At 46.1% G+C, this 1,153,433-nt stretch overlaps 16 protein-coding genes, 1 non-coding gene, 3 pseudogenes and 8 gene segments (V, D, J or C); 18 read left to right on the top strand and 10 right to left on the bottom strand.

Moving 5' to 3' along the window:
* The first annotated feature begins 91,084 nt into the window (after window positions 1–91,084).
* LOC134410839 (peripheral-type benzodiazepine receptor-associated protein 1-like) lies at window positions 91,085–96,475 on the top strand. The gene has a single exon (XM_063144349.1). The coding sequence runs from the start codon at window positions 91,085–91,087 to the stop codon at window positions 96,284–96,286; it is 5,202 nt and encodes a 1,733-aa protein (XP_063000419.1). The 3' UTR covers window positions 96,287–96,475.
* An 11,531-nt stretch (window positions 96,476–108,006) lies between these two features.
* On the bottom strand, window positions 108,007–115,990 carry SPRING1 (SREBF pathway regulator in golgi 1). The gene is made up of 5 exons (XM_063144042.1): window positions 115,613–115,990; window positions 113,444–113,600; window positions 112,141–112,292; window positions 111,800–111,913; window positions 108,007–110,037 (listed from the first exon to the last, which is right to left on the bottom strand). Exons 1-5 carry the CDS (start codon window positions 115,721–115,723, stop codon window positions 109,954–109,956), a joined length of 618 nt encoding a protein of 205 aa, XP_063000112.1. The 5' UTR covers window positions 115,724–115,990; the 3' UTR covers window positions 108,007–109,953.
* Window positions 115,991–116,453: 463 nt separating this feature from the next.
* On the top strand, window positions 116,454–150,586 carry RNFT2 (ring finger protein, transmembrane 2). 2 transcript variants are annotated; one of them, XM_063143701.1, is made up of 10 exons: window positions 116,454–116,491; window positions 119,381–119,675; window positions 121,256–121,755; window positions 123,045–123,121; window positions 124,328–124,428; window positions 125,884–126,037; window positions 143,632–143,781; window positions 145,908–145,973; window positions 147,773–147,874; window positions 149,770–150,586. In XM_063143701.1, exons 2-10 carry the CDS (start codon window positions 119,593–119,595, stop codon window positions 149,902–149,904), a joined length of 1,368 nt encoding a protein of 455 aa, XP_062999771.1. In that variant the 5' UTR covers window positions 116,454–116,491; window positions 119,381–119,592; the 3' UTR covers window positions 149,905–150,586. The 2 variants fall into 2 exon arrangements, with proteins under 2 accessions (XP_062999771.1, XP_062999772.1); XM_063143702.1 differs by having other exon boundaries at window positions 116,460–116,491; window positions 119,618–119,675.
* On the bottom strand, window positions 148,373–148,836 carry LOC134410777 (trans-1,2-dihydrobenzene-1,2-diol dehydrogenase-like). Its single transcript, XM_063144299.1, has one exon. The coding sequence runs from the start codon at window positions 148,834–148,836 to the stop codon at window positions 148,438–148,440; it is 399 nt and encodes a 132-aa protein (XP_063000369.1). The 3' UTR covers window positions 148,373–148,437.
* Window positions 150,587–181,612: 31,026 nt separating the features above from the next.
* Window positions 181,613–281,135, top strand: FBXW8 (F-box and WD repeat domain containing 8). Its single transcript, XM_063144037.1, has 11 exons — window positions 181,613–181,991; window positions 188,983–189,087; window positions 200,315–200,479; window positions 203,418–203,506; window positions 230,313–230,470; window positions 242,834–243,030; window positions 243,143–243,352; window positions 257,879–258,006; window positions 273,782–273,955; window positions 278,652–278,768; window positions 280,017–281,135. The coding sequence occupies exons 1-11, from the start codon at window positions 181,644–181,646 to the stop codon at window positions 280,159–280,161; spliced, it is 1,836 nt and encodes a 611-aa protein (XP_063000107.1). The 5' UTR covers window positions 181,613–181,643; the 3' UTR covers window positions 280,162–281,135.
* Window positions 281,136–281,935: 800 nt separating this feature from the next.
* Window positions 281,936–325,394, bottom strand: TESC (tescalcin). The gene is made up of 8 exons (XM_063143743.1): window positions 325,070–325,394; window positions 296,617–296,686; window positions 290,470–290,550; window positions 288,594–288,733; window positions 286,777–286,838; window positions 286,569–286,676; window positions 285,816–285,863; window positions 281,936–282,254 (listed from the first exon to the last, which is right to left on the bottom strand). Exons 1-8 carry the CDS (start codon window positions 325,125–325,127, stop codon window positions 282,177–282,179), a joined length of 645 nt encoding a protein of 214 aa, XP_062999813.1. The 5' UTR covers window positions 325,128–325,394; the 3' UTR covers window positions 281,936–282,176.
* LOC134410914 (U2 spliceosomal RNA) lies at window positions 314,964–315,060 on the top strand (annotated as a pseudogene).
* Window positions 325,395–339,922: 14,528 nt separating the features above from the next.
* Window positions 339,923–372,776, bottom strand: FBXO21 (F-box protein 21). 2 transcript variants are annotated; one of them, XM_063143709.1, is made up of 13 exons: window positions 372,593–372,776; window positions 362,364–362,499; window positions 359,996–360,090; window positions 358,962–359,083; window positions 355,857–356,003; window positions 354,756–354,892; window positions 354,264–354,400; window positions 352,820–352,996; window positions 351,622–351,754; window positions 351,027–351,217; window positions 348,055–348,212; window positions 340,707–341,376; window positions 339,923–340,639 (listed from the first exon to the last, which is right to left on the bottom strand). In XM_063143709.1, exons 2-12 carry the CDS (start codon window positions 362,484–362,486, stop codon window positions 341,201–341,203), a joined length of 1,596 nt encoding a protein of 531 aa, XP_062999779.1. In that variant the 5' UTR covers window positions 362,487–362,499; window positions 372,593–372,776; the 3' UTR covers window positions 339,923–340,639; window positions 340,707–341,200. The 2 variants fall into 2 exon arrangements, with proteins under 2 accessions (XP_062999779.1, XP_062999778.1); XM_063143708.1 differs by lacking the exons at window positions 339,923–340,639; window positions 348,055–348,212 and having other exon boundaries at window positions 341,271–341,376; window positions 372,593–372,674.
* A 16,623-nt stretch (window positions 372,777–389,399) lies between these two features.
* NOS1 (nitric oxide synthase 1) lies at window positions 389,400–574,687 on the bottom strand. Of its 3 annotated transcripts, none has more exons than XM_063144248.1 (31): window positions 574,433–574,687; window positions 484,429–484,676; window positions 481,566–482,390; window positions 452,703–452,835; window positions 440,554–440,691; window positions 436,047–436,192; window positions 434,515–434,677; window positions 431,416–431,507; window positions 430,103–430,244; window positions 429,184–429,323; window positions 427,159–427,333; window positions 425,168–425,269; window positions 422,744–422,938; window positions 421,651–421,736; window positions 417,898–418,042; window positions 416,641–416,745; window positions 416,076–416,134; window positions 412,541–412,657; window positions 412,119–412,293; window positions 408,375–408,513; window positions 408,191–408,269; window positions 406,699–406,892; window positions 405,152–405,321; window positions 404,514–404,724; window positions 402,558–402,645; window positions 399,802–399,923; window positions 399,073–399,221; window positions 397,027–397,221; window positions 394,704–394,822; window positions 393,693–393,764; window positions 391,960–391,988 (listed from the first exon to the last, which is right to left on the bottom strand). In XM_063144248.1, exons 3-30 carry the CDS (start codon window positions 482,300–482,302, stop codon window positions 393,698–393,700), a joined length of 4,383 nt encoding a protein of 1,460 aa, XP_063000318.1. In that variant the 5' UTR covers window positions 482,303–482,390; window positions 484,429–484,676; window positions 574,433–574,687; the 3' UTR covers window positions 391,960–391,988; window positions 393,693–393,697. The 3 variants fall into 3 exon arrangements, with proteins under 3 accessions (XP_063000320.1, XP_063000318.1, XP_063000319.1); XM_063144249.1 differs by lacking the exon at window positions 574,433–574,687 and adding an exon at window positions 548,563–548,619; XM_063144250.1 differs by lacking the exons at window positions 391,960–391,988; window positions 393,693–393,764 and adding an exon at window positions 389,400–389,689.
* On the bottom strand, window positions 401,016–401,139 carry LOC134410912 (U1 spliceosomal RNA; annotated as a pseudogene).
* VSIG10 (V-set and immunoglobulin domain containing 10) lies at window positions 474,626–972,210 on the bottom strand. Of its 2 annotated transcripts, XR_010026288.1 has the most exons (10): window positions 972,085–972,210; window positions 964,027–964,311; window positions 958,733–959,038; window positions 954,607–954,882; window positions 954,155–954,448; window positions 951,370–951,480; window positions 948,796–948,808; window positions 946,190–946,323; window positions 942,098–943,467; window positions 474,626–474,638 (listed from the first exon to the last, which is right to left on the bottom strand). XR_010026288.1 is itself a non-coding variant. In XM_063144252.1 (9 exons), exons 1-9 carry the CDS (start codon window positions 972,149–972,151, stop codon window positions 943,397–943,399), a joined length of 1,557 nt encoding a protein of 518 aa, XP_063000322.1. In that variant the 5' UTR covers window positions 972,152–972,210; the 3' UTR covers window positions 940,850–943,396. The 2 variants fall into 2 exon arrangements, 1 of the variants encoding a protein (XP_063000322.1); XM_063144252.1 differs by lacking the exon at window positions 474,626–474,638 and having other exon boundaries at window positions 940,850–943,467.
* On the bottom strand, window positions 658,891–886,133 carry KSR2 (kinase suppressor of ras 2). The gene is made up of 19 exons (XM_063144251.1): window positions 885,987–886,133; window positions 853,164–853,304; window positions 847,261–847,411; window positions 819,335–819,842; window positions 773,369–773,550; window positions 752,691–752,760; window positions 747,850–747,933; window positions 745,769–745,836; window positions 740,480–740,604; window positions 730,893–731,061; window positions 724,164–724,205; window positions 722,824–722,890; window positions 711,648–711,696; window positions 709,909–710,270; window positions 684,006–684,102; window positions 678,296–678,429; window positions 666,075–666,206; window positions 660,866–660,995; window positions 658,891–659,028 (listed from the first exon to the last, which is right to left on the bottom strand). Exons 1-19 carry the CDS (start codon window positions 886,077–886,079, stop codon window positions 658,891–658,893), a joined length of 2,742 nt encoding a protein of 913 aa, XP_063000321.1. The 5' UTR covers window positions 886,080–886,133.
* Window positions 800,193–800,263, bottom strand: TRNAG-CCC (transfer RNA glycine (anticodon CCC)). Its single transcript has one exon. It is a non-coding gene; the product is annotated as a tRNA-Gly (tRNA).
* Window positions 899,581–920,337, top strand: RFC5 (replication factor C subunit 5). The gene is made up of 11 exons (XM_063143705.1): window positions 899,581–899,657; window positions 901,795–901,859; window positions 904,513–904,649; window positions 906,392–906,471; window positions 907,626–907,699; window positions 909,336–909,495; window positions 910,768–910,849; window positions 913,187–913,316; window positions 916,244–916,321; window positions 918,618–918,672; window positions 919,508–920,337. The coding sequence occupies exons 1-11, from the start codon at window positions 899,584–899,586 to the stop codon at window positions 919,602–919,604; spliced, it is 1,032 nt and encodes a 343-aa protein (XP_062999775.1). The 5' UTR covers window positions 899,581–899,583; the 3' UTR covers window positions 919,605–920,337.
* WSB2 (WD repeat and SOCS box containing 2) lies at window positions 922,468–937,598 on the bottom strand. The gene is made up of 9 exons (XM_063144253.1): window positions 937,475–937,598; window positions 933,550–933,721; window positions 932,568–932,800; window positions 930,195–930,329; window positions 929,126–929,226; window positions 928,013–928,185; window positions 927,597–927,710; window positions 926,057–926,164; window positions 922,468–924,024 (listed from the first exon to the last, which is right to left on the bottom strand). Exons 1-9 carry the CDS (start codon window positions 937,536–937,538, stop codon window positions 923,862–923,864), a joined length of 1,263 nt encoding a protein of 420 aa, XP_063000323.1. The 5' UTR covers window positions 937,539–937,598; the 3' UTR covers window positions 922,468–923,861.
* Window positions 972,211–978,698: 6,488 nt separating the features above from the next.
* Window positions 978,699–986,601, top strand: LOC134410471 (phosphatidylethanolamine-binding protein 1-like). The gene is made up of 4 exons (XM_063143749.1): window positions 978,699–978,879; window positions 983,966–984,075; window positions 985,086–985,186; window positions 985,867–986,601. The coding sequence occupies exons 1-4, from the start codon at window positions 978,745–978,747 to the stop codon at window positions 986,082–986,084; spliced, it is 564 nt and encodes a 187-aa protein (XP_062999819.1). The 5' UTR covers window positions 978,699–978,744; the 3' UTR covers window positions 986,085–986,601.
* A 6,505-nt stretch (window positions 986,602–993,106) lies between these two features.
* On the top strand, window positions 993,107–1,002,173 carry CHCHD10 (coiled-coil-helix-coiled-coil-helix domain containing 10). Its single transcript, XM_063144254.1, has 4 exons — window positions 993,107–993,294; window positions 997,765–997,990; window positions 999,936–1,000,086; window positions 1,001,885–1,002,173. The coding sequence occupies exons 1-4, from the start codon at window positions 993,248–993,250 to the stop codon at window positions 1,001,902–1,001,904; spliced, it is 444 nt and encodes a 147-aa protein (XP_063000324.1). The 5' UTR covers window positions 993,107–993,247; the 3' UTR covers window positions 1,001,905–1,002,173.
* Window positions 1,002,174–1,007,534: 5,361 nt separating this feature from the next.
* LOC134410837 (immunoglobulin lambda variable 8-61-like) lies at window positions 1,007,535–1,021,415 on the top strand. The segment is given in 2 exon segments: window positions 1,007,535–1,007,624; window positions 1,021,111–1,021,415. Coding segments are annotated over 2 exon segments (348 nt in total).
* On the top strand, window positions 1,017,050–1,018,432 carry LOC134410776 (immunoglobulin lambda variable 3-9-like). The segment is given in 3 exon segments: window positions 1,017,050–1,017,099; window positions 1,017,313–1,017,624; window positions 1,018,371–1,018,432. Coding segments are annotated over 3 exon segments (420 nt in total).
* An 8,157-nt stretch (window positions 1,021,416–1,029,572) lies between the features above and the next one.
* On the top strand, window positions 1,029,573–1,030,265 carry LOC134410836 (immunoglobulin lambda variable 2-18-like). The segment is given in 2 exon segments: window positions 1,029,573–1,029,726; window positions 1,029,868–1,030,265. Coding segments are annotated over 2 exon segments (441 nt in total).
* Window positions 1,030,266–1,032,522: 2,257 nt separating this feature from the next.
* LOC134410835 (immunoglobulin lambda variable 8-61-like) lies at window positions 1,032,523–1,033,184 on the top strand. The segment is given in 2 exon segments: window positions 1,032,523–1,032,597; window positions 1,032,736–1,033,184. Coding segments are annotated over 2 exon segments (492 nt in total).
* A 19,102-nt stretch (window positions 1,033,185–1,052,286) lies between these two features.
* Window positions 1,052,287–1,059,743, top strand: LOC134410834 (immunoglobulin lambda variable 8-61-like). The segment is given in 3 exon segments: window positions 1,052,287–1,052,361; window positions 1,052,500–1,052,829; window positions 1,059,682–1,059,743. Coding segments are annotated over 3 exon segments (435 nt in total).
* A 19,812-nt stretch (window positions 1,059,744–1,079,555) lies between these two features.
* Window positions 1,079,556–1,080,142, top strand: LOC134410833 (immunoglobulin lambda variable 2-18-like). The segment is given in 3 exon segments: window positions 1,079,556–1,079,622; window positions 1,079,730–1,080,059; window positions 1,080,111–1,080,142. Coding segments are annotated over 3 exon segments (405 nt in total).
* A 2,202-nt stretch (window positions 1,080,143–1,082,344) lies between these two features.
* On the top strand, window positions 1,082,345–1,086,684 carry LOC134410832 (immunoglobulin kappa light chain-like). The gene is made up of 5 exons (XM_063144344.1): window positions 1,082,345–1,082,387; window positions 1,082,519–1,082,772; window positions 1,085,176–1,085,242; window positions 1,085,375–1,085,704; window positions 1,086,659–1,086,684. Exons 1-5 carry the CDS (start codon window positions 1,082,345–1,082,347, stop codon window positions 1,086,682–1,086,684), a joined length of 720 nt encoding a protein of 239 aa, XP_063000414.1.
* Window positions 1,086,685–1,088,799: 2,115 nt separating this feature from the next.
* LOC134410831 (immunoglobulin lambda variable 2-11-like) lies at window positions 1,088,800–1,089,398 on the top strand. The segment is given in 3 exon segments: window positions 1,088,800–1,088,857; window positions 1,088,986–1,089,282; window positions 1,089,367–1,089,398. Coding segments are annotated over 3 exon segments (372 nt in total).
* Window positions 1,089,399–1,090,947: 1,549 nt separating this feature from the next.
* Window positions 1,090,948–1,091,582, top strand: LOC134410830 (immunoglobulin lambda variable 6-57-like). The segment is given in 2 exon segments: window positions 1,090,948–1,091,019; window positions 1,091,221–1,091,582. Coding segments are annotated over 2 exon segments (408 nt in total).
* A 4,740-nt stretch (window positions 1,091,583–1,096,322) lies between these two features.
* LOC134410723 (vacuolar protein sorting-associated protein 29-like) lies at window positions 1,096,323–1,100,188 on the top strand (the record flags this gene model as incomplete). The annotated part of the gene is made up of 3 exons (XM_063144191.1): window positions 1,096,323–1,096,529; window positions 1,097,409–1,097,644; window positions 1,100,071–1,100,188. Coding segments are annotated over 3 exons (561 nt in total), but the record flags the coding sequence as incomplete, so codon positions are not given.
* A 32,672-nt stretch (window positions 1,100,189–1,132,860) lies between these two features.
* LOC134410829 (uncharacterized) lies at window positions 1,132,861–1,141,121 on the top strand (annotated as a pseudogene).
* Window positions 1,141,122–1,153,433: the final 12,312 nt, after the last annotated feature.

Below are 1,153,433 nucleotides of genomic sequence, written 5' to 3'. Positions count from 1 at the left end.
ATTCAGAGCATTTCTATCCTGCTCTTCAGTCAAAAGTCCCCCAGAGCAAGCTCACAAATTAAAAATACATGTAAGGAAAGTGACTGTGGAGGAAGAAGGGGGGAAGTAGGATGATGGTTCAGTCGCCTAGAGGGAGAGGAATATACCCAATTATAAAACCATCCCATTATCCCCATAGTACTAAGCTTTCACGGTTGTTGTTGTTTTTGCTACCAGGTGACAGCGATCCTTTGCATACCAGGAAGTGAGTTTAAGGGGGGAAATGTAAAAAATCATAAAAAAATCAATGGATGACCCAATTCAATTCAAATTTGGTACTCTTAAAGCTCTCCCTAATATCTATTACTGTGCCAATTTTGGGGTCTTTATCTTTAAAGCTTACGCAGATGTAAGCATTTCTTGAAAATCCTGCTCCTGCGCCCCAGCGGCGGCTTGGAAGATACGCTCAAAATGTATTCACTAAATACCGCGAATCTTTTTGCTTTATTGCACAATTAAGGCAGGATGCATGGGAGTACTTCACAATCAAAGCAGATTATCAGGCGGAAAACTTCTGAGTCCTTTGCATGCAATTCACAGGGATTGCACAATATAACGCTGGTGTGTTAAAGCTCGTAATGAGCTTTTTGCTGCTGCCTCTGTTGTCCTCCTGGGGTGGACTGTTCCTCATTTCTTTCTTCTCTTCTGCAGTTTTTATTCTTTCCAATTCAAGACTGATGGTGCTTCTTCCCCCTGAGGGCAAGAGGTTTCCTCAGACACCCTTCTGGTGGCAGTTGGGGCAGGTAGGAGCCATCCCTGGGTGTTAGATGGTGGCAGCTCACCAAGCCTGGCAAGATGTTTCCTCAGATAGCCCTTTTGGTGGCAGTTGGGGAAGGGGGTTGGACTACATGATCTCCAGGGTCGCCTCCCACTTAAGACAAACCTCCTAACAGTAAGAGCTGTTTGACGGTGGAACAGACTGCCTGGAGAGATTTAAGCAAAAGCTGAGCAGGCATCTGTCAAGGATGCTGTAATTCACTGAGCTGTGGGTGGGACTAAATGACCTTCCAGACAGTGAAAGCTGGTTTCTCCGATGTCAGTGGGGCGGTGAAGCCACTCAGGGTTTCATTCCAAACTCTAAAGGAGCTATCCAAGTTGCAGGTGGCTCCTTTAGTGTTTTGACTGAAACTGGAGGGGATTTATTGCCCCATTGTAAATTGAACCACCAGCCTCCACTGCTTCCAACTCTAAAATTCGATGATTCTATGAATACTACAACAAGCAAGTAGAACAGATGAGTCTAGGGTGACCATATGAAGAAGATGACAAGGCTCCTGTATCTTTAACAGTTGTATTGAAAGGGGGATTTCAGCAGGTGTCATTTGTATATATGGAGAACCTGGTGAAATCCCCTCTTCATCACAACAGTTAAACGTGCAGGAGCTATACTAGAGTGACCAGATTTACAAGAGGGCAGGGCACCTGCAGCTTTAACTGTTGTGATGAAGAGGAAATTTCACCAGGTTCCCCATATATACAAATGACACCTGCTGAAATTTCCTTTTCAATACAACTGTTAAAGATACAGGAGCTCTGTCCTCCTTTTCATATGGTCACCCTACAGATGAGCCTTCAGGAATGTGTAACATGGTGGTTTGGGGGTGGAGTACGGGGAGAAAGCAGGTAGTAATGCTTGGTATGAAACCAGTGCAAAATGTTGAAATGAATCATAGAATCGCAGAGTTGGAAGGGGCCTACAAGGCCATCGAGTCCAACCCCCTGCTCAATGCAGGAATCCACCCTAAAGCATCCCTGACAGATGGCTGTCCAGCTGCCTCTTGAAGGCCTCTAGTGTGGGAGAGCCCTCAACCTCCCTAGGTAACTGGTTCCATTGTCGTACTGCTCTAACAGTCAGGAAGTTTTTCCTGATGTCCAGCTGGAATCCGGCTTCCTTTAACTTGAGCCTATTATTCCATGTCCTGCACTCTGGGAGGATCAAGAAGAGATTCTGGCCCTCCTCTGTGTGACAACCTTTTAGGTATTTGAAGAGTGCTATCATGTCTCCCCTCAATCTTCTCTTCTCCAGGCTAAACATGCCCAGTTCTTTCAGTCTCTCCTCATAGGGCTTTGTTTCCAGACCCCTGATCATCCTGGTTGCCCTCCTCTGAACACGCTCCAGCTTGTCTGCGTCCTTCTTGTATTGTGGAGCCCAGAACTGGACGCTATACTCTAGATGAGGCCTAACCAGGGCTGAATAGAGAGGAACCAGTACCTCACGCAATTTGGAAGTTATACTTCTGTTAATGCAGCCCAAAATAGCATTTGCCTTTCTTGCAGCCATATCGCACTGTTGGCTCATAGTCAGCTTGTGATCTACAACAATTCCAATACTTCTCATTTGTAATATTGCTGAGCCAAGTATCCCCCATTTTGTAACTGTGCATTTGGTTTCTGTTTCCTAGATGTAGAACTTCGCATTCATCCCTATTAAATTTCATTCTGTTGTTTTCAGCCCAGCACTCCAGCCTATCAAGATCACTTTGAAGTGATCTTGCATGCACTCTGCATGCACTTTGGACCCGTACAGATTCACAGCCGATGGCATCTTTCTATTTTTACTAGCTGTGTGTCCCTCCAGGTTTAACTCTCCCCCGCTCCCCAAGAACCCTATCTCTATGGTCAAAAGCAATGCAGTGGAGAAGAGGCCACTTAGGCGGAAGAAGATTGGGACACTGTTCAACAACCACATCTGCATTCCATTTGCTGTGGCTCAGAGGATGGGATTATCCTATGAGTCCAGTGCTCCATTACAGCTTTAAAAAAGCAATAATCCTACCTGAAATCCCAAAGGATTTTATAATTCTACATCAGGCCCTCCAGGTGGACGTCGGGCCTCTTGAGCCATGGTTACCTGGCATAAAACGAGTGATTATGATCTGGCCTGTGATGAGGAAAGTGCTTGACGAGAGCTCGTTTATTAAGAAGATATTGCTGGATGGGGATCAGGCTAAGAAAGGGAAACCGCATATATGTTCCCATTCATGAACATATTTTTGACCTTAGGAAGTCAAGCTAGCTTCCTCGTCCTCTTATGAAGCAGTACCTGGCAGATATAGTGCATGTGCTGCCTTCTCCTGGAAGGAGCCAATCAGGTAACACCTCGTACATGGCACATGTGGAACACAAAGCTTCAAGCACGAGGACTACAGAGTGAAAAACTGCCTGATAAATACTGGTGCAATTCACAGACGATTCAAATCCTCTTTGCGTTGGCATCAGGAGAACAATAAGGAAGCATCCTGCCATAGTGTAATGTATTTATTATATTTATAGTCCACCTTTTTCTCTAAGGGGCTTAATGCAATGCAAATGGTTTTATTCTCCCCATTTTATCCTCACAATAACCCTATCAGGTAGATTAAACTGAAAGATGGTGCCTAGCCGAAAGTCACTCGGTGAGTTTTGCGGCTGAGTGGGGATTGGAAGCTGTGTCTCTCCAGCCCCCACCCCTTTAATCAAGCCTTCTCTACCCTATTGGCCTCCGGATATGTTGAACAGCAACTCCCATGGGAATTGCAGTCCAGCACATCTGGAGGACACCAGGTTGGGGAAAGCTTCTTTAAACACTGCAACACACTGGCGGCTTTTCTGCACAAGCAATTTATTGCACGCTTGTGATTGGTCACTCACAGAAGTTAGCAGGACCTTTACATGACATTGTCAATCTCCAGGATGTCTCCTGTGCTTTCCCCACTTTATCCCACTTTCAAAAAGATTGGAGATAATGCGAATAGGGATGTTATTCTGATCTAACAGTTGTGTGAAATGCCGGCGTAGCGCTATAATAGCAGCACCATCTAATGGCTGTAAATTGAAACACACAGAACCTGCAAAGGAAGTACTTTCCTTGGTGTAAAGGAGCCTATCGTAATCCCACAAAAAAACCAAAAGCAGAAAGCCCAGGTAATAATGTGGGATTTTTGCTTAATATAGAGAAGCTCTGGTTCTGTATTGTAATAATAATTATTCATGAATGTATATAGGACTCTAATATAAATGGAGAGACCATATACATTGATGGATTTGCATGTGTGTTTGAACGCAGAAAGCTTCCTTCTGCCAGGTAAGGGTATTTGTCCATCTACTCTAGTAGTGTCTGCTCTGATTGGCAGCGGCTCTGTAGGGTCTTTCTCCAGTATTCCTTAACAGGAGATGTAAGGGACTGAACTTGAGACTTTATGCATGCAAAACACTGCTCTACCATTGAACCACGACCCCAATCCTTATGTAAACATTTGTAAACATTATACAAATAATAGATGATGATGATGATGATGATGATGATGATGATGATGATGACGACAGTGAAACACAGACTCCCAGGCTAAAAAGTGAAGGAACCAAGTTGACAGCACAAGTTGAAACCTAGCAGTTGGACATATTAAAAATCCTATTTGAGGAGTAGGGTGCCGGTAGGGCATCTGCACAAAGACACACACACACACACACACACACACACACACACACACACACACACACCAAAACCTGAAAATTTATGATGTAGGAAATCTTGGTACAGAAAAAGAAGGTAGGAATCTTGGGTGTTTAATATCCAGCATGGACTTTTATAATGTGTAAAGGCATATTTGAAGATTTCATTTGCCCCAGTCACCTGCAGACCATCATGTCTTTCTATTCCACAACTCCTTGGCCATAATTTCTCATTGCCCCCTTCCCCTCCCCCATAAGACTCCCGTCCCTTTAAATGGCTGTATGAGAGGCAGAAATTCCAACTTTCCCCAACATGGAGGGGCAGCGGTGGGGGGTGGGGGGGGGGCAGCCATACTCCCCACATTTCTCTTCCAGTCTCTTTCTTCTTTCCCCTCCTGCTCCAGAGGATGCTTTTTCTACCAGTGCTTTGGCATTCTTCTAAATCTTTATTAGCCTCTTGTAAAACAAATCTTATCTTGTAAAGTTTCCTGTGTAACTATTTGCCCAGTGTCTTAACAGGCTCCAATTCATGTGTATTTCCTAATTTAGCTGTTATTCACTCCAAGCCTTAGGAATGGGGTGGGTTTTAAATTTAAATAAATGCATTTCTGAGAGATTGTGGCCGGGGGGGGGGGGGATCCTGTGCAATAAGGCCTTGTGAGAAGAAATGCACACACACATTTTAGATCTGTACAGTACTCATAAATTGTCTTACCATACACAATCAAAGAACAACTGGTGGACTGCTTTCCTTATTTCTAAATCTGTATCTATACCTTAAATTAGCATATGCACATTTCATGCAAATTACTGTCCTATTTCGTCTTCTTTTTTGGTCATTGTATTTTCTCCACCCAAGGAATGAATGCCCTTGACTTCAAAGCCTGCCTGTGATGCTTCAAGTGGTGATAAACTTGGAGCAGTCAGATTTTGCTGGGATTACGAGAGAGAAGAAAAAGAATTAAAAGAGATATGGGATGAAGAAGAAAAGTTCCCACCAACTCTTTGGCGTGACACCGCAATTGTTCAGTTTCTATTAAACAAGACATGCAGAAAACTTAAGTTTTTCTTCTTTGCTTTCAGAACTTGGAAACAACATGCCAGGAATTTTGAGAATCATACATTTTGGGCCACAATGCCGCTATGCTCACATCGAGATTGGCCTTGATATGAAATCAGAATAAAGGGAAATAAAGACCCCATGCATATACAGCTAAAAGATAAACTGAATTCAGAGCATATAAAAACAGCAAGAGGTAATGCTGAAGGCCATACAAAACTCCACCACCTCCGTCCCATGAAAAGAACTGGCTGAATACCATCAACGAAAAGTTCTCTTTGATAGTAAAAACCTGCCTGTGTTCCTCAAGTGTTGATAAACTTGGAGCAGTGAGCTGTTTCTGGGATTGCAAAAGAGAAGAAAAGAATGCAAAGAGACATGGAATGGAGAAGAAAATTTCCCATCTTTCCAGCTTTCCTGTTCCGGCAAATAGAAAGTTCTTTCTCAGGCCTTCAAGCCTTCACAAGTCTCAACTTTAAAGGAGTGTAGGGGGGGAGGATTACAGAGAAAATCCTATTTTATTAGCCCTTGCTGCAACAGACAATTTCACATATTAGTCCTATGAAGAATTACGCTAAATGAAAGTATTTGCAGTTTAATTATTCAAGAAACAAGTAAAGACTTGAATTTCTTCTCCTTTCCCCCCTTTTCTTTTCTTTTTCTTTTTTTTTTTCCTTTCAAAGAGGACACCTCTGACGTGAAAAGGATGCCTGCTCATGCTCCAGCTACGGGCACGGATCCAACATTGACTGCTTTCTCTTGGGCTTCAGTGAAGTGAGCCTCCCAGGAGAAAGGAACAACATTTCTGTTTTATTTTGTTAAAAACAGAACGAGATTATATAGATATATGCTTTTCAAGACAAGGACTTTCCCACCCTCCCACCCCAAAGTAAATATTTTGGTGTTGTCAAGGCTTCTAGAATCAAGATAGAATCTGGAATAGTTGGGTTGAAGAACATATAAACATCAGAAGAGCCCTGCTGGATCAGACCAAGGGTCCATCTAGCCCAGCGTTCTGTTCACACAGAGGCCAACCAGCTGTCAACCAGGAACCCACAAGCAGGACATGAGTGCAGCAGCCCCTCCCACCCATGTTCCCCAGCAACTGGTGTACATAGATTTACTGCCTCTGATAACTGAAGTAGAACATAGCCTATTCATTACACCGTTGTTTAAGTGCATTGTTGCGTCCTCCCTTGCTACGTTACAAAATGCAACTTGAGCCCAGTCAATCGAAATACCTTTTCTTCTATCGTTTTACCCCGGCACACTCTTCTTTAGAACGTTCTTCATTAGCTCTGAAGTAAACCTCCTTCTTCCGGTGACTCTGAGCTAGACCTGCCGGGATAAGCCGGCAGGGAGGCGGGGCGACGCGTAGGGACGAGGGAAGCCCTGCAGCTACGTGCGCCCCGAAAGATAAGCGGTTTTTTAAAAAAATTAAGCCTCTGTCCCCTCTTTCACCGCCCTCCCTCCCCCTCCCCCCTCCCCCTCGTCGCGTTGTGCCAGCTCTCCCTCCCCTAGAAAAGCCCTCACTTGTCCTAATCAGGAAGCAAAGACCATGGTCACGAGACATGACTTTGAAAGACAGCACTGAATACAACGAAAGGTTGGGGCACATTGTGGCATTGAATACAACGAAAGGTTGGGGCACATTGTTAGTTTTAAAACGATTTTAACAGAAGGTGGAACGGTTTTAAAAGTCAGAAGAAACGTAACAACAACAGCATCACGTGACTGCTGACGTCATCTCTGCCAACTTGTTACGTTTCATCTAGACAAGTGTAGACGGGCTCTAGTAGCCAGGTATCTGGTTGTCCACTGTAGGGTATAAGGTGCTGGATAGTTCATCCAGCAGCGTTCTTCTTATGTTCTTAAAATAAGACAATGACCATAGCTAGACCTAAAGTTTATCCCTGGATCGTCCAGGGGGTCAAACCTGTTCATCTAGGTGACACACAGGGGATCCAGTGCTCAGGCAGGGGCGAACCCTGGATGATCCCAGGATAAACCTTAGGTCTAGCTGTGGCCAATGTTGTTGTACAATTCTTTCTTGAGATAAAACAGTGAAAATGAAAATGTATAGGGGTGTGCGCATGTGTGTGTGTGTGTGTTTTCAATGTTATATCAATGTTTTAACAGCAATAGCCTGTACTGGCTGAAGATGGCAGACATCTTCATCTGTCAGGGTAAGGTAAGATCCATGAATCTATTTTGCTGCCCCTACATGCACCAGCAAGTAGTGACAGGCTGCAGCTTCCCAGCACATGTACACAGAGGGGAACAGATGCGCTTGTGATCAGCACCCGTGACGACCGACATGTGACTGGCATGCTTTTCCCCCTCCACACAAGTGCCATTCCGCCTAGGAAATTGTCATGTTTGAAGTGGATCTGAGTTAGCCAAGGATTTAATTTGAGCAGGAACCTGCCAGAGGAAGGAAAACATTCCTGTGTAGCTCTGGATTATTTCCCTCCTCAGTTTTGCTGTTAAGCCCAGTCCCCCGTGTCCCCCCCCCCATGCACTCCCCCATTCCTCAATCCCCAAATGGTGCAAGTCGCCATTCTCTGCTTTCAACCTAGATTCCAGGTCCAGGTAACGGCTCCCGTCCAGGGAGCAGGATTAAAACACATTTATGGGCTGTGTTTAGTTGGGTTAGGAACAGGTCGCTAGTCTCTGCTGCTCAAAGAAATGGATTGTTACAAGTGCTGTTACATGACTCATCCTGGCCTCGTTCCTGCTCCTTACAACCCACAGTGTTTAAGCATTCCAGCCTCCCTGCCAACTTCCCTCATGCAAATACTTTTCTTTCTTTATGTCTGCCTCATTCCATCTGTTCCACGTGCTCCCTCCTTCTCCGCTCTGCATTCACTGGCATGGCGTACGCAAGAGGATGCCCCTGCCAAACTCTTTTTGCGTGCCAGTTGAGCGAGCTATTTGATTTGGGTGGATTCAAATGATCAAGGCTGAGAATCCATCTACCACCACCACCGCAAGGCAGCAGAAATCCAACCAGTGCAGCTTTCCCCACTACGATGTAAAGCTTTCAACTGGTGCAGCTTCCCCCAGTATGAAGATGAAGAAACACAGAAGAGGCAGCATTGCCCCAATATTAAAATGCAAAGTTTCAACAGGTGCAGTATTGTCCCAGTGCAGAAATGCAGGAACTCAACAGGTGCAGTTCTCAACACAAACTACACATTACAGATTCATGCTTTAAAAAGAAATAAATATTCACACTTTTTAACTTGTTTGTGCTTTCTAATATATTCGTGCTCCTCTTCCTCCTCTTCTTCTCCTTTTGTAAACTAACCTCAAATCATTTGAAATTGGCCACTTCATGTTTTAAGAAAAGTCAGCTATGGAGGGGTAAAGAGCTAGAACATGCAAACAGCACCTTCAAGACAAACAGCAGACAGGGATGGGGTGATTTTCAGCAGGGGGAAGTGGTATAGAATCTCCCAATTTGGATCAGCCCCTTGGAGCTGCATTTTCTTCAAAATAAAACTGGTAGGTTTAAGCACATTTTTTAGAACATGTGAATAAAGTTAACTTGCAATTTGGCCCATCAAGGTTGACTGAATCTGTCAATTTTGGTATCTCGTTATTTCAGCTGTAAGTTTATTTTGTCTCGTTTCTTCAACAGTTTGAGCCTGTTCAGAAGACACCTTGAACCCTGCTGGTTAAGGCTTAAGGTGTCCTGTGCAATGCGTTTTGCTAAACCCTGCTCACTCACTAACCACAGTTGGGCCGTCTGCAGCAGGGTTAGCGGCTCTAACCGTGGCTTAAAGTGTTGTGTGTGACAGCACGGCTTGTGGTAAACGCTAATCCCAGAGAACCACCATTTTGCTAACCACAGAGCCTGAAGTGTCGTCTGAACAGGCCCTTTGTGTTTTTATTTTTAAAAGTCAGCACGGAAATTCGTTCACATTTTTGTATGCCTTTATTCTAAAATACACATTTTGTACACATTTTTGCCAAACATATTCATTTTTGCAAGCAGTAATTTGACTAATATAATGCCTTTTTGTACACTACTTTCACTAATCTATGCATTTGTGTGCACACATTCCCCTAATATACGCTTTTTTTGAACGGTTTTATTAAAAAATTGGAGAACTACACCAAAACATTCAAAGAAACGCATCAAAATATAACTGCCCTTTGTATTGCTTCAAGAAGTGAAGATAAGAATGCAAACCAAACAAATGACTCCCCCAGGGCCGGTGCTACCATAGAGGCCACTCAGGCAGCTGCCTAGAGCGCCAAGCTAAGAGGGGCGCAGTGCAGCACTCACGCGCATTGGCTGTGAGCCGTCCAGGCCCAAGGATTCAGCTGGGCCTGGGTGGGCAAGTTGGCACCCCGTGCCTGCCCAGCTGAAGCGAAGCCAGAGACGCTGGGGTGGGGGGTGGGCGGCTCCACGTTTGGACTTCCAGAACGTGAATGGGGTGCATGGGGTCTTTGAGTGAATGCATGTGTTCATGCGTGTGTTTGTTTGGAGTGAGTGATGCTGAGTGTGTGTGTGTGTGTGTGTGCACGTGTGAGTTGGGGGGGATGATTTGGAGGTGATATTCCTATTAAATAATGCATTTTAGACCCATAGACGTTCCTTTCCAATTTGTTTGCTATATTTGGCATGACGTATTTCTTGCACTTTAAAATAAATTTAGCAGTTTCTTATTTTTACCAAGAAACATATGTTCTTAAAAATCAAAGTTGGCATTTTTTGGGGGGTGAAAGTAGCTCACCTTGCCGAGGGCGCAAAATAGTCTGGCACCGGCCCTGGACTCCCCCCTCCATTCACAAAACGACATATATCTTAGTGTGCATGCGTTTTCTGAGTAGAATGGTTGCTTGTTTGTACCATCCTGCCCTGAGAACCTTTGTTAGCAAACAGAGGTCACAGGCCAATATGAAAAGATCTCCACTGGCTATGAGTTTATTTTTGGGACACAATAGGGTGACCAACTGTCAGGATTTCCCCGGATTTGTCCTGGTTTTTGTTCTTTCCATGGTGTCAGGGGGGATTTTCTATAATTTTCAATAATGTCCTGGAATGACACACCTTCCTCTTTAAGGCTGCCATTAGCATGGCAGGAGGGAATGAAAAGCTTTCTTGAGGCACGTCATTCCCCCACCCCGAGCTCCAATTGAGGTCTTAAAGGGGAAAGTGGGTCATTCGTGGACATTATAGAAAAGGCCCCAATTGGAGTGGATGGTGGTGGTGCAGAATGAAATCCTTTCCCCTCCTCCACTCCAATCGGGTTCTTTAAGGTGGCGGGGGAATAACGTACTTTCTGCAGGACTCAGAAAGCTGCTTCCCCACACGCACACTAGGTGTCCTCTTTTTTGGTTTCCCAAATATGGTCACCCTAGGACACAATGCAAAAGTGTTGGTTTTCATCTTTTAAGCCTTAAACAGCTTGGGAGGATCAGGGTCCCTAAAATGATATCTTCTCCCACATGAATCTGCAAGATTATTAAAAGCAGCCTCAGAAGTCCTTCTCCTGGTACCCCTGCTGATAAAGGTAAGGCAGGTGGTGACCAGAAAAAAAAACATGCCCAAAATAGATTCAGGACCTTGGATAGCTCCTTTAGAATTCTGGCTGGTTCTGACTGAAATCCAGCATGGAATCACAGTCCCACCAAAATCAGAGCCACCAGCGTCTACTTGAATGGAGTATCTTGGGAAAGGGCATAGCTGGCTGGCTGGAATCATGAACCGGAGCACTCCATGCTGCAACATTTTGTTGCAGGCCCCATTTGGTTCATTGTATTTCTAAGCACATTTTTTTTCCTAAATCAGAAAGTCTGTTTTGCAATCTAAAAAAAAAAAAGCCAACCAGTGAGTTTCAGCAGGCATCCGTTTTATTTTGAACTATTTTATTTGACATACACTTCTTCATTTTAGGTTAATTCCCCCCCCCCCCCCGCCTTCGTGACCCTAGCTTGTTTTAAGCACTGGCATTTCATCAGGGACATACTAAGCAGGACGTCTCACTGTCTTGAACACTGGGAGGGTGGCAAGGAAGAACGCTGTTATTTGTGGATGAAATATTACCATCTGCAACATGCAGTAAACATGGAACAGACACAAATATTTCACAAACCTGCATGCCGCCATTTCTGCTTTCATGGGGTTAGAACAAAGCAATATATCACAGGCACCACTGCGGAGAAAAACAAGTTGAACACGTTCTTCATGACGAGTTTCTGTGCACATAAGAGAATACATATGCTTATAAATTTGGGATGATATATGATTAAATTGTGTGTGTGTGTGCACGCACGTGCGCACGTGCGCACGGACGTGAATAGCTGCAAATTAGTATAATATTAGTTAGGATTTTTTTTAAAAAAGAAAGAAATAGAATTTTCACAAGTCTTGCTAAATATGGAGTTGATGTCTGATTGCAGTCACATTTAGAAATAACCCCCTTTGACCTTTGCTATATGGCATTTTAGCAATGTTAAAGTTACTGCATATATATCATAGGTAGATTGGGGGTTTAAGAACAGGTCCATGTAGAAAAAAATCTGATCCAGGCGCTACAACCTTGATACACGCAGGAGTTGCTTACGCATCTGAAGAATCAGATGTGGGTATAGCCTAGAAAAGCTCACGCTACAATAAACTTGTTAGCCTTTTAAGGACTATTTGGTCTGGTACAGACATAACACTTGACCATGGTTAGTGCCTTAACCCCTAAAATTCCAAACATACAGGGAAATGATGCTTTAGCTTGGCAAGCTAAGTTCTACCTCTATGGAAGGCCATTCATAGAGGGACCTCAGGAAGATCTAGTTGTTCCTTTATAAAATGGAGAGGTACACAATTTTTGTGAACCACCCAGAGAACTTCGGCTATTGGGTGGTATAAAAATGTAATAAATAAATAAACGATGGTTTGCTCATTAGAGATATAACGCTTAACCCATTATATCTATAAAATTAGGTTATTATTATTATGTTTATTTGTATCCTGCCTTTTGCCCAATACTGGACCTCAAGGCGGCCTTACAAAATTTAAAACATGCATTTTAAACCTAGGAAAAGAAATATATTTAAAAAAAACAATATTAAATCATAAACGTTTAAAATACACGACAATATTACAAGTCCTTAACATAGATGGAGGACCAGATTATTCCCCAAAGGCCTGCTGGAACAAACAAGTTGTAGCCTGCTTCCGAAAGCACAACAAGGATGGAGCCAGCCTAGCTTCCCAGGGAAGAGAGTTCCAGAGCACCGGAGCAGCCACCGAGAAGGCCCTCTCCCATGTTCCCACCAAGCGTGCCTGTGAAGAAGGTGGGACTGAAAGAAGGGCTTCTCCAGAAGATCTCAAAGCACGGGCAGGCTCATAAGGAAGAATACGGTCTTTCAGATAACCTGGACCCAAGCCATATAGGGCTTTATAGGTCATAACCAGCACTTTGAATTGTGCTCGGAAACAGACTGGAAGCCAGTGGAGCTGTTTTAACAGGGGAGTTGTGTGCTCCCCTGTTAAAACATTCTATCTATACTGAACAAATCATGGTTAAGCAAATCAAGGTGTGTCAGCCCACTTTAAGCCTTGGTTTCATATCCTGATTGTGGCTAGTCCTTAAGAACGGTTAAGATGGACATCATGTTGCAGCCAGAGTGATGATTAGAGTGAGCATGCAACTCCCTTGGCTACTGGTCTGTTTCCAGACAGAATTAGAAGTGCTGGCTATGGTTTATAAAGCCCTATATGGCTTGGGACCTGGCTACCTGAAAGACCACCTTCTCCCATAAAAGCCTGCCTGCTCATTAAAATCTTCTGGAGAGGCGCTTCTTCTGAGACCGCCACCATCAGAGCAGTGTTTGACAGTGACACAAGACAGGTCCTTTTTGGTGGCTGCACCCAGGCTCCAGCAGGAAAAGACTGCTTTATTTAAGAAGGCCTTTGGCGTGTAGGTGGGTCTGTGGGTGGTGGGTTGTTTTTATTCTGTAATTGTTTTTATTGTAGTTTGACGTGTTTTATAGTTTTAATCTATTTTAAATTGTTTTTGTAAGCTGCCTAGTGCCATGTTTTGTTAGAAAGGCCAAGTATAAATAAAATAAAATAAAATAAAATAAAATAAAATAAATAACCCTTACTAATGGTTAAGGAAAATAAGACATGGGCCACAGCTAGACCTAAGGTTTATCCTGGGATCATCCAGGGTTCGCCCCTGCCTGAGCACTGGATCCCTTGTGTGTCACCTAGATGAACAGGTTTGGCCCCTGGACGATCCAGGGATAAACCTTAGGTCTAGCTATGGCCATGGTTAAAAGCTATGCCTATGCAGAGCATTTGCTGTTTTCACTACAAGTCTAATTGCCATACCAAGATCTCCCTATGAATTTAGCAAATAATGAACAAATTAGAAATCAGTTTGACCTTGACCTTCAATTTATAATGGGTAGAGCTGTCTGAGACAAAACCAGCTACACAGCCTTGGTGATTCAGAAGACTGGGAACCATGCTATAGTCACTTAAAAGCAAAAAACCGTATGGGAAAATTGTTGTCTGTAGCTGATCATGCAGTTAAGCCCAGTATTAATCACTTGCATAGAAGCACCTCTGTAAATAAAGGGAAAGCCATTATGGTGACCACAGGGAGGATAGAGATTTAACCTGAGGGGAATAAACCAGGATCAAAGAACAGCATATTTCGCTAAGCATTAGAAACTAAATATCCAAACAGGCCTAACTCACTTCAGCCCTTTGCAGACTTGGTTCTTTCCTTGTTTTTTTTTTGTTTTTTTGCAATAGGTATTTATTGTGATTCCTTATTCATGGTTGTTTATGGGTTCTTTAGATGATCTTGTGATCCTCCACTTTCAATCCTGTTTTTAAGAGCATTTTCCCAGTTTTTTTAGAGTGGGGAAAATTGGGTATTATTTCTGAAAGCTGAAGAAATGTAATTTTCTTATTTGTGTATTGGTGCTATTACGTTATAGCACAGCACCACCTAGAGGTTATGTAGAAGAAAAGCAGGGAAGGAAAAGCTCTTTTTGTAGAGCTCAGATCTCAATACTATGATGAAACCGAAAGTACATACAATGATTAAGAGCCTTGTGTAGAAAAGACTTTTTACTAAGGTCTTCTCTGTATAAATAGTGACAGACTAGTGTAGGCTAGTTAGTGTAAGGCAGGGCAGGGCACTTGTGGCCCTCCAGATGTTTTGCTCTGCATCTACCATGGTCCTTCACCATAAGCTATGCTGGCTTGTGCTTAGGAGAGTTTGTAGGTCAAAGAACCTTGGAGGATCACAAGTTGTTCACCTCATGGAGAGGCTAGATGTCAAGTCTAGCCCTGCTCTTCCTGTTTTGGGAGAAGGTGCATCAGGTAATAATTCAGAATCAGACTCTGAAGTAGAGGAGTCAGCACTAGACACAGGCCAGCCTGTACCAGTGGGGGAGAAAGCTCTCACGAGCTCTTCACCAGCTGAGAGTGAATTCTCTCTCCAGAGCTTATCTCTTCAAGGGCAAATTTTACACACTTAGTGGGAAACGATCATTCTTCTGGAGGAGTGGGAAAGGATCATTCATCTGGCTGATGCTGGGGTGCGCTGCAGGCTAAAATGCATGGAGCAAAAAGAAGGCGTGAGAAAGTCTGCCCGGCTTGCATTGCACCAGAACCCGCCTCCGATCCAGCCTCTCTGAAGTAACGGGCTTTGGGAAAAGGCTTTCTGTTCTCCTAGATAGGACAATTGTCTCACTTAGTTTTGCCTAGGGGGGAGTTTCCAAGAGGTTAGACTCTCTTCAGGTGGGAAGAGATGTTTATTGCTTAATAAAAGCTTTGTGGATTACTTAGCAGCCCTCGTCACTTGTCTCCCATCGAAAGCAGGAGTTTCCTGAGAAACACGACACTAGAAGTAGGGGAATGGTGGCTTACCACCACTGCCTCAAAACACACAGTGGCAAAATGAAGGAACGCCTCCTCCCATATGTACCTGCCCGGACCTTAAGATCATCTACAGGGGCCCTTCTCCGTGAGCCCCTGCAGAAGGAAGTGAGGCAGGTGGCTACTAGGAGGAGGGCCTTCTCCGCTGTGGCACCCTGGTTGTGGAATGAGCTCCCCAGAGAGGTCCGCCTGGCGCCTACACTGTACTCCTTTCGTCGCCAGCTGAAGACTTTTTTATTCTCTCGGTATTTTAACACTTAATTTTAACTTAAATTTAAATTTTACTGTTCTAACTCTGTATTTTAATCTTATATGAATTTTGTTGCATGGTTTTATCCTGGTTGTGCTTTTTATACTGTATTTTGTCATTGTGCTTTTAACTTGTTGGTTGTTTTATTATGGTTTTAACTTTTGTGAACCGCCCAAAGAGCTTCGGCTATTGGGCGGTATAAAAATGTAATAAATAATAAATAAATAAATAAATAAATAAATAAATAAAAATAGGTGAGCCTTGGACAGCAGTTTCAGATCACCTCCCCCTTATCACTTCACGCTGGACAAAATTTAGTATATTAATTAACTGATTAAACTCATTAGTTTAAACTCATTAAGCTGGGCTCCTTTAATTGAGTCGCAGCTGCATTTCAAATGGAGCACAAGGCCACCTCCGTGGCAAGAGATACCAGGACAGAACAGAACATTTGAGGGACCACTTGTCTAGCTATGAACCTGCCCAGATATTAAAATCTGCAGTAGAGGCCAGTTTGAGGGTGCAGAAGAGGCCAGTTTGTAGGGCACATGTGAAAGGGCACTCTCCCATTGCAGCCCACAAACTATGGAATGCACTCGGTATTGTAGTGGTAAATTTCAAAGTTCAGGAATGCAGCATGACGGTTCCCTTAGCCATGCCACCAAGGAGAGTCCAAAAATCCAAGCAGCTGCGTGATCCATATCTATATATGAACACACAGACATACACAGCAGCAGCGGTACATAGTATATTATCCAATTTATGAGGATCAGCATGATAGAATTATTTTGTAATGATCTCTCTGGTTAGAAAAGCAATTAGCAGAGGGGGGGAAACAGGCAAAGCAGAATGAGCATTTACCAGTCCTACATGCACACAGGTTATCTTATAATGAAGAATTGGTAAAATGATTTAACTCACAATATTCTTGCATACAAAATTCAGGTACAGCATAAAGTTTCAAAAAAGAGTTTTTTTCAGTCCATGTTGTGTTCCATTACACTGGCAGGAGCAAGAGAGCAAATACACATGCTCCCAGCAATGGTAGAAGATTGAGGGTGGGGGAGGGGGTGAGAAGAAAGGGGAGAGCAGAAGGAAGAAATCACAGGAAACTAAACATCTAGAAATCCTAATTCTAGCTGTGATCTAAATTCCCATACATTAACTATCTGCAGCTCCAGTAACTTGCAACTGAGTTTGCAATCTTTACGACACAGCGGACAGTAATAGTTAGTGAGCCGGCAAAGAGTGGCGGAGAGCGCTTTGTTCAAGATCCCCCCCCCACCCCGGAACATCTGAGCAGGGTAGCACATGACAGCAGCATCCTTGCTGATCGAAACATCTCGGGGTTTCAACCCCGTAAGCCGTGGCTCCACTGAAAGTACTCCCTCAAGAACTACAACTCTCCTGGCATTTAGAAAAGGTGTGAAGACGCATCTTTCCAATTCAGCTTTTTAAAAATAATAATAATTTGTAGCTCTGATATTTTCACTGTTTTTAATGTTCTTGTTTTTCTTGTTTTAAAATGGTATTTGTTCGTACGTTACCTTGACGGCTTTTTAGCAGACAAAGCGGTATATAAATGTAAATAAATAATAGTGAAATAATAAATAGAAGGGAGAAAGTGCTGCAGCCAGCACAAAGCGGGCGGTGGAGGTGGTGGCAGGACTGCTCACCATATGGTTCAGTCATTTTGAAAGCCTTCCTGACCCTTCTGGATTGGAATTTCTGACTCCACACTTGTTCTGCTTTGACTCAGGGTAGGAAACCATTTCCTGACCACATGTTTCTTTTTATAGACACCAAGTTTTATTGCCAGCTTCCTCTGGAGTTCAAGATTGTTCCTTGTAGCCTTTAAACCGTGCACCAATCGCAGCTTGCAAAGTGCGAGAGAAAGCGACCTGCACACCCTACAAGTTGCATAGGGAGGGCCTGATCTGGAAAGAAAACAAGGAGGGTAGAGTTTCACTCAGTGAATCTCCCACGGTCAACACAGGGCTTCGAAAGCAGCAGCTGCCTACTTTTTTTCCGCTTTGACTTGGACACCCTTTCACTGTTCACCGATACTGGTGATATTTTCCAGGAGTCTTGTAAGTTCTTGGTGCAATTCAAGGACCGGAACGGGAAAAAACAAATCCGAGGCTTAAGTGTAGTACAAATATAGACTAACTGTTTTAGCTGTTCAGGTAGTTTAATAAATTAGCACAAGCTTTTGTGTGTTACAACCCACTTTATCAGTGTTTTAATCTTTGTAAACCACCCAGAGAGCTTCGGCTATGGGGTGGTATGAATAATAATAATAATAATAATAATAATAATAAGAAGAAGAAGAAGAAGAAGAAGAAGAAGAAGAAGAAGAAGAAGAAGAAGAAGAAGAAGATGCTGTAAGTGGAACTGGGGGCTTTGAGTCTGGAAAGAAAGACAAGTAGATCTGCAGCAAGCATTTTATTCTCCTAAAGCATCAGTTACAAACCACAACGCTCACCAAGAGCCTTTATAATGTGTATAGAAACTATAGACCCTATTAAGTCACTGATTAACACAATCACATTTCTTTATCATCTCTTGTTCTGCAGTCTCACGTTTCAAATGAGCCTGATTTCAATTTCTTTAGAACTGCCACCCTGAGGTCTTTGATGGTATGTCCAGAGAGGTTAAAGTGTTCATTGACAGGTTTATTGGTGTTCCTATGCTTGATGTCTGATTTGTGCCTATTTAATCTTTGTCTTAACGATTGTCCTGATTGGCTGATGTAAGTGGCTTTTGGGCACTTGATGTAGGAGATCAAATACACAACATTTGATGATGTGCAGGTATATTCGCCCTGAGTGCAGTGAATAGTTTATTGGGTCCACTTATATTATCATTGGTGTTTATTAATGAGCACAGCTGGCATTTAGGTTTATTGAAACCTAGCTCTGAGTCCAATGCATTGAGTCCAGTGTATTGAGGCAGACACTGAAAAACATTTACTTCACATATTACGCTGGAATAAGACAGAACACCTGCATGATGCCACCTCTTATTTACTTCAAATCCTTCCACAAAACTCACCTTTTCCATAAAGATTTTGAGCTTCTCTACATGAGGGATTGATTGCACACTAATGATTGGTCACTCCTGGAAGTTTGCAGGTCCTTTAGATGACATCGTCAACCTTCAGGATGACTCCTGTGCTTTCCACTTTTATCCCACTTTCAAAAAGACCTGAGATAAGCTGCAATAACAGTTAATGGCACTACTACATCAGCAGTGTGCAATGCTGGCATTGCGCTATAATTCAGCCACTAGATGGTGCTGTTTCATTGAACATATAGAGCATTACCTAGAAGGGAAGATTTCAATTCTAAATTCTCTGTCTAAAGGAGCCCATCATAAACCTGGAAAGACTTCGAAAGAAGAAACCCCAGGTGCAGGATTTTTACTTAATATAGAGTAGCTCTTTGACTCCACCCTTAGGCTCCATGCACTCCTGCAACGAAGGCCATAACCAAGCCTGAGCACATGGAACTGAAACTATCGCATATGTTTACTCTTAACTTCACTTCCTTCCTATTCCTCTGTTGTTTCCCATGTCAAATGTTAGATTGTAAGCTCCCTGGGGCAGGTTCTGCTTCTCCATGCACACTGATGGTAATTATACTTGAAGACCAACAACCCGTTATGACAAAGAGCTTATATTTCTCAGTACCCTAAATGACTGTGCCCTAGAACAGTTGGTCATAGAACTAACCAAAGGGGAGGCAGCCCTGGATTAAAACCTAAGTGCTGCTGCCTAGGACCTAGTGTGAGATGTGAGCGTTGTTAAACCAGTTGGTTTGATCCAGCCCGGGTCTTTTTATGCTTTTAACCAATTCAATTATTTTTCATTGACCAATCACCCCACCTTCTAACCAATTAAGCAGTTCATTAAACAATTACATTGAAATGAAATCAAACGCATATTACCAAAAACGCCAATATCAGTGACATTTGAAAATACTGAAGTGGGCATAAGATTAATTCCATTCGAATTAATCACATTGGCTGCTCATTGTCAGAAGGGAAAGCCATGATAATGATGATGTCCCACACCAGAAGGCAAACAGCTTCCAAAAACCAAAACAGAGGAGAGTCCTTTGGCAGCCATTCAAATAGAGGACTATTCTCTGTAAAAGAGGACACCCTTGGCACCCGGGTTGTAGAAATGGAACATGATATCAGTGCATGCTATCGTGCAAAATGCAGCGGCCAGACTGATTTCGGGAACCAGAAGGTTTGACCACATAACTCCTGCTCTGGTCCGCTTGCACTGGCTGCCTGTATGTTTCCGAGCCCAATTCAAGGTGCTGGTTTTGACCTATAAAGCCTTACACGGCTTGGGACCACAATACCTGATGGAACGCCTCTCCTAACGTGAATATACCCGGTCACTACGTTCAACATCTAAGGTCCTCCTCCCGGTACCTACTCCGAGAGAGGCTCGGAGTGTGGCAACGAGGGACAGGGCCTTTTCAGTGGTGGCCCCCAGACTGTGGAATGATCTCCCTGATGAGGCTCGCCTGGCACCAACGCTGCTATCTTTCCGGCGCCAGGTTAAGACTTTCCTCTTTGCCCAGGCATATGGCGGCACATCCTAATTACCCACATGTTTAGTTTTTAATCGGTTTTTAATGCTTTATGTGTGTATGTTCTGTGTTTTAGAGTTTAAAATTTTGTATACTTGTTTTTACCTCAGTTTTTAGAATTTCTGTAAACCGCCCAGAGAGCCCTGGATATGGGAGTGGTATATAAGTGTAATAAATAAATGCTATTGAGGAGCTGAGCATCCTTTACCACTTAACATTTCCCCCCAGCATGCAGGACAGGTGATTGCTCTTGGTTAGCAGGCAGTTCCTATATCTAGATATTCACCCTATGCTACTGGTTACGTATCTCCATAAGATATGTAACCAATAAAAGCGTGGCCATTTTTAATCCATTTTATGCCTCGGCGTAAGTCTTGCTCTTGCATTCCAGGCATAAAACTATACCAGTTTTGCCAACTAACATTTGCATTTGTGTGTTAAAATTGGCCTTCACCACTTAATCAACTCAAGTTTTAGTAGATTAATCTGTTAAATGAGCACTGGCATCCTTAGCTACTTCATAAATCGCTAACACTCTTTCCTGAAGCTCCAAAATGTTTTGAGGAAGCCGCAATTTCCCACTTAAGACCATATCTTCTCCCGATAGCAACTCAGAGACTACATCACATTCTATGCTAAGAAAGCAGAAACTCCGTCTCCATCTGCATTCCTGGGCTCAGCATGAACTTTCGACCCCATTGTATATATACTCTAATTGCTGGAACCAGCAGGCTTAATTCCACGACCTACTTTCGAGGCCTTTTCGCTACTGTCGGGTGATACTGCGTGGCCTCGGTGAATTGGAGGATCTGCTGAAAACCCACATTTAAACTGCCGTGTAATGAAGTCAGGCATGTGTCCTCCATCCAAACCATTTCCTTAAAAATCGGACTAATATTCAAGCTGAATGGATGTTGGTAGGGAGGATCTTCCACCTCTCCTTCCCACTGGTCCCAGTCTTTCTTGCTGTGAGCCACAAAGGCTCTTGGCTAGTTTCAACCTCTCATCAATTGTGTCAAGGAATGTCATCTCCTGGGGTGAGGTGGGAGGGGAGAGAGATTTTGATTCTTCCACCAATGTTTGAATGGATCAATAGATCTGATTGCTGGAATTTGTTTGTTTGTTTGTTTATTGCACTTCTAAACCGCTCCCATAGCCAGGGCTCTCTGGGCGGTTTACAGAAATTCTAAAATTTAGATAAAAACAAGCATACAAAATTTAAAATTCTAAAACACAGAACATACACACATAAAACATTAAAAACCGTTAAAAAACTAAACATGTGGGTGATTAAGATGTGCCGCCATATGTCTGGGCAAAGAGGAAAGTCTTAACCTGGCGCCAGAAAGATAGCAGCGTTGGTGCCAGGCGAGCCTCGTCAGGGAGATCATTCCATAGTCTGGGGGCCACCACCGAAAAGGCCCTGTCCCTCGTTGCCACACTCCGAGCTTCTCTCGGAGTAGGCACCCAGAGGAGGACCTTAGATGTTGAACATAGTGACCGGGTATATTCACATCGGGAGAGGCGTTCCGTCAGGTATTGTGGTCCCAAGCCGTGTAAGGCTTTATAGGTCAAAACCAGCACCTTGAATTGGGCTCGGAAACATACAGGCAGCCAGTGCAAGCGGACCAGGAGCAGGTGTTATGTGGTCGAACCTTCTGGTTCCCGAAATCAATCTGGCCACTGCATTTTGCACGAACTGCAGCTTCCGAACCGTCTCGTTATCATGTTATCAAATGATCCACTGGTTCCATACGATCTATTTATTAATTAATTACAGTTTAGATGTAGGATCTGCCTTCCATTGACAGAATGGATTCACTCACAGCAGGTGGCTCTGCCTGCCCAATTTTTTTTGGGGGGGGAGGGAATTTCCTCTTCTCGCCTGCATCACAGCTCACCTTATTCAGTAGGGTCCTCTGGCCCTCTGGGAAGCAATTTAACTGGGCTGGAGGGGCTGCTGTGGGGAGGGAGGTGGGGGATGTCTGCTTCCACCAGCTCAGCTGCATGTGCCTAAATCTGGATTCAACCCTGTATTTATGATTCTAACTCTATGAGTTAGAACAGGGAGGGTCCATAGGTCAGTGGTAGAGCACATGTTTTGTATGCAGAAGGTCCCGGGTTCAATTCCCAGCATTTCCAGGTATGACCAGGAAAGAACCTTGCTGGTCTGATAATACTGGGCTGGATGGACCAATGGTCTGACTCTGTATAAGGCAGCTATTTATGTTCCCAACGGACTTTGCAGATAACATAGTCCAGGGATGCACAGACTTCAAGCTTGAGCAGTTGCATGTCTGTCTGTAGTTGCTGGGATCTGTGTGGGACTGCCTCTTGTGGTGAGCCACTGCACTGCAGCTGGCAGCCTTCTCAGCGAAACCCTTCCCACCCTAGACTGACTCCATCCACCCAAGCTGGTTATTGGATCCTTCTGGGCAGGATGGAGCCAGTTACAAGTGAGCAGGCAACAAGGTTTTTCTAAGCTGTTTCTGTATCCTGACCTCCAATTTGCTCCTTGGTTCTGCCTCCTGGTTTGTCCTCCCTTCCTAAATTGTAATTTGGTCCTGCTTATTGACTTGTCCCATGACTTCTGTTGCATCTCAGAATGCTGCCCACAGCTCACTTCCAACAAAGTATGACATCCGTTAAATAACCCTGACCCCACCGCAACAAAACCGCCATCTTGCCTGGACTGAGCTTCATTTTATTCATTCTCATCCAGTTCATTATCACGATCCTTTCCCAACTAGAGATGCCAAGGATTGGCTCTGGGGCCTTCTGAATGCTAATAAAGTGCTCTGTCACTGACAAGGGTCTCCCCTGGTTGAATGAAGAAAACTGAATCCAGAATACGAAGGGGTTGGGAAACACTTAGTGAGTCATAAAGAGATAATCCCTGTGGCTAAAAAGATGCTCTTCTTTCCCCATGGCCTTTAGATCTCCTAAATGCATTCTCTTCCCTCCTCTGCTTGATCCTCAACATTCTTCAGTGGATCAGGAGTCCAGTCTTAGAAGTTATTCTCGTTGGCCAGACGGCTGTGGTTTCTGGACCTTCTCCTCCTGTCTATGAACTGATCTCTCTTTCTGGCCCCAAACTAATTCAATTTTCCACAGGAATCAGGAGGTAGCATCACACTCCTTCTATCCTGTGCCCGTGAGCCCACAGAAAAGGGCTTCATGTAAGCTGGATGTCAAGACATTGGTCCGATTCTATCTGGAAAGAATATTTGAAAGACCAAAAGCTTGTTTGTGTCCTTCTGGAGAGTTCCTTGCAGGAAAAAAGCTCTCAGCCTCAACTATCTCCAGAAGGTTGAAAGAATATATTGTTCTGGCATGCCAAACCCTGGAAGGGTTGCTCCGGTGGGGGGGTGGGGGTGTCACAACACATTCACTTAAGGGAGCAGGCCACCACAGCTGCTTTTCAGGGTCAAGCATCTCTGGAGACGATCTGCAAGGCAGCTACATAGGCCTCTTTATATACATTTGCTAAGCAAAGTATGTTTCCTCCTTTGCACATGCAGATTTTGGCAGAGGAGAATCCATGTTGGCCAGTAGGTTCCACTGCAGAGTGGTGCTAGTCTGGAATTGCTTTTCTAAATCAAAAATGTTTGGAGATGCAAACATCTCCAATGTGAGGGGGGATTGAACCTCAGACCTCCTGGATGCAAAACATGTCTCCTACCACTGAACTGTCCCCCCCCCCCCCCCATATACCAAATCAAGTTACTTTCCTACCTACTGGGATAAAGACACACAGACATATACAGATCACATAATTTGGGTTACCTCTGTGTATGCATGTTAATTTAAAACACAAAAACAAACCAGAATGTATATGCTCCCTGACAGCAAAGCATTCTCTCATCGTATGTTCTGCATCTTTTGCTGATCAGATGAAACATCTAAGCCTCTGTGATGAAGTAGCTTATCCTGACCATCCCTTCCCCTTTCCTAAATGAAGTCCCCCTTTTCTCTTCTTGCTCGCAATCAGCGATAGGTATAAAAGATGCCAAACACCACTATCTCATATATACACAGTTAGTGTTTATCTGTGCCAGTGCTGAGAAGTGGCAAAATCCACCAGTGAAGGTAGTGGATTATTTCATGCTAAGACCCAGGCCAGATCTACACTAATGCTTTATAATGGTTCATAACAGTTTTGACGACTGTTTGGGCTCAGGACACATTATATATACCATTTTCAAAGTGTTATATCCTGCTTGGTGTAGATCAATGGCAGGTGATGAGGGCCACAGAAGCAAACTCTGTTTTATTCCTGTAACCACAGTGGTGATATGATTTAAGTTGTTTATTATTATTATTATTATTATTATTATTATTATTATTATTATTTATTTATTTATTTATATAGCACCATCAATGTACATGGTGCTGTACAGAGTAAAACAGTAAATAGCAAGACTCTGCCGCATAGGCTTACAATCTAATAAAATCATAGTAAAACAATAAGGAGGGGAAGAGAATGCAAACAGGCACAGGGTAGGGTAAGCAGGCACTGGGTAGGGTAAAACTAACAGTATAAAGTCTGCGCAACATCAAGTTTTAAAAGCTTTAGGAAAAAGAAAAGTTTTTAGTTGAGCTTTAAAAGCTGCGATTGAACTTGTAGTTCTCAAATTTTCTGGAAGAGCGTTCCAGGTGTAAGGGGCAGCAGAAGAAAATGGACGGAGCCGAGCAAGGGAAGTAGAGGCCCTTGAAGTTTGAAATGCAAAACTGGTCATGCACAGAGTGTTTTTGTTTTTGTAAATCCTGTGCATACAGCTGTTTGTGGGTGGATCTTTTCAGACAGTATAATAGAATGTGTACATTGGGTATGCAATTCGGGGAGTGGGGGCACATTCATAAGGGTTCATGTGTCACTGAATGGCATTTGCTGGTGGGGAGGACAAACAGCAGGAGAGGGCTATTGCCCCCACATTCTGCCGGCTTCAGGTTTAGGAGGGCCCTTGGGCAGGAAACTCTCAATAGGTCCCCGAAATCAGTAAGTCTATTTTTTCAGTACCATTGTCACCAGCTGCTAGAATGCCTCCTCCTCTTTCTCGTCATTGGGACCACTTGCTTGCATGACAGGCAGAGAGCCAGGAGCATGTAGGCGTGGCATCTGATGCTCCACCTTCTCATGAGAGTGAGAGGCAGGTGAGCCAGTGTGGTGTAGTGGCTAAAGTGTTGGACTGGGAGTCGGGAGATCCGGGTTCTAGTCCCCACTCGGCCATGGAAACCCACTGGGTGACTTTGGGCCAGTCACAGTCTCTCAGCCCAACCTACCTCACAGGGTTGTTGCTGTGAGGATAACATTGAGAGGAGGAGGATTATGTACGCCGCCTTGGGTTCCTTGGAGGAAAAAAGGTGGGATATACATGTAATAAATAAATAAAACATGCAGTCTGCAATGGAGAAGAGGAGGAGTACGTTCATGGGGCTCTTATCAGTCAGCCCCTGCTAGGGTTTGGGCCCCTGGCAGGTGCCCAACTATGCCTACCCTTAATGCTGGCTCTGCATCCTCATGTCCTGCTTGTGGACTTCCTGGATAGCCACTGTGGGACATAGGATGCTGAGCTAGATGAACCTTTGATCCAACCTTTGATCTTCTTCTGTTCTTACGTTTCTTTGCAGGGGCCTCCAAAGATCTCTATGAGTCCGAATGGTGCCATTTGGCTAGCTAGGCTGCCCTGATCTCCTTTAATTATTTCACAGCGTTTCTGTCTGCCATCAAGATAGGAAAAGGTTTTTGTTGTTGGTCTAATTCGCAGCACAGGTTTTAATTACTGACAGAGCAGCCTTCGCCCAGCAGCTTATCTGCATTACTGCTTCATGACAAGACTGTAAAACCAGAGATAAACCTGACTTTCCATCGCGGGAGGTCCCTCTGTCTTATCAGACGTTGGCTTCAATAATTAACAAGCAAGAAGAAATAAAACCAAACTTGTTTCAAAATCCTCTCCAGCGTACCCTCTCTTCACTGTGCAAAGGCAAAGCAGGACAGCTGTTTCCCCCCCCCCCCCGTTTGCTTATTTGTTTATGGCTGGACTTTACAAATGCCAGGGATCACAGGCAACCACCTTGGATAGCTCCTTTAGAGTTCCAACTACTTCCGACTGATACCTGGAGCAGACGCACCACCCCAGTGACACCAAAGCCACCAGCCTCCACTCTGTGTGTGTGTGTAAGATAAGAAAACTGCTTAGTAAAGCAGCTGAAGGCAACGCATTTTAATTTCCCCAGAATGGCTCTAGGTCCTGACATAGGGCCCAAAGACATTCTGGGGGAAATGAAGGTGGTGCGGGCTGCAGCTGTTTTGCTTAGCGCTTCTCTTATCAACGTGGCAGTGGCAGCAGGAGCTTAGACAAGTGGCAGTGGTCATTTCATCGCCTCTCTCAATCTGCTGCCTGAGGCAAGGGGCTCGCTGAGTCTCAGAGCAGGGCTGGCCAGATGACGTTGTTGCCCTGACAAAGATACTAACTGGAATACATTAGGTCATCTACGCCATCCCCCAGCATCTGCCACCTGAGGCAACTACTTCACTTTGCCTAAGTGGTAGGGCAGCCCTGAATGGATTATACTGAACCTATTTAAGCAGATGCTGGACAGCCACCTGATGGGTACTGTATGTAATTGCAAGAATCCTTCCTTGAACAGGGGGTTGCACTAGATGACCCCCAAGGTCCCTTCCAGCTTTAAAATTCTATGATTCCATGGTTGCCCTATATCTTCCTTATGGCTACATTCTCCTGGCATCCATCTGGCACAGCTCAGCCTACATCCAACTCTTTGGACAAGATCCTGCTGGAGCTTACTGCTTCAACAGGGCCAAGACTGAAATTGGCTCTGCTTCCTGGGCTGTCTTTTTGTCTATTCTTTAACGGATAATGTGTATCCAACCTAGCAAAACCTAGCCATTATGTTTTCTATGAAAAGGGGATGCTGCCATCTTCACAGAAGGAAGTTCCCCTACAGTGTGTTGAGCAGCTAAGGATGCAAATCCTATGCATGTTAAGAAAGAAACTAGGGATGTGCTCCGCTCCGATTAGGAGCGTAGAAGCAGTAGCGGATTGGCCTGCTCCGCCTTACCCAGAGGCGGAGTAGGAGCGGACCGCGGACCCCCTAGAAGCAAGGCGAAGAGAAGCGACCATTTTTCGGAGCTCCGAGTTCAGTCGGAGCGCTCCGGTCGCCATCTTGAAAACATTTCGCCATAGGATTGCATTGCGGCAAATAATCGCGCATAACTACGTTGTTTTTGAAGCTATCGTTCTGGAAATTCTTGTGCACAGAGAGTCGTGGATGGGGGTCATTTTGAGACCACTCTCACCTCTCTGCGTGCTGTGGTTCACGTGCAATATTTTTTTAAAAATCGGGGCAACCGCGGGGCTCAAACTGCGTTTCGGCTTTTCGCCCATAGGATTGCATTGAGGGAAAGAATCGGGGATAACTGGGGGGGGGTTTAAGCTATCGTTCTGAAAATTCTTGTGCACAGAGAGTCGTGGATGGGGGTCATTTTGAGACCACTCTCAACTTTCTGCGTGCTGTGGTTCACGTGCAATATTTTTTTAAAAATCGGGGCAACCGCAGGGCTCAAACGGCGTTTCGGCTTTTCGCCCATAGGATTGCATTGAGGGAAAGAATCGGGGATAACTGGGGGGGGGTTTAAGCTATCGTTCTGAAAATTCTTGTGCACAGAGAGTCGTGGATGGGGGTCATTTTGAGACCACTCTCAACTTTCTGCGTGCTGTGGTTCACGTGCAATATTTTTTTAAAAATCGGGGTTTGGGTTTTTTTTTATTATTATTATTATTTTTTTGGAAGCGATGACAGGCACATTCAACTCCCAATCCTGATGAGAATTCATCTCCTCAGAAAGCATCCTCCTCCAATCCCAGCGTTGGAGGGGGGACTAAGGCAGACCCACCCTGAGAACTTTCTGTTTTGTGTCTCTTTGTGGGTTGGCGTTCGTGGAGGGAACACTTACTTAGCTAGTGCTCCTGCTTTGGAGATAGATTAATTTAATATAGGTTTAGTTTGGCGCGTGTGTGTGTTTGTTTGCTTCTTTCTGACTTGTAGCTTAGTTTGCCCTGTGTTTTCCCCTTACTTTGATTTAATATAAACTTTATTTTTGAATTTTGGAGTGTGTGGTTGGGTTGGTTGCCCCCCCCCTTCCCTGTATTAAAGCCTGACTGTTCTGCTTTTGTGAAAGCTTTCTTTTGAAAGCATACACACACTTTTTGTCCCATTTCCCTACATTTATATTCTTAAACATATTTTATTATATTCTTTCACATAGTCCATTAGTATATATTCTCATACATATTATATTAGTATTCATATTTTGTTCTTCTTATAGTAGTGGTTGGTTCTTTTTCCCCCTCCCCTCTCTTAAATCCTGATTGTGTTTCCTTCTATCTTCTATATACCAAATATACCAAAAAAATTGGATTCTCTTTTTCTTCTCTGTGTAACTTCGACGGAGTGGGCTGCTTTTGTCAAGTTCAACAGGCAGCCACAGATTGAGCATTTTGGGGAAAGCATACGCACACCATTTCCCTATTCTTAAACATATTATTATTATATTCTTTGACATAGTCTTAGTAGTCTATTAGTATACATTCTCATACATATTAGTAGTAGTATTCATATTTTGTTCTTCTTATAGTAGTGGTTGTCCCATTTCTTGTCCCATTTCCCTACATTTATTAGTAATATTCTAAAACATATTATTATATTCTTGTAGATATTCTTAGTAGTATATTCTCATACATATTAGTAGTAGTATATTTTATTGTTCTTGTCCCATTTCCCTACATTTAAACATATTATATTCTTCTTATACATATTCTTAGTAGTACCTTATACATAGTATTAGTAGTATTAATATTTTGTTAGTCATCATGAAAAGAGAAAGCAGGCGTGCTGAAAGCAGCAAGGCTCAGTCTGCCAGCAGGGCTTCCTCTCCTCCTGTGAAACTCAAACGGGCAACTCCTTGGCTGACTGCTCCAAAACAGAAGCAGGACAAGCAGCAGGCAGAGCCACTCTCTTCTGCAACTTGTGCCCGGCGTTCTCTTTTTGAGGGTGGGAATGGGAAAAGTGCCCGTTTGCAAGAGGCACGTGGCAGCAGTGCCATTAGAGGAGGAGGAGTATCCCCAACTCCTTCATTCTCCTTTCAGCCCACGAGCCCGCTGATGGACCTAGACGAGGTCCTCAGCACAGTGGAGGGGGGGGAGGAGGAGGAGGCGGTGGGCCTCCAGGATGTGGGGGCTGAGGAGGAGCAGCAGCAGGCCGAGGCTCTCTCCCCAGTCTCATCCCACACCCCTGTTTCTGTGGCAACACCAGAGAGCTCAGGCGGGCAATTGGTGGTGTCACCACAGAAACGAAAGACAAGCATCGTGTGGGACCACTTTGAGTTGGGAGCGGATCCCCGCTTTGCTGTCTGTCGCCACTGCAAACTCAGCCTAAGCAGGGGTTCATCGACAGGGCATTATGGAACCAGCAGCATGAAGATGCATCTTCATAGGCAGCACCAGGCGATCTTGCTGGGGAAAGAGGCGGGCAAGGCGACTGGTTCCAGGGGAAAGCCGAAGGCTGCTGCTGGCACTGCCACTCTAAGCTCTCCATCTCCCATCCCCACAAGGGTTAGGCAGGCAACCCTGCAGGACATGGGGTGGGGGAAGTATTGACCCACAAGATGGCGTTTTCCAATGCCCACCCAGGGTGCTACTGTGTTGGGGCATCTGCCGGGACTGACTCCTCCCCAATACTAGATCTATGACATGTCACTCTGCCTGCCCCTCTGCTAGCCTGTCCTCCTCGGTGACCGACTCGCTGGGATGGTTTGCGTTTGCAATGCGTGACTAACTGCAATGCTGGCTTAGAAACCAGCCATCACTTCCTTGTGCCCCCAGAAATGCCCGCAGCCTGCCTGCCTGCCTGCCCGCCTCCCCCGGGGTGCTGCTGTGGTGGGGCATCTGCCAGGACTGACTCCTCGCCTACTCTGCCTGCCTCTCTGCCCGCCTGGTGCCTGGTTTGCTCCCAATCGTCCTCCTCTGTGCCCCTCAAGGCGTAACTGCTGGCTTAGAAAGAAACAACCAGCCATCTTTGCCTCACTTTGCGCCCACTTATGGGTTGGTTTGCTATGCGTTAGTGCTCAAGCCATCCTTGCGGCACTACAATGCATGCTGCCTGCCTGCTTTCCATTGATGGTGCTATATAAATAAATAATAATAATAATAATAATTCTCCCCTTCCCGCCTTGCAGCGATGGTGTATGTGTCTTGCTTTGACTAAGGGGAGAAGTCCTTCCTGCGCTCACTTAGACTTTATCAAATTCAATAATCCCTTTTTCAAATGTGCCAGAAGATTTAGGGTTATCTCGTGGCATGTTGGGATTGCCTTGGAACTGGCCCCATTGAGCTGTCTGCAATTGCAACTTTAAATCCCTGACATACTGGAGTGTTCAAATTTCAAAAGTTCCCCTAACATCAGGGGATGATGGGATTGCCTTGAAACTTGGTGTCCATGGGGACACATGGGTAAGCTGTCATGGGACCAAAGGATAGGTTTCTAACGTGCAAATTGACGTAGTTGTAGAATGGGACTTGATTTGGGGTGAGTTAAAAAGTTTAAGCCGCGCCAAAAATCAGGGGATGATGGGATTTGCTTGCAACTTGGCGTGCATGTGGACACATGGATAAGCTCTCCTGGTGCCGAGTTTGAGGTTTCTAACATGCAAATTGACGGAGCTATCCCAAGGGGTGTGAATGGGGTGCCCGATTTTCATAAATTCCCCAAAAATCAGGGGATGATGGGATTGCCTTGAAACTTGGCGTGCATGTGGACACGTGGATAAGCTATCATGGTGCTGAGTTTGAGGTTTCTAACGTGCAAATTGACGTAGTTGTAGAATGGGACAATTTGGGGTGAGTTAAGCCATGCCAAAAATCAGGGGATGATGGGATTTGCTTGCAACTTGGCGTGCATGTGGACACATGGATAAGCTCTCCTGGTGCCGAGTTTGAGGTTTCTAACATGCAAATTGACGGAGCTATCCCAAGGGGTGTGAATGGGGTGCCCGATTTTCATAAATTCCCCAAAAATCAGGGGATGATGGGATTGCCTTGAAACTTGGCGTGCATGTGGACACGTGGATAAGCTATCATGGTGCTGAGTTTGAGGTTTCTAACGTGCAAATTGACGGAGCTATCTAAAGGGGTGTGAATTAGGGTTATGGGAGGTGCGTTAGAGGGTAGAGCCGCGCCAAAAATCAGGGGATGATGGGATTTGCTTGCAACTTGGCGTGCATGTGGACACATGGATAAGCTGCCCTGGTGCCGAGTTTGAGGTTTGTAACATGCAAATTGACGGAGCTATCCCAAGGGGTGTGAATGGGGTGCCCGATTTTCAAAAATTCGCCAAAAATCAGGGGATGATGGGATTGCCTTGAAACTTGGCGTGTGTGTGTATACGCCCATGAGGTGTCATGGTGCCAAACGTGAGGTTTCTAACTTCAACGGAAAAAAAGTTGTTTACTTTTTTAGCTTTCAATGCAAGCCTATGGGGGGGCAAAAACGGAGCTCCGGATCCGATCCGGAGCTCCGGGCGGAGCGGAGCGGAAGTGGGCGGAGCGGGGGCGGGGCGGAGCGACCCGCTCCGAAAAATGGCGGATCTGCAAGTGAAGCGGAGCGGGGGGTCCGTGCACACCCCTAAAAGAAACAACTCCCAGCATTTCTGGCTGGGGTGGTGGTGCTGGGAGTTGTAGGATTTATTTCTGTCTAAACGTGCATTGGATTGCACCCTAAAGCACACAGGAAGCTGCCTATTGAGCCGTCTAGTACTGTCTACACTGATTATCAGTAGCTTTCCAGGGTTTCAGGCAGGATTCTTTCCTAGCCCTACCTGGAGATGCTGGGGAGTGAATCTGGAATCTTCTACATGCGAAGCAGGTGCTGTACCACTGAGCTACAACTCTTCCTCTGAATGCAGGAACATAGGAAGCTATCTTATACTGCATCACATTGTTGGTCCATCTAGCTGAGTATTGTCTAGGCAACAGCTGCTTGGGGTCTCAACCTCAGGGGTCTTTCCCAGCTCTACATGATGTCAAGAATGGAATCTGGGACCTTCTGCATCCAAAGCATGTGCTCTACCACTGAACTACACGCTCCAATACAGCATAGGAAGTCACCTTATACCAAGTCCACATCCCACCAATTCAACATATATGCTATGTTGGGACAAGGGAGAGGGCTTTCTCTGCGGTGGCACCCCGACTGTGGAATGCCCTCCCCTTGGAGGCCCGATGGGCGCCAACATTGATTGCATTTCGACGCCAGGTAAAAACGTGGCTTTTTAACAAAGCCTTTGATGGTTAAACTCACTGGCACATTGTTTTAACTGCTTTTAAATTATATATTGTTTTAACTTGGTTTGTTGTTTATTCGTTCAGTCGCTTCCGACTCTTTGTGACTTCATGGACCAGCCCACGCCAGAGCTTTCTGTCGGCCGCTGCCACCCCCAGCTCCCCCAAGGTCAAGTCCGTCACCTCCAGAATATCATCCCTCCATCTTGCCCTTGGTCGGCCCCTCTTCCTTTTGCCTTCCACTTTCCCTAGCATCAGCCTCTTCTCCAGGGTATCCTGTCTTCTCATTATGTGGCCAAAGTACTTCAGTTTTGCCTTTAATACCATTCCCTCAAGTGAGCAGTCTGGCTTTATTTCCTGGAGTATGGACTGGTTTGATCTTCTTGCAGTCCAAGGCACTCTCAGAATTTTCCTCCAACACCACAGTTCAAAAGCATCGATCTTCCTTCGCTCAGCCTTCCTTATGGTCCAGCTCTCGCAGCCATAGGTTACTACGGGGAATACCATTGCTTTAGCTATGCGGACCTTTGTTGTCAGTGTGGTGTCTCTGCTCTTAACTATTTTATCAAGATTTGTCATTGCATAACTTGGATCATGGTTTAATTTGCTTTTAACTGTGCATATTTATTGTTTTATACTGTATGTTTTTATCTGTACGCCACTCTGAGATCTTAATGATATAGGGCGGGATATAAATGTTTTAAATAAAATAAATAAATAAATAAGTCACACCATTGGCCTATCTAGCTCAGCCTTCCACAACTTGGTGCTCACAGAAAAAAGTCCAGTGGACTTGCTCTTCCTCTTCACCACTGCAACCTGCTTCTTCACTTGCCTCTCACTTTGGCCCAGAGAATGGCGGTGGTGAGAAGCAGATGCCGCTACCTGTTTGTTCACTGGCTCTCTGCCAGACAAGCGAGCAAGTAGTGCCAAGGATGAGAAAGAAGAGGATGAGGAGCAATAGCAGCTGTTGACAATGGTGCTGAGAAGGCAGACTCACCGAGGGAGGGGGCCCATGGAGGGTGTCTTGTCCAAAGCCAGCATTGAGTTACATTAAGGACTCATCATCTTTCAATGTAACTGTTCTTGTCCGTTCCTCTCTTTATTATCTTTTATGATGCTTCCTTTCCTTTCATTTCACTGGCCCCAGTGCAGAGCTCAGATTGCTAACAGCTGATTAAATGGCATAATTTCTATGCAATGATCCAGAGGCCTGGGGAACCAGGGAAGACAGAGAAACACGACCTGACCTGCTTAACCTTGTCTGACCCTCTCTAGCAGGCAGTCTGACCCAGCCTCCCTCCTTTTATTCTTGGTGACACTGTTTAATGGAATCCGCCAGAGAAAGGCAGCCGGGAGACAGTGGGGAGGGCAAATGCAGCCAGTCAATGTGCTCAAATGTCTCATTTCAGGGAAGTGTTTCTTTAGCTAAATGTTCTAACTCTCAGCAGTAGCAATTTCCACATTACTTGAAAGTTACTTTCCATGCAGGCATATAACCAGGAACTTGCAGGGAGGAGAGATAGAGGCATGGTGGTACAAGACAATGGCTGAGTCCACACAACATGCTACGCCATAATGGGTTGCTAACCATTATGCATCGTAGATTATACAAACAGCTCACTATGTTCATTCTGTAGCGTGGGTCCTCTGAGTGGGGTGTTTGGGCAGATTAACCAATCATGGGTGGTGGAAACATCCCACAGATGACACACGGACCCATCATGTGTTCCGCCAGAAAATAAACCATCATGGCTTAGCCTGTTGTGTGAACCCAGACTGGGTTTGCACAACATGCTAACCCACATTCTGTCATTGAGTGTGAGTTGTTGTTGAATCATGGGTTGTGTTGAACTGTGGGTTAGCATGCTGGCTGAACCCACGTAGGGGTGGCTTGTTAACCATTCAGTGTGGCTTATTTATCTTGAACAAGCCACCTTGAAAACCCATGTTTTGTTTTGGGGTTGTTCGGGGTGATTAACAAGCCACGTCGCTTGGGTTCAGCAAATGTCCTGGGATCAGACAACACGCTAACCCACAGTTCAACGGACAACCCACACTCAACCACTGAGTCTGTGGCCACAGCTAGACCTAAGGTTTCTCCTGGGATCATCCAGGGTTCGCCCCTGCCTGAGCACTGGATCCCCTGTGTGTCACCTAGACGAACAGGTTTGACCCCTGGACGATCCAGGGATAAACCTTAGGTCTAGCTATGGCCTATGTTAGTGTGTGGTGTGAACAGCCCCAAACAGCCATCATTCATCTTTAGTGATGTTTTATTTTCATTTTTGGTTTTACTCTGCTGACTTTGCTTGTTGCTTTGTGGTGTTAAGCTACATACCGCCAAGGTAGTCTTTGAATTTCTGGGCAGGATAGCAGATTATTTATATATATGTGGTACAAAGTGCAATGGGTCGATTACTCAATGAGCACTGCCACTGATTATTAGTTGGGAATCTGTTTTGCCTGGTGAGGGACATTTTAATCAAATGGCTAAAAATGAAAGGGGCTTTCAAGGCTAATTTGATTCTAGTGCTCTACTACTGCTGCTGATGTTGATGTTGATGATGATGATGATTACTAATGTAAAGCCCATGTCGCCAGGGGCACTAGCAGTCTTGCTCCTCTCATGCTTTTTTTGCCCTTCAGTCCCTTCACCACAGAGGGGCTCATGCATAATGCAAATATGGTTCATGCATAGTGAATCCCCCGTCTGAAATTTGCATGCAGTGCATCCCCTACCCTCTCCCTCGCATGCCCCAATTGGCCACCTCCGTTCCCTTCCCCTTCCCCCCTCCCCACTGGCAGTGACAGCCTAATCGCGCAGCTGTGCCTGGGGCTGGCCTTTGCGCCACACTGCTTGACCAAGCACAGCTGTCCGTCATCCCGCTAGCGGACGGGCTGCCCTGCCTGTTTGCCGCGGAGGAAATTAATTGCTATGAAAGCTTGAGCTTTGAACTTGTTCAAACTTTCAAAAAAAAAATATTCTGCATGTCTACAGTGCTCAAGCTTTATTTTAAAACAATAATGGGCCAACTCAGTCTGGTAGATCTCAAGTAATAAGCCTTGCATTACTGTATTCATATTTTATCCTACCCTTCCTTGAAAGAGCTCAGGGTGATGTGTATGATTCGCCTTCCTACTACATTCTATCCTCACACAATCCTGCGAGGTAGGCTAGTTTGATGATAACTTTTATCCACTGAACTTCATGGCTAAGTAAGGATTTGAACTCTGATCTCCTAAGTGTTTTGGTCTGCAAGGAGAATAGTAGTGGCGGGGGGGGGGGGCTCCCCATCAACTCATTCACATGCCCTTTAGCAATTTAAACCCTGCCTTCACTCATAGAATCATAGAATAGCAGAGTTGGAAGGGGCCTACAAGGCCATCAAGTCCAACCCTCTGCTCAGTGCAGGAATCCACCCTAAAGCATCCCTGACAGATGGTTGTCCAGCTGCCTCTTGAAGGCCTCTAGTGTGGGAGAGCCCACAACCTCCTTCCGCTACTCCTGCTTTAGGCATAACTGGGTCAGATCCATGTTTGAAAACATATGGCTTTCACTCACTTGTGCACTTTGGGGCCTTCTCTGCAATCCTGTACACATTTACGTACCTGGGAGTAAGTCCAAATAAACTCAGCAGAGCCTTGTTTGGGAAGTCATGTATAGGGTTGCACAGTAAGTCAACAACAGTTTGATCTGAAATTGTTTAAGTTTTCTGCTGATGATTTTATTCATGGCTGTTGTTCAAGTTTTAATAAAACATTGCCCTTATGCTAACATATTACCTTTATTTGTTTCTTGTAATATTTACAGGTACTCTTGAGGAAGGCATTTGTTGAAATAGGCTGGGCAATTCAATTAATTAATACCACCTCATTAATACCACCTGCTCGCCAAAGCTAATTTGCTACCCTTAGTACATAACATTGTTACTAAGCCAAAGTACATGTAACTGAAATATTATTAATGAATCTCATTTATATCCCATCATTCCTCCAAGGAGCTCAAGGCAGCCTACACAGTTTTCCCACCCTCATGTTATGCTCACAACAGCCCTGTGAGGTAGGTCAGCCTGAGAGACAGCGACTGGCCCAAGATCACCCAGCAAGCTTCATGGCTGAGTGAAGATTTGAACTTGGGTCTTCCCAGTTATAGGCCATTTCTGCACCAGCCTGGTGTAGTGGGAGAGAGGAGGGAGGATCTCGTGATATCCTGATCGCGAGATCCTCCCCTTAGTCTAAATGCAGGCGCGACATCCTGGGAAGAAGGAGGGTATCGCGCCCGCCATTTTTTTTTTTTAAGGAGCTGAGTGCACGTGTGCTCCAACCCTGACCCCGCTCCCCACCCACCCCTGATTCCTCCTGTCCTGGTTCGTTCCCTCTACTGATCCCCACTACTCACGGGGAGGAGGGAAGAAGCCGGGACGGGCAGCCACACCTCCCATGGGCTTGGAGCAATCCCAAGATTGCAGTAAGAACTGGACTTTCCAAAGGAGTACTTATCCCTGGGAAAACCCATTCTGGTACCTCCTTCCTCTCGGGAGTCCCTGTGCGTCATTTGGACGCACAGGGACTCAGCCATGACCAGCCTGCATTTTCAGGCTGGTGTAGAAACGGCCATAGTCCCACTGCCTTATCATGCTTTAATACCACCCCCACCCACCCCGTTATTTCTCTGGGTCTATTTTAGATTGTAAGTTCCATGGGGTAGGGAGGACGTAAGGATTTTGTATAATCCATTCCATCTGTATTTCACGGATTGTCAGGTGCCTTTTGTTCCATTGTCTGCTCATTGGTGGAATCGGATTGTTCTCAAATTTCCTGAATTTGTGTGAATTCGAACTTGCGAAAATGCACAAATCCCCCAAATGGTGCAAATCTCCTCCATGTGCATTTTCATGCTTTAGTGTATGGGGGAGGGATATGCATTTCCAGCCAATGGTGGGTTTTTAAACGTATTTTTATAAGAATTAGTGTGCATAAAATTCCGGAAAGAAGAAGCCTTATACCAAATTTAACCATTATCTCTAGTCCATCATTGTCTCTTCTGACTGGCAGTGGCTCCCAAAATCTAGAAAACATCTCTCTCAACACTGCCACTTGAGATTCCTTTTGGTTGGAACTGCTAGAGATTCAATCTGTGAAATTTTGCAGGCATATGCTTTGTCACTGACCTATAGGCCTTCCCTTGGGAGATGCAGGCTGTCTAGAACTGGCCTCCCGCTCCAAAGGCCTCCTTTGGGGAAGGGAACATAGAACACAGTTTCCAGTTTCAATCCCCAGGATCTCCAGTTAAAAAAGATCAGGGACTTGGTGACAGGAATAACCTCAGCCTGAGACCTTGGAGCGACACTTCCAGCAAGACTAGACAATGCCACGCTACATGGAGAAATAATCTGACCCAGTATAAGACATCTGGAAACAAAGCCCTATGAAGAGAGACTGAAAGAACTGGGCATGTTTAGCCTTGAGAAGAGAAGATTGAGGGGAGACATGAGAGCACTCTTCAAGGACTTGAAAGGTTGTCACACAGAGGAGGGCCAAGATCTCTTCTCGGTCCTCCCAGAGTGCAGGACACGGAATAATGGGCTCAAGTGACAGGAAGCCAGATTCCAGCTGGACATCAGGAAAAAACTTCCTGACTGTTAGAGCAGTACGACAATGGAACCAGTTACCTAGGGAGGTCGTGAGCTCTCCCACACTAGAGGCCTTCAGAGGCAGCTGGACAGCCATCTGTCAGGGATGCTTGAAGGTGGTTTCCTGCATTGAGCAGGGGGTTGGACTCGATGGCCTTATAGGCCCCTTCCAATTCTACTATTCTACGATTCTATGATCTTCTTGCTTGTTTTGCTTCCTTCCAACACATAATCCAAAAGAAAGTCCAAGATTTCATATGGGGGTAGAGGAGGCTTCAACTATTCCTATTTTCCATTGCCAGAAGTTCTTGGATAATCATGTTGTTGTTGTTTTTATTTTATTTTATTTTTAAAAAAAATTGCAGAGAGTTAGCTGGGCAGGCTGTTCTCTTGGAAGAGTGAGGTGAAATTAGCATTAATTGTGCTGCTGGAATTTAGCCAGCAGGTTGTCGGCACTCATTTCGTTCTCCGAATTGCCAGCTAAGAGCAGCTGCTGCTCCTGCTTTTCCCTGAACATTCCCCGCGTTCTTCTCCCATCTTCCCTTTCCTTGACATTCTTCGCTTTGTTCTTGACCTGTATGAAGTTATCTGGAGAACAACAAGGAGCGAAGAAAACACTTGCCCCTCCACAGTAAGGACTGTACCACTCCTGAAACTGGGCCAACCTTTGCCGACCGACTCAGTTACCGATCTTTCCATGCTGCGTCACCATTATTTATTTATTAATTTTTATTTTTCTACATGGCAATCCCATTTTTTTCAATCCCAAAGGGTTCCCAGAGCGGCTCACGAATCAAGAATTATTATTTTTAAACACACACACGCAATAAAACCACCACAAAGGATTATAATTATAAATTATTATAAACTGACAGAACAACAAAACCAGATGTGAAAACTGGGCCTAGTAGATTGAAACCAGTTGTTTAAATGACATCTAATAAGCCTGGGTAAATAAATGAAAAGGTCTTTCATGGAATCGTAGAATCGTAGAGTTAGAAGGGGCCTACAAGGCCATTGAGTCTTTATCTGATGTTGAAAAGATGATAAAATTAGTGCCCAGCAAACCACAACTGAAAGGAACCTACAAGAATATAGGAAAAGCCCTACTGTATTTGACCAAAGGCCTATCCAGTCTTGCATTCCATTCCCACAGTTGCGAACGAGATGCCCATGGGAAGTCTTATTTCTATTATCCTGACACGAGTATTTCCAGACACTAGGGGCAATAGAGAATGTCCTGTAGCTTGATCAGTTCCTATTTCCTGCTCACTCCTCTTCCTCTCCCTTCTGACCTCCTCTTGCCTTTATAGCTAGCACCATGCGGTCTCTCGGGGAAGAAAGCAGATAACCATAGCTCATGCTTTCACTTACTTACACTCACACACCCAGCGTTAGGAGGTACTTGTAGTTAAACAGTGTTAGATAGTATAAAAGCATTAATAAACTAAGTTGATTTAAAATTATTTTAAACTGGCCTTAACCTGCATTTATTGCATCCGATAGTAAATGCTGCGTTGCCATATTTTCTCTATATAAAGCAACTCTGCTATAAGTCACACCAGACTTTCCACCAGAAAGTGCACGAACAGGACGTGAGTGCAACAGCATCCTCCCACTCACGGTAGCTACTGGTATTCAGAGGCATATTGATGAGTAGACGTTGATAGCCTTATCCTCCGTCTCTGGGGTCACCACCTGCCTTGCCTCTGGGAGCAGCGAGACCCGCAGAAGGGCCTCTGGGGAAGAATCTACTATCTGGGCTATGTACACCAGTTGCTGGGGAACATGGTTGTGAGGATGCTGTTGCACTTGTATCCTGCTTGTGGGTTTCTTGTGGGCAGCTGGTTGGCCGCTGTGTGAACACAATGGTGGACTAGATGAACCCTTGGTCTGATCCAGCATGGCTCTCCTTATGTTCAGCGACCAGCATTCCTGACCATTGCCTATGGTGGCAGGGGATTTGGGGAGTTGAACATCTGGCAATCTACCTTCTTCCCACCCCTGTACTACCCCACTTCATGTAATATCAGCCCAGAAAGCAGGATTCCAATGCTACTGTTTTGGGGAGCAGAGAAGCAGGATTTATAGAAAAGTAAATTGGGGCAATTCTGTTCTGCACTAAACACAACAAAAGATGGGGGGCTAGGGCTTGGGGCACTGCCAGTTTACAGAGAGCCTGGTGCATCAGGATTTGTACAAGGAAGAAACATCCTCATTTTACCAGAGCTTAGGAATCTTGTTTAAACCTTAAGAAAAGATCAACTGGCAAAAAGAACCCGTTTTCCCTTAGCACAAAGCCGTGGAGGCTCAGTTCATAAAAAATATCTGGAGGGTTAGATGGCAGCGGCTCTGGAGCTCTCAAGAGAAAACGTTTTAAGCAAAACAAACACTGATTCCACACCCGGGGCTACACATTATCCTCAGCCCATTCATGGAATTGCTGCGGATGAATCAGGAAGCTCCGATTTGAGGCATTAGCCGAAATTCTGCAGACAAATGAAAGAGAAAATTGAGGAGGGGCCAAATACCTCTCAGTGGTTGAGCACCTGCTTTGCATGCAAATGGTGCCAGGTTGCATCTCCAGGTTGCATCTCCAGTTGCAAGGATCTCAAGTAGCTGAGTTGAGAGATACCTCCGCTTAAGACCTAGCCTCGTAGACAAGGAGTGTTGAACCTCTTTACGCCTGAGGGCCAAATACAATTTTGTAGAAGCTCTTGGGGGGGCGCATTCCAGTGGTGGGTGGAGCCAACACAAAAGGGGCAGGGTAAAAAGTATAGGGCCAAAAATACTAAAAAAAAACACACCAAAAACCTCCACCCACCCACCCAGCATATTTTATCTTAAAGCTCTGACTACCAGTAACTAAGGCCTCAGCTGGACGAGGGGGGTAGTGGGGCGACCATCACGCGATTTTATGATTGCGAAATCGTCGCCCTGGTTTACACATGGAGCACGACAGTGTGGCCGCCATTTTTTCGTTTTTTAACGGAAACGGAGTGCACAACCGCTCGTGTGCAAAATGGCGAGTTTTTATTTAAAAAAATAATTTCCCTGCTCCCCCCCACCCCGGCTGACCCTCGATGGGCACAGAGCTCCCCGGGTTACTCGCAAAGAGCCAGGACAAACCGTGACGCCCGCCCACATGTTCTGTGGTCTCGGAATCAGCCCGAGACCGTGGAAAAAGCAGGCTAGGAGTGTAGGCCGATATCCCCTCCCTGCTCCCGGGATCCCCTGTGCATCATGTGGACACACAGGGAGGATCCCGGGGCAATCCCCGGGATATCACCCCATCTACCTATGGCCTAAACCTTAGGAGAAGCATTTCAATCTTTTTGAATGAAGGGGGTAAAGCACAAAAGATGGGAAATAGCAGTGGATTGGCAGTTAGGAGGAAAGGGGGGGGTGGCCTTCCAAAGACCGCCAAAGTCCCATGGGCTTGAAGTTTCCCACCCATGGAGTAGACAATACAGGGTTAGATGAGCCCATGTTCTGATTCAGCCTAAAGAAACTTCCTCTGCTCATCTTCAACTTTGGGCCTGCTTACACGTTGCTCAGGCACGCAGGGTGCTCGTACCGTACAACGGTGTCTGATTGCATATCCGGTGCTTTTTCGCTTTGTTTTAAATTAACTCGACTTAAAGAGAAGCCCACAGTCCTGGGAGGAAAGGTATTATGACTAACAATTGACCAAGCAGTGGCCTCTGGGCTAGCTGCCAGAATTTTGTGTGTGAAAGCCCAGAATTAGAGGCTGTTTGCCAGCATTTTTATTTGAGTAAAGCCTCAAAGTGTTTGTTTTTTAAAGCAGAATCAGCATCATCATTTCCCCATAATAGCTATTCTTAGGAAACCCATACGTTTGCATGCAACATGAAGAATACAATCCTAAATCACACAACCAAGAGCCAGTGGGGCGTAGTGCTTAGAGTGTTGGACTGGGACTCGGGGGATCTGGGTTCTAGTCTCTAGTTAGCCATGAAACTCATGGCAACAAAGGTTCTCTAGAACAAAAGAGAAGGACCAGGTGAGGAGTGGGAGCACTTCTGCGTCTTCTCTGGGAGTTACAAGTTCTGGCAGGTCTTTGGGGGCTGTGGTCTCCTTGAGGTCCCCTTTGTACTTGAGGCTTCTACAGAATCCTGTTCTTCTCCAAATTGGAGGCCAGATCCAGATGGATCCTGGCATCACCTCCTGGTCCCAGGAACCCAAAAGTTCGAAATCAAGAGTTGACAACCCTAATAGGGAAATACGAGAAATGCACAAAGTGCTGTGTCTGGGAACCTATATAAAATGAGAACATGATTAACTTGGTTCTTGGTTTAATTTGTTTTTAACTGTGCATATTTATTGTTGTATACTGTATGCTTTTATCTGTACGCTGCCCTGAGATCTTAATGATATAGGGCGGGATACAAATGTTTTAAATAATAAACAAATAAATAATATAAGTAAAGTGCTTTGGGCAGTGGAAGTGCTATATAAATTCTAAGGATTATCCACGGAAAGACCTCAGGGTACTATATATGGTCACACGCAAAAAAAACCCAACAACCTTTATCCTCACAACAATCCTACAAGGTAGATTAGGCTGAGAAAGAGGGGAGGGGAGGGGAGAGCGAGTGAGCAACTGTTTTAAACTCATCTCTGAATCCCTATCTTATCAGTCCAGGGCCACAGCTAGACCTAAGGTTTATCCTGGGATCATCCAGGGGTCGCCCCTGCCTGAGCACTGGATCCCTAGATGAACAGGTTTGACCCCTGGACGATCCAGTGATAAACCTTAGGTCTAGCGATGGCCCAGGACTCTACACCTCTATACCGCACATTGACCCTGTTCAGACAACACGCTAAGCCACGGTGGTGATGCATTTTGAGCTAAACATTCTGGCTTAGCATGTTGTGTGAACCGTTCCTAACCATGGTGGCTACCTAACCATGGTTTAAACACACTCACTAACCATTTGCCGTAAAAGGGTTAGTGGCCTAACCATGGTTTGGTGTGTTGTTTGCACAGACCCATCGTAGTTGTGGTTGTTGTTGTTGCTGTTGTATCCACACTTCACCTCCCCCACCCCAAGCCCTCTCTCACACTGTACTAGAAGGCTTCCCCAACCATACAGAGCAGGTATCTGGAAGGTGCAACGGGCATATGGTGGAAGGGGAAATTGACAAAAGTCACTTCCTGTCTTAAATTGGCCGGAGCATCCTTGGAGCGGATGCTCCGCTCATGGGATGTTCCCATCAGCAGGAGCAAAGTCTGGAGCTAAGCCTTGATTGATTGATTATACAGAAAGATCGAGAACAATAACCAAGAGGTACTGGGAGCCCAGAGGCAAAAACAAGGCCACGCACATGAAAACCTTGACCTATACCTTGACCTCAGGCCTATCAGCACTTTGCCCTCAAGATTAACCTTCCTCTCCTTTCCCTGCAAGGTATTTTACTATACGCTTGTGAAATAAACATTAATTATTGAAACGAGAAATATGTCTTGGGGCTCAACAGCTAAGAGAGAAATTGCGCTGTCACAAAAGGTATGTTCTGAATAATTAATCAGTGCTATATTTAGCAAAGAGGAAACGGTCTAAATCCTAAATTAAACCACTGTGCATAAGTGTGTCTCTCATATATATCTATATATATATATATCTATATATAGATATATATATGTGATATACTAAAGGAGTCTTGGCTGGAATTTTAGGGAGCTGGCTTCAATCAAGCCAGAGAGAGAGAGAGAGAGAGACTAAACCATTTTCATGTTTAAGTCTATGGGGGAAATGCGCATTTTAAGCTGGTAGTGGTATTTTATTTTACGTATTTTTCTACAACTACATTTGCATATAATTTCCGAAAGCAAATAATGGTCCGCGAGTCCACGGAATGTGTGTGACACAGAACAAACAGGTCTGCTGTGGAATCCGCAGGTCAGACTCATAGAAATCCAAACTCATTTGATTCCCAGCCATCCCTACGCTCAAGTATGATGACATGCTGTCTGGTGGACCATACTGCTTTTCCCATTCTTAATGCATACCAGATATTACAGATTCTACTGTTATAACTTTAACATTTACAAGTGGGACCCCGCCCCCGAGTAGATAGGCAACATTCTGTGACACTGAGCATGCTCAGTCCTCGGTCGGCTGGGTGTGTTTCCACCCCTATTTTTAGCTACCTGAGGGGGTCTTTTTCTCAAGATGTCTTATACTTCTGCAAACTTTGGGGATACCTCCTTCTTATTTCTCAGTGGCCTGGTTTTGTCGGTGTAGCTGTTGGCACTCAGCACCTCTGATTGCTTTTAGAGGGAGTTCTGCGTTGCTATAAAAGATGCTCTGCGCTGTACAGAATGCAGAAGCAACCCATTCTCTTCTCGAGAGTGCAAATGAGACTCCTAATCTGGGGAATTTCTGAAAAAAAGAAAAAAAAAAGAACATGGCAAAAGGGGAACTATGAGATAATTCTATTCCTGAGAAATAAATTAGAAACATTTGGGAAACAGGGTGTGTAAGTTATTACAGCCTCAGGGCAGCAGGAAATTATGAGAATAATAATGTGTGTGTGGTGTTTTTGTCATTATTTACCTTGGCACTCTGGTGAGCTGTGTGTAGTTGCCAAGACAGCTTCTCTATCCCAACTTGCACAAACGACGTGCGCGCACATTCAGTTTCACCCACGCACAACGGAAACATGAATATGAGAGGTGGCATTTGGGTGAGCCCTGGTCAATTTCACGTCCCAGGATCACGTTCATACAAAAACTTACAGCATCTCATGGTTGTCTGGGAAGCAGCTCAGACTTTGGATCCAATCCCATAAACATCTGCTGAGTACTTTCACCTCCCAGCCCTTGGAATTCCACAGGCGCAACTTGGCATTTTCCATCAGCAGGCCCCAACGGGCTAGATTTTCAGTGCAGGAATGTTCAAAGTTATTGCTCTGATTCCGACACTTTCCAAGGTATTCTGGGTGGGGGAGGAGGACAGAAGAAGCAGAAAAGCCACCAGCTATGACGGAGCTTGGAACCTGGAGGAAATTCGGCTATGTTCAGACATAGATAATTTAAGCAGAGAAGTCCCGGTAGTAGTACACTCACCATGTCTTGTTCAGATGTACAATTTTATTTTAAGGATTGACCTCAGGAGATCCCCATTGTCCTAGTTTGCATCTGTACACATAGTTGATTTGCTGGCTTTCTGTGATGTCATGCGGACATGTATCTCTCCCTGTCTGGAACAGTTTCAAGAAGAAGAAGAAGAAGAAGAAGAAGAAGAAGAAGAAGAAGAAGAAGAAGAAGAAGAAGAAGAAGAAGAAGAAGAAGAAGGAGAAAGATTGTGTTCGCTATGATTATTTTTTAAGGGCAAAGATGGCTTTAAAAGGGATAAATTCCTGGAGGAGAAGACTATCAATGGCTGCTAGTCCTGATGGCTATGTGCTACCTCAAGTATCAGAGGCGGTAAGCTAATATACTCCAGTTGCTGAGAAACAAAGGTAGGAGGGTGCTGTTGACCAATGTCCTGCTTGTTGGTTCCTGTTTGGCCACTGTGGGAACAGAGTGCTAGAGTAGATGGACCCTTAGTCTGATCCAGCAGGGCTCTTCTTATGTTCTTATGGTGAACATGTAATTGAATGAACATACATCAGGGGGAGAATGTCTTTCAGCCCGAGGGCTAAATTCAATTTCAGAGAAGCTCTTGGGGGATGCAGTTTTTGTGAACTGCCCAGGGAGCTTCGGCTATTGGGCGGTATAAAAATGCAATAAATAAATAAATAAATAAATAAATAATTCCAGTAGTGGGTGGGGACAAAGTCAAGTGAATGTTTCTTTAAAAAATAATAATTCTCAGGAATAGAATTATTTCATAGTTCCTCTTTGGCCATGTTCTTTTTCTTTCCCTTTTTAAGAAATTGCCCAGATAAGGAGTCCCATTAGCGCTCTCAAGAAGGGAGTGGGTTACTTCTGCATGCTGTACAGCACAGAGCACCTTCCGTTAGCAATATAGAACTCTCTCGAACAGCAATCAGTGGTGCTGAATGCCAACAGCTGCATCAACAAAACAAGCCCATTGAGAAATAAGGAGGTATCCCCAAAGTTTGCAGAAGTATAAGACTTCTTGAGAAAAAGACCCCTTAGATAGCCCAAAATTGTGGGGGGGGGGCACACACAGCCGAATGGGGACTGAGCATATGTCACAAAATGCTGCTTATCTCCTCAGGGGCAGGGAATAGAATTGAGTATGGATGGCTATCTGGAAGCTTTAACAGAAGCACTCTGCACTGCAAGACTTTGTTGCAGGTCCCACTCGTAAATGTTCATGTTATAACAGTAGAATCTGTAATATCTGGTATGCATTAAGAGTGAGGAAAGCAGTGTGGTCCACCAGACAGCATGTCATTTGAGCGTAGGGATGGCTGGGAAACCCGCCATGGAATCAAGTGAGTTCGGATTTCTATGGATCTGACCCGCGGATTCCCTCTAACAGCTCAGTGTCAACAGCTACAAATCCCAAACTGGACCATTGAGATGCCACACCGACAAAGTAAAAAAACAAATAACAAATCAGAACAGTAGTAGCTATGACAATCACAGTATTGCAGTACCAATCAATAAATCTAATCACGATTCACTGGCCTCGTACACATCTTTTTCCTAGAGTCCACATACATAACAAACGTTTTTAAAAAAATCATCTTTAAAATTCACTTCCTGTCCCTCCTCTGAAGCAAACTGCCTCCCTCCTGATGCTGATTTGGAAAGACAAGGGGCCCATCAGCGCTGTGCTACGTGTGATTACAGTGTTTAGTTTGTCTCTCAAGCACTGCTAATGTAAGATTCTAGCGAAGAACTCTGTTGAATCCAGGCCAGATCTACACCATGCAGGGTATAACACTTTGAAAATGTTTTGAAAATTGTATATGGAGTGTGTCCTGGGCCCCAACAGTTGTCACTACTTTTATAAACCGTTTTAAAGTAGTAGTGTAGATCCTGCCCAAGTTGTCTTTAAAAAAAGGAAGACCCCCTTGATTAGCTGCTATAGCTGCCAGTGATATAATACTGAACATTTGAAAGCGTGAGTGTCTCATACAACTTGTTTTTAAATGAGTTGGAACATCAACAAAGCATCTGGCCATGTTGTGAGAGAGCTCAGGTGCTCCAGGTAACTCTTCGCCTACTGGTGGAGATTACACATTTGTCAAGGCAATGGCTTCCCTTCATAATGCAAAGGTGATAAAACCTTCAGATTGTGCCACTTCAAACTGCAGGTTGGGGTTCACATGACTGAATCCGTGCTCTATACAGAATAATTCTCTGTACTTACAAAGCTAAGCATTTCACATCTATTTTTCAACATGCACAACTCTTGGGGGAGGGAAGGTGGATTCAGTCACATGCCCATCTGCAATCTAAAGTGGTGCAACCCAGACACAGGATTTGTTTTTATTTTTTTACCACTCTAGTGAAAGAAGGCCTCCATCTTTGGGTTGCCACGGTGAATGTCAACCTTGGAAGTCTGCATCTCAGGCCCTTTCTTTCTACACCTAAGGGTTACCCCAGGAAAATGGAGGGATTGTCCTTGCCTGCTCCTGGGATCCCCTGTGTGTCATTTGGATGCACAGGGATGATCCTGGGATGATCCCGGGGTAATAACAAATAAATAAATAAATAAATAAATAAATAAATAAATAAATAAATAAATGGCAGGTGTAGAAACGGCCCCAGATAACCAGAGCGGACTGCATGCTCTCTTGGTAGAGGTGTGATGCTCCCATGCTTATCTAAGCAAGGCTCATGGGTGAGGAGTTGGGAAAGACTAAGGAGATCAAAGCACCTCTAAACGGGTTTTTCGCACAGGTAATCCTTCTGGGAAACCTGCATTGGCTTGTTAAAGCTGGGCCAGGTTAAGTTCTTTGAGCAGCAACAAGTAGTGGAAACAGTCCCCCTGACATATTATTTTCCCCTTGATTGCAATTCTTCAATTGTAAGAGAAGAAAAGAGGAAGAAAAAAAAGAAAGGGAGGGATGGCAGTTCTACGGATTGTGAAAGTCCGTAAACTTGTGTTTAGCATTAAATAATTATTCAATGATTTAAAAAGCCTGCTGGTTGAAGACCAGAGCTAAATTGATCTCCTGTTAGCTCAAGCACCACAAAGCCAGGAAGTTGGACAGTGAGGTTTTGTTTGTTTGTTTATTATTATTATTTCTTTTATTTATTTCATTTATATCTCACCTTTTTTCCTCCAAGGAACCTAAGGTGGCATACATAATCCTCCTCCTCTCCCATTTTATCCTCACAACAACAACCCTGTGAGGTAGGTTGGGCTGAGAGACTGTGACTGACCCGAAGTCACCCAGTGGGCTTCCATGGCCGAGTGGGGACTAGAACTCGGGTCTCCCAACTCCCAGTCCAACACCTTAGCCACTACACCACACTGGCTCATTGTACATATTGAGATACCAGATTAAAACCTTCCTCTTTAAATAGGTACATTTGATCTCTGATGTTTTGCTCATTATTAATTTTACTTCTGTGTTCTCAATGTTTAATATTGTGTTATTTTGATACTTTTATTTTGTGGGGTGTTTTTGTTATTTTATTGTTGTGTGGTTTTTTGAGCTTTTCTACTTTATTTATTTATTTAAAACATTTCTTGGCCACCTTTCAGGGCAGAAGCCATCACCAGGTGGATTACATGATGCTGTTAAGCACTGTATCTACTTCCAGTTTCATTGCAGAATTGAGATAGAGTTCTACACAAAGAAGTTTTCCTTTCTGCTTTTACTGTATAGCCCCTAGGTGGCACTGTGCTATAGCAGAATAGCATAAATACGCAAGTAGGTTCCCCCCCGCCCCCCCGCTTTTAGAAATAATACCCCATTTTCCTCACTGTAAGAAAGACAACAACCGGAAAGTGCTCTTAGAAAAACAGAAATGAAACTGGAGGAGCACATCATTGTCTAAAGAACCTGTAAACAACTGTGAGTAAGGAATCACAAGTGCACAATAAATGCTTCATGTAGAAAAGCTCTATGATTGCTCATCCTGAAGCCATTTGCCAGCTGGGCGGTAAATAGATCTAATCAATAAATACGTTTTTGTTTTGAATCTGGATCTTAGAAAAGTGTTTTTAAAGGCACAAATCAATTATTTGTTTGATTAGATATAAATGTGTGCAGGAATACATGGGGATGAGGTTTGGATTGCTCTATCGGAGAGGCCGGTAAGAAATAAATTATGATTATGATTATGATTATTAAGTTTTACTCAATGGCCATTCTTGAAATATCAGTTGTTGAAGCAGAGAAGAGTTCCTGTTGCCTCCAGGAGATGGCTGTGGACTCAGTAACTTCCATGACCCATAGCAAGGCCAGTTTTCTATCCTGCCACATCATCTAGGCTGCCTGTATCATATTACAGTAAGAGATGACAGATACTGGTAAAACCCAAAGCTTAATTTGGACTGACCAGACAGTAACGAACCCAACAAGGTAGTCTTGGAGCTGCTCAAGCTGTCAGGAGAATCCCTAGGAAGAAGACCTGAGCATCCTGGAATCCTAAACATTGTCAGTCCTTTTCTTTGCAGAATAAAAAGCCAGCATGGATCACTTTCTCAGGTAAGAAGTGCCCTCTTCACATTGTGCAAAAAAATAAATAAAATAAAAATCAATCACTGCTCTGCAGGGACTGCCAGCTGAGAACCATTCAAGGTAGATTCCCCCCCCCTGACAGGATTGGGGGGGGCTTTTGTTCTCCTTCTGTCACTTAACAACAGAGACATGCAAGGCTGGTTGTACAGTGACTCCTATAGAAGAGTCAGAATAGGGTGGGTTTGGGGGTGTGAATGATGGGGTTCTGAAAACTATTGCTGAAGACCCAGTTTTCTGAGATGAATTAAACACACTTGTTTTCCATATCTATATCCATGAACAATTATGATTCAGAAATTATCATTTGATTGTTTATAGTTCCTTACATAGCACCATCAAGGTACATGGCATTTTGCACAGTAAGAAATAGAAAGGGCTGTGCCTTGAGGAACAGGGGTACCCAGCCTTTCCAGCCCCAAGATATTTTTTTTTAAAAAAGTTAAGCGCTCAAAGCCTTGGACCTGCATAGATGAATCTGTCACTTTCAATTTATCCCACATTCACTTTTTTTAGAAGAAGAAATTACCCAATTTTGGTAAATTCATATTTTTAAAAAAACCAACGGAACTCAATTCCCACCCATCCCTAGATGGACATTTGGGGCTGATCCAGCAGGGCCCGTCTCAATCTCATGTTTTTAATCAAAGAGTCTGCAGAGACCGCTCTGTTCCTGATTATGTGCTCCAGAGCAGACTCCTCCTCCCACTAGGCAGCCTGTTCCTCTGGAGCTCTCCTGTCAAGAGCAGGCTCACTTCTTTCAAAGTGCCTTTCCTCGCTATTTGCCGCTAACTGCTCCCACCTATGCACAGCTGGCTTTTACGGCTTCCGCTGTGTTAATCAAATTTAGACTGTAAGCCCCTCCAGGGAGGCACCTGCCCAAACCTCTCTGTGTTTTGCAAAGTGCAGATTAAGGCAGATTGAAGTCTTCAAAAGATGGAGGCATAGTGTGTGTTTGCAGGGGACCTAAGTGAGGAAGCAGAACTTCTGAAGGCAAGGGAGGTAAAGAAAGAAAAAGGGAATAGGAAGGAAGAGTTAAAAAAAAACACCCAAAAATAATAAAGTGAAAGAACAAGAGAATAAAGAAAACTATGCCAAGAAAGATGGAGAAGGCCAAAGTAGTCTATGAAAATGCAGCATTAGCAAACAGTGTGATTTGACAAGTGTGAACAGGCCCTTGCCAGTGTGAAAAAAGCACTACATCTGGCAACATGACAAGTCTGCAAGCTACATTTCCCCTTTCCCCTGAGCACGGCAGGACTCCGGGCGTGAGCGAGTATTCCCTTGGACCTGCTTCTAAGCCAGTTAGGCTTTCAGGGAAGACATTTGAAAAGATGGATTGGGTAAAAAGCAGATCCAAGAGGAAAATTAATTAAAACTGCCTCCCCCATCCCAGATTAGCTCATTACAGAAAAAAACCCACTCACCCACCCACCCACACCCACACACACACACAGCAAGGAAGCTCATGTGCACCTGAACAGAGGATACCATTTAAAATTATTATTATTAATTATTATTATTATTATTCCACCTTTTTCCCAGTACTTAACAATATGGCATTTAATTCAGCTATTCCCAGAGGTATATTATTCTTACAAATATATAGTAAGGAGAATGCTCTTTTTTATGTATCCATTTGTTGGAGTGGGAGAACAAGGAGGATAGGAGAGATTGGCCCCGTTCACACAACACGCTAAACCATGCTGCTTAACTACAAAATGGTTAATGGAATTCATTAAGGTTAATGCATTCCCTCAACCATTTTGTGGTTAAGTAGCATGGTTTAGCATGTTGTCTGAATGGGGCCATATTCTCCTAATTCTTCTTGTAAGAAGAACAAGGCCCAGAGATTAGGGCTCTAATTTCAAGACATAGGCCTGGTTCAGAAAACACACCAAACCATGCTGCTTAACCACAAAATGGCTATGGGATGGTTTAGTGTGTTGTCTGAACCAGGCCTGTGGGCTGCACCAGAGCGCATTAGCAATACCACAATAGGGGCTAAAGTGCATCTTGACAAATTAAGTCACCATACTGGACACTAGTTTGGAGGGGAACCACAATTTGTAGTATGGACCTCTAATTCTAACTCAGAAAAAATAAACAAACAAGCCCGGCATAAGATGAACCAATATGCTAAACATTTCTAGACCATCTTCTAGAAATGAGTTAACTGCATGCTTTATATGGGTGACTTGACCTGAGTATATAGCTTGGCTCATGTTCTCAAGCTATCTGCTTAATAGTCACTACTTGCTGACTGTGGTTCAATTGTTGTCTGGATAGGCTTATTTTTCTTTCAATAATCCTGCACTTCACTAATGATTTGGAACCAGGCAAACCTCTTTGCAACAGCATATACCACAATTTTAAAAGTTAGCTACCCGCCAATATCTGATGGTGAGAGCACCCAGAGGAGGGCTTGAGCTGGACTTCTCAACCATTCTGAGCCAGCCTGTCGTGGGCATTCTTACAAAACGGTTGTCAGGGGGCAGAGTTTATGCATTCATAAAATAACTAGAGAGCAACAACAGGTCCTAAAACATAGAATATCCTTGACAAATATTTCAGTTGCTTGAACAGGAAAAGGCCCCTAAAGTTTTAAGTGAAAGAGAGAGATCTGGCCATGAAATCTTGGCTTTCACCAGCATTAAATGCCAGCACTTTACCAACCAACCTTTAAGAAATCATGAACTCAATAAAGCAGATTTATCATTTTGGAAGAAATGGTTTCCATGTTTTGTGTTTTCATTCCACACACTGCATCTTATACTGCTCAAAATGCTCTTTGTTTGGGACAACAAAAGTGGTGCCCTTGGCAACACTGTGATGTCACAGAAACAAAGAGAGTGAAGTCATAAATCGTTCAGGAAAAACCAAATCAAACCAAAAACAACCACAACACACAACCACAGGGATTGGTCTATTATGGAACTCTACATGCCTTTAAGGCCTTTGTGGGCAATCTGGCAATGTCTATTCTGTTATTCTGATGCCCCCATCCCACCCCCATCCAGATCTTCTCTTTTTTCTTGTTTTTTTGGGAGGTAAACATTAGAGCACAATGGAAAAATTTGTCCCAGGAATTTCCTACTGGTGGAAATCCAGGAAGCTGCAAATGCCAGCAATAACGCAAACAAAGCACGTTTCTCCCAGGACTACTTCAAGAAAGCATCTTAAATCCCCCTACTGTTGTGTTGGAAAATGACAGATATTTTGGAATGGTTACAAGCTCAATATTCAGAGGTCTAGATCTAAAATATGCTCACTTCCTCCCCTTTCTTCCAGATTATACACCAGGGGAGGAATCCTTCAGTATGGTGTGTTTGCATGTGTGCATATCAAAAATAGTTTCCCCCCCCCCCATCAACTCATTGCAAATGCACAATCAATTCCACGTATTCTATCCCATTCACACATCTTCCCTCTAAGCTGCCATTCTGTAGTAGACACCGTGCATTTTCTGAGCATTTAAGATGCAATATTTTGTACCTAGAAAAATAAAAAAGGTCATCTGCTCCTTGCCTGTTGTGGAATGTGTCACAGCGTCACAGAAACTTACTAGATACTCTTCAGTCTTTGTCCCCTGGCTCCCATCAGAGTGCTACACATAGCCCAACTCTGGAAACTATAAAATGATGATGTGCCAGGCAGGAGAGCATTTCAAAACCGAGAAGGCCCTGGCTTTCATATGTTCCTGCTGAATTTCAATTGGTTGTAGTGGGACATGTGATAGGACCTCAGATATTGACCCCAGCATATATGTGTGTGTGTGTGTGTGTGTGTGTGTGTGTGTGTGTGTACGTACATGCACTTTCTTTTCTGGGTGCACAAATCAAATTACCTTAGCGAAGCATTCTGATTTATTTAATGCAGAGGACACCACATCCTGAATTGACTCAGCATCATGTAAGTTAAGGAACTTACAGCAACCTACAGTGTTCAAGAGACAGGATACCAAACATTCTTCAAGGGAAGACCAATGTACCACACAGTGTAGTAGGCAAGCCCCAAGGCTACAAAGATATACGTATCCCTTCCCCCACCAGGTGCCCTCGAAATGTTTTGAACTTCAGTTCCCATCAGCCACAACCAGTATAGCTAATAGTCAGGAATTCTGGGAGTTGTAGTCCAAAACATCTGGAGAGCACCAGGTTGGGGAAGGCTGCTGTACAACATAAGTGCTTCAACTGCCCGTATCTACAATGGGAAGTTGTACTTACCTATTTCTTCGATTCTAAGACGCACTTTTTCCCCCATATAAACATCTCTAAAAATGGGGTGCGTCTTAGAATTGTGGGTGTGTCTTAGAGGTTTTTTTTCGGTGGTACTGAAATTAGTGTGCGTCTTACAATCGATGGTGTCTTACAATCGAAGAAATACGGTACTTATTCTCTGACATCTGCCCTGGGCGAAACAACATCGCCATTTTTGTTTCCTTTTGGGGAGCAACAATTCCATCAAATTCAATGAGATTTAACAGAAACTTAGAATGCCTTGAGTGGGGGCTGAGGGCTCCGAATTTGGTGGTGCTGTAAATCCATTCTGGGTTTCAGTCAAAACTAGCCAGAATTTTAAAGGAGCTATCCAAGGTGCTGAACGTTATCCCCAAAACACACCCAGCACCTTGGATAGCTCCTTTAAAATTCTGGCTGGTTCTGACTGAAATCCAGAATGGATTCACAGCCAATATATCCTCTGAACACTTCTGAGCAAATGTGCAGAGGAAAGTACCTGATACTGAATCAGATCCTTGTGCTGCTTTTAATGATGCTCTGGTTTTAAACGTTTGAATTAGTTGTGTGTATTTTATGGTGTTTTATTTGTGTTGTACACCTCCTCGATTCAGAGGGAGAAGTGGGTAACAAATAAATTTTATTATTATTATTATTATTATTATTATTATTATTATTATTATTATCGTTTCAATAATTTGTTTCAAAACTGCAACAGCTACTTCACGAAAAAAACAATTTAGTACATTTGTTCAAAACAGCAATTGACATGATGCCATCTGATACACACAAGATTGTTATTCATGCTGACAAAACGCCTGCTGGAGAACATGTGCGAAGATTCAATGCTCCAACTATAGACGAAGTGGCAATTGTTATAGTCAGAGATCAATCTTGACAGGACCTTTCAAAGGTGAAGATGTCCTCATTCCTCGCATTCCTATGATTCCAACAGATATGCCATTTCAATTTAAGAGATTGCAATTCCCAATTCGATTGGTGTTTGCAATCACCATCAACAAAGCTCAGGGCCAATCTTTAGAATTGTGCGGTTTAGATCTAGACACAGATTGCTTCTCACATGGACAATTATATGTTGCGTGTTCTAGAGTCGGCAAACCAGACAATCTCTATATCTACACAGACAATGGAACAACTAAAAATATTGTATATCCACAAGCATTGGGAAATTAAACATATTAGAAACATCCGCTTTGTCTTTTCTTTCTTTTCAATTTAACCAGACTGAGCCACAGCAACGCGTGGCAGGGTACAGCTAGTACATAATAAATATTTTAAAACTGTAAACTAAAATAATGAATACCAGTACATGAATATTAAACTGCCATGGCCTGGTCAGCCATTTTACATGCTATACTTGGTGAGGTTCATTTTGAACCACCAACATTTTATAAGACTATTACATAAATTACACTAATTCCAGGATAGAAACAGATCTGAGTAACAGCTGGATTTTATATTTCCAAAATAGGGGATTCAACATTTTCCCCTTTCTTATTCCAAATGACCTTAGGGGCAGTTCCAGGTAAAACCCTGTAACCATATCATCATCATCATCTTTATTATTTATTTATATAGCACCATCAATGGTGCAGAGCCTAATTTGAAGGACGACAGACACCCCTCCCCCACTTCATCTTGGGACTCTGAACATGCAGACACTGTGACTTCATTACCAAGTTAGGGTTCCTCCCCCTCCCAGTGCCCACCCCTTCTTGCCTGATAAAGAGATCTGGAGTTCTCAAAAGCTTGCACATTTTTGTGAATGTTTTGGTTGGCCTAAAGAAAATCTTACACTAATATAGATGTTAACACTTTTCCTAACGTTATCTTTCACCAACAGAACAAAATCCTCTTTGCTTATAAATCATTGCAGTATATATTACCACAAGGCAAATGAATATATATCAGCCAGAAAAGACCCCTGACTGATGTATAATAGTCAACATGGTGTGTGTGTGTGTGTGTAAATGACACTGAGGCCATAGCTAGACCTCAGGTTTATCCCTGGATCATCCAGAGGTCAAACCTGTTCATCTAGGTGACACACAGGGGATCCAGTGCACAGGCAGGGGTGAACCCTGGATGATCCCAGGATAACCCTTAGGTCTAGCTGTGGCCTGAGTGATCCTTGGCGTGAGAAAAGGGATGGCACGAAAGTGTTCCTCTTTGTATCTATGAAATATTAGATGGGTGTGTAGCTCAAGAGTAATGAAGAGAATAGTGCCCTGGCCTTCCTTACAGGATTGTTGTGAAGGACAACTGCACTAATGAGTGTGAAGGAACCTGCAATTTAGCCATACCTTTGAAATTAAGATGACTAGTTGGAGTAATCAGCTGTGACGCAGAAATGCCGAGCGGATCATGTTTCAGTAACAAACTGCCTACAGCGAACTAAACCTAGTCCAGCATCACGTGCATCTTTACTATCTAAAATCACTCTTGTTTTTGGATAAGAATTACACATCAGGGTGTTGCCACTGTATGCAGTGGATAATTACCAACGATGACCTAAGTCTACTATACGTACACATATACAACATATGTGGTCATGGTAACCACCACAGAAAATGCCTGTGTTTACGAGACGGTGATATAAATTTCCAGCCCATTATATAACATGACTTTATACAACACTGCCAGAGTTCATGAAGATTTTTTTCCACTCACCAATTGCAACATGTTTCTATAGTAACTGATGCATTTCAAAACGGGGCTGGAGGGGAGTCGGAGGCTTTTAAAAAGGAGGGAGAAAGAAAATGAGAGAGAAGTGAAAGCTAGGGACAATCTGTGGAAAGGTTTCTATTCTCAGTTGAGCCCAGTGTCTCTCAAAGTGGACTCTACCAGTGTGTGAGTGTTGGGGGGGGGGAGCCAGATGAGGGTACAAATTTGAATGTGCATGGTGGTCACAGGTGAAACCACCAAAAAAATTCAGAACTATGCTGGGTACCACCATAAAATGGCTGCTATGGGAGGTGTGGCTAGCAACAGAAGACCTACCCAAAAGACTGAGTACAAGGAAGTCTGAGGGTAAATGAATGGGACTTAAGTTAGTCATGATTAACAAGCCCAGTTCATTTCAATGGGTCTTCTCTAACTAGGACTTCTCACCTGAACCCTGACACACCAAACAACTCATTTGAACCCAAAGTTTTCAGCACCAACAGAAATCTGTTTCGCAGAAGGCAAATTTCTTTTTTCTCTCCCCACCCTCTGCCAGCCCCCTCATTTATTCGTTCCCATCCATCATTTATTGGTGAATAAGACTGTTGAAAAATGGATATCATTCATTATATTTTAGAATGATAAATTCTAAGATAATGTTCATCTGCATTCTCTCTGTTCGTTAATACGAAGTTGAGTTTTAAGAGGGAGTCCATCTTCCATTTGGTACTGCATCTGTGAGGGGGCTATTGGATGTTATGATGTGCAATATTGCTAAAAGCATTTTAATGCAAAGTAGCACTTTAATGTCTGAATACTTTAAAGTAATATAAGCTCTGCAACTGTTTTGTGTTAACAAAACAAACAAAAGGACTGTGAAAATATGCATTTTTTAGGTCGACTGACACAAACCAGTCTCCTGACTCTATCAAAAGGGTGATGCTGGCTAGAGTTACAATATGAAACTTTAGAGTACAAACAAAGGTCTTGAGGTCTTGGAAAACTAGGATGTGTTGGAGTCCCTCAACCTTTTCCAGTTCCATGAAATATTAGGAGGAAAAGCCTTGGAAGCCCTCATAAGTAATAGAGAAAATGGTTCTATGGCCTCTTTCTGCAGTAAGGAGACTAGGCCTTAACTAGACCTAAGGTTTATCCCAGGATCGTCTCTGGGTCATCCCTATTCATGTAAATGACACACAGGGGATCCCGGGAGCAGGCAGGGACGACCCCGGGACGATTCTGGGATAAACCTTAGGTCTAGCTAAGGCCTAACTCCTCTTCCAATGGCATAGGAAGTGGTGGGGGTTATTCTTATGTCAGAGAGGACTCATGTGTTGGTAGTGATATGCTTCCAAGAGTCTGCAGAACGAGGGAGAGTTGAGACCACGTGTCTGGAAAGGTGCTACTTTTCGTTTTCTCCAGATTTTCAGCAAATGGTGGTATTTTAAGGAAGGGAAAGATGTCTTGGATCCTTGTGTTGACATCTGTTGGGAACTTGATTGAGGATGTTATCAAGTTTCGAACTAAGAGCTTCATCCCATGTACCTGTTTCCCTCGAATTATCTCTACAGCACTAAGCTGTTGTTGTTGTTGCTTAATCACACCCCCAGCGGCAGCACTTTGCAAAGGGTTTGAAGGGGGGAAATGTAAAAAATATATAAAAAATCAACGGATGACCCAATCCGATTCAAATTTGGTATGCTTAAAGCTCTTCTTAATATCTACCACTGTGCCAATTTTGATGTCTTTATCTTTAAAGGTTATGCAGATGTAAGCATTTGTATAATTTTTCTCAAATCCTGCTCCTGCGCCCCAGTGGCTGCTCGGAAAACAACAAATGATACGCTCAAAAAGTAGTATCAAAATATTGCACTTCTTTTGGCTTTACAGCACATTTAAAGCAGGATGCATGGGAGTACTTCACAGTCAAAGCAGATTATAAGGTGGAAAACTTCTTTGCACGCAATTCACAGTGATTGCACAGTATAACCCTGGTGTGATAAAGCTCTAAATAAGCCTGCTTCATCAAAAAGGACACCATCAACATAGGATCTTGCTTCTTTAGTGAGGCCTGCAGGTCTGAGTCAATCGTGGCAGCATAAGACAATGGCACCTGCCATTGGAACCACAGCCCACTGTATGTCTAGCAGGAGTGGGTTGTTACTTTGCAAGTTGACACTTCACTTTGAAAGACTCAGATGAACTTCCTCTTGTCCTCAGGTAAGCAGTCAAGGAAAGAGGCAGTCTTTACCCAAATGGTAAAAAATGGTATCGAACCATGCAGGCCTAGTAGTTTGCTGTACTACCATGGATAATGCTGCACTGGAGTAGCAAATCTGTCCTATAGCATCCAGTTTACAACCTTCCCAACTGTCAGTGCAGTGTGGATCTTGCTCCAAGATTTGTCCTGCACTGAATAACTGCTTTCACATTTGAGGCTGGGTGCTGAAAGAAAAAGCTACAGCTTTCCTCCTATACCCCAAAAAAGATATTCCAGGCAGTGTAGATGATGGTTACTGTAAAGACCCCCAAGCCACCCGGAGCAACACCAGAAACATTGCGAGGATGACTGAAGTGGCCACCTCCAAATGGACAAAATCACAGACTGAATCTGTCATGAGTGCCAGCAGCTACCTGATATCAATGATTTTGCCATATGGATTATCCTGTTCTGCATACGGCCTGTTATTTTCCATGGGTGAGGTGAGGCTGGAGAATGGTCCTCTACTACTTGATTAGGTGGCAGTGAGGAAGGGGCTTACAAAGCCAGCAATGCCAGGTCAGATTGGTAACCGTCAGGTTCCTAAGAAAGCTGAATCACAGAGTTGTGTGCTATTTCCAGTATTCAAGGCAGTAAGCCTGTGTGCACCAGTTGCTGGGGAACATGGGTGGGAGGGTGCTGTTGCACCATGTCCTGCTTGTTCATCCCTGGTCGAAGGCTGGTTGGCCACTGTGGGAACAGAGTGCTGGACTAGATGGACCCTTGGTCTGATCCAGCAGGGCTCTTCTTATGTTCTTATGACTTCTCAAAGCCAGAATGATGCGCAGGACCACCCAGAGGGTTTATGGGGCATGGTGCTGGTGTGAACTTCCATCAAGAACGACATTGCTCAAAAGCTTGATCTCTCAGCCCTATGCTACAGTTTGCACAAGTTTGAAAAGACACATTCTTAGCAGTGGCAGTGCACTATGCAACACATCAGAACTATCCCAAGTTTTACTTATAATGTTTTGCAGCAGTTCCTATCTTTTGGTAAGCATTCTTTATTTTAGAATATTCATTATTTTTATCTTTAAAAATAATAAAGAAAAGTTATAAATAGGTATCCAGCTGACCTCTTACAGTTTACGGCTTTCTTTTTTTATTATTATTTATATAGAACTTATAGTGTTTACAGTATTGAAGTGCTAAGTGCTCAGTAACATTGACTCAAAGTAAAACTGTGTGTTCTGCTGATTTTTACCTAGTGCAAATGACCTCAAAGTAGACATTGAAAAAGAAACCTCCTGTAAGCTAATTGAGGAAAGATATTTTTTGTAGTTAGGATTCAAACAACCTGTAGAACCTTGAAAGAAAGGTCAGAGATCATAGAATCATAGAATAGCAGAGGTGGAAGGGGCCTACAAGGCCATCGAGTTCAACCCCCTGCTCAATGCAGGAATCCACCCTAAAGCATCCCTGACAGATGCTTGTCCAGCTGCCCCTTGAAGGCCTCTAGTGTGTGAGAGCCCACAACCTCCCTAGGTAACTGATTCCATTGTCGTACAGCTCTAACAGTCAGGAAGTTTTTCCTGATGTCCAGCTGGAATCTGGCTTCCTTGAACTTGATGCATGCTTTTTACCACCCTAGCTGACTTCAGACAGTACATTAAAAAAAAAAAAAAAAAAAACCAGCCACTGAGCTCAGCTTGGCGTCTCAAGCAAGCACCCAGCTCGCCCACCCATAAGGCCAGCCCTGAGAATGACGAGGTCACAGGCTGGTGAGTTATAGCCCTCAAGGCTATAAGAACACTCACCAAAGAATGCCCACAGGCAAAGCGATGCAGCAAAGAGCCCCACACACACACATTAAACTGAAGAAAGACCAAATTTAAAGCAGGGAGTGGAATAAAACAAAAAGATTACAACTCAGTGCAGATTCCTCAAGTAAGCTTCTCAATGATGCATTCGCGGTAGCAGTTGAAGAGAAACTGAGAAGGAAACTTCTCAGCTCTAGAACATTCTCGGCTGAAGCTCTGTGCAGTCACATAACCCATATGCATGATGCATAGAGGCCACACACACAAAAACTAGACTTGACATTAAATGTGTCTTTGCATTTAACGTGTGAGTTTTTAAAAATAGCAGCTGCAGGGGAGGCTCTGATAATTATTGGGATCACAGCTGGGTGGGAGGAGGAGCTTCATCCTTTTCTCTTCTGCTTCAGTCCTGACAAAAAAACACAATCCTCCGAAGCTGTTTTTTTTTGCCCTAGAAGGAAGCTGCTATTGAAGCTGCAATTTTCATCAGGACTGCATCAGTGAAAGAAAGAGTTAAACTTCTCCCTCTCTACCTGCTGTGATCCCAATAATTATCAGGTCTCCTACTTTTCCGCCCTGTGCTATATGCATTTTTTAAAAAAGTTCATGTCAAATGTAAAGACGCAATGAACATCACATCTCATTTGGCCCCAAGTCAGAGCAGCGGTCTCTAGGAGCCAGCTGCTTATATGCTTGATGGAGCTTACAGTTCAAATTGGAACTTGAGAGACTTGGTCCACAAACTAGCACAGCAGTCGCAGCCTAGATGTTGTTGTACTACAACTCCCATCACCTCAATCATTGGCCATACTGGGTGGAGCTGATGAGAGTTGTAATTCACCCTCTGGGAACCAAAGGTTGTGGAAGGCTAGACTAGCAGGTCCTAGCCATAGACTAACAAGGCCAAGAGAGCGAAAATCAGTCAGTTCTTCATCGTGGTCTCTATGCATCACACATATGACAGTGAGATGTAGGACAGGCTGGGATCTGCAACTTCTGTAGAGGAAGAAAAAGGGAGAAACTCATTTTTCCTCTCCCACCTCTCAGACAGCACCACAGAAGTCACCTGGTTTGAATGGAGGTGATTTAAAAGCCTACGTCAAAGGTGATCTCCTGAGGTTGATCATGAGCTTAAGAGTGTTTTGTGCAGGTGATGTATGTGTAGTGGCATAAGCATCCACTTCAGTTTCCCGGTCAATCACATCAGACTGTACATATCTTGCAAAAAGCTTCAACTGACTTTGACAAGTTCACCTGTATTGCTCATTCTTTTTGATTTTCTCTTCTCCTGCAGTACGTGGGAAAGATACTGCATGCATTTCAGATGGTCTGATGTTTTTTTAATCAAAAGGAAATTAAGGGAGAGGGAACAGTGTACATTCCTTCTGGGGAAAGAAGTCACCTCATTCCCATTCTTTCTTAAAATAGCCTGAAAGAAGTACAATATTTTCTTTACAATTCTGGGTCATCTTTGCCTTGGGATTATGGGAGCAGAGCTGAAAATCATTTTCCTCCAGGTTACTTACACACACCTTCTCCTGATATCTTGAAGTGGGTGCTTCTCAGTGCCATTTTAGCACCCTCTTTTGTGTGCATGTTTATTTATTAATTTTAAAGTACCTTCTGAGTAAATATGATTATTACAGGGCTATAAATCCTGAACTTTTTCTGGTCAGTTTCACAACTGGATAGGAAACATGACTGCTTGATTTTTCTAGTCTCCTGATTTTTCTAGTCAGTTTCACAACCAGGCTAGAAAACTGACACACATACCCATTCCCCTTTCTTCCCACATTTGAAGGGACCCCTTTGTTTGTTTACAAAGGTGTTTCTTCAATGGGAAAAGAGAAGGCAGCAGCTGAAATTGGCAAGATATGTATCAGTTTCATCACCATGTCTCCCTTTAAAAATAAATAAATAAAGAGATCTTGCACAATTTCAGTGTCCCAATTCCATCATAGTGATATTTCATTTTTAAAAAATGATCCTACATGTTTAATCTACATGTTTAATGCTAGGGAAAGTGGAAGGCAAAAGGAAGAGGGGCTGACCAAGGGCAGGATGGATGGATGATATTGTGGTGGTGACGGACTCAACCTTGGGGGAGCTGGGGGTGGCGACGGCTGACAGAAAGCTCTGGCGTGGGCTGGTCCATGAAGTCACGAAGAGTTGGAAGCGACTGAACGAATAAACACACACACATGTTTAATCAGAGATAAATGCCGCTGTGTTCTATTGCTTTGTAAGTTTGAAGAAGCCTTGGGAGAATGAAAAGAAATTGTTTTGAGGGACATGAAATGGCTCTGCAACTGGAAATACATGGTTAGTGATAGAGAAAAGAAGGGCATCACAAATTCACCATCCACCTTCCTGCAGGACAACTTCCTCCCCCCACCTCAATTCAACACTTTTCTGCACACACCTGCTAAAAAATTGCATAGCTGTTCCGCTCTTTCACACCTCACAAGATATTTTGTGATTAGAAAAAAAGATGGATGCAGCCATGGGAAAACACGTTGATTACATTTGGACCATGTTGTCATCTAGACCCCTGTAAAATTCCATGAATGGGACAGAGCACTTCCACAATAAGAGTATTGTCTGAAATCACCCCAGATCCTGGGCTAAATAGAATTTGGTCTGACCTTGCACAACTCTCATGGTGTGTATGGAGCTTGCTAACAGTATTGGGGGGGGGAGAGGGGGAGACTAGATGTCAGCTAAATATTGGTCAGTAGCAAGCAAATATGCCCCCATTCCTTTCAAGGGAATGAGCAGCTAGCAAGGCCTTAAAATTACATTTTTATGTTTACTAAATGGAAGAAGGCATCAGCTGAATTAAACATTTCAAATGTATTATCTGAGTCATTCTCACAACAGTCATCTTAGACAGGTCAGTTATTATTACCCCATATTGCAAGCGTGGAGAGCAAGGGAGAATTGAGAGACAGTAGTTCATGGCTGATTTGAAACTGCAGCCCAGACTTTATCCATTACTATATAGTAGCTTTCCCATAACCCAGGGGAGCCGATGTAGATATTTAGCACGGAAATATATACTAGGATCTGCTCTCTTCTTTTTTATTTGCATTTGCATTTGCATGTAACTTGATTAGATTTTTTAGGGGGGTAACATATTTGCTGTAACATATCTGTTACATATCAGTTGCTGTAACATATCTGGCTCAAATATGCAGATAAATAAAAATGAATTTGAAGAAAGAAAAATTAACGCATGCCTTTTTGGTTGTTTCAGCTCCAACTCAAGAAAATGTTGCTAAATAGGTCTTTACTGTATTGTATTGATTGTATTTTATTGCATGGTACTATTTGAACTGTTTTAATCCACCCAGAGAACATTAGTTATTAAGCAGATTAAAAATAGAATAAATAAGATCTGATGTACTCCCTCTGCTGGCTCTCAGACTACAAAGCGCAACAAATGATGCCAATTTAAGACTGTTAAAAGATGCTATTTGTTCCCTTAAGTCATACTGTGTCCAAAAACAAACCCCTGAATGTGATCTCTTTGTTAATGTATGTTGATTTATTGTTTTCTTTTAGATTCAGTTTTACCTTTGCATCCTGTTGATAACTTCAGTAAAAAGAACTATGGCATTTAGAAGGTTCCCGTTCTACAAATAAATGTTGTGCAGATTCTAGGTTTTATTGCAAATTTTGGGTTTGTGTTCATGTGTTCTAACATATGGCTGCTGAAGAAATTTCTTCTGATTCCACCTGAACTTTTGGAAGCAACTGTTAATATATTACTTCTAGAGCTTCACTACACCAACTATTTATTGCATGCTCGTGATTGGCCACTCACAAAAGTTTGTGGGTCCATTGCACAATGTTATCAGCATCCGGGGCTGCTCCCATGCCTTTTCAGGTTTACCACGCTTCAAAAAACACCAGAGATAATCAAGCATTAAAATAAAATGTGCACGAACAAATGTGCATAGTGCATAATGTCAGTGTAGCGTGATATTTCAGCCATTAGATTATTGTTGTTGTTGTTGTTGTTGTTGTTGTTGTTGTTATTATTATTATTATTATTATTATTATTATTATTTATATCCCACCTTTTGCCCAATACTGGGCCCCAAAGCGGCCTAGATAGTCTTGTTTAATGAAAAAACATAGGAGGAAATTTAAAAGGAAGTTTTCAATTCAAACCATATAGTCGCCCATGTCCACCTGCGTAATGGAGCTGATCACAATCCTGCAAAGAATACAGAAGCAGCAAGCCACAGTAAGGCAGAAAGATTTTCCTTTAATGTAGAAAAGCCCTTTATCTGCAAACTGCTTGTCATCTTTATGGTATTCACACTCACAACATGCTTGTAAGGTAGCTCACAGTAAATTTTATTTTACAGTTGGGGAACTGAGGCTGAGAAATAGTAGGTGTGATTGCCCAAGAGTTGACAACAAGTTTGTGGAAAAGCTGATACTTACTGATTCCAAATTTCCCCCTCTAGCCAAACTGCAGTAACAAAGTGGTTCATTCACTGCTGATGAGTTATTTGTTCCTTTTCATGTTTTGGCTGCATCTGCTTACAAAAATCCAGACATCTGTTTTTATTCTGTCTCCTCTCATTTAAAATTTAGTTCTTCTGATGCAGTCATTTTATACAGTGAAATCTCTTCCACAGAGACTTTATATTTCTGCGTAAGAACAACTAGGGTTTCTCCAAATACTGAGCTAAAATGACTCTTCAACACACTTTTGCAGTCCTGTTCAGAGCATAAAAGGAGCAGTCCTGTTTAGAACATAAGAGGAGTTGTGCTGCATCAGACCATAAGTCCATCTAGTCCAGTGTTCTGTTCACACAGTGGCCAACCAGCTGTTGACCAGGAACCCACAAGCAGGACACAAGTGCAACAACACCCCCCACCTATATTCCCCAGCAACTGGTATACATAGACTTACTGCCTCTGCTACTGGAAGTAGCACATAGCCATCAAGACTTGTAGCCATTAATAGTTTTCTCCTCCAGGAATTTGTCTAGCCCCCTTTGAAAGCCATACAAATTGGTGGCCATCACTACATCTTGTGGTAGCGAATTCCATAGCTTAATTATGCACTGTGTAAAGAAGGGCACAGTTCTTCGATACAGCATTGGTTTCACTATAAGCACTCCTTCAAATTTTCCTCTGCAGGGCACCAACTATTTGCAATGAATCCTGATTGCTTGCGCAATGTAACTAACCCCTTCCCACGTCATACCACAATTTAGTTCTAAAGTCACTATATGAGCAGAGGAAAAAGCAACTTAGAGAGAAAATCGTCACCTGACAGAGCAGTCAGCTGCGAAATCTATAGTTCCATCTAAGAATACAAGGCAACTCCAGATCACTTTCACTGAAGTGGTTTTAACTGGAAACAAATAAGAACAGAACATGTGCGGTCTTTTGGAAGAATTAAGTATTATTATTATTATATTATTATTATTATATTTATTTGTATCCCGCCTTTTGCCCAATGCTGGGCCTCAAGGCGGCCTTACAAAGTTTAAAATATACATGGGGGGGGGGGGAGGGAAACAAAACCATAAACAATTAAAAAATACACAACAAAATTATAAGACATTAACACAGATGGAGGGCTGGATTATTCTCCAAAGGCCTGCTTAAACAAAAAAGTTTTAGCCTGCTTCCGAAAGCCCATCAAGGAGGGAGCCAGCCTAGCTTCCCTGGGAAGAGAGTTCCAGAGCACTGGAGCAGCCACCGAGAAGGCCCTCTCCCATGTTCCCACCAACCGTGCCTGTGAAGAAGGTGGGACTGAAAGAACGGCTTCTGCAGAAGATCTCAAAGCACAGGCAGGCTCATAAGGGAGAGTATGGTCTTTCAAATAACCTGGACCCAAACCATATAGAGCTTTATAGGTCATAACCAGCACTAAGTAATCAGCTTTTCCCTTTTCTAACTTGAGACCAATCCTATCTATGTCAAACCATACCTGCAAGTGAGCGCTGTTCAAATTCTAAAAATGTTTCCACTGTTAGAGCAGTTTCACAGACTGAGGCATCGGACCATTGAAGGAGGCATGTAGAGCTAGGGCGAGGGAGGGCATAAGGGCTGAGAACAACTTCGGTGGATAGGTACAACAAAAGTGGATGATGACTGGGCGGCTGGATTGGAAGTGCTGCAGGTGGATTTTGCTCTAAGGCATGCCCTTCCAGGGATCGTAGGATTCCTCTGCCCATGCCATTTTTAGATTGTGATTTCTAATGTGCTTTTCTGAATTTTATTGCTACAGTTTTTATAATGCGTAAGCTGCCTTGGAGGCTTGATAATGGAAAGAGTGACATATTAAGGTTTAAAATACAAAAAATATATAATAGAGGAGAGATTTATCAATGGCTACTTGCCACGATAGTTAAGTGTAATCTCCATGTTCAGAGAGATTGTGATGCTCAGCTGAGTATCAGATTTGCTTTTCGTCCTGATTCTGACATTCCAAAAGGCATCTGGCAGCCTGCTCATGGAAACCAAGTCCAGGATAAGATGGACGTTTTATCTGATCTAGCAAAACAGTTATTACAGCATATCAGCCTACTGCAGATTTTGTTACTCCCAGCTCCATACAATTCCTACAACTCCCAGGATGCTGTGACTTCTAGGAGTTTTTTCTATCTAACTATACATAGGATTATCACACCCTAAATCATTTGGGAACATACTATATCTGCTATGTATATGAAGCTAATGATCTTTTGTAAACCACTTTGGGAGGGATTTTCCTTGAAGGTGATATAATAGTATTTAAAATAAAATAAAAATGTTTCCTCAGAAGTAAATTCCAATGATTCCAATGGGCCTTACTCCCAAGTATCATACCTTTTTTTATATTGCACATTGGCTCATACTTCCCTGAAGACCCAACCAGAGCTAGCCCAAAATATATTGAGGCTAGAATGCAAATAACACTCCCCCTTCCCCACTAAGGATAGACAAACCAGTTTATTTCTGCTCCACACTCAGTCATAAGTCCATTCTATCCAATTTCCACATAAGACTGCAATTGTGTTTTGTTTTTACAAATGCACAAAAATTCACATTTATTTTAATTTGCGATTTCCCCTAACATACTCAACTTTGTACAGAACATTCCCTAATATATGCAATGTTTGAGCCAAGAAATGCACCACAAAATTCAGAGTAGTGCACATTGGAAGGATAAATGTTTTCTTATCAACATATTATTCCGGAAAGTGTGAAGTAGGCTGGCTTGCTTTAAAATTAGAACCGAATGAAATTCTCCCCAACCCCACACCGTACACCTACCCCACTCATACACTCAGGTTACAACCCCATACATCAGGAGTAGGTTATGTGGTGCCTCTGAGCATCAGTGCATCCACAGACACCTTTCTTGGTGTCAGCTGAAGTGCCCTACCTTTCCCACATTTTTTTAAATTAAAAAATATTCTTACTGGAAGCTGGGATCACTTCAAAGCAAGGTACAAGCAGACCAGCCACAGCTCCCAGGGCAGCCATTTTGCAGTGTTGTCCAGGACAGTGTCTCAAATTGCCAAATGTGCCCATGGACCAAAAAAGGTTGCCTATCCGTACTATACACACTTCCATGGGAGTAAAATCCATTGAATTAGACACGCCTAGATAGCATTGTAATGAACCTGTGGCACTCAATCATACTCTTGCACACCTATTGTTCATTTCAACAGGACTCATGTGTTAGTTTCCAGTGAATTGTGGCCCATAGGACCAGATGTTTGCCCCACACTCTGCCACCCTTAATGTCCTTGATCATTTGCAGCCTCGCCTTGTTTTACCTGCTCTCTGGAACAGGGGTATGTAATCTGGTACCCTCCAGATATTTTGGACTACAACTCCCGTCAGCTCCAGCAGCAAGGCCAATAGTCAGGTATTATGGGAGTTGAAATCCAAAATATCTCAAGAACATTGTATTGCCTCTTCCTGTTCTAGAACTTACAAGCACTTTTTGTTGGAAGATGTTCCTGCACTCTTGAGAATCACTTCATGGATGTGTATTTTCTGAGATAGATAGAGCCTAGAACACTAGTCTTTAACTTTGTCAGATCCAGCCAAGACACACCTTTAACCACACTCCGTAACAAAGAAATAACTTAGGTGTATGTGTGTGTGTTTTGCCATATATGGCCTCTTCTATCTTCCGATCTCGTGCTCTATTGAGACCAGATGCAAAAGAAGAGAGCGCTCATCTCCTTTTTTGTATATATGGGGCCTTGATTTATGATCAGATTTTCTGAACAAAAAAAATGTGCAATTTGTTGGTCATTTCCTGTACATAATCGCAGCTTTTTCCATCAGGATTGCATTTCTTTTGCAGGAATGTCACATTTTCCAGCAGTGGATGAGGTAAGCTGATTATGTATAGCGATGTGGGTTCTTTTTTGGTAAATGTTGAATTGGAACATTTTCAGGGTAGGGGAATCTATGCAAATTAATTTAATTTGCATAGAAAATATTTGCCATATAGGTGCAGCCTATGCAAATTAGGTTTCTTTGCATAGGGTAATTTGCATGGGACAATTTTTTGTCCTAGAAAGTTATCTAACTTAGCACGTTTATTTTACTTGCATTTAGTAAATGGCTAGGCTAAAAAAATAAAAATACCCTATGTGATTTTTTTCATCCCAGTACTCCACAGGTACTTGACCTGAAATATTTGAGGGTGGAAATGAAAGCACAGAATTTTTTATTGGAGTACTTGTAAAAATGTAAAGACAATACATGTACTTCCCTTACATTCCTTAAATCTAAGAGGGAAAAAAACGTTCAGAAAACTGTTGACACACAAATACGTTTTAGCAAACCAAACTACTGTGCATGACATCCTGACGATCATGCATCTACAACTTGTAAATTGTCAAGGTTGCCCAATATTACTTTGCAGTTGGTTACTAATGGACTTTAGAAATAGGGGTGGAGGGTGGGGTTGGAATGTAGAAAAAGAAAACCCTGCAAAAAAATTCTGCCGATCACTGATAATGCACCTGGGAACGGATATCCTTTCGCCAGATGTTGTGCACATTTCTTTTATGATCACTATATGCACATATTTTATTGTTGTTGTTGCTGTTTATTTCTGCATTCTTCAATGAATGTCTCTCTTCCACCTTCTATTCTCAATTAATAACATTCACACAAACAGACCATATAGGAATCAAGAAAACTGACCTGTGAAAATCTACTGGGGGACGAGAGGCAAATCAGCTCAGAGGATGTCTGTCTTCCAGATCCCAAGTCCCCCACTTCAAAAGGGATCTGTCATCATTGAGGTGGAACGCCCCCTTGCCACTTAAAGGCTCACAGTGGGGTAGGAGGATGGGCTTTAATGATGTACTTCCTCTGAGCCCAGTTTTCCCTCCCCAATGAATTCTCATAAATCCTAATTTGTTAAACATTCCCAATTAGTGTGCAGTGTGTTATCTGGGAGCATTTGATACTGCAATATTGTCAGAGCTAAGCACATGTGAAGCTCTGGATGGAACAGAGGAAGCTACCTTATTTTGAGTCTGCCAGTTTATCCATCAAGCTCAGTATTGTCTATTCTGACTGAAAGCAATTCTCCAGAGTGTCAAGCAGAGGGTTTTTTCCCATCGCCTCCTACCTAACCCTTTTTAACTAGAGATATCTGAGAATCTGAGACTTTCTGCAGGCAAAGCACGTGCTACCACTGAGCTATGGTCCCTCCCAGCAGAAGTCCACTAAGAGCCCCGGGAAGGAGCAGGATATACATTTAATTTAATTCTGATTTTTAAAAAGAATTGCTGTTATGTATACTCTTCAATATTTACTTTTAAAAGAAAGAAGGGGAGTGTGGACTTGCCAATTTGACACATATTATTTCCTTAACATAGAAAAAAGAATGAAGGGTATTTTAAGGATTTCTTAAAAATCAGTTTCTGTTATTATTAAAAGAAGAAAAAGAAAGAAAGAAACCCAACTGATCAAGGGGGGATCTACACTACTGCTTTTAAAGCGCTTTAAAGCGCTTTGAAAATGTTTTGAATCCTGTATATGCAGTGTGTCCTGGGACCCAACAGTTGTCAAAACTGTTATAAAGCGCTTTAAAGCAGTAGTGTAGATCCCCCCCTGGCCCAAAATTCCAAAAGACAAACTGGAATGCTGAATCCCCCCACCCTCAATTGAATTGGTCCAAAATTTTAATTCAAGACTTGATCCTTTGTCTTTCTTGGACATGCTGCTCCTCACATTTATTTATTTATTTATTTATTTATTTATTTATTTATTTATTTTAATTCAAGAGCCAGGATTGTCTTAGTCTCCCACCCCTCTTTGCAAGTGCTCCTTGAATAGCAAGACAGCAGCTGAGTATAGCAAAGGTAGTTCTTCTCTCCATGCAGAGTACACTAGAAATCCATCACCTCCAGGGCCAAAGCAAGCCATTAGTTACTGAGAATACTCTCCAGAACCACTCCTCCTGGGACAAGCTGGGCTGTCTTCTTCTTCTTCTTCTTTTTTGAAGGGCAGTTTGGAGGATTCTTCCCCATTTGCTCTACATTCCCCTGGGCTCCCGAGCCTCATGTATTATAGAGTGAGGCTTAATGGTGGCTGTTGCACAGCATGGGTTGTTGACCCCTCTCAACACACAACCACCCCTTCACGGTTCTTTGTCTCAGCTCCTCATGCATGACAATTAGAGTCTTGATTTGATTTCTCTTCTAACTGCATGAACCCCATTAAAACCCAATTCAGCTGATTATCAACAGCTTTCCTTAAATGAAATGACTTGCTCCCCAGGGATTCTCCCGGAGCCAGGGATGACAAAATCTGTAGCAGGCTGATGTGCCGTAAGAACATCAGAATTGCTTTGCTAGATCAGATAAAACATCCATCTTATCCTGGACTTGGTTTCCAAGCATAGGCTGCCAGATGTCTTTTGGAATGTCAGAAGCAGGACAAAAAGCAAATCTGATACTCAGCTGATTTGCACCCATCATCACAGTCTCTCTGACCATGGAGATTACACTTAACTATCATGGCTAGTATCCACTGATAAATCTCTCCTCTATTTTTTTATTATTTATCTAGAACATTTATATCCCACTTTTTCCATTGCCAAGCCTCCAAGGCAGCTTATGAACTCTAAACACCATAGCAATAAAATCCAGATAAGTACTCCAGAAATCAAAACCTAAAAATGACATGGGCAGAGGAGTCCTACGATCCCTGGGAGGCCGTATGATATTGCAGATTCTCACACCTCTCCCGCAGATGTAGGCACAACTACAAGCACCGGAGCAGAAAATCCAAGCCAGAGAGGGGGAAGGTGAAATGTGGATCTGCTTGATCCATGGGTGTCCGCTTGATCCATTGTCATCTCCACCCACTGAGAAGTGAGGAAAGTAGACAGGTTAAGACTGGTCAATGAGGGGACTGGCCAACGAGTCCACATTACGCCAGTATTTTTCCAGCTGCACTGGCTGCCAATCCATGTTTGGTCACAATTCAAAGTGCTGGTATTAACATTCAAAGCCCTAGACAGCTTGGGGCTAGGTTATCTGAAGGATCACCTCCTCCCATATGTACCTGCCCAGACCCAAAAATATCTCAGGAGTCCTTCTCCACAAGCCCCTCCCAAAGTAAGAGAGGCGGGTGGCTATCAGGAGGAGGGCCTTTTCTCCTTTGGCACCCCAGCTGTGGAATGAGCTCCCTAGAGAGGTTTGCCTGGCACCTTTGTTTGTTTGTTTATTTATTTATTACATTTTTATACCGCCCAATAGCCGAAGCTCTCTGGGCGGTTCACAAAAATTAAAACCACAAAAAAAATCCAACAAGTTAAAAACACAATTACGAAATACAGTATAAAAAGCACAACCAGGATAAAACCACACAGCAAAATTGATATAAGATTAAAATACAGAGTTAAAACAGTAAAATTTAAATTTCAGTTAAAATTAAGTGTTAAAATACTGAGTGAATAAAAAGGTCTTCAGCTGGCGACGAAAGCAGTACAGTGTAGGCGCCAGGCGGACCTCTCTGGGGAGCTCGTTCCACAACCGGGGTGCCACAGCGGAGAAGGCCCTCCTCCTAGTAGCCACCTGCCTCACTTCCTTTGGCAGGGGCTCACGGAGAAGGGCCCCTGTAGATGATCTTAAGGTCCGGGTAGGTACATATGGGAGGAGGCGTTCCTTCAGCTAACCTGGCCCCAAACCGTTTAGGGCTTTAAATGTCAATACCAGCACTTTGAATTGGGCCCGGACCTGGACTGGCAGCCAATGAAGCTGGAAAAGGACTGGCGTAATGTGGTCTTGTCGGCCAGTCCCTGTTAGTAAACGGGCTGCCCTATTTTGGACCAGCTGAAGCTTCCGGACTGTTTTCAAAGGCAGCCTCACGTATAACGCATTGCAGTAATCCAAGCGAGAGGTTATCAGAGCATGGATCACTGTAGCTAGGCTCTCTCTGTCCAGATAAGGGTGTAGTTGGTATATCAACCTAAGCTGATATAAGGTGCTCTTTGCCACTGAGTTCACCTGTGCCTCAAGTGACAGTTCTGGATCCAAGAGCACCCCCAAACTACGGACCCGATCCTTTAGGGAGAGTGCAACCCCGTCCAGGACAGGGCAAACATCACCTTGCCAGACAGATGAACCACCCGCTAACAGTACCTCCGTCTTGTCTGGATGGAGTCTCAGTTTGTTAGCCCTCATCCAGTCCTCGGGCCTCAATAACTGAAACTCATCCAATAAAACTGAACCGGACGGTGCTCTTGTTGATTAACAGCTGGTTGTTTAACTCCAAGCAACCAGCTGTGAAAGTGTTAGCCACTGTGTGATCCGAATACTGGACCAGATGGACCTTTGGTCTCATCTCACATGGTTCTTCTGACGCTCTTCTGTTAATCATGAAGAATGCAATCAATTAGGATGAAGATTTTACAACCGTTGCTACATTTCCTCAAATGTACCACTAGATGCCATCCAGGAGGTTTAAAAACGGCCAAGGAAAGGGTGGTGGAAAGAGGAAGACAGACATTAGGGGCTGGCAGTGAAGAATGGAGATGCAGTAGAGGACAATCCGCTGGTGGTGGATTGGCAAGTATGCTCAGGGCTAAATAAAGCACTGATCTGGTTTACCCTGTGGGGAAGAAGATGCGAGGGAGACTGGAGCAGGCAGGGACCATCGGAGCCTGCTTCAGTTGGACCCCCCCCCAGGGCTAACATCTTCACCTTGTGGGGAAGAAGGAGCTGTTGGTTTGCCCCTCCATTGGGAGATGAGAGGACGGAGCAGGGCCTTCCCACCAGCCTAAGCAGTCCCCTTAATTTCTTTTTATTTTCTCCCTCTTCCCTCCCCATCCACTTTTCCTTGTGTGTCACGTCTTTTTTTAGAATGTAAGCCTGAGGGTAGGGACTGTCTTCTTTATTGATACATTGTAAGCCGCTCCGAGAGCCTTTTGGCTGAGGTGTGGGATAAAAATACTCTAAATAAATAAATAAATAAATGATCTGAGCTCTGTATCCTGCTTCCACTGCTGGGGTACAGACACAACCCTAGAAATCTGAAATAGTATGAAATAAAGAAAAACACAGGGCCCTTTACCTTGCGTATTGAGTGTTTTCCTCATCTCTGAGCTAATCTGAGCCCACCACCAGCCTGGATGCTTTCAGCTCTTTGGTAAACCTCATCCACTCTAATATTTTCCTACTGGAAATACTGCAGTCCACAGGAATGTTTAAGCAGCAGCTGCCAGGGGGAAGCATGCAAGCTAGTATCCAAAAATACACACCCCAGGGTGTGGTGGCAGAAGGAGAGAGTCTAAGCGACACGTGACATCAACTTTTGCTTCATGCCGAGTTGGGTGATAATACTCCCACCATACACTTTGTGCCTTAGGGCAGCAACACATTTTACAATCTCAGCTGAAAACACCGGTGTTACATTGTGGATATTACAAATAAGTGTACACTAATGGTCATGCATCTGATTGTGCCAGAGATTTCAGACGTGGATCTCTGTAAATGTACATGGAAAATTAAAGATGCATGTATACTCCTGTGTTATGTCTCTGTGTTATGTGATTGCTGCAGGAATCTCCAGTGTAACACCGGTGTTTCCCACAATAATCAAAATGTGTGTTAATCCCTTGTTAATCAAACTGTCCCAACTTTCTCCAGGGACCCAAGGCAAATTTCTCTGAGGGCCTTGCTAGACGAGGCCTTAGCGCGCCTTCAGACCCGGTTTCCCTGCTGTGCATCCAGATGACGCACAGGGGAATCCGGCGGCAGGCCGCAGTGAGGCCTCCTCCAACGCGCCATAAGCGAATTCGCTTATGGCGCACCTTTTCCCCAGCTCTGGCCTCAGGCCGGAGCTGGGGAACGTCTAGCGACTTCCGCGGCTTTTCGCGGCTACTCGCTTACTCACAAGTAGCCGCGAAAAGCCGCGGACCTGCCTGGCACAGCGCTCATACGAGCGCTGTGCCCATCGGCCCGGAGGGGGGGGGGAGAGAGGGGGGGAAGGATGGCAGGGTGGGTGGCAAGGGGGCAGGGCGGGTGTGATTGCGCTGCGCGCCGCCCGAGCAAGCAGGCGAGCAGCGCTTGCCCGGGCAATGCCGCCCCATGCCAGGCATTGCCACTCGCCTGCTTGCTCAGGCAGCGCGCAGCGCGATCGCACCCGCCCTGCCCCCTTGCCACCCACCCTGCCATCCTTCCCCCCCCTTAAAAAAAAACTCCTACAGTCTCCGGAGTCTTCGGGCCGCACCCAGCCCCTTTAAACAAACAAACAAACAAAATGGCGGATGCCACAGGGACCCAACGTCCCTGCGCGTCCGGCGTGTGGAAGCCTGGGGGAAGCCTAATGTTAGCGCGCCTTGGCCCCGCCTCCCTGCTGGTGTAAGCCGGCAGGTCTAGCAAGGCCCTGAGGCTCCTATGCAGTATCCTCGTATCATCTAGATATATATATTTAAAAGTTGGATTTGGAAAGAAGACTGAGGGGGAGGACATGTTCACATTCTTCAAATACCTGAAGGTATGGAGAAGGTGGACAGGGAGACATTTTTCTCCCTCTCCCGTAATACTAGAACCCAGCAGGGTGATCCTATGTAGCTGATTGGTGGGAGATTCAGGACAAAAAAAAAGGGATGAATTTAACACAGGAACAGAGTTAAACTATGGAATTTGTTAGCACAAGATGTGGTAACAGCCACCGATTTGGACGGCTTTAAAAGGTTGTTTGGATAAATTCCTAGAGCAGAAGGCTATCAGTGTCTACTAGCCCTGATGGTTGTGTGCTACCTCCATTATCCGAGGCAGTAAGCTTGCTGGGGAACATGGGCAGGAGGGTGCTGCTGCACTCATGTCTTGCTTGTGGGTTTTCCGTGGGCAGCTGGTTGACCACTGGGTGAACGGAATGCTGGACTAAATGGACCCTGAGTCTGATCCAGCACGGCTCTTGCGAAGGGCTGCCACACAGAAGATGGCAAAGGCTTGTTCTCTGCTACCCCAGAAAGCATGAGGGGATCTACACATCGTACTGAAGGCGCCTGCGTGCGCCTCCAGTGCGCCCCCAAAACGATTGTGTAGATCCTGCCTTCGAAGAGACGGAGGAAGAGGCGGAGGAGGAGGCGGCTGGGGAATCCGGCCACGTCCTTGCCGCCGCCGCCGCCCACCTCCCCGCTGGCCTCCTGCTGGCGCCTTCTTCTGCCGAGCTCTCCGACCCGGGTGGCTCTTTCCCCGGCAGCAGGAGGCCGGCGGGGAGGTGGGCGGCGGCGGCGGCAAGGACGTGGCCATATTCCCCAGCCGCCTCCTCCTCCACCTCTTCCTCCGTCTCTTCGAAGGCAGGATCTACACGATCGTTTTGGGGGTGCACTGGAGGCGCACGCAGGCGCCTTCAGTACGACGTGTAGATTTGCTTCATGACTTCATGTAATGTACTTCAGTCACAGAAGGGTGGAGTTTAACTGAACAATAGGAGAAACTTCATAATGAGAAGAGCAACAGTAATGAAAACAATTACCTGGGGGAGCAGGTGGACTCTTCTTGGCTGGAGGTCTTCAAGCAGAGACTGGGCAGCCATTTGCTGAGGATGCTCTAGCTTTGGATTCTCTTCATCAAACAGAGGTTGGCTTAGATGGCCTACAAGCCCCCCTCCAACCTGTGATCCTATGAGGCAAAAGCAAGAAAAAAAAAGATTCTGCCAGAGCATATTGACAAAATAGGTATTCACTTACTAAATATGTATCTAGTAAGAAGATATGCAATCCCAAGCAGAGATGACAGCACTAGAGGCAACAAGATAATAACCATATACAATCCTAAACACACTTATCATCATCAGCTTAATTTGTACGCCATTTTCCCACACAATGTACCGAAAACCACCTACAACAGAAGAACAAAAGCAAGAATGCATAACAATACATCAATTGCAGTAACACAGAATTACAATAAGATGCCAAACAATTCATTGAGGAAACATGAGGGGGCTACAAATTCAAGACAACATTGTCTGGATCCCCCATAAACTTGCGTGAATGAGGCAGTGCAATTGCACAACAAAAGCATTGTCTGGAACCACCCCAGCAGAGGCAAAAAAGGAGGCACACACAATTTTAAAATGAATAAATGAATTGACAGCACACTGCTAAAGGGGTGCCTATTTAATGCCAATGTTCTCTAGAAATCTGGAGAAAGATCAGGTGAGGCAGGATGGATCAGATGTTGCTTCAATGCTATCTGCTGAATACTATACTTGAACTCATCCAACAAATGGTTGGAAACAACCGTGCTACCTGCAGTCCAACAATTTTGAGAAAATACAGTCTCCTTCTCCTGTTTGCTGATCCCAATTGGGCCATCTGTCAAGTGGATGGCTTTCTCCCCAAGAAATGTTTTATTAAAAAAAAAAAAAAAAAATTCAAACCGAACAGCCGACTCTGTCATGTGTTCCTGTGTGTATGTATATATCTTGACCTTTATGAAAAAAGTCAATTTGTGTTCAGTCTGTTTTTCTGAACAGAAAAAATCTAAAATGCCTTCCAGTCATTCTGACACAAAATTCATAAACAAAACAATTCTGCATGTGATCTTTTCAAAAACCAGCAGTCCGCAGGGAGGGAGGTGGAAAAGAAGCTAGTGGAGACCGCCTATATTTTTGTCTTTTCATATTGCTTGTTTTAGACTGCACGGCCAGCCCTAACATTATTCATTTATTGTTTTACTCTGTACAGCACCACGTACATTGATGGCGCTATATAAATAATAATAATAATAATAATAATAATAATAATAATAATAATTCAAATATTTTAAAGCCGCTCTTCAACCAGGGCAGAGTACAAAAGCCTGACCAAAATTATTCACACGAGGCAGAATATACAATAACACAATAGGACAACAACATAATTACAATTGAGACTACATCCATTAAAATTCTGGCAGCTGCATTCTGCACTAGTTGAAGTTTCCAAATAATCTTCAAGGGCAGCCTCATATATGACACATTGCAGTAGTCTAATTGGTAGGTTACTATAGCATGGGTCACCAAGCCAGACTACCATTAAGCAGAGTGTAATATTTGTTTTCATTTACAGATTTACCGGCAAGGTCACCAGCAGCTGGATTTTGGGTGTCATGAAAGGACAGCAAATTGTTATTTAAATATAAAATCCAGCTGTTACTTAAAAACTGTCCCCATCCTTTTTGAGAAACAATATTGACATAATTAAAGAGACCAGCAAAGGAGGAGATCTCATCATGAACAAGGTGGAGGACTGCATACAGGAGAATTGACAGGTAAATCTCCAACAACACATTTTTACAGGGTCCATTGTGTAATACCAGAAAGGACTAGTCTAACTGATGGAGGAATTTCCTATAGATGTACAGGACCAAATCTACATACACACCTTATAAGCCTTGACCAGATGTCTTCTATCTGCTTCCAAAAATGCACAAACCAGGCTGCCCTAAAGGCTCCAGTGTTTTGGGAATCGGTAACCATCACAGCTGAAATATCTGGTTACATAGAGATTCTGCTACTGGACAGGATAGATGGATAGATGATAAATGATAGATAGATAGATAGATAGATAGATAGATAGATAGATAGATAGATATTATTGTTGTAATTTTACTACTAGGGAATAGGAGAGGTGCTTGTGGACTTTTCTGCCACAGGTGTCAAAATAACCTGACTAGCCTTGGGTACTATGCACCTTGACATGAGGATGGAGTGCCATTTCTTCCTCCATCTCAGGGAAGTCCTGGGGATGCCCTGCTCCAGAGGAATTTCAGTCCGGAGTTCTGTGGTTTTCTCATACAGAGATCCAGATAGTGTACAAACCTGGACTAGCTATTGGTAAATAAATACGAAATACTCTTGGAGGGTGAATTTCACAGAGATTGAACAAGCCTCTGCCTTTGAGTGATCGGTAATCAACGGGTTAGGTGTCCTTAGCGAAGAATTATCAGCTTTGCAAAGACCAGTTTGACTGCCCAAAACTATTGGGAGAATTTCCTGAACATCTTAAAAAGATTCCCCCACCCCGCCTTCTCTTTTACATGTTTCCTCAGGCATTTCTCCTTAAACAAGCATTTAACTGTGCTGTTCCTTCATTTTATTTATTGACTGTTGGTGTATGTGTTTATTGATGGGGGCGGGCGGCGGTTGCTGCTGCTTTTAACTTGTTAATGTGTCTTTATGATTAGTTACTGTTTTTATATTTTGTAAGCCGCCTTGAGTGACTCCATTTTTGGGAGGGGAAAAGTTTTTTTAAAAAAAACCTTCAATAAATAAATTCGGGGAAGGGCTTGGAATATCCCTGAGTGGGGCAGCAGTATTCCCTATGGTTTCAACCCCGGTTAATCCTGGAGGTGATTAACAAGCAGTCTCATGCTAGAGGTCTTATTTGTCAACTCCCTAAGTACCAGTCAATGTCCAAATCTCAGTTAAGATTTTTGGTGTTTAGAAAAGACTTTCTGACTGTTAATCAGCCTGGATTTTCTAGGTTGTATCCATGTATCAGATCATCAGAAAATCAGTTATTTGGATTTTATTACTTTAGGCTCTCATGAAAATGCTTTTACAGAATTAAGATTCAGTGTTATGCCTTCTGCTTTCTATGGCCACAGCTAGACCTAAAGTTTATCCTCGGATCATCCAGGGTTCGCCCCTGCCTGAGCACTGGATCCCCTGTGTGTCACCTAGATGACACCTAGAACAGGTTTGACCCCTGGACGATCCAGGGATAAACCTTAGTTCTAGCTATGGCCTTAGAAGGCTGTTATAAGAAATTATCAGTGGAACAGCATTCTTGTGTTTCGGAAAACTGTTACTGAGGATATTGCCTGTTGTGTTATTCAATATCCTCTTTATAAGGATCCACATGAAAAGTATTTGTCTGAATTTAAGATCAGGAAGAATTTTGTTACATCTAGTGCATTTGAATGTTTTCTATAGTTTGATAAATTGTTACTTTGCATGTTTTCTTATCTGCGCTTGCGGCCAGGAAATCGAGAGCTAAATTTGTTGCTCAACTCTGAATGTTCCTTGTCTTTGTTATGGCTCACAGCTAAACAATTAAATTATTACTACAGTCTCAGAGCAACGTATCTTATACAGATGTGTGAAAGGAACTGAAACCCTAAGCACTGCAACTCTGCCAACAGCTCACGCTACCAGAATTTTAAAAGGCATTCCAGAAAGTGAAGAGAGGGACAAAAGAGGGACAGAGATTTGTTGTAATAGGAGTGTAATTGGAGCCTGCCCCTGGAGAATATGACGTTCCTTCCACTTTGTATTCTTGTATATGCCTACAGAGCCATATATTGAAAAGGAACCTAAAGGGTTGTTTTTAGCAAAAGATACTGATTACTGAGGGAGGGGTTTATATCCCACTTCCAGAACTTTGGGGCAGAAAGCAAGAGTCCCACTCAGGAGAATGAACAGGAGGACACACACACACCCATGTCTATCAAGGTCGCATGAAGTCCTTATTCCTCTCTACTTGAAATTAGTGAGACCACACCTGGTGTATTGTGTACAGTTCTGGGCACCACATTTCCAGAAGGACATCGACAGGTGAGAACAGGTTCAGAGGAGGGTAATAAAGATAATAAAGGGACCTGAGGGCATGCCCTATGAAGACAAGCTGAAGGAACTTGGGATGTTCAAGTCTGGAGAAAAGAAGACTGAGGACAGACATGTTAGCAGTGTTCAGATATGTAAAAGGATGGTGCAGGGAAGATGGTCAAGAACTATTTTACATGGCAACAGAAATTAGGACCCAAAATAATGGGTATAAGTTACAGCTACCTTGATTCCGATTAATATAAGGAAAAATTTCCTGACGGTTAGATCTGTACAACAATGGAATAGTCTACCTATGGAGGTTGTGGGTCCTCCAATCTCTGGAGAGTTTTAAGAAGAGGCTGAACAACCACCTCTCATGGATAACTTAATTGGTTCTCCTGCACATTGCAGAGGGTTGGACTAGATAGTCCTTGTGGTCCCTTCCAAATCAACAGTTCTATCATTCTATGATTCAAACACAGCAGGGCTGCCTTACCCCCCATTTTGAAATAAGTATGGCAATATACATTACCATCTGGAGTCCCCCAGCCTCCCAAGACTATTGAGGCCGGGATCTAAAACTACCTAATTGCACCACTGCCCACTTCACACACTGCAAGGTTCAAACCACAGCAATTTCTGGCTTAAATTAAAGCACACCTCTGACAAGGAAAAAAATCACAATACAGGGGTGGCAGGGAAGGAGAGCCTGCCAAATCACAAGCATCTCTTTGTCGTACAAGACTCCATCGGTTGTCCATGTGCACGCGCACACACACACACATACTTCCCTCCTCTCCAAAAGGGTTGGCATGCCGCCACTTGGTTTCACACAAACTTTGGCTTAGAAATTTGGATGCATGCAAGCTGTCACTTGAAGCCAAGTTGCTGAGGATCTTGGAGAGCGAGAGCGGATTCCAAGGGCGAGCGCTTCGTCTCTGTTCCCAAAGCAGCCCTGGGCCAAAACAAAGCATGTCCGTGCCAGCTGTACCAACTTGTGCTGCTGCTGCAGCTTCTTCTGCCATGAACTTTACCTCCACATTTGCCAAAGCCTGTCAGGTCTCTTTGGAAAATGCCCCTCTTCAGGGGTGTGGCTAGGCACTTAAAAGATTCAGGGGACAGCCTAAACTCCGCATGTGCTGATTTATATTTAGATATGCAAATTTAGAAATGACAACTAGGTTTTATTTAAATTTCACAGGAGGCAAAGCCAGCCAATTAATTTCTCATCCAAATTATCTCAAATAAAATAAATTCATCAATTAATGTGCACTCTGATCCATCCCAAACCAATGCACCACCCCAGCTTAATTGTGATATTATTATTATTATTATTATTATTATTATTATTATTATTATTAATTTATATAGCACCATCAATGTACATGGTGCTGTACAGAGTAAAACAGTAAACAGCAGGGGAATATGTGTGCGTCTGGGGGGGGGGAGTTAACTCTTCCCCTCCCGGGTGCAATCCACTTTGAAAATTGTCTCCCCCTATAGTAATTAAGATGAGAAAACCTTCTATTGGCATTAAAGAACATGCAGGGCTCTGTAGAATATACTCAGAGCCCTGGGGGAATAGATTTAGGGTTGGGGCTGCATGAGCCCAGGTCTAGCTCTTCCCCAGATACCACTCCCTTCTTTTTACTTATGGGGCTAGGCAGAAACTTCCCACTCTAAAAAAGAGGTACCTAGAAAGGAAGCATCCTGCAGTCCTTGAAAGAATAAAGAGCATTTTCAGAATATATGATTTAAATGATCTAGCAAGGGGCATTCCTAGGGGATGATTACTTATGATTGCCCTGTTTGTAGTCCAGATGTCATTATTATTATTATTATTTATTTATTTATATAGCACCATCTATGTACATGGTGCTGTGCAGAGTAAAACAGTAAATAGCAAGACCCTGCCGCATAGGCTTACATGTCATCTGTGGTGGGTTCCTGCTCATGGTGAACCTGGAAATTTTGCACATCACTATTCAAGGCACACTGAAGGTTTTTGTATCCCTGGTAAAAATGTGAGATCACAAGCAAGGATTCAGCTACCCAGAGAAGCAACCACTTGCAGAGTGCTCCTGTGCACCCACACTGAGACAGTGTCATTCCAGGCATATTTCTTATGTAGTGACTTATTCCTGCAAGGCCTTCTGGACCTTCTTTCCTACAAGGTCAAGCCTATTTATAATCAAGTGGGTTTCACATCTTCAGAAAACTTGATTTCTCAGCAGCCTAAAAGTGCAATGCTGCTGGAAAGTTTCCCTTGGACATTTATTTTTAAAGAAGAGTTCTGTTGCATTGGCAAGCTTGCTTCCAATGTTACAGGTGGACTTAGTATCTGAAAAAAACATTGGTTCTTTCAACAGTGCAATGCTACTGGAGGGGGTGGTGAGCATTCCTCCGTAACACCACTGTTTTTAAAGAAGAGTTCTGTTGCACCAGAAAGCTCGCTTCCAGCATTTCAAAGACTGAACCTAGTTGTTCAAATAAAATATATCTCCCTCATACTATGAGCTGATGTGCCCCAATTCATGTTCCCTCCCCTACATCTCCCCTCCATTGCTGTCCAGATGTAGCATATAAATTGGGCAAATGTCCAGAAAATGCAGGCCACATCACATGGTTGATATCCCAGATAAAAACCAGGATCACATTGTGCAGTCTAGAAGGAAATCTACACAAGGCATTTATTGTGAGCACATGAACAGCCACTCATGGAAGTTTGTGGGTCCTGTACATGACATCATCACCCTCTAAAGCACCTCCTGCTCTTTACAACCTTTATTGCATTGTTTTTCATGATGATGAAAGTCCAGCATTTTCCCTCCTCCTGATATGAATGGGAAGTGTGCTGATGATATGGCTGGTTTTCGCAGATAATGGCACAATGTCATCTAATGGCTTCATAATGAAACATATAAAAATTTCCAACAAAATAAAAAAAATGTGGAAAGGAGCCAATCGTAATCCTGAAAGGAATCCGGAAGCAGAAGCCCCGGTATACTGTAAAATGTTCCATGTCTCTGCACGTTGTATTTTACACACATACACTCTATTCCCATGCATGGATGTCCGGTGATGTGTGCACCAGATGGATGGGGAGAGAAAGCACCTTTGCATGCCTCAATGCACATAAGGATTGACAGGCACTGATATGTTTCCCCATGAAATTCTGATCAACCACATGGTGAGCTGAATTCAATCACTGCAGCTGGCTTAAAGAGTGCTGCCCCCACTCCAGAAACATTCTACAGCAGACTCCACACATAGAACACAAGGTTTGAAATCAATAGGTCCTGAAAATAAGGTTTGAAATGAACAGGTCCTATTATTTTGCAGATGGGAGATTAAAGGTGGAACCCTATGCATGTTTAGACAGAAAAAAGTCCTATAAGTCCCACCATTCCACAGCCAGGACATTTTTCTATCTAAACATGCCTAGGATTGCACCCTAACAGACAGTAATTTGTCCAAGGCCACCCAAAGAGTCCATAGCAGAGGTAAACCTTGAGTAGGAGTTAGTGTGTGGGGGGGAATTACACATGCACACACAGACACACATATATACACATTGCATTTCATCTCAGGTCATGCTGCCTCTTTGAAAAAAACGACTGACAACCTCCTTCCTCTATAAAGGTCATTCATACTCTTACTGAATAAATACCAAGACAAACAGATCTAAACCTCCAGCTGGAAATGTTGCCAGTGGAAATAATGATTACAAAGGGGGAGAAAAAAGGGCCAACTCCAGAACTACTATTAAGCCTCTTAGCAGAACCTGAAAGAGAGAACAGAGTACATCATGTTTCACAGACACTCAAGCAGCAGTCTTTAATCTTCCACGGAGGGCTGACTTTAGGGAGCTGTTAATAACACACATAAGGAACATATCTCAAAAGGCTGCATATTCTTTTCGGAACAAGCACAATTTAACGACAGTGCTGAGGTGAACAGGCCAAGCGATTACACTCCTGAAGGTTGTGAGTTCAAATCTCCCTTGGAAGACATCTGCAACAGCGGGCATTTGGGCAGGTCTTTGGGGCACTTGTTCTGTGCATCCAAGCCCCCCCAAAAATAACTGTGACCTCTCTTCCAGACAGACTGCGAGCCCTTGAGGTGCCAAGAAAGGATAGGAAGTAGTGACCTTGACCAAAAGTCAGAAAGAAGCAGGTAGCAAGGGCAGGCCCTGCAGGATGTGGGAGAGAAGGATGTTGCTTCAGCAATGGTCTGAGCTTAACCGAGCACTAATACAGCAAAGTAGTCCGTTCAGTGCCCAAGTCTTGCTCTTAACTGCGGGCAGAACAAAAAGATACACAGGAGATGCAATTGTCTCCAAAATTCTCCTCAGGCTGTATAGCAGAGGGTACTTAACCCTTTCACCTTCCATCAAATGTCCACTCAAAATTGTCTCCTCAAACTTTTTCTCCTATTGGGGAAAAAATTACAGTGATCCTGGGTCTTTTCACCCCCAGACAGGAAAACAGCTGAGGGGGACGACAATTTTTAGCAAAGGCCTACACATTCCCTTTCCCTTAATGTTCATTCTTCCTCTCCCAGTGTTGTTTCCCCACCCCCCAAATAACTCCCGATCAGTTTCTGATGCTACGTTGTGCTAACAAGGAAAGTCTGGTATATTTTGTGAATGGTGGGATAAAGCTTAGTGCAATTGTGCAATTCTGCTATACCACAGCACCACCTAGTGCTTGGGTAATGGAACTCAAGGGAAGGAAGGGAAAGACACCCACCCAGGCTTAATCCTGCAAAGAATTCAGAAACAGAAGCCTTGGTAAAGTGACAGGTTAAAAGACTCAGGTAGAAAAGCCCTTAGTAGCCACACTGCCTTGCCCGCCTTCTCTGATAGTTTTGAAATCCAACCAGCACCCCATTTTCAACCCCGTCTTTCATCCAGAGTGGACAATTTCCCTACTCACAGCATATCCAACTTGTCTGGATTAAATCTCAGCTTGCTTGTCCTCATCCATCCCAAAATTACTTACAAACAACAGCTCAAGAGCCTCTCTGGGATCAGTACATGCAAATGTGAGGTAGAGCTAAATTACATCTACATCCTGGTGGTAATTCAGCCCAAACTGCCAGATGATTTCCCCCAAGCGGTTTCATATATATGTTGAAAAGCATGGGGGAGAAGATGAAATCTTGTGGCCAGAGGGTGGAATACAAGCCCCCAAGCCCCACATTCTGACACCACTCCTCCAGGAAGTGGTCAACTTGTTCATAAATGATCTGGAATTAGGAGTGAGCAGTGAAGTGGCCAAGTTTGCCGACGACACCAAATTATTTAAGGTTGTTAAAACACAAAGGGATTGTGAAGAACTCCAAAGGGATCTGTCCAAGCTGGGAGAGTGGGCATCCAAATGGCAGATGTGGTTCAATGTAAGCAAGTGTAAGGTGATGCATGTTGGGGGGAAGAAGAAAAAAAACCCAACTTCAAGTATAACCTAATGGGATCTGAGCTGGCGGTGACCGAACAAGAAAGAGATCTTTGGATTGTGGTGGACAGCTCGCTGAAAATGTCCACCCAGTGTGCAGCTGCTGTAAAGAAGGCAAACTCCATGTTAGGCATTATAAGAAAAGGAATTGAGAATAAAACGGCCAGTATCGTACTGCCCCTATACAAATCTATGGTGCGTCCACATTTAGAATACTGTGTACTGTTCTGGTCACCACACCTAAATAAAGGATATTATAGAGCTGGAAAAAGCGCAGAAAATGGCAACTAAAATGATTAAGGGGCTGGAGCATCTCCCCTATGAGGAAAGGTTACATCAACTGGGATTGTTTAGCTTGGAAAAATGGAGGCTAAGGGAAGACATGATAGAGGTGTACAAAATTATGCATGGTATAGAGAATGTGGCTAGGGAAACATTTTTCTCCCTATCTCAGAATACTAGAACCCGGGGTCATTCCATGAAGCTGATTGGTGGGAGATCCAGGACAAATAAAAAGACTTCTTCACACAGCGCATAATTAAATTATGGAACTCACTATCACAGGATGTAGTGATGGCCACAAAATTGGATGGCTTTAAAAGGGGGTTGGATAAATTCCTGGAGGAGAAGGCTATCAATGGCTACTAGCCCTGATGGTTGTGTGCTATCTCCAGTATTCGAGACAGTAAGCCTGTGTGCACCAGTTGCTGGGGAACATGGGTGGGAGGGTGCTGTTGCACCATGTCCTGCTTGTTCATCTTTGGCCAACGGCTGGTTGGCCACTGTGTGAACAGAGTGCTGGACTAGATGGACCCTTGGTCTGATCCAGTAGGGCTCTTCTTATGTTCTTAAGGATTGGAACCACCATAACACCAAGACTCCTAACTTGACCCAGATAAACAATCCAGCAGTCATTAGCAGCACTTTCTATTGGACTTGGAAACACATTGGTAGCCAGTGTTAAGTGGTGCAAGATTGGCAGAATATTTGTTAGCCAGCATCTTGCCACAACTAGCATAATGGCTGCCACATTTTTAACCATACCCAGTACTGCAATTGCGGTGAGAATTAGAAGGAACAGAAGCAGGAATGGGACTTCTATAGAACAGTGCTTTTAGAACTGAGGGCTGCATTTCAAATGCAGATTATTATAAAATGACATGAGTGGGAGCCGGGCAGAATGGTTCTGCTATTCAAAGAAAAAAACATCAGAAATCTTACCAGGTGGATGCAAGCAGTTGGGTGTGCTGGAAGTACCACTTGGGATCCCAGCTTGCATCAATAACCCTGGGGTGGGGGAAATAAAGGAAGAATATAATTACAGTTAGGCTGGGGGGGAAAGAATCTGTGAGACAGGGAGTGAGAGAAGAAGGCATCAGTGGCCGGATCAATTAAGGGCAGCTCCCAATTTGCATAATAATTCCATTATCTGCTAACAACAATGGACACCTAGGACATCTAATCGAGGGCTGTTATTTTAATTTAATGGGGGAAATCTAGTACAATTCCCTGAGTTTTTTCTTTCAATTAAATTAATGTGATGGGCTTTAATCGCTGTCTTAAGTACAGTGTGTGATTAACAGAACAGCTGCATAAATTATACACGTATATTTTATCAAAGCTCCGGCAAATGGACTTGCCCTGCAAAGCACCTTCTCCTTAGTGCTGACATCCAGTTATAATTCTATTTAAACAGAAACTCTAAGTTCAGAAGAGGCCAAAACACGTCCCCTTGGGAATTTCTCTTAATGCTTACTGGCTTTTCTCCAGGCACCTAAAGAGTCTTAAAGAAGAAGAGAGAGAGAGAGAAAAGGGGAGGGGACATTCCAAGGCATCGTGTGGTAAAGATGCTGTACTTCTACATACCTCTAATTGATCCTGTTGAGGGAAAGAGAAAAATAACCAGGTTTCCTATGTAAAGCCAAAAGGCATAAAAATCACCTTTTCTCCATCCTCACCCGGATTTCTGCAATCTCATTGAATGAAATTTTTATTGCTAAAAGCGATAAGCCATCACAGTTTAATGCAAAAAGGCATAAAAATAATCTTCTCTCTAACAAACCCCCCCCCCCGGATTTCTGCAATCTCAATTGAAAAAAATCAAATTTAACACTCCTGCATCTATCCCTGTGTCTGGATCAGGCCTCAGCCTAAGAGTGTTATCTAAAATATTATGGCTGCAACCTTCGCCTCGGGAGTCAGAGATGTTTCACCCTTTGGTCTGATTTTTGTTTTAGCACGGAAATAAATGATTAAATACCCATAAATCTACTTTCAACTGGAATTGTACATATTTATCCAAATACTTGGAAGGAATCCTAAGTGATTCAAACACATGCAGTTTCCATCAAGATGCACCAACATGAAGCTATAAGGCAGCAGTTTGCAAAAGGGGTGGGCGGGTTACTCTATAGTTCTTCTTTTCTTTAAATTTGACTCTTTGGGCAAGAATTCAGATATAAAATATAAAGAATATGCCATAAACATGTAGGATGAGAGGGTTTCCCAGCTGAAATGTGAACCACTCGTGCTGAGCCATCTTGCGGAAATACACTTACTGTAATGTTAGCAGGTCCAGAGTAGCGGTGTGGAGGCAATGCTAGCTGCTAACATTATATGGGAATGGAAAGTACCTTTATCTGTAATGGGGCGTGCATGGAATATTTAGAGGGTAAGGGCTTTTGTATAAATGAGGTCACACAAGTGCAGAAAAGTGAAAGGGACCGCAGGGAAAGTACTTGTCCACCCCATAAGTACAACACAGGGCCAGGATACTTGAGATCGTCTGATCCCCTACCGGCCTGCTCAGTTTCTGTGCTCATCAGGATCAAGATGTCAAAGGTTCAATCCATCACAGCTCGAAATAGGGTCTTTAATAATATAGCATGCATTCTCTGGAACTCCAACCACTACAAACTGGGCAAGCGTTAATACTTCTGGGCTTTCAGCACCTACTGAAAACATACCCTTTTCCAAAAGGCATTCCCAGGAAGGTAATCTTCTCCTCTGTTTGAAGACTTGATTTTGTAGATTGCTTAGAAATGTCTTTAATGCAATTCTTACATATGGTTAAATAAATACGTATTCCACACATATCCTGTCGCATACATTCCACATGAGTTGGCCTACTCAGTAGTTAGCACATGACAGTTGGCCCACCCATTGGGGCTCTCTACTAAGTGAGGAACATCAACATGGAAACAGTACGGCTTGTATGGTTTAATGCATTTATAACATGGCACAGGTGTAAGCATTTCATCCATGGCTGTCTGTGAAGGAAGGCCATATGGGATCACACCCTCTTGGAGTGGGTTCCCATGGCTGAAGTCAGCATTTCAAGAACTTCAGTCTCCTTGGATTGCAACAATGGGTGTTCTCCGTGGAACTGAAGGCATACAATGGCAGAGCAAGGATTTCCCAACAGTCCCCTTCCTAGGCAGATGAGGCAGTAGTCACAGCTGAAGTCTTGTCCATGTGCACTTTCCACAGATCCCACGATGTACAAGCACACGTCATGCGAATCGGCCCATTTTTATTTATTGACTTTTCTTTACGTTTTCAGTCGTAACAGTTCTCAAAGCCATTCACAGCGACGAATTCAGATATGTGGCCAAAGGATACTGCTTTCGCAATAATCCCAGGTCCTCGATATCTGATACCACACAACTTCCGCTCCCCTGAAAAAGGAGTGGTAGCAAAAGGAGGAGTACCTGCGGGCAGGTGTTCTTCAGACTCCTATCCCAGAAGCCACCAGGTGCCCTTCTTACTTATTTCTTGTGCTTCTGTACTGCTTAAGGTTGTATTTTATATATATATATTTATTTTTGCCAACCGCCCAGAGTTGTGACTATTGGGCATTATCAAAGTGTAAACTTGGTGTTTTAAATTTGTAATTTTGCATTGCTGCTGTTTTTATCTGGTTGAGCTTTTATATTGTATTTGATATTATGGTTTTATACTGTTGTTTTATACTTTGAATGATTTTAAATTTTTTGTGAACCGCCCAGAGAGCTCCGGCTATTGGGCGGTATAGAAATTTATTTATTTATTTATTTATTTATTTAAGGATTTTTATGCTGCCATTCAGCCAAAAAAGGCTCTCACGGCGGCTTACAAAAGTATTTCTTGACAGTCCCTGCCCACAGGCTTACAATCTAAAAGACATGACACAAAAGGAAAGGGGATTGGGAGGGAGGAGGAGGAGGAGGGGGAAAAGTAAAGCAAATTCAGGCACTACAATCTTAGTTGCAAAGTTCAGCAGTTACAGGTGACAGCAGGAGGGAGGTATAATTTAATATAAATTATAATAATTTCTAATATTATTAGAAATGTAATAAGTAAATAAATAATGAATAAATATAGTTTTTTTAAAAAAATAATAATCTTAAACAACGTACAGACAAAAAACATGTGGGCCTTTGTGAGGGACTAAGTAGGCCTTTAGCCTGATCCAGTTCGGTTCCTATGACGACGGGAGGGGAGGGGGGCAGGGAGGGTAGAACCGCCCGTGGATCCCACGGCGGGCGCGTGCGTGGACAATGGGTGGAGCGAGGGAGTGAGGGAGGGGGCGATCGAACGGAGGGGCTCCCAACGTTCCCTCGCGCGCGGGGGTGGCGGTTGGAAACCGTTAGCCCGCCCATTCTTCGCGCCCTTTTCGCTCGGCCTCCCGTTTTCTCCACAGGCCGCACTGCCTATAAAGCCTCGCTCCTCCATGACCAAAGACAGTCCCTCAGGTGGGGGGCCGCCTGCGGCCACCCCCCGCCTGTCACCACGCAAAGCCCCCTCCCAAGCCTCAGGTCCCGTTGGAGGAGGTGGCGGCAGCAGCAGCAGCTTGTGCCCGCCGCCGCCCCTCCACGAGGACCACCGGCGGGAGCTGGAGGCGCTGCGGGCGGAGCTGGACGCCGAGCGCCTGCGCTCTCAGGAGGCGCGGCGCCGCTTCGCCCTCGAAGCCCGGGAGCTCCGCGAGGCGGCCGAGCGCGACCGGCAGCTGCTGGCCGACCAGCTCCGCTCCAAATGGGAGCAGCAGCGGGCCCGCGAGGTCCACCTGCTGAAAGAGACCAGCCTGCGGCAGCGCGAGGCCGAGATCCGGCAGCTGCTGCGCTGGAAGGACGCGGAGCTGCGCGAGGCCCAGGAGCTGCTGCAGCGGGAGCGCGACGCCGCCATGCGGCAGGCGCGCGAGCTGCAGCGCCAGCTGGCCGAGGAGCTGGTGAGCCGCAGCGGCGGCAGAGGCGGCGGGCTGAGCAGCGAGAGCCGCGCCAAGCTGCAGGAGGTCTTGGGCAAGCTCCGCTGGGAGGTCGACGGCGACCAGGCCGCCCGCATCCGCCACCTAAAGGCCGAGCTCGAGCTGGAGCGGAGCCTCTTCCTGAAGTACATCCTGGAGCGCTTCGAGGGGGAACACGCCCCGCCTGGCTCTCCGCACAGGACGAGGCTGGTCTCCTCGCAGCCGCGCAAGCTGGCCAAGAGCAGACCTCGCTCCCTGGAAAGCCTCGTCGCCGCTTGCCCCCGAGAAGCCGGAGCAGCCTCCAAGTCCCGCTCGCTGGACAGCAGCCTCAGCAGATGCGAGTCTCCCCCGGACCATGCACCCCCGGAAGGAGGGAGCCCCAAGGACAGCGGCTGCTCACAGCAGCAGCAGCAGCCCGCGCCCCAGAAGGCTTTGGAAAAAGAGATGTGCTTGGAAGATGGAGCCAAGCGACAGGACTCTGTGGATGCGCCTCCGGAAGGGAAAGTCAGCGGCTGGGGGTCTGCAGGAGAAGGAGGGCCTCCAGCCGCCCAGCAGCAGCAGGACTGGCTGTCTAGCAGCAGTTACAACCAGCTAGTGAAGCAAAACACGGACCTGTTGAAAGCTCTGGTGGATCTAGAGCAGCGATGCACTCACCTCAAGGAAGAGAACACCTTGCTGAGGAAAGGTAGCTTCCCAGAGATGAAAGAGAAAGTGAAGCGGCTGAAGAGGAAGAATGGGGAGCTGACTGGCATTGCCAAGCGCCTGGAGGAAAGAGCCAAGAAACTCCAAGAGTCCAGCTTCAAAGTTGGCGGTACCCCAATACCGTTAACCCTGACTGGCTCGGATGCGGACCTGTACAAGACCACGTTTGCTCGGCAGCGGGCAAAAGACCTGAGTGAACAAGCCAGTGCCCTGCTAGCTAAGGATCAGCAAATAGAAGCCTTACAGAGGGAGTGTTGGGAGCTTCAGGCCAAACTAACTGCAGGCAAAGAGGGCACTTATTTTCTCAATATCAGTGATTTTGATCGCATGCTGCGAGAGTCTCAGAGAGAAGTGTTACGATTACAACGACAGATAATGCTTAAGAACCTGAGGGAATCTCTTCAGCCCTCCAAAAAGGGTTTAAATTATGCTTCTTCATTAGGTATGCAGGAAACCTCATCAACTATAGATACATGTTTAGACGGCTCATCTTTACCAAAGGATTTGCCAAAAAAATTGAGCGCACTGGTAAAAATTGTAGGATCAGAAGCACTGCCATTAGGAAATGGTTCTAAGAACAATGAAAAGAGCACTTTAAAAACAGATTCAGGTAGCGAGTATCACTTACAGATTTTGACAAAGAAGCTTGCTGAAAAATTCAAACTATTTGAAAACCTTAAACATGAAGTGGAGGAAAAACAGAAGAGATGTGATCATTTAGAATTGCAACTTAATGAAGTATTAAGTGAAAATGTCAGAATTGCCAAGGAGAACTCTCAACTCCATAAGAAAACTGAGAGGGCAGAAAAGATTGAAAATGAAAATGCAGAGATAAAGATGAAACTAATGCAGGCAACTGATGATCACAATTCTGCTGTTCAGTTCACTAAGGGACTTGAAATCAAAGTGGAAAATTTAGAACAAGCAATTAGGAACATGAAAGAGATAGCAGAAAGATGGCAACAGTTAGAATCTCAACATAAGGAAACTTTATTAGTGTTGCAAAAGAAAGAAGAAGAAATACAACACCTGAAGCTAATACAGGTGGAAATAAAAAGAGAACATGAAGAATCGGTACAGCTACTTGAATCTCAAGTGAGAGGGTTAGAAAATCAATATCATAGCCAGGCTGAACACTTTAACCTTCTATCTCAAGAACTTGAGCGATTACAAATTAAAAAATCTGGACTCTTGGAATCAGAATTATCACATTCAACATGCAATTCTACAGCAATAATCTGTCCAGAAAAACTGGAACAAGATACCCACCACAATTTCCACTACAGTAAGAACATCAATGATGAAGACACTGCATCCATAGATTCTGTTGGTTTGCTCAAAAAGGCTAAAGAATTAGTATCCCAATCAAAGTCATTTGGATCTGAATCCATACAGAGCAGGTCTAAATTTTGTCTTAATTCAGAAGAAGATACGGTAGATGAAATACCACTGGAGACAGATAACGTTTCTATAAATTTTCAGCCAGAAAATCAAGGTCCTTCGAAACTTCATGTCTTTTTAGCGCGATATAGTTATGATCCTTTTGATGGTCCTAATGAGAATCCTGAGTTGGAGCTTCCACTTACAGCTGGAGAATATGTTTATATCTTTGGAGAAATAGATGGGGATGGCTTCTATGAAGGGGAATTGATGGATGGCAGAAGAGGAAAGGTACCCTCAAATTTGGTAGAAGAAGTTTCTGGTAATGATCTAATAAGTTTTCTTCCTTCAGAGCCAAGTGACATTACATATAATTTATACCATGAAATAGGTTTGCCCTGCCAAAGTACTAGTAGTGAAGAAAAAAGTGACAGCCTGGATGAAGATATGAGTGTCAATCTGCAGTCTAACAGATTGGGGGGGAAACTATGCAATGATCAGACAGTAGTGCCTTATCCCCAGAATCTAACTCTTATTAAACAATTTGCTAGATCCATCATTATAAGCTGGGATCCACCACATATGGTAGATACCTGGGGAGAAGTGTATAGCTATAATATCTATGTCAATACATATTTATGTCACAATGTGAAGCACAGCAGTCAGATGAAAGCAATGATTGAGAACCTGGATTTACAGTTGCATTCTTATCGAATCTCAGTACAGAGTGTGACAGACAAAGGAAATTCCGATAAGATGCTATGTACTTTTCTTGCAGGAAATAGTTTCCATATTGCACCAACACTCCTGGAGCTTCAGAGCATCACTGCAACGTCAGCAAAAATCACTTGGTTGCCAAGCAACAGTAACTATGCCCATAAAGTGTATCTTAATGAGAAAGAATATAGTGTAATAAACACAGGGGTCTACTGGTGTACTATCCAAAACCTTAAACCCAGCAGCCAATATAGTGTAAAAGTAGAAACTCAGGCCTTTAACAAAGTGTTTGAGTTTCCTCAGGGTAATTTGGAGCAGATATCAACAGCAATTACATTTACTACACCATCAGCAGGACCACCTGATGCTCCCCTTGATGTCCAAGTGCAACCTAGTTCTTCCGGAGAGTTTCTTAATATTACTTGGTTACCAGTAACAATTGATGCAGTAGGATCATCCAATGGGGTAAAAGTAACTGGTTATGCGGTTTATATCAATGGACAGAAAGTAACAGAAATTATGTCGCCAGTATCTGGAAATGTATTATTACCAGTGTCTCAACTACATATGTTCCAAGAGTCTTGGAAGGTTTCTGTAAGAACTGTCTCTCCCTTTGGAGAGAGTGAGGATTCTGTGCCAACTTTAATTCCATCCAATCTGTTGAAAGTTCCTAGTTCTTTATTGTCAAATTCTGTTGCTTACGCCCAAGCTTCTGAGTTGACTTTCAAAGAATTCTTAGAGTCTGAAGATGGTCACATCCATACAACAACCAGTACATCTTCATCCATTTTTTCCCACATAGACACAGTCAATGCAGACACCAATTTCTCCATTCACTTCACTTCTAATTGCAAAGAGTCAGTAACTCCTAAAGTAGTGAATATTTCTCAGAATCATGTGTCCTCGTCTACACTGATAACTTCTCACAATACAAGAAATAAAGATGAGAGTGATTCTATTCTATGCACATCTGATGGGTCGCAATCTTCAGAACATGCTTTTCTTTCATTAATGAATGAACAATTAGCCAATTCTGAACCAACAACATTAAACTTATTTGCTGAAGATACTCCAAGGGAAATGTTAGAAGAGTGTTCTCAGCCAAACAATACTAAGAACAAGGTGCATGTACTGACCCAGAGTACTGATATGACTGCAAAATATTTATCGTTCCAACGCTATATTGAGAAATCTGAGGCAAACTGCTCAAGTCCTGAGCCCAGTGTTTCTTCTATAGAGCTTGAACTGGAGAAGGGCTGTAACAGAGACGCAGGAACCCATAACTCTCTTCAAGAAGAAATGGGTAGTTTCTTTGACAAAAAGCACTTGAAGCAGATTAAACTATTATGCAAAGAACTATCCAACCTTAGTGTGTCTAAACTTGAAAAAGATGGAGAGCAAATATTAAGAACTGACAGTTGGCAAACTCTTATTGGTGACCACAACCATATTTCTGATCTTTCAGATATCGAAGAAGAGGAGAACCAAGAGTATAAAACCAGTATTTATGGCCAGGAAGACTCTAGATCACAGGGGAGGGCGATATCTCCTGTAGAATTGGCAAAAGATACAAGTATAACCATGACTTTGAGAGCTGACCAAACAATGACACCTTTAGTGCCTATTTCAGATAGCTCCACAAGATTATTTGTAGCCCTTTATGACTATGATCCCATAACCATGTCGCCTAATTCTGATGGAGCTGAGAAAGAAATATCTTTTAAAGAGGGACAAATTCTAAAGGTGATTGGTGACAAAGTTGTCAATGGTTTTTACAGAGGTGAATGTGAAGGAAAGGAAGGATATATCCCATGCAATATGGTGTCTGAAATGTACATTGAAAGTAAGGAAGTGAAAGAGCATCTGTTAAAGAAAAGTTACATTGAAGATTAAGACTTATGAACAGGTTTGTATACAGAGTATAATAGATGGACAGTATAATAACAAAACAGATCTGCCCCCAAATGGTGACGAGATAATAAAACTGAACACTTTCTGTTTAAGGCAGCCTTCCCCAATCTGATGCCCTCCAGGTATTTTGGACTATAACCCCTAACGTCCCTCACCATCACCCATGCTGGCTGTGGCTGATGAGAGTTGAATTCCAAACAGCACCAGGTTGGGGTAGATTGATTTAACGGAAAGGATTGTTGAATGTGGGTATGGAAAATTAGCTTTTATGTAGAACAGGAGATACTATTATACTAAGGCATGCAGATAAGGATGAGACTCTATTCTGGCTAATTAAAAGGCATTGCACATTTTGGTTTTTCTGGAAGCTGTTCCTTCTTAATGAAAAAAAGATGGCTGGGCAGCATTTTGAAAAGTATTAAAGGAAAGTGAACAATAGGCATAGAAAAATTGTAATGTAGCATCTTTATTATTATTTTTCAGTAGAAAGATCAGCCATTAGCATAATATTTGTAAACCATCAAATCACTTGCAGTGCAGTCTTGCACAGAAGAATTTGCCGGGTGTGTTTTGTGAGTGTAAAGTTGACAATATCCCTGTTTATGATACAGCATCAGTGGACCGTAAGTTCCAAGCAATCAAACATCAGAGCAATCCTATGTGTGTTTACCTGAAAATAAGTCCCTCTTTGTTCATGGCAGGGGAGCCTTAGAATATGAATTTTATACCCCAAGTTAAAATACTGTCCTATTGACCTCAGTAGAACTTACTTCCATGTTGTAAGTATTCTGGGAGAAGTCTTATTTTTTGCATTAGACAGAGCCTTGGTTTTAGGCATGATCTTAATATCTGTTGATTGTAAATTGTGCTTCATTCATTGAAGACATGCACATAGCTCAAGTAGTAAATTTCCCCAAAATTTTGTTGCCTTAGGTTCATATCTATTTTAGTTCATGATTGGAAGAAAAATCTTGCCACTAATCCAATGAACCCTGTTGTGGATGACCTGAGCTATGACTGGAGTGAAGTCTGTTGGGAAAAGGGCAGAAGCAACTCTGAAACACATGTGCATCAATTTACACACTCCTCTGATTTCAAACTTCTAAGTTTTTTCTAGCTGAGACAGAATTCTTCCTCACAATATAGAAAACACTTTGAAGCTATCAGTACTTTTAATATTGTAGCGCGTGTTTCTTATTGTAGCTTTCTAACTTTAGATTGGAATGTTTAACTTGCACAGTTGTTGGTGGGAAAATTACTTGTTACCCTTGAAGGTAATGGAAGCTTTTCCGTGTAGAAGGTGTTTCTTGGTACTTGGTGATGCTTTTACTGTTTGTTCTAAGAACTTTGATTTAAGGGCATACACTCTAGAAGTATTTAGAAATAAACATGGTGATAAATTATATTAATGAGACATTTACGTGGAAAATACAAATTTGGGCCTAAAACCATCAAAGGTATGTTTTCAAAGAGGCACCAAACCTACAATGTATTGTGCACCAATTAATTTATTTTGTTGTATTTGTTCCAGGGAGTGTGAATACTTTGTTAACAATGGGTTTCTGATTTTCAGTGCAAAAGAACAGTAATGGGATGGGTTTTTTTCCCCTTTACAAAGCATAGTTTTAATTGATTTTATAATAATACAGATATAGTTGTTGACAGCCAATGAGAATTAGTTCCAGGGGTGTGCCTTAGTTTGCATTAAAATGGAAAGCTTGCATTTTGTCTTATTTGCATTTTCATTGCTGATTTATTTGTAATATAATCAATTTATCAAATGAGCAATATAATATTTTTCTTGTTACGGGAATTCACTTTATTCATATATATGACTTTCTGATGCTACTTAATTTTTGTGTAATTTAGGTTCTAACTACAGGATTGTGGAGAGTAGACTACTATTTGGATCAAAGCCATATTTAAAGTCAGCTTTGGAATCTACAATTTGAATACATTTCCTAATATTTGTACTAAACACCTTATTTATTAAAATATTTGTGAAATTTATATCTGCATCTTTTATGTTTTTTTAATAAGCTTGTAACTTTCAGTCATATAGGTCACTTGACTGCTCATTGTTTCAACTACGTCTCCATAATGCTTCTGTTAGTTAGACCCCATCTCATCCACATAGAACACACCTTTCACCCAGCAGCTTCTACCAGTGGCATGTGTGCATTATGCCATGTACCGTGAAGTATCTCAAGTCCTGTGACAAGGCACACACATAGTTAATGTGGTCTAATTAGCTAATAATGCAGCAATTATACTGTGTAGTCAGCAAATTATGTGGATAGTGGAATCTACAGATTCCAGGCAGGGAGTGTTCTGCCCCAATTATATTATGTTGTGTTGCCCTGTAGGCTTTGCATTTGTAATTGCTCTGGTTCCTCCTCTATGGATCTGCTAGCAATTTATCAGCCCTTGATGCCATGCTTTGAGTAGTTATCCCTACAAAGAATTTCTACCAGCTTTGCACCAGCATTCCCGTTTGGCAAAAACTTCCCTTGTGTCAGGTATTTTTTTGCGACTGCTCTGGATTGCAGCTGAAGACTTGGCTTTGCATTGTTTTTACCTCATCCAACCATTTCTTCTATATTTTATCCATCCAGCACATTCCTCCCTCATCCTTCTACTACGAAGTATTGATCCTGTATTTATTAATTACTTATTGTTTATCTTATGTTTCTAGAAAGATTTGAATTCTAGAGAAGTGGGCTGGATGGGAGTTTAATCATCCTGGAGACACACACAGCCCAATGTGTGTTGAGGCCAGAAGTGTGTTGAGGCCAGAATCCATGTCAGTAGCAGTTCAGCAAGCGAGGGGCAAGAGAAGAGTCAGCCCTGTCACTATGCTAGTTCTCAAGTAAACACCAAGTTCCCAGTGGAGCTCATGTACTCCCTGGAGATGCTAGGAATACATGTTCAAGCCTTTGATGGCGAAGTGCTTCTTTTAAACTTTCTTTGTATGCATGTTCCATGCAGCGGCATAGAAAGCTGCAGAAAGCCAATGATCTCATTACGCAACCTAGAGGAAATGAAAGCCTGGCTTTGAGACAACTGGGAGTGGTATGTGCATGTTACGAGATCTCCTATAAACCCCACAGGAGGTGGGGTTTGTGGCTTGGTTAGATCCTGAGGGCAGCCGGCAAGGTTTGGTGCAAGGAGGCTGCAGAGAGAGTCCACAGTTGCTGTCTGAGGCTGGCTGTTCAGAAAACAGGAAATCCCGGAATGTACCGATGACCCCATTACAGCGCCAAATGTTTTGGAACAAATTGTTCCTTCTGACTTGTGTGCCCCCCCCCCCACCCCCATGTCTATCCTGCCTCTCTCACACACATAGTTTATAAGCCACATCAACAGCGACACCTCCTGACTATGAGACATAATTGCACCCCAATAACTAACCCAGAAGCTATTAACAAAGATAGCTCCAGACATTTCACAGATCAAAATAGTGACACTTCTGTACTTGTCAGGGCTGGTGCCAGACTATTTTGCGCCCAAGGCAAGGTGAGCTACTTTCACCACCACCACCCAAAAATGCCAAGTTTGATTTTTAAGAACGTATGTTTCCTGGAAAAAAATAAGCACAAAACTTGAAACTGCTAAATTTATTTTAAAGTGCAAGAAATACGTCATGCCAATTATAGCAAACAAATTGGAAAGGAATGTCTATGGGTCTAAAATGTATTATTTAATAGGAATATCACCTCCAAATCATCCCCCCCAACTCGCACGCACACACACACTCAGCATCATTCACTCCAAACAAATACACGCATGAACACATGCATTCACTCAAAGACCCCATGCACCCATACATTCTCTCTCTCTCTCTCTATTCCGGGCGCGTTCCGGAAGTCCGAACATGGAGCCACCCCACCCCCACCCCAGCATCCCTGGCTTCATTTCGGCTGGGCAGGCGCGGGGCGCCATCTCGCCCGCCCAGGCCCAGCTGAATCCTTGGGCCGGGCCGGCTCACAGCCAACGCGCATGAGTGCTGTGCTGCGCTGTGCCCGGCGCCCCTCTTAGCTTGGCGCTCTAGGCAGCCGCCTGAGTGGCCTCTATGGTAGCACCGGCCCTGGTACTTGTAACACCCCTGTTTCATCATTTTCTCTGCAATAGCCTGTCCCAGCATACTCTTAATTACATGAAAATAAAGTATGTGTAACACCTCACAGTGATGAAAGTCCAACTCCATCGGCTGTGTTCTTTTACTCTTATCATGTGCAGTAATGATAAGAGTAAAAATGACTGGCTGAAGGGTGCAATCTTTAGCTTTGGCCTCAATGCACCCTCTGAGAAGGTAGGTGTTCTTTTCAACAGTCCATTGACATCTACAGAATCATCTGCAGTTCCACTAATAAAATTAAGGGTGTTTTTTTTCCAATGCCTGCTTATATCCTACTTTATTTATTACCACTGTATTATCATTGTTTTTGTATTGTATTGATTTGTTACTTTGTTAGCCACTTTTTAATGCCTTATGTAGGAAGGCAGGATATAAATCAGAGTAAATATCAGATATATATCTATATCTCCCAGTGCAATCCTATAGATACTTAGAAGTCTCATTATGCTCAATGGGACATGCTCATAATTTTCCTAAATGCTCTGTACAGCATGTAATCTGTTTCAGCCACAAGCTCTCAATGATTTCTATCTCTCTGCATCAACACCTTCTCTAGAAGCATCTGCAGATACTTCAGGGTGTTGTTGTTGTTTGTCAACATAATAGGGGCTCCTTGATCAGTCATTTTAGGTTTGCAAATTCTTAATCTGTGTTAGATTCAATGGTTGTGTTAGGTGGGGGTCTCAGTGGGAATTACTTCTGAGTAGACACGTTGCACCGTTAAGAGTGCTGTCAAGTTAGTTGTTAGCATTGCCATATTTCAGTTGATATCTGGGAGATGGAGAATTAATCATAGAATAATAGAGTTGGAAGGGGCCTATATGGCTGTTGAGTCCAATCCTGCTCACTGCAGGAATCTACATTAAAGCCTACCTGACAGATGGCTGTCCAGTTACATGTTGAATGCCCCTAGTGTGGGAGAGCCCACGACCTCCCTAGGTAACTGGTTCCATTGTCGTACTGCTCTTACAGCCAGGAAGTTTTTCCTGATGTCCAGCCGGAATCTGGCTTCCTGTAACTTGAGCCCATTATTCCATGTCCTGCCCTCTGGGATGATCTACAAAAGATTCTGGCCCTCCTCTGTGTACTTGAAGAGTGCTATCATGTCTCCCCTCCATCTTCTCTTCTCAAGGCTAAACGTGTCCAGTTGTTCCAGTCTCTCCTCATAGGGCTTTGTTTCCAGACACCTGATCATCCTCGTTGCCCTCCTTTGAACCCCCTCCAGCTTGTCTGTATCCTTCTTGAAGTGTGGTGCCCAGAACTGGACGCAATACTCGAGATGAGGCCTAACCAGTGCTGAATAGAGGGGAACCAGTACCTCATGTGATTTGGAAGCTATACTTGTATTAACACAGCTCAAAATAGCATATATATATATATATATATATATATATATATATATATATATATATATATATTTGCAGCCACATCATACTGTTGGCTCATATTCAGCTTGTGATCTACAACAATCCCAAGATCCTTCTCACTTGTAGTATTGCTGAGCCAAATGTCCCCCATCTTGTAACTGTGCATTTGGTTTTTTCCCATGACCCAGTCAAGACATCAGGAGCACAAAAGTAGCACCAGGAACACCTGGGATTGGGGAGAGGTTTGAGATAATAAAGAATAATACTTCTGAGCATGTATAAATTGCATTTCTCCCATCTCTGAATAACTATGCTACACACTCCACATATCTGAGATGAAGGGGCATGAGTAAAGAGTGCATGATCCCAGCAAGTATGAGACCATGTGCCTCTCATTTTGAAAGTAACAACTGATGAACTCCCCACCCCCGTCAAAAAAAGTTTAACATGGCATTGACATGAAAAACCAGCACCTGAGGACTTTTTACTATCCAAAAACATTGCAAGCTACTTGGAACAGGAGGGTGGGTGAAAAGAATCAACAACGTTGCCTAGCAAGACAAGTAGAATCTTGTTCCACACCCTACTTATTATGAGTTATGTTAATTCTCTCATTGGCAACCAGAATAAGCTACTCAAGAATCAGAGTTACCACCTAAATGTGATTCAAACACTGGCTTCATGGACCTACAGCCATAGAATTGTACTTTGTAAATCAAAGCAAGGGAAACGAGATCATTGGTTCTTAATCTTAGCTGTTAGTGCTGCAAGTGGATTACATGTAGGATTTATTCATAACTCCCATAATATTATAATGGTACTCTAAGCTTAGTGATGAATCTGAGTGAAACGTGCCAGAACTCTATTTGGGTATGTTCTCAAACTATCTTGAAGAGATGCTATTCTAGTAAAGATGAAAATTTGGTTCTAAATGGCCAGGAGTAGGAGTCAATTCACAGCTGGGTCCGATTCTGAATTACCTTGATGTATTCATTCCACTTTGTGACCTAGGCTCATGGGCACATGTAGGTGTGAGATTTAGTCAAGCTCCACAAGACAAATTATTTCAAGCAGGACACAAGGTAACATATGTAGCAATGTAGTTAAAGCACCCGTTCCTCTTGGTTTGTCAAGATAATACAGATTAGGCCTTTCCGTGCCACTGCAATTAACCTCCATCGCCATCCATTTTTCCTGGGTGGTGGTAGGAAGAGGGCTCTTGCTGACAACGGTTGATTAGCAGTCAGGTGGGCAATGGCATGGGACATTAATGAAATAACTTTGGCCAGTTAAGTGGCGGCATTTTGATTTATGGCAAAGCTCACTCAGCCTGGCCCTTGAGCGGAAGAAAAGATGCACAAAGGAAGGAAGGAAGGAAGGAAGGAAGGAAGGAAGGAAGGAAGGAAGGAAGGAAGGAAGAAAGACAGCATTTCAGCTAGCATTTAACAAGGCAGCTGTGTTTTTTTTAAAATTTAATTGAGAGGTCTTCCCAGAGAAGACCACAGCAACTATACAAAGTGCACGTCCAAAGACAAAGATTATTACATGCAAACCTCTGTCAAAAAACACCAGCATATTTTAGCTTAAAGCTCTTGTCAGTAACTGAGCCTTAGGAGAAGTGTTTAAACCTTTTTAGAATGGAAACAGAACTTCATGAAAGTCTGAAACCACCAAATGGTCAGCGGTTGGGGACGACGACGAGAAGGTTAGGTTGCAGGAAGGGAACAGGGGCCATTTGGGGAGCTCGTAGGGCCATTGGGACCCCAGGCTTGGGGTTCCTCACCCCTGGCCTACACTGTCCTTCCTGCAAAATCCCCAAGTCCATTTTAAATTACCTGGAAGAAGAACGTAAGAACTAACCTCATCTCAGGTGCACATGGACACAAAAGCAGCATGCAATGCACAACCTGCCATTTTACAGCTACCAGGGTTCATTTTGAACTGTTAATCATTAAATATAAAAATAACAGTGATACCCCTTCCCCACCCACCCCGGATGTGTTTACCCAAAAGTTTTCTTTTGAGTTTTCTTCTAAACCAGTAAAGCATTTAACATAGTCTTTCGGTTGGCCATAATCACTGTCACACACCCTTTAACCATCAGTACACTTTATAGAAAGCTGTTCTCTGCTCACTCAATGCTGTAGTCAGGTCTTTCGCAGCTGCCTCTGCTACATCCTGGTCTAAAATTACCTAGCTGCACCAGGGTTACAGGGTAGGTGATGTTTTAACCTCTTCCTTCACCTGTCCCCCCCAGCAATCCCAATGCACCTGTTTCTCTACTGTGCGTGGTCCTCAAAGGATACCCTGGTCACCAATGTGGTCTTCCATGCAAAAAACATTGGCCACCCCATCTGTATCTGTCATTCAGAGCAGCGATAATTTCAAAGTGCTGGTACTAACATTCAAAGCCCTAAACGGCTTGGGGCCAGGTTATTTGAAGGAACGCCTCCTCCCATATGTACCTGCCCGGAGCTTAAGATCATCCACAGGGGTCCTTCTCCGTGAGCCCCTGCCAAAGGAAGTGAGGCAGGTGGCTACTAGGAGGAGGGCCTTCTCTGCTGTGGCACCCCAGCTGTGGAATGAGCTCCCCAGAGATTCGCCTGGCGCCTACACTGTATTCCTTCCGTCCCCAGCTGAAGACCTTTTTATTTTCTCAGTATTTTAACACCTAATTTAACTTAAAATTTAAACTTGCTGTTTTAATTCCGTATTTTAACCTATATCAACTTCTGCTGTGTGGTTTTATCCCGGTTGTGCTTTTTATATTGTGTTTGTGTTTTCAGACTGTTGGTTGTTTTATTACGCTTTTCATGTTTTTAATTTTTGTGGAACGCCCAGAGAGCTCCGGCTGTTGGGTGGTATAAAAATGTAATAAATAAATTTGGATCAGCGTCCGCTTTCATCGTGAAACAACCTATCTCCCTCTTCTGGAGCATATTCTGCTGCCACTGAGAAAAGAAATGGGATTCTGGAAAGCTATCGGTTATCTGTAGTCATGGCCCATGGAGGCGTCATCTCGGCTGGGTTAACGGGGAAAAATCAACAGCTCCGTTTGATGAAGCGCTTGCCAGGCCCTTCTCACCTTGATGGGCCAGAGGGCAACGAAACGGAGCACAGCAGGGCAACTTCTCATCTGCCCTTCGTGATAAACAGCTTACTCTCCTTTGAAGGCCTGGCAGGCCCTTGCAAAGCTCCCATTGCCAAACCAATGGGATTTTTCTTTCTTTCTTTTGGAAGAGGGAACCAAATATCCCAGCTGCTCAAAATAGGAAGCAGTGGGATAAAAGGGGAGAAACCCGCAAAGGAACAGGGTCAGCTCTTGGCTTGTGAGGGCCCTGTGCTAGGCCTCTTCCTCTACTGGTTCACCAGGCCGTTTACCTGACAGCATTGGCCCATAGCAGTGGTCCAAACAGCCTCAAGGGTGTTTATGTGCATGTTACCATTTGCTTAGCATTGTGGGAAATTAAAATGGCAGCTAGACCCAACTGCCTAGAGCTACTCAGAGAGCGACTTAGGGACAGGTGTCAGGAAGGGCAGTCCAGCGCTAGGGTACTGGCAGCTGCCAAAGAACGCCAGCAGTGCCAATGAGAAACTCCATGCAGCCCAGGGGTGCAGATCCTGAGGCCAGATCTGGCCCTCTAGCATCCCCAGAAGACAGGGCTGGCATCAACAGTAGGCATGGTTGGGCACCTCCCAATGGCCCACACTCCAGTATGGGCCCACTGACAAGAACACCTTGATTTGCGTATCTTCTTCACCACTGCAACCCACTTGCTCATCAGCCTCTCGCTTTAGACGACATTATTATTATTATTATTATTATTATTATTATTATTATTATTATTATTTTGTATCCCGCCTTTTGCCCAATACTGCTGGGGATTGAACCCTAACCCACTAAATCCTGAAGAGCCATCCTCATCGCCCCTAAGAAATTTGATCCTGATGAAACAGTGGTCCTGTTCAGACAGCATGCTAAGCTATGATGGTTATGTGTTTTGAGCTAACCACGATGGTTTAGCGTGTCATGTGAACAGCGTTTTTCCTAACCATGGTCTAACCTTGCTTGCTAACCCCTTGCTGCAAAAGGGTTAGCAACACTAACCATAGCTTAGCGTATTGTCTAAACTGGCCCTGTATCTGGTTTATTTATTTATTTATTACATTTCTATACCGCCCAATTGCCGGACCTCTCTGGGTGGTTCACAATCAAAACCATTCAAAGTATAAAACAACAGTATAAAACCATAATATAAAATACCATATAAAAACTCTGGTTGCCCGTCAGTTAATAACAGAGGAAAGGCCATTACAATGTATCACCACTGTGGGGCAGCAGAGAAGCGGGAAGGATTGCAAATTGGAAGCAAATTCTACTTATTACAGCTATTTGTGTGAATAACCATCAGATTCATACGACACAAGCAGGGAACGAGAGAAAACTTATTGACAGAGGCTCACTTTCTCCAAAACTTAAGTGTTCAAGATGCTCTACCGTCTAATTTAAGACAGAATCCTGTCGGATCAGACCAAAGGCCCAACTAGCTCAGAAGTGCAGAGCCCCTTTCAGCTCTGAAATATATTTTTAAGAAGCTTTCGGGACCCATGATCTACTGAAGGCAAAAAGGGAGTAGTCCCATCATACTAAATTTGCCAGCATATTTTAGCTCTGAGGTCTTTACTGCCAGTAAGTAAGCCTTAAAAGCAGCATTTCAACCTTGAGAAGGGCTGGGGTACGGCACGAAAGCCACCAAATGTGAGACCAGGGAACGGGAGCGTGGCCGTCTGGGTAACTTGAGAGAGCCAGAATGGCACCACAGGAGGGCTGGATTTTTGCACCTCTGCTCTCACACCATTTCCTCAACGGCCAACCAAATACTCCAAAGATGTCCTGGATGGGGCGCATGAAGGCAATGGGGGCCATGCAACCCTAATGGGACCGGAGGTTTCCAAATCTCTCACCCAAACCCAAGAACTCACCTCAGGGTGGAGGAGACATCCTCCATGCACGGCTGTAGGATACCAAGAGGACCATAACTCTGGAAGGAATTCAGTACAGTGTACATGGAGAAGGAAGGAAGGAAGCACATGCTTCCTTTCCAGGGAGGCAGCCTGGAAAGGAAGTAAGAAAACCTATTCTCTCAAAGTGGAACCCTTTCAATGGAAGGCCCAACAAAGGGGCCAATCAGACCAGGAAGGCAGGGTGCTGGGACAACCCTGCTTATTGCCAGCCTTCCATCCAAGGGGCTGGGACCCTTGGCGTGTAGACTCGCCACCTTTTTCCAAACCAGTAGAGGGACTGGTTCATAGGCAGCTTTCACCAGGCCAGATGATTTGCCCATCTAGCCAAGGGGTCTCTAACATCATGCCCACAGACACCTCTCTTGGTGCTCTTGAAGCTCCTCCCCTCTGATTTTTATTTTTGGGGTGAAAGCACCCAAGACGCCCTCTCAAAATTGCACACCTGCTGACTGATCCCAAAAAAGTTGGGGACCCCTGATCCCTACTCTGAATGACAGCAGCTCTCCGGCAAAGGTCTTTCCTGTCTAGCTCTTTCCTATCTTTCCTCTCTCATCTCACACTATTGTCCCGCTCGTGCTCTTCGCTCCTCTGACACCATGTTTCTCGCCTGCCCAAGGGTCTCTACTTCCCTTGCTCAGCTTCGTCCATTTTCTTCGGCTGCCCCTTACGCCTGGAACGCTCTTCCAGAACATTTGAGAACTACAAGTTCAATCGCAGCTTTTAAAGCTCAGCTAAAAACTTTTCTTTTTCCTAAAGCTTTTAAAACTTGATTTTGCTCTGACTTTTATACTCCCTGTTTGGTGCATTCTCTTCCCCTCCTTATTGTTTTATTATGATTTTATTAGAATGTAAGCCTATGCGGCAGGGTCTAGCTATTATTGTTTTACTCTGTACAGCACCATGTACATTGATGGTGCTATATAAATAAATAAATAATAATGTCTTCTGCTACCTGATACTTCTAACTAGAGTTGCCAGTCCTTCAACCTGAGTCTTTCTGCATGTGAAGAATGCAGCTCACCTCTGAGCTAGGGTTGATCTTGATTCTCACCAGGGTTCTTTTTATCCTTTTCTGCCATTGTCCCCAAACTGGTGCTCTTCCCCAACCTGGAAATTTTGGATTTCAACTCCCATCAGCCTCTGCCAGCATGGCCAACAGACAGGAACTCTGGAAGGCTGACTCCCAGCATTCCAGACCATTGGCTAGGATGGCTCAGATTGATGGGAATTGAAGTCCAAAACATCAGAAGAGCTCAGGGTGAGGAAAGGGTAGTTTACCGCACACTAAGAAAAAACCTTCTCATTCAGAAAGCCCACCTCTGGTGTTTCCCCCACCAGCAACAGGGAGAACAGGTTTCCTTGTAATGATGCAGACCAAGAAGTTGAATTTGTTAAGCAGTGTATTATTTCATGCTGAGAAGTGGAAAAATCAATATCCTTCAGGCCTGAAGAGCTCTGTTCTCTGGCTGTTTCAGCCATGGCAAGTCATGACTGAGAACCAAGTAGATACAAACCAGCCTGCCTAGACCAAGAGGAGACAGCCTTGAAGGATGAGATCACTCCCTAACACACACACACACCTATTTAAAATCTCATGCGCATATTCTTTTTTCAGAACAATCTGGAGCAGGGCCGGCCCATTCATGAGGCAAGGGGAATGCCTCACCTTAGGCGGTGGTGCAGGAGGAGCGGCAAATTGTGTGCCCCTCCCTCCATCAGGAGGACCTGCCATACTCCTCATCCATCCACTCTTTGCTGCTGCCACTTCTCCCATTCACCTTCCGCCATCGTCGGCCGTTGTGAGGATGCTCTCAGAGCGAGTGGTGGGTGGCCAAGCTATCTGAAAAGACACATTGACTGCTTTTCCTGGCTCATGTGGTTCTTCAGAGAGCTTCGTTGCCCACTGCTCAAGATCTACCGGGGGGGGGGGTGTTTAGTGGTAGCAATGGCTAAGACTGGGAGACAGCTTGATTGATGGATGGGATGGGGCGTAGGAAGATGCAGATTGACACAGTGGCCATGGCAGAAGTTTGCACCAACACTGATCAGGCGCTGCTTTCAAAGAGATCACCGGAGAGACAACAAGGCTTCCATGACCAGCCCCAACCTAGCATTAAAGCACTCTTTGGCTAGAGAGAGATTTCATCAGCTAACCCGGCACCTGTGTCAGCCTGATAAAACAGGAGAGGCATTGTAAAATGTGGATGTATTTGTCTACCAATCTCCCTTTACCGGGATCAGCGAAGCATCGTGGGCCATTTACGGCCTGCCCCACAGGGCTGCCACTGCAGCACCACATCGAACTGAAAGCCGCAAGCACATGCTTTGTATGAACCAAGGGCATTTACAGACCAGGCCTTCTTGGGGCTTGCTCCTTCCTCCTCCACCCACCACGACCCACCATCAAATCACGCCAGCTCAATTTGTCTATTTGCAGAGAAGCTCTGTGAGATCTGAAAATGGGAGTGGGGGAGAGGAGGCACCAAATGCACTTTGCAGGCAAGCAAACAGGCAATCCTATCAAGGAACAGAGCCCAGGCAAGACAAGTAAAGCTTGGGGAAATTAATCCAAGTCTTCCATCTTAAGACCAATGTTGACGCCCTTCCGGAATCAATACATTTCGGGCCAGCACACCCCTCTCCGTATTATCCCAATAAATAATTCTTATTTACATAAAACAGCCTGCATTAAGGGCGCAGGATGTCTGCCCCCACCCAGGCGAGGCGCTTGGCATTCTTCTCCCATCGAATGGGCTTGCCATCGTCCTTCACGGTTTTGTCCGTCCATCCCCACCCCCAAAACGGCCACGAGCTACAAGGCTCTAAATTTCCAAGTACATATTTCAACATGGGTCTTGACTGACCGGACCCACGATGCAATGCCCGACACGGTCCTCCGACTCTGGCGGTGGGGAGGATTGGCATGGCTTTAGACGCCACGTTTCAACGGCAGGGAGGGAGCAACAGGCCAACGATTCAAGGGAGGCTCTTCCACGAGGTTATGGCGGATGCTGCGGTCCGAAATGCCTCCCCACCCCAATTAGGATGTTGTGAGGAAGGGAAGAGCAAGTCTTCAGCCTCTTTCTCATGGGTTGCTCCTGCTGGTTTCCTCGCCGGTTTCACATGGACAGGAGGTCCGGGGGGTACTCGCCGTAGCAATATTTTGCAATGGGGTTGCGATAAGTGTTTTCATGCTGCACGCTCTGGGCAGGGGAGAAAGACAGAGAAGGCCTCTTAGGGAAAACCAAGCACAGACAGAGAAAAGCTGATTGTCAGAGAAGCTATGGGGAGGGACTGTTGCTCAGCGGTAAAGCACTTGGCATGCCCACGGATCTCACGTCCACTCCCCAGCATCTGTGACCAGACGCAAGACACGACAGAGAAAACTCATCAACTTTAATAATTGTATAGAAGAGGGAACATTGAAATGCCCTCTACTACACCCAGTTAGAAAGACAGGTGTAAGGGAAATGCAGAGCAATCCTATGCAGGACTACTCAGAAACAAGTTACTATCACGTCCAATGGGATTTACACCCATGAAAGCATGCACAGGATTGGAGCTTTGTGTTCATCTTCTTCGACAAGTCACTTGTCGTTTGATGAGCCGTGCGCCCCATGGCAGCCATTTTAAGACCACTCACTCCACCCATGGCAGCCATTTTAAGACCACTCACTCTACCCATGGCAGCCATTTTAAGACCACTCACTCCACCCATGGCAGCCATTTTATTTATTCATTTATTCATTTATTACATTTTTATACCGCCCAATAGTCGAAGCTCTCTGGGCAGTTCACAAAAATTAAAACCATAATAAAACAACAGCCTAAAAACACAAATACAAAATACAGTATAAAAAGCACAACCAGGATAAAACCACGCAGTAAAAATTGCTATAAGATTAAAATACAGAGTTAGAACAGTAAAATTTAAATTTAAGTTAAAATTAAGTGTTAAAATACTGAGAGAATAAAAAGGTGTTCAGCTGGCATTGAAAGGAGTACAGTGTAGGTGCCAGGCGGACCTCTCTGGGGAGCTCGTTCCACAACCGGGGTGCCACAGCAGAGAAAGCCCTCCTCCTAGTAGCCACCTCCCTCACTTCCTTTGGCAGGGGCTCACAGAGAAGGGCCCCTGCAGATGATCTTAAGGTCCGGGCAGGTACATATGGGAGGAGGCGTTCCTTCAAATAACCTGTCCCCAAACCGTTTAGGGCTTTGAATGTCAATACTAGCACTTTGAATCGGGCCCGGACCTGAACTGGCAGCCAATGAAGTAGTAAAAGCACTGGCATGATGTGGTCTTACCAGCCAGTGAGTAAGACCACTCACGCCACCCATGGCAGCCATTTTGTGGTAGCGTTCATAGGAGTCTTCTAAATTTCAAAATGTGCCCACAAGCCTGCAAAGGTTACGGGAAACCTAGTATTTAATTTGAAATCAGGCCAGGGGGATTCATTCTCCCAGATTAGGAATGGGGTTGATAGATTTCATTTGGTCGAACTTTTTAAGCAAACCAACCTAATTTCCACTTCCGGGACTAATATGCTGATTGGGACTTAGTTATCCTTCAGGTTGTGCACTTCTCTGGATTTTGCAATGCAGATCTTGTTTTAAAAATGTGTATTGTATTAATGAATGAATTAACTTACATGGTTATACTGCCTATAATAGCCAAGCCTCTCTGGGCAATTCACAATCAAAACCATAATAATTAACTACTAGGGAACTTGCATACAAAAATGTGTATATTAGGAAAGGTTGTGTACAAAAAGGGCATATTTTTGTGTTGTTTTTTTTGGGGGGGGAATTGCAGATTGATGCAGGAGCTAAATAGAATGGACTTATGATGGAATCCATGAAAAACCAATACATACAGGAAAGAGACGGATTCGTCTTTGGGATGCCACAATGTTTAGAGCGATGTGCAGGCCAGAGTGGTGTCCCAAACCCCTAAATCCCCCCTACCTGTGATGAGGTCCTGCACTTGGCCAGGCACAACTCAAACTGATCTTCCACAGCCATGAAGAGGTTCCAGAAAGCTACGGCTGCTCGGTTCAGAAAATTTTCCAGGAGTCGTTGCTGGGGAGGGGGAAAAAAATCAGTGGAAACTCTTTGGAGGATGAACTAATTTTTGAATAAATGCTTTTAAGGGTGGAGAATTGGGGTGGAAAAAAAGAAAAGAAACCCAACCAAGGGGAAATGCATGAGGGTAAGGGGAGCAGGCATTTCTGCTAGGATTCGAGGACACACTGCAACATTTCGTTGCAGTTAGAGCTTGTTCGTTCCTGACACTGAGCCTTCCTTACCTTGTTGGGCTGCAGGCAGCAAGAAACGCAGGCCTCATACACGCTGCAACACCCGTTGCGCAGACAGGTCTCACAGCTGTACAACTTCGCGCTGGGCGCCTCAACGTTGCAACAGCCGTTTACCAGCAAGTCCTTCCTTTCGCAGATGTAACCTGCAAGAAAGAGACCACCGGCGATTTAACAGAAGAGGTGAGGAATCACTTGTTTCTCCAGATATTAGCCTTGTGTCTGTGTATTGGGGAGGGACGGGAAGGGCACTAAGATTTACTCACGAGAAGTACTGTGGTGTAGTGGTTTGAATGCTGGACTTGGGACTCCGGAGATCCAACTTCAAATCCCCACTCAAGCCATGATGCTCCCTGGGTAATGACACTACATCTCTTGTCTAACCTATTTACCCTAACTCCAAGGAGCTCAAGGCAGTGGAACTCATGGGGCCCCCCACAGTGTGTTAACCCAGGGGCCGTATGTGCTAACTTAATTAACAGCTTGTGGCCCATGGGCCGGAGGTTCCCCATCCCTGCTCTAGATCCATATCACACTACCTTTCCGCCCCCTTTTCTTAACAAGGATTCCTCGCCTCCCCCAATAGGTTGAGTTATTAAAATGTTTCATTCTACCAAATTTCTATGATCAATTTTGTATTGATTTTAGTTGTTTTAAATTTGTATATGTGTTTCTAAAAACTCTATTTTTTTATTGGAAAAGGTTTGGGCTTCACAGACAAACCAGCCCCATGACATATAGCCACAGTGCAGGAAAGTAAACACAGGCACTTAAATATCAGCAGAGACTATTCAAATCTCAGTACCTCTGTCCAAAATGGATCTGCCACTGAACTGCAGGCCTCTTTCCAACCAGCTCTGCTAAATGCAGTATTGAAAGTATTATGCTTTAACTTGGGTTACAGATGCACCCAGTATATACAACGTTTAAACAACAGGTCTTGAAGCAGTACAACAACTCCATGCATTACTTTTATATCCTCCCTCCCCACACCATTTCATCTCCACAACAACCCTGGGAGGTAGGCCAGGCTCAAAATGACCGGCTCAGCTCAGCTCAGCCAGTGAGCTTCACAGCTCAGCAGGGACTGGAAGCTGGATCAGCACCGTTCTATTTTGACACTCTAACCCAGCTGTCTCCAACCTGGTGTCCTCCAGATGTTTTGGGCCACAAACACCATAATCCCTGATCATTGCCCATGCCAGCTGGGGCTGATGGGAGTTGTAGTCCAAGAACACCAGGCTAGGGAAGGCTGCTTTAACTGCTACACCACACTGGCTTCAGAGGAGAGCTTTACCCAGCTCATCTGTGATCAGCAGCTTCCCCTGGACAGAATTCCGGCACTGGTTACTTGGCTGACTGCCATTTCCTGAGCTGAACTGGACTTTCCACGCGATTGGATGGTCTTCGTCTTGCACTTGGGGGAGATTTCGATCCTGTGGCGCCCGCTCTTCCTGAAACGAAACAGACAGCGGTGGAGTAATGCCACGGCTCAAAGGGATACAGCACCGAAACTTTTTGATTAGCAGGGACATTTTTACCAGACAAGGCAGGATATAAATGTCAGTAATAAATAAATACCTAGGTAAAAGATTCAGCTGCTAACAATTAACTGAAAGCTGCCACTCAGGAACATTGCTTCTTGTTTTATCCTTGGTGACACAGTATTTGTCTGTTTCCATCCAATATTATTATAAGTAACCTGTCTATATCACATACAGAGACACACACCAATATCAAAGAAACCTAAGAGCTCTGCTGGACCAGCAGATCAAGGGTCCAGCTAGTCCAGCCCTCTGTTCACACAGTGGCCAACCAGCTGCCCCAAAGCAAAATCCACCAGCACGAGTGCCACAGCACCCTCCCACCCATGCTCCCCAGCATACTGCCTCCAATACTGGAGGTAGCACATAGCCATCAGTAGCCATTAATTGCCTTCTCCTCCAGGAATTCATCGAACTCCCTTTTAAAGCCATTCAAATTGGTGGCCATCACTCCATCTTGTGGTAGTGAAGTCCATAGTTTAACTACGTGCTGTGTAAAGAAGGAATTCCCTTGTGTGATGAAAGGGATTCATAGAATCATAGAATCATAAAATAGCAGAGTTGGAAGGGGCCTACAAGGCCATCTAGTCCAACCCCCTGCTCAATGCAGGAATCCACCCTAAAGCATCCCTGACAGATGCTTGTCCAGCTGCCTCTTGGAGGCCTCTAGTGTGGGAGAGCCCACAACCTCCTACCAAACAGCTTTTATTTGGGATAATCAGATCTGTGCTTTGGGGTCAAAATTTTCCTAGTGCTTTACTTTCCCATTTCATTCATAACAAATTATTTATTTATTGCACTTACAGCCTGCCTTTTTTCCTCCAAGGAACCCAAGGCGACGTACATGATCTTCCTCCTCTCCATTTTATCCTCACAACGACCACCCTGTGAGGTAGGTTGGGCTGAGAGTCTGTGACTGGCCCAAAGTCACCCAGTGAGCTTCCATGGCTGAGTGGGGACTAGAACCAGGATCTCCTGATTCCTAGTCCAACACTCTAACCACTACACCACTTGGCTTTCATGAATATTTGCTAAATACAATATTAGTCAAACTTGGCCGTTTCAGAGTTGTAATTAATGTCTTCCAGATAATCATCCTTAGCAAGTATTTGAGAGAACACAAACACATACCTCACTGAAATACATATATGTCTCAGTATGAAATGTAGTCAATAAGTAATGACAGCAAAACTGAAGGTGCCCTGAGAACCTCAGTGAAAGAGAGTTGAACTCTGTTGAAACAGAAAATTGGTATATCATGGCCAGGGCATGCTGTGAGTTGCAGGCCTTTTTTCCTGTCTAAATATACGCAGGATTGTGCCTTAATAGCTTCAACGTGGCAGGCAATGAACCCAGTTCTATAGTTAGGAACAATTCAGAGTAATGGTTACACTATTACACCAGGCTACAGACCGGGTTCCAACAACACGCTAATCAACGGTTGTTTTCCATTTTGTTCCTATTACACACAGACACACGTTGATTAGCGTGTTGTCCGAACTCAGCCACTGACTCTCGGCCTAACCTACCTCACAGGGTTGTTGTGAGGATAAAATGGAGCAGAAGAGGAGGGGAACATATGCCATCTTGGGCTCCTTGGGAGGAAAATGCGGGATATAAATGTGACACAAGGGCCTCATCTACACCAAGCAGGATATTGCACTATGAAAGTGGCATGAAAGTGGTCTATGAAAGGCAGGAGCCACGCCAAGCAGGATATAGCGGCATGAAAGCGATATAGGGCATGTGTCAGTGGGCCTTAAACAGTGGTCAGTACACTTCAATACCGCCATAAAGCAATAGTGTGGCTCCTGCCTCTTATATACTGCATTCATACCGCTTCCACAGTGCAATATCCTTCTTGGTGTAGATGAGGCCATGAAGAAATACAAATAAATGACCTGCCTGAAGGTGCTACTGACCTGCTTGAAGGTGCTACTGAGGAAGTAGATGAGGGACAGCCCGAAAACGACTCCCAGGACCCAGCGCTTGCGGAGCAGCCTCCGCCACACCAGGGCGAACAGCTGCACCATGGAGGAGGAGGAGGAGGAGGAGGGCCCGCCTGCCGCTGCGACAATGAGAACGGGAAGAAGGCCGGAGCACGGTCTGCCTGGCGGATCGGGCCCTTCTCTGGCCTCGCTAGCCCATCTGGGGATCCGGGGAGGGGGGGTAAGAAGGGGAGACCCTCACCCCACCCCAGGGCTGGCCTCCACGGGGGATTCGCGCGGCTGACATGCCGAGAGAAGGGCTCACGTCAGGGGCTCGATCCCCAGCCGCATCTGCCTCCTCTCGTGTCAGATCCGAAGCAAGTCCGCTCTCTCCTTGCCTTCGCGGGACCCACGGCCGATCCGAATTGGGGTTGGGGGCTGGAGGGAGAAAACCCGATCCGGATTGGGGTTGGGGGCTAGAAGGAGAAAACTCGATCCGGATTGGGGTTGGAGGGAGAAAACCAGACCCGAATTGGGGTTGGGGGTGGAGGGAGAAAAGCCGATCCGGGTTGGGGTTTGGAGGGAGAAAAGCCGATCCGGATTAAGGAGGACGCGCCAATCCGAATTAAGGGGGGGGACGCCTCCCTCCGTGCAAAGCACCGCCGCTGCAATCGCAGCAGCCGCCCTTCCTCTTCGCTCCGGATCCACACCTGTCCAGGCCAAAAGGCAGCGAGAGGGTTACTTTGTGTCCAGTTGAGAACGCTCGGGAGGGGCGGAGTCGGAAGTCACGTGCTGCGCCGGGGCCGGAGGGGGAGGGGGAACAGAGAAGCCTAGTGGGGAGGGTCCTGGATCTGCCTGCTACCCCGGGACCAGGTAACCCTGATCACTGGGGGTGGGAGGCGCCGGGTGCCCTTTGCAATTCGCTTATAGTGGTGGTTTTATGGTAATTGGGAACACAAGGCAGAGCTCCCCCCCCCGCACCCCCGTTCCATCTTCATTGCAGAAAAAGCCAGGGCTAAGAAAGATGGGGCAGGGCCGCCTTGAGATAATCTGCCCCCCACCACGCACACTGTGAACCCCGAGACAGAGAGATCCTGCAATATACAATTCTGAAATCAAGGGCCTAGTTCTCATTGAGGTTTGGGCTGTGTCCCTTCAAGCTGTAGGTGGGGGCTTGTCCACTATTAGGGCAGGTGTTAAGAGTAGGCACGGTTGGGCAGTGGCTGAGGGCCCACAGACGAGAGCCCCTGGATTTGTTCCTCGTTTTCATCATTAGAACCGGTTTGTTCCCCTGATCCTATGTACCGGTATGTATTATATTTATATCCTGCCTTTTTTCCTCTTTAAGGAACTAAAGGCGGCGTGCGGAATCCTCCTCTCCATTTCTATCCTCCCAACAACAACCCTGTGAGGTAGGTTGGGCTGAGAGTCTGCGACTGGCCCAAAGTCACCCAGTGAGCTTCCATGGCTGAGTGGGGACTAGAACCCGGATCTCCTGACTCCTAGTCCGACACTCTAGCCGCTATACCACACTAGCTCCTTCCCTGTGAGAAAGTAGGGTTAAGAACCGTATGCATACTTTGATTTATTCTTGTTTTGAATGGAAAAATTCTGTACCACTGTGGATACATCTTGTGGAAATGTAGGATATAAAATAAGCAGTACAGGTAAAACTTGGCAAGGGTCAGACAGTGCATCCTGGAGGAGGGGGAGCCGGTGGAGGCTGGTGGCTTTGATGTCAGCGAGGCAGTGAATCTGCTCTGAGTTTTGGTCAGAACTCTAAAGGAGCTATCAAAGGTGCAAAGCAAAACCAGAGTTCTGACTGGTTCTGACCGAAACCCAGAGTAGATTCATGGCCCCACTGATATCAGAGCCACCAGCCTCTAATTCAGTTTGTCTAGAACAGCCTTCCTCAACCTGGGGCGCTCCAGATGTGTTGGACTACAACTCCCCGAATGCCCCAGCCAGCTGGCTGGGGCATTCTGGGAGATGCAGTCCAACACATCTGGAGTGCCCCAGGTTGAGGAAGGCTGGTCTAGAGGTTAGTGTGTGATTCCCTTGAAGAATCCTGTTGCAAAGCAAAACCAACCAAAAGGTTAAAGGAGAAAGCTCCTTTAGAGTTCTGACTGGTTCTGTCTGAAACCCAGAGCAGATTCATTGCCCTGCTGTCATTGGAGCCTTGAGTTCAGTTGGGCTAGAAGCAGGTGGTGTCAATTCATTTGGGCAAGAAGTATGTGTGTGGTTCCCTGAAAGAATCCTGGGGATTGTTTGTGAGAATGCTGAAAATACTTTGTTGGAGTGCCGTGTTCTTCATCAATAAACTACAGTTCCCAGGATTCCCTGGGGTTGAGTGGATAATTTTAGACAAGTCTAAGCCCATGACATAGAGTTATTCCATGGATATTTTTTGCTGTACATCTTGGTATGAAACTGTGCTGTATCAGATCAAAGGCGTATCTCGTCAAGTACCCTGTTTCCCACAGCGGCCAACATAACAGAGTGATATTACATTGTTACTTAGGGTGACCATATGAAAAGGAGGACCGGGCTCCTGTATCTTTAACAGTTGTATTGAAAGGGGAATTTCAACATGTGTTGTTGTTATGGATGCAGCACCTGGTGAAATTCCCTCTTCATCACAACGGTGAAAGCTGCAGGAGCCTTGCCCTCTTTAACTAGAGCGACCAGTTACAAAAGACGCCAGGGCTCCTGCAGCTTTCACCGTTGTGATGAAGAGGGAATTTCACCAGGTGCTGCATGCATATAAATGACACCTGCTGAAATTCCCCTTTTAATACAGCTATTAAAGATACAGGGGCACGGTCCTCCTTTCCATATGGTGGACATCAGGAAAAACGTCCTGACTGTTAGAGCAGTACGACAATGGAACCAGTTACCTAGGGAGGTTGTGGGCTCTCTCACACTAGAGGCCTTCAAAAGGCAGCTGGACAAGCATCTGTCGGGGATGCTTTAGGGTGGATTCCTGCATTGAGCAGGGGGTTGGACTTGATGGCCTTGTAGGCCCCTTCCAACTCTACTATTCTATGATTCTATGGTCACCCTATGTTATTCCCCAGCAACCAGTATATACTTCAAGCCCTCTAAGTTGGCAGCCATCAGTAGAACTTGTGGCAGGAACTTCCGCTAACTTCCAGAAATGTTGTTCCCTGCCTCAATCCAAAGGGAGAGGTGGGTAAGAAACAAATTTATTATTATTATTTATTAATAATAATAATATAAAAATAATCTGTTGGAGGGGTGCTTCCTTTTTGTACACCTTGCACCTCCCACCATTCAGTTTCATGCCCATGTTCTAGTATTGTGTGAGAGAGGGAGAGATTTGCCCTTTCCATTTTCTCTACACCATGCACAATTTCATACCCCTTCATCATGTCCTCTCCCCTAGCACTTATGAAGATGAATTCCCTATGCTGGAGCAAGCTGCACACCTCTAAGGATGCATGGCCAAGAGTGTACTGTATATTGAGAAGCCTGTTTGCTTTTCTGATTTGTTCTGTTTTTTCTGTGCCTCCTGCTACCCACCCACCATTCCCCCCCACTTTTCTATCTTTTCTTTCTTTCTTTTGGCCTTGCTATCTCTTCTCAGGAGTGAGAAATCTGAAAGCTTGAATCTCCAGTTGCAGCCAGCGTTTCTCCGTCACGTAACCAACGGCTCTCTTCCCCAATTCGTAAACTTCATGTGACCGTCAGCTTTTAATGTGGGTACTGCACAAAGAGAAAACCCTATTCCTGTCCTTCCAGGAGACCAGTTTTCTATTGGATGCTAACTCGTTCATGGTGGAACTTTGGAGCTCTGCTTCCCATCCATTGACATGTGGCAAGGTCTTGGGCCGGTCTTCCGAAAAGCATTCTGTGCACGATGTTACTGAGCGGATGGGTGTCTGCGCTGCCGTAACTCCTGTAGCCCTTGTCACTAGTCTCCAACGATCAGGCAGGGTTGATTGGCAACGTTAATGTTGAGCGTGTTGTGTTTTAAAGTGCTAAGGAAGATGCAGAGACGGCACAGCAGCATCACCGACAACCTTCCTCCCGAAAGGTAAGCGAGTCTCATTTAATGTAATGCAGGCTTGCATTTAAGTTCTTGCCCTAAGGAGAGGGCCTTTTCAGTGATAGCAACCAGGTTGTCAAATGCCTGCAGTTGTCTGCAGAGGACTAGCCTAGCAGCTTCTGCAGACAACTGCACGAATGTTATAAAGCCCTGAGGAAGAACGCAACCGCGTTCGAAACGCTTAGGAACCTGGCACTTTAATAAAACTTTTAATAATAATATTATTGTAAAAGATTACTTGGTTCCGCCCTTGCCTTTGGCTATTTTTTACTCCCCTATGGGGTTTTCCTTGCTTTTGCACTTGTCAAATGCCTGCACCAGAGAAGCTTGCCTGGCACATATGTTGTGACCTTTTTCAGTGGCAGGTGAAGACTTTAAAACAAAAAATCCTAGGCGTTTTAGTCTTTCTGTTTTGTTTGTAAGGGTGCAGTCCTGTGTCTGTTTAGATTTTTTACAAGTCCCAGCATTCTCCAGCCAACCATAGGGAATGCTGGGAACTGTAGGACTTTTGTTACCGGTAAACATATCTGGGATTGTACCTTTAATCTGTTGATGTGTTTTTAGATCCTTCCACTACTGATGGTTTTTTACTCCGTTTTTTTACACTGGTTTCATCCTGTTTTAAACTTTCAAACGTTTCGTGCAATGTTTTGTCATGCTGTTTGTTACGGTTTTAATTTTTGGTGAACCATGCAGAGAGCTTTATCTATTAGGAGATATAGAAATGAAATACTTACTTTATTTATTTGCTTATTGATTTATTTCACAACTCAACTGGTCATCATACGTAGGCGACCAGGACTTCCTCTGTCCTTCCTCTGCTAGCCTGCTTGGTTTCTGAGCTGGCCGCAAAAGAAGAAAAGCCCTTTCTGTTGTAACCAACACAGAAATGTAACAGGCATTATTCCCCCTCCCCAGGTCCTCTTGGTAGAAGACATATAACTGACCTGCTAGTAGCCCCTGTTTCCAGGGGACTGAGATCATACCCAACATGGTACTCTCTAGATGTGTTGGACTACAACTCCCATTACCCTTGCTTGGGATGATGGTAGTTCTAGCATAGCACTTTTGGATTGAGCCAGGTTGGGAAATGCTTGAGCTTTTAATGGTTAACACCATTTCCGGCTACCATAGTTTACAACACTAAATCTGTGGCAGCCCAGAGAGGAGGCCGGGTGGCTCGTGGGCTCGCGTGGAGGCCTTGGGTAACACCCACAGACAAGCGGCTGGCCATTGGGCCAAATCAGCCCGAAGTGGTTTGGCTACTTTGGGCCAGGATCAAAGCCGATTCGGTCCGAGGCGGGCCAAATTGGCCCGCTTTGACTTGGCTTCAGGATTGAGCTGAACACAGCCCTAGTTCTGCGCCTCTGCCTTATGGGTATATTTACTGACGTTTCTTTTACCTGGGCATGCTAGCATTTGCGATACTGCCTTCCTCCAGCCTTTGGCTGGGAAGGTTGAGGCAGGCTTTGTGTAAGGAAACTGATGAGCTGGGTGATAGGGGAGTAGATGCTTTCACCTTTGCCATCCATCGATTCCTTAACCCCCTTTGCGTCTGCGCACGCCAGGAGCCGGAGTCAAGTCATCACCTCCGAGACGAGCGTGGAAGAAGGTGGCGTTTTTGAAGGCCTCAAGTCAGAAGCTCCGCCTCCGCAGCAGCTTTTTTCAGGGCTGGGCGGCATCCCATCGGGACTCGGAGGCATCCCGTCGGGCGCCATCACGGCCACCCCTTTCCAGTCAAGTTTGGTGCTGGGGTCCTCGGCAGGAGGTGGCGAGGTGTTCATCCAGATGCCTGCCCCACGGGAGGAGGGAGCCAGCCGGACAGACGGAGGCCCATATCACCACCGGCAGCTGCCTCACCATTACCATCACAGCCACCAGCGCGGTTCCTCCCTGCTCCACATGGCTGGCGGTGACCGTCATGGACATCCTGAGGAGGGCCCGGAGGACCAGCCAGGGACTCCAGCTCCTGCCCTTTCAGAGCTGAAAGCTGTGATCTCCTGGCTGCAGAAGGGGCTCCCCTTCATCACGATTCTCTTGGCTAAAGTCTGCTTCCAGCACAAGCTTGGTAAGTCCCATGAGTTTAAGACTTTTTATTGCTATGCGGTATTGAAAGAAAAAACATTCTCCAGACCAGCACGCTGTCTCCAACAGGGGACAGACAAATGCTCTAAGGAAGGTTTGAACAAGGCCTGCGGTTTCCTCCCAGGCATTCTGGCACTTGGGATTTTATGATGCTGTACCCATTTGGCTGATGGTCCGTGGGCATAGCCAATCAGGGTTCCTTTATCCAACCATTTTAGGTCAGAGAGCCGGTTTACGCTGGGCCAAGCCGTATGAACCTGTCAGTGTGTGCAAGGTGAAATGTACTCCCCTTGGCAGATTGTACGGAGCACCTCCAGGATATTCCCCCAAGGAAGCTAGAGGTTGCCCTTTAATTTTAGAAGACATCACTCGCTTTATTTTAGAATGTGAAATCTACTCTGACATGAGGAAATTTTATATCCTTCATTTGAAAGGATATAAAAAGGATGCAAGGAAAAGCTGTGCCTTTAAAGCTGCAGGAGCTATACTACAGGACCAGATATAAAAGAGGGCAGGGCTCCTGCAGCTTTAACTGTTGTGATGAAGAGCGAATTTCCTGCATGCACACAAATGACACCTGCTGAAATTCCCTTTTTTTATACAGCTATTAAAGATACAGGAGCCCTGTCCTCTTTTCCATATGGTCACCCCGCTACTGGTCTGTTTCCCGACACAATTCATACTGCTGGTTCTGAACTATAAAGCCCTATATGGCTTGGGACCAGGCTTCCGGAAAGTCTGGCTTCTCCCGTTCGACCTTGCCCCTTTCTTATGATCTTCTGCAGAGGCCCTTCTTTTGACACAGCTGCCTTTAGAGGCACTTTTGGTGGCGACCTGAGATAGGGCCTTTTCGGTGGCTGCTCCCAGCCTTTGGAACTCCCAGGCTAGTTTTGCTCCCTTTTTGATGTTCTTCCACCAGCAGGCAAAGACCACTTGATTCAAGAAGGCCTTTAGCCTCTAAGTAGGTCTGTTGGTTTGGGTGCTGTTTTGAATAATATTATTTCTGTAATTGTTATGTTTTTGTTGCCTTTTAGTGTATTGTGTGTTAATCCATTTTAACTAACACTGTAAACTGCCTTGAGTACCATTTTTTTGTAGAAAGGCAGGGTACAAATAAAAGAAAATAATACATAAATGGCTCACTAATGGTACCATTTCACAGATGTGTAGAACTGAGGTCGAGGACTTGGATTCTTTGGTACCCAGGTACGCATGGGATGATGTGGTTGTTTCAGGTTTGTCTTACAGGTCTCCCTTCTCTCCTCCTCCTAGGAATTGCTCTGTGTATCGGCATGGCCAGCACTTTTGCATACGCAAACTCAACTCTCCGTGAACAAGTCTCCTTGAAGGTGCGTATAGAGCAGACATCTACAGACTGCCGGCAGTCATGTAGGCCATGGGGCTAAGAGGAGTTTTCTTCCTAAGATGGGGTGAAAATCAACAGATGTTTAGGAACCAAAAATAAGCATAGGTAGATTTATTTATTTACCAGTTGCTTCCCCGCAAACATAGTTTGCGGAGAAAAGTAAAATCTAATGGAAGGTTTAACAACATAAGGTGTACAGAGACATTTAAATGTTATTTTGTTGAATTTAACAGATGGAGTTTTCTTTTCTGAATGATAACTAAGCTTTGACTGGGTTACTTTTAACTGTAGGTGTCTCATAATCCATTAATGATTTATTTACAGGCTGTAGGTTACTGGCATATTTCTGTACTTTGGTCAGCATGTCTATTTATATCGGTGTCCAGAGACTTTTTTTGCGTTCATATTTCATTTTGCTCCAATTTGAAATTAATTATGTTTAATTATACTTGACCTTTTTTGTATTTAAAATAAAACTTTATGGTACGTAAAGTTTAGAGAAGCTAGCCTAATTCTTAAAACAAAAAATAAAAGCTTTACCGTCATAAATAAACACCTGAGTTGGAGTTATAGTGAAAACTGTTGCTATTTGTGGTATCTGTGTGTCAAGTTTTCCAATGAAGCATGTTTCATGAGAATAGGTCAATCGGAAGGCAGTCAAAAAGGGATGACCAACTTACCCCCCCCCCACTTGGAATTCTAGATAGATGATAAACTTCCATAGACATGAAGAGGACAAGTCCATATTCTGAGGAGGTTACAACCTAACTTTGAGTGCAGCGGGAGAGAAATAGAGGCAGGAGTAAACAAGCAGGGTCAGCAATTTACGGAATAATGGGCTCAAGTTACAGGAAGCTCAGTTCCGGCTGGACATCCAGAAAAACATCCTGACTGTTAGAGCAGTACGGCAATGGAACCAATGACCTAGGGAGGTTGTGGGCTCTCTCACATGAGAGGCATTCAAGATGCAGCTGGACAGCCATCTGTCAGTGATGCTTTAACGTATATTCCTGCATTGAAAAGGGGGTTGGACTTGATGACCTTATAAACCCCTTTCAGCTCTTCTATTCTATTATTCTATGATTTCTTTTCTTTTTTGAAAGCAAGCCACTAGCCCTCAAAGCTGCAAAGCTATGCTGAAATCTTAGAAGTCACAGGGTTCATGTGCTGGTCTTCCTTTCCTTCTCAGGAGAAGAGGTCAGTGCTGGTGGTATTCTGGATCCTGGCCTTCCTCGCAGGGAACACCCTGTACTTGCTCTATACTTTCAGCTCCCAGCAGTTGTACAACAGGTGAGCAAATGGCTTGTGTTCCTGGGAGAAACAGGCCGCTTACAATTTTCCTAACTGATTTTGCTTGTCGATTCCATGAACCTTCTTCTTTTTCATTCTCATCAATTCTGTTTTGTCTCCCATTTTGTTTTTGTTGTTGTTGTTCTGTTCTTTGTTTTTAGGATTTAATTTTACCCGTTCTGCTGTGCTCATATTGTGAGTATTTTAATTTGGGTTCTCCGCCCCCTCCCTTTCATTTTTATTTGTTTAACAAGATTGCCCATCGCTGCTTTCAGAGGAGCGTGGAAAAATATCCCGCAATGGCCCCATGTGGCACCGTGGATGGCACTTTAGAAGTTCTGTGGCTGGGATTGAGGCCTAGAGTGCAGACTTATTATGCATGATTAAACAGAAAAGAAGTTCTTGTTTTTTTCTGTCTAAACGTGCATAGGTTTGCAGCCTGACGTGCTTTGGGCTTCAGCGCCAAAGGGACTCAGCTACTGCTGGCCAAATCCCTGGCTTTGCCCAGCATCCCCGTGGGGGCGCTGCGCACTGTGCGAAGCAACGTGGCAGTGCTGGGGAAAGCATCTCTGTGCTAGCTGCGGGCAGTATCCAGTGGCGACATTCCGCAAACTCAATTAGCGGTAGCGAAGCTCCGTTGAATCTTTCTGTTTTGCAAGTGGCTGCCCATTGGCCTTGTGCGACCGCTTGCAAGCATTGTGCAACAGCGGGTTGTGCAAAATGATGCATTGCACACATGTAATGCAAAAGCGCTTGTGCAAGAGTTCACTGTTAATGGGATTCTTCTCATGTGCGGAGTTCCGAACCTAGTTTGCGCTAGCGCAACGTCGTTTGCGTTAGCGGAATGGCACAGCTGGATACTGCCCTGTGCACCCAGCCGCCCGCATTCCTAGTGTTATGATCCAGTCTCAGAGCATTGATAACAGGGGAAATTCCCCTTTGGGCATCTACCCCTCCTTGCAGGAATCCCCACTGGAATCCTCAGGGGGAAAACTCCACCAGTGGAGGCTGGTGGCTCCAATGTCAGTGGGGTGACCAGTCTGCTCCACATTTCAGTCAGAACTCTAAAGGAGCTATCCAATGGGCTTTGTCCCCAGGATAGTTCCTTTAGAGTTCTGACTGAAACCTGGCACGGATTCACCGCCCCACTGACATCGGAGCCCCCAGCCCCCACTGATCTATGGTTATCTCCAACCTGAAATCGGAGATTGGCTCTTCTGGCCTGGTTGGGAAACCCAGCAGGCCAGATTGGGTCCGTGGGCTGTGGAGCATGCACCCCTGACGTAGGTCCTTGGGTCCACCTCGAACCTGTTCCTTTTCTCAGAAGGAGCATCATGGCGCATTGATGGTACTGTGTGCCTTTTCTCTGTGGGGAGCCTCCAAGGCTTCAACGAAGTTTCTGGCCGTCGGCGCGCCCTTCGGCAACGTTCACCTCTTCCCTTCCTGCTTTCCCAGCCTTATCTTCCTGAAGCCTAACGTGGAGCAGATGGATTTCTTCGACCTGATGTGGATTGTGGGGATCACCGACTTCGTCCTCAAATACCTCACCATCGCTTTGAAGTGCCTGGTTGTCGCCCTGCCCAAAATCATCCTGGCTGTTAAATCCAAGGTAAAAGAGTTGCGATCTCGCTCTGGCAGTGACGGAACAACTCCCACACCACTTCTTCTCTCTTTCTTGTTTTTAAGGGCTGTAATTTCGATTTCCTTTTTTGTTTTAGCACATGAGGTGGGCGAAAGGAGCACCTCTGATGGTGCTGTGGAGGAGGATGGTGCTCAGCCCGTTGTGGAGAAACCTTTGTTCAGGATGGCACCTCTTTGACCCAGAGAGGGAGGGGATGAGAAGGAGAAGGAGAGGGTGCCACCATATTCATTTATCACATTTATATCCCACCTTTCTTTCCTCCAAGGAACCCAAGGCGGTATACATAATCCTCCTCCACCTCTCCATTTTATCCTCACAACAACAACCCTGTGAGGTGGGTTGGGCTGAGAGTCTGTGACTGGCCCAAAGTCACCCAGTGGGTTTCCATGGCCGAGTGGGGACTAGAACCCGGATCTCCTGACTCCCAGTCCAACACTCTAGCCACTACACCACGCTGGCTCTCACCATATGTCCCGTACAAGCATCTTGTAGATTATTTATTATGACATTGAATGGATGAATCTTTTATTTCCATCACAGACCAACATAACAAACAATAACAGCAATAAAAACATATTGGTAAAATACATAATAAAATCATTACATTGGACACAGCAGTCCCAACCAGAATCTAAAATATTATTATTCAATAAAACCGTTCAAGATCGATTTCCGTATGCTGGTCCGATGGTGGTGGGTTATTTCAATTTCAGCTGATTGTTCACAGCCAGTTACAGATTGATCATGACATTTATATCCCAGCTTTTTATGTTTTACAAGGATCCTAAGGCAGCTGACATAGTCCTCTCTGTTTTATCCTCACAAAAACCTTGTGAGGGAGGTCAGGCTGAGAGTCAAGGATTGGCCCAAAGTCAGCTTCCATGGCCAAGTGGGGACTAGGACCCAGATCTCCTGAGTCCCAGTCCAACCACTACATCACACCGCCTCACACCTAAAGGAAGGTTCTAATCCTTAGTGAACAGACCACCCTTCTCCTGTGTGCTAACAGACAAATGATAATGGTGTGAAAAAACTCCTGTTGATCTTATAACACATGCTTTTGAATATGTGGTCTACGGGAGGCTGTTACTTAGCAGGTCCCACTGAAAAAAAATCGAGAATTGCACAGTCACTGTTCATTTCAGGCTTAGTTCTTGCTGAGTTGGTCACCCTCTGTCTGTACCTAGGGAGGTTGTGGGCTCTCCCACACTAGAGGCCTTCAAGAGGCAGCTGGACAACCATCTGTCAGGGATGCTTTAGGGTGGATTCCTGCATTGAGCAGGGGGTTGGACTCGATGGCCTTGTAGGCCCCTTCCAACTCTGCTATTCTATGATTCTCTGGGCTATACCACTTTGGGCTAGGCAGGGAGGTCTCACATAATGGGATGCTCTTCTATACAAAAAATAATAGTAATAATAAATCCTTAACAAATAGAAAAGTAGCAGATACGTTTCTTCCCTGACGTACTGGTTTTTTGCCAGTTGAATTTATTTTTACCCCATTCCTCGATAGTTTTCCGAGAGGCTTAGAAAAGATACAGTAATGATAAAACACAATTACAAATAAAACGTGAGACTAGATGTGAAAAGGACAGTAAAACAGTATTTCAATTCAGTCACTCAATATTAAAGACTACTCCAATACAAAGTTTATCCATATTATGACCTCCTCCCAAAAGGAGGTGACTATTGGGCATTGTCAAAACATGTGAATAAAAGAAGCATTAGGTGTGTTACATCTCCAACAGTTATGCAAATTAGACAAGCCCTTATTTTAAAAAGCATTGTAGAGTCTAGTAAACCCGAAACAAGATTTCTTTGTGGAATAAGGCATAGAAGATCCATAGAAACTTTAGGTACAAAGGCTAAAACAAATATTTTTTGTGTGTAGCAGAGGGGTTGCAGGGCCATACTGTGGACCTCGGGGAGCGACCCTGACCTAAGTGTTACCCACTCCCATAGTAAACACGGGAGCCAGCATGGTGTAGTGGCTAAGGTGTCGGACTGGGAGTCAGGAGATCTGGGTTCTAGTCCCCACTCAGCCATGGAAACCCACTGGGTGACTTTGGGCCAGTCACAGACTCTCTCAGCCCAACCTACATCACAGGGTTGTTGTTGCGAGGATAAAATGGAGAGGAGGAGGATTATGTACGCTGACTTGGGTTCCTTAGAAGAAAAAAGATGGGCTATGAATGCAATAATAAATAAATAATAACTAAATTAAAGAAAGGACTTCTTCACACAGTGCAGAGTTAAATTATGGAATTCATGACAACAAGATGAAGTGATGGCCACCAGTTTGGATGGCTTTAAATTCTTGGAGGAGGCGGCTATCAATGGCTACTAGCCCTGATGGCTATGTGTTACCCCCAGTATCCGAGGCAAGTCAGCCTGTGTGCACCAGTTACTGGGGAACATGAGTGGGAGGGTGCTGTTGCACCGTGTCCTGCCTTGTAGGTCCCTGGTCAGCCCCTGTGTGAACAGAGTGCTGGACTAGATGGACCCTCGGTCTGATCCAGCAGGGCACTTACGTTCTTACCAGTGAGCCAGTCTGACTTGATCTAAAGCAGCTTCAGAGATCCACACATGTCAGTGAAATGCTGGGCACACAGAGGAACTTTTGGCTGACTTTAGAAGAAATGCGGGTGACCGCTTGGGCAAAACCCTTGCGGTCTTCTCCCACCCACCCCCTCCCCAGGCCTCCGCTTTCCCGCTTGCCTTTATTTCCCTCCTTCCCATTTGCGCCAAAGCCCTTCTCTGACGGAGATGGATGGGCTCGTCCGCGTCAAGCCCCCGCTCTCATTGTTCTCGCGCCCGTGCTGAAATTTCGAGCGGGGATCGGAAGCGATTCTAAATGGGGCTTGTGCAAGTAGGTGGGGCAGGGACGGTTTGTGCCCGTGTGCCGGGGCGCTCGGAAGGGCTGTTAATTTATCTCTGGCGGCGGTCCAACAATTTCCCTCTCCTCTGATGGTGATGATGATTATGATGATTTTATTTGGGGGAGATTAATGGGCTGGGGTCGCAGCGTCGTTCAGCTTTGCAGGGGAAGGGGAAGCAGCCTGACGTGCGAGCGAAGCGAATCGTCAGCCCAAGACAAATGGCCAAGCTGGATGAAGTTCACAGCCTTTGCTTGCTCGTCTAAGAGCTATCCCAGGTCCTCATTAATCCTTGTCCAAAAGAAGAAAGAGGCTCCGTCTGTATTTTCAACCACACCGGGAGGCTGGTAAGATTGCATCTGTCAGGGGCCCTCTAATGGTGCGCAGCACAGATGCCTCATTCTGAAAATAACTCTTTGTTGGGACGCTGAGCCATCTCGAGCCTTTCCAAACCTCCCCCCTCCCTTTTCGGGAGACCTTGCAAACAAAGCCCTCGTGGAGGCTCCGGGTGCAGAGCTGCAGGTGGCACCTTGCAACCCGCGTTGTGCTCGTGTGTCCTGCACTGAATTTGACCTTCCCGGGCGTTTTGGCTTTCTCTCTATATTTTTAAGTGTGTTTTTCTTTTCTTTTCTGAGCCTTGCAGTGGCTGAGCAAAGCCTGAAAACCCACAAGTCATGTCCAGCAGTGGACTTCTTGTGTGCAGATCTCCCTCCATGGAAACGGAGATCATCTATGTCAAGGGTGGGGAACCTTAAACCCATGGGGCAATTCTGGCCCACTTGGGCTCTCAGTTTGGCCCTCCGGGGGTCAGCAGATGGCTGCACCTTTTCTCTCAGCGCCAGCGGAGGCTGGTGATTCTGATTTCGGCAAGGCTGTGATTTCATTCTGGGTTTTCACTTCAAACCAGCCAGAACTCTAAAGGAGCTGTCCAAGGTGCTGAAACCAGGTTGGGGCTTCAGCTCCTTTAGAGTTCTGACTCAAACCCGGAGCAAATCATAGCCCCACTGAAATTGGAGCCACCAGCCTCCACTGCTTGCCGCTGCCTTCTTTCCCCCAGACTGCCAATTGTTCGCTGGTTTTCCGGGCCTTTGCACAGTGTTTCCCCCATTGTAAAGGTTGAAATGCCTCTCCTGAGCCCTAGTTCCTTAAACCATGGCTTTAACCACAGTGGTTAAGCCAGAAAGCTGGGCTGTGTTCAGAAGACACCTTAAACCACGGCTTTAACCATGGTGAATAAAGCAAGAAGCCTTATTCGCCATTGTTAAAGCCGTGGTTTAAGGTGTCTTCTGGACACGGCCTGGCTTTCTGGCGTAACCACTATGGTTAAAGCCATGGTTTAAGGTGTCTTCTGAACACAGCCTGGCGTTCTGGCTTAACCACTATTATTATTATTATTATTATTATTATTTATTTATATAGCACCATCAATGTACATGGTGCTGTACAGAGTAAAACAGTAAATAGCAAGACCCTGCCGCATAGGCTTACAATCTAATAAAATCATAGTAAAACAATAAGGAGGGGAAGAGAATGCAAACAGGTACAGGGTAGGGTAAGCAGGCACAGGGTAGGGAAAAACTAACAGTAGAAAGTAACAGTAGAAGTCTGCACAACATCAAGTTTTAAAAGCTTTAGGAAAAAGAAAAGTTTTTAGTTGAGCTTTAAAAGCTGTGGTTGAACTTGTAGTTCTCAAATGTTCTGGAAGAGCGTTCCAGGCGTAAGGGGCAGCAGACGAAAATGGACGAAGCCGAGCAAGGGAAGTAGAGGCCCTTGGGCAGGCGAGAAACATGGCATCAGAGGAGCGAAGAGCACGAGCGGGGCAATAGTGTGAGATGAGAGAGGAGAGATAGGAAGGAGCTAGACCGTGAAAAGCTTTGAAGGTTAACAGGAGAAGTTTATATTGGATTCTGAAGTGAATTGGAAGCCAATGAAGAGATTTCAGAAGCGGAGTAACATGGTCGGAGCGGCGTGCTAAGAAGATGATCTTTGCGGCAGAGTGGTGAACAGAAACCAACGGGCTGATGTGAGAAGAAGGAAGGCCAGAGAGAAGAAGGTTGCAGTAGTCCAACCGTGAAATAACCAGTGCATGAACAAGCGTCTTGGCAGAAGAGACAGACAAAAATGATCGAATCCTGGCAATATTATACAGGAAAAATCGACAAGATTTAGCTACTGCCTCAATATGAGGAATAAAGGAGAGCGAGGAGTCGAAGATAAAGCCAAGGCTACGAGCTTCCTTGACCGGAGTAAGCGTAATATCATTGACAGTAAGAGAGAATGAGAGATGAGGAGAAGGTTTAGGAGGAAAAACAAGCAATTCAGTCTTTGCCATGTTAAGCTTCAAGCGACGATGAAGCAGCCAAGCTGAGATATCTGAAAGACATGCCGAGATACGATCGTGAACATCAGGAGAAAGTTCCGGAGATGACAGATATAGTTGTGTATCATCGGCGTACAGATGATATTGGAGACCATGAGATTGAATAAGCTTGCCCAAGGGCAACATGTATAAGGAAAACAACAACGGGCCAAGCACCGAGCTTTGCGGAACCCCTACTGAAAGGGGAAAGGAGGAAGACGAGCTGCCATTAGTCAACACGCTGAAAGAGCGACCCGCTAGATAGGAGGCAAACCAGTTATAGACAGAGCCACAAAATCCAAGGTCATGAAGGGAATCTAAGAGAAGATCATGATCAACCGTGTCAAAGGCTGCAGTTAGATCAAGGAGAATAAGAACGGAATAATGGCCTTTAGACTTGGCAGTAAGGAGATCATTGGTGATCTTAGTAAGGGCTGTTTCGGTGGAATGCAGAGGACGGAATCCAGATTGAAATGGATCCAAAGCAGAGTTACTAGAAAGAAAGTCAAGACAGCGAGAGTAGACCGCACGCTCCAGGATCTTTGAAACAAACGGCAACAAAGAGACAGGTCGGTAGTTAGACAGAGATAGCCTATCAAGAGTAGGTTTCTTGAGAATGGGAGAGACTGTAGCATGTTTACTATGGTTAAAGCTGTGGTTTAAGGTGTCTTCTGAACACAGCTTGGCTTTCTGGTTTAACCACCATGGCTAAAGCCATGGTTTAAGGTGTCTTCTGAACACGGCCTGGCTTTCTGGCTTAACCACCTTGGTTAAAGCCGTGGTTTAAGGTGACTTCTGAACACAGCCTGGTTTTCTGGCTTAACCACCTTGGTTAAAGCCGTGGTTTAAGGTGTCTTCTGAACACAGCCTGGCTTTCTAGCGTAACCACCATGGTTAAAGCCATGGTTTAAGGTGTCTTCTGAACACGGCCTGGCTTTCTGGCTTAACCACCATGGTTAAAGCCATGGTTTAAGGTGTCTTCTGAACACAGCCTGGCTTTCTGGCTTAACCACCATGGTTAAAGCCATGGTTTAAGGTGTCTTCTGAACACGGCCTGGCTTTCTGGCTTAACCACCTTGGTTAAAGCCGTGGTTTAAGGTGACTTCTGAACACAGCCTGGTTTTCTGGCTTAACCACCTTGGTTAAAGCCGTGGTTTAAGGTGTCTTCTGAACACAGCCTGGCTTTCTGGCTTAACCACCATGGTTAAAGCCATGGTTTAAGGTGTCTTCTGAACACAGCCTGGCTTTCTAGCGTAACCACCATGGTTAAAGCCATGGTTTAAGGTGTCTTCTGAACACGGCCTGGCTTTCTGGCTTAACCACCGTGGTTAAAGCCGTGGTTTAAGGTGTCTTCTGAACACAGCCTGGCGTTCTGGCTTAACCACTATGGTTAAAGCTGTGGTTTAAGGTGTCTTCTGAACACAGCCTGGCTTTCTGGCTTAACCACCTTGGTTAAACCCGTGGTTTAAGGTGTCTTCTGAACACAGCCTGGTTTTCTGGCTTAACCACCATGGTTAAAGCCGTGGTTTAAGGTGTCTTTTGAACAGGGCCATTGTAGTAATCCAGCTTTGAGATTTCTAGCACCTGTACCTACATGAGTTTAGCAAGCACTCTCCGCAGCTTGCGTGCATGGGGGCCAGGGGGGGGAGAAGAAGAAGGAGTCAAGCGCCAGCCGGTCCCTAAATTTCCACCAAGAGTATTCCTGTTTGTTGCTCCCCTCCATCCTTTTTTTTTTTTTTTTTTTTACCTCCACACCCCTCAAGCTGTCGCTCCTTAGTAGAGTAAATGAGAATCTCCCGTTTGCCCCGTGGATAACAATGGGCTGTCTCCTGGAGCCACATGGCGTGGGCCGTTTTAATTTACTCTGATTCGTTTTCCATTGAACCAAATGGTAACTGCTTGTTGTTTGTTGTTAATGGAGGACGTTCCGCACACCGGAGGCGTCGCCAGGGCCCTCTTGAGGAAAGGCAGAGCGCAGCTGTTGATGCCAGTCCTGCAGCTCTGCTTTGCTTGGCATCCTTTGGGCTCTTCAGATCCCGGAAAACGGCAGCTTTGATGGACGGGGGTCACTCGCACCAGGAGTTGCGTAACCTACATGCCTCCACTCATGAGCGATCCTAAACAGGAGATTGTGTACACCAAGGGTCCCCACACTTTTGGGGTCAGTGGGCGCCTTTGCCGTTTTGGTGCTCTCACAAAATGGCTGACATTGGGGAGGGGATAACGCATTCATAAAACCATTGACGTGGGGGTCGTGATCAGGTGCAGAACCGACATTTCCTAGGAGGCAAAACCAATGAGACGAAAAGAAAAGTTGGCCAAGAACCTAAAGAGTTCGCTGCGTGTCCACCTATGGATGACCCTGTGCTCTGAATCCCTTAGTGGAGGAGGACCCAACCTTCTTGGGCACAGTTAGAATTTTAAGAGGGCGTTGTGGGTGCTCTCACAAAATGGCTGCCATGGTGGGCGTGGACAATGGCACACCATTTCCCAGAACTGGTGAGACTGAAAGAAAAGTCACTTGTCCAAGAACCTAAGCAAAAGGCAGAGGTGGGGGCTGACACAATGCCATGCATCGAGGCCATCGGGTCCAACCCCCTGCTCAGTGCAGCATCTCATGGCTGGTCATAGAATAGCAGAGTTGGAAGGGGCCTACAAGGCCTTCGAGTCCAACCCCCTGCTCAATGCAGGCCTTGGAGGGTTCCTAGGTAGCAGGCTAGTCCCCCCCCCAAATTATTGTTCTTTAAAAATAATAATTCAAAGCACCTTTAAAAATAAAATAAAAAATCGGGAAGGAGCCAGGAGCTGTGTTTGAAGGCACATGGGCAGCACTACACCATAAGCTTGATTTCCAAGCGACCGCAGAGAATATGAATTGGTCGGTGGGATTTCACTTATTGTCCAATCGATACGTATGCCTCACTCTCCAGGGTCCAGAGAGCATCACTGCGCTGGTCTGTTGCAGCACAAAGTTCAGAACCTAGTGCCACCTTAAAGATGTATCGTGGCAGGAACTTTAATGGACTTGAGCCAGGTTCGCTGGATGCACGGAGTGCCGTCCTTGTTAGGTAGGCTGCCTCTTCCCAGATCAGAGTATTTGCTCCTCTGGTTTAATTTTGTCTGCTCTGGCTGGCAGCAGCTCTCCAGAGTTCCTGGTTGAGCTCTCCTTTCACCTGGTGCATGATCTTTTTAACTAGAGATGCCCGGGCATTGAACCTGGGACGTCCTGCATGCTACATCCTGGGTAAGCATGCTTAGGGTCAAAGCCTTGGATTTCGTGTTATCCCTGAGACGTCGGATGATCATGCTGCTTGCCTAATTTTTCAGTTATGGGCAATTGGGGGCAGGGGACGATGGGCCCAAGGCAACCCAGTGAGCTTTTGGCTGCCTCAGGATCTGAACCCAACTCTCTCCAATTCCAGCGTCATCCATGCACCCTCTTGCTCGCTCTCCCCCTGCCCCCCAACTCAATTTGCTATATTCAATTTGAGGGAAGCTACGGATGTGTGTGTGCGCATTCCCATGATGGGCATGGCAGAAGTCAAAGGCGCGGGGCCAAAAATGCCAGCTTATATAGGGTGACCATATAAAAAGGAGGACCGGGCTTCAGTATCTTTCACAGTTGTATAGAAAAGGGAATTTCAGCAGGTGTCATTTGTAGGCACCTAGTGGAATTCCCTCTTCGTCACAACAGTTAAAGCTGCAGGAGCTTTGCCCTCTTTTGTATCTGGTCACAGGGCAGGGCTCCTGCAGCTTTAACTTTGTGATGAGGAGGGAATTTCACCAGGGGCTGCATGCATACAAATGACACCTGCTGAAATTCCCTCTTCTACACCACTGTTCAGGATACAGGAGCCCTGTCTTCTTTTCCATAGGGTCACCCTAAGCATATAAGGCCTCAAAGCTCTTACTGCCAGTAAGAGCTTTAGGGGAGGCATTTCAAGCTTTCGGGATGGGGAAAACGCTGCACCAAAGCTGTGAAGTCACCCAATGATCAGTGCTTAGGGTTAAAGTGGGTGGGGGTCAAGGAACGGGTGTGGCCATCTGAGAAATGCAGGAGGGGCAGGTTTAGCCCTGGGGCCTGAGCCTCCCCACTTCTACACTGGTGGCTGTGACTCAGTAGCTGCGGTGGATGCCGAACAGGCAGTACGACAATAGAACCAGTTACCTAGGGAGGTTGTGGGCTCTCCCACACTAGAGGCATTCAAGAGGCAGCTGGACAACCATCTGTCAGGGATGCTTTAGGGTGGGTTTCTGCATTGAGCAGGGGGCTGGACTCGATGGCCTTGTAGGCCCCTTCCAACTCTGCTATTCGATGGTTCTATGACCAGCCATGAGAGGCTGCACTGAGCAGGGGGTTGGACTCAATGGCCTTACGGGCCAACTCTACTATTCTATGATTCTTTGATCCAAGGGATGCTTTGAATCTGCAAACCCTGTGAGTCTTTGCTCGTTCAGCTTGCTTTCGCCAGGGAGGGGAGGGGAGCGTCCAGCCCACCCCCCACCTCAAAAAGCTGGTGACAGCCTCGTCATTTGCAAAGCGGCGACCCTCCCCCACGCGCTGTGGTTGTTCCAGCGTCTCCGTGCTAATCTGTTAAATGGCCTGCCTTTGGGATTTGCGATAGTTGCCATTACAGAAATGCTCTGTGATGCCCCCCTGGGATTTGAATGGAGGAGGAGGAGGGTCCGGGTCCTTGAGTAAGCGCTGGCGTGACCTCACTCCGCATCCCGAGGGATATGAGATCATGAGAATGCCAGAGCTCTCCGCGGGCTTCCATTTGTTCCGCGCGAAAGGACAGCCTGCCGAGTGATCTCATCCTGAGGGACCCAGGGGGGTGCGGGCAGCGCCTGCCGCTCTCCTCCTGGACCCTAACGTGCCAAGTCTCACCGGGTCTCTCCAGCAGCAAGGAAGCGGTGCTGGTGGTGAGTGCGTGAAACGGGCTTGGGTAAACAGGGTGCGTGTAGTGCAATTCTTGGTCTACCGGGTGTCTGTGCTTGAGCGATACACAAAACCCTTCTGATGAATGAATGTGCATCCCAGGGTTGCAAAGTGGGCAAAGTTCACCGTTTTATGCTGCCCATCATAGCGCATTCTCCATGCGCCTTGCCACTGGTGCTTGCGTGCATTCATGTGTCTACTCACTGATGCTTAGGTGCATTCCCCACGCACTGGTGCCTGAAGTATTTTCAATGCTCAAAAGCAGTATACAAATGCTAAGAGTTGTTATATTACTGAGACAGCGAGAAACTGGAGAATCATCGAATAGTAGAGTTGGAAGGGGTCTATAAGGCCATCGAGTCCAACCCCCTGCTCACAGTTGAACTGTCACAGTTGTTTATTATCTGCTGGGTAGCTTACAGGGTTGCCAACTTTATTTGCAGTGGGGCTCCTGTGCTTTTAACAGCGGCCCACCTGCCAGACTTTTAGCTGATGTAGTGGTCAGAGCAGGACCGGGAAGATGTGGGTTTGAATCTCAACTCAGCCTTCTAACTCAGCGGGTGATCTGGAGTCAATCTCAACCTAACCTATTTTACAGGGACGTTGAGACAATTAAAAAAGGGGGTAGGGGGAAACACCACCTTGAATTCCCTGGAGGAAGGCTGGGCAAAGAATATCAGGGCACAATCCTATTGGGATCCCTATCAGCCTGTGAACTTGGAGGATGACGGGGATCCCAGGCAAAGCGGGAGGAGAGGTGGAGGCAATACACGCCTCCGCACTCTACCCACTCTGTGTTTTAGCTGGACGGGCATTTTTGCCCATCTAGCTGAGGCATTGGGGAGAGCGAGAGGGAGGGAAGGAGGCTGGGGAGGCCTCTGCTTCCCCAGCTTCCCCAGTCTCCTTCCCTCCCCCAGTATGCCCCTTTTCTGTGTTTTCCAAAGTCGCTTTGGGGAGAGGCATCCAGCACTCTTCTCTCTTGTGCCAGCTGCGAGGGGATTGGGTGGGGATAACTTAAGAAGAGCCCTGCTGGATCAGACCAAGGGTCCGTCCAGTCCAGCACTCTGTTCACACAGTGGCCAACCAGCTGTCGACCATGGACCAACAAAGCAGGACATGGTGGAACAACACCCTCCCACCCATGTTCCGCAGCAACTGGTGCACACAGGCTTACTGACTCAGATACTGGAGGCAGCACATAGCCATCAGGGCTAGTAGCCTTAGATAGCCTCCTCCAGGAATTTATCCAACCCCCTTTTAAAATCATCCAAATTGGCAGCCATCACTACATCTTGTGGCAGTGAGTTCCATAGTTTAACTCTGTGAAGAAGTCCTTCCTTTTATTCTTCTAGAATGTCCCACCAATCAGGTTCATGGGTGCTGGGTTCTGTTATTACAGAAGAGAGAGAAAAAGTCTCCCTGTCCACATTCTCCACACGGTGCATTATTTTGTACACCTCTATCATGTCTCCCCTTAGCCTCCTTTTTCCCCAAGTTAAACATTCCTGGCTGTTGCAACCTTCTCTCATAGGGGAGATGCTCCACTGCCCTGACCATTTTATTTGCCCCTTCCTGTCTCTGACCTCGGATCCAGGAATCCAAACTATCCAACCCCACAGGCGCTGTCCAGGGGGCCATAGGATTACTCTCTAAATGTATGGTCCCATTTGTCATGTCCAGGCTGTGAGTGCTGTTGGTTGTGTAGCCAAACAGCACCCACACACAAGAGGGATGGTACGAACTGGTTTGTAGGAATCCCAAAGATTTTAGAAGTACATATTCAGAGGGAAAACAGACCCTAAAAAAAGTGGGTGGACCCAATGCAGATTGAGAATGCTCAGTGATTTGGAGAGAAGGGAATGAACTGGGCCAGAGCCCTAAATAGCAGCATTTCATACTGCAACATTTTGTTGCAGCTTTATTTATGTTTATTTAAAAAAGATTTCTAGGCCGCCTTTCAGGGCAGGAGCTAGGCTGCCCTTGTTTTCTCTGAGCCTCGGTCGTCTAAGGAACTTGCCGCCTTTCCACACAAACATCCTCTCTTTGTTCCTGCATGCTCTCTTCATTTCAGCGGTATAATTTAAGGCCCACGGAGAGTCATTTTCTTCTTGGTATCGTTAAACAATTGGGTGTCAGAAATCCTTGCCGGGTGGCTACAGATCGCCCAGAGATCTACCGGGAGGTCAGATCTGCCGTCCGCCCACCCCAGCAAAACAGAAGCACTAGGAAAAGAAGGCCAAGATTCTCTTAAGTGAGGCACGAGGATAAAATTAAGAGAGACAACATCTCCTAGGGATGGAAGTTGTGATGACTGTATTTTCAAGCTGTCCTTCCTGCCCCAGGGGTGCAGTTGGCCAGGAGGTAAACACTGATCAAAATTGCTTTGCAGGTCCCTCGGCGGTTTGCTCAGTTAAGCCGGGCTGTCTTGCGTGTAAGTGCACGAAAAAGGTTCTTGATCCTTTTCTAGAAAGAGTCTCAGCCGCCTGTCGTACTGCTCAGCTCTTTGGAGAAAGAGGATCCATTTCAAGCAAAACAAACATCCCTTGACCAAAACTGGGGGGGGGGGGGGGGGACACACACACACACACACAATTTCCCTTCCCCTAGTACAAAACATGATTTAAGGCTGCAATCCTATACCCCCTCACCTGAGAGTGTAATGGGACTTTTTAAATTTATTTTTATTTTTATTTAAGGATTTTTATGCCGCCATTCAGCCAAAAAAGGCTCTCACGGCAGCTTACAAAAGTATTTCTTGACAGTCCCTGCCCACAGGCTTACAATCTAAAAGACATGACACAAAAGGAAAGGGGATTGGGAGGGAGGAGGAGGAGAGGGAAAAGGAAAGCAAATTCAGGCACTACAATCTTAGTTGGAAAGTTCAGCAGTTACAGGGGACAGCAGGAGGGAGGGGGCTCTCAGCTGGAGCTGGACCCAGGCACGGTGGAGAGGTGCCTGGCTGCTGCTTCCTCCCTCTCTGGTGGCCTCTGCAGAGACAGTTGACAGCAGGAGGGAGGGGGCTCTCAGCTGGAGCTGGACCCAGGCACGGTGGAGAGGTGCCTGGCTGCTGCTTCCTCCCTCTCTGGTGGCCTCTGCAGAGACAGTTGACAGCAGGAGGGAGGGGGCTCTCAGCTGGAGCTGGACCCAGGCACGGTGGAGAGGTGCCTGGCTGCTGCTTCCTCCCTCTCTGGTGGCCTCTGCAGAGACAGTTGACAGCAGGAGGGAGGGGGCTCTCAGCTGGAGCTGGACCCAGGCACGGTGGAGAGGCGCCTGGCTGCTGCTTCCTCCCTCACTGGTGGCCTCTGCAGTGACAGTTGGTAGCAGGAGGGAGGGGGCTCTCAGCTGGAGCTGGACCCAGGCACGGTGGAGAGGTGCCTGGCTGCTGCTTCCTCCCTCACTGGTGGCCTCTGCAGTGACAGTTGGTAGCAGGAGGGAGGGGGCTCTCAGCTGGAGCTGGACCCAGGCACGGTGGAGAGGTGCCTGGCTGCTGCTTCCTCCCTCACTTTTGGCCTCTGCAGTGACAGTTGGTAGCAGGAGGGAGGGGGCTCTCAGCTGGAGCTGGACCCAGGCACGGTGGAGAGGGGCCTGGCTGCTGCTTCCTCCCTCACTGGTGGCCTCTGCAGTGACAGTTGACAGCAGGAGGGAGGGGGCTCTCAGCTAGAGCTGGACCCAGGCACGGTGGAGAGGTGCCTGGCTGCTGCTTCCTCCCTCTCTGGTGGCCTCTCCAGAGACAGTTGACAGCAGGAGGGAGGGGGGTTCTCAGCTGGAGCTGGACCCAGGCACGGTGGAGAGGGGCCTGGCTGCTGCTTCCTCCCTCACTGGTGGCCTCTGCAGAGACAGTTGACAGCAGGAGGGAGGGGGCTCTCAGCTGGAGCTGGACCCAGGCACGGTGGAGAGGTGCCTGGCTGCTGCTTCCTCCCTCACTGGTGGCCTCTGCAGAGACAGTTGACAGCAGGAGGGAGGGGGCTCTCAGCTGGAGCTGGACTCAGACACGGTGGAGAGGTGCCTGGCTGCTGCTTCATCCCCCACTGGTGGCCTCTCCAGAGAAGTTGACAGCAGGAGGGAGGGGGCTCTCAGCTGGAGCTGGACCCAGGCATGGTGGAGAGGTGCCTGGCTGCTGCTTCCTCCCTCACTGGTGGCCTCTGCAGAGACAGTTGACAGCAGGAGGGAGGGGGCTCTCAGCTGGAGCTGGACTCAGACACGGTGGAGAGGTGCCTGGCTGCTGCTTCCTCCCCCACTGGTGGCCTCTCCAGAGAAGTTGACAGCAGGAGGGAGGGGGCTCTCAGCTGGAGCTGGACCCAGGCATGGTGGAGAGGGGCCTGGCTGCTGCTTCCTCCCTCACTGGTGGCCTCTGCAGTGACAGTTGGTAGCAGGAGGGAGGGGGCTCTCAGCTGGAGCTGGACCCAGGCACGGTGGAGAGGGGCCTGGCTGCTGCTTCCTCCCTCACTGGTGGCCTCTGCAGTGACAGTTGACAGCAGGAGGGAGGGGGCTCTCAGCTAGAGCTGGACCCAGGCACGGTGGAGAGGCGCCTGGCTGCTGCTTCCTCCCTCACTGGTGGCCTCTGCAGTGACAGTTGGTAGCAGGAGGGAGGGGGCTCTCAGCTGGAGCTGGACCCAGGCACGGTGGAGAGGAGCCTGGCTGCTGCTTCCTCCCTCTCTGGTGGCCTCTCCAGAGACAGTTGACAGCAGGAGGGAGGGGGCTCTCAGCTGGAGCTGGACCCAGGCACGGTGGAGAGGTGCCTGGCTGCTGCTTCCTCCCTCTCTGGTGGCCTCTCCAGAGACAGTTGACAGCAGGAGGGAGGGGGCTCTCAGCTGGAGCTGGACTCAGGCACGGTGGAGAGGTGCCTGGCTGCTGCTTCCTCCCCCACTGGTGGCCTCTCCAGAGAAGTTGACAGCAGGAGGGAGGGGGCTCTCAGCTGGAGCTGGACCCAGGCATGGTGGAGAGGGGCCTGGCTGCTGCTTCCTCCCTCACTGGTGGCCTCTGCAGAGACAGTTGGCAGCAGGAGGGAGGGGGCTCTCAGCTGGAGCTGGACCCAGGCACGGTGGAGAGGTGCCTGGCTGCTGCTTCCTCCCTCACTGGTGGCCTCTGCAGTGACAGTTGGTAGCAGGAGGGAGGGGGCTCTCAGCTGGAGCTGGACTCAGACACGGTGGAGAGGTGCCTGGCTGCTGCTTCCTCCCCCACTGGTGGCCTCTGCAGAGACAGTTGACAGCAGGAGGGAGGGGGCTCTCAGCTGGAGCTGGACCCAGGCACGGTGGAGAGGTGCCTGGCTGCTGCTTCCTCCCTCACTGGTGGCCTCTGCAGAGACAGTTGGCAGCAGGAGGGAGGGGGCTCTCAGCTGGAGCTGGACCCAGGCATGGTGGAGAGGGGCCTGGCTGCTGCTTCCTCCCTCACTGGTGGCCTCTGCAGAGACAGTTGACAGCAGGAGGGAGGGGGCTCTCAGCTGGAGCTGGACTCAGACACGGTGGAGAGGTGCCTGGCTGCTGCTTCCTCCCCCACTGGTGGCCTCTCCAGAGAAGTTGACAGCAGGAGGGAGGGGGCTCTCAGCTGGAGCTGGACCCAGGCACGGTGGAGAGGTGCCTGGCTGCTGCTTCCTCCCTCACTGGTGGCCTTTTGAGTAGATGTGCATAGGATTGCACTGCAAATGTAGTCAAACACCGGATGAACTGGCAAATCTGTTAACATAGGAAGTGCCCTGCTGGATCAGACCGAGGGCCCATGTAGTCCAGCACTCTGTTCACACATTGGCCAACCTTCCATTGACCCACAAGCAGGACATGGTGCAACAGCGCCCTCCCACCCATGTTCCCCAGCAACTGATGCATATAGGCTTACTGCCTTTGAAACTGGAAGTAGCACATAGCCATTAAGGCTAATAGCCCTAAACAACTTGGGACCAGGATACCTGAGAGAGCACCTTCTCCCTTTACCTACCTGCCCGGTCACTGAGGTCATCAGTGGGCCTGCTCCTGGTGGTTTCACATGGACCTATGGACCTACTGGAGTTCCGCAGGAGAAGAGCCTTTATTGTGGTGGCCCCGGCTGTTTGGAACTCCCTGCCCCTGGAAGTCAGGCAAGTGCCAACGCTATGCTGCTTTCTGTGCCTCCTGAAAGCAGCTCTTTTCCAGGGAGCATTCCTGAACCAACCAGCCACTGTTTTGTTGGTATTCTGTTTTAAATTGAACAATTTTAATGTGTTGTTTTAATCTTTTAATGTCTTGTTCCTACATTTACCTGTCCAGAATCTGTTTTAGATACGCAGCGGTATATAAATATTGTAAATAAATAAGACGGTCCACGGGCAAAGCAGGGGCTGATCAAAACAAGTTTGGCATGAGCGTGATTATGCTGAGAAGGAAGGCCCACGTCCCATCATCTCTGCGCACCTTTCAATGAAGCCCCCTCCAGCTGTCTGGCAGGTGTGTGGCTTTGGTAGCAGCTGCAATGGCAGCAAGAAGGCACAGTAAACACACCCACTGGCCCCACGTCGCATGCCCACATTGAGTCTAGAGCAGACTCTGCTGTGGATTGATGGTTTGGTTCAAATGGAGGCGGCTTCCTGTGGTCCCTGTTTCAGATGCGATCTCCAAACGGAGCGTTTGCTGCACATCAACCAAAACACAGAGAGAAAGAGATGGATGGCGAGGAAGCAACGGCATGGATGGACATAGAGCAGCCTTCCTCAACCTGGGATGCTCCAGATGTGTTGGACTACAACTCCCAGAATGCCCCAGCCAGCTGGTTGGGGCATTCTGGGAGATGCAGTCCAACACATCTGGAGCGCCCCAGGTTGAGGAAGGCTGACATAGAGGGTGAGGCAGGATGGGTTGGATTGGGGTTGTGTGGCTGGTCTTATTAAAATTACAAGGATTTAAATTTAGGTGTTAAACAGCTGCTGCGAAACTGGACAGATTATTTATTATTATTTATTTATTACATTTATATCCCTGTCTTTCCCCCTCCAAGGAACCCAAGGCGGCGTACATAATCCTCCTCCTCTCCATTTTTAATCTTTTATTCCTGTATTCACTGCTCCAGAATCTATTTTAGATATGGAGCGGTATACAAATGTTGTAAATAAATATGTTACTCTTGCTCCTCTGCATTTTTATACATTTGCACTTTACACCTTGTATTTTTAAAAAAATATTCAGGTTCTTCACTTGCTGTGCCACTGATGTATTGTCTGTACTTTTATTTGGGGATGACTTGTAGGTCATATTTTGGATTCAACGATTCTCAGGTTCAATCCCCAGCATCTCCAAGTGGGCTGGGAAGGACTCCTGTCTAAAGATGTGGGGGGCTGTTGTCAGTGGGACTAAGTCCCTGGAGAATGGACACAGCAGGCCCCAAACGCTTGTGCCTTAGAGCCTCCTTTTGTGCCTTGCAGGGGAAGTTCTACCTGGTCATCGAAGAGTTGAGCCAGCTGTTCCGCTCCCTGGTCCCCATCCAGCTGTGGTACAAATACATTATGGGGGACGATCCATCCAGTAGCTATTTCCTGGGCGGGATTCTCCTGATTATGTACAGCCTCTGCAAAGTAAGTTGTCAGCCCGAGGTCCGGTTACACCATTTCTCTCGCAACTGGTTCTCCTTTGGAACGTTCAGACTTGTCGAACAGCACAGAATGCCGCTGCAGTCAGGATTACAGTGTAGCTTTCAAATCTTGTTGTTGTTATTAGATGTAAAATGAAGACTTCTGAGGCTGGTCCCTTGCAGAATCTGTGGGTTGGATGCAGAGAAATCTGAACTCCTTTGATTCCGTTGTGGATTTCTCCGATTTCCCTAGGTCTGGCCAGACAAAAGTGAGCTAACAGGGTGGTTCAGGGAGAGAAATAGTGAGGCTGGGGGCTGGGAGGAAGAAGGAAATACGAGGCAAAGGGGTAGAAGGGAGAGAAAGAGCAAAGCTAGAGGCAGTGAGCTAAAATGTGGCAGGAGGGGATAGAAATTTATTTATTTATTATTGCATTTATATCCCATCTTTTTTCCTGTAAGGAACCCAAGGCGCGACCTACATTTATTTATTTATTGCATTTCTATACCGCCCAATAGCCGGAGCTCTCTGGGCGGTTCACAAAAATTAAAACCATTCAAAGTATAAAACAACAGTATAAAACCATACTATAAAATACAATATACATAATCCTCCTCCTCCTCCTCTCCATTTCTATCCTCACAACAACAACCCTGTGAGGTAGGCTGGGCTGAGAGTCTGACTGGCCCTAAGTCACCCAGTGGGTTTCCATGGCTGGGTTGGGACTAGAACCCGGATCTCCCGACTCCCAGTCCAGCACTTTAGCCACTACACACCACAGTGAGCCCTAACATTTTCCAAGGGTTTTATTAAAATATTTTTTTGGCAGGGGCAGTGAGTGGAGAGCTTCAGTGATGCACTTGGAGGTGCCCGGGGGTACAACGTGGCGAAAACCTGGGGTATAGGTTAGCCTGCAGCTTTGCTCTTTCTCTCCTTTCTACCCCTTTGCCTCGTATTTCCTGAGATTCGTCAACTTAATAGTCTTTTAGCATTTAAGAAAGCGATAAAGACTGATCTCTTCAGGCAGGCCTATCCAGTGGAATTTTAGGATGCCTTTAGTATGCTTTTAAGCCTCGTGTGGCGCAGAGGGGTAAAGCAGCCGTTTCTGCAGCTGAAACTCTCCCCACGGCCTGAGTTCGATCCCAGCAGAAGCTGGTTCTCAGGCAGCCGGCTTGGATCGACTCAGCCTTCCATCCTCCCGAGGTCAGTAAAATGAGTACCCAGTTAGCTGAGGGAAAGGTAATCATGGCCGGGGAAGGCAACGGCAAACCACCCCGCTATAAGGCCTGCCAAGAAAACGCCAGCGAAAGACCCTCCAAGAGTTAGTCATGACTCGGTGCTTGCACGAGAGGTTCCTTTCCTTTCCTTTCCTTAGTATGCTTTTAGGGTGTTTTTAGGATGTTTTAACAATGTATACTATGTTTTTAATCAGTATTTTATACTTTCTGTCGTTCCCCGCCTTGATCCAAATGGAGAGGCGGGTAAGAAATATATTATTATTATTATTATTATTATTATTATTATTATTATTATTATTATTATTATTATTATTATTATTACATAGCCAGGAGATCAGGTGTGGCCCTTCAGATAGGAACATAGGAAACTGCCAAAGTTATTCCCCTTGTCCATCTAGCCCAGTAATGTCAACACTGACTGGCAGGGGCTCTGCAGGGTTTCAGGCAGGAGTTTCTCCTAACCCTATCTGGAGAGGCCAGGGATCGAACCTCTCTCATGTGCAACGTAGGGTCTTGACCACTAAGCCACGGCCCATCAAATGTTTTGGCCTACACCTTCTATCAACCTAGCCGGCCCAGCCCAAAGTGAGGGGGTCATGGGAGTTCTAGGCCAAACCATCCAGAGGGCCACAAGCCTCCCAGCCCTGCAGATTCACTGAGCAAACAATCCGACCTGCTTGAATAAGCCCCCTGTGTTCCGCCATGTGCAAACGTATCCCAGCTTACGCTGCACAAGGGGGCAACCTTTGCGGCCAATAGCGTTTTTACCAGCCGCACGAGAGGCTGAAATTCCACAAATTTCCTCTCGTTTCCAAGAAAACGATGCTCCTTTCCTTGAGGAGGCAGCACTAATGCGTCCCCGCCTACAAGGAACCTCTATGTCTTTTGTCCCAGTCTTTCGACATCTGTGGCCGCGTGGGAAGTGTGCGGAAGGCGTTGAAGGTCCTTTGCGCGCCTCAGGTGAGTAGGCCGCTGTTTCGCTTTCCTGTAATGGTAGGGATGGACGGAATCACCCGCCCCCGGCTTTGTCAGGTGCTCGCTGCCCTGCCGCCCGCCCGTGATTGCAGTGCCACACAAACTCCTCGTGAGACGAGGGTGGGAGAGGAGAAGAGAAATGTCAGTTGTGTGCTTCACAATTGAAGTAATACCTAATGGCTGGGTTCACACATCACACTAACCCATACTCAGTGGTTGAGTGCGGGTTGTTGTTGAACTATAGGTTGTTTGCTGAACTGTGAATTAGCGTGTTGTCTGAACCTAGGACGTTTTCCACAGGGTGGCTTGTTAACCATGAACAGTGGTTTATTTTTCTCAAACAAGCCACCTTGAGAACCCATGGTTTGTTGTTGAGTTGTTCAGGCTGGTTTACAAGCCACACTGCAGAAAACGTCCTGGGTTCGGACCACACACAAACCCACGGTTCAACAAACTGCCCACAAGAACCCACACTCAACCACTGAAGGTGTGTTGCGTGAACCCAGCCACAGCCATTGGAAGGTGAGTCCTCATAAGGCTATTCAGTCCAGGGTCTAAAACGAGCTAGCTACACTACTGCTCACATCAGAAGAGCGAGTTGAGGTTTGAACTGAGAAGTCCAGCAAAGCAGGCGTAACCCCTGAAAGTAGCCAAATTCTTCCAGAACATCTTTGCACCAAACTGGGTACCACGCAACTGCCAACAGGTCTTCAGCGCAGTGCCTGTTGGGTAACGTTTCCCTTTGACTCCTAGGGTGACCTAGGCAATGAAAGCCAGGGATCCTTTATGTTTTAGGACTAGAGCGGTGTAGAAAGGGCATTTTGAAAAGTGCAGCTTGTCACAAGCAGGGCCAACTCTCTGGGCCTGGAGCAAGAAACTCTCTGGGCCTGAACCTCCTGATGAGCACTGAGCACCTCTTTCATCATCCTAACCATGCCCTTCCTTAAATTACGAGGAACATCAGAGCACAGGAAGAGTCCAGCTGGATCACACTGAGGATCCATCTGGTCCAGCATTCTGTTCTCATGGTGGCCAATAGGCAGGACAAGAAATCCACAGACAGGACAAGAGTCTATGGTTGATGTTGCCCCACTTGCCTTTGACGCTGTCGTGTTCCTCAAAACCTCCTGCCTTCTTGGGAGATAATAATGAGGCCTGCTAAGTAATCCACACAGCTTTATTCAAGCAATAAACATCTCTTCCCACCTGAAGAGAGACTAATCTCTAGGAATTTTCCCTTAGGCAAAACTTTGCAAACTAAGCAAGACAATTGTTCTTTCAAAGCCCTTTCCCAAGACGCGTTAACTTCAGAGAGACTAGTTCTGAGGCAGCTTCTGACAAGACGCCAGCCAGGCTGATTTTCTGTCGCCTTCCTTTAGCCCCGCCTGTTTTAGTCTGCAGCGTACTCTAGGATCAGCCTACCTCTCCGTGCTGTCCCCCTTGGAAGAATATTGGCTTCCCACTGACTGTGTATTGTTTGCCCTTGACAAGATAAGCTCTGGAGAGGGTTCGCTTCCAGCTGGGGAAGAGCCCGTGAGAGCTTTCTCCCCCACTGGTACAGGTTGGCCTGTTTCTGGCGCTGACTCCTCTTCTTCAGAGTCTGATTCTGATTGATTACCTGAAACACCTTCTTCCAACCCAGGGGGAGCAGGGCTAGACATGACAGACCCTGGCAGTACTCAGTAGCCATCACCACTTGTAGCCTGTGGATTCATCTAATCCCCCTCTAAAATCTAAATCGCCGGTGAATTCCAGGACTTGACCACGCGTTTTCCCTTTGACAGAGCTACGGAGTCCGGGCGACGAATCAACAGTGCAGTGAGGCGGGGGACATCTGTGCCATCTGCCAGGCCAAATTCCGGGACCCCCTGGTCCTCTTGTGCCAGGTAAGCACCACTGATGGTTGTGTTTTGTTTTCAGAGCTCGGGCAGCGCGGACAAGCGGTTCGACTCACCCAGCCCGGGCTGGATGGACTCACCTCTGCCCTGTCCCTGCAGGCTCTCACCTGACGAGAGAGTCCAGCAGCCAACCATCCCCGTGGCGAGCTGACATTTGCGTAGGAACGGCAGCGCAGGGATTTCCGTAAAATCAATGTGGTGGAAGTGGCGGCAGCCAGGAAATCAGAAGACGTTTACTTCTTGGGAGGAGAGCAATGACAAACCTTGATAAAATAGTTAAGAGCAGAGACACCACACCGACAACAAAGGTCCGCAGAGTTAAAGCAATGGTATTCCCCGTAGTAACCTATGGCTGCGAGAGCTGGACCATAAGGAAAGCTGAGCGAAGGAAGATAGATGCTTCCCCCCCCCCACTGTTTGCAAAGGCTATTTTATTGACCATAGATTCCCCCACCCGCCCACCACATAGTTGAAGTCTGCCCATGTGAGCATTTTGGCTGAGTAAGGAATACAGGGACCCCGAGATTCAAGCAAAGAGAATCGGGAGGGTGTCATGCTTTGTCCTGAGGGTACAACACTCCCACCTGCCGGCGAGCTTCATCTAAGATGGAATTGACCAGCTCGCTGTCTGCATGAGTCAGGATAGGGCTTTCCTTCAAGCCTTTCAGGAGACATTGTCGGACATGTTCTGCTTCATATCGCAAGCCGGAGCTGTTGGTGAAGTGCAATTTCTGAGTTGGCGGAGGCAGGGGGAACTCTCCCTTCTGCCCATTGATCACCAGTTCTGTCGGGCACCAGAAGGGGGACGGAATCTCAATCATGCCCTTGGTGCCGTTAATACTTGCTCGATTGGGCATCCGGGCTGTCATGGTGCAGGTGAGGACAGCCTGGCGTTTACCTGAATAGTTCAGGATGATCGAAACCGTTTTGTCCACCCCTGGGTGCCTCATTGTCACAGTTCTGTTCTATGTAGGGTGACCATATTTTGAAAACCAAAAAGGAGGACCGAAGATAGATGCTTTTGAACTGTGGTGTTGGAGGAAAATGCTGAGAGTGCCTTGGACTGCAAGAAGATCCAACCAGTCCATACTCCAGGAAATAAAGCCAGGCTGCTCACTTGAGGGAATGGTATTAAAGGCAAAACTGACATACTTTGGCCACATAATGAGAAGACAGGACACCCTGGAGAAGAGGCTGATGCTAGGGAAAGTGGAAGGCAAAAGGAAGAGGGGCCGACCAAGGGCAAGATGGAGGGATGATATTCTGGAGGTGACGGACTTGACCTTGGGGGAGCTAGGGGTGGCGACAGCCGACAGAAAGCTCTGGCGTGGGCTGGTCCATGAAGTCACAAAGAGTCGGAAGCGACTGAACGAATAAACAACAACAAAAACCCAAAATGGCAGCTGACTAGGGAAATGGTCAGCTGCCGGATCTGCTTGGTGAGCAGGTCGGGGGTGGGATGAGCGGGGCCTGGTGGGGGTGCAGGGGTGTCCATTGGACTCCCGTACCCAGTTGGGCGCTCGTGTCATCCCTACTTTCAGCTGAGCTGGTGGAATGGCTGCCTTCCACTCTCATCCCCTTCTGTGTGGAGACACGTACAGAGAGCCAGTCTGGTGTAGTGGTTAGAGCATTGGACTGGGAGTTGGGAGATCCGGGTTCTAGTCCCCCCCCTTGGCCATGGAAACCCACTGGGTGACTTTGGGCCAGCCACAGACTCTCAGCCCAAGCTACCTCTCAGGGTTGCTGTTGTGAGGATAAAATGGAGAGGAGGAGGATTATGTATGCCGCTTTGGATTCCTTGCAGGAAAAAAGGCGGGATATAAATGCAATATTAAATGAAAAATTATCCAGAGGCCTGTCTTGTGTCCCTTCTGTCTGTACAGCACGTCTTTTGTGAAGAATGCCTCTGCCTTTGGTTTGATCGGGAGAAGAATTGCCCGCTCTGCCGCTCGGTGGCTGTGGAAACTCTTCGGTGTTGGAAGGACGGCACCACCTCCGCTCATTTCCAGGTGTATTAACGTCCAGGTTTTACAAAGCAATAGGACCTGCTTGGAAGAGTGAGGAGGGAGAAGGAGGAGCATTTCCCTGCCTACTTATCTGAAGTCACCGTAACTCCTTTCCCTTCTTCACAGGGCACGCCATTAACTGATGGAACTCCTTGCCACAGGATGTGACAATGGCCACTAACTTAGATGGCTTTAAAAGAGATTGGAGGAATTTCACAGTCTGTTCATGGCAACTAGTCATGATGGTGAAGTGGAACCTCCATGTTCAAAGGCAGTGTACCACCAAATATGAGCTGCTGAGCAGTGAAGGGGGGCAGGCAGTGATGGTAGAGGACCTCCTAGAAGTGCTTGGTTGGCTATTTTTGGACGAAATGGACTTGGTTCTGATCCAGCAGGGCCCTTCGTATATTATCAGAGAAATCAATATTTCTTATTGCGTGTGCCCAGATGAGCAGACTTTGGTGGATTTGCAGAAGGGCTGCTTGCAAATGATCCATCCGCCTGCCTGCGTGTTGATGGTGTTCACACATTCCCCTGTTGATGTGGTGCAGCCGTCTGAGAATACAGTATTGTATGCCAGAGTTTCATTTGCTGCCTATGTCGTGGTCCGCGCTTCCCTAAATGACTATTTGCTCTGCATTAATCAGTTGGGTGTGTTTTTGCTGCTGTTGTTTTAAATATCTATTTATTTTAACCAGTACTATTTCTGTAGAGCTCTCGCATCAACATTGAATGGAGCCTACTCCGTTGAACGAGGACACACCGGCTTTGTTCGCACATCACGCTAAGCCACACTGTGGTTTGTTGAAATCTGGCTTGTTGTGCCTGAACCTATCCCCACAAACAATTTATTTATTTATTTATTACATTTCTATACCGCCCAATAGCTGGAGCTCTCTGGGCGGTTCACAAAAATTAAAAACATTCAAAGTATAAAGCAACAGTATAAAACCATAATATAAAATACAATATAAAAGCTCAACCAGATAAAAACAGCAGCAATGCAAAATTACAACCTTAAAACACCAAGTTAAAATTTATTGATAGACTGTTAAAATGCTGGGAGAATAAAAAGGTCTTCACCTGGCGTCTAAAAGCATATAATGTAGGTGCCAAGTGAACCTCCTTAGGGAGCTCATTCCGCAGCCGGGGTGCCACAGCAGAGAAGGCCCTCCTCCTGGTAGCCACCTGCCTCACTTCCTTTGGCAGGGGTTCGCGGAGAAGGACCCCTGAGGATGACCTTAGGGTCCGGGAAGGTACATACGGGAGGAGGCATTCCTTCAGATAGCCTGGCCCCAAGCCATTTAAGGCGTTAAATGTTAATGCCAGCACTTTGAATTGGGCCATAGTTTGTTAACCAGCGATAAGCCGCAAACAGAACCCATGGTTTACTGTTGGCTTATGGTTTGTTGAAATCATGGCTTGTGATGTCTGAACCCAGGACTGTGGGTTATCTCCTTTGTGCTGCGGTCCACCCTGAAACAGAGGCACCAAGAAACAGCAGCCTGAGTATGAAACCGCTCTGGAGATCGGCAAAATGGGTGGGAGAGAAACAAAGCAGAAATAGGGAAAACAAGCCACATTCTGCAAAATGATTCATGGCTAAAGCAACTAACCATAGTTAACATAAACCATGGCTTAGCGTGATGTTTAAATGCAGCCACTGTATTACAAGCTATCCTTGTGTGTATCACAGCAGAAATGGTCTCTGTGTGTCTCCACATACTACTATACTAGCTGTGTTTAGATGCCGCACGCCTCTTCCTCCTCCATTGCATCACAGCTTCAGTGCAAAAATCCTGGCTTGCATGAAACCAGGGTTCCCCATTGTGTTTAAGTGATACAAAGCCAGAGTTTCTTGGTATGGATATTATGGGGGACTCTGGCATAGTGCAAGCCAGGTTCTTCACTCTGAAACCAGTGTATGGTAGGAGAAAGGTAAAGGTAAAGAAGGAATGGTGCTTGGCCACAGTCTCATAAACCATGGTTGGTTGGTTTATTTATTTATTATATTTATTATTTTATTTATGGGCAATCAACTGATTACCGCCATTGTCTATTATTTATCTAGCCCTTTTCTTTCCACAGTGCCTCTCCTTGTGGGGGGGAAATGTAATTCTATAAAAAGAAACCACACACACACACACTGGGTTTAGAATAAAGCATACAAATTGCAAACACGGATGCAAAATAAATAAATGGTAACAGTTTGTATCGTGTATTCCCAAGGCAGAAAGAGTGTCTGTTTCTGGGTTGGGGAACCCTGGGGGCCGCAAGCCAAATCCGGCCTGCGTGGGGTTCCTATCTGGCCCTCCAAGATTCCCCGGATGGCCACATCTCCTTTCCCCCAACCAACAATGATTTGATGGATTCCCGACTTTTGTGCAGTTTTCCCATTTCAAAAGGTTGAAATGCAGCAAGGGCTTTGAGCTACAAAAGGGCTGGCTTTTTTTGTGTGCGTGTTTTTGGCCACACCTCTTTGCCTTTGGCCACACCCACCACCGGAATGCGACTCCCAAGGGCTTCTCCGAAACTGAATACAGCCCTCGGATTGAAAGAAAGAGGTTCCCCCGTCCTTCTCCTCTGTCCTGGCTGCTCCTGGTTTGTATTTTTCATAGAATAGCAGAGTTGGAAGGGGCCTACAAGGCCATCGAGTCCAACCCCCTGCTCAATGCAGGAATCCACCCTAAAGCATCCCTGGCAGATGGTTGTCCAGCTGCCTCTTGAAGGTCTCTAGTGTGGGAGAGCCCACAACCTCCCTAGGTAACTGATTCCATTGTCGCACTGCTCTAACAGTCAGGAAGTTTTTCCTGATGTCCAGCTGGAATCTGGCTTCCTGTAACTTGAGTCCATTATTCTGTGTCCTGCACTCTGGGAGGATCGAGAAGAGATCCTGGCCCTCCTCTGTGTGACAACCTTTTAAGTATTTGAAGAGTGCTATCATGTCTCCCCTCAATCTTCTCTTCTCCAGGCTAAACATGCCCAGTTCTTTCAGTCTCTCTTCATAGGGCTTTGTTTCCAGACCCCTGATCATCCTGGTTGTCCTCCTCTGAACACGCTCCAGCTTGTCTGCGTCCCGACATTCTTTTAAATGCCGGGTTTCATATTACGTTTAGGCTTTCAAATCTAAATGCCAATGAAACCTGAGTTGCAAATTCTCTTCCTTTCTTGGAAGTGTTTAAAATGCCTAAATGACGTCCAAAAGATTCACGGTTCGAAGGGAAGAAGACAAATTGGAGACTTCCACCTGATTTTACCTTGCGTGACGTATCATTTCTCTGATGCAAAATGGCAGAGGGATTTTGTTTGGCATTGTCCCAGTGGAAGCTGGTGGCTCCAACTTTGGAGGGGTGGTGATTTCCTTCTGGGTTTTAGATGTTAATATATAATTTAATTTATATAGCGCTTTATTACAAAGCGCTGTACATAAAATAAAATAGGTCAGCAGTTTACAAAAATACAATAAACCTATTAGCCTTAACTGAATTAAAAGAATTTAACAAAGCTTAAAATGAAAACCCGTACAAACTCTATAATGGCCACCTCAAGGGCCATTGGCAGCCAGAACTCTAAAGGTGCTACTCAAAGTGCTGAACTCTAACCCCAAAATGGGTTCAGCACCTTGGATAGCACCTTCAGAGTTGTGGCTGGTTGTCACTAAAACCCAGAATGGAATCCGCCATCCCTCCGCTGCTGAATTGGCACATATTGCAGCTTCTCTGAAAGTCCTTGGTTGGGAGAGACAAGGAGGAAATATGGAGAAAAGTTGTTAACTGCTTCCTTCGCTGAGACGGGATATGCCTGAAATATACCTCCTAATCCAACAAAGGAAATCCGTGTATGTAAACCAGGGTACATGTGTGAACAGGGCTGGCGTGAGCATAGCGCTTTCTGGATTAGGTACTGCAGGAACAAAACTGGCTGTGGGATGTGTATTCCTGGGCATATGTGGTCTTTTGCGTGCACTGCCTTGTTTCCATTGAGACATTTATTGACACTGACATCCTCGGTAACATTTCTCACTAGCAAATAGCACACAACCGGCTTATTTTAGTTGCAACTGCTAAAATTAGTTTGGGGCTGCTTCCAGAAGCCAAATCCTATGTCCTCAGCCCCCTGCTGTGCCCAGTGGATCAGATGGTACCCTTTCCCCTCTAGCTATCACTTTATGTAGGTTTGGCTGCAGGCCTGCAGAACTCCTGGCCCTCTGAAGTTCCCCAGATTTCCCCAACCCCATCCAAAGGTTCAAAGGACCAGCTTTGGTTCTCCAAGGGAACAACAGAAGATTAGAAGGGCCAGATGTAGTAAATATTAAAAAGCAAGGGATAAGTTTCCAGGAAGTAGGGGCTTGGGCAGCGTCCTCACAGCAAAGATGAGTCGCTCAGACTGAGGAGCGAACTCTGAGGCTTTGGCTATATAGGGCCTGGTAGACAGGCATTGGCTCTTGGGGGTCAGCTGACAGGCCGGTATTGCAGCCTAGGTGGCGCCCTTGAAGCACACACAGTTTGCTTAACTTGCAGTGAAACTGGGTTGTTCAGGAGGAATTTGGTGTTGAGAAGACCCAGTTTCACACACACACACACACGTGTCCCTTACAGTAATGCAGAGCAGGTAGGCGGCATCCACACTGGACGCACATCCAATTTTTGAAGCCATTTCCAGATCTAGGAAGTGAAATGTTCACCCAAGTGTAGTGTAGTTCCATACATAAATCTTCTAATTGCACAGGGGCAGGTTGAGGGGAAGTTTGCAGTGACAAATTGAACATTTTGAAGAATGAACAACAGGCAGACAAACACACACAGGCAATTTGAATCCTTGTACTTAATTTTTTTTTTAATAAAGTCATTATAAATATGTACAAAGTCTCTGACATAGGAAAATCCTCTTACAAAAGGATGGGAGAAAGTCCCATCCGACTCTAAACAAAGGTTAAGAAGTGACTTCTGGAAGTTGTGGTTCCAAAAGATCTGGAGGACACCAGGTTGCCTGCCCCCTTAGATCAACTCCACATTTCTGATTACATCCATGGAAGCCACTTCTGTGTAGGGAGCGACACAAAAACCATGTGTAGATCACCATATTCCAAAGATAGCAGTTTGCACCATATTCCAAAGATAGCACCCGGAAGCTACAATTAACCATTGCTTTATTTATTTGAAATATATATTATATATCTATAGCATGCTTTTCCAGCATGTGTTCAAAACAGCTTAAAACCAGGGTAGTGAGAATCACAATAATGTAAAATCATGAAAACATTTTTTTTTAAAAAAGCATAAATAACGAGAAAGTAATCAAGCAGCCAGAAAACAGTGCTGTAAGGCAAAACCCCAAAGAGCTAATGAAATAGGAACCGAAGGGATTGCCTAATACTAGGTAAAATTATTTGTCCATCTAACCCAGTATTGCTTGCTCCAACTGGTAGTGGTTCTCTAGAGGGCTCAGCACAGTTTTTCCCCTCCTCTTGCTACCCAATCCTTTAACTGCAGATAACAGCCATTGAGTCTGTGATCTGCATGCAAAGCAGGTGATTTACTGCTAAGCTACAACACTCGCCCCGTTTTTTTACAGCCCTGCTGAAAGGCAAACGGAAAAAAAGCAATGGCTGGGGTCACACAACACGATAAGCCCCACTCAAGGTTGAGTACGGGTTGAACCGTGGGGTGGTTGTGTTGCCTGAACCCAGCTGTGCTAACAAACCATAGTTTGTTAAACCACAAACAACCCGTAATTCACAACCCAACAACAAACCATGGCTTCTCTTCATGGGTTGTTTGTGGTTAACAAACCATGGTTTGTTAGCACGGCTAGGTTCAGACAACCCAACAATGCACAGTTCATTGAAAACCCACTCTACTTTTAAAATAAATTTAAAGTTTAAATAAATCCTAGTAATTATTGCATATATAGAGATAAATGAACTTATACAAACTTTATGCAGATTTATGTCCTATAGGCCTGGGCTCCAAAACTTTTCAGAGCCGAACGACAGCCCTCGTGAGCAACAAGGCTATGAAATCTGTTGACTGGCTTATAGATTGTCAATTTATTTAAGTCTAACAATGGACGGTGAATTAGGGCTGTCAATCAATTAATCACCCAATCCTATGCACGTTTAGACAGAAAAAAAGTCTAAAAAGGACTCCCCTCTCCCGCCCCTGTCTATGCTGGCTGGAGATTGCTGAGAGTTGTAGGACTTTTTTCTGTCTAAACATGCATCCTAAATGTCTTTCAGCCAGTTAACGGGATTTATGAACTACACCTTAATATGGTATTTCATTGGGAGAGCCTTTCAGGGCTGATGCTTCAAGTCTTTTGTTTCTAGAAGAGACGTCAATTCATGCACTAACCTGTCAGTCTTGATGGGGCATATGTGTGTGCTTTGTGTTCAGGTCACACAAGAAAAGCACAGAATATTGAGAAATGGGAAAGGGCCGAAGTAGACATAGCACCATGGAATAGATTTTTAAAGATAAATAGCCTTCACGCACACCCCACGGCAGCCCTGATCCAGATCAGAAGCCCTGTGCCTGTTGTTTACCTTGGAAGGAATGCTCCCATTGGGTAAAATCGAACACAAGTCCTACTTAGACTAGATATACTGAAATGAAATGGAATAAAGTTAGTCATGGCTGACTTATGACCCATTCATTTCAATGGCTTTAAGTAGGACTTTTGTTGGATTTTATCCATTCACTCCAATGGAAGCTTCCCTTCCAATGCAGTGTAGATGAGTAAAGTCCCTCGGCGTTAGCATCCCACACTTGTTATTAACTTTAGAACATTTTGGGAATCAGCGTGGGGTTGAAGTCCAGGAACCCACAGCTCAAGGGTCTTCTAAAGGAGAGTGGTGGGTGATGAGGCCATCAGGGTGGCAGAAGCACACACCATTTTGTCCCTGTAGTCATGGCAGGGCTGTGAGTTAAGTGAGTTTCAAATGCAAAACTGCGCACGCTCAGAGAATTTTCTTCCCTTTTTTAAAAAAGTCAGGCTTGGTGAGCCATCTGGCTGTTGTTCTAACACATTAGGAACGTAGGCACCGTTTTAAAGCACAGAATGGTATTTGGATGGAGGTAAGAGAAATGTCAGTTGGGTGCTTTACAATTGAAGCCCTATACATGCCCGTTTAATGGCCCCCAATAAGACTTTTAAGCCCGGGGTCGAAAATTACCTAGCTGCACCCCACTGCTCGTAATTCCTAATTACAGAAATCAGAGTGTGCCTAGGTTGGCCCTAAGGACGGGCATTTTAAGAACCTAAGGAGAACCCTGCAGGATCGTACCAAAAGTCCATCTAGTCCAGCATTCAGTTTGCAGAGAGACGGGCAGATACATCTAGAAAGTCACAAGTAGGACATCAAGGCACCGCACCCCAAAAACGTGTGCGTGAGTAAAAAGAGAAAGAGAGGACGGTTATTCTCGTATTCAATGGTACACTCTCTTGGTCTTCTGTTTCCTTCCCTAATTCTATACATGCAGTATTCTGTACCGTATCAGTTAACTAATGTAGAAATTGCATTCGGAAGAATCACTGGTGCCTTTTTCTCCCCCCGCCCCCAAAACAAACAGCTAGCCTTCGCTATTCTATTTGAAAACATGTGGGCAAAACGCCTGTTCTCCACTTGGGCATATCCTCTCACATTTACTCTTCCACCTCAAATGCCCCTCTCCCGCTCTTACACAAAACTTACAAAATTCTGCACACATCCTGCCTCCACTTCCTGTCGTCAGCCCGAAGTCAAACTTTACAGTGTAAGCTCCTCGGGACATAGACCTGCCCTCCTGCACTCTGCCAAACGCAGCGCACGCCAAGGATGCTATATAAGCGGATAAATACAGCCCAGATCTGAAAAGTGGTCAATAGGACCACCTGTTTATCAAACAGCTCATGCTATGTCTCTCGCGTCCATTTGGGAGATGAATTTCAAAGTTGTGATTCCTTGTGGAATAGATTTCTTTAGAGGTTCATACAAAAGCCACTCTTATCTCTCCGGTGAACGTTCCAGCAAAATTAAGGGGAGACATTGTAGCTGTCTTCAGATATCTGGAGAGTTGTATTGATGCCCCAAAGGGCACAAGTAGAACTAATGTGTGGACATTGCAAGGAAGGAGATATCAGCTCAACATTAGGAGAAATTTCCTAACAGTGGGAGCTGTTCAGGAATGGAACCGATTGTCTCGACAGGTGGTGAGGTCTCCTTCACTGGAGGATTTAAGCAGAGGCTGGATGGCCATTTGCCAGGGATGCTATAGTTGCATCCTGCATTGTTGAGCTGGGGGTCAGACTAGATGGCCTTCATTGTCCCTTGCAACTCTACAATTCTATGAACCAAGGTGGAAATGCACTTCAACCTATGGATTGTGCAGGATTTAAATGCTGCAGACACTGAGAAGGGTTGGGCTTGATGTGCTCTGTTGCTTTAGTTCTTAATACGGTTTGTGATATAAACACCTACAGTTGATATAATTCACAAAGGGGGGTATTCTTTTTTCTTTACAAAGCTACTGCGAAGGGCTAATTTACGGTGCCCCAAGGGTAACAGAATTCTTGCTAACGAATCCAATTTTTGCAGAGCCCCACTTCACCTTTATTCCTTGAAAGTGCACCGCGTGTGACAGGAATACATTCCCAGATAAGCGAAAGGGCGACATCATGTCCATTTCACAATTTTCTCACTTGTATGTGTGCGTTCTGAGTTCGAATCACACCTCAGTAGCAATTTGGAAGCTAATTTCTTTTAAACACACACACACACACACACACACACACACGGCTGTGAAGACTCAACTATGACTGGAAACTATTCCTGCCCCACAGGTGTGTAGCGGCTTGTTGTGATTGCAAGGGCTGCTGGCAGAAGAGGAAAGGCACTCGGTGCATGCTCAGAGGCACTCTTGACAGCGTACAACTGAGCCTTGGTGCCATAAACAGATCTGAAAGCTAAATCTGAGCAAACCCCAATGCAAAAGTACCAGCTTGTTTAATGCAGAAACTCCAGAAATTCATTCTTAAGAATGACTGTAAACTCAGTTGGGGTTCAATCTAGCACAGGTGTGTATTTGTGTAGTTGCTGCTTTTGTGTAATTTGGAAAACAGTGCTTGGCAGTTGAACATCCAAGTAAATAGAGGCTAAAAGGGGGTGATTTCTTAAATCCTTGTTTCACTGAGCAGCGGCCTAGACTTTAAGTGCTTAGAGACCAAACTCTATAGTAACTAAAAGGGCCAGCTGTTTTTTTCACAGGTAATAATGGAATCTGCCTCTTCTTTTCCCCCAAATAACTGTGACCTTGATTAAACCGTAACTGTCAGCTCCGTACAGTGCTCTACTGAGAATGGCGATTCTTCTCCCTGTATAGGTCGCTCTGGTGCCAGGTGAAAGGGGGTCGCAGGAAGACCTCTCTCTTTGCAAGCCATAATCAAAAATCACGATTTCTACTTCGTATTCGTCCAGCTGAATAATTCAGCTGAGTCTCCCAGTTACGAAAGCGGACATCCTTCACCTGTAAGCATGCACCCAAGGAGAGAAAAAATTGCAGGAAAAGCCGCCATGGTTACCCCCAACTCCAAACACTACCTAGACGTTTTAAGAGTATGGCGGCCGCAATCCCGTGCATGCCGAGACAGAAAAAAAGGACTGCAACTCCTAGCATTCTCCAGCCAGCATGGAGGCTGGGGAATGCTGAAAGTTGTAGGACTTTCTCTCTCTTTCTAACCATGTATAGGACTGCCCCCTTAAGGAGGTAACTATTTCATGGTAACCAGATTTCAAGAAGCACCGTCAAATTCGTGCTTCACACAACGTACAGGCGAGGCTCCGTTAAAGCTATAAAATGGGCAGAAAGGCTGGAAATAACCAGGAAAGCTACCCTAGCCCTTCCATTCCTATAAATACGAATGACCAAAACACACGTCTCCCGGTTTCACGTGTTATTAAGACGGTTCACTTCTTTTTATTATTATTATTAGTATTTTAAAAAACAACAATGACGACAACATAGCACCACGGAGACACCTTGGCTCCAGGCAAATCTTAATTCGTAGCACCGGAGAACTAAAGGTATAGAGAAATCTCCTCTTGCCCTCCCGCCTAGACCATTCGACAGAGATATGTACACCCCACCCATATGTAAAGAGATATAGATACAGACACCAACGCAAGGCCGCATCTCTGCAGGGACTGCTAAAACCCCATCCCCGTGGCTGGCCTGGAGCCCAGCGACAGCAAGCGGGCCTTCTGTTTACGCCAAACGCGGCATGGCACCGCTGTGCTGTCGGAAAACGGGCAGCCGCATCCCTGCCGCCCAAGCGACGGCGAGGGACACTGGGAGCCCTAACTTGCGCGCCACGAATCTGCTGTACAAGGCATGCACGGATAGCCCGTGCTTGCACACGGAAAGGGTTACATTCCTTTTCCTCCTCTTCTTCCTCCGTTGCTGCTGCTTCTGTACAAAAGCGTGTTCACAACACACAAACACACACATGTGCGCTGGTTTCACCGTCGGGCTACACGGCAGTTCCCTCCGTCCACATTACTCAGATCTCAATCTTCTCTTTCTCTCGCTCACTCTCAGCATCCGCGATTGCCCTTCCATCTCGCTCTTCACGTCTACCGCTCAAGGACTGCAATCCTTCAGGGACAGGGGAATCTTCCCAAGGACCCAGAATCTTCCTTCAGCCTAACGAAAAGTTGCGGAGAGGGGCAGAGGGTGGGGGAAAAGAAGAAGACGTACTAATGATTACAATGCTCTTACACTGAAATGCTTATTGATCCGACGACTCAGGAGAAGGATATTGGGACCACTGATGCAGGGTCTGTTGATCAGGCCTACACCGTGCAGGATATTGCACTATGAAAGTGGTATGAAAGCAGTTTATAAAAGGCAGGACCCTCACCAAGCAGAGTACTGTGGTATGAAAGCGGTATATGGTATATGTCAATGGGCCCCAACAGTTGTCAGTGCACTTCAATACCGCTATAAAGCAATAGTGTGGCTCCTGCCTTTTATATACCACTTTCATACCACTTTCATAGTGCAATATCTTGCTTGGTGTAGATGAGGCCAGAGAACAAACCCTAAGCCACCAGTTTTCCATAGCTGTCCACCCAAATGTGATGACGCTCTAGGCCCTGAAATGTCCTTATCCAATACTATGATTAATTCTAATATTGATAACCTCCAGCTGATATCACAAAAGAATCAGAAAACAGTGGCGGCTGAAATTAACACCACAGCGGCCCCAGCATCAAATGACTCTCAAAGGGATAATTCGATTACAATGTGATCTAAATGTGGGCCAGATATACACCAAGCAGAACCTAACTCTATGAAAGCGGTTTGAATGGAATGTGTCGTGGGCCCCAACAGTTGTCAATGCACTTCCGTACCGTTATAAATCAGTAGTGTAGATCCTGCCTTGGTTTAGATTTGGTGGCTAAGATCCATACATATCAGCAAGCGAAAGTTTGGTTGATTATAGATATCACACAGTTGGTAGCTGTGTTATGGTGTCATGATAAACTATGGTTTATCGCAGGGGTGGGAAAGGCAGAGTTACTTACAGTAAGCACTTTAAACTGAAATATGCTGTTATTTTTTGTATCTTTGGCCTCACCCTCCTAGGCAAACCAGTTATATTTTTTTGTTTTTAAATCTTTCAATTTACAGATGTATTTATTTCTAAGGAGTCTCCCCAAATGTGCAGAAGCTGCTACCATCTTCTTGAGTGACTCCTCCCAAACTGATCGGCACTCAACCCCTAGAGTTCACAGTAGGAGGGAATACTGATATGAATGATCCCTCATTTATGTGGAAGGTTAATGTCATGGGCTGAGCCCATGGTTCCTTTAAGAGAACATTTTTTGCTTCATCCTAGGGAGGGGGAGAGGTGTGGGTTGCTATGGGGTTTCTATTGGTCTGGGTGGGTCTGGTGACAAGGGGGCCCAAGAAAGAAAGAAAAAGGTTGGGCACCCAAGGGTCTGGCCTCTTTCCTGTGGGTGTCAGGAGTCCAGTGTGTGTGTGGTGAGCCAGAGCATCCAGGCCGGGCCGGCTGGATGGCAGAAGCTCCGCGTGGCTGCTGAAGGGAGGAGTCTAGTTCGGCGTGAAGCTGAGTCGAAGTGAGCAACAAAGAGGTTGAGTCGCAGAGTTAAGTGTTTGCTATGTTTTAGATTAGGTTTGGGTACAAGTGGGCAAGGGACCTTGCCGGAGTTACGGCTGGTGGGTGGTTAAGTGAGTAGTGAGTGTGGATTCAATTGGCTTGAGCGTGTAAAGGGTGAGGGTGAGGTATTAGTCCCTGCTGTCCTGAGTGTGTTATTCCTTTGTCTGTGTTTTCCCCCCAAACCTCTTACATGTTTACCTTAATGTGTGGACCCTTACGGAAGTGTGTTGTGTGAAGAATAAAAGTGTTTGGTCCCTATCTCTGGAATGTGGTGTCGTTTCCTTGAGAACCTAGACTTCAAAGGGTTAAAAAGCGGCAGTGAAGGGGTGTGTGTCTGGGCTGGCTGAGTCAGGCCCCCCCTTCCTTGGCCGGGGAATCGCTGAGTCAAGCTGAGCGGTTCCACCACAGTTAATATTACAGCATTTTGTGGGGCTATTTGCTCAGGGAACTAGGGTGTTCCCGTGACTATGTAGAAACCGCCATCTCATTTTTGGGTGGTCCCAGCTGCTTCTGAAATGATAGGCACTCCACCACCACCGTTTGCAGTTAGAAGGAAAGAATGATTCTGAGAAAAAGTTAATATTGGAGTGTTTTGTGGCACTGGTTGCTCAGAGAACTTAGAGGACAGAAAGGTTCTCTCCTACTCAGCCATTATCATCATCATCATCATCATCATCATCATCATCATCATCATCATCATTATCCTGCCTTTTGCCCAATGCTGGGCCTCAAGGTGGTTTTACAAAATTAAAACATTTACAGTTAAAACCTATAAATCGAAATATACAAAAGTTAAAAATATAAATACACCTCGATATAAAACATTTAAAACATTTTAAATACATAATAATTAAAATACATAATGGAGGTTCAGACTATTTGCCAGAACAAAAACGGTTTTGCCTGCCTCTGAAAACACGTCACGGAGGGAGCCAGTCTAGCTTCCCTGCGAAGGGAGTGCCAGAGCCCGGGAGCAGCCACCAAGAAGGCCCTGTCCTGTGTTCCCACCAGGCATGCCTGTGATGGCGCTGGGACTGAGAGAAGGGCCTCCTAGAAGATCTCAGAGGACTGACCCAAGCTGTAGAGGGCTTTATAGGTGGTAACTAGCACTTTGAATTGTGCCCGGAAACAGAATGGAAGCCAGGGGAGAAGGAACAAACATTTACTCCTGCTGACAACTACTGCACAAGAGATCCCGTTTCTTTCCTATGTGCTGCGCTGTTTAGCATGTAAAAACACTGCCTACTGCTGACTCAGCTGGCCCAGATCCATCGCGAGGGCAAAAGCCTTCAGCCCTCGTCCGTATTTTGTTTCGTTTTTTGGACTTCTGCGCTGCCCAGCGTGAGATGCCTCCGGAAACGTTATCGGTCCAACTCTGAATGCAGATAATTAACTCCACTGAACATTTTGGCGGGGCTGCCCCGCGCCAGCTCAGCAGCTGATGGCAGGGGAAACGACTGGCAGCACCGATGGCATAAGACCAGGCTGGTGGTGGCGCTGGCAGGGAGAGGCAGGGTTTTAATTTAACACGCTGTGCCACGGCTAGGCTGAGAGAGCAAAATGCAATCGGCGCTGCGTGCCAGGCTGGCACGGCACAACCTGGCTGGGCCTTCCAAGGTGATGTCAGATTGCATATTTAACAGCTGCAATTCATGAAGTGCTCTCTCTCTCTCTCTCCCTCTCCCTCCCTCTCTCTCTCCCTCCTTCTCTCTCTCTCTCCCTCTCCCTCTCTCTCTCCCTCCCTCTCTCTCTCTCTCTCTCTCCCCCTCTCTCCCTCCTCTCTCTCTCTCTCTCTCTCTCTCTCTCTCTCTCTCTCCCTCTCCCTCTCCCTCTCTCTCTCCCTCTCTCTCTCTTTCAAAAACCAGTGACATGACGCACAAGCCCAGTGACACAAGTCAGTTAGCTTCTGCAGAGCGGGTAAACGCCAAACATTAAAGGCTCAGCGAGGAAGCAAGAGTGCACACGGCAACAATAAAAGAATCGGCGGATGCATGATTGTGCATTTGCGACAATCTTAAACACTCAAGCAAGGTATAGAACCATAGAATAGTAGAATAGGAAGGGGCCCATAAGGCCATCCAGTCCAACCCCCTGCTCAATGCAGGAACCCACCTTAAAGCATCCCAGACAGATGGCTGTCCAGCTGCCTCTTGAAGGCCTCTAGGGTGGGAGAGCCCACGACCTCCCTAGGTAATTGGTTTCATTGTCATACTGCTCTAACAGTCAGGAAGTTTTTCCCGATGTCCAACCGGAATCTAGCTTCCTGTAACTTGAGCCCGTTATTCCGCGTCCTGCACTCTGGGAGGATCGAGACAAGATCCTGGCCCTCCTCTGTGTGACAACCTGTCAAGTATTTGAAGAGTGATATCATGCTTCCTGGAAAAGAGCAGCCAAAGCTTCCTGGGTGGTTCAGAACGATTAAACACCCCCAAATATAACACAAAGTCTTTGGCTGGGTTCACACAAGACGCTAACCCACACGCAGTGGTTGAGCAGGGACTGTTGTTGATCCGTGGGTTTATCGTGCTGTCTGAACGCAGCGCATTTTCCGCAGGGTGGCCTGTTAACCATGCAGAGGGACTTGTTAACCACCCTGAACAATCCAACAATAAACCATGGGTTCTCAAGGTGGCTTGTTCAAGAAAAATCAGCCATACTGTGTGGTTAACAAGCCACCCTGAAGAAAATGTCCTGGGTTCAGACAATATGCTAACCCACGGTTAAACAAACAACCCATGGTTCAACAACAACAACACTCCAGCTGTGCCTAGGGTTGGGCTGCACATGACTCTTTTTTCCAACTGTTGTCTGGGTCTCTCACATTCCCTCCTTGGAGAGCCAACGTAGTGTAGCAGTTCAGGGCACTAGGCTAGGACAGCCTTCCTCAACCAGATGCACTGCAGATGGGTTGGACGGCAACTCACGCCATTCCAAGCAGGGGAGGCTCGGGTTCAAATCCCCCTTCAGCCACTGGGGGACTTTGCCCCAGCCTGAGCCAGACCACTGGTCTCTCTGTCTCTTGAATTCTTCAAGGTTTCAGGCAGGGCTCTTTCCCAACTCTACAACCTGAGGTTCTTTCAGCTGGGAACTGAACTCAAGATTGGCTACCAGGCCATGTTTAAGGTTTTGGTGCTACTGTACAAAGCCCTGGATAATTTGGGACCAGGATACCTGAGAGAGCACCTTCTCTTTTACCAACCTGCCCAGTCACTGAGGTCATCAGAGGGCATGGTTCCACATGGACCTATGGTCCGACTGGAGTCCACCAGGAGAAGAGCCTTTATTGTGGTGGCCCCTTCCCTTTGGAACTCCCTGCCCCTGGAGGTCAGGCAAGTGCCAACACTGTGCTGCTTCCAACGCCTCCTGAAAACCGCTCTTTTCCAGGAAGCATTCCTCAACTGACCACCCAATGTTTTTATTGGTATTCTGTTTTAAATAGAACAATTTTAATGTGTTGTTTTAATCTTTTAATGTCTTCTTCCTACATTTACCTGTCCAGAATCTGTTTTAGATACGCAGCGGTATATCAATATTGTAAATAAATAAGACGGTCCACGGGCAAAGCAGGGGCTGATCAAAACAAGTTTGGCATGAGTGTGATTATGCTGAGAAGGAAGGCCCACGTCCCATCATCTCTGCGCACCTTTCAATGAAGCCCCCTCCAGCTGTCTGGCAGGTGTGTGGCTTTGGTAGCAGCTGCAATGGCAGCAAGAAGGCACAGTAGACACACACACTGGCCCCACGTCGCATGCCCACATTGAGTCTAGAGCAGACTCTGCTGTGGATTGATGGTTTGGTTCAAATGGAGGCGGCTTCCTGTGGTCCCTGTTTCAGATGCGATCTCCAAACGGAGCGTTTGCTGCACATCAACCAAAACTGAGAGAGAAAGAGATGGATGGCGAGGAAGCAACGGCATGGATGGACATAGAGCAGCCTTCCTCAACCTGGGACGCTCCAGATGTGTTGGACTACAACTCCCAGAATGCCCCAGCCAGTATATTTATATACCGCTCCCCATTGAAAAATTTCGGAGCAGTGTACAAGATAAAATGAAAATAAAAACAGAATAAAACAATTAAAACAAATTTTAAAAGAAGTAAATACAGAGATTCAAGCTTGCGTATTAAGGAAAGGCTTCCTGGAATAAAGATGTTTTCAGAAGGCGCCGAAAGGAGTACAAGGTTGGAGCCTGCCTGACCTCCAGAGGCAGGGAATTCCATAGGAGGGGAGCCACCACACTGAAGGCTCTTCCCTTGGTGGACTTCAATTGGAGGATGGATCTATGTGGAACCACCAGGAGCAGGCTATCAATGGCTACTGGTCCTAATGGCTACATGCTAGCTGCAGTATCAGAGTCAATATGCCACTGCACACCCGTTTCTGGGGAACATGGGTGGTGGGAGGGTGCTGTTGTACTCATGTCCTGCTTATGTGGTTTCCTGTGGGCACCCAGACATCCAATGCATGAACAGAATGCTGGATGAATTGGACCCTTGGTCTGATCCAGCATGGCTCTCCTTATGTTCTCATGATTCATAAGCAGACTAGTAGAATATTTTGCAGCCTGATCGCTTCTGCTGGGCTTATTTATGAAGCTGCAGAACTAGGACTTGTCCACCAAGAGGTCGTTGAACAAAGATCCCCAGAGATCACAACCTGGGAGCCAGAGGGCCTCAAGGAACCGTGCCTGCGGGCCTCACACTCCCCATCATCTCCTAGGCAGGCAAGAGCTGGAGGGAACTAACAGAGAGAAGAAACCCAGGCTGAGAGCCATAAAAAGGCAGCATTTGGAATTGAAACCTTGCTAGAGTTGCTCTCCAGGGTCCTGAAAAGTTGGCCTTATCCATATGACTTGTGCTGCCTTCAGGTGCCCTGGGGTGCATGTGGGTTGGGGCTGGAGGGGCTTTTGCTCAAAGACAGAAATTAACAAAGGTAGCCCAGTTTACCAGAGCCAGTGTGGTGTAGTGGTTGGGGTGCTGTACTGGACCTAAGGAGACTTGGGTTCTAGTCCCCACTCTGCCGCCATCATCATCATCATCATCATCATTATTATTATTATTATTATCCCGCCTTTTGCCCAATGCTGGGCCTCAAGGCAGCCTTACAAAATTTAAAACATACATTGTGTGTGGGGGGGGAAACATAAACATTTAAAATACACAACAAAATTACAAGTCCTTAACATAGATGGAGGACCAGATTATTCCCCAAAGGCCTGCTGGAACAAAAAAGTTTTAGCCTGCTTCCCAAAGCCCATCAAGGAGGGAACCAGTTTAGCTTCCCCGGGAAGAGAGTTCCAAAGCACTGGAGCAGCCACCGAGAAGGCCCTGTCCTGCGTTCCCACCAAGCGCACCTGTGAAGATGGTGGGACTGAAAGAAGGGCTTCTCCAGAAGATCTCAAAGCACGGGCAGGCTCATAAGGGAGAATACGTTCTTTCAAATAACCTGGACCCGAGCCATATAGGGCTTTATAGGTCATAACCAGCACTTTGAATTGTGCCCGGAAACAGACTGGAAGCCAGTGGAGCTGAGTGGATGTCTTCGGGCCAGTCACTGCCTCTACCCGAAATTTTTCTATGGGGAGCGGTATATAAATATTCTAAATAAATAAATAAATAATACCCTAACCTACCACACAGGGTTGTTGTGAGGATAAAATAGAGAAGAGGAGGGCCGTGTTCATTGCCTTGGACTCCTTGGAGGAAACGCAGATATAAATGTAACATCATCATGATCATAAATATTATTAATAATGGGAGATTACTCCAGGGCCTCTTAATTCCTGGTGGACAAGGTGCTGCAGAATCCATCGCCCGCCCCCCCCCCTTATTATCTTTGTCGGGTTAAGGAACTGCGGGACAGCGTTCTGCAAAACTTGAAGCCAACCTCCCTCCTTTTCCTTCTAACAAGGGAGCATGTTTATTAAATCGCACATGAGATCAATCTCGGCTCCGTGGGAGTTACTCCTGGGAACGTATGGATAGGATTGCAGCCTTTTAAAGACACCTCTACTGAATTCCCAGTGAGCAGTGACGCTTTGAAATATTATTAGACTGGACGTAAGGAGCGGGGAGTGCTTTTCATTGTGATGTGCAATCATTCCCTTGCATCAACATGCGGTAAGCAAGCCTGAATAGAAGAACCGAAGAAGAGCCCTGCTAGATCAGACCAAAAACCAAAAGGCATGTGAGGAAAGACCACATCGTATTGGTTAATGGTTCTCCATATAATGTTTGCAAAAGTTTGACAGTCCCACTCTTGGTCTACGGAAGAGGAAAAATTGGAATATTACGTTGATGAAAAGATCCATCCTCTGGGAAGGAAGAACCCATTTAATGAAGTCTTTTTATAGAAACCAGTTGTTAGTTATCCAGTGTCAGAATCAATTTGGACCAAACGATTTAGCAGCAATAGATATGTTCATCTAATGGAAGGGAAGGATTCGACATAACTGGAGGATTATCCCATTTAAATTTTGTATACTCGTTTTAATCTTAATTTTAGAATTTCTGTAAACTGCCCAGGGAGCCCTGGCTATGGGGGCAGTATATAAGTGAAATAAATAAATAAATAAATAAATAAACGTTCCTTACAGTTACTGTACACTGCAAGGCAGATAAACGTTTTTTAATATGGTAAGCCGGCCTGAATCTAAGAAGATGTGAAGAGCCCTGCTGGATCAAACCAAAGAGCAGCATTTTGTTCCCATAGTGTCCGCACAAATGCCTGTGAGAAGCTCACAAGCAGGACTCCTGCCCTGCAATTGCACTCACGTTCACCAGCAAGTGGTATCCATAGACATGCTGCCTATGATACTGGAGGGAAGATACAGCCATCATGCCTAGTAGCTGTTGCTAGCCTTCCCTTCCCTGATGCATTAGGGGATTATCCTGCTCATTCTGCCCCTCCACTCACCCCCGGATGGGTAAGAGCTCAGTGGTAGAGCGTCTGCTTTGGATACATAAAGTCACAGGTTCAATCCCCGCACCAGGTAGCGCTTGAAAAACTCCTGGTTGAAATCCTGGAAAGCCGCTGCCAGTCAGTGTCGACAATACTAGCTTAGATGGACCAGGGGACTGAGTCAGTATAAGCTGGCTTCCTATCTTTTTCATTTTTATTTATTTTTATTATTGCATTTATATCCCGCCTTTTTTCCTCCAAGGAACCCAAGGCGGTGTACATAATCCTCCTCCGCCACTCCATTTTATCCTCACAACAACAACCCTGTGAGGTAGGTTGGGCTGAGAGTCTGTGACTGGCCCAAAGTCACCCAGTGGGTTCCCATGGCCGAGTGGGGACTATAACCCGGATCTCCCGACTCCCAGTCCGACACTTTAGCCACTACATCACACTGGCTCTATCTTCCAGAGAGATGCTAATTCTTTATGGCTGCCCTGTACTTTTCCAGCCAATCTTTGCATGTTTACTCAGAAGTAATACGAGTGCACAGGATACAATCCTATACATGCTTAGACAGAAAAAAAGCTCTAAAACTCCCAACATGGCTAGCTGGGGAATGCTGGGAGTTCAATCAATCAGTCTTTATTTACAGTCAACAGACCATTAACATACCATATGAACTATACGCGTATTAATAAAAATACATGTTAATAGAAAAAGAAGGATATAAAAGCTGTAAAACGCTAATACAAATGACCAAGCAATCGTGAGTGGTCTAGTGAAAACAGCCAGAGTCAGAAATTCGGCCACTTGCTCAGTAAAAGACTTATTGGTGCCCCTGGAGTAATAATCATAAGGGACTCAGGACAGCGACCGGGCCGGGGGGGGGGGGGGAGAGATGCCTAATAGGGCATATTTGGTCTTTCCTGGCCTCTTGGTAATAAAATCTGCAGTAGAAGAGAACATACAAAATGGATTCCACCTCAACATTATTACAGGGCAACAGTGTGGTGTAGTGGCTAAAGTGTTGGACCAGGAGTTGGGAGATCCAGGTTCTAATCCCCACTCGGCCATGGAAACCCACTGGGTGACTTTGGGCCAGTCTCAGCCCAACCTACCTCACAGGGTGGTTGTTGTGAGGATAAAATTTATTTATTATTTATTATTTATTTATTACATTTTTATACCGCCCAATAGCCAAAGCTCTCTGGGCGGTTCACAAAAATTAAAACTATAATAAAGCAACCAACAGGTTAAAAGCACAAATACAAAACACAGTATAAAAAGCACAACCAGGATAAAACCACGCAGCAAAATTGATATAAGATTAAAATACAGAGTTAGAACAGTAAAATTTAAATTTAAGTTAAAATTAAGTGTTAAAATACTGAGAGAATAAAAAGGTCTTCAGCTGGCAATGAAAAGAGTACAGTGTAGGCGCCAGGCGGACTTCTCTGGGGAGCTCATTCCACAGCCAGGGTGCCACAGTGGAGAAGGCCCTCCTCCTAGTAGCCACCTGCCTCACTTCCTTTGGCAGGGGCTCACAGAGAAGGGCCCCTTCTTAAGGTCCGGGCAGGTACATATGGGAGGAGGCGTTCCTTCAAATAACCTGGCCCCAAACCGTTTAGGGCTTTAAATGTCAATACCAGCACTTTGAAATCCATTTACTAAAATGGAGAGGAGGAGGATTATGTACGCTGCCTTGGGTTCCTTGGAGGAAAAAAGGCAGGATATAAATGCAATTAAAATAAATAAATAAATAAATAAATAAAACATTTATTTATTGGGATTTTGTTAAATCTGCCCTCTAATAGTTTGGAGGGGAAAACATTACGCCTTGCTAAGGAGAATGCCTTCCTATATTTGGGCGAATGCTGATAGTTGCAGGACTTTTTTCTTTCTTTCTAGACATGTAAAAGATTGCACCCTAGGGCTGTAATTCTGTGCTCACTTCACCAAGAGTAAGTCCCAATAAACACAGCAGGACTTACTTCTGAACAGACCTGGATTGGAGTGCACTGCAAAACTAGCTTCTTTAATGTAGCTATTAAAGCCCTATGAAGAGAGACTGAAAGAACTGGGCATGTTTAGCCTGGAGAAGAGAAGATGGAGGGGACACATGATAGCACTCTTCAAATAGTTAAAAGGTTGTCACACAGAGGAGGGCCAGGATCTCGTCTCGATCCTCCCAGAGTGCAGGACACGGAATAACAGGCTCAAGTTACAGGAAGCCAGATTCCGGCTGGACATCAGGAAAAACGTCCTGACTGTTAGAGCAGTATGACAATGGAACCAGTGACCTAGGGAGGTTGTGGGCTCTCCCACCCTAGAGGTATTCAAGAGGCAGCTGGACAACTATCTGTCAGGTATGCTTTAGGGTGGATTCCTGCCTTGAGCAGGGGGTTGGATTCGATGCCCTTATAAGCCCCTTCCAACTCTGCTATTCTATGATTCTATTTATTTACTGGTGTAAAATATTTACATGCTACCCTTCATCAACCAAATGAGCATTGAGCTTGATATGTAGGCAGTAATGGTCTGATTCTAAGGCCGTTTCATAGAAATATGAGTGAGCCTGTGTGTAATTATTTCACATGTTCCAGGAGTGACCCCCCAACATTCAGAAGAAGAGGTTCTGGAGCTTGCATTAAGTCTAAAATAGTAATTACAGGAACTGATGGCATACCACCTGTGCTCCTAATTCCTGCAGGGATCATACACCCAAGCAAACACCACAGTAGTTATTACTAGTAGTTATAACTGCTACGGGGCACTAGGAAGGTACTGCCATGACCAGAAAGCATTCACATCACCAGATGATGGAACAGCAAGGTCTTAGAATAAGGCCCCCAAAGTTTAAAGCCTACAATGTGCATTACTAGCCCACCGCCAGTGGCCACCTCCAGAGGGATCAGTCAGGTGACAAAAGGCGGCAATAGATTCCACCCGATCCTATAAAGCTGCTGGCTTAGAATAATAGAATTGTGGTGTGGGAAGGGACCACAAGGATAATCTAGTCCAACCCTCTGCAATGTGCAGGGAAACCCATTAAACCATCCATGAGAGATAGCTGCCCAGCCTCTTCTTAAAAACCTCTAGAGATGGAGAACCCACAAGAACTGACTACTTCATCGGATGCGGCTGGTTAAGAACCTAAGAAGAGCCCTGCTGGATCAGGCTGAGGGTCCATCTAGTCCATCACTTTGTTCCCACACTAGCCAACCAGCTGTCGACCAGGGACCGACAAGCAGGACATGGTGCAACAGCACCCTCCCACCCATATTCCCCAGCAACTAGTGCACACAGGCATACTGCCTCTGATACTGGATGTTGCACTTAGCCATCAGGACTAGTAGCCATTGACACCCTCCTCCTCCGGGAATTTGTCCAACCCCCTTTGGAAGCCATCCAAATTGGTGGCCATCACCACATCTTGTGGTAGTGAATTCCATAATTTAACTCTTTAATAATTTTTTGTCCTGGATCTCCCACCAATCAGCTTCATGGCATGACCCCCGGGTTCTAGTATTTTGAGGGCGGCCTTTTGTTGAAGCGTGTCCTGAGTATCCTGTGAGGAAAGCTTGCTGCTTTCTCCCCTAAGAAACCTTTCATGCTCCTGATGATGCGCCATGCCATACAAACAGGAGAGTGGGATGCTATTTGGATCAAGGCAGCCAAGAGGGACTTGAGCTGGAAAAGGTGTAGAACCGGCATCCAAGCAAACCGTTCTGGGGAAAAGCGATCCGATAAGGGGAAGCCATGCCTGGTTCCCACCGACACCAGCAGGAGCTTTAGTTCTCCACTGTGAGCTTTGCTTTTAGTGGATTAGATTATCTAACCCGGTATTGTCCACTCTAACGGCAGCCGCTCTCCAAGACCCGAGATACGGCCTCGGTTCCATCTCTACTGCCCAAGAAAGATCCTTTGAAGCGGAGAAGCCGGAGACTGAACCTCAGACCTCCCAAGCATGTACGCCACCACCAGGCAAAAACTCTTTGCCATCCATGCAAGCAGGGCATCTATGTGAACACTCTGCTTTAAAGGCAGCCCAAAGCAGGGAAAAGAAAACACACACACACACACGTCAAAACTTGATGTTGTGCAGACTTCTACTGTTACTTTCTACTGTTAGTTTTTCCCTACCCTGTGCCTGCTTACCCTACCCTGTACCTGTTTGCATTCTCTTCCCCTCCTTATTGTTTTACTATGATTTTATTAGATTGTAAGCCTATGCGGCAGGGTCTTGCTATTTACTGTTTTACTCTGTACAGCACCATGTACATTGATGGTGCTATATAAATAAATAATAATAATAATAATAATAATAATAATAATAATAATAATAAGTGGAAGCCGCCAGAAACAAGATGGTGGTGGCGATGGAAGCAGCAGGTAAAGAGACTGGTGGGGGGCTGGGAGGTGTGGCTCTGAAGCGCCGAGGCGGCCTGGAGCTTCGGAGCCAATTGGCTTCGGCTTCAGGGCCACCTCGGCCTTCGCCCGAATCACCTTGGATCCGGTTCGGAAGGGTCCGAATCACCCTGATCCGCTTCAGATTCAGGGTTTGGATCCGAGGAGGTACACAGCCTTAATCGCCTGCCTGTTTGCCCGCCTTTCTTTTGCACTTTAAAGTGGCCATAGAGGAGCATGGTTTTGATCAGATCAACACCGCTGGGGGAGGGGAGAAGTTAATTGTTTTTAAAACATTTATACATTGCCTTTTCTCCTAGGAGCTTGGGCCAGTTAATAAGAATACAACAACAACAATAATAATAATTTTAAAAACATCCTTTCAATGAACACTAAACATGAAATCACAAAAACACTGAATAACATGTTTAACTTTCCCCCAATCTAAATCCCATCCATCCCATCTCAAGTTACTATCAGGTCCTGAGACGTGGGTAAGAGAGAAGATGGGACCAGCATTGTGCTGATAGCTAGATAATTCCCCAACCGAAGATCTTCTGTTGGGAAATCCAGTAGCTTGGAAAAGGAGGTGGAATTTAGATTATGGAAAAAGCTCAGGAGGAAAGAGACGGACGCTTACCGCCGCTGCTCTGCTAAAAAAATAGGACCACGCCTGCACTTGCACACCCACCCGGTTTTTAAAGTAAAAACCAGACCACAGGAGATCCAGTCATGGACTTCCTCCTGTATTACATCTATTTTGGCCCTCACACCAAGAGGAAAGATGCTGCAGGTGTTGTTCCCTCCAGCTATTAACTCCCAGGGCTGTTGTACTGTTTTGTATTTCAGATACGGTATCTCTTAAGACAGTTGGTAGTCTTCAGGTGAAGGAGAATTCAAGCAGAGGTGAAATCACCAGGCTTCAACACATGATAGGAAGCTGCCTTATACCCTGTGTCTGACTCTTTGTCCTTCTGACCCAGTAGCGTCTACTATGACGGGTATCAGCAGTCCAGGTTCACAGATGGAGGAATGTATTTTCCATCATCTGCTACCTGGTCCTTCAGCAACCTGGGATTACCTGCATGTTACAACCGAGCTCCAGTCTCTGCCCACTGAGTTCCTCTCTCTAACAGTGGTCCGATAGTTTCTCTCTCACCCCACCCCCGGGACACGCATGTGCCTTAGCTCATGCAAACGTTCATGCATTTCTCATGTGATTTCTTTTTGGGACACATGGCATTATAGATGCTGATGGTGAGGATGACAGTCAGCACGGCGCTGGACGCCAAGAGACGCACCTGTCTGGGAGAGGTTGGGTACCACAGCCATCTCCCGCCCAGACGCCCTCCCACTCTGCTGACCGAGCCAACTGGGAATTTGCACTTTAAATGGGGCCTCCGCTGGCAGACAAGATCGCTGGAACCTTTCCCTGGCTGAGGGCGAGAAGCATCCAGCCATGCCAGTGACTGACAGCAAACCCTCACTTTCCTCTCTCTCTCTCTCTCTCTCATTTCTGGAAGTGCCATCCACACCAGGTTCATAGCTCAGTGGCACTGCACCTGCTTTGCATGCAGAAGGATCCAAGTTCGATCCCCGGCTTCTCCAGGTAGGGCTGGAAAAACCCTGAAACCTTGGAGAGACACTGCCAGTCAGTGTCGACAACACTGGGATAGATGGACCAAGATCCTGACTCAGTATGCAGCCTCAGTAGTTGCCACTGGTATTTTGTGGCTTAAAGTTGCCACCTGTTCTCTTTAAGACAGAAAGCAACGGACGGGAAGGCAGATCTCACAGGTGTTACCGTGCCACCAGTGGTGCTTCATGCCCAGCTTGGGATTCAGCTGTGTTTCTCTTGGGTGCCCAGGAGGCAGCTGATCTCCAAACCGTGCAAGGTATACTCATGTAACTTCAGATCACTGCTTCCCGACGAAGAAGTTGCAGCAAATACTTGCACACCGCTCATATGAATAAAGATATCAGAACAGCCCTCCTGAAGCAGACCACGGAGGGTCCATTTAGCCCAGCCTGATGTCTCCGGGCGCTACACAGGAACCTAGGAAGAACCATGCTAGATCAGACCAAAGCTCCATCCAGTCCTGCATCCGGGTGTCCGAAGCGGCCAGCCAGAAGTCCACGAGCAGGGCAGGATAGCAACCGCCCTATCCTGCTGTTGCTCAGCAGCAACTGGTACTTAGATATACCACCCGTCCGCAATGGATGTGTCATTTAGTCATCATGGCTGGTTAGCCACTGATAGACCTTTCTTCCATGAATTGGTCTAATTCCCTTTTCAAGCCATCTAAGCCAGTGGCCATGAAACATCTTGTGGCAAGGAGTTCCATCAGTTATTTATGCATTGCATGAAAAAAAAATGCATTTATTTTGGGGACTCATTATAAACTCACTCAGCAAGTGAGTCTTAAGTTTAAGAATCTTAAGTTTAAGTTATTACACCACCACCATTTCCATTTATTTCCTATGCTGAAGCTTCTTCAAACTTTTGATCAAATTCCAACCAAGCACAGTTGCCTATATCTTTTTCTGACTATTGTACACACAAAATAGCACACACTTGCACATGCTCCTTTTATATGTTGTATAAATGGTATTTTTACTTTTTCTTTCGGTATTCAGATCCTACGTAGGCTGTTTTACTGTAGATGTTCCATAAGCATATCAATCATAGACTAAAAATTATAATTAGTGAATTCCTTTATTTCTTTAGTGTGCTTGATTTATCATGATGTATCTTCCTCTTTTTATTGTCTTTATTATGTTAACTTTATTTCAAAATAAAATAAAATTTCATGGAAAAAATAAAATAGTATTTGTGCAGTGCTTTCAAGTGTTCAAGGAGCTTTGCATTCATGCTCTAGACATAATCCTTACCACAGTCCTAAACTAAGTCATTATATTATTATTATTATTTGCATTTGTATACCGCTCCATAGCTGATGCTCTCTGGCCAGTTTACAAAAGGTACTAAAGATGGAAGATCGGTTGGAGGGGGGAACCCAGACCGAGAAAGGGGCTTGTCAGAAAACCATCTAAAGAGCTCATGGCAAAGGTGAGATTTGAACTCAAAACTTCCAGGTTCACAGCTCAGTCCCTTAGCCTAACCCCGCGCCCTTGAGATGTGTGGGACTACAACTCCAACCATCCGCCCCAGCCAACGTGGGCATGATGGGAGTTGTAGTCCAACAGAACGGAAGGATTGGGGGAGGCTGTGGCAGCTGCTACGCCTACATCCACGAATGTGTAGCTAGATGGACAGAGTTCACACGCCACGCATCACCAGCACCGAAGAAGTGTGCACTGCTGTCACGTGTGAAGGGATGCACGTGTCCCTCGCTCGTTTCGTCCCGTATGAAGACGCAGCCCCGAGGGTCCCCTTTTTATGTCCAAACTACGAAAGGGGGCCCTTGAACCCCCACCCCCTTTCAAGCTGGAAGGATGGGAATCTGCGTAGCTTAGGCTGCGGGTGAGACCCCGGACCCCGTCCCCGGGAGCGGTAAGACCCCGACGGCGGCCCCCTCGCCAGACAGGCGCCCGGGCTCGCCCCCTCCCCCCCTCTCTCTCACCTGCCCCCGGTGCCGCTGACTCGCTCGGCCGCCCGTCGAGGCGCCGTCGCTTCGGCCGCCCTACATGCGCCCCCGGCGGCTCAGCCAGGCCAAGGCGGCCAGCAGCGCCAAGGAAGTGGCCAGGCCGGTGCCCGCCGACGCCCGCCGGCTCCGCGCCGCCGTCCGCGCTTGCAGCTCATCGCCGATCGCCTTCAGGCGCGCCGCGGTCAGCTGCGCCCCCGAGACGCGCGACCGGGCCGGGCTCTCCTCGCCCTCGCCGCCGCCGCCGCCGCCGCCGCTGCTGCACAAACACGCGGCCGGGGGGCGCCCGGGGAGGGAGCAGGGGCACATGGCGAGGCCCGGCGCCTCCGGCCAGCCCAGCGCCGCGCGCCAGCCTAGGGACGCCGCGACGCCCGTCGCCGCGCCGCGAGCTTCTCCGCCGCCGCCTCTGCCGCCTCCTCCTGCCGCCGCCGCCTCCTCCTGCTGCCGCCGCGGCTGTCAGTCTGGCGCGAAGCGTGCCGCGCTCGGGCGTCACATGCTGGCTGAGATCATCCTCCCCGACGGGGCGGCCGCAAGACGGCGGCGAGGGAGGGACGGAGGGAGGGAGCGAGAGAGAGAGAGAGGGGGGGGGCCTTAACCCTCTTCAGGCCGCCTGCCTTGCGCGCCCGCGTCGCCCTTCCTCGGCTGTTCTGTGCTCGCTTTCTTGCTTTCCCCCCTTCTTTCCATTTCTTGCTTTATCCCTCCTTCTCTATCTTTCCTTTCCTCTCCCCTCTCCCACTTCTCTCTCTCTCTGCCAACTCTTTCTTTCTTTCTTTCTTTCTTTCTTTCTTTCTTTCTCCCCATCATCTTCTTTTTCCTTCCTTCCTTTTCTCTCTTCCTTCCTTCCTCACCCAACTATTCCTTCCACTTCTTTCTTTTCTCTTTCCTTTTTTCCTTCCACTTCTTTCATTCTCTCTCTCTCTCTCTCTCTCTGCCAACTCTTTCTTTCTTTCCAGCTTCCTTCCTTCTCTTTCTTTCCAGCTTCCTTCCTTCTCTTTCTTTTTTTCTCTCCCCATCACCTTCCTTTCTTTCCTTCCTTCCTTTCTCTGTCTTCTTTCCCCTCTTCATTCTATCTATTTCTTTCTTGTCTGCCCTTCCTCCCACTTCTTTCTTTCCCTTGTTTGTCTTCCTTCTCTGTGTCTTTCTCCCTTTCCTTTCCTTTCTTTCCTTCCTTTCTGTTTTCTATCTCATTCTGTCTCCCAAATGTATTTATTAATTTATTTGTCTTTATGTCCGCCTTTCTTTTTTTTCTTCCTTCCTTCCACATGCATCTTCCTCTCTCTTCCCTTCTCTCATACTTTCATATGCTTCCTACATTCCAGTGGTCTGCATATCCTCGTGCTGATCCCTGATTAATATCTGTCCCTCTTTTGTGTCCATTTTGACTCTTTGGAAGAGTTGGAGAAACCTCCTTGAAAATGTTAGCAGCGTGCACACATGTGCATTAGAGCGCACAGATAGACTATGGAATTCACTGCCACAAGATGTAGTGATGGCCACCAATTTGGATGACTTTAAACGCTAGGTTTCAGTCACAACTAGCCAGAACTCTAAGGGTTGGAACTATTTCGGAGATGGGCTTCAGCACCTTGGATAGTTCCTTCAGAGTTCTGGCTAGTTGTGAATGAAACCCAGAATGGATTCACCGCCCCATTGAAATAGAAGCCACCAGCCTCCACTGGGAAGGAGGTATATTAGACGTGTGTGCATGAGTGAGTGTGCGTGCGTGAGTGTGTGTGTGTGAGAGAGAGAGAGAGAGAGAGAGAGTAGATCACCCAAAATGGGACCCACCAGCCTCCACTGCTCCTCTCTCATGGCTTTCATTTATAAATTGAGATGGTTGATATGTAGGGAGGTTGCCAGTGGTGTACTGGAGTGGGAACACGGGGCGCAGGGGGTGAAGGGAGGCAGCTCCGGGACTTAAGTCAGAGCCGGAGCCATGACTTCATCCACTGGAGTGCCAGAGTAATTGACAGGTCTTCCTTGCCCTTGCAACTGAATGGAGTGATAATGAGCCTTTCAGTGTTCACTGCTGCTTGTGACAGATTAGCATAGGAGGAAGTCAAAGGACAATCATCCCAAAGAGTCTGGATACTACTTTCCTTTTCTTTGATGGATTCCCACTTCAGGACAGCAGCTGAAAGGGCAGGCACTTCTTTGTACGATTGGTTTTATTTGTAATTAAGAGAAAAAGGTTGCATGAGAAGAAAAGTTCTGTTTGGGGCAGGTCCCTCTGCCCAAATTTCGGGGATCTCCCCTCCGCTCACTCCATTCAGCAGGTGTCTTTTGACTCTCTGTGTAGCATTTTCAGGGGGCTGGTGAAGGAGGCAGGGAAGACCAATTCAGCCAGCATAATTGATCCAGCTTAAATATTAAAGTTGGTCCAGTTTAAATATTAATTTCCTGCTTTATGATTCACACAATTAATAGTCACAATAATAATATCCAGAGCAGCTGCTGTGATTATGTATTGCGCCAAACACTTCAAAGGGTTGAATCCAATGGTGCCTGCCCACTAGTGAAAAAAAACGTCCATAGTGGAAATTGTGTTCCCAACAATGTGCAATAGGTAGATCCAATACTTCAGTTATACTTGCACAACAAAAAACAGTAATGACTCAACACACACACACATATTATGTTGGATTTGTCCCCAAAAGTCTTGCAGCAAGTTAAAGACTCACATATTTATTCTGGCATAATATATTTCCATGGACCAGGGTCCAGTTCACCTTCACATGCATGAAGAAAAATCAATCAATCAATGCAAGCAATGGGGCAGAGGAAAAGACAGGGATGAAAAAGATAGGATGCTGCATGAGAAGGCCAATGAGGAACATCCCTCTACAACAGAGGTGGGTGGGCAGAAGGTAGATCTCCAGATGTTTTAGACTTCATCCCCCAGAAGCCCCTGCGAACTAATGGCCAGGAATGCTGGGAGATGAAGTAAAAAAATATATCTTGAAATCTACTTTCTGCTCACACCCTGACTGAGAGATTCTGGTAGTTGTAATCCCACACATCTGGAGAGCACTTTGTTGGGGAAGGTTGCTCCAAGGCTTCAAACAAGCCTCTTTCCCATTCCTTACCTAGAGGTGCCAGGAACTGAACCTGGGACCTTCGACAGGCAAAGCAGGAACTCTAACCCATCTTTTATTGATTTATTTATTTATTGCACTTATATACCGCTCCCATAGCCAGAGCTCTCTGGGTGGTTTACAGAAATTCTAAAATTGAGATATTATTTATTTATTTATTTATATAGCACCATCAATGTACATGGTGCTGTACAGAGTAAAACAATAAAATAGCAAAACCCTGCCGCATAGGCTTACATTCTAATAAAATCATAATAAAACAATAAGAAGGGGAAGAGAATGCACCAAACAGGCACAGGGTAGAGTAAAACCAACAGTATAAAAGTCAGAACAAAATCAAGTTTTAAAAGCTTTAGAAAAAAGAAAAGTTTTTAGCTGAGCTTTAAAAACTGCAATTGAACTTGTAGTTCTCAAATGTTCTGGAAGAGCGTTCCAGGCGTAAGGGGCAGCAGAAGAAAATGGACGAAGCCGAGCAAGGGAAGTGGAGGTCCTTGGGCAGGCGAGAAGCATGGCATCAGAGGAGCGAAGAGCACGAGCGGGGCAATAGTGTGAGATGAGAGAGGAAAGATAGGAAGGAGCTAGACAGTGAAAAGCTTTCTAGGTCAACAGGAGAAGTTTATATTGGATTCTGGAGTGAATTGGGAGCCAATGAAGAGATTTCAGAAGTGGAGTAACATGGTCAGAGCGGCGAGCCAAGAAGATGATCTTAGCAGCAGAGTGGTGAACAGAAACCAACGAACTGATGTGAGAAGAAGGAAGGCCAGTGAGAAGGTTGCAGTAGTCCAACCGAGAAATAACCAATGCATGAACAAGAGTCTTGGCAGAAGAGACAGACAAAACAGATAAAAACAAGTATACAAAATTTAAAAATTTAAAACACAGAACACGCACACATAAAGCATTTAAAACCATTAAAAAACTAAACATTAAGATGTGCCACCATATGCCTGGGCAAAGAGGAAAGTCTTAACCTGGCGCCGGAAAGATAGCAGCGTTGGTGCCAGGCGAACCTCATCAGGGGGATCGTTCCACAGTCTGGGGGCCACCACCAAAAAGGCCCTGTCCCTTTTCCCAACCTGTTGCCAGGTGTGCAACTCCAAACAGCCCCAACCAGTATGGCCAATGGTCAGGAATGCTGGGAGTGGTAGTCCAACCTTCCTTTCTGTGGAAAGGGTTCAAAGAAACAACGAGCTCAGTATCCAAGTTCTGATTAAGGGTGCAATCCTATGCATATTTAGACCGGGGGGAGGGGGGAACGTCCTACAACTCCCAGCATTCCCCAGCTGGCTGGGGAATGCTGGGAGTTGTAGGACTTTTTCCCCCCCTTGTCTAAACCTGTATAGGATTATGCTTTGAGTTTCTTTCCCCCTCATGGCTGGCTGGAAGCAGGAGCCCAACACCTCTGCAATCCAACATCTTGGGGATTTCCGAACGGCCGCCGTCCACGCCGCGGGGGTGCTGCGCGCCTGGACTCGGCGGAACCTTCGAGCGGCGGCTTCCGTTTCCGCTCCGGCCGCCATGACGGACGGACCTGCGAACCGGAAGTGGCCGGACGGGTCCTCTCTCCTCCGTTCCGTCGGCTGCCATGGTGGAAGGAGCCGCGGAGCTGGAGCTTTTCCGCCGGCGCTGGCGGGCAGAGCTGACCCGGGGGTGCCGGAGGAGGAGCGGCCCGGGGGGCCGGAAGAGGCCGCGGGAGGCGGAGGGCGAAGCGCCGCAGCCTGTGCGAGGCTGGGGGGGCTGCGGCGGCATCCCTCGTTGGGAGGCGGAGGAGGAGGAGGAGGAAGAGCAGCAACAGCAGCAGCCTCCTCCGAGGGTCCCCCGCAGCCCCACCGCGTCAGGCCGCCCTCTTGGGCCTGGCTCCGCCACTGAGACTCCAGGAGGAGGAGGAGGAGGGGGAAAGGAAGACCTTCTGGGGCAGCTTATCCGGGACTTGGTATGGAAAAGGACTTTGTCTTTTTATTTATTTATTTACTTATTTATTGCATTTATATCCCACCTTTTTCCTCCAAGGAACCATACATAATCTTCCTCCTCTCCATTTCTATCCTCACAACAACAACCCTGTGAGGTAGGTTGGGCTGAGAGAGTCTGTGACTGGCCCAAAGTCACCCAGTGGGCTTCCATGGACACATGGGGACTAGAACTCGGATCTCCTGACTCCCAGTCCAACACTTTAGCCACTACGCCACACTGGTCTTTAGCCCCAGCATGTTTTCTCTACCTCTCAGGTTGCCCCCTTCCATAGCTAAGTGGTTAGAGCAGCCTCCCCCAATCTGGTGCCCTTCAGTTCTCTTGGACACAAGAACATAAGAAGAGCCCTGCCGGGTCAGACCGAGGGTCCATCTAGCCCAGCACACAGTGGCCAACCATCTGTTTGCCAGAACCCCACAAGCAGGACATGGTGCAACAGCACCCTCCCACCCATGTTCCCCATCAATTAGATACTGATACTGGAGGCTGCACTTAGCCATCAGGGCTAGTAGCCATTGGCAGCCTTCTCCTCCAGGGATTTATCCAACCCCCTCTTAAAGACATCCACATTGGTGCCCATCACTACATCTTGTGGTAGTGAGTTCCATAGTTTGCACTGTGTGAAGAAGTCCTTCCTTTTATCTTGTCCTGAATCTGCCACCAATCAGCTTCATGGGATGACCCCGTTGGGTTCTAGTATCATGGGAGAGGGAGAAGAAATGTCTTCCTATCCACATTCCCCACTTCATCTACAACTTCCAGCATACTCCAGCTAATCAAGGGATGTGGGGGACTTAAATCAGAATTTGAATACAGGGCCTAAAATTCTGTCAACTTAGAGCAGCTTTCTCCAAGGTGGTGCCCTCCAGGTGTGTTGTACTACAACTTCCATCATCCTGCAGCTAGCCAAGGTGTGTGTGTGTGTAGACTTAAATCAGAAGTTGAATACAATGCCTATTATATATTTGAACCCTTTCCAGAGATAGGAAGATGTAGTAGAAAGAATTAAATTCTGTCTAGCTAGATCAGCGTTGTCTTATTTGTGATAGTGCACTGTGTCTTGCTTGTTTCATACAGCATTTCCCCCCTTCTATTTGAGCAGTCCTCCCTCTTATTCTTTGGCCTGGTCCACATGTAATGACAAACCAGAGCATGGGTTGAATATAGGTTGCTATTGAATCTTGCATTGTTGAATCATGGCTTGTTGTTATGTGCAAACCCTGCACTACGGTTTAACTCTGGGTTGTTAACCACAAACAACCCAGGAAGAGTACCCATAGTTTGTAGCTGGGTTGTGAACTTTGGATTGTTTGTGGTTAACAACCCATAGTTAAACCATAGTGTAGGGTTTCCACATAATAATCTGTACTCAATCCATACTCTGGTTTGTCATTACGTGCAAAACTAAGTCCCTTGATCTGTGGTTCTTTGTTAAGGCTACACTGTACTTTTTTTATATGTTAAATGAAAAAAATTCTTCTTTGTGATAGTACGCTGTGTCTGAGGCTTGTTTCATACAATATTTCCCCCCTTCTATTTGAGTAGTCCTCCCTCTTATTCTTTGTCATGTAGACAAACAAATGGATATAGTTAATAGTAATCCCCATGTTGCAGTCACAGTGTTCCATCAGCTGTGATCATGAGAATTGAAATAGACTGTGTTTGTGACTGGCCAGTTTTAATTTTTTTATCATGCAAATCGGTTTGTTTGGGGGAAACACACACTATACGAATAAAATGATGGTACCTACTCTGCAATGAATTAGTTTTCATTTAGAGAAAGTTCTGTTTCATTTAAAAAAACAAAAGTGCCCGTACACCAGGTATGCAGAACCCCTTTCAGCCTCTGGGCTGAATTCCATTTCAGAAAAGATTTTGGGGGCTGCATTCTAGTGGTGGGCGGGCTTGAAGGTGGGAGGGCGTGGGTCAAAGGGAAAGTGTCACAGATACTACAGGTTCTGCTCCCTTCTAGTACACTGTGGCTCAGTTCAGACAACACGTTTATCTACGGTGGTTTAAGAACACGGTGGAGCTTTTACACCACCATTGAGAAACGTGTTGTCTAGAGGGAAAACACTCCACGCTGAATATCCACACTGTGCAGAGGAAAGTTCCTGCCCAACCGTTGTGTTATGTGGCGGGCTCTGGGAACTTCCCCGTTGCGTTGAGTGGACTTTCCCCACTGGCTACAGAGTTCCCTGGCATGAGCGGCGAAAGGATGGAGTGCCGCTCTAGGAGAGCTGCCAGGATCGGTTTCTTTGCAGCAATGGCTGATGGGATACCATCAGTACGATGAAGAGGAGGGAGGAGGAGCTGTCAATCAAACGTCGCAATAGAATTTACTCAACTCCACGGTAGCCCACCGTGGAGTTAGAACATGTTGTGTTGGGGGTATCCCCTAAAAACTCAAATGTTGAGTGGAGTTTTCACACGGCGTTAACTAACTGAGCAGTCCTGTGGAGGTTGCAGTGTGGGAGTCCTTGGTGGAGAAGCCACCACTTTCTAAGCCCTGCCAGGGCAGAAGATGGGAGGGGGCGGCCTTCTCCCCCCACCCCCCGCCTTATACTTGTAGTCTTTTACTTGTACTCATTTACTTACACTTATTTGTACTCCTCCCTTCTAAATTTCCCTCCCATTGATTTCAATGGGAGGGAAAAGAATCACAAGCTTCAGGTCTAGCATAGTTTTCCTCCCTTTTTAGCGTTGTGTTAGGAGGGCTTTGGATCCAGCGGATGCGACGACTCTTCTATCATAAAGATGTATATACTGTTCTTCAGCAATGCTTCCATTGCTAAGAATTGCAAGGAATTAAAAACTCCCATGTCCCCCCGTAGCTTGGTTAGTACAGAAAAACTTCGCAATTTATGCAAAGGTTAGAAGGAACTCGCTTCTCTCCCTTCTGGTTAATTACAATTTTTTCCCCCTTCTCTCTCTTTTTTTTAAAGCCTCAGATTAAATTCCTGATGGCAGTAAATTAATCCATTTACTGAGGTAGAGCTCCATTTGTGTAAATGTGTGTCTCCAAGGAGTGGGCGGCAGTGTTTGAGTTTTGGATTCTGTCCATCAGATGTTCAAGAAAAGCCGTAGCTAGTTTAGCAAGATGGAGTATTATTTTTTCAAAATGTGCTTTGTGAACTTTCTGATTATAGGTTATTTGGAACAGTCTGTAAAGGCAAAGAAAGGTATCACTAATAAGTTTCTTTCCCTCAATTGAAATTACTTGTGGCCTTGTCTGAGTGGGATGTGTGTTTAGCTGAGCCAGGCTAAAATTAGTTGAATCTTTTGTTCTATTTTGGCATCATGTGCTTTTTTGATCGTTTAGGTTTTAGTTTCTAGAGCCCCTGTGTTTGGGGGCTTGTTCTGGTTATACACTCTAGCAGTCAATGAACGTAGCTCATGTGTGAGAGAAACACTGTAGGTTATTCTGCCTCTGCCAGCACATGCAACAGATCTGGGTCATCCCACCTCTGTTTTTGTTTGAGGCTTGGATCTACCAAGCTCAGTGCCACAGTTTTGTAAAAGTTCTAAGATTACTGCAGACGCTGACTGCAGCCAGGAAATCAGAAGACGTTTACTTCTTGGGAGGAGAGCAATGACAAACCTTGATAAAATAGTTAAGAGCAGAGACACCACACTGACAACAAAGGTCCGCATAGTTAAAGCAATGGTATTCCCCGTAGTAACCTATGGCTGCGAGAGCTGGACCATAAGGAAAGCTGAGCGAAGGAAGATAGATGCTTTTGAACTGTGGTGTTGGAGGAAAATTCTGAGAGTGCCTTGGACTGCAAGAAGATCCAACCAGTCCATACTCCAGGAAATAAAGCCAGACTGCTCACTTGAGGGAATGGTATTAAAGGAAAAACTGACGTACTTTGGCCACATAATGAGAAGACAGGACACCCTGGAGAAGAGGCTGATGCTAGGGAAAGTGGAAGGCAAAAGGAAGAGGGGCCGACCAAGGGCAAGATGGAGGGATGATATTCTGGAGGTGACAGACTTGACCTTGGGGAAGCTGGGGGTGGCGACAGCCGACAGAAAGCTCTGGCGTGGGCTGGTCCATGAAGTCACAAAGAGTCGGAAACGACTGAACGAATAAACAACAACAAATTTAGACCTCACCATCGGGGAATGCTGTGGTGGAGCCAGTGTGGTGTAGTGGCTAAATTATTGGACTGGGAGTCGGGAGAGTCGGGTTCTAGTCCTCACTCGGCCATGGAAGCCCACTGGGTGACTTTGGGCCAGTCACAGACACTCAGCCCAACCTACCTCACAGGGTTGCTGTTGTGAGGATAAAATGGAGAGGAGGAGGATTATGTATGTCGCCTTGGGTTCCTTGGAGGAAAAAAGGTGGGATATAAATGTAATAATGATGATGATGCCTCAGCTATAAAACCTTTGCTGTTGATGTGCTACAGATAACTTAGGTTGGTAATCATGGGCAGTCAGGCTAGACAATAGGACTGGTGTCAAGGGTAGGCCTGGTTGGGCGCTAGCCAATAACCTACACCCTAGCAGGTGGCCACTAACAAGAAGCCCCTGAGGTGCTCCTCCTCTTCATTCTTACACCCTGGTTCACCTGCCTCTCACTGTGGTCTAGACAATGATGGAAGTGAGAAAGAGGAGCAGTAGACGCCAGGGTGGATTTGATTTAAATCAATTTGATTTAAATCATGATTTAAATCACTACTCAGAAAGTCTCGATTTAATCATGTGACTTCCCTCCCCCAAAAGTGCACTCTATTCATTGATTTTTAAAAAAACTTAGCACTTAAGACGTAAGGGGTTGATTCTGTGTACATAGATTTGCAAAGGAACAATGGGACTGTGATCTCTGCAGACACAAATTCACAGTTTTGAGAACTGTAAAACCAAGCAGCTGTGATAATATCTTCTAGACAGAAAAACTGCCCAATAATCTTACAGAAACCTCTGGAAGAGCATGACATTGTGAATGGATGAATGGAATTCATTTACCAAAAAATTTAAACATTGCATGAATATACAGCCTCATGCTGCATAATTAAAAACTAATCCTTATTTCATGATGAATAACCTTTGGAATATAATGTAACTTAAATAGAAAATTATCTTTAGATAGATTTTTCCTCAAAAAGCATTTTTTTTAAAAAAAAAATCCGATTTAAATTTTAAAAAATCGATTTTTAATATTTTTTTTAAAAAAAATCATTGATTTTTATCCACCCTGGTAAGCCAGCAAGGGGTAGCAGTAATGAGAAAGTAGTGGGACAGCAATAGCGGCTGGTGGCGGCGAGAACGTAGACGTATTGACGGAGGGGACCCTTTGAACCATAGAATCGTAAAAGAATAGAGTTGGAAGGGGCCTATAAGTCCTATAAGTCCAACCCCCTGCTCCATAATCCACTTTAAAGCATACCTGACAAATGGTTGTCCAGCTGCATCTTGAAGGCCTCTAGTGTGGGAGAGCCCACAACCTCCCTAGGTCATTGGTTCCATTGTTGTAACGTACCGCTCTAACAGTCAGGACGTTTTTCCTGATGTCCAGCCGGAATCTTCCCCAAGGACCCTCAAAACCTGGAATTGGTACTGCTAGGTAGATTTGTCTATGCGTGCATACACAAGTATATCTTGTAACTTTTGTGTGTGTGCAATACTTGCCTGTAGTGTTTAGTTACCCTCCTTTATTTTGTTTATTTATTTGTTTAATTTACATCCCACCTTTCTTCCAAAAGAGACACTCAAGGCTGCTAACTATAGTAAAATTCCAATAAAACAAATACTGTTAAAGTATAAAAACAGATTAAAACAGTTAAAACACATCAGTAAAAAGAAATAACATTCAACCAGTTCTAACCACGTTTGACAGCAACTCGACTTAAATGCCAAAGACAAGTCTGAACAGAAATATCTTTACCTGCCGGTGGAAGGACCATAGAGAAGGAGCCCACCTAACCTCCCACAGCAGGGAGTTCTGGGGTCTGGAGCAGCCACTGAGAAGGCCCCCTCTTATATCCGCACCAAATGTGCTTCTGACGGTTGCGGGACCTGGGATAAGGGCCTCCCTTGAAGATCTTAAAACTCAGACAGGCTAAAATCATCTCTCAAGTAGCCTGATCCCAAGTCGTATGGGGCTCTACAGGTAATACTTGAGGGAGTGCCTCTCCTCATATATGCCTGCCCGAGACTTGAGATCTATTGGAGGAGCCCTCCTCTGCATTCCATCAATGCAATGCATACGCTATGGTGGGACATAGGAGAGGGCTTTCTCTTTGGTGGCACCCCGACTGTGGAATGCCCTCCCCTTGGAGGCCCAACTGGTGCCAACGCTGGCTTTATTCCGGCACCAAGTAAAAACATGGCTTTTTAACAAAGCCTTTAATGGTTAAATTCACCTGGCTTGCACATTGTTTTTACTGCTTTTAAATTGTATACTGGTATTAACTTGATTAATGGTTTAATTTGTTTTTAGCTGTGTATATTTATTGTTTTATATTGTATGATTTTATCTGTATGCCACCCTGAGATCCTAGTGATATAGGTTTTAAATAAATAAATAAATACCATTGCTAAGGGCTCGATGGAGCATTGGCCTGACCCAACATGAAGAGAACACATCTTGTTTTAGTGGGAAAGCACCTGCTGCCTTTGTATGTGCAAGACCTCTCCATTTAAAATGGTCCAGTTGAAGGAAAGATCTTTATCTACCTGAACCTCTGTAGAACTACTGCCTGTCAGGAGTGAAACTATTGGACGAGGTCTGACCTGGTATAAGGCAGCTTCCTATGGCAATTCCCATATTTAGATTCCTTACTGGGATAAAGATGTTGGGATGGTTCATGTGTTCCCCAAGCATGAACAAACCAGTGACCTGCATTCATTCCTCCTCTCTTTAGTTCTCCTGTCTGGTGGATGGGAAATGAAACACGGTATTGCTAACAACTGCCTTCCCCTTCCCCTCTCTGACTTCTTTTCAGAATGAAATAAACGAAGTGCCTTTCTTTGACGTTCAGCTGCCTTACGAACTGGCTTTAAAAATCTTTCAATTCCTTGGCCGGACAGAGCTGGGCAGATGTGCGCAGGTAAGTTTTCAGCAATTTGTATGTTTGCTGTCCGCCTCTTACTGTTTCTGAATATATGGCCTGCAAGCAACTTCCATAGGAATTAACAGGTCTTGCTTCCCAGTAAATATATTTGGGATTGGCGTGTGTGACTAGGGATGTTTGAGAAATTAGTTCTCGTCGTTTCTGATCAGGATTTACCCGGTTTGTTCCTTTTGGACCAAACACAGACTCGGACATAAAATCATAGAATAGTGGAGTTGGAAGGGGCCTAAAAAGCCATCGAGTCAAACCCCCTGCTCAATGCAGGAATCTACCCTAAAGCATCCCTGACAGATGGTTGTCCAGCTGCCTCTTGAAGGCCTCTAGTATGGGAGAGCCCACAACCTCCTTAGGTAACTGGTTCCATTGTACTCCTCTAACAGTCAGGAAGTTTTTCCTGATGTCCAGCTGCAATCTGGCTTCCTTTAACTTGAGCCCGTTATTCCGTGTCCTGCACTCTGGGATGATCGAGAAGAGATCCTGGCCCTCCTCTGTGTGACAACCTTTTAAGTATTTGAAGAGTGCTATCATGTCTCTCCTCAATCTCCTCTTCTAAAGGCTAAACATGCCCAGTTCTTTCAGTCTCTCTTCATAGGGCTTTGTTTCCAGACCCCTGATCATCCTGGTTGCCCTCCTCTGAATGTAGTCCGTGTTTGAAGTCTGTACATTTCCGATCTTGCAGTGTGATTCTCGTACCCCCAAATATGTGCTCGACAGCATGCTTACATTTGAAAAATGTGCAGGGAAAAATGTGTAATTTGGAAAACCTGTATACATACGCTTTAATCAGTGGGAGAGGAATCCATGCATTTCAAAGATGCAGACAATTGATGCATACATTTGGAAATGTACGCACAAAAATACAGACAGTTTTTCATGAGGAAAGAGAAAACAAGTTTGAAATCTGTCGTCAGTCACTGGAGTTGAGTGATAAGCAACAGCTAGAGCTGGTCATTAAATAGTCCAAGGCAGCCTTCCTCAACCTGGGGCGCTCCAGATGTGTTGGACTGCATCTCCCAGAATGCCCCATTCTGGGAGTTGTAGTCCAACATAAGGACTTGTTGGAGAATAGTCGGAGCCGTTCTGGGTTCAAGAATAACTGGAAGCCAGGTCCGGGAGCTGGCAGGAATGTTTACTGCTATGGATGAGCATAGACAACAATTGCTTCCAGCACTTGAAGTAGGCTTGAGGCTTGTCTTTTATGCAGAGGCTGATGGATAAGTGAGGCCAGCTGGGTTGAGATGTTTTCTACTTAGCATGTGCTGGGGCCCCTCCCCAAACACTCCCAGGCTCAGCTGTTCTGTGTCTTCCTCCATCCCAAATGGAGGCACAACAACCTGAAACGCTCTCCAGTCGGAACGTGGTTCTAGGTGGAATTTGGAGAGATTCAGCAAGACGTGTGACATATCGCCTCCTGCTATAGGGGGCAGAATTGCCAAGGCCTGGTACAAGACTGTCCCAGCAGAGCCGTGATCTCTGTTGCGTCCTTTGAGAGAAAATAGTTGGGACATCAGGACAGAAATAAAGATGAAACATTTCTGGAAATGTTGAAACCATGGAGGTGGGGTGGGGGATGAAATTTGGAGGAAATTTGAAATACTTACTTTCTCATCAAAGCCAAACTTATTTAATATCAGGCCATCTTTTAGGGTAAAAACCCTTCCAAGGTGGCTAACATAAACAGAATCTTATGCATGCTTACTCAGAAGTAAGAGCCGCTTAGTTTAGTGGAACTTATTCCTGGGTATTATTATTATATTTATTTATATCCTATCTTTGGCCCAATGCTGGGCCCCAAGGCAGGTAGACACACATACGATTTCAGCCTTGAGAGTATTCATGTCTTACAATGAAATCCTGTGCATATCTCATGTTCCTGTAGTGCTAGATTTCCTGTACTAGGTAGCAATGCACTTGGCAGCCTCTAACAGCCTTATTTGTCTGCCCATGATTCTTCCCTTTTAATTTTTGGAAGTGCTTTATTATGCTCTTTCCTTGGCATTAGGCAAATGGGGGCTTCTGAAACCATTCTCGAGAAGCAATCCCTGGATATTTAGGAGGCAGCTGAGAGCAGAGCAAAGTTACGGGGCTTTACAAGGCTTTTGGAACGAGATGCCCAGCCAAAGCTTTTAGCCCTCGTCGAAAGTGATCAAGTAAAAAGCAAAGCCGTAAAAAGGGAAAACGTTTTCATTTTTCTCTTGGTGCTTTTGATTTTTGAATGATGGAGGACCTCTTCTGTTAAATCGAATGCCCTGCTGTCTTTTTCACTGCTGTTGTTTTAAGTGTGGTTGGGTTTTTTTTGTTTTGGTTTTTTTAAAATGTTAGTAAAGCACTTTGGGAGTTAGTGAAATTGCCCTGGTAGTAGAACTGGCATTGTGAGTGATGTGAGGGCCTTGAGAGAGAATCTATTTTTTTGTGAGTGTTTTCCAGTCAAATTCGTAACAGGTTGACAGCAGAAAAATAGCTTGACTGGTTTTGAGGGCATTGCTACACAGAATTGAAGGAGTATATTTTCACCATCACCCTCCTATAAGGGGTCTGCTCCCCTCTTTCCTCCTACCTGCACTGTTTTGTTTTCCCTTGGCTTTTATGAAAAGCTAAGATAGGGTGACCATATGGAAAGGAAGACAGGGCTCCTGTATTTTTAACAGTTGCATAGAAAAGGGAATTTCAGCAGGTGTCATTTGTATGCATGTAGCACCTGGTGAAATTCCCTCTTCATCACAACAGTTAAAGCTGCAGGAGTTATATTAGAGTGCCCAGATATAAAAGAGGGCAGGGCTCCTGTATCTGCTCATTCTAGTATAGCTCCTGCAGCTTTAACAGTTGTGATGAAGAAGGGATTTCACCAGGTGCTGCATGCATACAAATGGCTGAAATTCCCTTTTTTAAAGATACAGGAGCCCTGTCCTCCTTTCCATATGGTCACTCTAGCTAAGAGCCGTTTCTGTCATTTGGTGATTTCCCAGCTTTTGCTCAGTGTTTTTTCTATTGGAAAATATTGAAATACTTCTCCTGAAGCTTAGTTGCTGGCAATGAGAGCTGCAAGCTACAACTAACTTGACTCATGCAGACCAACTGCGTGTTAGTACTTTATTTTCGGGCTTTTCCACAGGCACCTAGAAAAGCCGAGCACGAGACCGACCGGGAGTCTGCTGACCCATGGTTCTTACCTGAGGCTTTTGCATGTGCCAGTGAGCCACCCGGCCTCCTCTCTGGGCTTCCCCCCAACCACTCCCCCTGCTCCCTCACAGCTGCTCCACCCTGCTCCCAGCTGTGTTTATATATCCTGTTGCTTAGCCACACAAAGTTCTTCTCATAGCTCAGAACCTCCAGTGTACAAAGTTCTTCTTATAGCTTGGAACCTCAAGTGTGTCATAGCTCAGAACCTTCATTTCATGCATTGCCACACATCGCCTTAGCGTTGGTGTTCTTTGTATTCTCATCCAACCCCTTTTATTTTTGGCTCCATCTAACACTGGAATGAGTACCCTTCCCCAAGCGTTTCTCCAAAATTGTGTTCGATCCTTGGGCTGAGAGTTATTCCCCACCCCCTCTGTTACACAGTGCCAGATCACATGCCCTGTGAATAACTAGCTGGGGGGCATCCCTTTCTTGAAACCGCTGCTCTAACTTCCAAGATTGGTTAGAGTCAATTCAGAATCCACTTCGGAATTCTTCAGTTCTAAGTCCACATAGGAATTCTTCCCAGGCCAGGAACCAAAGAGCTCCTTGGATTCAAAGTTTGATCCCTTTTGTGGTTCCTTAATTGGTGATTAGAGAAGCTTTCTGTACATAGTTGAAGTTTTAAAAATATAGTTCTGACTGGGAGCAGGATTTATTTATTTATTTATTAAATTTATATACTTCCCCATAGCTGAAGCTCTCTGGGCGGTTTACAAAAGTTAAAAACAGTGGACATTAAAAAAAAAGTATACAACATTTAAAACCATCAAAAAATATAAAATACAACAGTATAAAACAGTATCCATTTTAAACAACAACAGTTCTGGGGTCCATTAAAAAACAAACTTAGCATATATTGTTAAATGCTGTTAAATGCCTGGGAGAAGAGAAAGGTCTTAACCCGAAAAGATTACAATGTTGGCGCCTGGCAAGCCTCATTGGGGAGATCATTCCATAATTGGGGGGCCACCACTGAAAAGGCCCTCTGCCTTGTTGCCACCCTCCGGGTTTCCCTCGGAGTAGGCACTCGGAGGAGGACCTTAGATGTTGAGTGCAGTGTACGAGTAGGTTCATGTTGGGAGAGGCGTCCGTCAGGTATTGTGGTCCCAAGCCGTGCAAGGATGAATGCAGCAGGAGGGAGGGGAAAGGGTAAGGAATGTCACGCAGATGTAAACAAAAAAGCTAAATTGTCTGGAAGACATTGGTACAGTTCAGACAATGGTTCAGGAAGCTGGGAGCAAGTGTCAGGGCTGAATGCTCGTCCCTCTCCTGGTGTCTTATTTCTGGCCTGTATTAAGCCAGAATTCCCTGTTACTTCTGAACCATTGGGATTCTGGTGTAGTTACTCAACAAACCAGGATAATAAGCCTTGATTATATAATATATTCTTGGAACTGGGCAGTATCATTTTATGGTTGTGGTGGAGTTGTAATTTGAGAATTGCTGCCTAAGTAGTTCAACGTCACTACCCTGCAGTACAAAATGAGTGTGAAACCTTTCTAGTCCTTTAATTTGATTCAACTCATGCATATTCCTTTCTGTGATGGGTATGATTCCAGGTCTTAACGGTACCAAAGATGATAATCTGGTGAAATTGTAGACTTCCAGTGAGATGTTGCTGGCATTAGCTGACGATATCTGAGAGATGGTAAGAGTGGTGGACCTTCCCTTGTACCGAAGTCTTTGTTGGCATCTGTAGAACGGGAGGCTCTGTCAACAGATCAGAAGTAGGCTGTAAAGAAAGGGCTCACTGAATGGCAAACTGGATACCTGCCAATTCTTTTATTAATAAAAGAATTCTTCGGGCCTTTTGATATTCTGCAGGTATTGACAAAGACTTCAGTACAAGCACCTATTAAGATGTAAGGCTGCAATCTTATGCATATTTACTTGGAAGTAAGCCCCATTGAACTCTCAAAGGTTTAATTATCTGGATGCAAATCTATAAAACAGGGGTGCAGAAATTTGGGCCTTGGGGTGAAATCTAGCCATCCGGAATTCCTAGATGGACACACTCCTTCCCCCTAACTACAGATTGTTTGGCTTTGGTGCAGTTCCCCCACCCCCATTCTAGAAAGACTTACTGCTAAAGGCTGATGTACCTGTAATAAGAGCTTTAACCTAAAATATGCTGATGTATTGTTTTTTTGGCCTCACCTCCTTTTACCTTCAGTCCCTCCTACCAATGGAAAGACCCCCAAGAGCTTCACTGAAAAATCATTCATGTCTCAGGGCTCATCTAGACCAAGCAGACTATTCCACTATGAAAGCGGTATATGAAAGGCAGGAACCACACTACTGCTTTATAGCAGTATTGAAGTGCACTGACAACTGTTGGGGCCCATTGACACATACCATATACCGCTTTCATAGTGTTATATCCTGCTTGGTGTAGATGTGTCATGGGCCCCAACAGTTGTCAGTGCACTTCAGTACCACTGTAAAGCAGTAGTGAAGATCCTGCAGTGCACTTCAATACCGCTATAAAGCAGTCGTGTGGCTCCTGCCTTTTATATACCGTTTTCATAGTGGAATATTATTATTATTATTATTATTTATTTATATAGCACCATGTATGTACATGGTGCTGTACAGAGTAAAACAGTAAATAGCAAGACCCTGCCGCATAGGCTTACAATCTAATAAAATCATAGTAGAACAATAAGGAGGGGAAGAGAATGCAAACAGGCACAGGGTAGGGTAAACAGGCACAGGGTAGTGTAAAACTAACAGTATAAAGTCCGAACAACATCAAGTTTTAAAAGCTTTAGGAAAAAGAAAAGTTTTTAGCTGAGCTTTAAAAGCTGCGATTGAACTTGTAGTTCTCAAATGTTCTGGAAGAGCGTTCCAGGCGTAAGGGGCAGCAGAAGAAAATGGATGAAGCCGAGCAAGGGAAGTAGAGACCCTTGGGCAGGCGAGAAACATGGCATTAGAAGAGCGAAGAGCATGAGCGGGGCAATAGTGTGAGATGAGAGAGGAGAGATAGGAAGGAGCTAGACCGTGAAAAGCTTTGAAGGTCAACAGTAGAAGTTTATATTGGATTCTGAAGTGAATTGGAAGCCAATGAAGAGATTTCAGAAGTGGAGTAACATGGTCAGAGCGGCGAGCCAAGAAGATGATCTTCGCGGCAGAGTGGTGAACAGAAACCAACAGACTGATGTGAGAAGAAGGAAGGCCAGAGAGAAGAAGGTTGCAGTAGTCCAACCGAGAAATAACCAGTGCAGAATATCCTGCTTGGTCTAGTTGAGCCCTCAGGCTGAAAGAGGTTCAACCCTCTTTCTGCAAAAGTTCTAAATGTTAAACTGGACACCATTGCATGGGCCGTTTTTCTCATTCACACGGATCTTGGTGGTGGTGTTTTCCCCTTGTTTTTCTCATCATTGCATGGGCACCATTTGCTCAGGTCTCCTTGACCTAGAGAGATGTCTCCATGCTACCGCATTGCGAGCTTAGGAAAAGGAGCAAATAGGGAGGAAAAGATGGATGGGTAGGTAGATTCCATGGATTGTATTAGGAAAGCGTTAAGCAAATACAGAATCTGGTGAGGATGATGATGATGATGATGATGATGATAATAATAATAATAATAGTAATAAAAAAATTATTTATTTCTTACCCGCCTCTCCATTTGGATCAAGGCGGGGAACAACATTAGAACAGGAATCAATACATCTTAAAAATTCATGATTTAACATTGATCTGGATAGGCTTGCCGGAAAAGGCTAGTCTTTAAAGCTGCCTTAAAATCACAGAGAGTTAATTTTATGAATCTCCTCCGGCAGGCCATTCCACAAACTGGGGGCGACAGAAGGAAAGGTCCTCTGGGAAACTGATGTCAGCCTAGTTTTAGCTGACTGAAGTAAATTCACCCCAGAGGACCTGAGTGTGCGGGGCGGACTATATGGGAGAAGGCGATCCCGCAGGTAACCTGGACCCAAACCATTTAGGGCTTTAAAGGTAATGACCAACACTTTGTACTTTGCCCGAAAACTAATTGGCAGCCAGTGGAGTGATTTTAATGTTGGGGTAATGTGCTCACCCCTAGATGTACTAGTGACCAACCTGGCTGCCATATTTTGAACTAGTTGAAGTTTCCGAACTAGGTACAATGGTAGCCCTATGTAGAGCGCATTGCAGAAGTCAAGCCTTGAGGTTACCAGCACGTGCACTTCTGTCTTTAGGCCTGGGTCCAGACAACAGGATAACCAATGGTGGTTTAAGAAGTCGGCGGTTAGTTATTTAACCCATCATGGGTTATGGTGCTGTGTGGAGGGAGATTTTTAACCAACGGTGGGTTGGTTATTTGGCCGAAATAACCAACGCAGATAACCAATGCTGTGCAGAGTTGTCTATTTGAACCACCATTGGTTATCATGTTGTGTGAAGGGCACCATTGGCTATTTCGTCATCCACCATTGGTCATTTCATCAGCCACAGAGTCTCAAGGCAAGAGCGGTCAAGAGTGGCTGCTGCTCTAGTTCAGCTGGCAGGGTAGATTTTTGGCAGTAATGGCTGATGGGAAACTAGCAGGAAGACTAGAGGGGATTGGGGGATGAGTGAGTCAACTTAGCATGGACTAATAGTCAACTCAACACTGATCCTAGTCCACACCACGGTTGATTATTATCATTTTGTGGGGGGACTACCCCCTAGATGAACAACTGCCGAGGTGATTATTACCCCACCGTTGACTATCGTGTTGTCCTAACCCAGCCTGGCTGTGCATGTGGCTCTCCCAGTCAGCATCTTTTAGCGAGATCATCTAGGATCATAAGAAGCTGCTTAGAGTCAGACCATGGGTCCATCTAAACTCAGCATTATTGACACTGACTGGCTGACAGCCGCTCTCCGGGGTTCCAGACAGGAGTTTTTCCAGCCCTGCTTAGAGACACTGGGGATCGAATCTGGGACTTTCTGCATGCAAAGCCGCATGCTTTACCAGTGAGTAACGGGTCCTCTCCTCTGGTGTTAGGATTTCAGGGACTTGTGTTGTGATGAAGATGTAATGGTGCCTCCAGATGGAGGCCAAAAATGGGAGATAGTTCAAAGATAATGGGGAAGAGAAGGAGGAGAGCCAAATAATTCCCCCTACTTTCTCCCCACAGGCTTAGCCCCGGGAGGTGCTGCTGGTAAGCTTATGTTAGCAACCTGGAAAAATAACCCTTCCCATTGATTTTTGCTCCCCCACCCACAGACCCGGACACACATCTGAGCGGCTCCACTAAGCATTCATTAGCCTTCAGCGACTGGGTAGTGGTAGCAATAAAGCCATGGGCGAGATTCCCTTTTTTTGGGGGGGGGATTGGCGGGGGCTGTCTTTTAAATCTTTTGGCATTGAATTGCTCACCTGTACCCTTAACTCAAGCAGAGCTAGTAAATTTGAGCTTGAGCCAAATGCTGTTTGTATGTGTGTGTGTGTGTGTGTGTTAAATGGAGCCGCTCACGGTGGTGTTGTAAAGCAGAATGGTTGTGATGCTTTTTATTAGCGGTTTCTTGCAGCTGCTCCTCGCTCGACGGAGCTTTTACTAGGCTTGGCTGTGCCAGTTTCTGGTGCATTAATGGGGTGTCTCGGCTTACCGAATCTCTCCTTGGAAAAGGGAGGTTTATAAGCCAGCCAGGGCTAGAGGTAACCTGATTAAAATCACAGTGGGATTTAAACCAGCCCCATCTCTCCTGCAATGAATGTTGAATGAACATCCTGGGGCCCTTTTAAACATTTCGAGGAGTTTTCTTTCCTTTCCTTCTCTGACCAGTTGCCCTCCAGATGTGCTGGCCGTTCTAAGTGTGGATGATTGGAGTTTTTGTCCAAAACATATACAGGGCACCAGGCTGGAGAAGGCCGTTCTTAAAAGCACCACTTTCATTTCAATTTGGCAACGGCTCTGTGAATGTTTGTTATACGTTGGAAAGGCTTGGTTTTCTCTTCTCTTCCTTGTCTCCCCACTCCTTTTTAAAAATTTTATTTATTATATATTTATTTCAATTCTGTACCACCAAATAGCTGAAGCTGTCCAGGCAGTTTACAAAAAAGTAAAATCATAAAGTACAGTTCAATTATAAAAAATGGAAACTTAAACCACAATATAAAATAACAATATAAATATAAAAAGTACAACCAGAATAAAACCGAGCAGCAATGCAGAGATTTTGTAGATTTAAAATACAGATTTAAAATAGACGATTGCCCCGCTCGTGCTCTTCGCTCCTCTAATGCCATGTTTCTCACCTGCCCAAGGGTCTCTACTTCCCTTGCTCGGCTTCGTCCATTTTCTTCCGCTGCCCCTTACGCCTGGAACGCTGTTCCAGAACATTTGAGAACTACAAGTTCAATCGCAGCTTTTAAAGCACAGCTAAAAACTTTTCTTTTTCCTAAAGCTTTTAAAACTTGATTTTGTTCTGACTTTTATACTGTTAGTTTTACTCTACCCTGTGCCTGTTTGGTGCATTCTCTTCCCCTTCTTATTGTTTTATTATGATTTTATTAGAATGTAAGCCTATGCGGCAGGGTTTTGCTATTTTATTGTTTTACTCTGTACAGCACCATGTACATTGATGGTGCTATATAAATAAATAACAACAACAACAACAACTATAATAATAATAATAATTTATTTGTTACCCGCCCCTCCCTCTTCCTTTTTTGTTGCCCCGTCCTCAGTTCGTAGGTAGGCAAAGTTGCCAACTCTTTGTTGTGTTTACTTTTCTGTTTTGTTCAGAAACCTCACGATTCTCAATGGCGGTTTTAGAACTCCACGGTGGAATTTTTACACACTGTTGAGAAATGCGTTGTCTGGAGGGAAAATTCCACACAACGGCAGAGTATTTTTGGAAAATACTCCACGCGGAATATCCACGCTGCGCAGAGGAGAGTTTCTGCACAACTGTTGTGTTGCGTGTTGTGTGGCAGGTTCCGTGGGGTTTTCCGTTGAGTTGACTTTTCCCACTGGCTACAGAGTTCCCTGGCAAGAGCGGCAAAAGGAGGGAGTGCCGCTCTAGGAGAGCTGTCGGGATTGTTGGTGGTTTTTTTGCAGCAATGGCTGATGGGGTACCATTGGAAGGACAGGGGGAGGAGAGAGGGCAGACGAGCTGCCAATCAAACATCACAATGGCTTTTACTCAACTCCATGGGAGCCCACAGTTACACAATGGTGGAGTTAGAACATGTTGTGTACAGAGTACCCCCTACAAACTTAACCGTGGAGTAGAGTTTTCACACTGCGTTGACTGTGTTGCTTTTGGGGCAGGTGTTATTGGCAGTATGTGAAAAAGCTTTTTCTCCCCCCCAAAAAGGTATTTACTAGCAAACCTGAAGTGGAGGATGAAATTGACAAGGACATTGACAAGAGGGAAGTATTCCTATTCTAGGCTAAATAGTGGAGGGGCGCTCTTGCGCATTTGCATGGGACACTCCCCGGAATAATAATAAAAAAGCAAACACATTACTGCATTCATAAAGGTTCAGAAAATTCCATTTTGCAATGTGATGCAAGGTGGGGGAGTAGGTGTGGGAGTTTTCCTTGGTAGCTGGCAACCCCAGTGGACCAACTGTAGAATGTGCGCTGACATAGGAACCGAGGAAACGAAGAGCTCTGCTGCAAAGGTGCCTGGGATACACGCCGGGAGCTTGTGGGAGAGAATGAAGGGAAAGCCGCAAAGCACCCAATCATCTGTCAGACTAGCCAGAGAACAGCCATGGTGGCTTATTCTTAGGGTAGCGTAGCATGACATGCAAATTTGTCCAGTGCGTTTTGCTGGCTTTACTACTGCAGCTTTAAGATCAGGTTGTAAATTCTTCGCTTTTCAAGGGAGGGGAAAATTTAGGATTCAACTGGGCTAAAGCCTGGCTGTCATCTTACTTTTCCTTTGTCTGGTGCAGTAGAAGGTGCAAGAGAGAATCGCAAAGGTGCGTGCGGAACATAATATTACACGGTGCAGCAAAATCAATTTTCATTCCATGCATGAAGATGTTGGCTTTAAAATATGATGTGTTTCCACTCAGTGTTTATTTCGTTGACTTTAGGTGAGCAGGACCTGGAAGGTGCTTGCAGAAGACCAAGTCCTTTGGTTCCGCCTGTGCCAACACGAAGGTTACCTGCCTGATTGTCAAATCTCTGATTATCCCTCCTGGAAAGAGACACTCCGGGAATGCCGGGAGAAGGAGCAGGGTTTAAGAACCAACTGGAAGGTAACTGTATGGAATTCTTTTGGTGCTCGTCATAACTGAACCAAACTGGGAAGGGGCCATTCTGCTCCTGTTTGAAATGCTTAATCTTTGGATTGACTGTGTAGAGCATTAGTGGGGCGTTTGATGAGTGTCCAAATTATTGGTTTCAAGAGTGCTTCCTTTGAAGTCATCTCATGAAATCTGGCACTAGCCTCTGAAGCCACTTGGAACAGCGGTCCTCCAACTTTATGGATTGGTGGGCACATTTCGAGTTTTGAGAGTGTCTTGGGTGCTCTCACAAAATGGCTGTGATGGGGGCACTTGCCATAGTAGGTGTTGTGTGCTATAGCTGCTCAGGTGTCTTTAAGGAGATAAAAATAAGGAAAGTTTTTAGGTTAATCTACAAAGCTTTATTGCAAGTAATTAACACTTCTGTAACATCAACTAGGCACTTTTCTGGGAAAATTCTCTTTAGGCAACACTATGCAAACTAAGCAAAACAATTGGCTATTCAAAGGAAAGAAAAGGCTTTTCAAATGTCCCCAGCTTCAAGGTGGAGGATGCGTAGACAACTTCTCACGCAATCTCTCCGGCTGTCTCTTTGCTACTAATTTCGCTGAACGTTTTAACTTCTGGCGATTCCTAGCATCAAGTAATGTTTCTGAATGTTCACCCCTAGAAGTTGACTCCCTGTCCCCTGAGAGCATAGGATCTGGCCTTGAGGAGATAGACTCTGGAGGGGGCGCAGTCGCAGCTGGAGGCTCTCCCGTGTGAACTTCCTCCCCCACTGGCTCGGCATCTTCTGAATCAGAATCTGTTTCTGATTTATTACCTGCGTCACCTGTTCCCAACACAGGAGCAGTAGGGGTATACATGACAGTGGGCATGGCTGGCCATAAACAGTTATTTCCCAGAAGGTAATGTGATGAGACTAAAAGAAAAGAAACTTGCGCAAGAACATTTTATAAGGTCGAGGGGGGCGCCTGAGCTCCAAAACACAAAACCACGCTTTTGAACAGAAAGTCGGGAGATCCGGGTTCTAGTCCCCACTTGGCCATGGAAACCCACTGGGTGACTTTGGGCCATTCACAGTATGGCAGGTGCTAAGACAGGTGAGTGTGGACACATTGGTACCCAGCGACACCCCACTGGGGACCCCAGGCTTAGAACATTCTCACCTTCAAGCTGTCCAAGCTAATGATGGTGTTCATATTTGGACGCGTTGATATACCGAAAGCATTGAGTACACCTAAAAACAACAACAAGTAAAGTGTGAAAATGCCCAATCACTTAAGACTTCTCCTGGATTTCCCAACATGGGCTGCCTGAACCTCTAGTGCAGGCAATGTGGCCCTCTAGATGTTTTGACCTACACTGGCTATGCTGGCTGGGGCTGATGGGAGTTGTAGGCCAAAACTTCTGAAAGGCCACAAGTTGCTCTAGTGGATGCTTGCTGCCATTTTGGACACGCCTACAGAGAGGTGGCTTTCCCTGGTGGTTCTGTGGGGCAACATCCCCATGACGTTGGGCAGCATTGAATGTATGAAACTGCCTTATACTAAACCCCGTATCCTTGGTCTATCTTAGCTCAGTATTGCCTGCTCTGACTGGCGTTTGCTGGCCAGGGTTTCCAACAGAGGCCTTTCCCAGCTTCTGCTACCTCAACCCCACCAGAGATGCCTGGGATGGAACATAGGAATGCAAGAAGCTGCCTTATATGGAGTCAGACCATTGGTCTCCTAGCTTAGTATGACCGGTAGTTTGCCGTCCCTACCTGGAGATGCCAGGGATTGAACCTGGGCCCTCCTGCATGCAAAACAGATGCACCATCATTCAGCTACTTCATTTTCCCTGAATACAGGAACCTAAGAAATGTTGGCTTCTGCTGATTTCAGATCTTTGGTCCATCTTGCTGAGTATTGTCTACACTGACTAGCAGCAGTCCTCCACGGTTTCACTACAACTGTCCCACCAACTCCCAAAAGAAGATATTGTAGAGTTGAGAAAAGGGCTGAAAAGGACAACTAAAACGATCAAGGGGCTGGAGCAATTTCCCTTATTTTATATTTCAGGCTGTACCATATCGTTTTAACTTTTGTGAACTGCCCAGAAAGCTTCGGCTGTTGGGTGGTATAGAAATGAAATGAATTAATAGTAAAATAATCTGTTTAGCTTAGGAAAAGGCAATTAAGGGGAGACAGGACAGAGGTGTGCAAAATTATGTGTGGTGTGGTGTAGAGAAATACTAGAACTCCATGGGGTCGTCCATGGTGGGAGATTCAGGACAGATCAAAGGAAGGGCTTTTTCACACAGTGCATAGTTCAAACTATGGAATTCGCTACCACAAGGTGTAGTGATGGCCACCAACTTGGATGGCTTTGAAAGGGGGGTTAGATAAATTCCGGGATGAGAAGGCTATCAGTGTCTACTAGTCCTGATGGCTATGTGTTACCTCCTGGATCAGAGACAGTAGGCCTATGTACAATTGCTGGGGAACATGAGTGGGAGGATGCTATTGCAATCACGTCCTACTTACAGATTTCCCACAGGCAGCTGGTCGGCCACCGTGTGTACAGAGGCAGTAAGCCTGTGTGCACCTGTTGCTGGGGAACATGGGTGGGAGGGTGCTGTTACACCGTGTTCTGCTTTGTTGGTCCCTGGTCGACAGCTGCTTGGCCACTGTGTGAACAGAGTGCTGGACTAGATGGACCCTTGGTCTGATCCAGCAGGGCTCTTGTTATGTTCTTATGACTAGATGGACTCTTAGTTTGATCCAGCAGGGCTCTTACATTCGAACAGGGCGTTTTGCCCAACCCTACCTGGAGATGTTGGGGATTGAACCCGGGCCTTTTTGCGTACAAAGAGCTATGGCCCCTTCCAGTGAAGGGCAAGTAGAATTGCAAGGATTCCTGGGTGAGTACTTAGAACTAACGACATTTCCTACATCTTTCTGTGCAGAATCGCATTGGCGCTGTGAGCCAGCTGCAGTACGAACTTGGGAAAGTTCTGTGCGATGTGCATTCCTGTGACGGAGTGGTCATTGCTGGGTAAGCATACGGTAGTTTCGTCCTTTCTTTGCAGACCGAGCACTTCTCCTGTCTCCCGTTGACAGCGTAATTGGGTATTGTGATGGCTTGTGGCCCAGGCAGTAGAACTGAATTGACAGCCTAATTGAGGCTGCTTGGGGAAGTGAACTTTCCAGCCACAGTTCTGCATCAAGGTTTACAGCGAAATCAGAATAAACAAAATTCAGAGTAAAGGCAATGAGTCTTTCAGCGCCTTAAAGACTTGCACAGCTTTCCCCAACCTGCTGGGCTCTGGATGTCGGACTAGAATTCCCCTTATCCCCAGCCAGCGATGGTACTTGGCAGCTGAGGGTGATGGGTGTGGTACTCTAAGACCTCTGGAGGATTCCAGATCGGGGGAAAGGCTGTATTAGCAGATTAAGTTGGCTCTAGTCTATGGAAGCTAATGCTGCAATACAGATGCTAGTTTTTAAGACTTGGCTTGTGTTTGCTGTAATGGACCAGCGTGGCTACCGCTGTGAAAACAGATATAATACATTAAAATAAGTACTGAAAAGTACCCGTACCTCAAATGTTGTGTGTGTGTATGTGTGTGTGTTTGGTTGATGAGGATATACTTCATAATCAAAAGCCAGCCCAAACGAAAATGTTGCTGTGTTCATTTTGGCTTGCCTCCAGAGGAAATGTTCCATACATTTGCTGTGGTGTATCTGACCAGATCACAAGGCTTGTACGAGAAACAAATTGTTAGGTACGCAAGTCCTAATGTTCATAGCATGGCGTTTAACCACTGTGATTAAACAGATTGACATTGGAAGTTAATTACTTGAAGGATTTTGTTTGTATGTGGTGATTATGGTAGGAAATCCTTTACGGAGGTATGCTTTTTGCTGAAAGTGATGCTGTTCAGTGCAAGTTACCCTGAATTTCCCCGGGCAATGCTTCTTCTTTAGGGATGCCATTGGTGCAGTCATTACCAGGAGAACAGCTGAAGCTCTCTGGTCGGTTCACAAAAATTTAAACCATGAAGTACAAATTTAAAATTTGTATTTTAAATTTGTATTTTTGCATTGCTGCTATTTTTATCTTGGTTGTGCTTTTATATTGTATTTTCTATTACAGTTTCATACTGTTGTTTTATACTTGAATTGTCTTAATTTTGTAAACCGCCCAGAGAGCTTCGGCTATTGGGCGGTATGGAAATGCAATAAATAAATAAATAAAGTATAAAATATGGACACTTCTGAATCACAAGGTAAAGCAAAATATAAAAGTACAACCAGAATAAAACTGAGCAGTGATGCAGAGATTTAAAATACAGATTTCAAATACAGATTAAAAATCAGCAGAGTTAAAAGTCTAGGATTGTAAAATGCTAAAATACTGGGAGAATAAAAAAGTTTTCATTTGGTGCCAGAAAGAGGACAACGTTTGTGCCAGGCGAACCTCTGTAGGGAGCTCATTCCACAGCCGAGGTGCCACAGCAGAAAAGGCCCTCTTCCTGGTAGGTGGAAGAAAGAGAGGCGAGCTCTGGTGCTGTGTGTAAATAAACAATGAACGTTTCATTTTTGTATCGATGTAAAACGCTCGATGTTTCGGATTCAGAAGAACCCTTCCTCAGGAGCTAAAACAAATAGATTACAAAACCATTATTTAATATAAAAGAACAAGAACAACACCCAGACAAATATAATTGAAAATTTAGATACCTATAATAATACAGTTTTTCGTTCTAGCAGCTACAATACTATGCATATTTATCAGTCTTGGCTCCTACTGAGCAGATTCTTAACTAAAAAAACTTAATTAAAACTTTTAATTAAAACATGATAGCACTTTTCAAATACTTAAAAGGTTGTCACGCAGAGGAGGGCCAGGATCTCTTCTCGATCATCCCAGAGTGCAGGACATGGAATGGTAAATGTTGGTTGTTTTATTATGTTCTTCATGGTTTTAATTTTTGTGAACTGCCCGGAGAGCTTTGGCTATTGGGCGGTATAAAAATGTAATAAATAAATAAAGAAAGAAAGAAAGAAAGAAAAAAAGGGCTCAAGTTACAGGAAGCCAGATTGCGGCTGGACATTAGGAAAAACTTCCTGACTGTTAGAGCTGTACGACAATGGAACCAGTTACCTAAGAAGGTTGTGGGCTCTCCCACATTAGAGGCCTTCAAGAGGCATCTGGACAACCATCTGTCAGGGATGCTTTAGGGGGGGGGTTCTACATTGAGCAGGGGGTTGGACTCGATGGCCTTATTGGCCCCTTCCAACTCTGCTATTCTATGATTACATTCCCAGAGGCAGTCTAAGGCAAAAGGAAATAAGTGGAGTCCTTTTAGCAGACACAAGAACATAAATAAGACCCATTCTGAATCAGACCAAAGGTCCGTCTAATCAACCAGCTGCGTACAGCAAAGCCACAAGTTGATATAACTGCAATACCATCTTCCTGCCCATGTTCCCCAGCAACTGGGATGCATAGGCATACTGCCTCTGATACAGGAGGTAGCATAGCTCTACTATTCTATGATTCTATGACTCTGATATCTATGGAGCATCAGTTCTGTAGTATTGTAATCGTTAAGATTTTGGGTCCAGGCCCAAAGACTTTTTCCAAAATATATTGTGATATATTCCTCCACAAAAATGGGGGAAAGGGGCTACGAAAGACCAGTTTCAGCAGAAGTTTGGTCTTTCCGTTTGGAATCAGAAAGTCAGTTTACCGTGAGCTCAGCCTTTGAGAGAGAACGGTATAAAAATGGCAATGGAATGGCACCTTAGCGCCTTTGAAATTAGACAAGATCTATAAAATTGAAAATAGTAACTATTTGTACCGTGCTAAAAACGGAGCAGATTTCCCCCCTGATGTGGTGAATGTGTTGTAGTGTATTGGAAAATGATTACTCAGGCAATATCTTCCTTTACTACGGTTAATGTACCTATAGATCCTCTGTCGTCTTGATTTTTTTTTAACAGATATAGTCCCTTGAAAGAAATATGAGGTAGTGTTAAATGCACTAGTGTTTTCTAGACTGGTTTATGCTTGTTACTGTAAATGTAAAGAGATAACTTGGATATAAGAATCGCTGGGGAAACAATGGGATATTTTTTATTCATTAAATTGATGGATTTGAACATATTAATGAATTACGGAGCCCAGTAGTAGTTCCTATTAAAAAAACAAAACTTTTGGTCACTGGTTTATGACCTGGGCTTAGCACTTGCTCAGAGGTGTCCACGTCCTGCGATTCCACATCCGCCTTCTTGAACCACTACTTTGTGTCTGGCTCTGTTTGGTGGACCTTGTGTTTCTAGTGAAAAACAAAAGTTCGCCCACCCCTGCCTAAGAATGTTGTGGGATACCTTTGATAATGGAAAGTATCAAGATAATGGAAATTGCGTCAAGGGTTTGCTTGATGGGTGACTCAGCAGAGAAGGAGAGTAAGTCAGATTTGTCCCATCTTGTTTCGATGTCAACTTAATTTGCATCCAAGTACCTGTTCCGAACTGGATTGCTGAAAAGCCAGTAACTATAGCAGAACACAACTCAGCAGGACAGCAAGGGCGATTAAAAGGGAAACCAGGGCCTGAATCTCTGCTAGGAAGGTGAGCCTGAATTGTCTAAATGTTAGAACTGAAAGCAGTGGCCCAGTTTATGCAATCAAATAAGCCATTGTGGCTTCTTCTAGCCACCATTTTGTTAACTACTCACCCAAGCGCGGCTTGTCGTGTCATCCAAACCTTTGCAGCATGACTTGTTTGAGGAGGAAACAACCCTCAAATAACCTCTGGCGCGTTTCAGTTATTTGAGGGCTGTTTCCCCCTCAAACAAGCCATGCCTCTTGAGTGGCTTATTTGATTGTGTGAACCGGCCCATTTATTGATTCATGGAATGTGGATTTAAAATGTCTGTTTTTATATTGGAAATGGCTTCCATGAATCAGCTGTTGCTATTGTTTTAAAATATCGAAAATACCTAATTAAAATATCACTGCAATGTGTTATACGTGGGGCTGCCTTTGAAAACCGTCTGGAAACTTCAGCTGGTACAAAACAGGGCAGCAAGGTTATTAACAGGGACTGGCCAAAAAGACACCTTCACTGTCCGCCAGTCCAGGACCGGGCCTGTTTCAAAGTGCTGGTACTAACATTCAAAGCCTTAAATGGCTTGGGGCCAGGTTATCTGAAAGAGCGCCTCCTCCCATATGTACCTGCCCGGACCCTAAGATCATCTTCAGGGGTCCTTCTCTGTGAGCCCCTGCCAAAGGAAGTGAGGCAGGTGGCTACCAGGAGGAGGGTCTTTTCTGCTATGGCACCCTGGCTGTGGAATGAGCTCCCTAGAGAGGTTCGCCTGGCACAGACATTATACTCTTTTTGACTCAAGGTGAAAACCTTTTTTATTTCCCCAGTATTTTAACAGTTTACCATCTTAGTCGAACTTTGCTGTTTAAAATCTGTATTTTAAACCTGTATAAATCTGCATTGGTGCTTGGTTTTATCCTGGTTGTGCTTTTATATTGTGTTTTTATATTGTGGTTTACCTTGAAGTGTACTTGATGGTTTTAATTTCTGTGAACCACACAGTCAGGGATAAAGACAAAAGTGTCCCTAGAAAAACCTTTAGTCTCCACGACTTGTGGCAACTACAAAATCTGTAGATAGGAGTAGCAGAGGTTTCTACATGAAATGTTTCAGTAATGCATGGGTGTTGTTCCTGTTTTGTTATTTTTTTAAAAAAAAACCTGTATATTTTATTATAGCTCCTGATGAAGGACGATACGTCCGAAATGTTGAGCAGAGCATTTTTGGATTTAAAGAATAAAATAGTTTTTAACTATTTATCAAGCACCAGAGTTGATTTCTCTTTTTAGCATCTACGCTTATTGGGTGGTATAGAAATGCAGTAAATAAATAAATAGGTACTGGAATTATGTTGGTCTTTCAGTCACCTTAAAGGAAGCTCTAGTACGTACGTGTTTGAGACCTTTTCCCAGCACTTTTTGTGTTGTTGCTTTTGCAAGGCTGGCTACTGGAAAAAAAACCTCATCTTAACTCCATGGAATTTGTGATATGTATTTTTTCCTGTCGTGGGTCTACATGCCAGTGTGATGTGGTTAGAGTGTTAGACTGGGACTCAGGAGATCTGGGTTCAAGTCCCCACTCGACCATGAAGCAGACTGACTTTGGCCCCGTCACTGACTCGCAGCTTAACCTACCTCACAGGGCTGTTGTGAGGATAAAATGGAGAGAAGGAAGACCGTCGAAGCTGCTTTGGGCTATTTGGAGGAAGAAATGTGGTCTTTAAATGTCATAATAAAATGAATAAATAAATAAAAATGTGCATTTTGGATTGGAGTAATGTAATACTGATAGTTCTGTAAAATGAACCTGTTATTTAATAGAGATAAACTTATCGCGGTTTTTATTAGAATGCTTCTGGTTTTGGAAGTAACTTTAAACTAAGCTATACTCTGTGTCCTTTGTGCCTGTAATAGAGGGTTGTATCGTGTTGGTTCTACGTATCGCAGCTGTGTTTTCTGAGCTTCCAAAGAGAGAGATATTTCTTCACTCCCACGATGGCATGTCCTTTCTGTTTATCACCACAATTGCTTTATCTGCAATGCAGAGTTTAAAAGGTTCATTCCTGCAGGTCTTCTAGAACCGTGAACCTTATTAACCTTGTTTCATCGCTAAAAACAGTTGGGTTTTTCGAGAATGGATGTCCCCAGATGATCACTAATCTACTTACCCTGCCCCTGCCTGGTGCATAGTGTGTGTTTAAACATGGGCTAAAGCGTTCCCCCCCCCCCCCGTTTTTTCAGCCTCTCGCTCTTTCTGAAGCCACCACGCCGAGCGGCAAATAGAAGTGGTGATGTCATAGGAACTGTGAAATTGGTTCAGTCTTGTCATAAATCAATGTATGGCATTTTACAGCAACACTTCATTTTAATGATATGTTTTTGCAGAGTGGGATTAGAGTCAATTGTCCGTGTGTTTTTTTAAAAATCCCCTGTGCCATTAATGCCAGGTTCTTTGAGTGGCAGAAGGCTGCTTGAAATAAATTCACGGAGCAGTTCTTTTTTCCCTTTTTTTTTGCAGCATTGATTGTGTCTAGCTGAAAGCTAAGTTGGTATTGACTGTGCTCCTTTAAGGGACTTAATTTTTCTTCTTCTTCATCTGTAACCTCCATGTGCACCCTACTGCTGCCCTTCTTCGGGTATCTTTGGCAGAGGGACTCGTGGCATTTTCATGATCCCCGGGTGACGGATGTTTGTTGGGGAACGATGGATTTCTGAAAATGATGTTCATGTTAGTAGCACACACAGCTCAGCAACTGCCCTGCGGGTTACAAATATTTCCCTCCATTTGGAAGGTTCATTCTAACCAAACATCATTCCTAGCACTTTAACTGGGATACGTCCTATCAGAATTAAGTGTGATCATAGGACTTTCTCTCTTCCACAAAGCAAAACTACAGTAAACAGAACTAATGCATAGCAATAAGGTGATTGCAGAATGCAAATAAGTTACAAATTCCTCGAGCAAGCAGACGACAAGCAATGTCTCTTAAATCCAATCTTAATCTTGCATTTTTACAATCCTCTCCACGTTACCCTTATAATTTAGGTTAGGCTGAGAGTCAATCACTGGCCCAGAGTCGTCCAGTGAGCTTCAGGATGAGAGATTTGACCCTGGGTCTCCGTGGTCCCGGACAACACCACTCTAGCTTTCCATTTGGGCTCCAAATGTTGCTAGGTGGGATGCTGAGAAATGTGAATTCTTCTCACAGAATGACAGGGGCCCTGAATCTGGGACGAAAGGGAAATTTGAGCACAGGCAGCCTTAAAAAAGAAAAAAAGTTGGCTTGACAAGCTCCCTCTGTCCAATTTAGTTCTTTAACACAACCGTTGGAGGTACAATATTTATTTTATTTGTTGTTTATTCGTTCAGTCGTTTCCGACTCTTCGTGACTTCATGGACCAGCCCACGCCAGAGCTTTCTGTCGGCCGTCGCCACCCCCAGCTTCCCCAAGGTCAAGTCTGTCACCTCCAGAATATCATCCCTCCATCTTGCCCTTGGTCGGCCCCTCTTCCTTTTGCCTTCCACTTTCCCGAGCATCAGCCTCTTCTCCAGGGTATCCTGTCTTCTCATTATGTGGCCAAAGTACGTCAGTTTTGCCTTTAATACCATTCCCTCAAGTCAGCAGCCTGGCTTTATTTCCTGGAGTATGGACTGGTTGGATCTTCTTGCAGTCCAAGGCACTCTCAGCATTTTCCTCCAACACCACAGTTCAAAAGCATCTATCTTCCTTCGCTCAGCCTTCCTTATGGTCCAGCTCTCGCAGCCATAGGTTACTACGGGGAATACCATTGCTTTAACTATGCGGACCTTTGTTGTCAGTGTGGTGTCTCTGCTCTTAACTATTTTATCAAGATTTGTCATTGCTCTCCTCCCAAGAAGTAAACGACTTCTGATTTCCTGGCTGCAGTCAGCGTCTGCAGTAATCTTTGCGCCCAGAAATACAAAGTCTGTCACTGCCTCCACGTTTTCTCCCTCTATTTGCCAGTTATCAATCAAGCTGGTTGCCATAATTTTGGTTTTTTTGAGGTTTAACTGCAACCCGGCTTTTGCACTTTCTTCTTTCACCTTTGTCATAAGGCTCCGCAGCTCCTCCTCGCTTTCAGCCATCAAAGTGGTGTCATCTGCATATCTGAGGTTGTTAATGTTTCTTCCTGCGATTTTAACTCCAGCCTTGGATTCGTCAAGCCCAGCACGTCGCATGATGTGTTCTGCATACAAGTTAAATAGATAAGGTGAGAGTATACAACCCTGCCGTACTCCTTTCCCAATCTTAAACCAGTCCGTTGTTCCGTGGTCTGTTCTTACCGTTGCTACTTGTTCGTTATACAGATTCCTCAGGAGGCAGACAAGATGACTTGGTATCCCCATACCACTAAGAACTTGCCACAGTTTGTTATGATCCACACAGTCAAAGGCTTTAGAATAGTCGATAAAACAGAAATAGATGTTTTTCTGGAACTCCCTGGCTTTCTCCATTATCCAGCGGATATTGGCAATTTGGTCTCTAGTTCCTCTGCCTTTTCTAAACCCAGCTTGTACATCTGGCAATTCTCGCTCCATGAATTGCTGGAGTCTACCTTGCAGGATCTTGAGCATTACCTTGCTGGCATGTGAAATAAGTGCCACTGTCCGATAGTTGGAACATTCTTTCGTGTTTCCCTTTTTTGGTATTTTATTTACAATATTTATATGCCGCTCCATGTCCAAAAATGTCAGAGCAGTGAACAACAGATAGAAGAAAAGAAGAAAAACTCCATTTATTTTTAAAATGCTATTCTTAAAAGAAACAGAATTCTGATAAAATCCAAGTACTTGCAAAACTGCAACCGGTTACTCAAGGACAGCTTCCTGAAACAATAACGTTGTCAAGAGGCATCAGAAGCAACACAATGTTGATGCCTGCCTAATCTCCACAGGAAAGGGGCCACCACACTCAAGGCTCTTCTCCTGATAGACTCCAGGTGGGCCAGAGGCCCATGTGGATCCCCCAAGAGCATGCCCTCCCAACAACCTCAGTGAACGGGCAGGTTGTTAAGGGAGAAGGCGTTCTCTCAGGTATCCTGGTCCCAAGTTGTTTAGGGCTTTGTACACTAGTACCAAAACCTTAAACCTGGCCCTGTAGCGAATAGGCAGTCGGTGCAGTTCCCGCAGTAAAGGAGTTCAGTGCTGAAAAGGGGCATCTCCGGACAACAGCCGAGCTGCTGCGTTCTGCACTAGTATCCAGCAATGGCCAGCTAGATGCCTATAGAAAGCATAGAAGCAAAGCATGAAAGCCACAATCCCTGTCTGGTCCCCTGCAGTGCTCTAGTAGTAGGAACATTAGGAAGCTGCCTTCTACCATCTATTATTTTTATTTATTTATTTATTTATTATTTATATAGCACCAACAATGTACTTGGTGCTGTACAAAATATACAAATAAAACAGCGATACCCTGCCTAGCGGCTTACAACCTAAAATCACATTAAAACATACGAAGGGGGGGGGGAAGGGGTCCACAAAACAGAAATGAGAATAATCATAGTAATAAGAACAGTAAATCAAGCTAAAATACCAAAAGCTATTGAAAACAAATGAGTTTTCAAATGCGTTTTAAAATCGACAATGGAACTCGTGGTACGTAGTTGCTCTGGAAGAGCATTCCAAGCAAACGGGGCAGCCAGAGAGAATGGGCGAAGCCGGGCAAGAGAGATAGAGACCCTTGGGCGGGAGAGCAACATAACATCTGAAGAACGGAGGGTACGAGGGGGGTGGTAGAGCGAAATGAGAGAGGAAAGATAAAGAAGGTGCAAGAGCATGGCACGCTTTGAATATCAGCAAAAGAAGCTTATACTGAATTCTATATGGGATTGGAAGCCAATGAAGAGATTTCAACAAAGGAGAAACATGGTCAAAACGACGAGCCAAGAAAATAATCTTGGCTGCAGAATGGTGAAGAGAGACCAAAGAGGAGAGGTGAGCATAAGGAAGACCAGTCAAAGCCCTGTATTGTCTGTTCTGACTGGCAGCAGCTGTCCAGGGATATGGGCAGAGGTCTTTCCCGTCACTTGATCCTTTGTTTAACTGGATATGCCGCGGACTGAATTGGGGACTTTCTGCATTTGAACCATGGGCTACTCGTGAGATATGGCCTCCCACAGGTACACTACCTTCAGAGCTGGAGGTTCCCTTTAATAGCTAACCTAATAGGTATTGATAGATAGATCCTCCAGGAATTTGCCCACTTCCTTGGCTTTACTTACCTTTGGATATTTGTCCACCAAGACCTGTGAACTGCCCAGGGAGCATCAGCTATTGGGCAGTATAAAAATGCAATAAATAAATAATAAATAAATAAGACTTGTTCTTGCCAGGATTGCAGCTCTGTTGGCTTTAGGAATGAGAAATGTAGACTATATTTTAAAAAAATGACCTAATGAGGGATTATTTTAGCAGCAAGGGAAAAAGTGACTGCAAAGATATGCACGAGTTTAGAGAATCAGTAGTACTAATTTTAGAACTTCGTCCTGAGAGTGTAGGTCCCCCCAGGTGTATTACAAATGTAAGCTGCCTTGTTGACTTGACACACAACAAAACCGTCTGTAATGATGAGCATAAAGCACGCATGTATTGGATAGAGTTGCCTCGAGAAATGGCTCTCAGGACCAGGCACTTCTTTTAAAAAGGGGTCTTGCTGCTTGGGTCTCTTCCACACCATACTGATTGCATTCCCTACTGAACATACGAAGCCACCTTCTGAATTACTGGTCCAGCTGTGACTTAGCAGCTGCTCTCCAGGACCTTCGGTAGAGAGAAGTCTTGGTGCGCTCGCTAAGATCCTTTAAATTGAAGAGGGATGAGATGTGTTCTACTGCTGAGCTATGGGTCCTCCTGACGCTGTTTCTAATAATATTTTGAATAAAATAACTGTACCACAAGAGAGTTCCCACCTCTTGGTTACCATAAGAGTTTACCAATAAGTAAAGAGGGCAGGGGGAGAGAGAAGGAAGAAAGGAGAAGGGTATCTGTTGTTTTCAGGTGTCTAGAACTGTGGTGGGCAACCGCAGGAAGTCAAGGAACCTATATGCACCAGTTGCTGGGGAACATGGGTGGGAGGGTGCTGTTGCAGCATGTCCTGCTTTGTGGCTCCTGTAGAGGAAATCAAGCTGGGTGGTTCTTTTACCCATGCCCACAGGTATAGGAAAACGGCTCTATAAATCATTAGCTCTATAAATTATAAGTTCATGGCTTCCTGCGTAACCAAAGTATATTTTTAAGAATGCAACTACTTTCACAACTCAGAGCTGATGTTGAAATAATGTCACAAGACGGTGTCAACACTGGCAGTTTAGAGGGTAGAGTAAGATGTTTTCAAGGCAAGCTAACTGAAAAAGGAAGCAGATGGAGATTCGGTTGCTATAACTATTGCAATACCCATTTATGTATTGTTTTTCTAGTTAGAGAAGTACTTACACTCTGTACATGCCTAAATGCCTTGCTTCTCATTGGTTATTGTATTGCAGAACTGTATTATGATTGGTAGGAAGGTTCTGCCATTGTATCTGAGGGGAACTGACCCTATAAAAATGTTAGGAAAAGGAAAGGAACCTCTCATGCAAGCACAGAGTCATTACTGACTCTTGGAGGGACGCCAGCTTTCGCTGATGTTTTCTTGGCAGGCCTTATAGTGGGGTGGTTTGCCGTTGCCTTCCCCGGCCATTATTACCTTCCCCCCAGCTAACTGAGTACTCATTTTACCGACCTCGGGAGGATGGAAGGCTGAGTCGACCCGAGCCGGCTGCCTGAAACCAGCTTCCGCTGAGATCGAACTCAGGCCGTGGGGAGAGTTTCGGCTGCAGAAACTGCTGCTTTACCGCTCTGCGCCACACGAGGCTCTTTAAAAAAAATGTTAGCCTTTCTTGAAATTATTGGGCAGTTCCTCAGGTCTTCTGAGACTGTCACCTTGCAGCGCTGCTCGTAATAAACCTTCTAAAGTGAGAAAAATTGTGTCTTGAGAGTCTGTGACCACCACTCAGCGAACCACGGGGACCCGCCCTTTCGGGTCCCGCCACAGTCCCTAGTCGACAGCTGGTTGGACACTGTGTGGACAGGGTGCTGGACTAGATGGACCCTTGGTCTGATCCAGCAGGGCTCTTCTGATGTTCTTAGGTGCCATTTTTGCCCTCTGGCCATCTCCTGTGGGCTGCACTGGCTTGTGGGGGTGGAGGAGATTATGTATGTATGTATGTATGTATGTATTTATTTATTTAAGGATTTTTATGCCGCCATTCAGCCAAAAAAGGCTCTCATGGCGGCTTACAAAAGTATTTCTTGACAGTCCCTGCCCACAGGCTTACAATCTAAAAGACATGACACAAAAGGAAAGGGGATTGGGAGGGAGGAGGAGGAGGGGGGAAAGGAAAGCAAATTCAGGCACTACAATCTTAGTTGGAAAGTTCAGTAGTTACAGTTGGTAGCAGGAGGGAGGGGGCTCTCAGCTGGAGCTGGACCCAGGCACGGTGGAGAGGTGCCTGGCTGCTGCTTCCTCCCTCACTGGTGGCCTCTGCAGTGACAGTTGGTAGCAGGAGGGAGGGGGCTCTCAGCTGGAGCTGGACCCAGGCACGATGGAGAGGTGCCTGGCTGCTGCTTCCTCCCTCATGGTGGCCTCTGCAGTGACAGTTGGTAGCAGGAGGGAGGGGGCTCTCAGCTGGAGCTGGACCCAGGCACGGTGGAGAGGTGCCTGGCTGCTGCTTCCTCCCTCACTGGTGGCCTCTGCAGTGACAGTTGGTAGCAGGAGGGAGGGGGCTCTCAGCTGGAGCTGGACCCAGGCACGATGGAGAGGTGCCTGGCTGCTGCTTCCTCCCTCATGGTGGCCTCTGCAGTGACAGTTGGTAGCAGGAGGGAGGGGGCTCTCAGCTGGAGCTGGACCCAGGCACGGTGGAGAGGTGTATATAGGCACACACACATTTATAGATCATTGGTTTTCTGCTGAACTTTGATGCTAAACTGCTCCGTCGTGCTCAGGAGCACTAAAATGGACACATTTTGGTTGATTCCTCTTTTTTTTTGTTTTTAAGTTCATTTCGTGGGCAGTGGGGGCTGCATGTTGCCCATTCCTGCACTAGAGATTGCATGGCGGGGTGGTGGTGGTGGTGGTGGGCAGCTAAGGGAAAGTGAAACAGATCAACTCTCTGAAGGCAGTTCGCTCTTTTCAGCCAACCAAACTGAGTTACTTGCAGCAGGAGTGAATTTAGCCTCCCCAAATGGAGATAAAAGAGGAGCAACTTGAGTTCCCATCTGCAGATATATTTCTTTTCTTTTTTTTTTAATCTGCTGCTTGCTAATTGTCTACAGTCGCTAAGTGTCCTTGAGAAAGTCTCCATTTTGCAGCGCCGTATTGGCGTTTTCTAAGCCGTGGCGCGGGCGGGCGGCTGGGTGGGTGGAATGAGAGAGAAAGAGAGAGGTGGCTTTGCATTGTTTTGAAACGGCGGCGCACAGGCAGAAGCGGTACTGTCACTTTAAGCCGCTCGTCTCAGACACGTAACCATAGAAAGGCTGGGTTGTATACAGCATTGATTGGGGAGTGAGGTAACCACAAACATCGCAGTCTCAAATGAAAAGGAATCCAAGGTCTGACCCAGAAAACAAGCATCGTAACCGCTGCGCAAAGTGTTATTGATAAACACACGCCTGCCAGATTGAGTTCTCTGATGTCAGGCCATAAGCAGCAGAGAAAGGAGAGATGAGAGCTGGCTCTCTCAGCCCGCAGCTCAAGTTGCTATCAATCAATCTCTTCGGTTGGTTGAATGGGGAGCAGGGTAGAATCACAGATGAGATGAAACAGACATTCAAGGCTATTATTAATATTATTATTATTATTATTGCGCCCTCAATGCAATCCACCTTGCAACAGAGTGTTTATAATGCTGTTTCTTTTTTATGCATGTTAATTCAGTAAAACCTGAAATTGCCCATGGATTAGCATTGAGTCTGAGCTGTTGTTCCTCCCAGTGTTTTTTTGTGTTTTTTAAATGGGCTTATATTTTTAACATATTGAAGCAATCGAACTGGGAGGATGTCAGTGTCTCACATGTTGATCAGCTTGCTTCTATGTGCAACGCTGGGCGGTATCCAACTGCGTCATTCTGCGCGTGCGAATGATGTTGCCGTAGCGGAAGCTAAGTTCCGAACTGCGCGCAAGTGGAGAATCCGTCAACAGTTACGTTTGTGCAAGCGCCATTTGCACAACTGGTGCTGGTTGCGCAACTGGTTGTGCAAGTGTAATGCACAAGTGCTTGCACAGTGGAAAGATTTGTCGGAGCTCTGCTGGTGCTATTTGAGTTTGCGGAATGGCACCGCTGGACTCTGGCCAAAACTTAGAAGGTTTCATCCCATCTTTGGTTTGTATTATTATTATTATTATTATTATTATTATTATTATTATTATTATTATTTATTTATTTATTTATTTATATAGCACCATCAATGTACATGGTGCTGTACAGAGTAAAACAGTAAATAGCAAGACTCTGCTGCATAGGCTTACAATCTAATAAAATCATAGTAAAACAATAAGGAGGGGAAGAGAATGCAAACAGGCAAAGGGTAGGGTAAGCAGGCACAGGGTAGGGTAAAACTAACAGTATAAAGTCTGCACAACATCAAGTTTTAAAAGCTTTAGGAAAAAGAAAAGTTTTTAGTTGAGCTTTAAAAGCTGCGATTGAACTTGTAGTTCTCAAATGTTCTGGAAGAGCGTTCCAGGCGTAAGGGGCAGCGGAAGAAAATGGACGAAGCCGAGCAAGGGAAGTAGAGGCCCTTGGGCAGGTGAGAAACATGGCATCAGAGGAGCAAAGAGCATGAGCGGGGCAATAGTGTGAGATGAGAGAGGAGAGATAGGAAGGAGCTAGACCGTGAAAAGCTTTGAAGGTTAACAGGAGAAGTTTATATTGGATTCTGAAGTGAATTGGAAGTATATTGTATTGGAGTATATATTTCCCATGCCCATTCCCACATTAGAAATGACTCTTTTTTTAGTGCACTTCCATAAATAAGCTTGATTCCTCTCCGCGCGCCCCCTTCCCCGCTCAACCACACACACACACACACACACTCAACTTCTCATTGACAGGTCTCCTTTATCAGCAAGAAAATAAGCCCAGATGACCTCATCACCACTTCAGAGAGGTCAGGTTACAAAATGTAGGAGGGGATAGAATTGCCCGAAGTGGCAAGTGTATTAATTCCTTGCTGCCCTCATGAAGGGAGCTTGGCAGGTGAATCAGCCGACAGTAATGCAAGCTGTGCTCTTTGCTCCAGCTCCACTTCTTCTTTGCTTGGCCCGGCCATTGGTCAGCTGTTTGCATCCAGCATGCTCTCAGCATCATACATTATCCAGTTCCCCAAATCTACAATGGATCACTTCATAGGTTGACCCCAGATTTTGTTGCAGAATTGTACTCTGGGATGGGGGAGCGGCCGAGCGTTAGCATTTAAAGAGCTCCCCTACAGCAGCATCCTTCTCCAACCTGATCCCTTCCAGGTGTGTTTGACTATACGTTTCCCAGCTGGCCATGGTTTAGGACTGCTCCGTTGGCTCTGGTGGACCTACCAACATCCCTAGACCACTTTATTTATACACCTGTCTTTAGGCCATGGAAGCTCATGCTAAGATTTGTGGTGCTGCAGCTTATTCTGTTACTTGTCCAGGTGGTCTCTGCCCACTCTTTGCCGTATGACCTTCAATGATGGTTTTGTGTTCAGGTTCTGAGATGATCTGTTATAACAAATAGGTTTCCGCCTAATGGCTAACCTAAACAAGGGCCAGCTTCAAGGGTAGGCATGGCTGAGGGCCCATACCCAACAGGGCCCCACTGAAAATGGCCCCCTGGAATTGTTCCTCCTCTTCACCATTGCAGCCTGCTTGTTCACCTGTCTCTCACTTTGGCCCAGGCAATGGTAGTGATGAGAAGGAAGCCTAGTTTGCTCCCTGGCTTTCTTGTCTTCATCACGGCAATGATGAGGAAGTGGATGAAGAACAATTGCAGCTTGTGACAATGGTGGTGAGAAGGCATCGGTTAGGCCTCACCTTGAGTATTGCGTCCAGTTCTGGGCACCACACTTCAAGAAGGATGCGGACAAGCTGGAGCATGTTCAGAGGAAGGCAACTAGGATGATCAGGGGTCTGGAAAAGTCTTCCCTATGAGGAGAGACTGAAAAAACTGGGCATGTTTAGTCTGGAGAAGAGAAGATTGAGGGGAGAGATGATAGTACTCTTCAAATACTTGAAAGGTTGTCACACAGAGGAGGGTTAGGATCTCTTCTCGATCCTCCCAGAGTGCAGGACACGGAATAATGGGCGCAAGTTACAGGTAGCCAGATTCCAGCTGGACATCAAGAAAAACTTCCTGACTGTTAGAGCAGTATGACAATGGAACTGATGACCTAGGGAGGTTGTGGGCTCTTCAAAAGGCAGCGGGACAGCCATCTGTCATGTGTGCTTTAAAGTGGATTCCTGCATTGAGCAAAGGGTTGGACTCAATGGCCTGATAGGCTCCTTCCAACTCTACTACTCTATGATTCTATCTATGATTCTATGAAGGTAGATTCACTGATTGAGGGGATCTATTAAGGGTAACTTGCCCGAAGGCCCTCAAAAACCTGAAGCTAGTACTGACCTCAACCCAACTTTCCTGCAATTTTGAGTCATTGTTTCCTTTCCTGGACAGTTTCTCTCTTCCTGCTTCAGTCCTTTTAAACATTTCTGAATTGTTGTCTTCTATTCTTTCTGTCCACCCCAACTCCACCCTCAAGCTCCCTCTGATTTCCCCCCCCCCCTTGGTCACACCTACTAAGTTCCTTAAGTCCTGTGAGGTAGGATTCTCCTACAAGACCCCCCATCTATTCTGTTCTGATTAATCTTTTTCTCCCCCCCCCCCCGCACACTCCGGAAGGAGGCTGACAGGTATGGAAATCAAGGAGTTGCTCGCCAATGGCAGAAATTTTGACTTTATGGCTTGTCGGATCTTGGCTTTTCCAGCTGACAAGTGTCCAAAGTCCCATGTGCCTTCCCAGTCAACCAAGGAGCAACTAGCCTGTTTGCCCTGGGCAGAATATCCCCCCTGGTCTTCTGCCTGTAAGACGCTTTTTGTCGAAGGTAGTTCTTTGCCAGCACTGGTGCTGTGGACGGAAGGACCGAAGGCTCTTCTTAATGGCTTATTTTTGTGTGTGTTTGTCAGCTTGCCTGCGTAACTTGCAGTTTTACTTTGCACGAACGCTAATTAGACAGCCATCAACATTGGGGGCCAAAGGCTTTGCTAACAATGCAACAGTGATAGCTGAGTCTTTAATTGGCAGAGTATAATTGTCATTAGGCAATGATAAGGACATCTGGGGCTCTGGAGAGAGATTGATTTTGGCGTAGCTGCTCGCGGTTTCCACAGCTTTCCAGTGTAATCCCCCCCCCCCCCCGGTTCTTGTTTTGCTTTTGCTTTGTTTCGCTTTTTTGGGTATCCGGGAAGTTGCCAGCCTCTTCAGCACCTCTTTGCTGGGATAGCACCCAGCTCCTTTCCGCCTCTCTCAGAGCCTGCCTGGCTGCAGGGTGGCCTTTGTTTTGGCCCTCTTCCTTCCTCAAGTCTGTGAAATGGGCCGAAGGAATCATAGAATCATAGAATAGCAGAGTTGGAAGGGGCCTACAAGGCCATAGAGTCCAACCCCCTGCTCAATGCAGGAATCCACCCTAAAGCATCCCTGACAGATGGTTGTCCAGCTGCCTCTTGAAGTCCTCTAGTGTGGGAGAGCCCACAACCTCCCTAGGGAACTGATTCCATTGTCGTACTGCTCTAACAGTCAGGAAGTTTTTCCTGATGTCCAGCTGGAACCTGGCTTCCTTTAACTTGAGCCCGTTATTCCGTGTCCTGCACTCTGGGAGGATCGAGAAGAGATCCTGGCCCTCCTCTGTGTGTCCACCTTTTAAATATTTGAAGAGTGCTGCGGAAGCGGAGCCGTAAGATGTTGCTCGTAACCAGAGGCTGTGCCATGTCCCTTCAGAAGAGATCCGGAATTGTACCTCCTGCCATTTTCGATTTCATTTAAAAGCAGCCGTGTCCCTGGGAGCATTTTGGAGTGGATGGGGGCTGAGGTTATGCTCCCCACTTCCCCACTCTGACTAAAATAGGAAAGCACCCCCACACAGAGTGAAACATGGAGACTTCAGGAAGCTCTGATCCCAGATCTCCTGCATCGACCCTCTTCTGACAACACGCTAAGCAACGGTGGTTAAGCATTTTGAGCTAAACAGTATTATTTTATTTATTATTACATTTTTATACTGCCCATCGACCGAAGCTCTCTGGGCAGTGCACAACCCAAAACCATAAAATATAACAAGTACAAATTTAAAACATTAAAAAGTTAAAAAGGCAATATAAAACCAGCTACATTAAAAACCAGGGAAAGCCTGTGCAAAAAGGTATGTCTTCAGGAGGCATTTAAAAGATGCTACATTTCCCGCCTCCCAAACTGCACGAGGGAGGGTCTTCCAGTGGGTGGGTGCCACCACAGAGAAGGCCCGCCGCCAAGGTTCTTCATGGCGGAAATCTGTTCGTCTTGGAATGGCCAGTAGGGCCTCCTCTGAGAATCGTAGTTGTCGTCTGGGTGTATATAAGGAAAGGCGGTCTGCTAGGTGTCCTGGTCCCAAGTTGTTTAGGGCTTTGTAAACTTAACTCTCTCTCTCTCTCTCTCTCTCTCTCTGAATTTAAGACAGCTTTAAAGACTAGCTTTTTCCAGCAGGCCTACCCAGATGAATGTGAAACCAAGAATTTTTAAGATGTGTTGATTTGCTGTACTAATGTTGTTCCCCGCCTCGATCCAAAGGGAGAGGCGGGTAAGAAATAATTTTAATACTATTATTATTTGTAGGATAACAACATAACCTTAGTTTTTTTTTTTAAATTTTATTTATTAAACTCCATTTAACAAAACAGTTTTTAAAAAAGTTAAAAATATATATAAAAACTTACAAGTCAGACAGCGTTTCTAATAAATACAGAAACACGATTTCTGTAGTTGCCGAACCGAGCTTGTTTCCTTCAATTTACTGTGGTCAGAGGAAGATTTGTTAAACCAGAGTTGGATGCCACATCTGTACCATTGATGTAATTGAGAAAAGGAGACCATATTTCATTGAATGGGTCATAGCTAAGTTGGCCCGACGAGACTCTGCGATGGTAGGTTAATTTTTCAGAGCTTTTACTTACATAGGGCTTTTACTTACATATGTGGTGGGAGTGTAAGGCCCTGAAGCAGTTCTGGGAAACTATCTTCAATATAATTTCTAAGGCCACTGATCAGATAATCTTCCCAGAACCAAGCCTGGCCCTGCTGTCCCTGCCCAACGCTCTAAACCCCTCCCTTACCCATAAAGAATTGGTATTTATCCTCCTTACGGCAGCTCGTTTAGAAATCGCCGAACACTGGAAGGATCCGAAGGGCCCTACACTCACTGGATGGAAAGGGAAAGTGTGGGATATAGCCTGCTCTGAAAAAACAACATAACCTTAGTGTGTCATGTGAACCATGATTTAGCATGTCATGTGAACCATTCCTAACCACGGTGGCTTCATAACCATAGTTCCACCATGCTCACTAACCATTTGCGGCCTAACCATGGCTTAGCATGTTGTCTAAACAGGCCCAACATGTGTAGTTTGGCCCTAAGATGACAGTGACGCCTTTGTTAGAGAAGGATGTTGAATCCCAAAGAAACCAAGAAGCTGAATTGGGTATCTTTCTGGATGCCAAGAAGGTTGGGAAGTTCTTAAGGAAGAAGGCAGTGGGGTAAACAGTTTAGTTCCAGCGGTCCTGGCAGGGTCTCGTGTGCAGGGTCCTGGCTCCTCCCCAAGTCCTGCTTTGCATGCACGTACGACAGCAGAAAAACTGGAAGAGCCACATTAATGAATGAATGAATTAGATTTATATACCGCCCAATTGAAAAATGCCCTTGGGGTGATTTACGATCATAAACAGCTTAGGATCTGTGTCTCCTCTCTTCTCATATGTATCGGTTCAGACCCTTAAGTCATCTTTAGAGGTCTTCTTCCTGGTACACTCACTAAAGGAAGCTAGACGGGTGACTAAAAGAGAAGAGGGTCTTCTCAGTGGTGGCACTGCACTTATGGGATGAACTCCCTAAAGAGGTTCACCTGGCACCTACATAGTTTTCTTTCCAGTGCCGGGCAAAGATTTCTTTTCTCCCAGCTATTTTAGAGACCTGCTTCTAGATATATATTTTTAATGGCTGTTTTATTGATTCCTGTCCTGTTTGTTGCTTTGCATTGGCTGATACTTTATTCTTTTAAGCATTTGCATTGGATCTTATGTTTATAACCGTTTCTATGGCATTTTAGGCTTTTAAGTGTTTGTAGTCCTCCCCAAGAGCATTGGTCATTGGGTGGATTAGCAATATATTAAATAAATAAATGCAAAAAAAACCACACGAAATGATAAAATAACAACTGTAACAATAAATACAAAAATGAAAATATCAACATAATAAACTATTAAAACATTCAGTTTATTAAAGAACCAGCAGTAAAGTTAATAATTGAAGCATGAGATTAAAAATGAAATGCTTGCTAAAAGGTGAAGGTCTTAACCTGGCATCTAAATGCATACAGAGAGGCCGCCAGGTAGATCTCCCTGGGGAGGGCATTCCATACACAGGGCGAGGGCAGGGCATTCAGAGAAGACTCCTTCCCTTATAGCCATCCATTGCACCATTGTGGTGACGGTGGCAGCCGGAGAAGAGCCTCCAAGGATTATTTTAACAACCAGGCAGGAATCTGGACATGTTCTGGCTTTGGGCCATAGAAGCTTCTGCCGTCTTTGGATTGCTCTACCACCTTTCATTGTCGCATCAAGCATGGAGAATTGCAAGAGGATGTGAGAGCCAGTATGGTGTAGCGGTTGGACTGGAACTCGGGAGATCCGGGTTCTAGTCCCCTCGTCGGAAAAAGTAGGACATAAACGTAACTGATTTTTTCCCCCTGTGGAATTTCCTGCTCAAAGTGCTTCGATTAGCTTCTTCTTTACTTCCATTCTGCCAGCGGTCGAATGCTTTTCTTTTTTAATTGGATGCTTTAAAAAGGGGGTTGGATAAATTCCTGGAGGAGAAGTCTATCACTGGCTACTAGTCCTGATGGCTACGTGCCACCTCCAGTATCCGAGAAAGTAAGCCCGTATATACCAGTTGCTGGGGAACATGGATGGGTGGGTGCTCTTGCACTGTGTCTTGCTTGTGGGTTCTTGGTGGACAGCTGGTTGTCCACTGTGTGAACAGAATGCTGGACTAGATAGACCCTTGGTCTGACCCAGCAGGGCTCTTCTGATGTTCTTCTTACATTCAGCAAGCCCTTGATTTTGTTGCTATCTAAGTTATTATACATTTGCTTTGGCTCTCTGGAAACTTTTTGCTGCTTTTGTTTTTTTCATGTGTTTCTGTATTACCTCCATTTTCAATGGGATTTTGTGGTTGCCTTGTTCTGTTTTCAAATGATATTTGTTTTGCTTGTACTCTATCGTGAGCCGCTTTGCGAAGGCTTGGGCCTTGAAGAGCGGGAGAATAAGTGTCTATAAGGATTTAGAACAAAGAGGTATTCATGTTCCAATATTTGAGTACTTACAAATAAGGAATTGCATGAATAGAATTTCTACGGCCAATAACATGCATAGACCCTTAATTGAGTTTGAAAAAATTATAATAATTACTTGGGATTCATGAAAGAGATTGGTATCAAAAGGCCAGACCTTTCAAGAAGCAAGTACTAGTAGATAGGCAGGTCAGAGCCATTTTCATGAGCTGGAAAATACTGAAATGAGCGCCCATATTTGTCTCGTAGGTAATTCAATGTGTGTGGATGCGAAAGAGCATTTAATTCATCTTTACAAGACTGTAGGTGTAGGTTTAGCATATTTATGGTGAAATGTAGTTGTAACTTATTTTCAGATGAGAGAGAAATTTAATATTTACGATTTAAAAACAAATCCAATCCAATTTACATGTTTCAAAATATGCTTTAAAATATATGTATGTCAAAAATTGATTTTTAGCCACCCTGTCCCACAGTGATTTTGAAGCCCCTATTCAGGAGACAATCCTGCTCCTTCATGGAGGTGCTGGGACCCACTTAAGAGAAGTCACTCCCTGTCCTCTGAAGCAGGGATGGGGAGTCTTTTCTATACCAAGGGTCTCACTCATTTTCTGCACAGCCCTCTTGGTGCTGCTTGCCAGAGGTGGATGAGACCAAAAAGCATTGGGCGTAGGGTGGGGAAAACTAGAGGTGGGCGTGCGCAAAACAAAGATAGTAAATGTGACTTTGGCCCCACTTATCTCCTGTTCTCTCCCACTCCCCCTCTTCTCTTCTTCCCCTTCTCCCTCTCTTTTCCTACCCTCAGCCTTTATTTCCTTTATGTGCCCTGAGATAGGGGCTGCCTCATTCCCAGGACACAGAGAGGAATCTGGCAATGCAGGAAGGGACTGATTTATTCCGGCCAGATTGCTGCGGAAAAGCAATTTCATAAGGAGTACTCTGATGGATCAGACCGAGGGTGCTAGTCCAGCATCCAGTTCACACAGTGACCAACCAGCTGTTGACTTAGAGACCAACAAACCAGGACATGGTGCAAGAGCACCCTCCCACCCATGTTCCCCTGCAACTGGTGCACACAGGCTTACTTCCTCAGATATTGGAGGTAGCACATAGCAATCAGGGCTAACAACCATTGATTGCCTTCGCCTCCAGGAATTTATCCAACCCCCTTTTAAAGCCATCCCAATTGGTGGCCGTCATTGCATCTTGTGGAAGTGAATTCCATAATTTTACTCTGTGCTGTGTGAAGAAGTCCTTCCTTTTATTTGTCCTGAATCTCCCACCAATCAGCTACATGGGATATGATCCCACTGGGTTCTAGTATTATGAGAGAGGGAGAAAAAATAAGTGAGGGCGTGTGGCTGGGTGAGGAGAAGGGGTGACTGGACAGATAGCCTGCTGCCACGCCTCAGAGGCCCCTCACCATAGTGCTGCCCACCCCCCACCATTGCCCACCCCTGCCGAAGTCCCAGATCCGCCCATCAGCCACCAAAGCTTCCCAGCCATTGCCGCCTGCGCCCCTACCACCCCGCCTACCGCTGCCAAGGTTGACTGCCCATTCACTTGCCTGCCACGCTTGCTGCCACCGAAGCCCTGTTGCAGTGGCCTGGCACCTGCCCCCCACCCCCGTCCGCCCAACTGCTACCCACGGCGGCAAATCCCCCTCCTCATCTGGCCAACCCTGCTAAACAAGGTGCGGCGGCAGCCAGCCCAGCCCAGCGCAGGTCTTCGTGCAACTTTAAAAAGTTTATTTCGCTTATGTTTTGTGTAGCAGCGATCTGCACCAATTTGGCTTGCGGCGTTGGTCAGTGAGGACACTGGAGGAACTTAAAGACTATCCTGTGCTGCGATTGTGGTGTTTCCTCCCCGCCCCTCCACCTTCCCCAAGGCAGCATCTCATTTGTTCAGATTGCTGTAAGTTCTCAAAATGAAAGTTTAAAAAGAGAGAGAGAGAGAGAATTAAATGGGGCACTGTGGGGCCAGCAGGCTAGACCATGGCATTTCTTGGATGGGCAAAGAGGAGGTGGCAGCAGGTATACAGTAACAGCTGCTGCAGCTTCAGATTGGGGTTCCGGGACAGGAACGGGCTCTTCTGAGCCCTCGGCAGCGGCCTGCCCATGCTGAGCCCTGACTTGGGGGTGCTGAGGTTACCCACCACTGCTTTTAAGCCATTGCTTCCTCGTTCTCTTCTTAGTGGAAATCAGGAGAGAAAAATATACCTCCCTCTCTATTTCTTGATATCCTTTATGGCTGTCATCTTCCACACTCTTAACCACCTTCTCTCTAAAAAGTAAACATCCCTGGCTTTGTTCTCCTTTGGCCTTTTGTCATAATATTAGGATGCTCTGTAAACACCAAGAATCTTTTGGCACCTTCAACGACTAACAGATTAATTACGACATAAGCTTTCTTGGACAAGAGCCCACTAGGTCAGATGCATCAAGCGTTATCCGCAATTAATAAATCTGTATATAAAAAATGAGGGGTATTTTTTTTTGGGGGGGGGGAGGAAGTAAACAGTGGGCCCCAAGGTCATGAAATTCAGGTGTATATTGTAACATTAGTACAGTGGCTGTAGAAAACAGCGTTCATTGTCAATAGCAGTCTACATAATTTTGCTATGCCGATACATTGCCCAAACTGGGTGGTTCTGATTGTGTCCTAAGTTAATATAACCAAACTTGCCATTATATTCTAGCCCCGCCTTCTCCTTGCTAGTGACTTCCAGATGTTGAAGACTTCAACTCCCATCACACACATATCCCGGCAGCACTCATTAGCAATAGCAGTCTTATCTGGTGTTGCTATGCTCATACAACCCCCATACTGGGAGGTTCTGATTGAGTCCTAAGCTAACATAACTAAACTTGCCATCATATTCTAGCCCCATCTTCCTCTTGCAAGTGTCTTCCAGATGTTGAGGACTTCAACTCCCATCACACACATACCCTGGCAGCACTCATTAGCAATAGCTGTCTATATAATTTTGTTATGCAGATACATAGCCCATGCTGGGAGGTTCTGACTGAGTCCTAAGGTGTCATAATCAAACTTTCCATTATATTCTAGTCCTGTGCTCTCCAGATATTGTGGACTTCAACTCCCAATGTGTCAGCAATGCTGGGAATTTTAGTATAAAACATCTGGAAGGCACCAGGGCAGGATGGGCAGAACCTGCAGTGAAAGGTTGCAACGTGGGCTGAATGTTTTGGATGAAATTACCCTCTGTTCCCCACCATCACCACCCAAAGATTTCTTGTACTTCTTTGATCCTCTGGGTTCCCCAGAGTCTGCATTCCCTCTTGTCTACTTCCCTCTTGTCTACATAAAAACTGCCACTCTGAGAATGAATTCGGTGTTAATGTATGGGATGCACAGACTAACATCCATGAGTTGAGATTTCACTTCGTCGCTGCATGCTCTCAGGTGGGGGCAGGACTGCAGAATCCGCCTTTAAATAGCGAACGTTGCCAGAATAGGATGTGCTCCGTTCCGTTCCTTTCTACTCTAGATAAGGCCCTGGTTAGGCCTCATCTAGAGTATTGCGTCCAGTTCTGGGCTCCACAATTCAAGAAGGATGTAGACAAGCTGGAGCGTGTTCAGAGGAGGGCAACCAGGATGATCAGGGGTCTGGAAACAAAGCTCTATGAAGAGAGACTGAAAGAACTGGGGATGTTTAGCCTAGAGAAGAGAAGATTGAGGGGAGACATGATAGCACTCTTCAAATACTTAAAAGGTTGTCACACAGAGGAGGGCCAGGATCTTTTCTCGATCCTCCCAGAGTGCAGGACACGGAATAACGGGCTCAAGTTAAAGGAAGCCAGATTCCGGATGGACATCAGGAAAAACTTCCTGACTGTTAGAGCAGTACGACAATGGAATCAGTTACCTATGGAGGTTGTGGGCTCTCCCACACTAGAGTCTTTCAAGAGGCAGCTGGACAACCATCTGTCAGGGATGCTTTAGGGTGGATTCCTCCTGCATTGAGCAGGGGGTTGGACTCGATGGCCTTGTAGGCCCCTTCCAACTCTGCTATTCTATGATTCTATGATCACAGAGAGACGGGCCCGTGGAGGTAGTGGGAAAGAAGCGGGCGGTGTATTCCTGGGCACTATGAATCATGGGTGAACTGAAGAAAAGGAGAGCATGTCCTCCTGAGTTTCCTTGGCTGGTGCACCTCCTGCTGTTTTGGTTCGTTTGAGCGCAGCCGCTGGAACGAGTAAAGCAGGAGTGTCCAGCCTCTGCCAGCCCAAGGTCCAAATTCCATTTTGGGAGAGCTCTCGGGGCCCGCATCCCAGTGCTGGGTGGGGCCGAAGAAGAAGGAGCACCAGCATATTTTAGCTCAAAGTGGGCTTTTGCTAAGGCCGGAATAGAAGGTTCCGTTGCGGTTCTTTGGTGCTGGTTTTCTTGCCTTTTTTGATGCCTCCATTGCTGCAATGAACGTTCATGTTTCTGTTATTGTATATCGATGCAGGGTTTTATTGCTTGATGCACTTTTAATAGGATCACAAGTGGCCCCTTTGGTGTTAGCGGTGGGATACGTGAACTAGAGCAAAGTCATTTTACATGAAACAAATAGAGTTTGTTTGGTGAAACGGTTCTGGGTAGGGGTGTGCTCCGCTCTGTTACGGATCTCTGGATCCAAAGCAGAGCGGGCCGATCCGAACCTCCGAAGCCCGGTTCCGGAGCAAAGCGGAGGAGGTCTGGATAGGCTTGAAGCGGTTCGGGGGCCCTGTGCACAGCCCTAGTTCTGGGGCGAGAAACCTCTTTCAGCCTGAGGGATGGATTCAAGTTCGGTTAAGCTTTTTTGGGGGAAAGCTACGTTTCAGTGATGGGCGTGGCCAAAAGCAATGGGGTGCAGCCCCAAATACCAGCCTATTGTAGCTTAGAGCTGGTCCTTCCAGTAAGCCTTTGCCGGCGTTTCAACTATTGAGAATGTGGCGGGGGGGGGTGGGGGTGGAGGGCGGAAACAGCACAAAAATAGGAAGATGCCACCCAGACTTCGCGGGGGGAACCCTGGAGGGTCAGATTTGGACCTGAATTTCTGCACCCCAGGAGTAAAGCAAGAGAGTGCCCCCCTCATTTGCAAAGGGGCCGTGTTAGGGTGGCCACTTATAAATCAACCCCCCAAAGAGGGAAGGCATCACACACACACCCAAGGGAGGGCACAAAAGGACACCGATTTACATAGAACCTGCATATGCTAATTTATACCTGCAAATGCAAATTTAGAAATGTTTACGCTATGAAATAAATGAATAATTTAAATAGAAATGCAGGCGCATCTTGCCGCAGTGTGGAATTCTCTGAGCAGGTAACCTGTGTGCCTTTACTCCATCTGCCGTTGAGGGGCAGCTCCAAGCTCTTCGGTCCATATCTGTAAACCCGACTTGGCAGCCTTTCAAATAGAGGACGCCTTCAGAATAGAGGGCAGTCCTCCGGCCACCCTTCAAAGAGAGGATCGCCCTCTGTAAAGCAGGGCTCATGGCCATCCTACGCCTTATTCATGTCAGGGGGTGGAGAATGGTGGATAGAACCCAAATGTCTCCCTCCGCTTGTCTCCCGGCTTCCGTCGACTCCTGTGGCCTTTGGTACCAACGTTCTGCATCCCTCCTTCCCCAGGTACACGTCAGGGGACGTGAAGCTGTGGGACACCCGCACCTGGGACTACACAGCCCCCATCTTGGAAGCCGAGCACGGCTTGGCAGAGCCTGGCCCCCGGCCACACGCCTCCTTTGTGAGGATCAACAGCTCGCTGGCAGTGACGGCGTATGAGGATGGTAAGTTGACAGCAACTCTTTCCTAATAGTGTGTGTGTGTGTGTGTGTGTGTGTGTGTGTGTGTGAATGAGAGAGAGAGAGAGAGAGAGAGTGCATGTGTGTGTTTTCAAGCTTCTTGAAAACGCAGCAGCTGTGCCCAGCTTTGTGTGTATGCTTGTGAGAGCGTCTCTAATCCTCTCGGTACACACGCACACACACACGTGCGCTCACACTTGCTTTTATGTGGAATAGCTGGCCAATCACCCTGTGTGAATTAGGAGGCCTTGGATTGCGTTGCCCATTAAAACGGCTGTTTTAATTCCTCCTGGAGCCGCCGCTTGGGGGTAACGGTGCCAGCTTGCTACCCAGCCAAACCCGTCTTGAGAAAACAACTTGTTTCGGCCGGGTGTGGGTTCCCCCCTCCCTCCTTGAGATGCGCGGGAGGCAGGCTTGCAAGACAAAGAATAAACCGGATACTGTTTGATGAATGCAAATCCCACACCTTCTGTCTCTTCTCTTCTCCCTCCTCACCCCACCCCCCGCTTCCTGTGCCGTTCCCCGGCATGCAGAAAATATTCAGCAAAATCAAGGATGCAGATGCACGGAACTGCTTTGCTCGTGTGGATAGCAAGGGAAAAGTCTGGTCTGCAAAAGAGACGCGTGTGTCTGGCGTAGGAGCCGAGTCCTTTATTATCCAGGCGACACATAGACGACAAAAGAGCCCTGCCCTCTTTTGTGGAGTGATCAGATACAAAAGAGGGCAGGGCTCCTGCAGCCTTAACTGTTGTGTTGAAGAGGGAATTTCACCAGGGGCTGCATGCATACCAATGGCACCTGCTGAAATTCCCTTTTCTACCCAACTGTTAAAGATACAGGAGCCCTGTCCTCCTTTCCATATGGTCACCCTTGATAAGGCCCATGGGGAGAGGGGTTCCCCATCAGCCTTAGGCCCAGGTGGGGAAAATCCTTATGTCTGACCAGCAGCTGACTGGAGACAGGTGCTTTCCTCTGCTTAGCAGGGAAGGAGGCTCATTTTTCACCACTTAATAGGGGAAAGTACTGATTGGAGATAAGAGCTTTTCCCTCTGGGGCACGGGGGTGGTGTGGTGGGGGTGGCATAGGGAAGGAGCTGCTGAGTGATTCAGTTCTGCTTCCTTCTGAGCCTTGTCCTGCTTACTTCCAAGTAGACAGAGGCTTGCTCTTCTTACTTTTGAGTAGATGTGATGCTTGTGCTTATTTCTCAGTAGACCTGCAGAGCCTGGGCCTTTGGGATGCTGGTTGAAAGCGCTGCTGAGTGATTCAGGCCTACTTACTTCTGAGTAGACATGCCAAGGCTGGGCCTTTGGGATGCTGGTTGAAAGGGCTGCTGAGTGATTCAGGCTGACTTACTTCTGAGTAGACTTGCAGAGGCTTAGCCCTTGGGATGCTGTTTGAAAGCACTGCTGAGTGATTCAGGCCGACTTACTTCTGAGTCGACTTGCAGAGGCTTAGCCCTTGGGATGCTGTTTGAAAGCACTGCTGAGTGATTCAGGCCGACTTCTGAGTAGACTTGCAGAGGCTTAGCCCTTGGGATGCTGTTTGAAAGCACTGCTGAGTGATTCAGGCCAACTTACTTCTGAGTAGACTTGCAGAGGCTTAGCCCTTGGGATGCTGTTTGAAAGCACTGCTGAGTGATTCAGGCTGACTTACTTCTGAGTAGACTTGCAGAGGCCTGTCCTGTTTATTTGTGATTAGACATGCTGCTTCTCTTTACTTTTGAGTAGGAATGCTTCCTACTAGAAATTGGTAACAGTGGAATGGTGTGTGTGTGGGGGAGAGATTTTTCAGCCCTGCGCACTTTTGCCTTTGCCCACCGTCGGAGCGTGGCCACTGAGACCTTCTCCGAAATTAAATTTGGCCTTGGACCCAAAACAGGTTCATCACCTCGGCCTACGAAATAGGAAAATGACGCAAATGCGACAGAGGTATCCCGATGCCTTGAATCTATAAAAATACACTTCGCTCAGCACTTGTCTAGTGCCCGACAACACACCAAGACTGCTCCAGGGGAGAGCATTTTTGCAGGTGATTTCACCTATAATCTTCCCCATCCATTTCAGTGGAGAAAGTATCAATGCACAGGCACCCCTTGATTCTATATCCTCCATCGAAAGGAATGGAGGCATCCCCATGTGCAGGAACTCTGCACCGAGCAGCCCAGTTCACCTACAGTACTCTAAATTGGGAAGCTGGAATCCAGGGGCCGTAAAACATGCAATATTAGGGTGACCCTATGAAAAGGAGGGCTGGGTTCCTGTATTTGTTAACAGCTGAAAAGAAAAGGGGATTTCAGCAGGTGTCATTTGTATGCATGCAGCGCCTGGTGAAATTCTCTTTGCATCACAACAGTGAAAGCTGCAGGAGCCCTGCTTAGTGTGACCAGATACAAAAGAGGGCAGGGCTCCTGCAGCTTCCACTGTTGTGACGAGGACGGAATTTCACCAGGTTCTGCATGCATACCAATGACACCTGCTTGAATTCCCTTTTCTATCCAACTGTTAAAGATACAGGAGCCCTGTCCTCCTTTCCATGTGGTCACCCTCAATAAGGACCATGTGAGGGGGTTCCCCCATCAGCCTTAGGTCCTCTTCCCATGGGCCCACCCCCTTTCTGTATCAGCACCCTATGCGGTATCCTTCCATCCCCCATTAAAAAAATAAAGATACTTAAGAAGAACCCTCGGTGAATATATTAGCAGTGCAGCAGAAAATATCCAAAACAATTCTTGCTGACTATTTCCTAAGTGATTACAAGGCCTTTATTTAGTATGTTTTCTCGGCTGTCTCTCCCCCCCCTCTTTTTTTTTTTTTTTGCTTTCTGGGGTGTGTGTGACCAACGCAGAGAAGCCATCTGGTTGCATTAGCACCATCAGCCTCCTCTGTTGAATCCATCCTTAGCAAATTCGTTGACACAACACCGCTTCCTCCCCGTTCAGCAGAGCTCAAGCAGCGATGCCCTTGGCAACCAATCTCCATAGAGGAGCCGGCAGGCAGCTCCTGCTCCTTCAATGCCTGCCTCGTCGTCCTCACTGTCTCCGCCAGCTTAGCAAAGAGTCCCGTGGTTCAGCCCAGCAATTGCGTCCCTTGCTTCCACCCTGTACATGTAGCGCTGAAGATATATGATCGATAGTGCAGCCATGGCTCTGAACCTTTCGGGGAATCTGCATGCGATGGAGACGACCCTCCGTTCTCCCCCCCCCTCTCTTTTTGTGTGTGAGCAATCATTGTGTTTGGGGGGAAATCAGTCCTTGTAGCAGCAATTATAATGTTCCATCTGTGAACACAGCAGCTTACAGTAGGGCTGTGCACGGACCGCTTCGTGGCTCGATCTGGAACTTTCTGATCAGGCCCAAACTGCTTCGGGTCAATCCGACCCTCCTCTGCTCGGCGGAGCGAGATCCGGAGGGGCAGATTGAGATTTCCCCCCCTTCCCTACTTACTTGCCTCCGCGGTGGGCGGCAGAGGCAGGTAAGTGGGGAAGGGGGGACAAAATGGGGGCTGAATAAGCCCCCCTCCCCTCTGCCCCCTAACCTGGCTCCGCCACTGTCGCCACACAGACTGCAGTGGTGGAGCCAGGTAAGCCCCCTCCCCTCCACTTACCTGCCTCCGTCGTGGTCTGGTGCAGACTTCAACTGAGGCCCAGGCCTCAAAGCAGAAGCAGGCCTGCTTCCGCTTTGAGGCCTGGGCCTCAGTTGAAGACTGCACTGGACCGCGACGGAAACAGGTAAGCCTCCCCTCCCCCTGCTCCCTTACCTGGCTCTGCCACCGTCGCTGCATGGACTGTGGTGCTTGTGCCAGGTAAGCCCCCCCCCCTTACCTTCATTCAGAGCTGTGGATGGAGGCAAACCGCTTTGCCTCGATCCGCAGCTTCCCCGACCCGATTCGGATCCGCCTTTGGCGGAGGCGGATCGGTTCGCTCCGCTCCAGATTCGCGATCCGAATCGGAGCGGAGCACAGCCCTAGCTTACAGTGCATCATAAGCAAGAGGCAGGTCTCTGCCTGGAGGAACATACAATCTAAATTTCAGTAGTAGATGGCACAGCGTGGTGGGGTGGGGTGGGGTGGAGGAAAGGAATTTACTTAAGCGATTTTTATTCTTTCCTTCAAATATATATTTGGAGAGTCTGTAACTCCGGGGCGGAACACTGACCATTGCTATTGCATGCAGATGTTCTCTGGCATCTGCTAGAAAAACTCCTGCCTGAAACCCTGAAGAGCTGCTTCCGACCAGTGTTGACAATACTGGTCTAGATGGTCTGACTCAATATTAGGGGACTTCCTATCTGCCGGTGAGATGCGAATTCTTTATGGTTGCACTGTACTTTGCAGCCTAATCCTTGCACGAGACTGCAAGGCTAAGGGCGCAATCCTATGCGTGCTTAGACAGAAATAAGTTCCCTGAAGAGCTGTTGCCGACCAGTGTCGACAATACTGGGCTAGATGGATTAAGGGTCTGACAGTGTAAGGCATCTCCTTGTTTGTTTATTTATTACATTTTGATTCTGCTCAGTAGCTGAAGCTTCCTAGGTTCATGGATAAAGAGAGAGAGAGAGAGAGCGGCAAGGCAGCTGGACAAACACAAAATACAATTGATAAAAAGAGATCAGTGATAGAAATGAAATGAACAGGTTTTTTTTTTAAAAAAAAAAAACAGCAGAGAAAAGCAGCATAAGATTAAATCCATCAAGGATGAAGCATTCATTAAAATGTCTGGGAGAAAGAAGAGGGTTTTATTCTTTTTATGGGGAATGTTCATTGCACGTAAGCAGTAGAACACCTTTGCTTGTAGAAGGTCCAAGGTTCCATCCCTTGACATCCCCAGGTGCGACTGGGAAATCCTCATGTCTGAAATCCGGAATAGCCGTTCCCAGTCAGTGGATAAGGCTAAATGGGAGTTGTAGGCCAGACCAACTGGAGGTTGCCTACCCAGCGTACCAGTGTGTCTGAGGGCATACAATATAATCCCGTCAAATGGTTCCATGCTGTTACTAATTTTATATATCTGTTGCCAGGGCCAACCTTAAAATCTTCTTTCTTCCCTGAACAGTCCCAAACATGAGCCTTGTTCCTAGGGCAAGTGCTCCAAAGTTCTCATGATCTCAGTTGTCCCTTTCAATAGCTTTATGATCTCCTTCAAAGGATAAGGCAGTGTGCAAAAAATTCCAGGTCCCATCAGTTTACAAAAGGGATCTAAAAGACCTCAGCCCAGAAACTTGGAAAGCAGAGCAGATGATGTCCTGACTAGAACAGCCATGTGTTTTTCACAAGTGCCCAAACTATGAGAGAAAACGCTTGCGTTCCCTGTGACTCAACAAGTTAAGCGGTCCATTGTGGTCCGACTGAAGACAAGGAAGCTATGGATTCAGGTCTCTTCCGCCGCTCCATCCCTCCTTTGCTCTTGCAGAGAGAGTCGTGAGGGTCTGTGCTATTTGAACTCACATCTCCTTCCTAACTTCCTAGCCTCCCATCAGCTGCAGGCAGAGAGAAAGAGATGGGAACTCTACCGGGGCACACCGGCTCCTCCTTGCCTGCCTTCCGTCTACACCTGGGAGGCCAACAAAACTTGGCAGCCAAATCCACAGTTGTGATGCTCTGAATTCCAAGTGACCGGCGTCCTATTTCTTCTGCCTTGTTTCCCATTGTCAGCACTGGCAGCCTTCCAGGTTGATATTTTTTTGTTGTTTTTTTGCCACTAATTGCCTTCCACGTTGCCTTACCCGAAATGAATCAAATCAAAATGCTTTTCCTGGAGCATTAGAGAAAGCAGGGGAAGGGTTTCTGGGTAATGAGCAGATGCTGCTAATGCAGTGGCCGTCGGGGCCTTGCCAGGGCTCCATCTGCTCCATGCTTGCCTGGCTCTGGCACAGAGCCACAGCCTTGTTGGGGGTGGTGGAATGGGATGGGACTGTTTGCTTTAACCCGCTGCCCTCTCCGGTTCAGATTTACACCGCGGAAAGTTTTCATGACACAGCGGGAAAGGTGATGGGAAGCACACACCCCTCTTCATGGCTGCATCCGTTGGAACAGCAGTGGGGGTCCCACGCGTACGCTTGTAAATGTAGGGGGGTTAACATGGGAGTGGTAGTATCACAAAAGTAAACTCAGTGACTCCTTGAGCTCCTATGAGTCTACGTGTGACTGTGGGTGCGTGGATGAAATGGCACACCTGGTGACTCACAGGAGCTCATGGAGCTACTGTGTTTACTTTTAGGATGTGGCATAACTCAGTGGTACAACGCATGCTTTGCATGCAGAAAGTTCCTGGCATCCCCAGGGAGGCTGGAAAATTCCCTGCTTGAAATTCTGGAGAGCTGCTGCCAGTCAGTGTGTACAATACTAAGCTGGATGAACCAACGGTGTCACCTCAGTATAAGATAGCTTCATAAGAACATAAGAAGAGCCCGGCTGGATCGTACCAAGGGTCCATCTAGTCCAGCACTCTGTTCACGCAGTGGCTGATCAGCTCTTGACCAGGGACCCGCAAGCAGGACATGGCGCAACAGCACCCTCCCGCCCATGTTCCCCAGCAACTGGTGTCTGATACTGGAGGTAGCACATAGCCATCAGGACTAGTAGCCATGGATAGCCTTCGCATCCAGGAATTTATCCAACCCCCTTTTAAAGCCATCCAAATCGGTGGCCAACACTACATCTTGTGTTCCACTTTGGGAATGTTGTTGTTGTTGTTGTTGTTGTTGTTGTTATTATTATTATTATTATTATTATTATTATTATTATTATTATTATTATTTGTATCCTGCCTCTTGCCCAATACTGGGCCTCAAGGCGGCCTTACAAAATTTAAAACATAATACGTTTTAAAACCTATGAAAAGAAATATACAAAAGTTTAAATATATTACAATATTAAAACATTAAACATTTAAAATACATGACAATTTTACAAGTCCTTCGCATAGACGGAGGCCCAGACTATTCGCCAAAGGCCTGCCAGAAGAAAAAAGTTTTTGCCTGCTTCCGAAAGCCCATCAAGGAGGGAGCCAGCCTAGCTTCCCCGGGAAGAGAGTTCCAGAGCACTGGAGCAGCCACCGAGAAGGCCCTCTCCCGTGTTCCCACCAAGCGCGCCTGTGAAGATGGTGGGACTGAAAGAAGGCCTTCTACAGAAGACCTCAAAGCACGGGCAGGCTCATAAGGGAGAATACGGTCTTTCAGATAACCTGGACCTGAGCTGCATTTTAATGTAAATATTTATTTATTTGCAACATTTCCCCCTTTAGCCAGAAAGTCTCCCAGAATGGGGTACAGCCCCTGCTTACAATGTAAAAGGCACAACACAAAAGGAAAGAGCATTGGCAGCAAGGAGGAAAAAAAGCAATTCTGGGCATTAGATTCTTAGCCGCAAAGGTCAGCAGGTCATGGCATGGGATCTAAACACAGTAGAAGGGCTGCTGCTTCCATATACAACATTCCTTATACAACATTCCATATTGTAAGTTTCCGAGCCCAATTCAAGGTGCTGGTTTTGACCTATAAAGCCTTACACGGCTTGGGACCACAATACCTGACAGAACGCCTCTCCCGACGTGAATATCCCCGGTCACTACGTTCAACATCTAAGGTCCTCTTCTGGGTGCCTACTTCGAGAGAGGCTCGGAGTGTGGCAACGAGGGACAGGGCCTTTTCGGTGGTGGCCCCCAGACTATGGAATGATCTCCCTGACGAGGCTCGCCTGGCACCAACGCTGCTATCTTTCCGGTGCCAGGTTAAGACTTTCCTCTTTGCCCAGGCATATGGCGGCACATCTTAATCCCCCACATGTATAGTTTTTTAACGGTTTTTAATGCTTTATGTGTGTATGTTCTGTGTTTTAGAATTTTAAATTTTGTATACTCGTTTTTATCTTAATTTTAGAATTTCTGTAAACCGCCCAGAGAGCCCCGGCTATGGGAGCGGTATATAAGTGCAATAAATAAATAAATAAAATAAATATACATCAGTTGCTGGGGAACATGGGCAGGAGGGTGCTGTTGCACTCGTGTCCTGCTTTTGGCTTTCTGGTCAACAGCTGGTTGGCCCCTGTGTGAACAGAGTGCTGGACTAGATGGACCCTTGGTCTGATTCAGCACTATGCATGGTGTTCCCCCTCCCCAAATCTATCTCTGCAGCATCCCTGTGAGGTAGGTTGGGCAAAGAGACCAAGAGAGAGAGACCCAAGACCATCCTATGAGCTTTGTAGGCTAAACAGGAACTTGTACAGGTTTTAGGATGGCCTAAACACTACGAAACAAAGCTAAAATGTTGGCCAGGGTATAGAGTACACTCCTTTTGGAAGGAGGTTTGGACTTGAACGATTGACTTCGATTGGATAATGGAGAAAGCCAGGGAGTTCCAGAAAAACATCTATTTCTGTTTTAACGACTATTCTAAAGCCTTTGACTGTGTGGATCATAACAAACTGTGGCAAGTTCTTGGTGGTATGGGGATACCAAGTCATCTTGTCTGCCTCCTGAGGAATCTGTATAACGAACAAGTAGCAACGGTAAGAACAGACCACGGAACAACGGACTGGTTTAAGATTGGGAAAGGAGTACGGCACCTTACCTATTCAACTTGTACGCAGAACACATCATGCGACGTGCTGGGCTTGACGAATCCTAGGCTGGAGTTAAAATCGCAGGAAGATTACATTAACAATCTCCGATATGCAGATGACACCACTTTGATGGCTGAAAGCGAGGAGGAGCTGAGGAGCCTTATGACGAAGGTGAAAGAAGAAAGTGCAAAAGCTGGGTTGCAGTTAAACCTCAAAAAAACATAAACAAACCAAGATTATGGCAACCAGCTTGATTGATAACTGGCAAATAGAGGGAGAAAACATGGAGGCAGTGACAGACTTTGTATTTCTGGGCGCAAAGATTACTGCAGACGCTGACTGCAGCCAGGAAATCAGAAGACGTTTACTTCTTGGGAGGAGAGTAATGACAAACCTTGATAAAATAGTTAAGAGCAGAGACACCACACTGACAACAAAGGTCTGCATAGTTAAAGCAATGGTATTCCCCGTAGTAACCTATGGCTGCGAGAGCTGGACCATAAGGAAGGCTGAGCGAAGGAAGATAGATGCTTTTGAACTGTGGTGTTGGAGGAAAATTCTGAGAGTGCCTTGGACTGTAAGAAGATCCAACCAGTCCATACTCCAGGAAATAAAGCCAGACTGCTCACTTGAGGGAATGGTATTAAAGGCAAAACTGAAGTACTTTGGCCACATAATGAGAAGACAGGATACCCTGGAGAAGAGGCTGATGCTAGGGAAAGTGGAAGGCAAAAGGAAGAGGGGCCGACCAAGGGCAAGATGGATGGATGATATTCTGGAGGTGACGGACTTGACCTTGGGGGAGCTAGGGGTGGCAACGGCCGACAGAAAGCTCTGGCGTGGGCTGGTCCATGAAGTCACGAAGAGTCGGAAGCGACTGAACGAATAAACAAACAAACACTACGAAACAAAGCTAAAATGTTGGCCAGGGCATAGAGTCCACTCCTTTTGGAAGGAGGTTTGGACTTGAACGATTGACTTCCGCTGTGCTGTTAGGGCTGCATCTGATGTTCATTATAAAGGTGTTAACATGTTTTCATCGGGCTTTATTGTGGGCTGCTGTTTTTCTGTGTGTTTTGTTTTCTCTTCCCCCCCCCCACCAAAACCAGTTTAGCTGTTGTTTACCTTTCAAACAATCAGTGTTATTACCGTTATGCCTCAATGTACATTTGGAAAAATCGTACTCCGAGCGCCTTACGACCCCACGGGGGCAGTTTGTAGTCGGGACTTTTGCACTTTGATGGAAGCCTAATTGGAGTTTTGGCTCCGTGCGCGCAAAACGAGGTGGCTAATTGTTTAGGAAAATAGATTAATTTAAATATGCATCCCTAATAATCATAATAATAAACCAACATCCCCGAAATGGCTTTTGTGATGGTTTCTTCACCCCCGACGAGGAACATAAATATTCAGAGGGTGTGCCATTAGGCCGCTCTTGAGATTGCCAGCATTCTTTCACGGCGTGGGAGTGCTTCCCGGGCACTGAAATAATCTTTGCAGGAGTGCACATAAATATCCGTTTAAATTTGTTCGGATGCCGTTTCATTTCCATGCTCAGGCTTTGCTTCCTTTGGGATGTGAGAGCAGCATGTGCAACCTGACATGGTTGGCCTTTCATGGGGGCCTGGTAGGGGCTTCCCAAACTTTATGGGAATGGGTAACTCCCTATTTGCTCCTCCTGGCCAGGGAAATAGTGGTTCCGGCTCCAGTCTTGCTTGAACATCTGAACGGCTGTGGAGGAATACTATATAATGCTAATGCATATAATGCTAACCCATGGGTTATTTAACTCGTGGTTAACTCATATTTTGTTGCCCTACCCAGGGATTATCTGGCAGCTGATCAAACAAATGCGGAAAGAGAGACAGCTCTGGTGCTGGTAAAGACAATCTTTTCTTTAATAAATTCTTCCTTAATTAGCTCGGCACATTTTGGATTAAATCCTTCAGGAGCTGAAGGAAAACACAAGTTGTTAAAATAACAATATCTAAAAAGTTCTCAGCTTTTTCTTTCGGGCAGACCCTCCAAAAATGTCTCTCTCTGTGGTTTTAAGGACTTTTTTTTAGCTTATTAAAGAAGAATTTATTAAAGAAAAGATTGTTTTACCAGCACCAGAGCTTGTCTCTCTTTCCGCATCTGTATTGTGGTGCTTTTCCCTTCTTTTCTACACTTGAGATGATCTAACAAACCAAGTTCCCCCCCCCCTTTGTTTTGCTTCTCCTATGGCTGTTCCCTCCCTATGTCCCAAATGCCCTTGCAGTGCTGTAGTACTGCCATGTAGAGAGGCTGGCTTTTTGACTGCTCTTATGGGCCACCTCTGTAGCTCTGCAGAACAACCCATTGTTCTGGTTCACACATAACAACCACCCACGGTTTAAACAGTTCACAACCCAACAACAAACCGAGGGTGCGCTTTCTGAATTGCTTGTGGTTAGTGCGGCTGGGTTCACATATCACAACAACCCAGAATTCAACGACCTAAACCATGGGTTAATGTTATGTACAGACCCGGCCTAAGGCTGGCAATTGCATTCTGTAACTGGGCCTGTGAAGATGTTCTGCCTGGGAGTGGAAAGGTGCAGGAGAGGCAGCTGACGATCAGGACCATGGAGAGCTCCCTGTGTAGCAAGCTAAAAGGATAGGGTGGAAATGTGGGACTTGCAACTTAGGGACGCATGGAAAATTTGTTTCAGTTCGTTTAAGTTCAGAATTTACCGTGGGCTTACCTCCTGGACCCGAGCATGAGCGCAAAGTCAAAGCTTGTACATTCCCAACCTAGTGAGGCTGCTTGCAGGGGGAGGGAAAAATGCATTTTTTAAAAAAAATGCGTACATTAGGAAAAAAAAGACGCATAAAAATGTATACTTTTTCAAAAGCTCACATAAACATGCTATAATCAATAGGAGGAGATTGTGTACTTTTTAATTCACACCCAAGTACGAACCCAGATACTTTTTGATTTTCAACTCCTATAGCACCCCGTGGTATCCGTTGCACAAGCCGTCGCCCGTTATGCTTGGACAACCAGTTATATTTGGGCGGTGCATTAGGTTTGTGAAACTCATTGCACACAACTCTTGTGCAGCCAGGTTGCAGAGCGAGTTTGCACAAGAGCTCCGTGCAGCGGGTTTGCACAGCGAGTTGACAATGGGCTGCAGAAGTGTGATGCCCAATCACTTGCTCAGTTGTGATTGTGCAGATGTAACTTTAGTTGGATTCTTCTCTGGTGCGTAGTTCAGAACGTAGTTTCCGCTAGTGTTATTATTATTATTTATTTATATAGCACCATCAATGTACATGGTGCAACGTCATTTACGCTAACGGAGTGACACAGTTGGGTACAGGCCTGAGTGGGGAGGGGAGCAGGATGCAAGGGATGCAGCCTTAGGTATTCTTAAAATACTTCCTTTTGTACTTCTGAAACCTGAGCATGTTCATCCCTTTGTTTCTCGGTAGCCCTTTTCTGCCGTGAATCTTGGTGGCACTTGCCACCCAGCTAGGAAGAAATCCTGTCTCGAAGCCCGAAGAGCCGCTGACAGTCAGTGTCACCAGTACTACGTTAGATGCACCAGTGGTTTGACTCAGTATAAGGCAGCTTCTTATGTGTCCTCTCTAGAGAGATGGAAGCCTCACTGTTTGCTGGGGTTTCTCCTCTGCCCAAGCCTCTGGCTGGAGTACTTCACAAAAGACATCTTGCTTCGATGAAGTTGGCCCGACTGACTTTGGGGTAAAAGAAGCATGAATGAGATTCCCTTTCCCCTCTGATCTCCATTTTTTTGTCTTTCATCTGCAGGGTCAATCAAGGTTTGGAGCCTGATGGCGGGTTGTGAGCCAATCCATCGCTACCAGCACAATCAGAAGATACAAGCCCTGGCCCTTTCCACCGAAGGGGCAGCCATCGCGACGGCGTCCGCCTTCCAGGTCAAAGTGGAAAGCGCTAACGACAAGGGATACTGGGCGACGGCTGCGGAGTTTGAAATCCAGAAACTGGTGAGTCCCTCGAGTGTTCAGAACACTCTGAAGGTCAAGCTAGCAAAACAAGGGAGATGAGGCTGAAAACCTGGCTCCCTTGCAGCCTCTGAAACCCTCCGAACTCTTGCAGGTGGGCTCGCTCTGCCTGGTGCCCCGTGTGACGGGCTGCCCTGTGGCGGTAGCGACCGCGGAAGAGGTCGTTTACCTCTTGAAGGCGGGAGAGCCGGCCAAAGTCCTGCATTCTGTCTACGGCCAGCCTGTCACGTGCCTGGATGTCTCGGCCGGCGAGACGGCGTTTGGAGTGAAAGGATTCGGCTGGCTGATCAACGAGACCAACAAGGTATACCACTCCTCTGGTCCCATAAAGGGTTTAACATGGAGCCTCTTTTTAAGGCAACGGTGCAGAACCCCAGGGCCAAATCTGGCTCTCCAGGGGTCCCAGTCTGGCCACTCCCACTTCCCTTGGCCCCACCCCCTTTCTCTGACTGCTGATCGTTTAGCGGTTCAAGGCTTTTGTGTAGTTCTCCTACCCCCTCCTAAATGGTTGAAACGCCTCTTCTAAGGCTTACTTACTGGTGGTAAGAACTATAAGCAAAAACATGCTGGCATTTTGGCCCGGCCCACCGCTGAAATGCAGCCCCCAAGCGCTTCTCTGAAATAGAATTCAGCCCTTGGGATGAAAGAGGTTGCGCAGCCTGGTTCTAAAGGGTATCAATTGTTGTCAGTTCACGGTTGACTCTGTATTTTTTGAACCTCTTGTTTATTGCTTCTATAGCACTTTTGACAGTGCCAGCAATTTTCCATTTTTACTCTCCATCATCCTAACCTTCCCTGTTAGGGAGATCATTTCTACCTAATTGCTGGTACTGCCTGTCAAACCTGGCATCCTTAAAAAAAGCTCTGAAACAGCTCATAGAATCATAGAACCATAGAATAGCAGAGTTGGAAGGGGCCTACAAGGCCATCTAGTCCAAAGCCCTGCTCAATGCAGGAATCCACCCTAAAGCATCCCTGACAGATGGTTGTCCAGCTGCCTCTTGAATGCCTCTAGTGTGGGAGAGCCCACAACCTCCCTAGGTAACTGATTCTACCTTCGCACTGCTCTAACAGTCAGGAAGTTTTCCCTGATGTCCAGCCGGAATTTGGCTTCCTTTAACTTGAGCCTGTTATTCCATGTCCTGCACTCTGGGAGGATCGAGAAGAGATCCTGGCCCTCCTCTGTGTGACAACCTTTTAAGTATTTGAAGAGTGCTATCATGTCTCCCCTCAATCTTCTCTTCTCCAGGCTAAACATGCCCAGTTCTTTCAGTCTCTCTTCATAGGGCTTTGTTTCTAGACCCCTGATCATCCTGGTTGCCCTCCTCTGAACACGCTCCAGCTTGTCTGCATCCTTCTTGAATTGCGGAGCCCAGAACTGGACACAATACTCTAAATGAGGCCTAACCAGGGCCAAATAGAGAGGAACCAGTACCTCACGTGATTTGGAAGCTATACTTCTATTAATGCAGCCCAAAATAGCATTTGCCTTTCTTGCAGCCATATCGCACTCTTGGCTCATATTCAGCTTGCGATCTACTTGGTATGTAACCGCAGGGTGCTATTTGCGTGAGTGGCAAGCAATGCCTGTAAGGTTTAATTCACCCAAGGCTGCTCATGGATCTCGGAATTCAAATTGGGTGTTCACCTAGGGACAACTGCTACTCACCCCAGGTGAGCGGCAGATTGCGAAGATTGGAGTTGAGGGCGTAACTCCACTTTGCTGCAGCCTCCCAGATGCAGAAGCAGGATCTATTTGAGATGTACAGATAGATCTATTTAGCTTTCTACAGCATTTGCATTTCTTTTCAAATTCAAGTTCATTTTGTTTGGGACCAGGGTACCTAAAAGACTGCATTCTTCCATACAAGCTTGTCCAAGTTTTACGATTTTCTGTGGAGGCTTATCGCTCAGTCCTGCTGCTGTCAGATTCATGTTTGGTGGAGATGGGAGGACAGGGCCTTTTCAGTTGCTGCTCCCATGCTCTGGAACTTCCTGCTGAGAGAGATTATGCTGGTTGCTTCCTTGTTTTCCTTCCCTGGAAGTTAAAAACATTTATATCCAAGCATCCCTTTGGCATGTAAGCTGGTTTTTGCTGAAGCAGGTTCTTTTGGGTTGGATGCTGGATTTTTAAAAATGTTCTTAAATCTATTTTTATGATTGTTCTAAATAAGTTTATTTAAATCTTGGTTTCTTTACTTTTAGCCACCTTGAGTGCCATTTTTCTGGGTGGAAAGGCAGGGTCCAAATCAAATCAATAAATGATTAAATAAGTTTGTGGGTTTTTTTTTTTTTAAAATGTGCAAAAGTCTGTATGCATTTTCATATACACAAGAAAGAGTTGTGCACATTTTTGTACACAATTTCCCCAGTACATACAATTTTTGCAAGCGCTTTCCCCGAATAGATACCATTTTGTATGCTATTTCTGGACGTGTTTATTTCTGTACATATGTTTTTAACTGGAGCACCGTATCGCAGAATTGGGAGAAGGGCGAAACCCAAAGGATAGTTGCGTGCTGGTTTATGTAGTAGTTGAGGAAATGCGAATTTGGTTAGTTTGCTTTAAAAACATGAACCCAATTTCTCCCCATTCTTAGAGTCCATCTCGGGAGTAGGAGGAAGCCAGAAGGCTGACAAAAGAGGACACCTGTGGTTTAAGCCAATCGGCTCTTGTTAGCTGGTTCTCTTGACCCGGAAGGAGACCAGCCCACAAGGAAGGCGAATGAGCTAGGAAATTACTGTGGTTGAGGAGCCACATATAAAGGGCATAGGACGGAGAAGACCTAGTAGCAGGCAACAAGAGAGAGGGCCTTTTCAGTGGTGGCCCCCCAATTACGGAATGATTTCCCCGATGAGGCTCGCCTGGCGCCAACATTGTTATCTTTTCAGCGCCAGGTCAAGACTTTTCTCTTCTGCCAGGCATTTAACAGCATTTAACAATGCTAAGTGTTGTTGTTTTTTAACGGACCCCAGAACTGTTGTTTTTAAATGGATACCGTTGGTTTTATACTGTTTATGTTTTTGATGGTTTTAGATTTTGTATTCTTTTTAATGTTCACTGTTTTTAACTTTTGTGAACTGCCCAGAGAGCTTCGGCTATGGGGGTGGTATGTAAATGTAATAAATAAATAAAATAAATAGTAGGAGACAGCTCTATGGCCCAACGTAATTTCAGAGGGAGCTAATAGTCACGGAGAAATGACAATAATCTCCTTCATTCTTGCTGAATTTTTGTGAACTGCCCAGAGACCTTCAGCTATGGGGCAGTATAGGAATATAATAAATGAAATGAATAATCCCAGAGTTCTCCTAGGTCTGCCCCCACGCAAACACACCGCTGGCTTGTCCCTTTGGTAGAAGGAAAGGAGCAATTTGACATGTTACTTCAGGATTGCTAGCTGATATATGGGCCTCCTTTCCTCACGGAGGCAGAGCGCAGGGAGCCAGGCCTTTTCATGCAGCGGAAGGCCTCTAGGGGGAACTGTTTGCCTGTGTAGAGTAGACCGATGTCCCTTTCCCCACGAGAGAGCTCAAGCAACGAGATCTGGCAGGTTCCAGGTTGTGGAGCTGTATTCGAAATTGTTCAGCGTCTGGAGAAGTTCAGAAGCTAGCAATGAAAAACGTGAAATGCATGCTGTCTCTTTTGGTCCCCAAAGGATCCGCAAATGCCTCCCTCCTGCAATACACAGGGTGCCTCAAATGCGGAACTCGCATATAGCAGAGATTGTCGTTCATGTGACAGTTAAAGCTATATTTATTTGTCCAAACTTTGGGGCATATAGGCAAGTGTTTTTATCTGTTTTCTGGTGTTGCAGCGATGTTTTTATTGCATTTGATTGTGTGTTTGGAAGGAATTCAATTACTGTTTTTAAAGCTCAATTGAAAACTTTTCTTTTTTTCTACAGCTTTTAGAACTTGAACTTGTTCTTACTTTCTCACTGTTAGTTTTATTGTCCCCTGTGCCTATTTGGTGCATTCTCTTCCCTTTCTTACTGTTTTATTATGATTTTATTAGACGGTAAGCCTATGTGGCAGGGCGTTGCTGTTTTATTCTTTTACTATGTGCAGCACCATGTACATTGATGGTGCTATATTATTATTATTATTATTATTATTAATAATAATAATAATAATAATAATTTAGGGCTATGCTTTTAGGAGTGTTCACGTGTTGTATTGTTTTATATGGGTTGTTACGGTTCTGGGCCTCTTGTGAGGATGGGTGGAATATAAATAAATTAAAATTCACAGGTGACAAAATACGTGCATTTTAAAAGATTTCAACGGGGGAATTCAGTCACCATCTTCTTGGAATGTATCAGACATATATCTTTCAAGTACAGGTTAGTTTTTCTTACCCTATTTATTTATTTATTACATTGATATCCTGCTCTTTCTTCCTCTTGCAAGGAACCCAAGATAGCTTTCACGGTCTTCCTCCATATTATTTTCACAACAACCTTGTGAGGTAGGTTAGGCTAAAAGTCAGTGACTGGCCCAAAGTCACCCAGTCAGTTGCATGGCCCAGTGGGGTCTAGAACCCGGATCTCCCGAGTTCTATTCCATCCCTCTGCTCCAACCCGCCAGTCCTAAGGCACAAGTCACTTCTCTGACTAGTACCAAAGGTGCTCGTTACAGATTGGAATAGTTGCTATATCAGTGGAGTGAGAGTTGTACTGAAAGACTTGCTTTTGAAGTCCCATCTTTGAAGTCCTGAACAAGTCAGTTCATACCCCGCCCCCTCAACATCAGTTTTCTCAGCAATAATACCCCCCAACTAATTAGAGCCATGCATATACACATTATTTCTGCAGAAGCACCCAAAAAGCATTGGATGCAGAATTCAGCTTCCTGCAAGTCTTAGCTTTCATTTAAAGAACCCATGTTTCTAGTCCTTATGGCTGCAAATAGATCTTTGAAGGAGTGTTGGTTTGCCGAAATCTTAGAAGCCAGAGGAGTGGCTGAATGTGGTTTTCGCTGCCAGAGGTGGCATGTTTGCTTGAATAGATCCTTATCCTTTTCAGGACAAGTAATACCGGGAGGTGACGGTAGGAATAGCAAGGCAGTAAAATGAGCAGCACCAATGTAGACAAAATAAGAGAGAGTTCACAGAGTTACTCAGGGCGCAGAGTTCAGGTTTTCTAGCTGCAGAGTTTGGCTTGTCTGGATGCAGAATTTAAAACTTTGCCGAGTACTCAGAACCCCCGAAGGAAGTGACCTATTTTGCAGTCATATTTTCAGGGCAAGCAATAATGAGGATTGCAGAGGAAAGGAAATGCTGTCTCAGATAATCAGGAGTAGCCATATGATATGGTAGCGACAGCATCACGTTATTGTAGTTGTGTTCTTATGGCTAGTACAGCACCGAACAGAGGCACGCCCTCAGCGGCGTCGGGTATGTGCTGCGATGCCACAAGATGTAGTGATGGCCTCCAATTTGGATGGCTTTAAAAGGGGGTTGGATAAATTCCTGGAGGAGAAGGCTATCCATGGCTACTAGTCCTGATGGTTGTGTGCTCTCTCCAGTATCTGAGACAGTAAGCCTGTTGCTGGGGAACGTGGGTGGGAGGGTGCTGTTGCACCGTGTCCTGCTTTGTTGGAGGCGCCGGAAGCAGCATAGCGTTAGTGCTTGCCTGACCTCCAGGGGCAGGGAGTTCCAAAGAGAAAGGGCCACCACAATAGAGGCTCTTCTCCTGGTGGACTCCAATCAGGCCAAAGGTCTGTGTGGAACCACCACCAGCATGCCCTCCAATGACCTCAGTGACAGGGCAGGTTGGCAAGGGAGAAGATGCTCCCATTAGTATCCTGGTCCCAAGTTATTTAGGGCTTTGTACACAAGTACAAAAACTTTAAACCTGCCCCAGTAGCCAATAGGCAGCCAATGCAATTCCCTCAGCAAAGGAGTTATATGCTGAAAAGAGGCAGCTCCTGACAACAGCTGAGCTGCTGCGTTCTGCACTAGCTCCAGCTTCTGGAGCAGCCTTAAGGGCAGCCCCACATAGAGCTCATTGCAGTAATCCAGACTTGAGGTTACTAATGCTTATTTGAAAGACCGTATTCTCCTTTACGAGCCTGCCCGTGCTTTAAGATCTTCGGGAGAAGCCCTTCTTTCAGTCCCACCATCTTCACAGGCGCGCTTGGTGGGAACACGGGAGAGGGCCTTCTCGGTGGCTGCTCCAGTGCTCTGGAACTCTCTTCCCGGGGAAGCTAGGCTGGCTCCCTCCTTGATGGGCTTTCGGAAGCAGGCGAAAACTTTTTTGTTCCAGCAGGCCTTTGGAGAATAATCTGTTCCTCCATCTGTTATTATTTATCTCTCCTCTCTCATCTCTTCCTATCTCTCCTCTCTCATCTCACACTATTGCCCCACTCGTGCTCTTTGCTCCTTTGATGCCATGTTTCTCACCTGCCCAAGGGTCTCTCCTTCCCTTGCTCGGCTTCGTCCATTTTCTTCGGCTGCCCCTTACGCCTGGAACGCTCTTCCAGAACATTTGAGAACTACAAGTTCAACCGCAGCTTTTAAAGCTCAGCTAAAAACTTTTCTTTTTCCTATGGCTTTTAAAACTTGATTTTGTTCTGACTTTATACTGTTAGTTTTACCCTACCCAGTGCCTGTTTACCCTACCCTGTGCCTGTTTGCATTCTCTTCCCCTCCTTACTGTTTTATTATGATTTTCTTAGAATGTAAGCCTATGCGGCAGGGTCTTGCTATTTAGTATTTTACTCTGTACAGCACCATGTACATTGATGGTGCTAAATAAATTAATAATAATAATAATAATAATAATAATAATAATATAATAATAATAATAATAATAATAATAATAATAATTTATATAGCACCATCAGTGTACATGGTGCTGTACAGAGTAAAACAATAAAATAGCAAGACCCTGCCGCATAGGCTTACATTCTAATAAAATCATAATAAAACAATAAGGGGAAGAGAATGCAGCAAACAGGCACAGGGTTAGGGTTATGTTAATCTATGTTAATGTCTTATAATTTTGTTGTGTATTTTAAACATTTATGGTTTTGTTCCTCCCCCCCCCCATGTATGTTTTAAACTTTGTAAGGCCACCTTGAGGCGGGATACTAATACTAATACTAATAATGGCCATACCACTGTGGCCAAGCCATCCTTGTCCAGAAGAGGCCGTAGCTGGCGAGCCAGCCAAAGCTGGTTAGTTGCCTTTCTCTGCGCTTCTCTTCTGCCAGATGCAAACGAGACTTTGCTGACCCTTAACACAGCAATTCACTTTAGTGTTTCTCGCCTGTAGAATATGAGTATTAATTGTTTTTCCAGCTTTCGCGCATCACTGCAGGCCAGTTTCGAGTTGGAATCCTTAATTGTGTATGCATGGGTTTCCGCAGCGATTCTGCAATGGCCCCTGTTTAGCTGCTGTTTTCAGAAGGCTACATTTGGGGTGAATTTGGCTACATTTGGGGTGAATCAGGGTTGGGACCTTGGATGTGATTAAGAGCTACATTTACCCCTTGGATGTGATTAAGGGCTATATTTTGAGCATTGTCATGGGGCGTAGGAGGCAATCAACCCCTCCTCCTGAGACCCCATGGTACATCTAGTTCCTCCCTCATCCCAGGTCCTATTTTGTATCTGCCACCACCAATTGATGGATCTCAAGGTTTTCATTTTTTTAAAGTACTTCTCCTGAGCTTCGTCTGCCCACCTCTGCATCAGATTGCAGGTTCTACTTTGTTTTGTACTCAAACCCATCCCTCCTTCCCTGAGAACCACCCACCGAAGCATGGTGCAAAAGAAGTCTACGTAGAATGAAAGAATCCTGAGCCCAGGAATGTCTTTTGAAGACCAGAGCTGAAAAGGAGCTCACAGTCCTTGAAGACAAAAATCCACTCCTTCTCCCCAGATTTCTTTATTTCAGCAGCATAATTTAGGCCATCGGGGTGGGACTCGTTTTGTTGCTGCTGCTGCTTGGGACTTCAGAAATCCTTTGAAAATCTACTGCAAATCACCCGGCGATCTACCAGTCGATCTAGATCTACTGCCCCTGCTGCATTATTTGTGCCCCAACAAAAACCAGAACCCAGTGATCCACTGTAAGCTCCCGAATGCTGCTTCTATGTGTTCAGAGTGATTTCCTAATTTAGTTCTGAAATCTTTTGGCGTGTGCTTGACAGATGGTTCATGAGCAGCGCATCAGTGTGTATTCTAATCAGGGAGATGGGGCTGAAGTAGCCCAGACGGCTGGGATGTGTTTGACAAGGATGCTGGCATTGCCGCACCGGCTGACATCACGCCGGAAACTAATTACTAATGTCTATTATGATAATTATTCCCCAGACGTGAAGGGACTTTGCATTGGTTGATTACTCTGGTCAGAAGTCGATGATCTATCTCTAGATTGATATTGAAGATGTATCGGTGCCTTTTGGCCCTGTTTCGGAGGGATGGGACCCTCCACCCACTCGGCAATCATGTTTCATTTTGCGTTTCTGGGCCAAGATTCTGTACGCCATTGGCAGAAAAGATTGGCTGATCTGGAATACTAGTAGGTGCTGTGATTCTTCCATGTGACTGAAATTAGACAGGCCTTTTATTTTTATGTTGTTTTAGAGCTGATCAAAGAAAATTTTGTTGGCTGTATCTGCCTTTTTAACCAGTCTATTTAAATTACATTTTAAATACACTTGCAATGCTACCCAAACACCTATTGATGGGGTTTTGAGGATGGAAAAGCTTAATAACCAAAAGCTATCATGCATTGTTAGAAGAATCATATTACTATTTTATTCCCTATCACAGTAAAGCACCAGAACTAAAGTGTGGTGTAGTGGTTAGAGCGTTGGACTGGGACTCAGGAGACTCAGCTGTTGCTATTGTTTTAAAATATTTAATGGATCCTGGAAAAATATTGGTGTTTCAGTCACCTAAAAGGCAGTTGGTGTTTGAGATCTTTTTCAGGCTGTCTACTGAAAAAGAAACAAAACCTCATTTTAATTCCATGGAATTTGTGATATATATATTTTCCTGTTGAGGGTCTATATACCAATGTGGTGTAGTGGACTGGAGTTTTGGACTGGAACTTGGGAGATCCGGGTTCTAGTCCCCACAAGGCTATGATGCTCAGTGAATGACTTCAGGCCATTCACTAACTATCAGCCTAACCTCCCTCACAGGGTTGTTGTTGTGAGGATAAAACAGAGACTATCTAAGCTGCCTTGGGTTCTTTGCCAAGGGGGAAAAAGGTGGGATATAAATGTAATAATACATTTTAAAAAGCAGCCCCACAGGAATAAAGAAGTGCCCTTAATTTTCAGCCCGAATGATTAAAAATTACTCTCTGTGATTTAAAATTGGCAACCACCTTTCAGGAGTTCAGTTAACAATATCCTGTAAATGGGAAAAAGCACCATCCTTGGATGAATGGTTAATTAAAATATGGGATACAGTGTTTCTGGTAAAAATTGCAAACTTGATCAGAGTAAGGAGGGCAAACAGTTATATGATTCTTTTGTTAAAAAAAATGGATGTTTTCTAGTATGTACTGGTCCAATAAAGTGCTAATCCACATTCCCTATTAAGAATATTATGAGGTTGTATAGACTGTATTTCATATTTGACAAGTGGATACATTTCTTTTTCCTTCTAAAAATGGAATATATGAATGTTTTATCGTTTCCTATTTGTATGATCTAATACTTTTTTAAAAATGGCAGCCACCATTTAATCAACTAAACTTTGCTTTATTATTTATTTTTAGTACTTATATACTGCTTAATATAATAATATCTCCAAGGTTTTTTTTTTTTAGCTATTCACATTTTTTTTTTAAAAAAAGTCCTTGTTAACAATATAAGGGCTAGAAACTCTTGCCCTTTTTAAAAAAATGAGTTTTAGGTTCTTGGGAATCTGCAGGGTCTACTTCAAGCCTCTGGTACATTCACAGTGCTGCGCCTTCCCCAAACCTCCCCCTCGTTCCACATTCTTGCCTTGATGTCCATGAATCTAGCTTAAAACCATGATCTCAACGTGCCTATTAGTTATACTCTGACTTCACCAAAGCAAGTCGCTTTGCTCTACGTCTTGTTTTTCTACCTTTCCGCCTACCCTGTCCGAGGGACAGAACAACTGTCATGTTTGGCCTGTGGCCGAAGGATCCCTTTCCCTGTTTCTCTTTGTCCACAGGTTAAATGAGTTTGGTGTGACCTCCTTCCTGCCTCCAGGAGACATCTGTCTACCTCTCCACCTCGCCTGGTTTTGGCCGTCCTCCCCGCTTGGCAGTCTGGAGGCAGGGAAGGTCCAGGGGCAGAAACAGCAGGGCTTGCAGGTGCTTTGGCAGAGCGCAGCGCCGATGTCCGGGCTCCGTCTCCCCGTTCCGCGCCTGACTCTCCTTGGCAGTGACGGCTCCGAGCCGAACGCTTCGACTAGAACGCTTCGACTCCCTTCGAACGCAGGCTCGAAAGGGAAACGGAAACCGTGTTTTGTCTTGTTTTTACTTCGAAAGCGCCTCCGGTAATCTATATCGCAAGGCTTAGATCCTCAGGAAAAAAGTGGTTTTCATTTCTTTCGTTTGCACTGCGGAGCGTCCCCACGGTGGTGAAGATAGAAAATAGGCTGTTGCGTCTTGGAGCATTGTACCGATACGTTCGGCACCTGAGTGAGAACCATGTGTGCGTTTGTTTGCCAGTGGAAAGTCACCTTTGGGATAGCATGAAAGTCAATTTTCCCCATGATCCTAGATGAGGTAGCATTCCCTGTGCTATAATGCTGACTTCTCCCTGACAGGGAGCTACAAGATAGTCTGGCTGGCTGGTTGTCAAAAAATTACATCATATTGGAGTAAACTGCTTTTAAATCAAACATCCATTATTCATGCATATTAACTGCTTTATGTCCCCCCCCTTTTTTTATTCCACATACACCTCCCCTCCTAACATACTGCCTCTTCTTTATGGGTCTACACTTTTCTCAGCCCCCCCCCCCTTCTCCTTCTCTAGTCGATCTTCCAAATCTTAGCTCATCTATAAATGTATTATCAAACTAATATGCCGATCTGTGTGTGTGCTTTAGTGTGCATGTGCTAACCGTGCATTTGTTAATAGCCGAGGGTACGGGGCTGAGCTCCATATTTAGACTAGCCTAATGAAACTGTGCCTCCCATGCAGCTGTAAAATATAGAACTTTGACATTATGAATTAAATGTTTGAGAGAAGCCGTAGCTGTTGCTAGCATAGTGTGAACACTGAGAGTCAAGGCATCATTATGGCTTGGATGTTGCACTAGGACTGGCAAGACCTGGGTTCAAATCCCCACTCAGCCGTGAAGCTCACCTAGGACCAGTTGCTGTGACTAAGCTGAGCCTACCTCATAGGACTGTTGTGAGGACAAAATGGAGGGAGAGGAACCCTATCCATTGCTTTGAGCTCCTTAGAAGAAAGGCAGGATATAAATGTAATCAAATGTAATATAATAATGTGGGTAGCCCTTGACCTCTTAATTTCTCATGCTTCTGGGGTGGGCAGGTGTCATGAACCTGGACCCCAAACCATCAATCTCAAAGGATCGTGACCCCTTGTTCTCAGAAGAAGAGGCTTCAGAGTTAAAGGATCAGAAAGAGGACTCGGTAACATAAAATCATCACAGGTCTTATGCCTCACTAGGACCCAGTTCTCTAGAAAGGCCCCAGAGGTCAGCTTCCATGGATCCAGAGGAGTTTGGCATTACTGTCCTCAGACTCTGAGGACTTGGGCCATGAGGACACTAGCACACCACAACTATTCATTGCAGCCAGTGGTTGCTAAAACAGGCCAGTATGGAGGTGGGGCCAACTCAGTCCATATGGAGGCGGGGCCAACTAGCCTAAAGAAAACAAACTCCTATTTAAGGCTCAGTCTTGATCTGCTGCTTGTTGGAGCAACATACGGATAACCTTGTTTGGCTTCCAACCCCAGCATCACTTGGAGCTCTCCATGGTACTGATCTATTCTTGTCTTGCCTCCCTGTGAAACCTGACCTACCCAGACCCCTGCTAAAGATCTACCGTATTTCTTCGATTGTAAGACACCATCGATTGTAAGACGCTCACTAATTTCAGTACCACCAACAGAAAAAAAAAACCCTAAGACACACCCGCGATTCTAAGACGCACCCCATTTTTAGAGATGTTTATATGGGGGAAAAAGTGTGTCTTAGAATCGAAGAAATAGGGTAACCCACAGTAGAACACTGCAACCCAGGCTACTGCAATAGCTCTAGCTACAATTGAGGCAGGGTGGGGCATTGCAAGGACCTACGGCTATAAAAGTACAGCAGGCTGATTTAAATAAGTAGCATGCTTTCTGGCCTCTTGACAGGCAGCCAGCTGCATCCTGTGCTAATAAACCTATGTGCAATCCAAAGCTGATCACCAAGGCAGCCACCTGCCTGCTGATTCATTTTCAGGCCCAGTTCAAGTTGGTGACTTTGTTCTTTGATGTTCTCAACTGGGAGCATCTGTTCCCATACATATCCCACACATATCTTGAGATCCCCCCTAATGGAGCACGGATCTGGGATCCCTTTACTGGGTTCCCTTTTCCAAATTAGATTTTTAACCTTACCCTTGCTCCAAAGACTTTGGGATGCCGTAAGGGATGTGGTTATCCCCTGCAAGGTAGGCTAGCGCTGCGACAGCCTTGGTTACTGCCCATCGTTCCAGCTAGACATCAGAAAAAACTTCCTGACTGTTAGAGCAGCACGACAACAGAACCAATGGCCTAGGGAGGTCGTGGGCTCTCCCACATGAGAGGCATTCAAGAGGCAGCTGGACAGCCATCGGTCAGGGATGCTTTGAGGTGGATTCCTGCATTGAGCAGGGGGGTTGGACTCGATGGCCTTAGGGGCCCCTTCTTCTATGATTCCATGCGATTTCCAGATCTTGGCTACGAAAAAGTGCCTGAAAGGAGTTTGGATGACAGCACGTTGCTCGGTTTGCTATTTAACCCCTGAATGGAAGCCCATCCCTTCCCTTTTGCCTCCTGTGCGCCCCCCTCCCGCCCATTTGCCAGAGGCCAAAGGTCACAGTGCGCCCAGCGTTCGCTGTGAAAAGGTGGCATTAGACTAATGCATTGCCTGAACAAAAGAGAAAGCGAGGGGCATGAATAATTGATTTTGCTGTGCTGTAGCAACCAGAGAAAATGAAGTCCCATTTGCTCAGCCTTATTAAAAGAGTGAGCGAGGGGGTGAGCCGGTAAAGGTCGTTAAGGGACTTGTAACATGGAAAGAATCGCCTACGAAATGGATGCTGCATTCCCCCCCCTCCCCCTAATCTCTGAGGTCTTTAACTCAACGTCACGGTGAAGGCCGTCTTAAGGCGTTTTCGAGCATGTTGAATTATTCAGCGTTTGGGGAGAACTCTCTCAACTCGGGTCTGGGAACGGTTGATTTCCGAATGTTGCAAACCCTACATTGGGAGGCTTGGCTTTATTGGACATGTGCGTCTGGTAGAGACGGAGGCTGGCAAAGCCCACTGTTTGAAGGCTTCCCAGCTAACCTGCCTCCATCCCTGAGTTGCCGCTGCTGTTGTTTTCCAGCATTGAAGGGATCATAGAATCATAGAATAGCAGAGTTGGAAGGGGCCTACAAGGCCATCGAGTCCAACCCTCTGCTCAATGCAGGAAACCCTAACCCTAAAGCATCCCCGACAGATGCTTATCCAGCTGCCTCTTGAAGGCCTCTAGGGTGGGAGAGCCCACAACCTCCCTAGGTAACTGATTCCATTGTCGCACTGCTCTAACAGTCAGGACGTTTTTCCTGATGTCCAGCTAGAATCTGGCTTCCTGTAACTTGAGCCCGTAATTCCGTCTCCTTCACTCTGGGAGGATCGAGAAGAGATCCTGGCCCTCCTCTGTGTGACAACCTTTTAACTATTTGAAGAGTGCTATCGTGTCTCCCCTCCATCTTCTCTTCTCCAGGCTAAACATGCCCTGCTGTTTCAGTCTCTCTTCATGGGGCTTTGTTTCCAGGCCCCTGATCCTCCTGGTTGCCCTCCTCTGAACACGCTCCAGCTGGTCTGCATCCTTCTTGAAGTGTGGAGGCCAGAAAATGTCTACCCTAACACATCAAGATTCTAACCAATGGGGGATTTGGGGGCCACTTCACACACCTCCCCTGCAGGCCGCACTCGCTTGCACACGCCTCTCAAATAGACGAGCTGCTTAACTTCTTGTGGCTTGTTGTGTTTCACTCCCTTTCATTCCTTTAAAAACAACCACAAGAAGATGTGTTAGATAAATGTTCTTCGCCCTAGGGACAAGATCCAATCAGCCCCGAAGCACGACTTCACACTTCAGCGACAGAGGGTTCAAAAGCGCTTTATTGATTATAATCAAGATCTGAGTCTCTTCAAAGGCGAGCAGTCAGACAGAGAAGCAAGGAATTCAGTACAGCATTTGAAGCCTGCAAAGGGCAGTGCCCAGTAGCAGCATGAACCAATCAGAACGTAACACTGGAGCATAGCTAACCTTTGTTAAACAATCCCTTTGCTCTACTGTAAGCTAACTTTGCTCTGGAGCTGAGGCTCTTGTTTCTGTTAGATAAGACAGACACAAGGAGACACCCAAGGAGACACTCTCGCGTACGTGATGCCTGGTTTGCTGCTTAATGGCTGCTTCATCGTTTCCTTTTGAAAATGGAGGCACCTATGCTAACAGATGTACTGTGCCTGAATGAGGCTCTTCCACAGATAAGAGGCTGAGAGGCTGAGAGTGAGTTTTGTTTTTTTAAAAGGGCCGAAGAGGCAGTTGCTGTTATTTTGCTCTGACCGCTGCTCCTGGTTGACCGTGTGCATTTCTGTGGCGTTTCTTCTAGATCCTCCTCTACAACTTGGAAACGGGACAGTGCGTGACACAGCTGGGCAGCTCCTTGGGCGACTTCTCGTGCGTCAACCTGCGGGACAGCCCGCCTTCCACGCTGGTGGCTGGAAACAAAGACAGGAGGTAAGTCCAAGCAGGAGCGGCAGCCCACCTAGTGTGTTCAGGGACTGTTCCTCCATCGCAGCTTCTAGACCGGTTCTGGACCTGGAAATTGTGAGTTGAGTCCATTCAAACTTTGAGAACCAGAGTACTGGATAATGATTGGATGGTACACTGTGGCTGCGTTCAGACAACACGATAGTCAGCTCAATAATAAGCAACTCAACAGTTGTTTATCTAGGGCAGAGCTTTCCAAACTGTGTGTCGGGACCTTCTCTGCTGTGGCACCCCGGTTGTGGAATAAGCTCCCCAGAGAGGTCCACCTGGCGCCTACACTGCACTCCTTTCATCGCCAGCTGAAGACCTTTTTATTCACTCAGTATTTTAACACTTAATTTTAACTTAAATTTAAATTTTACAGTTTTAACTCTGTATTTTAATCTTATATCAATTTTGCTGCGTGGTTTTATCCTGGTGGTGCTTTTTATAGTGTATTTTGTGTTTGTGCTTTTAACCTGTTGGTTGTTTTATTACAGTTTTAATTTTTGTGAACTGCCCAGAGAGCTTCAGCTATTGGGCGGTATAAAAATGTAATAAATAAATAAATAAATTAGTGTGTCCGCTGCAGCGTGTAGGCATGTCACGCGGACGTAACGAGAAACCTCTGAGTCTATGTGAAATAAGCAATACCAACTTGCATGCATTTTTACACAGCAAAGGTGCCGATTAGTATGGTGCACTTGTATGTTCCCCTTCCGTCGTATCCATGTATGCACACCACGGTCGAGGGATCATACAGGTACTGCGCATGTGCAGTATGTGTAATCGGGTCGAATCAGCCGATCCCGCGTCACTTCCGGTGACGCGGCTGCACCTGAAGTGACGCATTCGAGAAATTCCATGGGTCCAGTTTTTCGATAGAATACCGTCTCAACCACCGCTCGATCGCAGCTCGACAAAATTGGTTCAATGTGAAAAGTCTTGGAAGTGTATGTTATTATCTTTCAAATCATATATTTTTAAAAATATAAATGAAAGGTTTTCATGAGATATGTTGTGTCCCCATACATTTCGTTATTACAATTTATGTATGTGTCCGTATCTCTTATAAGGGGTTAGTTTAACCTTCGGTTTGCTAGTAAAACTGAATGGAGACTGGAGCAGGCAGGCACCATCAGAGCCTGCTTCAGTTGGAACCCCCCCCCCCCCCCAGGGCTAACATCTTCACCTTGTGGGGAAGAAGGAGCTGTTGGTTTGCCCCTCCGTTGGGAGATGAGATGACGGAGCAGGGCCTTCCCACCAGCCTAAGCAGTCTCCTTAATTTCTTTTTATTTTCTCCCTCTTCCCTCCCCATCCACTTTTCCTTGTGTGTCATGTCTTTTTGTAGAATGTAAGCCTGAGGGTAGGGACTGTCTTCTTTATTGATACATTGTAAGCCGCTCCGAGAGCCTTTTGGCTGAGGTGCGGGATAAAAAATACTCTAAATAAATAAAATAATTACTGTGTCGCGAAATGATGCATGTCTAAAACGTGTGTCACCAACATGAAAAGTTTGGAAAGCTCTGATCTAGGGGATACTCCCCACACAACATGATAATAATCAACCGTGGTATGGATTAGGGTCAGCGTTAAGTTGACTCTCAGTCCACACTGAGTTGACTCACTCATCCCCTGCCCTCTCTCCCCTCTCAGTCTTCCCGCTAGTATCCCATCAGCCATTGCTGGCCAAAACCTATCCTGGCAACTGGACTAGAGCAGCAGCCACCGCTTTGACCGCTCTTGCCTTGAAACTCTGTGGCTGAGGAAATAACCAACGATGCCCTCCACACAACATGGAAACCAGTGGTGGTTCAAATAGCCAACTCTGCACAACATTGGTTATTTGCATTGGTTATTTCGGCCGAATAACCAACCGTCGGTTAGAAAACTCCCTCCCAACAACACGATAACCCATGGTAGGTTAAATAACCAACCCTCAACTATTTAAACCACCATTGGTTATCGTGTTGTTTGAACCCAGTCTCTGCTTTGCTTTTGCTTTTATAAACTTTTTAGCCGTTTGGTAGACAGCCCAAGCAAGACCTTTTGGAACGCCTTCCTCTTTCCCACCGACGCTCGCAAAATGAGTTTGGCATTTAAAAGCTCACTTCCTGAAACTGAAGGAGGAAAATAACCTAAGGGAGAAATTGCTCAAGCCAAAAGAGTCGTCCCCCACCCACCCCCGCCTCCGCCCAACAGTGACAAGAATGTACATTGGGACACTATAGTGTCCCTCAGGTGACAAAAAAGTGGGGTATTTTCATATGAATGGGTTCCAGATTCTATTTAGCTGATTAGCAGCCTTCTCTTTATCTCCTTGGCTTGGCCGGTCACATATTGTCAACCCCCAACCCATCCACCCCCTCTGCTCAGTGTCTGTTGGCAGACATGGAAGCGATCAGAGTCATCAGCATGAAAGGATTAAAGTGCTTTTAAAAAAAATCCTTTGAGTCCAATTTTTAGCTCAACCCCCCCCCTGTTTTTTTTTGGGGGGGGGTTGCGAGGGTGTTAATTATTGAAATGGTCCAACGCATTGTACCAAAAGGACAATGCACGATGGCAAAAGACGAGTCACTAATAGCTCCCCGTTTTCTCCCCCCTCTTGCGTGCTGACCTCCCAGAAGAGCTGGAAATGGGCGTTTGGTTGGATGGTGGAGTATAAGTTTGCGAGGTGTGTAGTTCAGACTTTCAAAATTCAGATCTTGCATCTGTCGGGGCAGCAGCTTGCAATAATAATATTTTTTTAAAAAATTGCACAGTTATTTCCTCTTTCAGCTAAGGTGCAATCTAAGAAAAATGCAAAAAAGACTCAGCAGAGAAAGCACGTAAGAGCAAGCATGGCTTCCCCCCCCCCCTTGTGATTTCACCCCTTTTCTATTTCTGCAAAAAGCAAGCGAGACTTACCTCTTCCTAGAAAGAGCAGCAGGGCAGTAGAATTTTAAAATCATAAAATAAAATAACTTCCCCCCCCACACACACACCATCCAGTTTGGATTCGTACCTATGAAGACCCCTTATCCTATTGACTGGTTAAGACCAGGAGATTGAGACAAAGACTGGGTTCAGACAACACGATAACCGACAGTGGTTTAAATAGTAGACGCTTGGTTATTTAACCCACCGTGGGTTATTGTGTTGTGTGGCTGGAGTTTTTTAACCAACGGTTGGTTATTTGTGCAGAGTTGGCTATTTGAACCACTGTTGGTTAGCGTGTTGTGCGGTAGGCTCCGTTGGTTATTTCGCCAACCACAGAGTCGCAAGGCAAGAGCAGTCAAAGCAGTGGCTGCCGCTCTAGTCCAGCTGACAAGATAGATTTTTGGCAGCAATGGCTGATGGGATACTAGTGGGAGGACTGGGGTGGGGGAGGAGTGAGTCAATAGTCAACTCAACACTGATCCTAATCCACACCATGGTTAATAATTACGTTGTGTGGGGCGTAGCCCTAGATGAACAACTGTTGAGGTGATTTTTGCTCCACCGTTGACTATCATGCTGTCTGAACGCAGCCAACCTCATAGAGTGTGCACCCCAAATAGCTAATAAAAAGTTGCACACTTTTTCTTTCCTTCCCACCCCTCCAAGCCAACAAAAAACACTCTGAAGAGCTATCCTAGTTTTTTCCCGTGGTTCTAGCTCTGAGAGGCAGCTGAGGCCTGATTCCTACACGCAGCAGAATGAGGTGTTGGAAAGGACTTGAGCCAGGAGATCTCATTGTTTCAATGTCCTGCCCCCTTCCCCATGTGAAAAAATCTATGTAAGTAGAACAGTAACATAGCAGGAGCCGGGCAAGCATCTTCTTGCTTGCCGTGCTAGCTTTCTACTTGCAGGGATTTATTTGTTTCTTTAGAGCTGAGATTCTACCCACCTGCAGTAATTCAATCCATTCGACCACCTTGCTTATTTTCTGGCATTGCACGTTTATTAGTTGCTCTTTAACTAAGTAAGCTCTCAAAGTAACATAGGAAAAGAAAATGTGAGCTAGGTTTATTCCTAGGGGTGGGCATCAATGCCAAGATTTAGTTTGGATCTTGATTCAGTGATTGGAAAACAGTCTGATTTGGCTCAGACTGATTCAGAGGCCACCTGATTCAACTCAAATCCAAATCTCAATTTGGAAATCCAAATCTTCATGCCTCCCATTGACTATCATTGGAAATCAACGAACATTTCCCCCCTCTTTGTCATAATTTTCTTAAACTTGCAGACCAAGTAGCCATTTATAGGAGGATTGAGCCTGCCAAATTTCAGATCAATCGGTACAGGGGTGGTTGTGCTATTTGCCTGCATATTGGTGTGTTTTTCCCCCCAAGGGAACTGCCAATAACTTTTTTATTTGTTGGCAAAATTGAATGAAATCCTCCCTCCCGATCTGAAGAGTGCCTTCCCTGTTTCCCATTACGTAGACTTTGGAAGTAGCCAGCAATCACTACAAAGCCTTTGTAGCATGCAGCCTGCCGGCTAGGGGTGGGCAATAATGCGATGTCCGGGCTCATCGAAGACCCCCGAATTCCTTCTCGAAACTCTATTCCCATCACTGGCATTCCTAGACACGAGTGTCTCTTTTTGCTTTTGCTTTTTTAAAATAATAAAAAAAATGTGCTATTTCGATCGGGGAAAATGTGCGTTTTTAAAACAGTGCACCCAAATGCCCAGTTTTCCCCACAGGCTAAAGTGTGAAAATGGGCATTCGGGGGGGAGAATGTGCACTTGCACAAGGGTGCGCTTTTGAACGCAACTTTGGGAAATTGTGAATTTGCACACCCGCTCGCAAGAATTGCATGCCTGCTTGCTTTCGTATTCGGGGTTGCAAACAGGACTTGTTCACATAGTTTGCAAATAGTTTCCCTTTCCAAGGCAATCAAACCTGCCAAGTTTCGGATGAATAGGTGGAGGCAGCTTTGTGCAAGAACAGCTTTTATAGTATGCAGGTTTCTTTTTCCCCCTTTTTTTTAAAGGAAGAGGAGGAGCTTCTCCCCTTATGTTCTTTGTGAACAATTGTTATGAAGATGACACACAGCAGAGAGATGGCCCTAGTTAAGAAACCTGCAAAATTTCAGAATGATAGGTGCAGAGGCTAGGAAGTTATGACCAATGAAAACTGTTTAAGACATTTTGGTTTCTTGCTCAGTCAGCAACAAAGTCACAGAAAGTGCAATGCTGGATGTAGAGTGGCAGAGGCAGAAGGACATGAACATCCAGCATTTTCCAAACAAGCCCGCAAGGCTACACTCTGCCAGGTCCCACAGACTCCACCAAACCTCTTTTAATGTTCCTGTCCGGGGAGACAGAACTAGCAAAATTTCCCTGAACGCTGGCCTTGCAATACATTACTTCAACAACCCTCCGAAGCCACGGGACCAGAGAGTCCTGGTAAAACCATTCACCATAAGTCCATCAGAAGAGCCCTGTTGGATCAGACCAAGGTTCCATCTAGTCCAGCACTCTGTTCACACAGACAAACCAGCCATCGGCCAGGGACCAACAAGCAGGACATGGGTGCCAGAGCACCATCCCACCCATGTTCCCCAGCAACTGGTGCCCACAGGCTTACTGCCTCGAATACTGGAGATAGCACACAACCATCAGGGCTAGTAGCCATGGATAGCCTTCGCCTCCAGGAATTTATCCAACCCCCTTTTGAAGCCATCCAAATTGGTGGCCATTACTACATTCTTGTGGTAGTGAGTTCCATAACTTAACTATGCACTGTGTGAAGCATCCTTCCGTTTATTTGTCCTGGATCTCCCACCACTCTGCTTCATGGCATAACCCCATTGGGTTCTAGTATTTTGAGAGAGGGAGAAAAATGTCTCCTGTCCACATTCTCCATACCAGGCATCATTTTGTACACCTCTATCATGTCTACCCTTAGCCTCCTAAACAATCCCAGTTGATGTAACCTCCCCTCGTAGGGGAGATGCTCCAGCCCCTTAATCATTTTAGTTGCTCTTTTCAGCACTTTTCCCAGCCTTTTTTCCATGATTAGAAGCTAGGGCTGCCAGTCACAAAATTATACACCCTCCTCTCCCTCCTGCCTCTTTCCACCTGGGTCTTTTCCTTCTATGGGAAGCTTGGAGAGAGATGTATCAATTTCTGTAGACACAGACTCTACCTGTCTCTGAATCTTTGAGTGTTCAGATTCTGATTCAGACACTCCTGAATCTGTCTTTATAAGCCCGATCTGTTTTTGGATTGGGGATTTGTCCAGATCTGATGCATACCTTTACTTATTACTAATAGTCATGTTAACTCATTTATTTATTTATTTATTTTATTCAAATTTATATGCCACTTTCCACACAGGTATCAAAGTGGAGAACCTAAAATACAATGGCATAAAAGCAACAGTCCATACAACAGTAGTAACAGCACCATGCAATTTCATCAACAATAAAACTGCACACTCTGTTGTGTGCTACAAACCATAGCTGTTTGGGGTCAGACATCAGGTAAAGCCTGTGTGAAGCGATGAGTCTTAAGAAGACGTCCGAACATCAGAACTGGGGTGGGGGCATCAATTGGTAAACCAAAACGTGGGTGGGTGCTGCAACGTCATGTGCTCTCTTGAAAGTGCTTCTTTTTAAAAAAAAATATATATATTATTAATTAAAATTACATACAACAAAATAAAATAGACAAACTTTCACAAAACAAACCACAAACAAAAAGGAAAGGAATAGACAAGAAAAAAAAATCTTAAACAATTTGCTATATATAATTAGTCTTCCCTTAAATATATAATATAAAAAGAAAAGGAATAAAATCCAACATGTAACTTCCCCTTTTGTGCTCCCCTACCCCAGGGCCGTCTATCTTTCTAACTTATCCTGTCATCCAAAATTGATATGATTCTTTTGGAGGTTTATACCCTTTCTTTTTTTTTTAAAAAAAAAAAAACATAGTCTATCAATGTCTTCCACTCATCTACAAAATCACTTCACTTCCCTAAACCTTTTTTTATTCTTAGGCTACAAGTCAATTTATCATTAATAGCTATCTCCCAGACTTCCTTATACCATTCCTCTAATTCATAATTTTTTGCTATCTTCCATTTCCTTGCTATTATTAACCTTGCGGCTGTTAAAAAAAATTGTAATCAAATCTTTATTCACTTGAGTACAGTTTACACCCTCGTATATTGATAACAGCGCTATATCCGGGGATTCCTCTAGCCTAATCCCTGTTATCTCTTTTATTTCTTTAAATACCATATGCAAGTGCTTCTGAGATGAACTTCCGGAGCATGTGGCACTGTCAGAATTTGTGTTGGACTACAATGCCCATAATCCTTGACCACTGGCCATGCTGGCTAGGGCTGATGGGAGTTGAAGTCCAACAATATCTGAAGGGCCATAGGTTCTTCCTACCCTGCTATTAACACTACGCCAATTAACAGGGCCGGCCCTACCATGGAGGTGTTAGGAAGCGGGCACAGCAGGTGGTGGAGTCTGGGAAGCGCAGCGCTCTCCCCTCCAAAGGGTCTGCCGCTTCTTGGTCCTGCTGGCAACCAGCATAGCCAGCCATCATCATCATCTATTTCTTACCCGCCTCTCCGGTCGGATCAACAACAAGCATAAAATACACAAAATACTGATTAAAAACATAGCAGACTCTGTTAAAAACATCCTAAAAGCATATTAAAAGCATCCTAAAATTCTACTGGATAGGCTTGCCAGAAGAGATCAGTCTTGATAGCTTTCTTGAACGCTAAAAGACTGTCAAGCTGACGAGTCTCCTCCAGCAGGCTATTCCACAGTCTGGGAGCAGCAGAAGAGAAGGTCCTCTGGGTAATGGTTGTCAGCCTAGTCTTCGCTGACTGAAGTAGATTCTTCCCAGAGGACCTGAGTGTGTGGGGCGGATTGTATGGGAGAAGGCGATCCCGCAGGTAGCCTGGACCCAAACCATGTAGGGCAGTGGTTCCCAAACTTTTTCAGGTAACCGCCCCCTTGGTTCCACAAACTCATGCCCAGTGCCCCCTGCGCACGGCCCCTTTAAATGGGAAGCACCCGCCGCACCGCAGGCTTGCTGAGGGAGGGAGGGAAAAGAGAGCGAACGCCTCTGTTTTGCAGCCAGCGTGGCGGAGCACACCAAGCTGGGTATGTCTCTTCATTAGCGTTTTGGTGCTTTTGAAACATTTCAATTCACCATTAAAAGGACTCTTCTTAAACAGTATTAATACATGTGTGGATTCTTCCCCTATATGGCTTGGGACCAAAGTACCTTCTCCCATAAAAATGTCCCTGGGTTTTAAGACCTTCTGGAGAGGCACTTCTCGGGAAAGACCACCCCAAGCGCCCCCCTGCCGCCCCCTTGCCTCTTAATGCCCCCCTATCAATCCCACTGCCCCCAAGGGGGCGGTACCACCCACTTTGGGAACCACTGATGTAGGGCTTTAAAGGTAATAACCAACACTTTATACTTCGCCCGGAAACTAATTGGCAGCCAGTGAAGACATTTTAAGACTGGTGTAATGTGATCACCCCTAGGTGTACCGGTGACCAACCTGGCTGCCATATTTTGAACTAGTTGAAGTTTCCGGACTAGGCACAAAGGTAGCCCTACGTAGAGCGCGTTGCAGAAGTCGAGCCTCGAAGTTACCAGCGCGTAAGTCGCCTTGCCTCCCGCAGATGCCCGCTCATGCACCTCCCAACACAGCTGGCCCCGCCCACTTGGCTGTTGGCCGGCCAACTTTTCCTGGCGTGGATACGCCCGCCCGCCTCGCTTCCCGTAAGGCGTTTCCGCCTTCAGGAGCCACGCGGTGCCTGTGTGAGGTCGGGTAAAGTGTCGCGAGACGTACTGGAAGTTCCGGGATTTCTCGGGATACTTTGCTGGACGTGCAGGCGCCATGTGACTCCTGAAGGCGGAAACACCTTCGGGGCAGATACGTACGCGGGCCAGGAAAAGTGAGCTAGCTGGCGGGCAGGCGCAGTGACCGGGTGGGAGGGAGGCGGCGGGTCCCAGCTTCAGTCGGCGACCTGCCTTCGGCCTGGCCTTCCAATTAATAAGGCATTTTTGACGGAAAGGGAGAAGCAGCCGAGATCCTCAAAACCCTGAATTCTACCCCTGCCTGCTAAACCGTACGCTGCGATCGCGGCGCCGCGGAGCAACAGACGCAGCGTCGGTAGCTGGAGCCCGGGAGATGAGGCTTGTAAGACTTTTTCAAAACAACTCGAAAGTGTGCTTTGTTTTCCCTGGGCACGCGTGCCTGGAAGCCAGGTCCTTGCTAATGAAACCACAAAGACTCAGCCAGGGCTCGGTAAATTGAAGGCTGCCTGATTATCATACGTGGCGCCGGCAGGCAGAGCGCCAGGCCGCGCGCTGTCAGGGACCGGGGTGGGGTGGGTGGGGGGCTTGGAAACGCTTCTGCTTTTGCCCGGTGCCGAGGTCTGCAGAGCCCCCCACCCCCTTTATCAGAGGAAAAGGGAGCCTGGCTTTGTTTACTCCATCTGTGGATGTTCTGACAAGCGACTCGGAGGTGTTGGGAGAGCCCCAACCCAAACATGCTCCTTCCCTGTTCCAGCCTGTCAGATGGATTCTGCCCGGTTGGAGACTTTGTCGTCCTTTTGTTTTAATTGTCGGAATAGAGTTATTCGCGGGCTCCCGTGGAGCGGTTTCATTAGAGGGAGGGTAAAGCGGGGGGAGAGGCTTTCTTCTTTTTCTTCTTCTTCTTTTGGAACAGCCTCCAGATCAGAGCAGGAATCTTGAACAATGGAAGTTTTGGCACAGTGAACCCTTCTCCTCGGTGGGCTGCAATCCACTTGGGCATTTGAGCTTCGTCAGTTCATCATTTCCCGAGGATTAGCTTCGATTTCTTTTCCAGCGGCCTCTGCAGTCGTTCCCGTTTTGACTCCCTGGGTTGTGTTTCCTTTTCGCGATCTGCTGTTTTAATCTCCTGCGTTCTGGATTATAAAACTTTTAAGCCTTTCCTCTTGTGCTTATGTGCTTGCAGGGTTGTGCTGTCTCTCTCTCTCTCTCTCTCTCTCTCTCTCTCTCTCTCTCTCTCTCTCTCTCTCACACACACACACACACACACACACACACACACAGGCTCTAGATCTTTCGGCCAGCAGGCCGATTTGGAATTCTGAAAGGATGTTGCGGGCGCTCTTAGAAGAAGAAAATAATAATAATAATAATAATAATAATAATAATAATAATAATAATAATAATAATAATTTGTATCCCGCCTTTTGTCCAATGCTGAGCCTCAAGGCGGCCTTACAAAGTTTAAAATATACATGGGGTGGGGGGAAGGAAACAAAACGTAAACATTGAAAATACACAACAAAATTATAAGACATTAACATAGATGGAGGGCCGGATTATTCTCCAAAGGCCTGCTGGAACAAAAAAGTTTTAGCCTGCTTCCGAAAGCCCATCAAGGAGGGAGCCAGCCTAGCTTCCCCGGGAAGAGAGTTCCAGAGCACCGGAGCAGCCACCGAGAAGGCCCTCTCCCGTGTTCCCACCAAGCGTGCCTGTGAAGATGGTGGGACTGAAAGAAGGGCTTCTCCAGAAGATCTCAAAGCACGGGCAGGCTCATAAGGGAGAGTACGTTCTTTCAAATAACCTGGACCCGAACCATATAGGGCTTTATAGGTCATAACCAGCACTTTGAATGACAGCCGTGGTAGGCACGGCTGGCGACTAAATGCATTTGGGCCCAGAAGGCAACTGGTGAGGCTAAAACCTAAGGTAGAGCCCAGGTAGAGTCTGAGCTACCTGTCCAAAACACAAAGGCCCTCTTTCGAACCCAAATAAAGATGGCGCTGGAGGGCAGCTCTTCACTTGCTGCAAATCACTCAGTTAAAAGAAAAAAAATTAGTTCGGAAAGGCCTTTAGAAACAAAATTTAAAAAAAATCAGAAGGGGCCGGAAGCCTTGGAGGCAGTAAGAGATATGTAGGTGGGCACGCTGGAGCCCATGAGCACCAGGTTGTGGACCCCAATGCTAGATTAAATTTTCCCCAACTTTCTCCAGATCAGCTCTGGTCAGCATGGCCATTGGTCATAAATTTTGGGAGTTGTTGTCCAAAATATCTCAAAGGCTCCATAGAACCATAGAACAGCAGAGTTGGAAGGGACCTACAAGGCCATCGAGTCCAACTCCCTGCTCAATGCAGGAATCCACCCTAAAGCATCCTTGACAGATGGTTGTCCAGCTGCCTCTTGAATGCCTCTAGTGTGGGAGAGCCCACCACCTCCCTAGGTAACTGGTTCCATTGTCGTACTGCTCTGACAGTCAAGAAGTTTTTCCTGATGTCCAGCTGGAATCTGGCTTCCTTTAACTTGAGCCCGTTGTTCTGTGTCCTGCACTCTGGGAGGATCAAGGAGAGATCCTGGCCCTCCTCTGTGTGACAACCTTTTAACTATTTGAAGAGCACTATCATGTCTCTCCTCAATCTTCTCTTCTCCAGGCTAAACATGCCCAGTACTTTCAGTCTCTCTTCATAGGGCTTTGTTTCCAGACCCCTGATCATCCTGGTTGCCCTCCTCTGAACACGCTCCAGCTTGTCTGCGTCCTTCTTGAATTGTGGAGCCCAGAACTGGATGCAATACTCTAGATGAGGCCTAACCAAGGCCGAATAGAGAGGAACCAGGACCTCATGTGATTTGGAAGCTATACTTCTATTAATGCAGCCCAAAATACCATTTGCCTTTCTTGCAGCCATCTCTCACTGTTGGCTCCTATTCAGCTTGTGATCTACAACAATTCCAAGATCCTTCTCGTTTGTAGTACTGCTGAGCCAAGTATCCCCCATCTTGTAACTGTGCCTTTGGTTTCTAATTCCTAGATGTAGAACTTGGCATTTATCCCTATTAAATTTCATTCTGTTGTTTTCAGCCCAGCACTCCAGCCTATCAAGATCACTTTGAAGTTTTGTTTCTGTCTTCCAGGGTATTAGCTATCCCACCTAATTTTGTGTCATCTGCAAATTTGATACGCGTTCCCTGCACCTCCTTGTCCCAAATCATTAATAAAAATGTTGAAGAGCAAGGTTGTTGAAGGTGGCTGTTGGCTGGTGCAGGTAAGAATGTAGGAAGGGCCTTGCAGGATCAGGCCAAAGGCCTATAGTCCAGCACTATGTTCCCTCAGTGGCCAACCAGCTGTTGACCAGGGTCCCACAAGCATGGCATGAGTGCACCAGCATTCTCTTTTTAATCAGCCAGATCATAACGGGCATGGCTAATTTACTAGCTAAAATTGTGCTTGATCCACATGATGACATGCCTCAGCCTCAGCGGTAGAGGCCGCATCCTGCTCTTCGTGATACATTTATAGCCTCTGCAGGCTCCTTGAGCCACTGAGCGTAATTTACAGAGACACTTGCTGTTCATCCTCACGGGGCACTCCGCTCTCGACGGAGTGCACTGCATGAAATCACGCATCGATTTCTCATTTTGATAAAGCCAACGCAGGCCCCCCAGCGGACGCCTCAATTGGCTTTTTGCAATGCAGGCATGCCTCGTTGCCAAGCCCAAGAGGTTAAAGGCTTGTGAGTCAGACCCTGAAATGATTGGGTTAGTCTTTGAGAGAGATTAACCATCTGGGCTCATGTTTCAGTGGCCGTCGGCTTAGGTGGTTTTAAAAGGGAACCACGCAAATTCACGCAGGAGTGGATCATTCTGTGGCTTTGAGACACAACAGCTAAATGTTCAGAACCTCCATATTCAGAGGCAGTGTAGCTCTGAGCTCAAGTTGCTGGAGAGCAGTGATGGGTAAGGATTACTGCCTTCATCTTTTCTTCCTGGGCTTCCAGGAAGCAACTGTCTTTGGGGAACAGGATAATGGGCCTTTGGACCGACCCAACTTCTTCTTCCCTTCACCATGAAAAAAATGTTTTATTTTGAAATAAAGCTAAAAATAAATAAAGGCAACAAAAAGAAGAATGCACACAATAATATAACAAGATCATAGAATCATAGAATAGCAGAGTTGGAAGGAGCCTACAAGGCCATCGAGTCCAACCCCCTGCTCAATGCAGGAATCCACCCTAAAGCATCCCTGACAGATGGTTGTCCAGCTGCCTCTTGAAGGCCTCTAGCGTGGGAGAGCCCACAACCTCCATAGGTAACTGATTCCGTTGTCGTACTGCTCTAACAGTCAGGAAGTTTTTCCTGATGTCCAGCTGGAATCTGGCTTCCTTTAACTTGAGCCCGTTATTCCGTGTCCTGCACTCTGGGAGGATCGAGAAGAGATCCTGGCCCTCCTCTGTGTGACAACCTTTCAAGTATTTGAAGAGTGCTATCATGTCTCCCCTCAATCTTCTTTTCTCCAGGTTAAACATGCCCAGTTCCTTCAGTCTCTCTTCATAGGGCTTTGTTTCCAGACCCCTGATCATCCTGGTTGCCCTCCTCTGAACACGTTCCAGCTTGTCTGCATCCTTCTTGAATTGTGGAGCCCAGAACTAAAGAAACAAAGAATTTCGCTAATTATAATCCTTAATCTGGCACTGTTATGCTTGTAGGACAGCTATAGTGAAACAACCTAAGTAGGGCTCACTATCTAATTTATTTATTATTTATTCACAATATTTATATACCGCTCCTTATCTAAATTAGATTCCGGAGTGGTGCACAAAGGAATAAAACAGCAGAAAATTAAAAACAGCAAATTAAAAATATTTTATTTTAAACAAAGGATCAATAAAAATAGTGGCTGGTCAATTGAAGAAGGCTTCCTGGGATAAGAGTTGTTTTTCAGGAGGCGCCGGAAGCAGCATAGCGTTGGCGCCTGCCTGACCTCCAGGGGCAGGGAGTTCCAAAGGGAAGGGGTCACCACACAAAACGCTCTTCTCCTGGTGGACTCCAATCCGGCCAAAGGTCCGGAGCATGCCTTCCAATGACCTCAGTGACTAATGCAGCGTTCCCTTGGAATTGAACCTGAGATTTTGCGCAGCTTGCTGGGGATTATGGGAATGGGAATCCAATACATCTGGAGGGTCGGCTGATCTAATGAAAGATGAAGATACAAGTTATATACCATATATAAGGAGAGTGTGCAAGTGTGTGTTGTTTTGTGTGTGCCTGGGTGTATACTAGTCAGAAAAAATATAGGCAACTGCACCCGGTTGGTATTCGATCAGACGTTTGAAGGCTTTCCAAATAGGAAATAAATGGAAACCATGATGCCATAATATCTTTTTTAAAAAATTACGGTTCCTTGTTTGCTGAATAAGCTTATACATAATCACAGCCTCCCATGTTTTATCAGCCCACTGCTCTTCAGAAACTGATGATCTAACATCTTACAGTCTTGGGTTTCCTCTAGTCGGAATATCTACACACCTTGCTGTTAGAAACTCTTCCGCTCACTTTAAGCTAAAGCTCCTGGCAAACCAAGCAATAAAAGTTGCATGGAGTGGCTGCACCCATCTCATGGAAAGCTGTCCTGGAAACCCGGATTTCACACTGCCTAGTCATTGTTGCATGAGTTTGTTGGTGAATTACTTTGCTGCATTGCCTTTTGAGTGCAGACGATGACTGGAACTCCTATAATACCAGTCAAAGTCATCCCTGTTGTTTGCTACTGACTTTATTCATGTCTTTTTAAAACAACAACAACCAGGGTGCGTTCTTAAGATACTTAATTATTATTATTTATTTATTTATTTATTTATATAGCGCCATCAATGTACATGGTGCTTTATATTTGACTCCTCGCTCTCCTTTATTCCTCATATTGAGGCAGTAGCTAAATCTTGTCGTTTTTTCCTGTATAATATTGCCAGGATTCGATCATTTTTGTCTGTCTCTTCTGCCAAGACGCTTGTTCATGCGCTGGTTATTTCACGGTTGGACTACTGCAACCTTCTTCTCTCTGGCCTTCCTTCTTCTCACATCAGTCCGTTGGTTTCTGTTCACCACTCTGCCGCAAAGATCATCTTCTTGGCTCGCCGCTCCAACCATGTTACTCCGCTTCTGAAATCTCTTCATTGGCTTCCAATTCACTTCAGAATCCAATATAAACTTCTCCTGTTAACCTTCAAAGCTTTTCACGGTCTAGCTCCTTCCTATCTCTCCTCTCTCATCTCACACTATTGCCCCGCTCGTGCTCTTCGCTCCTCTGATGCCCTGTTTCTCGCCTGCCCAAGGGTCTCTACTTCCCTTGCTCGGCTTCGTCCATTTTCTTCTGCTGCCCCTTACGCCTGGAACGCTCTTCCAGAACATTTGAGAACTACAAGTTCAACCGCAGCTTTTAAAGCTCAACTAAAAACTTTTCTTTTTCCTAAAGCTTTTAAAACTTGATGTTGTGCGGACTTTATACTGTTAGTTTTACACTACCCCGTGCCTGCTTACCCTACCCTGTGCCTGTTTGCATTCTCTTCCCCTCCTTATTGTTTTACTATGATTTTATTAGATTGTAAGCCTATGCGGCAGAGTCTTGCTATTTACTGTTTTACTCTGTACAGCACCATGTACATTGATGGTGCTATATAAATAAATAAATAAATAAATAAATAAATAATAATAATAATAATAATAATAACAACAACAGAGTAAAACAATAAAATATCATGTGTCATGTGTCAGGTGCATTCCTTTTTTAAGACCCACCTAAAAACGTGGTGCTCCACCTAGTGAGAGAGGGTGGCTATGACCCTGCTGTAGAACCCGAGATGTTTTCAGCGCAGTTCTAGGCAGGACTTGCCGTGTGACTTTGGGCGAGACTACAGCACGGTTACACGAGAGAAGCCGGTGCTGATAAAACCTGCCAGCCTGCATGCCACAAGGACTTACTCATGTCCCATTCTGGTCTTTTAGGGTGCGTGTATACGACCTCCGCTGCAGCAAACCCATCTGCTCGTTCTACGGCCACCAGCTCGGGGTCTCTGCCGTGCAGATGGACGACTGGAAGGTCGTCAGCGGAGGGGAAGAAGGGCTAGTCTGCGTGTGGGACCAGCGGATGGGCACCAAACTCTGGGAAATGCACGCCAGGTAAGGCCGCCTGCTCTCAGCCCATTTCCGGCTCTCCTATTCCTGAACTGTGTTGATGGTGGTTGATCAAGTTATTCGGTCCCATTGCCCCAATGTAACTAAACTTAGGCATTTGTAATGGGAATAACTAGTTATTATTATTTATTTATTTATTTATATAGCACCATCAATGTTCTCTTTTCTACTGCTGCATTTCCTTCCTTACCTTGGTGGTTTCCACTTTGTCGATTTTTAGAACAGGGGTGGGGAAGGTGTGTCCCTTCAGGAATTGCTGGGCTCCCATTTTCTAACAGCACCAGCCAGCATGGCCAATGATCAGTGATGGTTGGAGGGACCATCCCACAACATCTGGAGGGCAACAAGTTCCCCATCCGTTTTAGATCATAGTCTTCTTGATTTCTTATACTTTTCAAAGCTGTGGTGCAGAAGCTCAGGCCACGGGGCCACATTCGGCCCTCCGGGGGTCCCAATCCAGCCCATTTTTAGCAGCAAAACACTCATGGGACCAGGATACCTGAGAGAGCACCTTCTCCCTCATCAACCTGTCCGGTCACTGAAGTCGTTGGAGGGCATGCTGCTGGCGGTTTCACACGGACCTTTGGTCCGATTGAAGTCCACCAGGAGAAGAGCCTTTTGTGTGGTGGGCCCTTCTCTTTGGAACTCCCTGCCTCTGGAGGTCAGGCGGGCTCCAACACTAGGCTGCTTCCAGCACCTCCTGAAAGCAACTCTATTCCAGGAATAGCTTCCAAATCACGTGAGGTACTGGTTCCTCTCTATTCGGCCCTGGTTAGCCCTCATCTAGAGTATTGCGTCCAGTTCTGGGCTCCACAATTCAAGAAGGATGCAGACAAGCTGGAGCGTGTTCAGAGGAGGGCAACCAGGATGATCAGGGGTCTGGAAACAAAGCCCTATGAAGAGAGACTGAAAGAACTGGGCATGTTTAGCCTGGAGAAGAGAAGATGGAGGGGAGACATGAGAGCACTCTTCAAATACTTAAAAGGTTGTCACACAGAGGAGGGCCAGGATCTCTTCTCGGTCCTCCCAGAGTGCAGGACACGGAATAACGGGCTCAAGTTACAGGAAGCCAGATTCCGGCTGGACATCAGGAAAAACTTCCTGACTGTTAGAGCAGTGCGACGGTGGAATTAGTTACCTAGGGAGGTTGTGGGCTCTCCCACACTAGAGGCCTTCAAGAGGCAGCTGGACAGCCATCAGTCAGGGATGCTTTAGGGTGGATTCGTGCATTGAGCAGGGGGTTGGACTAGATGGCCTTGTAGGCCCCTTCCAACTCTGCTATTCTATGATTCTATGAAGCCTTCCTCAACCGACCAGCCACTGTTTTTACTGGTCCTTTGTTTTTAATGGAACAATTTTAATTTGCTGTTTATAATCTTCTTTCTTTTTACTGTTTTATCCCAATGTGCACCGCTCCAGAATCTATTTTAGATAGGGTATAAATGTTTTAAATTTAATAAATAATAAATGTATGGACTCTCTTCGACCTTTTTAGGCCAGGGGACCCACTTTACCCCAAAACGTTCGTATGCAGACCTTCTGCTTCATTTTTTTTTACCATATATTTTGTACGGCGGTAGTTCTGTCATTGCAACCCAGTCATGGGTCCTGAGCCACTGTTTGAAAACCAGTGCTAGAGACGCAGCCAACTCATCTGGAGGCCACCAGGTTGGAGGACGGCGCTGTAAATTAAGTTGCAGTTCTGCCTTGCTGTGCCTTTTCGTCGTCTTCCGGACTCTCTGGAGTCTGGTGCTATTTCAGCAACATGCCACTTGGTGGTGCTAAAGGCAGCATTTCTGGCATAGGAAGAATTCCCTGTCTTCCTCTACCCCCAGCGTGATGTGGTATAAATCTAGCCAGACCCGTTTAACTAAAAAGAAAGAGAAAGCGAGTGGAGATTGTCACACGCTTTAGTGGGTCAGAGAGAGAGTGAAAGAACAGCTTGTCAGGAAGGTGGAGTGAGGGAGGAAGCAGCAGCCAGGCACCTCTCCACCGTGCCTGGGTCCAGCTCCAGCTGAGAGCCCCCTCCCTCCTGCTGTCAACTGTCACTGCTGAACTTTCCAACTAAGATTGTAGTGCCTGAATTTGCTTTCCTTTCCCCCCTCCTCCTCCTCCCTCCCAATCCCCTTTCCTTTTGTGTCATGTCTTTTAGATTGTAAGCCCGTGGGCAGGGACTGTCAAGAAATACTTTTGTAAGCCGCCGTGAGAGCCTTTTTTGGCTGAATGGCGGCATAAAAATCCTTAAATAAATAAATTGATAAGGTCCCTGAATTTTAATGAGATGAAATTGATGGTGTCCCCATTCCCTTTTCTTTTATACCATCTTATTTATTTATTTATTACATTTCTAGGCTGCCCAGTAGTCAAAGTTCTTGGGGCAGTTCATATAAATTGAAATCCCTAATAACGCAACGGGATGAAACATAATATAAATCTTTAAAATGTTTAAAATGAAATACAACCAAAGTTAAAAAAAATAATGGTAGCCAGCAGCAGTGTGAAGTTCTGAAAACATAATAAGACATTTAAAAAACGAAGTTGAAGGACTAAAAAGCCTGGGAAAATAAAAAGGTCTCTCCCTGGCACCAAAAAGACAATGAAGGTACCAGGTGAGCCTGTCTGGCGAGTGCATTCCATAACCAGGGTGCCACTACTGAAAAGGCCCTGTCTCTTAAGAACATAAGAAGAGCTATGCTGGATCAGACAGAGGGTCCATCTAGTCCAGCACTCTGTTCACACAGTGGCCATCCATCTGTCGACCATGGAGCAACAAAGCAGGACATGGTGCAACAGAACCCTCCCACCCATGTTCCCCAGCAACTGGTGCACACAGGCTTACTGCCTCAGATACTGGAGGTAGCACATAGCCATCAGGGCTAGTAGCCATGGATAGCCTTCGCCTCCAGGAATTTGTCTAATCCTTTTTTAAAGCCATCCAAATTGGTGGCCATCACCACATCTTGTGGTAGCGAATTCCGTAGTTTAACGACGTGCTGTAGCCACCTTCCATACCCAACACCCCCTTTTGGACCCAATCCAACAGAATTAGAACAGCTGCAATAGAGTTCCCCCAAAGGCCAACCCTGCCAGGTGACCCAGAAGGATACCATGATCTATGGCAGGGGTGGGCAACTGGTGTCCCTCCAGAGGTTTGACCTTCAACTCCTTTGTTGCCTCTCCAGTGCCTGTGCTGGCTTGACTGATGGGAATTGTAGGCCAAAACATCTGGAGGGCCACAAGTTGCCCAGCCCTGATCTATAATATCAAAAGCTTCCAAAAGGTCCAAGAGAGTATTACATATCCTTCGTCTTATAATTTGTGTATTGAAATCTAGGATTATTTGTGTGTATGTTTCTTTTTGTAGGTTTGCTTTAATTTACTGTGCATTTGAACCAGCGGATGTTTTTTATAGTGGTTTTGTTGTTGTTGTTGAAAAGTAAAGAACTTGCACATGGCAGTTAGTCACTTTACACTTTGAGCCTAAGAACATCAGAAGAGCCCTGATGCTGGATCAGACCAAGGGTCCATCTAGTCCAGCACTCTGTTCACACAGTGGCCAACCAGCTGTTGACCAGGGACAAACAAAGTAGAGGTGTGACCATATCACACCAGTTTTAAAATCTCTGCACTGGCTGCCAGTTAGTTTCCGAGCGAAGTATAAAGTGTTGGTTATTACCTTTAAAGCCCTACATGGTTTGGGTCCAGGCTACCTGCGGGATCGCCTTCTCCCGTACAATCCGCCCTGCACACTCAGGTCCTCTGCGAGAAATCTACTTCAGCTAGCAAAAACTAGATTAACAACTGTTACCCAGAGGACCTTCTCTTCTGCTGCTCCCAGACTGTGGAATGGCCTGCCGGAGAACTTAACAGTCTACTAGCATTCAAGAACGCTATAAAGTCTGATCTCTTCCGGCAGGCCTATCCAGTGGAATTTTAAGATGTTTTTAGAATGTTTTTAGGATGTTTTTAACAATGTATATTAAGGCAAGGGCAAACCACCCCGCTACAAAGTCTGCCAAGAAAACGTCAGCGAAAGCAGGCATCCCTCTAGGAGTCAGTAATGGCTCAAGTGCTTTGCACGAGAGGTTCCTTTCCTTTCCTTATCATAGAATCATAGAATAGCAGAGTTGGAAGGGGCCTACAAGGCCATCGAGTCCAACCCCCTGCTCAGTGCAGGAATCCACCCTAAAGCAGCCCTGACAGATGCTTGTCCAGCTGCCTCTTGAATGCCTCTGGTGTGGGAGAGCCCACAACCTCCCTAGGTAACTGATTCCATTGTCGTACTGCTCTAACAGTCAGGAAGTTTTTCCTGATGTCTAGCTGGAATCTGGCTTCCTTTAACTTGAGCCCGTTATTCCGTGTCCTGCACTCTGGGAGGATCGAGAAGAGATCCTGGCCCTCCTCTGTGTGACAACCTTTCAAGTATCTGAAGAGTGCTCTCATGTCTCCCCTCCATCTTCTCTTCTCCAGGCTAAACATGCCCAGTTCTTTCAGTCTCTCTTCATCTTAATACTTTTATCGTATTTTATCATTTATTGTTGTTCCCTGCCACGATCAGAATGGAGAGGCGGGTAAGAAATTGTTGTTGTTGTTGTTGTTGTGCAACAGCATCCTCCCACCCATGTTCCCCAGCAACTGGTGCCCACCGCCACAGACAGAACTCCTGCTTCTTTTCTTCCAGGCACCCAGTCCGCCACATCTGGTTCAACGCCCACAGCCTCATCACCGCCAATATTCCTGATGAAAAAACGCCCCGGGGGGCCAGCATCATGGATGATGACTTGACGGCTCATCGAAGGTGAGGCCCCAACCCCGTGCAGTCGTTTTATTAAGGCAGGAAGCAGGCAGGGCCCAGGGAGTGGGGAGTGATGCAAAGTGGTGAGGAATGGGAAGAGGATGGTGCCTGTCTGTCTTTGTGGGGGAACACACACACACATACAGAAGGTCAATCCCCAGCGTCACTGTTTAGGAAATCCTGGAGCTTTGCTGCCTTTGAGAGTAGACTGTCCTAGGCTAAAAAGGACCAACGGTTTGCCTTGGTATAAGCCAGCCTCATATATTCAGGTGTAGCAGGGAAGGAGTCCGCTAAAAGCCAGTTACTTGAAATAGTCGGGAAAACTAGCAGGGTCCCCAAAGTTCATGATGATTTGCCTGGTTTGTAAATACCCAGCCAGTTCCGAATGGAGGCAAGGGAACTTTGCATGTCCCTTGGCAAAACAAACCCAGTGGGGACCATTCAGAAGACACCTTAAACCATGGCTTTAACCATGGTGGTTAAGCCAGAAAGCCAGGCCGTGTTCAGCAGACACCTTAAACCACGGGTTTAACCATGGTGAATAAGGGGTTATGCTTTATTCACTATGGTTAAAGCCATGGTTTAAGGTGTCTGCTGAACACAGCCTGGTTTTCTGGCTTAACCACCATGGTTAAAGCCATGGTTTAAGGTGTCTTCTGAACAGGGTCAGTGAAACCCGCATGGAGTGTCACGTTAGCTCTGTCACCAGAATCCCATCTAATTGGTAGAGGTCGTAGAGCTGCCTGGGACATGCTGGGTGCCTACAATAGCCTTCCTCTCTTTTGGGATGCTTTGCGCCTAGGAGCATGGAAAGCAGCCTTATACTGAGTCAGACCCTTGGTCCATCTAGCCCAGTATTATCAACACTGACGGACAGCAACGGTTCTCCAGGGTTTCAGGCAAGATTTTTTCCCCACCCTCTCTAGGGTTCAAACCTGGGACATTCTGTATGCAAAGCAGGTGGTCTTCCACTGCACTTTCTCATATTTTTTTTAGAGGGGATCTGAGATGCACAAAGTGAGAGCGATAGCTCATGTAGACGTCCCCTGGAGCTCCTCCTGGAAGCGGGGTCTTTCTCTGCGCACGTCTTTCCACCGTTTTTTTCACAGTGGTTTGGGGTGTGGGTTAGGGGGGTTTAATGGTTTTGGCCTGGGGTGTCTCAGGCTGTTGAGGGTTGAGTTCATTCAAAACCAAGAGGCATTGTTTGTTTGCTCTTCTGTCACCGCCCCCCCCCCCACACACTTTGCTCAGGTATCGAGGAATCATCTATGCATACGAGTTCTCCGTGGACCAGTTGACTGCGGAGAGCGTCCTCCCCATTTGCCGCTCCTCTTATAACGAAGTGACCGGTTACAACTACAACATCGGCCTGGCGGTCCCCTATGACAACCTCTAGCTGGATGGGGAACCAGCGGCGGCTGGTCAAGGCCAACCGATGTGGTTGGGGAAGGCCACAGGACGCCACCCAAGGGCTGCGGGGGCCTTGGGCCGCCACACTTGGAGGAGAAGGCAAGGGTGATGGGGATCCCACCCTGAGATTCCCCCTCGAATGCATCCTGATGGAGCCGGCCAGAGCAGGGGAATGGGAAGGAACCAGCCCAAGGCAGCGGGCGGCTACCAGTGCTATGCGGATATGGCACAACCGCGTCGGAGAAGAGGTGCTGGCCCCAGGTAGCCATGGCGGAAAGGAGGAGCAGCAGCAGCAGCGTCGGAAGGAAGTTGCCACGCAAGCAGTCAAGCAGGCGGCGAAGCCGTAACCTTTCCTCTCTAGCCCAGGGAAGTATCTTAAACTTAGTAATGATGGGGAAACCAGGCCAGAGACAGAACTGGATCTCCGGAAGATACGTGAAGATCACTTAAAACACAGACCCTTCAGGAGCGAGTGTACAACTTTCCCACGAAACTGCACCTGAAACATAGTTGTGAAGAATAAACTTTCCTTCTGGGTATGTTTGCAAGAAAGGCCATCTTTTGGGGGGCGGTGGGGGGGTGGGAAAAGGAAGCACCCTTGTTTCCATTGTCAGTAGCACTCTGCAACCTTCCATGTAGGAGATTGGTTGTCCCAGGATGTGAAAACTGCTGTGACACGGTAAGTCTTGGTTTTTATGGTCTTGCTTAGTAGTAGAAACCCAAAACATAGGGGAGTTTAAATTTTGGTTGCGGGAGGCATTTTTGGAAGCTGGAAAAGAAGAAACTGCACCCAGGGATGAGCCAGGTTGGTGTCGGTCACCGATTCTAGGGAGAGAACTTTTGCCAAGCCAACTTGGATCTTCAGTGACAGCGCTCATCTCAGTGGTGTACTTAGACTGAGTTTTTATGTTTATGTTGCTCTGTGATAGTTTTGAAAATGAAAATGATCCAAGGACTGTATCACTGTTTACTTGCTTTGACTATTATTTTATCGTGTATATGACTTTATATACCCATATATATCACATATGTATACACATATTATATACATACATACATAGGGTAGTATCTAAGCTTAGTTCTACAACGGCCCCGTTCAGAAGACACCTTAAACCACGGCTTTAACCATGGTGGTTAAGCCAGAAAGCCAGGATGTGTTCAGAAGACACCTTAAACCACAGCTTTAACTACGGTGGTTAAGCCAAAAAGCCTTATTTACCATGATAAAGCCATTGTTTAAGGTGTCTTCTGAACATGGCCCGGCTTTCTGGCTTAACCACCGTGGTTAAAGCCATGGTTTAAGGTGTCTTCTGAACAGGGCCATTGTCTTGACTAAACTTAAGTCCCATTCATTTCAGTTGGTCTACTCTACATAGGACTATCATTGGATACATGGGCCTGTGTGTGTATAAATAAATCCACATGTGTAGACACACACATATACACATATGTGTGAGATACTTATACATTAGAGTAAGTCCCATGTAGCTCAGTGGGGTTAATGTCTGAGTAGACGTGTATAAGAGTCCACTGTAAAGACTCTTATATAGGTCTACTTAAATATTTGTAATGGGTTAAGATTTCTGATAGATTAGGCACCCGTCTTACTTGTAAGGTGATGTATTTCTTTGGAACAGGAATGTCTGGTGCTGTTCAAGTTGGCTACCAGTTACCACAGAGTATTAGACTCAAGCAGGGCAACGAGGAGAAACAGGAGTGGAAGGTTCAAAATAGCAAGAATAACCATGCTCTTTACAGAATTAAAAACAGAACCTGCTTTTATTTATGAGTTGAGGTTTCATCTATAGGCAAATCAAGAGAGAATTTGTAAAGCGCGTCCAGATGTATCACCTCTGAGCATTGCCCCATGAGTGAAACAGGTCGCTCTGTTTCTCAGTAGGTCTGGGAGGCACAGCCCCACTTCTACCCGTATCAACCCCCTGACGTTTTGTCCTAGGTCTCTCCAAAGGCACCGGCGTCTCCATTCCAATTCCTCTTCGGTCAGTAGCAAATCGCAATGGGCTCCATGGTTAGGAAACGGACGTGCATCTTGGTCTCGATGTCTATTCCTTCCCATATCTGTCATTGAAGGGATCAAAAGCAGAGAAGGTTCAAGGACAGGGCCTAGACATGCAACCGATGGGCCCGCGGGGTTTTACAACTTTGCAAGACCGGGGGGGGGGGCTTCCTATGAGGTGAGCCAAACAGAGCTAGGTTGCAGATAATCTGCAGGCCTGATATATGCAATTTAGGTATGTAAGAGCACTTAAAACCATTGGGACTCGGCCATCTAGTCCTGTTCAACACAGGGAAAATAGAATTAGGAACATAGGATGCTGCCTTGCGTTGAGCCAGAGCCTTGGTTCATCCAGCCCAGTATTGTCGGCACTGACTGGCAGCAGCTCTCCAGGGTTTCAGGCAGGACTTTTTACAGCAGTGCAAGGCGGGTGAGCATTGAAGATGAGCACAGAAAGGGAGAGACGTCTCAAGATGCTGCGCAAAAGTTCATTGCACAAAATCCCGACGCGTTTCGGCCTCTTAAGCCCTTCTTCAAAGGGCTGTGCGAGTGCGTATATAAAAAGCAAGAATGAGACAACACAGAACTTAAAACCTTTTTCAGTTCCAAGTGCACATTGCAAGCACAGCCTGTACATACAAAATGACACAATAATAATAGAAAACTTTTCTTTTTTCTACTGCTTTTAGAACTTGACTTTGTTCTTACTTTTTCACACTGTTAGTTTTATTGTCTCCTGTGCCTATTTGATGCATCCTTTTCCCTTTCTTATTGTTTTATTATGATTTTATTATAACGTAATCCTATGTGGCAGGGCGTTGTTGCTTTATTCTTTTACTATGTACAGCACCATCTACATTGAGGGTGCTAAAATTATTATTATAATCATATTAATAATATAATAATATTAATTATTAATTAATTATTAATTATATTATTACTATAAATATTATAATTATAATTGTTATTATAAATAACAACAACAACAACAACAACATAATTTCAGTAAAACAGATAAAAAGTTTTATGGGGCACATTGCTTCTTCTTCTTCCTCTTCCTCTTCCTCTTCCTCTTATTATTATTATTAATTTATATAGCACCATCAATGTACATGGAGCTGTACAGAGTAAAACAATAAATAGCAAGACCCTGCCGCATAGGCTTACATTCTAATAAAATCATAATAAAACAATAAGGAGGGGAAGAGAAGGCACCAAACAGGCACAGGGTAGAGTAAAACTAACAGTATAAAAGAACAAAGTCAAGTTTTAAAAGCTTTAGGAAAAAGAAAAGTTTTTAGCTGAGCTTTAAAAGCTGCGATTGAACTTGTAGTTCTCAAATGTTCTGGTAGAGCGTTCCAGGCGTAAGGGGCAGCAGAGGAAAATGGACGAAGCGGAGCAAGAGAAGTAGAGCCCCTTGGGTGGGTAATAAACATGGCATCTGAGGAGTGAAGAGCATGAGCAGGGCAATAGTGTGAGATGAGGGAGAAAAGATAGGAAGGAGCTAGACAGTGAAAAGCTTTGTAGGTCAACAGGAGAAGTTTATACTTACTTGTTATAATGCCTACAGGAATAATTAACAACAAATTGTCTTGTAATGGCGACTAGATGAGATGTACTGAAGTCTATGTATTTTATATGCCGCTAGACAAGTTTTTTGCTTTGAGTTTCTTACAGGGGTTATCAGAACAGGGCAATTCCATCAAGGTCTACTCATATCTGGATGAAGCGACAAGGGATGTCTCAAAACTCCAGGGCAATAGCAGGAGTGGTAAGAGTTCCAGCTTCTCATTTAGCCCCTGTGGTGACAGTGGGTGCATTCGGACGACCCAATAGCCAACCTTGTGTTAATAGTACGCTCCACAGATGAACTATTAGCATGTCGGCTAGTAGTCAACCATGGAGTAGACTATTAACACATGTTCAGAAGACATCGTAAACCACGGTTTTAACCATGGCGGTTAAGCCAGAAAGCCGGGCTGTGTTCAGAAGACACCTTAAACCATGGCTTTAACCACGATGACTAAGATAAAAAGCCTTATTCACCATGGTTAAAGCCATGGTTTAAGGTGTCTTCTGAACGGGGCCACTGTTGAGTATTGCTCTCCGCCCTCCCCACAAAATGGCGGCGCTGGTTCCCGCTTTCCATATCTCCGTGGCGTCCCGATATGGAAAGCGGGAACCAGCACCGCCATTCGGTGGGGAGGGCGGAGAGGAGAGGAGCAAGACGCAGAAGAACAGCAGCAGGCAACCGTTGACTATTGTGTCGTCCGAACCCAGTCATTGTCTTTAATTTCAAAATCCACTCCATTTCTTTTCTCAACAGCTGCTTCTCAGCCTTGTAGTTAACTTTTCCCAGTGCCCATAAACTTAAAATCTGTTAAGAGGTCTTTCTTTCCCCCCAATATAACAAGTATGTAATATTTTAACTGTTTCATATTATTAAATACATGCACAGGCCTTATCTGGCCCATACAACTTTTTATGTGTTTTATGTTATTAGTTGCACAATAACAATGTTATTGTTACTGTAGTGCTTGCGGTGTACTCTTAGAATGGAAAAAGGTTTGAAGTTCTGTGTTGTCTCATTCTTGCTTAAAATATGTGTGCGCTTACAGCTCCCTGAAGAAGGGCTTAAAAAAAAGTAAGTGGTCGAAACGCGTCGGGCTTTTTGTACAATAAACTTTTCTTCCGCATCCTGCGACTTCTCTCCCTTGTAGGGCTTTTGACGGCCGTACTTGGCGATGCCGGGTATCGAACCTAGGCCGAATTGTCATTCAGTAACTCAGTCTTCCCCAACTTTGTGCCCTCCAGGTGTTTTGGATTTCAACTTCCTTCAGTGTAGTCCATGTTCAGGAATTATTGGAGTTGTCATCCAAAACATCTGAAGAGTACCACGTTGGAAAATGCCGGACTGATATCACAAGCTTTTAAAAGTAACTAAGTAGCTATTGTACTTTCCGACCCAGAGATAGGGAAGGTGTGACCGTGCAGATGTTGATGGACAACCAGTTCTAGCTGCAGCCCAACAACATCTGTAGGGACATCCATTCCCCCCCCCCCCAATAACCTCTCATTATTGCTTTTTTTTAATCCCACCCATTTCTTCACAACAATCTTAGGAGGTACTTGAGACTCAGGGAGAGTGAATAGCCCATGATTACCCAGTGGGCCCCCTGGCTGAATGGAACCTGGTTCTCTTCACTGCTAGCCCAACACTAACTACTACACCACACTCACTCTTGGCTTGTTTGGTAACTGTGTGTTAGAAAAGTCCTGAATTACTTGAATTATGTCTAGAATCATAGAATAGTAGAGTTTGAAGGGGTCTACAAGGCTGTCAAATCCAGCCCCCTACTCAGTGCAGGAATCCACATATAGAATCGTAGAATAGTTGAGTTGGAAGTAGAGTTTGAAATCTTTTCAAAGATTTTACGGCAGTGCTTTTGGAAATCACCGACACAGACACAAGGAGTGGAAAGCTGACTTCCTGTACCTGGACTGAGCTCTTGGCCCCACAACGGCAGGCCTGTCTTTGTGAATGCCACCCCATAGCCAGTGTGCCATCCCTTCCCCAGGTTCATTGCTACAACTAAGTGAAAACAACAAGAATCCATTCCAACCTTCAGGAAGTCTTCAAACGTGATTCCCTCGTATACTTGGTCTGGCTCCTGAAATCAGAGAAGGAAAAACATGACTTTGAGAGAGGAAACTCCTACAAAGAGAGGCGGTAGCGATGGTCTAACAAGGTATGGGGCTCAGATCCAGAAATCTTGTCCTAAACAGGCCTCGCGCCAAGCAGCCGTGTGAGGAATGTTGCGGCCTTGTTATTTATAAAGCTCCTCAAGTTTTCTGGGTGTCTTACTGGGTGACCACAATACCTGCCGAAATGCCTCTCCCAACGTGAATATACCTGGTCACTACGTTCAACATCTAAGGTCCTCCTCCGGGTGCCTACTCCGAGAGAGGCTCAGAGTGTGGCAACAAGGGACAGGGCCTTTTCGGTGGTGGCCCCCAGACTATGGAACGATCTCCCTGACGAGGTTCGCCTGGCACCAACGCTGCTATCTTTCCGGCGCCAGGTTAAGACTTTCCTCTTTGCCCAGGCATATGGTGGCGCATCTTAATCACCCACGTTTAGTTTTTTAACGGTTTTTAATGCTTTATGTGTGTATGTTCTGTGTTTTAGAATTTTAAATTTTGTATACTTGTTTTTATCTCAATTTTAGAATTTCTGTAAACCGCCCAGAGAGCCCTGGCTATGGGAGCGGTATATAAGTGTAATAAATAAATAAATAAATAAATATGTAAAAACAACAACAGCCCCCCTGGCTTGGGTACCACTGCCCACACCTTGAAGCTAAAGGTTGACCTACCATTTGTCCCACACAGATGCTGGCAGCCTCCATCATGGCTCCGTCTGCAATGGACCTCGCCGACTCCTTATCCAGGTGGGGGTTCCCTGAGAGCATTTCTTGTACCACCTGGCAGGGAGAAGGAAGTAAAACCCATTGATGCAACAGCAGCAGCAACGGGTCACACGGAGTGCAATTGGGGGAGCGGGAGGCCAAAACGATACGTTACATTCCTGTACTCCTGGAGAGTGATCTTCCCATCGCTGTCCGCATCGTACATGTGGAAGAGGACTAGGAGACACAAGGCAAAAATAAGAGAGTAGGGTCAGGCAGGGCGTCCTTTTCTTGGGACTAATGCTGCCGACAGCACAATCCTACCCGTGTAATCAGAAGTAAATTCTGTTGTGGCCAACGGGTCTTACTTCCGTAGTAAGGTTGTTTGCGGTTGCAGCCTAAGGCTATGCACATGCGTTCTTGGCTCACACACGCATGCGGGCAAACCTGCATTAAATATCTCCACTTCAACAATTCAGAAGAAGGGTCTCCGATTCCGCGTCACTTTAATTTCTGAAATTGTTGATTCTCAAAGCACACCCGTTAAATTTAAAGGGTTTACAGCACGATCCTATAATGTCCACTCAGAAGTAAGTTCCTTTAAGTTCAAAAGTGCTTACTCTCAGATTAGTATAGGATTGCAGCCTCGGACAAATCCATGGACAATAGGTCTACCCCAGCAGCTGACAGCCACAACAATACCTATGGTGAAGCCAGAGAGACCATTTCCTGTCTAGTTGAAATTGGAGAGGAATAAGACATCAGGAAAGAACGACAAATTTTGCACGCAAAGGCCAACATTATAACAATAAAATAGCTAAGCGTGCAAAACGAAAGCTGCAGGTAAACAGCAATTAGTGAACAGCAATTGAACCAGCTTCAAAATGATAAACAAGGGTTATAAGGACAGAGAAAACATTACAACCTCGCTACGGACTTGATAGTCTCAAATTTGCCGCTTTTAGCTGTTTTCTAAATGCTTTTCTTGTTATAGTGCTGACATTTGTGTGTAAGATTTGTAGTTCTTTCCTGGTCGCTTTTTTCTCTTTGGCCTTGATAAGAGCTCCGGGTTCAGCAGCAGCAGCATGCCTCTAAATACCCGGTGTTGGGAGGAGGCCAGTGGTGAGAGAGGCCTGTTGGCCCCATGCCCTGCCTTTGGGTTTTCCAGGGGCATCTCCTTGGCCATTGCAGGAAGCAGGATTCTGGACTAGATAGGTCCAGTAACCAAACCCTTCGTAACTTTCTTCATCAAGAAGAGCCCCTGGGAAGGACACGGTTGCAGAAAGTGCTTTGGCTTGAACATGGATCCCAGTTGCATCGCCATTCTGTAAACGTTTATCATAATAAATAAATACCATGACTGTTTCATTTGCTGATTGTGTATGGTTTTATTGCGATCTTGGATATTTCTGTTTGCTAGCTGCCTTGGGCATCTTTGTAATTAACAGGCAGGATAGAAGTATTTTAGCCGTTCACAACCTTCACTAATGGACCTTGCACTAAGGGGCTGCAACAGATGGAATGACTTAAAAATCAAAGGTAGAACAGGTTAAAGGCCAACTATTATATTTGGAGATGAGAGAACACCTACTTGAGCAGATGTGGGTGAAGAGGAGTGGATAACCTCAAGGTATACTTCTCTTTGCACATAGTTATTGGCTGGGTTCAATCAATCAATCAAATTTATTACAGCTAACAGCCAGCATGTCATTGGCTGGGTTCACACAACACAACAAGCCAGGATATAGGTTGAGTATGGGTTGTTTAATCGCGGGTATGAACCCAGACATGCTAACCATGGTTTGTTAGCCAACACAACAACCCATGGTTCAACAACAACTCATGGGTCAACCCATACTCTAGCTTGTTGTGTTGTATGAAGCATGTCAATGTCTTTAATGCAGGGCGTACGCCATGCAGGGTACCTAATGTACCCCAACCAGTCCCTCTCCCCCCACTCGCTGAAAACTATAGGTTTGATCCTCGACTTACATTTCAGCTTCTGTTTCCTGAAGCGATCTAGCTGCTCTTCATCCATGTTCATTTCAATTGGTCTGAAATTGGACATAACTGTCAGGAAGTCCTCGAAGTTGATCTCATCCACCAGCCCCTCGGATTCTTCTCGCAGGTTCCTGTAGACACAAGAGAATTTGCTACCACAGTTTCTACCCACATCAGCTACTGTCCCCCATAAGCCTAAAAAAGTGAGTTTGCAAAGAAAGTCTTACTTAAAAGCAGGAGAAAGGCTGCCATGTTTCACAGGAGGACATTCCACTCACGGTCTTTATTTATGGAAGTTTTTGTTCCACCTTTCGACAAATGCCCTCAAGAGAACTTATAAAGCAAATCTATCTAAATCTGCCATACATCACACATCTATGTGCTTTGTCTACCTTTCTGTTTAAAAGACAAACACACACATGCACGCACACACACACACACAAAGCAACTTAACTGTAAATACAGTAAAATATTTAAGCACTACAACACAGCAACCTTTGGGCCTGTTCAGACAATACACTAAGCCATGCTTCAGCCACTAATCCTTTTGCAGCAAATGGTTAGTGCTCGTGATTAAACCATGGTTGTGTAGCCACCATGGTCAGGAATGGTTCACACAACATATTAAGCGAAAATGTTTAGTTCAAAATGGTTAACCACCATGTATTGTCTGAACAGGTCCTATATAGGTATGGAATAATAATCTCCAGCTGCATTAAACAGGACAGGGCTGTGAGTTGGGGGAAATGCTAGAAGCAAAGAATTGTATTAATTTATATTTTTTGCAGTTTTCTGGATGCAACTCTACAGTATAGTAATTCTCTGTTCAAGGTAGTTCCAGCTCAGTTACAGCTTGCTTTTAAATTTTCAGAAGCGAGGGTCAGCCATCGCTATTTTTGTTCCAGAATGTTATGTGTTATCTGATACTTTGCAATACCTACCACTGACTGGTTCATTCAATCTCCATTTCCCTGATGGCCATGACATCTGGTTTAATTTTTGGACTTTTCTGTTCTTCTCCCATCTTTTTTTTTTAACCACTTTGCCTGTTGATGAAGAGTTCTGGAGAACTCAGAGGCTCACACAATATTCTGTGGTCTTTTAGTTGTTTCTAATTGTGGTATTCCCTAATTATGGATTTTGGATTGTGCCCCCCCCCCCAATGTACCAGCACAGTTAGTTTTATTAATGTTCCACATTGGAATCTCTAGCTTTTGAATTTGGGATGGGATGTATGGTGTAGAACAAGGGCCTCATATCAAAATAAAATAAAAAATAAATAGACAAAAACTGCAGCTCAGAACATTTAAAATACAGCTGAAAACTTATAAAAAGTCTTAGGCGATACCTAAGATAAGAAAGGTGTCAGTTGAAGAGCACCAAAGTTTGGGTGCAATTACATAAAGACACTAAACAACAAAATGTTGGACAACAAAATGTTTCTCTATTATAGGGCCTGTTCAGACAACCCGCTTAGCCATGGTTAGGCCGCTAAGACTTTTGCAGCAAGTGGTAAGTGAGCATATTTAAATCATGGTTATGCTGGACTAGATGGAGCCTCGGTCTGATCCAGCATGGCACTTCTTACATAGCCATCATGGTTAGGAATGGTTCACACAACACACTAAGTCATGGTTCACATGACAGGCTAAGCCATAATGTTTGGCTCAAAACACTTAGCCATCATGGTTCAGTGTGTTGTCTGAAAAGGGTCGCAGAAACATTTACAAACAAGTTTGTGAAATCCACACGTGACAAAGGTACATTTCAAAATGGCTCATGTATGTAGAAGCTGCTTTGGAGAGAGTAGCCGTTATTACTATAAAGGAGTCCCCCCCCCAAGGAGATGAATTTCCCACCACTTTACCTCTTGTCAAAAAAGGCTTTGATGATTTTGGATCTAATTGGATTGAATTCCAAGTCGGGGATACGATCAAAGTTCTCCTTGCTGTAGAGACAGAAAGCACAAGACAAAATGATGGGGTCATAGAGTTCAGTGGCAGAGTCTGTGATGTTTTGCGTTCAAAAGATCCCAGGCTCATGATCACTTTACACAAATCGGGCTTGTTCTCCGACCCATGCTAACACACATGGCCTACAGCTCATTATGTGCATTCTTAAATCCCTTCACTGGCTTCCTGTCTACTCCTGGTTCCTACACCATCAAAGGCCAACTGAAATGACCAAGGGGTTGAAGCAACTCCCCTATGAGAAAAGGTTACGACAGCTGGGGTTGTTTAGCTTAGAAAAAAAGTGTCCAGAATTTTGTGTGGTGTGGAGAATGTGGATAGGGTGACACGTTTCTCCCTCTCTCCAAATAATAAGAGTCCAACAGGGTCATCTCATGAAGCTAATTGGTGGGAGATTTAGGACAGATCAAATGAAGGACTAAATCACACAGTGCACAGCGCAAACTATGGCATTCACTGCCATTAGATTTCACGATGGCCACCCATTTGGATGGCTACTAGTCTTGATGGCTCTATGCTACCTCCAGTATCAGAGGCAGTATGCCTATGCATCCCCGTTGCTGGGGAACATGGGCAGGAAGATGGTATTGCAGTTATATCAACTTGTGGCTTTGCTGTACGCAGCTGGTTGATTAGATGGACCTTTGGTCTGATTCAGAATGGGTCTTATTTATGTTCTTACGTCTGCTGAAAGGACTCCACTTATTTCCTTTGGCCTTAGACTGCCTCTGGGAATGTAATCATAGAAGAGTAGAGTTGGAAGGGGCCTATAAGGCCATCAAGTCCAACCCCTTGCTCAATACAGGAATCCACCTTAAAGCATCCCTGACAGATGGCTCTCCAGCTGCCTCTTGAAGGCCTCTCATGTGGGAGAGCCCATGACCTCCCTAGGGCATTGGTTCCATTGTCGTACTGCAACCACCTCCTTTACCTCCCTCCACAATAGTCACACACACAACGCACACGCACACAAATATTGTCTTAGCGCTTCCAAACTTGTGGCAAAGTTTGATGCTAGTTTTGTACAGTTTTGTGCCACAAATCCTGAATTCTGCACCACTACCAAAATAATGAAAATGACATATCCTTAGGTGGAAGTTGGCTAAGGACAAAAATAAATAATTCCACCTTCTGACATCTCCGAATTTGTCCCAAAGTTTTGTGCTAGTTTTTGGTAGGTTCAGAGGAGTTAAGAGAGCATGGTTTGTTCATGTGTTTTTTTTTAAGTGCCCCTCGAGTTTCTGTAGCTTCTCTGGATTGGGGCCGAAATCTGGTCCGCAGCTTCTTACCCTCCGAGACTTGTCCGTGATGCCTGCAAGGTTCTTTTGCAAAAGCAGAGGATGTATCTGCTCAGTCGCCCTGGCAGCTTTAGCCTGATCACCTAGGCAAGGACAGGACAATGCAAAGGTGGCCCTCCCACCTGCCTCCCTGCAGGACGTCACATCTGTCACCTGGAAGCGATGCTCATTTGCCTTCGCTGTGACTCTGTGTGAATCTCCTCCAAGAAAGGTCAGCCAGCCGTTCCGCACGGCAGAGGGCAGCGGGCTGAGCAGGAGGGATAAACAAAACCCAGCAGGGGATATAAGCCTTGAAACCAGAAATCAAACTTATCATGACACAGACGCCGGGCACCACCATTTACAAAACAATTTCCACCCCTGCCTATGGAAGATTCCAAATGCAAAATGGATTCTTGCAACAACATGGTGCTGGCGATTTGGGCTGCAATTTGAAACCGTGTGTGTAGTCAACTGCAGAGCAGGGCTGCTGGATAGGGTGGCCACATAAAAAGGAGGACTGTATCTTTAACAGTTGTATTGAAAAGGGAATTTCAGCCGGTTGTCATTTGTATGCATGCAGCCCCTGGTGAAATTCCCTCTTCATCGCAACAGTTAAAGCTGCAGGAGCCCTGCACAGATACGAAAGAGGGCAGGGCTCCTGTGGCTTTAACTATTGCGATGAAGAGGGAATTTCACCAGGGGCTGCATGCATACAAATGACAACCGGCTGAAATTCCCTTTTCAATATAACTGTTGAAGATACAGGAGTCCTGTCCTCTTTTTTATATGGTCACCTTATTATTATTATTATTATTATTTATTTATTTATTTATTTATTTATTTATATAGCACCATTAATGTACATGGTGCTGTACAGAGTAAAACAATAAATAGCAAGACCCTGCCGCATAGGCTTACATTCTAATAAAATCATAATAAAGCAATAAGGAGGGGAAGAGAATGCACCAAACAGGCAGTATAAAAGTCAGAACAATTCAAGTTTTAAAAGCTTACCGTTGGACCTCTTTTAGTCCAAGAGCCATGTTCTATTTCAGAAAAGCTCTTTTGGGGGGAGGGGGAATTGTAGTGGTACACCGGGCCGGAGGCAAAAGGGATGAGCACTCTGCACGTAACCTTAACGCTCTTGCTGCATAACTAAGCCTTGGGAAACGCATTCCAACCTTTTAGAATGGTTGGTGGTGAACTGAACAAATGTCGTGAAATCACCCATCATCAGCAGTCAGAGGAAAGGGGCCATGTAAAGGGGGTGGGGGCATCTAGGGAACCCCAGATGGCAGGATTGGGACCCCAGGGCCTGAGGTTCCCCACCCCTGCGAGAGAGGAAGGGAGAGAGGGAGATCTATGGTTATTTTGGCGTTGCTTGTATACCATTGGCAATCCTGCAAACCTGATGGAATTTGACAGTGATTCTTGCAACTGGGTTTTGTGGAAAAGAACTCCAAATTGATCACTGGATTTCATGTTATTGTATTGCTATATTTTGATGTTTATGTGGGGGCGGGGAGATGTATGACTGAAGGTTTGGGGCATTCCTACCCACTATCTTTAGATTGTAAGCCTGTGGGCAGGGACTGTCAAGAAATACTTTTGTAAGCCGCCGTGAGAGCCTTCTTTGGCTGAATGGCGGCATAAAAATCCTTAAATAAATAAATAAATAAATAAATAAAATAAATCTTTACATTACGTTCAGTGATGGGCAAATCTCCCTCAGTTTCAACTCACTTTTTGTGGATGTTCCCTTGCAACACCTGCGGATGGGTTTGGGGAGAAGAACTTGAGTCTTTTCTGGTATCAGTCGTGCTAAATCACTATCCTTCTTTTGCCCCTGTTTTCATCTCCACCGGATAGCTTGGCAATAGGCATACAGCCCCCCCTTCGTTTGTTTTTAAAGGGACCTTAAAAACATTCTCTTAGGGTGCAATCTTATGCATGTTTAGACAGGAAAAAAAAGTCCTAGAACTCCCAGAATGCCCCAGTCAGCAAGACTAACTGGGGAAGGCTGGGAGTTGTAGAGAGTTTTCTCTCTGTGTAAACATGTATAAGATTGCATCCTGAGTTGGGGTTTAAACTGCTGCTTATTTGTAATTTGTAAAAAAAATGTAAACAACTTGTAATTTTTTGTAATTGGATTTTTTAAAAAAATACTTTATAGTTTTAATTATTTTATTTTTATTTATTTTATTTATTTTTGCATTCACATCCCACCTTTTTTCCTCCAAGGAACCCAAGGTGGCATACATAACCCTCCTCTCAATGTTATCCTCACAACAACCCTGTGAGGTAGGTTGGGCTGAGAGTCTGTGACTGGCCCAAAGTCATCTTTTGTAAGCCACCTTGGGAGAGATTTAACCTGAAAGACAGTATATAAGTAATTTATTTAGTTATTTATTTCATTTATATCTCACCATTTTTCCTCCTTAAGGAGCCCGAAGCGAAGTACATAATCCTCCTCCACCCCATGTTATCCTCACAACAACAACCCTGTGAAGTAGGTTGGGCTGAGATTCTGCGACTGGCCCAAAGTCACCCAGTGGGTTTCCATGGCTGAGCGGAAACTAGAACCCAGATCTCCCGACTCCCAGTTCAGCTCTCTAACCACTATACCACACTGGATCTGACTAAATGAATGAATGAATAAATGAATAAAATTTTGTAGGTGTGAGTCGCTCGAGTTACTTTCAACATGCAGGGCTCAGCCCCCTCCTCGAGATCTTGGAAAGCCAAACCTCAGAGTGGAGAGAGGATACATCATAGAATTAAAGAATTGGAAGGGAGCTTAGAGGCCCACCTAGTCCAACCACCCTATTCAGGGCCAGATCTGCAATGCGGAATCCAATTACAGCGTCCCTGAGGGATGCATGTTGGACTTCTGCCTTAAAAAATCTCCAGCAAAAGAGAGCCCATCACCTCCCGAGGCAGACTGGTCCACTGACCAACAGCTCATGCTGTTAGGAAGTTTCTCCTACCATCTCTAGGGTGCAGCCACCAAAATTCAGATCCCTGGAGGGTACTTCGGTGTTGTTATTTTTACTGAGATCTACCAATTGGAGCCTGGTGGGAAAGCACCCCTTTCCTCCCATGTTTACATCTGGGCCGGTGTTAAGGGTCAGCATGGTTGGGCATCTGCCAAGGGTCCCCACCCAAGTAGGGGCCCACAAACAAGAGTCCCTTGGAGTTGCTCCTCCTCTTCATCATTGCAACCTGCTTGTTCACCTGCCTCTCGCTCTGGTCCAGACAACAGCGGTGGTGGGAGGGAGAAGCAGGAGATGCCACGGCCTCCTTGCTCTCTGCTTGTCGAGCAAGGAAGTGGAGGTGAGGAGGAACAAGAGCAGTTGGTGACAATGGCAGTGAGAAGGTGGACCCAAGGACCCTCCCAAGAACTGGAGACGTCCTGGTTTACATGCATCTCTAGACTCCCCTGCATCGATTTTTCCAGGATTTTTTTTTGTGTGTGTCTGCACAGCTGGAATTCCATGCACAATTGGCTCTCTAGTCCAACACTGGATTGATAAGGAACAGCTGCTATGGCTTCAGCATAAGCTGGCAACAGGGAAGCCAACCTTCTCCTGACCGTGATGCCTCGACTCCGCTGTCAAAGCAGCACATTTTGAATGGATCAAGGGACTGAACTTTGACGATAACGATCAAGGTTTCCACAAAGAAACACATTGCCTGTGAGGACAAAATCTCATTAAGAGAGAGAGAGAGAGGGAGAGAACAGTGCAGGAGCAGCCAATTTATTAGCAAGCCATCATCTGGGTGGACAACCAGCTGCCCCAGCCCAGGAAGAAACCTCAGAGACAAAAACTGGATAGGGACCAGTCTCGACATTACACCCACATGTTAGAGCTGGAGGGGTGAAACCTGTGGCCCTCCAGATGTTCTCAGACTAACATTTCCCATCATCCCTGACCAATAGCCCCATAAGCTGTGGCTAATGTGAGTTGGGATCCAAGAATATCGGGAAGGTCACAGATTGCCCATGGGTTAGAGTGTCGATTAGAATTGGAGGGACCCAGGTTCACTGGGCGACTCATTATCTCTCAGGCCAGCCCACCTTATAATAGGAGTGCAGAACCTTAGTCTTGCGGGCCAAATCCGGCCCTCCAGGATTTCCCAGATGGCCACACCGCCTTTCCCTTTCCTGCTAAACGTTCTGTGGATTCCTGGCTTTTGTGCAGTTCTGTCTTCCATTCTAAAAACGGCATGCCTCTCCTAAGGCATAGAGGCTGGCAGAAAGACCTTCAAGCCAAATGATGCTTGCATTTTTGGCTCCTCCCCTTCTGCCTCTGGCCCCACCCACCCAGGGAATGCAGTACCTGAGAGCTGCTCTGAAATCGAATCCAGCCCTCAGGCTAAAAGGAGTAAAACATCGCTGCCATACCAGATCGTTGGGAGGATACAAAGGTAGAGGAAGCAGCTATGGCACCCTTTGCTTCTTGAAGGAAGGATGGGATGTAAATTCATTTAGGCCACAATCCTAAATGCATGTTTAGACGGGGGGGAAATCCTACCAATCCTAGCATCCCCCAGCCAGCCAACCCAGGACATTTCCCACAAAGTGGCTTGTTTTTCATACACCCTATGAAAAAAATTCCGGGTTCAGACAACCCGCTAACCTATGGTTCAACAAACAACCCACAGTTCAACAACAACCCATGCTCAACCACTGAGTGTAGGTTAGCGAGAACCCAGCCAATATACGCTCAGGATAATGAAGAAAAGGAATTGGAAATGCCGTACCGGATGGTTGGCTGGTCCCTGCTCAGCTGCTTGAATCTCCGGTGCAGATTCTCAATCTGATCAGAAGTAACTGCCAAGAAAAGACAGAGAAGCCGGTTGTCAGTGCCCTGGATGTTCTAGTATTGCTGTTGTTATTATTGTATTTAATATTTACAAAACAACAACATAAAGTTTCACACACAAAAAGTTCTTGCAATTATTACAAAAGCTTGACTATGTTTGCTATCAATTGGACAGTTTGTATAGGAACGTGTGCCATTGTGGTGTAGTGGCTCAAGTGTTGGACTGGGAGTTGGGAGATCCGGGTTCAAGTCCCCACTTGGCCTTGGACACCCAAGTCCCCACTTGGCCTTGGACATCCCCACTTGGCCTTGGACACTTGGCCTTGGACACCCCACTTGGCCTTGGCCTTGGACTGGGTGACTTTGGGCCAGTCGCAGACTCTCAGCCCAACCTACCTCACAGGGTTGTTGTTGTGAGGATAAAATGGAGAGGAGGAAGATTATGTATGCCACCTTGGTTTCCATGAACGAAAAAAGGCAGGATATAAATGCATCCTCCTCCTCCTCCTCCTAACTCCAGGATCAGAGGAGGTATGTCTATATACACCATAAGGAAATGGATGGGAGGGTGTTGTTGCACCCATGTCCTGCTTGTGGGTTTACTTTCAACAGCTGGTTGCCGCTGTGTGAACAGAGTGCTGGACTAGGTGGACCCTCAGTCTGATCCAGCAGGACTTTTCTGATGTTCTTACATGGTAATAGCCCATTCTGTGCCTCCAGAATGAACAGTGACCTACGGGTAAGAACAGTTGCTTCATTACTGACATACAATATGAAAGGGAACTATTTTTCAGTGAATAAATCCTTCTTAATTATGCCTCTTGAGACTCTCGTTTGTTGCATTATTAGTATGTCGGCCGCCACCAGATGTTTTCCATCCTACTGCAATCGCCATTGTAAGCTGGTCCCAATGATAGTCTAATAAGATCTTTTGGGTTGGAAGATGGAGTAATGCTAACTGCAGGCCCGGAACTATGGGGATCTCTAAACGAGCGATTTTTAGCATGCTCGTGACTAGCCACTCCGGGAAGTTTGCGGGTCAATTTCATGACATCATAAACAAACAGGACATCTCCCGCCCATTCCCCCAGCAATCCTGTGGGTTTTTTTAAAACACAGAGATTAATCCAGTATCTATTTATGATGGGTTTTTATTCCACCACTACAGGGCGCTGTTTCATTGCAACTTTTTCTTTTCGATGACATTCCCTTTTCAATTAAAAATCACCTGGTCACTATCGTCACTATCTGAAGGAGCCCATTTTGAATGCGAAAAGATCCCAGACTGTGGGCTTGTGATAAGAAAGCGGGGTGGTGGTGGTGTTCCCCCTAATGTAGGGAACCTCTATAACTTGATGAATAATAGCCGATAAAAGCTTGTACACAGGAGACCAATATGCACAGCACGCATGGTATAGCATCCAACGGGTATTAAAAGCTCTCCATCCCTTTGGAGAGAGGCTCTTGTGTCATATCTAGTGCCATTTAACCAGTGTGAGATGCCACCTGTGAATCACGTTCAGATCTGCTCCTCTTCCCCAGGCTGATACTGTTTTCATACGTGGTTTATGAACGATACCATTATTATTATTATTGTTGTTGTTGTTGTTGTTGTTGTTGTTGTTGTTGTTATTTATTTATTTATTTATATAGCACCATCAATGTACATGGTGCTGTACAGAGTAAAACAATAAATAGCAAGACCCTGCCGCATAGGCTTACATTCTAATAAAATCATAATAAAACAATAAGGAGGGGAAGAGAATGCACCAAACAGGCAGTATAAAAGTCAGAGCAAAATCAAGTTTTAAAAGCTTTAGGAAAAAGAAAAGTTTTTAGCTGAGCTTTAAAAGCTGCGATTGAACTTGTAGTTCTCAAATGTTCTGGAAGAGCGTTCCAGGCGTAAGGGGCAGCAGAAGAAAATGGACGAAGCCGAGCAAGGGAAGGAGAGACCCTTGGGCAGGCGAGAAACATGGCATCAGAGGAGTGAAGAGCACGAGCGGGGCAATAGTGTGAGATGAGAGAGGAAAGATAGGAAGGAGCTAGACAGTGAAAAGCTTTGTAGGTTGACAGGAGAAGTTTATATTGGATTCTGAAGTTGACCCACAACGTTTTCCTACCTGAAGAAGAGCAAGTGGTATCTCCCCTTATCCAACACGCAAAGTCAAGGGTCACAGTATCCAGGCTGGGCACCTGCTGAAGGCCCAGAACCTAACAGGGCCCCACTGACAAGATCCCCTAGAATTATTCCTCTTCTTCACTACTGCAACCTGCTTGTTCACCTGCCTCTTGCTATGGCCCAGGCAACGGTAGTGATGAGAAGGAGGACCAGTAGACATTCACTGCCCACTGGATCCCTGGCTCTCTGCCTGTCAAGGAACTAAGCAGCTGCAGTGATGAGAAAGAGGAGGAGGAGCTGGTGACCATGGGGGTGAGAAGATAGACTCACTGAAGGAGGGGGGCATTGAGGAGGTCTCGCTCAAGGCCCCGCCAAAAGCCTGTACACTTTTTAAAGCCAAGAACTGTATCGCAAAATTCAGAGAAGCGGAAAAACCAAAGGATAACCTTATTAATCCAAGAAGTGCAATTCTAGCCTTAAAAATGCAGACTGAACAAAATCCTTGAGCATCCCTGGTGGACATATGTGCAAATGACAGAGATACATCCAATCACCCAATCATGCTGGGAGTTAGAATTCAACACATCTAGGCAACGCCGGTCCAACCCTAGCTTTCCTTTTGCTTTATCTACTGGCAGTAGATGATTTTAAAAAATCTGACCTCGGGTCTGCATGTGAAAATTGGCACCTCTAGGGAGGTTTTCCAAATCCCCTTTCTGCCACCATATCCACAGCCGAATAACTCCCTGGCCATCTGCCTCCTTGTTTTCCCAGCCTCTTTCTCAGCACATAGGTTCTTTCTTTCCCTAGCGAACTTTTCACAGAAACAACGTCGCACAACTGAGAGTTAGAATGTCCCTGAGCATTCTCTGTGATGTCACAGCAGCTCAGCCAATGACAAGACGCAGATCGCAAGCAATCTCTTACAGCCCGACACCAAAAGAATGCGGTTGGCTTGCAATGAGGACGACTCGTGGTTCATTCATTCCATTTCGTGTATTTCTTTTAGAAAGAAGGAACCTGTCAAGAGATTGTTAGCACATCTCCTACATAACGTGTCATTTGGCCCTGATACAAAACGCTGGGAAGAAACAGTTTGTTCTGGAAAATCCGAAGCTGCTAATTTGCATTCCGGGGGAAGCTCTCAAGTTGGTGCCAATGGAGGACTTCCCTTGAAATGCAAATGGCAGCTCCAAAGTAGTGGTTTTTGCCTGGACTGTGATGGAGAAGGAAGACGAACACTCCTTTCTTGCCCATGCCCAGGATCCCAGAGGCTGCTCAAACTCTCTCTTGCTGCGGCTGCTGCTACTTACATAACAGAAGATGTGCATGTCAATTGCATTCATGAAATTGACATCATGTCTAATTTGGCCCTTTGTCTGGGCTGCAGCCAGGGGGAAAGGGCGGGATAGAGGGGCGCCTCTGGCCCACAGCCCTGACCTTCAACACTCTCAGTGTATACCAAGTTCCCCCAACTTGGTGCCCTCAAAATGTGTTGGAGTTCAACTCCCATTGTCCCCAGCCAGTATAACCAGGGACGATGGGACCTGTATTCCAACACATTTGGAAGGCACCAGGTTGGGGAAGACTGATGTGTATGTACACACACACACCCCTAGCATTTCTTGTACTACCTTTGAGTTAACTCAATCAGTGCCGAAACATATCCCCCCCTCTGACTGGAAAGCCGTGTCGACTGGTGCAATTCACCCTTGTCCTGCTGCAGTTCTCCAGATATAGATCTTACCTCTCTGAAGCTGCAATCAAGCTCTCTAGGGTTGAAAAACAAAAACAGGATTGAATGACTACTGGATGGAAAGGCTCATCAGAGCCGATGACAACGTGCCCTCGCTCAGGTGTCAATCTAGTCTCTTGGATTCTCTTTACTATATTGTTTAGAGTTATTGATTTCTGCCGGGGGTGGGTGAGTGGGTTGGGCTCCCTTTGCTCTGCTGTTAGCAAATTAGTGACACAAATGGGGCCTGCAACAAAATGTTGCAGCATGGAGTGTTCCGATTGAGCTGGCCACACCCCTTTTCAGAAGATTCGTTTCCATTCCCCATGTTTTCAGTATCTTCCCCTGTTCCCAATCACACAAAGCATTCTATGACCACCAGGCATGCTCAGTCTTCACTGGGCAGTTTTGGGGTTCCTCCTCCCCCCACCCCATAAAATTTTGTTACACTTCCGCAAGCAATGTAAATGTAACAATTAAATGTAATAATAATAACAACAAAATTCCTGGAGTTCCTCTCTGCCACCTGATACTTGTCTTCTCGTGCAACCAGGATGATCAGGGGTCTGGAAACAAAGCCCTATGAGTAGAGACTGAAAGAACTGGGCATGATTAGCCTGGAGAAGAGAAGATGGAGACGAGACATGATAGCACTCTTCAAATACCACCTTATCGGTGGTGGGCCCTGCCTTTGGAATGCTCTTGCCAAGGTCCTGCCTGGTTAAATGTATTTTTGGCCCCAGGTGAAACTCTTGTCAAGAGGGGAGACATGATAGCACTCTTCAAATACTTGAAAGGTTGTCACACAGAGGAGGTCCAGGATCTCTTCTCAATCATCCCAGAGTGCAGGACACGGAATAACGGGCTCAAGTGACAGGAAGCCAGATTGTGGCTGGACGTCAGGAAAAACTTCCTGACTTTTGGAGCAGTACGACAATGGAACCAATGACTTAGGGTGGTTGTGGGCTCTCCCACACTAGAGGCCTTCAAGAGGCAACTGGACAACCACCTGTCAGGTATGCTTTAAGGTGGATTTCTGCATTGAGCAGGGTGTTGGACTCGATGGCCTTGTAGGCCCCTTCCAACTCTGCTATTCTATGATTTTATGAAAGATGGTCAGGTGTCATTTTGGCTACATAAAGCTAGACATTCAGAGAATGCCATTAGCACAGATGATCACAGGATTGAAAAACGTCAAGTTGAACCTCCTAGCTGACAAAAGCCTAAATCCCCCTTCATTACAAATCCCAGCTCCCCCTCTCATCCTCAATTCTTGCTTCCAGACACAGCCTAATAAGCAAGAATGTACGAACAGCTCATTAAATGAATCCTGAGGTTGTGCTTGCATTCCTCCCTCTCTTTCTCTTGGTGTGTGTACAAGAAACACACACACACACACAGCCTGTTCGTTTTGGCCTCAGCTGATAAGGTGATAACTGCTTTGTCAATATTGGGGTGGATATTTACTAGGTTCTAACCTGTAACTGGTACAGGTCCAGCTAATACAGATGGGAGCGCCTGGTGATATCAAATTCCAAGAAAACACCCACCCACCTAGCGACACAAGGAGGCACTCAATCCTCCATCACTGCCATGGATTTAGTCCCAATGCCTTCTTCTAAGACTAGATAGGTTCTCAGGGCTCAGGAAAGAATGAAGGCTCAGTCAGATCAGTTTGTGACTAGGATGCTCACTGATGAATTCCCAAATAAGAAAGAAAGAAGAAAAGGACACGTATCACCAAAACCAGAGGACGGATTTGCATATAATTTGCTAATTTATAGGTGTAGAAGCAGATTTAGAAATAATTACTGTAATTTACACAGAAATCTCACCGTGGTGGGGAAGGTGGTGACCAGATGACTGCCCGTTTAGTCTGCTGTCCAGGTTCGGACTATTGCTGGGCAACATTTCTTAGAGGACTTTACATAAAGGACCAATAAAGGATGGCCCTCTGTAGGCCTTTCAACAGAGGACTGTCCTCTGTAGAAGAGGACACCTGGCCACCCTACGTCCTTCCCATCAACCACACACACACACACACACACACACACACACACACACACACACACACACACGTCCTCTTCAAGGCCAGCTAACAACCAATGATGTTTTCAGAGGATCAATGTGGCTCATGAGATAATGCCATCCTGTTGAGCACCCATCGTCCATCTACGGCAAAAAGCTATAAATGCGTTGCCACTCCCTATAACCCGAATAAACCACAAAGAAGCTTGCTTCAGGGCCAAATGAGACATTCCCCATTCGTTGGCCTTTGGTGTGTTGTTGCTATTCTTGTTTTGGTTAATAGAAGGCATGGAGGGGGGATCCAAACTGGGACTTGGATAGAGGGTAGCAGGGTTAAGAACACAAGAAGAGCCCTACTGGATCAGACCAAGGGTCCATCTAGTCCAGCACTCTGTTCCCACAGTGGCCAACCAGCTGTCGACGGGAAACCCACAAGCAGGACATCAGTGCAACAGCACCCTCCTCACACCCATGTCCCTGAGCAACTGGTGTACATAGGCATAGAGCCTCTAATACTGAAGGTAGCTCATGGCCACAAGGACTAGTAGCCTTCTCCTCCAGGAATTTGTTCAACCCCCTTTTAAAGCCATCTGAAGTGGTGGCCATCACTACTTCTTATGGAAGTGTGAAGAAGTCCTTCCTTTGATCTGTCCTGACTCTCCCAACAATCAACTTCATGGGGGGGGACCCCATTGGATAGCAGTATTAGGAGAAAAACGTCTCCCTGTCCACTTTATCCACATTGTACATAATTTTTTACACTTCTGGTTTCTCCTTACTTGCCTTTCATAGCTTACTTGTCTTTCATCCATTTGCTCCTTGGCTTCCAGGGGACAGTAAAGACCCTAAGTTCGCTGGAGCGTTTCTTTGTTTTGTTATTATGCTTTGCTTCTGCACCCAGGACACCCACACATACACACAGAGAGACCATAGGACCCTTTCAGAACACTGGAACCTCATTCGGTTACAGATGCTCCAAATTCCAACCCGCAACCTTTAAGCAGTAATGCTATTTTAAACACAATGCTAATTTGGCTACAGTTCCGTCGCTCCCGTTTTTCACAAAACCTGAAAAAACAATTCTCCGGCTTCTTGCTTCCCTGCGAGCGGCTGACTTTTGACATTCTCACTGGCTGACATCATTATTGTCATGGAAACTTAGGGACTAGCAAACCTTTAAACATCTGGAAGTTTAATTTAGTTTTCTTTCTATTTTGCTTTAAAAATAAATAAATCCTCTTATAAACTATCCTAACATCCTTAATACTACAAACAGGAAATCTGCACCTTGTCCTCTTCTGTGGTTTATTTCAAGGAGTGATGTCTCTGTGTGGGGGTGGGGAGGGGGGAATGGAATAGACAGGGTTGTGGGAGGCTGAACTCCGAGTGAATTTAGGTCAGTCGAGGCTGATGGCTCCAATTTCAGCGGGACTGTGAATCCATCTTGGATTTCAGTAAGAACCAGCCAGAACTCTAATGGAGGTCTCCAAAGTGCTGAAAGCCCCCAAATGGGCTCAGTACCCGAGACAGCTCTTTTAGAGTTCGGTCTAGTTCTGACTAAAACCTGGAATGGATTCACAGCCTCGTTGAAATGGGAGCCCCCCCCCCCCCCATCCTCCAATGATTTAGGTTCGGCTTTCTCTGAACCTCCACAAAGTGATACAGCTAATCGCTGGACTGTAGGACCAAAGTCCATGTCTCAAATAACAAGCCAGAATGTGACTGGTGTTAGATCTATGGTCAACAGGCCCCTAACGAGAGCAATGAGGATGATCAAGGGTCTGGAAACAAAGCCCTATGAGGAGAGAATGAAAGAACTGGGCATGTTTAGTCTGGAGAAGAGGAGACTGAGGGGAGACATGATAGCACTCTTCAAATGCTTGAAAGGTTGTCACACAGAGGAGGGCCAAGATCTCTTCCTGTTCCTCCCAGAGTGCAGGACACGGAATAATGGGCTCAATTGACAGTACACTACCCGTACACTGCGCTCAACATCTAAGGTCCTCCTCCAAGTGCCTACTCCGAGGGAAGCTCAGAGGATGGCAACAAGGGAGAGGGCCTTTTCGGTGGTGGCCCCCTGACTGTAGAATGATCTCCCCGATGAGGGTCGCCTGGCGCCAACGTTGTTATCTTTTCGGCGCCAGGTCAAGACTTTTCTCTTTTCCCAGGCATTTTAACAGCATTTAACATTATTTATTATTATTATTATTTATTTATATAGCACCATCAATGTACATGGTGCTGTACAGATAACACAGTAAATAGCAAGACCCTGCCGCATAGGCTTACAATCTTTTTTAATGGACCCCAGAATTGTTGTTTTTAAATGGATACTGTTGTTTTTATACTGTTTTTTATGTTTTGATGGTTTTAAAATTTTGTATACTTTTAATGTTTACTATTTTTAATTGTTGTAAACCTCCCAGAGAGCTTCGGCTGTGGGGCGGTATATAAATGTAATAAATAAGCCAGATTCCGGCTGGACATTAGGAAAAACATCCTGAATGTTAGAGCGGTATGACAATGGAACCAATGACCTAGGGAGATCGTGGGCTCTCCCACCCTAGAGGCCTTCAAGAGGCAGCTGGACAGCCATCTGTCAGTGATGCTTTAAGGTGGATTCCTTCAATGGGCAGGGGATTGGACTCGATGGCCTTGTAGGCCCCTTCCAACTCTACTAATCTATGATTCTATGAACCAGCACTTAAGGTGGCATAGGGATGCTGGAGCTTGCAGGGACTGACACTTCTCCCCTGCAACATCTTTTCTTCTTTTTTAAAAACAATTTTTTTTATGATCAGGGCTGGCCAGCTGACCATGTTAATGGCCATAGACGCCCATTTTATTTATTTTACTATTAATATAGAAAACCTTCTCTAATGCAAAATGGTGTTTATTCCTATGCATGTTTAGACAGAAAAAAAGTCCGAAAACTCCCTGCATTCCCCAGAATCCTACTCATGTTTATTCGAAAGTAGGGCCCAGGTAACCCGGTAGAGGCTTGTAGAATAACACCAGGAACATCTAACTCAAATAAGAACAGCTAGTTCAGAAACATGTAATACCTTACAATGGAATTAAAGAACAGTTCGTTCAGCAGCATGTAATTCCTTACAAAGAAGTTAAACTGTTCATTACAACACCTAAATAAATCATATTTTTAATTACCGCTTCATCTCACTTTCAAAGCATGCAGAGGGGGAATTTTCCAGGCTTACCTAAGTATAAGGCAACTGTGATCTTGGTGTGTGTGTGTGTGTGTGGATCTATGGGGTGGGATAATGAGTGGGGTCATTGGGGTAGGAAAGAGTTTAAGCTCTGCTGTTTGGAGGGATAAGCAGTTACCACTGATTTTTCTTTTAATGTCATAATTTTTCCTTCTGTGCTAAAGGGACGCTCTCCTGCTTTAAACGGAAATATTACAAATCATGAAAGCCTGGAGAATTTTTAAAAAAGATATCCATGGGGCAGGTCAGTGCTCTTGCAATCCCAGCTGGCCCCATATAAGAACATAAGAACAGCCCTGCTGGATCAGACCAAGGGTCCATCTAGTCAAACACTCAGTGGCCAACCGGCTGTTGACTAAGAACTCACAAGCAGGACACGGTGCAACAGCACTCTCCCACCCATGTCCCCCAGAAACTGGTGCATATAGGCTTATTGCCTCTGATCCTGGACGTAGCATAGAGCCATCAGGACTAGGAGGGGATCTACACGTCATACTGAAGGCGCTTGCGTGCGCCTCCAGTGCACCCCCAAAGCGATCGTGTAGATCCTGCCGAAGAGACGGAGGAAGAGGCGGAGGAGGAGGAGGCTGGGGAACCGGCTGCGTCCTTGTCGCCGTCGCCCTCCTGCTGCCGGGGTAAGAGCCACCCAGGTCAGAGAGCTCGGCTTCTGCGTCCGCTGAGCTCTCCGACCTGGGTGGCTCTTTCCCCGGCAGCAGGAGGCCGGCAGGGAGGCGGGCGGCGGCGGCGGCAAGGACGCGGCTGGATTCCCCAGCCGCCTCGTCCTCTGTCTCTTCGGCAGGATCTACACGATCGTTTTCGGGGCGCACTGGAGGCGCACGCAAGCACCTTCAGTACGACGTGTAGATCCCCTCCCGTAGCCATTGATAGCCTTCTCTTCCAGGAATTTATCCAAGCCCCTTTTCAAGCCATCCAAATGGGTGGCGTTCACTACATCTCGTGGTAGTGAATTCCACAGTTTAACTCTGCGCTGTGTGAAGAAGCCCTTCCTTTTATTTGTCCTGAATCTCCCACCCATCAGCTTCATGGGATGACCGCACTGAGTCCTAGTGTTCTGGGAGAGGGAGGAAAATGTCTCCCTATCCACATTCTCCACAACAGGCATAATTCTGTACACTAGGGTGACCCTTTGAAAAGGAGGACAGGGCTCCTGTACCTTTAACAGTTGTATTGAAAAGGAAATGTCAGCAGGTGTCATTTGTATATATGGGGAACCTGGGGAAATTTCACCTTCATCACAACAGTTAAAGCTGCAGGTGCCCTGGGGGGATTCCACACGTCGTACTGAGGGCGCTTCCATGCGCCCCCAGTGCGCACCCAAAGCGATCGTGTAGCTTTCTGTTTGAAGAGGAAGAGGTGTCCTTGCCACTGCCACCCACCTACCTCCTCGCCGGCCGGGTTGGAGAGCTCGGCCGAAGAAGGCAGGGTGGAGAGCTTCTCTCCACCCCGCCTTCTTCCGCCGAGCTCTCCAACCCGGCCGGCGAGGAGGTAGGTGGGTGGCAGTGGCAAGGACGCCTCTTCCTCGTCTCTTCCAGGCAAGCTACACGATCACTTTGGGTGCACACTGGTGGCGCATGGAAGCACCCTCAGTACGACGTGTGGAATCCCCCCTGGTCACTCTAGTATAGCTCTTGCAGCTTTAACTGCTGTGATGAAGAGGGAATTTCACCATATATACAAATGACACCTGCTGAAATTCCCTTTTCTATGCAACTGTTAAAGATACAAGAGCCCTGTCCTCCTTTTCATATGGTCACCCTACTGTACACCTCTATCATGTCTCCCCTTAGCCTCCTTTTTTCCATACTGAACAATCCCAGCTGTTGTAACCTTCCCTCCTAGGGGAGATGCGCCAGCCCCTTGATCACAAGGAAGAGGAGGATGAAGAGTAATAGCAGCTGGTAACAATAGCGGTGAGAAGGGAGATTCACCGAGGGAGGGGTCCCATGGAGGGTGTCTTCCCAAAGCCACCCCAAAGCCTAGAGCTACCTGTGATCTAGGGGAACCAATGCCCTGATCTCCTTGGAGAAAGGGTGGAAAGGAAAGCCATAAAAGGCGTTGTTTATGGCCTTTTAAATTTACTGCTCTTTTTAAAACGCAATGAATAACGTTGGGATGCAGGAGATGGATCTGGGGAATTGCTTCCCACCAGCGAGAACACAGCAGTCAGCCCCTGCTGCTTTCCTTCCTCCGTCTCTGCACAGCACCCCATCCTGCTTGGTCTTTCAACCATCTGCTTGTCATCCGGAGGAAGATGTGACAAGGCAGTGGGCAGAGCGCATGCTGAAACTGTTTGCTGTAGAGCAAAAAGGGGGCGGGATCTCCTGCAGCTCAAGGGTCCAATCGGAGAAGCTCTCTGGTGGTGGGTGGGGCCAAAATACCAGCGTATTTTAGAATGGGGAATGGACATGTGCAGAAAACAGTGGGGGCTGGTGACTCCTATTTTGGTGGGGATAAAATCCATTCTGTTTTTCACTCAGAACCAGACAGAGCTATCCAAGGTGCTCAACCCTAGCCCCCAAAATAGGTTCAGCAGCTTGGATAGCTCCTTTAGAGCTCTGGATGGTTCTGAGTGAAATCCACGGCCCCACCAAAATCGGAGCCACCAACCTCCACTGGCAAACCACTTCAAACAGCACCAAAGGATTGGCGTTGCAGGGAAAGTGTTGCAGACAGTAAAAGGCGGCTGGTGGCCATCAGGCAGGGTTAGACTGGAAATCCAACCGGAGGTTTTGTAGCCCTGCTGCAGAGAAAAGCATGTGGGCCGGATCTAAGAGGACACCCCCCCACACACACACGAATGAGCAATGGCCTGCCATTTAAGGAGCACTCATTCAAGGTAGCCAGAGTGCTGGTTCATGTGCTGAAGGCATCCATGTTGCATAAGGAACCAGGGTGGCTTAACGTCTCCATCACCGTTGTCATGCCCAGGTAGGGTGACCCTATGAAAAGGAGGACAGGGCTTCTGTATCTTTAACAGTTGTAGAAAAGGGGATTTCAGTGGGTGTCGTTTACATGCATGCAGCACCTGGTGAAATTCCCTCTTCATCGCAAGAGTTAAAGCCGCAGGAGCCCTGCCCTCTTTTGTATCTGTTCATGCTCAGCAAGGCTCCTGTGGCTTTAACTGTTGCAATGAAGAGGGAATTTCACCAGGTGCTGCATGCATACAAATGACACCTGCTGAATTTCCCTTTTCAGTACAACTGTTAAAGATACAGAAGCCCTGTCCTCCTTTTCATAGGGTCACCCTATGCCACAGGCTAGAGAAAATGCTGCAGAATTTGGTATTGGCCGTTTAATGGCAAGAATCTGGGGGTTATGGGGTATTCTTCGATTTTGTAAGAAGTTCCTAACCCCAATGGATATATATATATTATATTTTGCAGTGGGAAAGCATGACTTGAGATATATTTATGCTACTATAAAGGTGAGCTGAGCCACTGCTGTGCTCCTCATAGCAAGGTGTTGGGCGCAAAGTCACCCGTATCCTCCCTTCCTCTCTGCACAAGTTCTATAGATCTTTCTTTCCTCCTTCATCCCACCTTGGATCAGGCAACAAGGAAACGTCACACCTCCATCTTGGCAACCAGAGCTGGCTCCAGGTTTTCGAAGGCAGTCAAGGCAGTCTCCTTGGGGCCCCTAATTCCGGAAGTCTACCTTCGCACCACCACAGTCACCAGCTGTGATTGCTCCTCGCCTTCCTTCTCATGATGGCTGCCACTTGCTTGCCTGACAGGCAAAGAGCCCGGGAGCAAGGAGGCCGCGGCGTCTGCTCTGCTGCTCCCCCTTCTCACCACCACCGTTGTCTGGGTCAGAGCGAGAGGCAAGTGAGCAAGCAAATTGCAATGGTGAAGAGGAGGAACAGCCCGGGGGCTCTTGTCCGTGGGAGCCCAGCAGATGCCTGGCCATGCCGACCCTTGACACCGGCCCGGTTTCCTCTAATTTGTGAGAAAAGGCAGCCGGCCAAGTCTCTTCTGAACATGCAAAGCGCAGACACTTACAGCTGCAGCCAAACGGGCTCTTGACTTAACCCAAATTGCAAAGATGGTGTTTATATTCGCGACGGAATGTTTGGTCCCTCCGGATGATGGGGTTTGGAAAGCCAAGGCACGTCCCAACTGAAGCATTTCTGGGCTGCTGACATTTCAGTTCACGTGCCAAAGGATGCCTATAAATCCATACTCACTTAGCTGCAACCTAGCAATCACGTAGTTAACAATTAGGTAATGCAATACCTGTTAATTAGGCAGGGCAACTAATTGGCAGGCTAAAAGAACGCAAGAAGAACACGGGTCCATCAAAACCTGTCACTTGGGATCCTCAGCTTTCCACCTGGTCAGCCTCACCCCTTCATGCCCCGGGGACGAGAAGCCTTCTCCACGTCCGCCACCCTCTCCGCTCATCTGGTTTTGGAGATACAACATTGCTCCCCTGCACGCTTGCTTCTGTGCCCATGTGACGCCTGCTCAACTTGTACCACCGTAAAGCAACAGATTCCCCCCATAAATTCAGACGCCACCATTCCTCTCTTCCCGAAGAAACTTAACTTGTAAAGCAGGGTTGTGGAACCTGTGGCCCTTCAGATTTGACTACAAGCCCCATCATCCCTGATCATTGGCCATGCCGGCTGGGGTTGCTGGAAATTGGAGTCCAGCAGCATCTGGAGAGCCATCAGCTCTCTTAACAAGGCTATGACGATCATATAGTTGCTTGGAAATGGGTAACACAGGGCCAGCACCAGAAGGGTAGCGTTATTGGGCCCGTGCCAAGGCCCACGCTTCAGTAAGGGGACTCTGCTGCCACACCCTCGCACCTCCTGGTCCTGCAACTTTTGCCTCTTCACCTGCCCCTCTCAGAGTGAGCAGTGAAAGGAGCAAGGTGAAGGAGGAGAAGGCGACCAGTGGCTACTAGTCCTGATGGCTATGTGCTACCTCCAGTATCAGAGGCACCAGTTGCTGGGGAACATGGGCACTTGTGTCCTGCTTGTGGGTTTGTCCAGGTTGGCTGCTGTGTAAACAGAATGCTGGACTAGATGGACCCTTCTTACGTTCTTATGCTCTTAAGGAGAAATGAAGCCTTGTCTGACCACCCCCATCTCATCTTCTCCGACAGGTGGTGCCTAGAGGGAGAGGCAGGCACATGGAGCATGGCAAGACAGAGCAACAAGGTGGACGTGGCCTTGCTCAGGCGGGGATGCTTCACTGAGAAGATCTTGCTCAAGGATCGCCCAGAACCTTGAACCGTCAGTGCAAACAGCAGGAGTAATTGGAAAGAGGCACGGAGCAGCAATGAGGCCACACTCCATAACCTCGGGCAATCTCTACCAACCATTCCCTCAACGGACCTCTCGTATACATTTCTTGGCTTTTCTCTGCAGTCATGGGGGCTAGGAACTTAACAGAAAAGAAAGGCAGATATCCTGAAGACACCCATTTCTATGGCAGGGACCAGCTTCCATTCACAGAGGCAGATTTTTCTCCCCATATGGCCAGCAATTTCATGCAGACCTCTGTCTAATTTCAAAACTTCAGATCGTCGGCAAGTGTCCCTTGGTCCTGTGTATCCAAATAGTCCTGATTTATGTTTGTGAGATAGAGGTACATTATTCACATTTGGTGTGTGTGTGTATGTGTGTGTGGGGGGAGACGGGTTGGACAATACTCAAGGTATTAAAGTTACTACAGGTTATGAAACACAGTTAATTCCTAAACTGCTATTGTGGGGATTTAAAAAGGCCAGGGTCAGGAAGGAACATCCCGTAATGGCAACGTGCATGTCTCGTCTGGCAGGCCTAACCAGGAGAATTTTAAACCTAAGAAGTTTAAGATGTTGTGATTGTTATTTTAATATTGAATCGGTTTTACAAGCTCTTTTAACCAGTTTTATGTATTGTATTGTTGTATTCAATGTTGTTCCCTGCCTTCATCCAGAAGGAGAGGCAGGTAAGAATTATTATTATCATTATTACTACAATATTATTATTATTATTATTATTATTATTATTATTATTATTATTATTATTATTATTATTATTGGCAGCTCCTACGCATTGGCAAAGGCACAGAAATCACCACCCACAGCCACGTGGGTTCAATGGAGAAGGAAGATCTGGAACTTGATCCTGATGAATAGGAACCCAGTTCATACACAACTATGGAAAGGAAGAAACATCTCGAAGCAAACTTAACCACCCTGAACAAACCACGGGTTCTCAGGAAAAATAAGCCTCGCTGCACGCTTAACGAGACACCCCGTGGGAAACGCACTGCATTCAGACAACACAGTACCCTTCGGGACAACAACAAAGGACGGTTCAAGGACAACCACCCACACTCAAACACTGAGTGTGGGTTAGCAGGTTGTGTGAATCCAGCTAGGAAGTCTACCTTCTCGTTGCCATGGTCACCAGCTGTTCTTGCTCCTCATCCTCTTCCTCATCATGGGTACCGCTTTCTTGCTTGGCAGGCAGAGAACCAGGGAGCAAGGAGGCCGTGGTGTTTCCTTCTCCTCCTTCTCACCACCACTGTTCACTGGGCCAGAGAAAGAGGCAGGGGAACAAGCAGGTTGCATTGGTGAAGAGGAGCAGGCTTTTATCTCTGGGCCCCTACTGGGATGTGGGCCCTTGGAGGACCCCAACCATGTCAACCCCTGATGCCAGACCTCCTAACTATCGTCTGGGAAAGCTGGAACACTCCCTACTCAGTCCAGGTTAGTTTATGGAAGGAAGTCATTGGATTTTGACCAACAACAGCCTAAGAAAGAACTCGCTATTTAAAGTCCGTAGCTTTGTTTTGGCTTCTTTCTGAAGCGCTGCCATCACCTTGCCTCAGCAAATATGCTTCGTTCCCAGAGGAGAAAAGGATTAAAATAAACATCTTTTTTATCCCCCCAAAACGCTGAGCATGCCATCCTTTCAAAAGAAAAGGGTCAACCATGCGCCCAGATCAGTGTTTCAAGGCAGGGGTGGGAAGATGTCAGGGTTGCAGGATCGACTTTGTCCCCCCCCCCCCAAGACTCATCAACTGGAGCTGGGAGCAAAAGACGTACCCTTAAAATTAAAGAATTCAGAGCCCAAGAATGTGTTGTTGATTTGTACCTGAATTGAACAGCGTTCATGGTCCTCCCATGCAAACATCAGCTCCTGGTTACCCCCCATCCTTTCACCTTTCAGCAGTATAATTAGGGAAGGGGGAAATATTTTGTTGCTCATATTGTTATGCAATTGGAAGTAAAAAATCCCTGCTGATTTCCTACAAAGGACTCAGAGATCTACCCAAAACAACAAAGAGTCCTGCGGCACCTTAAAGACTAACAGCTTTATTCTGGGTAAATTTCTGTGGATGCTGTCCGTTTCATCAGATGCGTAGAGTGTTAACCTCAACTTGGCAGATTTGAGGTTAGCCTAGATCTGCCAATTTGAGGTCGACACTTTGCACATCTGATGAAGAGGACAGGGCCCATGAAAGTTTAAACCAGATTAGATCTGCTAGTCTTTAAACTGCCACAAGACACTGTTTGTTTTTGCTGCAACAGACTGGCCCCTTTCAGAAGACACCTTAAACCACAGCTTTAATAAGCCAGAAAACAGGACTGTGTTCAGAAGACACCTAAAACCACAGCTTTAACCATGGGGACGAAGGCAAAAAGTCTTATTCAACGTGGTTAAAGCCATGGTTTAAGGTGTCTTCAGAACATGGCCTGGCTTAACCACTATGCTTAAAGCCATGGTTTAAGGTGTCTTCAGAACATGGTCTGGCTTAACCACTGTGATTAAAGCCATGGTTTAAGGTGTCTTCAGAACATGGTCTGGCTTTCTGGCTTAACCACCATGGTTAAAGCCATGGTTTAAGGTGTCTTCTGAATGAGGCCACTAACAGATACTGGAGATCTACCAGTATATCTACCAATAATTCTACCCTACCTTCTGCCCACCCCTGTGCAGATCTTGGATCTCAATTCTGCGATGAAACCAAAAGGAAATACAGCGATTAACAGCCTTGGGTTGAAAAGCTCACCACTGCATGAGGAACGAGTTCATAATCTGCTCATAATCAGCTGCCAGCAGCTTCTAAACACTTTTGGTAGGCAACTCTATGAGTAACACATTGGCGGTAGTCCAACATGGACATTACCGAGGCACAGGTAACTGTGGCAAGATCTCCCTCCCGTCTCCACCCCCGTTCAGGAAAGTTTGCAAACTTTGTACCAACTGAAGCTTCTGAACTGTGCTTTCAGTCACAGATGCTGATGGGACCTCCATGAATAAAGCTGGACCTAAAGCAAAAGCGGGCAACTGGTTTGGCCTACAACATCTGGAAGGCCGCTAGTTAACCACCCCGATCTAAAGGGATCTCCCAGCTCGACAACTTACCCACAAGGTTTAAGAGTAACCACAGAAGAGCCCTGCTGGATCAGACCAAGGCTCCATCTAGTCCAGCACTCTGTTCACACAGTGGCCAAACAGACATGGTGCAATAGCACCCTCCCACCCATGTTCCCCAGCAACTGGTGCACACAGGCTTACTGCTTCTGCAAAAGATAGAACAAAACCTGGCCTAGCAAAATCTCCTTTGCACTCAAAATCATCTCCAATAATATCTCAGGTCAACTTCATCATAAGAACATAAGTGCCCTGCTGGATCAGACCAAGTGTCAATCTAGTCCAGCACTCTGTTCACACAGTGGACAACCAGCTGTTGGCCGGGGACCCACAAAGCAGGACATGGTGCAACAGCAGCCTCCTGCCCATGTTCCCCAGTATATAGGCATTGTGCCTCTGATACTGGGGGCACTGGGATGGCACAAAATAGAAAGATTTTGTCCCATCGGGTCCCCACATTGGTAATGTGTTTGCTTCACTAGTCCCTCCTTGAAATTCCACACAGGAGGACACTGACTTCGTTTACCAACCTTATCAACAATTAATTAATTTATTTTCCCCAAGAGAAAGAATTGTTTATGCTCCCCCCACCCCACCCTCACAGACATCCTTCTTTGGCTTTGAATTTGACTCCTGTGGAAATTGGATCACCAACAGGAAGGCAAATCTATTGAATTCATAATGAAATGGCATTTACACGACACAGGCCAGATCAATTTGTGCACAGCACTTTTTGCCAGCTGACGAAAGGAAAAACAACAACAATGCTATCAACCTCATCGCTTCTCGGCCTTTTGGCTAAGATCAAGTGTAGTATCAACCTCTCTTTCCCTCATTAAACAGGCGCTCACCTGCAAAAACAACCAGAACCCCAAAGCCGTTCACAGCTCAGGAATTACAGCGGAGAGTCTGGGTTGACACAAGATTCCTAATCCCTGACCAGAAACTGTATATAGAAGAGGGACAGAATTTAAAGGAACAATGGAATTTGCTACCACAAGACGTACTGGTGGCCACCAATTGGGGTGGTTTTAAAAAGGGGTGGATAAATTCCTGGAGGAGAAGGCTACCCATGGCTACTAGTCCTGATGGTGATGTGCTACCTCCGATATCCGAGGCAGTAAGCCTGTGTGCACCAGTTGCTGGGGAACATGGGTGGGAGGGTGCTGTTGCACCATGTCCTGCTTTATTGGTCCATGGTCAACAGCTGGTTGGCTACTGTGGCCACAGCTAGACCTAAGTTTTATCCTGGGATCATCCAGGGTTCGCTCCTGCCTGAGCACTGGATTCCCTGTGTGTTCACCTAGATCAGCCTTCCTCAACCTGGGGCGCTCCAGATGTGTTGGACTGCATCTCCCGGAATGCCCCAGCCAGCAGCTGGCTGGGGCATTCTGGGAGTTGTAGTCCAACACATCTGGAGCGCCCCAGGTTGAGGAAGGCTGACCTAGATGAACAGATTTGACCCCTGGACAATCCAGGGATAAACCTTAGGTCTACCTATGGCCTGTGTGAACAGAGTGCTGGACTAGATGGACCCTCAGTCTGATCCAGCATGGCGCTTCTTACGTTCTTAAGAGATAGGGCATTTTCAGTAGTGGCATCCTGGTTCTGGAATGCCCCAGTTTCTGGGGAACATGGGAGGTAGGGTATTGTTGCGCTCGTGTTCTCCATGGTTTCGCCATAACCAAAAAGATTATGAAAGAAAAAAGGATAGTGTAGAGTTGGAAGAAGGGCTGAAAGGAGCAACTCAGATGATCAAGGGGAGCAACTCCTCTATGCGGAAAGGTTACAATATCGGGAACGGTATAGCTTAGGAAAAAGGCGAGTAAAGGGACTTGCAGTAAATTGGCAGGAGTTTGTAGGGTGGGGTGGAAATTGAGAGATTCTGGTGGGAGGGTGGGCATTAAAAAGAAAGCGTCAGTAGGCAGTAGGAGTGGGGGAGGGAGGAAGAAGAAAGGGATAAGAAAAGTGGGAGATCAGGGAGGAAGGGGGAAAAGAAAAGTGGGAATTTAGGTGACGGGTAAAGAAAAGAAAAGTAGAAGTCCAGGCTAGGGGGAGAGGAGAATTGGGAGTCCGGGTGAAGAGGGGCAAGAAAATGTCAGTCCAGGCAAGGGGTGTGTGTGTGTGTGTGGGGAGAAAATGGGAGTCCAGGTGAGGGTGGGGGTGCAAGGGAAGTCAGAATCCTGGAAGAAGATACCTACAGGCCAAAATGACAAATGCTACCCTGGGTCTGGGGGGGGGGGGAGTTGCCCTGCGATGACATATCAGGAATGTAGAAGCGTTTGTGATGCACTGAATGGCGCTGGTGCGTTTGTGAATGAGAAGAGAAACCTTGACCGCTTGCTTCACAACTATACACGTGGCTGTCTAAAGGGAGGGCGGGGCGTGAGACCAGCAGTTGTGGGTCTAAACTTACCTAGCTCTACCACTGGCCAACGTGGAGTGCATGTAATAATAATAATAATAATAATAATAATAATAATAATAATAATATATTTCTTACCCGCCTCTCCGATTGTATCAAGGCAGGGAAGAACAGCAATAATAAAGTACTGATTAAAACATAGCATACACTGTTAAAAACATCCTAAAAGTGTCCTAAAAGCATCCTAAGAGTATCCTAAAATTCTACTGGATAGGCCTGCCGGAAGAGATCAGTCTAGATAGCTTTCTTGAACTCTAAAAGACTGTGTAACCACATCTCCCTCCCACATAGAACGTCCAATCTTATGTTTTGCTTTCTTCCTTTTCCCCAGTAGAATTGCATCAATCTTAAAAAATAAAGAACCTTGTGGCATCTTAAGGACTAAGAGATTTATTTTGGCATAAGCTTCCATGGACTAGAGCCTGCTTCATCAGATGTGCCAAGTACATTAGATTTATGCATCTATATCGAAGCAGTCTCTAATCCATGACAGCTGAGGCCAGAATGGAAAAAGCTTTTAAGTTCTACTGCGGCTGTTTGGTGCTGGTTATATCTTGCCTTCTTTGGGTGCCTCTGATGCTTTGAGAGAGCCCTATGGTGGCAGCGGTGGGATACATGAACGAGAACGAAGTATTTTTACACAAAACAAATAGGAGTTTGTTTGGAGAAGCAGTTAGAGCAGGTATGGGAAACGTCTTTCAGCCCCAGGGCTGAATTCAAGTTTGGATAAACTTGGTGTGTGTGTGTGTGTGTGTTCCAGTGGTGGGTGGGGCTTAAGCAAAAAGGGAGGGTTTCTAGTCCTGATGGCTAAGTGCAACCTCCATTATTAGAGGCAGTAAGCCTCTATACACCAGTTGCTGGGGAACATGGGTGGGAGGGTGCTGGTGCACCATGTCCTGCTTTGTTGGTCCCTGGTCAACAGCTGGTTGGCCACTGTGGGAACAGAGTGCTGGACTAGATGGACCCTTGGTCTGATCCAGCAGGGCTCTTCTCATGTTCTTTTCAAGCACCTGAGAATGTATTCCTTTAACTGTTTTGGGGCACATAAGTGCCTTCCCCTCTTGCGATGTCCTTGCAGCTAGAGTTAAAACAACGGACAGTCAGAACGTCTTGCTGCCCAAGGAATGAGCAGCCAGGAGGTGCAGAACTCCCTTCTACTACACCAGACTGGCTCTCCTCCTTGCCGCAGGAGGAGATGGAGCGATATTCTGTTTCCATTTGCGACCTGCCCCCTAATGACTTCAGGGCAGAGCAGGCAATAATTTAAAAGAAGCACTGATGAGATCTAAGGGGGAAAAAGACAGGCTCATGAAAGCGCCATCGTCTGCTCTCTCTCATACACACACACACACACACACACACACACACACACACACACGGGGCTGTTCTCGTAAATGGAAATTGCCTAAGCCATTAAAAAAGAAGAGCCAGTTTGACTTTTAAAGGCTGATAAGCTTCCACTTGCATGAACTCCTGGGAGGTCAAGCTCCTTTTACAGCTTTCCAAGATACCTAGGAGGAATGCGTTGCTGTTTTTTTCCTTCTTCTTCCCCTTATCTCCATTTTACAGAAGTGGAAAGACAAGTTGAGTCACTCACATATATTTCCCAATGTGGTTTGTCCGATAGATGTGTTGACAGGAAAAGCTCTGTTACGTTCCCCCCTTTTTGATAAGATGGTTCCTGTAAGGCAGCCCAGAATTACTGGGGTTGGCAAAACTAACCTATCCAAAAATACTCTCCATCCCCGCCCCCCCCCCCAATGACTGTCTCAGGCACAAATGCTAGCGTGACGAGAGCACGGCTGCAAATCAATTGTGATCAAAGCTTAAGTGGGCTCGAATCCCCTTTCATGGGATGCACCTATGCCCAGGGGTGTAGTCGTAAATGTTGAAGTGCGGACGCTCATTATGACAGTCCCCATAGCCACGCCCACAGGGGGAGGGGCCATAGCTCAGCGGTAGGGCACGGCCTCTACATGCAGAATCTTTCCTGAAGGAGATTCTCTGCCAGTCAGTGTCGACAACACTGGACTAGATAGACCAATGGTCTGAGTCAATATTAGGCATACGTGAGGCCAAATAAAATAAAATAAAATGCAAGGAGCTGTTCTGATCCATATCAACAAACCAGTTCTAGTATTTTTCATTTCTGCCAGAAGCAGGTCTCTTATGTAGCTAATAGGGCTGAACTGCCCATTCAAGTCCCAAATACTTTGCATTGCAACAGGAAACAATACATAGTTGACCGGGAATTTCATCCCACCCACCCCTTTCCCAGCTACTTTGAGAATTGCAGCTAAGTTCAGAAGGAGAGCAGGGAAGATGGAGGGTGTGTGTGACAGATGGCGCTGGCATCCCTGCTAATTGAAAAGCACCCGCGCAATGCTGTCAGCATCCCTGAAGCCCTGCCTCTGCTACCCCACAGCTGATGCAACTTTGTTAGTTATATTTGTTAGTCTTTAACATGGTTGTTTGTTTCCTGCAGAAAAGAGTTGCACAGTATGGGGGCTACCACCGAAAAGGACCAAGGAGAGACGTGTTCAAACATGATGAGGTTCAAAAAGATTTCAGAATAGTGTTGAGAGCAGTGCAGGGGTGGACAAGGGGTAAGCCAGGTTGAGCAGGATCGGCAAAAGGCCCGATGCCCTAGCTGTGCTACTCTTTCTGCTTTGCATAGAGTATCCAAGAAGATCAGATACAGGCCAGATCTACACCTTGAGCACCTTCAGATGGGGAAAAATCATGTTCCCTTACCTTAGCTCTGCTTCCTGCATCTCTTCCGCTTCTGCAATGAGCTGTAATTACACGAGGAAGAGAGCAGTGACCACGTGGCCTGTACAGCCTCAATGCAGTTGAATGGGACAGCGCCCTCTAGTGCACAGTTTATAGTGCAACTTTGCCTGCACACGGCAGGAAAACCGGACAAATACCGATTTATGCCAGAAGAGCTGGGTTTTCCAAGGTTTCATTTTTAGCGCTAGAATGGGAAAATGGAGTGGGAGATGTACAGGGGGCTTATGGCATCGTCGGAACAACCTGTGAACATCCGTGAGTGGTCAGTAACGAGTGTGCCATAAAACGCTCGTTTAAAGAAGCTCCTTTTGGCAAATCATTATGAATGTGGAATAAAAAGCAGGATATAACGCTATGAAAGCGGTATATGGAATGTGGGTTGTGCCTCAAGAGTTATCAGTACACTTCAATCCTGCTATAAAGTAGTAGTGTAGATTTAGCCACAGTCTAAGAAAATGTTCAGTTTGCATGTCCTGTCTTTTCTTAATTTGGGGAGGGGGGACTGAGGGTCCTGTGCCTGTGATCTCCCCAAATCCTGGAGCCAGGATGGGGGGTGGGTCATGTATGGAGAGGTCAGGAATACGATCAGTATGTTACAAATAAAAATAAATAAAACAAATCTACTGAAAGCAGCAAATCTAAAAAACAAAACAGCAACTGAGAAGAGAAGACAGATTTGATTTAAAGGTATTTACCTTTTCAGCTTATGGTTCACAGTGCTTTAAAAATCAAAATGAACATGGTACATTTTTTAAAAAAAATACCCTCCCCCACCCCCCTACACCCGGGCAAAAGGGTAATTAGATTCCCGAAAGACAACAGCATCACCAAGGAGCAACAGTACAACTAAGAACAAAAGCAGGCCAGGCAAACCGGTAATTAAATTCCCCAAAGCCAATGGAAAGAAAACGGTTTTCGCTCGGCTGCAGAAGGGTCATTAGGGAGGCGGCTGTTTGAACTTCCCTTGGAAAGTGAACTCCTAGAGTAGCCATGTTTGACGTATCTCGCAGCAAGACAAACACACCCTGCAGCAACACCTTAAAGACTGACGCTGCAACAATCCTAAATGCAAGAGGGAGTGCGCTACTTGTTGATAGCGAACCCATTCTCCAAGTGACAGTCCGTAGTTAGCCAAAACAGTGCACAAGAGGGAGGTTTGCAGAAGTGCAAAAATCCTGCTAGGAGATGGGAGACACCACCCCCAAAAAAACTCCCCGAGGAGGAGGGAGCTCAGTGGTCAGAGAATGCCAAGTATCTGTTGGGGAGGCGAATGGAAAATGGAATGGAATATCCCAGCACAGGGTGTGGCTGGCTGGCTGGCTGAAACCTTGAACAGGGGTGCTCTAAACATATTACTGCAGGCCAAGTATCTGTTGGGGAGGCAAATGGAAAATGGAATGGAATATCCTAGCACAGGGTGTGGCTAGCTGGCTGGCTGAAACCTTGAACAGGGGTGCTCTAAACACATTACTGCAGGCCAAGTATCTGTTGGGGAGGCGAATGGAAAATGGAATGGAATATTCCAGCAGAGGGTGTGGCTGGCTAAAACCTTGAACAGGGGTGCTCTAAACACATTACTGCAGGCCAAGTATCTGTTGGGGAGGCAAATGGAAAATGGAATGGAATATCCTAGCACAGGGTGTGGCTAGCTGGCTGGCTGAAACCTTGAACAGGGGTGCTCTAAACACATTACTGCAGGCCAAGTATCTGTTGGGGAGGCGAATGGAAAATGGAATGGAATATTCCAGCAGAGGGTGTGGCTGGCTGAAACCCTGAACAGGAGTACTCCAGACATATTACTGCAGGCAGGTCCCACTAGTTTAATGTGTTATTTTCTGCCCTTCAGCTCCAAGGCTTTAAGACCATGTGTGGTATAGTGATTAGAGTGTTGGTCTGGGAGTCGGGAGACCCAGGTTCTAGTCCCCACTCTGCCATGGAAGATCTAAGCGTGACTTGGAGCCAGTCACAGACTCTCAGCCCAACCTACCTCACAGGGTTGTTGTTGTGAGGAGAAAAATGGAAAGGAGGGGGATTATGTATGCTGCCTTGGGTTCCTTATGGAGGAAAAAAGGCAGGATCAAAATGCAATAAATGAATAAATAAAATAATTTTGACAAAAGAACAGAATGCTAACAACAACAAAACAAAAACACAATAAAATGAACTGAGCAGCATAATATATAATGAGGGGTGGGTGAATTGTTACATCAGTTAAAAACAAACCAAAATCATAGAATCATAGAATAGCAGAGTTGGAAGGGGCCTACAAGGCCATCGAGTCTAACCCTAAAGCATCCCTGACAGATGGTTGTCCAGCTGCCTCTTGAAGGCCTCTAGGGTGGGAGAGCCCACAACCTCCCTAGGTCATTGGTTCCATTGTCGTACTGCTCTAACAGTCAGGAAATTTGTCCTGATGTCCAGCCGGAATCTGGCTTCCTGTAACTTCAGCCCATTATTCCGTGTCCTGCACTCTGGGATGATCGAGAAGAGATCCTGGACCTCCTCTGAGTGACAACCTTTCAACTATTTGAAGAGTGCTATCATGCCTCCTCTCTCGACAATAAGAATTTCACCTGGGGCCAAAAATACATTTAACGGGGCAGGACCTTGGCGAGAGCATTCTAAAGGCAGGGGCCACCACCAATAAGGCCCTATTTCAGGCCATTACCTGCCTCACCTCTGACTGATAAACGCACCAAAGGAGGGTACTCAAAGCAGATCTCAGCATCTGGGCAGGCTGCGGTGGGGAAAGGCAGTCCTTCAGGTATACTGACCGTAAGCCATTGTGGAAGTATAAAAGGACGAAATGGCCTAAGTGTAGCCATCTTGGATGACTTACATATGTGACAAGGGGAAAGAATTGAAAGTCCTGATCAGTTATGGTTGAGTGAGAAACGCCTTATTAAGCACATTTTGACCAGAAACAATGGCTTGTAACTGTGATAACTGAAATGTATAAATACTTGCCTAAAAAGTTATACTGGCTGGAGATTGTTCAAGGACAGAGAACATTCCAACTGGCTGCTTCCCTTGCAATTGCAAGTAATAAAGTGTCTCTGACTTGCAACCTAAACCCAGATAGGAAGACTTGTTTTCTTTCCTTCCACATCATGTAGGGCTTTGAAGGTTAAAACAGGCACGTTGAATTGTGCCCAGAGCTGGTCTGGGAGCCGGGGCTGAAGACTGGCCAGGTGAGTTCCCTGGTGCCAGTCAGGTTATCTCCAGGGTTTCAGACAGGAGTCTTTCCTCGGGGTGCCTCAATCTGCCAGGGGTTGAAACAGGGACATCCCTGCATGCTAAGGTGTTCTCCCAGGGAGGTCAAGCCTTTTACCTGAACGCTCAGATACAAAGAGCTGTTTTATATCATTTCAGGCTAATGGGCCATCTGACTCAATGAGGTCGGCAAAATGCTGCCCTCCAGATGTTTTGGTCCACAAGTCCCATAATCCCCAATCATCCCCCATGCTGGCTGGGGCTAATGGGAGTTGTAGGCAAAACATCTGGACATATTACGAATTGCATCATAACTATATGCAAACCTAGTCGAATGCAAGCCATACATACTCCATAAAAAATCTGGCCTTTTCAGCATGAATCAGGGTGATTTATGGCTATTAGTGCTGTGCCAAAAATGTCCCCCTCTTTTTTTTAGCCGTTCTCATTCAATTTGATAGAAAAGAAATTCCTTTCTGAAAGAAATACAAAGGTGAAGAAATTGGGGTGGGGGCGTGGGAAAGTCTCACGGATTGGTTTCTGGATTCTTGGACGTGTCCTTCTTGGCTGAGGAGTATGAGTGACTCTCCAGTCTATCATTGTGCAATCATCTCTCCAGCAGCCGACAACCTCCTCAGCTTCCCACACTTTAAAGCCCAGGGAAAGACATCAGGCAGTAATGCCTCACTCACAGGGCTTCTTCGGATCAGGAAGTGCAGGCAGCCTGGGAGGCTGTAGAGCAATGGAGAGATGTGTAATAAAAAGGAAAACAAACACACACACACACACAGAGCACCATTGGTCACCTGGCAGTGATTACCTGAACTCAAAAACACCACTAAAAGAAATCCAAAATAAATTATGAAACGCCTTGAGAATGAGGCAGAAAAATGGAAGCCTCTTTCACAGGAGAAGAAAACATTCAGGCGTGAACTAGATCCATGAACCTACCCGTACACTACGCTCAACATCTAAGGTCCTCCTCCGAGTGCCTACTCCGAGGGAAGCTCAGAGGATGGCAACAAGGGAGAGGGCCTTTTCAGTGGTGGCTCCCCAATTATGGAACAATCTCCCCGATGAGGCTCGCCTGGTGCCAACTTTATCTTTTCAGCGCCAGGTCAAGACTTTTCTCTTCTCCCAGGTGTTTAACAGCATAGGCTGAGTTTTTAAACTGACCCCAGAATAGATGTTTTAAATGGATATTGTCTGTTTTTATGCTTTTTTAGTTTGCTTATTCTTGTTTTTAATGTTCAAAGTTTCAATCTTTGTAAACCGCCCAGAGAGCTTTGGCTATGGGGCGTTATATAAATGTAATAAATCATCATCATCATCCTGCGAACAGAGAAATCTGGGACTTGGGTCTACCACTTTGCCGTCTACCTCCAAGGCACTGATGAAGCAGGAACTATCCATAGTGTAGGATACCATACGCGTGTTGCCTAAATTACGCATCTGTTAAAGGTGTGGCGCTTGACAGCTGTAATTTCCCAACAACTTGGCGCTTGGGTGAACATGGAAAGCTCTTAATAAAACACGTCAAACCAAACTTTTTTGGTTTATCCGAGTTGGACCTGTTCAGGCTTCCAACGAGCCAGCCATGCCTCCTTTCAGGTACTCCATTCCGCCTTTCCCTCTCCCACGCTCCCCCCACCCCCAAACGATAACCTAGCATCGTGTGGCCGCTGAATGGGCTCATTCCTCACTCGGGTTCCTTTTGAAACCCTTTAGGGCAGCCTTCCTCAACCTGGGGCGCTCCAGATGTGTTGGACTGCATCTGGCTGGGGCATTCTGGGAGTTGTAGTCCAACACATCTGGAGCGCCCCAGGTTGAGGAAGGCTGCTTTAGGGTTTTCTAAATTGCTTCCGGCACCTCTGCAAAGCCTGGCGTTCCCCTGAGCCCGCCAACACCTCCCCTCTTTGGCGCACACAGCACCAATCGCCACGAAGATCACTCCTTGGGTTAGGAGTTTGGAATTAGCACATGGGACACCGATGCTGCAGTGGCAGCGCTGGAAAGGAAAAAAGTGGGTTAAAGACTTTGCACGCTTCCGATCCGCCCCGTAGCAAAGCCTGAACCGCACCGTCTGCTGACACAACAGCTCTGGGCGACAAGCGTTCTCGCTCGTTTGTAAACTTCCTTCCCACCCTGCTTTCTCCACCAGCTGGGCCAGAGCCTGTCAAATGTCATCACCGCTCGTGAACACCGCTGCCGATCTTTCAAAAGCTCCCATACATTGCGGAAAGAGAGAGAGAAAAAAAAAGCAGAATTGCTCAAGCAGTGAGAAAGCTGCATTCTTAAGCTGCCTTTCGGAGAGGCACCTGATGACCCCCCCACCCCAAAACTACTTAAAAAAAAAAGGGGCCAATGTTAGAAAGATTAAATGAAAGTAAAAAAAAATTTTTTTTGAAGGGCGTTGGAACGGGGGAGTGACGTGGGCAGCTTCATGTACTTACAGCCTGTCTTGTCGGCCAGCTCCTGGATTTCCTCCGACATGGAGTGGGAAGCACCCATCGCCCTTGCAAACTTGGGTGCAGCTTCTGCAAAAATCCAGCTCAGCCTTGACAGCTTAGAGTTGATGGACAGCTGAAGGGAGAGAGCAAGTGGAGGACCATGGACAGAGAGACCAGCACGGCCTGGAGCAGACAGCAGAGCTAATTGCAGGTGCCGGTTCAGCAGTATCAGCCAGACTTCTGTGCAGAGGCAGAGTTTAAATCTTGAGGAAGCATGAGCCACGAATTGTAATATACACAGACAGAGAGAGGAGAAAAGGCTCCCTCAGGGTCCAAGAGCCCTCTCCGTTCGCAGAAATGCCTAATTGAGGAAGCCATATTGATTTCGGATCATCATTAACGCAAACTAACAACTTGGGGATAGGATGTTTTCCGTTCGTTCTGCACGGTAAACTCCTGGGGCGGGGAGTGGTGGTGGTGGGCAGCCATAGTAACGAGAAAAACACCACACTGCCTTCAGGGCTGGGGGGAGAAGGCTGGGATGGGGGCGAGAACGGGATTACTACATGCATTTGTAGGCATAAAATGTTCTCCTTCAAACATTTTAAAGTAAGCAGAGCAAGGATAAATTGTCCAGCTGCACCCATTAATGCATAAAGTGCTAAATGTTACTCTCCGTTCTCTTCGACTGTTTGCGGATCCTTGTTCATTCGTAATCACATATGGATGCTGCCCAGGGCCGGCCCTGCCATGCAACCAGGTGAATTGTCCTACTTCAGGCGGCGTCATGGGGGGTGGGGGCGGAGGAGGAAACAGATGAAGGCAGGAATTGGTGACTGAATGGTGCAGTGTGGAGCCCTATAGCATGCGGGGGGGAAAGCTGGGGGGACAGTTGGACCCCTTTGAGCTCTCGGTGGCCACATTATTCTGTGCCCAGGTCACACGCCCAGCCCACCTCTTATTTCAAAGGGTGACCTTGGGGATGCCAGCCTAGGGAACGCATCCCTTCCATCTTGGGGTCAGTAAACGACTGCTCACTATTCTGGTTTGACCCTGGCTTGGCTCTGGGCTAATGCCATGCAGAATGTTGCAAGATTTTCCCCACCTTTGGAGGGATTAGAGAGAGAGAGAGAGTGCAGGACACGGAATAATGGGCTCAAGTTACAGAAAGCCAGATTCCGGCTGGACATCAGGAGAAACTTCCTGACTGTTAGAGCAGTACGACAATGGAACCAGTTACCTAGGGAGGTTGTGGGCTCTCCCACACTAGAGGCCTTCAAGAGGCAGCTGGACAACCATCTGTCAGGGATGCTTTAGGGTGGATTCCTGCACTGAGCAGGGGGTTGGACTCGATGGCCTTGTAGGCCCCTTCCAACTCTGCTATTCTATGATTCTATCAGAGAGAGAGAGAGAGAGAGAGAGAGAGAGAGAGAGAGAGAGAGAGAGAGAGAGAGAGAGGTTGTACACCCCAGGAAACAACAACTACAACAATGTCCGCCTGTAGATGAACACAACTGAATTTTGTATGCATATTAAACATTAATCTCTTTAAAAGCACCAAAGTTCAGCCCCAAGTAACAGACAGTGCCTACGTAGTGCAAATGGAAGAAGAAGAAAAAAGCCAACATGGGGACAATGATGGATAGTAAAGGGATTAATTAAAAAAAATGAACTGCAGCCGTGGGATCATGGTGGAACTTGTTTTCTTTCCCCCGCATCTGCTCCATCTCTCCCTATAATCCAAGGACAGTCCTGGTTTTTGTGGTACCATCATTCATAATCAGGGATGCAGTTCAGCCTGGACCGTGAGACCAACGTTAGGGTCCCCACAGCCCGGGGGTCCCCCAAATGACTTGTGTAAAGGAGGACTTTTGGTCAACCTACCCTCCGGATGTCTTGGCTTACACCTTCTATCATCCTTCACCGTTGGCTAGGGCTGATGGGGTTACTGTAGGCCAAAAGGTCTGGAAGACCACAAATTGATGGAAGGATGGTGCCTCCTTCCTTCGTCTCCAGACACTGGGCAGCCATCTGTTGGGAATGTTGTAGCCCAGAATTCCGTACACTGAGCAGATGGTTGGACTGGAAGGCAGGGGAGGGGAGCCTTTCTGGGGAGCACATGGGGGGCAGGGCCAAAGCAAAAAGTGGGCAGGGCTAACCTCTCTGACTCTCTCATTCATTCATTCATTCATTCAAAGTACATAGGAATTGACCCCGATGGGACGTGTTTTTCAAGTCTAATTCCTGGATGTGAAAGGGGCTGAGAAGGGAAAGGTGGACCAGGTGGGAAGGTCCCGTGGGCCACATCTGGCCCACGGGCCGGAGCTTCCACACCCAGTGTTCAGCCCTATGGGCAGTATCCAACGGTGACATTCTGCAAACTCAAATAGCACTAGCAGAGATCCACGGAACCTTTCTGCTGTGCATTAGGTTTGCACAACCGGTCGTGCGATCTGTTGTGCAACGGGTTACCCAAGCATAACGTACATTTGCTTGCGCACATGTAACGTTAGTTGGATTCTTCTGCCTTGCATAGTTCAGAACCTAGTTTCCGCTAGCGCAATGTCATTTGTGCTAACAGAATGATGCATTTGGATACTGCCCTGCGGTTCCATGGAGGGGTGAGCGTGTGTGTGGAGCTAGGTCAATGGATGAGAGCCATTGTGACTAGTGAGTGCTGCCAGATCAAAAGGACCCCAGACTTTGAGATTGATGAGGAAGGGCGTGGTTATGATGGTTGTATTGGGCCTGGGAGCCTGGCCCCGTGATAGAGTCCAGTGTGAAAGGAGCTAGAGTCGGGTTAAGGGCGTGACGTAACTCAGGGATGGGGAATGTGTGGCCATCTAGATGTTGGACAGCAACTTTCATCATCCCTCACCATTGGCTATGCTGGCAAATGATGATGGGTGTGGCAGTCCACAAAACATCTGGAGAACCACACAATCCCTACGCCTGGTGTAAGTCCGTTGAGAGAGAAGGTCAGTGCTGGGTTGGGTGGGTGGGTGGGTGGATGTCTCCTTCGTTTCGTCGCACCGTTGCTCCCTTCTTTCTGCACCTCCAGCATTTTCTTTTTTTCTTCCCAACTGCTGCTCTTGGAAGTACAATCACATTTTTTTTAGGAGAACCCTGAGAAGGAAGCAGACGAGCAAAACCCCACCAGTGCCAAGAAGACTTCCTTCGTGATTCATTCGTTGGCCGCATGCCTGGGCATCTAGAGTGAATTCTGGTACATACTGCGGCCGGCGCAGTTGTCTTAGAAACGCAACTTTGCAGCAGGGTGGCCCGGTGTCCTCGTTTGTGGAGGACGCTCCTCCACTTTGGAGAGCTGTCTGAAACAAGACTGGCTTGTTTCAGACAGGCTAAGAAGGGAGCAGGGAGGACTTGAAGTTGCCCATCCATAGTTAGCAGCGCCTGGACAGCAGACTGAGCAGCCAGGTACACGGGGCACCTAGTCAGGCTGGTCCAAGTCATTTTGCAGCCTGAAGCAGTGATTCCACATCTGGAATCCAGATGCGGACTGGTGGTTGAATCTTACTTCAACTCTGGTGTTGGGATAGCATCCTCCACCAGCAGGAGACTAGCTTTTGGGCCCACAGGGAAAGGTTACCTTAGGGGCTTGGGGGGAGTGATAGAAGGTGTCCACCTGCCCTCAACATCTGCCACCTGATCCCACTGTCTCACTCTGCCTGGCGATGCAGCGGGTCACCAACTTCCCCGCTATAGAGAAACAGATTGCATTTTCATTGAAATGGTAGCTGTTTTTCTTAACTGTGCCTATGAATTAGCATACACAAATGTGATGCAAATCTACCACCCTAGTGTTTACCTGCATGTGACAGAAGATGGAGCTACAGTCCCCTGTACTCATAGATGTAATGCCTTTGGACCGTAGGGGAGCAAGCTGAACCCTGAAGTAGAATAGCTTTACGAGCTCGGAGTAATGATGTTTTGAAACAGCGGTGCACAACCACAGCTCCCTCATACAAGTTGTGCGGCCCCCGGGATCCCTCACACTGCCGCTAAATTCCTCACTGGTCCTAGCATTTAAAGACTCGGCGCCCCTTTCAAAACACATAAATGTAATAATATTTATTTATTATATTTATTACATTTACATCCCACCTTTTTTCCTCCAAGGAACCCAAGGTGGCGTACATAACCCTCCTCTCCATTTTATCCTCACAAACAACAACCCTGTGAGGTAGGTTGGGCTGAGAAGTCTGTGACTGGCCCAAAGTCACCCGGTGAGCTTCCATGGCCGAGTGGAGACTAGAACCCGGATCTCCCAACTCCCAGTCCAACACCTTAGCCACTACGCCACACTGGCTTTGATTTTTATTTTTATCATACCATAGTTTTAAACTTTTCTATCATATGTTATCTTGTATGTTATGGTTTTCATTGATGTGAACCGCTCAGAGAGCTTTGGTTTGTGGGTGGTAGAAAAATGTAATACATATTGTTTTTATACTGTTGTTTTTATGTTTCTGATGGTTTTTAATGAATCCAAGGCTGGAGTTAAAATCGCAGGAAGAAACATTAACAATCTCCAATATGCAGATGACACCACTTTGATGGCTGAAACTGAGGAGGAGCTGAGGAGCCTTATGACGAAGGTGAAAGAAGAAAGTGCAAAAGCTGGGTTGCAGTTAAACCTCAAAAAAAACCAAGATTATGGCAACCAGCTTGATTGATAACTGGCAAATAGAGGGAGAAAATGTGGAGGCAGTGACAGACTTTGTATTTCTGGGCGCAAAGATTACTGCAGACGCTGACTGCAGCCAGGAAATCAGAAGACATGACAAATCTTGATAAAATAGCTAAGAGCAGAGACACCACCCTGACAACAAAGGTCCGCCTAGTTAAAGCAATGGTATTCCCCGTAGTAACCTATGGCTGCGAGAGCTGGACCATAAGGAAAGCTGAGGGAAGGAAGATAGATGCTTTTGAACTGTGGTGTTGGAGGAAAATGCTGAGAGTGCCTTGGACTGCAAGAAGATCCAACCAGTCCATACTCCAGGAAATAAAGCCAGGCTGCTCGCTTGAGGGAATGGTATTAAAGGCAAAACTGAAGTACTTTGGCCACATAATGAGAAGACAGGACACCCTGGAGAAGAGGCTGATGCTAGGGAAAGTGGAAGGCAAAAGGAAGAGGGGCCGACCAAGGGCAAGATGGGTGGATGATATTCTGGAGGTGACAGACTCGACCTTGGGGGAGCTGGGGGTGGCAGCGGCCGACAGAAAGCTCTGGCGTGGGCTGGTCCATGAAGTCACAAAGAGTCGGAAGCGACTGAACGAATAAACAACAAATACTTTTTTTAATGTTTACTGTTTTAAACTTTTGTAAAATGCCCAGAGAGCTTTGGCTATGGGGCAGTATATAAATGAAATAAATAAAGAAATACCTATATAAAAAGACAAATGTCCGACTACACCAGAAATGCAGAACCACATTCAACCCAACAGCCAAATTCCATTTCAGAGGGGTTCTTGGGGGAAGCAGGCGGTGAGGCCCAAGCTACCACCATACATCTGGAGGCTCACAGGTTCTTCAGCACTATGCATTAGTTCTGGGCCCAACCGGGGCCCGGTTCCATAATATTCCAAAGCAAACGCATGTTCGTACATTCAGTTTCTTGGAGGAAGGAGAGGAATCCAGTAATTCAATTTATATAAAATTGGATAGGGCTGCTGGAGCCAGTTCAAATTGCTGCAGGAGCCTGATCAGGTCCCCAGACTGGCGGCTGGCCACTTCAATCTAATCAATGAAAGTAACAACTCACAACAGACAATTGGGGGGGCCTTTAAGCGGCCCCATCTTTCTGCAGGGGAGAGATCCAACTGCCGGCATCTCGCAGCCCGTTTCAATATTCTCCGTTCGATTTGCACACGCGCCGCTCTGCTTTCCTCCTGTGGTCGCGTCTGTCCGAACGCGTCTCTTTTTAAAAGCTGCTGTGCTCGCAAAAACATCCCCCGGACATAGGTTTGCCATATTCTGAATCCACAAAACCGGGACATTTTTGGGGGGTGGGGGTGGGGGAGGCTAGGATTTTTTTTTAAAAAAACTGAGCAATATGTAAAGGTCTAGGGAAAGAAAAAATTCTATCTAAGCTTTAGTTATCTAACACTGCAATCCTGTGTGTGTCTATTCAGAAACAAAACCTATTAAGTTAAATAGGGCTTATTCCCAGGTAAGTATGCATAGGATTGCAGCCTAAAGCACTTAAGCACCTGCAAATAAATAATAGGCAAAGAACAGTTTAAGCAAGCAAACAGAAAAAATGACACTAAATTACATTTCTCCACTAGTTCTCAAAAGCTAGAGGAGACTTCAATATGGAGACTTACACTCCACTGAGCAGGCTCAAGGCACCATTTTGGAGGTTGGAATTTCTCCGGCCGGCTGGAACAGGAATCCGGGATTCTTGATTGACTGGCCGGGACATTTTGGAAATGCTTGGTAACCGTGACATTCCCGGTTTTCCAGGATGTATGGCAACCCTACCCGGACTAGCAAAGAGGGAAGGAACGCTACCATCCAAACGTGGTAATCTGCCTGAAAATAGAGCCCACCTGTCTGTACTTCTAAACATCACTGCGATAAAACAGATATTTGAAAAATAAAAACAAAGGCAACCTGTCTGAGACTCAGCCTTTTTGTGGTGGGTTGTCTAGGGGGTGTTTTGACAGGGGAGAAGCATGACGTGGTGTTCCTGTTTTGATCTGTCTGGACGTGCAAACTATCAGCATTTGCAGCTCAATGATGGCTCCTTCCCTTCCTGGAGTTCTCTTATCTTATCTTGCCACACACTTGTGGCATGCCATAGTTCCTCATGTTGTCCTCCTAATCAGCAAAACATTCCACTTCCCCGTCGAGCAGGAGGGTGAAAGTCGGGGTGGGGTGGGATGCGGGGAGAGAATGACCCACATGCCACTGGAGCCAAGACTATACATAGCTACAGCGCACGCACCCCCCCACAAAACCTCCCCCCATAAGCAGCACGTGCCTTTTCTCTCCAATCTCCTGTAAAGGATTACATTTCTTACAAAAAACGATCTTAAAATCAACATACAATAGAAGAAAGGCTACGCACAGAGGCAGGGCGGAATAGTAGTTAGAGATCTGGGTTCAAATCTCCACCAGGTAACATCTCTCACTCCCCCCTGCTCAGCCTAACCTACTCCACAGGGTTGTTGTGAAGGTGAAAACAAAGTGAGGGGAAGACCTCCAGCATCAGAGGCTGAAAGCCTATACACATCAGTTGCTGGGGAACATGGGTGGGAGGGTGCTGTTGCACCACGTCCTGCTTTCTTGGTCCCTGTTCGAGAACTGGTTGGCCTGTGTGAACAGAACGCTGGACTAGGTGGACCCTTGGCCTCATCCAGCATGAGAGTTCGTCTTATGCATAATGCCTTGATGTCCTTCAATTGTTCAGTACTATCTGGGCAATTTCACGCTGCATTTACACGGCATTTACATTGCCATACAGTTTCGTAAGCGAACAGCCTTTTGAGATGTTGGCTGCCTCCTTGGAGAGATGGGAGAAGGGTGGATCTGGAGCTGTCTGTTGGGAGGGTTTAAGCAAGATGCCTTCAGCCATGCTTAACCTACCTATTTGTAAATAAACACAAATATTACAGAAGGCCAAGAAGCCGCCTGTCACCTCTTCCCAAAGGGAATCAAACTTGGGTGAATCATATAATCATAGAATAGCAGAGTTGGAAGGGGCCTACAAGGCCATCGAGTCCAACCCCCTGCTCAATGCAGGAATCCATCCTAAAGCATCCCTGACAGATGCTTGTCCAGTTGCCTCTTGAAGGCCTCTAGTGTGGGAGAGCCCACAATCTCCCTAGGGAACTGATTCCATTGTTGCACTGCTCTAACAGTCAGGAAGTTTTTCATGATGTCCAGCTGGAATCTGGCTTCCTTTAACTTGAGCCCGTTATTCCGTGTCCTGCACTCTGGGAGGATCGAGAAGAGATCCTGGCCCTCCTCTGTGTGCCAACCTTTCAAGTATTTGAAGAGTGCTCTCATGTCTCCCCTCAATCTTCTCTTCTCCAGGCTAAACATGCCCAGTTCTTTCAGTCTCTCTTCATAAGGCTTTGTTTCCAGACCCCTGATCATCCTAGTTGCCCTCCTCTGAACACGCTCCAGCTTGTCTGCGTCCTTCTTGAATTGTGGAGCCCAGAACTGGACGCAATACTCTAGATGAGGCCTAACCAGGGCTGAATACGGCCCTGTTGCCCCAAAGCCCACCAAAACCCAGAGTCGGACTTTCACCGTGATGTCCCCTCCCTTCAAAAGACCATTAAGTCCAGGGTCAAATAATAAAAACACTGAAGGGACAATCCTACACATGTTTAGATGGGAAAATGTCCTACGATTTCCAGCCAGCATGGCTGGACAGGGAATACTGAGAGCTAAGGCCTTTTGGATCGTGTCCTGAGCCTTTGGCAATCCCCATCTCTTGCAGCAGCAAATTCCACAAGGTACCCTGCTTGGTGTGTGAATACGTAAACCTCATTGTTATTATTTCATTTGTCCTCAAATTATTGTCCCCGAGTGCTAAACCACACACTAAGTTGAATATGTACCATGCAGCTGATGCTCACACATCTGTTTACTTCTGTGTTTTTGATGGTTTTAAATTTTGTATACTTTTTAAAAAAATGTTTACTGTTTTTAACTTTTGTAAACTGCCCAGAGAGCTTCGGCTACGGGGCGGTATATAAATTTAATAGGTAAATAAAGTGTGCGGTGGCCAGTTCTGGATCGGGACCACCATGGCCGGGAAGGTGGAGAATTTAATTAATTTACTAGTCTTTCAACCACAAGAATCTTTGATGTTTTACCATAGGAAAACGAGTTCTTGGAAGGTAGAGCTTGAAGTTTACTGTTCACTCAAGCTCCAAAATACTGGCAAGTTGCAGCTGTTATGCGCCATGCCTCAGGCAATAGGGACATGTGTATCCTACCTTGTGGATATTCCTGCTTCATCACTACCTTGGAGATGGATGGCTGTCAATGGCAAAGTCCCAGATTTCTCTGTTTGCAAGAATTAGACACATGGACCTGGTTCACATCTAACACTAACCCATGGTTTATTTAACCCATGGGTTGTTGAATTCTGGGTTGTGATGTGAACGGAGCCATGCTTACAAACCATGTTTCGTTAACCACAAACAACTGAGAAACAGAACCCATGGTTTGTTGCTGGGTTGTGAAATCTCAGTTGTTAAACCATGGGTTGTTGTTGTGTTTATGGGTACTTTTGCCAGGATACAGGGACAGAGGGGAACAGCAGTATATGCCAGTACTACAGCACCACAAAGGCATTTGGGATACAGTGAGGGTGCGGGCAAAGGAGGAGGAAAACAAATAACACAGGAAACAGCAGTTTGTTCGACTGTCCGCCAGACAAACCCTGGCTGGGTTACAAACCATGGGTTAAACAAACCATGGATGAGTGTTCGGTGGGCAAACCAGGTCATGGAGTCTATACAACTGAAGCTACCATTCGCATTAGCTCTGTAGTCATGAGTTTTACTAGCTCATTATTAGCTCTTTCAGATCAAGCAGCTACAATTTTCCTGATTCAAGCTGTTTTGAAAGCTTCATAACGGCTTTCCAAAACCCATCTGCCAAGTCATGCACAACACACTCTTACCTAGAAACTCACAATTATGGAAAACTGTTATTTTATGAGCAAATGGAGACAGACGCTGGATGATTAACAAGCCCCCGGTAACCCACTGTCCATGAGAGAGATGCTCAAAAATGCTACCGATGAAACTAAGAAAATGCTCACAAACACTTCTGTTCCTTTACCAAGAGCCACAATGTTCTACTCCTCCATCAAGGCTCCACTCTACCAGGGTTGTCTTGAAATGACAGTGATCACATCAAAATAGGTTATTTTGATTCAATTATTCCGTGCCCCCCCCCCGCAAAACAAGTAAGAATGTCTTGCAAATCCCCAAAGATGCTTTCTTTGCCTGCTTCCCCAAAGGTCTGAGAGGTGCCCCATACTCCATGATGTTTTTTGGGGGCGTGGGGGGATTGGAGAGGTACAGCCCTACACATATCAATCAGAAGGGAGTTCAATGGGAGCTATTCCCAAACAAACACGCCAATGAATCAGCACAAGAAACCATTCCAGATGACCTCTCCTTCTAGCAAGGACTGGTACATTTTTCTTATTTAACTGTAAATTGCCACATATCTATTTCATTCAAGATCCTAAGGCAGCAGGTATAGATTGGGCTTTTACTACTGTGCAGATTTACTTAAAAGTTAACCAACCAATTAATTCACTCATCAGCAATTTAAAAAGGCAAATGATTAGTCATCTAAACATCCTGAGCCCTACTTGTGGGCCACTTTCAGAAACTGGATTACATTTGGTCTGATCCAGAGAGGCAAGCCTTATGAAGAATTAGCTATGTTTATGGTGGACAAATCTATCAGTAACCGTTAGCCATGATAATTAAGACTCCATGGTTAAAGGCAGTCTATCTGGGCACAATCAAGAACTCATGTTCTTTAAGTCCTTCATGGGGTCTTCATCGAGGAACCTAGCTGGCCAGTACTAGGATACTGGGGGAAAAAGGACCTTTGATATTCTCCTGTAGGCCTGCTCCTAAGTGCTTTAGGCTGTATTTAATGCAGACCTACCTGGGAGTAAGACCCATTGAACTCAATGAGAGTTGCTTCTGAGTAAATATACTTTTGCTCAGGCTGCATGTTAATTAACAGACCTACACAAAGTTTTTTTTAAAGCTTTCCTAAATTTAAAAACGCACATATATCCAACTTATTACTATTGTTACTACTATTGCTACCAGAAAGAGATTTACTGTTCCAATGTGTTTCAGACCTCACTGAGGTCTTCCTTCAGGGGAATTTACAAAACGATACAATACAAATATAGCTTCTGGATTTAAAAATGATTCTGTATTCTTTAATTCTATAATTGAATTCTTTAGAGTCATAGAATCATAGAATAGCAGAGTTGGAAGGGGCTTACAAGGCCATCGAGTCCAACCCCCTGCTCAATGCTAATTTCCATCTTGCCTAGAAAGAGTACTTTTTACAAAATGCCAGAAACAACCTCCTTATAAACTGTACGAAAAAGAAACATATATTTCATAACAGCATTCCCCAGAAATGAGGACTTACTCTGTAAAGCCCAACTGTGCTTGCTCTTCAGTCTCTGGTGCTATGATGAAACGAGGAAAACTCAAACTCAGGTGTGTTTGAGTCCTGATTGGAAACAGCTGTACTACAAAGTAGTGTTGCAAGGTTGAGAGTCTCATTAAGGCCGAACGGAATCATCATATTTAACCTTAAAATCCACCAGGCTTCTTTCTCCAAAAGAACCTTATCTCTCTGTTTATAACTTTTCTCTATTGCCCAGAAAGAAATTGTCTCTTACTCTAGGGCAGCCTTCCTCAACCTGGGGCGCTCCAGATGTGTTGGACTGCACCTCCCAGAATGCCCCAGCCACCTGGCTGGGGCATTCTGGGAGTTGTAGTCCAACACATCTGGAGCGCCCCAGGTTGAGGAAGGCTGCTCTAGGGGATTTATCTTTGCACTGCTGTATCTTCTGGCAGGCCTACCCAGTTGAATTTTAAGATGCCTTTTAATAATGTGCTGCTTTTAATAATGTATTAATTAGTTTTAAAGATTTTACTGGCCAGCGAGATCATATTACGCCAGTCCTTTTACAACTTCATTGGCTGCCAGTCCAGGTCCGGGCCCGATTCAAAGTGCTGGTATTGACATTTAAAGCCCTAAACGGTTTGGGGCCAGGTTATTTGAAGGAACGCCTCCTCCCATATGTACCTGCCCGGACCTTAAGATCATCTACAGGGGCCCTTCTCTGTGAGCCCCTGCCAAAGGAAGTGAGGCAGGTGGCTACTAGGAGGAGGGCCTTCTCCGCTGTGGCACCCCGGTTGTGGAATGAGCTCCCCAGAGAGGTCCGGCTGGCGCCTACACTGTACTCCTTTCTTCGCCAGCTGAAGACCTTTTTATTCTCCCAGTATTTTAACACTTAATTTGAACTTAAATTTAAATTTTACAGTTTTTACTCTGTATTTTAATTTTATATCAATTTTGCCGCATGGTTTTTATCCTGGTTGTGCTTTTTATATTGTATTGTGTATTTGTGCTTTTAACCTGTTGATTGTCTTGCTAAGATTTTAATTTTTGTGAACCGCACAGAGAGCTTCGGCTATTGGGCGGTATAGAAATGTAATAAATAAATAAATAAATAAATAAAATTTAATCAATTATATGTATTTTATGGTGTTTGCATAAGTGTTGTACCCCACCTCGATCCAGAGGAAGAGGCAGGTAACAAATAATAATAATAATAATAATAATAATAATAATAATAATTAGATGGTGCTCCCACATTTCAAAGTTTGATGTTATTAATATGCACTATTTTATGAGGTCTGAAACACGGCGGAACTGTAAACGTCTTTGGAATTTGTTTTGTCTACCCTCTTGCTTTTTGGTTACTTAAAACCTCTCACTATTGTGCATATTATATGGAAGGAAATACCAATTTGGAAACAACATCGTAAGATTCGTGGCTTGATTTGCATTTTGATCTCAGCCCCGTAACCGTCTTTCCGTGACATGGCGCAGTGCTGGAATAGACAGCAGTAATAACAAAGAAAACACTTCCGGGAACGTGTAAAGTACATTTCATTTTCGACAGAACGACCCCAAGCGGTTCCCAAACAGCTGGGAATAGGTAGTGAGTCTAAGAGGGTTAAGTGAGGGGGTTGAATCCCAGGCGAGCTTGAAGGCTACAACTTTTCCTTTTAAAAATAAACTTAACTATTGTGCATAAATTCAAAAACTACTGTATGAGAGGCAGCTTATACAGTACACTGCAATCACTTTTAATGCTCATAATTCACTATTACTCTGCAGTTGTTCCAGTTCTACAGACTGGTAAATTACAGCTTTCACATGACTTTAAAAGAAAATAAAGTTCCATTAACGTGTTCCACAGTCCCAGAATTCATTCTATCTAAAAACATATAAAATGCCCAAGGAGAGACACATGTTAGGTTGTAGGAACCCCTTCTGTAGCCCTGTCAGACTAGCTGAATAAATAACATGTAGTTCCAAACAGTCTGTAGAAGATATATAAATACAGTCTATAAGCCAATGAGGTTAAGATTTTATTCCAGAGATATCATCGTGACGGGGAGGGAAGGAAAGAGAACCCCACGCTTGAAACTCTCCTAAAAATAGCTCATTTTGTGATCAAAACTGCATATCGAATATTAGCTGTACAAATTCTATTGTTCTTTTTAAATATAACATTAGTTGAATATTTATATATATATATATTATATATATAGCACCTTTGATATGAAGGACACGTTCTAAGTGCTTTACATACATACAAACTACTGAGGACATCTCGGGAAGAGGTAAATACCACAGGCAAGCACCAGACTACCAACAGCACAGCTTTGGATCAAGGCCTCACGACTAGTGCTAACTTTAGGACTAAGACCCAATCAATGGCAGGAGTCCTAGCATGCTCAAGGAACCAACAGTAGGCGAAATGCTAATGTTTGAGGAAGATGCATTATTACCTTAGTAAGATAGTGACAGCTGCTTATATAGGACTATATACTGCTCAATTCCATATCCTTCCAAGATAGGTTTGGGTGACCCTATGGAAAGGAGGACAGGGCTCCTTTATCTTTAACAGTTGCATAGAAAAGGAGATTTCAGCAGGTGTCATTTGCATGCATGCAGCCCGTGGTGAAATCCCCTCTTCATCACAACAGTTAAAGCTGCAGGAGCCCTGCCCTCTTTTGTATCTGGTCATCCTAGTACAACTTCTCCAGCTTTAACTGTTGTGATGTAGAGGGGATTTCACCAGGGGCTGCATGCATACAAACGACACCTGCTGAAATCCCCTTTTCTATACAACTGTTAAAGATACAGGAGCCCTGTCCTCCTTTTCATACAGTCACAAACTGCATAGGATTTCAGACCTCCCATTCCGGCCTTTCGAATTCAGATTACGTTTACCGCACATGCTTTCAGCGTTTCCTCCCCCTCCACCAAAACACTTATTTTGTTGTCATTTGCATCATTAGCTTTCCTCTTGGTTTGCTTTCCCAGGGCAAATCAGACAGTTACATTGCTTGCTTCCCCATGTGAACCATCTCCTAGTACCCCAGAGGTGAGGGAACTCAGGCCCGCGGGCCAAATTCAGCTCTACTGGGGGCCCTCCACCATTCCCCAGATGGCCTCAGTTCCACCTTCTATCTCCCACCCGTTTGGGGATTCCCCCCTTTCTAAAAGATAGAGAGAGACTCTACTAAGGCGTAGTTGCTGTCAGCTGCTGTTGAGTTAAAATATGCTGGTATGATTGGCATTTTGCCCCTCCCCCCATTTTTCCCCTTTGGCTCCGCCCACCCCGGAATGCGGCCCCCGAGAGCTTCTCCAGAACTGAATCCGGAGGTTCCCCACCCCTGCAGTATATGCCGCAGTGTCGATGTGAATGTGGCCAATCACAGCCCTTGGCTGCAACTGTAGGGCTACTGCTTTCAGCTGATGTGGTCTCAGGTCAACAGCCGTGATTGGCCACATCTAAAGACGAAGTATGCATGCGCACTAACTCACAAGGAGGGCGACAGGACCTGTGGGAGGAAGGTCTTCGATACCTTAACCAACCCCCTCCAAGCCGTTCCAAGTCACCCCAGCAGATATGTCGAATTTCACAAGGAAATGTGCTCACTAACTATCATGAAAATACTGCATGCAAATCAACAGCGATCCTGGAAAGAATGATTTCACGGCTACTAACGGCGCCGTTCAAAGCTAAGATCATAAAAGTGTATCGTTTTATCCTTCACAACATGATAATTACAACTCGCCGGCGGTGCCGCTGAGCAGGTAATCCAGTAAGTATCAATTGCACTCTGCTTAGAGATGCCAATTTAAAAATTACACATTCTGCCCTTACAATAACATGTGTTTACGGTGTCTAGAAGGGCATGATCAGCCATGTCACCTTGCATGCCCAAGCTGCTATTTAAGCAGTTGGACTGCAAATCAACTAACCCAGATTTCATGAACACTCCCTGATAAACAAGGAGCTTCGGACGTTACACTTCCTGGGTTTTTCTCCAACTGGAAGCCTGCTGGAACTAGAGCAAACACGCGGTTTGTGTTTTAAGAAATGTGCTACTGAACGTCATAGCACAGGTGGACTCAGCGACAGGGGACCCTTGCCTCTACCTGAGCAGCCTCTTTGAGGTGCGGAATAAAAGACGGATACGCACATCCAACCTGATCACAGCAAATGTGGCATCCTCAGAAGGTCACCCTTGCTGCTGGCGGTGTGCGTGTGCGTGTATGGTGGAATGGGATTTATGAAGCCTGAAAGGAAAGGGAAGACTGATACAAACCTCCTATTTCATGCGACAATTAAGCTGTCTCTTTGAAATGGGAAGAGCTCCTCTCAACACATCCTCAAGATCTCTGGGCAAGGAAGTTTCTGTATCATTCCCAAGATACCGCCCAGAGAGCTTCGGCTACTGGGCGGTATAGAAATGTAATAAATAAATAAATAAAATAAAGATTCTGGCACTAAACTACTGGCTATAGCAAAGAGCATGGAAGGGGGGGGGGAATCGGACCAGGAAGAAGAAAGTAATGTTGTGTTATATCCAGGGGATCTTAAATTACTAAGTACAAAACTCAGACCTTTGAAATATTGCAAAGCCCTATCTACAAAATGTCAATATTTTCCATCTCCAGGCCATCAAAATCATAACCGAGTCAAGGAAAAGAGTGTCTGAAGTCCAGAAGTTGTAGAACGGACCAGGTCCTTCGTACAATGAAGTCATTTGAAACAACCGACGTTTCGCCTCGACAACTCGTGTGGCCCACGTTATTTCACTAGCGTTGGCACAGCATAATTGGGTGGTTACATAACACGAAACGCTTCACCGCTAGCCATCCAGCAAAACTCGGTTCTAGACAGGCCAGAGAACACTAGCTTCCTGACGATGCAATTCTCACAGCTGCTGGGTGATGTCATCTTTTGCCCTTGCAAAGAGGATTTTTTTTTTTTTTTAAAAAAAGGCTCATTCTTTGTTCTCGTACGTCTTTTGGACGGTCGTGCGTGTAAGCTCTAGATCCTCAGGGTATCGAATCTCCAACTCTGCGTTTGCTACGTAGTGAGTGCTAGCAAACTCGGCAAAGTAGCGGCCAATGTCTGGGTGAGAGATTTCATGAGGCTCCATGTTATACGCCAGGTTCTCTGAAAGAAGAAGAAAGAGCAAGTTACTAGAGCTGTGAAGTACCGGGAAGGAACAGTTTGGGTCTGTCGCTCTTCGGGGGAATTTGCTGTCATTTAGAGTCGTCGCCAGCTCCGGCGATAGGCCCCTCTATGTAACTCGGCTCCGTCAGTTTGCTAATGACCAATACACAAATCTACGTAATAAAACCCTGACTGGGATTGTTTAGCTTGGAGAAAAGGAGCCTAAGGGGAGACATGACAGAGGTGTACAAAATTATGCCTGGTATGGAGAATGTGGAGAGGGAGACATTTTTCTCCGTCTCTCAAAATACTAGAAACTGGGGTCATCCCATGAAACTGATTGGTGGGAGATCCAGGACAAATAAATGGAAGGGCTTCTTCACACAGTGCACAGTTAAATTATGGAACTCACTACCGCAAGATGTCGTGATGGCCACCAATCTGGATGTCTTTAAAAAGGGGTTGGATAAATTCCTGGAGGTGAAGGCTATCCATGGCTACTAGCCCTGATGGTTGTGTGCTGCCTCCAGTATTCGAGGCAGTAAGCCTGTGTGCACCAGTTGCTGGGGAACATGGACGGGAGGGTGCTGTTGCACCATGTCCTGCTTGTTCATCCCTGGCCGATGGTTGCTTGGCCACTGTGTGAACAGAGTGCTGGACTAGATGGACCCTTGGTCTGATCCAGCAGGGCTCTTCTTATGTTCTAGGAGACGTCTATACGCCAACACTTTGGTAGCTGATTCCCTCAAAACCCCACAGCAGCAGTTCTGTGAGGCAGAATTGATAAAAGTTACAGGGCTGGAGGGAGCGTGGGCAATCTGACCAGGAAAAACCACTGTGCCAGAGGCCATATGGCTTGTCAAGTTCGCCCCCTGCCCTGCATTCCAGTGCCTATCCTGCACTGGGATCCGCCGTTAGCAACGCCCACTTGCGTAACTTGAACCAAAGCCAACACTGACAGACGAAGAAGCAATGTGGTGACCTCGGAGCAATGGAAAAAGTCGTGGTAAAACAACACGGCAAAAAAGCGCCGTTTCAGAGGGGGAAGGCCAACGCAGCTGAGAGTTGCAAGCTGCGTCATACACACAACGCAGCACCGCTGTGCAGCTATGATGGGGTGTATAGACAAGCCGCTAGGCAAGGGCAGCTTCAGGGGAGCAGAGTTTTCAGCAGAGAGGTGGAGGACGGTGTGCGGGCGCTGATGTGCACACAGGCACTGGAAAAAGGCACAAATACAGAGCTTGTGAAAGACTGCACGGTGCCCAAATTATTTATTTATTACTTATTTTTATTTATTAAAACATTTGTATCCCGTCCTCTGTCACTAGGATCTACAGATAAAATCAAAACGATGTAAACATAGATAATATACATAGCTAAAAACGTATTTAATCACTGTGTTTCTGGCTGTCTGATTTGTGTTACGGTCAGACTGACCTCATGGGGTATATTAATTATACACCGGTGGCAAATGCCCTTAGACCCCGTCCCATCCCTAGAGATCTGAGTTTTTTAACTGACCCCAGAACAGTTGTTTTTAAATGGATATTGTCTGTTTTTGTTTGTATTTTATGCTTTTATATTTTGTATATTTATTTTTAATGTTCAGTTTTTAACTTTTGTAAACCGCCCAGAGAGCTTCAGCTATGGCGGTATACCAACTGTCTCTGCAGAGGCCACCAGTGAGGGAGGAAGCAGCAGCCAGGCACCTCTCCACCGTGCCTGGGTCCAGCTCCAGCTGAGAGCCCCCTCCCTCCTGCTACCAACTGTCTCTGCAGAGGCCACCAGTGAGGGAGGAAGCAGCAGCCAGGCACCTCTCCACCGTGCCTGGGTCCAGCTCCAGCTGAGAGCCCCCTCCCTCCTGCTGTCACCTGTAACTGCTGAACTTTCCAACTAAGATTGTAGTGCCTGAATTTGCTTTCCTTTCCCCCCTCCTCCTCCTCCCTCCCAATCCCCTTTCCTTTTGTGTCATGTCTTTTAGATTGTAAGCCTGTGGGCAGGGACTGTCAAGAAATACTTTTGTAAGCCGCCGTGAGAGCCTTTTTTTGGCTGAATGGCGGCATAAAAAGCCTTAAATAAAATAAATAAAATAAAATATATAAATGTAAATCATCATCATCATCATCATCATCAAATTAAAACCAGTAGAATTTTTAAAAAAGCAATAAAAAGAATTAAAGCTAGGTGTAACCATGGAGAACTCACTAGTCTTCAAAGGCCTTGATAAAAAGCCACGTTTTAAGTCGGCGCTGAAATTAAGCCAGTGCCGGCACCAGCCGGGCCTCCAAGGAAAGGGTCTTCCATAGCCGGGGGGCCACCACAGGGAAAGCCCTCTCCCATGTCCCACCATAATGTATGTCTCGCGTTGGTGGGATGCAGAGGAGGGCATCAGCCCCAAGGCCTTCACCCTATCATGTTTGATGCCACAGTTCCACTGAGCAGACCCATATCCTCAAGGTGCTCTATGGAGCCAGCAACAGCATAATGATCCAGTCCATCACCGGCTCCCCCTTTTAAAGATCCCTCTTTCATGAGCTCAGCCGGCTTCCTTAGCTAAGGAGGGCATTCTGATGCAACGTCGGAGGGACTTCTGTAACGCACGCTGGATTCTGAGCCTCGGAGGGCAAAGGTTTCAGACTGTGTGAGTCCGAACAAGAACGGGGGAAATGGCAGATAAGGGATTTGAGAGAAACACTTCCAGTAATGATTGAAGTTGTGGAACAGAGCGCCATCTACTGTAAGAAAGCAAAATGAATTGTGTCTAAGCACCCTTATTATTATTATTATTTATTTATTTATTTATATAGCACCATCAATGTACATGGTGCTGTACAGAGTAAAACAGTAAATAGCAAGACCCTGCCGCATAGGCTTACATTCTAATAAAATCATAATAAAACAATAAGGAGGGGAAGAGAATGCAAACAGGCACAGGGTAGGGTAAACAGGCACTGGGTAGGGTAAAACTAACAGTATAAAGTCAGAACAAAATCAAGTTTTAAAAGCTTTAGGAAAAAGAAAAGTTTTTAGCTGAGCTTTAAAAGCTTTAAAACCAGTGCCCTCCAGATATTTTTCTGACCACTGGCTGGTACGGAAGTTGAAATCCAAGCCAGCACCAAGTTCAGAAAGCTCTGTGTGTGTGTGTGTGTGTGTGTGTGTGTGTGTGTGTGTGTGTGTGTGTAAAGACAGCTTGGAGAGCATTCTGTGCCTAACTTTCCTAATGTGGAATGGGTGTTCCTGGCACTGGGAGGAAGCCATCGGCTAGAGCGTCTTGCCGGTGTACCAGCCTTCTCACTACCCAGGTACTTTGGATTAATTTGTGGAGCTCATCTCCACAAATGAGTGCTGAAATCTCTTGCCATGGCCTGCCGACTATGGGCCAAAGCTGGCTTTCAAAACCTCCCGAAAAATGCGAGGATAAAACTGACTGGCTAAAAACTTATCAAACTAAAAGCGAACTGCAAACTGCAGAGCTCAGAGGGGAAGCAACCTCCCTCGTCGCCATCTTGCCGTAACACCAATGGGCCGAAGAGACCGATTTTCAAATCCTTGCTTGCTGTCCCTTTGCCATGGTCCTCCACTCCTCTGAAAGAGTGGATGGTTCCTTGCCCAGCCATGTAGGTCCTTAAATATTTCAGCAAGCGCCGACCACACCTTTTCAAGCCTACCTTGGCAATCAGAAGTACTGAGAACCAGAACCTCCTCAAGCTGAACGCTTGACTCTGTCAGGCAGCACCATACTCTGCAGCTTTTCTGCACTTCCAGGCCTGTTTCTGAAGACGCAGGTCTGCAGCTTGGGTGTACTTCTGGATTCAGCCCTGAGCCTGGATGCCCAGGTTTCGGCGGTGGCCAGGAGTTCATTTGCACAGTTAAAGCTAGTGGGCCAGCTGCGCCCGTTCCTAGAGATGTCGGACCTGGCCACGGTGACACATGCCTTAGTTACATCCCGATTGGATTACTGTAACGCGCTCTACGTGGGGCTGCCTTTGAAGAGTGTTCGTAAACTCCACCAGGTTCAAAGAGCTGCAGCCAGATTGCTTGACTGGGGCTGGTTACAGGGAGCAGACGACAACTCCCCTGTTAAAACAGCTCCACTGGCTTCCAGTCTGTTTCCGGGCACAATTCAAAGTGCTGGTTATGACCTATAAAGCTCTATATGGTTCGGGTCCAGGTTATTTGAAAGACCGTATTCTCCCTTATGAGCCTGCCCGTGCTTTGAGATCTTCTGGAGAGGCCCTTCTTTCAGTCCCACCTTCTTCACAGGCACGTTTGGTGGGAACATGGGAGAGGGCCTTCTCGGTGGCTGCTCCGGTGCTCTGGAACTCTCTTCCCGGGGAAGCTAGGCTGGCTCCCTCCTTGATGGGCTTTCGGAAGCAGGCTAAAACTTTTTTGTTCCAGCAGGCCTTTGGAGAATAATCCGGCCCTCCATCTATGTTAATGTCTTATAATTTTGTTGTGTATTTTTTAATTGTTTATGGTTTTGTTTCCCTCCCACCCATGTATATTTTAAACTTTGTAAGGCCGCCTTGAGGCCCAGCATTGGGCAAAAGGCGGGATACAAATAATAATAATAATAATAATAATAATAATAATAATAATAATAATAATAATAATAATAATTCCGTTCTGACTCTGGCTTATTCCTTGGCTCCAACTTCTGGCTTGCTTCTTGGTTCTAATGCCTGCTTTGTTCCGCAGCTCTGACTCCCTGGCTTGCTCTTTAATTCTAATTCTCCGGGTTCCAGATCTTGGCCCCTGGCTTATGTCGGATCATAGAAGAGTTGGAAGGGTCGTATAAGGCCATCGAGTCCAACCCCCTTCTCTATGCAGGAATCTACCTTAAAGCATCCCTGATATTGGCTGTCCAGCTGCATCATAAATGCCTCTGGTGTGGGAGAGCCCACTACCTCCCTAGGTCATTCGTTCCATTGTCGTACTGCTCTAACAGTCAGGATGTTTTTCCTGGTGTCCAGCTGGAATCTGGCTTCCTGTAACTTGAGCCCGTTATTCCTTGTGTCCTGTGCTCTGGGATGATTGAGAAGAGAAGAGAACCTGGCCCTCTTCTGTGTGACAACGTTTCAAGTCTCCCCTCAATCTTCTCTTCTCCAGGCTAAACATGCCCAGTTCTTTAGTCTCTGCCTACAGCTCGTGCCTGACAGGTAGTACATGGGTTTGAGCATAATATGTCGATAAACCTCTTTGCTCTTAATTAGGGGTGTAAAACATGCTTCCCCCAAGCTTTCTGGCAGCCCCCAGTGTCTGTTGCCAACCCCAAAAGAAGGGGTGAGGGAGGGGGAAAAAATAACCTGTTCCAGGAACAGGCTCTACGGTTCCTCCCTATTCCTCCCTCTTTTTCAGCAATCAGATTAGGGTGGCTGGGGAAGGCAGGGGGCTTCAACACCTTGATGCTGCGACATGAAACAGATGCTCTTGCTGCCAGACCAAGATCTGTTGCTGCTCGGGTGTGTGCAAGCACTGCGCGAATGTGTGTGCTCACGCACACATGTGCAGCCCCTGCTGGCCCAGCAGACACCCCATGTGTCCTTCGGTTGTGCCTCCCTGCTCTTAAGGGTGAGTCAGTGCTGAGGAACAAAGACGGAGTTAGAGCCAAGAAGCAAGCCGGCAGTTGGAGCTGAGGAATGGACTGGAGTCAGAATGGGAGGAAATGCATGCAGAAGCACGTCAGAGCCAGGGAGATGTTACAGCTCGGGTGGGATCCCAGCCCTAGCAGGCATTGGGCCCCATTCAGAAGACACCTTAAACCATGGCTTTAACCATGGTGGTTAAGCCAGAAAGCCAGGCCGTGTTCAGAAGACACCTTAAACCATGGCTTTAACCATGGTGGTTAAGCCAGAAAGCCAGGCTGTGTTCAGAAGACACCTTAAACCACGGCTTTAACCATGGTGGTTACGCCAGAAAGCCAGGCTGTGTTCAGAAGACACCTTAAACCATGGCTTTAACCATGGTGGTTAAGCTAGAAAGCCAGGCTGTGTTCAGAAGACACCTTAACCCATGGCTTTAACCATGGTGAGTAAGGGTTTATGCTTTAACACTGTGGTTAAAGCTGTGGTTTAAGGTGTCTTCTGAACACAGCCTGGCTTTCTGGCTTAACCACTGTGATTAAAGCCATGGTTTAAAGTGTCTTCTGAACGGGGCCCAACTCTTATCGCCTTTGCCTGTCTAGGAGGGCAGGATCAGTCCAGTGCCTGGGAATAAATACTTCCTTGGCAAGACAGAAGCTGTGACCCGCAGTTCCATGACTCAACACGCAATGTAGCCACCCACAGGTCCAAAATAACCTTATTGCTCCTGACAATAGGTTAGTCAAGGGCATATATCAGAGTCAGTGCGGCGTAGGGGTTAGAGTGTTGGGCTGGGAGTCGGGAGATCCGGGTTCTAGTCCCCACTCAGCCATGGAAGCTCACTGGGGGACTTTGGGCCAGTCACAGGCTCTCAGCCCAACCTACCTCACAGGGTTGTTGTGAGGCTAAAAATGGAGAGGAGGAGGATCATGTAAGCCGCCTTGGGTTCCTCGGAGGAAAAAAGGCAGGATATAAATGTAATAAATGAAGTATTTACACAGCTGAACTAGCAGGCACTGCAAAGCTGGGTTTGCATCCCGTATAGGGGCTGTATACATTTCCACGAATGAGTAGGACCAACGCGCTCCCTGCCTACCTTGGGCAGCATATCGGCATGACCCGTCCTCCACCAGCACATTGTAGAAGGGCTGGTGGGGACCATGCGGCAAGCTGTGGACGTTCATGTTGCGGATCCACTCGTGCCCCATCATGCACGCTGGGTCCCAGCCGTAGATCACACAGTTATAGCCGTATCTACATGGAAAAAAACAGGGGGGGAAAGGAACACACAGCTCGATCAATGGTAGAAGTGGAAGCAATCTGGCAGGTTGGGGCGATCGAGAGGTGAGAATACTGAGAAAACAAGGCCAGAAGCCTTGAGACGCCTCCTCTGCACGTGGTTTGGTTCTTGCAAGTGAACTGCATGGATATTGGAATAATGTATGTGCTTGAGTACCCAGCTAGCTGGGGGAAAGGTAATAATGGCCGGGGAAGGCAACGGCAAACCACCCCGCTATAAGACCTGCCAAGAAAACGTCAGCGAAAGCTGGCGTCCCTCCAATGACTCAGTGCTTGCACGAGAGGTTCCTTTCCTTTCCTTTCCTTCCTTGAATGTGCTGTAATTCTAAAACTGTTACGCTTAATTGGAATTTCTAACTGTCAAGACCACTTGATACAGTAGAAGACAAATAAGCTAGCTTGATCAGGAGGACTGACCACAGTCTGACATTGCCAGAAGAGTTAAGGGCCCTCTGTTGATCAGGTATAATGAAGAAGTTTTCTTTGGTCTGTCTTTGTTTTGCTTTAGAACTTTGCTAACTGCTAATTGGTTAAGATGCTGCTATGTATAAATACATATGCTTTTCACACGGCCAGTTGAGACGTTCTTTGTCTGTAGGACTTTCTCCATACAGGTGCCTTAAAACCAACGTGGACTTTTATCTTTCACAATACTGATGACCGAATAGTGATGTGGAAGCTGAGACTGCTGCTTCAGGGCATTTTCTCTCTCTGCATGTCTACACCGGCCTTACCCCCTGGGATCATTTCGGGATCGTCCCTGTGCATCCAAATGACACACAGGGGATCCTGGGATAATCCTTAGGTGTAGAAAGGCGCTCTCTCTCTCTCTTCAATGAATCTCTATCCATGCATTTCAACTCAGGGGCGTTTTCTCAACGACGGAGAAAAATGGAGTCGCCACCAAATGCATTGAACCCTTTTTTTGAGGCATTCCCCCTCCCACCCCCGTCTTCTTCCAAAGAGGTTTACAACTTCCGTAGGAATCTGGCAATTCAGACCCATTCGCTTCCCAAAACGCCTGCTCCTGGAGGAGGTGAAAACTACAAGAGCTGTTTTGTTGATAAAGATCATCACGGTGGCCTGAACTTTTGGACTCTCCGTGGGTGTCTGGCCTGCACTTCAACATTTACCACCCCACCAGTGTGCTTGCATTTATTTATTTTTTATTTTAACTTACAGGGAGATTACAAAATAATAATCTAAGGGAGCATCTCTAGGCACCAGCAGTCTGGCGTGGACTGTACCACACTGTCACCTTGTCCTTCTGCGTGGGTCGACCGTGCCACAGATTGGAACTCTGCATCGTGCCCAAACCGACTAAGAATAATCTTGTCAACACAGAAATGGAATAGTGTTCCGAGAGAGCTATTTTAACCCTGTCCTTATGGTGAGCAGATGGGTAAAATGCTTCCCCTCCCCACCCCACAGTTAGCTACTTGTATAACATTTCCTTCACAACAAAGGATGTTCATCCCCTTGGAGTTGAGTGATGCTTGCTTCATCTGAATCTGAGCGTTTGGGGGAGTTGTTTGTAGGCCTGAGCAAACTTTTGAACATTTGGCCTGGATTTTCGGGGAGAAGCAGGGAGAACCAGAGAGGTCCGCCTGGCGCCTACACTGTACTCCTTTCGTCGCCAGCTGAAGACCTTTTTATTCTCTCAGTATTTTAACACTGAATTTGAACTTAAATTTAAATTTTACTGTTTTAACTCTGTATTTTAATTTTATATCAATTTTGCCGCGTGGTTTTTATCCTGGTTGTGCTTTTTATACTGTATTTTGCATTTGTGCTTTTAACCTGTGGGTTGTTTTATTATGGTTTTAATTTTTGTGAACCGCCCAGAGAGCTTCGGCTATTGGGCGGTATAAAAATGTAATAAATAAAAAAGGAAGGAAAGGAACCTCTCATGCAAGCACTGAGTCATGACTGACTCTTGGAGGGATGCCAGCTTTCGCTGACGTTTTCTTGGCAGGCCTTATAGCAGGGTGGTTTGCCGTTGCCTTCCCCGGCCGTGATTACCTTTCCCCCAGCTAGTTGGGTACTCATTTTACCAACCTCGGGAGGATGGAAGGCTGAGTCGACCCGAGCCGGCTGCCGCTGGGATCGAACTCAGGCCGTGGGGAGAGTTTCAGCTGCAGAAACTGCTGCTTTACCGCTCTGCGCCACATGAGGCTCTAATAAATAAATAAATAAATGAATGAATAAATTTGGGAGCAAAAGACCCTCGGTTCTTTCATTTGTTCTTTAGACTCGCTGGACTCTTACTCCTCCTCCTGTTTCTCATCATTGCAACCACTTGGTTGACAAGAAGACACCCAGTGAGCAAGGAGGCAGGAGCATCTACTGCTCTTCTTTCTCACCACCAGCACCGTTGTCTAGGCCAGAGCAAGGGGCAGGTGAACAGGCAGGTTGCAAGGGGGCAGAGGAGGAACAAACCCAGGGGGCTCTTGCCAGGGGTGGGCCCTCGGCAGGTGCCCGACTACGCCCACCCTTGATGCACGCTCTGCCCTTGCAGATCCAAAGGGAAGGGTGGCTGTCATTTTTCTCCCCAAATGCTTTGTTCTAAGGCAGCCTTCCTCAACCTGGGGCGCTCCAGATGTGTTGCACTGCATCTCCCAGAATGCCCCAGCCAGCAGAGCATCCAAGGTTCTGCATCCAATTTAGACATTCAAGGAACCACCTGAGGCTGCAGGCATCTAGGGCTGAAGCACACCTGAGCCGCACAAAAATCCTGGAGAGGGAGCGGTTAAAGATGGGACCATTCACCTCTTGTGTTCCATAATCAGTCCAACGGAAAAGCAGACGTCTTTGTGCTTCTCCTCGGAGTGGAGCTTCACGTCAGGCCCGGCTTCCTCCTTCCGGCGCTCAATGTGTTCTAGCGTATGCTGAACTAAATAGCCCACTGCGCCGTGCTGGGAGGGGTCCAGTGCTTGAATGTGCTGCAAGATGTCCAGAACCTTTCAACAAAGAAGCAAAAATAATGGACCGTTATTCCACCTATTTCCCTGGCAAGGGTATTCAGGAGATACAGGGGCCACCACCAAAAAGGCCCTGCTTTTGCTGATGGATGAGAGAACAGGGCCTCTGACACTTATCTTAAGGCTCAGATAGAAATATATGAATTTAGGCAGTACTTTCTGATAAAGGAAGTGTTAAGCTGATAGCATTGTTGGTAAGGATGTAGAAAGGACAAGTTTAGGATGGCTTTAGCTTCACACGGGAAAACGAAGGGGGCAGCGGAAGGAGAGACTGAAAGTCCTTTAGGGCGAAGAGACTAGCCCATCTGCTTTCATGCAACACAGTCCCTCGTGGCCCTTGCTATGAAGTCTACATAAAACGAAGCCATACAAGTCAAAGTTACCTTCTCTGGCCAGATTCCCAGGTGGAAATAGAGTCTAGCTTGGAGCATTAGATGCTGCACGTTGTCTGGATACATGGCCAGATACAGATCCAAGGAGTCTCTCAGGAGCTGGTAGGACTGATCCGTGCTTTCGCTAGCAAACAGAAACATTCAAGCTAAGGTTATACCTTATATATGAGTGTTTGCAGTCATCATCGTAACACCGCCGAGGTGCCACCTTGCAGTTTCAACATGTGTGGTGGACAAGAACTCCATTATGTTAAGGAGTTAAATACACCTGGGGTGTTCTGTATATAGGCAGGAAAGAACTGGGCATGTTTAGTCTGGAGAAGAGAAGATTGAGTGGAGACACGAGAGCACTCTTCAATTACTTGAAAGGTTGTCTCACACACAGGAGGGCCAGGATCTCTTCTCGATCCTCCCAGAGTGCAGGACACGGAATAACGGGCTCAAGTTACAGGAAGCCAGATTCCGGCTGGACATCAGGAAAAACGTCCTGGCTGTTAGAGCAGTACGACAATGGAACCAGTTACCTAGGGAGGTTGTGGGCTCTCCCACACTTGAGGCCTTCAAGGGGCAGCTGGACAACCATCTGTCAGGTATGCTTTAAGGTAGATTCCTGCAATGAGCAGGAGGTTGGACTCAATGGCCTTGTAGGCCTCTTCAAACACTACTATTCTATGATTCTATGAACAAATAATAACAACAACCTGGAAATTGTATATCCCAGGGCTCCTTGTAGCTAGGATCCTGCTGAGCATAGCATCTAGGATGCTGTCAAGGCTACAGGGACAAAAGGAAGCGTCTAAGAAAGTTGGGGTATTTTACAGTTTGAAGGTGGGGAGAACAGTGCAGTTTGCAAAGTTCAATTCCAACTCAAGCTAAGAGGAGTTCACCTATCATTAGTGGTTTTCCTTCAGGCCTGGGAACCAGTGAAGGTGGGGAAAAGTGTGGTCCATCTTTGCGTGCCCTCAGAGGTTTTTATATGTTCTAAATTGCAATCGTTACAACAACCCTGTGAGGTAGAGCAGTATTATTATACCCCCATTTTGCCGGTGGAGGGAGAAGCGTAAATGAGCATGGCTTGCTTTGGGCTGCCAAACGGTGCTCATGAAACTGACAAGGTTTGAAACACAAACGTCACAGTTTGTAGATCAGTCTTGTCGTCCGAATTTGAGATCCCGGGTGACGCTCTTACCGCTTCCCGATGTTTAGCAAGTTCCCCACCATGCGCTGCAGAACTTCCTTTGCCGTCGCCACGCCATAAAATTCCTCCGTCACGTGGTGCCCTATCAGGTATTCGCATTCTTTCACCGTGAGCTGCTTCCCCTTCCCGAAAGCGTCGATGTAGACGTAGTCAAAGATGTTTGTACTTCTGAAGAAAATGCCAAGGAAGGGGGAAGCTCAGCGCCAGCCAGCCAGCCTTCCCCCGGCCTTAACGCGCTTCCCGTTCTAGACGGAACGAAGCGTCCTTTTACACGTAGCAAAGGGGGTTGTAACTCATGGCAGTGGGCGTGCCGACCTTGACGTGGACGGGGGAGTGTGCCAATGTGGCTAGATAAAGAGAGGTGGGAGAGGAGGCTGGGCTTTAAGATGGTGCAGGGAACGGGTGCACATTTTGCAGGACAGGAAAGGGGGAAACTTAACGCCAAGTCACACATTGGCTCAGTTCAGACAACGCGTTTCTCAACAGTGGTTTTAGAACTCCACGGTGGAGTTTTTTTTTTTTTTAGAAAACACTCCATGCGAGAATATCTACACTGTGCAGAGGAGAGTTTTTGCACAACCGTTGTGTGGAGGGCTCCGTGGAGTTTCCTGTTACGTTAAGTGGACTTTTCCCCACTGGCGACAGAGATCTCTGGCAAATAGCACGTGCTGCTATTTGCTCTGGGATGGGGGGACAGGGGCGTGAGGGGAGAAATACAGGCATGATGACGCAGGTGCCTGTATCTTGCTCTCATGGAGCAAAGACTCACAAGCCCCGCCCTCTGATGAAACTCTGCCTTACGGAATCCGTTCCTTTGTGGAGTCCTTCAGGACTCTGGACAACCCCCAGGCCCACCCTAACGCCGCCTAGGAGCTTCAATGTCCACTTCGTAGAACGAGAGAGCCCTTCGTACGCAAGCGTCAGCCTCTAGTAGTGATTTTTGTTCACATAAGAATGAAATGACACCGTGTAGATCTAAAACCATGAGGAGTCCAGAGGGGTCTATGAGCAAAGGCCGTTTCACCCTCTGGAAAGCCGCTACCATTCATTGCAGACAGCTGCACTCCCAACCCTCTTGAGACACCGATGGAGCCCTCCGGGAATAAATTTATAACCTTTCGTTCGCGCGCTGGCCAGCTCTGACCGTTAATGGGATCGTATTGCCCTGTTATTGATGACTGACTTCAATGTGGCGAGCGGCAGGGCTTTCTAATTGAAGGCAACCATTTTTCTTTTGTAGCTGAAATACACACACACACACTCACTCACCTTACCATTACTTCATCGTTTGGCAACTCTTAGCTAGCAAGCAGCAACGCAGGGATGCTTAAACATCTCGTCGCCGGAGAGAGTTGCCCCTCTGGCTCCCCAGCCAGCTCAGAAAACAGCTTTCCCGGTGAAAGAACAGGAGCCAAGTGGAATTGAAAGAGCTTACCCCTCCGTCCTTTGGCACCATCGGAGCAGAAAGTGACTGGGAAAGTTAACCGGCTCAAGCCGAACACCCAGCTGCCTGGCAATGGTCAAATAAAGCACAGACAAGCTGATTGGGATTCCTGTCCTGTGGATCAAAACCTGGAGGGGAAAAAAACGAGAACAACAATGAGAAGCTTATAAATGGTAGGCCCTTTGATTTCGGATTATGTATTTGGTGGTTACAGAGGGTTTTTTTTTTTTCCAAGAAGAGGGGGAGATTGGTTTACGGTCTAGCAGTACAAAAAATCCCTTTGTTCTTAAGAAGAGGGCTACAATAGGCCCGAGAAGGCCGCTAGCAAACGTGGGGAAAGTTATCCTACCACCATAGAGAACAATCTCTCCAGGACAGTGGCCCAAACTGGCACACGCTGCGTATTTATACGCAAAACTGAAAAACGAGTTTACGGGCAGCTCACTTCTCCAGTTGGATTTACGCCGGCGAGGTGAGCTTTACCTGGCGGATGTATGAATTCAGGGAGTTGTAGTAATCCGCCTCGTTGCCTTTGTATTTTAGTTGCTCATAGAGGACGTAGTTCAAGGCGTCGAGGACCTGCCTCTGCAGATCCACCTGAGAGACGATGGAGGCCTCTCCTGAAACGCGACGACAAGTTTATGATGACTTATTCATGTGCAATATCTATATACCGCTCCCCATTCAAGAAACTCGGAGCGGTGGACAAATCAAATAAAAATTTAAAAAATCGAATAAAATAATAAAAAATAACAGTGAAGTAAGTTGATGTTAAAAAATCTCTTCCTTCATTCCTTTGGACCATTCTCTCCCCCGTGCACCCTTCCCTGGGCCCTCCTTTCCCCCCTTTTTCTGCTCCCCTGCTTCTTCTACCTCTTCTTCCTGATGCCTTTCTGCCTGCCCAGCCAAACTGTGCCAGAAGCTTCATTTCCCACCCACCCTGCTGCCCCAGTCCCCTTAGATCAGCCTTCCTCAACCTGGGGCGCTCCAGATGTGTTGGACTACAACTCCCAGAATGCCCCAGCCAGCTGGCTGGGGCATTCTGGGAGATGCAGTCCAACACATCTGGAGCGCCCCAGGTTGAGGAAGGCTGCCTTAGATCATTACCTATTGCAGATGTAGTCACCCATCCTGCTGCAGGCCGAAGCCTTTCCAGCTGAGCAAATGTGACATGACACATTTGAGGGCAAACTGCCATCTTGGCCCTGTGGGGAAGAAGAAGGACCGAGGGGACAGGAGCAGGCAGAAGTAACATCAGGGCCTGCTCCTACTGGACTCTCTCTCTCTCTCTCTCTCTCTCTCTCTCTCTCTCTCTCCTCCCTCCCTCCCTCCTTGACTTCTTTTCCTTGTGTGTCATGTCTTTATTAGATTGTAAGCCTGAGGGCAGGGACTGTCTTTTTTGCTAAGTGTAAGCCGCTCCGAGAGCCTTTTTTGGCTGAGGAGCGGGGTATAAGTATGATAAATAAAAATAAATAATAAAAATGACATTCACCCTATACAAGCTGTGGACACCTTTATGGCGCTCGTCTCCCAGAGTAGCAGCATCGGCAGAGAAAAGGCTGAGGAAAAGGAAGTAGTTTTTACCTGCTTTGGGGGCCACGCTCGGATGCCTGGAGTTTTTGGATTTTAGGAATTTACGAACTTTGGCAACGATATCATCGATCTGGGCCTGGACACCCTCTAGGCAGATGTCTGACAACGGGTTACAATACTGGTCAATCAGTACAGCCCCTAGAAAAAGCCAGAAGAGACCCAGAAGATGGGCCTTTTAAAAAAAAGTCATAGCCATTAATAGAACTATTCACTTCCCACGAAAGAAATATCTATGTTACTGATTTTGTGATACATGACACATGGATTCACGTTGTAAATTTTCCTCTTTTCCCATCGTGAACCCTCAAAGGACGCGCAGTTCTCCCTCCTTCTCCTGCTCGCTCTGAGTCATCTCTCCATTCCAAATTCATAGTCTTCTATGGGAGTCTCCCAGTTTTTAATACCTCTGCACCGCTTTTTCTAATTCATGGGGCTGTCTATATGTATTCTTCGTCGGGCTACACGACGGTGCTGCGTCGGTTACACGACGCAGCAGCCAAGTTGCAGCCACTGCAGAGCATTTCCCTGAAGCTGCGCATTAAAGAAGTTGGGGACTTAGCCAGACTTTTCCCTTTCAAGCGAGGTCACCATGGCCCTTCCGCCATGTGACCTCGCTCCAGTGTCAAGCTGGGGGTGTTCCTGGGCAGATGACGACTGCTGATTGGTCGCCAGAAGCCAGGCAGAGGGCAGGGGGAGGGCCTGGTGAGCCAAATACCTGCCGGAAAGCCCACGCTGCCTCTTGCAATTGGGATTATCTGCTGCCACCCCGCAACAGCGAAACTGCGGGGTTTAGTGGCAAACGGTAGCAATGCAGCGCTGTGAAGGCAAACTCCATTTCTCCCATTTCCCCAACGCTATTTCTTCAAGATCTCACTCAAACGATGGTTTTACAACATCCCCTCTAGCAGCAAACTTGGCTGATTGAGTGTCTAGCAGATCTGAAGTGAAATTGGGCCCACCAGAGATAAGGTAGTGGTTCCTGAGTACTTCAGAGCTCTCTTTAGGTCCACAGAATATGTAAAATTGAAAAGTGGAGAAGAAAATTTAAATGCACACACACACACCTCACCCAAGGAAAAAAAAAAGTCCTGAGAAGGACCTGTGAGTTTCTAGGATGAACAGAATATTGAGATACCAGTTGAGGAGGAAAAAAAAAGTGGAGGATGATGAAGAAGAGGGAATTAGCCTCTTTAAGGCTCCAAGAGCTTGGAATCGGGAATGCGTGCAATGAAGCAAAAGAGCTCTTTTCCCTGCATTACACAAGGATCTTTCAAGGAGGAAGGAAAGGAAAAAACAACATCCGTTTTCCTTTCCCACTCTCCAGAACCTCTCTCTCTCTCTTTCTCTCTCTCGGACCAAAGCTAAATGAGATCTTTCTCAGCGTTGCAACCTAAGTTCCTCTAAGTGCCAAGAAAGTGGCATTTGCAAAGCATGTGCTCAAACACTGAGCTATGAGCCTTCCGTTTGTGACAATGCCTGGGGTCCTAGCGCTAACAATCGGAAGGCGTGTGCAGCCATTCCCTCTTTCCTTACTGGAAAGATTTCGCGAGGCAATAATAATAATAAAAAGATGGAAGACGCTGTTGGAAAACATGGTTGGGGACGTGAGTGAAAGACATCACCATCCGGGTTCCTGTAAAATTCCCTGAATCAGGCAGGGCGATGGCACAACAGGAGCCTCACCTGGACGCACTTCCTATCTACTAAGAGCCCACTGTGTTCAACAGCGAATGGAAGACAGCACGGCTGAATCAGCCACCTTGCCTTGAAAATCTGCATTGAAGAGTAGGGATACTGAAACTAATAAACAAGAGCGCTCAAGAGGGATGCAGTCCCTCCCATGGAATTAAAAGCAGTTGAACCGGACAAGGTAAGGAAAGGAGAAACTTCTTGCTTGCGTAAGTTGGGTGAACAATATGGTCAAGTACATTGGCAGCTAAAGCCTATGGTGGAGGTGAAGCGGGGCAGTGAGGCTTCGATGGAGGGGCAACCAATCCTTCCTGAGGTCTTCTGGCTCGCTGCAGCAGGGGTGGGTGTGCTGGATTTCTTTGCTCCACCCCCATTAATCCCCCTTTCTCCCCCCACCCCATTGCAGTCAACGGGAGGGAAATGGTGCAACTGAGAGCTCCTTTTGACAGCATGTCGGGTGAATGAGGGGTTTTCAGATCCTGCGGACCTAGTTACTTGAAGGACCGCCTTCACCCATATCAGCCTGCCTGCACTTTAAGATCATAAAGAGAGGCTCTTCCCATTTCCCCACCTGTGAGAGTGGGGGACAGGGCCTTTTCTGCAGTGGCCCCAAACCTCTGGAGCAAACTTCCACCAGAGGTCCGCCATGCACCATCCTTGCAGGCTTTCCAGAAGGGCTTAAAAACATTTTATTTTACTGTGGCCTTCCCGTGGGGCATACTGTCATTGCTGCTATTCTCGTTCCTGCTGGTTTTATTGGTTTAATTGCTATTTTATTGTCAACATGTTTTTATTGCTTTCAATGTCGTCTTATTTTATTGCTTTTAATATTTTAGGTATTTTATTGTCATAAGCCACCTTGTGAGGGCCTCTGCCCTGAAAGGTGGCCAAGAAATGTTTTAAATGAATGAATGAATGAATAAAAATGAACTCCCTGACCGGCCCCATTCTCCACACCACCGGGACATCTATGCCTTCCCGTGGATGGACTCAAGGGACCTTCCTTTCCACCGGCGGAGAGGCACTTACACTGCATCCAGCAGCCCTTCCGCTTTTGGCTGGCTTTAAGATTGCACCCTGAGCCTGTACTGCATTAGAGACAATTAAAAGACAATGGGAAGGAAAAGCAAATAGATAAGTGTGCTTTGCTAAAGCCCTTCACACCCAGATAAAACATAGACGGCATGAATTTCAGAAACGATATTTGAGAAGAGAGAGGGAGCAACTTTTTTTTTAATGAATGCACACTAGAAGCCAATTTACTGATCAATTGTTGTTGAAATGGGCTTTGCTTGCCCCTTCTATTAATGAAGTTGAGATCCAAAGATGAGACTCTCTGCAGGGATCACGGATGCACCTTAGAAACAGATTATCATTGCTTGTTATCGCCCTCAAGCCTCTACTAACCTTCCAAAAAGGACTGTTCCTCAGCTGGGCGCTGAAGATACGCCTTCAGTTTCTTTAAAATGTTTTGTTGCCGCAGGAAGTAAAGGATTTTCTTTGCATAGTACTTCCACGTCAGGCCTTTCCTGCAGAGTGAAGGAAACCGTTGTGGTGAACGAACTCAGAGAAGAATCCCGGAAGAATGGGAAGCGATAGACCATGAATACACAGAGGAAGTGGGAAGCGATAGACCATGAATACACAGAGGAAGTCTTGCATCACGTTTATGAGAGATTAGTCAAACATATCACAGGAGGGCAATGAGGCACCCAAAAGACAAAGTGGGATCTTATTAAAATAGTTCGGATTTTCCAGTTGATTAGGAAGACAATTTTGTCACTCGAACACGATTTCGTCTATGGGACAAAAAGCTTACAGAGAACTACAATGTAGTTCAAATAACCTCATAGCGGTTCACCCCCGCCCCAGGTTAATAATTTCACGAATCCTTTAGCATACACAAAAACAGCCAGAATATGAAAGAGATAGATCTAGCATGCAGTAAGGAATAAAGGGTGAACTCGAGCTACTGCTTTGTGTAAAGGAACTGCCCACGTGAGCATTATGAAAAAGAGGACAGATAAGAGAAAGGACTTCTTCAAACAGTGCAGAGTAAACTATGGAATTCGCTCCCACAAGATGGAGTGATGGCCACCAATCTGGATATCTTTAAAAGGGGGTTGGATCAATTCCTGGAGGAGAAGGCTACCCATGGCTACTAGTCCTGATGTATAGGTATCAGAGACAGTAAGCCTATATACATCAGTTGCTGGGGAACATGGGTAGGAGGGTGCTGTTGCACTGTGTCTTGCTTGTGGGTCTCTAGTCAACAGCTGGTTGGCGACTGTGTGAACATTGTGCTGGACGACATGGGCCCTTGGTCTGATCCAGCAAGGCTCTTCTGATGTTCTTACAATCTGGGTGTTTTGCCCGCATTGAAAATTCAATGAAATGTACATTCCGATCTCCCGTTCCTAGATCTTTAGATTCAGGCTCACCTTCCTTCCATATTAAGGATGGACATGAGTTCATCCTCAAAGAACTGGCTTGGACACGCGAGAGTTTCAATATCACTGAAGCCATCACATGGCACCTAGCAAAAGATCACAATATTACCATGCTGCTGAGGAGTTTTCCCATAACAAACTGGGAAATTTTCAAACACAGTTTTGTACTCAGGGCGACAAAAGACTCACACGGGAAACAGAATGACCACACAGTGTTAAGCATCATCACTGAGGTCAAATAAAGCCAGTGGAGAGTTTGACACATGCCACAAAAATTGTGGGTAAGGGGATGCAGTCTTGTTTATTTTTTTTTAACCTTGCCGAAACTGTTTGTAAAAGCATCTCTCCTTTTGACATGCATGTTATCAAAGGGCAGCAGCAAAAGTTCAGTACATGGATATCAACATTCTTTCAACAGAACAGTACAAAGTGATCTTCACCAAGGGAATACCTCTAAGAACCAAAGTTACACTTAATATCAGCCGTATTATAAAAAGTAGCCTGTTATCCACAGGTGCGTTTACATGAGTAGAAAGTATTTCCGCTCACACAAGAAGGACATTTTCTAGTCAACTCCCTCCTGCAGGAGTCTCCCCACCCTGCTGTTCTTTTCTGGAGGGTTCCCCAATCCTCAAGGGCAGATTTTCGGAGAGTGCCTGGAAATCACAGGAGGAAGGGGGAGGCGGGGAAGCCCCATTTCACGAATAGAGCCTAGGCTCTCAGCCAGCGTTCTCCCTATGCGATCGTCCAAATCCAGTCAAAGTCTTTGAAGAATAGCTCCGAAACAGACATTATTTAAAGTACATAAACATAATCAAATCGCCAAACGGACAGTAGTCTGTATTATATAACGCTACATCATTTTTGGTATTATGTTAATACTCTATGTGTTCTTAGAGATATCCTCTGACGGGTAGCACAACAGCTCAACAAGGATCAGGGCCCAGGACTACATCTAATGGAAAGAAAGTGTAATGGAAGTGTCCAAAGGAATAGGCAGGGGTGGGCAAAAGGAAGACAACGCCTTCTCCCACATGTTCCTTCCCAACTGCTAAGATAACCTTCGGAGGCTGTTCTCTGGGTGCCGCCGCCCACAATGGCGCAAAAGGTAGCAACAAGAGGAAGGTGCCTTGTCTGCGGTGGCCCCTTTCCATCTGTGAAATGCCCTTCCCAGGGAGAACCACCTAGCATCCCCACTGTATACATTTAGATGACCTTACTCTTCTATCACACATTTAATCTTTGATATGTTGCTTCGATTACTGACTTCACTGCTGTCTCTTTAATATTTTTAATATCTTTAATGTGCTAATATTTTCTTATGTTGTTGATAGTTTCAATGTTTTATTTATTGTTTTGGTTATAATTTTGTTTTTTGTTTTTTTCTATGATTGTAAACTGCCCCCAAGGCATTGGCCAGTTGGGTGGTATATAAATTCATAATAAATGATAGCTACAGAAGATGACATACACAGGCTCAGTTCAGACAACACGTTCCTGCACAATCGTTGTGTTGTGCAGAAGGCTCTCTATTGCGTTGCGTTGACTTTTCCCAGTGGCTACAGAGTTCCCTGGCAACAGGGACCAAAGGAGCGAGTACCACTCTAGGAGAGCTGCTGGGATTGGTGGTTTTTTTTGCAGCAATGGCTGCTGGGATACCATCAGGAGGACTGGGGTCAGAGAGAGGGTGGAGGAACTGCAATCAAATGTTGCAATGGATTTTACTCAAGTCCACGGTAGCCCACTGTCACACAATGTGTAGGGAGTGTGAACAAGCTGTGGAGCGTGTTCAGAGGAGGGCAAAGAGGATGATCAGGGGTCTGGAAACAAAGCCCCATGAAGAGAGATTGAAACAACTGGGCATGTTTAGCCTGGAGAAGAGGAGATTGAGGGGAGACATGATAGCACTTTTCAAATACTTGAAAGGTTGTCACACAGAGGAGGGCCAGGATCTCTTCTCGATCCTCCCAGAGTGCAGGACGCGGAATAATGGGCTCAAGTTACAGGAAGCCAGAATCCGGCTGGACATCAGGAAAAATGTCCTGACTGTTAAGAGCAGTACGACAATGGAACCAGTTACCTAGGGAGGTTGTGGGCTCTCCCACACTAGAGGCATTCAAGAGGCAACTGGACAACCATCTGTCAGGGATGCTTTACGGTGGATTCCTGCATCAAGGGGGGGGGAGGGTGTGTGTTGGACTCGATGGCCTTATAGGCCCCTTCCAACTCTACTATTCTATGATTCTATGATTATCTCCTAAAAACTCAACGGTTGAGTGAAGATTTCACACTGCGCTGACTAGCGTATTGTCGGAACTGAGCCACAGAGTTACTTTCAGGACAAACAAAGAAACCTTACATGCTCTGAAAAGAATCTTTTGGAGAACGATGCTACGATTCTTTGAGCTTCCAAGCCAGCTTTATGCCGTTCTTTGCATTCATCTAGCCAATTCACGCTATCTGTCTGGCTATAGTATTTCATTAGCGACGGCCACCTATGTAAGAGACAGACAAATAAAAACAGAGTCATTGACATTTCGAGTCGTCATGCGGTAGTTTAAAATATGAACGAGCTGCTCGTGCCCAGCCTGGAGAAACCTAGTGCTCTGCGAGCAACCCCCAGCCCCCTCCCCAAAAAGCTTTGTTCGCTTCCCTATCTAATTACTTTTAGATCTGCTGCAGAGAGATAACAATAGAAGGGCTCATTTGTAAAGGGAAAACAGCAAAAAATAAGATAGGTAAAGTTTTCAAAGCTCGCTGCTGATCGCAAACAAATGACTTCGTAGGGAAGCATTCATCTTCCACTCAGCTCAGCAAAGCTATTATTTTCAGAAACCAAACCAGCAACAGAGCCACCGTGGCCTTTCAGATTACAGATCTCTTCTAATTAGATAAAACAGCTTGAAGGCAAGACTTTGGTAGAGTCAGGTTTGAGAATATTCACTCACAGCTTCCTTTTTCTTCTATGGGGGGGGGGGAAGGGTATTCATCCAAAATGCAGCAATGCCTTAACCTCATAAAAAGGACAGGTTGAAAAAAAAAGAAAGAAAAGAAAAAGGCTTGCTGTGATCCAGATTCCCACAGACCAGGAACTTTCAAATTACTTCTTTAAGAAGAGCCGAGGGATAAATTGGCACATTTCCCAAGCATTCCCATTGTCCTAGAAAAGAAAGAGGAAGCTGAATGGCAACTCAGCATCTCCTGTTCAAGAGACTCTTTGAAGGCACCTGAGCTCTGATGCTCAGATTCCCCCCACCTGGGGCAAATACTGGGGGCAATTCTATGTGGAGAGCTGCCCACAAAACTACACCGAAAGAAAAACAGATGCCTACTTTGAGTTCCATCTGAATATTAGAGCATCCACAGGGCTTTTGATTTTGTTTCGCAATGGTGACCCTGGATAAGGGGAAGCAGAAATCAAATTATGAAGGGAAAAATGGCCTCTCCACATCCTATGGACTACAACTTCCATCAGCCCTAGCCAACATGGCCCATGGGCAGGGACGATGGGGACTGCAGTCCAAAACATCTGAAGGGTACCGTGTTGGAGAAAGCTGGTCTATGTCGATTGACAGCAGTAGATTTCAGGCAGAGGTCCTCCCTGGCCATACCTGGAGATGTTGGGGGATTGAAGCTGAGGATTCTGCATGCACAGCCTGAACTAGATGCCCTGAGGCCTTAGTGGCATATGGCATAGACTCCCTTTCCCACTTTGCACACAAGTATCACGAGAAGGGCTGTTGTTTTTAACATTGTTCTCTGCTTTGAGAAGTCGGTGCTTTGAGAGCAAATTATACGTTCTCAGGCAAGCGAGACACCTGCCTCTCGGCCAAACTTAGGGTAGGGGCGTGTGGTTCCAGTGCATACGCCCTGTCCCTTCTGCTGCCAGATAATATTCTAAGTTGGCCAGTGCTGAGAGTTGGTAAGACAGAAGAATTAGCCTCAAAGGACACATGACCTGGGGTGGCTTGCCCCATAGCGCCCCCATTCTTGCTACAAGCTTATGGGGGGGGGGGGAGAACGGAAACAGCTGAGGATCTCGCATTCATTCTTGCCAGGAAATATAGGAGATTGGCTATTTGCTCTCCATTCCCCATGTGTATTGGGCATAGGAGAAATACGCCAACAGCTGCTCCCTATGTTTGATTTCTTGAAAGGGGGGTGGGGAGAAGGGGAGGTGGAGACCCAAACCATCCAAAAGCGGCAGTAATTCTGGACTACTACCTGCTGTGTCCCTGGTGCCTTGGAAGCGTTTGTGACACTGTGGATTAATGGGTGCACCTGTCCATCTATTCAAATGAATGAAGGTTTTCTGGAAATAAATCGCGGCATAATATGGCTGTGAGATGTGAAACCTATTGGAGGGCACCCGAGCCAACCTGCACACTTTTCCTCACTTAGCAACCCCCCCCCTCCCAAATTTAAATAACGGGATTCACCAGAAGGTATGGATCTAGACCTCGTTTGTCAGCTTTTGAACAACAACCATCTAAATATTTGAAGGTTACAAATCCATGCAGGGGTTAGTACAGGATCAGAGTCTGTTCATGAAAACAACAGTTTTGGTTTGTGGATCACTTATGAGGTATTTCACACATTACTTGGTAACAAACCTGCATTTAAAAAGCTGCTCTGTGCTGTGTGCGTGAGAGAGAGAGAGTGTGTGTTTGTGTGTGAGAAAGAAAAAAGGGAAGAGAGAAAGGAGTAACTACCTTTAGAACAATGCCTACCAACAATTTTTTAAAGTTCTTTCACTAAAAATAATCAACAATTAAAATAAATAAATAAATCTGCTGCCCAGTGAATTGGGGGCACTTTTTTTGCACAAAGGATTTTTTAAAATAATGGATGGATTATGCACTATAGGTATGCAAACAAGGATTTGCGTGAGAAAACCAAGGTGTCCCAAGGGCAGATCGTGGGATATAGTGCTCTGCTTGCAAGAAAATCAGCCGCAAATTTTTAATGTATTAACTTACACTGATTTTTATCTTATGATGTGAAGTAGAATATACGTAACTTAAATGAATGAATAAAAGTGTGTAGGGTGTGTGTGTGGCTGAGTTGGACTGGGCTCTCAGCAGGAGCAAAAAATGTGGGCCAAGCCACACTGTATCGGCTTATAATTATCACCATCATCATTTATATGCTGCTTTTCCCCCAATACTGGGACTCAAGGTGGCTTTACAGAATTAAAACATATAAGTAAGAATATACACAAGTTAAAAATATAATTAAATCTGCTGTAATACTAAAACATTTAAAATACAAACAACATTTTTTTAAAAATCCATATGCATAAACAGAGGTCCAAATTATTCCCCAAAGGCCTGCTGGAACAGAAAAGGTTTTTGCCTGCTTCTGGAAATACAGCAAGGAGGGAGCCAGTCTAGCTTCCCTGGGAAGGGAGTTCCACAGGTCAGAAGCAGCCATCGAGCAGCCCGCGTTCCCACCAGTTGTGCCTGTGATGGTGGTGTGACCAAGAGAAGGGACTCCCCTGAAGATCTCTGGGTACCAGCAGGCTCGTAAAGGAGATAACCAGTGTGGCCAAGGTGGCTAAGGTGGCTACTAGGAGGAGGGCCTTCTCCACTGTGGCACCCTGGCTGTGGAATGAGCTCCCCAGAGAGGTCCACCTGGCGCCTACACTGTACTCCTTTCGTCACCAGCTGAAGACCTTTTTATTCTCTCAGTATTTTAACACTTAATTTTAACTTAAATTTAAATTTTACTGTTCTAATTCTGTATTTTAATCTTATATCAATTTCTGCTGCGTGGTTTTATCCTGGTTGTGCTTTTTATACTGTATTTTGTATTTGTGTTTTTAGACTGTTGGTTGTTTTATTGTGGTTTTCATTTTTGTGAACCGCCCAGAGAGCTTCGGCTATTGGGCGGTATAAAAATGTAATAAATAAATAAATAAATAAATAAATAAATAGGTGTTTGACTGGGAGTTGGGAGATCCAGGTTCTAGTCCCCACTCGGCCATGGAACCCCCCCTGGGTGACTTTGGACCAGTCACAGACTCTCAGCCCAACCTACCTCACAGGGTTGTTGTTGTGAGAGTAAAATGTAGAGGAGGATGAGAATTGTGTACACCGCCTTGGGTTCCTTGGAGGAAAAAAGGCAGGTTATAAATGAAATAAATAAATAACCTGGACCCAAGCCAAAGAGGGCTTTATAGGTTATAACCAGCACTTTGCATTTATGGAAGAAGTTCAGCCACACTTAGCTAAGGACATAAATAATGCCACATCTAATTTGGCCCTGTGCCAGAAGAAATGTGCCATAGCTGTGGTGCATCACATCACACAACTTCACATCAATGCGAATTGCAATCACACCAGTGTTGCGAACAAACACAACGGCATGGCTTCAGGGTGCCAATTTGTGAACATAACTTGGACATATATATGTGTGTCGCTATCAGAGAGCAAAGCACAACTTGCAGGCATTCATTTGCTCACTCCCTTGCACACATGCAGAGACTACATGAGAACTGGACAGATATATGTAGATTTCTGTTCTTGGCCTGGCTTTGAGAACAGGCGAAGTTCATGCGCTGCCTGGCTTCGTCCATGTCTTGGCAAAAGAAGACAAGTTTTGTCACTCTTTCTAACTGCCAGTTGGCCTGTAAAATCCAGACTGAACAGTTCAAAGGAAGAGAATATTCTCTCCGCACCTGCGAAAGAGCCGGGTGAACAATGGATGGTTCACCAGTTCAGCAAGCTATAACTCTGGGTCGCCTTCCAGGCCGCGTCTGCAATTCAGAGTTCGGTTTTAGCGTGTCGGCAGCCAAGTTGGATCTTTAAAAGATTCGGATCCAACTGCGAGAGCCGCTGTGGGCTGGTGATAATAGAGGCCTGTGTTCCAAACGTGGCCATTTCTTTGATCGCCGGACTTTTTTTGGCAGAAGTTGAGATATTGACCCCGTAACTCTGGGCCAGAGTCCATCTTGAGTAATTACATCTGAGTGCCTTAAAATCCCCACTGCAATTTCAGTTGGAGGAGTTATTCTTTTTACTCACTGCCCTAAAATAAACAGTTGCCGTAATAATGTAACACAGTGCGGCCGTGTTCCAGTGGAAAGATCATGTTTGCCAGGTTGGGATTTGCCTGTTAAATTCATCTACCACGGTAGGGAACAGCATGAAACAGTGATGAAAGCAGGCAGGTACTGAGTACTAGTATCAGTTTTAGTAGTGGAATAATGTAGTACTAAGAGCATTTTTTTTAAAAAAAACTGTCTTTGTTATCTTCAAACTGTGTGAATGGCAGCAAAATATGAGGTTCAACATAAGCACACGCAAAGTGATGCAACACCTCCAAATGTACATACAACTTTACATATAAACTGAGAGTCTCTCAACTGGTGGTGACTAATTATGAAATAGATCTTGGGGTCATAGTGGGGCAGAACATTTTCCAAAATGGATTTTTTCCCCCAGTGATTTATTTTTCAGGGGAAAATTTTCCATTTCAGAAGTTCATTAGTAACAATGAATGGATGGCAAATACAACATCAGGCAAGCGTGGCCGTTTTGAAGTTGTAATTAATGTTTTTCAGGTGATTATCCCTAGTAAGTATGTGGGGGAATACATATATATCCATAAAATACATATATGACTTAGTGTGAAATGGAATTAATAAGTAATAACAGCAAACCTGAAGGAGCCCCAACAACTATAGTGGAAGAAGTAGATGAGTGTTTTGTCCGCATATCATGCACAGTTCTTTGCATTGCTAAAATTAATTAGTGCAGCGTTCCCCAACCTGGTGCCCTCCAGATGTAAGGGACTACAACTCCCAGCATTCCTTGTCAGCCATGACGAAGGCTGAATTTATCAATCCTTTTTAGTAACCTTGTTCCTTTCTTACTTTCGAACAATGTTAGGGAAGTAAATGCTATCGCCTTCAATTTTTTTTACAAGTATTTCAATAAAAAATGTCTACATAATTTAGCATTTAAATCACATTAAGTATGCTTTCATTTCCCTCCTCAAATATTTCAGGTCAAATGGAGTATTGGGATAAAAAATTAACATGGGTTTGTTTGTTTTTAGCTTTGTGGTTTATTTCACTTGTATTTAGTAAACATGCTTCATTTCATCACTTTCCAGTGATTTTCCAGTACAAACTGAAAATGTTCAGACGCAAACTGAAAATGTTCAGACGCAAACCGAACATTTTCCGAAGCAAATAATTCTATGCAGATTAACCTCATTGGAAAACGTTCCCGAAAACCCACATGACTGTGGATAGCTCGGTTAGAGAGCAATCCTATGGTCCCTGGGCATCGGTTAATTTGGATTCCCTATTCTGAGTTCGAATGCAGCGCTCTGACCAGGGAAGGGACTGTTAGTCATCCAGCCACCATCTCCCGCCCACATATGGCGTGAAGAGAACCGTGCCGGCTGCTTCTCTTGAGGTTGGAAACCCAACCGCGGAGAGGGGGGAAACGGGGTGTTCCAGTGAATAGGGCGGGGAGGAGACGGAGAGGCCAGGATATGAATTATCCTGAGCCTCCTCCGGCCTCCTTCCCATCCCTTGCAAAGTTCATAAACAAAGAAAAGAGGACAGGAGGTAAAAATGGCCTCCGCTGCTACTCCCGCCTTGACGGCTTCAGTCTGGCAGGGCATAAGAATCTCAGAAGCCTCCCAGCTTGGTACCCCCGAACAGCGAAGGCGCAGTCCATGGGCTTGTGCCTTTTAAAGTGTCAACCCAGTGTGCGGTTCACCTAAGGAGCGCTTGCAGGAGAATAGTACTCCCATTAGACCAGAGTTCTTAAAATTCGTCTCTTCATACAGGCGCCAGCTGCTACTTTACAGAGCTCTACAGAGAGCTTCAGCTATTGGGCGGTATAAAAATGTAATAAATAAATAAATAACTACTTTGCTGATTAATTTGTACTGGGTTGTCTTTATTGTTATATTTATTGCAGTTTTTATGCCACTGTATTTTATATTCATCGCTTTGATACCTGGGTGGAAAGCGGTATATAAAACTGAATAATAAAAACATAAATAATAAATACATAAAGGGCTTATTAGAAAAGGGATTGAAAATAAAGACACCCGTTATTGTAACGGCTTTTGCAGCTCTGTCTGGAATATCATGGGGTAGTTCTGGTCATTCGATCTCTAAAAGGATTTTGTAGAGCTGGGAATGGGAGAAACTAAAGCGTTTGGGGCGTTTCGTTTATTTATTTATCACCTGACAGAAATGTCACCCAAGGTGGTTAAATGATAGTTATATTTCAAAAAAAAGAGAACAATAAAAACAATTACCAGCACAATTAAAACCCAGCAATAAACAACAGCGGCCAACCAGATTAGAATGCCTTTCTACAGCATCCTAGTTTAAAATGGCCTGCTTGAATAAGAACATCTTTACCTTCCGGTGGGAAACAAAGAGGAAACCAGTACAGCCTCCCTATTACTTTTATAAACTGCCCAGAGAGAGTTGGCTATGGGGCGGTATATAAATGTAAGAAATAATAATAATAACAATAACAATAATAATGATTATTACTGACGCTACACTGCTCCTGGACCTGAAAATGTCTGCAGTTAGTTAAAACTCCTCCGAGGCCTGAGGTTGCTCCCCACACTCCGTTGCTACTTAAGCTGTTCTGAGCCTGAAACTGCAGCCCCCACCCCTATGACTGCACTCTGGTCATGTTCAGAGGCACGATTTTCCTGATATTACTACTGCTGCTGCTTCATATGCTCCAGGACCTGAAAACCTTAGCAGCGTAGTCTGCTTTTATGGCCTAGAGTCTCGGTTCAGAAAGAATCTTTACTGCTATAGCATGTGCCGTCCTCTTAGCACTCTAACCATGCTTAGAGGTACTGTCTTTCCCAACATTGATACTACTGCACTTTCATGTGCTCCAGGATCTGAAAAAGCTAGCATTGGCTGAAGATTCCTTCTGCGCCCCGGAATTCAGCTCCTCCTCCTCTTCCTCCTACACTCCACCCATGCACAGAGGTACTACTTTCCTGATGCTGCTACTGCTGCTTCAGGTGCTTCAAGACCTGAAAGCTTTAGCAGTGACCGAAAATGCAGTCTCTCCCACCTATTCCCCCGCTGGACTCTGTGGTGCTCAGAGGCACTACCTCCCTAACATCACTATATTGCTGCTTCATGATCTGGAAACCTTAGCAAGGACTGAACACTCCTATTCCTCCCCTGCACTCTGCCTGTGCTCAGAGGCACTTTCTCCCCAACATCACCACTGCTGCTGCTGCATGCATCCCAGGACCACAAAATTTTAGTGATAACTGAAAACTCCCTCCTCTACCACTGCTGCATGCGCTCCAGGGCTTCAATTTTTTTTAGCAATGACCAAAACCACCCACCTTCCTTCTGCCCGTGCTCAGAGGCACTATCTCCCTAACGCTACCACGGCTGCATGTGCTCCAGGGCCTCAATTTTTTTTAGCAACGACCAAAACCACCCACCTTCCTTCTATTTATTTATTTATTACATTTCTATACCGCCCAATAGCCGGAGCTCTGTGGGCGGTTCACAAAAATTAAAAACATTCAAAGTATAAAGCAACAGTATAAAATGTCCAAAACCACCATCCCTACCTTCTATAACCCTCGCGCACTCTGCCCGTGCTCAGAGGCACTATCTCCCTAACGATACCACGGCTGCATGCGCTCCAGGGCCTCCATTTTTTTTTAGCAATGACCATTTTTAGCAAACACCATCCCTTCCTTCCATCCCCACCTGCACTCTGCCCGTGCTCAGAGACACTACCTATCCTAACATCACCGCTGCGCTCCAGGACCTGAAAAGCAACGACCGAGAACGCCGCCTCTTCCTCCTCCTCCTCTTCCCCCCGCGCACACTCTGCCCGTGCTCAGAGGCACTATCTCCCTAACGCTACCACGGCTGCATGCGCTCCAGGGCCTCCATTTTTTTTTTTTTTTAGCAATGACCATTTTTAGCAAACACCATCCCTTCCTTCCATCCCCACCTGCACTCTGCCCGTGCTCAGAGGCACTATCTCCCTAACGCTACCACGGCTGCATGCGCTCCAGAGCCTCCATTTTTTTTTAGCAATGACCATTTTTAGCAAACACTATCCCTTCCTTCCATCCCCACCTGCACTCTGCCCGTGCTCAGAGACACTACCTATCCTAACATCACCGCTGCGCTCCAGGACCTGAAAAGCAACGACCGAGAACGCCGCCTCTTCCTCCTCCTCCTCCTCCTCTTCCCCCCGCGCACACTCTGCCCAAGCTCAGAGCCACTATCTCCCTAACGCTACCACGGCTACATGCGCTCCAGGGCCTCCATTTTTTTTTAGCAATGACCATTTTTAGCAAACACTATCCCTTCCTTCCATCCCCACCTGCACTCTGCCCGTGCTCAGAGGCACTATCTCCCTAACGCTACCACGGCTGCATGCGCTCCAGGGCCTCCATTTTTTTTTTTAGCAATGACCATTTTTAGCAAACACCATCCCTTCCTTCCATCCCCACCTGCACTCTGCCCGTGCTCAGAGACACTACCTATCCTAACATCACCGCTGCGCTCCAGGACCTGAAAAACAACGACCGAGAACGCCGCCTCCTCCTCCTCTCCCCCCCCCGCGCACACTCTGCCCGTGCTCAGAGGCACTATCTCCCTAACGCTACCACAGCTGCATGCGCTCCAGGGCCTCCATTTTTTTTTAGCAATGACCATTTTTAGCAAACACTATCCCTTCCTTCCATCCCCACCTGCACTCTGCCCGTGCTCAGAGACACTACCTATCCTAACATCACCGCTGCGCTCCAGGACCTGAAAAGCAACGACCGAGAACGCCGCCTCTTCCTCCTCCTCCTCCTCCTCTTCCCCCCGCGCACACTCTGCCCAAGCTCAGAGCCACTATCTCCCTAACGCTACCACGGCTACATGCGCTCCAGGGCCTCCATTTTTTTTTAGCAATGACCATTTTTAGCAAACACTATCCCTTCCTTCCATCCCCACCTGCACTCTGCCCGTGCTCAGAGGCACTATCTCCCTAACGCTACCACGGCTGCATGCGCTCCAGGGCCTCCATTTTTTTTTTTAGCAATGACCATTTTTAGCAAACACCATCCCTTCCTTCCATCCCCACCTGCACTCTGCCCGTGCTCAGAGACACTACCTATCCTAACATCACCGCTGCGCTCCAGGACCTGAAAAACAACGACCGAGAACGCCGCCTCCTCCTCCTCTCCCCCCCCGCGCACACTCTGCCCGTGCTCAGAGGCACTATCTCCCTAACGCTACCACAGCTGCATGCGCTCCAGGGCCTCCATTTTTTTTTTTTAGCAATGACCATTTTTAGCAAACACCATCCCTTCCTTCCATCCCCACCTGCACTCTGCCCGTGCTCAGAGACACTACCTATCCTAACATCACCGCTGCGCTCCAGGACCTGAAAAGCAACGACCGAGAACGCCGCCTCTTCCTCCTCCTCCTCCTCCTCCTCCTCCCCCCCGCGCACACTCTGCCCATGCTCAGAGGCCCTGCCTGCGCCCAACCACTCCCGCGGCCTCTGCTTCCTCCCCGGCCGGCCCAGCCCCGCAGGCCACCCCGAGCCCTCCCACCTGAGTCGGAACTGCTCCCGCCAGACCTTCCCGCGGGGCTGACAGGCCTCCCTCAGGCGGCGGCAGGTGCGGGCGAGGCGGCCCACGTCGGCGGCGCTCAGCGAGCCGCAGCACAGGATGAGCTCCAGCAGCTCCCCCGGCAGCTCCGTCAGGCTGAGAGGGGCCGGGGCCGCCCGCTCGGCCTCCGGGCCGGGCTCCGTCTCCGCCGGCGGCGGCGGCGGCTCCTTCTCCTCCGCTCCGGACGCCGAAGACGACGACGACGACGACGGCGCCGCCATCTTGTGCAGCCGAGTGACCTCCGAGGGAGCGTCTCCAAAGAGTCAAACCCTCGCGTCAGGCGGAGAAGGAGAAGGAATAGAAGCCGCCCCGCAGGGAGCATCTGCAAATTGCCTTCCTCGCAGAGAGGCGCAAGGACACCACTATTATTATTTTTTATTAAAAAAATAGTTTTAATATGACATTTATATCCCGCTTCCCCCCACCCCTTGCAAGGAGCCCCCAAGCTGTGTGGCCCTGGATATTAGCCCCAAGGTCCAGGGCCGCACAGTACCATCCCAAGAGCCAGTGTGGGGAAGTGGTTAGAGTGTTGTTTTGCTGGGACTCGGAAGATCCACATTCCTGTGGAGGCTGGCTGTGATTTTATTCTGGGTTTCAGTCAGATCCAGCCAGAACTCCAAAGTTGTCCAAGGGGCTGAACCCATTTGGGGGACAGGTTTCAGCACCTTGGATAGCTGGACAACCATCTGTCAGGCATGCTTTAATGTGGATTCCTGCATTGAGCAGGGGGTTGGACTCAATGGCCTTAGAGGCACCTTCCAATTCTACTGTTCTACGATTCTATGACCCGTGTGCCTGCCTGTTCAGTCTTAGGGTTCATCATCTTTAAATGCTTCATATAGGACAGCCCTTTGAAGAGGTTACATGGCGACGTTTTCACCGAGCTGTCCACCACTAGCGCTCCAAGATCCTTTTTCAGGTCAGTCACTGCCAGCTCAAACTCTACTAACATATATGCGAAGTTAGGCTATGTACCTGGCTTTGCCGTGCATGCTGATTTCCTAATCAGTTTGACCTGAAACCCATTCTTCTGATGGGCGGTCTTTATTTGTTGAATGTACCAGTTGCGTACTTATACCTTTATACTAGAAACCCAGGTTGCCTGAAGTCCCAATGAATTCTTCCAGGGTTTTCCAGATTACCACACCCCTTTGCCCTTTCTCCAACCACTGATTGCTTCCTTACTTTTCTGCAGTCTTACCTCCATTCTAAAAGTTTAAAATACCTCTCTTAAGTCTCATTTACTGCCAGCAAGAATCATAGAATAAGAGAATCGTAGAGATGGAAGGGGCCTATAAGGCCATTAAGTCCAACCCCCTGCTCAATGCAGGAATCCTCCTTAAAGCATCCCCGACTGATGGCTGTCCAGCTGCCTCTTGAAAGCTTCCAGTGTGGGAGAGACCACCACCTTCCTAGGTCAGTGGTTCCATTGCCGTACTGCTCTAACAGTCAGGAAGTTTTTCCTGGTACCCAGCCAGAATCCGGCTTCCTGTAATTTGAGCCCATTACTCCGTGTCCTGCACTCTGAGATGATCGAGAAGAGAGCTTTAAGCTAAACTAGGTTTGTATTTTTGGCTCCTCCCATGCTGCCTTTAGCCCCACCCACCACTGCCCCTAAGAGCTTCTCTGAAATGGAATTCAGCTCTCGGGCTGAAAGAGGTTCAAGACCCCTGATTTAAGCCATCATAGAGCTTCTGGTTTTTATTTTTAAATCTCAGGATAGGAACATAGGAAATTGCCTGATATGGAGCTGGGCCATTACTTCATCCATGGACAGTAGTGTCAACACTTACTGGCTGTAACTCTCTGGGGTTTCAAGCAGGATTCTTACTGGGGATTGGACCTGGAACTTCTAGCATGCAAGTGTTCTGTGCCCAAGGTGCAGCTCCTTCACTGCATTTCTTTTTAAACTGAAAAACTGCTCCGGGGAGAGGATAGAGAATGCTTCATGATGTCACAGGCTGCCAGCCAATCAGAGCTTCTACACGACTCCTGCTACTCGAAACTGACGCATGGGTTTACACAACACGCTAACCCACCCGTTGTGGGTTGCTGGTGAACCATGGCTTGTTGTGTTTGAACACAGCACATTTTCTGCAGGGTGGGTTATCATGTTGACTAAATGCAGCACTTTCCCCCCGCAGGGTGGGTTATTATCATGTTGTCTGAACACAGCGCATTTTCCATGGGGTTGATCTCAAGGTGGCTTGTTCAAGAAAAATAAATCTACTGCATGGTTAACAAGCCCCCCTGTGAAAAACGCACTGCGTTCAGACAGCATGATAACCCACCCTGCGGAAAATGTGCTGCGTTCAGACAACACGTTAACCTACCTTGCGAAAAACACGCTGCATTCAGATGACACAATAACCCATTGCGGGTTAACGCGTTGTGTGAACACAGCCAGCCTGACTCCACCCTGAAATTCATCCTTAGATATTTGCGTGCATGACAAACAGTGTTACAGAAGACATTTTCTTTCTGCCAAGCTTAAAACATCTTGCTACGAGGATGTATTTTCAAATGGGTGCAGTTTTTCTATGCCAACACTTGAATGATTTAATTGATGTATTGCACTTGTTGGTTTTAATTTTTTAAAAAAATTTATTTTAAAAGAAAGTGTGTTTTTGATCTGGAAGTTGCTTTGAAGATCAAAAAGTGGGTATAATTTTTTTGGCAAAATTTGGCAAATTTTGTAATGCGAACGGGGTGTGTCTTTACATTAAAGGGAAATCATATGCTTCCCCGGGCCGTTTGTGCTTCCTGCTTTTTTGCGCGATTGTTATGGGCTGTGTTACATGGACAGAGACCACGTGGTTTGAATTGAATACCTCCCCTTTAAGCATGCTCGGTTCACTTCCATTGTGACAGCGCCATCTAGTGGTGGAAAATTCCGCTTTTTCAGATATCACGACCTTAAACGTGGTTCTTTTCATGACAGAATTCCCAATGGATGCCTGGGAGACTTCCTGGTTGTTCATGACATCATTTATAAAACACATGCAAACTTTCATGAGTGGCCAATCGTGAGTGTGCAATGAATCACTCATTTAGTGGAGCCCAGGGTCTTAATTGCCCATTTGAGACCAAGCCACTCCAAAACACTTTGCATTACAACAGGGAACAGAGCACAGGGGAAGAGACTAAACACCACTACCCTTGTCGCTGAGCTTCTCTACATGAGTGATTTATTGTACACCCACGATTAGCCACTCATGGAAGTTTGCAGGTGCTTTACACGATGCTGTCAACCTCCAGGACATCTCCCATGCTTTCTCCCAGTAATCTTGCTTTAAAAAAATGGAAAATAATGCAGCATTTAAAATAATTTCGGGATTAATTCTTCCACTAGATGGTGCAGTTCCATTGAATTTTATGAAGCATTAGCCAGAGGGGAAGTTTTCAATTACAAATCATGTGGTCGTACTTGCTTGCAGTCTAAAGGAGCCCATAGTGAACAGGCAGGATTTTTTCTGGCCCTACCTGGAAATGTCAGGGATTGAATTTGGGACTATTTGCATGCAAAGCAGGTGTGCTACCACTGAGCTATTGACCCTCCCTGCAAACATTATTTTCCCTGAAGATGGATGGTAAACTGAGTGATGATTGCTGCTTTAACATTTGAATGTAAAACTTTCATTCAGCCCCTACTGGTCTGAGTAGAAGAGTGTTTCACAGCTTCTACTCAACCTATTTGCATAGGTCTTGAGTCCTGTTTTGGATCCATGCTGAAGCAGACATTTGAAATTTTATAAACCTGCCCCTGAAGAAGACTATCCAGCTGACGCACATTTGGTGAACAACAACATCAAATTCAACAGATTGCCCTTATAATTTGAGCCTTTCTATATGAGACATTTATTGTGCGCTTGTGATTCCTCACACATTGTAGTTTGCAGATGCTTTACTCACATCGTCATCCTTCAGGGGCTTTCTTGTGCTTTGCAACCATCACAGCATTGTTGTTGTTTATCTCCTTATGAAAAAAGTCTGGTATTTTTGTGACTGGCAGCATGAAACCGTGATGTGTTTGCACAATTCCACTATAACACAGTACCACCTAGTGGTTGTGTAATGGAACATATAGAAAGGTGGAGAAAGAAAACAGTGGGGGGAAATGTGAAATGGAGCCAATCTTAACCCCACAAAGAAACCAGGAGCAGAAGCCTCGGTAAAATGGCTGGTTAAAAGCTTGATGTAGAAAAGCTGTGTAAAGTGTATAACTGGTTTGCAATATATTTTGTCTCCCTTCTAACCGGTATATATTATTTATTTATTTATTTATTTATTTATTACATTTTTATACCGCCCAATAGCCGAAGCTCTCTGGGCGGTTATTGTGAACTTGGTTCAATTTCTGCTCACCAGTTGACTTATACCTGCACCCGTTGTTGTGCATTTTAAGCGATGTGTTATAAATCGTATGATTGATACTTGTGTGTAAAATTTGCAATTCCTTTCTGAACGTTTATTTCTCTTCCGTATCATAAGAGTAACAATTACACTGTCATGTCTAACCCTACTGCCTCAGTTTCGGGAGAAGGGGCTTCAGGTAATCAATCAGAATCAGATTCAGAACTAGAATCACTACTTTCAACATCTAAGGTCCTCCTCCGGGTGCCTACTCTGAGAGAGGCTTGGAGTGTGGCAACGAGGGACAGGGCCTTTTCGGTGGTGGCCCCCAGACTATGGAACGATCTCTCTGACAAGGCTCGTCTGGCGCCAACGCGGCTATCTTTCCGGCGCCAGGTTAAGACTTTCCTCTTTGCCCAGGCATATAGCAGCACATCTTAATTACCCACATGTTTAGTTTTTAACGGCTTTTAATGCTTTGTGTATGTTCTGTGTTTTAGAATTTAAAATTTTGTATACTCGTTTTTATCTTAATTTTTTAGAATTTCTGTAAACTGCCCAGAGAGCCCTGGCTATGGGGGTGGTATATAAGTGTAATAATAAATAAATAAATAAGTCACAGCACCTGACACCAGCCAGGCTGTACCAGTGTGGGAAGAAGCTCTCATGGGAGATTCCTTAGCTGGAAATCAGCCCACTCCAGAGCTTATCTCCTCAAGGCCAAATTCTACAACCTCAGAGGGAAACGAGGGAGCTTCTGGGGGTGAGTATTCTGAAACACTAACTGATGCTAGAATCCACAGGAAGCTCAAACACACAGCGCGTAAAGAGGCCGTAAGAAAGTTGGATAGATTACGCCAGAAACTACCACCATACCAGGCACCTTGAAGTTACAGACATTTGAGAAGTAACTCCTCCTCTCTCTTCTTGAATGACAATTGTCTTGCTTAGTTTGCATAGTAAAAGAGGTAGACTCTATTCAGGTTAAAAAGATGTTCCTTGCTTAATAAAGACTTTGTGGATTTACTTAGCAAGCCTCATCATTTGCCTCCCATTGAAAGTAGGAGGGCTTGGGAGGGACACGACATAATATACCAAGGCAGGCAGAGTCTAAAAGAACAAGGCAGAAGAACACGATGGATTCAATTCACTTTTTTAATTCATTGCAATGCGAACAGGCATAAGTATTTATTTTATTTTTATTCCATAAAATCAGAAGATCCGAACTATACAGAAAGGAGGTGCATGCTTTAGAATAGTGTGGATACCTTGCAAACAAGAGCAGGAGTCAGTCCATGAGAGCAGGCGCACTGAGCATGTTGTACAATTGTTGGAGCCGTGGCAGCGTTGAGACCTCATCGGTCAAGGAACGCAAAAATGTTTCCGACTGCTTAAAGCACGGATATGATTCAAATACAACCCCGCCTGAACTCTCAAAAGAAACACACATTTGTGCAGTCTTTTTAGACGTTACAAAACGAATCGCACTGCTCATCCACACCAGGAAATGCAATGGTGGTTTGTTCATCCGCTTTTGGTTGATGGCAGTGACTAAAATAAATAAACCAATACAAAGAAGGCACAGTGACACAAGGGTGAGCCAAACTGGGGTGAAGAGGAGGACAGTAAGGCTAGGAAAATGGTCTCGTCAAAAGGGAAGAATCCACAGGCTATCAGATGCATGGGAGACCTGTGAACGTTCAAAGTGGCGCTCACCCACAATTGGGCCATTGCCCTACACAGGCAAACAACATATACATACATATTCAATCCACAACACCGTCAGAGCGATTTGATTTAAGCTGATCTGCTGAAGCCAATGGGAAGGACTAGAAGTGTGAGTTTGCGCAACAAATGTACCTGGTTGTCTTTATCTAATAAGCTGCAGGTTTCTGTTTAATTACACACCCTCTTTGCACAGCAACTGGTGGATGGTTTATTACAATCACTGCACTGTAATATTAGTTTTCCACCACTAGGTGTTGCTATAGCGTTCTCTGCACAGCTAAGAAGCACCATAGCAGCACTTTGTGACAAAACATAAGCATGAACTCCTAGAATAAAGATGCCTCTTCAACACATTCATTGTCTGTGGTATGGAGGGGGAAACCACTGCTATGAGAAGAGACTGCACTTCCTTTTATACAAATAAAGTGTGTGTGTGTGTGTGTGTGTGTGTGTGTGTGTGTGTGTGTGTGTAACTAGAATAGTATAGCTACACAAGATGCCTTTCACTGAAATGGGACTATCCTGGAGTGTTTTTTTTTTTTTTTTAAGGGAGGCGGGAATACAAGAGGCAAAACCGATGAGGTCTAATTGTAATGTAGTAAATACTTTCTACTGCATTTTGATGATCTGCGTCAGGGGAATGTGTTCAACAGGGAAACAGTTACTAAGTTGTTGCATCTCCTTCTAGTATTCCATAGATGAAAGAGATGGTAACATGTCACCACCGATGTAACGGCACGTTTTGAAGTACAGGTGCTCATCATGACCATCTCCATAGCCCCCTGCCCCAAGGAAAATCCAAAACTCCAGGCAGCTCTACAACAAACCAATGAACTAGTTCTAGTAGTTTTCATCTCCACCAGGAGGAGGCCTTTGTAAAGCTAAGAGGTCTTAGTTGACCATTCAGGACCAAGTCGCCCTAAGATGCTCTTTGCATGACAATAGGGGACAATATATTGTTGATGGGAATATTTATTCCCCACTAGCTATTGTAACGGTTGCAGCTATGATGTAAGAGTCCCTGTTAATCAAAACAGAGCCAACACTGCATCTCAAGAGCCCTGGTTCTGTTTCACCGGTGGAACCCTGGTTCACATTATTATTTTTAACATCATCATCATCATCATCTAATTTGCAAGAGAATGGTAACAACAACAGACAACAAAAAATAAAAAGAAATAAAAAATAAAAAATGGGGAATTCGTATCACGAAACATATCAATATACAGTAATAATTAACATGCCCCTTTGTTAATCATGACTTATTTGGCTGGTTCTTGCCCTCTCACCTAGCAATGCTGCATCCCTGGGTAGTTCCCGTGATGTCTGGACCTACAATTGCAGGTTATTGAGGAGGAAGCAACACAGGGTTATAACCAGTGAAGGATGGTGGCTCACACGTTGTGGGGCAGTGAATCTGCTCCGGGTTTCAGTCAGAATGAGTCAGAACCCTCAGTTCAGCACAATGGATACTTCCTGACCAGTTCTGATTGAGTTCAGACTGGTCCCGATATAAACTCAGAACGGATTCCCCGACCCACTGACATGGGAGTCACCAACCTCCACTGGTTACGCTGCAAGAACAACCCATGGGTTATAACTCTGGGTTGTTTGTCCCTCAACAACACAGAGTTCTGTGTTCGGATATCCCTGAGAGCAACCCAGGGATGCAGCTTTATTGCATAAGCACACCAGAAGAGGGTGACCCAACATGTTCACTCCTTCTCACTCTGAAACAACACACGGTTAACAAATCATAGGATTTTTTGAATAGCACAAATAGGGTATCCATGATATGTCCCCAAGCATTGAGTCATGTTATTTAATAACATAAAGTGGTAATCCTATGCATGTTTAGATTGGGGGGGGGGGGAAAGTCCTACAACTTCCAGCATTCCTTGGCCAGCCATGGGAATCGTAGGACTTTTTTTTCCTTCTAAAGATGCATAGGATTGCACCCTAAATGAACAATCTATTTTGAACATTGAAATGAAATTACAGCTGGCCTTCACAGGTTTTGCCTGTTGCAATTTTCTTGGCCCTGGATTGACGGCGCTGGATTGCTGCCGTGTCTAAAGAAACACCACGCTTTCTCTGCTGCGGGGTAGCGGAGGCTAATCCCGACGCAGAGGGAGGGTGCGGGCTTTCCAGCGGCCATTTGGCTCACGAGGACCACCCCCTGCCCGGGCGGATGGCAAACAATCAGGTGTTGCCATCCACCCAGGAACGCCTCTGCTGCGATACCGGAGCGAAGTTAGATGGCAGATGTGCTGTATTCAACTCACTCCAGCAAATCTGCATCTTGCTGGCTGGCAATAATGTATTTACTACTGCTCTGGTTGCAAAATTCGCCTTGGCTGCAAGTAAGTTGAGGCCAAGGCATCGAGACCATCTACAAGTATTGTAAGGAGAAGCTGGAGATTTTGCCTTCATTAACTGTGTTGTTCTAGTACCCCACTGTGGAGCTCTTAATTTATGTAAATGTGCTTTTGTATTTTTATACTCTTGTATTTTTGTTTAGCTTTTTTATTGTATTTTATGTTAAGTTTCTGTTGGAAGATAAGTCCTCAAGAGTAACTTTGGCTGTTGCTAAATTTCTTACAGTGGCGGCCAGGATTAGAGCTCTGTGTATTAGACGAAAGTTGATATTAGCTCTAACTGTATGATTTCATGTTTGATTCTTGTTTTTTCATGGATCTATGGATCTCAATAAAGAAGTATGGTATTTTAAATTATGTGTTTTCATTCCATTTACATACAGCTCATCTTTTTACTTGTATTTTATTTTTCTAACTACATTAAATTGTGATGGCTTATCGCTTTTAGCAATAAATATTTCATTCATTCATTTATTCATTCATTCATCTGGCTCCAGTGAAAAAGTTGGGCAAGTCCCCGACTTTTTAAAACCACAGCCCTGTGATGGCTGATCTCTTCCGGCAGGCCTATCCAGTGGAATTTTAAGATTTTTAAAAAAATGTTTTTAGGATGTTTTTTAGGATGTTTTTAACAATGTATATTATATTTTAATTGAGTATTCTGTATTTTATCGTTTGTTGTTGTTCCCTGCCTCGATCAAAATAGAGAGGCGGGAAAGAAATATTATTATTATTATTATTATTATTATTATTATTATTATTATTATTACGGTGGCTGCCGCATCATATAACCAACGCAATGCCACCACGGGGCTTTCAAAGCATCTAAGTAACCCCCCTGCCTTTTTTTGGCTGCTGACTTTTTCAACCACGCAAAAGAATAACAATCCATATTTGAACATAGAATCATAGAATCATAGAACAGCAGAGTTGGAAGGGGCCTACAAGGCCATCGAGTCCAACCCCCTGCTCAATGCAGGAATCCACCCTAAAGCATCCCTGACAGATGCTTGTCCAGCTGCCTCTTGAATGCCTCTAGTGTGGGAGAGCCCACAACCTCCCTAGGTAACTGATTCCACCGTCGCACTGCTCTAACAGTCAGGAAGTTTTTCCTGATGTCCAGCCGGAATCTGGCTTCCTTTAACTTGAGCCCGTTATTCCGTGTCCTGCACTCTGGGATGATGGAGAAGAGATCCTGGCCCTCCTCTGTGTGACAACCTTTCAAGCATTTGAAGAGTGCTCTCATGTCTCCCCTCAATCTTCTCTTCTCCAGGCTAAACATGCCCAGTTCTTTCAGTCTCTCTTCATAGGGCTTTGTTTCTAGACCTCTGATCATCCTGGTTGCCCCCTTCTGAACATGCTCCAGCTTGTCTGCGTCCTTCTTGAATTGTGGAGCCCAGAACTGGACACAATACTCTAGATGAGGCCTAACCAGGGCCGAATAGAGAGGAACCAAGACCTCACATGATTTGGAAGCTATACTTCTATTAATGCAGCCCAGATCAGTCAACACATAGATAAGGTCAACACACACACACACACACACACACACACACGCATAATCTTTGGTTAAACTCACAATGAACTGCACTCCAGACATCCACGTGACTGCTTAAAAGGGCAAAACCCTCTCTGAGCAGTGGCACGTGCACGCGGGAAAATTCTGACGACTAATCCGATGTGCTAAATGATGTGACGCTATCACAGTGTGCCGGTTTTATTTTTTTGCAAGGCGACAGGCTGCATTTGTCCTTTGATCGCAAAGGCGTGATGCGATCAGGACTTACGATATCTTCGGGAATGCATAAAGTTTGGATTGGAACTAGAATGTGGGGCTTTCTGCTCACGCTCCTCCTCCTCCTCCCGTTTCTCACGTTGTCCCAGGCAGTGGTCTCTCTGCCGGTCGGGCAAAGAGGTGGTAGCCAGGATGAGAAACAGAAGGAGCCAGAGCAGATGATGATAATGGTGGTGAGGAGCTAGACTCACTGGGGGAGGAGACCCATTGAAGGTATCTTGCCCAAGGTTCTCAAGAACTTGGAGCTGGCACTGGTGGTAGGGATTTGTGACTCTCCGTTCCCCAACACACACAGGGGCTGTCTTTCTTATTTGCCCCACTGTGGCTGCACGGTGGTGCTGCGTCGGTTATAGGATGCAGCTGCCAACTCGCAATCTCCGCAGGGGGCCCTCCCCGAAGCTGCAAATTTTAAAAGTCAGCGACTTACCCCTGACTTTTTGCTTTGAAGTGAGGTCACCACGATCCTTCTACGGTGTGACTTCACTTTGGCATTGAGCTGGGGGCGTTCTGGGGTGGATGGCGACCGCAGATAGGTCGCCAGAAGTGTGGGGAGGCCAGGCAAGGGTCAGGCTCGGCGAGTCTGGTGGCCGCCGGAAAGCTTGTGCTCCCCGCTGCCGTGGGGATTTCCCGTCCCTGCTCGGCAGGAGCGATACTGTGTGGTTTCAAGAGGAAGGAATGGCAAAGTGGTGCCGTGCAGACTCACCCCACGTACGGAGACACACAGAGGAAGTCACAATCAGAGCTGGCTAGGTAGGGCCGGCCCTAGGACAAATAGATCAGTTTGCTGCCCACTCTCCTAGTCCGTTTTGCAGAAGCACCCGGAGGAATTTATGAGGCCTCATGCAGGGGTGATGTCCATCGAGATGTACATTGATGGTGCTATATAAATAAATAAATAATAATAATAGTAATAATAATAGTTCAAAACCTTGATCTGTCTGCCATCATGCGCAAGCCAATGTTCAAAAAGCCACCTTCTGAGCACCGGCAGCACACTATGCAACACAGCAGAACTATCACAGTTTTTACAATATTTTGTTTTGTTTTGTCGGAGTTCCTCTCTTTTGCATTCTTTATTTTAGAATAGATCCATTTTTTAAAAAAATCTTTCCAAAGAATAAAGAAAAGCTAATAAAGAAAAGGTATCCAGCTGACCTCTCCCAGATTTATTTTATTATTATTATTATTATTTATAGAGCGCATTTAGGGTTTACAGTAGGGCTGTGCTCCGCTCCGTTTCGGGTTGTGGAAGCGGGAGCGGAGCGGCCCGATTCGCCTCCGCCAAAGGCGGATCCTAATCGGGTCGGGGGAGCTGCGGATCAAGGCGAAGCGGTTCGCCTCCATCTGGAGCTCTGAACGTAGGTAAGTGTGGGGGGAGGGGGGCTCACCTGGCACCGGCACCGCAGTCCGTGCAGCGATGGTGGTGGAGCCAGGTAAGGGGGCAGGGGGAAGGGGGGCTTATTCGGCCCCCATTTTGTCCCCCCTTCCCCACTTACCTGCCTCCGCCGCCCGCTGCGGAGGCAAGTAAGTGTGTGTGGGGAATCTCGATCCGTCCCTCTATGCGGTATATTAGATCTCGCTCCGCAGAGCGGGGGAGGGTCAGATCCGGAAGTTCTGGATCAGGCCATGAAGCAGTTCAGGGCAGGGGGGGGGGGTCTGTGCACAACCCTACTTTACCGTATTTGAAGGGCTCGGCAACGTTGCCTCAAGGTAAAGCTGTGTTCGGTCGATGTTTACTGAGCGCAAACGACATCCAAATGGAAATAGAAAGTGAAATATACTTTGATGCTAATTGAAGATCATTGCTTTAGCTACCACCCAAACAACCTGCAGAACCATGAAAGGCCACAGATGCACACTTTTTGCCACCCTAGCTGACCGCAGGCAGTACCTTTGAAAATTACAGCCACTGAACTCAACTTGACACTCCCCTTCAATTCAATTTGGTGTCGCCCTGGGCGACCACCCAGCTAGCCAACCTATAAAGATAGGAAGTCCCCATACTTAGTGCCTGCTCTTCTTGTACTACAATATAGAGGAGGGGGGAACAAAGATCAAGAAGAGCCACCCCCCACCCTCTAACACACACCTAAGCTGCCAGGCCAGCTCCAGGCCCAATTCAAAATGCTGGTATTAACATTCAAAGCCCTAAATGGCTGGGGGTCATGTTATCTGAAGGGACGCCTCCTCTCGTATGTACCTGCCTGGACCCTAAGATCATCTTCAGGGGTCCTTCTCCGTGAGCCCCTGCCAAAGGAAGTGAGGCAGGTGGCTACCAGGAGGAGGGCCTTCTCTGCTGTGGCACCCCAGCTGTGGAATGAGCTCCCTAGAGAGGTTCACCTGGCACAGACATTATACTCTTTTTGATGCCAGGCGAAGACCTTTTTATTTCTCCAGTATTTTAACAGTTTACCGTCTTAGTCTTTTAACTTTGCCGTTTTAAATCTGTATATTAGATCTGTATTAATCTCTGCATCGCTGCTTGGTTTGATCCTGGTTGGGCTTTTATATTTTACTGGTTTTTATCTTGTGGTTTGTTTTATACCTTGAATTGTACTTGATGGTTTTAATTTTTGTGAATCGCCCAGAGAGCAATAAATAATTGTGGATACTTGGGGAGCGACCTCTCGCCTCTTAACCCTTTAAGAGGACAATAAACACATTCTCTCTTTCTCTCCTTTTTCCCTTCTAGAGGAAAATTGCTCCCAAATTGGCACCGATGGAAGGTTTGCCCAGCCTACGCTTAATTGCCACGTGGATAGTGGTGGATTTAGGGTGTGTGTGTTACAGCATCTGCAGCAATAACCCCCTTTCCAGAAATCCCCTTCCTGCATACCAATTAATCACCATTTGCACAGCACTAAAGGAACGTTTTTTTCCTAAACTTAATTGCCACGTGGAAGTCAATTTTCATAGGCTATAGTCCATCAAGGGGTGGGGTGGAGTTTGCTACCATCAAGACAGATTAAATGGGATCATCTTTGTTTTTAAAATGCCTGTTGTGACCCTAACAAAATTACGAGCCAACAACAGTAAGTTTCATCAAAAGCACACACCTTAACAGCTGAAAATATGTAACATTTCAGGGCTTTGCAGTGCACATTCTTTACAGAGTCAGGTTTCAGGAGGGCTCAAATCATCTAGAATAGATTCATAACGTAGTGAAATCATTTTGGGGGTGGGGGAGAATCACTGAAAAGATACGGAGGAGTGCCAAATCTGTTGTAAACCATACATGGGAGGAAAAAAAGCCTTTTCTTTAGATTTTACTTATGGATATCATTCAAAGAGGCTTAGCTTTGATCAGTCTTCTGCATATTATACACAAATTATTTCCTCATTTAGTCTGCTGTCACTGATCAGCCATCAATCATCTCTCTTTTGAGGTAACATTCTGTAAAACAATACCACTCCCACCTTGTCAGCAAAGTTCCTTCCAAATGTGTGGGTCTTAAATGGTGTGTATGTGTGTGTTCTGGACCATATGGAAGGATTTTTTTGAACCTATGACCCTAGTAAAATTAGCAGTCATGATGACCACAATAATCAATAGTTTTCCAATCCCCCCCAAAAAACACCTTAATTGTGTAAAATCGAAAAAGCCCAAAAGTACATGTAATACATGTGAGCAAAATGTGATTAAACAAGCAAACAAACCCTTGATAAATGCAATGTATTCGAAGTAAAATAACTCCGATATATGGAAATGAAAAATAACTTGATTTAATGACAATAATTTTTATTATGTTGGTATGTTGCTATCATATCTACATTCACAAATGCACAAAACCAACCAAGTTAAGTACAAAGTTTTCTCAAAAGCATCTCAACTCATTCAAAGCATTTAAGTGTTTAATCATAAAACTCATTGGCCTGGTTCACATGTAAGGACAGGTCAGAGTATGGATTGAGTATGGGTTGTCGCTCAATCATGGGTAGTTACGTGTGAATCCTGCAATATGGTTTAACTATGGGCTGTTAACCATGAAGAGAAGAGAACCCATTTTTTGTTGTTGTATTGTGAACCACAATTAAGCCATAATGGCCCTGTTCAGAAGACACCTTAAACCACGGTGGTTAAGGCTTTAACCACAATGGTTAAGGCTTTTGGTTAACACGAAAAAAGCCTTAACCACCGTGGTTTAAGGTGTCTTCTGAACAGGGCCAATACAGGGATCACACGTAACAACTCATGATTCAACAACCACAGCTCATGATTCAACAACCACAGCTCATGATTCAATCCGTACTCTGGGTTGTCGTTATGTGCGAACCAGGTTAGTGTCATCATTTTCTTCTTCAAGAATAGATTCAAAGTAATCTTCATTTTCATAAGCCTGCTCGCCACCATATCATACATAACATATAGCCGTACAGTTTGGGCTTCTTCTTCCTTTTTTGGGGTGTTTTTGCACAATTAAGGTTTTTTCTTTCTTTTTGTGCAACCTACTTACCAGTGACAGCCATTATGCCTAATAATTTTAATAGGGTCATGAGCTGTCAGGAAAAGGCTCCCAACCACGCAATTTTTGGATCCATGACCCATGGACTGTCAGTGGGGCTCACAGTGCATGGGATGGGAGGGTCAGCCCTTCCTGCCCCACCTCTGATCCTTCTGGGAAAAACATTTATTTATTTAAAATACTTTTTAGGCCATGTTTCAGGGCAGAATCCCTCCCAAAGCAAGCTTAGGAGGAGAAAACAACAGCCCTTTCCATTGGCAGCAATGACCACTCAGGGTTCTGGAAACCGACCTGTGCCTTGGGAAATAGAACAGTGGGCAATTGTACATCTTATGCAGAGCAAACCTGGATGTGTTGCCGAATATATGCCCCGCAGGGAGCTGGAGCCAATTGTGACTCCCTGGCAAGCATACCTGTACGACACGTATTTTTGTCAATTCTACACGGTGTATTTAAAGTGCACCCTTAAATCCTCATAGGCATCGACCTACAAAGTATGTAGTGTGTAAAGTATGTAGTGTGGTTTGTAGCATCCGAAGTATCCTAGTGTGCGAAGTATGTTGTGTATGAAGCGGCCTCAAAGTAGAGCTGGGTGGAGGAGTACAGTTACTAGAGGCATGGGGAATCCACCGAAAGGGCAGATCATGTGTATGTAGTGTACGTATCTAGTGTGCAAAATTGGTAGTGTGCGAGGTTTGGATTGTATGAAGCAACTAGTGTGCAAAGTTTGTGGTGTGTGAATTCATCAGTTCCCTAGGGAGGTGGTGGGCTCTCCCACACCAGAGGCCTTCAAGAGGCAGCTGGACAACCATCTGTCAGGGATGCTTTAGGGTGGATTCCTGCATTGAGCAGGGGGTTGGACTCGAAGGCCTTGTAGGCCCCTTCCGGCTCTGCTATTCTATGATTCTATGATTCAGAGCTAGGTTGAGGAGTAGAGTTATTGGAGGCAAAATGTGTAGTGTGAGAAGTTCGTAGTGTGTGAGGATTGGACTGTATGAAGCATCTAGTGTGCAAAGTTTGTGGTGTGTGAAATACCGAGTGTGCGAAGTATGTAGTGTGTGAAATAGGCCCCAAAGCAGAGCTAGGTTGAGGAGTAGAGTTACTGGAGGCCTGGGAAACACCCGAAAGGGCAGATCATGATTAGGTAGTGTGTGACATTTGTAGCGTGCAAAGGATGTAGCGTGTGAAGTATGTAGCATGCAAAGTATCTGATGTGTGACGTGCCCCCAAAGCAGGGCTAGGTTGAAGAATAGAGTTACTGGAGGCCTGAGAAGCCACCAGGAGGGCAGATCATGAGTCCAACATGCCTTTCTTTGGGCCCTTAGTCTGGGCCGCCATAGAGGTGGCCCTTTGGCCCCTTCCTTGGTCTGGCCAAGGAGGACCAACGCAATAAGCCCCATCCTGTGAAGTTCATCGAACAAAATCTTCTGACTCTGAAACACTTTAATTCTTGGCAACATTTCACACACGCACCCCCGCCATCGCCCCTGAAAGCAGCCTGTGGGTTCAAAGCCCGCCCAGCTGCTTCCTGCCTTTTGCAATCGTAGGATCGGTTGCTCAGACACACTGCAGAGGGCTGAGAACTCAGCAGATACAGGGGGAGGAGAATGGGGGAGTCCATTACGTTAAGACAGTGCAAACAGAACGCAGCATGCTGATGAGGGTGAGAACGTTACCTGTCCAACAGAAACCAGCCCCCCATCCTGTAGAGGGCTGAGAAGCGACACGAGGGTAAAGTCACCAGAGCAGCTGTCCACCACCTCCGCACCGCCAGGTTGCAGAGAACAGAAGTGAACCGGGGAAGGGGGGAGCGAAACGTGACCCACCGCTCGAAGCAAATCATGCCGGCCAGAGGTTTCGGCAAACGGGACGGCGATTCCACGTTTTCTCTGCTGCTTGCTCAACAGAAACTTGGCCGTGACTCTCAAAGCCTGCCCCCTCCCCCCGGAACACCAGAAGACGCAGATGATGGTCACAGCAATGGTGATTTCATGCAGCCACCCCCACCGAACAACAACGACACCCCCCCGGCCTTGTCGTTAACAAGAGGAGGAAGAACGCAGCGGGTTTGCGTGTGTTTGTAAGAGCCGCGGCGGGTTGTTAAAAGCCATCACGCTTCAGCAGGGGGGAAGGGTTGGCTTCAGAGAAGGGCACACAGAGAGATAAGAGAAACTCCCACAAGATGCAAGGAGTGAGGAAGAAAGATCATCATCATCAGCGTCTTCATCTCCTCCGTCGTCTTCTGCGCGCCAGCCAACGCGCACCCCTTCAGGACACAACAGGACGAGACACAGTGGAGCGTTTGCCGTGGGCCGTCAAGTCCCTGGAGAAAAGGAGCGGATGTGGAGGTGTCAGTACAGGATCCAGCCCTTCTCGGGCTGGAACAGTGCAGCAGGAGGTGCTGCGTCTGGGGCCAGGCTTGGGATCCCATCGTGGGCAACACAGTCAAGGTTAGGAACAAAACACCCTGCAAGAAAGCCAACGGTTAGGGCCGATTTCGTACATGCATTGCAAAGTGCTTTTAAGCATCCCTGGTGCGCTACCAGCCTTCCCAAGTTAAAAGCTTCCAAGTCGTGGGTCTTCAAGAGGCAGCTGGACAGCCATCTGTCAGGGATGCTTTAAGGTGGGTTCCTGCATTGAGCAGGGGGTTGGACTCGATGGCCTTAGAGGCCCCTTCCAACTCTGCTATTCTATGATTCTATGAAATGTCACCATCCCTTAACTGGACAGAGATAGCCTAGCTGCAGTTATCCATGCTCTGATAACCTCTCGTTTGGATTACTGCAATGCGTTATACGTGGGGCTGCTTTTGAAAACGGTCCGGAAGCTTCAGCTGGTACAAAACAGGGCAGCACATTTACTAACAGGGACTGGCCGACGAGACCACATTACGCCAGTCCTTTTCCAGCTTCATTGGCTGCCAGTCCAGGTCTGGGCCCGATTCAAAGTGCTGGTATTAACATTTAAAGCCCTAAACGGCTTGGGGCCAGGTTATCTGAAGGAACGCCTCCTCCCATATGTACCTGCCTGGACCCTAAGGTCATCCTCAGGGGTCCTTCTCCGCAAGCCCCTGCCAAAGGAAGTGAGGCAGGTGGCTACCAGGAGGAGGGCCTTCTCTGCTGTGGCACCCCGGCTGTGGAATGAGCTCCCTAAGGAGGTTCGCTTGGCACCTACATTATATGCTTTTAGACGCCAGGTGAAGACCTTTTTATTCTCCCAGCATTTTAACAGTCTATAAATAAATTTTAATTTGGTGGTTTAAATTTGTAATTTTGCATTGCTGCTGTTTTTATCTGGTTGAGCTTTTATATTGTATTTTGTACTATGGTTTTATACTGTTGTTTTATACTTTGAATGTTTTTAATTTTTGTGAACCGCCCAGAGAGCTCCGGCTATTGGGCGGTATAGAAATGTAATAAATAAATAAATAAATAAATAAATAAATAAATAAATCCCATCCCTCAGTTCGTTGGGCAGTGGACATGGCTGGCTCAGGGCATTTGGGTGTCCTGTCCCACTCCATGTCCGACAGCTCAATAGACTGGAAGTTGAATTGAGGGATGTCGCAAGCGCCTGATTGGCCTGACGAATACCCAGCAGCGTCCGCCTTTGTCCAGAGCCTCCGCTGCTGCACAGAATGGAGGCTCCAGAAATTACCCCCATTGCATAAATGGGCAGCTGTAAAGGATCAACTTATGCAAGATTAAAGGCGTGGATGTAAAAAAGGACCTTTGTGGCCACCATTTACACAAAACAGGAAACATGTAATTTCTGGAGCCTCCGTTGCGCACGGCAACGGAGGCTCCGGACAAGAGTGGATGGGCTTGCAACTTCGTCAGATGCTTGCTGAACCTCAAAAAACCCTGAGCAGCACCACAAATGGGGATGGACAGCAGCAATGGCTTGGTTGGGGTCAAACAAGCCGGACGTGTGTGAGCCTGTCCATCCCTATTTGAGTCTTTCTTTAACACTGGTAACAGGACAGCATCAGGGGGTTGGACACGATGGCCTTATAGGCCCCTTCCAACTCTACTATTCTATGGTTCTATGATCTTCCGTTGCACCTGGATGGTTTCTGAAGGGGTGCAAAGCAGGCTGCATGGCTTACAGCTCTCACCTCTAGCACTTTGCTGCCACCTCCCGGCAACCGCCGCCTGAGGTTGCCTGGTTTTGCTTAACGGTAGGGCTGGGCCTGGCAGTTGACAACACACACCTTTGCCTGTCCCGACGCTGGGCCATTCTACTCTGTGACTAGGCTGGGACGCAGACCCATAATGCAGCACAGAACTCTGCATTTCTGCATCCCCTGCCACCTGCCCCTGTGCACCTAGCAACGTGAAGCAACTGCCTTGTATAGGAGTCAAGCATCCATGTCAGTTTTACCTGTGAGTTCCACCTCCAATACAAGGGGAGCATTTTTTGGGTGTGTGTGTGTGTCAATTTCACTCAAATCAGTTTCATCTTGCATCAAAGCATTCTTGTCAATTTCATCTATCAGTTTCACCTCAATGTGGGAGGCCGGAGTGGGGTGGGGGGGTTGTCCATTTCTTTTCTTTTACAAATTAAAACTATTACCACGCGCTCCAGTATTGGTGTAGACCCATGGGTTTTTAAACAAGCATCTTAAAAGAGATTTGGAGATGGGAACATGGTGAGAAGCAGGGGAAAGGAGAACTTGTAGATTTTCAACTATGTTATCACTTGTGGGTAAAAAGAGGTAGGTGTGTGTGTGTCTGTCCGTCCGTCCATCCACCCATCATCTGTGGTGGCAAGAAGTGTGTTTGCATCTTTATGTTTGGTGCACCAGCTGTGACTCTCCCCGAACTGGTCTGACTTTATCCATTACTTGGTTGCATCAAGTTTTGACTACTGCATTATGCTCTACATGGAGCTAGCCCTGGAGAGTGTTTGGAAGCTTCAATTGGTAACAAATGTGGCAGCTAGGCTACCAATGGGTATTGGGACCATATTATACCTGCCTTGGAAGACGGGTTGCTAATTGCTTTCCAGATGCAAGTCAAGGTGTTCGTTTTAAGCTTTAAAGCCCTAAATGTCTTAGGACCTGGATCTCTAAGGAATGGCCTACCTTGCTATGAACCTGCAGGATACAGCTTTTTAATTTAACTCTTTAAAATGTGTCATTTTGGATGATGTTTATACTGTTTTTAATGTTCTTGTTTTTATTGTTGCAAGGTTTTATTGTTTTAAACAGAGGGAAGATAAGGATGGCTTCTCTCTATGCTACCTCCAGTTTCAAAGGCAGTAAGCCAGTGTGCACCAGTTACTGGGGAACATGGGTGAGAGGGTGGTGTTGCACCATGTCCTGCTTTGTTGGTCCCTGGTCGACAGCTGGTTGGCCAATGTGTGAACAGAATGCTAGACTAGGTGGACTCTTGGTCTGATTTAGAAGGGCTCTTCTTATGTTCTAAAATTATTGTATACACCTTGATGGTTTTATAAATGTTGAAAATAAAATAAATAAGAAGTGTGTGAGAGAGATCTGTCTGTCTGTCTATTGGTTTCAGTGGTAGAGCCCTGCTTTCAATGGAGATGGTCCCAGGTTCAATTCCCGGTATCTCCAAGTAGTCTAGAAAATTTCCTGCCTGAAATCCTGGAGAGTTGCTGCCAGTCAGTGTTGACAATACTGGGTTAGATAGGAGGGTCTGGGTCGGTATACAGCAGCTTCCTATCTATCTAATTTAGGGTGTGTGTGTGTGTGTGTGTGAAATATCTGCAAAAAGTCAACATCACCACAAACTTGGGCTGCTGTTGGTGCTGTCATGTCTTTCCCTTTGCCGAACTTTGCAACAAGGTGGGTTCTGGATCTGGATTTTGGGGACTGCTAGTTCAGGAAGAAGCAATTCTAGCTAGGCAGGCTACCTTGAATGGCAGGAATGGTTTCTGGGCTGCAGATGGCAGTGTTGGGTTGGAATTAGATGTCAGTTTTTTTCGCAGGGATGTGTGAGTTATTTGCTCCATGAACTTTTTTTTAAAAGGGATTTACCCAACTTGCACTTCCCAGAAGGCAGGAAACTGCAAAACGTTTGGTGGTTTGGGAGAAGGGGCGGGTCTAAGGGAAGAGGCGTGTCCCTCTGAAGGATCCCGGAGGGCCAGGTCGAGACCCCGGCATGGACAGACTTGCCCCCAGGACTGAGGTTCTCCATCCTTGTCCACCGCCCTGATATTTTTTGATGAAGCATTGGAGGTTACATAGCAGCAACTTCCGCGCCGAGTGCTGATCCAGGATAGAAGAGACCGATGCTCAAATCTCCGTGAAGCCCGAGGGGGCGACCTTGGGTCAGCGACCACCTCTCAGACTAACGTACCTCACTCACAGGGTTGCTGGGAAGATCAAAGAGGGTGGGGGAAGTGGGCCATTTATACCCTGTCCCGTCATCCTTGGAGGAAGGAAGAGTGAAATATAAATATAATAAATAAATACAGCACTGGAGGCTGTTGGCTCCGACATCAGTGGGGAAGTGAATCCGCTCCGGGTCTCAGTCAGAAGCAGCCAGAACTCTAAAGGAGCACCTTCAATAGCTCCTTTAGTGTCCTGACTGGTTCTGACAGTAAGCCGGATCCGATTCACTGTCCCACTGACGTCGGAGCCAACAGCCTCCGCTGTCATAAAACTGTCATACGCTGGAAGGCGCGTTCTGTTCCATGATTGGGCACTCAAATCCGCTTGGACGGTTGCCCAGTGTGAGGAAGCCACCGAACTGCTGGGGGCTGTTTCTCAGCGAAGCATCCCATAGGCCCTGTACTGGCTCCGCCCACCGAGGCAGGAAGGGAGTATAACAAAACTTCCTGTTCCATCGAGTCTCTCTTGAGTCTTCCCGGACTCCTGCGTTCTTTCTTTGGACTTGCTCTTTGCTCTCGCCTCCTGGTTTATTTGTTTTGGTTCTGTTTTACTCGTTGGCCTTGACTCCTGGCTTTATCCCGTGGCTCCTGGCTCGCCACAGAGTGCTGCCCATGGCACAGCTCTGCTACTGGGGTGTCAACTCAGCAGTGGTTGTTTTTCACCCCCATCCCTGTTCCTTGAGCACATTTGACTAGAAATGCCGGGAACTGAACCAGGAGGGCTTCTGCACGCGACACCATATGCCTTACCGTTGCGCTCTGTTGCAAGAGAGGGATGTGAAAAGCCAACGAGATTCCGTAAAGCTCCCCTCCCACGCTTCGCAGGAAACTCAAAAGGACGGCGTCAGGCTTTGCCACCGCTCCATCTGAGCAACAACAGGGATTGTGTTTTCCGGCCCACGCGTTTGGAGGAGACAAAAGCACCCGTTAAAAGCAGGGTGGGGTGGGGCGGGGGAGAGGCCAGCAAGCCAACTCACTCATCCGTGTCTTTCTTGCTCTCCTCGATGTGCGCAATCGACTCGGATCGGAGGCGGTTCGTCACTTCGTACGTGCGCAGCGTGACTCCAAATATATCTTCGTGGTACCGGTTGTCATCCTGCAAAGGGGGGATGCGGTCAGAGGGCGGGTGGAGAGAAGCGCGAGGCAGAAAAAGCATGCACGGTTCATTTCTTGGAAAGGGGGGCATTTTTCTCCCTTTTTCAGAATACTAGAACCCAGTGGGGTCATCCCATGAAGCTGATGGATGGGAGATTTTGGATGGATAAAAGGAAGGACTTCCTCACACAGCACAGAGTTAAAATATGGAATTCACTACCCCAAGAAGTAGTGATGGCCACCTATTTGGATAGGTTTAAAAGGGAGTTGGATATATTTCTGGAGGAGAAGGCTATTAACGGCTACTAATCTTGATGGAACCTCCAGTATCCGAGGCAGTAAGCCTATATACAGCAGTTGCTGGGGAACATGGGTGGAAGGGTGCTGTTGCACCGTGTCCTGCTTGTGGGTCCCTGGTCAACAGCCGGTTGGCCACTGATCCAGCATGGGTCGTCTTATGTTTTTATATTCCTGCAGAGCAGAGGCAGAGGAGACTCTAGGTCCGGGGTGGTGGACCACTTTCTGCCTGTTTCAGAGAAGATGTGGGCAAGGCCAAAAGCAGAAGGGGCGGGGCCAAAATACCAGCATATTTTAGCGTCAAGCTCTTACTGCCAGTAATTAAGCCTTGGGAGAGGCAGTTCAACCCTTTAGAACGGTGGTGGTGGTGGTTGTAGGAAAACCACTAAAAGATCTTCAAAGAGGGAAAATGCGGGGAGGCGGGTTAAGGTCACCTCAGGAATCCTAGGGCAGTAGATCTGGATCTCAGGAAAGGTGGATCAGATCCCTTGTCCTGAGGTTCTCCATTCCTGGTCCAGATGACCAGGAGATGCTCAGGCTTGAAATAAATGCACGTTCTGCCCCTGTTGACACTTGGCTCTGTTTTGCTCCATTTGCTCTGCCGCAGTCTCATGCTTCAAATGTCAGATCATAGAAACATATAGAAACATAGAATAGTAGAGTTGGAAGGGGCCTACAAGGCCATCGAGTCCAACCCCCTGCTCAATGCAGGAATCCACCCTAAAGCATACCTGGCAGGTGGTTGTCCAGCTACCTCTTGAAGGCCTCTAGTGTGGGAGAGCCTATAACCTCCCTAGTAACTGGTTCCATTGTCGTACTGCTCTAACAGTCAGGAAGTTTTTCCTGATGTCCAGCCGGAATCTGGCTTCCCGTAACTTGAGCCCGTTATTCCGTGTCCTGCACTCTGGGATGGTCAAGAAGAGATCCTGGTCCTCCTCTGTGTGACAACCTTTCAAGTATTTGAAGAGTGCTATCATGTCTCCCCTCAATCTTCTGTTCTCCAGGCTAAACATGCCCGGTTCTTTCAGTCTCTCCTCATAGGGCTTTGTTTCCAGAACCCTGATCATCCTGGTTGCCCTCCTCTGAACACGCTCTAGCTTGTCTGCGTCCTTCTTGATGGATTGGTAAGCTCCTCGGGGCAGGGACCTGTCTTCCAAACCAACCATGCACGCAGATGCCAGGGACGTTGTGATGGGGTCCTCAGCCGATCAGTGGTGGCTGCTGGCTCCGATTTGGATGGGGCTGCGATGCCATTCTAGGTTTCGGTCCGAAGCAGCCAGAACTCTAAAGGAGCTATCTAAGGTGCTGAAGGCATTTTGGGGAGAGGATTCAGCACCTTGGACATCTCCTCTAGAGTTCTGTCTGGTTCTGACTAAAACCCAGAATGGAATCACATCCCTGCCCAAATTGGAGCCACCAGCCTCCACTGCAGCCGATGAGGCCCCACCTGATACCAGCCCTGGCAGGTCCAACTGATACGGTAGACTAGGGGTGTAGAACTTCAGGTCCGGGGTGGGGTTGGGGCAAATCCGCCCCTCTAAGGCTATCCAGATGGCACTGCCTGCTCCTCACGATTGAATTCCCAACTTTTATGTATTCCCCCACCCCTCTAAATGGGTGAAATGCTTTTTTTTAGGCTTAGTTACCGGAAGCAAGAGCTTTAAAGCTGCAACATGCTAGTATTTTGGGAACGGGCCAGAAAACTTTGCCTATTGGGCGACATAGAAATGAAATGAAATAAATACATTCGTTTTTGGCCAAGCCTCTTTTGCCATGGAAAATGGACTCCGAAAGCTACTCCGAAATGGAGTCAGCCCCTCGGGTGGAAAGGGCCGCAACGCCCCTGCTGGAGAGCACACGGAACAGGACACTGGCTGCCCCGTGGCATGCTGGGAAACGGCTGCTCACCCGTAGCTTGCTAATGAAAGCGCTGGCCTCTTCGGACGCCAGCTTGCCCTGCTGCCTGGCGATGCTCTGGATGGTCTTCAGGACGTCTCCGGCCATGGTCACGTCGCCGCAGACGTAGACGTGTCCGCCCTGGTCCTTCAAGGCTTTGTAGACTGACCCAGCCAGCTGCTCCTGCAGGATGTCCTGCACGTATTTCTGTTAAAAAAAAAGGAGGGGGGAGGCAAAGGATACAGCTTAAGGATACTCTTGCATGTTGGGGAAAGAAGTTCTTGGCTTGGCCATAAAGCACCTCCTTCAGCCCACGTACTGGAGAAACGTACAGGTCTTTGTTTCACTTGGAGAGGCTGTCCCTATCAAGGAAGGAAGGAGAAGAGGAAGGGGGACCAGTGGAGGCTGGTGGCACCGATTTCAGTGGGGCTGTGTATTTATTTATTATTGCATTTATATCCCGCCTTTTTTCCTCCAAGGAACCCAAGGCAGCGTACATAATCCTCTTCCTCCTTTCCATTTTATCCTCACAACCACCATCCTGTGAGCTAGGCTGGGCTGAGAGTCTGTGACTGGCCCAAAGTCACCCAGTGGGTTTCCATGGCCGACTGGCGACTAGAACCCGGATCTCCCGACTCCCAGTCCAACACTTTAGCCACTACACCACACTGGCTCTCACACGTAAATGCTCTGGGTTTCAGTCAGAAATACTCAGAACTCTAAAGGAGCTGCCCAAAGAGCTGAAACCTATCCCCAAAATGGGTTCGGACCCCTGGACAGCTTCTTTAGAGTTTTGACTGCTTCGGACTAAAACCCAGAAGCAGAATCACAGCCCCACTGAAGGCAGAGCCACCAGCCTCCAGTGAGGGTGACCAACCGGGAGACCGGACATCATGTGGCCGCCGGCGAAGATTTATCTTGCCCTGTATTTTGCAGGGCTGAGATGAGAGTTCAATTTTTTTTTTTTTTTTTTTTTGGCAAGGCCAGTTTCAGGCTCCCCAAATGGGAAGGCAGGGGGTGATTTCAGGAGGGCCCTGAAATTTGTCAAGAACTTCTCAGGAGTGGGGCATCCGCTGTAATATCGAATGACAAGACTTTCTCTCCCTCGCTTCTTCAAAGGAACTCTTTTGAAGTGTTATTTTTTGCAGCCAGTGTCCTATCTAACCCTACTGCCCCTGCTTTGGGAGAAGGTGTTTCAGGTAATCAATCAGAATGAGAATCAGAACTAGAGGAAGCGGCGCCAGACACCAGACAGCCTGTACCAGTGGGGGAGGAAGCTCTCACAGGCGATTCCCCAGCTGGGAGTCAGCCCTCTCCAGAGCTTACCTCCTCAAGGCCAAATCCTACACACTCGGTGGGAAGTGAGCTTTCTTTTGGAGGAGAGCGTCCTGACAAACTAGCTGATGCTAGGGTCCGCTGGAAGCTCAAATGCACGGAGCGGAAGGAAGGCATGAGAAAGTCGGTCCGACTAGGATTGCGCCAGAACCTGCCTCCACACCAGGCTCTCTGAAGTTATGGGCATTTAGGAAGAGGCTTCCTATTCTTCTTGAGCGGACAATTGTCTCGCTTAATTTGCACAGTTTTGCCTAGGGGGACGTTTCCAAGAGGTCAGACTCTCTTCAGGTAGAAGAGATGTTTGTTGCTTAATAAAAGCTTTGTGGATTACTTAGAAAGCCTCGTCATTTGCCTCCCATCGAAAGCAGGAGTTTTTTGAGAAACACGACAGCTGCAAGCGGTGGTGGCATTAGCAGTACAACTCTTCTCAGCGGCTTCCGTTTCCTCTGCACCTCCAGTGACCATGTAATGTTGTCAAGTCATGATACAGCAACACTCCCAAGCGACTTCTGGGAGCAGTGGAATGGTGGCCCAGAATGTCAACTATGCATCCCCATCCAAAACATTATGGGAGAGCCACAACCTAATTACTCAGTGGGGAGGAAGGTAGGGAACTCTGCACATGATCAAAGGTATCTTCTTCATCCAGGCCTGGCAAGTTCAGTATTCTCCTCTATGGTCATCAGCAAAAATTTGTTCTCTGCACATGTGGGGTGGGGTTACCTTTGGTTTGTCCGGCTCGCGGGAGTAGGCTGTGAACAGCTCTTTGAAGATGCCTTTGCTTTTAGCCAGCAAGGTCTCCTCTCTGTAAATGTGGTCAATTTTGGACTGCCGGCAGCCAAAGACCAGCGTCATGGGGCACGGCTTCAGCCCTAGGGGAAGGAAGAAGGAGAGTGGGACATCATCGTCACCATCGTCATCATCATCATCATCATCATCATCATCATCTCATTTCTACACCACTCCATATCCAAAGCTCTCTGGGCGGTTTACAACAGATGAATGTGCCTTCATCATTAACGATGGGGCAATGTTCCCCACTGAACTTGAAGGCAGGAGGTGCAGAGGAGGCTGCAGGAGACACAGTTCTCACCTTGGACACCTTGCTGCTGCCTCCCAGCGTCTGCCGCCTGAGTCAAGTGCCTCACCCTGCCTAAAGGTAGGGCCGGCCCTGGGTGTGGGCCTTGGCAGGTGCCCAACAACCCTGATCCCTGATGTTGGTCCTGCATAAGGCTGTGGCGATAAAAGCCACTAGGCCCAAAAGAGAAGAAACCACGTCTCCTTCTATGGAAGCCACCCAGCAGCTCTATGGGCAGAGCTTTTCGCAAACCATCCCCAAAGTTCTGAGCGTTGAAGCCTACGTCCCGTCCCCCATGCACACAAAAGCATAAAGAGTCCGGTATTCCTGCACATGGGAGGCAAGGAAGCTCATAGACGACAGGCTGGGCCCACCTTTGTGTTTGACGTCGAAAAGCCGCTGCTGCCAGAAGCTCCGGAAAGGAGCGATACCTGTCCCAGGGCCAATCAGGATGCAGGGAACCTGTGGCTCTTGAGGCATGTGGAATCCAGGAGCCCTGGAGGAACAAAAGAGAGAGGTGTGTCATGATCCTTTTCCAGCCAGTCCTTCTCCAGCTTCATTGGCTGCCAGTCCAGGTCCAGGCCGAATTCAAAGTGCTGGTATTAACATTTAAAGCCCTAAACGGCTTGGGGCCAGGCTATCTGAAGGAACGCCTCCTCCCGTATGTACCTGCCCGGACCTAAGGTCATCCTCAGGGGTCCTTCTCCGTGAACCCCTGCCAAAGGAAGTGAGGCAGGTGGCTACCAGGAGCAGGGCCTTCTCTGCTGTGGCACCCCGGCTGTGGAATAAGCTCCCTAAGGAGGTTCACCTGGCACCTACATGATATGCTTTTAGATGCCAGGTGAAGACCTTTTTATTCTCCCAGCATTTTAACAGTCTATAAATAAATCTTAACTTGGTGTTTTAAGTTTGTAATTTTGCATTGTTGCTGTTTTTATCTGGTTGAGCTTTTATATTGTATTTTATATGATGGTTTTATACTGTTGTTTTATACTTTGAATGGTTTTAATTTTTGTGAACCGCCCAGAGAGCTCCGGCTATTGGGCGATATAGAAATGTAATAAATAAATAAATAAATTATAAATAAATGATCACGCAAGCAGGTTCACCTCCAGGTTATTCCACGGTGCTCAATGCCACCGGCAGACTCTTGGAATGGAGGAACGGTGCTTCCGTTCCCATTTCTGTGAAGGTAAAAGCAAAACGGCGCTTCCGTTCTCATAGTCCAGGGGTCCAGAAACTCAGGCTCAGGGGCTAAATCTGGACCCCAGGAAGCCCCAATCCTTTTTCCCCCTGTCCAGCAATGATGTCCTGGCTTTTGTGCAGTTTCACCCTCATTCTAAAAGACTGAAACACCTCTTCTAAGGCTCAGTTACTGACAGCAAGAGCCTTAAGCTCAAATATGCTAGAATGCAGCCCTCGAGGGCTTCTCTGCAATGGAATTTGGCCCACGGGTGAAAAGGGCTTCAACGCCCCCATTGTAACCTCCAGATTCAACATTGCCACGGTTATGATCCACGAGGTAGTTAAAGCAGAGTCATTGGCCCATGTGCAGTTTCTCAGAGGTGTCTTCAATGGAACTTAGGATACGTAGGATGGCAACCACAAATTATGCAGTCGAGTTTCCCTGCGTTTGGGGAAATCGCAGGGGTCAGCCCCACCCTGGGAAAACCTCCTTCATGATCAACGTGTCTCCCCTGCCAGGTAAGTAGGATGGCAACCTGATTTGGTTCTACGGGCCAGCAGGATCAAAGCTGTCAGCGTTTGTCGGCTGAGAGCGGAGATTTATGACTGTTCTTATCAATGTGGAGACAGAGACAGAAAAATTGCAGCTGGAAATTCTTGGTAGCCTGGGACACCGACAGTGTTGAATAACTCAGTCGCTGAGTAGGGCTTTAGAGACGGCAGAGTTGGGGTTGCAGTCCAAAGGGTTAAGGTTCACCAGAGAGTCCAGCCACACAGAGAACTGGATGGGTAGAATTCTGGGGTTTGTGTCTTCCCTGGGCTTCTCTGGACTGCTTAGCCCTTAACAACTTCTTTACACAGTGCATCATTAAATTATGGAATGCACTACCAATTTAAGAACATAAGAAGAGCCCTTATGCTGGATCAGACCAAGGGTCCATCTAGTCCAGCACTCTGTCCACACAGTGGCCAACCAGTCATCGGCCAGGGATGAACAAGCAGGACATGGTGCAACAGCACCCTCCCACCCATGTTCCCCAGCAACTGGTGCCCACAGGCTTACTGCCTCGAATACTGGACACAGCACACAACCATCAGGGCTAGTAGCCATGGATAGCCTTCGCCTCCAGGAATTTATCCAACCCCCTTTTTTAAAGCCATGGATGGATCAATTCCTGGAGGAGAAGGCTACCAAGGGCTACTAGCCCTGATGGCTATGTGCTACCTCCAGTTTCAGAGGCAGTATGTCTATGTGCACCAGTTGCTGGGGAACATGGGTGGGAGGGTGCTGTTGCACCATGTCCTGCTTTGTTGGTCCCTGGTCAACAGCCGGTTGGCCACTGTGTGAACAGAATGCTGGACTACATGGACCCTTGTTCTGATCCAGCCTCAGGGCTCTTCTCATGTTCTTATGACACCATGCGCTGGCCCATTAGCCCCATAGCTTTCGAGCTCTGGCAGCCTGCTGATGCTGATCCCTCACTTTCCTGAGCCTGCTCTCAGTTGGGGTTGGGGGTGCTTCTTGATCCCCTTCATGATTGTCCTTGCCTGCCCCCTGAAAGTAAGGGGTGTGGCCCTACTGTGCTGCTCTCCCACACTAGGGGCATTCAAGAGGCAGCTGGACAACCATCTGTCAGGGATGCTTTAGGGTGGATTCCTGCATTGAGTGGGGGGTTGGACTTGATGGCCTTTTAGGCCCCTTCCACCTCTGCTATTCTATGATTCTATGATTCTAGTCCCTTCCCCAGGATCCGCTGGTGCCTGCCCCTCCCCTTCATCCTCTGATGATGAGGGACTCTGGGAGAGGCATGACAAAAGCCAGGAATAAAAGGACCTCGCTTCGTGGCTGATCACAGATACTTGGAAATGTACAATGGGTACACACTACAACAGAAGACCACGTTTTCCAGTTTGGCCCTCACATCTCTGGCTTCCCCCATCTTACCCTCTGACAAAACATGGCACCACTTCATCCGCCTGTATCCGGTTGAACCAGGAGGAGCAAACTCCGTGGTGTATCGGCCCTTCCCCATCTAGGAGACCGCAGAGACGAGAGTGGTTAACACGCAGAGTGGAAACAACTACTTGCAAATATTTAATATTGGCCATGGGAGGTAAAACAAACAAACATATTCGCCACTCAAATTAATTCCAAAACCCAAATTCGCCTGATTTATTGAGTGCTTTAGACACTGACATCTCTCGACGGTGCAGACATTGCGGGCATGAAAAATGAAATCTCATAAGCGGTCGCCTGTCAAATACTAAGTGCCATTGCATGCCGCTGGTCAAATTATCTGAGGTTCTGGCTACTATCGCATGCCAGTCATAAAGTACCTTCAGTTGTCATCAATTGTAACATAAAACACAAAGATAAAATGAAAAGGCCTTTGCCTGAAGCGTAGTGATATATGGATTTTGTAAAATCCATTCCATCTGTGTTTCATGGATTAACAGATGCCTCTGATCCTGTCCACCGCCACCCTCATTTCCAGAATTTGCACACATTTGTGCAAATTTGCACGGGCACATATCACCCCCCCAAATGCACATTTTCATGCTTTAGCGTATGGGGGAAGTGTGTATTTTCACCTGGTTTTTTTTAAAAAATATTTTACATATTCTCTGTATAGATTGACAGTACAACATTGGAAGGATAAATGCTTATGGATTGAAGGCTGAACAACATTTGAACAGGTGGCATATAGACGTCACCTGTGAATGGATACTGAATCGAATATTTGGTCTGCTTTTGTTGAAGTTTAAGTATAGTTCTCCGAACCCTGTATTTTCAGGCAGGTGTATATAAATCATTTCATATGTATGCATTGCAGTTGATATATTCACATCTATATAGCCCATTTTCTTTCTTTCCCCCCCTTTCATTCTCTTTTTCTTTTTTTTCCTGTTGAAATTGTGTAATAAATAACAAGTAAAAACACACACAAATAAACCAAAACGTTGTCTGTTTTGACTATGCTCTCATCTTTGGACCTGAGTGCAGAACCCTCCCAAGGCCTGACATAAGGGACAGGGGCTTCCTGGCAAAATTATGCCCATTGCCATGACTCTGGAAACCAGCAGGGACTCAGACATGGATACAGCAGGTGAGGAACCAGCAGTGCTGATGGAGGAGGCATCAGACCTGAGCATCATTGCAGAACCAGAGACTCCACCCTGAAAATCCGGGAGCTTGTTGATGGATTTGGATGGGTTTCCCTGACATCCCTGTCCGAGAGGGGTGGGTGGGTGGGTGGTCCAGATGCCAAGGCTACAGTGCGGTCCCGGACCTTGTCAGAGCAAGCTGCTCATTAGGAGATGTCCTTGCTCCACCATGTCCCTTAGAACTAGAATAGGACACCTGTGATGCAAATCTGAGAGCCAGGCTCCTGGAAATAATTGTGTTGCTCAACAGCAACTCTGGAAAGCAGAGGTGCACAAGCCAGGGCTTGGGGGCCACATCCAGCCCACCCAGGGGCCCCACAGTTGGCCACTCCCCCTGGCCCCATGCCTCTCCCCCCAATCACGGTTCTCAGCTTGTGTGCAGTTCCCCCCCCCCCCGCATTCTAAACAGTTGAATGGCGAGTTACCGTAAGGGTGAATTACTGGCAGCCAAAACTTTTAAGCTTACATATGCTGGGTATATTTAGCTCTGCCCCTTTTTGCCTTAGGCCCTGCCCATCACTGGAATGCAGCCACGGAGAGCTTCTCTAAAACGAAATCTGGTCCTGAAGCTGAAAGAGGTTCCCCACTTTTGCTGGAAGGGATGGATGGCGTGCGAGAGGGACTAGTATAAAGCCAAGGTGGTTTGGCCCAAGTTGCGGTGGTCTTGACTTTTTTGGATTTGGGCTCGGATCAGTCCCTGCGCCCAGCTTCCAAGCCCATCTGCAAGGTAGTTTACCTCTGGTGCGGTAGGAGACCACGGCCACTGTGAGGTGGACCTCGTTGGGGTACATGTCAGGGGAGGAGCTGATGGAGTAGTAGCGAGGCTGGAGCGACGGGAGCTGGGTCAAGAGGAGGGTGGAAGGCATCTGCACCGACGGGAACTCTTCCAGTACTTCGACCATGGTGGGGTTCTTGGACCATTTCCACTCCTCGTATTCCTGCAGGCCCTGGACAAGAGAGGAGGTGCATTTGCAGCTTAGGTTCCATCCACAGCTGTATGTGTGCTTCTCCTGGACGTGGAACGCACGTGGTGAAAGCAGTGGGGGGTGGCAGGCATAAGAACAGTGCCACCACCAGGGTTTGGAGGGCCTTTGGGCAAGACACCCTCCAATGGGCCCATTGCTTCAGTGCGGCCACCTTCTCACCACCATTGTCCCCAGCTGCTATCGCTCCTCCTCCTCCAAGTCCCATACAGATATCCAAAGGACCCTGGGGGAGGCAGATCTTTTTGCCACTCCCCGTACAGTGTGTGCTGGAAGGTGGCTAGTCGCCCGCAGCCACCTTGCCCACGTCAGAAAGGTGTGGAGCAGGAGGAAGGCGACACGTCCATGAACACCCCGTCACACACGCCCACCCCTTCCTGACTCTGTTTACCTTGCTAAGAACTTGGAGCTGCTTCTTATCCTTCTCACCGGTGGCCAGTAAGGCAAACTGCTGCAGCAGGATCGGAGTGGGGGGAGTGGTGATGTCCAGGTAATATTTGAACGCCTGGAAGATGGTACAGGGTGGAATTCGGTTCTCATCCGTCCAGTTGCTGATGACACCTGCCGGGACAGAAGCAGCTTCATCCTCAACGTCCCATCAGCATGAGTAACAGTCAAGGTGGTTACTTGGGGAGGGGAGGAGAACAGGGCTATTGCCTTGGGAGATCCAGAAAAGTCTGGTTGTTCCCCACTGAGGGCCACCCACACCTCTGTGCCACCCACAGAGCTGTCATGCCCAGAATGAGAGATTGATCAGCCAGGCTCTTGGATAGTGGGCCAGGCCCTAAAGCCATCATTTGTAGGTTTCTCCCTTGAAGCAAGCCTCGTGTGGCGCAGAGTGGTCAGCGGCAGTTACTGCAGCTGAAACTCTCCCCACGGCCTGAGTTCGATCCCAGCGGAAGCTGGTTCTCAGGCAGCTGGCTCAGGTCGACTCAGCCTTCCATTTTGTCCTATCCATCTGACATTTGGCAGGCCTGAGCAGGATATACACTACTGCTTTAAAACGGTTTATAACAGTAGTGTTGGGGCCCAGGACACACTCCATATACAGTTTTCAAACCGTTTTCAACGTGTCATATCCTACTTGGTGTAGATCTGGCCTTGATGATCCAGGTGTGTGTGTGTGTGTGTGTGTGTGTAGTAGTAGTAGTAGCATGCTTGCAAATTTCACATGAGTTATATGAAAAACATCAAAGTTGCAGGCACCAGAAAACTGGCTGGGAATAATAATAATAATAATAATAATAATAATAATAATAATAATAATAATAAGTGACCCTATGAAAAGGAGGACAGGGCTCCTGTATCTTTAACAGTTGTATTGAAAAGGGAATTTCAGCAGGTGTCATTTGTATATATGGAGAACTTGGGGAAATTTCCTCTTCGTCACAACAGTTAAAGCTGCAGGTGCCCTGCCCTCTTTTAAATCTGGTCACTCTAGTATAGCTCCTGCAGCTTTAACTTTGGTGAATTTCACCAGGTTCTCCATCGAGGTGGGGTACAACACAAATGCAAACACCATAAAATACATATAATTGATTAAGATATTTAACACAAATACATTATTAAAAGCAGCACATCATTAAAAGGCATCTTAAAATTCAACTGGATAGGCCTGCCAGAAGAGATCAGTCTTTACGGCTTCAATTTTTCCATTGATTTCCATCGAAATCAATAGTAAAAATGAGAAAAAAGTAAACGAATAACAAATAGAAAAACTGAAACAAACGTAATTCATATGTTTCTTTCAGTAAAGAAAGGTGGTGAACCTTAAAGAAAGAAAAAAAAGGTAATGGATGGAAAAAAGAAATTACAATGTTTCCCTTTGGCACACCTAAATAAATATAATTAAAATCACAAGGCATCTCGTGATGGCGCCTGCACAGGGAAACCGACCCAGACTGTCAGGTGAAATTAAAAATGGCCACTGTGCGTTACCTAAAGCTGTGCTTCTCTCCTCCAAGAGCTCCACTTTCACCAGTTGATTGGTGGGCGGTGCATCTTCCAGGCGCTCAATCAAGGCATTGACCAGGTCTTCGTGGTTGCCCGGGAACACGCCCAAGTGGTCCCCAGGTAGGTAATGCAGTTCCTGGTGCCCATTAGTGTGAAGCCGGAGGAAGATTGTGGAGCGGCTGAAGTGAGGGGAAGGTTTAGAACACGCCATCCTTTCCGCACAACATTTCCAGTTACTGAAACATCTTATGCTAGCAGGACCAGCAGTTATCACGTGATCTCTAGCGTTGCCCTCTAACACCATCTTTATTCAGGTTCACCTCTGTCTTGTTGTTCGATTCTTGGACAAGTCATTTTTCTTTTGGTCCCACTGTTTCGTTTATGGCAGTGGTTCTCAACCTTCCTAATGCCGCGACCCTTTAATACAGTTCCTCATGTTGTGGTGACCCCCAACCATAAAATTATTTTCGGTGCTTCTTCATAACTGTAATTTTGCTACTGTTATGAATCGTAATGTCAATATCTGATATGCAGGATGTATTTTCATTGTTACAATTTGAACATAATTAAAGCATAGTGATTAATCACAAAAGCAATATGTAATTATATATTGTGAAATGTTTATTTCTAATTACAAATAAATGACCATCAGAAACGTGTGTTTTCCGATGGTCTTAGGCGACCCCTGAGAAAGGGTCGTTCGACCCCCAAAGGGGTCGCGACTCACAGGTTGAGAACCGCTGGTTTATGGGAAATGACTGTTTATGTCCAGCCATGCCCCCTATGGCAGCTCTTTCATGAAGGGGCAAGCCCCATCCTCCCCGACGGCAGCCATTTTGTGAGAGCACCCACAACACTCGCTCAAAATTTCAAATGTGCCCAGCGACACAAAAAGGTTGGGTGTGTGTGTGCTGACAATGCATAGCCTGGGATACATATTTATGGGTGCCTGAGAAATATATCAGGTGGGTCATGTGTAATAAAGAAATCATCAACATGCTCTCATTCTGGTGTTACTCCCCCTGTTTGAAACAGGGCTAGACGGAGACTGGGCCTAACTGAGCAGGGCTCTTCTTAAAGCTGTTACGTTGGCCAGTTTTATAGGGCATGTCCCCACTGGGCCACATGAGAGCCTCGTGTGGCGCAGAGTGGTCAGCGGCAGTTACTGCAGCCGAAACTCTCCCCACGGCCTGAGTTCGATCCCAGCGGAAGCTGGTTCTCAGGCAGCCGGCTCAGGTTGACTCAGCCTTCCATCCTTCCGAGGTCGGTAAAATGAGTACCCAGCTAGCTGGGGGAAAGGTAACGGCGACTGGGGAAGGCAACGGCAAACCACCCCACTACAAAGTCTGCCAAGAAAACGTCAGCGAACGCAGGCGTCCCTCTGTGAGTCCGCAATGACTCAAGTGCTTTGCACGAGAGGTTCCTTTCCCTTTCCTTTCCCCCACTGGGTGCAAAATGGCTGGTCTGCACTTCCTACCTGGATTTCGGGCTTTGTAGGTTTTGACGTGTTAGAAGCCGGGCTGCAGAGACTCGCTTTTTGTGGATGCTGTACAATCCTGAGAACGAAAGAGAGACCGTAAGAAATGGAGGCACGGTGGGCCACAGGCAGGTTCTATTCAAACTGATGGAGGAAGAGGGAAGGGCTGGACAACTGAGCCCACCTTGCGTTAGTTCAGGGGCTTCGGCCACGTAAGTCAGCCGGAACTTGCTCCTCTTCCAGCTCCGGTCATTGCTGATGAGGGAGTTGTTGGCCTTCTCGATGTTGACGTCATCGCCGACACAGAACACGTCACACGCTGCCTGCAGGACACACCAGGCACTCAAGACAAAGCGAAAAATAAAGATGTCCTGGCAGTATTCCTCCCCTCCTGCCTCCCAAAAGGTGTGTGGACGTGAGATTGGGAAAACAACAGGAAGCACAGTGCAAGAGCTGAAGCCAGACATGGAACAGGTATAAGCGTGTGGACAAATCACTCGATTTCTGATCAGTGTCACGTTTACATGTGTTCACCCCTACATCAGCTCCATCCAGTTTCTTTACTCTTCTGAGAGTTTTTTCTTCTTCTTAAATCAATGCAATGGTTAATAGTAGGGAAACACAAGTCCTAGGAAAGGTTGAAGGAACTTAAGAAGAGCTCTGCTGGAACAGACCGAGGGTCCATCTAGTCCAGCACTCTGTTCACACAGTGGCCCACCAGCTGTCGACTAGGGACCAACAAAGCAGGACATGGTGCAACAGCACCCTCCCACCCATATTCCCCAGCAACTGGCGCACACAGGCTTACTGGAGGTAGCACAAAGCCATCAGCGCTAGTAGCCATTGGTAGCCTTCTCCTCCAGGGATTTATCCAACCCCCTTTGAAAGCCATCCAAATTGGTGGCCATCACTACATCTTGTGGTAGTGAGTTCCATAATTTAACTATGTGCTGTGTGAAGCATCCTTCCTTTTATTTGTCCTGAATCTCCCACCCATCAGCTTCATGGGATGACCCCATTGGGTTCTAGTATTTTGAGAAAGGGAGAAAAATGTATCCCTATCCACGTTCTCCACACCATGCATAATTTTCTACACCTCTATCATGTCTCCCCTTAGCCTCCTTTTTTCCAAGCTAAACAATGGCAGCTGTTGTAATCTTCCCGCATAGGGAATGGTCCCCTCTTCAAATATCAAAAGGGCTGTCACCTAGAAATAGTGACATCTGAGAGATCTGGTTTTTTGGGGGGTAGTGTTCAATGGGTTTTCCCAGGCTCAAACACCATGGTTTTGTTTCGGATACTAATGTGTTCCCCCACTTGATATGCAGCAAGCTGGGCCAATTTGCATATTTTCCGGGATTTTTTTGCAATTGGGGGGGGAGGGGAAGGTTCTGCAATCTTTGCAAATTCCTGAGCAAGTTCTGCGAATTATACTCAAATTTGCGCAAATTACACAAATGGACTGTCGAATTTGCCCCATTTGGGCAAATCCAGCTGTAATTTGCCCATATTGCTCAGAAATCTGTGCAAATTGCAGAACATTCCACCCCCCAAAAAAGTTCCTGGAGAATGAGGAAAAGTTTGGCTCACAGACACAAAATAAGTTGTTCATGCTGCGGAACTCCATCGAGCCAAAAAAGAACTGGATTTCCCAGCAATGGACATCCCTACCTAGAAGACGGCAAAGGTTTGTTGTCAGCTGTTGACCTAAGGGAAGACCTAGATCTCATGGGCTGAATTTAGAGGGGTGAAGATTTCCATTGAGCATTAGCAGAACTAAGTTTGACAATGGGATCAATTATCTAGAGCAGGGATTGGGCAACTTGTGGCTGCCCAGATGTTTTGGCCTACAACTCCCATTAGCCCAAGCCAGCATAGCCATTGATGAGGCAACATGGGAGTTGTAGGCCAGAACATCTGGTGAGCCACATGTCACCCCGTTCTTGACCTAGAGCAAAGGTGGGGAGCCTCTTTTAGCCCAAGGGCCAAATTCAATTTGAGATAAGCTCTTGGGGGACACATTTCAGTGGTGGGCAGAGTCAAAAGCAAAGCGAGTCGGCCAAAAGTATGAGAAATGCCAGCGTGTTGTAGCTTAAAGCTCTTACTGCCAGTGAAGAGGGCATGGCTATCTAGGGAAAGTCAAAGGGCCAAATTAGAAGCTCAGGAGGGCCAGATCTGGCCCCTAGGCTTGAGGTTCCACACCCTTGACCTATAGGAGTGGAAGGTCTCCGCTGGAGGTCTTCAAACAATGATAGTCTACTGCCAGATTTCCTACACCAGCAGAAGGTTGGACTAAATGGCCTCTCTGGCCCTCCTCCAACTCTATGATGCTATCCATTTTCTCTCAAGATATACATTTCTTGATGTATTTTCTCTCAAAACACACATTTTACTATACGTAAAAATTGAGACTTGCACTGGAGAAATCTGGTCCTCTTTGGACTCAATGGGTTTCCCCACAGCCTGCAGCTCGGCTTGCAGCTGGGGGATCTTTCTCGAAATCTGCCTTTCCTCCCCTCTCCTCATCAAAGTCGTCATTTACACAAATTTCACTTGCAATTTGTACAAGCTGGGCATATCTGCGGTTGCCGTTTGTGCAAATGAAGGGCGAAATCTTGCGTCCTCTAGGCATGCGCTTCATGACACACACAGTGATGGTGCAAAGCTGTGCACCCCTTGATGTTACACGTGCTGGTGCTGCTCATGCAGAATATGTCGATAACAGATTGTGTGATAGTGACGTTTTTCTAGCACCTCTTTCACCCAAACAACAAACTCCTTCTTGGCTCTTAAAAATTACAGCAGGAAGACAGATTGTATTATAAACTAAATGATTAATGCAGCACGTGGAATAAAGACCTAGCTAGAGTAATCTGGAGGGGGTTGAATTTAGGCAGCAATTGTTGGTATGGGAATGAGAGCGAAATTGGGGATAGCTAACGGGTCTTAAATCACCGAATAGTAGAGTTGGAAGGGGCCTATAAGGACATCAAGTCCAACCCCCTGCTCAATGCAGGAATCCACCTTAAAGCATCCCTGACAGATGGTTGTCCAGCTGCCTCTTGAATGTCTCTAGTGTGGGAGAGCCCACAACCTCCCTAGGTAACTGATTCCATTGTCGTACTGATCTAACAGTCAGGAAGTTTTTCCTGATGTCTAGCTGGAATCTGGCTTCCTTTAACTTGAGCCCATTATTCCGTGTCTTGCACTCTGGGATGATTGAGAAGAGATCCTGGCCCTCCTCTGTGTAACAACCTTTCAAGTATTTGAAGAGTGCTATCATGTCTCCCCTCCATCTTCTCTTCTCCAGGCTAAACATGCCCAGTTCTTTCAGTCTCTCTTCATAGGGCTTTGTTTCCAGATCCCTGATCATCCTGGTTGCCCTCCTCTGAACACGCTCCAGCTTGTCTGCGTCCTTCTTGTATTGTGGAGCCCAGAACTGGACGCAATACTCTAGATGAGGCCTAACCAGGGCCGAACAGAGAGGAACCAGTACCTCACGCGATGCAGTACTGATGAGTGTGGTGCCCAGAAGTGTCCATTCAAAACCAGGCCACCCCAGACAATTTTGCATGGCGTAGGATACAACACACTGCTTCTAGGAAAAAATCATTTCCCTCCCCTGTTAATAAAAAAGTTCCGGGGTTCTGCCCCTTTGAACCCTTCCTCCACTACACCACTGGTCTCTATGCTTAGGTCCAAGCTGTATTAGTCCTTTCAGCACCCTTCAATGGGGTGTGGGTGTCTCTAGTGCCCGTCTTAGGTATATTCATGCCTTCTGGAATCCTCCAATTGAAGCAACCATTTTGCAATGGTTCGTGTTAAGGCCTGTGCGGTGGCCGAAATACCCTTCACGTGGCTGGGATACCTTTGTTGCTTGAGCTCCCCACTTCTCCCCCAAAAGGAAAAAAAAATGGAAGCAGGCTACCTTGAAGACTTTCTTGGCCCACGTCCGGAACGATTCCTCCTGTCCACACAGCTCATCCCCCTCACCCATCCTCAGGATGCGTTCCCCTCCCAGCTCTTCCAAGAGCGTGTCCACGGCGCGGGCAAAGGCGCAGAAGTGGGGGTACGCCCGCGAGCCGAGGCCAAAGACCGAGAATCTGCAAGCAAGCAGGCAGACACAGTGATAGCCGCGAGTGGCTAGCGGCGACCGAGCAGAGCCGACAGACGGTCCCGTTCTCTCACCCCAGCAGAAGGCGGAAAGCGGGAAGAGAGATGTGGGCCTCGCCAGGGTCAGGGCGAGATCAACTCGTCGGGCAGCCCATGCCAAGGGGACGGCAGGTTTGTTGCTTGAGATCCGCACATGCCCTGTGTCACCTCTGCCCAGCCTTGGTCTCCACTGCTCACCTGACATTGGCCAGAGGGCCGGTACTCTCAAAGTTGTCCCTGGCTTCAGGGCCGTCGGTGGAGGACTTCCGAGCGTCCGAATACGAGGAGACACTGTTGAAGCGCACTTTGTAGCTCCTGCAAAAGAGGGTCGAGGGACAGCTAGAACCTCCAGGAGGGAGAAGGGAACATGATGTGTGTGTGTCTGCTCAGCTCTTTAAGAAAAGAGAGAGACTGGCTCTGGTGCTATGTAGGAAAAAGAATCTTTTATGTTTGCTCCTGATGAAGGATCTTTGCATCCGAAACGTCGAGCTTTTTGAACCTTTTTGAAGTAAAGATCTTATTTTTCGACAATACCATAAAAGGTTCTTTTTCCTACACAGCACCAGAGCCAGTCTCTCTCTTTTCATGCCACACAATGGTGCTTTTTCTGCATTTTTTTCTCATCAGCTCTTTAAGAACCAGGAGCAGATGTAAACAAGAGGCAGGATTGGAACTCCGAACTACTACTATCATCATCTCTTTTTGCGCTCATGGTATTATTATTAATAATAATATTAAAAAAACTGTGTTTGTGAGAGGTTCTGGGTGGTATCGAATGTTAGCCCTACTTATAGACTCATTGAAACGAATGGGATTTAAGTTAGTCATGCTTAACTTACATCCCATTAATTTTAATAGCTCTACTCTGAGCAGGACTAACATTCGATACAGCCCTTTTAGTTTGAGTAGGATGGTGGCAGTGGAAGTATTGGAGTATTGACCTAAATTTATTTAGGCTGCAATCCACCTACCGGGAAATAATCACCATTGAGTTCAATGGGACTTGCTTCCAAGTAGAAACGCATAGGATTGCTCTGTTATTAATTCAATACATTTCTATCTCACCTTTTGGTTGAAAGCCCCCCAAAGCCTGGTGATGGTAATTGAGATACAAACTCATCATAGATAGTATATTAAATAAAGTGGTGGTTTTTTTTTAAAAAAAAGTGCACATATCTCAGCACAGTCAGATAAGCTACTCAAAAAGAAAGACAGCACACCAATCCAATCCAATCCAATCCAATCCAAGATGACAGCTGGCGAAGCATCACGGCTACCTGACTGATCTACAAATCAGGAAGTCTCAAAAATTCAAATCTGCCATGTAATTTGCTAACACATTCTCAGCCTCAGTTTCCCCATTTGCAATATGGGTGCTAGCAATGCTGATTTTATGGGGTTGTAGTAAGAACTACAGCTAGATAATGGTTGTAAAGCACCTTGAAGACTTTAACAACAACAACAACAGAAACAATCCGTTTAAGAGTACTTGGAGTACTTGGGGTCAGCTTCGGCTGATTTGCCAGCTACGGCTTTTCCTGGACAGGGACAACCTAGCCACAGTAGTGTATGCACTGGTAACTTCCCAATTAGACTACTGCAATGCACTCTATGTGGGGCTGCCCTTGAAGGTGATGTGGAAGTTGCAGCTAGTGCAAAATGCAGCAGTTGGACTGCTGGAGGGTACATCTTACAGAAACCACATAACACTGGTCTTAATGGAACTGCACTGGCTGCCTATACACTTCCGGTCGGAATTCAAGATGTTGGTAATGATGTTTAAAGCCCTAAACGGCTTGGGACCTCGATACTTGAGAAAGCGCCTCTCCTTATATATGCCTGCCCGAGACCTTAGATCTGTTGGAGGAGCCCTTCTCCGCATCCCACCAATGCAACATATACACTATGATGGGACAAGGGAGAGGGCCTTCTCTGCTGTGGCACCCCGACTGTGGAATGCCCGCCCCTTGGAGGCCCGATGGGCCCCAACATTGATTGCATTTCGACGCCAAGTAAAAACATAGCTTTTAAACAAAGCCTTTGATGGTTAAGCTCACTGGCACATTGTTTTAACTGCTTTTACTGCTTTAAAATTATATATTGTTTTAACTTGGATCATGGTTTAATTTGTTTTTAACTGTGCATATTTATTGTTTTATACTGTATATTTTATCTGTATGCCGCTTTGAGATCTTAATGATGTAGGGAGGGATATAAATGTTTTAAATAAATAAATAAATAAATAAATAAATAAGAGCCAGCGAGGACCAATGTTTCCACTATCTAGGTCCCACCACAGAAAAGACTCTGTCCCACAGAGGCCAGTCCCAACCCTAGGGAGAGTGAGAAGGCTGTCTGAGGCTTTTAAATAATGGTTGCATCATCATCATCATGGTATTTTTACCCCCAGAAAGAGACATTTGTGGGTTTAAAAATACCTCTACTCACATTGTCTTTGCCCTGATCACAATTGGAGCCCCCTCTCTTATTCCTGGGGCTGTTTTATAGCTTTTCCTTTTTTAAAGCCAGAAGTTCCAATCACACATTTTCTACATCACATCACACATCTGTTTTGAATGCCCAAGACCCTGGTCAAATGCCAACAGAAATGCAGTGGAAGTCTGGCATCTAGTGGTTGCTTAGTATCATTGCTATGTTTAAGAAACCAAGGCGCCATAGTAGGAAAAGAAGAGAGAGGAGAAGCTGAGGGTCAAATTACAACATACATTATATACATAACAGACTCTCTGGGCTCCTCTACATGAGTGATTTATTGCACACTTGTGACTGGACACTCACAAAAGTTTGTGGGTCTTTTACACGATGTCGTGAACGACCAGGATGTCTCCTGTGGCATCCGTTGGAAATTCTGCCATGAAAAGAACCACTTTTAAAGTGGTTACATTTGAAAAAAAAAGTGGGATTTTCCACCACTAGATGGGGCTGTTCCAATGGAAGTTCGAAATCACATGGTCACCCCTCTCAATTCATGTAATGCAACTCATAACAATCACGCCAAAAAGCAGGAAGCACAAACGTCCTGGGTAAGCAATGCGATTTCCTTTTAATGTAAAGATATCCCGCCCCTTTCTTTCTTACTCACAAGTGAATGCATAGGCCCCAATCCAAATTGAGACCACCATGCTCAAGTAGGGGAGGTTTAAACTCCACCCCCCTCCGCGAGCTGCTTATTTTCCAAAATCCCTCAGCCCATCCGTACAGGGGCTTAAAAAAAGAAGGGAAAATGCTCCAATTGGCTTCAGTGAAGACATCTCTCTCTTTCTCTCTCTCTCTCAGCCCCTGTCTGTTGGGAAGCAGGGATTTTGAAAACAAGTGGCTGGTAGGATAGAACATATTTACTGTCTTGAGCTCTTTGGATGAAGGCCAGGATAAACATGATAGCAGTGACAATAAGAGAAGCCATCAACAGTTTTTGGAATTTAGGACAGCTACTCCTATAATCCAAAACAGAAACAGCTTCCCTAGAACAGGAAGGTACTGTCTGTGCTCAGGGGCCCAGTACACTACTGCATCTCGCAGGAGTGCAGAACTTCAGGAGGAGGGGGGTCCCAATCCGGTCTTCTCGAGCCAGAGACATCCTGCCACGGGAATCAGCTCTCCTCTGGAACAAGCTGGGTTTTCTTACAGAGCCCTTGCAAACTGGTATGTATGGCAGAAGCAAGAATATGTAGAAGTGGATGCTCTAGAAAATGGTGCTGGTCTCAGCCCTTACCTGCTCTCTTCCAGGCTAGAGTTGGGATTCCTCATTTCCATCAGAGCACAGCCAAATTTCTGGGTTCCAAGGAAAAAGAAAAGGGAAGAAAAAACAGGGACATCAAACACCATTAAATCTGGAAAAAAATATTCATGGAAAACAGATCTATAATTGTGGTGGGAGAAGACCCCCTTCCCCTCTGAATGATTCAACTCTAATTTGGGTCTTTGTGTCATTTCTCCCCGCCCCCAGGTTCCAGATTTGAAGGGGTGCTCTGCTGGGCTTCCTCCAGCAAGGTGGCAGTTTTCCCGGCAGTGCTGGGGGGGACGGGTCTAGCCATCACTACATCTTGTGGTAGTGAGTTCCATAGTTTAACTCTGTGCTGTGTGAAGAAGTCCTTCTTTAATTTGTCCTGAATCTCCCATCAGCTTCATGGGATGATGACCCCATTGGGTTCTAGTATTTGGAGAGAGGGAGAAAAATGTCTCCCTATTCACATTCTCCACACCATGCAGGGCAGGGACTGGTTCAGGCTGCTGCATGCGCAGTCCTGGGCTGCATGACCAAGAGCATTCTTCCCTACCTCCCCATTCTCAGGCGGGTCTCCGTTGCCGAAGGTGCTCGTCACCACCAGTACAAGGGTTTCGTGTTCCAGGTGGACAGTGTCATACTCATCCATGGACATCACCTGGTGGGGAGAAGAGACTGCTGAGAGGGCTTCCAACAGCAATTCAGAATGGCGTCTTCAAACGCTGCACATGCTTGCGCATGCATGGATATGTGCGTACATGCGCCTGATAGTCTCAGAGTTTGCTTCTAGCTTCCGACTGGGAGCGTTGCTAGGCATTAAAAAGAGTCAGGTGCCCAGGCCCACTGGACATTAACGTGCATAAAATTTATATATGCAAATTTATATCTACATAGGCAAATTTAGAAAGAATGGCTAGGATTTATTTAAATTTCACAGAAGGCAGTCCAAATCATCCCCAAGAAAACATTCCCTTTTTGCTGTGCTTTGGGCAGTCTACCAGGCTTTTTTTTAAAAAAAACATTTTTAAAGCACTCTTTTTTTAACAAACAAAACAAAACACACACACACACCCCTTTAAAAAAAGTACATTTGCAAATGTATATTTATCCAATTATCTTTTGCTGTATGAACAAAGCAAAACATAAGCAGGATTTGTTTTTTGTATGAACAATTGCAAAACTGTTCCAGTTAAGACTTGGGCGAGGAAGGGGTCAGTGACGTCACAGGCAGTAGCCAATTGGTGCCTTCTGCAAAGAGGCGGAGCCATCCCATCCCACACCTTTCAAAGTTTGATCTTAAAGGGGAAATGAACCATTTGTATTAAACGTGATAAGGGCCATTTCAAACTCGCTCAGCTGCTCTATAAATATTATATGCTTTCAGAAAGACAAAGCCATTCAAGTCCAGCTCCTTGTGCATGTGGGAATTGGAGGTTGCTGGATCCCCCACACTAGGGTGACCATATGAAAAGGAGGAAAGGGCTCCTGTATCTTTAACAGTTGTATTGAAAAGGAAATTCCAGCAGGTGTCATTTGTATATATGGAGGACCTGGTGAAATTCCCTCTTCATCACAACAGTTAAAGCTGCAGGTGCCCTGCCCTCTTTTAAATATGGTCACTCTAGTATAGCTCCTGCAGCTTTAGCTGTGGTGATGAAGAGGGAACTTCACCAGGTTCTCCATATATACAAATGACACCTGCTGAAATTCCCTTTCCTATGCAACTGTTAAAGATACAGGAGCCTTGTCCTCCTTTTAATATGGTCACCCTACCCCACACCACTGCTGAAAAGAAGAGCCAGGATCCTACCTTGGCATCAAAGGCATGCTTGAAGATTTCGCACAAAGTTTTTGCATAGACCTGGGACTTCCCTGTTTCTGTGGCGTACAGGATGGTGGCTTTGACCCTCTTTGCCATGGCTTGCCCCATCAGCTTGGCAGAGAACTTCACAGCTCTTAAGGGAAAAGGAAAAAATGTTTTATTTAATCAATCAATCAATCAATCAATTTATGCCTGGCCTTTCCACCAGAAAAAAAGGCAGCCAAGACAGCTAACAATAAGAACCATGATAAAAATAAAAACTTACTTAAAACAATCATGAAAACAAATGCATTAAAAACATAATTAAAAAAAGAAACCATAATTAAAGAAATAAAAACAGCACCTGACCCAATAGAACCCATTTCAGCTGCAGACCAGCATAAGGCCAAAGGCCTGCTTGAGTAAAAACATACTAGAGTGATCAGATACAAAAGAGGGCAGGGCTCCTGCAACTTTAACTGTTGTGATGAAGAGGGAGTTTCACCACATGCCACATGCTTAAATCCCCTTTTCTATACAACTGTTAAATATACAGGAGCCCTGTCCTCCTTTCCATATGGTCACCCTACCATTGGGGGTACCTTGACCATGCGGCCTCAAAAACCTGGCGTTATAAGGCAGCTCAGGTACGCATGAGAATGCCACTGCTTTCTCCTGATTTAGGGAGCCACTGATGCTTACATTCTATTTTTTTCTTTACATAAGAAAAAAGGACATTAGTTGAACATAAAGAAGAACCACAACAGCTCATCAAGGACAAAAGCAGAGGCAGACAGCTAAAAAAAAAAGAAGTGGATTCAGCATCCCTTACCTACAGCTTAAACTCTAGAGAACGGAGCAGAAGAGTAAAAAGGTAATTCCAGGGAAAGGATAATGACTGTAGCTTCTCGTAAAGCTTTTACAGTGATTGAGAAGTGCTGTTAAACCCACCGGAAGGACATCGGTAAATGTAACTCAACTGGGTCAAGGGATGGGTTGGATAATCTTCGATAAATGAAAATGGTTTTAATTTTATTTTATGTTTTCAGGCTGGGAGGCTATTCCATTTGACTTTGGACTGATTACCAGCCAGGGCTGGCTCAAGGCTTAGTTTGCTGCTCTGCATGAATTCATGTTGCTGCTGTCCTGCCTCTCGTTTTATTATTATTTATTTATATAGCACCATCAATGTACATGGTGCTGTACAGAGTAAAACAGTAAATAGCAAGACTCTGCCGCATAGGCTTACAATCCATATGTTCTTGTGTTTCTTCCTCACATGATTTCTCCCCGGCGGTTCCATACAATGGAGTAGAATAAAGGGAAGGGACTCTTCTAACGTATGGAACTGAATTCTGTACATTCAACTTGGACAGAACGAGGGGGGAAAAGGTGGCAGGTTGCAATTAGGAACGTGCAAGTGTGATCTGAAACAAAGGGTAAAATCCAGCATAAGCCCTACTCAGAGTAGACCCACTGAAATGAATCCAATGGGGCTGCTCTGTTCATTTCAATGCATCTACTCTAAATAGGACTTACGCTGGATTTTACCCAAAATATTGCAGTGTATCCTCACTTTCTAACAGGAGTGTCCTTGCTCGTGGTTCCAAACAGCCAGCCACACTGACTTCCAATATACTCCGTTCCTTTGATCTCCCACACCTCCGCCCCCAATTCTCCATTTCCCTTTTACACTTAACACTCAGTGACAACTGAACATGCCCCATCCCATTTTGTTTGGTAGGTTTTGGCCACCTGGAGTTGTTTTTCATAGACTGTTTTTGGATACTTCTGTGAACCTTGGGTTTTCCTGTGGCGGGCTGATATTCCTGTCTTGTTTTTCAATGGCTTTGGTTTGACTCCATTTCTATCGGCACTCACCACCTGAATTTGCTACTGGAGGGAGTGCTGTGTATTATTATTATTATTATTATTTATTTATTTATTTATTTAGCACCAACAATGTACTTGGTGCTGTACAAAATATACAAATAAAGCAGCGATACCCTGCCTAGCGGCTTACAACCTAAAATCACATTAAAACATACGAAGGGGGAAAGGGGTCCACAAAACAGATAAAGAGAATAATCATAGTAATAAGAACAGTAAATCAAGCTAAAATACCAAAAGCTATTGAAAACAAATGAGTTTTCAAACGCGTTTTAAAATCGACAATGGAACTCGTGGTACGTAGTTGCTCTGGAAGAGCATTCCAAGCAAACGGGGCAGCCAGAGAGAATGGGCGAAGCCGGGCAAGAGAGAGAGAGACTCTTGGACGAGAGAAGCAACATAACATTTGAAGAACGGAGGGGACGAGGGGGACGGTAGAGCGAAATGAGAGAGGAAAGATAAGAAGGTGCGAGAGCATGGCACGCTTTGAATGTCAGCAAAAGAAGCTTTTGCTGTGTATGTATTAGATGATTATTCTCTCCCTCAGATCATGTTATTTCCAGGGGACCAGGGGGACTGCAACCCTGTCACAGAGAATTGTCACGTGTTAAAAGGAAGCCATGCTCCAGAGGGAACAGAGTGGAGAGCGTGTCCCATTAGCCTGCAGGCTCATGCATGATTTGACAAACCAGGGTTTGGAGGACCATCTGAACTGAGCCAGTGAAACAGACAGCTGTCAAGATGGTTCAAAGTCCTCTCCCCAAAGGATCTTTGATTGGCACTTCCTGCTTCAAATGACACCGCTGCTGCTCCCTTCGAGGCCAAGTGATGCCATCTGAGAGCCAGCGTGGTGTAGTGGTGAGAGAGTTGGACTGGAAGTCGGGAGATCCGGGTTCTAGTCCCCACTTGGCCATGATGCTCACTGGGTGACTTTGGGCCAGACACCGACTCTCAGTCTAACCCACCTCACAGGGTTGTTGTTGTGAGGATAAAATGAAGAGGAGGAGGATTATGCAAGCCTCCTTTGTTGCAAGAGAAAAAAAGGCAGGATATAAATGTAAATAATAATAATAATAATAATAATAATAATAATAATAATAATAATAATAATAATAAAATAATTCCACACCAACATCCAGAAAGCTGTCATACTTAAAACATGCTCAATAATAGTCAGGAAATGTCTGAATCAGTAAAAGACGGCATGACTTGGCAAAGCCCATCATATCCATCCAGAAAAATCACCACCAACGAGAGAAGAGAGGTGATGATGATAATTATAACCATAAATAAAATAATATGTATTTTAAATCTGTACTAATTTCTGCATTGCTGCCTGGTTTCATCCTGGTTGTGTTTTCATATTGCATTTTATACTGAGCTTTTATACTGTTTGTTTTAGATTTTGAATGGTTTTTATGGTTTTAATTTTTGTAAACCGCCCAGAGAGCTTCGGTATAAAAATACAATAAATGAAATAATAAAATAATGATGTATTACATGTACATTCCACCTTTTTCCTCCTCCAAGGAAACCAATAATAATAATAATAATAATAATAATAATAATAATAATAATAATGACGGAAGATGCAGAGTTTACTGTTCCTTCCTGCTCCTGTCATTGCTGACTCACCTGCAGGGCAGGTAAACAGGCAACAACAGCAAAAAGGAAGAGCAACAGGGTCCGGCATCTTGAGAGGTTGGTGTGGGCCCCCTACTGGACTGTGGACCTAGGTAGATGCCCGACAGTGCTGACCTGACACCAGCTTTGAGCTGCCGGAAGCCCCAAGCTGGTGCTCCACACGGCTCCCTCCCCTGCACCCTGATCCAGACCGTCCACTGGTTCCTCCACACCCCATTCCATACTCACTTCGCTAACTTCTTAAAGCCGATGGCTCTCTTCTTGGTGGGGGTGCCGTTGAGGCCCTTCCAGATATGCGTGTTCCAAGGATCAGGCTGGGAAAAGAAGAGAACCCCGGTTGAAAGAGAAGACTGGTTCAAGGTCAAACGAAAGGGTCTCTCATGCCCAAAGCCATCAATAGGATTGCACCCTAAATAAACATGTTTCAGCTCTGGAACATTCCCAACATTTGCCAGGGACTGACCCAATGTAATTGACAACTGCAATTGGGGAGGGGGCGTAGCGTGGTGGCAGAGAAGTCCCTGCTTCGCATGCACAAGGCCCCAGGTTCCGTTCCTGGCATCTCCTGGTAGGGCTGGAAAACTCCCGCCTGAAAACCCAGAGAGGCGTTGCTGCCAGTCAGCGTCTGCAACACTGGGCTAGAGGGATCGAGGGTCTGACTCAGTATAAGGCAGCTTCCTACATTCCTACGCTCCACATATGAATGTTGATATTCATCAAAGCTTATGATATTGAATGTTGATTTTCATCAAAGCTTCTCACACCATGCCTTGATATCCATGGTACAACGCATCAGGCTTGCAAGCGAGAGAACTTTAAATTCACTTGAATCACGCCGGTGTAAGTAAATGCATCTTGATGCCCCCAGAAAAGTATGTCTGAACTTGTTGAGGGACAGGTCTTCTTGGCTGAAAGGATGCAACCTTTCATCCTGGGTGCTTTGCAGCCACCTCCATGTAGGGCAACGATTTCCAACCTCCATATGTGTTGGACTACAACTTTTATGATTCCAATCCATCTCCCATCCTGGCAAGAGCTGATGGGAGACAGAAACCCAAAACACCTGGAGGCTACAAGATAGTGGAAATCTGGTGTAGGAAATGCAAATCGGGCTTGGGGTACAACCTACACCTACCAAGAGGTTCCCAGCATTAAACAACGCAGATCTGCAGGGAATATAGGCAGGGCTTGCCTTAAGAAGGCCACCATCACCATGGGTGAGCCACAGGGGCTCCATCCATGCTAGGTGGTCGTCTTCGTTCTGTGGTCCCCACCTATATTCCTCAGGCTGAACCTGAGCTGCAGTGGAAGCGACCGGCACCTGGTACTCAAAGGAAGGTGTGAGCCTGTAGTTGAGCATTTCCTGGTGGAAGACGGGGGTGATGCTTCCAGACATCGGCGGGACGATCCAGACCCAATCGGCAGGGCAACCCCCCCGGCAGCGGTACTCGTTCTCCATGTGTTTGATGAAGGACTCTGTGGCCGAGTGATGGTCCACGATGGTCACCTTGTCACTCTGTAGAGGAGAGAGAAGCATGGGTTCGTATTTGGCCCTCTAGGGGTCCTAAAAGGTTCTGCCCCCTCCCCTCCCCTGCCCCACCTTCTAGAATTTGTAAGTCTGAAGTGTTTAGAATGTCTTGGGAGTGGGAGGAGTGATATATAAGGGAATGACTGAGGAGATTGTGAACTCTCTCTGTGTTAGCTCTGTACGTTAGCTCCTGGTGTGTAGAGTACCTGGGTTCTGGAGAATTTGAGGTTCAGTGTAGAGAGTGGTGTCTTTTGAGAGTGGTGTGCAGATAGTCCGTTGGAGTGTATTAATCAATACTGATAATAAAGAAAGTTCAAGAGTGAATGTGTGAGAGAAAGGAAAGCGTGTATGAGAAGAGTGGAAAGATTGGATGAGAGGTTTTAAAAAGGTTTTTTTTAAAACTCTTTTATTATGAAACAAAGCTTGTGAACTTTTAAAATAAAATGTTAATCAGTTTCTTTTAACTACCACAAAAAATCCCATGTGTCTGGCAATTATCATCTGCAGTTATTTACATTTAACACCCACTCTGACAATAATTCACCTCAGTACATATAATTCATAGTGCTTTAATTTATTACTAAAATCCTTCCAATTTAACCCCTTTCTCCACATAGTTTGGAGAAAGGCGGTGGTTGTCCCTCGCCTCAGGCTCCTATTTCAGTATGGCAGTCAGAACTCTAAAGGAGCTATCCAAGGTGCTGAACCCATAGAGTTCTGGCTGAAAGACATTTGGCTGCTTGAGGTCAATGAGGTCATCACATGGGAAGCTCGAGATGGATCCACACAGTCCTACGGCCCAACTGGAGTCCACCCAGAGAAGAGCCTTCAGTGTGGTGGCTCCCTTTTTGTACAATTCCCTGCCTCTGGTGGTCAGCCAAGCACTAGTGTAGGCTGGTGGCTCCAATTCCAGTGGGGCTCTAAATCCATTCTGGGTTTCGGTCAGAACCAGCAAGAAGTCTGATGGAGCTATCCAACATGCTGAACTTATTTTGGGATCAGTTTCAGCACCTTGGATAGCTCCTTTGGTGTTCTGGCTGGTTTTGATTGAAGCTCAGAATGGATTCACAGCCCCACCGAAATCAGAGCCACCAGCCCCCACTGGCAGGGTCCACGATTGTGTTGTTTTCGGTGCCTGCTGAAAAGATCTATTTCAAGTAGCCTTCCTTGACTGACCAGTCATGCTTTTTTTTTAATTGGCATTCTATTTTATTTTTATTTATTTAATACGGTTTCAAATTTTTAAAATCTTTTATTGATCATTGCTCCGGAATCTGTTTAGATGTGGATCGGTATATAAATGTTGTAAATAAAATAAATACAAATTTCTAGGATGTTGCTGTAAGCTTCTGTAAGCATGCCTTTACCTTTGCAAAATAGCATAAAAATAAACTGCTGACACTATTACCATCTATGATGCAGGTGAATGTAAGTCCACTAAAATTACCTAAATCAGTGGTTCCCAAACTTTCTCAGGTCACCGCCCCCTTGGTTCCACAAACTCATGCCCAGCGCCCCCTACCCTACACTATAAAAATCATTATTCAGAATAGCGGTTTTCAATGACCCACTAAGGAAGATAATAACAATAAAATTCAAAACAGTAACAATTAATTGAATATTTATTCAAAATCCAATTGCATTTTTTTAGTTTATTCAATTAAACATAATTGATGAACTTGATCCAGTGATATCATCTTTTCAAAGTCTGTTAGTCATTTAGCAAGAATATTAGATATCACATTTAGTAACTAGGGTAGAGGACCTCACTATTCTGTAAATTCCTAATGTGATGGATGGGCTTGATGAAGTGATACCAGTTTCCCAATGTCTGGTTTAAAGTCACTTAACCTGAGTCTTAAATCACCATATTTAGTAATCTGGAGTCGATTTCTTTGCTTGGAGAGAAGTAGGCAGACCACACCAAAACCACATTCCACCAAATATGATGTTGGAAACGCAACCAGGGGCTTCTGAACCACTCTCCATAGTGCAGGATAGCGATCAGAAATGTCCTTCTGTCACCAAAACTCCTGGTATGGAAAAGACCACCTCGAGAGTCCCCCTGTAACCCCCTTCTCCCTAACCCCCCCGTGCAATCCTACCACCCCCAAGGGGGCGGTACCGCCCACTTTGGGAACCACTGACCTAAATGCACCAATGTTGTCCAAATACGAACGAACAGACATTGCTTGCTACAGAACGGTTTCTTGGTACCTGGAAGCTGTACAGGACAGCAATGTTGATCTCCACCAGTGCCTGGTCCTTCCAGAGCGAGGAGGTCTTTCGCATGTCCAGGTTCATCTTCTTGGCAACTTCCTGGAGGTCAGTAAATAACCATGAAGGTCAGTAAATCACCAGGCATGAAATGAATCTCCAGCCGAATTCAGAATGGGATGAATAGCCTGGATTGGAAACCAAGGCCTTTGCATGCCAGTATCTTGGAAAACTCAAAGATCAATATACAAATTTTGAGAACACCAATGCAATTTAAATTGCCACGGTTATGCGATGTAACTCTGCTTTTCATGGATTGTCAGGCTTATTTCATTCCATGATGTGCTCATTGATGAAATTGTGTGGGGTTTTTTTTTAAAACCCCCCACAGAATTTCATTTTAGCTGCGCTAATGTGCAGTCTCACAAATCCACATTAGCACTAATGCAATGATGCGCATTCACACTAATGTGAATTAGCACAACACCCCCTGCCGAAGTGAAAACCTGGTCCGCAAATCAGCAGAACCCACATGACTTGGAAAAAGCCATCCAGTGTGGAATTCGCAAGTCAAATTCTTAGAAATCCAAACTCATTTGGATCAGTTGTAGCATCAGTTGTAGCTCCGAAGCATCACCCACAATGGCAGTGTGGTATAGTGGCTAGAGTGTTGGACTGGGAGTCGGGAGATCCGGGTTCTAGTCCCCACTTGGCCGTGGAAACCCACTGGGTGACTTTGGGCCAGTCACAGACTCTCAGCCTAACCCACCTCACAGGGTTGTTGTTGTGAGGATGAAATGGAGAGGATTATTACGTAAGCCGCCTTCCGTTCCTTGGAGGAAAAAAGGCGGGATATAAATGCAGAGACAGCCTGCATATAAGCCTCTGTTATATAAATAACAGATATATAAATAACAGAGATATTATATAATATATCTATCTATCTATCTATCTATCTATCTATCTATCTATCTATCTATCTATCTAATATATATATTAGAGATATTATATAAATAACAGAGATAGCCTAGCTACAGTTATCCATACTCTGATAACCTCTCGTTTGGATTACTGCAATGCATTATACGTGGGGCTGCCTTTGAAAATGGTCCGGAAGCTTCAGCTGGTACAAAACAGGGCAGCCCGTTTACTAACAGGGACTGGCTGGAGAGATCACATTACGCCAGTCCTTTTCCAGCTTCACTGGCTGCCAGTCCAGGTCCGGGCCCGATTCAAAGTGCTGGTATTAACATTTAAAGCCCTAAACGGTTTGGGGCCAGGTTATTTGAAGGAACGCCTCCTCCCATATGTAGTTGCCCAGACCTTAAGATCATCTACAGGGGCCCTTCTCCGTGAGCCCCTGCCAAAGGAAGTGAGGCAGGTGGCTACTAGGAGGAGGGCTTTCTCCGCTGTGGCACCCTGGTTGTGGAATGAGCTCCCCAGAGAGGTCCGCCTGATGCCTACACTGTTCTGCTTTCGTCGCCAGCTGAAGACCTTTTTATTCTCTCAGTATTTTAACACTTAATTTTAACTTCAATTTAAATTTTACTGTTCTAACTCTGTATTTTAATCTTATATCAACTTTGCTGCGTGGTTTTATCCTGGTTGTGCTTTTTATACTGTATTTTGTAATTGTGCTTTTAACCTGTTGGTTGTTTTATTGTGGTTTTAATTCTTGTGAACCGCCCAGAGAGCTTCGGCTATTGGGCGGTATAAAAATGTAATAAATAAATAAATAATAAAATAAAATAAAAGATAGGTTTAAAGCTACAACATAGAGAGTGATGAACAAGGGAGTCCTGAATGGAATTTCACCTGTCATGAGCCTTCTATACGCTCTTAGTCAGTCCATTCTCACGCACCCTTTCTCCCCCTTCTGCAAAATGGGTGAAATAGGACTGACCTACCTTACAGGGCTGTTGTAAAGATGACAACAATATAAACGTATGTGAAGTGGTTTGAACAGTCAAAACCAGCACGCGGGTTACTACCTCCAGGATGTTGTAGCGAGAGTTGTCGCAGTAGTCACGGACGCCAATCTCGGTCCCCATGTACCAGCCGCTGAAGGGACAAGCCGAGAACTCCAAGCCTCCGACTTCAAGGAGCATGTTCGAAACTGCCGGCAACCCGTACCACTGCAGCTCCAGTTCTTTAAACCAGGCAAACCTGCAAAGGATAGGAAGAGCCAAGACAATCTGAACTTTTGCTTTTAAACCTATCTACTGCTTTTAGTTCGGTAATGATTTCATACATTTTTTAGCGGTGTGTATTGATTGTTTTACGTCGCTCTGATTTTATCTGTACGCCGCCCCGAGATCCTAGCGACAAAGGTTTTAATAAATAAAAATAGGAGAGCTGTATCCTTGCAGTGGAAAGAAATGTCTGAGTGTGGATCTCCCTGGAGGCCATCTAGTCTGACCCCTCCCCCTGCTGTATTGACGTTGGATTGGCAAGCTAAATACCCATTCCAGAGCTACCAGCAGGACACAGCTCATGTAGCACAGCCCCTGGTCCTTTCACGCTTTGGCTCCTGGGATGTAGATACCAGCTGTCAAAGGGTCTCAAGAGGAGGGGTGCAGAACCCTTTTTCAGCCTGATGGGGAAGCTCTCGGGGGCCACTTTCCAGCATTGGGAGGGGCAAAAGGCGAAGGGGCGGGGCCAGACAAACCTGCATACTTTAGCTTGAAGTTCTTACAGCCTTAGGAGTGGGACCTTTGAGAATTGGGGGAAAGACTGCACGAAAGCACCAAGGATTGGTGGCTAGGCAAAAGAGGGTGGGGATGGGGGAAGGGGGCGTGGCCACTGGGGGAACCCTGGAGGGCCGGATCGGGATCCTTGGGACCACAATACCTGATGGAACGCCTCTCCCGACGTGAATATACCCGGTCACTATGTTCAACATCTAAGGTCCTCCTCCGGGTGCCTACTCCCAGAGAGGCTCGGAGTGTGGCAACGAGGGATAGGGCCTTTTCGGTGGTGGCCCCCAGACTATGGAGTGATCTCCCTGACGAGGCTCGCCTGGCACCAACGCTGTCATCTTTCCGGCGCCAGGTTAAGACTTTCCTCTTTGCCCAGGCATATGGCGGCACATCTTAATCACCCACATGTTTAGTTTTTTAACGGTTTTTAATGCTTTATGTGTGTATGTTCTGTGTTTTAGAGTTTTAAATTTTGTATACTTGTTTTTACCTCAATTTTAGAATTTCTGTAAACCGCCCAGAGAGCCCTGGCTATGGGAGTGGTATATAAGTGTAATAAATAAATAAATAAATAAATAAATCCTCAGGTTGGCCAGATATGGCCCCTGCACCTGGGTCCTGCACCTCTGCTTTCTGGAGTCGCTGTTTAACAACACAACGACACGCACAAAGACGGCACAAAAGCTGGGATACCACCAAACGGTCATGCTTGGGGGACAGGAGTGTGCCCTTCCAGGGAACTCTAGGAGGGCTGGATGTGTGGCCCCGGGGCCTGTGTTCTGCACCCCTGGTCTAAATCATCCACAAGGATCCTGTTCATATAGTGCATCACTTCCGTTTTTAAAAGCAGCGGCAGGGGAAACCGGCATTGGCGAGGGTTTGACAACTCACAAAGAGAGAAAGGTTTTCTACACATGCCCAGAGGCACTCACGACGACTTCTCACACCAAGGCTGGCCGATGAGCTAGCAGCTTCCGCCAAAGCCCTTCTCAGGCATGGAGAGGCCGCCATGCCTGTATCAGCTGTTTTGTGGAGCAACTTCAACTGATTGATAGCCCAGGGTTGCAGGAAGAGCCTCTTTTTCACCCCCACCACTGCTACCTGATCCATTGAACTAGAGATCCTGGGGAATGAACCTCCGATTGTCTGCTCCCAAAACATGTGCTCTGCGATTAAGCTATGGCATCTCCCCATGCACATGCAATGAGGTAGTGTGCGTGCAGCACAAGCCCTACCCGGGGTGCGCCATGGTCATCGCTCACTCTGAAAAGGCTGAGGGCACCTTCACACTCCAATAAGGCTGATCTTTGGACTTACTTGGGGTGCCGGATGGGAACTTCCAGCACCAGCTCGGGTGGGATTTCAAAAAGCTCGGGGTCGTTGCCGTTGGCTTGGAGGAGGAGTGGCAGGACGTCGAAGCGGCCCCTGGGCGGTTTCCACCCTTGCTGTGCGCAGATCTACATCCAAAAGAGAGAGCACAGCCCAGTGACTGTCCATGTGACAGAAAAGCACCATTTTTGGTAGAAAGATGGGGCACAAATCGAATGAATGACACAGACTGATTGGAGTCCACCAGGGGAAGAGCCTTCAGTGTGGTGGCCCCCCTCCTATGGAATTCCCTGCCTCTGGAAGTTAGACAGGCACCAACTTTATATTCCTCCCAGCGCCTCCTGAAAACGTTGTTGTTCCAGGAAGCCTTCCCTTAATGACCAGATACGAAACGCAAATAACAAGCAGTGAAGTTGAAAATAGTTGTTCTAAGGTCATTTCAGATATTATTCCTTTCATTCTAGACATTTCAATGTTGTTCTGATTCCAAAATTTTGCAGATATTTCCGGTTAAACTGAGAAGTTGGGATTTTGGCAGCCGTGTTGACTTTTTACAGTTCCCACTTTCTCAGCATCGAAGGGTCACCGTATGTTGGTTTGAATACACCAAACGGTGTGTCATTTAACGCTCTACAACCAACACAGCCGAACTCAGAACAAATTTTGTCCAGAGTTTCTGCAGTTGCTCCGAATAAACTTCAGTGGGCCGCCATTTTGTAATCTTTCAACTGAGGCTTCTGAAAAGCTTTGGAAGAAGTGCCAGGCCTGACGTTGGCTTGCCCTCGAAATGTCATCAAAAACCGGTCATACAATTATGTGGCGTGAGCTATCTGACTAACAAGGGGCACATTTTCGCAATGGCTTAAAGAACAGAGGAGAGAGGAGTCCCTCGTTTTCATGCACTGACCTCCGTAAGTTCGATGTTGGCCGGGTCTCCCAGGATGGTGCCGTCCGGCTGCTTGTAGCCAGCGTACCGGATGAGCTGGGAATTCCAGACCCGGAAGTCATGTTTGCCATCTGTCCTCTGGGGGAATATGGTGATGGCGGACCTAAAAAAGAAGAAGGCTGATGTTGGTGATGTCCCCAGGGAGAGGTTTCATCTCTCTAATGAATGTAATATGCCAAGGGTTTAAGATGGCTTCTCTGTCAAAGAGTGGCCACATGGGGCTATATGCCAGATTTGCATTCCTTTATGGTGGACATCATGTCCTAGCAGACAAAGGGAAAAACTTTCGACCAATAGAGCATCCAATGTAACCTATGACTCGTTGAGATTGTGCACCTTAACTTGAAAATTGAATGTAACTTAACTTGCTAATCCAGAACTGACCAATAGAAGGGTTAGAAAGAGATTAACACCCTCTTGTAGTCAGGGCCTATGTATACTGTGAGATTCCTTTGTTCTGGGTGCCTCCATCTTGTGGAACCGGAGAGCACCCCCATACTGCAGTATCGGAAGTAAATGGATTAAGTGTATTCTCCAGCCTCGTGTGTTTGATTGGCTATTAACGCGCTGGGGAAGCGGGCCTTTAAATCCCTGGTTAAGGGACAACATCGGCACTTCACGGAGACAGCGAGGAGGGGAAAATGTCACCTTGGCGCTCCTAGGTAGCTTTTGGCAGCGCCCTGCCCGGAGCCACCAATTTTGAAATGTGGACTCTACAGAGATTTGGGGAGCCCTGTTCTCTAAGCTACTCAGGCAATGTATGTTACAGATCTGGTGCTTTACCAAAGCCAAGATTATGCTCCCTTTATACAAATCGATGGTGCAATCGGAACAGCTCTGGTTGCCGCGCCTAAGAAAGGACATTGTCGGGTTGGAAAAATGGAAGAAAAGGGCCGCTAAAATGATCAAGGGGCTGGAGAAACTTCGCCCGTGAGGGAAACTTACAAAATCTGGGATTGTTTAGCCTGGGGAAAAAGGTGAGTAAGGTTAGAGGTGTACAAATGATAGAGGTGTACAAAATAATGCCTGGTGTGGAGCTGGTATTCCGTGGCCATCGGATAGGGCCCTCCAGTTGCAACTCTGCTTTCTCCTCTCTCTGAGGCAATATGGTGTCAGGAAGCGTCACCACGCTATGTGACTGCAGCAGTGCAGTTAAGGTTGGACTTCTGGGCCCCCAAATCACAAGCCACCATTGGCCACGATTCTCTGTAGGCACAAAGTAGCACCCCTGTATTGAACACTGAGACACAGACGAGCATACATATACCATGTACCTGAGGTTCCCTTTGTTAGTGGCATATTTTATGTGGTTGCAAATATAGTTGAACATCCCGTGGGCGGTGGTGCAGTCCCGAGCATCAAACACCTGAAAAAATTTGAAAGGCAGTGGCATCAGGAGGAGGGCTACAGGTTCGGGGTTATGGGGAACAAGTCCTATGGTGAACTGGTGAAAGTACCTGGTCTGTTTCACCTGGAGAAGAGAGGGGGACATGATAGCATCCTTCAAATACGTGACGGGCTGCCACGTGTCCAATGCTGCCTCAGAGGATATAATGGGCTTAAGTTACCGGGGTTGGTTGGTTTTGGTTGTACTTTAGAAGAAACATCTCAAGCAACTCAACAATGAAATTGATTACTTGGAAGCTGGGGGGGTCCCTCATTGGGAGGTCTTCAAGTACAGGTTGGACAGCCATTTGTTGTAGACTCTCTAACTCTGGATTTCCTGCTGGGGGCTTAAATGGATGACTAACAACTCCCCCTTCCCCTTTTCTAAGGGAATAATCGTCCCTCCGTTTCCTCTTAGGTTAAGGTGAAATAATTTATTTCCTTAAAATATTTTTATTCTGCACCTCAGCCAAAAGAAAGTCCCAGAGCAGCTTTCAAACAATAAATTAAATAAGCCAGCCCCACCTGTGGGCTTAGAGATGGCACACAAGGAAAAAGACACAGCACAGAAAAAGGACACGGCACACAAGGAAAAAGCAATGGGGAGGGAAGAGGAAAGAATGAAGTAAACAGGATCTTGAATAGGGCGCCACTGTGGGCTGCGTATAGTCAAGTTAGAGGGAGGCAGATGTAACATTCTAAGAGCAAAGACAGATATGCTTCTGGTAAAAGTATAATCTGTGTTAGTAAGTGTGAACACATGGTCAGTGCCCTGAAAATAAAGGCTTCAGGATGTGGGACTGGGGTTCAGGGCTCACTCCAGCTTTGAGGAGGCCTTTGGGAGAGGAATCTCTGGTCGGCCTCTGAATACACCCCTGTATGACGGCAGTGCCGTTCAAATGAGCTACTGTTCTAAATGTCCCACAATGCCCTGTTGAGCCCCTGTCAGTCTGAGGGCCAAACTCCATTGCATTCCAGGAGTGGTGGAGCCAAAGGCAGAAAGACAGGACCAAAAATACTCCCAATATCAGCTCATTTTAGTTTAAAGGTAAAGTAACTGAGCTTTAGGAGAGACATGTCCACTTTTTAGAATGGGAGGAAAAAGGCAGAAAAGCTGGAGAAGCACAGGACAATGGTTGAGGGAAGGGGCCTGGCAAAAACCTCAGAGGGCCAGATAAGGACCCCAGGCAGGCCAGTTTTGGCCCACGGGCCTACGTTCTGCAGCCCTGTCCTAAAGTGTCCAGCTGCCTGGGCCCAACAGCACCTCCACCTCTCCAAGGCTCAGGCTTACTGGGCAGCAGTGGCGGCCATTTTAGACTGCCCACAATGCTCTAGAGAAACAATACACCAGGGCATTGTGGGTAGGGATGGGAGAGCAGGTGGCTACTAGGAGGAGGGCTTTCTCCGCTGTGGAACAAGCTCCCCAGAGAGGTCCGCCTGGCGCCTACACTGTACTCCTTTCATCGCCAGTTGAAGACCTTTTTATTCTCTTAGTATTTTAACACTTAATTTTAACTTAAATTTAAATTTCACTGTTCTAACTCTGTATTTTAATCTTATATCATTTTTTTGCTGCGTGGTTTTTATCCTGGTGGTGCTTTTTATACTGTATTTTGTATTTGTGTTTTTAACCTGTTGGTTGTTTTATTATGGTTTTAATTTTTGTGAACCGCCCAGAGAGCTTCGGCTATTGGGCGGTATAAAAATGTAGGAAGGAAAGGAAAGGAACCTCTCGTGCCAGCATTGAGTCATTACTGACTCTTGGAGGGACGTCAGCTTTCGCGGACGTTTTCTTGGCAGGCCTTATAGCGGGGTGGTTTGCCGTTGCCTTCCCCGGCCGTTATTACCTTTCCCCCAGCTATCTGGGTACTCATTTTACCAACCTCGGGAGGATGGAAGGCTGAGTCGACCTGAGCCGGCTGCCTGAAACCAGCTTCCGCTGGGATCGAACTCAGGCCGTGGGGAGAGTTTCAGCTGCAGAAACTGCTGCTTTACCGCTCTGCGCCACACAAGGCTCTTACATAAAAATGTAATAAATAAATAAATAAATAAATAAATAAATAAGAGCCAGTAATTGCATAGCTTCTCCCAAAGTCATGTCAAAGCTCAGTTTTGGCTCGCTCCCATTTTTGATCTTTTTCAGCACATTTGAACGGGAAAAGCGCGCCTTTCGAATGGGAACGGTGCATTCCGAATGGGAAAAGTGTGCATATTTTTTTCAAAAGCGGGCACTTTCCCTACATTAAAAAAAAGTGCATTTCAAAGTGCACATTTCTTTAAAAAAATAAACAGAACACCACGCATTTTTAAACGTGTTTGCCAATTTGGGAATTTGAGAGCATTTCTCCCAAGTAAAGGTGCTCCCGCTCATGTTCATATTTGGGACTGTGAACAGGACACGATTGCATGATTTGCGAACAGAAACAAAGTTTTCATAGCTCCCTAATTTTGGATAATTATCATGGCAGGTGATTTGCAGCTGCCCATCACACGCTATGGAACGGCTGCCTGCTACGGCCGTTAGTAAGCACACGAGGGTGGAGACTATTATCTACTGAGGGGGGGGGCAACAGAGGGTCCTTTGTTGCCCCCCCCTTGCATATCGGGAGCTGGCCCTGCAAAGAAGCCCTGAAGGAACCTTACAATACGAGTTAAGAGCTAACGATTACGGCTTTGTATGCACAATCTCCGAAAGTGTTTAACTAAAGATTAACATTTGTACAGAAAGCACGGTTTCAAGAACAACCCTCCTCCCACCTCTGCATTTTATGAAAAGAAAACTTATAGGACGTGTTCCTTGCAAAATCCGGAACTTTTGAAACCCTCCGGTTTTAATCCTGCGTCCTCAAACCCTCCAGGGCAAACTTCCATCTGAATCGGCAGCCTCCCTATGGCCTTGTAGCTCTGAGCCATCGGAAAGAATCTTTTCCAGGGGTGTCTCTCCCACAGGCTCCCTGCAGGGGTGCCCTGGGCAGCTGATGCCTCACCTGTAGCTTGGACCACTGAATCCTGCCCACGCAGCGGGCGGCGTTGCGCCAGGCGTGCTTGGCACCGTAGATCAGCTCCGTATCGCGCAGCTGGTAGGTGTCTGTCGCCTCGATCTCCTTGGTCACCTCTTCCAGCCGCTCTGTGTGTGCCTTGGAGCCAAACCTGCCAGAGTGGAGAAAGGAGTATGCAGCTGTCATCACCATCACGTGGGGCAAAGCTGTGTCGTGTTACACGCAAGTATACCGACGCACGCATGGACATGCATGGACATAGACACTGCAACGGTCACGAACGGATGAGGGACAGCGGTGCCAAACTTGGCTGTTTTAAAATCTCTTCACTGGCTGCCAATTAGTTTCCGGGCGAAGTATAAAGTGTTGGTTACCACCTTTAAAGCCCTGCATGGTTTGGGTCCAGCCTACCTGCGATATCGCCCTCTCCCGTACAATCCGCCCCGCACACTCAGGTCCTCTGGGAAGAATTTACTCCAGCCAACAAAAACAAGGCTGACAACTATTACCCAGAGGACCTTTTCTTCTGCCGCTCACAGTTTGTGGAATGGCTTGCCGGGAGAGATTCGACAACTTAACAGTCTTCCGGAATTTAAGAAAGCCATGAAGACTGGTCTCTTCCGGCGTGCCTACCCAGTCGAATTTGAAGATGCCTTTTAATAATGTGCTGCTTTTAATAATGTATTAGTTTTAAATTTTTTAATTAGTTACATGTATTTTGTGGTGTTTGTATTTGTGTTGTACCCCGCCTCGATCCAGAGGGAGAGGCGGGTAACAAATAAATTTATTATTATTATTATTATTATTATTATTATTATTATTATTATTATTATTATTATTCGGAATAACTGGCAACACATGTTGCCTGCTCTAGTACAGAACCTCAAGTCCAGGGGTCCCAATCCGGCCCTCAGGAAGTCCCTGGAAGGCAACCCGCCTTCACGTTTGGTGGTTCCCCAGCCTTTGTAAAGTCCCCACCCCCCATTTTAAGAAGTTGAAATGCCACTCCGAAGTGATTGGCAGCGAGAGATTTAAGATAAAATAGACTGACATTTTGGTTGTTTAAGCCCTGCCCCTTTTTACCTTTGGTCCCTCCCATTTGTCTGTGGCCACACCCCCTTTTGCCATTGGCTCCACCCAGCACTGGAATGCAGCACCCTGAGAGTTTCTTCGTAATGACAATCGACTCTCAGGCCAGTAGAGGCTGGTGGCTCTAATGTCAGTGGGGCAGTGCATCCGCTCTGGGTTTCAGTCAGAACTCGAAAGGAGCTATCCAAGGTGTGAAGCACCTTGAATAGCTCCTTTCGAGTTCTGACTGAAACCCAGAGCAGATTTATTGCCCCACTGATACTGGAACACCAGCCTCACCTGCCTTGTGCTGAAAGAGGACCTTTTTACCACCCCCTGCTGCAGTTATATTAAAGCCAGTTCCGCTGGCAAGAATCTAGACCATTCCTGGGGCAAAACTGTCTAAGCCCTGCCAACTGCAGAGGCCCAGCCATTTCATGCACAAGACTTGCCTCTTGATGGAGGAATAGTACTGATCAATGAATTCTTTCGCCAGCGGGAGCAGCTGCTCCTTCGTCCGGACTTCCTCTGGCTTTCGGACATGCTGGGAAGGCATCATGATGGAGCCCATGCAGACCTGCTCGCTGCAGGGTGTCACCTGAAAGACACGTCAGAAGAGCACTTGGTACATAGCCTCATTACCTGCTGGGCGGATCTGCAGAGAAAGACTATGCCATGGTAAACGGGAAGAGATTCAATGCGCCATGTCCTATCTCCCAGACTCTGGTTCAATATCCTGGTTAGGCAGTAGAGACCGTAGAGCTGTTACTGTAGTTTATTAAACTGCCGTTTGCCATTACATCTACACTGGGAAGCCAGGTGTCATGGTTCCTTCCATGACCTGGACTCCCTGAACAACTCTTTAAGAATCTGTGGGCTTTGCTAGACCTACCTGTTAATCCAGTGGGGAGTAGGGGTGAGCCCGTGCTGCAGCTAGCGCGGGCCGTCGCCCCAGTCTACACATGACACTCAATGGGGTAAGGGAAAGCCCTGTCGCGTTGGCCATTTTTTTAAAACTTAAAGGGGCCATGTGTGCAGGAGCGCACCAATGACAAGGTAGGTCTATTTTTTTTAATAAAAAAGGGTTCCCCGCTCCCCCTGCCCCGATTTTCCCCCCGCCATGTCCTATGCCCCCCTGTCCACCATGTCCGATCCCCCGCCTGCCCCCTCCGGCCACGATCTCCCTCCCTGGCTCCGCTCTCCCGCCGGGTCTGCTCCTTCCCCCCAGCCCCCATCTCTGCCCCCCAACCCGATGGGCACAGCACTCCTATGGAGCGCTGTTCCCAGTGCGCGGCTTCTCCCAGCTACTCGCGAGTAAGCCGCATAGCCGGGAAAAGCCATGGAACCGACTAGACCTTCCGCAGCCCCAGGCTGAGCCCCGGGCTGCAGAAATACCGGGCCACAACCAGTGCTGGTTATCCCAGGCCACGGTAGGGTTTAGCCCGGGCTGACCCCGGGATCCCCTGTGCATCATCTGGACACACAGGGGTGAGCCCGGGTATCAGCCTGGGCTAAACCCTCGTCTAGCAATGGCCTGTGTCTCCTTAAGAGTCCCACCTTCCTTCTTTTTACCTTCCCCTTTCCCAGTAATGTGCGGTTAGGCTGAAGACGTGGAGTGAGTAACGCTCTAGACACTTGTGGCTTAACACAACAGTTTACTAGTAAAGTAAAACAAGCAACTTAAAACTCAAGGTATTTATTCAATGGAGCTGAGTGATACGAACGCATTAAAAAGAAATAAGAGTTGCAAAAATGCAGGTTCTTTTACCCTAAGCTGCTTCTTTCTGCTCCTCCCATAAACTCTGATCTTGCCCTGGCCCTGGTCAGGTCTGGATCCTGGCTGGCTCTCTCACTCTTTTATATCCCCTTTCCCCAAAACAGAGAGTCAAGTTCCCACTTTGAGGAAATGAAACTTTACTGGAGAAATGAAACTTAACCAGGGAAGGAATCTTAACTGGAGAAATGAAACTTAACCAGGGAAGGAACCTTAACTGGAGAAATGAAACTTAACCAGGGAAGGAATCTTAACTGGAGAAATGAAACTTAACCAGGGAAGGAATCTTAACTGGAGAAATGAAACTTAACCAGGGAAGGAATCTTAACTGGAGAAATGAAACTTAACCAGGGAAGGAATCTTAACTGGAGAAATGAAACTTAACCAGGGAAGGAACCTTAACTGGAGAAATGAAACTTAACCAGGGAAGGAATCTTAACTGGAGAAATGAAACTTAACCAGGGAAGGAATCTTAACTGGAGAAATGAAACTTAACCAGGGAAGGAATCTTAACTGGAGAAATGAAACTTAACCAGGGAAGGAACCTTAACTGGAGAAATGAAACTACTCTTCTCAGGGATATCCCACCCACCCCCAGCCACAGGAAACTCCAGGCTTCTAAGACCTGCCTCTATTACCTTGCCCCCGTAGGGCTCAAACCTTCACACAGGGTTTACCCAGGTTGGGTGAATGGGAAACTGTGGTTTAATAAATCACAGGAGGGGCACTGAAGCTAGGTGCATGAAGTGAGGGAGTGTGAGGATGGGCCATAGGGGTTTATGAGACTGAGGCCACAGCTAGACCTAAGGTTTATCCTGGGATCATCCAGGGTTCGCCCCTGCCTGAGCACTGGATCCCCTGTGTGTCACCTAGATGAACAGGTTTGACCCCTGGACGATCCAGGGATAAACCTTAGGTCTAGCTATAGACTGAGATAATTATGGCATGAGTGAGCCGGAACTGAGTGGATTCCAAAGTGGACACCAAAGTCTAGACTCCAATAAGTATCTAAGTACATAAGACAAGTCTGGTTGAATCAGACCTAAGCTCTATCTAGGCCACCATCCTCTCTGCCACAGTGGCTAACCAGATCCCTACTGGAAGCCCACGAGCAGGACATGAGTGCCACACCCCCTCTCACCTATGTTCCCCTGCAACTGGTGCACATAGGCGCATACTGCCTCTGAACTGGACGTAGCATAGAGCCATCAGGACTAGAAGCCATTGATAGTCCATATTCTCCATGGATTTGGCTAATCCCCTTTTAAAACTCTCTAATTCCATGCAGCTAGGTTTGTGGCCATCAGCGCATCCTGTGTGAACAAATTCCAAAGTTTAATGATGCACTTATGTGAAGAAGGGCTTCCTTTTATCACTCCTGAATCACCCACCCTTCAGATTCACAGAGATAATTCTAGAGTCCACACTGTGCATAATTTTATGCACCTCTGTCATGTCCCTCCTCACTTGTCTTTTTCTTCTTCTTCTTCTAAATTAAGAAGGCCCAAATCTTATAACCTTTCCTCATAGGGGAATTGCTCCAGGTCCTTCACCATTTGGGATGCCTTTCTGTGCACCTTCCCCTCCTGCCAGCGTTTCAAGATCCTTCTTTGAGATGTGGTGACTAGAACTGTACACAGTACGCCAGATGTGGTCACACCCTAGATTTGTGTAAAGACATATCGGCAGTTTTGTTTTCAAGCCCTTTCTTAACATTTTCTAGCGCAGAATTTGCCTTTTTCGCAGCTGCTGCACCCTGGGTTGGTGCTTTCACAAATCTATTTGCTGCGCCCCCTATTTTCATTTTTTTTAAAAAAAGAAGAAAAGAACCTCCTTCATGTTAAATAAAAAGACGCCTTTAACATCATGTTTAGCTTGGGCCTATGCTCCTCAGTTCATTCATGCCTTTCCTCAACCTTACTGATATTCTACCAATCAATGCCACACGTGCGCTTCTGTGCATTGATTCAACTGCAAAAGAGCTGTCTTTTGCAACAGCGGTATCAAGATGTTTTGTGCATGAACTGCTTTTATAAGAGCATAGACAGTATCAGCAAAACACAGTACAAAGAGAACCCCGGTGCAAATTATATAGACATTTCCATTGAAACGACTCTTTCACAGGGATTGATCAATGCACGCCGTTACATCGGTAATGTGTGCTGCATGTGCGTGGGAAGAGATGGAAACAAATTTAAGAGGACTCAATGCTCCTGCAAAGACAGATGCTCCAATTCCACAATTGCATTTCAGAAATTCTGCTACTCAAACCAGATGTCAGGGGGGGTAGAACGCTTCACAAGCCCATGAAACAATAAAAGAAAGTGAATAGGGGAAAGCCATTCACTCCTTACTCTCAGGGTGGTGGCAGAGCCTGATTCCAAGCAATGGAAGGCAGCTGGATAATTTCCCACTTTTAATTTCCCACAATACCCCTGGGCCTGGCATCATCCTGGGGCATTGTGGGAAAGGATAGCTAGACCAGGCCTGGCCCACAGGTCTCTCTTGCCATTCTTGGCAGTAAAATGACAATAAGGATTAAAGGTGCAATCCTATGCATGTTTAGACAGAAAAAAGTCCTACATGTCCCAAATGCCCCAACTAGCCTTGCTAGTACAAAGCCCTAAACAACTTGGGACCAGAATACCTGAGAGAGCGCCTTCTCCCCTACCAACCTGCCTGGTCACTGAGGTCATCCGAGGGCTTGCTCCTGGTGTTTCCACATAGATCCATGCTCTGATTAGAGTCCACCAGGGGAAGAGCCTTCAGCGTGGTGGCTCCCCTCCTGTGGAATTCCCTGCCTCTGGAGGGCAGGCAGGTGCCAACTTTGTACTCCTTTCGGCGCCTCCTGAAAACATCATTATTCCAGGAAGCCTTTCTTTAATGTCCAGCCAGGAGTCACTGTATTTGCTTCTTTTATGATCTATTTTTAAGTGTTTTATTCTGTTTTTATTTTCATTTTATCTTGTACACCGCTCTGAAATTTTCAGTAGGGAGCGGTATATAAATATTGTAAATAATAATAATAATAAACATGCATAAGAACACACCTTAAATCACTAACAATTTCCTGCCCTTCCATCGCCCTGAAAATCAGCTGCCTGAGAAGCATTACCGGAATGCGAACCTGGGATGTGGCGAAATGCATGTGGAAAACGCCGGCCCGGTCCTGCCATTTCACTCACCATGGTACTCGTCAGATGCAAAGTGTCGTTGAGCACGGAGCCTGTCTCCCAGTTCCTCACTTTGGCAAAGCGTGGGCACTTCGAAGGGCTTCCGTTCACCAAATTCTTGGTCGGCGATTGCCGGTCTGAGGACGGCAGCTAGGTGGGTGGGGTTGAAAGGGGACACTGTATTAGACGGCTGCATTCCCACAAGTTAGAAAGAAGCTACAGAGGATCGATGGCGTCACTTAAGTTCTGAAGTTCCACTGAGCACAAAGCATTCAGCATTCCTACAATGTCATTTTTATATTTCCCAAATTTGAAGACTTTAAGACTGCAGAGATTAGCTTGAAAGCGGGGGTATAAATGTTTCCTGGAAGAGCTAGAGATGGAAGGGAACCACAGCTCAGTGAGACCATGCACTGCTTTGCACACAGAAGGTTGTATCTCCATCTTAGGTACGTAAGATGGACCTAGCTTTTACTGCTTTTAAATTATATATTGTTTTAACTTGGTTCATGGTTTAATTTGTTTTTAACTGTGCATATTTATTGTTTTATACTGTATGCTTTTATCTGTACTCCGCTCTGAGATCTTAATGATATAGGGCGGGATATAAACATATAAACAAAGCCCTATGAAGAGAGACTGAAAGAACTGGGCATGTTTAGCCTGGAGAAGAGAAGATGGAGGGGAAACATGATAGCACTCTTCAAATACTTAAAAGGTTGTCACACAGAGGAGGGCCAGGATCACTTCTCGATCCTCCCAGAGTGCAGGACACGGAATAACGGGCTCAAGTTAAAGAAAACCAGATTCCAGCTGGACATCAGGAAAAAATTCCTGACTGTTAGAGCAGTACGACAATGGAATCAGTTACCTAGGGAGGTTGTGGGCTCTCTCACACCAGAGGCCTTCAAGAGGCAGATGGACAAGCATCTGTCAGGGATGCTTTAGGGTGGATACCTGCATTGAGCAGGGGGTTGGACTCGATGGCCTTGTAGGCCCCTTCCAACTCTGCTATTCTATGATTCTATAAATAAATAAATAAATAAATAAATAAATAAATGTATAAATAAGGACATAAGAAGAGCCATTCTGGATCAGGCAATGGTCCAACATTCTGTTCACACAGCAGCCAACCAGCTGCCCGTGGGAAAAGTACCAGGGGCTTAGAAAGACTGTTGTCCGTCAGAATAGCTCTGCCTTCTCCCACTTGATGCCCTTCCGTTACAACGGTACAGCTCAGGATGAGCAGATTTTGTAAAATCCGTTCATCTATATTTCGAGGATTGTCAGGTGTCTTTCAGTCCGCCGTTGGTCATTGATGGAATCCGTCGATGGCCATTAACGGAATTGGATTTTTGTCAGTTTCCTGAATTTGTACAAATCCCCCCTTGCGCAAATGCGCAAATCCCCCCAATGCACATTGGCATGCTTTAACCTATGGGCAGATTTTAAAATAACTTGAATGTATTTTTCTGCAACTAAATTTGCGTGAAATTCTGAAAAGTGAAAAAACAAAACAGAACAATAAAAGTCTAAACTCATTTGATTCCATTGCGGCTACAACTTGGCAATCTTTGACAGTGGACTGAATGGTCCTATGAGGGACCCCTTTTTATGTTGCCCTGTTGGGTTCCTTCAGTTGTGCAGCACACAGCTAACACTCCTTCCTCGTCTCCACTGCCATTCCATGCTTTACAACTGCTTCAACATTCCTGATATGTTAGAGCAAAACAAATTTAAAAAGAGAGTCAGTGTGGACTAGTGGCTAAAGTGTTGGACTGGGAGTCGAGAGATCTGGGTTCTAGTCTCCACTCTGCCATGGAAACCCACTGGGTGACTTTGGGCCAGTCACAGACTCTCAGCCCAACCCACCTCACAGGGTTGTTGTTTTGAGGATAAAGTGGAAAGTTGCAGGATTATGTATGCAGCCTTGGGTTCCTTGGAGGAAAAAAGGCAGGCTATAAATGCAATAATAAATAAATAAATAACCACCACCACCAAATGTTTTGCCAACCCTGATAAAAGAAGACATACTCTGAGCATGCACAGTGTTTGCATTAAACTTGCTTAAATCCAAGCAGAAGGTCCCAGATTTGATCCCCTGCACCTCCAGTTAAAAGGATAATACTGCAGGTGAAGGAGAACGACTCTCTCTGCCTGTGACCCTGGAGAGACATTTCCAGCCAAAGTAGACCTTACTGGGCAAGATGGAGCTGGTATAAGGCAGCTTCCGCTTTAGCGGAGGGCCCGTAGCTCAGTGGTAGAGTGCCTACTTTGCAAGCAGAAGGACCAAGGTTCGATTCCAGACATGCACAGTTTAAAGGATCAGGTAGGTGATTGGAAAGGCATCTGCATGAGGCACTGGAGAGCAACAGACCATCAGAAGAGATAGATAAATCATCTGGTGATTTCCAAATCACGTGAGGTCCTGGTTCCTCTCTATTCGGCCCTGGTTAGGCCTCATCTAGAGTATTGCGTCCAGTTCTGGGCTCCACAATTCAAGAAGGATGCAGACAAGCTGGAGCGTGTTCAGAGGAGGGCAACCAGGAGGATCAGGGGTCTGGAAACAAAGCCCTATGAAGAGAGACTGAAAGAACTGAGCATGTTTAGCCTGGAGAAGAGAAGATTGAGGGGAGACATGAGAGCACTCTTCAAATACTTAAAAGGTTGTCACACAGAGGAGGGCCAGGATCTCTTCTCGATCCTCCCAGAGTGCAGGACACGGAATAATGGGCTCAACTTAAAGGAAGCCAGATTCCAGCTAGACATTAGGAAAAACTTCCTGACTGTTAGAGCAGTACGACAATAGAATCAGTTACCTAGGGAGGTTGTGAGCTCTCCCACGCTAGAGGCCTTCAAGAGGCAGCTGGACATCCATCTGTCAGGGATGCTTTAGGGTGGATTCCTGCATTGAGCAGGGGGTTGGACTCGATGGCCTTGTAGGCCCCTTCCAACTCTGCTCTTCGATGATTCTATGATTCTGGTCTTGTAGAACTGGCAGGATTCTAAGTCCTCCTACTGAAATGTGAAGCAGCAGACACTTGCTGTGCAATCCAGGAAGATGTTAGTCAGTAAAAAACATCACCACCTCTTCACACCTGAAGCACCTGTGAAGGCTTGGAGCTGTCCTCTAAGCCTAATTAGCCAAACAAAGCAATCCTATCAACGAAATGGAGGGTTTCCTGCCGTGGCCAACAGGCTTTTACTGGACTCCTCCTTCAGGGAGGGTCCTCTTGACCCAACTTCTGATGCGGCGCAGCCCGTCTCTGGGACTATCTCCCACCTCCTCTCAACTCTGCCTGCTTGACCCTGTGGCAGACTGTCAATTCCGGTGCTCCCTCCCGCTCCAACAAAGGCTGAGTTCCCAAGATGGAGGGAAGGGGACTGGGAAGACAGCCTCTGAACCTGGACCTCCTGTTCTATAAGCTCTTGGAAAGATTCCTCCTTTACTCCTGGAGAGTCTTGGGGAATTTCCTCCTGGACTCTCTGAGCTTCTTCTAGCTCTGCCTCCAAGTCTGACTCGGAATCAGAAACCAAACCAGGGAGCCTGGGCCCCGTCTTGACAAGATCGCATCTTAGTAGGTTCCTATTGGGTCCCAATTAACCTGTTCCTTGTCTCCTGACACCGCAGTAGGTGATGGCTGGGTCTCAGGGTCTACAACAGGCCTGGGGAGTGGGCAGCACTCCAGATGTTTTTGGACTGCAACCCCCATCATTCCTTACCCTTGGCTATCCTAGCTGGGTCTGATAGGAGTTGTAGTCCACAAACATCTAGAGGGCTAAGCGTTCCCACCCCTGGTCTACAACATGCACACACCTAGAATTGCACTCCAATTCTGAAACTCACAATTAGAAATCATATGGAGCTTGTTCATTTCGCTTTTGTGTTTTGTTTTGGTAACAGCAGTGTTTCTACCCTTAAGATCACTTGGACAGTCTAGGAACATAAGAAGAGCCCTGCTGGACCAGACCAAGGGTCCATCCAGTCCAGGACACACTGGCCAACCAGCTGCCAACCAGAGACCTACAAGGAGGACACGGTGCAACAGCACCCTCCCACCCAGATCTCATCTGAAAGGAAGGATCCTCAGGGTAAAAGGAATCAAAGCTTTTTTTTTTAATCTCCCCATTGTTGGTAGCATTAGTACTTTGAAAATCCTTATTCCTTAAGGGAGGCTTTTTCTTCACCCCATGGATTTGATCCTCTGGGGTTAGCAACTCTAAGGGTGGAGGTGGGAGAAATGGGAGTTCAGAGGCAGAGGAGTATGTGGAACAACGCGGTTAAGGAAAGGAGGATAAAAAGAAGAAGAAAGCTGGCAATTCCGGGGAGGGGACTAGTTTAATAGCAGCTTAAAAAGAAGGAAAGATTTTAGCAGCCCTGACATGGAAAGAAATTAAGCCCTCAATGCAAATGGCTATAAAGTTGCTTACAGGAGCAGAGCAGGGAACGTGGAAGTGCAACTCAGGTGAGATGGTCCAATGTGCCAAGGGACCTTCTATAAAGTCCGAGAGAGGCTGTTCTCAACCTGGTACCCTCCATATGCGTTGGATTATGGGGTGGCCACGTGTCCTCTTTTACAGTCCTCTATTTAAAGCGCTGCCAGAAGACTGCCCTCTATTTCGAAGGAATCTTCTATTTCAGCGGTGCAGACCCTCTCTCAGCCCAAGGGCAACATTCCATTTTGGAGAAACTCTCAGGGTTTCAGTGGTGGGAGGGGCCGCACGCAGGCAAAAGGGGGTGGAGCCAACCCCCCCCCCCAGCACATTTTAGCTTAAGGCTCTTGCTGCCAGTAACTAAGCTTTAGAACAGGTGTTTCATCTGTTTAGGATTCGGGGGAAACGGTGCAAAAGCCGGGAAATCATCTATTTTAGTTATTTACTTGAAACATTTCTTGGCCGCCTTTCAGGGCGGAAGCGCCCCCCCCCACACCCATTCATCTTAAACACAAAGTAGCTCTGGAATCCTTGTGGGTAATTAAAATGGTGGGTGGCTCAGAGCTGTTGCCAGTGTGAATAATCCATAGCAGGCAACATCCACATTCACTCACCCATCCCGCTGCAGTCCGAAGCCTTTCCGGCTGAGCAAATGTGGATGGAATCGCGTCGGCCTGATGTTGCCTGCTATGGAATATTCACACCAGCCATGGGGATGCCTGCCAGGAGGACCTGGTGGTGAAGAAGGGGGGGGGGGGCTTCTAGAGGGTACATGCTGCAGGGGGACAGGATGGATTCTCCCCAAACCTGACCTTATTGCTTTGAATTCATGGTCTTGTTTTGTGGTTCCGTTGCAGTTCTTTTGTAGTTCTCTTGTGTATTTCTGATTGTATAGTTTTCGCAAGCCACTTTTGGCAGATTGCGATAGAAAAGCAAGATCCAAATGAATAAATAACAAGGGTTATTTATAAATAGGCCACTGGGATTTTGCATGAGGACATCCTGCTTTGGAGATACAGGCGGAGAGGGGGGTGGGGGTGGAGAGATAAAGAAAGAAAGAAAAAAGGAGTAAGGAAGGAAGGAAGGAAGGAAGAACGGCAAGATGCACATTAATAAATAAATAAATAAATAACCACAGGGTTATTTATAAATAGCCCACTGGGATTTTGCATGAGAATATTCTGCTTTGGAGATAGGTAAATAGATGATAGGTAGACAGGTAGGTAGGTAACATTCTCCCTCCCACCATGTGTACACAGAACTGCAGCCAATCACACAGTGTTCTCTCTGGACACTGTGTTCCAGAGACAGGCGCCATTTCTCTGTTGCGTGGTCCGCCCGGCAATCCATTCCAACTTCCCGTGCACGAGACGAGAAAAGCATCCTGTAGGGATGGATTAATGTTTGGCTTCTCTCACGTTCTCGTTTTTCCCATCTTAAGTTTATTTCATCCCATTTCCGCATCAATTTACGACTTCTTAAAAAAAAAAAAAAAAACTGCCCAAAAATTCATATGCATTTTTGTGTGTGCATTTTCCTAATATGTGCAGATGTGTACACGTTTGCCTAATGTACACATTTGCGTACGCGTCTTGTTTAATATATGCATTTTTGTATGCACTTGCCTAATATTTTGTGCAAGCCCTTTCCCCCAATATCATGTTTTGTGCATTTTTCACACATTTTGGTATACACTTTCCCCAAATACGTGCATTTTACATGCACTTTCTCCTAACATACACAGTCATGTACACATTTTATTTATTTTTGTTTCGAAAAACTGCATAAGAACATAAGAAGAGCCCTACTAGATCAGACCGAGTCCATCTAGTCCAGCACTCTGTTCTCACAGTGGCCAACCAGCCATTGGCTAGGGATGAACAAGCAGGACATGGTGCAACAGCACCCTCCCACCCATGTTCCCCAGCAACTGGTGTATACAGGCTTACTGCCTCTGATACTGGAGGTAGCACATAACCACCAGAGTTAGTAGCCATGGATAGCCTTCTCCTCCAGGAATTGATCCAACCCCCTTTTAAAGCCATCCAAATTGGTGACCACCACTACATCTTGTGGTAGTGAATTCCATAGTTTAACTCTGCACTGTGTGAAGAAGTCCCTTCTTTTCTCTGTCCGGAATCTCCTACCCATCAGCTTCATGGGATGACCCTCATTGGGTTCTAGAATTATGGGAGAGGGATAAAAAATCTCACCCTATCCACCTTCTCCACACCATGCATAATTCTGAACACCTCTATCATGTCTCCCTTTTGCCTCCTTTTCTCCAAGCTGAACAACCCCAGCTGTTGTGCGAATACTGATGGATAGCTGCATTCCAGTTCCTATACCGAATATAGAAGCATGAATTCTTTTTCAAATGCGAACCAAACACATTTTTGCCCCCACCCTGGTGGGTTTCCGAGTTTGCTATGATCAAAACCACTGCTTTGTTGTTAAACCTAACAAAGAGCTTCAAGTTGCAGGCTGATGTTCCCCATGTGAACTTTTCCCCTCAAGGGTGGAGAAGCCAGACTCCCCCCCCTCCTAAAACATTGTTTTAGGCTTTTTCACGGTTTTTTCTGATCTTTATATAGTGCAGCTTGGCACAGACACGGGTTTCCACGTGAGCTGCTGGTCCAGCAAGAGAAATGTCTGCATCCAGAGAGCGGCCTTGCAGAGCACAGGAATCAAGGAGGAGTTTAAAAGAAGAAGAGAACAAAAGGTAAAGCAAGTTAAGGACTTGCAAAGTCAAAAGGATTTTCTAGAGGAGGAAAGATGCTAGTTTCTTGCAACTAAACAAAAAAACACCAAGAGTGTCTTGGCACTTTAAAGACTTGAGACTCAGATCCGGGATCTGCCTTCGTCCAGATCCACTTCCCTTGAGAGGAAGAGCTCACAGAAAGTCTCTCCACTTCTGCCAGTTCAGCTGATGCAGCTTAGGGACGCATGAGAATGTCATTTTTGCTGGCAAAACATGCCAGCACGCCCCATTCGATGCCCTGAACGCTAGCGCGAGCTGAAACTTTTTGCAAATTGTTAATTTTTTTTTTTTGCAAATTGTGTTTGTCTCATTCTCAGTTCGATTTGTGAAAATGTCCTAAATTGTCCAAATTACTTCAGTAGATTAACACTGCCCTGAAGAAATATGCGCAAATTTTGAAAAATTTGAGCAAATTTTGGGAGGTTGCACAAATCCTTAACTACAGTTACCTGATTCATGCAAAACTCCCATTCAGTCACTGCTCAATTTGTGCAAAACTCCCATTAAGAACTTAAGTAGAGCCCAAATGGATCAGGCCAAGGGTCCATCTTGTCCAGCACTCTGGTCACACAGTGACCAGCCAGCCAGCGGCCAGGGATGAACAAACAGGATATGGTACAACAGCACCCTCCCACCCATGTTCCCCAGCAACTGGTGCACACAGGCTTATTGCCTCAAATACTGGAGGTAGCACACAACCATCAGGGCTAGTAGCCATGGACAGCCTTCGCCTCCAGGAATTTATCCAACCCCCTTTTAAAGCCATTCAAATTGGTGGCCATTACTACATTCTTGTGGTAGTGAGTTCCATAACTTAACTATGTGCTGTGTTAAGAAGTACTTCCTTTTATTTGTCCTGGATCACCCACCAACTAGCTTCATGGGTTGTCCCCTGGTTCTGGTATTTTGAGAGAGGGAGAAAAATATCTCCCTATCCACATTCTCCACACCATGCATCATTTTGTACACCTCTATCATGTCTCCCCTTAGCCTCCTTTTTTCCAAGCTAAACAATCCCGGCTCTTGTAAAATGCCCTCATACGGAAGGTTTACATTCACGTAAAGCGAGCGGCGATTGCAAATGCGAAAGGGAATTGTGATCTCGAACACTGCTTGTTCACCCATCCCTTCCAGTTTAAATCTGGATTGCACCCATTACAGGTTTGTTATGCCATATTGAAACCCCCGGGCTCATTGAAGGAAGCTAAGTGGTGGAAGACTCAGGAGAGATAACAGGAAGTGTGACTTCACACAGTGCATCATCTAATGATGGAATTCGCTACCACAAGGTGTAATCGTGGCCACGGATTTAGATGGCTTTAAAAGTGGGTTAGACAAATTCATCAAAGAAAAGGTTGTCAATGACTACCTGTCCTAATCTTTATGTTCTGTCTCCAGTATCAGAGGCGGTATGACTGTGTGCACCAGTTGCTGGGGAACATGGGTGGGAGGATTCTACTCATGTCCAACTTGGGAGCTTTGGCCTTATCTAGCATGGCTCTTATATTCGACAGCAGAGGTGGATAGAAGGTAGTTCATAGAATCATAGAATAGCAGAGTTGGAAGGGGCCTACAAGGCCATCGAGTCCAACCCCCTGCTCAATGAAGGAATCCACCCTAAAGTATCCCTGACAGATGGCTGTCCAGCTGCCTCTTGAAGGTCTCTAGTGTGGGAGAGCCCACAACCTCCCTAGGGAACTGGTTCCATTGTCGTACTGCTCTAACAGTCAGGAAGTTTTTCCTGATGTCCAGCTGGAATCTGGCTTCCTTTAACTTGAGCCCATTATTCCGTGTCCTGCACTCTGGGAGGATGAAGAAGGGATCCTGGCCCTCCTCTGTGTGACAACCTTTCAAGTATTTGAAGAGTGCTATCATGTCTCCCCTCCATCTTATCTTCTCCAGGCTAAACATGCCCAGTTCTTTCAGTCTCTCTTCATAGGGCTTTGTTTCCAGATCCCTGATCATCCTGGTTGCCCTCCTCTGAACACGCTCCAGCTTGTCTGCGTCCTTCTTGAATTACGGAGCCCAGAACTGGATGCAATACTCTAGATGAGGCCTAACCAGGGCCGAATAGAGAGGAACCAGTACCTCACGTGATTTGGAAGCTATACTTCTATTAATGCAGCCCCAAATAGCATTTGCCTTTCTTGCAGCCATACCGCACTACTGGCTCATATTCAGCTTGTGATCTGCAACAATTCCAAGATCCTTCTCGTTTGTAGTATTGCTGAGCCAAGTATCCCCCATCTTGTAACTGTGCCTTTGGTTTCTAATTCCTAGATGTAGAACTTGGCATTTATCCCTATTAAATTTCATTCTGTTGTTTTCAGCCCAGCACTCCAGCCTATCAAGATCACTTTGAAGTTTGTTTCTGTCTTCCAGGGTATTAGCTATCCCACCCAATTTTGTGTCATCTGCAAATTTGATAAGCGTTCCCTGCATCTCCAGACATCTCCAGATATCTGGAAATTTCAACTCACAGAAGCCCTTGCCAGTAGGGCCACTGGTGAGGAATTCTGGGAGTTGAAGTACAAAATGTCTGGAGATCTACTTTTGGCCCACCCCAGCTATAAAGTGCTTCAGCAACTTCCTGAGTCAAGGAGTAGGCTGCCTCCTGTATCTTCCTCCATGAGAACTGGATGTTCTGCAAAAAGGGTGTGATGGATTACACGGAAAACCTGCTTCCCCCCCACCTCGTTCCCAATTTGACCTTGTTATTTTTAGTGGCTGTTTTTAGGCGTTCTCACCCAAGGTAAACTAGATGGATTAGTTTCTACCTTGTTTCTATCTCTTTTGTAGCCACGTAGCTATTGCACCCACATCTTGCCTGTGGGCTTCCTATAGCCACCACGTTAGCCACTTGTGGGAAACTGGAGATCAAGCAAGAGACGCCTTTGGTCTGATCCGGCATGGCTCTTCTTGTATTCTTACAGTCTTGTAAATCAGGGTTTCATAGGGTGACCATATGGAAAGGAGGACAGGGTGTCCTGTATCTTTAACTGTTACATAGAAAAAGGAATTTCAGTAGGTGTTATTTGTATGCATGCAGCACATGGTGAAATTCCTTCTCCATCACAACAGTTAAAGCTGCAGGAGCCTTGCCCTCTTTTGTATCTGGTCAGAAAACTCTTTCAGCCCGAGGGGAAAATGCCACTTTGGAGAAGCTCTTGATGGACACATTCCAGTGGTGCGTGGGGGTCAAAGGTAAAAGTCAGTGGGCCCCCCAAAGGCCCCAATACTAGCATAATTTAGCTTAAAGCTCTTTCTGCCCATAACGAAGGCTCAGGATGGGGGCATTTCAACCTTTTAGGCTAGAGGAAAATGGCACCAAAGGTAGGAAGGCACCGAATGATCTGTGATGGGGAAAAGGTCTGGGCTGGGGGAAGGGTGTGTGTCCATCTGGATCAGGATTACAGGCAGGCTGGACTTGGCCCATGGGTCTACGGTTCCAGACCCCTGCCATAGAGTGTCACTGTGTGCAATTCAAAATGGCGGCATGCAGGCCCAGCAGCGCAGCATCTAGCTGCGGGTTGGGGTCAGTGCTGTTGGGCCCTGCTGGAGCTCTGAGGGCTGATTGGTTGCCCAAGAGGGCTGGGCACCAACGCCAGGACTGCTACACTGATCTATACATGCAGCAGAATGAGGTAATACATTTCTGAGGAAATAGAATGCCGCCTTTCCTCAGGCAAGTGCCCAACAGCTGTCCGCACCTCTCCAAGGCTCAGGCTTACTGAGCAGCAGTGGCGGCCATTTTAAATTCCCCACAATGCTCTAGAGCAACGATACACCAGGGAATTGTGGGTAGGGATGGGAGAGCACTGACAACATCCCTGTCCATTGAGGATAGGGCTGTTGTAAACGCTCCACTGTTTCTTCGGAGGCCCAGGCAACGTGGAGAATCTCGCGTGCATCTTACAGCTTTGCTTTAAAGCAGTTGTGAGTGCTCCGGTAAATGGCTGGGTGGGAACAAATAGGATCAGAGTCGTGGCATGTGTATGGAGGGGTTTTAAATACCCCCCTCCACCCAGCACAATCCTGGAAAAAACCCTTCCTCCCACAGCTGCTATTCTTCCTCGTAGGGAAGCTCTCGATGGTGCCAAGATGAGGATTTCTAACTCAGAACACAGCTATGAATTCCAAAACGCTTCTGAACCGTCGTTCCAGCTCTGACCACAGGGGGCACTGCTGTACTCTGCACTACGTGGCATCGAGGCGTACAATAGAAACTAATCCATCACAACCACACATACAATAAGGGCTGTATACCTTGTGTGGGAACGCCTCAAGGAACAGCCACCAAATGGAAACAAGAGCAGATTGGAAGAGGAAGAGAGAGAGAGAAAGAGAGAGAGAGAGAGAGAGAGAGAGAAAGGGCTTTTCTGCGTAATCCATCACACGCTTTTTGCACAGCACACAGTTCCCAGGGAAGAAGATGCATGGATCAGCCTAGTGTTTGACTCAGGAAGTCAACATCAGAACATCACAAGAGCTCCTCTGGATCTGACCAAGGGTCCATCTAGTCCAGCGTTGTGTTCACACAGTGGCCAAGCCAACTCTGGGGCCATTCCCAGTTCAGTGGCTCTGTGGGAGGATGCTATGCCCCCAAATAGCATCCTTCCACGGGCATCGTTGCAGGAAGAAAGGGCTGTCCTTTAGCAAAGAGGACTAAAGGGGACTCAGGGACAATCCTTAGGGTTTTTCCCCCCCTCTGCCCTCCCTGTTCCCTTTTCCTCATGTGTTGTATCTTTTTAGATTGTAAGCCAGTAGGCATGGACTGCGTTGTTTTACTGGATGCTTGTAATCCGCTCTGGGAACCTTTCTGGATGAGGAGCGGAATCAAAATACTTCAATATGTGGCTGAAATGCTTGTGGGCTGTTTGACAAGTAACACATTAAGTCCAGTTGTGCACTGTCTGAGAAGAGGGTCACACGTCCTCCCACCCACCCACCTCTTCGCATCATCTACCTGGCCCTTTTCCGAAGGGGTGTTGCTCACGACGGCGGGGGCATCGGTCTTCCCCCACAGATCACTGAAGATTCGGTCGTTCTCCATTCCTGCTGGCAAAGATTTCGGCGACTTCCGGTCCACTTCCCGGACACTGGAGGAGGTGGAAAAAACACAACAACTAATCAATCAAACGATAGCTAGCCTCTATGCAAGCAGAGGTCATCAAGAGATCACTGAGCAGGGAAAGCCAAAAAAATTGCTGCGGTTATTGTTCCTCATTGGAAGGCCCTCGTGCGTTTAGGAGAGATCATTCCAACAGACCTCCCCTCCTGGATCTAATTACAAAACGGGGTTCCTCAACCTATTTGGGTCAGTTGGCACATTTGGAATTGCAAGGCAGCGTCGTGGGTGCTGTCACAAAATGGCTACGACGAGGAGCTTGCCCGTTCCCAAAAGGGCGGCCAGGGCGGGTCAGAAAACGCTCATTTCCCCCCCAGAAGGCAAACTGGTGAGGCCCAAAGAGAAGCAACTGGCCCTAGAACTTACGTTCAAGACCAAGGTGAGGATCTGAGCTCCAAAGCGCAAAACCACTCTTTTGAACGCAAATAAAGATGGGCACTGGAGGGCAGCCTTTTGCTTTGCAGCGTGCTGGCCTCCCAGTTTTTTTTTTTTTTAATTATTATTTTTTAAAAGAAAATCTGTAAAAAATAAAACAAAAATCAGGAAAGGCAGGTGGGCTCCAAGACAAGTGTCCGTGGGAACATTGGTAGGAACCACTTTGGAGACCCCAGAACTACAACCACAGTAATCTTCACCCAGCTTTGCATATGGATTCCATGTTTGCATGTGCACAGAACAGCCTTGGCAATCACGACATGCAACACGCGACCTTCCCCACATGTTCCGTGGAGGCAGCAGATCTGTGAGAACCTCCACAGAAGGGAGATGCCTGTGCCAGGCTATTCCTTTGCCAGGCACCATGCTCTGCCCTGCCCTGACCACAATCCATCCATCCATCCATCCATCCATCCATCCATCCATCCATCCGAACACAGGAATCTGCCTTATACTGAGTCAGACCCTTGGTCCATCTATCCCAGTGTTGTTGACACTGACTGGCAGCAGCTCTCCAGGGTTTCAGCCAGGAGTCTTTCCCTGTTTGAGATGGTGATGATCCAACCTTCTGCGTGCAAAGCATGTGCCTCTACCACTGGGTTTTGGCCCCACCTATGCAACCGCGAGCAAGATACACAGCACCGTGGGACACAGGCCGTACAGGCCACACTTCCCCTCTGAAAGTTCCTTCCAATCGTCTTTCTTCCTATTCAAGATCGGGGCAGATCTGCCCTGGATCTTTGATCAAAACTAACCTGGTTTTGAGGTCCGGAACATCAAGAAGGAGCAGGTGTCCTGCAGAGGTCTTAGCTTGCTGGGATCCCTCAGCCAACCAAAAGGAGTCCAAAGCTTTTTAAAAACATGAATTCACTTTAGGGTAGGGGTGGGATGAAAAACCAGGGAGGAGGCTTGGCCCAACGGCAAGCCAACAGCCATGAATCACCATGAGCTAAAACAATGGGAATTTCATAACACAAACATAAATCCTAAAGGAAAAAGAAAATACCAGGAAGTGAAAACCCTTGAAATAATAATTATTTGGGGATGAGGCGGAGCTGTAAATTCACGGGTTCTAAAGAGCAGGAGATATGAACGGCGGGTAGCGCAACTGCATAGATTCTTTCAGCAGCCTGATAAGCCAACAGGTCTTCTTGGCTTTTCTGGGCCGTCGGCAGCAAGGAAGGATGAACTGATCTGTCCATTTCAGTTTCTAATTTTTCCAACCTTCCGTTCGTTACATCCCGTTTTGGCATCACTTTGCAATTTATTCATTTTTTTACGCTGTCATGGAAAATGCGCTTTAATCCACCATTTTCACCGATACGCATTATTCTTTACGTTACGTTCTCTGATGCACACATTTTGTGTGTGTGTGCACTTTCCCCAAACGTAAGTATTTTTGTGTGCATTTTCTGGTTGGAGAACTGCACACGGAAAAGTGTGAATATCGAAGTATAACACCCTAGCACACGCCCAAAAGGTTTGCTAAACAAACCCTGGTTATATGGCCCCAATAGATGCCACTTGCAAAGAAATAACTATCATACAGCAAAAAATAAAAATAAAAATTGAGTGATGAATCCTCACCCCCACCAAAACACGTCCCCGTTGCTATTTTTCCCAAACTGGTTTTAGCTGGAGAAGGGAATCGTTGCAAACCAGCAAGTGTGGGATGGGTTCAGCCCCTTCCCTTTCCCCCGCCACACCATCACTTTAAATCACCCCAAACTGCCTTTGACCTGCTATGCCTGAAGACGCAGGTCTTGTGGCCACTGGCCCTGGGTGTCAGATCCTGACCTCCCAGTACTGAGGCTCAAGTTTCCGTAAAGCTTTCCTTGCCTTAATTTCAATAACTGGCTTTCAGCCTTTACAGTCACGATAACGATCAGCAGAGAACAGATTCCAAGGTAGTTCTTCAACCAGGATCAGTTGAAGGCTTAAACGGACTCGGGTCCAGCATGCAGAAGAAGTCCAAACGAGTGTATAGTTCCATCAAAGAAGCAAGACGAGGATGCTTTTCAGGTTAGAAATCCCTGGCCATTTATTTATTTATTGAATTTATATACCACCCCATAGCCGAAGCTCTCTGGGTGGTTTTGGAGTTGTAGTCCAAAATATCTGGACCAGGTTGCTCATCCCTGGTGTAGATCTTGGCTGAGATAGATGGATGGGTGGTCTGACTTAGTAGAAAGCCACATCCTATGTTTCCATGCGAAGGAGCTAGTACTTTTACTCTCCTCCTGCACATGAAAAATTGAGGCATAGGGCAGTGGCACGTTTGTGGTCACCCACTGAGTTGCTGGACACAGATTATTGGATTAATTGGACCTTTGCTGTGAGTCAACGGGGGGAAATTTCATGTTTTAACGCCGTCTCCACATGTGATTGGACTACAGCTCCCAACATCCTGACTGACTGGGGATTAGTGGAATTTTAAGATGCTTTTAAAATATTTTTAGGATGTTTTTAACAATGTATATTATGTTTTAATTGAGTATTCTGTATTTTATCGTTTGTTGTTGTTCCCTGCCTCGATCAGAATGGAGAGGCGGGTAAGAAATAACAACAACAACAACAACAACAACAACAATAATAATAATGGGACTTGCAATCCAAGACTATCTGGGGACCCCAAGGTTGGGAAACACCGCAAAGGTGCTGCTGGGGCAGGACCCTGGAGCAGAAGTTCAGAACTTACTCAGCAGAAGGAGCAGGAGGGTCCCTCCATCACGGCAGGGTTCATTTATTTATCATATTTATACCCTGCTTCTCAGCCAAAAAAGGCTCTCGGAGCGGCTTACAATCAGCACAAAAGACAGTCCCTGCCCTTAGGCTTACAGTCTAATAAAGACATGACACACAAGGAAAAGGAGTCCAGGAGGGAAGAGGGAAAGAAAGAGAGAGAGAGAGAGATTAAGTGGACCGGCAACAGGGCTGATGGGATTGTCCTGCTTCTCAAGGAGGGGATTTTAACTGGAGAAGGCCCTGATGTTTCCTCTGCCTGCTCCTGTCCCCTTGCTCTTTCTTCCTCTTTTTGGGTTGTGCCCATGGCCATCCAAAGAGGAGGGCAGTCCTCCCATGAAACCATTAAACCCAGAGTCTACAATGACCAAACTCCATGTCACTCATGGGTCGTGATGTCACATGCACTCAGTGGCGCCGCTAGGACCAAAACCACGGGGTTGGCGTGGTTTGGTCGTGGCTGGACGGTTAAAAACGTAATTTGAGTGGCGCTGAACTAATCAGATGTTGCCTTGAGCGGGGGGGGGGGGGGCGCAGGGAGCGGGTGCAGCTAATGAGGGCGTTGGGGCACCGAGATCAATGCAGAAATGGGAAATACCAGAATTTTGAGCGGACACGTGAGAAGGAGACACGGGCCAGAAGAAGACTCACCTGCTCATGCCTCCCTAGATCTGGAAGACAGAGATGCTTACAATTGTAACAGCTAGGAAAAGAGCTGCCGGAACTTCAAACAGTGCTGCTAGCCACATCCTAGGATCAGCCGGCGGCTATATTGCCCTGGCTACCCGCTTGGCTTGGCTGAGGACAGTTGCAGCTGCTAGCAGGCACACCGAAAACATGACCCAAACCAGCTCTTAAGTTCCCATTTTGGCAATACTGCAGTGTGTGGAATATTGCCAGAATGCTTCCATGCAGTGCACCCCTCCGGTATTTTCTCAACCTCCCCTTCCAGAAGATTGGGGAACTGGTAGAAACCACGTTCCAGGTATGTGATAGAACAAGACTCCCAAACCTGCCGGAGGTTACACTTCTAACTGAACGGCTTATCTTCCGTCTTTTAAAAAGAGGAAATGGCCTCGTTCTTTTATGTTTTTAATGCTTTTATGTTGCTATAAAATGGCCTTGATCAGATAGTGTGTGTGTGTGTGTGTGTGTGTGTGTGTGTGTGTGTAAAAGGAAAGCAGAACTCCACCCACAGTTAAAACTCTAGCCAAGGACAACACACCCCAGACTTAAGATAACTGCACAATAATGGTTCCACACTGTGTCGGTAACAGCATGAGAACATGGGAGTCCGTGTGACCAAGAACAGCTGAAGCAAGACGCGCTTTCCGCAAACAGGGGAGTTTTCAAGTCTTGGCTGGAAGCGGACACTCACCAGGGGCACTTGTGGGACATGTGAAACATTCACAGTGCTACTGAGCACGTGCAAGACATGGCACTCTCAGCGCACTGAAGGACTCTAATGAATTCTGCAGACGTCACAGGGATTCGGAAGGAGGGGGGTAGGAAAAAAAGGACGCACCTCCAGGGAAATCAATGGGTTGGATCCACACTTGGAGAAATAACTTAAGTATGACTTTAAGTATGACTTAAGCCTGGATACAACCCAAAGTCTGAATCCAGATCCAACCTAGGGTGACATTATGAAAAGGAGGACCTCTACATCTTTAACAATTGTATAGAAAGGGAAATTCAGCAGGTGTCATTGGTATGCATGCAGCACCTGGTGAAATCCTTTTCATCACAACAGTTAAAGCTGCAGGAGTCCTGCCCTCTTTTGTGTCTGGTCACTCTAGTATGTCTCCTGCAGCTTTATCTGTTGTGATAAAGAGGGGATTTCACCAGGTGCTGCATGCATACAAATGGCACCTGCTGAAATTCCCTTTTCTATAGAACTGTTAACAATACAGGAGCCCTGTCCTCCTTTTCATATGGTCACCCTAATCCAATCCAAAGGTGTTTCTGTGTGTATACACCCACCCAATGAAATGTTAGGAAAGCCAAAAAGAAAAGTGAATGCACATGTCTACACATCATCCATTGAGGACAAACCATAAAAGGAAGCCTTACGCATAAATTTGCCTTTACTCCAAGTCAAACTATGCATCTACCGTGATCAGTCCTGGTTTGCTCAGGGCGTAGGCAGAGGCCTTTCCTGCCCTAAACCGAGTTCCTTTAACTTCAGGTATGGGATTCCTGGACCTGGGACCCTTAGCCTGAAGGGTGCCTCAGAGCGGTACTAGCCAAGGCTGGCAAGCGAGTCCTAACTCAGTGATGTGTAAGTGGCAGTTAGGGTAGCCACTTACACATCACTATAAAAAGAGGAAATGCATCACTAAAAAAAAGAGGACAAAGGAGGACACAGATTTGCAGATGCTGATTTTATATGTATAGTCGAGAAGGTAAGAAGAGCCACGCTGCATCAGACTAAGGGTCCATCTAGTCCAGGATTCTGTCCACACAGTGGCCAAACAACTCCACAAACAGAACACGAGTGCAACACCACCCTCCTACCCATGTTCCCCAGCAAGTGCATGCATAAGATTACTGCCTCTACTACTGGAGGTAGCACATAGCCGTCAGGACTGGAAGCTGTCTCCTCCAGGAATTTATCTAGCCCCCTTTTAATTGAATTGATGCACATTTAAAAATAATTGCTGTCCTTTACATTGAAATACATCTCACCAGGGTGGGGAAGACTGTGGGCTCATAGTGGATGGCTAACTTCAAGGCCCCTGCCTGTTCTCCCTCCTTATGATTCTGAGGCCCCATTCAGAAGACCCCTTAAGCCATGGCTTTAAGCACGGTGGTTAAGCCAGAAAGCCAGGCTGTGTTCAGAAGACACCTTAAACCACGGCTTTAACCACGGTGAATAAGGCTTTTCGCTTTATTCACCATGGTTAAAGCCGTGGTTTAAGGTGTCTTCTGAATGGGGCCTGTGTCTTTAAATGAGATTTGGACTGGAGAGTCCTTCAAATAGAGAACTGTCCACAGACACCTCTTCAATTAGAGGGTTGTCGTCTGTTAAATAGGGGACCTGGCCACCTTACTGGCTGCAGCTTTTCAGGCTCAGGCTGGACTCTTTCCTAACCCTACCTGGAGACGTCATGGATTGAATCCGGGATGCTCGGCGTGCAAAGCATATGTTCTAGGCCCCCCATGCTCTCTTCCCTAAACACTTTGCAAATAGCAGGGAGCAATATCTATGCTCACGTAAACAAACATAGGCAGGAACACGGAAATCCCAGAGGGTTAGAAAGCCAGCGGCAGCATCTAGCTCAGAGATCCGGCAGCGGGCAGGGGCGGGGGGAGGCTTAGCCATAGATTAATCTCCCTTTTCCAATGAGCCTGCCTAGAAAATAGCTGAGAGCACAACGCTTTCCGTGCTTTGTGTGGGAAAAGGTGCCAGCAAAAGGCTATTGTTCGAGTCGGTGCGTAGGAGCTGCAACCAACCTTGTGCAACGCAAGCCAACAAAAGTCCATTTTTTTGCACTGTTTGGATCAGCCACAAAACCTGCATTTAAATGCCCCTCATCAGGGCTGGCTGTGGGGAGGGTGTGGGGTTTCTTGGAGAAGATGCCCTTAGCGGGGCTCCCTTTCTGGTTAAGTTCTTCTCGCCGTCATCGCCGTCCTCCCCCTCCTCCCCCCCATTGTCACTACCAGTAGTGTAATAGTCAATATCACAACATTTTATCCTCACAACAACCACCCTGTGAGGGAGGCTGGGCTGAGAGTCTGTGACTGGCCCAAAGTCACCCAGTGGGCTTCCATGGCTGACTGGGGATTAGAACCCGGATCTCTCGACTCCCAGTCCAACACTTTAGCCGCTACACCACACCATTTTGCATCAGGGCTCCACACCCATGAGCCACTGTTTTGCACCTAGCGCCACTGCATGGGCCCCGGGAGCTCTAGTAATAAACATAGCAGGTCCCATGAACCTGAGGTCTGTGCCTCTTCTCCCCCTCCTCCCCCTCCTCCCCTCCCCCTCCCCCTCATTTTATCCTCACAACAACAACCCTGTGAGGTAGGTTAGGCTGAGTCAGTGACTGGTCCAAAGTCACCCAGTGAGCTTCCATGGCCGAGTGGGGACTAGAACCCGGATCTCCTGACTCCCAGTCCAACACTTTAGCCACTACACCACACTGGTGTATCCATATCAACAAAACGGTTCTAGCAGTTTTCCTCTGCACCAGCAGCAGATCTTTTGCAAATCTAATGGGTCTTAGATGCCCATTCAAGACACAGCAAAATCCTTTGCCTTACAGCCCTGCTGGATCAGACCAAGGGTCCATCTAGTCCAGCATTCTGTTCACACAGTGGCCCCCCAGCTGGCCACAGGAGAGCCACAAGCAGGACATGAGTGCAACAGCACTCTCCCGCCCATGTTCCCCACCAATCGGTGCACACAGGTGTCCATATCGTCTCAGTGTCAGGCACTGAGTTTCTTTTCAACAGTAGGCCTCGTAAAGGTAGCGGTTTGTGTTCCCTCCAAAAGTCCTGCGAGGACAAGTACATTCCCAATGTACTGAATGAGAAAAGAAGCTGATGTAATCTGAAGGCCTGGGGTGGCGGTGGGGAAATACGATTACTAGCCGTTTGCACGGTCTTAATGGAGAAATGCCACAAAAGCATGAAAAGGTGATCTGGGGTCTTAAGAGGTGGCACTTGGTGCAGGTCACGGCACTCCCTCCTCCAGCACAGCCGATAGTTAATCGACGCAAGTTTGAAATGTACCAAGCGGAAAGGACAAACGCTTCCTACGCGAGAACACGAGACCATCATGTGGAAAGATAAGGAGCTGGTGGAGCCGGCAGGAGGGAAGGGACTTTTCAGGGAAACCAGTTATCAGCAAACTAACCAAGGAGGACGTACTTGGTGAGGCCTTATTCAGATGTAGCTTGTTTCAAAGGAAGGAAGGAAGGAAGGAAGGAAGGAAGGAAGGAAGGAAGGAAGGGATTTAGAGAGGACAACATGTAATGAGGATTCAAAAGCTCAGAATGTTCTCGGCTTCGTTTCACAAAGTTCTAGGTAGTTCCTGCACCCTCTGTCCCTTCCATGATTCCTATTCTGGAGTACTGATTTACATACGCTATGACTGGGTTTGCATAACATGCTAACCCCCACAGTGGTTGAGTGTGGGTTGTTGAACCGTGGCTTGTTTGTTGAGCTGTGGATTAGCGTGTTGTCCTAACCCTGAACGTTTTCCACAGGGTGGCTTGTTAATCATGCAGTGTGGCTAATTTTTCTCGAACAAGCCACCTTGAAACCCATGGTTTGTTGTTGGGCTGTTCAGGGTGGTTACAAGCCACCCCGCGGAAAATGTCCTGGGTTCTGACAACAAGCTAACCCATGGTTCAACAACAAACTACACTTAGCCATTGAGTGTGGGCTAGCACGTTGTGTGAATCCTTCGTAATTGTCAGTGAACCCTGAGTAATTGCCAGAGGCTGTTCACACAACATGCTAATCCACACTCAGTGGTTGAGTGTGGGTTGATGTTGAACCATAGGTTAGCGTGTTGCCTGAACCCAGAACATTTTCTGCAGGGTGGTTTGTTAACCATGCAGGGTGGCTTATTTTACTTGAACAAGCTACCATGAGTTCTCATGGTTAACAAGTCTCCCTGTGGAAAATGTCCTGGGTTCAGACATCACGCTATCCCACAGTTCAACAACCACTGAGTGTAGCTGAGCATGTTGTATGAGCAGCCCCAGAACTTCCCCTTATACCAGGGGTGGGCAACGTGTGGCCCACCATCACCCCTAGCCAGCAAAGCCAACGGTGAGGGATTGTGGGAGTTGTAGGTCAAACACCTGGAGGCTCACAAGTTGCCCACCTCTGACTTCGTACCTTACGGCCACCAACTAATTAAGTGAAGCCTGGCTACCTGCTAAATCAGGAGAGGCCAGAAGCTAGATTTGCATCTACTGGTAGATCTCTGGGGGATTTGCAGTAGACTGGTAAGGATTTCCGAGTCCCAGTTATTTAATAGTAGCAGCAACAGAAGGGTTCAACCCTCCCTAAGTTATATTGCTGAAATATAAAAAAGTGTGGAATAACAAGAAATGTAGAAGTACAAAACAACATTAGAAGAGACGTAACGGATCATTCTGTTCACACAGTGGCTAACCAGAACCCACAAGTAGGTCATGAGTGCAACGTCACCTTCCTGCCCATGTTCCCCAGCAACCGGTTGTAAACAGGCATACTAGCCTCTGATACTAGTAGCCCTCGATAACCTTCTCTTCCGTAAATTTGTCCAACCCTCTTTGGAATCCATCCTAGTTGATGGGCCTTCACTACCCTGGCTGGCTGGGGCTGATGGGACTTCTAGCCTCTCAGCTCTGTAAGGTGCAATGCGGGTGATGGGTGGCGTGCGCACAGCCGTCATCTCCTGCCAATGAAAGCATCTCCCACAATGGAGAGCGCCTGTCCTGTCTTGTGTATGCTCGTGTTTCTAGGCACTGTTCTTTCTCTATTTGAGCCTTCCAGATTTCCATGCTATTTATTCGTGTGTGTGTGTGTGTGTGTGTGTGTGTGTGTGTGTGTCCCCCTAAGGGAGTTGACTTCCATCCCCAGCTGATGTGTTTCCTTCCTACCCCCACCCTACACCCCAGGGAGTGAATCATCCTGAACTCTTCGCCATCGCAATGGATGATGCTCAGTCTGCCTCAAGACACTGAGAGCCTGGAGTTGAACAACCCATTCAGAGGTGGGGAGGAAACCAACCAGCCAACCAACAAATAAACAAAGTGCTACAGAACCCTTGTGCCACATCACAAGGCAAGCACAACGTGGCACAACAATCGAAACCTCCGTTACAGTTCGCCGCTGGAAGAAAACCAGCACATCAGCGGGAAGGCTAAGCCAGAAACCTTTGCCAAAGAGGTTTTGATGAAACTAGGGGAAAATTAGCTACATGGGATGCTACTTTTATACAGACCATCGGCCTATTTAGCACAGCGTTGTCTAGAGTGACCATATGGAAAGGAGGACCGGGCTCCTGTATCTTTAACAGTTGTGTAGAAAGGGGATTTTCAGCAAGTGCCATTCGTAGGCATGCAGCACCTGGTGAAATTCCACTCTTCATCACAACCGTGAAAGCTGCAGGAGCCCTGCCCTCTTTACCGGATATATATGGCCCTCCTTTTCATATGGTCACCCTAGTGTTGTCAGCACTGACTGGCAGCAGTCCCTTCAGGGTTTTCGGACAGGTGCCTTCCTTAGCCCTACTTGGAGAGGCCGGACATTGAACCTGGGATGTTCTGCGGATGCAAAAGGTGCTTTACTGCTAAGCGACAGCCCTTCCTCCATTCAAACAGGAGATCTGCCCTGTGAGATCAGAAGCAGTCGAGTTTTATGGCCAAAGCACACCACAAAAACACAAGACGCCCATTTGGCTTTGAAGCCAAAATGTCAAGGCGGAGGGTAGATCTTTGGCAGATGAGAAGGGATGCCAGGAGAGTAACTCATAGTAGACCATAAGGGGCTATTAGAAGCTTTGGTCAAGAGGCTGGGTGTAACCCTGGTGGCTGAATGGTTCTTCTCTTTCCTGGGGAGGGCATTTCCTTAGTGGGGCGGCTACCCACCCAATCTAGTGGTGTAGTGGTAAATTTTGAAGTCCAGATGCTCATCATGACACTCCCCTTTCCCTCCTCTCTGAGGTCGATTCTCCAACCTTGGAGGGGCAGGTGACAATGTTCTGTCCATGCTGGCAGAGGGGTTTCAGGGGCATTGGATGTCCAAATTTCCTTTCCAAGGTCCTGGTCGACAGCTGGTTGGCTGCTGTGTGAACAGAATGTTGGGCTAGATGGACCCTTAATTTGACCCAGCATGGCTCTTCTTAGGTTCTGATGAGGTTGGAGCACCGTCTCCAACCTCGGAGGGGGGAATCCGAGCCATCCTATGGTCCCTGGGATGCTCACCCAGGGACCATAGGATTGCTCTCTAAGCCAAGCAAAAAAACCTTTCCACTGGCACCAATGGACATTCAGGTCTCTGCGGAATAGATCTGGGCCCCTGGAAAATAGATCCAGGGGTGGTGCCCTGTTGTCCCAGGCCTAGCGATGCCCCTGAGTGTCAACAATGTTGAGCTAGATGGACCAATGATCTGACTCAGTATAACGTAGATTCCTACATTCCTGTATTAACCTGTATTTTCTAACTGAGCACTTGCTCACCTTGAAAAAACACCTGGTTTCCTTTTTTAGGAAGCAGCCTTGCATCAATTTGGTCCATCTAGCTCAGTATTTTCCATTCTGGCAACAGCTCTCGAGGACTTCAGGCAGCAACCCTTCTCAGCCCTGCCTGAAGATGTTGGAGATTAAATCTGTGACCTCCTATGTGCAAAATATGCACTTCCTATCTCTCCTCTCTCATCTCACACTATTGCCCTGCTCGTGCTCTTCGCTCCTCTGATGCCATGTTTCTCGCCCGCCCAAGGGTCTCTACTTCCCTTGCTCGGCTTCGTCCATTTTCTTCTGCTGCCCCTTATGCCTGGAACGCGCTACCAGAACATTTGAGAACTACAAGTTCAACCGCAGCTTTTAAAGCTCAGCTAAAAACTTTTCTTTTTCCTAAAGCTTTTAAAACTTGATTTTGTTCTGACTTCATACTGTTAGTTTTACCCTACCCAGTGCCTGTTTACCCTACCCTGTGCCTGTTTGCTTTCTCTTCCCCTCCTTATTGCTTTACTATGATTTTATTAGAATGTAAGCCTATGCGGCAGGGTCTTGCTATTTACTGTTTTACTCTGTACAGCACCATGTACATTGATGGTGCTATATAAATAAATAAATAAATAAATAAATAAATAATAATAATAATAATAGGTCATGGCTTGAAGGCACATGAGACAATCACCCCGCTGAAGCTAAGCAGGTCTGGATCTGGTCCATGCTTGGAGGGGAGACCACCTGGAAATTGCCTTTAGCCACCCTGAGTTCCATGATGGAAGAAAGGTGGGATAGAAATGTAATAACTAAGAACGTAAGAAGAGCCCTGCTGGATCAGACCAAGGGTCCATCTAGTCCAGCACTCTGTTCACACAGTGGTCAACCAGTTGTTCTGACACTATGTGATGAATTCCTTAAGAACGTAAGAAGAGCCCTACTGGATCAGACCAAGGGGCCATCTAGTCCAGCACTCTGTTCACACAGTGGTCAACCAGTTGTTCTGACACTATGTGATGAATTCCTTAAGAACATAAGAAGAGCCCTACTGGATCAGACCAAGGGGCCATCTAGTCCAGCACTCTGTTCACACAGTGGTCAACCAGTTGTTCTGACACTATGTGATGAATTCCTTAAGAACGTAAGAAGAGCCCTACTGGATCAGACCAAGGGGCCATCTAGTCCAGCACTCTGTTCACACAGTGGTCAACCAGTTGTTCTGACACTATGTGATGAATTCCTTAAGAACGTAAGAAGAGCCCTGCTGGATCAGACCAAGGGTCCATCTAGTCCAGCACTCTGTTCACACAGTGGCCAACCAGCCAAACAAGCAGGACATGGTGCAACACCACTGGGCTATGACGGCCCCTCGTACATAAATACAGCAACATCCACCTGATGTATTATTGTATTGCATCGTTTTACTACTTTTCTAACCAAGTTTTATTTATGATTGTAAGCTGCCTTGAGTGCCATTTTTCCTGGTAGAAAGGAGGGCTATAAAACAAATCCTTCAATCAGTAAAATGAACGGGCCTCCAGAGTCACAAGGGAAACGCGGAAGCACATCTAGACCGAGTTGCTGAAAGCTGGTAAAGGAGATAGGACGTGACAACCATCTTTAGGCAGGGGGCAAGAATAGAACAAGGTTAGTGTACACTGGATGAGCCATGCTCTATTTTTACCCAATAGCTAGCGGGGGTGAACCGTCTCCCCAATGCCTCCTGGGGGGTAAAAAGAAAAGCATCTCTTTTCATCTTATCAATTGTCTAGGGTGCATTTCGATTCGTACCATTAAGGGCCCATTTAGCCGCTCACAGAAGGTTTTCAGCCCCGTCACTATCCCTCCCTACTTAAGGTATTTGGAGACTGTATATCAACAGATTGCCGCTTGCTTTTTGTCTTGATGGGATCAATGCCAATATTACTTCCTTAGTAACTAAATACCTAAGCATTGTTGTTAATGCTTGGCAATTAGAATTGCTATTGCATGTTATAACTGTCTCTATGTGTGCCTGCCTTTATGTCTGTCTGTCTATCTCTATTTCTCTGTGCCTCTGTCTCTGTGTCTGTCAATGTCGGTTAAATCCCCGCGACCCATGCAAAATGCAGCTACTACCTTTTCTCTAGCATTTTGTGCAATGGCTTCCTCAGTTGGCACTAACAGCTGGAAATGAATGGCTTCAGCGAGCCTTGATGGCTAGTGGCTAGTATCTATCGGACGCTCCCCACCTGCTTGAGAGAAACAGCTCGGCAGGCGAAATATTGCCCGTGAAGGAGGCAGAAATGATGAAGTTGGCTAGCAAACGCAGAGCAGGCGAGCACCCAGACACACAGCGCTAATTTTCTAAAGCAGCATCAATCCCCAATCCCCCACTCAGCCCCAAAGCAGATTATACATCCTTGGAGGCTCCAAAATGATTGTTGATTACAGTTTGCCCCCCAACTTCTCTCAAGAGAGAACAGCTTTAACTCAGCGGTAGAGCATACACTTTGCATGGGAAAAAAAAAGTTCCCAGGTTCAATACCTGACATCTCCAGGTGAGGCACAAAAAGACTTCTTCTTGAGACCCTGTAGACCTGCTACCTGGCAGTACTCAGTTAAACGGACCAATATCTCTGTATTTCTATTTCTCTGTGTCTCTGTCGGTTAAATCCCCACAGCCTGTGCAAAACGAAACGACTACTTTTCTTCCAGCATTTTACACAACGTTGGTACAAGGTTGCTTCCTATGTTCCTATGTACAGGGTTCTCTCTCCTCCCACCCCTTTTCGATCATCACAACAACCCTGTGAGGTAGGCTAGGCTGAAACAGAACAACTTGCCCAGTAGACTTCGTGGTAAATGGCGATTCGAAGCGATGACCACAACCCCAGTCCATCACTTTGACCCCAGGGGGCCGGCAACAGGATGCCCTCCGGATGTTTTGGGCCACAGCTCCCATCCTCCCCAACTCTTGGCCATGATAGCTGGGGTTGATGAGACTTGCAGTCAAAAACATCTGGGAGGGGGCACCTGGTTACCTATCTCTGCTCTAACCCCTAAGCCACACCTGCTCTCCTTTCCTGCCCATCAGCGGTACCATTTCTGTCCCCTCTTCTGCCTCCATTGCACCTGGCCATCTTTGGGCAACCCTGAGAGCTGTTTGGTTTGTTCCAGCGAGGCAGAAAGGTTTCCAACTTGTTCAGTGCAGGAAGCAGTTCCATGCCAGGACTGGCACGGATCGTATTCCCCTCTGCCAGCCGCTAAAGCGGAAAGCAAAGAACAACCAGGGTGGTTTCTGAACATTTGGCTGTAATAACCTTGCTGTTGGGGAAACCTCCTTCTCAGCAGCTGGAGAAGGGAGGGAGGGAGAAATTGAGATAAGAGGGTAACTTTGCATTGATCATGTGCCAGCATTGTGTCCCTGGATACGACCGAACGGATCAGGAAACAGGTAAGGGGGGCAGCTTTCCAAACTGTGCACTTGCAAAAGACATCTTATTCCTCCATACTTTCCCCCAACCAAACACAGGCCTAATCTACACTGAGTGGGATATTGCACTATGAAAGTGGTATGAAAGTGATACATGGTATGTGCCAATGGGTCCCAACAGATGTCAGTACTCTTCGATATTGCTATAAAGTAGTAGTGCGGCTCCTGCCTCTTATATACTGCTTCCATGCCACAATATTCTGCTTGGTGTAGATGAGGCCACAGCCTTCCTTGTGACCCTCCAGAGCTACGGCCTCTGTCTTTCTCTTACACTTTCTATCAGCATTGCGGCAAAGCAATGAAGCACTTCGTGGCACCTCAAAGATTAATATTATTATTTACTTGACTGCTTGACTCACGCAGACCACCTACGCGCTAGTACTTTATCACTCAGTATACTTTTCCGGAAAAGCCAGGCGGGAGGCCGACCGGAAGTCCATTGAACAGTTCCGTCCCAGCCACTCTGTCCCACTCCCTCCCAGTCACTCCCCCGGCCAGGGCCGGCGCTACCATTAGGCCAACTAGGCAGCCGCCTAGGGCGCAGACCTCAGAGGGGTGCAGTACTGGCCTTTAAGAGTCACAGTTTTATACAAATTAGCAGTTTTAAGGGAAAAAAACATAATTAAAGGAAAATGTAATAGTTCAGATAATACTTTGGCCACATAATGAGAAGGCAGGACACCCTGGAGAAGAGGCTGATGCTAGGGAAAGTGGAAGGCAAAAGGAAGAGGGGCCGACCAAGGGCAAGATGGAGGGATGATATTCTGGAGGTGACAGACTTGACCTTGGGGGAGCTGGGGGTGGCGACAGCTGACAGAAAGCTCTGGCGTGGGCTGGTCCATGAAGTCACAAAGAGTCGGAAGCGACTGAACGAATAAACAACAACAACATAATAGTTCAGAAACTCTTCTGGAATCGAAAGTTGGCAATTTTTGGGTGTGGTTGTGTGTGCAAGTAGCTTGCTTTGCCTAGGGCACAAAATAGTCTGGCACCGGCACTCCCCCCTGCTCCCTCCCAACCGCTTCTCTCCCCGCTGACCTGCGGGACTTACCTGAGGCCCCCAGCAAACCGCTTCAGCAATGAGATGTTTCAATGCCACTGCTCCCCCCCAGCCGCTCCCCCCCACTCCCAATCTTGTTTATATAGCCTGTTGCTTAGCAACACAAAGTTCTTCTCATAGCTCGGACCTTCCAGCACGTCATAGCTCGGTACCTCCATAACTCGGAACCTCCAGTGTGCCACGCATCGCGTTAAGAGTTTTAAACACAGAGTTTTTATTTACAATCTTGATATAGTGCTCTACATCTAAGCCAATTCCGGAAGGGCGAACCATAAAAAATAACAAGTATAAAACACTGTATTAAAAGGTTTAACAACAGCAACAGTAGCAACAACAACACAGAACACCAATAAAAAAATAAACACGGCATATGCTTTTGCGGCCTGCCGTCTGCTTCCATCAACAAAAGCTTATGCCTGTTGGCCTTTAAGGTGTCACAAGGTTCTCTGGGGTTTGTAGGCCACCAAGTCCAACTCCCTGCTCTATGAAGTAAATCTAGAGCAGCCCACTCTATCAAGTGCAAGGAGTATTCTCGGGGCTTAAAGGTATATATGCACATGGTGTGCAGCGGGGGGGGGGGGGGCAGGGATTGTGAACAATGAGGTCAAAAGGGAATGGAAGGCAGAGAACACAGACAGTGACAACCATATTATTTACAGTGGCCATTCACAAAACACTTATCCCTTTGTCCCAATTGAAGCCATAAGAGGTTGAATCAGGTTAAATTAGATGACATGTTCAACATGTAGCATCTAGCAGAGCCTAGGGTGACCATATGGAAAGGAGGACAGGGCTCCTGTATCTTTAACAGTTGCATAGAAAAGGGAATTTCAGCCAGTGTCATCTGTATATATGGAGAACCTGGTGAAATTTCCTCTTCATCACACCAGTAAAAGCTGCCTTCTTTAAATCTGGTCACTCTAGTATACCTCCTGCAGCTTTAACTGTTGTGATGAAGAGGGAATTTCACCAGGTGCTGCATGCATACAAATGACATCCGCTGAAATTCCCTCTTCTATGCAACTGTTAAAGAAACAGGAGCTCTGTCCTACTTTTCATATGGTCACCCTACTACCTCCCCCCTGCAACCCCATTTAACTTTACTGCAAGTACACAGGGCACCGATCTGGATGGGGACCACTGCATGTAGGTAGGTAAGTGGATGCAGTTCTTATTCAGCTTATTCCCACCCCTATAAATTCACACCCACGCAGGGGCTAAATAAAATGGACCCCCATCCACTGGCACTCAGAAGAGGAGGAGGTGTTAAAAAGTTCAATTGAAGGTCAGGGGAAGAGGGGGGAAAATCAACTTAGAAAATAGAAACATAGGGCCTTGCTAGACAACAGATTAGCCTGGTGCGAGGCCCAGGCTCGTCCCTGTGCGTCCAGATGATGCACAGGGGATCCCGGGCTCAGGCAGGGGTCAAACCTCCCTGGCCCCAAAGTAACTGGTACCGCTTGTGGCCCGGTATTTCCCGCGGTCTCGGACTGAGCCCCAGATCGCAGGTGTGTAGCCCGTTCCACCACTTTTCACGGCTACCGCATTTACTTGTGAGTAGCTGGGAAAAATGGCAGATGACACGCAGCGCTCCGCAGGAGCACTGCGGCCATCAGGGCAGGGTGGGGAGATGAGGGGGAATTGGAGCCAGGGGGGATTGGGGGGGGGAACAGAGCCAGGGGGGATGGGGGGGAAATGGAGCTGGGGGGGATGGGGGCGAGACAGAGCCGGGGGGGGGAATTGGAGATCGCGGTTGGGGGGGTATCGGAGATTGTAGTTGGGGGGGAATCGGAGATCGCGGTTGGGGGGGGAATCGCGGCCAGGGTGGGGAAATCGGGGGCAGGGGGGAGCAGGGAACCCTTTTTTAAAAACAACAACGCCTACCTTAGTCGCTGGTGTGCTCCTGCACACCCAGTCCTTTTAAGATATTAAACAAAATGGCCGACGCAACAGGGCTTTCCTTTACCCTGTCGTGTTGGATGTGTGGGTAGGAGCGACAGCCCGCGCTACTTCTAGCACGGGCTGGCCCCTCCACACACCCGGATTTTCAGGTCGGTCTAGCAAGCCCCTTAGTTTGCAGACATGAACAAGAAACTACGCTCTTGATTGGTTGGAGTTGGGTGGGGGGAAAGTAATTTTAAGAGATACAAGCCTAAGGGGAGGAAAACACACATGTTCCTTATGTAACTTGGAGCACTGGTGGCATATGATCTGAGAATGGAATTTATATATCCAGACAACCCAACTGTGGTCGTACCGACGGCTGAAACAATGTGGTGCTCAGGATTGCCTGTTTTGTGTATGTTGCGTAGCAAACAGAAGATGCCTGATCGAGGCTCCTTGGGTGTGCCCTGGCAGTTTTGGTCTGGCACATCTATAGGGAACAATCAAGCCCTAAAATACATCCGTATTTGTTCAGACCCATCAGACAGAAACTCACAATTTATGGTTTTACAATAGGCATTTCTCAAACTATAGTACCCACCCAAGGAAGTGAACATCACGGACTGACAAGGAACCCAGAGATAATTTACAACAGGAGAGATCTAGAAGAGAAAAATGGCAGAACACCATTCAAACATAGCATCCGTGAGCCACAACCCATCCTGGACAATAACATTTCACTCTCGCAGGCCTTGGGTGGTAGGCGTGTACGTGCTTACAAACAGCTACCCAACTAGCCATAGGAAGCCGCATAACAAGGATATAAGGACAAAGACCGGACCCTGCTACAAATCCAGATTCCCCACAACTTCTTGACAGCTAAAAGACTGATATTACAATGGAATGTTCACCTACTAGAATGCAATGGGTTGAGGACCTAACAATGCCATGAACATTTGAACAGGTGGTATATTGGTGCCATTTGCAAATGGATATATATATTATATATATATATATATACACACATACACACTTGGTTGGCTTTTGTTGAAGTTCATGCATAAACTTTTCTCTTTCTAGGAAGCTGTATTTTCATATATCTATATCTAGCTCTACAAATTTCATATATATATCAATTGAAACTGATACATTTAAATTATGTAGTTATATGGGGTGACCATATGAAAAGGAGGACAGGGCTCCTATATCTTTAACAGTTGCATAGAAAAGGGAATTTCAGCAGGTGTCATTTGTATATATGGAGAACCTGGTGAAATTCCGTCTTCATCACAACGGTTAAAGGTGCAGGAGCTATACTAGAGTGACCAGATTTAAAAGAGGGCAGGGCACCTGCAGCTTTAACTGTTGTGATGAAGAGGAAATTTCACCAGGTTTCCCATATATACAAATGACACCTGCTGAAATTCCCTTTTCAATACCACTGTTAAAGATATAGGCGCCCTGTGCTCCTCTTCAATATTACCCACAATGGATGAATGGCTGGTGAAGATGTTGGAGTTTGTGGAGATGGCAAACTTACGTCAATAATTAAGAGAAAAGTCAACAACTAGGTTTATAATCGAATGGAAACCGCTTACAGACTTTTTGCGGGAACTAGGAAAAAATGATTTGTTTATCTGTGGATTCAACGAACAAGAAGAAAACTTTAAGATAATGGAAAGAGGAGAATTTTCTTTTTTTCTGTAATTACAGAGTAAGAGCAAACATTGTTACACATTTTTGCTGTGGAGAAAATCGGAAGTCCATTTTAATTTTGTATGTTTTAATTTTGTATGGGTTTTTTTATTTGTTGATGTTCTTGTGGTGTTTGTTGTGTTTTTAAACAATACAATGTTTAAACTGTAGGAATATGAAAGCAGTTGTAAAGCTCAGAATGGTGACGACGGAGAGAACCTGTAACCTTGCAACTGCAATACACATGGTCGTCTAAAGGCTCCTCCAGTAAGATCATTGTGCAGGGGATCTAAAATTACCTACTGCCAGCAAACCTTCTCCAAATAGATTACTTTTGCTATCAGTTTCACATTCCACACCAAGTTCTCTCCTTCCATTCACACTTCTTATGTGGACGTAGGGATGCCCAGATTTGGTGAAATCCCTCTTGTGCGTGCCTCACGGATTATGTCATTCGTTCCAGCATCCGCTCACAGGTGGATTCGAATCCCCCCCCCCGTTATGCAAAAAAATGCAGAAATAATCCCATAAGAAAGTTTGCAAGAATTTACATTATTTATGTCAGTAAGTAACATTTAATGTATTCCATTCAACTTTTCCCTGCGTATATTTTCCAGCATGGCATGTGTCTCAGGAGAAACTTGCATATTTTCCTGCTAATAAATTTGTATACATTTTGGGAAAGTAAAAAAAAAGTCTGGAAGTTGTAGGGGGAGGACCAGAGCAAATTTTAGAGGTTGAAGTCTTAGAACTCCGAACTCATTTTAGTCCATCTCGAATTTCTCCACCATCTTTATGTGGAAGTTTATGCGGTTAAGCGGGAATTTCGAGGCAGTGCAGAAAACCTGCGGAATGTGATGTCAGCTGCAGAACTTAAACTCCTTGAGAACTTCAGTTCTCATCATCATTTTTTTTTAAAAAGGAAGACAACGCATTTCTAGACCTTAAGCTTGCATTGCAGTGGAATGTATGAGACTGCCCAGTGAAATTTTGGAAGCCAGAGAAATTGGCTGAATAAAGTGTTTCGCTACAAGCGGGATCTTTTTAAAGAATGTTGTGAAAATGCCTTAGCCCTGTCCGCCCCTCTTTGATCCTTTGACAACCAGATAAATGAATGTAAAGCCATAAATGTTGCAGAATACATTATGCAAAACAAGAGATGTGCGTTTGCATAATTTATGCAGATTGTAGAAACCAGCTTTTTACATTGCCAAATCCGGGTTTCCTTTGGTGCGGGATTTTCTCTTTCTGCGCACCTGAGCAACCCTGTCCTGATGGAACTCACGATTTAGCTAGGGTGGCCATATTTGGGAAACCAAAAAAGAGGACACCTAGTGTGTGTGTGGGGAAGCAGCTTTCTGAGTCCTGCAGAAAGTACGTTATTCCCCCGCCACCTTAAAGAACCTGATTGGAGTGGAGGAGGGGAAAGGATTTCATTCTGCAACACCACCATCCACTCCAATTGGGGCCTTTTCTATAATGTCCACGAATGACCCACTTTCCCCTTTAAGACCTCAATTGGAGCTCGGGGTGGGGGAATGACGTGCCTCAAGAAAGCATGTCATTCCCTCCTGCCATGCTAATGGCAGCCTTAAAGAGGAAGGTGTGTCATTCCAGGACATTATTGAAAATTATAGAAAATCCCCCCTGACACCATGGAAAGAACAAAAACCAGGACAAATCCGGGGAAATCCTGACAGTTGGTCACCCTAGATTTAGCCTTGGATGACCTATTCAGAAGGTCGGCCCTCTCCTCCGAAGACACTCTCCCCCCACTATCCTATTTTGCCTGCAGAAGGCACCACTCAACCGACTCACGAGATCAGAGAATAAACCCGCTGGGGCAGAAGCAACGACCATTGCTAAGGCTTCCCCTTTACACAACCCTCTTGCTAGCTTGGGTGCCAAAGCCGCTTACTGCGCCTGAAGTGTAGAGGGAATTATTACGAGCAGCTTTGATCACATCCCCTTGTCATTCCGTTCTGGAGAAAAGCAGCAGCAGCAGAAGAAAAAGGAAAGGGAAAGATAAGCCTGTCAGCATTTTGAGACAGGCACCAAAGACAATTTAAGAAGCTGGGGGAGGAAAAAACACACACCACACCTTCATCAATGAATTAAGGTTTCATTAACGCCCAGGTATATTGCTGTAACTGAGATTTTCCTTCACTTGAAAGAAAAATTCCTGGCATTAGAGCTGCATGCATTAATTAATCGGAGTCATTAGTTAACTGCTGCTTTAATTGCAGATTTTTTGTTCGAAAAGCATGCCAGGAAAACGAGGCAAGTCACCAATCATCAGGAACTGACTCCCTTTTGTTTTGAGCAAAGAAATGTTGAGCTCTCAAACAACCTCGCTGTCATGTTTCTCAGAAAACTCCTGCTTTTGATGGGAGGCAAATGACGAGGCCTGCTAAGTAATCCACAAAGCTTTTATTAAGCAACGAATGTCTCTTCTACCTGAAGAGAGTCTAACCTCTTGGAAATGTCCCCCTAGGCAAAACTATGCAAACTAAGCAAACAACTGTCCGCTCAAGAAGAATAGGAAGCCACTTCCCAAACGCCTGTAACTTCAGACAGCCTGGTGCGGAAGCAGGTTCTGGTGTAATCGAACTGACTTTCTCACACCTTCCTTCCGCCCCGTGTGTTTGAGCTTCCAGCGGGTGCTAGCATCAGCTAGCTCACCTCTGGAAGAAACCTCACTTCCCATTGAGTGTATAGGATTTGGCCTTGAGGAGATAAGCTCTGGAGAGGGCTGACTCCCAACTGGGGAATCGCCCGTGAGAGCTTACTCCCCCACTGGTACAAGCTGGCTGGTGTCTGGTGCTGCGTCTTCTAGTTCTGAATCTGATTCTGATTGATTACCTGAAGCATCTTCTCCCAAAACAGGGGCAGTAGGGTAAGACATGACACTCACCATCACAGCAAATATGAAAAACGTAACTAGCAGATATGTATTATTTGTGTTATTCCCACGAACTTGATTATTTGGATCATTAGGTACTTATGGTGTGATATTAGTTTTGCTGATGTGATTATATTTTACTTTATATACCCTCCTTATTGCTTTATTATGATTTTATTAGAATGTAAGCCTATGCGGCAGGGTCTTGCTATTTATTGTTTTACTCTGTACAGCACCATGTACATTGATGGTGCTATATAAATAAGTAATAATAAATAAAATAATAATATTATATTATAACTAGGGGTATGCGATCTGCAACATGTAAGTACAGTAGAATAGGTTTGGCTTTTTTGTGTGGGTTTTTTTTGTGTAAGAAGGTACGCAAAACCTGTTGGATGTTTTTTGTGGTTTTAATTTTTGTGAACCGCCCAGAGAGCTTCGGCTATTGGGCGGTATAAAAATGTAATAAATAAATAAATAATGGTAGTTACTTGAATATTACAAACTTTTAAAAAAGTTTTTTTGCATTCTTCTAGATGTTTTCATCTTTTTGAACTAGAACAATTTGTTCACGTTTGAAGGTGAGTTAAGGATATGACATACTGTAGGTAAATGTAATATGTTATATTATCAAATTATAAAACAAATAATATAAAATATAAAATACAATAAGATAAAACATGCTGGGAGTTGAAGGGCATTTTAGAATGAATGGTTTATTACTGTCACAGACCAGTACAAGTTTTTGTACAAAAGAAAGATACAACTGATTAAAGGTAGTTAGATAAAAAAAAACTTTAAAAAAATAATAATGGGGCCAACAGAACTTTCCCCCCTAGTTTGCACTGAAATAAGAAAGAAACTTGCAACCATCTCAGTGATAGCTAGAGGGGGCTTTATCCTGGGGTGATCCCTGGGATCATCCCTGTGCATCCACATGACGCACAGGGGATCCTGGGATCAGGGAGGGATGATCCCTCCCTTTCCCCGATATCTTGCCTTCCACTTTGGCCCCTGTTTTTCTATGGTCCCGGGCTGAGCCCGAGACCACGGAACGTGTGGCCGCGGGCCGCGGGTTGACTCAGCTCTGTGCAATTCCTCGCGAGTAGCCAGGAGCCTCGCACAGGGCACAGCACTCCTCAGGAGCACTGCGCCCATTGGGGGTAGTGGGGGGGGGTAGTGGGAAAAGTAATTTAAATTTTAAAAATACTTATCGTTTGTGCACGAGCGTTCGTGCGCTGCTGCCCCTTTAAGTTTTAAAAAATGGCAGGCGCGACGCCTCTCCTTCTGAGGTCGTCGCGCATCACATGTAAACAGAGGAGGGATCTCGCAATAAACACAACACGAGATATTCCCTCCTCCGTCGCGGGCTAACCGGTAGGTCTAGCTAAGGCCAGGATGAACAGAATATCACCAGCTCTTCAGAACGTCAATAGGACTTTTTTCTGTTTAAACATACGTAGGATTATGTCCTAAAGGACCTCCACGTAAGACCAGTGATTAAAATGAGTTATGTGTGCTCCTGTTTCCTTATGTTTTTTTATATATTCCCAACTCAGTCATCCACTTTTTGTGCAGTAGCCTTGATCTGCGCTGTGTGATCGAGCGTTGGATGGCAATCAGGACTCACTGTTGCTTCTGTCCAAATTAATGGTGAATTTGAAAGTCATGGGGAAACTGGGAGGATGGATTATTATTATTAATTTATTTGTTACCCGCCTCTCCCTCTGGATTGAGGCGGGATACAACACAAATAAAAACACCATAAAATACATACAACTAGTTCAAACGTTTAAAACCAGTGCATCAGTAAAAGCAGCTCACCATTTAAAAAGGCATCTTAAAATTCAACTGGGTTGAATGCCAGAAGAGATCAGTCTTTAGCGCTTTCTTAAATTCTGGAAGACTGTTACGTTGACGAATCTCTCCCAGCAAGCCATTCCACAAACTGGGAGTGGCAAAAGAAAAGGTCCTCTGGGTAATGGTTGTCAGTCTAGTCTTTGCTGACTGAAGTAGATTCTTCCCAGAGGACCTGAGTGTGCGGGGCGGATTGTACGGGAGAAGGCCATCCATCCCACAGGTAGTCTGGACCCAAACCATGTAGGGCTTTAAAGGTGATAACCAACACTTTATACTTCGCCTGGGAACTAATTGGCAGCCAGTGAAGAGATTTTAAGACTGGTGTAATGTGATCACCCCTAGGTGTACCGGTGACCAACCTGGCTGCCATATTTTGAACTAGTTGGAGTTTCCGATCTAGGCACAAAGGTAGCCCTATGAAGAGCGCATTGCAGAAGTCGAGCCTCGAAGTTACCAGCACGTGCACTACCGTCTTAAGGTCTTCCAACTCTAGGAAGGGGCGCAGCTGGCGTATCAGCCGAAGCAGATAGTAGGCACTATGCCATTACCCCAAATGCATTACCCCAAACTCCACCCCACAGGTCATCACAAAATGATGTCCTCTACAAGTATATCCAAAGCTTCAGCTAGTGATGGGGGGCAGGGGGACAAATGTACATTCACCTAATTTTGCACTTTCAAACCGCTACGTGAACCAAATGTCAGTTCTTCCTTCAGAATTCGCACCGCTCCAAATTTTGCACTGGAGTTTTCCAATCAAAAACTGGGTACAAAAATGCATATATTAGGGGAAATAACATTAAAAATGCACAGTATTAGGAACATGGCTGGCAAAAAACGTGTCTATTAGGCCAAAATACATGCATTAGGAGAAATGTGCAGAAAAAATGCTCCTGGATTTTCCTACCCATTTTTTTAAAATAAAAAAGTTCTCAACGTTCAGGATGAACCAACCAGGGGGAAAAAGAGAAACCAACGGAGAGAAACCAACACTGAGAGATTTGTCTATTGGTGGCTTCAGTGGGACTAATTTTCTTGCATTACATTTTGCAGACTAGATTTGAGCCAGAGCTACTAAAAACGCACATAAAAACCTCATCATGATGGACATTAAATTAAGTGGCCACTTCTGCAAGGAACCGTGATGCAGGGCACAAACGCGGTCTCGAATTCCTACTGCCCCTGCAAGTAAAAAAGCGGTATTTTACTGGTGATGTTTTTAATTCAAATCCAGCAGTTCAAAAACCCTTAGGCCTAGTGATACTTCTACAGAGGTCTGATCCAAGTAATCTTTCCACGGGATTCCTATAGCAAGGACTATACAAAATGTAGACAGTTACTCGCTTCTGTCCCTTTGGTCACATATACACACAGCTCTTTTTTGACTGTTTGTTTGATTAGGACATTATTGCACCCAGATGGGACACAAATGTTTCGAAAAGACAATAGCATTCATTTAATATCCACTTTTACAGGAACTGAAACTGGATGAGGTTATATTCTAGGGACATAGGAAAATCCCTCATAGCAAGCTTAATACCAAGCTAGTCTGGTCTGGTCTACAAAAGGGTCAGGTAATCTGGTGCCCTCTAGATGTTTTGGATGACCACTCCAAAAATTCCCAAACATTGGTCATATTGGTTTGTGCTTATGCAAGTTGTAGTCCCAAACATCTAGATGGCACCATATTGAGGAAGGTTGGTCTATGCTGATTGTCAGCATTTCTCCCAGGCCTTAGACAGGAGTCATTCCTGGCCCTACCAGAAGATACCGAGCATCATAAAATCATAGAATAGTAGAGTTGGAAGGGGCCTATAAGGCCATTGAGTCCAACCATCTGCTCAGTGCAGGAATCCATCTTAAAGCATCCCTGACAGATGGTTGTCCAGCTGCCTCTTGAAGGCCTCTAGTGTGGGAGAGCCCACCACCTCCCTAAGTAACTGGTTCTATTGTCGTACTGCTCTAACCGTCAGGAGGTTTTTCCTGATGTCCAGCTGGAATCTGGCTTCCTGTCACTTGAGCCCATTATTCCGTGTCCTGCACTCTGGGATGATGGAGAAGAGATCCTGGCCCTCCTCTGTGTGGCAACCTGTCAAGTATTGGACTGAACCTACAACCATTTGCATGCAAAGCATGAGCTCTACTACTGAGCTATAGGCCTTCCCCAGAACACAGGTAAATAAGTGAGACCCTTGGTCCATCTACCTCATATCTGAGTGAGGATGTCACGAGTGCCTGACTGGATCTGTGAATCTGATGGACTTCCTCACCCCTGCCCCCTTGGACCGTGTTTATTGAGTGCCGCACGATCCAGGAGGGCCTCGCAGTTGCCCACTCCTCAATGCGAGCTGCCATTTTTTACACAAAATGGGCGCTCTGCAATTCTCATATATTTAATGTTGCGCAAAATGGCGGCCGTAAAGGGCTATTCCTGCAACCGTAGAGGTGTAAAGGAGCCCTCTACACCTCCAGTGTTGCAGAACTGGCCCCCGTAAACGGCTGCTGCTTTGCACAATATCAAACATACGAAAATGATGGAGCCCCCATCTTGGGTAAAAATGGCGGCTGGCGTCAAGGAGCAGGCAGCTGCAGGGCGCTCTTGGTCCACTTGGCGAGTGGGTGGGTATGGCAGCAATGACTATGTGAGCGCCCGCCAGCTCAGGTGAGTCCGTCCATCCCTATCTCTGAGTCTACTGCCTGGGAGAGAATTCTCAGAGCTTCAGCTAAGGTTCTTTCTCAGCCCTACCTGGAGATACTGGGGATTGAACCTTCAGCATGCAAAGCAGGTGTTCTACCAGGGAGCTACAGCTTCTCCCAGGCTTCATTCCAAAGCCTAAGAGAAGCCATCTTAGAAGCCAGGCCTGTCACGTTCAAAGCAGGACTGTGTACGTGACACAAGGTCACCACCCAGTTTGGCAGGCCTATTGTCCTTTAGACGTGACCTCTTTCTCCTCCTTGGATATCGCCTCCAAAACTGTAATTAAACTTCAGGCTCAGAGAGGAGGGAATCAGCGAAAGGCTTTTGGCAGCCTGCTTAAACCAGAAAGAAGAAGAATTGTCAGCCAGTTCACTCCCAAACTCACACCTTCTAAGCCATTTCACAGCTTCATCTCAGTTCTGACGGGCCACCAGAGAGAGGATTTGTGCTGTTGTTTATTAATGATTTACACTCTCTTTCCCAACCACCGATTATGAAGGGTTTTTGTGCAGTTCTATCTGCTGTTCTGAAAGGTTGAAACGCCTCTCCTAAGTTTTAGTGACTGGCAGTAAAAGCTTTAAGCTAAAAGATGCTGTTGTTTTTTGAGATTTGGGGCCTGCCCCGTTCGGCTTTCACCGTGATCACCCTGATCACAGTGTCCCCAGCCTGATCATCAGGCTGGGGACACTGGGAGTTGTATTCCAACACATCTGGAGGGCTCCAGGTTGCAGAAGGCTAATTTAATCTGAGAACTCAAAAAGTGTGTGTGTGTGTGTATAGATAGATAGATAGATAGATAATTTATTTACTTTTTACATTGATATCCCACCTTTTTTCCTCCAAGGAACCCAAGGCGGCGTACATAGTCCTCCTTCTCTCCACTTTATCCTCACAACAACAACAACCCTGCGAGGTAGGTTGGGCTACGAGTCTGCGACTGGCCCAAAGTCACCCAGTGGGCTTCCATGGCCGAGTGGGGACTAGAACCCAGATCTCCCGATTCCCAGTCCGACACCTTAGCCACTACACCGCACTGGCTCTCCATATATATGGATATACACACACTACACACGCACACACAAGCCAACATACACAGCCATAGAATTGAAATATACATGCACAACATAATCGAAAATCTTCTAATACACTTTAAAATTGTGATTAGCTTTGCATTTGATTTAAATGAATCAATTACTACCAATATTTTTTAAAAAATAGTAATTAAATCTGTCAATAGCCCTATTACTACCATTGACTTGGCTTCTTTCTAAAGGACCAAGAAAAACAGGGGTTCTGGGCTCAACCCCCAGTTCAGCTCACTTTCAGTAGCCGCTTCGAAAAGTGGCATCACCCCGTTACAAAGCTGGTGAGTGTTACTGTGGGGAGACCGTGGGCACCGACAAGATAATTCGATGGAGAAGCCTTTCCAGTGACTGCGGTGTACCGACCTCCTCTCATGCAAGCACTGAGTCATTACTGACTCTTGGAGGGACGCCAGCTTTCGCTGACGTTTTCTTGGCAGGCCTTATAGTGGGGTGGTTTGCCGTTGCCTTCCCCGGCCGTTATTACCTTTCCCCCAGCTAACTGGGTACTCATTTTACCAACCTCGGGAGGATGGAAGGCTGAGTCAACCCGAGCTGGCTTCCTGAAACCAGCTTCCGCTGGGATCAAACTCAGGCCGTGGGGAGAGTTTCAGCTGCAGAAACTGCTGCTTTACCACTCTGCGCCACACATCGCATCAAAAGCAGAAATGACACGCAGGGGACCTACCTGTCCACTTGCACCTCGACGTCTCTCATTTCCATCTTGGATTGCGCGTCTCCATTGAGTTCCTTGCTGTTGCTCTTCAGAAGATCCAGAACCGGCTCGATCTCTTTCAGCAGTTCGCTGTTTTCGAGACTGCCGTTAAGGCAATGATCAGAAACCTCCTCGTTTCCTTTCAGAGAGTCCCCGGCCACAGTGCTGGCAACCACGCCGTTGACGTGCACCAAAGTCTCGTCCCCCCGCCCATTCACCCAGGCGCACCGAGAGCTGACGGAACCACCCATCACGTGGTCTGCCCCTTGACGTTTGTCTTTGGCGTGGAGGCTGGGGTCGGGAGTCAGGTCGACCGTGGTCGGAGTCACACACAGGGGCCTGGTGACCCGGATGGTCTTCGGCGTCCCGTCGCCAGTGAAGGTCGTCTCCAGGTGAGTGGTGAAGCCCTCTGGGCCTCTCAAGATGAGGACCACGTAGGTCTCCGAGGTGATGCTCCTGAGGACCTCCAGAGCAGTGTCATAGTTCATATCCACCAGGGGCCTTCCATTGACGGCGAGGATAATGTCTCCCGTCTGAATAAGGCCACTTTGTTCAGCTGCCCCTCCGCGGATCAAGTCAGAGATGATCACCGGCGGCTTGTTGACACGTTCCTTCACCAGGAACCCGAGTCCCCCAACCTTGCGCTTGAAGAGTTTCACCGAGATGACGTTGGGCTGAATCTGCTGGACACTGAACACATTCTCTTCCATTGTAGTCCCTAAATCTACCAGCCCCGTCACCAAGAGCTAGCGGCACACGGACAATTCCCTAGGTTGGCTTGCAGCGGGTCTCCAGCCTCTATAGAAAGGGAGAGAGAGAAAGGAGGAATGAAGCTTTATCTCCATTTGCAAGCACTACACAGGGGGAAGCCGTGGTGCAGCTAGGTAATTTTAGGCCCTGGACCGACCATGGGCGTTGCTATGTGTGGACCCAAGGGGCCTGGGCCTGAATCTTTTCTCCAGGGCCTGGATTGATTCCCCAAAGATCTGGATGTCCATTCATGCCTATGGAAGATTTCTTTCTTAGCTCATGCAGGGGGTGATTTTCAAGGGGGATTGCAGCTTCCATGGGGGAGGTTTAACCCTTCCCTCACCACATGCTGGAATACGTGCCTATTCAGTTTAGAAAGAGAACTTCCATTGGTATAAACGGAAGCGTCTCTTCAATGCTTAATTGCAGGAGGTGGGGAAATTTCCTCCCAGGTGGAAAAAGGAAAGAGGTAGAGAAAAGAGACAGTGAAACACAGCAAAATTAATTGTAATCAACGAGGAACTACTGATTTGGGATGGTCTGGGGTGGGTTGAGAATTAATGGAAGGATTTATTTTATTTGGAGTGATTTCAATGAAAATTGGCTGGCTTTGTCTTCTATGAAATGGAAATCAATCCAAGTATTCCCCCCCCTATATCTGCATATATATGCAAATATGTTATGCATATGAACAATTTATGCAAATCTGTGTCATATGGGCCTGTGCCCCAAATCCTTTAAGGGACTAGCAATGCTCCTGCTCTGGAATTAATATAACTAAAGGGGTGATGGTGGTGGGCTTTCAGTGCCCATGTGTATCACTTCAGTTGTAGAATGCACAATTTCTTCCCCTTCTCCCTCACCACCATTTCATGCTTTACAACCGTACAACTGCTTCTACATTCCTGATACGTTAGATGGAACATAACCACAATAACACCTGCTTTCCAACCCAGATCAATGAGCAAGTGTGGTCTTGCGTTTTGAATTCACTTTTGGGTGCAATGCTATGCATGTTTAGATAGAAAAAAAGTCCCACAACGCCAAGCATTCCCCAGTCAGCATGCTGGGAGTTGTAGGACTTTCCCACCCCCTGTCTAAACCTGCATAGGACTGCACCCTTAAAAGCACAGAGCACCGTCACAACTACAGGAATAAAATGGAGTTTGAAATTGCTCTGGTTCAAAATGTATTTATTAGAGAATGAGCAACATTTTATTGTAGAAATGAAAAATATATTTTCAAAAGCAAAAACAATAAAATGAGCACCTGTAAGTACATGCATGGTCAGCCAGTAGCCCCTGAGTATAAAACGTTTTTAAAAATAAGGAAGGAAGGAAGATACAGGCCATGGCTAGACCAGGCCTATGTCCCGGGATCATCCCTGTGCATCCAAATGACACACAGCGGAACCTGGAAGCAGGCAGGAACGACCCTTCCATTGGCCTGGGATAATCCTTAGGTCTAGCTACGGCCACAGTGACCTGCATTATCCAACCATTAATTTTAACTTTGCTGTTTTAAATTTGTATTTTAAATTTGTATTTCTGCACTGCTGCTGAGTTTGTCCTGGTTGTGCTTTTATATTGTATTTTATGTTATGGTTTTATACTGTTGTTTTATACTTTGAATGGTCTTAATTTTTGTGAACTGCCCAGAGAGCTTTGGCTATTGGGCGGTATAGAAGTGCAATAAATAGAATCATAGAATAGCAGAGTTGGAAGGGGCCTACAAGGCCATCGAGTCCAACCCCCTGCTCAATGCAGGAATCCACCCTAAAGCATTCCTGACAGATGGTTGTCCAGCTGCCTCTTGAATGCCTCTAGTGTGGGAGAGCTCACAACCTCCCTAGGTAACTGATTCCATTGTTGTACTGCTCTAACAGTCAGGAAGTTTTTCCTGATGTCCAGCTGGAATCTGGCTTCCTTTAACTTGAGCCCATTATTCCGTGTCCTGCACTATGGGATAGATAAATAACTGCTCCCATCACCTGTCACCCTATGTTCCTATGGGTGGGCATTTGGGGAGGGGCTTGACTTGCCTAGGACCAGCCCTATCTACTTACAGCACTGGGAGAGGGAATCACCTATTTCACACGCTTCACACCTTGAACAAGTGCGCTGCTTCTGCCGGTCACACATCAGTCGCTGGGCATCCGTTCCAGTCTTGTATCATGATCTGGCCAAGCTCCGGAATGCAACGAAGGTACGTGGAAGGCCAAGTGGGAAAAAAACCATGGACAGAACCTGACATCTCCCAGCTGAACAGATTAATCAGGTGTTTGCTGAAGGCGCTCCTGGGGTCTGGAAGAGGCTCCCTTCACATCTTCTTTACCTATAAAGAGGAGGAGGGGGGAGAATGAAAAATAAAGCTATCAGGTTGGACAGAGCAAACTATTGCTTCTGTTAGAGACCTGCAAGAGTTGCAGGCAACCAACGAGCCATCGCAGTGTAGCAGCTACAGTGTGAGACTAGGGGTGGGTAGATTCGCATTCAAATCTCCACTCAGCCATGAAGCATCCTGGGACCAGGCGCTATCTCCCAGCGAAGACAATACAACAACCGGGAAATGCTGACTGGTGATAATTTAAAAAAATGTATACAAAAATATCCGATAATAGAATTTTAGCTGTGCAAGGTACAAAGGTATATTAAAACAACAGAGTATTGTGGTGTAACGTATGTAAAATACCAGAAGTAACCAGTACCAAGGAAAATCAAAGCCAAACGCGTTTCGACGCAACAACTGGGGTCGCACAACACGGTAGCCCACGCTCAGTGATTGAGTGTGGGTTGTGGTTAAACGGTGGGTTGTTTCTTGAACCGTGGGTTAGCGTGTCGTGTGAACCCAGGATATTTTCGGCAAGGTGGCTTATCAGTCAGTCGTGTGGTTGGCAGGGTAAGAAGGCACCACTGCGAAGGGGCGGATTGAGAGACTAGCTCTGGTGCCGATAAAAATGATGGAAATCTTTAATCATTCTTGTCTGTGTCTCTCAATCCGCGCCAGCTTATTAGTCAGGTGTTGTGGGTTATTTTTCTTGAACAAACTTGTTGGGTTGTTCGGGTTGGTTAAAACGACGGATGGGTGATTTCCCAGTTGTTGCACAGCTCCCCCCGCCCCCGTATTCTAAAAAGTGCAAATGCTTCTCCTAAGGCTTAGCTACCAGCAGTAAAGAGCTTTAAGCTAAAACATGCTGATATTTTTGTCCTACCCATCACTGAAATGCACGCACACACACACCCGGAGCATCTCGCTGAAAGAGGTTCCCCATGCCTGATCTAAAATAAAAGACTTTTGAACTTTGGAAATCTGTGTAAAGGATTTTTGCTCCCATGCAAATGTCTATAAATTGGCAATCAAAAGAAAACTCGGATTTATTAAACCAGTTTTAACTAGGTGATGTCTCTACTGTTTATGCGATTCCTTTGTACGACCATTCGGCGCACACAAAAAACGCTCGGCAACTCCTGGCTCTGCATTGTGTGGGGCTATGCTTATCAGCATGCGGATTTGCAGACCTCCAACGACAACAAAAATCTCTCCTTTCCCTCTTTGCTGCTTTCCTAGAAGTCAAGCGGCTTCTCTTTCCCCTTTCTTCTAACGATCAGCCGAAGCGAGTGACAACAGAAACAATGAATTGTAACCTCTTTTGAGCTGTCACTGACTTCAGTGATTCTGCCGGCTCATTATAAATAAAGGGGAGGGGGAGGGCTTGCTTGGGGGTGGGGGGTGGGGGAAAGGGGGAGGGAGAAGAAGCACCAGCAAAGCTGGTGAAGTTGTCAAGATCTGTAGAACTGGATTTGTCATCACATGTTGAAGAGCAAAGAGAAAAGCTCTTTTTACCTCTCCGGGCAAAAAATAAGTGTCAAGACAGGCGCCGTGGGAGCCCAGTGATGGGGAAACGGGCTCAGTTCTACCATCGTCTGTGCACCGTCCAGCGATTGGGCAGGAGGCAGGGTGGGGGAAAAAAAAATCAATTTCAGCCTCAGTTTTCCCATCTGTACAATAGGTTCAATGACTTAACTCGCATTGGGATCGAGATGGAAACGAGACACTTTGTATGTAAAATATATAATCTTATGGTGGTGGCAAATGAAAATTCAGCAATGGTTGTCCCTGGAAGTGCATGGTGCAGGGTGTTTAAAAACCTGAGTAAGCACTGAACTCCTGGGAATGTCTCACTGCCTGGGCAAGTAGAGAGGGTGTAACAGTGCCCTAATCTGTGCCACGGAAGCAGCACAAGGCCCAAGGAAATGTCGGATTACATGTCAAGGTGGGTAACCCTGCTATTACCACTAGTTACTCAGTACGAACATTTAGCACTTAACACAGCAATTTCCAGACATTAACTAATTAAATCAATTGGGAGAAGCAGAGCCCACGTAACGTGTGTGTGTGTGTGTGGAGGATACAGCCATGGGGGAAAAGATCCTGAGTTCTCTACAATGCCCATGATGACCCCTCCAGGATAACACTCACTTCCAAGTAAGTACACTTAGGCCGTTGCTAGACCTACCTGATAATCTGGTGGTGGGGAGGGGCCAGCACGTGCTAGAAGTAGTGCGGGCTGTCGCTCCAATCCACACGTCAGACACGACGGGCTGCAGGAAAGCCCCGTCGCGTCCGCCATTTTGTTTGTCACGTTAAAGGGCCAGGTGCGCAGGAGCGCACCAGCGGCAAAGGGAAGTGGTATTATTATTCTCCCCGTTCCCCACCCCTGCTCCAACCTCTCCCCTTGGCTCTGATATCCCTGGCTCCGATTGCCCTGGCCTGATGGTCGCAGTGCTCCTGTGGAGCGCTGCACCCCGTCCGCCGCTTTTCCCAGCTACTCACGAGTAATTGCGGTAGCCAGGAAAAGCGGCGGACCAGTCTACACACTCACGGTCTTGGGCTCAGCCCGAGACCGCGGGAAATACCGGGCTACAACTGTAGCCAAATACCCCGGGGCAAGGGAGGGTTACCCCTGCCTGACCCCGGGATCCCCTGTGTGTGATTCACCCTGGGCTAAACCCTGGTCTTGCAACAGCCTTAGGCTTGCAGCTATATCATCACTAAGCAGGCATCCTGAATGAGCAAGCCCCCTACGGCAGCCATTTTGTGAGAGCACCCACGACACTCCATCAAATTTCCAAATGTGCCCACTGACCCAAAATTTCTGGGACCTCTGGTTTAGGCCACGGGGCAGAAATGAATTTCCAAACCCAAAACACATTAGCGCAAGCAGATCCTTCCTGGACCATTCTAAAAGTTGACACCCAAACTTCTATAACCCTAGTCCCTGAGCCTTGTGCAGTTCCTAGCCAAGTCAGTGTGCCCCTTTCCAAAACTTCACCCTCTTCATAAGAACATCAGAAGAGCCCTGCTGGATCAGACCAAGGGTCCATCTAGTCCAGCATTCTGTTCACACAGTGGTCAACCAGCTATCGACCAGGGATCCACAAGCAGGACACAGTGCAACAGCACCCTCCCACCCATGTTCCCCAGCAACTGGTGTATATAGGCTTACTGCCTTTGATACTGGAGGTAACCTTCAAGCTAGTCCTCACTTTGCTGTTTCACTTTCTTTCCACTTTTTGGCTGCCTTCCCATTTCATACCTGCATCTCTTCCCCTGCATCAAGAACAGCTATGCCAATTTGTCACAAGAGCTGAACCCCCCCCAAAATCAAGCCTGTGAGCTCCCCCACCCCCCATCCCCGCTTGGTACCAGCCTTGATAACGCGCCAGGAGGTATCATTACCAATGGTTCAGTCGAAGAGGCAGGAGGCAGTGCGTGGGATGCCAGCCACAACAGGGATGCCAGTCACAAATCAAGAATGTCGCTTGTCAACACCGTGGTCATTAGGTTGTTTTGCCAGACATGCAGCCCCATTAGAGACCATCACATGTCAGTTCACAGGTACTCCTTCTGCCCCCCACCCAAGAAGATGTCGGGAGGTAGATGTGAGCCTTGCAGCTTTTCCAGCCGAGCAAAAAACTCTCTGAGGGCAAAGCCTGGAGGAACAGCTCTCTGCTTCTCCGAAGGCACGGCGCGATCTAGTTTCTTGGCTTCGTACACGTAGCCGTTTCCTGACAAGAGTTAAGACGACTACTGGTGTCAGTTGTACAGAAGCTAAGCATATTGGCAACAAGTGTGAGCATTAGTTAATAAAATCCTTGGGTGGGTGGAGGGTTCTCTCTTGTTCTTGAGATTTATTTGGTATATTATTATTTATTTATTTATTTATTTATTACATTTTTATACCGCCCAATAGCCGAAGCTCTCTGGGCGGTTCATTATTATTATTATTATTATTATTATTATTATTATTATTCAAGCTTAAAGATTTGGTAAATAAGGAAAGACTCCGGTTTTATCTGATCGTTGCTGCTAGAGTAGTATAATGCAAAATGTTGCAAATTTTATTTTTGTTTTTATTACCTTTATATCCTGCTTCCCCCCCCCTCAAGCAAACCAAGAGACTGAGGCCGTAGCTAGACCTAAGGTTTATCCCTGGATCGTCCAGGGGTCAAACCTGTTCATCTAGGTGACACACAGGGGATCCAGTGCTCAGGCAGGGGCGAACCCGGGATGATCCTGGGAGAAACCTTAGGTCTAGCTACAGCCTGAGGCTAGATTGACACTGCTGCTTTATAGCGGTATTGAAGTGCACTGATGATGATGATATTTATTTGTATCCCGCCTTTTGCCCAATACTGGGCCTCAAGGCGGTCTTACAAAGTTTAAAACATACATTGTAAAACCTAGGAACCTTGTGTTTTTAACTTGTTGGTTGTTTTATGATGGTTTTAATTTTTGTGAACCGCCCAGAGAGCTTCGGCTATTGGGCGGTATAAAAATGTAATAAATAAATAAATAAATAAATAAAAAATAGGAAATGTAAAAAAAACCCAAACCGTTTAAAATACACAACAAAATTATAAGTCATTAACATAGATGGAGGACCAAATTGCTCTCCAAAGGCCTGTTGGAACAAACAAGTTTTTGCCTGCTTCCGAAAGCCCATCAAGGAGGGAGCCAGCCTAGCTTCCCCGGGAAGAGAGTTCCAGAGCACCGGAGCAGCCAACGAGAAGGCCCTCTGCCATGTTCCCACCAAGCGCGCCTGTGAAGATGGTGGGACTGAAAGAAGGGCTTCTCCAGAAGTTCTCAAAGCATGGGCAGGCTCGTAAGGGAGAATACGTTCTTTCAAATAACTTGGACCCGAGCCATATAGGGCTTTATAGGTCATAACCAGCACTTTGAATGTGCTGTTGGGGCACATTACACATTCTATATACTGCTTTCATAGCGTCATTTCATACTTTTTATTCCATTTTCTCCAAAATATCGCAACAAATGCTACAGTGTGTCCTACGAGGTATAAATGCACAAGAGGGATACAGCGCTATTACGATGGGATTGTAACGATTTGACACAAGGTGTTGAACTGGCCTTACACAACATGATCCTTTTATTTTCACAACAACCCTGTGAGGTAAGACAGGCTGAGAGTTTTATGGCTGAGTGGGGACTAGAACCCAGATCTCCTGAGTCCCAGTCCAACACTCTAACCACTATACTTTCCATATAACTGTATCCCAAGAATTAGAGAATGATACATTAAGTTACAGGGTTTTGCAGTTCTAAATAAATTAGCTTGGATTATTAGAACTAGCCAAGGAAGGAGGTCTCATGCTAGGTTTGAGCAACTTGGAAACAGTTTTAATGATTTTGGAACAATCAACACATTTACAATGATTGGTAGAAAATTTCTTTGTTGATATAAGAGGAAACGGTGGTATAATTGGACTGTTTAACATACAGCTGTTGTTGTTGACGATCTTTCTTCCTTTAGATATTTATGCTGCTTCTGTTTTGTTTAATGATTGCTTCTAATTCAGTCTGAATGCCTCTGTGGCAGAGAAGTGGCATTAAATAAATAAAAAGATAAAGAGTGATATTTTGTTGAATGTTTTCTCCTCTACTCATAAGTGGATCTGGGTCCAGTACAGGGTTAAGCAAACTTTTTGGGCCACAGGGACATCTGGCAATTTGGAAAACTCTCCTGGGCACTACTTCAAAATGGCGACTATGGGGAACATAGGAAAGGACAAATTGCCTGCCCCCCCAAAAGGAATAGAAGATTGTGAGTAGAATCCAACTAAAATCCTATTCAGAGTAAACCCATTGAAATTAATGGGATTCCAATGCAGAAAAGCATGAACACAATTCATTAACATTCTCAAAGCCGGTGTAGTGGTTAGAGTGTTGGACTGGGACTCAGGAGATCCGGTTTCTAGGCCCCACTCAGCCATGATGGCTGGGGTTTATGGGATCTGTAGTCCAAAACACCCTTAGTGCGCAAAGTTGCCCAGCCCTGACCTACTGAGCTCATGGCACAGGTCAGATTAGAATGGGGGATTTTCCAATTGGTTGCACAATGCACATGTCTTTTTGCTACTCTGCTGCCACGGCTCTCGAGAGCTGCAAATTTGTAACCCCCAATTCAAATCCCAGGACGTGCGCAAATGGATCGAGTGGCCTTGAGCAAAGAGGACTGTCCTCAGCCGACTTTCTGGAAGATCCCAGCCATTCAATATCTGTTTGGGGCATCACTAGATGACGATTAGGGGGAAGGGTGGCATGATTAGGGTGACCATATGAAAAGGAGGACCGGGCTCCTGTATCTTTAACAGTTGCATAGAAAAGGGAATTTCAGCAGGTGACATTTGTATATATGGAGAACCTGGTGAAATCCCCTCTTCATCACAACAGTTAAAGGTGCAGGAGCTATAATAGAGTGACCAGATTTAAAAGAGGGCAGGACACATGCAGCTTTAAACTGTTGTGATGAAGAGGGAATTTCACCAGGTTCCCCATATATACAAATGACACCTGCTGAAATTTCCTTTTCAATACAACTGTTAAAGATACAGGAGCCCTGTCCTCCTTTTCATAGGGTCACCCTAGGCATAAGCGAGGATGGTCGGGCACCTGTTGAGGCCTCGCATCCCAGCAGGGCCCCCGAGTTCTTCCTCCTCTTTACCATTGCAACCTGCTTGTTCATCTGCCTCTTACCATGGCTCAGACATCGATGGTGGTAAGAAGGAGGAACAGGAGAAGACGCGGCCTACTCACTCCCTGGCTCTCTGCCTGTCGAGCAAGCAAGTGGTACCCACGATGAGAAAGAGGGCGAGGACCAATGGCAGCTGGTGGCAATGGCAGTGAGAAGATAAACTCACCGAGGGAGGGAGGTCCATTGAAGGTGCCTTGCTCCCTTATAACACCTGAAGCCGGTGTTATAAGGGAGCATTTGAGTAACTAATTAGAAGAATATTATTATCACCTTCCCTTACATTGGTAGAACTCAGTTGCAGATGAGCCTGAATGAAAAACAGCCATCAAGCTGCTTTGATGGGTGATGTCTCCATTAACATATGAAAGCAGCAGCAGTCAGTAGCTCACACTTTAAAAACAAACCAAAACCCTGCTGACAGTTTCCAGAAAGAACTGACACTCCTAACTATAGAGACTGGTTGATGCTCCTGGAGGCGACAGGGTTGGTGATCGCTCCATGACGGTTCAACGCAAAACATAGCTGCAGCCGTGTAAACCACGGCACCACCTAGGAGGCCCATTTTCAGAGAGCTTGCACCAAGGGCAATTGAGGCGATTCTACCCAAGTAGGCATCTGTCATTGACATGATGGTGGATAATGTCATTATACTGTTTAGTCACTAGGTGGCACTAGACTTAGTTGTATCTGGGTGGAGTAAGGAGCCTCCTATGTAAGGTGGCCGAGTGTCACACTTCATACAGGGCAGTCCTCTACTTGAAGGGCTGGTGGGGGTGGGGGTCCTCTGTTACAAAGTGACCTTTCTTTGAAGGGTTGTCCAATCAAAGTCCAGTTCAAGGATTAACCCCCCCCCCCATGCATCAGAATGGACAAAAGGAACACAAAAGAAGGATCTCCACCCTGTGGTCAGAATATAAAAGGAGAGTCAAACAAAGATTCTATTGTGGTGTAAATGCCACTGCAATCTCATCTGTATTGTTGCAAATCATCTATTTTAGAGGAATAATCAAGGTGAGCATAACCAAGGTGTAACTAAGTATGACACTATAATTAACACCGAAATACACATCCAAGTTGTAACATGCATATACAGTAATACATATAGTTGAATACGTTAATATAACAAAAGTCACAAATTACATGTACTGGTCTAATGCATGAATACCACACATAACATAATACGACAGAATAATGCATGTAAACTCAGACAACAAAACGATATATCATATGTTAATCGATATAAGTGCCTCATAGAATCATAGAATAGTAGAGTTGGAAGGGGCCTACAAGGCCATCGAGTCCAACCCCCTGCTCAATGCAGAAATCCACCCTAAAGCATCCCTGACAGATGCTTGTCCAGCTGCCTCTTGAAGGCCTCTAGTGTGGGAGAGCCCACAACCTCCCTAGGTAACTGATTCTATTGTTGTACTGCTCTAACAGTCAGGAAGTTTTTCCTGATGTCCAGCTGGAATCTGGCTTCCTGAAACTTCAGCCCATTATTCCGTGTCCTGCACTCTGGGAGGATCGAGAAGAGATTCTGGCCCTCCTCTGTGTGACAACCTTTTAAGTATTTGAAGAGTGCTCTCATGTCTCCCCTCAATTTCCTCTTCTCCAGGCTAAACATGCCCAGTTCTTTCAGTCTCTCTTCATAGGGCTTTGTTTCCAGACCCCTGATCATCCTGGCTGCCCTCCTCTGAACACGGGTTTGCCTCTGAGCCAAACCCACAAGGTAATCCAAGTATCAGCATTCAGGTTATTCACTCTTATGCCCGTCCACAGTTAAGCACCTGGGCTGTAGACTGAACACGCCAGATACTTGGGGCTAAAACTCCCAGCATTCTTGGTCATTAGCCCTGCTGGCTACATCTGATGGAAAGCAAACTGCAAAATGTAAGAGAAGGCTGCAGTAGATCCTCTCTGGTTCAATATATATCCCAGCGTCTGTAGTTAAGTGAAATGGCAGGTTGTGACCTTGGTGTTCATCACTATAAGTTTACATCAGGGGTGCAGAACCTCATCTGGCCTCTCTGGGGTCCTAATCCGCCTCTCCAGCTTTCCTCAAAAGGCCAATCCACCCCTTTTCCTGGCTGGACCGCCTTTTCCCCAACCATAAATTGTTTGGTGGCTTTCCAAGTTTGCACGGTTTTTTCCTCTGGGAAAAAAGTGTGAGAAACAAACCTTTTTTAGATGGCAGTTTGAAGAAATAAAAACATGCCTCTATTATAACAAAAATATGGAGGTCTAAACTCGGTTTGTCTGGGTCTAACAATCAGATTGTTGAAGCAGCAAATTTAATTTCTGACCTTTTGGTGGAAGAAGAATGACCAGCTATGTCCCACAGTAAGTAGCTGTCGTAAAGCAGATTGGCTACTAATGGGACATCATTTTGCAGTGTGGAGTACAGAATTTCAGGATGATTCTAGCCACTTCATAAGAACGTAAGAAGCACCACAAGTTCTTACAAGAGAGGGAGAAAAATGTCTCCCTGTCCACATTCTCTCCACACCATGCATAATTTTGTATACCTCTATCATGTCTCCCCTCAGCCTCCTTTTTTCCAAGCTAAACAATCCCAGTTGACGTAACCTTCCCTCGTAGGGGAGATGCTCCAGCCCCTTGATAATTTTAGTTGCCCTTCTCTGAACTTTTTTCAGCTCTATAATATCCTTTTTTAGGTGTGGTGACCACTCTACACAGTATTCCAAGGCCATAGATAGACCTAAGGTTTATCCCTGGATCGTCCAGGGGTCAAACCTGTTCATCTAGATGACACACAGTGCTCAGGCAGGGGTGAACCCTGGATGATCCCAGGAGAATAATAGAAGAATCATAGAATAGCAGAGTTGGAAGGAGCCTACAAGGCCATCGAGTCCAACCCCCTGCTCAATGCAGAAACCCACCCTAAAGCATCCCTGCAGATGGTTGTCCAGCTGCCTCTTGAAGGCCTCTAGTGTGGGAGAGCCCACAACCTCCCTAGGTAACTGATTCCATTGTCATGTTCCATTAGGTCTTGCTGTGGCCCCAGTGTGGTCACATCATCGATTTGTATAAAGGCAGTACAATACTGGCCATTTTATTCTCAATTCCTTTTCTTAGAATACCTGACCTGGAGTTTGCCTTCCTTACAGTGGCCGCACACTGGGTGGATGTTTTCATGGGGCTTCTCCACCACTCACTTCGTTCTATTCCCCATTGCCCCTATTTTCTGGGTCCCTCCCCAGCCAAACACTCACATTCTCTGCCCACGGACTACATTAAGCGCCTCGCTGGGCATTTCTGGGGTCCCTCCATTCATGTTTTTTTCCTTTCTTTTCAAAATCTAAGCCTCCTCATACTTCCCTTTTCCGTGGGTGGTACTGTTTTGGCTACCCAAGCAACGGCACGCTCAACCTGAACATAGGAAGTAGAGGGAATAAGTGGGACCTGTAACAAAACGTTGCATTGCGGAGTGCTCCTTTTCAGGATACTCCCTTACATCTCCCCTCCTCACCCATCAATCAGCATTCTATGACTGTGAAGCACACTCATGTCTTCATCGGGCTCTCTTGGGGGTTGTACGGCGCTGGAGAAATCTGCAATGAATCCAACCGGCAGATTTTGCAGCGGATCCACTTTTCCCAATTTGCACGGATTCCATGAACTTGCGGGGATTTTTCTTCCTCTTTCACTTTAAGGAATTTTGCACAAATTTAGTCATGGGCAAATATGTAAAAATTAGTGGCCCTCCTCCTTGCCATATGGTCACGCTATTCGCCTTGGCAAACTGCTTGTCCACCTGCCTCTCGCTCTGGCCCAGACAATGGTGCAGGAGCCCTGCCCTCTTTTGTATCTGGTCAAGAGGGCAGGGCTCCTGCAGCTTTAACCACTGTGATGGAGAGGGAATTCCACCAAGTGCTGCATGCATACAAAGACCACCTGTGGAAATTCCTTTTTCTCTACAACTGTTAAAGACACAGGAGCCCTGCCCTCCTTTCAAGAGAGTCACCCTATTGGTGAAGAGGAAAAGCAAGTCCAGGGCAGTTTGTCGGTGGACTCCTGCTGCCCCAGGGGGCCTCGGCAACTGCCCGGCCATGCCGACCCTTGATGCGAGACCCATCTACTGCTCAGCGTCGGAGGCAGAGAAACAGCAGCCCTCTGAAACCTGCTGCGAGGGATAATTGCTTAGTGATAAGGTCACCCCAGCACACTGCCGAATGAAACCGTGTTCAACCATTAGAACATAAAAAATGATCCCCACGGGCTAGGGCGGAACAGAGGCCATTTTGTCCCCAGCCTGCAACACCAGAGGCGTACAGCCGTTTCCTTCCGGACCTGAAAAAAGTCAGATCTGCAAAGCAGAAACTAAAATTTGATAGAGAGGGAAGCAAAGTGTGCAGGGGAGAGAGAGTGCACTTGAGTACAAAAGGGCGGTGTGTGTGTGTGTAGAAATTGATTCCACATGCCACAGCTGAACAGGTTGTTCCCAGGCCTGACAGACTGAACTGCTGGGAGAGAACCACAGCGAGGGGAGAATGCATTGTTGGGACAGCTGGGCAATGGCAGAGTTTGCTCAACGACAGATCACAGTGATCGGGAGACGCGGGGTTGGCGTCAGGATCTGGCATCCTTGGGCAGTTGCTGTGGTGCACCTTGGCAGGGGGACCTGTGGGGACCTGTTGGGACCCTGCTTCTAAGAAAAATTCTTGCCCAGGGCTCCAAGCAGGACTCAGCCTCTGGACGAGCCACCGTTTCAAGCTCCAGTCTTATGTCAAGGGCGTCAGTGGTGCAGCTAAGTAGTTTCAGAACCAGGAACTCTTGGCCTTGGGAGGTGGGGTGGCTTTAGACTGCGGTGTTCAGAGGAGGGCAACCAGGGCGATCAGGGGGTCTGTAAACAAAGCCCTATGAAGAGAGACTGAAAGAACCGGGCATGTTTAGCCTGGAGAAGAGAAGATTGAGGGGAGACATGATAGCACTCTTCATATACTTGAAAGGTTGTCACACAGAGGAGGGCCAGGATCTCTTCTCGATCCTCCCAGAGTGCAGGACACGGAATAACGGGCTCAAGTTAAAGGAAGCCACATTCTGGCTGGACATCAGGAAAAACTTCCTGACTGTTAGAGCAGTATGACAATGGAACCAATGACCTAGGGAGGTTGTGGGCTCTCCCACACTAGAGGCATTTAAGAGGCAGCTGGACAGCCATCTGTCAGGGATGCTTTAGGGTGGATTCCTGCATTGAGAAGGGGTTGGACCCGATGGCCTTATGGGCCCCTTCCAACTCTACTGTTCTATGATTCTATAATTAGCTGCATTGCACAGTTGCACTGCTCCCAGTTCACTGGCAGCCCAAAGAAAAACTAGCCCTGCCCGGTTTCTCACCCTGGGGGGGAAAAATAAGCGGATGGATTTCAGAAGCCAAAGCCAAGCCGAGGGAAGCATTTAGCAAGCGGCTGACGTGGGTTTGGCGCTAGCAAAGTGCTCAAGTCTGGGCTCTGCCAGTTTCAGCAGCAGGAATTTCCAAGAGGAGACAAAGGGAGGGCTTTGCCAAAGCAAAGGATGGGCGTGAGCGGGAAAGACGAAAGCTCGCTCGAAGGCAGGTTTACAGCGTTTACAGCGTTCATTTAGCTCCGTTTCTGCTTTGAACAGCCCAGTGAGTCTGCACCAAGAGAGGCACAGATCTCCGGTTCTTGGGACCTGCTCTGTTCATTACTAGAACTTCCGGGGCCCATGCAGTGGAGCTAGGTGAAAAACGGTGGCTGATGGTTGTGGACCCTGATGCAAAACGGTGTGGTGTCGTGGCTAAAGTGTTGGACTGGGAGTCAGGAGATCCGGGTTCTAATCCCCAGTTGGCCATGGAGACCCACTGGGTGACTCTGGGCCAATCACAGACTCAGAAAGCTGCTTCCCCACACACACACTAGGTGTCCTCTTTTTTGGTTTCCCAAATATGGTCACCCTAAACAACAATAATATCTAAATTTTATTGTATATCTAAAGAGAGACTGAAACAACTGGGCATGTTTAGCCTGGAGAAGAGAAGATTGAGGGGAGACATGAGAGCACTCTTCAAATACTTAAAAGGTTGTCACACAGAGGAGGGCCAGGATCTCTTCTCGATCCTCCCAGAGTGCAGGACACGGAATAACGGGCTCAAGTTAAAGGAAGCCAGATTCCAGCTGGACATCAGGAAAAACTTCCTGACTGTTAGAGCAGTACGACAATGGAACCAGTTGCTTGGTGAGGTTGTGGGCTCTCCCACACTAGAGGCCTTCAAGAGGCAGCTGGACAACCATCTGTGAGGGATGCTTTAGGGTGGATTCCTGCATTGAGCAGGGGGTTGGACTCAATGGCCTTGTAGGCCCCTTCCAACTCTGCTATTCTATGATTCTATATCTGCCTCTATATCAGTGGTTCCCAAACTTTTTCAGGTAACCACCCCCTTGGTTCCACAAACTCATGCCCAGCGCCCCCTACCCTACACTATAAAAATCATTATTCAGAATAGCGGTTTTCAATGACCCACTAAGGAAGATAATAACAATAAAATTCAAAACAGTAACAATTAATGAAATATTTATTCCAAAGCACCCGCCACAGGCTTGCCGAGGGAGGGAAAAGAGAGCAAACGCCTCTGTTTTGAAGCCGGCGCGGCGGGGCACACCAAGCAGGGTATGTCTCTTCATTAGTGTTTTCGTGCTTTTGAAATATTTCAATTCACTGTTAAAAGGACTCTTCTTAAATAGTATTAATAAATGTGTGGATTCTTCCCCTATATGGCTTAGGACCAAACTACCTTCTCTCATAAAAGTATCCCTGGGTTTTAAGACCTTCTGGAGAGGCGCTTCTCAGAAAAGACCACCTCGAGCGCCCCCTGCTGCTTCCTTACCTCTTAACGCCCCCCTATGCAATCCCACCGCCCCCAAGGGGGCAATACCGCCCACTTTGGGAACCACTGCTCTATATGTATAAATTAGCACATGTGAATTAGTGTCATCTCCACTCATTTTTCTTCTTTTGGTGAACCATTTCCTCTTTTTGGGAGATTTGCTCGTGGCCACCCTAGGCCTTATCCAGGCGCCCTCCCTCTCCCAGGGCCACCCCGCAGCGCTGAGCAGAGCGCACTCCGCACCCACCCGCAGGAACAGCCTTCCCCCAAAGTCAATCGCCTCTCCTTCCCCATCCGTCTTGTCTAGTTTAATGGCATTCATTTTTACGAGCCAGATTTAAAACGCTCACTATTGTCTCGCTTAATCAGTTTTCGCGGGATTTATGCCGTTCGACAAAGAGCCCCCGAGGCTGATGGATTTATGCCGGTTAAATATATTTATTTTACAAGCCCAGTGGATCCGGCGAAGGGCGACGGGACGCAAAAGGAGGCGCAGCTCGCTGAAAATGGAGCATCAGGGTGACTCACTGCCAGTCAGTTGTCCTCCTGACAGCTTGGGTTTAAAAACCAAGGGGGAGGATGCCTCATAGAAGCGTTGCTGCTTTGTCAACGGTGCTGGTGCTTCTAAACCCGCACATACACAACACCAACCACCAAGATCCTTTCCTGACTGTGGCCAAAAAAGCTGGAGTTTGTTGGTGCATTGCTTATCAGCCATGGTAATAAACTGGTGAATGAATAGGCCATGTCTAGGTCAGCTAATTTTCTTCACTGTTCGATAAAGCCAGCTTCTCCCTTTATAGTTTCAGTAATGCAAAAGGTGGTCATCACTCCAGCTTCCCCCCAACAATTAAGGGACTGCATAAAATCTACGGATATAAAATTTCTCCAGGTTTACCCACCAGCCCCCCCAAAGAGAAGCATTTCAACATTTCCTGAGCTTGCATCATAGAATCACAGAATAGTGGAGTTGGAAGGAGCCTATAATGCAGGAATCCACCTTAAAGCATCCCTGACAGATGGCTGTCCAGCTGCCTCTTGAAGGCCTCTAGTGTGGGAGAGCCCATAACCTCCCTAGGTCATTGGTTCCGTTGTCGCACTGCTCTAACAGTCAGGAAGTTTTTCCTGATGACCAGCTGGAAACTGGCTTCCTGTAACTTCAGCCCACTATTCCGTGTCCTGCACTATGGGAGGATCGAGAAGAGATCCTGACCCTCCTCTGTGTGACAACCTTTCAAGTCCTTGAAGAGAGCTGTCATGTCTCCCCTCAGTCTTCTCTTCTCAACGCTAAACATGCCCAGTTCTTTCAGTCTCTCCTCATAGGGCTTTGTTTCCCTGATCATCCTCATTGCCCTTCTCTGAACCCCCTCCAGCTTGTCTGCATCCTTCTTGAAGTGTGGTGCCCAGAACTGGACGCAGTACCCAAGATGAGGCCTAAACAGTGCCAAGTATTGCTGCTTTTAGAAGCTCTTCAGCGGTGAGAATCTTGTGGCCCTCCAAATGCTTTGGCCTACAATTCTCATCAACCCTATAGCCACCATAGCCAATGATGAAGGATCACAGGAACATATGGAACATATGAAGCTGCCTTATCCTCAATCAGACCCGTGGTCCATCTTGCCCAGTATTGTCGACACGGACTGGCAGCAATGACTCTCCAGGGTTTCAGGTAGGATTTTTTCCTTGCTCTACCCATAGAAGCTGGGGATCAAACCTGGGACCTTCTGCATGCCAAGCATGTGCTCTATCACGCTGAGCTATGGTCCGACCCTTTGAGTGGTTGGCCAAAACATCTGGAGGGCCACAAGTCGCCCTGATTTAAGATGACCTGAAATGTCAGCCATGAAGCAGAGTCTGGTGTTTGGCCATGGAAGCTTGAGAGCACGTTTAAACAACAACATCAACAATAACATATGCAAGGTTCTAGTTCTCATTGTATTTGCAGAGGAACCTCCTGATTAATATCCCATCAGCATATTTTGCTCAATGAGAAGAAACTTATCATAGAAGCATAGAATAGCAGAGTTGGAAGGGACCTACAAGGCCATCGAGTCCAACCCCCTGCTCAATGCAGGAATCCACCCTAAAACATCCCTGACAGATGACTGTCCAGCTGCCTCTTGAAGGCCTCTAGTGTGGGAGAGACCACAACCTCCCTAGGTAACTGATTCCATTGTCATACTGCTCTAACAGTCAGGAAGTTTTTCCTGATGTCCAGCCAGAATCTGGCTTCCTGTCACTTCAGCCCGTTGTTCCGTGTCCTGCACTCTGGGAGGATCGAGAAGAGATCCTGGCCCTCCTCTGTGTGACAACTTTTCAAGTATTTGAAGAGTGCTCTCATGTCTCCCCTCAATCTTATCTTCTCCAGGCTAAACATGCCCAGTTGTTTCAGTCTCTCTTCATAGGGCTTTGTTTCCAGACCCCTGATCATCCTGGTTATCTAAGTAAACACCTTTTGACCTGGACACCCATATTCCTAATCCCACAGGTGTGCAAAGGCAGAAATAGTGTAGCTGTGAAGAACATAAGAAGAGCCATGTTGGCTCAGACCAAGGTCCATCTGCCCCAGCATTCTGTTCACACAGACACGCTAAGCTGCAGTGGTGAATCATTTTGAGCTAAAAAATATGGCTTTGCATCTCATGAAACATGACTTAGTGTGTCTTGTGAACCGTTCCTAACCCTGGTGGCTACATAACCATGGTTTAAACATGCCCACTAACCATTTGCTGCACAATGGTTAGAGGGCAAACCTTGGTTTAGCGTGTTGTCTGAACAGGCTCACAGCGGTAAACTAGCTGCCTGTGGGAACCCACATGCAGTACAAGAGTGCAACAGCACCTCCCCACCCATGTTCCCCAGCAACTGGTGTGCATAGCCATATTGCCTCTAGCCATCAGGACTAACCATCAACTATAGCCTTATCCTCCCAAGAACATATTTAATACCCTTTTAAAGCCATCCAAGTTGGTGACCACCATTACTATGCAAGAAAAAAAATCAATTCATCATAACAGAAATACTTTGAGTACTTCATAATTAGTACTTACTGTATGTTTAGTTTTGGTTTTAAAGATTTTAACTGCTGAGCTTTTGATTTTATTATGTATTTTCATTATTGATTTTGTAAACTGCCTAGAGATATTTTATTGGATTTGGGTAAATGGTATATAAATTGATGATGATGATATAATAATAATAAATTTCAGAGACATACTCCAAGATGGAGCTCAGGCATTGAATGGAAGGTCTGAGGCTCAGCTTTCAGGATCAAAGCAAGCCTTGCTACCATTACTTCTCAAACCTGGTCCCTTCTAGAACAGCTGGATACAGAACATCAAACCCACAGGGGAGAAATTAAGAAAGGGTGCCCACTTCCTGGCTTGCTAAGGAATGGCCTTCCAAATCACTACAGAAGGACCGGCTGGGAACGTTTTTATACGAGACCTGAAAATGCCTTTCTCCTGCAAAGTGTTCCACAGTTAGATATGGTACAGTGTAGTGGACAAGAACTCCTTTTTGAACAGGATGTACATTCTAGCTCATTTATCTTTCTCCCTCCCACTTGCCACCCCCATTCATTTGCAGATGAGGGAAAACGCAAAAGTGTTTTAATGTGACTGGGGCATCAGATTACACAAATGTGCAATGCACAGAGGAAAGGGTGCTTCCAGATCAGGTTTTTTTATTGTGCAATCGCCCTGCCTCATTCACGGAACTTTGAAAGAGAGCTTGTGGCGGGTCCAGACACTGTCATCTTCAATTTGTAGCCCTCCTGTGCTGGTGGTGGGGTGGAAGCTTTGGGGGGGGGGGGGGAGAAACATTTTTGTTGGATTGAGACGATCGGAGGCAGGGTGAAAATTGAATAATATTTTATTTGTGTTAATTGGAATGAGAAAACAATTCACTAGCTTTGCCTCCTGTGAAATTTAAATCAACTCTAGTTATTATTTCTGCATTTGTGTAGCTAACTATAAATCAACCTATGCAATTTTTATGCACAGGTGTGCCCCACAGGCCTAAGACCCTAATCTTTTAAGTGCCCAGCAACGCTCCTGTGAAGTGGACCATCTGCAAGCCAGTTAAACCAAGGCTCCTGAGTTCAAGTTGGCCCAATTCATCTCAAAACAGCCATTAAAGCAATCTGGATTAAAGTAAGTCACATTACACTAGCTTGTGGATTTCAGCTTTAAAAAACGGAACAGCCTCGGGAGATTCATTAAGCCTAGTTGTCAATAGACCAACATTTGTCTGTGCAGAAGCCGGAGTCGTTCTTCCGATAACTTTTCATGTCAGCATATCCAAAATAAAGACTTCTCTTTCACCCAGATACAAAGACGTATTCAGAACCCAGGTTCCCCAAACATCTTGCATCTCAAAACTGTCAACAGCTGTCCGTGTGCAGATTGCCAAAACTGAATTTTAGAACTTTGCAAAGAGCTACGCTGATCAATTTCGCTTTCACGGACAACGAAAAATGGCTTTCGAGAGTCCAAGGACATGGGCATACTTTAATAAGGCAATTGCTGCTTCCATTCTACTCATTCGAAGAGAATGTTAGGGGCACCAGAAGTCTAATACCAAAAACAGTTTTCATTAAATAGTCAATTTCAGCCCTCGCAAAGCAAAATTAATGTTCTTGTTAGAGTTGGACCCAGCCATATAAATTTGATCGAGATCAATTTACAGAGCCAAATGGAGCTCAATTGGTGGTCCCCAATTTGACAAATAGGATGAAGGGAGACATGACACTGGTTCTGCCCAAAAGAATCTCAGCCCCCAAAGCACAACAGAAGCAGATGGAAAGAAATAAATGAGAAAAATGTCACTTGAGAGATAGCTTTGAAATCCAATCATGGCGGAAGACAAGAAACATGCCCTTATTTAATAAGACAACGTTACAGCAAAGTTGGGTCAAGTTAGAAGCAGTAACGCTCACAGAAGAAACTTCCAGGGTTCCGGGGGACCGGCTGAGTGTTACGTTTCAGAGAAACCCACATTCTTTCTGTTGCCAATCCCCAGGAAATGTACTGGCTAAATGTTCCTAATATAAAGCATTCAAGACAAAAGGAGGCCAATTAAGACGTAAATTGGTAATAAACCTCATTGTTCATAAAGAATGACTCAGAGCTATTCAGAAATCCTGGTGAAATAGTATCAGATTGCAGGCATAGATGACTGATTATTGGGACCCATGGGCAGGGCCTTAGCAGGATGGAATCACTTCAAGATACTTGCTTTCGTAACCTAGCGGCCATTGACATTCCACCAGGATATTACTTTTCATGGGCTGGTATCACATCCCCAATCAACACCACTGTCAGTCCCTAAGGGAAGATGAATGAACCTCTAACTCACCACTGCCCTGGATCATATATGGGGAATCAAGTTGTATGTGCTTCGCATTAAGGTATCCTATTGCACCAACTCTTTGCTTGGCAGATTGCGAGAACAGCTAACCCATTTTTTTTTAAAAAAAAAGTTGCTGAGTTACGATGCACCACTAACTGTCAAACACGCCATATACATGTCAGAGGATTATTTGTCACGTGCCATAATTGGGCAACCTGAGCTTGTAAACTGGCAACGGGCTTAGCAGCCATCAATAAAGTAAGGAACTGTTCCGACAAGTCTGCCCAAACTGACTGAAACACAATGCGTTACAAGGAAGAAAGAAATGAAGGAAGAAAGAAAAGGTCAAGGACAGGAAAGGTAGAGTGACCATATGGAAAGGAGGACAGGGCTCAAAAGAGGGCAGGGCTCCTGCATCTTTAACTGTTGTGATGAAGAGGGAATTTCACCAGGTGCTGCATGCATACAAATGACACCTGCTGAAATTATCTTTTTTACACAACTGTTAAAGATACAGGAGCCCTGTCCTCCTTTTCATATGGTCATCCTATACATGGTGGCTTGTTAACTACCCAGTGTGGTTTATTCTTCTTGAACAAGCCATGTAGAGAATCCATGGTTTGTTGCTGGGTTGTTCAGGGTGGTTAACAAGCGAAACACCTTGGTTAAGAAGCCAGCCTGAGGAAAATGTCCTGGGTTCAGACAACACATTTACCCATGGTCCAAAGAAAGAACCCATTGTCCAACAACAACCCACACTCAACCACTAGGTGTGGGTTAGCGTGTTGTGTGAACAGCCCCAGTTTAAGGCAGCTTCCTCTGTTCCTAGCACTGTGGTGGGGATGTTCTCATCAGGAAGAGGAAGATCTCCTCAGAGGTATTCCATGCCCAATCCCAGAATTAGTAACTTAATGTTTTACAAGTACATGAAAATGTCTAGTGCTCTTTTTTTTAGAAAGATGTAAAAGATGATGCATAAGTTTCCAGAAAAGTTGACAACATATCCATTTATTTATACATGCGCAAGTGACGCCTATATAAACACCCGTTCAAATGTTGATAGCATTGTTAGGTCTTCATTCCATTGCATTATGGGAGGTGAACATTTATCCTTCCAATGCTGTAATATCAGTCTTTTGGCTGTCATAAAGGCTTGGAAAATCCATTGGCGCTAACCATATGTTAACTCCCAAGAAACCGGTGATGCATAGGCTGTGTCAAAGACTTAAGGCTAAAGTACACGCTACATTAAATAGGCAATACCCAGCTGATGTTCTTCTTTTCTTTTAAGCCCAAAGTAAGCCTGTGGGGTCCCAATCTCGATCCTGACCTCCACATAGAGAAAGTGTGTTAAACATTCCAACTCGGCCGTTTTAAAATTTAAATCTGACACACATTCCAAACACCGGGGGCTAAAGGAAATAGAGGGGGGGGACACACCATCCATTGATGCCATGAACATGCAGGGGGGATTTAAAGGGGAAAGGTCCCTGGCCGGCGTATCAGATGGATGATCCACACAGCACATCAGCAGGGAACTGGCGTTACTGGACCTGTTCAGAAGATACCTTAAACCCTGCTGGTTAAGGCTTTTGGTTAAGTAGGGTGACCATATGGAAAGGAGGACAGGGCTCCTGTATCTTTAACAGTTGTAAAGAAAAGGGGATTTCAGCAGGTGTTGTTTGTATGCATGCAGCACCTGGTGAAAGTCCTTCTTCATTACAACAGTTAAAGCTGCAGGAGCCCTTCCTCTTGACCAGATTCAAAAGAGGGTAGGGCTCCTGCAGCTTTAACTGCAGCTTTCATCAATATAAACAGCACCTGCTGAAATTCCCCTTTATAGACAACTGTTAAAGCTACAGGAGCCCTGTCCTCTTTTTCATATGGTCACCCTAAGTTAAGCAGCAGGGTTTAAGGTATCTTGTGCGATGCATTTTGCTAAACCCTGATCACTCAGTAACCAGTTAAGTTAGTAGCTCTAACTGTGGCTTAAAGTGTTGTGTGACACAGCACGGCTTGTGGTTAGTGGTAACACCAGAGAACCATAGTTTTGCTAACCACAGAGCCTGAAGTGTTGTCTTAACAGGCCCACTGTACGTGGGCATCTCCTATTGGGGAGAGGATATGGGGCACATCTCCCCCCATGAAAGGAAGGCAAAGGACGAGCAAAACACTCTCATTGGTCACTTGGTTTTATTGATATTTTTGTTTGCTGGCTGCTTTTATATGATTTTATGCAACACTGCTTTTATTCTGTGAGATTTTTTGTCTGGTATTTTCGTTTTTCCATTCCTATCGTAAGCTGCCTGGTGAGGACATGGTCCTGAAAGATGGGCTAGAAATATATGGAATAGAATCTTTCAGCCCAACTTGGTTCGATTGAAACCTTCATGGCGGCACTGTAAAAGAAAACGCTCTTGCGCTCCCTCATGTGCTCAAAGGAATCAGTTTGAAACAGAGCATGCAAGAGAATGCAAAGGGTTGTTTGGTTTTATGGGACCTCAGCAAAGATTTTAAATTGAACTGCGTTCAAATTAAAGATCTCTTAGAGGATTGCCTTCAGGTTTTCTGGCCAACGAGTGCAAAAGTGCTGGACACGTTCTGGAGTTCAATTTTTTAAAAATAAAAAAAATTGTGACGGTTTCATCAAATCTGATTGAGAACACAAGCTTAGACAACTTAGATTTTTTGCTATCCATGTGTGTTGCTCCCTGCCTGAATCCCATACACACAAAAATCTGGCTACTGGCTTGTACGAAGCGATTTCTCCTTGCAAGCGCAATTTCTATAACCCTTCCCCAATTACTGAATCCCCAGTCCCAGAAATTCGACAGGTCTCCAGCGCTCCTCACCGTCGGCTATGCTGGCTAGCTCTGATAATAGGCTGTAAATTGGACACCCCTGCATGGAAAGAACAGGCAGAGAATAGCCAGGATGTTCACATCATGCTGCAGCTTTCACAGCAGTCAACCAGGGATGGAAGTCTCCTTGCCGGTCATTTCCTAGCTAGACAAATACATCTCCCAAATTCACACTCAGCCACGACAGGTCTGGCTGGCACACAGGAGCAACCACTTCAGGCATGCAGCTGGAAGAAATCACTTCGATTCAACGAAGACACCAGCTTGTGGGCAGAACTATTTTTAGGACCCTGTGTGCTTGTTGACAGCCCCCTACGAGAGCCCTGGTAATCCACATCTGCTGGATTCAATGCATGGATGCAGGAAGCACGGTGGTGCGGCTGATGTTGTGGCTATGCCTTTTCATTAAAAAAGAGAGAGGGAGAGGGTGAGAGATTCCCCCTCCCTTGCTTCATATAGTACATGAATTGAACAATATGTGGTGAATTCGGGAGAAGGAGGTCCTGCCAACAAGCAAGCAGAGCTAAATATAGTTGTTTTCAACCAGACGAGTTGGCCAGATTTGCTAAATTCCCATAGATGCTCAGCATATAGTCTGAAAGGGAAATATTGTGTAAGAATATACTTACAAAAGAAGGTGTGTGTGTGTGTGTGTGTGTGTGTGTGTGTGTGAGAGAGAGAGAGAGAGAGAGAGAGAGAGAGAGAGAGAGAGAGAGAGAGAGAGAATTCAAACTGATCTTCACTCAGGATGTTGATCCACTAGAATGCGTTCCTGGTAGGGCTGTGCACCCACCCCCCCTATCCACTTTGGAGGCCTGTTCGGAGCCCCCGAAGCAGCCCCAGTTCGGCTCGGGGGTGCTTCGGGGGTTTCCCAACCCACCTCAGCACCAAAGCCGAGGCGAAATTCGGGCCCTCCAAGGCGACTCCCCTTCCCCACTTACCTGGTGCCTCCACCTTCGCCTCTACCCCAGAGGAGGTGAGGCAGCAAGTAAGGGACCCACCAAGGGCCGGCTCTGAAGCACTGAGGTGGCCCAAAGCTTTGGAGCCAATTGGTTTTGGGCCGCCTTGGGCTTCGCCAGAATGGCCTCAGCTCGGATTTGGGGCCTCGGTCTGAGGCGGAGCACAGCCCTAGTTCCTAGTCATGCGTAGATTGCAAAAAGTCTATAGCCATTTCCAGCTATGAGAAGTGTTCCTGGTACCATTCCATCCCCAATCCAAGGCCACAGCTAGACCTAAGGTTTATCCTGGGATCATCCAGGGTTCACCCCTGCCTGAGCACTGGATCTCCTGTGTGTCACCTAGAGGAACAGGTTTGACCCCTGGATGACCCAGGGATAAACCTTAGGTCTAGCTATGGCCCAAGAAAATAATGCAGGATGCAAACGTTAAACCAACTTTTAAGAGGGGAACTCACGCTTGTCATTGCTGCGCTCCTTGAAACTCCGAAAACCCACCACCACCCTGAATCCAGCTGGTATTGCATGATCTCGACAGACAGCCAAGTTCACAACCATATACTGATAGGATCACTTGATTACTCAGTCCTGAATTGTGTGGCTTAACTAGGGTGATCATATGAAAAGGAGGACAGGGCTCCTGTATCTTTAACAGCAGGTGTCATTTGTATATATGGGGAACCTGGTGAAATTTCCTCTTCATCACCACAGTTAAAGCTGCAGGTGCCCTGCCCTCTTTTAAATCTAATCACTCTAATATAGCTCCTGCAGCTTTAGCTGCTGTGATGAAGAGGGAATTTCACCAGGTTCTCCATATAAACAAATGACACCTGCTGAAATTCCCTTTTCTATGCAACTGTTAAAGATACAGGAGCCCTGTCCTCCTTTTCATCGGGTCACCCTAACTTAACTCGACTGGAAAGTATTATATCAGAGGCCCAGTGCTACAGCTAGGGTGGAAGTCTGCCCTCTTCCAAATGACCACCCAGAGAACGGCAGCTGATGCAAATTCCATGTTATTCCTGTGATCATAATGATGCTGTGATCATAATGACTGCACATGGTCACCCTATTAAAATAATAATAAAATAATTATTTATTTAATTATTGTACTTCCGGGCGAAGTACAAAGTGTTTGTTATTACCTTTAAAGCCCTACATGGTTTGGGTCCAGGTTACCTGTGGGATCGCCTTCTCCTGTACAATCTGCCCCGCACACTCAGGTCCTCTGGGAAGAATCCACTTCAGCTAGCAAAAACTAGATTAACAACTGTTACCCAGAGGACCTTCTCTTCTGCTGCTCCCAGACTGTGGAATGGCCTGCCGGAGGAGATTCGTCAACTTGACAGTCTTTTAGAATTTAAAAAAGCAATAAAGACTGATCTATTCCGGCAGGCCTATCCAGTGAAATTTTAGAATGTTTTCAGGATGTTTTAATCATGTATGGTATGTCTTAATTCGTTTTAATGTGTATTTTATCTCATGTTTTTATACTGTTTGTTTTACACTTTGAATTGTTTTAGTTTTTGTGAACCGCCCAGGGAGCTTCGGCTATTGGGCGGTATAAAAATGCAATAAATAATAATAATAATAATAATAATAATAATAAAAATAATAATAATAGCCGCAACAGCCACAGCTTAATGATAGGTTTGGCAAACTCTCTAACATATAAGGAGTGTAAAAGCAGCTGTAAAACACAGAGACGGTGGATGGTAGGGAAAGAAAAATGTTCACCGTGTGTTTCACAACTGAAGCCTCCCATAAGAACATTAAGTCCACGGTCTAAAATTACCTAGCGGCACCACTGCAGAAGCTGGGTGAAGCAATAGAAAACTTCTCTCTGCAGTGTTTCAAACTGAGACAGCTCAGCAAGGAGCTACGTGATGTGCCTGCAAAGTTGCGTGTCCCAAACATGTGCCTTCCCTTTCAATGTGCGTGCAGGTGGACTTTGTAGGGGACATCAAAGGCAAGGGATGTCGCCTGACCCTAACTACGCCTGCTTATTCCTCTGCATATTTCTTATCTGGAGGTTTATCTCCATAGATGGGTGAAGTCCACCCATCCAGATGGGTGAATTCAGCACCAGATTTGGGAACAAGCCAAGAAAGCCATGGCTTAGGGCCTCATGTTATGAGGGGTCCTTTAAATAATGTGGCAATGAAATGGCACTGGCTTAAATACGTTGGAAAGTCTGGTGTGACTTATAGCACAGTTGTGTTATATACAGAAAGTGTGGCAATGCAGTATTTAGTATTGCAGGCCATAAGCGCAAGTAAAGCTAGTTTAAAAGTTGAAATCAACTTACTTTATTAGTCTGTTTATACACCTCTTCAGAGAAGGCTATCTAATACTGTTTCATTGCAACCACACCCTAACGCTGGGTGGTAACTTTTGAGTACTATTCCTATTATAATCTAATACAATCGCCCTTCTTTTTTATGGTATGGGACCTCTGAATCTTGATATGGCTTAGGGCCTCAGCATGTCTTAATCCAGCCCTGGGTGAAATCCAGTTTCAAAGTCTCAGGGGGTTGGGGATGTAGGTAGGGTAGCATTGAAAGTTTGGGAAGGGATAAGCACCCCTCCCACTTGCCGGTTCTCTCTTGCCTTCCCACTTCTTTACCCCTAAATTAATGTAAGGAGGCAATCACAGCATTGGGAACAAAACCGGCGCCAGAAGAAGGCATCCTTGGGCATATGCCGGGACCCACTGTTGTGGTTCTCAGAAAACTCCTGCTTTTGCTGGGAGGCCAATGACGAGGCTTGCTAAGTAATCCTGAAGAGACTCTAACCTCTTGGAAACATCCTCCTAGGCAAAACTATGCAAACTAAGGAAGACAATTGTCCGTTCAAGAGGAATAGGAAGCCACTTCCCAAACGTCCATAACTTCAGAGAGCCTGGTGCAGAGTCAGGTTCTGGTGTAATCAAACCGACTTTCTCATGCCTTCCTTTCGCCCCGTGCATTTGAGCTTGACACAGACCCTAGCATCAGCTAGCTTGTCAGGACGCTCACCTCCAGAAGAAACCTCAATTCCCACCGAGTGTGTAGGATTTGGCCTTGAGGAGATGAGCTCTGGAGAGGGCTGACTCCCAGCTGGGGAATCGCCCGTGAGAGCTTCCTCCCCCACTGGTACAGGCTGGCTGGTGTCTGGCGCTGCGTCTTCTAGTTCTGAATCTGATTCTGATTGATTACCTGAAACATCTTCTCCCAAAACAGGGGCAGTAGGGTTAGACATGACACCCACATCCCTGCACAGCGGCCCACTGCCATTCTCTGGAGTTCCTTCTCTTCCTTCTTGCTATGGTTGCTGCTTACCTGCACTCTGAGAATGCCAGCAACGACATGAGCGAAGAGATGGAACCTCTTCCATCGACACACACACAATACTTTTTGTTTTTTAAAAAAGGAACAGGGTTCTGATGAAACTGAGTTCTGGTAAAACGAAGTTTTCAGGAGGCGCCGGAACCAACAAAACGTTGGTGCCTGCCTGACCTCCGAAAGCAGGGAGTTCCGAAGAGAAGGGGCCACCACAGTGAAGGCCCGTCTCCTGGCAGACTCCAATCGGACCATAGGTCCATGTGGAACCACCACCACCACCACCACAACAACCAACCAACCCACACAAACCCCAACCCACTTGGAACCAGTGGCGTTTCAGAACTCCTTCTCCACTTGCAAGCTGCAGTTCTATTTTCATTCGCGTAAGGTCACAAAATAGGTACGTGGTAACTAACCTAAGAAGGTTGCTTCTGTTCTTAATGAGATTCAGGCTTCAGCCTTTGAAAAATCACACAGAACTCGGCAGTCTGGATTCTTTGGCCTACAGGAGAGTCCCAGCCCTCCCAGAGTCGTCTTTCCCTTCAAATTTGAAGGCACGGCTGCTGCACCTGTATTGCACAATGGCTAAGAAAAGCTATTTAAGATCCTGCCACACCCCAGTCATTCTGGGCAGAAGCCAGGCGCAAGGTGGGGTATGCATGTGCATGACAGACAGAGAGACTGGGCAGAGTAGAACCATTTCCTTAAAGAGCTGCAGGCTGATTCCCCCACCCCCTCTCCAGTTCCTTCTCCCTTTCTGTCTGTCACTCATTCACTAGAAATGGGCAGACAATTTTGGTTTCTCTCAGTTTTCCCATATTGGGTTCATCTTCAACTTTGAGAATTTCTATAGTCTTAACTTCAGTTTCATTCCAAACTCTGAGAATTAATTTTTTTAAAAATGCATGAAAACTCAATTTTTCCTGATGTACATTTTGCCTAATATATGTATTTTCGTGCACACATCTGCCTAATATACAGTTTCACCTGAAGCAATTTCCCTAATATACTGCATTTTTAACTTTATTTCATAGAATCATAGAATAATGGAATAATAGAGTTGGAAGGGGCCTATAAGGCTATCGAGTCCAACCCCCTGCTCAGCGCAGGAATCCACCCTAAAGCATCCCTGACAGATGGTTGTCCAGCTGCCTCTTGAATGCCCCTAGTGTGGGAGAGCCCACAACCTCCCGAGGTAACTGGTTCCATTGTCGTACTGCTCTAACAGTCAGGAAGTTTTTCCTGATGTCCAGCCAGAATCTGACTTCCTGTAACTTGAGCCCGTTATTTCGTGTCCTGCACTCTGGGATTTCCCCTAATCGATGCATATTTTGATTGGAGAACTCCACTGCAAAATTCGGTCAAGTGTGAATTCCAAACGATAATTGAATTTCGGTACATACAGCGGTATGAAATTGTGAAATTAGGGACATTCGCATTAAAATGAGGCCCATTTGCATTAAAATGAACGAATCCACACACACACACACACACACCCCATCCCTATCCCTGATACATCACTTTCAGGAGGTGGGCAAGTCATTTTTTAAAATCTCTGAAGGTCTGAAATTGCAAGCAATAACTTAGACTGAATTCCAAAGTAGAGATGATTATGATGATTTTGCCTGTAAATGTCTGTATGCATTGAATTGCACGGCCAAAGCATATTGACAGTCTGGGAACTGAAGAACCTGTTTGAAGGTGAGTTGTGAATTAGAAACAGCTGCAAGTTCTCTTTTAAGAGGAACCTGATGAGAAGAGGCTCCAGGAAAAAAGAGGCAAATGGCAAAACCTGCAGAGAACATATCAAGAAATTTGAGGGTATTTCCTTAGAACAAAAATCGTAGATATCATGGAGACAACACACCACTAATGGCTAGGTGGGAAAGTGGAGAAAATGGCTAGGTGGGAAGGTTAAACCTCCCCTACCCCCACACAGTGGTCCCAATCCAGATTGCCACCCCCCATGCATTTACACTAAGGTAAACCAAATGGCGAGGATCATCAGCCACCAACTCAGGTTCTGCATTCCACACAGCATGTAATTTAGCCCTCTCAGTCACGCTCCAAGCCTGACCCCCTGCCTCCCAAGGGAAAACATCACTGCAGGGGAAAACCAACCTCCTCCTTGCTGTAAAGAACATTTAGCTCCAGTTGACAGCGGCCCTGGGACTGCAGAGCTGAAGGACAGCACATTCAGGCCTCAGCCACCAACTCAGAGACCAAGGATGCTGCACTCCTTGCCTCCAAGGAAGAACATAACAGGTACGGGAAAACCAACCTGACCCCCTGTATCAGCCAGAAAGGGAGATGCTGCAGGGAGCTTGCTTGTCCCTCATAGTCCCTGCCAGAAAAAACAACCACAAGAACTTTGCAACTACGAACTAGTACAATTTTTCCTCCTCCTTCTCTGTCCCTTTTCCTTCTGTGTCGTGTCATTCAGATACTAATTCTGATGGCAGGGACTGTCTTATTATTCATCTTTGGAAGCTGCTCTGGGAGTCTTTTGTTTGGTTGAAATCCAGGGTAAAACTGCCAACAGCAGCAAGACTGACCCCCTAAAGAAAACGTACATGTATCCCCCCCACCCCCCGCTGTGGGACAAATAGCAGCAAAAGGATGAGATTGGGGAAAACAGTGCAAGGGGAAAGAGATAAATGCTGCCTTGCCCAGCACTGCTGCTCCAATCAAAACTGAAGTCTTGCAAAAATAAAACTATCAGGAGATCTGATCACATAGGGTGACCGTATGGAAAAGAGGACAGGGCTCCTTATCTTTAACAGTTGCATAGAAAAGAGAAATTCAGCAGGTGTTATTTGTAGGCATGCAGCGCCTGGTGAAATTCCCTCTTCACCACAACAGTTAAACCCTGGCCTCTTTTGTGTCTGGTCACTTTAGCTAAAGAGGGCAGGGCTCTTGCAGCTTTAACTGTTGTGACCAAGAGGGGATTTCACCAGGGGCTGCATGCATACAAATGCGCCTGTAACTGGGCACAACACTCCATGAACCTAACAGTGGGCCCACAAAACCCTATGGTCAACTTTCCCAACCTGACAGCCTCTAGATGTATTGGACTACAATTCCCATCACCCCAGACAATGGCCACAGTGGCTAGGGATGATGGAGGTGGTAATCCAGCATGTCTGGAGGGTGTCAAATTGAGAAAGGCTGCACAAGTGTGAACTTGCACAAATCACACCACACTGGCAACAATAGCTAAAGCAATAGTATTCCCCGTAGTAACCTATGGCTGCGAGAGCTGGACCATAAGGAAAGCTGAGCGAAAGAAGATAGATGCTTTTGAACTGTGGTGTTGGAGGAAAATTCTGAGAGTGCCGTGGACTGCAAGAAGATCAAACCAGTCCATACTCCAGGAAATACTCCAGGAAATAAAGCCAAACTGCTCACTTGAGGGAATGGTATTAAAGGCAAAACTGAAGTACTTTGGCCACATAATGAGAAGACAGGACACCCTGGAGAAGAGGCTGATGCTAGGGAAAGTGGAAGGCAAAAGGAAGAGGGGCCGACCAAGGGCAAGATGGATGGATGATATTCTGGAGGTGACAGACTTGACCTTGGGGGAGCCAGGGGTGACGACGGCCAACAGAAAGCTCTGGCGTGGGCTGGTCCATGAAGTCACGAAGAGTCGGAAGCGACTGAACGAATAAACAACAACAACAACAACCCCAATAAAAATAAAAACAGTTTGCAAGTGGGTGGAATCTACATGACTTGGAAAACAACGGCTCACTGTGGGAAAGTAGCCATAGAGGCATCAAATACAGTCGGCTCCAGGTTTCTGAGGTCCCTCAGGCAAGAGACCCTCAATGGGTGAGTCTCCCTTCCCATTTCCATTGTTACCAGCTGTGATTGCTCCTCATCCACTTCCTCATCACGGGTACCGCTTGCTTGCTTGCTTGGCAGGCAGCAAGCCAGAGAGCAAGGAGGCCATGGCATCTGCTTCTTCTCCTGTCCACCACTGTTGTCTGGGCCAGAGCGAGAGGCAGGTGGACAAGCAGGTTGCAATGATGAAGAGGAGGAGCAACTCCAGGGGGCTCCTGTCACTGGGCCCTCCTCAAGCATAGGGCCTTGACCATGCCGGCCCATGACGCCAGCCCTGAACAAATGTCGGGTGCCAATCAGATCATCGACTCATACGAGCCAGGTGGAGATGACCTCACCGGAGGAAATGAAGCAACGTCAAGAGCCTGCCTTGATCTTTTCTCAGCCTTCTGCAACTACCCGTAACACTTCCTGGTTTTATTTATTTATTTGATCTACTACTCTTGAAAATAAACTGAGAAACAGTTTACAAATAAAATGCAAATGCAAAACAACACTAATCCAACAATACTATGAAAACCCTAAAAAAAAAAAAGTGCAAATGGCTCAGGGAGAATAATCCTTCAAATGGTAACTTATGTGTTAGAGAGAATGGGATGGAGTTACTCTCATTCAAGAGGCAATCACGATTAGGTATCTACACAGATGAAGCTACCGCATAGCAAGATTGAAAGCAGCCAACGCGGCTACATGGTACTAGATCACCTGAAACGACGTCAAGGATGCTTTGTTGCCGGAACATTAAGAACACTGTGCTGTGCAGGTTTACTCAGAAGGAGACCCCACTGTATTCAATAGAGGTTACTCCCAGGCAAGAATCCAAAGGATTGTTAGCTTTACTGCATTGTAACTTGTATCTGTAAACAAATGGGAGATGCTGTATTTTCTAGAGATGGAACTACCTTAGATTTCTCAGTGATGCTACCCATTGTAAAACTGTGCCTTGAAATAAGTGTGTGTGTTTGTGTGTGTGAGAGAGAGAATAGAAGAGACAGACTGAAATGCTCCTCTACTGTTTTCTATATCTTCTCTCTCACCCCCCACAAAAAAACCCAACCTGTTTCAGATACTTAATTGTTTACATTCAATCCCTGAGTCAATTGTCAAAGGCTATGTTGGCTCAGTTTCCACTGTAGGTCAACTTGGGTGTTTATGAATGATGTAAGCTGACCACCTTCATGCATTGAGAAAATAGGGCATTTCCTACTGAGCCCTGTAGCTTTGCAACCTTGTTATGAGCCAGTTCACCTATTTTGCTCTCCTTGGTCGTGGGATCCTGTGGGTAATCATGACATGGAATCGATTGACCACAGATACAGGCAGGATCTGTTCCCCGGGATCATAGTGGAGAGGTGTGGGTGGGTAAAGGGAGGCAGCCATTCCCATAATCCTGGGGGCATTATCTCCTTGTGCGACTTCTCTGGTTCTTTTGATGCCTTGGCTGTGTGAATACACCCCACCCACCCCAGGATAGTGGTTCTGTTTATTATTTCACTACACATAAAGACAGCGTCGCACACAGAGACTATGTCGAACCCTTTAAGGGCCACTGCACATTTTGCATTTCAAGAACGAGGTGCGATTCTGAGCAGTTTCCCTGGGACATTTGTCTGGCTCTAATCAATGGGCTTACTTCTCAGCAAATGTGTTTCACGACTGAGATGGGAGTGTTCAAAGGCTTCCTCGCTGCCTTGCTTTTGACAGATCATCTCAAACACTGGTCCCCACGGTTCTTCTGCGGCCAAACCTCTATGAAGGGCCGCATTTGCTTTGCAGGTTTAACACGTCCATCGAGGTTAAAATGCGTAGAAACCACAGTAGGCTTTTTTCCCCCTGTGTGCTTCTGAGCACAGGAGATCTACGAGCAGCACTTAAAATCAACCTTTTCATTTGGTAGGAGATGAACAGATGGGTTGTGGAGGGGGTTGAGGGAGAAGAGTGTGAGAAAAGTAATAGGCAGATTTAGGGTTTTTGGGTGTTTTGTTTTGTTTTAATTTGCACCTAGATTGCAATTCGCAGAAATTCTGCTTTCTAGATCTCATGAGGTTTTGGTTCCCCCTCTTTATATAGGCAAGCTACCAAGGAATCAACCCATCCTACTTTTGGGGTTTGGAACCCAAACCTGGCACTGTTCCCCAAATCATACTACTTGGGTGGGGTGAAGTGGGGTTAGTGTTTCAAGTTTAATCTTCCCAATCTAATTAAATCCCTTCTGGCAGAGACTGTATTATTTAACTGGTTGTATGTAAACTGACCAGTTCCCAAAGCTTAGCCAACTTTTTTGGCTGAAGAGTGGGAGTAAAAATAATCCAACTAAATACATTACTAATAAACAAATCCCCTGACCTCCAAAAGCTACAGTAAGGCAGTAATATTTTACTTACTTACGTGGGCGTAAGCTCCATTAAACTCAATGGGGCTTGCGTCTGAGGAGACATGCACAAGATCGTGTTGTCAGGTACATCCTAAAACACACTTAGAAGGGGGTATGCCCCATTAGACAAAGTGAGTTGGACCCAGATTTAGCCATCCTTAGAGTAAACCCATTTAAAGCAATGGGACAAGTTCATCATGGTTAACTTTAAGACCATTGGAATCAACGGGACTTTTCTCAGTATGACTAAACTGGGATCCAACCCCATGAAAATCCCTTCTGAGTAAACATGCATAGGACTGTTTGTGTGTGGGGAGAGATAAACCTGTACATAGCTTCAGAATGAACAACTCCTAGAACTGCTGTGAGGGTTTAGAAATGCCAGCTTTGGTCGATGGACAAGACAGAATTTAAGGAGATCAGACTGTTGTTCTGATGCAGTAGAGGCTGGTGGCTTCGATGTCAGTGGGACGGTGAATCCGATCCGGGTTTGAATAAGAACCGCTCAGAGCTCTAAAGGAGCTACCCAAGGAGTGAAGCATGGCTGCCTTTGCAAACTCCTTTAGAGTTCTGACTGAAACCCAAAGCGGAGTGGGTTGACATGGGAGCCACCAGCCTACACTGTTCTGATGGAATCCACCCGGCTTACCCGCAGGTCAATGGGGATAGGAGTGCAGGCTTAGTCAACAGGGAGAAGCAGTAAACCTCTGAGCACAGCGCAAAATCTTCTCCGAGTTTAGAAGCGCCTACGGGGATGGGCGGATCAGGAACTGTCCGAGGTGCTGATCCCGGCTGGAGGTGTGGAATATTCCCCGGAGGAAAATGGAAAGTGTCTAGCTAGAATTTAAAAAAACCACCTAGAGAAGCCTCCCTCAGCTTGGTGCCCTCCAAATTTTGGGGACCACAACCCCCAGGATTTCTAACTATGGCTACACTGGTTGGGGCATATGGGTGTTGAAGTCCAAAACATCAGGAGGACACCAGGTTAGGGGGGGCAACCCTCTGCCCACCTTCTGTGTTTCCCCAGTCTTGTTCCTGCCTATGTTGTCACCCAGACTGCCCACGCGCTCTAGCTTAACCGGTGGCTGCCCAGGCAAACAGGCAGCCTGCATTCAATGCCTAGAGGAGGAAGCTTCACCTCCAGAGCCAGAAGACTGGCCAAAGGAGGAAGATGGGAGTGGGGTGGCGGGGTGGTGAGGTGCATGGGAAGGTGGGGAAAGAAAGAAAACGTCCAGTTGTCAAAATCAGGAGTCTGTGCGAAGAACGGAGGGACTCCAGACATGAGGCAAGAGAACCCGTTCAGGGGCTACAACAGTGGAGGCTGGTGGCTCCAATATTGTGTGTGTGTGTGTGTGTGTGTGAGAGAGAGAGAGAGAGAGAGAGAGAGAGAGAGAGAGAATCTGCTCTGGTTTTGTCAGAACCAGCGCGAACACGGAAGGAGCTATCCAAGCTACTGAACACAGTTTGGGGAGTAGGGGCAGATTCCGACTGAAAGCCACTGCCCCACCACGACCAGAGCCACCAGACTCCAGCGGACGAAATCAGGGTCTGAATTTCTCCAGACCCTGTCGGTCAAACCTCATGCCCCTTTCGCGGGGTTTGACTTCAGGAGTCCTAGAGGTTAACAAACAGCCGCCTTTGTTGCCACACCCAGGCCACCCGCTCCCACTTCATCCCAACCAAAGCATTAGGCTCACGGAAGAGAGAAATGCTTTCTAGTCACCCTGAACACACAACACCTCGGATCATGGTCGCGCTGGTCAACCACCCCCTTTGACATTGACCGAGACAGGTGCGTGCTGAACCCACGCCGCTCTTTCAGGAAAACACTAGCCCTCTTGGGCCTGGGTTCAAATCCTGATTAGCCGGACTGATCGAAGTCCTGACCAGCAACTCCCTTTCAACCTCGGTTCCCGTTGGCAAAACGGGAAGAGGAAGAAAACTCATAAAATGCTATCAGTAAAGGCGAACCAGAAATGATGCTTTCTGGAAATTCTAATTTAGGTGCAACGCACCCACCCCCGCAATCCCAAAAACCCAATCTACCTTTTCTTTCTCCCCTTTCTTCTGCACGCTTTTCCTTTGTTTTGTTCCCCCCCTCTCTCACTCCCCCCCCCCCCTCCAACCTTTCATCTCTTACCAGATGGAAAGGTTAATTTATGGAGACTAATTCCGTCTGGTTCTCGAACAGCTTTTCCCCCACGTGAAAAGGGAGAAGCAGATGTACGGATACGGTCGTAGGTTCTAGAAAGATGGACCTCCCCACACACCTTTCGGGGTAGAAGGGAGCAAAATGGAGAGACCTGTCAAACCGACCGGGGGGGGGGGCATTACACTAACACACACATACACCCAAAGGCAGCTACCCCATTTGCTATCCTATGTTCAGCAGTGCACAGGGAACATATTTATTTGTTCATTACATTTTGAGACCGCCCATAAGAAAAGTTCTCTGGACGGATTACGCGACAGAGCCTGGGAAAGGCAAGGCAGGGGTTAATGCGAACCCCGGGACCTTCTTTCAGCCGCGGGTCTCTCGACCAGAGAACAAGTGCCTCTGAGAAGTTAGCTGGTGAGTGGAGAAGAGAATAGAGCCAGTGGGTGCAGACGGAGGAGTTGCAATGAGTTCTCCCAAGTAAGCGGACATAGCAGAGATTTTCTGTTATGCATCCCACCCGGGAAGAGAGAGAGAGAGAGAGAGGGAGGGAGGAGTGGTTGAGAAGAGGACGAATCTCGCCCTGAGTAAGCTTCGGAGTTCCACAGAACTCAACGCCGCAAGCATCCAGCCAAAACCCCGTCGGCTTCCCACGCGGGCTGCGCGGGCTCCCGCGCGTGTGACTGTGCTGCAGGATGGGGGAAGCGAGCAGTGGAGGCTGGTGGGAGTGAAGAACCAAGCCAGAACTCGAAAGGAGCGATCCAAGGCGGCGAACACTACCCCCGAAATAGGTTCAGTACTTTGGATAGCTCCTTTAGGGGTCTGGCTGGTCTGGATTAGGACCCGGGATGGATTCACAGCCCCGCCAAGACCGGCGGCACCAGCTCCCGCTGGAAGCAAGGCTCGCCGGCAGAGGGCTGCTCGCTCCGGGTTCGGGCTCCGCTTCCAGCCAAGTTTGCAAAACCCCGGAGCGGCCGGAATCGCTGCGAATCTGTCTAGAGTGGACGCAAATTCCGAAGGACATCGGTCCTGCGTGTGTGTGAGACACACACACACACACACACAGAGAGAGAGAGAGAGAGAGAGAGAGAGAGAGGGCTGACTGCTACCTGTCGCCACTAATCTCCCAGAACTGCCCTCGCCCCGGGCTTCCCCCGCAGCTAACAATTCTCCGGCGTCCAGCGATTTCCCCTCAAAGCCCTTCCACAGCCCCCCGGACGGTCTTTCTCTCGTTCCGTCGTTCTCCCACGGCTCCCTCCCCACCACCCAAGGAGGCGCTGGAAAGTTCACACGAACAGCGCGATCCTGTCCGTGTCTACACGGAAAGGAGCCCCATTGACTTCAATGGCAACGACTCCGAAGTATAGGAATGCAGCTTAAAAAAAACCCAACCGTGCCCCCCCCCCCCCAGCGACCCAACCCGCGTCACCCCACTCGTTTGGTAAAAGGTTCCGCCTAATACGAACCGAAGCTGGGTCCCAAATCCTGCCCCTCCCCGGTCCCTCAAACCACCAAGAACAACACCCCCACCCCACCCACGCTTGGGCTCAGTCCTAAGCCGTAGTCCGCCGCCTCTGAGCACGTGCAGAGCGCTGGCTGGGATCTCGAACCCCAAAGGAGGCCGTGCGGTGGGTGAGGGGAAGGGGCTGGAATGGGGTTGAGCGTCCGCACGTTCACGTTCACACACACACACACACAAACACACACACACACACACACAGACACGCACGAAAATGAAAAGCGTGAATCCGGAGCAAGTTACTCCGGGGCAGGGAGCGCGCCGGACTGGGGCACTCACCTGGGGCCGGGCGGCCGTCGAAACCCTTCCGGAGCGTCTCACTTCGGGGCGGCGGCGGCGGCGGCTGCTAGTGCAGCCAGACTTTCAGGTCGACCCGCCCCTTCGCGGGTGCAGCCGCGCGTCTTCGCCTCCGCTGCCCGCCCCGGGGAGCGGCAGCGCTGTGGCTGCTGCTTCTTTTTTAGAAGGGGGAGGAAAAAAAAAAACCCCGGAGTGGGGATGGGGATGGAGGGGCGGCGGCGGCGGCGGGGAGCCCGACCGGCCGGTGGGCTAGCTGAGCCGCGCTGCCTTGCGCCGCGCTCGCCGCGTCGCCTTTATGCGCTCTGCGCTGAACCGAATTAAGCCCGAGGGCGAGCCAGGGAAAAAAACGCATTTATATAAGCGCGTCAGCTCCACGCCCCGGGAAGAGGAATTCGAATCAACGACACCCCTCCTCTCTGCAGGCTAGGCAGGGCTTCCTCTCTCTCTCTCTCTCTCTCTCTCTCTCTCTCTCTCTCTCTCTCTCTCTCTCTCTCCCCCCCGCACCAAAACATCAAAGCCCCCGGAGCTGTTGGCGACTACTGCGACGCCAACCAAAGCCCAACCTGCTTACCTGGGAGGAAGCCCCCCCCCCGCCTCCGCCACCCCACCCCCCTTGAACAAAGTGGGACTTTCTTCTGAGTATCGGAGCCTTGCATCGTGCCATAACGCTGCAATCTTTTGCATGCTTACCGGGGAGTAGGCAAATACACCCCCCCACCGCCACAACTAAAGAATGTGGTACTTTGTTCCCTGGGATCGTGTCGTGAGGCTGCGATCTTCTGCGGGCTTACTTGGGAGTAAACTCCCCCCCTCCAATGAAACGAAGTGGGACTTTCTTCTAAACTCCCCCCCCCCTCCAATGAAACAAAGTGGGACTTTATTCTGCGTGAAATGGGTTAGGAACCTGCTATAAAGCTGCAATCTTATGCATGCGGTCCTGCAGGGGAGGCTGGTGGCTCTGAGGTCAGTGGGGCAATAAATCTGCCGTGGGTTCCAGACAAAACTCTAAAGGAGCTATCCGCGGTGCTGAACCCACAATAGAGTTCAGTGCCTTGGGTAGCTCCCCTAGAGTCCTAGTGGATTTTGATTGAAACCCAAAGCAGGTTCACCTCCCCACTGACCTCAGAGCCACCAGCTGGGAGCAAGCCGGGCAAGCCATTAAACAAAGTGGGGTTTTCTTTGGAGTAAACAGATGAAGGATCCTGCCATAAAGCTGCACTCTTGTGTATACTGAAGTGTATCCTCTGGGAACAGGGTGGGATTGTCTTCAATGTAAGCATACACAGGGGTGACCTATAAGGCTGCAGGCTTAAATAGGGCCTCTCCAAGAGTAACCCGCCCCCAGTGAACAGAATCAGAGTTCTGAATCCACATGCCTGGAATTGTGCTGTAAGGCTGCAGTCTTATACACACTTACCTGGCAGTAAATCCCATTGAACTCACTAGGTCGGTTTGGGGGTAAATTTGTATAAACACTTGCTGCATCGGGCATACGGATTGTTTAGGTAGATACCCCCTCAGCTAGATTTACTCGGAAATAAATGCCACCAAGTTCAATGGGGCTTACTCCTACGTTAGCATGCATAAAAGCGGAGCTGGAGAAGGATTTAGGTGCTTTTTAGTCCAGATTAAAGCTGCAATCCCATGGCTTTTATGTGGGAGTAAAGCCCCATTGAATTTAGTGGGATTTACTTCTGGGTAAATAAGCCAAGGCTCAGGGCGTAACGGCTGCATTGACATTTATAATCACCACTGCGGATGAGAACACCCATTGGAAGAGAAAAGCAGGAAGCTGAGAAGTGCTAGGAAATTTAGGGTGGTGTTTGCATCCAAAAGGAAATTCTTCAGTTTACCTCCCCGAGTTGATTGTGACTCATTAAAGACAGCCCCAGAACCATCCAGGTCCCCTCCAAATGCCCCTTTGAAGGGACAATCCTAACTAAGGCTAGAATGTGTGGGGCAGGGCTCCACCCTACAACTACGGTCCAATTTAAAAAAATACAACTTCAAACACTGGAACACCTGAACCACATAACTCACCCCACTCCCAAATGTAGTCATTTCTCTGTATGATTGTCATCTTCTCCCAGGACAACCTACATGAGAGTTAGCTCATTTTCAGCTTGCAACAATCCTGCGAGGTAGGATAGGCTGAGAGAGAGAGAGAGAGAGAGAGAGAGAGAGAGAGAGAGAGAGAGAGAATGGGGTGGGGGATCTTGATGGTGACCAGACCCCAGTTGCTACCCTCTTATCGCTCTTCTGCTCTAAGGAACCTGTTGAAAGCAATGGACTCTCCATTCATTCAAACGGGGCATTACACTTTGTGTGTGTTTGTGTACCACTATGTCCCACCCACCTTAGTGGGCACATTATAGCCACAGGGGTAGCAAGCGCATGATTTTTTAAAACCACTTCAAAAATAAATAAAAAAATGCCCCCAAAACATGTTTTAAATTATAGCGCTACTGCAAAGCTATTTCAGCAACTGAAAAGACATTTAAACCAGAAAACCAAAGCAAATGGGGAACGATAAATGAAAAGGGTCATGAAACGGCTCCAAATGGAAGGATCAGAAAGGCATTATTGTTATTATACATTTTAATTGGTGCTGAATCACATTCTAGTACTATTCTGTGTTTTTGTTTTTGTTTTAAAAAATAATGCTAAATATCTGTATAGTGCCTTCAAGTGTTCAAAGTGTGTCAAGGTGCACAGGGGTGGGCAGAAAGCAGATCTCCAGATGTTTTGAGAGGCTACTTCCAGCATCCCTTGACCATTGGCCATGTTGGCAGGGCTTCTGAGAGCGGACGTCCAAAACAACTGGAGATCTACCTTCTACCCACCTCTGATGTAAGATGAATCAAAAGCATTTCTTCTCATATTAAATAGGGAACGAGACAGACAGTCGCTTGCCTACAGTAGAGATGGGCAGAGACTTGAGGTTCATGGGAATCCAGACTAGCTCCAGGTTTTTGAAGGCCCCTTGGACAAGACACCTTCAATGACTCCCCTCCTTCGGTGAGTCCCTTCTCTCACTGCCGTTCCCATCCACTGCTCTTGCGCCTCCTCTTCCTCTGTCCCATCATTGCTACTGCTTGCTTCCTTGACAGCCAGGGAGCTAGCAAGCAAGCAGAGAATAGCACCCCCTGTTCCTCCTTCTCACCAGCACCGTTGTCTGGGCCGGGCAGGCGAACAAGCAGGTTGCAATGGAGAAGAGGAGCAGCAATGTGGAGGAGCTTTCATCAGTGGGCCCCTGCTTTGGTGTGGGCCCTCGACAGGTGCCCGACCATTGCCCACCCTTGACCATGGCGCTGTGTGGGGATCGTAAGCAGGCATGGAACTGAGGAACAAGGTGCCCCTGAGTGCACCGCCTGTGAATTTGTTTGGAGCTTGCAAACATATCCTTCCACACATAATTCTACTCCTGTTCTCTTCCCTGCTCCTAAGCTTTCTTGATTTCTGCAGCCTAATTCAGGTGTTGCTGCTGATGGGGAGACTTTTAGTGGTTCCTATTGTTAAGTGACAGACTTTGTATTTCTGGGCGCAAAGATTACTGCAGATGCTGACTGCAGCCAGGAAATCAGAAGACGTTTACTTCTTGGGAGGAGAGCAATGACAAACCTTGATAAAATAGTTAAGAGCAGAGACACCACACTGACAACAAAGGTCCGCATAGTTAAAGCAATGGTATTCCCCGTAGTAACCTATGGCTGCGAGAGCTGGACCATAAGGAAGGCTGAGCGAAGGAAGATAGATGCTTTTGAAAATTCTGAGAGTGCCTTGGACTGCAAGAAGATCCAACCAGTCCAGACTCCAGGAAATAAAGCCAGACTGCTCACTTGAGGGAATGGTATTAAAGGCAAAACTGAAGTACTTTGGCCACATAATGAGAAGACAGGATACCCTGGAGAAGAGGCTGATGCTAGGGAAAGTGGAAGGCAAAAGGAAGAGGGGCCAACCAAGGGCAAGATGGGTGGATGATATTCTGGAGGTGACAGACTTGACCTTGGGGGAGCTAGGGGTGGCGACAGCCGACAGAAAGCTCTGGCGTGGGCTGGTCCATGCAGTCACGAAGAGTCGGAAGCGACTGAACGAATAAACAACAAATTGTTAAGCCAGTGGGAACCAAAAAACCTGCTCTGATGTACTCCAGACCACCCAGAGATGCACCTTCTGCAAGCTCACGACAGAGGTGAGGTTTCAACAGGGACTACCTGACTAATAGCTCAGATGTTTAGCCACTAGTCCACATTAGGGTTTTTTTAAAGGCAAAAACAAAGCAAATTAAATGATTGATTAAACAAAACAAGGTGCTCAAATGGTGCTGATCTGACAGGCAGGAGTCAAGGTGTGCCCAAGTATAGACACATAGGCATGGGTTCAACTGCCCAAAGCATCATTGCACCTATCATGCCCACACCCCATTAAAAATAATTGACAACACCTCGAAGAATAGCGTGAAGGCAATCTACACTTCTGGAGACTGCACGGCCATTGCGCACTTTCCGGAACAGTTGGGTATTCTGCCATCTGGAAACGGATTTCAGAAGCACAGGATGAACACAGAAGGAGAGTGATTTGATGGCAGTCATGTAAACGCCCCATAAGAAGTGACTGAACACAACAGAGCCAACCCAGAGTAAGCACCGAATGCGGAAACACCCCAGGAGGCCTTCCCCGACCAAGTCAAACTGTCTAATCACAGAGGCCATTGCTTTATTACAGTGGTGCGGAACCACTTTTGGCCCGGGGGCCAAAAGCCATCAGAGAAACTCTCGGGGGCCTCAGTCCAGTGCTGGGCCAGGCAGAAAGCAATGGGGGGGGGGAGACTGTGTGTGGTGGGGAGAAATACAAAAAACACAGGCAAAGAACACCAGCCTCTTTTAGCTTAAGCCTCTCGCTTGCAGTACCTAGGGTTTGAGGAGAGACATTTACCGTATTTCTTCGATTGCAAGACGCCATCGATTGTAAGACGCACACGAATTTCAGTACCACCAACAGAAAAAAAGCTTTGATTCTAAGAATAATAATCGCACCGCGATTCTAAGACGCACCCCGTTTTTAGAGATGTTTATATGGGGAAAAGTGCATCTTAGAATCAAAGAAATACAGTAGATGTTTTAGAATTGGGGGAAAACTGTACAAAAGCAAGGACTCAGTGAACCACTAGAGGGCTGGAGGCAGGAGGAGTTGGTGGTGGCCCCCTGGAGAACCCCAGGGGTCCAGCTTGGAGGTCCCAGGCCTGAGTTCTGGTCTGCTACATCACCGTATCGGACCACTCTTAACCCCACTCCCTCTGCAAATGCCTTCTGCACCTAAGAAAGGCCATCGTTTTAAGACAGCTTGATGAGGAGTATCCAAGAGGCCTGTTCAGACAACATGCTAAGCTATGGTTAGGCTACTAGCCCTTTCACTTAAACCGTGGTTATGTAGTCACCATGGTTAAGAATGTAGCCAGCATGGGAAGTCATGGTTCACACGACATGCTAAGCCATAACGTTTAGCTCAAAATGCTTAACCATCGTGGCTTAGCGTGTTGTCTGAACAGGGTCAATCTCTCCTCTTAAAATAATGTGAATGTATGTGCAAAGGAGTCTCAGGCCAGATCGATGCTTGGGGCGTGTGTGCTATTTTATCTTTACCCCCTCCTTTGCCCGTACCTTCTTAAGAGTCACATTTGACATCATCCCTCAAGTCTTTGTAATTGTTCTTCATCTCCATGGCAACACATTGCACACACACACACACACACACACACACACACACACACACACATACATACAGATATATATACACAAAGTCTGTTCTTGATCAAGAGTTCTCTTTTTCACCTGATCAAAAAGAGAAAAGGAAAGGGAAGGGAAAAAAAAGAACTGGGAAGGAGGAAGACGGAACACAGAGGGAGTGTTCTTGGTTTTAGGAAATGCAATTCAGCTGCTTTGAGGCCAAGTCGCAGATGCTCAGTTAAAGACGGACAACATCCAGAAGGTTCGCCCCCAAAGACAACAGAATCATAAGAATATAAGGATATAAGAAGCGCCCTGCTGCATCTACGCCAGCATTTTGTTCAACCAGCTGCTGGTGGAGAACGTACAAGCAGGACACGAATGCAATAGCACCCTCCTACCCATGCTCCCCAGCAATTGGTGTACATAGGCTCACTGCGTCTGATACTGGACGCAGCATAGAACCACCAGGACTAGAAGCCATTGATATTCTTCTCCTCCTCCGGGGATTTATCCCATCCCCTTTGAAAGCCATCCGAATTGGTGCCCACCACTACATCCTGTGGAAGTGACTGCCATATTTTAAGCTACGTTCTTTCCGTGTGGAGAAGTCCTTCCTTTTGTCTGCCCTGCGTCCCCTGCCTATCAGCTTCATGGGATAACCCTGGGATCTAGTCTTTGGAGAGAGAGGACTAGGAGAAATCAGAAATATCAGCTGCTTTCTGCATACTCTAGAACCAGTTTTGGGTCTGAACACAGGAAGCTGCTTTATTCTGAGTCAGACCCTTGGTCCATCTAGTCCAGTATTGTCGACACTGACTGGCAGCAGCTATCTAGGGTTTCAGGCAGGATTCTTTCCTCACCCTACCTGGAGTTCTCAGGGACTGAACCCAGAACCTTCCACATGCAAAGCACGGGCTCTACCACTGAGCCATGGACTCTCCTTACTTAGATGGACCAATTATATTGTGATGCAGCTTCCTATGTTCCTAAACTGAAAGAGACTGAAAGAACTGGGCATGTTTAGCCTGGAGAAGAGAAGATGGAGGGGAGGCATGATAGCACTCTTCAAATACTTAAAAGGTTGTCCCACAGAGGAGGGCCAGGATCTCTTCTCGATCCTCCCAGAGTGCAGGACACGGAATAACGGGCTCAAGTTAAAGGAAGCCAGATTCCAGCTGGACATCAGGAAAAACTTCCTGACTGTTAGAGCAGTACGACAATGGAATCAGTTACCTACGGAGGTTGTGGGCTTTCCCACGCTAGAGGCATTCAAGAGGCAGCTGAACAACCACCTGTCAGGGATGCTTTAAGGTGGATTCCTGCATTGAGCAGGGGGTTGGACTCGATGGCCTTGTAGGCCCCTTCCAACTCTGCTATTCTATGATTCTATGTTCCTAAACCCTTTGGGGGAAAGACCCCAAGCTCAGTCCCAGCACTAGCAGAAACAGGTTTTGGAACTGAGCTCTGGTGAATCTTGGCTCAAAGGAGCAATACAAGAAGCTGCTATATGCAGAGTCGGACCATGGGTCCACCTAGCTTAGTGTTGCAACACTGACTTTCAGCGGCTCTCCAGGATTTCAGGCTGCAGTTTTACCTGTCCTACCTGGCAATGCTGGGGAATCGAACCTGGGACCTTCTGCCTGCCATGCAAGGCTCCACCATTGAGGTATGGCCTCTCCTACATTTATTTATTTAGAATATTTATATATACCACTCCCCATTGGAAAATTTCAGAGCGGTGTACAAGGTAAAATGAAAATAAAAACAGAATAAAACAGTTAAAACAAAATTTAAAAAGAAGCAAAAACAGAAATCCAAGGCTGCATGTTAAAGGAAGGCTTCTTGGAATAAAGATGTTTTCAGGAGGCGCTGAAAGGAGTACAAGGTTGGCGCCTGCCTGACCTCTAGGGGCAGGGAATTCCACAGGAGGGGGGCCACCACGCTGAAGGCTCTTCCCCTGGTGGATTCCAATCAGAGGATGGATCTATGTGGAACCACCAGGAGCAGGCCCTTGGATGACCTCAGTGACCGGGCAGGTTGGTAAGGGAGAAGGCGCTCTCTTCATGTACATGTACATGAAGAGAAAGATGCTTCTGAACAAGTATCGCTCCCTCACTCCTGAGCAATCACAAGTAACTGTCTCACCTATACACATCTGGGAGTGAAGGGGTTAAATCAACCAGGTACACAGCTCAGCTCGGTCCAGTGCATAGGAGTTAAATCCAATCCAATTCAAAAGGAACTTGCTCCAACCTAAGGATAGGATTGGGCAGGGTTGTTTTTGTTTTTTTAAAGAATTATTAGATTTATATCCCACCTCATAGAAGGAACCCAAAGCAACTTACATGATCGTCCTAACCTCCATGTTATCCTCACAACAACCCCGTGAGGTAGATTAGGCTGAAAGTCAGTGACAGGCCCAAAGTCACCCAATCTGAATCCAGCTGCAATAGGAAAGGAAAGGAACCTCTTGAGCAAGCACTGAGTCATTACTGACTCTTGGAGGGACGCCAGCTTTCGCTGATGTTTTCTTGGCAGGCCTTATAGCAGCGGGGTGGTTTGCCGTTGCCTTCCCCGGCCATTATTACCTTTCCCCCAGCTAGCTGGGTACTCATTTTACCGACCTCGGGAGGATGGAAGGCTGAGTCGACCCGAGCCGGCTGCCTGAGAACCAGCTTCCACTGGGATCGAACTCAGGCCGTGGGGAGAGTTTCAGCTGCAGAAACTGCTGCTTTACCACTCTGCGCCACACGAGGCTCGACACGGAAGAAGAGAATGTAAAATAAAATAAGGAAGGCACTTGACGTTCCTTCTTATTTTGAAAGGGCTGCGTGAGCACTCCTGTGCTCAAGTTACACAAAACTGTTCTCAAGGCAATGTGCAAACTGGAATAACTGGGTGTGTAGGATGTAAAGCTCACAATTTGTTAACCAGGAGCAAACCACAGTTAACAACACAACAACAAAACACAGGTTCTCTTCAAGTGTTGTTAATAAACCATGGCTTGTTTGCGCCGCTGGGTTCAGGGAACACGGCAACCCACAGTTCAACAACAACCCACAGTTCGACGACAGTCTGCACTCAACTCATACTCAACCCTTGAGTGTGGGTTTTCATGTTGTCTGAACCCACCAACTCATCCTTGCGGCCTTAGGTTCGAGGCCCTGCATGAATGAAAGATCCCGTTCAATAAAGAAAGAAAAGGAAGCAAAAAAAGAGAGAAAGCAATGAAGCAAAACCAGTAGAAGAATGCCGAAGGGCCCAGTGCTCTTCCTCTCCCTGGCCTGCCTGGGACATCCAGATGTTATACATCATCCCTGGCTAATGAAAACCTAATTATCCCCCCATTTGGATGCAGAGAGAACTAATTCAATAGAAAGGCATCTGCTTCTAACATGTCCCGGCAGGAGAGCCTGCATGCAAGATCAGAGACATGTTTGTACATAGAGGGCTCAAGATTGCCTCCCTGCCAGCAGCATAATGTGTGTGTGTCTATGTGGGGAGTAAGGGAGTGAACCAGCCTAAACCAGTAGGCAAGACACTGAGCACTGGGAAACAATGGAAAGCATCTACTTCCCAGACCACCCTTCCTCAAAGTCTCAAACTCACCGGGTACTTGCCGATGTAAGCAATCGGCAGGGCCGGCCCTACCATGAGGCAGAGTGAGGCAGTGGCCTCAGGTGGTGTGGCAAGTACCACACTAGTACTACAATAATGGAAAGTTGGGAAGGAGGAGGATGGACATGGGGTGGGGGGACAGTTAATAGGTGGATAGAAAAGGGGATGGTGTTAAGCCTGGTCCTGTGGAAAGGATGCTGTGTTGGTGACTGGGACAGTGAAAGTGCAGGATTCAGAGACAATGACCTTGGGCAGAATGGCTGTGAGGAGCAGGTCGATTGGGAGGCCTGCAGCTAAAGAATGAGGCAGAGAAAGACACAGATCACTGGCTTCTCTCCACTTCAAGAAGGACGCAGACAAGCTAGAGCGTGTTCAGAGGAGGGCAACGAAGATGATCAGGGGTCTGGAAACAAAGCCCTATGAGGAGAGACTGAAAGAACTGGGCCTGTTTAGCCTGGAGAAGAGAAGATGGAGGGGAGACACGAGAGCACTCTGTAAATGCTTGAAAGGGTGTCACATAGAGGAGGGCCAGGATGTCTTCTCCATCCTCCCAGAGTGCAGGACACAGAAGAATGGCCTCAAGTTACAGGAAGCCAGATTTCGGCTGGACATCAGGAAAAAGCATCCCCCGCTGAACCTGAAGGCAACAGGGTAGCTTAGGGAGCATAGGGCAGGCGTGAGGCACACAGCTCTCTTCTCCAACATCTTGCTGCCACCTCCCAGCATGTACCGTCTGACGTGACTGCTTCAGCCTGACTAACAGTAGAGCTGGCCCTGAGTTGAAGGCCAGTCATCAAGGCTAGCATCTTGTCTCACACAGGGGTCAGCCAGATGACCCTGGGAAGACCACAGGTTGGACCAGAAGATGACAGACCTTTCCTACTGTTGCCCTCCCTCCCTCCCACCGCTGTTCAAAGGCATCCTGCCTTTCAGCATGGAAGTTCTATAGAGCCATTGTGACGAAACTCCCATGAATTTACCTAGTCCCCTTTCAAAGCCACCTGAAACAGTGGCCATCAACATATCCTGTGGCTGTGAATCCCATAAAGTGTAAAAAGAAATAAGAAAGAAGTCTAATGAAGCCTGATAACAATTCATCATTGGCACAGTTTGGAGTTTAGGGTGAAGATCTTTTTATGATGCGGGGGAAGACCTCAGAGCTGAGGGCCTTATCTCACCCTCCTATGGGCCAAATCTGGCTATTTGGGTTTCCCCAGATGACCACGCCTGCTCTCCCTGCCTCCCCATGCATTTGATGGTTTCCTGGTGTGAAGGTCTGAGGCCTGCAGAGGCAAGGTAACAGAGTCAGGTTTAGAGACCTGGGGTTTTTCTGTTGGAAGGGGTTATCTCTGCGAGGAGTAGTTTCATTTCTCCAGTCAAGATTCATTCCCCTCCAGTTCAGTTTCATTTCTTCAAAGTTGGAACAGTTTTTTAGGAAGAGTGTATAGAAGAGTGAGAGAGCCAGCCGAACGACAGCCAGAGAAAGACCAGACCATAAGGAAGGAGCAGAAAGATGCAGCTGAAGAAGTTCTGCAACTTCTTTGTGGGAATGTCATGACGCCTGGAGTCTTTGCAGACAGCAAACTGTCTGGAGATAAAAGGCAGAGGTGACAAACTCCTTATCTCCCTATTGTTAATTGTCTAAAAGCAGTGCGTCATGTTTTGACTTCCAGCTTAATCCGGGGAACAAACAGGGTAAGAGAGCTAGTTAGCAAACACCGTTAATGAGAAACGTTAATCTCCTCAAACCTGACAATGGACATTGACTCACCCAGGGAGGAGGGAAGAAATGAGGGAGCACAAAATAGGTATATAAACTCTTGATGTATTCTTAATAAACATGATTTTACCAATCATCACTTCGGCCTCTTGCATTGGTGTGGGAGATCCCTACACTTCTTTGAATGCCTTTTGTATCACTCAGCTCTATTGACTAAATACTTTTATTGTAATTTGGTTGTTTTAATTCACTAGTAAACCATTGTGTTAAGACCGTTGTGTCACTCACTCCACATCTACAGCCTAAACCCCATGTTACTGGGAAGGGGAAGATAAAAAGAAGGAAGGTAGGACTCTTTAGGAGGCAGAGATCCTTAAGGAGTTGTTCAGGGGGTCCAGGTCATAGGAAGGATCCCTGACCCTACCATTCAGTATTAGAGGTCAGTATTTTCAAGCAAACAAATCAAACTGAAGCACCAAACGTTCTCCTAATAGCAGCTACACCCTACTGTGCTCCCCTTTGGTCTAGTAACAGAGGCGGCTGCTATAATCCCAAGACTTGGGTCACTCACTGTTATCTAGAAACCAACATTAAGAAACAATTTTCAAAGTGGCAAAACAATGATGGACGATCATCTATATCGGCTTGATGTAATTTAAAATGTGAGGAATAGACAACAAGGCGGACAGCTACTGTGTAATTCTAAATAACTGTAATGCCACGGAATAATGTGTTTAACTGCATCGTAAAGTTAAGAAAAGGCCCATGTTATACAATATTAACGAAATCAGGAAAACAAACAAGAAAACAGGCAGTTTAAAGTCTAAGACAATCTCAAATTGAAATCAGTATATGGTAATCCTTGTTTTTCATGGCGTCTCCCCCACAACAGTGGTTTCATTTCCCCCTTCTCTCTAGGAAAAGATCTATAAAGATGCTTTTAAAGAAGCCAATTACTGATACAGTTAATCAAAAGAACCTCAGGAACTGAACAGTGGAATACCGAGAAACTGAAAACTGGGATGGCTTATACAAGGCATTTTGCTGTACTTAGAGAAATAGCACTACAAGGGGGAAATTGCAAGAATTGTCATGGGATTCTTGGATTTGTCCAGTTGCCCATTCTAATGGTAGCGCTAGAGGTTGTTTCCTTTGAAAATAATATACCCTTGAGAAGTTCAGTCTAGTGGAATTGGGTCAGCCTTGTCAAATCCTTTGCAACTCCAAGTCCCAAGACAACTATGCAACATTTAGCTGATTTAAAAAATAAATAAATCATCTCATCCTTCTTCCAAGTAGCCCAGTGCAGAGAGTATGGTTCCTCTGTACTTTTATCCTCACAACTGTTCTATGGGGTAGGTTAGGTTGAGAGATAGTAGCTGACCCAACGTCAACCAGTAAGCTTTATAGCTGAGCAGCAATTTGAAGCTAGCCCCTGTCAAAAGCTAGCTTTGGTCACCAGCTCCAGTCTCCCTTGTTCTGAACATTTAAAAGCCCACAGCTTATATTTGGCAAACTCAGGTGTTTCAATACACATTGGGCCCAAGTTAAGCAAACATATTATATGATATGATATTTTATTTATTTATTTACTGCATTTCGAATCTGCCCAATAAATAATATTCTCTGGATGGATTACAAAGAGGTAAAAACAACAACAATTGAAATGCCATAGAACAGTTAAAAAAATATAAAACACAATTCAATTCATTCTAAATATTTGGATCGTTTTTCTGTGAATGGGTCCACCTGGTCTGATTCAAAAAGAGTACACTTTCTGTTCACATGCAACAGCAAGACTGTGATATTGGCTGTATATCAGTGGTTCTCAACCTTCCTAATGCCGCAACCCTTTAATACAGTTCCTCATGTTGTGGTGACCCCCAACCATAAAATTATTTTCGTTCTTCTCTGCACGATCCATTGTCATGGGATGGTTTGCTAATGAAAATAATACATAACGATAGCTTTAATAATACAAAAGATGATACATGACATAGTTCAGTCAATACTGTTTCCTAAGACCATCGGAAATATGTGTTTTCCAATGGTCTTAGGCGACCCCTGTGAAAGGGTCATTCGACCCCCAAAGGGGTCCCGACCCACAGGTTGAGAACCGCTGCTGTATATGATAACGCCAGCAAGATTGCTATACGCACAGAACTGGAAGAATGGAACAATACCAACAACGGAAGAATGGATGTTGAAGATGTTGGAACTTGCAGAGATGGCAAACCTTTAAAGTGATAATGAGAGAAAACAACTATGTTTATGTTGGAATGGAAACCTTTGATAGCACATCTGAAAGAGACAGAGAAAAATGTCACAAACAAAAAAATTTGTTTGGGAATTTTAGTATTAAGATGGGGAAAGAGAGGAAAGAAGCATAACTCTGTGAATCCAATGTATAAGACTCAGGCCTTAGCTAGACCTAAGGTTTATCCCAGGATCGTCCCGGGGTCATCCCTGTTCATGTAAATGACACACAGGGGATCCGGGGATCAGGCAGGAACGACCCTGGGACAATCCTGGGATAAAGCTTAGGTCTAGCTAAGGCCTCAGATAAATTATAAGAAAAACTGAATCGGATTGATATGTAAATGGGAATTAATAAATTAGTGGGCATTTTTGGCATGAAGAGGGCAAAAAAAAAAGTACTTTAACTTCACCTTAAATGCTTTTAGTGTAATTGTAGTTGTTATATGTATACCTTTGTTTGTATGTATTATATGTGATGTCTGTCTATGTGCGGTTGGAAAAAATAAAAAACTTAAAACCGAAAAGACTGTCCTATTGACATTGGCCAACTTCGCTCTTGCAGCTCAAACGTATTACAGCAAATTTTTTGACCTTGTATGTATGATTTGCTTGGTATTGTTTTTATTGTGCTTGTTGTAACCATGGGTTGGAACAACAAAGCTTTATTACTACTACTACTACTACTACAATACAAATATTTAAAGCGATAACGCTTTTGTCAGCATCATACCAGTCATGGCTTGCATTATGTTAGTCATATCTCTCCGTTTTCTCCTAAGGAATTTTCATCTCCAGGCATTCCAAACTGCCAGTCATGGTATGCATTTAACAGTCAGCTAGTAATGAGGGCAGAAGCCAAAACGTTTCACTCAATATCTGTTGTTAATCTTTCTATCTTTCACACAAATACATACCCCCCCCCACATCTACCTATCTAAATATAGATATGAAAATACAGCATTTTAAAAAGAGTGAATTATGTATAAACTTCAACAAAGGCAGACCAAATATCCATCTACGTATCCATTCACAAGTACCATCTCTATACCACCCATTCAAATGTTTATAGCATTGTTAGGTTCTCAATCCGTTGCATTATAGGAGAGGGACGTTTATCCTTCCAGTGTTGTAATATCAGTCTTTAATCTATCAAAAAGTGGGGAATCCATTTATGCTGGCTGTGCATTAACTTTCAGGAAGTGGGAAAATAATTTAAGAGGACATCAGTAAATATTAAAGAGTTTTCCAATATAAAGTTTATCCATATAATAACCTTCTCCCCAAAGAAAGCAATTATTGGGCATTGCCAAACATATGATTAAAAGAAGTATTACCCGTATTATACCTCCAGCAATTAGCCAACTTAGATAAACCTTATTAAAGAGGCGACATGGCATCCAATAGACAGTTACATCAGTTTTGCTCAAGACGACGTAACCTGAGATCCATAGATGCTTCAGATACAGAAGCTTGAAGCGGCATTCCATTAATTAGGGAAAACGGGACAGTCCAATTCCCTGTTCCAATCCTGCTTTAGACCCTGTGCATCAGATCTACTTATTGATAGTAAGTACTTATAAACAGTAAGACCAACCAGGATACCATTTAAATTTTCCTTCCCAGGCACCAAAAGCTTTCAGACGAGCCCTGAAGGGCATGATCCGATCACAGTCACCTATATATCCTGCAAGCAGCTATATAAAATTACATTTACTATTTCCACAAGTACTCAACAGAATTGCCATTGGCACACTTTTTTCCTGTGTAAACCAAGCAGGCATCATTCTTCCACTCCTGTCTCTCTGGCAACGTTAGCCCTTCAAAACAAAACCCTTCTATCTATCCAAAGCCTGGCCTCATCCACACAGGGTAACAGCAGAAAAACTGCAAATAGAGTCAAAGCAGCCAAAGGCGACCAGAGCTGGGAACCGAAGCAGGAGAAAAAGAGGGGTGCCTGCATTGGTTTGGGCTAGGCCCTTTCTCTCAATCAGGGGTACAGACTCTCTTTCAGCCCTCAGGCTGGATTTGGGTAAGTACCTACCTTCTATAGGGTGACCATATGGAAAGGAGGACAGGGCTCCTGTATCTTTAACAGTTGTATAGAAAAGGGAATTCCGGCAGGTGTCATTTGTTAAAGTTAAAGCTGCAGGAGCCCTGTCTTCCTGACCAGATACCAAAGAGGGCAGGGCTCCTCCAGCTTTAACAGTTGTGAGGAAGAGTGAATTTCACGAGGTGGTGCAGGCATATAAATGACACCTGCTGAAATTCCCTTTTCAATACAACTGTTAAAGATTCAGGAGACCTGTCCTCCTTTTCATATGGTCACCCTACCTTCTAGTAAGGCCAAAAGCAAAAGGGGGCACCCCAAAGGAAAAGCAGTGGGGTCAAAACGACCAGCATCTTTTAGTGTAAAGCTCTAACTGCCAGTAATTGAGCCTCAGGGGAGGCATTCCTGTCTTTTAGAATTGGGAGAAAAAGTTTTGAAAAAAGCCCGGAAGCCATCCATGCATCAGTGATTGGAGGAGAGAGGGTAGGTCTCTCTGTTGAACGCTGGGGAGCTGGATTGGGACCCCAGGCAGGCCAAATTTGGCCCCTGGGGCCAAGATTCTGCATCCTTACTTTAGACCAGCTGAATAATCCCTAGACTCCTTACAGCCACCCTGATTCCAGTGGAGGCTGGGGTTTCCAATGTCGGTGGGGCTGTGAATTCGCTCTGGCTTTCAGTCAGAGTCAACCAGAACTCTAGGACCTTGGACAGTTCCTTTAGTTTTCTGACTGGTTCTGATTGAAACTCAGCAGCCCACTGGCATCGGAGGCACCAGCCTCCACTGCCTGAATGATCCCTGTTTTGGACTTCAGAAAAGGGTGCACTGCGTATGTACCGTATGGAAGCCTACAAAGCATGGCTGTTTTGTAGTGTCTGGTCATAAAATGTGCTTCCTTTTTACTCTGTCTAGAAAATGAAAACTTCTGTTTGGGCTTTGATACTGGCACTGCATGGGCTAGCTGAACCCGAACTAAAATAGATTCCCTCCCTGTGATACGCATGTTATCGTCCAGACAGAAAGACCATGATCTTCCTCTCCCCTCCCATATATAATTTATTTATTGCATTTCTATGCGGCCCAATAGCTGAAGCACTCTGGGCAGTTTGTAAACATCAAAACCATGAAAACCATTCAAAATTTAAAACCAACGACAGTATAAAAACCTCGCCTAAAATGCAAGATAAAACCACAACCAGGATAAAACTGAGCAGCAATGCAGAAATTAATACAGATTGGGGTGTGTGTGTGTGTGTGTGTGAGAGAGAGAGAGAGAGAGAGAGAGAGAGAGAGAGAGGGAGGGAGGGAGGGAGGGAGGGAGGGTTGAATTTTGTTTTTTTCACTGGGCTCCATTCACCAACACACACCACAGCACTGGGTTAGCACAGGTAAGACCCTGCCCTTAGCAGAGAGGATTTCTATGGCCTCCCCTGGGCTTTTGCAAAGCTTTCAGATCCTCCAGAAGCCTTCTGCTCAGGCCTGGATCAAACCAAGCCCGTGGCATGAATTCCCGGAGCTGCGGCAGCAGCCGTGGCTTTTTGGAGGTACTTAACTGCTCACATAGAAACTCCCAGAGCATCGCCGAGGGATTACAACGCTGGGGAGTGAGGAGAGAGAAAAAAGGCTCAACGTATTTATACTAAATGCTCCCGAGCCCATGTAAACCGTCTGCACACACACCAGATGAGAGTAGGTGGCCTGGCACAGAGACGGATTGGAATTGGGACCGACGCCAGAGCGGGTTGTTTGCTTGCTGGGCTCCAATTTAGGAAGAGGAAGCCTTGTGTCTATTCAATGCCTGGCCTAGAGATGGCAGTGATCCTTCATGCTGTACCCGTACCCGGTTACTTTTACTGATCTTTACGGTAGGAGCACAGAGGCGAATGTTTGAGCTGGTTTCAAAGCGGCAGGGTAGTAAACACAAGAAGTATGTGTGTGCCTGTACCTAGGGGGAAACAGACCAATTTCCTTCTCTCCCAGGCTTAATCTCTCACCTCAGCTTTACCCTGTGCTATCCTCGTATCCCCCAGATACGAGGGTAGCCTAACAAAAGCTCTGTTTGTTTAAATCTGCTCCTAATTTTAGCCTGGCTGCTGGACTTATGAATTTGGCCGCAGCCCTGGGTTGGGGAAACCCAGATTTCCGTCAGGTTGTGTGCGTCTCTCTGTGCCTGTGGGGGATGTGCGGACATGCATAGCTGTGTCTGTGTGCATCTGTCTCCCTGTGTTTGCATTTCCACCATAAATTGCAAATCTGGGATGGGATGCTTTACCACTCTTGCCCTTTCGCCCAGCCTGCCATGTCCTTCTCCCAAGCCAGATTCCCTCTAGCGAATGGAAGGGCAGAGGGACTCAGGCTGTATCCTTGGCATCTTCAGGTAGGGCTGGGGGTGGTGGGATGGGACCCTCACTGGAACCCCAGAGACACACTGCCAGCCAATGCAGGCATCGAATGAGCTAGATGGACTAGTGGTCAGATCTCTATGGTCCAATGCCTTGGGATGGGCTGTCCTCAGAAGGAAAAAGAAAAACAGAAGAGACGACGAAGGTGCTATGGAGAGGGAGGGAGTGATGGAGTGTGTGATAGTGCAGGTCCCACTGATACACCCTGTATAAAGGGTGAACTACGTATGGCCCATGGGCCTCAAGCAGCCCCACAGTCGCCCAATACTGTTCTCTCTCTCTCTCTCTCTCTCTCTCTCACACACACACACACACACACATTTTGACCGTCTCAGTGCTCTGTAGGTACTATAGAGCATAAAAAGAGTTAAAATTACCTTGCAAACAAGGCAATTTTGACCCTTTTGCCTCTTCAAAGACACTACAGATGACATTCCCCCCCCAGCAGTGTGGGAGGGAAGAGCAGTGGCCGGGGGGGGGGGAGGGGTGGCCGGGGGGGGAGGGGCAAAGTTTCCTACCCCCGGACTAAATACTGAACTTTCAGCCTCCCTAAGGGGGTTCCAGGCAAATTGTTACTGTGCTACATGCTAACTTATTTCTTATGGAATAGGCTTTCATAGGTGATAGCCTACTTCACCGGATGGACAAAGTGAAGGGAAAAGTTGTCCATTGAGGGATAGGAAAATTCCACATCCCTATCCTCCTCAGCATTTAATCATGACTCCTAGGAAATTCTGTCTGTCTATATGTCCTTGCAAGGAGCCGAGGGCTGCTAACACCCCGTATAAATCAATACAACACAGGGACGCCATTAAAACCGTAATTGAAAAATTACAAATACACAATAAAACACAATGAAACCATCACCAGAAGACCAGAAAACACGTCGCCGAAGTTGGTCTTTAACTGGCATCTAAATGACAATAGTGTGTGGGACTGTTGAATCTCCATGGCAAGAGAGTTCTAGAGTTGAAGAGCCACCACCGAGAAAGCCATGCCATGTGTTGTAGGCCCCCAGGCCACATTCCTGAAATATCCCTGTCCAGTGCACCAATTTCAATGCTGGTGTAATATGTTCACATCTTGCTACCCCTGTCAGCACTATCCATCTAATCTATCTCAATTTAGGAGATTAGCAGCCTACTTTCTTGTTCCTAAAAAGAAACCCACTCAAGGCAGCTACCAATATTATTAAAAACACACACACTATTAAAACCGACAAAACCCTCTCCAGTTCAGGTCCAGGTTATCTGAAAGACCGTATTCTCCCTTACGAGTCTGCCTGTCCTCAAGATCTTCAGGGGAGGCCCTTCTCTCGGTTCCACCACCATCACAGGCCCGGCTGGTGGGAACATGGGAGAGGGCCTCCTTGGTGGCTGCCCCAGGGCTCTGGAACTCCCTTCCCATGGAAGCTAGACTGGCTCCCTCTCTGGTGTGCTTCCGGAAGCAGGTTAAAACTTTTTTGTTGCAGCTGGCCTTTGGGGATTAATGTACTGTTTATAAATTGGATTTTTTTAAACACATCGTTTTAACTGTTTTAATAGTTTTACTGCTTTTAAATTATATATGGTTTTAACTTGGTTTATGGTTTAATCTGTTTTTAGCTGCATATATTTACTGTTTTATACTTCATGCTTTTATCTGTACGCCGCCCAGAGATCTTATTGATATAGGGCGGGATATAAATGTTTTAAATAAAATAAAATAAATAAATAAAAACATATTTTAAATGTTTTAAATGTTTTAATATTTTAGCTTGTTTAATTATTGTTTTAATTTTTTGGTATATTTCCATTTGATTTAATTGTGCACATGCTAACAGGTCTCGATGCAAACTTTGAAGCAACGGCTACAATTTAAATGGGAACACAAGACATCGCAGTATAGAGGGGAAGAGGGTGACCGCATGACGTGTGTCCCGCTGGTCAGTCTGCAATCTGGTTGCTAAGCGTTGACAGGCAACTTCAAGGCTCTCGCTCACTCTTTTTATGGCTCTCTGGGCAGTATCCAACTGTGTCGTTCCAGTAGCACAAACGATGCTGAGCTAGCGGAATCTAGGTTCCGAACTAGGCGCAAGAGGAGAATCCCAAGTCCCGTTGGCACAAGCAGAGCCGCGCAAGCGCGGTTGGGCAAGTGATCATTCAAGCGGGGTCACGCGGGGGTGTTGAACTGCTTTTGTCCAGAGGGCCGAATTCCATTACAGAGGAGCCCTCAGAGGAGCCCATCATTGTAGTGGTGGGGGAGGCCAAAGACCAAAGCGGCAGAACCAAAAATGCCAGCACAATTAACTTAAAGCTAGGGTGACCGTATGGAAAGGAGGACCAGGCTCCTGTATCTTTAACAGTTGCGTAGAAAAGGGAATTTCAGCAGGTGTCATTTGCATGCATGCAGCGGCACCTGGTGAAATTCCCTCTTCGTTACAATGGTTAAAGTTGCAGAAGCCCTGCCCTCTTGATCATATACATATGTTCCTCTTTTTCATATGGTCACCCTGCTTAAAGCCCTTACTGTGAGTAACTAACATGCAAATAAGCTGGAATGTGTTCAGAGGAGGGCAACGAGGATGATCAGGGGTCTGGAAACAAACCCTATGAGGAGAGACTGAAAGAACTGGGCATGTTTAGCCTGGAGAAGAGGAGATTGAGGGGAGACATGACAGCACTCTTCAAATACTTAAAAGGTTGCCACACAGAGGAGGACCAGGTTCTCTTCTCAATCATCCCAGAGTGCAGGACATGGAGTAATGGGCTCAAGTTACAGGAAGCCAGATTCCGGCTGGACATCACGAAAAACGTCCTTACTGTCAGAGCAGTAAGACAGTGGAACCAATTACCTAGGGAGGTTGTGGGCTCTCCCACATGAGAGTCTTTGAAGAGGCAGCTAGACTGTCAGGGATGCATTAAACTGGATTCCTTCATTGAGCATGGGGTTGGACTTGATGGCCTTATAGGCCCCTTCCAACATTTCAACCTTTCAGAATGGGGGGAAAAAACTGCAGAAAAGCCGAGAAACCCCCCAAACGATTAGTCAGGGGAAAGGGGGTGGGGCTAAAGGAAAGGAGGTGTGGCCATCTGGGCACCTGATGTTCTGCACCTCTGCTGTGATGAGACACCCCCTCCCCTGATCATTCGATTCTAGCTGTTCTAAAAACACTGTGAAAAGGGGGTTAACCATTTACCGAGGTTAACTGGTTCCCTGTTCCAATAAGGTTTTCAACGGACTTCACAGAGCTAAAAAGAACCGAGAAGTTATTGCCCACAACCCAGGATGAAAACTTTTATATTGCAGTGATGGGAATGACTCACGCACACAGCAGCACGAGGCTAATGCGCCCACCCCCTCCAAATTAACTTCACTGAAATACAAATAATGAAAAAAATTGAATCCTAAGAGGAGCTCCCCACTTAACCCGCTTCTGCAGACAAATGGCTCCGTTCATTGGAAGATTGTCAGCCGGTAGATTTATTGCCGAAATGATTTTAATGGGATATTGAACAAGCGCTTGTAACATAAAGTATTGTAATAACAGCACTTCCGGGAGAGGAGATGGAATCTCTCTTTGGGCATGCAAGCAAGATTGTTAAATTTAATTTAGGGTTTATTAGATGTTCATTAATTTGCCTGTCACCAAACCACTCCTCCTGGAGAGACCTTGCTATTGCTTCTGGAAAAAAAATAAAAAATAAAAAAGTAACTCCTGCTCTTGTTCAGCTTTGAGCACAAGAGTGAACCCCTGGATTTTGTAACAGGGTCAAGAATAAAAAGAAGGCCCTTATTCCTTTAAAGGTATTTGCAAACAAGGGGCTTCCAATCTTAGGATCGTTTTGGAAAGGTACATAGGAAGCTGCTTCATCATAAACGTAGAATCATAAAATATTAGAGTTGGTAGGGGCCTACAAGGCCATCGAGTCCAACCCCCTGTTCAATGCAGGAATCCACCCTAAAGCATTCCTGACAGATGGTTGTCCAGCTGCCTCTTGAAGGCCTCTCCTGTGGGAGAGCCCACAACCTCCCTAGGTAACTAGTTCCATTGTCGTACTGCTCTAATGTTTAGGAAGTTTTTCCTGATGTCCAGCCGGAATCTGGCTTCCTGTAACTTCAGCCCGTTATTCCGTGTCCTGCACTCTGGGAGGATCGAGAAGAGATTCTGGCCCTCCTCTGTGTGACAACTTTTCAAGGACTTGAAGTGAATCAGACCATTGGTCCATTTAGCTCAGTATTGTTGACGTGAGGAGTGCAGAACCTCTTGCAGTCTAGGGGCAAAAATTCCATTGTGGAGAAGCTCTCGGGAAATGCATTTCAGTGATGCACAGGGACAGTTTGGTCTAAGTTGTGTTTCTTGTAATTTGAACTTGTTGGTTGGAGTCCTAGCCTCTGGAACAACTGAAAACGAATATGCCCCATCATCTATGGGACAACCACCTTCAAATGTTTGAAGGTGGCTAACATCTCACCTCCAAATAATCTCTTCTTCAGGTTTTTCCAGAGCCAGTGTGGTGTAGTGGCTAAAGTGTTGGGCAGAGTCGGGAGATCCGGGTTCTAGTCCCCACTCAGCCATGGAAACCCACTGGGTGACTTTGGGCCAGTCACAGACTCTCAGCCCATCCTACCTCACAGGGTTGTTGTTGTGAGGATAAAATGGAGAGGAGGATTACGTATGCTGCCTTGGGTTCCATGGAGGGGAAAAGGCGGGATATACATGCAATCAATAGCTAAATAAAAAAATAAACCCAACTCCTACAAATTTCCCTTAGATCACTCCAAGCGCCCCTCACCATCCTTGTCACTCTCTTCTGGACACACTACAAATTCATAATCATGCAGAAACTGCAGCGCCCAGAACTGGAGACACTACTCCAGGTAGGATCTGATTGAAACAGGACAGAATGGCTCCATTACTTCTTGCAACCTGGACACTGTACTTATTTTGATGCATCCTAGAAAAACATTAGCCTTACACTACTGACTCGTGTTTACCTTGTGGTCTATTAACCACCCCCCTAAATTCCCCCCCCCCCACGTGTGCTGCTGCCAACCACATGTCAACTGTCCTGTATTTTTGCCCCCGGTTCTTCCTCCCTACCTGCAGAACTTCACATTCATTTCCGCTGAAATTAATTTTGTTAGTTTTGGCCCAGTTTCTGCATCCTGTCAAGATCATCTTGAATCCTGTTTCTGTCTTGGCTAGCCCTCTTGTTCACTATAATCTGCAAACTTGATGAGCATCTGCTGTACTCCATTCAATAAAGGCTAGTGTAAAGCCCATGTTGCTTGCCTCAATAAATAAATTTAGTCAATTTATTTATTGACTAAATATGTTTATTTTAGGGCTGTGCACAGCCCCCCCCCCCGATTTGATTCAGAAGCTGATTTAGAGGTTCCAAATTGGCCCTAATTTGACTCACGGTGCGTTGGGTCTGCACTGACCTGCTTCAGATCAGGATCTGAAGCGAGATCTGGACACCCAAAATAGTTGGCGATGTGGCTTCCACTGTAGTTTGAGACCTTAGACCTAGGAAACCTGAGAGCCCCTATCTTTGTTGAAAATGGCGACTGCCGGGTGGCTCAATTAAGTCCCTTGGGCAGGCGAGTGGTTGGGAGCAGTGGCTTCCCATCATGCAAGTTGGGTTGAGGCAGCCTGAAAAGCTTCAAACCACATTGGTCTGATCTGTTCCTGAATCCGATTCGGGCTGAGGTAGGCTGAATCAGCCTGCCTCAACTCAGATTCGCGGTTCGAGCCCAAAGCAATGCATGGACCTAATTTATTTGTGATGTGGTTGTTTTAATATGCTAATAAACTTATGTTAACCCTAAAGTGACTGGAGTGTCACTCACCCCACGTCTACAGCCTAAACCCGACACAAAATCTGCATGTGTGAATTGATTTCTATATGTGCAGATTTAGTAAAAACTACTAGGATTTGTTTTAAATTTCACAGGAGGCAAAGCTGGTCAACTAGATTTTTGTGGTTTTAATTTTTGTGAACCGCCCAGAGAGCTTCGGCTATTGGGCAGTATAAAAATGTAATAAATAAATAAATAAACTGGAGAACTCCGGGGGGCAGATTGGGAGGGCCAGATTTGGTCTCTGCACCTGTGGTTTGACACCCCTGCTATAAGCGATAGTATTTCATAAGGGCCAGAAGATTCTGTATGTCATTTCAGATTCTAGGATTCTTCTCCAATGATTCAAAACTTTGGGGTTTGAGCATCCCTTTTCCCTCTCTTACATCGCCTCGTCAACTCCACCTGCCAAGATTCGTACTGAGCAGTACAAGCCGAGGAGAAAGAAAGAAATAGGGCAGCCCCTCCAGAACTGACATTCAAGGAAAGTAACTATTGTGCGGCTTGGGAGGAAGAAAAGGAAGAGACATTCAAGATGTATGTTTTCTCTGTCATTCTGCATTTCTCGGATACTGGCAGAAACGTACCTTTGCAGAAGGAAAGACACACTGAAATGGCTTTGCAAGAGATTATTACATAAGGAGCTAGCGCAAGAGAAGGTAACATGGTGCCTGTAGACACCAATACACCCATGGACCCCTTTCCTGGAACCCACCCTTCCCACTTTTTAATAAATACATAAATAAATTAAAATCACTTCTTTGTTTTAACCAGCATCTGGGATTGCTGTGAAATCAGCTTCTATTGCTGCTGAAAACTGTGGCTCCAAAAGAGTTGTTTAGTATGTTGGTGCTCAGACCCCACCCCTGCCTTGCCCTCAGTATTTTGGGCAAATAGCTGACTTGTCCTTTGCCACACCTCCCACGGCAGCCATTTTGTGGCAGTGCCCAGGACAGATTATCAAATTGCCAAAAGAGCTCACAGCCCTCTCCCTGAGCTTGCAGAAGGATTCTCTCTGAAATGAAAGCCTCATTTCTCCAGATGTTCAAGTTTTGGTCTTCTCTTGCCTTCTTTGGGATGTATTGGATATGTAGTATTGGATATGTAGAGTCATAAAATTTCTAGAGCTGGAAAGAACCTTGGAGATAATTTAGTCCAACCCACTGCTTCTGTATAGGGTGACCATATGGAAAGGAGGACAGGACTCCTGTATCTTTAACAGTTGTATTGAAAAGGGAATTTCAGCAGGTGTCATTTGTATATGTGGAGAACCTGGTGAAATTCCCTCTTCATCACAACAGTTAAAGCTGCAGGAGCTATACTAGAGTGACCAGATTTAAAAGAGGGCAGGGCACCTGCATCTTTAACTGTTGTGATGAAGCGGAAATTTCGCCAGGTTCCCCATATATACAAAGGACACCTGCTGAAATTCCCTTTCCTATGCAATTGTTAAAGATACAGGAGCCCTGTCCTCCTTTTCATAGGGTCACCCTACTTCTGCACCTTCAACAGCTCCTTCAGAGTTCTACCTGGACCTGGAGCAGATTCAATGCCCCACTGGCTCTTACTGTTAGGAAAAGCAAAAAGAATCAATCCCCATCACAACTATTTTCCTGCCCCGAAAGACATCCAAGTGCCCCACAACAATTACTTCTGTCATTCATTCCTAAAAGCAGCCAGGGAGTCCTAAACCTGGGAAATTTTAACAGCTGTGAAGCATAAACAGCCCAGAGGAAGCCAAAACACTTTACCTTTGAGTAAGAACCACTTCAGATGCAGAGCTAACATCCACGGCCATAAAACGAATAAATAAAACCCAAAAGTTAAGCAGGGAAGAAAAGCGGACGAGGAGCTAGGACAGAAGGCGGGGTTAGCTCTCACCGAAAGGGGAAATGGTACGGCACACTCACTTACGTCAAGTAAATGAAGATAATCTCAGAGCTGCAGAGCAAACCAAGTGAGCAAAACCTGTCTATCGGGTCTTGCAAACCCCATGCTTAAGACTAGAGATGTAAAATTTCTGGAAATTTTGGATCGGGTGGGGGGACATTTTCCCTAATTTATTTTGGGGGGGGGAATTTGGGGGGGGGAATGAAAAACAAACAATACTTAGTTATGGAATGTAAATAAGGAATTGAAGGAATTCTAAAGCTAGGGTGACCATATGAAAAGGAGGACAGGGCTCCTGTATCTTTAACAGTTGCATAGAAAAGGGGATTTCAGCAGGTGTCATTTGTATATATGGAGAACCTGGTGAAATCCCCTCTTCATCACAACAGTTAAAGCTGCAGGAGCTATACTAGAGTGACCAGATTTAAAAGAGGGCAGGGCCCCTGCAGCTTTAACTGTGGTGATGAAGAGGAAATTTCACCAGATTCCAAATGGCACCTGCTGAAATTTCCTTTTCAATACAACTGTTAAAGATAGAGGAGCCCTGTCCTCCTTTTCATATGGTCATCCTATTAAAGCTGTTAAATTTTTCAGAAAAAACCCTAAAATGACTCTTGGGAAAAAGTGAAATAAAAAAACAACCTCTGTCCCCCACAAAAAAAGTTTCTGTCTTTTCCCCCAAGCCTTCACAGATCTACTTAAGGCATTCAAATACCGACACCGACACTTACACACTTACTCAAAGCTGTGAACACAATCAGATGGGGCTGCTATTAGGAAGTGGGAAGGCAACCTTTGGGCCCCATTTGGGAATTTGAGAAACTGGCTCATTTCAGACAACATGTTTCTCATTGGTGGTTTTAGAACTCCATGGTGGAGTTTTTATTTCTTTATTATTTATTTATTAATTACATTTCTCTACCACCCAATAGCCGGAGCTCTCTGGGCGGTTCACAAAAATTAAAAACATTCAAAGTTTTTGATTTTTTACACCATCGTTGAGAAATGTGTTGTCTGGCGGGAAAACTCCACCCCACGTTTTTTTTAAAAAAAACACTCCACACTGAGAATCCGTGCTGTGCAGAGGAGAGTTCCTGCACAACCGTTGTGTTGCATGTTGTATGGAGGGCTCCATGGAGTTTTGCGTTGCATTATGTTGACTTTTCCCACTGGCTACAGAGTTCGCTGGCAAGAGTGGCGAAAGGAGCGAGTGTCGCTCTAGGAGAGCCGCCGGGATTTCCCCCCCAGCAATGGCTGATGGGATACCATTGGGAGGACAGAGGGTGGAGGAACTGCCAATCAAACATCATGGTGGATTTTACTCAACTCCACGGGAGCCCACAGTCACACAATGGTGGAGTTAGAACGTGTTGTGTGGGGAGTACCTCCTAAAAACTCGACTGTTGAGTGGAGTTTTCACACTGCGTTGACTAACGTGTCGTCTGAACTGAGCCACTGTCTTGGGCACAGCCATAAAATGGCTGCCATGACTGGACATGGATAGTCCCGAAGGCCAAATAACCTGCCCAGAGTCATTCATGGGAAATTAAGATGGCAGCAGCTACAGATTCCCACATCACTTTGAAGCAATCCCATTTGCCAATGAGAAAACTGTGTGTGTGTGTGTGTGTGTGTGTGTGTGTGTGTGTGTGTATGAAATAAACATTGGGAGGACATGGGGATCTCCTGTTATTCGGGATAGATAAATCTGTCAGTTTCACTTTCTTCCAAATTCATTTTTTTAAAAATCTCAAGTTCTTTCCATCCCATTTATGAAGAAATTTGCACATTTTTGTAAGTTCTCATCAAGCAACGAACCGAATGCCGTATTTGCCCATCTGCGCTGGACCAATGCAACAGGTTTTGCAATTCCCAGCATAGCAATGGATGCCTGCCACAGAGCTGTTAAAGACGAAAAGGCTGTGAGAAAGAAAAAGAGGTGGCAACCCATACACACGGGTGAAAATACAGGGATTCGAAGTCAGGCCCTCTGCCTGGAGGGACACACATCTGTCAAGTTTCGCTTTCTCCCACCTGGGACTTTCTGCATGCAAAATAGGGGCTTTACCAATGAGCTGCGGCCTCCTTTGACCTACATGCAAGTTTCACTAACCTTCAACGGACTGTATAATACGCACGTCCGCAGCTCTGCATCAACAACCACCCGCTCCGTTTCCTCCCGTCCCTTCATAGATCATCAACCTGCCCTCATGGCAATGCATTCGGAAGAGCCTGGTGACAGAGGTGGTGGAGAATAAAAGCCCCAAATGAATTTGCCAGGAACTGAGGCCGCCCTTTTAGCAAAAGGTCAAAAACACTGCGCTGGAAAGCTATGAACAGGCTTTGGAGAGCTCCAGAGAGAAACCGTGCCCTTGGTACAGACTGGGTCTCCTGGATCAGGTTTCAAATCACACAAAACACTCAGAGGCAGCATCTGCAACGCCTTGGTGCGAGGGAAGCCAAATCTTCGGTCGCTTTCCCATGCAAGGGTTGGATTGCCTTTGAGTCTCTCCTGTGCGATTAATGTGAACAGTTTGACTTTACAGGAAATGGGAGGTAGGCATTTGTAACGCAAATGAACATTCTGGCCAATATACTTTTAAAACCCACACACATTCATATTTTTTTGATTTAGATTCTGCCTTTCCTCACAAAGAGACCATATAGAACAATCTATATAAAACCTAAGAGCGTAAGAAGAGGCCTGCTGGATCAGACCAAGGGTCCATCTAGTCCAGCACTCTGTTCACACAGGGGCCAACCAGCAGTCGACCAGGGAACCACCAGAAGGGCACAGGTGCAACAGCACCCTCCAGCCCATGCTCCCCAGCAACTGGTGTACATAGGCCTGCTGCCTCTGATGCTGGAGGTAACACACAGCCAACAGGACTAATAGCCATTGATAGCTTTCTCCTCCAGGAATGTATCCAACTTCCTTTTAAAGCCATCGCTACAACTTGTGTCACTACTGCTCCAGGAATTTACATCACATATAGACAACATTAAAATCACAAATAATACAATAAACCCATCATCTGTTTCAACTGAAAAATAAAACGAATTAAGAGCTTTCCTTTACCCTCAAAGCCTGCACAATTAAAGAGCACTTTAACTACCATCAAAATGACAGCCGTGTGGGGGAACAGCGAAATTTCTACCAGAAGAGAGTTCCAGGGCTGGGATGCCCCCACCAAAAAGGCCATGCCACGTGTGGGAGCCCCAAAGGCCACAGACCTCAAAAGTACCACAGGCAAAGCCTTTTGGCTGATCTTGAACCCCATGATGGTCTGCATTACAAACAGATCGAAGCAAGAACTGCTATGGTCTGTTCCAGTTTACCTTTCCTTATGTTCTTATTTAAATTATAATAATTCTTTTTAAATATACATCTATACTTACAAGTTATGATGTGCAATTTTTATGCAAACATGTATCATTTTTCTTTGGGGTGATACAGTTCTTTTTTTGTTGGGGGGGGGGTGATGCAAAAGTGGCTAGCCTAGATTCAATTGGCCCATGGGGAATATAGCCAGCTCTGGCTCTGGCTTCCCTGTAAATCTGTTCACTACTTTGGACTCTCTTTAGATGTGAAGCGGTACATTGATCTTGTAAATAAATAAATAACCTGCAAGATGGTCAACATTATATTGGCCTTAGGGTCAAAATGCTTCAATGCTTTGTTCTTGTTTTGTCTATCAGTAAGCAATGGCTATAAGCATCTCATTAGCTGTAAAATATCTCACTGATTGTAAAACATCTCACTGATTGTAAAACAAGAATACGTCTGGGGAGAAGGTGGTAAACACAGGTTACTGAGAGAACAACAGCTCGTAAATATGCTGGTGGATAAAGCTACTGGATATTGAGTATCTGCTTCAGACTTCCGGAACAGATACAACTTCTCATTGAGGTGGCAAATTTAGGTCTATGTAAAGTGCATCATAAAATTCAACGTAAAAACATCCTAAAAAACATTCTAAAAACATCTTAAAATTCCACTGGATAGGCCTGCCGGAAGAGATCAGTCTTGATAGCTTTCTTGAATGCTCGTAGACTGTTAAGTTGACAAGTCTCCTCCAGCAGGCCATTCCACAGTCTGGGAGCAGCAGAAGAGAAGGTCCTCTGGGTAACAGTTGTTAATCTAGTTTTTGCTAGCTGAAGTAGATTCTTCCCAGAGGACCTGAGTGTGCTGGGCGGATTTTACGGGAGAAGGTGATCCCGCAGGTAGCCTGGACCCAAACCATGTAGGGCTTTAAAGGTGATAACCAACACTTTAAACTTTGCTTGGAAGTATATGATTGATTCGGAAGATATGTTCCAAGCACATCTTCATAGCCATGAAGGCTAGAACCTTGATTATTTTAAATTACGTATTTATTACATTTTTATACCGCCTAATAGCCGAAATGCTGCATTTAAACTACAAAATGCATCATGATATACAGTATAAAATTTAAAAAATAAAGTTGCAGCTTCCTAGGTTCTAAGCATATCTTCATAGCCATGAAGGCTAGAACCTTGACTTTTTTTTAAAAAAAGAAAAAAGTTACAGCTTTGATTGCCTGACAAATAGGCTAGACAAATAGGCTGCCTTGATACAGAACTGCTTTCTCTGTTCCTATGTAACTATGATCTCCGTGTACTGGTGGCCCACCAGGGCTTATGGCTAGGAATCATTCCGTCACAACCCAAGAAGGCAAATAAACAACGCATAAAGGAATCAACGCAGCAGAGACCCCAGGCCGAGGACCAAGAGGCATCGTGGGCCCCGTCAGAAAACGCTCTGCCCCTCACGCCGCGATTTGCGCTAAGCGAGTCGCGGCGGTCAGAGCCACGCAGAAGCGCCTTTGATCCTAGATGCGATTGAGACTGACAACCCTTCAGAGACAGCGTTCTTTTCTCTGCATATTCCCAATGGCCAAGAGCATTTAGTCTGGCCGGGAAAGGGAAATTACATTACAGAATTACGGTTCATTTGCTGCGTCCCACTGGAAGTTCTGCAATAATCACCGGCCTCCTAACGCTATTAGCCAAGCATCTGAATTTTATGATTTCAGAGCGGTCGTCTCCCACTGCCTCCCCTCCCTTCTTGCACCAGGCTGGAGAGACAAAAACTGCAGAATCCTCAAGAGCAGAGGTCAAGTAAGGCAAGGGGTGATAAGGAGCAGAGGGAAACCTGCACTCTCTAATGCGCCAACTTCGGCACAACTGCTTTGGCTGGCGGACGGATGTCTTGTGCAGGGACAATTCCCCATTTGTTATCAAATACTCCCATGCTGTAAGAGGGCTGCTCTTTTGGAAGACACTGGGCACGGCTAGACGAGGGGGGTGGAGGGGGATGATCTCACGATACGATGATCGCGAGATCCTCCTCCTCAGTCTACACGGGGCACGCGACGTCCCGGAAGGAAGGGGATGTCGCGCCCGCCATTTTGTTTTTGTTTTTTATTCAAAGAAGAGCGCAGGAACACTCCTGCGCAAAAGTAAGTATTTTTAAAAAGAAAATACCTCTCCCCCCCCACCCCACCCCCGATGGGAGCTCTGTGCCCCATGCCCGGTTCCCGGTTCCTTGCGGTTACTCGCGAGGAGCCAGGACAAAACTGGGACAGCCAGCCACATGTCCCGCGGTCTCGGGAACGGCCTGAGACAGCAGGAAAAGTTGGGATGTAAGGGTAGGGCGATATCCCAGAGAAATGGAGGATCATCCCTCCCTGCTCCCGGGATCCCCTGTGAATCATGTGGATGCACAGGGACGATCCTGGGATATCGCCCTGTCTAGACATGCCCACTGTTGCATGCAGCGGGAAGAAAGCATGGCCAAGGTTAATTCCTAGAGAACCACCGGCTCAGTTCACACAACACTTTTCTCTACCCAGTGGGAAAACTCCACTCAACGGTGGAGTTTGTAAGGGGTACTCACCACCCAACATGTTCCAACTCCACCGCTTTGTGGGTTTGGCCTCCTGTGGAGTGGAGTAAAAGTCAATGCAGTGTTTGATTGAAAGTTCCTCTGTCCTCTCTCCTCCCAACGGTATCCCATCAGCCACTGCTGCAAAAACAACAATCCCAGTGGCTCTCCTAGAGCGGTGCTCCCGCCTTTCACCGCTCTTGCCAAGGAACTCTATGGCCACTGGGAAACTCCATTCCACTCAACAGGAAACACGCAACACAGCAGTTGTGCAGGAACTCTGATCTGCGCAGCATGGAGATTCAGGGTGGAGTGTTTTCCAAAAAAAAAAAAAACCCACCCACTCCACCGTGGGTTGGAATTTTCCCTCCAGACAACACTTTTCTCAACGGTGGTGTAACAACTGGAGTTGTTACACCACCATTGAGAAAACTCTTGTGTGAACTGAGCCACTGTTTAGTGGAGTTTTTCTTTTTTTTCCAGATGGCGACAAGTGAAGTGGGAGCATGATTCGGCTAAAATTGAAGGGTGTCAATTTCACTGACCCCTTTATTCTCCCCTGATTTAGTCACTGGGGGACACGAGGGCTTTAGTGAACGTTGATATGACTATGCCAAGCACATGTGACCCTGTTTCTGCCTCCAAAATGTTGATGAGCTTAAGGCGTTGCCAGAACCTAGAGGCTTAGACAAGGAGTGACAACATCCTTTTTAAAGTGTCACATGTGTGCATGCACACAGTGTGTGTGGGGGGGGTGACTCTGATGTCAGCAGGGCTATGATTCCGCTCCTGGTTTCCGTCAGATCTTTAAAGGAGCTATGACGGATTCTGACTCAAACCGAGAGCAGAATCACCGACCCACTGACATCGTAGCCACCAGCCTCCACTACACAAATACTCACTTAATTCCCTTCGCATACAAGACATGCATGAATTCTCTCTCGGTTATCACCTTTTCTACTCACAATGTCTTTCGCTTCCTCTGAATGTGGCTTTGCCTCTATTGTGTGAGCAGAACCATCCCTGGCTTCCACATCTTTCTTTGTTTCCGACACCTTTTTATCAGCATGTTATTCGTCCCTTTCAAAAGCTAAAAAAAAAAGCAAGCAAGCAAACAAACTCAGACTATTCAAGTCTCTTCCCAGGGGAGCTTTTTCCTAGCCCTTAATCATGCTGATCACCCTTGGCCAAGCCGGGTCTTGTCACCTAACATCTCCTCGCATGCTAATAATGAAGGTCAGTTGGTGGGGACAATCACAGACATTTCCCTTTTCGGGTGGGGTGGAATTCCCTCCTTATCAACCCCTAAGCCAACATGCTCTGACAGAATTCATCAGCTCGCAGGCTGACACAGGACAATGAATTAGTCTCTGGAAATGGAGGGGGAAGAGCTGGTACAAAACAGGGCAGCCTGTTTACTAACAGGGACTGGCCGGCGAGTTCACATTACGCCAGTCCTTTTACAACTTCATTGGCTGCCAGTCCAGGTCTGGGCCCGATTCAAAGTGCTGGTATTAACATTTAAAGCCCTAAACGGTTTGGGGCCAGGTTATTTGAAGGAACGCCTCCTCCCATATGTACCTGCCCGGACCTTAAGATCATCTACAGGGGCCCTTCTCCGTGAGTCCCTGCCAAAGGAAGTGAGGCAGGTGGCTACTAGGAGCAGGGCCTTCTCAGCTGTGGCACCCCGGTTGTGGAATAACCTCCCCAGAGAGGTCCGCCTGGCGCCTACACTGTACTCCTTTCGTCGCCAGCTGAAGACCTTTTTATTCTCTCAGTATTTTAACACTTAATTTTAACTTAAATTTAAATTTTACTGTTCTAACTCTGTATTTTAATCTTATATCAATTTTGCTGCGTGGTTTTTATCCTGGTTGTGCTTTTTACACTGTATTTTGCAATTGTGCTTTTAACCTGTTGGTTGTTTTATGATGGTTTTAATTTTTGTGAACCGCCCAGAGAGCTTCGGCTACTGGGCGGTATAAAAATGTCATAAATAAATAAATAAATAAATATAAATAAATAAATAATTAAGAGCCAATTCCTATACCTATATGTTAAAGCTCCATTGACTGCATGTGGAAGAGGAAGAGCCCTGAACATCGCTGAGGAATGGATCTTGATTCCTGGATTCATTAAAAACTTAAGAAGAGATTGTGCTGGGATCATGTGACGCCTTTACTGTATCTGCTGCAGTGGCTGTCAGAGGGAATCTACACGTCGTACTGAAGGCGCCTGCGTGCGCCTCCAGTGCCGCCTTTTCCTCCTCTTCGCCCTCCGCTGCCAGCAACCGTTTGCCTCTCCAAGGAGCGCGCAGGGGAGATCCCCAGCCACACCAAGTGGCTGCGTGGAAGGGGGTGGCATAGGAAGCAGGCTGGAGACACACATGCGCGCGTGCACACACACACACACACACACACACACAGAGACACACGCGCAGACATCCGGGCTCTTTGCACATGCCTCTTCCTCCCCCCGCTCTTTGCTACCCGGATCTACACAAAGAGTTTCGGGTGGCTCTTACCCCAGCAGCAGGAGGGTGGCGGGGATGCGGCGGCGGCAAGGACGCGGCCAGTTCCCCAGCCTCCTCCTCCTCCGCCTCTTCCTCCGTCTCTTCTTTCTCCATCTACACCAGTGGTTCTCAACCTTCCTAATGCCGCGACCCTTTAATACAGTTCCTCATGTTGTGGTGACCCCCAACCATAAAATTATTTTCGTTCTTCTCTACACGATCCATTGTCATGGGATGGTTTGCTAATGAAAATAATACATAACAATAGCTTTAATAATACAAAAGATGATACATGACATAGTTCAGTCAATACAGTTTCCTAAGACCATCGGAAATATGTGTTTTCCGATGGTCTTAGGCGACCCCTGTGAAAGGGTCATTCGACCCCCAAAGGGGTCCCGACCCACAGGTTGAGAACCGCTGATCTACACCATCGTTTTGAGGGCGGACTGGAGGCGCATGCAGGCGCCTTCAGTACGACGTGTAGATTCCCTCTCAGTTCATCTCTGAGTGCAATCCAAGATGCTGCATACAGCCCTAAATGGCTTGGGACCAAGCTAATTGAAGTGCAGTCTCTTCCCATGTAAATCTGCCCATCCTTTAAGATCACCTGTGCGGTCCTCTTGTGCGCAACATTGCCTTCTATGTAGTGTGGCCAGTGTCCTATTTCTAGTCCTCTATTTGAAGGCAGTCCTCTCTTTGGAAGGCTGTCCGGTCCAAGTGCATTTTTAAAGAGGAAGAATTTTAAGAAGGGACAGTAGGAGCCTGAAAGAGATTTAATAGCCTGGTCATAGACGATGGTCTTTACAGGGGGGAAAGTACGCAGTTCATTCCAGGAAGTCTTTCTGTCTGCTTTCCCAAGCTGACAAGTTTTGCTTTTGATATGAATCCAACATTCAATTCACCTATCTATTAAATATAACTATTCTACCCATTGCCCAAACTGCCATGCAGCTCTGCTTCTGAGGATACCGATATGATATTTCTATCAACAATTTAATGTTTTAAAAAACACCCCACCCCCCAAAAGCCACACTACATCATTTATAACTGGAAGGAAAGGTCATCTTTAAATATTTCTCATTCCTTATTGCAGTGACATATGAGTTCCAAAATTGCTCTCAAAAAGAAAACAAGTGTGCTCTTCAATCTCAGCCCCGCTGATTAAAATTTGCCTTGTTGATTAGTCAACTAAGGAAGCAGCATTCAAAACTTTTGACCACCGGGGAAGACAGTAACATGCCTGCCAAGGACCCCTCCCGCAGTCATCTACAAACAGAACTTTTGGACCATGTGGGGGGGGCACACATGCAATTCTCCTGGGCTGCCGTGGGCCTCACCATCACCCTCATGACCTGAGAGTAGGAACAGAAATCAATGCCGGAGCAATTCAGAGAAGCTTTTCAGGGGTCAATTCACAGGCTATTCCACCTTCAGCCTGGATCAACAGGGAGCGATACACAAGACAAATCTGCAAGCAGTAACTGGGGGTGGGCATCTTTGTTTGTTTTGGGATAATAATTTATTTTTCCAGTATATACATATAAACAAATGCTCATAAATAAATACATGTTCATTATACATTAACCCTTTTTTTTACCACCCAAAGTTATAAACATAATTACTTTTCATTTCAGGTTTCATCTTTTATCCCTTTTATTCCATTCCCTCCCTATTCCCTCTCCCCTGCCTGGTACATTTCTCATAAATTGTCCCATTTCTTTTTCTGGGATGTTATATCACTTCTGTTTATCTCTTCATTATTTTTATAGTTATTTTCTAACATTACTTCCTTTCAGGAGTCCCAGAGCGTCCTATAGGCTTCTGCCAGGGTTGTTCTGTTCATTTCTTTCTTCATATATTCTATATATATTTTGCCAATCTCTCTTAAAGTTATCTTTTTGTTTTATTCCTCTTTGTAATTGTAATGTCTGTGTCAATTTTTCACTAATTGCTATTTCCCAAATTTCCCTTTTCCATATAGCTACTGTCAGCATCTTTGCTGTTTTCCAGTTCCTTGCTATTAATTGCCTTGCAGCTGTCAGCATATATCCAATTAACGGTTTTTCTTTTATCTCTTTATTTTCTTTGACAAAGATATTCAATAATGCCAATTCTGGCTTTTTATATATATTTTTGAGCAGTATTTTTTTTTCAATTTCTCTAAAGACCCTGTCCCAAAATTTATTTACTTTCCCACAGTCCCACCACATATGTATTTGAGTTCCATTATCCTTACATCCTCTCCAGCAAGAGGGTATCAAAGTCTTGTTAATTTTTGCCAGCCTAACCGGTATCCAATACTTTGGTCCTCCAGATGCTTGCGGCTACAGCTTCGATTGCTGATGGTCAAGGTTGATGGTCCAAAACATCTGGAGGGCCTTATTTATTTGCCAGTAAACATCCTAGAAGAAAGTTGGCCATGGGGGCACTCCTGGATAATATCAGGAATGGGCGAATGAAAAATGTTTGGGATGGCTAAGATTCTCCAAAAGACATCTCTCTGCCCATCTCATGCCCAATTCCTGTTTGTGACAGCCCTGCAAGAACTGGAAAATTGTGCAAATTGAATTCAAATGTGAAGTGTGAATGAGCAGAGTTTTCAGCCTGCAGGAGAAATTTGTGCAAAACTGAACTGGGGAAAGTTGTGAAAATCTAATGGGAGGGGATGTCTGGCAATGTGTGACATTTCAGCTGACATGAAGTTTGGAGTTTCAAATAGGGCACACTCACATGCTTTGCGAGCAAAAACAAAATTATCGTGTATCCCTAGATAATATAGCAAGAAATTAAGATATGGCATAGAGCCTCCACTTTAATGCCAGATCCATGTAAATACAGAAAAAGAATGCTTTGGCAGCACTAAAGAGCACTAATGTGGAAGCAAACCATGAGGCAGCTGCACCAACCAACTTTCACCAGAACTGATCATAGAATCATAGAATAGTAGAGTTGGAAGGGGCCTACAAGGCCATCGAGTCCAACCCCCTGCTCAGTGCAGGAATCCACCCTAAAGCATCCCTGACAGATGACTGTCCAGCTGCCTCTTGAAGGCCTCTAGTGTGGGAGAGACCACAACCTCCGTAGGTAACTGATTCCATTGTCGTACTGCTCTAACAGTCAGGAAGTTTTTCCTGATGTCCAGCTGGAATCTGGCTTCCTTTAACTTGAGCCCGTTATTCCGTGTCCTGCACTCTGGGAGGATGGAGAAGAGATCCTGACCCTCCTCTGTGTGACAACCTTTAAGTATTTGAAGAGTGCTATCATGTCTCCCCTCAGTCTTCTCCTCCAGGCTAAACTTGCCCAATTCTTTCAGTCTCACCTCAAAGGGCTTGGTTTCCAGACCCCTGATCATCCTCAATATCAACCGCAACTGTGGCCTGTCCACATGTTCCATAAAAAAAATCCTACAAAGAAGGATATTCTACAGCCTCTAAGGGATGGACTAGAACAAGTGGTAGGGAATCCATGACCTTTCAAATGATATTGAACTCAAACTCTCATCAGCCCCAAACAGCATGACCAATGGTCAAGGATGATGGGAGTTGTAGTCCAACATAATCTGAAGGGTCACAGATTCCTTGGGTTTCCAGCTCCTTTCCTAGGTCCTTCCCCCCACCCCCAACCCAGGTGAGGAGATGGAAGAAAGTTGGGTGTTTTGTTGCTAGTTTGAGTTTTTTTCTTTTTTCTTTTCTTTTTCCTATTTTTTTGGTTTCAAAAGAGAGTCTGCCTCATCTCATGGCTTGAATATGCCTGCTGTTTTGATTCTCTTCCCTGGGAAATTGGATTTATCGTTTCAGTGGCCTAATCCCATTGTGTCCAATCCGGCTTCCCTTTAATTTATGGCTGCGGGTTGGTATTAATTGATGGACTGCAGAGGTTTCGAGAGGGACTAAATTGCTTTAAAAATAGCAAAACAAGGAGGGACGGATGGAAGGAGCTGAGCTGAGGAGCAGCAGCAGCTGTCCAGCCGAATCACCTAAGTTAAAGCCACTTCCCTGGAGGAATTTGGGGACCTGTAATTACTTTGGCTACCATCAGTCTAGAAAGCATCCCTGGCGGACTCTTGTGGGTAAACCAGCCATGAAAGAGTACGGGCCAGTCAATGACGGGGAAACAATGTCTGTGTCTACACCTGGGGTCTCCACTAATCATAGAATTATAAAATAGCAGAGTTGGAAGGGGCCTACAAGGCCATCGACTCCAAACCCCTTCTCAATGCAGGAATGTGCCCATGGATTCCACTCCTGTCCCCCACCAGGATCCCTGCCCTTCCTGATTTAAATGTTGCATCTTAAGACTTTTAAAATTAGGATCATAGAATCATAGAATAGTAGAGATGGAAGGGGCCTACAAGGCCATCGAGTCCAACCCCCTGCTCAATGCAGGAATCCACCCTAAAGCATCCCTGACAGATGGCTGTCCAGCTGCCTCTTGAAGGCCTCTAGTGTGGGAGCCCACAACCTCCCTAGGTCACTGGTTCCATTGTTGTACTGCTCTAACAGTCAAGAAGTTTTTCCTGGTGTTATTATTATTTTTCCTGATGTTATTATTATTACTATTTTAACTGGGAAGTTGCCACACTGCAAAACAAAATGCTGCCCACCCCCCCAAGCATCCTCTTTATTTGGATCCCAAAGAGTGTTTTTAATCTCACCAGTTTGCCTACAGGAAATGTTTTGTGGCCAGCCAGGCCCACCATGGCAGCCATTGTATGAGTTCAGCATTCCCCCATGGCAGCCATTTTGTGAGAGTGCCCATGACCCACCCTCAAAATTCCAAGTGTGCTCCCCGCTGCCAAAATGTTGAGGACCCCTTCAGTATGTGGCCTTAATCCTTCCCTTATGCCTTCATTTTCTGGATTGTCTCTCCTTGCCCAATACTGCCAAGGCAATACCATAGCAGAATCTGCAGAATCTCAAACATCTGCAGAATCAGGGACTGGCATTGCCAAGGAGCTCCTAGCAACCAGAGCATCATATGAAAAAGAGTAGTCTAAATCCCAAGTCCTCTACTGGTAAACCTAGCACATTGTGCCTGCGTTTGCGATAGAGAACAGCTGAGCCTGACAGAGTTTGGGGAGGAGCCCTTCACAATAACTAGCCGCAACACATAGAAGGAGCACAATATAAGGCGATCCTTAGATGCTGGGGATTTGCTGGAAGCAATTGTCTTGTTTGGTGCTCTGTTCCAGTCGCTTATCTGCCAGCTCCTTGACTGTCCCTGGAAAGACCTCAACTATTCTTCTGCGCGTTCCTGAAACCTTGGGTCCCGATGGCTACTTTTGGTATACTGACCTTGGACTGTTAATTGATGATTCTAACCACTGCTTATCTTGCAACTCCTGTGATTTACGACACTGAGCCATCTCCTTGCTGTGCTAGGTTTCTACTCAGAGACAGATTCCCACTCACACCAGTGTAGGGAAGCATTTTTCTTTTTAATGGGATCCACCCCCTCTCATAAGAACATAGAAGAGCCCTGCTGGATCAGACCAAGGGTCCTTCTAGTCCAGCATTCTGTTTACACAGTGGCCAACCAGCCGTCGACCCACAAGAAGGACACAGTGCAACAGCACCCTCCCACCATGTTCCCCAGCAACTGGTCCACACAGACTTACTGCATTGGATACTAGAGGTAGCACATAAACATCAGGACCAGTAGCCATTGATAGCCTTCTCCTCCAGGAATTTATCCAACCCCCTTTTAAAGCCATCCAAATTGGTGGCCATCACGACATCTTGTGTTAGCGAATTCCAAAATTCAACTCTACGCTGGGTGAAGAAGTCCTTCCTTTTCTCTGTCCTGATTCTCCCACCAATCAACTTCATGGGATGACCCCACAGGGTTCTAGTCTTATGAGAGAGGGAGAAAAATGTCTCCCTAGCCATATTCCCCAAGCTTACAGCCTCACTCTGTCGCCTCAGGACTCATTCTTCTATATGTATAGACCAAGCAGGCGCAGGCAGAGAGAAGCAAGGAACAGGGAGAACGAGGACTCCAGAAGGTCGTGAGCAAGACAGAGGTCCCTAAACCAGGCAATTGTAGAGGCAAAAGTCGTGAGCCTATCCCGAAGTGTATTTCTACCCAGTCTAGATTTGAGAGTAGGGGTTGTCCAATTGCTTGTTTATTCGTTCAGTCGTTTCCGACTCTTCGTGACTTCATGGAACAGCCCACGCCAGAGCTTTCTGTCGGCCGTCGCCACCCCCAGCTCCCCCAAGGTCAAGTCTGTCACCTCCAGAATATCATCCCTCCATCTTGCCCTTGGTCGGCCCCTCTTCCTTTTGCCTTCCACTTTCTCTAGCATCAGTATCTTCTCCAGGGTATCCTGTCTTCTCATTATGTGGCCAAACTACATCAGTTTTGCCTTTAATACCATTCCCTCAAGTGAGCAGTTTGGCTTTATTTCCTGGAGTATGGACTGGTTTGATCATCTTGCAGTCCACGGCACTCTCAGAATTTTCCTCCAACACCACAGTTCAAAAGCATCTATCTTCCTTCGCTCCGCTTTCCTTATGGTCCAGCTCTCATAGCCATAGGTTACTACGGGAAATACCATTGCTTTAACTATGCGGACCTTTGTTGTCAGTGTGGTGTCTCTGCTCTTAACTATTTTATCAAGATTTGTCATTGCTCTCCTCCCAAGAAGTAAACGTCTTCTGATTTCCTGGCTGCAGTCAGCGTCTGCAGTAATCTTTGCGCCCAGAAATACAAAGTCTGTCACTGCCTCCACATTTTCTCCCTCTATCTGCCAGTTATCAATCAAGCTGGTTGCCATAATCTTGGTTTTTTTGAGGTTTAACTGCAACCCCGCTTTTGCACTTTCTTCTTTCACCTTCGTCATAAGGCTCCTCAGCTCCTCCTCACTTTCAGCCATCAAAGTGGTGTCATCTGCATATCTGAGATTGTTAATGTTTCTTCCTGCGATTTTAACTCCAGCCTTGGATTCGTCAAGCCCAGCATGTCGCATGATGTGTTCTGCATACAAGTTGAATAGGTAAGGTGAGAATATACAACCCTGCCGATAGCTTGTTTTGAAGAAGGCGGGGGAGAGAGCTTCTTCCGCTCTCTCCTCCGCCTTCTTCTGCTGAGCTATCGGTCCCGGGCAGGGAGCAGGAAGCTGGGTAGCGGCGGTGGCAGCGCCAGCGCCGAGGACGTCTCATCATAGTTTCTTTTACAGGCAAGTCACATGATTGTCCTCAGAGTGCACTGGGGTCGAATAGATGCGCTCTGGGGATGACGTGCGGAAGGGCCCCAGGTGAATTGTGAAGCTGCTGCTCAGTCTGCTGTCCAGATGCTCACTGTGGAAGGGGAATTTCAAACCCTCCCCCTGTCCTCTCTCTACTTATGACCAGGGGAGGGTGGCGGCTTCAATGTCTGTATGGCAGTGAATCCGCTCCAGGTTTCAGTCAGAACCAGCCAAAGCACTACAGGAGCACCATGGATAGCTCCTTTGGAGTCCTGACTGGTTCTGACTGAAACCTGGAGCGGATTTACCACCCCAGTGAGGTTAGAGCCACCAGGCCCCACTGCTTATGCCTTTCAAACTGATGTGGACTGGACAGCCCTACAAATAGAGGACCGTCCTCTGGCAGCCGTTTAAAAAGAGGACTTCCCCTTCTTAAAGTAGGACAGATGGACACCTTACCTGAGACATCTGGTGCCACCTGAGAGTTTATTGGCCAACACACACACTCCCTCAAAGTGTTTCAGCATTTATTTGTCTTCCTCAAGGAATATGGCTGGAAAGTTCTTCTCAGGGCTGGGCTTCTATTTGGGTGGGTGGGTTAGGAGCAGGCCAGAGACATGGAGTGGGCCTTCTCCACCCCACCCCCCTACAGACACACATACTTGGGCTCACACATTCTCCTTGCCTTCCTCTTGCCTCTCCTCTCCTGTCAAGGTTAAGGCACTGGCTGCTGTCCAAAATGGGCTGGGAGAGGCGCCAGCAAGTCAGAGCCGAGGGATACACCTGAACACAACAAGGGCCAGGAAGGCTGTTTTTGGCAGACAAACGTCCCACGAGGATGTTTATGGCTCTTCCTGTCTAGGGGGTGAATTAACGGCCAGCCAGGGTGGGGCCAAGTCAGAGCCTGGGAATATGTCACATCTCAGGGGAAGTACTCCAGCCTGCAGTTCTGTGGATGACCACATGGGGCAGTGATATACAAAGCCAGGGGCAGCTCCCCACAGCAGCTGCAGTGTCTCAGCGGATACTGTGCAAATGCAGCTAGCCAGGGCTTTGTGAGCAGAAGAGATTGGCTGGCCAACTACATAAAAGCCACCACCATCTTGCCACAACTTGTCACTCAAGAGCCTCCGAGAGCTGCAGAAGTTCTTCTAGCCCCATTCACATGCACAGGGTTAAGGTAAAAATACACAACGCTCTCCAAAGGCACAACTTTCCCCCTTCAAACAAGCCTAAAAACAGGTCACAAATGAGGATAGGCACAAGATGAACCAAACTTTGAAGTTCGGAGAATTTCAGCCAGCTTGAGCATCCCCTGGTTCTTCCATCCCTACTTTGGATCTCAGTCTTTTAGTTTGCGAAAGAAAGACACAAACGTTGGGATTTCAGCACACAACATACCAAATCCACACTGCATTACATTCACTATAATTTACTGCAGCCCTGAGCTTGGGGGAACTGCCTTTTAAATGAGAGATCCCATCGGGCCATTCCAGATCCTCTTTGGGCAAGTTCTAGGAATGGCCTGGATTGCCCATCAAAAAGATATGGAAGCCCACCAGGTTCTTACCCATCGTACCACCATCTTTGTTGACCTTTGGCTAGTACAATAAACTTTGAACTAAACTACCCAAAATTCAGCCCTTCAAAACATTAAGCTGGAGCTAGTGCAGAATGCTGCAGCTTGGCTGTTGTCTGCAGCTGCCCCTTTTCAGTATGTAACTCCTCTGCCGAGGGAACTGCACTGGCTACTTATTCGTACTGGGTTCTTGTCCTAGTGTTCAAAGCCCTAAACAACTTGTACCAGGAAACCTGAGAGAGTGTCTTCTCCACTACCAAGCTACCTGGTCACTGAGGTCATCCGAGGGCCTGCTCCTGGTGGTTCCACATAGACCCATCCTCTGATTGGAGTCCACCAGGGGAAGAGCCTTCAGTGTGGTGGCTCCCCTCCTGTGGAACTCCCTGCCTCTGAAGGTCAGGCAGGCGCCAACTTTGTATTCCTTTCGGCGTCTCCTGAAAACGTCATTGTTCCAGAAAACCTTGTAACTTCGAGGCTCAACTTCTGCAATGTGCTCTACATAGGGCTACCTTTGTGCCTAGTCTGGAAACTTCAACTAGTTCAAAATATGGCAGCCAGGTTGGTCACCGGTACACCTAGGGGTGGCCACATTACACCAGTCTTAAAATCTCTTCACTGGCTGCCAATTAGTTTCTGGGCAAAGTATAAAGTGTTGGTTATCACCTTTAAAGCCCTACATGGTTTGGGTCCAGGCTACCTGCGGGATCGCCTTCTCCCGTACAATCCGCCCCGCACACTCCGGTCCTCTGGGAAGAATCCTACTTCAGTCAGCAAAAACAAGGCTGACAACTATTACCCAGAGGACCTTTTCTTCTGCTGCTCCCAGTTTGTGGAATGGCTTGCCAGGAAATATTTGTCAACTTACCAGTCTTCCAGAATTTAAGAAAGCCATAAAGACTGATCTCTTCCGGCAGGCCTACCCAGTTGAATTTTAAGATGCCTTTTTTTATTGGTGTGCTGCTTCTAATGATGCACTGGTTTTAAACATTTGAATTAGCTGTATGTATTTTATGGTGTTTTATTTGTGTTGTACCCCGCCTCGATCCAGAGGGAGAGGAGGGTAACAAACAAATAAATAAATAAATAAATAAATTATTATTATTATTATTATTATTCCTTAATGACCAGCCACGGTTCACAGTTCACCTTTCATTTTGCTTTTAAAAATCTATTTCAAGGTGTTTTATTCTATTTTTATTGTATTTTGTCTTGTACACCACTCCGAAATTTTGAAGGGGGAGCGGTATATAAATATTGTAAATAGATAAATAATAAATAAATTAATCCCAATGATCTTAGAATTACCATAGACCCATCTGGAAGGTTTTCATTTGTCTTGGGGACACGGAGGAAGTTTTTCAGGTTAATTAACCTAGGGACGGTTTAAAATTGCTAACACATTTCCCAAAATAAATCACAGACGGTGCAATAAAAATCCAGCAATGACAGAAAAGCAGTTTGGCGGGCCAAGGATGAATATAATTCCAACACACCATGACTTATCATCAGGAAGCAGTTGCTCAAACGGCAGCAGAGCATTTCGTAAGCAGCTGCCACTGCAGCGACAGAGAAAATAACACTTGGACATAAGAGAATATGGTCAGCAATAACCAGGAATGGTCAGAGCCCAGGTCAAATGGTGAATGTAAGCAGAGCCCTGCTGGATCAGACTAAGGTTCCACCTAGCCGAGTATCCTGTGTCCAACAGTGAATAGCCATACAGTTTGGGGAAGTCCACAGTAAAAGTTATTGGGGGAACAGGTGGGATAGAAATAAATAAATAACTAAATCATATTTTTGCACATTTTAATGTTCGGCAAATTGTGCAAATGGTGGCTGAATCTGTACCATAATTTGCACAAACTGCTCAGAAATTTGTAGACCCCACCTTCCAATAAATGGACCAATTGTAGACCCCCACCTTCCAAAATGAACATTTCTCCCCCCCAGAAAATACGCTAACTGGTCCAACTTACTGCAGATCAAGTCGGGGGACTGCAGCAGAAACTGAAATGGAGTCCAGGGGCCGAACCTAGGAAAACCCATTGCCCCCAAACAAATTCCTCCGGTACCCCTAATGTGGTCAAAAGTCTTCCCCACTCTGGTGAGATGCATTTCTGTTTCAAGGATAGGAATGATTTCTAAATGCGCATCTAGACATATAAATCAGCGTACGAAAATATCATGCAAATCCGTGTCCTCCTTTGTCCCCCTTTTTTAGTGATGCATTTCCTCTTTTTTCAGGGATCTGCAAGAGGCCAACCTACTAGTGTTTCAGTGTCATCTAAAATTTAACAACTGCAGGGAACCGGAATCACAGCTGGGATTGCAATCTGTTTGAAGGCTTGCAATGTGAATTTCCCATTGGGATGTAATAATAACAATAAAAAGAGGGGGGCACCTATTTCATGCCCAGTTATGCATGTCAGGGCAAATGCTTTGCCCCGCCAATCTCTTGGCAAACATGCCATTCGGCCTTCTGCTGTATTGACAGTTACAACGCAGGCAGCGGGGGGCAGGAAAAGGAGGGAGCAGTTACATTTTCAGATCGTTTCCAGTTCTACAAGCAGGACACGTTATAGGCTACAGAAAGGAAAGGGAATAAAGCACTCTGACCCTATGCCTCAATCCAAAACACATTCATTGGAAGCAAGTCTCATGGATCACAAGTAGAGATCATAGAATCATAGAGTTGGAAGGGGCCAATAAGGCCATCGTGTCCAACCCCCTGCTCAATGCAGGAATCCACCCTAAGGCATCCCTGACAGATGGTTGTCCAGCTGCCTCTTGAAGGCCTCTAGTGTGGGAGAGCCCACAACCTCCCTAGGTAACCGGTTCCATTGTCGTACTGCTCTAACAGTCAGGAAGTTTTTCCTGATGTCCAGCCAGAATCTGGCTTCCTGTAACTTGAGCCCGTTATTCCGTGTCCTGCACTCTGGGAGGATCGAGAAGAGATCCTGGCCCTCCTCTGTGTGACAACCTTTTTAGTATTTGAAGAGTGCTATCCTGTCTCCCCTCAATCTTCCCTTCTCCAGGCTAAACATGCCCAGTTCTTTCAGTCTCTCTTCATAGGGCTTTGTTTCCAGACCCCTGATCATCCTGGTTGCCCTCCTCTGAACATGCTCCATGGCATGGGCATCTGGCTGGAGCTTGAGGTGCAGCGAGAAATCACCCACTCGGCTTCCCAGACCCCACTCCTTAGATCCCTGTGCCTGACTCAGCATGTGCCAAGTCGAGAGAGTGCTTCGCTCCGGGCCTTTTTCGTAAGTGCCCATTTGCGCAAATGATGGCCGTAACGGGACCGTTTACGCAAAGATTACAGGAGTAACAGGTCCATTTATTCTGCTGAGGGTCACATTCTCTCGGGAGTAAGTTGTTTGGGGATGCGCCCTGATAGCCACACTGGAGAAATAAGTATTTACTTAAGTAACAGAAATTCACATTCTTTCAGAGCCAAGTGAAATAATAAACCAGTGTGCACACAAAGGCCTGCAACTCATTTTTCTCCCCAGTCCACAGCTTACAGCTATCATAACTGCCCTTGGAACACCCCCATACCAATCCTAAATCAGTAAAAAAAGTCAAATCGCCATGAAGTTCTCCCATCAGTACAGGTCATGCCAGGATATCATTATCATCATCATCATCATCATCTGAACTATCAAGATATATACAGAGCGCCCAAAGCACACAACTACAAGATATACATTCAGGAATGGACAGTGATAATTAACCTTATTTAGTCACAGATATGACGGTTATAACTGATGCATCCACCTGCATGACAAAATGACCCAATCATCAATGGCAAACTACTGGTTGCCTAACAAAACTGCACATGAAAATTGCTCCTGAGACAATCATATCCACCTTTTTATAATAAATAATTCCTAATGCATGATATACATAAATCAAAGTCACAGTCACAGTTTATAAAACAATTCAGTGCTGGTGATGACATCAGTATAGTAACCTTGTAAACTATGTTTATAATACGAGGTTATGTTTATTGTTTTCCAGTTCTTATCAGCGTTGCAAACTTTATTAACAGGCCCCCGGTTTGTTTGTCCTGTTTGCGCGGTAGCTTCTTCGGGGGAAAAATGCTGAAAAGATAACAAATTTTGTTGGAGAAGATATACTGTCACCAAACAGAAATCTATCAGCTTAAGTTTTCTCCACTGCGGCACCCCGGCTGTGGAACGAGCTCCCCAGAGAGGTCCGCCTGGGGCCTACACTGTACTCTTTTCGTCGCCAGCTGAAGACCTTTTTTATTCTCTCAGTATTTTAACACTTAATTTTAACTTAAATTTAAATTTTACTGTTTTAACTCTTTATTTTAATCTTATATCAATTTTGCTGCGTGGTTTTTATCCTGGTTGTGCTTTTTATACTGTATTTTGTATTTGTGCTTTTAACCTGTTGGTTGTTTTATGATGGTTTTAATTTTTGTGAACCGCCCAGAGACCTTCGGCTATTGGGCGGTATAATAATGTAATAAATAAATAAATAAATAAATTAAATTTTAAAAAAGTTATGAGCACATAGTTCCTAATGAGAACTAGCATCAGTTATAACCATCATATCTGTGAATAAATAAGGTTAATTATCACAGTCCATCCCTGAATGTATATCTTGTAGTTGTGTGCTTTGGGTACTCTGTATATATCAGATCATTCAACTACTGCCTTCCTTTTTTTCCTTTTTTTTTTTTTGAATGGCGCTGAACTATCATGTACACCACAGTTCCCCATTTCACCATAGTGTGTATAAGAATGGAATCTCTGTGTTGGAAAGCAGCATATCTCTGTATGCACAACATTCTGGAGACAAAGAATGGGAGAAAACCATTTACCTCCACGCCCAGCTTGTAAGCTTTCCATCTGGTTGGCTAGTGGGAAACCAGGTGCTGAACAAAATGGACCTTTGGACTATCTATCTATCTATCTATCTACTTATGGGATACACTAGGGTGACCATACGAAAAGGAGGACAGGGCTCCTGTATCTTTAACAGTTGCATAGAAAAGGGAATTTCAGCAGGTGTCATTTGTATATATGGAGAACCTGGTGAAATTCCCTCTTCATCAACAGTTAAAGGTGCAGGAGCTATACTAGAGTGACCAGATTTAAAAGAGGGCAGGGCACCTGCAGCTTTAACTGTTGTGATGAAGAGGAAATTTCCCCAGGTTCCCCATGTATACAAATGACACCTGCTGAAATTTCCTTTTCAATACAACTGTTAAAGGTACAGGAGCCCTGTCCTCCTTTTCATATGGTCACCCTAGGATACACAGGCACCCCCCCCCCCCACATGTCTGATCTTTATATACCTCGCTCAATCCTGCTGGAGTTTTGGATGCACAGTGATGTGATTTGCTGAGAAACCGCACTTCAGTTATGTGGGATTTATTATTATTAATAATATTATTATTACTCTCTTTTCTTGCTCGTGGCGGTTTTTCTAGACAAACATGATGGGCTTTACTGAGTCATGCTGTCTTTTACTGATTCAGGAATTTCTTGACTATTGAACATGTTTTGACTGCTTTCTAGATGTTGGTGTGGATGGATTTTGGTAGGCCCAGTTTCTGAAGGTCCTCTGTATAGTTTTTTGGTGTGATGCCAGTGACTGATGTGACTAACGGAATAATTGTGAGCTTTTCCTGTTGCCATAGTTCTTTAGCTCATCATCATCATCATCATCATCATCATCTATTCCTTGCTTAGTATTACTTAATTATTAATAATACAATTCAGAAAAGGAGGAGCAAAAGAAAACCAGAAAGAAATTGTGCAGGCTGCAAACGTACGTGAAAGCAAAACAATTCATATTATATCACATCCCTAGCAAAGGATACGGTTGAGCAGCACGCTGGACTTTGCTGTTCCCGCACATAAAAAATAACCTCCACTTTTCAATAAATCGTTTGTATTGTAGCCTTCCCTCACTTACTCTGCAAGAACTTCTTTCTTGGGAGCTTTGGGGAGGTGTTGGACTCTATCTTGACACAAAGAGATGATCTTGGGAGGCCTCTCTTGACTCTGAAACTCCCCAGGTTTGTGGCAGTGAGAGTGTGCGCATGTGCGCAGAAGAGAAAGTGAAGATAATGATGCTAATAGCTGGCAATTAAATGTGCCATGAATAGCACATTTCACGGTGGGCTAAGTTCTGCAATGCAGAGGAGAGGACTTTTCGAAAGCCGGCAGCCTCCCCTCTTCTCCCACGGCAGACGCAAACTGCTCCAGACAGATCCGCGCAATGTTTGCCGACAGCATGTCAGTCACAAGCAAACGCACTGCGAGAGCCGCATCCAATGGGAAGATTAGAGAGGGGAACGTTCTGCACGTGGAATAGAAGCAGGCACAAGAGCCGGAGGGAAGAGAGAGAGAGAGAGAGAGGGAGCCTTTGGCCACGGGTTCCCAGGGAGAGGGCGTGGGAGGAGTGAGGGCAGACGGCTAAGAATAAACCACAGATACCCGATCAAGTGTCAGAAGTCAGGGAGATTCGAGATGGTGGCTGGCCGGTGCCATCTGCTTTCATTGTGTGGCACGTTACGCCAGTACAGGAAAAACAAAGCGCATTTGACTGCTCTGAAATAAAGAGAGACAGACAGGACCCCGAGCCCTTGTCGAAGACGGGGATCGGGCTGGCGCTTGACAATCCCAGCCGGGGTTTTGCTCGGCGGCAGGGGAATTTGACAGCCCCATCAGGGCCTTTTCTCTGTGCAGCAATCATCACTCAAAAAAAAGAGCACTAGCTGAGAGCAAAGAATGGACCAGCAAGGCTAAGCTGCAAAGAAAAAGAATTGGGGCGGGGGAGGAGCAGAACGGGGGATGGATAGGAAGGTAGACAGGTCAAGGTGGTTTATTTATAATCACTTTTGCATCCCGCCTTTCTTCCCTCTTGTAAAGAACCCAAGGTGGTGTACATCAGCTTCTTCCTCTCCGTTTTATCTTCATAACAACAACCCTGTGAGGTAGGTTTGGCTGAGAGTCAGTGACTGGCCCGAAGTCACCCAGTGAGCTTCCATGGTTGAGTGGGGACTAGAACATGGATTGCCCAACTCCCAGTCCAAGAGTCTGACCACTACACTACACTGTCTTTCAGGATTACGGGTTTTATGGCATAAACAAGCAGCAGCAGCAGGTAGGGCAAGGTTGTAAACTGAATCATAGAATCATAGAATAGTAGAGTTGGAAGGGACCCAGAAGGCCATTGAGTCCAACCCCTTGCTCAATGCAGGAATCCACCTTAAAGCATCCCTGGCAGATGGCTGTCCAGATGCCTCTTGAAGGCCTCTCGGGTGGAAGAACACATGACTTCCCTAGGTCATTGGTTCCCTTGTCACTCCGCTCTAACAGTCAGGAGGTTTTCCCGATGTCCAGCCGGAACATGGCTTCCTGTAACTGTAACTTCCTGTTACTGCTACTCACTTGGCCACTGGCTGAAACTCAGTTGGTCAGAAAGAAAGAAAAAGATTTACCTAACCCTGCCTGGAGATGCCGGGTATAGAACCTGGAGCCTTCAGCATGAAAAGCAAGTGCTTTACCTAGGGATGCCAGAGAAAACTGCAATGAAATCAAATTACTTCATATTTCCATGAATCTAACCTCTGAATTCCGCAGTGGACCGGCTTTTCTCAAGTCGCACATTTCCGCAGAATGGCGAGTCTTCTTCTTCTTTTTTTTAACTTTCCAGAATTTCATGCAAATTTAGTTGTAGAAAAATAAGCAAACGAAACGAAATGAAACCCACCACCCCAAAATGCATAATACCCCCATTGGTTAAAGCATGAAAGTACACATGGGGGGGATTTATGCACTTTGGGGGGGGGGTTACAAATGCGAATTTGTACTACATGAAGATTTAAAATGCAGTAAAGAAATTAAGGAATTGATAACGAATTTGCTGACTGCAGCAAGGTTGATTGTAGCTAGGAACTGGAAGATTCAAGGGGAATATTGTATTGAAGAGTGGTATAAAGAAGTATGGGAGATTGCTATTAATGATAAATTAACATGTAACATAAAAGTGAGAAGAGGTATAGCAAAAACGAATGATTTCGAGGAAATTTGGAAGCAGTTCCTAATATTTGTGTTTTCTTAGGGAAGTGGGAAACCACCAGCAGAAGAGGTGTTAAGATTTTGGAAACAGGAATGATCCCGAAGGGAAGGGGGAGCACTTGTTATTATGTTGAATTATGTTGGATTATGTTATGATAAAGCATTATATGTTAACAATTATATATTTAAGCAATTTGTCAGGTATTAGTATGTTAATTGTTATGTTGGTTTGTATTTTATGTAGTAATAAATAAAAAATTAAAAAACAAACAAAAAAAACAAATGTGAATTTGTGCAAATGTGAATTTGTGCAAATGTGAATTACTGCAAATGTGAATTTGCACACATTCAGGAAATCGGGGGTGGGTGGGGATCCGATTCTGCCAACATAAGGCAACTGACTATCCATGAAAAGCAGACAGAATGGAGTTTACAAAATCTGTACATCCCTAGCTCTGCCCCCGAGCTACACCCCTGGCAGTCCTGGATACTCCTTCCTGGGCCGAAAGCAGAGAGGTCGATAACAGGACGCAACCCCTGGGCGTCTTGCCACAGTGCAGACGGTGAGCGGTTGGGCTGCAGCCTGTAACAGCCATGCCAAGTGGCTGTCAGCACTCCCCGCACACAGGCTCCACAGATATGAAGTTGCTGTTGGATGATTGTAGAGCTTTAGTGGTCATAAGCAAGGCCTGAGTGTTTCCCTGCCTCCGTTCCATTCAGTTTTCAAAAGATCAGGTGCACACTTCCAATGAGCCCACGAAAGCCACATGCAGGGCAGCACTGAATGGTAGGCTTGCGCTTTGGAGGGGATGTGAAAACGGAACCGTACACAACCCAACTGGGTTCGATTTTCATTTTGTACAAAATGCATACCACGAGTAACAGACAAATGAGGTTTATTTGCATTGTTCCATTCATCAGTGGTGGGTTGTTGTTGTTGTTGTTGTTTTGGGGGGGAGGAGGGTGTCTTCTCTTTCTCTGGTGGTGATGGCTTCTCCTAGCCACCATTTTCTTTTACCAGAATGTCTGGGATGTTGCAGCATTTTGGACATTCGGTTTAAAAATGGTGACACTCGCAAAAGCTTCATTTTGTGTGTATGTGTGTCTCTCTCTCTTTCTCTCTGTATGGTAGCTGCCATCTCCTCTACCCCCAGAATGTTCCAGAATGATGCAGTGCTTAGGGAATTCTGGGGATGAAAATGGCCAACAGGAGGAAGCCACCAAGAAGTTCTCAGCTGTTGTGGTAGTGCTCCCCCATCCAAAAAGGTTAGGAGTACAATCCTATGCATGCTTAGACAGAAAAAAGTCCCGCAACTCTCAGCATCCCATGCTGGCTCTGGCTAGGGAATGCTGGGACTTGTAGGACTTTTCTTCTATCTAAACATGCATAAGACTGCACTCTAAGCGTGCGATCCTATGCATATCTAGACAGGAAAAAAATTCTGCAACTCTGAGCATGCCACAGCTAGCTATGCTGGGAGTTGAAGAATTTTTTTCTGCCTAAACATGCATAGAATTGTACCCCCAAAGAAAGAAAAATAAAGGGAAAGTTGGTAAAACAAATGTGAGAAATGAAAATAACTCATAGCCTGGCACCTACACTGTGGCCTATTATTATTATTATTATTATTATTATTTATTAATTAATTATTATTATTATTTTCCCAAGCTTTTTACTCCTTCAGTTTTGTTTTTAAAATGTGTTGTCATGTTTTTAGACCTTTATACTGCAGGTAGTTTATTTTCCCTGGTTTTATTCTGCTTTAAAAACATGTAAAGGTTTAATATTAGGTTTTATATTTATGTATTTTATGGTTTCAGTTTTTGTGAACTGCCCAGAGAGGTTTGGGTATTGGATGGTATAGGAATATAATATATTTTAAAAATAAATCAACAAAGGAGCAATCCTATGTATGTTTAGACAGAAAAAAACCCTGCAATTCCCAGCGTTTCCCCTTTTTCTGTCTATGCAAGCATAGGATTACGTTCTAACTACAGCACGACAACAATGAGCAACAATTACTTTTGCACACCCCTGATAAAATTGATTCCACCTAAACAATGTCTGGCTACAGATTCAGTTTTACACAGAGATCTACCGCAACGACAATTATTCTTCCAAAGTCACATAATGTGAAGCATAAAAATTGCTAGAGATAACACTCAGCAATATTGCTCATCTTTTCCTTCTGCTCTCTCAGATCTTTCGCCTTGTTTCACAGGCAACTCACTGGAAGGCATTCCTGAAAGAGGGGTGCCCAGATATCGGAGCCCTGACTCATGCTTCCCTTCTCACACCCACACCCCCCAAAACACCAGCCCAAACTCATCATTTCTGCCCTGCCACCGCACAGTCCCTCAGCCTGAAACTCACGCATATCCAAGCGAGTCATACAAGAAGTCTTCCAAAACCAACTCTAAGTAAATAAATAAAAAAATCCCCCAAATTAATTTCTGCATAAATTGTATCGATCGGCACAATTGGTCTTGCATGGTGTGTCTCGGCCGTCTTCGCACAAAGAACAGCAGGCCGCCATGCGGGACTGCACCATCACTATCCACCCTTGGAGTTTCTGATGTTCTCTCTCTCGATATGGTGCGGAATAATCCGCAGCACAGGGCGACACGAGAATTTACGTCGCACGCCTTCCCATCCCGAACAAAAAAGAACTTGAAAATTAAGAGATTGACTCTCCTCCCACCCCACCCCAACCCGGCATTGCTGTACTTACAACCCGTTGCACTCCAAGGGGGCTTCTTGGAGGAACCTGGATCCTCAGCTCGGATTGGAAAGCAGCAGCTAAAGCTACAGCGAATGGAACTACAGGGGCTTCCAACCGACGGAATTCACAAAAAGTTCTCTTCAAGGTACAGCTCTTCTTCTCAGCGTCTCCGATGGAGGCCGGGAGCAGAAAGGCGGTGGGAATAGAGACAGGTGTTCACCGTTCCACTATCAACACTTCCAGGCACGGGAATGCCAACCTCCGTCCGTTCCTGGCTTCCAACAGGGAGCAATGCAGGGAGAAGAGTCCAATGGTGCTCACCTGTGGGAGATGAAAGCACCTGTTTTAGAGCAATTCTGGAGATCCAGCCACCATATACACACTCCTCTTGCGAGCATCTGGTTTTTTTGTTTGCTTGTTTTGATCTTTGGAGAACGTTTAAAGCCGGAAAATGAAATTGCATTTATACACTGCTTAATTTTTTTTTCTCATTTTGCCACACTTACCCACTTTTCCAAGCTGTGAAAAATTCCACATGCTGTGCAATCTATGCTGCAACCACACTTAGAATACTGTGTACAGTTCTGGTCACCACACCTTTAAAAGGATATTAGAGAGCTGGAAAAAGTGCAGAAAAGGGCAACTAAAATGATTAAGGGGTTGGAACTTCTCCCCTACGAGGGAAGGTTACATCAACTGGGATTGTTTAGCTTGGAAAAAAGAAGGCTAAGGGGAGACATGATAGAGGTGTACAAAATTATGCCTGGTGTGGAGAAGGTGAATAGGGAGACATTTTTCTCCCTCTCTCAAAATACTAGAACCCGGGCTCATCCCATGAAGCTGATTGGTGGGAGATCCAGGACAAATAAAAGGAAGGGCTTCTTCACACAGCGCATAGTTAAATTATGGAACTCACTACCAGAAGTGAGTTGTGTAGTGATGGTCACCAAACTGGATGGCTTTAAAAGGGGGTTGGATAAATTCCTGAAAACAAAGGCTATCAATGGCTACTAGCCCTGATGTTTGTGTGCTAACTCCAGTATTCAAGGAAATAAGCCTGTGTGCACCAGCTGCTGGGGAACATGGGTGGGAGGGTGCTGTTGCACTGTGTCCTGTTGTTCATCCCTGGCCGATGGCTGGTTGTCCAGAACAGAGTGCTGGACTAGATGGACCCTTGGTCTGATCCAGCAGGGCTCTTCTGATGTTCTGATGTTCTTAGCCAGTTGTCACTTTTGGAAGGGGATCCCATTGGAAGCTTATTGAGGGATTGTAATATTTGAATTTATTTACAAATGTATGGGTAGAGGTGCAGATTAAAACACTCCAACATACGGTTGAAGTCCATTGATCCCATATCAGACCTCTTCGGAGACAAACAGCAATAAGGGTCCAGAAGCAGCAATAAAGGTCCTTTAGATGTTGATGAGCTACAACTCCCATCATCCTGGACTGCTGGCAATATTAGATGGAGCTGATGGGTGTTGGAGTCCAAGAACATCTAGAGTAGGGTAGGTTCTTCACCCTTAGCTTACAGAATCCATACCCAGCCTTCTGTTACTTTGTTCCCTGTTCTGTGAAAATTTCCTACATTTTCACAAATTTCCTTCATAGGCTAAAATTGGGCTGATTGGGTCTAAAGGGGAAATTCACACAAATTACAAAATGTGCATGAATTGAAAACAAAAACATGTTCGGTAATTTATGAACAGTTTCAACGGACACATGCCCGAGTTTGTGATTGCGTTCACAGTTGCGAATGGGGCACGCTCATATGTTTTGCGAGCAAAAACCAAATTCTTATTCATCCCTATGGAACAGTTCTTCAGGGCACGATACTATGCATGTTTACACAGAAAGCCTACAACTCCCAGCAACACCCAGCTGGCAAGCTGAGGGTTGTAGGACTTTTCTCCTGTCTCATCATGCATGGTATTATGCCTTTAATGGTGTGGTTCCCATTGACTGCAAGAGACCACGTGCTCTCACTCAACCAGCCAAGCAACCTTTCCTTCGCCAAGTATCCCCTCTATTAGGGTCAATCCTGCCAGTATTTCTTGCAAGTGGTTCCTTATGTGGTTAGAAGAACATGAGAAGAGCCCTGCTGGATCAGACCAAGGGTCCATCTAGTCCAGCATTCTGTTCACACAGTGGCCCACCAGCTGTTGCTTTCCCTCATCTGAGCTGAACGCTTCTTCTTTTTGGGTCTTCTTCTTGGGTCAGTCTGTTTGCAGAGGACACAGTAGTTGAGTTCACAAGCTGATCTCTTGCAATGGCTAGTGCTGGGAACTGCAATCCCCAGAAGTGCACCATCACCTGCCATACACTGACATTTTGAGCTGAGAGAGAACTCTCAGAAAAAAACACATTCCAATTCCATCTCCTGCATGTGAATGTCCCCCTAAGCCAAATCTACACTTTTTGTCATATCATTACAATCCCATCACGGTAACGCTATGACCCTCTTGAGCCTTTATACCTTCTAGGACACACAATGACGTTTGTTGCGGTATTTTGGAATAAAAAGCAGGAAATAACACTACGATAGCGGTATACGGCATGTATTATGTGGCCCAACAGTTATCAGTGCACTTCAATACCGCTATAAAGCAGGTGTAGACCTAGCCTTAGAAAACCCATAATGGCCAAGCCAATTCCGAATGAACCGAGAGTAGTTTGCCCGTCATAAAGTTTTGATACATCTCCAATTGAAGCCAAACAAATGGATTTGTGGGAAAGTGCATATACAGGAAGAAAAAAATAGCTTGCATTTATTTGAAACGCTGCACCAGCTTTAGTACTACCTAACTTTCAAAATAAATAACACCTTGCCTGCATGGCTATACTCTTCCTGGAAATAGCAAACTTTGGTGAGAAAGCTTAGGGCTGATATAACTGAGCATGGGGTTAATGGACTGACTGGTTTACTTTCACTGCCTAAACCTGTTCTTGTCAAGGTGACTTTCCTTTGCACAGACCATCACTTGCAGAGAAAAAAGCAATTTATCACCCCAACAGTATTTTAAAAGCGCACTGCCCAGAAGATTATGGGAATTTTCCTGTGAGACTGGCTGCAGGCCAAGAAGATGACCATTTATTTTTATTTATTTATTGTTATTCATTTACAACTAGCCCCTGTAACAAAATGGTGTGTATCTCTGTGTGTAGGAACCTTCAAAGCCAGTGGTGTAGTGGACTCATGGCTTGCAGAAATAAGGGCCCAACACTTCAAAGCCTTATGAAGAGAGACTGAAAGAACCGGGCATGTTTAGTCTGGAGAAGAGAAGATTGAGGGGAGACATGATAGCACTCTTCACATACTTAAAAGGTTGTCACACAGAGGAGGGCCAGGATCTCTTCTCGATCCTCCCAGAGTGCAGGACACGGAATAATGGGCTCAAGTTACAGGAAGCCAGATTGTGGCTGGACATCAGGAAAAACTTCCTGACTGTTAGAGCAGTACGACAATGGAATCAGTTACTTAGGGAGGTTGTGGTCTCTCCCACACTAGAGGCCTTCAAGAGGCAGCTGGACAACCATCTGTCAGGGATGCTTTAGGGTGGATTCCTGCATTGAGCAGGGGGTTGGACTCGATGGCCTTGTAGGCCCCTTCCAACTCTGCTATTCTATGATTCTTTTTTTATTAGCAGGGATGATAATCATCAGCCACTGGGCTTCTAATTCCTTGTTTCCTCTGAGCTTAGCTGCAACCCTCACATTAGCTGGGGGAAAATTAATTTCCCCAGCTCCTTGTTGTAATGCAAATTAGGCAGCTAGTATGTTCAGTTGCCATCGGGCTGTTTGTCATTCCCCCAAAGTTGCTGAGACTTACGCAAACTTTAGCGTTACCTTGAAACGGTCAAAATACTTCTCTCCTGCGTGTGGCTCTTGCCATTTTGGCTACATAAGTGATGACACTCGGAAAATTGAATCGGAATTAGGGTAGAGCAGAAGTAGATTGGAGATCTCCGGCTAGAGATTTGCAGTAGATGTCCAGGGGTTCCTGACACTCAATACTTTAACAAGAAAATTTGCAAGAAAAACAAACACCTGCCTCAGTTGGCCTTGTGCTAATTGCCTATCTCTGAGCCTCGGTGTTCCTCATCTGTAAAATAGGAGTATTTATTGGTCGCTTTTGACCAGGTCTTTGTTCTGCTCACCTGGCCAGTTTAGAAAGTTGCATTAAAATCCCTGATCTTTCGGAGAAACACATGTCAATTTGTATACATTCCACTGTATGGTCCATGGGCTGCAGTAGGGAATTAACTCTGCTCCTTGAGACAGCATTTTGTGTCTGGCTCTGGTTAGCAGAGCTCAGCAGTCTTGGCAAAAGAGAAAATAAAATAAACAGATCTTGCAAGCCTGAAGTCTGCCCGCACCTGGAATAGCGCACCGCCGGTCTTTGGCACTTCATGCCAACAGGCTTTTGCCCCAAGGAGCCTGCAAGCTAAAATTTAACAGAGGATGCACAGAACAAAGCTTTTAAACAAAAATTGAATGTACTTAGAATTAGCCAATTGAGGGAAGTTACAGAGTTTGAAAAGGTTAGATAAAATAACTCAATCCATGTCCCATGATTAGGAAGGTGGAGAAAGAACACCCATACCCATGGTTGTTTCCAGTGGCATAGCGTCATCAAAACAGGACCATCTCTCTTTCTCGCTATTTCTCTCTCTCTGTGGGCATAGCTATATGGGGCGATATCCCAGGGATCACCCCGGGATCATCCCTGTGCATCCACATGATGCACAGGGGATCCCAGGAGCAGGGAGGGATGATCCATCCCTTTCCCAGGGATCTCGCCCTACACATCTAGCCCACTTTTTCCGCAGTCTCGGGATGATCCCGAGACCATGAAACGTGTGGGCAGGTATCACAGTTTGTCCCAGCTTCTCGCGAGTAACTGGGAGCCAGGCGCGGGGCACAGAGCTCCTCAGGAGCTCTGTGCCCATTGGGGTTGGGGTGGGGGGAGTGGAGAATTTTTATTTTTTAAAAAAACACCCTTAGTTTTGTGCTCCATCTCCCTTACAAAAACAAACAAAATGGCGGGCGCAACATCCTTTTCCTTCCTAGATACCGCATGTCATGTATAGCCCTACTGCTCCTGTATTGGGAATAGGTGAGGCAGGTAATCAATCAGAAACAGATTCAGACTCAGAAAACACCGAGTCAGACACCTGGCAGTTAGAGCCAGTGGGGGAGGAGGTTCACACAGGAGAGGCTCCAGCTGAATATCTGCCCCCTCCAGAGTCTATCTCTTCAAGGCCAAATTCTATGCTTTCACGGGACAGGGAGTCAACTTCCGGGGGTGAGCATTCAGAAACCTTACTTGATGCTAGGAATCGCCAGAAACTAAAACGTTCAGCGAGGTTAGCGGCAAAGAGACAGTCGGACAGATTGCATGAGAAATCGTCCAGGCATCAACCACCTTGAAGTTATGAACATTTGAAAAGCCTTTTCTTTGAACGGACAATTGTCTTACTTAGTTTGCATAGTTTTTGCCTAAGGGGGAGTTTCACAGAAGGCGCCTAGTTTGTGTTACAGAAGTGTTTATTGCTTGCAATAAAGCTTTGTAAATTACGTAGCACTTTGCCTCATTCGTCTCCCAGAGAAAGCTGGAGCAGCTACAGTTCACGACACCGCACGCCATGTGTAGATGAGGGCGATGATCTCATGATCATAAAATCGCAACATCGTCTCCCTCTGACCCCTTCATCTAGCTGGGGCCTCTCTCTCTTGTGTGTGTCTCTGGGTGGCCAATGAACTTCTCAATTCATTTTGTGCTGCTAGAATGTGCATGTCTGCACATGTGCAGCATAGGAAGGCCATTTATCCATATACTAAACTCCTCCCAACAGCGCTCAAAGCAGCTTCCCAGAAAGAGAACTCAATTCATCAAAAACAGAGCCATAAAGCCAGCATCAAAGCAGCAGTGATGAAACAAGCAATAAAACCATCAAAGAAAATAAATACATAAATAAATAGCATTTTTTGACACACTACAGTGTTCCGTAACAAGCAAGGCTTGTATTTTCTTCCCCTTTTTTGTTTTGTTTTGCTTAACCTGTCCATTCTGGGATGGACAGGTTCCACTTACTCCCAGATTCATTTCCAGCATGGATTTTAAGAATTAGGTACCCAGCCATCCAGGGAATTAATCCAGATTTAGCCCTGGGGCAACGTCAGGAATGGAAGGGGATGTGTCCTACTTTATAGAGGGCAGCCCTGTATCTGAAGGACTGTCTGGAAAATGTCTGCTATTTGAAGGCATCCTTTATTTGACCAAGTATGGTTTAATGATAAAGAACCATACGAAAGGAGAGTTGGGCCTTGATGTGGTCTATCAACAGGTTAGGAGAACCTGGACTGCAGATGGAGCAGGCACACCTGGTCCCAGTCTTCTGTAAAACGGTGAGATCTGTTTTGCATTTCTATTTCGATTCTAGTCATTATTTCTAAATCTCCCATCTCGAGTTATGAGTGGGCACATGCAAATGTGATGCAAATCTATGTTTCCTTTTTTGGGGGAGGTGCGATGCAGTTCCTATTTTTGAGCGATGCTAAAGTGACCGCCATAAATCTGCCCGTGAGATATTTATGTATTTTATTTACTTAAGGGACTTACAAGCTGCCTTTAAAACAGGTTTCCTGGATTGGCATAAGAAAAGCGCACTACATTAGTTTTTGCAAGGATCCAGGCTGGGACACAGCTCAGTGCTAGAACATGTGCTTTGCTCACAGAAGACCTCACGTTCAATCTCCAGTAGCGATTCTGAGAACGTTTTGATGATAAGACCACGGCATTTGTGAATGTTGGTAATCGAGATGTATGATCAATTTCCCTCCTTCTCATTTTGTAACTCCTAGGGATAGGTGGGGAATTTACCTGAAATGTTGGTGGCTGTTATTGCTGGCCACCATTTGATTTTCCCAGAACGTTGCATTGTGTTGTTCTGGGTCACTTTTTCGGTGGCAGTCAAGAGTGGCTGCCACCCCAAAATTAAGAAAGGTTTTCGCCTGCTTCCCAAAGTGTAGAAGAAAAAAACATCAGCACCAATGGCATTCTTGGTCAATAAAATAGTGGCCGCCAGGAACAGATGCTACGTGGAATAAACTACCTTGGGGGGGGGTGGACCCTGCTTTGCCTGCTGCGCCCCTTCCTAGAGTTAGAAGACCTAAAGACGGTAGTGCACGTGCTGGTAACTTCAAGGCTCAACTTCTGCAATGCGCTCTACATAGGGCTACCTGTGTGCCTAGTCCGGAAACTTCAACTAGTTCAAAATATGGCAGCCAGGTTGGTCACTGGACCACATTACACCAGTCTTAAAATCTCTTCACTGGTTGCCAATTAGTTTCCGGGCAAAGTATAAAATGTTGGTTATCACCTTTAAAGCCCTACATGGTTTGGGTCCAGGCTACCTGTGGGATGGCCTTCTCCCATACAATCCGCCCCACACACTCAGGTCCTCTGGGAAAAATCTACTTCAGTTAACAAAAACTAGATTAACAACTGTTATCCAGAGGACCTTCTCTTCTGCTGCTACCAGACTGTGGAATGGCCTGCCGGAGGAGACTCATCAACTTAACAGTCTACTAGCATTCAAGAAAGCTATAAAGATTGATCTCTTCCGGCAGCCTTATCCAGTGGAATTTTAAGATGCTTTTAAAATGTTTTTAGGATGTTTTTAACAATGTATATTATGTTTCAATTGAGGATTATGTATTTTATCGTTTATTGTTGTTTCCTGCCTGGATCAAAATGGAGAGGCCGGTAAGAAATATTTTTTAAAATCATCATCATCATTATCATCCTCGAAGCAGAGCCTGGACGGCCAACTGTCAGGGATGCTGAAGTTGCCAGATTGCTACACTAAACAGGGGGTTGGACTAGATGACCTCTAAGATACCTTCCAGCACAAACCTTCTATGATTCTGTGTTCTCCTGCCCCCATGAGTGATATATGGGTACGAATATGACTAACAAACCTATTTGGAATCCAATCATTATTCATGCTATTCATTTTGGAACCAACAGAAACCAAATGGAATGGACATCTTCCCATTGCTAATGAGAGTTGGGAATGGGTAATAGCCATTTTGACAGTCAAGCTAGCCCTGCACTGCCCAACATCTTCTAAACACATACTTTATGCTTTCGGCTAGCATGTTTCTTTCAGGAAAGCTGATAAGATTCCAGCCGGCTGTTAGAGACTGGATGAGTCTTCTTGTTAGTTTCATTTTTTTTTTCAGATGCTTGCTTTGCATCCCTGGTAAGTGCCCAGGAATAAATGTCTTTAGCACACTGTGAGCACCACGGAGCCAGCAGAGAATTTGCACTTAAGGATGTCTGTAATGAGATGGTGCTTGCACAGTGAGAAATGATATCTAGCCGGAGTTTGCTGAAATTAAAATGAGACATTGTGCATAGAAAGTGATAGGATTTTTTCCCCTGTAAATAGAATACCTTAACCCCTTAAGGTTTTCACTCACTATGATGCCCTCAACTTCCTTCTAGTTTTAAAGGCTAGAAACTTGGGGGTTTTCAAAACGAAAATTAAGATCCTCAAGAAATTTGGTGTCGAATATCTATTTCCGTAGTGCGCATTGAATTTGCGTCACTCAGGGATAACGTGGATACAATGCCATTCACACAATTGCTAGTTGCATGAGGGTTTTTTTTTAAAAAAAGGTAGAATTTGAACCCTGAAAGGCAGCGTATAGGAGGAGGGCCTTCTCCGCTGTGGCACCCCAGCTGTGGAATGAGCTCCCCAGAGAGGTCCGCCTGGCGCCTACACTGTACTCCTTTCGTCACTAGCTGAAGACCTTTTTATTCTCTCAGTATTTTAACACTTAATTTTAACTTAAATTTAAATTTTACTGTTCTAACTCTGTATTTTAATCTTATATCAATTTTTGCTGCGTGTTTTTATCCTGGTTGTGCTTTTTATACTGTATTTTGTATTTGTGTTTTCAGACTGTTGGTTGTTTTATTATAGTTTTAATTTTTGTGAACCGCCCAGAGAGCTTCGGCTATTGGGTGGTATAAAAATGTAATAAATAAATAGGGAACCTCTCGTGCCAGCACTGAGTCATTACTGACTCTTGGAGGGACGCCAGCTTTCGCTGACGTTTTCTTGGCAGGTCTTATAGCGGGGTGGTTTGCCGTTGCCTTCCCTGGCTGTTATTACCTTTCCCCCCAGCTAACTGGGTACTCATTTTACCAACCTCAGGAGGATGGAAAGCTGAGTCGACCCGAGCCGGCTGCCTGAAACCAGCTTTTGCTGGGATTGAACAGGCTGTGGGGAGTGTTTCGGCTGCAGAAACTGCTGCTTTACCGCTCTGCGCCACACGAGGCTCTCAATCAATCAATCAATCTAAATAATTGCAATAAGTAAATAAATAGCAGGCATGCCATCTCCTTCTCAAGGCCATCTCCAGCAGTACTCTTGGATCCATTAACTTTTTCTGTCCATTCCCTTTGCTCTAAAGGTTCTGGAGACTCTGAATATTGATGCTCACCAGTTGAACCCCAAATTCCATGAGCCTCAGCCTCTCTTGATGCTCACCAGTTGAACCCCAAATCCCACCAGCCTCAGCCTCTCTTGATGCTCATCAGTTGAACCCCAAATCCCATGAGCCACAGCCTCTCTTGTCACTTGCCAGTTGGACCCCAAATCCCATGAGCCACAGCCTCTCTTGTCACTTGCCAGTTGGACCCCAAATCCCATGAGCCACAGCCTCTCTTGATGCTCGCCAGTTGAACCCCAAATCCCATCAGCCACAACTTGTCTTGATGCTCACCAGTTGAACCTCAAATCCCATCAGCTACAGCCTCTCTTGATGCTCACCAGTTGAACCCCAAATCCCATGAGCCACAGCCTCTTGTCACTTGCCAGTTGGACCCCAAATCCCATGAGCCACAGCCTCTTGATGCTCACCAGTTGAACCACAAATCCCATGAGCCACAGCATCTCTTGACACTTGCCAGTTGAACCCGAAATCCCATCAGCCACAGCCTCTCTTGATGCTCAGCAGCTGAACCCCAAATCCCACCACCCACAGCCTGTCTTGATGCTCGCTAGTTGAACCTCAAATCCCATCAGCCCCAATCACCATGGCCAATGATCAGGGATGATGGGAGCTATAGGCCAACTACACCTGGGGAGGGGGGCACAGGTTCTTCACCCCTGAGTTGACAACATGGGCTAGGAGGACAAACAGCTTGACCTGATATCAGACAACTTCCGATGTTCTCATGGGAGACCTTGGGGCAGCCTCCTTCTTTCAGCCTAGCCCCCAAATCAATAATGCTATCAGGAGATCCTGATCATCATTACAGTTTTAGAGGACCTAGCAAATGAGCTCAGACATGCCCTATCCTCTCCCCTTTCAGGAGGGCTTCTCGCGCCCTTCATCACTGAGTGGAGGAATTTTATTTGGAGGTGTGTGTGTGTGTGTGTGTGTTCCAAAGAAAGTATTATCTATGGGGATCCATCAAGAGATATGATCTTCCTCTGTGAATCTCAAAGAGGTATCTATCGATTTCTTTGTCCCCCACAAAAGCGACAGGCGCTAGAACAGCAATTCAGAATAGCAGTGTGCGAGTTTTTTCAGCTGGTCACCTGCTCCTCCAAAGTCATCCCAGACCAACAAATTAGCATTTCTCCGAGGGCAGCTGCCGCATGAAGTGACCGGGTGCTCCTTGAGAGAACTGGGACAGGAGACCTTCACTGCTCTATCATCTCCCCTCTCTCTCTCTCCCTCCCTCTAACACACACATGCACACACAAAACCTGAGTGTCTTGGCATCGAATCAGGACATTGTCATCTGAGCATAATGCAGCTGGCCTTGATGGGGCTCGTCCCGATCAGCTTCGCACGTCACGTCGCTCAGTTGGGTGGAAAGATTCAAAAGAAGGGTCAGGAACCGGCCACCCTAAACCAGCAGAGCCAGACCCAATTACGTGGTCCTCCGTACTTAAAGCTTCCTAAGAGTCACCGGAGCAGATGAAATCTGGCTCAAGAGAGAAATCCGACATGGAGCAATTTCACACATACTGCTTGAAAGCACTTTTGAGCCAAATAGACAAATGCTATTTAAAAATGCACCTGGACTGTTTCTATGTTTTTGTTGAATCAACCAAGGGCTGTGGAGGAAAGCAAGTTTATAGCGGCATTTCAGCCTCTCTGCAGTTTTCGTCTCACCTGGAATCAGGTGCGTTCTATCTAAAGCACATCTTTGGTCTTCCACTCAAATGCATTTCGAATCATAGCATCATAGAATAGTAGAGTTGGAAGGGGCCTAAAAGGCCATCGAGTCCAACCCCCTGCTCAATGCAGGAATCCACCCTACAGCATCCCTGACAGATGGCTGTCCAGCTGCCTCCTGAATGCCTCTAGTGTGGGAGAGCCCACAACCTCCCTAGGTCACTGGTTCCATTGTCGTACTGCTCTAACAGTCAGGAAGTTTTTCCTGATGTCCAGCCGAACAATGGCCCAGCTGAATCAGATAAGAATGGCCCAGCTGAATCAGATTAAAGGACCACCTAGTACAGCATCCTGTTCCCTACAGTGGCCAACCAGATGCAGGACATTAGGGCCACAGCTCTCTCCTGTTGTTTCAGCTGGTGCTGAAAAATATATTGTCTCTGAAACTCTTATCAATGGACAAGTTCATCACACTTTAATCCCATTTGGGATTTAAGGGAATCCTGACTAACTTGACTCATTGCCCTAGTTTGCATGTAATGATAACTAATGGAGTGAGTGTCGACTGAATTGTGGCTTGTTGTTATATGTGAACCCTGCACTATGGTTAAACTATGGATTGCTAATGAGGAATAACCGAGGAAGAGAACCCATAGTTTGTTGTTTGGCTGTGAACTCTGGGTTATTCGTGATGAAGAACCCATATTTAATTCATAGTGCAGGTTATGCATGTATTGACAAACCATGATTCTACAACAACCCCAATACAATGATAACTCATACTCAATCATTGTCATTAATTGTGAACAAGATCATTGTTTTTAGTGGGACTGAAGCATGATTAACTTCGTCTGGATCCAACCCATTGCAAAGCAGGACCAAATGACAAACCAAAAGGCTGGATCATGGAGCAATCAAGAGTACAAGAACATGATAGAAATCAGTGAGACCTTGTTTCTCAAGCAAAGCTCAACGCGGACAATAAGGCCTCTTATGCTGTTTCCCATGCAGAAGGACCCAATGGCCAACTTGTGTGGGTGGAGGGGCCTTCACCAAGAAGGCTGCCATCTGCAGGTCAGCAGCTCTCCACAGGGGCCAGCAGTCCAGAGATCTGTGCGCTTTCTAACACCCACGATGCTTCCAGAGACGAAGGGCTCCTAGTCCTAACGACGAGCAGGCGTGACACAGATATCCCATCTATCTTTCCTTAACCGAGTACTTTTTTTCATGGTAAGAAAAAAGATGAAAGAAGCAGTGGGTGAACACAGGAGGGTTACAAATAGAAGATGACGAAATCCCCCTTTCTCCTGTTAAAATTCCATGAATGAGATGGGGACAATTTCACAACAAAAGCTTCATCTGTAAGCACCCCAAGGGCTGAACAAAGGTCCTACTGCATAGTCATGTTTTTTCCCCCTATTCTAGATTTCTTAAAGGTCTCATAGACTAAGTGCCCAATCCAATGCATGTTTAGACAGAAAAAAAGGCCTACAACTCCCAGCATCCCCCATCCAGATGCAGAATCCTGGGAGTTGTAGGACCTTTCCCCCACGGTCTTAACATGCATAGGATTGCACCTTTCATCTCTCTAGGCCAGGGGTGCAGAACGGCAGGCCGGGGGGGGGGTCAACTTTAGCCCTCCAGGGTTGCTCAACTGACCCCTCTGCCTAGCCCCTCCCCCTTGCGTCCCTGATTGTTTGGTGGCTTCCTGTTTACGTGTCCTACAACCACCACCATTCAAAAAGGTTGAAATGCATCTCATAAACCTTAGATATTCATAGTAAGAGCTCTAAGCTAAAATATACTGGTATTTTTAGTGTTTTGGGGGCCCACTCCATTTGCTTCTTGTCTTCACCCCACTGACGTGTTTCTCAGAAAACTCCTGCTTTTGATGGTAGGCAAATGACGAGGCTTGCTAAGTAATCCACAAAGCTTTTATTAAGCAACAAAGTCTCTTCTACCTGAAGAGAGTCTAATCTCTTGGAAACTTTCCCCTACTCAAAACTTTGCAAACTAAGCAAGAAAATTGTCTGCTCAAGAAGAATAGGAAGCTACTTCCCAAAGGCCCATTACTTCAGAAAGCCTGGTGCGGAGGCAGGTTCTGGTGCAATCCTAGTCGGACCGACTTTCTCACGCCTTCCTTCCGCTCCATGCGTTTGAGCTTCCGGCGGACCTAGCATCAGCTAGCTTGTTGGGATGCTCACCTCAGGAAGAAAGCTCACTTCCCACTGAGTGTGTAGGATTTGGCCTTGAGGAGATAAGCTCTGGAGAGGGCTGACTCCCAGCTGGGGAATCGCCCATGAAAGCTTCTTTTCCCATAGGTACAGCCTGGCTGGTGTCTGGCGCCACCGCCTCTATTTCTGAATCTGATTCTGATTGATTTCCTGAAATACCTTCTCCCAAAACAGGGGCAGTAGGGTTAGACATGACACCCCCAAGAGATTCTGAAATGGATTTCAGACCTCGGGTTGAAAGAGGTTGTACACCCCTGCTGGTACAAATTCAGACACAATAAAATATAATCAAATCTGCAAGCAATTTTTTTAAAACAGCAGCAACAACAACAACCCAACAGCACCATAATACACACCATAGATTAAAAAAAAAACCCTCTTCCAAAATCAGACAGAATTCAAACCACTGGGACTAAAATGAAGACCTTAAAAAGCCAGGCAGCACTATTGCTATGGTTGGTAGCCATCAGTATTACTAGGGTGACCCTATGAAAAGGAGGACAGGGCTCCTGTATCTTTAACAGTTGCACAGAAAAGGGAATTTCAGCAGGTGTCATTTGTATATATGGAGAACTTGGTGAAATTCCCTCTTCATCACAGCAGTTAAAGCTGCAGGAGCTATCCTAGAGTGACCAGATTTAAAGGAGGGCAGGGCACCTGCAGCTTTAACTGTGGTGATGAAGAGGAAATTTCACCAGGTTCTCCATATATACAAACGACACCTACAGAAATTCCCTTGTCAATACAACTGTTAAAGGTACAGGAGCCCTGTCCTCCTTTTCATAGGGTCACCCTAATCAGTATGTTCCACACCCTCCTCAGTCACAGTATTTGGACTCTCATCTCCCAATACCCAACCCCTCGATGACAACAGGCATAAACTCTGAATGTATTTAAACGTGTGAATTCGTTTTAAAAAAGAAGATCTAACTGGTATCCATTCTAGGCAGATTGTAATATCCAAGGCCAAAACACTCAAAAACCCATCAGACAAAGAGAACTGATTACGCCATTGCAAAATGACTGGGTTGATCCAATAAGCCACTGAAAAGAGAGAAGGTCTATAGGCATTTCCTACAAACCTCTGGGGAAGCCTGGGAAATGTAGGCTTTGGGACACGCATTCGCTGAGCGCTCAGGGAGCTCTCTCTAGGAAGCACATTATTAATCATCAGCAGCATCTCATTCACTACATTTCTATGCCACCCAACAGCCGAAGCTCTCTGGGCTTTTTGCACACAATCCATAAGATAGTAAAATACAGCCGTGGGGCCACCACCAAAAAAGCTGCAGCGATGTGCCCAATCTTACCTACCCTGACAGGGCAGAGGAGATCCAAACTTCATCTGAAAAAGAGCGAGAGGGCCTTGGGCACCGCCCGAAATATGCAAGACAAAGCGGAGCAACCATTTTTAGATAGCACTCCCTGTTCTTCACTTCCCAGGCAAATTCTGCTACCGCCTAGTCCCTGGATATCTGAAACACAACAATTTCATTTCACAGCAGCCAACAACAACCATCCTCACACCAGCCGCTCACTGCCCGACGTCAACAGCTTCCGACACTGGCTGTGTGTGGCCATGCCTGTCAATCGACTGGGAGGCTGCATCCCTTGCCTCCCAGGAAGAACAGCACGGTAAGAACATAAGAACTTAAGAAGAGCCCTGCTGGATCAGACCAAGGGTCTATCTAGTCCTGCACTCTGTTCACACAGTGGCCAAGCAGCCATCAGCCAGGGATGAACACGCAGGACATGGTGCAACAGCACCCTCCCACCCATGTTCCCCAGAAACAGGAAGACCAACCCGGCCCCATTCATCAGGCAGAGAAGGAGGAGATGCAGGGAGCTGGCTTCACCCTTCCCAGCCAGAAAGACCATTTCGATACATCTGCCTGTTGCCTGGGTCTACAGAGCACACTCTGGCCTCTGCCATCGGCCAGGGGACGGAAGGCTTCCATGTTTTCCAGGAAGAACATCACAGCCTGGCCCACTCCCATCAGCCAAAGAAGATGCACTCCAGGAAGCTGGCTACACCCCCACCCCCCAGTGCCTTCCAGAGAGAAACCTCAGAACATCTTTGCAACTGAGAACAAGTGCCTGAATAAGGATGTGGGAGGACTACCAGGGAAAGAAGGAATTTTATTTTATGGTTTGGTGGGTTTGGTGGTGGTGAAGAATTCTAAGCAGTGACATTAAAAGGAAATTAAATGAAGAAAGCACTGAGATAGGCGATCACATTACTGACAGTGGTCATTCACAGTGCTGTTGTTGCTGATACTGCAAATACCCTGGCGCTAGGTAAGCCAATTAACACATGCAGTATGATAAAAATCCTTTATCCTGATTCAAGCCTCTGGTGCTAGAATTAAACCTGTTGATGCATTCCAACTCAGCAGTCCTTCGCTCTAATCTCCCTTTGAAGTTCTTTGCTCCGCGATGGCCACTTTAAGGTCAGTGACAAAGTGTCTTGGGAGGCTCAAGCGTTCTCCTACTGGTTTTTGAACGCTGCCATTTCTGATGTCGGATCTGTGTCCGTTCAATCTTTGAATGCATTCTGCATTCTTGGGGGAAGCTTTGTTAATCTGAATGAATGAATGAAATTGATTTGTCCATACGAAATATAGCAATACAAAAAATAATAATAAAAGATGTAGCAATACAGAATACCAATAAAAGCAACCAGACAGTATCACATCTTTGCAAAAAGTCTATAACAATTATCTCCTTTACAATCCACTGCAGACATCTTTTAAAAATTGTGACAAGTTTTCTAAGAACATAAGAAGAGCAATGCTGGATCAGACCAAGGATCCATCTAGTCCAGCACTCTGTTCACACATACCCTGTCCAGATGACATGCTAAGCCACAGTGGTTAAGCATTTTGAGGGAAACGTTATGGCTCAGCGTGTTGTGTGAACCATTCCTAACTATGGTGGCCACATAACCACGGTTCAAATACGCTCATCTGAACAGGCCACAGTGGCCAACCAGCTGCCAACCAGGAACCCACAACCAGGACCTGGTGCAACACCACCCTCCCACCCATGTCCCCCTGCAACTGGTGCATATAGGTTTCATAGAATCATAGAATAGCAGAGTTGGAAGGGGCCTACAAGGCCATCGAGTCCAACCCCCTGCTCAATGCAGGAATCCACCCTAAAGCATCCCTGACAGATGGTTGTCCAGCTGCCTCTTGAATGACTCTAGTGTGGGAGAGCCCACAACCTCCCTAGGTAACTGGTTCCATTGTCGTACTGCTCTAACAGTCAGGAAGTTTTTCCTGATGTCCAGCTGGAATCTGGTTTCCGGCACCTCACCCGTCTTCCATGATTTTGCAAAGATAATAGACAAAGGTTCTGAGAGTTCTTCCGCTAGCTCCTTCACTACTCTAGGATGCAGTTCATCAGGCCCTGGAGATTTGAACTCATTCAAGGAAATTAGGTGTTCTTCGACCATTTGTTTATCAATCTCAAACTGCGATCCTGCCCCCTCAACTTCTGCTTCACTTTTTCCAGGGGAGTCACAGACCCGCTTTTGGGAGAAGACTGAGGCAAAGTAGGAATTTCCTGCCTCTGATGCTGGATTCTGTGTTGCTACTATTGGTTCATCATTACAAATTTCCCTCCTTAGCTCTCTGCCCGTCAAGCAAGCCAGCGGTGGCAATGATGAGAAAGGGAATGCGGAGCAATTGCAGGTGGTGACAATGGAAGTGAAAAGGTAGGTTTACTGAGGAAAGAGGCTCAGCGAGGGCACCCTGCCCAAGGTCCCTCAAAACCCTGCAGCCGGCACTGGGTGTTGGGAGAATATTGGGAAGAAGCGGATGTATGTCTGGGTGTTTGTTGATGCTTTTTTCAATTAAAATGTAATTGACAAGGTTAGTGAAAAATTACGACTATGGCCACTGGGTTTCTGCTGGGAGACGGGGAAGATGTCAGGCAGTACATTTTAATTGGGTATCCTTGAATTAAGAGTTGTTTTTAAATTCACATTCACCCATACCCTCCCCTCTCCGTTGCCTCCGTGTCATTACAATCGATTCTACTCCCACGGTAAGTTCCATTGTCCCTACTTGGCTTCTTTGTCAGAAAACTGTACTCACTCCCAATGCAAAAATCACAGCTGTTTGTTTCTGCCTGCTTAAGAGGCACACTCCCTCCTTAACAACCCCCCTCCCCCTACACACTTTTAGGGAGTTAAAATCCCCCTCGCAAAAGCGGACTCCGAAGTCCCTGGGGTTCTATAGAAATGGAGCTTCAATACACAACGCTCCCCTGCCGGCTGAGCCAACCTGAGCCTTTTCAGCACCGGAGGGGGGGGAAAGCTAAGTCAACCCCCCTCTCCACCCACAATCCCAGACTGGCCACATCAGCAGCCACCTTAGAATCATAGAATCACAGAATAGTAGAGTTGGGAGGGGCCTATAAGGCCATAGAGTCCAACCCCCTGCTCAATGCAGGAATTCACCCTAAAGCATCCCTGACAGAGGGTTGTCCAGCTGCCTCTTGAAGGCCTCTAGTGTGGGAGAGACCACAAACTCCCTAGGGAACTGGTTCCATTGTCATACTGCTCTAACAGTCAGAAAGTTTTTCCTAAGTCCAGCCGCAATCTGGCTTCCTGTAACTTCAGCCCGTTATTCCGTGTCCTGCACTCTGGGAGGATCGAGAAGATATCCTGGCCCTCCTCTGTGTGACAACCTTTTAAGTATTTGAAGAGTGCTATCATGTCTCCCCTCAATCTCCTCTTCTCCAGGCTAAACATGCCCAGTTCTTTCAGCCTCTCTTCATAGGGCTTTGTTTCCAGACCCCTGATCATCCTGGTTGCCCTCCTCTGAACACACTCCAGCTTGTCTGCATCCTTCTTGAATTGTGGAGCCCAGAATTGGACGCAATACTCTAGATGAGGCCTAACCAGGGCCGAATAGAGAGGAACCAGTACCTCACGCAATTTGGAAGCTATACTTCTATTAATGCAGCCCAAAATACCATTTGCCTTTCTTGCAGCCATGTCACACTGTTGGCGCATATTCAGCACTAGTAGGAAACACCAGAAGGCTGAAGTCTCCCTAGCATCCTAGAAGTGATGGACACATGACCCTTACTCCATCTGTTGCAGAGGCGGAGAGCCAGTGTGGTCTGTAGCAGTTAGTCTTGGACTGGGACTCAGGAGATCAGGGTTCTAGTCCCCACTTGGCCATGACATTCACTGCTTCAAAACCAGAGGATTACCAATCACAGAAACATAGAGTTAGACGGGTCCACTGAGTCTATTGAGTCCAATCCCCTGCCCAGTGCAGGAATCTAGTTTGAACATCCCTGACAGATGGCTGCCCAGTCTTTGCTGGAATACCTGTAGCAATGGAAAGCCCACCACCTCCCAAGGCAGTTGGTTACATTGTCTGACTGCTCTGAGCGTTATGGTGTTTTCCTGATGTTCAACCAAAATCTGCATTCCTGTAACTTAAGCCCGTTATTTCATGTCTTACTCAATGACAGAGATCAGGTTACAGCCCTCTTCTGAGAACCACCCACCCTGTACTTGAAAAACACTATCATATCCCCTCAGTCTTCTCAAAGCTCCTTCAATCTTCCCTAAAAGGACTTAGTTTCTAGTCACCTGATCATCTTTGTTGTCCTTTTCTGAACTCGCTCCAATTTATTTTAAAGTGTGGTGTCCAGAACTGGACAAAGTCTTTGAAGTGACATTTGACCAGTTCAGAGTGGAGTGGAGCTGTTACTTCTTGCGTAGATCTATTGAAAAATATATCAGTATCTTTTCTAATCAAAAGGCATTGTGCAGTTATTCTGCCTTTTCCTCTTATGGTAGGGGGAAAAAGATGGAAAAAGTAGTGGAAGAACATGGGAGGGTTATAACTGGAAGAGAATGACCCTGTTCAGACAACACACTAAGCCAGGGTGGTTAAGCATTTTGAGGTAAACATCACGGTTTAGCGTGTTGTGTGAACCATGAATTAGCATGTTGTGTGAACCATTCCTAACCATGGTGGCTGCATAATCATGTTTTAAATATGCTCACTAATCCTTTGCTGCAAAAGGATTAGCAGCCTAGCCATGGCTTAGCGTGTTGTCTGAACAGGCCTAATGCCTCCCCCACCGCCAACCAATTCTAGAGGCATCGTAAGGTATTTTCCACATCATGGGACAATCCAGCATTCAGTCCTGAATTAGATCTCAAACGGGGATCCATTCTAGCAACAGTCTAGATCTAGTGCTGTCTAGATCTGAAGACTTGAGTTCAAATTCTTCATCACTCGTGGAGGCATATGATGTCAGCATGTCCCAGGGTGGCATCATTTTGCTTGGAAGTTATTGCTGGTATAAATTACGCTCTTAAAAAATCTGTGAAAATAGTGGATGTACACACGCTTTTGAATTACATCCCTCTGATGTGGGGATTTAGAGATGGAGAGCAAACATGGACACTGAGAGTCCTTGCAGCTGCAAAGAGACTTATACTCCAAGCTTGGGATGGGAACACACCCACCACCAGTCACTCCAAGGACTGCTTTTGCTAGATTTGAGTGTATCTGCTACAACCATCAATATCGTATGGATGCTTATTTAGATATATGGACCACTTATATTAATATATATATATATATTTGCAATGGAAGCGTTAAATCTCCTCTCCCCCCACTTTATGTTTCTCTCTCTCTCTCCCCCCCCGTCCCCCATATGAAGGGAGATGTTAATGATTACTGTATATTGATACATTTTATGACATCATTTCTCCCTTCCTTCCCCTTTTTTTTTTGCTTTTTTGTTGCTGAAGTTCTTGTTGTCGTTGTTATTGTTCCGTTGCAAATAAAATGATTAATTTTTTTTTAAAAAAAACAGTTCCACAACAGCCATGGGTGCAAGTGAATGGGACACGCAAAGAGGAGCCCTGTCAAGTTCAGAACACCTGAACATATACGGTAAAGAACACATACAGTAGCCTGTCTGGCAGCTCACCTTCCACTACCTTCCACTAGGGAATGTCAGAGAAATCTGGGGTGGGTTTTTTTTGCGGGGGGTTTGAGTTTTATTAGACATGCCCCCCTGGATGTCATTTGGGTTCCTGCTGCGTTTTGTGGATTTTCCAGGAATTCTACGTATTTGAGGGTGGGGAGCTCTGGAAATTTGTGCAAATTTCTGAGCAGTTTGCACAAATTATGCCCCAATTTGCACAAACAGTGGCCAAATTTGTGCAAGTTGCTCAGAAATTTACACAACTTCAAGGAAACCCCCTCTAAATGTATATGAAAAAATAGTTTCTAGAGTTTGGGGAACTGCCCCCAGCTCGGCTCACAGATGCAAAGTGAGTCGTACACACCACGGAACTTAGTCGAGCCAAAACAGAACCGGATTTTCCAGCGACGGACATCTCTACCCTTCACCAATAGAGGGCCGCCTCCCACCATCCTTTAATGTACCCCTACCTAGGGTGACCCTATGAAAAGGAGGAGAGGGCTCCTGTCTCTTTATTTATTTATTTATTTATTTAAAACATTTATATCCCGCCCTGTATCATTACGACCTCAGGGCGGCGTACAGAGTTGTATAGGAAAGGGAATTTCAGCAGCTGTCATTGTTATGCAATGCAGCACCTGGTGACATTCCCGCTTCATCACCACAGTTAAAGCTGCAAGAGCCCTGCCCTCTTTTTGTATCTGGTCACTCTAGTATAGCGCCTGCAACTTTAACTGTTGTGATGAAAGGGGGAATTTCACCAGGTGCTGCATGCAAAGGAACTGACACCTGCTGAAATTCCCTTTCCTATGCAACTGTTCAAGATCCAGGAGCCGTGTCCTCCTTTCCATAGGGTCACCCTAATTAACCCCTTCCAGACTGGAAATTTAAATCCCTCCGTTCTCTTCCGCCCTCCCCCCCCCCGCCCCAACATGTCATCCCACCAAACTTCCTCTTAGCGGGGATCTACACTACTGCTTTTAAAGCCCTTTAAAGCACTTTGAAAACGTTTTGAAACCTGTATATGCAGTGTGTCCTGGGCCCCAACAGTTGTCAAAACTGTTATAAAGCGCTTTAAAGCAGTACAGCATATTTGGAGGGAAGGAGCAGAGAAAACCAAGGCCATCGCTAGACCTAAGGTTTATCCCTGGATCGTCCAGGGGTCAAACCTGTTCATCTAGGTGACACACAGGGGATCCAGTGCTCAGGCAGGGGCGAACCTTGGATGATCCCAGGATAAACCTTAGGTCTAGCTGTGGCCTCAGAAGATTGCAGCCCAGTCGTCGTCCCCCACCAAATACTAAAGCGGGGGAAACCAAGCTGGTTCGGGAGGGGGAGGAAGAGGGGGGGTGTTCGAGGCTGGGTTGCTATGGAAAGCCCGCGCCGCTGACGGACCGCTCTCTGCGCTGCCCTCCTCCTCCTCCTCCTCCCTCCCACCGCCACCCCTCCGCAATTCCAGGTCGACGGCCGAGATTCCCAACACCGAGAGAGAGGGAGGCGGCGGAGGATGGATGGACGGACGGACGCGAATGGGGGCGTGCAACCCGACCGACCGACCGCGCACCTCCTCCTCCTCCTCCCCCCTCTTGGCGAGAGGCGCACGTGCTATAGTTGGAAAAGCAACAGGCGGGCGGGCCCCCCGCTCCGCTTCCCCCCCTCCCGTCGAGAGCAGGCACTGCCCGGCCTCGCCTGCCCCGGCGCCAGCTGGGGGCGGGAGGCGAGAGGGCGCAGGGCGTCCCCTCGGAGGGAAGGCGGCGCTCTCCCGCCCCGCTCCCAGGGAAGGCGCCCGCCCACCCTCGCCCGCTCGAATGTCCGCCACTCGCCTGGCTGGCGCTCGTCCGTCCGCCCGTCCGTCCGCTGCTCTTGGCGCGGGCCACGGCCCCTCGCGGCCCAGCTGCTCGACGGCCGGAGGAGAGTGGCGGCGGCGGCCGCCCCCGCGCCTCGCGCCTCTTCTTGGCTTGCCTTCTGGCGGCGGCGGCGCCTCCTCCTCCTCCTCCTCCCGCTTTGCCCTCTCGCCGGCTGCCGCCCCGCAGCAGGGACAGGCAGAGCCGGCAGCCGAGGCCTCGGCGGGCGGCCTGCTCGCGCTCCGCCGCCGGCCGCGCGGGTGACCTTTTCCTCGCCGGCGCGCTCCTGGGCGGGCGCGGGAGTCCGAAGGCGCTCGGAAGCCGGCCTGGGCGGGGGGGGGCCTGGGCCCGTCCCGTCGAGGGCGGCCAAGACCGGCTGGGGCGGCCCTCGCCTCGGGCCCACGTTCAACAGGCGACGCGGGCTTCGGCGCCTCGTTTTCGACGCCGTTGGCGGTGCGGACGGGAGCTTCTCTTCCGTGCCCCGGAGCAGCTGAGAGGAGACCGAAACACCCAGCGTGGCCAAGTGGCTTTTCCTGCGACGTTGAGTTTGGCGCCAAGGCAGCTTTCTCCAACCTGGTGCCCGCCAGCTGGGCTGAACAAGTCCCAGAATCCCCTCGCCAGCTGTGAATCCCCCCGCCCCCAGGACGCCAAGAGCTGCCTTTAAGTCAATGGGCAGTGTGGGCGGAAGGCAGTACCTGGTGCCTGACAGATGTGTTAGCTGGGGGGGGGGGGGGTTCTGGGAGTTGTAGTCCAACACCGTGTTGGACCACAACTACACTACAGCCAGTGTGGTGTAGTGGCTAAAGTGTTGGACTGGGAGTCGGGAGAACCGGGTTCCAGTACCCATTTGGCCGTGGAAACCCAATGGGTGACTTTGGGCCAGTCACAGACTCTCAGCCCAATCCACCTCACAGGGTTGTTGTTGTGAGGATAACATGGAGAGGAGGAGGATTATGTACACCACCTTGGATTCCTTGGAGGGAAAAAGGTGGGATATAAATGCAATAATAAATAAATAAATAAATAAAATAAAATAAACACATCTGGCTGGGGTTTGGGGGGGGGAGTTGTAGTCCAACACATCCGCAAAGCCCACAAGTCTCCTTCATTGATCCCAGCACTTGGTGTTGAGAGAGAGAGAATAGTCTTGGACATGGATGATGATCTGATCTTAGGGTTCAGCTTCCTTCTCTACAAGCCCTCCTACCCTCCACGTGGCATCCAGCCCCCCTGAAATTACAGAGAGCTCTTCCACACGCATGCAGAAACACTCATATCGAACGGCCACTGGTGCAGTTAGGTCTTTGCCACTCTTGTGTATTTCTGATAATGTGTTTTACTTTGCTTGTTTCAAAATGCAGTGATCCAGCTCTGCTGTTTTTGGGGACCCTCTAAATTCTCTTGAATGGAGCCCTGGACGTTGACCCAAAGTCCTACCCTAATGGCACCATTGTCTACTGGCTACAGAGCTGTTACAAGTGCAATCTATCTATTAAAAAAAACCCTGACCACTTTCCTATCACATAGGGTGACCATATGAAAAGGAGGACAGGGTTCCTCTATCTTTAACAGTTGTATTGAAAAGGAAATTTCAGCAGGTGTCATTTGGAATCTGGTGACATTCCCTCTTCATCACCACAGTTAAAGCTGCAGGGGCCCTGCCCTCTTTTAAATCTGGTCACTCTAGTATAGCTCCTGCAGCTTTAACTGTTGTGATGAAGAGGGGATTTCACCAGGTTCTCCATATATACAAATGACACCTGCTGAAATCCCCTTTTCTATGCAACTGTTAAAGATACAGGAGCCCTGTCCTCCTTTTCATATGGTCACCCTGCTATCACATTATGCCTTATTTGACTCTCACACCCATCACGCCTGCAAGGAAGTTAGACTGCAATCCTCTACTCCTTCCATCCCAGGGGGAAACTCTCAGCTGCAGCCAGTGTCCTTTCTGGCTGGGAGAGAGGGAGGGAGGAGAAACGAGCCCGTTTCAAGTGCTCCTTCTCTGGCTGATGGATGGGCCATGTTGGCCTCCCCCTTGGCACTGCTGCCTGCTGAGAGCCTGAGAGCTCACTCAGGAGGTGTTGTTCCCCTTCTGGTTGTTGAAAAGGACTTTGAACAGCAATAAAATTGGCTCTAGGGCCCAGTCGTCACATTTTCCAACCAGAAGAGGAAAAACAAGGAAAAGCCACTCTGTGCTTTTCTGTGCTCTTGGGCTTTGATCTCTGGATGCTACCTGTGGACCATGGACTATAACACATGATACGGAGTTCAGAGAACCATGGTGAGATGTCACTTTGTTGGCTTTGAGAATTTATGAAGCTATTATTTACTGAGTTAGAATTCAAAATGTACGTTGAAGCCAGCCTCATGCTCACTGACATCCTCCAAATTCCACAATAAGGCAACAAAAAGAGCAAAAAGAACCAACAAAAGAAACAGCAAAAATAATAATTAAAAAAAAAACAGCAGACACAATCATCATATCAGGCGAAGGCTAGAGCAAAAGCATCCGTTTCCAAAGACTTCTTAAAAGCCTGTGATGATGGAACATGGAGCACTGCAGATGGCAACTCATTCCAGAGATGTGGGGCCACTGCAGAGATGGCCCTCTCACATGTGGTCACCCAACTAAGTCCTCTTCCAGGTGGGCAAAGGAGAAGGCCTCTCTTGCTGATCAAAACATGTGAGCAGCTTGATAAGAATGAAGGCAGTGTTTTAAGTAATCTCATAAGCATGACATGGGCACCAGCCCTAGAGACAACAGGAACGATAAAGCAAGTTAATTCACTAAAGAAAGATTATGTACGGAACGGAATAGTGATATTTATTTTCGGCTTGATGCTTGATGATAGTTTGGAAGGACTGAAAGAAACTAGGAGGCAGGAGTACAAAGACAGAGTCTTGTTGCAGCCAATAATATTATTAAGAGGTCCTAAATGTAAAACCTCTAAGGAAGCAGTTATACATTTAATCCCATAATAGTCAGGTTAGTGCCATCAGCCACATGGCCATCTCCCCTGCAAGGAAGGCACCCAGGCTGCTCCTTGGCTGGTTGGATGGTTTCACTTGGTGAAGCTCCCTCAGAGCCCATGCATTCAGCAGTCTGCAGGGCAACCCATCTTCTTGGAAGAGAGGGACAGGACTTGGGTGGCCAAAAAACAGACCTGGCTAAGGAGGCTGACCAAATACGGGGCACCCTTGTGAAATCATAGGCCATACCCTCAAAAAACCCAGTACTGAGAGGACCAATGCCCATGGCTGAGCAAGGTTGCTAAGTAACCATGGCATGTCTTCCATTGTGACACGTCCCCCAGCTGGAAGGCCTTCAGGAGGCCTCTGGGGGAAGCGGTCTTTGTGGGTTGTGAGGAGATAGAGAGAGAGAGTGAGTTAGTGAGTTAGAGAGAGTTGGAGAGAGCTATTGATCAGTGGAGAGTTTTGTTATTATTTTCATTATTTATTTATTTATATTTATTTATATTTATTTATTTATATTATTTATTTATATTATTTATTTATATTATTTATATATTTATTGTTTATTATTTATTTATTTATTTATTTATATTATTACTATTTATTTATTTATTCATATTTATTTATTTATATTATTTATTTATTATTTATTTATATTATTAGAGTTAGTTAGTGGGAGGGACAGTGAGGGTGTCTAAAGAAACATTGACTCCATAAAGATGTGAGTAACATTTTTTATATTCTGCTTCTCGTACTAAATGTGATGGTTCAGAAACCTAGGGGGACTCTCACTTTTATTTCATTGCCAGGTTAAGATTATAGAGATAGATAGATAGATAGATAGATAGATAGATAGATAGATAAAGGGGCTTTCCTTGGCTCTGTTTCAGAACTCCTGCGGCTGATGCAGGATGGTGCTGGGATTCTATTTATGACTAACCAGTACGATGTAATGATTGGAGTGTTGGACTGGGTTCAAGTCCCCACTCAGATATGAAACACACTGGGTGACTTTGGCCAGTCACTGACTCAAAACCAATCATGTTAAAGAAATCTTTATTTCCAGGCAGCAATAGAGATTGCTTCTTACATGGTCATAGAATCATAGAGTAGTAGAGTTGGAAGGGGCCTATAAGGCTATCGAGTCCAACCCCCTGCTCAATGCAGGAATCTTCCCTAAAGCATCCCTGAGAAATAGCTGTCCCGCTGCCTCTTGAAAGCCTCTAGGGTGGGAGAGGCCACGACCTCCCTAGGGAACTGGATGCATTGTCGTACTGCTCTAACGGTCAGGACGTTTTTCCTGATGACCAGCCGGAATCCGGCTTCCTGTAAATTGAGCCCATTAGTCTGTGTCCTGCACTCTGGGGTGATTGAGAAGAGATCCTAGCTTTCAGGTATTCGAAGAGTGCTCCTAACCCCCCTAAAAAGCCCAGGCAAGGAGCTTGGAAGAGGCAGAAACTCGCTGCAAAGCTCAGGGGGCATGCCCTCAAGGGACCTCTGCCCCCTCCATACTGTAGACTGAAACCAAAAAGCTATTTGAAAAGGTTTTCAAGTAAGAGGTGCCCAGATGTCAGAAACCTCCTTCCCCAAACACACACAGCTGTTTGCTCAGGTTTTAGCACGCTACTTGCCCGCTGTTTAAGCTTGCAGTCAACACTGGCCCAAAGTCACCCAGTGCATTTCTTGGCTGAGTGGAGACTCGAACCCAGATCTCCTGAGTCCCAGTCCAACACTCTAACCATTGCATCACACTGATTTGTCATAACTAGTCAAATTGATTTCAATGGGTATATACACTAAGTATGACAGAGTCTGGCTCCAGCCAATAATGAACCTCAAATAAAACTTTTTTGAAAAAAGTCTTAGAAACCTCATGAAAGAGAGAAAATATAATGGAAAATTCTTTCTGAAGTAGTTATACATGTTGAGCTCCCCTCCCGTATTCGTGGCCCTTGGTGGGCTAACTTGGCTGTGGTGGTAGCAGTGGGCGGCTGAGACTATCCACCCTTTCAATGTCCCACAATTCCTCAGAGGAACATGAGCTCGCAAAGGATTTGGATTAGGGATTTGAGGCAGGGGTAGGAAAAAAGAACTCCAGATATTTGGGACTTCAACTCTAAGCATTCTTGACCATTAGCTGTGCTGGCAGGGGCTTCTGGGAGTTAAAGTTCAAAATACCTGGACTTCTGCCATCTGTCTGGGCCACTTGTCTTACAGTGAAGCTGCTTGGGGAATACGGTCTGCAGGAGAGGCCCTTTCGGAGGGTGGCATTAACCACAGAGGCCCGTGTGCCGGCCACATGTGGAAATGTTTTCTCCTGCACTGTTCCCGCGTCAAGGAATGGGTTCTCTCAAGAACTCTATTGGCCCCTGCTCCCTGGGCCTTGGTAAGGGCAAAAATACTGGCACACTTCTAAGAATCAACAGCTTGGAAACAGGACAAAAGATGAACAAAAGACACCCAACACATGAAAGAGAATGAGCAGCATTACTTGCAGGGAAGAATCAACGTTTAGTTATGGGACTAGAAACCTACACCAAGCAGGATATAACAATTTGAAAACGTTTTGAAAACAGGATATGTAGTGTGTCCTGGGCCTGAACAGCTGTCAAAACCATTATAAACTGTTTTAAAGCTGTAGTGTAGATACGGCTCTGGTTTAGTGTTTTGTGAGTCAAGCTGGGTGGGAGGAAGAACTTCCCCTTGGAGAGAGGGAGCCCTAGATGCAAAACGGCCATCATTCTAAACGGTCAAAACCTCTCTCCCCAAGATGCTTGTGCCACCAAATACAGGTCAGTCATGGAGATTTTCAGTGGCCTCAGCTGACTGCATTGTATGGAGCGAGAAGGAACTGCATGCCCCCTTCCTCACTTTCCCCCTTCTCTCTTTTAGGCTGCGGAAGCTGCGAACCGCCTTCTGGCCTGCCAAGGTCCAGCCAGCCAAGGCAGAGGGGAGCAGGTCCGCCAGGGGGTGTGCATCACCTGCAGCACCCCCAAGGCCCTGCTGGTGGCGCTGCTGCCGGAAGTCCAGCGTCCATCCGCTGGGGCTGAAACCTCTGGAGCAGAGGAAGGCCCTGGACCTGAGCTCCCTGCTCCGGAGGCTGGAGGCCCTGGCGGTGGACCAGAAGGCCGCATCAGAGGGTTCAGGTGAGGTGACGCCCACAGCTCAGGGGAAGGGCTGGTGGAAGGAGGAGGCAGGTCTGTGCTCCAAAGGCCTGAGCGGGAGGCAGCAGCCTGCCTTTTGAAGAGGGAAGGACTCACTCATTCCTCCTGCCATCTGCCCTGACTTCTCTCTCTATTATATCCACAGTCACAATGGAGTCAAGCACCAGTTTGCCTGCTGCCTTGTCAGATGAAGAACTGGCCAAACGGCATGATATCGTAAAACATTTCGTAGAAGATGTTCAGGCTGGAGAAAAGGTACAGCTACCCCCTTCCTCGCCACCCTTAACACAAAACCCTAAGTTTCCAGATCCTTCTGCACAGGTGCCGCCCGCCTTGAGCCTAGGACCAGGCCCACTGCTCTTTGCTCCAGGGGGAATCCAGGAAGGCAGTTCCTGGGTTCTCGGAGAGCTTCTCCTACACATGGCAGCATGGAGGAGCTGCTTTTCCCCATGGTCCAAGAAAGGGCTCTTTGTTGCAGGGATCTGGCTGGTTTCTGTAAACCGCCCAGAGAGCCCTGGCTATGGGAGCGGTAGATAAGTGTAATAAATAAATAAATAAATAATCTCCGCTCAACAGCTTTCGGAGCTAATTGGGGGATTTCCGACTCTCCTTCTATTTCTATATAAACCGATTTCAGCACAACTGAGCAAATACCTATCACCAAAACCTGAATTGGGGCTTTTGTTTTCTGCCCTGACATGAAGGCCCAGAATTGTCTTTCCATAATTAACAGCCTGATTCTTCCAATTTTCTAGAAGTTTGATAGCCTGGAGAAGGTGACCTTTCTCCAGGCCTTCATCGCCACTTCATTGGCCACTTGGAGGAGCAGGGGCTGGGCGCTGGAGCTGCCCTGCTCCAAAGACGACCTAACAAAGGCAATAGCGGTGAGTGAGATGCAGCCCCTGCAATCCAGTGTGAAGGGTGGGTGAGGAGCCCTGAATCTCCAACCTGGGGCTTGAGAAGGCTTTGACTGTAATCTTTTCCCTTTTCTCTGTTGCCCTCTCCCAGGTGGCCATGGAGACCCAGCCTGGGGCAACTCTCCCATCCAACATCCTTGTTAGCGCCCTGAAGGCAATCTACTGTCTGAGGTATTACAGTGGCTTACAGGATCTGTTCTGGCTGGGGAATGGTGGGAGGTTTAGGCCTTTTCTCTTCCCCACCTTCCCCATTCTCTTTCGAGGTTGCTCTTGCTTACAAACTGGAGCCAAGGCAGAGATTTCCAGGTTGGATCGCTGGGAAAGTCCCGTGATCCAATCTCCTCCTTCCAGAGGAGGAAATCCACATTGCATGGTGACCAGATACGGCCCTTGGCCCAGCCTGAACACCTGCCCTTCCCTCCCTCACTAGAACTGATTACTTTCCCTTTTCTCCTACCAGCCAAACTGGACCTGCGTTTGCCAGGGACCTGGAATCCGAGATGTTACGGTTGGCTCTCCACGAGCTCTTCAGCAACTCCAGGAGTGGAGCAGCCCCTCAGCATCAGGTAAATCCTGGCCAGATGCATTGGTCTTGGAGCAAAGACCATGTTCTGGGCCTGTGGTGTGTGATCCCTTCTCGCACTGCCGTTGCAGAGATCAGCTTTGTGATCTGGGGGGCAGATGTCTGTGCCTCAGGGAAGGAGGGAAAGGGCTGAGTCTTTCCTCCCTTGCCCCTTCTTTGACCTAAATAAAGAGGGGGAGAGGGGTGGATGGCCAAAACATGGTTGGGCTGGAGGGAGGTGACCTTCTTGCTCCAGGGATCTTTTATGTGGGCACCTGTGCATCCATGGGTGCACATTGCTGACTCCTGCCAGAGCCTAATTTGCTACCTTGGCAGGGGAGAGCCTTCAGTGACTACACCCTGGTCTAATGCTCTCTTTCTCTCTTTCCTTTCAGCACCTCTGCTTGCGATATTGCTACGAGACCGCAGAATTTATGCTGAGGGGTTTGCTCAGTGGAGAGCCAACCATGGGCCATGTAATATTTTTATTGGAGGTGAGTGGGGATGCAGGAGAATTTTAGTTTTGCTCACATGTGAGGACACCCAATCGGGAGCCCCAAGTGTGAGTGGGAAGATCCTGCATGGATTCTGAGCTGCTGTTTCCCTCCACAGAACATGCACTACTGGATAAGGTCCAGGGACGTTTTGGAGAGGTGGAGGGCCCTCATTGCAGTGACGGACCTCCTTGGGTTTGCCCTCCACCTCCGTGAATTGGCCGTGAGTATCCCCACCTGCTGAAATGGCAGCAGCCCTGAACTGGGACTGTAGGAGATTCCACAGAAGTGGACCCAAGCTGCTCTTGGAGGGAAAGGGAGCTCTTTTCTCCATATAATGAGCAGGGGTGGGGAAGAACCTGAATCAGGGCCACCGTCAGGGGGGCAAAGGGTTACAGCCCTTCCCTCCCAATGCCAGGGTCCCATGGGAGTCCCCCTGAGGGCCTGTCGTACATGCAGTTTTCCAGGATGGAGGCCCATTGAGGGATGAGAGAGAGATCTGTCTTGTTTTCTTTCCCTCTAGATGCCTGGAGAGCACCCAGTCCTTCTCCGGCTTGTGGAGGAAGTGAAGGAGCTCCTCCTTGATGGAAGGGAGGAGCTCCGGAAGCAAGCTGAAGAAGTCCTTCCCCTGTATGAGGAGCTGCTCCGTCTCCAGAGGGGTAAGTTGGCTGGAAAGAGTGAAGATGGGGAAGAATGCAGAGGAAGCACAGCCTTCCCTGCCCCAAGAGAATTCAGGAATGTCTGCCCCAGCACCCTGAATCTTTCAGTTTTGGGGTCAGATATTCCCCAATAAGACCAAACGACCTCTTTCACTAATCCCACTAGTACATCATTACTAAAAACACCCCCAATTAGTGCAGCTTTTAAATGTGACCTCTACAGTGGCCCCTGCCTTCATGTTTTAAAGCTACTCTCACTTTTCTGCTTTTCCATCCAGATGCCGTTATAATTGAGGACCTGGACTAACATCTCTTTCCAGGTCCTCAATTACACTGTTACCACGACGAAAGCCAACACAACGGCCAGGCAAGACAGAAAGGAGAAGGGGGAATGCACTTCCGGGTGAACGAGTAGCAGCGGAATCTGTAAGCTCCGGTCTCAAATAAACTTTGGAAAGCTATTAATCTCACCCAAAGCAAGATAAAGTGAGTATAAAGAGGGATTCTTGTATTGGAAAGCCTACAGCAGCTGAAAGTGGAGAAAAAACTGACTGTTGATAAACAATTTAGCTATAATAAGCTACTTTCACTTTCCGAGCTTCGGGAGTTGTTGGGTAAATGCCAGGGAAGGGCGGAAAACAACAACAAACTCTCCCTGCATGGATAAGAGGCAAACCACAAGATAAACCCTCGGATTGTATAACAGCCAGACTTGGCAGGATTGACTTGGAGTTGGAAAGTGGAAACGCTAAAAATAATAATAATACCGAGGACTCACAAACAGCTGGGAAGGGGAAAGAAGGTGGGGCCAGCCTGCCTGGAACAGCAAATAGATCTAAAAAGCAAGAGGAGGAAATGCAGATGGAGCAGATGCTGGTGAGCATCAAGGAAATGATGCAAGATAATAATGAGATTCTCAAAAAACAAATTGTGTCTGAGATATCGATTGAAATGAAAAGAACCATCTCTGAATTTCAAAAACAGTTGAAAGAAGTGAGTGGTAAAGTGGGAGAGATGGAGAAAAGTATATCAGCAAATGAAAAATCTATACAGGAACAAAATCTTAAGTTCCAGCAATGGGAACTAAAGCTGATGGATTTGGAAAACTGAGGTAGACGATCAAATCTACGACTTCGTGCCTTTGCAGAAACTTCCGGCGAGAATCCCAAAATATTGAGAGACCAAATTATGCAATGGATTGTAGTTATAGCACCAGATGTCACATGGGAGGATTCGGATATAGAAAGACTGCATAGGAGTGGCCCTAAAAGGGGAGAGATGCCCAGAGACATTATTATTAAATTTGCAAATTATTATAAAAAAGAACTCTTGATGAAGGCAGCTAGACAAAGTTCGGGTCAACTGATGTACCAATCCAACCCAGTACAAATATATAATGATTTGTGTCCTGAGACAATTAACTGGAGGAAAAGTGTGAAACCATGTGTGGTGGTTTTGATGGAAAATGGAGTGAAATATACTTGGGGATACCCAGTTTTTCTAAAATTTCAATGGAAAAGACAACAACACAGAATTATGTCGCTGGAACAAGGAATACAACTACTACGGAAGCTGGGATTACTGGAACCGGAGGAAGAAACACAGGGAGCAGATAGAGGAAATAAGGAGTAGAAGACACATATTAAAGACAATAACTTTAGGGGATGAGAGACATATTGACCGGGAGAAGAAGATGGCTGCTGCTGGGGAATTCGGAGAAGCTTCTCCCCCCCCCCCCCCCGTGGATCTGATTGATCTATGAACGAGGCTAACCACCTCGGGGAGGAGAGAGGGGGAGAGGAGTATGGATGGTGTGGGGGGAGGGGGGGAGGGGGGTCAGGAAGAGGGGGGAGGGGATGTAGGACACTATTTGGGACCAACAAATACTATTAAATTTTATCAACAACAATATGGAGAGTAGATTAAGAGTTACATCACTGAATGTTAAAGGGCTAGGGACAACAATTAAACGGAAAAGAATAGAAACACTACTGAATAGAGACAAGGCTGATATTGTATTCCTGCAAGAAATACCTCAAATTAAAGAAGGGATTAATGAGCTTAAGGTGGGCGAATATTTATGAGAAAGCATATGGAACGTCAAAGTCTAGAGGGGTAGCTGTTATAATATCAAAGAAATGTGGTCTTCATGATATAGAGATAAAAAAAGATGAAAAGGGAAGATTTATAATCATACGGGGGAAGAAGATAGCAGATGAATATTATACACTGGTGAATGTTTACGCCCCAAATGAAAACCAAGCAACCTTTTATTGTAGAGTGTTTAAAGAAATGGAAAATATACAAAAGGGTCATATAATAATGGCGGGGGATTTCAACATGGTAATGGATAAAAATAAGGATAAATCGAACCCCACCATAGAAGAAAGGGGTAAAAATATAACAAGTTTGAATAAATGGATGAAAAGGAAAGAAATGGTAGATGTTTGGAGAGAGATTAAGGGGGAGGAGAGAAGATACACATTTTACTCATCGGTACATAAGACCTACTCTAGGATAGACTACCTTTTTATATCAAAGAGCTTATTATCAAAAGTAATAGATACAGTGATAGGGGTCATTAAAGTGACGGACCATGCACTGATTAATATGGATATAAAAATTAAAAAAGAGTATAAAGTAGTTAAAAGATGGAGATTAGACACTAGGATTTTTAAATCTCAGCAAACAATAGGGAAAATTGAGAAAGAAATGCAAGATATATGGGAAATTAATATTAAAGGGCAATCGACCCATGCAATAGTTTGGGACACTATGAAGGCGGTGATGAGAGGGATCGGTATCAGGGAGTCATCTAAATTAAAAAGACAACAGGAAGAGGCTAGGAAAAATTTAGAGGCGAATATTATAGAGTTAGAAGGAAAATATATAAAAAAGAAGGATAAATACATTGGAGCACAGTTACAGGCAAAAAAGAAGGAATTGGAGAGTTTAGAAATAGGGAAAGTGCAGAGGAATCTGATTTATTTAAAAAGAGAATATTTTGAATACAGTAATAAAAATTCTAAAATGTTGGCCAGATCCACACAATCAAAAAAAATTAAGAACCAAATTGGGGCAATAAAAGACAATACAGGTAAAATGCATAATTTAATGAGAGAGAAATTACAAGTCTTCCAAAAATTTTACCAAAAGTTATATACATCAAATAAGAGGCCTTTAAAGGAGATCAAAGATTATATTGAGAAAAATTGGAAAATAAAGATACAGGATACAGATAGAGAGGTTATGGAACAGCCGGTTACAGAAAACGAAATAGAGGGAATAATTGATGATTTAAAAGTAGGGAAATCACCTGGAACGGATGGATTGGGTCCAGAATATTATAAAATATTTTAAAAAATGTTGATACCAAAATTGAAGATGTTATATAATCAAATAATAAACGGAGAAAAGGCCCCACCATCATGGGAACAGTCTATAATCATTTTAATTCCAAAACCGGATAAAGATTTAACAGACCCGGGATTTTATAGACCTATATCCTTATTAAATCCAGATGCTAAAATATTGACAGCAATAATGGCAAGAAGGTTGAATAAATTTATGTTTAAATATATTAAAAAGGATCAATGTGGATTTGTATCAGGAAGACAGATGTCAGATTTAAGTGGTAGAGTATTGAATACAATAAATAACATAAAGAAAAATAATTTGCAGGCGGGTATAATAGCCTTGGATATTTTTAAGGCCTTTGATTGCGTGGAATGGCCAGCACTAAAAATGTTAATAGATACTATAGGATTTGGAGAGAAATTTAAGGGATTAAGGGATTATGTTAAGAATGATTATGTTGTAGTATGATAATGTATAGGTAATACTTATTCAACATATATGTACTCAACATTTATTCAATATGTATGTAGCAGTTGTTTGATGTTTCTTTTTTATTATTATTATTATTGTAATGTATGTTTATATAGTGTAGAAAACAAATAAAAATTATTAAAAAAAAAAGAAATTTAAGGGATTGATAAATCAGTTATATTAGCAAAATATAGCAGAAGTAATAGTGAATGATGGTATTACAGAACAAATTTCCTTAGCCCGAGGCACTAGACAGGGGTGTCCCCTTTCCCCAATATTATTCGCAATGGTTATAGAAGTACTAGCAAATGCAATAAGAGAGGATGAAAGTATAAAAGGGATAGGGATAAGAGAAGAAATTAAGATCAGTTTGTTTGCAGACGATACCTTATTAACGATTCAAAAGCCGCTGGAGAAAATGGAGAAAGTACAAAAGCATTTGAAGGAGTTTGGGGAACTGACAGGGTTACAAATAAATTGGTCCAAATCAGAGCTGATGTTGTTTAATTATAAAGAGGAGGGAGAACAGGAATTAGTTAGGAAGAAATGGAATATGAAAGTTAAAAATAAAATAAAATACCTAGGGATATATATAACAGGGGATGCAGGAAAGTTAGAAGAAGAAAACTATAATAGATTAAGGCAGGATATTAAAATAAAATTAGAGGAGTATCGGAAAATAAAACTGTCATGGTTTGGTAGGATAGCATTAATTAAAATGAAGATATTACCTAAAATTATTTTTTTTATTTAGAATGTTGCCAATTAGAATATCGGATACAGAGTTAAAGAAGTGGCAAATAATGTTGAATAATTTCTGCAATGGAGATAAAAAGGCTAGGGTCAACAAGAGAGTTTGGTATAAACAACAGAAGACAGGAGATACTAGGTCTCCCAAATCTAAAAGGATATAATATAGCTAATCAAATAAGATATGCGGTGGAGGGTATTCTGGGAGTAGGTGAAAGGACTTGGTTGGAAACTGAAACACAAGAATTAGAAATGGAATTAGAAAATATTTGTTTTAATAAGATTACTAAGGAATTTCTACAAAGAATAGGGAATCCTTTATTAAAGAATATTATGGAAATTTGGGCTAAAAATAGAATAAAATTAATACCTGCCATTTCCCCATTAACTCCAGTGGTAATGATGGAGGATTTTCCAGTAAATTTAAAAAAGGTGGTAGGGAAGGTATTAAAGGAACGGAATATAAATAGGTTGGAAAGGGTGGTTAAAATAGAGGAGTTAGCTCAAATTAGAGAAATTTTGATGGGGGAAAAGTTGTCATGGTTTAACTATATGCAGTTAGAACAATGGGTAAAGAAATGGATAAAAGAAAATAAACAACTTGGAGAGTATACGAGTTTTGAAAAAAATGATAGTACAAAGACAAGAGAAAGAAGGGAATTTGATCACAAAGGGAATAACGAGTGAAATATATAGAATATTGATGGCAAGAGAGGATCAGGAAGATGGTTATAAATTGGTATGCTAACACAAAACGCCAGAATCTGTGCAAACTCTTATGATTAGCAAATCAAGGTGCACAGAAGAGCTTTTTAGCTCTCCTGGCAAAAACTTAATGGGTGCTGTTGGTAATTAGCTCTGGTCTCAATATGTAGTTCCATGATCAGTCCAAGCTAATAACTACGACCATGTCAGAGGTCTGAACAGCTGGGTTCCCCTCGTGCAATCCTTAGGGTTCAAAGGAGTGGGCAAAGGGCTTGAACGGTTCTTGGCATGAGCCATCCTAGGCTATCAAAGACCGACACTCCAGAAACAGACCTAAATACAGAGATGCAGAGATTAAGCACCACCTTTAAATCTTCCTTGCTACATTGGGGCCACATGGTTCAAGGCCTATGAAATCCAAGATTCATGAAGCAGAGTGAGGCACCTATTTCAGGTGGCAGATGTGAGTAGTCGTGGTGAGGTGCTGGGCAGCAGAACCGATTGCGATAGTCTGCTCCCCGCAAGTGCACTGGAGGACACTGGCCACCAGTGTTGAAATAAGATTTAACTGCCCGCCTGGTTGGCTTCCATGTATTATTATTATTATTATTATTATTATTATTATTATTATTATTATTATTATTTATTTATTTATATAGCACCATCAATGTACATGGTACTGTACAGAGTAAAACAATAAATAGCAAGACCCTGCCGCATAGGCTTACATTCTAATAAAATCATAATAAAACAATAAGGAGGGGAAGAGAATGCACCAAACAGGCAGTATAAAAGTCAGGACAAAATCAAGTTTTAAAAGCTTTAGGAAAAAGAAAAGTTTTTAGCTGAGCTTTAAAAGCTGCGATTGAACTTGTAGTTCTCAAATGTTCTGGAAGAGCGTTCCAGGCGTAAGGGGCAGCCGAAGAAAATGGACGAAGCCGAGCAAGGGAAGTAGAGACCCTTGGGAAGGCGAGAAACATGGCATCAGAGGAGCGAAGAGCACGAGCGGGGCAATAGTGTGAGATGAGAGAGGAAAGATAGGAAGGGGCTAGACAGTGAAAAGCTTTGTAGGTCGACAGGAGAAGTTTATGTTGGATTCTGGAGTGAATTGGGAGCCAATGAAGAGATTTCAGAAGTGGAGTAACATGGTCAGAGCGGCGAGCCAAGAAGATGATCTTAGCAGCAGAGTGGTGAACAGAAACCAACGGACTGATGTGAGAAGAAATGTGTTGGAAATAGGGATGAGGCATTTTCCCCTTTGCCTCAGGCAGCAAAATGCTTTGGGGCAGCCCTCCCCGATGCACTCTGTCTTCTAAAGAACTTTCGTTTAGAAGAACAAAATGGTTCTTCGCCCACCTTGGTGGCTGTTGAGCCCGTAAATGTGAATAACAACATCAGAGAGGGAGGCAGCCATTCAACAGGTGAAGATGGTCCACGCATAGAGAGGGTACAGTCGAGAAAGATGCACCACTGACATTCTGGCATCTTGTTTGGAAAACAGAACAACGTACTTTCCTTCCACCTTCCCCAACCCGGTGCCTTCTGGATCTGTTAGGACGCAAGTTCCGTGCCAACACATCCAGAGGGGACCATGTTAGGGAAGGCTGCTGTACTTTGTGATGCTTTTGCTGATCAGCTGGGAGTCCAGGCATGGCCATTCAGCTAATGTAACCGTTCCAGGGGTAGGGAGTACTCAGGACTCCCAATGGCTGGTCAGCCTGCCCTTTAACACCCACACCCCCATGCCACCCAGTGGGGTCCATGGAGCTGTGATTGTACTGGAGGATTGTCAGAGCAAAGAGACACCGTGCATTGCCTTCTCTTCTAGCCTCCCAAGCTGCGCGTACAGTTTGCCGCACCATTGATCTCGCCCGTGAGGTCGGCCGATGGGATAATATCGCCCAACGGGCTGGCGAACCTTTTTGTTCTGGAGATTATAGCAACAGAATAAAGCTTTGTCGTGGGACAAAAGTCCCCTGCAGCTCAGCGACTGCAGAGACAAAGTCACCCCCGTCAATTCCAGGAGACGCCGTTTCAGAGCGATGCGCGCATAGAAAAAAGGAGACGTTCAGGGGCGCTAAACGACGGCTATTCATTGCCCTGTGGAGATCGATGTTTCTGGAAGGCACGATGGGAACCTGTGAGTGTGTGTGTGCACAGACAGTTGGAAAGCTCACTGCTTTGGTATGGGAGCATGGCTTCCAGGGGCTAAATCCGTAGGTGATGCACCATGTCATGTGTCCTTGCCAACTCCATGCTTAGAATTAGCTGGTAATAATAACAATGATAACACAGACATAAGTGCATTAACTAAAAGCTGGTGGAGGGGAACCAATCGTATGCCACCTAGCTAGAGTCAGGGGAGGGGGCATAGGATACTTTGGATTCCTAAATCTGAGGTCAGAGACACCACACAGTGACCAATCAGCCGTCCACCACAAACCCACAAGCAGGACATGGGTGCAACAACACCCTTCTGCCCATGTTCCCCAGTAACTGATGCATATAGGCTTACTGCCTCTAATTCTGGAGGTAGCACATACCCATCAGGTCTAGTTGAAAATATAAAAGTTGAAGATGTAAAATACACAACATGAAAGAAAAGGGGATTGGGAGGGAGGAGGAAGAAAGCAAACCCAGGCTCAAGTTTTTAGTTGCATCATTCTTGTAAGAGTTCTTTCTGGCAGGGAAGGGAGAAGCAAGATCCCTGCAGCTTCTCCTTTTCTGGATGATGGATGGGGCCAAATTGGTCTCTCCCTTGCCGTGGTGTCCTTCCGGGGAGGCAGGATGGCCAGCCCTTGGTCACTGGCAGAGGCTAGAGTGAATTGCCCTTCAGCTGTGAAATCCCAAAGCTGCTATGAGTTCTAGGATTATGAGACAGACAGACAGAGAATTCGTTTTATACACTCTCTTCACATCATGCATAGTTTTTATAAACCTCTGCCAGACCCCGCTCTGTCATCTTTTCTTTTAAACTAAAAGCCCTAAACACTTTAAGCCTTTTCGTTACTGCTGAGAAGGTATCTCCGGTGCCTTGATGATTTGGGTTGTCCCTTTCCACGTCTTTTCCAGCTCTATCGTTTCCCCCTTTTTTCTTTTTTTGAGATGGGGGCAGCCAGAAACGTATGTAGCATTCCAAAGCAGCCACGCTGTCAATTTGTATAAAGGCATTATGATCCCTGCTGCTTTCTTTCCAATCGCCTTTCTTCCCTAATAATCCCTAGCATGGAATTTGCCTTTTTCACAGCTGCTCAAAGCTCAGTTGATGTTTTCATTGAGCTGTCCATCATCAGCCCAAGATCCTGATTACTCACTAGCAGCTCAGACACCATCAGTGTATATGTGGTGAGGATTATTATTATGATGATTATGATTATGATTATCATTATTATCTTGCATTCAGTCTCACCAGATTGGACCTCTTTGCAGTCTGCTTGGGTTTTCACTGTCCTGAATCATTTGGCATCATAAGAATCATAGCATAGTAGAGTTGGTAGGGGCCTATAAGGCCATCAAGTCCAACCCCCTGCTCATTGCAGGAATCCACCCTAAAGCATCCCTGACAGATGGCTGTCCAGCTGCCTCTTGAAGGCCTCTAGTGTGGGAGAGCCCACAACCTCCCTAGGTCACTGGTTCCATTGTCGTACTGCTCTAACAGTCAGGAAGTTTTTCCTGATGTCCAGCCGGTATCTGGCTTCCTGTAACTTGAGCCCATTATTCTGTGTCCTGCACTCTGGGAGGATCGAGAAGAGATCCTGGCCCTCCTCTGTGTGACAACCATTCAAGTATTTGAAGAGTGCTCTCATGTCTCCCCTCAATCTTCTCTTCTCCATGCTAAACATGCCCAGTTCTTTCAGTCTCTCTTCATAGGGCTTTGTTTCCAGACCCCTGATCATCCTGGTTGCCCAACTCTGAACACGCTCCAGCTTGCCTGCATCCTTCTTGAAATGTGGTGCCCAGAACTGGATGCAATATAGAATATAAGCACACAAGTGCAGCTCTGCTGGATCAGATCAAAGAATTATCCATTCCAGCATTCTGTTCCTACAGTGCCCAACCAGATACCTCTGGGAAGTCCTCAAGAAGGACCTGTGTGCAATAGCCCCTCATCTGTTCATGTTCTCCAGCAACTGGTATTGACAGGTGGACTAGTAGCCACTGATAGCTTTATCATGAGCTTTATCGTGAGCTTTATCGTGAGCTTTATCGTGAGCTTGTACAATCGCTGCCCAAGCTTAATATCAGTTCCCTTGGGCTCTGCCCATCACCAGATGAAGATCGTAGCAAAGGAGAAGACAAGGGGAATCTCGAGAGAAGCCAGGACTGAAGAAAATATTCTGAATTTCTCGTCTTGAGCACTCGCTTCAGAACTCCTGCTACCAATTATCCTAAAGATAACAACAGGGACAAAAGGTGGGGGAGGTGGTAGGAATCATGCATTGTATTATCTTCTACAGACAGAGCACTTAAGGTGGAGCTGGAATTCACTGCTTCAGGGGGACATCTCATTTTTTGGCTTTATGCTCATTGAGCTGGTAACACTGACTGAGTTTTAGAGTGCAGAGCGGTAAAGCAGCAGTTTCTGCAGCTGAAACTCTCCCCACGGCCTGAGTTCGATCCCAGCGGAAGCTGGTTTCAGGCAGCCGGCTCGGGTCAACTCAGCCTTCCATCCTTCCGAGGTCAGTAAAATGAGTATCCAGATAGCTGGGGGAAAGGTAATAATGGCCGGGGAAGGCAACAGCAAACCACCCCGCTATAACGCCTGCCAAGAAAACATCAGCGAAAGCTGGCGTCTCTCCAAGAGTCAGTAATAACCAGTGCTTGCACGAGAGGTTCCTCTCCTTCCTTTAGAGTGCAGATCGTTGCATGCAGGATGGAATGATTTCAGAGGAGAGAGAAGAACACACACACACACACACACCCCAAAACATTCTTGCTCTTAGAAAACTAGAAGGTCAGCGAGAAAGCTAAACCAGAACCCTTATCCCTGACAATCTAGTTGTCTATGTGCAGGAGATGTTTTGCGTGGAGGAGCAATTGATCCTCTAAACCCCAAACCTGGAATTTGGTAGGGTTCAATCCACAACACCGACCATCTCAAGGAGAAAATGCCTATCGTGCCGAGTTTGATCCAAATGTTTCTTTGCCTTTTGAGCTCTAGAGGGGAGGCAATTTTATCTACAAGAAAGTTCCTTACAACTCGACACAGAACCCCACTTGGGTGGCCCCGGTGAAGACCTCTCCTGTCACCTCAAGTTGTCTCCTACACCCAGGGCCGGCATCGAAGGTAGGTGCAGAGACTGGCCAGGTTCAGACAGCACGCTAAACCATGCTGCTTAATTTTGTGGTTAAGCAGCATGGTTTAGCGTGTTGTCTGAACCAGGCCAAGCAGGGAGATATCAGGAAGAGGTTGAGAATTCGCCTCCTTTCCCACCACCCTCGGCACTGTTCACTACGGGTCCCCTTAGTCCAGGCAGTGAAACACTTATGGCAGAGGCAGGGCCAGCATCAAAGGTCGGCATGAGTGGGCACCTGCAGGAGTCCCCCTGGAGTTGCTCCTCCTCTTCCCCTTGCAACCTGCATGTTCACCTGCCTCTTGCTCTGACTCACACAATGGCATTGGGAAGGAGAAGGAAATGCCACCGCCTGCTTGTGCCTCCGCCTGTCAAGCAAGCGAGTGGCAGAAGTGGTGAGAGAGGAGGAGGCGGAGGAGGAGCGAGAGCAGGTGGGGATGATGGTGGGAGGCCGTTGAAGGTGTCTCGCCCAAGGGCCCTGAGATACCTGGAGCTGCCACCGTCCACCGCATCCTCCTTCCTGCTGCTCTCTTTCTCTCTCACTGTAGCCATGCTGCCTGCCCCCCTCTCCACTAAACAAACGTTTTGTTATTGCTGCTTCAGCTGCATCTCCAGCTCAAGGGCAAAGCTGCATGTTCTATGTGTATTTATGCACTGCATTTATATTTCACTCTTCAACGGAAAAGGCTCCCACACACGGTCTTACCGTGCAATCAATAAAGGCAAGAGGCAGCCCTTGTCCTACCCAGGCTATCTGAAACTGTGGAGGGGAACCACTTTCAGTTGGGGGTCCGACTGGGCGCCCCAAGGGCTGGAGGACTTCAGAGGAGGTGGCTCACGGATGTCGCGACCTCCACCCTCCTTTCCCCCCCTTTCTATTCTCTCTGCTGAGAGAGGCATGGAGATCTCTCAGCAGGGAGAAAGGGACTTGGTCCATGCTGTGAGAAGCAGGTTCTCCTAGCAATGGTCAAGTCAGGTAGACAAAGAAGGAATTGGCCAGTACCAGGAGGAATTGCTCCTTTGAGTTGCAGTCAAGTCCCTGACTTTGCACACTGCTGGTCATCCCAATGGGGATGGCAAGAGGCACGAGGAGGAGGAGGAGGAGGAGGAGGAGGAGGAGGGGAACAGTCCTTAGAGGAGCGGCTCTTCCTCCTTGATTTCTGCCCACTGTTATGCATGCCTGCATCCCCTGCATTATAGGTTGGAGATAACAGGGAGATACCCCTGCATTATAGGTTGGAGATAACAGGGAGATACCTCTGCATTATAGGTTGGAGATCACAGGGAGATACCCCTGCATTATAGGTTGGAGATAAAAGGGAGATACCCCTGCTTTATAGGTTGGAGATCACAGAGAGATACCCCTGCATTATAGATTGGAGATAACAAGGAGATACCCCTGCATTATAGGTTGGAGATAACAGGGAGATATCCCTGCATTATAGGTTGGAGATAACAGGGAGATACCCCTGCATTATAGGTTGGAGATAACAGGGAGATACCCCTGCACCCTGGTCACCTTTCCAATTCAGAAGGGGAGTTATACCTCCCCTGTCATCGCCAATCACAGGGGAGTCCCCTGTCATCTCTGAGCGCAGATCAGAGGTAACACCGGGGGATTCCTCCAGAGGGTGGGGCTTGGAGGTCAAGCCCCACCCCTTAGAGGGACCCGTGGAAGTTCCATGGGCCTGATGAAGAATCAGGCCAGAGGTTCCCCATCCCTGATTGAAAAGGCCAGATACAAAAGGAAAAGAAGCCGCGGAGGACAAAGGAAAACAAAAGGAAGAGGAGCAAACTCAGGCTCCCATTATTAATGTGAAATAGTAAGAACGTAAGAAGAGCCGTGCCAGATAAGATGCCCCAAAAGACAACAGAATCACAAGAACCTAAGAAGAGCCATGCTGGATCAGGCCAAGGGTCCATCTACTCCAGCATTCTGCTCACACAGTGGTCAACCAGCTGTAAACCAGAAACCCACAAGCAGAACATGAGTACAACTGCACCCTTCTGCCCATGTTCCCCAGTGACTGGTGTACATAGAATCATAGAATAGCAGAGTTGGAAGGGGCCTACAAGGCCATCGAGTCCAACCCCCTGCTCAATGCAGGAATCCACCCTAAAGCATCCCTGACAGATGCTTGTCCAGCTGCCTCTTGAAGGCCTCCAGTGTGGGAGAGCCCACAACCTCCCTAGGTAACTGATTCCATTGTCGTACTGCTCTAACAGTCAGGAAGTTTTTCCTGATGTCCAGCTGGAATCCGTCTTCCTTTAACTTGAGCCCCTTATTCCGTGTCCTGCACTCTGGGAGGATCGAGAAGAGATCCTGGCCCTCCTCTGTGTGACAACCTTTTAAGTATTTGAAGAGTGCTATCATGTCTCCCCTCAATCTTCTCTTCTCCAGGCTAAACATGCCCAGTTCTTTCAGTCTCTCTTCATAGGGCTTTGTTTCCAGACCCCTGATCATCCTGGTTGCCATCCTCTGAACATGCTCCAGCTTGTCTGCGTCCTTCTTGAATTGTGGAGCCCAGAACTGGATGCAATACTCTAGATGAGGCCTAACCAGGGCCGAATAGAGAGGCAGACTGACTCTAATGGAGGGAGCACATAGCCATCAGGACTATGTGCTACCTTCTACTATGTGCTACCCTACTATGTGCTACCTAGTAGTTCTTATAATGACCAGCTGGAATGGAAACCATTCAGAAGAGGTGTTGAGCTCTTGGGCGATGCTGAGCTCTCCTTCGCTGGAGGTATTTCAGCAAAGGCTGAGTGCCAGGGACACTGTGAACCGCAACATTTTGACTTGGCTTGGGGGCGGGGTTTCGACTAGATGACCTCAAGGTACATATTTCAGCTCTACAATCTTTTGATTCTATTATTGGGAGCTCTTTCCATTCCTGGGGTTTGGCTCGCCTCCGTGTATGCAATGTTAAGGAGCAGGGCGCCAGGCAACCGGAGTAAAATAGGGATCAGGTGTCCGCCGCAGCCCTCCTCTCCCCTCGAGCCTTTGGGTGCCTCTCCTTGAGCAGCGGTTCCCTCCGTCCACGTCGCCTTGACGTTTGGCCGGCTCTCGCCCCTTCTCGTCTTCCATCTGATCGTCCGACCCCGGCAGCCCTGACGCAGTTGGAATCCCTTCCCCTGACGTCGTTGGCCGAGACTCAGTGTTGTTTCTTCGTCCCCTTGTGACTGGCTCCGCTGCGCCAACCGCCTTATCCTTATCGAGGAGGGACGTTGGCCCGCATCAGCTGAATAAGCTTCTCAGGTTGCACTGACCTGTGCGGTATTCAGGAGTGTGACTGTCCCCTGATACCAGGCCAAGTCCGGCGCTCAAGCATGACTTGGCGGGTGGGCCGGGGGAGGGGAGGGGAGGGGAGGAAAAGAGAGAGAGAGAGAGAGATCATAAGTTTCAGTTTCCCCAGCTTTTCTTTGCACAAGAGGTAGGGCATATGCATTGCATGCAGGAGGTCCCAACCTAATTGCCCCAGCATTCAGTGGTGCAATGAAGCAGGACTGGTGCCAAGGGTCGGCATGATTGGACACCTGCAGAGGGTCCACACTCCAGCTGGGGCCCACTGACAAGAGCTCCCTGGACTTGCTCCTCTTCTTCTCTGTCTGCCACCTGCTTCTTCACCTGCCTCTCACCCTGGCCCAGACAACAGTGGTGGTGAGAAGGAGGAGCAGGAGTTTCTACTGCCTACTTGCTCACAGGCTTTCTGCCTATTAAGCAAGCAGGTGGTGGCCATGATGAAGAAGAGGAGGAGGAGGCGCAAGAGCAGCTGGTGTCCATGGCGGTGAGGAGGCGTCTCGTCAAGGACTCGCCACTGCAGTTGAGCCTGGATCTCCAGGCCAAAGTCTTGGCCTTGCATCCCAGAGGCCCCCGGGGGTGATGGAGCATCTGGGCTTGCATAGGAATGCCCCAGGCCCACCTGGGGTAATGCTGCTCACTGCAGCATCTCCTCCTCCTCCTCCTCTCTCCTTCCTCCTCCTCTCTCCTCATCTTCCCTCCTCCTCCTCCTCATATTCCTTCTTCTTCTTCCTCCTCCTCCTCCTCTCTCCTCATCTTCCTTCTTCTTCCTCCTCCTCCTCCTCCTCCTCCTCCTCTCTCCTCATCTTCCTTCTTCTTCCTCCTCCTCTCTCCTCATCTTCCCTCCTTCTCCTTCCTCCTCCTCCTCCTCCTCGAATATATATACACTTGAGAGGCAGCCAGCTGGGCGTTTACATGGTTACAGATGCTTTTTTTATTTGTTGGGTTGTGATTTCTTTTACTTTAAATATATATTATCCATTTCTACAAGAAAATGGGGCTTATCCCAAGTCAGTGCATTTATCATCAGGGCAGAAGAAAGCATACCTGACAGATGGCTGCCAGCTGCCTCTAGGTGTGGGAGAGCCCACAACCTCCCTAGGTAACTAGTTCCATTGTCGTACTGCTCTAACAGTCAGGAGGTTTTTCCTGATGTCCAGCCAGAATCTGGCTTCCTGTAAGTTGAGCCCATTATTCCATGTCCTGCACTTTGGGAGGAATGAGAAGAGTTCCTGGCCCTCCTCTGTGTGACAACCTTTCCAGTATTTGAAGCGTGCTATCATGTCTCCCCTCATATTAGGGCAGCTTGTCCTAAGGTGGCCGCCGCACATTGTCTCCGGAAGACCCTCCCTCATGCAGTTCAAGAGGCAGAAAATGTTACATCTTTTAAACACCTCCTGAAAACACACGGGTTCACGCAGGGCTGTAAGAAAATGAATTATGCTGCTGTGTTTTACTACATAATAATGGTTTAAACACGCTCACTAACCACTTGCTGCAACTGCTAAGAGATTTTATTATATTCAGCAGTAGACAAATGTCCCTAATAAATAATAAATAAAATGAGAGGAAATGTATAACACACAAAAAGGGTATTGTAAATGAAAATGCTGATGAATTTCCTATGAACTTAAAAAAGAAAGAACAGAAAACCTCAAAGTTTGGGACTGACCAAATTTAAGACTGGAGAAATTCTTAAAGTTCGAGAAGGAATGCACGTAAAATTGGAAAAGTAAGAAACTGAAATTGACAGATTCGTCAATCTCTATTAAAGATGCCCTATGCCTATAACAGGTTCCTGATCAATACACCTTGCAGGCACTGGCTATTTGTGAAAGAAGTGCAAACTACATGACACCAGCTGTGCCCCTTCCTGGAGTCGGAAGGCATAAAGACAGTTGTGCACGCGCTGGTAACTTCGAGGCTCAACTTCTGCAATGCGCTCTACATAGGGCTACCTGTCTGCCTAGTCCGGAAACTTCAATTAGTTCAAAATATGGCAACCAGGCTGGTCACCGGTACACCTAGGAATGACCGCATTACACCAGTTTTAAAATCTCTTCACTGGTTGCCGATTAGTTTCCGGGAGAAGTATAAAGTGTTGGTTATCACCTTTAAAGCCCTACATGGTTTGGGTCCAGGCTACCTGCAGGATCACCTTCTCCCATACAATCCGCCCAGCACACTCAGGTCCTCTGGGAAGAACTTCCTCCAGCCATCCAAAACTAGGCTGACAGGTATTACCCAGAGGACCTTCTCCTCTGCTGCTCCCAGACTGTGGAATGGACTGCTGGAGGAGATTCATCAACTTAACAGTCTACTAGCATTTAAGAAAGCTATAAAGACTGATCTCTTCCGGCAGGTCTATCCAGTGGAATTTTAGGATGCTTTTAGTATGTTTTTTAGGAAGTTTTAACAATGTATATTGTGTTTGGATTAATATTTTATGTATTTTATACCTGTTGTTGTTCCCTGCCTCGATCAGGATGGAGAGGCGGGTTAGAATTATTATTATTATTATTATTATTATTATTATTATTATTATTATTATTATTATTGTCATGTATAGTTTGGCTCTTAGTCAATACTGCCTAAGATCCATTTTATGATCACCCATATAAACCTGCCCGCACTGTAAGATCAGCAACAGAGGGTGGCTATTTGGAGAAGTAAATGACCGATGGTCTTTTTTGCAGTGGGCCAACACCTTTGGAATACATCGCTACTGGGGGTCCACAGGGCCATCATTACAGCTTTTTAGGAAGACCCTGAAACCCTGTCTGTTTACCTTGGCCTTCCCCTGACTATGTTTTTCTGGACTGTTCTGCTCCACAGCTACACTTACGCTATAGGTTTTTAGTACTGTTTTATTGCTGGGGTTTGTTCCTTTATGAATCTTTGCTGCCTTATTACTTTTTTTATTATATGTTGTAGGTCACACTGGGAGTGCGGTTATCCTGAACGGAGGATAACCTCCGTTCCTACAAATATTTTAAATCAATAAAAGTAAAGACATTTTGCATTTTTCTCTCTCGTCTCGAAAATGGGCGAAGAGGTTGAGCCAGTCTTTCCACTTCAATGGTAGAATTGTGTTCTGAACATGACTACCCAATGTCATCCCGAGGCCACAGGACTCAAGGGAGAGATCACATTGCAAACACACACACATGGACACAATGGATGCCAAACAGGTGAAGTCTTGCTTCGCTGGGACAAGAATTCGGTCTCCCCCGCCCTTTAATGACAGGTTGAAAAGCCCCATCTGCAGCCGTGGAAGCCTACAAGGGCAACGTAAAAATAGCCGTGGCAGAAAGAGAATCCGCTGAGCTACGGGAGGCAGCTGAGCTGAAGGTTGGCTGCCGGAGGAGACGTAGAAAAGACCCCCATATGCAGCTCCGATCGCCTCTCGAGTGCTCTATCCATGGATCCAATTAGCACAGCTGTGATCAGCTAGCACAGCCCAAGGGAGGCCTTCTGCCGGGCCTTTGGGGTGGAATTTGAGCACACAGCACTGGAAGAGCAAAGTTACCAATTAAAACCGGCATTTCGCCATTCCCTGCTGCCTTATTGCTGGGGAGTGTGCTGGAACCTGGGAGCACAAACTGTCAATCAGATTTCCTTCGGCATTGAAAAAGACAATGGTTGTTGTTTTTCCAGGAGGAAAAAAGAAAAGAACTCACATGGAGTGGATATTCCAGAGGGCCGGGCCTGGAAGAGGCGTGCAAGTGTATCTGTGTACTTTTAGGATACGCTGATGACGTTTTGTTACCTGGCTGTCATGCACACACACAAAGAAAGAGAGAGAGGTGACAAGCAGCACACTAGCAAAGAGGATTTGGATCTGCTATGGATGCAGTCAGCCTTAAAATCAAAATATATAAGGAAGATAGACCAACAATGGTTACTAACAAAACTTATTGCATTAGACAATTAGGAGGCTAAGGTAGGGTGAACGTATGAAAAGGAGGACTGGGCTCCTGTATCTTTAACAGTTGTATTGAAAAGGAAATTTCAGCAGGGGTCATTTGTATATTTGGAGAACCTGGTGAAATTCCCTCTTCATCCCAACAGTTAAAGCTGCAGGGGCCCTGCCCTCTTTTAAATCTGGTCACTCTACTATAGCTCCTGTAACTTTAACTGTGGTGATGAAGAGGGGATTTCACCAGGTTCCCCATACATACAAATGACACCTGCTGAAATCCCCTCTTCTATGCAACTGTTAAAGATACAGGAGCCCGGTCCTCCTTTTCATATGGTCACCCTAGCTAAGGGGAGATCTGGTAGAGGTGTACAAAATTATGCCTGGTATGGAGAATGTGGCTAGGGAGACAGTTTTCTCCCTCTTCAAATACTAGAACCCAATGGGGTCATCATCCCATGCAGCTGATGGGTGGGAGATTCAGGACAAATAAAAGCACAGAGTTAAACTATGGAATTCAGTACTAAAAGCTGTGGTGATGGCTGCCAATTTGGATGGTATCACAGAGGGGATTAGAGATGATCAGTGTCTACTAGTCATGATGGCTATGTGCTAGTGTTACATCCAGGGCGTGGGCAGCAGGGAGGTAGGCTGGGCTACCGGGACCCGGGGGAGTGAGGCAGAAGAGAACACCACACTGAAGTGGGATCAAGAAGGGTTCAGCTTTATTGGCTATCACTAGTGTGTGCCAGGGCCAGAGTCAGAGGCCCCCTTCTGTAGCGTGCAAGAGTTCAGAGGCACAGTTGAACCTGAGTCCGGTCCAAGCTGGAGCAACATCCCAGAACCAGCACGAGGGTCCAGCACCACCTGACGAGACAGAGGCAGAACCATGGCGTAGTCCAGAGGCAGTCTGAGGCTCAGGAACCAACAAGTCATGGCAGAGGACAAGGCGAAGTCCAAAGGCAGTCCGGAAGTCAGGAACCAACAAGGCATGGCAGAGGACAAGGCGAAGTCCAAAGGGAGTCCGGAAGTCAGGAACCAACTAGGCAAGGCAAAGTCCAAAGGCAGTCCAGAAGTCAGGAACCAACTAGGCATGGCAGAGGTAAGGCAAGGCAAAGTCCAGAAGACAGGAACCAACAAGATCAGGCATGGGTGTAGAGGTTTGCAGGAAGCAGAGCCAGTCAGCATAGGAGCAGTGTTGCTGTGGCGAGGGTTGAGAGAGCAGTGCAGTGCTTAAATAGCTCTTACCCTGGCCCCTCCCAGCTGGACTCCAATCACACCCCCTGCGTGTACTTAGTCAGGGGCCTGAGGCTTGCAAACACCCCAGCAGGACAGGTCCCGACCGAAGACCTGGGTCCTGCAAGCACTCAGTACAGCATAGATCCTGACAGCTAGCCCAAGATGAGATGCGGCGGAGCTGTGAATTACCAGTTGCTGAAGGACAACAGTGGGAGGGGTGCCCTCATGACCTGCCTGCAGGCTTCTCAAAGGCATCTGGTTGGCTACTGTGGGAAACAGGTTGCTGGCCTAAAAGGCCCCTGCTCTGACCCAGCATGGCTCTTCTTATACACTGTCTATAATGCAGATTCATATTAACCATTGCATCCATCGTGGACATTCAGTACAAAAGAAACCACGCCAATGAATAAGAAAGGGCTTGTTCAGATGACACACTAAGCCATGGTTAGACCTCTAACCCTTTTTCGGCAAATGGTTAGTGAGCATGTTTAAACCGCGGTGATGTAGCCACCACAGTTAGGAATGGTTCACATGACATGCTAAGCCATAATGTTTAGCTCAAAATGCTGAACCGCTGTGGCTTAGCGTCTCATCTGAACAGGGTCAGTTATAATAAAGAGAAGATGGAATGCAAACCCAAGTTAATACCTCCGGCTCACAGAATATCAAATATAGGTCAAAATATACACAGCTTTTAGGCTGTCCCTGAAATCCTGTGCCTATCTACTCAGAAGTAAGTCTCATTGTTTTCAGTAGGAATTACTCCCCCAGAAGTGTAGGTAGGATCATAGCCTAAAAGGCTTTGAAAAACATGATTCCAAATCTCCCCTCCAAGGCAAAATTACTAGTCATTTCTTACAACTCTCCCAACCCGCTCCCATTAAGAAGCTTAAACTTAATCTTCAAGCCCGCCCCAAGGCAAATGTAGTTGTTGCTTTTGGAGAGTCCTTATAACCTAACAAAAAAGGGATGCTCAAAAGACATCCAGGCAAAAATCCAAGCTGTTTAAGATCGGCTGCAAAAATCACTCCAAGTTAGAATTTCTGTAAAACTGACATTGTCAAGAATTTAGTTCTATGTGTGCTAATTCGCATTAGCAGTAGTGTGCATCAGTTAATATAATTTAGCGATAATGCGAAGTAGTGAACTACGTTACCCATTCCTGCCCTAGAAGTCAGTTTCTCTTTCTCCCACATTCAACCTAATAATAATAATAATAATAATAATAATAATAATAATAATAATAATAATAATAATAATAATAATAATAATATCTCAAGTTATTTCTGTTTTATTGATGAAGAAATTTGCAGACTTGGGTAAGGTGTTATCAAAAAAATGATCTGAGCACCATACTCACTCTTCCCCACTTCTGGGAAAGGGGGAGTGGAGCTGGTGCGTCCAATTTTGGTAGGACTGTGAATCCATTCTGTGTTTCGATCAGAACAAGCCAATGGAGGCTGGTGGGTCTGATTTTGGTAGGGCTGTGAATCCATTCACCAGCCAGAACTCTAAACTAGTTCAATCCAAAGTGTTGATGATTTTTTGGGGATAGAGTTCAGCACCTTGGGTAGCTTCTTTAGAGTTCTGGCCAGTTCTGACTGAAACCCAGAATGGATTCATAGATCAACTGAAATCGGACACCCACCCTCCACTGTTAACAAGGTCAGTGCTAGCTCAATGGTTGGGGGGCTCCCAGGCAAGAGGACTCCTGCAGTGGTGAGTGAACCCATTCAGGGATGAGGCCAGGGAAGGCTGGTGGCTCCAATGTCAGGGGGCCTGCGAATCTGTTCGGGCTTTCAGTCAGATCCAGCTGGAACTCTGAAAGAGCTATCCAAGATGCTGAACCCAGTCTGGAAACCAGCTGGAAACCCAGTCTAGACAGCTTCCTTAGAGTACTGGCTAGTTCTGAACCCAGAACGGATTCACAGCCCCACCGGAATCGGAGCCACCAGCCTCCACTGCCCAGAGGGTATCTTGTCCAGGGAACACTTCGTATGTAATGAGCATCTAGTCTTGACTGCCAGGCCATTTGGGAGCCCCAACTGTCTGCGCTTGATAGGCTAATGCTTAATCCCTCTAATGTGCCGGATAGTTCCTGAAAAGTGGGATAATCCCTCGTGCATTTAAGAGGAGTTCTTAGCAACAATCCCTTTAACGGAGGGACTTGCTCCAATAATAGCCAGATTAGTCGCAGGGCAATCTGGGTCAGAACTCTCCTTCGCTGCTTCCTCCTCCTGCTCACTCTTCCTTAGCGGAGGAACAGTCGACGGGGACAAGGCAGCAGCCCCCGGACCTGGTCAACTGAGCACAGACTGAAAGCACCACACTGTCCTCGAAAGGGTGAGACTCCCAGGTTTCTAGCAGAGTACAAGAATGGAGAGGGAGGTCCCAGTGCCTGATAGCAACATAGGAAGCTGCCGAATACGGAGTCCAACCGTTGGTCCAGCTAACCCAGTATTGTCGACACTGACTGGCAGCAGCAGCAGCTCTCCAGGGCTTCAGGCAGGAGTTTTTTCTGCCCTACCTGGAGATGTCGGAGATTGAACCTGGGACCTTCTGCATGCCAAGCAGATGCCCTGCCACTGAGCAGTGGCTCTCCCCCGAATTGTCTCCACATGTTAGCCAGTCCATTACTGTATCCAGGCAACAATTTAAGACTTCCGTGGCCTTCAAGGCATCAGTTGAAAAATGGACATAGAGAATAGTGAACAGAGCCAGTGTGGTGTATTTTATTTATTTATTTATGTATTTATTACATTTCTATACCGCCCAATAGCCGGAGCTCTCTGGGCGGTTCACAAAAATTAAAACCATTCAAAGTATAAAACAACAGTATAAAACCATAATATAAAATACAATATAAAAGCTCAACCAGATAAAAACAGCAGCAATGCAAAATTACAAATTTAAAACACCAAGTTAAAATTTATTTATAGACTGTTAAAATGCTGGGAGAATAAAAAGGTCTTCACCTGGCGTCTAAAAGCATATAATGTAGGTGCCAAGCGAACCTCCTTAGGGAGCTCATTCCACAGCCGGGGTGCCATAGCAGAGAAGGCCCTCCTCCTGGTAGCCACCTGCCTCACTTCCTTTGGCAGGGGCCCACGGAGAAGGACCCCTGAAGATGTCCTTAGGATCCAGGCAGGTACATATGGGAGGAGGCGTTCCTTCAGATAACCTGGCCCCAAGCCGTTTAGGGCTTTAAAGCCACTCTAGTGGCTAGAGTGTCAGACTGGGAGTCAGGAGATCTGAGTTCTAGTCCCCACTCGGCCATGGAAGCTCACTGGGTGACTTTGGGCCAGTTGCAGACTCCTAGCCCAACCTACCTCACAGGGTTGTTGTGGTGAGGATAAAAAGGAGAAGACGAGGATTATGTATGCTGTGTTGGGTTCCTTGGAGGAAAAAAGGTGGGATATAAATGTAATAAACAAACAAGCAAACCCTGTTGTGATGAGATCCAACCCCCAAAACTCTGAGCATGTTATTATAATTCTAGTGGATTCCCCTCCAAGTAGTAAAATAGGTAACATGCTCAGCTGTGATTCATGGAACTCAGTGGTACCCGCGTTTAGCTAAGCAGCTGACTGATGCATGTTTAGATCAGCATCTTCCAAGTATTTTGGTCACTGACAAGAAAAGTTGAGCCTCATGTGGCGCAGAGCGGTAAAGCAGCAGTTTCTGCAGCTGAAACTCTCCCCACGGCCTGAGTTCGATCCCAGCGGAAGCTGGTTTCTGGCAGCTGGCTCGGGTCGACTCAGCCTTCCATCCTCCCGAGGTCGGTAAAATGAGTACCCAGTTAGCTGGGGGAAAGGTAATCATAGCTGGGGAAGGCAACGGCAAACCACCCCGCTATAAGGCCTGCCAAGAAAATGTCAGCGAAAGCTGCATCCCTCCAAGAGTCAGTAATGACTCAGTGCTTGCACGAGAGGTTCCTTTCCTTTCCTTTCCAAGAAAAGTTGCTGTGTTGACCAGTCCATTCTGTAGCACAGGGGTTTTGCACTGCTTTCAGTTCAAGGGACCAGTTCTGGTTCAGAGAAGGTCCTCACCCCTGGAGAGGGCAGGTGAAACCAATTGGGGGAGCTTGAGCCTTCTCCAGAAAAACAATGTGTTAAATGTTACATGCTGCTGGCACATTTTCTGAATTGTTGTGAACTTGCTTACGGAATTGTTTGCACAGGAAAAATAATCCAATCCATCTGAACAGACATCGGAACAAATGGCAATGCACAATCCACATAGGACATGTGAAATGGATATCAGAAAATTAAGGATATCAGAAATGGATATCAGAAAATGGATATCAGAAAAGTAGGGGACATCCCTACTTCCATACAACTGTTAAAGACAAGGAGCTTGTCAGAAAAAAGAGGGGTTAACCTTTAATTGAACAATATGATTGAATCCATGGAGGTTCAGATTCAGAATTTTAAGAGCTAAGCACCCAAAATCCTGGGCCTGGATGGATGGAATTGTCAGTTTTGCTTCTTCCCACATAGTTAAAAAATAAATAAAAATCTCATATCATAGAATAGTAGAGTTGGAAGGGGTCAATAAGGCCATCGAGCCCAACCCCCTGCTCAATGCAGGAATCCACCTTAAAGCATCCCTGACAGATGGCTGTCCAGCTGCCTCTTGAAGGCCTCTAGTGTGGGAGAGCCCACAACCTCCCTAGGGAACTGGTTCCATTGTCATACTGCTCTAACAGTCAGAAAGTTTTTCCTAAGTCCAGCCGGAATCTGGCTTCCTTTAACTTGAGCCCGTTCTTCCGTGTCCTGCACTCCGGGAGGATCGAGAAGTGATCCTGGCCCTCCTCTGTGTGACAGTGTTTCAAGTTCTTTTTGTCCCATATATGGGAGTCAAAACCGAACTGAAAAATATCCCCCCACATCTCTGCTTCTGGAAGCATAGCAGAGACCAGCCAGCCAGGTATGGAATGGAAACTTTACAAAACATGATGCCCTGTTAAGCATTTTGCTAGTTCTGGGAGAGAAAAGGTTAGCTGAAATAAGAGTAGTACCAGCCCTCCACATTACAGAGAAAGAGGGTGGGAGCAACTGGAGAGAAGTCACTACAGCTACTCATCCTTTGGGCAGCCTTCATTTTAATGACTCACAGGCCTGCTTCTTCATGTCAGCACATATTAGTTCAACCCCATTGAAGCTACAGATACTAGAATCCTGGAGAGACATACGCATAGAGCTCTCCGCTTCAGAGACATATGGGAGAGATTTGCTTATGCCTTCTGGGTACATCACATGACAACTGCGAAGACCTCAGCTGAATCTTTCATATGCCAATTGTTAGCCGCTGGTTCCTGGGGATGAGTCGAAAAGGTGTTGCAATCTCAGGTGCTTGATTTGTGATGAACTAGGTCTGACTCCTTGATTACAGCCACCACCAAGACCGGCCAAGACAGAATCCAGATGTTGCTCCCTGAAATGCAAAAGGAGGCAGTCCCACCTTCATCTTGTTCACCATTAGGGTTGCGTGAGAATTTCATTTCAGTTTTGATAAGTAGTTACCAAGCTATATTTGGTAACTCCATATTTGGTACAAACAACGACCAAGATTGTATACATATACAATTGAATGTGGGAGAAACAGAAAATAACAGATTTGTCCATCCAGGCTCAAGACTTTGAGTGCCGAGCTCTTAGAAGTCTGGGTTTCAATCACTGTGTATTCAACCATGTGAGTGCTTAAGTAAAATTGCGACCTCATTTTTCTGACAGGCTATTCATCTTTAACAGCTACAGGCCCGTAATGGCTTATCGTGTCATGTGAACCATCCCTAGGGTGACCCTATGAAAAGGAGGACCGGGCTCCTGTATCTTTAACAGTTGTATTGAAAAGGGAATTTCAGCAGGTGTCATTTGTATATGTGGGGAACCTGGTGAAATTTCCTCTTCATCACAATGAAGAGGACAATGGTTGTTGTTTTTCCAGGAGGAAAAAAGAAAAGAACTCACATGGAGTGGATATTCCAGAGGGCCGGGCCTGGAAGAGGCGTGCAAGTGTATCTGTGTACTTTTAGGATACGCTGATGACGTTTTGTTACCTGGCTGTCATGCACACACACAAAGAAAGAGAGAGAGGTGACAAGCAGGACACTAGAAAAGAGGATTTGGATCTGCTATGGATGCAGTCAGCCTTAAAATCAAAATATATAAGGAAGATAGACCAACAATGGTTACTAACAAAACTTATTGCATTAGACAATTAGGAGGCTAAGGTAGGGTGAACATATGAAAAGGAGGACAGGGCTCCTGTATCTTTAACAGTTGTATCGAAAAAGGAATTTCAGCAGGTGTCATTTGTATATGTGGGGAACCTGGTGAAATTCCCTCTTCATCACAGCAGTTAAAGCTGCAGGTGCCCTGCCCTCTTTTAAATCTGGTCATTCTAGTATAGCTCCTGAAGCTTTAACTGTTGTGATGAAGAGGGAATTTCCCCAGGTTCCCCACATATACAAATGACACCTGCTGAAATTCCCTTTTCAATACAACTGTTAAAGATACAGGAGCCCTGTCCTCCTTTTCATATGGTCACCCTAGGGATGGTTCACATGACACGATAAGCCATTACGGGCCTGTAGCTGTTAAAGATGAATAGCCTGTCATTCAAGTGTTGGACAAGGACTCAGGAGATCTGGGTTCTAATCCCGACTTGGCTGTGAAGCTCAGTGGATGACTTTGGGATAGTCACTGACTCTCATCCTATTTCACAGGATTGTTGTGAGGATAAAATGGAGAAGAAGAAGTTCATGTAAACCTCCTTGGGTTCCTTGGAGGGGGAAAAAAAGGCAGGATCTAAACATAATAACAATAAAGAATAAAATGAAACATATATTATGGTCATCTTCATGCTGGGAATATCTGATGCTGTTCCTATTGAATTTGACCAGTGCAGATGGGCAAGAATTTTGTCACAGTTCATTTCTGAGAAGAATTTACTGACATTAACAAAGTTTTACTTTTGGGAGAGAAAGAACTCCCAGATTTTATTTTATTTTAATTTTTTTAAAAAATGAATGTGGTGGAAAACAAAACTAATGGATTCGCCCATCTTTATGCATTTCCATCCAGCTCTACCAAAATTGGACCAAAGGTCCAATACATGGGAAAGTTCTCCCAATCCATGCCAACCCAGTTGATGAAATGTGTGTCAATTGCTCAAGAAATCATCCACTGGTGCATGGCTCACTTTAATGGGTTTATGGGTGGGGTGGGGTGGGATGTGGGGGGGGAGGCATTTAATCTCCTGCCCCTGGTGCCAAACACCCTTGGGCCATCTCCATGCGATCCGTCTCCCCCCTTTCTCTCAGTGCCCCGGATTTCCCCTCTCTAGGAAAACAGAGGCGGTGCTTGGAAGAGCACAGAGTGTTGAGCCTGCTCATTTGTTAATGTCTCCTCCAAGGCTTTGAAGATGAAAAGAGCCAGGCAGAGGCAGTGTGAGGTGTTAGCAACCTTTCATGGTTTATTAATGGCCTTTTTAAACATGCAGGATTGCGGAATGAGCAAAAAAAGAAAAGGAAAAGATCACACCTTTCTCCCCCCCCCCCCAAGAAATTCGGCATGGTTTAGTGAACTGGGTTTGAACAGATCAGCAGAAACGGAGCTGTTTGGACTGACCCTGCAATGCTGAGCCAAGGAGGAGGCATCTTTTTTAGTATTACCGCTCCAATTTTAGCCAGTGTTCTTTAGCGCTGCTTGGAAATGAGCTTCCTTCTTTTGTAGTTGACCCTGCGCTTATCTAAAGGGGTGTGTGTGTGTTGATTCATCCACCACCCCCATCACAATTCAAAACTGGTTGGGGTATGGGACGAATTGGAGCAGGATGGCAGCTGGCACATTGTTTTTCCCAGAATACAGTTTTCAGAACTGCATTTCAGGAAATTCAAAATGGCGACCAACAATGGTGCAGTTAGGGCTGGACCTCAGGTTGCAGTCAAGAGCCCCTCAGCCAGGGAATGGAGGAATGGAGTTGGCAACGAACTGCTGTCCTGCCCTCACTGCATCAGACTCTGAGTGCAGGGCTCCCAAGAAGCCAGGCAATGAAGCCAGCAAATGTTCAAGCATGCAGGTTTCGGTCCAATGGGATTCGGGCTATGCAAGACTGGTTGAGATAGCAGGTAGAGATCAATATGCAGGTTGGCAATGGCGATGTGCTCCGCTTCTAATCGGACTGGCGAATTAGAAGCGGAGCGGGGTGCTTCGCCTCCCCTTAAGGCGGAGGTGAAGAGGATTGGGGGGGCGGCGGAGCGTGGCGAAGAGGATCGAGGTGAAGGCGGATCCTTCACTTCGATCCGGAGCTCCGCCGGAAAGGTAAGTGGGGTTTACCGGGCCCTGCCACTGTCGCTGTCGCCCATGCGGCGACAGCGGCAGGGCCCGGTAAACCCCCCTCCTCTCCCTTACCTGCCTCCGTCCGCGGTCCCTCGGCTTCTTCAATTGAGCCCGCGGTTCAACCAGGAAGTCTAGGCCGCACTTGCGGCCCAGACTTCCTGGCTGAACCGCGGGCTCAATTGAAGAAGCCGACGGACCGCGGACGGAGGCAGGTAAGGCCCCCCTCCCCCTTGGTCCTTTACCAGGCTCTGCCGCCGTCGCCGGGCACCACTCCCCTTACCTGGCACCACTCCCCTCCACTGCGGAGCTCCGATTTGGAGCCGGAGCTCCGCGGCGAAGAGGAGCGGACTATGGGCGGCACGGAACGGAGCGGGCCGATCCGAAATTTTCGGATCGGCCCGCGGGGCGGAGCAGGGCTTCCATGCACACCCCTAGTTGGCAATCAGATATGTTACACAGTCCAGAAGCAGTCGAAGGGTCTGTAGCACAATGCATCTATCATGGGGCAAAGAGCAAGAGGCAAGGCAATAGGGTGGCCATATGGAAAGGAGGGCAGGGCTCCTTCATCTTCAACAGTTGTATAGACAAGGGAATTTCAGCAGGTGTCATTTGTGTGCATACAGCACTTGGTGAAACTCCCTCTTCATCACAATGGTTAAAGCTGCAGGAGCCCTGCCCTCTTGACCAGATACAGAAGACTCCAGGGCTCCTGCAGCTTTAACTGCTGTGATGAAGAGGGAATTTCACCAGGTGCTGCAGGCATACAAATGACACCTGCTGAAATCCCCTTTTCAATACAACTGTTAAAGATACAAGAGCCCTGCCCTCCTTTCCATAGGGTCACCCTACAGACTGAACCCCTGGCAAAAATGGCAAATGACTCAATAAAATGCCTGACAGGTAGTGCTCAAAACAACAATTTTATTTGCTTTCATTTGTTTTAAAATAGTTCAGACTGCCTTTCAGTGTGAACCATCCCACCGGCCCTTGTGAGTGGGAGCATTCTCCGCTGCTGACTCTTCTTTGCCTATTCCAGGTAAGCCCTTGCCAGTTATTTCGGGAGCCAGGGCCATCAAACTGTGGCTTCCTTGGGGACCGGAAACCTTCTCTTCGAATTAAGGTGGGCTGGTCTACCAATCAGAATCCAGCCTGAGGGTAGCATTAAAGAGTTAGGGCTCATCACACAGACTACAACGGCAATCGCTAACACAAAATCGCTCTGCTGACACGGGCACTTTTTCCTTTCCTCCTTCCATGCTGCACGCTTTGTTCATTTAATAGTATAATTAACCTGCACTTAAGGACAAAAGAAAGCACTTTGGGGGCAGTTCTCGGAGGAATCTCAGCCCTCCCGTTCCCTTAGGGATTAAGGCTCCAGTGCTTGAGCAAAGCTTCTTATTCAGCATCTCTTGTTTCCTGAATCCGACAAAACTCTGGCAGAAGTTAAGAGAAACAAAGTAAAAACTTGAACAAAGATCTCAAGGCCGGAGAGATGCCGGTGAAGATAGAATCATCGAGTTGGGTGGGACCTCTGAGATCATCTAGTCCAACCCCTGCTCAACGCAGGCTCTGCACCGCAGACCCAGCATCCCTGACAGATGGTCACCCAGCCTCTGCTTAACTATCGTCCGTGAAGGAGAAGCCGTTACCTCCCAAGCATTCTGTTCCACCGCTGAACAACTCGCACCGTTAGGACCTTTCACCTAACGGTAAGCCAAAATGATTGTTTTGGTTGTTTGTCATTGACATCTCTTTTCTCGCTCATGGCAGTTTTTCTAGACAGACAAGACAGGCTTTGCCAGGTCATGCTCTCTTTTACTGATTCAGGAATTTCCTGAGAATTGAGCATGCTTTAAGTGTGACTGCTTTCTGGCTGTTGGTGTGCATGTATTTTGGTAGGCCCGGTTTCTGAAGGTATTCCATATAGTTCTTCGATGTGCTATTAGTCTTTGTTCTATTACAGTGTCTGTTAGGCAGGGGTAGATTTCCAGAAAAAGTCTATGAAGTTCTGTTCGGTATCCTGAAGCTATTGTTTTGAGTTGTGTGCTTTTATAGTGGGGCTGGCTTTAAAGACAGTTCGGAAGCTGCAGCTTATGCAAAATGCAGCGGCCAGATTGATAACTGGGACCAGAAGGTTTGAGCATCTAAGACCCACTCTAGTCCACTTGCATTGGCTGCCTGTATGTTTCCGAGCCCAATTCAAGGTGCTGGTTTTAACCTACAAAGCCTTACACAGCTTGGGACCACAATACCTGACGGAACGCCTTTCCCGACATCAACCTACCCAAACACTACGTTCAACATCTAAGGTCCTCCTCCAGGCGCCTACGGTGAGGGAAGCTCGGGGGGTGGCGACAAGAGGGAGGGCCTTCTCTGTGGTGGCCACCCAACTGTGGAACAATCTCCCTGATGAGGCCCGCCTGGTGCTGACATTGTCATCTTTTCGGCACCAGGTCAAGACTTTTCTCTTCTCCCAGACATTTAGCAGTATGTAATGACCGTGGGTCTGTTTTTTGGCTCATTGTTTTTAAAGTTGTTATAGTGGTTTTAAATGTATGTGTATTTTGCTTGTTTTTGTGGTTTTTAATCTTTGTATTTTTAAGTGTTTTTATCTTATGTGAACCGCCCAGAGAGCTTCGGCTATGGGGCGGTATACAAATGCAAATAATAATAATAATAATAATAATAATAATAATAATAATAATAATAGCAATGCATAACATTATGATTCATTTCATCGGACCAAGCTAAGCGTTGCCTTGGATGTCCCATCTTGGTGGTTGCTTGTGGGACTGGAAAACACGTCTGGAGGAGTTTGGGTGGTGATTCTTTTACCGATTCATTGCCTTTTCGTTTCTGTTTTGGCCGACTGTTAAGTTTGTGCAGAGCCTCGTGTGGCGCAGAGCGGTAAAGCAGCAGTTTCTGCAGCCGAAATTCTCCCCACAGCCTGAGTTCGATCCCAGCGGAAGCTGGTTTGAGGCAGCCGGCTCAGGTCGACTCAGCCTTCCATCCTCCCGAGGTCGGTAAAATGAGTACCCAGTTAGCTGGGGGAAAGGTAATCACGGCCGGGGAAGGCAACGGCAAACCACCCCGCTATAAGGCCTGCCAAGAAAATGTCAGCGAAAGCTGGCATCCCTCCAAGAGTCAGTAATGACTCAGTGCTTGCACGAGAGGTTCCTTTCCTTTCCTAAGTTTGTGCAGCGTTCTTGGCCTAATGCTGCCCGTTTGGGCTTTTCTTCTAGTTTTCGTAACCATTGTTTCACACTAGCAGGGTAGTTAGCCTTGACTAGCGATGGTTGGCTAGGGTCCGCGGGTGTGCCGTGCCCGTATAACTGCGTAAACAGTTACCCCTTGCGAGGTTCTTGTTGTTATTATTTATTCCATTTATACCCTGTCTATCTATAAAATACTCTAGGCGGCATGTTCACCATTTGGTTAGTTCTAGCATTGCGAAGTAGAACCTCTGCCATTAAAGAACCTATTTTTGCTTCAACTCTTAATGACTGGAAGAGGTCTAGCAGACCTGCTGATAAAATTCATTACTCTAGTAATGTTCCTGCAAATAAACAGATTTTAGGAATGAGCCGTTTAGAACAGGAATCCACGCGCGAGACGTCTCCAAGACTTGTCCTTTAGGGGCTCTTAATGTTCATCTCAAACACAAGCCAGGCAAACACTATGATCCGTAAATGTCCAAAGCACCCTCAAGTGGGAGGGGGTTGGAAGGTTTCTAACTTTCTTTAATCTACTTTGTTATTTACTCAAACTGCAAGATCCGCCAACCAAAGCCAGGTGCAAAAGGCTTATCATACACTCCGAATTAAAGAATGGGGGTGCCTCTGAGGATAGTCTCAACTGAAAGCAACTGAGCACACAGTCCTTTTGCACAATAGTTCAACTTTGGTTACCCCACGTTTCCTTCATCCCACCAGCCTGCTTTATGTGGAGAACATGTTGTTGTTGAGGATGACAACAACGCGGATGATGGCGACGATGATGTTGCTGCTGCTGCTACTGCCGCCGCTAGTGCTCTTAAACAATTCCGAATTGGAAACCCCTGCTGATCTACTGCACATCACCTGCAGATCAAGCATGACCCCTGCCCTAAAGTTCTGAAGGAGGAGCTGGAAAGAAGGCCTTGGCCTGTGCCCCATCTACTGTTATCCTTCCCTCCTCTGGGCAAGTGGGAATAAAAACACCTTTGTTCCAGGCCCCCCTTTTTTAATTTCCCATTTATTTATATGCTTTTTACCCAATCTACGTGGAGTCCCAGGGCCAGCATCAGAGGGAGGTATCGTTGGGTCCTTGCTAAGGCCTACACCCAGCTGGAAACCTACTACCAACCACTGAAGCCACCTGCCCTTGTTGCTGTTCCCCGTTGCTGTGTGCTGCCTGTTCACCAGGTCCGTCTAAGCAAATGAGCACTGAGGTGAGTGAGGCAATGATGCGGCATAAGAACATAAGAAGAGCCCTGCTGGATCAGACCAAGGATCCATCTAGTCCAGCACTCTGTTCACACAGGGGCCAACCAGGGATGAACCAGCAGGACATGGTGCAACAGCACCCTCCCACCCATGTTCCCCAGCAACTGGTGCACACAGGCTTGCTGCCTCGAATACTGGAGGTAGCTCGCAACCATCAGGGCTAGTAGCCATCGATAGCCTTCACCTCCAGGAATTTATCCAACCCCCTTTTAAAGCCATCCAGATTGGTGGCCATCACGACATCTCGCGGTAGTGAGATCCATAATTTAACTAGGCGCTGTGTGAAGAAGTCCTTCCTTTAAATTGTCCTGAATCTCCCATCAATCAGTTTCATGGGATGACCCCACCGGGTTCTAGTATTTTGAGAGAGGGAGAAAAATGTCTCCCTGTCCACGTTCTCCATACCATGCATAATTTTGTACACCTCTATCATGTCTCCCCTTAGCCTCCTTTTCCCCCAAGCTTTTTTCCTCCGTTTGCTTTGACTTTTCCCCTCTGGGCAGTACGACACAGCGGGCTCAACCGAACAGGCAGTTGTGACAGCAGTGAGGAGGAAGTGGACCCAGTCAGGGAGGGGCTGCACTGAGGGCATTTTGCCCAAGCCCCACCTCCCAAATCTGGAGGCAGCACAGCAGACGTCTAGATTCTGCTGGGGCTCCAAATGGTTCATGCCACCTTGAAGAATGGAGCTCCGCAATGACTCCAGGATGCTCCCCTAGTCACCCTCCTCCGGGGGCTGCATTTCGGTGGTGGGTGGGGCTGAAGGAAAATGGGGGTGTCACCAAAAGGCAAAAGGGGTGGAGCCAAAATGCCGAACTTGCCAGCATATTCGAGCTTAAAGCTCTTACTGCCAGGAACCGAGCCTGAGGGAAGGCGCCTTGCCTTGTTAGAATGAGGGAGAAAATGCATGAAAGGTGGGAAACCACCAAATGATCAGTGGGTGGGGAAAGGAGAAAGGGGGTGGGGCCAGGAGAAAGGGGGTGGGGCCATGGAAAGGAGAATGATCATCTGGGGAATGCCATGGGACTGTGTTGGAACCTGAGGCAGGCTGGATTTGGCCTGCAGTCCTGAGCTTCAACCCCACCATTCCAGATCGATATAGCAACATGTTTTGACTTTCATAACACTATAAACGGAGCAGCCTCTCTCCCTCCTGGATGCCAATTCCCCTTGGAAACGTCAACTCAAGCTCTCTGCAAGTTAGCAAAGGCCTGTCCTTTTTCAAGTCCCTCTTGTTTGCCAAGAAGGAAATGCCACGCTCCGTCCCTTCCCCCCCCCACTCCCCGCCCGTAAGAATCGCCTGTTTGGTGATAGATGATGGCGAGGATACTAATTTGTCCTGAACGTTTGGACAGGAACAGCAGGGAGAGGCACAGCAAAGATGTCACACTAATGAAAATTATAGGTCGGTTACGCAGATAATTCCATTGTTCGTCCCATTTATAGAACTCGCCTTCCAGGCCACGTGCCCCATGTCGCATACCTCCAGCCGGCTCTGCAGCTGCGCTCTTTCTCTCTCTCTCTCTCTCGTCACATTTATTGCCAGGAAGTGGAGATTTGTAAGGCAGAGGGCAGGAAGGGTGGTGTGGGTGAGTAGGGGCAGGTCACTGCATCAAACAGCCCTGATTAAAGCCAAAGTGGGCGGGTAAGTGTTTACTCCATGTTTTTGCCTGGTGAAGAACTCGACACACACACTTGCATATACACCCCACCCCATCATGGAAAGCTGCCACATACTGGCTGGGTTCACACAACACGGTAACCCACACTTAGTGGTTGAGTGTGGGTAGTTGTTGAACGGTGGGTTGTTTGTTGAACCATGGGTTAGCATGTTGTTCAAACCCAGGATGCTTTCTGCAGGGTGGCTTCTTAATCATGCAGTCTGGGTTATTTTTTTCTCGAGCAAGCCAAGTTGAGAACCCATGATTTGTTGTTGGGTTGTTTAGGGGGGATAACAAGCCACACTGCATGGTTAACATTCAAACCATCCTGCAGAAAATGTCCTGGATTTGGAGAACAAACTAACCCATGGTTCAACATGGTTAAAAGAGTACTAGAAAACCCCACGGAGGATACTGCTATCTCAATGCCTACCAGTAGGGATGGGCATATCTGTCAATTTCACTTTCTCCCACATTCCTTTTCTTTATAGAAAGAAAGATTTTTCCATCCCGTTTATGAAGAGATTTTGCGGATTTGGGTAAGTTTTTATCGAAAACGCAGTGCACAAAATGCTCACCCGTCTGCACCAGTCAAATGTAATGGGTACTGCTATTCCCTGCATGGAAAGGACCTTGCTGGGCCTGAAACTGATCAAAGCTGAGGAACTTGAGAGAGAAGAGAGGTTTTCAGGCAGGGGTTTTCCAGACTGAACTGGGGTCTTCTCCATGCAAAGCACGTCTTCTACTACCAAGCGACTATTGTCCCCTGTTACTGCATCCTTGGAAAGGGCTGGTGAACAGATAAACACAGTTCACCGGCCCTTCAGAGGAGGGCAACCAGGATGATCAGGGGTCTGGAAACAAAGCCCTATGAAGAGAGACTGAAAGAACTGGGCATGTTTAGCCTTGAGTAGAGAAGGCTGAAGGGAGACATGAGAGCACTCTTCAAATACTTGAAAGGTTGTCACACAGAGGAGGGCCAGGATCTCTTCTCGATCCTCCCAGAGTGCAAGACACAGAATAATGAGCTCAAGTTAAAGGAAGCCAGATTCCAGCTGAACATCAGGAAAAACTTCTTGTTAGAGCAGGATGACAATGGAACCAGTTACCTAGGGAGGTTGTGGGCTCTCCCACACTAGAGTCTTTCAAGAAGCAGCTGGTCAACCATCTGTCAGGGATGCTTTAGGGTGGATTCCTGCATTGAGCAGGGGGTTGGACTCGATAGCCTTGTAGGCCCCTTCCAACTCTGCTATTCTATGATTCTATGATGGAGGAGGAGGAAGAGGAGGAGGAGGAGGATCAGGGCCGGAAACTTTTGGGGGGCCCTGCTGAAGAACGGACCTTGACAGCTGCCCTACAATGCTGACCCTTTGTTACTGAACAGCATCATCCGCCCCGGCTCTCTTGACACATGTTCTGTGCCCTGTGGATTTACTCAGCATTTTTCCTGACACCTTGGCTCAAGAACCCGTTTCAGTTTTGGAAGGCACAGCCTGAGAAGCTGCCAGGAATGTCATTAAGGCTCAGAACTGCTGCAGAAGCCTCGGAGCTATGGAGCACATACTTGCTTCCCCCGTGATGAGATTGAAGGTGGATCAATGTGACCGCAGAGACATGCCAAGGCCTGCTTTATCGCTGTGCCACTATAGAGTCATCCAGCTAAGCCACGAGGATACCTCCGCACTAGCCAGCTAAAAGCCATGGTGGGGAAAAAATGTCCTGGTCCTGACCTGTCCTCACTGTCCAGCCACATCAGCCAGGTCAAGCGCTACTCCTAATGTCCCCTGTTGCACTAGGACACAGGTAGATGTTAATAAATCAAGAGTCAAGGGCAGTGGTGTAACAGGGCCAGGGCTCACAGGGATGCAATGCTGGGGCAGGGATGCTGATGTCTTGTACCACCCCCTTAGGCTTACCTGTTCCTTGTGAGCTTAGTTACAGTAGCTCACAGTAGCTAGGATGCGGAGACGAATTTTCCCAGCACAATGTTTAGTTCCATGTTGCAATGCAGAGCATCTTTCAGCCTGGGTTAGTCTTGAATAGGCAATTAAGACCCATTAGCGTTATAAAACTCCTGCTCGTGGTAGTGATGAAAACTGCTACAGCTGGCTTGTTGATATGATGGATCGACCCAGCTGCTGGAATGTTTGGGCCTTCCGGGGGGCGTGGCGTGGCTATAGAGGCTGTCCTGATGACTGTCTGCACTTCAAAATTCATCACTGGGCAAACCCCCCTCTCTAATCCTTCCATTTAGTTCCCATGGTTTTATTGTTCCCGTGGTTTTATGCCATCCTGTGTCCAGCCTCTGAAACGAAGAGCTCTTGACTCCCTTCGCTTTGAAACCTTCCATGGTTTTGGAGTTTGTGTAGTCTGTTTTCATTCTTTCTGCTGAGACCCTGGTGTGTCTCAGCTTTGAGAATGACTGAGGGTCCAACCAGCTCGAGTATCGCTTATTTATTTATTTTGAGAGATTTCTATACCGCATTTCATTTAAAAGTCAATAAATCTCAAAGCAGTTCACAAGATGCAAGCATGAAAAATCAAACCAACCATAGAAACCAATCAACAAAACAATAGAACAGTAATAAAATAAAGTCACGCCAAATAAAATAACCAGGTGTAGCTGGTAATACTAAGAGGTCGGGAAATATCTGACCAAACAAACATGTCCCATGTAGGGTTGTCCATCCTGCAAATATCCAGCCATTTCCCCCCCCCCCCTATTTTTGGCCATCTGAATCCCCACTGGCTGCCTGGCTCACTTTGCGTTTGTAAACCAAGCTGCAGGATTTTCCCCAAATCTGGAAAACTTTTGCATTCCCCCCCCCCCCCCGGTGTCAATAGGAATTCAGGCAAATCATAAATGCAATTTCCGTAATTTGTGCAAATTGCAACCAAAATTTGTGCAAATTGTACAAGTTATTGCTACAATTTGTGCAAATTAAGCCAATGACGTCTGGGATTTGTGCACCCTAAAGAGGTCCACCTGGCACCTACACTATACTCTTGTAGACACCATGTAAAGACCTTTTTATTTTCTCAGCATTTTAACAGTCTAGCAACTTAATTTTAACTTTGCTGTTTTAAATTTGTATTTTAAATCTGTATCAATTTCTGCATTGCTGCACAATTTTAACAGCAATGGTTGTGTTTTTATATTGTATTTTATATAAAGCTTTTAAACTTTGTTTTATATTTTGAATGGTTTTTAGGGTTTTTATTTTTGTAAACCGCCCAGAGAGCTTCGGCTATTGGGCAGTATAAAAATGCACAATAAAATGCAATAAAAATGCAATTTGCACAACTTTCTATTGATGAGAAAGGGGAAAGGAATGGAATGTCCGAGAGCTGGTGTGACTCAATGTCCATCAAGTCAGTCAGCTTGTGGCAAAGCAGGCCAAAGTAAGGGGTGCCAGGCTGCTGAAAGTTTGGGGAATTCAGTGCCCCAGATGGATCCCTTTGATGTCTCAAGTATGAAGTTATTAATGGGGGAACTCTCCACACCGGGAGCCCGTCTGATCTCTCTGGGGAGATCATTCCACATGGTGGCTCTTTTGATCCTCATGGTTCCTTCCTAGCATCATTCTTTGTATTACTCTGGTCCCTATCGTATGTATCCAGGGCCAGACATTCTTTTTATGCTTTCTGATTAAGCCACCCTTTTTTGCTGCATTTTCCCAGAGAGATCCGTTGCATGAAGCATCTGCTGTGAGCACCCCACACCTCTACATAAAGGCCCCGTTGGACTATGTCTTGGTTTTTACATATGTATACAGGCAAGTTTCAGGTCCATGTGAGCAAGCCTTGAGTATGCGCCACAACACTCCTTATGTTGTACCTGATATAGGACAAGGCTGAAAGCAATCCAGAGTGGGAGGGAAAGAGAGAGAGGGGGGGGGGAAGAATCATTTTGAAAGTCTTTATTGGCATAAATAATCCATACATAATTTACTCACCAAACACCTCACATAAAACACAAGGAACAAAAATAAATAAAATAAAAGCAACTTCTTCTTTTTTTCTGTTTTTTTTTTGCAGTCCACGGCAACTTGCACCCCAGTCAAACGGCAGAAATTATAAATACTTTCCTTCGAGTGTAGAAAACTTTATAAATGGTACTGTACAAATTTACAATCCGTGAGAAGGGTTGTCGTGCCTTTCCGTTCTTCGTTTCTTGGTTTGTTTAACTTTTCCAGTTTTGGCAGGAGGTGTGTGAGTGTGAGTGTGAGTGTGTGTGTGTGTGTGTGTGTGTGTGTGTGTGTGTGTGTATTTGCACTCAAGTCATTGCTTTTTCGATTGTTTGTGTTCCGGTGATGAAAATTCAGCAACAACCACAAAATAGATATATTTATATTTCATATACAGTTATTTATAACATGTGTGTGTGTGTGTATTTTTTAAAAAAACACCCTTGAAATCTCTAAATAAAGAAAAAAGTAAAGTAAAGAGGACACAATCCAGTAGGTTGCTCTATTACGCTTGCTCCATCTTTCCCCAACCTGTGCTGTGGGAACTGTGATTTCCAAGTAAATAAATACAGCAGGACAGAGGATAGAGAACAGTGTGGTGACTCCCGGAGTTTTTGGACTGCATCTCCCATCATCCTGACCATTGGCCATGCTGGTGGTGGCAGATGAGAGTCAAGGTCCAATACAACCGGAGGGTACCACGTTGGGGAAGGATGGTTTATCACATTACAAAGATTTCCCCCCAGTATTAGCCTTGATCCTATAATGGAAGTCCCTGCCCAGAGGGTCTAACCTCATGACATAGAATAATAAAATTGGAAGGGGCTGTTCAAGCTACTGAGTCCAACCTTTGCTCAGTGCAGGAATCCAGTTCAAAGCATCCCTGACAGATGGCTGCCCAGTCTCTGCTTGAATAACTCCAATGATGTAGAACCCACCATCTCCCTAGATAGTCGATTCCATTATCTGACATCTTTGATAATTAGGACATTTTCCTGACGTTCAACCAAACTCTGCCTCCCTGTAACTTATGCCCACTATTTCATGCCCTATACACTGAGAGAGATCAGGTTACAGCCCTCTTCTGTGTGACGACCCTTTAGATACTTGGAAAGTGCTAACGCATCCCCCTAGGTCTTCCCTTCTCAAGGCCAAAGATACCCAGATCCTTCAATCTTTCCTTCTAGACTTATCATCTTCATTGCGCTTCTCTGATCTCACTCCAGTTTCTTTACATCCCTCTTAAAATGTGATGTCCAGAACTGGACACAGTGTTCAAGGTGAGGTCTGACCAGAAGAATACATCTTCTATTCTTTCTCCCACCTTGTGAAATTGTGGATTGGGGTGGCGGGTATTCTCTAACACTAGTCAACTGCCTTCCCGATAGAACATGATCTTTTATTTTATTTTCTCACATAGGTTTGATTTTACTGTATAATGCTTTCAGGATAAAGAACCCACGGCAATGAATGAAAGCTGTGCAACTGCACAGTTCTGCTTTCTAGCATAGCGCTACTGTGCAGCAGTGACTCACTTCAACGGGGGCATGCGCAGGAAAGCTCCCCACTTGGGAATGTGCCCAGAGTGATGTGCTCACTCAGAAAGGCAGAAGCAACACGAAGGAAACAAAAGCTGCCATTGAAAAACAACCATAACCACAACAATAACAACAACAATAACAACAACGAAAAACCTGTACAGGATCTGAGATTTGGCATATATGTATGCATATCACCCTATGCATACATACAGATGTGACTCTATATTCATATGTATCTTATGTACAGAAGGCAAAAACAGTGTATATATATTTATAGATTTTTACAGAGACTGAAATTAAAAGGACGGACAAAGTTCCCCCCCCCCAAGGCTCAGTAGTTTCATATCGGAACAAAACGCAGCAAATGAACAGTGTAAGCCAGCCTTCCCCTAGCAAGGCTGGGGATGATGGGAAATGTAGTCCAACGCATTTGGAGGGCGCTAGGTTGGCAAAGGCTGGTGAGCATCATATTTGCAAGGATCACATAGAAGTGGACTGTGAGGCATCGGACGGTGGAGATTTGAAAAGATTCTAATGTTCTGGTTCCCCTTACCTCGACAGTCCTCTGAACCTAAACATCTGCATTGCAATCTCCGCATAGGATGGTTGGAATGGGTTAGGGTTAGATTGCTTTCTGGCCACCTTAGAAGCATTGCAATGTTTGAGAATGTTTCGGTGTCCTTGGCCATGGGCACTTTGCCACCAACGCACCGCATTCACCCACATGCCCTGGTAAGTTGAAAGCACTTTGCGCATGCTCAGAGGTAAGAGAAGAAGTGGGATGCGTGTCGATTTCTTGGCAGGTATGGCTGGTTGGGATGGTCGTCGTGGGAGCAGCAGAGGAAGGGGAATCCAGGAGCTGCGCTTCGTGTTACCGACTTAAGGCTGTGCATGGCCCTCCACCAGTTCAACTCAGAAGCCGAATTGCAGCTTCCGAATTGGCCCCGATTCGACTCGGGGAGCCTTAGTCTTGAGCCACTTCCAGTTATTTCTGGCTGCCATTGTTTACAACACTAAACCCACGGCAGTCTGGAGAGGAGGCTGGGTGGCATGGAGGCCTCAGGTAAGTCCCATGGGTGATCGGGGGGCAGCAGTTGAATGCTGTTGGGCCAAATTGCCCTGAAGCGGTTCAGCTGCTTCAGGCCAAGGTGGGCCGAATTGGCCTATCATAGAATCATAGAATAGCAGAGTTGGAAGGGGCCTACAAGGCCATCGAGTCCAACCCCCTGCTCAATGCAGGAATCCACCCTAAAGCATCCCTGACAGATGGTTGTCCAGCTGCCTCTTGAAGGCCTCTAGTGTGGGAGAGCCTATTTTGACTTGGATTTGGGCTTTGGGGCTGAGGCAAAGCACAGCCCTAGTACAGACGCTGTAGTGCAGTGTTGGTGGCCATGTGTGCAAACTGATTGTGTCATCAGTCTGTGCTTGTTGCTGTTGGCTGGGGACCAGCTAGGACTTCAAATGTCATGGCGGGGGTGGGATAAGAAAGCAGCTGGGATTGTGTAAAGCTAGGAACACATACACACCACCATGACGTAGGAGGAGAAGGCTTCTAAGAGGATTTCTACACACACATTCTTCATAGCCTATTTATCAGGGGTGCAGAACCTCCAGCCTGGGTACCAAATCTGTCCCTCCTGTGATCCCAAACTGGCCCTTGAGGGTTCCCCCATATGGCCACACCCACTACCTCTGGCCACACCCCTTCCTCCTAACCACTAATCATTTGGTGGTCTCCTGGCTTTGGTACAGTTCCCCCCTTCTTAAAGGTCAGAATTCCTCCCCTCCACCTTAATTACTGGCAGTTAGAGCTTTAAACTGCAAGGCTGGGATTTTTACCCCACCCCATATAGCCATCAGGTCTAGTAGCCATGGCTAGCGTTCTCCTCCATGAATTTATCTAACCCCCTTCTAAAGCCATCCAAATGAGTAGCCAGGACTATAACTTGTGGTTATGAATTCCACCGTTTAACTCTGTGCTGTGTGAAGATGTCCTTCCTTTGATCTGTCCTGAATCCCCCCCCCCTTTCAGCTTTATGGGACGACCCCTTTGGGTTCTTGTCTTATGACAGAGGGAGAAAAAGGTTTTCCTATCCCCCTTTCCACACCGTGCATACTTTTGTTCACCTCTATCATATTCCCCACACTTGGCCTTTCCCCCGCTAAGTTAAACATTCCCAGATATTGTTATCCGGCTTAACGGGGCGTTGCTCCAGCACTTGATCATTTTGTTAGCGGTTATCTGCTCTTTCCTGCATCTATATATCTCTTCCTGTAGGCGCCTATCCATACTTTAAAGTCATCCCTGGAAACCCTTCATCAAAAGCCCTTTCACTCCGAGGCGTCATGACAAGACAAAGGGCTTTTTCATGGAATGGTCTCCCTAGAAGAGCTTGCACCAGGCTAAAACATTCCTGTTCTCTCAAGCGTTTTAATGATTTCAGCAGATCTACCATGCTTTAACTCTAGTACCTGATGGTGGTTTTCATTTTTGTATCTGGATTATATTTTATGCTGTGCCAGTCTATGGTTTTACAGATGTGTTGGATTCTGCCATTCTATTGTGATTTTTTAAAAAATGTGATGATCATGTTTGACAATAGTCAAGAAATCAGAAGAAGGTTAGGATTGGGAAGGGCAGCTATGAGAGATTTAGGTAAAATCTTTAGAAGGAAAGATATGACGTTGGAAACCAAAGTCAGGATTATTCAGACCCTGGTATTTCCAATCTTCATGTATGAATGCGAAAGTTGGAGAGTGAAAGAAGCAGACAGGAAGAAGATCAAGTCATTTGAAAGGTGGTATTGGAGGAGAGTTCTGTGGATACCTTGGACCGTGAAAAAGTCAAAGAAGTGGGTTCTAGAACAAATTAAGACAGAACTCTCATTAGAAGCAAAAATGTTGAAACTGAGGCGATCACACTTCGGACACATAATGAGAAGGACTCATTAGAAAATGACAATAACGCTGGGAGGAACAGGAGGTAGAAGGAAAAGAGGAAGACCAAACAAGAGATGGATTGACTTCGTAAAGGAAGATACAGACATGATGTTTCAAGATAGTTTTACTGCTTTTAAATTATATAGATTGCTTTAACTTGGTTTATGGTTTAATTTGTTTTTAGCTGTGCATATTTACTGTTTTATACTGTATGCTTTTATCTGTACACTGCCCTGAGATCTTATTGATATAGGGTGGGATATGTATGTTTGAAAGAAAGAAAGAAAGAAAGAAAGAAAGAAATATCTGAATAGGGTGGTTTACAACAGATGCGAATGGAGGTCTCTGATTCAAAGGGTCACCATAAGTCGAAGCTGGCTTGAAAGCACATAACTAACCTATGTTTTTGGTTGCACCATACAACATTCAGAGAAATCTATAAATAAATAAATAAGTCTTGGCTTTATATTTGATTCCTCGCTCTCCTTTATTCCTCAAATTGAGGCAGTAGCTAAATCCTGTCGTTTTTTCCTATATAATATTGCCAGGATTCGATCACTTTTGTCTGTCTCTTCTGCCAGGACTCTTGTTCATGCATTGGTTATTTCTCGGCTGGACTACTGTAACCTTCTTCTGACTGGCCTTCCTTCTTCTCACATCGGTCCATTGGTTTCTGTTCACCCCTCTGCTGCTAAGATCATCTTCTTGGCTCGCCACTCTGACCATGTTAGTTCACTTTTGAAATTTCTTCATTGGCTTCCAATTCACCTCAGAGTCCAATATAAGCTTCTCCTGTTGACTTTCAAAGCTTGTCACAGTCTAGCTCCTTCCTATCTTTCCTCTCTCATCTCATACTACTGCCCCGCTTGTGCTCTTCACTCTTCAGGTACCATGTTTCTTACCTGCCCAAGGGTCCCTACTTCTCTTGCACGGCTTCATCCATTTTCTTCTGCTGCCCCTTATGCCTGGAACACTCTTCCAGAACATTTGCGAACCATAAGTTCAATCACAGTTTTTAAAGCTCAATTGAAAACTTTTCTTTTTTCCACAGCTTTTTGAACTTGCTTTTGACCTTACTTTTATACTGTTAGTTTTACTCTCCCCTGTGCCTGTTTGGTGCATTTCCTTCCCTTTCTTGTTTTATTATGATTTTATTAGAATGTAAGCCTATGTGGCAGGGTTTTGCTATTTTATTGTTTTACTCTGTACAGCAGCATGTACACTGATGGTGCTATATTATTATTATTATTATTAATAATAATAATAATAATAGCAATAATAATAATAATTGCCTCTTGAACGGGGGGGCTAATTTTTGCATAGGAAAATGAAGGTGGCATTTTTCAAAGGGGTTATGGCTGAAGTGTAGGTTATGTTGAGAGGTGGAATACGTGTGAAAGAGCTGGTGCAAGCAAAACCCCTAGAAGTTGACACCGTAGGTGCCCAATTTTCTTTTTGTCCTTTTCCCAGAAAGGAAGAAGCCTCTCTGTGAATGAACAAAGTTGGATCCAACTCCATGAAATGGGGAGGAGCAGGTGGGGGTGGGAGAAGTTCTGAAGCTTGCTAGGCAGATCTGTAAATAAACCCACGTCTCTATGGAGCTTGCTAATAAATCTGAGCTACCGGATGACCTCTGTCTCTCCCTCGGATCTCCTATTAGATGCCATTGTGACGATTTCCCTTATAGTCTCTGTTCTGAAGAGCTGGTTATTTTTAAACCGGATAGAAATCTACAGATAAAAGCTGGGGTTGAAGAGATCTGGGATGGGTGGGGGGTGGTCCTGAACAACAGGGATCAGGGAGGGGCAATAATAATAATAATAATAATAATAAAAAAGATGTTATTAATAACGGAGACCTTCAAAAAAATAAGCCTGCGTGATGCAAATGATATGCTTGCACTGCTCATGCTTGAAGGGAAGAGAGGCCCAAATAATTCATGCTGAGTGCTGGACTGCTCTTCCCCCATCCATTCTATACTGCAACAGATGGTCTCCTTTGAACTTCTGGCCCCACGCTTCCTCTCCAGTTCCAAAATATCTTCAGTGTTTTTACCCCCCTCCTTCCTTCCCCACGAGTTGCTATTAGGGAGGTTTTGGAACCAGGGGACAAGAAGTGAGGAAAGGCACAGCCAGGAGGGTCAAAAATGGTGTTTGGAAGGACGTTTTGTATCCATGATTTTTTTTTTTAAATGTACATTAAACAAAATGTACCTTAATCAGGACAGGGCAACCTATACCAATACTTAAACCTGCCACTAGAACAGACTTCATATTAATTGCATTTGCAGGAGCCAATGGTTGCAAAGCAAAGCAATGGCTCTTTAAGGGCATGGACAGATCCTTTGAGGGGGAATAGGGCAAATATGTATATTTATTTATTTATTATTGCATTTACATCCCGCCTTTTTTTCCTACAAGGAACCCAAGGCGGCGTACATAATCCTCCTCCTCTCCACTTTATCCTCAAAACAGCAACCCTGTGAGGTAGGTTGGGTTGAGAGTCTGTGACTGGCCCAAACCCACCCAGTGAGCTTCCATAGCTGAGTGAGGACTAGAACACGGATCTCCTGACTCCCAGTCCAACACTTTAGCCACTACGCCACACTGGCTCTCAGGACAAGTCTGCCTATTGTCTACCTGGCCAGGTTTAAGGTTTTGGGACTATTGTACAAAACCCCAAACAACTTGGGACCAGGATACCTGAGAGAACACCTTCTCCCTTACCAACCTCCCTGGTCACTGAGGATGTTAAAGGGCATGCTCCTGGTGATTCCACATGGACCTATGGCCCCTCTGGACTCCACCAGGGGAACAGACTTTCGTGTAGAAGGAATCCTCTGCCCCTGAAGGTCAGGCATGTGCCAACACTTTGATGCTTCTGGCACCTCCTGAAAACCGCTCAGGAAGCCTTCCTCAACTGACCAGCCATGGGATTTTACTGGTATTCTGTTTTAAAATGAACAGTTTTAAGATGCTGCTTTCATCTTTTTACCTTTTGTACTGTTTTATTTCTTATGTTCCCTACTCCGGAATCTAGTTTAGATAAGGAGCGGTGTATAAATATTGTAAATGAATAAATAAGTCTGCCCGGTTTTTGTAAGGCCTTTGTATCTTGCTGAAGCAACAGTTTCCCTTCAGAGGGCGAGAACTGCTCAGCCAGCTCAGATTGCTCTGTCCATGGTCCTGAGAGACTATACCACATTTCTGCTAGAGCAGGGATACAGAAACCTTTTTTTGGCCCAATCCCATTTTGGAGAAACTCTCAGGAGCCACATTCCAGTGGTGGAGGGGAGCTGAAGGCTAATAATAATAATAATAATAATAACAACAACAACAACAACAACAATAATGTATTTTAGCTTAAAGCTCTTACTGCCAGTAACTAAGCATCAGGAGATGCTTTTCAACCTTTGAGAATGTGTAAAGCACTGCACAAAAGCCCGTAAGACCACAAAATGATCAGTGCTTCAGTGAAAGGGGGTGGAGCTAGAGTAAAAGGGCGGGGCCATCTGGAGAACTCTGACAGGCTGGAATGATAGCACAGGTGGGCCAGATTTGGGACCTGGGCCGGATATTCTCCCCCCCCCCCCAGCTAGATCCTGCTGTACCTGCTGAACTTTACCTTACCTGCTGTGACGCTGCCATACCTGAACTGACTTTGTTCTGTTGTTACCGTGCCCTGCCAGTAGGTGCCACTGTTCCAGATTGCTTCCCCTGAGCTTAGAACCACCTTAACCCTCTCTCCCGCTCAGAGACACCAGGGCCGGGGTAAGCACTGAATCCAGTCCACTCTAAGACCTCACCGTAACCAAATTTTAACGAGGCAGAAACAGGGGCATTAATTCTCCAAGTACCACGCAATCGGAATTGCCTCTGGTCTGTTGGGAGCCTGGGGAGCCGATGCTTTCTATGGCTCCAACAAGCAGAATGGATTGTGCCAAACTAGAAAGAAAGACGTGCACATTTTGCGCCACTGATGCAGGGGGGCCGAACACAGCTTTTCTCAGTGCAGAATTTAGGTCCCGCACCCCCGTTCCATCCCGGCTCTGGCAAAAAAGGGTGCAACCACACACCCGTTCATCGCAAGTGCGCTTAAACGATGGGATGATCAGCCACGTTTACGATGGCAGCAAGTTCTGATTGCGAACACACAGCCTTGATAAGCCTCATCATGCTGGTCAGCCTCAGAAACACACCATCCTGCTGGAACTAAAGGCCCCGCCGGGGATCCACACGGACACCAATCTCCATTTGTCAATTAGCCTTTTATAGGATTGAGAAGGGAGTTCAAAAAGCCCTCTGCCACTTCCACATTTTGCTTCCTGAATATAAAGTGTGGACAATAAAGGGTCCAGAATCCAGAGGGAACAAGCCCTGCTGGAATCCAACAAATTTATTCATCTCGGCAAGGAATGTTTAGGAGAAATATAGGCTGCCCTGGCCACCTAATGTTATTTTTGAAGTTATGGGATACCTATGTGTAAAAATGGGTGCACAGGCATAGTGCACACAGGAAATGAAATACATACAGACAGCCAACTGTGGATAGGGTGTCCAGATGCAATGAGGATAGGATTCATAGAATCGTAGAATAGTAGAGTTGAAAAGGGCCTATAAGGCTATCGAGTCCAACCCCCTGCTCAATGCAGGAATCCACCTCAAAGCATCCCAGACAGATGGCTATCCAGCTGCCTCTTGAAGGCCTTTAGTGTGGGAGAGGCCACGACCTCCCTAGGGAATTGGTTCCATTGTCGTACTGCTCTAACAGTCAGGAAGTTTTTCCTGATGTCCAGCCAGAATTTGGCTTCCTGTAATTCTGCATCCTGCACTCTGGGATGATTGAGAAGGGATCCTGGCCCTCTTCTGAGTGACAAACTTTCAAGTTCCATTTGTCCCATATACGGGAGTTTTTGTAAATTCTTATCAAAACTGAACTGAAAAATATCCCCACACATCCCTGCTACCGGAAGCATAGCAGAGACCAGCCAGCCAGGTACGGAATGGAAACTTCACAAAACGTGAAGTCCTTCTCCAGCTTCATTGGCTGCCAGTCCAGGTCCAGGCCCGATTCAAAGTGCTGGTACTAAACATTTAAAGCCCTAAACGGCTTGGGGCCAGGTTATCTGAAGGAACGCCTCCTCCCATATGTACCTGCCCGGACCCTAAGGTCATCCTTAGGGGTCCTTCTCCGCGAGCCTCTGCCAAAGGAAGTGAGGCAGGTGGCTACCAGGAGGAGGGCCTTCTCTGCTGTGGCACCCCGGCTGTGGAATAAACTCCCTAAGGAGGTTCGCTTGGCACCTACATTATATGCTTTTAGATGCCAGGTGAAGACCTTTTTATTCTCCCAGCATTTTAACAGTCTATAAATAAATTTTAACTTGGTGTTTTAAATCTGCAATTTTGCATTGCTGCTGTTTTTATCTGGTTGAGCTTTTATATTGTATTTCATATTATGGTTTTATACTGTTGTTTTATACTTTGAATGGTTTTAATTTTTGTGAACCGCCCAGAGAGCTCCAGCTATTGGGCGGTATAGAAATGTAATAAATAAATAAAATAAATAAATGATGCCCTGTTAAGCATGTTGCTAGTTCTGGGGGAGAAAAGTAGATTCGCTGAAATAAGAGTAGTACCAGCCTGATGTCCAGTCAGAATCTGGCTTCCGGCAACTTGAGCCCATTATTCCGTGTCCTGCACTCTGGGATGATGGAGAAATGATCCTGGAGATCTCTTCTCCATCATCAGAGATCTCCATCATCAGAGATCCCCTGATCATCCTCGTTGCCCTCCTCTGAATCCCCTCCAGCTTGTCCGCAGCCTTCTTGAAATGTGTCCACAGCTGTGCTCCAGATGAGGACTCTCTAATCTTCCATCAATGGGGCCTTTAGAGCCACCATTTACACAACAGGGAAAGTACATAATATTGGAGCCTCCGTTGTTGCACGGATGAGGGCGGACGGGCTCGTGATGTTGTTGGATGTGGCATGCAGTGTCAGGGAGAGTGACTGATGAATCGGATTCGGGTGAGTCCATCCATCGCTAGTGGCAGCAGTTCCAGGCAGGACCTTTTTGTAGTCCTAGCTGGAGATAGCGGGAATTGAACCTGGGGCCTCCTTCATTCAAAGCAGGTGCTTTACCACTCAGCCACCATAAACTGATCCGTGAAAGTGGCATTCCAGTGCCACCGTTTCCCATCAAGAGACAACTACCGTAGAGGCCTCTTTTACACCTCTAACCTTGCAGAAATGGCTATTTATGGCAGCGGCGGTGCGCAGGATCAGATCTGCACACTTTCGGGAGCCCAGCGTTTACAGGCAGTGGGGAGCGCTCTCAGACCATGCAATGAGCCATCTGTGGGTGAGCAGCAGTGGCAAAGCCACCAGGGTCCGTCACTCCGGGACCCTGGTAAGACCATCTATCCTTATTTGGGCTGGCTGTGAACAATCAGCCTGTTGGGGAAAAAAGTGTCCTGCTAACCTCAAGAGGTTTTGCAGCACCCACTGTCTCCTCAGTCCGGGGCTCAAACAGGCTTACATCGGCACGAGTACGTGTGGACCGTGCACATTAGGTGTGGTCGGCCCGTTCTCAAATCTCTGGCATCTGGCAAAGCAATGATGGATGGATGAGGACCTGACCAGCTATCCAAGCAGCTGAAGTGTTGTCTACGGCATGTATAACCCGGAGAGAAGAAGGAACAGAGAAAGGGAGGAAGGCTGGGATGCTAGAAAAACCAGGCACCGAAAGGACGAGCGCAACCGCATGGGTTGAGCTGAGAATCAGGCATTCATGAACGGGATGTGTTAATCCCTTAGAATTTCTTGGATGCTCATATCAGGGCTCTGCTTCCAGGGACTGCACCCCACGCCTCCATGCCACCTAGGTGGTCAGATGTGAGGAAGCACAGGGCTCCTGCACCTTTGCTAAAGGCTCAGGGGTCCTGTGCTGCTTTTGCATCCATCTACCCTGGCCCCATCTCCATGTTGGACACAGTTGAAATCCCCTCCAGGCAGGCAACGGAACAGGGAATACCAGCAGCATTTATCCTCAAAGGAGCAAAATAAAACCAGGAAACAGATAGATAAAATAAAACCCACGTTGGCTTCTAGGAAGCATTGACCTTCCGACAAAGCTTTCCGTCGGAATCAATGGGAAAGTATTGAAGGCCCGCTGCCACCCACACGACTTCTGTGTTGTTTGCAGCCAGAGGGCGGGTGGAGGACCAGCGTGGCAGGGCTGTTCGACATTTCTTGAGACTGTTTTCCAACCTGCTCGCCATCCGCGCCCCGGATCCGTCAAGATCCCCAAGAGGGAGAGTGGTGCCCCTCTTGCAACGGGGTTTTTTGCATCCATTCTGGAGATTGGAGCATCTCTTCGTCTCCCATGTTTGCTGTGCCCCCTCTGGCCTTCCACGGAGCAAGGAGGGAGGGAGGGAGGGAGGAGGGTTTGAGGAGAGGAAGAAAGCTGTAAGAAAGGCACCATCCCTTTGAGTCATCTGTCACAGCCTGGGGGGGAAAAAACAGAGATGAGGAAGTTGAAAAAGGAGGCAGGGGAATCATTTTTTGGAGATAGAGCTCAGTACCTTGGATAGCTTCTTTAGAGTCCTGGTTGGTTCAGTTTGAAACCAAGAATGAATTCACAGCCCCACCAAAATTGGAGCCACCAGCCCTCAATGCCTCCAGCTATTGTCATACAAATGTCAAACAGGAAATAAATTAACACTGCAGGTCTATGCACAGTTATTCAGAAGTAAGACCCACTGTGTTCAATGAGGCTTACTCCCAAATAAGTATGCATAGGATTGCAGCTTAGCAGAATGTTTTTGCAGTGTGTGTGTGTGTGTGTGTGTGTGCGCATGTGTTTTATCGAGTTTTATTTTGTTTTAAACCCTGCAACATTTTATGCTACGCTTATTATGCTATCACCTTTTACGCCATTAAGTCTTCGTTTGTGAACCACCCAGAGAGCTGCAGCGCCGGGTTTTTATAGAAATATAAGAATCAATCAAACAAACGCAATAAATAAAAAGTTCCGCTGAAGAATCCATGTCCAATTCTGCTAGCCCCACTGTTCATCCAAGCAGAAAATCGAGCGTGAGCAAATTTGGGAGGGCATTTTTAATAGGTGCAGGTCCTGCATGAAGCACCCACCCCCAGCTCTAAACACACCAAGGCACAGAAATGGCTTGCAATGTTCGCTCCAGCTGTGAGCAGACAGTTGGCTTAGCAACAGGGAGATAGTGATTTGGGGACAGCCTCAAATTTATACCCTAGGGAGATCTGTAAACACTCAGAGCAGCAAAGAGCAACGGCCCGCCTCAGCTTGCATTTCCAAAAGGAGAATTTTTATTATTGGTCCTTGAGTCTTCTGCTAAGCTCTTAGCCCTTGACCTAAATCCATGCCCATGCCGACACTCAAGACTTAATTGGAGCCAAATCTCTGCTTTGGCACTGGTTCAAGAGGCCTGGCTCTGCTATACAACATGACAATGTTTATAGGAAAGAGTGAGCGAGCATGTGCAGAGTGTATTTCCCGGTTGTCGCGGGATTGTAATTCCGGAACGCGTTCCCCGGACACGTTCACCTAGTGCTCACCCGACTTTCTTCTCGGCACCAGGAGAAAGCTGTTGTATTCTCCTAAGCCTGTGATGGGATATGATGATTAAAGGTGTTGCTGGGACTCAGAAATATGAGTTTGAAGCCCAGGGAGGGTGCGTTGTAATGCTCACCTCAAATACAAGGTGAACGTTACAATCTCCACATTCTTCCACAACTCAGACTTTTGCAGGAAAATAGCTCAGCTAATTCTGAGCCAATCTGATTTGAGCATTGGGGTGTTGGAGGAATCTGGTTATGGGGGTAGAGGGGTGGGGTGGGGGAGCTCTATGAATTTTCCTTGGCCTACCCTCCCCAGATGCTGATCCATTTCCTGCTCAGTGACCCGACTCGGTCAGCAGTGGGCCAGTGAGCTCACTTTCTGCTTTTCAAAATTTGTGCAAATTACAGTCCTTTGGCTTCAATTTCAATACACCTCTATTTGCACTCATCGTGGCTGAAAACCCACTCCCCACAACTGGGGTCCATGGAAAACCTGTGGCTTGGCTCACAAATGCAAGCCAAGTTGAGCGGGTAGCAGAAGTCCGTCAAGCCCAATAATAGCCAGATTTTCGAGCATGGGTGCAACTTATCATGGAATCATAGAATAGTAGGGTTGGAAGGCCATCGAATCCAACCCCCTGCTCAATGCAGGAATCCACCTTAAAGCATCCCTGACAGATGGCTGTCCAGCTGCCTCTTGAAGGCCTCTAGTGTGGGAGAGCCCACCACCTCCCTAGGTAACTGGTTCCATTGTTGTACTGCTCTAACAGTCAGGAAGTTTTTCCTGATGCCCAGCTGGTATCTGGCTTCCTGTAACTTGAGCCCATTATTCCGTGTCCTGAACTCTGGGAGGATCAAGAAGAGATCCTGGCCCTCCTTTGTGTGACAACCTTTTAAGTATTTGAAGAGTGCTATCATGTCTCCCCTCGATCTTCTCTTCTCCAGGCTAAACATTGCCCAGTTCTTTCAGTCTCTCCTCACTAACAATCACTAACTGTTCTGGAATTATTTGTGACAGTTACCTGTCATTAGATTATAATCCAGATGCGAAGGTTGTAAGAAGAGCTCTGAGGATGTTGTTGATGTTTAAACTGAATGTAAGCAGCTTTTGACAATGACCATTGTCAGAAACAAAGGAACAGACATCTCTTAAGTAAATTAACTCATAATAAATCATATTTCTCTTGCCACTGACTGACTGTAGCCAGTTCCTGTATAGCCCTGATTAGGGAATGAGGTTCTAGGGCAGAAAATATAGTTTTGGGTAGGCCGGAAAGATTGAGCTTCTCTTCTTTCTATAGATCTCATTTTTAAAAAAGCGTTACTGAGTTGTTGTTTTTTAGTGAAGATGAATACCAACTGTGAAATAACTGAGTAATATGTAATAAATTCTACCCATCGCAATTGTCCTGTGCAAAATCCTTCTGTACAGGATCTGACATTCTGGGGCTTATTTGGTGAGCATCAAATGGTCCTGGGTGTTGCAAAGACTGACTGACCAGTTGTGTAGTGGTAAATTTTTGAAGTTCTCTAAGGAGAGTCCAAAGCCACAGGGAAATGTGTTGAGGCATATCAACGAACAATTTCTAGCGGTTTTCTTCTCCACCACTAACAGGCTTTTTCCATTTTCTTTTCTTTCATTCATTTTTTTTTAAAGCTAATGGGTCTTAATTGCCCATTCAAGATCAAGCCATCCCCAAATACTTGGCTTTACAACAGGGATAGATCACAATGATATTATCGATGCTGGGAAAATCTATTTCCTCTCCAGATACCATGAAGATTGTAACTAAGCTCAGAGGGGATTGCTAAACTTTGAAAAATGGCAAGTAAGGCGAGACATGATAGAGGTATACACAATCATGCATGGTGTGGAGAATGTGGATAGGAGGATATTTTCCCCCCCTCTGTCATGACTAGAACCCAATGGGGTCATCCCATGAAACTGATTGGTGGGAGACCCAAGACAAATAAAAGGAAGGACTTCTTCACACAGTGCAGAGTTATACTATGCAATTCACTACCATAAGATGTAGTGATGGCCACCAAGATGGACGACTTTAAAAGGGTGGGGGTTAGATACATTCCTACTAGTCCTAATGGCTCTATGCTACCTCCAGAATCAGACACAATATGCCTCTGTACACCAGTTGCTGGGGAACATGGGCGGGAGGGTGCTGATACACTGTCTTGCTCGTAGGTCCCTGGTCGACAGCTGGTTGGGCCATTGTGTGAACAGAATGCTGGACTAGATGGACTCTTGGTCTGATCAAGTACCGCTCTTCTTACATTCCTATGGAACTAGGACGTCTGCAGGGAGTGGCAGCTGATGTCATTGACCCTAATTGAAAAGTCCTGGCGTTTCGACACTGACAGCCCTGGTTCTGCTACACCACCACAACTGACACAAATGGAAAGAGATAGTTTGGCATTTGACCCATGCATGGATTAAGGCTGGCAGTGTGGAATAAAGCCGGCAAATCAAGGGATGTAGGGCGGTGGTGGTGGTGAAGGAGGGAACATATTGGTGCACCGAAGACTCAGGACCTGCCTGTGCTTCTCTGCCTCTCCTCCAAACCTGCTTGAGTGCTGCAGTGCCAGGCTGACACACAGGCAGCAATAATGATCAGCTAGCCAATGCCAGATTCATGCAAGAGACCCAGCCAGGGCAACTCTCACGAGCACTGCAGATGGCAGGTGAGGAATGCACACCTTCCCACCACTCCACTGCTGCAGTTCAGAAGGGCTCTCCCTGCTGGTTCTCTGGATCTGAATGTACATGGTTCTTACAGCTGTGTGCAAATGTCTGTGGATCAGGGCCCCAAGGCCAGCCGTGGTGACAAGGCTGGGATGGGGGAGAGCGTCCGTCTTACTCTGCTGACTTCCAGAAGTGGCCGGGGTGGGAAAGACGTCGGTTCCGCTTTGGCAGTTTTTCCAGCATCTCCATCAGCTTGGTGAAGGTCGGCCGTTCCTCCTGCTCATAGGCCCAGCAAAAGAGAAGGATGTCCTGCAAGGCAACAAGAAGAATCAGGGCCATCCATCACCATAGCTGAAAGACCAGCTTCATTAGGCTCCTTCTTTCCTTGAACTGCTACCAGTTGGTCCTTATCTGGTCATATTTAACTTCCAAGAATTAGTTTCTGAGTTTGCCTTTTTCCTCTTCCTTCTCCTTCCCTTTTTCCTCTTGTGTCATGTCCTTTATTTTTACTTTTTTTATTTCTTAATTAATGTTTTTATTATTGTGTAGTTCTTGTTACAAGGGTCAACTAATGCATTGTGTATGTACATTTGGAGTCAATATATACTTAATTACTTAATTATTTAAGCCTGGATATAAAATATTTAACATTGATTAGTTAATTTGATTTCATTTAAATTCCATTCAATTCCGTTCATGGCCTTTAGTTAGTAAACCTGTCAGGACACGGTCTGATTATGTGTAGGCCACTGGGAAGCCCTTTCGGCTGAACAGTAGGCTTATCAACACTAAGCAGGATATTCCACTATGAAAGTGGTACAAAAGCGGTACATAAAAGGTAGGATCTACACTACTGCTTTATGGCAGTATTGAAGTGCACTGACAACTGTTGGGACCCATGACACATACAATAGACCACTTTCATAGTGTTATATCCTGTTTGGTGTAGATGTGTCATGGGCCCCAACAGTTGTCAGTGCACTTCAGTACCACTATAAAGCAGTCGTGTGGCTCCTGCCTTTTATATACCGCTTTCATACCACTTTCATAGTGGAATATCCTGCTTGGTGTAGATGGGCCCAGTGGGATAAAACATTTTGCATACACACATACATGTTCTACAAGTTCTAAAAGTCACCCCTAATCCTTTCAAGACGGATTGATAGTTGTAGGGATGGGCAAACGAGCCATGTTTAAATTTGTCAAGGTTCTCCAAACATCAGCACGCTCCCCGTCTCACTTCAATTTGTGTTCATGTTTGCAATTGCTGTTTCCTTTGGCACGGATGGGGGAAATTGCAGAAAACAAACAACTATTGAGCAAAGACACCCAAATTCGTGCAACTTTCTAAAAGGGCACAAATTTTCTCCATAGACCAAAGGATGGGTGATTTAAGATTGGTGTGTTTTGAAAAAATTGTGCATGTTGAAGAATTTGTACATGTTGTGGAATCTGCGCATTTTGACAAAGTTGTGAATTTTTTAAGTACAGGTTTTGTAAACGCAAATGTGGGAATTTGTGGATACTTTCAGAGAAAATGAACTCCTGGTCGTGTTCAGAATCGTGAATGGGGCATTTTTCAGCAGTTTCCGAATCAAAACAAAATTCTCATACATCCCTAGAGTCTTGCGCTCTCCTGGAAGGACCATGATCAGATGAAGGAGAACAGAGCACAATGCCTTTCCTACACCTACCCTGTCTCTGTTTATTACCCCCCCTCCCCTCTTGTTGACATTTAGATTGTAACCCCTTTGGTGCAGCGATCTGTTTTTCACCACAAAGCACCATGTGCACTGATGGTGGTGCTGCATACAGAACAAGCATAAGCTTATTCATAATACTTTCATCCTACTTTCCCTCCAACTAGCTCAGGAGGGCAAACCCAATCTGCAGCCTCCTATTCTGAAAAAGACACACAACAACCCCCGAGATAGTGGATTGTCCAAAGGTCACCCAGGAAGCTTTGTGTCAAAGAAAGGATTTCAATCCAAGCTTCACCAGTTTAAATCCAACCCTCTTGCCATCTCATCCCATGTCCCTGTGTCATTGAGATGAGCAAATGTTAACATTTTCCAAGTTTTCTCTCTCTTCCTCCCTCCTCTCTCTCTCTTCCCGTCCTGGGCCCCTGCAGCCAAAAGCCACCTACTGAGATCTCCTTCCCCATGCCAATCTGGCTGAGGTTCGGCTTCATCCCTCGGCCCACTTGCCAAATTATTGCCTCGGCTGGTTGGGTCTTGAACGGCCACTCCCGAGCATGGAGCTCATACCAGATGGTACTGTGGAGACAAAAGCGGTGCAAGGAATGAAAACACACGCAGAGAGAGAAACGTATCATTTCTTAGCCACTTCTGAAGAGCTCAGGCATGGGGTAGCACTACTTTATTATTTCCATTTACAACTCACCTATTAACCTCATCACCTAGGTAGCATTCATCCACGTAGGGCACAATCCTACACAGGTTGACAAAGAAAAAAGGCCTACAACTCCCAGCATTCCCTAGCCATGCTGTCTTAAAAAAGGTCTTAAAAAAGGCCTACAACTCCCAGCATTCCCTAGCCATGCTGTCTTAGGCATGAAACTGGCCTTCATACTGGTTTCACTCCGGGGATGCCAGGGACTGGTAAAGGTGCAACCAAAATGACAAAGGATTCGGAGCAAATTCTCTACAAGGTTAAAACAGGTGTGGGCAACTTGCCACCCAACAGCCACAGGAGGCCATCAGCCAAATTTCAAAAGCCCTCTGCATCCAAACTGTTCAGATGTCTGGCAAGAGTGATCTATTATTCCCCTGGAAGTCCTCTTGGCTGGAACAAAGAAAGAGAGAGAGAGAGAGAGAGAGAGAGAGAGGAGAGACTGAGGGCATGTCTAGACCTAGGGAGGGGAGCGGGAGGATCTCTCAATATAGTGATCACAAGATCCTCCCCCTCAGTCTACACATGGTGCGTGACATTCTGGGAGGAAGAGGACGCCGTGCCCGCCATTTTGTTTTTTTTGTTTTTAATCGAAAATGAGCACACGAGCGCTCCATCAAAAAGGTATGTGTTGTTGTTTTTTAAAAAAGATCCTGCTCCCCCCCACCCCTGATGGACATGTTGCTCCTGAAGAGCTCCGTGCCCCATGCCTGGTTCTCAGCTCCTTGCGAGGAGCCAGGAAGAAACCAGGATGGCTGCCCACACATATCGTGGTCTCGGGACGATAGCGAGACTGCGGGAAAAGTCGGGATTACAGCCGTCCCAGCTATCCCGGGGAAAAGGAGGAATCATCCCTCCCTGCCCCCGCGAACTCCTGTGCGTCATGTGGATGCACAGGGATGATCCCGGGGCGATCCCTGGAATATCGCCTGGTCTAGACATGCCCTAAGTGAGAGGGGGTGATTAAGAGAGAGAGAGAGAGAGAGAGAGAGAGAGAGGGAGAAAGTGAGACTAAAAGAGAGAGAGAAAGGAGAGACTAAGAGAGGGAGGGGGTGATTAAGGGAAAGAGAAAGAGAGAGAGAAAGCGTGACTAAGAGAGAGAAGAGGTGACTAAGGGAGGGAGGGAGAGAGAAGACATGACTAAGAGAGAAATAGGGTGAGAGAGGGGGACTAAGAGTATGTGGGAGACAGGGTGATGAAGAGAGAGAGGGTGGTTGACTAAGAGAGGGGTTTCTGAGAGAGAGAAAGAGAGAGAGAGAGAAGAGGTTGAGAGAGAGAGAGAGAGAGAGAAGGGGTTGACAGAGAGAGAGAGAGAGAAGGGGTTGACTGAAAAAGAGAGAGAGAGAGAGAAGGGGTTGACTGAGAGAGAGAAAGAGAGAGAGAAGGGGTTGACTGAAAAAGAGAGAGAGAGAGAGAGAGAGAGAGAGAAGGGGTTGACTGAAAGAGAGAGAGAGAGAGAGAGAAGGGGTTGACTGAAAGAGAGAGAAAGAGAGAGAGAGAGAGAAGGGGTTGACTGAAAAAGAGAGAGAGAGAGAGAGAGAAGGGGTTGACTGAAAGAGAGAGAGAGGGAAAGAGAGAGAGAAAGAGAGAGAGAGAAGGGGTTGACTGAAAAAGAGAGAGAGAGAGAGAAAGAGAGAGGGGGGTTGACTGAAAGAGAGAGAGAGAGAAGGGGTTGACTGAAAGAGAGAGAGAGAGAGAGAAGGGGTTGACTGAAAGAGAGAGAGAGAGAGAGAGAGAGACAGAGGCAGAGGTGGAGGTGGCAGAATCAGAGAGAAGAGGGGAGGAATAGCCTTTCCCACTTGTACCTTTAATCCTGTCCAGCAGTAGCATTGGAATGCAGCCACGAAAAACAGTGTGTGTGTGTGTGTGTGTGTGTGTGTGTGTGTGTGTGTGTGTTTTCATCACCCCTGGGTTAAGAAAAGCAGAGATGGCTAAGGGAGAACGTGATTGAGGTTTGTTAAATTACAAATGGGGCTTGCCACAAAATGTTGCATTGTGGACCCTTCCTGTTCGGTGCCCTCCTCCGGGACATTCTGTTCCATCCCCACAACGGACAGTTTGTATTCTGGGACCACGAAGCGTGCTCAGTCATCACTGGCCCGTTCCCCCAATATGGATTTTGCAAACTGCAAGACTGTTGATACTTTCCTCTTGTGCATGGATGGAGTTATTATGGTTATATAAGGGCCGGCAGTCAAGAGTCGGCTATTTGCATGTGTGTGTGGCGTGGCGCTGCCTCTAAACATAGAGCCATCTGCATAATAAAAGTATTACATAAAGAAGAAAAGCTGCCTTTTACAACTGAAGGGTCAACATAGGTAGAAATGTTCTCAGTAGGAGAAACAATGGGGATTATGACCTTTGTTAAGAGAAACGCTTGTTAGAAGCAAGTCCCTCAAAGGAAATAAGCATTCTCCATTCCGCGCTATCTGTAAGAGAGAAAATAACCCCTCCTGGATCTGCGGATGGAAAACATATGCAGACGCAAACAAGTTAATTGGGACTGGCTGCAGGCATCAGAAAGCAGAGGCGGCTGAAAGGGCGGAAAGAAAAATGAGAGGTTTATTCTCCCCTATAGCTTGTCTCAAGACGTTCCATGGAAGACACCTCCTCTCCTGCATTCCAAAGAGGGACAGTTGTGGGTGGAATGGGCGAATGAGTGACGTTTCAGCCTGCCGAGGATCTCCGAACATCAGCTCACTCCTCGATTCATGCTCACTGTTCAATTCGCGCAAACGGGGAAATTACGCAAAACAAACAGCGAGCGAACGTGGAAGTGGCACAAAAACCCTCCAAAACGGCTGCACGTTTCCAAAGCCGTGCCCATTTTCTCCCGTAGACCGAAGCGTGGGCGATCGGAAAAATGTCCACGTTTTTAAAATCTGCGCAAAATCGAACGGGGGGGGGGGGCGGATTGGTGCAAGCTGAACGCGAGCACACGCTCGAGAATTTGCTAACGTTTTCAGCGGGGGCGTTCTGCTCATGTGCACCTTCAGAGTTGCAAACAAGTCATGCTCGCATGTTTTGTGAGCAGAAATGAAATCCCTGTAATAGCTGTGGGCATCTTTTCTACATCAGAGGGAGAGGTGAGGCAGGGAGACCCCCTCTGTCGTCCTGGTTGGGACAAGCTACCATTCGTTGGCTCTTCCTCTCTTGGATTTTTCTCCATCAGTGAGAGGGACAGGTGAGTCAGCAAGGACCCATCCATCAGTTGGGATCAGCTGCCGTTTGTTGTCTCATCCTCTCCTGGACTTTTCTTCATCAGTTGGCTTTTGTACATGGAATGGGAAGGGGCGCCATCTTGTCCTTCACCTCACACAGCAAAAGGTCTTGGGCCGCCATTGCCTGAGAGCCTCCAGGCCAGGGGGCGGGGCTTGTGGAGGCAAGTTGACGTGGTCTCCATTGGCCAGATGAGTCCTGCATACCGGAGGTTCCATGACTCTGTTGTCCATCCCACCATAGAATCGACAGACAATGTACACCCAGCATGGAATCAGACAATCGTGAAGTGTGTGAAAATAGTCAGAACACCCATCTTAAAGCCAGGTCGTTTTATGCAATTTTTAAATAGCTAGTATTTTTCAATACAAACTTTTAAATTAAAAAAAAAAAAACTTTGCCTGGGCTTCGTCTGATAAAAAAATCCCCATAATTACTTTCCCACCCACCCCGCCCCGCCTCCACCTTTTGGTTAAAGTTATACTTAAAGCAAGCACTGGGTTTAATTGCTGTATTTTGGGGGGATGAAAAGACACCATCAGATAAGAACTCAGTAGAAGCGAATCACTTCAAGGTTCCCATCACGGTGGCGTGCAAGAAAAAGAAATTAATCTGTTAGATAAAAACTATAGTTGGCCATGTGCCTGAGCAAAGATATCATCAGAGGGCAGTGGGAACACTTTTTCAAAAAGGGCTGGGTTTTCTTCCTTTGCTATGGAGTACGGCAATTTATCGGACGGATGAGAAATACATTAGGGGAGGCAGCAGTTAGATGAGCATTCAGTTTTCCACTGTAGTTCCTAAACCTTTTTCTTCTATTGAAGAGATTCTCCCTCTATGTAAGACTCAACAGCCTATCCCTCACTCTGTCCTGCTCCTAGGTTTGAGGGCACTTGCTCAGAGTACAGGGTGGCTTGCCTACTTGACAGTCCCATGACCAGGGGCGGCCTTAGGGGTGGGCAAGCTGAGCAGGCACCTGGAGCATGGGCTGAGGAGGGTGCCAAGCTGAGCTGAGACATGGACCCAGCTGAGCTCAATGCTAAGGGGTTTCAAAGCAAGTTGATGTTCTGTATAACACTGAAGAATTGCAATTCTACTTTCTACACATTTTCCAGGGAAGATGCCCACTCTGAAGATGTGTCAAGCAGGCTTATGACCGGCCCAGGCCAAACAGCCCTGCAAAGCAGACCATGGTTGGGCGTGGCACCAAGGCCACTCTCCATCCAGGGTTCTATTTATCCTAGGGCCATCCCTGCCCAGAACTTCAGCATACGTACAATATAACTGACCCCAACCCCTTCACAAGGAATTAGCGTCACTGCAGAAGTCCGTAACGGTCTGGTTTGGTATGTGAATCTTCAATCGCATTATGACTTGAGCATCATTCCCCCAAGACACTCTTCTCAGGCTCAGACTGCGAAATGCGATGCCACACATCTCTTAGGGCCAGCCACGACGTTTTGTAGGCACCTGCCCCACAAGACATTCAGTGACGGAGAATGGCGAGGCAAATCGCACAAACACACACACACACACACACACACACACACACCAACGTGTGATTCTGCTTTAAATCCATTTGCCAGCAACACGAGCCGGGAGGAAATACCCAGAAAAAGGCAAGCGTTTTTGCCCAGAGTTCCGTGAAAAAACTGTCTGAGCGGATATAAGGAAGTGTGCTCATTTCTCCATTTCATCCCCACCCGCCTTAAAAGGAAACCTACCCAAATGCAAAGACATCAGAGTGCTTGGAAAAAGGCAGCTTGTCTTCTTCCGTGACGGGCGACAGCTGGTGGATGATCTCCGGGGCCAAGTGACACAACCAGCCATTCTGGATCCGCAGTTTGTTCTCTCGCCTGCAGGGAAAAGGTACAACCTGTACTCTGTACTCTGTACAGCACCATGTACACTGATGGTGCTATATAAATAAATAATAATAATAATAATAACCTATCAGCGAGCCTGTGCTGACCATGGCATTTTCATACCTGAAGCAAACGGACCATTAAATGGGTCTTCCCACTGCTCCCTGGTCCCAGTTCGAGACTGGCACTCTCCTTTTTGTTCATTTTGGGTGTTTATGTGGCGTGCAGAAATAGAAAGTGGAGGCAGAAGAATGGGTCTCTGCGACGCCACCACCTCACACACAAGGCTTTGACGCGCACGCCTCCCTCAGGCTAAGCACCACCACTTAAATACCCGAGGAAGGAGCAAAAAGAAAAATATAACCTTTCCCTTATAGCAGAGGGAAAAGGTATGGAGATTTGGAAAAAACGCTTTTCTGTGAATATAGCAGGCTGAAGGTTTAATGTAAGGTGTTTATTTATGAACTAATAGAGCAGGAGACACAGCCAAACTGACACGTGGTTTTATGGTAGCAAAATAAAGAAAATGTTTATTGCAGTTTACAGTTCCTTTGAATTATATTCCAATCCTGCTCATTCTTAATAATACTGGTAGTAACCAATCTAATAATAACAATCTTTTCTCCCTACGATCTTATTTTCACTCACTCTTCACACAACTCCTGAAAAGAAAACACACAGCTAAACACATCTACCCTCCAAACCCAATCACCAACCAAACCCCTCAGACCACTCCTCCCCCATATATAGACTCCTCCCCCTTTTCACAAAATCACCAGCCACGCCCACTCAGTCCAATATTCCGCACTTTCTAAACATACTCAACCAGACATACCTAAGGGAATACAAATGTGGGTAATGTCACAGTCTCCCTTCTGCAATCTGCTGTCTGGAGCAGAGTTTTGTGTTTCCTCGACAGAAATTGGCTCAGGTGTTGTCTGCTGTTTTAGCTGGTCTGACAAAAGGCAGTCCAGAGCTGGGACCCATCAAGAACAGGGATCAGGGGGTCTGGAAACAAAGCCCTATGAAGAGAGACTGGAAGAACTGGGCATGTTTAGCCTGGAGAAGAGAAGATTGAGGGGAGACATGATAGCACTCTTCATATACTTAAAAGGTTGTCACACAGAGGAGGGCCAGGATCTCTTCTCGATCCTCCCAGAGTGCAGGACACGGAATAACGGGCTCAAGTTAAAGGAAGCCAGATTCCAGCTGGACATCAAGAAAAACTTCCTGACTGTTAGAGCAGTACAACAATGGAACCAGTGACCTAGGGAGGTTGTGGGCTCTCCCACACTAGAGGCTTTCAAGAGGCAGCTGGACAACCATCTGTCAGGGATGCTTTAGGGTGGATTCCTGCATTGAGCAGGGGGTTGGACTCGATGGCCTTGTAGGCCCCTTCCAACTCTGCTATTCTATGATTCTATATTTCACACCTATCTTCCCTGAAATGCTAGGTACCTCCTTTTCTTCTGTGGATCAGTTTTTGATTTATTATTAATGCGGTGCATTTAGAGCCATCTTTGCAATGAGGCAAAAGGAACGATCTGGACTCACGTGCCACCGATCTTCCCCAAGGCAAAGCAAGAAACACAAATTCTCCTGTCTGAAGCTCTTTCCACATAAGCTCATGTCAAACAGGAGGCAACCTGTAGTTCAGGCTGATGGAATGAGATCCAAATCAAAGCATAAATCTCCACCAGGATTTCTTTCAACATCTTCTCAGGCACAGCAAAGGGATGAGATGAGAAACACCACCCAAATGCTCTAGGTCAGCCTTCCTCAACCTGGGGCGCTCCAGATGTGTTGGACTGCATTTCCCAGAATGCCCCAGCTGGGGTATTCTGGGAGTTGTAGTCCAACACATCTGGAGTGCCCCAGGTTGAGGAAGGCTGCTCTAGGTGGTTTGAAAATGCCACCCCATGTTCTCGGCAATGCCCTTGACATATATGAAATACCAAGCCGGACCATGGGTCCATTTTCCTCAGCAATGTCTACTCTCTGACTGACAGTGGTGCTCCAAGTTCATAGAAAGAGGAAGTGGTCTTTCCAGGCCTTGGAAATAGAAACTGAGTCCTTTTGTTCTAGTGGAAAGCCCATGTCATCATGAGTACTCATAGTCTGAGGGGAAAACCTGCTGTTCCTTGTCTCCCGCTATGTCAGTCCTTCAGAAGGAGGGCTGACATTCCTTTCTTTCAACGCAAGGGATTACTTTCGGCCCTCACTTCCTCACACCTGTCAATGCTGAACGACATTCGCTTCTTCCCCTCAGGCCTCAAACCCACCTCCTTCCCTCTTCCCCCACATTTTAGAACCCAGCTTTTCCTAGGGTCACTTCTTTTCCTCCTCCATCACCACCTCAGAGTGTTCGCCACTGCCTCTACCACCATCACAAAGCCCAAGGCCTTCCCTCTGTCCCCCGTTTTTGTGTTTTCCTCCCTGCGTGGCACAGAGTTCTGTGGGAGTTGTAATTCCCCAATGTGCTCAGGCTCCTGGCCAGGGTGGGGAAACATACTCTTTGGCTATTAAAGCTCAAGCTTTGAACTTTTAGGGTTTTTTTCCTGCACGTCTACACTGCTCAAGCTTCAGTTTAAAACAAAAATCAGCAAAATTAGTCTGGTAGATCTCGAGAAATGTATGCACTTTTGTAAGCAGTTAACTCCATTTCAAAACTAGAAGGAGTGTGCATTTCAAACTATAACTGAATTTCAGTTCACAGGGTGGTTTGGGAGTGTGAAAAAATGCAAACGGGATGAATTTCTACCCTATCTCTAGATCTACAGTCCCTCCCCTCATGTAGAGCAATATGAGGAGCCAGGCCTGGCCAAAAACATGCTGCTTCCTAAATTGGAGCATCAAAGGACATCCTCTCCCAACCAAAGCCACCACTTGGCAAAAGCCAGTCTCATTACATTAAATCCCATCTTCGTCTTACTTCCTCGTTTGATGGGCAGTAGTGTCCAAGAGACAGGATTTTAAGAATCATGATCGTCCTGGGAGAATGCCACCCTGGAGTGGTGGCCACATTCTGCCACGTGAAGCAGTTTGCTTCACTTTGTTGCATGGTAGAACCAGCCCCCTGTGAGTAGCTGGTGGGGCAGCATCAGATCTTGGACCTAGGAGCTCTTCCGTGGCTTTGCCATGCTTGGGGGAGTCTCAACCAATGGAGGCTGGAGGTTCCAATTTCACCGGGGCTGTGAATCCGTTCTGGGTTTCCATCAGAATGTCAAAGTAGCTATCCAAGGTGCTGAATGAACCCTATCCCCCCCCCAAAAAAATAGGTTCAGCACTTTGGGCAGCTCCTTTAGTGGTCTGGATGATTCGGATTGAAACCCGGCATGGATTTACAGCTCTACCAAAAATGAAGCCACTGGTCTCGGCATTAGGCCCTTGTAGGGCAACTCCACTGCCGCTGTGCTTTGAGGGTCAAAGGAAGACATGAATGCCAATCTCCCACCAGGGGATCTCGTTGCTTTGTGGCCACATGTAAGGCTCTTAATTGCGAGCTGCTGTTAAATTAATCACCAAGGTCAGTTAAGAAGTGCAAGGTTACGTCCCCTTCCTGCAATTGAGTTTAGTGCTCCCAAGACTCACCCACTTATGCCAGACAGGAGACAAAAGGACAAGCCATGCTCCTTGTATGCGCAGACATGTATAATGCCCACTCCCCTTGGGACGTAGATGTGACTGGTATCTGCAAAAAATACTAGCCTCATAAAATCTACTGCTTCCACAGAATCAGATCTTATTAATCTCCTCTCTGCCAGTTTAATTGTTGCCTGTTGTCCCTTGAAGAAACTCATCTTTTAAACTCCCCCCTTCTTAGGCATTTTCTCCATCATCAGCATATTTCTGCATATTTTGTACCGCACAGCCCGGTTGTGTATAGCCCCAGGCGTACTTATTTATTTAGAAAATTTCTCCCTGCCTCTCATCTCAAAGAGTATTCAAAGCCAACTTGCATCTTGTCACATTTCATGAGCAGGAAGCAAGTTCCTAGTCCCCATGCCGGTGCAGAAAAGGCTAACGTTCACAGCCACCAAATGGTTGGAAGTCAGAGATCCGTGGGTAGGTTACACCAAAACCCAAGAATGAATCCCGCCAAACAAGCACATTTACGAATCAGTTCATAAGTTAGTCGAAGTGCATAATGTCAGATTCAGAAAACAGGGGAAGCCCTGTACGAAGCTTTGGGACATAATTCTTCATGAGGCGTGTTGGCTTGTTATAAAAATGGCTGCTAACTCACAACTACAAAGCCTCTGATGCAGTGCGACTGCAATAGAAGAGACATCTAAGAGGTTAGTAAGTATAAAAATAGAAAGTAGGATGATGCACAAGGGACCAGTCAAATGCTGAGAGATGAGGGGGTTTGTTGACATGCACCAGGGAAGAATCTGCCATTGAATAATAATAATAATAATAATAATAATAATAATAATAATAATAATAATTTTATTTCTTACCCACTTCTCCCTTTGGATTGAGGCAGGGAACAACATTTGTACAGGAATCAACACATCTTAAAAATTCTTGATTTTACATTGTCTGGGTAGGCCTGCCGGAAAAGGCAAGTCTTCAAAACTGCCTTAAAATCACAGAGAGGGTTAATTTTACAACTCTCCTCCGGTAGGCCATTCCACAATCCAGGGATGGCAGAAGAAAAGGTCCTCTGGGAAACGGATGTCAGCCTAGTTTTGGCTGACTGAAGTAAGTTCGCCCCAGAGGACCTGAGTGTGTGGGGCGGACTATATGGGACCATTGACATATCAGAGTTGCTCTCTGTGATCTGGGCCTGCTGCTGCAACTAGGGATGAATGGACTCACTCAAGCCTGCACTCGGCAGGTGCACACAGAATCAGAGCGGCCACTCGCCCCATACACTGGGCTGTGTGAACTCTGGAGGGCTCAGCAAGCCCCACAAGCCACCAGGTCCTCAATGTGAGCTGCCATTTTTACACAAGATGGGGGCTCTGTAATTTCCGTATATTTAGTGTCGGGCAAAATGGCAGCCATGCAGGGCCATTTCCGCAACATTACAGGCGTGGAGGGCCCCTTTATGCCTCTGAAATGGCCCTTTACGGACGCCATTTTGCACAACTTCAAATATACAAAAATTACGGAGACCCCATCTTGCACAAAAATGATGGCTCACCGTATGGAATGGGTGGCTGCAGGGTGTTCCCAGACCACACGGTATTCGACGAGGGTGCCTGTGAATGCCTTGCAGCCTGGTGAGCAGCGGCCAGGCAGGTGGGAGTCTGCCAGACTCCTGGACCTAGTTGGGTGCTTACAACATTCCTAGATGCAACAGAGACATTTAGAGACAAAGAGCTGGACAACATGGTCCATGCAAAGTTTTGAACTGCAACCTAGGAAGGGTGCAAAACGCAGAAATCCCTCCAACTTCGGTACGAGTTCTAACAAACAACCATGATCAGAAAACCTCATGAGAAGTAAAGCTGTTCTGCTCATGAGACCTATGTCTGCAGGGGGGAAATGAAAAAAAAATCTAGTAGATTCACATAGGAAGATGCCGTTACATGAAATCATTAGTCTATCTACCTCAGGGCTATTTGCTCTGACCAGAAGCGCCTCTCCAGGGCTTTTCAAACAAAGCCCTTATAAGCCAGCTTACCTGAAATAACCATAAAGAAAACCACAAGGTCAATAAAACCACCATTTTAAAAAGCCAATCTAAAACAGTTCTCTCGGATATGGGAGAAAGCACATCTTTAATAAAGACAAAAACTGGATGGCACATCCAGGTCTCCCGCTTGCAACTTTTATTTTATTTATTTATTTATTTATTACCTTTTTTATACTGCCCAATAGCCGAGGCTCTCCAGGCAGTTCACAATTAAAATTATGTGCACAACCTTACTGTGCTTACTCAGAAGTAAGTCTCACTGATTTCAGTGTGATTAGCTTCCAAGAACGCATCCTTAGGATAGCAGCTTGAACACGTCAACTGTCAAGGATATAGGGTTGGAAATCCATGTTCCTGGAAGCCTTTCTTCCACATCTTACAGCTACAAACAAGCTATGGCTCCATATATAATGCCTGCCTATAGGATCATCATCATCATCATCATCATCATCATCATCATCATCATCTAGGATACAAAAATGAAAATTTTTGAGGCCCAGCATTGGGCAAAAGGCGGGATACTACTACTACTACTACTACTACTACTAATAATAATAATAAGGCATAAAATGATGGTATGGGGTCTCACCATTTTTCTACAGTTAGATTTTCATTCTTAATTGTGTTATTTGTTGGCTTTATATCAGGAAGTTGGATATTCAGCACTGCAGCTCAAGTGCTATGAATAAACCCAATTCCTTTTCAGTCTGGGAAGGGATTGAGCTGCTTGGATGTTCACCAGCCGTAAACATCTTTACTAACACGGAAGAGCGTTCCTTGAACGATTAATGAGAGTCACATCTGCTCTCTGGCAGGCCTGGAGGCCTCTCCGAGAGAGACAAAGCCAGCCTTCTAAGCGCCTCTTTAAATGCTGACGAAACCTTTGAGAACAAGAACTGCGGCCTGCTCCTCTATTGCGCAATGTCCCAGTCTGGGGCAATGAAGCACAAAAGATTTGGGGTCACCCTGCTTGCTTTTGGGTGTCGAAAGCCGCAGGAGCCAATGAGAAGGTTCTTTGGTAATTGGATTTGTTCAAGACCTCCGAGGCTCAGGAATTAATTGAGAAGTGACGGGAGACATAATAAGAAGCCCAAGAAACCACAGAAATTCCCGGTTTTACTGTAGCAATAAGGCCCAGCTTAGGTCAATTTGCTGAGGACAAGATGGCGCCTTCCTTGTTCTACATACAGAAGGCAACCTCCTGGCAGTTGAAGCTTCCTCCAGTCCTGGCAATGGGACAGGGTCCTCCACCCCATTTGAGGGCAGCAGCCAATGCCAGCTCCAGGTAACTAAGGGCCTTTGGGCAAGCAGCCTCATTGGGTCTCCTCCCTCATTGAATCGTCCTTCTCACCACCATTGACACCAGCGGCTTTTGCTCCTCGTCATTCCCATCATTGCTATGACTTCCTCGCTTGGCAGGCAGAGACCTACTGCTCCTCCTTCTCACCAACAGTGCCTGGGTCAGAGCAAGAGGCAAGTTACGACAGTGAGGAAGAGGAGGTTCTTCTCAATGGGGTGTAGGTCCTTGGTGGGTGCCCGAATACGTCGTCCCGTGATGGTGGCCCTTGCAGCAGGCTAAATTTGAGGATGCAAGGCAGTGCTTGTGCTCCGCTCTGCCCTCTAATCAATCACCACTCTTTGCTCATCATTCGCTGCCCATGCAAGCAAATGCTGCAGCGCAACAACAGTGGCGCTAGCTTGCATCAGATGTGTTGGGCAACACATGCCTATGTGAAATGCTTAACATTGTGCCTGGCCCAGGCTGCCTGCCTGCCTGCCTGCTCTCTCCATCAAGCTCCTTTCCCAAAAGCACTGTCTCAGAGGACGGCAACAAGGGAGAGGGCCTTCTCTGTGGTGGCCCCCCAATTGTAGAATGATCTCCCTGACGAGGCTCGCCTGGTGCCAACATTGTTATCTTTTTGGCAACAGGCCAAGACTTTTCTCCCAGGCATTTAACAGCATATGCTGAGTTTATAATTGACCCCAGATCTGCTGGGAGTTTATAGTATAAACTTCTCCTGTTAACCTTCAAAGCTTTTCACGGTCTAGCTCCTTCCTATCTCTCCTCTCTCATCTCACACTATTGCCCCGCTCGTGCTCTTCGCTCCTCTGATGCCATGCTTCTTGCCTGCCCAAGGACCTCTACTTCCCTTGCTCGGCTTCATCCATTTTCTTCCGCTGCCCCTTACGCCTGGAAAGCTCTTCCAGAACACTTGAGAACTACAAACTCAATCACAGCTTTTAAAGCTCAACTAAAAACTTTTCTTTTTCCTAAAGCTTTTAAAACTTGATGTTGTGCGGACTTTATACTGTTAGTTTTACCCTACCCTGTGCCTGCTTACCCTACCCTGTGCCTGTTTGCATTCTCTTCCCCTCCTTATTGTTTTACTATGATTTTATTAGATTGTAAGCCTATGCGGCAGGGCCTTGCTATTTACTGTTTTACTCTGTACAGCACCATGTACATTGATGGTGCTATATAAATAAATAAATAAATAAATAATAATAATAATAATAATAATAATAATAATAATAATAAATGCATGTGTGTGTGTGTGTGTGTGTGTGTACATATATATGTAATTTTTTAATTTTTTGTGCTTTGATGGTTTTAAATTTTGTATATTGATTTTTAATGTTCAGTGTTTTTGATCTTTGTAAACTGCCCAGACAGCTTCAGTATATTAAATCATCATCATCATCATCATCATCATCTTCATCATCATCATCATCATCTTCATCATCATCATCTCCCAACCCTATGAAGACCACTAGGCTCAAGTTTAAGGGGACTCTGGACAAAAGCAGGCCCACTGTAGAGCCTCTATACAGTGGGTTGTGCAGGCTTACCTAGGCAGCATTGGCAGGCAACAGTAGAGCTCAGCAGCTGGGTTTAGGTGCCATTTTATTTTCCCAGAATGCCCCAGGTTGATGCTACATTGGGGGCATAGTGGGAAATTAAAAATGGTTCTAGAATCAGCCCCCTGGTGTTGTTTGGAGTATGAGGCCAGAAAAAAGAGAAAGAAAATCAAGCGAGGCCCAAGACAAGCATTATCAATGGGGTGCTGGTAACCCCACACGCAGCCCTAGCATGCCAGGTACTGGCACCACACCAGGAAGGCGGCTTTCCATCCCCACGGTTCTGTTAGCAGAAGCAAAAGCTTCCTTTCCAGTTAACACAGAAGAAGGATCCCACGTATCACAACTAATTAGTGCTTATCGCTCTTCTGGGAGAGGAACCTGCAATTTCCTCCGTAGAGGAACAACACACCCATGGAAAGGTGGGGTTTTTGATTGGAGAGCTAGTGGGGAATCTGGTGAAGGCCGGCATCATGGTGCAGCCCACAGGCGATGCAAGGCACACGGTTGTGTTAGCCTCTGCTGGGCCTGAGTCATCCTAGCGGAGGGTGGGCTGCAGCAGGACAGATGTTTGCTGAGTCATCAGGCACATTCCAGTTGGATGCTGGAGGGGCACGTTTGCTCCAGAGCAAAGGAAAGCCACCCTTGCCAGATCCTAGATCAATGATGGGCAACCTCAAGCATTCCGGGGTTCTCTACATGGCTACCGGCGCTTTTCCCTGACCGCCAATCAGTCGAAGGCATTCCACCTTTTGCACTGTTTCTTTCCCCCCATTCTAAAATTTGAAACGCCTCTCCTAAGGCTACGTTACTGGCAATAAGAGCGTTAAGCTACACTATGCTGGTATTTGGGGTATATTTGGGTCCTGCCCCCTTTTGCCTTCGGCCCCGCCCATGACTGGAATGCAACCCCCACGAGCTTCTCTGAAATGGAATTCGGCTCTTGGACAGAAAGTGGTCCTCCCCTGCCCCCCGAGGTGGAGGAAGTCCACCGTCGAGATGCAAAAATCCCTCGCCACCGACCCAAGGGCATGTTTCTGTGTCATCATCTCATCTGCCATCCATCAGCCCTGCTTTTAATGCCAAGAAATGGTAGACGGGCAGAGAGAAGCAAGTAGAACTGGACGGGAAGGTCACCTGTCTCCATCATATCCAGGTGTTGACTTAGGTCTGGTCCACAAATATGGCCTCCAGAGTAACAGAACAAGGCCCAAGAAGTAGCCTGGGAAAACTTCTATGCGAGAAATTTGGAGAGAGTATAAATAGACAACCGTCTTGGGTGGAGGGAAATGGACAAAAAAATAAAATAAACCCACTCACAGTGCAGTTAACCACTTCAACCTGACAACTGATACACCGGTGGAGAAGGAGGGAGAGAGGAATAGGCAGGCCATTATCTCTTTCTCTAATCCGGTGCCTTTGACACGCCGTAATTATGGAAAGATTAAAATATGTGATTTATCTCACAGGCGGCTTTGCAATAAAGCAATAATTAACTACGAGGAAATCTTCACAATAGCTGGGGACTTTATTTTTTTTTTTTAAAAAAAATCATTTCATTTTATTTTTTAATTTGGGACGGATCCGAAAGTACAATAAGTTACATCTAAATCAGGGACCACCGGCAGAGACGTTTGCTTGGAAACGTTCTCAGAACAAATTAATGGAGTTTCTGGGGAAGGGATGAGTGTTAGGAGGCTGAGAAGAAAGTTTGGATTCCTGAAGACAGTGCTCAGGCCTCGGACCTGAGTCCAAGCTCCCTGCCCCACCCAGCTTGCCACCGGCATGGAGAGAACCACACTGGCTGCCTCTCCAAGTTGCAAAATTAGAACATCAGAAGAGCCCTGCTGGATCAGACCAAGGGTTCATCTTGTCCAGCATTCTGGCCAACCAGCTGTCCACCAAGAACTTTTCTCCCAAGTGGCGGTGGGGTAGGGGTGAGCATGTTGAGCTGCGAAACGGTTGGATGGCAAAGGGTTCAGCAACTACTCCCTTCACTGCCCTTTTCCTTCTGATCACATTCTCTGAACTTATCAGATAAATGGAAGGGGGAGAAATCCTTCAGGGTCTCGAGGGTGGTGGCTCTGGTTTTCGGTGATGCTATGAATCCATTCTGGGTTTCAGTCTGAACCAGCCAGAAGTCAAAAGGAGCTATCCAAGACACTGAACCTATGTGATAGATAAGGCACACCATCTTGGACAGCTCCTTTAGACTTCTGGCTGGTTCAGACTGAAACCTGGAATGGATTCACAGCCCCACTGAAACCAGAGCCTCCAGCCTCCTGTGTATTGTCTGCAGCAGCAGCAGCGTGAAAGCCCAGGCTCAGAGACCAAATCCAGCCTTCCTGGGTTCCCAGATCCTCTGCTCCCTTTCCTCCAACCACCAGTTTTTTGGTGGCTTCTGAGCCTTTCTGATATTTTTTCCCCATTCTAAAAGGATGAAATGTCCCACTGGAGGCTTCATTCCTGGCAGTAAGAGCTTCAAGCTAAAATGTCCTGGTATTTTGGGCCTCAACCCTTTCTAAGTGATGGAGGAATGGGAGGAAAAAAGACAGACAGACAGACAGACAGACAGACAGACAGACAGACAGACTGACTCTTTGCACCTCCTACAGCTGCTGCATGGTGGCAGCTTGGCTTTTATTCTTAAATTAAGAAAGAGAGAGAAGCCTCTAGTATTTCAGTGTCAATTAAAGAAATACCCCCTGAGACGTTACCCACATTTCTATTCCCTTGGGTATGTCTAGGGTGAGTGTGTCTAGAGAGTGCGGAACGTTGGACTGAGTGGGTGTGGCTGGTGATGCTGTGGAAAGGGGGGAGGAGTCTATATATGGGGGAGCTGATTGGTTTGAGGGGTTCAGTTGGTGATGGGGTTTGGAGGGTAGATGTGTGTTTTCTTGTCAGGAGTTATGTGAGGAGTGAGTGAAAATAAGATCATAGGGACTAAGGATTTATTTATTTATTTATTTATTTATTTATTAATTACATTTTTATACCACCCAATAGCCGAAGCTCTCTGGATTGTTGTTATTAGATTGGTTATTACCAGTATGATTAAAAATAGGCAGGATTGGAATATAATTCAAAGGAACTAAAAACTGTAAACAACAATAAACACTTTCTTTATTTTGCTACCATAAAACCATGTGACAGTTTGGCTCTGTTGGTTCTTAAATTAACACATTACATTAAACCTTCAGCCTGCTATATTCACAGAAAAAGCCTTTTCCAAATCTCCTTACCTTTTCCCTCTGCTATAAGGGAAAGGTTGTACTTTTCTTTTTACACCTTCCTCTGGTGTTTAAGTGGTGGTGCTTAGCCTGAGGGAGGTGTGTGTGTCAAAGCCTTGTGTGTGAGGGGGTGGCATCGCACCCCCCTCTACAAATGTTCTTTAGAACCTCCTCTGCTTAGCAAAATCCCCCCTTTTATAGGAAGGAGGAAACGGCCTTGGGGAGATTTTTGGCACGTCCTTGCTGTTGTCTAATTTTGCTCTGGAGAAAGGTGACTGCAGATGAGGATTAGTGCAACAAATAGATGGAGTTAGCAGCTAACCAAGGCGACGTTCGCCACCTACCTGCCCGCTTGCAGAACTCCCGAAATGCTGAAGAGGCCGAAGTCCGTGATCACCACCTTCCCGTTGTCATAGAAAACATTTTTAGATTTGAGATCTTTGTGGAGAATTCCCTTTGCGTGAAGGTAGCCCATTCCCTGAAGAAGAAGAAGAAAAATGAAGCAAGGTGAGAGAAGAGGAATTGAAGGCTGTGTGTTTCCAAGGGATGTCCATACAAGAAAAACTAAAGTTCATCAAAGTTCTCCAAATTCCACCTTGAGTCTCGTTCTGTCTCATGCCCATATCAGATTGCAATCTTTTTTCTTTTTGCATGAAAATTTGCGCACATTTTTGAGCGTATCTCCCCAGATGTATGCACTGATTGTGAGCATCTTTGCAAAGTACACTTTCTTCTCCCGTTGGTTAAAGTGTCTGTGTGCACACTTTCCAAAAGTACGTTTTTCTCCCCTATCAACCCACCTGGTCACTGAAATCATCAGAAGGCATGCTCATCGTGGTTCCATATGGAGTCCACCCAGAGAAGAGCCTTCAGTGTGGTGGCCCCCATTCTGTGAAACTCGACAAACAAGCAGGTGTCAACACTTTGTTGTTTCAGTTGCCTCCTGAAAACAGCTTTATTCCAGAACGCCTTCCTTGACTGACCAGACACAGTTCTTACCGGTACTCTGTTTTTTAAAAAACAGCCATTTGTAATATGGCGTTTTATTTCTTTTATCATTTTTATCTTTCATTGTTCACTGCTCCCGAACCTGTTTAGACCAAGATCTCTTCTTGATCATCCCAGAGTACAGGACACGGAAGAATGGCTTCAAGTGACAGGAAGCCAGATTCCGGCTGGACACCAGGAAAAACTTCCTGACGGTTAGAGCAGTACGACAATGGAACGTTACCTAGGGAGGTCTTGGGCTCTCCCACACTAGAGGCCTTCAGGAGGCAGCTGGACAGCCATCTGTCAGGGATGCTTTAAGGTGGATTCCTGCATTGAGAAAGGGGTTGGATTCAATGGCCTTACAGCCCCCTTCCAATTCTATTATTTTGATTCTATGTGTAGCACCACATAAATGCTATATATATATATATATATATATATATATATATATATATATATTTAAAAAATCATGCGCATGTACTCATGCGATTGAACACATTGGATGAAAATTATGATGTCTTTGAATTTGGAGACCTGAGGCCCCACTGCTATAAAAAAGAAAAAAAGAGAGAAAAAGGAGGGAAGAGCTTATACTGCCCAGAATGTCAAAATGATGACTGCTCACCCTCCAACCCCTGTTATTCCTTGACGGCCTCCCAGATTTTATTTATTTATATATTACATTTATATACCATCCCATAGCCGAAGCTCTCTGGGTAGTTTACAAGATCTTGCTTGGAGCACTGGTCTTAATGTTCCAGAAGCGAGAAGTGCAAGTGGACGCACACCTTTTTCTTCCTGGAAAGAGCTCATGCTGGTGATTATAAAACCAGTCATCCCAAATCTACCTGTTCAGGACCCACAAAATACAGAAGATTCACCCAGGTACCCATTTTATTACTTATTCTTTGTTTAGTTATAGGGTTCTTTAAAAAAAAAAAAAAAAACTCAACCAAGCTTTCAATTTGCTACTGGGCCAGATTTAAGGTTCTGGTGCTAATCTAGTGCTAGTGAGAGCAAGTGTGATTGGAACAGTAGAGGAATCACACAATCCAAAGGACTAGCTTTGGCCCAAACTACATGTATTTCAGGTGTGTGTGTGTGTGTGTGTGTGAGCTACTTATTACCCCAAGCACTGTTCCGCCCTCCCTGCCCTCCTCCATGATATTCCTGGGATGAGCATCAGTGGTACCCGCCCTGAAGATTTTGCCCTGCTGCTTTTTGAACTTCTTTATGCTTGGTCCCAGGCTGCAGGGCCGGTGCTGCCATAGAGGCCAGTCAGGCGGCCGCCTAGAGCATCAAGGTAAGAGGTGAACCCAATGCCATGCCCGGAAGTTGCCCTACCACTCCCAGAGCCGCTCTGGTCGAGCGAGGGCAGCTTCCGCGCACGCCGTTCCGAAGCCGCCCTTCCGCCCCCCACCCCAGCATCCCTGGCTTGGCTTCGGCTGGGCATCCACCCAGCCAAAGCCAAGCCGGGACGCTGCCACAGGGCACGTGAATGGATGGCTCCATGTTCTGAATTCCGGCGCGCACCGGATGTCAGAATGTGGAGCTGTCCCACCCAGCCAAAGCCAAGCAGGGATGCTGCCGGGGAGTGGGGGTGGGGCGCAAATGGACAGCTCCACGTTCTGGCATCTGGGCATGCTGGACGTCAGAACGTGGAGCCACCCGCCTGCCCTACTGTAGCGTCCCGCCCAGCCAAAGCCAAGCCGAGACTCACGTCCTGACTTCGGGCGAGGGAAAGGTAACGTGGCCTCCATCCCCGCCTGTCTCCGCCTACCTGGAGTGGGGGGATACGGTGGGTTGGGGTTGGGGGATACGCTGGGGGTGGGGGTGAAAGCAGCTCACCTTGCCTAGGGCGCAAAACAGCCTGGCACCGGCCCTGCCAGGCTGCGGACCATGTATCTCTCTCCCTGACCTGTGTCCTGAGGACTAGTAGCTTAAAGCTGGTCCAGCGGACTGGAGTCATGATAATGCTACCTCGCTTGGACCTTCCTATCCCAACTTGACTTTCAGTCATCAGAAACAGAGCCAGTTCCAAAACAGGCAGCCTTGAGTTGCCTCAGGGCTCCTCTGCATGGGAGATGGGTCACTAGCACCCCCTGCTGTCTGATAATGGGGGAAAACAACCCACCTGCCCTTGCATTAAGCTTTAATCTTTGTGCTGATACCAGAAGCAAGAACGCCCCTTTGAGAATCAAATCAAATCACCCAAGGAAAATCGCTAAGCTACAGTGGGGGGTAACATTGATATAGCCATGTTGCTCCCCTGGGTGTGGATGGGTGGATGGATAAGATTCTCTACTCTCTGGCCCATCAGCAAGAGCCATTAGGCTGGTGGCTACTAGTGACAGGGCTTTCTCAGTGGTGGCTCCACACCTTTGGAACTCCCTTTCCAGGGAGACAATGTATGGCCTCATCATGGCTGGTTTTTAAAGCAACCCAGAAGGCACATGCATTCCAGTTTGTATTTGGTGCTTACAAATCGTTGGCTGCTGCTGCTGTGTGTTTAATTATATTTTGTATGCTCATTTTTGGGGTAATATATTGTAAGGTGCCATGTGAGGGTGCTGCACCCTGAAAGGCAGGCTTTATATTTATTTATTTATTTATTACTGCATTTATATACTGCCTTTTTTCTTCCAAGGAACCGAAAGCGGCAAATCTTTAGGAATCTTTTAAACCAATAAACAAATAACAAGTAAGTGTGAACAGGGAGAGTTTATGGATGAGTTTGGAGGAGGGGGGAGAGTATATAGATGTGGGGAGGGGAAGTGTGAATGGGGTGTATATGGATGGAAGGGAATGCAAGAGCGTGCACGGATGGATAAATGGGTGTGAATATGTGCATATGAGTACATGGATGTGTGTAATGGGGGTGGATAGAGGAGTCTAAATGGGGTGGTTAAGGGTGTCCCCAGACACTTTTAGTTCTGTTCTCCCCCACATTTGCCATTGGTCCCAACCACATTTTGATTTGCCCCCCTCCCATGGTATAACCCCCTGACCATTTGGCCTTGGCAGACCGAGCCCACCCCCCACCAGCTTGAAAAACAAAGGCTTCCCCACCCTGGCTTCCTATCTATATTCGATGAACAAGCAAGGGATATGTGAATCCCTCACAGATGGGAGGAGGAAGTGGGATAGAGGAACTCACCTTCTCCTGAGTCAGACCCTTGGTCCCGTATTGTCTCATTTCATAGAATCATAGAATAGGAGAGTGTGGCATGCTCCGTCTTTTCTTGTGGCTGCTTATTATTATTATTATTATTATTATTATTATTATTATTATTATTATTATTTGTTGCCTTTCAATGTATGCAAGGTTACAATAAAAGACAATTTCCCCTATTGGGCACAATCTTTCAGGGAAAGAATGGGGTACGGTGCAAAGGTTTCTTCTGAAAGTTTGATTGAGAGAGAGATTTTGGAAAAGAACTATTAAGCACCACAGAGAGCGTTGGCGTAGATGGGAACTCATATCTGCTCATTAGCCAGAGGATGGGGGGGAAAAAATAATAATGAAAGCCAATGAAACAAAAATGGGTTTGGGATTGAGTTTAATCGAATGAAAAGAACCCTGGTGAGACAATCCACCAGTCAACGTGACAGGGAGGAGGAGGAGGCTGCCTGGGTCTCCCAAAATTGCCATGGGGGTGGAGAGGAGGGCAAAGCATTGTGAACCTCAAAGAGGAAGCTCTTTGCTGGTAACCCCCTTCCCAAAGCCAGTTGCCGGCTCTAGGGTTTTGAGGGCCCTTGGGTGAGACCTTCTCTGTGGGCCCTGTCCTCCAGTGAGTCTACCTTCTCACCGCCATTTTCGCCAGCTGCTCTTGTGCCTCCTCTTCTTCCTCATCAGTGCTATGTCTCAGTTGCTTGACTGGCAGAGAGCCAGGGAGCAAGGAGGCCGTGGCATCTCCTGCTCCACCTTTTCACCACCACTGTTGTCTGGACCAGAGTGAGATTGAACAAGCAGGTTGCAATGGTGGAAGAGGAGCAGCAACTCCAGGACGCTCTTGCCAGTGGGCCCCGGTGGGGTGTGGGCCCTTGGCAGGTATCCGACCATGCCTACCCTGGACACTGGCCCTACCAAAAACCATCAGGATCATAGACTAGAGAATACCCTGAATTCTTAGCAATGGGGAATCAGTTGTCTCCAGGCTCAGAAAGACCAGTCTATGGCTAGGAGCACCTCAACAGAATATTGCAGTAGTCCTTCTTCGAAGGCTCTAGGGATACCTGGTGTTCTCAATCACAACCAAGGCGTGTTTGCACGTTGCTCCAATTTGTTCTCTCCTTGGACTGGCAGCGTTTGGATGACAAAGAATCATCCATTGGCCAGAGAACAAAGAGCCACCAGGAGAAGGCACCCCACTGGCTCCCACGATAAACACTACAGCAAGGCAGATACCAACATCACCCCATAATCAGCTAGACAAAAAACAGACGCAGGGAGATTGTTCCACCCTTCCCTGCCAGAAAGAACACTTATAAGATCTTTGAAACTAAGAATGTGCAACTGAATTTTTGTTCTTTTTCCTCCTCCCTCCCCAACCCTTTTCCTTTCGTGCCATGTCTTTTAGACTGGAAGGCAGAGGCCAGGGACTGACTTATTATTAATCTTTTGAAGCTGCTCTGGGGAATCCTTTTGGGCTGACAGTTTGGATAAAAATCAATCCATCAATCAATCCACTATTGCCTGCTTATCAATTCTGAGCAGAATGCACCATACCCTAGTGGTGCATTCTGAGCCAATGCACCCCCATTTAATGCTTTTCTCTCCGCATCCCAAGTCTGATCACAGTAGAACTGGGGCCTCCTATTCTTCATTGTGGAGCATCACCCTCCTCTGCAGTTCATATCAGCTTTCCAGATTTCTGTCCCTGCCTCCCCACAGCCACCGGCATCTTTAAAAGAACCTTATTATGTATAATTGTGTACTGGGAGGAGGGCTGTCCTCAGAGATGGGCTACTGATACATTTTAAAGAAATGTACATCAAAGCCCCCCAACCCCCACCCAAGAGGGCATGGGAAATGCGTTCAACCGTGGGCCCCTTTTCTCATACCTTGACAATCTCCTGAGCGATCTGTCGCGTTTTGTTGACATCCAGGACAATTTTGGCATCTCTCACCACCGAATAGAGCGTCCGTCCTTTGCACAAGCTGAAAGAAGAGGAGAATCTTAATTGATTGCAGGAGGGGAAGGGGAGGTAACTAAGACCAATAAAATTGCCCTAAGATTTGAACAGAGAGGCTTGTGTTTGGACAACATGATAGTCAACGGTGGGGTAATAATCAGCTCAACATGATAATAATCAACCATGGTGTGGATTAGGCTCAGCGTTGAGTTGACTATTAGTCCACACTGAGTTGACTCACTCATCCCCCCATCTCTACCCCCACTCAGTCCTCTTTCTAGAATCCCATCAGCCATTGCTGCCAAAAGTTTATCCTGTTGGTTGGACAAGAGAGGCAGCTGCCAATTTGATCGCCCTTGTCTTGCGACTCGGTGGCTGAGGAAATAACCAATGGTGCCCTCCACCCGCCACGACAGCCAATGGTGGTTCAAATAGCCAACTCTGCACAGTGTTGGTTATCGCAGCCAAGTAACCAGCCGTTGGTTAACAACACGATAACCCACGTTGGGTTTAATAACCAACCATTGACTATTTAAACCACGGTTGGTTATCGTGTTGTCCGAACCCAGTCAGGACCTGCAGGAGAGACAAAAATAAAGGCCATGAAACTTGGTCAAGTAAACAAAGGAAAAACGAAAAAAAAAAAAAGTACTTCATTTTGCGGTAATAGCATGCTTTTCATATGCTAGCTTGATACATTTCTTCTATGTGTCATGGGGCAGAGGTGTTGACCTCTTCAGAATGAGAGCCTTGTGGAAGGAAGATGAGATCCAACAAAGGAAGGCTACCGATGGCTATTAGTCATGCCGGCTACCTCTCAATACCACTTGCTGGTTAACATATGTGGGAGGAGGCTACTACATTCACGTCCGGCTTGTGGACTCTCCCTCGGAACATCTAGTTGCCCACTGTGCAAAACAGAACAATACAGTCCGGCAGGGCTTTCCTTTGGGTTCTTCAGAAAGAAAGAAAAAACCAACAGCCCTACGCTGGGTAAGATTTGCCAATTTTCTCTTTCATACCTGTTGCCGGGAAATCTATTTGCAGAGTCTTAATTACCAAATGCAGCTGCCGGGAGGGGTGGGGGTAAGGGGAGGGGGACACTGAAACCAATTAAAATTTGTATTGACATTTGAATCATATAATGGAGTCTGTGGGTGGATTCTGCCTTGACTTTTTTCTCCCGTAAAAGAGTCCCCCTGCCACTACACATACACACACACCAGCTCTTATGCCCACCTACGCTCATTACAGGCAAATTGAGAAAGCGCGAATGAAATACCTGAGCTGAGATAATGAACCACCTAAAATAAAACCAGCTCCGAGGATCACAGGTGTTAATTTGATCTGGTTCTACTGCTAGCTACAGAAGCACCGCGGCTTCTAATTGTTCTTCCCCTCCTGCCCACCACTGCCGCCAACTCCGTCTCTACAACGTCTTCCTCCCCCTCTTCGTGACACTTGAGGCAGGATCCAACTCCCTTGAAGGTCTGTAGGCAGTGGACAGATGCAAAGTGATGTCGATGCTAGAGGAGTCCAATCGCTTCAAACGTAGATTTGGTTCTGGATTCAGAATTGCTTCTGAGCTCTGAAATTGGGCTCCGATGCAGGCACTAACTTAAATAATTAGGTTATCAGCAGGATGTAAGAGATGACCAAATAGCTGGAACCTTGGGCCTTCAACATGGAGACCGTGGGCACCAATGTGCCCACAGACTCCTCTCTCGGCCTCTGCCAGTCTCCTTGAGCCTCCGATTTATATTCTTGTTGACTTAAAAAAAAAAAAAAAACACTCACGTTCACGAATTGATGGGGAAACAGGAAGGAAGAAACTTGTGCTTGAAAAAATGAAACAGAGAGATAGGCCTGGTTCAGACAACACGCTAAACCATGCTGCTTAACCACAAAATGGTTAAAGGAATGCATGTGTTGTCTGAACCCGGCCGTAGTGATGTCCCAACTGGGTCCAGGAGTCCAATGGAGCCCCCCCACATCCATACTCCCAGACCCAGTTGGACAGACGCCTGCAAATGCTTAACAGCTGCCTTCCCCAGCTGCTGAAGTCATGCACTTCCCCCTGTCATAAATAACAGGAGTTGCAAGATAAGCCATGGCTAGAATCGTCAATTAGCAGTCCAAGGTCAGTATGCCAGAACTATCCGTCGAGAGCCAAGTTAAACAGTACAGGTTTCAGGGACACGCAGAAGAGTAGTTGAGGTCTTTCCAGGGTCAGATATTGTCAAACAAAGTCAAGGAGCTGGTAGGCAAGTGATTGGGACAGAACAGAAAACAAGACAATTGCTTCCAGCGATCAAACAGCGTCTCTGGCTTGCCTTATATTGGGATGCTGATGATGGAGTGAGACCAGCTGCGTTGGCCTGCAGGTAGCTCCTGTCTGCTCACGTGAATGGCCCATCCCCAAACACTCCCAGTTTCAGCTGTTCAGCCTTTCTCCTCTATCCCAAATGGAGGCAATCAGAGACAGACAGACACACTCCTGTGTTAATGGCAGCCACCACTAATGCAGTGGGTAAAAGTGTGCAATTTCCAGTGTGCAATTGGGAAATGCTCAATGCCTGAAGGCTCTGGAAATGTAAAGGCCCTGTTAACACAAGGGTAGCAAGATATAGTAACCATCACTGATAATCCTCTAAAGGATTATCCAGCAGCAAGACTGTGGGTGGGAATACGGATATTGGAATTTGTACAATTTGGATAAAATTAGAGGTGCAGACCATTTTGCGCAAATTGTGCTATTTCCAGCTGCGGTTTTGCACAAATCCCGATTTTTGTAAATGTTCCCAGCTGTGATTTTGGCAAATCGGGATTTTCTTTATTTCTTGCTTGGGCCATGGGCCAGAACAGCTAAGACAAAATAAGGCAGATACACCATAAAACAAGATCTAAAATGCTCATGCTAAAATAAGATTCACAAGACATTATGTAAAATTCATTTAAATTAGGAACAACCATAAAAAAAAATGGAAACCATTAACATGCCCAACTTGGTGCGTGCAGAATCTGTCAGGGATGCTTTAGGGTGGATTCCTGCATTGAGCAGGAGGTTGGACTCGATGGCCTTGTAGGCCCCTTCCAACTCTGCTATTCTATGATTCTATGAATCGAGTCAGCTCAGGGATCCGTGAACTGGCGTCAGGGGGGGGTGTCCACCCCCAAACCACATTCCTCTGACATCCTTATCTTCTTGCAGGTCTTCCCAAAACCCTCATTCAGATTATTCAAACATTCCAGATCCAATTAGCCACCGTGAGTTTGAAGAAGCCTCTTCTGTCTTTTGTTAACAAAATCAGGTGCCCCTTTTAGTACCAGATCAACATGGGGTACCTGTAGGGCAAACCCATGTACTGAGTGAGCGAATGAATGAACAAGTCAAACCAGCTTAATAATTGTGATGATGCTGGATTTGGTATTCTATCTAGTTTCCCCACTTGTTAAGCAACCCAGGGCAGTATCTTCGCCAAGCAGGATATGACACTTTGAAAACATTTTGAAACTGTATATGGAGGGTGTCCTGGGCCCCAATGGTTGTCACTCTTGTTATAAACCGTTTTAAAGCAGTAGTGTAGATCCTGCCCAGGCCACTGTGTCTTCTAGCATAACTAACGCAAGCATCATTTGTGAAATGTGAAAAAGATGGAGTAGGTTAGTGAGGTTTTCCTTGGTAACAGCTCTACTGTTTTCAGCTTCTGCAGCAAATCATAGCAACACCTAGCAGGAGACCAAGGTCCAAGCAGCAGACACATTTTCACTGCCCACCCATCGCCAACCCCGCATTCCCCGTCACAGACCATCTCTCCAGGGATGGGGCAGCCGAACCGTGCCAGCAGGCTGCCTGTGAGGCCATCCCATCCACCCCCAGCGCCCCCCTCCCCGAGCCTGTACAAATCAAATAGCCAATGAGGCAGAGGAAGGGCATTCAAATCACTCCGAAGGAAGCGGCGGCAGAAATTAATGAGACAAGGAATGGAAATGGTCGGTCTCGCTCGGCCCTTTCTCAAGGAAGCTCCTAGCACTGAGCAGATGGTCTCAAATGAAAACGACACCGATGCAAACAGAGAGGAGGGGGGACAGGCCCCCTCCTGCACGTGTGCCTTGCTTATCTGAAAAAAATATGGAATGGTTTTTGCAGGGTCGAGAGGATTAGTTAGACAACACCCCCTGTGATTGGTGCAGTGGAACCCACCCATGCTACCTGTGGGAGCTGAGAAGGCAGGAACCATGTAGAGGGCAGGGGTGTGTATGGTGTGTGTGTGTGTATATATATATGTATGTGTGCTGATGAAGGAACCATCTAGGCCCTGGCAGAATTATTATTAAAACTGAACACAACGGTTGAGTTTGTAGTCCCCACACAACATGTTCTAACTCCACCATTGTGTGACTGTGGGCTCCCGTGGAGTTGAGTAAAAGTCAACATGATTGACAGTTCCTCGACCCTCTCTCCTCCCCGTCCTCCCAATGGTATCCAATCAGCCATTGCTGCAAAAAACAATCCCACCGACTCTCCTAGAGTGGCATTTGCTCCTTCCCCACTCTTGCCAGAGAACTCTGTAGCCAGTGGGAAAAGTCACTTCAACACAATAGGAAACTCCATGGAGCCTACCACACACCACTACGGTTGTTCAGGAACTCTCCTCTGCACAGCGTGGGTATTCAAGCAACACATTTCTCAACGATGGTGTAAAAACTGCACCATGGAGTTCTAAAAACACCATTGGGAAACGTGTTGTCTGAACTCAGCCAGTGTGTCCATCTAGCTCATGAGTAGAAACATCCAGCCTGAAAGAGGTTGCCCATCTATCTAGGTCATTGAGGCTTAGATGTCTCCCACTCCCAAGCCCCACCCCACTGGCTGAAAATGCACATTTCCCCAATAGGCTAAAACAGGAAGGTAAACTGTGAACCGCCCAGAGAGCTTAGACGATTGGGCGGTATAGAAATGCAATAAATAAATAAATAAATAAATTGGGTGTGTGTGTGGGGGTGATTTGCACATATTTGCAAGTGCAGTTTTGCACAAATTCAGGAAATCTGAATATAATCCAGTTCCATCAATAAGCAGATGATAGAACGAAAGGAGCCCAACAATCTGCAAGTTGGAAACATGGAACAGATTTCACTAAATCTGTAAGTCCCTAGTTGTCAGTGGCTCGGACCTGGGACCTTCTGCATGAAAATCATGGGTTGTTCTGCTGAGCTACTCCTCCTCCCCCGGTGAGCTTCTTAGGTCCATGTGGACAAAGGTACTCCGCATGAAGCATCCAAGGTAGGGTGACCATATGAAAAGGAGGACCGGGCTCCTGTATCTTTAACAGTTGTATTGATAAGGACATTTCAGCAGGTGTCATTTGTATATATGGAGAACCTGGTGGAATTCCCTCTTCATCACAGCAGTTAAAGCTGCAGGTGCCCTGCCCTCTTTTAAATCTGTTGTGATGAAGAGGGAATTTCACCAGGTTCTCCATATGTACAAATGACACCTGCTGAAATTCCCTTTTCTATGCAACTGTTAAAGATACAGGAGCCCGGTCCTCCTTTTCATATGGTCACCCTAATCCAAGGAAACAAGAGCGTCATAGCATGGGAAAGATTTTCAGCCAAGGAAGAGCACTGCAAAGGAAGCTGGAATAAGAATAAGAATAAAAGTTTGTTGGACCTGGGGGATGGGGGGGGGGAGAGATAAGGACCCCGCTGATTCACCCTTCCAAGTACCTCTTCATCAGATGATGAGTAACCTGTTGGGGGTAAGGTGATGACAAATATTGGAGGTGCGGAGACTCCTTGCTTTAGAAAGACAAAAGCCTCTCATACATATAACTACGCTGCATCTTGTTTGCTCCTAAGCTTCAGCACCTGTTGCTATTGAGACAAACCCACCTGCGAGATCTTTTCAAGGTTTCTGTTTGTCGGATTATCATCTTCTACTGACTTTAGTGCCGCGAGCGTGAAAGGGGGGGGGACTCAAGGAGGCAAAGATTGCAGCGCTGCCTCTGCTTCCCCCAGCCGAAAATGCTATTCCCCCCGCCCCCAAGGTACTATCGACCCAGAACTCCTTCAGCGCTCACGGTTAAGAGGCGTAGCTGCGGAAGCCAAAGAAACGCAGGCTTTCTTTTGTCGGCACGCTGCCGCATTCGCGCTTGAAGCGGGCCCTTCAGAATCACATCGTTTACCCCCGGCACGCTCTGCTTATAAATGGAAATTTACATCTGTTAACTAAAAACCCCGCCTTGGCAACCCGAGCAAACTGTGCCGTGTTAGACAAGCACCCCGTACAAGGTCGCGGCACCATTAAATCTGCCAATTAGAAGCACCTGGGCATTGCATGTCTTCGTCAGCAGCCAATCCTTTGCAGAGAAAGAGCGCTCCAGATGCCAAACAAAATTCCGTCCCTGTTTCTCCCAGGCTTTTTAGTTCTGCAGTCAAGTTTTAAAATGTGCATTCTTGCGTTTTTAGATCATGCCCTGCTGCAGGTTTTGTTTCTTTGTCCTTCATTCTGGTTTTATTCTGGTTTAAAATTTTAAAGGTTTTCTGTTATGATTGATCATGTCATGTTTTAGACTTTTAGGGCCTGTTCAGATGACATGCTGAATATGAGCCAACAGTGCGATATGGCTGCAAGAAAGGCCAATGCTATTTTGGGCTGCATAAATAGAAGTATAGCTTCCAAATCGCGCGAGGTACTGGTTCCTCTCTATTCGGCCCTGGTTAGGCCTCATCTAGAGTATTGCGTCCAGTTCTGGGCTCCACAATTCAAGAAGGACGCAGACAAGCTGGAGCGTGTTCAGAGGAGGGCAGCCAGGATGATCAGGGGTCCGGAAACAAAGCCCTATGAAGAGAGACTGAAAGAACTGGGCATGTTTAGCCTGGAGAAGAGAAGATTGAGGGAAGACATGATAGCACTCTTCAAATACTTAAAAGGTTGCCACACAGAGGAGGGCCAGGATCTCTTCTCGATCCTCCCAGAGTGCAGGACACGGAATAACAGGCTCAAGTTAAAGGAAGCCAGATTCCAGCTGAACATCAGGAAAAACTTCCTGCCTGTTAGAGCAGTGCGACAATGGAACCAGTTACCTAGGGAGGTTGTGGGCTCTCCCACACTAGAGGCCTTCAAGAGGCAGCTGGACAACCATCTGTCAGGGATGCTTTAGGGTGGATTCCTGCACTGAGCAGGGGGTTGGACTCGATGGCCTTGTAGGCCCCTTCCAACTCTGCTATTCTATAATTCTATGGTTAGGCCACTAGCCCTTTTGCAGCAAATGGTTACTGTGTTTAAACCATGGCATAGCACAGACCATTGCTCCATAAAAAGACCTGCCTTGGAAGGGCTAAGCTGGCCAAGCCAGCAACGTTGCTTTTCCTCACAGCATTCACATCTTCCGAAGGTCTTGGGGCCCCCATCTGCAACTTTTAAGCATGCATTGAAAAAAGCATCTCAATTTAGTGATGTTTCTGACAGTCCACTACTCCTGCTGCCACACACACACACCCGCCTTCCTAGGGAATTGGCCCATTTTGGAGGCTCGTGGAATTGGCAATGAGCTTGAAGATTGTTCAGCCAAGCAAGCACAATCCCAAATTGCTTTGAGGAAAGGGGGAGGGGGCCTCATCTACCTATGTGAGCCGGAGGCAGCAGGAAAATGAATCAATCTAACGAGCCAATGCAACTTCTGTTGGAGCAAGGCCTGAGCAATTGCCCTTCGGCATTCTCCAGTTGGGCGTAAAAAAGGGGCAAGATTTGGTGATTTTTAAAGAGAGTAGACGGGTTTTTAAAGGAAGTCAGAGCTCTTTTTATCACTCCTACGTGGAGGCTGGTGGCTCTGATTTCAGTGGGGCTGTGAATCCATTCTGGGTTTGAGTCAGAACCACGCAGAACTCTAAAGGCGCTCTCCAAGGTATCGAAGCTATTTCGGGGGTAGAGTTCAGCACCTTGGATACCCCCTTTAAAGTCCTGGTTGGTTCTGACTAAAACCCAAAATGGATTCACAGCCCCACCAAAACCGGAGCCACCTGCCTCCACAGTCTCCCAGCTGTCTGATTGGAGCCATAAAGACCTGCAAAGGAGAGTGATCATCTTTGGGAATGGAGTAAACAAACCAAAGGGGAACAATTTTGAGTAGGGATACAAAAATGGGGGAACGGGATGTAGGGTAACGGCCACTTCACGGCAGTTTTCGCTTAAGCCCCTTTCTTTTGTGAAGGAAGCATTTATGGCTTTAGCTGTTACTGAATGGTTGTATTTTTTTATTCACTAAAGGGGTGACACTAGTCAGTTGCAGGGCCGGCGCCACACTGTATTGCACCCTAGGCAGGCGCGTCCCCCCGCTCCGCCCCGCACCCCCCGCTCGCTCACTCACTACCCCCTCACTCGCCCGCCTGCCCGCTCACTCACCGCTCCACCCCCCGCCCGCTCGCTCACTGCTCGCCCGTCCGCCTGCCCGCTCGCTCACCACCCCCGCCTGCTGCCCCCCGCCCGCTTGCCGCTCCGGCTCCCCCCTCGCTCGCACGCTCACTCACCGCTCCAGCTCCCCCCTCGCTCACCCCGCCGCCCCCACTCGCTTGCTCACTCACTGCTCCAGCTCCCCCCTCACTCCCCCACTCACCGCCCACTCCTGCCCACTCCCGGCTTCGAAGCCAGGACGCTGGGGTTGGGAGGCGGGGCGGAGGCTTTGAAGCGGCGCGCCTGGAAGTGGCTTCCTGGCGCACCGTACTGAAGCCTCCGCCTCCAACCCCAGCATCCTGGCTTCGAAGGAGCCAGGACGCTGGGGTTGGGCGGAGGCTGGGGGTGCGGCGGCTTTGGAACAGCACACCCGGAAGCCCCTCTAGGAGAGCAGCTTCCGGGTACGCTGTTCGGCGCCCTCGTTTGCTTGGCGCTCTAGGCCGCTGCCTGAGTTGCCTCTGTGGCAGCACCGGGCCTGGTCAGTTGACGTTTCAGGTGTTGGAGGCAAAGGGTACGAGTTGGGAACCTCTCTTGAGGGTTCGAAATGAGATGCCCAAAAGAGCTTGGGGAAGGTAGGGGTGTGTGTGTGTGTGTGTGTGTGTGTGTGTGTGTGAGAGAGAGAGAGAGAGAGAGAGAGAGAGAGAGAGAGAGAGAGAGAGAGAGAAACCAAGGCAGAGGGTTGATCATTTCTAGCTGGCATTAACCACATATGTATTCTGTTTTAAATTATTAAAAGAGCAGCCACTGTTCTCTCGGTTTTCAAACACACACACACACACCAGAAGTGCCTTGCTGGCTCAAAACACATTTCACTTCATTAAACATTCTATGCAATGATCTCAATAAAAAGAAGCCGGTTGGTTGGGCCAGTGGAAATTGAACATAAGAACACAAGAAGAGCCCTGCTGGATCAGACCAAGGGTCCATCTAGTCCAGCACTCTGTTCCCACAGTGGCCATCCAGCTGTCGGCCAGGGACCAACAAGAAGGACACGGCTGCAACGGCACCCTCCCGAACTGGCCAGAGGAAGGGCCAGCGCCATGCATAGGCATGTCTGGGCACCTGGCGAAAGCCCCCTGGAATTGCTTCTCCTCTTCACTATTGCAAGTGGCTTGTTCACCTTGCCGGCTTGTTCATGGTCCTGCCTCCTTGCTCACTGGCTCTCTGCCTACCAAGCAAGCAAGTGCTTGCAATGATGAGACAGAGAGTGAGAAACAGGAGCAGCTGGTGACCATGGCCGCAAGGAGGAGCATAAACATGAAGGTGTCTTGCCCCAGGGCCCTAAAAACATCAAGCCAGCACTGGCTTGCAATCTTCCTTCTTCTGCCCTTGGGGTATGCCTGCCCTAGCTGATACCATAAGTTGCTTCTGCAGTTTGCTGCACCAATCCTGGATCTGGCCAAAATTTCGCTACTTCCACGTTGTTCTGACAGTCTGTATCCACTCCTGCACATCAGCCATCAGTGCAGACCCCAATAAAAAAAAGAAAAGAATTGTAGATTGCCCAAGGCTGAAGACAGCCTAACTCTTCTCTATGTCTTCTTCCAGGCTGGAGCACAGCGAGAATCTAGGGTGGGCTGCAATTCAGCAGCACCATGGACAGCTCCCTTTGGGATTGGTTTTGCTGTCAAGTCAGATGCAAGGCCAACCGAAAGAGAGTTTGAGATGTTGTTCCAGCAATAGCCTAGAGTCAATTGCAATGGTAGAGCATGACCTCTGCATGTAGAAGGCACCGAGTTTGATCTCTGGCATCTTCAGGTGGGGCTGACCAGGACTCCTGTCTGATATCTCACAGAGCCTCTGCCAGTCAGTGTCAAGGATACTGAGCTAGATAGACCAATGATTTGATAGGGAGTAAATTGGCTCCTTTTCTTCTAATATAAAGAAGATGTACAGGTCAACTGATAGCTCGGGTAGTCTTGCAGTGTCAAAGTCTTGCACAAGAAAGCTGGCCGGGCTACAAGGGGTATTTATCCTATTATGCAGGTGGCTGAGTTGCCTCCTCAGACAGAATGGAGACATCTCTAGCTCTCTGGGATGGGTGAACGTTAAAAGTTCAAGTTTGTTGGGGCTCTCCAAATTCTTCCTCTCAGCTCAATTCACATTGTTTGCATTACTGAATGCAACCATCATTTTTCCCATCTGGGAAAATGTGCATTTCTAGAAGAGAACATTTTTCCCCCATTGGGGGAAAAATGCACATTTCCCTCCCATAGACTAAAGTGCAAATGTGCCAATTGTGGGGAGTTTGCGCATATGTACAAATATGCATTTTTCGGAACTGCGCCTAAGCAAAAGTGAGCATTTTTCAAACATGAACGTAAGTTTGGGAAATTGCAAAGATGTCCTCAGAATGGTGTTCCTACTCGCATTCAGGTCCAGGGTTGAGAACGGGACATGATTTATGAACAGGAATAAAATCCTCATACACTCCTACTTGTTCTCCTTTCATGGGAGGTTCTGGCAGGGTGGTTAATTCAAAGATTCTCACCTGGAATGGCTCTCAAACCAATCATTAGGCCTCCCTGATATTAGGGGGGATGTCAACCCCTGCCTATGACTAAACTTTGTTAACTTCTTACAAAAAAAAACCCAAACTGAATTAAATTCTCATCCATTTGCACCAGCCAGATTCAACAGGTACAACTATTCCCAGCATGGAGAAGTCTGTGTTGTACTTGCCTGCCATGGCAGTTTTAAAGCGGAGGATCCTGCCAGAAAAGAAGAAGTGGCAACCCCAATTCTGCAAGACAAACTTGCTTGAATACAGAGTAACATAAAGCAAGACTTTGAAGAGCTAAGCACTCAAAGGGCCCATTCAGAAGTCACCTTAATCCATGGCTTTAACTATGGTGGCTAAGACAGAAAGCTAGGCCGTGTTCAGAAGACACCTTAAACCATGGCTTTAACCATGGTGGCTAAGCCAGAAAGCCAGGCTGTGTTCAGAAGACACTTTAAACCATGGCTTTCACCATGGTGGCTAAGACAGAGAGCCAGACCGTGTTCAGAAGGCACCTTAAACCATGGCTTTCACCACGGTGGTTAAGCAGAAAGCCAGACCATGTTCAGAAGACACCTTAAACCATGGCTTTAACCACAGTGAAGAAGGCTTTTTGCTTTAGTCACCATGGTTAAAGCAGTGGTTTACGGTGTCTTCTGAACAGGGCCAATGCCTTCTGCCTGGCTGGACAAAGCTGCCATTCTGTTTTCCCTACATTCAAGTTATGATAAATCTCATGTTCTTTCCATCCCATTTATGAATATATTTGCAGATGCTGGCAAGTTCCTTTTAAAAAAAAAAGCAACAGAAGGAAATTCTCATCAGGGAATTTAGTCATGACACTCTAAAACAGGCTTTGCCAACCTGGTATCCTCCATTGGCCATGCTAGTTGGGGATGCTGGGAACTGAAATCCAACCATTCAAGAGGTTACCAAGTTGGGGGAAAGCTGCCCTAAAAGAAGCCTTCAGGGAATCTATCTCTGGGCTCATCAACAACAAAGCACCAACTGTGATTAAAGTTCAAGGCAAATGTTTTTAGCAGTGGAGGGGAGAAAAGTCTCTTCCACCAAGGGGTACAGGAAAGTCTTTATTATGTGCTTCCTGTGAAGGTGCCTTGGCTGGAAACTTAGAATCCAGACTTAAGACGGCCTCAAAGATGATTACTTTTCCTGTTCTCCCTGTCTCTATCTACACGGTCTTGCTTAGCAGCACTGGATGAAACCACAGCCACCATGTATATTATTTAAACGGGGGAATTGCTTGACGGCAGCTCCTGACAGCTGGCCCTCAAGATAAGTCCAGTTAACATTTCTAACTTGAAGAGTAGAGTAGGAGCAAGGGGACATCAACTTTGCGCACACTATGGTTACAGTTCTTTACACGAAGACAAGCTGTATAGGAAAACACAATGCATTTTGACTTGTCCATTCCAAGAAGGGCTGTCAGATGGGGAAAAGATGTTCCCACGGCTGACTCACTTAAAATAAATAAATAAGCTGAGGCAACAGGTGAGGGTCACCTTATCTTATCTCCTCCCTACATGCTGTGGGGGAATAAGTCAAACCAGAATTCTCTGTAGCCTTTGCTTCCCTCTGGAAAGATTACACTTATAATTGGCTTGGTGATGCCTAGTAACAAGGAAGGCAGTTTTGACCCCTTCCTTGCCTTTGAAATCTTTTCATATATACTTTGCTCTGTATTCCTACTGGTCTTTTACACTTTAGGAGGAAGAAGATGGCAATGACAGAGATCGGCAGGGAGGGAAAAACCTGTCTTTGTTTGAAAAGACAAACATTTTGATTTTTGGATAAATCTTGCTTCTTTGGAAGCTGAAAAAAACAGTGAAAGGAAGGAAGAAAAAAAGGGCACCGGGGGGGGGGGGGGGAGAGAAAGAAAGAAAAGATGGATGCATTTCCCTTCAGATAAGCAAAAGAGCTATCCAGGCTCCTTAAAGCAGCCTTCCTCAACCTGGGGCGCTCCAGATGTGTTGGACTACAACTCCCAGAATGCCCCAGCCAGCTGGCTGGGGCATTCTGGGAGATGCAGTCCAACACATCTGGAGCGCCCCAGGTTGAGGAAGGCTGCCTTAAAGTAAAGACAGTAAAGTAAGAGAAAGGGGCAGATCGTGTCACTATCCGTGTTCACATATACTACAAAGGTGGATAAGTATTATAAAAGCCTTTTAATACATTAATAAGTTTCACTAGTGCAGAAAAAAAGGTATATTGCCACTGTAGGGCTGTGTAGTCCAACATTAAGAACACACTAACAAATATTAAGAACCCATTAAAAAAACATTCAAAGTCAAGGATTTTTTTTAAAAAAGAAACCAGACCAAACGCGTTTCGACCCTAAAGGAGGATCTTCCTCAGTGGTCACATATACTATATAGACACTTAGAAATACTAAGTAGTTATTTACAAATTGCCACTACCACTAGATGTTACTGTCCCTTGCAGGGCCGGTGCCAGACTATTTTGCACCCTAGGCAAGGTGAGCTACTTTCACAAACTCCCCCCCCCCAAAAAAAATACAAACTTTGATTTATGTTTCCTGGAAAAAATAAGAAGCACAAAACTTGAAACTGCTACATTTATTTTAAAGTGCAAGAAATATGTCATGCCAATTATAGGAAACAAATTGGAAAGGAACGTCTATGGGTCTAAAATGCATTATTTAATAGGAATATCACCTCCAAATCACGCCCCCCCCCAACTCACACACACTCAGCATCACTCACTCCAAACAAACACACGCATGAACACATGCATTCACTCAAAGACCCCATGCACCCTATTCACGTTCCGGAAGTCCAAACCTGGAGCCCCCCACCCCCCACCCCATCGTCCTTGGCTTCACTTTGGCTGGGTGGGCGCCGGGCGCCATCTTGCCTGCCCAGGCCCAGCTGAATCCTTGGGCCGGGCCGGGTCACAGCCAACGCGTGTGAGTGCTGCCCTGCGCCCGGTGCCCCTCTTAGCTTGGCGCTCTAGGCGGCCGCCTGAGTGGCCTCTATGGTTGCACCCGCCCTGGTCCCCTGCTTTTTAAAATAGGTATTGGGCTAGTATATTTCAGCCAGTATCCCAGGTTTGGGATACAGCTTCCTGTCCCAACTGCCAAAGTGGTATTCTATCTGCAAGGACCCTCTTTGTTGTGTTCTAAATTCAAATGTGCAAAGGGGCATATGTAAGAAATGTTAACGTTAAAATCTGATTTTGTATACATACAAAGCTAAAACGCAAAGTTATACATTTCAAGCTGGAATAGTTACCCGTAGCAAAAGCTGGCCCCGATTTCGTTGGCGTTTTCACATGTATTTCTTTTGTTATCAAGAGGCAGAATGTCACTACCAGCCATCCAACTCATTATATAGCGCAAGGGACAGTTGGAGCCCAAGTGGATTAAGTTGGAGTTGATTGTGATACTGACTATGCCTGCTGTGCCTGAAGGCATCTTGTGTATTCTATTAGGTAATGGGGGTTCTTTATGGTGCTAACTGGCTCCATCAGCGGCATTACTGGCACTACTTTGCACATTTGAATTTAGAACATAATAAAGAGGCTCTTTGCAGATAGAACACCACCTTGTCGGTTGGGACAGGAAGCTGTATCCCAGACCTGGGATACTGGCTGAAATATACTAGCCCAATACCTACTTTAAAAAGCAAGGGACAGTAACACCTAGTGGTAAGTGTTTTTTTAGGAAAAAAATAGGCTAAACAATTGGAACATGGGCAAGAGGCTCTAGCATGGATATGAATGCTGCTAATTCCATGTTTTTCTTGACTTTCAGGTAGTGGCAATTTGTAAATTACTTAGTATGTCTAAGTGTCTATATAGTATATGTGACCACTGAGGAAGACCCTCCTTTAGGGTCAAAACGTGTTTCGTCTGTTTGTTTTTTAAAAAAATCCTTGATTTTGAGTGTTTTTTTTAATGGGTTCCTAGTATTTGTTAATGTGTTCTTAAATGTCAGACTACACAGCCCTACAGTGGCAATATACTTTTTTTTCTGCACTAGTGAAACTTATTAATGTATTAAAGGGCTTTTATAATACTTATCCACCTTTGTAGTATATGTGAACACGGATAGTGACACGATCCGCCCCTTTCTCTTACTTTACTGTCTTTACATTTCCCTTCAGAACACCCTCCACTATTCATGGGACAAAGAATCATAGACGGGCACAGTCAACCCTGTATCAATGCGCCCAGCAGATCTAGCTGTTTCGGACCCTTCATGTACATTTCCCAGAATACCCTGGAGCAATGCTATATTTGGGGCATTGTAAGAAAATAAACAGCCACTAGGCCCAACTGAATACTAGGAGATCCTTTTCAATAGTAAGAGCCTTTTGAGAATGGGACCAATCACATCAGGGGATGTTGGACTCTTGCTCACTAGAGTTCGAACAGCCATCTGCTGGGAAAGCTCTACTTCTCGATTTCTTGCATCAAGCAAGCAGGTTGGACCAGACTTACTACAGCAAGGATGAGCAGAAGGTACATGTCCAGATGTTTTGGGCTTCAACTCCCAGCATTATTGCCCATCAGCCACAGCAGCAGGGGCTTCTGGGAGTTGAAGTTCAAAACATCTGGAGACCTACCATCTGCCCATGGTTGGTTCTACAGGGCCCCTCCATTGCTATGAAAGAACCTTAAGCAGGTTGGGTTAATGCTATGGCAGGATACTCAGTGACTCAGCATGAAGGATCCTTCCAGTGGTTTTGGAACATCCTTCCAATTGAGTTGTGTCTAGTCCCCCACCCCAGTGCTTTTCAACATCTGCCTGACCCTCCTCCCTAATGCCTTTCGACAGCCATGAGAAATGTATTTCTTTTGGCAGTCTCCATCATCATCATCATCATCATCATCATCATCATCACCATCATCATCTTCATCCTGCTCTAGCTCTGAGTGTGTTTCCTGCCAGTACACCAGTTGCTTAATCGGACTGATTGCAGTCAGGCCCGGTGCTGCCATAGAGGCAACTCAGGCGGCCGCCTAGAGCGCCAAGCAAACGAGGGCGCCGAACAGCGTACCCGGAAGCTGCTCTCCTAGAGCGGCTTCCGGGTGTGCTGTTCCAAAGGATGCTGGGGTTGGAGGCGGAGGCTTCAGTACGGCGCGCCAGGAAGCCACTTCCAGGCGCGCTGCTTCAAAGCCTCCGCCCCGCCCCCAACCCCAGCGTCCTGGCTTCAAAGCCCAGAGCGGGAGGGAGTGGGCGGTGAGTGGGCGAGCAAGGGGGGAGCCGTAGCGGTGAGCGAGCGAGCGGGGGCGGCGGGCGAGTGATGGGGGAAGCCGAAGCGTGTGAGCGAGGGGGGAGCCGGAGCGGCGGGCGGGTGGGGGTGGCGGGCGAGCGGGTGGGGGTGAGCAGTGAGTGAGTGAGCGGGTGGGGGAGCGGCTTCAGAACGCGCCTGCCTAGGGCGCAATAGTCTGGCGCCGGCCCTGATTGCAGTCTGCTGATTCCTTTTTGTATATCGTGAGGACTATTCGTTACCATACCCTACATTTCCGGTGTCCAGGGTGTCAGTGTCATTGCTTATATAAAGCCAGACAAAACTGTGGAACACAGTGAAAAGGAGAGACAAAGTTCCAGGATGTAAACAAACAAACAGAACGCCAATGTTTTATTTCTCAGAGTAATCCAATGCGTTTCGGCCCTGTCTCATATATTTCACGAAGTCCCAGGATGTAAACATGAATAAATATACGGGACAGGGTCAAAATGCATTGGTCCACTCTGAAGAATAAAATGTGTTGTTGTTTTTACACAGCCAGACCAGCATTACCCTTGCACAAGAGGAGGTAGGCAGAGGAGGGGGGAAGTAACCCCTGGCCAGTAATTGTTGACTGAATCTTGGGCTGGGGGAGGGCAAAAAACAGGGAAGGGCAGTGGAAATTGAATGGAATCAGTACTCCATACTTCCAGTGGAGACTGGTGGCTCCGATTTCTGCAAGGCTGTGAATCCATTCCGCATTTCAGTGAGAACCAGCCAGAACTCTAAAGGAGCTATCCAAAGTGATGAACCCTGTTCCCAAAATGGGTTCAGCATCTTGGATAGCTCCATTTAGAGTTCTGGCTGGTTCTCACTGAAATGCGGAATGGATTCACAGCCTTGCAGAAATTGGATCCAGGAGCCTCCATCACATCCTGCTGTATTTTGTTGCAAGTCCCTCCTTGAAGCAATAAATTGTCCATCCTTCCACTCACATTTAACGGTGTCTTTAGCCTGCTGGCCATCTGCTTCAGGTCCATCAGCAAATGGGAGCACAGCTGGAAAATGCAAAGCTATGAGTCCCGGTGGCTCTGGAGTCTGGAGTCCCATACAGGTGTCTTCTCTGGCTATAGCCACAGGATGTAGTAGGACAATGTTCCACAAAGTGCTTAGGTATGACACCAACAAAACTTGCAGGCATCTCCAGTTCTGTCACTTTTCTCACCCTCCCTTGCCAGCTGTCAAAACGAAATGGCATCTCCCCAGAGGTAGATGTGTGCTCATTTAATGTATGTATTAATAAGCATATTGACTACCCCCCCATTGTCAGTCTCTAGCAAGATTTATTCCCCGTCATGCCCTCTTATTGATTGAGGAAAGCAGTATTCCCACAGGTCAATCAATCCTGATCCAGACCACGGATGGAAGTCAATAGCTATTTATGATATGATGTATGGGCTTCATTACTTTAAATGCTATTAGAAGGAGGAATGTGGTAGAAAGTGTAAGAAGGAAAAAGCAAAGCAACAGAGATCCAGGGAGGGGCAGGGGCAACCCAGCCTAAAACCCAAAGACAGGTGGAGGCTTTGCAAAGCTCCCCAATGTGCACTATCACCAGGGCAAGCCAGACGAATGGGTGGATGGTGAAAGAGAGGAGGCATCCGGGCTGTTCCATTGGTAGTAGCCTGAGGCGAGCAAGAAGCCATGGAACCAGCCAGTATCCAGAACAGAAGAGTAAGTCAGGATCACAGGAGAAACCAGGAGGCAGAGTTGAAGGAAAAGCCAGAAATCAGGGTTGAAGAACAAGTCAGGACTGAGGGACAAGCCAAGTAGCAGGATGAGGGAGCAAGTACGTCTTAAAGGAAGCAGTTCTTCACACAGCGCATAGATAAACTGTGGAATTCACTACCGCAATATGTAGTGATGACCACCAATATGGATAGCTTTAAAAGAGGGTCAGGTAAATTCCTAGATGAGAAGACTAGTCCTGGAAGAGAAGAGAAGCTACTAGTCCTGATGACTATGTGTTATTCAAGGCAGTAGGCTATATACACCAGTTGCTGGAGAACATGGACAGTATGGTGCTGTTGCACCTGAGTCCTGCTTGTGGGTTCTTGGTAGACAGCTGGTTGGCCACTGTGTGAACAGAGTGCTGGACTAGATGGGCCCTTTATCTTCTCCTCCATCCCAACCACCATTCCATGCTTCACAACAGCTTTTCCATTCCTGATGCATTGGAGTGTTTGCCAACCCTGAGAAAATAAAATACTCTGATCAAGTGCAATTTTGCATCATTTCTATAGGAATAAAATGGATTTGACTTCTGGTGCCATGATGCCCTCATCACCTGATGCTCTCTGGGTGGTCATTCATCACCCTGGGCTACGGGGGGCCCTGGATGTTGGCCTCAAGGTCTGTCTCCAGGTCAACCACTATCTACAGTCCGCCCTTCCTCAGATACTGGTTTGCCCTTCACTGATGCTGGAGATTATGAGAGAATAAATATATATCTGTCAAGATGATCCTGAGGGACTGACTCCACATTGCCAGGGATTGAGGCCCAGGGATTCAGAGGAGGGGAGAGGATTTTCCCTAGAGACAGTCCCAGACACAACATCACAACAGCACAAGAGGACCCCATGGTGATAGAACCTCTCCAGCCACATGGAGGTCACATGGCCTTCCTCTGGCTCTGAGGACTCCAGCTCAAAATCCCCAGAGGAGCCATGGTTTCTGCCAATCTGTCAGAGTCACTGGTGGTCAAAGAAGGAACTAGCCAGCCAGAGTTGGGCCAGCTGGCTGGGAAGCGAACAGAAATCCCAGGGACCAGGCTAAAGACAATGCCCATTTATGCCATTGACGGATTCTTCTGACATCTCTCCATGATGCTGGAGTTCACCAAAGTCAGGTCCAACATGGATGAAATGGGTTATCAGTGGAATTCATTTCAGGAAGTTACGGCCAAATGTCCTTGCTATAGTTCACATGAGCTTCCCCTCCTCACCTCCACTCCACAAGTTCCGCCGCTCCGCGTGCAAATGCTAATGGGTGGTGTGTCTAATAAAATGTTTTTCGTGTCATTAAAACATGTTTTCCTTGCCACGAGGGGAGATTAAAAAAGAAACGCAGAGAAGAGAGCCGTTTCATCTTCGGCAGTCTTCTTGAAAAGCTTTCTAGAAGAAACAGGCTTGTGTCTCCCGGTATTTCTTTGGCATAGCCATAATTAAATGGGCAACAGTAAGACCTACTAGAGACTAACAACTCCTAATTAAGCTAGGCTTTCCTGAGCCCAGCTGCTGGAGGCTAAGAACTTTCTCCAAATGGGAGCATCATTAGTGACATGAATAGGATGGGAAACCGGCAAAACAGGATGTCGAACGGCTTCCATATTGCCAGAGGGCCAGTTTAACAAGCCCAAGGGAAACAGCGGCGTTTAATATTTCATCAAAGAGCTCCATGTTTAAACACTACATTTCCCTTTTATGATTGTTTAATCAACACAAGTGCAGGGATTGAGATAGAATGTTGTTTACACTTTTGGTCGAGAGCCAACTTGGTTTTGAAGATGGCGAGAAAGCCCCCATGAGGCCACTGGAAGACTTTCAAAAGTTACTCTGAAAATACAGGTCAGAGGCCACCATCGTCCTGTCTCAGAGAGCCAGTGTGGGGAAGTGGATAGAGTGTTGGACTGGGGCTCAGGAAATGTGGGTTCTAGTCCCCATTTGGGCACAAAGCTCACTGGCGTTGGGGCAGTCAGTGACTTTCAGCCTAACCTACCTCACAGGGCTGTTGTGAGGATAAGAGGGAGAGGAGGAGGATAACATAAGCCACCATGGGTTCCTTGCAAGAGCAAGGCCGGTGGGGATACAAATGTAGTAGTAGTGGTAGTGATGAGAAGGAGGAGGAGGAGGAGAAGAAGAAGACAACAACGAAGACAAAGGCGACAAAGAAACAGCAGAAGTAGAAGAAGGTGAAGAAGTTGTCTTACTCAAGGTCAGGCAGTACCTGTAGTTAGCCCAGCCCAAGGATACAGAACTTCGGGCCTGGGTGCTGGATCTAGCCAATGGGGTGTGTGTCCCAAATTGGCCCACCAGAGATTTCCCTGGCCCCACCCCTGTTCCCCCAAATCATTTGGTGGTTTTCTGGACTTTCTGAAATTTTTTCTCCCCATTCTAAAAGGTTCAAAGACCTCTCCTGAGTTTTAGTTACTGGCAGTAAGAGCTTTACAATAGGCTGGTATTTTGAGTCCGCTTCTTCCACCATTGGCTCCGCCCACCACAGGGAAGTGGCCCCAGAGAGCTTCCCTAAAATGGAATTCGGCCCTCAGGCAGAAAGATGTTCCGAAATGCCCTGAATCTCCAGGTGCAGTTCTGGAGCTTGGCACTTTGGCAACTGGATTCCTTATGGCCATCAACCCATCTATGGTGGCTGCCATTGACACAATGGGGGTAATTGCACAATTTTGGGAGCCTCCATAAATTGCACACTCCCCCACCCCAAGTCAAGAGTGGCCTTGACGCAAAGGTAAAAGCGCAAATGCTCCATTCAAGACCCAGTTGCCAGAAAATACTTTATTTATTTATTTATTTATTTATTTATTTATTTAGAATATTTATATACTGCTCCCCATTGAAAAATTTCGGAGCGGTGTACAAGGTAAAATGAAAATAAAAACAGAATAAAACAGTTAAAACAAAATTTAAAAAGAAGCAAAAATCAGAAATCCAAGGCTGCATGTTAAAGAAAGGCTTCCTGGAATAAAGATGTTTTCAGGAGGCGCCGAAAGGAATACAAGGTCGGAGCCTGCCTGACCTCCAGAGGCAGGGAATTCCACAGGAGGGGGGCCACCACGCTGAAGGCTCTTCCCCTGGTGGATTCCAATCGGAGGATGGATCTAGGTGGAAACACCAGGAGCAGGCCCTCGGATGACCTCAGTGACCGGGCAGGTTGGTAAGGGAGAAGGCGCTCTCTCAGGTATACTTTGCATTACAACAGGTCACAAAGTGTTGCTGGGGAAATTATTTCCCCCCGGCTACTGTGAGGTTTGCAGCTAAGCTCAGAGGGACCAGGGAAATCTGAGTGGGGTGTGCGTGCCAGATGATGTCAGCATCCCTGCTACATCCCTGTGAGCCTTGCCTCCACTACACCACTGCCAGGACCCACGGCCAACCTGCCTAGTCTGAAGCTGTTTGTGCAGCAGGAGGTGAAAGCTAGCAAGGCCTTCTCCTTGTTATATCTTGGGCCCTTCAGCCTCCACACCTGCCTCTTATTTCAGGATCCTTGGTCTCTTGCACGTCCTTTCCCTTTATATCTCGCCATCCTTCTTTCAGCCACCTAACACCACCGAGCTCCGGGAACACCTGAAGCAAAGCAGAGCAGAGCAGGGCGGAGAAAGTCCCGTCCATCTGCTGATGCAGTTTAGAAGTGCAGCCATGTGCAAGTAGATGCCACGGAGAAAGGCTGTCTGGCTAGAGGCAAGGTCGTCCTGCCATGTCTGTTGCTGCCTATGGAGTGCTGAGCAAGACTTGTGATCACATCTGTTCTTGCTGAAAACTAATTAAGATTAATGCCAAGCATCCACACTGCCATTCCCCAAGGGGGAAAAAAATTCTACTAGCCGTTCAGCTGAAGTCCACCCCTCCCCCATCTGCCGCTTGAAATTCTTTCCGCATCACCTTAGGGAACACATCTCAGCCCGATGACCAGTGTTTACAACTTCTGTGAAATGTGCGGAGGTCTTGCTTTCCCATTGGAGAGCTCTTTCGGGATTAAAGATATTAGTGGAACAAACCTCAAAAGGCACTGCTCTGGCTGATATTTCTGAGGAGGGAAAATCCCAGGGACCGGTGCTGTTGACACTCTACAGCCTGAGGGTTACCCTGCTTTCCTCTTCTGGCGCTCAAAACTACACCTCCAAATACTTAGCTAAGTTACACTTCCTCCAGCTCTGCAGAGCCCACGCTTCAAGAAGAGACTGGCTCCTTTTAAGCCCAGTCTATTTTAATTTGCACTGAGCTCCAAACCTTTCCTGGAGAAACATCCAAGTCAAAGTGGACTCCAGATTTTTGCTGAAGCAACAAGTCACAATGAGCTCCAGACCTTTGCTGGAGCAACATCCAAATCATAGTGGGCTCCAGACCTTTGCTGGAGCAACATTGCACACACGCTGGTAACCTCAAGGCTTGACTTCTGCAATGCGCTCTACATAGGGCTACCATTGTACCTGGTTCGGAAACTTCAACTAGTTCAAAATATGGCAGCCAGGTTGGTCACCAGTACATCTAGGACTGGCTGCCAATTAGTTTCTGGGCAAAGTACAAAGTGTTGGTCATTACCTTTAAAGCCCTAAATGGTTTAGGTCCAGATTACCTGCGGGATCGCCTTCTCCCATAGAGTCCGCCCCGCACACTCAGGTCCTCTGGGGAGAACTTACTTCAATCAGCCAAGACTAGGCTGACATCAGTTTCCCAGAGGACCTTTTCTTCTGTCGCCCCTGGATTATGGAACAGCCTGCCAGAGGAGATTCATAATATTAACTCCCTCTGTGATTTTAAGGCAGCTTTGAAGACTAGCCTTTTCCGGCAGGCCTACCCGGATTAATGTAAAATCAAGAATTTTAAAGATGTGTTGATTCCTGTACTAATATTGTTCCCCGCCTCGATCCAAAGGGAGAGGCGGGTAAGAAATTATTGTTGTTGTTGTTGTTGTTGTTGTTGTTGGCTCCAAAGCTTTGCTGGAACAACATCCAAGTCACAGTGGACTCCAGATGTTTGTTGAAGCAACAAGTCACAATGAGCTCCAGACCTTTGCTGGAGCAACATCCAAAGCATAGTGGGCTCCAAACCTTTGCTGAAGCAACATCCACATCTCCTGCTCTTGGGTGCCTCCATTCAGCCTGATTTTTCTCAGCTCCACTTGGCGCTGTCCATGGTTCCCACATCTTTGCCTGCCTGCACTTTTGCCCAGCTTTTTCAGTTTCCCCTTCAGACTCCCACTGAAACAGAGCACTTGGGCTCAGCTGGACCAGAAGGGGGCAGCACTGCATCATTCTTTCCACTGGGCTCTCACTCCTGGTGATATCAGGTCCAGGTGTGGAAACTCTGCATGCCAAGCTCTGCAGTATATCATCTGCAATATACATCGTGGATATGGTACGGAGAAGATATCGCCACGGATGCATCATGAATGCTTTGCTTCAGGATGGGTGTTCAGACCTTTCAAACATGAATTCCATGGGAGGTTGACCAGGATTAACAATTTAACAGACTCTACTCATGTGAGAATGAAAAACGTATGGTATGAACTTCTTTTTCTGTTTGGTTTTGCGCTATTCATTTTACAGAGAAACTTCCTGATCAGGGCATGTCATCTCCTAGGCAAAGCCATCTCCATCTTGGGTTGGTCCAGATGTTTCGGGATGAAAATCCCATCAGCCCTAGGTGGTATGGCCAACAGTCAGAGATGTTGGAGTTGAAAACATCTAGAGGGACTCAGGTTATGGATGACTGTTCTAGACCACTCCTGTTCTAAGAACGCTATCTCCCTTTCATCCTGGTCCAAGACCCTGTAAGTCAGGGATGGGAATCTCAAACCAGTGGGATACATCTTGCACTCAGGGCTACCAGTCTTGCCCTCCAGGGTTCCTCAGATGACCATACCCCTTTTCCTGCCCAAAGTAGTGAGTCAGGAAAACCCAAACTCACTGGGGTTCTCCAAATTCCATTCCAACGCACATTCCATCTTGAGTCCATATCAGATTGAGAGCTTTTGAAGGACTGCCTTCACCCATATCAGCCTGCCCACACTTTAAGATCACCTGCCCACCTGTGAGAGCAATTAGGTGGGTGATCACATGGGAGAGGGCCTTCTCAGCAGTGGCCCCACATCTGTGGAACAAACTCCCACTGGCAGTCCAACATGCACCATCCTTACAGACTGTTATGAGAAGCCTTCCTCAACTAACTAGCCACTGTTTTTTTCTGGTTCCTTTGTTTGGAATGTGTGTTAGATAATTGAGCAGTATATAAATATTGTAAATAAATAAAATATAACAAAGGATTCCTAACTCCCAATTGTTTAACAATACCAGCAATCCAGTGATATTCTCTCTCTCTCTCTCTCTCTCTCTCTCTCTCTCACACACACACACACACACACACACACACACTATATCGCTGAAATGGAGAAAGTTCAGGGTTAACATGAATGATTTTTTGTTGGAAGGACATGTGAGCTCTGTTGGGTTCCAGGACTCAGAATGCAATCCCTGGAATGAGAATTCTTGAATTCTTTGTCTTCTGCACCAAGCTATAACTGGTGGATGTTGGAGTTTTGTGGGTGGGGGGAAACTAAGTAATTGCCACAGATCTGAGGTTTGTCCATTCCTGACGGAAGACACCTTGAAGTACAACTCCTTTTACAACCTACAGCACCCCATAACAACCAAGCAGCATGAGGGGTTGATTCAACAATGTCGCCGCACCGAAAACAGTGCAAGGCACATGAAGTGTCCTATGCAACCACCTTTGGCACCTTGCCACCACAAGCCATGACACCAACAGCCACCGGGCACAAAGAAAAACTTCCCGCTTGCCGTTTTAAACAATGCAAACGCAAGGCAGCCGCTAGTAACCTAAGGAGGAAGATCAGCTCCCAGCTGAAGAGGAGAAAGACTCCACAATCACAGCCTGAGGACATCCCTGTGACGTTGAGGGCAATCAGAGAACATGATACTTAGACCTTAGAAAGGAGACTGGGAATGGAGGACAGCAGAGCAGGGAAGGCGGCGGACACATCTGAAGGCACCAAGTTCACAGCATTAGTATAGTTGGTTTATCAAGCTTCCAAGGAGGAGATCATGGAAGCATTTTGCAGGTCCATATGAGAAAGGCAGGGGGGCTCTTAACTAGAAGGGGATTCAAAATACTATACCAAAGGGATGTCTGAGAAATCTGCAATGGAATGGAATGACTTTGGATTTCTACAAATCTGACCCATGGCTTCCGCAGTGGGCCGGCTTTTCATGAGATACGTGGATTGTATCTGGACAACCATCTGTCAGGGATGCTTTAGGGTGGATTCCTGCATTGAGCAGGGGGTTGGACTCAATGGCCTTATAGGCCCCTTCCAACTCTACTATTCTATGATTCTATGATTATGCAGATTTGTGAATCAGTTGCTATATTTTTCCAGATTTTTACCAAATTTAATTGTAGAAAAATATTAATTTATTTATTTTGAAAAAATGTATCATGGTCCATAATTGCACATTTCCTCCATGGGCTAAAGCATGAAAATGCACATTTAGCAAATTAATAAAATTGGGAAAAAAACCATTCCATCAATAGAATGAAAGGCCCCTGTCAATCTATGAAATGCAGATGGAATGGGTGTTACGAAATCTACACATCCCTATTGTACCAGTATGTCTGATGAGGGCCCTTCAGATACTATTTTGCTTTCCCCCTTCCATAACAGGTGAGACGTTGGGGCAACTTTAACAGCAATCTTCCCCAATGTGCTGCCCTCCTGGTGTTTTGGACTACAACTCCCATCATGTGTGGGCTGATAGGAGCTGCATTCCAAAACATCCAGAGGATGCCACATTGGGAAACACTGTTTGGCTGAGTGAATTTCTTGGAGTGGCAGAGGTGAGGTTACCTGGTGATGATGGCAAGGTGAGGAGGGCTCATGCAAGCACCCATGAACAGCACCACGTTTTCGTGCCGTGTCTGCCTGTAGGCCATCACTTCCCTCTTGAAGGCCTTCAGCTGGTCTTCATTGTCCCGCTCGATGTCGATGAGGCGGATGGCCACCTCGCCGTGCCAGCGGCCGTGGAACACCTGCCCGAAGCGGCCCTTGCCAATCAGCTCGCCTATCTCCAGCTGCTCAAAGGGGATGTCCCACTCCTGCAGGAAGATGCTGGTCTGGCTGGCCTTGCGCGGGAAGTTGCGGGCAGAGAGGAGCGAGAGGTTCATCTCCTCAAAGTCGTCTTCGGATTCCTCATCGTTGCCCTGTTCATTCTGCAGAAGGAAGAAGGGGGGGGTTGCTTTATTGCATTCTATCTCAGAGAAGCTCTCAGGGGCCAAATTCTTTATTGGAGAAGCTCTAGGGAGGCAAATTGTGTAGCAGGGAAACACTTGAAGGCCAAATTGTATATTGGAGAAGCTGTCAGGGGCCCTTGTGGATTAGAAAAGCTCTCAGGGGCCAAATTCTACATCAGAGAACCTCTCAGGGGCCAAATTGTATTTTGGAGAAGTTCTCAGGAGGCTGAATTGTATATCAGAGAAGCTCTCAGGGGTCAAATTCTACATCAGAGAACCTCTCAGGGGCCAAGTTGTATTTTGGAGAAGTTCTCAGGAGGCTGAATTGTATATCAGAGAAGCTCTCAGGGGCCACATTCTACATCAGAGAACCTCTCAGGGGCCGAATTGTATTTTGGAGAAGTTCTCAGGAGGCTGAATTGTATATCAGAGAAGCTCTCAGGGGCCAAATTCTACATCAGAGAACCTCTCAGGGGCCAAATTCCAGGTGTGATGCTGAGCAAGAAATACCCCACCACCACCCAGCATATTTTAGTTTACAGCTCTTCCTGACAGTAACTAAGCTTTGGGAGAGGCATTTCAACCTTTTGGAACAGGGAGAAAACCTGCAAAAGTTGGGAAACCACCAAGCCATTCATGTTTTGGGAAAAGGTTTTTCTTTCATTCAGTCCTGGGATGGTGGGTTGGGGGCTTCACGTGGCTGTGTGAGAGTGTGCTTCGCCGAACATGCAGTTCGACCCCCATTAACCACAAATAGAGATGGAAACTGGCCACTACCTTTCAAGACATAGCGGGGAGGTTTGTGCTGGCACTTAATGGCAAACAAGTTGGACGCCCCATTTGCCATATAGTGCCATGTTTGGAAATGGGGAGGGCACTGGGCACATGGAGAACAGCAAGGAGGCAAAGAGTGCCTGTAAGCTTCAACAATGCCAGGCAGAGCGGGAAGGATTGGTGGAATTTGATGAGAAGTAACCACCCATTCTCAGGTTGGTCTACACTTGCCAGCAAATGGCTCTCCAGCATTTCAGATACAGAATGCACATTCTCCCCAGCTAGGGGAATCTAGGATCTAGGACCTTTTGCAGAAAACTCTGCTCCATATTGACCTTGCTGATTTTTCTTTTCAAGGCCAGCTGCCATGAAGTGTACATAACCCCACGAACTATTAAACTCAATGCAGGCTATGGCTTGCTGTAATTGCCTCCAGGCCGAGTGACAGATCACCAACAGAGTCGAAAAGCCTCTGTGGTTGGGCCTCTGCTGAGACCTTCATAACAAAGTTTGTTCCCGACAGTTCGCCTTTTGTTTCAGCGCAAGAATAGAAAGCCACCATCTCCTTGGCGTGCGCCTTACCTCGGAGGTTGGCTCCACTTCAATTTGAAGCAATGGATTTCCTTCCAGGCTTTAAAGAAAACAAACACGGCGGATTACTAAGACTTGAAGGCTAGAACAATGCTGTTTAATGACCCACAGAGACAGGGCCATGACCTCAAAGCAGGCTTGCACTCGTCTAGTCACCTATAATGATGAAGTAGCTTCTCCAGGCGACCAGACAGAGAAAATTTCATACACTGCGTGTTCACGGTCCCCCAACCCCTGGACTGTCAGTGTACTACAAATTAATAAATTAGGTGTTCAGGAAGCCTTGCAACACACACACACACACACACACACACACACACACACACACATACAGTGGTGGCCAAAATTGTGGACACTTTTTGAAATTTTCATGTTTTGCAACTTTGCATGCTTATAGAAAATGTTCTGTTTCACGAAATTCAAATGTTTATATATCAATTGAAAGACCTGATTCACGTAATACAACAAACCTGCTTCTTTTCCTGGGTGTCCAATCAACTCTTTTCTTTGGTGCCTTTGCTCAATTTATGATGTACATAGGTACACTTTTAATTTGAGACATACTTCAAATATTCACACAATCTCCAATTGTGCTTCAGTTACAGAACAAATAGCAAAACTGACTCTCCCCAACTTGAAACATGATGTATTGCAGCTACTGCCATGTGATTGGTCCCCAGAACAAGGACTGTGATTGGCCGGTAGGGTTTGCAATTCCAATCTGCTTCTTCACTCAATCACACCTGCGTTTGTTTTTAGACTAACGTAAGCATAACTTTTTTTGTACTGCAGATATTTGCATTTTGTTTTTTGTATTGAATTCAGCATTAAATCCTTTTTCAATTGATGTATCAGCATTTGAATTTTGTGGAACAGAACATTTTCTATAAGCATGCAAAGTTGCAAAACATGAAAATTTCAAAAAGTGTCCAGTTTTGCCCACCAATGTATACCCATGGGTCTGTGTGTGTGTGTGTGTGTGTGTGTGTGTGTATTACAAGTTAGTGACTTTTTGAAAGATATTTACAGTGTGTGGGGGACCCTTGCTTAGGGAATTTCTGGATTCCTTGCATTGGTAGTTCAGCTAGATAACCCATGAGACCCACTCCAACTGTTACGATACAATGATTGTACAATCCTACTTCAACAGAACCTCAGATTTTGTTCTTTGCTTCATTCTTATTTAGTCTCGATGGCAGGATTTGTCAACTCCCCCGCCCCTCCAAATTTTCCTTGGCAAAGCTGTGGAACAGCCCTGGGCAAATTGCATCAACTCAAAAGGAAGTAGCAGTTGCAGTTTCTACAGCAAGTAGCGTAAAAAGAAAATTACAGCACGTAGCAGTTTATTGCAAGTAGCGTGAAAAGAAGGACTTTTCACACCTTTCAACAATCCAAGAGGTGATTACTAAAAACACTTAAAATGAGGGCAAGGGGGTGGGAATGCACAAAGCTTACAGAAAAACATAGCTTGGTGTTATAATGCATGTCATCAGAGAAGTACAGTTAATTGTGCTGAACAGCAACAATAAATTTTATGCTTCCTGCAAGTATCAACAGATATACAGATCAAATATTAATTTCTTGTGAGTCGGCTTCATGGGTGGCCAGTCCAAACACCAGTTTGGGCATATATAAATAGCTTCCCCCTACTCCAAAATCCACTAGTTTTCTGAAATATGACATGTTTGTGATTAAGACATTCATCTGAAACGAAATGGTTTGACCCAGTCAGCCGTACCAGGTATTTGATGGTATGCTTTATAATACAAAACTCTTTATTTAGGTAGGTCTGATGGATTTAAAAGCAAAAGGCCTGACTTTATGATAGATGAGGCATATGTGTGGAAGAAGGTCTCTACTATTTCAATGACTCCCCCCAAACTCACACAAGTATAATATGGCAGGGTCTACACTACTGCTTTATAATGGCCCTGTTGAGAAGACACCTTAAACCATGGCTTTAACCATGATGGTTGAGCCAGAAAGCCAGGCTGTGTTCATTAGATTGTAAACCTATGCGGCAGGGCCTTGCTATTTACTGTTTTACTCTGTACAGCACCATGTACATTGATGGTGCTATATAAATAAATAATAATAATAATAATAGAAGACATCTTAAACAATATATGACAGCATCGACCTCACCCAGAAGGCCTTGCCTAGCACACCCTTCTCAAGCCAAGCGCCACCTCTTGAAAAGCCAGAGGAAAGGCTAAAAACAATACTACCTCTCCCCTATATCTGAGGGAGCAAGGTAAAGTGTTTTGGAAAATAGGTTCTATTACTAGGTACTGAACTGCAGGTGTATTGTTAGATGTTTTTACATTGTGCAATATAGCAGGTAATAAATCCGAGCTGACGTGTGGTTTGTGGTAACAGAACACAAAGTTTATTGAAATTTAACAAATCTTTAGTATTTCAATTTAGATCAAACCTGCATATTTTTATATTTAAAACAACAATCCCAAGTCCCTTAAAATTCTATCTCTTCTCACTCCTCACACCAAACACTCTCACGAAGCACAAGCCAGACTAAAACTCCCAGACTAAAACCAAACCTCAAAACAACTAAACTCACAATCCCCTCAGCCAACCTATTTATACTCCTCCCTCCCCCTCTCTCACCGCATCACTAGCCACACCCACTCAGTCAAACATTCCGCACTCACTAGACATACCAATCCAGACATACCTAAGGGACAGAAAGGTGGGTATCGCCACACCATGGCTTTAACCATGATGAAGAAGGCAAAAAAGCCTTATTCACCTTGGTTAAAGCCATGGTTTAAGGTGTCCAGAAGACACCTTAAACCATGGTGTTTAACATGGCCTGGATTTCTGGCTTCACCACCATGGTTAAAGCCATGATTTAAGGTGTCTTCTGAATGGGCCCACTGGTTTATAACAGCATTGACAACTGTTGGGGCCCAAGACACATTCCATATACAGATTTCAAAGCGTTATATCCTGTTTGGTTTAGATCTGGCCAAAGCTTCTGTGCTCACAGATATGCATGTCTACACGGCAAGGGCTGGCCAGCCATTGTCAAGGTGGGTCGGTTTCACTCTTGCCATGGATGTGTCCAATGGCAATAGGGTAATGTGTCCAATGGCAATTGGGTAATGCTTCCCTTTTCTCAAGAGGAGGAATCAGAAAACATTCACTGCAATGGGGGGCATCAAGGGTGAAATTCAGAGTGTCACATCATGGGGACACTTCCTGGCTCCTGGTGACCCCATTCATTAGGAATCACAGATGAATAAACTATCATAAGAACAGCCCTGCTGGATCACGCTAAGTGCAGCACTCAATTCACATAGTGGCCAAACAGCTATCAACCAGGGACCCACAAACAGGACACAGCACAAAAGCACTCTTCCACCCATGTTCCCCAGCAACTGGTGTATATAGGCTTACTGCGTCTGATACTGGAGGTAGCATAGGGCCATCAGGACTATTAGCTTTTGAGCCATCAGAATTAGTAGCCATCAGGACTAGTAGCCTTCACCTCCAGGTATTCGTCCAACCCCCTTTGAAAGCCATCCAAATTGGTGGCCAACACCACATCTTGTGGTAGTGAATGCCATAGTCTAACTATGAGCGGTATGAAGAAGTCCTTCCTTTTAACTGTCTTGAACCTCCCACCCATCATTGTCATGGGTTGACCCCAGGTTCTAGTATTATGTGAGAAAAACGTCTCCCTATCTACATTCTCCACATCATGCATAATTTTGTTACACCTCTATCAGGCCTCCCCTTAGCCACCTTTTTCCAAGCTAAATAATCCCAGCTGTTGTAACCTTCCCTCATAGGGGAGATGCTCAATTCTGTGTCTTGCACATGCTCTAGTGTGAGGATCCAATTTTAAACGCCCTCTGAAAGTGATTCATTCAGGCAGGAGTCATCTGTTCCCACCCAGGAAGAAGGAGGGGAGAGAAAATGGGTGGTCCTGCCCACTTTTGGCTCTGGGTCCACCCACTACTGACTTTGCCCCCCACCCAAGTTTGCTATTTGGAGCACAATTCAGATGAGGGCCATTTGTGAACCATCCCCTAATACAGATATAATTCAAATGAAATGCATCGCATTAAGAAAGGGGAGAGGGTTAAGCCCAAAATGGACCCTTCTGAAGGTTGAACGCCTCTCTTGGGGGCCCCTCCAAGAGTTTCAGAGGCCAGTTCCCATATGAACACCACAGTCTCATCTCCAGAGTTCTGCTTACTTTAAAGAGAGTCTCAAATTGTATCTTTTCCTTGCAAACAAGCCGTAAGAGCTACTCGGCTTAACCGGAGTGGTATATATGTGGTCGCTGATTCAATTTTTCACTTAGGTTTCATTGATTGTCAGCTAATCTCCCAGAGGCCTGAAGGCAGAGATTGCAGTAATAGCCCAGGCGCTAGCAGCGTGAGGCTGTTCACATAATATTATTTCTCCTCTCGCTCCTCTTCTCTCCAATTTTGTATTTCAGGTTTGGGGGAGGCAGGAAGTGTTGGTGCAGATTAACCCAGAGGTCACCTTCTAATGATGCAACAGTGAGAAATGAATTTGGACACACACACACCCCAGGTCTTTCATGCAGCGCGTACTGTTTCTGGACGGAGAGAGAGATACATTCTGGACTAAATCTGGAGTCACTCCCATTGCTGCCTTGAAATACTTTTGCAACCCGAAGCAAAATGCAGAAATCAAAATGACCCTGCCTCACTCCCCTCACTCGTATTTTCCTTTAATGCAGGGGTGTAGGACCTCTTTCTGCCTGGGGGCCGAAATCCATTTTCCTTCGCAGCCTGCTAGGCAGGGAAAAAAAGAGGGTGGCAGAAAGAGGGGGGGGGGGCGTTAATAGCAGAATCGTGGTTTGAACAAGTTATACTCTATAAAGCCCTTTGCATGTTGCAAGTTGTGGTTTGTAGATTATTAAGAATTTGGTGATCTACATTTGCTGAGAGGAAGAGAAGAGGGTGGCACAGAGAGAGAGAGAGAGAGAGAGAGAAGAGAATGACAGAAAGGAGAGAGTCTGGCAGAAATTGAGAAACAGAAGAGAATGGCAGAGAGAGAGAGACAGGGGTGAGAAGAGGGGTCAGTGAGAGAGAGAGAGAGAGAGAGAGAGAGAAAGAGGGAGTAAAGAGGGTGGCAGAGAGAGGGGGAGAAAAGAGGGTGGCAGACAGAGAGAGGGAGGGAGTAAAGAGAGTGGCAGAGAGAGAGAAAAGAGGGTGGCAGAGAGAGAACAAGAGAGAAGGCAGAAAACAAGAGAGAGGGTAGCAAAAATCGAGAAAGGGAAGAGGGTGGCAGAGAGAGAAAGAGAGAGAGAAGGTGGCCCACCCACTTTTCACTCCAGATCCCCTCAATGCTGGACCTTGCCAGATTGAGGGAATGCCACACTGCACCCCTGGGTAAGAGTGGTTGGGTTACAATCCAAACTCAACCACAGAGCTCACTCGGCAACTCTGAGCCCATCACTCTCACTCAACCTAATCTACCTCATAGGGTCGTTGTGAGAATAACACAGGGGTGGGACGAATCACGCGTTCACCCCCTTGAGCTCCTTAGAGGAAAGATGGGATATAAAGGTGGTCAAACAAATCAACTGGACCAAAAGTGCCAATACGAAGTGGGACGGCTTTTCCCCACTACTTCTCTGGCTGTTGGTACTCTTGACCCATCCCACAAGGCCACGGCTGCTAACGGCAAAACGCCACAGCCCACAGACTCTGCCGCAGCTAAAATGTCAGCTCAAGCTTGTAAGAGAAGCAGCAGTTCTCCAATAAACGTTTCAATGCGCTCTCAGGAACAAACAAGCAGCCTGAAGTCGAGGCGAAGAAGAAATTTTGTCAACAACTCAGGTGCATCAGCCATCCGAAATTGGCCCTCTGTGCTCTCCAGCTACCTTGGAGAGGAAGGGCGAATATGCCAGAGAGATGAAAGCTTCCTGCAATTCATTTACCTGCATGTTTACACAAACAGCCGCAAAGTTTGAATTGGCTTCAGTAAGAACTGGGGTGGGGGTGGGGGGGAGAACACATTAATTTTTCAAAGCAGGCACCAGGCTGGCTATTCATCTTTAAGCCCCGAGTTCGAGTGGTAGAGGATTCTTTAATCTGAGCTGCGTAAACAGCTGCCACTCTGAACTCGCTTGCCTGGCAGAAGTCAATTTCTCCTGCCTGAAAGCTTGGGAAAAGTCTTCCCAATGGGAATGACAGGCCTGTCACTTCCTGTAGCCTCGGGCCGCTGCATGTTTGGTTCATTTTGACCTCTGCAATCCAACACAATCTTCTCAAGATGCAAGCAGTAACCAAAGCCAGGGACCCACGTGCCTGTTTTCTGATTTTGCTTCTCAGAGCATTTTTTTTAAAAAGCAAAATTTGGAACTGCAATATTAGGGATGTGCAAATCAGCAGACGCAAGCTCCCTGAAGTTATCAGAATTCCATCTTGAAGCTCATTCTGAACTGAGTCCATATCGGATAGAGACGTTGTCATTGTTTTTGCATGAAAATCCATGCATCTTTTCGTGCATATTTTCCCCAACGTAGGTATCAATTGTGCTCATCTATGAAATGCACACATTCTTCTCCCTTTGAGTAAATCAGATTAGTGCACATTTTTTCAAAAGTAGGCCTTTTTTCATGTACATTTTTCAAACGAGCCAATGTTTCCAAACATATCCTTTTCCGGTCCGCAAATCACGTTGCAAGCTAAGAAGCATACGGACGTTGATAGCAGATTGTGTCCGAGTCCGTCTTCAATCCAGAAGGTGCGAACTGGGTAAATCCTGATTAAGAACAAACTGTACTGAATTTCTCATGCATCCCAAATGTGATTGTAATTTGCGCACATGGTGTGCTCCATTATGATATACCTGTGCGTTTTCCGTGTGCATGGACATGGCTTCTTGCTTGGAGTCACATCCCATTGTTACTTTCTACTGTTAGTTTTACCCTACCCTGTGCCTGCTTACCCTACCCTGTACCTGTTGGCATTCTCTTCCCCTCCTTATTGTTTTACTATGATTTTATTAGATTGTAAGCCTATGCGGCAGGGTCTTGCTATTTACTGTTTTACTCTGTACAGCACCATGTACATTGATGGTGCTATACAAATAAATAAATAATAATAATAATAATAATAATAATAATAATAATAATAATGACTGCTTGGGACCCTGGAAGAGCCTGAATAATGCACTTTACTTTCGCATTGTTACCAGTCATCGGCTGACATAATAAAAATGTTTTTACATGACTTGAATTTTTGACACAAATGCTCTTTTCAAACCTGAACTGCACATTTTGCATCTGGCTGCATTTTAAACAGAAGTGCCAAAAAAGGGGATCCAATGAGAATTAGTTATCCACCAGCTTAACTTATTCATAATTATTATTCCTGTTCCAATCATGGATATGGAGCTATACTGGCATTTCCAACCTTATTCGTTTTCAAACCATCCCAGAGTCTCTTATACTATGTCATGTAATTCACTATGATCCTTTGCCAAATACTTCTTTTCTACACCTCCATTGATGCTATTTGCTGCCATTTCTAGTATCTCTCCAACAAGATGATTTTTTTTTATAGCGCCTGAAGAAGACCCTAAAGAAAATCTGGACCAAAATGCATCAGGCTTCCTTACGCAGACAGCTTTTCTTTTTCTAGCACCCTGGGATGTGTTCTTTCTTTTTGGATTTCTAGTGTATGTTTCCCAGTTTGTATACACTCACAGTTTCCAGCATTTAGTTACAAAGACTCAAGCAAAATCTGCAAGTTTCCTATTATTTTACAGTCCTTATTTTGAATCACATCACTAAGGAAGCAATTCGATGGCCCCTAGGCAACATTTGGGGGGCCAGAGGGTAATTGGGATTCCTGGATCCATGGTCAGAGACAGTGTTCCAACCTCGGAAGAGGGAATCTGGAGTATCCAATTCTCCCTCTACCCCTCCGTCTCTCAGCCAGCAATGAAAGAACCGTGCCCTCTGCCTCTCCGAAGTTGGGAACTCGTCCTCAGAAAGGGGGTAAAGGGGGCGTTCCAGTGAAAGAGACCGGACAGTCCAGGATATGAACAATCCCAAGGTTTCTTTAGCTCCTGCTAGATGGGCAAAAAACCCATCTAGTGATAATGAAGTTTGGGAGGAGTGGCAGAAGCAACGATCACCTATGTCACTCTTCCCCATCTGCACTGGATACCAGTAAGACACTGAGTTTGGAAGCTTAAGAGCATCAAGGGTGTAAGTCATAGGATTGCACCTGAAGCCAGTTCTAATTTCTTAAGAGTATTTGCCCCTGTTGCGCTCCCCTCTTTCTATCTTTCTCTCTACACTAGAGATATTTTCTTTCAATAGCCAGCCCATTTCCGTAGGATACCCTAGCACTCATTGTTCAGTAGGGACCAGCAGATTTCCTTTTTATTATATTAATCATTAACTGATTACTTTTCTACACTGTCCAATATCTGAAGTTTTCAAAAATAAATAAATAAATAAAAGCATACAATTTAAAAAACCTAATATAAAAACGTTGAACGGTTTAAAACAATCATATCATCGTTATCATGACCACCACATAATATATACATATTTAAATAAGTATTTACATAATGTTATAATCCAAAATCTACTTGAACTATCTTAAATAACAGACAGGAAGAGAAAATAAGCTTAACGCAATTCACCTCTCCAGCACAAATTGACATGAATTCATATCATAAAACACACACAAATTATTTTCCATAAGCTTCTCAAACTACCCCAAATGTTACATTGTGGTTGGGTCCTGAACTTTCACATTCCAAGACATCGTGAAAATGCCCCCATTTTTCTCGAAACTTTGAGTCAGGCAAGCTCATGGTTTCCCACCTCTTTTTGTGTGTGCAAATCACAATTTGCGTAAATTCATGGCCATGAATAGCCCAGTTTGCGCAAAAATGCAGGCATAAGTGGTCCTTTACACTTGGGATTTTGCGCAAATCATGCTATTTACGGCCACAGATTTGCGCAAATGGTGATTTCTGTAAATATTCCCAGCTGCGATTTAGTGCAAAATCATGGATCATGCATAAAAAAAGTAGTGAGCTCCCACCGGGCACCTGCTTGCCCTGTACACCCACCAGGATTGGGCAACTCATGGGAGTCCGGCACAGCACAGCACAAATAGGATGTAGGGGAGTTCGCCCAGCCCTATGTCTGCCTCCTCACACTTTAATAATGTTTGTTGAATTCTTATCAACCAATCAACGGAGCATCTCTTGCCAATTATAACTGGATTTCTAACGAAGTATTCTTGGCACCTGTGCCACGCATTGCAACCCCACACGATTTGCGTGGGCAGAAAGCCATGACAGTATAGAATCAGTACAAATGTGTAGAGTAAATAAACCATCACCCTTTCTCTTTCTCTCCCTGCTCTTTCTAGCTTCTCTTTGAAAAACACCCACCACCCACCTTAAGTCAGGCTGTGGTGTATTTGTGGGTCCCTCCTACCCACTAGTTTTAAGACTGATGCATTAAACTACCTCTGCTCCTGGCTTATTTCCATGTTCATAGAATCATAGAATCATAGAATAGCAGAGTTGGAAGGGGCCTACAAGGCCATCGAGTCCAACCCCTGCTCAATGCAGGAATCCACCCTAAAGCATCCCTGACAGATGGTTGTCCAGCTGCCTCTTGAATGCCGCTAGTGTGTGAGAGCCCACAACCTCCCTAGGTAACTGATTCCATTGCCGTACTGCTCTAACAGTCAGGAAGTTTTTCCTGATGTCCAGCTGGAATCTGGCTTCCTTTAACTTGAGCCCATTATTCCGTGTCCTGCACTCTGGGAGGATCGAGAAGAGATCCTGGCCCTCCTATTTATTTCTCCTGCAGCTTCCGCTTAAACAGTTCTGATGGGTGAACAACATGGGGTGGGAGTTACCTTATTAGTTTGAAATCTGTCTCCCTCTTCTCTTTCTGCTCCCATGTTTTGCAGTCCCCCCACCCCCACCCCAGCCTTTCATTTCAAAAGCAAGTCTTCTTTGACTACCTTGTCTATATTTTTACAGTGCTGCTTGGCCATCATAAGCAAGCGAGTGGGTGAAGCCAGCAGCTTCTGTGCTACTTGGAAGTGAAACTTGGCCAACGCGACGTCACGTAGAGATACTAGGGAGTTCCATCATCTGCAATTCTGGGAGGCTAAAAACCTCTGTGTGAAGAGCCTGCAATGCGGTGACAGGCGCATGGGGCATTTTCCCATGAAAATAAATAAATAAATAAATAAAAGATCCCCTTAAGCTACACTTAAAAAGGTAAAACGGAGCACTCTCTTCCAGAACATTTGCGAACTACAAGTTCAATCGCAGTTTTTAAAGCTCAGCTGAAAACTTTTTTTTCTAAAGCGTTTCGAACTTGATTTTGACCTTACTTTTATACTGTTAGTTTTACACTCCCCTGTGCCTGTTTGGTGCATTCCCTTCCCTTCCTTATTGTTTTATTATGATTTTATTAGAATGTAAGCCTATGCGGCAGGGTCTTGCTATTTTATTGTTTTACTCTGTACAGCACCATGTACACTGATGGTGCTATATAAATAAATAAATAAATAAATAAATAATAACCTGCCCTTTCCCCAGAGAGAAAGTTCTTTGAAATCCTCCCCCTCCCCAATCTGTATTTTGCCCCATCTCCCCCAAATTGCCAGAAATGAAAGAATCAAAATATCCAACACAATGCAAATTCAAACACATTTTTGCTCATTCACTGGCTTGGCCTTTTGCTCTACTATTTAATATTGGGTCTGGCCCTCTGGTGTAATTGTTTTTCCAGCAGAAGCAGCATCTGCCTTCCTTAAGAGAACGTTATGCAGCACTATCTCTGGAGACTTAGGTACCTCTCAAGACAGGACATAAGACCATAAGAAAAGCCACGCTGGGTCAGATCAAAGGTCCGTCTGGTCCAGCATTCTGTTCACACAGTGGGCAAACAGCTGCCCCAGTGGGGAGCCCACAAGGAGGACATGAGTGCAACAGCACCCTCCTGCCCATGTGCCCCAGAATCTAGTGTACCTAGGCATGCTGCCTCTGACACTGGAGGTAGTCTATAGTCATCAGGATGAATAGCCACTGATAGCCTTCTCCTCCACGAGGTCTCCCAAGTGCTGAGCTTCAGAGCAAGAACACAAAGAACCAAACAAGGCCCACTTACATTGGGTTTGAAATCACTGGATGGAGGATAACTTGGGGTGCTCGGGTGGGCGTCTCGGGCACAACATCTGAAAGTAAGAGGAAGCCAGTTCGTAACAGGAAGAGGGACACATGCGTTCACATGCTTAGCAGGGGCCAAAGCAAGTTCGCACAGCAGGTGTCATGCTAGTGTTTGTAACAAGACAGTGCAGGAGCTGCAGGAGCCCCACCTTCTTTTATATCTGGTCAAGAGGGCAGGGCTCCTGCAGCTTTCACTATGGTGGTGAAGAGGGGATTTCAGCAGGTGCTGCATGCATACAAATGACATCTGCTGAAATTCCCTTTTCTATGCAACTGTTAAAGATACAGGAGCCCGGTCCTCCTTTCCATAGGGTCACCCTACTGTTAAAGATGCAGGAGCCCGGTCCTCCTTTCCAAAGGGTCACCCTACTGTTAAAGATACAGGAGCCCGGTCCTCCTTTCCATAGGTTCACCCTACTGTTAAAGATACAGGAGCCCGGTCCTCCTTTCCATAGGGTCACCCCAACTTCTCTCTCTCTCCTCTCAGCTTCTAGCCTTGCTATTCCTCACCTCCAACCCATTTCCTCGCCATTTTTCTCCCTTCCAAATCACTAGCCTTCTTCCTATTTCCCAATCCCAGCCCCTGGCCTGGCTCTTTCTCTCCCACTCACCCCGTGTTCTTGCTGTTTCTCTCTGCTCCCAACTTCTACCCTTGCTATCCCCCCCCCAACAACTTCTTTACCTTGCTGTATCTTCCCCCCTCCTGGTCTCTAGCCTTGCTTTCCCCCCTCCCCTCTATGCCTTAGCCTTGTTTTCTCTTTCTGCGCACTGAAGAGCTGATCAACAGCAGGTTCAGGAACAGGAAGGAGAACCCGGGGCCCTAATTCTTTTCCAATCTCTTAGTTAAAAAAAGAAAAAAAGAACAAATCTTTTGAAGGGGGCAGGGAGTGAAGAACTTGGTGTTGGGGGGCACTGGAGGCAGCCATGGCAGCCATGTGGGGGGTTCCTGCCCCAGCTTGCATTGAAGGACACCCCTTGCTTGCATTTTCTATAATCTCACAAACTACAACAGTGGGGCTGCTTCCTCAGTGAGCACTTTCTGATAGAAATAGCCCTGGACAGATGTTCGGAGTCGAAGATGGCACCTACGCTGCCGCCTCCACCTCCAAGCCCCATCCATTCATCTGGTTGTACTCAAGTAGGCGTGGGCTTGGAAGTGAGGTTGTGCCTGGGCTGGGCGACAGGAGAGGAGGCCCAAATGGGCAGGTGAATTGTCGGGAGAGAGCTGCGTGACAGCAAGGTACATCCATGGGGGGCTACAGCTGTTCTAGAGGAACTTACCTGGAAAGATGAATTGCTGTTTGTACTTGTAATAATGGGAGGCTGAAAAGGAGAAAAGACACAAATTAGAGAGGACGTGCGGTAGCAGAGGGCCCCAAAGCACCTCTAGAAATCAGGCAGGGATGAGGCTTGTAAGAATGACCCAATGGCCACAAAAATAGTTGCCTGTTTTATGCTGGTTTGGTATCAAATATACTGGTTGAGTATATAATATAGAAATCACCTATGAATGATCAACCATGTTCTGTGATCACAGCTGGCTGGGAACTAGGCGCTACTGAAAACCTTACATAAATGTCTTCCAAGCAGATCCTTGTCCAGAATGAAAATAGGGCACGGGGCCATGTACCTATGGCATCCAGGAGTTGAAGGGCTGATCGCTATATAGCACTCAAAAGAGCATTGGCTTCACTTAGGGAGTCACAAACAGACAACAGCAAAAGGTATACTAGCTCCCAAAGTGTCACCTTTCCTCCATACAACTGAATTCGATTCCCTTACTATTTTGCTCCACTTCACAGAGTGCAGCAAGGATCTTGTGGATCCTGCCAACTTTTCCCGTTTCTCTGTCAACGGTTCTGCCTAACGTGCACGATCAGTAAAATCCTTGGAAACGGCAGGTCGGCAAAAGGGGGTCAGGGATCTCCGGCATACAAATCTCATCAGCACCTCCAACAAATTACTATTTCCGGGTGGGGGGGGCGTCTGTGAGATGGGACCATTCAGCTGGTAGAAAGACAAGATTATGCTTGTAGTGTCAATGCGTTTGCATCTCGGAAAAATCTGTTGGATTTAACTTCACCCACATGGAAATAGTGAAGCCAGGGGGTTGAGAATGGGTTTTCAAGTCCATTCCCAAGCCTGAACTTCTGCATCAAAGAGTGAAGGAGACAGGACCATTGTGTTGCTATATTAGTCTCTTTGATATTCTGGGTATTTCTGGCCTAAGGAGTCACTTTTCCTTCCCATCACCCCACCAAGTGTTTCCTGGCAAAGTTTCCTTTCTATTCATTGTTTCCTCTGATTGTCCATTCCAGCTTCCCAGCACGGTTTTCACACGCTTTCCCTACACTTTCACAGGCCTCCAGAAAAGCAAAAATAAAAGAGCAGCTACCACCAGCTTTGCTGCCCCAGGGTGGCCACTTACACAACATATAAGATTGAGGAGGAGCAGTAGAAAAATTAGCAGTGCATAGGAGAAATCCGATTGGGGGTGGGGGTGGACCTCATTGGCACAGACCCCCCCAGACTTTGATCCCAGATCTTCTGCCAGCTGGCCTGACTCAATCCACAGATTTTCCATATTTCTTTTATTTACCTGCTGAAGTAGGCATCTGCAAACCTCAGCCACAAGTTGCAGAATTTGTGCAAATTTCATCTGCAATTTGCGTATTTTTGTGCAAATCTGAGCCATAGCTTATTTGTGCAAGTGTCTATTGCTGCAAAAATAAATAAATAAATAAATAAATTATGGGGGAAGTCCCTGGAATACGGGAAAAACATGCAGCTCAACTTGTGAATGCCGGTTGAGTTGGACGTGATGTGGAAGTTCACCGATCCCATAAAGGGCTGTATTTGTGAGTGATGGGCATGAAACAGAAGACACCAATGTGCATAACATTTAGTAATTTACACATATAGGTCCTAATTTAGAAATAACTACAATGAGAAGACACCTTCAAATAGAGGGCTGACGTCTGCTAACTTTCCAAAAATAGAGGACTGTCTTCTGCAATGTGGGATACCTGGCCACCTTATACTTGCCTCTTCCATCTTTCAAATGAACTGCAGGCTAACATATAAACTTCCATCACAAAATCTCCTTCCCCAAACAGCAGATAGACAAGATCAGAAATATTGCCTTAGATAAGCATATGACGACCAACATTTTCCCAGCACACAATGGCTGTGCAAAGTCAAAGCCCCAAGGTACAACAAACCCCCGAAAGAACCAGGTTCCTAGACATAATAGCTGGGACGTCAGTTGTAACTTGTAGCCAGTGAAGCTGACCAGCATCCATAATTTCCTGATTCAGAATATAAATTTGCCTGGCTCCCAGTTCTCAGCTGTACTGCAAAACAAGCATTTCCCAGAGAAGCTCATAAATGCCAATCTAATTCTGACTTGAATTTGCCCAGTTCATAATGGCTGGCTGTATTACAAATTGAGACATTGACTATTTCCCTGAGAAACTCGTAAATGCCAATCCAATTCTAAATGTTAATTGTCTGTGATGGACAAATCTCTCGGTTTCACTTCCCTTCCCAATATGAACTTCGCAAATTTGGCTAAATTCTTATCAAACATGAACTGAAATGAAACTTGCAGCCACCTGCATCAGCCAAATTCAATAGCTACACCCAGACCAAGAGGGCCACAGACGTACCTGCCGAACATCTAGCTGTCAGAAAGAGAGGTGACAATTCTAATACAGCGCTAGCATTCCTGAATGAATACACACACAGATTCAACACAGCTAAGCCAGGGGTCCTGTGACCTGTGGGTACAATTGGGAATTTGAGAAACTGCTGTGGGCACCTCCACAAAATGGCTCCCATGGAGGATGTGGCTGATCACAAAATGGCTTCCATGGAGGATGTGGCTAGTCACAAAATGGCTTCCATGGAGGATGTGGCTAGTCACAAAATGGCTCCCATGGAGGATGTGGCTGGTCACAAAATGGCTTCCATGGAGGATGTGGCTAGTCACAAAATGGCTTCCATGGAGGATGTGGCTAGTCACAAAATGGCTCCCATGGAGGATGTGGCTGGTCACAAAATGGCTTCCATGGAGAATGTGGCTGGTCACAAAATGGCTTCCATGGAGGATGTGGCTAGTCAAAAGTCAACTAAAGAGAGGGGGGAGAGAAACAGCAAGGCTAGAAGTTGGGAGGGGGAGAAACAGGAAGGTTAAGATGTGGGGAGAGAAATGGTGATACTAGAGGCTGGAGTGAGGGGGAAACAGCAAGCTTCAGCTATGGGGTGGTATATAAATGTAATAAATAAATAAATAAAATAAAGGCAAAGGGATGGAGGGGAGAAAAAGAGCAATGCTAGAATAGGGGAGAAAGAAGCCTGCTCTAATATTTTCCAAGGTTTCTCTTCAAGAATTTTTTTTTTTTTGAAGGGGGCAGGGGAGCGAGAACTTCGTGGGGTCCACTGGAGGTGCCTGTGGGCATCATGTTGGGGACTCAAAGCCCTGGGCCCTAGATGGATGCAACTGTCAGTTCCTTCCACACTTGATTTTTTTAAAACAATAAAAACAAATCACGAGTATTTTTTGTCCCAAATATGGACAACTTCACAAATTTCAGTAAATTCTCATCAAAATCAAGCTGAAAGAAAATTCACACTCATCCTTACTGACCTCATGGATTGGAACCAGGTACCCTCCCCCACACACACACACAAACCCTGCTGCCAACCTGAGCTGGATCCAGGGTATAACTGTAAAGTTGAGAAGTAATTTGAGCTGTATTTCTACAAGGCCTTGAAATGCAACCAAGGATGGATGTTTGGGTCTTTCAAGGACACGCAGAAAGGGTTCGATAACAGGACAGTTCCTGATGTATCTTCTCCCGCTGGTGAAAAATTGCCGTCTTGGTTACCAGGATCGTTATTATTATTTTTAATAAAGGCCATGCATTCGGCTGGGTTGACTGAGTGCGGAGAAACCTCTTGAAACAAGAGTGATGGGAGGAACAGCCCTCGTTTCAGCATGGGGAAGGGATGGAGCTATGATGGGACAAGATTAATAGCAGAAACAAAGAGGTTTGCACGGTTGATGAGCTATCTGTTTGTAGCAAAAAGAGAAAGGAGAAGAGGGTGATGTTACTTCATAGGGAATGTAGGAAAACTGCCTAATTCAGAGTTGTGCTATTGGGCCATCTAGCTCAAGTTCTCCAGGGTTTCAGGCAGGACTCTTTCCCAGGGTATTTGGAGACACCAGAGATTGAAATTTGAAACATCTACCTGAAAAGTAGATGTTCTACACTGAGCTACAGTCCTTCTGCAAAAGGTTTAGAACCACAGGATACTGCCTTACATGGCCAGATCGTGGGTCCATCTTAATCAGTACTGTCGACACTGACTAGCAGTGTCTCTCCAGGATTTCAGGCAGGATCCTTTCCTAGCCCTGTCTGAAGATGCCAAAGATTGAACGTGGGACCTTTTGCATACAAAACCCATACTCTAGCACTGACTTATTGCCTCTCCTGATCAGTGCTGTTTCAAGAATTCTTAGGTTGCCTTATTAAAAGGTATTATGGTATTTGCTACTGTTCTGGATTGTTTGTTTTTAAATGAATGTACTTGTTGGTTTGTATGTTAGGATCTATATCTATACCACTACAGGCCATGGGTCCTGTAAATAGGCTGCCCCAGTTGTGGCAAGGGTTTTCATATCACTGGGCACTATTCTTGGGTTTCATGGTCCTGCTAGGGGTCAGATTTTTAACCGAGGTCTGGAGTAGGTCAGGTTTTACAGGAAAGCCAGACTGGGATATTTCAGCACCATAGAAAGTGCCAATTGGAGTGAGGCTGGGAACCAGATAGGGTCACCTGTATATTGCTCCAACGAGGAGCAGAGTAAGACTGAGTCTTAAATAGGAGTTTGGACACATTTAGACTGGTTGACCCTGCATCCACATTGACTGAAGATTTGTCTCTTAATGGGGCCTGGACTATTTTAGTAGCCTCAAACTGTGACATGGGTGTGGCTACGGAAGGCTAGTTGATTTCTGGCCAGAGTCTTCAAAGTCTGAGGACAGCAGTGACCTCCTCTTGATCCAGGGGGTCATTCCCTGGAATCTTTATGGGGATCTGGGTCCTGGGGAGGTGGGTGCCTTGTGACACCTTTCTTTGACCAAATCCTCTCCCCGAGCCATTTACTCTGGAGTCTCTTCTTTGAAGGATGAGGGTCCGGGGTCCTCTAAAGATGTGGTTCTGGAGGCAGCTACGGCTGACAGAAGGAACAGAAAGGAGGGTCCGCCACACAAAAATCCAAATTCAATCCAAAAGGTCAAATGCCTGATGGAATTCATTTTTAAAAAAAGTTTTCACCATGTGATGAAAAACACGGCAGGAACTCGTTTTGTAAACAAGGCTCGCCCCCACATTCTGACCAGCGATGACTTGCATGACTACGTGCATCTCTTCCCCATCTATTTCTCCATGTACGTCTAACACAAAGTTAACTGATGTGTCGCATTTCCAAATTATGCTCAAAGCAGCTCACAAGAACAGTAAACAAACGGTCAATATATCAGCACACAACAAAAATGTAAGTCATAAAAATATCAAACACATTTCGTCATGCTTGCATCCTCAATGGCAAGCTAACGTGCACATTACAATTAATGTTTCCCTAAACATATTGTGTGTGTGTGTGTAAGCATTCCTTTCATAAATAAGAAAAATAATATTTGTTTAAGGTATCCTCATTTAACTGACAAACCTTTTGCTAACTAATCCCAAATCACTAAAATACCAAAAGCGAAACACAACAATGTTAACATCAAAATGTTGCCATTTAAACCAATTAAATTCAAAGTATATCAAATCAACAGCAGGCCCCAAAGAGCTGTGAGAGGAGAGATGGCCAGGTCCAATCAGTTATACCCGAGAGGCACTCTCCAAAGCAGTGACTCCATTGGCGGCCGGGGGTGGGGGGGAGGTTTTTCAGCTAATTACACTCACGGGTAATTTTGAAAAGGAATGGGTGGATTCAACACCTGAGGTAGTCAGGGCTAGAACCCAAAGAGTAGGAGGCCATCCTTTCTCTTTTTGTATCACTACTTCCTTCTCTCTCTCTCTCTCTCTTTCTCTCTCTCACACACACACACTTTCTCTGCCATCCTTTATATATATATCTCTTCCCTCCTCCTCCTCCCCTCTCTCACTGCCCCTCACACACTTTCTCTCTCTATCACCCTTTCTTCCCCCTCTCTCTGTCACCCCTTTCCTCTCTCACACACTTTCTCTATCACCCTTTCTTTCCCCCTCCCTCCCTCTCTTCCACCCCTTGCCACCCCTTTCCCTCCCTCCCTCTGTCTCTCTGTCACCCCTTTCCTTTCTCATACACATTCTCTCTATCACCCTTTCTTTTCTCCTCCCTCTCTTCCACCCCCTTGCCATCCATTTCTCTCCCTCTCTCTCTCTCTCTGTCACCCCTTTCCTGTCACACACTTATCACCCTTTCTTTCCCCTCCCTCCCTCTCTTCCACCCCTTGCCACTCCTTTCCCTCCCTCCCTCCCTCTCTGTCACCCCTTTCCTTCCTCACACACATTCTCTCTATCACCCTTTCTTTTCTCCTCCCTCTCTTCCACCCCCTTGCCATCCATTTCCCTCCCTCTCTCTCTCTCTGTCACCCCTTTCCTATGTCACACACTTATCACCCTTTCTTTCCCCTCCCTCCCTCTCTTCCACCCCCTTGCCACCCCTTCCTCTTTCCACCCCCCTCTTTTTCTCTCTCCCTTTCTCTTCCCCTTCCTTCCCACTCAGCAGTTTGCCCGGGAAGGGACCGACCATGCTTGCGGTCCAAACCGATGTCATGCAAAGGCCTTTCGAAATTAAGCCAAGAGCCACATGTGATCCACCCGTGGTCTGAGGGATTGAAACCATGGCTTGTCGGGCAGCACAAGAGGCTCAGAAAACCCAACATTTCTTGCACTAATGACTGACAGACCACTGGCGGAGCAGCTCAGAGTTTGCATCAAAGCAGCAGGTACCTGGCAAGTTGAACTGCTTCTGTTGCCGCGTGCACTGTGGGGAGGGGTGCAGGGGAGAAGGCGGCGTGGCGCTGGGCAGCAGGGGAGGAGCTGGTGAGGAGGGTGTGGATGAGGTCGTCGAGGAAGGATTGCTGCTAGAGTCAGGCTGGTAGGGCACTGGAATGTGATCCTGGGAGAGGAGGAGGAACAAAATGATGAGCACACACAAACACCTTAAGCCAGGGGTGCAGAACCACAGCCTTGGGGGCCAAATCTGGCCTTCCTGGAGGCCCCCGACAGCATCTTTCTCCCCAAATGTCACTCATTTCGTGGCTTCCCAGCTTTCGCAAAAAAAAAAAAAACATTCTAAAAGGTTGAAACCCCTCTCCTAGGGCTTAATAAGCTAAAATATGCTCGTCTTTGGGGCTGCAGACCTTTTGCCCCTGGCCCCACCCACCACTGGAATGCAGCCCCCGAGAGTTCCTCCAGAATGTAATTTGGCCCATAGGCTAAAAGAGGTTCCACACGCCTGCTTTAATCCTCCCATCTTTGGCTCTCTGAGCCATACTTGAGCCAAGCAGTGCCTGAGCCTCCTGCTGGGCCTTTGGCAGTACTCTATAGTTGCATGCTCAAGACCTTGCTAATATTTAAATTCGTCAAGCAAAAGTAGATACACAAGCTCATAGGAAGCTCATAGGAAGCTGCCATATTCTAGGTCAAGCAATGGGTTTATCAAACCCAGAATAGTCTGCTGCGGCTGCGAGTGGCTCTCCATGGTCTCAGGTAGTGCTGTGCCAAAAAAATTGATTCTTCCGTTTTCAGCATTTTGTGGGGGGAAACAAAAACTCTGTCAAAGAGGCTGGGAGAGGTGAGAATTTCAGAGTGTTTCTCACTGGGGAGGGGGATAGGGTTTCAGCACAGCTTTTTTTAGTGTAAGCAGTTGTTGAGGTGTTTTTTAAGCACCCCCGGCACTTGCAGGAGCCCAGGAGTTCTTCCTGAATACCCACTGGAGAGGGCGAAGTCACATGGCCTCCAACAGGCATTCAGGAAGAACTGTGGGAATGGGGGAGATGTTGTTGTTGTTGTTGTTGTTTAAAAATTAAAAATAGAATGAAGACCCCTCAACAACTGGCTACACTTTAGATATGTGGAAACCCTGTCCCCCTCCCCAAGGAGAAAATTCTCTGAAATTCTCCCTCTCCCTGTGAAAGAGGCAGGGGAAAAAAAGCCTCTTGCACAGAGAGAGAAAGGGTTCCCAAAAATAGGGTGCCGGATTTGGCACAGCACTAGTCACAAGCAGAGAAAGGTATTCCTCCTCCCTCCCAAGCCCCTTTCCTTTTGTGTTGTGTCTTTTAGATTGTAAGCCTGTGGGCAGGGACTGTCAAGAAATACTTTTGTAAGCTGAATGGTGGCATAAAAATGCATAAATAAATAAATAAATAAATAAATTTCCTAGGGATACATGAGGTTTGGGGTTTTGGCCACAAACCATACGAACGTGCCCCGTTCAAAGGTCTGAACACAGCACGTGTCCGCCGAAAACATTTGCAAACTGTTGAACACGCACTCGCGTTCTCTATTCCCAGTTCGATTTGCACAAATGTCCTGATTTGTGCAAAGGTCCCCCGTAGACTGAATCTGCCCTGCTTCAGCCTAAGGAGGAAAGTTGCACAAACCGGGGGAAATTTGCACAAATCTCCCCATTTGGTCCATTTATTGCTCCGCAGCACTAACACGGCTATTTGTTGTTGTTATTGTTGTTGTTGACATTGCTTTTTCTACGGTGGGGGTCTGCATGTTGCCCACTCTTGCTCTACACCATGCGTTATTTTATACACTTCAAATATGTCCCCTGCTTACTCACTTCCCCCACCCCCTGCCCTAAATTTAATACCCCTAAAACACTGCAGCCTTTCCTCGTAGAAGGAGTTGCTCCAAGCTCCTTGATCATTTGGGTTGCATCTTTTCTATCTATACAAGATCTGTTTGTTCCTTTTTAAAGGTGGGGTTGACCATCCTGCTATTGTTACAGCGGCCCTCCCCAAAGAGAAAGGAAGAACCACCCAAGTGGTATTTGAGTGGCTGAAAGGCTGGCGAGAACTCAACTCCTCTTGGACACGGAGGAGGAAATTCTCACTGGTGTAACTGGCAGTGCAACATCATTAGAGCTACAGCATGTGCTGTTGAATAATCTGACTCCCAAGGGGAGCAGTGTAACCATTGAGCATTTCAAGGTGGGGGGGGAGGGAAGGGGAAAAGCACCCTCCCATTCTCCAGAGAGAAAGTCCAAGTCAGCTCAAGTTACTCCCCATTGATCATTCCTCACGGGCCATTTAACTTAACGGAGGCAACGGAGGGCACTTCAGGGTAAAGCCGACAGATGGGCATTTTGCACCACACTGCACATTCTTCGCGCGGCTCGGTAGGGGTTGTTGCCTAGCAAATGCTCAATGCTGCCGTGAAGAAAAGACAGGCAGAAGAATTTACAGGCGATAGACGGAGACCACAGTTGGGTCCAGTTTTGGGGGTGGGGGGGTGGGGAGGGGGTTGGGGTGGCAAGAAAGTTTGCAACAATCGACATAATTTATGCTAGAATGCAACATTGAGCATATCGTCTCCCATTCCATTAGACTTTCCCCTGTGCATGTTCTACAGCATGGCGCATGCCTCAGCAGAAACGTGCACATTTTCCTGCCAATGAATTTGCGTAAATTTTGGGAAAGTAAAAAATATATATAATTCCGAAGTCCATGGAATTTGTGTGGTCCACAGTGGATTCCACAGGTTGGATTCTTAGAAATCAGAACTCGTTTTAGTCCAAGTTCTGCAGCATCTTTAGTTTGAGCTGATGAAAGCTCAGTGAATTCCATTCTGTGGTCAGATTTCTCTGACATCCCTAGAAGTTATCTGTCAAGGGCCACATGCTGATGGTGGGTGGGATTGCCATGCTTTCTCTCTGTGTGTCTCTCTCTTGTTCTGACACCTCCCTCTTCTTCCTCTTTCTTCCCACCCAGCAGGCTGCAAGGGGAGAGACAGAAAGGGTCTCAATGGACCATTCGCTGACAGCTTTTGAGATTGGCCCGCGGGCCGCATGGAGTCTGAGGGCTGCACAGTACCCATCCCTGCCTTAACCAATTCATTCAAACAGGGTGTATTAATGTGTGTTCGTTAACATGTTTGTGTGTGAATGTGTGTGTGTGTGTGTGTGTGACCCTGTTCAGACAACATGCTAAGCCATAGAGGTTAAGCATTTTGAGTGAAATATTATGGCTTAGTGCGTCAACTGAACAGGCCCTGTGTGTGCATGTTGACATGTGTGTCTCTATGTGCACATGTGCATGCACGCACACACACACACACACACACACAATTCAGGATGCACAAGCCACCAGGAATTCTAGAACATGGCATATAAGACCATCAGAAACATTATGCATCACCTGTACAGAGTCCCTAATACAGAGATCAAATCGCCCATAAATGACTTGGGTTCTCCTTTCTCCTTTACCCACAAACACGCACAACTAAACGGAAGCGACGCATTAGCAATCACACAAACTCTTTTGCAGCAAGCCGCTCACTTGTTGTCTTTCTCTTGTGCTTGGGGAAGGCAACGTAAGTTACAGGTCATGGAGAGATTGTTATTTTTTAAAAAAAATATCCATGGATAAATAAAAGTTGGAATGATGTGAACATAGATCGAGGCAATATCCACATGAGAGTAACTTTTGTGCCTCAAACATTGACCTTTGTTCTTTTATCAGCTTGGAAAAGCAAAGGACTCATTGGAGGACTGGCATCGTTTGTGATTGGAAAGGAAGACTTGGCTTAAAGGTTTAAATACATTTATTCATGCATGCCTGCATCTAAACACATTTTAGAAATCTGGAGAGAGAGGGAGAGGGAATTTGGAAAGGAGCTATTGGGGGGGGGGAGAAGCAGTTTGTGCAAATGCCACACAGGTGGAATGCAAATAAGACCTATACAATGTGTACATCAGGGCCCTCTATTTTGAGACACTGAAGAATCTAGCAAGCAGATTTAAGACGACTGTGAAGGCTGGCAAAAGTCTCCTTCTGGTATAGCAGAAACTTTAATTCCAGGAAATGGGAGCTCTTGAGAGCTTGCCCAAAGGGGCATGAAAGAAGCTGCCCATTGTTTCAAGAGCTAACCAGAGAATCTAGGAGCTACTTGACCCCAGATCATACAATTTATCCATTGAGCCCAGGATTGTCCCCAGGTAGTCCAAAACCAAACAGTTTTGGTCAGGGCGAATGGGGTGGGGAAGGAAGAAGGGAGTGATGCTGTCCAGGGAAGCCCTGATCTAGGGCCACTTAGCCCATATTAATGTCACATTTTACATTTCCCTAACCTAGATTGACTGCCATTCACCAGGCCTGGAAAATAGTTAGGTAGTTAGTTATGTGTCTTCAAATTGACTTATGGTGTACTATCTCCAGTATTCGAGGCAGTAAGCTGGGGAACATGGGTGGGAGGGTGCTGTTGCACCATGTCCTGCTTGTTCATCCCTAGCCGATGGCTGGTTGGCCACTGTGTGAACAGAGTGCTGGACTAGATGGACCCTTGGTCTGATCCAGCAGGGCCCTTCTGATGTTCTTATGAATCAGCCACCTCCATTTGCATCTGTAGCAAATCACCCTATTCAGATCTTGTAACTTCATGTCTATATCTTCCTTTACGGAGTCACTTATTTGTCTTTTTAGCAGTCCACGGTATCCACAAAACTCTCCTCCAACACATTTCAAAAGAGTTGATCTTCCTATCCTCTTCTTTTTTCCCCATTGTCCAACTTTTATATCCATACCTGGAAAATTCATGTGATGATTTCACATAATGTGGAGTAAAATGATCTTCCTTGTGATGAGAGGGAGTGAATTCAACATGGAGCTGCCCTGCCAGTGGTAATCCCCTATCACACATAAGGCCTACCTCGGTCTCAAGTATCAAGTCCATGTGATATTCTTTGCCCATCCAGTCTCTCTTTCTCTCTCTGGCCATTTCTACACCTGCCTTTTCCCCCAGGATCATCCCTGTGCGTCCAAATGACACACAAGGGATCCCGGGAGCAGGCAGGGACGATCCCTCCATTTTCCTGGGATAACCCTTAGGTGTAGAAAGGGCCTCTCTCTCTCTCTCTCTCTCTCTCTCTCTCTCTCCTCTGCTTGCTTCCTCAATGGACCTTGCTGGATTCTTCTGCTGAGCCAGCTTGCTGCTTACAAGCCCCTGCCCCACCCCCCAACAGGTTTCTATGTAGCGTCGACCAGATTTGCTGAAATATATACCAGTCCCTTTGAGATTTGAATTGGCAGGCGTGCCTGGAAACCCAAAGAGCCATCTGCAAAGCTCTGGGCCAGCAGATGGTTGAACAGACCAGCAAGTAAACTGGGAGATGCTATTTCAAAGCCGGGGGGAAAAACCATGGACAATTTCCTCCCCTCTCTTTTCATTTTATTGCAGTTGCTCCTGTTTCCATGGCAGACAAGGATGGGACACACTTTCTACTCCCTTCCTTCCTTCTCTATCACTTTCACTAATGGGTATAAACAGGGATCTAGCCTGGGGACATGTAAATTCCTCCCCTAAGTTTGAGAGACAGAGGTTTGGCCCTTGACTAGGGATGGATTTATTTTGGTCCTTGACAATTTCATGGGTTCATTCAAAAGTCAGTTCCTTCCAGTTTCCACATTAATCTGCATGAGTTGTTGTTGTTTTTTTGAAAGGCATTTTACACACATTTCATTGGAAACTATGCATTCTATATGCATTTTATTATAAAATAATATTTTATATGCATTTTGGTGCACTTTTTAATCCAAAACCTCCATGGCAAAATTCAGAGACGAGCAAATCTGGAAGAATTCAATTGAGAGGTGCAAATTATGTCAGCTTGCAACTTGCCTGTGAGGAAAGGTTACAACATTAGGTATTGTTTAGCTTGGTAAAAAGGCGAGTAAGGGGGGACATGATAGAGGTGTATGCACGGTGTGGAGAAAGTAGATAGGGATATATTTTTCTCACTCTCTCATAATGCTACAACATGGGGTCAACCCATGAAGATGATCGTTAGGAGATTCAGGGCAGATAAAAGCAAGGACTTCTTCACACAGCGCTAAGTTGAACTATGGAATTCACTACAACAAGATGTAGCAATGGCCACCATTTTGAATGGCTTTAAAAGGGGGGTGAGACAAATCCCTGGATGAGGAGGCTATCCGTAGTTACTAGACCTGATGGCTATATGCAGAGGCTATGTACACCAGTTGCTGGGGAACATGGGCGGGAGGTTACTGTTGAACTCATATCCTGTTTGAGGGTTTCCCATGGGTTGACCACAGTGTGAACAGAATGCTGGACTAGATGGACTCTTTGCCTGATCCAGCATCAGGGCTCTTCTTATATTCTTATGCTTCAAAATGTAGACCAAATGAAATTCCCCAGCACAGCTACCTCTGGTCCTGACATGCCCAGTCTTCCAGTCAACAGACAGAATGGAGTGCTTTATGTCACTTCAAATATCGCAAGCTTTGATCGGTTCAATCTGTATGGCTGTCTACAGCCTTACATACTTTCAATAGCAGGAGCACCCGTTGCATCTCAGACACAGGCACAGTCTTCTGCCCCACTCAGAGGAAAAACTGCTTTGTGTTTGCAGCTGGAGCGAGATTTGCACAGCACTGATTGGTCAGTGCTTGTGCCGGGCGTAAAGGTGGCTCCACCCTTCTCCAAACAGGACTGTGCACAGCACTGGTTGGCTGGCCCCTCTGTTAATCACAAAGTTGCCCTCGGGCGTCTTGAACCAGATTTTTCTTTTCAGCATGAAAGGAAGAAAGAACAGAATGCACCAAACCAGAGACAGACCAGATAGCCAAGCAGGTTCTTCTAAAAAATGAGATCTAAGACAAAGTAAAGGTCTTGCACGGATCATGGAAGGAAACGTCAATAGTTGCATTCAAATGGAGTAGGGTTGAGGAGACCAGGGCGACGGAGGGAAAGTAGAACTTCCTGTAGCAGAAACACTCACACCCACTCCGTTTTCCATGTACATCCACATGCAGCCTACATTCAAATTTGACTAGCTGCTACAGGCAATTTTACAGTGTTCCCCTATTCATTTATACTCAGATATAAGCCTCCTAGAGTTCAATGGGACCGAAGCCTAAATCACCAGACCAAATTTTAATAGGTGGAGCCGAACATAAAGGGCATGCTTATTTTTTCCTGAGGCTATTTTGGTTCTGGTGTGTTACTGCAATAGGCAAGGGGAGGGTAAGTGTGTTGTATATGGCGGCTGGCAGCACAAGGACTTGCAGGGCACCAGTTAGTTTATTTCTCCACCTTCAAAGCTTCATACTTCAAATGTCAAAGAGGGGAGGGAATTTTATGCCTCCTTCCCTGCCTTCCCCCATTAACCTAGGATGGACATTTAGGGTTCTTAGTTGACATTCAGCCCAACTTTAATTTGATGTTCTTCCAACATTCACAAGCCGTTGTCGTCTTAATAATAATAATAATAATAATAATAATAATAATAATAATAATAATTTTAAAAAACTTATTTGCCAGTTGTGTGACAAGCATAAATCTGTTACATAAAGTTGCAAATGTTTCATTCATTATGGAATGATCTCCCCAATGAGGCTCGCCTAGCACCAACATTGTTATCTTCTCAGCGCCAGGTCAAAACTTTTCTTTTCTCCCAGGCATTTAACAGCATTTAACAGTATATGCTGATTTTTAAAAATTGACCCCAGATCTATGTTTAGGCCTGTCTAAGAGTTCATTTAAATGTATATTGTCCTTGTACGCTGTCTGTTGACTGTTTTTATGCTTTTATGGTGTTAAATTTTGTATATCAATTTTTAATGTTCAATTACATTTTTAACGTTTTAATCTTGTAAACTACCCAGAGAGCTTCAGCTATGGGGCAGTATATAAATGTAAATAATAATAATAATAATAATAATAAGTAAAAGGAAGATGAATTTATGAGACATTATTTGGCTCAATGGGGCCTGACCTATGAAGCCATTCTGAGTCTTAATTTTCTGAGCTCTGGCTTTCTCGGGTGGCCTCCAGTTGAACTTTTAATGCTCGATTTATGAGAAATACTCTAGCAGCTGCCAGAATTTCTTAGGAATCTGCTGGCATAAAGGCAAAGTTGTCAGTCCAACGTTCACCATCCCAAATGCCTTAGCGTGGCCGTTGCTGGCACAAACGATACACCCAAAGTCTCACAGCCAGCGCTCGCCTTCTCCTCTCCATATCTCTATTCCACAGTCAAGAGCCACAGATGAGAATATTGGTAGCTCTTTCAACAGCAACAAAGACAGCTGTTTAAAAAGGCCTTAATTCAATAATGCAACCATAAAAGCTACCTTGGCCAGAATGCTCATGCACGTTAAATGTGCTTCTCTTCCAAAGTGCACATAAAACCAGGAGTGTGCAACATGTGCACCCCAGCCTCAACTGTATTGTTGAAGTCTGGCTGTGCAGAAGCAGTATAGAAATGGCCAACCCATAACATAGTTACCCACCCATGACATAAACAGTGATTTACTCCACATGACTAGAAATACTGCGTGACTCTCAACAGTCACTGTGGAATGTTCACTCACCCCCTTTTGACAAGTTCTACAATCTTCATTGCAGGATTAAACTCAAGAGAAAAAAAGAAATCTGCTGTGTGCAGCACCAATTGGCTGGTGCCTGTCCCATCACACAGTCACCTTCTCCCAATCCTCTTCAGAGCAGGGTTGTTGGGTCCCCCCCCGCCGAATTTTTTTTAAAAAAAGTTGATGGGATTTTGTTTTAAAATGGCACAATGAATATCCAAGCAGACAAATTTAGAAAGTATTTGTGGATGATGCAGGGACAGTCAGCCCAATTGAAGCATGGGGGAAAGGGTGAAGAAGAAAAGGTCAGAACTGGATTCGGAGTAAGTATGTATATTGTATCTTCTGAGAAGGCAGGAGGTGGCCACGAATTTCATTTCAGTTCACAAATGCTCTATTTGTACCCATTTCAGATGGGTACATCTGAAAATGTCCGCGAATTCCCGAATTTGCAATTGGATTGGGAGGAAAGTGTGTACTTTAAAAAAGTGAACTTTTTAAAAAATGCACACTTTAATATGCATATCTTAAAGTGCACATTTAAAATAAACAGTTGGGGGGGAAATCACATTTTCACATATTAGGGACGCACACACACACACACACACACACACACACACACCATATATCTAAAAAAAAAAATCAATCAACAATAAGACAAATCCAGGAATTGATTAAAACCTCTTCATCTGCTTCTAAATGCCTAAGAGAACAGAGACATCTTAACCTGGCACTGAAAAGACAACAGTGTTGGTGTCAGGCGAGCCTCATTAGGGAGGTCATTCCATAATCGGAGGCACCACAAAGAAGGCCGTTTCCCTTTTTCGAATCCTTCATATTTTCCTTGGCGGAGGCATCTGGAGGAGAGTCTTAGATGCTGAACATAGGGTAGGTTCATGTCAGGAGTTGCTCTAACCACTTGACCATTTGGCATGCCCTTTTCTGCACTGTGGAAGCAACTTTGCAACATCTCACCTTGTTGATTTTGTTGGTTTTGGGAAGCGTCTGGCTGATGTGCAGATCCGAATACCTGGGGGGCTTCCGCAATGGGTTGTTAATATCACATGGCACAGATTCTGTCCGGACTAATCTTGCTGGATTAAAAAAGAAGAAGAAGAAGACAGGGTGGGTGGGGGGAATAGAGAAATAATAATATCAAGGCTTTGACTCAGCATTAGTTCAAAAATCTGAAGGACATCTCCTTTTGAAGCTCCTAGATCCTATTGGTTCAATCACAAATTACTAACCAAACTTTCCTTCTGCTTAAGCTACTTGTATGAGCATGTGAAGGTGCCTTATGCTGTTGTTGTACAAGTGGCCCATCCTCTCCAATGCTGGCCTAGTCTGGCTAGTGGTGGCCATGCAGGGTCTGAGAAGAACTTTCCAAACTATGTTGCTTGAGAGCCTTCTAATTGGAAACACTGGAAACTGAACTTCAGCCCTCTCGCAAGCAAGGGATTTCCCCACCACCACCACTGAAGTATACCACATCTTTTCCTCTGACATCTCCTGCCACTGTCTTAGATCAAACCAGTCCCACCTGTAGATGAATTATATTTCCAGAATCCAGAGCCATCTCGAGCCAATCAAAATTGCCCCGGTAGGGAACTCTCTCGGAGTTGGTATGTTTCGTCCAGAATCGCACATGCGGTCTCTTTGAGAAATTGAAGACATGGCCTGCAGCTGCACTTTAGTGGAGCCTTTCTCCTCTTCGATCTTCAGATGGTGTTGGACTACAGCCTCCATCCTCCCTGACCATCGGTCATGCTGGCTGGGGATGATGGCTGTTGACCAGCAACATTCAGGGACTCAAGCTTGGGAAAGGCTGTCCTCGTGAGTCCCTGGGGCATGACTATCCTCAATCGGTTTGCTTCCTGAGAGACAGGGGGATTTGGATCTGCTATGGCTAGAACCAGGAACTAGAGCTGTTGTGAGCTTTCGAGTGAGTTTAGGAGTCCTGTGGTATGCTTGCAGGCAGACTCATCAGGCACCTTGCGGCTCAGTGAGCACCTGACAGTGTAGCCAAACCCCTTGCCAAGTCTCCATTTTGCACAAAATGGCAGCTCAGGAATATCCGGGAAGGTCATGCTTCATAAATGGTGTCCATAAAGCAGCCATTTACACAACATTAGAGGCACAAATGGAACATTCACGCCCGTAATGGTGCATAAATGGCTGCTTTACAACCACCATTTATGCAAAATGACCTTCCCGGATATTCTGAGCTGCCGTTTTGTGGCGAAATGGAGGCTTGAAAGAGAGCTGCAGCTGGGCACATGCCCTCATCAGATGAGGCCACGGAAGCTCACACAGCGCCACAGACTGGAGTGGGTGGTTTGTCAAGAAGCCACCAAAAATGGGTGGAGTTGAGTCTCTCCATCCCTAAAAGGGACCCATGCGCGGTTGTGTGGGCAGCCAGTGGGGTGAGCTACAAGGGCTAGAAGGTGTAGGGTTCCTTGCGCAGGTAAGTGTACCTAGACTCATTCCAATGCATCATCAACTTCAGGGGATATGTGTGAGCATGAGAGAGAGAGAGAGAGAGAGAGAGAGAGAGAGAGAGAGAGAGAGAATGTCGCTCTTTTACCAGCCTTTAGAGATTGTTTCACATTGTACATTGAGCTGCTCTCTTGTCAAAGCAATTCTGTTCCAAAGAAAGATAAGCATTCTGGATTGTTTCCATTTTACATGCAAGCTTTAGATCATTTCCCTCTGATGTTGTATTTCTTTGCCCTTTTATCAACGTAAAACCAAATTCCCTCTGCCATTTGGTCATCGCACCATGAGTCCTGCGAGTTCCTATTTTTTTACTTTAATTTTACAGTCTGTTACAACCTTCCCCGTCACAAATTATTTTGTGCCATCAAGCGCGTTGGCTGCCCTTTCCAGATGGTTTATTAATATGTCGAACAGTCAGGTCATAAGGCAGGCTGTTGGAATGCGCCAGTCTCCGTTGCGAAAACTGACCACTGATGCCAAGTATCTGTTCTCCATCTTTTCAAGCAGTAACAGATCCATGTTGGGACCTGGTTTCCTATCCCATGATTGCTAGTTCCGTAAGGGTTATTTTTACCTATGCTCAAGCCTGACTACAAATCTCTTCCTGCTGACACTTTAAGCTTCTTGTAATCACTTCCAAATGTCCCCATGCTATACATCTACCACCTCCTTCCTCTAAATGCTCTTCAACTTACTGGCACCCATCTTTAGCAAAAGATCACCTTCTTCGTTCTCTACACAGAGATACACTTCTATCCGAGATATGACGATCTTCCTCTGTTTTTACATTTAGGCTTCAATACCGCTCATTCTTACCTTGGAGTAAGTCCCAAGGAACTCAATGAGACTTGCTTCTGAGTAGATGTGCATAGGCTTGTGCGGTTAAGCACACCTGGTTCACCCAGGTTTATTCTGTTTGACCTTCCTGCACTTCTGCTTTGCCTTCCCTTGTTCCCAACTGTCCATCTCTAGATTGTAAGCCTATGGGATCGGGCTTCGTGTATTGCTTTTAAATACTGCACAGCGATAATAATAGGAAAAAGAAAGAAGAGGAAAAGCAGAAGGAAAAGAGGAAGAGGAAAAAAGAGACAAAGGAAAGCAGAAGGGGAAGAAGAAGGAGAAGGAGAAGAGAAAAAGGAAGAGGAAAGCGAAGAGGAAAAGGAAAGAAGAGGAAGAAGAAGTGGAACGAGGACAGGAAAGGGAAAGTGGAAGGATGTTCTTGACTCAGCACTGACATTCAGGGGGCTACAGCAAATCCCAGATTCTGACCATCGGAAAGAGTTTCTCCATATTCATTGCAGTGGAATGTGCCTGCCCTTTCCCCGCCCAGGAGCAAGTGCCAGCCACTGCAGAGCTCACCTGAATGCTCTCAGCATTTTAAATCTTGCCACTGAAGACATCTGATTAGACACAATAAGCGGCTCATTAAAAGCATTTAGCAAAGACAAGTATTCTCAGCAAAGGTGTATTTAGCAAGCAGAAAACAGCAGCAGCCTCATTAGAGCTAAATGAAATGCATATTTCTGAGTCTGGGTTTTCAAGCATCCCCCCTCCAGGTAATCACTTTTGCATGGGGAACACTTTAATGAAAAGGCAAAGCTGTTCCTGGTGAGAGAAGCTTCCCTTCTGGGGCCTGTAAGTCTTCCTCTCCATATGCATGAAGTGTTCTCCTGCCGAGAAGGGAGCACAGCATTTTCGCAGACAGCAATGTGCCAGCAAACATCCACCTGGCTGATTCTTCTCCTCCATGCAGCAAAAGAAGACATATTATAGACTGAGAGCAACATGAACTAGAAGAGACCTCCTTGGAAGTACCATCTGCTGTCATGACCCCAGGGTCTGACTCCCCATCTTCAAAGGATGAAGCCATGAATTCAGAAAAGACCTTGGAGTGAGAGAGGAAACTGCCCTCAGAGCCAGCCCAAGATGGCACTATTGCCCCCAGGAAGTTGATCACAAGAAGAGCCTCCCTTCCCATCACTTCTCTGTACCATTGCAGGTCATGTGTTCTGTCAATGCCTTGCACTGCCTCACTTGAGGTGAGAGCTTCACGTTGCAGAGCATTGATATAGCCTGGGTTGCAAGGTTCTATTATGGGTGCAAACTTTAGCAGGTATTTGAGTAGGTTGTGTTTCACAGATGGGAAAAGATCAGTGCTGAGGAAAGCTCCAAGTGATGCTTGAAGCCAGTCAGTGTTGTCTATCTGTTGCTCCAACAAACAGCAGATTCAGAATGAGCCTTATGTAGGAGTTTGGCTTCCTTTAAGCTGGTTCGCCCTGCCTCCACACTGACTGGGGCTTTGTCTCTTAAAAGGACCTGGCCTGTTTTAACAGGTTCTGATGACATCTAAGGGTGGCAAGGGGAGATGTCTCCTGAGATCTTTTTGGAGAACAAGGACCTACAGAAGTGGAAGTCTTATGATTCCTTTCCATGACTATGTCCTCTTCCAGAACTTTTAATTCTGGAGCCTCTCCTGCTAAGGACAAGGGGTTGGGATCCTTTGAGGACTTTGGGGTGATGGTCATAGACATTCTCTGGCTTAAGGACTCCAAGGACTTCAGCCCATAAATCCCAGCAGAAACATGGTCTCCTCAGAACTGTTGGGAGTCAATGGCTAGACTCCTTTAACTGAAAGAAACATCTTCTATTGCAGATAGAGTTAGCCACTCAGAATGAGCTGCAGTTTTATTTCAGTCTTGATCTGGGGTTTCCTGTTGCTGAAGCACCATTTGAATCCCGCTCCTTGGGGGCTCCAGGTTCAGCTCCCTTTGGAGCTGTCCCAGGTGCTATTTATTTATTTATTTATAAATAAAGCCTAAAGCCTTCCCTTGCCTCACCAAAATGAGGATTTCGCCCTCTCTTGCCTGAAGCTGCTCTGCTGGACCCTGAACTCATGCCATAGACACCCATTTGGACCAGAAGCCTCACAGTACTGTGGCCATTGCTTGGAACAGAACTACTGATACCCTCAGGACCCACAGAGACCAAGGGGAGCCAGTGGACTCTATCAAAGACCACCATGCGGAAAGGTCCCCTCCACTCTGCAGACTCCCTGGAGGGTATCTGACGTGCCCTAATCACTCACGCAACCTCAGACCTTCCACAAGATACAGGGAGGTGACCTTTAAATATGATGTGCCCAAGTATAGCTCTGTCTGTCTTGTTGTTGTTGTTGTTGTTGTTGTTGTTGTTATTGTGGCTGTTGTTGTTGTTGTTGTTTTCTTTAATGGGGCAGCCATCTTTCTCTTGAAGAATACCCCTGGGAACCCTGATATTCTAATGGCAGTGCTTGTTCATTGAAAGAGAGAGAGAGAGAATGAATCAAAGAGAGAGAGAGAGAGAACTCTCAGTACCTTTTATTTAGTAAGGGCTCCCTTTGAAAATTCTTAGCATTCTCTCTCTCCCTGCCTCAAATTGCCGAATGTCTCACTTTCATTGGGGGATAAATGGTCCCATGAAAGGGGATATTCAGCCCAGCTTTCTTCTTTTTTTTTTTTTAAAAAAAGGCATGCAATCACAGTATTCTCTTCTAGAATTTGTGAAAAGGCAGAAGCTCGGTGCAAATGAGAAGTCATTACTGCAGGCAGACAAGAGAAAGAAGCAAAGCAAAGCGGTGGTACTAGAAACCCCAGGAGGTGTGCTGAGGTTTAGTCGCTCGGTGTGCAAAGACCAAAAAAAAAAAGAGCTCTGGAAGGCAAATGTCTCTCTCTGTTCTGGGCTACAAAAGCCACGGGAAGACTGCAGACCCTTCCTGGGAGCTGCTCTTACCTCCACGGTGGATGATCAGCAGGTGACACGGCGGGGCCTCTTTGGTACATTTGTTGTGGCACTTTAGTCTAGGAGAGAAGTGAGACAGAAACACTTTGAGAGTCAGCATGTTGTAGTGGCTGTAGTGTCAGATAAGGACGGGAAAGACCCAGGTTCAAATCTCCCTGTAGGCCAAGATACTCACTGGGTGATCTTGGGCCAGTCACTACATTTGTCCTAGCCTGACTCTTTCATGAGCCTGTGACAGAGTTTTGCACTCGTCCTGTGTTTCTGTGCCTTGTGGTGTAACAGGATTTCAATGCTGCAGACATAGATGCCAAAAATCAATCCCTGCCCCCCCCAGTTTTGTACATGACTGGAGGGCACTGCTGCCCCAGGCTATGACGTTTGCGTGAACTAGGGATGTAGGAGAATTTTATTTTTGCTTGCAAGACATGTGAACATGCCCTATTCGAAGTCCTGAATGCGAGCACGTTCCATCAAAAGTATTTGCAATCTTTCAAAACGCATCCTTACGTTCATCTCATTCCCGATTCTTGGTTTGATTTGCGCAAAATTCCAAATTTCCTCAGTAGACTGAAACATTCCAGCTTTAGTCCATGGAAGGAACTGGCAGAAATTTGGGGAGACCTGCAAAGATTTCGGAAGGCTGGTGCAAATCTCCCATTCATGCAAAGTGAGCAGCAATTGCAAATATGAATGGGCATCAGGCCTGGGGTGAGCAGAGAAGAAATGATGATCGGAGAAATTCAGCGGCCATCAGGAATGTGAACTGGCTCTCAGAGTATTTTCTAATTTTTTTATTAGCCCTTCTTCTTCATCTGGCATAATCCAGAAAGTCCAGCTTCACAGTATCCTTTGTTTCAAAATGAGACATCAAGACTAAATTGAGCTCGACTTGTTAGCGTGGCTTGTTAACCACCCTAAACAACCCAGCAACAAACCATGGGTTCTCAAGGTGGCTTGTTCAAGAAAAATAAGCCACACTGCGTGGTTAAGAAGACAAGCTGTGGAAAATGTCCTGGGTTCAAACAGCACACTAACCCAGAGTTCAACAAACAACCCACGGTTCAACAAAAACCCACACTCAACCACTGAGTGTGGGTTAGTGTGTTGTGTGAACCCAAACAATGAATAAATGTTGTCACACAGAGGAGGGCCAGGATCTCTTCTCAATCCTCCCAGAGTGCAGGACACGGAATAATGGACTCAAGTTAAAGGAAGCCAGATTCCAGCTGGACATCAGGAAAAACTTCCTGACTGTTAGAGCAGTACGACAATGGAATCAGTTACCTAGGGAGGTTGTGGTCTCTCCCACACTAGAGGCCTTCAAAAGGCAGCTGGACAAGCATCTGTCGGGGATACTTTAGGGTGGATCCCTGCATTGAGCAGGGGGTTGGACTTGATGGCCTTGTAGGCCCCTTCCAACTCTGCTATTCTATGATTCTATGATTCTATGGGAGCTGTCAGAGCTAGAACCAGCAACCACAGAGTTATGTCCTAATGTTCTGCATGATCTACAGGATGGACTATTCCCTAGGTGATGAAGTGAGTCCACCAACCCAGGCCAGCCCTTGGCATCCCATTAGCTGGAAGGACTACAACGGCCCCCAGACCAAGCTGGACTTTTGCCTTTCTAACAACAATATCTTCTGCCTTCGTGGCTCCCTGAGATCCATCATGGACAACAACACTGGAAGAAAGATCCAGCATTCAGCGTGCTGACATTCCTCTGCATCTCAGCCTAGGGCATTTTAGTGGCATCTCGAAGAACAACTCTAATTGTTCTGACTCTGGAAGAATTCCCACGCCCCATCTGCTCAAGGGAAGGCTGACCCTGCATAAATCTCACACAGTTTTGTATACCTATCACACTTTGGATGGGAGGGGGCTGGAAGAAAACCAAAAGCCAGCACCTTATGTTCTTGAGCTGCATTTGGGTCTTTGGGGAAAAGGGCAGATTACAAAGAGCCAGATGTGTGCAACCAAGGAAAACCAGAACTCAGCTGCAGCTATCTGCTATTTCAGCATGGGGGGGGGAGAGTGGGGGGATGACAAAACCTAGAGCAAAGGAGACCTACTTGCAGTTTTTACATTTCAGTCCAAACAGCATTCCTTTCCCACAGACAGTGCAGGTCTGAGACATCCAATACTTGGTGGAAAACCTGCAGCAGGAAAGAGAGGTTGACCTCAGTTAAGTCTTAAGCAAAATCTCTTCCCCATAACAGGAGCATCTGTCATTTAATAAACCAGCTTGCTCTGCGTTCTCCCCAACCCTCGTTCCCCCACCCCCACCCCGGCCTCCATGACCGGGAGTACTTGAATTGCTTATTGATTCTGGTTTAGCAAGCCAATGCAAAGCAATTATGTAAGCCCTTGCAGTTCCTCTGAACTTGAGTGAGAGTTTGGGGCATGTGCAATATGCTGAAGTGCTCCCCCCCCGCCCCCCCCCAAGGCAAACGAAAACATTGGGAAGTCAGTCAATCAACTCTATACTGGTTTACAAACCTTCCATCAAACCAGCCAAGCGATGAACATTTTAGGATGCATAAAGTACAACGGAAATACAAAAGTTGCCCCTGCTACGCCGCACTTCCCAGAGTAATTCTTTGCCCTCCAAATGGCAGCTGCGGAGAGTTTTTTCAGGGTCCCCCCCCCACACACACATACCCTTGTCCTCAACCCAATCACCAACCGAACCCCTCAAACCACTCAGCTCCCCACTATATAGACTCCTCCCCCTTTCCACCGCATCACCAGCCACACCCACTCAGTCCAACATTCCGCACTCTCTAGACATACTCACTCAGACATACCTAAGGGAATAGAAATGTGGGTAACGCCACAGTCACTGTGGGACTCTTTCTTTCCCTGAATCACAAGGAGGCAACAGTAACGAGAATGCAGGTGGATGGGTTCCTTACGCGTAAGGGTTCTCCCGATGGCCCCACCCTCTGTCCCTCAACCACTGGACCATTTCATTGTTTCCATGGCTTTCGTGCAGCTTCTCCCCATTCTAAAAAGCCGAAATGCCTCTCCTGAATTAGTTACCAGCAGTGAGAGCTTCATGCTAAAAAATAATAATGCTGGTGTTTTAAGAATTATTTGGGTCCCACCCATTTTGCCTTTGGCAGCACCCGGGTGCATCTCTGAAATGAAATTTGGCGCTTGGGCTGAAAACGGCCCCCAAACCTCTGATATCGGGGCCTGTTCTATTCCCATTTCTTCCAAGAGAGACCCGAGAAAGAAACGCTCACATGAAATTTTTTCAAGGTCAGGAGGTTGTCGACAAGATACAGTCGTTTTATCGACAGCAGCTGGAGCCTTATCTAAGCGGCATCAGAAATTGAAATGGTGCTTTGACTGGGCTCTCTCCAGTCCAGAGTAGACGGGGGTTGCCAGAAACACGCAGCCCTCTACTTATCAGCACGCTGGCAACCCTGGGTCAGAGGTTATAATGCTGCAAATTAACACAGCCCAAGCAAAATCCAGAGAAGAGTCCCGTCCCCCCTCCCCCCCGTCCTCGCTCTAAACTTCTTTCCCTTGGCATTAGCACGGCTCCTTCCCTATTGGGCTGGGATGTCCTAAAGCAATCCAGCATCAACCTACATTTTTCATTTATGTTGCTGCTTTTCAAAATAAAAAAAAAAAACGTTTTCTCAAAGAGGCTTTCATGAATATCATTAAAAAAAAAACATTTAAAATCAAGACCCGAACATCGAAGTTAAAAGAGCAGCAGAAAACACTACACTTACACATTTGTAAACCCGTGTTACAATTACAATAGAACAGGATGACAGTATTTATTTATTTATTTATTACATTTCTATACCGCCCAATAGCCGGAGCTCTCTGGGCGGTTCACAAAATCCAACCCTTCATTCACAGTAATCCAACCCTTCATTTCAATTAAAACACACACACACACACACACACACACACACACACACAGATTGAAATATTTTAAAAAGGTCTTTTAAGCCTGCTTAAAAGCAAACTGGCCCGGAGCCAAACACAACCCACCCGTAGAAGGATGGTTTATAGCCAAACTAAATGACTAGCAGAAATATTCTGGGCCTGTTTTAAATCTGTTATTGTTTTATTATGTTCTTCGATTTTAACCTCGATTGGGTGGTATATGAATGTAGTAAAACAACAACAACAACAGAAAACAAATGGTAGAAGCCTGAGATGGTAGAGTTGCATTTATCACTTCAGACTGCAGGTGGGAGATGGTCCTCCTCCATACAAAAACAAAAATCTTCCTTGCAAGTAAAACGCAGTGCATCAGGAACCAAGGCTGTCCATCAACCCTTTCCATGATGTGCTAGTTTTCTACTTGCAGGGAGCATTTTACACAAGGAAGCATTTTTGTTTTAAAAAAGTGTGATTTCCCCACCTCCATTCTGATGTGATGCAATCCATATTACCACCTCAGCACCCTGCCATTTCTTCTCCACCTCATTCCATTGCACCTAGCTGTTCAGAAAGCCATCCTAGGCACATTTAATCTCGGGGAAGTGAATCCCATTAAAATGAACAGCACTTACTTCTAAGTAGACATGCACATTGGGTTTTGTCATAAGCAGTGGTGAACGTTGAAGCGTGGGCGCTCACCATGACAGTCATCACAGCCCCCCCGCCCCCCAAGGAGTGGCCAAAAATGCAGACAGCTGCATAGATGCACATCAAGAAAACCAGTTCTGGCGGTTTTCATCTCCACCAGCAGGTGTTTTGTGAAGCTAAGGGGTCTTAATTGATCATTCAAGACCAAGTCAACATAAGATGCTTTGCATTCCAACAGGGAATAATATATTGTTGCTAGTGTGAGGATCACAGCTAAGCTGAGAGGGGGAAAGGAATTCTGAGCAGGGCGGCAGATCACATCAGTGTCCCTCACTTTCAATTCAAGGTGGAAAGATACTTTGAATAGGAAGTTGCAATCCCTAGGCTACTCCATGACTGCGGTCCTGAACCTAGGATATGAGAAAGCAAAAATGGATATTGCCCAAAGGATTCAAGACATCGACCTACAAGACCAACTGAGTCGAGCTAGCCTGAACCCGGGGTTCAGGGGAAATAGTGGTCCTCCAGCACTCGCCATGTACCTGATAAACTTGACCGTTCCGAGGCTCAGAAGAGCTCTTACATTAGCCAGGTTTAATGTTCTACCTTCAGCATTGCTGGAGGGCAGATTTAAAAAAATCCCTTACAGCGAATGGCAATGTCCATGTGGGTCGGAGGATGTTGAGACAATAGTCCATGTTTTACTTTACTGCCACCTGTATAAAGACCTCAGAGTTTTCTTAATAACTCCACTCATAAAAAAATTCCCAGGCAGAACAGACAAATTTTGTTTAGATTACCTTTTGTCAGGCATGGACGCCCAAGTTACTGCGGAAGTGGCCAGATTTTGTGCTGCAGCCATCTCACGCCGTAAAGAGGCAAAACAATAATAATATATGCACGTTCTACATCTGTAATGTAATGTAATGTGTTAAATTGTATGGTGTTTGATTGGAGTGCTGGTTGTTATACCGTAATAAACTTATTCATTCATCAGTGTCCCTGCTCATCAGAAACGCTCAGGGCCCCATCCCGTGAGCTCTGGCTCCAACACGCCACTGATGGCGAGTCCACCTTTGTGAGGTCAAAGAGGCATTCAAAATTACCAGCTTTGGATGTGTGACAACTGAAAATAATCAGGGTGAGCTCCAAGTTTGAGCAGGTTCCTCGGCAAAGTGGTGAGGCAGTGTGGTGGAGTGGTGAGAGTGCTGGACTGGGATTCGAAAGATCCGGTTCCAGCCCCCACCCCACCCCACTCGGGCCATGGAAGCTCACTGGGTGACTTTGGGCCAGTCCCTGACTCTCAGCCTAACCTACCTCACAGGATTGTTGTGAGGATAAAACAGAGAGGAGGGGGGAATCACATCATATAAGCCGCCTTGGGTCCCTTACAAGAGGGAAAAAAAGGAGGGATAGAAATAAAAATAATAATTAATTAAGGTGCCCACTTGTGGACCTCTTCCTCTAATGCTGTATTTACCTGGCAATAGCAAGGAGTGCAAGAGGCAGCCATGGTTGTTTTGCAATATGCCCCAGGAGTGATAATACATCAGGGGCATTGCAGAAAATGAAAACAGAGGCTTTAAGGCCGCCTATCAGGGCTGCTGGACTCTGCTTGGGAGCAGAGTGGCCAGCCGCTGCCCTGCAACCAGTAGTGTAATGTAATCAGGGCTCACAAGGATTTATTTATTTATTTATTTATTTCATTTATATCCCACCTTTTTTCCTTCAAGGAACCCAAGTCGGCATACATAATCCTCCTCCTCTCCATGTCATCCTCACAACAACAACCCTGTGAGGTTGGTTGGGCTGAGAGAGTCTGCGACTGGCCCAAAGTCACCCAGTGGGTTTCCATGGCCGAGTGGGGACTAGAACCCGGATCTCCCGACTCCCAGTCCAACACCTTAGCCACTACACCACACAAGGATGCAGCCCCGGCACTTTTTTTATGAGCAGGGACACTCCAGGAGGAGGAAATGAAAAATGGCTAGCTTTGGGCGGTTGATACGGATCCAGAGAGCTGCCAGCATTACTGGACTCTCCTTGGGGACGTGGCCATGAGGGCTGCCTTGAGCAGCGCCCTCACTTTTAAATCTACCACTGCATCGCTTAATAGACAAACTCAGTTAGCACTTTCACATGGAGTGGTGTGATCCTACCGTCAATGCAAGGCAGCCTGTGAAGGTTGTGTCTGCATGGAAGGAATTTGGGCAGGGAGAGGGGAGGCTTGAGGCTTATTCCAGGCCAGAGAGTCAACTTTTCTTGCCACGAGTAGCATTGGATCTAGGCCAGCAACGGAGAAGCTAAGAACTTCTTTCCTCCCATTCCCGAATCTAGGACTTTCACCACCTCATACCTGTGTTTGATTGAGTTTCCAAGATCCCGTCGAGGAATTTGTGGGGACCACCGAGGTACTGAGAGTGTATCTGCAAGACAGGAATGGGAGAGGGAGAGAGAGAAAAGAAATCACCAAGGAGCGGATTCGAATTCCTTTCTGCCACAGAAAAGCTCAGGCTTATTCTGCGCCAATGATGCTGTTATGGTGTCTCAAAAGACGTTTTAAAAAGTTTTTACAAAACCTTCTCAACAAGTCTTTTAAAAATGCTGTATATCAAGTGAGACCCGGGCCTCATCTTCACAAGCACGGGAAAAGCATGAATTGTTGTTATTCTCTGCAGTATGCTGAAATTGGACCCACTCCACCCTTGCTACATGGTGGAGCCAGCCGTCCCTAAAACCCAGCTTTTCAGCGCAGGGAAAGACATACTTCCAGGTGGGGTGTCGGGTAAAGTAGAACCATCATCATCCATAGAGAGGCTTGTTACTCACCCCTCTCCTGGTTCTCTCTGCCACTACAGTTTAATGACTGGGAATGGGGAGCAACTAGCTCACAATACTGCCTCCCCATGAGACCACCCGGCCAGCACAAATAAACCCCACTCCAAAAAGTATCGCATCAACCCTAATTAACACAGCTCCCAACTCTGGAACTGCACAGCTCTGGAGCTAACACCATATTGCAGTAGAGAATTAACACAGTCCTTTTGCAACTCTGGAGCTGCACAGCTCTGGAGCTAATACCACATCACAAGAGGGGATTATCACAGTAGAGAATTAACACAGTCCTTTTGCAACTCTGGAGCTGCGCAACTCTGGAACTAACACCACATCACAAGAGGGGATTAGCACAGCTCTGGAGCTAACACCATATCACAGTAGAGAATTAACACAGTCCTTTTGCAACTCTGGAGCTGTGCAGCTCTGGAGCTAACACCACATCACAAGAGGGGATTATCACAGTAGAGAATTAACACAGTCCTTTTGCAACTCTGGAGCTGCGCAACTCTGGAACTAACACCACATCACAAGAGGGGATTAACACAGCTCTGGAGCTAACACCATATCACAGTAGAGAATTAACACAGTCCTTTTGCAACTCTGGAGCTGCGCAGCTCTGGAGCTAACACATCACAAGAGGGGATTATCACAGTAGAGAATTAACACAGTCCTTTTGCAACTCTGGAGCTGCGCAGCTCCAAAGCTAGCAACACATCACAGAAGCAAATTGACGAAGTCCCTTTGCAACTCTGGAGATGCATGGCTCTGGAGCTAACAGCACATCAGAATAAGAAATTAACAAAGATCCAGAGTTAATTAACACAGGAAGCACTTAGGGGTCTCTCAAGGGGAATGCTAGGAGTAAATGGGGGAAAGCCAGATCACAGGAACGCCTGGGATTTAATGTGGAGGTGTGGGTGCACTTTGCAGAGCAAGCATCCAGGAGCCACTTTAACTAAAAAATAATGGACTGAAATGAATCTCTAATACTGCAGCTTTTCCAGGTGGAAGTGACTGGTTGGGAGTGCACCAGACAAGGCATCATGTGCTGCAAAGGACCTCACAATGCAGCCAAGCCAAAAGAAAAAATCCATGAAGGCAGCCCCCCAGAACAAAATGTCACAGTATGGAGTGTTCCTACTCAGAACTTCAGCCAGCCAGCCAATCATGCCCTTTTCTAAGACACTCCATTTCGTTTCCTTTCCCTCCCTGCCCCACTTTTCCATGCCCCTTCCCCAAAAGAGTCAGTCAATGTCGTGTGTGCCCACTGATCATACTCATTCCCAACTGGACACTTTGGGGGTTCTTTTGACCCATAGAATTCTTTTTTGAAATATGTTTGCACTCCTTCAAACCTTGGAATTTCGCCAAGCCTAGTGATGCTTCCCTTTGTGTGTGTCTCTGCGGTGCCATTTTGGCTACACGAGGATCAAGAGTCAGAGATGAGATGGCGATTAGGATATAGGATATAAATCTGCCAGGAACTACAATTGAAAAGTTTTATGATGATGGAAAGAAGAACAGGAAAAGTTCATTTGGTTTAGAGAGAAAACAATATTAGAAAATGTGATTTAGAAATGTTTTCCCCGCCCAGGGGTAAACTTTGGAAGGGGGAGAGCATGTGAATTATGTAGCTGGGAGCCAGACCAGGCATCCAGGCATTGACTTGTATTTAGATACTTTTCAAACAGCAGCTCAGAAATTTGAGATATTAAAGGCAAAACCAATACTATGATATGGGGATTATTAATGGCTTGTTATGACTGAGTGCTGTATTACTGGATACAAATAAGTAGAGCTGGTTCTACTAAAGAGTTAACTTAAAAGGGGTGGGGGAGTTGCTATCTGGAAACACTCCAACACTTACTTAATCTCTGCCCAGACACACTTGTAGGCTCACTCCAAGTCAGTCCATATTTAGGCAAGGCTCAGAATACACAAATGAAGAACTGGAAAATTGTTAACCTGCAGAGACAGAGCGCATCTTCTTTCAAACACGCCCGGCTCTTCTGTCCTACAGAGAAGCCTGTTGCACTGCAGGGTTTGAACACCAAGAATAAGATTCATTATTATTTTTTAATGCCATCGCAATAAAATCGCCTGCTGCCCAAACGCTTGACATTTATGCTCACCCACTCTAATTCTCACCAAATTGGAATAAAGCTTTCCATGAAGTTTGGCAGATTTCTGCTTGTAACAATAATCAAATCTGTTGTTTGCCCAAGATGATGACTTAGAGAAAGATGATTTGGGCGCTGCTGCGGGCGGTTTCCCCGAAGGGCCCTTGATACCAACGGAAAAGCAGGAGGGAGATATAAGCCTGGGTTAGTGAAAACCGACGACCTATAGCCACCAGGCAAGCTCCAGCAGTAACTCCAGGGTCTGCCGTGTATACCTGCCAATCCTTCTGCAAACAGACTTCCAATGTTATTTTTTATATATAGGCTACGACCTGCCTGTGTTTGCTTTCATAGCCTATTTTAATATTGCAGGTTGAGGTGGCTTTAATTACGTGCCATTTCGGAAGGTTACATTTGCATGTAACTTCCTGAGTGGAGTCAATTCTCCCTCTGCTACTTAGGAGGAGTAACTTAAGGGGTGGGTGGGGAACCCATCTCATATGTGTTCAATAAAAACAGCTGCCGGGGAAAAGCTGCATATTAACCACAGGACTGGATCAGCCCACTCAATCCGGCATTTCAATTCACGCAATGGCCAGTCAGGTGCCCAAGAGAAAACTCATTAGCAGGTCATTCCCTATTCTTTGAGCCCAAGATGTGGTATTGGAGGCTGACATTGCCTGAATATGGACGTTTCGTTCTATGATGTTGACTATGCTATTGACAAGTAGGATTTTGCAACTAAGGTTGCAATCTTATGCATGTGTAGACAGCAAAAAGTCATATAGTTCTCAGCATAGTTGGCTGGAAGGATGCTGGAAGTTTAGACAGGGGAAAAAATCCTACATGCACAGGATCGAAAGCTAAATGTTGAAGTACCCACATGCAGAGTTTCAGCCAGCCATGCCCCTTTCAAAGATACTCCATTCCATGCCCCCCTCCCCTGCTTCTCCATGTTTCCTCCTCCAGGAGACACACAATGTTCTATGGCCACTGTTTATGCTAGGTCTTCATTGAACACTTTTGGGTTTCCAGTTAGATTCCCCCCCCCCCCCCATTAACTGCAGTTCTCCTAAGCAAGCTACTACCTCTCTCTTGTATATGGATGGCACCCTTTTGGCTACATAAGAATCCATACTCAGAGAATTAGTTTGCTATTAGAATATGGAATACAGAATACAGTCTGATGGTCCAGGATCAGGTAGGATTGGGCACCATGAGCAGCACTTGTCAGGAACTCAGGAGGTCCTGCTAGACAGTCTGAATAATCTAATCCTACTACAAAAAATGGAGTGAAAATCCCCATCCTCTAAGATCAGCAAATACAGTTTACCAGGCAAAAATGGATTTTCCTGGGCAAAGTCAGAGATGTAATCAAGGCAACACACACAGGATAGCAATCACATATAATCAAAATTTAAAAAAAAGTCAATGTCAGGCAGAAGTTAATAACACTGAAGTCCAAACACAGCTCAAGGTTCCAGATATAGATGTTGCAGTAACAAGCATTGTTTCTAGCACAAGGTCAGCTGAAACTGGACTTATACAGCCAGAATCTCCTGAGCCCCACCCAGGGCTCAGCTGCAGTTCATTATAGCCCTCTGGCAATAGTTCTATTCATAAGGAGGGTCTTGTTCACAAGGAGTCCTTTCTTCTTCAGGAGCCCTCTTCTGTAAGGAAACTCTGGCTGAGTTTGGACAACACGCTAATCAACTGGGGTGGTGGTAATAGGAACAGAATAGGAAACAACCGTTGATTAGTGTGTCATCCGAACTCAGCCTCCTTCTCAAAAGAGCCCTACAGTCCTAGATATGATATTGCCTAGATCGAAGTCTTGGGAGTCCTTGCTTGTACTCGGCTCCAGTCTCTACCTCCCCTGGTTTCAAGATGGCATCAACAATACTTGTTCCTACCTCCATTGGGGAATTAATGCTTTGAGAGTCAGGAACTGAATAAAGGTTATCTGCCGACAGTCCCAGAAAAAGGCCAATTTACACCATTCAGGATCTGGTCTGTACAAGTACAAAGGGACCTTTTATATTTTATTTTCAGAATGCCATTTGCTCATCACTAAATTACATTATACAAACGAGCCACCTTCCTCCTCTCCTCCTCCTCATTCTTTGTGAACCAAACACACGGGCAATTACAGTTACTTACCTGAAGTTAAATTAAAACCTTTGCTTTATCATCCACAATTTATATCCACTAACTTTCGGCTGGCCTCAATTAAATCCTGCTATTTTACAGGGAGCAGAGAGAGAGAGAGGGAGAGAGAGGATGGCTAGGGCATTTAATTACTTTCTATAACATGCTCATTGCAGAAAAAAATTATTATTAAAGTGTATCAGGAATCGTAACCTCAGAACAAAGCAGTGAGGGACCTTCCGTGATTCACAGGTAATTATTTTCATTACAGGGATGATGGATGAAGGATCTGAGATATTAACAATACCCTGACTGTTTGCAGTTGAGTGCCAAGAGAGGGGGGGGGAGAGATGGGATTGAAATGCTGCTGTTGACGGGCCCTGGTGGGTTTCAAAGAGATTTTTTTAAAGCTAATTTGTGACTTTCCTTTCGAAACAAAATGAGATGGAGATGCAATCATCTCCCCAAAATGAAAACAGAACCTGTTGGTGAAAGACGGCCATTCTACCCCACTGTGAACCTCTAGCAAAGAAGCCACATGGAGTTCACCAAGCTCAGAAACAGAAATGAGTGGTGGTGGTGGGGTGTTGTTAATGAGAGGTGAACCTTAGACACACACACACACACCGGATTCTTCTCTGGCTGGCATTGAAGTCCAACTTGGAGAAGACTTTTGTGGCTTTGCTCTGCTTTGAAGAATGCTACCCAGGAAAACATCTGTTGCAGATAGGGGTGTATGGATTTTGTTCAATCCATTCCCTTTGTTTTTCATGGATCGGCAGGAGTCTTTCATTCCGCCTTCCACTCATTAACAAATTCAGATTTTTAAAAAAAAAAAATTAGGGAGGAATGAGAATTTTGTTCCACTTGTGCTAAGCACATCTGCCCTACTGCACATGAGCGCACCTGTGCATTAGCACTAATCACACTATCTCTATGGCAATGGGGAACTGAGCGAGCTCAGGGCCAGGCCCGACAGGAGCCGCTCTTGTGGCATTGGGGCAAATAAAGAGCAGAAGGCGTACAACGGGGATCTTGCAGTCAGATCCACTTGCAAGCCAGGCTTCTTGGAAGACGATTACACTGCACTGGTTACCCAAAACATCATGGAAGGGCAGGTTACTCAAAGAAAGCCCATACAAAGAAGTAGGGCACGGTGAGAGTGTGTGCAAGTTTCCTCAGACCTGTCTAGCAAAAATGCAGGGCAGGAGGAGAATTCAGTGTGGGAAGAACGGCCTCCAACACGCCTCCCATTCTGCACCGGATCTTCATAACCCTCCGGGTTCTATGAGCATCGAGGGCAGAAGTCCTAGGATTGTGCCCTTAAAGTCTTCCTCCATCAGTCGCCTCTCCAGTAGTTACTATTCATATTTTTCTTAAACTCCTTTTCGTATTTGGACACTTGGCTGTGTTGTTTTAAAAAGGGATTTCTCGCGGAACTCTTCTCCACATGAAAGACCCCATGGTTACAAAGTTACTGGTTGTGCTTTTATATTGTTATTTGGTATCATGTTTTTATACTGTTTGTTTTATACTTTGAATGGTTTTCATTTTTGTGAACCACCCAGGGTGGTATAAAAATGCAATAAATAAAAATGAAATAAAATAAATAACTGAAACACACAAATGTGCATTTCTGCAAATCCCCCCACCCGAAGTTGTGTAGTGGATGCTTTTGTAATGTGCTTTCTGATTCTTTGCTCTTTCATCCACACAAAAGACCAGGGGGAGATAAGCCATTTCATTGAAGAAAGGAAGAGAGCTATGAGCTGCTAAGTGAATGGGCTTTTGAGCAGCTCTGTTCCCTTTAACAAAGCAGGAGCCTCAAGGCAGCAATGGCCCCATTCAGAAGACACCTTAAACCATGGCTTTAACCATGGTGGTTAAAGCCACAAAGCCAAATTGTGTTCAGAAGACACCTTAAACCATGGCTTTAACCAAGGTGAATAAAGCAAAAAAGCCTTATTCGCCGTTGTTTAAAGTGTCTTCTGAACACGTCCTGGCTTTCTGGCATAACCACCAGGGTTAAAGCCAGGGTTTAAGATGTCTTCTGAACGGGCCCAATGTGTGTCACCCATCCCTATTCACTTTGTGAGGTATCATCAGACTCTGACATGCTTTATCACCCAAAATTGACTCTGCCGGGCTAACGTCCAAGCTGATTCAATGAAGCACTTTCACCCAAGACTTCCTGGGCATGGAGAGGTTCTCTGAGCATTCAAAAGATGCCCAGGGCAGAAAAAAATATAGCAAAGGCTGAGGGGTGATACTGTTTCAGTCCAGGCAGTTGTAGTGCAACAGGCCTCTCTTCTTGCGGGCAATGACGAAGACAAGTTTCCTGCAATTACCAGTGGCATGGATCTGGAAAAGAGCACTGCGTAGAATAGGAAACTGACTAATTTATTTTATTTATTTACTTACTACATTTTATACTGCCCCATAGCTGAGGCTCTCCAGGGAGTGCACAATTAAAACCATGAATACAATAAGTATTCAATAAATTTAAAATGTGAAATGTTTAAGAATGCAATGAAAAATCAGATAAATTACAGTCCAGGGAAAGCCTGTGTGAAAAGGTACATTTTAAGGAGGTGTTTGAAAAATGTTACATTTTCTGCCTTCCCAAACTGCATAAGGGTTTTTTTCCCAGAGGGTGGGTGCCGCTACAGAGAAGGCCCCACCGCCATGGTTTTTCATGACGACATTCCGTTTGTTTCGGAATGGCCAGCAGGACCTTCTCTAAAGATTGTAACTGTCGTCTGGGTGTATATGAGGTTAGTCCAATGAACCAGGACCCTCATCCTCAGAAGATCCTGGGTTCTCGTCCTCAGAAAAGACTCTTGAGTTCACTGTTCAGGCACAGGAGTAAGTTACAGAAAGACATCAGAAGACCTCCACTTCCTCTGGACCCAGTTATTCAAGAAGACCTACTGCCCTGCATTCAGAGAAGGACTTCTCACAAGTCCAGCCATGAAGACCACAGCATGCCCAGCACTATTAAAATAGCTAAAGCTGTGAGACATCTGAAAACATCATCATCATCAACTTGCTCTTCCATACATGCAGAATGTGTTCTATTCCACCACAACAAGGCCTTGTGCGTTGGCTTTCAAGCAGGGGCGCAGAACCCCACAGCCAGGGGCCAAATCCAGGCTACCCTGGGGGTTAAATCTGGTGCTCTTAGGCTCCCCAGATGGCCACTCCCCCTTCCCCTGGCCACTCCCCCTTTCCAATGAGTGTTTGGTGGTTTCCCAGTTTTTGTGCAGTTTTCCCATTCCAAAATGTGGAAATGCCTCTCTTGAGGTTCAGTTACTAGTAGTAAGAAATGTAACCCCAAATACCCTGGCATTTCTTGTCCAGACCCTTTTCCCTTCAGCCCTGCTCACCACAGGAATGCAGCACCCCTGAGAGGTGCTCCAAAATGGCCCACAGGTTGAAAGACGTTCATGAGAACATGAGAAGAGCCCTGATGCTGTATCAGACCAAGGGTCCATCTAGTCCAGCATTCCGTTCACACAATGGCCAAACAGCTGCCCAAGGGAAATCTGCCAGCAAGACACGGGTGCAACAGCAACCTCCCGCCCATGTTCCCCAGCAACTGGTGTACATAGGCATGCTGTCTCTGATATTGGAGGTAGCACATAGCCATCAGGGCTAGAAGCCATGATAGCCTTCACCACCATGAATTAGTCCAATCCTGTTTTAAAGCCACCCAAATGGATAGCCATCACTACATCTCGTGGTAGCAATTCCATAATTTAACTATACGCTGTGTGAAGAAGTCCTTCCTTTTAGCTGTCCTGAATCTCCTGCCAATCTCCTTCATGGGATGACCCTGGGTTCTAGCATTATGAGAGAGGGAGGCAAATGTCTCCCTATGCACTTTCTCCACACTGCGCATAATTTTGCACACTTCTATCATGCCTCTCTCTGCCATTGTTTGCCTTTTCATTTCCACTCCTCTGATTTAAAGTCCAACACCTCTGGTTTCAGGGAAAGGTTTCCCAGAAGGTGGATGTTCATAACGGCTTCTGGGAAAAGCTGAAACATCACACCTCCCCGGTTTAGAAGTTTAAACCTTGCGCTTCGACCCTCAGCAGAAAAAGTAGAAGAATCCCAGCAGGGAGGCCAAAAAGTCGTTGGGCTGAGACTCGGCATATTACGGTTTACTCTCTGATTCAACAGGCTTTCCTTGACAGAAGCAGGGAAAATGAGCAGCCTGGCAGAAAGGAGAAGGGTGATGGAATGGAGGTCATGCATCTCCTTCTCCCGCTATGACAGGAAACACAACAGAAGGCCCTGCAAGCCACAGCTGTCTCCTGTTGATAGACAGGTGAGACAACAAGGACCGAGACCTGAACGACACCCGTGCCCCTTGAAAGTGAGCAGGACCAAGCGGGAGAGATGAGCCATGTAAATAAACAGCCTGGCTGTGACGCATCCACTTGCTAGGATGAGAGTCTATCAAAGGGAAATGGCCACTTGAGAGTCCAATGGAACTCTTGCGCAGTTGTGGAACATCTGAATCTTTCTGCTGGAGTGTGTGTGTGTGTGGGGGGGAGACAGTCAACAAAGATGGATTCTGGCTCAGACAGGGTTATGGAGATGGAAGACCCATTGGAATGCAGCAACACAGAGGCTACTGAGAGTAGGGATGGAGGGGGAATTCATTTGGTGCGAATTGTTATATGAAGGAACCCAACCAACACTTTTTGGAATTTGCTCTACAGTTCACAACTCAAAATATGAGTACAAAGAAATGCATATGTTAAGGAAAAGTGCACACACAAGTGTATGTATTAGGAGAAAATACATATGCAAAAACATATTAGTTGGGGGCATATGTAATTTTGTGGCAGAATTTTTGAAAGAATTATAGAATCATAGAATAGCAGAGTTGGAAGGGGCCTATAAGACCATCGAGTCCAACCCCCTGCCCATTGCAGGAATCCACCCTGAAGCATCCCTGACAGATGGCTGTCCACCTGCCTCTTAAAGGCCTCTAGGGTGGGAGAGCCCACAATCTCCCTAGGTCACTGGTTCCATTGTCGTACTGCTCTAACAGTCAGGAAGTTTTTCCTGATGTCCAGCCGGAATCTGGCTTCCTGTATCTAAAGGTAGTTTCTGATCAAATAAAACCAGCCACACATTTCTTTCAAAAATTCTGCCATGGAGGATCATTTTTCTACGTATGCTGCAGGACTATATGCGACTAGGATTTTAATTTTTGTGAAGTACCCAGAGAGCTTTGGCTTGTTGCTGAGACAACATCCTCCTATGTCTCTAACAGGAGAGAGACCCAGCCAGCAGAGTTCATTTTGAACTATCCATGGTCCTGTTGCAGCTGCCCTTTACACAAGAAGACTTCTGCCTTTATTTTACTTGCTGTGCCTGACACACTTACCTTGACTGGACTCTACCTACCTGACTCAATTTGGACTGTCTACACCTGACTGAACTATATAGACGGGACTCTCCTTGCTTAGATCTATCCCAATAAGAGGCCTCTGTCCCAATAAGAGGTCGCTCTGAGATCTTAGTGATATAGGGTGGGATATAAATGTTTTAAATAATAAATAAATAAATAAATAGGGTTTCCCCTATGAATCTCAAATAAACACAGAATGTGTCTGCAACATCCATCTCCAACTGTTTGATAACCTCCCACCAATAGCTATTGGTATTCAGAGGTCCACTTCCATTGAATCTAGAGGTTCCATTCTTGGCTAAAAGTTGCTGATAGATGTCTCATCCAGACATAAATTATGCAACCCAACATATACATTCAATTATCTGCAAAAGTGCAGTGGTAAAGATGGTTGTGCAAGAGTTCATTATCACAGGCCCCAATCCATGCCTCCAAGGAGAATCCATCCCAGGGATCTCTCGTGCTTCCCTATTACTTATACTCAAAGGAGCTAACACTGGTTAAAACAAAAACCCTCCATCATAATACTCAGGCATCCAGAAAAACACAAACAAGGCAGTAATAAAATCTCACAATCAAATTTATGGGGCATGACTGCAATCCTATGCATAGTTACCGGGGAGTAAGCTCCATTGAACTCAATGGTGCTTACGCTCCTCTGACAGCATACTTGTAAAACACATTGAGCTTAACAAAAGATCTTCCGCCAGCAGAGAAAGAGCCAACCTTTAGCTTTTAATTAGAAATGCAAACAGTCTCACAAAGAAGTGCTGGCTGTTAAGCTGCTAGCAGAAAGTATCCTTCCCAGGGAGATCTGCCTGGTGTCTTCACTGTTTACATTAGATGCCAGCTTCAGACCTTCCTCTTCCAGCAGGCATTTAACTCCTCATCGGTTGCTCTGATTATCAACTTTACTATTAGCTCTCTAATTATTATTTTTTAACATTTTAATATGTTGGTGTTTTCATTGTTGTGTTTATTGTTCCCGGTTGTTGAAGGATCCTTTGTCACATTGCCCAAACAACTTTCTTCTAGCCATTTAAAGTGGTAGCCCCATCTCACTATAGAGGAAAGGAGTGGCTAGCCATCTTGCCAATTGTCGATCGGGTTGTATAATTTATATCCCATCTTTCCTCTGCCGCCCCTTTGACCTCCTCCTCATCTGACTCTGAATCTGTTCCTGCACCTTTTTTGGAGTGCTTCTGCAGAGATGTTGGTCCCAATCCTTATGTAGGGCTTCTTTTATCATAGAATCATAGAACCATAGAATAGTAGAGTTGGAAGGGGCCTACAAGGCCATCGAGTCCAACCCCCTGCTCAATGCAGGAATCCACCCTAAAGCACACATGACAGATGGTTGTCCAGCTGCCTCTTGAAGGCCTCTAGTGTGGGAGAGCCCACAACCTCCCTAGGTAACAGGTTCCATTGTCGTATTGCTCTAACAGTCAGGAAGTTTTTCCTGATGTTATTATTATTTTTCCTGATGTTATTATTATTACTATTTTAACTGGGAAGTTGCCACACTGCAAAACAAAATGCTGCCCACCCCCCACCCCCCAAGCATCCTCTTTATTTGGATCCCAAAGAGTGTTTTTAATCTCAGGGCTGCAGAATATCTTTCACCCTGGGGGCCAAATTCAGTTTCAGGGAAGATCTCAAGGGTCGAATTCCAATGACAGGCAGGGCCAAAGGCAAAAGAATGGTGCAAAAAATATTTTTTTAATAATAACAATAATAATTAATAATGCAGATTTTAGCTTAAAGCTCTTACTGCCACAGTAATTAAGGGCTTGTCTATATGTTGTATATACTATGGCGTGGCTGTGCAGTTGCGCATTTTCAAGGTTTATAAAACACAGCCACCAATATGCAGCCAGGTTGTGTGATTCACTGCAAAGCTGCCCATTTTCAAGGTCCTGCTTTACCATGGGTTTTTAATTTGCTCTGATGCCACTATGTTCGTTTCTGCCTGTGTCGGAGGTAGCTTCAGTTCAGGTTGAAAGAGTGGGCGTAGTTAGGGGGCAGATCTCAGTGCAGGGTAGGGGGTGTCGCCCCAGGTAAGTGTTTAGTAAAGGTCACCATGCCAACATTAAAGTCTGATTCTGTAACGAAAGTAAGGAAGGTTATTATGTATTGCGCACAAATTCAATTAATTTTAGCTGCGCAGCTGTGGGCTTTCAAAGCTCCAGTGTTGCGCAGAGTTGTCAGAAAACAAAACAAAAAAAAAGAAATAAACGCTTTCGGAGGTTTTCATTCAATCGATATTTGCTGTGCGTTGCCACCGTGTGACAGCGGCGCTGTGAACTTTCCTGGCTGAATATCCCCGGCCCATTCCTGCCATGTAAAGCTATCATTGCTGCTTTGCAGCAGTGACGTTGTGGGGGGGAACAGTAGCAAAAGCGGTGCCGTATGGACACGTCCTAAGCTTTGGGAGAGGCATTTCAACCTTTTAGAAGGGAGGCACAAAAGCTAGGAATCCATCAAACCATTTGCGGTCAGGGGAAAAGGTGGAGCTAAGGACTAGGGTATGTTGCCATCTGGGCTTGAAGTTCTGCACATCTCTATAGCTGCTACGCAGTGGATCCTCTGCGTATTTGTCAGGGGACTACAGATTTCCAGTAAAACAAGAAACCACTCAGATGAACAAATGAAAGCGAGACTGACAGAAAGTCAACCAAACCCACCAGGGATCTGGGTAAGAGATCTGCCAGCGCATCCACAGAAGGATGATGTTGTTTAGCCATTTAGCTAAGCACCTTGCCCTGATATTTCAAACACACCCAGCTCTTAACCTACTGATCTGCTGTTCCAGAAGGCAACAAAACAGCTCATCTCAGACACCTCGTCGTCTCCTTCAGGATGGCGTTCGGAGAAGGTCAAAAGGGGTCGATGTCACCCGGGGACAAACACACTTCCGAGTTTCCTGCAAGTCAAGCCCTTAAAGCGAGCTGACAATTTGATCATAGGAAAGTGGTAATTTTGTCCAGAGTAATAGGAAGAGAGTTGGGGTGGGAGGGCAAGGAGAGAGGGGGAAAAAAGCTGCTGTAGGATTTTGCGGAGCAGAAGCAGGGGAGGGGGAGGATTGGGGAGAAAAGGTCAGAAGAATTAAATTTCTCAGACAGTGAACAGAACCTGGAAAGAAGGAAAGGAACCGGCGTCCTAGAGCGACTTTGCTGAAGTGAAGCACCTCTGAGGCGTGTCAGTGTCTGCATGGGACACAACCAGCCAACTCTATGTATGGCAATGTGGTGTAGTGGTTAAAGTGTCAGACTAGGACTAGGGATGGATGAGATTCATGTATTGAAGAGAATTTATCCAAATTTGCACATTTCTTCACGAACAGATGGGAAAGAACTTGGAATTGTTGTTATAGTCTTTTTTAATGAGTGTGGGAGAAAGTGAAAATGGACCAATTCATCTTTAACAGCTACAGGTGAATTCTGCTTCTCTCCACTCTGAATTTGGCTGTTGCAGATGGGTGAGAATTTTTCTTGGTTAGTTTTTTATTATTATTTGAAAAGAGCTTCTCATATATATATATATATAAATATATATATATATATATATATATATATATATATATATATATACATATACATATACATACACATACTTTATTAAACTCTATTTAACAAAGCGGTTAAAAATTTTTGAGCTTCTCAAAATCCACAAATGTCTTCACAAACAAGATGAAAAGAACCTGAGATTTTAACATTTTGAATGTGGGAGAAAGTGAAACTGATAGATTTGTCCCTTTGAAATTTGGAGGTGGGAGGCCATGTTCAAATCCCTGCTTTGCTCACTGGTCACCCCTGGGCCTGTCGCTTTCTCTCACCTAGCTTACCTCGCAGGGTTGTTAAGAGGATAAAGCAGTGGGTGGTGGGAAACATGCACACCACTACGAGCTCCTTGAAAGAAAGGTGGGATATAAATTTAATAAACAGATCTACAATTGGCAAGATCATAGAATCACAGAAGAGTAGAGTTGGAAGGGGCCTACAAGGCCATTGAGTCCAACCCCCTGCTCAATGCAGGAATCCACCCTAAAGCAGCCCTGACTGATGGTTGTCCAGCTGCCTCTTGAAGGCCTCTAGTGTGGGAGAGCCCACAAACCTCCCTAGGTAACTGGCTCCATTGTCGTACTGCTCTAACAGTCAGGAAGTTTTTCCTGATGGCTAGCCCCAGCCTTTCCATTTTAGTGGGATGGGGTTACCACCTCAGATGGCTAGAAGGACATTGTTTGGGCAATGTGACAATGGATCCTTCATGTAGAAGTAGTGAAAGGGAGCACCAGCATTCGCTCACCCCCACCCTCATGCCCCCTTTTCTCTCCCCAACTCTCTTCCAAGGTAGCAACAGCTGTCCTAGGCAGCTGGGGGGATGTCTATACTGCTTTGATTCCCCCTCTCAAAGCCACAGCTGTATCTAAAACCTGACTGGGGAGGGGAGGTTAGTGGGAGGAGAAATCCCCATTATCCTATAGGATGACTCTGGTAATGAACACATTTTTTATGAAAGCACATGCATCCTGCCTTTTCTTTTTTTTATGGAGGGGTCTAAAAATGATTTACTGGGCAGCTAGCAAAAATGTTTAAATCCAGAATGCCAAAGTAGAGGGTGATCGAAACCGAGATTGAAACAAGGAGAGCACGTCACAAAACAAATGGCAGGACGCAACAGGAAACAGATAGCTAATTAAACGCAGCAGCAGGCAACAAACAAATGCGAACAGCAAACCCGGAAAACGCCAAACTCAGGGAGTTTCAAACACTCTCTGGAAAAGGCGTCATCTTTGCCCAACGTCGAAAGATCAGCAAAAAAGGGAGAAAGTGTATCTTCCCGAAGGCACAGGCCAGCTCTTTGGGCCTCTCCCTCATAGAGTCTGCCTCCTCAACGCTATGGTCAGCACCTGGTCTTGCTCCTCATTGGCCCAGTTCAGACAACACGCTAAACCATGCTGCTTAACCACAAAATTGTTAATGGAATACATTGCATTCCGTTAACCGTTTTGTGGTTAAGCAGCATGGTTTAGTGTGTCGTCTGAACGGGGCCGTACTCTTTCACATCATTGCCACCACTTGCTTGCTTGGCAGGGGGAGAGAGGCAAGGAGAAAGTCAGCAGGGCATCTGCTTCTGCTCCTTCTCACCATCACCGCTGTCTCAGCCAAAGTGGGAGGCAGGTGAAGAAGCAGGTGGCAGCAGTGAAGAGGAGCAGCAATTCCAGGGGCTCTTATCAGTGGGACCCCACTGGAGCGCAGGGCCCTCGGCAGATGCCTGACCACGCCAACCCTTGACGTCACCCCTGCACAGGAGGGAGTTGTGTAACCTGAGTGCCACTGCCATCTAGGCCCTGTTCCAGGTAGCTCTCCTCCACCAAAACTCAGATTGCAGAATCCTAGTGGGGATAGTTAAGGGACTCTAATAGGGATGGTTAAGAAATTTGTTCAGTTTTCATTTTAATACACAGTTACCAGATTTACACTTCCCTTGAACCTATGCACCTGAACCGGAATGCCGTGAGTTTTGCAGGCAGTTTGCAACCCCACCCCACCCAAATGCACACAATATGCATATAGTAGTACAGGGAAATGCAAAAAGAGAGAGAGGGAGGGAGGGGTGTATATTAGGGGAAAGTACACACAAAACTGTGTTATATTGGCAAAAATCATTGGCAATATCTATAACTAGAAAAGTGCATACAAAAATGCATGTATTTCAAACAGTGCATGCAAGAATGTATAGTCGCCAGGGGAAATGCACACACAAAAAGGCACATATTAGGAGAATGTACACAAAACTGCATTGGATTTGTGAAACTTACCAAAGTGCAGAAATTTTAAACAGTGCCTGCCAGAATGTATACACCGATGTATACAGGTATGTATTTCTGTGCACAATTTTAAAACTCATATGGAAACAGGACAGAACAGATTTTACACAGGAAAAATTAGAAACGGAGCAGAATCGAAGACGACAGTTTTGCCCTTCACAAGGCCTTACACTCAAAGTGCAGTTCAACACATTGGGGACCATAGCAAAAGAGGCAGGGAAGCTGCTACCCAATCCAACGTCTCACATCCAGAGGTTTATATAACTTCTCTTCCCTCCCCATTCCTCTTTCCTTGTGTGTCGTGACTTCGTAGATTGTAAGCCTGCAGGCACAGACTGCCTTGTTTGACTCATTGTAAGTAAGCCACTCCGGAAGCCTGTTTGGCACAGGAGTGGGATAGAAAAAAAGCAAAACATAAATGACTTAACTAATAAATATAGAAATAAACCCCTGAAGTAGCTGCCTCTCCCCTCCAGCTGCAGGCATAGGATGAGGGGTGCTGGGTTACTTCTGGAGACATTTCAACAGGCGACTGATGTCAAGAGCGAACCGCCCCACCCCGCTGAGAAGTATGTCCTTAGGGCAGCTATTCAACTGATGAGCAAAACCATGCCCCAAAGCTTTTGCTAGCCAATTCAGGGCCTGCCGTGTCACAGGAGACGTCAGCCAAAGAGCCGGGAGGGAAGCCTCAGCGCGGATGGCAGGCAGCTGTGCTGACGCCCTGACCCCTTCCATTTGGACGTCCTCGCCTGCTAGACGGCATTGGCTGCGTTGTTGTTTTTCTCCCCAACAAATTGTCAAAGAAAGGTTCAAGGCTGACACATGTATTGCAGAAGCCAGACAACGCTGTCAGAGGCCACCAATGCGGCAACGCGTCCTCGTACGCCATATTAATTAATCCGGAAGTCTCTCTCTCGCACACACACACAGTTCCATTGCCAGAGCTGAGGGCACCATCCCATTTAATCCTGGGAAGGGATCTTGGTTAATATTCTGAAAATGCCCTTGGGGTGACGGAGCGCACAGTGGAGGCTGGTGGCTCTGATTCTGATGGGGCTGTAAATCCATTCTGGGTTTCAGTCAGAGCCAACCAGAACTCTAAAGAAGCTATCCAAGGTGCTGGACAAGATCCCCAAACTAGGTTTAGCACCTTGGATAGCTCCTTTAGAATTCCAGGTGATTCTAACTGAAACCCAGGGTGGATTCAGAACCCCACCAAAGTCAGAGCCACCAGCCACCATTGAGTGAGCTTGGCCAGTGAGTTCTTATACAGCTGGCTATGGATAGTGTTGCACCTTCCCGTTAAGGAATTAGAACTGGTGTACAACTTGGAGGTACTCTTCCTCCACACCCCCTTTCCCCAACTGCCAATCACCTGGGGGACCCCTGGCTTTCCCACATTTCCCCTCCCATTCTAAAATGCCCACCACTGGAATACAGCCCCTAAGAACTTCTCTAGAATTTGGCCCTGAGGTTGAATAAGGTTCAGCCCCACACCCCATCTTAGATCCATCCTTGCAACCTGTTGTTCAAAGCATCACCCTCCGACTTTCATGGATGGAATTACCATCAGCACTTGGTATGCCCAGGCCAAAGCTGGGCTCCCCCATTGGTAGGACTCATGGTACAGCTTCTTTCTTTTTCGGTAAGGGGTCCAGGATTTTTGTGTTGCAACAGCATCAGCTGCGGCCCCCATTTTGCATCCTCCATGACAGGGTGGTGCAATGTTGTGTCTAGCTCCAGCGATAAGATCGAGTTAATTCTCTGCCAAAATCTGTCCTCCAAATGCCTGCAAGTTTTCTTCCCCCATGAAAGGGGGCTAATAGTGGCTACTAGTCCTAATGCCATCAGGCTACCTCCAGTATGAGACACAGGAAGCCTATGTACACCAGTGGCTGGGCCACGCAGGCAGAAAGGTGCTGTTGCACTCATGTCCCGCTTGTGGGTTTCTTGTGGGCAGTTGGTTGACCACTGTGTGAACACAATCCTGGATGATTACACCAGTCTTAAAATCTCTTCACTGGCTGCCAATTAGTTTCAGGGCGAAGTAGAAAGTGTTGGTTATCACCTTTAAAGCCCTACATGGTTTGGGTCCAGGCTACCTGCGGGATCGCCTTCTCCCGTACAATCATAGAATCATAGAATAGTAGAATTGGAAGGGGCCTACAAGGCCATCGAGTCCAACCCCCTGCTCAATGCAGGAATCCACCTTAAAGCATCCCTGACAGACAGTTGTCCAGCTGCCTCTTGAATGCCTTTAGTGTGGGAAAGCCCACAACCTCCCTAGGTAACTGGTTCCATTGTCATACTGCTCTAACAGCCAGGAAGCCCCGCACACTCAGGTCCTCTGGGAAGATCTTCCTTCAGCCAGCCAAAACTAGGCTGACAGGTATTCTCTTTGTCTGCTCCCAGACTGTGGAATGGCCTGCCGGAGGAGACTCGTCAGCTTGACAGTCTTTTAGCATTCAAGAAAGCTATCAAGACTGATCTCTTCCGGCAGGCCTATCCAGTGGAATTTTAGGATACTTTTAGTATGCTTTTAGGATGTTTTTAGGATGATTTTAGGATGTTTTTAACAGTGTATGCCATGTTTTTAATCAGTATTTTATGCTTGCTGTTGTTCCTCGCCTCGATCCAGTATCAAACCAGTTACCTACTTCTGATGATTTTTCTAAAAAAAATATTGCTCTCCTTAATGTGATTAGCTCCAGAAATGTGATTAGCTGCCTATCCAGTAGAATTTTAGGATACTTTTAATATGTTATGTTTTTAGGATGTTTTTAACAGTGTATCCTATGTTTTTAATCAGTATTTTGTGTATTCTATGCTTCTTCTTGTTGCCCGCCTTGATCCAATTGGAGAGGAGGGTAAGAAATATATTATTATTATTATTATTATTATTATTATTATTATTATTATTACCACCATTTGCTTGCTCGACAGGCAGACAGCCAGTAAGCAAATCGCCCAGAGAGCTTTGGCTATGGGGCAGTATATAAATTTAATAAATAAATAAATAAAATAGGCCAGGGCATCTCTTTCTCCTCCTTCTCACCACCTGCATTTATGTCCTTATGCCCCATAATTAAAAAAAATATTTTTATGGTGTTCTTGAACTTAGGTAATCATATCTTGCCTCCCAGGCCGCCTGCACTTCCTGACCTGAAAAAGTCCTTTAGGGAAGAACGACCTCATGATGCCTTCCCCTGGGCTTGAAGTGTAGGAAGCCGAGGAGGGTGCAGGTTGCCGAAGAGAGGACTGCACAATGGAAGACAGGAGCCCTGGGCTCTCTCCTTGGCCACTTCTTCAAACCAGGTGAGCCCAAGAAACCCAACCCCTGACATGAACCTGTGCTCAACATCTAAGGTCCTCCTCCGAGTGCCTACTCCGAGAGAAGCTTGGAGGATGGCAACAAGGGAGAGGGCCTTCTCAGTGGTTGCCCCCTGACTGTGGAATGATCTTCCCAATGAGGCTCGCCTGGCACCAACGTTGTTATCTTTTCGGCACCAGGTCAAGACTTTTCTCTTCTCCCAGGCATTTTAACAGCATTTAACAACGTTAAGTTTGTTTTTAATGGACCCCAGAATTGTTGTTTTTAAATGGATACCGTTGTTTTTATACTGTTTTTATGTTTTTTAAATTTTTGTATACGTTTAATGTTTACTATTTTTAATTGTTGTAAACCGCCCAGAGAGCTTCAGCTGTGGGGCGATATATAAATGTAATTAAATAAAAATAAATAAATAAATAAATGAGGGTTTCTCCAAAATTCCATTCCCATTGAATTTCTTTTCGAAAGCAATTTCTCTTCCATCGAATAGAATTGGGCGGGGCGGGGAAGATGTGGGAGACATTCTGGGCGCGACGCCCAGCACGACAGCATGGATCATGAGGCATCCCTTCTCAGATTGGCTGCTATCACGCACGCTTGTGTCTACAATAGTATACTGCCATGGAGCTGCGTTCAGCAGGAGCAGAAGAAGTGGAAGCAAGAATGACAAAGGCCTCTTTGTTGCAGGACTCCGCATGCCGCTGATGCTATGGGGGAGTTTGGCTGCCAACCATACAGATCACACAGGTGTGGGAAATATAAATTAACTCATTGTCAATTTCGGCAGGAATTACAAAAAAATATTACAGTTCGCGGGATTCGAATTCATGGCTCATTGCATTTTGGAGAATGACGAGCCCGCTGGGTTTGGTTTAAGAACTACGGCTAATATTTCGTTTCACAGTATCATTAGGCAAAATAAAACACACAATGGTGTGCGAGTGAAAGTGTACATCACAAATAAATAAAATACAAGTATAAACCCACAGCGGTACATATGCCACCTTCAAAGGCTAGTCTATAAACCAGAGGAGCAGAATTCTGAAGGTCTAAATCTGGCCCTCTGGGGTTTCCCAGAAAGCCCCGCCCCCTGGCCTTGGCCCCGCCCCCTGGCCCCACCCACCTGTTATAGCCATTTAAAGAAGCCGTCTTGCAAGCGCTCTCCAAACCGGACCTCAGCCATTGAAAATCTGGCTGGGGGTGAGGGCTGATATCCAAGTTTTCATTCTCCCTGGTGTAACAGAAGCCAGCTCTCGAGAGGAGACCACCAAACCCCTGGAGCAATAATCCACGTCCCCTTCTGCCCTGCCCCCAAAGCCCCTCACTGGGTCCGACTTACTTGTGGAGAAGGTGCCGTCCGTGTGGACAGGAGGGGTGGAAGGAAGGAAAGGTGGATGCCCGACGAAGAAAGAGCGCAGCGACCGCTCGGAGAGGAGAGGAGAGCGCTGGGCTGGGATGTTCTCACAGCTTCCCACGCTGTTGTGTATCTTCAGGTTGAGTGGCTTGTTCTTTTTCTTGGCTCTGTGAGACAGGAAGAAAAGAAAGCGTCAGAAGGAAGAACCCCAATGGAAGGCCATACACTGTCCTCACATGTACAAGTGGGCAAGCAAAAGGAGACCGGGACACACCGAGGGTCTGCTGAGTCTAGCAAACCATTTCTGATGGTGGCCGGCTGCCAGATGCTCCTGACTGCCCTGCAAGGTGGAGAAAAGCATCAGCTGTTGAGGAAGTGCCATCCTCATTTGCTGCTGCCGCCTTGCCCACCTTGCCAGCTGTGGCAGGGGTGGCCGGAAGCCAGCAGGTTCCAGGTTGGCTGCAGAAGGCCAAAGCCCCATGACCCCACCTTGCAAAACCAACCTTCCCCAACTTCCTGACTGTTAGAGCAGTACGACAATGGAACCAGTTACCTAGGGGGGTTGTGGGCTCTCCCACACTAGAGGCCTTCAAGAGGCAGCTGGACAACCGTCTGTCAGGGATGCTTTAGGGTGGATTCCTGCATTGAGCAGGGGGTTGGACTTAATGGCCTTATAGGCCCCTTCCAACTCTACTATTCTGTGATTCCCAACCATCTTCGTTCCATTTGATAGAAAACAAATTGCTTTCAACTACAACTACCCTCTGGGACAATGGAACCAGTTACCTAGGGAGGTTGTGGGCTCTCCCACACGAGAGGCCTTCAAGAGGCAGCTGGACAACCGTCTGTCAGGGATGCTTTAAGGTGGATTCCTGCACTGAGTGGGGGGTTGGACTTGACGGCCTTATAGCCCCCTTCCAACTCTACTATTCTGTGATTCTATGGTGGCTGCCAGCTGTGTTGGACTGCAGCGGCCAGCATCCCTAGCAGTGCTAGCCCCAGTTTTTGGAGGGCCTTAGGGCAAAACACCCCATCCTTCAAGACACCCCATTCCTCTGATTTCTCACTGCCATTGTCCCCAGTCGCTCTTTCTCCTGATACTTTTTCCTGAAGGGTTTTCTCATTGCGATCACTGCTTAATGGGCAGAGAGAGCCACGGAGCAGGCCGGCAGCGGCATCTACTGGTCCTCCTTCTTACCACCACCATTGCCTGGCCCAGGGTGAGAGGCAGGTGAGCAAGCAGGTTGCAATGGGGGAGAGGAGCAGCAAGTCCAGGGGGCTCTTTTAAGTGCCCCCCTGCTAGGATGTGGGTCCCCAGCAGGTGCCCATTCATGCCTTCCCTTGATCCCCTCCCCACGAGAAAGCTGCTCTTTCGCTTGATCCTTTCCCCCCAAAGGATATTCTCATTGCTTCTACTTGCTTGCTTGATAGGGATAGAAAAGGTTAGGGAGCAAGTAAGCAACGGCATCTCCTCCTCCTCCTCCTCCTTCTCTCCTCCAGTCCCGTTGTGAGCGGCCTTGTTTAGGAAGGCCTGCTGGTGCTGGAGGTGCTGCAATGCCATTGTTTCGAGGGCTTCTCCAGATGCCCACAGAGCTGGAGGACATGTGCTTCGAACAGGCATGCAGGAAGGATGTCTGTTGTTGGTTGAAAGGCACAATTACCTTTGTTTTCCCTAGCGCTCTCGCTTTCCCCTTGGGTGACCTCCCAAGGATCCTCTTTCTCTTCTGCACTTCCAAAGCTAAAGTGTTTGGAACCTAAATCTGGACATGGGAGGCAGTGCCGGATCCAGGTTATGGGGGCATCCCTTGGGCAAGACACCCTCAATGTGCCCCCTGCCTAAGAATGTCAGGAGAGCCATGCTGGGTCACATCAAAATCCATCTAGTTCAGCATTCGGTTCACACAGTGGCCCACCAGCTGCCCACAGGGAACCCACGAGCCGGACATGAGCCCAACTGCACCCTCCCACCCATGTTCCCCAGCAACATTCTCCATGCTTCAGTGAATCTACCTTTTTGCCACCATTGTCACCTGCTTGTATTTGGAGAGACCCTTCCGGACCGCTCCATAAACTCTTTTTGTTTTCACCACTCTAGATATTTTGGGGTCATCAGCAAACTTGGTTATCCCTGACTCCAGATCATTTATGAACAAATTGAAAAGCATTGGTCCTAATACACATCCTTGTGAGCCCCCACTATTTACATCCTTCCGTTGTGAAAACTGACCATTTATTCCTACTCTCCGTTCTCTGTTCTTTATCCGGTTAGTGGTCCATAAGAGATGTCTCCTCTTATTTCATAACTGCTAAGTTTGCTCAGGAGTCTTTAGAGAGGGGATTTTATCAAAAAACCTTTCGAAAGTCCAGGCAAATAATGCCTACAGGCTCATCCCTATTAACGTGATTGCTGACACTCTCAAAGAACTCTAAAAGCTTAGTGAAACAGAACTTATCTGTACAGAAACCGTGTTGACTCTTTTTAAGCATCGTTTGCCCTTCTGTATGCTCAATCATTTTATCTTCCACCGATTCACCCAGAACAGATGTGAAGACTGTAATTTCCTAGATCCCCTAAGAGTCTTTTTCAAAACTGGACATTACATTGGCCAGTTTCTAGTCCCATGTTACAAAGGCCAATTTTAGGAACATGTTACAGAGTTTTGTTAGAAGATTAGTAACTTCACATTAGAGTTCTTACCCTTGGATGGATGCCATCTGGAACCAGTGATTGGTCTGTTTTCTAGTTATCAATAAGGTCTAGAACTTCATCACTTGTCACTACTATTTGCCTCAGCTCCTCAGATTACCTTCCTGAAAATATCAGTTCAGGCCTACATATCAGCCCTACATCTTCTGCAGTAAAAACATTCACAAAGAATTCATTTAACTTCTCTGCAATCTCCTTCTTCTCCTTTAGTACACCTGTAACTCCTTTGTTATCCAACAGTCCCACTGCCTATCAAACCAGTTACCTACTTCTGATGATTTTTCTAAAAAAATATTGCTCTTCTTAATGTGATTAGCTCCAGAAATGTGATTAGCTGTCTATCCAGTGGAATTTTAGGATACTTTTAACATGTTTTTAGGATGTTTTTAGGATGTTTTTAACAGTGTATGCTATGTTTTTAATCAGTATTTTGTGTATTCTATGCTTCTTGTTGTTGCCCGCCTTGATCCAATTGGAGAGGAGGGTAAGAAATATATTATTATTATTATTATTATTATTATTATTATTATTATTATTATTATTATGTCTCCTTGTGGAAGTTTCTTCTGTGCAGGTTTCCTTGTTCTGTATTGAAGTAAGACATTTTTCTAAAAGCTTCCTTGAAACAGCTTGACCGTGCTGTTGACCTCTTGACTTCCCTGCCCTATGGTGTACAAAGTAGCTGAGCTTCTATTATTGTGGATTTGAGTAACTTCCAGGGTTCCTAGAGAGATTTCGCCCTCCTGATTTTCCCTTTTAATGACCTTTTTACCAGTCCCCTCATTTTTGAGAAGTTTCCTTTTTTGGAGTCAAATGTGACTCGGTTGGACTTCCACGGCAATTTCCCACTTACATATAAATTGAATTTAAGAGCACTGTGGTTATGGTTTCCAAGTCCTGGAAACCATAGACGATTGCTCTTCTAATAGAGTTTGTATCCAGAGATAACCATCTCCATCTGAGTCGCTCCATTCCACAAGGTTTCCGTTATGCCAACTCCATCCCTGCTCTCTTTTAAAACCAACCACTCCAAATGCTGGTATTAAAACCAACCACTCCAGTGCTGGTATTAACATTTAAAGCCCTAAACGGCTTGGGGCCAGGTTATCTGAAGGAACGCCTCCTCCCATATGTACCTGCCCGGACCCTAAGGTCATCCTCAGGGGCCCTTCTCCGTGAGCCCCTGCCAAAGGAAGTGAGGCAGGTGGCTACCAGGAGGAGGGCCTTCTCTGCTGTGGCACCCCGCCTGTGGAATGAGCTCCCTAAGGAGGTTCGCTTGGCACCTACATTATATGCTTTTAGACGCCAGGTGAAGACCTTTTTATTCTCCCAACATTTTAACAATCTATAAATTTTAAATAACATGGTTTTAAATTTGTAATTTTGCATTGCTGCTGTTTTTATCTGGTTGAGCTTTTATATTGTATTTTATATTATGGTTTTATACTGTTGTTTTATACTTTGAATGGTTTTAATTTTTGTGAACCGCCCAGAGAGCTCCGGCTATTGGATGGTATAAAAATGTAATAAATAAATAAATAAATAAATGCAGGAAATCCAGAATGGGAGCATTTCCCAACAGGTGGCTTTTTAACCTCAACCTGAAGACCTCCAGAGAGGAAGTCCACCACCTCTCCAAGTACATGGTCCCACTGCTGAACTAATTTTAAAATCAAGCAGTTTCTCTAATAATAGTCAGCTAAAATTTATCTTCATGTAACTATTCTTAGCTTCATTGCCATGCAGGGGCTGGTTTTCAGAGGGGATTGCAGCTGGGGAGAAAATTTATTTATTTTATTACATTAATATACTGCCCCATAGCCGAAGCTCTCTGGGCAGTTTACAAAAGTTAAAAACAATGAACAAAGGGTTAACTGTCCCCTGTCCACATGCTGCACACACACACACATACCCCAAATGTTCTCTCCCTGCAAGGCAATTAAGCTTTTTTTTTGGGGGGGGGGATGCTTTCCATTGGTTTGGAAGATCTAGGCCAGAGTACAAATTCATGGAAGACAAATTCATTGAATGAGAGTTGAATTGGCCAGCAGTTCCTCCTGTGAAATTTAAATAAATTCAAGTTGCTATTTCTAAATTTTCACAGATAGATATGAATCAAGATACCCACATTTTATGCCAATTTGTGTCCTATGGACCTGCCCCTCCATACTTTTTTCCAAGTGCCTAGTTGAACCCCTGTACAGTTGGTTAACTTCAAGTTCACTTGAAGTGAATCTTGAAGTGGATCTTCAAGTTAACTTCAGGATAACTTGAGACTATGCAGCTAAGTAATTAAATCCTGAAGTGCAATCCAGAAGTGAAAAATAAATAAATGTAAAAGTATTTAAGCAAGTTTAAGTCAAAATGGTGGTTTAAAGGTAATGGACAAATTACTAAATTAAAGTGCAATTTGCAGGGTATCTGCAGTTTAGTAATTTAAAAGGATAAGGTGCAATCTTCAGGGATATGAGGGTTTTTTTTTAAAAAAAACTAATACCAATGCAATACAAGTCCAATTTGCAGGGCAATCCTATGCACATCTGCTCGGAATTACATCCAACTTAATTGAGTGGAACTTACTCCCAGGTAAATGTGCCTAAGATTGCAGCTTTACCAAACTGAAGAAACCAAGTCCAATCTTAGGGTGATGTGGAATTTAACCACCGGTCGTGTAATAATGCACTGGATGCACTTTTAAAATCATATGACAAATTCCATTTTCATCCACCTGCAACCATATTCTGTACAAGTTGAAAACTTTATGTTCCTCCGATGCGCAATTGTACAGGGTAGACCACACGAAGGATGAGTGTGAATTTCAGAAACTCAGTCTGGCTGAACTCCTACTTGCCCTTGAACTGGGATGCTCAGGCTTCATCAGTTTGTGCAGCTTATGCCTTTGCATTTATGTTTTCCAAAATACCTGGTAGATCTCTTACACTAGAGGCCTTCAAGAGGCAGCTGGACAGCCATCTGTCACGGATGCTTTAAGGTGGATTCCTGCATTGAGCAGGGGGTTGGACTCGATGGCCTTGTAGGCCCCTTCCAACTCTACTATTCTGTGATTCTGTGATCTCCCAAATATGACAATGAGGGTAGCCTTCACTCGGGCAAGATTAAATGTATTCCCGTTGACAGATTGGGCAGGTCAGCACAATGGGAGTTCCTAAGGAGGACAGAGTGTGCGGCTGCAATTCTGTATCAACTGAAGCTATTATTCATGCATTGCTAGAATTCTCTATCTATAATGATCTTAGAACCAAATATATTCATCTGTTGCGAAGATCGTTGAAGGGAAGGTCATCCCTCGTAAAGGTTTGTTTTCGATTGTCTGAGGCTGACAAATACGTATCTTTCCAAACATCTAAATGCCTTGTCAATGCTCTAAACATGCATATTATAAAGTTTAAAGACTGTATGGAAAATTGTTCAACTTCTGATGGTCCATTAGCAGCGTTTTAAATTATATAGTGGTTTGGTTTTTATTATTATTATTATTCTAATTGTGAATAATGGCAATTTGCTAAGATACAATAAACTTTGCTTTTGGTTTGGCTTGTGCAGCTGAAGCTGGTGTATGAACTGCACCTGTGCCACACATGCCTCAGTTACTTCCTGTTTAGACTACTGTAAAGAGTTCTACATGGGGCAGCCTTTGAAGACTGTTTGTAAACTTCAGCTGGTCCACAATGTTGTGGCCAGGCTGCTGACTGGGGGCAGTTTCAGGGAGCATGTGATTTTCTTGTTTCAACAGCTTCACTGGCTAGATATCTGCTTCTGCATGCAATTCAAAGCACCGGTTATTACCTATACAGCCTTATACTGCTTGGGACGAGGCTACCTGAAAAATCACCTTCTCCCATACAAGCCTGCCTGGGAGAGGCTCTTCTTTCGGTACCATGCCTTCAGAGGCACATTTGGTGGTGATGGAGAAAGGGCCTTCTCGGTGGCTGCACCCAGGCTGTGGTACTCCCTGCTGAGGGCAGCTAGGTTGTCGCCTCCTCTGCTGTCCTTCCACTGGCAGGCAAAGGCATGCTGTTTTTCATTCCATTGGTTTGCTTTTAATTGAGTTTTCATGTATTTGTTGCATTACTGTTTGAATCGGTTTATTCCTCTATGATTGTAATCTGCCTTGAATGTCATTTTTCTCGGTAGAAAGACAGGGTACCCATCAAATAAATAAATAAAAGGGGAATTTCTGGAATCAGCCCTACCTCGGGGTCTATGCTTCCTTCAAGGAAAGGAAAGATCTCTTCACCACGGACCATGGACTGAGCTCGTGTCTCTCTTAAACACAGCGCATTCTGCCCTCTTGTGGTGGAAAGGAAGCCCATAGAAACCGAGACTCCGGAGACAGTACAGCCTGGCCATTTCTGCATGGCTATTTCTCCATTAACTCTTCCCAATTTATCTTGCCTAGGCAGCGATCCCTGATTGATGTCAAGACTGGAACAATACATCTTACGCTTTCTCCTGCCCCTGATACCCAAGTGACAGGTGTTTTAGGAAGAGCCGCCCCATCCATCTCTGTCCCTGTGCAATTCCTCTTCTTCCTTGCAGAGAGCAACCCTGCCTTCAAGCATGCAGTTCAGCTGAGCAGCAACGCTGAGCTCTAAGCAAAGACCTTGTTAACTTCCTCGATCGGAGGAGCAGCCCATGGAAAGCGTGATGTGATGGAGCAGGGTATTAAACGCTTCACTGAAATAGGGTCTCGGAAAGCGAAGTTTGATGAGGAGACATCCCCCGGCCTCCAATGCATCACATGTTGTGATGTTGGTGATACTACAATATTTATTTATTTATTTAAACATCTGCATCCCACCCTATACCATTGGGATCTCAGGGCAGCATCTAGAGAAAATAAATGCAAGCAGTATAAAACAATCAATAAGGTACACAGCTAAAAACGTTATTAAACTATTAACAAGCTAAAACCGGTAGAAAATTCAAAAGCAAGTTAAAACTATGTGCAGCTTTTAGGCAAATATAGTCCTCACAGGCTTTGATAAACATGTTTTACCTTGGCACTGAAAAAAGGCCAATGTTGGAGCCAGTCGGGCTTCTAAGAGGAGGGCAGCCCCACAACCGGGGTGCCACAACAGAGAAGGCCCTCTCCCATGTCATACTATAATCTATGCCGAGAGCCCACACTCCAGCTGTGTCCCACTAACAAGAGCTCACTGGGCTTGGTCCTCCTCCTCTTCACCGTTGCAACCTGCTTCTTTGCCTGCCTTTTGCTCTGTCCCAGACAACAGTGGTGGTGAGAAGAATGAGCTGCCTCTTGGCTCTCTACCTGTTAAGGAAGCCAGTGGTAGCAATGATGAGAACATGAAGAGCAATACAAGCAGGTGACAATGGTGGCGAAAAGGTAGACTCACTGAAGCATGGAGGATGTTGCTGGGGAACATGGGTGGGAGGGTGCGGTTGGGTTCATGTCTGGCTCGTGCGTTCCCTGTGGGCAGCTGGTGGGCCACTGTGTGAACCGAATGCTGAACTAGATGGACTTTGATGTGACCCAGCATGGCTCTCCTGACATTCTTAGGCAGGGGGCACATTGAGGGTGTCTTGTCCAAGGAATCCCCAAAAACCTGGATCCAGCACTGCCTCCCATGTCCAGATTTAGGTTCCAAACACTTTAGCTTTGGAAGTGCAGAAGAGAAAGAGGATCCCTGGGAGGTCACACAAGGGGAAAGCGAGAGTGCCAGGGACAAGCAAGGTATTCGTGCCTTTCAACCAACAACAGACATCCTTCCTGCATGCCTGTTCAAAGCACATGTCCTCCAGCTCTGTGGGCATCTGGAAAAGCCCTCGAAATGACTGCATTGCAGCACCTCCAGCGCCTACCAGGCCTTATTAAACAACACCACTCACAAAGGGGCATTGGTGGGGGGGGTGGAGGGAGAAGGAGAAATCGGGGAAGGAAAACAATTATGCAACCTTTCTCTAATGTGCTAATTGTTTCCTAGCACAGGAAAAACGTGACGTTCATTTCCACGTCTGAAGCAGGAGAGAGGGACATGTTGCAGCCCTTCGCCCTCCTTAGCCAAAGGGACAATTGAATCAAAGGGAGGTGATGGAACCTTGACATTATGCAGCCGGCATTTCATCCTCACCACCACCACACCAGCCCAGTGACCCTCTGCTGGCTGCCACTGCAGGATCAGTTAGGTGGTCTACATCAGCCCCACTGTAACCAGCACCAGAATCACAGAATAGTAGAGTTGGGAGGGGCCTATTAGGCCATCGAGTCCAACCCCTGCTCAATGCAGGAATCCACCCTAAAGCATCCCTGACAGATGGTTGTCCAGCTGCCTCTTGAAGGCCTCTAGTGTGGGAGAGCCCATGACCACCCTAGGTAACTGGTTCCATTGTCGTACTCTCTAACAGTCAGGAAGTTTTTCCTGATGTCCAGCTGGAATCTGGCTTCCTGTAACTTCAGCCCATTATTCCATGTCCTGCACTCTGGGAGGATCGAGAAGAGATCCTGGCCCTCCTCTGTGTGACAACCTTTGAAGCATTTGAAGAGTGCTATCAGTGTCTCGATATCATGTGCTATCGCCACCTTGCTCAGCATGATTTCAATGTTGGCCACAGAGTGCATATTTGTTTGGAAAGTTTGGTATAATTGTAGGACTGGTGTCGCTCATGGCCAGCATGAAGGGTAGGCATGGTTGAGCACAGGCCGAGGGCCCACAACCCAGCAGGGGCCAATGCCAAGAAACTCCTGCTTCTCTTCTTTCACTGTTGCTGCCTGCTTGTTCAACGGCCTCTCACTCTGGCACAGATGACGGTGGTATGGAGGAGGAAGGGGAGGAGGAGGAAGAAGAGGTGCCCCTGCCTATGTGCTCCCTGGTTCTCTGCCCACCAAACGAGCAAGTGAGCAATGAAAGAGGAATAAGAGCAAGAGCTGGGAAGGTAGACCCACCGAGGGGCCTCAGAAACATGTAGCCGCACTGATGTGAATAGCAGTGGTGGCCAATTCGGAATTCGAGAGCTGTAGAAACCCTCTACTTCTCATTCCCTATCACCAGACTGAATAACGACTCATTCTCTTTAGGCAACAGTTCCAGTTTCCATCAGATGCCTTTATGGAGCCTTTATTCCCCAAGCATGACTCCGCAGAATCATGAAATCTTTCTCCTAAGTATTGCCATCCATCATTCAGTTTTGGGGTCATTAGCACCAACGATTCCATCAGTCTCACACATTCCGGACAAGACTCTCCCCCCGCCCCCGTTTTTTAAAGGACATTCCAAACTTTCTGCACATCTAATGTCTCGGATCTTCGTTGACAACCTTCCTAGCCAACCAACCTGCAAAAGGCTTGTTCGTGGGGACAAGGTTTGTCACATCAATGGCATCTCTTGTGCTCCCTTCAAAGGTCATCTCTAGAAGCAGCTCTGGGGTTTTTACATCAGAACTGGGGTGGGGGGGGCAGATACTGTAGGGCAGAGATCCAGGAACCATGGCGGACAGATGCCACAGTCCTCAAAGCCACAAATATGATTGGAGGGGTGGGCAACTAGCAGCCCTCAGCCTAAGTGCATGCAGTACTCAGCCTAATCTCAAAAGTCTTCTGCAAGGGATCAGATCAGACCTCTGGTGCAATGGTGTTCTGTGAGGGAAAGTGAGAAAGAAAAAAATGATACGAGAGAGAGAGAGAGAGAGAGAGAGAGAGAGAGAGAGAGAGAGAGAGAGAGAGATCAGAAAGAAAGAGAGGGGGTACCAAAAAGAGAAACAGAGAAGCAGGTGTAAGAAAGGGGTATCAGAGAAAGAGAGAGAGAGAAGTATCAGAAAGAGAGAGGGTGTCAGAGAAAGAGAGGGTTTATCAGACAGGGAGAGAGAAGAAGAAGAGGACGGGATGCCAGAAAGTGGGAGAGAAAGCAATGTCAGAGAGGTGTGGTGTAAAAAAAATGGAGAGAGAAAGGGGTGCCAGAGAGAGAAAGTGTCAGAAAGAGAGAGAAGGGTGCCAGAGAGAGAGGGGGGTTAGAAAGAGAGAGAGAGAGAGAGAGAGAGAGAGAGAGAGATCAGCATGAGAAAGATAGAGATAGAGTAACAGAGAGAGAAAGTGACATCAGAAACACAGAGATAGAAATGGGCATCAGAAAAGAGAGAGAGTGGTGCTAGGAAAGCTAGAGAGAAAATGGTGTCAGAAAGAGATAGAAGTTGGATAAGTTCCTGGAGGCAAAGGCTCTCAATGGCTACTAGCCCTGATGGTTGTGTGCTATCTCCAGTATTTGAGGCAATAAGCCTGTGTGCACCAGTTGCTGGGGAACATGGGTGGGAGGGTGCTGTTGCACCATGTCCTGCTTGTTCATCCCTGGCCAACGGCTGGTTGGCCACTGTGTGAACAGAGTGCTGGACTAGATGGACCCTTGGTCTGATCCAGCAGGGCTCTTCTTATGACCATATGTTCTTAAGTGTCAGAAACACAGAGAGAGAGAGAGAGAGAGAGTGGGGGGTATCAGAAAGTGAGAGAAGGGACGAAGGGAATACCCTGCCCACTTCTGGCTCTGGCCCTGCCCACTGCTGATATGTGGTCCGTGACGGATTGTCCCTGAAGGAATGTGGTCGTTGGCATTGTCACCCCTGCACTCATGATCCCACAGAGCAGATACGGGCAACCTGTGGCCTGCTAAAGGCCCTAACTGTCCCCTCCCCTCCAAACATTCCCCCCACTGCTGATTTTGCAACAACCCTCCTTCCCTGCATTATATGCTCTGCAGAGAGGGGACCTCTGTCTGTACAGCCTTGGCGTAAGGGGAGGACCTACTTGAATGCCCAAATCGGGCTATGGACTACAGGAGTTGAAGGACTGAGTGGCGCAGATCTGCCCAGGGCAAGCACCAGCCCAGAGGTGGCTTGATGATGCCACACATTGACGGCACGCTTGGGACAATCAGAGATGATTTTTTCTGGGTGAAAAAAACAGTGACGTGAGATTACGAGGGTTCAGCCGGAAACAGGCACACAGCCCCACTTCCTGAAGCTCTGTTATTAGCCAATGAAGTTTGGGGTGTTCCCCCCCCCCACCGCTATAAATCAGTTACAGGCGAAATATTTACCGAGAAAATCATTTCCTACCAAGCAGCGCTGATGACAGCTCTCATTATTAGAAAGGATGAGTGATTCTTAACAGAGATTTCCCCCATAACTCCCTCCCCCCACCGTGCTCTGGAAAATAAATTTAAAGAAGGAGAGAGGAGGGGGGAGAAGATGAATGATTATCAGGGCCTGACATCATTCATCTGCCTCTAATGTCAAGAGGAAAAATAGAAATTCTGCAAAAGGTTGACTGTAGACTGGGCACAGAATGGAGCAGACCAGGAGACGGCTTCGTTACTTAAGAGCAGACTTTCGGCAACCCCTCTAAATATGGTATTGTGAATTACATCGAATCACAGAACTGCAGACTTGGAAGGGGCCTATAAGGCCATTGAGACCAACCCCCTGCTCAATGCAGGAATCCACCTTAAAGCATCCCTGACAGATGGCTGTCCAGCTCCCTCTTGAAGGCCTCTCGTGGGGGAGAGCCCACAACCTCCCTAGGTAACTGGTTCCATTGTCCCAGAGGGTAGTTGCAGTTGAAAGCAATTTGTTTTCTATCAAATGGAACAAAGATGGTTGGGAATCATAGAATAGTAGAGTTGGAAGGGGCCTATAAGGCCATTAAGTCCAACCCCCCACTCAATGCAGGAATCCACATTAAAGCATGCCTGACAGAAGGTTGTCCAGCTGCCACTTGAAGGCCTCTAGTGTGGGAGAGCCCACAACCTCCCTAGGTAACTGATTCCATTGTCGTACAATGGAATCAGGAAGTCAGGAAGTTTTTCTTGATGTCAGGAAGTTTTTCTTGATGTCCAGCTGGAATCTGGCTTCCTTTAACTTGAGCCCGTTATTCCGTGTCCTGCACTCTGGGAGGATCGAGAAGAGATCCTGGCCCTCCTCTGTGTGACAACCTTCAAGTCCTTGAAGAATGCTAGCATGCCTCCCCTCAGTCTTCTCTTCTCCAGGCTAAACATGCCCAGTTCTTTCAGTCTCTCCTCATAGGGTTTCCAGACCCCTGATTCTCCTCCTCCTCCTCCTCTGAACCCCCTCCAGCTTGTCAGCATCCTTTTTGAAGTGTGGCACCCAGAACTGGATGCCGTACACAAGATGAGGCCTAACTAATGCTAAATAGAGGGGAACCAGTACCTCACGCGATTTGGAAGCTCTACTTCTATTGGTGCAGCCCAAAACAGCATTCACCATCTTGATTACGCAAATGGGTTTCGTCACAGTTTTCCAAAGCTGTGACTGGAGGGCAGAGAAGGGGCCAGGGAGTTAACAAGAGAATGACTCTCGATAGCTGGCAAACTCCATTCTCTAGCCTTTGTAACACATTACCCATCATGGAAGGCAACACCTTTCAGAGATAGAGGAAAGGTTAACTGAGGAATTTAAACTTTGCAAATTCAGATACAAATGGATCTGCTCTGCGCCTCCCAGCCTACTTATTTCTCTCTAGTACTTGTTTATTGATCAAATCATCCATTCATTATTTTTTGGACCCAAAAAGGGCCCTCCAGGGTAACATGCAAATTAAAACAAATGAAACTACGATAAATAAATAAATAAATACCATGATGAACCAATATCAAGATGAGCACATTTTATCATGGTCTCTCACCACCATCCCTCCCCATGCCACCAACCTGCTTTCTGAAACATCTTGGCTGAGAAAGAGATCTAGAAAACTCAAAAGGTATTACAACAATGCGGATTTTGAAATTAAGAACAGGAGGGGGAAAGTCGTCTTTAAAAGCTGACTGATGTGCGGATTGGAACTTGTTCCCCACCGGCTTTTGTGTTTCCTGACTGCTCTGACTCGGTATTCAGCTCAACAAGACATATCAAAATACATTTAGAGATGTGTATTTTGAGAGGAAATATATACATATGTATCTAAAGGCATAAATATAAATTTTCATTCCTATGAAATGAAGGAGGGAACAGACCTCTACGTGGCCATGTGCAAAAGTGGTACTGATCAGGAATAGAACTGAGTTGTTCATTCCTAATTGAAAGGGGCCCAGGGAGACAAACAGATTTTTTCTGGAGCCAGATTTTTGTTTGAAAGGAGACACAGCAAAAGTGTGTGTGTGTGTGTGTGTGTGAGTGAGAGAGAGAGAGAAAGAGAGAGAGAGAACTTGCTGTGAGTTCTCTGAAGATGAAGTGCCTTCAAAGGTAAAGGCTCTTTCTTTACAGAACCAATGCTGGATCAGAAGCTATCTGCTCATCAGAGTAAATTTGCCTCCACTATGCCCTGCTCATATATCAGTAGATAAAGCAAATAGTATACAGGTAAGTCCCCAAGTGCTCTCTCTTCTGAAGAACTAAAACCAGATAGTTCTGCTCCTGGAATATCTCACATCAGTGAAAAGTGTGGAGTGCTTAACATTTGTGTAAGTGGTGGGATACTGTTTCCAGAGAGAGAGAGAGAGGGATGGGCAAATAGAGTGAGGACTGAATGTTTCTAGGTGGACTAAGCTAGAAAATAAATAAACACGGGTGCAGCTTCTGAAGGGCATTTAGGGTTGGGGATAAATTCATTTGGTTTGCATTTTTAATGCAATCCTACTTAATTAGCACTTCCCAAAGCTAGGGTGACCATATGAAAGGGAGGACAGGGCTCCTGTAGCTTTAAGAGTTGCATAGAAAAGAGCAGGTGTCATTTGTATGCATGCAGCACCTGGTGAAATTCCCTCTTCATCACAACAGTTAAAGCTGCAGGAACTATACTAGAGTGACCAGATTTAAAAGAGGGCAGGGCACCTGCAGCTTTAAATGTTGTGATGAAGAGGAATTTCACCAGGTGCTATTATGCATACCAATGACACCTGCTGAAATTCCTTTTTCTATGCACCTCTTAAAGATACAGGAGCCCTGTCCTCCTTTTCATATGGTCACCCTACCAAAGCAATAGTCAAACCAAAAAGCAGCCACCCCTTCCATATTCACATTTCTCTGAATTTCGCAATGCCGTTCTCAGATGAAAAAAAATGCTTACTAAAATTTGTATTTTAGAGGCCCGCGCACACACAAAGAGTAAATTGGTTGAACATAACATGAAAAATGCATTATATTAAAAGGAATGGCTTGCAAAATAAAAAAAGAGAGTGTGTGTTCTGCAAAATGACAGACAGGAATGCAGACATTAAGAGAAAGGTGCATGAATGTCTGAACATGCAGCCCCGATGGCACCACCACCATGCCCTGCAGGTGCTGAATGGCCAATGTCTAGGGAGGTAGTTGTTCTTCAGGAGCACAGTGCAGGGGTGTGTGTGGCGAGTTAATGCCCTCTCTACAGGGTGCTGTCCTGATTCTGAACAGACTGCCAATATTTAAAGCAAGAGGTCCAACAAAGCCCTAAGAGGAGAGACTGAAAGAACTGGGCATGCTTAGCCTGGAGAAAAGATTGAGGGGAGACATGAGAGCACTATTCAAATACTTGAAAAGTTGTCACACAGAGGAGGGCCAGGATCTCTTCTCCATCATCCCAGAATGCAGGACGTGGAATCATGGGCTCAAGTTAGAGGCAGCCAGATTCCAGCTGGACATCAGAAAAATCTTCCTGACTGTTATAGCAGTATGAAAATGGAACCCATGACCTAGGGAGGTGGTGGGCTCTCCCACACTAGAGGCCTTCAAGAGGCAGCTGGACAGCCATCTGTCAGGTAGGCTTTAAGGTGGATTCCTGCATTGAGCAGGGGGGTTATTTATTTATTTAAAACATTTCTATCCGCCCTATATCATTAAGAACTCAGGGCAGCATATAGATAAAAGCATACAGTATAAAACAGTAAATATACACAGCTAAAAACAAATTAAAAACAAATTAAGCCATGAACCATGTTGGACTCGATGGCTTTAGGCCGTTTCCAACTCTACTATTCTATGATTCTATGAAAGATAATGTGATCTAGTGGTTAATGTGGTAGCATACAGAGATGCATGCAGTAACTGAGAATGGCGCAGACCTCTCCTTCGCCCAAGGTGAGAAAATAGTGCTGTTGTCAGTTCAAATCTGGAACTATAATATTACAATTGCAGTGGGAGTTAAATAATTCTCATTTAATTCAGTGTGGTTAGCATGTTGGACCGAGTTACAGTCCCTATTTGGCCATGAAGCTCACTGGGTGACTTTGGGCCGGTCACTAACTTTCAGCCTAACCTACCTCACAGGGCTGTTGTGAGGATAAAATGGAGATGAGAGGGAGCAGGACCCTGTAAGACACCTTGGGTTCCTTGCAAGAGGGGAAAAGGTGGGATATCAGTGTGATAATATAAATAAAACACACACACCTTATTTATTTATTGCATTTATATCCCACCTTTTTTCCTCCAAGGAACCCAGGGTGGCATACATAATCCTCCTCCTCTCCATTTTATCCTCACAACAACAACCCTGTGAGGTAGGTTGGGCTGAGAGTCTGTGGTTGGCCCAAAGTCACCCAGTGTGTTTCCATGGCCGAGTGGGGACTAGAACCTGGATCTCCCGACTCGCAGTCCGACACTTTAGCCACTACGCCACACTAGCTTTCAACTGATGCATCTAGCATTGCGTGCGCTTGGGCCCCTGAGCGCACGCTTCCGTGCGCAAAGACAACCCAAGGAGGAAAGACGTGTTCCGAGCTGGAGGAACGTGGTCCTTCAAATATACAGGCAGTGCTTTCATCCAAATCTGATTGCGCGGCTTCGACTGGCACCAGCAGGAGGTTGGCCTAAACCACGACCTCTGAACGGTGCCCTCAATATGCATGTCCCACTGCTTTGATGCCCGGCTTTGATGCCAGAGCTCATCAAGGCTTATTAGCACCGCTGATGATTGGTTCGTGGGACTTAAGCGCTCATCCCCTACCGAGCGCCCAAATGGAATGCAAACTTTTGAACTTTTATCTCGGCTCGGTGCTAAGTCGAGCCATTTAATCTTTTCTACTGTTTCTCTCCCCACATTCCGCAATGCCCCCAATCGATTAAGTCCGCTGGCACCTCAATGTTGAGGCTGCTGTGCCCTTTGCGTAATGACCTGGAGGAGAAAGGAGAAAACAGCCTGCCCCACAGCCCCAGATAAAGAAATCTGACACTGTTACAGATGCTGGAGGCATTTGGGATGGCCTAAAAGGAGTTCAGGTTTTGAAGAATCCGAACTGTGGAATCCAGTGCGGACCAGCCTCCCCAGGCCGCGTGGAGTCTGCGGACTTGCGGATTATTGCTGCTGTTGTTGTTTTACTTTCCTGAAATTTACGCAAAACCATTCGCAGGAAAATACGCAACTTTCTGCTAAGATATATGCCCTGCTGGAAAACATACATAAGGAAAAGTGGAGTGGAAAGGGGGACAATGCATTAAATGTTATGTACTGCATTAATTATGTAAATTGTTGCAATCTTTCCTACGGAATTATTTGTATATTTTTCTGCGTAACGGGGGAAAACCTGGATCCGCCTCTGAACGAACGCTGTGGCGCAATCCACAGAACACACGCAGGACGGATTTCACAAAATCCAGACAGTCCTAGCCACTGTATGGGATGCAAGGCACTTTGCAACATTACCAAGGATGCTGAGTGATAAATTCTGAATTCATGTGCTACACTGGCGGGAGCACACATATCCAATGCTAGATAAACCATGAGTCATGCCACAGAATCCTTCCTCAACTTGGTGCCTTCCAAATGTTTTGGACTACATGTCCCATCAGCCCCAGCCAGCATGGCCAATGGCAAGGGAACTGAGAGTCCCCTGGCACTGCAGACTCTGGCCTCGTCCATCGGTCACTGGGAGGTTGCACCCTTGCCTCCCAGGATAAACCCCACAACAAGGAGGAGACCAACCTGGCTCTATACAACAGCCAGAGAAGGAGCGGCTTCAGGAAACTTCTTTTGCCCTTCCCTGCCAGAAAGAACACCTGCAAGAACTTTGAAACTAAAAACTGAAGCCTGAGCTCTTGCTTCCCCCCCTCCTCCCTCCCAACACATTTTCCTTTTGTATCATGTCTTTGTAGGTGTCTCATTATTAATCTTTGTAAATCACTCTTGAAGCCTTTTTTTTTTTTTTTGGCTGAAGAGCAGGGTAAAAATACTGTAAATAAATATGGGAGTTGTTGTTCTACTCTTCGCCGTCTGTCTGGTTCATATGAACAATGTACTCTGATATTTTTCTGACCTGATTTATTATAGTTATTGGTATTTCTGGACTATCACATGTTGGGGAGGGTGGGGTGGGGTATGAAAGAAAATCTCTAAATAAAAGGGGAAAAAGGAGGAATGGGAGTTGTAGTCCAAAACAAATGGAAGGCACCAGGTTGCCTACCCTGCTCTAAGACCCTGGGGGTGGGGATAGTGGTGGCAGCAAGCAGCTTAATTGGTCCTTTGTGACTCCAGTCCTGGAGAGGGATTAAATGCTCACAGTGCGCCTGCTTTACATCAGGGATGAGGAATTCATGGCCTTCCAGATATTTTAGCTTACGGCTCCCATCAGCTCTATCCAGCAGAGCCAACAGTGAGGGATCATGGGAGTGGTAGGCCAAAACATCTGGAGGGCCACTAGTTGCCCAGCCCTACTTCACATGCAAAATGTTCCATGCCCAGCATTGCTTGTTAAAGGAATCTCATCACACAAGTGGAAATGAGGAATAGGAGACTCGGTATTGACCGGCCCTCCCCAACCTTGTGAGCTCCAGATGTTTGAGGGACTACAACTCCCATCAGCCCCAGGCAGCAAGGGTCAGGGATGCTAGTCGTCATCACCCAACACATCTGGAGGAAGCCAAAATGGAGGAAGCTCCCCTAGGGTTTCCCAGCCCTACAGAATAAAGTCCTGGACTACAAGTCTCATCAACCCCAGGCAGCAAGGCCAAAGCTCAGGGATGCTGGGAGTTGAACCCGGGACCTGGAAATGAGATCTAACTAGTGCGGAATACAGTGGAACTGTCACTACTACATTGAGCCTCTCCACTCATAAACCCTTGCAAAGTAGCAGGAAGCCCTCCGACCTGTGCCTTTCCACCATATCTGTTGCCCATCAATCAACCCCATCATCATTTCTTGGGCAGGGGCTTTCAGCACCCGGCTTTGACACTCGCTCATCATTCGAGACGAGAGATGCCATTGATCTGTGGCCTTTCACCACTTCCCTGCCTGATCCTCCAACCCTGCATGAGCAATCATTTAGCCCTCGCTGTCACGGACGTGTATTTTTTTCGCAGAATGTTAAGCTGCGTCTCCAACTCCCCCCCTCCTTCCCCTTCCCCCAAGCCAGTTTCAGAGAGGACAGCAGAATGGATCGCTGGCCCAACGAGGGTTCTGGCTGGGTCAGGGAGCCGTGCAATCCCAAATGAGGATGATGCTAGGCCAGTGTACAGGTCCGAAGCTCAGTTAGAAAGCTGCAATCCTCAGAATATCAGAACACATTCACATTCCAGCATCCATTCCTCATTAGAATCACATACACAGCCAACACGTCTCTGGCATAATGCTAGGAAATCCTGGCTCAAGGGAGGGGGGTTGGAGGGGGTGTCTTTGGGCAAGGTGCCCTCACTGGGACACTGGCTAAGTGGGACCACCTCCTCCTCACATCAGTTCACAGCACCCATTCCCTTGCAATCTCCCTCTGCACCCAATTTACACAAATGCCCAGAGGCAGAGCATGAGGCAAAGGAAGGACGCTGCTCTCTCGCTCTCTCCTCGCTCCGGTTAAGCCTTGGGTGCTTGGGTGAACAAGCAGAACCAGCGTGAGCAAGGCACGGCAGTGGAGGCTGGTGGCTCCGATGGCAGTGGGGCTGTAAATCCACCCTGGGTTTCAGTCGGAACTCTAAAGGAGCTATCCAACGTGTGGAAGGCTCTCACCAAAATGCCTCGCCTCTGCTTCAAGCGCCTCCAGTGAAAGACAGTCTGCCACCTCCCAAGGCAGGCTGCTCTGCTGATGAACCTTTCTTGAAATTCAGATGTTCCTCCTAATGTTTTAGTCCAAGGCTGGACGACCTCTTTCAGCCAGAGGACAAAATTCAATTTAAGGGAAGTTCTCAAGAGCTGCGTTCAAGTGTCAGGTGGGGCAAAAGGGATGCAGGTTGCAGATTAAAGCTCTGTCAGTCACTAGGCCTTTCTAAGCAAGAGAATAATCCTGTTGTCTGTTTCAGGGACCACAGGATGGCTTGGATTCCTTCATCCAAGGCCGGAGACAGCACTCTGACCATAGAAGGGGGAGTCAGAGATCTGCCCCTGACCCCTCACAGCCGGCGTGGAGAGAACTCTGCCAGCGGCCTCTCCAAGGAGGGGAAATTGACCTCCTGGGGTGGGGGGGAGTGGTGTTCCAGTGGGTGGTGAGGGCGAGAGACCAGAGAGGCCAGAATATGTTTTATCTTGACCTTCCTACAGCCTCCTTCTCTCCCCTCTGAAGCATCCTCTCCAGACAAGCTAAAAGCCCATCTGGCAAAACCAGCAATGGTCATCTCCACCATTCCTCTTGTTCTTGTGGCATCAGCCCGGCTGGTCATAGGAATCTTGGAAGCCTCTGGGCTTTGAGGCTTCCAAGCAGTGAGGGTGACGCCCATAGGATTAAACCCCAAGAGGCATTTCAAAAATGGGTGGAAAAACTGCCCCAAACCTGAGAAACCATTCAATGAATGGTGGTGGGTGGGAAAGGGATGGAGCCAGGGCATGGCCATCCCAGAGGGCCAGGTTTCGTCATGATTCCAAGGCCTCCCACTGCTGCGGGACAATAAAGATGTCTCCTGTGTAATCCAGAAAGCTTTATTCAACAAATAAGCATCTCTTCGCACCTGTGGGGAACGTGAATGCTAGGAGCTATCCTCGAAGCCTAAATTGACTTCAACTGAAGCAGGACGCTTACCTACAATCCAACTTGAGCTCAAGGAGGGTCTTTTGGGAGGAGCTTTGCATGAGCTGCTATCCTAAGAGACTGCCTCCCACCTCCTCTCAACTCCACCCACTTGACCCTGTAGTGGACTCTGGGAACTGTCAATTCTGATGTCCCCTCTCCCTCAGACAGAGGCTGAGTTGTCAGGAGTGTGAGAGTGGATGGTCTCTGAGCCATCTGCATTCTCTACGATAAGCTCATGGGAAGATTCATCCTTGAGTCCTGAAGAGTCTTGGAGAACCTCCTCCCCTGCTTCCTGTGTTGGCTGGTAAATTCCTGGTTCTTCATCATCTGATTCTGAATCCAATTGACCCCCTGAAACCCCTTCCCCCACACTAGAGAGAACAGGCCTGATCCTGACAGATTTGGACCCCAAGAGGGCTGGATTTGGAACCTGGTCCTGAGGTTCCCCATTCCCAGCTTAGCCTAACCTTCCTTTTCTCATGCCCAATTCTCCCTACAGTCCCAAACTCACGCTGGCTACAAAGAAACTTTGGAGAAAGGTTGTACCCCGGCGTGGCTTTTTGCAGGAGAAAAGAAAGAGTTTAATAAGAGTTTTCCACATCAGTTCCGAAAACCAATGATCTCAAGCAGTCTCCTCTGGGCAACCGCTTGCATTTTGTTCTTTAATCTATTCATAACAAGTCCAATTTGCTTAGGAGCCAGCTGCTACGCAACCAGGCAAGTATGCATGCCCAAGAATTCTGCTGTTAAGTATGCGTGCCCAAGGATTCTGCTGCGCGCACCTGCACTTAACAGCATTTTGGTCAATTTCAGGGAGCGGCAGATGTCCAAGTTCTAGGCTAAGAAAAGACAAATAGTCCCATTCATTCCAGAAAGGTCCAAAAGGCGGCCATAGTTCTAGATGAGCGAACTGGCAAAACGTGAGTGCACCGAAGTTTTCCAAATTCAACCGTTGTGACTTGAATCCATAACTGTTTGAGAGTTTTGTTGTTCTTTTCACACAATTTTCATGTGTGTTTCCCCCTAAATCTACACATCAATTGTGCACATCTTTGAAATGAACACCTTCTTCCCCATCGAGTAAAGCCCCTTTTTGCCTGCATTTTTCAAAACGCACACACATTTTCCGTGGGCATTTTTCAAACGCAGGCACGCTGTCGAACCCATTTTTATGGGCTCCATGAATCACAATGCAGACTCAGAAATGTATTGATTGTGTCTGAGTCTTCGTTCAATACGGAAGGTGCAAATTGGGTAAACCCTGATCAAAACCAAACTGAAACAGTTTTCTCATACATCCATAGCTTTAGCGAACCGGTGGGGAATCACTTTTCGCCTGAGGGACTAATTCAATTTCAAACTCCACTCTCCCTGCTGATGTATATAGTTCAGCAGTTACTACTACTAAACAGATCTGGTCTTGAATAGGTTGGAATAGCCCTATGTTTGATACTGTGAGTCCTTCAAGCAAACCTACATAGCTATCAGAGTGGGTTGCATCGTCTGGGGCCAGATCTACACCAAGCAGGACTTAATGCTTTGAAAGTGGCTTGAAAGCAGTACATGGAATGATCAAGGGCAACCAGGATGATCAGGGGTCTGGAAACAAAGCCCTATGAAGAGAGATTGAAACAACTGGGCATGTTTAGCCTGGAGAAGAGAAGATTGAGGGGAGACAGGATAGCACTCTTCGAATACGTAAAAGGTTGTCACACAGAGGACGGCCAGGATCTCTTCTCGATCATCCCAGAGTGCAGGACATGGAATAACAGGCTCAAGTTACAGGAAGTCAGATTCCGGCTGGACATCAGGAAAAACTTCCTGTTAGAGCAGCACAGCAATGGAACCAGTTACCTAGGGAGGTTGTGGGCTCTCCCACACTAGAGGCCTTCAAGAGGCAGTTGGACAACCATCTGTCAGGGATGCTTTAGGGTGGATTCCTGCATTGAGCAGGGGGTTGGACTCAATGGCCTTATAGGCCCCTTCCAACTTTACTATTCTATGATTCTATGAATGTGTCATGGGCCTCAACAGTTGTCACTACCATTATCAACCGTTATAAAGCAGTAGTGTAGATCCTTTCTAGCTTTCACAGTATTGGTGCTACGGTGTTCCCATATGGAGAGAACACACCTCCCCTTTTATTATTATAGATGCAACACTGCCCTCCAAGCAAACTTATATTAAACTCTGATTTCCACTTTCCAGGCCAAGACCTTGGCACATGGAAAGGGAGTGGAATCCAAGCCACACCGTGGACCAACTGCAGAGAAGGGCCTTGTGCACACAAATGCCTCCGAGCACTAATTAACCCTCATTAGATCTAAGAGTTGCTTATGGGCTACAGCTGTGCCCCAACCATGCATCTTACATCAAGGAATTTGCACAGGCGGCTTTCGAAGCCCTGGATGCTCCAGCTGCTATGCTATCTTCAGCCCCCGCCCCTCTGTCGCTTTCTAGGTGGGATAAAAGGAGCCACTGCTCCATAGAAGATCAAAGATTCCTTCAGGCGGCAGGAAGTTACAACCTGTCAACAGGTTTGGGGCACACGGGTGGAGGAGAAATGACAGTGCAACGCAGTGACAGGTACATCAGTTTCTGCAGCACCCTCAAGGATGTTCATTTATTACTCCCACACCTGGCGGTCCTCCAAGGGCCATCCTGCATGGTGCCCTTCATCAGATGGGAAAAGCCTGAAAGGGCCTAAGAGTGATGAATGATCCTTGCTGCCCGCATGAGGCATAAAGCTGCATGCTGCAAGAAACATAGGCAAGGAACACAAGGGAGCCTTGGAAGTGGCTTTATACCTGGTCAGATTAGTTACCCATCAATGCCAGTCCTACCTGCTCTGTTTGGCAGTAGCTTCCCAAAGACAGGTGCTTTTAAGGTGGCCACATAGCCACTTATACAGAGGACAGGCCTCTATGGTCCTCCATTTGGAGGTGTCCACTGTTGATGGGTCATCCAATTCAAGTCTGCTTGAAATGTTTGGAACCATCAGAAGAGAAGAGTTGCACCTGCACAGCAAACTAAGCCAGGTGCACAAATGCCCTGGCCACTGTCTTCCCCATGACAGTGAGATGTTACCATATGTCTACTTCAAGTATAATCCTAATAAATTAGCATATGCAAAAATTATACAAATCAGTTGTTCTTTTTTTTTAATCTGTTGTGGGGACCCAATCCACACAGAACAATGGCAGGGATTGAAAGAACAAGGAAGGAAGGAAGGAAGGAAGGAAGGAAGGAAGGAAGGGGAACAAGAGGACAAGTAACTTCTAGGGCTGGCCCAAGACATTGCTCTAGTGGAGTGGAGGACAAGATGGCGGCCCCTCCCAATCCATATACAAAAGTGGACTGGACTGGACTGGCAGCGGACTAGATCTTTGACTCAGCAAATGGGACAACCTCCTCCACCACTACACTCGAAGGCAGCACACTAGCTTAGGGGATGCAGGACAGCCCACAGCTCTCTCCTCTGACACCTTGCTGCCACCTCAGAGCAGCGGCCACACGAGGCAACAGCCTCACTCTACCTAATGGCAGGGCCGCCCCTGAGCATAAAAGCAACATAGAATTCTTAGGGATTTCGTTTGTTTGTTTCTTGATTGTTTAATTTTTCCTGGGCATTTAGCAACCGTACTCCAGGTGCACATTCAAACAACTCATCCAAGCCCTGAATTTTGACCAGGTTTTCTCCCCCTGCTCCCCCCCTCCTTCTCCCCACTTATGAAACATTTCCTTTCTTCACCTTCCTGCTCACTTTCCATACTTCGGCAGCATGATCGCACGGGAAACTCTTTGTTCAATAAAAGATTGAGGCAGCGTACCGAAAACCATTTGCCCTTCAGGCATATTGTTCCCAAATTAATTTTATACTATGGGGGGAAAATAATAATAATAATAGATGTGATTTAATGGTTGGAGAGGAAAGTTACTGGCAAGGTTGACTGGTTTGCCTTATGTTTAATTCAGTGCAGTGACACTTTCCAATGCACTCTGGATTCTATTAAAAAGCTTATCTAAGGGGGAAGGGGAGACAATTCATAACCCTGTAACTTCCCCTCCCACCTCCCATTTAATGATAAAGCTGAGGAAATGCATTGGATGGAGCAACTTTAAATGCTCTGCATTAGCGAGGTACGAATCAGTCCAAACCCCGTCCATGACAGTTTCACCAATAAATCTGTTCCATCCACTTTCCAACTGTGCAATTGTTCTGTGACTTTTGTTTTAAGGAAAAAGAAAAGACAATTCCTCCAACAACGTTCCCCAATATACAGGGGTGGGTTGTTGTTTTTTGTACTTAACATACGAATGTTTGTATGTAATCATTGAGCCAAGCAGTGAAGATTCCGGCAGGCGATTGACTCTATTTCAACACTGGTGGCTGGACAGTAGGGTTTTTTTTTAATCATAAAATGGCATTTGTGTGGGAGGGAGGGGAGTTATAGGGCTCTGAATCACTAGTTGAGGGAGTGCAGGGGATGGACACATGACACACACCCTCCAACACTGAGGGGCTAGCTCTGTTTTCTCTCAGGAACTGCTGGGCATTCCCAAGAGGAGTCCTTGGCAGTAAAGGTTGATGGCTCTGATGTCAGTGGGGCAGTGAATCTGCTCTGGGTTTCAGTCAGGACAAGTCGGAACTTTAAAGGGGCTGTCCAAGGTGCTTTGCCCCACATCGCCTGCAGCTCTGTGGGTGGTCACTTGAAGACACCCCCCCCCCGGATACAGGGGTCCAGAAATCAGCCCCAAGGTCCAACCCTAGCAGTACCACTGCTACCACTAATCAGATCACCATCAAGAGCGAATTCTTTGGACCAGGGACAATTTGAGAAAGGTGGTAGTGGGTAGAGTTGTTGCAAGAGTCCATTGAGTGGTGGAGTTCAACAGAATCCCCAGTGCTCGCCCTCCCGGACCCCCCGCACTGAGCTGAGAGGCCCTCACAGACGCTCTCATGGAGTGCACTGCAGCTCGGTCAGCACCCAGTGGCCATCCACCCGCCTTGGCGAGCTGCAAAATGGCGGCTGGGATGTTTCCTCTAAGGTCATGTTGTGTAAGTGGGGGCCGTAAAGTGTCCATTTACACAACACTGCAGGCATGAATGGAGCGTTCACACCTCTGTTGTGTAAATGGTCCATATAGGCCACCATTTACACAGCATGACCTTTCCGGAAACTCCCTGTTGCAGAACATGGAGGTTCACTAAGAGGACGGGGGCCCTGCGGCTTTGTCGGGTGACCCCGTGGCTTCATTGCCAGCCCATCAAATCATTTGCACAGTGCCATGATCAGGGACAGGTGGCAGCTCAGTGAGCAACCGACAAAACTGGGTACAGGGGAGTCTGTCCCCTCCCTTGTGGGCGGAAGGGGCCAATATCCAACCTTAGGGGGAGCGGCGTGCGATTGGTTCAGCTGCCAGCTCACTCTGAACAGAAAGAGCATCCAAGCTTTAAGCTTGAGGTTAAACAAGCTTGGAAGCGAAAAATGGGCCGCCCAGTATTTGATTCTGTCCTTTTCTTGTTCTCTGGAGGGACAAGACCCAATGGGGAGAGATTGCCTAGCTGTGGCTCCGGAAAAGGAGGCACTTCATATCAAAGGGGTGCTGGTGAATTATTGATCCGTTTGCTTGTCCTAGCTCCCCATGGGTGGCTGAATTTCAAGGTGAAAGTCTTACTGATCTATTATTCCCTTTTCTGCAGCACAAAGTATAACTTCTTAACACACCGCAGATTAGAAAAACTCAGGGATTCTTTGAAGGGAACATTAACAAACCCAAGCAAACTTTTCCTTTTTCTCCCTTCCACCAAAATACATCTGCAGATAGGAAGAGAGAAGCAGAGCACCAAACTCCGTAATCGGAGGGCAGAGGAAGTACATCTAAGTTAGACTTGGTGAAAACAAGGCAGAACGCTGCAAGAACGACAGGCTCGATCAGGGCAGCTTCTCTCTGTTATAGCAAAAGAAGCTAATCTGGAGTTTCATAGAATCATAGAATAGCAGAGTTGGAAGGGGCCTACAAGGCCATCTAGTCCAACCCCCCGCTCAATGCAGGAATCCACCCTAAAGCATCCCTGACAGATGGTTGTCCAGCTGCCTCTTGAAGGCCTCTAGTGTGGGAGAGCCCACAACCTCCCTAGGTAACTGATTCCACCGTCGCACTGCTCTAACAGTCATGAAGTTTTTCCTGATGTTCAGCCGGAAAATTAAAATTCGCCTGCGCCGCCTGGGAATCGAACCCAGGTCGCAAGAATGGGAATCTTGCATGATACCACTACACCAGCAGCGCAGCATCCAGCAAGTAATTAGCAAGATTGAATGAATAAGTTTATTACGGTGTAACAACCAGCACTCCAATCAAACACCATACAATTTAACACATTACATTACATTACAGATGTAGAACGTGCATATATTATTATTGTTTTGCCTCTTTACGGCGTGAGATGGCTGCAGCACAAAATCTGGCCACTTTCGCAGTAACTTGGGCATTCATGCCTGACAAAAGGTAATCTAAACAAAATTTGTCTGTTCTGCCTGAGATTTTTTTTATGAGTGGAGTTATTAAGGAAACTCTGAGGTCTTTATACAGGTGGCAGTAAAGTAAAACATGGACAAAAGAAGCTAATCTGGAGTTTCGTCCAGCGAGTAATTAGCAAGATTATCCTGTAGTTCATTTTCATGAATATTACGGGCCAGTGTTTTGTAGTATTTTATGGAGAGTGAAGCAACCCGGGTTTTGGACCTCCACTCCCATCAGCCCCAGATAAGGGTAAGGGATGATGGGAATTGTAGTCCAAAAATGCAAAGGGCATCGGGTTACCTGTGTTGAGAGTGTTGGACTTGGACCACGAAGGCTCGAGTTCAAGTCTCGGCTCACCTGTCGAGCTCACTCAGTCACTTCGGTTAACTGTTGACTTTAGTGCAGCGTCACCTGCCTTGAAGGATTGACATAGGTGAAGAGAACAGGGAACCTGCCTCAGCTCAGTGCCTGAATTATAGGTGGGGGGTTAAGGTAAAAGGCCTTCAATGAACTTTTGCGCCCGCTCTCTGGCTCTCCCAATTTTTTGTCAAAGTGATGAGCAACCCTAACCCTTAAAGTCTTCTAAAAGCGGTAGCTAAAGGGGCAGTCAGAAAAGGTAAGGAAATTCTTCCTCTTAAGAAGATTGGAAGTTGCTTTATACGGACTCCAACCCTTACTCCATCAAGCCCAGTATTGCCAAGACTGGCTGGCAGCAGCGGATCTCCAGGGTTTGAGGCAGGGTTCTTTCCTGGTACAGCCCAGCCAGACACATCAGGTTTATCAACTAGGGATGTTCAAACCAGCCAAACCCAAATTCATCAACCTCTCCGAGTTTCACCTCAAAGCTTGTTCCAGTGCATGTCCATATCAGATTCTGAGCTCCGGTGTTTATACTCTGTCCGCACGGAAACTCACATGCATTTTTGTTTGCATTTCCCCAAACGTGCACATGAATTGTGCGCATTTTTTTTAAAAAAATGTACACATTTTCCTCCCATCGATTAAAAGGATGTCTGTGCCTTTTTCAGAAGTACACTTTTTTTTCAGGCATATTGCTGAAATGTTAACACCTGGCCAAGCACTTTTTTCTTTGTTTTCGGTCTGAGAATCACACTGTGGGTTCAGAAATGTATGGAAACATCACCCCACGCCCACACACAGAGTTCACATTTGGCTCACGCAGGTGCGAACCGGGTAGCTCCTGATCCGAATCTAACAGCAGCTACACTTTCAGACATCCCTACTACCAGAGCCAGTGTAGTGTAGTGGCTAAAGTGTCGGACTGGGAATCGGGAGATCCGGGTTCTAGTCCCCACTCAGCCATATCATAGAATCAGAGAATAGTAGAGTTGGAAGGGGCCTATAAGGTCATCGAGTCCAACCCACTGCTCAGTGCAGGAATCCCCCCTAAAGCATCCCTGACAGATGGTTGTCCAGCTGCCTCTTGAAGGCCTCTAGTATGGGAGAGCCCACAACCTCCCTAGGTAACTGGTTCCATTGTTGTACTGCTCTAACAGTCAGGAAGTTTTTCCTGATGTTCAGCTGGAATCTGGCTTCCCGTAACTTGAGCCCATGATTCTGTGTCCTGCACTCTGGGAGGATCGAGAAGAGATCCTGGCCCTACTCTGTGTGACAGACTTTTAAGTATTTGAAGAGTGCTCTCATGTCTCCCCTCAATCTTCTCTTCTCCAGGCTAAACATGCCCAGTTGTTTCAGTCTCTCTTCATAGGGCTTTGTTTGTAGAAACCCACTGGGTGACTTTGGGCCAGTCACAGACTCTCAGCCCAACCCACCTCACAGGGTTATTGTGAGGATAAAATAGAGAGGAGGAGGATTATGTATGCCGCCTTGGGTTCCTTGGAGGAAAAAAGACGGGCTATAAATGCAACAACAACAACAACAACAACAATAATAATAATAATAATAATAACAACAACAACAACAACAACAACAACAACAGCAACAGACTTCACCCATAAGCATTTGACTTTGATGACCTGCATACAGAAGTAGAAATCTACAATCTGGAATGATTGCAGTTCAGGGATTCTAACTACGGGGGTGGATGGGTTGGGGCCAGGAGAAAGAAGAGCCTGTGCTTTGAGATCTTCTGGAGAAGTCCTTCTTTCAGTCCCACCTCCTTCACAGGCACGCTTGGTGGGAACATGGGAGAAGGCCTTCTCGGTGACTACTCCGGTGCTCTGGAACTCTCTTCCCGGGGAAGCTAGGCTGGCTCCCTCCTTGATGGGCTTTTGGAAGCAGGCTAAAACTTTTTTGTTCAAGCAGGCCTTTGGAGAATAATCTGGCCCTCCATCTATGTTAAGGACTTATAATTTTATTGTGTATTTTAAATGTTTATGGTTTTGTTTTCCCCCCCCCCTCCATGTATATTTTAAACTTTGTAAGGCCGTCTTGAGGCCCAGCACATCGGAACTCGCAGAGCCAGCCGGGAAGGGGCTAAGTACAGCCGCCTTGTTTCACCTGGATGGAGAGGCTCCGAGTGCAAGTGGCTTTCAATCCATCACAGGAAAGGCGCTACTTAACATTTTGAAAATGCCGACAGTGGCCGTCGCTCCCACCTGCAGCCCCCATGCCGAGCCAAGCACCAGCCGCCTCCACCTCAGCCGGGCGCACGCAGCGCTCCTAGCCAGCCAGTGGGCAGCTCAAGAAGATCTCTGCTGGGGGCAGGGGGAGGTCACCATGGAGATATAAACTCTCATCTAAATTCGCAATCATGCCTTGACTTTCTAAAGTGGAAAAAGAAGGCACAACTTCTCATCGGGGGACCCGGCAGAAGCGGCTCTTTCCAGACATGGTGTGGGGTTTCCCCCCCCCCCAGTGTTTTCTTCTTCTTCTTCTTTTAACCCACCTCTGCTCCTCTTGGCAGAAATGCCGCAGTGGTAATTAACATTAATTGCATCTACCTGTGGAGCGCAAAGGGCCGGAGCACTTGCATAATCGCAGCAATAGCGCTGTCACATTTACTAAGTGGGCAGAGCGAGGGGGCAGGGCGGGGGGGAAGAGAAAGCGGGAGGCATTTGCAGAGCTTGTACAAAAATCTTTCGTCTCCCCCCCTCCCCAGAAATAGCAGAGTTGCATTTTTTTTTTTTTATGGATGGATCAAATCATCCCCCCTAATCACATGCAATTCATCACCATATTTGCAGTTGTCAAACTTGCCATGGCCATTTCTAGGGCCCTGATCTGACCCCTGAAACAGTTCAGAGGGAGAAGTCACCATGGTGGCAGGAAAGGGGGGAGGTTCTCACCTCCCTTCCCATCTTTTAATTCTCCCCCCCTTTTTTTTTAAAGTAGTCAGGTCTGAAGGAACAGGGATTGACTGGTTGCCCCCACCACCTTTCCTTCCTCTTTCTGGGAAGGGGAAGGAAAGATGGCAGTGTCCAGAGCTCCACATCTGGTGTTGTGACCACAGAGCTGAAGGCTTTTAAGAGGAAAAAAAGGGGGATGGTTAAGAAAAAGGGGGGAGGTAAGACACACAAACCCTGGAATGATGTGAATTGCTTCATCCCATCCCCATGAATTGCTTCATCCCATCCCCATGAATTGCTTCATCCCAACCCCATGAATTGCTTCATCCCATCCCCATGAATTGCTTCATCCCATCCCCATCTTTCCTTTTATTTTAGAGTGTTCCCCAAAACACCACCACCCAAGTTGGGCAAACTTCAAAAGCAAAGGACACCAGTCCTACTTCACCAGCTTAGGGTGGTTTGGCAGCCCCCTGCCCTATCTAGACAAAGCTTCCCCAGACAGAGTGACACAAGCCTTGGTGACAGCCAAGATAGATTACTGTAATGCACTCGATGTGAGCCTGCCCTTGAAGATGATTTGGAGACTGTCACTAGTACAGAACGCAGCAGATAGAATGCTTGGATCACCTTGCTCCTATCCTGCATCATTTATGTTGCCTGCCTGGTCCAATTCAAGATGCTGGTTTTGGCCTTTAAAGGCCAGAATGGTTTGGGACCACGTTTTCTGAAGGAATCGTTATACCTAAAAGATCATGCCTTTACATTAAGATAAGTGTCAGAGGCTGTACTGTGTCTGGCCCACCCAAAGGAGCCATTAGGCTGGGTCATTACTGAGGACAGGGCTATCTCAGTGGTGGCCCCGCACCTATAGAACTTCCTTCCCAGAGAGAAGCAGAGCCAGCTGTAACTGGTGATTGATTAAGGGAAAGCTGGCATATAAGAGCTCTCATACTACTATTTGTGGACTCAGGGCACATGCTGACCCTCCCCTCTTCTTTCCTGTACCAGGTCAGGAGATCAGAAGAATCCATTGCTGGTTTTAAACCAACCAGACTTAGGGATCTTTACGGATTTTGTAAAATCCATTCCAACAGCATTTCGCAGATTGTGAGGTGTCTTTTGTTCTATCGTCTACTCATGGGTGGAATCGGAATTTTCCCATTCCCCGAATTTGTGCAGATTCGTATTTATGGAAATGTGGAAATCCCCTCCCCCAAATCCATCCTAAAAAGTGCATTTTCATGCTTCAGCTTATGGAGGAAAACCACGTTGCGTATGTGTCTACGACTAAATTTGTGTAAAATTTTGGAAACTAAAAAAAAAAACCACCAGCCCACAAGTCCGCAGAATCCGGGTGACTTGGGAAAAGCTGGTCTGCTGCTGAAACCATGGTTCAGATTCATAGAAATCTGAACTCATTTGATTCCATTGTAGTTTTCTCTGACCTCCCTGTTAATGTCCAAATGTGGGGAACTCAGGGTAATCTAAACTCTGATTAGTCCAAACAAGCCAGGACCATAAGCCATAGTTTGAGTCTGGCTTGTTTGGGCTACCCAGAGTTTAAAACCAATATATGACCTGTCCTGATATGTCCTTTCCAACTGCTTGCTTTGTGAAGGCTGAGGGTTTAGCTCCATGGAATTGAAGCTAATAGACTACTGTTTGTAATGAGAAATTGCCTTCATGCCAAGGTTTGGACCATTAGTCGTCGTCCCCGATACACACATACACAAGATTCCCTAGATCTTTCAAGACTCCCCAGTCCATAATCATCAACAGAACGGCTGTCTGGAAAACAGATGAGATGGAGAGGAAGTGCTGGTAATATAAAAATACCTTATGACTTCCTTGGGTCTTTTAAAGCATTTTATGGGCATTTAGTTAGTGATCACTGATCAGCATCAAACCAGAAACACAAATACTAATTGGAAGGTTCTGGCACATGTTGCTCCAGAGAAGTGGCACCGGGCCATTCAGATGTAAACCAAGGCCTCCCATTCATGACGGCGTAATAAAATAGTCCTCTCCGTTAATCAAAAAAGCAAATGAAGTGGCGCGTAAGACCATTCAGTACACACACACACACACAGTGACACGAAGAGGCTGTATTCACCAAACACGTCAAACTGTGGGGTTGTTGTTGAACCTTGGTTGTTGTCTTGTGTGTTTCCCACCTCTGCAGTATAAGAAGGCTTCCTGTGCATAGTTTCCGGGCGAAGTACATTACCTTTAAAGCCCTATGTGGTGTTACCCACATTTCTGTTCCCTTAGGTATGTCTGAAGTGAGTATGTCTAGAGAGTGCGGAATGTCGGACTGAGTGGGTGTGGCTGGTGATGCTGTGGAAAGGGGGGAGGAGTATATATATGGGGGAGCTGAGTGGTCTGAGGGGTTCAGTTGGTGATGGGGTTTGGAGGGCAGATGTTTAGCTGAGTGATTTCTTGCCAGGAGTTGGGTGAGGAGTGAGTGAAAAGAAGATCATAGGGACTAAGGATTGTATTAATAGATTGGTTACTGCCAGTATGATTAAGAATAGGCAGGACTGGAATATAATTCAAAGGAACTAAGAATTGTATACTACAATAAACATTTTCTTTATTTTGCTACCATAAAACCACATGTCAGTTTGGCTGTGTCTCCTGCTCTACTAGTTCATAAATAAACACATTACATTAAACCTTCAGCCTGCTATATTCACAGAAAAGCCTTTTCCAAAACTCCTTACCTTTTCCCTCTGCTATAAGGGAAAGGTTATACTTTTCTTTTTACCTCTTCCTCAAGTATTTAAGTAGTACTGCTTAGCCTGGGGGAGGTGTGAGTGTCAAAGCCTTGTGTGGGGGGGTGGCATCTCACCCTACATGGTTTGGGTTGAGGTTAACGGTGGCATCACCTTCTCCCCTACAATCTGCTCCACACACTCAGGTCCTCTGGGCAGAACTTATTTCAGTCAGTCACAACTAGGCTGACAACTGTTACGCAGAGGAACTTTTCTTCTGTCGCCCCCAGACTGTGGAACGGCCTGCTGGAGGAGATTCGTCAACTTAACACTCTCTCCAAGTTTAAGACAGCTATAAAGACTTATCTCTTCCGGCAGGCCTACCCAGATGAATGTTAAACCAGGAATTTTTATGATGCGTTGATTGTTATTTTGATGTTGTATTGGTTTTATATGCTCTTTTAATTAATTTTATATATCAGATTTATACTATACTGTTGTACTAATGTTGTTCCCCGCCTCAATCCAAAAGGGGAGGTGGGTAAGATACAATAATAATAATAATAATAATAATAATAATAATAATAATAATAATAATAATAATAATATGATGCCATATGGGGTTATTCCGTGGTAAGGGACACAGCGCTACCACTTTGACGAGTGCGGACAGTTATTTATCGATTTACATTTGTTACGGTCTGTGTTTCAGTGCCATGAGTCCCAAGGCAGAGAGCAATGAATATAACAAATGGGCCTTCTAGTGTGCAATCTTTAAGAAAGCCATTTAAAATAAATAAATAAATAAAAGGAGCAAGAAGCAGACAAACACAGCAGCCAATAAGACCTAACTAAACTACAATAGCTACAAGGAAAAAAGAAAGAAGAAGAAAAAGATTGCCACAGACAGCAAGTCATTATGGTCCATTTCAAAAGGCTACGGTTTCAAATCGCCCCAGCAAGGAGGAAGTCCCATAATTCAGTGTCGACCACTGAGAAAGCTCTCTCTGCAGTCACCCCTAGACAATGGAATGATCAAAGTGTTATGAGGTCCTGGATCTTAAAGTATGAGGAAGCACAGAGAGAGAGGAAAGAGACATTCTTTCAAATGTCCCAGGTCCAGACGGCCATATATCAGGAGTGCAGAACCAGAGGCCTGGCTTCTCTAAATCTGACCTTCTTGGAGTTCTGGTCTGATGCCTCAGGGCTCCCCAGATGACCACATGCCCCCTTGTCTACATTCAACAGATCAAGGAAGCCTGGTCTACTTTTAAACATTTATGACCGACCTTTCCTCCAAGGACCTCATATGTAGCTACTCTTCATTTTATCTTCACAACATCCCTGTAAAGGAGGGCTGTGCTCTGCTCTGATTCAGATCGTGAATCCGGAGCAGAGCGACCCGATCCACTTCCGCCAAAGGCGGATCCGAATTGGGTCGGGGGAGCTGCGGATCGAGGTTTCGAATGCAGGTAAGTGGGGGGAGGGGGGCTCACCTGGCACCACCGCCACCGCAGTCCGTTGAAGCTGGTGACAGCGGCGGAGCCAGGTAAGGGGGCAGGGGGGCTTATCTGCTCTTCCAGTTTGAGATCTGGCCCTCAGTTGAAGCCGGCGCCGAACCGCGATGGAGACAGGTAAGTGGGGGGGAAGGGGGGCTTACCTGTCTCCACAACCGCAGTCTGTGTGGAGACAATGGCGGAGCCAGGTAAGGGGGAGGGGGCTTATTCAGCCCCCATTTTGCCCCCCTTCCCCAGTTACCTGCCACCGCCATCCGCCGCGGAGGCAAATAAGTAGGGAAGGGGGGCAAAATCTCAATCCTCCCCTCTGGATCTCACTCTGCAGAGCGGAGCGGGGGAGGGTCGGATCGACCCGAAGTGGATCAGCCCGATTCAAAAGTTGTGGATCAGACCACAAAGTGGTTCGGGGGGGGGGAGTTTCCGTGTACAGCCCCACTGTAAAGTAGGTCAGGCTGAGATAATGTGACTGGCCCAAGGGCAACCAGGGAAGCATTGCAGCTGAGTGGAGATTTGATCCTGCAACTCCCTGATCATAGACTAATATTTTAAGAGCGACACTGAGTCATTGCTAGCCCAGATGAGGAGAAAGGGGCTATAAAACAACTTCCTGGTTGGACAGGGCCCCTTGCCTGAGTGACAACGGTCTCCCTCTTCTGGAGTGTTTCTTGGCTTCACCTCCTGGCTTCCCGTCTTGATTCCCGATTCCGTGTGGCTCAAGGTATGACATCTAGATGCTACAGCAAGCTTGGGGTGACTAGCTTAAATAATGCCCTGTCCGAAAGCCATTGTTCACTGTACCCAAAATTGGAGTTAACTGAAAGAAGGCTTATGCAGCAGTATAATCAACTGTATGATTCTCATTTTTAAAAAAAAATACAGGGAAATGCTCTTTTTTAATGCACTAATTATGATTCTGAATCACTAATGGGATTAGAAGGCAAGATTCGGTGGCTGCCTCCTGAAAATCATTAAGCCCCATTAGAGTAAATTAATCTCCACTCTTCCACTGATCAGCTTCGGGGTCCTTTCCAGACCTCCTTCCTCTCTGTATAGTGGCAATAATCCCTCAGTTGGACGCAGAAGAAACAGAGTGCTCTTCAGTATTGGTTTTCTCTTCCCTCGATTAATTTAGCTTAATAAACTCCACAGCCTACAGGGGCTTCTCCTCTTGCAACGGTGGCTGCAGTGGGCCCATGTCAGACTAATTGTAAATTAAGGTAGCCTTGACCTAAAGTGTTGGAGTTCCACTGGAAGTGGGGAACAGGGTCGTCTAGCCAACTGGAACAGAACTGAGGGACTCAAAGGCCCCTTCTTGCAATTAGCAGCTAGAAATGCTTGATTACCGTCCACCTCAGTTGGTGCTCTCTGATCCTCACCTGAGCTCACCTGAAACATTTAATTACAAAGGAGAAGACGGCAGTCAGAGAGAGAGAGAGAGAATCTAATATCCTCCCTATACACAAAGCTGTCTAATTAATTGGTGTCGCCACATCAGCCACCAGGAATAAGCCACGAGAGATGAAAAGGAGAAACAGGAAAACAAGTGAGAAGGAATTCTTCATCAAAACAAGAGGGATCTGGTGCTGTGTTGCCTTGGAGGCCCATAAGGAGGTGCAGTTCGATGGGTTAGTTCAGGACTCAGATAAGAACATAAGCAGAGTCATGCTGGATAAGGCCAAAGGTCCATCTAGTCCAGGATTCTGTTCACATAGTGGCCAACAAGTTGTTCACATGTTGTGAGATAAAGTCCTTAAGAACATAGTTGGCCGAGCTGCTCATACTCTTTGTGAAGAAGTCCTTAAGAACATAAGAAGACCCATGCTGGACCAAAGGTCCATCAAGTCCAGCATTATGTTCACACAGTGCCAACCAGCTGCTCACATGCTGTGTGAGGAAGTCCTTAAGAACATAAGATGAGCCACAGGATCAGACCAAAGTCCATCTAGTCCAGCATTCTGTTCACGCAGTGGCCAACTCCTCCTCCTCCTCCTCCTCCTCCTCCTCTTCTTCTTCTGTCTCTTCTACTGCTACTTTTTTTCTTCTAAGGCTGCTTTTTCTTCTGATGCTCTTCAGCTGGTGCCATTCTTCTGTTGCTTTTTCTTCTGCTGGTGCTGCTGTTCTTCTTGTTCTTCTTTCTGCTTCTGCTCCTCCTCTTCTTTTTCTTCTTCTTCTTTCTTCTTCTGCCTCTTCTACTGCTACTTTTTTCTGTGGTGGCTGCTTTTCCTTCTGCTGCTATCTCTTCTGCTGTTCATTTTGTTCTTCTTACTTGTTCTGCTGCTCCTCCTCCTCTCTTCTTCTAAACAAATACACAGGCTTTACTGAGCATGAAATGTAAGGAGAGCCTTAGACTGAAGGCCCATCTAATTGGCATCCTGGTTCCCACAATGGGCAACCAAATACCTCTGGGAAGCCCACAGGCAGGACACAGAAGGCAGTAGACCTCTCCTGCTCTTATTCCTGTAATGTCTAACCCTACAGCCCGTTTTGGGAGAAAATGTATCAGGTAATTAATCAGAATCAGATTCGGAAATAGAGGAAGCGGCACCAAACACCAGCCAGCTTGTACCAGTGGGGGAGTAAGCTCTCACGGGCGATTCCCCAGCTGGGAGTCAGCCCTCTCCAGAGCTTATCTCCTCAAGGCCAAATCCTACACACTCAGTGAGAAGTGAGGTTTCTTCCGGAGCTGAAAGTCTTGACAAGCTAGCTGATGCTAGGGTCTGCCGGAAGCTCAAATGCATGGGGCAGAAGGAAGGTGTGAGAAAGTCAGTTCGATTACGCCAGAACCAGCCTCTGCACCAGACTCTCTGAAGTTACAGGCATTTGGGAAGTGGCTTCCTATTCTTCTTGAGCAGACAATTGTCTTGCTTAGTTTGCATAGTTTTGCCTAGGGGGACCTTTCCAAGAGGTTAGACTCTCTTCAGGTAGAAGAGATGTTTGTTGCTTAATAAAAGCTTTGTGGATTACTTAGCAAGCCTCGTCACTTGCCTCCCATTGAAAACAGGAGTGTTCTGAGAAACAATACAATTCCCTAGTGAAAGGTATTCAGGGATAGACCATCTCAGAAGTCATATACCGTATTTCTTCGATTGTAAGATGCCATTGATTCTAAGACGCACACTAATTTCAGTACCACCAACAGAAAAAAAAGCTTTGATTCTAAGAAAAAATAAATTTCTTAGAATATCTTTTATGCGTAGAATTTCTTTGAAATTTCTTAGAAATATCTTAGAAAGAACCGGGTTTTGGTGCCATTGGGCTGGGAGGGGCTTAGGGGTAAGCAAAAAATCAGGTGCTTACCCTCCCAGCTCCTCTTCGCTCGCATGGCTCGCGGCTGCTGCAGGAGCCTCCTGTTTTGGTGGCCTACCTGTACGAGGAGGAGAGAGACGACTGGAGCTGCCGCATGAGAGCAGCTTTGCCGGAGCAGCATTTCTTCGGCCTCTGGCCACAGGTTTTTCGGGCCACTTTGGCCCAGCATCCGCGGGCGTGAGGAGTATTAGCAGTTTGTCCTGCCCTCCAGCAGACCAGGGGGTGGGGACTACTGCCAGGCTCCACTTGGGACGCGCGCTTCCCGGCCGCTGGAGCCAGGTGGGCGCGCCCACTGGGTACAGCCCAGCTGGGCGTCTTCCCAGTGCGGTGGCTGGGGGGGGCACCCGGTGCTTTGGGGGGGGAGCCTCCTGACTCTTGGAGCCACATGTCTTTCGGGCACGGCTGATGAGGGCCACCCGGCGCTGCGCAGGGCGTGCTGTAGGCCCCAATCAGGCTGCAAAGTGATCTCAAAAAACCCTGCTTGCTCAGCTTTCTAAAAGCAATAAAGCCAGAGAGAGAAAGTTGAAATGGATGTTTCAGACACTTTTTTAATAGGATAGAGTCTTTTTGCATCTACCATATTTCTTCGATTCTAAGACGCCATCGATTCTAAGATGCACTCCATTTTTAGAGATGTTTATTTTGGGGGGAAAGTGCATCTTAGAATCGAAGAAATACGGTAGTAGTTACTAGCCACACCAGACTGGAAATGAAGGATTTAAGTTCTCATCTTGTATACGAATTTCATCAGGGCCTTGCTACATCCGGCCAACGGCTGAACTACCCCCCCAACGTACTACTCCCAGCGGCCCACCAAATGCCTCTGGGCTTCCTACAAGCAAGGCATGTGGGCAACAGCCTGTCCCTGTTGTTTGCCCCACAGCAAACAGAGGCAGGATGGCTCTTGCAGAGAACCTTCTGCCACCTCCCGAAAACCAGACCAATTTCTATTTTTCCCCAACAAGATGCAAGGGAAATAGGTAAGAAAATAAATCAGAAGGTATCTTTCTGAAGCAAAAGTAATGGCTGGGGATGGGGGGGGGGAGAGAGAGAGAGAGATGGAGGAGCTGTGAGGTTCTCCTCTCCCCATGTGGAACATGTCATTAGAAGGAAATAGAACCCTTCTCATGCGCGGTGCCACATTTGGACCTAATGAGCTGGCAACCCTATCAGGGTGCCGGAGCGTGTGGCCTTCCCACACACCAAAGTGGTTAATGTGCTGCTCCGCTCTGCTCATTAGAGACAAACCGATTCGTGAAATGGGAGGCAAATGCTTTATTGCCTTGGGTGCCATGGCGAGATGGTAGCGCAGGGGCCGAGGGAGAGGGGGCCGCGGGGCAACTCCTGGGGGTGGCGCTCGGGTGGGCGACAGGTCCATTTTCCACTCTGGATCCAACAGGTCCAGACTTCTTCTTCTTCTGGAGTACATGATGGTTGTGAAGTCTACTGGCCACTGCCAAGCGGGATGAGTTAAGAACGCAGGATGCTGCCTTAGACTGAGTCATACCATGGGTTCACCTAGCCCAAAATTGCTGATACTGACAAACAGCAGCTCTCCAGTGTTTCAGGAAGGATTCATTCCATGGGGAGGAGCCGTGGCTCAGTGGTTGAGCATCTGCTTTGCATGCAGAGGGTCCCAGGTTCGATCCCCGGCATCTCCAGGTAGGGCAGGAAAAAGCTCCTGCCTGAAACCCCAGAGAGCTGCTGCCAGTCAGTGTCGACAATACAGGGCTAGATGGACCAAGGGTCTGACTCAGTATAAGGCCGCTTCCTATGTTCCTAGATGCCATGGACTGAACCTGGGACTTTCTGCAGGGGCTCTACAGTCCTCCTCACCTGTCCCGTGTTGTTGCACCTGTGTGGTTACAGCATTTCGATTTCCCTGGCTGAAGTCTTTGAAGTCTCCAGCTCAAGGTAACACTGGGGAATATGGAAAGAGGAAGTCATAATAAGAGCCCTGCTGGGTCAGACCAAAGGTTCATCTAAGCCAGCCATGGGTTTTTTTTTCCCCAATCATGGTCAACCTGCTTGTAGATTTCAAGAAAGTCAAGTGGAGGAAACCCTCGAATTGGACTTCCCAGGAGCAACCAGTTAAGACACCTGTTAGGAACATAGAATCATAGAATAGTAGAGTTGGAAGGGGCTTATAAGGCCATCGAGTCCAACCCCCTGCTCAATGCAGGAATCCACCCTAAAGCATCCCTGACAGATGGTTGTCCAGCTGCCTCTTGAAGGCCTCTAATGTAGGAGAGCCCACAACCTCCCTGGGTAACTGTTTCCATTGTCGTACTGCTCTAACAGTCAGGAGGTTTTTCCTGATGTCCATCCCGAATCTGGCTTCCTGTAACTTGAGCCCCTTATTCCGTGTCCTGCACTCTGGGAGGATCGAGAAGAGATAAGGTACAGCTGGTTTCCTTGATGGATGTTTGAAGAGCCAAACGTTTTGAGACTAGTCCACAAGGGAGCAGAATGTCTTCCAGTCTGAGGGCCACATTCCATTTCTGAGAAGCACCCCGTGGCTGCATTCCAGTGGTGGGCGGGGCCAAAGGAAAAGGGGAGGAACCAAAACCACCAGGATACTTGATCTTTGAACACTGAATGCCAGTAACTAAGCCTTTGGAGAGAGATTTCCACCTTTTAGAATGTGGAAAACTGCACATCGGCTGGGAAACCAGTGGTTGGGGAAAGGGGGCAGGGCCTGAGGAAAGGGTGATGTCATCCACCCTTTCATCAGGCCCTGCGTGGAGCGGCTAAATTGAGCCAGTGTGGTGTAGTGGCTAGAGTGTTGGACTGTGAGCCAGGAGATCTGGGTTCTAGTCCCCATTCTGCCATGGAAGATCTAAGGGTGATTTTGAGCCAGTCACAGACTCTCAGCCCAACCTACCTCACAGGGTTGTTGTTGGAGGATGAAATGGAGAGGAGGAGGGTTATGTTTGCCAACTTGGGTCCCTTATGGAGGAAAAAAGGTGGGGTATAAATGCAATAATAAATAAATAAAAGTAACATAAATAAATCCGGGGAGCCCAGCCCCAGAGAGCTAGATTGGAACCCCCAGCCTGTGGTTCTGCACATCTGATCTACCTGATGAGAGTAAGTGTAGCAGGGGTGTGCAACCCTTTCAGACCCTGAGGGCCACATTAGATGTCCACTGGTGGCCAAGCACACTCGTGTGTACCCCAGAGATGCCTATCTTGGGAAAACCCAGCCCGCGACGTCCCTGGCTCAGATTGCCTTTGTGAGCCAAGTCGGGGGAACAGCTGCCAAAATCTGGGAACTTTTCTTTCTCCCTCCCCCACCCCCGTACACATGGGCGTTCTGCAAAGTACAGCTATAATTTGTGGAACGTTGCATTTATGGGAGAAATAAAGAAGTTCCTGCTGCCGACACGCAACCCTGCTTCTCTCCCCAGCAGTGGATGGGAGAGAGGGAGGGTTGTGCACCATGGCGCTCCCCATCCACCCTGCCACCAACACTGCACAAAGGTGGAAAATCCGTCAACTGGTCCAACGCGGTGCAGACCAGGTCTGGGGGTTGCGAGCCAGTGAAGGCTTCCTAAGCTCCACCAGCCCTAAAGAGATTCCTCTGACATCCCTAGTGTTCTCTCTCTCTCTCTCTCTCTCTCACACACACACACACACACACTGCAGCTGTGTAGGTGTTCCTGAGAGAGGGATCCCCTAGCACAGCCTTCCTCCACCTGGGGCGCTCCAGATGTGTTGGACTACAACTCCCAGAATGCCCCAGCCAGCTGGCTGGGGCATTCTGGGAGATGCAGTCCAACACATCTGGAGCGCCCCAGGTGGAGGAAGGCTGAGCCTAGCAGATCTGGGGATCTGCCCCAGAGAGCCTCACATAACCACTGACTTACTGATAAAGCAGCAATCTGAGCTGCTGGGGGAAGGCCGTGGCTCCCTCCTCGAACCACGCTGATCAAAGTACAGCTTTACCACTGCCCTTAGCAGTGGCAAAGCAGCAATCCGAGCTGCTTTGGAGCCATGAGGCAGGGAGGAGGCTTCACCACAACCATTAGCAATGCTGCAGGCTTTGGGGTGTTGGCGGTCTTTGTGGCAGCAGGTGGGTTTTTCGGAGGCCATGCAATAGGGCTTGCAGGTAGTGGGTTGTGGACCCCCCCAGACTAGGGTACCTGCATTCATAAGATTCTTTGTATTCCTGGAAAGGCTCTTCCACTCTGAGAAAGAGTTCTGTGCAACCCTAAAGTTAGCATGCTCTTAGCCACAGAGAATTCATGTCCTATATACTCCGAATCAATCAAGCAAGGGAGGATAGATTTCCGGAATGAGAGCTCCCCCTGCTGGTTGATTTCCCCTCCAAAGAGGTAATGAGGCCAGCAGAAATTAGGAAGAGATCAAATGACAAAATGGGGAGGGGGGTGAAGAGGTAATAAAAAGGAATGACTGAAAGAACTACAGAACAAGGAGATCTAAAGGAGCGAACTGCGCAAAGCCCATTGCTTCTAGTCGTGCTCTTTGAAGCAACAGAATCTGCTCCGTCTTCTGCACAACACCCTTACAGATATTTGGGGAAGGGGGAGACCTTGTGCCTCCTTTTCATCTCCTCTTCTCCAGGCTAAACCCAGCTCTTTCAACCATTCTTCATAGGAAAAGCATAGGGAATGTGTAACCTTCCGGATGTCCTTGGACTCCAACTTCCATCAGCCCCAGCCAGCAGAACTGAAGGTGGTGGTGGGGGAATGGGAGTCTTAAACCAATGCTCTCTGGAAGACCATGAATTCCCCGTTGAGGTTATAGGATGTGCTTTTCAGACCTCTCACCATCCTAGTCCTCAGTAAGTCAGGGCTGAGGAATCTCTTTCAGCCTGAGGGCCAGATTACGTTTTGGAGAACCTCTTGGGTATGCACTGAAGGGAAAAGCGGTAGGGCTAAAAATACCCCCCAAAAAAACCCACCATCGTTTAGCTAAAAGCTCTTTCAGCCAGTAACTAAACCTGTGCCAAAGTTGGGAACCCATCAAATGATCAGTGGTTGGCAGAAAGAGGGTGGTGTGGAGGAAAGGAGGAGTGGTCAACTCAAGACCCCAAACGCCGTGCCTCCCCCAGAGTCCTCATCATCAGAGGATGAAGGGGAAGGGGAAGCTCCAGCAGATCCTGGGGAAGGGACTAGCAGCAAAGCAGGACGAGACCCCATTCTTTCAAGGGGCAGGCAAGACCCGGCTGAAGCCCCTTTAACAGAGTCGGACAATGATGAAGGGGATCAAGAGGTTCCCCCAACCCCAGCTGAGCACAGGCTCAGTGAGGGATCAGCGTTGGCAGGCTGCCAGAGCTGGGACGCTATGGGGCTAATGGACAGCACCTGGTGTCAGGTTGCTAAGGGTTAAAAGAAGCATAGAATTGTGGCGTTCGAAGAGACCACAAGGATCATCTAGCTCAACCCTCGGCAACGTGCAGGAAAACCAATTCAACCAGAGGTGGCTGTCCAGCCTCTTAACCTCCATTGTACAGCTCTTAATCAAAATCTAGGTAGCTGTAACTCATTATTTCGGGTTCAGAGCAGCCCAAGGATGACACTGGAAACAACCTGCAACCCCCCAGTCTTTAGCCCATCCAGGTCTCCACGTGTTTGGGCTCCTTGGTGAACCTAGACCCCTTGGGCTGCGACTCTAACTCCGCCTGCGTCTAGAAGCCCTGCTCTGTGACTCCAGGACTGCGTTATTCAACTCTGCCGGCATCCCAGGTAACTGAAGAATCCCAGCTGCAGTTTCCCTGGTTCAGCTTCCACACTTGATAAGGACAGTCATAAACCTTCGCTCTTGGCCAGCAAACTCTGACACCAGGTGTGTTTCTTTACATGCGTTTGTTTTATAGGTTACAGATTTAAGTTACGGTATAGAAACTATACGAAAAGTAAAGAATTCAAAAACAAAATAAAAGATTGAACAGATATTGTGGAAGCAAGCAAGTGAGCAGGAACATAAGAAGAGCCCTTATGCTGGATCAGACCGAGGGTCCATCTAGTCCAGCACTCTGTTCACACAGTGGCCATCCAGCCATTGGCCAGGGATGAACAAGTAGGATATGGTGCAACAGTACCCTCCCACCCATGTTCCCCAGCAAATGGTGTACATAGGCATACTGTGTTTTATACTTGCGGTAGCATATAGCCATCAGGGCTAGTAGCCATTGATAACCTTCTCCTGCAGGAATTTATCCAACCCCCTTTTAAAGCCATCCAAATCAGTGGCCATCACTACATCTTGTGGTAGTGAGTTCCATAATTTAACTATGTGCTATGTGAAGAAGTCCTTCCTTTTATTTGTTCTGGATTTCCCACCCATCAACTTCAGGGGAAGACCTCGGGTTCTAGTATTTTGAAAGACGGAGAAAAATGTCTTCTTATCCACATTTTCCATACCATGCATAATTTTCTACACCTCTATCATGTCTCTCCTTAGCCTCCTTTTCCCCAAGCTAATCAGTGCAGTTCCAATCAGCTCTGAAGCCCAATCCAGATATCTTCTTTCTCATTCAATTGCTTCTTTACCCCAGATTAGGTTAAAAAACAACACACCACCTACTTCGAGCCTCCATCCTAACAGAAGGGTGTGACTCACATTACAACTTATAACAACCAATGGACAACATTAAGGGTTGGCATGATTGGGCAAGTTCCGAGGGCTCACACCCTGGCAGGGGCCCATGGAGAAGAGCTTCCTGGACCTGCTCCTCCTCTTCACGATTGCAATCTGCTTGTTCACCTGCCTCTTTTACTGGACCAGACAACAGTGGTGGTGAGAAGGAGGCGCTGTAGATGCTCACCTGTTCTCTGGCTCTTTACCTGTCAAACTAGCAAGAAGTGGCCATGATGAGAAAGAGGAGAAGGAGCAAGAGAAGCTGGTGATAATGGTGGTGAGAAGGTAGACTCATTGATGGAGGGAGACCATTGAGGGTAGGGCTGTGCACGGACCCCCCAATCCGCCGCCGTCACCATATGGATGGCAGCGGCAGCAGGTAAACCAACCCCCACCTTACCTGTGTCCGCCATCGCGGGCTTCAATTGAGGCCCTGGCTTGAAGCCGGAAGAGGCCTCGGCCTTCACTTCTGGCTTCAACCAGGGCCTCAATTGAAGCCCGCGATGGACGCAGGTAAGCCTCCCTCCTCCCTGCCCCCTTACCTGGCTCTGCTGCTGCTGTAGGGACTGCAGCGGCAGCGCTAGATGAGTCCCCCTCTCCCCTTACCTGCATCCAGAGCTCCAGATTGAGGCGATCCTCTTCGCCTCGATCCGCAGCCCCCCCCCCCCGACTCTCTTCGACTCTGCCTTTTCCAGAGGCGAATCAGGCTGCCTCGCTACTGCTTCTCTGACCCGAAGAGAAGCGGATCACAGCCCTAGTTGAGAGTGTCTTGCCGAAGGCGCCCCAATGAGCCAGAACTGGCCCATTGTTCTTGTACAACAACATTCAGCCAAGTCCCAGCTAGATACAGAACCATCGCTCCACTGCACAACCGATCAACGTGGCCCACAACAAAACATACTTTGGAGCAAACACACAAAGCCACCTTATGCCAAGTCAGACCAGAGCACACAACCACTATCATCAAAATACCAAACTCTACCATGAAGACAAAAATCTTATATGCATTTGATTGCAAAATGTATAGAATAAAGATCCAAAGACACACCGTCTGAAGATGGAGCGGGCAACTTGTGGCTTTCCAGATGTTTTGGCCTACAGCTCCCATCAGCTCTACCCAGCAAAGACAATGGTGGGGGACCATGGGAGTTGTAGGCCAAAACATCTGGAGGGAGCACATAATACCCACCCCTGGGGCCTAATGGCGAATGAGCAACAAACCCTGCCGAAGGATCCAACAAATAAAATGCAGGCATGCGAGGTTCGAATAAAAGGCCTCAATTCATGAATGTGGTTTTTTTTTAAAAAAAAGAAACAACACAAATTTTGTAGCTCTGGTTTCCGCATTGCCTGTTTAAAGCAGAGCAGGCAGCCCTCCTCCCCCTTTCACCTATATATGCACCATGCCGTTCGGTCAACTTACTTGGGCGTGTGAGCCTCGTCCACCCGATTACCCAGCTGGAACTCATGGGATTTGCTGCGATGCAAAGCGGTGAAACCTGGGAAAAGGTGGAACAGTTTCCGGGATGAAGGGGGTGGCGTGCCTGGGGGTTTCACCTTGTTCCTCCTCCTGACTGGCGGCGTGCCCGGCGGAGTCATTGTGGTGACGATGTTAGGGGTGCGTGGCGGTGTACGGGCGGCATGCCGCTGGCGCGGCGAAGGGGGCAAAGAGCGGTGTCCGGATTCCAGCGGGGGGCACAGCCCCAGAAAACCTTCTACCGTCAGCCTGTCCACGTGGGTGTACACCGACCCGTGGGACATGGACGGGTGGCAGTAATGCTGAATGCACTTGGGCTGAGCTTTGGGGCTTGGAGAGAGGTGAGTTCGAATCCACTGCATGGATTCCGATTGGCACGCGGAATTGTTCTCCTTGCCGGTCTCGGCCGTGATGGGCCACTGGATGGTCCAGTCTTGCTTGGAAAGGCTGCTTCCTATGAAAAAAGAGAAAGGGAAAAGCAGGGGAAAGAAATCAGGAACAGTTTTTTAAAAAACAAACATGCTCCCTAGCCCAGCTCCTGCTGAATTAGAGCAGAGCTATAATAGAATGGGTTTCAAACCTGCTAAACTCTCAATGCGCCCAACAGATTGATCCTGGGAATTGTGTGGGTCCAAAGTGGCTAGGAAAAGAGCCTCACTCAAACCCTTAGAAAGACTAGAGCAATAGTTCCCAAGATCCTCTGCTCCAACAATTGCTTGGGAACTTGAGCAGGGGAATGCTGTTGCCTGTGGGCAGCTGGTTGCCACTGTGTGAACAGAATGCTGGGCTAGATGGACCCTTGGTTTGATCCAGCAGGGCTCTTCTTACATTCTTAACAGTGTTCAAATTAGTGGGGAAAGGTTCAGGGGCTTAACCCACCTTCCCCAGTCCCAAACTTTTAGCCAAATAATGCCCCCCTCTTCACTCGAGACTAATTCTAAAGCAGGAGTTAAGGCAACCATGATATGGGGTCTGGCTCCTCCTTTAGGTCAAACACTTCAGAGGGCAGAAGCATAACTAGTTTCCAACTGATTTAAAATTTGACATTGTATTACTTGGACTAAATCAGGACCAAGGTTTGTTGTCCTACTACATGCACAAACTGTAGAATGCCCTCCTGGAACCTAGTTTGTTGATTTTTATTTTATTTTATATTTTTGGCAACAGGCAAAGGCATTTTAAAAGCATGTTTCATGTTGCTTTATTTCTAAAGATATGTTTAATCTTACATTTTAAAATAAACTTTCTCTGTTTTAGTTGCTCGGTTATTTAAATGGTACCAAAAGTTGCTGATTTTAAAACAGTGTGCTTAATGTGTTTGATCATTGGTTTTATTGTTTCTGCTTTTATTATGTATGCCACCCTGAGAGCTGTAGGGTGACTCATGAACTGAATGAATGAAAATCCTTCACAACGCCCTGGATTGAGCGTCATTTCAGTATATTGTTGGACAAAAATGGTGGCTGCCACAAAAATAATTGATGGAGAATATTTGGAAAGAAACCTGCGAAGTGACCTTCTTTTTCTGGGGTGAGGGGTGGGTAAAAAAAGGAGGGAACAGATGTTTTCTCAAAAAATGTCTTCTGAGAAATTCAGCTCAGCTGTAAGTAGAGTTGCTAGAGAAATCTGCAATGGAATCAAATGGGTTCATGTTTCTATGAGTCCGACCTGTGGATTATACAGTGGAACAGCTGTTTCCTAGTCATGCAGATCCTGTGGACTTCTGGACCATTTTTTTAAAAAAGTAGTCAAAATTTTTCAAAAATTTAGTAATACAAAAATATGTGAAATTTAAAAAAGCACCAGCCAAAAATGTGCATTTCCCCCAAAGGCTGAAGAGTGAAAATATGCATGGGCGGGTGCACATTCAGGGATGATTTGCGCATTTTCACAAGTGCATAAATTCGGGAACTTGAAGGGGGGGGGGAAGCTGATTCCATCAATGAGCAGACAACAGAATGAAAGGTGCCTGACAATCCGGAAAATGCAGATGGAACAAATTTTACACAATCAGTATATCCTCAGCTGTAAGTCCACTTCCCTTCACTAGGGTGACCACATGGAAAGGAGGACTGGGCTCCTGTATCTTGAACAGTTGTGTAGGAAAGGGAATTTCAGCAGATGTCATTTGTATGCATGCAGCACCTGGTGAAATCCCCTCTTCATCACAATGGTTAAAGCTGCAGGAGCCCAGCCCTCTTGACCAGAGACAAAAAAGGGCAGGGTTCCTGCAGCTTTAACTGTTGTGATGAAAAGGGAGTTTCACCAGGAGCTGCATGCACATAAGTGCCACCTGTTGAAATTCCCTTTTCTATGCAACTGTCAAAGATACAGGAGCCCTGTCCTCCTTTCCATATGGTCACCCTACCCTTCAGCCCCCCTCCGCCCCGCCCCTCTCACACACACACATTGCCATTCCTGTGTCTGGTCAGGAAAGAAGTGCAGGGAGTTTCGCTTCATTACCAAAAGTGCTGTTTGATGCAGTTAATAGAACTCATCTCTCCGCACGTGGTGTATCTGAGTTCTCCACTCGCAATTCTTTTGATCCGACTCCTCTAAGGACTCATGAATACGAAAAGGTAACATTTGCATTCTAAAAAGAAGTCGGTGACTACCCTGACTCCTCCTTTTTATGCCACTCGGGGTTATTAATTGATAGGCCTGTTATCTTGGCATCCTTTTCAAGGAAATCAATTTATTTCAGACTCTTGAGAAGGGAGAGGGGAAGAAAAGAGGACAGGCTGCGAGACAGAAAGCGAGAAGAGTTGATTAAAAGGAGTTTTTTTTAATAATAAAAAAAGAGGGGAGAGGGAAACTCCCTTTTGAATTGTTCCATCAAAAGTAGGAGGATGGAGAAAGAAGCCCAGGGAAAAAGTGAAAGGTGGGCTGTATAAAATGGTTCCAGCCAATGGAAGCTTGTGGTTCTGATTTCGGTGGGGCGATTGCATTCAGAACCAGCCAGAAATCTAATGAAGTTATCTGAGGTGCTGAACCCATTTGGGGGCTTTGTTCAGCACTTTGGACAGCTCCTTTAGAGCTGTTACTGGTTACGAACAAAACACAAAACGGATTCACAGCCCTTCCAAAATCAGACTCCAATGGTTCCATCAGGTCAGGACTTTGGGGCAGAGGTCCGGGGACCCGTTCAGCAGAATGAACAGGGGTCCAAAAATGCAGCCATGCTAATTTTACCACATCCTGATGTAAGTTGAATAATACCCATGGCCATCTAAATACGGGGACAGCCCCCTTCAAGTCCAGACCATTACGTCTATAGCTTAAACTGACACAATTTCTCCAATGCCTGTGCACCTGTATACAGTTTTGTGTCAACCAGGGCCGGTGACCAGGTTAGACACTGTCAGTTGTTATCCCAGATAATTCCCGGTGAACCCCCACACTTAAAAGCCTTGAGCATCTAGCCTGATGCCTATACCTACACAACCCTGATATCTCAGTAAGACCATGACAACAGCATCTGAAGGTAGGATAATGCATCCCCATAACGCTGTGGCCAGAGGTCCAAGCAGCACAGGGATGTTAAGGCTGCAATTCCCCATAGAGACATGGGTTTTCCTTCCAGCCCAAGCACAGTGAGCAAACGACGACGGCAACACAATACCCAGACAATTGCAATGCAATAAGCTGCTGGCCAATCCCTATGGAGAGAAAGTCCTGCAATTACGGGGTCAAAACCTCTAACTATCCAGGGAGAACACCATCCTGGACGAGAGTAATTACCACCATTCTTCATAATGAGTTAACGATGATTGATGGCGACTGAACACAGGAGCAGAATGTTTGAAGTCAGGTGAGCTAGCAGTGTAGGCTCCATAACATGAGGACCCCATCTGGGAGGGGGGGGAGGAAGCTGTTAAGCCCTCACCCACCCACCCCCCAGGCTCAAGACATGTCCTTGCCGTTCCCTGGATCCATTTATCTGCTCTTTATTTTGATGGCTGCGTCATGACATGATTGATGAGCACCTTCATAAAAATAACTTGATGCTTATTCCTGGTGCGTCATCCCTATAAATATCCAGGTAGAGTTTGGGAAGCCCATTTTAAGTCTGACACAGGCACACACAAAAGCACATGTGATGCTTTTCAGAGACTTGGCAGTGGCGGTATTGTTGAGCCGTCACAGGCCTGGTTTCGAGGCATTCAGGTTTTGCATCCCACCATGATCACCTGTCAAGCTGGGTTCCCCCCCACCCCACCCCAGATGTTCAGAATGCTTCATGCTGTACCCTTGAAATGCCAAAACACACATCCAAATTAATAATGAGCATCGATGGGAGAGAGAGGTGTGTGGTTGGGCATGAATGTTGTGAACACTGATGGTAGAGGTGGGCAAGTTGTAGCCCTCCAGATCTTTTGGCCTACAATGGTGCTGGCTCCAGTTTTTGAAGAGGCTTTGGGCAACGTGCTTGTTGCATTGGCAGAGAGCCAATTCCTGATCCTCACCAGCACCTTTGTCTGGCCCAGAGTAAGGAGGAGGTGAAGAAGCAGGTCGCAACGGTGAGGAACAACTGTAGGGCCTTCTTATCAGTGGCCCCCACTTGGGTGTGGGCCCTTAGAAGATGTCCTACCGTTGATGCCCACCCTGACACCAAGGGTCCATTGGGTTACCATCCTACTTCCCACATTTCAATGGGGAGGGAGCACCGCTTACTGGTAGAACACCCACTTTGTGGGGGTCAATTGCTTGGGTCAGAGCAAGAGGCAGATGAACAAGCCAGTTGCAATGGTGAAGAGAAGGAGTAACTCCAAGGGCACTCTGTGTTATAGACCCTCAGCTGGTGCCCAGCCATGCCTACCTTTGGTCCTACAACTCCTATCATCCCTCACCATTGGCTGTGCTGGCAAGGGCTGCTGGGAGTTGTAGGCCCAAACATCTAGAGGGCCACAAGTTTCCCAAACCTTGCCCTTTGAGTTCCTAGTCCTGGTGGCTCCCAACGCACAACTCATGCTACATTCATGCTTTGTCATGTCAGACTCCCTATTATTCCCAGATGGGGGTCTGAGTATACCGTACAGGAGACGGGGAAGCCTAGAGGAGGAACCAGTCATAGAAGGCACCAGTCCCTGGAGCTAGTGAAGCTGCCTGGCCAGCCCCCAAAATAGACCTGCATTCTGTTTCTAGCGCCAAGGACCAGTGGAGGCTGGTGGCTCCCATATCAAGGGGACAGTGAATCCGCTTGGGGTTTCAATCAAAACCATTCAGAACTTTTTAACATTCTGACTGGACTTGACTGTAACCTGGAGCGGATTCAGTACGCCACTGACATCAGAGCCGCCAACCTGCATTGCCCAGGACATGTCCTGGGAATCCTCAGCAGTTCCTCAGAAAAAATAGAGCTAGGACTGCTAAGCCCATCAGCAGGAATACTCAAGGATGCCTTCCCCAACCCAGCAACTTCCTGAGGTTTGGAACTTCAACTCCCATCATCCACAGTCCAACCCATCTCACATCAGATCTCAGTTAGTTCCAGATCCTGGCTGGAGCAATATCCTTGTTTGGGTGCATTTGGCTAGAATGCACTGTGTTCTGCAGTGAGCTGTCCATGGTCCTGCTCCTTGCCAAAGTTCCACAGGGCTCCCCTATGGGGCTCTGTCTGGAATAGGACATGCTGGTTTACAACGAGCAGCATATTCTGGAAGGGCCTTTATATGTTTGTAGCATCTTTACTCCACTCCTTGGCTTAAAAACATCTCCCTAAAGGTCTTACAAATGATGAGTAATAACAAAACATTCCCTGTAAATCAACCTAAATCTTTTGGACTGATTTAAAGTATAAAAGACACAGCATAAAAGGATAGAGGAATGCAGAGGGAAGAGGAAAAACTCAGGCACGCATTCTTATCGTTACATGTAGTTCTTATAATAACCAACAGGGAATGATTCCAAGGAAGCCAGATGGAGCTGGTCTTTCAGCAGCGTTGATGGAACAGCCCTCCCTTCCCATCACATCTCCCACTGATGCAGCCTGAAACACTTAACAAAACTTAAAAGAGTAGCTCATGCCAGTATCACAGCATCCTGTGAGGTGAGCTTTCCTAGAAGTCCCCAGGAACACAGTTCCCTTGCCATACAGCCCCTAACATTTTACTGGGGCTTCGCCAGGTCTCACCCTGGACCACCCCCGGGTCTTTCAAGGTGAAAAATAACTTTTGCGCCTCACCACACACATTATTCAAGGAACGAGAGAAAAAAATACAAGATGGCAACGACTCTTCAAGCACTTCCCCCACAGCAAGCCCAAAGTTACTACGGCAACCTGAAATTTTAAGCAACGGGAAAGTAGAAAATGTCATGAAGGACTGTGGGTCTTTGCAACAGGCACACAGCGTCTAGTCTTCAGATTAGGGAAAAGGTACCATGTTGCTTGCTGGTCGTTTTGCCCTAAGAGGAGACGTGCTGTGCTAAAGACACTGTGTGCTGCTAATCCACACCATTCAGTTTCACTTAGTGCAAGTGCACTGGGGCCTGGTCTGAATTGGGATCACTGCACATAGAGAAAGTTTAAACCTTCACACCGAACCATTTCCCCACCCCACTCCAAAAATTTCCATACACGCACACACACCACAGGGACTTAAACAATAAGAAAAAACTCAATTGGCACCAATGGGTGGCTGTTGATTTAAGCCCCCTTGGGGGCCTGAATTTGGGGGTGGGTGGGAGAAGTGCTGGGTGGGGTCTTTTTAAATCTCCCCCACCCCCAGGGACTACAGGTGCTTAAAGGTGTAAGCTTGGCTGGCTACCAGAAAGAGAAGTGCCCAACTGAGGAATAAGGACTCATCGTGAGTAAAGGAATACTCATGAGCAAGGTTCTACTCATGAACAGCTCATTTCTCCAGTGGCATTTATGGCCTGCAGCTGGGCTCTGAAGGCTCAGGTTTAAAAGGCCTTCAGTGCTAGGCACAGGCTGCTGGAACAACATCTGTGTCTATAGCTCCCTGCCATGGAGGCTGGTGGCTCTGAATCCAGTGGGGCTGTGATTCCATTCTGAGTTTCAGTCAGAACCAGCCAGAGCTCTCCAAGGTGTGGAACCATATCCCTCCCCCAAATAGTTTCAGCACTTTGGAAGGCTCCTTTAGAGTTCTGGCTGGTTCTAACCGAAACCCAGAATGGATTCACAGCCCTACCAAAACCACAGCCACCAGCCTCTTCTGGCTCCCTGTCCTGTCTTTCCCCTGCTCACCTTGCTCTTCTCTGAACCGTCTTGTGTTTGCACTTGAGACCCATTCACCTTGCCTTTGCTCTTATCCAGAGCTCCTGCTGTTTGAACCATGGCCGGCCTACTGAGCTTGCCTTTGGAATGGATGCATCCTAAATCCCTGGAGCAACTCCCCTATGCTACTGCGAGCAGGACATTTGCAAACAAGACCCCAAAGTCAGTGGAGGGCTGGGGGCTTCGATTTTGGTGAGGCTGTGAATTCACTAAGGTCAGAACCAGGAATTCTGAAGGAGCTATCCAGGGTGTTAAACCTACCTTTTGGGGGGGGGGGGTATCAGCACCTTGGATAGCTCCTTTGGAGTTCTGGCTGGCTGATTGAAACCCACAACCCCACCAAAATCAGAGCCACCAGCCTCCACTGCCCACGGCCTATTCAGAGATGCTGAACCCTTTCAGAATTAAAACAAAATGCCAATGCAGTGTAGATCAAGATGAAGCGTCTAGCCCCGTCTCTCCATGATGGTCTCATACAATGCTTTGGGGAGTCGGCCATGTACATCCTAATGAAGAGGCATTAGCCATGACACCAAATATGAGAAATGGTAGCCCATTCATCTCCTCCCTCCCCTCCCCTTCATCTGGCGTGATAATGGATTCCCCAGCCCCCACATTCCTGAATATCCGTCTGACAATTGCATTCATGAGCCAAAATTGATTAATTGCCCAGCGCTCTGATTGCAATATGCTCCCCTTGTGATTAATATTCACCCTCGAAACAACATTACAGAAGACGTTTGGTGCCCCGTAGCAATGCTAAACCCAAAACGACTTCCGTCTACCAACAGGTAAACAACGTGCAGGGCAAAAGACCGACCATCCCCCCCTTATCTCAAGGTGATTTATGGGGTGGAGAAATGGTAGGAGGACGCTCATTTTCTTCTACCATCAATAAACCCCACGCAAGGAGGAGGATGCAGATCCTTTGCTGCTGCAGAAAACCTCACGCGCACGAGAGGGGAGCTGGATAAGCCTCTACAAGAAAAAGGGGGAAATTAGACACATGGGCAACTGACAGCTGTCCTCGCTCCCAGACGTCCGTCACGGGGGGCAGGGGGGGCTGCTGTGGAGATCTCATCTGCCAGGGAGCCGTAGCGAGGAAGTGACGGCGTGGCGACACTGGTGACCTTTTTATCCATGACAGAAATGTGAAGCCTCCCGACGTGGCGTGGAGCCAATCTAGCCCCCCCTTCATTTATTAAGTAGCTCCTCATCCGTCTCCTGTTTCCTATGCCCATCTTTGCAGGAAGGACTCTGACAAACCAATGAAATGTGCTCTAATTTTCCCTGCTCTTAGGGCAAACATTGACCCTCTATAGGGAGGTGTGGATCCAGATCTGTCAGCAAATAACAGGCGGCTTCTACATCTGAAGCAAACCCATGAGCTCCTACTTAGACCATCTGGGGTGACCTCCATAAGAGCATACGAAGAGAGCTGCTGGATCAGACCAAGGGTGCATCTAGTCCAGCCCTCTGTTCACAAAATGGTCAACCAGGGAACCACAAGCAGGCCACAAGTGCATCAGTAACTTCCTGCCCACATTCCCCAGCAACTGGCATACATGAGCTCACTGCCCATGCTACTGGAAGTCGCACGTAGCCATCAGGACTAGTAGCCACTGTTAGCCTTCTCCGGCCATTGATTGTGCCCTCGCTGCCCACATGACTCCAGATTCGGAGAGTTCCAAGGTTCCTGTGCCCTGCCAGACTGAAGCTGGCAGAATAGGATCTCTGACTCCCCCTTCCAAGTTCGAAGCGTTGTCTATGACTTCAGAAGGGGTTTTCTGAGCAATTCTATAGTCCTTGGGACACTCTCCCACCCAGGGACCATAGGATTGCTCTCTTACCAATTTAATTTCGGTATCTCTCAAGCATTTCAGAGGGTAATACTCCAAGTCCTCAATCTGGTGATGTGGGCATTTCAGACACTCCTGCTGCTCCCAGCACACCTTGCTAAAACATTCTAATACAACGGCTGAAGGTATCACACAGAAACACAACTCAATAAATGTGTGCTTTTGCACCGGGAGAATCAATTCATCCAAACAGTTTGCTTTACTGTAGATCCTTCAAAGGGAAATGAGTTGTTTTACAATATCTAAGGTTTCAGCTGTCCTAACGTCATGGAGTGCATCCCAAGCAATATCCCTTAGCTGATATTTCTCTTGCTCACCTGGTTCATAGCACCTCTCCTCCCCCATTAAAAAGGGCTTTCAATGAGTTAATCGATGGTGCCCAAATGTATTTATTTAAGGTTTATTTAATTAGGAAAAGAGAAACAGACTGGGCAATCCGTTCTTCTATTATTATTATTATTGTTATTATTATTATTTGTTTTGTGTTTAATTCCTCTGTATGAATGACTTTTCTGTACTTGAAGTGTCTTTCCACAAGATCTTGTTTTCTGCACAACAAAAGTCGAAACTCTGTTGCTGTGCAGATGTGGGGACAGCTACTGTGGTTCAGCTATGTACAGATGAAAGAACCTTTCGATTTTGATTTTTCTGTTCTTGTTTTTCCAATCTTATATTAACTTAATCTCAGACTTTGAGAATTTTGCCAGTTAGGTTCAGTTCATCCTGAACATAAGAGTTATTTAAACACACACTCCTAATACATACATTTTTGTATGCATTTCCCCTTAATATGCACACAAGTTGTAAGCAATTTTCCTGACATAATGCAGCTTGACTGATGTTTGCTGTAACACTTGCATTTCTAACACATTTCATTGATTGGGGAACTACATTACCAAATTTGGAGAAATGCACATTTCAAAGGACAACTGAGTTTCAATTCATATAGAGGTTCAAAAGGGTCAAATTTGGTATCTGTGCATTAAAATGCAAATTGAACTGAATTTCTCACATATCCCTACAGCTAGGGAATTTGGACCCTGGACATAATGGGGGGTTTGTGTGTGTATGTGGAGGTGAGTTTATATGGCCATATTTACTTATTACATTTACATTTATATTCCACCCCATAGCCAAAGCTCTCTGGGCAGTTTACAAAAGTTAAAAACAGTGAACATTAAAAACAAATATACAAAAATTTTAAAGCATGAAAACAGCAATCTCATTTAAAACAATGAAAATAAGTCAGAGAATATTTATGAAAAATGCAAACAGATTGTCTAAAACCTAACCGTTACTGGTGCTGAGGGTCAGCCCCTGCAAATCGTTCCACCCCAGAGGGGCGCCCCATTTATCATTTTTGTCATGATCTGAGACTGATTAACCACATTTTGATCCCCTCTTTTCCTGTTTTCCCCAATCCGGCCACTATTCTGTCTTTGATTCCTCCTGATGCGTCATGGTTTCTCAGCTGTTGACCGTTTGGGCAGAATGGTGGGATACAATTTTTAAAAATGAAATAAATATATGTGTATAAGAACATAAGAAGAGCCCTGCTGGATCAGACCAAGGGTCCATCTAGTCCAGCACTCTGTTCACACAGGGGCCAACCAGCCATCCGCCAGGGATGAACAAGCAGGACATGGTGTAACAGCACCCTCCCACCCATGTTCCCCAGCAACTGGTGCACACAGGCTTATGAACCGCCCAGAGAGCTTCGGCTATTGGGTGGTATAGAAATGTAATAAATAAATAAATAAATAAATAAATTATTGCCTCGAATATTATTTATTTATTTATTACATTTCTATACCGCCCAATAGCCGGAGCTCTCTGGGCGGTTCACAAAAAACTCCAGAATGCTGGAGATAGCACACAACCATCAAGGCTAGTAGCCATTGATAGCCTTTGCCTCCAGGAACTTATCCATCCCCCCTTTTAAAGCCATCCAGATTGGTGGCCATCATGACATCCTGTGGTAGTGAGTTCCATAACTTAACTATGCACTGCATGAAGAAGTCCTTCCTTTTATTTGTCCTGGATCTCCCACCGATCAGTTTCATGGGATAGTATCAAATCAGTTGTGAAATGCACAACTGGCATTTCTCTTCCCCCCTTCCTGTACCATTCCATGTTTTACAACAGCTTCTACATTCCTGAATGAGAAAGTTGGAGAAAGAGAGAACAAGAAAAAGAGAGATAGAAAAAGAAACAGAAGAACGAGAGAGGGGGAGAGAGAGAAGAGAAAGAGAGGGGAGAGAACCTCGTTTGCCAACTCTGATTTTAAAAAGAAAGAAATGAAGGAGATACTCAGAGTGTATGTAGTTTCATATTATAAACTCACTTAAGGCACTACTGAATCCTTGATAAGGCCCTGAACTCAATTGCTCCTTTCAATCAAAGCACCATCATGACTATGGAATTAAAATAAGACTTGACTTCAGCTGCCCTGATGCTAAACACATCTACTTGGGAATGAACACCATTTTGATGAAGAAAGGGACAGTGGATGTTTGAAAGTAAAAGTAAGAAGACGGACATCCATGGCCATGTACATGACCAACCAGTGGTGGCGTGGAGCCAGAGTTCACAGAACTCAGCGCTGGCACTTTTTCGTTAGCAGGGGACACTGACAACATCTGCCATCTCTTTTCAGATGTCTCTGTTGCCCCTGAGCTTAGCTGCAGTCCTCAACAGTAGCTGCGGAAGAAATTAATTTTCCCAGCAACATAGAATGATCGGTCGAAGCTTCATGGCTGAGTGAGGATTCGAACCCAGGTCTCACCAGACCTAGTCCAAAACTTTAATCACTACATCAGGGTGCTGTCATATCTGAGGTCTGCAGCATTCAGCAGGAGTTTTTTGCACCTGCAAAGGGTGAAATATGTCAAAATGCCCTATTTTTTTTCCTCCCTGCTAGCACGTTACTCCCACAGAGATATGTCCTAGGAAATTGGATAGCACTAATTAATGAGTCATTAACTGACACTGACATTGTCCCTTATCCCAATTTATTTCCATCTCATGCACTTGTGACTTAAAAAGACAAAGGCAGTACTTTAGAAGGACAGCAATTATTTTCCTAGACCACCTTTTGATGGCACTAAATGCCTCAGAATCTTAACCCTTCCCAAAACTTCACCAGGTATTCCATGCCTCCCTTTTCCACAGCTCAAGAACTACTGCCTTAAGAGCTAGAAAGTAAGAAAAGCTACAACTCTTAATCAAATTTGGCACCCGATCAGTGATCCTGTCCCCTACCGTTGATTCTTCTTCTGCTGCTGCTGCTTCCATACTCTTGTTTCACAGTCCATGAAAGCTATTTTGGTGTATTGCTAAACTTTATTTATTGTTTAAGGGCTGTGTTGTTTTATTGCTATATGCAAAATGGACCAATGCCTGGGTATGCTGGACAAATAGCCTGACTTGGAATAAGTCAGCTGCCTGCATTAAAGGCATATCTTGATAGCCATGTGGACTAAGAACGTAAGAAGAGCCCTGATGCTGGATCAGACCAAGGGTCCATCTAGTCCAGCACTCTGTTCACACAGTGGCCAACCAGCCGTCGGTCAGGGATCAGCAAGGCAGGACATGGTGCAACAGCACCCTCACACCCATGTTCCCCAGCAACTGCTGCACACAGGTTTACTGCCTCGAATACTGGAGATAACACACAACCATCAGGACTAGTAGCCATGGATAGCCTTCGCCTCCAGGAATTTATCCAACCCCCTTTTAAAGCCAAACAAATTGGTGGCCATCACTACATCTTGTGGTAGTGAGTTCCATAACTTAACTATGCACTGTGTGAAGCATCCTTCATTTTATTTGACCTGGATCTCCCACCAATCAGCTTCATAGGATGACTCCACTGGAGATTCTAGTATTTTGAGAGAGGGAGAAAAATGTCTCCCCACCCACATTCTCCATACCATGCATCATTTTTATTTTTTATTACATTTTAAAAAGAGAGAGCTAAAGCTTGGATTACCAATCAGAATGGACAATACTGGGCCAGATGGGACCTGGAATAAAGCCGATTTCTAGGGAGCATCACTGGTAAATAGAAGACAACATGGAGCACGGTTCAAGGCAGGATGGACCAAAGTTGTTCCAATGGTGGCTTATTCCAAATGCAGGCTTTTAAGCCCAAAGCCTGTTGGGCCCCACCCAGAGCTCAGCTGCAGTAATCAAAGCTCTCCTTTCAGAGCTCTATTCCTGAGGAGACCCTCTCTGCAGGTGAGTACTCCATTGCACAGGAGCCTTACTCGCCTGTCTCTTGAGGCGATGTCGCTCCTGGGGGTCGGGGGGGTGCTCAGCTGCTGCCTCAGAGGCAGAGTCCCTTTCTCCTGGCAGGGATGGTCCTGCAACTACCTCACCTGAGGGCTCAGGCTCCTGCGGGTCTGATGGTGGCCTTGGGTCTGGGGCTTTGGCTTATGGGGCAACCTGGGCTTCTGGGGCCTCTAGCTCCTCCTCTGAGGAGGACTCCTCAAGTAGGGGCATGACAGGAACCTCTCGTGCAAGCACTGAGTCATTACTGACTCTTGGAGTGACGACTGCTTTCGCTGACGTTTTCTTGGCAGGCCTTATAGCGGGGTGGTTTGCCGTTGCCTTCCCCGGCCGTTATTACCTTTCCCCCAGCTAACTGGGTACTCATTTTACCGACCTCGGGAGGATGGAAGGCTGAGTCGACCCAAGCCGGCTGCCTGAAACCAGCTTCCGCTGGGATTGAACTCAGGCCGTGGGGAGAGTTTCAGCTGCAGAAACTGCTGCTTTACTGCTCTGCGCCACACGAGGCTCTAGGGGCATGACAACCCACCTGGAATTGCAGCACCACTGCAAACTGCTTGTTCCCCTGCCTCTCGCTATGGCCCAGGCAAAGGTAGTGATGAGAAAGAGAAGCAGTAGATGCCACGGTCTACTTGCTCACCGGCTCTCTGCCTGGCAAGCAAACCGGTGGTACCAGTGATGAGGAAGAGGAGGAAGAACAGCTGGCAAAATGGCAGTCGAAGGTAGACTCACCGAGAGAGGGGACACACTGAGGGTTCTTCACCCAGGGGCCCGTGAAACGCTATAACCAGCACTGGGGGACAGCCATGCATTTTGTCTGAATTGACGTGTGTGTGTTGTTTTTAGAGTAGCAAATTTAATGTCATGCACGATCGAAGCCAAGAAGAAAGATGCAGTCAGGAGAGAGCAGGACCGTAATTACAAGGTGGGGGACCGGGGGTGGGGAGGGAGAGCAACGTCTCCTCTTCGAAACATAAACAAGACTCCAGAAGCCAACTTCCTCGCTGGGCAGGGGAGATGCAAAGCATGAAGTTGTGACAGGTTTTCCCTGGACGCGGCACAGCCGGACGCTTCCGTCCAGCCAGCCCGGCAGCGGGAAATCAATGCCTCCCTGCAGAATTTAATTTCTTCCTCGCGATGTGCCTGCACTGCCACCCCAGCCATGCCCCTCTGCCTTAAAACAAAGGAGGGGGGAGGCACTTGAGCTGATTTAATAGCGGGTGCATTTCTTGTTTCAGGCTATTCAAGGATTTTGCCATGAGCCTCTTGCTGACACCTTTGGCAGGTGGGAAGATTAATGTTAGAGGCCTGCATGCACTGCTTATGCTAAGCTAATGCTAAATAATAATAATAATAATAATAATAATAATAACAACAACAACAACAACAACAACAACTTCAACCCAGATTACCTAAAGGTTTATCTTCTCCCATATCTACCTGCCCACACCCTAAAATGGTCTTCAGCAATCCTTCTCTGGGAACCTCTGCCAAAGGAAGTGAGGTGTGTAGCTACTAAGAAGAGGGCCTTTTCTGCTGTGGCACCCTGGTTAAGGAATGAGCTTCCCGGAGAGGATCACCTGGTGCCTACGTTGTGCTCTTTCCACTGCCAGGTGAAATCCTTTTTCCCCCCCCACCCCCACACCAGGGATTTTAGCCTTTTAGTCCTGCCATTTCAAATCTGTCATTGTGTGTTAAATCTCTGCATTGCTGCTAGCTTCTATCTTGGTTCATACCATTTTACTGTAGTTTTAAACATTTATATTTTATATTGTATGCTCCAGTTAGTGGTCTTAGTTGAGTTGATCTGGCCAGAGAGGTTTGGGCAGTATAGAAATGTAATTAATTCAATTCCGGCTGGACATCAGGAAAAAAAACCCTGACTGTCAGAGCAGTACGACAATGGAACCAGTAACCTAGGGAGGTTGTGGGCTCTCCCACACTAGAGGCATTCAAGAGGCAGCTGGACAACCATCTGTCAGGTATGCTTTAGGGTGGATTCCTGCATTGAGCAGGGGGTTGGACTCGATGGCCTTGTAGGCCCCTTCCAACTCTGCTATTCTATGATTCTATGAAAGGTTGTCACACATAGGAGGGCCAGGATCTCTTCTTGATCCTCCCAGAGTGCAGGACATGGAATAACGGGCTCAAGTGATAGGAAGCCAGGTTCCGGCTGGACATCAGGAAAAACTCCCTGACTGTTAGAGCAGTGCGACAATGGAACCAGTGACCTAGGGAGGTTGTGGGCTCTCCCACACTAGAGGCCTTCAAGAGGCAGCTGGACAACCACCTGCCAGGGATGCTTTAGGGTGGATTCCTGCATTGAGCAGGGGGTTGGACTCGATGGCCTTGTAGGCCCCTTCCAACTCTACTATTCTATGCTTCTATGATACTATGATATCATCATAATCCTGTCATTCGTCCATACAAGGCATATAAAGTCACCCACACAGTTGTCAGACCCCGTAGATATCCAAGCATAAAAGGAGTGGATCCCAATGAGGTCGCGTGAGGGAGAGCCTGCTTTAAATATCAGGGTGGGGCTAGTTAGCGCCCCTCCTCTGATCGCCATTTCCAACCTGACCCTTTAGCCCACAACGGCAGAGAATGTCACAGGGAGTGGTGCTGATCCTCCCGCTTGATCTGACCTACTCGATGACCCTCCTCCTCAAAATCCTCTCGTTCTCCGGTTCCCACCATCCTGGGTAATAAATCCTGGGTGTGGTATGAACTCAGGGGATGCTGGTAGCTCCGATTTCACTGGGGTTATGAATCCGCTCTGGGTTTCAGTCAGAAGTTCCAGCTGTAACTCTAAGGGAGCTATCCAAGATGCAGAACTCTTATCCCCCAATCTAGGTTCAGCACCTTGGATAGCTCTGATGCAGGAAGCCTTTACTTGCAGCTGGGCCAGAGCTGAAGTTGCACTGATTTCATGTAATCCGTTGCAGGGATAGGCTGCACCTGGTTCCCACTCTTTGAGGTTTCCACTAGGGCTATGCACGGACCCCCGAACCGCTTTGTGGGCTGATCCGGAACTTCCGAATTGGGCCCGAACCACTTCGGGCCGATCCGCCTGTCCCCCGCTCTGCTCTACGGAGCGAGATTCAGAGGAGCGGATTGGGATTTTGCCCCCCTTCCCTACTTACTTGCCTCCATGGCAGATGTCGGAGGCAGGTAAGTGGGGAAGGGGGGACATAATGGGGGCCGATAAGCCCAACTCCTGGCTGCCCCCTTACCTGTGTCTGTCACGGTCCATCGCGGGCTTCAATTGAGGCCCCGGTTTGAAGCCAGAAAAGGAGGCTGCGGCCTCTTCCAGCTTGAAGATGGGGCCTCAACTGAAGCCCACGATGGACACAGGTAAGCCCCCTCCCCCCTGCCCCCTTACCTGTGTCCGTTGCGGTCTTCAATTGAGGCCCCGGCTTCAAGCCGGAAGAAAAGGCCGCGGCCTCTTCCGGCTTGAAGCCAGGGCCTCAATTGAAGCCTGCGATGGACACAGGTAAGCACCCCTCCCTCCTGTCCCCTTACCTGGCTCCATCACCATCACCGCACAGTCTGTGGCAGTGCCAGGTGAGTCCCCTCCTCCCCCATTTAACTGCTTCCGGTGCTCCAGATCGAGGCGAACCGCTTCACCTCGATCCACAGCCCCCCTGACCCGATCCGTCTCCGCCTTTGTCAGAGGCGAATCAGGCCGCTCCGCTATCGCTTCTCTGAAGCAGAGCACAGCCCTAGTTTCCACTGCAATGCTGGAGACTAAATCAACCCTCTTTGATTCGGAATCAGGCCCAGATTCTACAGCATTAAGGTCCTCTGCAGTGCTTGGGGCAGTTCCATAAAGAGGTGGGCTCCCTTGGGGACCAACACTCACTGAAGGCATCTAGCCCTAGGGGCCCCTTCCCCAACCCCGTTCCCAAAAAACTGGAGCCCACACCAGATCCACAGCAGTGCCAAATCATGCAGTAAGGTCAATGTTACTGTGCTCCCAACTGTAGGTATGTGGGACAGCAGAATGAAACAAAACCCACCTGCCCGCATGTTGAGAGAATCCACATGACTGGACCCCAGGAGTCACCCAACTTCTGTGAGTTTACAAGCAGCCACTACATCACCAGTGGATGCATAAAGAGCCAGAGTGTTCACTCAACTCGACAACACTATCATCAGGGCCGGCTCTACCATTAGGCAGAGGGAAGCAGCTAGCTCAGGCAGCAGATGCTGGGGGCAGCGGTAGCCCTCGTGGCTGGTCTTCCTCACCTGTAGTTGTTCTCAGTGGAGATGGGGTTGCCTGTTGCTGGCCTCTATCCCTGCCTTGCACCTCCTAAGTTAGCCTGTCACCCTCCAGGGCATCAGAGGATGCTGTCCCTGGCACCTGTGTGGACAATTCGGCTGCCAGTCTGGTTAGCTTCTGTATGTGGGATGGAATGTGTGTGGAGGCAGGGGATCCAAGGTGCTGAACCCATTTTAGGGCTATGCCCCAGCACTTTTGCTAGCTCCTTTAGAGTTCTGGGCTGGTTCTTACTTAAACCCAGAATGGATCCACAGCCCCACCAGAATCGGAGCCACCAGCCTGCGCTGCCTTTGCCTCTGAAAGCAAAATGTCTTGACCAGCCCCGCTTGACGTTACCCCACAGCACCCTCTGCTGTTCGCAAGAGGCAAAGCAAGCGGAGTTTACTTGTAAATATGGAAGAGCAAAATTAGCCCCGGGTAATATCTCTGGGTGATATGCAGTAGTTTCTCTGGGTGATATGCAGTAGTTTGACAACAGGTTTCAACACCCTGTGGCTTAGCAACAGCCACAATAAGAACAGCTCTGATGCTGGATCAGACCAAGGGTCCATCTAGCCGAGCACTGTTCGTACATGGCCAACCAGTGTCAACCAGGGAACAACAAAGCAGGATGTGGTGCAACAGCACCCTCCCACCCATGTTCCCCAGCAGCTGGTGCAGACAAGTTTACTGCCTCGAATACTGGAGATAGCACACAACCATCAGGGCTAGTAGCCATGGATAGCCTTCTCTTCCAGGAATTTATCCAACCTCCTTTTAAAGAGATGTCTGAAATGGAGACCATCAGGAAATATATTTGTGGTTGAAAGGACTACAATCTCCAGCTGGTACTAAAACAAATTCCTGGGATAAGTATTTTCTTTTATTAAATAAATAGTAAATATTTATTTGTACTAACAGATAATAAATATGTATTTATATTAACAAGTAATTACTATTCTTTTGCAAACTGCCCAGAGAGCTTCGGCTATTGGGTGGTATAAAAATGCAATAAATAAAATAAATAAATAACAAATACTATTTATTTCTTAAATGTCCTGAGAGCCACTGTGCTCCTTAAATCGAATTCTATTCATCCATTTATTGCAGTCGACAGGCCAAAATAAAACCAAATAAGACACAACAATCTCAGATACAAATAAAAGCATAAACACAGGCATTATTATCTCATATATGTATATAAAACAGCAAATGATAATTCCCACCAAAAAACATCCTTCCAGCATGAGATAAATAATTGTATCATTGTTCTCACTGCTACCGGTGAAAAAACTGGTCAGTACTATGACATCCATGGGATTTTGTCTGTCAACAAGTATTTAACATAAGAGTTGATCTGACCTTCCAGATAATGGCCAATTGCTTTCTCATGAGCTCCAACATAACAATTACAAGAACAGAACATGTTCCAGAGATTTCACCTCCTGGTTACTATAAGGACAGACCCGCAAGGACAGGAGAACACCAACATACCTTCTCCAAAGGTAAATGAAGGTTCTTAAAATAGGCAGCTGACTCACAAAGATTTTCATCAAGAATGCCTACATACCCAAGTAGAAAGGTCCCAGAATTAAAGGTCCCAGAATTTGTTGCTTTATTGGGGTTAAAACAGAGTCTGATCTGATTTGAAAATGGAAGGCGTTCCTTTTTCAAATCAGATCCAAATTGGATTCAAATCAGATTCAACCTTTGGGCCAACAGACGTCATCCAAGCACTAGTACACCTATCATCAGGAAGGTATGACACCAATTTATAGCCTTGAGCCAAACATTCCAGACTCTCACCTCAAAAGGAGGCTGCCCTGTTCCCATTAAAATGGCTGCATTAGACAGACATCTTGGAATTTGCAAAAAGCTAACTTCAACACAATTTAGATCCAAAGACACTTTCTTAATACAAATAGTTCCATAAAAGAGCTGAGGAATTATCTTGGCATTATCTGCCTCCAATAGCTGCAGGGATATACTGCCCCCTTTTGGTGTAAAAGAAATGTAAATCAGCAGACTGGCTAACTACTAAAGTTTTCTGGGATGCTGAGGATTTATGAGTAGACCAAGACTTCAGGGGTAAGACAGCCAGTGCTTTCTTCAGGGCCCTCCCAGCCAAAGGCTACCAAGTTCTGAGTCCCCAATAAAACCTTCATCTCCCAGCCTTACAGAAGTCTCACAATACAAAATCAGGTGAGGGCCCTTTAACAACCCAGGAGGGGATCAACTGATCGCATTACAGGTCTTGTCAGCCTACATAATGCTTCAGTTGGTTTGAACTCCCTGCTGAGACAACATCCTCCTATTGTCCTAGTAAGAAAGAGTTTCAGCCAGCAGGACCTGCTTAGAGCTATCTAAGGTCCTATTTCCTCCTTGCCTTGATCTGCCCTCCTGCGTTGATCTTACTACCAGCTTCCCCTGAGAGCCCTAAGGGACCACAGAACAGCCAAGAATTTGGGGCTTTTAGTTAAAAATAACTCCCAAAAAGAAACAAATAACTACCGTATTTCTTCGATTGTAAGACACCATTGATTGTAAGACGCACACTAATTTCAGTACCACCAACAGAAAAAAAAGCTTTGATTCTAAGAATAATAATCGCACCTGCGATTCTAAGATGCACCCCGTTTTTAGAGATGTTTATATGGGGAAAAAAGTGTGTCTTAGAATCGAAGAAATATGGTATCAAATCTGAAATCTGCTCACCCTTGCAGTAGAGGAACTGTCAAACTAGGCCTCCATGCTAGGTTTTTGCAAGGTTCACGAGGTTTTGTGTTCCGAGTTCTGCTTTATACTCTTTCTATGGTTGATGCAGAAATTCTTCAATGCTTTCATTGCCCATTGACTAGAATTTTTAAAATAATGTTCACAAGCAGAAACTGCAACAAAACGTTGCAGTGTATCCTCGTAACAGCGATGCTCATGTTCAGTGTTCCAGCCAGTGATGCCATCCTCCAGGATATTATGGGTTGTCAAGTAAGGGGTGGGCCACCTTCTGGGGTCCAGGGGATGCAATGTTCCCTGCAAAACCCATTGGGGGATGCATAATCAGGTGAGGGGGTGAGCCCACCACACACACACACAAACACTTGCACACAATTCCTCTCCCCACCAGCAATCACATTCAGTGTGGGAGGGAGAGCCTTTAACCTGCCCCCTCCACATACTCCCACCCTGTAATCCTGATCAAAGTTGCTGCTTCCCCATTGCTACTAGCAGCAAAGAAATAGAAATTTCTGCACTGGAATAACTGGAAGGAAGGGAGGTTAAAACCTCTGCCCACCCTGTGATCCTAATCAAGGTCACTGTTTCCCTGCTGCTATTCACTGTGAGAAAACAGCAATCGTGATGGAGATCGCTGCATGTGGGAGGAGGTTAAAGTGATGCAAATCAAGATCACTGTTTTCCCTCACCCCTAATAACAGTGGGGACCCAGTGATCTATTCCCTGCCAGCCAGGTGATGGTTGATCTAGTGGGCCAGGCATCCTGGGGTTGGTGGGCCACATGCAGCTTGTGCAGGGCCGGCTCTACTATTAGGCAGAGTGAAGCAGTCACTTCAGACAGCAGATGCTGGAAGGCGGCAGCAACGTGTTGGAAAAGAGACCTGTGTGCCATATATCCTGTCCCCCCCGTAAGTTTGGTTGCTGACTTCAGGTGTAGTGAAGGATGCTGTCCCATGATGAGTGTTGATCTGCCAGTCTTCTGATGAGGACCTCTTGTTCCTCATCTCAAGCAACGAAATGGCTTGGGCCGACCCTGAGCTTGCAGATTGTCCATACTTAAAGGGGCAAACCCCCTACCTTATTTTCCATTTGTCTTTCCCAACAATCCATGGCTCCTGAAATTCATTAACCCTGCTTAGTCTTCCTACAACCGTTTTGGGGAGAGGGAGGGGCTGCTCTCTGTAAAGAAAACCTTTTGCATTTCCTCAAGTGTGTGGATGCTTTCCCTGTTACTTCTCGGTGGCCCCCTTTAAGCTTCGTCTATTGGCACTCAACCACCTGAGTTCACTACTGGAAGGAATCATATCCTAGTTGCTTTGCTGGGGCCATTATTTGATGAACATCACCACCACCAGAGAATCATAGAATCATAGAATAGCAGAGTTGGAAAGGGCCTACAAGGCCATCGAGTCCAACCCACTGCTCAATGCAGGAATCCACCCTAAAGTATCCCTGACAGATGGTTGTCCAGCTGCCTCTTGAAGGCCTCTAGTGTGGGAGAGCCCACAACCTCCCTAGGTAACTGATTCCATTGCCACACTGCTCTAACAGTCAGGAAGTTTTTCCTGATGTCCAGCTGGAATCTGGCTTCCTTTAATTTGAGCCTGTTATTCCATGTCCTGCACTCTGGGAGGATCGAGAAGAGATCCTTTTAAGTATTTGAAGAGTGCTATCATGTCTCCCCTCAATCTTCTCTTCTCCAGGCTAAACATGCCCAGTTCTTTCAGTCTCTCTTCATAGGGCTTTGTTTCCAGACCCCTGATCATCCTGGTTGCCCTCCTCTGAACACGCTCAAGCTTGCCTGCGTCCTTGTATTGTGGAGCCCAGAACTGGACGCAATACTTTAGATGAGGCCTAACCAGGGCCGATTAGAGAGGAACCAGTACGTCACGTGATTTGGAAGCTATACTTCTATTAATGCAGCCCAAAATAGCATTTGCCTTTCTTGCAGCCATATCGCACTGTTGGTTCATATTCAGCTTGCGATCTACAACAATTCCAAGATCCTTCTCGTTTGTTGTATTGTCCCATTTCTTCCATTATGGGCTGGTTCTTTATGCTTTTCATAAAGAACCAGCACACCCACACACCACAATCCGGCAATTTGGTGCATGCCTAGCAACTGAAGGATATGGCGTCCGCTGGTCATTGTGGAATTTGCCCTGAGGTTGCTAGGCAACTGCAATGTTATTTTCACTTCTATCTGACCAATGCAAATGGTCAATTAGAATCCGGAAGGACACACAGAGAAGGTGAGGAGAAGCAGGAGAACAGGTCCTGTTTTATAATATTATAAGAGGTAGCAAAGACAAAATATTTCTTTTGCACCTCCAGCAGTTATTCTTTAACTTTCTTTGTCACTCCTCCTTTCAATAAGCTGTTGGCCACACTGATGTGAGAATGATGGCCCCAGGGAGAGGTTTTATCTCTCTAAAGAATGTAATGTGGTTAAAGATGGCTTCTCTGCCAAAGGGTGGCTACATGGGGCTATATGCCAGATTTGCATTCCTTAATGGTGAACATCATGTCCTAGCAGACAAAGGGAAAAACTTTCGACCAATAGAGCATCCAATGTAACCTATGACTCGTTGAGATTGTGCACCTTAACTTGAAAATTGAATGTAACTTAACTTGCTAATCCAGAACTGACCAATAGAAGAGTTAGAAAGAGATTAACACCCTCTTGTAGTCAGGGCCTATATATACTGTGAGATTCCTTTTTTCGGGGTGCCTCCATCTTGTGGAACCGGAGAGTACCCCCATACTGCAGTGTTGGAAGTAAATGGATTAAGTGTATTCTCCAGCCCCGTGTGTTTGATTGGCTATTAACGCGCCGGGGAAGCAGGCCATGTGAACAAGAAAACCTCCCAGAGATAACAGTATGGATGTTTTCACCCATGAGAGACTTCAAAAGCCTCTTTCTTCAATCTATCCAGCCCAGAATATTCATTTGCATTACAAAAGTTTCACTTCTACGTAACAGCAGATCAGATTTTCACACCAATAGAACAAGAGAGATTCAAAGGCATTTTAAGCCTCACTTGCAAGACTGTTCTAGGGCAGCGGTGGGGAACCTGTAGCCCTTAAGACCTTGTTGGACTCTAATTCCCATCAACCCCAGCCAACATGGCCAATGGTGATAGCAGTTAAAATCCAACAATATCTGGAGGGTTACAAGTGCCCATCTCTGCTCCAAGGTGACTGGTAAGTCAAAGCCAAGGATGGGTGGGAATTTCAGTTCAGTTTTGTTAAGAATTTACCAAAATTCACAAATTTATCACTACCTCAGTTAGGACAAAGGCTTCACATTGCTGCATGTTGACGTACCTTGGGTTCTATTAGATCTTTAGTGGGGTCTGAGTAGGACAGGCTTCACAAAGAAGCCAGTCACAACAGATCAGCACCACAGGAAGCTGGGATTGGAAGCCAGAGAGGGTTGTCTGCATATTGCTACAACAACAAGCAGAACAAGACTGAGCCTTAAACCAGAGTTTGGCTGCATTTAGGCTGGTTGGCCCTGCTTCTACATTGACTGAAACATTTTCCCTTAAAAGGGATGGGACTATTTTAGGAGCTTCAAGCTGTGATGACATGAGAATGGCTGTGGCAGACTAGTATTTTCATGGCCAGATTCTGAGGATGGCAATGTGACCTCTTCTGGAAGCAGAAGATGAAGGTACAAGGTCCTGGTTGATGACAGCTGCTTTGTTGGCGCATGTATAGATATTATTTATTGCAGTCTTTCTCAAGCTGGTGCCCTCCAGAAGTTTTGGACAACAATTTCCACCAGCTTGAATCAGAATGGCCAATGATCAGGGATGATGGAACTATAGTCCAACCACACCTGGAGGACACCAGGGTGCAGAAGTCTGTTTTAAGAACTTTTTGTGCCTCTTTCCCTGAAATTCATGGATTGCTGACAGACTCCATGATCTGCTCAGCCAGCTGCTTTCTAGGACCATGGCTCAGAAGTTCAATTAATTTGGGCCCTTAATTCCAATGCAACTCTTTTTGATTGCTGTGAACTCCCACGGACTGTTCAAGCAAACGGTCTCCCATTTTGCATCTTCTCTATTTGGGTCAATTCTCTTGAGCTATTTCTTTCACCAGTTTCATGGGTGGTGGTTGTTCCCCATCCAAGTATAAACCCCTCTCTCGTTCTTGGGTGTTTTTGCGGGGAGAGCGGGGTTGGGTGTATGTGTTTGGGGTGGGGGAGAGTAGTATTGATTCTGTTCAGACAACACACTAAAGCCACAATGGTTAAGCGTTTTGAGCTAAACGTTATGGATTAGTGTGTCATGTGAACCATTCCTAACCACGGTGGCTACATAACCATGGTTTAAACAAGCTCACTAAGCATTTGCGGCAAAAGGGTTAGCGGCCTAACCATGGCTTAGTGTGTCATCTAAACAGGCCTAATGTGGTTCTGTATCATGGCTGGTACTTGAAACTCAGGCAGCTGTACAGTAAGGTGGATGCACATGGCATCACCCCAGTGCACATGCAACAACATTAGAAGGACCAACACTGCCCAACTGCTAGCCAAGAAAGCTCGCCGTTTCTGAGATGACTCCGAGTCAAGCTGATTGGAGTTCATCAGTACTACAAATAAGTATAGTAGGAGGGAGCATTTGGAGGAGATATGCCTTAGGGGATGGGGAGAACTACCAATTAAACTCCATAACATACACGTTTTGGATTAGGCCAAGCTTCGGCTATTGGGAGGTATAAAAATGTAATAAATAAATAAATAAATAAATAAATAAATAAATAAATAAATAAATAAATAAATCTACTGTCTGAAAAAGGGATCTCTGCAAAAGCCGCACCACCATCCCTGATTCTGAGCTAGCACCCTCCAGGTTTGGTGCACCACCGTGGGGCACTCTCACAAAACCAAAAGTGTAGTTTTGTCAATCCACATCTTGTCCAGATATGGGAAATTTCTCAAATCCCTGTGAAACAGGATCTCTACTGAAGAGGTCCTTTGCTGCCCCCTACTGGGAGAGAAAGGAAGCTTGTGTCCGTGGCTTTTATGAACCGTTTACTCTTCCACCACAAACTTTCTTTTTCCCATGTCGCTGGGCCTCTCGAACATCCTGCCTCATCCGGCTGGAGTTTGTTTGATATGCTGAGCAAAGGGTTGCAATTGGCTCAGTCACCTGAGCCAAGACACAGAGACATTCGCGAGCATAATCTGGGAGAAAACCCCCCAATCTAAAATATGGTGCTCATTCACAAGTGGAAAAAGAATCCCTTCGTCCAATTTAATTGGATTCCCATAGTATTCGTCATTCTCTTGTTTTGTGAGGCATTCCCTAGTAACTTTGTGGAAATGGGAGAAGAGACCCCCAAATGATGGGTTTTGGGGGAACAACTTTCTGACATCAAACGTGCCATAAATGAACATAAGAAAATAAATCTTATGGACACAGTAAGCTGCCTTTTGTGGAGTTAAGCGATGGATCCATCTAGCCCGGTTTCGTCAGCACTGACTGGTAGCGGCTCAAGGGTTCTTTCCTCACCAGGGATTGAACCAGGGAACTTCTGCATGCAATGCATGTGCTCTGTCACACTGAATTATGGGCCCTCCCAAATCTTAAGACAGCCATCAAAAAATCTGATGCTCAGAGAAGTTCTTCTTCCACAACTGCACTCATTTTCAAGCACCCAATAATATCCTGTCCCCGTTTTGTGATTCCCGGACAAAGGTAACATTATTTTTTCTAGAAGTATTGAATTTTGTAGGTTTCGGGGAGTAGAGCAGCGGGTAAAAATGCCACCTTGTAGTTAAAATGGTAGACAAAAGATTCTTCAGATTCACCGGCAAATCAACAAATATCCCACCAACTGCCACCACCAGCACCATGAATTTTGTTTGGGATGTGCAATCCCGCAAAAGAGGGAAAGGAAACATTTGGCAAATATCTTGAATTCTAACCACACTGCTATCACTAGCTGGAGATCTTCTTCAGATCTTTGGGAGGGGGGGGTGATTGGAAGGAGAAAATGTAGTGTTTACCAAGCAACCAGCTTGCATTCCTTTCACTTCTGGATAATCCAGAAACAGCTGAAAAACAATTATCCATTTGTCAATGTGTGTGAGTTTCTAAAGATTAACAATGAAGAGGACAGGTCTCTGCCCTGCGGAGTATACAATTTAAAAATGCCACATCAGTGGAAGGTAGGAGACAGATGGGTGGAAGGTAGGAGGCAGAAGAAAGGGAAAAGAACAGAAGAATAAGAACATAAGAAGAGCCCTTATGCTGGATCAGACCAAGGGTCCATCTAGTCCAGCACTCTGTTCACATCAGTGGCCAACCAGCTCTCAACCAGGGACCCACAAGGAGGACATAGTGCAACAGCACCCTCCCACCCATGTTCCCCAGCAACTGGTATAAAGAGAAGAGAAGCAATAGAAGAGAGAGTAAAGGGCAGAAGAATATAAGAATAGAAGAAAGGGTTAGGAGCAGAAGTATAACAGTTTGGTGGATCTGCATGTACATTGGCTTAGTTTTAGTAGAAGATGAAGACCTTGTGGATGGGTGTTAGAGCCCTGCCATCATCCTCTGGCTAAGCAGATGGGCATGCATCTCCCTAGCCTTGCAGAAGTCTCAGGGCACAGAATCAGGCAAATGCCATTTAACAATCCAGTCAGCTCCTCCAAGAGTGGTGGAGCTGACCACACTATAGGTCTTGTCAACTACATAAGGCTTCAGTTGGTTTTAGCTGCGTGCTGAGACAACATCCTCCTATTGTCCTAGTAGGAGAGAGTTCCAGCCAATAGGATCCACTCGGCGCTATCCAGGGTCCTACTTTCTTCTCACTTTGATCTGCATTTCTGCCTTGAACTTTCTACAAGGGGTGTCAAAGGGATCCATCCAGGGGCTGAAATTCACAGAGCTTTCAGTAGCTCGGACCCTTGCTTACACAAGACCTGGCTTGACTCTGTATTGAGTCAGGCCAGCTTGTGGATCTTCATGTTGTTGTTTTTAATTGTTGTTGTTTTTAATTGCTATTTATGAGAATTGCAATTGCGTGGTTATGGGGACAGTTCAGATGAGTGCCTGCACTTCAAAATTCAGCACTATACCACTGTTGGATGGCAAGCAAATCTCTCACTGGCCAGAAAGAGAGAGAGAGAGAGAGAGAGAGAGAGAACGAACCTAACCCAGGTCACTAGTGGGGTATTGCACAAGTGGAATGATTAAACCAGGTCAGTATTCAAAGCTTCGTAGCTTGGAGCATTACAAGAGCACAAGCAGAAACAACAGAAGTGGTCTCTGTCCCTGAGGATGCTTTTTTGACCCACCTGGTGTCCTCCCAATATGTTGGACTACAACTCCCAGCATTCCCAGCCAGGAATGCTGGGAGTAGCGGTCCAAAATATCTGTGTGTGGGTGTGTGGAGGTTGGGAAGGCTGCCATGAACAGATGCCCCAAGTTCTGACTCGTGGTGCTCAGGAGAAAGAGAAGGCGTGTTTCCGCACCTGACTTATGGACGCTCCGGAGGCAGGAGAGTGAGGCGTTGAGCCGAGCGCATTCCTCCCTGCTCGCCCCGAACTTCTCCACCGTCTCGCAGACCTGCTCGTCAGTCATTTCCAGAAGGTCCTCCAGGTTCAGCTGGCCTGGAGTGATTTCCTAGAGAAAGAAAGGAGGACGTGGGGTTATAAAGAAGAGGGTCTCTCATCCTGCCAAGTTAAAAGGATATGGATCCGCTACCAGCAGCCTGCAAACTAAATCCTGCCCTTCCTGAGAGAGATTGTTTATCAGAAGAGGGCTGTGGTGTTACACCCCACAAGTCAGTTCCCGAATGTATGTCTGCGGTTTGTAAGTCTGTGGTGAGTTTAGAATGATGGCCTGAGTGGGCGGAGTTAGAAGGTCTTGGGAGGAGGGAGGAGTGATATATAAGGGAATGACTGAGGGGATTGGGGAGACTTTTTAGGTACTCTTAGAGTCTTTAGTGCTCTCTGTGTTTAGGGTACTTAAGTTCTGGGAAATTTGAGGTTCAGGGTAGAGAGTGGTGTCTTTGGAGTGTGGTGTGCACATAGTTGATGTATATTAATCAATACAGATAATAAAGAAAGCTCAAGAGTGATTGTGTGAGAGAAAGGAAAGCGTGTATGTGAATGAGTGGAAGGATTGGATGAAAGGTTTCAATTATTATTATTTATTTATTTATATAGCACCATCAATGTACATGGTGCTGTACAGAGTAAAACAGTAAATAGCAAGACCCTGCCACATAAGCTTACATTCTAATAAAATCATAATAATAAGGAGGGGAATAGAATACAAACAGGCACAGGGTAGGGTAAACAGGCACTGGGTAGGGTAAAACTAACAGTATAAAGTCAGAACAAAATCAAGTTTTAAAAGCTTTAGGAAAAAGAAAAGTTTTTAGCTGAGCTTTAAAAGCTGCGGTTGAACTTGTAGTTCTCAGATGTTCTGGAAGAGCGTTCCAGGCATAAGGGGCAGCAGAAGAAAATGGATGAAGCCGAGCAAGGGAAGGAGAGACCCTTGGGCAGGCGAGAAACATGGCATCAGAGGAGCGAAGAGCACGAGCGGGGCAATAGTGTGAGATGAGAGAGGAGAGATAGGAAGGAGCTAGACAGTGAAAAGCTTTGTAGGTCAACAGGAGAAGTTTATATAGGATTCTGAAGTGAATTGGAAGCCAATGAAGAGATTTCAGAAGTGGAGTTACATGACTTGTGAACTTTTAAAAATAAATTTTGATTGTTTTGTTTTTAAACTACCACAAAAATCCCACGTGTCTGTTTGGCATTTATCATCTGAAGTTTACACATTTAGCACCCACTCTGACAATCATTCACCTCAGCACATATAACTCACAGCACATTATTTTATTATTGAAATCCTTCTCCATTTGAACCCCTTTCTCCACATAGTTTGGAGGAAGGTGGTTTTTATCCCTTGCCTCAGGCGTATCAAGCGGTGGTGCTTGGCTTGAGCAGGGAGTAGCCGCGGCCAGGCTTGGTGTTCAGAGCCTGTGTCGTGGCAAGGGCCTCTAACAAAATGTTCTGAAATGCTCTGCAGAATTTTAGCCGGCCGTGACCGGCTAAAATTCCAAGAGACTCCATTCCATTCCCATTCCCATTCCCATTCCCCCTCCTCCTGGTTTCCATGTTCATCCCCAGTTATTATTCCATGACCACTGAGCAGGCTCAGTCTTTTGGGTCTGCTCTCTTGGGAGCAGGGTCCGCCTTCCCTTCAAAAGACGTGCTGTATTTCTGTAATCTTCGGGCTTTCCCAAAACTTGCCTGCTGACACCTCCCTCTTCTTTGCAGCTGCCATTTTGGCAACATAAGCTGCAGCATTCACTACTTGAACATCAGAAATAGAGGAGGTGATGATGAGTACTGTGCAAATAATGTTTTGGAAGGTCGTTCAAAGCAGCGGAAGCTGAGAGCTCCAAATTTGTTGGGGCTGTGGATTATTATTTATTATTATTTATTACATTTATATACCGCCCCATAGCCGAAGCTCTCTGGGCGGTTTACAAAAGTTAAAAACAGCGAACATTAAAAACAAATATACAAAGATTTAAAACCGTTGAAAGCATAAAAACAACAACAATATCCATTTAAAACAACTATTCCGAGGTCAGTTAAAAACACAGTGTATGTGGTTAACTGCCTGGAAGAAGAGAAAGGTCTTAACCTGGCTCCAAAAAGATAACAGTGTTGGTGCCAGGTGAGCCTCATTGGGGAGATCATTCCATAATTGGGGGGCCACCACTGAAAAGGCCCTCTCCCTTGTTGCCATCCTCTGAGCTTCCCTCGGAGAAGGCACTTAGAGGTGAACCTTAGATGTTGAGCGTAGTTTATTGGAATCCATTCCAATCAGAACCAGCCAGAAATCAAAAGGAGCTGTCCAATGTGCTGATGCTCATATCCAGACTAGGTTTTTGGAGAGCTCCAATGGAGTTTCTGGCTGGTTCTGACTGAAACCCAAAATAGATTCACGGCCCCACTAAAATTGGAGCCACCAGTCTCCACTGGCTCAAAGGCCTTCGTACAGATGTATTTATTTATATTTGTGGCTTGCATATCCTGCCTTGAGGAGCAAAACATGGTGTAGATGTTTCTCCCCGGCGTCCCATTTTACCCCCACAGCCACCATGTGCCACTGAAATAACCTGTCAATCAACCTGGTAATCGACAGGGTATTCGCCAACCTGGTACCTTCTGGACTTCAGCTCTGACACATCACCACCAACTACATCAAGCCATTTCCCACATCACCCGAACAGATCTGCAGAAATGAGCAAATGTAGCACCTGCCTGTAAAGGCCTGGGGATGCGGTTTATGTAAAGTGGGAGGAGCATGGAATGGAAGGAGGCGAGAACAAAATACCCATTGGAAAGGTGAAGGGTGTAGGTGGAGAGATGAAGTGAAGGCAGCAAGAGAGGGTTGATGGAGAACTGAGAATCTAGGGTGACCCTATGGAAAAGAGGCCAGGGCTCCTGCATCTTTAACAGTTGCATAGAAAAGGGGATTTCAGGCGGTGTCATTTGTATGCATCCAGCACAACATGAAATTCCCTCTCCATCACAGCAGCTAAAGCTGCAGGAGCCTTGCCCTCTTGACCAGATACAAAACAGGGCAGGGCTCCTGCAGCCTTAACTGTGGTGATGAAGAGGGAATATCACCAGCTGATACCTGCTGAAATTCCCTTTTCTATGCAACTGCCAAAGGTACAGGAGCCCAGTCCTCCTTTCCATGCGGTCACCCTAACTGAGCAGGAAATTCAGGGAAACCACCAGTGTGGAGAACAAGAGAAAGAAGCAGATAAAACAGCCTGTAGCTGGAAGAAGAGTGAACCTCCACAGTAGAGAGGGCCAACAAGAGAAAACTGAAATATTCCAGGACAAGGATCTGTTGTTGGTCAAGCCAAAGTAGCGCTGAACTTTCCAGTGAACTGTGGCCTAACACCGGAGTTCTTGGTTTATCATTTTCATAATATTGTTCTTTCCCAAACACTCTAAAATTACGTACATTCTGTTCAGTATATATTTTGTTTGTCTCTGGAGCCATTGCAATCTGCCCCTCCTTGTCCTAGATATAGGAACCTGAAACATCCACAAAGATGCTTTTCTCCTTCCTTCCTGCAGAATGGAGCAGTGCTGCCCTCTTGTGGGTCTGCTGGAGGAGTGCAGGACCACTGAAGAGCACCTCTGTCTTTCGGTGTGCTTTCAACGAACTCTTTGCCCAAGCTTGGCCAGGCAACCTGAAGAGTGCACATTATCTTTGTGCTTTAGGAGCTTCCGAGGAGGAGGTGTATGGTCTACCTCCATCAGGTCAACACAGCACCCTGGAAAATGAATAACTAGCTTGAAGGAACAGAACTTTTCTGCTGTGCCATTGAAACAGTTAATATATCCAGGGGTGGCATCAAGTGTCAGCATAGTTGGCACATACTAAGGGCCCACACACCAACAGCGGCCCAAAGATGACATCCTCTGGATTTCCTTCTCCTCTTCATCATTACAACCTGCTTGTTGTCTTGTCCATCATTTTGTCCCAGGCAACAGCAGTGGTAAAATCCATGGCTCTCCGAGGGTCAGGAAAGAGACCATGGAAGAAGAGAAAAATGGCTGTGCCAGTGGAAGGAAGAGCCTCGTGTGGCGCAGAGCGGTAAAGCTGCAGTTTTTGCAGCTGAAACTCTTCCCACGGCCTGAGTTCGATCCCAGCGGAAGCTGGTCTCAGGCAGCTGGCTCAGGTCGACTCAGCCTTCCATCCTCCCGAGGTCGGTAAAATGAGTACCCAGTTAGCTGGGGGAAAGGTAATCACGGCCGGGGAAGGCTACGGCAAACCACCCCACTATAAGGCCTGCCAAGAAAACATCAGCGAAAGCTGGCGTCCCTCCAAGAGTCAGTAATGACTCAGTGCTTGCACGAGAGGTTCCTTTCCTTTTCCTCTCCTTTTTCCAGTGGAAGGGAAGGAGACCAGGAAGACCAAGATACAAATTATCCTAAGCATCTTCCAGCCTCCTTCCCTCCCGCTCCGAAACACCCTCCCTAGACAGGTTTAAAAACCTGTCTAATGAAATCTACAAGGCAAGAGGACGGAGAAGCAATGATCGCATCAGACACTCCTCCTGCTCTGCATTGGATGATCAGACGCCTCCGAGTTTGGGGGGTTCCATTCACCAAGGGTGCAATCCATAGGAAAGGAAAGGGGAACCTGCTTCTGCTGTTGCTTCGCAGGTGGCAGATTGAGGACTACATTGAGAAAGACCAAGGACTGTGGCCGAAACGCCACCTGGCACCCAATGAGTCCCATGTTAATTCTGCACCTGTTACTAAACTTGCATGCAATTTTCATTGGGCGAATGTTTTTGTCCATCACGTTGAGAGCCTTGTGTAAATAGAAAATGATTATGGACGCATTTTGAATCATATAGTTAATGTTTGGCTGGGTGTGTTTTTGATATGTATTGCTTGCTGCCTTGAGTAAAGGTTTCCTGTAGAAAGGAGGCAATAATAATTGTGGTGGTGATGGTGATACCAACTGTCACTGCTGAGGCCATCAGAGGGAAAGGCTGGAGCAGCCAGGCACCTCTCCATCATGCCTGGGTCCAGCTCCAACTGAGAGTCCCCCCTCCCTCCTGCTACCAACTGTCACTGCTGAGGCCATCAGAGGGAAAGGATGGAGCAGCCAGGCACCTCTCCATCATGCCTGGGTCCAGCTCCAACTGAGAGTCCCCCCTCCCTCCTGCTACCAACTGTCACTGCTGAGGCCATCAGAGGGAAAGGATGGAGCAGCCAGGCACCTCTCCATCATGCCTGGGTCCAACTCCAACTGAGAGTCCTCCCTCCCTCCTGCTACCAACTGTCACTGCTGAGGCCATCAGAGGGAAAGGATGGAGCAGCCAGGCACCTCTCCATCATGCCTGGGTCCAACTCCAACTGAGAGTCCCCCCTCCCTCCTGCTACCAACTGTCACTGCTGAGGCCATCAGAAGGAAAGGCTGGAGCAGCCAGGCACCTCTCCATCATGCCTGGGTCCAGCTCCAACTGAGAGTCCCCCCTCCCTCCTGATACCAACTGTCACTGCTGAGGCCGTGAGAGGCAACCAAAAAATAAAGTAACAAGAGACAGCTGTACTGGATGTTCCCAACGCATTTCGACGCATGTCTTTGTCAGGGGAGTGGGGGAAGCTTCAGATGAAGAAAAGGAGAGGGAATCCTTCTGAAAATCCGTTTGAGATTTTTTTTGCCACTTGATTAAGACCCATGTTGAAACGCACCAGGAACCACCAGTACAGCCGTCTCTTGATAAATAAATAAGCCGCGGATCCAAGGGGCTGGAAGAAGGGCATTGCAGAAGGAAGCGGGAATTGATCACTGTCCACATCCAGGCCTCGCTCACCTCCATGACTTCCTTGCGGATGTTGACAATGCGGAACCAGTGCAGGAGCTGCGGGAATCCCTCCAGCTTGGCGTTGCGCTCCTGCAGGGCCACCTTCCGTTTGCAGGAGAGCTGGCGGCTGAAGTACTTCACCAGCTTGCTCTGGAGAGGTGGGGAGAGAGAAAGAGAGAGATGAGATGAGATGGCAGGAGTCAGGCATCTGTCTGTCAAAGGAGACCCCACCCACCGGCTCTGCGTCCTTCTCTCTCCCTCTACAAATGCTTTTCTCTGCATCCTTTAGCACATGGGAAGGCAACTCCGTATACACATCGATGCTTTGGACTACAACTCCCATACTGTCCCATACTCCCATGCTGAAGGGAGTTGTAGTCAAAAACATCTGGATAGTACTGGGTTGCCTGCCTCTACTCTGGTGGGCCATGACCTGGCCTCAAGTGCTCCACGGTGCCGCCATCATTATTATGTCCCTTTGCTGCAAATAGTCACGGAAAAAGAAACATTGGGTGCATTTAGCCCGGAAAAGAGATGATTAAGAGGAAATAGCCCAGAGCGCATGATCAGCAGGCAATTAACAAGAAATGGCAGCTTCTTAACTAAGCTGCATAGGTTGGCCGCATACTGCGGAGATTGGCATGATTACCCATGGCAGCGTGGCTTGTCACATCGTGCGAACCCGCCCAGGGTGGCTTGTTGCCATGGGTAACCAGCTACCCGGAACCCTACATCAACCCATGAGTTCTGGGTGGCTTGCTACCCACGCCAAAAAGGCACCCTGGCCAGGTTCATAAGAGCCAATGTGGTGTAGTGGTTAGATTGTTCAACTGGGACTTGGAAGATCCAAGTTCTAGTCCCCGCTCGGCCATGGAAGCTCACTGGGTGACTTTGGGCAAGTCCCTGACTTTCAACCTAACCTCCCTCACAGGGTTGTTGTGAGGTTAATATGGAGAGGAGGGAGTCACATCAGCCACAGGAGGAAAAAACACAGATTGTAAATGTAATAAATAAATAAATCAACACGCCAAGCCACACTGCCAAGAGTAATTGTGCAAATCCCTCTAGCACGCAACCGGCATGGGCAGCATAGTTTACACAGCCACCGTGCGTTGCCGATGGTGTGAACCCGGTCAAAGTGAGGAACATCTTCAAATATCTGAAGGGCTATCACAGAGGTGATGGAGCAGATTTGTCCTCGGTGGCTCCAGAGGCGAGGACCTGAAACGACAAGGTTCCAGTGACAAGGAAGGCGATTTCAGCTAAACATTGGAAAGAAATTCCTGACAGGATACGCTGCCCAACAGTGCAACTGCTTGGAAGACTGTGGAGTCTCTTTCATTAGAGGTTCTTAAGCAAAGGCTAGATACCACCCATGAGGGAAGCTGGAGAAGCAGGGTTTCTACATCCACAAGGGGTGGACTAGATCAACTTTGGGGTCCCTTCCAACTCTTATGAATCAATTTTACCCAGATTTTGTTTTTAAAAACTGTACTCCTGCACACTTGCTTATCAGTGTTTGGTGCAAAAGTCCTGCCTAGGCTGTGTAACTCTAGGAACATAGCCAGTCATCCATTCTTGAGCTCCACCTAGACCAGGGATGGAGCATTTGTGGCCTTCCAGAAGTTTTGGTTTAAAATTCCCATCAGCCCTGACCAGGATAGCCAGTAGGGAGGGATCATGGGAGTGCCAGGCCAGAACATCTGGTAGACCACAGGGCAGCCACCTCTGACATATACAAACCTGCCCTGGTATTAAGACCTTTATCTCATGTCCCTCCCCAAGAACCTCCACCTTCAAAAGGTGAAGCAGGTCTTTTTGGTAGTGGCACCCAAAATTTACAATGTTCTACTCAGAAGGGCCACCTGGCTTCCCTGTTGCTGAGTTTTAGGTGCCAAGTGATGACATTTTCTAGGGTGATTCTCCCATCCCCAACTGCTGTTTTCTTGACTATTTGATGGGCTATTTTATCAACCTGAGTTTAGCCTGTCTTAATTTATGCTTTTGGTTTTTTTCCATTGCTACTGGATTTTTATTTTTCATTTCATTTATGGTTGTATTGTTTTAAAGCAATTTATATCCCACTTTGGACTGGTTTTATTTCATTTTAAAGAGTTTTAACAGTGGGTTACACTTGAGGAGACTCATCAACTTAACAGTTTATTAGCATTCAAGAACGCTATATAGACTGATCTCTTTCGGCAGGCCTATCCAGTGGAATCTTAGGATGTTTTAACAATATATATTATGTTTTAATTCAGTTTTATGTATTTTACCATTTACTGTTGTTCCCCGCCTCGATCAAAATAGAGAGGCAGGTAAGAAATAAATTTAGTTATGATGATGATGATGATGATGATAATGATGAAATAAATAGGTAGGTCATGCTGGCTATGCAGACCTTCCTCAAACACCAGGTGCTTTTCCTCTATCAGGATTGGGCTTAAAGAAAATGCTCTTTCCAGATCCGTTGACATGACAACATATCTCAATAAGTGCTGGTGGCTGAGCCTATGGGAGTTATAAAATCCAACAACATATAGTGGGCTACAGGTTGCCTGCCCTTGTGTAAGCAGTAACAACCTTTATGCATCAATGACACTAAACACAACATAAGCTGCAAAAATATTGCTTTAGATACTACAAATTATATATCAAGAAGAGTCCTAAGAGAAAAATAAAAGCTATCCATAGCCTTCACAAGACATACCAAGCAATGACACACACATAGTAAGTCTTCAATAAGGATAACATTGCATAAGTCAGTCTCTCTCTCTCTCTCTCTCTCTCTCTCTCTAATACTGCTGTTAAAGATAAAGAAATCCACTTTGATTGTAAGGCAACTCTGGCCACTGCTAGACCTAAGATTTATCCTGGGATCATCCAGGGTTCACCCCTGCCTGAGCACTGGATTCTCTGTGTGTCACCTAGATGACCAGGTTTGACCCCTGGATGATCCAGGGATAAACCTTAGGTCTAGCTATGGCGTCTGTTTCATTGAACGTAATAAGCTGTATGGAGAAAGTCCTACACACAAAGAACATCTCAACTGGCCGTGTGAAAAACATATGTATTTATACATAGTAGCATCTTAACCAATTAGCAGTTAGCAAAGTTCTAAGGCAAAACAAAGACAGACCAAAGAAAACTTCTTCATTCTACCTTATCAACAGATGGCCCTTAACTCTTCTGGCAATGTCAGATTGACCTGGATGGTCAGTCCTCCTGATCAAGCTAGCTTATTTGTCTTCTACTGTATCAAGAGGTCTTGACAGTTAGAAATTCCATTTCCTTGTTGATATAATAGTTTTAGCATTACAGCACATTCAGGTACATACATTATTCCAACCCCATCGTGCAGTTCACTTACAAGAACGAAACTACATACAGAGGAGGTGTCTCAAGGCTTCTGGCCTCGTTTTCTCACTACTGAGGGACTCCACTGTGGGAAATTTTAGGGGCTCTTGAGCCACCATGGCCATGACTGGCCACTGCAAACATAGAGTCGGTGATTGAAATCAATATTAAAAAACATAAAGAGCAGCCATTCTGCATCAAAGCAAAGATCCAGGAAAGGCACCAGGTTAAGGACAGCTAGAGTGTCAGACTAGGTTCACGGAGATCCCAGGTTCAAATCCTTACTTAGCCACAAAAGTCATTGGGTGATCTCACTCAATTTTTCTCAGCCTAGCCTACCCAATGAAGTTGTCATGGGGATAAAATATAAGGTGGAACATGAATGCTGCTCCTTCGAGGGAATGGCCTGAAAGGTGGTAGGTGAGTCTCCTTCATTAGATTTCATTGTATTTAGGGTTGTCAGAGAAATCAGCAACTGAATCAAAAGAGCTCCAATTTCTATGAATCCAACCCATGGATTCAGCAGTGCACCAGCTTTTCCCAACTCACACAAATTCAGCGGATTTGTGGATTTATTTATTTACTTTCCATAATTTTACCCAAATTTAGCCATAGAAAAATACATTTAAAAAAAACCCAACACCAGCTAAAATGTGTACTTCCCGCACATGCTAAAGCATGAAAATGCACATTTGGGGACTTGCACGTGGTGGTGGTGGGGTGTTTTTGCACATTTTCACATGTGCGAATTTGTGTCAATGTGAATTCGTGCAAATATGGGACATTTAAAAAAAAACACAATTCTGCCAATGAGCAGACGACAGAACAGTGCCTAACAATCTGCAAAACACAAATGGAACAGATTTAACCCTTCCGTGTTTTCCCATCCCTTCCTCCATCTTTTTTTCTTACTACAGAGAATACTTAGGGTACAATCCTAGGGTGCAATACACAAACATCTTCCACCTCCTAGATTCATGCTGGCTGGGGAATGCTGAGAGTGAAAGGACTTCCGTCTAAACATGCACAGGATTGTGCCCTTGTATGGAATTGCTGCACAGTGCCTTCTGATATTTAGTGCTAGGAGCAGGGCCGACCCTACGATTAGACAGGGTGAGGCAAGTGCTTCAGGCAGCAGATGCTGGAGGGGGGCAGCAGACCTGCAACCTTTCTTCCTGAGATCCCCAATCCATTCCCCTTCTCTGGGAGGACTGAGCTCTCTGTGCTGTATACCTGGCCCTGGGCTCCTAAACCAATGTGTCACCCTTGGGTGTGGTGGAAGACGGTATGTCGTTACCTGTGTGTAAATAAGTCAACTCTCATTCCAGGCAGCTTCAGTACCTGGAATGGAAAGAGGTGCCATCTTGTCTTCTGCCTCGGGCAGAAAAATGTCTTGGGCTTTCCTTAGCTAGGGACCACTGCCTGGAAACACCCTATATCTTACTCAGGTAGAAAAGACAAACTGTTGCAGCAACAACCAGACACCAATTCCGTCTGCTAGGGTGTAGCTTACATTTCGAACACAAGATGGAGCTGCAGAACACATGAGAATTTTTCACATCTTGACCGTAGTCATTGGCCAGAAAAGGGCGGGGGAGGCCTGTTAAGTCTGTTGCAGCCACAACACAATGGAGTGTTTTTGTGGCACCATCCAGTGTTAACAGATTGAGGGTGGCATAAGTTGGCAGATACAGATATCCGAGCTTGATTCACCCAATTCTGGATGTGGAAGGGACTGTGAAGGTCATCCAGTCCAACCCAACACAGCAATCTTGTAGCTACAGCATCCGACAGGCGGCCTTCCAGCCTGTCTGCAGATACCCCCAGCAAAGAGGAGCCCACCGACCCCTGAGACCGTCCACTCCACTCTCAAACAGCTCATACTGTTAGGACCTTTCTCACAATAGGATCGAGTCGGTGACAGTTCCGTGAAAGGTTTTCATGCAGGACTTCAGGTCTGTGGGCCGAAATCTGGTCCCAGAAGGCCACGCCTCCTTCAACTAGCTCCTCCCCCTTTCCCACGGACATTGAACATTTAGTGATTTCCTATCTTTTGTGCAGTTCCTCCCACTCCATTCTGAAAGGATGAAATGCCGCTCTGAGGGCTTTGTTCCTGGCAGGAAGAGTACTTCAACTCAATATAGGAACTGAGCCAGAGTGGTGTAGTGGCTAAGGTGTTGGACTGGGAGTCGGGAAATCCGGGTTCTAGTCCCCACTCCCCCATGGAAACCCACTGGGCGACTTTGGGCCAGTCACAGACTCTCAGCCCAACCTACCTCACAGGGTTGTTGTTGTTGTGAGGATAACATGGAGAGTAGGATTATGCATACCGCCTTGGGTTCCTTGGAGGAAAAAAGGTGGGATATAAATGTAATAAAATAAATAAATAAACTATTTTAAAAAATGCCTAATTTGCAACGTAGGACATTTGTGAACTTTTACCCAGTCTATCACAAACATGACACGAAAATGCCAAGCTGACATTGGGGATTACCCAGCAGGATTTAGAAAACGGCGCATCCCATTTCACAAGGCAGCTCTGGGCAAGCGATGAAAAGAAAACCCATGATTCGCCAGGTGGGATTCAGAACCCGTTTGTTGAAATTTAAAACAAGATGAAAAGAAGGGAGAAACCAGTTCTCAGGATGCAAAGGATTAATTTATACGAAGCCTGATGCATTTCGGCCTGTGTCCTTTCAAAGGCCTTCTTCAAGGGGCTATAAACATTAAAAAATACATTTGAAAACATGATATATCCATATTATAAAGTTAAACTGACATATTGCTACAGGGGCCTGTGTCAATTTAACTTTACAATATGAATATATTTTATCAGTATGTGTTGGCCTCTCGTGTTTTCAAGTGGCTACCAGGAGGAGGGCCTTCTCTGCTGTGGCACCCCGGCTGTGGAATGAGCTCCCTAAGGAGGTTCGCTTGGCACCTACATTATATGCTTTTAGACGCCAGGTGAAGACCTTTTTATTCTCCCAACATTTTAACAATATATAAATACATTTTAACATGGTGTTTTAAATTTGTAATTTTGCATTGTTGCTGTTTTTATCTGGTTGAGCTTTTATATTGTAATTTATATTATGGCTTTATACTGTTGTTTTATACTTTGAATGGTTTTAATTTTTGTGAACCGCCCAGAGAACTCCGGCTATTGGGCAGTATAGAAATGTAATAAATAAATAAATAAATAAATATTGTTAATGTTTACAGACCCTTGAAGAAGGCCTTTGAAAGGACACAGGCTGAAATGCATCAGGCTTTGTATCAATAAATCCATCGCAACCTGAGAATCTGTTTCTCCCTTCGTTTCACCTGACTTGGAAGCTTTCCTCCTTTGGTTTTTGAAATTTTAAACAAACAAACAAACCTTGCAGCAGCATTTGAAGCAGGGGAGAACAGAGAGGCCTTCGGACCAAAACCAACCCTCTTCAGGTCCTGATTTAGCCCTCTGGGGTTCTCCAAATGGCCACGCCCACTTCTCCTAGCCACACCCACTTTCCACGCCCTCCTCTACTGGCTCTCACTGCCAGTTAGTTACTGGCAGTGAGAGCCTTAAGCTAAAATATGCTGATTTTGGGCTCCACCCATTCTGCCTTTGCCCCACCCATCACTGGAATGTGTCCTCCGATAGCTTCTTTAAAATGGAATTCTGGCTTCAGGGTGGAAGAGGTTCCCCAGCCCTGATCCAACGCCACTATAGGCATGTTTAGCCTGGAAAAGAGAAGATTGAGGGGAGACATGAGAGCACTCTTCAAATACTTAAAAGGTTGTCACACAGACGAGTGGTCCAGGATCTCTTCTCGATCCTCCCAGAGTGCAGGACACGGAATAATGGGCTCAAGTTACAGGAAGCCAGATTCCGGCTGGACATCAGGAAAAGCTTCCTGACTGTTAGAGCAGTACGACAGTGGAACCAATGACCTAGGGAGGTGGTGGGCTCTCCCACACTAGAGGCCTTCAAGAGGCAGCTGGACAGCCGTCAAGTATGCTTTAAGGTAGATTCCTGCAATGAGCAGGGGGTTGGACTCGATGGCCTTATAGGCACCTCCCAACTCTACTATTCTATGATTCTATAAGGGTCCCCTTCGCAACACAGTCTTTCACTGCCATTGTCAAAAGCACTCTCTCACAAGCAGACATAGTGATGTGCCCAGGGTGCTCTGCAAAAAACGTGTGGATGCCCTCTAGTAATAAGAACTGCTCATTCTGCTCTTGCTGCTAGACTCGATTTCAATTACTTCGTGTTAGCTGGGAAGAGCATATTTGGGGAGCATCTTCCAGTTGCTAGGGAACCGCAACATCCTGTCTTCTCCAACCAACCAATCACAGCTGGCTGAGACCGCAGGTGAGCTGGCACAATGCCACGGCAAAGGGAACAAGCTAAGAATCATACGACTCCAGTTCAAATCTTACCATGAAGGCAACCAGGTGCCCTGAGGGAAGCCATTCAAACTCAGGCTCTGCCATTCTTCACCTTAGCAATACAAGGATAATCACCACTACCTACCTTATAAGGCTCTTGTAAGAGTTACAACAAAAGTATTGTTAAACATTGGAACTTTAAAATGGAGTCTCTAGATTGAAAAAGATGTGTTTATTTTATTTATTGATTAAATTTATATACCACTCCATAGCCGAAGCTCTCCAGGCGGTTTACAAAAGTTAAAAACAGTGAACATTAAAAAGTATACAAAATTTAAAACCATCGAAAATATAAAAACACCAGTATTTATTTAAACAACAGTGTTTAAATGTGATGAGTGTTGCTACTCATCAGATAGTTCAATGCTATTACCTATGGCCTGAATTTAGATAATAGTTTATTTTATCATACTACCACAGCCATTAATTAGCTTACCAAATCCAAGATGTTTGTTCAGAAGCCGCAGCTTGTGCAAAATGCAGCAGCCAGATTGATAACTAGAACCAGAAGGTTTGAACATATAACACCAATTCTGGGCTGCTTGCATTGGCTGCCTATACATTTCTGAGCCCGATTCAAGGTGCTGGTTTTAACCTATAAAGCGTTACACGGCTTGGGACCACAATACCTAACGGAACGCCTCTCCCGACACGAACCTACCTGTACACTGCGCTCAACATCTAAGGTCTTCCTCTGAGTTCCTACTTCAAGGATGGCAACAAGGGAGAGAGCCTTTTCAGTGGTGGCCCCCCAATTTCAGAATGATCTCCCCGACGAGGCTCGCCTGGCGCCGAGACTGTTATCTTTTCGGCACCAGGTCAAGACTTTTCTCTCCTCCCAGGCATTTAACAACATATGCTAAGTTTTTTTAACTGACCCCAGAACAGTTTTTAAATGGATATTATTGTTTTTATGCTTTTAAATTTTGTATACTTTTAATGTTGACTGTTTTTAACTTTAGTAAACTGCCCAGAGAGCTTTGGATATGGGGTGGTATATAAATGTAATAAATAAATAAATTATCACCATTGTTCGTTATCATCAACAGTGATTTGTGAATGGTCACTTATTTTATTAGTGCCTGTATTTTCTACTTTTTTGCATTTCATCCCCCTCTGTAGAGTCTTCACCCATGCATATACACACACCTGTCAATTTAGAATAACGTTTCCAGCATTTGATGAAGTGGACTATGGTCCACACATTGATTATGACACATGTTTTTTGTTAGTCTCCAAGGTGTCACAAAGCTCTTTGTTGTGTTCCATAAGCAGGATATATTGCATGTGAAATGCTTTAAATATGATTAGGACTAACTCCAAAAGATTAAACACGCACATCTCTTTGCCATTATGACAAAATCAAACCCCCTAAATTATAGTGGTGCAACATCATTGATAGAATATTGCATTCCGTTTATGTAATGTTGTTCTTAGATTGCCCCTAGAGTGTGGTTTATTTATTTAAAACATTTATATCCCGCCCTATATCATTAAGATCTTGCTATGCTTTCTAGAATGCTCTAGGAACACAGATTATAGAATCTAAAAAAGAGTAGACTTGAAAGGGTCCTCTAAGGCCATCAAGTCCACCCCCTGCTCAATGCAGGAATCCACCTTAAAGCATCCCTGACAGACGGCTGCCCAGCTGCAGTTTGAAGGCCTCTTGTATGGGAGAGTCCAGGACTTCCCTAAGTCATTGGTTCCATTGTCTTACTGCTCTTATAGTCAGGACGTTTTCCCTGATGTCCAACCAGAATCTGGCTTCCTATAACTTGAGCCCATTTAATGGCAGGAACCTATCCTGCAATGGCTCTAGCAGTCTCAATGTTAGTGCTGAACACAAGGCCAAGTATAACATAAGAGCATAAGACGTGCCATGCGGGATCCAAACAAGGGTCCATCTAGTCCAGCACTCTGTTCACTCAGTGGCTAGATTCATAACTTGATTTCTGGATTGAAAGCAGTCCGGAAATTTCAACTGGTACAAAACAGGGCAGCACGGTTACTAACAGGGACTGGCTGGCGAGACCACATCACACCAGTCCTTTTCCAGCTTCATTGGCTGCTAGTCCAGGTCCGGGCCCAATTCAAAGTGCTGGTATTAACATTTAAAGCCCTAAATGGCTTGGGGCCAGGCTATCTGAAGGAATGCCTCCTCCCGTATGTACCTGCCCGGACCCTAAAGTCATCCTCAAGGGTCCTTCTCCGCGAGGCCCTGCCAAAGGAAGTGAGGCAGGTGGCTACCAGGAGGAGGGCCTTCTCTGCTGTGGCACCCTGGCTGTGGAATGAGCTCCCTAAGGAGGTTCGCTTGGCACCTACATTGTATGCTTTTAGACGCCAGGTGAAGACCTTTTTATTCTCCCAGCATTTTAACAGTCTATAAATAAATTTTAACTTGGTGTTTTAAATTTGTAATTTTGCATTGCTGCTGTTTTTATCTGGTTGAGCTTTTATATAGGGTGACCATATGAAAAGGAGGACAGGGCTCCTGTATCTTTAACAGTTGCATAGAAAAGGGAATTTCAGCAGGGGTCATTTGTATATTTGGAAAACCTGGTGAAATTCCCTCTTCATCGCAGCAGTTAAAGCTGCAGGAGCTATACTAGAGTGACCAGATTTAAAGGTGCACCTTCACCTGCACCTTTAACTGTTGTGATGAAGAGGAAATTTCACCCATTTCCTCATATACACAATTGACACCTAGTGAATTTTCCTTTTCAATTCAAGTGTTAAATATACAGGAGCCCTATCCTCCTTTTCATATGGTCACCCTATTTTATATTATGGTCTTATACTGTTGTTTTATACTTTGAATGTTTTAATTTTTGTGAACCGCCCAGGGAGCTCCGGCTATTGGGCAGTGTAGAAATGTAATAAATAAATAAATAATGTTCCAGCAGACAGGTTTGTGGTCAAGGGAGTTCAGGTAAAACAGGAGTGGTCAAACAAGCAGAGTCCAAACACAGTTTCTCTTCTCCCAGGCATTTTAACAGCATTTAACAACGTTAAGTTTGTTTTTAATGGACCCCAGAATTGTTGTTTTTAAATGGATACTGTTGTTTTTATACTGTTATGTTTTTTTTTAATTTTTGCATACTTTTAATGTTTACTATTTTTAATTGTTGCAAACCACCCCGAGAGCTTCGGCTGTGGGGCGGTATATAAATGTAGTAAAATAAATAAATAAATAAATTATGCAGCCTAATACATACACAATCCAGTGGCAGAGTCAAACAGGAGTCCAAGGCCTGTAACACAGAGTTTCAAGCACAAGGCAGGGTCAGGAAACCAGGAGACAAAAGCAGGAGAAGCTGAGGAGATGTTGCTTTCAGGAATTAGGGAGCTCAGACTGGAGGCTTTTCCTCACAAGGGGCTGCTGACCGACACCCAGGCTCAGCTGTTGTCCATTAGAACGCTCAGGCCAGAGGCCTACTCCAGAGGAGTCGCTTTCTCCTCAGGAGACCGTTTTTGTGAGAGAGGGACCTCCTTTCATGAGGCCTACTGGGTGGTTGCTTGAGGAGACACCACTGCTCCTGGGTAGGGTGACCATATGAAAAGGAGGACACAGCCCCTGTATCTTTAACTGTTAAAGATACAGGAGCCCTGTCCTCCTTTTCATATGGTCACCCAATACTAGAGTGACCAGATTTAAAAGACGGCAGGGCACCTGCACCTTTTAACTGTTGCATGAAGAGGAAATTTCACCAGGTTCCCCATATATACAAATGACACCTAAAGCAACTATTTTGGAGGCTTTTGGAGGCTTTTCCTCACAAGGGGCTGCTGAGCCACACCCAGGCTCAGCTGTTGTCCATTAGAACGCTCAGGCCAGAGGCCTACTCCAGAGGAGTCGCTTTCTCCTCAGGAGACCGTTTTTGTGAGAGAGGGACCTCCTTTCATGAGGCCTACTGGGTGGTTGCTTGAGGAGACACCACTGCTCCTGGGTAGGGTGACCATATGAAAAGGAGGACACAGCCCCTGTATCTTTAACTGTTAAAGATACAGGAGCCCTGTCCTCCTTTTCATATGGTCACCCAATACTAGAGTGACCAGATTTAAAAGACGGCAGGGCACCTGCACCTTTTAACTGTTGCATGAAGAGGAAATTTCACCAGGTTCCCCATATATACAAATGACACCTAAAGCAACTATTTTGGAGGCTTTTGGAGGCTTTTCCTCACAAGGGGCTGCTGAGCCACACCCAGGCTCAGCTGTTGTCCATTAGAATGCTCAGGCCAGAGGCCTACTCCAGAGGAGTCGCTTTCTCCTCAGGAGACCGTTTTTGTGAGAGAGAGACCTCCTTTCAGGAGGCCTACTGGGTGGTTGCTTGAGGAAACACCACTGCTCCTGGGTAGGGTGACCATATGAAAAGGAGGACACAGCCCCTGTATCTTTAACTGTTAAAGATACAGGAGCCCTGTCCTCCTTTTCATATGGTCACCCAATACTAGAGTGACCAGATTTAAAAGACGGCAGGGCACCTGCACCTTTTAACTGCTGCATGAAGAGGAAATTTCACCAGGTTCCCCATATATACAAATGACACCTAAAGCAACTATTTTGGAGGCTTTTGGAGGCTTTTCCTCACAAGGGGCTGCTGAGGCACACCCAGTCTCAGCTGTTGTCCATTAGAATGCTCAGGCCAGAGGCCTACTCCAGAGGAGTCGCTTTCTCCTCAGGAGACCGTTTTTGTGTGAGAGAGACCTCCTTTCAGGAGGCCTACTGGGTGGTTGCTTGAGGAAACACCACTGCTCCTGGGTAGGGTGACCATATGAAAAGGAGGACACAGCCCCTGTATCTTTAACTGTTAAAGATACAGGAGCCCTGTCCTCCTTTTCATATGGTCACCCAATACTAGAGTGACCAGATTTAAAAGACGGCAGGGCACCTGCACCTTTTAACTGTTGCATGAAGAGGAAATTTCACCAGGTTCCCCATATATACAAATGACACCTAAAGCAACTATTTTGGAGGCTTTTGGAGGCTTTTCCTCACAAGGGGCTGCTGAGGCACACCCAGTCTCAGCTGTTGTCCATTAGAACGCTCAGGCCAGAGGCCTACTCCAGAGGAGTCGCTTTCTCCTCAGGAGACCGTTTTTGTGAGAGAGAGACCTCCTTTCAGGAGGCCTACTGGGTGGTTGCTTGAGGAAACACCACTGCTCCTGGGTAGGGTGACCATATGAAAAGGAGGACACAGCCCCTGTATCTTTAACTGTTAAAGATACAGGAGCCCTGTCCTCCTTTTCATATGGTCACCCAATACTAGAGTGACCAGATTTAAAAGACGGCAGGGCACCTGCACCTTTTAACTGTTGCATGAAGAGGAAATTTCACCAGGTTCCCCATATATACAAATGACACCTAAAGCAACTATTTTGGAGGCTTTTGGAGGCTTTTCCTCACAAGGGGCTGCTGAGCCACACCCAGGCTCAGCTGTTGTCCATTAGAATGCTCAGGCCAGAGGCCTACTTCAGAGGAGTCGCTTTCTCCTCAGGAGACCGTTTTTGTGAGAGAGACCTCGAGGCCTACTGGGTTGTTGCTTGAGGAGACACCACTGCTCCTGGGTAGGGTGACCATATGAAAAGGAGGACAGGGCTCTTGTATCTTTAACACTTGAATTGAAAAGGAAATTTCACTAGGTGTCATTTGTATATATGGGGAACCTGGTGAAATTTCCTCTTCATCACAACAGTTAAAGGTGCAGGTGCCCTGCCGTCTTTTAAATCTGGTCACTCTAGTATAGCTCCTGCAGCTTTAACTGCTGCGATGAAGAGGGAATTTCACCAGGTTCTCCATATATACAAATGACCCCTGCTGAAATTCCCTTTCCTATGCAACTGTTAAAGATACAGGAGTCCTGTCCTCCTTTTCATATGGTCACCCTACTTTAACCATTGTATCGAAAAGGGAATTTCAGCAAGTGCCATTGTTATTCATTTCAGGAATCAAAGGACTGGTTTTCCTACCACCCTAAAATCAATTAAATTTGCCCATGGTCAAAATGGATTCCAGCCAGGGCAGTTTACAATAAAGAACATTTAAAAAAGAGAGAATGATACAATATATTAAGACTGACTGTAAATAATAATTTAAAAATCTGATAAAAGACGAAGAAAAGTTCTTTAAATGCTTGGCTGTAATAAAACATATTTTGCCCGATGCCTAAAAGATAGACATTATATCATTGGAGCATCATAACTAGGGTGACCATATTGAAAAATGGACAGGGCTCCTGTGTCTTGAGGACCAGCATTGGGCAAAAGGTGGGATGATGATGATGATGATGATGATGATAATAATAATAGAAGAAGAAGAAGAAGAAGAAGAAGAAGAAGAAGAAGAAGAAGAAGAAGAAGTTGTTGAACTGAAGTAGGCATGCAGCACCTGGTGAAATTACCTCTTCATCACATCAGTGAAAGCTGCAGGAGCTCTGCCTAGGCTGACCATACAAAAGAGGGCAGGGCTCCTGCAGCTTTCACTGTTGCGATGAAGACAGAATTTCACCAGGTGCTGCATGCCTACTTCAATACAACTGTTAAAAACACAGGAGCCCAGTCCTTTTTTTATATGGTCACCGTAGTTATGGTGCTCTAATGATAGAATGTCTATCTTTTAGGCATCGGGCAAAATATTTTTTATTACAGCCAAGCATTTAAAGAACTTTTCTTCGTCTTTTATCAGATTTTATTATGATTATTTGCAGTCAGTCTTAGTATATTGTATCATTCTCTCTCTCTCTCTCTCTCTCTTTTTAAAAAAGTTCTTTATTGTAAACTGCCCTGGAATCCATTTTGACCATGGGCAAATTTAATTGATTTTAGGGTGGTATGAAAATCAGTTCTTTGATTCCTGAAATCCTCGGAGATATTTTCCAAAGCTGACACCGAACTCTTTGAACTCTGGTTAGCAAATTGGTGGGGGGTGAGCAGAATCAAAATTCAGTAGCAGTGTGTGTATGTTTTAGAAAAACTTCTTGATTCTGTTTGTTTATGCATTTATTTCTTCTGTTTATTTATTTTTAATTGATTCATATATCCCGGCTTTTTCCTTTGAGGTGTACAGGATTCCCTTCCTCCTCTCCATTTTATCCTTACAACAACCCTGTGAAGTAGCTGTAGGCCGTGAGGCCCTGGGCCAAAGACACCTAGCCAGCTTCACGGCCAAGTGGGGACTTGAACCCAGCTCTCGCTGGTCCGACACTCTGATCGCTAGGCCGAGTGACCATCCACAAGCGACACGTCGAAGGTCAAGACTTTGCAGTATCCTCCAATGGCTAACAATTTCGCACATCTGGGCTTGACTGGCCTGGGTCCCCCTCTCCCTGGAGGCAAGCGCCTTTGCTCTGATGCTAACCCAGTAGGAGCGCTGGCCGCAATCACGTGAACTGCTGAGCGCCAGGAGGCCACACCGAATAAATTCCCCGAAGCCGAATAAATTCCCCGAAGCGAGCAGCGCTCGAATGGCAACAAACCCAGCCTCCAGGGAGAGGGAGCACAGCTGCACCTCTCTCCCAGCGCCTAGCACCTGCTAATTGACGGTGCTCCAGTGACGTCAGCCGTGCTGGAAACGGCTCTCCTGCCTTGCCCTGCTGGGAGATTAAGATCTCACCAAAACAAAGGGGGGGGGAGAGAAGTGGGGAAAACGTGGATGGAAAAAGAAAGAACACGAAGTAAAAAGAAAACAAGACGCTGCCGATAAATCACCTGAGGCGCACAGGAGGCTCGCGCGCGCATGACCTGCTGCAGATCAGCGCTTGCTTCGTGGGAGTGCGCAAGAGGAGGAGTGGAAACCCAACCCACCTTGGAGAGTTCCTTTGGCAAGGCTGCGAGAAGCTGCCTTTGCAAGTTTAATGAACGCATAGTTTCGACATGAGTTGAGAGCCCGGCAATAGGCACCGACGATCCCTGCTGTTCTCGGCCTCTCGGAAGGACGGCCGGTTGCACTCTGGCCGGTTGCCAGCTTGCAGGCAAAAGTGGGGAGTCACGTACGCTCGCGGCAAAGTTGGGAGAGAGGCTGGGCGCTACGCTTGTTTCACCCTGGCCATCATGGCCCTTCTTCTGTGTCATAAAAGGCTGCCTAAACATAGGGTGGCCCTATGGACAGGAGGGCAGGGCTCCAGTATTTTTTTACATTTGTATAGAAAAGGGAATTTCAGCAGGTGCCATTGGTATGCATGCAGCACCTAGGGAAATGCCCTCTTCATCACCACAGTTAAAGCTGCAGGAGCCCTGTGCTCCTTTTCATATAGTCACCCTACCTAAACATGACCCCCTCTGGGGCACTCTTCTTAGGAGATTGGCCGGGAGCTACCTGAGCCAAGCATCATGGAGGATCTGTCCTCGGGGAAGACGATGGCCAGCCCTAAACCTTGCTACATGGTTCGCCCCCCTCTCAGACTCAGAGGCTAATGAGCCACCTAGTCCCAAGAACGCAGGTCTCTAAAGAGTGGCATGAAGAATTTAAAAATCAACCCCAGAGCCAAGCAGAACAACAACATTCACCTAAAATTAAACCAAGAAGGAGCCCATCTAACTTCCTTAAGGATAGAGTTCCACAATCAGGGTGCCAGCACAGAAAAGACCCTGTCCTGTGTGCCCACCAACCTAGCCTCTCTTGGTGGTGGGTTATACAAAAGAGAGTCCTGCACTGAGCAAGGGGTTGGACTCGATGGCCTTCTAGGCCCGTTCCAGCTCTACTGTTCTATGATTCTACGAGAGCTCCTGAAATACAGGTTGGCTCCCTGTCTGAAACATACACCTCTGTACTTTGTGTGTAGCCACAATACTTGGACTGCAGGCCTTCGTGCGTCGTTCAGACATCCAGGAAAGGTATGTGCCCTGCAATGGGAAAAGGTGGCATGGCTGTTTTATTTATTTATTTATTTATTTATTTATTTAAAACCGTCAAAGCTCAGTGTTTACCCCGCTTGCTGCCAAACTAAGAGCCATGGTCATTTTGCGGGGCTTTTGTCAGATTTCGAACCAGGTGCATCCAAACTTAGCTAACATCTCTCCCTGGCCTCCTCCTTCTAGTCCCTTTGCCTCTCAGCATATCTGTTATTTCCTTAAGGTTAGTTAAGGTCTCAGGAGAAGTGCTGCTTTACAACCCTCCATTTCCAGTGCTATTTTTGCAATGGCATTCCACCACGCAGGGCTCAGGGGATCCAAAAATGCAGTTTTGCCTGCCAGCTGCCCCCGCCCCTCATCACTTTCAGATTCTTTGTCTACATGGAACACAGGAAGCGGCCTTATACTGAGTCAGACCATTGATTCATGTAGCCCAGTATTGTCAACGCTGACCGGCAGCGATAGTTAGAATAACAGTGTAATCTGAACTTCTAGAGAACTTCAGGGAGAAGCAGGGTCAGCTATCCATGCCAGGAATTAGCAGAATTCTTTCCTAGCCCTACCTGGGGATGCCGGGGATTGAATCTGGGACCTCCTGAATGCCAAGCAGCTGCTCTGCCATTGAGCTATGCCCCCTACATGGTACATGCACTGTGTTTGTCCTTGTACAGCACGGGTGTACAACCATTTGGGCCCCAGAGGCTGCATTCAGTGTTGCCTGGGAGTTACACATATACATGGGCTCACACACATGGACACACACACCCCTCAGTGCACAGAGATCTAGGGATCCTTGGGGATGGTGGTGCTGAAAGCCTGCTCCATCTGCCAGTGATCACTTGGGCTAAGGGGAAAGGTGGTTAGGGTCCTGCCAACTTTGGGACCCCTGCAGGGAGTGGCTGAAGGCTGAATGTGGGTCCAGGGAACAGGTTGTGCACCCCTAACATACGGGGTGATTGCTGTATTTTGCATTAGTGCTCAGAAGTCCATGGCACCTTGTAAAGGTTTGAGGCCTACTGAGGCAAGGTAATAAAATCAGGTCTTAGAGGCCTGGAGTTTTTCTGTTTGGAGGAGGTGTCACTGCGAAGAGTAGTTTCATTTCTCCAGTTAAGTTGGATTTCTTCAAAATGGGAAGAGTACTTTCTGTTTTGGGGGAAGAGGGTATTAAAGAATGAGGGAGCCAGCCAGACGAGTGCCAGAGAAAGACCAGACCATAAGGAAGGAGCAGAAAGATGCAGCTTAAAGAAGTCTAGGTGTAGCTTAGGGTAAAAGAAACTCTTTGAAACTCGAGTTTTCTCCCATTGTGCTCCAAATAGCACCTCACTGTCATCCCAGTGCTCTTCCTGCTCTTTATTTCATTTTATTTATTTATTTATTTATTTATTTATTTATTTATTGCATTTTTAGACCTGGGCAGTTCACAAAAACTAAAACCATTCAAAGTATAAAACAAACAGTATAAAAACATGATATAAAATACACATTAAAAACTGATTAAAAACATACCATACATGATTAAAATAGGGTGACCCTATGAAAAGGAGGACAGGGCTCCTGTATCTTTAACAGTTGCATAGAAAAGGGAATTTCAGCAGGGGTCATTTGTATATATGGAGAACCTGGTGAAATCCCCTCTTCATCACAACAGTTAAAGTGCAGAAGCTATACTAGAGTGACCAGATTTAAAAGAGGGCAGGGCACCTGCAGCATTAACTGTTGTGATGAAGAGGAAATTTCACCAGATTCTCTATATATACAAATAACACCTGCTGAAATTCCCTTTTCAATACAACTGTTAAAGATACAGGAGCCCTGTCCTCCTTTTCATATGGTCACCCTAATTAAAACATATTTAAAACATGAAAACATCTTTAAAACCCATAACTCCCAACCTCCCTCTTTTTTATTTTTCCATGGCCACTATTTAGGAATCACAAGGGAATAGTCTGCCCATTCAGTGCTAGGAGTGGCATGTTAACCAATCTTCTTTTTCTTTAAATATTTGTGGTCAAATAAAAAAAGGCATTTCCCCCCTTCAAGCTTTGTCAGTATCTTTGAGCTGCATTTATTTATTTGTATCCAACCTTTTTCCCCAATACTGGGCCTCAAGGCGGCTTTACAAAACCAAAACATATACCATTAAAACATATAAATAGAACTATACAAAAGTTTAAAATATAATTAAATGTGCTTCAATATTAAAATACAAAGAACCATTTTAAAAGACAACAACAACAACACCAATGCATAAAGAGAAGTCCAGATTTTTCGCAAAAGGCCTTCTGGAACAAAAAAAATTTTTTTTTGCCTGTCTCTGACAGCAAAGCAAGAAGGGAGTCAGTCTAGCTTCCCTGGGAAGGGAGTTCCAGAGCTCTGGAACAGCCACCGAGGCAAATTTCCCCCACTTTATCTAAATTTGGCATGCTATGTACATGCCACACCTCTACAAATTATCCAAATATGCCTGGGCACTCCATGTACAATACAGATACCTATCTACATAGGCGTATGACGGAGGACAACCATAACAGGGATTTCTGCTTCCCCCCCATCTTCGTGTTTGAGTTTTACTGATAGCCATTTGTTTTCTTGTATTGATCCTGTCATTGCTACTGCTGTTGCTGTTTGCTTAATTTATTGCATTTCTTATTTGATTGTATTTAATCATTAGTCACTTTGAAACTTGATTTAAAAGGTGGAATATAAATCCATAAGTCAAATAATAAGACTGCTGCAAGTTACTTAGCACAAGGACAAAAGCCTAATAGAATTCAAAATTCACAAGAATGGTGTAGTGCTGATGATGGATTTTGTCACCCCGAATTCATTGTTATGTCACCTAAGGTGACCATATGAAAAGTAGGATGGGAATCCTCTGTCTTTAACAGTTGTACTGAAAAGGGAATTTCAGCAGGTGTCGTTTGTATGCATGCAGCACCTAGTGAAATTCCCTCTTCATCACAACAGTTAAAGCTGTAGAAGCCCTGCCCTCTTTTGTATCTGGTCACACTAGGTAGGGCTCCTGCAGCTTTAACTGTTGTGATGAAGAGGGAATTTCACCAGGTGCTGCATGCATACAAATGACACCTGCTGAAATTCCCTTTTCAGTACAACTGTTAAAGACGGAGGATTCCCGTCCTCCTTTTCATATGGTCACCTTATGTTGTTATTATTGTTGTTGTTGTTATTTCCTTTACCATCAACATCACTAGTGCAAAGTCTTTTTTTCTTCAAAGAGGGAACATAAATGCAAACAAGTGCTCTTGTGCATAAAACAACAATTCTGAAATTTCCCTTGACCACATCAGTTTCACTAGTGATCAGAAGAAAACAGTGGTGGGTGAGCAATCAGGCAATGCAAAAAAAAAATGAGGCTTTGTACACTGTCATAAAGTCACCAGTCATGTCATGCTAGAATGCATCATCCCCTTCTATTTCTAATTTTCAGGCTGTGAGTGCCAATGCATATTGAGCCCAAACAGACACACACACACACACCCAGAGCCCAATGAGGACTGTGCATGTTCAGTAGATATGGAATATTGACTGACTGTTGGAGAGAAAACCAGGATGGTGCGATGGGGGTGGGGGGGGGAGAGAATGGCTGGCATCCTGAAGAGGGGGCATTTCATACTGCAACATTTAGTTGCAGCTGTACTTGTCTAAGTTTAATCCCACGACAGTTTGGGCCAGGTTCCATGAGAGACCAGCATGGGAGACCAACACTTCTCCCTCAAATTGCTGGAGGAGCTGCAGTGACATTTAAAGTGTGTGTGTGGGGGGGGGTTAATTCCATTTTTTTCTGGTTTTAATTTTTTTCTCAGTCTCAAGTTTTTATTGTTTATAGCCAATGGCCATCACAATACAAACACAAAACACACAAGTATAAAACAGAAAACATTTGATGTCATAAAACAAGAATACAAATAAAATAAAGATGTAAAACATTCCTTCTTTTTAACCCCCTTAAGGTTTGATAGCAGTATGGTTTAGAAAGGCTGCTCTTATCTTTCTTGCAGCTAGTGCAAATAAACCTATCCTATAGCTGATGGATTTATCCAGATCAGCCAACAGCCATCTAGTTTTAAATGGTTTTAATTTTTGTGAACTGCCCAGAAAGCTTTGGCTATAGAAATGCAATAAATAATGCACAAAAACTAAAACTGTGCCTGGGAAGAGAGGCGAGCAATTCCTGACGGATTGTTTGAGCACTTGAAAACTGCACATGTGATTTCACCTTTTTTTTCCAGCAACAGCTCCCACAGGGTGCTGTCCCAGGTACTGACATCAGAGCAAAGAAAACTGTGCCCGTCAGGTGTCTATCTGCCATGTTAGGGAAGGGCTGTGGCTCACCAGTAGAGCAGAAGATGAGTAGAGCGTGTAGAGCATGCAGTAGAGCATGCAGTAGAGTAGAGCATGCAGAAGATCCCAGGTTCAACGGCCGGCCTTTCCAGGTACAGCTAGGAAAGGATCCTAGCTGGGTAGCTGCTGCCAGTCGGTACTGGCAATACTGGGCTAGTTGGACCGACGGTCTTGCTCGGAATAAAGTAGCCATCTCTATGATTCTTCCTGAAAGCCCTTGACTGCTTGTTCTTGTCACAGCTAGTTCATCCTTCCTGACCAACGGTGACTAAAATGGTCACTGTTGTACCACAGAATGGCCTTGTCACTATCCCACACAAGGATTAAAGTTACTCACGGCTGTTTCTACGCACACAAGATCTGGTGTTTTGTTTCGTTATATTAAGGCAATAAAACAAAATGACTACAGCCCTAGCTAGACCTAAGGTTTATCCCGGGATTGTCCCGGGGTCATCCTTGTTCATGTAAATGACACACAGGATATCCCGGGAGCAGGCAGGGACGATCCCGGGATAAACCTTGCATCTAACTAAGGCCTACATTGCAACATAAGGCCCTACAGAGGGCTTCTGTGGCAGCTTGCATTTATAACATACAACTGCATCAATGACTATGAGAACCATGGTAATAAATAAAAGCACGGAGATTCTACAAAGCTTTATTTCCATTTCAACTCACTTTTCATTTCACCTCCTTTTTCTTTTTCTTTTTTTCAAAAAAGAAAACACTCTGTGGTTGTGGAGATGTACTTGAAAACCCAGGCAGCCCAACACCACACTTGTGTGATCTGCTTTTGCATTTCTTTTCTCTTTGTTTACTGACATCCTGTTAGATGTACAAAGTCCTCTGGATCACCGAACAAGCAAGGCCTAAGTCCTCTGTATTATGATTTCTTAAAACAGCCTTTCATATCCCTCCAGATGTTTTTGACTACATTTCTGCCCATTGGCCATGCTGCCTGGGACCGAGATGAAGTCCAAAACATCTGGAAGTCTGCCTTAGGAGGATGAGAAGTACCTTGCTGTAAATGTGTCATTGGATAGCTAAATTTCAGGGAGAATGCCCTTTCAGCTCAGGATATAGTACATCTAACAGCGTCAGGACACAGCAAGTGGCATGCTATAACATTTCAACTAGCTTTAATTCAATACATGCTGGAGTGGCACCTTCCTCCCATGAAAGCACCGGGATAAATGTATATTTAAACAAAATAATTTTAACACACCTGGACCAGTATCCAACAGCGTCATTCCACAAGCTCAAACAGCGCTAGCGGAGCTGCGCGGAACCTTTCAGTTGCGGAAGAGGGTGCCCGCTATATCTTGCGGTAGTGAATTCCATAATTTAAGTACACAGTGCATAGTTGAGTTATGGAATTCACTACCGCAAGACGTAGTAACGTCCACCAATTTGGATGGCTTTAAAAGGGGGTTGGATACATTCCTGGAGAAGGCTTTCAATGGCTGCTGGCCCTGATGGTTATGGGCTACCTCCAGTATCCGAGGCAGTAAGACTATATGCACCAGGTGCTGGGGAATATGGGTGGGAAGGTGCTGTTGCACCATGTCCTGTTGTGGGTCCCTGGTCGACAGCTGCTTGGCCACTGTGTGAACAGAGTGATGGACTAGATGGACCCTTGGTCTGATCCAGAAGGGTCCTTCTTATGTTCTTATGTTTATTATGCTTGTGCAACCCACTGTGAAAGGAGTGGTACAATCAGGGCCAGAGTGAGAGGCATGTGGTGATGAGGAGGAGCAACTGCAGGAGGCTCTTGACCTTGGGCTCCAGCTCGGATGTGGGCCTGGGCAGGTGTCTTGACCATGCCAGAAGGAGACATTCTAAATGAGAGGGTCTTTCTCATCATTGCTACCACTTGCTTGCTCGGCATCTACTTCTCTTCCTCCTCCTCCTCACCACTAGCATTGTTTGAGCCAGAGCAAGAGGCTGATGAAGAAGCAGCTTGTAATGGTAAGGAGGAGGAGGTGCAACTTGGGGGGTGTCTTGCCAACGGGCCCCTGATGGGCTGTGGGCCGTCAGCAAGTTCCCCATCATGCCGACCCTTGGCGCTGGCCCTGATCTCAAGGATATAGCCTGGGATTTTTTGGGCATGCAAAAGATACGCTCCACCACAGAGCTACAACTGAGCTCCTGCCCCTCCCTAGCTGAGCCATGGGCCAAAAGGCATTTCTCATCTATTTGCAAGGCAGATTTACAGCATAATAAATGTTAGCTTTCCAACATTTGCATTTCTCTCTATATAATGGAGAGACAGAGCCTTATGTGTCACTAGAGATGGATGGATATGTCTCTTCCACTTCCTGTAACATTTGAATTTCCCCCCTGAGCACATGTGAGTTCTATCCCATTACTGCATCAGTTTGCAATTTTTTAAACCATGTCTAGATTTGCACGCACCTTTCCGTGTGCATAAACATTCAGAAGCACTGTTGTACATGTGGCACTAGGTAGGCATTTTCCGCAAGCAATTTCCCCTGGATGTATGCCTTTCTTTCTTTTTTGCACATGATTTCCACTAATGTACACATTTTTACACAACGTTTGCTTGGAAAACCATGTGGCAAAATTCAGAGAGATGCAGAAACCAAAGGATAACTGCATTCCTGTTCATGTTTTCCTTTGGGAAGATGGAATTAGGATGGTTTGTGTTGAAATGCAAACCAAGATTGATTCTCCCCCCATTCCCACTTTTGCCACATAGGCACTACCATGACCAGCAGGCTGGGGAATACTGGGAGATCTAGGACTTTTTTTCTGTCTAAACATGCATAGCATTGCACCCATCTGAAAGCCCTTTATTGGGGGGCACTTATGGGAAGCCATGTGCATATTACTTCCATTGCAAAGCACACCGTTGACATTTCTCTTCTTCCCCCCAATCTTTCACTGCAGTCCCATGCTTTACAGGTCCCTCTGCATTCCTGAAACGTTACAGCAAAACACGCACACACCTGCTTGTCAACCCCGATGAAAAGAAATACTCTGAGCATATGCAGTTTCATGTTTTAAACTCACTTTGAACTAGCACCATCATGACAACGGGAATAAAAACAGTATTGGCTTGTACTGCCCTGATGCAAAAAACATTTACTTGCAAATAAGCATCTATATTTTTCCTTTTGTTTTTTGTAGAAAGGGATAATAAAATGAGCATCTGCAACTATTCATGTGCTTGCCCTCTGACTATTTTTTTAAGGGAGGAGGAGGAGGGATGATGCATTAATTTGTATTTCCCCAGTATGCCCAAGCCAGTCTATTTGTTGCTGTACCCTTCATTGGTCACTCTCTGGCTGATCATCTGGGGGACCCCCAAGCTGCATGTTCCTGGGCTTCAGCCCTGAGATCCATCCCTAGCTGCGCGACTGGGGACATCATAAAACATCCTCAACACATGGGCAGCAACAGAGGACCTAAAAGCAAAGCTCTATCAGCGCCAGTCACTCACGGCGGTACAAACAATGCTTTCCACTAATATCCAGACAAGCTGAAGCGTGTTCAGAGGAGGGCAACCAGGATGATCAGGGGTCTGGAAACAAAGCCCTATGAAGAGAGACTGAAAGAACCGGGCATGTTTAGCCTGGAGAAGAGAAGATTGAGGGGAGACATGAGAGCACTCTTCAAATACTTAAAAGGTTGTCACACAGAGGAGGGCCAGGATCTCTTCTCGATCCTCCCAGAGTGCAGGACACGGAATAACGGGCTCAAGTTAAAGGAAGCCAGATTCCAGCTGGACATCAGGAAAAACTTCCTGACTGTTAGAGCAGTACGACAATGGAACCAGTTACCTAGGGAGGTTGTGGGCTCTCCCACACTAGAGGCCTTCAAGAGGCAGCTGGACAAGCATCTGTCAGGGATGCTTTAGGGTGGATTCCTGCATTGAGCAGGGGGTTGGATTCGATGGCCTTGTAGGCCCCTTCCAACTCTGCTATTCTATGATTCTATGATCACCGCATGGTACAAAACCAACAGCACGAGGGTGAAGCGATCAAGGAAACAATCACCTGTGCATAAAATGTAGCACACCAGTTTTGTTCAGCAACCTGGTGACGAGCCACATCAACTGCAGCTACTAGCAACGTGCTTTGGAACTGCCTCTACGAGCGACACGCTTTTGAGGATTCCTGTTATGGGTTTCACTGAGACCTGCGTGGGAAATTCTCTGCATCAAATGCCAGCTGGTGAGAGTGGTGGAACTGGCTGGGCCTGGTTTCAGGTTGCGAGGCAGAGGGGCGTGAGCTACCTGAATCAGGGACTGTTACACCACCAGCTGGGGAACTGCTCCTGATTGCTGATCCTGAAGTTAGGGCTAGAGGTCAAAAGCCTACCAAATCCAAGCCGGGTCTCTCATGGATGTCTTCCTCCCAAGCCTGTCAAGTCAGGTATTTATTTCTTCATTTATTGCATTTTTATCCTGCCTTTTTTCCTCCAAGGAACCCAAGGCGGCGTACATAATCCTCATTCTCTCCACTTTATCCTCACAAACAACCCTGTGAGGTAGGTTGGGCTGAGAGCCTGTGACTGGCCCAAAGTCACCTAGTGGGTTTCCATGGCTGAGTGGCGAATAGAAGGAATACCTCGTCCCATATGTACCTGCCCGGACCCTAAGGTCATCCTCAGGGGTCCTTCTCTGCGAGCCCCTGCCAAAGGAAGTGAGGCAGGTGGCTACCAGGAGGAGGCCTTCCTCTCCTGTGGCACCCCGGCTGTGGAATGAGCTCCCTAAGGAGGTTCGCTTGGCACCTACATGATATGCTTTTAAATGCCAGGTGAAGACCTTTTTATTCTCCCAGCACTTTAACAGTCTATAAATAAATTTTAACTTGGTGTTTTAAATTTGTAATTTTGCATTGCTGCTGTTTTTATCTGGTTGAGCTTTTATATTGTATTTTATATTATGGTTTTATACTGTTGTTTTATACTTTGAATGTTTTTAATTTTTGTGAACTGCCCAGAGAGCTCCGGCTATTGGGCGGTATAGAAATGTAATAAATAAATAAATAAATAAATGAAAAAAGGAGGAAAAGCACCTCTAAGCAGTGTGAGAAGAGAGACTGGCTCTGGTGCTGTGAAGGATGATGACTCTTGAATGGTATTGTTCAAAGATAAAACTTTAATTTAAAAAAGAACACCTCTAAAAGCTCAATGTTTCGGATACCAGGATCTTTCATCAGGAGCTACAATCAAAATATAATATGAATACTATATAAGTACGGGGGACTAGAACCCGGATCTCCCAACTCCCAGTCCGACACTTTAGCCACTACACCACACTTCCTGTTCCACCTGCCTGCTAGGCAGGAAGCTGCTGAAAGCAAAAGCTACAACAGCATCATCACTGATGTCAGAAATAGAGGGAACCAGTGGAGGCCTTAAACAAAATGTTGCTTATGTGTTGTGGGAACCTTCAGAACTCCCCCTTCCCGAGGTAGTGGAGGAGGCTTGCCTTCAGGCCAGGGAAATGGCCCTTTAAGGAATCACAGTCCTTCAGGGTAGAATTTGGGAGTGGTAAACTGGATGGGGAAACCCATAAGGCCTTCGTTGGGTTCGTCTTCATCAAAGCAAGTAGCTTACTTGGAGCTTTCCATGGTGCTGAAACTAGCAGCCTGCTTTGCTTCATGGGTACTTCCTATGGATGGATCAGGACACCCATAAGTTCCCTTCGTGCCAAAGATCCCATAAAATAACAGCCAAAGCGCTCACAAAGCATCATAGGATGCTGACCCCTGGCCCGCTCCATGTCTTCAAAGCTACCCCTGCACAGATATGGATGCTTTCCCACTCTGGGCAGCCTACACACACGCTGGGGAGATCTTTGAAGGGTCCAACAATATACAAGCCACAAGGCTCCACTTGTTCCCTCTATTTTTGATGTTTGGGTATCCGTGCCGGTGCTTATGGAGCCAAAATGGTACCATCCATGCATATAAGAGAAGTATCAGCAGGCTTGGGGGGCCCTCAAGGTCTGTAAAAGTACAAAAACAATCTGTTGGAGGAGCTAGGTTATGGAAGGCTGCAGGTGGACATCAGTGGTGACCTTGGCCTCCATTACCCATGCTCTAACCTGACTACTACAAAGCTCTTTCTGTGGGGCTGCCTTGAAAGGTGGCTCAGAAACTTCAATTGGTGCAAAACCTGGATGAAAGACTGGACCTGCAATGCCATTTTTGTATACCACTTTCATAGTGGAATATCCTGCTTGGTGTGGATTATTATTATTATTATTATTATTATTATTATTATTATTTATATAGCACCATCAATGTACATGGTGCTGTACAGAGTAAAACAGTAAATAGCAGGACCCTGCCGCATAGGCTTACATTCTAATAAAATCATAGTAAAGCAATAAGGAGGGGAAGAGAATGCAAACAGGCACTGGGTAGGGTAAACAGGCACAGGGTAGGGCGGTGGCCCCGATAGTTCTGAAACTTCCTTCCTGTTGATTTTGACCCTTCAGTGCAGGGCTTTAAGAAGGCCTTGAATCTCTACACTGCAGCTCTTCCTTAAGACTATGAATAGCTTGTGTTATTCACAGTAGCCCTCCTCTTAATAAGTGTACAACTCTGATCTCCTATCTTTATATGTCACTTAAGGGCTTTCCCCTCTTTTTTCTTCTTTTCTTTCTTTTAAGGCTTGGCCCTAAAGAGAGAGAAAAAAAGCAGCTTATAAATATTTTAATTGAACTGAACTGAATGATAGCTGCAATTACATCTTTGCCACGAACACACGCCAGTCCCTCTGCCAAAACTACCACTTGTCCAATTTTTAAGTTAAAAATGCCTGCAAACACCCAAGAAAGGAGAATGTTCCACCTCTCCCCACCACTTTAAGCCGCTAACGCAGCTTTCTGACAGCAATTTCTATTTGCAAGGGGAAGATTTGCGAGCTTGGGTGCATGTTTTGCGTTGATAAAGCCAATGACACGATATATGTTTTCCCTTCAAAAGTCAAGGCTGCTTAGTTTATCTATTTAACCCCCAGATTCTTAGCTGGCCTTGATTTTTTTTCATTATTATTATTTTTTAATGGCAATGTTTTTAAAAAGCCATCTTGTCCACAATAAATTAGTGGTTTCCCTCTCAAGCATGTTTTTGCTTACAGTTCACAAAGGACTGTGAACACTGACAATCCTTTGCTTTTCCCACAATCACATCCTGAGATCTTAAGCCAGGGACAGCTGTTGGTTAGGAGTGTACATGCTGTTTGCCTACTTGCTCTATGTGTGTGTGTGTCTGTGTGTGTAAATAAGTAAAACAAATATTACAAAAGAGAAAAAAGATGTAAGTCCTCAGCTCTTTCTTCTCCAAAAAAGACACCAAATCCATGTACCACTATCCATGGACAAGGCTTTTGTTTCATTTGCAGCCAGATAAACACACACACAAAATGTGCAGCTCCGAAAGAACATTTGTGCAGTTCAAAACTTCAAAATGTGCAAATGTTGCATTAATGGTCCCAAATTCCTAGTTTGGAGGATTTTCACCCACTCTGGGTAGGCTTCTAAATGCCCCTGCCTCCAGGAATGCAGGCTCTAAGGGATTCTCCAAACTGGAATTCGGCAGTCAGGCTGAAAGAGTTTCAGCCCTCCTGCCGTAGAGAAAGGGTTGCCTTCATGACTTGCTTGTGAACACCCTGAAAGCATCTGGCTAGTGACCATTGGAACATATAGGTAGCTATCATCTACTAGGTGAAACCATTGGTCCCTCTAGCCTACTTTGGGCCTCTTCAGACAACACGCTAAGCCATGGTTAGGCTGCGAACCCTTTTGCAGCAAGGGGTTAGCGAATGCGTTTAAACCGTGGTTATGTAGCCACCATGGTTAGGAATGGTTCACACAACATGCTGAACACATGTCTCGTCTCATCATGTTTAGCTCAAAATACTTAACCACCATGGCTTAACACGTTGCCTGAAAAGGGTCTTCGTCTGCTTTGTCTCTGTCTACTTTGGCTAGCAACAGGTCTCCGGAAATCACTAGGTGATTTTAACTGGTGACGCTGGGAATTGAACCTGTGACCTTCTACATGCAAAGCAGTTGCTTTACCACTGAGCTAGGCTCCCTCTCCATTTGCATATGGGAAACAGGCTAGGAGGCTAGGTGGGCCCTTGGTCTCAGGGCTGGTGTCAAGAGTAGGCACCTGTCTAGGGGTGAGTGGGAGAGAAAGAGCAAGGGATAGATGAGCAAGGCTCTTCATCTCAACAGGTAAAGCTGCAGGAGCCCTGACCTCTTTTGTATCTGGTCAAGAGGGCAGGGCTCCTGCAGCTTTAACTGTTGTGATGAAGGGGGAATTTCATGAGGTGCTGCATGCATACAAATGACACCTGCTGAAATGCCCTTTTCTATACCACCATTAAAGATACAAGAGCCCTGTCCTCCTTTTCATATGGTCACCCTAAGAAAGTAGCAAACCTGAATTTACTTCTGAGTAATGTGGCCAAATGGCCCTCAGACAGTGTTCTTCCAATCCCAATACCCATGATGCTTTTTTTTACCTGGGAATACCACAGATCAAGCCTAGAAAGAATGCACTATATTGTGGGATACACAGATGAATACCTTCTCTGACAAAAAGACACATGTTTCAGCAATCTTGCTGAACATAAACAGATCTGGGATCGGTTAGTGCCTGGAGAGGGAATCCTATGAATATCCCCTTAAGTTCCACGATGGAAGAAAGGTGGGGGTGAGTATTTATTTAAGCCACAGTTTTGTCAACCAGCAACTCTACTAAGGAATATACAACATAGCCCACTTACATCAGAAGTTATATTAAAGAAGGAGGAGAAAGAAGGTGACTGTAGGATCATCCAGTTATACGAACCCAGCTGGATCAGACTGAGGATCCAACTAATTGAGCATTCTGCCTCCCATAGCACCCTGTCATGACCTCCGGCCCTCAGGTTTACCAGTGTTCAGCAGAGGATTCGGATGAGGAACAGGCTACTTCCTCAGGGGTAGGAGGATTAGTGCCATATTCAGGGCCCTCCTGGTCAGAGGACACAGCCTTGCCCTCATGGATGAGGCCCTGGCAGAACCTCCATCTCCCCAGCCTCACAGAAATCTCTGGCTACAGAATCAAGTAAGGGGCCTTTAGCAACTCAGTCTTCTTCTCCAAGAGGGGGTGAAATTGACTATACTATCGGTCTTATCACCCTACATAAGATGTCAGTTGGCTTTCGCTCCCTGTTGAGACAACACCCTCCTATTGCTCTAGTAGTGGAGAATTCCATCCATCGAGCCCTACATGGAGCTATCCAAGATCTCACTTTCTTCCTGCCTTGGTCTTGCTACCAGCTTCCCCTGAGAGCCTCGAAGTACCAGAGAACGGGACAAATCCAGATAGATGCAACCATCTTCCCCTATTGTTTGTCACGGTGTCCGGTGTTCAGACACTGTCTGCCCCTGAAGATGGAAGTTCCACTCAGCTCTCATGAACCCAACAGCTGCTTTTTAAAAGCTATCTAAGCCAGTGGGCACCTTCACCCCCCAAAAAATCCAAAACAAAAACAGATCTCGGAAGGTGCTTCATGTATTTACATAGCCGCCAGGTTACACAAATGCTGTACAGGTGTTTGCCACAAGAAACGTATAGAGTACAAAGCAGGGAAATGCATGCTGGGGGGAAAGCCGCATAGGCCAAGAATTCGAAAAATGCAGGTCTCGTCTACGGACTTTCCTACAAACTCCAGCCACCGATCTGTGAGCATGCACCTGCACCTTTAGGAGTTGCAGAGAAGGGGTGGGGGGGGATTCTGCAGCACCAGCTGCCACAGCAGAAGAGAGCCACAACTGGTTTTCACACTTGGAACACTTCGCAGCAGCTCGCGAAGGCGCAAGGCCTGGCAACTCCAGGGGAGTTTGCAGGAACTGGGCTTAGAACAGGAGCAGGTCCGACATCCGGGATCAGCATCCGTGGGGGGCATATCAAGGCCCAATCCTTGCAGGTGGGACACACTTGACTCTTCCTGAAACTGCTGCTCCTCCTCGGAGCTGTTACTGCCTCTTCCCTTGCGTTCTCCGAGATGAGGAGCTAGAGCTGGGCTGGCGTCAAGAGTAGGCATGGCCGGGCATTGGCTAAGGGCCCAACTCCCAGCTGGCGGGCCCATGTCAAGAGCCCCCTGGAGTTGCTCTTCCCCTTCGCCATTGCAACCTGCTCATTCACCTGCCTGTCATTCTGGCAGATCTGAAAGTGGGGGTGAGAAGGAGGATCAGGAGAGGCCCGGGCCTGCTCACTCCTTGCCTTTCTCTAGCTACCAAGTAAGCAAGAGTGGGAGCAGGGATGAGAAGGAGGAGGAGGAGGAGAAGGAGGAGGAGGAGGAGGAGGAGGAGGAGGAGGAGGAGGAAGATCAGCTGGCGACCAGGGTGGAGAGGGAGGGAGAGAGTCCACTGAGGGGGTCTTGCCCAAAAGCTCTCCAAAACCTGGAGGTAACCCTTGGACTCATGGTCTCACTCTGGCCGGTCCTGTAGATTTGGGCCCAGAGGGAAAGGCAGAACAAGTGGGCAACCGTGACAGTGGAGTGGAGCAAGGAGCACTGATGGCATCTTGGACAATGCCCAGTCCCACTAAAACAACAACAACACGCCACCTTGAAGCCAGCACCAAGCAATGAGCCAATCTGGAGACCATCTAGAGATGTTGCTGGGTGGACCGAAAGGCCAGGGGTGTGTGTGTGTGTTTTTGGCGGGGGGGGGGGGAGTGGTTGTCACAGGTTTGTTTTCCTTGGTTGTGGAGATGGGTTGCACCCTCCTCCTGACCCTACGCGACCTTCGCAAATATCCGAATCTGTGCAAGGCCAGGCAGCTATGTCCGTTGCCGGAAAGGAAGAAAGGAAGTGGTAGAGCGAGATTTAGGCCTGCAGGTCAAAACATCGCATGTCGCCTGGCTCATGCGTGCTGAGCACGTGTATCTGGTTCTTCTCAACGCCACCGCGGTTCCCCGATCTCAACCACGCGTGGCAAATCCCACCCCCACATAGCCTCACTTTTTTTTTTCTTCTGTTCCCAACAGGGCTGTCATTACCACAGCACAACCCCGAGGAAGACACACACAGAGGGTCCCCCATCCAATTAGGAGACTTTTCTTTCTCGGTTGTCTCTCTGGTGCCTTCCTTCACCAACACCACCATCCTTTTCTATTTTATCCTTCCACCCCCCACCCCCACCTCCACGGGAGAGGGGGGGGGAGGAAGAGTCCACAGAGACGAGTTTATTTTTAACTCCCCCTGCAAAGGCGGCCTTTAGGAATTACCACGACGGCGGGGAGTCTCTCTCTCTCTCTCTCTCTCTCTCTCTCTCTCTCTCTCTCTCTCTCCCTCCGTTTGGCCTCCTCCTCTTTCGCATGGAGGGGGGGCAGCCGGTAGAGAGGAGGAGCGAACGGGCTGCCAGAAGCGGACAAGGAGGAAAAACCCTGGGTGGCAGCGAGGGAGATCGTGGCCCTAAACACAGGCAGGGGGACGCAAGGAGGGGGGTTGGGATGTTGGCATTCCGCCCGCCCACCCCCCTCCACTAAAAAGAGAGCGCGGCCTCCGCGGAGCTCTCAGCCTTTCCTAAACACACACACACACAGAGAGAGAGAGAGAAACACCCCCCACTCCCACCCCGGTTGCCCCGCGCGCCCCTGGGTGGCCCAGCCGTCGAGGGTCCGGCTGAAAGAGCGAGCTGAGAGACACACGCAGAGAGAGGGTGGATGGGGGGGAATCTCCATCGCTCCTTCTACCCCGTCCGGCGCCCCTCTGTAACACGCAGCCAACTCGACGCCCCCCCCCTCCCCCGTCAATGCCGAACCCCCCCCCCCCCCGGACGCCCCAGGTACCTCCAAGGTGCGGATCTCCTTCTGCGTGAGGTCGTTGGAGGTGGCGCATTTGGTGCGCAGCCCTTCCAGGTTGGAGATGCTGATCTCGATCATGTTCTGGACCAGCTCGCACTGCTGCAGCGCTTTCTGCAGGCTCAGCGGCGGCGGCGGCGGCAAGGGAGGCGGCGGCGGCGGCGACAGGAGCAGCGGCGGCGGCGGCGGCTGGTCGTCGTCCGCCCGCGCGGCGGCCTCATCCATCGCTCGCCCCTCGGCCGCCTCGTCCTCGTCCTCGTCCTCCTCCCGGATCAGGGGGATGGAGGAGCCGCCGCCGCCGCTGCTGCTGCTGCTGCTGCCGCCGCCGCTGCCGCCGCCGACCCGCTCCCCCCAGGCAGCAGCAGCGGCGGCGGCGGCAGCGGCGCCGCGGCCGCCCCCTCCCCGCCGCCCCCACCGCGCCAGACCGCACCGGAGCCGGCTCGTCGTGCGCGGCTCGCCCTCCGCGCTCGGCCGGCCGGGCTGGCGGGCTGGCTGTCGAGCCGCCTCCGCGCGACCCTCGGTGCGTGCGGGGTCTCCCGGCGCGGAGGAGCAGCGGCGGCGCCTCCTGGCGGGGAGGGGTCGGGGCGGGGCGCGCGCCAACCCCGCGGTGGAGCGTTCACACGGCGGCGGCGGCGCTCGGCCTGGACGGAGCCGTGGACGCAGGATCGGGCCTCCCGGGATCGGGCCCCCCGCCGCCTCTCCCGCAACCCGTCTCGCCTTGTCAATCACCCGCGCGCGGAGGCGCCGCCGGAGGACGCGGGGAGGGCTGGCCGCACACGCGCATCCCGAGCGGGCGCGGAGGGACGCTGCGCCAGGCCAATCGCGTGGAAGCCGAGGGGAGGGGAGCGGGGGAAGGGAACCCCAGAACACGCGTCACCCTCCCTTGGTGTCCTCAAGGAAAGACTTTCCCTGAACATGGGCAGAGTGCCCGTATCCCCAGGGCCGTTTCAGAACTATGCTGGAGTTAGGGAGGCCCCGGTTCTCTTAGTGATTGTTTTCAGAGGTCATCACCGACACGTGATTTGGATCAAATTGGTAAGGGGGGACTCTGGGGCAGGCTTGTAAACTTCATTGAAGGCGCTCCTTGTCTTTCCAGCCACAGGAAGCTGCCATATATGGAGCCACTGCCAGGCCATGTGTCCGATCCAGCTCTGTAAAGGAAAGGCATTCTCTGAACATGTGCAGAGTGCCTTTCCCACATCACACCGAGGGCCGCTTCAGAGCTGCATTCAACGTAGAGAGGCCAAAGGGGACCCTGTTTCTCTGAGTTGTTTTTAAGAAGGCTTTTATAAAATTGGGAAGGCGGCTTGTGAATTTCATGAAGTGACTCCTTACTTTTCCACCCATAGGCTCATAGGAAGCTCCCTTATTCTGAGTCAGACCATTGGTCCACCTGGCCCAGTAGTGTCAACACTGACTGGCAGCTACTTTCCAGGGAATTTTTCCAGTCCTACCTGGAGGTGCTGGGAGTTGAACCACCTCTGCCCAAACAGTATTGGGTTCCAACTGAAAAATCCCCCCCCTCTTCCTCCAGCCCTTTCTGCTACACCAGGGTGCTTCTTACCTGCGGGTGTTTGTTCCTAACATCCATAGGCGTGCGCAAGGGGTGTGCCAGGTGTGCCCAGGCACATCCTAACGCACCTGAAGCAATAAGTGTCAAATTGAGGTGGCCACTGATTAGGGATCCAGAAGGGGATCCAGACGCAGCAGGAACGGTCCTCCAGCTGCCCTCCGGCTGCTCTGTTGCCACCCCCACCCCAACAGTGCACCACAGCTCCCAACACCAGGAGTGAAAATGAATCACTCTGCTGGGAGCTTCTCTGCCAGGAGCCACGCTTCAAAGAGGCCAGGAAGGAGGGTCCCCAAAGGCTAATATTGCCTCATAAGCCTCTCCTCCAGTGAGTGGGGCTTGAGGAGAGTCTCCTTATTCCCCCCCACACACACACACACGCACTTGTAAACCATACCATACTTCTTTATTGTGATCCATAGATCCATGAAAAAACAAGAATCAAACTGTATGATTTCATGTTTGATTCTTGTTTTTTCATGGATCTATGGATCGCAATAAAGAGGTATGGTACGTATGGTAAACCACGACCACCACCCCACGGCCAGGCAAACTGAATGCGGAGGAGGGCATTAGTGTCTACAGCGTTTAATAAATAAATGAATAAAAATAACGTCTTTTATGATTGCGTATTCAATAAATGTTCTCCTTTAATGAAGAAAAAATCCCTGGGTGCGCCCCGTAATGAAATGTGCTGCGCACGCCTATGCTAACACCATCTGGATCCCCTTCCTTGCACCCAAGAAGGAACCCATCGTACGTCTGTCCCTTGCAGCAAGACACATTTCCTGCATCATGGTGGCCACCGCCACGGCATGGCCACTTGTCAGGGCGGGATGGGGGCATTTGGGGGCCCTCCCAGACCGTGGGACCCACACTTGTGCCCCGTGGTCCAGAGCTGGCGGTGCTATTTGACGGGCGTTATGTTTCCTACACGCGGTCCAACACGGGGACAGAGGAAAGAGACAGCAGGCATAAGAAATGCAGTGAGTGGGAAAGAGAAGCACAAGGGTGTGCAAAGAAAGAAAGAAACCCGGCTGAGAGGCTAGTTGCAGGGGTGTCGTTAAGCCTTTAATAAGTTCTGGGCCCAGGTCCACAGGACACAGATTTACATAAAACCAGCCTATGCTCATTTAGACATGATTTCTAGGATTTATTTAAATTTCACAGGAGACACAGCCACCGAATGAATTCCTCATCCAAATAATCTCGAATAAAAGAGTTTCCATTCATTTGCACCGTGTCCCAGATCGTCACAAACCAACGGGGTTTTTTTTAATGCATAATTTCCATGCAGGGAGGAAATCTCTGTGGAATAGGTCCAAGCCAAGACTCTGTGAGTCCAGGCCTAGCAATGTCCCTGGCTAGTAGCCTGAATTTCCATCAGGGCTGGACCTAGACATCTTGCTCCCCGAGGTGATGGGCAAAATGGCACCCCCTCCCCAGTGCATGCCCAGAAGCTGATGGGACTCGCAGTTGGATCTGCAGTAGCTTCTGCCATTACACCTGAGGCCAACAGCTTTTGCTGCCTGAGACAGACACTTCACACTGGCTAATGGTAGGGTCTGCTTTCAATGCTGGTTGTGGACCAAGGGAACCTCCAACCTTAACAGGCTAAAGGGGAAAAATACTTTTACCAAGCAGGGTGATGGAGAAGACACACATCACTGTCCCACTCCACTCCTCCTGCAGTTCCATTATGGGTGTGCATCAGATACAGAAATCCTGAACCAAACAGAGCAGACTAGGGATTTTTTCTCAAATAAATTGCCCCCCACTCCCCACAAAAAAAATTCTCCCAAGCAACTCAGAGGCCACCTGAAGCTTCATGAGAGAAATTCAGAGGGTCACAGATACAAAAAGAAAAACAACAGCCAGTGTTGGACATAAGAAAAATTCCAAAACCCATATAGTGCCACACCTTTATTAGACCAAGTCAAAATCACACACAAATTTCCAGATCTCTTCACCAGGCAAAGCATTACAGGGGAAAAAGCAGGAGGGGGAAAAGGGCTGGATATTGTAGTCAAGATGTCAGTGTCCTGAGATGCGTTAACAGCTGGATTTTATACTTTCACAGCTTTTCACTGTTTTCAGCTACTTTCTTTTTCCTACTAACCCTAGGAGCACTGAACCATCACACCACATGTCAGAACCCATTTCAAATGTTTGCAAATCTCCCTCCATCTCTATATCATCTTAAGGATGCAGTTTTGGGGAGAGGGTTGAGCACCTTGGAGAGCTCCTTTAGAATTCTGCCTGAAACCTAGAGCGGATTCACAGGCCTACTGACATTGGAGCCACCAGCCTCCACTACAAGCAATTAGGCTTTTATCTTTGCTCCAAGGACTGAGTGTGCGTATTTGTGTAAAACAGTCATACAACAAACTACAGAGTAAATTGCTCACAAAGGGATGGAGGGAATTCCTTTTTTAAAAAATGCTGCAATTTTTAACGACTCTTTCTGCATTTTATAATGTACACAAGCTCTACAACATACATTTTCATATATATTTATCTCTAGAAAGTGCCATCTATCTGCTCCATCAAGAATGAAGCATTTAAAATTTCTGTGACTTTGATGCTGTCAACTAAACAGAAATTAAACAACCCCCCAGTACTGTTTTTCATTCACCAAAACTCCCTAGCCCTTATAGCTAAACTTCAGAAATTGTACAGGGACATTTATTTAGGGACACCTCTAAAATATTTGCATACAAATTGCCTACAAAATGGACAGTGAGGGCAGAGGGAAACAAATCCGTTTTAAAGTTCCCATCCTAAAATCAGCTTTAAAGGCACGGTGTACAAATACCTCTGCACCTATCCTTCAGAAATATTGCAGGCTTCTTCCATAGTGGCATCTGTATGACATGAAATTTTCATAGAAATCCCATCCCCACCACCACCAAAACAACAACCACCCACTATAGGGAAGTATGTGATTCCCTTTTTGAACTTTTCCAAAGTTGAAAGTGTAAAGGCTTTTCTTGCACAAAAAACGAAGAACCTATTTGCCTTAAAATTATCAGTATTTGCCCTCTCAGAAGGGCTACAATGCCTGAACAATTCATTGAAATCTGTCAAAAATATATATAATGTCATGGTCATTTGTTGATTTCCCAATGATAGCCAGTGGGGAGTGATAGAGCTGAAGTTTTCCTAAAGGAAGATTTCGATTTGGATAAAATCAGGCGGCCTCTGCAGTGCTCCAAGCTGAATCTGGCTGCTTTCTGAATCATCAAAATGGGGTCCAAATTGAGTCTTATGTTCCTTCCTCTGTGGCTAGCATACCCAGGTAGGCTGGAGGAGAAGGGATAGAACAACCCTTGCTTCCTCAGCCTACTCCACCATCCGTATGGAATTCCATGCACTCGCCTCCATGGAATTCCTGGTCACCTTAGGCGACCAGACTATTATTTTTAATATAAAGCTGCCTATGCATACTTACCTGGCAGTAGGTCCTGCTGATCAACTGAGGGGTATATTTGAGAATGGGACCGAGCTACCTGGATGTCATCCTGTAAGCATTTTCTTGGAAATAAACCTATTGAACTAACTGGGGCTTACTTGTGTGCAAACACCCATAAGAGCAAACTACATAATACTACCAACAAGTGATGCTAATCAGAGAGAGGAAGCAGCCTGCCCTGCCTCTGTGCTTTTAAAAGCTGTCATCTGCAGAAATCAATAGGGGAAACTTTGTTTCATAGAGATAAGCTGTGTTATCACTTGCTAAACAGGCTTCACTTAGACACAGGTCAGAGGTGTTACTAGGCACATGAAAGATTCAGGGCCCAGGCCCATAGGGCACAAATTTGCATAAAATCTGCATTTAATACTTTACTGGTATTGACATTTAAAGCCCTAAACGGTTTGGGGCCAAGTTATTTGAAGGAACGCCTCCTCCCATATGTACCTGCCCGGACCTTAAGATCATCTACAGGGGCCTTTCTCCGTGAGCCCCTGCCGAAGGAAGTGAGGCAGGTGGCTACTAGGAGGAGGGCTTTCTCCGCTGTGGCACCCCGGTTGTGGAACGAGCTCCCCAGAGAGGTCCGCCTGGCGCCTACACTGTACTCCTTTCGTCGCCAGTTGAAGACCTTTTTATTCTCCCAGTATTTTAACATTTAATTTTAACTTAAATTTAAATTTTACTGTTTTAAGTCTGTATTTTAATTTTATATTAATTTTGCTGCATGGTTTTTATTCTGGTTGTGCTTTTTATATTGTATTTTGTATTTGTGCTTTTAACCTGTTGGTTGTCTTACTATGGTTTTAATTTTTGCGAACCGCCCAGAGAGCTTCGGCTATTGGGCGGTGTAGAAATGTAATAAATAAATAAATAAATAAAAAATAAATAATAAATACATATGCACATTTAGAAATAATTACTGGGATGTATTTAAATTTCACAGCAGACAAAGCCATCCCCCACCCCACAACTGCTCATCCAAATTATCTCAAGTAAAATAAATTCTTTAGTTAATTTGCACCCTGCCTGCCTCAGATCATCTCAAACCAATGGGAAAAGTTTCCCCTGTCCCTTAATCTTAATTGCCATGAAGGGGAGGTTTTTTTAAGGGGGCATTGGAGCATAAGGGGAGGAGAGAATTATTTATTTCCTCCCTAGCTGCAATTGCCCTTGAATATTGTCGTCCTGTCCCGTCCCCCCCCCCCCAGGCATGGCAATTAACTTGAGCAGAGGAAAGCTTCTATTTTGCAGCGATGGCCACTCAGGGCGCTGGGGAATACATTCAGGGGCAGAGCTGAAGCCTACCAATAGCCCTGAAACAGGAGTGTTGCCACAGACCTAAAATGAGCCTCTTTCTAAACATCAGGTTTGAAGGCTGTCGCTATGACCAGTATATCAAATATATAAGAGAATATCCTGAGCCGGTTCTTCACTAAGCAAGATGTAACGCTGTGGAAGTGGTTTGAAAACGGCATATGGAATATGTCATGGGCCCCAACAATTGCTCAGCGCACTTCAATACCGTTATAAAGTAGCAGTGTAGATCCTGCCCTGGTTCGCAAATAATGTTAAGCCATATAGTATTGGTTGTTGAATTCTGGGTAGTCGTGATGTGTGAATGCAGACATACTAACCATGGACTGTTAACCACAAACAACCCAGAATGAGAACTCGTAGTTTGCTGTTGGGTTGGGACCTCTGGATCATTTAAAGCATAAGTTGTGGCTGTGTGTGAACCCAGAACCATGAGTTGTTCGTGGTTGTTTCCCCTGGCTTTGGAGGCGGGAGGCAGGAAGGGTAAAAGCAAACTAGCCACTCTGCATGCCGGTAGTACGGTGCTTCAAAGATATCTAGAATACAGCAAGGGAGCGGGCAAAGGAGGAAGGAAACAAACAACCCACAGTCCGTTCGATTGTTGCTGGACAAACCCTGGGTAGAGCAACAAACAATGGGTTAAATAAACCATGGGTTAGTGTTATGTGCAAACCAATGTTTGCATATAACACTAACCGATGCAAATCAGGTATGGGCCAAAATAAGCCAGGACTTGCAGCCAAGAAAGTTGATACTCCTGCTCTCTCCGTGATACATCTCTTATCTACCATGTGCTTGAGTCATCTGCAGCCACGTAGCATTTAAGATAGCTAGCAGCAAGTCATGTTCCCTTGTCAAACATATCTTATAAACAGTGAAACTTTAGTCAGAATGAGAGCATCTTAGTGTAGGATGGTCAGGTCACTGAGCTACGTTCACAGAAAATTCACAAGGAATGGCTGTTGGCGGCGAGGGTGTGCGAGTGCAAAAAACAACAGGCACACCCCGATTGAATCTGTTGATGCAAAAATGCCAACACATGCGTGACCAAATACAGTATTCTGGTCACCCTCTTGCAAACACCCCCTCCCAATCCGCAAAAGGACAGTAGACCTGGAGAAAGTGCAGAAAAGATCAATGAAAATGTTCCAAGGATCAGAGCACCTTCCTTATGAGACAGGCTGAACCCTCCCTCATGCGGGACGTGCAAAATGTAACATCCTTTAAACGCCTCCTGAAAACATACCTTTTCACACAGGCTTGGATTTTAACTTATCAGGTTTTATATTGCCTTTTTTTAAAAAAAAAAAACTTTTAACGTTCTAAATTTATTTGATTTTTTTTGTATTTTATTTTGTATTTGATTTTTTGTATTTCATTTGTATTTTATGGTTTTAATTGTGCGTGCTCTGAGAGGCTCGGCTAATGGGCATAATAATAATAATAATAATAATAATAATAATAATAATAATAATAATAATAGGGCTTTGGGGTTCAGACAATAGACATTTTGCAGTGGGGGGATGTGGGGGAGAAAGTGGAAAGTGGATCATATTCTAGAATAAATCACAGAGTATACTATACAGTCAGATGCTTTGCACATATTACTAAATTACTAAATTATCGGCATGGACTTGTTGAAGGAACTGAGGTGGCAGCGGTAAGGAATTTGTTAACTGTAGCAAAAATGTCCATCGCTCATTTGGGAATCAGCACCACCTTTTTTTCACCCAGTGGTTCTACTCAGGGGTGGACAACTTGCAGCCCTCAAGATGTGTTTACCTTGGCTATGCAGTCCAGGGCAGATGGGAGTTGTAATTGTTGAAAACGACATCCTATGTAAGGTAGCTAGCTAAAGACTGTGGCACCAAACAGATAGATATAGACTATGTTCAAATTATTTTGCATTTATTAGGGCTGCAGATTTATACACACATGTGGGAGTATCTTCCACTGCCTATTTACCAGTAGACATGCATGGGTAGGGTGACCATATGAAAAGGAGGACAGGGCTCCTGTATCTTTAACAGTTGTATTGAAAAGGAAATTTCAGCAGATGTCATTTGTATATAGGGGGAACCTGGTGAAATTTCCTCTTCATCACAACAGTTAAAGCTGCAGGTGCCCTGCCCTCTTTTAAATCTTGTCACTCTAGGATAGCTCCTGCAGCTTTAACTGTTGTGATGAAGAGGGAATTTCACCAGGTTCTGCATATACACAAATGACACCTGCTGAAATTCCCTTTTCTGTGCAACTGTTAAAGATACAGGAGCCCTGTCCTCTTTTTCATATGGTCACCCTAAGCATGGGATTGCAGCCGCTCTGACCATGTCACTCCACTTCTGAAATCTCTTCATTGGCTTCCAATTCACTCCAGAATCCAATATAAACTTCTCCTGCTGACCTTCAAGGCTCTTCACGGTCTAGCTCCTCCCTATCTCTCCTCTCTCATCTCACACTATCGCCCCGCCCGGGCTCTCCGCTCCTCTGATGCCATGCTTCTCGCCTGCCCAAGGACCTCCACTTCCCTTACTCGGCTTCGTCCTTTTTCTTCTGCTGCCCCTTACGCCTGGAACGCTCTTCCAGAACACTTGAGAACTACAAACTCAATCACTGCTTTTAAAACTCAGCTAAAAACTTTTCTTTTCCCTATAGCCTTCAAATATTGAGTTTGTTCTGACTCTATACTATTAGCTTTACCCTACCCGGTGCCTGTTTACACTTCCCTGTGCCTGTTTGCATTCTCCTTCCCTCTTTATTGTTAACTACAACTTATTAGATTGTAAGCCTATGCGGCAGGGTCTTGCTATGTACTGTGTTATCTGTACAGCACCATGTACATTGATGGTGCTATATAAATAAATAATAATAATAATAATAATAAATCCTGTATCAGACCATTTGACGACTGGATTCTGAATATGATGTGATCCCTTTTATTGTTCTTAACTGCTTGTCATTCTCTTCCTAATTGGATGTGATCGCCTCTGCTTTTAAAATGCCTGGATATATTATATCAGATTAATATGTCTTCCACATATTTCAAAAAAGAGAGAACTGAAATATTTGGATTTTTTTTTTTAAGTATGACTTTCAAACAACTAGGATTAGTTGAGCCCTTGCATTATTCCGTCAGGGGGCATTCATTTCAAGTCAGGGTGGTGGGGAAAGATTTGACTGTATTTCAACCTCTCCTTGTCGACCATCCCTTTTACAAGCAGTTTGATCTGCAGCAATTAGGAGGTGAAAACGTTGAGCTCAGTGACATAAAAAGCTTCAACTGCTGGTTTTTTCAGATCAGCCCTCCGTTAAAAAGGGAAATAATGAAATAGGCCATTTTTTCCCCTAGATGGGAACCTGGTTGCGGGTGGCGGAGAATAGACATATATTCACAGCAAGATGTGTAATGCGGTCCTATTAGTCCAGGTATAGGATAGCCACATATGCACTGCGAAAAAAGGAAAGGAAATGCATCACGAAATGGGGGGAGGACAAAAATTGCATATGCTGAATTATAGGTGTGATGCAAATTTATAAATAATGGCTATAATTTAAAAGGAAATACAAAACATCCCACCACATTGGTAACCTATGTACCTGCTCAGGGTCGGTGCCAGACTATTTTGTGCCCTAGGCAAGATGAGCTACTTTCACCACCACCACCCAAAAAATGCCAACTTTGATTTTTAAGAATGTATGTTTCCTGGAAAAAATAAGCACAAAACTTGAAACTGCTAAATTTATTTTAAAGTGCAAGAAATACGTCATGCCAAATATAGCAAACAAATTGGAAAGGAACGTCTATGGGTCTAAAATGCATTATTTAATAGGAATATCACCTCCAAATCATCCCCCCCCAACTCACACATGCACACACACACACACACACACACACACACGCACACACTCAGCATCACTCACTCCAAACAAACACACGCATGAACACGTGCATTCACTCAAAGACCCCATTCACCCATACATTCTCTCTCTCTCTCTCTCTCACACACACACACCCCCTCAGTCTTACCTTACTCGCTTCTCTTTCTTCTTCTCCACCTCCTGGTGCTTGCTGCTTGCTTCATCTTGCTTCTTCTTCTTCCCCCTCTTCTTCAGCGCTGGGATGGGGGTGTTGGAGGCCCAGCCGCTCACGACAGCGAGCGAACTGAGCCCCACCCCCTGCCTTGCGTCACCCTCATGCTGACGAGATGGCGCCCCGCGCCCGCCCAGCCGAAGCGAAGCCAGGGACGCTGGGGTGGGAGCGGCGGCTCCACGTTCGGGCTTCCAGGCGCGTTCCGGAAGTCCAAACATGGAGCTGCCCCACCCCCACACCAGCATGCCTGGCTTCGCTTCAGCTGGGCGGGCATGGGGTGCCATCTCGCCCGCCCAGGCCCAGCTGAATCCTCGGGCCGGGCTGGCTCACAGCCAACGCGTGTGAGTGCTGCACTGCACCTGGCACCCCTCTTAGCTTGGCGCTTTAGGCGGCCGCCTGAGTAGCCTCTATCTTCTGTCCATATACTAGCCTCTAGGCTCCTTGCTCTCCATTCTTACACTTCTGTCTCTTTAAATCAGATTTGGCCTGGGCAACACTTCAGAGGACTCTCCTCTGTAAAATAGGGCACATCAGGAGCCCATGTGTTCACCTTTACAGAGAACATAAGAAGAGCCATGCTGGATTAGACCAAAGGTCCATCTAGTCCAGCACTCTGTTCATAGAGTGGCTGATCAGTTGTTGACCAGGGACCAACAAAGCAGGACATGGTGCAACAGCACCTTCCCACCCATGTTCCCCAGTAACTGCTGCACACAAGCCTACTGCCTCCGATACTGGAGGTAGCACATAACCATCAGGCCTAATAAGCATTGATAGAGTTCTCCTCCAGGAAGTTATCCAACCTCCTTTTAAAGCCATCCAAATTGATGGCCATCACTCCATCTTGTAGTAGTGAATTCCATAATTTAATTATGTGCTGTGTGAAGAATCTCTCCTCCTTTAGGTGATGCATTTTCTTTTCTCTCTTTTATTTCACTTTATTATTATTTTTATCTTTTGCAGTGTGTAAGTGCCCACTTTAAGGATCCATGGCCACTCTCTGCAGTTAGGTAATGTTAGACTCCAGACTTAACGGTCTCAAGTGGAGGCTGGTGCCTCCGATGTCAGTGGGGTGGTGAATCCACTCTGGGTTTCAGTCAGAACTCTAGAGGAGCTATCCAGGGGGTGTGAAGCAAAAGTTGGACTTAGATGGACTGTAGTCTCAGAGCATCATCACATGGAGGAAAATCCTGTTCGCTTTCGTCGCTTCTGCGCCCGCTTGTTTGTCCCTCATTACTTCCTCTGTTGAAAGAGGAAGTAAACAACGTGTACGTTGCCCATTCAGTGGGCCATTTTGATCCCGCTGCTTCTCCTGCACCCAGCAGGAGATAGCGGCAACTTCCATCTTTAAAAATAAGTCAGACTTACTGAGGTGTTTTTGTTGTTGTTGTGCAAAGAAGGCTAAAAGGTGTGGGAGGTGCTCAGGAAGCAGAAGACATTGAGGGTGCCCAGGAATGAGCATGCAATAAAACGCTCATCTGTGGGAGCTCTTAGAGCAGGGCTGTTGAAATGCTTCAGTACAAGTAGAATCATAGAATCATAGAATAGTAGAGCTGGAAGGGACCTACAAGGCCATCGAGTCCAACCCCCTGCTCAAGGCAGGAATCCCCCCTAAAGCATCCCTGACAGATGGTTGTCCAGCTGCCTCTTGAATGCCTCTAGGGTGGGAGAGCCCACCACCTCCCTAGGTAACTGGTTCCATTGTTGTACTGCTCTGACAGTCAGGGAGTTTTTCCTGATGTCCAGCCGGAATCTGGCTTCCTGTCACTTGAGCCCGTCATTCCGTGTCTTGCACTCTGAGAGGATCGAGAAGCGATCCTGGCCCTCCTCTGTGTGACAACCTTTCAAGTATTTGAAGAGTGCTCTCATGTCTCCCCTCAATCTTCTCTTCTCTAGGCTAAACCTGCCCAGTTCTTTCAGTCTCTCCTCATAGGGCTTTGTTTCCAGACCCCTGATCATCCTGGTTGCCCTCCTCTGAACATGGTCCAGCTTGTCTGCGTCCTTCTTGAATTGTGGAGCCCAAAATTGGATGCAACACTCAAGATGAGGCCTAACCAGGGCTGAATAGAGAGGAACCAGTAGCTCATGTGTTGCTAAGTGCTGAATCCAATTGCACAGCAGCTTGGGGGGGTGGGGGCAACGACAAAGAAGGTGCAGGCAAAATACCAGCATAATTGAGACTAAAGCTAGCAAGCCTTAGAAGAGACATTTCAGTCTTTAAGAATGGTGGTGGGTGTGGGTACACACAAAAGCTGGGACACAACCAAATGATTGGCAGGGGGTGGGGCAATTGGATTATTATTATTATTATTATTTTATGGTGCCACCAATGTACATGCCATGTCACTGTACATAACAGCACAGGGTTATGTGCTATTAGCACTGTCCTATTCTGTACAGAATAGGAAACACCAGGTGCATACTTATATATTATACAAATAAATAATAATAAAAATAGACTCCATGAGAATATACGTGTGTGCATGACTTTTACAATTTAGGGTGCAATCCTATGCCTGTTTAGGCAGAAAAACAGCCCTACATTTCCCAGTATGCCCCACGCTGAGAGTTGTAGGGCTATTTTTCTGTCTAAGCAGGCATAGGATTGGGCCTTTAATCTTGAATAATAGGGAGGAAGCCAAATGCAAAGCAGTGATCAGTAAACAAATACACACAGAGACACCAAGCAGAAATATATCTTTATATTTTATTAAATCCACACACACACACATGGCTAGAGATATAATAATAAATGCTTTTGAGGAAGAAACTGGGGGAGGAGAGGGGGGATCTCATGTGCTGTGTGAATCACAAGCGAGTGGTGGTGGTGGTGGTGGTGGCAGAGCGAGGGCGAGATGGGCAAGCTGCCCATCATCAGCTCGCCTTGGAAAGAGTCCTTGCTGGGAGGCACCTGCTTTCCCCGCAAGGTTGCAGTAGGCCTCGCCCCTTGGTTACCAGAAGCAGCTGCAGAGGCCTTAGCAACGCAGCGAGAGGGAAGGGGGAAGGCGAGGAGGCGGAGCTGCAGCAACCGAAGCCACGGCGCGGAAGTCGCGTTCGAACATCTCGCGAGAGCTGGCTTTTGGCGCCAGCAGCGAAACCGGCGCCTGCGCCGAGTATCCAGGGAACAAGGGCCGTCGTCATGGAGCGCAAGGTAGCGGCGGCAACGACTCCCCAAGAGCGGACGGTGGCCGGGAGGAGCGCGAACTTACCTTGGTAAAAAAAAGAAGGAAAAAAAAAAGGAGGGGGAGTGCTGTTGCTAGGATACGGGATGGGTCCATTGTTTCCCCCCCCCTCACACATGTAGCTGCCCCTATTCGTCTCTTCTCCCCCCTCTGGGTCTTTTCTACACCGCGGGGGCTTCCAATTTGGACCCCGGAATGTTTCCCCGGCGACGGGAGGCGTTCTGTAAAGGACGCCGAGGCATGTGCAGAGTGGTTTTCTCTAGGGTGGCCCTATGAAAAGGAGGAGCGGGCTCCTGTATCTTTAACAGTTGTATTGAAAAGGGAATTTCAGCAGGTGCCATTTGTATATATGGAGAACCTGGTGAAATTCCCTCTTCATCACCACAGTTAAAGCTGCAGGAGCTATACTAGAGTGACCAGATACAAAAGAGGGCAGGGCTCCTGCACCTTTAACTGTTGTGATGAAGAGGGAGTTTCACCAGGTTCCCCATATATACAAATGACACCTGCTGAAATTCCCTTTTCAATACAACTGTTAAAGATACAGGAGCCCGGTCCTCCTTTCCATATGGTCACCATAATTTCTCCCCTCACTGAGCCGTGTTTATTCCTTGCATTTTCTTTATCGCAATCTTCCATCCTACACCTCCTGGCCATTATTATTGTTATTATTCTCACCTTTATACCAGAGACAGGTGTCGAAAGCGGCTAAGCACGTGATTAAAAGCAACCCATTAATGCCACAGAATAAGCCAATTATAATATCATTATAATAATACTTATATTTTGAACTAAAATAATATCTCACCTTTTATACCCGAGATGGGCCTGAAAGGTGACTGAACGACATGATTAAAAACAACCCAGTATTGCAGTTAAAAAATAATGCCACCAAATAAGCCAATGGCACGATTATTATAATAATATTAATATTTCGAATGAAAATACTATCTCAGCCTTTATACCCGATCATTCAGCCGTGAGAAAATGGACATTTTAACCATGCATTTTGAGCCAGAAGGACTCGGTTCGCCTTGCAGAACCATTCCTTTCTCGCACAAAAGACCTCAAGCTGGCTGTTGCTGAATGAATTTGCTGCCACATTGTTGCTTTAAGTCTGTTTTGAAAACAAACAAAAAAATGTGTTTTTCTTCATGCATGTTATTGTTTTTCTCTTGATGCATGTGATTGTGATTGTATCTTTGAGTGATTGATTTTATTGATCCTCTTGTTTTTGTTTTATTATTATTTATATAGCACCATCAATGTACATGGTGCTGTACATAGTAAAACAGCAACACCCTGCCACATAGGCTTACCTTCTAATAAAATCATAATAAAACAGTAAGAAAGGGAAGAGAATGCACCAAACATGCACAGGGGACAATAAAACTAACAGTGTCAAAGTAAGGTCAAGTCAAGGTCTAAAAGCTTTAGAAAAAAGAAAAGTTTTCAACTGAGCTGTGTACATTGTGTACATTGGCCTTGGAGCTCTAGGCTACAGGGCGAATCAGAGGTTTAATAAATCAGTAAAATAACTATGCAAACCTCTGGGCTGGGAAAATGTAAGCCTGATCACTCAGGTGCACACAAATGTATGCAAAACAACAAAGAGTATGGAGAAAGCCTAAAGCAGGGATGGGAAATGTGTGGCAGATGTTAGTAGACTTCAACTCCCATCATCCACCACCTATGCTGACTAGGGCTGATAAGAATTGAGGTCCAACATCATCTGGTGGACCACGTATTCCTGCCCTAAAGACTAACTAATGTATTATGGCATAAGCTTCTCCAAATTTGAATTCAGCTCTCTGACTGTGCCTCTCGGCCTCCTTCCCAGCTGTTGTCTCAAAATTTTGCTGTAGTTGGATTGTGTTCACCCCAGAGAATGTGGTACGATTGCACAGCTGGAAAACCCAAGACATCTGGGTGTGCTGATGTCTAGAAAAAAATCTTTCATGCTATATCTCCTCCCTCGTTTTAAAAATTGATGCCAGTTCTTAAGAATTGGAATTGTTTCCAACTCCACATGGCAATTAGCTTTCAGTGACTTTTATCCATTTCTTCTGTCCGTATAAGCCAAATCTAAATAAAAAACATTCACAAATGGTGCAGATATCTGCAATGTATGACTGTGCAACTCCCTGAACGTTATCTTTTACTGGCAGGGTAGAAAAATACCGACCTCAGACACTGAGTGATCTGATTTCTCATCAGGATATCCTGAGTACCAGTAAGTATTGAATATTTGCAGTGATATCTTGGATGGGTCAGCTTTCGCAGATACATAGTTGCCTCTTGATTGGGGTTCCTGATAATGAGGCTCCTCAAATGGAAATAAAAGCCATTCAAACCTCTCCAAAATTAGCAAAGAAATGAGAGGCTGCTTAGTTTTTGGTACCTGATGTTATGATAAGGTGTGTGACAAGCAAAAGTTTTTTTTAAAAAAGGAACAAAATTGTGGCCTTCAAGGTTAGAGGGACATGGCCCATAAAAGATGGGGAGTATTTATTTTATTTATTTATTTATTACATTTCTATACCGCCCAATAGCCGGAGCTTTTAAGGCGGTTCACAAAAATTAAAACCATTCAAAGTATAAAACAACAGTATAAAACCATAATATAAAATACAATATAAAAGCTCAAGCAGATAAAAACAGCAGCAATGCAAAATTACAAATTTAAAACCATGTTATTTAAAATTTGTAGATTGTTAAAATGTTGGGAGAATAAAAAGGTCTTCACCTGGCGTCTAAAAGCATATAATGTAGGTGCCAAGCGAACCTCCTTAGGGAGCTCATTCCACAGCCGGGGTGCCACAGCAGAGAAAGCCCTCCTCCTGGTAGCCACCTGCCTCACTTCCTTTGGCAGGGGCTCACGGAGAAGGAGCCCTGAAGATGACCTTAGGGTCCGGGCAGGTACATATGGGAGGAGGCGTTCCTTCAGATAACCTGGCCCCAAGCCGTTTAGGGCTTTAAATGTAAATACCAGCACTTTGAATCGGGCCCGGACCTGGACTGGCAGCCAATGAAGCTGGAAAAGGACTGGCGTAATGTGGTCTCGTCGGCCAGTCCCTGTTAGTAAGCGTGCTGCCCTGTTTTGCACCAGTTGAAGTTTCCGGACCGTTTTCGGAAGTATCTCATTTTGCCCTGTCAGCACTGCAGGAAGGGAACTATAAAAGCAGTGGCTGTATTCGGACATCATGATAAACTATGGTGAATTATGACAGGAGCAACCTTATGTGAGCCTTGGGCTTCTCCCCCCACCCATCTTCCCTCCTTCCCCCTCCCTCTGCTTTCCTCTCATCTGGCAAGGCCATGAAGAGTTTGGAAATTTCGCTTCTGGTTTTGATTAACCATGGTTTCTCCTATCACGACAAACTGTAGCCTGTGGATCCATAGGTAATATTCCTCTGAATCAACTGCTTTGCAGGATCGGGAAATAACAGCAGGGGAGGGTTATTGCTTTCATGCCCTGCTTATGGCCTTCCCAGAAACTTTGGTATGGCGTGCAGCGACACGTCCTTGTATTTAAGCACTAGCTGGGAATCCCATGGGTGGCACGGAATCCCATGCAGGCAAGTGAGCAAGCTAGTCGAGGAAAAATGGCCTGCTCTGTGTCTCTTTGTTCCAGTTTAATCTTTTTATTCTTTCCGAACACCGATAAATAAAAGACATTACAGAGCAACAAACAAACAAAAAACACAAAAATAAAATGTTCTTCCAATATTCCCCCCAGCAAAAATATGTAACAGTGTTGTTATTATTTTTCTCTTACTCTATCACTGTCAAATCTCTAATTTCTCTCTTAACATTTCCTACGTTATTGGTTGAATCCACAGATATACGAGTCATCTTTTTCTCGTCCCTTCATAAAATTTACAAAAGGTTCCCATTCAGTTATAAACCTTAAAGTCGATTTTTCTCTCATTATTGCCGTGAGTTTTGCCGTCTCCGCAAGCTCAAACATCTTCAGTAGCCATTCCCCTATTGTGGGCACTATTTTGCCCTGCCGTCTTTGTGCGTATAGTAATCTTGCAGCTGTCGTCATATATAAGAATATAGTCCCATGATTCTTTTTCATTTGCTCATCCATAAATCCCAAAAGAATGTATTCCGGTTTCAGTTGGATATTAATTTTTAGGATATTTTGGATTACAGATTTTTTTGGATTACAAAACCCTTTGTCTCTCTTTGGCATGCAACATACAAATACATTGACCTGCTGTGGGGGCGTATTTTATTTTATTTTTTACAGGCTAGTAAATTTGGAGGGCTTAATTAAAAGGCTGACATAATGTGGGCTGTTGTAATATGCCCAGGTGGGTGTAAAACATTAACCTATGGTATGGGTTGTTGAATTCTGTTGTCATGATGATTTGTTAACCCAGGAAGAGAGCCCATGGTTTGTTGTTGGCTTGTGAACTCTTGGTTGTATAAACCATGGTTTGTCATTATGTGTGAACCCAAAACTGTGGGTTATTCCCCAGCCTGCAGAGGCGGCAGACAAGACCTGTTAAAAAAACCCAGCCACTCTACATTCCAGGGCTACATTGCAACAAAAGCATTTGGGTTACAGGGAGGAAGGAAGAGAAAATAAACCACAATTTGTTAGATTGGCTGCCAGACAAACCTGTGGTAGGGCAACATGGGTTAAATAAACCATGGGTTGGTGTTATGTGCAAACCAGGCCACCATCTAAGGGGTTGGTACTTATTATTCTCATCTTCCCTTTCTGTCCCTTTTGCCTTCTGTTTCATCCTACTGAATTAGAAGCCCCTGCCTTAAAAACTGCGAACAGCCTTGAGTGTCCTGGCAGAAAGGTGAGATATAAAATAAGTCTACTTGCACATGAAGCAGAAACATCCTTTCCCCTCTCTTACCAGTTCAGAAGTTCATCAGTGAAGATCGCTTGCCTCACCTCCTCCTCTATGGGCCCCCAGGAACTGGCAAGACTTCCACCATTTTGGCCTGTGCTAAGCAGCTTTACAAAGACAAGGAATTCGGTTCCATGGTTCTAGAGGTAATTGAAACCAGGCTTTGCCTTTTCTAGGCTAGGGATGGAGAAGTTTGGCCTGCCAGATGTCACATTCTGACTTCCACCAGCTCCAGTGATAATGGCCAATAGTCAGGTGTTATGGGAGTTGTAGTCCATAATATCTGGAGAGTCCCCAAATGTACTGTACGCTGTTGCCTATTCTGTGAATTTACAGGGAAGGGGAGGAAAACTTTCTGGGCACATCTATTTACGAGCTAATTTAGTTGTCAATTGCAAAAGCATCTTGTGTGTGTCTGTCCCTACATATATTCCAGTTCTTTGGTACAATAATGTGATATCTTCTCATGCCGAGTACCTGTTTTTCTCATGTTACTCTGTACAGCACCATGTACATTGATGGCGCTATATAAATAATAATAATAATCCTTATTTACATGAATATCACACACACACACACACACACAGATATGCTGTTGCCACTGTTATTGTTGCTGGTTTTATTGTTGCTTTTATTTCTGTTTCTATTGCAATTTTATTGTCTTATTTTTCATTGCTTTTAATAGTTTAACTGGGTTTTTTAATTTTTTTTTTTTTTTTGCTTTAAGCCACATTGGGAGGGCTTCTGCCCTAAAAGGCGTCCAAGAAATGTTTTAAATTAAATAAAGTAAAATATTTACATTCACTTTTATATATCACACACACATACACTATATATAAAGTGTGCTACAAATATATTTAATATTTGTTATAGGTTATAAGAAATCATAACACAATTACAAAACGCATCAAAATATATAGAAGACAAAAATACAGGATATTAACTATGACTTAAATCAAATTTGAAAGCCCCAAATAAAATTCATAAATTCACAAAAGGATACCCCATGCCTCAAACCATATCCTCTTTCTTACAATTGACCAAGCTAATTTTAGCAGCTGGAAGAGCGGTATAGTTGGATAGTTGGATATAATTGTATAGTTATATATAGTTATATAATTATAGTTATATAACTATAATTATATAGTTATATAATTGGATAGTTGTCTCCATTTAAGCCTTAAGGCTCAAATAAGTTCAAATCTTGAAGGCCATTCATGGGTCTACTACAGTACATTTATAAATGTGATAGAGCACATCAAACATAAAGTAGACATAGTAAAATATATTTAAATTCCTCTTTAAATATACGTCACATTTTGCTTATATTAGGGTGACCATATGAAAAGGAGGACAGGGCTCCTGTATCTTTAACAGTTGAATTGAAAAGGAAATTTCAGCAGGTGTCATTTGTATATATGGGGAACCTGGTGAAATTCCCTCTTCATCACCACAGTTAAAGCTGCAGGAGCTATACTAGAGTGACCAGACTTAAAAGAGGGCAGGGTACATGCAGCTTTAACTGTTGTGATGAAGAGGGAATTTCACCAGGTTCTCCATGTATACAAATGACACCTGCTGAAATTTCCTTTTCAATACAACTGTTAAAGATACAGGAACCCGTTCCTCCTTTTCGTATGGTCACCCTAGATCAGTGGTTCTCAACCTGGGGCACTCCAGATGTGTTGGACTGCATCTCCCAGAATGCCCCAGTCAGCAGAGCTGGCTGGGGCATTCTGGGAGTTGTAGTCCAACACATCTGGAGCGCCCCAGGTTGAGAACCACTGCCCTAGATTATATAAAATCTCTTCTTAAAACCCCTTTTGTGCTCATATCTGCAGAAATATCTCTTAATACTGCTTACTACTATTCTTAATACTCTCTCCAGCTGAATGCTTCAGATGACCGAGGCATCGACATTGTCAGAGGGCCTATCCTAAACTTTGCCAGCACGAGGACCATCTTTAAGTAAGTGCCTGGGGATCCCTCCCAAGCCCCTTTCCGTGAAAGGCGCAGGGGAGAGTACCTTCCTCTGTATTTTTACTTGTGCCAAATTGTGAAAAGTCAGCAAGGAACAAAACTATAAGGCTCCTGAAATTCAGCAAACGGCTCAAAAACGCCCAGCCCAAGTTGGACAGTGCCGTGGTGTGTGTGGGTGTGTGTGGGTGTGGGTAATGTTTTTTTTCAGGGAGAACTTGCATTTGCAGTGTGAGTGTGCTTTAAGCATTTGCGTGCATTCACCGTCCACCCTACTGAAAGTAGAACAGGGGTAAAAGGTAGATCAAGATCTACTGGTAGAACTTTGGATGATTTGTTGTAGATCAGCAAAGATTTCTGACTCCCAGTTGTGTAACAATAGCAACCACAAAATGACTCCCTCCCCCTTACTGCTCTAAATTATACTGCTGAACAGGGTGGATTTGATTTAAATCAATTTGATTTAAATCACGATTTAAATCGCTACTCAGAAAGGCTTGATTTAATCATGTGACTCCCACCACCACCACCACCAAAGTACACTCTATTCATTGAATTTTTTGAAACTTAGCACTTAAGAGGTAAGGGGGGTTGATTCTGTGTACATAGATTTGCAAAGGAACAACGGGATTGTGATCTCTGCAGACACAAACTCACAGTTTTGAGAACTGTAAAACCAAGCAGTATCATAAACCAACCAAGATCATATCTTCTAGATAGAAAAATTGCCCAATAATCTTACAGAAACCTCTGGAAGAGCATGACATTGTGAATGGATGAATGGAATTCATTTACCAAAAAATTTAAACATTGCATGAATATACAGCCTCATGCTACATAATTAAAAACTAATCCTTATTTCATGATGAATAACCTTTGGACTATAATGTATCTTAAATAGAAATCTACCTTTAGATAGATTTTTCCTCAAAAAGCATTTTATTAAAAAAAAATCCATTTTTTTTAAAAAAAATCTTTAAAAAATCATTGATTTTTATCCACCCTGCTGCTGAAATGGGCAGGAGGTAGGAATGGGTTTTCGTCAGGATTTTTGTTTCCTGCAGCTGCACAGGCAGTGGTGTTTCTTAAAGCTTCATGTCAATTTCAAAACGTTTGACTCCCCTGTCTCTTCTTCTGCCCACTAGGAAAGGCTTTAAGCTGGTGATTCTGGATGAAGCAGACGCCATGACACAGGATGCCCAGAATGCCCTCCGGCGTGGTAAGTTCACCTCATGCCAGGCGAGTGATGGTGTTAAGCTACAGCCAGGCTGTTCCTGCTCAGCCGCAGACTATAACTGCTGATGTGCGTTCCTGCTAATCTGACCTCTTTCTCGGTCACTGATCATTAAGCATCTTCTTGCTCACATGGGATGTTGCAGAAGACCTCAATTTTGCAATGCTGGAATTGCAGGCAGAGGATCTAACATTCTGATACCATGATTGGCCTATGGCTAGTGTTAGAATTTAGCAGCCAGGTGGGAAATTGCCCACTTCTGGAAAAGCGACAGACCTTTTGACCATCGACGCTGGTTTGATAAAATTTGGAAACTAGCTTTAAATGATAAGTTGACTCAACGTAGCAGGTTAGCAAGAGGGGAAATAACATCAGGCATATTTTTGGAAAACTGGTTGGACTTTTTCTCATTTATTAATACGAATCCTGGCGAACCTAGACCTCCAGTGACTCAGGAATCCTTTTGGTCAGAGGTTCTAACTTAACCTGCATCTTTTTCTGTACCAGGAAATATAGACTTGTTTAAGATTTCTTTATTTACTAAGTGCTTATTGAAGGTATGAAAACTCAAACTTTTTCATAGTGGTGCCGTGGGAACATTTGTATTGCTGTTGAGTGTTTTCTTTTACTCTGTGTGTTTATTGTATTTATCCTTACTTGAAAATCAATAAAAATAGTATTTTTTTAAAAAAAGAATTTAGCAAATGAGCCTGTGCTCCATGAGACTGACACAACCAAACTTAGAGAAAAGACTCAGGGCGGGGTGGTGGTGGTATTTCTTCTATCTCTCTTCTAGGAAACAGAAAGCGCAGTTTACGGTTCTCCAGAAATTCCCCTTTTAGTACGAAGGTTCAGCCTCTCCTTCTTGAAGTCCTGGGAATATATCTGAAAGTGTGCAGGCAATGGCCACGAGAGGTTCTGTTGTTCAGGAAACATCACATCGATGCCCTGCCTGGTTGCTGGTCTGTCTGTTAAAAGATTTGTTTGTTTATTTCGTTATTATATTTTTAATCCACCCAATAACAGATTTTTTCCCTACTACAAAAAATACCAGCATTTTTTTTAGCTTAAGCTCTTACTGCCAATATCCAAGCCCTTGGGAGAGGCATTTCAACCTTTTGGAAGGTGGGGGGGGGGGTAGGTTGAGGGGCTGCACTAAAGCTAGGAAGCCACTGAGCGATCGTTGGAAGCAGGGGTGGGGGAAGTGGCATGACCACCTGGGGACCCAAGGTGGGCTGGTTGGAAGCCTGCACCCCTGTGTTAATGGGTGACTCTCGATGTTGGGATTGCATGGAATCAAACGTGGCATTAGAAGCAAATAAGCAATGGTTAAAAATCCAGTGGAAATGAAAAGGTCTTTGCCTGGCATCCAAAGTCAGTAACGTAGGCTCCAGGTGAACCTCTCTGGGTGTGTGTGTTCCACAGCTGGGGGGCTACCATCGAAAAGGCCCTCTCTCCATCCGCCTCTTGTCAGATGGCAGGGGCACCTGCAAGAAGCCCTCCACCGATGCTCTTACATAGAGTTTCTCCAGCTTAATTGCATCCAGTAAGTCTTGTGTTCTGACTTCATCCTCAAGTGGGCTCAACTCTCCCCCCCCAACCCTGTGTTTCGCCTTCCCAGTGATAGAGAAATTCACAGAGAACACCCGGTTTTGCCTGATTGGCAACTATCTCTCCAAGATCATCCCGGCCCTGCAGTCCAGGTGCACCAGATTCCGCTTTGGCCCCCTGACACCTGAGCTCATGGTTCCCCGGCTGCAACACGTCATCGAGAAGGAGAAGTGAGTAGAAAGCATTGTTGGGTGGCGACGTGACCCTTACCTTTTGACGGCGCCCGAAAAAGGCCTCTTCTATGTTCAAATGGCTGTATCCCAGCCTTCCCCCATCTGGTCCTCTTCAGATTCATGGGGCTTCCACTCCCATCAGTCTGAGCTGGTACGGCCACTGGTCAGGAATGGCGGGAGTTGTAGTCCAAAACATCTGAAGGGTACCAAGTCAAGGAAGGCTTGGGAATTTAAATAAAAAGAGTACTTGATTACTAGGGATGTGCTCCGCTTCTCCTCAAACCGGAGAAGCAGGAGTGGAGCGGGGGGCTTCGCCTACCCTTAAGGTGGAGGCGAAGAGGATTGGGGGGCCGGCGGAGCGTTGCGGAGTGGATCGAGGTGAAGGCGGATCCTTCGCCTCGATCTGGAGCTCCGCAAGAAAGGTAAGGGGGGTTTACCGGGCCATGCCGCTGTCGCTGTCGCCCATGCGGCGACAGCGGCAGGGCCCGGTAACCCCCCCTCCCTCCTCTCCCTTACCTTCGTCCGTCCGCGGTCCCTCGGCTTCTTCAATTGAGCCCACGGCTCAACCAGGAAGTCTAGGCCGCACTTGCGGCCCAGACTTCCTGGTTGAGCCGCGGGCTCAATTGAAGAAGCCGAGGGACCGCGGACGGACGCAGGTAAAGCCCCCCCTCCCCCTTGGTCTCTGCAGGTAAGGGAGAGGAGGGAGGGGGGCCTTACGTGGTACCACTCCCCTCCACTGCAGAGCTCCGATTCGGAGCCAGAGCTCCCTCGCAAAGAGGAGCGGACTATGGGCGGCGCAGCGTGGGCCGATCCAAAATTTTCAGATCGGCCCGCGGGGCGGATCGGGGGGTCCGTGCACACCCCTATTGATTACTGTTCTTCTCTTGCTGGGATGGGGGTCGTTCTATTGAGTTTTTGTGGATACCTAAAGGTGATGTAGTAGGACTCATCGGGCCTGTTCAGACAACATGCTGAACCATGGTTAGGCCGCTAACCCTTTTGCAGAAAATGGTTAGTGAGTGTGTTTAAACTCTGGTTACGTAGCTCAGGAATGGTTCACACGACACGCTAAGCCATAATGTTTAGCTCAAAATGCTTAACCACTGTGGCTTAGCGTGGCATCTGAACAGGGTCAGCATGTCATCAGAGTTGTAAGAACCCTGGCAAGGGAAGGATGACTTATACATCCATCTTCCTGAAGGATGACCTGGGGAAGTGGGGGGAAGCATTATTCGCAGCTGTCTACACAGCCCTTCATTCCTCTTCCAGAGTTGACGTGAGCGATGACGGAATGAAGGCGCTGGTGACGTTGTCAAACGGCGATATGCGAAGGTCTCTGAACATTTTACAGGTACGTGTGGCTTCATCCTTCCGCCCTGTGGCCCGTTCTTTTTTATATATATATATAAAAAAGGGGAAGGCAACGGCAAACCACCCCGCTATAACGCCTGCCAAGAAAACGTCAGCGAAAGCTGGCGTCCCTCCAAGAGTCAGTAATGACTCAGTGCTTGCACGAGAGGTTCCTTTCCTCATTACTGACTCTTGGAGGGACGCCAGCTTTCGCTGACGTTTTCTTGGCAGGCGTTATAGCGGGGTGGTTTGCCGTTGCCTTCCCCAGCCATGATAAAATACAACAACATAATACTAATTAAAACGCATAAATCATTACATAAATTGCTTACAACTTAACATTTGTAATTATCATTTTAACATAATCACATAACATAAGTGCTCCCCTCCACCCTTCGGGATCTATTCCTGCTTCCAGAATCTCATTGTTTCTTCTGGTGGTGGTTTTCCACTCCCCTTAGATAATACATATTCTAGGAACTGTTTCCAAATTCCCTCAAATTCATTTACATTTGTTATACCTTTTCTTATCTTTATATTACATGTCAATTTATCATTAATAGCTATATCCCAAATTTCTTTATACCATTCTTCAATATGATAATCTCCTTGAACCTTCCAGTTCCTAGATATAATTAACCTCGCTGCTGTCAACAAATTTGTTATCAATTCTTTAGTCTCTTTATTACACTTTAAATCTCCATATAATGATAGTAATGCCACTATAGGTGTCTCTTCAATCTCTATTCCAACAATTTTTTTTATCTCAATAAACACCATTTTCCACAATTTTTGTACAAATTCGCATTCCCACCACATATGTAAATACGTTCGTTTTTCCCCACATCCTCTCCAACAATTTGCTGAATTCAGCTTATTTATTCTATTTAATCTCACCGGGGTCAGATACCTGTGGCTCGTTCTAAAGACAGCTAACAGTCGGATGAAGTTTCTGCTCTCCTGACCTATCAGAGGAGGACATAAGGGCACAGGAAGAGCCCTCCTGGAGCACACTAAAGCTTCATTGTGTATGTTGTTTCCCACGTTGGTCAGCTAGGCGCTTCTGGGAAACGTGCAGTGGAATTCCAAAGCCTGTTGCCTTCAAAACTAGAGGGTCTCCTGGCTTAAATCGGCAAGGCTGCTGGTATGTCACCTGCCCTTGCACAACCCAGCGTTTTCATTTTATTTTCTGGAAGAATATATAGCGAACGGCTTCTTTAAAAAAGAAATGCACCCTTGCCCTGTAACAGCAAGTAGGAGGAGGAGGATTGGAAGCTGACAGAGGGACTGAGACAGCTGGTGGTGTCTTGAGTAGGCAGCCCTGTGCCTGCCCTTTCCTTCTGCCACTCGGGCAAAGGCGCAGAACCTTTTTCAGCCCATGGGCCAAATTCCATTTTGGGGAAGCTCTCGAGGTCCGCATTTATCTTAAAGCACTACAAAAAAGGCATGAAATTACCAAACTGTTGGTGGTCAAAGAAAGGGGGCAGGGCTACATCACAGACCCCCAGTGGGCTAGGTTTGGATCTTAAGGCAAGCCAGATTTGGCCCCCGGGTCTGAGGCGTTGCACCCCTGGTTTAATTGTTGAAACTGATCAGTGGCCGATTCAGGGTAGACGTCTTCATTCTTCATTAACTTTTGGGATTTGCTGCCACAAGACAGGCCTCCGGCTTAGATGGCTTTAAAGGGGAATAGACATATTTCTGGAGGATAAGTCTTTCAACAACTACTTGTCATGATGGCTTAGTGGAACCTCCATGTTCAAGGGCAGTGTGCCCCCGAATACCAGCTGCTGAGAGCAATAACAGTGGAGGGCTGTTGCCTTCATTCCCCACTTGTGGGTCTCCCCTGAGGCATCTGGCTGGCTGCTTTGGTTAACCGGGCAGACTGAACGACTAATCCATTGAGGCTTTTTTGATGCCCAGTAACAGAGGCAGTAAGCCCATGTGTACTTGTTGCTGGGGAAGATAGGTGGGAGGCTGCTGTTACACCATGTGTGGTTCCCTGGTCAACAGCTGGTTGGCCACTGTGTGAACGGAGTGCTGGACTAGATGGACCGTCGGTCTGATCCAGCAAGGGCTCCTCTTATGTCTTTAATCTAGCAACTCGCTCTAAGTGCTTGCCTTGGTCTAAAGCATCCTTCCCCAACTTGTCCCCTTCATGTTTTTGAGCCCCTGCTCCCGTCAGCCCCAGCTAGAAGGCATGCTGAGAGTTGTAATCCAAACGACCTGGAAGTCACCACTGGAGGAAGATTGTTCTAAAACAACTTTGGCTGCTTTGTTGGGGACTTGTGCTTTAAAGTAAATAGCTCTCTCTCTCTCCTTCTCCTTTCCCTGCCAGAGCACATACATGGCTTTTGGAAAGGTGACTGAGGAGACTGTCTACACCTGTACCGGGCAGCCCCTCAAGTCTGACATTGCCAACATCCTCGACTGGATGCTGAACCAAGACTTCACCACTGCCTACCGCAGTATCCTTTCCAACCCTGGTTAAAATTGGCACAGACATCTGTCTGCAAGCATGAGTGGGGGGCACCGATGGTTCCTGACGTTGGCGCCCATGTTTGTGCGAAGGCGATTCCGTGGCCGCCTCGGCAGAACGGAGCTTTTGGATCAGGCGCGGTTATGTCTAAGGAAGGCTGCTGCTTTGAGACTCACTAGCAGCCTCGGTTCCAAGCACCAGCAGAGCGCATTGCAGCCTTGTACTCCATCCCAGCCTCTGTCCCTGTTTTCCTCCTGTATCTCTGCTACACTCCCTCCCTCCCCATCACCTCTGGTGCTTGGATATCCCAGTTAGCACCAGGAGAGCAGAGAAACAAGCAGGACCTACAAATAAAAGGTTTTCAGTCCTCCATAAATTTGGGATTCTTTTGTCTACCATCTCTCAATTTAACTACCTCCCTGATTTTCAGTAATGGTGCAATATGCCAAACTTTTTTTTTGTCTGTCTCTTCTGCCAAGACTCTTGTTCATGCATTGGTTATTTCTCGGTTGGACTACTGCAACCTTCTTCTCACTGGCCTTCCTTCTTCTCACATCAGTCCGTTGGTTTCTGTTCACCACTCTGCTGCTAAGATCATCTTCTTGGCTCGCCGCTCTGACCATGTTACTCCACTGCTGAAATCTCTTCATTGGCTTCCAATTAACCTCAGAATCCAATATAAACTTCTCCTGTCGACCTACAAAGCTTTTCACTGTCTAGCTCCTTCCTATCTTTCCTCTCTCATCTCACACTATCGCCCCGCTCGTGCTCTTCGCTCCTCTGATGCCATGCGTCTCACCTGCCCAAGGGTCTCTACTTCCCTTGCTCGGCTTCATCCATTTTCTTCGGCTGCCCCTTACGCCTGGAACGCTCTTCCAGAACATTTGAGAACTACAAGTTCAATCGCAGCTTTTAAAGCTCAGCTAAAAACTTTTCTTTTTCCTAAAGCTTTTAAAACTTGATTTTGTTCTGACTTTTATACTGCCTGTTTGGGGCATTCTCTTCCCCTCCTTATTGTTTTATTATGATTTTATTAGAATGTAAGCCTATGCGGCAGGGTCTTGCTATTTATTGTTTTACTCTGTACAGCACCATGTACATTGATGGTGCTATATAAATAAATAAATAATAATAATAACAAAATGTTACAGTTTGGAGCACTCCCTGATCAAGATTCCGTCCATTCCATTCTCCCCCCCCCCCCCTCCTCCCAAAAAGTCAGTAAGCATTCTGGGTCCTCTGAGCACACTCAGGGCTCATCTACGTCAAGCAGGATATTCCACTCTGAAAGCGGTATATAAAAGGCAGGAGCCACACGACTGCTTTATAGTGGTACTGATGTCCACTGACAACTGTTGGGGCCCATTGACACAGACCATATACTGCTACACTATATTCTTTCAGACGCCAGGTGAAGACCTTTTTATTCTCTCAGTATTTTAACAGTATGTACATTAAATTTTAACTTTTATTATTATTATTATTTATTTATATAGCACCATCAATGTACATGGTGCTGTACAGATTATACACAGTAAATAGCAAGACCCTGCCGCATAGGCTTACAATCTAATAAAGTTGCAGTAAACAATAAGGAGGGAAAGAGAATGCAAACAGGCACAGGGAAGTATAAACAGGCACCGGGTAGGGTGAAGCTAACAGTATAGAGTCAGAACAAACTCAATATTTAAAAGCTACAGGGAAAAGAAAAGTTTTTAGCTGAGTTTTAAAAGCTGTGATTGAGTTGGTAGTTCTCAAGTGTTCTGGAAGAGCGTTCCAGGCGTAAGGGGCAGCAGAAGAAAAAGGACGAAGCTGAGTAAGGGAAGTGGCTGTTTTAAAACTTGGCTGTTTTAAATTTGCATTTCTGCACTGCTGCTGATTTTATATTGTATTTTATATTATGGTTTTATACTGTTGTTTTATACTTTGAATGTTTTTAATTTTTGTGAACCGCCCAGAGAGCTCCGGCTATTGGGCGGTATAGAAGTGTAATAAAAAAAATATATATAAATAAAATAAATAATGCGCTGGTAACTTCGAGGCTCGACTTCTGCAATGCGCTCTACATAGGGCTACCTTTGTGCCTAGTCCAAAAACTTCAACTAGTTCAAAATATGGCAGCCAGGCTGATCACTGGTACACCTAGGGGTGGCCACATCACACCAGTCTTAAAATCTCTTCACTGGCTGCCAATTAGTTTCCGGGCAAAGTATAAAGTGTTGGTTATCACCTTTAAAGCCCTACATGGTTTGGGTCCAGCCTACTTGCGGGATCGCCTTCTCCCATACAATCCGCCCCGCACACACAGGTCCTCTGGGAAGAATTTACTCCAGCCAACAAAAACAAGGCTGACAACTCTTACCCAGAGGACCTTTTTCTTCTGCCGCTCTCAGTTTGTGGAAAGGCTTGTCGGGAGACATTCGTCAACTTAAGAGTCTTCCAGAATTTAAGAAAGCCACAAAGACTGATCTCTTCCGGCAGGCCTACCCAGCTGAATTTTAAGATGCCTTTTTTAATGGTGTGCTGCTTTTAACGGTGCACTGGTTTTAAACGTTTGAATTAGTTGTGTGTATTTTATGGTGTTTTTATTTGTGTTGTACACCGCCTCAATCCAGAGGGAGAGGCGGGTAACGAATAAAATTATTATTATCATCAAATGTAGGGAAATAGGTTCATGGGGGAAAAGCACTTTCTTGTACGTCCTGGAGATCCCGATGTGACACCTGATACCTGCAGCTCTCCTCCGGATGAGCTAGGCTTGCCTTTTGATCTTTCAGAAAACGTCTTCGCTTTGAAGGCAACACAGGGTTACCATGGGCACTCCAGTTCCGTAAGCAAGGAAAAGCACTCAGATGAGCTGCCGCCTGCCTTCGCAGCATCCCTGTAAAACGTACCTCACCTTGACGCCGCGCTCAGATATCATGGAGCTGAAAACGTTGAAGGGCTTAGCACTGCACGACATCCTGACGGAAATTCACTTGTTCGTCCACCGAGGTAAAAAGGCTTTTGGGGACTGAGGGGCGGTGTTCCCTGCATTTCGTGGGTGGGTGGTGCAGAGGGGGGAAACCTGGCTGCTGAGTAGGACGAAGAGCTTTGGTGATCTATTTCTGCTGTAGTTTGGAAGACATCTTGGATTGAAAGGATAAAGGCATGGGTGTTGTGCCCTAGATTTGTGGGCCCAAACTGTCCCACCAGCAGCCCCAGTCTCGCCATCCAGGGTTCCCCAATTGGTCATGCTCCTTTATCTAAACAACTTGGGACCAGGATACCTGAGAGAGCGCCTTCTCCCCTACCAACCTGCCCGGTCACTGAGGTCATCCGAGGGCCTGCTCCTAGTGATTCCACATAGATCCATCCTCCGATCGGAGTCCACCAGGGGAAGAGCCTTCAGCGTGGTGGCTCCCCTCCTGTGGAACTCCCTGCCTCTGGAGGTCAGGAAGGCTCCAACCTTGTACTCCTTTTGGCGCCTCCTGAAAACATCTTTATTCCAGGAAGCCTTTCCTTAATATGCAGCCTTGAATCTCTGTTTTTTGCTTCTTTTAGATTTTGTTTTAACTGTTTTATTCTGTTTTTATTTTCATTTTATCTTGTACACTGCTATGAAATTTCTCAATGGAGAGCGGTATATAAATATTCTATATAAATAAATAAATAAATAAGAGCCTTCAGCATGGTGGCTCCCCTCCTGTGGAATTCACTGCCTCTGGAGGTCAGGCAAGCGCCAACTTTGTACTCCTTTCGGTGCCTCCTGAAAACATCATTATTCCAGGAAGCCTTTCCTTAATGCCCAGCCATGAGTCACTGTTTTTGCTTCTTTTAAAATCTGTTTTAAGTGTTTTATTCTGTTTTTATTTTCGTTTTATCTTGTACACTGCTATGAAATTTCTCAATGGAGAGCGGTATATAAATATTCTATATAAATAAATAAATAAATAAATAAATAAGAGCCTTCAGCGTGGTGGCTCCCCTCCTGTGGAACTCCCTGCCTCTGGAGGTCAGGAAGGCTCCAACTTTGTACTCCTTTCGGCGCCTCCTGAAAACATCTTTATTCCAAGAAGCCTTTCCTTAATGTCCAGCCTTGAATCTCTGTTTTTTGCTTCTTTTAGATTTTGTTTTAACTGTTTTATTCTGTTTTTATTTTCATTTTACCTTGTACACCGCTCCGAAATTTTTCAATGGGGAGCGGTATATAAATATTCTAAATAATAATAATAATAATATCTCTGCCACTAATTGCTTGGTGTTTCCCGACATTTTTTCCCTCCCATTATAAAAGGTTGAAATGGCTCTCCTGAGGTTCAGTTCTCGGCAATAAGAAAGAGCTTTGAGCTGGAATTCGCTTGTATTTCCGGTGGTTTTGGCCCTGCCATTTTAGCCTTCAGCCCCACCGGACTGCGCCCCCGGAAAGCTTCTCCAAAATGGAATCCGGCCCTTGGGCTGAAAGAGGTTCCACATAGCAATACAACAAGCGAGAAGGATTTTGGAATTGTTGTAGATCACAAGCTGAATATGAGCCAACAGTGTGATGTGGCTGTAACAAAAAAGGGGGAGAAAAAAGCAAATGGTATTTTGGGCTGCATTAATAGAAGTAGAGCTTCCAAATCGCACGAGGTACTGGTTCCCCTCTACTCAGCACTGGTTAGGCTTCATCTTGAGTGCTGCGTCCAGTTTTGGGCACCACACTTCAAGAAGGATGCAGACAAGCTGGAGGGGATTCAGAGGGCAACGAGAATTATCAGGAGTCAGGAAACCCTATGAGGAGAGATTGAAAGGACTGGGCATGTTTAGCCTTGAGAAAAAAACAGCTGAGGGGAGACATGATCACACTCTTCAAATACTTGAAAGGTTGTCACACAGAGGAGGGCCAAGATCTCTTCTTGATCATCCCAGAGTGCAGGGCACGGAATAACAGGCTCAAGTTACGGGAAGCCAGATTCCAGCTGGACATCAGGAAAAACGTCCTGACTGTTAGAGCAGTACGACAATGGAACCAGTTACCTAGGGAGGTTGTGGGCTCTCCCACACTAGAGGCATTCAAGAGGCAGCTGGACAACCTTGTGTCAGGGATGCTTTAGGGTGGATTCCTGCATTGAGTAGGGATTGGACTCAGTGGCCTTCTAGGCCCCTTCCAACTCAACTATTCTATGATTCTATGATCCCTGGGTTAAGGCGGGCAGCTCTCCTGTGTGCACACACATCTAGTCTTTTTTTTTGGGGGGGGGGTTGAGGATAGGGACACTTTCCTGGGAAATTCAGCCAAATGAGCACCGCTCTCTTTTCTACCCCACAGTTGACTTTCCATCCTCTGTTCGAATCCAGTTGCTGATCAAGATGGCGGATGTCGAGTGAGTGTCCCTGGGAGGAGAGACCTCTGCTTGGAGGCACAACATTCTCTTGTACCAAAGAGCGTCCTGCTCTTGGCAGGCTGAGCCTAGCTGCCGCTGAATGGTGGCTTCCAGAATTTCATATATATTTTTCCCTGGCCCAGAATTCCCATTCTTCTCCCCCCACCCCTTTCCTTTCCATGTTTCTTAATAAAGCATTTAATGTAAAATAGTTAAGATTAGCCTAAATTTTAATTGCTGCATTGTTTTCCAGTTGTAAACATAAGGGGTATGTGGATAGTCATACTAGCCATTTTTAGCTGCAGGAAGCTTTGCACGATCTGGAAGAATGAAGCAAGGATGAGTCTTTCAGGCCATTTCCCCATGAGGACTAGAACCCTGCTCTTTTTAAGGAAACCTGAGATCTGTCTATTATTATTATTATTATTATTATTTATTTATATAGCACCATCAATGTACATGGTGCTGTACAGAGTAAAACAGTAAATAGCAAGACTCTGCCGCATAGGCTTACAATCTATGCAGGATGGGATGATACAAGGCTGTGACTTGGCAGACTCCTGTAGACCAGGGGTGGGGATTGTGCGGCCCTCCAGCTCTTGTTGGATTACATCTCCCATCAGCCTGAGCCAACGGTGAGGGATGATGGGAGGTGTGCAGTTCAGTAACATCTGGCAGGCCACACACACTCCTCAGCCCTACTGTAGATGAGCTACAGGCTTGTCCTTAACGAATCTCCCTCCTACCAAAAGTTGCTTTAACATCCTATCTATCCGATAAGTTAAAAATACAACAGCCGGGAAAGAGGCTGATGGCCTGTTCTCTTTTCTTTCAGGCATCGTCTCGCTGCGGGGACAAGCGAGAAAATTCAGCTGGGGGCGCTGGTTGCTGCCTTCCAGGTCACCAGAGATCTAATTGCAGCCGAGGCTTAGTTGAGGGCGGTTTGCCCACCGTCTAGTCTACACTGGGAGGACCTGCAGCTTCTCTGGTGGCGTAATTCCGACGGACTGAACTCGTGCCTTGCTGTATGTCGGTTGTGTTTTAAAGTTGCTTTGTTCACAGTTTTCTGGGTCGTCTTACAAGGCGTCTAAGCAAACCGTACTTGCTTCCTCGCTCGGTGCTGAGGATCTCGCTATTCCTCTCCTGTATCCAATCGGACGCATCTCTCCAGGACTAGAACAAGCCCCTCTGGGTGCCACCGTTGCACGTGGAAGAACGTGTTCCTAAAACAGAACTGGATTCCTAGTGGGAGGAGAGGATATTTCATCAAAACAGTCTCCGAATCCCGTATTATGGGTTGTAGAGGGCCATGTTGGAACAGAAGAGATCCTTGTGTGACCCTAGGCTTTGAAACCTTAACCTTCCCGTGGTTGGGAAGAACAGCAGTCTAACACATCTGGATGGTACCAGCTTGGAGAAAGGCTGGCTTTTACGACGCCATAAGCCAGTATTCCCCATCCTGATGCCTTCCAGCTATCGTGGACTACAACTCCTATCATCTCTAGCCAGCAGGGCCATGGGAGTTCTAGTCCCAACACCGTTCCCAGACTGGGAAGCTGTCACAACACCTCTTCGAGAGAGACTCAAAGGGTGCTGCCTTCTGTCCTTTCGGAGAGTAACGACAGCATGTATATATAGTAATAAACTTTGTTTTCTGAGCACCTACCTGAAGTCTCCTTTTTCCACACTGCAGACAAAACCAAAGGGGGGGTTCCTTTAAATGGCTAGAACTAGAAGACACTGGACTGTGGTGACCGCTAGTGGAGAGGGAGCGGGCTGTGGCAGCCCTCACAGTGAAACTAAGCAGGGAAGCAGCTGGGATGGTAAAAATACAAGGCGTGTCCTATGTAGTAACGTTCTCTTGATTTTTCTACTTGGCTACAGGGCTAAACTAGGTGTGGTGATAATTGCATGAATGTAAGTAATATATATATTATAAGCATAGCAGCTCCTGCCCAGAAACAGCAAAAACCACCCCACAAACAGCAGCGGGTATAGAGGAAGCATTTAACCCAGTGGCTCCCAAACTTTTTCAGGTGACCGCCCCGTTGGTTCCACAAACTCATGCCCAGTGCCCCCTACCCTACACTATAAAAATCATTATTTAGAATGGCGGTTTTCAACGACCCACTAAGGAAGATAATAACAATAAAATTCAAAACAATAACAGTGAATTGAATATTTATTCAAAATCTGAAGCACTGGCCATAGGCTTGCCAAGGGAGGGAGGGAAGAGAGAGCGAACGCCTCTGTTTTGCAGCCGGCATGGCGGGGCACACCAAGCAGGGCATGTCTCTTCATTAGCGTTTTGGTGCTTTTGAAACATTTCAATTCACCGTTAAAAGGACTTTTCTTAAACGGTATTAATACATGTGTGGATTCTTCCTCTATATGGCTTGGGACCAAACTATCTTCTCCCATAAAAATGTTCCTGGGTTTTAAGACCTTCTGGAGAGACACTTCTCGGAAAAGACCACCTCGAGTGCCCCCCTGCCGCCCCCTTGCCTCTTAACGCCCCCCTATGCAATCCCACCGCCCCCAAGGGGGCAGTACCGCCCACTTTGGGAACCACTGATTTAACCCTTTCATTCCTTACCTTGCCCCCCCCCTTCCTGAAAATCACCTTACGGAAGCTGCTCGATGCAAACAAGGCCTGGAGGCCCCCTGCCCCCCACCCCCCCGAGCTTGACTCACGGTCCCTTCTGCCGGTGGCAGAGCTTGCCTTCCTCAGCTGATCACAATCATGTCAAAAGTGTAAAGCGAAAGCTGACAACTCTTTGGTTTTCAGGCCGCTTCAGCTAAACGGTATCTCCCCCCCCCCCCCCGTACAGTGTGTGTTGCTGTGAAGATAACTGAGCAAAGCACTACAAGACAAATGCTTTGCAATAACCTCCCTCATTTTTATTTGACCACAGTCTTCTATTGCTTGAACATTTTGGTTTTTAAAAAAAGAAAGGTAATTTCCTATTTTATCACAAAAACAGCTTGGTGTCCATTGCTTAGCAGCTTCTGCTAGCCCATTTTTTTTTATCCCTCGTCTCCTTCTGCAATACCCATGGTGGGGGAAAGGGGGAGAAATGCACAAGGAGCCAAGCCCAAGAGCGGCTTCATTCCAATTCGTCTAAAGCAGCGGTTCTCAACCTGTGGGTCGCGACCCCTTTGGGGGTCGAATGACCCTTTCACAGGGGTCGCCTAAGACCATCGGAAAACACATATTTCCGATGGTCTTAGGAACCGAGCTACATAATTTTTCTAAATAACAGTAGCAAAATTACAGTTATAAAGTAGCAACGAAAATAATTTTATGGTTGGGGGTCACCACAACATGAGGAACTGAATTAAAGGGTCACGGCATTAGGAAGGTTGAGAACCACTGGTCTAAAGTGACTACAGTAAGCTGGGTAAAGATTTAACAGGGCTTCTGCCTCCTGGTCACCTCAAAAGGGTGTGAAGTCTCCCTTTTATTACAGTCCAGGGATATAGAACCTCAGGCCGGGGTGAAGGGTGGAAAATCTGACCCACTTCATGCCCCAGTTATGCTCTCCAGGCTGCCCCACTTCCTTTCCCCTGATCTGGCTTTTCTGCCCACCCCAGATTTAAAGATTGAAATGCATCTCTTAAGGCTTAGGGACTTGGCAGTAAGAACTTTTAAGCTGAACTGTGCTGGCATTTTTTTATCCCGCCCCTTTTGTCTGGCCACACCCACTACTGGTATGCGCCCCACCCCCACTGTTTCTCTGAAATGGAATCCGGACCTAGGGGCGTGGGGTGGGGAAATGAGATTCAACAACCCTGTTATACCTTGAAAAACCAGCAACTGATATTTATTCTCGACACGTTAATACATTCGCTAGCACCGTCTTAAAGTCAACTTGCACCCGGATGTAGCTTCAGGGGTGTGTTTAAAGCGGCGTTTACCCGAGAGTAGTGCCACAGTGCGGCTGCGTCGCCTGCCGAAAGCAATGCAACCGAAAGGGATTGATGTCCGCCTCTGAGTGATGCAGATTACCTCCAAGCCAGCAAGCGAGAACACCCACCACTACTGCTAGAAAATCCAGGCCTCTTCAATTCGGTTCTGCCCAATATATTCCCCATTGGCACAGGCAACTTGCAGCCTTCCGGATGTTTTGGCCTATAGCTCCCATCAGCCTTCAACACTGGCTATGCTAGGAAGGCCTCATGGGAGTTGTAGGCCAAAGCATCTGGAGGACCACGAATTGCCCATCCCTGGCACAGACACAGATCGGAGAGAGAGAAGGCCATCTGACTCCCCTGCACCAATGTGGAGCCTTCAGTGAAGCATTTGCCTCTATGCATCCAGTTGGGGACCCTCCATTTTCATGCTCCTGACATTGAAACAACACCACCACAATTGACCAATGATTATAGACGGCTGTAGCTCTCACAGCCTGTGGTTGAACAGCGGGTGCTCTATCGTCCCACTTTTGTTAGTTTCATGCCGCTGTTGAAATAAACACAACTCCCATCACATTTGGGTCCGCCAGGAAAAGAATTTGTCCTGAAACGACAGTGAACTTTGAAATGTCCCTACGATCGCTTATCCATGCAAAGGACGTTCTTCCTAATCCATCCAAAGTCCAACGAACGTCCATAACTTCAGCTGCCAGCTCTCCATAAAGGGCAAATGGGTAGAGATCTACCAGCAGCACGCATTCAGGCAGGAAAGGTTTTCATTCTTCTTGAAGGAAGTGATACAGATCAAGCTTTCTCCTTCTAGACCAGGAGAAATAACAACAACAACAACAAAAATTAACGACCAGCAGCCATTTGCAGGCTGAAAGATAAGAATTGTGGGCAACAATTGTTCTCTTGTGACTCCGGAGATGTTCCAGCTTTTGATATCCCAAGAGGGAGCCTTTATGTTAAACAAAGAAATGCTGGTGGGGAAAATAAAGCCTCATTTGCTGTTGGGTCAGGTAGGCTGAAGATCCACCCCGTTTTTCCTGGGGGCTGGCGCGAAAGAGGTTGAACGTATCTTCCCTAGCCGACGGCATTTGTGGTAATGTTCGCAGATATAAAGTTACTGCACAGCCCCGTGCTGAAGAAAGTAAGACCTTTGGCCTCTTTCCTGCAGAGCACCAGCCGTGGCGTGAACCTCACTGTGTTTTTAAAGAAAAGCAACCGGCAAGTAACTGCCCTGCTTGGTTGAGCCGCCGCGGTCCTCGGGGTCACAAAGTCCTGTAGGTGAGGAACTCTTTCATCTTTTTTGGGATGGGCAGTGCCAGCACCTGGTGAGTCGTGAAGCGGCCGCGGAGAACGTTGCGGCATAGGTGCTTCAGAGAAGAGAGCGCTTGCGGAGCAGTCCAGAACTGGACGTGGCCATCCCTTGTCCTATAATGAGGGAAAGAAAGGGAGATGGGTTCGGAGGAGGATGCAAAAGCTGTTCATCAAGCTAAGAGCAAGTAGGATCATAGAACAGTAGAGTTGGAAGGGGCCTACAAGGCCATCGAGTCCAACCTCCTGCTCAGTGCAGGAATCCACCTTAAAGCATCCCTGACAGATGGTTGTCCAGCTGCCTCTTGAAGGCCTCTAGTGTGGGAGAGCCCACAACCTCTCTCGGTAACTGGTTCCATTGTCGTACTGCTCTAACAGTCAGGAAGTTTTTCCTGACGTCCAACCAGAATCTGGCTTCCTGTAACTTCAGCCCATTATTCTGTGTACTGCATTCTGGTTTGATGGAGAAGAGATCCTGGCTCTCCTCTGTGCAAGACAACCTTTCAAATATTTGAAGAGCGCTATCATGTCTCCTCTCAATCTACTCTTCTCCAGGCTCAACATGCCCAGTTCTTTCAGTCTCTCCCTCATAAGGCTGTTTCCAGACCCCTGATCATCCTCATTGCCTTCCTCTGAACCCCCTCCAGCTTGTCTGTATCCTTCTTGAAATGTGGTACCCAGAACTGGACGCAGCACTCTAGATGAAGCCTAACCAATGCCCTCACGCGACTTGGAAGCTATACTTATATTAATGCAGCCAAAATAGTGCAAAGAGGGCCAGATCAATTTGGCTGCCATGGGACCCCAGAAGTACTGGTTTTTAAGGGAAGGAACCTCTCGTGCAAGCGCTGAGTCATTGCTGACTCTTGGAGGGACGCCAGCTTTCGCTGACGTTTTCTTGGCAGGCCTTATAGCGGGGTGGTTTGCTGTTGCCTTCCCCGGCCGTTATTACCTTTCCCCCAGCTAACTGGGTACTCATTTTACCGACCTCGGGAGGATGGAAGGCTGAGTCGACCCAAGCTGGCTGCCTGAAACCAGCTTCCGCTGGGATCGAACTCAGGCCGTGGGAAGAGTTTCAGCTGCAGAAACTGCCGCTTTACTGCTCTGCGCCACACGAGGCTCATACTGGTTTTTAAAGGAACATTTAATTGATTGGTAGAGCAAATATGTGGCACTTACCACCTCTTCCCAAGGGCTGAAGGTATTTGCTCCCAAACCCAGAGAACTGAGTCAAGGCCAGAGATAAATAAATGTAAGGTGCAGCATTTCCAGTTTTATGCACACTTGCTCCAACCCTCTCGTCTTCCTGCATTTACCCATGATTGTATCCACATTGAGGGCTTCAGGAGGAATACCTGGGCAGGGGTGTTGCCATTCCCTCCCACAACACCCACAGCCTGAGGCGGACACCTTGATTTACCTAATTTTTGTGAACCGCCCAGAGAGCGTCGGCTATCGGGCTGTATAAAAATGTAATAAATAAATAAATAAAGGTAGGCCCTGGGGACAAGACTAAAAAAAAAAAGGCTGGTAATTAGCTAAAACATGATGACCCAGAAATAGCAGCAGATCAGGACTTCAGAGCTGGCGGGTGGTAAAGTTGCCAGTCTACAGAAGCAAACCTACGGACTGATGTAACCGAGGCTACTTTAATACTAATGCAATTTAAAAAAGAAAGAAAGATGCATTCCGTCAGGGCATGGTCTGCCGGCGTATGACGCAATGACCTTCGTGAAGGTGAGCAGGTTTGGTCAGTTGGGACACAGCCTGGGAATCCTCATATACACCCCCTTGGGTTTCATAAAAGAAGAAAAGGTGAGGTATAAATATACCAAATAAATATAACAGACTTAGAGTGGTAGACAGCAACGAGGCTGGAGCCTTGGGGAATGAACAGCTCGGAGTTATGGAAAGGAGGACTGCGTGTCCTGCTTTGGGGATGTAGCCCAAAAGCCCTATCCAGACCCTATTGCTTGCTTCTGTAGGGGTTTAGCAGGCAACCGCCACCCTCTGCTCCTTCATGATTTCTTTCGAAGTGAAAGCTCAGCTTTCTCACAGCAGTCGATGTAGGGTTTTTCTAGATCTCTGTGCACATGGCTCCCCTTAAGTAAAATAAAAAGCAACGGTGCTTCGGCTGCCCAGAACGTACCCTGTAGCGATGATCCCGCCATGTGGGAAATAGGTACAGCAGAGACCGTTCTTCACCGGGGCAAAGGCAACCGGGCTATCGAGCTCCAAGGCCCAGATCCTCAGGAGCCTAAAAGAGATAAGGGAGGTGGCTCTTAACTTGGAAATTCTTGTCCTATGGGCAGGGCCGGGCAAAGCTGGTAGTAGGCCCGGGCCAGATGGGAAATGTAGGCCCCATTTCAAACTGCTCATTAAGTTTTTTTTTATCAGTTCTAAATGCATATGAACTAAAACGATCTATAAAAAAGGAAGGGAGTTCCAGAGCCCTGGAGCAGCCACCGAGAAGGCCCTCTCCACTAGGGCTGTGCATAGACACACACACACACCCGATCCTCTTCACGGCCTGATCCGCAACTTCCAGATTGGGCCGATCCGCCCCTCCACGATCCGCCTGTGGCCCGGTCCGCTTCATTATGGAGCTCCAGCTCCAAATTGGAGCTCCGTTTCCCCACACCACCCCATAGACTTACCTGGCTGTGCTGCCGTCGCCACATGAACTGTGGCGGCGGCGGCAGGGCCAGATAACCACCACCCCCGCGCGCACACCACTTACCTGGTCCGTTGCGGCCCGTCGCCGGCTTCACTTGAGCCCGCGGCTCAACCCGGAACTGTAGGCCCCGGGGCCTACACTTCCGGGTTGAGCCGCGAGCTCAAGTGAAGCCAGTGACAGGCTGCGACGGAGCAGGTAAGACCCACCCTCCCCACTTTACCTTTTTTTTTTTTGGAGCTCCGGATCGAGGCGAAGGATCCGCCTTCATCTCGATCCACTCCGCAACACTCCACTGCCCCCCGATCCTCTTCACCTCTGCCTTAAGGGGAGGTGAAGTGCCCCAATTCACTACTGCTTTTGTGAGCAACCTTGAGTGCCCCAATTGAGCTCTATTACAAGGGGACAAGAGCAGGCAGAAGAAACATCATGGCCTGCTCCTGTTGGACTCTTCCCCCACCCCCACAGGGCAAACTGTCATCTTGGTCCTGTGGGGAAGAAGGAAGAGCAAGGGGACAGGAGCAGGCAGAAGAAACATCATGGCCTGCTCCTGTTGGACTCTCTCTCTCTCTCTCTCCTCCCCACTCCTGAACTCCTGTTCCTTGTGTGTCATGTCTTTATTAGACTGTAAGCCTGAGGGTAGGGACTGTCTTTTTTGCTAAGTGTAAGCCGCTCTGAAAGCCTTTTTGGCTGAGGAGCGGGGTATAAATATGATAAATAAATAAAATAAATAAATACTGCTTCTCTGACCTGAAGAGAAGCTGAGCACAGCCCTACTCTCCACCCCTGAGTAAGTTCTCAGTTTCCCAGGCAAAAGTTAGCATCCTTCATTGCTTCAAGGGCAAGGCCTCTGCTCACTCCACGGATGCTCAACTCAGCTGTGGCCACAGAGTGGAGCAAAGAGCAGGAGGGGGAGGTAGGCCCCCCCCTCTCTCTCCCCCCCGCCACCCTTTGCTTCAACCTGGAAAAGGATCACCGGCAATAAAAGTGCAAGCACAATCTCAGAGCATCTCACCTGTCATCCGCCACAGTTGCGAGGTAAAGGCCTTCGGGTGAGAAACAGACAGATCGCAGGGAGCTGGCGTGGAAGTCGCTGCCGTGGTCCAGAGCAGACTGCAATGGAATGTGGCTGAAAAGGGAGGCAAGAAAGAAAGGTTGATTTGCTACTTTCAGCTCTCCTGACACCTGAAAGGCAGGATGACACCTCTGCCCTGTGAATGCGTCCGTTCCAATCCCCTGGGACAGCCAGTCTAAGCCAGTGACCACGGCCACACACCCCGGCAGGCGAGCCCTGAATGTTGCGGGAGGGACTTGCTTTTCTTCGTTTTCCATCTCATCTTTCTCCCCCCTCCTTAAGCCCCCAAATCCCCCCCACACTTTTGTGCCTGTATCTCTTCCCCAAGACCTCTGTTGGGCTGCTTCCTCCCTTACCAGAGGGATCGCAGCTGCTCCCCCGTACAGGGGTCCCAGAGGATCACGAACGTATCGTACGAGGCGGTCGCAAGAAGAGCCGAGTCCGGAGAGAACTCACAGGACACAACGCAGCCCTGGTGCCCTTCGAGTCTTCGGAGGAGGCTGTACGAGGACATACTCCAGAGCAGGGCCTACAAGGGGGAGGGAAAGGTGCAAGGGTAATGACAGAAGCACAACGCCAAGGTTCAAAGCCCCGCAAATTGTTCTGGGATTCCGGCGTCTGGTCAGTTTCACTCCAGTAACAACAACAACAACAAAATAAAAAATATAAATGTTGTTTCTAATCAGTTTCCTTAGACCTATTTTGTTTTCAGGTTTGCTTTTGGTTTAAAATAACACTTTTTTAAAATTAGATTTCAGTTTCACTCCAGTTGAGCCTCGTGTGGCGCAGAGCGGTAAAGCAGCAGTTTCTGCAGCTGAAACTCTCCCCACGGCCTGAGTTAGATCCCAGTGGAAGCTGGTTCTCAGGCAGCTGGCTCAGGTCGACTCAGCCTTCCATCCTCCCGAGGTCGGTAAAATGAGTACCCGGTTAGCTGGGGGAAAGGTAATAACGGCCGGGGAAGGCAATGGCAAACCACCCCGCTATAAGGCCTGCCAAGAAAACATCAGCGAAAGCTGGCGTCCCTCCAAGAGTCAGTAATGACTCAGTGCTTGCACGAGAGGTTCCTTTCCTTTTTCTTTACTCCAGTTACATTGCTCAAGCTTTAGTTTAAAACAAAAACGAGCAAAATTGGTCTGGTAGGTATCCAGTAACAAACCTTGCGCTACCGTATACTTATAGAGACTAAGCCAAAACATGGATGTCACCCTGCCAAATTCCAATCCAGAAAGCACAATGCAAGTACAAAACCTGGTTCAGAACCTAGACTAGACAGATTCCTCAAGCACTCATTGCAGCAGCAGCAGCTGTTGCTATGGGTTCACACAGGTCAACCACACCTTTAAGGTGGATTCCTGCATTGAGCAGGGGGTTGGACTCGATGGCCTTAGAGGGCCCTTCCAACTCTATTATTCTATGTTTCTACAATTCTATGATTCTCCGCCTCCTTCCCCATACAAGGCCAGGCTCACCGATTTCTCTCCAGCGGCAGAACACAACATATGCCCGTCGGGAGAGATGCAGCAACAGTAGACCCATTGCACGTGTCCGGACAGCACCTTCAGTTGCTTCCCTGGGAAAAGTCGAAAAGAAGAGCATGAGTGCAGCTCTGGAGAGAGGGTTTCCCATTGGATCTCGCCAGAAGGCAGACTGCATTGTTTTCCTGCCAAGTCAGGGTGTGGAAATCACACTTTTCAGGTCCCAGTGACTTTTACGGTGTGCTTAGATCAAGAGTGGGGAACCCGCAGCCTTCCAGATGTTGCAGGACTCAGCCCCAGCGGGCATGGCTGATAATGCGGGATGATGGGAGTCGTAGGAGAACAATAACTGCAGGCCACAGGTTCTGGTTGAAATTGACCCACGGAAGTCAAATGGGACTTAAAGGAAAGGAGGGAGATGCGAGGGGGAACCCGGACCATTCCACCATCCCTGCTGAAAAACTTACTTCTTTCCTCTTCCCTCCCCATCCCTTTTCCTTTTGCGTCATGCCTTTTTAGATCGTAAGCCTGCAGGCTGTCTTCTTTTAACAGAAATAGGGATGTATGGATTTTGTAACATCCATTGTCTGAGTTTTGTGGATTGTCAGATGCCTTTGGTTCCATAATCCACTCATTGACAGAATAGGATTTTTTTTTACCAATTCCTTGAATTTGTGCAATTTTGCAAATGCACAAATCCCCCCTCCCCCAATGCACATTTTCATCCTTGAGTCTATAGGGGAAATGCACATTTTTGGCCATTTAAAAAAATAAATAAATATTTTTCTATGACTAAATTTGCATAAAATTCCAAAAAATAAAAAATAAAACGGCCCACAAGTGCAACTCGGAAAAAGCTACTCCACTGTAGAACTTGTAGTTCAGATTCATAAAATCCAAACTCATTTGATTCCATTGTGGACTCCTCCGACATTCCTAAATACAGCTGGAACTCTGTGCTGTTCAGTCCTCCCAAGAACTCCAATTTGGTCAGGAAATGCTGTATCTTGCCTATCCTTGGAACGCCCTTTCCTCGGGCAGGGCTCACATTGCTCGCTCGTACCGTTTTGACTCAGGTCCCAGACGCGCAGGGTTTTGTCACGGGAGGCGGAGACGAGGATGGAGCAGCTTTCGCCCGGTGCAAAGCTCAAGTCCCTCACCACATCTTGATGCCCCAAGAGGTTGAACAGCAAACACCCTGCAAACAGCAAGACACAGCAAGACACATCACCGCTCAAGGGGGGGAACATGACCCAAACCAGAAACCTATTCTGAAAACTCTCTTTTGAATAGGGGTCAGGGGGGATTGCTGCTGGTGGACAGCCCTGGCCCAAGGCAAGCCGCCGCCTGAAGTGGGGACCTGCCGTCATCCTACCTGCTCTGCCTGCCCCTTATTATTCTTGGCGTGACACCGTGCTGCCCGTAAAGTTTTTCCACCTTCAGGAGCCATGTGGGACTTCACATGATCATTTGCCTGATGTCACGCAGGTGCCACGCAGCTCCTGAAAGTGAAATGCAACACGGCCAAGACGCCAGTGTGATGGGCACATGTACACACACTAAGAAAAGTAAGCTGACATTAGTATTTATTTAATGTACTGTATTTATTTAATGTACTGGGCTTATATTGCTTTTGGATGACCTTTAAAAGATTTAACGTTTTAGCTGCTTCCTTGGTTTTTCTTTAATAAGCGCTGTATTCAAGAGAAATTGCAAAATGTTGCTGCTTGTCTACGTTAATTAAATTGATAAGAATTAAAACAGCTTTTGTTTTATAAATTGTGTTGCACTTGTGGCTAGAAAACTGTCTATTTCATGTAGTCCGCTGAAAATCAAGCTGTAAACTGTTCCACTGTAATAGAATTTGTACAGTTTGGAATACACTGAATTCAGTGGATGTTTTGTGTATTGCATAAATGTATGGCTTCCCTAAGAAAAGTAAACCAATGGGCAGGTGGGGCCAGCTGAGTTGGCTAGCCAAGTGGGACAGGAGGCATGGGATGAGCGAGCAGGCGCTCCTTGGTCCTGTTGACTGGCCATGCAGGCTGCCGGCAGGACCAAGAAGCAGCAGACCCATTGGAGGGGGAGAACGCCGCTCTTCTCATTTTCTGCCGCCTGCTGCGCCCTCCTCCTCCTGCCTCACGGTAGGGCCGGCCCTGCTGGTGGGGCTGAAGAAACGGCCCAAAAGGTGGCGATTCAATGAAGGGCATCGATGATGATGATGATGATGATGATGATGGACAGACATCTTTCCATCCGCACCACAGCCAGTGTGGTGTAGAGGTTAGATTGTCAGATTGGGGCTATTTGAATACCATGTAGTAGTATTTAATGTTTCTTTTATCTGTAGACAGCATACAGACAGCATTCAGAGAGTAACCTTTATTGAGTAAGACATTATACATACTAACTGCCCTCCCATACCAGGTGAATGCCTTTATACAAATCATTGTAACACTCAGTCAAGTTAATGGATACAATTAACACACAATCATTACATCTTCCTTTTTTCAATTTTTCAATCAATCGATTTCATTGTTTAATAAAACATAGTGCCTACTATCAGCTTCAGCTGATACGCCAGCTGCACCCCTTCCTAGAGTTAGAAGACCTAAAGACGGTTGTGCACACGCTGGTAACCTCAAGGCTCGACTTCTGCAATGCGTTCTACATAGGGCTACCTTTGTGCCTAGTCCAAAAACTTCAACTAGTTCAAAATATGGCAGCCAGGCTGGTCACCGGTACACCTAGGGGTGACCATATTACAGCAGTTTTAAAATCTCTTCACTGGCTGCCAATTAGTTTCTGAGCGAAATATAAAGTGTTGGTTATCACCTTTAAAGCCCTACACGGTTTGGGTCCAGGCTACCTGCAAGGATCGCCTTCTCCCATACAATCCGCCCCACGCACTCAGGTCCTCTGGGAAACATCTACTTCAGCCAGCCAAAGCTAGATTAACAACTGTTACCCAGAGGGCCGTCTCTTCTGCTGCTCCCAGACTGTGGAATGGCCTGCCGGAGGAGACTCCTCAACTTAACAGTCTACTAGCATTCAAGAACGCTATAAAGTGGAATTTTATCAAGTGGATAAAATATTCCTATCAAGTGGAATTTTAAGATGTTTTTAAAATGTTTTAGGATGTTTTTAACAATGTATATTATGTTTTAATTCAGTTTTATGTATTTTATCGCTTATTGTTGTTCTCCACCTCGATTAAAGTGGAGAGGCGGGTAAGAAACAACAACAACAACATCAATAACAACAACAACACACCACGCCCATAGTGGGTGATTCCCTTTCTGCTTCACTCTCTTCCTCTTCCTGACTCTCTTCTCAGTAACAACCGGTTGCTGCGTTATCAGACCTGCCAGGCTAAAAGGGAGGATTCCCCAGGGCTACCCCCGTTTCCCAGCAAACCACAGCAGCGCCAGTTTACCTGTCTGCACCTCCCAGACTTTAATCTGCCCATCGTTCAATCCTGTGGCCAGGACCAAACAGGAAGTGCCCGGCGCCCGCAGGATGTACTTCCTCGAGCGGGAAGGGAGCCAATTGCTGAAGGCCAGGCCCCAAACTATCTGCCCACATTCCAACGTCTTCTCCTTGGCTCCGCCTCGGGCCCTGGCCTCCGTTTTCACGCACAGGGTCTTGCGCTCCAAAGGTTTGCAGTTCCTGCGGGGAGTAGAGATGGCGGGGAGGCATTAGTAATAATAATAATCATCATCATCTATTACCCGCCTCTCCCTCTGGATCGAGGTGGGGAACACAGGCTCTGAACACCAGACCTCCCGTCTACCACCACTTATTATGGGGCGACACAGGCTCTGAACACCAGACCTCCCGTCTACCACCACTTATTATGGGGCGACACAGGCTCTGAACACCAGACCTCCCGTCTACCACCACTTATTATGGGGCGACACAGGCTCTGAACATGCTAAGCCATGGTTAGGCCACTAACCCTTTTGAAGCAAATGGTTAGTGAGCATGGTTAAACTGTGGTTATGTAGCCACCATGGTTAGGAATGGTTCACACGACATGCTAAGCCATAATGTTTCGCTCAAAATGCTTCACCACTGTGTCTTAGCATGTTGTCTGCACAGGGTCCATGGCAGCAAAACCTAACGGCCCGATGATCAATTAAAAAAATTCCCAAAGATGCCAGCGCAAACATTAAACCACTCCTAACCTGCAAGCAAACTGAAATAAAAAGTTCTTCATCTCTAGAAATCGAAGAACGGGTCAAATTTCTCTCTCTAGGGAGTGAGTTCCACAAATGAGGAGCCACCACTAAAAAGGCCCTGACGGCTGTCTTGTCCAGATTCAACTAAAAAAATGTATAGCCCTCATCCAGCCTATGAGTTCCTCCAAGCAGTGGTGCAGAACCTCAATGGTAGGCCGCCCTAAAGAGGATACTCACTGCTCAGTCCCCTCCAAAGGCCAGGGAAGCAGCTTGACCACACAGTGGCCCTGAGACCAGGCAAACCAGGCACCATCTGGGGAGAAGGCCACACTCCACGTCTCACAGCTCGATTTCCAGTCATATTGCTGAGGCCGTCCTGGCTTCAGCTCAGCCACGAGGAGGGGCTCTCCTGGGGAACGAGACGAACGAGCTTCATCAATACTAGGTGCACACATGCATGTGTAAACTTGCACACACAGATCAAATACCAATATTGACCTGCATGATGGCACATCAGCCCGGAGACTCCCATAAGAGTAAGAACTTACCACCACCTCCTTTGTTTTCCATAGTGCCCAAGACTTGATGCTCGCCACGTGTGGACAAGAGGCTGCCCCATTATGCCCTGGGGCTGATTCATGAGTGGCCATAGAGTTAGAAAAAGGGCAGAGAGAACCATCTCATTGCCTAGATGCTCTCCGTAGAAATCAGTGGAGAAATGGAGCTGTGATTAGACATCAGCATGTCCACCCCAAAATAAATGCTAGTGGACAGAAACATTTGTGATTCATGTCTTATGTGGCATTACCCACATTTCTATTCCCTTAGGTATGTCTGAGGTGAGTATGTCTAGAGAGTGTGGAATATTGGACTGAGTGGGTGTGGCTGGTGATGCTGTGGAAAGGGGAGGAGTCTATATAGGGAGGAGCTGAGTGGGGTTTGGTTGGTGATTGGGTTTGGAGGGTAGATGTGTTTAGCTGAGTGATTTCTGGTCAGGAGTTGTGTGAGGAGTGAGTGAAAATAAGATCATAGGGACTAAGGATTGTTATTATTAGATTGGTTACTACCAATATCATTAAGAATAGGCAGGACTGGAATATAATTCAAAGGAACTAAGAACCGTAAACAACAATAAACATTTTATTTTGCTACCATAAAACCACGTGTCAGTTTGGCTGTGTCTCCTGCTCTACTAGTTCATAAATAAACACATTACATTAAACCTTCAGCCTGCTATGTTCACAGAAAAGCCTTTTCCAAATCTCCTTAGCTTTTCCCTCTGCTATAAGGGAAAGGTTATACTTTTCTTTTTACCCCTTCCTCAGGTATTTAAGTGGTGGTGCTTAACCTGAGGGAGGTGTGCGCGTCAAAGCCTTGTGTGTGAGGGGGGTGGCGTTGCATCTTATTTCATGAAAATAGAATTGTGTGTGCGCACACACAAACATATACAGAGGGGTAAGAAGACAGAGGTGTTTTCAGCATTTTAAAAATAGTCCGAAAAATCCCAACACAGCCCATTATCACAGCTTGCTTCCAAGCAGACTAAAAATCAGCAATGGTAAAACATCCAAGACAAACAGACGTAGTTGGGCGTATGTAAGTTTTAAAACAGACTCCTTATAATAGCCTTGCCAATCTGCTACCCCCAGATATTTTGGATATCAACTCCTATCAGTCCCAGCAGCATGGCAATGGTCAGGAACAGTGGAGGGTAGTGGGTGGAGCACCTTGGATAGCTTCTTTAGAGTTCTGACGGAGCCACTGGCTTCCACTGAGAATTGTAGTCCAAAACATTTCCAAAATTGGGAACAAAAATAATCATAAAAGAGAAACAAAAAGCAGATAGAACCAAGCCAATTTGAGACCACTAAACAGCAGATCAGCGGCATAAAAGGAAACCCTTTTGGAAATAAAATGAAGAAAAGCACCACGAAGTGCACAAACATAATAACGCAAACCCTGCAGCAGTATATTTTGGACTTTGCTCCACTATAATGACGTTAGACAGTTATAAATACGGGTGGCTGCTGTTGTTGCTGTCTGGTACTCTCTCTCTCTCTCTGACCAACTTATAAATCAGGAGGGCAGTTGTGCTGCCAGAGCAGGACTAGTCTATGGGGTGGAAGTCCAAGGAGGGCCCCACTCGAGCAAACAGGAGGGTCCCCCAGATGCAGCAGGGGGCAATTGGAGCAAACTAATACGTATAGCCATCTGAAGCAGCCTACCACAAACTAGGCCCTCCAGATGTGTCGGACTACAAGTCCCAGCATACCATGCTGTTTGGGGGATACTTAGGGTGACCATATGAAAAGGAGGTCAAGGCTCCTGTATCTTTAACAGTTGCATAGAAAAGGGAATTTCAGCAGGTGTCATTTGTATATATGGAAAACCTGGTGAAATTCCCTCTTCATCAGAACAGTTAAAGCTGCAGGAGCTATACTAGAGTGACCAGATTTAAAAGAGGGCAGGGCACCTGCAGCTTTAACTGTTGTGACGAAGAAGAAATTTCACCAGGTTCCCCATATATACAAATGACACCTGCTGAAATTCCCTTTTCAATACAACTGTTAAAGATACAGGAGCCCTGTCCTCCTTTCCATATGGTCACCCTAGGATACTGGGAGTTGTAGTCCAACATGAGCCTCGTGTGGCGCAGAGCGGTAAAGCAGCAGTTTCTGCAGCTGAAACTCTCCCCACGGCCTGAGTTCGATCCCAGCGGAAGCTGGTTTCAGGCAGCCGGCTCGGGTCGACTCAGCCTTCCATCCTCCCCAGGTCGGTAAAATGAGTACCCAGTTAGCTGGGGGAAAGGTAATCACGGCCAGGGAAGGCAACGGCAAACCACCCCGATATAAGGCCTGCCAAGAAAACGTCAGCGAAAGCTGGTGTCTCTCCAAGAGTCAGTAATGACTCAGTGCATGCACAAGAGGAGGAGTCCAACATATCTGGGTGGGGCCAGGTTGGAGAAGGTTGATCAAAAGAGGTGATTCCCACCTGCGCCACTCCCAAACCATTATCGTTTAACTCTTTATCTAAAATTAACTAACCACAATATGATAAGGGCACAGAAAAACATAAGAACAGCTGCGTTGGATCAGGCCAAGGGTCCATCTAGTCCAGTATTCTGTTCACATGGTGGCCAGCCAGCTGCCTACGGAAAGCCACAAGCAGGACAAATTTAAATAATGGCCCAATTTGGTGGGTGGTTTGGGGGGCAGCCCGCCTTGATGTTTCTTGAGGGTACCAGGTATTGACACTGGAGACATCTACAACTTCTTTGAGCGTAACGAACTAGTTCTCTTCAATCTTGGCTATAGGACTGAGCATATTTAGGGTAACTTTCCAGTATATGTCATAAGAACATCAGAAGAGCCCTGATGGATCAGGCCAAGGGTCCATCTAGTCCAGCACTCTGTTCACACCATGGCCAACCAGCTACCCACAAGCAGGACATGAGTGCAACAGCACTCTCCCGCCCACGTTCCCCAGCAACTGGTGTACATAGGCTTACTGCCTCGGATTCTGGAATTTGGGCATCACCATCAGGACCAGTAGCCATTAATGGCCTTCTCCACCTCTAGGAATTTATCCAACCCCCCCTTCTTTTGAGCCCTCCCAGTTGGTGGCCATCACTACGTCTTGTGCTACCTGTGTGAAGAATCTGTCCTGAATCTCCCACCCATCAGCTTCATGGGATGACCCGGGGATCTAGCATTTTGAGAGAGGGAGAAAAACGTCTCTCTACCCACCTTCTCCACACCAGGCATCATTTTGTACCCCTCTGTCATGTCTCTCCTTAGCCTCCTTTTTCCCCAAAAGTCCCACCTGTTGTGACCTTTTAGTTGCCCCTTCCCCCCCCACCCCGCAACACAAAAGCAAAGACATTTGATTCAACCAGCAGCAAAGGAGCCAGAAGCTTCCCCAGCTGGGCGCCCTCTGCGCCCATTGACCATGTTGGCTAAGGATAATGGGAGTCGGAGTCCACCAACTCCCCGGAGAGCATCCAGTTGGGCAACAATCCTTGAGAACTGGGGTCCCCCTTTTCGCCTGTAAAATGTTAGAGGGGAGGGGGGAGCAGGAGCCGCGTCCCCCCACCCCCCTGGCTCTGCTTTTAGGGGGGAGGGGGGAAGAACCGGGGCGGGGGTCCTGCGCCGAGCCTGCTCACCCTCCGCCGCCTCGCTCTCCGACAGCGTCCGCTGCCGTCGAGCCTCCGCCGGAGGCGCCTCCATTCGGATCGCATCGGAAGCTGCGGCGAAGCCGGTGAGTCTGGAAGGGTTTCCTCTTCCCGTTCTCTACCGTCACTTGCAGTCACATGATAGCCTCGGTCTGGGGGGGGGGGGGAGGAGGAAGAGGAGGCGGGAGGCGGGCGGGACGTGCGGCCCGATTCCAAGCCGGGGATGCACGAGCCGCAGCAGGGGGGAAGCGGAGGGGGCGTCCTTGGATTCGTCGGCCCCGCGCCCTCTTTGCGCCCTGGGCGCACCGCTGAAAGGCGGCGCACGGCCAGGGTTTGATCATGGCTTTGATTGATTGATTGATTGATTGATTGCATTTATATCCCACCTTGTTTCCTCCAAGGAACCCAAGGCGGCGTACATTATCCTCCTCTCCATGTTATGTTATCCTCACAACAACAACCCTGTGAGGTAGGTTGGGCTGAGAGTCTGCAACTGGTCCAAAGTCGCCCAGTGGGTTTCCATGGCTGAGTGGGGACTAGAACCTGGATCTCCCGACTCCCAGCCTGACAGTTTAGCCACTACACCACACTAGTTCTCTATCTCTCCATTTTATCCTCACAACAACAACCCTGGGAGGTAGGTTGGGCTGAGAGCCTGTGATTGGCCCAAAGTCTAGAACCTGGATCTCCCGACTCCCAGCCTGACACTTTAGCCACTACACCACACTAGTTCTCCATCTCTCCATTTTATCTTCACAACAACAACCCTGGGAGGTAGGTTGGGCTGAGAGTCTGCAACTGCCCCAAAGTCGCCCAGTGGGTTTCCATGGCTGAATGGGGACTAGAACCCGGATCTGCCGACTCTCAGTCCAACACTGTAGCCACTACACCACATCATCATTATTATTATTCCCGTTCAGAAGACACCTTAAACCATGGTGGTTAAACCAAAAAGCTGGGCTGTGTTTAGAAGCCTTAAACCACAGCTTTAACCAAGGTGAATAAGGCCTTTTGAATAAGTGTGCATAGTACTGTAACCTTTCAGTGCGTGTGTGTACAGTAGGGGTGTTCACCTGTTTCACCAACAACCTAGTTCTAGGTTTGATGGCTATCTCTTCCTGTGCTGTTTGTTGTTTTGTATTGTACTGCATTACATTTGATTTGGATTGTATTTATTTATTTTGTACATTTCTAATCTGCTCAATTACGAACATTCTCTGGGCAGATTACAACCAGAGGATTTTATATTTTTAATTGTTTGCATGGCATATTCCCCTTTTAATACCTTGCAATTCGCCCAAAGAACATTAGTTATTGACCAGATTAAAAATATAAGGAATAAATAAACGCCCCATCAGCTCTAAAGAGCTTACCCCATGGGATGATGGGAGTTGTAGGTCAAAACATTCCTTTGTGGGAAGACCAATAGCTACTAGTCACCACAGCGCTCTATTACCTCCAGTATCTGAGGCTCTGTGCCTCTTTATGCCATTACTTGGAAACAAGGGAGAGAGGGTGCTTGTGGGCGTCCCAGGGGATCTGTTTGGCCACTGTGGGAACAAAATGCTGGGATCCATTAGCAGCTGTGGCGATCCATTAGCAGCAAACACAAAAAACAAGTCTGGTGGCACCTTCACAACTTAAGATGTTTTTCATGGATTAAGAACAAAAGAAAAAACCCTGCTGGACCAGTCCCAAAGGCCTATCCGATCCATCACTGAATTTCAGAATTGGAAGGGGACTTGGCGGTCACTTAGTCTAACCCTGTGCTCAGACCCAAAGGCCTACCTAATCCATCACTGAATTTCAGAATTGGAAGGGGACTTGGCGGTCATCTAGTCTAACCCTGTGCTCAGTGCGAGAATCTTGCAATTAAGTATGTAAGAAGAGCCCTGCTGGATCCACCTAGTCCAGTACTCTGTGTATGCAGTGAACAACCCACTGTCGACCAGGGACCCACCAGCAAGACGCGGTGTGACAGCACCCAACCAACCATGTTCCCCAGCAACTGGTGTATATTGGCTTACTGGTATATATAGCATTCTTGACAGATGGTTGTCCAGCTTCCGCTTAAACCCCTCCAGTGAAGGTCTCCTTGGAACCGGACCTATGGTGGCTCTCCAACCTCTCTGACAAAGGACTTTCTTAACCCTACGATTTGCAGTCCTCTGTCACTGGTGCTCTGCGAGGTGGACGCTGAAGCGTGGCTTGAAAAATAACCAATCACATTGGCCCTTGGGGCAGGGAGGGTCCATAAACCATTGACACCCATTATCCTCTTTCATTATCTGAGCAGCATGGAGACCCAAGGGTATTCTTTGAGGCCGCTCACAGTACAGCTGAGAGAAGTAAAGGAATCCCAGAAACGTTGCCATTATACGTTAAAGAATCCTGGCTTTACTGTGGAAAGGGGTAGATGGGCGGTACTCCAATTGAGGAGAATTAGAGGATTCTGAGGACAGGAAATTCTAGGCCAGGAACTCTGTAGGCAACTGAAATAACCCACGGTGACAGCCACATGACACGATAACTCACGATGGGTTACATAACCCACTCTGCACAGCATAGGTTCTCAGAATAGCTTATTTCAGCCAAATAAGTCATCGTGGGTTAAAAATATCCTACCACATGACAAGATAACCCTTGATGGGTTGAATAAGCCATCGTGGGTTTTCGTGACAACTGAACCCAGTCAGAAAGAGCTCTGTCAACCTATGCTCAGAGGACCAGTCTCCATGCACCACTAGCAGCTCAGAGTAGGGATGGAGGAGAAATTTATTTGGTCTGAATTCTTATACAGACGTATCCAGTTTGGTCCTCCTGAATCTATAAGCCTGGTTTGCAGAATCTCAACCCTGGGGGCTGAATGCAGTCCTTTAGGAGTCGTTTGAGAGTTGATCGAGAAAATGTACACACATCTTTTTGGGAGCAGGAAGAAGGGTTTAAATCCACGAAACAATGCCCCAAGTGTCCAAAGTTTGGGAAACGCTGGCTTAGTGTCATCAGCTATGATCAGTGTATTCTAGATTCTGCTATATGTTGAGTTCCTTAACCGCATGCTGTGGGCGTGGATGCAGCCTGGCTGACTTTCTTGAGCTATCTGCTTGGCAGGGCCTTCTTAACTGATGGTGGCTCAGCTGTAGACTGGATTGTACTGTGATGCTTGTGGTGGGGAGACTGTTGTGGATGATGCTATGTTTGGTAGCAGGATTTTTGTAAGGACGTGCAATGCCATAACACCACTTCAGTGGAACGTATAGCAAACTGGAGATAAACCATCCCAGGCTTCGAACGTTTGGGAATGAACGTCCAGGCCTCCATCCACCCAGCTGCAATGCATATTTGGCAGACACAAAAGAATCCATCCAAAATCCACAAATGTTTATTCCATAAGCAACAGATCAGCTCCACAGAGACTTTTACAGAATCAAATCTTGCGTCTCAGAAGCTCTTTGGAATCAAGTTTGCTTCAAGGTAGCCATTCTTTCCGGGTCAGTAGCTCGCCAGACCCCATGGGCCCAGATGGCCTGTGGCATAGACAGACATGCGGGTGATGGGTGGACTGGAAAAGCTGGGGGCATCCCACCAGCTTCATCTACACAAGCCCAGGAAAATGAATTCATCCTTCTTAAAATGCAGGCCTTCTAACAGTACTCCAATTGAGGAGAATTAGAGGATTCTGAGGACAGGAAATTCTAGGCCAGGAACTCTGTAGGCGACTGAAATAACCCACGGTGACAGCCACATGACACGATAACTCACGATGGGTTACATAACCCACTCTGCACAGCATAAGTTCTCAGAATAGCTTATTTCAGCCAAATAAGCCATCGTGGGTTAAAAATATCCTACCACATGACAAGATAACCCTTGATGGGTTGAATAAGCCATTGTGGGTTTTCGTGACAACTGAACCCAGTCAGAAAGAGCTCTGTCAACCTATGCTCAGAGGACCAGTCTCCATGCACCACTAGCAGCTCAGAGTAGGGATGGAGGAGAAATTTATTTGGTCTGAATTCTTATACAGACGTATCCAGTTTGGTCGTCCTGAATCTATAAGCCTGGTTTGCAGAATCTCAACCCTGGGGGCTGAATGCAGTCCTTTAGGAGTCCTTGTCTGGCCCTCTGGGGTTTGCCAGAAAGCCCGCCCCCCAACACTGATAATATAGTGGTTTCCCAGTTTTTGCAAAGTTTTCCTCCAATTCTTATAGGTCAAATGCCTCTCTTAAGGCTTCATTACTGGCAGCAAGAACTTCTAAGCTCAGATATGCTGACATTTTTTTTGTCCAGGGGGTGGGTGGGGGAATTGGCCTTGTTCCTTTTGTCTTCAACTCCGCTCACTAGTGGAACATGGCCCCAAAAGGGCTTCCCCAAAATAGAATTTGACCTTTTGGGCCGAGAGATTCTGCACTCCTATTACAGGCGAACCGGAATACATCCGCGTGCCCAAATCTGCACTTTTCAGAGTTTTGCGATGCAGTTCACAAGCCGAGAATTGAGTCCATCAAGGACACATGAAAACACAGGTATGGCACGGCGGTTGGGGGGGGCGGGGCGGGGGATATGCACAAAAACGCATCATATCAGGAACAAACACAATCATATTAGGAACACACAAAAAGTGTGCACTTTAGGAAACGTGTGAACAAAAACGCATACGTTAGAAGTGGGCACAAAAACATGTGCTGAGTTTTCACATCTCCTCTCTTGTCCCGTCACCCCAACATCACAAATTCATGCAGAAATGGGATCTTACAGTAAGGAAAGGGGAAACTGAGTGAAACCGAAATGGAGAGGTTCTCCCGTTTCTAGGTCAAGATTGACCACCGGCCAGGTAGCTATGCAGGCTTGGGTTGCCCCTAAACCTAAATCCATGTCCTCCTGAGGATGTCGGAAGAGAAGAAGCAGGAGGCATGTTGAACTTGCTTCGGGTCAAACGAATTCCTTCCAACGACTTCCACATCCTTGCAGCTAAAGGAATAGATGCTGGAACAAAACAGGCAAGGGAAGCATCAACCCCTTGGGATGTCACCCTGCGCATTGGAGCCTTCATGTGCATCCCGTTTTTCCATTCACAAGGAAAAGATCCATGCTGGACATCATGCTGTTTTATACCCTTGGTCTATCTAGCCTAGTACTGCCAACACCGACCAGCAGCAGCAGCTCTCCAGGGTTTCGACCGTGAGTTTTCCCAGCTCTACCTAGAGATGACGGGGATCGAACCCGAGACCTGATGCATGCAAAGCAGGGGCTGTACCGCTGATCTACGGTCCTGCCCAAATGGTATTGTGCTCCAGATGTTTCTCCAGCCCAACAAGGGAGAGGGCCTTTTCAGTGCTGGCCCCTCGGCTATGAAACGAGCTCCCCAGTGAGGCCCGCCCAGCGCCAACATTACCATCTTTTTGGTGCCTGGTTAAGACTGCCCTCTAGTCCCAGGCATATCATGGAATACGATGGAGCATCGTTGCCACAGGGTACATTTAGTTCGCCGAAGCTCATTCCTAACATGGTCTTGATCCTCTTCCTTGCTCCAAAGGGACAAGCTACTGTACTTCTGTCTTCTGCACCTAAACACATTTCTTGCATCATGGCTGCCACTGCTTGTGGGGGGCATTTGGGGGCCCTCCCGGACCGTGGGACCCCAGAACTGCACTTCGGGGCCCAAACCTGGCGTCACCACTGATGGGCATTAGGTTTCAAGCTCACAGTCCAACAGGCAGACAGAGGGAAGAGAAAACAGGTTGGAAAAATGCAACGAGCGGACAAGAAAGGTGAGGCAAAGTGGGCAAAGAAAGAAAGTGAGCCCGCTGCTGGAAGATCCCTTTCTCCCTGGTCTGGATCGGGATCAGGATTCGGCCACGTCGTGAGGATGCTTTGGTTCCTAGCGCATAAAGGCAACGGTGGAGAACTCCTCTACATGGTGGGCTGGCCCTCTTTTTTGGTTTCCTCTAGGGCAATTTCACTGGGCGCCTCGGCATGGGAGCCTGAAAGAAAGCACAAGAGACCAGGCCTAGTACCTGTCCTGGTCGTTACTTTAAAATACATTTTAATTTGTTCACCTGCTGTTTTCTGTGGCTGGCTGGGGGACCCTGGGAGTTGTTTCCTGATTCAAGGTGCTGGTTTTAACATATAAAACCGTACATGGCTTGGGACCACAATTCCTGAAGGAGCCCCTGTTCTGACACTACGATCAACCTCTGGGGCCTTCCTCCGAGCGCCTCCTCCGAGGGAGGCTCGGAGAGCGGCAACAAGGGAGAGGGCCTTTTCAGTGCTGGCCCCTCGGCTACGAAACGAGCTCCCCAGTGAGGCCCGCCCAGCGCCAACATTACCATCTTTTTGGTGCCTGGTTAAGATTGCCCTCTAGTCCCAGGCACATCATGGAATACGATGGAGCATTTACACTAGTGGTCTAAACTGACCTAGTATCGTATTGAAACTGTTTTTAGTTGTCTGAATGGTTTTAAATGTTATTATTATTATTATTATTATTATTATTATTATTTATTTATTTATTTATTTATATAGCACCATCAATATACATGGTGCTGTACAGAGTAAAACAGTAAATAGCAAGACCCTGCCGCATAGGCTTACATGTTGTATGTTTAAATTTTCATGCTGTATTCCGTGCTGTATTTTATTATCTTTGAATGGCTGTAATCTGTCCAGAGAACCTCAGCTAAATAATAATAATAATAATAATAATAATAATAATAATAATAATAATAATAATAATAATAATATACAGTTCAGCACATCTGGAGTATACCAGGTTTGGGAGAGCTACATTAGGCAGTAGCTAAATCCTGTTGTTTCTTCCTGTATAATATTCCCAGGATTCGACCATTTTTGTCTGTCTCTTCTGCCAAGACTCTCGTTCACGCACTGGTTATCTCTCGGTTGGACTACTGCAACCTTCTTCTCTCTGGCCTTCCCTCGTCTCACATCAGTCCGCTGGTCTCTGTCCACCACTCTGCCGCTAAGATCATCGTCTTGGCCCGCCGCTCTGACCATGTCACTCCACTTCTGAAATCTCTTCATTGGCTTCCAATTCACTCCAGAATCCAATATAAACTTCTCCTGCTGACCTTCAAAGCTTTTCACGGTCTAGCTCCTGCCTATCTCTCCTCTCTCATCTCACACTATTGCCCCGCTCGTGCTCTCCGCTCCTCTGATGCCATGCTTCTCGCCTGCCCAAGGACCTCCACTTCCCTTACTCGGCTTCGTCCTTTTTCTTCTGCTGCCCCTTACGCCTGGAACGCTCTTCCAGAACACTTGAGAACTACCAACTCAATCACAGCTTTTAAAACTCAGCTAAAAACTTTTCTTTTCCCTATAGCTTTTAAATATTGAGTTTGTTTTGACTCTATACTGTTAGCCTCACCCTACCCGGTGCCTGTTTACACTTCCCTGTGCCTGTTTGCATTCTCTTTCCCTCCTTATTGTTTACTGCAACTTTATTAGATTGTAAGCCTATGCGGCAGGGCCTTGCTATTTACTGTGTAATCTGTACAGCACCATGTACATTGATGGTGCTATATAAATAATAATAATAATAATTAAGGGGCTGCCATGTTGCAGTGTATTTTCCAGCCTCCTTGCTAGGTCCAGTGACACGCCTCTGTCTTTTGGACTCTAGCAAAAGGGTGATATTTGTACTGGGAAGTTCACTGGTCCCACCTGGTCCACCAGTTGTGGCTATGATGGTGCCAAACCCTGGACTGTCTTCAAGAAGGATAGAAGAGGGACCTGCAATGTGTTCTCATTTAACAGAAATGCTCCTATTCAGGGTTTCCACATCCTAGCCAGCCATGCCCTCCTCCAGAAAACTCCATTCCATCCTACCTAACCTCTGTCCAGTTATCTGTTCTTTTCCAGCTGACCGTCAACATTCCATGCTTGGACCTCCTTGGACTGTTTTGGGGTGGGGAGATTGGCTCCTCTTTCGGTTTTGCTTTTTAAAGTTTTTCCTTCTTCTAATTCTGCAAATGTTGGGGTCTCCCCCCATCCCCCGAGCATGCTGATAATCTCCCCTCTTTTTTCTCACTGGCCCCTTTAAGCACCATTCTTGTTGGCATTGACCCCCCGGAGTCGGCTATTGTAGGGAGTGATGAGGTCCGCTTGCACTGGCTGCCTGTATGTTTCCGAGCCCAATTCAAGGTGCTGGTTTTGACCTATAAAGCCTTACACGGCTTGGGACCACAATACCTGACGGAATGCCTCTCCTGACGTGAATATCCCCGGTCACTACGTTCAACATCTAAGGTCCTCCTCCGGGTGCCTACTCCGAGAGAGGCTTGGAGTGTGGCAACGAGGGATAGGGCCTTTTTGGTGGTGGCTCCCAGACTGTGGAACGATCTCCCTGACGAGGCTCGCCTGGCACCAACGCTGCTATCTTTCCAGCGCCAGGTTAAGACTTTCCTCTTTGCCCAGGCATATGGCGGCACATCTTAATCACCCACATGTTTAGTTTTTTAACGGTTTTTAATGCTTTATGTGCATATGTTCTGTGTTTTAGAATTTTACATTTTGTATACTTGTTTTTAATCTCACTTTTAGAATTTCTGTAAACCGCCCAGAGAGCCCTGGCTTTGGGAGCGGTATATAAGTGTAATAAATAAATAAAATAAATAAATAAATGTGAAAAACTCAAGGCAGGATTGTCCCGCTAAATACAAAACCAGGGCTTTAAAGTTCGCCTCTTACTTCCAGCAGGCCTGGTAGAACAGCCATTCGACAGCGCTGCAGCCAGACACACGACAGGCTCACGAGGTGTTTCTGCCAATGAATCCTCTTCCTCGGAATCCATCAGCACAAGGATGTCACTTGCATCTCGGCTCCTACAGCCAGCAGGATGACAAGGTCAAGGACAGACACATTATCCTGCCTCCCTCCCTTTTTAAACAGTACGTGCCAATGGATAATAGATTATCAAGCAGAGTTTGCTTATCACTCGATAACTACCTCTTCGTCTGACTCTGTGTCATGAGAACATCCCAGAGTTCATCTCCCCATTGGGGAAGAAATGGGCTGGGTGTTTTTATTTTGTTTTTTGCACAGCTCTACTTCTCCCAAAATACTAGGACCCGATGGGGTCAACCCATGAAGCTGATGGGTGGGAGATCCAGGACAAATAAAAGGAAGTCCTTCTTCACACAGCACAGAGTTAAATTATGGAACTCACTACCTCAAGATGTAGTGGTGATCACCAATTTGGATGGCTTTGAAAGGGGGGTTGGATAAATTCCTGGAGGAGAAGGCCATCAGTGGCTACTAGCCCTGATGGCTGTGTGCTATCTCCAGAATCGAGGTAGTAAGCCTGTGTCCACCAGTTGCTGGGGAACATGGGTGGGAGGGTGCTATTGCACCATTTCCTGCTTTGTTGGTCCCTAGCCGACGGCTGTTTGGCCACAGTGTGAAGAGAGTGCTGGACTACATGGACCCTAGGTTTGATCCAGCATGGCCCTTCTTACGTTCTTATGTTCTACTTGAGGGTTTTGGTAGATGCCTTTCTGTCTCAGCAGAACAAGATTTGGGGACTTTGGGCCCATTGGAGTTCCCCAGACGGTCATGCCTCTCTACCCTGGCCTTACCCTTTTCTCCCCCAACTACTGACCATTTCATTGGCTTCCCAGCTTTTGCACCATTTCTCCCCATTCTAAAAGACCGAAATGCCTCTCTTAAGGCTTGGGTCCTGGCAGTAAGAGTTTGAGCTCTTTTTAAGTGTTGTGAACCGCCAAGAGAGCTTTGGCTATTGAGCGGTGTAGAAATATAATAAATAAATAAAGAAGACAACAATCCTAGGGCCCCTAGACAGAGTTATTGGGGTGGGGGTGGGGAATAGGATATTTTGGATTTCTGGATCCAAGGATGGAGACAGCGCTCCAACTTCAGATACAGGAATCCACACTCCCTTATCAACTGCCTCTCTGAAGTTGCAGAAGTGACCTTCAAGAGGGAGATAAGGGGATGTTTTTATGGGTGGGGAGGAGAGGGAAATGGAGAGGCCAGTGTATGAAGTATCCTTAAGCCTCTGCAGCCTCCTTCCCTTCCCCATCTGAAGTGCCCCATCTAGCTCGGTGAAAAAGCCCATCTAGCTCAGTGAAAAAGCCCATCTAGCTCGGTGAAAAAGCCCATCTAGCTCAGTGAAAAAGCCCATCTAGCTCGGTGAAAAAGCCCATCTAGCAAAAATGCAGAGTGGAAAGGAACGAGGCCTGCTCTGCATTGGATGCCCATAAGCCTCCACATTCAGAGGCTTATGAGCATCAGGTAGGATTGCACCCTAAATCTACAATATGTTGGTGTCTTTAGCTCCACCCCTTTTGTCTTTGGCTCCGCCTGGAATGCGGCCACCAGGATCTTTCCTCAAATGGAATTCGGCCCTTGGGCTGAGCTTCCTCACTCCCTGCTCCAGCAACACGGGAAGCTGCCTAATGCAAGATCACAAGACTATTCCTCTATTTAACACAGCATTGTCTCCTGCAGCCTTCCCCAACCTGGTGACCTCCAGGTGTTTTGGACTCAATGGCAGCTGGGGCACTTTGGGGTTGGTGGGGCAGAGGGCAGGGCGGAAACTCCATGTTCTGCTGAGATTGTCGGAGGAGGGCAGGTGAAGATCATATGTGGTGAGGCAGGAAGCCTATATACACCAGTTGCTGGGGAACATGGGCGGGAGGGTGCTGTTGCACCATGTCCTGCTTGTGGGTGCCTGGCCAATGACTGGTCGGCCACTGTGTGAACAGAGTGCTGGACTAGATGGACCCTTGGCCTGATCCAGCAGGGCCCTTCTTACGTTTTTAATCGTTCATGGGAGCAAATCAATCTGGCTGTGGGGGATTTCTCTGCCAGGAGTGGGTAGGGGAGAAGCAGAGGGTTGCTGACCCATTCATCCATATATAGAGCTGCTTCTGCTACTCCCAACATTCCTGGTCATAGGCCCTGCTGGCTGGGACACTGTGGTTAAGTAAGTTGAAATCCCAAAATCTGAAGGGCAGCAAGTTGGAGAAGGCTGGTACTTTGACTGTCAGTGACTCTCCAGGGTCTGATAGAGAAGTTCCCACTATCAGCATCTGCTCAAACTGGAGATTGAATCTGGGATCTTCTGCATACAAAGCATTTGTTCCACCATTGAGCCATTGGTCCCTCTGGACCAGCCTTCCTCAACCTGGGGCGCTCCAGATGTGTTGGACTGCATCTCCCAGAAAGCATCCTGGGAGTTGTAGTCCAACACAACTGGAGCGCCCCAGGTTGAGGAAGGCTGCTCTGGATAAAGCCAGTTGGGTCTTTCTCATTTAAAAAACAGAGAAGCTCACCTGAGCATATTGCCTGGAAGAAAGAGAGAGAGAGAGAGAGAGAGAGAGAGAGAGAAGAAAAACACAATTTAGTTCACAACAAAACATTTGCTTCCTCAGACTGTACAAGCGTTTGATGCAATGTCAAAGAGCACGTGGCCTTAACTGCTCTTCCACTATGTTCAAGAAACTCTGTGTGTGTGTGTGTGTGTGTGTGTGTGTGTGTGTGTGTGTGTGTGAGAGAGAGAGAGAGAGAGAGAGAGAGAGAGAGAGAGAGCTGTTTCTATAATTCTGTCCAAACCCTGATTTGAGAGAACCCAGATTTTAATATAATTAGGTTAGACTACTTTAACTACCTCTATGTGGGGCTACCCTTGAAGACAGTTCAGAAACTTCAACTGATACAGAATGAAGCTGCCTGATTGTTGATGGGTATAAGGTGGTGCAAATAGATTCTGCTAATTCTGAAACAGTGTCACCGGTTGCCAGTTTGTTTCCGAGCCTAATTTGAGGAGCTGGTTCTAACCTTCAGTCCTGATCCAGAAAATCTCAAGGGGTGCCTTCTCTCGTATGTTCCCCAACCCCTCCAGCTCTCAGACTTGTGTGCACTAAGCCAACAGGGTCCAGTTACTAAGATCTGCAGGAGAAGCCCTTTTTGAGGACCCCATCACTCCCAGAGGCCCATTTGTTGGGCAAGCAAGAAATTTCTCCCGTGTGTTTCCAAATTGTGGAACGCACCCATTCCAGTTTTACAATTCCCCCACCCCCAGTCTCCTAGCTTTCAGAAAAAAGTATTAGGACACATCTCTTAAATCTAGCCTCTCAAGTAATATGTAGTGTGCTGTCGTTCCAATGTTGTAAATGATTTTATTAATGGCGTGTTGTTTTTTAGAGTTTGGTGTTTTTTTGTTGTTGTTTTAGATTGCAAAAGGGGCAGCATAGAAACAGTGTCCATAATGGGTTGGGTCGAGATTTATGCTAGATCAAGTGCACTGATGGAAGTGGACCACCCGCCCCTCTCTTTCCCACGGCAGCTCCCTGGAGAGGCTACATGGAGAGTCAGGAGTTCGTGCTGCATGAGATGAACTCTGGGGGTGGGGGGAATCGCCCCAAATCAGGCAGAGGGACTGTCTGCGAGTGGAGCCTTTCCTCTTGAGGAAGGCAGATCCTGGATGCAATCCATTCTTTCTAGCATTTTGAGCACTGGGGAGACATACAGACAGCAAAAAAGCAGGAGGTCAGTGTGATGGAAAGACTCCAATTGCTAAAAGGAAGCCAATAAAAGAGAATTCATAGAAAGTTGGCTTATACTAGAACCAACTATATTTGTCTATTTAGCCCAGTATTGGTGTAGTGTGGTGTAGTGGCTAAGGTGTTAGACTGGGAGTTGGGAGATCTGGGTTCTAGTCCCCACTCAGCCAAGTCAATGTGCAGTTTGGGCGGAAGGCAGTACCTGGTGCCTGACAGATGTGTTAGCTGGGAGGTTCTGGGAGTTGTACTCCAACACAGTGTTGGACTACAACTACACTACAGCCAGTGTGGCGTAGTGGCTAAAGTGTTGGGCTGAGAGTTGGGAGAACCAGGTTCTAGTCCCCACTCAGCCATGGAAACCCACTGGGTGACTTTGGGCCGGTCACAGACTCTCAGCCCAGCCTACCTCACAGGGTTGTTGTTGTGAGGATAAAGTGGAGAGGAGGAGGATTATGTACGCCACCTTGGGTTCCTTGGAGGAAAAATGGCAGGATATAAATGCAATAAATAAATAAAAACTGACTACTCTGGCTGGCAGCCGCTCTCCAGGGGATGCAGGCAATCCTGTCATTTGCTACTTGATCCTCTCTCTTTTTTTGAACTGAAGACTGCCCAAGATCCAATCCGGGACCTTCTGCATGCAAATGTGTGTCAGACTACTGCTTTTGAACCTTACCTCTCAACATTTCCATTGCACAACAAGCATAAAGAGAGGGGCCTATTTATAAATAAACTGCGATCACAAAATCTTTGCCTACGTACATACAGAGCTTCGGCTATTGGGCGGAATAGACATATAACAAATAAATGGATGCACATTGGATTTGGACGAAGCTTGAAGCGTGAGTAGAACCGGGCCGCCTCATAGAATCATAGAATAGCAGAGTTGGAAGGGGCCTACAAGGCCATCGAGTCCAACCCCCTGCTCAGTGCAGGAATCCACCCTAAAGCATCCCTGACAGAGGGTTGTCCAGCTGCCTCTTGAAGGCCTCTAGTGTGGGAGAGCCCACAACCTCCCTAGGTCACTGGTTCCATTGTCGCACTGCTCTAACAGTCAGGAAGTTTTTCCTGATGTCCAGCTGGACATCAATCCGGTTCTGTTCCTTCCTGAGGCACAGCGGGCTTCCTTTTGAAGCCCACAGAACTGAAGCTGCTCCAGAGCAAGACAGGGCATTTCAGAGATGTGCATAGTTTAGCTCTCTGACAAATAGTGTCTTTTGGTTTCGTTTACCTTTAGCCCCAGCCAGTGCAAGAATGTGGCCCCCGAGAGCTTCTCCAGAACGGGATTCGGGTTGGAAGAGGTTCCCCGCCCCAGCTGGAAAGGTTCTCTAAAGCTGCTCTTACCTTTAGGGCACCAACGTGGACCAGCATATAAAAGGATTCCAGATAGGATCAGAATTCCCACTAGCAAAAGCATCACGATGGTTCCCACGATGCCGGCGATGTTCACGGGCTCTGTGGCGAGGGGAGAAGTAGCAAAACAATATCAGCGCTTGGTTAACTAGGGTGCAATCCTAGGCATGTTCAGACGGGGTGGAAGGGGAGAGAATCCCTACAACTCCTAACATGCTCCAGCGAGCCATCCTGGCTGGGACATGCAGGTCTTTATTTTTGTCAATAATAATAATAATAATAATAATAATAATAATAATAATAATAATATATTTCTTACCCGCCTCTCTGATTGGATCGAGGCAGGAAACTACAGCAAGCATAAAATACATAAAATACTGATTAAAAACGTAGTATACACTGTTTAAAAACATCCTAAAAGCATATTAAAAGTATCCTAAAATTCTATTGGGTAGGCCTGCCGGAAGAGATCAGTCTTGATAGCTTTCTTGAATGCTAAAAGATTGTCAAGCTGACAAGTCTCCTCCAGTAGGCCATTCCACAGTCTGGGAGCAGCAGAAGAAAAGGTCCTCTGGGTAATGGTTGTTAATCTAGTCTTTGCTGACTGAAGTAGATGTTTCCCAGAGGACCTGAGTGTGCGGGGCGGATTGTACGGGAGAAGGCGATCCCGCAGGTAGCCTGGACCCAAACCATGTAGGGCTTTAAAGGTGATAACCAACGCTTGTACTTTGCCCGGAAACTAATTGGCAGCCAATGAAGAGATTTTAAGACTGGTGTAATGTGGTCACCCGTAGGTGTACCGGTGACCAACCTGGCTGCCATATTTTGAACTAGTTGAAGTTCAACTAGTAAACGTGCATCAGATTGCACTTTTGGTTGATTTCACATTGAGAGCTAGTGAGGTGTAGTGGGCTAAAGTGTTGGACTGGGGGTCGGGAGATCCGGGTTCTAGTCCCCACTCGGCCATGGAAACCCACTGGGTGACTTTGGGCCAGTCACAGACTCTCAAGCCCACCCAACCTCACAGGGTTGTTGTTGTGAGGATAAAATGGGGTGGAGGAGGAGGATTGCATACACCTCCTTGGGTTCCTTACGGAGGAAAAAAGGCAGGATGTAAATGTAGTAAATAAATAAATTCTCCCTGTTCATCTTTTGCACCTGGCTCCTCTTGGTGGCTCTTGGGATTCTAGTAAGGAAGAAAGCAGATCCTCTGAAATCTGCCCTCCTTTGCTTCAGTGGCGAAGCAGATAGACAAGGTGCCCTGAACCAATTTCTCTCATGCATGTGGGCCATTACACCTAGGGGGATTTGGAAGCACCAGAAGGAGGGGGCATGTTCTCAATTTTTTTACTGACCACCGTAAAGGTGGAAGGCATCCCTAGTGCTCGGACACCATCCAAACCACTTTTCACAGCAGCATCCTGCACAGTGGAGGCTGGTGGCTCTGATGTCAGCTCTATATTATTATTATTATTATTATTATTATTATTATTATTATTATTATTATTATTATTATTATTATCTTCTCTTGTTCATGGCTATTTTTCTAGACGGACATGATGGGCTTTGCCAAATCATGCTGTTATCTTCCTCCTCCTCCTCCTCCTCCCCCTCCCCCTCCCCCTCCCCCTCCTCCTCCTCTGTTATCTTCTTCTTCCTCCTCCTCCTCCTCCTCCTTCCTCTTCCTCTTCCTCTTCCTCCTCCTCCTCCTCCTCCTCCTCTTCCTCCTCCTCCGTTATCTTCTTCTTCTTCTTCTTCTTCTTCTTCTTCTTCTTCTTCTTCTTCTTCCTCCTCCTCCTCCTCCGTTATCATCATCATCTTCTTCTTCTTCATCATCATCATCAATTTAAAATAGTCCTTGGCTGCCTTTCAGCTCAGAAGCCCTCACAAGGCATCTTATGACAATAAAATACATACAAATGTTTAAAATATGAAAAGGAATAAAAACGTAAACACAACAAAATAGCAATTAAAAACAATAAAACCAGCAACAACTATGGCAAAAGCAGCAACAACAGTACTCGTGTCAGGAGAAGGTCATGGTACAATAATATGTTTTCAAGGCCTTAAAAGACTGCAAGGACGGTGCATGGCGGACCTCTGATGAAAGTCTGTTCCAAAGGTGTGGGGCCACCGCAGAGAAGGCCCTCTAAAGGAGCTATCCAAAGTGCAGCAGCTGTGACGCAGACAAGCTGGAGCATGTTCAGAGGAGGGCAACCAGGATGACCAGGGGTCTGGAAAAAAAGCCCTATGAAGAGAGACTGAAAGAACTGGGCACGTTTAGCCTGGAGAAGAGAAGATTGAGGGGAGACATGATAGCGCTCTTCAGATACTTGAAAGGTTGTCACACAGAGGAGGGCCAGGATCTCTTCTTGATCCTCCCAGAGTGCAGGACACGGAATAACGGGCTCAAGTTAAAGGAAGCCAGATTCCAGCTGGACATCAGGAAAAACTTCCTGACTGTTAGAGCAGTACGACAATGGAATCAGTTACCTAGGGAGGTTGTGGGCTCTCCCACACTATAGGCCTTCAAGAGGCAGCTGGACAACCCTCTGTCAGGGATGCATTAGGGTAGATTCCTGCATTGAGCAGGGGCTTGGACTCGATGGCCTTGTAGGCCCCTTCCAACTCTGCTATTCTATGATTCTATGACTAGTTGTGACAGAAACCCAGAGTGGATTTACCTCCCCTACTGATATCGGAGCTACCAGCTTCCTCTGGTCTCACTTCATTCCCGGACATGCCACTACCCTTCCGTTCAAACCTTGTTACTTACCGGTTACCGTGAGGTAAACGTACACCCCCCTCAGCCCCAGGGGGTTCTCAGCCTTGCAGACATAATAACCGGCGTCCGTAGCGTGGGAACAGTTCTGAATGGAAAGGGTGGAGACGTTGCCCTCCTGGCTCACGAGTAATCGCCCGCCTGACTGGATCTCTGTCTCTGGCTGGGAGAGGTTGCGGAGCCAGGTGATCTGGGCTGGCGGATTGCCAGCTGTCACCTGGCAGGTGATCACTGCAGGTCTCCCGACAAAGCAGCTCCTTGTCGGGTCAGAGGCGATGGAAGGGGCCTCTAAAGACAGAGAAAAACAGAGGAAAGATTGAAAGGCCCGTGCCTGTTCTCCGCGCATCGCAGTTTGGGTTTTGCAAACGGTAGCCAAGAGGCAAGCAAACGGCCTTGCTTCGGAATAGCAGGCTGGAGGGGGTAATCCCTGCCCACGCTTGACTCACCCAACTGCACGGTGCAGCCTCGGTTGCCCTCCTGACTCACAATATGGCTTCCACGGCACGTAAACGCCTTCCCATTGCGCAGGTGCGAGCTGTTCAGAGTCGCCACCGCGGTGTCCGTTATAGATGTAGTGTTGATGGCCCAACTCAGGTTCTCCGGCTTTGTCCACTGGAGTGTAGGATGGGGGTAACCCCCTGGCCAGCTGCAGAACAGCTGCACCCCACCAGAGCCTTCTGCCGTGGTCTGAGCCCAGCACTGGGGCAGGGATGGCGGAGGATCTGAAGGCAGAAGCCAACAAGATTAACCAGAGGAAGAGGAGCTCTGTAACCTGCAGAACTCTGTGCAGAAATCTATAAACAATTAATACCATGTTGGGGAAAAAGTTGATATTTGTCTTGTGAGCAGATGAAGCCCCCAAGTCATGGGGAGCTGAACTAATATGATGGCAGAGGACAGACTGGGCCAGGGAACTTTATTTTATTTTAAAACAGAGTCTCGGGCCTGGAAGCCAAATCCAGGCACTTCAGAGCCAAATCTGTCCCTCCAGGTGTCATGTCTAACCCTACTGCCCCTGTTTTGGGAGAAGATGTTTCAGGTAATCAATCAGAATCAGATTCAGAACTAGAAGACGCAGTGCCAGGCACCAGCCAGCCTGGACCAGTGTGGGAGGAAGCTCTCAGGGGCGATTCCCCAGCTGGGAGTCAGTCCTCTCCAGAGCTTATCTCCTCAAGGCCAAATCCTACACACTTGGTGGGAAGTGAGCCTTCTTCCGGAGGAGAGCACCCCGACAAGCTAACTGATGCTAGGGTCCGCCAGAAGCTCAAACGCACAGGGCGGAAGGAAGGTGTGAGAAAGTCAGTTCGATTACGCCAGAACTTGCCTCCGCACCAGGCTCTCTGAAGTTACGGGCGTTTGGGAAGTGGCTTCCTATCCTTCTTGAGCGGACAATTTAAACAACAGTCTAAAACCACAAACAATGAAAGGGTGCCAAGCCTTGGAAAAATAAGCAGTTTTTAGTCTTCCGTCTCTTAAACAAGCATATTCGGTTAGCTTGGTCATTTCTGCCACTTTCCAGACTTTGCACAGCCATTCTTTTAGCATGAGGATAGCATTATTATTATTATTATTATTATTATTATTATTATTATTATTATTATTATTATTTTATATAGCACCATCAGTGTACATGGTGCTGTACAGAGTAAAACAGTAAATAGCAAGACCCTGCCGCATAGGCTTACAATCTAATAAAATCATAGTAAAACAATAAGGAGGGGAAGAGAATGCAAACAGGTACAGGGTAGGGTAAGCAGGCACAGGGTAGGGTAAAACTAACAGTAGAAAGTAACAGTAGAAGTCTGCACAACATCAAGTTTTAAAAGCTTTAGGAAAAAGAAAAGTTTTTAGTTGAGCTTTAAAAGCTGCGGTTGAACTTGTAGTTCTCAAATGTTCTGGAAGAGCGTTCCAGGCGTAAGGGGCAGCAGAAGAGAATGGACGAAGCCGAGCAAGGGAAGTAGAGGCCCTTGGGCAGGCGAGAAACATGGCATCAGAGTTTCTGGCAACCAAAATCCTAGCAGCAATCAAGAGATTTTGAACCATTCCTCTGTAAATGGGGTCTATCTGTTCCTCTGCATAACCAAGCAAGACTGACAATGTATGTTTTTAATTGCATATGTTGCTTTGGACAAGCAACTGGGAAACAAAGCTGCTTCTAAACAACAAAAATAAGATTAAGTGCTGAGTCTGTATCTTGATCCCATATCATTTTGTAATGCTCATGTTGCTCTTCCATTCCCAGCGAAATCTTATATAAAGCACTCATTATACCCTTACTAACTATCTTTCCGCCTCCTTCTTCCCTTTGCATGATTAACTTTTCAATCTCCGTAGGACAGCACTGTTATCAATACATGAAGGGGTTAAATGTACACAAAATAGTAAAGAATTAATAAACAATTTATTAACTGCAGCTAGATTAATAATTGCCAGGAAATGGAAGGAAAAAAGGGATTATCAAATAGAAGAATGGTACAAAGAAGTCTGGGATATAGCTATTAACGACAAACTTATGTTTAGTATTAAAGTTAAGAGAGGATTATTGAAATGAAATGACTTTGATGAGGTTTGGAGTCCATTTGTTAAATTTGTACTGGAAAAAGGGAAAGGGAGGAAACCAGTGCAGGATACATTACAATTTTGGAAAGGAGAATAAGGGTCCCGGGGGGTGGGGTTCACGAGGTAGTTCTATATTACTTTATCTAGTTTTTTAATTTTATTATTGTGGTATATTAAGTTGATGTAACGTGATTATTGTATGTGTAATAAAATTCAAATAAAAACTATTAAAAAAGAAAAGAAAAAAGTGCTGAGTCTGATGCACCACCTGTCTGGGCTTGGCCCCAGAACCTGATTTTTCCGTGCAAGGGTTCCACCCTGGAACGTGCAAACAAACCGAATGCCTCTGAGTTGCGTTGTAACAAGAGATGAACAAGTCATGCTACAGGCCAGGGCGTAGTTGCATAAAGGGCATAGTCAAGGAGATCAAGCTCACACTCTGCCTACCAGATAAATTAAAAGTAAACACACACACACATATATAAGCACTGATCTTCCCCCAGTGCCTGTATACTTTACACAGCACCTTTTTTCTTTTCTTTTTACTTCCTTTCCAAACAAAACAAAACAAAATCTGATTTTCAGGGATGTCTCTCTTAAAAGTCCCGGAAAGCCCCAAATCAGCTTTTCCCAACCTGGTGCCCTGCAGTTGTGATGGGACTACAACTCCACCCCTCCCCATGCCCAGCCAGCACGCCCAATGGCCGTACTGCTTGGGGATGTTTGGAATTGTAGTCCGCTGCAACTGGCAGGATGCCAATGTTGGGAAAAGCTCTGGGCGGAAGGCAGATGGGTCGGGTGCCCCTCCCACTACACCGCACAGGAGGACAACCCAGCCCAGCAGTGGTAGCAGCAAACAACTCTACTGGGTCAATGGAAGCTGGAAAGCCAACATTTTAATTGCTCAGAACGCCCTGGAGTGATGCTACAGCATTGTGGGACATTGAAATGATGGCTCAATTCTGGGAGGGGGATTGGTTAGGGGTGGGCAATTTGCTCCGCCCCCTGCCCCTCCCCCACCAGCAGCAATTGCCTGAGGATACCAGGTGTTGACACTGGAGCTGCCTAAAACTTCTTTAAGCATAATGAGCTAATTCTTTTTGATCCTGGCTACAGGATTGAGCATTTTTAAGGCAAATGTTCCGATATCTCATATGAACATGAGAAGAGCCCTGACGCTAGATCAGACCAAGGGTCCATCTAGCCCAGCATTCTGTTCACACAGCGGCCACCCAGACGCTCACGGGAACTCAAAAGCAGGATATGAGTACAACAGCACCCTTCTGACCAGCAACTGGTGTATCTAGGCTTACTTCCTCTGCTACTGGAGGTAGCACAGAGTCATGAGGACTAGTAGCCCTTGATAGCCTTCTTCAGGAATTTATCCAACCTCCTTCTAAGGCCATTCAAAGTGGTGGCCATCACTACATCTTGTGCTAGCGAATTCCATCGTGGAGCTATGGGCTGTGTGAAGAAGTCCTTCCTTTTATGTGTCTGGAATCTCCCACCAGTCAGCTTCATGGGATGATCCCACTGGGTTCTAGTATTTTGAGAGAGGGAGAAAAATGTCTCCCTGTCCACATTCTCCATACCATGGATCATTTTGTACACCTCTATCATGTCTCCCCCTTAGCCTCCTTTTTGCCAAGCTAAACAACCCCAGCTGTTGTAAACTTCCCTCATAGGGGAGTTGCTCCAGCCCCTTGATAATTTTAGTTGACCTTTTCTGCACTTCTTCCAACTCTGCAATATCCCTTTTTCGGTGTTGTGACACAGTATTCCAAATGTAGATGCACCATAGATTTTTATCTAGGATCTTGGCGCTTTCATCCTCAATGTCTTTTTTAATTATGCCTAACACCAAGTTTGTCTTTTTCCCAGCAGCTACGCGCTGGGCTGACATTTTCATCGGCCTGTCCACTACAACCCCAAGTTCACTTTCTTAGTCACTGCTAGCTCAGATCCCTTCAGTCTGCAAAGATGATCTGCAATCATGACTTCCAACGTACTCACAGTAGATCAAGAGTTCGCGGGTCACGGTCTTCTGGCGGTGACTGAGTAGGTTGGTTGCGGAACACGAGTAATTCCCTTGGTACGAGGGCAGCATGTTGTGGAGGATAAAATAACCCAGGGAGCTGTTGTCTTCTGCGAAGAGTTCGGGTATGGAACTCGACTGGCTGAAATCCCATTTGGTTGTGGGTTCAGGCCGGGACTCACTGGTGCAGGTGAAGTTGAGGATATCATGTCTCTTCGCATAGAGTGTGCCGTTGGGCAACGGCGTAGTGGGGAAAATGTTGACCTCCACCTTGTTGGGGCCACCTGGAAGGCGAGCAAAAGAGGCATCCTTTATTAATAAGCCACAACTCCCCCCCCCCCAAAAAAAATTGCCCCATAAACATAATAAAAAACCCAATAAAGTTGGGTTTAGATCAACAATTAAGGGTGCAATCCTATGTGCATGTTTAGAGGCGGGGGAAAGTCCTACAACTCTCAGCATTCCCTAGCCATTTGTTACCTGTTTTTCATTATAAAATAATCCCAGAGGGGTACAATCCATAATACTCACTAAAGGGGCAATTGCATGCAGACAGACAGAAAGAAAAATGCCCAGCCCAGCATGCTAACAAAAGAAGTATGCCCAGCATGATGGGAGGTGTAGGACTATTTATTTATTTATTTATTTATTTATTTATTTATTTAATATCCCAGCATTACCCCTCCTTTAAGGAACCCAAGGCGGCGTACATAATCCTCCTCCTCTGCATTTTATCCTCACAACAACAACCCTGTGAGGTAGGCTGGGCTGAGAGTCTGTGACTGGCCCAAAGTCACCCAGTGAGCTTCCATGGCCGAGTGGGGATTAGAACCCGGATCTCCCGACTCCCAGTTCAACACTCTAACCACTACACCACACTGGCTGTCCCATCTAACCGTGTGTAGGTTTGCATCCAAACTCGCTAAGTGGTGTCACAAACATAATTTTGTGCCATTTGATCTCGGGGGGGGGGGGGGAGGGATCACGTCTAAGCAGGACTGTCTTGATGTATTTCCTGAAGACTGGGAAGGGACAGGGTGCAACTAAATGAGCCTCCTGAAGGACGAAGTTCCAAATTCAAGGAGCCACCATTGAGAAGGCCCTGCCCCACAGCTCAGATGGGTAGCAGGATACGAAGCCGAGCCTCTCCAAAAGACCTTAAGACAGGCTTCTCCAACCTGGTTACCTCCCTATGTGTTGCCATCATTGGCCATGCTGGTTGGAGTGATGGGAGTTGTATTACGACATAGCTGGAGGGCCACAGGTCAGGGAAAAGCTGCCTTAAGTATTAAGGCATGGGGGAACAGGCAGTCCTTCAGATATCCCAGTTCCAAACTGCATTTTCAAAGGCAATTCTTTTAAGGCCTAATAGAAAACATTCTTTCCATAGCCTCCAACACCTCTGATGAAAATGGGGACATAATTCTCATACCAAAGATCATTGTCTGAACATCCAGCCACCCGCCCACGTGCGCTGCGCATTGCAGAAACCTCTGCTTCTCCTCCTGCATCGCTTGTACTCTGCAACGACCCCTTCTTCTGCCAACTAAAAAGCCACAGTGCGTGTTGATTGTCATTAAAGATAATGGCAGACACACACAATTGTCCTGACAATGGGTTATCGGCAGTTCAAAACAGACCTCGGCTGCTACGGCATACGAAATGGCAGCCTGCACATTGCTCAGTGTCTTAGCATTCATGCGCAGCTAGGAACACTGCGCACAAAGAGACGAGACGCGTCTGATTCCCGCTCTGAGTGCCGGGTTCTTCCAACCTGTAGCTCATCAATTGCACTCTAAAAATCACTCTCTGCCAACTTGATGACCTCCAGATGTGTTGAACTAGTTCAACACATCTGGACAGATATTTTGGCCTCCAACCTGGACCAGTCTAGATTGGGGAAGGCTGCTCTAAACCCTCCCGATGTTTTGGACTCCAACCACCATAACCCCCGGCCAGTATGGCCAATGGTCAGAGATGATAAGAGTTGTAGTTCGAAACATCTGTACCGCTCCAGATTGGGAAAGGCTGCTCTAAACCCTCCAGATGTTTTGGACTCCAACTCCCCATAACCCCCAACAAGTATGGCCAATGACCAGGGATGATAGGAGTTGTAGTTGAAATGTCTGGACTGCTCCAGATTGGGAAAGGCTGCTCTAAACCCTCCAGATATTTTAGACTACCACCCCAACAATCCCCAGCCACTATGACTAATGTCAGGGATTATGGGAGATGTAGTCCAACAGATCTGGATAGCACCAGATTGGAGAAGGGTGCTCTAAGCCCTTCAAATGTATTGGGACTCCAACCCCTATAAGCTCCGGCCAGTATGGCCAAAGGTCCGTTATTATGGGAGCTGTAGTCCAAAACATCCGGAGGGAACCAGGTTGCCCATCCCTGCATGTAAGCTAAGCAGCCCCACCTGCCCTGCTTGGCAGATGACTGTCGGTTCAGCCCACAAGGTCATGCCCCCCTTCTGGGCCCCAGCAGAGGTACCACATAGCCCTCAGGCGGCACCCGGAGCTGCCTTTCAGAGCAGTTGTGCCCCAGATAAAGTGGGTGCAGCTCTCTGCTCAGGACGTGCACGCCTGCTAGCATACCGCACCTTGAAAGCAAACAGGAAGGTATACTTGGAACCCTGCCAGAAGGCAAGTGTTGCGGACTAGGGAGGCCACTGAGGACAGAGCTCCAACAAAGCAGGTAGTAGATAGGGCAGCATTGCTGGGGCAGAATGACTAGGAGGGAGCTAGTGCACGTGCTTTGGAAACACCACGTCCCAGGTGCAATCCCTGGAATATTTATTTATTAATTTATAGCTCTCAGACAGCTTTGCTGTGGAAAAGTCTCTCTCTGCCTGTGAACCTTGAAGAGCTGTTGCCAGAGGGATCTACTCCGAACAGCTTGTGAGATTCTCATTTCTTTTTGTTGTGTGTTTTTTTTTACTCAATCCCCCGCCCCAAGGTCTAGCAACTAGAACTAGGCACAAAATAGCAGCCGGCAGAGCAGAGCTAGACGCAAAATGGGCTCCCCAGGAACAGTACATTGGGATCACCTGCATACGCCACCACGAAGGTACATCTGATCAGAGATTCAGACGCGCAAGGCTGAAACTGTGTGGCAGAGCGCACACAGACCTAATTCAAAGCAAATCAATAGCACATGTTTTACAGAGGCTGCAAGAGGGTTGTCTAGGTGGATTTTTGGTAGCCCAACTTTGTAAAAAGCATGTTCCTATCTGTTGCCCTCCAGCGCGTCGACAACTGTGACAAATGTACTGGAGAGCCCAGAACGGCTCAGTTGAGACAACACATTTCTCAACCGTGGTTTTAGAACTCCACGGTGGAGCTTTTACACCACCGTTGAGAAATATGTTGTCTGGAGGGAAAACTCCATGTGACAGTGGAGGGTTTTTTGGGGGAAAACACACCACGTAGAATGTCCACACTGTGCAGAGGAGAGTTCCTGCACAACAGTTGTGTTGCATGTTGTGTGGAAGGCTCTGTGGTCTTCTCCATTGAGTTGACTTTTCCCACTGGCTACAGAGTTCCCTGGCAAGAGCGGCAGAAGGAGCAAGTGCCCCTCTAGGAGAGCTGCCGGGATTGTTTTTTGCAGCAATGGCCTCTGGGATACCATCGGGAGGACCGGGGGAGGAGGCAGGAAGGGAGGAGGAACTGTCAATCAAACATCACAATGGATTTTACTCAATTCCACTGGAGCCCACAATTACACAACGGTGGAGTTAGAACATGTTGTGTAGGGCGTATCCCCTACAAACTCAATTGTGGAGTGGAGGTTTCACACTGCGTTGACTAACATGTTGTCTGAACTGAGCCGCTACGAGTTATCCTGAGTCTCCTCCAGCCTCCTTCCCTCTCCCCCTGAAATATCCTTGCTAGATGGGTTGAAAAGATGCTGAAACGCCCAACTAGTGAAAAATCCAACCATCATAGGATTGGAAGATAAAGGTTGCCTCTACCACCCCTTCCACTTTGCTGGCTTCTTCCCAGCAGCACATAAGAATCTCAAAAGCCTCCAAATTGGGAGGCTTCCAAGCAATGAAGTTGCAATCCATGGCTTAGGAGCAGTCTATCTGAAGGAATGGCTTCTCCTAGGGGGAATCCGCACGTCGTTCTGAGATCGCTTCTAAGCGACCCCAGTGCGGCGTGAAAGCAAGCGTGTAACTTGCCTTTTGAAGAGCCGACAAAGAGACGTCTTTCCCGCAGCTGCCGCTGCCACCCAACTCCCTCCTCGCCGGCTGGGACGGAAAGCTCGGGGGAAGAAGGCGGGGTGGAGAGCTTCTTCCGCTCTCAACCCCGCCTTCTTCAGCCGAGCTCTTCTCGCCAGTCGGCGAGGAGGTCTGCGGGTGGCGGTGGCAGGAAAGACGTCTCTTCGTCGGCTCTTCAAAAGGCAAGTTACACGCTCGCTTTCACGCCGCACTGGGGTCGCTCAGAAGCGATCTCAGAATGACGTGCGGATTCCCCCCAGGATGTCCCTGCCTGATTGTTAAGATCATATTTGGAGGCCATTCTCCCAGTCCTGCCACCCACCAGGATGCTACGGGTGGCTACAAAGGAAAAAGCCTTCTCTGTAGTGGCCCCCCATCTGCCAATCTGCCTGGCATCTTCACTTCAATGCCAATTTAATCTTTGATCTGCTGTTCTGATTATTAACTTTATTGCTGGCTCTTGAATATTTTTTAAGTTTGAGTACTTCGATAGTTTCATTGTTGTATTTATTGTTTTCGTTGTTATTTTATTGTGTTTATTGTGTCAGAGGGCATGTGACAACTGGGCAGTATATACCTTGAATCAACCAACCAACCATCCAATCAAGGTAAGTCACTGTGTAAACAGGCCTTTGGTTGGATTCAGCAGGGAGATACTTTCCTCCTTCTCTCATAATACTAGAACCCAGTGGGGTCATCCCTTGAAGCTGATTGGTGGGAGATTCAGGACAGATCAAAGGAAGGACCTAGTTAAACTATGGAACTCACTACCACAAGATGTCGCAATGGTCATCAATTTGGAGAGCTTCAAACAGGGAATGGACAAATATCTGGAAGAGAAGTTGGCAGTATGCCTATGTACTCCAGTTGCTGGGGAACATGGGCAGGAGGGTGCTGCTGCACTCATGTCTTGCTTATGGGCTTCCCATTGGGATGGCTAGTTGACCAGAATGATGGACTAGATGGACCCTTGGGTCTGATCCAGCCTGGTTCTTCTTACATTCTTATCTAGCTGCAGAGCAAAACAGCAGAGGGACCAGTACTTACTGGCCATGAGCAACTGGATCCGGTGAAGGTGATCTGTCCTGTTCAACACTTCCCTGCAAGTGTAGTTGCCTTCATCCTGCAGACGCAGCCCGGAGATGTGCAAGGAACTGTTCCCCACTAAAGTGAAGCGAGCGTCGGAAGGGAGGTTGCCGTCCGAGGAAAAAAGTATGGGGATAGCGCCAGGTTCTCCATGAAACCATTCCACCCTGAACGCTTCCCGGGATGCGTTCCGGCAAGTCAGGGTCGTTTCCCCGTCGACCTCTCCCACCACGAGTTCTTCAGTAACTGCGGAAAAGAAAGGGAAGCGTTAGCTCATGTGGACATCACCACATTCAGAGGAGGGCAACGAGGATGATCAGGGGTCTGGGAACAAAGCCCTACGAAGAGAGACTGAAAGAACTGGGCATGTTTAGCCTGGAGAAGAGAAGATTGAGGGGAGACATGATAGCGCTCTTCAAATACTTGAAAGGTTGTCACACAGAGGAGGGCCAGGATCTCTTCTCCATCATCCCAGAGTGCAGGACACGGAATAACGGGCTCAAGTTACGGGAAGCCAGATTCCGGCTGTACATCAGGAAAAACGTCCTGGCTGTTAGAGCAGTACGACAATGGAACCAATGACCTAGGGAGGTTGTGGCTTCTCCCACCCTAGAGGCTTTCAAGAGGCAGCTGGACAACCATCTGTCAGGGATGCTTTAAGGTGGATTCCTGCATTGAGCAGGTTCTTAGACTCGATAGCCTTATAGGCCTCTTCCAGCTCTACTCTTCTATGATTCTACGATTTGCTTATGCAACATCACCAGTCCTGTGAATGCTGGCTCTAGGCTTGGGTGGGGGTGGGGGTGGGGGTGGGGAGCTTGGGTAATTCACTCTCAACGCAACCCCTCTCTCATTGATTCTACCTTCCCATTGCCAGTCTCCCCAGCTGCTCCCCCTCCTCATCCTCCTCATTGCTGCTACTTGGTTGCTTGAGAACCAGTGAAGAAGCAGGCAGGGGCATCTGCTCCTCCTCCTTCTCACAACCACTGGACCAAAGCGAGAGGCAGGTGAACAAGTAGGTTACAGCGGTGAAGAGCAGGAGCAATGGCAGGGAGCTCTTGTTAACAGACCCCTGCTCGGTTGTGGGCCCTTGGCACACGCCCAACGTTGCCTACTCTTGGCGACAGTCCTGAACCATGGCCCTCTTTCATTTCTGGAGCAGAGAAGATAACGTGATGGCCACCAGTTTGGATGGCTTTAAAAGGGGTTGGATAAATCCCTGGAGGAGAAGGCTATCCATGGCTACTAGCCCTGATGGTTGTGTGCTATCTCCAGTATTCGAGGCAATAAGCCTGTGTGCACCAGTTGCTGGGGAACATGGGCAGGAGGGTGCTGTTGCACCATGTCCTGCTTGTTCATCCCTGGCCGATGGCTGATTGGCCCGTGTGAACAGAGTGCAGGACTAGATGGACCCTTGGTCTGATCCAACCGGGCTCTTCTTATGTTATTAACCTCTTAGCATCTAGAAACAGGGTTTACTTAGAAGCTGTTAGGGCTAAGCCACCTTCAGCATGATGACCCAGAAGCTGGAAACCAGCGGCTTATGGATCCAGTTCATAGTCAGAATCAAATGTTGGAAATGGGCAATGATACTTGTTGGTGGTTTCGAAGGGGTTAAGCTGATCAACCTTCCTTTATTTGTCTTTATTGGTTTAACTGGTCCTGCCCTTTCTTCCGTTCCTGTATCTTGACCACTTCCCTTCCAATCTGGCTTCTTCGGTCCTCCCTTTTCTTATCACTCTCCTTCTTGCTCTGCAATGAGGTTTTCTCTTTTTTTTATCTCGAGTAGTAGAAGTGACTATGTATGTATGTGGGTTGTTGTTGTTTTTACTTAAAATAAAGCTATTATTGTTTTCTTTTTGACCTTGACCATAAGACTTGGCAGACTGTTTGTTGCAATTCCCATCTCACCAAGCTATTCTCATATTACCTACATCAAAGAGGTCCTAGTCCAAAGTGCCAGAACCACAGAACAAACCAGGAGAAGCAAGCCAGGAAGCAGGAGAACACTTCAGGGAAGACCTGGTGGCTCAAGCAGTTAGAACACAAAGCCCTTTTTATGCTCCTTCCTGCCCGAGAGGATTCAATAGCCAGCGTGGATGGGCAGAAACAGTGCGGGGCCTAAGGCAAGCATCCCCAACCATTTTTGGGTGGGCAGGCCCATTTGGGATGTTGAGTGTCGTGGGTGCTCTCTCAAAATGGCTGCCACAGTGGGCGTGGCTGGTCACGAAACACTCATTTCCTGGAAGGCAAACAGGTGAGATGTAAAGCCGCTTGTGCAAGAACCCAAGTGCAAAGCAGAAGTGGAGACTGAGTTTCAACAAGCAAAACCCCTCTTTGGAAGAAAAATAAAGTTGGTGCCAGAGGGTGGCACTTTGCTTTACAGTGTGGCAATTTCACAGGTATTTTTTTAAATAAAAATAAATAATAATAATAATAATAATAATAATAATAATAATAATAATAATAGATTTATTTCTTACCCGCCTCTCCATTCTGATCGAGGCAGGAAACAACAATAAACGATAAAATACATAATACTCAAATAAAACATAATATACATTTTAAAAACATCCTAAAAAACATCCTAAAAACATTTGAAAAACATCTTAAAATTCCACTGGATAGGCCTGCCAGAAGAGATCAGTCTTTATAGCTTTCTTAAATGCTAGTAGACTGTTAAGCTGACGAGTCTCCTCCGGCAGGCCATTCCACAGTCTGGGAGCAGCAGACTTAAGAAACATAATAATAATCGGAAGAGGCAGGGACCCTGGCAGACACCAAGGGAGCTATCCGCAGATATGTTGGTGCCCATGTTGTTGCATCCATGCAAGGGCTAAAGATGTAATTAACGTCATGTCTAGTTTGGTCCTTAATTCATATTATTGTTTTTTGTAAAGTAGAGGTTCGTACATACTGCCATGTGTAGGGAGGCTGTTCAAATATTTATAGTCTTCGATTGAAAGCAGGTAATCCTTTGCGTTAACAGGCCCTCAGCTTTTCACATAATACGCGGACCCACACTCAGTGGTTGAGCATCAGTTGTTGTTGAACCATGGGTTGTTTGTTGAATCATGGGTTAGCATGTTGTCTGAACCCGGGACATTGCCCATAGGGTGATTTGTTAACTTTGCAGTATGGTTGTTAACCACCTTGGACTACCCAATAATAAACCATGAGTTCGTAAGGTGGCTTGTTCAAGAAAAATAACCCATGCTGCATGGTTAACAAACCAGCCTGAGGAAAATGTCCTCAGTTCAGACAACACACTAACCCATGATCCAAACGAACACCCACGGTTCAACCACAACCCACATTCAACCGCTGAGTGTGGGTTAGCGTGCTGTGTGAACCCAGTCATTTTGTCTTGTTGTACCAAGGCGTCTCCTTCCCAGAGTTTTAATTTGAGTCGTGTCTTAACAAGATCTCAGTCCTCACAATGGATTTTTGATACTGTGACTCAGTTGCAGAAGGTGTGATCCATTCATTTTAAAAACACAGGGGATCTGGTTGCATTGACATTACAGAGTAAACACGGGTTGCCTTCCATAGTTTGGGACAGGGCCTCTTCACCGACACTGAACATTGCTTCAGACGTTTCACTGAGAAGCAGTGCAATCCTGTCTACTCAGGAGTCAATCCCACTGCGTTCAATGGGGCTTTCTCCCAGATGAGTGTATGGAGGACTGCTGCCTCAGCTTCATGAATAAATAAAGGTGAGGCTTATAAACAAGTTTGAGCCTTTTGGCCTAAGAGGAAATACTGAAAGTAATTGATACTGAACGGCCATTAGTAGAATGTTTGGATTTCCAAAGAGCAGCATAATTATAGATGCTTAATAGTAACTACAAAATGTTGGCAGAGTAGCTGCACTTCCTAGCAAAAATGCTCCTCTGCGGCATGCCAGACTTGGCCCACCTCCAGTATACTCCATTGCATCTTTTTTTTCCTTTTCTTTTCTGACACCCATTATTCCATGTGAACTGTATGCAGCTGCCCTGAGGATGAACCACTGAGCTGCAGGTGACAGCCTTCTCAGAGAAGACCCCGAAGACATGGGGTCACCAATGTGTTGCCCGTATACTTTAATATGGATTCCTGCACTGAGCAGGGGGGTTATTTATTTATTTATTTATTTAAAATATTTCTATCCTGCCCTATATCACCAAGATCTCAGGGCGGTGTACAGATAAAAACATACAGTATAAAACAATATACACAGTTAAAAACAAATTAAACCATGATCCAAGTTGAAACAATATATAATTTAAAAGCAATAGATGCAGTTAAAACAGTTAAAACAACTGTTGGACTCGATGGCCTTTTAGGCCCCTTCCAACTCAATTATTCTATAATCCTCTGACAACTCTCTTGGTGGCCACCAGGTTCCCTGCCGTTCTTGATTTAAATTTTATTCCTTATCTATATTAACTGGGAAGTGAGTGTTCGGTGACCAGCCACGCCCACCATGGCAGCCATTTCGAGACAGCACCCCCTACACTCAAAATTCTAAAAGTGCCCCCTGACCCAAAAAGGTGGGGGTCTCTTCCTTAGACACCTTGGAAAGCTCCTTTAGAGTTTTGACTGGAACCCTGGAGTGGATTCACTGGCATCAGAGTCCCCAGCCTCCACTGAAGATATCATTGACTATCAGACATTGCCCCCCTTGTGTGTATTCTGGGGCCGTCTCATTGACCACTTTACGACATGGGATGCTGGATTAGACAGAGCCTTGGTCCAATCCAGCGAAGGTTTTCTTGTAATAGGAAAGAAGCGGTATCGACCGAAATGTGACCTCTACATCATTACTTCTCCAGCACAATCATTTTCAGCGCATCCATTTATCGAGTTGTTCCATTTCGATCTGGCCTTTCTCCCCAACATAATGGGCTCATGGCTCTTCTAAGATTGCTGCCTTAATCTTTGAACCATCATTTCGTATTTATAAAGCATCTATTGTGTTGAACAGAGTTGTAAGCCTTTGTTCAGTAGGCAGACAGTAAATAAAATCTTAGGCTGGGAGTAAGTTTTTCGCCATTGAACCTAGTAAGATTTACTTCAGAGGAACCTTACATCGGGCTGTGCTGTGCATCTCTCTGTGTCCATATGGGTTACTGCGAGATGTGCAAAGAAATGTTGCCATGTATTCTTATCTCCAAATGTTGCCATGTATTCTTATCTCCATCTTGCCTTACTATTCCATTCCCCTCCCTACCGTTTTCCTTTTTCCTCCCCCCCCAAACCACACTCAATTTTAATCCTAACTGAACTGGGTTTTTTTTGGGCGGGGGGGGGGTGTAATCTCTGAGGCCCCTACAAGCAGATTGAGACTTTCTCATTTCTCAGTGGTCGCATTATGGCTCTATCTTTGTTAGCACTCACCACCTGAGTTTGGTATTAGAAGTGGGTACCACAAAGCCATATTCAATCACTTTTAAGGCTGCAATGCTATTCATTAGGGGTGGGGGACATGTGGATCTCCAGAAGTTGTTGCACTGCAATTCCCATCAGCCCCAGGCCAGCAGAGCCAATGGTAAGGCATGATGAGAACTGCATTCTGACAACATCTGGAGGACCACACTTTCCCCATCCCTGCTATGGGAGTAAGTCCCATTGAACTCAATGGGGCTTGCTTCTGAGTTGATGCACCTATTATTCCACTGCCTGTCCAGCTGATGTCAATAACGAGACATTGTGCTTAAGTCTCTCCCACTTGAAATGCACGGAATTTAAAAGCTGGTTACCTTTGGCTGAAATGCATCCTGAAATGCTGTCATTGTTGACAGTCTGGTGTAGTGGTTAGAGAGTAGGACCGGGACCCAGATTCTAGTCCCATCTTGGCCGTGAAGATCACTGAATGACTTCAGGCCAGTCACTGACTCTCAGACTAACCTACCTTACAGGATTGTTGTGAGAATAGAATGCAGAGGTGAGGAACAATGTGGGCCACGCTGGGTCCATTGCAAGAGGAGAAATGGCAGGATATAATAAGAATAAGAGTAGTTTACTAATTTTGTTAATTTGGGCCTTATTCTCTGCTCAGGGCAGGACTAGATCTAGTGGGTTCAAGTTACAGGAGGGTGGGTTGTCACTCACTGGAGGCCCTCATGGTGATGCTGGACTTGCCATCTGTTGGAGATGCTCCAGCTACAGATTTCCTGCAAGGGGCTGGACTAACTGACCTCTAGGGTACCTCCAACCCTAGGATTCTATGAAAACAGATGCCTTCTACAGCACACAGGCCATCCACCTACTCGACAACCCTAGGATCCACCACCAACTTTAATTTTGATAGGTTCACAGCAGCTGCTACGCAAACTGACTGTATGTGTCACAAAAATACAAGCAGGCCTGATTATTGGGAGACAGTGTAGTGCAGTGGTCAGAGCAGCCTTCCCCAACCTGGTGCTCTCCAGGTGATTTGGGAGTTGTAGTCCAACACTGGGAGTTGTAGTCCAATATTTCTGGAGGACACCAAGTGAGCATTAGCACTGGGATGTACTGGGGAGTCATTCAAATCTCTACCCAAACTCAAGTTGATTTCTTAGCTCAGTGTTAGCCATTAGCGATAAAAGACGGAAAAAACAGACTAATTGAAAACTGAAATTCTATCTAAATATACTTCTACAGCACAATTTAAAACACGACGGCAAGCAAAGTCTGTATGAGATTTTGGTGCTGGAACAAAGGAAACAACCTTTTTAATCACTGTTGCCATTTAAAAAAAATAAAAAAAATAAAATTAAGAGGTAGACCAGCCGCAAAGGTTACTCTGGAAAACTTGGAACAGTCACCAACTGAGAGCCTGACACCCTAACATCTCACATAGGATGATGGGAAAGGGGAGGGAAGCGTGATGAAAAAAGTGAGCTCCTTTGATGAACGAAAAGTGGTTTGTAAGCTCCTAGAGACAGGGACCTGGCCTTTTGTAACCTTGTAAACTGCAATGTCTATTGATGATGCTGTATAAAATAAACAAATGTATTCAATACATTCATTTTTTAAAAAATGCTCCTAAGAGTTTGCTGGATCCTGGAAAGTCTAGCCAAAACAAGAAGGTGTATGTGCACACACACACACACACACACTTTAAACTTTCACTGCTATCTGTACTGCTTATAAATATTTTAATTAAAACACACACACACACACACACGCAAAGGAAAACAACAACAAATTGACCGTAATTGACCTAATTCAAATTATTGGGAGCCAACATAGGGCAGTGACTAGACTCCAGTTTCTAGAGTGTTGCGCTTACAGCCAAGATCTGGGTTCGAATTCCCACCCCGCTACAAAACGCACCAACCAATTCCTCCCCCCCACCACCATTCTCATCAGTTTTATTTTTGTTTTTCTGCCCTATTGTATTATCCTCTTTTCTTTGTTTTACACTATCAGCGCTTTGTTGTCTTTTCTTTTCCTTCCTTTGGCCAAAAAAAAATAAATTTTAAAAAATCAGATATAAATATTAGCCTATCACTCTCCCCCTCTCCCTCGCACACCCACCCACCCACCCACTCCAACGCAGCTTTGCTAAAGATTGAACCCATACTCATACCCACAACATATGCTCCGGAGCTGTCCAGTTAATACACCCACATTTGGGGCAGGATGCGTAGAGAGAATAACCCACTTCGTGGCTTACAAATGCTGACCAATTTTGGACTACCTGGGTGATGCGGAGCGGGAGAAAGTGAGTTAAAAAAAAAAAAGGACTTTTGCTTTTAAAAGGAATGTCATGGTATCAGATTGCTGGCACGGCGAAGCAGAACTTTGCTGGTTATACGCGCAGCCAAGTGAAAGCCCCCCCCCGCTCCACCCCTTCACCCCAGTAACTTCGGAAGTTGGAAAGTGGGGGGGGGGGAGGGTTGTGTGTGTGTGTGTGTGTGTGTGTGTCCCAGTTTGTTCGCTTGTTGGAGAAAACCTCGTGGGTTTTCCAGGCGCGCGGGGTTCCGCGCGTTCACCACGGAACGCGCGTCAATTCGTCCTCACGTGCGCAAGCCCCCTCCCGTGTACCTGCAGCGCCCTTGCCCGGGGCAAGGGCGAGGACGGCGAAGAGTCCCACGGCCAGCCCGCTCGCCATGGCAGCTTGGACTGGAGAGGAACTGGTGCGACCCGCCGGTGCCCCCTCGGGCTGCGCTTGGGAGGGACGGCAAGGAGACGGGGCGGCTCCAGCGAGTTCTCCGCCCCGGCGGAGGCGGATCTGCTCCGGGCGTCGCTCGCTCGCTCCCCACCGCCTGCCAGCAGCCGCTTTCTCCGCCTGGCGTCGCTTCTCGGGAACGACCCGAGCTCGAATTTCTTTTGCGCGGGAGGCCGAGCCCCCGGTTGCCAACGTCCCCTTTTTGGCTAAGCGCCTGTGTTTTTCACAGCCACAGAAAATTATTCAGGAATTTTATCAGGAATTGTACAAGGGTAAAGAAATTCAACAAGAAAAGGTGGAGGAGTATATTGGAAGGTTTATAAAGAAGGAAATAAAATCAGAATATAAGGAGTTAATGGAGTCAGTAATAACTCAAAGAGAAGTTGAAGAGGTTATTGATAAGTTAAAAGTGGGTAAATCACCAGGAGCAGATGGTTTGGGTCCAGAATATTATAAGGTCTTCAAAGATTGTTTAGTTCCAAAATTAATGGAACTTTATAATAGGATATTATCAGGAGAGAAGATACCCGAATCATGGGAACATTCAGTGATAATTCTGATCCCAAAACCAGATAAAGATTTGACTAATCCCGATTCTTATAGACCTATTTCTTTAATAAATCAGGATGCTAAAATTTTTACATCTATTATGGCCAAACGACTAAATAAATTTTTGGCAGAATATATAGGAGCAGATCAATGTGGGTTTGTGGTAGGAAGACATATGCATAATTTAGTGGGTAGAGTTTTAAATGTAATAAATGTAATAAAAAAAGCAAATATTAAGGCAGGTATTATGGCATTAGATATTTTTAAAGCTTTTGATTGTGTGAGCTGGCAGGCACTAAAGAGTATTATAGATAAATTGGGATTTGGAAATAAATTTAAAAATGTAATAGAACAGCTATATTCCCAAAATACGGCGGTAGTGGTGGTAAATGACGGACTTTCTGAAAAGATACGACTAGCCAGAGGAACAAGACAAGGATGTCCGCTCTCGCCGGTCCTTTTTGTAATGGTTATGGAAGTTTTGGCGAAGGCACTAAGGGAGGATAAAGAATTAGAAGGAATTGGAGAGGTAAGGGAAATAAAGCTAAACATGTTTGCGGATGATACTTTATTGACCATTAAGAATCCATTAAGAAAATTAGAAAGAATTAAATATCAGTTGAGGGAATTTGAGGAAATTACAGGGTTAAAAATAAATTGGTCTAAATCAGAGATGATGTTGTTTAACTATACTAAGAAGGAAGAAAAGGATTGGGAATTTAAGGGAATGGAATTGAAAGTTAAGAACGAGATTAAATATTTGGGAATTAAAATTACAAAAAATCTAGAGAATTTAGAAAGGGAAAATTTAACGAGGTTAAAGAAGGAGGTACTAGAGAAATTGGAAAAATATAAAAGATTAAATTTATCTTGGTTTGGGAGAATAGCTTTGATAAAAATGAAGATATTAGCTAAAATTAATTTTGTATTTAGGATGTTACCTATAAAAATATCAGAAACCGAGATAAAAAGTTGGCAAAATATTATTAATAAATATTGTAATGGAGAAAAGAGAGCAAGAGTGAATAAAAATAATTGGTACCTAAGCCAAAAAAAGGGGGGAATGGGTCTCCCAAACATAAAATTATACTACGTAGCAAATAGATTAAGACATGTTGTAGAAGCAATTATGGGAGTAGGAGATTTATATTGGATGGAAGAAAAAAACATAAGTAAGGTAGAGATGAATCTGGAGAATGTTTTTTTTAAAGATGGAGGAAGAAAGTGGGTTGGAAGTATAGATAATCCACTCCTGAGGACTCAATGGGAAATTTGGAGTAAATTTAAAGGGAAGCTGCTTCCGAGCAACTCTCCCTTAGCACCGATAATAATGTTAAAGAATTTCCCAGAGGATCTAAAGGGTAGATTATGTAAAATATTAAAAGAGAAAAATAAAATAAAATTAAAGGATTGGGTAAGAGATATTAAAACAAGAGAAGATATGGAAAATTTGTTAAAGGAGAAGAAGCTATCTTGGCTAGAATATGGTCAATTAGAACAATGGAATAAAAAGTGGATTAAAGATAATAGAATGTGCAGAAAGATGACGAGGTTTGAAGAATTAGTAGTAAGTAAGGAGAAAGGAAAAGGAAGTAGTATAGTTTCAAAAGGATTAATGAGTGAAATATATAAAATATTGTTAGAGAAGGAGTTTAGAGAGAATACAGAGAAAATGATTTGGGAATCAGATTTGAAGATACAAATAGGGCGACAGAGCTGGGAGGGACTATGGAAACAAAGAGTGTTGAGAAGTTTATCAGTAAGAATAAAGGAGAATTATTTTAAAATTTTATGGAGGTGGTACCTAACCCCGGTTAGATTGAATAAGATAAGTGATCAACATTCAGCAAATTGTTGGAGAGGATGTGGGGAAAAAGGAACGTATTTACATATGTGGTGGCAATGCAAATATGTACAAAGATTATGGAAGATGGTGTTTTCAGAAATTGAAGAAATAGTGGGAATGAAAATAGAACAAACACCAAAAATAGCATTGCTGTCACTATTTGAAGATATAAAGTGTGGAAAAGGAACTATAGAGCTGATATCGAGTTTGTTGGTTGCAGCACGACTGATGATAGCTAGGAACTGGAAGGTCCAAGGGGAATATTCTATTGAGGAGTGGTATAAAGTAGTATGGGACATAGCCATTAATGATAAACTGACATGTAATATTAAGTGGAGAAAAGGCGTAACTAAAATAAATGAGTTCGAAGGAATTTGGAAACAGTTCCTAGTGTTTGTGTTTACTAAGGGAAGTGGGAAACCACCAGCAGAAGAAACGATTAGATTTTGGACTCAAGAATGATCCCGAGGTGGGGGGTGCACTTTTATGTTAAGAATGAAGATGTTGTAGTGTGATAAGGCATATGTAATAGTTTTTGATATTTGTACTCAACAATTATTCAATATGTATGCAGCAGATATTTGATGTATTTTTTTTCTTATTGTGTTAGTTTCAGTTATATTTTGGAAATGTTTATCTATGTTTATATAGTGTTGAAAATGAATAAAAATTATTATAAAAAAAAAAAAAGAAAATTGCCACAAGTGAAGCGCCCCCTCCCGGACACTTTTTCAGGGCATCTTTCAGCAAACAGCATGAGCAAACGCACACCAATATACATGTACAATATACAACCAGGATGATCAGGGGTCTGGAAACAAAGCCCTATGAAGAGAGATTGAAAGAACTGGGCATGTTTAGCCTGGAGAAGAGAAGATTGAGGGGAGACATGAGAGCACTCTTCAAATACTTGAAAGGTTGTCACACAGAGGAGCGCCAGGATCTCTTCTTGATCCTCCCAGAGTGCAGGACACGGAATAATGGGCTCAAGTTACAGGAAGCTAGATTCTGGCTGGACATCAGGAAAAACTTCCTGACTGTTAGAGCAGTGCGACAATGGAATCAGTAACCTAAGGAGGTTGTGGGCTCCCCCACACTAGAGGCCTTCAAGAGGCAGCTGGACAACCATCTGTCAGGGATGCTTTAGGGTGGATTCCTGCATTGAGCAGGGGGTTGGACTCGATGGCCTTGTAGGTCCCTTCCAACTCTGCTATTCTATGATTCTATGATATAATCTCTACAAGAGACCTATATTGTTGTTTTTATGCTTTCGTTGGTTTTAAATTTTTGTACATTTGCACCACCTGCCACAGCTGCGCCACATCACGTTCTAGAGAACAAATCGGTTGTTGTGCCAGTTCTACAGGTGTGCCAGTCCCCATCGCTACAGGTAGGCATTTCGGAAGGCCTCCTAGCAACGGCCTCCTCCTCGCTGCGGAAGAAGGATAACACTCTCCAGAAACTAAAAGCAGAACATGTGCTGAGCAAATGTGTCAGCAACACACACGCACACACACAGAGTTTGCATGACAAATAATACCCAGCGGTGCAGCTAGATAATTCTAGACTAGAACTTTCCAAACTTTTCATGTTGGTGACACACTTTTTAGACATGCATCATTTTGCGACACAGTAATTCAGTTTTACTAGCAAACCGAAGGTTAAACTAACCCCTTATAAGAGATACGGACACATACATAAATTATAATAATGAAATGTATGGGGACACAACATATCTCATGACAACCTTTCATTTATATTTTTAAAAATATATGATTTGCAAGATAATAACATACATTTCCAAGACTTTTCACATTGAACCAATTTTGTCGAGCTGTGATCGAGCGGCGGTCGAGACGGTATTCTATCGAAAAACTGGACCCATGGAATTTCTCGAATGCGTCACTTCAAGTGCAGCTGCATCACCGGAAGTGACGCGGGATCGGCTGTTTCGACCCAATTACGCATATTGCGCATGTGCAGTTCCTGTATGATCCCTCGACCGCGGTGTGCATACACGGATACGACGGAAGGGGAACATACTAGTGCACCATACTAATCGTCACCTTTGCTGCGTAAAAATGCATGCAAGTTGGTATTGCTTATTTCACATAGACTCAGAGGTTTCTCGTTACATTCGCGTGACACGCCTACATGCCGCAGCGGACACACTAACGTGTCGCAACACACTGTTTGGAAAGCTCTGTTCTAGACCCTGGACTTAATGGTCTCATGGGATGGCCATGTGTACTGTGTTCACTTCCCTCCCCACCTTTCCATGTTTCACAACTTCTATATTTCTGATGAGTTAGTAAGTCACTGATACTGAGAATGTTTTGCATTTGAAACTCACTGCAGTTTCATGCCTACAGTCTGCTGCCCCTAACTTTAAGCTTTAAACTGTTCTTAAAAATTAAAGAAAAATCAAGGATCCTGGTAGGTCCTCTTCTCCCAGGCATTTAATGGCATTAATGGACCCCAGAATTGTTGTTTTAAACGGATGCTGCTGTTTTTATACTGTTGTTTTTATGTCTCTGATGGTTTTTAAATTTTGTATACTTTTTAAATGTTTACTGTTTTTAGCTTTTGTGAACCGCCCAGAAAGCTTCGGCTGTGGGGCGGTATATAAATGTAATAAAGGAAATAAAAATAAATCAATTATGCCTATGCTGTCCCCGGTGCTGAAGCAGGTCCAGCTGCTCCATCGCTCACCACTTGCTGGATGGTCATTTAGGGGCTCAGCGGTACAGCTCCTGCTTTATATGCAGAAGGTTGCAGGTTCAATTCCTGGCACCTCTAAGCCGGACTAGAGAAACTGGAGAGCAGCTGCCAGTCAGTGTTGGCAATACTGGTCTAAATGGACCAATGGTCTGACTCAGTATAAGGCAGTTTCCTATGTTCCACCATGGGTGACAGTTGCTGAAATTCCCCTTTCTGTGCAACTGTTTGAGGGCTGGTCAGGGCCGGTGCTACCATAGAGGCCACTCAGGCGGCTGCCTAGAGTTCCAAGCTAAGAGGGGCGCCGGGCACAGCGCAGCACTCATGCGCGTTGGCTGTGAGCCAGCCCGGCCCAAGGATTCAGCTGGGCCTGGGCGGGCGAGATGGCGCCCTGCGCCTGCCCAGACAAAACGAAGCCAGGGATGCTGGGGTGGGGGTGGGGCAGCTCCATGTTCGGACTTCCAGAACGCGCCCGGAATAGAGAGAGAGAGAGAGAGAGAGAGAGAGAGAGAGAGAGAGAGAGAGAGAATGTATGGGTGAATGGGGTGCATGGGGTCTTTGAGTGAATGCATGTGTTCATGCGTGTGTTTGTTTGGAGTGAGTGATGCTGAGTGTGTGCGCGCATGCGTGTGTGAGTTATTATTATTTATTTATTATTATTTATTTATATTGCACCATCAATGTACATGGTGCTGTACAGAGTAAAACAATAAATAGCAAGACCCTGCCGCAAAGGGTTACATTCTAATAAAATCATAATAAAACAATAAGGAGGGGAAGAGAATGCACCAAACAGGCAGTATAAAAGTCAGAACAAAATCAAGTTGGGGGGCGGGAATGATTTGGAGCTGATATTCCTATTAAATAATGCATTTTAGACACGTAGACGTTCCTTTCCAATTTGTTTGCTATAATTAGCATGACATATTTCTTGCACTTTAAAATAAATCTAGCAGTTTCAAGTTTTGTGCTTCTTATTTTTTCCAGGAAACATACGTTCTTAAAAATCTAAGTTGGCATTTTTGGGTGGTGGTGGTGAAAGTAGCTCACCTTGCTTAGGGCGCAAAATAGTCTGGCACCGGCCCTGGGGCTGGTGTGGGCACTCTGCACGTGGTCAGAGGCACTCTCGCCCATGGCGCTGCTGAAAATGGGTTCTGCAGGGGAACCCTGAATTGAACGCCTTGCCAGAGGCTTCGATCCGTCTCCTCCCAAAAAAAAACCCCAACTGCCCTCCCCCCCCACGCAGTCCCGCCCCTGCCACACGAAAAGGACCAATGGGAGCGAGGAGGGGGGATTCCGCCAGGCGGGATTGGAGGAGTCGGCTGTTGCTCAGCGGCTACGAATTTTCCCTGCTCGGGTCTCTGGGCGCGCGCTAGTCGGTCGCCAGCTGCGGAGGCCGCGGGTGGGCTCTCCTTTTGCAAAGATGCCGGTGGATCTAGGCGCCTGGGGGGGCTCGTTGAGCCTCGTGGAGGTGGAGGAGCAGCCGGCCAACCCCCTGCGGGTCTGCTACGGGTCGGTGGAGATCGACGAGCTGGGCAAAGTGCTCACCCCAACCCAGGTAAATCGGAATGCGCCCCCCCCCCCCCGTTCCTCCTTCCCCGTGCAAAACGCGAGCCTGACCTGTTTTTGCAAAATGCAAGACCCTCCTCTCCGGACGCTTTTCTGCAAGGGGGTGCAATGATGCCTTGCAGCGCCCCCCCCCCGGCATGCAGTAGAGGCGGCTGCTTCTGCACCCCCCCAAAAAAATTATGCAATAGGAGAACCCCTAAAATGAGTGCAGTGGAAACAATGGATCTCCAGGGCCGTCATTTTCCCACTCCAAGGCTTTGGGGAGGGAGATGGGATCTTTGCCCACCCCCCCGGCAAATCTATCAATCTTGCATTCGCCACTGCAGGCGTGCGAGGCCTGCTTGATGCCAGGCCTGTGTCTCTTAGCCCCTGGGGACGAACCCTAAATAAGCAGTGCCGTGTCGTGGGCCATGTGCAGAGTGCTGTTCCCTCCCCCAGCGACGAATTTAAAGCATTGAAAAGTGAAAGGAAGGGGGTTTGCATGAGTTAGACCGGGGGGGGCATTGCGCACCGATCATTTTGTGTGTGTGTGTGTGTGTGTGTGTGTGTTTAGAAATGGAGTCGCTTTATTTTGCACCCATCTGACTTCTACAAAAGAAAAAGAGAGAGTTGGGGTTGACCTTGATCTTCTGCAGCCTAAGGGGTACTAGAGATGATTATTATTATAATTACTATTATTATGAGCGCGTTTGCAAAAGTCAAAAATCCCCGTTGCAAATATGGCATCTCCTGAAATAGAGCTGGGCGACGCAGGCCCAGATCTGTCCCGCCCCACAACTTCGATGCCAGGCCGGCCCCATCGCCTTGGGTGGAAACCAAGCCTGCAGCCGCCCACCGCAAGAGAAGCAAGCCCCCCTTTTGCACTCTGTGCGTATGGGCCAAATTCCCACGGTCTCCTTATCACACGCGTCGTCGTGGAGTTCTGCGTGCCAGGTTTGCTTGCTCCTGGGTAAGCACACGGGCTCCCGATTCGGATCGGGACCACGGCGCTCCGGAGAGGGGGGTTAACCCCCCCCCCCGCAGCACGCACACACACCCCTGTTTCCTCCCAGAAATTAAAATAAAATCTCAAAAGAGAGAAAGAAGTCAGGTTTTGCTTTTGTGTTCGTCGCCTTCATTCCTTGCAAAGAAAAGTTGGATATAAGCTGTGGGAAGCACTTTATAACAGTTTTGACAACTGTTGGGACCCAAGACACACTCCATATACAGTTGTCAAAACTGTTATAAAGCGCCTTAAAGCAGTAGTGTAGATCCAGCCCCAGAGGGGAATTGATGCAGGAGGAGTTGCTGGTAAAAAGTAGTAATCACCATTGGAGTCAAAGGAGGCTTTTCGTATTCATTTCATTATTATATTTCTATGCTGCCCATAGCCAAAGCTCTCTGGGGCAGTTTACAAAGATTAAAACCTTAAAAAACCAACATTATAAGTATTATTATTTATTTATTTATTTATATTGCACCATCAGGGTACATGGTGCTGTACAGAGTAAAATAATAAAATAGCAAGACCCTGCCGCATAGGCTTACATTCTAATAAAATCATAATAAAACAATCAGAAGGGGAAGAGAATGCACCAAACAGGCACAGGGTAGAGTAAAACTAACAGTATAAAAGTCAGATCAAAAGTAGAAAAACCATTTGCATACAAACATGTAAACAGACAGCACATACACCGACACACACACATCTAAATGATTTTAAACAATCAACAATAAGAAAAATCCAGGACCTGTTAAAAACCTCGTTTTTTGCTGCCATGCATTTAGTTTGGTGTGTGTACAAAGACAATGACCAAGATGGCTTGAATTGGTCCTTTCGTAATAGCTTGGAGTCCAGGATCTAGGCCAGTGGTTCCCAAACTTTTTCAGGTCACTGCCCCCTTGGTTCCACAAACTCATGCCCAGTGCCCCCTACCCTACCCTATAAAAATCATTATTCAGAATAGCGGTTTTCAACGACCCACTAAGGAAGATAATAACAATAAAATTCAAATCAGTAACAATTAATTGAATATTTATTCAAAATCCAATTACATTTTTTTTAGTTTATTCAATTAAACAATTGATGAACTTGATCCAATGATATCTTTTCAAAGTCTGATAGTCATTTAGCAAGAATATTAGAGATCACATTTAGTAATGTGATGGATGGGCTTGATGAAGTGATACCAGTTTCCCAATGTCTGGTTTAAAGTCACTTAACATGAGTCTTAAATCACCACGTTTCGTAATCTGGAGTCGATTTCTTTGCTTGGAGAGCAGTAGGCAGACCACACTAAAACCACATTCCACCAAATATGATGTTGGAAATGCAACCAGGAGCTTCTGAACCACTCTCCATAGTGCAGGATAGCGATCAGAAATTTCCTACTGTAACCAAAACTCCTGGTATGATTTCTTAAACTTTGGCTTCAGCTCATTGTCATTTTGTAGCTGAATTGCCCCCTTTAAATGGGAAGCACCTGCCGCAGGCTTGCCGAGGGAGGGAGGGAAAAGAGAGCGAACGCCTCTGTTTTGCAGCCGGCATGGCGGGGCACACCAAGCAGGGTGTGTCTCTTCATTAGCGTTTTGGTGCTTTTGAAACATTTCAGTTCACCATTAAAAGGACTCTTCTTAAACGGTATTAATACATGTGTGGATTCTTCCCCTATATGGCTTGGGACCAAACTACCTTCTCCCATAAAAATGTCCCAGATGGCTGCCCCCTGACTATAAACTAGCAAAAGCTGGCGTCCCTCCAAGAGTCAGTAATGACTCAGTGCTTGCTCGAGAGGTTCCTTTCCTTTCCTTTCCCCATATATACAAATGACACCTGCTGAAATTCCCTTTTCAATACAACTGTTAAAGATACAGGAGCCCTGTCCTCCTTTCCATATGGTCACCCTATATAAACATCTTTTTTAAAAAATAATGATGAGCATCAGCACTGGTGAGCTCAGCAGTGGTGCTGACTCAGGCAGGGCCTGCTTGCTGTTGGCCCCATCACTTGCCACTGTCCAGGCTGTTATTTGGGGGATCCAGCTGTAGTGACACTGCTGGATATGCATTTGCCTCCATCGATTCGGCCTTGCTCTCGGCTCTCCCTTTTGGTGAATTCCCAATGCTCATATATTACCTTCCTTTGTGAGTAATTAAGGCAGCAAACAAACCACAAATCTCCCTTCTCTCTTATGACGTTGAAGGTCTTCTCCTATGCATCCATCACTGTGGCAAACCTTGAAGCATATTGCTAATCTTCTGAGAAATGTCCTTGCACCAGATAGTCCATTGCAAAGATAATGCTGTGACATTGACAAAGAGCGTTTTTCATCAGTTACTCATGTCTGGTCACTAATGCCCTTTTGGAAATTGCCAGCCTGCCGCAGGCCTGTGTTTAGAGACAGGACAGGAAAATGTACGTAACTTATATCACGTTACGCTGATGAAAGATGTGTGGAATCAGGAGTCTGTAAAGCAACAGCAATCCCAGCAGGCTGCATAAGAGGGGGAATGAGTAGTGGGACCATTCCGTCAGCCTTGCTGAAAGACCATTTATTTTCCCCCTCTTCCCCCCCCCCCCCCTTTTCCTTTTCTGTTTTGGCTTTTGGACTGTAAGGACATGGTCCAGAACTGTCTTGTTCTGATTGTAAGCTGCTCCGAGTGTCTTTTGGACTGAAGGACGAGATAAAATGATTTCAATAAAGTTCAGCCAGCACAGTCTTGTGAATAAATAACTAGCCTGCAAACATTTTTTACTAGCCTGCTACAAGACCTGAGTCTCTGTGCTAACCATGGGGGAGGGGAAGGCAGCCAGCATGGAAACATGGACTACTAGCCTCTTCGAAAGCTAGTGTTTAAAAACCGTGGAGGATGGAGTGATCCATTCCTTCTCTGTTGGCCTACTGGATGTCTATGATTGCATTGGCTGCCTATACGTTTCCGAGCCCTATTCAAGGTGCTGGTTTTGACCTTACACGGCTTGGGACAACAATACCTGACGGAGCGCCTCTCCTGACATGAACCTACCCATACACTGTGCTCTACATCTAAAGTCCTTCAAGTGCCCACTCCAAGGGAAGATCGGAGGATGGCAACAAGGGAGAGGGCCTTTTCAGTGGTGACCCCCAATTATGGAATGATCTCCCCGATGAGGCTCACCTGGTGCCAATATTATCTTTTCGGTGCCAGATCAAGAATTTTCTCTTCTCCCAGGCATTTAACAACATGAATTGAGTTTGTTTGTTTTTAACGGACCCCAGAATAGCTGTTTTTATAAGGATACTGTTGTTTTTATGCTTTTTATGTTCTTAAACTTTGTATATTTGTTTTTAATGTTTACTGTTTTAACTCTTGCAAACCGCCCAGAGAGCTTCAGCTATGGGACAGTATATAAATGCAATAAATAAATATATGATCGTCATGAAGAAAAGACTTTCCTTCCTCGGCAGCTGGCACAGAAACTAAGCAGGCTGGTGGAGGGAAGGACAAAGCAATGTGTAGAATCACCTGCATGGAATTCTTGCTCGCCTGTGGTGACCACGAAAAGTATTCAATACAAGGCTGGGTTTTCATCAAAAGAAGACAACCTCTGGCATAGAAAGCAGATCTGTGATGTTTCCATTCTTCACCACAATGGTCACCCTGCCCTAATTATGGCTAGTTAAGGCTTACATTGCTTTAAGAGCCAATTTGAATTTTGAAACCAGGGTGGTAGGTTCTTGACATGTTCCTGCTCTACCAACATTTGCAGCGGTGCAGCTGAGTGTGAGCACATTGCCAACGGACTGGATTTGTCAAAACCCTGGACCGAAACAGTACCATTGCTATTCTGTGGAAATAAATAAGTAATTCAGCAATCCTATGCATGGTCTGCTCAGAGCTTTTCTTTGCATGTCTACGAATTGATGGGGAAAGAGTTATCTTTTAAATTTATGCACCTCAGGCAGCTACTGAAAGTGCAGGAGCCATGCTGGGTGAAAACGTTGGGGTTCTAGTTGGTAAAGTCACATTTTTCTCGTGTCGAAGGGCGGTTGTGGGTGAGGTGTCACTCCTTCTTTCTGGATTATGATGGATGTCTTGCAATGTTGTTTTGGCAGGTTAAGAATCGCCCAACAATTATTGAGTGGGACGACTGTGACCCTGAGAAACTCTATACCTTGGTTCTCACTGATCCTGATGCACCTAGCAGGAAAAACCCAAAGTTCAGGTGAGAGGGGCAGGGACAATTTGAGCCATCTGCAGGGATCCATGCTTGTTTTAAATCCAGAAGGCAAATCAGGTATTGCAGGACAGAGATGCAGCAATGACCCTGGGACAACGGCATGAGCTGATCTCTCCTTTTTGTCCTCGTAAGTTTCTTCTGCCTTCCGACTGTATTCTGATCTTTAACTATCATATTTGATTTTATAATGTTTACATTTTAGAGCTGGCACACTGAGTAACTTGCCACTGTTTTCTGTTGGCCCAGTTGCGTCAGGATTTGCTCTTTGCACTAATTTAAATCACGGCGTATTTATGCTGCGGTGCCTTGGAGAAAAAGACTTGTGTGCTTACAGTGGCATAAATCAGCCTTCTCCAACATGGTTCTCATTGCGTTATTTTTATTTTATTTTAATTACTTAATTACATTTCAATACCGCCCAATAGCCGAAGCTCTCTGGGCAGTGCACAACAGTTAAAACCACAAAATGCAGCACAAAATAAGTATGAAATGTAAAAGTTTAAAACTGCACTATAAAATTAAAAAACCCACAATAAAACCTATCCGCAATGTAGAGATTTGCAATACAGTCACGGATTTAAAACAATAGTACTAAAGACTAAAATGCCTGGAGAAATAAAGGTCTTTGCTTGGTGCTGGAAAGAGCACAATGTAGATAGATGCCAGGCAAGCATCTCTAGGAATCTCATTCCTCAACTGGGGTGCCACAGCAGAAAAGGCCCTCTTCTTGGTAACTGTCTTTCGCAGGCTTTTTTGTGGGTTCACTCCCTAAAGAGTTCCCTCCCTCCCCTAAAGGTGTTTTTACTTCTGCAAGGCTTGGGGGTCTCTCCAAGCCTGTTAATGCCCCCTCCCCCCCCCCGGAGACCTGGGTTCCGGGGTTGCCATTGGTTAACGCTGACCCTGGCAGGACTTTGCATAAAACGGCATCTTCTAGTTCTTGGTGTTGCCATAAGATTTAATTCAGGGAAACTGAGTCAGATCCTCTTCTTTATTAGGGAGTGGCACCATTTCCTGGTGACCAACATGAAAGGCAACGATATCAGCAGTGGAAATGTCCTGTCGGACTACGTTGGATCAGGGCCTCCTAAAGGAACAGGTAAGCAATTTAGTAAGAACATAAGAAGAGCCCTGTTGGATCAGACCAAGGGTCCATCTAGTTCAGCGCTCTGTTTACACAGTGGCCAAACAGCTGTCGACCAGGGACCAACAAAACAGGACACGGTGCAACAGCACCCTCCCACCCATGTTCCCCAGCAACTGGTGCACACAAGCTTACTGCCTCGGGTACTGGAGGTAGCACGTAAGCTAGGGTGACCTAGCTTATGTGCACAAGACAGGTCTCTGCCCCGAGGAGCTTACAGTCTTAAAAATTCAACACAGGGGAGGCTGCAGAGTAGGGTGACCATATGAAAAGGAGGACAGGGCTCCTGTATGTTTAATAGTTGCATTGAAAAGGGAATTTGAGCAGGTGGTATTTGTATGCATGCAGCACCGGGTGAAATCCCCTCTTTATCACAGCAGTTAAAGCTGCCTTCTTTTGTATCTGGTCACTCTAGCTAATACTCCTGCAGCTTTAACTGCTGTGATGAAAAGGGAATGTCACCAGGGGCTGCATGCATACAAATGACACCTTTTGAAATTCCCTTTTCTATTCCAGTCTTAAAGATACAGGAGCCCTGTCCTCCTTTCCATCTGGTCACCCTACTGCAGAGGAAAGTCCCCGATGGCTTTCCTCTGAGCCTGTGTCTGCTTCTCTCTCTCTCCCGCACGCTGCAGGGCTCCATCGCTACGTGTGGCTGGTCTACGAACAGCTGCAGCAACTGAACTGCAGCGAGCCCGTTCTCAGCAACCGTTCCGGGGACCAACGCGGCAGTTTCCACGTGGCGGCTTTCCGCAAGAAGTACAAGCTGGCGGGCCCCGTGGCCGGCACGTGCTACCAGGCAGAGTGGGATGACTACGTGCCAAAACTCTACGAGCAGTTGTCCGGGAAGTAAAGCCCTTCTCTTTGTCCTGGCTTCCCTCTCTTAGAACACCTCTTTTCCCTGTAGTGTTAAGTCGGTTGCTTGAACCCTGAGCTGCTCCTGATGGTCACACAGGGACAGATCCTGTTCACTTGCTAACCTGATTGTCTGTACCGGCTAATCAGCAGTGGGCTAGTCCAGAGATGTAGTCAATGAATTCGTTAAACATGGTGGGGAGTGCGGCCAAATTTCCCCTGCCTTTTCATGGCTCTGTTCACACACCGTTTGATTTGTCCCCCTTACCCCCTGCTGACTCACATTGTCAATATTTCATCTGGAATAGTATTACATTACGGCTCTCTCTCTCTCTCTCTCTCCCCCCCCCCAAATATTTCTCTAAGACTGGTTACAGCAGGGCTTTTGAGGTTCTTGGAAACTTTCCAACTTGATACACAAATGGTCATTTCTGCTTTAGCCCTCTGTTAATGAGGGGGTTCCTGCAGATGTCCTATTGATTTTTGGAACTTTCAATTAAAAGCTTGGAATTGAAGCCGGCGTTTTGCTGTTTATTGCTGCTTCTACCATCGGATCATAGAGGCGTCCCTGTAGTGTTGCACAGTCCTACACCCTGTACAGAGGAGCTAATTTAGAACTAGAGCGACCAATACATGGTTGTCCAGATTCTGCCTGAAAAGCAGTTGTCAAACTGCTCTTGAAGTCGAGAACTTTCCCCTAATGTTCAACCGAAATCTACGCACTGTGATTTAAGCCCATGACGAGACCTAGCCCGGTGAAGTCACCTGGAGAAGGGCCTTCCCAGAAGATCCCAGAGATATGGAGGGTGGGGCAGGGGAGAAGTGGAAAACCTGATCGTTTGAATAAAGAAAACATTCCTTGAAAAGGCGTTGCGCTTCTCTCCTCAAGCGGTCAAGTGTGAGTTAAAACTCTACTCCAGACAGAAAACACATTCTGATGTCAAGATGATTTTTGCTGTTTGGTTTGCAACTCCTTCTGGGCATGTGCTGTTTTATGGAATTTCGTAAGCAATCAAGCTTGGTTTCTCTTCCCAAGCAACTTTAGCCATTGACTGATGGATTTGTGGGTGGGGGATCGTGTCCGATCTCACAAAACACACAACAAAGCACCAAGATGATGCTGTTTATTCATAGAATCATAGAATAGCAGAGTTGGAAGGGGCCTACAAGGCCATTGAGTCCAACCCCCTGCTCAATGCAGGAATCCACCCTAAAGCATCCCTGACAGATGGTTGTCCAGCTGCCTCTTGAAGGCCTGTAGTGTGGGAGAGCCCACAACCTCCCTAGGGAACTGGTTTGATTGTCATACTGCTCTTAACAGTCAGGAAGTTTTTCCTGATGTCCAGCTGGAATCTGGCTTCCTGTAACTTGAGCCCGTTATTCCGTCTCCTGCACTCTGGGAGGAACAAGAAGAGATCCTGGCCCTCCTCTGTGTGATGAGAGACGTCTTCAAAGCCACCTAAAATAATATGTGACATATGGTATCAATGTAGTGAGAGTTGAGAAGTTCTTTCAATAAAAAGCAGGAGTTGACCAGGGTCTTGTTAATTTCCTTCAGCACAATCTGCCACATTTAGACCATCTGAGCACATCACACAAGCAGTGCTTAATCAAGCAATCTCGAATTTGTCTATTTCAAGTCCTATAGATTTCTAGCAAATGTGATCTTTGGAGTGTGTGGATAGTTACGTAGCTGAAATGGCTGCATTGCACTACCTGCTGCCACACTCCGTTGCATGCCCGACTTGTGTGAGTTAAGATACAAAAATAGAACAGGAATGGAGACGGAGGAGAGTGACACAGATAAAATATTCAAAGACTTTCTCTTCTAGAATATCCTTCACGCTTGAGCTGTTCAGAATGTGCAAGGATACTTGCCTTTTATGAGGCATTTGCTAATTGCATAATAGTCAACAGTAGCCTTGGTGGCCGCTGGAGAGAGAATAAATTGCTTTTGAAAAAGAAATTCAAAGGAGAAGAGATTTCAGAGAAATTCTCATGGGTTTGGTTCAGGGTTCTTGGGCTTAACCTTACTGACGAGGTGAGATGAATGTGTCCGAGTGTCCGCTGTCATTGTACAATCAGCTCTCTGCACGTGCATTGGAGACATGATGTATCCACAACAGAGGCCCTTTCTACACCTAAGGGCTATCCCAGGAAAATGGAGGGAACATCCCTGCCTGCTCCTGGGACCCCCTGTGTGGCATTTGGATGCACAGGATGCTTTAGGGTGGATTCCTGCATTGAGCTGGGGGTTGGACTAGATGGCCTTGTAGGACCCTTCCAACTCTGCTATTCTATGATTCTATGAATCCCGGGATGATCCTGGGATATAGAGCTGGTGGAGACATGCCCTGGGTCTTGAGGAAGGTGCTGAACCCAAAATGACAACTAAGAACCTGAGCTGAAATTTCTCAGAATACATTTTTTTCTAAGAAATGTCCTGAGATTTTTCTTCTCTTACCCCCTAGAAATGGCCACTTTGCACAACTTCCCCAATTTTTCTGCCCCATTTTTGGGTGGGTTTCATCTTCCCCCACAGTGCCCAGGAACAATGCTAGGTATGGGTTATTGTGGAGAATGCAAATTGGGAGTCATTTTGGGTAGCTCCTTTTAGAGTTTTGATTGGTTCTGGCAGAAACCCAGAGCGGATTCACCACCCCACTGACATCAGAGCCACCAGCCTTCACTTGCAGGATGCTGCTGTATCACCAGTGTAAGACTAAATTATCTAGTTGGCTTTAGGTGGAATTTTGGGGGCTGGAGGGCATCTCTGTTTCAGCCAGCAAAAAATCTTGGGCCGGCCCAGTGACAATGGAAAAGTTCAGCTCTGTGCAAGCTGCTTGGGAAGTTTGCTGAATCATAGCGATAACAAATGAGTGACCTTGGCATTTGGATAAATAATAAAGCCAAAGATACTGCAACTCAGCTGCCAGCAGCGCTGCAACAGGCATCATTAGGTGATGAAATAGTTGGGCTGTTTTGGAAGAAGGTGAGGAGACAGCATATGCTGAAGAAGCAAGGGCAAGACAATGAAAAAAGCAATGAAAGCTTCTATTAAAAAATAATAATGCCCCGTTATCAAATTTGCTATTTATTTATTTATATATTTGTTACATTTCTATACCGCCCAATAGCCGGAGCTCTCTGGGCGGTTCACAAAAATTAAAAACGTTCAAAGTAAAACCATAATATAAAATCCAATATAAAAGCTCAACCAGATAATAACAGCAGCAATGCAAACATCACGACCATAGCTGAACCTAAGGTTTATCCCTGGATCGTCCAGGGGTCAAACCTATTCATCTAGGTGACACACAGGGGATCCAGTGCTCAGGCAGGGGCGAACCCTGGATGATCCCAGGATAACCCTTAGGTCTAGCTGTTGTCCAAGTTAACATTTTTTATAGACTGTTAAAATGCTGGGAGAATAAAAAGGTCTTCACCTGGCGTCTAAAAGCATATCATGTAGGTGCCAAGCAAACCTCCTTAGGGAGCTCATTCCACAGCTGGGGTGCTACAGCAGAGAAGGCCCTCCTCCTGGTAGCCACCTGCCTCACTTCCTTTGGCAGGGGCTCGCAGAGAAGGACCCCTGAAGATGACCTTAGGGTCCGAGCAGGTTCATACAGGAGGAGGCGTTCCTTCAGATAGCCTGGCCCCAAGCCGTTTAGGGCTTTAAATGTTAATACCAGCACTTTGAATCGGGCCCAGACCTGGACTGGCAGCCAATGAAGCTGGAAAAGGACTGGCGTGATGTGGTCTCGGCCAGTCCCTGTTAGTAACCGTGCTGCCCTGTTTTGTACCAGTTGAAGTTTCCGGACCGTTTTCAAAGGCAGCCCCATGTATAATGCATTGCAGTAATCCAAACGAGAGGTTATCAGAGCATGGATCACTGTAGCTAGGCTCTCTCTGTCCAGATAAGGGCGCAGTTGGTATATCAACCTAAGCTGATAAAAGGTGCTCTTTGCCACTGAGTTCACCTGTGCCTCAAGTGACAGTTCTGGATCCAAGAGCATCCCCAAACTACGAACCCGATCCTTTAGGGAGAGTGCAACCCCATCCAGGACAGGACAAACATCACCTCCCCGGACAGATGAACCACCCGCTAACAGTACCTCCGTCTTGTCTGGATTGAGTCTCAGTTTATTAGCCCTCATCTATAAGTGGTGAAAAATAGCACGGTCCCCTCTTTGATATGTTTGTGGACACTTTTAGTATTTATTAATAATGCTTGCATGGTGCTTATTCAGGAACATCTCAAAGTGGCTTATATACAAACATAGGGCAAATTTGAACCCCGTTTAGGCCTTCAAATGATGAATTATTTCTAAATTTGCAGCCGTATATTTAAATTACCAAATACAAATTGTATGCAAATCTGTGCTCCTGTTTTTGTTGTGGTTAATGGATAAGGGCTTAGCCTGCCTTCCCCTGCCCCATCTATCCATCCTGTTAATACTGTGTATGAAAAGCGGACTACACTGCAGGGTTGTCGCAGCAAGCTATTGTGGTATAGTGGCTAAAGTGTTGGACTGGGAGGCGGGAGATCCGGGTTCTAGTCCCCACAGGGCCAGTCGCATACTCTTAGCCCAATCTACCTCACAGGGCTGTTGTGAAGATAAGAGAAGGAGGATGAGGAGGATGTACACCGCCTTGCGTTCCTTGAAGGAAAAATGGTGGGATATAAATGCAATAATAATTATCAACCTCCACCCCTCTGCAATATCGTGATGATAATACTGGACAGTTTGCTTTTCCACTTGTTTATTTTTCCACTTTTAACACGGGCAGCATTTGAAAGGCAATTCAACAACAACAACAAGTAATTGACATTTGACTTTTTGCCAACACACCTTTGAAAGTGCAAGAACTCTCATCTTTGTTTCTTTAAAATTAAGTTCATATATGTATGTATCGAGTAGGGAGGATGACCACACGACCTTGGCAAGCTGCTGCAAGAATAAACTGTCCCCCCCCCCCCGGCCCCATGTCTCCTACGTGCAACAGTTATTGCTATGACTGTTAAACAGGCTTCAAAAATAACCAGGAAATCCTGTCTGCAGACAAAAGCAAAGACCAGGCAATCTAGAACTCTATAATACCTAATGAGATTCTCAGGGCTTTCGGAAAGCTCTGGAAGGACAAAGTATAAGGAGACCACAGAGATATAAAAAGGGAAGAGAGATGTATCTCCTTGCACAGATGTAATAAGTAACTAGATCCATAGTGTCAAAAGAAGATCTAACGTTTTGACTCTAGACAAGTTCATTGCCACACTGTCACAGACTGTCAAGTGGCCATTGTGGAGCAAAGGAACTTCAAAGGGAGATTAGCGTGAGACACTGCCAAGTTAGAATTCATCAACAGATTTAATTGTATCCCCAGAGGCTTGAATCAGGATAATGGATTTGTATCATACTGCATGTCTTAATTGGCTTAGCTAAAGCCATGATGTTTGTGTCATCAGTAAGAGACACAGTGTGAATGACCACATTTGATTGCAATTTTCTGTATTTAATTATCTCCTGACTTCACTGTTTAAAATCTCACCCCCCAAACACCATACACTGTATATCAGTGGTTCCCAAAGGGGGTGGTGGGATTGCATAGGGGGGCGTTAAGAGGCAAGGGGGCGGCAGGGGAGCGCTAAGAGGCAAAGGGGCGGCAGGGGGGTGCTTGAGGTGGTATTTTCCGAGAAGCGCCTCTCCAGAAGGTCTTAGAACCCAGTGACATTTTTATGGGAGCAGGTAGTTTGGTCCCAAGCCATATAGGGGAAGAATCCACACATGTATTAATGCCGTTTAAGAAGAGTCCTTTAACGGTGAATTGAAATGTTTCAAAAGCACCAAAACGCTAATGAAGAGACATACCCTGCTTGGTGTGCCCCGCCATGCCGGCTGCAAAACAGAGGCGTTTGCTCTCTTTTCCCTCCCTCCCTCGGCAAGCCTGCGGTGGGTGCTTCCCATTTAAAGGGGCCACGCACAGGGGGCACTGGGCATGAGTTTGTGGAACCAAGCGGGTGGTTACCTGAAAAAGTTTGGGAACCACTGCTGTATATAAACCTGGGACCAGTGGAGGCTGGCGGCTCAGATTATGGCAGGGCTATGAATCCCTTCTGGGCTTCAGTCAGAACTAGCCAGAACTCTAAAAAAACAAAAACAAAACACAACTATCCGAAATGTTCAACCTGGTCATAAAAATGGGCTCAGCACCTTGGGCAGCTCCTTTAGAGTTCTGTCTGAAACCCAGAAGGGATTCACAGCCACTTTAACTGGAGCTACCATCTCCATGGCCTGGAATTCTCCAAAACAAGAACATAAGAAGCACCATGCTGGATCAGACCAAGGCTCCATCTAGAGTGCAGGACACGGAATAACGGGCTCAAGTTAAAGGAAGCCAGATTCCAGCTGGACATCAGGAAAAACTTCCTGACTGTTAGAGCGGTACGACAATGGAATCAGTAACCTAGGGAGGTTGTGGGCTCTCCCACCCTAGAGGCCTTCAAGAGGCAGCTGGACAAGCATCTGTCGGGGATGCTTTAGGGTGGAATCCTGCATTGAGCAGGGGGTTGGACTCGATGGCCTTGTAGGCCCCTTCCAAATCTGCTGTTCTATGATTCTAGTCCAGCACTCTGTTCACACATGGGCCAGCCAGCTGTCAACCATGAATGCACAATCAGGACACTGACAGATTAATACTCCATGCATCCTATGGAAATAGTTCACGAAAGCTTGTGCCAGAATGAATTTGTTAAATCTATTGATTTTGCTGGCCTGTGACCATAATAGATCACTTATTGATTGATTTTTAAGCCTTGAAGGTGCTGCAACACTTTCTGCTGTTTTTGCTGCAAAAGACTAACGTAGCTACCCAATGAAACATTCTTTCTTTACCATTTCATAGCTCTATGTGCACGGGGGGGAGTGGCGTGGGGAGAAGGGCCTCAAGCCCAGGAGAGGGCAACGACTTCATTGGCTGCATCTGCGCCTGCTCAGGAGCAACAGTCTAAACCTGATTGATGGCATAATCTCCTGGGCCACGTGGGGTCCATTCTTGAAAGCAGCTGCGTAACGCCAGAGTTCAAGGAGACTCGGAGCGTCTGTTCCAGAAGGAGGCAGCCCTAGAAGCGGAGCCAGGTGCAAGACGCAGACCGGGATCAAGATGCCCAGGGGGAGCAGAAGCGTGGGGGGACGGACGGCTGCGGCCAGGTATGGGCACAATATCTGAAGTCAGCAGCGGGCTTGCAAGGTCACCCCTAAAAGTGCTTAGTTTACAAAGGAGGAGGTGCAGGATCTCCAAGTTGACGGATCTGTCTCTTTCTGTTGAGAATTGCGCCCCATCAAATCCTATCCCAAATGGGAGGAAAGGAAAAAGAAAACCTCTCTGTTCATGCTCAGAGGTCTTTATTATGGTTTCACATTTAGTTGTGCATTGTTGTTGTTGATGTTGATATTGCATTTGTATCTTTTTTTCTTTTGCAAGGAAAATAATATTATAAACTTGAAGAAAGGCAGAGCGACATAAGCATTTAGAAAATAGTATAAACGAAATGGTTTAGGAATGGTGGTAGAACCACATTGACAAAGCAGTTGGAAGAGGAATCCTAGATGTGCTTTTTTTTAAAAAAAAATGTATTTGTTATTACTACATTTATATCTTGTTTCTTGCAAGGAACCCAAGGTCATCCTATTCTCCATTTTTATCTTTATGACAACCCTGTGAGGTAGGTTAGGCTGAGGGTCAGTGACTGACCAAGGTCACCCAGTGACCTTCATGGCCAAGTGGGGACTAGAACCCAGATCTCCTGAGTCCCAGTCCAACACTCTAACCACTATGCCACCTTGACTCTTTATAAGTTCTGCCTCCCCTGGTAACTACAGCAGCAATTGACCCCCATGCATGGTTTTATTGCTTTCCTTCCAGCTTCAGATGCTCCCCATGCCCTACCCTTATCTATCTTATCAACTTTTGGAAGTTCTTGAGCCTCCTCCAGAGGATTTTATTTTGAGAAGTTGGGATAAAAGTGATAATGATAAATAACTCGGTATTTATTTATTTATCTCCTGCAAGATCAAAATGATTTTGTTATTACAAAGTCATTTGAGACAAACCCTTGAAGATTATAAACAAACATTCTCAGTTCAGCTGCATTGCGTATCCTTCAAAGCCTCCCATGACAACTGAGTCTTGAACCAGCCTTCTTCAACCTGGGGCCTTGAAGAGGGATTGGATCACTGGCCCCATCATCCCCAGCAGCAAGGCCATTTTGCCTGGGGATGATGGGAGTTGTAGTCCACCCACCTGGAGTGCATTATGTTGGAAATGGCTGCCAGGTGCAGTGACTCTGAGTAGTGACAGCATGGGTTACCTAGGTTCTGGGTACTTCTTTCCCAACACCCCTGGTTGGGATCAAACCCCATTGGATTCAGCGGGGCTTACTTCTATGTGGACTTCTCCAGGGTGACTGTGTTTCTCCTTTTTAAACACCTTACACATCATGACGTATCTGTAATGTTGTGCGCATGTAACTTAGCACCGGCAGGCTGTATTGATGGAGTTCAGGGCCGGGGAGCAGGACCATTCCGCAAGCTCTGCTGAAAGAATAAATTATTTTCCTCTGCCCTCCACGACCCCTTTTCCTTGTATGTTGCATCTTCTGAAAGCCTGCAGACGATGATTGCTTTGTTTTACTGATTATGTATCAATCTCTCTGGGGGACTTTAAGGGCGAAAAAGTCCTACAACTCCCAGCATTAGGACCTTTGTCCAGTCTAAATATGCATAGGATTATGCCCTAAATAAATTAATCTCTCTCTCGCTTTCCCTGACATTACTACCACCATTGATGGATCGACAGATAAGTGGCTTGTAGGTACCAAGCCCTGGATACAAATACGCTGTGCAGGTTGTGTTCGTTCGCAAAGGCAGCTGGGTATCTCAAGGTGACCTGTTGGGGTCAATTGTCCTCTGACATCAATCTGTCAATGAGAATGTTTTAAAAGAGAGTGAACCCTGCCTCTGAGAGTTTGTCAGTCAATAATAGGTCCAGTTTGTAAGCTGGCACCTTGCTTGTTTCTGAGCTATCCCCGGCAGGCAGTGGTCCAGCTAAAAGTTGTGACGGAGGAGGATAGGGCAGGTCTTTCTCTACTCGAGACCTGGAGCAAACAGCTGAGGCAAAGGGGGTGGGTTACACCTGGTAGTAGTTGTTTTTTTTGCTGCTGTTCTTAAAAATTGATTGAATCTGGGACCTTCTGTGTCCAAAGCATGTTGACTTCGCCAAAGAAAAATTGGGAGAAAGAGGAACATCACAAGGACAGGAGGAGCCCATGGGGAAAATAGAGACGTAGGTTGCAATTCTATGCATGTTTAAACAGAAAAAAGTCCTACAATCCTATGCATGCTTAAGCAGAAAAAAGTCCTACAATCCTATGCATGTTTAAAGAGAAAAAAAAAATCCCCAGCCAGGTATTGTAGGACTTTCCCCCCTGTCTCAACCTGCATAGGATTGTAAGATTATTTCTTCATTTGAAATTTTTTGAATTATGTGTAAGATTGGGGTTATAAAAGTTTGTTGGCATAGCATAGAGAAAGACGCTTTGGGGGGCATAGAATGGATTTAAATGGGTGTACAAGCGATGGGGTAATGTTTTAATACTAAATGGGCAAGTAGGCAAACACACATAGAACACTGTCTCAGGGTTTGGATGCTTTAGTTTGGATAAGGCCTGATAGAAAATGATTTTGAAATATGATTTGCTGTTGTTCACAGACGTTACTCATGAGAACTTGCAACTTGGTATTGCTCAAAAGACGTTAGTCATAAGAACTTGTGACATGTACTAACTGTAACTAAGTGATGGGTCCAGGGTTAAGGACTGGGGAGGTTGTGGTTAGAAAGATCCTCATGTCCATAAGAGCTAGACAACCACAAGAACAGGGAATGCCACCCCTCCCTGGGAGCTTCTCAGGCAATGTATTAACATTTAAAGCCCTAAACGGCTTGGGGCCAGGCTATCTGAAGGAACGCCTCCTCCCATATGTACCTGCCGGGACCCTAAGGTCATCCTCAGGGGTCCTTCTCCACGAGCCCCTGCCAAAGGAAGTGAGGCAGCTGGCTACCAGGAGCAGGGCCTTCTCTGCTGTGGCACCCTGGCTGTGGAATGAGCTCCCTAAGGAGGTTCACTTGGCACCTACATTATATGCTTTTAGACGCCAGGTGACGACCTTTTTATTCTCCCAGCATTTTAACAGTCTATTAATAAATGTTAACTTGGTGTTTTAAATTTGTAATTTTGCATTGCTGCTGTTTTTATCTGGTTGAGCTTTTATATTGTATTTTATATTATGGTTTTATACTGTTGTTTTATACTTTGAATGTTTTTAATTTTTGTGAACTGCCCAGAGAGCTCCGGCTATTGGGCGGTATAGAAATGTAATAAATAAATAAATAAATAAAATGGCTCAGTTCAGACAACACAATAACCATCGGTGGTTTTAGTAGTCAACCATCAGCTGAGTATTTGTGTCATCTGTCGGGCAAAAACCACCCCACAGTTGAATTTTTCCTTTAAAAAACATTAAACCCACTGGAGAAACGCAACCGTTTCTCACAACCATTGGGTTTCGTGTTGTCCGAACTGAGCCAATAGACTATTTTGCAGGGTTGAGTGTATCTTGGCTGGCTACAGAGTTCCCGGGCAAGAGTGGCCAAAACCGTGCAGGCTGCTCTGCTACAGCTGGCACAACTCGCAGAGGCTGCTGGGATAGCACCGGGAGGACTGAGGGAGGGGCGGAAACTGTATCAGTCAAATGCTGGGTTGACTATTAGTCCACTCAGCGACAGCCTCATCCACCAACAGTTGTGTAGGAACATGTTTTATGGGGAGCACCTGCAAAAGAACCAAGTGTGCTTTGACTGCTGCTCCCACCATAGACTAAAGTGTTGTCCAAACACAGCCATTGACTTTATTATTATTACATATTTATTATATTTATTTGTATTCCTCCTTTTGCCCAATGCTGGGCCTCAAGGCGGAAGAGGTCCCTTAACGGAGGTGGCACTAGACGGGGCTCAAGGAGCTGCCACCCCACTCGTCCCCCTCATTGCTGGACTCTTAACCACAAATTAATATTTCCCTAAATTAAAATAAATTTCCCCTCCTGTGTTGTAGGCCTAAAGTAACCTTTTCTTTGCATTTATTTCAGGAATAGAATGTTGAGGATGGAAGCTTTAATGTGAAATATGCTATTACTGTATTTCTTTGATTCTAAGACGCACTTTTTCTCCATATAAACATCTCTAAAAACGGGGCGCGTCTTAGAATCGCGGGTGTGTTTATTATTTCTTAGAATCAAAGCTTTTTTGTTGTTGATGGTGCTGAAATTAGTGTGCACCTTACAATCGATGGCGTCTTAGAATCGAAGAAATACGGTACTTTTTTTTTTTTAAAAGCGATCTTAACATATGGGTCCCATCTCACCCACCTAGAAATATACTTTCCTTCCTTGTGACCCCCCTCCATTTTTTTAAAATTTCTGTCCCCGCCACTGTTCCTCATCCCTGTTTATAAGACCTGTTCAAAAGCCAGAAGTAACCGTGATATGCTTCCACTGGAACAGGTTTCCGTAAACCTTGGGCCACTTTTCTCATACGTTTATTTTCTCTCACTCTGTCTGCAGTCCAGCTCCCTCTCATGCCCACCCTCCAGCTCATCCTCCCCCTTCGGCCGTGGCTGCCCCAGCTCAGCCCCAGCAGCCTGGCTTGATGGCCCAGATGGCTACCACTGCGGCGGGAGTGGCCGTCGGCTCTGCGGTGGGCCACGTGGTCGGCGGCGCTCTCACCGGGGCGTTCAGCGGAGGAGGCGGCAGCTCCGAGCAAGCAAAACCAGCTAGCGCTCCCAGCCAGGTGAGGCTGAAATGGCCAAATTGGAAAGGGGTGTGTGTGTTGTTGTGTGTGTGTGTGTGTTGTTAGGGGAAGGAGGTTATATATACGCTACCCTGAGATCCTAGCGACATAGGGCGGGATACAAATGTTTTAAATAAACGAATAAATAAACAATCCTAGACTTGCGAGAAAATACAGTGCAAGTTAATTTATTAGGATTCATATTTATTACTCAAGTTTCATAACATAAGAGCCCTGCTGCATCAGACCAAGGGTCCATCTAGTCCAGTTTCTGTTCAAACCGCCATCGGCCAGGGATGAACAAACGGGGCATGGTGCAACAGCACCCTCCCTCCCATGTTCCCCAGCAACTGGTGCACACAGGCTTACTGCCTCGGATACTGGAGGTTGCACTTAGACATCAGGGCTAATAGCCATGGATAGCCTTTTCCTCGAGGAATTTATCTAACCCCGTTTTAAAGCTTGCCCAAATTGGTGTCTGTCACCCATGGGGTTTAGGTGCCCAGGGTAAAAGACGAGAGAGCCCTCCGCCATTCTATGTCCAAAGCAGTTTCGTTTTACTTCAACGCTGACGGTGTCCTTCACCCCATGTGCGAATCGGCAAAACTTGACCTCGCCAAAGGTCTTCGAATTCCATCTCGCTATTCGAGCCCGTATCAGATTGTGGGCTCCCCTGCCCCCCCTGACATGAGAATCCGTGCGCGTTTTTGTGGATATTTCCCCCGAACGTTCGCGTCAGTTGTGCCATCTTTGAAATGTGCGCTTTCTTCTCCCATTGATGTGTGCGCGCTTTTCAAAAGGATGCATTTTTGTGCGCGTTTTATCAAACGGAAGCGTGCGTTTGGTCCGCAAATCGCATTGCAAGCCTGGACATGTGCAGACCTCGGCCGTGGATTGTGTCCGAGTCCGTGTTGGAAGGTGCAAATAGGATCAATCCTGATTGAAATGTACTGAAACAAATTTCCCTCCCCTAATTGAGAAGAGCCCTCCTCCCCCAGAGAGAGCTCAGGACATGCTCTGTTCTGCAGGTGATTTCATCTTTCCGTAGGCAGCTGAGTTGTCCTGGAGAAACGCTCTGTTTTCAAGATTCCAGCCTTTCTGGTTAATCTAGTCTCATCCTCTGGATCCTACCACACGCTGGCCATGGCACAAACTCTGGATTTCCACATCATGCTTTCTATAGCCTACGCTGCTGAGACCTAAAGGCTGTCCATAGTTGGGACGGCAGATCCCTCTAAGGCTGAGCTCTTCTGCTCAGCTCTTTGGCTGAGCTCTTTTGCTCCTGGGCCCTAGATCCTCTCCAGGTGCCAGATGTGAACAGGAGTGGTAGCAGGAAATCAGATTGACAGAGCTGGCTGCTGATCAGAAATGTATGGCTCTGAGCCCCTATTTGGTCCGAAAGGTGCAAACTGGGAAAATCCTGATGGAAAATGAACAGTTGCAAATTCCTCATACATCCCTACACCTGAGGCAAAGGGTTAGCGGCTTTAGGACAGGCCATCTTCCCCACATCATTCTGTCTTCCATCAGAGGGGAATGGCTGAAAGGGTGAGCTGCTGCCACCATTGCCACCAGCAGGCGCCACCTGAGGCAGTTGCTTCACTCTGCCTAATAGTAGAGCCGGCCCTGAAAAGTTCAGTCTGTGGCATCTCCAGTAGAAATGATCGGGTAACAGGTGATAGAAATGAGAGGCATTTAGAGAGGCGCTGCCAGTCAAGATTAGACAATGCAGGGCTGTATGTTTTGGACTACAAGCCCCATCATCCTGGACCACTGGCTGTTTTAGTAAAAGTATCTAGACAGACCCAGTTGGGGAAGATACTTGGCTAGATGGGTGAATACTCAACCTGGTATAAAACAGCATTCTGTGTTTAGAAAATTGCCCAGGAGGACTTGGTTTGATTTGTATCTTCAGCTGACGCCTTCGTCTCTTTTCCGTCTCTAGGAGTCCAGGCAGCAGCCAGCCTATCAGCAATCCCAGTACGGCCCCTGCCATTATGAGATGAAGCAGTTCCTCGAGTGCGCTACGAACCAGAACGACTTGACCTTGTGCGAGGGCTTTAACGAGGCCCTGAGGCAGTGCAAGCATAGCAACGGTGAGTAGCGTGACGTGGAGGTGAGCGCAAGCACCTGCTAATCCAGGGATCCCCCGACCTTTTTTGGACCTGTAGGCACATTTGGGAATGGGAGAAACGGCTGTGGGCACCACCACAAAATGGCTGCCATGGGGGGCCTGGCTAGTCAAAAAGGAGCAGGGGAGAGATATAGTGAAGCTAGATGTTGATACTAGAGGCTGGGAGGGACTGGGAAACAGCAAGGCAAGTGTGGTGTAGTGGCCAGAGTGTTGGACTGAGAGCTGGGAGATCCGGGTTCTATTTATTTATTTATTACATTTTTATACATTTTTAGCTCTATATGGTTCGGGTCCAGGTTATCTGAAAGACCGGGTTCTCCCTTATGAGCCTGCCCGTGCTTTGAGATCTTCTGGAGGAGCCCTTCTTTCAGTCCCACCTTCTTCACAGGCACGCTTGGTGGGAACATGGGAGAGGGCCTTCTCGGTGCTCTGGAACTCTCTTCCCGGGGAAGCTAGGCTGGCTCCCTCCTTGATGGGCTTTCGGAAGCAGGCTAAAACTTGTTTGTTCCAGCAGGCCTTTGGAGAATAATCCAACCTTCCATCTATGTTAATGTCTTACAATTTTGTTGTGTATTTTTTAATTGTTTATGGTTTTGTTTCCCTCCCCCCCCCATGTATATTTTAAACTTTGTAAGGCCACCTTGAGGCCCAGCATTGGGCAAAAGGCGGGATACTACTACTACTACTACTACTACTACTACTAATATGCCGCCCAATAGCCAAAATTCTCTGGGCGGTTCACAAAAATTAAAACCATAATAAAACAACAGGTTAAAAGCACAAATACAAAATACAGTATAAAAAGCACAACCAGGATAAAAACCATGCAGCAAAATTGATATAAAATTAAAATACAGAGTTAAAACAGTATAATTTAAATTTAAGTTGAAATTACATGTTAAAATACTGAGAGAATAAAAAGGTCTTCAGCTGGCGACGAAAGGAGTACAGTGCAGGCGCCAGGCGGATCTCTCTGGGGAGCTCATTCCACCACCGGGATGCCACAGAGGAGAAAGCCCTGAGTGGGGTTCTAATCTCCATTCAGCCATGAAAATCACTCACTGGGTGACTTCGGGCCAGTCAGATACTCAGTCCAACCTACCTCACAGGGTTGTTGCGAGGAGGATTATGTATGCCGCTTTGAGTTCCTCAGGGGAAAAAGTGTGGGATATAAATACAATAACTAACTAAATAAGGCAAAAGGATAAAGAGCAAAGTTAGAAGTTGGGAGTGGAGAGAAACAGTGACGCTGTGAGGGAGGGAGAAACAGCAAGGCCAAAGGGGTAGAGAAAAAGCACGGTTAGAGGCGACGAGGCAGAGAAACCATGAACTAAAGAGCTGGAGGGGAATACTGAGTCCTGGGGCTTTGAGGGAAGGGGGAATAGCAAGGCAAAGGAGTTGGGGGAGAGAAAGAACCAGGCTAGAGTCTAGAAAGGAAGAGAATGGAGGCGCCCTAACATTTTCCAAGGTATTTCCTGAAATGTTTTTTTTAAAAAGGGGGCAGGGAAAGGAGAATTTAGAGGGCACACTTGGCGGTCCCTACAAGCACCACGTTGGAGATCCTTGTACTAACCAGACTCCCACCTGAGTGCCGAGAGGTGGCCGTAGCCCTCCAGTACACGGCCACTTTCATTCTACATCCCATTTCGAGCGGTGGGGATCTGATGCTTTAAAACAAGGGTGGGCAGAAGGCCGGTTGGGATCCCCCGGGAGATCTCTGGGTGATTTGCAGGAGAAACTCTTGTTCTTTCTCTTCGCAGGTGTCGCTTCTCTCTTGTGAAGAAGTTTGAGCGCTTATGCATCAAAATAAGAAGCACCTGGAAAGGAGCCATAAACCCAAAGGAATTGAGAGGGCTAGTGACCAGCGGATGAGCACAGCCAGGGATCCGGCTAGACCAGTGGGCCTCTTTAGCGCGATTCTCAGTTGTTGATTAGCAAGCCGGGAGGACTCTGGTTGAAATGCTTAATAGTGGAGCTTTTAGGATCCAGGCATCACTTGACTTCTTACAGGGCAATGTGAAATAAAAGGAGATGGCTTATTTTAATCTATGATGTTTGTACGTTTCCATGGATTAAACACACACACACACACACACACACACACACACACACACACACACACACACCAGTTTACTTTGATTCTTTTAAAGGAGAAGATATAATTAGTGAGCCAAATACATCTGCTTGTTTCTACCTACATAGGTTGGATGGAAGGGTCTGAAATCAACACCTATAAAATGCCGGACTAGGATAGAACTCATGTCTGATCCGGCTAGGCGTTTCGTGTGGTCTTGAAACTAACAGTGGATACCTGGGAAAGACCACTGAGCAAGAACAAGTGCCTTTTAAATTAAGAACCCTTTGGTCAGACCCAGGGGTTCTTGGATTAGTATATCACACAAGGATGAAGTTGTATCCCACACCTGCTGGAGAGCTTTCAGCTGTTGTGGGATCATGATTAGAATGATAGAAAAGTAAAGTTGGAAGGGGCCTATAGGGCCATAGAGTCCAACCACCTGCTCCATGCAGGAATCCACCTTAAAGCATCCCCGACAAATGTTTGTCCAGCCGCCTCTTGAAGGCCTCTCATGTGGGAGAACCTACGACCTCCGTAGGTCATTGGTTCCATTGTCATACTACTCTAACAGGATGTTTTTCCTGATGTCCAGCCGGATTCTGTCTTCCTGTAACTTGAGCCCATTGCTCCGTGTCCTGCACTCTGGAATGACTGAGAAGAGATCCTGGCCCTCCTCTGTGTGACAACTGTTCAAGTATTTGAAGAGTGCTATCATGTCTCCCCTCAATTTTCTCTTCTCCAGGCTAAACATGCCCAGTTCTCCTCATAGGGCTTTACGTTATTACATTATTATCCCAACGATTAAGGTGAGAAGAAAAAAAATGGGTGCAAGTTAATTAATTGAAGAATTAATTTCATTTGATTTGGGTGAGAAATTAATTGGCTTCCTGTAAAATTTCAATAAAATTTCAATAAGATTTGTGTCTTATGGACCCAGGGTCTGAATCTTTTAAGTGCCTAGTAATGTCCTTGTGTGGGAGCATGGACTGGGAAGATTCTGGAGGTCTGGATTTGGCTGGTGGGCCAAAGGATTCCCATCTCTGTGCTAGAAGTTTTCCTTTCTTTAGAGATGCCCTAATTTGCTAACCTTGCCCATGAAGAACAAATGGTTTGGTAACAGCCCCACTTGCAAATCCTCAGCTTCCTACTGGCTCGGATGCAGAAGCAGACAGTGGAAACATGAGACGGAAATATGATCAACTCAATTGCAGGGCTCCTGGTCTGTCTTATTTTAGATCTTAGCAAGTTATGTAAGACACTAAAGGTCATTAGCATTGGGTTAAGTTCATCGGTGCTCAGGCGGAGGCAGAGCGATTAAATTAGTACACCTGGGTCACTAAAGATGGATGTTGCTGGTCAGCCGCTGAGGCCAGTCCAGTAAAAAAAGTGCTTTGATATAGATTCATAGAATAGTAGAGTTGGAAGGGGCCTATAAGGTCATCAAGTCCAACCTTCTGCTCAATGCAGGAATCCACCTTAACGCATACCTGACAGATGGTTGTCCAGCTGCCTCTTGAATGCCTCTAGTGTGGGAGATCCCACAACCTCCCTAGGTAACTGGTTCCATTGTTGTACTGCTCTAACAGTCAGGAAGTTTTTCCTGATGTCCAGCTGGAATCTGACTTCCTGTAACTTCAGCCCGTTATTCCGTGTCCTGCACTCTGGGAGGATCGAGAAGAGATCCTGGCCCTCTTCTGTGTGACAACCTTTTAAGTATCTGATGCAACAGCTGTTGGAAATATCCTCAGCGGCTGCAAGGGAATTCGGATTTCTATGAGCCTGACATGCAGATTCCACAGCAGACTTTTTTTTCCTGAGTCATGGATTCCATGCACTTGTGGACTGCGTTTTCACAAGTAGATTTGTGCTAATAAGCATCAGCATGAATGCACATTAGCTCATTTGTAGATCTGCACATTCGCGTTAGTATAGATTGGCGCAAGTGGAGCGAAATTCTGGTAAATTATTTGAATCCGTCAACAATTGGACGATGGGAGAAAAGGTGCCTGCCGATCCGTGAAAGAGGACGGAACAGAATTAGCAAAATCCGTCCATCCCTACCTGTTGCACAGTCTCTACTAAAGAGTATTCGAGATTGGCAAAGAAAAAGTTTGGCATCTGGAATGCGATTGGTGCAATGCAAGGCCGAAGGCTGGTGGAAGTCTCAGATAGTTCCAGAAATAACAAGGAGAGAACAAGGCCAGTCCAGGGTCATCTGAGAGATTCCAAGTGTGGGTAGCAGGAGAAGACAGAGGCCAGCTCACAGCAATGCCATTCAGCTTTAATTCATTTAAATCTTCTAAGTATGTGATGCCTACTATTCCAATTTTTACCATTAGGGGGAGATGTTGGTCCATTTCCCCCCATTTCTTATAGGGATGTATACATTTCAGTTTGCAAATCATCTGAACTCGCTCTATTTAAAGCCCCGAATGCGGGCACACTTTTTTCAAAAATAGTTTGCACATTCCCAAAATTGCAGTTGCATGTAATTTTTTCTTTTAAAGAAACACTTTGAAAATTACACACACACCCCTCCCAAGAAACACACATTTTCCATGCTTTAGTCAATGGGAAAACGTTTGCACTTTTGAAAAATGCACAGAAATGTATGTTTTTCCCATTTGAAATGCACACTTTTCCTGTATGCATGAACTGAAAAAAAACATGTTCAAAATCGAACTGAGCTTTGAAGCGTAGTTCGGAAAATTTCAGAGAGATCAAATATCCATATTTCATGACCTCTCTATATCTGAATGTGTCTCTTTCTTACTGTCGTCCTCAGTAATAAATGCCGTTCCTCATTTTTACCTGAACAAGGAGGAGGGTGCAATACATCAACTTTCCCCAACCTGTTACACCCACCCACACCCCACTTTTGGCAGGTCCAAGAGTGAATTTGTGTGCAAAAGAATTTTTGTACAAACCTTTGGGGCGATTATTTCACAACTGGGGAGCTACCTCGGAGAACACCCTCTCCTTAGTAGCAAGCCCATAGCCTAAAAGTTCGGGGGGGGGGCTGCCCCCAAATTAGGGGGCACTTCATCTGTGGGTATTTTAAAAACAACGTAAACTGTTCTTAAATTATTTGTTTTTTTAAAATAAGTGGGCATAGAAAATGTAGGGGGATGGGTAGCCCACCCTGGCTACAGACCTGGTGAGTAGCCAGCCACCTCAACTCATTTGGGGGGGGGGCAACCAGAGAAGGATCTTTGAGGATGATTTTAGGAAACAGGAAGATATATATATGGATGGAGACAATCCTTCAGGTAACCTGGCTCTAAGCCATTTAGAGTTTTGTAAATTAATATCAGCACGATGAATTTGGCCCGGAAATGGATTGGTAGCCCAGGGCAAGTCATAAAGCATTGGTGTAATATGATCATATTGGCCAATCTCCACTAACAGTTTTGCTGATCTGGTTTGAGCCAGCTGAAGTTTCTGTACCGTTTTCAAAGGCAGCCTCCCGTATAAAGCATTGCAGGAATCCAAACAAGAGCTTACCAGAGCATGGGTAACTGTCAAGTATGACAGTTAACGTAATGAATTGCTGCTGCATGCTGATATCAGGATTGATATCAGGACTTTTAACGTAATGAATTACTGTTGCATGCTGATATCAGGGCTGTGTGGCACAGGCCTTTATTCAGATGGGGAAAGATGGAAAAAACCCTCTTTGCCCTCCTTTTCTGTGGGCAAAGATTGCCTTTAGGAGTTTTGTCCTTAGAATGAAACGCAAGTGTTTTTTGAGCACTCCCTTTTTTTTTTTAAAAAAAAGCAACTCCCTGCAAATAGAAAACTAGCTCAGCAGGCAAAGGTTAAGATATTTATCTTGTCTGACTTGTTTTTCACTTTTGAAAGTTGTTCCCCCACCTACCAACTTCATGGGGCCTCATTCAACAGTGATGCCCCTCCTGTAATCTTTTGTTAAGTAAAGCCAGAAATTAATTGTAGGTGATGTAGAGCTGTGGGCAAGCCGCCTCTCAAAATTCCCCACCCTATTTGTGAGTAGAGAAACGGGGGGGGGGGGGACGGGACAGGGGACTGGACAATTTCACAGAATTTCTCCAGGGGGAGAAGAAATTCTCCAACTTCTCTCAGGTTGGCATTATTTTTGGCAAGGGCTGTAGAACAGTGTCTTTATTTTCTTTTCCTAAAGTTTTTTTTTGGGGGGGGGGGTTTACACTGCAGCATCACTCCAGGGCATTGAATGGAAGAGATACAGCAGCCGCCACCACCTAACAACAGCAACAATAAATTTATTTATTACCTGCCTCTCCTTTTTGATCGAGGCGAGGAACAACAATAAACGATAAAATACATAATACTCAATTAAAACAATATACATTGTTAAAAACATCCTAAAAACATTTTAAAAACATCTTAAAATTCCACTGGATAGGCCTGCCGGAAGAGTTCCCCACTCTTACTGGGACTTCTTCATCTGGATTCCTTCTGAGATTAAGATTGGCTCCTTTACACGTGGGTGCAAACAGGTTGGTGGGGCCTGTATTTTGCTTCCGGGCTGTGTGTTACCCTTAACTTAAGCCTTCGCATTAAAATTGTATGCTTTTTAATGCATTTGAAGACCAACTCCTTTAGAAGACTTTCTCAGTGTTACTCTTCCTCTGGACAAATAAGAACATGTAATCTATCCACTGTACAGGCAGAGTTGCCACCTTTTTAATCAGGCCTTGCTCCTACACCTTTAACAGCAGCCTGAGATGGTTATGTGCTACCTCCAAGATCCGAGGCAGTAAGGCTGTGTGCATCAGTTGCTGGGGAACATGGGTGGGAGGGTTCTGTTGCACCATGTCCTGCTTTGTTGCTCCATGGTTGACAGATGGACGGCCACTGTGTGAACAGAGTGCTAGACTAGATGGAACCTTGGTCTGATCCAGCAGGGCTCTCCTTATGTACTTCTTAAGATCAGAAAGAGACGCCCTTCATCTGCCCACCTGTGAGAGCAATTAGGTGGCTGATCACATGGGAGAGGGCCTTCTCAGCAGTGGCCCCACACCTGTGGAACAAACTCCTATTGGAGGTCCACCATGCTCCATCTTTGCAGGCTTTTCAGAAGGTCTTGAAAACATTTTATTTTACTGTGGCCTTCCCATAATGAGTACTGTTATCATTGTTTTTGCTGGTTTTAATGTTGGGTGGCTTGTGAAGGCTTCCGTCCTGAAAGGCACCCAAAAGATGTTTCAAATAAATAAATACTAGGTTGGGGAAGGTTAGGCCAATGCCTAAGGACAATAATTAAAGGGCAAGACATTTGCATGAAGGGGTTGGTCTCTTGATCCTTGGAAACTTAAGGGGTGCCCTGGGGGATGCCAAACAGAGATCAACTTGATTTAGAAAGGCTATCCATTTTCCTGCAATGGCCTGGGTTCTGCTTCTCTTCACAGTTTTCGTCTCCATTGGTGAGGGAAATTTAATTAACTAATACATTAATTAATTTAATAGACTTACATAGCACTGAACGTATTTGGAAATATTTCTAAGCGGTTCACAAGATACATTAATATACAATTAAATTACATAAAAATGGTTAAAACGTTAATATAAAACATTAAAAAATGTTAATAGGGTCAGTCGTACTGGTGGAGAAATTCACCAGTCATTTCCGTATGGTTAGAGAACTAAAGGGAGATAATTTTAGTAGCAACTTAATGTTTTGTTTAGAAATGAATACATTAGGTGGGCCTTTAATTAATCCACAGATGTTTTGGAGTAGCTGATTCTAAATTGATATAGAAATGGACCAATTAATAATAGATGCAGTATTCTAATTGTGCTGTCTACAGGTGTACTGATTATGTATGTGTATGAATGTTTTTGTTATAAGTACTTAGTGTTTGGAGAAAACAAATAAAATAAAATAAAATGCTAACATTGAAATTAATTAAAACAGCACCTTAATTTTAAACAGACTTTGGTGAATCTGTGAAATGGATTGGGGAAAGGAATGGATCAAACTGGTGGATGGTGCCGGCTTTGATTCTGGCAGGGCTGTGAATCCATTCTGGGTTTCCATCAGAACCAGGCTGAATTCTAAGGCAGCTATTCGAGGTGCTGAATTTGAAGCCACCAGCCTGCGCTGGATCAAACCGACTGAGAAATCTTTCATACCCTGATACAAGGCTTGCAAATGTTTCGTGTTGCTATGCTGTTAAAGACTAGCCCTGATGGTTATGTGCTACCTCCAGTATCCGAGACAGTAAGCCTATATGCACCAGTTGCTGGGGAACATGGGTGGGAGGGTACTGCTGCACCATGTCCTGCTTGTTCATCCCTGGTCAACAGCTGGTTGGCCACTGTGGGAACAGAGTGCTGGACTAGATGGACCCTTGGTCTGATCCAGTAGGGCTCTACTGATGTTCTAGGGTTGTTCCACTTTCCCGCTCTCTTTCAGGCTCCAGTGTCCAACAGCTGCAGTCCCTGAACCCCTCTGATGCCGTGCCTCTCAATGGGACCGTCACGTTTTCTTGCCGATACAATACTGGAGACATTACTGACAGCAATTACCCTCGCTGGATTCAGCACAAGGCAGGGAAGACTCCAAGGCTGCTGATGCACTCCACCAGCAGCAGACCATCTGGTGTCCCAGCCCGTTTCTCTGGGTCCAGATTAGGGAAAACATTGTCTCTGACCATTAAAGGGGCCCTGGCAGAAGACGAGGCACTTTATTACTGTGTGGTGTGGACAGGAACTGGGTAACACAGATATTCATTCAAATGGGGAAGTGACACAAAAACCTTGACAGCATAAACTTGAGCATGGTATGGAGAAGGTGGACAGGGAGACATTTTTCTCCCTCTCTCAAAATACTAGAACCAGGGGATATCCTATGAAGCCGGTTGGTGGGAGATCCAGGACAAATAAAAGGAAGGACTTCTTCACTCAGCGCAGAGTTAAATTATGGAACTCACTACCACAGGATGTAGCGATAGCCACCAATTTGGATGGCTTTAAAAGGGGGTAAATTCCTGGAGGCAAAGGCTCTCAATGGCTACTAGCCCTGATGGTTGTGTGCTATCTCCACTATTTGAGGCAGTAAGCCTGTGTGCACCAGTTGCTGGGGAACATGGGTGGGAGGGTGCTGTTGCACCATGTCCTGCTTGTTCATCCCTGGCCACTGTGTGAACAGAGTGCTGGACTAGATGGACCATTGGTCTGATCCAGCAGGGCTCTTCTTATGTTCTTAACAGCCAGCTTTTGCCTACTTTCCTAATAGAGCAAATGAAATTCTACACCAAGAGTGCAATGCTATGCACATTTAGACAGAAAAAAAACTACAACTCCCAGCATGCCCCAGCCAGCTGGGAGTTGTAGGTTCCCCCCCCCCTGTTTAAACACGAATAGAGTTGCATACTAAGCTTGACAGACAGAAAGGTAGGCAGCTAACTTTGTATATTTATTTTACTTTATTTTATTTTACTTTATTTCTATGCTGCCCAATAGCTGAATCTCTCTTGGTGGTTCGCAAAATTTAACTCATAAGGTACAGCATAAAATATAAAATAGGGATGCTTGAAAGTACAATATAAAGGCACATTAAAAACGATAAGGAAATCTAAGAACTATTCTATTTCTAAACTTCCCAGCTATTCATGTCATGGTTATGACGTTTCAAAACTGCAACCGACATTTACATTTTCAAGAGGACATTTTACCGCCGAATCAAAAATGGAAGCAATGTAGAAGAGGGAACACCTTTTCATTCTTTAAGACACCAGTCTTAAAATCTCTTCACTTGCTGCCAATTAGTTTCCGGGTGAAGTATAAAGTGTAATAATGGCCGGGGAAGGCAACGGCAAACCACCCCGCTATAAGGCCTGCCAAGAAAACGTCAGCGAAAGCTGGCGTCCCTCCAAGAGTCAGTAATGACTCAGTGCTTGCACGAGAGGTTCCTTTCCTTTCCTTTCATCACTTTCAAAGCCCTACATGGTTTGGGTCCAGGCTACCTGCGAGATCACCTTTTCCCGTACAATCCACCCTGCACACTCAGGTCCTCTGCGAGAAATCTACTTCAGTCAGCAAAGACTAGGCTGACAACCATTACCCAGAGGACCTTCTCTTCTGCTGCTCCCAGACTGTGGAATGGCCTGCCGGAGGAGACTCGTCAATTTAACAGTTTTTAGCATTCAAGAAAGCTATCAAGGCTGACCTCTTCCAGCAGGCCTACCCAGTAGAATTTTAGGATACTTTTAATATGTTTTTAGGATGTTTTTAGGATGTTTTTAACAGTGTATGCTATGTTTTTAATCAGTATTTTGTGCATTTTATGCTTCTTGTTGTTCTCTGCCTCGATCCAATCGGAGAGGCAGGTAAGAAATAAATTATTATTAATATTATTATTTTGATTTGTGCAGTTGTCTAATATGAAATGTTATAAACGTTCACTCGTCAAATACTAGCTACTGTTGCATGTTATTTGTTAAATGTTCACCTACTAGTTACATGCCGATTAGAGGATCTGTTCAAATTATTATTATTATTATTATTATTATTATTATTATTATTATTATTATTAGCTACAGCCAAATGCTGAAATAAAATATCAGCAAACATTCAGAGAATATTTCACCTATCTCTAAAGATGTCGAAAAGTCCAGGAGTATAACTACAGGATTCAGTTTTGCTTGGATGGGAGAGCAACAAAGTCTTTAGATGGCTTTACAATATATCCTTTATTTTTTGAAACAATAAAATAGAAAGAAGACCCCTCAACAGTGGGCTACACTTAAAAAATGTCTGAGGAAACCCTGTCCGCTCGCCAAAGAGAATGTTTCCCAAAATTCTCCCCTCTCCCAGCCCCTTTGGTCAGAGTTTTCGCCCCACCCGAAATGCTGAAAATGGAGGAAGCGAATTTTTCAGCACAGCACTAGCCAGTTCTGCCATTCACCTTTTAAAGCACGCTTGGCCACTGGCTAGGGCCGATGGCAGTTGTAAGCTAAAAGATCTGGAGGTCTACAAGTTGCCCACCCCTACTTTAAAAGGTTAATTGCATCAGGAAGAGGAGGGTTGCTTTCTGCTCGCTTTCTCTTGTCAACGGTAGTAGTGTTCTCTTCCCAGCTTGGAAACTTACCTTCCTGCATCCACAGCCTGAAGGGTTCATTTGCATGTTGCTTTTGGCCCCACCCAATCTATGATGCCCCACAGTTTAAATGCGCCTGAAGATTTCAGTGTAATGTAAGGTTGTTACAGGGCATTAACAGCAGCACATCTGCAGAGTTGGTAGCTCCATACACTCTGCTAGACCATGGATCTGCTAGCAACTCTCTGGTTCTTGGGGCTTTTCTTAGCAGGTACTAGCGAGCTCCTAGAACGCCATGGTGCAAATGTCAAGGTGTCTTCTCATGGTATATTTGGGTCTTCTGCCTTGCCATGTAGACGTCATGATGTAGACATGGTTGAAAACCATCTACAGCAGGAATGGGCAGAAGGTAGACCTTCAGATGTTATGGACTTCAACTCCCAGTGTTCCTGGCTATTGGCCATGTTGGTAGGGGCTTATGGGAGGTGAAGTTTCAAAGATCTGGAGATCTACCTTTTGCCCACCCCTCCCTCGATCTACAGGATAGGGTTGCAGATTCTCCCCTTTGGTCTTTGGCTGGATATTGTAGTCATCTTGCTGCTACACTTGAGTTGAATTTGAGACTAAATGAGTTACGTTGAGCTCTTCATTGAAATCAGTGGGAGTGAAGTCAAGACTAACCTGTCCCATTGATTTCAATCGGTCCTCAGTTCAACTAACGTAGCATGGACCCCAAGGGGTTATTAGAAAAAAATATCTATTTTTGTGTGGCCAACTGCATTACCAACCTGTGAATTATGGATTTAAGGAGTCCAAGTTCCCTGGTTCATCTAGAAGCCTTCACCATAGTATGTATCTGTAGCTCAGGGTCATCTGGCATGAGAGAAACAGCCTGTTGAAATCTGTGTGGTATGTTTTTGTGTTCTAATGCCAGGCAATACAGATGCAACACTGACCCAACCTGACTCCACGTCGGTATCCCTAGGAAATGTCGCTCAACTCGCCTGCACCCTTTCCACTGATAACATCACCACCTATGGCATACTCTGGTTTCAGCATAAACATCCACGCCCTCCTAAGTACATCTTTTATTACAAAGATGAATCCAGCCAACATAGGATCTCTGGGGTCCCAGATCGCTTTTCTGCTTCCAAAGATGCCACCAGCAGCACCTGTTATCTGACCATCTCTGGGACCCAGGCAGAAGATGAAGGTATCTATTTCTGTGTGACATCAAAAGGAGGAGAGTATCACGATGCTGCCAGTTATGTGCATACTGAGACCAAAACCCTGTCTCATCCCCTTTGGGAGCACTTGTATGCAGCTGGCAAGGCACCGCAGGTCAGATCCGGTTTAAGATATACAAGGACAGGCTCAATGTGTGTAGTCCAGGTTTCATTTTAGCTGTATCAACAGAGGAATCTTGGCATAGGTTAATAAGCGTTTGTGTTCTGGTTCTGCCATTCCATGTCATCAGTAAGGTTCTTTCAGTTATCAAGGTGGAAACAAGCCACTTGTGCAAAAAGATGTCAGTATTGATTGAAAATGGATGCGGAATATAGACATGCAAAGAAAGTTAGCACCTGCTAATCAAGCTCACATAGCTGAGTGTCTATCAGGGGGCCCATGATAGATAGAAGCTGACCTTTTGAATGACAAAGGTTCTCCTGTTGGTTGTGCGGGTCATCCTGAAGCTATGCTGGTTTTAACCTATAAAAGTGCTGGTTTTAACCAATAAAGCCCTACATGGCTTGGGACCACAATACCGGATGGAATGCCTCTCCCGACATGAACCTACCCGTACACTGTGCTCAACATCTAAGGTCCTCCTCCGAGTGCCTACTCCGAAGGAAGCTCGGAGGATGGCAACAAGGGAGAGGGCCTTTTCGGTGGCGGCCCCCCGACTGTGTAATGATCTCCCCAATGAGGCTCGCCTGGCACCAACACTATTATCTTTTAGGCGCCAGGTCAAGACTTTTCTCTTCTCCCAGGCATTTCACAGCATTTAACAATGCTAAGTTTGTTTGTTTTATAACGGACCCCAGAACTGTTGTTTTTAAATGGATACCGTTGTTTTTATACTGTTTATGTTTTTGATGGTTTTAAATTTTGTATACTTTTTAATGTTCACTGTTTTTAACTTTTGTAAACCGCCCAGAGAGCTTTGGCTATGGGGCGGTATATAATGTAATAAATAAAGCATGAAACATGGATCTTACAGGCTCTTCTCTCAGGGGCTGACATGCTGCATCCCTCCCCACTCTCAGAAGAAGCAGGGGGGGGCACCCTCTTGAAGGTTCCCAAAGCATCAAGCTGGGAAACTGGTTGCCTTCCGTGGTGCCTCGTTAGGAGTGAAAACCTCCTATCTTCTCCAGGTTCAGTTAAGGCTCTGTGAGAAAAGGGTGACATAACTATGGGAGGCCTATCCAAGGAATGAGGCCTGCTCTTATTTATTTATATTTATTTATTTAGAGTATTTTTATCCCTCACCTCAGCCAAAAGGCTCTCGGAGCGGCTTACAATGTATCAATAAAGTAGACAGTCCCTACCCTCAGGCTTACATTCTAAAAAAAAGACATGACATACAAGGAAAAGTGGATGGGGAGGGAAGAGGGAGAAAATAAAAAGAAATTAAGGAGACTGTTTAGGCTGGTGGGAAGGCCCTGCTCCGTCCTCTCATCTCCCAATGGAGGGGCAAACCAACACCTCCTTCTTCCCCACAAGGTGAAGATGTTAGCCCTGGGGGGGGGGGAAGGGGGTTCCAACTGAAGCAGGCTCTGATGGTCCCTGCGTGCTCCAGTCTCTTGACAGCTAAATCCTGCTAAAATCTACTCACTGTGTTAGGCTACACAGATCCCTTAGCAGCATTTTGGAACTCTGTGAAGTCCATATTTCTGCTCACTAACAAACTCACTACAGTGTTTCCCTGCTTGGTTCTCCTCTAGGTCCCAACGTCTAGCCGCCTGCAGTTCTTGAAGCCCTCAAGGTTGTGTCTCCAGGTGTTCTTTACAAACCAAAACACCTCATCCCTTCGTCCTGGCCAGGAGGGAGGAGTCTGCATGAGTCACTTCTTCTGACATTCACTTAGAGCAGCCTTCCTCAACCTGGGGCGCTCCAGAGGCGTTGGACTGCATCTCCCAGAATGCCCCAGCAGGCTGGGGCATTCTGGGAGTTGTAGTCCAACACCTCTGGAGCGCCCCAGGTTGAGGAAGGCTGACTTAGAGGCTTTCTACATGAGGCATTTATTGTGCACTGGTGATGGTTCACTTATGGAAGTTTGTGGGTCTTTTTCTTGATGTCGTCAACCTCCGGTGCCTCTCTTGTCATATTTTAGCCACATCCTCCATGGCAGGCATTTTGTGGTGGTGCCCACATGGGTCCGAGTAGGTTGGGGACCCCGATCTATTGGGTTTCTTATGTCACTTCTTTGGAATGTGTGTCGTGGTACATCAGTGGCCAGTAGGTGTCACTATTGCTATTTCCATTTTTTTCCTTTAAAATTCCCTGAGATGGGTCTACTGTGAATTATTTTATTTATTATATTGTAACTTTGTTCTGTAGCAAATGAAGGAGAACAGTGAAGAAAGGAACGAAGCATCATGGGAGGAAAGGCTGTAGAGTGCCCTGGCTGTACAAATCCCCACTGCATTCTCAACGTTATTTATTGTTTTACGTAGTCTTCTATTAATTAAATAAAAGATTTCTAACCCACTATGCAGGATATAATTAACAGCAAGAACACAATTTAATAAAACCACAAAACAACAATAATCCACCATTAATGTAATCATCAACATTATAAAATCAATATTAATAACATAACTAAATAATAAAAAACAGGGGCAGTCAATAAGACCTCCCCACCCCCCAAAAAAAGTTAAGTAAATAACCGGTTCATAAGATGGCGGTGAAACAAATCCAGCATCAGCAGTTCACACTGGAACTTAGGAACCTGTCTTATACTGAGGCCTGATCTATACCAAGCAAGATATTGCACTATGAAAGTGGTATATAAAAGGCAGGAGCCACACTACTGCTTTATAGTGGTATTGAAGTGCACTGACAATTGTTGTCCATTGACACATACCATACTGCTTTAATAGTGCTTAGGGTGACCCTATGAAAAGGAGGACAGGGCTCCTGTATCTTTAACAGTTGTATTGAAATGGTAGGGTGACGATATGAAAAAGAGGACAGGGCTCCTGTATCTTTAACAGTTGTATTGAAATGGTAGGGTGACCCTATGAAAAAGAGGACAGGGCTCCTGTATCTTTAACAGTTGTATTGAAATGGTAGGGTGACCCTATGAAAAGGAGGGCAGGGCTCCAGTATCTTTAACGTATTGAAATGGTAGGGTGACCCTATGAAAAGGAGGGCAGGGCTCCTGTATCTTTAACAGTTGTATTGAAATGGTAGGGTGACCCTATGAAAAGGAGGGCAGGGCTCCTGTATCTTTAACAGTTGTATTGAAATGGTAGGGTGACCCTATAAAAAGGAGGGCAGGGCTCCTGTATCTTTAACAGTTGTATTGAAATGGTAGGGTGACGATATGAAAAAGAGGGCAGGGCTCCAGTATCTTTAACAGTTGTATTGAAATGGTAGGGTGACCCTATGAAAAGGAGGGCAGGGCTCCTGTATCTTTAACGTATTGAAATGGTAGGGTGACCCTATGAAAAGGAGGGCAGGGCTCCTGTATCTTTAACAGTTGTATTGAAATGGTAGGGTGACCCTATGAAAAGGAGGGCAGGGCTCCTGTATCTTTAACAGTTGTATTGAAATGGTAGGGTGACCCTATGAAAAGGAGGGCAGGGCTCCTGTATCTTTAACAGTTGCATAGAAAAGGGAATTTCAGCAAGTGTCATTTGTATATACAGGGAACCTGGTGAAATTCCCTCTTCATCACCACAGTTAAAGCTGCAGGAGCTATACTAGAGTGACCAGATTTAAAAGAGGGCAGGGCACCTGCAGCGTTAACTGCTGTGATGAAGAGGGAATTCCACCAGGTTCCCCGTATATACAAATGACACTTGCTGAAATTCCCTTTTCTATGCAACTGTTAAAGATACAGGAGCCCGGTCCTCTTTTTCATATGGTCACCCTAATAGTGCTATACCCTGCTTGGTCAGGCTCCTGCCTTTTATATTCCACTTTCATAGTGCAATATCCTGCTTGGTGTAGATTACGCCTAAGTCGGGCCATGGGTCCATCTAGCTCAGTATTGTCAACACTGACTGGCAGCAGCTCTCTGGGTTTTCAGGCAGCCTTCTTTCCTCTCCCTAACTGGAGAAGCCAGGGATCAAACCTGGGACCTTCTGCATGCAATGCATGTGCTCTATCACGCTGAGCTATGGTCCGTCCCTCCAGGGAGGAAATTCCATAAAAGGCGATGTTGGATTCTCCAGGTTGTAAACCGGCACCTCCATTTCGTGGTGAAGAGGGAAAGGAACGAGATCCGCCGATAACTTCATCCCAGTGGGCAAAATGCCAAAGGGAATTCATTTACTGCTGGACAAAATGCAGGAACAAATCCACTGAATCTGAAAATGTAGCTGCCAAAATAGAATTGCTGCCATAACAGGCAACAATTCTCCGTATTTTTGTGCCATGACGATGTTGACAAACGTTTCATCTGCTGGTCTCTTGCTGTGACACAGCCATGTAAAGCCCAGGAATCTTAAAAGCTCCTTCTGTGCAGTTCTAGGAATCCAGGGCAAGGGTGGATTTGCATAAGGGAGTCCTTCCTCATGTCTCAGAAGGGTTAAAATGGGATGAACTGGAAGATCTCTTTGTCAGCTGCTCTAACGTCTCCATCATGGCTGCGAAACACGTTCTCTTTGTCATCTTGGCTTATAATACAGGTGAGACATTGGGACAGGTCCGGTTGAAGTGGCTCCCTGTTATACTGGCTGGTGATGTTGTTCTTTTGAAAGACCCTTCCTTCCTTCCGATTCCTCTCTCTTCGCTCCATTTCCAAGAGAAAAAGTTATGTATGGAAAGGCATCTTTCGTTACCATTGGCAACCTTTGACATGATTAATGTGAGTGTTCCTTTCCCCAACATGTTCCTTCCAGGCTTTGGTTGTCAGGCTGCTCTGAGTCAAAGCGGTCCATTTTCGGTGGCTCTGGGACAGACGGCAGCCATCACCTGTACTCTGCAAGGCGCGGAGTTTATCAGTAGCGTCCATCCATCCTGGTACCAACAAAACCCAGGGGAGGCTCCTAGGCTCCTCATCTTCAAGTCCAGGGAAAGAGCTTCAGGGGTCCCCGAGCGTTTCTCCGGAGAGACTTATAGCAACAACGCAAAGCTAACCATCGCTGCGGTCCAGGCGGGTGATGAAGCAGATTATTACTGTGCAGTGTGGCATAATTCCCAGCTACACCATGGTGCAGTCAGATGTGGAACTGAAACAAAAGCTCTCCGGGCCCGAGAGAGAAGCAAGAGAAAAGCAAGAGGAAGGAAGAGAAGCACCTGGTGTAACTCTTACCCGCACACTCAGGTCCTCTGGGAAAAATCTACTGCAGCTAGCAAAAACTAGATTAACAACTGTTACCCAGAGGGCCTTCTCTTCTGCTGCTCCCAGACTGTGGAATGGCCTGCCGGAGGAGACTCGTCAACTCAACAGTCTTTTTGCGTTCAAGAAAGCTATCAAGACTGATCTCTTCCGGCAGGCCTATCCAGTGGAATTTTAGGATACTTTTAGTATGCTTTTAGGATGTTTTCAACAGTGTATATTATGTTTTAATTCAGTTTTATGTATTTTATCATTTATTGTTGTTCCCTGCCTCAATCAAAATGGAGAGGCGGGTAAGAATTATTATTATTATTATTATTATTATTATTATTATTATTATTATTATTATTATTATTATGAACTGCCCAGAGAGCTTTGGCTATTGGGCAGTATAAAAATGTAATAAATAAAAACAAAACAAAACAAATAAATAGGCCTTCAACTTAAAACTGTAGGATATTTAATGCATTGGAAGGGAACTCTTCAGCTATGGATGACAATTATTCATTTAGCTCCTGTTAGGAGTACTTTCAGATATTGCTGTTCTTTTTGAAAAGCAGAAATATATAATGCCGTAGATACCTGCACTTCCCCTCATTCTCTCTTTCCCCCCACAAGACATATCTCAGTGCATAGTGACGGAAAGGTTTAACCTTCAACTGCAAGGATGGGAGAGGTGAAAAACCCGCCTCTTCTTGTCCTTCCACTTCTAACCCTGAGAGCAGCACTTAGAGAGCCATAGACTTCTCCTGCAATGGCTGCCAGAGCATCTAGATAAGAACATGGCAGGAGGGTGCTGTTGCACCCATGCCCTGCTTGTGGGTCCCTGGGTGACAGCTGGTTCGCAACCGTGTAAGCAGAATGCTGGACTAGATGGACCCTTGGTCTGATCCAGCATGGCTAAGTGAAACTTCCAGTATCAGAGGCAGTAAACCTGTATACCTTAGTTGCTGGGGAAGATGGGTGGAAGGGTGCTGTTGCACCGTGTCCTGTAGGGCTGTGCAACCATCCCCGATCCACCTTGGAGGCTGATCTGGAGCCCCTGAAACATCCTCGATCCACCTCGGGGCTGCCTTGGGGGTTCCCAATCTGCCTCAGGGCCGAAGTCAAGGCGAAATTTGGACCCTCCGAGGCGACTCGGAGTTTTCTGGGTGCCGGTAGCGGCGGCTTCAACTGAGGCCCAAGCCTCAGCCTGGAAGCAGACAGCCTGAGGCCTGGGCCTCAGTTGAAGCCAGCGCCCGGACAGTGACAGAGCCAGGTAAGTAGTGGGGGAGGGGGCCTTACCTGGTGCTGTGGTCCGCCACCACTGCGGTCCACGTGGCAGTGGACAGTGGAGCAAGGTAAGGGGAGAGGGGTTTTTTGGCCCCCATTTTGTCCCCCCTTCCCCACTTACCTGCCTCCACCGTCTGCCGTGGAGGCAAGTAAGGGGGAAGGGGGGGCAAAATGGGGCCCGAATATCGATCCGGACCTCCGTATATTGCTCTGGATCAGTTTCTGGAGTGGATCACGGGAGTGGAGTGGATCGACCCAAACAGGTTCGGGCCCGATCCGGAAGGTCCGGATCAGGATCCGAAGCGGTTCGGGGAGGGGGTGCACAGCCCTAGCATCCAGGGTGTTTCCTAGGCCCTCATCCTAAAAATATAGGCTATTTACTGGATTGGGATGGAAATCCACAGCATCAGGAAGACAATTAACGTGTTTGCAGCTCTTTCAGATATTGCTAACCCTATTGAAAGCCAGGACTCCCGGTCCCCTGCCCACCCACATATCAACACACGAAGATGGGGAGGTTTCATAGACCCATGAAAAACTTGAGCTGGAAGGGGTGTGTAAGGCCATTGAGTCCAACCCCCTGCTCAGTGAAGGAATCCACTGAATAAATATTGATTCAGTGTCATGCCCAGAAAGGAGGAGAAGGAGGATGAGGATGAGGAGGTAGTAGTGGTGGTGGAAAAGAAATGTGGCTCCATCCCTCTGCCGTAGTTGAACTATGCTTGCTATGCACCTTCCATAGCCAATAGATGTCTCTGTTGCTTTCCTCCCATTTCTCTTTGTTTACTACTTGACTAAAAAGACCAGCAGAATTTGCTACTGTGAAGACTAGCCTCTTGGCCAAGGATCCCAGGTGTGGCACCCAGCAGGTGAGAAGGAGAGGAGAAGGTGGTGACTGAGAAGGAAAAGCATCTCTCAATTCAGCAGCATTTCAGAAAGGAAAGGAGAAACTCCTGGGTGGCAAACCTGTCAATGCTTGTCACAGAGCGATGGGAATTCTTCTCACCTCCCAGGCAATGTCTCAATGGAGGGGTGCAGAGAATGAAGCCTAAGAGGGATTCTTTTTCCACCCCCAAACTTTTTTTTTATTGATTCTCAATATTAAAACAATTTTACAAACAATTTTAATACAACTACCAAACCGTACATGACATTTTGTTATGATGTTCTTTAACTTCAGCAAGAAAGATACAGAAATATACAAAATAATAATAATAATTTTGAGCTCATGCAGGTAAGTTCTATTTGCTATCAATATACTTTCCTTTTTTATTGAAACCACAGATTTTGAAAGGCAGCTGGGACTCGTATTGTCGCATCATCTTGAGTTGTGTATGTAATGATGTCCCACCAATCAGCAGTGAAAGTGTTCCCCTTTTTCCGTCCCTTTGACACTCTTATTTTTTGTGTTATTTTTTCTGATAAAAATCCCTAAGAGGGATCCTTTCTGCTCTGGAAGCCCTCCTCCTAATTCCTTGATGAGTTTGGGGCCAAATGTGGTTGCCAGGGAAATGCACTCTGGACATGTTTAGAAGCTCCGTTTTCTGCACCATAGCATCAAATGCTCGTGAAGCCCTCTTCTGGATGGAATGCAGGTTGAAGGGCTCAACGTGAGATAGCCCTCATTCATCCAGTTCAAGGATGAGTTTCATCCCTCCTCTTGGAGATTTTTTTTAAAAGCTAATACAGAGACCTTGTAGTTCCTTGCAGAGACAGGGTGTGCAGCACCTTCCCTTGTACTTGGTTTATGGTCTTCCATGGCCAGGGAAAGTACTTAAAGAACTACATATTTGCATTAAGGGGCTGTTCTCTTGCCCTCTGGGGATTTAAGAGAGACAGGGGGGAGGAAGCCAATGGGAGATCCATCTGCTTTAAGAAGACTAATCCACAATGGCCTGGTGTCTGCTTCTCTTTGCAATTCTGATCTCCATAGGTGAGGGGAAATCATTTGGAGGAAGGGATGAATCACATTTGAAGCAAAGTCAGAAGCCTTCCGTGTTCTAAAATCCTGAGCTTTGCAAATGCTTGGTGCTGTTCCTCTGTAAATGAGTTTAATAAGCCATTTGCTGCCCTTTTTCTCTTCTAGGTCTCAGTGTCCAGCAGCTACAGACCTTGAAGGACCCAGAATTCGTGGCTCCGGGTGGGACGGTCACCATGTCTTGCAGATTCGATAGTGGAAACATTGGTGATGGCAATTACCCTGGGTGGGTGCAGAAGAAACCAGGGAGTAAACCCCAGACAGTGATATATGCTACCAGTACCAGACCGTCTGATGTCCCAGCCCGTTTCTCTGGTTCCAGGTCAGGGAACATGATGTCCCTGACCATTACGGGGGCCCAGGTGGAAGATGAAGCAGCTTATTACTGTTATGTGTGGACTGCGAGCCAGTGACACAGTTCTTAATTCAGATGGGGAAATGAGACAAAAACATCCTCTCTTTTCATTGCTTTCTTTGAGCACCCACTGAAGCTGAGCTGCAAAAAAAGCAAATGGGCTTTTTGGGCTGCATAAATAGAAGTATAGCTTCCAAATCGTGTGAGCTACTGGTTCCTCTCTATTGGGCCCTGGTTAGGCCTCATCTAGAGTATAGCGTCCAGTTCTGGGCTCCACAATTCAAGAAGGACTCAGACAAGCTGGAGCGTGTTCAGAGGAGGGCAACCAGGATGATCAGGGGTCTGGAAACAAAGCCCTATGAAGAGAGAGTGAAAGAACTGGGCATGTTTAGCCTGGAGAAGGGAAGCTTGAGGGGAGACATGATAGCACTCTTCAAATACTTGAAAGGTTGTCACATAGAGGAGGGCCAGGATCTCTTCTCGATCCTCCCAGAGTGTAGGACATGGAATAATGGGCTCAAGTTACAGGAAGCCAAGTCCAACCCTCCGCTCAATGCAGGAATCCACCCTAAAACATACCTGACAGATGGCTGTCCTGCTGCCTCTTGAAGGCCTCTAGTGTGGGAGAGCCCAGAACCTCCCTAGGTCATCAGTTCCATTGTCATACTGCTCTAACACTCAGGAAGTTTTTCCTGATGTCCAGCCAGAATCTGGCTTCCTGTAACTTGAGCCCATTATTCTGTGTCCTGCACTCTGGGATGATCGAGAAGAAATCCTGGCCCTCTGTGTGACAACCTTTCAAGTATTTGAAGAGTGCTATCCTGTCTCCCCTCAATCTTCTCTTCTCCAGTCTAAACATGCCCAATTGTTCCACTCTCTCTTCATAGGGCTTTGTTTCCAGACCCCTGATCATCCTGGTTGCCCTCCTCTGAACATGCTCCAATTATGTGTTCATGTGTGGCTGTGTGTGGCTATGTAGAATTGAGCAGAAAATCTCTCTCTCTCTCTCTCTCTCTCTCTCTCTCTCTCTCTCTCTCTCTCTCTCTCTCTCTCTCACACACACACACACACACACACACACACACACACACACACACACACACCAGAGGACCTTCTCTTCTGCTGCTCCCAGACTGTGGAATAGCTTGCTGGAGGAGACTCATCAGTTTGACAATCTGTTAGCATTCAAGAAAGCTATCAAGACTGATCTCTTCTGGCAGGCCTATCCAGTGGAATTTTAGGATATTTTTAGGATGCTTTTAGGACGTTTTTAAACAGTATATACCATGTTTTTAATCAGTATTTTATGTATTTTATGCTTGCTGTTGTTCCCCGCCTCGATCCAGTCAGAGAGGCGGGTAAGAATTATTATTATTATTATTATTATTATTATTATTATTATTATTGGAAGGAAAGGAAAGGAACCTCTCGTGCAAGCACTTGAGTCATTGTTGACTCCTAGAGGGATGCCTGCTTTCGCTGACGTTTTCTTGGCAGACTTTGTAGTGGGGTGGTTTGCCATTGCCTTCCCCAGTCATGGTTACCTTTCCCCAGCTAGCTGGGTACTCATTTTACCGACCTCGGAAGGATGGAAGGCTGAGTCGACCTGAGCCGGCTGCCTGAGAACCAGCTTCCGCTGGGATTGAACTCAGGCCGTGGGGAGAGTTTCGGCTGCAGTAACTGTCGCTTTCCACTTTGTGACACACGAGGCTCTTATTATTATTGTAGAGACACCCTATATCCAACATGCAACACTTTTTATTTGCCTTAGATGCATCTGCCTTTCTCCTTCCCTAGATGCCATGGCCTGCTTGTTCACGGCCTCTCAAGCAAGCCAGCAAATGGTAGCAATGATGGGACAAAAGGTGAGGAGAAAAAAAGCAACTGGTACCGATGGCAGTGAGAAGGTTCATTGAGGGAGGTGGGCCATTGCTTGTGCCACATCTAGTTCAGCCCTCTGCCAATGAGGGCCCTTCGCTATACCTAGGCTTGGTTATTAACTGCCTGGAGACCAAAACCAGATATTTCCGCTACACTGTTGGTTTCCTCCCAAGGGAGAAGACATTGATCTGAAAAGCCATTCATTCAAGTTGAAAACTTCACCAACTTTGCCCTTCAGCCAAGAAGCAATGTACCCTTCTTGACTGTAGATGGAGCTGACACACAATTGGTGCTTGAGTTGGAGGAACTTCGGTGGAGGAAGTACAGGAGCATTTTGGCTCAAACCCTTTTCTTGGGCAAGTTTCAAAATCCCCATCACAGTCCCCCTGTGTTGAGAAAGCTTTGCCTGGAGTTTCTGCCCACGTTGCACTGAGAGCCAGTGGTGGTGTAGTGGTTAGAGCATTGGGCTGGGGTTTGGGAGATCCAAGTTCTAGTCCAGGTGGATCATGCAGGTCCCTGTGGACCCCTTGGAAGAATGGTGGGATGTGAAAGTAATAAATTAATGCAAAATAAAATAAAATGTTACAAACAGCAGGAGCCCTGCTGAAAAGGAAGAGAGTGGGGATACAGTGTAAATGAGTGATACGTTCACACTTTGGAGAGCCGTTTTTTTCCAAGTGGTGAGTGAAGGCCTCAAGCAGCAGTGTATGTGTGGTATTTTAATGGTGTCAGGTTTTGCCCATTTGGTCATCTTCTGCCCTCTCTTATCTCACCAATGGATGCTTCCTCCTCCTTCTCTTATTTATTTATTTATTTATTTATTTATTTATTTATTTATTTATTTATTTATTACATTTTTATGGCCTCCAGGATGGATTTGAAAAGCCTGAACCCTGGTTGCCACCATCACGAAAACACCCAATGAAGACCTGCATGGTTGTGTGAATCAACCCTCTCATGATCCCCAGGCAGGGTTGATGTCCTGAGTGTCTAAAATGATGCCTGCCTGCTAGTTTTCAACCCATGCCTCCGCAACTCCAATATCTGCTTCCTCATTCCTCACATGTTTGGGAGCCTGTGGGTGGATCCTTAGCGGTCAAAGATATACACTCTGCAGATGCTCAGGGGCACTCGATATTTTCAGCCCTAAAATTGATGAAGTGAAAAAAGAGAAGGGTAATGGCTTCTAGTCTTGATGACTATTCATTCATTTATTTGCAGTCTTTTGTCCCGCTCCTCAGCTTTCCAAAAGGATAAAAAAGGCTGCCAGAGTTGTTAGAAAAATGCCCAGCTCTGAACCAGAGTTGCTAAGAAGCCAAGAAATTCCTAAATAAGCAAAATCAAGTGAATGTTCTCTTAAAGAACAGTGAGTACCTATCTCTTTGTGTAGATGCTTGCCAAAAGAACAGGCCATGTATTCTTTTTTCAGCTAGAAATTTCCTGTTAGATGGTGTCTACGTATGTAGCACCAGAGAAGGTAGTGTATAAATACCTCCCTACCTCCCTAGCGAGGTAGGCACATGCTTTGCAGCAATTAGCACCAGTGCCTCTTTATTCTGCAGAATAAACGTTGTTTGACCCGTTCTTCATCTCCTCTCCTCCGTGTGTGCTGAATTGGACTTGGTACCCCAGGGAACGAGCAGTTTTTGCAACAGAGTGGCTGAGATGTTTTCAGTTAAACAAGACAGTCTCTGCCTGCAGTCTTGCAATCTAAAAAGACACCACACACGAGGAAAAAAGGAATGGGGAGGGAAGAGGAGGTGGCGATGATGACGATTTAATTAAAATAAATACCTGCTGCTGGACAGCATGAATGAGAGGATGCTATTGCACTCATGTCCTACCTGTGGGCTTCCCACAGGCATCTGGTTGGCCATTGTGGGACCAGGAAGCTGGACAAGATGAACCCTTGGTCTGATCCACATTAGCACAACTCTTCTTATGTTCTCATTGCATGCAATGCCTCACCCTCCCCAAAGAGGAAAAACACAGGACTCAACCTATGTGGATCCAACTAGAGCAGAGGGTAGTACAGGGGTGGGTAACTTGCATCATCATCCAACATTCTTGGAACTCAATTCCCACCAGCCCTAGTGGGTATAGCCAATGGTGAGGGATCATGGGAGTTGCAGTCCAGCAACATCAGGAGGGCCACAAGTTGCCATCCTGAGGCAATGCCTCTCATCTCAAGCTCTGCCTTCCCATAAGAACATCAGAAGAGCCCTGCTGGATCAGACCAAGGGTCCATCTAGCCCAGCACTCTGTTCACACAGTGGCCAACCAGCCACCGGCCAGGGATGAACAAGCAGGACACAGTTGCTTGATCGGATGTCATACATCACACAGTTCCGTTTGATGGATAACCAGTAGCAGCTGGCGGTATTTGCATAAAAGTCATGGAATTTGCTTCCACTGGGGAGATATATGAAATGAGCTGAAAGGAACCCATGCAAGAGAAACAGGAGGTACAAATTCTTGTTACAATGTTCTCGGTTCCTGTGCTTTTGTTGTTGGGAGGATTTGTCTCAGGTAAGGGATACACTGGCTGAATATTTGATCTAAGGTCAAAGACTGTTGCATTAAGGTCAATCCAGGTGGACAGTGACATCAGTTATGATCTACGGCAGTCTATTTGCTACTGGGCCAGTTTTAAGGTTTGGGGACTAGTGAATAAAACACTAAACAACACGGGACCAGGATCCCTGATCAACCTGCCCAGCCACTGAGGGAATCACTGGGCATGGTCCTGGTGGTTCTGAAGAGACCAGTGGCCTGTCTGGAGGCCACTTGGAAAATAGCCTTCAGTGTGGTGGCCCCCTGTCTGTGGAACTCCCTGCCTCTGGAGGTCAGGCAAACTGTGTGTTGCTTCCAGTGCCTCCTGAAAACATTGTTATTTCTGGAAGCCTTTCTTGACTGACCAGCCATAGTTTTTATCAGTATTCTGTTGTTTCTTATCATAATAATAATAATAATAATAATAATAATAATAATAATAATAATAATAATTTTAATATATTTTATTCTTACTTTATATTTTATTGTTTATTGCTACAGCATCTGCCTAGATGTATTGTTTTTAATAATAATAATAATAATAATAATAATAATAATAATAATGTTTAATTCTTATCATTTTATCTTTTATTGTCCATCGCTCCAGGATCTGTCTAGATGTGGAGTGGTATATAAATGTTGTGAATAAAATAAATATTGTTGCAGGTTCTGAGTCCCAACTAGTACTGACACAACCACCCTCCCTGTCTAAACCTCTGGGATCGACAGTTTTGATTTCTTGTGCTAAGAGCAGCGGCTACAGCATCAGCAATGAGAGGGCGAGATGGTACCAGCAGATATCGGACGGTGTCCCACGGTTTCTATACCACTATTACACCAGTAGTGACCAGGGTAGAGGTTCTGGGGTCCCAGAGAGATTCAGTGTCTCCCCTGATGCCTCCAAGAACCTGTGGAATTTAGTGATCACAGGAGTTCAAGCTGAAGATGAGGCTGATTATTACTGTGCTACGTGGGATCCCAAGAACAGCGTGTCTCACTGTGATGCATCTGAATGGGGAACTGAGACAGAAACCTCTTGCTTGTCGCACTGTGTTGAATCTGACAAGACAGGCAGTGTGGAGTAGTGGCTACAGTGTTGGGCTAGGAGTTGGGAGATCCAGGTTGTAGTGGCCATGGAAACTCAGGCCCTTTCTACACCTAAGGATTATCCCAGGGAAATGGAAGGATCATCCCTGGCTGCTCCTGGGATCCCTTGTGTGTCATTTGCATGCACAGGGATGATCCAGGGACGATCCCTGGAAAAAAGGAAGGGGATGCTACATTCAAGAGTGCAGGATCAGATGGCTGGCAGGGAAAGAAGTGGCCATAAAAGAATCAGAACTCCTCGTGGGTAAAGGGTTACTCTTAAGTAAGGTTCTCCCCATGAGTAACAACTTTTCCATTCGTCTCTAAGGATCTGCAGCTTGAAGCCTAGGCTTTAAGAGCTCAAGGTGAAATACCCTCAGCGCTGGGCAGAAGGTTTGCTGTTCCAGGACCAGCAATAGAGAGGGGGGAGCATCTTATTTTTGAACCTCAGAGTTTGGGAATTGGGACTTTGACTTAAGAAGAGGTTGTTGTTTTGAACACACTGTTGTGGTATTGAAAATATCATGCCCCTTGCACTCTTTTCTGAACCAACATTCTGTCCAATTGTTTATAGTCAGGGAAATGTTATTTGTAGCCAGTAGGTGATGATATGGGACTTCCTTTCTTTTCTTGTTTTGTTTTGTTACACCATTAATCCCCTGATCAGTGTTGGATTGTAGACGAAATGAGGAAAATTCTGCTCTGCATCTTTTTAAAGCAATGCTCTGAAAACTCATTTCAACGCATTATGGAACTTTTCTGGTCAATTTTAGTCCTCTGGTGCCCTAAGCAGGCTAAAAAACTGATATATTTACATTTCTATTCTAACCCATTTCCCCACCCACCCCATCATGGAACTCAAGGTGGTTACATGTGGTTCCTAGGTGGTTCTTAGCTTCAGCAAGGTGGCTACCTCATGTGCCTTCAGGCTATACCCTGGTAGTCCCAAACTCAATTACATGATAAACCCACACATACACACAATTAAAGTATTTTTTGTGTGAGTGAAAATTACTGGAAGTTACTCCTTACCAATGACCACTGGGCCTAATAATTTTACTGGAGTCATAGGCTATCAAATAGAACAGGGGTCCCCATGGACTGGTACCAGTCCGTGGCCTGTTAGGAACCATGCCATGCAGGTGAGCTGCTTTCACCCACCCACCCCCACCCCAGCGTACCTGGGCAAAGGGCACCATCTGGCCTGCCCAGCTGAAGTGAAGCCAGGAACAGCATGCCCGGCCAGAAGCTGCTCTAGGAGAGCAACTTCCGGGTGCGCCGTTCCAAAGCCGCCCGCCCCAGCGTCCTGGCTTCGCTTCGGCTGGGCACCCAGCTGAAGCGAATCCAGGACACTGGAGTGGGGGCAGGGTGGGCAGGGCTTCCCAAAATCATCCCCTCACACACACACCCCGTCCGTGGAAAAATTGTCTTCCACAAAACCAGTCCCTGGTGCCAAAAAGGTTGGGGACTGCTGAAATAGATGCTACCTCATTTGTTTACTCCAAGTAGTATTAATCCCAAATCGATTCTCTGGTTCCTATGACAACGCGGCCAGTGTTGCCATCTTAACCATCTCCAAAGTTGAAGCAGAACACGAGGCTGCTTATTACTGTTTATCTTATGACGGAAGCTTCCAGCACGCAGTGATACAATCAAATGGGGAAGTGGACAAGCACCTCATTGGGGCATGGAGAGGTCTGTTGCTGTCAGTTGGCACAAGGACAGGAGGTTTAGGAACCCTCTATTTCTGTCCAGGTCTGCTTGCGTTGCAACTACCATGTAAAGCTTCCTCCACAGCAAGCAAAGAGATGTGATTGTTCAATTAGGTGGCTCAGTGTGTTCTTGGGATCGCCAGAATATAACTACCAAACTTCTTGTTTGATACTGTGGTTGAGCCTTGGGGCACGTGAAGCATGTGCAGAGTGCTTTCCCCATACCACAACTAGCCCTTCACCCATCAGAACCTAAGAACTTTTCCACACAGAGGCTTTTTATCCCACAATTTTATTGACAATTCTGCTTCCAGATTTGTTGCAGGGTTAAAAATGGACCATTACACGCATTTCCCCATCACAGCTTTTTTCTATACCTGCGAGTTGTACATGTTTCATTATTTATTTTATTTATTTATTTATTACATTTCTATACCGCCCAATAGCCGGAGCTCTCTGGGCGTTTCACAAAAATTAAAACCATTCAAAGTATAAAACAACAGTATAAAACCATAATATAAAATACAATATAAAAGCTCAACTAGATAAAAACAGCAGCAATGCAAAATTACAAATTTAAAACCATGTTATGCAGCAACTAGATGGCGGTGTTGTTATAGTACCATTTCCTCTTTACACTGACAAATTCAAACTGATTCACCTGCTTCTTTTTATTACCCCATTATTTCTGTTTAAAATTAAGTCACAGAAATGGTCGGGAAGGACAGGAGAGCCACTGGAGGTTGTTGACGTCATGTAAAGAACCCACAAATGCCTGTGAATAATCAATCTCAATTGCAGTATAAAAGCCCCATGTGAAGAAGCCCTAAGAAGCAGGACTTAAAGATCAGAAGCTCAGTAGGTTCAGAGCAAACATAACCCTCTGAACATAAATCTGCAGATACCAGCAGGTGAAGCTTCCTTCCTTTGCAGTTGGTTAATCATCTTCCAGTGCTCAGGGAAAGTACTTAAAGAGCAACAGATTTGCATGCAGGGGGTGCTCTCTTGACCCCTGGGGATTTAAGAGAGACTGGGAGGAAGCCAACGGGAGATCCTTCTACTTGAGGAACATCAATCTATCCACTATCCCTACAATGGCCCAGACTCTGCTTCTCTTCACACTCCTCCTCTCCATTGGTGAGGGGAATTCATTTGGAAGAAGGGATGCATTCGTTGTACTTGAGTGAATTTGTCTAAAATCCAGAGCTTTGCAAAGGTCTGGTGTTGCTCCATTGTTAATAGGTTTAATAAGCTATTCCCTTCCATGTTCTCTTCCAGGTCCCAGTGTCCAGCAGCTGCAGACCCTGAAGGACCCAGAATTCGTGGCTCTGGGTGGGACGGTCACCATGTCTTGCAGATTCGATAGTGGAAACCTTGGTGATGGCAATTACCCTTGGTGGGCCCAGAAGAAACCAGGAAGTAAACCTCGGAGAATGATGTATACCGCTAGCACCAGACCTTCTGATGTCCCAGCCCGTTTCTCTGGCTCCAGGTCGGGGAATGTGATGTCTCTAACCATTACGGGGGCCCAGGTGGAAGATGAAGCGGCTTATTACTGCTGTGTGTGGACTGCAAGCCAGTGTCACAGTGGTTCATTCAGATGGGGAAATGAGACAAAAACCTCCTCTCACTTCTTTGCTCTCGTTGGACATGAACAGAAAGTGAACTGTCTATAGTAACTTCTGTTTTTCATCTTGTGAATGAGGATCTCAGCAAAGGCTGATAGGACCGGCCTTAGAAATATCAATATTCGTTGAAGCTTGCAGAGATGGTGAAATTAACGGCATTAGTTAGAGAAAAATCAATGCGTTCATTTGCAACGGACTGGAGACCTTTGATAGAGCATATACAAGAACTGCAAAAGAATGATTTGTTTGTATGTGGATTTGATATAGAACCTGTGTTTATCTCTTGTGATTTTTTCCTCCTATTTTTATGTAATTCCGAGTTGGCTAAATAGTAGTAATTGATAACCGTCGCTGGACATGAAGTCTGCTTCAAATGGAGTATAGCCTTATGTTTATGTGTTTTTATTAGATGTGTTAGGTGCGATGTTGTGTAGTTTGTACTGTTTATCCTTTGTGATTTGCTTTTGTAGAAAATAATAAAAGTATTAAAGTAAAAAAAGAAAGAAAGAAATAACATCAATATTCGTAAAGTAATTAACAATTCAATTTTTCCCATCCTCAAACACCCCCGCCCCATTTTCAAATGCGGAGTTTCAAATCTCAGATTGAAATTCACGTCTTCAGTGTGCAATGTCCTAATCACACAATACCTGTAGTGTACTGAATTTCACACGATTGTGACTTTCTTGTTCGCTTACAATTTTGAAAGTCAACATCGTTGTGTAGTTTTCTTCTTGTGATTTGAATCTGTTGCTGTGACAAAAATCTGTTCCTCCCCATCTGTTTTTACCCTGTTTAGAAATCAAGAAAATTATATTAAATAGCAGATCAACGTTATTCCTCCTTATTCCATTAATAATTATTATAATAATAATTACCACTAATAATAGTGAATGTTGTAATAAGTAGGGCTGTGCACGCACCCCCAAACCGGTTCTGATCCCGATCCACACCTTCCGGATTGGGCCTGAACCAGTTCGGGTTGATCAGGACCACCCCGACCCGCTCTAGAACTGGATCTGGACTGAGATCTGGAGGTCAGGATCGATATTCGGACTCCATTTCCCCCCTTCCCCACCTCCACGGCGGACAGCGGAGGCAGGCAAGTGGGGAAAGGGGTACAAAATGGGGTCTGAATAAGCCCCCTCTTACCTAGCTCCATCGTCTGCCACCACACAGACCACAGCAGCAGCAGGCGGTAGAGCCAGGTAAGCCCCCCTCCCCTACTTACCTGGCTCCGTCGTCCGCTGCCGCGGTGGTCCCTACTGCCCCTTCGACTGCCACCCAAGGCTGGAAATAGTCATGGACAACGGAGCCAGGAAAGCCCCCCCCCCTCCTCACTTACGTGGCTCCAAAGCTTCGGGTCGATCCGGACCTCCTCCGCTCCACTCCGGAACCAGGTTTAGGAGGTCCAGATCAGCCTGCTCTGCTTCGGATTCGAGGATCCAAAACAGAGCAGAGCACACCCCTAGTAATAAGAATAACAATAGATTTTTTTTCTGTTTCTACTATTACATCCTTCTTATTTAAGTTCTAATGCAAAATAACTATTATCCCTTTTTTTTTCAGCCCTCCAGGAAATGCTGTTAGGATCCACTTATTCTCCCTGGCCATTAGCTGCTCTAATTGTTCTGCTCACAAACAGGGTGGAGAATTCCCACCTGCCATTTACACACCGCCTCAGCCAGCACTAAGACAGGTGTGAGATGATATGAAATGGCCACTAGGTGTCAGTGTTGACCTTTCAGATTTGTTTTGGTTTCTAATCTTACTATGTAGACATTTGCTAGTGTGAACGGCAGCCTTTTCCTCTACCCAGATGAGGGGAAGGGTAAGACTGGGGAAAGTGTTGATTGACATTACCAGAGAAAATATGATTTCTGCCCTGGGAACCCTTATCCCAAATCCTTGAGGAGTATTGGGCTGATGTTGTTGCTCAGTAGCTAGGAAATGCACTCTGCACATGTTCAGAAGCTCAGATTTATTTATTTTTTTAAAAAATAATAATTTCCTATTGAAGATAGGTTGAAGGGCTCAACCCACAAATGCCCTCTTTAAATTCAAAGTGCCTCCCACCCTCCACAATCCCACCCTCTGGGATGATGATGATTTACAAATCTTGCAATTCCTCCAGAGATACATTGTTACCAGCAGGTGAAGCTGCCTTCCTTTGCAGACGGTCAATGGTCTTCCAGTGCTCAGGGAAAGCACTTAAAGAACAACAGATTTGCATGCAGGGGGTGCTCTCTTGACCCCTGGGGATTTAAGAGGGACTGGGAGGAAGCCAAGGGGAGATCCTTCTACTTGAGGAACATCACTCTATCAGGTTTCGCCACAATGGCCGGGACTCTGCTTCTCTTCACATTCCTCCTCTCCATTGGTGAGGGGAATTCATTTGGAGGAAGGGATGCATTGTACTTGACTGAATTCGTCTAAAATCCTGAGCTTTGTAAAGGTCCGGTGTTGCTCCATTGTAAATTAGGTTTAATAAGCTATTCCCTTCCATGTCCTCTTCCAGGTCCCAGTGTCCAGCAGCTGCAGACCCTGAAGGACCCAGAATTCGTGGCTCCGGGTGGGACGGTCACCATGTCTTGCAGATTCGATAGTGGAAACATTGGTGATGGCAATTACCCTTGGTGGGCACAGAAAAAACCAGGGAGTAAACCTCGGACAGTGATGTATACCACTAGCAGCAGACCATCTGATGTCCCAGCCCGTTTCTCTGGCTCCAGGTCAGGGAATGTGATGTCCCTGACCATTACGGGGGCTCAGGTAGAAGATGAAGCGGCTTATTACTGTTGCGCATGGACTGGTAGCCAGGGGCACAGTGGTTCATTCAGATGGGGAAGTGAGACAAAAACCTTCTGCCCATTTCCTTCTGTTTGCTTATCAGCAGCAGATCAACTAGCTAGAGAAGCTTCTGTTATTTGTATCCAGTTTGCATTAGAGATGAAACAAATTCACTGATGGCATGTCAAAGGGAGGGATTTTTCACCATCTGGGCGAAATACAGGAGTAATTTGCGTGAATTGCTTTACAGAAATAATAATAATAATAATAATAATAATAATAATAATAATAATAATAATAATAAGAAGAAGAAGAAGAAGAAGAAGAAGAAGAAGAAGAAGAAGAAGAAGAAATCCAGGAGCTGGCCCGACTCCATGGAGATTAAATTATGCAGCTCATGGGAAAATGAGCTGACATCCAACCATCGAAGCTGCCCACCCCCGGACATTCTTAACTTCACCTCCATATTCTCTGTGTTTGATGAAATTCTTCTCCCAATTTCTCTGGCCACAAAGAGGGTGGAGAATTCCCAGAGGCCATTTGAGCAAAGTCTCAGGCAACACTGAGATAGGCATGAGATGATATGAAATGGCCACTAGGTGTCAGTGTTGACCTCTTGGTTTGAAATCTTCCTAAGTAGATGGCTGAATTTGCTAGTGTGAACAGCAGCCTCTTCTTCTAGCCCAGATGAGGGGAAGTGATTGACATTACCAGAGAAAATATATGTGGAAATAGCAATGGCTTTCTCATTTCTGTATTCATCACCACGATGGAAAGTAAAGGAGGGGTGTGTTCGAATTCTACCCTCCTAACTCTAGAGTGGTGGGTCTCCTTACCTCTCCCAGGAAGTGCTGAGAAGAGAAGAATGGGGCAAACTTTGGAAGGGATGACTTTTTTTTTTTTGCCCTGGGAGCCTTTATCCCAAATCCTTGAGGAGTATTGGGCTGATGTTGCTGCTCAGTAGCTAGGAAGTGCACTCTGCACATGTTCAGAAGCTCAGGGGTATTTAATTTCTTTTAATAGCTTCCTAAAAGTCTGGGTTTGAAAACAGGTCCAAGGGCTCAACCCACAAATGTTTTTGTGGTTTTAAATTGTATGTTTCTGTGATTTTAAATTTTTGTATATTGTTTTAAAATGTTTTTATCCTACGTAAACTGCCCAGAGAGCTTCAGCTCTGGGGCGGTATACAAATGTAATAAATATAATAAAAAGAAGAAAAATGCCCTCTTTCAATTCAAGGTTGCTCCCGCCCCACACAATCCCACACTCTGGGACGATGACGATGACAATGATGATGATGATAATGATTTACAAATTTTGCAATTCCTCCAGAGATACATTGTTACCAGCAGGTGAAGCTGCCTTCCTTTGCAGACGGTCGATTGTCTTCCAGCGCTCAGGGAAAGCACTTGAAGAACAACAGATTTGCATGCAGGGGCTGCTCTCTTGAACCCTGGGGATTTAAGAGAGACTTGGATGAAGCCAACGGGAGATCCTCCCACTTGTGGATCATCAATCTATCAGATTTCCCCACAATGGCCCAGACTCTGCTTTTCTTCACACTCCTGATTTCCATCGGTGAGGGGAACTCGTTTGGAGGAAGGGATCCATTGTCCTTGATGGTCTGGTGTTTCTCCATTGTTAATACATTTAATAATCTATTCCCTTCTGTGTCTTCTTTCAGGTCCCAGTGTCCAGCAGCTGCAGACCCTGAAGGACCCAGAATTCGTGGCTTTGGGTGGGACGGTCACCATGACTTGCAGATATAATAGTGGAAACATTGCTGATAACAATTACCCTTGGTGGGCCCAGAAGAAACCAGGGAGTAAACCCAAACAGGTGATGTACCACACCAGCACCAGACCTTCTGATGTCCCGGCCCGTTTCTCTGGCTCCAGGTCGGGGAATGTGATGTCCCTGACGATTACGGGGGCCCAGGTCGAAGATGAAGCGGCTTATTACTGTGCTGTGTGGACTGGTAGCCAAATGCACAGTGGTTCATTCAAATGGGGAAGTGAGACAAAAACCTTCTGCCCATTTCATTCTTCAGTTTGCCTTTCAGCAGAAGCTGAACTGACCAGAGAAGCTTCTGTTTGTTTCCAACTGGCATTAGAAATGAAACATATGAATGCACCGAATGCTTCTTTAATTCATATGTTTTGGCAATGCTCAGTAGTTGTCCCATTTTGGGAGGAGGTTATAATAAGGATAAACTTTGTACTGAAACTATCTATAATATGGAACAATGTGCATGTCCTCCTAAATTAATTACCGGCTACTTGGAAGTTAATAGATGGTCAGCGTAAATGGATTTTCAGAGCCCATAGGACAGCTAAAAGACTTATTTTACCACATTGGTAGGATAAATGCTCCAATCCCATAATGCAATGGACTGAGGACTTAACAACATTATCAACATTTTAACGGGTGTTATATAGGCGCAACTTGCGAGTGGATAAATACATGGGTTTATGGTCTACTTTTCTTGAAACCTATGCATAACGCTCTCCCCCTTTCCCCTTTTTCTTAAATGAATTGTATACCTGATGGGGAAAAAAGGATGATATTTCTATATAGGTACAGTTTTTCCCCCATGACTGTTTTTTTTGGTTCTATTTTGTTAATATTTGCAAATTGATTAAGGGCATGTCTAAGGCATTGTGCGAATGATGACGGGAGTTTGGACAAAACACGGGAGTAATTTGGGCAAATAGCTTTACAGAAATAATAATATAAAAACGAAATCCACAAGCTGGCCCGACTCCATGTAGATCAAATTGGGCAGCTCATGGGAAAATGAGCTGGTGTCCAGGAGTCCAAGCTATGTACTTGCCCGCCCCAGATATTCTTTGCTTCATCTCCACATTCTCTATGGTTGTTGATTTTTGCTAGATGGGTGTTTCAGCCCATTTAATCAGGGCACTTTGGAAAGAGAGAGAGAGAGAGAGAGAGAGAGAGAGAGAGAGAGAGAGAGAGAGAGAGAGAGAGAAGACTGGATGAGGCTCAGGATAACTCGTATCCTGGCCTCTCTTGTTTCTTCCTGGCCCCATTCACTGGAATGCCCCCTTTTCTCCTCCTCAGAGATCTTTTTTCCAACCTCAGAGAGGCAATTGGCACTGTTCTCTCTGTGGTGGATGTTGGGGGAGATCACTGATGCCCCCTTCTAAGTTCAAAGCACTGTCCTGGAAGGTTTCCCCTCCCCAAGCTAACCCACAGGGAGGGAGTTTCAGAGGTATGCCCCCCCCCCAAAAAAAGCATCACGGTCCTCTCCTTGCAGAGAAGAGGACTTGGTTGGTGCAGATGGATGAGAATTTTGTTTCCGTTCATTTTTGATCAGAAATGACCAACATTTGCAAAGTTCTCCATATCTGGGAGCCTGCAGAGCAATGGAAAGACGGGTCAGAGCAAACACACACAAACACACACCCCTCGACTACTTCACAGTGATCAAGTAAGCTCAGTAACCCCCACAAAATACATTATCAAACACCCTAGAAATGAGGCAGAAAAGCAGAAGCCTCTTTCAGGGGAGAAGAATTTTTTTAGGAAATTGGACAACAGGTTTTTATACAGCACTGACCTCTTTCTCCTCACTGGAGCTGCCTCCCCCCCCCCCCCCCGCACACACACCAGACTTGTGGTAGATGCAAAATGGAAGTGAGGCTGCCCACACAGTTGATGCTGTTTCCTCTTGATGTGGCAGCACAAAACCTCCGAAAAACTCATAGGAATGAAAAAAGAATCTTACTTGTGAGGAACAGTTGAGAATTTCTCCTCTCCCTGGAAAAACACAGCGGAATTATCTCTCCGATTTCTCTTCACACAAAGAGAGTGGAGAGTTTCGACAGGCGGTTTGCGCACACCTCTAACTCAGATAGAAAATGTTTTTATCCTACTATTTTCTACCATGAGTTGAACTTTACTTGTATTAATTTACTTGTATCTCGGTTGGACTACTGCAGCCTTCTTCTCACTGGCCTTCCTTCTTCTCACATCAGTTTGTCGGTTTCTATTCACCACTCTGCTGCTAAGATCTTCTTCTTGGCTCGCCGCTCTGACCATGTTACTCCACTTCTGAAATCTCTTCATTGGCTTCCAATTCACCTCAGAATCCAATATAAACTTCTCCTGTTGACTTACAAAGCTTTTCACGGTCTAGCTCCTTCCTATCTCTCCTCTCTCATCTCACACTATTGCCCCGCTCGTGCTCTTCGCTCCTCTGATGCCATGTTTCTCGCCTGCCCAAGGGTCTCTACTTCCCTTGCTCGGCTTCGTCCATTTTCTTCCGCTGCCCCTTACGCCTGGAACGCTGTTCCAGAACATTTGCGAACTACAAGTTCAATCGCAGTTTTTAAAGCTCAGCTAAAAACTTTTCTTTTTTCTAAAGCTTTTAGAACTTGATTTTGATCTGACTTTTATACTGCCTGTTTGGTGCATTCTCTTCCCCTTCTTATTGTTTAATTGTGATTTTATTAGAATGTAAGCCTATGCGGCAGGGTTTTGCTATTTTATTGTTTTACTCTGTACAGCACCATGTACACTGATGGTACTATTATAAATAAATAATAATATTATTTATTATTATTAAATAATAATAAAAAATTATTATTTATTTATAAATGAATAAATAATAATAATAATTAAGCAAGGGGGACTTTAAAACAAACAAACACAAGCTGACAAAGGAGCAAACTATATTCCAAGCGTCGTCATATATTTCAGGTGGAGATGCTTGAGGACTTTGACCTTTGCACGTTCCAAAATGGACCAGCCTGATGCCAACTTCCTGGTCTAATGTGAGCATGGAACCCTCCTGTCCATTTCAAATTCATTTCCGTAATGTATTGCTGATTCTCAGCCCTGAGTTCAAACTGCCTTTTCCACTTCTGTTTCGATTGTTTGAAGGCAGAACCAATGCCCTTCCGAGCATAAAATTTAATTTAATTTTAAAATGTCGTCTTTCTTTCAAGCCATCCCATAATCAGAATGTTCGCAGGGGAGACATTTAGTATGGGGTGGGGGGTGGGGGAGGAATTAGGGAAATAAAAACACACAAGAAGATGAGAAGAGTTTTCTGGATCAGACTAAAGTCTTATTTATTCCAGGATTCTGTTTTTACTATATGAGCCTCGTGTGGCGCAGAGCGGTAAAGCAGCAGTTTCTGCAGCTGAAACTCTCCCCACGGCCTGAGTTCGATCCCAGCGGAAGCTGGTTTCAGGCAGCCGGCTCGGGTCGACTCAGCCTTCCATCCACCCGAGGTTGGTAAAATGAGTACCCAGTTAGCTGGGGGAAAGGTAATCATGGCTGGGGAAGGCAACGGCAAACCACCCCGTTATAAGGCCTGCCAAGAAAACGTCAGCGAAAGCTGGCGTCCCTCCAAGAGTCAGCAATGACTCAGTGCTTGCACGAGAGGTTCCTTTCCTTTCCTTTCTGTTTTTACTATGGCCAATGAGATGTGTATTGGAGGAAGGCTGTAAGCTGGACAATAACCCCATCCTGATTGCCTTGTCCTGCAATTGGTAATCAGAGGCCTCATCTACACCAAGCAGGATATTCCATTATGAAAGTGGTATATAAAAGGCAGGATCCACACCAAGCAGCATACAGCAGTATGAAAGTGGTATATGGTCTGTGTCAATGGGCCCCAACAGTTGTCAATGCACTTCAATACCGCGATAAAGCAGTCGTGTGGCTCCTGCCTTCTATATACCACTTTCACAGTGGAATATCCTGCTTGGTGTAGATGAGCCCAGAGGCATCCTGAGGAATACCCACCCATCTTGTTCCTCATCAGCCTTTTCAAGCATCACTAGTGCCACCCCTGTATCGTTCTCATCCCAACCAAAATAAGGGCCGCTCATATCACTTTTCAAAACCTCCTCGATGCAAATTTATCCTTAGGTCATTGGCTCAGCTAGAACATCCTGTGATCTCCTGCAGGAACACGAGGCTGTAGCATGTCTAAGGGGCACAGAACAGATTTGCATGAAGGGACCGTTATCTTCTGCTCTGGGTGATTTAAGGCGGGAGGATGGAGAACTCAACCAGTTGTCTTTTCCAGAGTCAAAACTCCATTTAGAGAGTTCACCATGGGCTGGGCTCTGTGTTTCCTTGCGTGTCTCTTTTGCTGGTCAGGTAAGGATTTGGAAGACTCACGTTACACAGAAGCCAAGAGGAAATGTATTGTTTTTATATTTAGCATAGAATCATTGCACTTTGTGGATATTTGGGACCACAAAATATGTACCAAGATTACAGTTCTTTCCTTCCTTCCTTCCTTCCTTCCTTCCTTCCTTTCTCAAAAGGTGTCAGCTCACAGCAGACTTGGACTCAGCCTGCCTCCCAGTCTGTATCCCTGGGACAAACGGCTAAGCTCTCCTGCACAATTGATCACTCCAGAAGCATTGCCTGGTATCAGCAGAGCTCAGGACAGGCCCCTCGCTATGTGCATTGTGATGGTTGCAGCAGGGGAGATGGCATCCCGGATCGGTTCACTGCTTCACGGTCTGGGACCGTCGGGTATTTAACCATCACCAATGTCCAGGCTGTTGACGAGGCAATTTATTACTGCGGTACATGGAATAGTGCTGGCAACGTGTTGCACGGTGGTAAAATCTGATGAGGAACTGAGTCAAAAACCTTCATTCTTCCTCTCCTGAGAGGTGAATAGAGCATGCTTCAAAGATTTACACTTTGATCTACAGTATGTGCATCAACTGCTTGAATCATGGAGTTGCAAGAGACATAGAAGTCGTGATATCCCACCTCTTCAGGCAAGGCCACCCACAACACACAGATCAGGCCATGAGTGGAGACCACGGGATGACACAAGCAGAGAGCAAACTCACCAATGGAGGTTATTTGTTGTAGCACATGGGGCTGGTTCAGAGAAGTGAATTCTGAAACTTTATGATTGTCCTATCCAAGCCTGTTTAGGTTACAAAGAATATGGCAGAGATACCATTGTTTGATTCCCAGATCATGTTGGCTTCAGCAATCGAGGGTGTCTGGTTTTGATTTTGTTGTGTCCTTCTTTTCTTCCAAGAAAATGACACTCAAGGCAGCTTACAATCCTAGGAGCTAAAACATTTCAAAAATAGAACTCGAAGAAAACAATAATAAAACAAATATGTTAAATAAATACACAATTAAAAACACAATGCTAACAGAATAAAAACACACCCAACACAAATGACCATCTTACTTACTGAAGGTCTGCTAGTGTATATAGTCAGTAAGACTATATACACCATAGAATCATAGAATAGCAGAGTTGGAAGGGGCCTACAAGGCCATCGAGTCCAACCCCCTGCTCAATGCAGGAATCCACCCTAAAGCATCCCTGACAGATGGTTGTCCAGCTGCCTCTTGAAGGCCTCTAGTGTGGGAGAGCCCACAACCTCCCTAGGTAACTGATTCCACCGTCGCACTGCTGGGGAGTGCCAGTTGCTGGGGAACATGGGGGGGAGGGTGCTGTTCCACCTGTGCCCTGCTTGTGGGTTCCTGGCCACTGTGTGAACAGAATGCTGGTCTAGATGGACCCTTGCTCTGATCTAGCATGACTAGATGGACCCTTGCTCTGATCTAGCCAGCCTCCTTCTGCAGGCAATCCCACAGAATGGGAGCCACCACCGAGAAGGCCTTCTCTCGCTTTGCCACTGAACACGTCACTGGCTGTGGTACTTAAAACCCAGGTTGTATGATACAAGGTGGTCTTTCAGTAACCTGGTCCCAAATCATTTAGGGCTTTATAGGTCCAAACCCCCCACTTCGAATGGTGCCAAAAATCAGACAGGTAGCCAGCGAAGCTGTTATAACTAAATTTTTCAATGGGGAGCGGTATATAAATATTCTAAATAAATAAATAAATAAATAAATAATAACAAGGGAGTCATGCACAGCCTTCTGGACTAGCTGAAATTTTCAGACTGATTTTAAAGGCAGCCCCACAGAGAGTGTGGTATAGTCATCAAAATAGGATGTAATTAAGGTGTGACCATCACTAGATCAGACATGTCTGGGAAGAGAAATGTATTTCATAAACGTTAGGAAAGTAATTGTTCAAAACATCAAAACAACAACAACAACAACCCAATTTTGTATGTGGCATTTCCAATATGAAATGCAAATTTTCATTTTAAAGTTCCAAGGCACTTAATTTGTACTTTCTAAATTCTGTGCTGCTGTATAGCTTTCTCCTTCTCCTTCGGACATATTTGTCTGGCTTCAATCTTTTATTGCAACTTATTTTTGAAATTGCCAGAAATTGAGATAATTATAACTATGAATGAAGTTCAAGGTTATTATTTGTATTTCAAAATTTGTCTTACTTATTATTATCTTTCATTTAAAATGGTTTCCTCCCCCCATTACCCACCTTTCAGGATGGAGTGACATCATTAGGCATCTTACAAGATTACCAAACACATGAAGATCCAATTAGAATAATACACACACACACACAAAACAATGGCTAAAGTTTTTTTTTAAATAAAAAACATTCCTCATATTTGGGGAGTGAAAGAACTTGAGATGTAAACAAAAATTTGAATGTGGGAGGAAGTGAAACTGAAACTCCCAACACACAGTGACTGCTAAGCACACACCACTTGCTTCTATTATTCTGGAGGACTTCTGTTCAAAAGCTCAGTTTCATTTTTTAAAAACTCATGGCTTCTTGTACTCCTAAACAGTCCCTTAGGTTTGAAAATAGGTACAGGGGCTTAATGTGAAAATACTCCCATTCTCTTCAAGGTTGCTTCCACAACTGGTGTGTGTGTGTGTGTGTGTGTGTGTGTGTGTGCTCTATTAAGCCCATAGTGTTTGTGCAGTGGTGCTGCATTGTTTAAATGATGCAGCCGCCAACTCGCAGCCTTGGGGCGCCCAAAACTGCGCGTTTTCAAAGTGCCAATTACAGCGATTTTTACCTTTGTTTCAGGTTAGCCAGTGGGCACCGCAAAAAAGCTCCAATTGGAGAGAGAGTCTGAGGGGAGGTCTATATGGCTTCTTTACTCCAACCTAAATCTGTCGCTCCAAATGACAGCCCAGATAGATGCGACGGCCAGGAGTGCCTACTATCAGCTTTGGCTGATACGCCAGCTGCTCCCCTTCCTAGAGTTGGAAGGCCTAAAGTGCACGCGCTGGTAACTTTGAGGTTCGACTTCTGCAATGTGCTCTACATAGGGCTAGTTTTGTGCCTAGTCTGGAAACTTCAATTAATCCAAAATATGGCAGCCAGGCTGGTCACTGGTACACCTAAGGGTGACCACATTACACCAGTGTTAAAATCTCTTCACTGGCTGCCAATTAGTTTCCAGGTGAAGTATAAAGTATTGGTTATTACTTTTAAAGCCCTACAGCGATTGGATCTAGGCTACCTGCAGGATCGCCTTCTCCCATACAACCCACCCCACACACTCAGGTCCTCTGGGAAGAATCTATTTCAGTCAACCAAAACTAGGCTGATGGATATTACCCAGAGGACCTTCTCTTCTGCTGCTCCCAGACTGTGGAATGGCCTGCCGGAGGAGATTCATCAACTTGACAGTCTTTTAGCATTTAAAAAAGCAATAAGGACTGATCTATTCCGGCAGGCCTATCCAGTAAAATTTTAGAATGTTTTAAGGATGTTTTAAGGATGTTTTAATCATGTATGCTATGTTTTTAATCAGTTTTTAATGTGTTTTATATTCGCTGTTGTTCCCCGCCTCGATTCACTGCATTATAGTGATGTGTCATTGGGGGAGTTAAATCGCATTTTGAACTGTGGGCATAACTTTGAGGGCAGGACAAAGGGATTGGCCGATTTCCCGCCTTCCCACCTATCGTGTCCTCCTCTGGCTGCCTCGTTCCTTCCTTCCGTTTTCATGTTGAATTATATGAATCTGCGGCGTTCCGCAGATAGAGCTTTTAAAATTAAAACAAAGAGGGGGAACAGGCAGCGAGAGGGAGGAGACGTGTTTAGTCCCCCACTCACATCCTCGTCTGCTGCCTCATTCCTTTCCCCACTCGGTTTTCCTCCTATACGAATCTGCAGAGCTCCGCAGATAAAGCTTTAGCGTTCCGTAGCTGCGTATGTGCGTATGTGCACATTAATAACTACTGCAGCGTGGTGCTCTGTGCCTAGATTTGAATCTACGAAAAATTGGGTTTATATTCAATGAGGAGCAATCCCGTTGTCGTATAGATAGGGGCTGAGTCTTTTGTTGTTGTTGATGATGGGAAAGCACAGGAACATAGGGCTGGGAGTGGGGTTTTCTGGCTGGCTAGCTCATGCTTCCTCCTGCCCCGTCTAGCTTTATTGAGTTAGCCTTGCAGTGGTGATGCTGTGGGCTTTTGAGCTGACGCCCTTCCAAAGTGTCACTGTATAGACACCCCCCACCCAAGGTTTTTCAAGAAATGTGGTGATGTGGTATATCAATGGCCAGTAGGTGTCGCTGTTGCCCTTTCACATCCTCCCTGTTGTTGTTAAGGGGAAGAAACTGGCAGACTTTGCTTTGTTGTTCATTCGTTCAGTCGCTTCCGACTCTTTGTGACTTCATGGACCAGCCCACGCCAGAGCTTTCTGTCGGCCGTCGCCACCCCCAGCTCCCCCAAGGTCGAGTCTGTCACCTCCAGAATATCATCCCTCCATCTTGCCCTTGGTCGGCCCCTCTTCCTTTTGCCTTCCACTTTCCCTAGCATCAGCCTCTTCTCCAGGGTGTCCTGTCTTCTCATTATGTGACCAAAGTACTTCAGTTTTGCCTTTCATACCATTCCCTCAAGTGAGCAGTCTGGCTTTATTTCCTGGAGTATGGACTGGTTGGATCTTCTTGCAGTCCAAGGCACTCTCAGAATTTTCCTCCAACATCACAGTTCAAAAGCATCTATCTTCCTTCGCTCAGCCTTCCTTATGGTCCAGCTCTCGCAGCCATAGGTTACTACGGGGAATACCGTTGCTTTAATTATGTGGACCTTTGTTGTCAGTGTGGTGTCTCTGCTCTTAACTATTTTATCAAGGTTTGTCATTGCTCTCCTCCCAAGAAGTAAACGTCTTCTGATTTCCTGGCTGCAGTCAGCGTCTGCAATAATCTTTGCGCCCAGAAATACAAAGTCTGTCACTGCCTCCACGTTTTCTCCCTCTATTTGCCAGTTATCAATCAAGCTGGTTGCTATAATCTTGGTTTTTTTGAGGTTTAACTGCAACCCAGCTTTTGCACTTTCTTCTTTCACCTTTGTCATAAGGCTCCTCAGCTCCTCCTCGCTTTCAGCCATCAAAGTGGTGTCATCTGCATATCTGAGATTGTTAATGTTTCTTCCTGCGATTCTAACTCCAGCGTTGGATTCGTCAAGCCCAGCACGTCGCATGATGTGTTCTAATCAAAATTTAAGTGCTTCAGTTAAGAGGGAACAGAAAGACTGGGGAAGGACCAAGGAAATGTGATGTGGCAGGTAGGGGGTGGGGAAGTGTTAAATCAAAGGACCAGATCAAAAACAGGCAGGGGAAGTCCCTTCTCCCACTTCACTTAGAGATATGGCATTAAAACAGCAATTTCTGCCTTTCAATGTGCTGATGTTTTATCTGTCTCTATCACAGAGTGTTTAGCATTCTTGTTACCTTCTGGGGCAGTGTTTAATGGCTCAAAAGAGCAGTGAGGGAGCTGAACGGCTCAAAGGAGAGGTGAGGGAGCCGAACCTTGGGAAGGATGATGTCTGGAACTGGAACCCCTGATCCCGAATCCTTAATGAATACGGGGCTTGATGTGGTTATGGAGGAAAATGCACTCTGCACATGTTCAGAAGCTCATTTGTCTGCATCCCGGTTCCATACTTTTCTGGGCTGCTCCATGAGATTGACATCCAGATGGCCTTCACTCAATTTAAGCACCACTGCACCCTTCTTTGGGTCCAGGGAGGTGTAGTTGATATAGAACAAGCTGGTTCTTCAGAGACATGGTGTGACCCTGAATGTGTAGCTCCTTTTCCTGTGGTTGTTCTGTAATCCTCCAGCAACCTTGAGATAATAGTTTAAGAGTAACATATTTGCATGAAGGGGATGCTCCCTTGACCCCTGGGGATTTAAGAGAGAGACCGGGGGAAGCCAATAGGAGATCCCTCTGCTTTCACAACATTAATCCATCAGGATTCCCTACAATGGCCTGGACTCTCTTGATCGTGACCATCTTGGTTTCCATTGGTGAGGCGAATTCATTTATGGATAGGCATAAGCCCTCCTTGAAGCAGAGATGGAGGTCTTTTGTACTCTGCAACCCTAAGCATTGCAAAGGGTTCATGTTGCTCCAGTATGAATTGGTTTAGTAAGCCATTTCCTGCCCCGTTCTCTTTCAGGTCCTAGCATCCAGCAGCTGCAGACCCTGAAGGACACAGAATTCGTGGCTCCAAGTGGGACGGTCACCATGTCTTGCAGATTCGATAGTGGAAACATTGGTGATGGCAATTGGCCTTTTTGGATCCAGCAGAAATCAGGGAGCAAACCTCGGTTGGTGATGCACACTACCAGCACCAGACCGTCTGATGTCCCAGCCCGTTTCTCTGGCTCCAGGTCGGGGAATGTGATGTCCCTGACGATTACGGGGGCCCAGCTGGAAGATGAAGCTGCTTATTACTGCTGTGTGTGGACAGGCAGCCAGAACCACAGCGGTTCATTCAGTTGGGGAAGTGAGACAAAAACCTTCTCTCATTTTTTTGTTGTAGTTGAAAGCAATTTGTTTTCTATCAAAAGGAATGAAGATGGTTGGAAATCATAGAATAGTAGAGTTGGAAGGGGCCTATAAGGCCATTAAGTCCACCCCCTTCTCAGTGCAGGAATCCACCCTAAAGCATCCCTGACAGATGGTTGTCCAGCTGTCTCTTGAAGGCCTCTAGTGTGGGAGAGCCCACAACCTCCCTAGGTCATTGGTTCCATTGTTGTACTGCTCTAACAGTAAGGAAGTTTTTCCTGATGTACAGCCGGTATCTGGCTTCCTGTAACTTGAGCCTGTTATTCTGTGTCCTGCACTTTGGGAGGATCGAGAAGAGATCCTGGCCCTCCTCTGTGTGACAACCTTTCAAGTATTTGAAGAGTGCTATCATGTCTCCCCTCAATCTCCTCTTCTCCAGGCTAAACATGCCCAGTTCTTTCAGTCTCTCTTTATAGGGCTTTGTTTCCAGACCCCTGATCATCCTGGTTGCCCTCCTCTGAACATGCTCCAGCTTGTCTGCGTCCTTCTTGAATTGTGGAGCCCAGAACTGGATGCAATACTCAAGATGAGGCCTAACCAGGGCCGAATAGAAAGGAACCAGTGCCTCACGCAATTTGGAAGCTATACATCTATTAATGCAGCCCAAAATAGCATTTGCTTTTTTTGCAGCCACCTCAGACTGCTGGCTCATATTTAGCTTGTGATCTACAACAATTCCAAGATCCTCCTCATTTGTAGTATTGCTGAGCCAGGGATTCCCCATCTTGTAACTGTGCATTTGGTTTCTATTTCCTAAATGTAGAACTGGGCATTTATCCCTATTAAATTTCATTCTGTTGTTTTCAGCCCAGCACTCCAGCCTAAAGATCACTTTGAAGTTTGTTTCTGTTCTTCTGGGGTATTAGCTTTCCCACCCAATTTTGTGTCATCCGCAACTTTGATAAGCATTCCCTGCACCTCCTCATCCAAGTCATATAAAAATGTTGAAGAGCACTGGGCCCAGGACTGAGCCCTGCGGTACCCCACTCGTTACCTCCCCCCAATTTGAGAAGGATTAGAACCCAGATCTCCGGACTCCCAGTCCAACACTTTAGCCGCTACACCACACACTGGCTCTCACAGGGTTGCTGGCCTAAACCAAACACGAGGGCAGTCCTGCTATTAGCTACCTATCAGAGATTCTGTCACTGTGGGTTTCCTGCAACAAGGGTGAGTTAGACTAGATGAACTTCGAGGCCCCACTCTAACATGGAATCGATGACATTGTATGAAAACCATTTGCAAATTTCACACGCCTTGAACTTTGCAAGGCCTTTCAAAGGCAAAATTTAGTAAAATAGAAACCTCTCTTAGAGCTCTATTATGCTAGCGTTATACTGTACAGTCGCTGCGAATCGAATGCAAAGGACTCTGATGTTTTCTACCTTATAATCTGCTGTTACGATGAAGTACTCCTATGTGTCCTGCTCTGATTGTGCTTCCCCAGACCCCCCCCAAAATAGCGAGGTATTTTGGACCAGTGAATTGAAATGTTTCAAAAGCACCAAAACGCTAATGAAGAGACATACCCTGCTTGGTGTGCCCTGCCACGCCGGCTGCAAAACAGAGGCATTCTCTCTCTTTTCCCTCCCTCCCTTGGCAAACCTGCAGTGGGTGCTTCGGATTTTGAATAAATATTCAATTAATTGTTACTGTTTTAAATGTTATTGTTATTATCTTCCTTAATGGGTCATTGAAAACCGCTATTCTGAATAATGATTTTTATAGTGTAGGGTAGGGGGCACTGGGCATGAGTTTGTGGAACCAAGGGGGCGGTGACCTGAAAAAGTTTGGGAACCACTGCTCTAAACTTTTAGATGGCAGATACAACAAAACCCCACTGCTCAACAGATGCTGTCCCTGTAAAAATACCGAGGTGGAAACCGTATCACCTGTGTTACTGTTTTGTAGATTTTATCAAGGGGCTAGGAATGATCTTCTGAACCCCATTTTACAATCTTTTCCTGGTCACCCAACGGAATTCTTAATGTCCCTATTACTTCGGAACTCAGACAAATCAATCGCCCAGCAAGTGGCCAAGTTTTTGAACTTAGCCATTTCTATTGGATCCTCTATGGATTACTTGCCTTTTTAATAGCTAACTGTACGCTCAGTCCTTTTGTATGTAGTTTTTGTTGGAATGGTCTATTGACTGCAATAAATTGTTGTATGCATGTATGCTACTACTGCGCTGTAACAATGAAACTCGAGTTAATAAAAGTTAGATCTGCAAGGGATGCTATTTGATGCCCGGTTTTCTAACTTTACCCAGCAGGGGGAGATGTTGGCCCAGTTTCCCTCCACTAAACAGAATTAAACAGACATGCAACTGTGGTGTGCAGTGAAGGAGAATACCTGAATACATGATTGCTCTTCCTGATCTTTCCTGTTCAGTTGTGTCCACAGGTGATGAACCACAGTTACTTCAAGCTAACAAGGTCCTGGCACTCTCCATCTGTTGGCATCATATAGCTATTCTGTATTTTCTTCCTTCATAATTGAGGAAAGAAGTGTTGGGAAAACATGGGATGGTTCAGAATAGATTATCTTGATGCCTTTCATGAATCTTCTGTGAATAAGCCAGGGAGATGACATGAGAAAAGACTCACCTGGAAAACCCCAGAGAATAACTATCTTTCTCCACAATAGAATATAGTCTGGGTCTCTGAACTCTCCTAGAGCACAGAGTGTCCTATGTTGTTTATTCGTTCAGTCGTTTCCGACTCTTTGTGACTTCATGGACCAGCCAACGCCAGAGCTTTCTGTCGGCTGTCGCCACCCCCAGCTCCCCCAAGGTCAAGTCTGTCACCTCCAGACTATCATCCCTCCATCTTGCCCTTGGTTGGCCCCTCTTCCTTTTGCCTTCCACTTTCCCTAGCATCAGCCTCTTCTCCAGGGTATCCTGTCTTCTCATTATGTGGCCAAAGTACTTCAGTTTTGCCTTTAATACCATTCCCTCAAGTGAGCAGTCTGGCTTTATTTCCTGGAGTATGGACTGGTTGGATCTTCTTGCAGTCCAAGGCACTCTCAGAATTTTCCTCCAACGCCACAGTTCAAAAGCATCTATCTTCCTTTGCTCAGCCTTCCTTATGGTCCAGCTCTCGCAGCCATAGGTTACTATGGGGAATACCATTGCTTTAACTATGTGGACCTTTGTTGTCAGTGTGGTGTCTCTGCTCTTAACTATTTTATCAAGATTTGTCATTGCTCTCCTCCCAAGAAGTAAACGTCTTCTGATTTCCTGGCTGCAGTCAGCGTCTGCAGTAATCTTTGTGCCCAGAAATACAAAGTCTGTCACTGCCTCCACGTTTTCTCCCTCTATTTGTCAGTTATCAATCAAGCTGGTTGCCATTATCTTGGGTTTTTTGGGATCATCTTCTTGCAAGGAAGAACAGGGGTCCTTCGTCTCTGCAACGGTCCAGTTGAAATGGGATCCCTGTCTATTTCAAATTCATTTCCATGCTATATGACTGATTCCCAAATCTGTAATTCTGACTTAAAAACGGCTTTTGCACTTGTGTTCTGATTAGTTGAAAGTTGGACAGATGAACTTCAGACAATTTAATTTTAAAATGCTCTCCTTCTTTCAAACCATCCCGTAATAGGAATGTTCACAAGGGAGAAATTCAATGCGGAAAAGAACTTTTGGAAAATAGAAAACCCTAAGAACCTGAGAAGGGCATTCTGGATCAGATGTAAAGTCTGTCTAGTCCAGGATTTCGTTCTCACTTTTGACCAATGAAGTGCATATTGGAAGCTCATAAGCAAGGAGAGCATGAGAGGTTTGGGCATAGTGGTGCTTCCATCTTGCCCTTCTGCCCATGATGGCATGCCACCATGTGCAAATGGCTAATTATAACTCCTGGAGAATCATAGAATAGTAGAGTTGGAAGGGGCCTATAAGGCCATCAAGTCCAACCCCCTGCTCAATGGAGGAATCCACCTTAAAGCATCCCTGACAGATGGATGTCCAGCTGCCCCTTGAAGGCCTCTATGGTGGGAGAGCCCACGACCTCCCTAGGCCATTGGTTCCATTGTCATACAGCTCTAACAGTCAGGAAGTTTTTCCTGATGTCCAGCCGGAATCCGGCTTCCTGTAACTTGAGCCCTTTATTCCATGTTCTGCACTCTGGGATGATGGAGAAGAGATCCTGGCCCTCCTCTGTGTGACAACCTTTCAAGTCCTTGGAAAGTGCTAGCATGTCTCCCCTCAGTCTTCTCTTCTCAAAGCTAAACATGCCCAGAAGAAGTCATTTGTGCAAGACTAAATTCTTGAAGGGATCCTCTGTACCCCAGAAGCCTTTGATGAATCTTAGGCTGATATTGTTGCTTAGTAGCTAGGAAAATGCACTCTGCACATGTTCTGCAGCTTTTTTTTTTTAAAAAAGATCATGACTTCATAACTCCTGAACCTTCTCTTAGGTTTGAAAGCAAGTCCATGGGCTCAACAGAACATTCCCCTCATTAAATTAAATGATGCTTCCACCAGCACCTTGGTCCTGGGACTTGTCCTTTAGGTAACAGAGAGGCAGACATAGGCCACAGCTAGACCTAAGGTTTATCCTGGGATTATCCAGGGTTCGCCCCTGCCTGAGCACTAGATCCCCTGTGTGGCACCTAGATGAACAGGTTTGACCCCTGGATGATCCAGGGATAACCCTTAGGTCTAGCTATGGCCATAGTGTTACTAACAGGTTGCAGCTGTTTTCCATTGTACTGGGTAGATTGTCTTCCTGTACTTAAATACCAACTTCTTTGCATGCAGGGGCTGCTGTCTTGTCTCCTGGGGATTTAAGAGAGACCGGGAGGAAGCCAAGGGGAGATCCCTCTGCTTCAGGAACATGAACCCACCAGGTTTCTCCAGAATGACCTGGACTCTGCTTCTCTTCACACTCCTGATCTCCATTGGTGAGAGAAATCCATTTGGAAGCAAAGACCCAAGTCTTCTGTATTAAAAAATCCAGAGCTTTGCAAAGGTCTGGCGTTGCTCTGTTGTAAATTATTTTAATAATCTATTCCCTTCCCTTGTCCCTTTTCAGGTCCCAGCGTCCAGCAGCTGCAGACTCTGAAGGACCCAGAATTTGTGGCTCCGGGTGGGACGGTCACCGTGTCTTGCCGATACAATGGTGGAGACTTTGGTAATGGCGATTATGTTTGGTGGGCCCAGAAGAAACCGGGCAATAAACCCAGGCAGGTGATGCACCGCACCAGCACCAGACCGTCTGATGTCCCAGACCGTTTCTCTGGCTCCAGCTCAGGGAATGTGATGTCCCTGACCATTTCGGGGGCCCAACTGGAAGATGAAGCGGCTTATTACTGTTGCGTGTGGGCTGGGAGCCAGTGGCACAGTGGTTCAATCAGACGGGGAAGTGAGATAAAAACTTCCTCCCATTTCTTTGTTCTCTTTAATATTAGCATCTCCATTTGTGTTCCCTGAACCATCGGTAACAGACAGACAGAACTGGCATCATTTATTTATTTTCATTTGATTTGATTTGTACCCTGCCTTTCTACCAATATAAATGACACTCAAGGTGACTCACAATCCTAGGAGCTAAAACATTTCAAAAGCAGAACTTGATTAAAGCAGTCAAAAACCAATGTATCGAAAGCATAATTAAAAACACAACAAAAACAGTGGAACTACAGTACCCAACCCAACCGAGACCTCTTACATGCCAAAAATCTGCTTCATGATCATGATCATCATCTTTGCTTGTTAGCAAAGGACAGCAGAGAAGGAGCCAATTTCCTTTGGGGCCACCACAGAGAAAGCCCTTTCTCACATTGCCACAAAATACCCTTCTCTGGAGTTGGTACCAAAAGAACGGCATCTCCTGAAGATCTTAAAGCCCAAGCAAACTCCTATTTTTCAAGTAGCCTGATCCCAAGCAATATAGGGCTTTGTAGGTAGGGGGAAGGTGGTGAATTAAAAGACCAGAGCAACATCAGGCGGGAGAAGACCCTCTTCCTTCTTCAGTTCCAGATTGGGAATTAAATCAGGAATTTCTGGGTTGCAACCTGCCAATGCAAGTCGCAGAGGAGTGGGCATCCTTTGCACCTCCTGGGCAGTTCTTAATGTCTCAAAGGAGAAGAGAAGGAGCTGAAGACAGGGAGGGGAGAAGCCCTGACCCCCAAATCCTTGATAAATATTGGGCCTCTTAAAGTTACCGAGGGAAAAGCGCTCCGCACAAGTTCAGAAGCTCAGTTTGTTTTTATCACTCTTGGCTACATATATGTCTGAATTGTCCCTTGAAAACAGGTCCAGGGCTTCTTGAATGAAAGTGCTCTCATTCAGTTCAAGGTTCCTTCCACCTCCCACAACCCACTGGTCCTGGGATTTGTTTATTTATTTTAAAATCTAATACAGTCCTTGCAGGCCCTTCAGAGACATGGTTTTATGAACAGGGTGCAACTTCTTTCCTTTGCAATTGGTCGATTGTCTTCCAGTTTCCAAGGCAAGTACTTAAACAGCAACGGATTTGCATGTAGGGGCTGCTCTCTTGATCCCTGGGGATTTAAGAGAGACTGGGAGGAAGCCAAGGGGAGATCCTTCTACTTGAGGAACATCAATCCATCAGATTTCCCCACAATGGCCTGGACTCTGCTTCTCTTCACACTCCTCCTCTCCGTTGGTGAGGGGAATTCATTTGGAGGAAGGGATCCATTGTACTTGAGTGAATTTGTTTAAAATCCAGAGCTTTGCAAAGGTCTGGTGTGGCTGCATTGTAAATTAGGGTTAATAAGCTGTTCCGTTCCATGTCCTCTTCCAGGTCCCAGTGTCCAGCAGCTGCAGACCCTGAAGGACCCAGAATTCGTGGCTCCGGGTGGGACGGTCACCATGTCTTGCAGATTCGGTAGTGGAAACATTGGTGATGGCAATTACCCTGCATGGGTGCAGAAGAAACCAGGGAGTAAACCTCGGTCAGTGATGTATACCACTAGCACCAGACCTTCCGATGTCCCAGCCCGTTTCTCTGGCTCCAGGTCGGGGAATGTGATGTCCCTGACCATTACGGGGGCCCAGGTAGAAGATGAAGCGGCTTATTACTGTGCAGTGTGGACTGCAAGCCAGGGGCACAGTGGTTCATTGAGATGCAGAAGTGAGACAAAAACGTCCTCTTGTTTCTTTGCACTGTTTATGCATTAACAGAAACTGAACTGCCTAGAGCAGCCGTTCTCCTTTTGTTGAAACCAAGGCTAATACAACAATGAACTTTACATATTCATTTATTTGATTTGTACCCTGCCTTTCTACCACCAAAATTGCACCCGAAGCTGTTAATTTGGTTGTATCGGCTGCTTTTTGGGGAGTGCTTTTTCTAGGCAAGTGGTCTGGTTTCACCATTCAAATTAATTTGCACAGTGCAAGTATGGAACATATTGTTGAAAAAAAAGTTGTGCAAGTATGGAACATATTGTTGAATCATGGTAGGTTACTAATTGGTAGGTTACTAAACCTTCTCCTCATCTCTCATTCTCTCTTACTGTCAATAATGTTACACTTACTCCAGTCAAGGAAGCTCGTAGTCTTGGCTTTATATTTGACTCCTCGCTCTCCTTTATTCCTCATATTGAGGCAGTAGCTAAATCCTGTCGTTTTTTCCTGTATAATATTGCCAGGATTCGATCATTTTTGTCTGTCTCTTCTGCCAAGACACTTGTTCATGCGCTGGTTATTTCACGGTTGGACTACTGCAACCTTCTTCTCACTGGCCTTCCTTCTTCTCACATCAGTCCATTGGTTTCTGTTCACCACTCTGCTGCTAAGATCATCTTCTTGGCTCGCTGCTCTGACCATGTTACTCCACTTCTGAAATCTCTTCATTGGCTTCCAATTCAGTCCAGAATCCAATATAAACTTCTCCTGTTGACCTACAAAGCTTTTCACTGTCTTGCTCCTTCCTATCTTTCCTCTCTCATCTCACACTATTGCCCTGCTCGTGCTCTTCGCTCCTCTGATGCCATGTTTCTCACCTGCCCAAGGGTCTCTACTACCCTTGCTCGGCTTCGTCCATTTTCTTCGGCTGCCCCTTACGCCTGGAACGCTCTTTCAGAACATTTGAGAACTACAAGTTCAATTGCAGCTTTTAAAGCTCAGCTAAAAACTTTTCTTTTTCCTATAGCTTTTAAAACTTGATTTTGTTCTGACTTTTATACTGCCTGTTTGGTGCATTCTCTTCCCCTCCTTATTGTTTTATTATGATTTTATTAGAATGTAAGCCTATGCGGCAGGGTCTTGCTATTTATTGTTTTACTCTGTACAGCACCATGTACATTGATGGTGCTATATAAATAAATAAATAAATAAATAAATAATAATAATAATAATTGTATGGTATGAGAAAAGAAACCCTTTTAGTTGAAATTATAAGGCATTGGTACTTTCCATTTCAATATCGCCCAAGAACTGAAGCTCTCTGGACAGATTAGAAAGAATGTATTCATTGGCCGGCTGGGATAAATACATTGAGTGAAGCTACAGGAGTGTTGCTCAACATTTGTATAGATCTATGCGAAATTTCACCTACTTTCCCAATAACTAATCCTGTTTTGAGGAAACTTTGCAACTGTACGTCCATACTAATATATAAAAAAGGATACTGTTAATTTCATTCCCACCCCTTGCCAGGGTTAGGGTTAGGGTTCACTCTCCTTCCCAAAACATTTGAGGAAAACGAGGAAGATGTGGCACAACTATATTTCTCCCTGACAACACAAATGCAATTTCAATAATTTCTCCTACAATTTTTTTTTATCATTCTCTTTCAAGTCAACAGGAAAGAAATTGCTTTTCAAAAGGAATTCAAGAAAATTCTGGACAAATTATCATCATCATCATCATCATCATCATCATCATCATCATCATCATCTATTTCTTACCCGCCTCTCTCATTGGATCGAGACGGGGAAGAACAATAAGCATAAAATACATAAAATACTGATTAAAACATGGTATATACTATTTAAAAACATCCTAAAAGCACCCTAAAAATGTACTAAAATATCCTAAAATTCCACTGGACAGGCCTGCCGGAAGAGATCAGTCTTGACAGCTGTCTTGAATGCTAAAAGACTGTTAAGCTGACGAGTCTCCTCCAGCAGGCCATTCCACAGTCTGGGAGCAGCAGAAGAGAAGGTCCTCTGGGTAATGGTTGTCAGCCTAGTCTTTGCTGACTGAAGTAGATTCTTCCCAGAGGACCTGAGTGTGTGGGGCGGATTGTACGGGAGAAGGCGATCCCGCAGGTAGCCTGGACCCAAACCATATAGGGCTTTAAAGGTGATAACCAACACTTTCTACTTCACCCGGAAACTCATGGGTTGGGTTTGGATTTCTTGTTACTTTGGAGGTGGCCAAGGAGTGTTCACTGTATAATTTCACTGGCTGCCTGTGGCCTCCTCAGCTTCCCAAACTTCAGGGGAAGTCATCACAAAGTAATTCCTCCCAGAGGGCTGTTCAATATCAACAAGTGTAGGCAGCTTGGGAGGCCGCAGAACAATGGGGAGATGTGTACACAGAAATGAAAAATGCTTCACTTGTTGCCTTCAGGATGATTAAGTTCTTTGATGCCTGCTATTCTGACTCTACCCTGCAGGAGGAGATGTTTGCCCAGTTTCCTTCCATGAAGCAGAAGTAAATGAACACAAAAGTCTCCTTGCAATTTCAGTGTGGAGTGAAGGAAAATGACTGAATACATGATTGGTCATTCTGGGCTGTTCTGTTAATTGTATATAGAGACCTTGATCCAAGTTTGCTTCAAGAGACCAAAGTCCTTGTGATGTCAGTCGGACGATGCAATTTACAATTTGAAAAAAAAAATGGGGGAAGTGTTGGGAAAAGATGGCATGGTTACGAAGAGAAGGTGTTGATGTCTGAACTCCTATGAAATCTCTGTGAAAGAGTCAGGGTGATGGCACGAGAAAAGTCTCCATTGGAAGCACTCCAAGAATAACCGTCTTTCCACAATAGAATATAGTCGTGGTCTCTGGGCCATTCCAAGATGACAGAGTCAGTAAGCCTATATACGCCAGTTCTGGGGAGCATGGGTGTTGTTGCACTCATGTCCTGCATGTGGGTTCTTGGTCAACAGCTGGTTGGCCACTATGTGGTCAGAGCACTGTACCAGATGGACCCTTGGTCTGATCCAGCAGGGCTCTTCTTAAGATCTTATGTTGTTAGTGTGTATTGTGTGAAACTGATAAATGGATCAGTTATAATGGGGGAACATGAACCAATTGTCTTTCCACCATTTGAGTTGCAATGGGATCCTGCCCGTTTGAAATTCACAAGCAGAATCTATTACAGATTCCTAAATCTATAGTTCAAAACTGGGTTTTGCTCTGGTATTTGCACGTCCATTTTGGTGGTTTGAAGGTTGGACCGATGTCCTTCAGACAATTTAATTGTAAAATGCACACCTTCTTTCAAACCATCCCACTACAATAATGTCCAGAAGTGAGACATTCGGTATTTCAGGAAAATAAAACCCCACAAGAACATGAGAAGAGGATGCTAGATTGGACCTAAAGTGTTATCTAGTTAAGGAGTTTGTTCTCACTATGGCCAACCAGTTGATTATCGGAAGTCCGATTATATAGGACACGATTGCAATAGCCTCATCCTATTCATGTTGTCCTGCAACTGATAGCCAGAAGCATCCTGTGTTGTAGCTGTTAATGCTGTTCCCCATCAGCCTTTCTACAAATGAATTACGCCACCGCTGTATCATTTTCATCATGGCCAAAGCAAGGACCATTCCAATCCCTTTCGAAAACTGCCTTGATGCAAATTGGCCGTTGGCTTTGCTAGAACATCCCATACTATTCTGAAGGGACATGAGGTCATAGCTCAGCTAATGAGCACAGGACCTATTTGCATGAAGGGGCCACATCTCACGCTCTGGGCGATTTAAGAAAGGATGATGGAGAACCCAACCAGTCAAAGTCAAAACTCCATTTCAAAGTCAAAACTCCATTTAGAGAGTTCACCATGGGCTGGGCTCTGGGTTTCCTTGTGTGTCTCACTTTCTGCTTAGGTAAGGATATGGAGAACTCATGTTGCACATAAGCTAACAAGGAAACTATTTTTGCATTTATCGTAGAAAAATTGCATTGTGAGGATATTTGGGGGTGTATAATATGTATCAAAGTTACAGACTTTGTTTTTGATGTTTATCTTAAGGTGTCAGTTCACAGCAGCGTTGGACTCAGCCTGCATCCCAGTCTGTGTCCCTGGGAGAAACAATAAAACTCTCCTGCACTACCAGTGATAGCTCATACACCTTTCACTGGTATCAACAGAAACCTGGCCAGGCTCCTCGATTTGTGCTCTCTGGTACCACCAGCAGGGGAGATGGAATCCCAGACCGGTTCACTGGTTCTAGCTCTGGGAATACTGGCTATCTAACCATCACCAATGTCCAGGCTGAAGACGAGGAAGATTATTATTGCAGTAGGTGGGACGGAAGCGGCACGACGTTTCACAGTGGTAAAATCTAATGAGGAACTGAGACAAAAACCTTCGCTTCTCCTCCCCAGATAAAAGTTCTAATGTTTCATCTGTGCAATGAACAATTGAGTCATATGAGACATCAATGCCATATATTCCCACCGCCTTCTCCAAGACAAAAAACTTTCACTCTTCCTCTCCAGAGGGGGCGAGTGAAGGATGCATCAAAGATCCATGTATGGAAGTGGCAGAAGAAGAAAAAACTGCCGTTGGAGGAGATATAAAAGCCACAGAGTCCCACCTCCTTGTGCAAGAACTGGGCCACCCACAACACACAGCTCAATCTGCCCAGTTCAGACCACAGGGTGACACAAGCAGAGAGCAAACTCACTAGAGCCAGCTATTTGTGGAGCAGGGAGATGGTTCAAAGAAGTGAGCTCTGTCACTCAATGATAGTCAAATCTAAGCCCATATTTTGATCACAAGGGAAATGGCAGAGATATCCTATTTTGAGTCCTGCCTCATGGTGCCTAGAGCAATCAAGTGTTTCTGTTTCTATCATTGCCTTCCTGGGGGCACCCAATGGATTACTGAGCTTGTCTTTCAAGGAAGCTGAGTGCCTTCTCCACAATTTCCACCCCTCATTTGTCAGATGGAGGCAACAGAGGCCATATCATTTGAAATACTAAGAGTGCTCAGAGAGAAATGGCCTCTATCCAAATATTTTCTGCCAGTCCCCCACCCCCCAAAAATAGAGAGACATAGAATCATAGAATTGTGGAGTTGGAAGGGACCACGAGGACCATCTAGTCCAACCCTCCACAATATCCAGGAAAACCAATTAAACCATCCATGAGAGGTGGCTGTCCAGACTCTTCTGAAAAACCTCCAGAGATGGAGAACCTACAACCTCCATAGGTAGACTGTTCCACTGTTGTACAGATCTTACTGTCAGGAAGGTTTTCCTTCTATTTAATCAGAATCTGGGTAGCTATAACTTATACCCATTATTTGGGGTCCTAATTTCTGTGGCCATGGAAAATAGTTCTTGACCATCATTACATGTGATAGAAAGTAAATATACACACAGCAAATTTGGCTGCCTTTGAGTAATTAGGTAATCTCAAAAAACGTCACAAATATTTATAAAACACACCAAGAATAAGGCAAAAGAAAGTGGCATGCGCTTCCGCAGAGAAAGAAAAAAAAGTTCATTGAATTGGAAGACGGGTTTTGGCTCAGCAGCAGCTCTATCTCTTCTTTGGAGGCCCAGATTTCCAACACAGGCTGGCCTAAAAATGTTTTGGAAATCAGAATGAAGCCATGCTACAAATCCTGCAAATGGTGAGTGCTACCTGTGTAAATCTGCTGACAATTTCTCCTCTCCCTGGTTAAATTCCACAAAATCGTACCACCGTTTTCTCTGCCTACAAATAGGCTGGAGAATATCAAGAAACCGTCTGTGCATAGCTCTAGCTGACACTGAGATGGGCATGAGATGATAATAAGTGACCAGTAGGTGTCAGTGTTGCTCTGTCACATTTCTCTTGGTTAATAATCTCACTGAATAGGTAGGCTGAGTTTGCTACTGTGAAATATAGCTGCTGCTTCTACACCAGGTGAGAAGAAGGGGGGAGTTTGGATTGGGGAAGGACCCCGATGTGCTACACAGCAAGCAGGGTGGGATGAAGAAGGTGGGGTTGACAGTACCAAAGGAGATGTAAGTTGAAGAAGCCATGGCTATCTTCAGCAGGAGGTTTAAAAGAAAAGGAGGGATTTTTGGATCACAAACTGCTTAACAGGTCGGTGTCTGTGTTATCTCTCAGGTAGTGCTGAATATGTCAAAGGAGAAATGCATTGGAATGAATATTGGAAGGGAATACTCTCTGCCCTGGAAGCACTTTCCCCAAATACTTTATGAGCATTGGGCTGGTATTGTTGCTTAGTAGATAAAGAAAAAACACTCTGCACATGTTCAGCAATTCTCTCTCTCTTTCTCCCTCCCTCTCAATTTTTTGGCTCATGTACTCCTGAACTGCCCCTTTGGTTTGAAAGCAGATAAAAGGGCTCAACCTGAGATTGTCCTCATTAAATTCAAGGTTGCTTAGGGTGACCCTATGGAAAGGAGGACTGGGCTCCTGTATCTTTAACAGTTGTATAGAAAAGGGGATTTCAGCAGGTGTCATTTGTATGCATGCAGCCCCTGGTGAAATTCCCTCTTCATCACAACAATTAAAGCTGCAGGAGCTATTCTAGAGTGACCAGCTCCAAACGAGGGTAGAAACCTATTTCTGACTAGGAATGTATAGCATTGTACAGCAAATTTGTATTTCAGTACAAATTTACTGCAGCTAGTTTTTCTTTTTCTTTTTTCTTTGCTGTTAAATTTGAAATGGGAGGGGATGGATTTTGTAATGAACATATGTGGAAGTGACACAGAGAGCCAATAAATTGATCCACCTATCTCTAATTTTGAACACGGTCTCTCTGTTTCTGTATATTCCAGAAATTGTGGACTTGTCACTTTCCACAACCGACATGGCAACGAAGCTGGGTTTGCCACCCTGAGGACACTCAACTGGTACCTGCAGCCAATCTGTTATATAAGGAGTGGCACAATCATGTTAATATTGCACCATGCCCCAAAGTGACGTTATGCCCAGGGCATTCTGGGGAATTAAAATGACAGCTATATCTGACAGCCATGTGCTTTTCTGAGCATGGCAGCTGCTGATAGACAAGTTCAGTATAGGGCCCACGGAGATAACACATTACCTGCCCCCCCCAAAAAAAACCTGGAGCTAGCCAGTTTGGGACTGATATAGACCTTGCTGGCTCTTTATTTCCAGAGCTAAGAGATGTAGTGTTTTGGCCATCAGAGTGCGGCAGTAATACATTTCTTGGTTCCTTTCTCTTGGGACTGGAGTTAAAGAGCAAGAGATTTGCATGAAGGGACTGCTATTTTCACACCTGAAGGTTTAAGAGGGACTCAGAGAATGCTAGTTAGAGATCCTGTTCCCTTAGGAAGACACCCTGGCCTCCCCACAATGGCATGGCTCCTTCATTTCATCACAATCCTTGTCTCCATTGGTGAGGGGAAATTAATTGCTGCAAGGAATGGATAAAACCTTCCACATTCTAATCCATGGTTGGCAAACATTGGGTGTTGCTCCACCATGTTGAATAGTTTTAATCAGAGTTCCTCTGCCTTGTATTCTTTCAGGTCCCAGCATCCAGCAGCTCCAATCCCTGAAGCCCTCGGAAGAGGTGTCTCTAGGCGGGACAGTCACCCTCTCTTGCAGATTAAGTACTGGAAACATTGGTGATGGGAATTATCCTTTATGGCTCCAGCGGGGTCAGCAGAATGCTCTACAGCTGTGCATTTATCACACCAGCACCAGGCCGTCTGAGGTCCCAGCCCGTTTCTCTGGGTCCAGGTCAGGGAACACAATGTCCTTGACCATCACGGGGGCCCAGCCGGAAGATGAAACGGGTTATTACTGTGCTACTTGGACTGGGAGAGGGTGGCACAGCCATTCCTTCAGATGGGGAAGTGAGACAAAAACCCTGAACAGGAATTGAGCTACATTTATTCGCTGACGTTCCTCTTGCAACAAAGGAGACCTTGAGTGAAGGTTGCCAGGACTGCGTTTAGAACTGAAATGAATATTTATGAGTATTAGAAAGTGACTGAAATTATAGATGAGCTTTAACCCATGCGGTGAATATGTGAGCATTTTAGATACATTGACACCTTGTTACATCTTCTTAAACATAGATTGTATTTTGCGTTTCTCAAAAATGAAATAGAACATTTTAGATTATTTGCCGTGGCATCTTTGAAACAAAATTACCATCTAGCATATTGAAGAGTAAATAATTATTAAATTAATGAACTATTCATTCAGATGGAGGAAGCAAGACAAAAAACCCACCTTTATAGGAATTGAGTGAATATAGGCACTGTAAAGTGTAATGAAAATAAATAAGTATAGCTTCCAAATCACGTGAGGTACTGGTTCCTCTCTATTCGACCCTGGTTAGGCCTCATCTAGAGTATTGCGTCCAGTTCTGGGCTCCACAATTCAAGAAGGACGCAGACAAGCTGGAGCGTGTTCAGAGGAGGGCAACCAGGATGATCAGGGGTCTGGAAACAAAGCCCTATGAAGAGAGACTGAAAGAACTGGGCATGTTTAGCCTGGAGAAGAGAAGATGGAGGGGAGACATGATGGCACTCTTCAACTACTTAAAAGGTTGTCTCACAGAGGAGGGCCAGGATCTCTCCTCGATCCTCCCCGAGTGCAGGACACGGAATAACGGGCTCAAGTTAAAGGAAGCCAGATTCCAGCTGGACATCAGGAAAAACTTCCTGACTGTTAGAGCAGTACGACAATGGAATCAGTTGCCTGGTGAGGTTGTTGCCTCTCCCACACTAGAGGCCTTCAAGAGGCAGCTGGACAACCATCTGCCAGGGATGCTTTAGGGTGGATTCCTGCATTGAGCAGGGGGTTGGACTCGATGGCCTTGTAGGCCCCTTCCAACTCTGCTATTCTATGATTCTATGATTCTATGATAAACAATATTTATTAATATATGCATTAATAAAAACAGGTAGCAATACCTTTTAGGTGACAATCTTCTACATAGTTATCTTAGAGGGAGACCCTTTGAACTCAGTAGGATTTCCTATTGTGTAGACATATATAGGATCATGCTGTTTATTCAGCAGGATACGTAGGAATAGGAGAACATGTGCACACACAAAACACATGCCCCACCTTGATCATTGTGGCATACATGGCCTTTTGCTAATTGAGCTGCAGTTTGCTCAACCTTCATTCAGTCTTTTGCCTTGGAACATCTGGTCTATCTCCATGTAAATTAATTTGGTTTAATTTGATGTGATACCCATGCTTATCAAATATTAAAAACATCTAGATAATCAGAATATCCAGTGGGGGACTGTTAATCTGGTGCTAAAAGGGTTAAATGTTGCTGCATGAAGAAGGCTACTTCAAGTGAAATATGGATGATTTGATCTGGAATGGTGTGACTTGAGTGAGGGTTTTGGGGAGATTTACAAGAAGAGCCCCTAAAAGACCCCAGACTCATATCTGAAATACCCCCAGAGGTACAGTATATTCCAGACCCTGAGCCATGGACATGAAGATCTTGAATTTTGATTCTATGCTAATTATTATTATTATTATTATTATTATTATTATTTATTTATTTATACAGCACCATCAATGTACATGGTGCTGTACAGAGTAAAACAGTAAATAGCAAGGCCCTGCCGCATAGGCTTACAATCTAATAAAATCATAGTAAAACAATAAGGAGGGGAAGAGAATGCCAACAGGCACAGGGTAGGGTAAGCAGGTACAGGGTGCCATTAACTAAGACTCTATCTAAGACTTTCAAGACTGTCTTTGAGGAAAAGGAAGAAAAACACACACCACAGAGGACTTTTACAAGTGGCTTCTTAGAGTACATTCAAGGCCTCAGTGGCGGGAGAGTTTGTGAGCAAGCTGGTTGAGAGAGCTGAGCATGCTACTGTGAAATATTGCTTTTTCCTCTACACTGGGTGAGGGAAGGAGGGGAAGTATAGGACTGGGGAAGGACCCCCCCTTTTGTGATATGCAGTAAGCAGGGTGGGATGAGAAATATGGTGAATGACAGTAGCAGAGGAAATGTAGGTGGAAGAAGCCATGGCTCTCTCAGGGCGCAGTTGCCTTCCTTTGCACTTGGTCGATCATCTTCCAGTGCAGAGAAAAAGTACTTAAAGAGTAACAGATTTGCATGCAGGGGGTGCTCTCTTGACCCCTGGGGATTTAAGAGAGGCGGCTCTTCCTTCTACTTGAGGAACATCATTCTATCCACTTTCCCTACAATGGCCTGGACTCTGCTTCTCTTCACACTCCTCCTCTCCATTGGTGAGGGGAATTCATTTGGAGGAAGGGATGCATTGTACTTGACTGGATTTGTTTAAAATCCAGAGCTTTGCAAAGGTCTGGTGTGGCTCCATTGTAAATTAGGTTTAATAAGCTATTCCCTTCCCTGTCCTCTTTCAGGTCCCAGCGTCCAGCAGCTGCAGACCATGAAGGACCCAGAATTCGTGGGTCCAGGTGGGACGGTCACCATGTCTTGCAGATTTGATAGTGGAAACATTGGTGATGGCAATTACCCTGCATGGGTGCAGAAGAAACCAGGGACCAAACCTCGGTCAGTGATGTATACCACTAGCACCAGACCTTCTGATGTCTCAGCCCGTTTCTCTGGCTCCAGGTCAGGGAACATCATGTCCCTGACCATTACAGGGGCCCAGGTAGAAGATGAAGCTGTGTATTACTGTGCTGTGCACATTGCGGGCACGTGGCACAGCCATTCATTCAGATGGGGAAGTGAGGAAAAAACCCTTCTCTTACTTTCTTTGCTCTCTTTGTGTATCAACAGAAGTTGAACTGCACCAAACAGAAGGAAAGTAATCAATGATTCTTCATTTCTCTCCCTTTTCCTTTCAACTCATGAATGTGGCATTTCAAATCGAAGTTAAAGAACGTAAGAGGACCCCTGCTGGATTAGACCAAGGGTCCTTCCAGTTCACCATTCTGTTCATACAGTGGCCAACCAGCTACCCAAGGGAATCCCATTAGCAGGAAGGGAGTGCAACACCACCCTCTACCCATCTTGTCTCCAGTGACATCAATGGCTGTTAAAGCAGATCAGGCTCCTTTCACTGAAGAGCCTTCTCTCACCGAAGGCAGAGTGACCTCTCCAGAAGGCCACCTATCATGGAAGCTGTAGTAATAGGTTTCCTGCATCAGCAGCAGGTCAGACTAGTTAACCACTGTGGTACCTTCCTTCTCTATGATTGTATAATTCTAATCCACCCAGATGGAGCTGCATCCCTATTTAAGACTCAGGCCTTAGCTAGACCTACCTTATAGTCCGTAACGGAGGAAGGAAGATCTTGCATTGCGATTAACGCGAGATCCCTCCTCCATTTATACAGGAAGAGAGGCGTCGCACCCGCCATTTTTTATTTTTAAAGAAACAGGAGTGCACGAATGGTCATGCGCAAAGGTAGGTCCTTTTTAAAATAAATAATTTAATTTCCCTGCTCTCCCCACCCTACCCCTGATGGGCGCAGCTCCTGCGTCAAGCCGCGGCAACGGGCTACACATTCTGCGGTCTCAGGCTCAGCCCAGGACCGCGGAAAAAGCGGGCCCAAAGGGGAGGGCGAGATCCCAGGACCAGGGAGGATGCCTCCCTGATTCTGGGATCCCCTGTACGTCATGTGGATGCTCGGGGATGATCCCGGGGTTCGCCGCAGGATTTTGCCTGGTCTAGCTAAGGCCTCAGTTTGCTGTTGTCCGTTGCTGAATCAATATTTGAGCATTGCTTCCATGAGGCCCCAGTTTAAGCTATACATGGAACTCTCCAGGGTGCTGATTCCATCTTTCCTAGCCTTAGTACTGCTACATCCCAAGCTAGTTGTTTAGGTTGGGATGGTAATGTGCAAGTTGGAGGCAGGTCACTAGAAGTCCCAGGACTATGACTACCTGTCCAAGGATGCTGACCTGTCAAGCCACCACTGGCTGCTTGAGGGTTCTCTGCCACAACCAAAGCTGGTACTCTATTGTCTCTTTCTGTTTCTTATCAAACAGGTTAGGGAGACACTCTTGTCTTAAACTCAGGGGTGGACATTTGCACACTCCTTCCCTGGAGATTTGAGGGAGAATGAGAGCCAGTGTGATGTAGTGGCTAAAGTGTTGGACTCGGAGTCGGGAGATCTGGGTTCTAGTCCCCGCTCAGCCATGGAAACCCACTGGATGACTTTGGGCCAGTCGCAGACTCTCAGCCCAGTCTACCTCACAGGGTTGTTGTTGTGAGGATAAAATGGAGAGGACGAGGATTATGCATGCTGCCTTGCATTCCTTAAGGAGGAAAAAGGTGGGATATAAATGTAATAAATAATAATAAAAAAGAAGACCTTTACATTGAAAAAATACATCAGCCTTGCAATCATATCCTAGATGTTCTTTCATGAACACAAACAAGGAAAGTCTGTATTCATTGGCAGGGCTGGGATAAATATGTTGAGTGAGGGTGCAGGAGTGATTCTAAATATTTATAGAGGTCTGTGTGAAATTTCTTCACAAGAACAAATCCTGCTTTGAGGAAGTTTTTGCAACTGTACTCCCATACTAATATATGTTATAAAGCAATGGCTACATCTAGGAAATTATAAAACACCCCAAGAATCAGGCAAAAATTGGGAGGCTCTTTTAAGGAGGAAATTGAAGTACAGAGTTTGGCTCAGCAGTAGCTCCACCTCTTCCTCTTCTTCCACCCCACACTGCCTGCCCACTTCATACCTATATTTTTGAAGATGGTGTCCAAACTGCCAAGTATAGGTAAGGACCTAAGGGATATAGTTCAAATTCCTAAAATGCTTAGAACGCAAATTACCTTGTGAGATATTTTTTGCTAATTCAATGATGTATATTTAACAAATGTACTTTTACAACAGTCCTTATGTTGCATTAATACATACAGAATGCACATAGTGTGATATCTACAATAAAATTAATGCTAACAATTAGTTTCTAAATCATGACATCAAAATTAATCCAATTACAATGTCATTAGTCCGTTTGCCAGTCACTTGAAACTGCCAACTGGGGACAACGCAATATATAAACAATATATAAACTGAACATCACATGTATCACTAAACAGTATTTTAACAGACCAATTTAAAACAAAATAATTACCTTTCTACATGTGAGTAGTGATGACAATTATTTTGGAGTAAATGGTCAACATATTATATCCTTTTCTGAACTATACTGTAAAATATAGTATTTTTTTTTCTCGTCCAAACTGCCAATGCAGGCTGCCCCCAAAATACTTAGGAAAACACAAAGAAGCTGTGCTACATCCCCTGCCGTTGATGAGCCTTGCTAGTAAGAAACTGTTGGGAATTCCTCCACTCACTGGAGAAACTCAGTGAAATTGTACCCCCAGTTTTTCTGTCCAGAAATAGTGTAGAGAATTTTGAGACTCCATTCATGCACAGTTCTAGCTAATGCTGAGATACGCATGAGATGATACTAATTGCCCAGTAGGTGTCGCTGTTGCCCTTTCATATTTGCCTTGCTTTCTCACCTGACTAAAAAGACAGGCTGAGTTTGCTACTGTGAAATATTGCTTTTTCCTCTACACCAGGTGAGGGAAGGACGTGAAGAGCAGGACTGGGGAAGGACACCCCCCATGTGATATGCAGTAAGCAGGGTGGGATGAGAAATATGGTGAATGACAGTAGCAGAGGAAATGTAGGTGGAAGAAGCCATGGCTCTCTCAGGGCGCAGTTGCCTTCCTTTGCAATTGGTCGATCGTCTTCCAGTGCAGAGGGAAAGTACTTAAAGAGCAACAGATTTGCATGCAGGGGGTGCTCTCTTGACCCCTGGGGATTTAAGAGAGACCGGGAGGAAGCCAAGGGGAGATCCTTCTACTTGAGGAACATCACTCTATCCACTTTCCCTACAATGGCCCTAACTCTGCTTCTCTTCACACTCTTCATCTCCATTGGTGAGGGGAACTCATTTGGAGGAAGGGATGTGTTCGTTGTACTTGACTGAATTTGTTTAAAATCCTGAGCTTTGCAAAGGTCTGGTGTTGCTCCATTGTAAATTAGGTTTAATAATCTATTCCCATCTGTGTCCTCTTTCAGGTCCCAGTGTCCAGCAGCTGCAAACTCTGAAGGACCCAGAATTTGTGGCTCTGGGTGGGACGGTCACCATGTCTTGCAGATACAATAGTGGAAACCTTGCTGATAACAATCACCCTTGGTGGGCCCAGAAGAAACCAGAGAGTAAACCTTGGTTGGTGATGCACTCTACCAGCACCCGACCTTCTGATGTCCCAGCCCGTTTCTCTGGCTCCAGGTCAGGGAATGTGATGTCCCTAACCATTACGGGGGCCCAACTGGAAGATGAAGCAGCTTATTACTGTTGCGTGTGGACTGGGAGCGAGTGGCACAGTGGTTGATTCAGACAGGGAAGTGAGATAAAAACCTTGTGCTCATTTCTTTGCTCTCATTTTATTGAACAGAAACACAACTGGCTATAGCAGCATCTCCGTTTTTGTGCAATGAAAGAGGCCCCCAAACCAAGAGTGGGAGATGTGATGTCTTTAGTCATTCATTCATTTGATTTGTATCCTGCCTGTTCTACCAAGAAAATGACACCCAAAGCTGTTTCTTTGGTCCTTTTGGCAGCCTTTCTGGTGATGTTTGTGCATGCAGGTGGTCTGTTTTTGCCATCCAAAATAATCTTCACCATGCAATCATGGAACAAGACCTTGATAAAAATAATAGAGCAGCAAAACTCCTGCTGAACAACTTTGGGTTGATAATAGTACAGTATGGGGAATGGTAACTGACGGAAAAATAACTTTCAGTTGAAATTAGAAGGTTATATGGCTTGTAATCTTATTTGGGGTTGTTGTTGTTGTTGTTGTTGTTATTATTATTATTATTATTATTATTATTATTATTATTATTATTGCACCATCAGTGTACATGGTGCTGTACAGAGTAAAACAATAAAATTGCAAGACCCTGCCGCATAGGCTTACATTCTAATAGAATCATAATAAAACAATAAGAAGAGGAAGAGAATGCACAGAACAGGCACAGGGGAGAGTAAAACTAACAGTATAAAAGTCAGATCAAAATACGGTGTGCACTATATATACGGGCATATTTCTATTTGAAGGCTCAGCTTTCCTGAGAATGGCTCTGGCTCTTCTCTTTGTGATCCTGCCCTCCTTTGTGAGGGAAATTCATTTATTGAAATGGATAAACCCACTGCACCACAAAGACACAAGTATAACCCATCCTGGACCGCTGTGAATTATATCGCACAGTGTCGGGGAATTTGACACATCATCAGATTTCTTTCAAGTTTTTGCCCTGTGTGACACTGTGGGCATATCTAGACCTAGGGATGGGGTGGGGAGGATCTCGTGCTATGGTGATTGTGAGATCCTCCCCCTCAGCCTACATGCGGCACACGATGTCCCGGGAGGAAGAGGATGTTGCACCCGCCATTTTGGGTTTCTCCCCGAAAATGAGCGCATTTTTTTTTTTAAAAAAAACTCCTTTATGCAAATGTGTCCTGTGCTCTTTGGCTTTGTTAGACCATCCCATCATTATCTGCAGCAACATGCCATTCTAGTAGAGCCAATGACCGCAGAGCACATTTGCATGAAGGGACAAAAACTTCAGCTCTGGGTGATTTAAGAAAGGAAGTGGGGAAATATCCCAACCAGTTCCCTTTTTTCCCCTCCAGCAAGTCAAACTCACCATAGCCCGGGCTCTGTATCTCCTAGTACTTCTCACTTTCTGCTCAGGTAAGGGTAGGATTCATGTTACATGGGCCAGCAAGAAAGGTGTTTGCAATTCTCATAGGGATGTTGTACTTTGTGGCTAGTTGAGGACATGGAATATGAACCCAGGTCATTGTGCTCCCCTTTTTTCTTCCCAAAAGGTGTCAGTTCACAGACTTGGACTCAGCCTGCCTCCCAGTCTGTGTCCCTGGGAGAAACAACAAAAATTTCCTGCGCTACCAGTGATAGCTCATACGCCTTTAACTGGTATCAACAGAAACCTGGTCAGGCTCCTCGATTTGTGCTCTCTGGTACCACCAGCAGGGGAGATGGAATCCCAGACCGGTTCACTGGTTCTAGCTCTGGGAATACTGGCTATCTAACCATCACCAATGTCCAGGCTGAAGACGAGGAAGATTATTATTGCGGTAGGTGGGATGGAAGCGGCACGACGTTTCACAGTGGTAAAATCTAATGAGGAACTGAGACAAAAACCTTCACTTCTCCTCCCCAGATAAAAAAAAAAAATCTATTGTTTCATCTGTGCATGGAGATCCTTGAACAATTGAGTCATATGAGACATCAATGTCATATATTCCCACCTCCTTCTCCAAGACAAAAACTTTCACTCTTCCTCTCCAGAGGGGTGAGTGGAGATCCATGCAGGGAAGTGGCAGGGAAAAATATGCAGTTGGAAGAGATATAAAAGCCACATAGTCCCACCTCCTAGTGCAAGAACTGGGTCACCCATGACACACAGATCAGTCCGCCCAGTTCAGACCACAGGGTGACAGAAGCAGAGAGCTTTCCTTAACCTGATGCTCTTGAGATGTGTAGGGTTCAATTCCCAGCATACCCCAGTTAACAGAACAAAACAACAACCTCAAAATTAGCCCACCCTGATTAAGAAAGAGAAACTCTGAGTTAGACATTTAAAATTTAATTTTTTTAAAAAAAAATTAAAATTAAAAAATTAAATTAAAAAAAAATTAAAATTAAAAAATTAATTTTTTTAAAAAAAATGTGTATTGTAAAATTTCAAAACAACAACAACAAAATTTAATGAATCTGTTAACAGCTTCCTCCACTTCTCCCAACACACACACACACACGGAAATAAATACAAATTAAGTAGGTCATCCAGTGCAAGTTCATATATTTTAAATATGTTAGGTAATATTATCTGGAACAAAATTTAAGCACTTTAGAGTTTCAGTAAGGAAACTCTCAGTGTGTGCTTCCTCTCCCATTCAAATAAACAGAAATGAAAAAAATGTTTAGCTTTGTACCTTTAAGCATTTTGCTTTAAACCATGATTAAGTGGTTGGATACTAGGACTGTGAACCGCCTCAGATCCGAACCCTGAATCTGAAGCAGATTGGGGTGTTTTGGACCTCCGAATCACCAATCTGAGGCAGTTTGGGGGGTCTCTGGATTGGTCCGGAGCAGATCGGACCTCTCCGAATCGATTCGGATCGATTCAGAGATTTGGACACCATTTTAGGCCATACCACGTTTCCCCCCCATAGGGTTTTATTGGAAAAAATCCTATAACTTTTTTATTTTTCAACATAGAATCTTGAAACTTGGGGAACTTAGAGATGGCCTTGTGTATGTCACATGTGCTAATTTTCAGGCAGATATGTTCAGCAGTTCTGTTGCTATTAATTTTTTTAAAAAAAACTTTAAAAAGGGAGGGGGAGAAGGAGTTTTGGGGGGATGATTGACAGCTTGACCTGCCAAACATCCTGAAGCCTGTAGCACTGTATCCCTCAATCCTGCTCAAGTGTCCAGCAGCCACCAATCACAATGGTGGAGGAGGGTTTAACAAGGGAGAGATCAGCAGAGATCTTTCGTCCTTGGGTCTCTGTGCTGTATCTACCTAGTCCCTAACTTACAGCCCTTCACTGCTAATTGGAGTCTGAATGGGAACATCCAGCTTTTACAACACAAAAGGGTAGATTGATTTGCACTTCAATGGATAGTGTCTGATCTTCTCTTGAATACACAGACCTTAGCTTGAACTGTTCCTTTGAAAAATCCAATTTAAAAAAAAATTAATTGCGACAAAACCTGTCAACATATCATTTTCAAAATTTCCACAGATGACAACCATGAATCCATCTGTAAGCCCAGAAAATTCCATATTGCTATCTTGAAAAATGAAAAAGTTATAAGTGTTTATTTCTCCTAATGGAACTTTATGGAGAAACACATCCGAATCATGATTCGGATGTCCGAATCTCACCTCGGATCTGGCTCGGAGGCAGATTGGGGGAGGTTCAGATCGTGCTCTGAAGCGGATTGGGTGGTCCGTGCACAGCCCTATTGGATACCATCTGTCACTGCATCAACCTGCAGGGGGAAGTGCTAGTCCATTTTCCATTCATTTGGCAGATATATTACACAGAAGCAAAGACTCTTCATAGTGTGAAGTGAAGAATGTTCCAGATTCATGGTTGTTTCTGGACTTTCTTATTCAATTATACATAGAGATGATGAACAAATAAACACCTCTCTCTCTCTCTCTCTCTCTCCAACAGAAGATATCACTCTTTTCCATTATTATTTTTTGCAACGGAGTTCTTCAATTAAAATAAAATGCATTACACTTGGTATATTAGAGGAAATAATGTTCAAAAAGCATTATATTAGGAAAACCATATGCAAAAATGGGCATATTACCCAAAATGCATACGAAATGCATGCATTAAAAAAAAAACGTGCACAGAAATGCTTATGAATTTTTATGCGGAAGTTTTTAATAAAAGATCTCTCAGAGTTCATGATGAATCAAATTTGGAAAAATGCTCAAAGTTCCAGATGAACTGAAATTAAGATTGGAAAAATCTTAAGAGAAACCAAACTTGGCAGATTTATCCAGGCCTATCTCAATTTCATTTCCGAAGGATTTGCCGAATCTATGATAAGTTCCCAAATCTGGGATGATCTTTGTTTGTTTGAAATAGGTTTCATGCATTTCAGCTTCAATTATTTGAATGTAAAACAAACATTTGACAATTTGTTTTCAAAATGGTCCCCTTTCTAGCTCTCCCACATTAAGAATGCTGGCAAGTGAGACATTTTATACTCCCCCCCCCAAATAAAAGGTATTCTGAAGATCCTATGTGAAAACACCATTTAACTATGTTTCCTCCTTTACACAGGGCTCATCTACATCAAACAGATATTCCACTATGAAAGTGGTAAGAAAGCAGTATATAAAAAGCAGGAGCCAAACTACTGCTTTATAGAGGTATTGAAGTGCACTGACAACTGTTGGGGCCCATGACATATACCATACACAGTTTACATACCACTTTCATAGTGTTATATCCTGATTGGTGTAGATGTCATGGGCCCCCCACGGTTGTCAGTGCACCTCATTAGCACTATAAGGCAGTAGTGTAGAACCTGCAGTGCACTCCAATATCACTATAAAGCAGTAGTGTGGCTCCTGCCTTTTATATACAGCTTTCATAGTGGAATATCCTACTTGGTGTTGATGAGCCCTGAGTATGTTGTGCCACCACTACCTCATTTCCATCCTTGCTAAAATCTTGCTAATTTTTTTTTAAAAAATCTCCTTTATGCAAATGTGTCCTGTGCTCTTTGGCTTTGTTAGCACATCCCATCATTATCTGCAGCAACATGCCATTCTAGTAGAGCCAATGACCACGGAGCACATTTGCATGAAGGGACAAAAACTTCAGCTCTGGGTGATTTAAGAAAGGAAGTGGGGAAATATCCCAATAAGTTCCTTTTCCCCCCCTCCAGCAAGTCAAACTCACCATGGCCTGGGCTCTGTATTTCCTTGTACTTCTCACTTTCTGCACAGGTAAGGTTAGGATTCATGTTACATAGGCCAAGAAGAAAGCTGTTTGCAATTCTCATAGGGATGTTGTACTTTGTGGATAGCTGAGGACATAGAATATGAACCCAGGTCATTGTGTTTGCTTTTTTTCTCCCCAAAAGGTGTCAGTTCACAGCCTTGGACTCAGCCTGCTTACCAGTCTGTGTCCCTGGGAGAAACAACAAAAATCTCCTGCACTACCAGTGATAGCTCATACGCCTTTAACTGGTATCAACAGAAACCTGGTCAGGCTCCTCGATTTGTGCTCTATGGTACCACCAGCAGGGGAGATGGAATCCCTGACCGGTTCACTGGCTCTCGTTCCGGGAACATCGGCTATTTAACCATCACCAACGCTCAGGCTGAAGATGAGGCAGATTATTTTTGTATCAGGTACCACGGCAGTAGCAACTCGTTGCACGGTGGTAAATTCTCATGGGGAACTGAGACAAAAACCTCTTCTCTTCCTCTCAGAGAATGCCTACAATAGAATGTCGTTTGATCTGTGCCTGGAGAGGCTTGAATCACAGAGCTGGAAGCTTTTGACAAAGTACCACATGACATTCTGATTAACAAACTAGCTAAAAGTGGGCTAGATGGAACAACTATTAGGTGGATCCACAGTTGGCTACAGAATCGGACTCAAAGAGTACTTATCAATGGAACCTTCTCAAACTGGGGAGAGGCAACGAGTGGGGTGCCGCAGGGCTCAGTCCTGGGCCCAGTGCTCTTCAACATTTTTATTAATGATTTGGACGAGGAGGTGCAGGGAACGCTGATCAAATTTGCAGATGACACCAAATTGGTGGGATAGCTAATACCCTGGAAGACAGAAACAAACTTCAAAGTGATCTTGATAGGCTGGAGTGCTGGGCTGAAAACAACAGAATGAAATTTAATAGGGATAAATGCCAAGTTCTACATTTAGGGAATAGAAACCAAATGCACAGTTACAAGATGGGGGACACTTGGCTCAGCAATACTACAAATGAGAAAGATCTTGGAATTGTTGTAGATCACAAGCTGAATATGAGCCAACAGTGCGATATGGCTGCAAGAAAGGCAAATGCTATTTTGGGCTGCATTAATAGAAGTATAGCTTCCAAATCACGTGAGGTACTGGTTCCTCTCTATTCGGCCCTGGTTAGGCCTCATCTAGAGTATTGCGTCCAGTTCTGGGCTCCACAATTCAAGAAGGACGCAGACAAGCTGGAGCGTGTTCAGAAGAGGGCAACGAGGATGATCAGAGGTCTAGAAACAAAGCCCTATGAAGAGAGACTGAAAGAACTGGGCATGTTTAGCCTGGAGAAGAGAAGATTGAGGGGAGACATGATAGCACTCTTCAAATACTTAAAAGGTTGTCACACAGAGGAGGGCCAGGATCTCTTCTCGATTCTCCCAGAGTGCAGGACACGGAATAACGGGCTCAAGTTAAAGGAAGCCAGATTCCGGCTGGACATCAGGAAAAACTTCCTGACTGTTAGAGCAGTGCGACAGTGGAATCAGCTACCTAGGGAGGTTGTGGGCTCTCCCACACTAGAGGCATTCAAGAGGCAGCTGGACAACCATCTGTCAGGGATGCTTTAGGGTGGATTCCTGCATTGAGCAGGGGGTTGGACTCGATGGCCTTGTAGGCCCCTTCCAACTCTGCTATTCTATGATTCTATGATAAGAAAGAGAAATGTCATGTAGTCTTATCTCCTTTTGTAACCCACACAAATCAGTCTGTGCAATTCAGATCACAGAGCCACATGCCCCTCACCTCCAAAACCCACCACCACCACCTATAGCCACAACTGAGGAGACAGAGCTGGCTCAGCTGTGAGATAGCCACCCAACTGATCCATTTTTATGCGGCACCCTTTGCTAGGGTTGTATGAGAAATTCATTTCAGTTCATTTTGGACCAGTGCTTTACGCCTTTAGCATCTTCCAGACCGAACATGGACTCAGATGCAACCTACAGTCTCAGATCTCAGATTTTTATTATGCGGTCACAGACCCAATAAAAGCAATACCAGTGAGGGAGGAAGCGGCGGCCAGACATCTCTCCACCGTGCCTGGGTCCAGCTCCAGCTCAGAGCCCCCTCCCTCCTGCTACCAACTGTCTCTGCAGAGGCCACCAGTGAGGGAGGAAGCAGCAGCCAGGCACCTCTCCACCGTACCTGGGTCCAGCTCCAGCTGAGAGCCCCCTCCCTCCTGCTGTCACCTGTAACTGCTGAACTTTGCAACTAAGATTGTAGTGCCTGAATTTGCTTTCCTTTCCCCCCCTCCTCCTCCCTCCCAATCCCCTTTCCTTTTGTGTCATGTCTTTTAGATTGTAAGCCTGTGGGCAGGGACTGTCAAGAAATACTTTTGTAAGCCGCCATGAGAGCCTTTTTTGGCTGAATGGCGGCATAAAAATCCTTAAATAAATAAATAAAATAAAAATACCAACAATCATTAATTTAAAACCATAAAATCACAGTCTTTTGTTCAACAGGCTAAAAGAGTTATTTAAAACATACACATATTTAAAATATATAGGCATAGTTAGTAAAATTGGGAAAGTGGGCCCCATGCTGCAGGTTGGGAATCCGAGGTGGATCCTGGGTCTGGACCAGTTGACGACCACTAGCCCATGAAATATTCTGGCCTCTGACCACTGAGGGCAGGAGCGTCAAATCTCTTTCACCCTGAGCACGGAGTTACATACATTTTATTATGTGGTCACAGACCTAATAGAAACTATACCAACAATCATTAATTTAAAACCATAAAATCACAGTCATTAGTTCATTATACAAACAGGCTAAAAGAGTTATTTAAAACATACACATATTTAAAATATATAGGCATGGTTAGAACACCTTGTACAAAAGATAAGCAACAGCAGCATGGGATAGAAGTTACAATTAAGATAAGATCAATTTGCGATTCCTTTGTATGGAGAGGAGGAACTTAGCCACTAACTCTGTTGTTAACTTGTTTGTACCTGCCAGAAAATATTCCAAATACTGTTTGGGTGTCCTTCCAGGGCATTTTCTCATAAGAGGGCCAAGAAATCTATTTCTCTCCTCCCTGTGGAAGCTACATTGGAAAAAAAACATGGTCTAGTGTTTCAACCTACAGTCAAAATCGGTTCCTTTCTGAGATTGCAATGCGATCTGCAGACCACCCACCCAGTGCAAAGGATGCTTGGAGGAACATGTAGCTATTTCTGGCCCATCAATGCCACAAAAGAATTACTAGTTTGTATCTTTCTGGGCTAGAGGCCTTCAAGAAGCAGTTGGACAACCATCTGGCAGAGATGCTTTAATGTGGATTCCTGCATTGAGCAGGGGGTTGGACTCAATGGCCTTGTAGGCCCCTTCCAACTCTACTATTCTATGATTCTATGATTTCCAACCATCTTTGTTCCATTTGATAGAAAACAAATTGCTTTCAACTACAACTACCCTCTGGGACAATGGAACCAGTTACCTAGAGAAGCCTTTAAGAGGCAGCTGGACAGCCATCTGTCAGGGATGCTTTAGGGTGGATTCCTGCATTGAGCAGGGGGTTGGACTCAATGGCCTTATAGGCTCCTTCCAACTCTACTATTCTATGATTCTAGATCTACACTAGTGCCTTTTGATGGTATTGAAGTGCACTGATAACTTGTTGGGGCACATCACACATTCCATATACCGCTTTCTAGTATGATTTCCCATATTATCCGAAATACAGCAACAGATGTCATTATGTTAGCTACAAGGCATAAATGCACAAGAGGCATATAGTGCTACCACGATGGGATCGTATTGATAGAACATGAGGTGTAGATCTGGCCCACGTCCCCCTTCCAGCAGAAAAGGAAAGTTGGCATTGCAGGAGTCTTCGGAGCATAACCCCCACCCCACCCCGGTACCTATTTTTCTGACATTGCACAGGTATAATGCCCTCATCTGTGACTAATATGTGTATTTTATATCATGTTTTTATACTGTTTGTTTTATACTTTGAATGGTTTTAGCTTTTGTGAACTGCCCAGGGAACTTTGGCTGTTGGGCAGTATAAAAATGCAAAAATAAATAAATCAATAAATAAAAATCATACACCTGGAAATATCATGGAATTCTGATATAGAGAAAAAGAGACGTTGTATTTATTTTAACCTCCCCACCATGAATTACGATTTGAAAAATCCCCCATGTTAGTCAATGGGAGGAACAAAGTTTGGTACCCAAGTTGAAACAGATGGCCTCCAAATCAATTTAAGTGAAATCAGACCATTTTCAGAAGTGACGAGTCAAGGTCCGAGTTGGATCGACTCACTGTTTTTCACTCTCCTTCACTGCCTTTTTTTGTCCCTACTAGGAGAGGGTGGGTGAGCTTAAGTATGATATAGGATTATTATTATTATTATTATTATTATTATTATTATTATTATTATTATTATTATTACATTTTTATACCGCCCAATAGCCGAAGCTCTCTGGGCGGTTCACAAAAATTAAAATCATCATAAAACAACCAACAAGTTAAAAATACAAATACAAAATACAATATAAAAAGCACAACCAGGATAAAACCACGCAGCAAAATTGATATAAGGTTAAAATACAGAGTTAAAACAGTATAATTTAAATTTAAGTTAAAATTAAGTGTTAAAATACTGAGTGAATAAAAAGGTCTTCAGCTGGCGACGAAAGGAGTACAGTGTAGGCGCCAGGCGGACCTCTCTGGGGAGCTCATTCCACAACCGGGGTGCCACAGCGGAGAAAGCCCTCCTCCTAGTAGCCACCTGCCTCACTTCCTTTGGCAGGGGCTCACGGAGAAGGGCCCCTGTAGATGATCTTAAGGTCCGGGTAGGTACATATGGGAGGAGGCGTTCCTTCAAATAACCTGGTCCCAAACCGTTTAGGGCTTTAAATGTCAATACCAGCACTTTGAATCGGGCCCGGACCTGGACTGGCAGCCAATGAAGTTGTAAAAGGACTGGCGTAATGTGATCTCGCCAGCCAGTCCCTGTTAGTAAACGGGCTGCCCTGTTTTGTACCAGCTGAAGCTTCCGGACCGTTTTCAAAGGCAGCCCCACGTATAACGCATTGCAGTAATCCAAACGAGAGGTTATCAGAGCATGGATAACTGTAGCTAGGCTATCACTGTCCAGATAAGGGCGCAGTTGGTATATCAGCCTAAGCTGATAAAAGGTGCTCTTTGCCACTGAGTTCACCTGTGCCTCAAGTGACAGTTCTGGATCGAAGAGCACCCCCAAACTACGGACCCGATCCTTTAGGGAGAGTGCAACCCCGTCCAGGACAGGGCAAACATCACCTCGCCGGACAAATGAACCACCCGCTAACAGTACCTCCGTCTTGTCTGGATTGAGTCTCAGTTTGTTAGCCCTCATCCAGTCCATTACCGTGCCCAGGCACTGGTTCAGAACAGTCACTGCCTCACCTGGGTTTGATGAAAAGGAAAGGTAGAGCTGGGTGTCATCCGCATATTGATGACACCTCAGTCCACATCTCCGGATAACCTCCCCCAGCGGCTTCATGTATATGTTAAACAGCATAGGGGATAAAATAGAGCCCTGCGGAACCCCATGGCTTAGGAGCCACGGCACAGAGCAATAATCCCCCAGCACCACCTTCTGGAATCGGCCATCCAAGTAGGAGCGGAACCACTGCAACGCAGTACCTCCAACTCCCAGTTCAGACAACCTATCCAGAAGGATACCATGGTCGATGGTATCGAAGGCCGCTGAGAGGTCCAGGAGAACCAACAGGGTCGCACTCCCCCTGTCTCTCTCCCGACAGAGGTCATCCCACAGGGCGACCAAGGCAGTTTCTGTTCCAAAACCAGGCCTGAAACCCGATTGAAATGGATCTAGATAATCCGTTTCATTCAAGAGTGCCTGGAGTTGTCCTGCAACCACCCGCTCAAGCACCTTGCCCAGGAAAGGGATATTAGCCACCGGCCTGTAGTTGTTTACATCTTCCGGGTCCAGATTAGGCTTCTTCAGGAGTGGTCTAATTACCGCCTCTTTTAAAGAGGCCGGCACCACTCCCTCTCTCAAGGAGGCATTTACAACCTCCTGGACCCAGCCGGCGATCCCCTCCTTATTTGATGTAATGAGCCACGAGGGGCAAGGGTCAAGCACACAGGTGGTCGACCGGACTTGGCCAAGCACCTTGTCCACATCCTCGGGCCTCAATAACTGAAACTCATCCAATAAAACTGAGCCGGACGGCGCTCTGAACGCCTCTACTAGTGGATGTAGTTCAACAGTGGCCAACAGGTGTCACTGCTGCTCTTTCACAGTTTCTGTCTTGGTACTTAAGAGAAACAGACTTACAGACCTTGAGGTTGTGAAACAGAACTTTCCTTCCCATCAGATGAAGGAGGAAAGGGAACAGAAGTATAAGAAAAAGACCCTGGGGCAGCCTCTGCTGAAATAGTCCCACGAAATAGGATTCTATCTCCCACCTCTCACCCTTGAAGTAGTCTCTTTCACTGCTGATCAGCATTCAAGAGGACCGGGCTCCTGTATCTTTAACAGTAGTATATAAAAGGGATTTTCAGCAGGTGCCATTTGCATGCATGCAGCACCTGGTGAAATCCCCTCTTCATCACAACCATTAAAGCTGCAAGAGACCTGCCCTCTTTTCAAAATGACCAACCTACTACAACTTCCAGCCAATGGTTGTAGTAGTCTGGGCATTTGGAATGACAGAGAACAAACCTACTCCATCATCTGTAAGAAGGAAATGTTCTCCCACATCTTCTGTTTTCTTCACTCTGGCTTCATATTTTCTTAGCCTGACTCATGGGCTTAAAAACAATAAACAAATCAGGGTCTAGGTCTTGACCCCGGGTTCTAACCATGCAATTTAAGCTTTGCTTCCCCTACCATCCTCAGTTCCAGAGATTTGTAGCTGATACAGACTTTGCTGGTCCATCAGAGGCATGGTGAGACCAGCAGACTGTAGCTGCCCTTCCCGAATGTATATTTCTGTACTCCCTAGGGCCAGTAGTAGTTAAGAAGTAGTTAAGACAGTAGTTAAGAAGTCAGGTATTTGCATACAGGGTCTGTTCTCATGACTCCTGGGGATTTAAGAGAGACATGGAAGAGGCTAATGGGATATCCTTTTGTGTTTTAGGTAGACAACCCCGTCATATTCACCCAGAATGGCCCAAGTCCTGCTTCTCTTCACAGTTCTGGTCTCCATCGGTGAGGGAAAATCATTTTGATGGATTGGAAAGGATAAACCAGATTTGAAAATCCTGAGCTTTGCAAATGCTTGGTGCTGCATTAACCTGTTTTTGTTTTGCCTTCAGGCTCCAGTGTCCAGCAGCTGCAGACGCTGAAGGACCCAGAATTTGTGGCTCTGGGTGGGACGGTCACCCTTTCTTGCAGATACAACAGTGGAAACATTGGGGATAACAATCACCCTTGGTGGGTGCAGCAGAAACCTGGGAGTAATCCCCGGTTGGTGATGCACCAAACCAGCACCAGACCATCTGATGTCCCAGCCCGTTTTTCTGGCTCCAGGTCAGGGAATGTGATGTCCCTAACCATTACGGGGGCCCAGGTAGAAGATGAAGCTGTGTATTCCTGTTGTGTGCACACTGGGAACTCATGGCACAGCCATTCATTCAGATGGGGAAGTGAGACAAAAACCGTCTCTTTCTTTCTTTGCTCTCTTTGTGCATCAACAGAAGTTGAACTGCACCAAACAGAAGGAAAGTAATCCATGATTATTTCTCTCTCTTCTGTTTTCTCTCAACTCATGAATGTGGCATTCAAATCTAAGATAAAGAACATAAGAAAAGTCCTTCTGGATCAGACCAAGGGTCCATCTAGTCCAGCATTCTGTTCACATAATGGCCACCCAGCCACCCAAGGGAATCTTATAAGCAGGAAGTGAGTGCAGCACCACCGTCCCCCCATCTTCCCCAGAAACCGGTGTACATAACCACATGGGCTCTGGTCCTGGAAGTAGTGCATATAGCCTAGGGTGACCCTGTGAAAAGGAGGACAGGGCTCCTGTATCTTTAACAGTTGTATTGAAAAGGGAATTTCAGCAGGTGTCATTTGTATATATGGAGAACCTGGTGAGATTCCCTCTTCAACACACCAGTTAAAGCTGCAGGAGCCCTGCCCTCTTTTAAATCTGGTCACTCTAGTATAGCTCCTGCAGCTTTAACTGTTGTGATGAAGAGGGAATTTCACCAGGTTCTCCATATATACAAATGACACCTGCTAAAATTCCCTTTTCTACGCAACTGTTAAAGATACAGGAGCCCTGTCCTCCTTTTCATAGGGTCACCCGAATATAGCCAAAAGGACTAGTAGCCATTGCTAGCCTTCTCCTCCATGGATTGATCTAATTGACCTTTAAAGCCATCCAAATTGGTGGACATCCCCACATCTCAGGGTAGCAAATTCCATAGTTTAACTGTGCGCTATTTGAAGAAGGACTTCCTTCCTTCCTTGCAATTCCCATCCCAGCTGTATGGGAAGATCCTGGTTTCTACTATTTTGCCAAACTGAGAAAAACGTCTCCCCATCCACTTTCTGCACACCGAGAGCCACTGGGCATGTTTACACCAGGGGAGGGGATAGGCTCTCAGTCCACACGCAGCGCGCAATGTCCCCAGAAGAAGGACATTTTTTTCAAAGTAATGGCCCTGGAGCGCACTGCGCTCTAGTGCAAAGTTAAGTGATTTATTTATTTATTTATTTATTTATTTATTTCACTTATATACCGCCCCCATAGCCAGGGCTCTCTGGGCGGTCTACAGAAATTCTAAAATTAAGATAAAAATGAGCATACGTGTTTTTAAAAAGCTCCGACCCCGCTCCCCTCCACCCCCCAGGGACACAGAGTGCTTGAAGAGCTCTGTGCCTGGTTCCCGGATCCTCGCATTTACTTGCGAGGAGCCAGGATGAAACTGGGATGGCCGCCCACACATCATCTCGGGACAATCTCGAGAAAGTGGGGAAAATCAGGCTAAAAGCTGTCCCGGTAATCCTGGGGAAATGGAGGGATCATCCCTCCCTGCCCCTGGGATCCCCTGTGTGTCATGTGGATGCACAGGGATGATCCGTCATAAGGCATCATCTAGACATGCCCACTGAGAGAGGAGGGCTATTGAAGGTGTGTTCTTGAAAGGCCCTCAAAACCTGGAACTGGTATGGTCTGGGAGGGATCTCTGACCTAGAAGCCCTTGTCCACAATCATGAATGAATGTTGGGTTAGATGTGGTGTCACATTAGCTAGAATCATAGGATCAAAGAATTGGAAGGGGATCAGAGGACATCTAGTCCAATGCTCTGCTCCATGCAGGATGCAGCCACAGGATTCCTGGAAGATGGTCATCCAGCCTGTGCTTAAGCACCTCCACTGGAAAGGATTACAGCACCTCTTGAGGTAGTCAACACCTTTCCTGCTGAATTGATCTCAATGTCATGGACTTTTAGCCCAAATCTGCTTCCCTGCAATTTGCATCCCGTGGGCTAGAGTCCTACCATTTGGAGCAACACATCTGTCTGATTTGAAATGCACTCTTTGCATGTTCAGAATCCCTGTTTTCTACATCACCACTTCATACATTTTTTTGATCACAACATGGGATTAAAAAAGGGGTTCTAGTTCTTGTCCATGGAGAGCAATTACCCAGTTGAAGCATCACTTCCTCCACCTTGTTCAGGTCCAGAGGTTTGCAGCTGATACAGACCTCACAGGTCCTTCAGAGATGTGGTGGAACCAACAGAGTGTAACTGTCCTTCCTGTGTGTGTGTGTGTGTGCATATCCATAATCCTCTAGTGCCTGGAGACTGTTGTTAAAAGTAAGATGTTTGCATAAAGGGGCTACTCTCTTGATTCCTGGGGATTTAAGAGGGTCTGGGAGCGTGCTTTGGGTAGACTAGCTCATCAGATTTCCCAAGAATGGCCCAGGCTCTGCTGCTCCTCACAGTCCTGGTTTCCATTGGTGAGATAAATTCAGTTTGTGGAAAGCAAAAACCGGACTTGAAAATCCTGAGCTTTGCAAATGCTTGGTGTTGCTACGGGCTAAATCCTTTTCATTAGCAATGACCTTATCCTGATTTTTCTCCCCTTCAGGTCTCAGTGTCCAGCAACTGCAGACACTGAAGGACCCAGAATTCGTGGCTCTGGGTGGGACGGTCACCCTGTCTTGCAGATACAATAGTGGAAACATTGGTGATAGCAATTACCCTTTGTGGGTGCAGCAGAAGCCTGGGAGTAAACCACGGTTGGTGATGCACCACACCAGCACCAGACCATCTGATGTCCCAGCCCGTTTCTCTGGTTCCAAGTCAGGAAATATGATGTCTTTGACCATTACGGGGGCCCAGGTAGAAGATGAAACAGTGTATTACTGTTGTGTGAACCCTGGGGGCTCATGGCACAGCCATTCATTCACATGGGGAAGTGAGACAAAAACCTTCTCATTCTTTCTTTGTGCTCTCTGTTCATCACCAGAAGTCGATCTGAGCGAACAGAAATACTGGGGGCAGAGTTGAAATGAAGATTCAAAAATTTTAGGAAAGCAATGAAGCATTCTTTTTTCCTTTTTCTTTCAAATCTTAAATATGATTTACTTCTAAAATTGATATTCCCATTTTCAATGTGATTGGTAGTTACTACACTATACCACATTAGAGATTTTCCACTGCTTGGCTGCACTGTGTCCAGAAAAGAGCCCGTCTTATGGGAACATCTGTGATTCATTACAATGCTGAAACAATGTCCTTGCAGTTGACTTTTGTCCACTTTTAAGAAGGTCCATGCTGGATCAGACCAAGCGTCCGTTTCGTCCAGCAATTTGTTCACACAGTGGCCAACCAGCTGTCCATCAGGGACCCAAAAGCAGGACACAGTGCAACAGCACCCTCCCACCCATGTTCCCCAGCCACTGATGGAAATAGGCTTGCTGTCTTGTCAAGGGGTGTTGAACCTGTTGCCCAAATGTCATTTCTGGCCCACCTGGCATACCAATTCTGGCCACGCCCCTTCTCCAAGCATGGCTCTTCTTATGTTCTTACTTTGACTGGTATTGGTCCTCTGGGAAATAGGATCAAAATAAAGGTGGCTCTATTAATACGATTGATCTTTATGGGCTTTTTGAAGTCGATTGCAGTCCTGGAAACCCCCCCCCCCACACACACACCTGATGTGTGTTTACATGGGACTTTAACACACTTCATGGTCATTTCTAAAAATCTAAAATCCTGCACCTGCTATCAGGGCCGGTGCCAGACTATTTTGCGCCCTAGGCAAGGTGAGCTACTTGCACACACCCATACACCCAAAATTGCACAGAAGTCCAAACGTGTGCGCGGAGTGGAGAGCTGGGACTGGCTCACTTTGATTTGGGACTGAGCCATCTGGAATTCACCGGGACTTACTTCCGTGCGAACGCAACCCACTATGCATCCTGGCGTCCCGATCCCCTCCGCACATTTACTCAGGGGAATAAGGCTTCCGAGTAAGGTGGCATAGGTGGATCGGTCCGCACTGGTGCCTCCCGGTGCAACGCTTTCTCTGATGCAAGTCCCATTGATCCATGCGTGCAGGATCAGGAAGCAGGAGAGTTTGCCTTGTGAGGAGTCCACAAGTCCCTAGCTTTCCTGGGGGAAGGGAGAGCGAGTCCCGCTTGCCCGCCTGCCTGGACATCGCAGCCTGTTTGAGGAGATAGGTGAGGCGACCTGCTGCCCTTTCCGCGGGAGTAAGGCAGAGGCTGGCTTGGGCCAGGGTCGAGCTCGCCACGTGCCTTTTTTTCATCTCCTGGTGGTGGCCTCCTGGCTCTGGGAGGGTGGCTTCCGGGTGGCTAGAGCGGCTCTGGGAGGGCGGCTTCCAGGCGGAAGTCCGAACATGGAGCCCCCACTCCCACCCCAGCATCCCTGGCTTCGCTTTGGCTGGGCGGGCGCAGGGCGCCATCTCACCTGCCCAGGCCTAGCTGAATCCTCAGGCTGGCCCGGGCTGGCTCACAGCCAATAATCCGCATGACTGCTGCGCTGTGCAGCACCCCTCTTAGCTTGGCACTCTAGGCGGCCGCCTGAGTGGCCTCTATGGTAGCACCTCCCCTGCCTGCTATTTGCAGCAGAAAACAAGTTTATTCTGTTGTGCCTGCCAGGGATAGTATAAATCTCTGATGAATGTGAATTCATGCAGTTATTAGAAGGGGGGATTTCAGGCTCAGTTAACAATCCCAAGCCACAGAATTCACAAATGATCACATGACAAATTACAAGTCTGAAAAAGTAATGAACCCGCAGAGCTTGAACCAACATCCAAAGATGTTGCACGTCCACCTATCAAGGATGTTGTATTAGCAGATTTCCTGCAGCAGAAATGGGTTGGACTGAATGACTTTTGAAGTCCCTTCCATCCCCCATCAGTGACTACTACACTTGCAAATATCATGGAATTTTTTTTAAAAAAAGATGTTGCACTTATTTTAACCCCCACCGCCATTTTTTAAATCCCTTTATTGGTTGGTGGGAGGGACAAAGCATTGCTTAACCCACCATCTTCAGTTCCAGAGATCTGCAGCTGATACAGACCTTGCCGGTCTTTCAGAGGCATGGTGTGACAACCAGAATGTGGTGTATGTGTGTGTTTCTGTACTCTCTAGGGCCTGGAGACAGTAGTTAAGAAGTCAGGTATTTGCATAAAGGGTCTGTTCTCAGGACTCCTGGGGATTTAAGAGAGACTTGGAAGAGGATAATAGGATATCCATTTGTTTTTTTAGGTAGACGACCCCATCATATTCCCCCAGAATAGCCCAGGTGCTGCTCTTCTTCACAGTCCTGGTCTCCGTTGGTGAGGGAAATTCATTTTGCTGGAAGGGATAAACCGGACTTGAAAATCCTGAGCTTTGCAAATGCTTGGTTTTGCTGCAATGTCAAGCAGTTTAATCAACAACCTGTTAACCTGTTTTTGATTTGCTTTCAGGCTCCAGTGTCCAGCAGCTGCAGACGCTGAAGGACCCAGAATTTGTGGCTCTGGGTGGGACGGTCACCCTGTCTTGCAGATACAACAGTGGAAATATTGGGGATAACAATTACCCTTTGTGGGTGCAGCAGAAGCCTGGGAGTCAACCACGGTTGGTGATGCACCACACCAGCACCAGACCATCTGATGTCCCAGCCCGTTTTTCTGGTTCCAAGTCAGGAAATGTGATGTCTCTGACCATTACGGGGGCCCAGGTAGAGGATGAAGCTGTGTATTACTGTTGTGTGTACTTTGGGGGGGTGTTGCACAGACATTCATTCAGATGGGGAAGTGAGACAAAAACCGTCTCTTTCTTTCTGTGCTGTCTTTGTTCATCAACAGAGGTTGAACTGAGCTAACAGAAATACCGGGAGCAGAGTTGAAATGAAGATTTAAAAATATTAGGAAACCGATCAAGCATTCTTTTTCTTTTTTCTTTCAAAACTTAAACATGGTTTAATTCTGAAATTGATAGTCCCATTTTCAATGTGATTGGTAGTTACTACACTATACTTCATTAGAGATATTCCACGCCTTGGCTGCACTGTGTCCAGAAAAGAGCCCGTCTTATAGAAACATCTGTGACTCATTACAATGCTGAGACAATTGTCCTTCCAGTGGACTTTTGTCCACTTTTAAGAAGGTCCATGCTGGATCAGACCATGCGTCCATTTTGTCCAGCAATTTGTTCACACAGTGGCCAACCAGCTGTCCATCAGGGACCCAAAAGCAGGACACAGTGCAACCAAACCCTCCCATCCATGTTCCCCAGCCAGTGATGTATATAGGCTTTCTGTCTTGTCAAATGGGTTGGACTGGATGACCTTTGAAGTCCCTTCCATCTCTTATTCTTTCAAACAGCGTGGAAAAAAAACATCATATGCCCTGTACTCTACAAGTCCTTTAAATGTATGAAGATTAAATGAAGTCTGCAATGAAACTCAAATTGATTATGTTAACCTCTGTTAGGGCAACATTTAAGTACTTTACAGTCAACAGGAGGAACATAAATAGGTGCTAAAGTCTTCCATTCAAATAAAGAGAAATGAAAATGCTGATTTTTGTGATTTTGCATTATGTTTAAAAACAGACATCGTTTGATGCCTGTATCCCAGCACTGATCAGTAGAGGGAGATGTTGGTTCTATTTCCTTTCTTTCAGCAGAATTTGAGCATGAAGAACCGTTGTACCTCAGTGTGATGTGCTGTGGATACATGATAACACATTCTCTGCTTTCTTGTTCAGTTCATATAGAGAGGGTGAATGAATGAAACCTCTCTCTGCAATGCCATATAGCCTGGGAGACAAACTCTCATCAGTCCCAATGTTAGAAACATTGAAAATATATAACTGAAACCATTTTTCTCCTAATAGTTCATGCCATAATTTGAACCTTAGTAGTATTATACAGGACAAACACACACACACACACACACACACACACACACACACACACACACACACTACAAGCCAATCAATATTCTTTGTTTAGTGATGCACAAAACTGAGTTCATTGGGACTTATTTCCATGTAAATTGTATAGGTCTTCAGCCTTAGGGAGAAATCAGTTTTCTGGCTCCAAGCTCATCGATTGCGGTCTGAGCTTGGAGCCAGGGAACCATGCTCCCCTCCCGCTCCCCCTCGAGAACCACAGTGGCTTCCCCGGTACCCATTTTTCAGACATTTGGCAGATGTAGAGCCCTCATCTGTGACTACTACACCTGCAAATATAATTGAATTCTGACTGAGGCTTTAGCTAGGCCTAAGGTTTATCCTGGGATCTTCCCGGGGTCATCCCTGTTCATGTAAATGACACACAGGATATCCCGGGAGCAGGCAGGGAAGATCCCGGGACGATCCCGGGATAAACCTTAGGTCTAGCTAAGGCCATAGGGGGGGGGGGGGACGATGTTGCACATATTTTAACACCTCCCTCCATAGCCATTTTTAAAATCCCAATGTTAATCAGTGGGAGGCACTAAGCTTGGTACCAGAGTCAAAACAGATGGCCTCCAAATCAATGTAAGCGAAATCAGGCCATTTTTGGAAGTGCCGAGTCAGGGTCTGAGTTCGATCAACTCATCGTGTTTTTCACTCTCCTTTACCGTCTTTTTTGTCTTGTTTCGTCCCTCCTAGGAGAGGGTGGGCTGGGCTTCTGGCAGGCCTACCCAGTTGTATTTTAAGATGCCTTTTTTTAATGGTGCGCTGCTTTAATGATGCACTGGTTTTAAACATTTGAATTAGTTTTTATGTATTTTATGGCGTTTTATTTGTGTTGTACCCTGCCTCGATCCAGAGGGAGAGGCGGGTAACTAAATTATTATTATTATTATTATTATTATTATTATTATTATTATTATTATTATTTAGGATATAGGTTTTCTATGATAGTCAGAGTTACTGTATACCTGACGTGGTTCATCAGTGGCCAACAGGTGTCACTGTTGCTCTTTCCACAGTTTCTGTCCTAGTACTTAAGAGAAACAGACTTACAGACCTGATACTGTGAAACAGAACTTTCCTTTCCATCAGTTGAGGGAGGAAGGAGAACAGAAAGATTGGAGAAAGACCCTGGGGCAGCCTCTGCTGAAATAGCCCCACTAAAGAGGATTCCATCCCCCACCTTTCACCCTTGAAGTAGTCTCTTTCGCTGCTGATCAGCATTCAATGTTAGCAAATTTCTCTTACTGTTTACCCAAAATCTACCTCTCTGCAATTATTTAGGGTGACCCTATGGAAAGGAGGACAGGGCTCCCGCATCTTTAACAGTGGTATAGAAAAGGGAATTTCAGCAGGTGTCGTTTGTAGGCATGCAGCACCTGGTGAACTCTTCATCACAACAATTAAAGCTGTAGGAGCCCTGTCCTTTTTCCATATGGTCACCCTACTACAATTTCCAGCCAATGGTTCTAGTCCGGGCCTTTGGAATGACAGAGAACAAACCTATTCCATCATCTGCAAGAACGAAATATTCTCCCCACATGTCCTGTTTTCTTCGCTCTGGCTTCATATTTTCTTAGCCTGACTCTTGGGGTTAAAACAAACATGCAAACAAGCAAACAAACCAGGTCTAGGTCTTGACCCCGGGTTCTAACCATGCAATTTAAGCTTTGCTTCCCCTACCATCCTCAGTTCCAGAGATTTGTAGCTGATACAGACTTTGCTGGTCCATCAGAGGCATGGTGAGACCAGCAGACTGTAGCTGCCCTTCCCGAATGTATATTTCTGTACTCCCTAGGGCCAGTAGTAGTTAAGAAGTAGTTAAGACAGTAGTTAAGAAGTCAGGTATTTGCATACAGGGTCTGTTCTCATGACTCCTGGGGATTTAAGAGAGACATGGAAGAGGCTAATGGGATATCCTTTTGTGTTTTAGGTAGACAACCCCGTCATATTCCCCCAGAATGGCCCAGGCTCTGCTTCTCTTCATCCTCTTGGTCTCCATTGGTGAGGGAAAATCAATTTGATGGAATGGATAAACTGGACTTGAAAACCCTGAGCTTTGCAAATGCTTGGTGTTGCTGCAATGTCAAGCGGTTTAATAAACTATTAACCTGCTTTTGTTTTGCCTTCAGGTCTCAGTGCCCAGCAGCTGCAGACGCTGAAGGACCCAGAATTTGTGGCTCTGGGTGGGACGGTCACCCTGTCTTGCAGATACAGCAGTGGAAATATTGGTGATAACAATCACCCTTGGTGGTTGCAGCAGAAACCTGGGAGTAATCCCCGGTTGGTGATGTACACCACCAGTACCAGACCATCTGATGTCCCAGCCCGTTTCTCTGGTTCCAAGTCAGGAAATGTGATGTCCCTGACCATTACGGGCGCCCAGGTGGAAGATGAAGCTATGTATTCTTGTTGCGTGCAAACTGGGAGTATATGGCACAGCCATTCGTTCAGATGGGGAAGTGAGACAAAAACCTTCTCTTTCTTTCTTTGCTCTCTTTGTGCATGAACAGAAGTTGAACTGCACCAAACAGAAGGAAAGTAATCCATGATTATTTCTCTCTCTTCTGTTTTCTCTCAACTCATGAATGTGGCATTCAAATCTAAGATAAAGAACATCAGAAGAGCCCTGCTGGATCAGACCAAAGGTCCATCTAGTCCAGCATATTGTGGCCAAGCAGATACTCAAGGCAATCCCATAAGGAGGAAATGAGTGCAACACCACTCTCCACCCATCTTCCCCAGAAACTGGTGTACATAGCCACATGGGCTATGTACACCAGTACACTGTACACTGGTCCTAGAGGTAGTACATACAGCCAAAAGGACTAGTTGCCATTGCTAGCCTTCTCCTCCATGGAGTTTTCCTGTGTGCTATGTGAAGAAGAACCTAGACTTGTAACCCAGGGTTTGTTCTTGGGTCAGAACTCTGAGTTGACTCCCCCCCAACAAACCAGAACATTATTAGATTGTAAGCCTATGCGGCAGAGTCTTGCTATTTACTGTTTTACTCTGTACAGCACCATGTACATTGATGGTGCTATATAAATAAATAATAATAATAATAATAATAATAATAATCTGGATTGGACATCACAATCAACAACCAATTGATGGCATGTCCTTGGCTTGTTTAGCTCTGCCCAGTTATAGTGAGAGTGGGTGGTAGGAGCCAGCACAGTCTCTTGCTCCTGCTCAGTCAGCACTATCCATGGTTTAAACAACCCATGGGTAGTCATGATGTGCAAACTGGACCACTGTCAGACTTCAAATGTTGAGATAAAACACCATCAATGTAAAACACTATAACACATGACAAAACAACTAATATTCAAAAGCCCCGTCACACACCATCAAATAAATGTTCTTGGGATGAGAAGAACAAGCTCTTAACCTGGGACTGAAGAAGTGACAATGCTGGTGCCAGGCAGGACTCAGTGGGGAGAGCATCCCACAACAGGGGGCCACCAATTGAAAGTCTCTCTTCCTTGTTGACTTACTCAGAAGCTCCCTCTGAGTGTGTGTGTGTGTGTGTGTGTTAGAGTGATGTGTGTGTGTGTATCTGCAGGCGTGTGTGTGTTCAGGCATGTGTAACCCATGAGCTCTGAGCCACATCTGGTCCTCAGGACCAGAAAAGGTTGGACATCACTGCTATAGAACAACCTGATGGGGCCTTCTTTTCTCCCAGTATGCACACGATCCATTCACAGCCGAATGGATAAGAACACGCTGGATTATGCAGTGACGTTTCAGGCTAAAGACTCTTCCTTCCTTGGTGGAGACAGAGGTGGGTTGGGGACAATGCAAGCTCACCCCCGTAAGGCCTTAAGGGCGTGGTGGAGTGAGCCAGAAACTCCTTGAGACTTCTCTGGGGAAAACAAATATATATATAAATATAACTGAAATTATTTGTTTCCAAGTGCTTCTGACTAAATCACCAAGGGGGACGTTTGTGCATTTATTGCAGAACTGGAAAGGATGGTTATGTAGTAGCCAATGGACAGGAAGCACATTTGCATGGATTTGCATTCTCCAGCGTTATGGTCTTAAGGAAGACCAGGAGGGCCATATCTAGAGAACTGTTTGCTGTCGGAAGTCCAAACGCTCCCATATCTCTACCATGGCTTTGACTCCTCTCCTCTTCCTCCTCTTTACTTACTGCACAGGTAGAGAAGAACTTGACTTTTCCTTACAAGACCCCCTCCTCTGATTCATGCTAGCTTTTGCTTTTATTGTGACAAACTCCGAGAAGAAGATCCTCCTCTGATGCTGCTGCTTGCTCACAGCTTCCCTTCCCTGTTCTCTCAGCTTGATGGAACAAACATCTAATTGATGTCGGCCTCTCTCCATTCTTTTCTTCCTTCCAGGAGCATTTGGCCAATTCACTTTGACTCAGCCGCCCTCTCTGTCAGCATCCCTTGGAGAAACAGTCAGGATCTCTTGTTCCAAAAGCAGTGGAAATATCGGAGAGTACTACTCATCCTGGTATCAACAGAAGCCTGGCAGTGCCCCCAAGCTGATTATCTATCAGCACAGCAGCAGACCCTCTGGAATCCCAGAGCGATTCTCCGGTTCCATTCACATTTCGTCCAGCTCTGCCACCTTAACCGTCTCTGGCATTCAAGCAGAAGATGAAGCCGGTTATTACTGTGCATCCTATGCAGGCAGCGGCAAGTACACAATGCTACGACCACACGGGGAAGTGAGACAAAAACCTCCTCGCAGCTGATGGGGATTGATTTGCATTGTTTGCAGCCAGTTGCTACTTCAACCAGGAATGAGTGAATCAACAAAACTCATAGAATCATAGAATAGTAGAGTTGGAAGGGGCCTATAAGGCCATCGAGTCCAACCCCCTGCTCAATGCAGGAATCCACCCTAAAGCATCCCTGACAGATGGTTGTCCAGCTGCCTCTTGAAGGCCTCTAGTGTGGGAGAGGCCACAACCTCACCAGGCAACTGATTCCATTGTCGTACTGCTCTAACAGTCAGGAAGTTTTTCCTGATGTCCAGCCAGAATCTGGCTTCCTGTAACTTGAGCCATTATGCCATGTCCTGCACTCTGGGATAAACTCGGGTCTATCTAGTCCAACACTCCGTTCACACAGTGGCCGTCCAGGAACAAAGGTGTAACAGCACCCTATGGCCCATGTTCCTCAACAAGTGCTGTATATTGGCTTACTGAGGTCTGGCTGCTCTAAAAATAAGCTTTGGAAGAGGTTCAGTTAAAATGTGGCAAACACATGATATTGTCAGCAGGGGTCACCATTGTCACATTTTCGTACTTTCCTTAGGGTACAATCCATTGTGACAGGAAAACCATGGCTGGCTGGGAAATGCTGAGAGTTGCAGGACTTTTTTCTTTCTTTCTAAACTTCCATAGGTTTGTCCCTTGAAGTGCAAACAAAACCAGAAAAAGATATATTACTATACAATGCAATCAATTTCTCCCGTCTTCCTTATCAGATTTTCTCCCTTTGCCAGATTTTGTTAAATTTCAAGCTCATGGACACAAGTGAGTGGAAACTTTTTAAAAAGCAGTTTAGCTGCAGGGCTCTTGAATTCCTAGCCTTTGGAATTAATTCTCTCTCTCTCTCTCTCTCTCTCTCTCTCTCTCTCTCTCATGTCCTTGACTCAGCCTTTTGAAGTAAGGAATGTTATCTCACTCCCTTTTTTATTTATTCATCTTGTTGGAGGTTGTGAATCAGTTAAGAGCAAAACAAGGGAAAGAGAATGGATTTCATGCTCTTAACAGACCCATTAGTTAGGTGATGTGCACAGGGCAGGCGCTGCCATAGAGGCAGCTCAGGTGGTGGCCTAGAGCGCCAAGCACAGGAGGGCACAGAACGGCGCACCCGGAAGTTGCTCTCCAAGAGCGGCTTCTGGGGGCGCTGTTCCAATGCCACCCCCCCGGCTGCCCCCCAACCCCAGCGTCCTGGCTTCGAAGCTAGCACCCGGCCGGAAGCCGCTCCTGGCTTCGAAGCCAGGACACTGGGGTTGGGGGGCGGCAGCTTCAGAACAACGCACCAGGAAGCCACTTCCGGGCGCACCACTTCGAAGCCTCCGCCCCGCCCCCCAACCCCAGCATCCTGGCTTCAAAGCCAGGAGCGGTAGTGGGGGGCGGGGCAGAGACTTCAGTACGGCGCGCCTGCCTAGGGCGCAAAATAGTCTAGCGCCGGCCCTGGATATGCATATGGTAAAGTGGCCTATAATATGGTTAGTTCCGGCTTTACTAAAACCTTGGAGCTGGGTGGGACCATAGCTAGACAGGGCTTTATCTCGGGGAAATCCCTGGGATCGTCCCTGTGGGTTCACATCAGGGAGGGATGATCCTTCCCTTGCCCTGGGATCTCGCCCTAGCCTTTGAACCCGTTCTTTCTGCGGTCTCGAGCTGATCCCGAGACCACGGAACGTGTCTGTGGGCGTCGCAGTTTGTCCTGGCTCCTTGCGGTTACTCGTGAGGAGCTGGGAGCCAGGCGAGCCTCGTCGGGGAGATCATGCCATAATTGGGGGCCACCACTGAAAAGACCCTCTCCCTTGTTGCCATCCTCCGAGCTTCCCTCGGAGTAGGCACTCGGAGGAGGACCTTAGATGTCGAGCGCAGTGAATGGGTAGGTTCATGTCAGGAGAGGCGTTCCGTCAGGTATTCTGGTCCTAAGCATTGTAAGGCTTTATAGGTCACTGGCCTATAAAGTCGCTGGCCCAAAGCCACCCAGTGAGTTTCATGGCTGAATGGGAACCAGAACCCGGGTCTCCTGGGAGCCAGTCCAACACACGAACCACTACGCCACACTGGCTCTCAATCTGCCCTAGATTTCAAAACCTAGATTTTGAAACAGCCCTGGCAATGTCTTTAAATGAAGTGGCGTCCGTAAGAGCTTTCAGGACTGGGACCCCAATTTAAAAAAAAAGGAGGAGGAGAAAAGGAGATGAATGCAGAGTTGCAAGCTAAGGGCAAGGGCAGCGGCTTCACCTTTGCACTGCACATGTGTGAGAAGATCCAGAAACCTACTAATTTTGACCCTTGGCGGCTGCTGTGGTCAGCTTGCAATTGTGATTGTGTTTGCTTTGGTGTGCTAGGGAAGTGCAAAGCAGCCGGGACTGCAGCAGCATGGTAAGCAGACATGGGTGGGTTGTGGTTTTTTTTGCATTGTGCTGGGGTGAAGGGTGTGATGCAGACCACGGCTTATTTTCTTGCTGGAAGGAAGGTTGCTTTTAGTGTTCAGTGCTGTGACACGGTTCTAGAAAGGTTTCCCAATGCTCTCCCTGGGTATCTGTTCCCTGTGTTGGAGTTCAGCTTTCTAGACCCAGAGTGTTTCTGAACATATGCAGGGAAATATCCAGGTACTGCATATCACTGCCATTCATAACTGGTCCCACAGACAGTGGTACACTTCCCGAAATGATGCTCTGAGACATAAGTGTCTCTGGAGAGTGTACTTTATGGAAGCCTGTTCTCCGAATGCATTTATCAGGAAGGGATTCGCACTCTGCATATGCCCAGATGCACTTGCTAAAATATGTTGACTTTTAAAATAATGATAAGAATCCATGTGTTTCAGTATACAGAGCTGATTCTAAGCCAAGCATTTGATGACACTAGATGTTTACGGGGGCAGGAATACCAGATCAGAGTGTATGAAATTTCCAGTCATGCCTGAGCCCCAGTATCTCTCTTTTCACTTGGTTACTGGGAAGTTGCTGTTTGCTTACTGACAGTAAGAGCTTTACCCTAAAATGTGTTGATTTTTTTTAAATGGCCCTCCTCCAATTTGCCTTTTCTCTTTGGCCCTGCCCAGTGCTGGAATGGATCCCCAAAGAGCGTCTCCAAAATTGAATTTGTCCCTTGGGCTGATTCTTGTGCTAGAGAGAGGGAAGTCCCATTTAGCTTAGAGGCATTTACAGCAAAGAGACTCTGTAAACTGGACAGGAAAAGAAAACAACGCCCTGGATATGGTTAAGATCACACACATTCCTTTTTCTTATCATGTGATGGGCTCACAAGGTTGCAGCCAGTCCTGTTCTTGTAACTGCATACCTGTTTGTAGAACTGGGGCGATAAAAAGATAGGAGTTGACAGAACAATGCCCTGGATCAAAGGTTTGGGGTTTATTTGGTGACAGAATAAGCCTCCAGTAGCTTTAAGCCTGAGAAGTCTTGGACCAGATCTCGGTCTCTGTCTCTCTCTCTCTCTGAAAAGCAAGGGAAATGAATGCAGTTGTGAAATACTACAAATTCCCTGCATTAGAAAGAAAAAAAGGAAAAAATCCATACAGGTTTGCCTGTCTTAAAGACGCAACCCTGTTCATGTTCGGACAGGGGGGGAAAAGTCCCACAAGTCCCAGAATCCCCCAGCCAGCTACGCAGGACTTTATTCTGTCTAAACACGCATAGGATTGCTCCCTAAAGATGTGTATTAAACAGGGTGGATTTGATTTAAATCAATTTGATTTAAATCATGATTTAAATCACTACTCAGAAAGTCTCGATTTAATCATGTGACTCCACCCCCCCAAAAAAGTGCACTCTTCCTCGCTGTTTTGCCTTTTAACCCCCCACCAGTGGAATCCAGTCCCCGTGAGCTTTTTCCAAAATAGAATCCAGACTATGAAAGAAGTATAAGAACTTCCTCACACCAGGGTTATACTGTGCAATCACTGTGAATTGTGTGCGAAGGATTCCGAAGTTTCCCAGCTTATAATCTGCTTTGACTGTGAAGCACTGCCATGCATCCTGCTTTAATTGCGCTTCAAAGGCAAAAGACCCGACTTACTTTGGTACTACTTTTGGAGCGAATCATTTGTTGTTTTCCGAGCGGCCACTGGGGGCGCAGGAGCAGGACTTGATCTGTTTAAAGAAAAATTAAACAAATTCTTACATTTGTGTAAGTTTTAAAGATAAAGTCATCAAAATTGGCACAGTAATAGATATTAAGGAGGGCTTTCAGCATACTAAATTTGATTTGGATTGGGTCATCCATTGATTTTTTAATTATTTTTTTTACATTTCTCCCCCTTAAACCCTTTCCTGGTATGCAAAGGATCTTAGGAGCGCTGCCGCCCGGGGTGTGATTTAGCTAGCAACAACAACAATGACAACTTTACACTCTGGGGATAATTCGAGGGAAACGGGTACGTGGGATGAAGCTATAATACTCCTGCTTTAAAATGTTCTGAAATGTATATTGTTTAAAACAAGAGCAACCACCCATGGAATGTCATCCCTTCCTTTACCCCAGCGATTGAGTTTTAGAAATAGAATTGAAATCCAGATACAAACCCAGCCAAGATCTACACTACTGCACTGACAGCTGTTGGGGCCCATGACACATTCCATGTATCATTTCCAAACTGCTTTCAAAGTGTTATATCCTGCTTGGTGTAGATCTGGCCCCAGTCAAGTTTGGCTCTCCAAGAGTTGGGAAGTTCCTTGTTTCATCAATATCCCTCTTTGATTTTACCCTTCTCTCTTGCCCTCTGCTAAGTTGGTGCTGGTATTAGGAGACCTTCACATCCCGCATCGCTGCAACAGCCTCCCAGCCAAGTTCAAGAAGCTCCTGGTTCCAGGGAAGATCCAACACATCCTTTGCACTGGGAATCTCTGCACCAAGGAGAGCTATGAATACCTGAGGACGCTGGCCGGGGATGTCCATGTTGTCAGAGGAGACTTTGATGAGGTAGAGTGATGGTTCTCTAAGACCTGGTTACTAGTTTCCATGTGGACTGACCTACTGTATGTGTTGAAGGACTTTAAGGAGAAGAACCCTAGCTCAGTGGTGCTCCTAGTTCACCTGGTAGGCCTGGACTTCAAGGCCACAATTCCTGCAACCTCCCACACGCCACCCAGATAGCAGCAAACAATCTAGGCATGAACACCAATGGCCTGAGTTAATATAAAGCAATTTCATAAGTTCAAAGTCCGTATCAGGTCCAGCGTCCAGGATAGGCATGACTAGGCATCTGCTGAGGGCCCACACCCCAGCAGAAGCCTACTGATGAGATCTTCTCTTCTGTTCCTCTTCTTGATCTGGCCCAGACAATGGTGGTGGAAAGAAGGACCAGTCAATGCCACTGCCTGGTTCCTCACAGCCTCTCAATACCAGTCAAGTGGCAGAAAGGGTGAGAAAGAGGATGAGGATGAATAGCAGCTGGTGACAGTGGTGATGAGAAGAAGGTAGACAAACTCAGGGAGCAGCAGGACCAATCAAGTGTCTTGCCCAAGGGACCTTAAAAATCTGGAGCTAGACGATGAGACCCATAACTGTTGTTGGTTCAGATGTGTATTCATTGATTTATTTGTTACTTTTATGGCCATTTTATCTTCACAAGGACCCTGTAGGGTCAGGTGAAGTGAGCTTCATGGCCAAGTGGGGACTAGAACCTGGGTCTCCCTAATCCAGCGCTCTAACCACTACACCACACTCATCATGAGCTTGCATCATGGGTTTAGCTTCTCAAGATTTCCCTGGGGATAATTTGTTTTTTAAATGAAGGGGTTTTGGCAGGTATCTCTTAGCCCTGTGTATTGCTTAGCAACTAACCATGTTCTTCTTCAGGGCCTCAGTTACCCACAACAGAAAATTGTCACGGTCGGACAGTTTAGGATCGGTCTTATCCACGGCCATCAAGTTATTCCCTGGGGCGATCTGGCCAGCTTGGCAATCCTGCGGAGGCAGCTCAATGTAGACATCCTAATTTCGGGGCACACACACAAATTCGAGGCGTTGGAGCATGAAAATAAGTTCTACATCAACCCTGGATCGGCCACCGGGGCCTACAACGCCTTGGAAAGGTAGAGCAAGACCCTCTGGGGTAGCTTTCCTCAAACTCAAGATGTGTGTTGGACTAGTTCAGCATCTGAAAGAAATATGGAGGAAGCCACAGGGCCCCCCCGAGGGTGTTTTGTGGGAGAGGGAATGAGCATGTGTGAACACCGGTGTTACGGGAGCATAGCTGGGTGTCCCGGTGAGCACCCTAGCTGCTGCATTCTGCACCAGTTACAGCTTCTGAACCACACCCAAGGGTGGCCCCACATAGAGCACATTGCAGTAGTCTAATAGTGAGGCTATGAGTGCATGGATCACTGTGGCTGGGCTATCCCTATCCAGGAACGGGCATAGTTGACATACCAACTGAAAATGGTAATTGGCACTCTGGGTCATCTGGGTCTCCGGTGACAAAGATAAATCCGGGAGGACCTCTAACCTATAGGCCTGCTCCTTCAATATTTTCCCTGCCCCCAGGGTGGTTCACAGAAAAAGCTGGTATAATAATAAAAACCACAAGTAAAATAGAGAATTGGAAAGTAATTATATATAATAGAACTTGGGCCATAGCGAGACCTAAGGTTTATCCCTGGATCGTCCAGGGGTCAAACCTGTTCATCTAGGTGACACACAGGGGATCCAGTGCTCAGGCAGGGGCGAACCCTGGATGATCCCAGGATAAACCTGGGGTCTAGCTGTGGCCTTGGTCTCCTAATTCTCCAATGTGTGTGTTCATCATGACACTGCATCATGAGTTTGGTTTCTCAAGATTTTGCTTTGAAATAAATACAGGGGTGGGGGGTGGGGTAGAATTTGGTTTTTAAACAAAGGGGTTTGGCTAAGTATCTTTTACCTGTCATCCACTTAATAAAATCTCAAGTTTTATAAAGCTGGGAGGGTGGATTGCAAAGAGCTCTGCTTTGTGATGAAAGCATGTTAATCCGGGAGCTTTTATGGGAAGATGAGGCCATAAGGCAGCTGCCACCCATGACTGAGAAGCCTTCTCTTCCAATTTGCCACCTACGTCCAACGATGATGCCCGTTTGTGGGTTGGGGTTGATCTATGTTTCTCTCCTTCATGGTTCCAGAGGTGGGGAAAGTGAGGTGTGGATAGTTTGTTCTCAAAGTAGCAACCACAGGATTCTGGGAGAGTGCTTTCACAAGACTCCACTGTGCACAACTTCCCCGCCATCTTGGTTTGCACCAACCTTGATCACCTGATGATACCCATTGCCTTCCAAACGTTCAGGATGCAAATTAAGTCAGAACTCATTTGAAGTACAGTGTCCAGTTCTGGGTGCCACATTTTAAGAAGAATATGGACAAATTGGAAAGGGTTCAGAGGAGGGCGACTACTGGTAAATTCCTATGCACGTTTAGTCAGAAGAAGTCCTACAAATCCCAGCATGCCCCAGCCAGCCATATCTCAGCCAGCTGGGACTTATATCTTTCTAAACATGGATAGGATTGTGCATTAGGATGGAAAACAAGTTCTGTGTGGAAAGGGCTTAAGGAGCAGATTTTACCCTAGAAAAGAGAAGAATGAGGCAGGACATGATAGCAGTCTTCCAATCCCATAGAATCATAGCTTAGGAGAGAGAGCAGGAAGGGGCCTGTAAGGCCATCTCCTCCAACTCCCTGCTCAGTGCAGGAGTCCACCTTTAACGTATACCTAACAGATGGCTGTCCAGCTGCATCTTGAAGGCCTCTAGTGTAGAAGAGCCCATGACCTCCCTAGGTAACTGGTTTCATTGTCGTACTGCCCTAACAGTCAGGAGGTTTTTCCTGATGTCCAGCTGGAATCTGGCTTCCTGTAACTTGAGACCATTATTCTGTGTCCTGCACTCTTGGATGATTGAAAAGAGATCCTGGCCCTCCTCTGTGTGACAACCTTTCAAGTATTTGAAGAGTGCTATAATGTCTCCCCTCAATCTTCTCTTCTCCAGGCTAAACATGTCCAGTTCTTTCAGTCTCTTTTCATAAAGTTTTGTTTCCAGACCCCTGATCATCCTTGTTGCCCTCCTCTGAACCCCCTCCAGCTTGAATACATCCTTCTTGAAGTGTGGTGCCCAGAACTGGACACAATACTCAAGATGAGGCCTAACCAGGGCCAAATAGAGGGGAACCAGATGAGATATCACAAAGAGAGCAAGGACTTCTTCTCTTTGAGTTTCTTGCGTTGAGTAGGGGGTTGGAGGAGATGGCAACATGGATCCATTCAACTCCGTAATTCTATGTATGTGCGTTTATGTAATTTAATCCAAATTCTTTAGAATTCCATGGTAACCCTTTGAGCTACATATTCCTTGACTCAACAAGGGGGTAGGTTTTGGAGGTCCAAGTTCTGCATCATTATGGGTGATGGCTTACTGAGTTGTTGTTGTTGTTGTTGTAGTTGTTGTTTTACTTCTTTTATAACATTTCTAACGTAAATATTTTATTCCTTCTCCAGAAATATCATTCCTTCATTTGTTCTGATGGATATCCAATCCTCTACAGTTGTAACATATGTCTACCAACTTATTGGTGACGACGTGAAGGTGGAAAGGATTGAATACAAGAAGTCTTAAATCAAGATGTTTTCCATCGGATTTGTTTTGCCATGAACTGACTCGGTTTGCTCAAGGGAATTTCATGTAATGGAGAGCAGAGCAGAACTTTGCAGAAGCCTTTTTGTACTTGTAGCTGCTCAAGTTCTTTTGCACTGAAAATTCTGGGACCAATAAACAAATCTTGCAAAATAAGCTCTGTTTCAGCACTATATACACACTTGCTCATAGTTGGACATGCCCAAAGCTTATTTAATGGTGCACCATGGAGAAGAACATAGACTGTTCATGGTACATGAACTGTTCACATTTCTCTTTAGAATAAATGTGTGTCTGGAGGAGGAGATTTCAGGTTTAGTTTAAAGACTAGGAGATGGAGGTTGGAGAGATGGCATGCTGGAGTATTTGAGGAACATTTTAAAGGACTCCGGCCTATTGTAATCTATTGCATGCTTAGGAAAATGCTAGGACAGACTAGGAGCGTCTTTGCACTAAGGGGAAATCGTGTTGCTTACCTGAGAGTTTGTATTTCCCAGTTCTTTTGTCTAACTGTTATGGGCTGCATTGCATAGGCAGAGAGGGGTGACTAGGAGCTTTGAATTGAATACTTCCCTTCCCTTCCCTTCTATTGAGACAGTGCCATCTAGTGATGGAAGATCCTGCATTTTTCTGGATATTACCACATTAAAACTGGTTCTTTTTATAGCAAGATTCCCAGGGGATACCAAAGGAGTTGTCCTGGTCATTGATGAAGTCATGTAATGGACCCAAAACAATTTGTGAGTGTCCATTCACAAGTGTGGAATAAATCGCCCATTTAAAGGAGCCCTAGTATAAAGGAGTACAGTGTCCTCTGGCACTGTTCCTGCACAACTAATCGCTACTGGACTTGCAGCTTGGTGGTGGGATGGACCTGTTCTGCATGCAGAAGGTTCAAGGACCACCCCTCGCCCCAATATGGGAAAAATGGGGTTCGGAGGGAGGGATTTCTATGAATCCAACTTGAAGGTTCCTCAATAGACTGGCTTTTTCCAATTCACACAGATTCTGGAAATTTGTGGAAAAGCACATTTGCATAACTGCGGGTTAGGGCAAATGTGCATTTGAAAAAAGGAAGGAAATTCTTGTACATTTCTTAAAAAAACACCCTAATCCAATTTACTGTCGGTAAGTGTTAAGAATGAGGGAGATGATATAAAAGTGCTGCTAAATCATGAAACCACAGAATCTCTCAGTGAGGTTTGTGGTTGCTGTAAGTAACTTCAGGATGAGCTCAGCAGGAGAGTTTGTGGTTTACATTTCTCCTATCATTTCCTGCTAACTAAGGGTATAAAGGAATGAATCCATATAGTCTTGCTTTTGTTTTGTTTTCTATTTTTAAAGCTTTTATATGGTGTTAATCAAGAAAAATAGCAGTTCCCGAATAAAAGATAAAAATCAGACCAATAGAACAAACAAAATTAACAATGGCACAATTAAAAGAGTAGTAAGAGACACACTGGCAAACAATTCATAGGAGAATGTCAATAACAGTCATCAAAAGTAGAGCTGAGCTCAAATGGTGTAGTAATTCTGACCTGTCTGGAAATTCTTGGGTATTTGGGGCAGTTTATCAAACTTCTCCAGGAGCTGAAATTCTCCAACAGTTTTTCAGGATTGGGGCTCACCATTAGCAAAGGCAGCAGCGGACCTTTTAATGTCTCTGCAGAGGCCACCAGTGAGGGAGGAAGCAGCAGCCAGGCACCTCTCCACCGTGCCTGGGTCCAGCTCCAGCTGAGAGCTCCCTCCCTCCTGCTGTCAACTGTAACTGCTGAACTTTCCAACTAAGATTGAAGTGCCTGAATTTGCTTTCCTTTTCCCCCTCCTCCTCCTCCTCCCTCCCAATCCCCTTTCCTTTTGTGTCATGTCTTTTAGATTGTAAGCCTGTGGGCAGGGACTGTCAAGAAATACTTTTGTAAGCCACCATGAGAGCCTTTTTTGGCTGAATGGCGGCATAAAAATCCTTAAATAAATAAATAAAATAAATAAATACATTTTCAGATCGTGAAATTTAATCTTGAAATTCTCCAATAGAAAATTAGAAATCCAAAGTGGAAATAAATTAAATATCGGGGGATGCTAAGGGGCTTGCAAATAATTTAGATTTACGGTTGTCCAATGACATGAACCTACCCGTACACTGCGCTCAACATCTAAGGTCCTCCTCCGAGGGAAGCTCGGAGGATGGCAACAAGGGAGAGGGCCTTTTCAGTGGTGGCCCCCCGACTGTGGAATGATCTCCCCGATGAGGCTCGCCTGGCGCCAACGTTGTTATCTTTTCGGCGCCAGGTCAAGACTTTTCTCTTCTCCCAGGCCTTTTAACAGCATTTAACAACGTTAAGTTTGTTTTGAATGGAGCCCAGAACTGTTGTTTTTAAATGGATACTGTTGTTTTTATACTGTTTTTGTGTTTTTTTAAATTTTTGTATACTTTTAATGTTTACTATTTTTAACTGTTGTAAACTGCCCAGAGAGCTTCAGCTGTGGGGCGGTATATAAATGTAATAAATAAATAAAAATAAATAAATGATGGCTTTAGTTCAAAACTTTTTAGGCTTAGCCTCTGTGGTGCCTGCTATGCAAGCTTTTGCCTTTAGAGGGAGATGTTAGGTTTGCATTTTCTTCTCAGTAAGGAGGATCCAGAAACAAAGTTTGGATGTAAACAAAATTAGGGGTGTGCACAGACCCCCCCCCCCCGCTCTGCTTCACTTACAGATCTGCCATTTTCGGAGCGGGCCGCTCTGCCCCGCCCCCACTCCACCTGTGCCCACTCCGCTCCGCTCGGAGCTCCGGATCCGGATCGGAGCTCCGGACCGAGGACGGAGGCAGGTAAGGGAGAGGAGGGCGGGGGGGGGGTTACCGGGCCCTGCCGCCATCGCCGCCCATGCGGCGACAGCGGCAGAGCCCGGTAAGGGACCAACAGGGAGGGGGGGCCTTACCTGCCTCCGTCCGCGGGTCCGTCGCCGTCTTCAATTGAGCCCGTGGTTCCAGCAGGAAGTCTGGGCCGTAAGACTTCCTGCTGGAACCACGGGCTCAATTGAAGACGGCGACGGACCCGCGGACGGAGGCAGGTAAGGGAGAGGAGGGGGGGTTTACCGGGCCCTGCCGCTGTCGCCGCATGGGCGACAGCGGCAGGGCCCGGTAAACCCCACTTACCTTTCCAGCGGAGCTCCGGATCGAGGCGAAGGATCCGCCTTCACCTCGATCCTCTTCGCCATGCTCCGCCGGCCCCCCAATCCTCTTCGCCTCCGCCTTAAGGGCAGGTGAAGCCCCCCGCTCCGCTTCTAATTCTCCGGTCCGATTAGAAGCGGAGCACATCCCTAAACAAAACTCCACTTCATTTCTAAGCCCTCATTTTCTATCTGTTCTCTCCTCCTCCAAAACCTCCTCTCTCCCCCCTATTTTCCCTCCTGGGGCCTTCTAGGGACAAACTTTTTCACACCTCAAAACAAGGAAGTGACTACAACGATTAGAATAAATCAGTTCGTCTGTTTGCTTTTTTACATGTGTCAGAATTAGATGGCAAAATGTGATGCCTACAGCGTCCTTGCACCTGTGATGTGGCATGAAAACATTCAGTATGCATGGGTACTCTTTCATTACAGCTCTGCCAGTTGGCGTTGGTGATACCAAACTACAGAGCCCAAGGGTCTGAGTCAGTACGAGAGAGCTTCCTCCATATTCTCCCAGAGCAGATCTACACATAAGTGGATAAACCACTTACAAACGTTTTTAATTGTGTTTTCCATCTTATTCCGCCAGATGATGCTTAGCTTTTATCGTTTTATCGCTTACCCTTCCTGTCGTATTATTTTGTGATGTTATTCTTATAAGTCGTAGTATGATCTGTTATGTGTGCGATTGTATTGTTCCTAAGCGTTCTTTCTTTTTCTATTTTTTTTTAAAGCCAATCTGCTTCCTAGGGGCATGTTCCTTTTCTTTCCCTGCCCAAAGTTGCAGCTGTTTCTTGCCTCCTGGTCCTCTTTGCAGCCACAACCTACCTCCCCACTTCCATGTATGGACATTGTTCTATATGTGTTTACTCAGAAGTAAGACTCTCTCTGTTCAATGGGCTTTCCTCAAAGGTAAGCCAGCATGTGATGTTAGCAGTTGAAATCAATGGGATTTACTTTTGAGTAAGGGAACCGGTACACCTGTAGTGCATGAACTTGAAGATGCAAGCAAGCAGGGAGGGAAGACTCCAGGCAGGGATAGTGGATTTACTTTACTCAAAAGTAAATCCCATTGATTTCAACTGCTAACATGACATGCTGCCCCTTTGTCTGTACTTAGGAAAAGGGCGCAGAAAGAGGGGAAATCTTTCCAGCCCCCTCCTCTCTGTTAGCAGTTGAAATCAATGGGATTTACTTTTGAGTAAAGTAAATCCCCTAACCCTGCCTGGAGGCTCCCTCCCTCCCTCCCTCCCTCCATGGCTCCAGCTTAGGAAAAGCTGTGGAAGTTTCTCTCGGAGGAGGGACAATGGGAGAAATGAGGAAGTGGGAGGAACAATAAATGGGGACTTGAGAAAACAATGATAAAAAATACATTGTACGGCCCAGATCAGTGGATATCTATGGACAACACAACAGTAAGAAACGTATTAATAAATACATGTGACCGGGAACGTATAAAATCATAATAAAATAATACGTTTAATGACTAAAAAACCAACGTTTCATATATCTGTGTAGATCTGCTCCCACACAGCAAATTGCTGGAGAGGTTGTCAAAAAAAAAGAAAAAAAAAAAAGGAACGTCTTTACATATGTGGTGGGAATGTGAATTTGTACAAAAATTGTGGGAAATGGTATTTAATGAGATAAAAGCAATTTTCGGAATGGAGATTGAAGAGACACCGATAGTGGCATTGTTATCATTACATGGAGAATTAAATTGTAGCAAAGAGACGAAAGAATTGATAACGAATTTGTTAACTGCAGCAAGGTTAATGATATCTAGGAATTGAAAGGTTCAAGGGGATTATCATCTAGAACAGCCTTTCTCAACCTGGGGCGCTCCAGATGTGTTGGACTACAACTCCCAGAATGCCCCAGCCAGCTGGGCATTCTGGGAGATGCAGTCCAACACATCTGGAGCGCCCCAGGTTGAGAAAGGCTGATCTAGAAGATTGATATAAAGAAATATGGGATATTGCTGTTAATGATAAATTAACATGTAATATAAAAGTTTAGACGAGGAATGATAAAAACAAATGATTTTGAGGGAATATGGAAATAGTTTCTAGAATTTGTCTTATCTAAGGGGAGTGGGAAAGCACCTCCAGAAGAAACAATGAGATTTTGGAAACAGGAATAAGATCCCGTGGTGGTGGGTGCACTTTTATGTTAAGTATGATTATGTTAATATAATAAGTTAGAATATATGTTATCAAATGATATATAACAATTTATGTATTATGTAGGGTTGTTTTTTTATTGTATTGATGTATGTATTGTATTGAAGTATTAAATAAAATTATTAAAAAAAAAGAAAAGATCTGCTCCCACACATTTTTCTCCCATATATTTTTTCGCCCACATATTTTTCACCTGCGTAGCTCCCACACATTTTTCGTCCATTCTTACTTAATTTGGAGGTTGTTGTTTATTCGTTCAGTTGTTTCCGACTCTTCGTGACTTCATGGACCAGCCCACGCCAGAGCTTTCTGTCGGCTGTCGCCACCCCTAGCTCCCCCAAGGTCAAGTCTGTCACCTCCAGAATATCATCCATCCATCTTGCCCTTGGTCGGCCCCTCTTCCTTTTGCCTTCCACTTTCCCTAGCATCAGCCTCTTCTCCAAGTGGGCAAAAGGGAGGAGTATGTGGCCTTTCTCCTTTTCTCCCCACCCACCTCCTTTTAGTTTCAGGGGCCCCGATACCAAAAAAATACCAGCTTAAAGCTCTTACTGGCAGTAACACGGTCTTAGGAGAGCCATTTCAACCTTTTAGAATGGGAAAAAGCTACACAAAAGCCAGGAAACTCTGAAATCGTTGGTGATTGTAGGGAAAAGGATGGAGCTACAGGAACACTCAGAGGCCCAAATTTGGCCCATGATCCTGGTGTTCTGCATCCCTGGTGTGGACAATACTGAGGAAAATAAGCCAATGGTTTGTCGACAGCTTCTCATATTGGTCGGGAAGCTTGCCGTAAAAGTAAACATTGTGGTAAAAATAAAACATGGGTGTGTTTGTAGAGGCCTTCAAGAGGCCTTTTACTGTTTTATTCCTATGTTCACCATTCCAGAATCTACTTTAGATATGGAGCGATGTCTGGATATTGTAAATAAATAAATAAATACTATGGGAACTGCAAATAAATCCCTATAACTGTGTTTTGGTTCACGAGTAGGTTTTACTGTTTCATTCCTATATTCACCATTCCAGAATTTATTTTAGATATGGAGCAATGTATGAATATTGTAAATAAACAAATAAATATTATGGAAGCAGCTGATCAATCTATTAAATAAATTAAACTCCCCTTGCTTTCTCTTGCATTTTGACAGAGGCACTCCAAATTGGGGGCATGAAATGCCCCTGTCCACAAACACACATACTTGGACCAACAGTTTTAAAAACTTGCTGAACCACATCAGTTCCTGTCTTCCATCTTCCCTTCCAGATTCTGCCCAGCCTCCACAGAGCTGGCACAGTACAAAACGTGGATTTTTTGGTTGAAGACTGGTGGATTTCCAGCGTGTGCCTTGTCACCAGAATGCATGCATTCTGCATGGTCCTCAGCCCCGTCTTCTGAATTTATTTATTTATTTATTTATTTATTACATTTATATACCGCCCCACAGCCAAAGCTCTCTGGGCGGTTTACAACTGTCTCCACTCACAGCGTTCATAAGCATTTGGTGCTGTGCCCCTGGTGGTGACTCAGAAGCAGAATTCATTTTCCGAAGCCAATGGATGTTGAGATATTTGCATACAGCAACACTTCTGGAGCTTGGGGGGGTATTTAATGGAGAATTTCCCAGTTCTTCCAATCAGACCTACTTTGGGCCAGGAAGCTGTGAATCTCTTACCATGGCGAAGATGTTGATGCTCTTTCTTTTTCTGGCTTCTTGTTGGGGTATTGTGATTTTTTAAATGAAAATGCCTAATGAGACCCCCCCCCTGGTTTATTTTACCCCTTAGTGGTACCACAAATGTTTTTCTCATTATGTTCTTCTATTTCCACTTAACATTTGCTACTGATCTTTGTTCCAGGTTGTGGCGCACAGTTTACAATGACTCAGGCGTCCTCTCTCTCAGCTTTGATGGGAACAACTGTCAGGATCACTTGTACGAGAAGTGGTGGCAGTGTAGATGATTATTACAGCTCCTGGTACCAACAGAGACCCAACAGGGCTCCAAAACTGCTCATATATCGAGATGATAGTAGAGAGTCAGGAATTCCAGAGCGATTCTCAGGTGCCATTGACACCTCGACCAACACGGCCACCTTAACCGTCTCTGCGGTTCAAGAAGAAGATGAGGCCATTTATTTCTGTTCGTCTTATGACAGCAACGGGCAGCACACAGTGATACAACCTCATGGGGAAGTAGGACAAAAACCTCTCCAGAGCTGATGAGCTTCACTTGGCATGGGTTGCAGTTAGTGTAGCCAAAAGCAAAGTTTGTAGTTCCTCTTAGAGGTTAACACAATCTGACAGTAGCATGAACCGTGTCTTCCTATGTGTTGTTGTTCTGAAAGCTATAAAATGGAGGGTGAGACCTTTTGAAGCTGAAATGATCAGGAGAAGGAACGCAGGGAGATATGTTTGTAAGTTTTCAAAACTGGTTAGCTGGTCTGACTGGATGGATCTCACTCCAAGAACATATGCATAGGATTGTGCTGCAAACACACAATACTGTAAACTATGTCCAATATACATTATAAGCATCAGCTGTAAGGTTCACACAGCAATGAAAAGAAATGGTAAAATTGTCTGTTGAATAGCAATGTGTGCGAATCTGTCAATTTCAGTTTCTCCTAGATTCTCATTTTTCCAACTATCAGTAGTTCATTCCATCCCACTTCCATATTGCCATGCTTTTTTTTAAAAAAAAAAAAAAAAAGTTTGATCGATAATTAGTTTTTCTGGTAATATACACGTTGTAAGGGAAAGCAGGTAGACTGTGCTGGATAAGGTCACATGGGTGAGGTGGAACAGGAAGAGGGATTTCTTTTAACTATCTTTTTGTGACACATTAAAGGTTAACAGACAAAGTGCCTTGGCAGCACCTGGGGAGGGGAGGAAAGCATGGTGGAGGCTGGCATCAAGACGCCGGACCTTATCTGTCAAACGCCCTTGAGTGATTGCCCAGGCCAAGGGAGGTGTGAAACCAGGCTGAAGAACAAAGCCTGAAAGGGTCGGGGGAAGGGCCGAGGAGGGGTATAAGGGAGGCGTTCCCTAATTCCAGGGTGTCGGCGGCTGGCAGGAGGAGTGTAAGATCATGCGAGGTGGGCCCGGCCCGGCGTGAGTATAGGCACAGTTAAGTTTTGTTATTTTAGACCATTACTGGGTTATTATGCTATGCATGCTTTTTATGATGTTTTACTAGTTATTCTTCCCCATGTATCAACGCTACCCTTAGTCTAATAAAGTCTTTCACCTCACTTTGGTGAGCTTCTGGTGTCTTTGTCCTGGGCCCGTGCTAAATCCGGTGGGAGCGGCCAAAGAACGCTGCCCTATACCTTTACACATATTTTCTATGCATTTTGCCCAATTTCCATCATGCTTGCAAGTAGTTTTCTCTGATATAATGTTTTTTGATGTTATATAATGTGTATACATATTTCTGTGTGCAATTTCCACCTAATAGAGACATTTTTTACATTTGTTTTGTTTTGTTTGAAGACTCCTCATTACTGGAGTCTGTATGCCCCTGTCCCAACTGTTCATTAAACAGAAATACCTGTGGGTTACTGTAAAGGTCAGAATTGGTATGACGCCCCACGAGGCTACCAGTTTGCATAAATACCTTCACTTATAAGTTGGTTGTTTTAATGTATTAGTAAACTGCTGTGTTAAGCCACAAGTGTCTGGAGTGTCACACCTCCATGTCTACAGCCTAAACCCCATGTTACTGGGAAGGGAAAGGTCAAAGAAGGAAGGTGCGACTCTTAAGGAGAGCCAGTGTGGTGTAGTGGCTAAAATACTGGACTGGGAGTTGGGAGATCCGGGTTCTAGTCCCCACTCAGCCATGGAAAACAACTGGGTGACTCTAGGACAGTCACAGACACTCAGCCCAACATACCTCACAGGGTTGTTGTGAGGATAAAATGGAGAAGAGGATTACGTATGCTGCCTTGGGTTCCTTGGATGAACAAAGGTGGGGTATAAATGTAATAAATAAATAAATAATCCTTAAGGAGTTGTTCAGGGGGTCCAGGACCTTGAAGGGACCCGAGACATGGATGGTCAAGTACTTTTCATTCTGTCATCTGCTCATTGACAGAATTGGATTTATTTTACCATCATTTCATTCTACACGCACTAATTCACAGGAGCATATTAGCGCACGTCTGTATCCACACTTACACGCATAAACGTAAATACCCCCAAATGAAAACAAAAGAAAACAAAACTGGCGTGTAAGTCTGCAGAATCTGTGTAATGTGGAATCCACAAGTCAGAGCTATGGAAACTCAGTTGAATTTGTTGTGAATTTCTCAGAGATCTTTAGCTTCCTGCAAAGACCCTTTGATCATAAAACTTCAGCACTTGCAAATTGTGCGCATTCATATCCTTCATTGCATATAGGAAGGTCGATATGCAATGCATGACATGATTTTTTTTACTTTGCAAATTCTTAAGATCAAAGAGTCCTTACAAGCCTGTAAGATTCAGGTATTTATGGTGAAAAACATTACTAAGTGTTTACTAAAAAACATTACTAAACACATTACTAAGAGGGAGACGTTGGTTGAATTTCCACATGGGGCAGAATTGATGACCGCAAAGGCCAGCTGAACAAGCTGCTGATGTGGTGTGAAGTGAAGTGGGGAAATGTTTGGTATACATGGGTGATCTTTCGAGGCCTGCCAGGTTACTCAGGCACAGCGATGAAGTCCTGATCAACACCTGTCTGCCCAAGAACACGTGCTGGTATCCTGAGCTGACTCAGACAGCTGTGCATTTCAGCGTCGCCAATGTGGATGGCTTTAAAAGGGGGCTGGATAAATTCCTGGAGGAGAAGGCTATCGATAGCTACAGGTCCTGATGGCTGTGAGCTACCTCCAGTATCAGAGGCAGCAAGCCTATATGCACCAGTTGCTGGGGAACATGGGTGGGAAGGTGCTATTGCACCATGTCCTGCTTGTGGATCCCTGGTTGACAATTGGTTGGCCACTTTGTGAGCAGAGTGCTGGACTAGATGGACCCTTGGTCTGATCCAGTATCAGCCAGGGATGAACAAGCAGGACATGGTGCAACAGCACCCTCCCACTCATGTTCCCCAGCAACTGGTGCACACAGGCTTACTGCCTTGAATACTGGAGATAGCACCAACCATCAAACCATCAGGGCTAGTAGCCATTGATAGCCTTTGCCTCCAAGAACTCATCCAACCCCCTTTTAAAGCCATCCAGATTGATGGCCATCACCACATCCTGTGGTAGTGCATTCCATAGCTTAACTTTGAGCTCTGTGAAGAAGTCCTTCCTTTTATTTGTCCTGGATCTCCCACCAACAAATCCTCTTTTGTGGGGGGGGGGGCAGGGGAAGGATGTCCATGAATCACGCTTCAAGCTATCAATGGATACCATTATTGATGGCTATCTGCTACCTCCAGTACAAGAGGCAGTAAGCCTATATGCACCAGCTGCTGGAGAACATGGGTGGAAGGGTGCTGTTGCACCATGTCCTGCCTGTGGATCCCTGGTTGACAATTGGTGGGCCACTTTGTGAACAGAGTGCTGGACTAGATGGACCCTTGGTCTGATCCAGTATGGCTCCTCTTATGTTCTTAATATATCTTAAGTATCTCATCAGCCTGTAATATTTGTATTTTGTTTTTATGTATCATTAAAATTATGTGATATAAAAACCGAAAACGTAATGCTCATGCTGTTTCTACAGGTGTCGCTGCACAGCAAACTGTAACAGCCTACTTCAGAGTCTGTGCCCCTGGGACAAATGATCAATTTCTCCTGCTCTGGAAGTAGTGGTGGTAGCTGGAATACTATCCAACAGCATCAATAGAAACCTGGACAGGCTCCTCGCATTTGGTACTTCCTTAGCAACATGAGGGGAGAAGGGAGCCCAGATCGGTTCACTGGTTTTGTGTCAGGTAACCATGGTTATTTATAGCCTCGTGTGGTGCAGAGTGGTAAAGCAGCAGTTTCTGCAGCTGAAACTCTCCCCACGGCCTGAGTTCAATCCCAGAGGAAGCTGGTTTCAGGCAGCTGGCTCGGGTCGACTCAGCCTTCCATCCTCCCGAGGTTGGTAAAATGAGTACCCAGCTAGCTGGGGAAAAGGTAATAACGGCCGGGGAAGGCAATGGCAAACCACCCCACCAAGAAAATGTCAGCGAAAGCTGGCGTCCTTCCAAGAGTCAGTAATGACTCAGTGCTTGCATGAGAGAGAACCATGGTTATTTAACTATCACCAACGTCCAGGTGGAAGAAGAGGCAGATTATTACTGTCTTGCATGGGAAAGTAGCCATACAATGTTTCACGGTGACATATTCAGATGGGGAATGAAAACAAAAGCTCCCACTCTCTATCCCCAAGGTGGGGAACTGAGAATGCGTCCAGAGCTTCATTTGACCTATGACTGAGGCTTTTTGAAACACAATGGTTGAAAGAGACAGAAGGGCCTTCTTGTCCAATTCCTCAGTCTCAGCAGAGACCTGACATTTTAGTAGAGTCCAGGACATCTGAATCATTTGCATAAAGACTCCACCTTTTGGCCATGGGGGATTTAAGAAATGACAAGGGAAGGAGCCAGGCCAAGGTTCTTCCCTATCTGATAATCAAAGGTCTACAGGGAGCTCACCATGGCTTGGTCCTGGCTTTTCTTGGCACTTCTCAGTTACTGTGCAGGTAAGGGGGTGATGATCTCAATTTTTAAAAAAAGGGCGAGTGGGTGCTAACTAAGCTACTTCTATTACACTTTTGTATACCAGCACAATAACGGTGCCTTTGTGATAACCAATGGCACAGAATATCTAACTGCAATGCTGTTTGTCCAGGTGTCACAGCAAAGCCAACTCAGCCTAGTTCGGAGTCGGCGTCCCTGGGACAAACTGTTAGACTCTCTTGTTCCGGAGCTGTTGGTGGTAGCTGGGGCAGTCAGCAATGGCGTCAACAGAAGCCTGGGCAGGCTCCTCGCTTTGTGTTCTATGAAAGTAGCACCCGTGGAGAAGGGATCCCAGATCGGTTCACTGGTTCTTATTCTGGGAACACTTACTATTTAACCATCACTAACGTCCAGGCTGAAGAGGAGGCTGCTTATTACTGCCTTGCATGGGATGGCAGCAGTAGTGGCATGTTCACAGTGATGTATTCTGATGGGGAACTAAAACAAAAACCTCCACTCTTCCTCTCCATGGTGGGGAACTGAGAATGCATCCAGAGCTTCATCTGACCTATGACTGAGGCTTTATGAAAGACAACGGTTGAAAGGGACACAAGGGCCTTCTTGTCCAATTGCTCAGTCTCAGCAGGGACATGGCATTTTAATAGAGTCCAGGACATCTGAATCATTTGCATAAAGACTCCGCCCTTTGGCCAGGGGGGATTTAAGAAAGGATGAGGGAAGGAGCCAGGCCATGATTCCTCCCCATCTGATAATCAAAGGTCTACAGGGAGCTCACCATGGCCTGGTCCTTGCTTTTCTTGGCACTTCTCCATTGCTGTGCTGGTAAGGGGGTGATGATCTCAATTTAAAAAAAAAAGCTGAGTGGATGTTAACTAAACAACTTCTATTACACTTTTGTATATCAGTCCAATAATGGTGCCTTTGTGATAATCAATGGCACAGAATGTCTAATTGCCATGGTGTTTGTCCAGGTGTCACAGCACAGCCAACTCAGCCTACTTCGGAGTCAGTGCCCCTGGGACAAACGGTTAGACTCTCTTGCTCTGGAGCTGCTCGTGCTAGCTGGGGCAGTCAGCAATGGCATCAACAGAAGCCTGGACAGGCTCCTCGCTTTGTGTTTTATCATAGCGACACCCGTGGAGATGGGATCCCAGATCGGTTCACTGGTTCTTACTCTGGGAACAATTATGTTCTAACTATCACTAACGTCCAGCTTGAAGATGAGGCTGATTATTACTGCCTTGCCTCAGAGGACAGCAGTGGCATGTTCCACGGTGGTATATTCTGATGGGGAACTAAGACAAAAACCTCCACTCTCTCTTCCCATGCTGGGGAACTGAGAATGAACACAGGGCTTCCTCTGACCTATGACTGAGGCTTTTTGAAACACAACGGTTGAAAGTGACAGAAGGGCCTTCTTGTCCAATTGCTCAGTCTCAGCAGGGACATGACATTTTAATAGAGTCCAGGACATCTGAATCATTTGCATAAAGACTCCGCCCTTTGGCCAGGGGGGGATTTAAGAAACGATGAGGGAAGGAGCCAGGCCATGATTCCTCCCCATCTGATAATCAAAGGTCTACAGGGAGCTCACCATGGCCTGGTCCTTGCTTTTCTTGGCACTTCTCAATTGCTGTGCAGGTAAGGGTGTGAAGAACTCCATCTAAAAAAAGCTGGGTGGCTGATAACAAAGCTACTTGTATTGCATTTTTGTATAGCAACAGAATTATGATGTCTCTGTGATTATATCTACAGGTGTAACATCAAAGCCCACACAGCCTAGTTTGGAGTCAGTGTCCCTGGGACAAACTGTTAGACTCTCCTGCTCTGGAGTTCCTAGAAGTAGCTGGAGTGATAGGCAATGGCTTCAACAGAAAGGTGGACAGGCTCCTAGCTTTGTGTTCTATGGTGACAGCACCCGTGGAGAAGGCATCCCAGATCGCTTCACTGTTTCTTTCTCTGGGAACAGTTATGATCTAATTATCACTAATGTTCAGACTGAAGATGAGGCTGCTTATTACTGCCTTGCCTGGGAGACCAGTAGTAGCATGTTTCACAGTGTTATATTTTGATGGGGAACTAAGACAAAAATCTCCACTCTTCCTCCCCAAGGTGGGGAACTGAGAATTAACACAAGGTTTCATTTGATGTATGACTGAGGCTTTTTGAAACATAAGAGGTGTAATGGACGGAATGGCCTGCTTGTCTAATCTCCTTCTCCAAGGCAGGATCATCCACTTCAGTATATCATAAGAAGAACCCTGATGGATCAGACTAAGGGTCCATCTAGTTCAGCACTCTGTCCACACAGTGGCCAGCCATTCATCGATCAATGATCCACAAGCAGGACCTGAGACAATCACTCAGCTTCACAAGATAAGCCTGGATCCTAGAATTATGCAAGAGTGGGAGAAATGTCTCCCTCTCTGCTTCCTGCTCAGCAGGCTTAATTTTATACACCACAGGGCATCTCAAAACAAGCAATTTGTAACACACTCATAACTGGGCACTCACGGAGGTTTGCAGGTCATTTTGCTGACACCATGAATATCCTGCATGTCTCACGCTCCTTCCACTGGATGTTCCATTGAAACAACAAGAACAAAACAAAGGTCTGTGGATATCCCAATTCTTCTGAAATATCTTGGGTGTTCCTACCATGTGGAGTCGAAGTTGCAACACAAAGCACCCAATAGAGGGCACTGTCCCATTCAATACTATGAGGAGGGGAGATTTTTGGCAATTGCCCCTCTCCTCCTGTGTAATTCAGCTCATTACAATTCTGCAAGGAAAGCAGGAAACAAAGCACCGGTAAGCAAATGTGATTGCTCCTTAATTGAAAGAAGCCCATAGTCTCCCATTAATCTCCAGTTCCTGCTGTTCATATCACACTTGTACAAAAGACATGTGCCAGACAAATAAAGGTTTGCATCACTGGTGGGAACATCATTTTTATTTCTCTTCTTTATCAGCCTTTATCATGGTGAGTTACACTTTGACTCCCTTATTGCCCTACCAGCACAAGCGTTTTCTATTCCCAAGATATTTAATCTCTCCTTCATGCAAATCTGGTGTCATTGGCTTGGTTAGAACATTGCTCAGTCTCAGTAGGGGCATGACATTTTAGTAGAGTCTAGGACATCCAAATAATTTGCATAAAGACTCCACCCTTTTGCCACGGGGGAATTTAAGAAAGGACAAGAGAAGGGGCCAGGCCACAATTCTTCCCCATCAGGTAGTCAAAGGTCCACAGGGAGCTCACCATGGCCTGGTCCTTGCTTTCCTTGGCACTTCTCCATTATTGTGCAGGTAAGGGTGTGTGGAACTCAATGTAAAAAAAGCTGGGTGGCTGCTAACAAAGCTACTTGTACTGCATTTTTGTATAGCAACAGAATTGTGATGCCTTTGTGATAATATCTAACTGCAACACTGTTTGAACAGGGGTCACAGCACAGCCCACACAGCCTACTTCGGAGTCAGTGTCCCTGGGACAAACAGTTAAAATTTCCTGCTCTGGAGTTCCTACTAGTAGCTGGAGCTATCGGCAGTGGCATCAACAGAAGCCTGGGCAGGCTCCTCGCTTTGTGTTCTATGATGGCAGCACCCGTGGAGAAGGGATCTCAGATCGGTTCACTGGTTCTTACTCTGGGAACAATTATGATCTAACTATCACTAACGTCCAGGATGAAGATGCGGCTGTTTATTACTGCCTTGCCTCGGAGGACAGCAGTAGAACGTTTCACAGTGTTACATTCTGATGGGGAACTAAGACAAAAACCTCCACTCTTCCTCCCCAAGGTGGGGAACTGAGAATGAGAACAGAGCTTCAGCTGACCTATGACTGAGGCTTTTTGAAATTTAAGAGGTGAAAGGGACAGAATGACCTTCTTGTCCCATCACCTGCTATAAGGCAGGACCATCCTCTCTGGTGTATCAGGCCAGGCAATCTGGGCCACAAGGAGACAGGAAATGCTCAAGAAGGTTTCCCACAGAGCAAAAACAAAAACACCAGATGTACAGACAAGTCAGGATGGGGGAACTTTACCAGCATCTGATTCAAGTCCATTTTGTTAATCCTACAAATGGAAGAGATGTATGCTCTTGGACATTAGGGTGTGGCTGCAGGTTATTGATCTGGTCACCTTGGAAAGCAGGGAGCATGGACTAGATGGACCTTTGGGTTGGTCTGGCCAATGGGGCAGTTTTTACATTCTTTGCAGGTGCCTGCAAATCCCCCATTGGGAAGGCCTGCAGAGGCAATATTGCAATAACCCACAGATTCCATGGCACACTCTGCTGCTCCGTTGGGGACCCCTGGACTAGACAGATATGTATTGCATATTGTGCTCTGAATTAGACAGGTCTTTGGTTTGATCTAACGTTGTTCCTCTTATGTCAAAGCAAGTGCTATTCCATCTACTTTTTCATATCTTCTTAATGCAACCGTGCCTGGGTCCAGCTCCAGCTGAGAGCCCCCTCCCTCCTGCTGTCAACTGTCTCTGCAGAGGCCACCAGAGAGGGAGGAAGCAGCAGCCAGGCACCTCTCCACCGTGCCTGGGTCCAGCTCCAGCTGAGAGCCCCCTCCCTCCTGCTGTCAACTGTCTCTGCAGAGGCCACCAGAGAGGGAGGAAGCAGCAGCCAGGCACTTCTCCACCGGGCCTGGGTCCAGCTCCAGCTGAGAGCCCCCTCCCTCCTGCTGTCAACTGTCTCTGCAGAGGCCACTAGAGAGGGAGGAAGCAGCAGCCAGGCACCTCTCCACCGTGCCTGGATCCAGCTCCAGCTGAGAGCCCCCTCCCTCCTGCTACCCACTGTCTCTGCAGAGGCCACCAGTGAGGGAGGAAGCAGCAGCCAGGCACCTCTCCACCGTGCCTGGGTCCAGCTCCAGCTGAGAGCCCCCTCCCTCCTGCTACCCACTGTCTCTGCAGAGGCCACCAGTGAGGGAGGAAGCAGCAGCCAGGCACCTCTCCACCGTGCCTGGATCCAGCTCCAGCTGAGAGCCCCCTCCCTCCTGCTACCCACTGTCTCTGCAGAGGCCACCAGTGAGGGAGGAAGCAGCAGCCAGGCACCTCTCCACCGTGCCTGGGTCCAGCTCCAGCTGAGAGCCCCCTCCCTCCTGCTACCCACTGTCTCTGCAGAGGCCACCAGTGAGGGAGGAAGCAGCAGCCAGGCACCTCTCCACCGTGCCTGGGTCCAGCTCCAGCTGAGAGCCCCCTCCCTCCTGCTACCCACTGTCTCTGCAGAGGCCACCAGTGAGGGAGGAAGCAGCAGCCAGGCACTTCTCCACCGTGCCTGGGTCCAGCTCCAGCTGAGAGCTCCCTCCCTCCTGCTGTCAACTGTAACTGCTGAACTTTGCAACTAAGATTGTAGTGCCTGAATTTGCTTTCCTTTTCCCCCTCCTCCTCCTCCCTCCCAATCCCCTTTCCTTTTGTGTCATGTCTTTTAGATTGTAAGCCTGTGGGCAGGGACTGTCAAGAAATACTTTTGTAAGCCGCCGTGAGAGTCTTTTTTGGCTGAATGGCAGCATAAAAATCCTTAAATAAATAAAAATAAAATAAAATTGTGTCTATGGTTCTTGGCTTTGCTCTAACATTGGATAATTAGTGAAGATATGAAGTTATAGAAGAGCCAATGATCAATTTTTCAGCTGGGGAACTCCATGACCTTCGTGGTTCGTAAGTATTATCGTAAATTGGCATGCCTTGCTTATACAGATGAGACAGTCTAGCTGGTTTCTGCTGCCTTCTGTTGTGCTGGATCATTCAGGGGACACACATTTCAAAGAGCAGGAATGAAAACATTTCATATTGGCTGGATGGTCCCATCAGCATTTTGTGAGCCCTGCTGTGCTGACTTTAATCACTAGGGGGAAGTGTTGGTCCACATCTCGCAAAATTCTACAAGCATGGAGACCACTTCCACATCCTGCACCTGTGGTGCAAAGGGAGACCTTTTAACAGGCATGAGTGCACCTTCTGGGCCTTCACTCATAAACAGCGATCACATTCCAATAATCATTTTGTCAATGCAAGAACGTAGTTTGAGTTTCTGGCATGGCCAGAATGAATGTGAATTGTACGTCAGGTGACTGAAAGCTTTGGGAAGGATGATCAAAAGCCTTGGTTGATTCCACAAATGGACTTTCTATCAGTTATTTTGTCTACTTCTGCATTTCTTTTATTTGAATATACAGTCCAATTGATTCTAAAATGATGATACTGCTGTCTATTCCACACTTTCACAAATAGCCATTTGCTTGTCTTTCTTACTGGCCTTATATTACTACTTTATATGATTTATATTTCTACTGCACCCTTGTCATACGAGTCCGAGAAAGTACTTGTTCCAAGAGTTCAAATACCTTTTCCATGTAAATTTGGTGTAAGGCCACCTGGCTAGAACATCTTTCATTTGAGAGGTGACATTTCAGGAGGCAATAATCTGACATCAAATCTGCATGGCAGTGATAATTCTTGGGGATTCCAGTTATTTTATTTATTTATTTATTTATTACATTTTTATACCGCCCAATAGCCGAAGCTCTCTGGGGGGTTCACAAAAATTAAAACCATTAAGAACATAATAAAACATCCAACAATCTAAAAACCCAAATACAAAATACAATATAAAAAGCACAACCAGGATAAAACCACACAGCAGAAATTGATATAGGATTAAAACACAGAATTAAAACAGCAAAGTTTAAATTTAGGTGTTAAAATACAGAGAAAATAAAAAGGTCTTCAGCTGGCGATGAAAAGAATACAGTGTAGGCGCCAGGCGGACCTCTCTGGGGAGCTCGTTCCACAGCCGGGGTGCCACAATAGAGAAAGCTCTCCTCCTAGTAGCCACCTGCCTTACTTCCTTTGGCAGGGGCTCACAGATATAATATGAGAGAGTGCTCTTCTCAGTCATCCCAGATCATAGGACACGGAATAATGGGCTCAAGTTACAGGAAGCCAGATTCTGGCTGGACATCAGGAAAAATCTCCTGACTGTTAGAGCAGTATGACAATGGGACCAATTACCTAGGTAGGTCATGAGCTCTCCCACCCTTCAAGAGGCAGCTGGACAGCCATCTGTCAGGGATGCTTTGAGGTGGATTCCTGCAATGGGCAGGAGGTTGGACTCGATGGCCTTGTAGGCCCCTTCCAACTCTACTATTCTATGATTCTATGATAACCAATTATCCTTTTCTATCAGAAAATCAGACTTCTACAAAGAGCTCATCATGGTGTTTCGTGGTAGTATATTCTGAAAGGGAACTAAGACAAAAACCTCCTTTCTTCCTTCCCAGAGTGGGGAACTGAGAATTATTGCATGTCAAGTGTCAGAAGAAATTAGGAAAGAGGAGAAAAAGCTTTGATTGATTCCACAAGTTACATATGAATAACTTTTTTCATTTTTTCTCCTGCTTTTATATGATTTGAAAATCATTTACAGTCTATTTGGTTTTAGAATGACGATCCTGTTACCTATTCCACACTATTTCACAAATAACCTCCCACAGAAAAATAAGTGTTTGCATCACTTCATTCTTAGGGCATTTATCACAGTAAGCTATACTAGCACCGCCTTCTTGCGATCAGCCAAAGCAAATGTTGTTCCCAAGGGATTCAGTACGTCCTTCATGCAAATGCTGTTCCCAAGAGATTCAATATGTCCTTCATGCAAAATTGGTGTATCGTCATTGGTTTTGATTGAACACCACACATTCTCAGCTGACACAAGGCCTTTTAGTAAAGTCAATGTTTTACAGGCCGAACCGTATCATTACAACTTGTGGTAGTAATTAAATTTCCTAGTTTAACAATATGCTGTCTGAAGAAGTCCTTCCTTTTATCTGCCCTGATTCTCTCATCATTCTGCTTCATGAGAAGGTCCTGGGTTCAAACATTATGAGAGTAGGGGAAACATGTCTCCCTATTCACTTTCTGCACACCATGGATAATTTTATACATGGCACTCTCCTGCTACTCTCCCGATCCTGCTATCTGTATCACACTTTAACAAATCACATGTCCCAGACAAAAAAAAGGTGGCATCATTGGTAGAAAAATCCTTTTCCCCTCCTTTCTTTTTCTAGCCTTTATCATGGTGAGATTCACTAGCGCTGCCTTCTTGCCGTGCCGGCCAAAGCAAATGCCATTCCTAAGAGTTTTGATATCTCCTTCATGCAAATTTGGTATATGGTTTTTGGCTTGGCTTGAACGTCACACATCCTCAGCTGAGACAACGTCAATGATTACAGGCCAAATTTGCATGAAAGGGACATCCTTTTGCCATGAGGATTTAAGAAATGATATGGGAGGATGCTAAACCAATTATCCTTCTCCATCAGAAACTCAAACACCTATCGAGAGTTCACCATGGCCTGGGCTTTGTTTTTCTTTGCAGTTCTGTATTACTGTGCAGGTGGGGCTATGATGAACTCACTTTACTAAGGTCTAACGATAAGAAAGCTATTTCTCATGCATGTTTGTACCGTATGTTTAAATATCATCAGACTTGTGGTGTTTTTGTGACATTAAAGAGCACAGGTAAACTCACAATCTTGCTGTTTGTACAGGTGTCACTTCACAGCCAACTCTAACTCAGCCTACTTCAACGTCAGTGTCCCTAGGAGAAACAATTCGACTTTCCAGTTCTGGAAGTGCCGATGGTAGCTGGGGCGATAGGCAATGGCTTCAACAGAAACCTGGACAGGCTCCTCGCCTTGTGTTCTATGGGAGCAGCACCAGGGGAGAAGGATTCCCAGATCGGTTCACTGGTTCAATCTCTGGGAACAGTTATTATCTAACCATCACTAATGTCCAAGCTGAAGACGAGGCAGATTATTACTTTCTTGCCTGGGACAGCAACAGTAGGCCACAGGGGTATATTCTGATGGGGAACTAAGCCAAAAACCTGAACTCTTCCTCCCCAGAGTTGGGAACTGAGAATTAGTAGACAACTTTTTCTGAGCTATCACTGATGCTTTGTGAAGCACAGTAGTTGAAAGAAAGAACAAGGCCTTCTTGCCCAACCTACATCTCCAAGGCAGGGCCATCCCCTCAGACAATTCAGCCTGGGCAATTAAGACCACAGGACGGCACAAGCAAGTTAGCAAAAAACCTATTCACAGATAGGATTGCATGAATTGTGTAAAATCCATTCTGTCTGTGTTTCCCGGATTATTGGGTACCTTCTGTTCCATCGTCTACCCACTGTGGAAATGGGGTTTTTTTTAATTTCCAAATTCGCACATGTGCAAGTTCACAGAAATATTCCCCATCATGCAAATTTGTCTATGGTTCTTGGATTTGCCCTAACATTGAATATAATTAGTGGGGATATGAAGTGATAGAAGAGCCAAAGACTGTTGGTCTAGGGACATATGAGAAATTTGTTTCAGTTCATTTTTTTGTTCAGATTTACCCAGTTTTCACTTTCTGGACTGAACACAGACTCAGACATAATCTGTGATCAAAGTTTGTAAATTCCCAAGCTTAAGAACATAAGTGCAATGCTGGATCAGACCAAGGGCCCATCTAGTCCAGCACTCTGTTCACACAGTGGCCCACCAATTGTCAACCAGGGATCCATTAGCAGGATATGATGCAACAGCACCCTTCCATTGATGTTCTCCAGCAGCTGGTGCATACAGGCTTACTGCCTCTTGTACTGGAGGTAGTAGACAGCCATCAATAATGGTATCCATTGATAGCTTGAAGCGTGATTCATGGACATCCTTCCCCTGCCCCCCCCACACACAAAAGAGGATTTGTTGGTGGGAGATCCAGGACAAATAAAAGGAAGGACTTCTTCACACAGCTCATAGTTAAGCTATGGAATGCACTACCACAGGATGTGGTGATGGCCATCAATCTGGATGGTTTTAAAAGAGCTGCAGCCAGATTGTTGACCGGGGCTGGTTACAGGGAGCATACAACTCCCCTGTTAAAACAGCTCCACTGGCTTCCAGTCTGTTTCCGGGCACAATTCAAAGTGCTGGTTATGACCTATAAAGCTCTATATGGTTCGGGTCCAGGTTATTTGAAAGAACGTAGTCTCCCTTATGAGCCTGCCCGTGCTTTGAGATCTTCTGGACAGGCCCTTCTTTTAGTCCCACCTTCTTCACAGGCACACTTGGTGGGAACATGGGAGAGGGCCTTCTCAGTGGCTGCTCCGGTGCTCTGGAACTCTCTTCCTGGGGAAGCTAGGCTGGCTCCCTCCTTGATGGGCTTTCGGAAGCAGGCTAAAACTTTTTTGTTCCAGCAGGCCTTTGGAGAATAATCCAGCCCTCCATCTATGTTAATGTCTTATAATTTTGTTGTGTATTTTTTAATTGTTTATGGGTTTTCCCCCCTCCCCCCATGTATATTTTAAACTTTGTAAGGCTGCCTTGAGGCCCAGCATTGGGCAAAAGGCAGGATACAAATAAATATAATATTATGAATAATAATGATAATAATAATAATAATAATAATAAGGGGTTGGATAAGTTCTTGGAGGCAAAGGCTATCAATGGCTACTAGCCCTGATGGTTTGATGGTTGTGTGCTATCTCCAGTATTCAAGGCAATAAGCCTGTGTGCACCAGTTGCTGGGGAACATGGGTGGGAGGGTGCTGTTGCACCATGTCCTGCTTGTTCATCCCTGGCTGATGGCTATTTGGCCACTGTGTGAACAGAATGCTGGATTTGATGGATCTTTGGTCTGATCCAGTGTGGTACTTCTTATGTTGGCACGCATACATTTGAAAAATATGTACAGATATGCTTTAATCAATGGGCAAAGGATTTTACACAAGTATGTGTACAACTGATGCTTACATTTTGAGAAATATGTGCAGGTTTTCACCCAATAGAACCAAACAACAAGAACAACAAACCAAATGTCAATAGTCTGGTATGTACTTGAGTTGGAATCAGATTCAAGATGGTATTTGGAGATACACCAATAAGCTTGCGTTCTGCTGATTTGCATGTCCCTCTGTTAAATCAATTTTCTCCTTCATCTTCAAACCAGATGGGGACCTCAATGACCTTAGTTGTTCATAAGGGTTATCTTAAATCAGCACGCCCAGCCTGTACACACAAGACAATCAAGATGTTTTCAGTTGTCCTTCTTTGTTTTCCACCCCAGACCTTGATACTCGTTGAAAAGAACGGGGATAAACATGCTTCAATTTGGCTAGACGGTGCCATCAGCAGTTTGTTCTAAAACACTATGGAGAGTTTGTGAAATTTTTAATGTGTCTTTGACCTGTAGAGGGAGCCGTTGGTCCACATCTGGCAAAATTATCTGACCATGGAGACCACCTGCACATCTTGCAACTTTGGAGTGAAGCGAGGCAGGAGAATGTTGAACATACTTGTGTGCTTCTTCTGGCCTTCACCACTTGTAAATAGATGTCCAGTTCTAGTAATCATTTTGTCAGCTCAAGAACATAGTCTGAGATACTGAAATAACTAGAACAGGAAATGGTAGGATGAGTAAAAGCTTTGCTTAATTCCAGAAGTAGCATTTCAATCTGTTTAGAAAGAAAGAAAGAAAGAAAGAAATTTACAGTCTATTTCATTTTAAAATGATGATCCTGCTATCAATTCCACACTATTGCACAAGGGAACAAATAAATATTCGCCTTTCTGGTAGAAATATTCACTTGCTTTTTGACATTTATTATGGTGACATGCACTACCTCTTGCCTTCTTGCCATGCCAGCCAAAGCAAATGCCATTCCAATGAGTTTCAATATGCTCTTCATGCAAATTTGGTGAGTGGTCATTGGCTTGGCTCGAATGTCACACATTCTCAGCTGGGACAAAGCGTTTAGTAGAGTCAATGCTCACATCCAATTTGCATGAAGGGATCTTTTTTTCCCCATTTTTTTTTTTTTTTTTTTTTTACCATGAGGGATTTAAGACACAACATGCGAAGACGCCAACCAATTGTCCATCTCCGTCCGAAAATCAGACTTGTATCAAGGGCTCACCATGGCCAACTTTCTTTTCTTCCTTGTATTTCTCAATTACTATGCAGGTACTGGTGTGCTGAACTTACTTTACAAAGGCTCAGTGGCTGCTGACAAAGCTGTTTGTATTATGTGTTACGCATCAGTCGAAATTAATGTCTTTATGTAATGAATATTATGTAAGACCACATACAAATATAACGCTCTTGCTCTTTTTGTATAGGTGTCAGGTCGCAACCAACTGTGACTCAGCCGGCTTCAGAGACTGTGCTCCCAGGCCAAACAGTTAGATTTACCTGCTCTAGAAGTGCTGGTGGCAGCTGGGCTCATCTGAGTTGGCTGCGACAGAAACCCGGCCAGGCTCCTCGCTTTGTGCTAACTGGTTCCAGCAGCAGGGGAGAAGGGATTCCAGATCGGTTCACTGGTTCTGGCTCTGGCAACACTCAGTATCTAAGCATCACGAATGCCCAGGCTGAAGATGAGGCTGATTATTACTGTGTTGCCTGGGAGAGAAACAGTGATGTGTTTCACAGTGATATAACCTGATGGGGAAGTAAGACAAAAAGTTTCATTTCAACTGTCAATGCCTTGATAATCTTGGCCTTGTAGATGGTGGGTTTTTTGTTTGCTTGTTTTTTTCCATTTCTGTCATGCCCCTCCTGGGGAAATCCCCTTTCAAGGAGGAGCTGAGAGCTTCATCCCACGTACCTGTTTCCCTTGAATTATCCCCTACAGAGCTAAGCTGTCGCCGTTGTTGCTGCTGCTACTGGGTGGCTAGATCCTTTGCATACCAGGAAATGGGTTTAAGGGGGGAAATGTAAAAAACAACAACCCATAAAATATCAATGGATGACCCAATCCGATCCAAATTTGGTATGCTTACAGCTCTCCTTAATATCTATTACTGTGCCAATTTGGATGTCTTTATCTTTAAAGCTTACGCAGATGTAAGCATTTGTTTAATTTTTCTTCAAATCCTGCTCCTGCGCCCCAGTGGCCGCTCGGAAAACCACAGATGATACGCTCGGAAACTAGTGGCAAAATACGGCGAGGCTTTTGCCTTTGAAGCACAATTAAAGCAGGATGCATGGGAGTATTTCACAATAAAAGCAGATTATAAACTGGAAAACTTCGGAGTCCTTTGCACGCAATTCGCAGTGATTGCACAGTATAACGCTGGTGTGATAAAGCTCTGAAGCTCTCTGAGACAGTCACCACCTAGGAGCCACACATGTCAGGAGTTATAGTGGAGCCTGGGCTCCCGGGAGAGATGACTGCAGGTCTATTGATGCAGGAGGACGGGAGATCTGCCTTTGAGGTAGAGGCTTAGTGACCACCAAACCCCTCCCAGAGTGCATGGCCATGTTACTGGCTCACCTCCCCTGCAGACATCCGTCCACAGATACCTGTGCTTGTGTGCCTTCTCACACACCAAGTTGGATAAGCGTGGGAATCCCTGCATGTCTGCGCACCACCATTCTGCATAAATTGTCTAATTATTCCATCTATGCCTGTATTCTTACATAAATGGCGCCATTTTATGCAAAATGATGGCTATGGGATGGAGGGGATGCTGCATGCCACTTGCCAGGGGGGACCCATGAACCATCCGGCAGTGAGCCCAGTGCACTGAACAGGGTCGGGTAAGTACTACAGGTCTGGTGAGCTGCGTGTGGGGCAGGCACAGGGCAGTTCGTCCAGCCCTATAACTACAGTAGCCACCTAGACATCCTGCCCCTGTGTGAGCTGAAGCAGCAGAACACTTAACACACTTGAGTGCTCCTTCTGGGCCTTCCAGTTGTCGGGGTAATCACTGAACATAAACTTGCTGTTTAAACAGACTCACAGTGATAGCAGAGTAACAGCGGATCTTAACTATGAAATACGGCAAAGACTCAAGAATTGTAAGGCAGAGAATTTTTGTTTGTAATGTACAAAAATAAATACTTTACTGGCACAAAATAACTTCGTTATGGCAAAACAATGTACAATCAATACTCACATATGGTCACAAGATATACAGCTAACAACAGCTTTCACAGGAACAAGAGTGATCTTTTAATCTGGTTGCAGTGATTCCAAAACAGTCTTCATATACACTTTACAGTACAAATGATGCAACACATAATTGGCACTAATAGAAAAATTCACACTATGTCATAGTCCAATTATTCAATTAAGCCCATCTGCAAATTTGACCTTTTCAGTGAATGTCTTTTGCTGACTTCACACTTTATCCAGGTTTTGCAGATCAGTCCAGAAACATGGAAAAAGAAAAATCTGAATCCATTCCGGTATTCGAACACCAGTGCCCTCATGAAAAGAGATCCAGTTCCAATAATCATTTTTGTCAGCACAAGAATATAGTCTGAGAACTGTGGACTGACTCAGACAGATGTACATTTGCATGTTGGCCAAAGAAAGGAATTGGGAAGAATGAGCAAAAGCCTTGGTTGATTCCAAAGGTGACATTTCAATCAGTTACCTTCATCTGCCTCTGCATTTCTTTTATTTGAATATCACATAAAACTTGATGTTGTGCGGACTTTATACTGTTAGTTTTACCCTACCCTGTGCCTGCTTACCCTACCCTGTGCCTGTTTGCTTTCTCTTCCCCTCCTTATTGTTTTATTATGATTTTCTTAGAATGTAAGCCTATGCGGCAGGGTCTTGCTATTTACTGTTTTACTCTGTACAGCACCATGTACATTGATGGTGCTATATAAATTAATAATAATAATAATAATAACAACATAAAGTCCAATTGATTCTAAAGTGACGATCCTGCTATCTATTCCACATATATCAATTCATGGGATGACCCATTGGGTTCTAGTATTATGGGAGGGGGAAGAGAATGTCTCCCTATCCACATTCTCCACCCCAGGCATCATTTTGTACACCTCTGTCATGTATCCCCTTCCAAGCTGAACAGTCCCAGCTGTTGTAACTACCCTTCATACAAGAGATGCTCCAGCCCCTTGATCTTCTCCAAGCCACATGGGAAACTCCATGATCTTAATAGTTCATAAGGGTCATCCTACATCTTTGCCTATACAGACAAGATGATCAAGGCAGTTTCAGCTGCCCTTCTTTATTTGCCATCCCACCTCATTCAGGGGACATTCATTTAAAATAACAGGAATAATAATAATAATAATAATAATAATAATAATAATAATAATAAAAATTCATTTTGGCTGGATGGCGCTGTCAGCATTTTGTTCTAAAACACTATGCAGATTTTGTGGGCCTCTTATGTTTTTAACCTGTAGAAGGAGCTCTCGGTCCAGATTTGGCAAAATCACATATCCCCAGAGACCACCTGCACATCCTGCACCTGTGGTGGGAAGTGAAGCAAAAGCAGGTTTGTCATCCTTGAATGCTGCTTCTGTTCCCTTCTGTGCACTCGTGAACAGAGATCAAGTTCAAGCCATCGTTATATCAGCTATAGAACAAAATCCGGAATTCTGAACTGCCTGAAACAGATGTGCATTGCATGTTGGGCGAAGGAAAGACTTGGAAAGGATGATGAAATACTTCGGTTGATTCCATAAGTGGCATTTCAATTAGGTTTATTTTTTTTTTTTTTTACTTCTGCATTTCATTTATTTGAATACAATATAGAGTCCATTTTAGTGTAGAATGATGATCCTGCTATCTATTCCACAAATAGCATGTTCCAGACAAAGAAAGGGTTGCTTCCATGGTGGAAATATCCTCTTGCTTCTCTTTCTGATTGTCCTTTTATCACGGCAAGGTATACCACCACTGCATTCATGGCATGCCAGGCAAAGGAAATGCAGTTGTTGTTGTTGTTATTATTATTATTATTAATTATTATTATTATTAGTAGTAGTAGTATCCCACCTTTTGCCCAATGCTGGGCCTCAAGGCGGCCTTACAAAGGTTAAAATATACATGGGGGGGGGAACAAAATAATAAACATTTAAAATACACAACAAAATTATAAGACATTAACATAGACGGAGGGCCAGATTATTCTCCAAAGGCCTGCTGGAACCAAAAAGTTTTAGCCTGCTTCCGAAAGCCCATCAAGGAGGGAGCCAGCCTAGCTTCCCCGGGAAGAGAGTTCCAGAGCACCGGAGCAGCCACCGAGAAGGCCCTCTCCCATGTTCCCACCAAGCGTTGTCTCAGTTCCCAAGAGTTTCAGTATCTCCATCATGCAAAGTTGGAGTACCGTCATTGGTCAGAGCATTGCATAGTCTCAGCTGAGACAAGGCCATTTCGTAGAGTCAGTATTCCCAGGCCAAATTTGCATGAAGCGGCCACTCATTTGCCATGGGGGATTTAAGAGGTGATGTGAGAGGGAGCCAACCAGTTATCCTTTCCCATCAGAAACTCAAACTCTCTGTAGGAGAGCACCATGGCCTGGTTTCTCTTCTTCCTTGCACTTCTCAATTATTGTGGAGGTAAGGAGGGTATAGAATTAACTTTACAAAGGCTTCTTACAATGCTATTTGTAGTGGCATAACAACATATCATTCAAACGTTTGTGTTGATGTGATATGGAAGACCACCGATAAACATAACCCTCTTGCTCTTTTCGTATAGGTGTCAGCTCACAACCAACTGTGACTCAGCCGGCTTCAGAGACTGTGCTCCCAGGCCAAACAGTCAGATTTACCTGCTCTAGAAGTGCTGGTGGCAACTGGGCTGGTTTGCATTGGCTGCGACAGGAACCCGGCCAGGCTCCTCGCTTTGTGCTAGCTGGTGCCAGCAGCAGGGGAGAAGGGATTCCAGATCGGTTCACTGGTTCTGGTTCTGGCAACACTCAGTTTCTAACTATTACAAATGCCCAGGCTGAAGATGAGGCTGATACTGTCTTACTTTGGAGAGCAACAGTGGTGTGTTTCACTGTGATATAACTTGATGGGGAAGTAAGACAAAAAGTTTAACTCTTCCTCGCCAGGGTTGGGAACTGAGAATGAGAGAGCTTAAACTGGCCGATGTCTAGAGCTTATCAAAGCACAAGAGTTGAATGGCATAGAAAAGTCTTCTAGTCCCACCTTCCACTCCAAGGCAGGACCAATCCCTTGGGCAGATCAGCCCACTGGGTCTCGCAGAGGGAGGGCAAGACACCAACAAGATGATTCACAGAGCAAAAGGTGTTTTTATTTATTTATTTATTTATTACATTTTTGGCCCAGTAGCCGAAGCTCTATACAAAATGTTCAGACAAGTGAGACTTGGAATTTTATTCCTGGTGGATAAAGAGAGAAGAGGTGCCATGTCTTGAGTTCCAAATGGTTGACTGGAATTGGCCAACCACCTTGTCCACATCCTTGAGCTTCCATGACCAATGTTCATCCAATAAAACTTAACAAGATGTTGTGATGGATACCTCTACTGATGGAAGGCATTAATTGTAGTGTTCAAGTTATGATAGATCTGAGTGACTTTATCTTCAAAACCTCACACAAACTTGCCACAGCATGCTACTGAGCGTTCTACCATCTCTCTCTGTGGCCCAGATTATAGTAGGCCATGAACCACTAAAAAAAATTCTGTTGGACAACACTGAGGAGAAGCAATGGGAATGGGGAAGAGCTCCCTTTATGCCACCATCACTGCTATAGAGTAGGCTCCATAATGAGCTCAGGTGCATACAAAGTAGCTTCCTGGACTCTGCTGTAAGGGTGAGGGTGCTTGGGCATGCCTGAATCACCTCTGCAGTCTATGGTGTGACTTTGACAGGGTACAAATCATACCTGCAGAGACAGAGTACTGATAAATGTCTTTGCCACCCCAAAAGCACATGCTGTGTCTTGGGCTGACTTACGCATATGTACTTTGCAGCATGTTCAGAGGTGATTACTGGATGGTCTTCTCCTGCCAAGGAGGATGTGGACTTTTCCCCATCCCAACTCCATCGTTGAAATGGGAGCATGTTCAAAGCAAATTTTGATGGTTTTATGGAATTGCTGCCTCTTGTTAAAAAGGCAGATAGCAGAGTAGAGTAAAAACAAAAAGGCAAAATGGGGTGAGTGTTTACCAGCCCCACATACACACACAATGACAGAGAGACCACACTTTTCTTTGAATAAAGGAAGCCATAATACTTTGGGCCTGGTATTTTCCACGGTCTCGGGCTCAGACCGAGACTGCGGAACATGTGGCCCGTTTTCGTGGCTTAACCCCGGCTACACGTGATTAGTTGCACGTAGCCGGGAGCTGCTCATGCACCCATTGAGGGCGGGGGGGGGGGGAAGCGAGGAAAACAATTTTTTTTAAAGAAAAAAACTTACCTGGCGCATGAGTGTCTGTGCTTATCTGGCCCTTTAAGAAAAAAAATGGCGGGCGCAACGGGTCTCTTTGTGAGCTCTTCGCGCCTGTCCTATAGACTATCGCGACAGGCCGCGATAGTTGCATCGCAGGCTCTCCCCTCTTCCGTCGCGCTTTTTAAGGTAGGTCTAGCAAAGGCCTAAGTCACCAACAAGCAGGTGTGTGAGACTTGTTGGATAAGACTTCTTATCACTGTTGGATTAGCAGGAAAGAGGTGCCATATTTTGATGACCATATGAAAAGGAGGACAGGGCTCCTGTATCTTTAGTAGATGCATAGAAAAGGGAATTTCAGCAGGTATCATTTGTATGCATGCGGCCCCTGGTGAAATTCCCTTTTTTATGGAACAGTTAAAATCCAAACTAGTGCAAAATATGGCAGCCAGGTTGGTCACCAGTACACCTATAGGTGACCACATTACAACAGTGTTAAAATCTCTTCACTGGATGCCAATAAGTTTCTGGGCTAAGTAGGAAGTGTTAGTTATTACTTTTAAAGCCCTACATGGTTTGGGTCCAGGCTACCTGCGGGATCGCCTTCTCCTGTACAATCTGCCCCACACACTCAGGTCCTCTGGGAAGAATCTACTTCAGTCAACCAATACTAGGCTGATGGGTATTACCCAGAGGACCTTCTCTTCTGCTGCTCCCAGACTGTGGAATGGCCTGCCGGAGGAGACTCGTCAGCTTAACAGTCTTTTAGCATTTAAAAAAGCAATAAAGACTGATCTCTTCTTGCAGGCCATCTAGTGAAATTTTTGAATGTTTTAGGATGTTTTAAAGATGTTTTAATCATGTACACTCATCAGTTTTTCTGTGTTTTATATTCACCGTTTCCCCTGCCTCGATCCAAGTGGAGAGGCGGGTAAGAAATAGTTATAATTATTATTAAAGATACAGGAGCCAGTCTTCCTTTTCATATGGTCACCCTAGTATAACTTGTGTCTGGTTTTGTCTGTCTGACTTTTTGGTCTCTCTGTCTCTATCTCTTTCTAAGCGTGTGTAAGAGCAGTAAGGGTGCAATACTGAAGATGTACCAGCTGAGGTTGCTACGGGGTTTGGCAGAAGATAGGTCTTCATTCTGTATTCTGTAGCCACAAAAGTTTCACCAGCAGAACACCTCCAGTATGCCAATGGAAGATATGTTGGCAAAATGGCTGAAATGGGACAGAGTCATGGGTAGCATTTGGACAGCACATGGGAGGCGCACACGTACACTGAATCCTGTGCTCCTCTGTGAAAGGTCAACTGAAAAAATATTAATGTACAGACATGAATTAAGAGCAGGAAAAGGGGGCAGCAAATGATTTAGGCATCACTCCTCAACCCTTCTATCCTTGCATCAATATACAAATTGAGTCTCATCCTTCCACATGTCCCTTTAGATTCACCTATGGGAAGGACCACTGTAAAGCCACAGAGCACATGCTTTGTAGGAAAAATGTATCCTTGCCATATTCAATCCCTGGCATCTCCAGGTAGGGCAGGCAAAGAGGCCGCAGAGTGCTGAAGCCAGCCATTGACAACAATGCTATGTCAATGTTCTGAGTTGGTATGAGGTAGCTTCCTGTATTCTGTGTTCCTATTCAGCACACACACACCCCTGCAAAACTGTGTTCACACAATGGCCAACCAGCTGTCAACCAGGGACCAACAATCAGGACTGAGGTGCTGGTTGTCAAATCTGACAAACGTAGTTTAATTTTTGTGAACCGTTGAAAGAGCTTTGGCTATTGAGCGGTATAGACATGAATTTTTTACTGCTCCATTTTACTGCGGAAGTGGGCGGAGCGGGGGCGGGGCGGAGCGGCCCGATCCGGAAAATGGCGGATCTGCAAGTGAAGCGGAGTGGGGGGTCCGTGCACACCCCTACTAATTATAGTGGAGTCCCAAATTTGGAAAGGAAAAACAGATGCTTGGGTTGTGATATCTCAATTGGTTGTTTTTTTTACATCTTTTCTTTTCCATTTATATTATCGGACTATGCATCCATTTGATTTTAAATGATGATTCTGCTATTTCTCCAACACTTTCAAAAATTGTATGTCTTGTATAAATAAAGGGGTGAATCACCTGTGGAAAAATATCATTTTATTTCCCTGTCTGCCTTTATCATGAGCTGTACTACCACCACTTTCTTGCCATGCCAGCCAGAGTAAATTCTGCTTTCAAGAGTTTCAATATAATCCTCAATCAAATGTGCTGTTGTATGGCCATTGGCTTGAACACTGCTGATTTTCAGCTGTGAAGTGACATTTTAGTAGAGTCCATGATCATTTGCATGAAGGGGCCATCCTTCTACCAGGAGGGATTTAAGAGATAATGTGGGAGGGAGCTAACCAATTCCCCCTTCCCATCAGAAAACCAAACTCCGGTACAGTGTTCACCATGGCCTGGACTCTGTTTTTCTTTTCCCTTCTCAGTTACTGTGCAGGTAAGGGGTGTGTGTGAAGAATTCACTCTATGAAGTGGACAACACTGAATGTATTTCTATTTATTTATCAGAATGATAAGGTGGGAGAACAGAATGAATGTACTAAGATCATGTTTTCCCCCTTTTGCACAGGTGTCAGTTCACAGCGAATTGTCACTCAGCCTTCTTCACAGTCTGTGTCCCTGGGCCAGACATCTAAACTCTCCTGCTCTGGAAGTGCTGGTGGTAACTGGGACTATTTCAGCTGGTATCAACAGAAACCTGGACAAGCTCCTCGCTTTGTGATCTACCAGACTGGAACTCGAGGTGATGGGATCCCAGATCGGTTCACTGCTTCTGGCTCTGGGGCCACTAGGTATTTAACTATCACTGATGTCCAGGCTGAAGATGAGGCTGATTATTACTGTCGTGCCTGGGAAGGCACTAGCAGCATGGGTCACAGTGTTACATTCTGATGGGGAACTAAGACAAAAAACTCTCCACGGTGGGGAAGTGAGAATTAGTAGAGAGCTTAATCTGACCTATGACTGAGGCTTTTTGAAGCACACAAATTGACAGTGACAAAAAGGCCTCCTAGTCCCACCTTCTTCTCCAAGTCAGGGCTGTTCCCTTGGGCAGATCAACTCACACACTCCAGAGCACAGTGTCCCACATAGAGAGAGGAACTCACCAGAGAAGGTAATTCACAGTTATTCACAACTCCACAGGATTGATACAAGTGATTCTTGGAACTTCATCAATGATGCAAACCCGTTTTGGGAAATGCTGAACATGGAACTGATGCCATGTTTTGTTTTCCAGATGCAGGGATTTGCATTTTTCAATTACTGTGCAGGAAAGAGTGTGCTGGAATTCCATGGACAAACACCTACTGGACAGCAGTGAAACTATTTGTATTTATTTTCTGTGTGCATTTTCTGTGTTCAAGAGCACAGAAAATGCACTTAGGTGTGTCCCTTTTTTGCACAGTACACAACCTGCCATCCGACCTAGACAAACATTTAGGTGCACCGAAGAGCAAATCTAAATCTAATGCACCAGTTGCTTGCATTGGGAGACACTGATGATTCTTTTGCCGCTGGTCAGGCTCTGTCCTGCACCACCACCTGGGGGCTGCAGTGCACCTTGCCGGCCGCAGAGTAGTTGCAGGATCCAGGCGCATATCATTATTACTGTCATGCCTGGGAAGGCACCAGAAGCATGGTTCACAGTGTTACATTCTGATGGGGAACTAGGACAAAAAACTCTCCAAGGTGGGGAAGTGACAATTAGTAGAGAGCTTAATCTGACCTACGACTGAGGCTTTTTGAAGCACAGGAATTGAAAGGGGCTAAAAGGCAATGCTTTAACCTGTCTTTGTCCCTGGGTTTGTTTGTTTGTCTTAGAATCATAGAATAGCAGAGTTGGAAGGGGCCTACAAGGCCATCGAGTCCAACCCCCTGCTCAATGCAGGAATCCACCCTAAAGCATCCCTGACAGATGCTTGTCCAGCTGCCTCTTGAAGGCCTCTAGTGTGAGAGAGCCCACAACCTCCCTAGGTAGCTCCCTTTTTGTTCCCTGGCTGTGTAAGGTTGTGTAAGAGCAGAAAGGGTGCAATACTGAAGATGTACCAGCTGAGGTTGCTATAGGATTTTGCAGAAGTTAGATCTTCATGCATCTGCAGCCACAAAAGTTTCACCAGCAGAACATCTCCAGTTTGCCAGTGGAAGATGATTTTATTTGTTGCATTTTTTATACCTCCCAATAGCTGAAGCTCCCTGAGGGGTTAAAAAAATAATAAAAACCATTCAAAGTATAAAACTAACAGTATAAAAACATGATACAATACAATATAAAAGCACAACCAGAATAAAATCAGCAGCAGTGCTAAAATACAAATTTAAAACAGCAAAGTTAAAATTGAATTTATTGACTGTTAAAATGCTGAGAGAATAAAAAGGTCTTCACCTGGCGCTTGAAAGAATATAGTGTAGATGCCAGGCAAACCTCCTTACGGAGCTCATTCCACAGCCAGGGTGCCACAGCAGAGAAGGCCCTCTTCCTGGTAGCCACCTGCCTCACTTCCTTTGGCAGGGGCTCACGGAGAAGGACCCCTGAGGATGCCCAAAGACTTTCCAAGCAGTGTACAAGTTCTAACACTATTCAATGACACAGTACAAGCAATGGCTAAATCTCACACACCCTTTCTTTGTGTGGGTATATATCACACACACTGTTCTCTCTTGAATGTCAAGATAAGACTGTCATCTATTCCTAGGCTAGATCTACACCAAGCAGGATACAGCACTATGAAAATGGTTTGAAAAGGTACATGGAATGTGTTCTGGGCCCCAAAAGTTTTCAGTGCACTTCAATACCATTATAAAGCAGCCGCGTAGATCCTGCCCCAGGCATCTGGAAGGATTTTGTAAGTTTTTAAATGTTTCATACAATCTTTACTGTTGGTTGTTTAAAAGAAATGTTTGGTGTGTGCTGTTTGTCTGTCTATATGTTTTAATGTAAACAGTTTTTATTTTATTTTTTAAAATACCACCTAGATACCTTTGGCTCTTGGGTGTTATAAAATTGTCATCAGTGAAATGAAATGAAAGCTGTGGGCCAAAACACATGTTAATGTTGGAGTTCTGCCATCCTGGTTTAAACCTGTAGGGAGAGAGATTGGTCTACTTCCCTACATTTCTCAGAATTAGATGCCTACAGAGAACGTCTGAACAATCTTCTCCCATGGTGTGAAGTGAAGCAGGAAAATGCTTCCTCTACATGCATCCTCATTCGAGGCCTTCCAGGTTACTTGAGCACATAGTCAGGCCCGGTGCTGCCATAGAGGCAACTCAGGCGGCCACCTAGAGCACCAAGCAAACAAGGGCACCGAACAGCGTACCCGGAAGCTGCTCTCCTAGAGGGGCTTCCGGGTGTGGTGTTCCAAAGCCACCGCCCCAGCCTCTGCCCAACCCCAGCGTCCTGGCTCCTTCGAAGCCAGGATGCTGGGGTTGGAGGCGGAGGCTTCAGTATGGCGCGCCAGGAAGCCACTTCCAGGCGCGCCGCTTCAAAGCCTCTGCCCCGTCCCCCCAACCCCAGCATCCTGGCTTCAAAGCCGGGAGCGGGCGGTGAGTGGGTGAGCAAGGGGGGAGTTGTAGCGGTGAGTGAGCAAGCAAGCGGGGGCGGCGGGCGAGCGATGGGGGGAGCCAGAGCGTGTGAGCGAGGGGGGAGCCGGAGCGGCAAGTGGGCGGGGGCGGCGAGCGGGTGGGTGGATGGGTGAGCGGGCGGGTGGGATCAGTGAGTGAGTGAGCGAGCGGGTGGGCAGGTGAGTGAGGGGGCGGTGAGTGAGCGAGCGGGGGGGTGGGGCTTCAGAATGTACCTGCCTAGGGTGCAATATAGTCTGGTGCCGGCCCTGCACATAGTTCAAGTGCTGATAAACATTGTCATGTCCCTGAAAACATGAAGAGGGAATTTCACCAGGTGCTGCATGCCTACACATGACAGCTGGCCCTCATCTATACCACAGCAGTATTGCTGCGCCCGGTGGAGCAAGCTGGGGCACGGCTGCATGGACGCTCCTTCCCAGCGTCTATATGGGAAGGAGCACACTTGCGGGTTTACAGGCATCGCCTCCACCATGCCTGCCCACCTGAGGCACCTTGGAGCATCTGCGCCTCTCCTCTCTGGTAAGTGGGGTTTTTTTAATGGGAAAAGTTTTTTGTCTGTTCTTTGTTTAGCTGTAAATGTGAAAGATTGCATTTACAGCTAATGGGGGGAGGAGGAGGAGGGGAGATGGGATCCTTTGCATCTAAAGATTAAAAATAAAAATAAAACGGGATGGGGTGATAGGAACGGGGCAGCCAGAGCGAGCTCAGAGGTAGGAGAGCCAGGGCAGTGGCAGCTGAGGAGAGAGGAATGGGGCAGCATGGAGTCAGCTGCTGCTGCCAGGAGAAATGGGGAGGGAAGAGGAACAGGGCAGCTGGCTCTCCTACCTCTGAGCTCGCTCTGGCTGCCCCCTTCCCCTTTTAACTTTTCCACCTTAAAAAGCCTCCAAAGGGGTGTGGAGCCTGGCTTCGAGCTAAAAAAGTCAGGGTAAGTCCCTGACTTTTTTAGCATGGAGCTTTGGGGCTTTGCCCCTGCATCCCTTTGGAGTGGCAGCTACATCATGTAACTCACCTGTTGCCACTCCAAAGCTACCCTGGGGGTAAAGCGCCCATGTAGACGTCCCCCTGCTGAAATTCCCTTTTCTGTATGGGAACTCTCAGTTCCTTTTTTAAAAAAACTTTTTATTTATTACATTACATTAAGATAAAACAACAGTGCACCCATCACCAGGGCCAACTACACCTTCATCCCTTTTCCCAAAATTGTAATATCTCTTGTACAGGTGTACATCCTTTCCCTCTTAACAATACAAATTCTAAAAACGGTTTCCATGTATTCTCAAATTCATTATAATTACACCTTCCTCTTTCTACTTTGATATTACATGTTAATTTAGCATTGATAGCTATATCCCATACTTCTTTATACCATTCCTCAATCTGATATTCACTTTGTATCTTCCATTTCTTAGCTATTATTAATCTTGCTGCTGTTAATAAGTTCGTAATCAAATCCTGAAATTCCCTTTTCATAGAATCATAGAATAGCAGAGTTGGAAGGGGCCTACAAGGCCGTCGAGTCCAACCCCCTGCTCAGTGCAGGAATCCACCCTAAAGCATCCCTGACAGATGGTAGTCCAGCTGCCTCTTGAAGGCCTCTAGTGTGGGAGAGCCCACAACCTCCCTAGGTAACTGATTCCATTGTCGTACTGCTCTAACAGTATATATACAACTATACAACTGTTTTCTATACAATTTCTATATTCTATATTCGATATACAACTTCTATAGTTCTGTACAACTGTTAAAGATACAGGAGCTCGGTCCTCTTTTCCATATGGTCACCCTAGTACACTACTGCTGTTGCATTGCCATGACAGCCAGCCAAAGCCACTGCTGTTCCAAAGAGTATAAATATCTCCATCATGCAAATTGGGTGCAGTCTCATTGGCTTGGCTAGAGCTTTTCTTTTTCCCAGATGTGATGTGACATTTTAATACAGTCAATAATCACAGATCAAATTTGCATGAAGGGACCATTTTATTTTTTTACTTTTTTTTGCCATGAGGGGTTTAAGAAAGGGCATGGAGAGAACCAACCACTTATCCTTTCCCATCACGAACTCAACTCCCTTTTAGGAGCTCACCATGGCCCAGCCTCTGTTTTTCATTGCACTTCTTGCTTACTGTGCAGGTAAGGGTGTGAAAAACTCACTTTACCAAGTTCTAACAGACAACAACCGAGCTACGTGTATTTATTTAACAGAGGAACTTAGGGTCTTCATAAAATTTGAGAGCACAGAAAATGTAATAAGCTTATTTCTCTCTCTCTCTCTCTCTCTTTTTGCACAGGTGTTAGTACACAACAACTTGTAACTCAGCCAAGTTCAGAGTCTGTGTCTCTGGGCCAAACAGTGAAATTCTCCTGTTCTGGCAGTGCTGGAGGAAGCTGGTACCATTTCAACTGGCAACAGCAGAAACCTGGACAGGCTCCTCGCTTTGTGTTCTATGAAAGTAGCACCCGAGGAGAAGGGATCCCCGATCGGTTCACTGGTTCTTCCTCTGGGAGCATTAGGTATTTGACCATCACTAATGTCCAGGCTGAAGACGAGGCTGAGTATTACTGTCTTGCTTGGGAGGACAGCAGTAAAACGTTTCACAGTGTTAGATTCTGATGGGGAACTGAGACAAAAACCTCTCCAGGGTGAGGAACGCAGAATTAGTAGAGAGCTTATTCTTATTATTTATTATTATTATTATTATTTATTTATATAGCACCATCAATGTACATGGTGCTGTACAGAGTAAAACAGTAAATAGCAAGGCCCTGCCGCATAGGCTTACAATCTAATAAAATCATAGTAAAACAATAAGGAGGGGAAGAGAATGCAAACAGGCACAGGGTAGGGTAAGCAGGCACAGGGTAGGGTAAAACTAACAGTATAAAGTCCGCACAACATCAAGTTTTAAAAGCTTTAGGAAACAGAAAAGTTTTTAGTTGAGCTTTAAAAGCTGCGATTGAACTTGTAGTTCTCAAATGTTCTGGAAGAGCGTTCCAGGCGTAAGGGGCAGCAGAAGAAAATGGACGAAGCCGAGCAAGGGAAGTAGAGGCCCTTGGGCAGGCGAGAAACATGGCATCAGAGGAGCGAAGAGCACGAGCGGGGCAATAGTGTGAGATGAGAGAGGAGAGATAGGAAGGAGCTAGACCGTGAAAAGCTTTGAAGATTAACAGGAGAAGTTTATATTGGATTCTGAAGTGAATTGGAAGCCAATGAAGAGATTTCAGAAGTGGAGTAACATGGTCAGAGTGGCAAGCCAAGAAGATGATCTTTGCGGCAGAGTGGTGAACAGAAACCAACGGACTGATGTGAAAAGAAGGAAGGCCAGAGAGAAGAAGGTTGCGGTAGTCCAACCGTGAAATAACCAGCGCATGAACAAGCGTCTTGGCAGAAGAGACAGACAAAAATGATCGAATCCTGGCAATATTATACAGGAAAAAATGACAAGATTTAGCTACTGCCTCAATATGAGGAATAAAGGAGAGCGAGGAGTCAAATATAAAGCCAAGGCTACGAGCTTCCTTGACCGGAGTGAGCGTAACATCATTGACAGTAAGAGAGAATGAGAGATGAGGAGAAGGTTTAGGAGGAAAAACAAGCAATTTAGTCTTTGCCATATTAAGTTTCAAACGATTCTGATGTATGACGGAGGCCTTTGAAGCACAAGAGTTGAAAGTGATGGAAAGGCCTCTGAAGCAGGCTGTTTCACAGCTTGTTGTGTATTGACACCACTGCAAAAAAGGGGAACATACAATCTTAGTGCATGTTTTTGTGCACCCAAATACTATAAAGACACTAAGTTGCTCACACAATTGCCTGCACAGAACCTGAAATGCAAAGCTCTGCACCTGCAAACCATAGGAATATAGGAACACAGGAAGCTACCTTATACTGAGTCAGACCATGGGTCTATCTAGCCCAGTATTGTCAACACTGACTGGTAGTGGCTCTCCAGTCAGTGGAGACTATCTGGAGATGCTGTGGATTGAAACTGGAACCCTCTGCATGCAAACCAGTTGCTCTACCATTGAGCTATGACCCTTCCGGGTACTTCCATGTTCAGCATCTCCAAAAGAGGAGTTGTATCAGTGATGTTCCCGTTAGAACCATCTGGAGGTCTTTTGCTCTGGGGTATTCTTGTTGGTGATTTGCGCTCTCTTTCTGGGACCCTGTGGTCTGGAGTCTTTATACCGATAGGTCCTGCTACCTCTGCCTGATTTTCATGCTACCCAAATCAAGGCCTTGTCCCAAGATGGTAGTGATCCTCTTTATGTAAATGTGCTGTATGGTCATTCGCTTGGCTGCAGCATTGCGGATTCTCAGCTGTGACGTGTCATTGTAGTAGAGTCAATCATCACAGATCAAATTTGCATGAAGGGCCCATTCTTTTGCTATGGAGGATTTAAGAAATGACATGGGATGGAATCTACACGTTCTCCTTTCCCATCAGAAACTCAAACTGCTCTAGAGAGTTCACCATGGCCTGGGCCCTGTTTTTCTTTGCACTTCTCAATTACTGTGCAGGTAAGGGGGTGAAGAATCCACTTTACAAAGCCCAAGTAGATGACAATGAAGCTATTTGTATTCATTTCTCAGAGGAACGTATTGTCTGTATAATGTTCGGGAGCACAGGAAATGTACTAAGATCATTTAACCCCCCCTTTTTTTTGCACAGGTGTCAGTATGCAACGAGTTGTCACTCAGCCTGCTTCACAGTCTGTGTCCTTGGGTGAAACAATCAAACTCTCCTGCTCTGGAAGTGCAGGTGGTAGCTGGTCCACTTTCAGCTGGTATCAACAGAAACCTGGACAAGCTCCTCGCTTCGTGGTCTATGGTAGTACCCGGGGAGATGGGATCCCAGATCGGTTCACTGGTAGTGGCTCTGGGGCCACTAGATATTTAACCATTACTAATATCCAGGCTGAAGATGAGGCTTATTATTACTGTCTTGCCTGGGATAGTAGCGGTAGTGGCATGTTCACGGTGGTACATTCTGATGAGGAACTAAGACAAAAACCTGTATTCTACCTCCCCAGCTTGAAGAACTGACAATTAGTACAGAGCTCCATCTGAAGTATGACTGAAGCTTTCTGAAGCACAAGTGTTGAAAGGGAGAGAAAGGCCCACCTCCTTCATCTGTCCTCCTTTTTGGACGGGTGTCAGTACACAATTAGGGTGACCAACTGTCAGGATTTCCCCGGATTTGTCCTGGTTTTTGTTCTTTCCATGGTGTCAGGGGGGATTTTCTATAATTTTCAATAACGTCCTGGAATGACACACCTTCCCCTTTAAGGCTGCCATTAGCATGGCAGGAGGGAATGACATGCTTTCTTGAGGCACATCATTCCCCCACCCTGAGCTCCAATTGAGGTCTTAAAGGGGAAAGTGGGTCATTCGTGGACATTATAGAAAAGGCCCCAATTGGAGTAGATGGTGGTGGTGCAGAATGAAATCCTTTCCCCTCCTCCACTCCAATCGGGTTCTTTAAGGTGGCGGGGGGATAACGTACTTTCTGCAGGACTCAGAAAGCTGCTTCCCCCCACACACACTAGGTGTCCTCTTTTTTGGTTTCCCAAATATGGTCACCCTAACACAATGAGCCATGACTCAGCCTGCACCACTGGACCAAATAGTGAAATTCTCCTGTTTTCTAAGTAGTGTTGGTATCTTGGACTACTTCCATGCAGTCCGGCAAGTGTGGTGGTCTATGGACTGGAATCCGGGAGGCTGAGAGGTGGGTTGTGCACCAGACTCCAGCCCCTTCCTGGACTCCTGTGGCATTGCTGCACCAATCCTCCTTAAAGTGGGGGACAGAAAATTACCTTAAAGCTTAATTTGAGCAGTGTCTCAGTTAATTTGAATCACAGTGTTGTAAGGGACAGAAAAGGCATGTATTATTTATATAGTACATTTATAGTTGTTTATTACATTTATTTCCCACCTTTTTTCCTCTTTAAGGAACCCCAGGTGGTGTATAATGCATAGACCCCGACCTCTCGATTTTAACCCCTGTGAGGTAGGTTGGACGGAGAGTCTGTGACTGGCCCAAAATCACCCAGTGGGTTTCCACGGCTGAGTGGGGACTAGAACCTGGATCACTAGACTCCCAGTCCAACACTTTAGCCACTACACCACTCTGGCTCTCATATCCAGACTTTACCAAAATTTGGAATTCTATAACACTGTCTAGAGTTGGTGAGGCCTGCTGTGCTGTCTTTAACCTTTAGGCGGAGGTGTTGGGCCACATTTGGCAAAATTACATGACCACCTGCACACCCTGTGTCGTTGGGCTGAAGTGAAGCAGAAGAATGCTTAGTACACATGGGTGTTCTTCCTGTTCACAACGGAACAAAGATCAAGTTCCATTAAGTTTATTTTAATCTGCCTAACAACATAGGCTGGGACCCTGGGGCCAGATGTGCATTGCAAGTCGTGCAGAGCTGGTGAGTGAAGTTAATGTGGGATTTTAGAAAGGAGGAGAGGAGGTTGGTCCCAGCCGCTTTCCTTTCTCCATCAGAAAGAGAAACTCATTGAAAGACATCACCATGGCCTGGGCTCTGATTTTCCTTGCTCTTTTCAATCATTGTACAGGTAAGGATGTGAAGAACCCACTTTGCCTAGGACTGGGGGCAGCTAACAAAGCTCTTTGAGTTATGCCAACGAAATTGGGGTATAAGTTACAGCTACCTAGATTTCAATTAAATATAAGGGAAAAACTTCCTGATGGTAAGATCTGTACAACAATGGAAAAGTCTACCTATGGAGGTTGTGGGTTTTCCATCCGTGGAGGTTTTTAAGAAGAGTTTGGACAGTCACCTCTCATGGATGGTTTAATTGGTTTTCCTACACATCACAGAGGGTTGGACTAGATCAGCCTTTCTCAACCTGGGGCGCTCCAGATGTGTTGGACTACAACTCCCAGAATGCCCCAGCCTGGCTGGGGCATTCTGGGAGATGCAGTCCAACACATCTGGAGTGCCCCAGGTTGAGAACCACTGGACTAGATGATCCTTGTGGTACCTTCCAAGTCCATAATTTCTATGATCCTAAGATGCTATGCTAGTGATTTGTATTTGTAGTAGTGATTTGTATTATTCAAGAGCAGAAAATATAACTGTTGGTTTGTTTTGTACAGGTATTAGGACACAGCCAGCTGTGACTCAGCTTGTACCAAGATGTGTGTCCTTGGGCCAAACCGTTCAACTCTCCTGCACTAAAAGTGGTGGTGGCAGGTGGGGCAGGTTCCACTGGTACCAACAGAAATTTGGACAAAGTCCCCGCTTTCTGCTCTATCATAACAGCACCAGGGGAGAAGGGATCTCAGATCGGTTCACTGGTTCAGAGTCTGGGGACACTGGCTATTTGACGATCGCTAATGTCCAGGCTGAAGATGAGGCGCTCTATCACTGTTGTGCCTGGTATTACGGCAATAATGTCTTTGCTAAACTCTGGTTGCAAAATGAGACCTTCACCCCTTCTCCCCATGATACAGAACTTAATTTGATCTGTTCCTAAGACAACTTGAACTGTAGCATTGCAAGGTGTCAACTCTTTCTCCAAGGTAGGACCAGATAATCCAAATCATAGGATGTCCCAAGGAGAGGGAGAAAAAATACTAAAGAAAAAGAACGCCAAAGAAGCTTCCTTGGAATGCTTCAGAGCAGAGACACAACTGCTTGCTACAAGTTCTTTTCAGGATGTGAAAAACATCTGAGCAATGCCATTTTCCGATCTCCAGATGCACGTTCTGAACACAAGCAGGTGGCTCTTTCCATTTAGAATTTTGCTTGAGGATTTGAACATTCCCCAATAAACTGATGTGATCTGCAGCTCCTGTACACATCAGAACTTCGTTATATGGACTTCCTACATTTCCTGGTGTAGTTTTTGTTTGTTTGTTTAAAAGAACATATCAACATGCATTTAGAAATGCAGAATTCAAGAGAAATGGTTTTTAAAATGTGAATTTTCAAGGAAAAATAAAAGTATGCATTTAATTGTAAATGTCTTTACAGATGTTATTTAAACAATAACTCTCAACTTAATATGGGAATGAAATCGGATGGAGTGGACATCGATGGGTGTCATTAAACTTTGGTGCCAGGTGTACCTTCATGGGAGCAACAGTAAAAAAAAAAGGCCCTTTCCAAATGGACATCCAGCTCCAATGGAAGATTGGAGGCCCTCAAGGTACATCAACCACCAAAGGAGGAATCACTCATAGAACAGCATCAATGGTGACAAGTCCTGATGGCTAAGTGAAACCTCCAGTATCAGAGGCAGTAAACCTGTATATACTAGTTGCTGGGAAAGATGGGTGGGAGGGTGCTGTTGCACCATGTCCTACTTGAGGGTCCCTGCTCAACTGCTGGTTTGCCACTGTGTGAACAGAATGCTGGACTAGATGGACCCTTGGTCTGATCCAGCAGGGCTCTTCCTATTTTCATATTTTCTTATGTCTGTAGCTGGGAAATCGATTTCTCTTTTTCCCCTAGACAACACCCACTGATGCTAACATCTGAGGAGCAAACAACAACAACAACAAATCAGAAATGATTCCCAGGCTTCCTGCTCCACGGCTTTCTGCCTGCCAAACAAGGAAGTGGAAGCAATGATGAGAACCTGGTGAAATTCGTCTTCATTACAACAGTTAAAGTGGCAGAAGCCCTGCCTAGCATGACCAGATACAAAAGAGGGCAGGGCTCCTGCCGCTTTAACTGTTGTGATGAAGAGGGAATTTCACCAGGTGCTGCATGCATACAAATGGCACCTGTTGAAATTCCCTTTTCTATACAACTGTTAAAGATACAGGAGCCTGGTCCTCTTTTTCATATGGTCACCCAATTAATGAATCTTTAGACATTGGCAATAGAGTTCTATGGCTAAGTAAGGCGATTCTCATTCTACGAGATCTATACTCACACTCTTGAAGAGGATAACACCACAATGGCATATTTATTGAGGTTTAAACGCACAAGCTAGTTTTGGGGAAGATTAGCTGAACAAATGGAGGCTTAAAAGTAGTTTCAGGACTGTGAAAAGGAGTGTTTTTTAAGGTTAGAGCATACACATCCCTCTCTGCACACACACAGGGGAAAGAGGGCTGGAACCTCTAAAAGCAAGTTATGTTTCCCTGGGCTGAAGCCTTTTCTTGTAGTCAGTAACAAGTGTGTGTTGCAGCTCCTGGTCACATGAAAAGGAAGGAAAACAGGGGTTCTTGACTAGAAGCTGCAAGGGCACCTTGCACTGGCAAGCAAGAAGACTAGTGATCTCAGCAGGAGCCTAATTTTGTGCAACAAGAAAAAGAATTACAAGCAAAAGACACTTCCAAAACAAAGATCCAGAACTCTGTGTGACTTTAAAGCCTGCACGTCTGAGTCCAAGTAAAGAAAATAGTCATAACAAACAAGTTCTCTAAGCCCCTAATGAATGGTTTCTTTCTTTTGCTTGCTAACAAACTGTCTTTCAATACAGAAAAAAACTTCAAACTGTAGAGCCCCTAAGCTGCGTGTGTTGCAGCTCCTGGGATCAGTAAAGAGGAAGGAAAATAGGTGGTGTTGACTTAATGAGGCAAGGCTCCCACCACAACCACCTTGCTGTGGCAAGCAAGAAGCCTAGGGATTTCAGCAGGAGCCTTTCCTCTGGGAGGAGAGACTCAGTTCAGCAGCAGTGTGGCACATTACCTGGGGTGGGAAATGGGGACTCTTGCACTCTCCCAAAATGAGGGTACTTATACATTTTAGAGAGTTCCTATAGGCACTTGCTACAAGTTCAATCGCAGCTTTTAAAGCTCAGCTAAAAACTTTTCTTTTTCCTAAAGCTTTTAAAACTTGATTTTGTTCTGACTTTTATACTATTATTATTATTATTATTATTATTATTATTATTATTTATATAGCGCCATCAATGTACATGGTGCTGTACAGAGTAAAACAATAAAATAGCAAGACCCTGCCGCATAGGCTTACATTCTAATAAAATCATAATAAAACAATAAGGAGGGGAAGAGAATGCACCAAACAGGCACAGGGTAGAGTAAAACTCTATTAGTTTTAGTTTAGTATTAGTTTATTTAGTATTTAGTTTAGTATTTAGTTTAGTTTAGTTTACTCTAAACTAATTAGTATTAGTTTAGAGTAAAACTGTTAGTTTTACTCTACCCTGTGCCTGTTTGGTGCATTCTCTTCCCCTCCTTATTGTTTTATTATGATTTTATTAGAATGTAAGCCTATGCGGCAGAGTCTTGCTATTTTATTATTTTACTCTGTACAGCACCATGTACACTGATGGCGCTATATAAATAATAATAATAATAATAATAATAATAATAATAATAATAATAATAATTAAAAAACTCCATAGGTGGTAGCAGTGCTGAGGAGAAGAAATCCCCCCCCCCAAAAGGAGCAGCTCCTATAACTCCTTAAAGAGCAGTTTCCAGACACAGAAATCAAAATGCAATTAATAAAAGCTGGCTGCAGTGCAACAAACTTTTGGGGTGAGAGGAAGACTGTACCCTCGAGGTGGACGTGTTTGTGGGTGTATCTGGGGAGGGTGAAGGTTTAGGGAAGTTGACCTGAGGTAAAAAAAAGGAAAAAAGAAGGCATTAAGAGGCTGTTGTTGTTTTATATTTATATCCTGCGTTTTGCCCAATGCTGGACCTCAAGGTGGATTTGAGCAGGTTTAGGTCATTTGTCCTGAGGTAAAAATAAGTCATTAAGAGGCCTGCAACAGCAGCTTTGTTTCTTGAGTCCTTCAGAATTGTCTCCAAGCAATCTTGAAAACCCCAATATGAGGATCCCCTGGAATTCATACTGTCTCCCCCACTCCCCTCTTCAGTCCTTAACCACTCTTCTCAATCTCAGCCCCCCCCAAACTTCCATGCCCCCTTTCAAGAAAAAAACTTCTGCTACGAAGCGCCCAGTAAATGCACCACTCGTTCGTGGTAAAATTAACAGAAAAGAAGCTTCAGTCATGGGTTCATCCTCCATTCTTCAGCTACAGAAGGGGTCCATCCCCCCCACCTTTTCCATACACAAGCTGAAGGGGTTTAAGGGCTGGGGGCATTACTCAGCACAAAACAGGAGAAAAACAGCTTTGGAAGAACCAGTTCCCCACAATTTTATTTTTCATAGGTATTTTAATGCCACCTTTTAGCAGTACAGAACACTGAAAGGCTCAGGGCTGAAAATTTCTCCCCAGGAGCAAAAGCCTACTCATGAAGAGAAAGAACCAGTCCTGAAGAAACTTTTAAGGTTTCTACCCCCCCCCCCCCATTTTTTTAAATAGCTGCTTCCAAGTGCTGCAAAGTATCCAGAAAGTGGAGGGGTCTACTCGAGAGAAGGAAGAACCAGCTGTGACCACTAATGAGCCAGATTCAATCCAGCTGCAGCGCCACAGTGCATATAATCTCTCTCTCAGTCTGTCTGCTACCTTAGTTAGGTAGGGAGTTTGTTTAGGGGAGAGACTGGGGTGGGAAAAGAACTAGTCTGGCTATGGCCTTCCTGTGGGGCTGACTGGGCCATAAGAAACGCTTCGCCTCCTGCCTCACCTGCATTTTACCTGCTAGCAAGAGTGCCTTCTTGCTTTTCCAAAGTCAGTTTGCTGGTCTGCCTACTTACCTGGACTGTTTCAATCTGTGGCTTACTAGTAAGAGTTTGCATTTGGGGACTGTGTGGTGGCTGGATTGGGCCAGAGCCTCCCCTGGAAGTGGCTCCGAAAAGAACCAGCCCCTGCTATGGGCTGCCTTCCCGGGAGCAGCGTGAAGAACCAACTAGCAGCAGTCACGCAAAGAAATACCTAGCCCTCTTGTCTCAGTGGTGTTTTTCCTGCTAGCAAGAATGTCTTCTGGCTTGGCCTGCCTGCTTACCTGGCCTGTTTTCAATCTGCAACTTTGCTCCTGTTGCTGCCTCCTGGATGGCTTGAACGACAGGTAAGTAAGTGACTGGGATTTTATTGGAGTGTGACCATATACAAAAAGCGGGCAGGGCTCCTGCATTTTTAACTGTTGGGATGAAGAGGGTATTTCACCAGCTGCTGCATGCATCTGAATGGTACCTGCTGAAATTCCCTTTTCTGTGCACCTGTTAAAGGTGCAGGAGCCCTGTTTTGCTTTTCCGTATGGTCACCCTAATACTTCCTGACAAACACAGATACTACCTGGGCCACTATGAAAAGGGACAGGTCTAACAGTGCTCTTGAAACTGTGAATGGGTTTAAAGAGGAATGCAAACCTGGTTTGAGCCCTGAAGCCTCTACAACATGGGAGCTAGCTCTCTCTCCCCCCCCCCCCCGCCTCACTTAGCAGCTAAGCCCACCTATCTCATCCATCATGCCACAGAACTGATGTTCAGCAGGTGCATGTACAGCCACAGTATCCCTTACTGCTAGCCAGGCCTGACCCTAGCCTTTCTCTCCTGGAAACATCAGGTCACAGACAGGCTTTGCCTAATTCTATTTGACTGCTTCCTGCCCACAGGACAGTTTCTGCAAACGCTGAGGCAGTGAGCTGCATTTTTGCCCAGTGTAGTCAAAAACCTGCTCTATCTCTGTTGTGCAGATGAAGCCCCAGGCACTGTTGGCTCCTTTTGCCATCAGGCAGAAAGGATGGGAAGGGTGACCATATGAAAAGGAGGACAAGGGCTCCTGTTTCTTTAAAAGAAACAAGGTTGTTTGTGTGCATGCAACACCGGGGGGGGGGGGATCTACACTATTGCTTTTAAAGCGCTTTAAAGCACTTTGAAAACGTTTTGAAAACTGTATATGCAGTGTGTCCTGGGCTCCAACAGTTGTCAAAACTGTTATAAAGCGCTTTAAAGCTGTAGTGTAGATCCCCCCCTGGTGAAATTCCCCCTTCATCCCAACAATTAAAGCTGCCGGAGCCCTGCTCTGAGTGACCAGCTACAAAACAGGGCAGGGTTCCTGCAGCTTTCACTGTGGAAAAGAGGGAATTTCACCAGGTGCTGCATGCCTACAAATGTTACCTGCTGAAGTTCCCTTTTCTATGCACCTGTTAAAGATACAGGAGCCTTGTCCTGCTTTTCATATGGTCACCCTATTACCATGGGAGGCAAATTTCCAGTCTGGTGCAAGAAAGAGCAGCTTGCACAGTATGTTGAGGCCTGGGATTTCCTTCCCAGGACTGTAATGACTGTTGCACAAGAAAATGTTGGTGTCAGCAGTGAGGTGCAAGCAAGGCTGTGGCCAACTAGGGGATGGGACAGGACAGAAAGCAGGCCCTGTCACGATACTTCTCTGCCCTTCCTTCAGCTCCAGTGTGCAGATTTGCCTTTCCATAAGGTTACATAGTCTGCTTTAATATGCATGGATATGCATCTCACGCATACATGAACCAAACATATACCTGAGGGATCATTTGTGTTGAACACTGGGCGCTTAGGAAAACCTGGTACCTCTAAAACAGCCTTCCTCAACGTGGGGCGCTCCAGATCTGTTGGACTGCATCTCCCAGAATGCCCCAGCCTGGCTGGGGCATTCTGGGAGTTGTAGCCCAACACATCTGGAGCGCCCCAGGTTGAGGAAGGCTGCTCTAAAAGCTAAGTGTCAGGGACCATAACAAGATCTTTGAAAGCATTTTTTTATTTATTACAGAAGAATTTTAAATGGATTAAAGTCACACATCTGGGGAATTAGAATCATGCAGACATTTGGGGAATTAGAATCCCACATCAACAGTGAGAAAGTTCCAGAAAATCATGTTTTTCAAAGTCAATATTGATGTCTAGGTGCACTGGGATGCGTAGACAATTCTGTGTGTTTTAAAAAGAGGTTTGCTAGAAATGCAGCACCCCAAAGAGCAGTTTTGACTCTTAACAAGGGAGGTGTGTGTGTGTGTGTGCGTGCAGCTGGTCATGGGGGAAGGAGGAGAAAGTGGAAGGAAAGATTTTAGCATCTGTTAATTTGAATAAGGGTGGAACAGACTGTTTTGGGGATTGTGTGAGTTTTGAAGGAAGGCGTGAGAGCAGATGTAATGGTGTTGGGAGTAAAATGGGTAGAAGGAGAGGTGTGAAAGGAATTCCAAAGCCAATGGGTTTTGTAGTTTGGAACAGGATGAAATATTAGGGAAAAAGGAGGAAAAGATAATAATTGGAGTATGGATCACTTAGGGTGGCTTAAACCCAGGGGAAAGTATTTTGCTTTTAGAGATTCCACCCCCTCTTTCTTTTGTATGGGTGGGGGAGTGTATGATCAAAGACTCCTCACAGTCTTGAAACTACTTTTAAGCCTCAGTTTGCTCAGCTAATTCCCCCCAAAATTAGTGTATGCATTTAAATCTGTTTAAATCTCAATACATGTGCCATTATGGTGTTTTCCTCTTCAATAGTGTCTGAGTATCAATCTCTTTGAGTGAGAACCACCTCACTTAGCCATAGACGCTCTATTGTCAATGTCTTGTGTTTGTTAACCAGCTTTTGCTTCCAAATAAATTGCCTTTTGATGTAGTGAAGGCTTCAAAGGTAGAGCCTCCTACTGTAGGAAGTGTCTACCTGAAACACAGATGAAGTTTAAAAATTACCATTGATTTCTCCCAGAAGAGCAAATGGTCTCAGATTACAGTCACAAGAGAGTAGACAAGATATGGTAGCCCAGACTCCTGTGCAACCTGGCTGTGTGAAGCCAAATATTGTTAACACTGAACTTTTCTTTTTAGATTCCAGTTTGAAAAGGAGGCCAAGACTCCTGTATCTCTAACAGTTGTAGAAGAAAGGGAATTTCAGTTGGTGTCAGCTGTATGCATGCAGCACCTGGTGAAATTCCTTCACCATCACAGTTAAAGTTTCAGGAGCCCTGCTTAGCGTGACTGCTTAGCCCTGCACCTTTAACTGTGATGATGAAGAAGGAATTTCACCAGGGGTTGCATGCCTAACAATGACACTTGTTGAAATTCTCTTTTCAATACAACTGCTAAAGATACAGAAGCCCTGTCCTCCTTTTCATACGGTCACCCTACAAAACCATTACTATTTGTACACCCATGGGCAGATGTGTGTCATGGGTGCACTTTGGTTTAGCAACTTAAGAACATAAGAGCCCTGCTGGATCAGACCAAGGGTCCATCTAGTCCAGCACTCTGTTCACACAATGGCCAACCAGCCATTGGCCAAGGATGAACAAGCAGGACATGGTGCAACAGCACCCTCCCACCCATGTTCCCCAGCAACTGGTGCACACAGGCTTAATGCCTCAGATACTGGAGATAGGTGCTGGCATCTAAAAAGAGAAGTTCAGTGATAGCAGTGTTTGGCTTTGCGCAGTCAGATTGCACAGAATTCCGGGCTTCCAGATCTTTGTCCACTCTCTTGTGACTGTAATCTGAGACCATTTGCTATTTTAAAAAGAAAACAATGGGCTCATCTACACCAAGCAGGATATTCCACTATGAAAGTGATATATAAAACGCAGGCGCCACACTACTGCTTTATAGCGGTATTGAAGTGCACTGCAGGATCTACACTCTTGCTTTATAGTGGTACTGAAGTGCACTGACAACTGTTGGGGCCCATGACACATCTACACCAAGCAGGATATAGCACTTTGAAAATTGTATGAAAGCGGTATAGGGTATGTGTCAATAGGCCCTGCACTTCAATACCACTATAAAGCAGTAGTGTGGCTCCTGCCATTTATATACCGCTTTCATAGTGGAATATCCTGCTTGGTGTAGATGAGTCCCATGTTAATTAAAAAAAAAAACTTTGGGGTTTCAGGTAGACACTTCTGCAGTTGGAGGTTCTACCTTTGAAGTCTTTCCTGCATCAAAAGGCTGTTTATTAGGAAGCAAAAGCTGGTTAACAAACACAAGGATTATTAGACTTTGCTGCCATTTCAAGTGCTGCTTCACTCTCCTGAGAAATGTCCTTCTGTGCTACACAGCGTTCCTCGACAGGCGTTGTACTTGTATTTTCTACTTCTAAACACGCCACAGGGTTTGGTTTACAACTTGGCATGGCAGAAACATTGCACTTGGATTTGCTCACTCCCTTGAACTTGAGACTGAACTGGGGGAGCTTTAAAAACTGGCTGTTTCATGGGCTCACTTGGTTTAGGAAGACATGCCTCAACATCTCCAGCTGAGGGAAATATCCCTTGGGCAGTTTTGCACCAGGCTCCACAAGAGCTTGTTTGATAGAGGTTTCTTTGGCAGTTATAGTATTGCCTCCCCCCATGGCTAATGTTTTAGGTAGAGTCTGGATTTCTCCTTGCTGCTTTGGGAAGTCTCTTTCTAACCCTTTAGACTCTCTCTCTGGCAGCAATGATGAACTCTCACTCTCTTATTTTTGCTATTGGCTGGGCTAACCCTGACATCTCCAGGTAGGGCTGGAAACCCCCCCAGCCTGAACCCTGGGGAGCAGAGCTGCTGCTGGTCAGCGTAGACCATGGACAAGCTACTTCCAGAGATGTGGGTGCCATGAACTCTCACCCTACCCGGTGCCTGTTTACACTTCCCTGTGCCTGTTTGCATTCTCTTTCCCTCCTTATTGTTTACTACAATTTTATTAGATTGTAAGCCTATTATTATTATTATTATTATTATTATTATTATTATTATTATTATTATTATTTTATATAGCACCATCAATGTACATGGTGCTGTACAGAGTAAAACAGTAAATAGCAAGACTCTGCCGCATAGGCTTACAATCTAATAAAATCATAGTAAAACAATAAGGAGGGGAAGAGAATGCAAACAGGCACAGGGTAGGGTAAAACTAACAGTATAAAGTCTGCACAACATCAAGTTCTAAAGGCTTTAGGAAAAAGAAAAGTTTTTAGTTGAGCTTTAAAAGCTGCGATTGAACTTGTAGTTCTCAAATGTTCTGGAAGAGCGTTCCAGGCGTAAGGGGCAGCAGAAGAAAATGGTCTTGCTATTTACTGTGTAATCTGTACAGCACCATGTACATTGATGGTGCTATATAAATAAATAAATAATAATAATAATAAAAGGACAAAATCCCCAAATCACCACTTGGTCACTGAATTTCAGCACCAAAAGGGTGAGTTTTAGCTTGCAACACAAATGAAACTTGGCTGTTTGAGTGCGGTGTAGCAGCTAAAGACTCCTCCTTTTATATGATTTCCCCCCCTGGGGGGCACCAGAGGATGCTGGGTGATATTCTGGGCCACAATGGGAGGAGCAGTGGCTCATGCCCACCAGGAACCGTGCATTTTCCTCCCCTGGAGTAAACAACATTGAGCCAGATGGATCAAGGATTTGACCTGTGGTAAAGTGAGACAGCTTCCTCTGTTGCTAAGTCAATCTCTGTCTAGGATGGGTTGGACCTGGTGTACCAGCCTAAACCGGCAAACAATACTTCCCAGGGTGGCCATATGAAAAAGAGG

Source organism: Elgaria multicarinata, chromosome 18, assembly GCF_023053635.1.
Source record: "Elgaria multicarinata webbii isolate HBS135686 ecotype San Diego chromosome 18, rElgMul1.1.pri, whole genome shotgun sequence".
Classification (NCBI taxonomy): domain Eukaryota; kingdom Metazoa; phylum Chordata; class Lepidosauria; order Squamata; family Anguidae; genus Elgaria; species Elgaria multicarinata.
This window is presented reverse-complemented; position numbering and strand designations above follow the sequence as displayed.

Excerpts from the sequence above, each read along its gene's own strand:
- LOC134410839 (XM_063144349.1), top strand. The coding sequence starts at position 91,085 with ATGACCAAAGACAGTCCCTCAGGTGGGGGGCCGCCTGCGGCCACCCCC.
- SPRING1 (XM_063144042.1), bottom strand. The coding sequence starts at position 115,723 with ATGGTGCAGCTGTTCGCCCTGGTGTGGCGGAGGCTGCTCCGCAAGCGC. Across the intron at positions 113,601-115,612 it reads TCAGTAGCACCTTCAAGCAG|GAAGAGCGGGCGCCACAGGA; the intron begins GTCAGTAGCACC and ends GTTTCGTTTCAG. Across the intron at positions 110,038-111,799 it reads AGTGCAGGACCTCATCACAG|AGCGTGCAGCATGAAAACAC; the intron begins GTAGGGGGGATT and ends TCCCCTGCCCAG.
- RNFT2 (XM_063143701.1), top strand. The coding sequence starts at position 119,593 with ATGTTGAGCGTGTTGTGTTTTAAAGTGCTAAGGAAGATGCAGAGACGG. Across the intron at positions 119,676-121,255 it reads GACAACCTTCCTCCCGAAAG|GAGCCGGAGTCAAGTCATCA; the intron begins GTAAGCGAGTCT and ends TGCGCACGCCAG. Across the intron at positions 147,875-149,769 it reads CCCTGGTCCTCTTGTGCCAG|CACGTCTTTTGTGAAGAATG; the intron begins GTAAGCACCACT and ends CTGTCTGTACAG.
- LOC134410777 (XM_063144299.1), bottom strand. The coding sequence starts at position 148,836 with ATGAGGCACCCAGGGGTGGACAAAACGGTTTCGATCATCCTGAACTAT.
- FBXW8 (XM_063144037.1), top strand. The coding sequence starts at position 181,644 with ATGGTGGAAGGAGCCGCGGAGCTGGAGCTTTTCCGCCGGCGCTGGCGG. Across the intron at positions 181,992-188,982 it reads GGCAGCTTATCCGGGACTTG|AATGAAATAAACGAAGTGCC; the intron begins GTATGGAAAAGG and ends ACTTCTTTTCAG. Across the intron at positions 189,088-200,314 it reads AGCTGGGCAGATGTGCGCAG|GTGAGCAGGACCTGGAAGGT; the intron begins GTAAGTTTTCAG and ends CGTTGACTTTAG.
- TESC (XM_063143743.1), bottom strand. The coding sequence starts at position 325,127 with ATGGGTGCTTCCCACTCCATGTCGGAGGAAATCCAGGAGCTGGCCGAC. Across the intron at positions 288,734-290,469 it reads AAAGCCTTTTTTGACAAGAG|GAACCTGCGAGAAGAATCCG; the intron begins GTAAAGTGGTGG and ends TTGTGTCTACAG. Across the intron at positions 282,255-285,815 it reads CGTTTGAAGACTTCCTGAAG|ATATGGGAAGGAATAGACAT; the intron begins GTTGGAATGGAT and ends CTTCAATGACAG.
- FBXO21 (XM_063143709.1), bottom strand. The coding sequence starts at position 362,486 with ATGAAATACTATAGCCAGACAGATAGCGTGAATTGGCTAGATGAATGC. Across the intron at positions 354,401-354,755 it reads TGAATTCATACATCCGCCAG|GTTTTGATCCACAGGACAGG; the intron begins GTAAAGCTCACC and ends TTTCCCCTCCAG. Across the intron at positions 341,377-348,054 it reads ATGCCGATATGCTGCCCAAG|AGAACCTGGCGTATAACATG; the intron begins GTAGGCAGGGAG and ends TTCTTCTTTCAG.
- NOS1 (XM_063144248.1), bottom strand. The coding sequence starts at position 482,302 with ATGGAAGAGAATGTGTTCAGTGTCCAGCAGATTCAGCCCAACGTCATC. Across the intron at positions 427,334-429,183 it reads GTTCCCATCCGGCACCCCAA|GTTTGCCTGGTTTAAAGAAC; the intron begins GTAAGTCCAAAG and ends TATCCTTTGCAG. Across the intron at positions 418,043-421,650 it reads GGCTTTAAGAAGTTAGCGAA|AGCTGTGAAGTTCTCTGCCA; the intron begins GTGAGTATGGAA and ends TTTTCCCTTAAG.
- KSR2 (XM_063144251.1), bottom strand. The coding sequence starts at position 886,079 with ATGATCGAGATCAGCATCTCCAACCTGGAAGGGCTGCGCACCAAATGC. Across the intron at positions 747,934-752,690 it reads GGAAACTCAATCAAACACAG|GTTTTCCACCAAGTATTGGA; the intron begins GTATGAGGTGGT and ends TTCCTGCTGCAG. Across the intron at positions 722,891-724,163 it reads ACAGCAATTCATCTTTCCAG|ATGTTGTGCCCGAGACGCCC; the intron begins GTAAGTTCCTCT and ends TCTTACTTTCAG.
- RFC5 (XM_063143705.1), top strand. The coding sequence starts at position 899,584 with ATGGAGCGCAAGGTAGCGGCGGCAACGACTCCCCAAGAGCGGACGGTG. Across the intron at positions 901,860-904,512 it reads TCAGGATATCCTGAGTACCA|TTCAGAAGTTCATCAGTGAA; the intron begins GTAAGTATTGAA and ends CTCTCTTACCAG. Across the intron at positions 918,673-919,507 it reads ATCAAGATGGCGGATGTCGA|GCATCGTCTCGCTGCGGGGA; the intron begins GTGAGTGTCCCT and ends CTTTTCTTTCAG.
- WSB2 (XM_063144253.1), bottom strand. The coding sequence starts at position 937,538 with ATGGAGGCGCCTCCGGCGGAGGCTCGACGGCAGCGGACGCTGTCGGAG. Across the intron at positions 933,722-937,474 it reads GGAGAGCGAGGCGGCGGAGG|GAGAGCCCCTCCTCGTGGCT; the intron begins GTGAGCAGGCTC and ends CTCGTTCCCCAG. Across the intron at positions 928,186-929,125 it reads CTGCCGCTGGAGAGAAATCG|GCCCTGCTCTGGAGTATGTC; the intron begins GTGAGCCTGGCC and ends TCCCCCTTGTAG.
- VSIG10 (XM_063144252.1), bottom strand. The coding sequence starts at position 972,151 with ATGGCGAGCGGGCTGGCCGTGGGACTCTTCGCCGTCCTCGCCCTTGCC. Across the intron at positions 964,312-972,084 it reads CCCGGGCAAGGGCGCTGCAG|TTACTGAAGAACTCGTGGTG; the intron begins GTACACGGGAGG and ends TCTTTTCCGCAG. Across the intron at positions 959,039-964,026 it reads GATCCAGTTGCTCATGGCCA|GTGGCCCCAACAAGGTGGAG; the intron begins GTAAGTACTGGT and ends CTCGCCTTCCAG.
- LOC134410471 (XM_063143749.1), top strand. The coding sequence starts at position 978,745 with ATGCCGGTGGATCTAGGCGCCTGGGGGGGCTCGTTGAGCCTCGTGGAG. Across the intron at positions 978,880-983,965 it reads AAGTGCTCACCCCAACCCAG|GTTAAGAATCGCCCAACAAT; the intron begins GTAAATCGGAAT and ends TTGTTTTGGCAG. Across the intron at positions 985,187-985,866 it reads AGGGCCTCCTAAAGGAACAG|GGCTCCATCGCTACGTGTGG; the intron begins GTAAGCAATTTA and ends CGCACGCTGCAG.
- CHCHD10 (XM_063144254.1), top strand. The coding sequence starts at position 993,248 with ATGCCCAGGGGGAGCAGAAGCGTGGGGGGACGGACGGCTGCGGCCAG. Across the intron at positions 997,991-999,935 it reads CAGCTAGCGCTCCCAGCCAG|GAGTCCAGGCAGCAGCCAGC; the intron begins GTGAGGCTGAAA and ends TTCCGTCTCTAG. Across the intron at positions 1,000,087-1,001,884 it reads GCAGTGCAAGCATAGCAACG|GTGTCGCTTCTCTCTTGTGA; the intron begins GTGAGTAGCGTG and ends TTCTCTTCGCAG.
- LOC134410832 (XM_063144344.1), top strand. The coding sequence starts at position 1,082,345 with ATGGCCCAGGCTCTGCTGCTCCTCACAGTCCTGGTTTCCATTG. Across the intron at positions 1,082,773-1,085,175 it reads TGACCATTACGGGGGCCCAG|ACGACCCCATCATATTCCCC; the intron begins GTAGAAGATGAA and ends TTTTTTAGGTAG. Across the intron at positions 1,085,243-1,085,374 it reads CACAGTCCTGGTCTCCGTTG|GCTCCAGTGTCCAGCAGCTG; the intron begins GTGAGGGAAATT and ends ATTTGCTTTCAG.